The following is a 1,153,433-nucleotide window of genomic DNA, read 5'->3' on the forward strand; positions in this document are numbered from 1 at the left end:
GAGAGGCATAGGGAAGTATAGTGGATCCTAGTTGGCAATCAAAATGACTCTTTACCACTCTTGAACCATAATGGGAATGATAGTGGCTCTAGATTTGTGTTATCATTTTGCATGTAGAATGCCAACCATGGGAAATTTCACTCCACTGTTATATGGCATTTAGGATTAAGGAAAAATCAAGTTCCTATGGCATTATCTACTCCAACTTCTTTCTTGGAAATGCAATTACTTCTTTTGGCCTTTGAATAACCTGATGGTGCTAAGATCCTTGGCCTTAGGAATACTTCACATTCCAAATCATGTACAGTGTTCAAAGCTAATCATGTCGAGAATTGTTGGAGTTGTGATTTTTATACACCAACTGCTCCTCACTAGTCTTCATCATAGCACTCGGCCTCAACCTTGTTGTGGACATTTCTTTGCTTATGGTAACTTCTCTCTCAGTTTGGCTCTATTATTTATCTATTTATTTTTGCTTAGGTTTTCTCAATTGTGGTTTTATTAATTTATGGGTGCCTATTTCTTTCATGGGCTTCATGACAAGGCTCTATCTTTGGTGATCTGCCTTCTTCTGTTGACCCTCACCCTTTTATAGCTTATACTCTCTTCCACCTCGATCTACATTTCCTTCTAGGTTGTTAATTATTTTATCCTTTTCACAATGCCACTTCACTCTCTTGCTAACTTCCTTGGCCACCTCCCAGGTTGACCCTGTCCTACCTTTGTCGTTTTCCCTCCTAAACATCCTTAGTGCCACCCTTAACCCCTGAGATCCTATCCATCATCCTCCTACCTTCATCCTGTCTCTTAGTGAAACCATGCCTTGTGGTAGACCAACCATTAGACGCAGAGCAGGTAAGAGCGAGCGCTCCTCTATTTCTATCCAGATGAACAACCACATTTCCTCTACCTCCTTGCTCTGCACTCAAGCTCGTGATTTCATGGCTCGATATCATAAAATCATTCCCAAACTGGTCCGATAAGAAATTGAAAGAGTAGAAGTCGAAGTGTGTGATGACAAGTCTTTTATTTTTGATCCCCATGTTGATGTTGCTACTCATGACTGGATCCCTAATATAGGTATTTCCACTCAGTCATGATTATCCTTGTACATGCAAGCATTCATTGTTTATTGGCACACCAAAATTCTTATGGGACAAGTACTCATTGATCGTGTAGACACTCAACAAGAGAATTCTATTAGATCAACAAAGTTGGAGGAAAAATTTACCACTATTGATCACAAGCTTACCATTCTAGCTAGAAGATTAGCTAACATCTCCTTCTCCTCGAATGAGGGTGGTGACCAACCAATGCAAATGCATGGAGGTTCAACCCACTGGTTGTTGTGACTTTTTAGTTTAGCAATGTTGTTATATGTCAAGGTATGTCACAACCACTGTACTTATATGAGTTTTCATTTACAAGATGTTTTACTTAGAAGATGTATTAGCAATCTTAAAAAGTTGAACTTATGTTATTGGTCTAGTTTGGAACAAACCAATACAAAAGACTTTGGTTTAAGTAATTCTCTATTAACATAATGTAAAATGCCCAATTTCAAAAAATAATAATAATAATAATATAATTTAAACTACCAAATTAATTAGTAATTTAAATATTTATATTATTAATTGTTAACTAAATTACAATAAATAAATTCATTACCATTTCTTTTAAAAAATAAATTTAATTAAACTTTCTAAACTTCTATTTTATAAAATTTTGTTTTAAAAAAAATTAATATAAATTAATCGAAGTAATTAAATATATGTTAATCAAATAGCTATAAAACCACAAAAAATATAGAAAATTATATATATATATATATATATATATATATATATATATAAAGTTTATATATATGGTAAAATAATTATATATTAAAAAATTAGCTATCTTTTAATATTTGATAAATATCACTTTTAAACTCATTTATATCAATTTTTTTTTTAATTCACTCTTTATTATTTTAATATTTTAATATAAATTAAAATATCTCTGTAAATTGTAACAATACTTCAGTATTCTTAATGCAAAGAAAATTACTGTCTTAATTTTTATTTTTTTTAATCCATTATCGTCATATCTAATATCAAAATTACATTTTATTGTCTAGCCTTTTGCATTTTCATACGATATGATAACAATTTCAGGTTTTTCTTCTTTTGCAACAATTTTGTATTCTCAACATATTTTATAATATAATATGATCAGATTTTTGGTTCCGTCTGTACAAGTAGTCAACCTTACTGATGCCTGTAAACAAATGAACAGAACTTTATCCTACGGCCATTGATCTTGATCATAAATCTTCGATAAATGAGTTTACTATCCATCATATCCCAACACAAATCTACGTATTATCTATCCAATAACAATATATCATAATTCTTTGATGTAATAAAAAATGAATGGGGTTTTTTATTTGTTTTTTTTTTTCTCGGCAAGATTAACTACTAGTATATTAATATGTACAGATAACTTTACAAACAGAGAGTCTGGCGACCCAAGGCCTACTGCGGCTCATGGGTTGCATTTTCAAACGAGTACAAATGCCGCGCTGGGCTTTGTGATCAAAAAACAAAATACTGAGAGTTTCCATAACAACCCACGCAGGGGCAATTCCAAACAGACTTACAACCCAGACCAACTATGGAACCTGAAGACATAAACTTGAACATACTAAAACTTGAACCTGAAGACATAAAATCACCAAGGATATGCGCCCGCCAGGAGAGAAAGTCCCCACTGCCATGGTGGCAGCCGCAAGCAGTGCCAGACAGAACAAAAACACAGACAGCCATGTGATACATGAAATTGCGATTATTCTTACCCCGAAGCCCGACTTGAGTGCAAAAGGCAAAAACACAGAACCACCCACCAGAGCTAATCCTCTGGCTCTTCTTCCATTGCTGACGGATCGTGCACAGGTTCCGGCTGCTCAGACGCTCGAGGTTGGGATGGGGATTGAGAGCGGTTCGACTCTGAATTGCTCTCCTCACTCGCTGACTCCCCCACTGGGAGCTTCCCTCGACCAATTGCTGACCCTTCCGCATCAGTTGACGGCTCCCCCATTGGGAGTTTGCCTTTGTCATGCACAACATTGTCCTCCGCCAGGACCAGAGAAGAGTCTTCTGCGTTCTCCTCCTCAATTTGGGTGAACAACACAGAAATATGGGCGTTAATGCCTGGATTATCCCCAGAACTTCCCAAAGTAAATATAACCGAACCAAATGCAGGTAATTTGTGCTTCCCACCGCTTGAGCTTCCCACTTCCATGACTTGACCAGGCTGTATAGGGGTAGCTCCCATCCTCCGGTGGCAGTAACAACAACAACAGTGATGATGAGCGTCAGCAGCTAGAGGGCGAGAAGATTCTCCACGCCAGGTTCCTCTGCGACAAGGCATTCTATCCCGCACCATGACAGGCACCCCGCTTTTATGCCTTTCCCCAACAGACGAGGTCCAGCAATGGAGCTGCTCCTTCCCCACAACAAACACTCCCCAATTTGGGACAGAACAACTCTTAAATAGGCTAAAGACCAGTCCGAGGAGCGCAGGCGCGTTCTGGTTCGCGGCCCAACTCTCCACCTCCTTCCCTCCGCGCATACGCTCAACGCTCTGCAAATTCCTTTTACCATAATGAGCTCCCTTCTCCAGGCATACCTCCATCTTAAACCGCCCTTCATTACCAATGAAAAGACCAGCAATGAATGCCTCCCGCAGGCTAACCATACCTTCCAGCGTCTCCATTAAGATGGCTCAGAGCTCGCGTTAGATGAATGGTACTAGCGGCGGATAGCATTTAAGCCTGGAGCTCCATCACGTGGCAGCGCATGGCCGTCATGTGGCTCGCCGTTAAATATCTTACTGCCACCTGCATCCGGGGGGGGTTTTTTATTTGTTACCGTGTATGTTGTTAGCAATATACATGGATCAGTTGATATGCCTTGTTAATGATGACTCCATTTCTATATCTTCAATTGAAAAATTAGATAATTTTTAATTTGGTCATCCGTACCGAAGCACTGACTACTTTGAGGATGATTGGGGTTTCACATGGAAGTTGTTTGAAGAAATTCCTATAGATATAAATAGAAAATGTTAGTTATCTTTCATTTCGAACAATCCATGGTGTAATTCTTATGTGCAACTATAGTGAAGTTCCGTTCCTATTACATGACATGATGACTTGCATCTGTTTTCCAACAGATATTGATAATTCAACTAATGAACAGTTGTTTGTTTTCCAACAGATATTGATAATTCAATTGATGAACAAATGTTTGGGTTTTGTTACCCAACGTTGGAGGATTGCAATGATTTGATTGAATATGGAAATATTGTTGCAATTGCTCCCCGTATGGATTCTATTGATAAGATTCCACCATTGGATATGGATATGGTTTCTTAGGCTATTAGTATTCTTAGGAGTTCCTATAAATATTTTCATTTTATATACTCTCTATGGGTGTGGAAAATATTTCCATTTTTGGCTCTATACATACTTTGGGTCTTTATGGTAATATTTTAAAATTATGCTTGTATCGATCTTTATGCTGGAAAATATTTCATATTGTTTCCCCTAAAGTTTTCTTAATTACATGTAAATGTGTTTGGATGCTATGCATTTTTCTTTGTTTGTATAATTATAATTGCTATGAGTTATGTTATACATGTTATTTGTATTTGTTTTTGTCATTGATTCTCAAACAATATTATGTGTTTATGTACATATTAATATTTGCATTTATATTTTGATAGTATATAGTTCCAAATTTTTAGATATACTTCCAAGTATTGTGTCCCGATTGTATGGGTTATGTTTTCATTCTAATATGATACATGAAAATTTAGACCTTTTTGTTAAACCCATTTGCAAAAATCCATTTTTGTTTTTTAGTCATTTCAAAAAATTAATTTTTGTTTTTAGCCATTTGGAAAAAGCCTTATACATTTTGATAAGTTTACATGGTTGGAAAAAAAAGATATACACTTTTTATGTTTTTTTACGATTGCCAAAAAAACACTTGTGCCTTTTTCATTATTTTGTGTTTGTTTATATTAGATATATTCTATGTTCCATGTTTATGGTTCCATAATGAATATTTTATTATTCATTGTAGACATGTCATCTGAAGGCACAAGCAAGCGTACAAGAAAATGAAATTTGTCACCAACATCACGTGACAGGTCTAATGAAAGTCGTCGTTTACGGTATCAACAAAATAAGGATGCCATAAATGAGCATAGGAGAGCTACATATCATAGAAGAACGAGTGAAGCCACTCTTCAAAATGATTTTATAATTCCTCATAAGTATCATACTATGGATGATATAATGGAAATAATATTTCCTATTGATAGTTCATTATCAGAATATGCTCCTCATCAACATAATTTTGTTGTTCGATGCTCTCCTGAAAATGTTCATAATATTGGGGAAACATCTTGCAATTGGGAAGAACATCATATCGATAATGTGGATGCAAATGTCCACCCTAACCCTTCTGTGTCTGCAATTGCATGTTTCAACCAAGGCCAAAGGTTGCAAAACATCCATGGTGGAGGTAATGATGACATTGTGTGTGATGATTTGGATGATAGTTTAATTGGCCATTTGTTTGATAATTTGGAGCCAGTTGCTCGAAACATCGGATCTTCCAATCCCCCTTCTCAAAGTAATGTGGTCCCACCAAGAGAATCAATCATCCCTAATAGCATTTCGCATGGAAAAATGGAGGTAGCGCAATGATATTTTGATTTTTGCTGCAATAGTGGTTGTTTTATTACATTCCTCTATTTACAAACTTTTCTTTACTAAACTTATAAGCTATTTTCTTCTCTTGGAATAGGATACAACTCGTTTTAATAGAGGTCTAGAAATTAATTCCCAAAGTGTTCCATCTACTAATCTAAGAAGTGAAGATGAAGCATGTAATAACCTTCCTGTGCAATCTCCTTGACGATCAAAGTGCCAAAATAATGTAGATCTTCAATGTTCTTGATTTGCTTTTCATTTTTTTGAATTTCTAGTTGGTTGGACATTGAATTTTATGGCGTATTTTATTTTCTTCGAACATGACACAACTCATTTCAATAGAGACATACAAATTAACTTCGTAGATGTTCCATCTAATGATGTTAGAAGTGAAGAGGAACCATCTCATAACATTCATCCACATCGCCAAATAGATGTAAATATTGAGCGCATTTGATATTTTTCTCATTTTTTCATTTACAGTTGGTTGGACGTTGTATTTTATAACCTTTATGGAAAAAACATGATTTCATCTGATTGGGTTGTAGAATTGGAACCGAAAACATCAAATTGTAAAACTAATGTAGATGTTCAATGTATTTGATTTGTTTTCCATTTTTGAATATTTATTTGTTGGACATTTAGTTTTATAATGTATTTTATTTTGTTGAAACAAAAAACAACTCATTTGAATAGAGGCATAGAAACTAAATCCAAAAATGTTCCATCCACGGATGTTAGAAGAGAAGAGAAACCATCTCATAACCCTCATCCACATCAAGAAACAAATGTAAATTTTGAATGCATTGATTATTTTTTCATTTTTTTCATTTATAATTAGTTGGAAATTAAATTTTAAAATATTTTATGACAAAGAGACCTTTACATCCTCTTAGGTTTGCGAAATGAAGACCATAAATTTGGAAAGTCCCTGTCATATATCCATTCCACATGCTTCAAATTTGGGAAGGGAATCTCATGTTCCTGAAGATAAGGTACATTTTAGAAGAAATTTTACTCTTCCAAATGGTTCTCAACATGGTCCAACTAATAAAGATCATATTCATTTTGATGAAAACATGATTGCAGTGCATAAAATATTTCGAGCAAAGATAAATAGCTTGTCAATTGTCCAAATGTGCCACATTTGCCAAGAATCACATCCTGGAATCCAAGTTTTGAGACATTCTGAAGGACCTATTTGCAGACGCTGTAAGAGTGAAAGAGGTGCCCATCGTTTTTGTCCATATAATAACATGGATCCTAATAAGCAACATCATATTTTAAGAGTTCTTACTCAAGTTGAAGAAATGATAATAGCATGTGTGAATCCTATTTTGTTAGTGACACATGCTCGAGGTAGGAAATATAAGTATAGCGGTCATACAATTAGGTTTCCTCAAGATAGTTCTACAATTCAACAAAGTCTTCCCCGACATGTTGAAGATATTGAATTTATAATTGTGAGGAGACATGCCGCTCAGTCTAAATATTATGAATGTTATGTCAAAATATCTCGATTGATGGCTGCATTTCTTTTCAAAATCCAACATGAGCAATATTATCGAGATTTTGTAATTGACTATGAATCAGTGAATTCTCTGCCCAAAAGATCAACAAATGTCTCCTCCAGGCTTAAATTTGTTGATTGTGATATTGAAGAATCTGATATTAATGCAACTAATAATGAATGGTTGCTTGTTGAATGTTTGCCCTCTCATCCTTCTTCTTTTATTGCTCACCTACCAAATGAATGAAGAGAAGTGGAATAAATTCTAGAGCATTTCTCGATAATGTTGATTCTTCACATGTTCAAGACATGGATTGGCCCAGTATTGGGACCTCTCCAGTGAATCAATATAATACAGAGGGGTTATTAGATATGTCATTTCCAACATTGTTCCCCACTAGTGATGCTAATTGGTTGTAGCCACGTATTTGTAGTGTTGAACTTCATGAGTATGCGTTGCATCTTCTTAGGTACCATGATCAGAGATTTGGAAGTCATCCTCACTTTTGATATTACCTATTGAACATGATAATACGACATCGGAGCCAAGAAACTGCTGCAGTTTTTGTAAAGAAACATTTACATGATAACTCACCTACAACAATTGAAGAGTTGTGCCACCAACTTTCTGATTTACCAGATAATAAGTTGGTTGAGAATCTTATGTGGTTTAGTTCTTCTGTGAGAGGTACAAGGGTATATTGGACTAAGTGTTGAGCTTAATTGACTGACATGATTACTCAGTTGGGATGTCCACCTTTATTTTTTACTTTGAGTGCAGCTGACACAAAGTGGCCAGAGTTACATAACCTCATGCCCATACATTCACATTCTAATTATTTTAATGAGCATCATATGAAAACTGAGAATGTTATCCAGTACGCTCATATTGTTTCCACATTTATGCACCATATATTCAATATTTTTCGAGAGGAAGTTATCCAAAAATATCTTAAATCTAAAGACTTCTGGTACAAGTTTGTGTTATTGAATTTATTTTCTATACTTTGTCAAATTTTATTATGATTCTATTTATATTGTTTATAGTAACTATATCTTCATTTTCTTCAGATATGAGTGGCAGCGTAGAGGTTCAGCACATATCCATGGTTTCCTATGGTTGGAAGGCACTCCTGACATGGAAGGACATGGTTGGTCAAATGGTTATGATGTACAACTTGCAAAGAGATGCTTTGACAAGCATGTAACTGCATGGAATCCACGTGAGATACATCACCACTACATAATGGTTCCACGAAGCCTTAATGATGACCCTTTCCTATTGAATACTGATCATATTTTATCTTGCAATCCTCATAATGATTATCAAGAATTGTTAAACTGTGTCCAAAGGCACACAAAGTGTAGTGTAGATTCTTGTTTGCGCAAAAAAGGCACTATTCTCACATGTCGGTAAAACGATCCATGGGATCTTTGTGATGAATCAAGATTGTTCATAAATTATCTAGGAAGAAAAATATATGAGCCAACAAGAAATGATGACAAGCTAATTGTACATAGCATTGACCTTCTAATAATGTGGTGTGCAACTGTTGATTGCCAACTAGTGCTTTCTCGCTACGTTATCTTGAAATATATTGCTAAGTATGCATTAAAAGAAGAAAAAATGTCTAAAAGTTATCATCATATGTTAACTAGAATTTCAAATTCTATTGGCTCTGAGGATCATGCTTTATGTGCATATAGAAGGTTTCTTGCAAAAATGATTGTTGACCGTGACATTGGAGCACAAGAAACGTGCCATATGTTGCTTAAGCTACCTCTTGTTGTTTGTAGTCGAAAATTTGTTTCCTTAAATGTTGGAAGAGAGGTTTTTTGGAAAATCTCAAGCAATGGCTTGCAATGTTCATCTGAGAATACTTTTTCTCAACATTAACAGAAGAGACATTTTTTCCTTGAACATCTATCTTTGATAGAAACAACAAGATCTTGGACATTTGATAACAAGTGTAAACAAGATCCATGGAAGCCTAGAGATGTTCATGCTATTGTTCGAGTTTGGCCACAGTTTTATTCTATTCCTGGTGAGGCTTCAAATGAATTTGAAACCTTTTTTTGGACATAATTGCTCTTGTACAAGCCATTTCATGACATTCCTGCAGAAATTGGCCTTTCAGATGAAATTATTATTGAAAATTGGAGGAATTTCCGATATCGAGCATGGCATGTTGATCAAAATCCATCAATTTTCGACAATATTGAAGATGAAGAAGATGGTGATTTTTCTAGCCAAGAAATGAATCTTGAAGATGATTTTCAAGAATGGCAAAATTTCTCTCACTTGGTTCCACCAAATGATGTGAATGTTTCTGATCTTCACATCCTTGGTCGAAGGGACTTTGATATATCCTTTAACTGGGAAAGTACAACTATTTCTAATGATGTTGCAGAAGAAGCTATTAATTTTATAAGGAATAAAAAATCAAGGGGTGATAATGTTGACCTTTCAAATAGAACATTTTCATCTTGAGATTCATTGTTGGAAAAGCAACGACTTGCTTTTGAAATTGTTTTAAGGCACTTTGCTAAATATGAGATTCGTGAAGCTCTTCTTATGATTGTTAAAGGCACTGCATGCATTGGGAATTCTTCCCTTATCCATTGTAGTTTTGGAGCTCTTTCTGATTTGTCAAGTAATGGAAGAATCCCTTTGCTTCTTCTTGCCCCAACAGGAATAGTTGCTTTTAATATACATGCAAAAACAATACTCTCAGCTCAAAAAATTCCAATTAAAGATATACAACAACTACAGGGGCAGTCACTTGCAGTATTCCAAGAAGAAATGAGTCATATTAGATATATATTGATTGATGAAATGATATTTCTAGGATCAAGGTTGTTTATGAAAATAGATGCTCAATTACGAGAAGCATTTCCAAAGAAAAATAATTATCATTTTGGTGGTAGATCCATCATCCCTGTGGGTGACCTTGGACAATTGCCTCCTATGAGAGACAAGCCTTTGTAGGCAGGTAATACAATAGGTAAAGTCTTGTGGAACAAATTCAATATTGTTTTCACTCTTGATATAATCTTTCGCCAAAAAGAGAATAATGAGAAACAATCGTGTTTTCGTAGAGTCCTCAATAACATAAGAAATGTAGAACTTGTTCTTGAAGATTGGGAGTTTCTTATGTCACGGGCTGATATGAGGTTGCATCCTAGAGAAAGGGATTTATTTAATGCAATAGTTCACATGTTTCCAACAAATAATTTGGTCTCCTTCCATAACAGTCATATGTTAAAATCATTAATTTCTCCAATTACACGATGTATTGTTGAGCATTCACGGCGTTCAAAAATCATTCGTGTTGATGATGACCAATTGGACCATGAAGTTTTGTTGTGTCATGGTCAGCGTGTTATGTTGAAATGTAATTTTTTGTTATATCGTTGTCAGTGTGTTATGTCCCTGTAATTTTTGGTTTGAAGCTAGCTTGGTGAATGGTGTGCTTGGCTATGTTAAGGATATATTTTATACGCCTACCTCTAAGCCACCTCAGCTTCCAGTGTTCTGTAATATCCCATTTCAGAGATATTCCCCAAAACCCCAGTAAACTCCAACCAGATACACACAAATAATATAATAATAGAGAAACTCAAAATGATAAAAATAGTAGTGGTGCAACATGTAATAATGTAAACATGAGATATAAGCAGATATTCGAGAAATGCAGAGAGAAATGCTAAGCCATTTTATTATACTGAGTAATGGAATGAGTAGAGGAGGTGATCAGAAAGATGGCACCTCGACTTACACTCGGCAAGTGAAGAAATACACTCAGAATAGCAAAGGAATGGCCTCTCTCTGAATTGCATGGATGCTGCTGGAAAACTGTTGTGCTATTGCTGTTGCTAGAAATCAAATGAGGATTTGGGGTTGTTCCCCTCCTCAGAAAATGCTGAAACTCTGGAATCTGCCTCTACCCAGAAAACCCAGAAAAATCCAGAAAGCTTTTCTGAAATGGCTGACCCCCGAAAATCGCCCCCTTGGGGAATCACGCAATCCCTCAAGGCCCTGCGCTGCCACTGAGTGGAATCCTCCAAAATAATACTTGAAACTCTGCCAAACTCCTCCAATATGCAAGAGTTGATCCCTTGCTCAATATCCCAGTTCAAGTCATCCACAAACCCCTAATCTGGAACTGCCTCTAGAAGAACTGCGTCCCTCTCTCTCAAGATTGCTCAGTCCTCCAATGCTCAGCTCCACCTAAATGCCAAAGAATGAAACTACTGCAAAAAGACTGTTGAAAATACCTTGCCTGAGTAGGCACTCGAAGTCCCCTGGGGCTAAGGGTGAGATCTCTGAACGGAGACACTCAATGCACTAAACAGTGTTGCAGACAGGCTAAACAGCGAGCGTGCTCCAAGTTGAGTGACTAGCTCAAATGCACATAATCGAATGAAAAAATGAGGAGGCTCCCCTCTCCTTTATAGCATTGGCCTCTCTCCATCCCAAGGCCCACCTCCTCCAATGCAGTCCCTCTCTTTCCACGTGTTCCTTCCCATCTGCGTAGTCCCTCCAAGTGTCTGCGTGGGCTCCATCTCTGCGTGGCCCCTTTGGCCCCCTTGGCTCCTCTTAAGTCACAACGTTGTGCTACTAGGGAGTGACTTTATTCTATAGGTGAGTTATGTCCCCCTTTTCCTCACCTTTTTATTTATAAATAACTATAGAAGGCAAAATTGAGCAAAATCGAATATTCCAATTAGCCATGGCTAATTACGAATATTACATTCTCCCCCGGCAAAATGTTGCTTGTCCTCAAGCAACTGAAGTGATGGATGCTGCAAAATTTTTTCACTCTCCCAAGTGGCATCCTCATCCGGTAAATTCTTCCACCTCACCAAGAATTCCCAGACCGTCCTGCTTCGTAGCTGCCTCTCCTTGGTATCAATAATAGCTTCTGGCTGCAACACCAAATGCCCCTCATCACCCGTGGGTGGCAGCTCATTTGTCACTCTCACATGTTGTCCCAATGCCTTCTTCAGGCATCATACATGAAAGACGTTATGAATCTTACTGCCTTGGGGCAGCTCCAACTCATACGCAACCTGTCCAATCTTGCGTATCACCCTGTATGGTCCATAAAAGCGGGGTTTGAGCTTTTCAGCCCCCTTTTGCTTCAGTGACGACTATCGATATGGTTGTAATCGTAGGTAGACCAAGTCCCCTACCTCAAACTGTCTCTCCACCTGACCCTTGTTGGCATACAACTTCTGCTGGTTCTGTGATGTAGCCATATTATCCTTGAGAGCTCGGAGAATATCCTGACTCTCTTGGATCCAAATCTTGGCTCTCGAAGCCTTGCTAGCACCAAACATCACGTCAGCAAAAGATAAGGGATGATATCCATACAAAGCATAGAATGGTGACATACCGATGGACATGTGATGTGTAGTGTTGTAGCAGTACTCTCCCAGATGCAGCCACTTCAGCCATGCTCTCTGTTGCCCACTGACATAGTTACGTAAGTAGCCCTCCAGCCACTTGTTAACTATCTCTGTCTACCCGTCTGTCTGTGGGTGATAACTGGTACTCGGTGTCAACTCCATCCCCACCAACTGGAAAAGCTCCTGCCAAAACCCGCCCATGATACGACTATCCATGTCACTGATGATGGTCTTAGGAAGACCATGTAGCCTAAAGTCCTCTCTGAAGAACAGCTCGACCACCTGTGCTATTGTGTAGTGTGCGGATATGGCAAAAAAGTGTGTGTACTTTGTCATTCGATCAATGATGACAAAGATACAATCCTTGCCTTGCACCATGGGCAACCCTATGATGAAGTCCATCGAAATACTCTCCCATTTCCCCTCTAGAATGGGAAGAGGCTGCAATAATCCTGCAGGATGGCTCATCTCCCCCTTGTTCCTCTGGCAAATGTCGCACTCCTAGACATGCTGGAGTACATCCTCCTTGAGGCCCTTCCATGAGAACATCTCTCTAATGGCCTTGTAGGTTTTGGTAAACCCTTGGTGGCCTGCCAATGGTGAATCATGTGACACTGAAGTATCTTCTTCTTGAGCTGAGGTCCCTCAGTCAAGAAGATCCGGTCCCTATAGTAGATGATCTCATCGACCACCCTATACCTGTCATCTGCCACCCGCCCATCCAGAACCTCACATGCAAATCTATCCTTGGAGTACTCTACTAGGAGTCGAGCCCTCTAGTCTCCGTCCAAGCTCATAAGAGACAACGTGGCTAGTCTATGTGAAAGGGCATCTGCTACCACATTGTTCTTACCCTTGACATACTCAATGTCAAAGTCATACGCTTGGATCTTACTGATCCACTTCTGCTGCCTCTCCTGTAGCTGCTTCTGCTCCAAAAATAACTTGAGGCTGTTGTGATCCATCCTCACCCTGAACCTGTTACCCACCAAATAGTGCTAGTACTTGGCCAATGCATGCATGATGGCCAACATCTCCTTGTTGTATATAGAATACAACCTCTCATGCGGAAGGAGCTTCTGGCTCTCAAAGGCTATAGGGTGATCTCCCTGCATCAACACTGCGCCGATCCCCTCTCTCGACACATCACACTCCAAAACAAATGGCTCCGTAAAATCCGGCAATGCAAGCACTAGGCAGCTGCTCATAACCTCCTTGAGCCTGTCAAAGTCTCGTTGCGCCGTATCTGACCAACTAAATGCCCCCCTCCTCGTCAGATCTATCAGGGGTGTAGTAAGTTGTGAGAAACCCTTGACGAACTTCTGGTAGTAAGTGAAAATTCTAATAAATCCTCGAAGTTCTATCATGTTTCTCAGCTCCGGCCAATCATTGATGGCCCTGATATTCTCCTCGTGGACCCTCACTCCATCCACCCCTATGATGTGTCCCAAGTATAACATCTCTGTCAACCCAAACTCACACTTGGAGAGTTTGGCATAGAACTGCTGCTCCTCCAAGATGTGCAATACTGTCTCAATGTGCTGGAGATGCTCCTCCCAAGTCTTACTGTAAATGAGGATATCATCAAAGAACACCAACACAAACTTCCTTAAGTGACTGCGGAAGATGTGATTCATGCAAGACTGGAATGTAGCTGGGGTGTTGGTTAGCCCAAAGGGCATCACCAAAAACTCAAAGTGCCCATAGTGACACCTGAAGGCGGTCTTGGGAATGTCCTGCTCCCTCACGTGAATCTGATGGTACCCATATCTCAAATCAATCTTTGAGAAGAACTGTGCTCCTCCCAACTCATCCATCAACTCATCGATCCTGGGTATGGGGTACCTGTTCTTCAGTGTCTTCTTGTTCAAGGCCTTGTAGTCAATGCACATCCTCAATGTGTCGTCCTTCTTCTTCACCAACACCACGAAAGAAGCAAAAGGACTTGTGCTTGGTCGAATGTGTCCAAGATCCAACAACTCCTGAATGGCCCACTCAATCTCATCCCAATAGGCCTTGGGATGCCTATAGGGGGCAATAATCACTGCCTGTATGCCTTTCTCAAGCTCAATGGTGTGCTCAAACCCCCGGTCTGGTGGCTGTCCCGGTGGAATCTCCCCAAATACTATGGCATACCGGTCAAGGATGGACTGTATCTCTGGGTGTACTGTCTGCCCTGTAGTCCCTGTCTCTGATGCATGCAGCTCAATTGCCCACTCTATGTCTCCCTTTCGGAAGACTGCCTCCATTCGATGAGCCGAAATAGTCTAAGGCAGATATGTGTGTTGTCCCCGTATCTTCTCATGCCTCCCTGTCTTCTCATCATCCCACTCCATCTCCAGGGCCTTCCAATCTATCGTGACCTTCCCTAGAGTGATAAGCCACTGAACACCCAGTACTATGTTGGTGTTCGGAATATTGACCACGAAAAAGTGGTCAGTCAGTGTGTAGGTGCCCATCATCACTGATAACTCAGGAACATAGCGATCACAGACCATGGTCTGATCTCCTGGGACCAAAACTGAAAATCCATTGAAGCTCTCTGTCTGTATACCTCTCCGCTCGACCATCTGTGCATCGATGAAGTTGTGGGTTGCCCCACTGTCAACCAAAATAGAGACTTGCTGACCACGTACTGTCCCCCGTACGCACAGCATCAAATACTTGGGGACTCCTCACAATGCTGCAAGGGCTCCTCCAGTAGGTGCAAAAGCGGCACCACCTGCTACTGGTGATGGAGGTGGCAAAGGACCCTGCGCGGTATGACTATCTCCTGCCTCCACGTCATCCTCCTCATCCTCTTCTCCGCTGCTCTCAGAGAAGACCTCAATAAAATGTTCTTTGCCAGCAGCACATCTATGTCACGGTGCTCACGCTCTTGACAAGTAAAGCACAACCGCTTCTTCTTTAGCTCCCTCCTGGCATCATCATCAAGCTGTACTCATCTTGGATTCCCCTTTGGAGGCGGAATCCTCACATCCTTCCCCTTAGGCTGGAAAGCCTGTCTTTGGGGGTAAGGTGTCCGGGTCCTGGGTAAGGCATCATGTAAGTCCTGGGTCCTACTAATAGCATCCTGGAGTGTGGTTGGTCTAGTGGATCTGACTAGACCCCGAAGTGGCTCTGATAATCCCTCAACATACATGTAGATCCTCAGTGCTGTGGATAGATCTGGCACCATCACTGAAATCCTCAAGAAGTCTGTAATGTAGGTCTCTGGGCTCCCTGTCTGCTTGAGCCTCGTCAGCTCAACAAAGTGCTATTCCGAATCCCTCCGGTCAAACCTCTCCACTAATATCCTGGTAAACTCGACATATGTTGTCACTGTGGAATGTCTGAGTGTAACCATCACATGGAGCCACCAATCCTAGGCCTCACCATCCAAATGTAATGTCGCCACCTTGATGGCCTCTACCTCCGACATCTGGTTAAGCTGGAAATAGATGTCCATCTTCTCCACCCAAGACCTTGCCGAACTGTTTGATGAACCATCAAACGTAGGCAAGTGGAATCTACTAGCTGTGCGGTGGGTGTCTCCATCGAGATAATGCCGGTGTCCTCTGTGATGGTCGCGGGGTCTACTATCCCGTTGGAGCTGAACAAAGTCTCTAAATGAGAGAGCGTCTCTGAACTCCTGCCCATAGGCCTGGTACTCTGCAAAATAATTGCCCATGTGACTGGGCTTTGCCTCCTGCTGTGCTCCAGCCCCCGTGTCTGCTCCTAAGAAAGTGGGCATGGTAGAGCGTGTAGGGGCATGTGAGGCCACCTGCTGAGTAGTATCATGCTGAGTGGCACCCTAATCTGGCAAATGGTGAGATGCACCTGATCCCTCACCAACCTGGAAAACCCATGGGCTCTCACGTTGTCTAGCCTCCACTGCTGTGAATATTTGCCCCATCACCTCGATCTGCCTCGACATATCCTGTACTGATTTGAGGAGCATGTCCACAAATCTCTTCATGTCCTCATCCGCCATCGAATCCTCCCACTATGTGTCTACCACAGGCTCCTCCTGTCCTGCGTGTACCACAGGCTCCTCCTGTTTTGCGTCCACCACTGGAACACAGTCTCCATCTCCATAGGTGTTCTCCAACCTACACCCAGTGTCTCTATATCTCTACCTCTGTAACAGATGTAGGGCTTTCCCCTGGTTTCATAGATTGCTAGCTCCATAGGCTGAGCTAGATCTATGCTCTGATACCACTATAATATCTCGTTTCAGAGATATTCCCCAAAACCCCAGTAAACTCCAACCAGATACACACAAATAATATAATAATTGGGAAACTCAAAATGATAAAAATATCAGTGGTGCAACATGTAATAATGTAAACATGAGAGATAAGCAGATATTCGAGAAATGCAGAGAGAAATGTTAAGCCATTTTATTATCCTGAGTAATGGAATGAGTACATGAGGTGATCAGAAAGATGGCACCTCGACTTGCACCCGACAAGTGAAGAAATACACTCAGAATAGCAAAGGAATGGCCTCTCTCTGAACTATGTGGATGTTGTTGGAAAATTGTTGTGCTGGTGCTGCTGCTGGAAATCAAATGAGGATTTGGGGTTGTTCCCCTTCTCAAAAAATGCTAAAACTATGGAATCCGCCTCTACCCAGAAAACCCAGAAAAACCCAGAAAGCTTTTCTAAAATGGCTGACCCCCAAAAATCGCCCCGTTGGGGATCACGCAATCCCTCAAGGCCCTGCGCTGCCACTGAGTGGAATCCTCCAAAATATTATCTAAAACTCTACCAAACTCCTCCAATATGCAAGAGCTAATCCCTTAATCAATATCCCAGCTCAATTCCTCCACAAACCCCCAATTTTGAACTGCCTCCAAAAGAACTATGTCCCTCTCTCTCAAGACTGCACAGTCCTCCAATGCTCAGCTCCACCTAAATGCCAAAGAATGAAACTACTGTAAAAAGACTATTGAAAATACCTTTCCCGAGTAGGCACTTGAAGTCCCCCAGGGCTAAGGGTGAGATCTCTGAACGGAGACACTTAATGCACTAAACAGTGTTGCAGACAGGCTAAACAGCCAGCGTGCTCCAAGTCGAGTGACTAGCTCAAATGCACATAATCGAATGAAAAAATGAGGAGGCTCCCCTCTCCTTTATAGCGTTGGCCTCTCTCCATCCCAAGGCCCACCTCCTCCAACACAGTCCCTCTCTTGCCACGTGTTCCTTCCCATCTGCACAGTCCCTCCAAGTGTCTGCGTGGGCTCCATCTCTATGTGGCCCCTTTGGCCCCATTGGCTCCTCTTAAGTCACAACGTTATGCTACTAGGGAGTGACTTTATTCTATAGGTGAGTTATGTCCCCCTTTTCCTCACCTTTTTATTTATAAATAACTATAGAAGGCAAAATTGAGCAAAATCGAATATTCCAATTAGCCATGGCTAATTAGGAATATTACATGTTCACAACTATTGTTTTTAATAAGTATGTTGGTGTTCCATTTGATGCAAGTAATCCAAACATTGTGCCTATCACACTAGTGCCCAGATCGATATTTATATCATTCAAGAAGATGCAGAATGACCATTTGATTTCCAAAAATAGGATATAATAAGGCTTCTAAGTTATATTGACCAAGTTATGCCCATTTTAAATTTTTTCCAAAGTAATTTTTTTTAAAACCCTCACTCTATTTTAGAGTTCTAGCAAGATGGATTTTACAGGAAAAGATTATGGCCCTACGATTGAAAAATTTATAAAATATCACAAGTCTTGATCCAAAATTTTTTGGACAAGTTGCCTACTATTTAATATAAAAGATGAGGTTTTTAAATGGTGGTACTCACTTGACTATTCAGTGTGGCGACTTCCTCATGAAAAAGTAGAAGTAGTCATTTTAGAAAAACGGTCTCATGCTAGAAAACAAGAGAATAAGACCTGTAAGGGGTTATTTTTTGATGCTATCTCCTTACTATAGGTTCATGAATGTATTCAGAAGGAGAAGATCATTATGTCTATAGATCCTAGTTGCAATCATAATTTTATCAATGTTAATTTGGAAAAAAATTGCAAGTTCTAGCAAAACACATTGAAAACACACATGTTTATAATGAGAATGTTCAAGTTTATAAAGATTTGAAGATTTCTATGGACAAGTATGTATTGCATTCTGATTTTTATGCTTTAGATATGGCTAATGTGGATATTGTTTTGGGATACCCTTGGATGGAATCTGTTGGTACTATCAATATTAATAGTGCAGAATAAATTCTTGAAGCTCCAGTATAAAAAGAAGAAAATTACATTACAGGATATTTCCATCAATAAACAGGTAGAATCCAAAGAGAATGAAGCAGAAGATGTTGCAGGTACTGACACATCAGATGAGGATTCCATGGTTGAAGTAATACTAGAAGATAAGCAACAACCGCAGGTGCCACAATATGTACCAGTTACCAATCAAGCTCCATTAAGTATTGAATTAAAGAAAGATACACCATTGATTAAAATTTCAACATATCACCACCCACATCACACAACAAGAAAACAACCAACAAGATGGCAATGAATTAGCAACAAGGACAACAACCCCTGCACGACAGATAGAGAGGTGCGACGATCCACCCACAACACATCAACACAGAGGAACCACCAGGATCAACTCCCATCTCAAGCGAGCGAGGCACTAGCTAGATCGAGTAATCACCTTTCTCTTGGATGGCTAGATGCACGTGCATGGTACTAGTGGACTACTCTTTTGAGTATATCTTATTTTTTTTTTTTCTTCTTATGTTTCGAGGATGAAACATGTTTAAGGGGGGTGGAATGTAGTATACTAGGGAGGATATTATGGGGTACAAAGGGAGGTACCCAAGGGAATAATGTAATAATGTGATGGGCCATAGTTAATAAATAAAGTGGTTAACTCGCATCATGTAAGGGACCACAAGTAGTTAGGAATAATGTGATAATCCCATTGTATTAGATATATGGTATTGAGAGACCCATGGTATTGTATGTATGAAGTCTATATAGAGGCTAGAGACTCCCCATTGAGTGATCTGAATTGGATCCATGAAGAATAATCAAAAGAACCATGGTTGTACCAGGTCGGGACAAACTTCTAAGAATTCAGAACAGCAATCAAAAACACCTCTAAACCAGTGGCAGTTAGCAGCCAGCATGGAACGACGAGGACCTCGGTCAAAGCGCGCTGACTGAGGCCCATGGAGATTGCGCGGGAGGCGAAATTAGCCCCTGGGAGGCCCAGATTGGGAAACAGAGGGAGTTTCGTTGGCCAAAAACCCTCAAAATGGAGAAGCCCCGAGCACTCGGTCGCATGGAGAGCCGGGAAAACCGTGGGACAAAAGGCGAAAAGGCTAAAGGACAAGGTGGGACCCACACTCCGAAAAACCGACGGTATTGATCGGGGGTGCCCTTAAGAAGTAAGCGGAATTGGCGAAAACAGAGCGATCCCACTCAGCAGATGACGTGTGGCAAGTGGAGGACAGAGAAAACCGTCTCTCATCGCGCGCTAATGGTCGAGCAAGTCAACCGCACGAAATGAGCGAATGGTGTTGGATCTGGGGGATCCAGATCTGATAGTTGACATCGCGCCTGACGGCAAGACTGGATTTAATGAGGGAATAAGCCACGATTTACAAGAATTTGAGGTCTGTTTTGACCGCCACGATGACGGAAGACTCATTCCACGACGTAACCGAAGAATTGAACCGACGAAGCAAGTTGGCGCAGTTTACAGGAGGATATGTGGCCACTCCCTGTGAGCCTGATGATGATGTCAAACAGGGAACTCCAAGCACAACTATAGCAGGCGATCCGACGGAGGTGGAAGAGGAACCGAACCGTCATGAGCTCGAATGGCTTCAAAGCCATGAAAAGAGAACAGAAGACACAACAGAGAGGGGGAACCGAAGACAGAAGACAGAGAAGCAAAGAAAACAGTGAAGCAAGAAAAAGCAGTAAGAAGACAGAGGGCCGAGTTGACCAAATGCAGCTTCGTGCACCAGAAAGCTTGAGAGATTCAAGCCATCCCCGAGAGGATCTGTTAGACCTGAGAGGTCAAAGAACTGGTAGGAAAAGAGTTTGTGCACTCCAGTGGCTTGGGGTATCCAAGAACCACCCTGCCAAGCAAATCTGTTTCAAGAGACTCATATTAAGCTCCTGCATTGTAATTCTCTGGTGCTTAAGACACAATAAAATAAGGCCAACACGGAGCGCTGAACTGGAGATGTAGCCCTGGAGGATAGGGTGAACTCCTTATTAATTTCTTGTGTTCTTTTATTTGCTTATTGTATTTCTCTGTTGTCTTTCAGTTTCAAGTGTCTGTGTATTTGCAATCTAATCGATCTGTTGCCTAAATAACATAGACACCCACTAACACATGAGTTTTTAATACCTTTATTCAATAAATCTTTAACTGAGGTCACTCATACGGTGATTATCAGATCATTGAGAGATGTAAAATATTATTGTATTAGAAAGCATATGGTTTGTGGAGTGTTCTCCTTCCTTAAGAAGTGATTGTATGGTGTTACCCTACCTCAAGGGTTTTGATTAATAAAGTGTTCTAATACCACTTGTAGTAGATATGCCTACAAGTATATTAAAAATACAAAATTTTCCCAAGAAATATCAATATTGATCCAAGAATATAACACGGATAATATATTCTTGGATCAATATTGATATTTCTTGGGAAAATTTTGTATTTTTAATATCCTTGTAGGCATATCTACTACAAGTGGTATTAGAACACTTTATTAATCAAAACCCTTGAGGTAGGGTAACACCATACAATCACTCCTTAAGGAAGGAGAACACTCCACAACCCATATGTTTTCCAATACAATAATCCTTGACATCCCTCAATGGAGAGTCTCTAGCCTCTATATAGGATTCATACATACAATATCGTGGGTAATAACCATGGGTCTCTCAATACCATATATCCAATACTATGAGCTTATCACATTATTTCCTAACTACTTGTGGTCCCTTACATTATGTAGATTAACCACTTCTTTTGTTAAATATGACCCATTTATTTATTAACTATGGCCCATCACAATATTACATTATTCCCTTCGGTACCTCCCTCTGTACTCCATAATATCACCCCTAGGTATACTACAGATGGAGTGTTTCAAGTTCAATTTTGTAGTGGTATTATTTGATGTAAAGAAAACAAAAAATATATGTTAAGACTCAGTGTTCTTTCTGTGGTTGCAATGTTGGTGAAATTGAAATTTTTTTCTCGTTGTTCTTGTTATATAGAAAATTGTATATCTATGGTCTTAAAATGTCCTATCATGTTGTTCTTCTTTAAATCCAATGTGTGAAATTTAGATGTGTTTTTTGAATTTATGTTCCTTTGCTCCAATGGTAGTGTTACTATTTTATTTTTTTCTCTTGCATTTGTAATTGTTTTGGTATTTTGTATGGGTCCCTTCACTTTGTTCATGTCTTTCATAAATGAAAATATTATTGACATTTATAATATTATTGTTGGGCCTTCATGTTCTTGTTGTTTATATCAATATTCTTTAGATTTATACTATTAATATATCCATGTATTCATATTAATGTATTTATGCTTTAAAATTTATTTATTGTTTATAATGTAGTGATATAAATGTGTTATTATTAATGTGTTGATGATTTATCATGTTTTAATGCTTTATAGTGTATTATTATTAATGTATTCATATTTTTTTTTGTATTGATGTCTTAATGGTTTACAATGTGGTTCTTATATTGATTGTGGTTTATGTTTATTATTATTGTTTTGTATTATAACATTATTTATGTTTATAATATTGATGCCATGGATTTAGGGCTTAGGGGTTTTAAAATATTTAATATGACATATATTCTCTCATTTTCAAAACCAATCATTATGAGCATTGTCGAATGTTGTGTTATAACAAAGATTGTCTTTAGATGAAAACCATAATCAACCATGGTCAAATAACGCATTGTAACAAAGATTGTCTCAATATGAAGATCAATGATGGATAAGGATGGTCATTGATATTTATTTTTCAATTTATAATATTTATTGTGGGTTTTAAACAACATGGGTTTATAATATTAATCCATTGGGGTTAAACTAGCATTTGCACCAGATGTTGCAAAGGAAATGCCATAAGGCATAAATTGAGGAACAATCTTGACATGTAAATGATCATTTAAAATAAGAATTAATAAAGAAAATTGCATGCAAAAGTGGAAGATAAAGCTAAATTATGTACATTATCGGAAGTTTATAGATAATATAATGCTTGTAATAAAGATTGGCTCTTGATCTTCTAAGATGTGAAAAACATGATGGTGGTATTTCCACATTTGAAATTGCATCACAACTTTATGAATGATTCTTTATACATAGATTGGACACTTCATCTATATCCCATGAGTTCATTCTGTATATGGTGAGTTCTAGGAAGAGTAGTCCATTAAAATTGACCAATATAGTCCAATCAATACTCATAATACATAATACTCATAAAAAAATAGGAAGAGTAGTCCATTAAAATTGACCAATATAGGCCAATCAATACTCATAATACATAATACTCATAAAAAAACATATATTCCTCTTTGAATAACGTTGTTGAAAAATATAATCATTAAATTAAAGGATATATTCATCTATTATGTGTATTTATTTACGATGTGGTTTATAATCATTAAATTAAAGGATTTATTCATCTATTATGTATATTTATTTACTATGTGGCTTTTGGAAAATATAATTTTATTTAGATTAAGTTAAATCCAACATCAATATTATATGGAAAAACCATGTATTCACTCAAAAATGTTGTGGCCAGAACTAAAAGGTGATTAACATTTACCATTATCTACTATTTCCATTTCTTTCTTTAAAAATGCAAGCAACATAATAAATCCAAACTTGTTAGTGCAATGAGTGCACTTAATAAATCTAGTTCCACAACATTTAAATTTTAAGAGAAACCATTGTAAACAATTTTGGTAGTTGAACACTCTTTTCCATCAATCATTCATATAACCAGAAAATCATAAGTTGGAAACAACGTACATTATGGTGATACAAAATAATTGGGCAGAATAATAGAGGGTGAATAAGAATAACAAGCCCTTCATAGTAGTGGCAGTAAGCTTAAGTAGTTTGTCAGTCTCCATTAACAAGATAAATGGAGTATTATTGTTGTTGTCTCCATTCCTTTGAATCCAAAGCCACAACCCAGTACAGTACAGTAGACAAAAATAACCCTAAGGCAGACACACAGAGGCATAAATTACAATTACAATGCAGTTCCCTTAATAAACTCGTTTGTTGCCTATAAATAATTGTACGCATGTAAGCTTTCAAGCAGTTTTAGGTATGGTATATGTGCAAAGTACGAATTTTGTGAGCCTCCCTCAGGCTTGACAACTCCATCCTCCATTGTTACTCATTGCCTTCTATGTCAGAGAATAAACCCCACGCTCAAAACATATTCTATACAATCTCATATTGTTCCCCTCTTAAATTCAGAGAATTTCCATTCAAATTTTCAGGTTTTGTGAGGAGGAGGAGGAAGATGTGATTTTGGAGCAGCTGGTGCATGGGGAGGACATTGATAACACTTTGCAAAGAGACTGAATGAGTCAACCTGACGCATGAAATTCGTCACGCTACCCTACTATCAACACCCAAATCACCACAAATATGTTCATAGGGTGGTTTTTCCACAACATTCTGAAAATCAGCCATCAAGATCCAAAAAAAATTATTAGTATAAAACCCTCTCAAGGTACAATCAATAATTTATTGAGTTATGTTAATGTGAAAATAAAGGAAGGATAGTGAGTGAGTAAGATGTCTACTTTAAAACATTTTTATTATAGATTTTGAGAATATTCTAAAATTTGATAGATAATTGATCTAATTAAGCAAAGTCTTTCAATAGATAGTGAGTGAGTAAGATGTCTACTTTAAAACATTTTTATTATAGATTTTGAGAATATTATAAAATTCGATAGATAATTGATCTAATTAAGCAAGTCGAAATCACATAAGAGAAATAGAGAAATTTTTGGATGACGCGTTTTGAACCAACAAGTGTGGTCAAGTGCCAACAAGTGTGGTCAAGTGTGGTGTGTGGTCAAGTGCCAACATTGTTAATCTTAAATTTCCGATTGGTTAATCTTAAATTTCACATTTATTAAATTGTACAACTAGGCTAAATAAAAATGGATATAACACTTAAACACTTAAATTAGTTTAAATGCAAGTTGATTCTAAATTCCAAATTTGTTATTTAAATAAAAATACCTAATTTACACTCCAATTTTATGACATGGACATAACTCTTACAAGAATTCCAACTTCCTAGTCTCATTTCCCTTCTCAAACCCACTTCCATTAAATATGGACAAGATTTCATTTGTACAAAATTTCATTTGTAAATGACATAAACAAAAATGAATATAACACTTAAACACTTAAATTAGTTTAAATGCAAGTTGATTCTAAATTCCAAATTTGTTATTTAAATAAAAATACCTAATTTACACTCCAATTTTATGACATGGACATAACTCTTACAAGAATTCCAACTTCCTAGTCTCATTTCCCTTCTCAAACCCACTTCCATTAAATATGGACAAGATTTCATTTGTACAAAATTTCATTTGTAAATGACATAAACATGTGGGGATCTCACTAAGACTCTTCATATCCACCTCTAACCAATAGAAACAGGGATCCAAACCTTCAACAAATGCATTTTGACATTGTATGTAAAAGAAGAAAAAGTTAATTTTACAAATAAGACACTAATAACTAAATACTCAATTGGAAAAAAAATACCAAATAGTAGTTTTATAATGGATAAAAGAAACCAAAATTTCATAAATAAACAATAAACTTATCAATTGAATGTAACTCGAGTAATAAAAAGAATTATTATTCTCTTAATCTAAGTTCAATTCCACATATAAAATACTAGAATACATCTTTTTTTTTTTTTTCCCAAAGAGAAAATCCGTAATTTTATTCAAAAGAAAAAAATTACATGTTGTAGATGCAATAAGCATATGCAGAAGGCTGTCCACGAGAGGGACAAGTTACAAGAAAATAAAGAAAAAGATAGAAAAAAACCCCGCAGACCTATACTTTTCTGCCCTTTTTCTTTTCCACCCTTCTCCAACCTCCCGAATCGGGAGTGGGTGTAATAATGGCAAGCTGGTTTTCCGGAGAGGTCAATGGAAGTTCCTTTTCAGATTCAGATCCCTCCGATCCATGTGTTCTCTTTATTCCACTAACTTCCAGTTGAGGTTCATGCTGCTGTTGAGATATATTTGGCCCCAAATTTGCGTCTGGAGTAGATTCATCCTGATTGTGCTCCTGTCCTGAGAAAAATTCAGATTCCATTTGGTTCTCTGGAGGTTCTGATTGCATGTCCTCCTCTTCTTCCAGCAGGACGATCTGCTGCCAGCCCCTGGGCTTTTTTTGTTGTTTCTTTTTCCCTTTAGGGTCTTTTCTGGTCAGCGGACAGTTGTATTGGAGATGACCGGTTTGCAGGCAGTTCCGGCATCTAAAAGCAGTGTTCTCATAGTCAAGTGGTTGAGTTCTGGTTGTGTTGTTGTAAACCAAAGTGACATGATCAGGCAATCCTTGACTCAGGTCTACCTCGACACATATTCTAGCAAAAGTGACAATTCCTTTGCTAACTCTGTCTTCATCTATTTTTAGGAAATTCCCCAATGAATTCCCAATAGCTGATAAAACTTTGTAGTGCCAAAAATGCAGAGGGAGGTTATGGAGCCTAACCCAAACAGGCATTGTAGAAATTTTCATTGTGTTTGCATCAAAATCATCAAACCATGGAGTGATGAAAAGGCCAGCATTGCCCCAAAACCAAGGCCCCTGTTGGATAATACTGTCTCGTTCCTGTTCAGTACTGAAGCAGACAATGAAAAATCCCTTTGAGCAAAGGTGTACATCACAGTTGTTTGTCCATGAGGAGTAAATCCACTGATGAAGAGCATCAGATTTTGGCCAGAAGCCATTGAATCTACAAATGACTGCATTTTTGGAAAGTTCAGAGTGTAGTTCAATTACCTCAGGTATATGTACTTTGAGCAATGGGGTTTCCTTTTTTTGTTCCACTATATAGGGTCCTGGTAACTCTGTTTCTGGCGCTGATTTATTCTGCGCTATTCCTTTTCCTTTGACAGCGTCACGGAAGGAGCCAGAGTATTTTGTGCTGTCCCTATTGCAGCCACCACGCAGACGCAGGTTGAGAAATATGGTTGAGTTATTGTTGATACTATACTCCTGAAGAGATAGGTGGTCCTGTAGACAGCGTCCGGCGAAAATCAGATTTTGGTGATTGATGGGAGTCCCAATCTGGTTCTGTATTTCTTTCTTTAGCTCCAGTATAAGCAGCCCCCTATTGAGCCTCATACAGTGATGGCTTCCGTCTGTCTTTTTGATAAAGATATTAAACCATATTTCATCCACGCAGCTTGTTTTTATAATTTTGGGGTCACAAAATGTAATATTGGTCGATTTTCCTGCAAGCCCCACTGAAACCCAGCAGATATTAGTTTGTCTGTCTCTTGAAAGATTCAGATTTGGGTAATGCCGGTCATTTTTGATATATTCTGTCACCGAACCGCAACCTATGTGGCCCTTTGAGGTCGACCCTCCAACCCTCGCGCTGAGATACCTCCGAGAAGGTTGGGGCCAGGATGCAGAAAAACCTTCTTCGCTTATCCGCCCACATATCAATCCGATAGTGTTAAATCCGATGACAGGGGATGGCGCAGGCAGTACAGGGGATGGAATGACTGTATCAGAAGTCCATGAGCCAAGAACCCCAGCCTCCGACCCATCGAATAGTGGCGGGAAAAATCGAGGACAACTCTCCGAGAAGGAAAACAGAAGGACAGAAACCCCGCCGAGGAAGCCGAGATCCTGGAGCTGTGTATATGACCAGAAAAACCCAATTTGGATTTGAGAAATATGGAGTGTTACCTGGACCGGGCGAATATTTTCCTGCCAGAGCGAGGGAAAGCCAAGCGTCCGGCTACCACCATCTAGCGCGATAAAGCGATCCTGGGGGAAGGACCCTGCACTGGTCAAAGGAGCGATCGCCATGGAGAGTTAAGCACAGTTCCCGCCTCTGGTTCTTTTGAAAGGATCTTAGAATGCATCTTATTAATAAGATCTTATCTTATTATTTAAAAATCCCTAAAACCCAAAACACTATATCCTTTTATAAAATATAAAAAATATTAAAACTAAAGAACAAATAAACAATAAATCTGTCGTTGATCCATAACGAAATTTATGTTTCCATGTTTACACCATTTTATAAATTTATTCATAAAGGGCGAAGAAAACTTAAACTATAATGTTTTAATAACGTCCACTAAAATAATATTTGGTCCCCTTTACAAAAGTATTAAAGGTGAAATGCTGATATTTTATACCAGTGATGCGGTTAATAATTTTTTTGGAAAAAAACACATTTGGCTCCTGGGCAGTTTTTCGGCGGCCTTCTTTAGCGCACTCTACAGAAATGGCACCACCTCCTGTGGATGCTCCTCCATTTCGACTAATAAACCCGCAGCAAAAGTAAAAACCCATGGAAATACATTCAAAGTTTTATGCCACCTAGGATTTACAGCTAAATGAGCAGCAAAAACTTTCCAGAAAATTGAGAGTTGATGCACTGCAGTTTGATTGCAGGAAACAACGGAATATTTCATAAAAGTGTTGCTGAAGAATGTAGATTCAAGAATATCATAAATTAGCAGCAAAAACTTTCTAGGAAATTGAGAGCTGATGCACTGCAGTTTGATTGCAGGAAATAACAGAATATTTCATAAAAGTGTTGCTGAAGAATGTAGATTCAAGAATATCATAAGTAGATACCTTTTTGACGCCCTCAATTGACTAAATTTTATAGAGACGGAGCATCCTCTGGATCCAAGTGGCGCAAAAGAGATACTGCAAAATCACAAAGGTTAAGGATCTAAAATTTCTTCAAATCCAGGCTTAAAGATTTGTAATCGGGCCGCAAAGGCCACTGAAAAAGATGCTATCAGAAAATTCCAATACAGAAAAAACCTTAATTCAAGGTTAAAAATGGGTAAGTTAGAACCTGACAAGCAGAGATGAAAGAATCTCTAGACAAGAGCGTTCTGGGTTGGACAAATAGTGCCATACCCAACAACGCAATAACCCTGCATAAAAAGTATAAATTTTAAGTTACGGTTTGCACGATAGAGTGGGGTTTAACGTAAAAGCCCTTAATTGCTTAAAGACTAAAAATACCAATTTTCTCGCTCTGCCATTGAAGATTAAGTTCCCTTGGTCCACCAGAAGCCCTCCTCGAGAATATCCTTGAAGCATTCAGTGGTGTCGTAAGCCAACAGAATCTGGGTTCAACCACAGCAAGTTGGTTCAGAGTTCTACTGAGGGCGGGCATGGCTTTCGCATCGTAGAGCAGGTCGACATCAAAAAAGGCCTTCATTGTGGCTCGTTCTTGTATCTAGCTTCATCGGTATTTCTTGCAACACCTATTTTCCATCAGGCTGCAGGGGTCCAGTGGCTGTTAATCCTGTTAATCTCAAAATAAGTGGTGCTCCAGGCCCAAGAACAAGGGCCTGAATCAAAGTCGACCATGCAAGTGATGCATAAAATTCAAGTTTATCAGATGGATGCTACAGTGCCCTTCAAAGGCTTCAACAATGGCCTGCTTTGCGGTAAAATGAGGGCGATAAGGGAAAATCTTGTTAGGAATCGTAATTGAACTAACTATTTTCAATCTGATGGTAGACGCTCCTTTAATCATCTAACACTAAAATCAATGGCTCATGATGGTACAGGTGGCCTGTGAGGGTGTTCTTCCCACAGGGAAATGCCTTACGGCGTAAATATCAATCATTTCTGTATTTAATATTGATCCCTTGCATTTTTTGATCCCTTAGGTTTATAATATTTTTCTTTTGGGTTTATAATATTAAATTCTTGGGTTTATTTGTTCTTTTTAATATTAATAATTCATTTGGTTTATCATTTTATCCCTTGGGTTTATTAATTCCTTGAATTTAAAATATTAATTGCTAGGGTTTATTAATCGTTTAGGTTTTTAATATTATTTTGTTGGGTTTATTTATTGCTTGTGTTTATTAATAATTTGTTTTTATAATATTAATGCCTTCAATTTATAATATTAAAAATGCATTGGTCTTATTCATCCCTTGTATTTATAATATTAATAATCCCTTGGATTTATAATAATAATAATCCCTTCGGTTTATTAAACCCCAATATTAAGGGTTTAATCCGTTAGGTTTATAATATTTATCCTTTCAGTTTTGGGTTTATAATACTAACAATCTCTAAGGTTTATTGATCGCTTGGGTTTATAATATTAATAATCATGCAAGTTTATCAATCCTTTGTTTTTAGAATATTAATTCCTAGGCTTTATTAATCTCTTGTGTTTGTAATATTGATCCCTTGTGCTTCTTGATCCCTTAGGTTTTTAATATTTATCCCTTGGGTTCACTAATTCCTTGGGTTTATAATATTAAATGGTTGGGTTTATTAGTTCCTTGGGTTTATAATATTAATAATCCCTTTGGTTTATTAATCCTTTGAGTTTAAAATATTCATTCATAGGGTTTATTAATCGCTTCGTTTTTATATTAGTTTGTTGTGTTTATTGATTCCTCGGATTTATTAATCGCTTGGATTTATTAATACTTTGTGTTTATAATATTATTTTGTTGGCTTTTCTATTTCCCTTGGGTTTATAATATTGAATACTTAGGTTTATTTGTTCTTTAAGTTTATAATATTAACTATTTCTTGGGGTTATCATTTAATCCCTTGGGTTTATAATATCAAATGCTTGGGTTTTTTCGTTCTTCAAGTTTATAATATTAATAATTCCTTTGGTTTATCATTTAATCCCTTGGTTTTATTAATCCCCTGAGCTTAAAATATTAATTCCTAAGGTTTATTAATCATTTGGGTTTTTAATATTAGTTCGTTGGGTTTATTGATTCCTTGGGTATATTGATCCCTTGCATTTATTAATCATTTGTTTTTATAATATTAATGTCTTGGGTTTATTGATCTCTTGTATTTATAATATTAATAATCCCTTGGTTTTATAAAACCCCAATATTAAGGGTTAAATATTTGTCCAACTATTTATGATTATGTCAATATCACAATAGATTAATCTAATATGGAAATCAAACATGGTCAACCATGTTTGTTTTAGGGTTTATAATAGTCATGTTAGGGTTTATATGCGTTGGGTTTATAATTTTTATCCCTTAGGTTTATTATTCCCTTGGGTTTATAGTATCAATCCCTTAGGTTTATTGATCTAAGGGTTCATATGCCTAGGGTTTAATATTATTCAGTGATGGTTAACAATAAACAACCATGTTTGACCATGGTCAACCATGGTCCAACATCGCATTGTGACAAGGATTGTTTCAATATGAAAATCAATTGTGCTCAGCCATGTTTATTTTAGTATTTTTAATATTTATATTTGCATTTTTATTTAAGGGTAGATCTTAATTCACATAGAAATTCAAAATTTGTTTACAGAATGTTATAGTCCTTTGTAGACACATGTTTCAAACCATAAAAAAATTGCTTTGTACTAATCTATTTCTTTATTTACGAGACATTAATGTTGCCATAATCACACAAGTTCTTTAACTTCAACATAGGTCTCATGATTTGTATGGATCAAGGAAGCGGTATTGCAGTAAGATTTCATTGTAGCATGGTCTTTGTCTTTTGTTAATGTTTTTCTGTCTTTCAAAAGTTGTCAAAGAAGTATTAGTTAGTGTTATATGTTATTTCGTTACGGCCTTTCCTTTTCCACATCTAGTGCAATTGCTAGTTTAAAAGAATCTCAAAATTTTATAAATTTATTGTCAAATAATATGATTTTGACTAGGTATTATTAGTCCCTGCCAAGGCAAGAACCACTATTAATTTATTATTTATTGACCATTTCAACTTACTTTACAAAATAAATATTTATTTTTCTATATTATTAAAAAAAACTAATTTTCAAACATTTGGGACCATAATTTGAAGGTTGTGTTAGAGTATTTGCACAAGATAATGCCATGTGGATAATTATCTCGCATATTTAGAGTCTCATTCTATAGTCCAATATGAGAGATGTGTAAGTTTGTACATCCGTCCATTCCCTTCAAAATAAAAATAAAAATTATGTTCTATGTAGAAAAATAATGTTGGCTATAATTAAAAAAAAATGAATATGTTGTAAAAAAAAATGTGTATGTAAGATGTTTAAATCTTAAACTTTTCAAAAATATTTCAACAAGAGATTTAAATAAACTATTAGAAGATCTACATTAACGAATTTATGATATCAAGGGACTAAAATGTTGTAGTCTAACTTATAGACGCAATGATTTTTTCCACTTGGGGATAGAATTTCAAGTAAAATTATGAGTTTTTGTTGCTTAAAATACATTTTTGAATGCATAAATAGATTTAGCACCTTAAAAAACTCCTAAAACACTTAAATTTGACAAATTAAACAACTTAAACTTAATTCTTTAAAAATCTCTACCTTATTTTAAAATTAACCAAAAAAATTACAAAAAATACTATTTAACTAGTCTAAACAATTATTTATATATATTAAATTTGATATATTTTATAATTTCCTTAATTAGAATATTTTATAAGAGAATAATATAATTATGGCTTGTTCTTATATAATTATTTCTATTATTGTTTAAACTCATTTTAAGATATGTTTGATGTTATTCTGAATAAATATATTTTTTTAGTAATAATAATATCAACCACACTTAAAATATAAATTTGGACATTATCCAAATGAATGAACCAATCTTTGTTACCGTTAAATATTTTTCCAAATATCCTTTTGGACGTGCAGGTCACATTATAAGCCATCCCAGAAGCACTTTGACAAATCAATTGCAAATATCTTAACTACAATTAATATTCATTTTATTTGTCTCGATTATATAATTTTTTTATGCATCAGATTTTGGAGCCTGATCAGCGAGGAAGGTTTGAGCATCACCCATTCTGAAACCCTAAACCTAATTCCACAACGGTCGTCCTGTGTTCATTCAAATTTTAAAACAGCATGCACACAGGCAACGAAGACGCAATCGGGTCGTTGGCCTACGCGTGCAATCTCGTAAATGGCTCTGGTAACGGTTTCAGGCTCACATCACGTCACATCACATGGGCCTCACTGTTGTCTCCTCGTCCTGCCCGAGGGTCCGCAGGAATCACACAATCTGCGAATCTTATTGTTCTATAAGAGAGAGCCTCTCGACAATTGCAAAACATAAATTGGGCACAATTCTCCTGGCCTCACAAGAACTTAAAATATTAAAAAAATGAGCCCGCCGTGACATAGGATAAAAAATTCCAGTACCAACCGTTGCTGCAAATAAATTGTGGCTCCATCGAATATATTTATAGTGATCGCTTTTAAACTATCAACGAGATCTGATCAAACGTGATTTGAATATATGAACAGAATTTGTATTTCACATATATGTAGTTCAGTCATGGGATCAAAAACTCATCCTGAGAATGTAAATTACAATATCAAACCATATGAAATCAACGGGATTCTCAAAATTAACCTGCAAAAATGGTTTCCTTGGAAAACCCTTCAATTAAAATACTCTTTGACAAAAATTGAAAGGTTGGTGTTTCACTGCTCGTGGGCAGTGGCTTTTCTCAAAGGATATTTGGGCAGGTTGCTCATTGTCATGTCTTGAATGCGTTTCAGGATTTGTACAGCTGCCCTCATAGTTGGACGATCTAAAGGCTCCTTGTGCACGCATCGCTGAGCCAAGTCTGCCACAACCTTGGCCTCTTGAATTGAGAAGCCTGCAATCAGCCTGGGATCCACAATCAACGCCAGACTCCTCTCGTCCTTGACAAACTTCATACACCACTTTACTAAATTTCTCTCATCCTTAGGACGACCCTGGTTCATATGTTGCCGACCTGTCAACAATTCCAGAAGCATTATTCCAAAGCTCCAAACATTACTCTTCGGAGTCACCAGCCCTAGAGCAACAGTTTCAGGTGCAAGATATGGTGCTGTTGCCTGCATACAAATATCAAAAACCATTTGAGTACTACCATTCTAGACAAACAAGCCAGTACTAACCACAAAATTCCTTATCATAAACAGGCCATAGAATTTATTCAATTTAATTATCAGACTCACAATGTAGGGGACTTGGGCTTCCAGATTGCATCTAGCAAATCCATAATCAGAGAGCCTGGCATTGAATTCCTTGTCAATCTGGACATTAGCAGCATTGAACTCACAATACATGGCCTGTAACAAGATTACATAGGTTAATTTACAAATATAAATTTGTTTCCCCAGATGCCCTCATTTTCAAGGGAAAAAAAGGCTTAGCAGCATACCTGGAAAGGGCCTTCTTCGTGTAGATATGTGAGGCCCTGGGAAACACCAAGAGCTATCTTCATCCTTGTGCGCCAGTCAGTCAGTGAGGACGATCTATTGCCATAAAGAAGCCCATCCAGACTTCCATGGTGAAGCCTCTCATAAACTAGCATGCGTTCCCCATTCTCCCGTGCATGGAAACCAATTAATTTGCACAGGTGAGAATGATCTAAACAAGATATTGTATTCATTTCCATCAGAAATTCTTTGTACGTCTGGAATCACACGAAACAATCAAAATGCAGTCAATTGAACAATCTATATCACTAATCTTATCTAGATTTTGACAGTTGAATTTTAGGAAAAGAACTGTGTTTGCCAATTTAGTTTACCTGCTCCACCAGAGACATAAAATGCTCCACCCAGAGACATAAAAACTTGAATTGCCATATACAAACTAAACTATCAAATACAATTCTTTTCTAAAAATTCATCTTACAACCTATATCATCCCATAATTGCATATTTAACCAAAATAACTATATCCCCACATAAACTAGTTACCTGTCTAGTACGTAGAAGACGGGTTACAGTGGCATTTTCTACTTTGTGCTCATCTGTATTGCTCCCCTGTTTCAGAAATGCCCTGTAAACACTTTCTGCAGGTCCTTCATACAAGCACCGTTCTGGACTAAAAGAATTGCAGGCTGTGGAGATTTCTTCATATGTGAAAGACTGCAACCTAGTAGGTAGTGCTGTGGGGTAATGATCTTTTGGAGGTGGAAGGGGTTTAGGCTCAGAATGAATGAATGTAACCCAACATTTGGAATTGGTAGTGGCAAGAGATTGTTTATTGATTGGCATGAAGCTTCCTTTTTCCGAAGGGGTCTCCCTAGGGAGAGGAAGGGGTCTCCGAGGAGGATTGTTGTTGATGAGCCAATTTGCTTGTTCAGTCACAATCCGAGCAGGTTCAGGAAGAATAGCAGGTTTGTTATCGCAGAGGTTGATGGATTTCGCTGCTGCAGGTGGAGACTGGTTTTTCTGGAAAAATTTTGACCTATATTTATGTTGAATGAAGCACCCCATTTCTACTGAATAATGGAATATTGAAATTATTTCTACCACTATGATATCTTATCCTCCCTTGTGCACTGCTCTGCAATATCCTCCCCTTTCCCTGTGATCAAATACTACTCTTATGCTCAATCAATGGAGGAAAACAATGGCCAATGGTAAAGGAGAAGACTAGGTGGGTGACGAAAAGAGCGTGGCAACTTCAAGTGCAACCCAGATGTCATGGCCATGCCAGAAGCAACAGCAGCAGCAATCAGATGAACCACCTAACCTAAGACTTGAAGTGCTCTGATATACAGATCAGAGCATGAACCACCTAACCTAAGACTTGAAGTGCTCTGATATACAGATCAGAGCAGAGGATGAATGAATATGAATGATTCAATGAACAAAGCAAAGTCAATGGGTGAAATTGACAAAAGTGCCAAAGCCATAATTGTCAAGTCAACGTAACTGCGAATCAAAGTCATTGGGTGAAATTGACAAAAATGCCAAAGCCATAATTGTCAAGGTCAACGTAACTGCGAATCATATTGATGGCTTCCTTGCGTTTCTTGAGCTAACTGAGCTGCCAGAACATACAAGTGACATGAGCCCAGGATTATACCATACCAGCCAAACATAGAAAAAGCTTGAGGCCGCTCCAGCTGTAACAAAAGCTTAAAGCTGCTTCACCGATGCAGGTTTGCCAGCCAGCTGTAACAAAAGCTTAAAGCTGCTTCATCGATGCAGGTTTGCCAGCTCGCTCGGTCAAATCCACATGAATGAGCGCTTCCATCTCCCCAATCAAGAAAGATTTCACATCACAAGTATGAATAACGAAGAATTTTAGTATATATATCGGTTATCAAATATTATTAAATCAGTGTAGATTATCAAATATTATTAATTCAGTGTAGATTTATTTTAATTCTGCATTTATTAAGTTTTTCTTATTTTATTTAAAAAAAAGTTTTATATATCAAGGAGATTTGATTCCGATGGCTTGTGGGTAAATCCAGAAGTAAAATGAATCTAGACTGATTTAATTTCTCCCTTTAAATTAACTACATCTCATATGAATATCATGAGTTTTCAATAACATGGCTCATTTTTACTTTTATTATTTTATTTTTATAAATTATTTTGTTATTTTATTTTAACCACGTTAAAATCTTTGCTTTACATTACATTAATTTTTTATTTTGTTTTATTTTATTTTTATTTGTATGTAATTTTATTTAGTCAAAATATTAAACATTACATTACAACATCACATAGTATGTCTAAACACAAATACTAATATTTATTAAAAATAAAACCACTCAATTTAAAACACTCAAAATTTAAATACCAATATTTATTGAAAACAAAAACCCCAAATTAAAATACTCAAAATTTAAAAAATCAAATCTAAACTATCACAAAATATAATAATAATAAACATTATTATTATTATTAACATTATTAAACACTCAAAATTTAGTGTAACATGTCAACAATCAATTTTTGACCATAACGTATACAAGTAACATTAATTAGACGTATAGACGTTGAGTGTCACGCGCACAAGTAACAGTTTGTGTAATGTATACCACGGATTAAACGTTTTCAACTTTCTTGTGACTTGAAAGTGAGGCAACTCTTTGACCATTGGAAAAAAAGAGTACTCTAAACGTTAATGTTTTTTAATTTTTTAATTAATAGGTTTTAAATTTAACTAAAATTATAAAATAAAGGTGTTAAATTTTTATAATTTTATATTTTAAGTTTTAAAAATATTAAATATTTTTATATATTTAAAAATGTAATTTTTAAAATGGGAGGGGCTAGTTTCCTTTAGAAGCATCATGGGCCCTCTTTTAATTACATATATTACATATATTGTACAAATGCGTGTCAGCAAGCTGACAGCCAACAGCCATCATGTCAGATCGAAATCCATCACATCAGATCGAAACAATCGCCATCACCGGAGTCATGGCACAAGATATGCTACAGCATGCGTAGCCTCTGCAGGAATCGAACGCGGCCGGGGGGAGTGCAACCAAGCCGCCCCGACCGCTGCGTCATGCACATCACGTGCATATTTAAAAATGTAATTTAAACCAAAAAAATATAGATTGTGAGAGATTTTTCAGCGAAAATCACATGGAGTATCATTTGTCGACGCATTTCGAACCAACTAGTGTGGTTCATCGTCAGGACAAGTTGAAGAAACAGATCCAGCTTAGCATGATAAATAGCCTAAGCAGAATTGACCTTAGGAGCCAGGTCAAAATTATAATTTATTAATTTAATATTTTTACTATTTTTATTATTATTTTTCTATGGAAATAAGTTAAATTAGGTAAATGATTGGTTTTAAAAAGGAATTTATTTATAAAAATTAATAAATATAATTATAATACTAGGTTATTAAAAGTTAGGATTAATCATTTCAATGGTTGATTTGAAAAGAAAAGAAAATTTATTTATTTATTTAAATTATTTAATAATTAATATTGGTATTATGATGATGATGATGATGATGATGGTTAACGTCCGCTGAGACCAAATAATGGTCTATCGGACCTAAATAAACAAATTATCTATTTTGATTTAAGATTTTATTCCTATGCTCAAAAAGCTTGGAGAGAAGCCTCCCAAGCTCACTATAATTTTGACATTGTAAAAGGCTAGGAAGGTCAGTATTGTAACAAAGATTGTGAAACTGAGATCTAATGTGGTTATACGCGGGGCACTCTAAGAGGAAGTGGTTTTCATCCTCGATGTTCCTATTCTCACATATATGGCAGATCCTTTCCGTCCATGGTGTTTTAGGAACTGCCCAACGACCTGTTTCACTATGGAGCTCATGAGAATTCGTTCTAATCTTTGCTATATTAATTTTCTTCTTTGAGCTAGTTAAAATAGAGAGATACTTTTGATCTTCTAGGGTGGGGTTGATGACCTTCTTATAATAACTTAATTTTCTTTTAGCCGCTAAGTCTTTCTCACGCCACATTTTTTCTTTGAACTTAGAAGTAACAATATCTTTAATGTTATTTATATTTTGTAATGCATCATTTTCGTTGATCTCCCAATAGTTTAACCAGGTCCTTGTGTCTTTATGACACCCTCGATTGAGCCTTAGGTGGTTTTGGCTAGAATTTAAAGCTAGCTTAGGAAGTCTATGATCGTCTATGTTATTGATTTTGTGCTTGTACAACAGAAACCTAAGCATAGCTAGGCTCTCAATAGGGGAAAGACTTGCTTCTATAAGGAGAATAGGATAGGGTGTATTACTTTTAATTTTCAGGTTATAAGTTATAAAACGCTTCTGGATTTGCTCAATCTTTCTCCATGATTCTCTAGAGATGCTGCAACCCCAAACCTCACAGCCATATAAGATAACAGGAGTGACTAAAGTTTCAAAGAGGAACTTCTTTTTATCCCACATTACAAGGTTTGCTATTTTACAATTATTTTCAAGACCAAAGTAAGCTTTCCACCCCCCATTAGTCCTTTTCTCAATGCTATGGTTCCAGTTGAGCTTGTGATGAATATCAATTCCTAGGTACTTGTAAGAATACACTTCCTCCAAGTTATTATTGTCATAAATAAAATTAGCGTAAGTGTCCTTCTTGGATTTGATAATCATAACTTTTGTTTTGTCAGTGTTAACAGTCATACCCATGGTAAAGCAGAAATCCTTAAGAAGCCTGAGTTGCTTATTAAGATCAGATGGGCACCTTGCCAAAAGAACAATATCGTCAGCATAAAGAAGAAGGATGACGACTATCCCAGCTAAGATCGTGCCATCACATCCTGCTTCCTCTAAATAGCCTTCGAGCTTATCGATGTAAATGCCAAATAGGGTAGGGGAGAGGGGGCAACCTTGATACATATATATAAATATTTTTATACTTAAAATCATAATAATAGGTTGACGAGTATTTTTATTCAATCATAATTTAATGGTTAGTTTATTCAAAATATGTTACGTTAGTTAGAAAATTAGTTAAAAATGATTAGATTAGAATTTCAACGTAAAATTAGTTATATAAAGGACCTTAAGGTAATGTAAAATATATATAAAATTAATTGAAAAGGGAGCTGATTTCTAAGTACTATCAAAGTTAAAAGCAAATTGGAAAAAAATAATATTAAAATTTTAAAATAAATAAAAGGGAACAGTAATTAAATAATATTAAATAAATAAAAATCAGTTCAAAATAATGTCAGTTAAAATAAATAAATAATAATAATAATAATAATAATAAATAAATAAAAATAAAATAATAAAATAATAAAAAATATAAATAAATAAATATAAATAATAAATAAATAAGTAAATAAATAAATAAGTAAAAATGAAATAAAGTAATAATAATTAAAAATAAAGATAAAAGAAAAAACCTAAAGAGGAGGGCGGAAAAACGACTAGGACGAGAGTGCAGGGACCCAACACCTACTGACTTTCCAGCCATCCTCTCTATTGAGATTGCTTGGTCTCTTTTCAATCTCAAGCGCTTCCCTAAATTTTCGATGATGGAAATGCGAGACCTTAGCAATAACACTAGCCTCCTCAATACAAACATGATGATTGGTTTTCTCAGCATGTTCAGCTAAAGCGGAAGACTTAGCTCTCCTATGCCTAAGATCCGCTGCGTGCTCGCTAATCCTTTGATTAATGGAGCGACCAGTCTCCCCAATATAGGGGGTCCCACAGGAACAAGGGATCAGATAAACGCCCTTCATATCCTTAGGGTCGATCGGATCCTTCACAGATTTGAGGGACATACGAATGGTGTTCAGGGGCCTAAAGGTCACAGGGATACTATGCTTCCTGAGAATCCTTCCAATTCTATCGGTGGTCCCCTGAACATACGGAAGATGGACACCAGGAATTCTCTCTTTCGGTTCTCTTTTAGACAGAGAATTCTTGGAAGCTTTAAGGAAAGCCCTCTGACCCATGTATCTACTATAACCATTCTCAACAAAGACATCAAGCAAATGGGATTTTTCTTTCTCAAAGCTCTTCTTGTCCGAGATCCTCAGGGCCCGAGTAGCAAGGGTATTGAGAACACCCATCTTTTGAGCCGGGAAATGGTGGGAACTGGCATGAAGATATTGTTCCGTATGAGTTTTCTTTCGAAAAACTTGATGGGTGAGGGAATTGGATGGAATCGATCCAATCTTTTGGCAATTCTGGCTTCCCCGGTTCGTCGATTCCTCCATGTTGGCCTTAGTTTCAACAGGTTGATATCCATCAGATTATGAGTGTTAAGTAGATTAAAGAAAAAATCTGAAAGTGAGTCTTCTCTGGCTGTTGGACCCCATATTTCAGCAGTTCCAATAGAGAATATAAGGTCACCTCCTACCACCAGGTTTGGATTCCTCATCACTGATTTAGAGAATAAGGAATTCTAGAAAGAAGCTCTCCCTTGACATGGACCATAAATATTGACTATCACCAGGGGTACACCTAGTTCGGAGGATAGGACTTCCATACCCAAAGCATGCTCCATCCCCCAAATATTCCTCAATTTCAAACTTCCTTCCCTGATGCCCATGGCTATGCCTCCCGAGTGTCCTATGGAATCCAAAGCCTGAAAGTTCCACCCTGGGAGAAGAGAGTTTAATAATTTCGATACTTCTTCACCCCTACCTAAAGTTTCTTGCAACATAAGGACATCAGGGTTGTATCGATGGGCGATTTCTTTAAGAGCCAGTTTTTTAGGTTTACTGGCTAAACCCCTACAGTTCCAGGAGAGAAATATCATTTTACAACCTCCACACAGGGTTTCACTGCTCTAAGAACCCCAGAAATAGACATTTGTTTCCCATCAGCCACATCCATCTTAGCTTTCACCTGAGCTTTTGACAGATCAGATTTCCTACCTCTTGTTTTCTGCTTGTTACTCAAGGACAAATCCATTCCTAAACCCCCTACTAGCTCCAAAGGAGGTGGTTTTTTGTCATGAGAATGGAGGTTATAATGTTTTGAACCCAGAAGGGGACCTCTCCTATCTCCCTCCCCCGCAACCGAAACCCCCTCACAGTTCAGATCTAACTTGGGAATGGATGTTATGATGCTATCAACATGTGAAAATTCAGAAGATATAGGACAATTACTAATTTGAGCACAAGAAAGAAAACTAGCATCTTTTATTGATATAGATGGAGAAATGGATGGAATACTTGAGTCCAGTCGCATACCCTTTGTGTCTTCATAGAGGGGTGTTGCAGGTGCTTCTAGGGTATCCTGAACATACTTCTCGGGCTCTTGCAGTTGTGCAGGAGCGGCCTCCTGAACTGGGATCTCCTGCTGAACTGGATCCTCTATCTTCTCCTCCTGACGCCTGTCCAGTTCCATGGAATCCAGCTCCTATTCCTTCTCTAACTGCGAGGTCCTTTCCTTCTCCGCTTCCAAGGGATCCACCTCGGCCTTCCTCTGCTTTCGCTTGTGTCGATATCCCAGAGGGCAGTCTCTTGCCAAATGACCATAAACATGACATCTGTGGCATCGAAATGGCAAATGTTCATAGTCCAGAGGCTAATCATAAATGAAATCTTTGTATTGAATTTTTGTATTTTCCATAATTCCTTCCTTGGGATTTAATCTCGCCAGAATCTGAGCCATTGCCTTGTCCCTCGTTTGAATGAAGGACATGTATGTTTCCAAGTAGGAGCTGAGATGGTTCCCGATGGATTTGAAGACCGATTCCACCCACGGGAAAGGCGGTAGCCCAGGCACGCACACCCAAACAGGAAAGTCCTCCACCTCCTCTCGCTGAGCATCGAACAGAGGAGTCCAATGCTCGAACATAACTGGGTGGCTGCCAAAAGCCCAGTTTTTCCCTAGAACCCAATTCGTGGCTTCTTTCTTTTCAAATTTATCGTGAACCATCCTTTCGCCAAGGATGTTACCTGGAAACCCTTGTCTGGAGCCGAATTCCATTGTTGCAAGGCCCAATTTTGGATAAATTGAGCGGAATGTTTCTTTCCCCTTGCTCTACCCACCAGGGTAAGCTCAGCCACTTCCATGGCATCTTCTATCTGAACATCCATACCTAAGACTAGGTTTGCTACGGGTTCTTTCTTCTTTATGAACTTCTGCTTTTTCCTTTTTTCCCCTGTCTGCCTCTTGCCTGACCCCTCCTCCCTGATCTGGGTATCTGCTGCACCATTTGTTAGCCCTTCCTGCTGTGAAACAGAAATCTTCTCTGCGCCAGAGGTAAGGGTTTCTCGTTCTTCTCTTTCTGCTATTATCCCACTTCCCGAACCTCCCACTATCCCTTTTGAACTCCCCAAGACCCCTAACTTTTCGGGAAAACCCACTCCACCTTCATTTTCAGGGGCCTCCTTCCTAAGGGCTGAACCCCAGCCAGGCCCTAAATCCACCTTCCCATTAAGCAAACTAGGTTTTGACAGGTCTCGTCCTAAAAGGATTTTTCTAGCAGTCGACGATTGCTCCGCCTCTGTAGACCCTAGATCTACTTTAAAACCACAACCTGGGCTATTCCCCGACAATTTCCTTAGACCACAACTATAAACAATGTCCTCAACACCTCCAAAGGGAAAATGTTCAAGCGAGATAGGTTCCTTAGTACTTACTTGTTGAACCTGTTGTGATTTCGCTTGTTTGAAATCAACCGCTTGGGTTTTGGTTTCCTGCGGCATAGAAAACGTTGTTACTCCCTGGTTGCTCAAAAAAGCCAGTCCCAAACTTTCCTCCAAAAGACCTATTGTTTTTCTATGATTCCAGGTCACCTCCGAACCTGATTTAGCGTTCCCAGGGCATCCAGCTAGCCCGATGAATCGTTCAAGGTTCTGTGCAGTAATATCCACCCCCCATACCGACAGAATGTCTTCTAGCTCAGGATCGAGATCGACGGCTTCTCTAGGTTTGACCATGATTAAACAAATAACAGCAGGTAAACGCAAAAAACCTGTCTGCAAATGGTCCGTTTCGCCCCCCTTCGTTGTCAAGGTGCAGCTGCGAGCAGTTCGGGGACAGTGATAGCAAGGAGGTTACCATGAAACAAACCCTCGATAGACTTTCGGTAGCCATTTTCAGTGGGGGATCATCTCCAGCCCACGTTCCCAAGTACCCTGCCTACGAACCTTCCAGTTGTCCCCGGCTGTTGCCGCTTCTTGCCACATGCATACTTGCTCTCACTGTTGTTCGCCTCCTCTATGCCTGCCTGTCAGTGTCGCAGTCTCCTAGCCCTCCACCTACAGAGCCCTAGGCCCTCGGCCCTGCCATCCTTGGCCAAACCCTAGCTCCCTCGACCAAACCCTAGCCCTCTCTATTTCTGAGATGGAACTTACAATCATTTTTCATTAAATGTACAGTTTTTTAAGAGATAATTATTTATTATTTTGAATATGTTTATTTTTTTTCTTTTAAAATTTTAAATCAAATAACATTTAAAACAAATGTTAGATGGTAGTTTAATATGGTCTTTTTGGCATCCACCTTGGAAGGTCGGAAGGGAAGGATGGCTCTGTGGTTACATTTCGTGCTTTTTCGCACATCGCAAGAAAGAGAGCATGGTTAGGGTTTTTCCTACAGTGTGACGATGGTAGGGTGTGGGGTGCAGTGAAGTTATAACAGCACAAAAGTTATGAGGCTTGTTCCTGTCGACATGGTCTAGTCTCCCGAGAAGGTTGTGTCAGAAGCGATTAACTTTATCTGCAGGGGTGGTGTCGCCATCATAGTTGTCGAAGATTCGGAGAGGATATTCGTAACATGGAGATTGATGATGTTGATTACTCGGAAGACCCATATGAGGGAGTCCTAATCTCAGCGGTTCCTCCACCTCAGCATTTCGAGCCAATAACCCTTGTCACAATTGGCACACGAACCACAAGAGATGTTTCTTCTTTCTCTGACTCTGCAGGTTTCTCACCATTTTGCTATAACCTAGGATCAGAGATGATGGAATTTCAAAATCATGAGATGTTAGGGTTTATGGGCGCTCTATTGAAAGGTAGAGGATGGAACCCCTCTCTGGGACTGGAGATCAATGCAACTAGGATATCACTCGAGGCTCTAAATTTCGTACACGGTTGTTTTGCATAGTCATTTAGCGATGGGATACTGGAAGGGGAGGGTATCAACATATCTGCACCCTTCATTATCCTTGGCCCGTGACATTCCTGTGGAGATGGAAACTTAGGGTTCCATGTGGAAGAGAATGGGATTTCGGGAACAGGCAGAGGATTCCTACCAGTCCATCTGGTGTCTGGATTCTAGGCGGGAGCTCAGCCGGTGTCTGAATATTTGCAGGGGCATACCTCTCATCCATGTGGACCTTCTATTGAGGGGGGAAATGATGGGGCTCAGAACTAGTAGACCGATGGAAATCTGGGCAAGGGATTGATAAAGAGGAAGAACAAGAAGTCCAAAAGCACCAAAGTAAAAGAAATGGATAGAGCACTAATTTTGGGGTACAGTCTTAGATTTGATGAAATCGTGGAAACCGCAAAAAGAGTATTGGTGGGTACGGTTAGGGACAAGGATATACAGTTGCTCGTTTGAGAAAGTGGGTTCAGGAAAACTGGAGTAAAGACCTGAAAACAATGCAAGAGATTCATATTTTGTCGCGAGGGTGGTTTGCACTCAAATTTGACAATCTAGAGCAACTATGTTGAGTAATTGCTAGCCATTGGTATATTGAACAAGCTCCTATACATTTCAATCGATGGTCGTCTCTCCTTGACTCGGAGAGGGAACAATTGGGGGCTTGACCCATTTGGTTCAGAATGTTGGGTCTCCCTATGCATCTCTAGACTGAGGATATATTTCGGTGTATTGGCGACCATCTAGGTAAGTTTCTAGACTATGATAAATTATTTTTGGAGACTAGTGTCATGACTTGTGCTCCAGTGCTCATCTCATTGGATACCAGGGAGGGATTAGTCACAAACATCATTCTGCAGTATAATGGTTATACACAATCAGAAATTGGATTATGAGGGAGTGCCCTTTCACTTTCATCATTGTCATGAAGTTGGGCATATCTACAGGGAGTACCCTCTAGTTCAAAAAATTCATGGCTATAGAGTTGTGGGTGTATCGACAAGCCAAAAACGCATGGAAAATAAGGTGGATGATGAGAAAATGGATCAAAGGAGGATGATATCAACCCAAGTGCAGTTGGGCTCATAGTAAATGGATGGAGGAATCAGTACCCAAGATGATATTGATGGTCGTCCTCCTCAAGTAATCAAAAGGACTTCAGGGTCATCCCCCTCGATGTCGGGTATCCCCTATTCTCCTCCTATTATTAATGATTTGAATGAAAATGCTTTGTCTATTTCCAATATGGAGTCTATGTTAGGTAGGGTATCACTGTCACATGTTGGGGTTATTCACTGTCTGATTGAATCAGTCATTGTATTTTTTCCTTCTCCCATCCCATCCATGTCTATTCCAAATGATCCATTTGTTGATTCCTATAGAGTGCCTCGATATAACTTGAGATCTAGATGAAAATAATTGTCACAGGAATATGCTCGGAAGGATCTTAATGAGGGTTTAGGTCAGTTGTCGCTGTCCAAAAATCCCAAAATCCCTCGGGGCAGACAATCTCATATTTCCAAATCCATTCACCAGGCCAGTAAAGATATTGTTGTTGGTCGCCAAATCTCCTTAGGTAGTGTCCTTAGAGGATGACAAGCCTAGGCTCTTGTTCAAAAATGAAGTTTATTTCTTTCAATTGTAGGGGTTTGGATACTCAAACCAAAAATATTGCTCTGAAACAGTTGATACTAGGGGACAGGCTTGATGTGATCTTCTTACAGGAGACATTAAGTATTAGTATGGAGATCGAAAATGTGCTAAGGGGGATGATTAAAAACTCAGAGTTTTTTGCATTAGACACTAAAGGGAGATCGGTGGGTTTGGTTATATGGATAAATTGTAGAACTGTGAAGATATTGAATACTTGGGGAAGTGAGGGATTATTAGCCGTTGATATATTTTCTGAATAATTTGGAGCAAAGATCGGACTGGTTAATGTCTATGGGCCATGTCTGGAGAGGGTGGTATTTTGGAATAGATTAATGAACAAAGCCTTTATGCAGACGAAAAACCTAGTGATTAGTGGGGATTTAAATTTCTCATTGAGCTTGTTATAAATTTGGGGGACTCATTCTTAGCAGGATCAACTATCTGATTATTTTTCCCATTGGATCGAATCCAATCATCTCATTGATACTCGATTAAAAAAACTCATGCCTTCATGGAGAAACTGTAGGATAGGTGAACAGGCGATTGCTAGAAGAATTAATTGGTTTCTGATTAGAGATTCTTTCTTGGAAAACATATCTCTCCTCAGGCAGTGGGTAGGGAATGGGGGAGTATCTAATCATTTCCCTATTTACTTGGAACTGGTAGGGCAGTCTTAGAAACCAAAAGCCTCGTTCAAGTTCAATGCTACATGGCTAAAGGAGGAGTAATTTATTCAAATGGTTAGGAACAATTGGAGACATGTGGAAGCTCATGAATGGGGGTCTGTAGCGAGATGTTTTGAAGAAAATATGAAGACTATCAAGAAAAACACGATGGAATGGGTGAAGAATAAGAGAAAGAGAGATGAGTAAGACCTTAATATAATTGTAGAGGAAAATAGGCAACTGGATATGCTTGGTGGAGGAGGGTATGATAGTAATGATTCCAAAATTAGGCTTATTCAATTAGAATTAAAAAAGAACAAATTTCTCAGGGATAGGGAGGAGACTTGGAGACTAAGAAGTCGGGCTATATGGCTTCAAGAAGGGGATGACAATACAAAATTTTTCCAACAATATGCCAAGGGAATAAGGGCCATCAATACTATATGGGAACTATCAAATGATCATGGTGGAAAAGCCTCTTCTTTCACTAAGTTATCAAGAATGGGGGTAAGTTATTTTCAATCTGTATTCCTTGAACAGCAAGATATCTCTCTCCCTGAATTATCCAAACTGCATCTATCTTTCCTCGATATGTAGATGAAGATGTTAATAATGATCTATTGGCCCCAATAACAACTGGTGAACTGGAAGCAGTTCTTCACTAGTTCAAGAAAGATAAAATCCCAGGGCCAAATGGCTGGCCAATTGAATTTTTCCTGGAATTTTATGACTTGATTGGAAGTGATATTCTAAAGGTAGTGGAAGAATGTAGATCATCGGGTAAAATGTATGATGCTTTCAACACAACATTCATAGCACTTATACTAAAAGTAGACAATCCTTAGACGTTTGATGATTATAGGTCTATCTCATTATGTAATTGCATATTATATAAGATTATTACAAAAATAATTGCAAATAGGTTGAGACCTATTCTATACCTAACCATAACTCAAAAGAGCAGTTTGTGTTCTTGGAAAATCGTCAAATACATGAAGTTGTAAGAGTCGCATAGGAAGCGATGCATAGCCTAAAGACAAGGAAACTCAAGGGCATGATACTAAAGATTGATTTGGCCAAAGCATATGATAAATCAAATTGGATTTATATCAAGATGTTACTCACGCATTTGGGTTTTCATATCAATTTTATAAACTGGGTCATGTGTTGTATCACATCAACTTCCTTTGTTGTTTTGGTGAATGGTGTTGCTACTGACTTTTTCCATGCAGAAAGAGGACTCAGACAGGGATGTCCTCTCTCCCCATTACTATTCTTACTTGTGATGGGGGGGCTTAGCAGAATTATATCAAATGCAAAATCTAGAGGTGTCTTCAAAGGAGCAGGTATCATTGGGAATCTATCATTAACGCATCTTCTATTTGTAGATGATGTCTTGATATTTCTTGATGGATCAAGGAATGATGCTACTTCTTTGTATCAAATCACTCAATTATTTAAAAAATCCACGGGCATGGAAATCAATCCACTTAAATCAACCATTATAGTTGTTGGTTGTTCTAGAGATGAAATATCATTCATCAGGGAGAAATATCCTTTCCAGTTGGTTGATATAGAGGAAGGTATAAAATACTTGGGTTTTAGGTTGAAACCCAATGATTACAGGAAGACGGACTGGATGTGGTTGATAGAAAAGATAGAAAAAAGGCTCAATTTATGGTGTCACAGGTGGTTATCCCGGGCAGGAAGACTGGTTTTGATCAAATCTATGCTAGCAGCAATCTCGGTATTCTGGATGGCTCTTCCCTGGATTCCAAAAGGCATTTTAAACATAATTCGGAAGAAATGTTGTGGATATCTATGGTGTGGAGAAAAAGATGGCAGGTTATTTGCATGGATTAAATGGGATCGAATTTCTCTACCAAAGAGGTGGGGTGGATGGGGCATCAAGGATTTATATACTTTCTCAAGGGCATTGGATGCAAAGGTGGGATGGAGATTGATTACGACAAAAAGTTTATGGACGAAGATTGTTGTGAGGAAGTAAATCTATCCTCTGTCTCTTATTGATTCGGTTTGACTTCAAAACAAATACAAATCTAATTTATCCACCATGTTAAAAGCAGTTCTGGCATCATTTAACATAATTGAATCAGGATTGTCATGGAGAATTGGATCGGGGGAACATGCCTTGATAGGAATTGATCCATGGTCTAGAAATGGTGATAGGTATTCTCTCCCTCCTAACCTCATAAATTATCTAAATAGGAAAGGATAAAAATAATTAATAATATATCAAATCCATAAGCTACATCCATTTGGGAACAGGGTTGGATAACAGCTCATGATATCTATATGCGGCTACATGGGATCTCCTCGTGACATATACTTATGTTCCATCTTTTTTCATATTATGTACATATTCATTTCTGAACTGATGTATAACTAGCTTATATATACTTATGTTCCATCTTTTTTTATATTATGTACATATTTATTTCTGAACTAATGTATAACTAGCTCATACTATATATAAACAGTGATAAACTCTGTGTAGGAGGCACTCATGTCTGAGTGATATTTTTTTATCTCAAGCAAGCACATCAGTTTTTTTTCTGGTTTTATATTGTTGGATGCATCTACTACATGTATTTTTCATTTTATCTTTTAATGAAAATTACGATTTTTCCTTTGGGAAAAAAAATGTTGGATGGTAGTTAATGTGGAAAGTTAAAAAAAAAAAAAAAAGTTAAACGTAACAAAACTAAGTACACTTTTTTAAAAGACAATTATTTACTCATAATTAATGCGAAGAAAGATTGAACAATTTATCTTCAAAACAAAATGAAATTTAAACCTTTTGAAAAACAAGTTCATGATAGTAAGAGATTAATTGAGAAAGTAAGAAAGTAAGAGATTAATTGAGATTCTTTGAAATTTTATTTCTATGATCCAAAAGAAAAGAGAGGAGCATTCCAAGATCACTATAGTTTTGTTGACTTAACGAGTCAAGAAAGCTATTAATATTATGTAACTACTAAAAGATAATATATACACATATTAATGTATATAATATTGTAAAAAAATATTCACGAGATAATTAGATTTAAGGGGAAAAACAATTGATTTTTTTTATTAGTTATAATTTTTATCTTTCTTTATGTTTAATTTCGGTGTTATTATCTTTTAATTTTGACTTTTTAATTTTTTTTGGGGTCTTTTTGTTTGTTTCCAAACTAATTCTTGTCTTTTAACAATTAAATTTCAATATAAAAAATTAAATATATTACAAAAATAAAATATAAAAAATTAAATATATTACAAAAATAAAATATAAAAAAAAAAACTATTTGTTTAATATTACACATTAACAAATATGTAAATGTTTATAGTCAAAGTATATCTAATGTAAATTCAATGACCAAAGTGATTGCTATAGTCATGGCCTTCAACAAATAGTAATAAAAATATAAACTAGCAATTGCACCAAAAGGTGTAAAGGAGCGTCGATAGGAGGAGTGGGGAAATGTAGAAGGAAATAACGAAGCGAAATATATGGACAATGAAATACTATCAGAATTTGAGTTTTTATACATCTTCTAAATAATGTAGCAAGAGGTTAAATTTAAGAAAAAGTTACACTAATATAAATGTTTCAAAACAATGATGATGAGCATGGCAACAGGTTGTCTTCCAACAGGTAAAAGTTTACAATGGGACTGCTTTGGGGATGGAGAACAAGATAAGCATGACAACAAAAAACAACATATTCATTGCAATCCAAATCCTCAATCGAAGAGCCAGACCATTGAATTATTCATTGTTTAACAAGGAAAGCCTTTATGATAGATTCATGTCTATATTGCGAGGAGTTTAGAACAAGAGGCTACAAACTCTTCAAGAAGAAATGCATTCGTTACCATCTCATGTTCCTTTAAGGACAAACATATTTCTGAATGATATTGTTAAATCAACTATGTGCCTTGTTTTTATTATCAAGAGGGTCAGTTATACCACATGGCATTTTTTTGAGGCTATACATTGCAATTCAATCTGATATGTTTATAATTACATGTGAGCCCAAGAAGATGCAAAAAAATATTCTTGGAAAACCTAAAGTTATACCATTACATCTTTTATTTTGTTTTTTTTCCTTCAACATATCTTATTTTCTTCCTTGCTCAGGTGTAGACTCTAAAACATCATGAGACTTCTGAAATATTAGTATGTTATTACTAAGGCCTTTGGCTTTATTCATGCAAGATTGAATTGGCCTTGACAGATTGGCTCTCTTCTTTCTAATAATAATTGTGAATTGTGAATTGTGATTGGTTCTTTTCTTTAGGATGGTGCCAATAATTAGAATGGCCATGATGGATCAACTCCATAACCCTAAATGTGATAACAAAACAATGTAGAGTGTGTTGGCGTAGTTGAATAACTCAACAAAATGGTGTATGGAATTTAATAGTCACTTCAGTCCTTGATGCAACCTACTTATACTATTGATAATCTAGTTTTTCATGAGCAAACTTTTTTATTTTTCCACACTAACAATTTATAATCTTGGATTGAGTTCCCATCTTAAGCTTTACTTATCATTGAAATACTTGTTCAAACCATCGTTTTCTTGTGGATCTTTTTTCTTTTTGTTGTACATCAAACCATTCTTAGTTATGTGAGTTGTAATACAATTGAAAGTTGAATTTGTACATTACTGGTCTTCATCTACTAATTGACAGAGTGTTGATCTCTCTATCTTTGTGGTGTTTTATTCATTTTCACTATATTAAGCATGATCTTATAGTATTCACTTCTATTTTGCAATACAAATGACTATTTTCAAGATGATCATATATAAAGAAATCTTCTATTCCAAATCCTAGCAAAATACTTTGAATGCACATGTCCAATATTATCAAAAACTACTAGATTTTTACTTTACACATTAGCAATACCAAATGATGTTCACATAATTTGGTATATCCTTTTTTGGGAAACTAAATAAGTTTACTTGGCATTCATTTCCAATTTTCTTGCATATATTTATGTGTTTGCTTACTTTTCCTATTAATTGGTTTACAAGCACAGGTTATTATGTTTTAATTATCTTGCACTTTCTTTAATTGGACAGACTGAGTTAAGAAGTGGAACAGAAGAAGCGCAAAAAGGAGCAATAAGGAAAATTGTCTCAACTGAAGATCTCACTTTTGGGGATAATGTTGCAGTGAAAGACTAAGAACTAGTATCAGCGCCAAGCGCGGCATCACCAGCAACAAATTAATCATCGTTGGCAACCTGCCACAACCTAATCTTCAGCATCTATGGTATGGAGGTCAATATTAGCAAGGATAGGAGAGATCGTCGATCCGATACCCACAGATCAATTCGTATAATCCCTTCCTTTCTCATCCACTATAGACATCTTGAGGAATTTGTCCATCAATTGCAGAAATGGCTCATCATTAATATGCTTCTGCAACAGATCGAGTAATCGATCTAACGAAATGTTTTCAAAACACTTAATCATGTCTTTGCAGGTTTATGTTCCCTTCAAGTTTTCTAGCATGTCCCTGAAGGTCGTATGACAATTGCGTCGAGGTCTGAATATGTGGGAGCAATCCAGGAAGATGGGTTCAGAAATGTCCGGGTGGTCAATGATTCATTGATCACGCACTGAAACTCACTCAAAACTCTGCAAAACTTGCCCGCAACTTGTTTCACGTGTCAAAATATAATTGGCTCGAAAGATGAAAATGAAGCTCCCAGATTGGGTGGGTGAACAATATTTTCCCACCCAACCCTGGAGAGAAAACACTTTTAGCGTAAAAATAAAGAGCCAACTAAATAGATTTTCTCACTTGGAAATCATATTGTATCAATTTTTTTACTAGAAATATTATTTGGAAAGTATGAAACATCAATTTTTTCTAATAAAAACTCTAACATCATCATTAATAATAATAATAATAAAATGTTTAAAAAATACTATAAACTATAATAATTAAATTTATGTATCAATTTAAAAAATACTATAAATTATAATAATTAAATTTATATATGATACATAGCATTTTTTTATTATATATTTTAATTCAAGATTTATAAATAACAATAATAATTTATTTATTTTTCAAATTTAATCTGATTTATTTAATTTTTTCTTAAACTAAAATTATATTCCGTAGTTATTAATTCATTTTGAATGTATATAATATTTTTAAATAAAATTCTAAACACCCATCTAGAAAAACACTTCAGAAACATTAATTTTGGAATATCACGCTTCTGAGACAAAATTAATTTGATTCCCCTACATATTTCATCTTAAATTAAAAGGATATTTAAGGCTGGTAAATTCATTTTCTCTTAAAAGTTTATTAATGTTATCAATTAATTAACTATTCATATTGTAAAGGTTTATGGCAAAATTTATATAAATAAATTAATATATGAGATACTAATATATGGAGATTATTTTATTTGTGATACAAGAGACTTTACTTTTATTCAATAATTTGATGAAGGATTTCACATCAAAGATAATTGAATTAAGTTCATTATATTGATCTTAAAGATAAACGCACTGGTAAAAAGATTCATTGATTTCAAAAATACTTAGTTTAAATGTTTTACATTTTTACTCCATTAAAGATATATATTTTGTTTAATTTATTTAGAATTTGTGAAAGAATTGTTGAATAATCTAGACACTAATAAATATATTTGTGTTTTTTAAAATATTTTTTAAATAATAAAAAATTACAATATTATTTGGTATTTAAAAAATATTTTTAGATATTAAGAAAGAAGAATATTAAAGAATAGGGTTTTTAATATTTAAATTTATTAATAATTATTGGGTGAATGGTAATTTCCATCTTATATTAATATCACAAATTAAAGATTACACTTTATTTCCAAAATAATTATGCAGATTTTTTAGTTTAACTAAATTAATTAATTAAAAAATATTATATGAACAAGTGTTATTTAAAATTAGTTATTTATTTTTTGGTTTGTGATAGTGATAAGTCATGGTATTACTCCATGGTAATATAACAAAGTCTATTTACAAATTAAAAATCTCTATGATTAATTGGAGTTAAATCTCCATACTTGAAAATCTTTTTCCATATTTTTTAAATGTATATATGTTTGATTTATATATTATTTTATTTCATGATTATTAATAATAATTTAAAATAAAATTATAATTTAATTAGTTTTATTGTTTTTTTATTTTAGTAAAATAAAATGTATAATAATAATACCTATCCACAAATAGTTTGATTTTTATAATTACACTACTTTATACGTCATTAAAATCAAAATTATCATTAAAATTAAGATTAAAAAATATAATATTTATCTTCTCTATAAATATATTATCTTTTTAAATAAACATTAAATTTGTTTTAAATTTCAAAGCTTCCACTCCAATAGAATATTCTTCTAAAAAAAATATTAAAAAATAGGCAACTTATAAAAATCCAAAACCATCCCCTATACTTAGCTAAAAACAATGACTTTAAAATCAATTATGAATCAAGATTATAAATAACATCATTAAATGATAACTTCTCCTTATTATCTCTCCATTTATTACATATAATATTTTTATTTTTTTTTAATTCTCCTTTTTACTCGGTTTTTTTTGGTATATAAAAGAATTTGTAATTCGATTGGTTTTGTACCCATATCATGGGTCATTTATAACTATTACTATAATAATTATTATTAGCATTTTTAGTTGTCTATTTATGATTTTTTAATAAATATAAATTAATAGGGGAAATTTAAACATATAATTGGGTAAATGTATGAAGATAGGTTATACTTTTGGGCCAAACGTAATGATAAAATTTCAAAAAAATCTCTTTTATCAAAAAAAAATAGTGTCTGTCAATTTTCCATTAAATGAAATTTGTGCCCTTGCAAATGTTTGCACATCTTAAGAGGTATGTGTGTAACTTAGTCTACAATGCGTAATTTTTAATATATATATATATATATATATATATTGGTGAAGCAATCTTTCAATTGCATTTTGGAGACACGTGTTCGCATAAGATTTTTTTCAACTGTTTAAATAAATTGAAAAATCAAGAGTACCCTTTTGAAGAGGACTCGTCAACGAAGATAGTGGTATTTTTCGAAATTTTTCCATTATGTATATTTTATGTTATTGATTTTTTATTCATCCCCTTTGAAATTGTCCAGAAAAATTTCAAGCATTATGTTTAAAAGAAATTAGATGAAAAATATCATATGAATTTGAAAGTGTTAAACTCATATGCCATTGGATAGAGGATTCCTTCACAAAACTGACATGATCAAATCTGCCACTTAAGGACATTTTGCCCTAAGTCTACTAAGCAACAAAATGGTGTTGCATAGAAATCTACAAAAGGGGAGCTAAAACTCTATTTTTTGGGGCTCTCAAAAGCTCAATCGAGCGCTTAAAATGCTTGATCGAGTGTTTAAGATAAAAATCCAAATAGCTTGATCGAGCACTTAATGTGGTTAAGCAATGGCTCAATCGAGCCACTTTTTTTATTTCTGTGTGTTGGATGTATTGGAAGGAAATTTCAAAAAAATAGCTCGTTCAAGCCCCTGACCTCAGGTTACAGAAGACCTCGATCCGACATTCTTTTTAATGCTTGATCGAGAAATCTTTAAGCCCTCAAATAGCTCGATCAACGGCTTAAATATTTCTCAATCGAGGGCTTAAAAAGGCTTGATCGAGCTATCTTTTTTTACCCACGGCACGCCCTCACTTGCAAAAACGTGTAACCTAGCTCCATGCATAGACCCAATTTACATAATACTCCATAACACAACCATCATCAATTCGGTCACCCACAAACACTGTCACTCTTCTTTTTTAATAAACTTCATTTCTTTTATTTTTATTATTCATAAATTTATTTATTATCCCTTCATCAATTTTTTTGTTTCCTTAATTTATATATTTTTGTTCACCTTTTCCATCCCCTTTAATTTCTTTCAATTTATTTATCTATCTTTTTGGAATTTTTTTCTACCAACACAAAGGGGTCTCAGTATAAAGTCTTAAAGAGACCTCACACCATTTGGGATAGGAGCCCTATCCAAGAAATCAATCCAATTGCCATTATGATGAACTTAAAGACATCCCTTGGTCAAGATAGCAACATAAGAGAGAATTTGTATTACTTTTGAGACAAGCAAGAAATGTTAGCTTTGTGAAACAAAACAATTATAATTAATATAATGTGCTTCCATGAACAAAGTAAATAAAGTGGACCTTTAGAAGAAAAATGATAGTATTAATCTTGTTAGGCCCATGTAATATTAGTGTATCCCCCTTATTGCTATTTTTGTGCCTATGTAGCCCCCATATTGTTATTGGTGTGTCACATAGAAGCCCACAATTGTTATTATTGTGCCCTTACATCATTATTGTTATGTAGGCTCTTATTATATTGTAACCCCTTATACTCATATACATATACAAAGGAGGTCTTGTCATTTGTATCATCTAGGAATTGTTCATTTATGTAATGTAAAGGAGGTAACCCCTTTGAAGAGAATCATTTTTAAGTCATTGATCTATCTTTTTGTGAGTTGGTTGCATAATATTTGGTATTAGGGCTTTGGATTCTAGGGTTTCGCTTCTTTAAATAGGTCATCTTGGATTTTTCACTATAATTTTTTTTCTACGAGGCTTTAGAAACTGAAATTTTTACCACATGGAGCTGAAATCTTGGTGAAATTTGTATACAAATTTCAGATATTGGTTTGCTATATTTTCTGATATATGATCCGGGGAAGTTAGGGTTTTTGCAGACTCCAGAATTTTGTCTCAAGCAGGAAACCTAGGGAAAATTGTCATAACTTTCGATTTAGGAATCGGATTTGAATTCTAGAAAAAGTGGTTGAAATTCCACGGACTTTAGTTTTTCGTGTATCAATTTCAGGGCCGAAGGTTGAAACGGTGACACGTAGAATCTCGTACAACTTCACTCTATTGAACCAATCCATAATCAGATCATTGTGGGAGATTTGGCATAACTCTTTCTTGATTCCAAGGGCATATTGAAGCATAGATATCAATATTGGGTTATAAAATTCCTCATAAGCAAAATAATTCTACACCCATTAATCCCTCAAAAAGCTCTACTATGACGCATGAAGAGGAAGAATTGCAGCATGATATATCAAAATTACGGGACCAAGTGCAACAAATTTTGCTCTCACAAAGAGAAACCAAAGATGAACTAAAAGGTGACATGGATGGTTTAAAAGGTGACATGGATGGTTTAAAAGGAAACATGAATGGTTTAAAAGCATACATGGAAGGTTTGAAGGAAGGTTTGACAAAGTTGTTGCAAGAAAGGCTTCCCGGTGGTGACAAGGTAATCCATGAAAATCATGATGAGGACAAAAGGAATATGAATTACAATTTTAGAGACTCCAATGTGGGGTTTAAGAACCACCACATTCCAAAGATAGATATGAGGAAGTTTGATGGCAAGGATCTGGTAACATGGATACTATAGATGGAGCAATATTTTGATCTACATGATGTGCAACCCTCACAAAAGGTATGTATTGCATCTTTATATTTAGAACCCAATAAGTTTGTATGGTATAGATGACTTTGTTCTCATAAATCACTTATCACTTAGTCAATTTTTACGGAGGAAATGATAGCACAGTATGAAGATACAAAGAGTAACACCTTCTTTAGCTAATTAATAAATCTCAAACAAAAGGGTTCAATAGTGGAGCACATTTAAGACTTCACTAAAGGTCATAAGTGTGCCGAGAAGAAATTATTCTACATAAATTGTGAAGAGGAGGAAGAAAAGGAACAAGAAACGTCAAAAGAGGATGATATACACCAGGAACTAACCCCAAATAAAGAAGAAAATGAATCTGACCGTATCTTGTAATGCATTGGCAGGAATTACCACGCCTGAAACTCTCAAGATAGAAGGATATATCAAGAAGAAAAAGGTAATAGATTTGATTGATTTGGGTAGTACCCATAATTTTATTCATTGTAAGATAGCCAAGGAATTAAATTGTTTCCTATATCCAGCACCAGAGTTTCAAGTGATGGTTGCAAATGGAGGAACTATAAAATGCTCTGGAAAGTGCCATAACATCAAGCTAACCATGGGAGAATATATATTGAATAGTCCAATGCTTTAAATTCCAATGGGTGGTGTTGATGTTGTACTAGGAGTCCAACGGTTACAAACTTTGGGGACGATAGCTTTCAGTTTTCAAGAACTTCTCTTGAAATTTTTTTAGGAAGGAAAGGAAGTTGAATTGAGGGCTATCCTAGGGAAATCAGGAAATATAATCAGCTTTAATGGCATGAAAAATCTTCTGAATAAATAACAACGAGGCGTAATTACACAATTATGCTCACTAGAGGTTCAATCATCAAAATCATCTATTTCTCCATATCTCCAAAAAGTCTTGGACAATCATTCCAAGGTGTTTGAGACTCCCAAAGGCCTCCTACATATTCGTGATCATGATCATTCTATTCACTTGATTCCAAGAATTATTCCTCAAAACATCAGGCCTTACATATATCCTTATGCCCAAAATAGTGAAATTGAACATATGGTTGCAGAAATGTTAGAGGCTGGTATAATTCAACCTAGTCAAAGCTCTTTCTTTGCTCTAGTCGTAATGGTGCACAAGAAGGGTGGATCGTGGCGTATATTTTTGGATTATAGGGAGATCAACAAGCTCACTATTAAAGATAAATTTCTCATTCATGTCATTGATGAATCGTTGGATGAATTACATGGAGTATTTTACTTCACCAAGCTAGATATTCTTTCAGGGTATCATCAAATTAGAATGAAGACTAGAGACATTATGAAAATAGCATTAAGAACTCATGAGGGTCATTATGAATTTTTGGTCATGCCTTTTGGCCTTATTAATACACCTTCACATTTCAAGGTTTGATGAATTCCATTTTCAAACCCTTCCTTAGAAAATATGTGTTAGTATTTTTGATGATATACTAATCTACAACAAGTCTTGGAAGGATCATGTTCAACATGTTGACAAGGTGCTCAAACTATTGGAGGAGAAACAATTATATGCAAAAACCTCCAAATGTTTCTTTGGAGTACAGGAGGTGGAATATTTGGGGGATAGTGTATCTCATGAGGGTGTTAAGGTAGACCCTAACAAAATTAACGCCATTAAGGAATGGCAAATCCCCACAACCATAAAGCATCTTCGAGGATTTCTTAGTTTGACATGGTATTATCGCAGGTTTGTTAAGAATTATGGGAGAATCACGGCACCGCTAACATCATTACTGAAGAAAGATGCATTTTCCTAGACTCCAAAACCAACAAAGCCCTTTGAAAATCTTAAAGAGGCAATGGGCCAAGCACGGGTCTTAGCTACACTAGACTTCATAAAAACTTTTATTGTGGAATGTGATGCTTCAGGAAATTGAATTGGTGTTGTTTTAATGCATGAAGGAAATACCATTGCTTTTGAAATTTGTCCAATAAAAGGAAAGTATTTACACAAACCTATTTATGAGAAGAAAATGTTGGCAATGCTACATGCACTAAAGCAATGGCGACCTTTCCTAATGGGAAGACACTTCAAGGTAAAAATAGATCAAGATAGTCTTAAATACTTTTTGGAACAAATATTAACTTCAAAAGAGCAGCAAAAATTGGTGACAAAGATGTTGGGTTATGACTTTGAAATCATCTACAAAAAAGAGAAGCAAAATGTTGTTGTAAATGCACTCCCAAGAAAGGATGAGGATGTGGAAGCATTATTTGTTCCATTTCTATTATCCAACCTGAGTGGATAGTCGAAGCACGCGATTAATGGAAGAATGATGGAGAGGTGTGGTCACTCATTCAAAAGTTGCAGCAAGATCCCAGTACATCTGATACATTTAGCTAGAAAAATGATTCATTATGGTACAATGATCACTTATATCTTTGTAAGAATTCCCAACTCAAACAAAATATTTTTTTGGAATTGCACACCTCTCCCTTAGGAGGGCACTCAGGATTTTTAAAAACTTACCATAGTGTCAAGAAAGGATTTTTTTTTGGATGGCCTTAAATTGATATTCAGAAGTTTGTGGTGAAATGTTTGGTTTGCCAACAAAATAAAGTCAAGACAATTAAGACCTCGAGACTGTTACAACCTTTAGTCATTCCAAGTTAGCGTTGGGAGGAGGTCTCAATGGATTTTATCACAAGTTTACCAAGCCTTAAGGAAAGAGTGTCACCATGGTGGTAGTTGATAGAGTTATCAAGTATTCACACTTTTGTGCATTATCTCATCCTTTTAAATCCATTACAGTTTCTACTGCATTTATGGAAACAATTCAAAAGCTTCATGGATATCCAAAGATTATAGTAAGTGACAGAGATCCCATTTTCACTGGAAATTTTTGGACGGAATTATTTTCTTGTCTTGGTACTCATTTAGCTCATAGCTCATCTTATCATCCTCAATCTGATGGGAAAACTAAGATAGTGAACAAATATTTGGAAGGATATCTTCGTTGCTTTATATCTGATAATAAACACAATGGGGCAAGTGGTTACCTCTAGTTGAATGGTGGTATAATACTTCCTTCCATCCAGCAGCAAAAATGACCCCATTTATGGAACTTTATGGATATCATCCACCATCCATCACATCATCTTTAATAGAAAATTTTAAGGTTCAACCAGTGGAAGATCACATTGAGCATCAACAACAAGTTCTTCAACTCTTAAAGGACATCCTCACTCTTGTGCAGAATTGGATGAAACAACAAATAGAACACCATTGTAGTGAAAGAAGTTTTGATGTAGGTGGCTGGGTATTTTTACGGATACAGCCATACAAAAAAATGTCTCTCAATCAGGCTAAGAAGGATAATAAATTATCACCCAAGTACTACGATCCTTACACGGTGTTGTAAAATATTAGTACTATGGCATATAAATTGAATTTGCCTGCATCTTCCCGAGTACACCTAGTTTTCCATGTTTCATGCTTAAAGAAGGTTATCGGTGACAAGATTCCAGTTCAAACAGTGTTATCAGAACTTGATAAAGAAGAAAAATCATATTTAAGCTTGAAACAGTCATAGAAATAAGAACCCGACAGTGACGGAGTTGATCAATTTCAGAGTATCTCATTAAGCAGAAGAACTTACCCGCTGAAGATTCCACATGGGAGGATGAAGATTTTATATAGGAGTATCCATAACTACTAAAGTGTTGAGGACAACACTTTTTTGAAGGAGAGGGGCATGTTAGGTCCCTATAATACAAGTGTATCCCCTTATTGTTATTTTTGTGCCCATGTAGCCCCCACATTGTTATTGTTGTGCCCCATGGGCGCCCAATATTGTTATTGTTGTGCCCTTATATTATTATTGTTATGTAGGCTCTAATTATATTGTGACCCCTTATACTCATATATATACAAAGGAGGTCTTGTCATTTGTATCATCCATGAAATGTTCATTTATGTAATGTAAAGGAGGTTTCCCCCTCGAAGAGGATAATTTTTAAGTCGTTGACCTATCTTTTTGTGAGTTGGTTGCATAACAAATCTAATAAAGACACACGTAAATGTAAAGAATCATTGATAAATTTGAAAGTAGTTTTCAAATAACCAAGATCATGAAAAGAAAATAGGACAAGAAATTTCAATAAGAATATGTACTAGAGACAATAAATTGATCCATTCTCCTTAATACATATAAACAGAAAAATATATCACAACTATTAAAAGAAAAGTCTTATAATGCTTCTGATACATGTACTAAAAGGTTTTTGGGCCCTAGAGAGCTTCAAATGATTAAGTGGTGATCTGGATTCTCTCGGCTACCGGAATTAACCAAGATCTTTTACTTTTGTGATGTTAACATAATTTCGTGTGAAAGAGTATGAAAAAACACATGTGCATACTTTAAAGAAGAGGAAACATAATCATAACAATCAAATCAGATAACACACACACATTGATAACGGAGTTCACCCGGTGTGGGTTATGTCTCCGAGCCTGATGTCAAGAGTGGGGAGGTCATTTCATTAAATGTTGCAATATGATTATGATATACATGGTATATTTTTTGTCATTATAAGGATAAACTCCCTCAACAAGAGTGGCATGTATCTCCATGAGACGTTCTCCTACAGGAACTCTCACTCATATGGGCCCTCCTTTAGCATGACAAGATATCTAATTTTCACATGACGTGCCATACAATTATCCTTCACCATAATGGTAACAAGGATCTCAACAACAAAATCATCATCTCAGCAAATCAAAAGAAAGACATGGCATCACTCCATCATATATTGTTGGGTCCCTATAATACTAGTGATTACCCCATTACTATTGTAGTTATACCCCTTATTAATATTGTTGTGCCCCTATTGCCCCCATATTGTTATTATTGTGCCCCATAGAATCCCTCTATTGTTATTTTTGTGGCTTTATATTATTATTGTTAGGTCGGCTGGATTATATTGTGACTCCTTAGACTCCTATATATAGAAAGGAGGTTTTGTCATTTGAATCATCCAAGAATTGTTCATTTATGTAATGTAAAGGCGGTTTCCCCCTCGAAGAGGCTGAATTCTAAGGCGTTGATCTATCTTTTCTATCTTTTCTTGAGCTGGTTTCATAACATTTGGTATCAGAGCTTTGGATTCTAGGGTTTCGCTGCTCCAAACAGGTCATCGTGGAATTTTCGCTATAACTTTTTTCTGCGACGTTTCAGAATTTGCAAAAAAAAACCCATTTGAGAAGAAATCGCGCTAAACCTCTGGTCCAAATTTCAGAGCTTTTCGCACTATATTTGCAAAGATATGATCTGGGGAAGTTGGTCTTTTTGCAGACTCCTGAATTAAATTCCAAACAGGTGACCTGGGGAAAATCGTCATAACTTTCTCTCTGGGGATCGGATTGAAATTTTGTAAGAAGGTACAGAAAGAGGACAGACTGTAGTTTCTTGTATGCATTTTTTCAGATCTAAAGATTGAAACGGTGACTCGTGGCACGTCGTACAAGTTCGCTCTACTGAACTAGTCTATAATCAAGTCACTGTGGGAGATTTCACATAACTCTTCATTGGAGAATCCAATTTGGGTCAGACTTGTGGCATTGAAAAGAGGACCCAGAGGGCTACTGCAAGTCACAAATTTAGAACTAGATGATCGGAAACTACAGAGATACATCAGAGGCAATATCGAGCTCCTACAAAGTGAAAAAAGGTGTGTAGATTTTCTTAAATTTTTGCTTAAGCTTGGTTTGAAAATTTATTTTGAAGGAATTCAAAGGGCATAATATAGCATTATTATCGGTAACTGATGCCCCGAGGAAAGAAAATGCAAACACCTAGTAAGGAACCTGAAAGCTCTAGCATGACTCATGAAGAAGAAGAAGAAATGCTATATGATATATCAAAATTACAAGAACAAGTGCAACAAGTGTCACTTGCACAAAAAGCAACAGAATCTAAGATGGATGGTTTAAGGAAAGATGTAGAAGCTAAGATGGATGGTTTAAAGAAAGGTGTAGAAGATAATATGGATTGTTTAAAGAAATGCGTAGAAGCTAAGATGGATGGCATGGAAGCTAAGGTGAATGGCATGGATGCTAAGGTGAATGGCATGGACGCTAAAATTGATGGCATGGATGATAAGATGGAAGAATTGAAGATAAATATGAATAAGTTGTAAATGGTCACTAAGGGTGAAAGGGTACTAAAGGAAACTCATGATGAGAACAAAAGAAATGTTAATCATGATTCCATAGACTCTAATGTTGGATCGAAGACTCACCATATTCCAAAAATCGATATGAGGAAGTTTGATGGCAAGGATCCCGCCACATGGATATTACAGATGGAGCAATTCTTCGATCTCAATAATGTGCAAAACACACAAAAGGTACGTATGGCAACTTTATATTTGGAACCAAATCAGTTTGTATGGTATCAATGGCTTTTCTCTCGTAAACAATTTATCACTTGGGCAATTTTTACGGAAGAATTGATAGCACATTATGAGGATACAAAAAGCAACACTTTTTTTAGCCAATTGATAAGTCTCAAACAAAAGGGTTCAATAATGGAGCACATTGAGGAGTTCCAAAAATTGAACATAAGGGTAAAAGATATTCCAGAGGAGCATAGGATTGATGTGTTCATAGGGTCTTTAAAGGATAATATCCAACATGATGTTCGCCTTTGGGAACCTGATTCATTAGAGAAGGCATTCAGGTTAGCAAGAAAAATGGAAAGCAAAATTATGGCAACCAGGAAGCATACCACTCACAACTATAAAGACGGAAGTGTTGTTGCCCCTAGTCTTCCACAACCTATAAGGTTGACACCACAACAATTGGAAGAAAAAAGAGCAAAAGGGCTTTGTTACAGTTGTGATAGCAAATACACTAAAGGTCATAAGTGTGCTGAGAAGAAATTATTCTACATAGATTGTGAAGAGGAAGAAGAAAAGGAGCAAGAAAGGTCAAAAGAAGAGGATATACTCCAGGAACAAAGCCTAGATGAAGAACAAATAAATCCGACCATATCTTGTAATGCATTGGCGGGAATTACCACTCCTCAAACCATCAAGATAGAAGGACAAATCAAGAAGAAAAAGGTAATAGTGTTGATTGATTCAGGAAGCACCCACAATTTTATTCATTGTAAGGTAGCAAAAGAATTGAATTGCTTCCTATATCCAGCACCAGAGTGTCAAGTGATGATTGCAAATGGAGGAACAATAAATTGCTCTGGAAAGTGCCATAATATCAAGCTATCCATGGGAGAATATGTATTGACTAGCCCAATGCTTTCCATTCCAATGGGAGGTGCTGATGTTGTACTAGGAGTCCAATGGCTACAATCCTTGGGTACAATAGCTTTTAATTTTCAAGAACTTTTCATCAAATTTTCTACGGAAGGAAAGGAAGTTGAATTAAGGGGTATTGCAGGGAAACCAGGAAAGATAATCAGCTCTAATGGTATGACAAAGCTTCTAAAAAAGGAGCAAAGAGGTGTAATTGCACAATTATGTTCGCTAGATGTTTCCACATCGGAATCATCTATTTCTCCAGATCTCCAAAAAGTCCTGGACAATCATTCCAAGGTATTTGAGACTCCCAAAGGTCTCCCACCTATGCGTGATCATGATCATGCTATTCATCTGATTCCAGGAAGTGTTCCTCCAAACATCAGGCCGTACAGATATCCCTATGTCCAAAAGAGTGAAATTGAACGTATGGTTGCAGAAATGCTAGAGGCTGGTATAATTCAACCGAGTCAAAGTTCTTTCTCTGCTCCAGTAGTATTGGTGCACAAGAAGGATGGATCATGGCGCATGTGTCCAGATTATAGGGAGCTCAACAAGCTCACTATTAAAGATAAGTTCCCCATTCCTGTCATTGATGAATTACTGGATGAATTGCATGGATCAATTTACTTCACCAAGTTGGATCTTCGTTCAGGATATCATCAAATCAGAATGAAGATTGAAGACATTCCGAAAACAACATTTAGAACTCATGAGGGTCATTATGAATTTTTGGTCATGCCTTTTGGCCTTACCAATGCACCTTCAACATTTCAAGGTTTGATGAATTCAATTTTCAAACCATTCCTTAGAAAATTTGTGTTAGTATTTTTTGATGATATACTAATCTACAGCAAGTCTTGGAAGGATCATGTTGAACATGTTGACAGGGTGCTACAACTATTGGAGGAGAAACAATTATATGCAAAAAGATCCAAATGTTTCTTTGGAGTCCAGGAGGTGGAATATCTGGGTCATATTGTATCTCATGAAGGAGTTAAGGTAGACCCTAGCAAAATTAAAGCCATTAAGGAATGGAAAATCCCCACATCCATAAAGCATCTGCGAGGATTTCTTGGGTTGACAGGGTATTATCGCAAGTTTGTTAAGAATTATGGGAGAATAGCAGCACCTCTAACAACATTATTGAAGAAAGATGCATTTTCATGGACTCCGGAAGCAACAAAGGCCTTTGAACATCTTAAAGAGGCAATGTGCCAAGCACCAGTCTTAGCTACACCGGACTTCACAAAAACCTTTATTGTGGAATGTGATGCTTCAGGAAATGGAATTGGTGCTGTTCTAATGCAAGATGAAAGACCCATTGCTTTTGAAAGTCGTCCAATCAAGGGAAAGTTTTTAAGCAAAGCTATTTATGAGAAGGAAATGTTGGCAATACTCCATGCACTTAAGAAATGGCGACCCTACCTAATGGGAAGACACTTCAAGGTAAAAACGGATCATGATAGCCTTAAATACTTTTTAGAACAAAGATTATCCTCTGAAGAGCAACAAAAGTGGGTCACAAAGATGTTGGGTTATGACTTTGAAATCATCTACAAAAAAGGGAAGCAAAATGTGGTGGCAGATGCACTCTCAAGAAAGGATGAGGATGTGGAAGCATTGTTGTGCACCATTTCTATTATCCAACCAGATTGGATAAATGAAGCAAGGGAGGAATGGAAGAATGATGAAGAAGTGTGGGCACTTATTCGAAAGTTACAACAAGATTCCAGTACGTCTGATACATTTAGCTGGCAAAATGATTCGTTATGGTACAAAGATCGCTTATACCTCTGTAAGAATTCCCAGCTAAAACAAAAGATTCTTATGGAATTGCACACTTCTCCCTTAGGAGGGCACTCAGGATTTTTAAAAACTTACCACAGGGTTAAGAAGGAATTTTTTTGGGATGGCCTTAAATCAGATATTCAAAAGTTTGTGGCAGAATGTTTGGTTTGCCAACAAAATAAAGTTGAAACAATTAAGACACCGGGTCTATTACAACCTTTATCCATTCCAAGCCAACGTTGGGAGGAGGTTTCAATGGATTTTATCACAGGTTTACCCAAGTCTGAGGGAAAGAGTGTCATCATGGTGGTAGTTGACAGACTTACCAAGTATGCACACTTTTGTGCATTATCACATCCATTTAAAGCCAGTACAGTTTCTACTGCATTTATGGAAACAATTCAAAAGCTACATGGAAACCCAAAGATTATTGTAAGTGACAGAGATCCCATTTTCACTGGAAATTTTTGGACAGAATTATTTTCTTGTCTTGGTACTCAGTTAGCTCATAGCTCATCTTATCATCCTCAATCTGATGGGAAAACTGAGATAGTAAACAAATGTTTGGAAGGATATCTTCGTTGCTTTGTATCTGATAAACAGACACAATGGGTCAAATGGTTGCCTCTGGCTGAATGGTGGTATAACACTTCCTTCCATACAGCAACAAAAATGACCCCATTTATGGCACTTTATGGGTATCAACCACCATCCATCACATCATATTTAAGAGAAAATTCTAAGGTTCAGGCAGTGGAACATCACATCGAACATCAACAACAAGTCCTCCAACTCTTAAAGGATAACCTCGTGTTGGCACAGAATAGAATGAAACAACAGGCAGATCAACATCGCAGTGAAAGAAGTTTTGATGTAGGTGATTGGGTATTCCTACGGCTACAACCATATAAGCAAATGTCCCTCAAGCAAGCTAAGAAGGATAATAAATTATCACCAAAGTATTATGGTCCGTACAAGGTGTTGCAAAAGATTGGTACTATGGCATACAAATTGGAGCTTCCTGCAGCTTCTCGATTGCACCCAGTTTTCCATGTTTCATGTTTAAAGAAGGTTATAGGTGACAAGCTCCCAGTTCAAACAATATTGCCAGAACTTGATGAGGAAGGAAAAATTATATTGGAACCGGAAGCAGTCACAGAAACAAGAACTCGACAGCTACGAAATCGATCAATTTCAGAGTATCTTATCAAGTGGAAGAACTTATCCGCTGAAGATTCCACATGGGAGGATGAGAATTTTATGCAGAAGTATCCAGAACTACTCAAGCGTTGAGGACAACACTTTTTTGAAGGAGAGGGGCATGTTGGGTCCCTATAATACTAGTGATTACCCCATTACTATTGTAGTTATACCCCTTATTAATATTGTTGTGCCCCTATTGCCCCCATATTGTTATTACTATGCCCCATAGAATCCCTCTATTGTTATTTTTGTGGCTTTATATTATTATTGTTAGGTCGGCTGGATTATATTGTGACTCCTTAGACTCCTATATATAGAAAGGAGGTTTTGTCATTTGAATCATCCAAGAATTGTTCATTTATGTAATGTAAAGGAGGTTGCCCCCTCGAAGAGGCTGAATTCTAAGGCGTTGATCTATCTTTTCTATCTTTTCTTGAGCTGGTATCATAACATATACTTCCACTTCTGAGGATGACCTAAAAATACGCAGCTATGCTGACAAAATGGACTGCACGATTGAATTCGTGGCGTGAAATCATGTCAAATTATTGTAAACTCGACCCCTTTCTGACACTGTCAAAATCTAGACCCTCGGGAATCTCGAAGATTCCCCAAAGGTTCCTTACTACTAACTACCTAAAATTCTACTGCTTAGATAAGGAAACGAACTACACCATCATGTTCCCTGTAAAATTCTAATTCGTTTGAGTATAAAATTGGCATGATTATGTCAATGTGAATTTTTTTCCCTCCAGGGAATCTTTTAGATTCCTCACTAATTATGCATGGAATATATTGTGGAAGAATATTTTAAATTCCTCACTAATTATGCTTGGAATATTCTAAGGAATATTCTAAGAAATATTCCCTTAGAATATACTCGTCTCCAAAAATGTGCCATGCCTAGGCTAGGTTCCCCTCTACACCTGGTTCTGTCGCTCATTCTCGACCTATGATCTTCATTAGTCAAATGAACAAAGGATGGATTAAATACAAACTCTTGGGCGGAGTTGTCAAGGAAAACCCATTGGGCTTGTTGATGGGGGTCAAAATCAACATCGAGGTGGTTGGGGGTTCCAACCCCACCGATCATATATGGTACGCAGTTATTTGGCATTTGAATATTTTTTGGGTGGTGTGTTATGGATTGGCGCATGCAATTTGGGGTCACTTGATTGGCGATCTAGTGCACCGGGTCGAGTGGGTTTGAACCCCATCAACTCCTCTGTCACGTGGGTTGTTGGCCTGTATATATGGTATATATATGTTATATGGTTGGCGGGGGGGTGGCGGCCCGCCAACCCACGTTTGTTTGTGTTTTTTTTATAATACAATATAATACTATTGGGCTTGGTTGGTTGGATGTGACCGTCGGTCAACCGGCCCCTTTTTTAATAATTTTTTTGTTATATAACAATGAATTAGCCAAAAAAATATCGACCGGTTTTTTGGGTTTATCGACAAAATTAAAGAGGTGACAAATTCACCTATTCTAGCGTTCGAAATCCATGCGTTGGTAAATGCCAAATTGTTGCCTCATTAGGCGCTACCTAGTTTGACCAAAAATTTGACTTGCCATAACTTTCACATACGAACTCGGATTGAGGTGTCGCTCGTGTCGTTGGAAATCTTGCGTCAAGATATTTGATCTAACCCTAGTTCCATTTTAATCCATTGACTTTTATTTTTGAGCTTTTCCCAAGCCACTTCTGAATTTTGAGCGTTTCTAGAGCCACTTGGATCATTCCTCCCGGTTGAGGAGATTTCGGTCCTCCAAAAGCATGAACATAATCTAAAATTGTTGTGTTACATTGTCTACACAACAAGTGTCCTGATAGGTCACACTTCATTCTCCTTCACCTGTGTTTTTTGGATCCATAAGTGGTGAACCAACCCCTGCATCCTCTGCAAACCAGTAGTACAATATTTACAAACTACATGCTCAATTACATGACCAATCATGACCCAATAATCCCCATACTTTACAAGAGTTTATAACACACATTTTGTGGTCAAGTTTACAACATAAGAGAAACCAATACCCCAACTATCAATAAAAGTCCAAAACATCATCGTTGTTTTAATAAGAGATGGAAAACACATCATCAATTATGTTGCAACACATGATTTACAAAATGCAGCATGATAAGCTATCATATATAAGAAAACCATCTCTCATCCATCAAAGTGAATGGGTCATCTCCATGTGGCAGATTCACTTGTTGAAAATCTTCACCAATTGGTTCCTGCATGGGCACTTTGTCCTTGAGACACTGCTCTGGATGGAGCCTCCAACACGTGGCTCTTTGATATCCACCTATGTTACAATGCTTTCAAAAAATCTTCTTCCTCCAAACCTTCTTAACCTTCTTCCTTCCGTGATGTGGAGAAGGTCTTTCACATCTCATTCTCTTTCTTGTTTCCATTCTCTTCCAGCACTCGGAAATGACTTGGTTATGCAAGCCACAAAAACTACATGGTTTTATAAGCCATGATTCCTGCTCATCATTGATATGCTTGTAATCAAAATGAACTTTAGAATATTGACTTTTTATAGCTCTCTCAACTTTCTTTGGTGCAATGTTGACGATGAGAGCTTGCCTTAGCTCTTCCTCTACAATGTGCATTGTTATGGGTGGATTGTGATGTATTCCAATTATCTTATTTCCTCGATGGTTTCGGCAATGCCTTGGAAGCTTCTGCTACCTTTGAGCACTCTCCTTTAGTGTATTCCATCTTGGTAAGGAGTCTCAGGTTGGTTTCTGAAATGGGTACCTCAAGGCTTCCAACATAAATAGCATCATGTGAAAATGAAACTGAAAAACAATCAACATTGTTTACCTCAGTTGTAAACTGTAAAGCAAGTGATGATGGCTTCGTTAAGCCTTCATTTTGCTTCAACTTTTCCAAGGCCTCTTTTGTGGCTCGTAACTAAAATTGCAATCTCTGCTTATCCTCTTTTTCTTCTCGTAGAAGTCTCCTCAATTCAACACCCTGCTTGAAGACTTTGATTGATCTCCTCATCTAAATGATGAGAAGACGATGAAGAAGAAGAATATTCACTCGAGGGGGTAAATGGAACATCGTCCTCTGCGCTTTCTTTCTCTCGTTCCTCTCTTGCCATCTTCTCCTCATAATACGCATACATTAAATCTACCATGTTGGCCATCTTGTAGAAGGCCTCATAGAGGTATCTATGATCCTCCATTTTCTTTTCTAGTTGCATGATCAATCATTCACACTCGCAATTCGCATCAGCAAGAAGACCGCTCTGATACCAAACTTGATCCAGAATCTCTCAACTACCAGAATTAACCAAGATATTTTACTTATGTGATGTTAGCATAATTTCATGTGAAAGAGTATGAAAAACCACATGTGCAAACTTTAAAGAAGAGGAAACATAATGGCAGCCATCAAATCAGAGAACACGCATACATTGATAATGGAGCTCACCTAGTGTGGGTTACATCTTCAGACCCGGTGTCAAGAGTGTGGAGGTCGCTTCATTAAATGTTGCAATATGATTATGATGTACATTGTATATTCTTTGTCATTACAAGGATAAACTCTCTCAACAAGAGCGGCATGTCTCTCCACGAGACATTCTCCTACAGGAACTCTCACTCATATGGGCCCTCCTTTAGCATGACAAGATATCTAATTCTCATATGATGTGGCATACAAGTATCCTTCAATGTAATGGTAACAAGGATCTCAACAACAAAATCATCATCTCAGCAAATAAAAGAAACACATGGAATCACTGCATCATATACCTCCACTTCCAGGGATGCCCTGAAAATGTGAAGCTCTATTGATGAAATGAACTACACCATTGAATCTGTGGCATGAAATCGTGTTGAATGATTTTAAACTTGACCCCTTTTTGACACCGTCAAAATTTGGACTCTCAGTATTCTCGAAGATTCCCCAAAGATTTATTATTGTTGACTTACTAGAATTTTGCTGCTCATATGAGGAAACGAACCACACCATCCCATTCCCTTCTAAATTTTGGTTCGTTTGAGTATAAACTTGGCATGATTATGTCACTGCGAATTTTTGCCCTATAGAGAATTTTTTAATGTCCTCATTGATTTTGCATGGAATATTTTGTGGAATATTCTATGGAATACTCCCTTGGAATATATCTGTCTCGAAAAGTGTGGCCTGCCTGAGGTGGGTCCCCCTCCTCCGACCTCCGTTGGTCAAATGAACAAAGGATAGATTAAACACAAACTCTCAAGCGAAGTTGTCAAGGAAAGCTCGTTAAGCTCGTTGGTGGGGGTCAAAATTGGCACCAGGGTGGTTGGGGGATCTAACCCCGCCGACCCATATATGGTATGCAGTTATTTGGTGTTTGAATATTTTTTTGGCAGATTTATGGTTTTTTGGTGGTATTTTATGGGCCAGCGCATGTAATTTGGGGTCGCCTTGTTGGCGAGCCGGCCCACCAGGCCGGGCAAGTTCTAACCTCGCCGCCTCCACTGTCACGTGGGTTGTTGGCCCGTATATATGGTATATATATGTTATATGGTTGGCGGGGGTGGCGGCCCACCAACCCACATTTGTTTGTGTTCATCTTCCTCATTCTATTCATGATCTTTAGAAGTTGATACTATGACTTCTTGTTCTAACTTAACAAACTTCGAACACTCCCTTACTTTCATGTACCCTATGCAACGGTATAATAAGAAGCGTACTATTACAACAATGTTGCTTCCAATTATAGTTTTAAAGGCGAACAAACACATGAAAATAATGAATAATATTGATGGTGGGATGTAGAGGACAGTGACCCAAAATGTATTTAAAGGGACTTTGTAAGGTCATTGGAGATCTTGATGTCTTATTCTTAACCAAACAAAAGTTGCAAACTCAAGAAGCATCCTAATACGGTAGAGAAAATTTAGAAACTCCAAAATCCCTTGAAAGTTCATCCAAAATAAAATGTTTACTCCAATAGCAAAATAGATCAGGCTAAAAGTGGGAGTTTCATGTTTGGACCTATAGAGCAAATCAAAAATTGATTTCATCACCTTGTACCTTTTCTTGTAATTCATTTTGAACCTATTGTAAATAATCTATTTCTTTATATAAAGCCATGTGTCATAAATATTCCAGTTAAGTTCACCCCAATGGGTTGACTACACAGGTCCTCTAAAATGAAATTTTAGTTTAAGAGTAAGAATTAGTCATACTTGTCTGAAAATATCTTTGGCAATATGCCCATACATTATCAACGAGCATTAAGATCGAGGTATGAGGGTTTCTCTCAGCCTGGTAAGCCTCTATTCAAGTTAGAAACCTCATATAAAATATTAAAGAAAAAAAAAAGCAGATTAATAATTAGATTAATAAAGAAAAAACCCTCAACAAGGTATTCTTACAATAAATCCAAATCTTTGTGAAGAAAAATGCCCTCATTTACGTGAGATTAAATCCTAAGGGAAAGTTGTAACAATCCCAAACGGTGGACGAAGTATAACGCAAAATGACATATCATAAGGGTAGTCTCTAACACTAGAGAAAGGTTGATTTTTTTGTGTGAAATTTACGCCTTTCTTCCTCTACTTTTCCAACAATTTGATATCAAAGTGAGGAAGGAATATAAGATCCATGGAACCTGAAAAGCCAACAAGAAGAGAGCCAAGTGAAAAAGACCAATAATTTAAAAAAAAAAAAAATCGCTTTGCAAAAGTGTCGCATGATTAAAATGTTAGAAGTGTGATAGTTCGGTGCGACACCTGCACGTTGTTAGTGTAAAAGGTGTGACAAAATCAAGAATACCTTCGCTGCCACAACTGCTATCTATCAGTGAGTGCTACAGCCCACTCACCTTTAGAAAGGTCTTCGTAAGTTTGAAAGTTTTTTAGTTCCAAAATAAAATAAATTAAAATAAAAATAAAAAATGACGTGGATTCCTTTCGAAAAGTCATACCAAAGAGCATTTAAAAGCTCACGTGGGGTTTTCAAAGTGGTATTAAAGTAGTTTAAAAGTATATTTTTTAAGAATATATTTGTGGGTAGCTTATAAATATTCATTACAAAGCATTTTAAAAAGGCTTTGCAAAGTTTATAAAAATAATTTATTTTGAAATAATATATATATATTTTAAAATAAATTTATAAAAAATAAGGGTTTTTTATTATTTATCTAGTTTCTAGTCGTAATTTTTAACATTTATAGGGAAGAACTATGAAATGTGGACTATTATGATGGAGACAATGTTAAAGGCTCGTGATGTTTGGGAGTGTCTAGTTCGGATTTCTGGAATCTATGAATGAAGTAGAAGAACGAGCTCTCAATAATGTAGAAAGGAAGCAATTGATAAAATACAAAAAGAAAAATGCACAAGCATTGCATCTTATCCAACAAGGAGTGGACCAAGCAGTGTTCCAGAAGATTATGACTACATCTTAATCAAAGACAGTGTGGGAGACTTTGGCGATGAGCTATAAAGGTATAGCCAAAGTCAATACTGTTAAGTTTGAGATGAAGGAAACAGATGATATTGATTCATTCATGAATCGGGTACTAACTATTGTAAACCAATGAAAGATATATGGTGATGACATTCAAGATCAAATAGTGGTTGAAAATTCCCCTAGATCTTTGTCTACTAAGCTTGATGTTGTAGTAGCAGCTATTGAAGAAGCCAAAGATTTGGTGATGCTGACAATTGATGAATTGATGGGATCACTTCTATCCCATGAGGCGAGGATAGACAGAAATAAGGATTCCTCCTTAGAAAATGCTTTTAAAAGTCATGTTTCTATCTCAAGAGACATAGGTTGAGGCAGAGATAGACCGAGAGGCAGAGGACGAGGTGGAAGAATAGGTGGTCAAAAAAATGGCAGAGAAGAGCAGGAACAAGAAAGTGGAACCAACAACAAAAGCTTCACCAACAACCAAAGGGTTGAAAAATCCAAGGTGAGATGTTATTATTGCAATAAATTTGGTCACTATGTACGCGATTACAAGAAGAGAATAGTTGATCAAGGAAAGCAGAGAGCTAATGTAACTACAAAGAACACTGACTCCATGTTCCTAACTTGTCATGCCATGCATGAACCTTATAATAATTTTTGGCTATTAGACGGTGGTTGTTGTAACCACATGACAGGCAACAAGAATTTGGTTGCGAATATGGATGAATATGTCAAGACAGAGGTAAAGTTGGGCACTGACAAGACTGTGGATGTAGATGGCCAAGGAATGGTCAACATTCTGACAAAGCAAGGGAATCGAAGACAATCTTAAAGGTATAATATATCCCTGGTATCAAACATAATATGACAAGTCACTGAACAATTAATGCATAAAGGATGCATGGTTATTCTTTAGGGACAAGAGCGTGTTATATATGGAAAGCACCCAAGCAAGCAGTTGATAGCTAAGGTGCAGATAACGAGGAACGGACTACTTCCTCTAATCATGAATTACAATGATCATGTCAATTCTTGTACAGTTGCATGTTCTAATGATTACTGGTTATGGCGCTTTCGATTTGGACATTTGCATTTCTCTAGTTTGAGATTGTTTCAGAAAAACAAATGGTTAGAGCATTACCTCCCATCAAAGAACCTTCTAGTACTTGTGAGTGTTGCATCTTGGGAAAGAAACATCGTGAAAGTTTTTCGAAAGGAGTTGTATACACAGAAAAGTAGCCACTAGAGCTAGTTCATATAGACCTATGTGGACCTATGCGAACATAGTTAATTGGTTGAAATTGTTACTTCCTCACGTTTATTGACGATTTCAGTAGAAATATGTGGGTTTTTTTAAGCAGAAGTTTGAAACTTTTGCAAATTTCAAAGAATTAAAAACCTTAGCAAAGAACCAAAGTGATCATAAGATCAAGGTATTGAGATCATCTCGTGGTGGAGAATATGATTCGAAGCCATTCCATACTTACTACAAACAAAATGGAATCAAGATGTAGTTTAAAACTATATACACACTGCAGCATAATGGTGTAGCAGAGAGAGAACAAAACCATTATGAACATGGCAAGAAGCATGCTAATAGGAAGAAACTTGTCAAATGAGTATTGGGAAAAATCAATTGCATGTGTTGTTTATGTGATAAATAGATCTCCTATAAAGAGTGTGATGAACAGAATTTTAGAGGAAGAATGATCATGTATTCCTTCTATTGTATCTCATCTTAGAGTGTTTGGATGTGTATCATATGCACATGTAACTAAAGATCTAAGAGGCAAGTTGGATGATAAAAGTGAAAAATGTATATTTACTCGTTATAATGAGCAAAAAAATTCTTATAAATTGTATAACCCTATCACCAAGAAGACTTGTTGACAATGTTGGACCCACCAACATGTAAGGGGATCTCCTTGGTAAGAAGTCCCAATTAGACCTCATACCATTTGGTGTAGGAGTCCCAGCAATGGGTCATACGATAATGCCTTGACCACGATTTCGCATAGAGGCAAGTAAGATGTCTATGTTGATAGCAAGTGTGTGACATGTGCAGCAAGCCAAGGAAGGTGCATGAGAGGTTCTAACACATGGGGGTGAGGTGAGTGTGCCCCTTGGAAACCTGTAATAGTATGCGACTTGGAAGGGAACACACGAGCGAAGATGAATCACAAGCTGGAAAGCAAGTTAGAGAGCAATCCAAAGTGATGGTTAAACCAACCGTACATTTCAAAAAGATTCATACATACTTATACAAAATAGTCCATACATGCATGAGTGAGCAAACAAATACATATATCATTTAGAATAAACTAGATAGCATAGAATACAATACAACATATGCATGAAACGTGTTGGCTTTGTTATATTAAGAAGTGTAAGTTCAAGTCATATAATACATCCATGTCTAACCAATAGTTCTGACAACAGAACGTTACAGCCACAACCGCTTGCTCCTCCAAAGAGGTATACTAGCTTTGCGTAGTGGAGAAGCTAAGGCTCGTTACAATATTGTCCAAGCTCTCTCCAAGATAGTCTTATCTGAACCTCGCCTGACCAAAAGCCTATACAATGAGTTATGAGGTACTATTTATAGCAAAGGGTGGGGTGACCCTGAACATTCCCATTCGAGACCGTTCATCTACCCTCATGACTCTTCAACTACTCTATGAATGTTACATTCAACTATCGACACTTGAACTTCCACTTGACAAGATGTTACATTACAATGCACATGTGCCCATGTGAGACAAAATGGCTTGAGCAAGCCATGCAAGACATCACTGACACTCAGACCGTTGTGGTGAGACCAACTCTTTGACATGCTTGTGATGGTCGAAGGTGATGAGCTGATGCCAAGCTTGGTTGTCCGTGATGGTGTCCGTGCGCTCAATGGTGACATCTTGTTGAAGCGAACTCTTGCCTTCATTGCATTCGGGTGCACTGATATGGCTCCTCTGTCCAACTCGTCTGATAGCATGCGCATGGTCATCCTGGTGCGACCGGACCGACAACATGTTGATGCATAGTGTCTATGTTGCTCTCCAAGCATGTGTTGGTGGTCGTGCGCATCAACTTGTCGAGGTACATTTTCAACTCTAGTCGACCTTGCTTCTTATCTTCGCCTCAGTGTGTGTGCCAAGTGGGTGGGATCGCATGCGTGCGCAAAATGACATGCATGTGGTTGAATTCCCTTGCATGCGATCAAGAACACTGCTCACCTTGCTTGCTCCATGCTAGCTACGGGGATGGATCTATAACTTGTGCAGGCATAGTTTCGTCTCTGAGTGCATGTTGTGCCCATTGTTGTACCTATTCCTACTGCAACTCCTTCTCTCGTTTATGTAGCTCGTGTTCTTCCTTGATTTGTTTCTTTAGCACATGCAACTCCTTCTCTATTCCATTCTCTTCCTTTGCGTGATCTTCATGTCGTGTTGTCACCTCATAGCCTGAGTCTCCAAAGTTGCTTTCATCACAAGTGGATCTGCTTGAGCTTGCAATTTTGTTCCACCTCTGTGATGTCAACAAACTTCCTCTTGCGTTTGTTGCATCCGGTATGCTACCTTCAACTGTTGTTGATGGTGTTGTGTGTTGTGGTGTTGATGTTGTCATATCTTGATGTCCTTGTCTATGAACAACTCGATGTCTTCGTGGGTAGGCAATTTCATAGACACTTGATCGACTGCATCCCAAAGTGTGCTCTAAACGGTGTCTTCAGCTCTACTCTCTTGGAAACCATTGTACTTGTGTTACTGAGAGGCAGATGAACACCTGCGATACTTGGAGACATGGCAACATGCATGGAAATAAATCTATTAGTCAAAAACCAAAACAAACTTGAGAACTGACTTGCAACATACCTGTGTGACTGATCATGAAGGTTGTGCAATTTCCGCCGGGAGACTGACTGCCAAAACTGCGCAAGGCACAGTCCCTGCTGTCAGAACGTTGACTGACTGCTGGAACTGCACAATGCACAGTCCAACCTAGCCTGCTGAGGACTGAGACTACGCAATGCATAATTTCAGTCAGATGTGACATGCAACCAACAAACAGAATTCCGTAGTTTCTGGGGCCAACAGGACACTGCCTCCGAGAATTGCACAATGAATGCCTAGAGTTCAGTGCCTGGCTAAAATTGCGCAATTTTTGGAGGGAAGGCAGAGCTTTTTCTTCCATAAATGAGCAGTGTTAGCCGGGCAAGGCATGGTTCGAGCCAAGGCAACCTAGTCTAGCCGATGGGCTACTGAAAACATGAGAAGTGTGAATTCATGATGAGATGAGTGCAAAAAAGAGTGAATGATCATCCATGCAAACAACAAGCGCAGGATTCAGAAAACGGGAAAGCATGCATGTGTGTGAAGTGAGTCACCACAACGGCGACCCTCCGTGCAAAACAGTGTCGTGCATGTGACAGCAATGAGATGAAAACGAAAAATGAAATGGTGCTAGTACAAGCTAGTATGCATGCAAACAACAACAAGCGCTCAGTGAAATCAAGCAGACAACATTCATATGAAGCGAAACACAAAAAGCACCAAAAACGCAACGCAAGTCATGAGTAGTAGGCTTACCCCAAGACAATTGAGCTAAATGTGCCGACGACTCCTATATTCAATGTGGGATGCCAAAGTTGCAAGGTCAATGTGAGGAATGAAATCTGCAGTGTCCAGTTGATGAGTTTTGATAAGATCAAGGTTGTGACGTGCATGCCACAAATCTAGGAAAAGAAACACTTGGCAGGAGGTTTCTGAGATGATCCTTGTATGTAACCTCGAACTGCTAAAAATAGATCCCTGTGTCAAGGGATGCCTTTGTATGCTGCCTTGGGAGGAGAATCCCATGCATGCAAATCAATTTTTCTCGGTCCCGAAGGGAATCGGTCAACTCAACTGCACATGCAACAATCCGCTCACATAGAAGGAAAAAATGTGCATTTCTAGGAGGGAGTTGGGCTAGTTTCCTAGAGGGATTGCACAATTTCTAGGCAGAGCAGCTGACTGCTGCCCGGAATTACGTAATTTTTGGGTTGAGCAGCCCTGCTGGGAGGAATTGCGCAATTTTCTCAGTGAATAGTGACAAGGAGAATCACGCAATTTTGGAGCCCAGCAGGCTGCCAGACAAAATTTTGCAATTTATGGAGGGAAGGCTAGTTGCCCTCCATAATTTCACAATTTCTTGAGGGAGATGCTCAACCTGCAGCTAGACCAAGTCTGGTGAAATAGCTTGTGAGGGGGATGCAACAAGCTTTGATGGATAGGTTGTCATTCTGCAAGAAAATCACTGAAGCTTGTGTACTTGACAAGACAAGACATGCTATTGTGAAAGGTTGGTAGGGAGGCTCCAAAACGAAGCTAAGGAAAAATTTTGGAGGGTGGTTGTAGCCACTACAACACTTGGAGACACATTGGTAGAACTCCAACTCTCTGAATGGACCTTGTTCATGAAAATCAAGTCTAACACCTCCAGAAGTATTGTTCAGTTCTCAGTTCGTCTTGGTTTCCACACTTGCTTGATTGTAATATGTAGCATCTACCAATCTCTTGGTCGATTGACACACATTCCAAGCCAATTCAACACAGTTGTTTCGATTGGGATTGAGGGGTATATTGGTGCACAAGAAGTATAGTCATCAGGAACACAAGCATCGCTCTATTGCTAGCAAGCCTGGTCAGTACCCCGACGGAGTTACTTGCATCACCTCTCTGCACAGGAAGCCTTTCTCTTCTTTCGCCTTATTCATTTTCATTTTTATTTTTATTTTTTTTCAAACTTTTTCACTTTTTCATTTTTTTCATTTTTCATCTTCATAATTGTGTATAACACTTATTCATTTCAGAGTCGGAAGAGGGATCTTGACTTATTGAGAGCATAAGATGTTGTTCCTTCAGAGAAATAGTTTATGTAAACCTGTAACATGCTTGTTAAGGTTTTCCCCCTCAACTTACTCTACTTGATTGAGCTGACAAGGATTAACCCAAAAACAACCGACTAGAGTAGGTGATACTAGTTAGCGTGCAAGTGTTGTGTTTTCATTAATGTATCATGGACTGAAGACAACAAGTTCTTACATAATAGAGCGAACAACAGATAACCAAATGTTGACAGTTGTACAAGTCCTCTCTTACTCTACCCAGCTTGTTTCATGAGTCACACACACTCCATGTGAAACTAACCAGTCACACACACTCCATGTGAAACTAACCTACGGATAATAACAAGCAAACAAACCAAAAGCAAAGCAAGAAGCAAAAGAAAATGCGGAAGAAAAGAGAGCAAGCAAACAAACACACAAAGAAATAAGCAAACATGCATGCAAGCAAACAACCCAAAAGCAAACACTACTCCTAATCCTAAGCTAACAGTGCATGGGTCATCTCATGTGAAGTGATACTTCCAATGCAGCCATCGGCGCATTGGTTGACCCATGTTGGTGAAGGCACGGTTTGTGAACATCGTAGTTGCGCAAACCAGCAAGCATGAAAGATATAACAATGAAGATAGACACACTCTGAGCTTACAAGTGACCACAGAACAAAGATGAGTGAAAGTGCATGACATGCACTCTGTGGAGCTACCATGGTGTTGTGCTACACTATGTGCAGATGTTGAGTGTATGCATTCTCTTGACTGTGACATGCAAGCAAATGTGAGAAAGGTAGACCACTTACGTTGTGCATGTGTGCTTGCTGTGTAACATTCCTCCAATGCATTAGCGATGGGATCGTGTAGCTAGAGTGGAGGAAGCGAAATCTGGGTGTTTGGTTGATCTTCAATGCAAAGCAGAGAGTGATGAGGAGCCTTGAGTGTTTCAAAAATTTCTTGACGGGAAGTGAAACCAACCTTGGGACAGCAAGGGCTTGACATAACCATTAGCTCGAGCTGAAGTGCCTCGATAGTATGTGGGGATTCGGCTTTGTTGACAGATAGATCATCGTAGACTAGTGCCTTAGACATATTAACAATGATTTAATCAACATCGTGATCAAATGAATAAGCAGAGAGATCAAAACAACCAAGATCAGAAAATTCAGGATGTTTGTCGGAATCCTCATGATTTTATGAATCGGGCAGAGTGGTAGATGGGAAGCAAAGATATTCACCCTCTATGTTTTCAGAAATGACAGATGACAAATTGGACAGATTTCCGAAGGAAGATGTGTCCTCTCCACACTGTAATGACAAACTGACATTCGACGTGTCCTATGAACAATCAGAAGTAGAAACATCCGGAAATGAGTTTTCACAGGGGAAATTAGTAGTGGCAGAATCACAAGGGATGTTAGGATAAAGCGGATGAGGCGTGGCTGGAAGGGAGTCATCCTTCACCGCGGGTTCTTCTTTAGATTCCCGCACACACTCATCATGAATGATGGCGTAGGTTGGCTACATAACACCAACTCCGTCGACAACTTGATCCTCATTCACAGCAGGTGAGGAGTCCAGAATGGAAGAACACAAGATAGTACAATCCAGAGGATCAACAGAACGCGGGGATGGAGGTTGAGGGAATGAATCCACGTGACAACCAACAGGCTTGCAAGCCAAATCTGCGCAGATCTCAAGAGCAGGTGGGGTGGGAGGATGTGACAGTTCAATAGATGTGTGGATATGATCTCTCACATCACTCCATGGTGGTGGAGTTGTTTGATGAGGTGAAGGCGGACAGTCACTTCTGACAACAACTATGTATGCCTGTGATTGAGCAACTCCATCACCGAAGTGTGCTGAGTGGCGTTCGAATATGAAAAGAGGATACTCAAATCTCCCATAAAGAAATTCCCAATCAATTTCATCTTCGGGCAATCGGTATGCAAGATTACAAAATCTTGTGTAAAATTTATCAACGGATTCATCAGGTGCTTTTCGTAATTTAAAAATTTCTTGATCGAGTGCTTTATGGTTAAAGTGATTAAAAGCACGGTCTATCTCTGTGACCAGATGAGAAAGAGAATGAATATATTTTTCGGGAAGTGTGGCACACCAGTGCATTGGGTGCCCTCGAAGCATGTAGATGAACAGCGCAGAGGTCATGTATTCTTCAAAGATTCCATGTCTTTCACATGAGCCTACAACGTCGACTGCGTGCCTTGTAGGTTTTAACCCCGTACATAAATTACCTACATAAGAATTCTAAAACACAGAAAATAAACAATGAGAGATCATAACACATAAAACACATATACATAGAGATTTTCCCTTGGATCCCAAAACCGGGACTACCAGCTTGATTTTTCATTATGTTCCTTTCAATGTTACAATACATATTTATACATGCCAAAGCATCCAATACCATGGACCGAAAACCATCGCGTCCAAAACCATGGACCGAAAACCATCGCATCCAATACCATGTGCGAAAAACATGCACAAAACCATAGGTAAGTCCACCCATAGAGTGGGGTTATCTGCACCCCTCAAACCCCCTGTGACTCCCCCCTGCTACGCAATTGGCGCAACGAAGGGGGGCTCTTCCCCCCTCCTAACCCCCCGGTTAACTACGTGGGATAGTCATGGAAAGAATATAACACAACCCAACATTCTCCCACTTGTTGTCATTTATCCAGCCATGCAACACCCATTGTTTCTCTACACCAAGAGAACTTCTCAGAGCTCACAAATTTTGTTAATGCATCTGCAGTATTCTTCAAAGTGTCCACCTTTACCAGCAACACCTTTTTGTCTTCTATCATATCCCTCACAAAGTGATACTAAACATCAATGTGCTTTGTCTTTGAATGATATTTTGGGTTCTTTGACAAGAAAATTGCACTTTGGTTGTCACAGTCTATCCTTATAGCTCCATGTACTAACCCCATACTTGAACACAATCTCTACAACCAAACTGCTTCCTTGCTTGCATGAGTGGTTGCCATGTATTTTGCCTCTGTAGTTGATAATGCCACTATAGATTGTTTCTTACTCATCCCATTGACTGCACCTCAAAATAGGTTAAACACATACCCACTTGTAGATCTTCTCTGATCTAGATCTCTAGCCCAATCTGCATCAACAAAGCCACGAATATCCAACACTTTGTCCAATCCTAGTCTTCCTTGGTAGCACAAACCATAATCACTAGTGCCACGCAAATACCTGAAAACCTACTTCACTGTTGTCCAGTGCTCCTTCCCTGGTTTTGACATAAACCTGCTCAATACTCCCACTGCATGTGCAATGTCTGGTCTAGTACAGACCATTGCATACATCAGGCTACCGACTGCACTTGCATATGGAACACAGGACATGTCCTCTTCCTCTTCTTGTGTCTTGGGACACTTTTCAGCAGATAACTTCACACCTACAGGAATAGTAACCTTCACTGGTTTACTATCCTGCATATTAAACCTCTGCAGTATTGTCTCGACATACTTCCTCTGGTTTAACTAGAGTGTCCTCTTTGCCCGATCTCTTTTGATTTCCATGCCCAAAATATAGTTTGCAGCACCAAGATATTTCATGTCGAATTTGGAGGAAAATTGGGTCTTCAAATCCTGGATAATTTCTTTTTCATTTCCAACCAACAACATATCATCCACATACAAGACCAAATAAATAACAAGGTCACCAATTAATTTAAAATACACACAGTGATCTGTTTTGCTTCTGGTGAAGGTAAGTCCCCGTATAAAAGTACCAAATTTCTGATACCACATCCTTGGTGATTGTTTTAACCCATATAGAGACATCTTTAACTTGCATACCAGTTCTTTCTTACCCTTCATCGCAAAGCCTTCAGGTTGCTTCATGTATATTTCCTCTTCCAAATCCCCGTGAAGAAATGTTGTCTTCAGATCCATATGTTCTACCTCAAAATCAAAAGCAACGGCAACAAATAAAAGTAATCTAATAGAAGCTACCTTGGCAACAGGAGAAAAAATATCACCAAAATCAATTCTCGACACCTAGGAATAACCTTTTGCTACCAACCGAGCTTTTTATTTCTCCACCTTTCCTTATGCATTTGTCTTCTTCTTGAACACCCATTTGCTGCCAATGGGTTTCCTTCCAGCTAGCAACTCCACCAGATCCCAAGCCTCATTTTTGTGCAAAGATGCCATTTCATCAACCATGGCCTCTTTCCAGAGTTTGCCATCCTCTAAATCTACTGCTTCCTTCACAGTTTTAGGATCATCGTCAGTAATAGATAAATCAAAATTTGAACATAAAGCAGATGGACTATACCTTTATGGTTGCCTTCTTTCTCGAATTGATCTTATCACACTCGGAGTTTGTGGCTCTTCATCTTCTGATTCCTCCTGTGTTGTTGAGTCTGATTCTTCCTCCTTAAGCTCAAACTCTATCTTCTCAGGTTCCTTTGGTTTGACTTCATGTTTAATAACATCTTTTACCTCTTTGAACACCACATCTTAGTTGTACACAACCTTCCTTGTTATTGGGTTCCAAATCTTATAACCCTTTAAACCATCCTTATACCCAATAAAGATGCACTTTTCAGATTTACTATCCAACTTGGTTCGTTTCTCCTTTGGAATATGTACATATGCATCACACCCAAATACCCTCAGATATGAAAGAGAAGGTTTCTTACCAGTCCATACCTCTTGTGGAGTCTTATCCTCCAACACTAATGAAGGTGATATGTTGACCAAGTAACATGTTGTCTCCACCACCTCTGCCCAGAATTCCTGTCCTAACCCCGACATCACTGAGCATGCTTCTTGCCCTTTCCATCAACGTCTTGTTCATTCTTTCTCCAACTCCATTTTGCTCAGGTGTGTATGGAGTAGTCTTCTGTTGTGCTATACCACACGTCTTACATAATTCTTCAAATTCCTTACTGCAAAACTCTCCACCGTTATTTGTCCTCAACACCTTTATCTTCTTCTCTATCTAGTTTTCCACCAGAGCCTTAATTTCTTTAAACTTGTCAAAGACTTCAGATTTCTTCTTAAGGAAATATATCCATGTATTCCTTGAGAAGTCATCTATAAAGGATACATAGTACACAAAATTACCCAGTGATGGAACCTTCACAGGTCCAAACACATCATTGTGCACAAGCTCTAATATATGTTTCGCCCTCTTACTAGTAGAGGGGAAACTCACCTGATTATGCTTCCCATATACACAATTTTCACAGAAATCAAAATCCATAGAGCTATTACTCATACTTTCTACCATACCTTTACCATGAAGTATTTGAAGGCCCTTCTCTCCAATAATTCCAGGCCTTTGATGCCACAGCATGGTCTTCTCTCCAAAGACCACTAGATTTTCTGCTCCACTTTCAAGAACCACAGAACTGTTGCACCCATAAACAATAGTGCTACCTTGCAGCGTGTACAGAGTTCCAATTCGAACTCCCCGCATCAATACTAGTGATCCCCAAACCATTTTGCAGGTATCCTTCTCAAACATTATTTTTACACCTGCATCATCTAGCTTGCTTACAAAAATTAGATTTCTGGCCAATGCAGGAATATGTAGAACACCCAGAAGTGTTCTAACCCTTCCACCTTGCAACTTCAACTTTACTTTTCCACGACCAACGATTCTAGCCTTCCTATCATCCCCTAAGAAGACATCACCACCATCGTATTTCTCATACTCGCAGAACCACTCTCTATGGGAGTGAAGTGAAAGGATGCACTTGAGTCAATCAACCATACCTCATGATCTACATGTGTGCTTGAAGAAGCCAAGTACACATCCCCACCTTCATTTGAGGTGGTTTTTGCCTCTGCAAAAGGAGCATCATCAGATCCCTTTCCTTTGTTAGGAGCTTTAGATTTACAGTCCCTTTTGTAGTGCCCTTCCTTTCCGCATTTCCAGCACACCACCTTTACAGGTTTTCCTAGAGATTTAGATCTTCCTCTAGATTTAGATCTCCCACTCGATGACTTATTTTTGTTTCTGTTCTGGGACCATCCTCATACAGACAAGGCATCACCATTATGGCTCTCCATATTTTTCTGTCTCATCTCCTCCATCAACAAGGATGAGACTATTTCATCAAAATGCAAGGCAATTGCATTGCTACCTATTGGAATAACCAGACTATCCCACGAATCTGGTAGAGAACACAACAAACTAATGCACTTATCTTCATCTAAAATTTTGATATCAACGGACGATAACTAACTTACCACAATATTAAATGCATTCAAATTCTCTATCACCGAGTCTCCATCTTTCATCCTCAGGTTATACAGTTTTTTCCTTAGGAACAATTTATTCACCATAGACTTAGATTGGTACAAAGTCCCTAACTTGTCCCACAAAGCCTTCGTCGTAGCTTCGTCGTAGCCTTCGTCGTTGATACATTCAGCAATACTGAATCTCAGACACACAATCGTATTGTGCTCTTTGCCTTCCGATCCAACTTCTTCCATTCTTCATCAAACACTCCCGTTGTTTTAGTACCCGGATCTACTGCGAACAGATCCTCCATCTTGAGTTTCCACAACTCAAAACTCTGGCCATTAAATTTCTTGATCTCTATCTTTCCACTACTCGCCATCTTCTTTCACCACCAGAATCGATCCCGCAGATCTCTCACTGAACAAGGTCTATCACAGGCCCGAGCAAAACCCCTCAGCAACAAAGGTGTCCCCTTGAAGCCAAAACAACTCTGATACCAAATGTAGGTTTTAACCCCATACAGAAATTACCTGCATACAAATTCTAAAACGCAGAAAATAAACAATGTGAGAGCTTAACACATATACACAGAAATTTTCCCCTGGATCCCAAAACCAGGACTACCAGCTTGATTTTTCATTATGTTCCTTTCAATGTTACAATGCATATTGATACATGCCAAAGCATCCAATATGATGGCCCGAACACCATCGCGTCCAAAACCATGGACTAAAAACCATCGCGTCCAATACCATGTGAGAAAAACATGCACAAAACCATAGGTAGGCCTGCCCATAGAGTGGTGTTACCTGCACCCCTCAAACCCCCTGTGACTCCCCCCACTACGCAATCGGCGCAACAAAGGGGGAGCTCTGCCCCCCTTCTAACCCCTCGGTTAACTTTGTGGGCTAGTCGTGGAAAGAATATAACACAACCCAACATGCCTAACCAAGGCTACGTGGCCTCCACCATCGTATGTTTTATGTGACAAGTTATCTGAGAGCTCTTTTGAGATTATGAAGTCATTTCCATAAGACATACACTCTAGAAGAGAAACTTTGTAGTTAGTCATGATAGATATGTAGAGATTCAAAACAGATGTGAGGACTCAGCTTGTCATCTGGCCCTCCTTCTAGCACCAAAATGTTGATGGTGCTGGACCCGCCAACATGTAAGGGGATCTCCCCAGTAAGAAGTCCCAACTAGACCTTAGACTGTTTGGTGTGGGAGTCCCAGCAGTGGGTCGTACGGTAATTCCTTAACCACGATTTCGCACAGAGGCAAGTAAGATGTCTTGTTGGTAGAAAGGGTGTGACATATGCAACAATCCAAGGAAGTTGCATGAGAGGTTCTAACACACGAGGGTGAGGTAAGTGTGCCCCTTGGAAACCTGTAATACTACGCGGCTTAGAAGGGAACACATGAGCGAAGATGCATCACAGCTGGAAAGCAAGTTAGCAAGCAATCCAAAGTGATGGTTAAACCGACATCACATTTAAGAAAGATTCATACATACTTATACAGAATAGTCCATACATGCATGAGTGAGAAAACAAATACATTTATCATTTAGAGTAAACCAAATAGCATAGAATACAATACAACATATGCATGAGACGTAAACTTCCAATCATACAATACATCCATTTCTAACAACTAGTTTTGATAGCGGAATGTTACAGCCACAACCGCCTGCTCCTCCAAAGAGATATACTAGCTTTGTGTAGTGGAGAAGCTAAGGCTCGTTACAATATTGTCCAAGCTCTCTCCAAGATAGTCTTATCGGAAGCTTGCCTGACCAAAAGCCTATACAATGAGTTATGAGGTACTATTTATAGCAAAGGGTGGGGTGACCCTTGACATTCCCATTTGAGACCATTCATCTACCCTCATGACTCTTCAACTACTCTATGAATATTATATTCAACTATCGACACTTGAACTTCCACTTGGCAAGAAGTTAGATTACAATGCACATGTGCCCATGTGAGACAAAATGGCTTGAGCAAGCCATGAAAGACATCACTGACACTCGGACCGTTGTGGTGAGACCAACTCTTTGACATGCTTGTGATGGTCGAAGGTGATGAGCTGATGCCAAGATTGGTGTCTGTGATGGTGTCCGTTCGCTCAATGGTAACATCTTGCATCCAGGTGCACTGATATGGATCCTTTGTCCAACTCTCTGATAGCATGTGCATGGTCATCTTGGTGCAACCAGATCGGCAACATGTTGATGCATAGTGTCTATGCTTCTCTCCAAGAATGTGTTGGTGGCCATGCGCATCAACTTGTTGAGGTACATGTTCAGCTCTAGTCGGGCTTGCTTCTTGTATTCGCCTCAGTGAATATGTTGAATGGGTGGGATCACATGTGTTCGCACAATGACATGCATGTTGTTGCATTCCCTTGCATGCGATCAAAAACACTGCTCACCTTATTTGCTCCGTGCCAGCCGTTGAGATGGATCTATAACTTATACGAGCGTAGTTTCATATGTGAGTACATGTTGCACCCCCTACTGTACCTGTTCCTGCTACAACTCATTCTCTCATCTATGCAACTCATGTTCTTCCTTGAGTTGCACTTCAGCACATGCAAATCCTTCTCTATTTCGTTCTCTACCTTCGCATGATCTTCATGTCGCATCATCACCTCATAGCCTGAGTCTCCAAAGTTGCTTTCATCACAAATGGATCTACTTGAGCTTGCAACTTTGTTCCGCATCTATGTTGTCAACAAAATTCCTCTTACGTTCATTGCATCTGGTATGCTGCCTTCAACTATTGTTGATGGTGCTTCTTGCTATGATGTTGTTGTTGTCATATCTCGATGTCCTTGTCTATGAACAACTCGATGTCTTCATGGGTAGCAAAGTTCATAGACACTTGATTGACTGCATCCCCAAGTGTGCTCTGAACGGTGTCTTCAACTCTACTCTCTTGGAAACCATTGTACCTATGCTGCTGAGAGGCAGATGAACACCTGCAATACCTGGAGACATGGAAACACTCATGGCAAGCAATCTATCAGTCGAAAACCAAAACGAACTTGAGAACTGAATTGCAACATACCTGTGTGACTGATCATGAAGGTTGTGCAAGTTCCATCAGGAGGTCGGGAGACTAACTTCCAAAACTGCGCAAGGCACAGTCTAGGCTATCAGTAGGATGAGTGACTACTAGAACTGCGCAATGCACAGTCCAGCCTGGCCTGCAAAGGATTGAAACTGTGCAATGCGTAATTTCAGTCAGCAGTGACATTCAACCAGCAAACTGCATTGCGCAATTTATGGGGCCAACAGGACACTACCTCCAAGAATTGTGCAATGTGTGCCTGGAGATTAGTGCCTGGCTAGAACTACAAAATTTCTGGAGGGAAGGTAGAGCTTTCGCTTCCGAAAATGCGTAGTGCTAGCCGGGCAAGGCAAGGTCCGAGCAAAGGCAACCCAATCTGACTAACGGGCGACTGAAAACATGAGAAGTGTGAATGCATGATGAGATGAGTGAAAAAAAGAGTGAAGGGTCATTCATGCAAACAACAAGCACAGGATTCCTAAAATGGGAAAGCCTGCATGTGTGTGAAGCTAGTCGTTGCAACAGCGACCCTCCGTGCAAAACAGTGTTGTGCATGAGACAACAATGAGATGCAAATGAAAACTGAAATGGTGCTAATACAAGCTAGTATGCATGCAAATGACAGTGAGCTCTCACTGAAATCAAGCAGACAACATTCATATGAAGTGAAACGCAAAATGCGCCAGAAACGCAGCGCAAGTCATGAGCAGTGGGCTTACCCCAAGACAGTCGAGCTGAATGTTTCAACGACTCCTAGATGCAATGTGGGATGCCAGAGTTGCAAGGTTGATGTGAGTAATGAGCTCTGCAGTGTCCAGTCAATGATTTTTTATAAGATCAAGGTCGTGACGCGCATACCACAAATCTAGGAAAAGCAACACTTTGTGGGAGGTTTCTCAGATGATCCTTGCATTTTACCTCCAAATTCTAAAATAGATCCCTGCATCAAGGGATGCCTTTGCATGTTGCCTTGGGAGGAGCAGCCCATGCATGAAAATCAATATTTCTCAATCTTGGAGGGAACCAGTCAACTCAACTGCACATGCAACAGTCCGCTCAGTTAGGAGGAAAAAATGTGCATTTATGGGAGGGATTTGGGCTGGTTGCCAAGAGGGATTACGTAATTTCTGGACAGAGAAATTGACTGCTGCCCAGAATTGCTCAATTTCTAGACTGAGCAGGCTTGCTGGGAGGAATTGCATAATTTTCTCAGTGAACAATGACAGGCATAATTGTGCAATTTTGGAGCCCATGAGGCTGCCAAATAGAATTGCGCAATTTATGGAGGGATGGTTGGTTGCCCTCTAGAATTACGCAATTTCTTGAGGAAGTGTTGCTCAACCTGCAACTTGGACCAAGTCCAGTGAAACAGCCTGTGAGGGGGATTCAACAAGCTTTTATGGATAGGCTATCATTCTGCAAGAAAATCACTAAAGCTTGTGTACTTGACAAGACAAGACATGTTGTTGTGAAAGGTTGGTAGGGAGGCTCCAAAATGAAGCTAAGGAAAAATTTTGGAGGGTGGTTGTAGCTGCTACAACAAGACTATAATTAGCAAATATTTTGTGTTCAAAGAACAAGAGTCATGGAATGGGATTATAGACAAAAAAATTGATGCAAAAGTACCAATGATGGAAGAAGAGGATGTAGCAAAAAATGAGTAACATGGATCACATGAGAAGACACCAAACAGATTCACGCCAACAAGGACTCCAATATTTTATAAACAACATGTACCTTCAAGCAGATCAACAAATCATAATACTCCCAACAATTAGTTAGGTGATGAATCAAGCAATGGTAAAAGAAAATTGAGAATTTTGCAAGACATTTGTGATGATTTGGATGTTAAATTTAATTTTTGCATTGTTGACATTTCAACCTTCATCATTCGAAGAAGCTATTGAAGATGACAATTAGGTGCAAGTTATGGATGAAGAAATTGAATATATTGAAAAGAATGATACTTGGGGTTTGGTCGATTTACCAAAAGATAAAAATATTATTGTTTTGAAATCATGTACAAGACAATTGAATGATAACAGATAGATTTATAGATTTAAAGCAAGGCCTGTAGTGAAAGGGTTCTTGCAACAACCGGGAATAGACTTTTGAAAAAAAATTGCTCTGGTAGCCAGATTGGATACTATAAGAGAATTCTTAGAAACAACAGCTCAAAACAAGTTGAAAGTGTATCAGATAGATGTGAAATCAATCTTCTTGAATGGAATTCTAGAAGAAGAAATCTATGTGCAGTATCCTCTAGGTTAAGAATTTGAAGGTCAACAAGACAAGGTTTACAGATTGAAGAAAGCGCTCTATGGACTCAAAGAAAGCACTAAGAGTCTGGTATAGCAGAATTGATAGTTACATGATCAAGAATGGATTTTACAGAAGCAACATTGAGCCTATGTTGTACACAAAGGTAAATAAGCATGGACAACTTTTGATTGTTTTCTTGTATGTGGATGACATGATTTATACTGGTGATTGAATTAAATGAATTTAAAGAAGCCATGAAGAAATAATTTGAAATGACGGACCTTGGTCTTATGAAATATTTTCTTGGAATAGAATTTTAGCAATCTGAGAAAGAATTTTTTATTTTTCAAAATAAATATACTAGAGATTTCTGAAAATATTCAGGATGGAAAATTGTAAACTTGCTCCTACACCAGTTGCAATAGGTACAAAGTTAAGTAAGGATGATGAAGGATTAGATGTCAATCCAACTCTATTCAAAATATTGGTTGGCAGCCTTATGTATCTCACAGCTACAAGACCAGATATTATGCAAGGAGTTAGTTTGATTTCTAGATTTATGGAGTCTCCAAAAGACTCACATTGGAGAGTAGGAAAAAGAATTCTAAGATACATAACAGGAACTACAAATTGTGGCATATTTTATGCAAGAACAAAGAAGAAGGATTTGGTTGGATACACAGACAGTGATTTTGCTGGAAGGTTAGATGATAGAAAAATCATTTATAGTTATGTGTTTCATCTTGTTTCAAATGTGATATCATGGGCATCTAAGAAGCAACTTATTATGACACTTTCATCAGCAGAAGCAGAATATGTAGCAGCAACATTAGCATCATGTCAAGCAATATGGTTACGAAGAGTTTTGGATGGACTTCAGTAGAAACAAGAAGGATCAACAATAATATATTATGACAACAACTCAGTCATTGCACTATCCAAACATATTATGTTTCATCAAAAGAGAAAACATATTGATACAATATATCATTTTATTAGAGAGCTTGTGAGCAATGGAGAAGTGTATTTGAAGCCTTGTAAATCAAGTGATGAATAGGTTGATATATTCACTAAGGCATTAGCAAGAGATGTATTTTAGTTTCATAGAGGAAACTTAGGTGTTGTAATCCTATTTGATACTTAGACTAAGGCATGTATGATTTTTCATGAGTCATGTTTTAGTTTAGAAGTCATAATTAAGGGGGAGTGTTAAAGATAGATAATTACTCTCGCATATAGAAGAGTCCAACTTTGGAGTTTGAGTTAACTAGTGTCGATGTGAGTCAACTGATCCAAGTGTGAGTGGGTTCGAGTTCAATCTTATTTTGGGAAAATTCAAATATAGTGTGTGTTTGCATGTTGAAGTTATTTAGAGTGAGTCGCTAGTCGATAAAAGTTAAATACCCCTCACCAAGTTCATTGTAATCTATCAAGTTTTGTGTGATCAATAGAAGAGCAGCAGATCGTGTTTTTTGTGTGTGAAATTTATGTCTTTCCTTCTTTTCCTTTCCAATAGTATAAATGTACTCTTACATACCTTGTGTAGCAAAGAGAGGAGTGATAAGATCAAGTCAGTGAAAAATGATGTATGCAGTCAGAATTTGCAGACAGAACCAGAGAACTTTCGCCATTAATGCAGAAAAGAATAAAAAGCTTGGTCATAATTTAGGAGTTGCAATCCCCTCTAATCCTCCCTCCACCTATAACTGCCATTTCATACATCAGATTTATATTCAAAAACCTAAAGATACTCCTCGCCATTTAAGTGCTTGGTCTTATAAAGCAAGTGTAGATCATGTGGTAGGGACCACCCATTGTTTTCCTCCCAACCTGGGATAGAATATCATACTGTGACATGTCTATCTGTAACATGATTATCTACTTTGATTCCTGGGAATGGAAGGTAGATGTGTTGAGTGTTGGTAGTATGGTAGGGACCATCTTTTGTCTTCCTCCTCACTTGGGTTAGAATCACATACTATACTATAACATGTCTATCTGTAACGCAATTGTCTACTTTAACTCCTAAACATAACATGTAGATGTTATGGGGATAGCTAGTGCTAAATTGGTACAGTGAACCTAAAAAATGTGCTTGGTCTCATGGGGTGCCAATGGCATGTTACCATAGATAATGGGACAACTTAGCATGAATTAAACTAAGCTATTTATTTATTTCTTAATAAAGGCACATCGGGTTTGCTAAATTGTCAATTGTAAACATGCCTTACATTAAAAACAATTACAAGATGAGATTTGGGTTTTGGCCATTAGGATTTGGATTATTCATTAAAGGGGAAATAACGTATATTAGTTTTTGGCAAATTTGAAATGAAAAATTAATTTAATTATATTGATAGTTGTGTTTATATTGGAATAGATTTTCTCAAATTTTAATGTAATTATTAGTAACTAGTATGTGGATAGAAAGGATTTAACTTCCATGAAAAATTATAGAATATTTTATTCGTAATCACAAATCAGAGGTAGAGATTTATCTGAAAAGTATTTATGCTCTTTTTTTCCCTTTAAATTAAATTGATTAATTAAACATGACTTATGGGTTTTTAACCATGTGGATCATAGTATTGGCCATGGTATTGTAACGAATCTACTTACAGATTAAGAATCTCCATTAAGGGGTGTGAATCTCCATGATTAAGAATCTGGTTAGGTATTTTTTAAATGCAAATATGCTTAACTCATATATTATTTTTTAAATGCAAATATGTTTAACTCATATATTAACTATTTTTGCACTGAGAGGTGTTATCCAACCCTGTATAATAGAGATGTCATAATGTAATGTAATATCTTGTGACACCCTAAAAATAAAAATAACCTTACATGAAAACTTTTACTCAATCAAAATAAAATAAAACGGCCTAGATCCATCTTAACTCTAAATCTACCAAGTGTCGAGAAGGATCAAATCTTTTTGCATCTTAAGATATTTGTGTCTTACGATTTCATCCCTCTCAACGCTTGGTATATTCGGAGTTATGATGGATCTAGGCTGGTTTAATTCCCCCCTTTAAATAGGCTATATTGAACATGAATACCATAGGAAATACCATGGGTTCTCATAAACATGGAGCTCAAACCACTAGTAACTTAACCAAGTCAAGTTTACCTTAACTACCCAAAAAAAATTAATATTAAAAAATAACGTAGAATTTATATTTTAACATAGGGTTTTTTATTTTTATTTCAAAATTACCTTAACTACCCAACAAAAATTGATTAAAAAATAATAAGGTAGAATTTTTATTTTATTTTATTTTATGTTAACCAAGTCAAAATCTTTATAGGACAGGACTCGGTTGGCGAGTGCCTCTCAATGCAATAATAAAAAATAGCGTTAAAATAAAAATAACTTCATGGTATTCACTCATGGTATGAGAACCCATGGTATTCATGTGGAATATAGCCTATTAAGGGTGAAATTAAACCAGCTTAAATCCCTCTTAACTCTAGACCATCTATGTCACAAATTGCATCGGCCTTAGCTATAGATATTGTGTTGTAACAATTTCTTGAATAGTCAAAATTTTGAAGTTTTCATTTCAAAAAAATTTAAAAATATTTTTATTCATGCACTTTGTAATAAAGTGTGCAAACTCTATTTACGCACTTTTTATTTATTTATTTGTATTATTTGTGAAAATAATGGATCATTCCACACTGCATTATCATCCACACACTTTTCAACAGTTTTGATCATGTTTGCCTCGATCAACAGGTAATAATCAATTGCGAGACCCCGCACCCCACCCCTGGCACTCCTGGCGTTTATCATAGGAGGGGGGTCCACAATCCATGGTTTCGGTAAACCATGGAAACCAACGTGGTAGTCGCTTGTGCATTTCCCACCCCCCTCCCCCCTCCCCCCCCCATCAAACTGCCTTCCCGCTAGGCGTTGCCTCCCCCAATTTTATACCATTGGTATCTCGTTAAGCATTTTTCCACCAAATTAGTTCCCACCGTTTCCTCCACCATTTTCCAATACAAAACTTCCAAATGTTACATTTAATTCCCTCCAACGTTCAAATATTCATTAAATGCATCGATCATTAAAATTGTCAATGGATATTTTTTTTCCTCTAAAGTTGAGTTTGTTCCAAATTTGTCCAGTCAATTTGCTTAGATTTGAAGTGTTCACAAGGAGACTAAGAAGCATAAAGGTTCTAAGATCACACAGGCATTTCCTTTATTGTCTACAATCTTACTAGGTATTCAAATCTTCCTACTCTTTGTTTAACTTCAAAATGAGTACTCTGAAAGGAAAAATCAAGTCACGTGTTGAAAATCCCATGCTTCTTGCAGTCCTGAATTTAGATGAGTTACCATTAGTAGACTTAGATTTTAATATTGTAGAGACCAAGTGTGAATTTGATTTATATGAATTACATAATTGTGCTTTTCAAAAGTTTGAAGACACTAGTGATGAGTTTAGTCTTTTGGAATCCATGTTGTCTCAATTTGTTTTTCCTCAAAGTCACCATTTTCCTGAGTTTGTCTCCTAATGTGGAAGCAGATATTTAACCAGTTAGAGAGCAATAATAGCCAGAAATAATGAAACTTTGTTCTATATAACACCAGAGTTTATCCTTCAAGATTTTCAAATTAGTCCTCCAAGTTCCCTGCGATCCTTTTCAGTTGAGTCATTAATGTAAATTTCTGAAAAGCTTACATTCCAAGAGAGAGCCAATATTTTTGAGTCATTTTTACCAGAAGGATCTGAATTGTCTCATCATAATATGCCTTATTCCTCAACCATATTTCTTGAAATGTCCAGATAAATAATCTCCATGGTTTTTTTTTCTTTTAGGTTATCAAAGTGATGAATGAGTTGATGAGGTTATTCTAGGGTTCATGTCTGTCTTTTCATCTGGAAAAAATCCTTCTATCCTATTCAATTTTAGCCAGTTTATCTCAGATAACATTCATGAGCAATTCTTAAATTTCAATGTTGAGAGAGCCTTCAAACATAAATCTGTGTAAGTTTAGCTATTCTTATACCATCAAGATGAGAGGCTTAAGTTGTCAGTATAGAAGTTGGATTCACAAGGGAGATCACAATTTGTTATTCACTGGACCTCATTAGTTAGAAATAATTTAGAAGAGTATCCATTCAGGGATTTTGTGGAACAATTTTTGTATTTATCACTTAGTCTTGTTAGTAGTGACGTAGTCCCAAAGGTTTCAGCTGAAATTAAGAGAATTTTTCATTTAAGTGAGCAAAAAAAGGTAGGAGATTGGTATTTATATCAGAGCTTCACAAAGATCAGGGTTTATGGTTGTGAATTGTCACCTTATAAGCTATCAGTATTTATTCCAATGAGGATTTTCACTTTGGAGATCATAAGGTAGATCTTGTGTTGGGTCCCTATAATACTAGTGATTACCCCATTACTATTGTAGTTATACCCCTTATTAATATTGTTGTGCCCTATTGCCCCCATATTGTTATTATTGTGCCCCATAGAATCCCTCTATTGTTATTTTTGTGGCTTTATATTATTATTGTTAGGTCGGCTGGATTATTGTGACTCCTTAGACTCCTATATATAAAAAGGAGGTTTTATCATTTGAATCATCCAAGAATTGTTCATTTATGTAATGTAAAGGAGGTTGCCCCCTCGAAGAGGCTGAATTCTAAGGCGTTGATCTATCTTTTCTATCTTTTCTTGAGCTGGTTTCATAACATTTCGTATCAAAGATTTGGATTCTAGGGTTTCGCTGCTCCAAACAGGTCATCGTGGAATTTTCGCTATAACTTTTTTCTGTGATGTTTCAGAAGTCGCAAAAAAAACCCATTTGAGAAGAAATCGCGCTAAACCTTGGGTCCGAATTTCAGAGCTTTTCGCGCAATATTTGCGTAGATATGATCTGAGGAAGTTGGTCTTTTTGCAGACTCCTGAATTACATTCAAAACAGGTGACCTGGGGAAAATCGTCATAACTTTCTCTCTGGGGATCAGATTGAAATTTCGTAAGAAGGTACAGAAAGAGGACGGACTGTAGTTTCTTGTATGCATGTTTCAGATCCAAAGGTTAAAACAGTGACTCATGGCACGTCGTACAAGTTCGCTCTACTGAACTAGTCTATAAGCAAGTCACTGTGGGAGATTTCACATAACTCTTCCTTGGAGAATCCAATTTCAGTCAGAATTGTGGCATTGGAAAGAGGACACAGAGGGCTACTACAACTCACAAATTTAGAACTAGATGATTGGAAAGTACAGAGATACATCAGAGGCAATATCGAGCTCCTACAAAGTGAAAAAAGGTGTAGATTTTCTTAAATTTTTGCTTAAGCTTGGTTTGAAAATTTATTTTGAAGGAATTCAAAGGGCATAGTAGAGCATTATTATCGATAACTGATGCCCCGAGGAAAGAAAATGCAAACACCTAGTAAGGAACCTGAAAGCTCTAGCATGACTCATGAAGAAGAGGAAGAAATGCAACATGATATATCAAAATTACAAGACCAAGTGCAACAACTGTCCCTTGCACAAAAAGGAACAGAATCTAAGATGGATGGTTTAAATAAAGATGTAGAAGCTAATATGGATGGTTTAAAGAAAGGTGTAGAAGCTAAGATGGACTGTTTAAAGAAAGGCGTAGAAGCTAAGATGATTGCAGTGGAAGCTAAGATGGATGATTTGAAGATAGATTTGAAGACAGACATGGACGAATTGAAGATAAATATGAATAAGTTGCTACAAGAAATGGTCCCTAAGGGTGAAAGGGTACTAAAGGAAACTCATGATGAGAACAAAAGAAATGTTAATCATGATTCCATAGACGCTAATGTTGGATCGAAGACTCACCATATTCCAAAAATCGATATGAGGAAGTTTGATGGCAAGGATCCTGCCACATGGATATTACAGATGGAGCAATTCTTCGATCTCAATAATGTGCAAAACACACAAAAGGTACGTATGGCAACTTTATATTTGGAACCAAATCAGTTTGTATGGTATCAATGGCTTTGCTCTCGTAAACAATTTATCACTTGGGCAATTTTTACGGAAGAATTGATAGCACATTATGAGGATACAAAAAGCAACACTTTTTTTAGCCAATTGATAAGTCTCAAACAAAAGGGTTCAATAATGGAGCACATTGAGGAGTTCCAAAAATTGAACATAAGGGTAAAAGATATTCCAGAGGAGCATAGGATTGATGTGTTCATAGGGTCTTTAAAGGATAATATCCAACATGATGTTCGCCTTTGGGAACCTGATTCATTAGAGAAGGCATTCAGGTTAGCAAGAAAAATGGAAAGCAAAATTATGGCAACCAGGAAGCATACCACTCACAACTATAAAGACGGAAGTGTTGTTGCCCCTAGTCTTCCACAACCTATAAGGTTGACACCACAACAATTGGAAGAAAAAAGAGCAAAAGGGCTTTGTTACAGTTGTGATAGCAAATACACTAAAGGTCATAAGTGTGCTGAGAAGAAATTATTCTACATAGATTGTGAAGAGGAAGAAGAAAAGGAGCAAGAAAGGTCAAAAGAAGAGGATATACTCCAGGAACAAAGCCTAGATGAAGAACAAATAAATCCGACCATATCTTGTAATGCATTGGCGGGAATTACCACTCCTCAAACCATCAAGATAGAAGGACAAATCAAGAAGAAAAAGGTAATAGTGTTGATTGATTCAGGAAGCACCCACAATTTTATTCATTGTAAGGTAGCAAAAGAATTGAATTGCTTCCTATATCCAGCACCAGAGTGTCAAGTGATGATTGCAAATGGAGGAACAATAAATTGCTCTGGAAAGTGCCATAATATCAAGCTATCCATGGGAGAATATGTATTGACTAGCCCAATGCTTTCCATTCCAATGGGAGGTGTTGATGTTGTACTAGGAGTCCAATGGCTACAATCCTTGGGTACAATAGCTTTTAATTTTCAAGAACTTTTCATCAAATTTTCTACGGAAGGAAAGGAAGTTGAATTAAGGGGTATTGCAGGGAAACCAGGAAAGATAATCAGCTCTAATGGTATGACAAAGCTTCTAAAAAAGGAGCAAAGAGGTGTAATTGCACAATTATGTTCGCTAGATGTTTCCACATTGGAATCATCTATTTCTCCAGATCTCCAAAAAGTCCTGGACAATCATTCCAAGGTATTTGAGACTCCCAAAGGTCTCCCACCTATGCGTGATCATGATCATGCTATTCATCTGATTCCAGGAAGTGTTCCTCCAAACATCAGGCCGTACAGATATCCCTATGTCCAAAAGAGTGAAATTGAACGTATGGTTGCAGAAATGCTAGAGGCTGGTATAATTCAACCGAGTCAAAGTTCTTTCTCTGCTCCAGTAGTATTGGTGCACAAGAAGGATGGATCATGGCGCATGTGTCCGAATTATAGGGAGCTCAACAAGCTCACTATTAAAGATAAGTTCCCCATTCCTGTCATTGATGAATTACTGGATGAATTGCATGGATCAATTTACTTCACCAAGTTGGATCTTCGTTCAGGATATCATCAAATCAGAATGAAGATTGAAGACATTCCGAAAACAACATTTAGAACTCATGAGGGTCATTATGAATTTTTGGTCATGCCTTTTGGCCTTACCAATGCACCTTCAACATTTCAAGGTTTGATGAATTCAATTTTCAAACCATTCCTTAGAAAATTTGTGTTAGTATTTTTTGATGATATACTAATCTACAGCAAGTCTTGGAAGGATCATGTTGAACATGTTGACAAGGTGCTACAACTATTGGAGGAGAAACAATTATATGCAAAAAGATCCAAATGTTTCTTTGGAGTCCAGGAGGTGGAATATTTGGGTCATATTGTATCTCATGAAGGAGTTAAGGTAGACCCTAGCAAAATTAAAGCCATTAAGGAATGGAAAATCCCCACATCCATAAAGCATCTGCGAGGATTTCTCGGGTTGACAGGGTATTATCGCAAGTTTGTTAAGAATTATGGGAGAATAGCAGCACCTCTAACAACATTATTGAAGAAAGATGCATTTTCATGGACTCCGGAAGCAACAAAGGCCTTTGAACATCTTAAAGAGGCAATGTGCCAAGCACCGGTCTTAGCTACACCGGACTTCACAAAAACCTTTATTGTGGAATGTGATGCTTCAGGAAATGGAATTGGTGTTGTTCTAATGCAAGATGAAAGACCCATTGCTTTTGAAAGTCGTCCAATCAAGGGAAAGTTTTTAAGCAAAGCTATTTATGAGAAGGAAATGTTGGCAATACTCCATGCACTTAAGAAATGGCGACCCTACCTAATGGGAAGACACTTCAAGGTAAAAACGGATCATGATAGCCTTAAATACTTTTTAGAACAAAGATTATCCTCTGAAGAGCAACAAAAGTGGGTCACAAAGATGTTGGGTTATGACTTTGAAATCATCTACAAAAAAGGGAAGCAAAATGTGGTGGCAGATGCACTCTCAAGAAAGGATGAGGATGTGGAAGCATTGTTGTGCGCCATTTCTATTATCCAACCAGATTGGATAAACGAAGCAAGGGAGGAATGGAAGAATGACGAAGAAGTGTGGGCACTTATTCGAAAGTTACAACAAGATTCCAGTACATTTGATACATTTAGCTGGCAAAATGATTCGTTATGGTACAAAGATCGCTTATACCTCTGTAAGAATTCCCAGCTAAAACAAAAGATTCTTATGGAATTGCACACTTCTCCCTTAGGAGGGCACTCAGGATTTTTAAAAACTTACCACAGGGTTAAGAAGGAATTTTTTTGGGATGGCCTTAAATCAGATATTCAAAAGTTTTGGCGGAATGTTTGGTTTGCCAACAAAATAAAGTTGAAACAATTAAGACACCGGGTCTATTACAACCTTTATCCATTCCAAGCCAACGTTGGGAGGAGGTTTCAATGGATTTTATCACAGGTTTACCCAAGTCTGAGGGAAAGAGTGTCATCATGGTGGTAGTTGACAGACTTACCAAGTATGCACACTTTTGTGCATTATCACATCCATTTAAAGCCAGTACAGTTTCTACTGCATTTATGGAAACAATTCAAAAGCTACATGGAAACCCAAAGATTATTGTAAGTGACAGAGATCCCATTTTCACTGGAAATTTTTGGACAGAATTATTTTCTTGTCTTGGTACTCAGTTAGCTCATAGCTCATCTTATCATCCTCAATCTGATGGGCAAACTGAGATAGTAAACAAATGTTTGGAAGGATATCTTCGTTGCTTTGTATCTGATAAACAGACACAATGGGTCAAATGGTTGCCTCTGGCTGAATGGTGGTATAACACTTCCTTCCATACAGCAACAAAAATGACCCCATTTATGGCACTTTATGGGTATCAACCACCATCCATCACATCATATTTAAGAGAAAATTCTAAGGTTCAGGCAGTGGAACATCACATCGAACATCAACAACAAGTCCTCCAACTCTTAAAGGATAACCTCGTGTTGGCACAGAATAGAATGAAACAACAGGCAGATCAACATCGCAGTGAAAGAAGTTTTGATGTAGGTGATTGGGTATTCCTACGGCTACAACCATATAAGCAAATGTCCCTCAAGCAAGCTAAGAAGGATAATAAATTATCACCAAAGTATTATGGTCCGTACAAGGTGTTGCAAAAGATTGGTACTATGGCATACAAATTGGAGCTTCCTGCAGCTTCTCGATTGCACCCAGTTTTCCATGTTTCATGTTTAAAGAAGGTTATAGGCGACAAGCTCCCAGTTCAAACAATATTGCCAGAACTTGATGAGGAAGGAAAAATTATATTGGAACCAGAAGCAGTCACAGAAACAAGAACTCGACAGCTACGAAATCGATCAATTTCGAGTATCTTATCAAGTGGAAGAACTTATCCACTGAAGATTCCACATGGGAGGATGAGAATTTTATGCAGAAGTATCCAGAACTACTCAAGCGTTGAGGACAACACTTTTTTGAAGGAGAGGGGCATGTTGGGTCCCTATAATACTAGTGATTACCCCATTACTATTGTAGTTATACCCCTTATTAATATTGTTGTGCCCCTATTGCCCCCATATTGTTATTACTGTGCCCCATAGAATCCCTCTATTGTTATTTTTGTGGCTTTATATTATTATTGTTAGGTCGGCTGGATTATATTGTGACTCCTTAGACTCCTATATATAGAAAGGAGGTTTTGTCATTTGAATCATCCAAGAATTGTTCATTTATGTAATGTAAAGGAGGTTTCCCCCTCGAAGAGGCTGAATTCTAAGGCGTTGATCTATCTTTTCTATCTTTTCTTGAGCTGGTTTCATAACATCTTGAATGTAGATGAAGTTCATTTTGTGTCAAGGAAATAAAAGGCTCAATTTAAACTAAAAGCTCAAATTGGCCCCTTCATAGTAAATACCAAAGCAGTGGACAAGGAAGTAGAAAATTTGTTAACCCAGATGAAGTTTAAAATGAGTTTCAGCTAGCCTTAGGATGCTTTGGGAATAATTTTAGCTATTAGACTTGAGCAAAAGTTTGCTCCTTATATTCATTTTTCAAAACCAGAAATTGAACAGTATGCTAATTAGGAGGTTTGGGAGGAAAACACTTTACAGGAAGTTGAAGAATAGGTGTCAAGTAAGACAACATTGGAAACACCTCTTCCAAAGGAAAAGGAGCTGAAAATAACAAGTGAAATCATTTGTCCTCACATTTCAGGGTCTAAGTCAATATAGTTCGGAGTTTTCAAAAGAAGAAAGACCATGGAAACAGAAGAAGAAACATTTGAAGTTAGAATATATAGGTTTCAACTACAGTGATGGTGTCAATTGAACCTGTGTTTACTCTACAGTAGATTGGAGAAATGAAAACTGATGCATTTTCTTCTCCTTCTTCTAGTGGCCAAAGCATTTTTGTTAAATTCAGAGAGATGAAGAAAAAGAATGAACTTCTAAAGCCTCCTACATATTCTCAATTTTGAAAACTAACATCCTCTACCCAAAACATATTGTTATCTACACTAGATCCTAATAGAGGACAGTTTCAATTGGCATTTATTGAGCCAAAGTTTCCAGTCCCAAAGATTGCAGAGGATTACAAAACCTCCTTATTTTCTTTTGATACAAAACAAATTCAACCTATAAACTAAATATATTTAAATAAGAAAACAGGTGAAATGATTTACTCTTCTTTAACAAGTCCTGCCATGGTTGTTTCAATATTGCAAAATTCTTTGTATAACATTCACTCTCAGTGGAAGCTATAAAGGATTTCATCATTGGCCAAGGATACAAGGATAAAAATTTCAGAAGATATTGTCATCAAATTAGGATTGGATCCTAACGATGTTTATGCAACACATGAGATCATAAAAAATAGAAATGTGGATATCCAGACATTGCATAAGAAAATAAATTTACCAACGACAGAGCATCCTCAAGCTCAGTAGGTGGGAGAACTTAAACAAGAAAAGGAGTACAATTATGGAGCAAAATCTATAAATACAGAAAATGGAGGCAGAGATGGAAAAGTTATTAAAGGAGAAAGAACAAAATGTTAGTGCAGGAGTTTCAACAGTGGAGATAGGATCAGCAAGTCATGATTCAACAGAGCAATTATCAAAAACAATGGTTGATTTATCATTGAGAAATATAGAAATTTAGAAGTTGAAGGTATCATTGCAAAAGGAAAAGGAAACTAAGATAAAGTAAACAATTCATACATTTCAAAAGTGAAGAAGGATTTAAAGCTTACAAAGAAACTTGAAAAATATTTGGATGAATCAGTTAGTGCACAAAATTTATCTGAAGCTAAGGAACAATTTTGGATAGACATAAATTCTGCATTTTCATATCTTTGGTCTTCCATAGAAATCATTTTTGAACAAGATGTTGGAAACCTTTGAGCACTATTGGGAGCGGGGGCGAATCAGTAGTGTGACTTGTTATACAATTTTACCAATTAAAACTTCTTACTGAATCACAAACAGTTAATTAGTAGCAACTCGTTAAATAATTGCATATCTATGCATAAGCATAAGCAGCAAGTAAACCACATGAGAAACATAAACATGAACAAGGAGACAAGAAAGCATCAACATATGAGACACAAGGTATCTGGTGGAAAACCCTTCATCGGGAAAAAAACCACCCTTGTTGTTGTTGTGCTGCTATGAATCTTCTATTAACCCAATTATGTCTTTTACATAGATTTGTTGACTCCCATCAGCTATGAGACTTGACCTCATATACAATAGGCCAACACCAATAAGCCAGGAGACTTGATTCTATTTATCAACTCAGAAGACTATGTTATCACACGGATCTATGGACTACCATCAACTGAAAGCCACCACGATCATAGATCCTCACCCAACTCCGATTGGTTGGAGACACTGTTCCTTTTGTTGAAACTTCACAATCACTGCTCCACACCCATGAAGTGACTACTCCTCTACTCTATATGGACCTTGTTTCATATATTTTCACACTAGATCCCAAGACTTTCTCCTCAACTTGATTGAGCTCTGCAATACGATCTCTAGTAGCAAGACATCATCAATAAATCAAATAAAATCACCACAAACATATGCTCTCCACTCAAGAAAAATAGTGGCCACAATCCATCCAACAAAAATTGAACAATAATATCACTAACATAAAAAATAAACCTCACACTCAACCATAATATAAACCCTCCTCCAAACTATATTTTTTGCATAATACAATTAGCAACATACACATAATGGGTATGTGCCAAATGCACTAGAAAAATTTTCAAAACAAAAGTGAGAGTCTCAAATATGGATTTATACCAAGCTATCCATCTCTACCAACACCTTTGTTACAATTATTTGCTTCTCTAATCTACAATTTGAAATTTTGAATCAAAACAGTGCTTTAGCAAATAGATCTACTCATTATGTTTCCATTAGAACAAATACACTGGTGCATCCTTCTCACAAAATGAGTCTTAAGCATACTCACACAATGAAACCTTCTCTAACTCACACTATCACACCACCGACCATCAACCAACTCCAAAATGTAGAATATAAAACATTGAGGGTGAAATGAACTTTTGGACAAGGAACTAAGGTGCATAAAGTTGAAAAAATCAAGTCGCTATCACCACTACTTATGCACTAAAGGTTTTCACATCATTGGAGGACTTTTTAAAACCATTACCAACCTTTACAAATTAATCTAAAAGCCTTTGAGAATTTCCAAATCGAATCACATTTGATGTGTGCGAGGAATCTCGAGGATTTTTCATGAAAAACCTCAACCGCATGGACAAAACTACATGATTTAGGTTGCAATTGCATGCACAAGCTTGTATCCATGCAGTTGGAACCTTTCAACCGCATGCACAAGCTTGTCTCCATGCGGTTGGATCCTTTCAACCGCATGCACAAGCTTGTCTCCATGTGGTTGGAGCCTTTCAACCACATGAACAAGCCAGCATGGGTGCGATTGGGGCAAAACATAAGGAAAAACATAGAATCTCAGCCCAAAACCTTTGCCAACTGATTTTTCACCTTCTCCAGCTCCTGTACAAGCATCCAAGCCTTTTTCAAGTCCTTTAACACCTCTCCAAATAGATTGTGCATGTCTCCCAAGTGACATTGGCATTGTTGACCTAGAAGATAGCAAACAAGGGTTGGCATGATTGCCAACAAATCCTTTACTCTCCACAAACACCTGCACAAGTTGCAACACATCTGAACTCACTTGTAACACTTCTGCAACACACTATAGCACCTCAGCAGCATCCTCATAGGCCAACGAATCAACCTCCAATTCTTGCACTAGGTTCATGCATCAAGGTCATGGACATCGAGAACAAGAGAAACCATTAAACCATCATACCACATCACTGCCATCATAGGTTGGCATTAATTCTAACACAGTCATCCTAATGCCAACTCAATTAGTTGCAACCACGCTACAAGGAAGACATCCAAACATGAGCTAGTCTACATAGAGTTGACATCAATGCTAACATGAGCTAGCTACCATGACTTGAGACTTGGACCAACCTTGTATGGGTTGTTATATTCAGTTTATTACAGCCATGTATTTGTCGTTAATTCATCCTTTGACGTTGATAAACGGCCCAGTCATTAGTTGTTTGAGTCATTATGGTGATAGGCATTTTTTGGAGTAGTTTAAGTCGTCATTTTGCAACCACATGTATGGGCTAATGATGTTGTATCAACTATGATATGTCATGTATTTGAGTCATTAGTCCATAGGAGATGATCATAGCAGCTATGTACTTCATCGATAAATTCATGTAAATTCTCATGGAGCTATGTACTTTGTGTTGTATGTATCATTGGGTCATATAGTCATGAGTCATGAGGTCATGTTATGGTCAAATGATTTCATGTAAGAGGTCTTATATTGCCGCTACAACCATGTCTTTATCATGCATATGTCAATAGACATGGTCTATATGACCGAGATATATAGCCAAAGGATCTGACCTTTTGTTGCTCATACTTGACCTCCGTCTTCTCACATTAGATCAGTAATCAAGGGCTTTGTGCCCAAATAGGTTACAAGCAAAGCAATGACCATTAAAAGAAATTGTATAGATGAATGTAGGCCCACCTATTGGCTGATCATACTGCTACATGAATGTATGCATTCTCCTCCTACAATCAGGTGCCACATGACCAAAATTGTGACAATTGAAGCACTTGATCTCGTACATCAAGGGGGCAAATGAGTTTTGACTCCTCCTCTGGAAACTACTGCTCTCAACCCTAGGAGTGAATGGTATTCTAGATGTGGAAACTCCTCTTGGTTCTCTTCTTTGTTGTTGTTGTGGCTAGTCACATTCTTTGTTGCAGGCTTCTTTGGTTTTACTTTATTATTTTTTCCTGCATGCGAACTTGTCTCACCCTTTTGAAAATTTCTATTAGATTTTTTCACTGCTATGGTGCTCTTCATTTTCTCCAATTGTTGGTCTTTTTCTTCAAGTTGCTTTCTAAATTTGTCAATCACTACAAGTGCTTCAACATAATCATTCCTATATTTTTACTTGCTACAATTTACCTCTTCTATTATTTTCAATTCAACCAGCTATGTCCTCCAGGTAGTGATCTCTTTCTTGAGATCCTTTTCCTTTTTATCACATATCTACAATTTATTCTCATGCTCCTTACATGCATCCTTTAATCTACCAATTTCACTAGAAATGTCTTCAACAACAAGTAATGTAGATTCATATTCATCCTTAAGGGGCATATAACTATTATCATCATTTTCTTCACTAACCAAATCTAAACTACTATCATTATTATTATCAAAAACATAACTCAAAATTAAATCATTGTGGCTTATACCTTCATATTTGTTGTCCTATTTCACAACTAGTTCAACTGGAGCCTCCTTCTTCATGGATCTCTTATTCTTCTTTTTGTTGCCCTTCTCAATCTCTTCATCACTGATGTTGCAACTTGCTCCATATAAAATATGCAATCTATCCCAAACCTCTTTGGAAAATTTTAAATCACCAACTTTTTCTAAGTCTGCATTATGGAGATTTTCGAAAATAATTCACCTTGCTTGAGCATTCTACTTCAATACTTTTGATGAACGTGAATCTCTATCATATCCTTCACAAACCAATCTCCAAATGTTAGAGCCACAAGAGGATAATTTTACACTTTAATTCCATACCTTGAAATTTGCAACAGTAAGAAGAGGTATTCCTTGAGACTTTATGCTCGAAAAAAATAAAATATATATATAATAAAAATAAAAAATAAAATAAAAATTGAGATCAAGTTGCAACCGAGAGTCCCGCTCTGATACCAATTGTTGGGAACCTTTGAGCACTATTGAGAGGGGGGGTGAATCAGTAGTGTGACTTGTTATATAATTTTACCAATTAAAACTTCTTATTGAATCATGCAGAATTAATTAGCAACAACTCATTAAACAATTGCAGATCTATGTATAATCATAAGCAACAATTAAACTATATGAGCAACATAACCATTAAAAGGGACACAAGAAAGCATCAACACATGAGACACAATATATCTAGTGGAAAACCCTTCACTGGGCAAAAAACCACTCTTGTTGTTGTTGCGTTGATCTGAATCTTCTATTAAGAAAAATATGTATTTTAAATAGATTTGTCGGCTCTCATCAGCTAGGAGACTCGACCTCATATATAATAGGCCAACACCAATCAGCCAAGAGACTCGATTCTACTGATCAGCTCGGAAGACTATGTTCTCACACGGATCTACAGACTACCCATTAGGGGATTTTTGAGGTCTAAAATGGGCCTCCTAAGAAAAAAGTAAAACCAAAATAAACTTTATAAGAACCAATAGAATTCAAGATTATGATGTCAACCATGGGGGATGATTCACCATTTTTGGAGTAAAAAAGTAAAAATATTAAAAAATAATAAAATAATAAGACTTTTTTCAACTCGCATTTTTAACTTATCTCCCTAAGTTTTTACTCAAATTTAGAGCAGGACTACTCGTTGGATGAAAAAATTTAATTCCTTATCCAAGGAGTACCTATGTTTCATATTTTCGATGGACCCTGCTACACAAAAAATGAGAAATACATGAAAAACTATGATTGCAATCATGTTTTTCATGTATTTCTCATTTTTCGTGTAGTAGTGTCCATTGAAAGTATACAACATGGGTACTCCTTGGATGTGGAATCAATTTTGCACCCAATGAGTGTTTCTGCTCGAAATTTGAGTAAACCAATAGGGAGATAAGTTGCAAATATGAGTTGAAAACATAGTTTTTTCTTTTTTCCCTCTAAAGTTTGATGATGTAATATAATATTATTTTATTATTTCCACTATTATTTTATAATTTCCTTAGGAGACCTATTTTATACCTAAAAATTCCCCTAATGCATCCACTGAAAGCCACCACGATCAACGATCCTCGCCCAACTCCGATTGGATGGAGAAATTGTTCCTTTCACTAAAACTTCGCAATCACTTCTCCACACCCATGAAGTCACTGCTCCTCTACTCTATATCGACCTCATTTCATATTATCTAACACTGGATCCCAAGAATTTCTGATCAACTCAATTCATCTCTGCAATACAATCTCCAGCAACAAGACACCATCAATAAATCAAATAAAATCACCACAATCATATGTCTCCACTCAAGAAAATAGTGGCCAGAATCCATCCAACAAAAACTGAACAATAATATCACTAGTAGCAAAAATAAACCTCACACTCAGCCATAATATCAAAGCCTCACTCCAAACTGTAATTTTTGCATAATACAATTAGTAGCATACAACATAATGGCTATGTGCCAAATGCACTAGCAGCATCTACAAAACAAAAGTGAGAGTCTAAATTATGGAGATATATTAATCTCTCCATCTCTACCAACACCTCTACTACAATTCTATGTTTCTTCAATCTGCAATCTGAAATTCTGAATCAAAACATTGCTTCAGCAAATATATCTTCTCATTTTGTTGCCATTAGAACACATACACTAAAGCATCTTTCTCACAGAATGACACTGAAGAATACTCACACATTGCAACCTTATCTAACTCACAATATCACACCACCAACCATTAACTAGCTCCAAAATATAGAATATAAAACATGCAGGGTGAAATGCACTTTTGGACTAGGATCAAAGGTGCACCAAGTTGACAAACTCAAATCACTATCACCACTACTTGTGCACTAAAAGTGTTCACATCATTGGAGGACTTTTTCAAGCCATTCCTAACCTTTACAAATTAATCTAAAAGCCTCTGGGAATTTCCAAGTCAAATTACATCTGATGTGTGTGAGGGATCTGGATAATTTTTCGTGAAAAAACTCAACTGCATGGACAAAACTACCTAATTTAGGCTGCAACTGCATGCACAGGCTTGTCTCCATGCAGTTGGAGCCTTTCAATTGCATGAACAAGCCAGCATGGGTGCGATTGGGGAAAAACATAAGGAAAATCATAGAATCTCAGCCCAAAACCTTTTCCAACTAATTGTTCACCTTCTCCAGCTCCTGTACAAGCATCCAAGCCTCTGTCAAGTCCTTTAACACCTCTCCAAATAGATTATGCATGTCTCCCAAGTGACATTGGCATTGTTGACCTAGGAGCCAGCAAACAAGGGTTGTCATAAGTGCCAACAAGTCCTTTACTCTCCATAAACACCTGCACAAGTTGCAAAACATCTGAACTCACTTGTAACACTTCTGCAACACATTATAGCACCTCAGCATCATCCTCATAAGGCCAACGACTCAACCTCCAATTCTTGCACTAGTTTCCTACACTAAGGTCATGGACATCAAGCACAAGAGAAACCATCAAGCCATCATAGGTTGACATCAATGCCAACACAATCATCCCAACGCCAACTCAACTAGTTGCAACCACACTACAAGGAAGACATCCAAACATCAACTAGTCTAAATAGAGTTGACATCAATGCCAACATGAGTTAGTTTCCATCACGAACCAATTCCAACATCAACTCGTTGGACACATGAAAACCATAATTCCAATACAAGAACAGTCATTGGAGAAAGCTAAAAGGGCCATTGAAGATATCAAAGAAGAGTTGGACCATAGACCAAAAGAGGCAACCAGAATCATCAAAGTCCTATATTCAAAAACCATGGAAGAGCTAGAATAAATGGGAATTGAAGATAGATCAAATGCAGTTCATAAAGTAAGGAAAGTGTTGACTAAGAAGAATTTAATGGTGTAGCTAGAAAACAAATGTGAAAATTTAGAAGTTTAGATCAAGAAATTTCACAAAAAAAATATTTTTTCTTCAACGAAAAGGATTCCCATCATTGATGGATTTCCATAGTCAATTAATTCAGCATCAAGACTATCAGAAAATATTACATGATATAGCAGCAGACAAATTAAAATTCACTAAAGTTAAAGGAATTATTAGTGGTCAAATTTTATTGCATTACTTAGCAAATTATTTGCTTATTTCACATGAGATTCATCCTATTTTTGTGAGTAAACCAACTTTTGAAAAGTATACCAAGGTAGATGAGGCCTTCAGAAAGGTGATAATTTTTTCATGTCCAAATGATTATAAGTGGGATAAGTTTGTTAAACTTATCAATTAAACAACAAGTAGGTTTTCAGGAAATATTCCAGCAAAGAGCAGAACATTCAGGAACAAAATCAAGAGATGCAGATTTGAAGCCAACAATTAGAAACAAGATCCTTGATTAGTGCATAGATTCTACTTTATTAGTCAAGGATTTTTTTTTTAAGCAATTTTTTTATAAATATCCAAATATTTTTGGATAAACATTTATTTTTTCATGAAAAAGTTGTAATAGGTTAGAGATTTTTGAAAAAGCTCTATATATACTTTGTAATTCAAATTAAGAATGGTTGATACCTGGAGCATATTTTTGGGTGACACTAATGTCATATTCATCTTCAATATTGTTGGGACTTAGAAATGTCATATTTTTATCCACCTTTTTCCTTACATTTCATCATCCCATTAACCTTTTATCATATCATTTTCATACATACATTTGGGTTTCACCTTCTTATTTTCCATTTTATTCATTTTTGTATTACAAGTGAATTTATGATTAAACATTAGAAAATATACATATTTTTATATATATCTCAAGAATATGTGAGTTTTGTGGTGTGTAGGAAATATGTGAAGAATTAATATCTCCTCCACCATATTAAGGAGATAGTTATGCAAAGGAGAAAATCATGGAGGCATATCTTATCTTAAGGAGAAAATCATGGAGGCATATCTTATCCTATTCCTAAGAAGAAAATCATGGAAGCATATCTTATCCTAAGGAGAAAATCATGGAGGCATACCTTATCCTATTCCTAAGGAGAAAATCATGGAAGCATATCTTATCCTAAGGAGAAAATCATGGTTGGCATATCTTATCCAAGATATGTGAGAGATTTATTGAGAGATTTGTGGGATCATATTTTGTAATAATGGGAAAGCAGTGAAAAATGCTTGAGAGATTTGTGGGATCATATTCTGGGAAAGTAGTGGATGATCATTATGAGTTTGTTACTCATCCCATTGTATAAATAGGAGTACAATCTCCTCCATTTGTAATCTTGAAGTTTTTGTAATCTGAAAGTTTTTGTAATCTTAGAATTTTGGAGTTTGTAATTAAGATTTTGAAATAAAGGATTATACTTCAATTTAACTTCTACATTTGAGTCTCCATTGAAGTGGTGTGCTGGTGGAGTTATGGAGGGCCCCCATGGCCTCACTTGCATGCCTATTTGTTTATTTTAGGTATAATTCATTTTATGTTTTTGTTTTATTTCAGCTTTTCAGTTTTCTTAAATGTTCTAATATTGGAAGGATCTTATTTGAAGGTGTTCTTGTAAGAGAACCGTAAGATCTCAGACAATTATTAGATCTAGGTTTATTTCATTTCAGCTCTTAATTTCTTATTAGATGTTCTAATGTTGGAAGAGATCTTGTAGAAAGTATTCTTGTAAGAGAATCATAGATCTCAAACAATTGTTAGATCTAAGCTTGATTAGTTATTAGGAATCTTTCTAGATCTATATATTTTAGATAAGCACTTCTAAGTTTACCTTCCCGGGTTGACATTAAACTAAGCTCTAATTTGCATCCGCATTTTAGACCACACAAATATAATCAAAGGATTTTGGTTTCCATTTATACAACATTTGTGTACTTGTGAGTGTTTTCTAGTGATTTTCATAATATATTTCTACATATTTTTTAGATAGTGTAGGACATTGGGAAGGGCGGGGTTGAATATCAGTCTCCCTGACATCCCTAGCAAGGTTATTTTCTATATTGTGTAATAATTAAACAATATGTTTAATTGGATACTCATAAATTAATAGATTATTGCTTCTATGTTATACTTAAACATATTTTTTTCACTATAGAGATACATCTATATGTTTCCTCTCAGCTCAAATGATTAGATGTTCAGGAAGAATATTTAGTATTCTAATTTCTTCTACATTTTTCCTTCAAAAAACATATAAAGATTGTATGATGTCATAATGGAACACTGACACTTTTATTAATCTAAAGGATTAAGAATCATTGGCATAAACAAGTATTTGCATATTTGGGTCATCCATTTCATAAAAACCCATCACAATTGATGCTTTGGCACAGCTCTTTAGCTGAGGACTATCTACAAAGATACAACATATTGCATCAATCATGTCATCAATTTGCATTAGCATTGGTCTTTTGTACTTATTCGATCCTCTATGTCACAAATTGCATCGATCTTGGTTGTGGATATTGCATCAAGCATTTCGCCAATTTGATCTTGTTTTTCTCTTAATTTTATTTGAAGTGCATCAATCAATTATTATTCATATCTATTTGACTTTGAAGACCATTTGGTAATTGCAGTTTATCAACCATGTAATCAATTATGTTTTGTTTATTACGTAAGTTCCACTCAAGTTCTTTAATTTCAATCTTGAAAAAAAAATCAAGATTTTAAACATCCTGAAGAAATCTTGCACTCACTATCTAAATTGGTTTTGAGTACTTTGGAATATAAAAGTTGTTTACTTTGTCATATCCCAATCCATGCAATTTTTTGTTGGATGATAACTCTTCCGAAATTTTGACAAATATTCTAGAGACTACGTGATTTTAATGCTCACTAAATTCAAAATTAGTCTAACGAGGCATAAATTCCACTTGGAAAACAATGGAAATTCCAACACGATTTTGATAAAATTTGGTGGAACGTTTTGGAAATCCGGGTTACTGTTGTGTAGCTTCAAAATTTTGGGTGCCTTGGGGGTTTTCGTGTGAAAATTTAATTATTGTTGATGTTCATTAGTTATTATTCTTCGATCAATTATGATTATTTGTCTTCTGCAAATTATTTGTGGCAAATACTATATAAAACACTATTGCAACTTCCCTGAATAATAATTAACCACAGGAATTGAGAAAATTATACACACACACAAATAATGAAAAGCAAATCTTCAAACAAATGTCCCTGAAAAAACCCTAGTGTGGAGAAAACCAGTTTTAGAGATGAGGGTTTTAGTATTAATTCTTCAAAAAATTAAAGAGTACATCAACTGCTTGTCTGACAACTGGCAAAGCTCTGGTAATTTTCTCCACTAGCAAAATTGATTTGGAGTTGCAAAGTTGTATTCTGCAAATCCACATGGCCTCATGCCTGCAAATCGCACTGGAAAACCTGGAAAATTATTATGACCTTCTTTAGAACTTGCACTCCCTCCATAAATTAGTTTCGGCAATGTCATCTACCTTTAGCAACTCTCTTGAGCAACTTGCACCTCCTCTGGCAGCTGGAAATAAATATGTTTCCCAACTATATGCACTGGCTAATGAAGCCTTACTACAAAATAATTTGTTCGTTATTCCCTTCTCTCAGAATATTGAAATCTTGTGAGGAATTCCTCCATAAATCTCTCCTCATTTTTCCTTGTTGAAAACATGTTGGGCATGGCCCAACTTGGTCCAAGTTTTGGGTAAAAGACCCGGAAAAAGAAGCAGCGGACCACGCAGAGCTGGCGAAGATATATTCATCGCATGGAATTTAAGGGATTTGGGGATGGTATAAAGCCCTTATTTTGTAACGAGTGTCAGGTATTAGTCCTTGTTTTGTCCGTGGTATGCGAACCATGGTTTTTGTAAAGATGAAATGTAAGTAAGGATGTGTAATAACTTAGCGAAAGAAAGTAATGTAATGTAATATCATAAGTGAATCGGATCTCAGTATTCATGTTTGTAGTTTGTAGTTTTGGTGAATGCTCCGCAACTGAGTGCGCAGAGGCCTGGAAGAGTTTGCAACTGAGTGTACAGACCACTTGCAATTGGGTGTGCAAGTGGAAGACATATTTGTACTGAAGACTTATATTAATAAAGAAGAAGTTTTTGTGAAGAATTGTATATCTTTCTATATTTAGTATTTGTTTTTGTTCATGTCGTTATGTATGTTTCCCACTTAATTATGCAAATAACTATAAGATATATTGTTATTTGTTAGAGTTTATGGGTTTAATGTGATTTTGTTAAATTAATCATTTGTGTGAAGTTCTTATGCACGCGAAGTTATACGATCAATATAGAGTAGAAGTAAACACGCAGCACCACTGCGTGGATATCCCTTCGGTTGTAGCAGCTTGGTTCAGTAGCCTCCCATCACTGCTTCGGGTGAGACTGTGATCTACTTGTAGGTCATTGCCGAAAGGGCCAGTAGTTGAGGGTTTTGTTGGTGCACAACACACTCTAAACCTAGGTCAATCTCCCTCAGACAAACAAATGGTTCTGTTGTCGGGACCGGGATCTGCTTAAAGGGATATGATTTGGCTTCTGCTAAAGAAAGAACTCCAGGAGTGGGTCAAACAGAAAGAAAGAGAATTTGCAGAAAAAGAGAACAAAAACCCATGTTTATCAACTGAAGCTTGGTTGCAGAGATATATCTTCAAAGATCAATACAATATTTTCTTTGGTTCATTCCAAATTCAATTACTTGAGTGGATATCTAAGTTAGCTTAACATAATACATGTTTCAAAGGAAACGAACATAAGAAGTGGAACCCTGATTTGATACAATGACTCAAGAGAACCAATAACAATATCTAAATGGTTGTTGATTTCTAGCTCGATAGCATTTTAGGAGGATTTATGACGGAGTTCGCAATCGACCAAATTGTGTCCTATAGCGAAGCTGTACAGATATTCTTCAAAGGACCATGAGGTAAGTTCTTAAATTCTATGAAGTTATGGATTAAGATATTATTGTGTGAAAAATGGATTTTGTAGATTCAGTCAAATTAATGTTTGGGAAAAGAAGAAATAAGTCGGAACTAGGAGCTACGCGAAGTGGAAAACGATATAGAATAGATCCGAAGAATTTTATTGAGACTGACTATAGCCCTCTGTTAGGATCTGAGAATGAAGAAGAAAGAATTAATCCTACAACCCCACGATATTCCCCTACCCATCCTGAAGGCGTGTCGAAGTCAGGGGCTGAAAAGAATGAGGGTGTCTTTGGGATTCCCCATCCATCCACCCCTCTCACACCCCATCCCCCTCCCCATACTTCCCCTACACCTCCACCTCCCTCTCCACCTAGCCCCCCGAGAAGAAGAATGGTTGATGACATTAAGCTACATGTCTTTAGAGGATTGGGAACAAAGGACCCTGACCAGTTTTGGTTCGTAGTTGATGCAGTATGGATGGCAAGACAGATTAATAATGATGATGTAAAGAAGGCGCAGCTCGTCACGTCACTGAGGGAGAGGGCACTGACATGGTATATGAAATAATATGTGAGTAAGATGAATGCTATGTTTGATGAAATTAAGAAAGCCTTGGTAGCAGAGTTCAAGAAGCCAAAATCAGAATCGCAATGTATCACAGAGCTAAAAGAGATCAAGCAAGCACCGACTGAATCTGTGTGGGAATTGGATCAGCGATTCAAGGTGTTGATGGGTCAAGTGAGCTTTGAGATACCCCCACAGCAACATAAGGAATGGTTCATAGCCGCGCTACTGCCACATATTAGGTTACCATTGATGCAACATAAGATCGCGATGCAAGCTAAAGATTTGGAGATTATGATGAAGCTGGAAGCTTTGCTAGTTGGAGATACTCACATAGGAGTAAATAAGATATAGAAGCAGCTAGCTACGTTGACCCTAGAATTGCAGGACCTGAAGAAGGGTAAAGAAGTCAGACCAAAAGATCAGAAGTGTGGTGTACGAAATGCAAAGAAGAGGGTCATTATAAGGATCAATGCCATGTGTTCAAAGATTATATTGCAACTGGAACACCTAATCCAGTGAATCCAAGTTTGTGGTGTGATATTTCTAGGACGTGAGGTCAACATCGCTCTGAAGACTACTATCTATTACAGAAATATATACAAACCCCGAAGCAGTTGTCTTGTAACTTATGTAGATAAGTGGGACATGATGAGAAAAATTGTCGAAGTTATGACTTAATGATGGAACGCATTGCTCATAGTTATAGACTGCAAGCCAAATGATACGCACATGAAGAGAAAGGCCAACATGCTTTTTGAGGAGGATTTCAAGGACGAGGAGGAGGAGCTCGTCGAGGACAAGGCTAGATTATCTATTACAACTGTGGACAAGCATGACACTTTGTGAGAGACTGTCAAAACCCAACAATAACCTGCAATTACTGTAATTATTTTGATCATGTCATAGAAGAATGTCCCATCCTTATTGCGAAGATGTAGGAGAAAAGAAACCAGTAGCCTATAGTAAATGTCCAAATGATGACCGTTGAGCCAAGAGAATATCAACCGCGCATCGGCATTGTAATAAGAAGCGGAACTGCAACTGTGAATGATAAGGTCGATGGGAAAAAGAAAGTTGAAGCTACATGGATAAGGAAGACTACTGAAAAAGCTCTTGCATTTGATATCTTGAAGGAAAAGAAAGAATTCATGGAGGCAAGGCAAAGCTTTATGGATGATGGAGCCTCGACCTCTACTACGCAGTGTTGAAATTTCTAACCATTACAAATTTTATCTGTATTCTTCTGGTTTATTTATCCTACTTTTTAATTACAAACAAGTTATCTAAACATATAAACATCGAAATAAACACAATACACTCTCAACCATCTATAGATCAACAGCTAAAATAATAGCAAACACACAAGTGACACCGTTATTTTTGGATAGCTTGTCCCTGGAAAACCCAATACGGGAAAATTGATGTAGCAATTCTGAGGGTTTATTATTATGCAGTATTTCCTTGAGTACAACTGGGTGCCAAACTAGCTCACCTGACAGAGAAAAACAACCAGCAGTAATACCTCTCTATTCGGAAATAGATATTCAAAAAACCTGTCCCACTAAACCCTCTCCAGCGACTCTGAAGCACTGCGTCAGCCTTCTGCTGCTTTGTGTCAGCCTCAAAACCTTCTACGTCAGCCCTCTGAGGCATTGTGCAGCCTATGGGACCCTTTTTGTCAGTCCTGTTGTCCTCTGCGTGGATGACGTAGGCCCTCTAGCCTCTACATTGTCTCTACGTGGCCTACTCTAGCTTTTGCGTCTGCCGCTTTGCTTCTACGCTAGTCTCTCGGCACTATATCTGCCTCTCTGTCCAGTACTCACTGCCCCTCGCTACTGATCACTTATTCGACTTTTCTTAGCAACCCCGCTCTAGCAAATCAAATGACTAATCACTCTGGTGTATCTTCCAACTGACCCTCAAGCCTCCTCTTATACTTTTCCTGTTGGTCCTTCAACGACCAAGATTAAATCTCTAATCAACAGCTAAGATTAGTTTTGGATTGATCCATGGCTTTTGGAATCTTCTAACCCAGTTTTATATTAATACCCATTAATATTTTATTTTTCATAAGTTTAGACTTAGGAACTCCATTAAAAATATTAAGTATTTTAGTATCTCCCATACCAGTTAGAATCTGTCCAAACCATTTCTAGTTCTTGGAGATCTCATGTGCTTTAGCCTCTCCACCAATTTTCATGGCTAGAGCACATCCGATGCTACCCCAAATCAAAAACTCCCTCTTAGAGAGGATTATGCTCTAGTAATACTCCACACTGAGAATCACTCTGATTATATTGCACCAGTACCTGTGTTGATGTTAGGCCTCCCTGCCCAACATCCTCTGTGCTGCTGCATCCTGTACTGCTTCCCATGGCCCTGCCACTGCCACTACTACATCTGTGTGACAGCTTCCTCCACATCTGTGCTATTGTTGGTCCATCCTCCCAACACTGCATCTGCACTGCATCCCCCTCTCATCATGTTGCATCGTGCTACTTCCAACTGCTACACACTGCAACTCAGTTACTGAGAAGTAAGTAATTTATCCTCCTAGCTGTTGACATCCTTGTCAGGCTAGAAACACTCTCGATGTTGAAGCTCCCTTTTCCGCTAACAAGTGCTCCCTTTACTGACCTCTGCATTGCTACAACAACTCCCTGCACCTCGCACCGTTGCAAACCTCTATGTGCCATCCTGCATTGCTGCAACACTCTCCATGCCTCTCACATTGTTGTAGCCTGCTAGCCTCGCGCTTCTCGGGGACTCCTGCACTGTAGCACTCTTTGTCACTCCATTTGCATTCGTCTCTACCGAAATCTGCCAGTCCTACTACTCTCTCTTCGGGGCTCCCATAGCAAGGTATAATCCAAGAGGTTGGGTGCCTCAAGGATCCTAACCCTCATCGCCTGTAGTCCTCCTGACTACAGCTCGATGTCTCCCCACCTCTTCTCTAGAGGTACATGAGCACTCATGGCACAATCGGCATCCTCCTCCACCTCCTTCTCTGCCTTTTTTGGCGCTACCTAAGAGTCAGACGCCTCTCCCTTACTCTTCTTCTTCAAACACTAGTTTGCATAATGACCCAGTTCCCCACAGTTGAAGCATTTGACCTTGGAGAGGTCCTTTCTCTTCCTCTTCTCTTGCTTCCCTACAGATTCCAGAGTTGCATCCTCTTCCTCTTCCTTCTTGATCCGGACTCCTTTGCTGCTACTTCCTGTCTTGCTCAGCCTTCTGATCTCCTCTTGGTGAATAGTCGCCCACAATTCTTCCCAATCTGGAAGATCCGCCCTACCTAATATGCTCTGGACGAATGTCTCCCACTCCTCGGAGACTGCATTAAGTTTGGTTCTCACCAACATCTCCTCATCTGACATGGCCCCTATGGAAGTCAGTTGGTCCCATATCTCCTTCAACAGATCGAGGAAGTGATCTATCTTCTCCCCCTTCTGCATATGGTATGACTGCTGTTGATTCTCAAGTAAAATCTTCCTCTACGTGGAAGTGTGTCGGTACAATGTCTTCAAGGCATCCCACATTTCCTTTGTCGTCTCCTTCTTAGCAATATGTTGGACCACATGATCCTTGACCCCATCAAGGATGATACATTTCGCCTTGGCCATTGACTCCTCATACTTCTTATTATCATCCGGGTCAACTGGTATCGCCACTATTCTCAAGGCGAAGGCCTTGATGCGATGTCTATCTAGAATGGATAGGATCCTGGCCTTCCAAACCACAAAGTTGGATGCCCTGTCCAACTTATCTTGATCCCTCAGCATATTCATGGCCATCTCTCTTCTCTTCTTGTCGACTCCTCCGAGTCTCTCTACTTCCCTCTGGAAGTTCTCTTTTCGTCTCCTGCTGAGTCTCTCTACTTCCTTCCTGGAAGTTCTCTGCTAGACTCCCTCTGAGTCTCGATTTCCCTTCTGGAAATCTTCCTACCAATTGTCAATTTGCACCTCTCTGATCTTCTGTGCACCTGCAACACTGATTGGGATTCCTTGGCTAGAAATTTGCCTCGGTAGCAACTCCATCTACCTTGGTTTTGCCTTGTTAGGTACTGTTCTACCCACAGTACCCCACCAACTTCGGTCCCACAAACTGCCCACAGCTTCCTATTCTCCAGCAACTAAAGGATTGAGCCTTTAGGTTCTGCGCAATCTTGGCACTGGAAAAAATGCTCCCTAAGCCAACTGTGTCAACCCTCCTGGTCTCTGCATGGCTCTGCGTGAGCCTCTTTCTACCCTCCTCAGCCTCTGCGTTGGCCTCTCTCTAGCCCGGATTGATGAGGCAATTCCTCTGTGTCATCCCTTCTTCTGTCGCTTTCTACAAGGTTCGGCTTCTGTCACTCGGGATAGTTGATTCTAATGCAAATGCTCTACTTCAGTTGATGCCTTCAGCTTTCTTGTGATTTGCAACCATGCTTTGATACCATGTTGAAATTTCTAGCCGTTAGAAATTTTATCTGTATTCTTCTGGGTTATTTCTCTTACTTTTTAATTACGAACAAGCTATTTAAACATATAAACATCGAAATAAACATAATACAGTCTCAACCATCTATAGATCAACAGCTGAAAGAATAGTAACACACAAGTGACACCATTATTTTTGGACAACTCGTCCCTGGGAAAACCCAATGCCGAAAAACTGGTGTAGCAATTCTGAGGGTTTATTATTATGCAGTATTTCGTTTAGTACAACTGGGTGCCAAACTGGCTCACCTGACAGAGAAAAACAACCGGCAGTTATACCTCTCTACTCGAAAACAGGTATTGAGAAAACTTGTCCCATGAAACCCTCTCCAACAATTCTGAAGCACTGCGTCAGCCTTCTGCTACTCTGTGTCAACCTCAGAACCTTCTGTGTCAGCCCTTTAAAGGCATTGTGTAGCCTCTAGGACCCTCTGCGTCACTCTTGCTTCCCTCTGCGTGGATGAAGCAGGCCCTCTGGCCTCTGCGTTGTCTCTTCTAGGCTCTGTGTGGCCTGCTTTGGCTTCTGCACCTATCTCTCTACTTCTGGGCTAGTCTCTCAGCACTATCTCTGCCTCTCTGTCCAGTACCCACTACCCATCGATGTTGATCATTGATTCAACTTTGCTTAACAACCCCGCTTTTTCAAATCGAATGACTGATCACTCTGGTGTATCTTCCAACTGACCCTCAAGCCTTCTCTTATGCTTTTCCTATTGGTCCTTCAATGGCCAAGATTAAATCTCTAATCAACAGGTAAGATTAAATTTGGCTTGATCCATGACTTTTGGAGCCTTCTAACTGATTTTTATATTAATACCCATTAATATTTTATTTTTCCTAAGTTTAGACTTAGGAACTCCATTAAAAGTATTAATTATTTTAATATCTCCCAAACTGGTTAGAATTTGTCCAAACCATTTATGGGTCTTGGATATCTCATGTGCTTTAGCCTCTCCACCAGTTTTCATGGCTAGAGCACAGCTGATGCTACCCCAAATGAACAGCCTACTTAAAAGGATAACCTTGAGATAGTACCGGTTGCGACACAGGAGGTGGATCTGAATGTCTTGAAGTCTTTTCTACAGACCTGCATGAAGTTGTTGAGGAATCAAAAGGTTATGGAGTGATTACAAGAATTGATATACTCCTGTACTTATAAGGAGGTACCACAGAGCGAGATGCACGCAGTGAATACTCTGCATACACACAAGAAAAGAATAGGGAAATAATTGAGGCTTACAGAGAATATTGGAGAATATGACATGGATCAGGTTATCTTAGATATGGGATATGATGCCAATGTCTTTCCAAGGCAGACTTGGGAATCAATGGGTAAGCCGAAGCTGTAATGGTCTACTATTCAGTTGAAGATGGAAAATCAACAAAAAATCTTACCCCTAGGAAGGTTTTCTAATGTCACAGTGGACATCGACGGAGTGCGCACTACCACTGACTTTGAAGTAATTGAGATAGTAGATGATAGTAATACTTGCCCCGTGTTTCTTAGATTGGATTGGAAGTTTTCTAACATGGCTATAATTAATTTGAGGAAAAGGCAAATGATATTCGAAAGCAATAATATGATGGTCGTTGTTCCATTGGATCCATCAGAAGGGGCTAGATATAGAGAGCCTGTCAAAGAGGAATATAGCATGGATGATGTTGATAATATCTACCAAGTCACAGCGAAGGAAGAAGAATGGATCAATCCCACACTAGATGGAAAGTTGACTTGGGAGCAAGATAGTTATTAAACCTCAGATTCAGAAGAGGAATTGGAGAATTGGCAGAACAGATTGCATGAAGTGTCTACAAGGCGATGTATAAGGATCACTAAAGTAGTGTATTGCATGAGAACTGAGGTACATGACTTACCTTTATATGATGGTTTAGTGGATGTAAATATTTTATTTTAATATTATGAAAGACGGGTACCAGAATGACAGAGATTGTTATCTTTGGATCAAGCTTTAAGGGATACGCCTGTTAGATGGTGGGGTACGCATAAGAAGAATATAAGATATTAGCAGAAATGTAGAAGATTGATGTGGGTAAGATTTGGACAAGTAGAAACAAAGCTCGCAAACAAGTATGATGGCCAAAATGATCCTAGAGACAATATACAACTCTGTATTGTGGATTGGGGAGAAATTCCGCAAGAGGAATGGGTTCATGGCTTCATCCATACCTTGGAAACAATCCCTCAGAACTGGGATTTGGAAACTAAACTTTGGCATGGAAATGCTAGCTGGGCGGAGATGGTGGATGTATTTGTCATGAAATTCAAATTTAAAGATGATTGTCCACATATAGATGCAGCTCTGAATATAGTTAAGAAAAGATTTTTGAAAATGAAGTTCCAGTTATCTGGCAACCTGATTTGGATGTGCAGGTACTAAATGTTATAGAATGTTATAATATCACTACAGAAGAGGACAAAGATCCTCCAACATTGATATAAAAGAGTCAGAGGGACATCGCGAAGTAAAGGGACCTGACATAGAGATGCATGATATAATGAAGCCATTGAAGATGAGGAAGGTGAATATAGGGTCATAAGCTGAGTCAAAGTATGTGACCATAGGAGATTACTGGGATGAAGACATTGTCAGCAAGATAACAGATTTGTTGCATGAATACCAGGAGTTGTTTCCCACTAAATTTTTAGACATGAAAGGCATCATAGGGGATTTGGGAGTTATGAGGATTCCTCTGAAGCCTGATGTGAAGTCTTTAAGCAGAGGCCTTATAGACTGAACCCAAAGTATAAGGAAAATGTAAAAGAAGAATTGGACAAGATGTTAATAGCGGGGATAATTGAACATGTCGAAGAGCTAGAATGGGTAAGTCTCATGGTAGTTTAGGAGAAGAAGGCAAAAGGGGAAATTAGAATCTGTGTGGACTTGAGGAAATTGAATGATGCATGCTTGCATGAGCCTTTCCCTACACCATTTACAGACGAAGTGTTGGATAATGTAGGAGGACGAGAGGCTTACTCTTTTACAGATGGCTCCTCAGGGTATCATCAGATCATAATTACACCAGAAGATAGACATAATGATCTGAACTGGATCATTATATTTTTTTTCATCCATCTTGATGCATTTTAAATGGAAAAAATGGAGGAATCAGCTCACTGGAACGTTTTTACCAGCGAGACCCAGTTTGGCGAAATGGAATCTGAAACCTTCCGGAAGTGTTTTGAGGCATCAAATGATTTTTGGGGGGGTAAAATTTTTCCACATAAGCACCGAAACTTTTTATTCTATTCTACACACAGAGGTCTTTCCAACGATGCATGAATCACGTCAATCGGAGTCCGTATGCAAAAGTTATGCCACTCGGAAATTGACATTCCTGTTTGCACACCTATAGTTTGAGAGGATGTCGCTTCAGCACCCATTATTCATGGAAAATGGGCTAGACACGTGTTTTTTATGTAAAAGACTCCAAAAGACTCTATTTTGTAACTCTAGTTAAGAGTTGATGTAGTCAAACTTAACTATTAGTAGGTTATCGGGTTGTGTTGGCCACTAGGAGGAAGAGGATTCCATTATTTTGAGAGAATTTTGTTCCATAATTGAGAAAAGATAGCCAGGAGAGATAGGAGGTAGAGCACACAGAGAATATATGTGCACTGTAGCAGCCCATAGGCCACAGACATTACTTCTTTGTATCTGTGGCCATATTTCCAAACAGAGAAAGAGAGCGAAGCAACCTCACCTTCCAGATGGGTTTTATCCCAAAATGGTTTCCCAGAGAGCACATCATGTGTATCATGTGTGTGTGAGATTATTTTGTCATTCTCTACTTTTCTGCATGATTTACTTTTACATGCATGCACTAATTATAGTTAATTTTACAGATCTAGAATTTAAATAAAACTGTAATAGTGTAGAATCTCATATTTTTAATATAATATTATCATATATGTTGGGATGAATTGTCCAGTGGAATATCCACGACATGTTATGGATCATTTGGTATCAGAGCAGGTTTCTTTGGGCATTTTGTGGAGATTGTAGGGATCTATATCGGCGAGGCCGAAAATTGTAAAACTCTAATCATGGGCAACGAATCTGTAAACGAACCTCATGATCCTGCAGAGGTGAGGTTTTCGCGGCTAGAAGAACAAGTCACGGATACAAACCACAATGTCAACCTTCTCATGGCGGCCCTAAGAAATAAGCTGGGAATATTTGGAGAAGAAGGGGGTTCGAATGCAGAGGACAAATCAGAAGGGGGATTGGGATATCGAGAAGATGCAGATAACCAGCCAAAGAAAAAACTTGAAAAAGATCAACCCAATTCGAGTGTCGTGAACCAATCCCTGTTTAAAGTGGAAGAAAAAGTTGATATCAAGCCATACCACGGCGAGATCGACACTCTGAAGCTGAACCACTGGCTTCAGCAACTAGAAGTTTATTTCAATGTCCATCAGATCAAGGAAGGACAGAAGATCTCATTCGCGTGGCTGAAATTAGAGGGCCATACACTAACTTGGTGGGAGAGCCACACGAAAAACCTGAGCTTGGAGGGATAACCTCTAGTGACTAAGTGGGAGGATTTCAAAACCCTCATTAAGTCACAGTTTTATCCCATTGGATACGTGGAAGACTAGTGGATCCGGTGGCATTACTTCAGGGAAAAGTCGGGCCAAAGCATGCAGGAGTACACCACAAAATTTAGAAGGATGGTTGTAATGTTGGGTATCTCTCCAAAGAACCCAAATGTAATCCTCAAGTATTTGGGGGGTCTACACCAACATCTACATGAGCAAGTGATGATGTTCAAGCCAAAAATGGTGGACGAGGCTTGTGTACAGGCACAGTACCTAGAGAACATAGGCTTGAAAAGAGCGCAATGAAGTGGATCAAAGAAAAAGGAGAAACAAGACACTTCTAAGGATGGGAAGAAGAAGAAAAAAGAGGGAAAAGATAAAAATACGACAGCCACAACACACCAGTGTAAAGATCCTAGCAACCACTGCAACATTGATGGCCATACAGAGGATAAGTGATGGAAGTTGCATACACAACTAAACTCGAAGAACAAGGATAAATATAATAAGAAGAATCTCATGGCCACTGATTCGAGCAACCAAGTTGAAAGCAGCTCAGACGTGGATGAGAAGATCATATGTACATCAGTGCAGAAGGAGGTGAATCTGAGTAGCCTTCAGCAACAGGAAGAGAAATAAATGACCAAACTCTTCCATGTAAAGATACAGGTCAAGAAGATGAATATTGATGCTCTGTTTGACTCAGGATCGTAGGAAAATCTCATTGCAGCAGATCTAGTCAAGAAGTTGGGGCTGAAAGTTCGTGATCATCCAAACCCATATCCATTGGGATGGGTACATAAGGATGCAGAGCTGAAGGTAACAAAACAGTGTAAAATTAGATTTTTTATCAGTGTTGATTTTATTGATGAAGTAAATATAGATGTGGTTCTCTTTGATGTATGTGGAGTCGTGTTTGGGAGTCCATATATGTACATGTGTGATGCAATATTTATGAGGAGAGCTAACCAGTACCAGCTCATCAAGGATGGAAAATCATTCATCATCAACGCGCACAAAGGTAAGTCAAAAATTTCACTAGTAAGTGCCAAACAAGACAATAAATTGATTAGTTCCATCTATTTTTCATCCATCTCAATGCATTTGGAGTGGAAAAAGTGGAGGAATTAGCTCAATGGACCGTTTTTACCGGTGGGACCCAGTTTGGCGAAATGGGGTCCGAAACCTTTCGGGAGCGTTTAGAGGCATCAAACGACATTTTTTGGGAGTAGAACTTTGTCTCCAAAGCATGGCACCTTTCATGATATTCTACACACATAGATCTTTCCTACGGCGTAAGAATCGCGCCAATCAGAGTCTGTATGCAAACGTTATGCCACTCGGAAGTTGACCTTCCTGTTTTCACACCTATAGTTTGCCACTCGAAAGTTGACCTTCCTGTTTTCACACCTATAGTTTGGGATGATACCGCGTCAACCCCCATTATTCATGGAAAAGAGGCTAGCCACATGTTTTTTATATAAAATAATCTAGAAGACTCGATTTTGTAACTCTAGTTAAGAGCTGACGTAGTCAAACTTAAACACTAGTAGGCTATCGGGTTGTGTTATAACCAGGCCACTAAGAGGAAGAGGATTTCATTCTTTCTAGAGAATTTTGTTCCATAGTTGAGCAAAGATAGCCAAGAGAGATAGGAGGTAGAGCACACAGAGAGGATTTGTGAATTGTAGCAGCCCACGGACCACAGACTTTACTTCTTTGTATTTGCAGCCATATTTCCAGACAAATAAGGAGAGCGAAGCGGCCTCACCTTCCAACTTATTTTGTCATTCTTTACTTTTCTTCTTGATTTACTTTTATATGCATGCACTAATTACAGTTAATTTTACAAATCTAGAAATTAAACAAAACTGTAATAGTGTAGAATCTCATATTTTTAATATACTATTATCAGACCTGTTGTGACGAACTACCCAGTGGAATATCCACTACAATTTACGAATCACATAAGACAATGTTTTCCACATAATGGGGCTCCTTTCAGTATACAGTGATGCCTTTTGGGTTGAAGAATGTGCCTTCTATTTTCTCTAGAGTTTTAATTGCAGCTTTCAAGGAATACATACACAAATTTTTAGAAGTTTACTTCGATGATTGAACGGTATTTGGGCTATTTTGTGAGCTTAAGATTGATGTTGGATACATGTAGGCAGTATCATATATCATTGAACATGAAGAGGCGCATATTTTGTGTGCCATTTGGAATATTGTTGGGACATGTGTTTGTAAACAAGGATTGATGGTGGATCCGTCGAAGATCGCAGTCATTGTGAACTTGTCAGCACCAAAAATAGTAATACAACTACGTACTATGCTAGGACACACTGGTTACTAAAGGAAGTTCATAAAAGGATATGCGCAGATAACTGCAACGATGAAGAAGTTGGTGAAGAAGGATGTGACCTTCCAATGGGTTGAAGAATTCCATAAGAGCTTGGACGCATGAAAGAAAAGATGGTAACTGCATCAATTCTAGTTTTCCCAAACTGGAAGAAAGAGTTTCATGTGCATGTTGATGCTTCTTGCATAGCTTTGGGAGTAGTACTAGTGTAGTCGGAAGCAGGGGATATCGATTGTCCCATAGCATTTGCAAGTAGGAAGTTGTCTAAGGTAGAAAAGAATTACAAGTTAGATGATCCAAAATACATAATTCGTAGTTCACAAAGTGAGGATATAATATTTATTTAATTAAATACTGGAGACACTTAGAAATAGAATATTGTTGTAAAAGATATGACATCTAGAATAATGTCGTATCTTAGGCTCCAATTTAGGAGTAGAGTTAGTAGATTGGTTAGAATTGCATTTATTATAAATGGACACTTGTTAATTTAATAAGTAGTCCATAACTAGAATAGGTTAGGACATTGATCTTATATATAGCTCATTCTACTGATTTCAAGAGTGTTGGAGTGTTCGGGTGTAAACTCTTGCAAAATTTACTATGTAATTTCATTTTCTAATTAATAAAATTGTGTCTGGGGACACTTCTGCAATTATTGTGGTATCAGAACTTCAGTAATGCAGCTGATGTGAGGAGGAGATTCCAGCTCTACAAGTTCTTGGAAAACTCCATTGAATTTATCAACAAATGATTGGTATGCAATTTGTCCAATTTTTTTTTAAGGAAAAGAAATTTTATTATTTTATTGATTTTAGATTTTTAAATCTAAAAATCATTTTTTTATTATTATCAAAATTTTCTCTTGTGTCTTGAATTTTTGTTATCTGCTCCGCTTCAACACGTTGTTTGGCCATGATAAGCACATCCTCCACAGTCATATCCAACCCACTTTCAACCGTTGTATCCCCTGATTGCCTTAGGAAATCCTCATTCTCAAACTGTTGTCCTTTCTTTTTCTATAGCTCGGAAATGTATTGCTCTACTTGTCGCAATGGTGGTGGGGAGCATCCATGCTAGTCAGGGAGTGATCACCAAGGTTTCATTGAACCAAATAGTCCAGTTGTGTCAAAATTCACCGACGCTGGAATACATCCACAGTAGATAGTGGACTACACCACTCAATTCGTTTGCAAAATCTTCTGCCATTCCAACAATTGCAAACTGGATTGAATTTTTTTTACTGTCGAGTTTATGCAGCCCTCATTTGCAAGAAGAAACTACTGCTTACTGTTTGTAAGTTTATCTGTAGTGAAGATTCCACATAATACTCAGAAAGAGCTCACATTTATACTAGATTTTGTACTTTATTTGGTTTGTTGTCTCATTGTTTCCGCTCTACTCTTTCTCAGAAATACTAGAAGTGAGGGTGAAGCTTTTCGAGATAGTTTCTATGGTCTGAGACAATTGAAATCGAAATCTGCAATAGTTGGATCGGATTGGTAGATCATAACTAGAGCTACCATAGTGTGATTAAATGCAGAGAGCTCGAAATTATAAGCATGGAAGCTAGCATGAGCTAGCCAACAAGCAGCGTGAAGGCCAGCGTGAAAACCAACATGAGCCAGTGAGCGACCAATGTGGAAGCGAATGTGAGCCAACATGAGCCAGTTAGCAACCAGCGTGGAGGACAACGTCAACCAATGTAAGGACAAATTTGAGCTTCTTAAAGTGCCTTTTTTCAAGTAAGTTTAAAGTTGATCGAAGAGTGAAGAAGAGTTTGTTGGAGAGATATGGTAAGTTTTTGAAATTTTTGGCAATTTATTTTTTGTAAATTTGTGGAGTAAAAAGGTGCACTTGTAAATTATAATTTTTTCTAGACTACTAAGGTGTGGGGTTATTTGTAAATGTTTGGGGCAGTAAATTTTGTAATTTTTGGAGTAATAAGGAGATTCTATCTGTAAATTTTTATTTGGAGAGATAAGTGAGACATTGTAACTCAAAGTAATTTTTTACTTTGAGGGGGGGTTAGAGTACATTTTGCATAAAACTTTGCAAGGGATTGTAAATCAGTCAAATTTTGAAAGATTTCATTGTAAAATTCTTAAGAGAAATTGACTAGAGCCAAGTGCAAAGCTCATTCATTTTTCTCCTCCAAAGACTATGCGAGGGTCAAGGACAAGCCCCGATAGATCGTTTTGGCATGTTTCGTGTGACATGTTGCTCATCTTTTTCATGTGCTTGATTATTTTTAGTGCAAAGCTTCAAAACTACAATGTTGAAGTTAATTAATTTGTTCTCTAATTCTGATAAACTTGATGCGGTAAAATCATACAAGACATGGAAACGTCTCATTGAAAGCACTCTAATATATAATGAATTGTGGCAAGACACATGTGATGGAGCCATTGAGCCTAATAAACCCACAGATGTAACTTCACTTGCAAAATGGGAAGTTAAAAATGTCAAGGAACTACTTTCAAAGATCTATTTGATACACAACCTGAATCAAAAAGGGTTGGTCTACAACTTAAGTTGCTTCAACAAAAACTAACTGAAGGAGGAGATGTCCTTCAGTATATCTCCAGACTTAAAAATATTAAGCAAGAAATAGTAAAATCTAGATTTCCAATAGTAGATGACAGTTTCATGACCACAATTCTAATTGTTGGATTGCCTTCTTCTTACACACATTTTTTGGAAACTCTACAAGTGACCAGAAAGTTAGATAAATTAAAGTTTGATGAGCTAAGTGAGATGTTGGCTCAACATGACAAAACTTTTGGGAAGAAGAAACAAGGGGAAGATGTCTTCTTCACAGAGGCTAGCACAAGTAAATCATCAACTAAAAGTTCTAAAGACAGAGGAAGAGGAAATTTCAATCAACATCCAGCAGCACATAGTGGACAAGGTCGTGGAAGAAGCCAAAGTAGAGGAAACTTTCAAGGAAGAGGAAACAATCAAGGCAAAGGAAACTTTCAAAACATAGGCAAATTTCAAGGCAGAGGAAACAATCAAGGAAGAGGTCAAAGTCAAGGCAGAGGGAAAACTCAAAGCAAAGGTAGAGGACAGTATCAAGGAAGAGGCAGAGACTTGAATCAAATTGTCTGCAGAAGATGTAACAGAGTGGGCCATTTTGCAGAAGATTGTAGAACTTCCATTGATAAAATTCCAAAGTTCCATCAAAACACAGCTCAATTTTCCACTGATCAAGATAATGATGGTTCGGAATATGTCTTCACATCAAGTCAAAGCTCAGAATCAGTAGCATTAGTTTCCACTTTTCTTAAAAGTGATTATGAAGATGCATGGATTTTAGATACAGGAGCAACTCAACATGTGACTTTTTTATGAGACTTCTTTTGGAACTTCCAACCATGCCACCTTAGTTCAATCTTTCTTGTCGATGATACAAAACATACTCCTTATCGAAAACGTGTCATTAAAGTTTATCTTCCTAACATTAGAGAAAGATTCATTTCAAATGTATGGTATGTACCCACCTTTAAAAAGAATTTGTTGTCTTTAGTCTCGATCCAACAAGTTGGACATCAGGTGGTTTTGGAGGATGGCCTAGTTAAAATTAATTCAATCAAACAAAGCATGAAAACAGTGATGACAGGGTATGAAGATGGAAAACTATTAAGGATGAAAGGAACAATTATTCCAAGGAATTATGACTTTGCAGGGGCAGCAAGCACAAACATTTCACCTATCAGATTATGGCATGTGAGATATGGACATCTAAACTTTGATAGTCTCTCTCAATTGCAAAAATAGGAATGGTTAAGGGACTTCCTACCTTCAAGAAAGAAAATGCAAGATGTGAAGCTTTCATTTATGGAAAACAAAGTAGAGATACTTTCCCGACAAGTTCATGGCGAGCAAATAGGCATTTTCAATTAGTACACAGTGACATTTTTGGAACCTTGCAAGCTTCTCTAGGAGGTTGCAAAATTACTCTTCATTGATGATTTCAGCAGAATGACATGGGTTTACTTTTTGAAGCATAAGTTAGAGGCATTTGAAAAGTTTAAAACTTTTAGTCAACTTGTTGAAAACGAAGTCAAAGAAAAGATTGGCACTCTTAGAACTGACAATGGAGGAGAATTCACTTCAAATGAATTCCAAATTTATTGTAGAGATAATGGAATCAAATGACATCTTACAAATAACTACACTACACAGCAAAATGGAGCAGTAGAAAGAATGAACCGCACTTTGTTAGGAATGGCGAGATATATGTTAACTTTTAAAAAGTTCAGTCCTTTTTATTGGGTAGAAGCAATCCATATAGATGTTTACTTAAGGAACGGGTCTCCCATTGCTTCTTTGGATGGAATCACACCTTATGAAGCATGGTTTTGTTTCACACCTAAAGTTAAAGAGTTTTTGGTTCCGTGTGTTATGCCTTAGTTACAAAAGAAAAACGAACTAAGCTTGACTCACGAAGTTTGAAATACACAATGATTGGATAATCAGATGAGAAGAAAGGGTACAGGATTCTGTCAAATCGGAAATTTATTGTCAACAGAGATGTAATTTTTGATGAAACTGAGAGTAAGAGTGTTGAAGAAATAGAAACTCTTCTTCAAAAGTTGGTAACAAAAGGAGATAAAAGGAAAGGAAATATGCAAAGTCAACCAAATTCAAAAAATTGGTATGAACTTGGTTTTCCTTCCTCTAAAGATGATTCATACAGTCCATCTACTTCACCAACATGGTCTGGGTCTTCTGGTAGTTCATCAGAATCTCCTAGTAGCAACATTTCTTCTGACAGTGACTCTCTGCCCCCAAAATCTACAGTTGATCAACGAACATCAGTTTACATCAATCCACTTTATAATGATGGTGACTTTTCAGAATCTCAAACAAGTGAACATCAATTGCCAAAATGGGATGTTCAACTTTTGAAAGATGTAAGGACTGATGCGAAAAATAAAACAGGAACAGGGGGGTCACACAAAAATGAAGGAAATTTTGCCTTCATCATGAATGATTTTACTGAACCCTCCACATACAAAGAGGCAATAAAATATAAAGAATGGCAACAAGATATGGTTGAAGAATATAAGTCAGTTCAAGATAACAACACTTAGAAACTTGTTGATTGTCCTCAAAGTGTTAAACCCATCGGTTGAAAATGGTTTACATAATTAAGTACAACCAAAATGGAGAAATCGACAAGTACAAATCTACACTTGTGGCTAAGAGTTTTGCGTAGCAGGAAGGCATTGATTATGAGGAAACTTTTGCTCCTACAGCAAAATGGAACACCATCCGCTTAACACTCACATTAGCAGTACAAAAAGGATGGAAAGTTCATCAGATGGATGTAAAGAGTGCTCTCCTCAACAGATATTTACAGGAAGATGTATATATGACACAACCTCTAGGTTTTGAAATTGAAGGGAAAGAACATAAAGTCTGCAAACTGATCAAGGCTTTATATGGGTTAAAACAAGCTCCACGAGCTTGGTAAGCCAAAATGGACGAATACCTTCAGAAAGTTGGCTTTCAATGAACTGAATCTGATGATACTTTGTATGTACATCAATAGGGTAAAAATGTGTGATTCTTGTTATGTACGTAGATGATTTGATCATTACTGGAAACAATGATGATCATATTGTACCAGTGAAAAAGGATTTACATGCAAGATTTAAGATCACAGATTTGGGACTACTTCACTACTATCTTGGAGTTGAAGTATTCCAACGTCCACATCATATTTTCATTTCTTAGAGTAAGTACGTAGCAGAAGTTCTTCAGCGGTTTGGAATGCGGGATCGCAAGCCCGTTCTTACCCCCATGGAACAAAACTTGAAACTTCCAAAATTTGAAGGGGGGGGGGGGGGGAGGTGGACAGAACTACTCACAGACATTTGATTGACATCCTGATTTATCTGACAACCACTCGACCAGATCTATCTTATGCAGTTAGTATTCTTTCACGCTTTATCCAAGAACCACGAGACAGCCACTGGAGTGGAGCCAAAAGGGTTCTACGATATCTCCAAGGAACAAAATATTTTGGTCTTCTTTACAAAAAGACTAAAAACTTTGTACTTGGCGGATTTTCAGATGCTGACTTTGTTGGCAAATTCATGATCAAGCATCAACCTCAAGTTATTTGATGAACATGGGGTCAGTTGCAGTATCTTGGAATTGTAAGAAACAAGCTACAGTGGCCACTTCTTCAGCCAAAGAAGAGTACATATTAACATGGGAAGCAGCATGTGAATTGTTTGGTTGCACAGAGTTTTGCAGGATTTGGGCATCCCTCAAGCAGAAGCTACATCATTATTCATCGACAACCATAAAGCTTGCTAAGAATCCAGTTTTTCATTGAAAAAAAAAGCATGTGGACACCAAGTATCATCACATCAGATCACTTATTGCTAAAGACGTCATCAAGTCAGTTTATTGTCCTTCAAAAGATCAGGTCTTTGATATTTTCACAAAACCACTTGGTAGGATCAAATTTACTAAGTTCAGAGATGAACTTGGTATCTATTGTAATGTATCTTTGGATCATAGGAGGGAATGTTAGATGATCCAAAATACACAATTCATAGTTGACAAAGTTAGGATAGAATATTTATTTATTTAGAACATTTAATTAAATATTGGAGACACTTAGAAATAGAATATTGTTGTAAAAGATATGACATCTAGAATAATATAGTTAGATAATCTTCGGCATAATCACATAATCAATCTTTTGTCGACGCGTTTCGAACCAACCAGTGTGGTTCATCGTCAGGACAAGTTGAAGAACCAATCCGGCTTAGCGTGATTAAATAGCGTGTGCAGAGACTCCAACAGCTATAATGCTAACAGCTAATTTTGACCGAATGATCTTGGTCAAACCACTAAATTAGTTAATATCTCGCGAAAAAACTGAAAAAGGTCCATAAAGGAATTCATAGATAATTTAAATTAAATATTTATATTATTGTTATTAACCAATTATCAAGAGAATACATATTTTAATTCTGATGGTCATTATATCCCATAATATATTAATTAATCTATATTTAATTATTATAAAATACAAGTATTAATCTATAATTAATTAAGATGGTCCTTCTATCTCATACCATATATTAATTAATTTATATTTAATTATTATAAAACACAAGTAAAGGTAATCCATCAATATTATTTTTAGAATTTAGATATACTAGGTAATTGTGTAATAATTAATCTATATTTAATTATTCTAAACTACAAGTATTAATCCTTATTTAATTATGATGGTCATTAATCTCATAATATATATTAATTAATCTATATTTAATTATTATAAAATACAAGCCGAGGTCATCAATCATTATTATTTTTAGAATCTAGTTCTATTAGGTAATAGTGTAATAATTATTTAATGGTCTTAGGTAAGTTAGATCTTCCCTAATTTGTTCTTATAATATATCATATATAATATTTAAATATATTGGTCAATAAACTAATAAGTAATATAAAATAATATACATATATCAAATAATCTCTTTTTTAATAATTAATAAATCCAAATAGATTGTTAAACCATTAATCTTCCTAGAATTTCGCTATATCAGGTAAAAACCATAATTTAGAGTTGTTACAACCAAGCCTGTTAATAATAGCATACCTAATATTATTGTTATATCATCATTAATGGTCAAATAATTAAATCGTTATTTATTATCAATTAATAAAGAAACTCAGACCTTAGGTCAATATATTATTACTAACAAGAAATTACCCTAATTTATGGTTGATATGCTTACTACTATAACCAATAAAATGGTATATCATAATATATCTTAAAGGTCAAACATCTAATAATCATCAAATTTTATTACATAATTGTTTATTCCAAATTTTACTAAAGATGATTTTGTCATTAATATTTATAAGGTTGACAAAGGGTTATTAGAAAATAGTTAAAGGAAAAACTCAATTCTAAGGTTAATATAGCCATAATTAGAATGTATAATCAAAGAAATGAAGGAAAAAAATCGAATCTAATTAAATAGGCCCAATATTAGATTCGATTTTTTTCCTTCATTTCTTTGATTATACATTCTAATTATGGCTATATTAACCTTAGAATTGAGTTTTTCCTTTAACTATTTTCTAATAACCCTTTGTCAACCTTATAAATATTAATGACAAAATCATCTTTAGTAAAATTTGGAATAAACAATTATGTAATAAAATTTGATGATTATTAGATGTTTGACCTTTAAGATATATTATGATATACCATTTTATTGGTTATAGTAGTAAGCATATCAACCATAAATTAGGGTAATTTCTTGTTAGTAATAATATATTGACCTAAGGTCTGAGTTTCTTTATTAATTGATAATAAATAACGATTTAATTATTTGACCATTAATGATGATATAACAATAATATTAGGTATGCTATTATTAACAGGCTTGGTTGTAACAACTCTAAATTATGGTTTTTACCTGATATAGCGAAATTCTAGGAAGATTAATGGTTTAACAATCTATTTGGATTTATTAATTATTAAAAAATAGATTATTTGATATATGTATATTATTTTATACTACTTATTAGTTTATTGACCAATATATTTAAATATTATATATGATATATTATAAGAACAAATTAGGGAAGATCTAACTTACCTAAGACCATTAAATAATTATTACACTATTACCTAATAGAACTAGATTCTAAAAATAATAATGATTGATGACCTCAGCTTGTATTTTATAATAATTAAATATAGATTAATTAATATATATTATGAGATTAATGACCATCATAATTAAATAAGGATTAATACTTGTAGTTTAGAATAATTAAATATAGATTAATTATTACACAATTACCTAGTATATCTAAATTCTAAAAATAATATTGATGGATTACCTTTACTTGTGTTTTATAATAATTAAATATAAATTAATTAATATATGGTATGAGATAGAAGGACCATCTTAATTAATTATAGATTAATACTTGTATTTTATAATAATTAAATATAGATTAATTAATATATTATGGGATATAATGACCATCAGAATTAAAATATGTATTCTCTTGATAATTGGTTAATAACAATAATATAAATATTTAATTTAAATTATCTATGAATTCCTTTATGGACCTTTTTCAGTTTTTTCGCGAGATATTAACTAATTTAGTGGTTTGACCAAGATCATTCGGTCAAAATTAGCTGTTAGCATTATAGCTGTTGGAGTCTCTGCACACGCTATTTAATCACGCTAAGCCGGATTGGTTCTTCAACTTGTCCTGACGATGAACCACACTGGTTGGTTCGAAACGCGTCGACAAAAGATTGATTATGTGATTATGCCGAAGATTATCTAACTATATTATGGATCACAGAAGTCTAAACTCCTTAATCTAGAATAATGTCGTATCTTAGGCTCAAATTTAGGAGTAGAGTTAGTAGATTGGTTAGAATTGCATTTATTTTAAATGGACACTTGTTAATTTAATAAGTAGTCCATAACTAGAATAGGTTAGGACATTGAGCTTATATATAGCTCATTCTACTAATTGCAAGAGTGTTGGAGTGTTCGGGTGTAAACTCTTGCAAAATTTATTATGTAATTTCTTTTTCTGATTAATAAAATTGTGTGTCTAAGGAAACTTATACAATTATTACAACACGACAGAAAGGGAGAGGTTAGCCATGTTGTATACACTGCAAAATTTCAGACATTACTTGTTGGGAGCACATTTCGAAATGTTCACAGATCATTCCATGCTGAAGTACTTGGTGAATAAGTCTGTTTTGGGAGGGAAGATCTATCGATGGTTGTTATTATTCCAAGAATATGACTTTGAAGTTATAGTGAAGCTGGGAAAATTGAATGGTGGGCCTAATCACCTATCCAAGATAGAGACAACAGAAGAACCTACGAATATTGAAGATAATTTTCCCGATGCACAATTATTTGCAATTAAAGTCGTAGATGATCACTTCGTGGATATTATTCAGTTTTTTCCACAGGAATGGTGCCCGCGGAGTACACTACAAAGAAAAAGAAGGAATTGGTGGTTCGAGCAGCTGATTTTTCGCTGATTGTGGGACACTTGTATAAAATGGGGCTAGAAGAAGTATTGCGCAGATACGTCCATGAACATGAAAGACAAAACATTCTGATGGAAGCTCATGGAGGAGTTGTAGGTGGGAATTATGCAAGAAAATTCATTACGCAGAATATTTTGAGAGTTGGGTTATGGTGGCCTATGGTGCATAAGGAAGCAAAATATTTTTGTCAAGCATGTGATGTATGTCAAAGGACAAGAAAGCCATCCAAAAGAGATGAAATGCCACTAGTACCACAAGTGACTTTGCAGGCTTTTGATAAATGGGAAATTGACTTTGTTGGACCTATCAGTCCGCCAAGGAAAATGATTGGTGCAAGATATATCATCACCGTGACTGATTATTTGACAAGGTGGGACGAGACAAAATCGGTAAAGAATTGTGGCTCAGAAACCACTGCGAAGTTCATTTTCGACTATATATTGTCCAAATTTGGTTGTTTGAAAATCTTGATGAGCGACCAAGGGACACATTTTTTGAATGAGATGATTGAAGCACTAAATAAGGAATTTCAAGTTTACCATCAGAAGAGCACTCCCTATCATCCTCAAGCAAATGGGACACTGGAAGCTTTCAATAAGATTCTGGACAAGAGCGACATGTAAGAAATTGACTGGGAAGAAAACTTTAAGGTTGGTATATGGACAAGAAGAAGTTATGCCTATGGAATACATTGTGCCTAGTCTGAGAATTGCAGCTGTCATAGATATGGAAAACACCGACATGATGAACGAAAGAATGTCACAGATACTAACTTTAGAAGAAGACAGATTCATAGAAAGATTCCATCAGCAAGTGCAGAAAGAAAGGGAGAAAGACTGGTATGATAGGCACATCAAGAAGAAGATATTTTGCAAAGGGGATCTTGTATTATTATACAACAGTAAGTTTGCAAAGTGCCCAAGAAAATTCAAAACGCATTGGTTGGGGCCATATATTGTCAAGAACATTTCATATGGTGGTGTTGTTTGGCTCGCGAAGTTGAAAGGTCAGGTGATTCCAGGACGAGTGAATGGTAGTAGATTGAAGATATAAAATGATGACTATGTCCCTAGAACTTCACACTAAAAAATGAAGGAAAGGAAGTCTTAATGCCACCTACAGTTGAAAGTGGGCACTGGACTATAAACTACTCTACAGGGAGGGACTTCGGCGAAGGAATATTGTTGCGCGATACTCAGAAGTATGACAAAGTTCGAAGGAGCAGCAATGAAGAAGAGGTGACTACACCAAAGGGGAAATCTGATGAAGTTAACCGGAAATATAATCGTTGGAAGGAAAAAGGGCACCGTTAAAAATAATTTGCCGTTGAGAGGCACGGGAGAAAAGAATTTATGAAGCACAACTAGATATATCTAGTCCATACCTGCATTAAATGAGCCAAATCTAAGCCAGTCATGAGCGTATGAATTAAAAATTGTTATAAAAATTGCATCCCGTGCCACATTTTACACTTTGCTGCCTAGAGAGATCAGAAATTACACCTAAGTGAAGAAGAGTTATCACATGCCTGAGAGGAGCTGGGAAGAATTGGTGAGGATATTTACAAAGAAATGGCTAGCTAGTATCATGGAGTCACAAGCAAGAAAGACCACAAGGGTGAATGTACCCATGTCCCCGACGCGCTTAAGGTCTCCAAGAAAGGTGTTTGTACATCCGCAAGCACAACCACAATCATAGTTGTAGAAGACGAAGGACAAGAGACTAGTTGAGGTCTCTGCAGTAGAATTAAGAACATTGCCACGAAAGAAGACACAGAAGGAAGTGTGAGCGAAGAACACGAAGGACAAAGGAAAGAAACCCATACATAAAGGAAGGAGACCGATACAACAGGAGGGACCTCAACAGGTCCATGACAGTGAGGAACAAGCTGATTTTCAGCGGAAGGAGACAAAGGATGTGGAGATTCCCTCTATGCTCCCAGCCTACTATTGGAAATAATACTAAGAGGGGGGGTGAATCAGTATTAGCAAATCAATAATTTTTCATTTTCATAATCAGATTCATATACGCTACTTCAGTTAAGGGAACTCGTGTGTACACGCAACTATGTTTAATGCAACTAGCGTATATCCAGCAAACTTATGATTCAATTAATTCATCATATGTGGATCTTTAATTAGTGCATCAGAACTTCATTAACCATATAAATAATAACCAGGTGTAATAAAAATAGAACAGATCATCACACATAAGAAACACACATGAACACCAAGATATAAGGTGGAAACCCAATGTGGGTGAAAACCACTTGCTGCAATCATCTCTGTCTTTTTTTAATAATAATAATATTCTGTTTACAATTTTTGTACTGGTGCAGCCTTATACCAGTACGCAGCCTTCTACCTACAAAAGGCTACAACCTTCTCTCGTTCTCCAGCTTCTACTGGAAGGGAGCTACAACCCCCTAGCTCTTGTACTAGCTGGTATGTTTACTAGTAGGTAGGTGTTGGCCTGTAGAAAGCTACAACCTTCTCTTCTCTTCCAAGGACCATGTTTCATAAATTTTTAGAACGGATCCATCAACAACATCATTCAATCATCAAATATATCTGCATCAACCAATCTCCTTTTGAACCAACCACAACTGAATCAATCAATCACTCCATTAATCTGATCATTCAGAATGTTGTCACTAGAATACAGTAACCAGAACCCAAGCAATAACTCAGAACAATGCAACAGAAAATAGAAACAACTAAAACATATTTTATATGGTATAAGCTACTTCCATGTGTCGAATCTGCATGCATACACGCTTTCCTCCAAGCGAACCAGCGTACAGATCTGCAAATAAAATTTGTGATTTATACGTTGTTTTGATATGCAGAACCAGCATGTATACGCTTCTTTTCTAAAATGAACCTGCGTACAGATCTGTAAAAGATGATTTAAACATAACAACTATTCCAGATTTCAGTCATACCCAGATCATCATATTTACAGACTACAACATGCGCCAATTATTCAAGTACATGATCAAACCACATATAATTCACTTCAAGCCTTAAGATCCTGATACATCATTAGATCTTATCCTCATCAAGTGCTAAGGTTCTTCCTCGGTTCAGATCAAGCACATACCATAAGCCAATAACCTGCGTATTAGATCTCACACTATATCAGATATTTGATACTTGCACACTTGGCCTAATGATCTTCTCCCCCTTTTGTAGTTTTAGGCCTTTCTCAATACCATGGACCAAAACCACTTAGGACCAATACCTTGAACCAAATACTTGGGATCAATACCTCGGACCCGATACCTTGGACCAATACCATGGTTCAAAATACCATGGACCAAATACTTCGAACCAAACACTTAGTTTTCCAAGGTATATGTGCCTTTCCTCTTGTGAAAGTGTGTGTGTACGTATACGCAACTTGTATACAGTGAAACCACGTGTATACGCAGCTTGGTCAATGGTGAACCTACGTATACCTCTCTTTCTTCATTCTATGTTCTCTAATCTGTAACTCTGTGTTGTTAACCTGTAGTACTATGATCTGTCATCTGAGTGAGTTGCTTTCTGAACTGATTCCTTGAAGCTGCCCTGCATTTCATTACATTTGTAAACACTCCTGTCATGAATTCTCACATCTGATATCTCTTATGTAGATTTATCTAGTTACCATATACAAGAGAATTGCTCTTCTACAAGTGGGTTGCCATCAAGTACAATGCATACATCATAATGCCAACAATCTCCCCCTTTGGACTTGATGGCAACAACCACACCAAGTCACTCTCCCCCTTTGACATCAAGGGCAAAGGGTCATGCTCCCCCTAAGTGCATGTTGAATTCTCTGATATGTTGAAGTGCAAATTGAACTCCCATGATTGAGTCCATGCTACCCCTGAGCATAAGCAAAGTCTGCAAAAAGATGTTCTAAAAGAAGAACATGACTCTATTCATACATCACAAATAACCTTCCTATCACCAATGAATCATACATCCATCCATCTCCCAACCAAGTGGGGATATATCAAATTTGACTCATCCACCCAACCAAGTGGGGATATATCAATTGTTTATACATGTCAAAAACAAGAAACGTTACATCATCAATCCCATGCATAGTGGGGTTACAAATTAGGTATTTTCACGACCGTTACATTAAAAGATATACAAGACATTTATAACAAAGACCAAATGTCTTAAACATGACCATGATAGTCATCAGCAACATATGTCAACAGCCTCCAGACCAGTAACCTGTATATGTCCATCATTAGTTCCCAAAATATCATCAACCATGTTCTCCCCCTGGACCTGTTCCACCTGTTCACTGTCAGATTTGATCATTGCATATATCAGTAAGATATATCAAAGCATCATCATCAATCCGATATACATCAAGTGATCAACAACACTATGAGGACCAATATATCAGCAGATTGAAATCATCATCAAACAGAGCAGATAATTGACATAACCATAGCAGACCCCATTTTTCCTGAGTCTAGCCCACTGTTTTTCTTCAAACTAACATATACGCGACTGTGTCCACAGAAACTCCCGTATAGCCACCTTTCTCTAAAAAATAGGATTTAACAGCAAGATGATGCAGAAACTACTGCCAGCTTTCGTCTGAGATATTCAAATGTCTCTCTCTCGGCAGTGGTTTAGTGAATATATAAGCAACCTGTTCTTTGGAGGGAACATACTCCAATTTGACTTTTTGTTCAAGCACTTGTTCACATAGGAAATGATATTTGATGGGTATGTGCTTGGTCTTGGAGTGCATGACTGGATTCTTTGAAATGTTGATATCACTTGTATTATCACATAGAATGGAGATGGGTGGAGTACATGTGATCTGAATATCTTGCAAAGTTTACATCATCCAAAGTAATTGTGTGCAGCAAGATGCAGCAGCCACGTATTCTTCTTCAGCTGTAGATAATGCAAATGAACTTTGTTTCTTGCTTAACCAAGACACCAACCTAGAACCCATATAAAATGCACCACCACTAGTGATTTTTCTATCATCAACACTTCCTGTCCAATTTGCATCTATATATGCATGAAGTGTAAGATCTGTATCTCTAGGATACCATAAACCAAAGTTTTGTGTTCCTTGAAGATATTTGAAGATCCTTTTGACTGCCTGAAGGTGAGATTCCTTTGGATTTGCTTGGAATCTTCCAAATGTTCCCACTGCATGCATGATGTCCGGTCGGGTACCTGTTAGATAAAGCAAACTGCCAATCATGCATTTGTAAGTTGGTTGATGTACTGTTGATTCATCATTTGAGATGAGACTACATCCTGTTACCATTGGAGTACATACTGGTTTAGAATCTTCCATGCCATACTTTTTCAGGACCTGTTTGAGATATTTGGTTTATGAGAGAAAAATACCATCTTTATTTTGTTGAACTTGTAGACCAAGAAAGTAGGTAAGCTCACCAAGCAAAGACATTTCAAATTCTTGTTGCATTACTGAAGAAAAATTCTGACTCATGGATTCTTCATTAGTACCAAAAATGATATCATCAACATACACAACAATTATTAGTAATTTATCAGTGTCCATCTTTGTATATAGATTGTTATCTGCTGACCCCTTTGAAAAACCCTGTTGGTGGAGATATTTGTCAAGATGGTAATACCATGCCCTTGGAGCCTGTTTTAGACCATAGAGAGCTTTCCTGAGTTTGCATACAAGTTTTGCATCATTTCCAATAATTAATCCTTCTGGTTGTTCAATATAGACTTCTTCTTCTAAGTCTCCATTAAGAAATGCAGATTTTACATCCATTTGGTATACTTTAAATTTCTGAAAACTAGAAAGAGCAAGAAACATTCTGATGGCTTCAAGTCTAGCAACAGGTGCAAAAGTTTCTTCAAAATATATACCTTCTTTTTAGCATATCCTTTACAAACAAGTCTGGCATTGTTTCTAATAACTTCTCCATTTTCGTTCAGCTTGTTTTTTAATATCCATTTAGTTCCTATGATATTCTTATCATGAGGTCTAGGAACTAATTCCCAAGTATTATTCTTTTCAATTTGTTCAAGTTCTTCATTCATGGCCTTGACCCAACATTCATCTCTGCATGCTTCATTTACATTTTGAGGTTCAGTGGAAGATAGTAATGCTAGATAGCTTGAAGCTTCGGCAATGGTTCTTCTAGTCTGCATACCTGCCCCTTTTTCCCCTAAAATTTGAGCTTCAGGATGATTTTTCTGAACATACCTAGACGGGGTCTTTTCTTCTATCGTTCTCTCTTCTTCTGGTGCTTCATTGGTTTCTTCTTCAGAATCAGTGTGACTTGATGTGGGGAAATGATCCTCATCTTCTTCATTGTCATAATCTTTGGTTTTTATCTATTTTGGATTTTTGCATGCTTCATCAAGCACAAAATCAATAATTTCAATAATTTTCCCAAGTATTTTATTGTAACATTTATATCCTTTACTATGGGAAGAGTAGCCAAGAAGAATACCTTCATCTACTCTGGGTTCAAACTTACCAAGTTTTTCATCAGTCCTTTTTATGTAGCATTTGCTTCCAAAAACTTTTAATTATTTTACAGTGGGGGTCTTACCATACCAAAGTTCATGTGGAGTTTGAGTGATGTTTACCCGAACATTTGCTTCGTTGAGAATAGTGACGGCGGCGAATGTAGGTTCACCCCAAAAGGTTGCAGGAGTTCCAGATTCATCTAACATAGCACGAGCCATTTGTTGAATAGTTCTGTTCATCCTTTCTACCACTCCATTTTGTTGAGGAGTCCTTGCAGTGGAGAACTGCATTTTTATTCCATGTTGTTCACAAAAGTCAAAGAATTCATCCGAGGTAAATTCCCCTCCTCGATCAGATCTGAGGCATTTGATTTTGTGATCTAATTCATTTTCAACCAAATCTTTGAAGGTTTTGAACTTTTCAAATGCTTCATCTTTATGCTTTAGAAGACGTATCCAACACATTCTGGAAAAATCATCAATGAACAATATAAAGTATTCTTCTCTACGAGGTGACTTTTTCCTTGATGGACCACATAAATCAGTATGAACAAGTTCAAGAGGCTTACTAGCTGACCCTTCCTTTTCGATGAATTGAGCTCTGGTTTGCTTACCGAATTGACATGATTTGCATATAGTATTTTCAGGAATGTTGATATCTAGAAGATCACAAACAGCCTGGAATCTGCATGCTTTTCTTATTTGAGAAAAGCTTAGATGTCCCAATCTTCTGTGCCATAGCCAGTTTTCATCATTTTTGCTTAGACAACATTTTTTTGTCCTCCTTTGAGTATGTATAGGTTGTTTGGAGTTCTTGTCCCTTTAATCACGGTTTCCCTTGTATCAAGCTCACGAACAACACATCCATTTAATCGAAACACTACTTCATTTCCTTGATCACACATTTGACTCACACTCAACAGATTATGCTTTAAGCCATCAACATACATAACATTCCCAGCTTTAACTTTTTATTTCAAGAAAACAGAGCCTTTACCTTTTATGACAGTAGGAGTGTCGTTTCCAAATGAGACACTCTTTTCCTTTTCTAAGGCATTATATGAGTGTAGTTTTTCTCTGTCACATGTCATGTGTTTTGAGCATCCACTGTTGATGTACCACTGGTTTTCTTGTCCTTCTGCATACAAGGCTATACCACATCTTTCTGTTTGTGGTTCTTTCTTTCTCCATATTTTGGGATTTAATGGAGTTTTCTCTTTTTGAGCTATTTGCCGAAATTTACTCCTGCATTCAGATTCTTCATGGCCAAAGTTGTTACAAATTGAGCATTCTATTTCATTTTCAAGAAGAGAGAAGTTATTATAGGAACATTTCTTGATCCCTGTCACATTCCTTTGATTTTGTGCTTCTCTAGTCATGATAGTTTTGTAAACAACACATTGAGTAGCTTTGTGTCCAAAATTATGACATGAGAAACAATGGCCATTAAAGAAGTTCCTGCAATTATCGAATCTACTCACCTTTTAATTGTAGTTTCTATTGATATTCTTTGAAGAAAATTGAGTACGATTTACCTGAGGTTGATTGTGGCTTCTGTTCATCCTTGAAGTAAATTGAGCTTGATTCACCTGGTGATCTGCTTTATGCCTTTGCTAACGATTTGAACTGTTCACTGCTCTTTGCTGCATCAAGATATCTTTTAGTGGAGGTTGACAGCTTCTGTGATTGAGATGTTTCTTCAGTATATCCAAGACCTGTCTTTATCAAAGGAGAGCATTGCACTTTGATAATTTCATTTAAGGTTTATGATCCTTTAGCAAATCTAAGATTGAGAGCTTTTGTTTTCTCAAGATTTTTTCTTAGACCCACAATTTCACATTCTAGCTTTTCATTGTGTTTTTCTCTTTCAGCAAGTTGGTATGTCAAGGTATCTATAATCATATTCTTTTCTTCTAAACAGATTTTGAGTTAAGAGATTTCTTCATAAATGTCATCTTCATCTAAAGCATCCAAAAAATCATCATCTTCATAAGCCATTAGAAGTCTATAGTCATTACTCTTTTCATCTTCATCACTATTTGATAAACCATAGCTATCTTCATGAGTATAGTAGCTCTTTTTACTTACACTTTGTTTTCTATTCCATTTTGCAGATTCCTTCCCTTTATCATATTTATCTTTATGAGGACATTTGGTAGCATAATGACCGACTCTACCATAGGCAAAACATTTGAAAGGTAGTTTACCTCTGAATCTTCAGGAACCCCATTGAAGCTTCTTGACAAAGTTTTATTCCTCTTCTTCTTCTTAAATATGTCCTAATTCATTGAGTGCTTCTTTTCCTTTTGCTGAAGCTTTAAATGCGGCGTCTCTCATATCTTATGGACCTCCTTTTCTCATCTCAAAGGCAGTTAAGATTCCTTGAAGCTGTGTCATATTAATAGTCTGTAGATCCTGCTTTTCTTCTATGGCAGATACTTTTGATTCAATTTTAGCAGATAGGGATCTTAAAACCTTTTCAACTAAGGTAACTTCCTTTATCTCTTCACCCAGATTCTTCATGCAATTAACAATCTCATCTATACGTAAGAAGGAACTAGCTATACTTTCATCATTGTGCATCTTGAGAGTTTCATATTGAATTCTGAGAGTTTGTAGTTTAGCACATTTTACTTGAGAGTCTCCTTCGTAGCTTAGAACAATTTTGTCCCATATTTCTTTGGCTGATTTGAGCTTCATAACTTTGACAAATTCTGATTGTGATAGACTTCCCAATAATGTATTAACAGCCTTCGCATTAGTTTCATATTTCTTTTTACCTGTTGTATCTGTAGGAATTGTTGATGGAAATGTATATCCTCCTTCCATGATTTCCCAGAATTTTGTTCCAAGAGATTGAAGATAGGTTGTGGTTCTCACCTTCCAATAAACAAAGTTGCTCCCATCAAAGATTGGTGGTCTGATGGATCCCCCGCTTTCTTGATTACTCATGATGATGGATCTTCCTTCAAGCGATCAAGCTTCTTCTGAAGGACATGCTCCGATACCAATTGTTGGAAATAACACTGAGAGGGGGGGTGAATCAGTATTAGCAAATCAATAATTTTTCATTTCCATAATTAGATTCATATACGTTACTTCAGTTAAGGGAACTCGCGTGTACACGCTACTGTGTTTAATGCAACTAGCGTATATCCAGCAAACTTATGATTTAGTTAATTCATCATATGTGGATCTTTAATCAATGCATCAGAACTTCATTAACCATATAAATAGTAACCAGGTGCAGTGAAAACAGAATAGATCATCACACATAAGAAACACACATGAACACAAAGATATAAGGTGGAAACCCAATGTGGGTGAAAACCACCTGCTGCAATCGTCTATGTCTTCTTTTAATAATAAGAATATTATGTTTACAATTTTTGTACTGATGCAGTCTTATACCAGTACGCAGGCTTCTACCTGTGGAAGGCTACAACCTTCTCTCATTCTCCAACTTCTACTGGAAGGCAGTTACAACCCCCTAGCGCTTGTACTAGCTGATATGTTTACTAGTATGTAGGTGCTAGCCTACAGAAGGCTACAACCTTCTCTTCTCTACCAGGGAGCACGTTTCATAAATTTTTAGACTGGATCCATCAACAACATCATTCAATTATCAAATATATCTGCATCAACCAATCTCCTTTTGAACCAACCACCACTGAATCAATCAATCACTCCATCAATCTGATCATTCAGAATGCTGTCACCAGAATACAGTAACCAGAACCCAAGCAATAACCTAGAACGCTGCAACAGCAAACAGAAGCAACTAAAACATATTTTATAGGGTATATGCTACTTCCATGTGTCGAATCTGCGTGCATACGTGCTTTCCTAAAAGCGAACTAGCGTACAGATATGAAAATCAAATTTATGATGTATACGTTGTTTTAATATGCAGAACCAGCATGTATAAGCTTCTTTTCTAAAGTGAACCTGCGTACAGAGCTGTAAAAGATGATTTAAACATAACAACTATTCCAGACTTTAGTCATACCCAGATCATCATATTTACAGACTACAACATGTGACAGTTATTCAGATACATGATCAAACCACATAAAAATAATTCACTTCAAGCATTAAGATCATGATACATCATTAGATCTTATCGTTCATCAAGCGCTAAGGTTCTTCCTCGGTTTAGATCAAGCACAATACCATAAGCCAATAACCTGCATATTAGATTTCACACTATATCAGATATTCAATACTTGTACACTTGGCCTAATGATCTTCTCCTCCTTTTATAGTTTTAGGCCTTTCTCAATACCATGGACCAAAACCACTTAGGACCAATACCTTGGACCAAATACCTAAGGTCAATACCTCGGACCCGATACCTTAGACCAATACCATGGACCAAATACTTCGAACCAAACACTTAGTTTTCCAAGGTATACACGCCTTTCCTTTTGTGAAAGTGCGTGTGTACGTGTACGCAACTTGTATATAGCGAACCCGCGTGTATACGTGGCTTGGTCAATGGTGAACCTGCGTATACCTCTCTTTCTTCATTCTGTGTAGTTTGATCTGTAACTTTGTGTTGTTAACCTGTAGTACTGTGACTTGTCATCTGGGTGAGTTGCTTTCTGAACTGATTCCTTGAAGTTGCCCTACATTTCATTACATTTGTAAACACTCCTGTCATGCATTCTGTCACATCTGATATCTCTTCTGTAGATTTATCTAGTTACCATATACAAGAGAGTTGTTCTGCTACAAGTGGGTTGCCATCAAGTACAACACATACATCATAATGCCAACACCTACATGCCACCGTGAAATTCGGGCGCAAATCCGGTTAGGGAGCAAAAATAAGGGAAAATTGCTACCTACACACCACTATTGCCAGAGGAGGTACCTTTTGAAGGAGAAGTGTTGGGGAAGATCCCCCATCTCAAAATGGAAGACTGAGATTTCAATGACAAAAAATATTCCTGCAATTTGAGCCCAGTAAGTACCTGAAGAAAGTTTACTACCCGGATAGCGAAGTTACAAAATCGGAACCGCAAGAATGGATTGCGAGAGTGTAGAGAGCAGGGCTTTTAAACATGTTGAATGTGCCAGACTTCAGTGGAAGCCCATTCAGTACAATTTGTATGCGGCAACTCCTCGCAATGGTGAATGATGATTGCATTTGGCTAGGGACGAGGATCCTGATTGATGAGATGCTCATCAGAAAAATAGCAGTGTTGTTGTATCAAGGAAAGGAACCCGCGGATGAATTCATGGGTAAAAATAAAGACAAGGAGATGGCCTAGATGATGAAAGAAAAGTTCAAGTTAGTAAAGAAATCCCATGGATATGAGAAAAAATCTATCAAGGATCGAGGTTTGCGCTTCGCCGAACATATCTTAGCGAGGAAGATCATGAGGAAGTGCATGGCCAATGAGGTACCTACAGCAGTAGTTTCATTAGCAGAGTAGTGTAGTGCAGGGGTGCAATTCAACTAGGCTTCTTATCTATGTAAAGAGTTTTTGATGGATTGCAAGGGAAACATAAGAAGAAGGCAAGACCTTCCACTATGTCTGGTTGCTAATTCTTATTGCACTTATTGCATGGAAGGAGTTGGAAGATTCTCAATTTCCAACTGTTGAGGTGGATGTATGTGAAGTAGCGAAGTATGCTTCGCTATGGTTTACGAAGTAGCCAACACGCGCAGCAGAGAACAAGATGTTCTTTGTAGTCATGGAAATGGATCTGCGTATGGTGGTGAACTAGTATCCCAGACTATCACCGAGCTTGTATAAATAGTACTGTCACATTGCAGAGTTCAAGGCAGACTTTCACAGGGCATATGTGAAAGCAAGGAATGATCCAACAGAGAGATTGCATCCATTGCCACACCTAGTAACAGAAGATGACCTCCTTGCGGTAGTGCAGGATTGGCCAGAGGAATGGATGACTCCACCCAGTGGAACAGTTGGAGCAATTGCGACAGAGAAGGGTACTTCGCAGGGTGTGGGTATGAGTAAAAAGGATGTCGATGAAGAGATAGAAGAAACATGGCAAGGAAAGGAACAAAAAGAACACCTCAGCGATGTGGAGGTATCATAAGATTCTCCCTTTGTGGTGAAAATGTGGCCAAGAAAGAAGCAGGAGACAGATAAGAGTAAGGGAGCAATGTCGCTTGTCCTCACTAATGGGTACATAGATGAGATAGGAGAAAATATCCAGGACATCAACACAAAAATCTAAGACAAGGTTGATGATCGCTACAAGCTAATATTTGATGAGGCACAGCAGGGCATCGCGGAGCTAAAGGCATTGTCGCGCGCAGTAAGGTAACCAGAGTAGGTAACCCAGCTGTTGCAGCTAGAATAGAGACTGGAAACAACCTACGGAGTTAGGATGTTACACGTGCCAATTGGGGCACTGAATTTTGAAGCAGGAGCAGATAGAGAGCAAGTCAAAGCATGGCATAGTGTCCATATGAATTTCGTTGCACTACCCCTCCAGATGTTGCAGTGATGTTGCATGAGTTTCACCAAGGTATCACCGTAGAATTGCAGGAACAAGAGAAGCATATGTCGTTGTTAAAAGAAAAGGCGAAGTCAAAGAAAGCAACGATGAAGAAGGAACTTAAGCAATTGGACAAGGATAGGGAGGAAGCAAGACAGTAACGAGAATAGCTGGAGAAGGCCATTGTTGAGACTTGCAGCACAGTTCTGAACGTGCATGTCCGTGAGGATGAAGCACTAGCAGAAAAGGTCGTGAAACTCGCCCTCGTGATCAAAGACTCAAAGAATGCTATAGCTAAGTTGAAATTTGATTATGAAGTGAAGATATCAAAGCTGCAAATAAGGTTGCAACTAAGTACGCCACCAAAGGTTCAGGAGCAGAGACAAAGGGACCTCAACGCAGCATTGAAAGGCATATATGATACAGTGGTAGATTGTGGAAAGTTACTCCATGATACTATGCAGATTTGGACCTCACTGTAGGAGGATCCAAACGTCTTGAAGATTGAGGAATAACTGTAGGCCAAGCAAAAGCGACGCGATGAAATATTGGTAGTGGTGTAGACTTTACCAGTCTTGCAGAGGCTTGCCAACATTTCCAAAGGAAAGAACCTCCAAACGCAAATAGATGATCTTCAGAGGAAAGCACAGATCTTGCAGGAGAGGACTTAGTCGTGGCAGGAGGAAGCCCTGGAACTTTCCCAGGCAGTGGACAAAAGGTTGAAGGAATTGAAGAGAATGAAAGTGAAGTTACTACAGAAGACTATTGGCCCTACTACAGAATCTTTGTTGAAGGAAGTGCGCCAGGCAGAAAAATTGATGGAAGAAACACTCCAGCATTACAACGCAATATATAACGGGATCGCAGCGAAGATCAAGGGCATCGAAGCTAAGTGACTCGGGACGAGTCATGGGTGAGTGTTGAGGGCCTATTGGGCACGGCCCAACTTGGTCCACTTTTTGGGTAAAAGACCCTGAAAAAGGAGGAGTGGACTACGCGGAGCTGGCGAAGATATATTCATCGTGCAAACTTTTAGGGCTTTGGGGATGGGATAAAGCCCTTATTTTGTAATTAGTATCGAGTATTAGTCCTTGCTTTGTGGATCCATGGTATGTGGACCACGGTTTTTGTAAAGATGAAATGTATTTAAGGATGTGTAATACCTTAGCCAAAGAAAGTAATGTAATGTATATCATAAGTGAATTAAATCAATGTATTCACGTCTCTAGTCTGTAGTTTTGGGGAAGGCTCCACAGCTAAGTGCGTGGAGGCCTGGAAGGTTCTACAGTTGAGTGTGCATAACACCTGCAGCTCGGTGCGTAGGTTGAAAATGTATTTGTACTAAAGACTTATATTAATAAAGAAGAAGTTTTGGTGAAGAATTGCATATTTTTCTGTATTTAGTCTTTGTTGTTGTTTGTATCATTATGTATGTTTCCCACTTAATTATGCAAAGAACTGTAAGATATATTGTTATTTGTTAGAGTTTATGGGTTTAATGTGATTATGTTAAATTAATCATCTGTGCGAAGTTATACGATCAATATAGAGTAGAAGTAAACACAACGCCACTGCGCAGATATCCCTTCGATTGCGGAACCCTGGTTCTGCAGCCTCCCATAACTGCTTCGGGTGAGACTACAATTTGTTTGTAGGTCATTGTCGAAAGGTCTAGTAGTTGAGGATTTTGTTGGTGCGCAGCACACTCTGAACCTGAGACAAGCCCCTCAGACCAACAAAACCCCTGTTGTGGGTGTCCCTGCACTGCTTTTGTGCCTTTGCTCTCACTACAATATTGTGCCTCAATCTCTTTCTAATATGATTTGTTCTCCAAATGACCCATTGATCTCCTCTTATAATATCTCGTTGAGAAATCAATAGCCATGATCTAATCTCAATCGATATCTAAGATCATCTTAGCTCTTTCAAATGACTTTTCCAGAAGTCTAGAGGAAAATTGATTTATCTCAATTAATTATGATTAATTAAATTATTTCCCTAAGTTAGACTTATGAAAATTAATAGATTACTTAATTAATTCTAATCAAAACATTTTCCTTATAAACCTTTTCTTGGTATTGGAGAAAGTGTGTTCCCTAGCATCATACAAAACGTTTCGCAGCTATACAAACTAACGTTTTGATGATGTTGAATCCATTTCCACCAAAAACAAGATTCAAGCACTCCTACTATCAATTTTTTTTAAATAAAATAGTTGGATTTCAATGATTTTTGGTTGTCCAAGCGAAATTGACACTTCGATAGACTGTGCCAATTAAAATGAGCATATTAAAAAAAACACATTCCCAATTGACCAATCGCATTGGTGACACAATCCATCCAATATTTTGGAGCTCACGGAAATCTAAAATCATGTAAAAAATAACTAATGATACTTAAAAGGATGAGGCCCAATGTTTGAACATGTTGGAAAGAATCTTGCTGATCGATAACACTTTGGGCTATGCATCACTAGTTTAAAAGCAATCTGACTCTCATTCAATTTATGGTGTTTGAAATCAAGGTGTTAAGTTCCCTTTTGCAACAAAGTACTTTGAAGCCAAGTTATACCAACACATAATAAATTTTTCCCACAAGATCACTAAAAGTTGCTCTTTATTGTACAATTTCAATAACACAAAGAACTCTTAAAAACAGAACTTCAAAAATTCAATGTGTTTCAATCCAAAAACCCAAACCATTTTTGTATTTTGTTTTTTCTTTTGGTCAAAAAAATACTTCAACTTTTAATTAGTTTTGAAATTTTTAAATAGATTCTATAAAAAAATATTAAAATTTTGAAAAAAAAAAATATTAATTTAAATACTTTGAAAATTAAAAAAAATATATATGTTTTTTTATTTTTTAAATGTAAATTGTTTTTTCTAATTGGTTGATGGCTATGTTTATGTAGTTTTAAATTGAATTACAAGATATAAAAATTATATTAAAAATATAAAAATCTAAAAAAGGTTTATATAGTGTCATAACTTTACACACAAAATGCCATATGAATAGCTACCCACCATAATTTAGATAAATATTTACATATAAAAAATAATAGACAACTATCAAAATGAAATTTTATTGTACATATTAAAATTTCATTAGCTCCACTTTGATTCAAATATTACACTGTAATTTGACCTAGCTCCATCGAGCTACTGCGCATGCCCGCAACTGAGCCGTTGCGCGCCCTCCCAGGCAGCCATGACCAGCGATGGGGGCTCCCCCCCCTTCCCCCCCTTCCTAAAGTCCTCAATTTCCAGAAGATGGTGGCTACATGCGGCAAATGGCCCCCTTCAGCACAGCAACAGAAATTTGTACAAAAGAAAGACTGCATTCCCACGGTGGCCCTCCCTGTGGAAGAAAATTGTCGCTCAGCACTGAATCTTGTTGATCGAGGCCTCATAGGGCAGTTTACTGGCCTTTGGCCCTTGCCCAAATCAGTTGGAGACTGGATCAAGAGAAAGTGGTCCCTGTTGATCAAGGTATCAAATCTTATTTTGTAGGCAAGGGCTTCTTCGTATTCGTGTTTGAATCTATCAAGCATCGAAGCCTCATCTTCAGGAACGGGCCCTATTTCATGGGGCCGCAAGGCTTCTATCTAAACAAATGGTCTCCAGACTTTGGTCCGACCCAAAATTGTTCCCACTACGGTCCCAGTATGGGTGCAACTTCCCCACCTTCCCCTCCACTATTGGAATCAGAAATCTCTCCAGATCATTGGCAACTCCCTTGGTAAATACATCGATCGGGTTGCCAGGAAAGACCAGTACTCTTATGCCCGAATATGCGTGGAAGTAGATCTGGAAGAAGGACTACCAGAAGCAATAAAACTCACGGTCGCCGGATGGTCTCACATTCAAGAGCTGGACTACGAGAAGATTCCTTTTAAATGTAGACACTGTCATGGCTATGGACACTTTGCGCGATACTGCAAGAAAAAAGCTGAAGAACAAAGTGATAAATTGAAGGGAGAACAGTGGACCTTAGTTCAGAAAAATGGACATGCAAAAGCAGCTAGGAAAGGACCCAACAAGGGGAACAACTCGGAAGAACATGGAAATGAAAAAAGGAACCCCCAGGCCCCGGATGAGAACCCAAATCCCAAAGGAAGCTCTTCACCAGATCCTCTAGAAGCAGATTTGATTACTCCGACTCAGATTGAAGATCCTCAAGCTAACAAATATGGAGGCAGCATTGCCTCGCCTAGTGCCTCTCAAGGTAGCCCCTCCATCCCCTCGTATGCAGATATAACAAAGAAAAAAGTGGCAGAATTGTCTGACTCCTCAGAGGAAGAGATCTATGAGAGGCCCTCGAAGAGAGCACACAGGAAGCCTCACAAAGTAGTCAGAGAAGAGGAGGCAGAACACCTAAAAATATAAGGCAGCCAATCCATAATAGAAATGACAATTGGGAGAAACACTAGAGCAAGACCTTCCAAGGGAGGAATCCCAAATCCCTCGCCAGGTAAATAATGCATATAGTCTCTTGGAATTGCAGAGGTTTGGGGACCCAACCAAAAATCGAAGCCGTCAAAGATCTGCTGAAAATAGAGCCCTCAGATATCCTCCTGCTCCAAGAGACTAAAATCGAAGGGCAAGCCCTTATGGATATCAACAAGTCTAAATGGAAGAAGAATGCAGGCAAAGCAGTCAGCTCGAGGGGAACTTCAGGAGGTGTTGCAACTCTCTGGTCTGAAGATCACTTCCACCTGCTTAACTCTCATGAGACCCAGCATTGGATCTTTACCGAGCTCAAGCATCTAGAAAGTAAGTTAACTATAGCCCTATTCAATCTCTATGTTCCTGTCATTTATGTTGAAAAACGAGAATGTTGGAACTCTCTCTCTGAATTTTTAGACCTCCACTTCCCCAACAACATCATCCTGGGTGGAGATCTCAACGTAGTCATGAAGTCAAAAGAAAAAAGGGGGGGGAAATAGCACCAGAGACCAACTGTTGCCTTTGGTGGAAGAATTAATGCAGCAGAGGGACCTTCTAGATTTTGCCCCGGTAAGAGGCAAATATACTTGGACCAATAATAGAACTGGGACTGACCACATATCTGCCCAGTTGGATAGATTCCTGCTACAAAGCTCCTTGTTACTGGAAAATCTTCTTATCTCTACAAAAATTCTTCCCAAACTCACCTTGGACCATAAGCCAATTCTACTCCTCATGGCTCCTGAGGATGATCTTGGACCAATCCCCTTTAAATTCAGTCCTCTTTGGATTGAAAAAGAAGGCTTTCTAGACACGGTTCAATCTGCATGGGACACCCCTATCAATGGATCCCCAAGCTATGTTTGGGAGCAAAAATTAAAAGCCACCAAAAAAGCCTTAAAAGAGTGGCTAAGAAACCTCCCCAAATCCCTCTCCCATCAAAGAAATGAAGAAGTTCAACTATTGGAAACTACGCAAATGGGAATGGAAGGTCTTTACATCACCCCTGAAATTCTAAATAAAGAGGCTGCTCACCAAAGAAATACCCACCACTCATTCAGACGGGAAGAAGAGTTCTGGAGACTCAAATCCCGTAGTCTGTGGCTCAAGGCAGGAGATCGAAACACTTCGTTCTTCCATCGCCAGTACAAAGCCTACCTATCTCGAAACCATATCTCTGAGATCAAGAATGAAGAAGGACAGATCTACAATAAGATTGACCAAATTAAAACAGCAGCTGAAAATCATTTCAAAAATCTTTATGGGCTTGGGAATGAAGGTAGTTTAGAAGACACCGAAGACCTCCTCTCCAACATCCCCCATCTCATCAATCAAGAGGACAATCAAACTCTCCTGAAACCTCTATCTGAAGAAGAAATCATCAAAGTTATATGGGCAATGGAATCAGACAAGGCACCCAGGCCAGATGGCTTCACAATTCACTTCTACAAAGTCTGCTGGAAGATCATCAAAACAAATCTGCTGAAAATGATACATGGATTTTTCAGCAAAGCTAAGGTTGGGGGAGGCATCAACTCAACCTTCCTAGCATTAATCCCAAAAGAGGTCAATCCAGAAACTTTTGGCAGGTTCAGGCCTATCTCCCTATGTAATGCCTCCTACAAAATCTTGGCCAAAATCCTTGCAAACAGAATCAAACCCCTGCTTGAAAAATTAATATCCAGTCCCCAAGGGGGGTTCGTCAAAGGCAGACACATCTTGGATAACGTCATTCAAGTTCAGGAAGCTATCCATTCCAGTAAACAGAGGAAAGAAAAGGGGATGTTGATCAAGCTCGACATGGCCAATGCCTTCGACAGGGTCAATCACTCCTTCCTCCTCCAAGTTCTCCGATCCTTCGGCTTCCCTGCTCAATTTATCAATCTCATCAAAGCCTGCATCACAAATCCTTGGATTGCTCCCCTGGTCAATGGCCGCCCAACATCCTTCTTCCAAGTCTATCGTGGCTTGAGGCAAGGTTGTCCGTTATCCCCATTCCTGTATATTCTTATGGCAGATTCTCTCAGCAGGAAGCTTGCTGCAGAAATGAACACTGGTGGACTCCCCGAAATTCGAACTTCGAATGTTCTAAAGCCTATAAACCATGCACTCTTTGCAGATGACTCTCTCCTATTAGGCGGAGCCTCTATCAGAATAGCTACCTCCTTTGACACAGTTCTAAAAAGTTACTGCAGAGCCTCAGGAGCATTGATAAATGATAGAAAGAGTTCAATCTACGGATGGAATGTGAACCAACATAGTCTTAACAACATAGCTCAGATTCTTGGCTTTGAGTGTTTTGCTCATTGGGACAGCATCAAATATCTTGGCTTACCTCTCACATCTGGAGTCAATAATAGAACTCTGTGGCATGGCATCATCAGCAAGATTAAAGCCAAGATCATCTCCTGGGGAGGTTACTGGCTTACCAAGGGAGGGAAAACTATCTTATTAAAATCAGTTTTATCTGCCCTCCCCATCTACCAAGCCTCATTCCTTCTTGCACCGAAACATATCATGGAACAAATTTCTGGTCTTTTGAGAGATTTTCTTTGGAAAGGAGGCAAAGGCAATCACAGAAAACTGCATTTGGCAAATTGGGATCTTGTTAAGCGCCCAACAGTGGACGGAGGACTCCAGATCAGAGACCCAGCTCTCTCTAATCTCGCACTTGGCTGCAAGCTCCTTTGGAAAATCTACTCTGACCCTTCACATCCTGTCAGTGAAACGCTCAGGACCAAATATGCGCAGGGGATCTCTCTCAGGCATTTATCAACGAACAATACTCCCACAGGCACTCAAACATGGAATCTTTGCAGAAATAGTATCAACAGCTTCAGGAATCATCTGTACCGCATACCTAGCAATGGCAAAAAAAATTTACTGTGGGAAGACCGCATAATGAATTGTGCTCCTCTCAATTCCCATGACGAGATCCGAGAGCTAAGTGGCTGGCTCCTCAGCGCAGGCTTTCGTAAGTTGTTTGACATCTCTGCGTGGGACAGCAGTGGGAATTGGTTTGACTGGGACTTCCCAATCGTGCCAGCGCATCTACACAATCAACTTGAATTGCTCAAACCGCTTCTCATCAACGCTGCCCCTATTCATCGTGACATCCCAGACAGCTGGGGATGGGGTGGCTCCAGCGCTTATACCTCAAGAATGGGATTATTTGCCCTGCAACCAAAAAAAGACAGACTTCGCTCTCCCACCATTTGGTAACAGGTTTGGAACATCACCAGGCTTCCCAAAGTAATTTTTTTTTTTTTTTTTTTTTTTCTTTCTGGATCCTCATGCACAACAAACAGCTAACAGGAGATAATTTGTTAAAAAGAAATATAGCAAGACCACACAGATGCGTGATGTGCAGAAATGTTGGAGAAATAGCCTCTCATTTGTTCATAGATTGCGATTTTGCCAAAGAGATTTGGATATTAATTCTTCTCGGATTGCAGGTTCACCCTCCCCAGCATAGCTCCATGGCTGACCTCTACTCCTCTTGGTTCCAAAGCTATCCTCATAATATCCCCATCAATTCACTTTGTTACCACATTTGGCTCTCCATCCCCAAATTTGTGTGTTGGGAAATCTGGCTCGCCCGGAACAACTTGACCTTCAACAACTCTCCTTGCAATCCTGCAAAATCAGCTGCCAAGGCAAAAGCCCTTCTCCTTGAATCTGTTCTACTGCAATCTCATAAATCAGACTCCTCTCTCCCCCCCTTTGAAAAGAACTCGTTGAATCTCCATAGCTCTCACCCTAAAGGAAATGCCCAGATCCTCCCCCTCCCAAATCCACCTTGGAGAATTAGAGAACCAGATGATACCTTTCAAGTATGGTGGAGGTCCCAAAATAAAACTACTATCTTCTTTGACGGCGCCTCCAAGGGTAACCCTGGGGCTGCGGGGGCTGGTGGAGTCATCTACTCCCCGAACAACTCTAGAAAAGACTGCTTCTGTTGGGGGCTTGGTCCTCATACAAACAACCAGGCAGAACTTCTTGGACTCACAAAAGCCTGCCAAATTGTCCGTGATAGAGGCATTAAAGAATGTCAAGCGTTCGGAGATTCAGAAATTCTCATCAAGAAGATCAACTCGAAGGACCAGTTCAACAACGCCATCCTCAACAAGTCTCTGAAAAGGTTAAAGATCATTCTGCAGGACTTCACTTCCTTCAAAATTTTCCACATTCTCAGAAGCTCGAATAGTGAAGCGGATGTAATGGCAAACAAAGGATGCCTCCTAGCACCAGGAGATCTCAATATTAACGACAATAGCCCTATCTTATCATGCATTCCTTAATTCAAGTTAAAGAGTAGATCAAGCTGAATTAAGATGTATGGAAATGTTGTGTAACATTGGTTGTTTAGGCTCCGACCCAACTAAACCCCCTATAATAAAATATACCCGTTTCAATTAAAAATAATAATAATAATAAAATCATTATTTAATTTTTACTATAAACTCTACCGGCATGTTATATAAGACTTTAAAATATTTTTCAATATTTTAATTATGAGGCCCTATGACTATTAATTTCCATCTATAAAATCGTATTCAAGTTTTAACGTACCTCTATACTGGCCTTATGACTGTTAAGTTCAGAGGTATTTTTATTATTAGTTTTATCGAAGCGTGGTATTTTTATGGATAGCTAATTTAACTTCTGCAAAATATTTGAGGTGGTCCTCATAATAAAATTGATGGCGAGGTGGCGATGTTTTCGTAATAATAATATAAATTTGAATTTTATGGTATAGGATTTTTTTATTGAAATATGATCATAAGAAAATAGCACGTGTTGCAATATTATTATATGGATGTAATTTAATAATGGTTATTATTAAATTTAATCTTATATCATCGTTTTTTTTTTTTTTTTTTTTTTTACCGTGTGGTTCACGGGCCACCAGAGGTGGGCCGCTACGTCCACGTAAACAATCGGGGCAGCTCCACCCGAAGGGAACTGTCGGTCGGCCACATCCGGCCTAACCCCGAGGGCGTCGAGGAGATTTGACCCCATGACCTCCCAAATCCGGAGGACTATCAACGGGAACTCGACCATTTGAGCTATCCCTCGGGGCTTTATATCATCGTTATTATTTATTTATTTATATGTATATATATATATATTTTTCAGTTTGGCAGGGCTATATTTTTATTATGTCCAATATATCACCTGGATTGGATAGGGTAGGGAATTGAATCTGTAACTTTACATTAGGAGTGTCTTAATAAAGCACCATATTTACATCAAGAAGTGTCTTAATAAAGCATTAGGGTAGGGAATGAATCGGTAACTTTACATCAAGGAGTGTTTTAATAAAGCACCAGATTTACATCAAAGAGTGTCTTAATAGAGCACCAGACCATGGTCTATCCAAAACCCATGAACATTTTTACATATTTTTTAAAAATAATATATATATATATATATAATTAATTAAAAATTAAATTATGTATCTCCATATTTTAAATTTTAATTATAATATTATTATTTTTTAATTTATTAAATTATAATGATTTAAAAAATTAAAACTAAAAAAAATGTTTCTTAAACTTAAAAAAAATAATAATAATAAATAAATAAATGTTTTTTTTTAAATTAAATTGTTTTTTAAAAATTTGATTTCCGTCCAAGTTAACTATCATTATATATTTTATCATATCATTAAAATACTTGAAAACAAATATGATTTCTATCATGATGAAACAAATTTAAACATAAATCTTTAATAAAACTAAATCTCAACAAAATCCAATTCACAAATCACAAAACAAAATCAATTTATTTTTTATATTAAAAATTAATTATATAACAATTTAATTATTAAAAGTTTTTGCATTTTTCACCAAAATTCTATAATACAATTTTGGCATGATCATGAATTTGAATTGTTCAAATTGTGTTTTTGAATGCATAAATAGATTTAGCGACTTAAAAAACTCTACAATAGTTCATTTAGTTTCTATTGGTTACAAACACTGAGTTTATTCATTGTTGAAAGTATTTGCCTATATGTAATTTCAGTGCTTTATTGTTTTTACTTTAATTTAGTTATCTATTACATTTTGCATAAGCCGAGGTAACTCTACAATAGTTCATTTAGTTTTGATTGGTCTACAATAGTTCATTTAGTTTCGATTGGTTACAAACACTGAGTTTATTCATTGTTGAAAGCATTTGCCTATATGTAATTTTAGTTCTTTATTGTTTTTACTTTAATTTAATTATCTATTACATTTTGCATAAGAGGAGGTAACTCTACAATAGTTCATTTAGTTTTGATTGGTTACAAACACTGAGTTTATTCATTGTTGAAAGCATTTGCCTATATTTAATTTTAGTTCTTTATTGTTTTTACTTTAATTTAGTTATCTATTACATTTTGCATAAGAGGAGGTACTAAGCAGCGACATTGAATATTACACTTGTGTTAGTGTTGTATTAGGCTATTACATTTTGAATAAGAGGTACTAAGGAGCGATGTTGAATATTACACTTGTGTTAGTGTTGTATTAGGCATTGGCATCCCCATCATGCACTCGACTACATGGTGTTTTATTATGTTTTCTAACAAGTTGGTACCCACCACTTCTACTTCACCAGTTTTGGCTCCTCCTGTTAGTTTCCCTAAAACTCGACGATTCTAACTTCTAAAAAATGCAAGTAAATAATTGCACTGAAATTTAACTTCTTTTACAAAAGTACATTGAGATTTTCTAATACCTAGAAATAAAAACACAGTCACAACACCATAAAAACACACGATTTTACCTACGAAACCCAACATGGGAAAACCAGCTTGTCTGATGGCTTCTATTAGGGCAATCTCAACAAATATTTATCATAAATTTCTTACAAAATGAAGAAAGACCTTCCTTATGATACTAAAACAACCCATAAATTCAACTCAATAGTGTATCACCCTCTACGCAGACAACTTTGTACTAAATTTGTATAGGTCTTATGGGTCTCTCCGTGTGCATGTTCTACGTGTTTCTAGGTGGTTGAGTGTTGTAGATGCATCCTACAGTCGTTGTTCTCTTTCTTCTAAAGCCCTTTCATCCTTATTAAAGCCCTAGCTCATTGTTTTGTGTTGCCCCTCTTGTTGAAGCTTTTTCTCCAAACAAATCTAATGCATAATGATTCCCTCCAACGCCTTTTTCCCCCTTCTAAGTTGACCTAGGCCCACCAACGAGATCTATCGCTGAGATGCCAATATTCCAAGGGCTTAAAGTTAAATGTTTCCAAAGTTAATTTAGAGAAAGAATATTAAAAATTGCGCCTACCAAGTTTAGTGCACCTGTAAACTTGGATAGACCACTTTTCTCCCTAACTTCAACACTCCCTCTTCGAAAAGAATTGGTTCTCCACAATACCCAGCTTATCTCTGTGAAATAAAAAGTTGCCCTTGGACAAAGCCTTAGTAAAAACATTTGTTGTATGCTCTGTTGTAGGGACATACTGAAGCTAGATTTTTCCTTTCTGCACATAGCCTCTTAGATTATGGTCCCTGATCTCAATGCATTTGGACCTATCATGTAACACTGGATTATTAGAGAGCTTGATGCAACTCTGATTAGTACAGTGAATTACTTTTGGTTCCAAACTCTAACTGAAGAGTCTTGCAAGTAACTATCTTAGCTAAATGGCCTCAAAAGTTTCCATACTAGCATACATGTATTCAACCTCTACTGAGCTCAATGTTACTGATCTTTGCTTCCTACTAAACTAGGAAACCACTGTTAATCCCACACTAAATGCAAAACCTAAACTGCTCTTTCTATTTGTTGGACTCCCTGCCCAATCTGCATTTGCAAAGCCTGTCAACGTCACTCCATCTACTCTATTGTACAACAATTGAAAGTCAATTGTGCCCCTAAGATACCTCAATACATCCTTAGCAGCTACCCAATGCACTCTTGTAAGCTCTACCATAAACTGACTGAGTTGGTTTTTAGCATAGTAGATATTTGGTTGTGTGTTCACCAAATACATCAAAGACCCTATCAACTCCCTGTAGAATGTAGCATCCACACATTCTACCCTACTAGCATCTATCTTCCTCCAATTTGTCACTAAAGGAGTGGTCATATGCATGCAACCCTGCATCCTAGATTTCTTGAGAATTTCCAGAACATACTTGCCTTGTTCCAAGAAAATTTGCCTATCACCCTGCCAAACCTCCAATCCAACGAAGTAGTGCATCAGTGCCACATCCTTCATGTCAAACTCTGATGCAAGATCAGTGTTGCAATCCCTGATGAGCTTCTCCTTCCTTGTCCAAATGAGATCATCAACCTACAATACAAGAATGAGAGGTTTCCCCCTAAACACAATAAAGTACAAGTTAGGGTCAGCTTCACTTTTGTTTATGCCCAATCCAAGAAGATAGTTGTTTATGCATGAATACCATGCTCTTGGTGCTTGCTTGAGCCCAAAGAGAGATCGCTTGACCCTGCACATGTGCGAATCCCCGATGTGTGTCTCATACCCTTCTAGTTGTTCAATGTAAATTTCCTCCTCAACTTCTCCATTGAGAAAGGTTGTTTTAACATCCATCTGGTGGATTTTCCACCCCATTTGCGCTACCAAGGCAATAATAGTCCTGATGGACAAGTACCGGGCAAATAGAGCGAACAGTTGATCATAGTCTATACCCTCTCCCTGGGAGAAGCCTTTGGCCACAAATCTAGCCTTGTACTTCTCTACGCTCCCATCTGCTCCACGCTTAATCCTATAGACCAATCTACATCCAATCAGTGTCTTGTGCTCCGATCTTGGCACAACTTCCCAAACACCATTCTACATAATGGAGTTATACTCCTCAACGATGGCATCTCCCCATATTTTTGACTCAACCTCTTTAAAGCTAGAAGGCTCTAAGTCAACTCACTCTGTAAGAAGTGCCATGCAGCCAGAGTACCTTTATGGTTGTTTGCTCTGCCTAAAGCTAGAGTTGGGTGCCCCAACCCTCTCTTGGGCCTCCCTAAATAGCTTCTCGACCCACTTGATCCTTCTTCTCCATGTACTGGGAGACACTCATTGAGTGGCTACCTCCATTCTCTCACCTATCTCCTCCTCGTCCTGCACTATCTTCTCATCACCCTTTTGTACGCATGTCCACCCACTGACTGTGACTACCACTGAGAAGTTAGTAGAGCTTCCTAGTTGGGAGCCTGCTACTCCTCCTCTTGCTCTGCACTCTGCTCACGCTCCAACGACTTCCTTAGAGCCCTCACATCATAAAATTTCACATCACGTCTAATAGTTGTTTTTCTCAATGCTAGAACATACACCCTAGACGCCTGAGATGTTTCGTTGTAGCCCACAAAAATACCCATTTCAGGTTTGGACTCTAGCTTCTTCATGTTATCTTTTGCTACATGGAAATACACCAAAATATGAAGGATGGAAGAGTGATATAAATCAAGGTTTTTTCATGTGAATGCCTCCTCTAGTGTAACTCGTCCCAAAACTTTTTGTGGACTCCTAATTTGTAGGAACATTGTTGTGTTGCATGCCTCTGCTCGCAGAAACATAGGCAGCCCCTGATCATGCAGCATTGCTTTGGTTGCTCCAACAATACTACAGTTCTTTTGTTCAGCCACTGTGATATGCCATCTTCCTAGTCAACTTCTGCTCAAATCTTCGCGTTAGTCTAACTGACTAAACACATTTTCTAGTGGATGGAAATTTGTTACTTCCTCTTCCACGTTGCTCTTTCCCTGGTGGCGTGTCATTTTACAAAGCCTTGCTCTGATACCATGTTAGTTTCCCTAAAACTCAATTATTCTAACTTCTTAAAAATGCAAGTAAATAACTACATTGGAATTTCACTTCTTTTACAAACGTATGTTGTGTTTTTCTAACATGCATGCCATGGAAAATAACAATAGTACCCAAAAATAAAAACACAGTCAGGAAACCATAAAACCACACAATTTTACCCAAGAAACCCAACACGTGAAAACTTGCTTGTCTAGTGGCTTCTATTAGGGCAACCTCGAGGAATATTTATCAAAAATTTCATACAAAATGAAGACCTTCCTTATGATAATGAAACAACCCATAAATTCAACTCAACCTTGCTGGAAATCATCCCAATGTATGGCCCTTTGCGCAAGAAACTCTATACTAAATTTGTACAAGCCATATTGTCGTCTCTGCATGCTTGTTCTACGCGTTTCTGGGTGGTTGAGTGTTGTAGTTGCATCCTACAGTCGATGTATTCTTTCGTCTGAAGCCCTTTTATCCTTGTTGAAGCCCTAGCTCGTTGTTCTGCACTACCCTTCTCGCTGAATTTTTTCCTCCAAACAAATCTAATGGATAATGATTCCCTTCATCGCCTTTTTCCCCTTCTAAGTCAACTTGGGCCCACCAACGAGATCTATGGCTAAGATGCCAATACTCCAAAGTGCTAAGATCAAATCCGATTTAGCTTAAGGTAATTTAAATATTTCTAAAGTTAACTCTAGAAAGAAAAAAAAAAATCAAAAACTACGTCTTTGTGGAATGTGGGTCCCCAAGTTTAGTAACCTCTAAACTTAGCTAGACCACTTTTCTCTTTAACTTCAACACCTCCACCTTCAAAGCTTTAAAGGTACACCTTCAAATATTTTAAAGTTACAAAATTTTATTGTAATATGGTACAAGGTTCTATCTCACTATCATTAACTTGCTTTTGTGAGGTCGAATAATGCAAACTCGTCTCATGCCTTTAAATTAGCTTGTACCATTTTATGAAGAGATGCATAAAAAGGTATCGATATATTAACCTTAACACTTTCAAAAATGAGGAATCTCTCACCCACACTAACATGATACTTTACCGATCTATCACTTGATTTATAAATGTTATCTCATTCATCATGCAATTACATTGGGATGAATTGTGGATTGTGTTGTATCTAGATTCAAGAGGGATGCAGCGAGACACTCAATTGCCCCTCACACGCAAACCTCATCCATGGTCCACACTCTTGAATCATCGATGCACATTTCACAAGATTTAATGAGGCTTACTCGTCTAACTTTTAGAGGTGATGTGTTGGTATGATATCGGGCATGTTCAATTTTTCCTTTTAAACAACCCTACCCTCTCTTTATGTATTTACAGTATACCCCTTGTGTTTCAACTCTTGCACTCCTATTTTAGTTTCATTTCTCTATCTAGTATTCAAAACCAAAGCATAGGATTGACAGATCACAAAGAGCTTCAATGCACCAAGCAGGGCTCTTGAGCAACTTGACAAGATTGTGGCTGGGCATGACAACATATTTCTCTCAATTAACAAAAAATTGATTAAGGAAGTTCCAATTTTGGATGCCCATCAAGAAGTCATTATGGGTATATTGTTGCAACAGAAAAAGAACATTTGAGTCCTTTAAACTAAATTAGGTGATCTTCAACAATAGTTGCTCATCTTATCAAGCAAAGTAAAAATAGAGTTGGTTCTATGGCCCTCCCCTCAACATTAAGGCTTAGGCATCCAAGTGAAATAGCCTCAACCCATCAAGTTAACGCAAAGGCACATTTAGCAAATGAATCAAACAACCCAATCAATGTTTATGGATTAAGCAAACAATTGTGTTTCCATCTTAGTCATCATTGTGAAGAATTGGAAGCGCAAACAAGATAAAATATGCCATGTATTGATTTTATAATTTGAATTTATAATACATCAATTTGACAAAATTCTATATGTAAATCTCAATGACAATTTATTAACCTCATCAAATATAAGGTTTACAATTCATATCAATGTCTCAAACTTAGTGATTATCCATATATTCACTAGCTAACACACTTCCCACCCCAATCACAAGTCTAAACGATTGTACTAATAACTCGTAAAATATTCAATTTGAAATTGTTGAACTAAGCTTCCAATGAAGGTACATCTGAGAAACTGCCAATATGTAGAAGTGAACAAGAAGCATGTTTGAATATTCTCATTCTTTATGATTATCGTTGATTTTAAAGAGACCAGTGGTTATTCTATAATTCCTAAATGCTTATTGAAACTATTATTATGATAAGACTTCAAATCTTGAAGCCTAACTATTTGATATTCCCCTAGGTAAAGTGCAAGGGGAAATTTTGTTGAAAGAATTCAAATTAAGCTTTGAAGTCTTTATGTGGTGGTGGTGTTAGTTGACCAGATCTTCACTTCATTTGTTATAGTTTTTTTGGTTGACACTAACCATCTTTTACCACTAACCATTTTGTATTAAACAATGTGTCAAATTTTAATGACGACTAGTTTGATTTGAAAAATGTGGAGGTTTTTTTATTTACCACAGTTGAACAATGTGACTATTTTAAATTACCACTAATCAATTGGATTTAAATAATGTCTTCATTTTTATTTACCATCAATCTTCTATACTCAAATTAACCTCCACCACACCCTCCCCACAAAATAAAAGGTCACAGAGTCCTTTTTATCATTGTGACCCTTAGCCTCTTTATCATTGTGACCCTTAGCCTCTGCAGTCAATAAAGAGGCATTGTATACCGTAGATGGAATGAACTCCAAGACAAATAGAAATGTCCAACATCTTTATTTATTTAATCTAAATCTGAATCTACTATGAATATTCGATTCTTGCACCATTACTTATTCGCGTAAAATAAAAAGGGCCTTCCTAATATCAACCACGCAGCGCAAACATAGAAATAAAATGTTGATAGATATCCTTTAGCTGTATCATATAAGCCCACCATTCAAGTATGATTTCTTTATCAAATGCCCTGTCTTGTGAAAGAAATCTAAGGCGACGAGTTTTCTGCCATCAACTAGAAAATAAATGGATCACAACAAAAGATTTAAAATACAAAAATAAACCCAAATGCCGAATACGGGAAGAAATGCCCAAATTGCCCAAAAATCCCAAAGGAAAACACTCTTCAAGCTAGGGTCAACTGCCAAATACCGAGAAGCCGGAAGAAACCACCCTCCCAGCAACAAAGGAAACCAAATACCCAGCTTCCAAAGGAAAACACTCTTCAAGCTAGGGTCAACTGCCAAATACCAAGAAGCCAGAAGAAACCACCCTCCCAGCAACAAAGGAAACCAAATACCCAGCTTCCAAAGGAAAACACTCTTCAACCTGGAGCACATAGGCCAAATGCCCAAATCATGGTGGAAATTACTCTATTCAAGCTGGAAAGGAAACTTTGAAGGCCAAAAGCGCAAAAAATCACTCTTCAACTGAGAGGGTCCAAATTCTTCTTCTCCATCGCATCATTAGATGCAAACTAACAATACCGCAGCACATCATCCTTGCAGAATTTGGATCTCAACCCTTTCAACTTGAGACAGTCTTCGGATTGGTTTCATTCTTGCATTTCATTCTTGCATCGTGTCGAGGGCTTTGCAGACTCAATAAAGAGTAGAGACCGATATCCTTACTTGGCATATTGCTCTTCTGAGACTATTGCCTGTTCCACTCCTTCAAGCAAACCTAGATGTTTGATTTATAGGAGTTTGAGATCTCTTAGAGTCGGTGGGAATTTAATTGGATTGTCTCCCTCCTTTCCTATATTCCTTTGATGCTCCTGGTCATCTTTTACTTACTATAAAAGAACTAAACAAGATCATCATGGACATCTACAAGATGATGGTCCAAGTCACCTAGTTCAATCCTCTGAGAGGGTTGCGCCCAAAGATGGCTTTCTACGTTGAGCACTTCCTGGAATTAGGAGGCAGGCTCATTGTTCAACCCAATATACATTTCACCACTAAATGTATGCTCTTCACATTCCTCTAAGCATGTTCAAAGTAGGTTCTCATAGACTTCGGGTAGAGACAGACCACCACGTGGATAGACCAAACAAAATTTGCCATGTATGTCATTTACAAAAATGTGGAGACCGAGGTGCACTTCATTCTTGGATACCCTGTCTATTACGAGATCAAGGGAAGGTTTCATTGCTTGTTCAGAGATTCTCAAACCCTCGCCAACTTTTTCAGGTATCTAGGTATCTCAATTAGTGATGTTTCACCCTATACATGCAAGAGGCTCTCAAGTTCTAAGCACATATTTTTCAGCCTCCCATCAAACCAAACCCCACACAAGGGCACCAAGAGACCGATTGATACCAGTACATATCTAGACTCTAGATCAGGATCTATGGGACCTCACCGTGCCACATGAGATCTCAACAACAAATTTGTCTCAGATCTCAAATCTATTCCTCATAGACAAACTAGGTCCTCCAAACCTCAACAACACTCAAACTCCCTAGGCAACTATTTAGTGGACAGTTTGCACTTTCAGCTTGCTCTTCATCAAGCCAACAAACTTTGTTGAGTTTCTTCAGTGTTCTTCATTCAACCTTAGATGTTAAGGGAGATGGGCCTGATCCTCGGACCTATTAGCTCTTGGATCTTCTCCACTAGGGCCAAATGTTGATTTACTTCATGCATTGTATCTTTTTTAGGAGACACATTGGTTCTCCCACTTTGTATGAACATCATTGTACTCAAGAGTCCTTTTCACCTACTTTGTGATCATTAGTTGGTCACAAATATAACGAGATCCCAGTGCAAGATCTGTTCCTAAGATACAAACTAGGTCCTCCAAACCTCAACAGTGCACAAACCCCCAAACAACTATTTAATGGACAATACACACTTAACTTTGTTGGGTTTCTTCTTGTTGAATTTCTTCAATGCTCTTCATTCAGTATGTTAGGAGAGATGGGTCTGATCTTATTAGCTCTTCGATCTTCTCCGCTAGAGCAAGATGTTGATTTACTTCATGCATTGTTTCTTTTTAGGAGACCCTTTGCTTCTCCAACGTTTTATGGACATCATTATACTCTAGAGTCTTTTTGACCTACTTTGTGATCATTAGTTGGATATAAATATAATTATCTTATCTTATATATTCAAGCTGGAAAAGAGAAACGTTGAAGACCAAAAACACAAAAGCTACTTCAAATATGTCAAATTTTGCAGCCATTGAACTCCAAAAACAGCTGCTTAAAACAATTTCCAAATATCATTCCCACATTGTCCACATATCTATTTCCTTTGGGGGTCAATTCGCTTTTGAATAATTTATTTCACTCACGACATGAAAACTTAGTAAAAATACGAGTGCTCTTTTTCAACTTTCTTTTTAAATTTTAAAGCACAGAAATGAGTTGTGTTCCACTGGGCCAATGACATTTTTTGGTTCCATTATGTACTCTGTTCCACGAATCCAACACTTATTGCACACATTCGTCAGACAAAAAGTCACATACTTTTACACACAGAAGGGAGAGAATGAAACCCACAGATGTACCCAGAGACGAATCCTACCTATCCTATAAAAAGGAGAGACCAAAGCAGCGGGATCAAATAGAAAACATCGAAGATAAGCCCTAATTTCCCAGCAGGAATCGCTTAAAGAATAAACAAAGGCCCCATGACTGCCCTGGATCTTGTTTGAATTTCATTTGTTGACAAAACAAGAAACCCTCACATGAAACCTTTAATATGTACGTACGCCAAAAAATACTGAACTACCGATAAAAAAGGGCATTTCGAAATCCTGTAAAAGAAAAAATGCTGACATTTAAACATTCATTCGCTCAAATATTATGAAAAATTATAAACAAAAAATTAAGCAAACAAACAAATTGCAAACCTTACAAACAATTCAAGACACAGCATTACCTTATTAAACATGCAGACCGGCAGATGAGTAAAAATGTACACCTGCGTTACTTGACTCGCTTCAGCAAAGGAAGGAATTACCACTTCTTCTCAGCGAATCAGAAAAACAGGAGGTCACTATCTGGGCACATTAACACCATGAATGCAATCGCAACTTGCAAACTGGCTGCCTGAAATTGTACCCATGCAATATAGCAACAAACAAACGATACCAAACATGTAGCAACACACACAAAACAGAAGCCCCAGGCCCTCCGATCCAGAGGCGGAAAAATGGACCATTTTTCGCCGATAGCACACCCCGCTACACCTCTAATGGCAATGGTATGTAAAAGAAACGCGTTACATTTATAACAGATAAAAACCCTAATGAGGGTCCAGAAAATCTAAGGCCTCGGTTTCATGGGGTTGCTAACGACATGGTCCTATCGCACTTGGAAAGTTAGCCCCACCTAAACGAACTCTATCTTCGTTCTTTTGCGACGTGCGTTATATCGGATATATTTTAGGGTTTGCCAAGGTTGTATTCGGAATTGTTTTAAAGCGATAACTAATTAATCCACATTTACTATTGCAATAGAGAAAAGGTTAGAATGCGGAATGAAATTAAATTTGTGTTTAATATTAGTATAGATATATTAATTACTAATTACTGATTTTAAGGTGCAAAATTTGAATAATAAGTTTGTAGTTGTGACAAATTTCATTGCTGTGCAAATTTTCGTTTTATGACTAACACTAAAATCAATTTTTTTTATATATACATTATAAAATTAATATTGAAATAAATTATTTAACATGCAAATTTAAATAGTGTATTTAAGTCATATACTTAAATATTTTAAAAATATAAAAGGTATATAGTATTTTTATATTAAAAAGTGAAAATACAAGTTTTTTTTATTTCTAATTTCTTTAATTTTTCTATAAAGTTGATATAAGATTATGTTATTTGATATGGACATAGAAAGAGATATTTTTACCACCATTGTAATGAGATTATTCATGGTTTATAACACTTTTAATTAAAACTAACCAAACATGTATAATCATTTTTGTTTTTTATTATAGCTGGCATGTTTTTTCTTATTTAAAAAATATTTTATTTTTATTTTAAAAAGAACACATATCTATGGAAAGAAGTACATATCTCCTTTATATTGAGTTTTAGAATTAGTCTTTAGGCCCAAAGATAAAGTTAAAGATTATATAGATAATAATTGAGAATTAAAATATTATATTTAAATGTTTTATTATATTAATTTGAATATTTTTTATTTTAAATTATTTGTTTAATTAATAAAATATTTATATTATATTTGATATATATTGTTTTTTATTTTAAAATTAGGTTAATAAACTTTTTATTTTGGAATGGCACTTCTAGAATTTTAATTTAATTATCAATAATTGTTTAGTGAAAGGTAGGGATTTAACCACGGTTGAATATTTTAGACTATTCTTAGTTACATTGATAGGCCTCTCTATTTTAGAATAAGGCTTCTAGAATTTTAATTTAATTATCAATAATTACCATGGATGGTAGGGATTTAACCTTCACTCAATATTCTATAATATTCTTAGTTACATTGATAGGCATGTCTATTTTAGAATAATGCTTCTAGAATTTTAATTTAATTATCAATAATTACGGTGGATGGGAGGGACTTAACCTTCACTCAATATTCTATAATATTCTTATTAGTATACACAAATCAAAATTTGAGATTTATATCCAAAGTAGTTATGTCATTTTTGCCCTTATAGTCAGATTGATTAATTAAAAAAAATGGCATATGAAGTGAATTATGGTTTTTTTTGGGCATGTGGTATTGATAGGTCATGGTGTTTGGCCATGGTATTGTAACAAAACTCCAAGGTAAAGTGGAGCAAATCTCTTTGGTTAAGAATTTATTTACATGTTTTTTTAAACCTATATAAATTTAACTCGTACAATATTTTTTTATAATTAATAATAATAAAATTTTAAAATATATTATTATTTAGTTAATATTTTTTATTTTTTTAATCTTGGCGGTGAGATGTATTATGAAGTAAATATTTTGATGTCTATTAGCGTTTACCCACTATTTAATCGATATGGTTGCGCTAGATATAATATATTTTAAAAAATCCATATTCAATGTCTTTCATTTCAAGGATGGTACCTGGTGTAAAGTATGTGGCATGTACTTTGTATACTTGACCCTATGGTGAATTAAATTGCATACTTGCATAGTATATTAGTTATTAGCAACTCCCTACTAAAATGATACCAATTAAGAAAAAAAATTAAGAGATGTAAGGGTATGGAGAGGAGAGGGCTAGGGCTTGTAAGGTGGTGACATCAATAGGACTTTCAGTGGGTTCTTGATTCTTGTTTACACTTCTGACAATGACATCATGGAACATTTAAAGGATTTACTTGATGAGTCCCATATTTTTTCGAACTTAACTATTTATCAACAACATTATGAGATATAGGTGGGATAAGTGCCTAAAGTTGGTGTGAAGGGTGTGGATTGTTTGTTTGAAAATTGAGCATGGAATAACGGTGATAAGGATCTAAAAGGGACATGCCTTTTGTGTAGGGTTCACATGGTCTTTGAAGTGTATTGAGGTTGCACTTCTTAGTCGGAATGAAGGTTTTGGTAAAGTTTCTTTTTGCCATATTTTTTCTTTAATCATTTCTTCATCTTTTGTTAGGCTTGCAACTTCAGCTCAGGAGCTAGTCTTTGCTCCAAAACTTTCATCATATGAAGATTTGAAGTAAAATCTTCAGCACCCATGGGAGGAGTCAAATCTTTAGAATTTAACATTATTCTTCATTTTTTCTTTGATTCAACTCTTATGTTGATTGAAGGGAAAACGGTTCTGATGAGTTCCAGCAAGGGCATTAGTATAGAGAGGAGTCGAATGCAATGTTGAGCCTTGTTTGTTGAGAAGTAAGAGGTGTGCGAGGAAGAAAGGGATTTTAGTTCAACTGGTCTCGGGGGATGACATAAGGATGCATCAAGTAGTAGGGTTAGCATTGTATGTATTGGAATAGAGAGTAGTAGAAGTGATGTTGAACCTTGTTCATTAAGAAGTAAGAGGTGTGTGGCGAAGAGAGGGAGCTCAATTCAATTTGTCATGGGGGATGACATAAGGATACATCAAGCAGTAGGGTTAGCATTGCAGGCCTTAGTGGGTGATTTTAGGGCCGAAGGATGTGTGATAAAAACTCTTCGAGATTGGAATAGCCAAGCCTAGGAAAAAAATATAGGTTGTTGACCTTAGTTTCATCTCCTTGCCAAGGGGTGGATAGCCTTTATATTTAAGGATGTTGGAGATGTATCAAATAATGTTGCAAAAATATAGTGTGAGGATTATCCCCTTTAATTCTAAAGAGATGGTCCCCCTTCCTAAATGCAAAACTAGAGAAAGCATTCATCATTTTAGCTTGGGTTAAACTTCCCAGGTTACCCCTAGGATTTTGGTCTATGGAAATTGTTAGCACTTTTTAATTTTCCAAGGTTGCAGAAGAAAATCACAAAGGTAACCACAAACCTACTTTGGAAGTTGGGATCTAGCCCTACTAGCTTCAGAGAGGGCTCTCTCTGTAAGATTTAACTTTGTTGTATTAGATATTAGGCTAGTTATGAGTGTTCGAATTTTAGTTTTAAATTGATTGGTTGATTAAGTGCCTGAACCTTCCATTGGGCTATGGAGTCTACAGTTCAAAAGGGGTCTGTTTCAGATTTTAGAAAGGAGTTTCATAGGGAAAGGTAGCTAAACTAATTGGATCCTTTATATTTAAGTGAAATGGAATGGAAGAAAAGATATAAGTTCAATAGAAGTTAAAGAGAAATTAAGAATTCCTTAACATGATATCAGAAGAAAACATAGAAATTATCTATAGCCAGAAGCAAAGTGTATTTTTCAACAAATTATGTTCATCAATTTTCTGTAAAATAATTCAAATTTCAGAAAACATAAGCATGGAAACAAAGTAGTAAAACATTAATAGTGAGAGAAGCACATCACCAGATAGTCTAACACATGAATCCCATGAAGAATGTCCCTTTTTATTACTGATCAGCCCATCAAATATAAAATAGTACAATAGCGTTCTAGAATGCAAAAATCCATGCAGTAATCAACCCTTGATACTTCTAAAAGAGAAGTATTTATAAGATATTTACAAAAAATCTTGTCAAAATCGACTAGGATGTATTTAGGAATTCCTAAACTGAATCTATCTAACTTATTACAAAAAATTAGGAAAATTTGAATTGTTTGAAGTGTTGGCACTAAATTTGTGGGATTGCTGACTGTCTGGCCCATCAAATCCTGTTGTGTTGTTGATGTTGAGCTGTACGACCAAATCCGTTGCTTACTCCAGTAATTCACATAATTTATCCCAGCGTTGCTCACTTTGGATAGTTGTCTTTAGTAACTTTCTATAAACCTCGTCGAATTCAGTATATTTAGCAAATGTCGGTTTGGAAATGAATATGTGTTTAATTTCATACTAAATGTCCAAGTCATATGCCAACGCTTCCAAGAATGCTTTTTCGGTCATGTTGATTCTTCCACCTATAAACTTAGAATTGTCTTTAGATTTGATCATTAATTTCTCATTGTAATCGGACCATGTACTGAGCTTATCATTTATTACCAATAAATTAGGAAGTCCCTTCTTATAGAGGGCTTCTAGCTTTTTGAAGAATCTTTGTACGCCAATGTCCAGAGTCTGACACTTTTCTTCAAGCTGCCTCACCAAATTTCTCTTAGTCAGCACCTTCTTGACTTCCAATATTGTTTATGTTCTATATTCAATCTCCAACTCTTCTAATTCCTATTTATTTTTAGAGTTGAGGAACTTGATGAGCTCAGTAGCTTCACTGGGTTTGTCACCCAACTGTTTTTTGACTTGTTCAATGGTTTCATTAGACCTTTCGATCAGTTCATGTTGCTCAAATATAATCTGTATTGAAGGCCAGATATCTATCATATCTTCATTGATCCGTTTCCAAATATTTTCTTTGACCTGGGCCAAGGTATTACCCATGGAAGTGTCTTTTTCCATCTATTGCAATCTCTGGGAAAGTGACTGGGATTTTTGTACTTCTGTTAGGAGGGAATTTTCATATTTTGTATTCTACTCCTATAAGGTTTTCGCATCATGTCTTAACTTCTTTATTTCTTCTCCCTGTATCGACATATTTTCCAGGGATTGGGCCAACTTAATTGGATCATCTGCAATTGAAGAAAGAGGTATTGCAGAGGAAGATGTTCTTGTTGTTGTAGCTGTTGTAGGGATACATGTTTGAAGTAGGGATGCAATTGGTATTGCATCAAGAGGAACTAGTGCAAGTTATGAATTTTGCTCCTTCTCTTTGATCAACTTATCCATCTATGCCTCCATTTCCTTGATTTGTGCACTTTGCTCCACTAGTAGCTTCAACATTTCTTCTTTCTGTAACGCTATCTCTCCTGTCTCCGTTGCCTAGGGATATTCAATCGCAGGGAGCTTCAATTGCTTCTTTAGGTTGTTATGTCAGCATTCTTTTTCTTAATAATCTCCTCCATGAACTTGAAATTACCAGGATCAAAACCTACTTTGATCACCATTTCCTCCAAATATTTAATTTTGCTGTCCTAATTCGGAATTGAGACTTCATCTTGGCTGCCACAAAATGGAGGTTGTCTGAGTGGATTATTTGCCTGATGTACTCCAAGGCAAATATACTCATTGGAAGATACTTGAGCAGCTTATATGGTGGCAGCTTTGAGCCATAAACTCTGATCTCTATAAATGACTAATATAGGTGCCAATCTCCTGTCTTCACCTATTCACTAAGATGCAACACTTTCTGAATATCCCCGCTGATTCTTGGAACCTACTGGCCACTCAGAAAACAAGTTGCTGGATACACAAACTGATCAATAAAATCTGTAAAAACTGAATTCTTGCAATTATTTTATGATCATGGAGGTCCATAAAATAATTCACTGAGACTCTCCTTGCTGATCAAGCTTCTGCACTACAAAGGGAAACCAGTATGTCTGGAAGAAAATGAACATATACATAATAATGGAAGAATATCTGAACATTCCTTCAGTTAAAAACTGAAGGAATTGTTCACGAATTTCATCTGCAAGGAAGTTACCATATTCAAAGGTGACTGATAGTCCTTCTTCAATGGAAATAGTGGATAGAAAGCCTAAAATAGGCTCAGCTACCCATTCTTCTCAAAAGTAACCAAGTAGGCATGACAAGACAGAGATAATATGTCTAGTCCTTTGAGGGAAAATAAAATAGGGATAAGGGGGATTCTTCTTGGGGAGTTGAGAATCTTCTGGAAGGAAGACCTCAAAAATCCTAACTCTCTGGGGAAAGGTAAGTTTCTGATAGATTTCTTTGAGAGCTTCAAGGGAAAAGGGAGTGAGGGAATCATTGTAGGGGACTTGCAACATTTGGTTCATACTTTCAGAGGTAATGGTGGAATTAGGGGAGATGATAGCCCTCTTACTTGAGAGATAAGAGGCATGACATTTAAGGAATAATTCGGGGAAATAGTAAGACTAGGGAAAAACGAACAGGGGTAGTCTAGACTGCCAGAGGTTAATCTTGTCAGACTGATCAAGATAAGTATCACGAAACCAACAACATAATTCGAAGAGGTCGTTCACATTATGTCTCGACAATTCTGTAATCTTTGTCAGCAAGGGGGATGTGGTCTAAATCCACAGGGGGAGTGAGCATGGGATTCAACACAGTGGCAGTTTCGGGGCCCATCATGGTAGCAGAACAAAAGTGGGAGAGAGTGACAGATGGGATTAGTAGAGGAGAATTGTTAATTGCATGGGAAAGATCATGGAGGGAATTTCCTCTGTGAGCAGTTGCTGACAGGCAAGAGAACAGATATCAGGAGCTGTGTAACAGTAGGAAAATGAGAAAGGGACGTTAGCGCGAGAGAAATGGAGTTTTATAGATTTACAGATGGAGCGGGACCGTTGGATAAACAGCTATCCGAGAGCATCATTTACTCTGCCACGGGACGGAGGCAACGAGAAAGAGCTACAACGGAATGGTATAACGGTCATTGACATGGCGGCTCATGATAAGTGGATGGAGGCGCAAGGCCATTGGCGGGAAGTGATAGGCAGAGGGATAAGTGGCGGTAGTGGAGGGCGGTTGAGTGGAAGTGGGGGGTGATGTAACCGAGAAGGTGGGTTGTGGCGAGACGGAGGAAAATGCTTTCGGAGGGGGGTCACATTGTTTGTGGTATTAGAGGGAGGGGGGGGTCCGAAATCATGAGGGGAAGACACGTAGCAATGGGGAAATCACTTTTCAGAACCCCCCCCCCCCCGGTCATTAAAGAGAATCATAGCGGGGGGATATGAAAAGGCTTAAGAGCTATTGGATTAAAGCGAGGTCATGATCGGGGGAGGTAAGGTGTGTAAAATTTAACACTGTCGGTCCCATTATATCTCGGGCATATCTTTTTACAATAAAGTCCAAAATTTGGACGAAAATAGCCATTGTCAACCATTTACATAATAAATCAACTTTTTCCTAAACTAATGTAACTTAACTAATTAGGGTGCATTTGAGAGTGCAAACCCTGTTTTATTTTTCCATTTTTAAAGAACTTAAAAATATCTATCCAACAACTAAACTAATCTAACAACTGCATTAATCAAGATTAAATTGTTGGATTAATTTATTCACCTATTCTACCTATCTAAACTCAGCCAAGATTACACTGTTTGGCTAAGTTATTCACTCTAATTTAATTTACATAAATTGAAAATTTGCTTGAACATGATTAAACTGCATGTTTCAAACAAAAAGAAGTATTCTGGCATTTTAAACAAGTTGCACACAATTTCATGAATTTATCACTACAAAATTATTGGACTATCAGTGGCACTTCAACTAGCGTCACTCTTACATTTATTCAATTTTTTGTGGGGTTCTTTTATCATTTCTTTTCTTTTTTCCTTTTTTCTATTTATACCCTCTTTTCATTTTTTATTTTCATTTTTCTATATATTTTGGAAATCATTTGGAGTATGCAATATTATTTACAATCTGAAATACTAAAAGAAATCATTCAAACATCATTTGATCCTATAAATTATAGGACCCTAATAGAAGTTTTTCAAGGAGATGTGAAACTTCATTAGTTCATTTATGGAGATGGATATGAGTTTTATGGATACAAGTATAGTGATCATTGGAAATATTATGCTGGCTCTAGACATAAGGGAGGGATTCATTGAGGAAATAATCATTTAACAAGGCTTGATTCCTCATTCCTAAAGTTTGGATTATTCTATAATTTCTTTAAAATGTGTTAGATGCCATATACCCATGGTCGCCTATTGGCGAATTGTGGGATTGAAATTCATAAGAAGTTTTGGGTCAAAAAGGGTTTTAATAAGGTAGCTAGAGTGATGGGAAATGTTAGTTGTAAGGATTTTAAGGAGGTCAGTATGGCTTAGGAGATCAAGATTCTCAATTGATTTTAGAGGAGAGGGATTTGAAGATTTGTGGATAAGTACAAATGGAAGTAAGATAAGTTCCCCAATCTAGGTCTTCTTGATGAAAAAGTTGATGAAGTATCATCCTCTCCCACTATCAAGGAGATATCTAGTAAGGGAGAAGTGGCCTTATCCCCAATGTCCAATATCCTAAATTCCAATAACATGTTGAATAACCCTTTCTCTTTCATGGAGCATGGTTGGGGAATTAAGGGTTCATCTAGGTATTTCCTTAGGTTTAGAATAGTCTTGCGAAAGATATTATACCATGGAGTGGAGAGTGATTTGGGGATGAATGTCTCTATGGTCCTTTAAGTTCTAGGTAGGGTAGGAAGACTCTTGTGTTTATGGCATAAGAGAAGGCCAAAAAGACGTATTAAAGGGTAATAAATGTCTTATAAATGGCTTTTGTAATAGCTTATACCCGTAGAAAGTGTGTATCGTGAAGTTAGTGTCATAGAATGTCCAAGGGTTAGTGTTACACGTCAATTTGTCGCCATGACACTTGATCTGTTCATGGATATTTTTACCATCCATGAACATGTTGAAACTAGCTCCCTTAGAAGTCAAACAACTCAAAATATGTTAAAGTACATGATAAATTTGGGTCAAATAACCCTTACACCTTGTTAAGTTCCACCTACGTTGATTTCTCTAACGTTTCCCATGCATGCGCTGAAATTGACTCTGAGAACAGCGCAGAGTTGCACTCTGTCTGTAACTATAAACCCGTGCAGGTGAATTCTAGAAAGTAAAAATAAAAAGTACATTCTAGAAACACAGTTGGTCGAATATTTCCCAACTAAAAGCTTCTAGGTGATGACTATTCGAACAATAACCCTCATAAGATGCATCTCCATCCCTTTTCTCATGGTAACCTCATCCCTCATTAAAGGAGGTTCATCCTCTTCTTAGGGATCTGGAACTTCCTCCCCTTTGATCTATAAAAGGACTAAAGGGTTGAGGGATGAAGGAGGTCAGAATTCAGAGAATACAAACTTATGCTATTAATTTGAGATTGGAGAGCTTGTCATCTAAGGAGGAGATTGAAGGCATTTGGGAGGGACCTCATGGCATCAAGGCGAAGGTTGTAAGGCTCCTCTTATCTTTTTATTAATACAAATGAGCACTTTCTCCCATTGATTTTGTCTTTTGTGAATGATGAATAGTTTGCAATTGTTTATTATGTTCATTAAGGCAAGTTCAATCCCTAATTTCCTTGATCATTAGGCTAAGTTGTTTGAATTATTATATCACATGTGCTTTTGATCCTTTTATGGTTTATGTTTGCAGGTTCTATCAAGCATTGAAGAGCTGCATCAAGTCACAACCAGGGATCTTCATCAGGCATTTCGTGAAACCAGTAAGAGGTCTATCCATTAGTTAGACTGCTTATAATTCGAACAAGTTCAACTTAGGGAAAGAGTCAGTTCATTTGTCATGATTGTTTCTAGTTTCCATTTAGGATCTAGGGAGATCACTCTTGTCCGGTGTAACAAAATGGCGACTCCATTGGGGAACGTCTTTATTCTCATATTTTTTCCTTAGCCTTGCTTTCTGATTTTTTCATACCTAAATCTTCATAAATTAATGGTCGTTTAGATCTGATTGGTTGATTCTTGATTTTTTTATTTTTTCTTAGGTTTTCTTCCCTGCGATGTTTCTGTTAGTACACAGAGCACAGCTCCATGCCCTTTTTTCGTAGCAACTGAACGAAAGTGCTCTGTTTTCTACTAGAAACCCGCGCAAGCCTTGAATTTTTTTGAAAATTTCATGCTAGCTTCAACCCAGACCTGAATTTGTCTTTCTAAAAGTGTCATTCTATTTGTTTGGACTATGTGTTGTCTTTTCTGAACTCAGTTGATTGCTTTGTTGATGATTTTTTGAAGATTAGGTCTTCTTGAAAGAATACCTTAGGGTTTTGCCTAGTTGATTTGTTGATTGATCAAAACAAGTTTGAATGTCTTTTTATGAGTGATATTGTTATTTTGTTCTATCAAATACACAGGTTAAGCCTTGAATATTGCTTATTTGTAGTAAAAAACACTTTGAATTGCAAATTAGGATTTCTGAAGACCTTGTGCTTTTGTGAAAGAATCATGGTTATTTTTGCTTGATAAAAAGAGTTATTGCTTTCATCTTGGGAAAATTTTCGCGGTTGCACCATTATTGTCATTAAATCAAAGCATTCATAGGAGAATATGTATTTTCTCCAACCTTCTTGATTGATTTTTGTATGCTTGAAAGTTTTGAGTGATTAGAAGAAAAGAGTGTTTTAGTTTATTTTGATAATTAGGGAAATCTGGAAATTAGTTTGTTGAGTATGTTATTCATTATAAAAATAGTGAAATTGGTTGCTTTGAGAAAATTCGAAAAGTTGTGAGTTGTTGCATTTTATTTCTCAAAAATCAAAGAAAACTCTTTCTTTTCTCTAAATAGAATTTCATCGAAATTGAAATTTGCTTCTGCATTTTAGAGTGCATTAAGATTTCAAATCATGTCACATGATCATAAGTTTCACCTTCATCACTCATTGAGTAAAAGAACATCTTAATAATACAACGTTAATTAAAATTCACCTAGAATTTTATAATTTTTTAGGGCTCTTTTCACCTACAGTAGCTTAAGTGTAGGGCTTTGGAATAGGGAAGGAAGTAAACTTTCCAAAGCTACAAACGAATAATAGAATCTTGAGTTAGGGAGAGAAAATCCAATTATTTCCATTTTGCTCTAGGAAGCTCTTCTTAGACATGAGTTAAGCACAAGGTCGTGTCGAATCTGGTGAAGTGATCCGACCCACTTCATTGGCCTAGATACAATGATTTACACATATTACAACGGTGCTGAAAGGTACTTGGGGTCACTTGAAAGTAAACCTTCAATTGATCATGTGGAGGAACCTTCAAGGGGATTGAGCTTGTTACTATGCCCTTGTGTGTACATCCAATCTACGTGTTATGAAACCAACTCACAAAAAGATAGAAAAGAGAGATCAACGCCTTATAATTCATCCTCTTCAAGGGGGCAACCTCCTTTACATTACACAAATGAACAATTCTTGGATGATACAAATGAAAAGACCTACTTTCTATATATAGGAGTCTAAGGGGTCATAACATAATCAGAGCCGACATAACAATAATAATGTAAGGGCACACTAATAACAATAGTGGGCTTCTATGGGGCACAATAGTAACAATATGGGCACTACATGGGTACATCAATATAATAAGTGGGTTGTACTAATAACAATAAGGGGTTACACTAGTAGTATAGGGGCCTAACATGCCCCTTTCCTTCAAAACGTGTTGTCCTCAACGCTTGAGTAGTTCTTGATGCTTCTGTATAAAATTCTTGTCCTCCCATGTGGAATCTTCAGCGGGTAAGTTCTTCCACTTGATGAGATACTCTGAAATTGATCAATTTCGTAGTTGTCGGGTTCTTGTTTCTGTGACTGCTCCAGGTTCCAATATGATTTTTCCTTCCTCTTCAATTTCTGGCAATATTGTTTGAATTGGGATCTTTTGCAACTTTTGAATAAGTGGCCATACTTCTTCGTCCTTCTTCCATTCATCCCTTGCTTCGTTTATCCAATCTGGTTGGATAATAGAAATAGCACAAAACAATGCTTCCACATCCTCATCCTTGAAGAGTCTTCCCATTCAGTAAGGTCGAAATTTTTTAAGTGCATGTAGTATTGCCAACATTTCCTTCTCATAAATAGCTTGCTTGAGATGTAGCAGTAAAAATACCCAATCACCTACATCAAAACAATTTTCACTACGATGTTGATCTACCTGTTGTTTCATTTGATTTTGCACCGAAGTGGCGTTATCCTTTAAAAGTTGGAGAACTTGTTGTTCATGCTCGATGTGATCTTTCACTGCTTGAACCTTTTTCTTCTTGATATGTCCTATCTCTAGAGTTTGAGGAGTGGGAATTTCTTCCAATCCTTTACAAGATATGGTCGGATTCATTTCTTGATGCTCGATGTGATCTTTCATTTCTTGAACCTTTTTCTTCTTGATACGTCCTTCTATCTTGTTAAGTTATGGTATGTTCTATGCTTATAACAGTTTACTTTTTTTTCTTATTATATTCCACAGATTAGCAATCACATATACATAAAGTAAAGTGCAGATAGAACATTAAACGATCGACAGAAAACAAGCCAAGACAAGAGACACAAGATGTGGCGGCTAGCCAGGGACAAACTCCACAATGTGTGGGGAAACCCTTTGATCAAATCTTCTTTTATCTTCAATAATTTAGCAGAGAGAAATAGTACAATAAATCTGATTCATATCAGCAGTAGCAAACCCTAGATCAGCAGCATCAGCTTTAGCAGCTTCATTATCAAGCTAGGGCAGACGATATCTCACAAACCGACCGTCGAATTGACTTCATTCCACCACCAAAAGTTTCGGCTTTCAGAGGAGGTTCAGATGAACCTACAGCGCAGTTCCAAAGAGCAGATCTTCTAGGCCACGCAGGTCAATCTTTACTTCTGCAGTTGCAGCTTCAGTTTCAACAGTTTCCGGCTTCAAACTAGGGCAGTCGATATCTTGCAAACCGTTCATCGGATTGACTTCATTCCACCACCAAAAGTTGCAGATTTCAGAGGAGGTTCAGATGAACCTACAATGAAGTTCCAAAGAGGAGATCTTCTAGGCCACGCAAGTCAATCTTTACTTCTGCAGTTGCAGCTTCAGTTTCAGCAGTTTCCAGCTTCAAACTAGGGCAGTCGATATCTTGCAAACCGTTCATCGAATTGACTTCATTCCACCACCAAAAGTTGCGGCTTTCAAAGGAGGTTCAGATGAACCTACAGTGCAGTTCCAAAGAGGAGATCTTCTAGGCCATGCAAGTCAATCTTTACTTCTGCAGTTGCAGCTTCAAATTCAACAGCTTCCGACTTCACATGTGTGAGAGAGAGACCCATTTCAGTGTAGTAGAGAAGAGACTCATTTCTGTGCAGTAGAGAGAGAGAGAGAGAGAGATGTGATGAGATGAGTGAGTCCAAATGAGGAAAAGTCCTCTTATATTTATAACCAACGTTGGTGGGTGAATAGATGTGACTGTTGGGCTTCTGAGCCTACATGAGTTGTAAGTCGGCTTGATAATAATTCCATAATCAAAATAAATTCATATCTCCATGAATACTTATCGGAATCGGATGATCTTTATATCAATCCTACACCTCTCTACGAGAGGAATCTAATAAAAATATTATCAGCCATGAATAAGATGACCCACATGAAGTTTTTCCCTGGTTGCCAATTTTAACACTCCCTCTCAACCATGGAGAACTTCATCTACAATCTGTCTATCGGTCGTTACTATTCATCCATCAAATGCACTGCCCTGTACAGCCTGACCCTTGCCCTGCTCTGCTCTATTCTGCTTTGTCTTGTTCTGCCCTACACTGATCTGTATTGTTTTGCTTTGTTCTGCTCTGCTCTTGCATTGTTCTGTTCTACTCTACTTTTGTCCGAATTATGAAGAAGAAGAAATGATCGAGGATGTATCATACTGACTCAAAGTCAGTCTCAGAGTATGTACCACTGGTCCCAGACTAGTCTCAACCAACCCAAAGTCAACGTCATAGTGAGTACAACTCCACTGGTCCTAGACCAGTATCATCCTCCACTGACTCAAAGTCAGTCTCAGAGTGCGTACCATTGGTCCCAGACCAGTCTCAGCCGACCCGAAGTCAGCTTCATAGTAAGTACCACTCCTACCACTGGTCCCAGACCAGTATCACAGTCTCAGAGAGTGTACCACTAGTCCCAGACCAGTCTCAACCGACCTGAAGTCAGCGTCATAGTATGTACCACTCTCACTGGTCCCAGACCAGTACTGCACTGACACGAAGTCAGTCTTGGAGTATGTACCACTGGTCCCAGACCAGTATCATTGATCCCAGATCAATGGAGGTCATCCTAGCGTAGGGAGTACGGTAGATACAACGATGCGTCCATCGGTACTACTATGGTCCCTAACTTCATTTCCCTGCTCATTGATCAGATGAGAGGTACTTCCCATGAGTACCAGACTACATGGGTAGGATGCCTCGATAGGAGAACTAATCAATCCTGTCCTCACAGGAGAACACATCAATCCTGCTACAATCGCCATGGAGAACACCCTAATCCAAGTCTCACAGGAGAACACATCAATCCTGCTACACAGGAGAGCGAATCATCCTGTTCCACAAGAGAGCGAATCATCTTGTCCCACAAGAGAGCGAATCATCTTGTTCCACAAGAGAGCGAATCATCTTGTTCCAGTGCGCACCACCAGGGGAGGGTGAGTCACCCTGTGGTCGTATGTTGCTCCAGTAATAACCGCAAGCCCTCAGAGCTCCTAGAGCTCAATGTATGCAACATGCAGGACCTTGTACAAGGGTTTCTTGCCGACTCCAAGTCGTTTGGGAAAATCACAGATTAGATCTTTCCTCGGGGCTTTGACAAGGTGTATCAACCTGTACATCATCTTAATGTGATGGAGCTTCCTTGCTCATCGACTTACCATATCCCAGATGATGTCTATCTGCTGGAGCAATTGACGAATACGGGATTCCTCAATAATCGAATCCCACCTCTGGTTGTTACAGAGAATCACAGTGGTATCTAATGTAAATCCAACCAGCTCACTGAAGAGCTTTCGCAACCAGACTACCTCACACGAGGTTATGCTAGCAACAATATATCCTGCTTCGGCGATGCTCAAAGCCACCGACTTCTGCTTCCTACTCATCCAGGATATCGAAGCAGATCCCAAGGTGAAACAGTAACCGGAAGTGCTCTTACGGTCCACCACACTGCCTGCCCAATCAACATCAGTATATCCAAGTAGTCTCACATCTCTCGCAGCGTATCTTAATCCATGAAATATTGTGTCGTGAAGACATCTCAGAAGATTCCTGGCATCAATCCAGTGAGGCTCAACCAAATATGGGCTCACAATGCTAACTGCAAAACATATGTTCGGACGGAGGTTCACCAAGAACATCAATGTGAATGAGTTTTTGAAACTCAGATGCATTTCCCAAGTCTGGTCTGACATCACTACCATATAACTTCTAAAAGTTAAGATCCTCGAGGTAGTCACAGGCTTACAGTCCATCATACCGAATCTTTCCAATATATTTACCACATATTTTCCTTGAGATAGGAAAATTTCCCTTGGCTTCTGCCACACTTCAAGTCCTTGGTCCTTCATTTCAAATTCAGAAGTCATCTCCCTCTTACATTTGTGAACGAGAGGGTCTGCACCTGTTAGACAGAGGTCATCCACATACAACACTAGTATGAGAGGCTTGTCATCTTCAACCTTAAAGTAAAGGTTAGTATCGGCTTCACTCCTAGTGAATCCTAGCTTCATCAAGTAGCTATCGATCCTCTCATACCATGCTCGAGGTGCTTGCTTCAGCCCATAAAGAGCCTTCTTCAACCTACATACATGAGATTTTCAATCATAAATCTCAAATCCTTCAGGTTGCTCCACATAGACCTCTTCTTTGATAGAACCATGCAAGAACGCGGTCTTGACATCCGTCTGATGTAGGTTCCATCCTTGTGAAGCCACAAGGGCTATGATCAAGTGGATGGTCGTATATCTGGAAACAGGTGCAAATATCATAGTCTATACCTTCCTTCTAGGATAAACCACAAGCAACAAAATGAACCTTATACTTTTCCATACTTCCATTTGCTGCATGCTTTATCTTGCAAAGCCATTTTGAAGTAACAATTGCCTTGTCCAGGGTCTGGTAACTACTTCCGAGACATCATTCTCCATAATAGAATCATATTCTATGGTCATAGCATCCTTCCATAGTTAATGCTTGATGACATCTGAGAATGATGAAGGCTCATTTTGTATGATCGTGCTCATGATGGTCAGGTATCCCTGATACCTGTTAAGTTTCTTACTTTGATGGAAGGTTCCTCAGGGTGCAGCATGTCCTTCAGCATCATCAAGTACCCCCTAAGCCATGAAGGCCTCTTCCTAGAAGAGGAAGGCTCATGTGGATGGGGATCAATCGGATCCATGGGTTCTTCTACATCAGGCATTGATTCATCATCCCTTTCTTTCGGTTCCCTGGTGACGGCTTCTTGAGAGCTACTCAAAGTCAGCAGATTGTCCACCTTGCTGAGAGCCATCTCTTTGTCAAAGGTGACATCATGACTAATCACGACTTCCCTTTGACCGGTGGTGAACATTTCTTCAGGAATTTAGGAACCCAATGCTTGATGAGGGCATCGATTTTGTACATATACGACGGTGATTGTAGTTTCAGCCCATAGAAACTTCGGAAGTCTTTGATCATGTAGCATGGCCCGGACAGCTTCCATCATCATGCGGTTCTTCCTTCCCACCACACCATTCTGCTCAGGAGTATGTGGTGTAGTAGTCTCCCTCTTAATGCCAACCTCAGGTATGCCTGAGTGAACCAATTGTAATATCGGAGGTCTTGCTTTGGCTTGAGGGGAATGGTCCCCTTTTGAGCTTTCCTTTGGCACATCCTGGACATACACCTTCTTTCTGTACTCAGAATTCGGGCATCCCTGTCACCATTTGTCTTACACCGAGTATAGCTTTATAATGAAGGGGGGCAAAGCTCTAATGCCAAAGTTCGGACTAAAGAGATGTGTCATAAGACATGACACCTAGAAAACTTCCATTGACCTGATATAATGAATCAACACTAAACCCAAGAGTAAAGGCATCTTTAACATTATTTTTCCATATACGTACCTTGCCATTGTTGAAGGTTACCTTGTAGCCTTTGTCTTCCGTTGCCGAGATGGACACTAGGTTCTTTTTTAGGTCAGGTGCATTTAATACATCCTGGAATTTCTAGCCTTCTTGAAGGCTTGTCCTCTTCCTTGATTCCCAGCTCTCCTCTTACCTTTGTTGTTGAATTTGCCATTCCTTTGATTGCCATCAGAGGGATTTCGAGTTGCACCACTGCATACTATATCATGCTGCTCTAATCATGATTATCATCATGCTGCCCATGTCCATGATTTTATCCATCATAATGCTACTAAAACTAGTGTGCATCATCATCATGTTGTCCTATATGTCCATGATCTCATGTTGCCCTTTATGTCCATGATCTCATTCATCATGATGCTCATGATCTCATACATAGTGACTTGCTTTATCGCAAATGTAACATCGTCATTTTCTTATAGCCTTAGGTCCAGCCTTTCCTTTTGATTTAGTCTCGGAATTATTTCTTTTCTTTGCGTGAGAAGAAAAGGCAGCAGGAGGACCTTTAGGCATGGGCATTTCTTGCACTTCTTCCCTTGTTTCTTCTTGAATGCATCTAGCCATTAATTCCTCAAAACCAGGAATTACATTATAGTTTAGAAGAGTAGTCTTGAACACATACCATTCATATGGTAATCCTCCAAGAGTTGTGAGTGCCATTTCTCTGTCAGTGATAGTTTCCCCAATAGATAGGAGATCGTTCTTAATCTCAATGATTCTTAAGAAGTATGCTTGCATACTTTCATCTTTACCCTTCTTGATTTCCCTCAGCTTATTTCTAAGAAACAAAACTTGATTTGCATCATTAACTTTAAATAAACTCACCAGTCTATCGTAGATTTCCTTGGAGGTGTCCAATTCAGAGATGTAGGCCACCAAGTGCCTGTTGATAGAGTCCCGGATGATCTTCTATTGTTTTGACTTCTCCATTTTTTCATTTGTTCCAGGCAGCAACGGATGCATTTGATGGAGGCTCAACAATATTGCCTCTCACATGATCCAACACTCCTTGATTCTCAAGGGTTAGATGGATAGACATCTTCCATCCGTGATAGTCAGCTTTCTCATGGAGCTTGTCTTCAGCAGGAAAGAGTGTTGAGGACCCCATAGTTCTTTTAGGATAGCCTTGCCAATATTCTCTTCGATGATTGCTCTTGCTCTTGCTCGGGCTTTGTCTTCACCTCAGCTCTGATTCCATGTTAAGTTATGGTATGTTCTATGCTTATAACAGTTTACTTCTTTTTCTTATTATATTCCACAGATTAGCAATCACATATACATAAAGTAAAGTGCAGATAGAACATTAAACGATCGACAGAAAACAAGCCAAGACAAGAGACACAAGATGTGGCGGCTAGCCAGGGACAAATCCCACAATGTGTGGGGAAACCCTTTGATCAAATCTTCTTTTATCTTCAATAATTCAGCAGAGAGAAATAGTACAATAAATCTGATTCATATAAGCAGTAGAAAACACTAGATCAGCAGCATCAGCTTTAGCGGCTTCATTATCAAACTAGGGCAGACGATATCTCACAAACCGACCGTCGGATTGACTTCATTCCACCACAAAAAGTTTCGACTTTCAGAGGAGGTTCAGATGAACCTACAACGTAGTTCCAAAGAGCAGATCTTCTAGGCCACGCAGGTCAATCTTTACTTCTGCATTTGCAGCTTCAGTTTCAGCAGTTTCTGGCTTCAAACTAGGGCAGTCGATATCTTGCAAACCGTTCATCGGATTGACTTCATTCCACCACCAAAAGTTGCAGATTTCAGAGGAGGTTCAGATGAACCTACAACGCAGTTCCAAAGAGGAGATCTTCTAGGCCACGCAAGTCAATCTTTACTTCTGCAGTTGCAGCTTCAGTTTCAGCAGTTTCCGGCTTCAAACTAGGGCAGTCGATATCTTGCAAACCGTTCATCAGATTGACTTCATTCCGCCACCAAAAGTTGCGGCTTTCAGAGGAGGTTCAGATGAACCTATAGTGCAGTTCCAAAGAGGAGATCTTCTAGGCCACGCAAGTCAATCTTTACTTCTGCAGTTGCAGCTTCAAATTCAATAGCTTCTGGCTTCACATGTGTGAGAGAGAGACCCATTTCAGCGAAGTAGAGAAGAGACTCATTTCTGCGCAGTAGAGAGAGAGAGAGAGAGATGTGATGAGATGAGTGAGTCCAAATGAGGAAAAGTCCTCTTATATTTATACACAACGTTGGTGGGTGAATAGATGCGACTGTTGGGTTTCTGAGCCTACATGAGTTGTAGGTCGGCTTGATAATAATTCCATAATCAAAATAAATTCATATCTCCATGAATACTTATCGGAATCGGATGATCTTTATATCAATCCTACACCTCTCGACGAGAGGAATCTAATAAAAATATTATCAGCCATGAATAAGATGACCCACATGAAGTTTTGCCCTGGTTGCCAATTTTAACATATCTTGATAGTTTGAGGAGTGGTAATTTCGACCAATGAATTACAAGATATGGTTGGATTCATTTCTTCTTTCTCGATGTGATCTTTCACTTCTTGCACCTTTTTCTTCTTGATATGTCATTCTATCTTGAGAGTTTGAGGAGTGGTAATTCTTGCCAATGCTTTACAAGATATTGTCTGATTCATTTCTTCTTTCTCTAGGGTGGGGTCCTAGCGTATATCTTCTTCTTTTGATGTTTCTTGATCCTTTTCTTCCTCCTCTTCATATTCTATGTAAAATAATTTCTTCTCAACACACTTATGACCTTTAGTGCATTTGCTATCACAATTGTAACAAAGCCCTTTTTCTCCTTTTTCTTCTGATTGTTGTGGTGTAACCCTTGTAGGTTGTGGAAGGCTAGGAGAAACAACACTTCCATCTTTATAGTTGTGAGGGGTATGCTTCCTGGTTTCCATAATTTTGCTTTCCACTATGTCACAAAGCCCTTTTACTCTTTCCAATTGTTGTGGTGTTGCTCTAAAGAAGGTGTTGCTCTTTGTATGCTCATAATGTGCTATCATTTCCTCTGTGAAAATTGACCACGTGACAAGCTGTTTACGAGAACAAAGCCCTTCATACCATAAAAATTGATCCGGTTCTAAATATGAAGATGCAATACATACCTTTTGTAACAGTGGTACACCATGTAGATCAAAATATTGCTCCATCTGAAGTATCCAATTTACCGGATCCTTGCCATCAAACTTCCTCATCTTGCTTTTTCTTGATTTTAGGAGCTCGATCTTGAAACGACTGTAACTCTGTACTTTTGGATCTTTAAGTTTTAAAATTGCGACCTGTAGTAGCCCTCTGTGTCCTCTTTCCAATGCCACCAGTCTGATCCCAATTGGATTCTCCAATGAAGAGTTATGCCAAATCTCCCACAGTGACCTGATTATAGACTAGTTCAGTAGAGAGAACTTGTACGACGTGCCACGTGTCCCTGTTTTGATCTTTGGCTCTAAAAAATATATACAAGAAACTACAGTCTGTCCTCTTTCTATACCTTCTTACAAAATTTCAATCCGATGCTCAAAGAGAAAGTTATGATGATTTTCCCCAGGTCACCTGTTTGGAATGTAATTCAGGAGTCTGCAAAAAGACCAACTTCCTCAGATCATATCTCCGCAAATATAGCGCAAAAAACTCTGAAATTCGGACCTGAGCTTTAGCGTGATGTCTTCTCAAATGGGTTTTTCGGTTATCTTCTGAAACATCGCAGAAAAAAAATTATAGCGAAAATGACACGATGATCTGTTTGGAGTAGTGAAACCCTAGAATCCAAAGCTCTGATACCAAATGTTATGAAACCAGCTCACAAAAAGATAGAAAAGAGAGATCAATGCCTTAGAATTCAGCCTCTTCGAGGGGGCAACCTCCTTTACATTACACAAATGAAGAATTCTTGGATGATACAAATGAAAAGACCTCCTTTCTATATATAGGAGTCTAAGGGGTCATAACATAATCAGAGCCAACATAACAATAATAATGTAAGGGCACAATAATAACAATAGTGGGCTTCTATGGGGCACAATAGTAACAATATGGGCACTACATGGGTACATCAATATAATAAGTGGGTTGTACTAATAACAATAAGGGGTTACACTAGTAGTATAGGGGCCTAACACTATGACTGTCCCCCAAGGTAAAATTGTTGTATTTGGTCAACATAGTGACTATAATCCTAGGGCTCTACCTAAGGTGACGGTAGAGGGAAGGTCATGTTGTACTTGGAATAGACGTTGGCTAGACTCACTTGGACTCTCTGGAGGGTAATCTTTGCTCGAGATGGTTTATAGCAGAGTTACTTGCACCATACCATTTCATTAAGTAGGTTGTGAGGGTAATTGGTTCCAAACATTCATTTTCTATTAAAAAAATCACCTTGATCTCTTCAATGTTGGATTTCATCACCAACTAGTAAATATTGATCTTTGTGAAGAGTAAGTTTGTACGAGTTCAGGCTTCTGTGATCTATATCAAGATTGTGAGAGATTTTTCAGCGAAAATCACATGGAGTACCATTTGTCGACGCGTTTCGAACCAACTAGTGTGGTTCATCGTCAGGACAAGTTGAAGAAACAGATCCAGCGTAGCATGCTAAATAGTCTGAGCAGAGCCTCCAACAGCTAACTAGACCAACGGCTAGTTTGACAATAGGACCGGGGTCAAAATTATTAAATTAGTTTAATTAGTAAGATTAAGGACCAGTATCTATAAAAATAAATAAAATATTATCGAGGGTATTCAAGAAATATTAATAAAAATATGAGTTAGTTAGAATTTAGATAAATACATGACCTTATAATATATGAAAAAATTTTAAATGTCTAAATAAAAATATATAAAGCAATTATATTTAAAAGTATTATTAAAAATAATTAATAATTAAAAGGAAAATTAGGTGCATAAAGGACCTTATAATAACAGAATAAAATAAAGAATATCAAAAGATGTTACGCTAGTTAGAAAAATTAGTTAAAAATAATTAGATTAGAATTTAAATGGAAGATTAGTTATATAAAGGACCTTAAGGTCATAAAAGATATATATAAAATTAATTGAAATGAGAGCTAATTTCTAAGTATTATCAAAGTTAAAAGCTAATTGGTAAAAAATAATAAAACTAATAAATAAACACACTAAAAGGGAAAAATTAATTAAATAAAATAAAATAAATAATATTAAATAAACAAAATCAGTTAAAAATAATATTAAAAAAAAATAAAATAATAATAATAATAAATAAATAAATAAATAAAAAATAAAAATAAAAATAATAATAATAAAAATAAAAATAAAATAACATAAAATAATAAAAAAATAAAAATAAAAAATAAAAAAATAAATAAAAATAATAATAAAAATAAAATAACATAAAATAATAAATAAATAAAGAAATATAAATAATAAATAAATAAATAAAAATAAAATAATAATAATTAAAAATAAAGATAAAAGAAAAAACTTAACGAGGAAGGCGGAAGAACGACTAGGACGAAAGTGCAGGGACCCAACACCTACTGACTTTCCAGCCATCCTCTCTATTGAGATTGCTTGGTCTCTTTTCAATCTCAAGCGCTTCTCTAAATTTTCGATGATGGAAATGCGAGACCTTAGCAATAACACTAGCCTCCTCAATACAAACATGATGATTGGTTTTCTCAGCATGTTCAGCTAAGGCGGAAGACTTAGCTCTCCTATGCCTAAGATCCGCTGCGTGCTCGCTAATCCTTTGATTAATGGAGCGACCAGTCTCCCCAATATAGGGGGTCCCACAGGAACAAGGGATCAGATAAACGCCCTTCATATCCTTAGGGTCGATCGGATCCTTCACTGATCTGAGGGACATACGAATGGTGTTCAGGGGCCTAAAGGTCACAGGGATACTATGCTTCCTGAGAATCCTTCCAATTCTATCGGTGGTCCCCTGAACATACGGAAGATGGACACCTGGAATTCGCTCTTTCGGTTCTCTTTTAGACCGAGAATTCTTGGAAGCTTTAAGGAAAGCCCTCTGACCCATGTATCTACTATAACCATTCTCAACAAAGACATTTTATAGATACCGGTCCTTAATCTTACTAATTAAACTAATTTAATAATTTTGACCCCGGTCCTATTGTCAAACTAGCCGTTGGTCTAGTTAGCTGTTGGAGGCTCCGCTCAGACTATTTAGCATGCTACGTTGGATCTATTTCTTCAACTTGTCCTGATGATGAACCACACTAGTTGGTTCGAAACGCGTTGACAAATGGTACTCCATGTGATTTTCGCTGAAAAATCTCTCACAAGTTTGTATGATTTGAACTCCTAGAATTTTTTAGTGCGTGTTATTCTGTGTTGTTTTTTTTACTTTTTAGAGACTTTAGGTGTAATTTAGATATTGTGTGATTAATTAATTGAAAATTTTTCATTGTGGAAGAACTACCAAGACAATCACGTAGGATACTCGGGGATCCCCCTGAGTAAAGATTAAAGCAGAAAAATCTAAATCTTCTGAAATTGGAACTGTAGCAGAAACAAAAACTTCTATTATTATAGATTATGATGTAAGAGGAACTGAAGTTAATCAACCTATAACATCTGCTATTTTAGATCTTGAAGTAATAGAAACTGAATTTGATCAAACTCGGAATTTAACATCACACCAAGCAGTAACTGATTTACAAATTATTGAACTCGTTCAAACTGAATCAGATACTAGAGAATCTTCCAATAGAAATCCCATTTCCGAACCAGATATTGACGAACCTGAGTCTGATATTTCTGAGCCTGAAATTCATACATCTGCTACAACACATATTCTGGATCCTCCACTTTCACCACATGTGAAACTTATCATTACTGATAGTCTCCCTCCTAGTCTTATTTCCATTGAAGAACTTGTTTCAGACGAAGAGGAAGAACCTATAGTTTCTACCAGTGAACCTGCAGATATCTTAGAACTTTTGTTTCGATCTCTTCACCCTGACCCTTGGTATTTTACACCCTTGAACTTTTTAGGGCAAGGGATTCTGTGTTACACGACTCCTTATTCTACCGTACCTAGTTTTGACTGGTCCACAATGATTCCTAGAAGTGTTGTGTCATATACATCTATGTTTTCCACTTCTCTAGAGTCCACATTGTATGGTGGTTTTTTACCACCTAGATATCACTCTCTCGCAGGAGCTTATTCAAGAGCTTCTTCCTCAAACTCATCTTCAAACATGTCAATTGGTGTAATTAACCCTACCAATGAAGGTTTGGCATCTGAAAAAGCCATTAATATGATTTCTGGTAATATTGATAATCCACGAGCTAACCCAATAGGTGGTTATTATCCGCCTGGGGGGAACCATCATATCCTCCGCCGAGAGGATAACCTTTTAGTGGACATTACCCGGTAGCTGGGGGAAACCCCCCACCGAAAACTACTTTAATTATGTTCAAATTCCTCAAACTAGTTTTGGTCATCCTGTTATGCCTCAACCCACTGCAGGAATGCCTTACCCTGGATTGAATACAATCTGGAACCCTTCTCAACAGTCAATTCTTGTTGCTTCTCAAGTACCTTCATATCAACCTGGCCAACCTCTTGGACAACCTATGCAACAAATGCATTTTCAAGGTATACCTTTTCAAGTCCAAACAACCGTCCAGGCTAACCCATCGACACATGTCCAACAGTTGCTTCAGCAGTCCGCCCCAAGTACCCATCAAACCGTAGGGCAGTCTGTCATGCCAACAAATGTTCAGAACCCAGGTTTAGGATCGCCTCAAACTCCCATTCCAGGAGTATTGCAGTCAACTATCCCGCTTACATCACAGTTCACTATGCAACCCCTTATTCAATATTTACCTCAAGCATCTAGTGCTCAATCCATTCGTACGATTCCTTCAGCACTTCAAATACCTATTATTTAGCCTAGCATCCCATATGTGCAAGTACCTCTTCAAGGGCTACCTTTCCAAGGTTTACCCCATAGTTAGTTTGTTCAATGTACACCTTTTCAAACTCAATTTCTCCAAGGCTAACCCTTGCAAAGCCAACCCTTTCAAGGACAATTTGTTCAAGGTCAAATGGGTCTGAGTCTCCCCTTCTAGAATCAACCGTACCCAGGTCATACATTTCAACAACCTATTCAACTCCAATACGGTATGGCTCATCCTGGATACCCAGGAGGTATGCAAATTCCAACTGCTCAGGCTATCCTAGGATATCCTAGATATCCTCCTCCCGGTACGAGACTCGTCCCTCAAGGTTATCAATATCCATCGCAAGAACCCAATCGCCAGTTGCCCTTCATTGCAACTTTGGATTTGCCTGACCTTTCTCGGTTAACTAATGATCCACTTTTTTATTTTCCCTATTGGTCGAATATTCCTACTAAGTTTCCCAGTGATATTCCTAAGTTCGAAGGTAAGTTGGGTGAATATCCATCCAACCATGTCATGACCTACCATCTTTGGTGCGTGTCCAACTCATTAAGCGATGATTCTATTAGATTACGAATTTTTCAAGGAACCTTGATCGGTTCAACGACCAAATGGTATGTAGAATTATCGTGCACTTCCTTCAACATGTTTAACGCCCTCGCTACATCTTTTTTGACCCATTTTCAGCTACCCATTCGGTATGACAATGGAACTGAACTTTTGACTTCTTTGAAGAAATCAACGTCAACCCATAACTCAGATCACATTCACGAATGGAGGCAGAGACATCGCCTAGTTAAAGTTTATATTCCATACAAAATTTTGGCCGAATGGTTCATAAAATCTCTTTTACCAGTAATAATTGAAGATGGGGCCAAAGGGGGTGTTGTAACTGAAGAGCAGGTAATTGCTTGCGCTTCTCGATCTTGTTTATACTCAGTCTGGTATTTTGTATGAAAAAATACTAGATTTACCCTGATCTACTCCAAATAATCCACATCTTCCAGGATCACATGTCGTAGATGACATGATTGGTTATGTGAGCCAAAAATCTAAGAACAAAAAGAAAAATTCTAAGAATGTTCAGGTTTCAACTCTATCTGATTCACCTGATGAAGATCCTTCTCCCGGAATTACTTCCGAAATCAACGTCGTAGATTCATCTATTGGCAAGGGTAAACCATCCAAAAATAAAAAAAAAGGGAAAAGGAAAAACTAAACAAGACAACTGCTCTAAGGAGAAATCAACCAAGAACGAACCATCTGACGAAAAGAGGAAACCTCACTATCCTTGCTTAATTTGTGAGGAAGATCATTACACTAAGGAGTGCCCTCATCGGGCCGAAGTTTCCAAATTCGTCAAAGGTTCACCCACGCCTATTGTTTTGAAGGATCCTTTTCTTCCACAAGACAGTAAAATGGCCTCTCACGACCAATCCTCCTCATCCTCATCAACATATATCATGATGATGTCTTCCAAAGTTATGGTAGCAACAAGATCCAAAGATTACACGTCAAAGAGTCCTGTTGAAAATGGAGATGAATCCAGTTCACTTGATCAAACTTCCGCATCTACGCCTCCTTCTTCTGAACCGCTACATATTGAAAAAATGAATCTGATATTATAATTCATCTGCCTCCTAAGGGTATGCTTCGTAAGTCAGCCTTTAATCCTCATGCGAGGGTTGCCCAAAATTATAACATCGTCAAAGATCTGGCTATGTCACCTTCGGCCATGTCTGCCCTTGAAGTGCTACAAACTTGTCTAGCACAAAGGAAATTATTATTATTAGCCATAGGAGTTGTAGATCCTCAAGACTCCCATTTGATTGTTTTTGATCTCGAAAATCATGTCCCGCGTCTCCCACACCAACTGGATTTTCAGATACCAGTTCACGTCAAAACTCGACAAGTTTTTCGAACAGTGATTGACGAAGGAGCGTCGACATGTATTATTCCCATTGCCTATTGGAAAGCCTTGGGTTCTCCAAAGTCAGTCAATATCCCACAACTTTGAAAGCCTTCGATGGAAGATGGTTTCGTCTGTATGGACTTTTAGATGATTTTCTAATCGAGTTAGCGGGAAAAACAGTTGCAATAGACGTTGAGGTTGTTGATGCTCAACTTAACTATAACCTTTTTTGTGGTCAGAGTTGGACATATGCCATGGTGGCAGTAATCTCATCATATTTTAGGATGATTATCTTTCTTCACAAAGGAAGAATTGTGAAATTGGATCAATTATCCTACTATACCTCTGACCCTAATTCTACTAGAGGTATCCTATTTGTTGGAAAATCCACCACTCCATATGAAGAAGTCGGTGTTGGTCTGCTCAAAGACTCATATTTGATGGGAACTTTCGCATTCCCTCCACCCATTATTCTTCATAATGAAGCACAGATTAACATGATTACATCAAGTACTTTCAAAATGGGAGATCCATGGAAAGTACCGTCAAAATAAAAAATGATCTTATATGGCAATGAAATGCCTCGTAGTCCTTTTGAGTTAGCCTATGAGGCCATTCAGTCTTTTTCCAACCCATCAACATCTGATGATGATCAAATGAATATGATCATTGATGAATATTCTCATTTGTCACGCTTGGAACCAATCTCTATGCCTGATCCTTTTAACAAAGATTTTTTAACTGATGAAGGGATTATGGAAGTTATGACCTTGGATGAAATGCCATGGAACGATACTCATCATCGTTCAACTTTCTTACCATCCTTTGATAAAATTGAGAATAATTTCTCATCATTATTTTCATCTGAGACCCTTAACGATCCTCAAAATCCAATATCTACCCTTTCTTCCAGTTCTGAACAAAATTTAGGGAACATATCAACAACGATACCTATCGATATCTCAATGAAACCCAGAATAATTGAAAATATTCATATAGGAGATTCTTTTTCATTAGAAGAGATTTCAACTTACAAAGCCCTATTTCAAGAATTTTGTGACATTTTTGCCTGGTCCTACGAAGAGATGCCAGGAATCGACCCTAGCATTGTTGTACATGAAATAAAAACTTATCTGGATGTTAAGCGAAAATCTGTTGCCATCAAAACTGAGGTTGAAAAATTGTTAAAAGTAGGATTCACTTACCCTGTTCCTTTAACCAATTGGGTATCAAATATTGTGCCCGTTAATAAAAAGTAAGGAACTATTTGAGTATGTGTTGATTACCGAGATATCAATAAATCTTGTCCCAAGGACAATTATCCAACTCCGTATATCGACCAAATTGTCGACGACTATGCCGGAAATGAAATTTTTTCCTTTATGGATGGATTTTCTGGCTACAATTAGATAAACATACTCCCTGTCAATCAATATAAAACTGCATTTATATGCCCATGGGGAACTTTTGCTTATCACAAACTCCCATTTGGCCTAAAAAATGTTGGCACAACTTTTCAATGAGAAATGTCTTATGCATTCCACAATATCAAGCATATTGTTCAGCCTTATTTAGATGACCTCCCAACTCATTCCATGAAACGACAGGATCACCCATTGCACTTAAAAACAATTTTCATTAGGTGTAGGCATTACAATATTTACTTGAATCCGCACAAATGTGTCTTTTGTGTACAATCCAGTTGGCTTCTAGGTTTCATCATTTCGAAGGAAGGCATTTGTGTCGATCCCCTCAAGGTAGAGGCAATTTTGAATTTGCCTGCTCCTTCTAGCCTTACTCAACTCCAAAGTTTGCAAGGGAAGGCAAACTTTTTGCGTAGATTCATCCACAATTATGCTGAACTAACACAGGGTTTTACTCGACTATTGAAAAAGGGTATTCCATTTTTCTGGGATGAGCTTGTTGATAAATATTTTGATGCATTAAAGCATGCACTGACTAATGCGCCTTTACTGCATCCACCCGATTATCATCGAGACTACTTTCTGTACTTAGTTACATTTGATGCCACCATTGGCATGGTGTTAGTCCAAGAGGATGATTCTAGCAGCGAACATGTGATTTACTATTTGAGTAGGAGTCTCACTAAAATTGAGATTAAATACACACATGTGGAGAAGCTAGCCTTGGCAGTTGTATAAGTTGTTCAACGATTTCGTCACTATATACTTCTCCAAAAAACCAATATTATTTCAGGTTGCAACCCCATGATGTACATTCTTACAAAACAATTGCTAGGGGGGGAATACTCGAAGTAGATAGTCATTCTACAAGAGCTTGATCTGGAATTTTAAAAATCCAAATCAAAGAAATCCTTGGTTTTCGTTGAACTATTGTGTGACCCCCCCATACTAATATAGAAACTATAGCAAAAGATTATTTTGCTAACGAATCTCTCTTTCTTATTAGTATGTTAGATCCGTGGTATGGAGACATCATTATATATCTCCAAACACAAAATTTTAGGCTTGAGTTATCCAAAACTAATCATCAGCGAATCCGATACCAATCCCAACAATACAACATTATTGGCGACACTCTTTATCATCGTGGTGTCGATTCTGTATTCCGACGTTGTTTAACTTTTCAAGAAGCCAAAAAAACTTTAAATGACTGCCACTCTGGAGCATGTGGCGGTCACATTTCTGGGTATGCTACTGCCCAAAAGATATTACGTGCTGGCTATTTTTGGCCGTCAATGTTTAAAGACTACATCACTACAGTCCGAAAATGCCATAATTGCCAAATTTATGATCGCAAAATGTGAGCACCTCCCGCTCCTCTTCACCCAATCATAGCTGTCGGTCCTTTTGCCAAATGGGGCATTGACTTCGTCACTTGTAACCCTCACTCGGCCGGGGGGCATGGATATATCATCCTTGCAGTTGATTACTTTACAAAATGGGCCGAGGCGATGCCTACATATCGAGACGACAACGAAACTACAACTATTTTCATTTTCAATCATGTGATTGCTCGGTTCGGCGTTCCACAAGCTATTGTTACAGACCATGGTAGTCATTTTCGTAACTTTATGATGGTCGAACTATCCGCGCAACTTGGCCTCTACCATGATAGCTCTACTCTGTATTATCCACAAGCTAATGGTCAGGTCGAAGCTATCAATAAATTTTTAACCAATATGATTAAACAGATAGTTGGTATGCATAAAGGAAACTGGCACTCTATGCTCTTTTCAACACTATGGGCTTACCGCACTATTGTAAAAACATCGACCGATTTTACCCCTTTCCAACTTGTTTATGGTTTGGAAGTCGTATTACCTATTGAATGTGAAATTCCATCTCTTAAATTAGTTATTGAATTATTACTTGCTACCTCTACAGATGAAGAACACTTTGTACATTTAGCCCATCTAGATGAAAATCGTCGTAATGTCATATTGGCTAGTGAAGCTCACCATAAACATGTCAAAGCCCAATACGATCAAAACATTAATTCTCGTACATATTATGAAGGTGCTCAAGCTCGTGACAAGCTAGGTGTAGGGAAATTCGAGCCCATGTGGCATGGCCCTTACATCATAAAACGCGTATTAGCTAAAGGTGCCTATGAGATGATTGATTATGATGGTGTTCCTTTAGGAAAGCCCAGAAATGGTCTTTACCTAAAGAAATATTTTGCATAAAATTTTGGTGAATATTTGTACATTATTTACCATTTTTAAGTATGTGTGATAAATTAGCGTTTTTACTACTTCTCCTGCTTATCTCGTTTTTACACTTGATTTGTAGATGTCGACATTTTCTCCAACTTACATGGGCTTTGTTGATGGCATTAGTCATAGTACTCAGAATTTATCTTCCGCAGCCTAGGTTATCTATTCACCCAATGATGAGCTAGTCTCTATTCACGAAATATGTCTCGGTCAAACAACGAACAATATAGCAGAATATAGCATAGTCATTGAGCTATTAGTTTATTCCATTACAATTGGTATCCGACGTTTGATCGTTAGGTTAGATTCACAGCTCGTAGTATTACATTTAAATGGTGTCTATTCAGTAAGGATTCCAACCATGTTAAGGATGTTTTTACAAGTCCGTCTCTTGGAAAGGCAATTTGATTATATCGAATATCAACACATTCCGAGATATTTAAACACATTGACAGATGCATTGGCGAATCATGTGTTAAATAGACATTTGCAACATTTGTAAATTAAAAACAATATTCATTCATATTTTGATCGAGATAAACATAGATAAAATAATAGTTTTTTCATTAAAATATAGTTTGGGTGTGTCTAAAAATATGTCATCTGAGGACATAAGGCCCCGTGGCCTTTTATTTTCCAAATATGCTGACACCCAAAAGTAAAAAATGGTCCTAGAAACTAGAACAATTAAGCCTGATGATGCTCATGATAACACACAATAGCACAAGCAACTCGACGTAGCAAACATCTGAGAGGCCATGGAACCCCAACTACGTGCCTCTGGTAGGCGCGTGGAATGTCATCAACTCCAGTCTCTGGGATGTTGGCAGTCAACCTCTCAAGGTTGTGCTCCAACTCTTTCAAGATGTCATCTGCCTCTGGGTTCCCAGCTGCAGCTACCATAGGTTGCTCGCCTCATCTATCATATCATCTCATCCTGACTGGTTGGTTTGGACCCACATCTGCACATGCGTTTCATATAATTAGCCTCTGAAGACCAAAAACACTTAAAAATTGAAAATTTTGAAAATATGTCAAAATTAGAAATTCTTACCTAGATCCCCCCACTGAGTTTCGGCTAGAAGTTGGATATCAAGATCACCTCTATAATCTATCTCATCATACAGAAAGTCCTCGATCAGAACAATCTACTAGCTCAGCCAGTCAAAACACTCTATCGTATACCTCACTACAAGCCAATCACCACCACGGTGTTCCATCAGTGCAACCCACCTCATCAAGCATGGATCCCTCGAACCTCCCTCGTCTTCCAGAATCTATTGTGGTCGAAGAATAGGAACCCTCTCTAGGGAAAAAGCAACTAGAATGGCACCATAACCAAAAATTTTCAGTTTACCATTCTTGCACCTAGTCAACTGGCCCTTCATATTTACCACTACTGCCTCGCACTAGTTATATACCGTGGACTCCCAACATTCCCCAAACATTTTCATAAGTGCCTGTTTGGCTAGCTGAAGGGCAGCACTACCACACAGTTTGAAAACAGTGAAAGTAATGGTCCTCAAGGGTAAACGTTCGATGGACTGAATGTCAATCCATCCAACTTTGGGCGATGCACCCCTACAAAAGCATCATAGATATCCATTAGTATTATCTCCCCCTACTCTCGATCCAAATAGAGAAAGATCGAATCCCCAATGAGATAACCCAGTTAGGAAATAAATGTCATCGGCATCAATGGTGAGGCGATGACCAACAATAACAAAACACTATTCCTGGACATTCCAGGTCCTCACCAACCATGTCATCAAATCTACCTGGGCTTTCATCCCAGGGATTAGCCAGTATTTCAAGAGGCCACAAGTCCTGAGAGCCTGCAAAGTGGTCGAATCCGCCAAAGCAGCCACATCATTGGCTTTGTGCTCTCTTTCCCTCCACTCCATTTTTGAGCAATCAAATGACCTGAAATTACCATTTTAAAGCAGTTAGAAGCATTTTTGAAATTCATTTCATGTTTTTTGGGCTTCAAAATTTGTTTTAAAAAGAGCCCACAATGCCTGTGCGACCACCCTTTTAAGGACAAGGTGCAGCTGCATGGAAATTTCCAGCAGAATTCTGCGCAGTCTGAGAATTTCCGTATGGAAAATTTTATTAGCCTTCGCGGGCCCGATTAAACGAAACCCGCACAAGTCGGAGGGTGCATTTTCAAACTTCCTTCCGGAAGCAGTGTCAAACGAAGAAGCCCAAAAAGCATTAGCTCTCCTTGAAAAGGAGGTGATCCAGCCACACCTTCCAGTACGGCTACCTTGTTATGACTTCACTCCAGTCATTAGCCCAGCCTTCGGCATCCCCCTCCTTGCGGTTAATATTTGTCCCAAAAAACCAAATGAAATCTTAAAATGAAAAAATAAACAGATATAAAGCTAAGTTATGGAGAGATCTTCTACCTGGAGGAAACAGTGCGCAATTTCATCCACTGGTTGGCTCAGAATCAATCCTGGAAGTTTCACGGTAAAAACCCCTCTCTCTGCTCTGAACTGGTGAAAATGCAAATGGTGAAAATAAATTACTTTTTCCCACTTTTACAAGTTTTCTAAGCCTAAAAAAGATTATTTTTTATGTTTTGAATCTTTTTGAGAGGGAAAACACTCTTTGGAGCAATTATGACGGGTGGCTGAGTTTAAATGTGCAGGATCGTTTATGGAGTCAAGATAAATCATTTTTGACATTTTAGCAAACTTTTATCGCTTTTTATGCTCTTAAAAATTTACGAAAAGAGAAAATCATGGAGTCTTCTTTTAAGCCCTTTTCAGACTTTTTCAAAATGAAAAGATTGTCAAATATTTGCTTGTTTGAACTCGTAAAAGTAAATGAACAACCGTCTACTCAGTATAAGTTTACCCCTTTTACGGACTGGGCCAGTACAGTTTATGAAAAAGGTATATGTTGATCAAACATGGTCAATAGAGTTCTCTCTTGTATTATTTTATCCTTTTCTGGACCTGAGAGACTAAACTAATGAAAAAGAACCTGATGGAGTCTACTTATGTTTTTCTTTTGACTCTCTAAAAAAGAAAAACGTTGAGATTTACTTTTTCCGGGCTTGTTAAAATTTTACGGTTAAAGAGCTGAATGAGTTTTCTTTTTGTGTCTTTTTCAACCTCTTAAAAGAAAACAACATCGAATTACCCCTTTACTGGACTCGTAAAAATTAAACAATATAGGACTCGTTAAGCATGACGAGACTGAACCATTCCTTCTTAGGGTTCGTTAAAAATACTTTGATGGACTCTTCCAAAGGATGAGCTTACATTCCAAGAATATGTTATCCTCCTCAAGCTTGTAAAAAATAAAGAGGTACTTTCCAGTAATGGTGGGGGGAAATTGGGGAAAGTGTCCATTTTTACATCATCAGTTAAAAGGTAGCATGTCGCTCTTGAACACGGCACTCCATCCCATTCATGTTCGGGTTGGGAAATCCATTTTCCTTACAGTTAATCAAACCTCATTGAAAGTATTCATGGTTTTGGGTATTATTGTTGAGTCGAATGCTGCCAAATTATTATAGTGTCATTGTGTGTTCAAGAGAAGTCCAACCTTGGTTCAAATCCCTTTGAAAAATCTTTACCTTCATTCGCATCGGCCATCCTTGAGTCAGTCCTTGCAATTATTTTCAAAACTTGATATCATGTTTCGTGTCATAGGCTTTCTTATGACGAATCACTTCCTATCGACTTCAGCTCATTATCTAGGAAGTTGATTTAGAAACCTTCAGTACCTTGAAGCCTGCATGCCTTAATGGCAGGTTTTTCGCTTTCGACAACAGGTTCTCATCATTGGCCTTCGATCGAACGATTCTATGAGTGTTTGACTTCAGATCACATATTTGCACTTCATAGATTGTATTGGGAGTACCTTGAGAACCATTGTCATTATTGGAGGTTTCTCTCGTGCTTGTTAACGGTTCACACCAATGACCGGTAATCAAGTGGTTCCTACCATGTTCGACTTCGAGACATTCACTTGCATAGTTAGAATCGTATTGTGGATCGATAGATGGAGATCGAGACCCTGGATCTAGTTTCATTAATCCAGGTTGCGACGAGATTTTATATTCATGATTAAGTAGACAGATGGTTGTGTCCATGTTGTGTCTACCATCTATATGATATTAGTTTTTCTATGCTTGTTCATTGAGTTCTCTTTACTCTGAGTATGGGAATGCTACCTCAAAGATTATTTTTCATATATTTTGCATTGTGTTCCCTTGAATGTTCGTTGTAGGCTTCCGACCATTGCCTCTGATAAGATCCTTGGAATGATAAAGCGCTTCAATCTTGTAAACTTATTTTTCAGACTTCGCACTTTAAGGGGCAATCTGTTACACGTTAATTTTTCGCCATGACACTTGATCAGTTTATGGATATTTTTACCATCCGTGAACATGTTGAAACCAACTCCCTTAGAAGTCAAACAACTCAAAATATGTTAAAGTACATGAGAAATTTGGGTCAAATAGCCCTTACACCTTGTTAATTTCCACATGCGCCGATTTCTCTAGCATTTCCTATGCACTCGCTGAAATTGACTTTGAGAACAGCATAGAGCTGCGCTCTGTCTATAACTATAAACCCGTGTAGGTGAATTCTAGAAAGTAAAAATAAGAAGTACATTCTAGAAACATATTTGGTCGAATATTTCCCAACTAAAATTTTCCATGTGATGACTATTCGAACTATAACCCTCATAAGATGCATATCCATCCCTTTTCTCATGGTAACCTCATCCCCCATTAAAGGAGGTTCATCCTCCTCTTAGGGATCTGGAACTTCCTCCCCTTTTATCTATAAAAGGACTAAAGGGTTGAGGGATCAAGGAGGTCAAAATTCAGAGAATACAAACTTATGTTGTTAGTTTGAGATTGGAGAGCTTGTCATATAAGGAGGAGATTGAAGGCATTTGGGAGGGACCTCAAAACATCACAGCGAAGGTTGTAAGGCTCGTCTTATCTTTTGATTAATACAAATGAGCACTTTCTCCCATTGATTTTGTCTTTTGTAATAATCAATAGTTTGCAATTGTTTATTATGTTCATTAAGGCAAGTTCAATCCCTAATTTCCTTGATCATTAGGCTAAGTTGTTTGAATTATTATATCACATGTGCTTTTGATCCTTTTATGGATTATGATTGCAGATCCTATCAAGCATTGAAGAGCTACATCAAGTCACAACAAGGGATCTTCATCAGGCATTTCGTGAAACTGGTAAGAGGTCTATCCATTAGCTAGACTATTTATAATTCGAACAAGTTCAACTTAGGGAAAGAGTCAGTTCATTTGTCATGATTGTCTCTAGTTTCCATTTAGGATCTAGGGAGATCGCTCTTGTCCACAAGAGGGATTGTCCGGTGTAATAGTTAGGTCATGCCTCAAAGAAATAAGCCTTGTGTAAATTAGTTTATTTGCACAAAGTGGACATTATTTTGTTACAATATACTATGAGGGATGGTAAAAAATGTATCAATGATCTAGCTAATATTCTTGATGATTGGGAGTTTTTATACTTTGACTCCACTAGTTGTTCTAGGGGATTGATTTTACCTTGGAGGAAAAAAGAAATTAATGCAAGTCACAACCCACTAAAAAAGGATAAAACATTTGTTGTTCGAGTCTATGGAATTGAGGATATACGCATCAATACTCCAACATATGTTAATACCAAGGGAAGGCTAAGCTCGTAGCTATTGTTTCATGATGATTGACCTATTTTGATATGTCCCTGGTGAACAAGTAGTGTAAAAGGAGGTCCATGCAGTGAATTCCATCTTAATTATGTATTCCTCCTTGGAACAAGGTTCAATTAATTCTTTGAAGTTTTTAAATCAAATCCTTTTATTTTGGAAAGGACCATTAAGGTCCTTTTAGAAGGAAGTAGAAGGCAGTAAGTCTTTTATGTTGAGTGAAGGTTTAGCAAGAAATGGCACCTTTCTTTTACCATCCCTCGCTAGTATTCGATTGTAATTATTTAGTGGTTCACTTTCTCCAATCATATATTTGGCACCATATTCAATTATTGATATATGACTGCTTGAGGGTGGGTAATCTACTTCCCCATCCCCGCATATGGTATGCCCACCATTAGTTATTGCAATAATAAGTAGTAAGGTCAAGTAAAGTAAGGTAATGAGGTATGGGTTTGAACCTTGAAATGATTGGATTGACCGCTTTGAGCATTCTTCCAAACCGAGTAAGTTGTCTAGTCTCGACGCCTAGAGATCCTCCAGGTCCACCCAACCACCTCCTATATTTATTGGGTGGTTTATATCCCAGTAGTTCTCTCACATTTGAAATGTCTAATGGTGTTATAAAATTTTCTCATACCACTTTTATGGGTGAACAAATGAACCCTTGGTACCCAAAAACATACCTATCCTTATATGATATTAAAATCCTTCTGATAAGCCACGTTCATTAATTGAGTATTTATGTTTGATTTCCATCTCCCTCTCTTAGCTAGGAAGGTGTGCAACCAACCAATCGAAATTGAATGGAAAATAATATCATAAATGACATGTCAGGTTTTGGAGGGGCAGGTATGTGATTGTGAAGGGTTGATCCCTTCCTCGAAGGCTTACCAGTAACTGATAGTTCATCTTAAAACAAATAAATTATCACTAGTAAGTGGAAATTCATATTAAGACAAAGAAACTAGTTTAGGTGAGATCTCACCACCACCTTCCAAAAATAACATAAGCGAGGGTTAGACCCTTCTAAAACGAAGTTGGAGATGGTTGACATAGATTATCAACCAGAAATCTCTAATAAACTATGATTTGTCTTCCATTCCGAAGAGTTTTAACCATCCTACTTCTTGGCCTTATTCGAGTATAATTCATAAATCTTGCTTATTCCTCTAAAATCATACTCAATCCAATGTGATATTTTCTCACAAGCAATAGTGAAGTGGTATTTCCTTAATCTTTCCCAACCCTTGTTAGTAGATGAAATTACTAGATAAAATCCTTTTAGTGGTTTTGGCTTGTAGAAGTGGTTGAAACTACTAGAGAGGATGTACTAACATTTTTTACTTTGATTCAAGTCTGAGTATTATTCTTTGTGATTTATAGTTGATCAGTGAAGAGTTTACAACACTTAATATAAAGATATAGCCTATGTGTAGAATAAGTGCCATATTGGAATAATATTTTTCCTATAAGTTTCTTAGGCAAAGAATTCTTATTATTGGTGGTGATTTCAATTTCTCCTTGGGAAGGTTTGAGATATGGGTTAATTACACTAATATAGATGTTCTTACTAAGTACTTCATGAGAAAATTAAAGGATTTGTGTCTATATGACATAGAGTTGAAGCAATTGAAGCACACATGGAGGAATATGTGCAACGGAGATGGAAGATTAGTTAATAGGATTAATCATTTCTTGGTGAGTGATGCTTTTGAAGCACGTTCAATGAGGATTATGCAACAAGTCATTATGAGCAGCAACTTTAACCATATGCCTACATTCATGGAGATTGCAAAAGTTGAGGAAAAAAAACTAGCCCCTTTAAATTTAATTCAAATTGGCTAGCAAATGAAGAATATATAGATCGAGGAAAGGAGCGACGGGATGTCGGGCGACTGGGGTTAGGGAATCAATGTCGATGAGCGACACAGTTTAGAGGGAACAGGGATAGACCAGTTTGAAGACCCCGTTTCAGAACCTCTGCGGCTACCTGGAAGTGCCCATTAGCTATTTACGGCTCAGCATTCCGGTTAGTTTTGTTTTACCCTAGACGGTTATCAGTCTTCCACTGACATTCTTGCAGGCAGCTGTTAGCTAGGGATTTTGATAGTTATGGAGGACATAGTTGATTATACCGCGGATCCTATGGAGAACCAGCCCATATGGACACAGATTGGGACCACATAGGAGGATTTCTTCTCGTTTGACCATGAATTCACAGCGGAAGTAGAAGCCCTCCCTACTTTCTCAAGGCCGTGCATACCTTCCATCTCTCCGCCCAAAGAAGCCTCGGCTGTTCAAGACTACACAGGCCCTCCTCTCCTACCAGGTGCCCTGTCTGTAACAGAATGATCGCGAGATCTGGGTTTTCAAATCTTAGGGCAGGGTTTAGGTGCTATTCACTCTGTGGCGGGGCTAGACAAACCCTCGGGAGGAAATCTTCCGGAGCAAGAAGCCCAGGCACCAGCTTTATCAGCACCCTTGGACGCGGGGACACCTCTCCTGGGCAATTTCACGGGCATTGGAATTATTACTGGGCATTTTGAAAATATTAGGGCAAAAGGCCCTACGGCAATAAAAGGTACAACCACACATGCAGAGGAACAGTCTGGCAGAACGAAGGAAGGCACAAGCAGCAAACACAAAGGGGCTTCCAAGAGGAAAAGATGCCTTCTACAGAGCAGCAGCGAAATCTTCCTTAAACTAACCGAGGACACGCCGTTTCGAGAAGCTATGGATTCAGCAGAGAAAGTATTGGTGGGATGCGTCAGGGGCAGGCACTACAGTGTGGAGAGACTGCAAAAATGGGCAATGGAAGTCTGGGGTCATCATTTGATGGAACCCCCTAGGGTTCAAACCTTTGTCAAAGAATGGTTTGCCCTGAGATTTAAATGTCTCGCTCACACGAACTGGGTCCTCTCCACGATTTGCACATTGACCAGGCTCCAGTCCTCCTTCGAAGGTGGACGCCAATGTTCGATCCTGAACAAGAGCGAGTGGAGGCTGGACCTATCTGGGTGCGTCTTCCGGAACTTCCCTGTCACTTCTGGATAGAGCAGATTTTCAGGCAGATGGGGGATGCTATGGGTACTTAACTTACCTATGATGAATCTTTTCTAACGACTGGAAGAATGGCTTATGCTAGAATTCTAGTGCACCTTGACCTTTCGGAAGGGTTACCTAAGTACATTAACATACAATGGAGGAATGCTATGAGGAGGCAGATGCTGGACTATGAAGGGATACCCTTCAGATGTAGGCGTTGCCACAAGGTGGGGCACCTATTCAAAGACTGTCCACTAAATAAGTGGAACATTAGGAAGGATGTGCGACAGTCTACTCAGGAATCACAGGAGCAGGAGGCTCAATCGCATGGAGATCCTGTTAGGGAGGAACAGCCTCGGGCTTCTAATGTCATGCATAGGTGCACCACTCCTCGTTCTAGAGGAACAACAACCTTATCGAGTCCTGGGATGAGGTCTACAGAACCGGCTCAGAGCAACTCGAGGAAGGGTGGTAGGCCGCCTCATCGCCCTCTGCCACCAATTCCAGCTCCGGCCATGGCAGCCTCAAGTGACTCCAATACTTCGGGTATGAATTCCATTCACCTGACCCCCTCTCATTTCATTTCTAATAATTATATTAATTCAATAACTGGGCAATCTCTGGGACCGGGAATTGTAAATTCGATGGCGGCCCCTATTCAAATATTATGTGATATTGCTCCCCCTCCCACTTCTTTCCCCTCCACCCCCCTCCATTTTTTGTACCCCTCCTCCGGCGCTCTCTGCCTCCATGACTGCTCCCTCTGAGCCTAGATACAATACACGTTCTCGAACGAAGAAATCAGTCCAAGATCATGTCAGTCTTGACATCTTCCATCCCCCTCCCCCTCCCAAGGCTTCCCGCGACCGTCCATCTGATGTTAAACGTGCACAGGCACAAGCGGATGACGATATTGCTTTGGGCAAACAATCCACCATCCCTGGGGTTCTTAGAGCCAGAATAGCCCCCTCTGAACCCCCTCCATGAAGATTTTATCCTTCAATTGCAGAGGGCTAGCTAGGCCCGATAAAAAACTAGCTCTTCGTCGACTAATCTCTGCCGACTTACTGGATATTATTTTCCTTCAAGAGACCTTAGGCTCTGCTGCGGATATTACTCGCGCTCTTGAGGTATCTCTTCCGGGATGGAACTTTTCAGGATTGGATGCCCAAGGCTGATCTGGAGGGTTCGCTTTGGGCATCAACCCTCGATCTATCAAATCAATTAACAGCTAGGGAGGGGTCGGATATATAGGGGCTGATGTACACTCTGCCGAGTTGGGAATGCTATTCAGAATAATCAATATATACAGGCCTTGCCAAAATCGACTTGAGTTTTGGGACCATTTGCTGAGAATAGATTTATTATCAGTCGATAATTTGGTTGTTGGAGGTGACCTCAATTTTTCCATAGGTCGCTCTGAATCCTAGGGACAACAGGCTCAAAGGGACACCCTCTCAGACTACTTCTCGTCCATTCTAAAATTTCACCACCTGATTGATATTTCCACTGCAAAGATACAAGCCACATGGAGGAACAATCGAGTTGGTGAAAATGCCCTAGCAAGGAGACTGGACAGATTTTTAGTCAAAGAATAGGTTATGGATCTGGGTTTCAACATCAGGCAATGGGTTGGCACGGGTGGACTATCAAACCATCTGCCTATTTATATGGAAATGGAAAGTGGTAGAGCTAGGCCGAAGGGTCCGTTTAAATTCAGTTCAACCTGGCTCAAGGAACCTTCGTATATCAGCATGGTGACTGATTTCTGGAAAGCTAACCCTCTAGGGGGGAGGGGAGATATTACAACAGGCTTTATCCATAATCTCACAGAGTTGAAGAAGATGTCCAAAATCTGGGCTCACCAAAAAAGATTACAGGATGATCAATCTCTGAGACAGATTGACATTGAGTTGGCGGAATTTGAAAATGAGCTGGGTGGCCTATATAGCTCAGAGGAACATAAGAATAAAATCACTTCCCTCTATTCGTCCTATGGAAAAATTCTTAAAGAGAGGGAAGACAAATGGAGACTGAGAAGCAGGGCTATCTGGATACAGGAGGGAGATGCTAATACAAAGTTTTATCAAAAGTTTGCTAATGGGAGGAAAGCAATAAATACCATCTGGCATATGTAGGATGAACAGGGAAGGACAACAAACACTTTCCCTCAGCTTGCTTCTCTAGCCAACTCTCATTTTAAAAAGGCCTATAATGACCCCAGGGAGGCTAACTTGGCAAAAATAATTAGGGTATCTCAACTTTTCCCAAGTTTTATGGAGCAAGAAGATGAAGACAATCTGATGCAACAGGTAACTTTAAAGGAGCTAGAGGCCACCTTGAAATGGTTTAACAAGGACAAAAGCCCAAGAACATATGGTTGGTCTATCGAATTCTATCTGGCTTTCTTCGATTTGATTGGTTCGGATCTACTTCGAGTACTTGAGGAGTCAAGAGCTTCAAATCATTTGGAAGACGCAATAACCTCCACCTTTATTGCTCTCATTCCGAAGTCTGATAATCCGACCACTTTTGATGAATTCCATCCCATTTCGCTTTGTAACTGCCTGTATAAGATTATTGCCAAAATTATAGCAAACAGATTGAAGCCAATCTTATCCAAGCACATCTTGTAGGAACAATTTTCTTTCCTACAGGACAGGAAAATCTATGAGGCGATTGGGATTGCTCAGGAAGTTTTACACTCACTCCATAGCAAAAAAAGCAAAGGTATGATCATGAAGGTTGATTTATCTAAAGCATTTGACAGAGTGAATTGGTTATACTTGAGAATGCTTTTAACTCACCTTGGATTCCCTTTCAATTTTATTAAATGGATTATGGGATGCATAACTAACATCCCATTTAGTGTCCTAGTTAATGGGAGTGCAGCTCCATTCTTTACTTTGGCTCGAGCACTGCGGCAAGGGTGTCCCCTCTCACCACTTCTGTTTCTTCTGATAATGGAAGGGCTCAGCCGAATTATAAAAGAAGAACATAAGAGAGGAAGGTTAAAGGTTATAAAGATAACAGACGATTTCACACTCACCCACCTACTGTTTGTAGATGATGTGCTGATATTTCTCGATGGAAGCGTTGGAGACCTGACTATTATCAGAGATATATTTTCATTATTTCAGAAAGCCATGGGGATGATAATTAATGATGGAAAATCTACTTTGACGACTATTGCCTGCTCACACCATGAAATTCATTATGCTCTTCACCGATTCCACTTTGCACAGGTTGGTCTGGAGGAGGGACTAAAATATATGGGTTATAAGTTAAAGCCCATTGGATATAAAATAGCGGATTGGACTTGGCTCATTGCCAAGTTGGAAAAGAGACTCAGCATATGGTATCTCAGATTTTTATCACGAGCTGGCCGACTTATACTTATCAAGAGTGTCCTGGAAGCAACCCTGGTCTATTGGATGTCCCTAGCTTGGATACCTAGAGGCATTTTGACAAGGATTCAAACACTCTGCCACAGATTCTTATGGAGGGGTAGTCATCTGGGAAGAATTTTTTCATGGGCTAAATGGGATGCACTCACACTTCCGAAAAAATGGGGAGGTTAGGGACTCAAAAAGCTTGATGATTTTTCCTCAGCTCTGGCAATGAAACTAGGTCGGCAGTTGGTCACATCAGACAGTTTGTGGACAAGAGTGGCTTACTCAAAATACATTGCCCCTTTACAAACTCTGGATTGGATCCGGAGACCGGTAAGAACCAATGCAGGTATCTCGATCATTTGGAAGGTTGTCTTGAAAGCATTGGATCCCATCCGAGCGGGCATTACTTGGCGAATACATTCGTGGAGTAGGGTGCATATTGGAATTGATTCGTGGATTGGATGTGGGAATATGCACAGATTACCTCTAGATCTTCTTTTGCACCTAGGAGAGCAAAATATCACACACCTTGCTCATATAGCAGATGAGGCAAACTCCTCTCTCCTTCATCAAGCTTGGAAATCGGGCCTTCAGCTCAACATTCCTCCACGTTGGTAGCAGCTCTAGAAGGACTATATACAGGCTCTCTCGGAGGCTCATATTCACATCACTGAGGGAGATGATGAGATCATATGGGCTTTGGCAAAATCGGGGAGATATACTCCAAAAGAAGGATATTTAGTTCTGGCGGAGCCACGGAAGCCCCAGATTCTTCATACCTGGTGGAAACACCTCTGGAAGCTGAAGGCGCCTCCCAGATCCAGATTATTAATGTGGTGCATTCTGAGAAATAAAATCCCCACTGGGGATAATCTGATGAAGCGTTCCTACCATGGTCCTCACTGGTGTTATCTTTTCAACATTGAAGGTGAATCTGCTTCTCACCTTTTCTTGAATTGCCATGAAGCTCGCAAGTTATGGTCCCTTGTGATAGCAACCATCCCCACATCATGTAACTGGCAGGCAGACTCTCTATTAGAAACCTGGAACCTGTGGTATTCCACAGTCATGCCCCACAAATTAAGGAACCTCCCCTTGCTGTTCTATTGGGTTGTTTGGATAGCCCGCAATCTTTTAATTTTTCAGAATACCCCCCCCCCCATTTGGTCTACAATTGTAGCCATGATCAAAGAAGATTATGATCTCATCCATGATGACCCACCCCCCCTGCTCAAGGAACATCACACAGGAATAGTTTGACCCCCGCATGCCATGGGCATACTTTGACGGGGCTGCACAAGAGGAAGGTTATGGAGGGGGTGCAATTCTTCATTTAACAGAGAGACACTCATTCAGCGTGATAATGGGCTTCAAGAGGGGTACTAATAACTTTGTGGAACTTTCAATAGCTTTACATATTATCTGTTTTGCCCTGGAGAAGAATTTCCATGCATTACAATTGTTTGGGGACTCTAAAATTGTTTGCGACTGGTTGAATAAAAGCTCTTACTGTTGGTCTTTCTCATTGAGACACATTCTAGATGAAGCTTTAAGATTGATATCTAATTTTCATTTTTTTACATGTAATCACATCTACAGGGAGCAGAACACAGATGTTGACTGTCTTTCCAAAGAAGGCGCGATCCGGGAGCCAGGCATCTGGTTGATTCGTGAACAGAACGAAGGAGTACATTACCAATACTATCATAGGCCATTTATGGACATTTTGGATTAATTTCTGGACTCTGTTCTTATATTTTTGTACATATTTCTATTTGTTGATACTGATCTGATTTGCGGCCATCTATTTGAATGGCACAATACATGGTTTTGAATATTATCTCCCTGCGTGGATTAAGATAATATCTTTCTATTTTGAACTGTTGGTTTTTATTTGGATACTATTCACAGTCTTTGTTGGGCTATTACCTCCTTGCGTGGATACATGTATTTAGCTATGAAGCTTCCTCAGAAGATGATATCTTCTGGCAAACATTTCAAAATATGCACATGCATCTACAAAATGTAATTTCTGTTCTTTAATGAAATTATGAATTTTTCCATGGGAAAAAAAGAAGAATATATAGAGATGATTAAGGAGACATCAAATCGTTTCAATATCTTCTCTAGAGAATCAACAACATTGCATTTTTTAAGAAACATAAAGAGTGTTGAGAAATTATATATAGATTGGGCTCATAAGGAAAGGATGAATGATGATTTGTGTTTTATGGATATGGATGCTTAACAGGAGATGTATGATAGGGAGAAAGCACAATTTTCTTACAAATTTTTTTAAAAATGAGTACAACGTATCGAAGCAAAAAAGGAGAAGATTATTATTGAAAAGTAATTGGATTAGATGCTCATGAGTTAGGCTTTATAGTTGTCTAAGGGTGATGATAATGTTGAATATCTTGTGAAGTTTGTATATCATTGAAACAATGTGAATACCATTTGGTAGATGTCAAAGCAAGATGGCAGATGTCAAGTAAATTCATGATGACAGGTGGGGTAATCTAAGGGGGGATTCATTCAATAAAAACAAAAAATATTTCTTCTCTAGTTATACAGTTGAATGGCATTGACTTATTTAGGCTTTAATGTATATTTTGTGAATTAGGGAATGAATTATGTAATCCTAGATTCATTTTATATTTTAAATAATGGGTTTTCTTCAACAAGGATAACCCCTATCACCCCTTTTATCTCTTATTGTGATTGAGGAATTAAGTGTAAGGTACCTAGCCCCCTAATGCCTTGTAAGGGCTACAGGGTTTATCTATAACCGACCTTTAAGGTTAATTATCAAGATGCAGATACCAAATTTCCTCCTACTTTAATCGCCTCAAAACTCAGTTTTGAGACCACTATTGTCTTATGCTCATTGAGATTTTTCCAAAAATATATCATGAAATATAAAAAACAAAAACAAAAATACAAGAGACAAAGAACTGGCAGAAAAGGCCTCATGCCATCATGCATATTCTCACAGTACATTTATCTTCAAGTGATACAAATGTATAATACAATTATGTAACCACCTCAATTGCTCACACTTTGACACCTCACAAAGATATAAGATAGGATGAGAGAAAATAGGATTTGGAAACATACTTAAGATAAAAACTGTATCCTAAGATGCGAAATACATTAGGTGGTCTACTAGGACTTCATGATTGTTTATGAGAAAGAGGCTAACATTCTCCCATTGAATCTAAAGTCCAAGAAATAATACCATAAATGAAAAATAAACTAGTACCATCACAAAGTCTTCATGTTGACACTCCTGTGATGAACTTGAATGAAAAAATATTGCAAAACTGCCAAAAATGGATGTTGAAAACTTCAATCTAAAGATAACACACTAAGAGAAATGAATTAGCTACAAATCTGAAACATCCCTAAAAATTCTTGACCACTCAATCTAATGCCAAGTTGAAATGCAAAAGGATCCATCTACCCTTTGCTAGGTCAAATGACCATCCAAGTGAACAAAAATTTCCACAATTTTCTCACAATCAACATCCCAATCTTATATCCCATGTATGATTTGACTGCAAAATATTGAACGATAATTCTCAGAGTTTGTTTTCCCATCTGGGAATTTTTGTATGCTATCTGGAAATTTCATTGTTGTCAAAACTTTTAGTTTGACAACCATCTTCAATTCCATCATGAATTCCCCCCTTTGTTAGCTGAAAGGAGAGACCACGTGCAATTTTTGTTTAACCACTAACCATATGCACTTGATTTTTGAACTCCCCCCCTTAATAATTGTAACGTGCCACTTGGAAAACATGTGGGACCTCCTTGGCCATGTTTCCTCATCCTGTCACGTCACAATGGCATGTCCATGTTGCTAATTATTATATCAACATTAAACCTCCTAGGAAATACTTTATTGGTTAACTTGATCTCCGCTTTACCCAATAGTGAGTTGTCAATTGATGGAGCGTGACATTTTCATCACCTATCAAAATTCTTAGGTTTTATTAGTACCAACCCTTAACCCTGATCTTATCTTCAAATTTTCCAAACACAACCTTGGTCTATCAGTTGACAGAGCCTAATCTTCGGCATCTAACATGTGTTTCAATTTAGATTAGTATTAGGGATTTAAGCCCAATATGGAGGTCCAAATGTCTTAGTAGCAAAACACTCGATGGATGACCTCCTAACATTGGATATCCTAGCATCACCAACCACCATGGCTTCCATTTGGCTGCCACCTTAGCATCACTACAGACTCTTATTCATACCTTGCAACATCATTTAGTCATGTTAATGTCATTTCAGCTCGATGTCGGGCCATGATAGTGCCATGTTAACACCACATCATTTCCATTTCATTTCCATATAGATTCCATGTCATCATTTGCCACATCAGGGCCCTTGTCAAGTTCGACAGTTTCAGGAGGAATCCTCGAAAACGTGGCCTCATTCTCCCAACACCCAAAAACTTTAACACCTTTTGTTATATCATTTTCATGTAACAACAAAGTTCTTCTCTAGCAACAAATGAGGTTTCAAGTCTCATTAGTACCAGAGATAAACCTGGTGCAAAATGTTCATCTTCCTAGTAACCTTATGACCAACACCCGACAACTAACTCCTACTGATGGGAATATTTCTATCGAATGATAGACTCATCAATGTTGGTTAATACTAGGAATTCATAAGGGTTCCATATTGACTAGCACGAGATTGTTTGATACTATGATCTCCCGATGATTTGATACCATCATTTGACATTCCCCAACCCTTTATCTACATTAACTAATAGGGTTTCAAGTTTTATTTGTATTTGGGCTTTGCAATGGTTTCTATTACGTAGCTCCTCCCTAATACCAATAAAGTAATACCTGATAAACCCATTATCTTCTAGCTGTTGGTCATGGCCCCCTTTATTAGCTATGTACCAAGGGTTTGGGGCCTCTAAACCCCAAATTTCTAAACAATTTGAAATTCTAAAAGGGAAATTAGTCCTGGAATTTATCCCAAGAAAAATAGGGTTGTGAGAAGGGATTTCTTAGTCATTCCCAAAGGTTAGAAGAGATGTTTACAAGGCAAGGGACTTCCCAAAAGACTTATAAAACCATATAGGTCTTCACCAATCATCAAGTCAATTGAATACTCCATCTTTCAACTAGTTAACTAGCCAACTTCTCACATGAATCTAAAGAGGCCATTACTTACAATTACCTCTTTTGAGGCCTTAAGACTTGTTCTCCCAACTAGGAAAACCTTTCCACTAATCACCAGTCCAAGTAGACATACCTTGTGGTTGTTAAATCCACTTTTTGGCCTAGAAAGGCCAACATAGTCGCCAAGTACCCCACCAGCCTTCATCAAACCCTTCAACATACTATCGACTAGCTCAATAGTCCTTGAGTGAACTATGTAACACTTTTCATTAGATGTTTTGTGAAGGTGTCTCTCATTTGGGTCCTCACCTTGTTTTCAAGGATATTTCCCTTCATTCCAAGTTCAAAACACCAACAACACATTTTAATCTCTGCAATAAACATAAGGATTCTTTGGCTTTTCTAAAATAGATTAATCTCACTGGATTAACCTCCTTAAGATCTATTTACAACCAACCAACCATAACTTCCCCGACCTTCTCAACCTTCTTATATCTTTAGGCTCTATAACATCTAAGACATAAACAATACCGAGGACTATAGGTTATGAAATTTGCATAGTTATCATAGCCATTAAAACTAAATTTACCCTACATCTCATGAATAAGAGACACACAGGTTGTGGTATCCCTTTAGCACGAAACTCATAGATACATGGTCTATGATTTCCATTTCATTCATTGTGGTGTATCAAATTGAAGTCAACAAGGGTCCTTATGTGATTACAAACAAAAGGTTACCTGCATCTGGTGAAGGGTAAGCCATGTCCCACCCCACCATATGTTTAGTTACATAATAATATTCCTTGAATCTAGCCACCCTCGAGCTAGACCATGAATTCAATGAGGGAAGTTTGCTCAACATGTATTTAAATAAATCCTACAACCTTTACAACATAACAAGCAAATAGCGCCTAAAATAACATCAAATTTTAGTGTATTTCAGTTCACGAATTGGACACCTTGTCCAACACAAAAATGGGCGAAATCAGGAATGTTTTTCATGGCGCAAGATTTAGCACTAGAAATTATGCCAGAAATAGTGTATGGATTAACGCTAGAAAATAGCGCCAAAAATTGTGGTGGAAAGTTCGACGGAAATTACGTCGGAAATAGTGTCAAACATAACACTGGGAATACGTTGGAAAGAGCGCTGAGAATAGAGTCGGGAATAGTGCCAATTTTAGCACCATAATTAGCACCAAGAATTGCTTCCAATTTTGGCTTCTGGTTTGGTTTCTAGTTTTGCATCCACTTTTGCTTCCATTTTTGCTTCTAGTGCAGCTTCCAATTTGGTTTCCATTGTTGCTTCTTTTTTTACTTCCAAGCATCAAGAATAGTTCTAGGATTTGCATCCAGTTTGGCTTTTATTTTGTCTTCTAGTTTTGCTTCCTTTTTTGCTTCTTGTTTTGCTTCTAATGTGGCTTCCAATTTTGCTTCCATTGTTGCTTATATTTTTTCTTCCAAAAATGATTATTGTTTTGCATACAGTTGAATTGATATGTTTTATTTCAATTTAATTACTTAAATATATCAAGTCTCTTAAATAAGTTATATGATTATACAATAATTCATACGAATGCATTTGAAATATTTTATAGGATAACATTTATAAAGAATTTGTAGGGAAACAAACATCCATACAAATTAACAACATCATTATACTTATTAAATCTCCATCAAAATAGAATCTGCAACATCAAGTATATATAAAATAATAAGATAATTATTTAACATGATCATCAACTATAATTAAAACAAGTGCGTCAAATGTTTATAAGTTAACCGAATTTCACAACATGCATCATGAGCAGAAAATCAAAACCATCATACGTAATAAATATGCATCCAAATCATCAACCACTTTCAATATATAAAAATTGACGAATCAATACTGATAAAATCATAATCATATATAACTAAAACAAGTGAAATTCACATATATTGGTAGATCAATAACATGCAAAAATGACACATGTCCAACAATCGATATAAGTCAAAATGATACATCATGTACAAATGATATAAATAAAATTGATAAATTATGTAAGACAAAATGATACAAGCCAACATGATACATCACGTCCAAATAATATAAGTCAAAAAGATACAACTCAATAATATGGTACGGGAGGCCATGAAAATGACACATATGATAGTAACCACGAAAATCGACATCATAACAATATATAAAAAATGATCCATGATGCATTCTATATGATCATGAATGTCATTGGTTGCTAATAGTAACTGCCTCATCATCATCATCACCATCACCATCGTGATCATGATCATCGTCATCTATATCAACATCGGCCTCGTTGGCATATGCATATGTGTCATCATGAGCATCATCTGTCATCTCAGCATCGGACCCAATGTCATCTGGTTCTATGTGATGAGGATCATTTAGATCTTCTGAAAGATCTTTGTTCTGCCAAAAAAAATCTTGAGAAGTGCAACAAGAAAGTCTCAATTTGACTTTGCCTTGGTCAAATTCAAAAAAATTGAATTTCCACATCAGCAGACAACTTGGAGGCAATTAACTTGTGTGACATGGATCTTATCACTCAGTTAGCTCAGTAAACTCTAGTTAGAGGGCTTGGAGTTCAGTTAAGCATGTGTGATTCCTAAATTTTAGTAATATAATTTAGTTATATCGAGTTGAGTTCAATTAAACTAGTTTTAACAATTGGAGGAATTAGCGGAAGGTCAGTTGTGCAATGGGAGAGCAATCTAACTTAGTGATCATTCAGTTAACTGATCAATAAACCTAAAATAACTAATGCATGTAGATAATTTGAGTTCCTAGCTATGGTGGAGATTCTAAGGCAGTGTAACAAGCAGTTGTAAAATAGTTTGAGTGTACAGGTGTTGCATGCAGGCAAATGATCAAACCTTGGGAATTTTGCAATCACTTGGAGGAAAATTCCTAAGAAAATGGGGGTTAATTCCTCGGAATTTGCACAAGGAAATAATGGCTCAAGTAGAGGTAGAAATTGACTAAGTCTGGGTTAGAGCTTCTCATTGAGCAGAGAGATAGGTTATTCACTTTCAAGTTGAGCTTAAATAGAGCTAGCAATTGTAATACATCTCTATTCATTTGATTAATGTAAATAGGCTTGATGGTTTTTTCCCATTTGGGTTCCCTTAGAAAAAATATTATGCATGTATGTTATTTCTTATTGCGTATTTGAGATTGTTGTTATAAATTGTGAATCTAATTCCACATATCAAAAGAGTAGAATTGTGTCTCTTGATTTAGATTAAAATTTCTTAAGCAGTTGTAATTCTATCGCCAAATTTCTACATGGTATCAAAGAAGGATTCACATTAGAACAGGAATTTCGAAGTTGTTTCTCAGGAGGTTCAAATTTGTAGCTTCAGTGTAGCATGATCTCCTAAGAGTTGGGAAAAATGATCTTCAACGGGTTGAGATTAGAGTATGCCTTGGAAGGAAGCTCAAATTTCATTGCATAGAAGGATCACATGGAGGCGATGTTTTGGAAAACAGTTAAGAAACCAGTTTGGGTTGATGCCATGGTTGAAGAATATGAATCCATCATGAAGAACAATGTTTGGGAAGTGGTCCCAAGACCAGCTGATAAATCAGCTGTGAGTTCGAGATGGATCTTCAAAGTTAAGCATGCAACAAACAGAAGCATAGAGAAGTATAAGGCCATATTTGTGGCCAAAGGATTCTCTCAAGTTGAGGGAATTGACTATGAGGAAACCTTTGCTCTTGTAGCAAGGTATTCATCCATTAGATCAATTCTTGCACTAGTTGCACAAATGGGGTGGAAGATCCACCAGATGGATGTAAAAAAAATATTTATCAATGGTGTTATTGAGGAGGAGGTGTACATAGAGCAACCATAATGTTTTGAGACATTTGATCGAGAGTCTCACATGTGCAAACTCAAGCAATCATTGTATGGTCTCAAACAGGCACCATGTGCTTGGTACACCAAGATCGACAGTTATCTCACTAGTTTGGGCTTCACCAAAAGTGAAGCAGATGCAAACCTTTATCATATTTTGGTAGAAGGTAAATTGCTTATCATTGCTTTATATGTTGATGATTTAATATTAACATGTGATGAGAAGTTGATCATCTCTTGCAAGGAAGACCTTACAAGGGAATTTGAAATGAAGAACATGGGTCTCATGCACTACTTCCTCAGGCTGGAAGTATGGCAAGGCGATGGGCAATTGTTTGTGTCTCAAGGAAAGTATGGCAACGTCGAGATACTACAAAGATTTTACATGGAGAGTTGTAAACCCATGGAGACACCACTAGCAACCAACTAGAGGAAGGAGATAACCGCTTCAGGTGAAGAGATGGTGTTGGTACCATCCCATGACCTCCTTTTTCCTCCTAAAACATATCATTTGCCTATTCCTTTTCATCATATATCTCTTAGAATCCTTGAAAATTGATTAGTTAATAGTTCTATAGTTATTAAAATGCATTGAAATTGATTTAGGAATTTTATGTTAAAGAATTAGAAGTTTTTGGTAAAATGGTTACAGGAAGTTCCAACATCCTGTAATTGGCTCATTGTTTGACATGTGGCACAACAGCTGGGCTAGAGCAAAAGGCATGGATGAAAAGTAGAATGTCCAAGCATGGACGAATACCTATCCTACAGCAGAATCGACCCTCCTACATGCGCAGTCAACACAGGTCAAAGCATGGCACACTGGCGACAAAGGCAGCAACAGCAAAGCATTCTAATTTGATTTAGTTTTTGTTCTTTTTGAAATCAGTTTAGGATGGAAACATTTTTAAAAAATCTCGATGTAGTAAAAGCGGCAACAACCATATCATGTATGTACATTCGTTTTTGAATGTGTTGTAAAAAAAGACATATGTAAATACAGTTCAATGTAATGAACGATGGTTAATCGTTGTATCATTTTGAAACAGAGTTTTTGAACTTAATATTAAGAATCCAATTACAGTCACGACCCTTATCTTGTGCGTTGATTTGATAACCGGTTGAATACAGTCCAGTATACCTCTGGAACGCGGACGGGCCCTGCGTTAAACTGGTATACTGTCCTTTTCGTTTTATTCGCACTTAGGGTATTATATGGTTTGCACAGTAGTTAAGATTGGTTTCCGATTTCAATAGTTCATATTGGTTGTTGATTTCAATCGAATGCACATGATTTGTGTTTGTGATAATACTTGAACAGTCATCACTGAGATCGTGAAGCGCGTCCTGTAAGGGATTCGATCCCTGTGTTGTCTTTTGAAGCAATGTCATGAACTTTGTTTTTATTTCAAAATCTTCTTATGATCTCTGTATATTTTATCTTGCATAAATATTAGTGAATGCTGGGTGTTTGCTGAACAAGGGTTTTATGTATAATGTCTCTGTAAGGAGATTGAAATCTTGGTTTGCAGTGATACACAGTGTTTAATTTCAATGTTTAATTTGGCGAATGAATTTAATGATCGTATTGTAATTAGGTATATTAGCAGAGTGACCTGAGTGTTTGGATGATAGGTAACATACCCCAATCTTCCGTAAAGAAGTTCTGTGACCTACATCATAACCACTTAGCTAATAATCCTTTATGTCTATATACTTTAGACGCATGCCTCCAAGCTAACGCATCCTGGTCGATAATAAATATGGTCTAGTCTAGTACCCTAGATAGAACACTACATTTTGGCGCCGTTGCCGGGGAGGCGTACTTAAAGGATTCAAACAAAAAGAAAAAAAATTCAATACACAAAAATAAACAAAAACACAGTTAGAAATCATGTTCATTTATGCCTAGATTTAGAGACAGTCAAGGTAGATTTGTAAAAACCCCCCACCATCTAAAAACTAACCCATCATCATCGGGAGCAGACTCTCTAGGGAATACAACACCAGCTGAGGAAGTTATCCAAGCATTGGAAGAAAAACAAAAGTCAGGACAGAGACTTACTCTTATTGAAAGGCAAACTTTATTTACACATAAATCTCAGAAGAAGCACTTTCCTAGACCTTCCACACAAGGAGAAAGTAGCACAGTGACCGAACAATCTTTCTTTAATCTCCTTTTTCAAACAAGTGACACTGACACAGAGAGACCTATTAGAATGGTTGAGGAAGGATCTGGATCAGTACCATGCCAAGGAGATGAAGAGGAGTCAACTTTTAAGTTTCCTATACATGAACCACAGGAAGATGATGAGATCAAAATGAAAAACATACCCCCATCCGTGCTACCAAACTTCTATGGTATGGCTTCGGAGGATCCAGACTCATTCTTGTTCGAGTTTGACATTGTGTGTCGAACATATGGCTATACAGATGATGCTCATAGGCTTAGATTATTCCCAGCGACATTAAAGGCATCAACCTTAAGATGGTTCATGAGGCTTGGTGAGCATGCTATAGTTGATTGGGATGGCATGAGGAGAATATTTCTTAGGAAATATCAGCCTTATTGCAGATCCAAAGATTCTAAAGATGATATCTTTAGAATGAGCCAGCAAGAGGATGAAACCTTAGAGGAATATTTAGAACGGTTTGTCTATAACTTACAAAAATCTAAACACCGAACTATGCCTCTTGATCTGATCCGCACAATATTCTTGAAAGGTATCCGAGAGGAATACATGGATGACCTCAACTTGATGGGCAAAGGTGACATTTCTGCCTTACCCTTTGAAGAAATCGCTGAGTTGTGCGAAAAGTATTCAAGGAGTAAAGCTAAAATGGGAAAGAGAACCCTGTCATCCAAGGTCACAAAATCTGCCTCTGCAAGTGTCACAAGGGCTGAAATAGGGAATCTTTTAGAAGAGTTTAAAACAGATCTGTTAAGCACCCTAGGGAACCAAATTGACACTTTAAAAGCCAAGAAGAAACAAGAAGATGAAGATCACATAATGGCTATCTTCTGCCCAAAATGCCGGAAGAAACATGCATTAAAAGACTGCCCTCTAGAAAACATCCAAGTTTGTGCTTTCTGTACTGAACATCATGATATGTTTAACTGTCCTAAAGTTAAGGTTTTGCAGAACTGTAATATGGCAGCCAATGCAGAGATGGAAAACGTGTATTACATGGGTGCAAAGAGACCATGGCAGCCAAGGCCACCACCTCAAGGTATGTTTCCAAGTCAAAATTTGCAATTTCCTATTAATGATCAAATGTATGCACAAAACTCATGGAATGTACCCATGCCATGGCAGCACCAAAACCAGTCACAACACCAATGGAGACCGTCTCAACAGTACTCCCAATCTTATCATACATACCCTCAATCATACCCACCATACTCACAACCATATCAACAATACCAACAGCCGTATTCATCACATTCTCAACCATATCAACAGTATCCTCAACAAGTTGTTTATCAGCCCCAACCTCCTCAACAAGCATTGCCTGCTCCTCCACCAATAAATCCACCACAACTGCAATTTCCAGCTAACTCACAACCTCCCAGACCCACTCAAATTCCTGCTCAAACTGTCCCAAATCCAAATAATAGAGCAGAGAGGCCAGCCTACAATGTAGAAGAGGGAACCTCATATTCCACACTGCCTTTGCAAAATATTAACTTGAGGTCTGGTAGGGTACTCCATAAAGATTTTCCAATAACAGATAAGCAAGAAGAAAACACAGAAAATGAAAATGAAATGACAAATCAAAGAACACCAAACAATGATACCAAAGATAAACAGATGCAACCACTGCATCCACCTTTTCCAGACCGATTGGTCCAAATAAAACCTCCACTGTCTATACCACAGTTTGACGTCTTAGATGAACTCAAGAATGTCTACATAAAAATTCCACTGCTGCAAGCTATAAAAGACATTCCTATCTATACCAAAGCCATCAAAGACATGTGCCTCAAGAAGCCTGCTAGAAAAAGGATTGATCCTCAAACCATTCATGTTTTAGGAAATTTAGCAGGCCTTATGACCAATACCATCTCCATGGAGAAGTATGTTGATCCTGGCATCCCCAGAGTGACCACCATCATTAACAACATACGGATTCCAAACACTTTGATAGATCTCGGAGCTGCAATCAATGTCATGACTCTTGAAACCATGAGAACACTCCAGCTCATAAATTTGCAACATACAACAATTGTTCTAGAACTAGCTGATAGGTCTAAAGTGATTCCTGAAGGGATCTTGGAGGACATCATTGTCTCATTGGACTCTTGGGAGTATCCAGTGGATTTCTTAGTCCTTCAACCCAAATCCAATTTAGGAGGACACCCTATCATCCTGGTAGACCATGGTTAGTGACTGTTGATGCATTTATAGGATGTCGATCGGGCAACATGATCATTTCAAGGGGGACCGAAAGAAAACAACTCACCCTTTATCCATCGGCACAATCACCAGCAGTAACACACAATTTGTGGCTTGATGATAAATTTAATGATAAAGAAGAAGTACAATCTGTTTTTAGCATTGACCAAATCTATGATTTCCAAGAACAAGACAATAATGATTTGGTAGAATTATTCCTTTCTCAACCTGATATGTCCGAAAATTTGAGAAATGAACAATATCATGCTGCAGATGTACTTCTGGCCCAAAAATTTCAGGAAACATGCACCATCCAATCTTTGCAAACCACATTTCACGACATTTTTCCAGTTCAATCCATCACCAACACACAGAGTCAGATCATAGAGATTAGTCCAGGGAAAACTCTAAACATAGGCAATCATCTAGACTCATCTCAGCAAGAGAAATTGATTAGACTCTTGAGAAAATACCAAAAAGCCTTTGCTTGGGACTACACCGATATGCATGGGATTCACCCCGACACATGCACTCACCATAGCTATACAGATAGCACCATTAAACCAGTGAGGCAACCACAGAGAAGAATGAACCCCATGCTCCAAGATATTGTCAGGGAGGAATTGCAAAAACTTTTGAGAGTTAATTTTATATATCCTATTTCTGACAGTCAGTGGGTATCCCCATTGGTTATAGTGCCCAAGAAAAATGGTAAGTGGCACATTTGTGTTGATTACAGACAGCTGAACAAATCAACGCTCAAAGATTATTTCCCACTACCATTTATTGACCAAGTGTTAGACACCCTAGCTGGCAAATCATCATTTTCTTTTCTTGATGGTTTCAGTGGCTACAACCAGATTAGGATCGCCTCAGAAGACCAGGACAAAACCACATTCACCTGTCCTTGGGGCACTTATGCTTACAATGTTTTTCCATTTGGACTTTGCAACGCTCCAGCTACATTTCAGAGAGCTATGCTAGCTATTTTCGCTGATTTAATTCATGATTGTGTTGAAGTTTACATGGATGATTTTTCAGTATATGGCAATTCATTTGAACATGCATTAGACAACCTTGAGAGAGTTTTGAAAAGATGTATTGAAGCTAACTTGTCCCTCAGCAATGAAAAGTGCTTTATGATGTTAAACGAAGGGATAGTGTTAGGCCACTATATTTCTTTTCAAGGCATCAAGGTTGACACAGCAAAGATCCAGATCATTGCTGATTTGCCAATTCCACAGAACTAGAGAGAGGTAAGAAGTTTCCTTGGGTATGCAAGCTACTACAGAAGATTCATTGAACATTTTAGTAAAATAGCTTTACCTTTGTTTAAACTTCTAACCAAAGACGTACTTTTCAACTGGAATGAGAACTGTCAACAAGCATTTGAACAACTCAAAAATAAGCTATCAACCGCACCAGTCTTGAGAGGGCCTAATTGGAGCCTACCATTTCATATCTTCGCGGATGCATCTGACACTGCAGTGGGTGCATCCTTAGGCCAAAAAGAGGAATCTTGTACTTATGCCATTTATTTCATTAGCAAAAATCTAACACCTGCAGAGTTAAACTACACAGTTACAGAAAAGGAAACACTTGCCATCATTTATGCTGTGAATAAATTCTGACATTATATAACTGGTTATGAGGTCTTTGTACATACTGATCATTCTGCCATTCGACATTTAATGAATAAACCAATAACTAGTGGCAGAGTTACCAGATGGTTATTATTGTTACAGGAATTTAACATCACAGTGTTAGATAGACCAGGCAAAGAGAACCAGGTGGCAGATTTTCTTTCTAGACTACAAAATCCAGGTGAGGTTGTTCCAGTTGAAGATTCTTTTCCAGATGAAAATTTATTTGCAATTTCCATAGTAACTCTTTGGTATGCTGATTTGGCCAATTATTTGTCTACAAGAAGGACACCTCCACACTTTACTGCAAAGGAAAGGAAGAGACTAGTCAAACAAAGTGCTAGATATTCATGGCTTAATGGCGATTTATTTTACACTGGTTATGATATGATCATTAGAAGATGTGTAAGAAATGATGAGGTAATTGATATTTTAAAATCTTTCCATGATGAACCGTGTGGTGGGCATTTTGCAGCTAAGCGGACAGCATTCAAAGTTCTTACTCTTGGATACTACTGGCCATCCATTTTCAAGGATGCCAAGAAGTATGTAAAGAGTTGTGACAGCTGCCAAAGAATGGGCAGGCCCACAGCTACCGATGAGATGCCTCTTCAGCCCCAAGTTCACTTAGAGCCATTTGACAAATGGGCTCTAGACTTTATAGGACCCATTAACCCAACCTCCAATGGTAAGAAGTACATCTTAGTATGTACTGATTACGTCACAAAGTGGGCTGAAGCAAAAGCACTGGTTAGAGCCACCGAACACACAGTAGTAAATTTCCTTTTTGAAGAGATTTTTGTGAGGTATGGAGTACCAAGGGAAATTGTGACTGATCAAGGTACTCAATTCACCTCAAAGCTAGTGAAGGACATCACAGACAAATACCAAATCAAGCATAGGAAAAGTACCCCTTACCATCCACAGGCCAATGGGCAGGTGGAATCCACAAACAAAACTTTGGAGGGGATCATTACTAAAATTGTGGCAATGAACAGGAAGAATTGGGAAGAGAAGCTCAAAGATGCACTCTGGGCTTACAGAATTACGTGAAAAGATACTACCGGATTTACACCATATCAATTGGTGTACGACAAAGAGGTAATGCTTCCTATTGAGTTTCAAATACATACCTTTAAACTGGCTGCAGATTTGCAAATTGACTTGGACCAAGCACAAAAAGAAAGAATTCAGCAGTTGAACCAGCTGGATGAAATGAGGCAACAAGCAGAGGAGACCACAATCCTCATGCAAAAATAAAGGAAGCAGTGGCATGATGCACATATTAAGAAGAAGCAGTTCAAGGAAGGTGACTGGGCTTTACTTTTTGACTCTAAATTCAGAGATCATAAGGCCAAGTTCACCACCCATTGGATGGGCCCATATGAAATTATTCAGGCTTACGACAATGGTTCAGTCAAGCTCAAAACTATTGATGGAGAAGGTCACTCCTTTACTATCAATGGTCACCGCCTGAAACTATACACCAAGCCCATCAGCAAGCAAGATTTTCTCCATACAGTATCTCAGCAAAGAGAGGTTGAGGTATTGCAGCCCTCAGCTGCAGTATCACTGCCTTAGTTCATTTTCTTTCAATTTCAGAGTAAAAAAGAAATAAAAAAAAATATATATATATATATATATAACAAAAACTAAAAAAAAATATATATATATAAAGAAAAAATTAAAAAAAAAAATATATATATATATATATATATATATATATATATATATAAATAATGGGTTAGATGTGAAAACCAGCCTCTGGCACACTCTAACCCCGAATTCCTACTTGAAAACCAATTCGTTGGCGGGTATGAATTCTCTTTCTTTTGTTCACTGTTTGATTTATCAACTGAATCATGACTTGAGGACAAGTCAAAATTTTAGTCGGGGAGAGAGGCATCAGCATTTTGTTCTTTTATCTCTCCATTGTAAATTCTTAAAGATTTCTTATCCTATCTCTTCACTATAAATTTCCAAAGCAGCTTGTTCCAGCATTCCATACTTCAATAAATAAGTTGTTTTGTCATTGTTTTATCTCAGAGGGACCTGGTTATAAACATTATGCAGGGGGACCTGTTCTGTCCAGACGATTATGCCACCAACATCAGCAGTCATGGGACCTGTTTAAGACACCTAGAAGGGACCTGTTAAAGAGATTGACACCCAGGGCTACTTCAACAAAGTTTCATCAAGTTTCTACAAGGGATTCATCAAGTTTCTACAAGGATTTGGGCACCAAGACTCCATCAAATGCCCAAGCTCAATGAACCTGTATACATATAAGGAGCTGCATGAACATCTTCAGATTTTTCTCAAGGGACCTGTTGCATTTAATCTTTCACAAGGGACCTGTTGCATTCAATCTTTCTCAGGAGACCTGTTACAACAAGCAAAAGAACAGTAAAAAAGGGACTAGTCCTACTCAGCATGTCAATACAACAACAACCAACAAAAGAGTGATATGTTTCTTATTCTTAACATTTAATTTCTTAGATTAATTTTTAATGTAAATTTGATGACTGTGACTGTTATGATCGATTTCAAGGACACCTACATTTTCCCTCATCCCTTATTCCACCGATTCTTATCATTTTTTTTCATACTTCAACCTATTCATACCTCTGAACCCATTACCAACACATCAACCTTGTCATGCTAAATGCATCCTACAGCCATACCAACATCTTTCATTTGACCGAATGCCAACCGAAATAGGACACGTGGTGGATTGTGTTTTTAAATAAAAGGGGAAAGAAACAAATGTAAAGCGGCCTATTCATTGTATTCCACACGGCCAAATCATGACTCCACCACCCGACGTAGCCAAATGATTCAAGGGACTCCCCGAAATCATAACCAGTATTGCATATACGCTCCCAGCGCTCTTATGGTGACATCTATACAAGCGTACAGCACTCCTCTGTTCTAAAAAAAATGAATACGCTATGAAGTAAGTACAGCTGGGTATCCCACCATCATTTTCGGTTATCTTACGCTGGCATTTGATTTCCCGTGACTTCCACAGTAAGAATCAGAAGCAGTGAGCGCCGAAGAAGTATTACCAATTGGGTTCGACTTACACAGTGAGGATTGGAAGCAACGAGCGCCACAGAAAGGGAAACATAACCACTCGGTTTCGACTCCCACCAAAGTCATAAGACAGTCGACCGACTGAGCATCATATTAAGGGAGCGACACACCAGGTAACAAATTGAAATTTCTTTGTTAAAATTGCAAGACATAAACAAAGAAAGGTTAGAGCACGACACTCTGCCACTATGAATAATAGGGTCGAGCCGAGTGTGTTCGACAGTTCTCAATATCATGAAGATTGCTTGAAATTCTTAGAGAGATACAGTGGTTACCATTTTTAGAAAAATTTCATGGAAGTAATGAAGAGGTTACCAAACAATTTGCTTTCACCTTCAATGGAGAAAAAGCCCTGATAGGTAACTTCTCATTTAGGGTTTCAGAGGATACTATAGCTCATTCAATAGGGATTAGTCCAGAAGGGGAGAAGTACTTTAAAACAAAGCAATTTAAAGAGAAATCATGGACACAGTTTATGTCTAGATCCAGAGTCTCATCAGTTAACTGGAAGAAAGGTGTTCCAAGAAGTTGGTTGATGCATCCCTGGGATGAGATGGTCTATATCCTTCAAAAATTCATAACCTGCGAAGGCCGTTACAGTATTGTTTATCTATACCATATTAAACTACTGCTCCACTTGAAGAAACAATGTGTTATCAGTCTACCATATTTTCTATTACAAAGCTTAACCAAGATGTCCAAGACCATCCAGAAGCAGAAGGGGAATGAAGACAAGAGCCTATATCACTTTGGATTAATTAAAATTCTTATTGAGCATGAATTGCAGAGAAGAGGGAAACCGTGGAAAGAATTCTTGGCTGCTAATCAAATTAGAGATGAGGAAGATAAAGAAGAAGTGCAGGAGGACTCAGGGTTCATGAAGGATATTGATGAAGAAATCCCAGTATCCAAAGCCAGCAAGGCACCTCTACATGTGGGCAACATAAGGACTAGGAACATGAGAAAGGAAGATGCTAAGAGGGCAGAACAAGATAAAATTTTCACCACTTACTCACGAAGAACAAGGAGGACACCAAAAGCCCAGTTACAAGAAGACCAGCTTGAATCCAGTGCACTTGCACAAATGGATGTTGAGAGTGGTGACCACTCACCACCAGGGCCAAGAGTTGATATAGAGGTAGAAAGCAATAACAGGCAGGAAAAATGTTCACCACCTCCCATTAAGAGACAGAAGAAATTGGAAAAACAAATTGAAGAATTAAAGGAAGAGCTCATGGAGGCTAATATGCTAGAAAAAGTTATCAAGAGAGAAAATGAAATGCTCCGAGCGCAGAGTAAAGAAACTCAAAAGAAGAATGAAAAGTTAAGGGAGAGAATCAGTGAACTGGAGGCTGAGCAAACGGAGATTTCTAACTGGGCCACTAAGTGGTACAATCAGAAGAAGACCCTCAAAGAAAAATACAAAAGATTAAAGCAGGAGCTCAAGGGTCAGAAAGATACCCAGGTGAAAAAGAATGTGGACACATTGCTAAAGGCAGCAGAGATCCAGGCAGGGACAGAGTTCAAGGGAAGCACTTCGGGGTTAGCATGAGGACATGCTAATTCCTTAAGTCGGGGAGAGATGTTGGTACCATCCCATGACCTCCTTTTTCCTCCTAAAACATATCATTTGCCTATTCCTTTTCATCATATATCTCTTAGAATCCTTGAAAATTGATTAGTTAATAGTTCTATAGTTATTAAAATGCATTGAAATTGATTTAGGAATTTTATGTTAAAGAATTAGAAGTTTTTGGTAAAATGGTTACAGGAAGTTCCAACATCCTGTAATTGGCTCATTGTTTGACATGTGGCACAACAACTGGGCTAGAGCGAAAGGCATGGATGAAAAGTAGAATGTCCAAGCATGGACGAATACCTATCCTACAGCAGAATCGATCCTCCTACATGCGCGGTCAACACAGGTCAAAGCATGGCACACTGGCGACAAAGGCAGCAACAGCAGAGCATTCTAATTTGATTTAGTTTTTGTTCTTTTTGAAATCAGTTTAGGATGGAAACATTTTTAAAAAATCTCGATGTAGTAAAAGCGGCAACAGCTATATCATGTATGTACATTCGTTTTTGAATGTGTTGTAAAAAAAGACATATGTAAATACAGTTCAATGTAATGAACGATGGTTAATCATTGTATCATTTTGAAACAGAGTTTTTGAACTTAATATTAAGAATCCAGTTACAGTCACGACCCTTATCTTGTGCGTTGATTTGATAATCGGTTGAATACAGTCCAGTATACCTCTGGAACGCGAACGGGCCCTGCGTTAAACTGGTATACTGTCCTTTTCGTTTTATTCGCACTTAGGGTATTATATGGTTTGCACAGTAGTTAAGATTGGTTTCTGATTTCAATAGTTCATATTGGTTGTTGATTTCAATCGAATGCACATGATTTGTGTTTGTGATAATACTTGAACAGTCATCACTGAGATCATGAAGCGCGTCCTGTAAGGGATTCGATCCCTGTGTTGTCTTTTGAAGCAATGTCATGAACTTTGTTTTTATTTCAAAATCTGCTTATGATCTCTGTATATTTTTATCTTGCATAAATATTAGTGAATGCTGGGTGTTTGCTGAACAAGGGTTTTATGTATAATGTCTCTGTAAGGAGATTGAAATCTTGGTTTGCAGTGATACACAGTGTTTAATTTCAGTGTTTAATTTGGCGAATGAATTTAATGATCGTATTGTAATTAGGTATATTAGCAGAGTGACCTGAGTGTTTGGATGATAGGTAACATACCCCAATCTTCCGTAAATAAGTTCTATGACCTACATCATAACCACTTAGCTAATAATCCTTTATGTCTATATACTTTAGACGCATGCCTCTAAGCTTACGCATCCTGGTCGATAATAAATATGGTCTAGTCTAGTGCCCTAGATAGAACACTACAGATGGATGTTACCATTTATCAGCAGTTAGTGGGTTCATTGATATATCTTATCAACACACGACCAAATATGTGATATGCAGTCAAGTTAGAAAATCGGAAAGGCAAAAAGATTTTCTTATTCTTGATAATTACTTGTGATGCTTTTGATTTTTTATTTCAATTGTTTATATATTCTTTATTTTAGTTCATCAAGAAATTACCAAAGTGAAAACACATAAAACAATGGACACCAGATGTAGGCACTATGCCAGGGAAAAACCCCCTTGAGGGGAAAACCTAGTCAAAATTCTCTTCCTTTCAATAGTATTCTTTGAGATTCTTCACCCTAGACAAAGACCAAACCTTCCCTCCACACCAAGTCATCCTCCCAGATCTTTGACCTCTCTTCCAACAGCTTCGACTATGTAGTAGCTTCCGGCATCAACAGAACTTAGAAGACTTCGATCTCCCAATCTAGGACATGAAACAAAGAGAGAGAGGCACCAAAATTTCATTTTTCTTCTTCTCCTTAAACTCCACCCAACTCGCATTTCCTTTGGCTTCCTGGCTTTGTACTTAACACTTCCTAGCTCCCTTAGAGATATAGAACTTGCTTGAGATGAAGTGCTCCAAATGAATTCGACTTGCTTCTATTTATAAGCTTCAAGGGAGGTCGAATTGATGTCGTTATAATGACTTTATGTGGAGGACACATAAATTACATTTGAATCAATACTTAACGTTTTTACATTATTCAAAAGCCCAATAATGGTCTCTTTAAAGTTACAATGACTCTATTGACTCAGAATAAATCCTACAAGTCCTCAATGGGGACTTCGACCTAAAACATGGTGATCCAAGCATGAAACCCATGCTTTAATAAGTCACAATAATAATAATAATAATAATTTTCCTTATTATTTTGACAAGTACATTACAAGATGACTAAAATACATTAAATGAAGATCGAACCTAGTTACATTTTCCAACACTCCCTCTTAATTAGGGAGGTATTCATCATATACAAGTACAATGAAGCTCTCAACTATATGAACCATGAAGAAATTTTAGGCACCACAATGCCATTGACTAGATTCCTAACCAAGGAAATCTATCCATTCGTCTTTCAACAATTTAGGCATCGCAATGCCACATACTAGATTCCTGACCAGGGAAATCTATCCAAGTGGGAATAAGGTGGACTCAAGCTTTCAACCCCTCTAGGTACCATCAGGCTTACTTGTTAACCACCAACCCAAAGATCCAGGTGTGTATCCAAAAACAGAGCTCTATAATCAACACCACCTTTCCAACTTCAGGACCTAGACATCAACACAACGTGTTGGCCAGATGTCCTCCTAGGCAATGCTTCACTCACAAAGCCTCAACACTCCTTGATCCAATAGATCAAGGATGACCAATCTCTCCCAATCAAACTAATTGGTAACCAACATGCTATCAAAACCTTCGAGAGATTCACCTGTACAAACACAACCTCAATCAATAATATACTTTCATATGTACATAATCAAATACAAACCTATGGGGTCTAGATATTGCTTCTCAACTTTTCATAGTAGGACTATCAACCAAATCTCTGATAGAATATTCCTTAATCGTACACTTTCCTTTCCTATTTCTCATGCAGCAACATATCCTCTAAAATTCATTCTTCAATCAAAACCAAGCTATGTCATCCCTCTCAACCAGGGAGCACCTCTTTATCCAGACTCCCTCTTAATCTTAGGGATATATCTTCTATTCAGGCTTCCTCAGGGAGATCGGCTTCTTATTTTCGTCATCAGAGAATCTTTCATGGTTTTCAATCATTTCATCAAAGTTATCATCATCCCCATCATGCTTCTCACATCAAAGAACATCTTCACCATATTGAAGATTGTGTACCTGCACAAGTTAGATAGCAAGCACAACCAAATCTATAGAAGCATGAAGCTAGCCATATCAGAATCACAGAAGCATTTCAAATTTATACATATCAGATACCCAAACTTAATTACAAACAAGAGACATATGCTCTTCAACATCTTGCTAGGGACTTTGTCATAAACCCTAGACTACTTCATAACAACTTTCATTCCATTTAGGGTTTCAATGTTTCTTTCAAAGGTGTAACATACCCTACTACAACATAAAAAATACCCTAGAAACAATTCAAACAAATATAGATCTACAAGGTATCTAACAACTTTCAGAATTCGTATGTTAGATTTTCCACTAGGGTTTCATACAAATCCTAGATTTCATACAAGAGAATCAATCAAAACTAATCACAACATAGTCGTTAACATGACCAGCTTCCACTAGGGTTAGTTGCAAACCCTATATTTTCAATCAAACATTAATCCCAACTAAAACTCATATTTGCACAAATCTCAAATCATCATATTGTCACCATACATCAGACATTTTTACTTCTACCAAGGTTCAACTCCAAAACCCTATAATTTCATTTTCAAAATCTCAATTATATAAATAACTCTCAGACCGTTATATCACACATACTAGAGAAATTAACTACTACTAGGGTTTGGCTGCAAAACCCTAGTTTTCTGAATATCATCCTAGAATCTCATACAAGGACTTATATTAAATCCTAAGACTTATGACCATCAATAACTAGGTCAACACATGTATCTAGGAATTCATTATCATGCATAAGCATATCATATGTCAAAAAACATTAATACATTAGACATATACTAACCTAGACCAAGCTAGGGTTTCTACCAAATGAACACATCTATATATGCCTAGGGTTTCATTCCTAGGATCTTGCATTCATAACAAAGGTTTTTCTTATAGGCCCAACCAAACCCTAAAAATATAGGGTTTCATAACATAGCAAAGCAAACCCTACTATTCCAAAAATTTCAAAGGTTCGAGATCTCAGACAAACATCATTCAACCATAACAAGTTAAGATTTTATGACCATACCAAAATCCCAATCATGATATCATCAACAAGAACTTCAAATAACATCTCACAATATCTCTAAGTAGTTTAGGGTTTGGGACATTCACATTAGCATACCCTTAGGTTAGAGTTTTCCAGAGAACCTGTTGTAGCATTCATTGTCACTTGAGGTTACTTGATAATATTTAAAAAGAAAAATAAAAAACACAAAATCAAATATTATGTATGTAATTATTTAAAAAAAAAAATCAAAAAGACAATGGGCCTGACCCGTTGTATAAAGGTCATGCAGGATCAAGAGGCGCGATCAAACGATAGCTTGATAAGTACGTTGAGGTGTGCTGCGGGGAAGCAATGAGCACGAAGATTAATTAAAGTTCAACCCCTGCAGTTGACCGTGACATTAGCATGGTTGACCGCAATGTGTGGCCTGAAATTACTGTGGGGGTTCAACCTCGTTGAAGCTCCCGTACATTCTTTCCCTCCGTGAATGTGAGAAACCCGTGAGAAGATTTGGGCTATCCGATCAACAGGTCACAAATCCGACGATAATCGCACGGTTAACTAGAACAGGGTTTATTTCGGAAAACGGACGTGATGATGTATGAAATACAATTTAATTCGCTGAAGTCCAGGCCAATCACAGCCGTCCATTGAAAGAGACAGGATCCGACGGATATCGGGTCGAAAAGTAATTAGGTTTTATCTTTAAAGTCAAACCCAATAAATCATTAACTAGCAGTTTTATTTCCTATTGGGTCCGTATGGGAGTCAAAGGGGCATTGAAAAAGCGGACGCGATAAGGTTTAGTTCAACAGGTTTAAATTTTTGTTGAGTTCCGAAGGATCGGACCGTTTATTGAATGTGTGATTGGATGGTGATCGCGCACAGCTCAGGCAAACATGATAAGTTTACAAACCAGAGTCTAAATCCTTTTCAGTTCCGTGGTGATTGGCCAGGTTTCTTAGTGTTTCCGCCAATCAGAGCACTCCTGATATATATGTGGGCCATAAGGGTTTCTTTATGTTTTAGCCAATCAAAACATTTTCGATATATATGTGGGCCCAAGTTCATGCACGAAGTTCTTGTAAAGTTGCAGTTTGCTGTGTTAAAACAATCTAACTGTCATCAAGACATCTACAAGGTCACAACTTGCAGAATAACACTCAGACCATATACTCTAGCCACCGATTCGAACAACAAATAGCCATTACCTACTAATTTTTGTTACTTCCTGTTATTTTATTTTCTTGAGAATGAGGTGTCTTTTACCCTCTATGTAATATTTTGTAATAACTTTTACTTTAGACAGTTAGGAGAATAGTTAAGTAGTTTGACAGTTTTGGTGATTACCAACTGTCTCATAATGTATAAAAAGAGAAAAATTTACAGAGAAGGGGTTCGAACTTGGGAGAACCTGGAGACTAGGCCACTGTATTCTTGATAAAACTGTTGATTAATGAAAGAATCAGAAGTTTTCCACACATTGTTGGGTATGATTTTGTGACTTCTCTGTTATGTGTCATCAAATGTTTTCTTCCTTTAAGTATGGTAATGAAGTTGTAGGTCTTTATTTTCTTATGTAAATGAAGTTAAAATCCCTTAAAAGAGCGCTCCTATACTTGAAGTTCCCACCTCTGCAATTCTTCTAAGTTACAGATAGTAGTTTCTGTGTAAGACAACATATTATCTTTAACTTCTCCAAGTGTCACAGATAGTAGATTCTGTGTAAAACAACATATTGTCTATGACTTCTTCAAGCTTTCTTCATTCATCATTTATATTCAACAATCAAATGGCATTCTGAGATTTTCATGTCACCTAAGTATTGAGGGTTTAAAACCAAGTCTTTCAGGTCCTTCATTTGAGAATACAACATACAATTAAGTGACAAACAAGTGACAATAATTATAAACATTAATGTCTTAAGCACAATTTCTACACAGCTAGGAAATTGGTTTCTTAAGGGACAACATTAATTGGCGCCATTGTCGGGGAGAGAAGACAAGAACACTTTTCCCTGGGTTTTCAATATTTTCCTCTGGTTGTTCAGTGAGGAGGAAATATTTGGTTGTTTTGAACAAAAGCAATAACTCTGGCTCCAAAGAGACCCCATACAAGGTCAGATACCTCACAGCAGAAAGTTCAAGCCCTTTCAGATCCTAAGAGGATAGTTTCCAAGAGGGTTGGAAGGCCTAAAACTCCACTTACACCAAGTCCTACACTGTCTGCACCAGGCAGCAGTTCATCACATATTTCACATTCATCTTTTATTGATCAAGAGTCACTTTCTACATCCAATTCATTCCAAGAACCCAACTGTCAGGAACAGTCTTTAGAGTCTGTTTCTTTTTCAATATCTGCTATAGTTATTCAGCATGAACCTATAACTACATTACCACCTTTGCACACTCCATTTACTCCTCAGTCAGGTTCCACATTTGCTGGTAATCAAGGTTCAGTAAATTCAGGAGCAAATATGGCAGCACTTGCATTTTTGATGAATAGGTATGTACCTATTCAATTGCCACAATATTTGAATCAAATGCCACAAGAATACTTGAAGATTCTTCCTCGTTTCACAGGGGAGGATGAACAAACAACAAAGAATCATATATCAGTATTTTGTAATTTCGTAGAAAACCTAAATGTTAAACACCTAGATGTTGTTCTAAGACTTTTTTTCCAATCCTTGGATGGAGAAGCAAGAAAATGGTTTAAAGGGCTTCCTAATAACTCTATTACAACATGATTGAAGTAAGCTCCTAACTTGGTGGAGACCGATTGTGAGGAGGGAAAATGCCCAGTACTAGGGTTTGTAGCAGGATTTCGGTGTTGGGCACCATGGAGGGGCTTGAAGGGGGGAGTTCTACTCCCTCCTACAATCATGTAGTCTCTAATCATTTCCAGAAACCCATGGAAGTGGAACTCGGATGTACAAAAAGAGGAAAACAGGAAAACAGCAGAGCACAAAAGATGGCAGAAACGCAGGAGGAAGTCAGAAGAGAGAAATGTACAGAAGTAGACAGTCAGAAAGCTGACCCCAGAATTCGGACAGGACCTTGTAAACCAAGGGCTTCCATCACACCCTGAGTGGTGTTAAGTGATCCAGCGCTACAGGCGCACAAGGAGCACATGGTGAGCTATGCAGTGATATGAAAATTCATGGGGGTATGGCCAATGGAGAAGGCCCTACACACATGGATAAAGAACCATTGGAAACCCAAGGGAGATATAGATATGCACCTTGGATCTAAGGGTTTCTTCACAGTTGTGTTTGCAAACATAGAGGATAAGGACAGGATGTTTGAAGGATGTCCTTACTTCTATGTGGCTGCAGGTCTCTATATGTGACCTTGGGTGATGAACTTCATCCCGGAGCGTGAAACTTTTACTTTGGTGCCGGTATGGATAAGAATTTATTCCCTACCTCTAGATTACTGGCAGCCAGAATCATTAAAGGCCATAGGTAATAAACTAGGGCATTTCATAAAAATATCAGAGGCCACACTATGTGGAAAATATACCTCCTTTGCCAGAATATGTGTGGAAATGGACCTCTCTGGGGCTTTGCCGGATGAAATAATACTAGAAGTTTATGATGAAGATTGGGTGCAGGTGGTGGATTACGAGCATATACCCTTCAGATGTCACAAATGCCATGAACACGGGCACCTCTTCAGAGACTGCCCGGTAAATAAAATGGAGAGCAGCATCAAAGCAACCTCAGGTAAAGAGACTGAAAGCTTTACTAAAGTGGGAGGCAAAGGAAAAGGGGGGAGAAAGAACCAAAAAAAAATCTATGAGGAAAAGCAACCTAGTCATAATAGGTTCAAGATATTAGAAGAAGAAGAGGGGGTTGAAAGAGAGAAGCAAGTATTGAAGGACAATCCAGTAGTGAAGGAAAAGGATGACAGCATAGAGGATAGATCTGACAAAAGCCAACAAAAGGAAGATCAGCCCAGCACGATGGAACTTGATAGGGACCAAGAGATGACCTCAAGTGAAGTGGGAACGGAGGAGCATGAACTGCAGGACATACTGGAAAGGGAGCATCTAGATCTAGAAAAATTCCTGGAGGAAGGAACTACCAAAGGAGTGGATTCGCTACCTTAAGAGGAATTTAACAGAGTACAACAGCTCTTCCTCTTGAGAACTCAGGCAAAGGGTTCGGGGGTCAAAAGGAACCATGATAGTCAAGATAACAGAGGGGTCAAAACTATGGAGGCAACAGAGGGACATGCTCCCAAGAACCCAGGAAGGAAAAGAGGAAGAAAAAGACAAAATGAGTTGCTGATAGAATGTGGAAAACTCATGATCAACTCAGGTAAGATGAAAGACCTAACTAGTTACTCATTTACAAATATTTCTTAATGAAACTTACAACATGGAATATTAGGGGTCTAGGAAGTAAAAGGAAACAACGAAATCTCAGTAATAGAATGAAGGAGGAAAAACCAGATTTGGTATTTATCTAGGAAACAAAATGTTCTGTAGACAAAATAAGAGAAATTCATAGTAAGTGGCTTATTAAGTATGAATATCTAGAAGTTAAAGCAGACAATGCAGCAGGAGGAATTCTTACACTGTGGAACCCTCAGAAACTTGGAATCCTAGATGCTGAAGCATCCAAGAACTACCTATCAGTGGTCATCCAACCTTTGGGGGACAAGGAAGTTTATTTGATTACAAATGTCTATGGTCCACAAAAGCTTGAGGATAAATTCAGGCTTCTAACCTCTCTGGAGGAGCTAAGAGAAAGACATACGGGCATCCCATGGATTCTGGGAGGGGAATTTAATATGATCATATCTCTCTCAGAAAAAGAAAAAAAAGGTGGGACTAGATCTCTAGGCAGAGATTCCATAGCTTTTCAGAACTTCATTACCAACATGAGGCTAGTAGATACAGAAATCTACAATGGTATCTTCACCTGGAACAATAAGAGGGGAGGGGATGCTCAAGTGGCCTCTAAACTAGATAGATTCATTATCTCTGAGGACCTTATCCTCTTAGGCCTTGACTTGTCAGCTATGATTCTCCCTTTTGGAGGCTCGTACCATTGGCCCATTCAATTAGAAGCATCCTTTATAGGAACGCCAAGAAATAGACCTTTTAGATTTGAAAACATTTGGCTTACCCATCCGGACTTCAACAACAATATTGAAAAATGGTGGACAGAATATTTGAATGTTTAGGGTGCTGAAACACATCAAACTCAGGCTGAAAGATTGGAATAAGAATGAGTTTGGCAATATCTTCGAAGCCAAAAAAGTAGTTGAGGGAAAGCTACAGGAAATTAACCAGGAGCTCATCACAAAGGGATTCACCAAGGAGGGTAAGAAGCAAGCTGATTCGCTTCAATAGGACTGGGAAGGCTTATGTAAGCAAGAGGAAATCTTCTGGAAACAGAAATCGAGAGTTCAATGGTTAAAGGAAGGAGACAAGAATACAAGGTTTTTTCACAAGTCCACTATGGATCATCGGTCTCATAACAGGATTCTAAAACTGAAAGATACGCAAGGAAAACAACTCAATACCCACAAAGAAATAGAATCTACTCTGGTTCAACATTTCCAAGGCATAGCAGAGGAGCCCCTCATAGACAGATCACATTTCATCAATGACTTCACTAAACACATTCCTAGGCTTGTGACAAGAGAAGATAATTATAATCTTAACAGGCCAGTGAATGAATAGGAGGTCAGTGAAGTCATCAAAGAAATGCAAAATGGGAAAGCTCCTGGCCCGAATGGTTTCAATGTTGACTTCTTCAAAGCATGCTGGAACATAGTCAAGCAAGATATTTTGGAGGTGGTAGAGGACTCAAGGAAAAACAAAATTGTTTTGAAGGCGCTCAACACCTCTTTCATAGCCTTGATCCCAAAGCAGGAAAATGCTATGACACCAGATAGATTCAGACCCATAGCATTATGCAATGTGGTGTACAAAATTATTTCCAAAATAATTGCAAACAGGCTTAAGCCCCTTCTTCCAACTCTAGTGTCTGAGGAGCAAACTGGATATGTGGAAGGTAGACAAATTCTAAACAATATCATTCAAGCTCACGAAGTGATCCACTCTTTGAAAAGCAATAAGCAGACAGGCATGATCATGCAACTTGATCTTGAAAAGGCTTATGACAAGCTTAGTTGGGCATACATCAGGGAAGTTCTAAAAGCATATGGCTTTGACCATAACTGGATAAGATGGGTAATGGCCCTCGTTACCACCTCAAGCTTTTCAATACTGCTGAATGGCTCACCATCCAAAACCTTCAAGCCTACAAGAGGTCTTAGACAAGGAGATCCGCTCTCACCCTTCCTCTTTATTCTCATGATGGAAGGGCTGGGAAATGCGATCAAAGCTGCCAAAGTAGAAGGCAAAATTCAGGGGCTCAAACTCACCATGAATGGGGATGCTTTGACCCATCAACAATTTGTGGATGACACCATGCTGCAGGGTACACCTACGGTCAAAGAAGCTCTTGCCTTCAAACAAATTCTGAAAGACTTTGCTATGGCTGCAGGTACTGAGGTAAGCCTTACCAAATCAAAGATTTTCTTTTTTAATACTGATATTGCTATACAGAGAAACCTCACTAGAATTCTAGGTTTTCAAAGAGAAATGCTACCCTCCAAATATTTGGGAGTTCCTCTAATAGACAAACCTCTAAGCAAGATAGTTTGGGAGCCTGTTATTAATAGACTTCAGGACAAAATCTGGAAATGGACAAACAGGTCTTTGAATTTGGCAGGAAGACTAGTGCTTACCAAATCCATCCTACAAACTATTCCTATTTTCATGTTTTCAGCACTCCCAACTCCTAAAGAAGTTATGCAATGCATTAGAAATATTCAAAGAGATTTTCTTTGGGGCAAAGGGGAAGAGAAAAAGAAATGGGCTCTGGTAGCCTGGGAAAAGATATGTAAACCTAAGACACATGGAGGTTTGGGACTTGATGACCCTAAAATCCTAAACAAATTTTTGGGGGAAAAACTATGGTGGAGATGGCTAAAGGAATCAGATGCCCCTTGGGCCAAGGTTTGGAAACAGAAATATGCAAACAATTGGAAAGAAAGGGAGCACATCAGAATGTCTGGAATAATCAAAGGATCCCACATCTAGAACAAAGCTTGGGAGAACAGAGCTATTGTTCAAAAACACAGTTTCTGGGAAATCAAAGATGGAAGCCTTGCTTGGTTTTGGGAAGATAATTGGCAACAGGAACCAAAACTGCTAAGAGAAGATTTTGACAATCTCAAGAAGGATACTGATGACAAAGGGTTACACAGGGTAAATGACTTCTGGGAGCAGGACAGAAACGAAGGAAAATGGAGAGTATGGAAGAATCTGATTTACAATGAGGACTCTCCATTGAAGGCCCAGGCAGAAGCTCTCACAGCTATCTTGGAACAGAGAAAGATTCTGATCTCAACATCTTTAGACCAACTGAGATGGGGCAAAAACAATGAAGGGAACTTTAACCTTAAAGAGGCCAAGCGAATAGCCCTTGGGCTTGACTTTACAAACCCTGATACGGTTTGGAAGGACTTATGGAAGAATCAAATTTGGATGAAAATCAAACTGTTCATGTGGTTGGTGCAACATAAAAAGATTCTAACTTGGGAAAACCTGCGGAAGAGAGGGGTAATTGGTCCATCAAGATGCCAGCTTTGCAATTTACAAGAAGAAACTATGGAACACCTTCTCAACCTATGCCCATTCACCTCCACTTTGTGGAATTGGGTAGCTTCAATCTTCAGACATTCTGACAGGGACATTGGTAGCATCAAAAGCACATTGAGGAATTGGAGGAGTAATTTCTCTGCAAATGAAATAATCAACAAAGCTTGGGAACTAGTTCCTGGCTTTCTAATTTGGGATGTATGGAAAGAGCGCAACAATAGAATCTTCAAGAACAGGAGTGGTTCTGCCCAGAGCATTATGGATCAGATCATAAGACAGCTCAAAGAGACTGTAGGAAGCCTTATAAAGACCCCCCTAAGAACCAACCTCATGAATAGGACAGGTAGATTCTGCTACAGTTGGGCCTTCAGGGGCTCTTCCCCCAGGGAATAACCAAGAATGTAAGTCATATATCAGCTGATAAGGATCTCTGGCAACCCCCCCTAGTTTTATGAAGTGCAATATAGACGGGGCCTCAAAAGGAAACCCTGGCATTGCTGGGTATGGAGGAGTAATAAGAGATGACAAGGGTTTAATAAAAGCCATCTTTCACAGTCATCTAGGTAAAGCCACTAATAATATGGCAGAGCTCATGGCCCTAGAGCAATGCCTAGAAATCCTAAAGGACTCAAACTTACATAATACCATAATTGAAGCTGATTCTGAACTAATAATCAACTCAGTCAAGAAAATTTGCAATGGCACAGTGCCAGACAAAGTTTCGAAACACTAGAGATTACTGCAAGTCTATCAACTTATTCAATCCCACCTGCACACCATGAGAACCCTTAGTTTCACTCATGTGTGAAGAACAGCCAACAGGTTAGCAGATATTATGGCTAATGAAGGCGTTCTATGTGCCAAAAGCAATAAAATATATGAATGGTCAGAGACTCCTCAAGGTCGATTGAGGGATGAGTGCCACAAACAGGCAACATTAGACAGGGAGATCTGCCAGAACAGAGGAAATAAGCAGGATGATGTATAAGCAGAGTGTTCTTCATGTACAGAGGACTTTTAGTCGACATGAGGAAAAAGTATGAGTAGGAGGTCAAGAGCGAAACTAGGGGTTTACTCTGGTTATCGGGCAGGAATTGGACACGGAAATCTATAGTTATAAGTTTCTCGAGCAGGAAACTTATTATAGAACAAGTCTTAAGGAAAACATTAACGGTAGCCTTCTATTGTTTGGCGCCGAGAACCTCATTAAAGAGTGGGCAGGTCAGCATAATCGCAGAAATACAATGCATTTCGCGCGGCAAACTGCTCGTTGGTTAACCTTCCAATCAGACCCGAAATGCGATTAAGAATTGTCTCTATAAGGGCTTCGGGTCCGCAACTGGTGTTAATTTCCGTGCTAATCGCGAGCTTCGTTAGGATTTTCTCGCATCTCGTGGATTTCAGGCGGATAAAAAGCCCGTGAGTTATCTCCCCAGGCAGACCCGATATGGCTTTAGAGACAGTTTTGAAATCTTATTGGGTCCATTTAGTTTGTTAAAGGGTGTGCTAGATGAGCTCCCGAAATTACCCCTCGACCATTAGATCTTTGGAAACAGATCGCACAGTCGATGGTGGTTGGTAAAGTTTTGTGGGCCCTTGCCCAGTTTGCGAGACTATGGCTCGGTTTCTTAGGTTTGGTGGGGCCCGATTTTCTTGTGGGCCACAGTGCCGTGGGTTGTAATATATTTTTGTAACTTTTTTATTCAGTGAAATAGAAGGAAATAGTCTTGCTTAAGAAGAAAAAAAACTCTATTACAACATGGGAAGAGATGGAGCACCTGTTCACCCAGAGATGGGGAAAAAAAGAGACCATGTGTATTCACTCACAGAGTTTAATGTTATCAAGAAGAAATCTGATGAGGGTGTTGTTGAATTCATCAGAAGGTTCAATAAATTGTACAATAGTCTTCAATGGAGATTAAGCCCCCTCCTGCTGGTGCAAAAATAACTTTTGCATGGGCTTTTAAGTCAAATTTTGGATTCACATTGAGGGAGAGGAGATCTCCAACCCTTGGTCAGATACAAGCAGATGCATTAGAGATAGAAGCAAATCTGGTGGCTGCAAGTAAAACACCAAATGCACAACCTATCCAAGATAAGGGAAAGACTAAAGTAGAATCCTCTCAAGATCAAACATTAGAGGATATGAATAATGTAATTAGAAATTTGTCTAATAAATTGATTAAATTGGAATTAGAGAGTAAGAATTCTCAGAGACAAGTACAACAAAATAGAAATTTTAATCCTCAATATAGAAGACAACCTCTGCAAATTTTACAGAGGGAGAGAAAAGATCAAGATCAGATTCAAGCACCACTGTATATAGAGGCAGATCCTGATGGAGTACCAGAGCATTCCAAGGATCATGATGACCATATTTTCACATTGTATGCAGTAGATGAAGATGAACTAGGTGTTGAGGGAGGAGAATATAGTGAAACAGATGTCATCTATGATGATAATGAAATTGATGAATGTTGGAAGTGGTTTTCTGATTTTATGTAGGCAGAACTACATAAGAAATATGACTTGAGATCAAGGAAAAGATCTAGAAGTCAAGAAGATGAAGGTGAGCAGCAAGTTCCAACTCCCTTACAAAAGGCGACTCCACAAGAAAAAGAACCACAGCTTGAAAAAAAAAATTGAATAAAGGAAAGCATCAGCAAAATACAAGTAGCAAGACTCAAATGCTTCAAGGTGAGTCCTCTCAAGACAAAAGTGAAAAAAATCCTTTAGAAAAACTTGTTTCCATTCCACAAGAGATTTTAGTCATGAAGAAAAGTGAAGATGAGAATGAAAGGAATACTAAACAAAGCCATGTGTTTAGTTTCACCAAAGAGTTAGAAAAGAACAGAATTCAGGTACCATTCACAGAGTTAGTTAAAACACCAGCTTATCAAAGAGAAATTACAGAGTTTATCAATCTATCTCAGAATGTGAATATAAATGATATTGTGAATTTGCAAGAACATAAACCAGTAGTGGTTTTTGATTCACATGTGGAGGAGGTAGATTCTTCAACACCTCCTTTCTACATTTCTTTATTACTTCATGATTTACTCTTGCACAATTGTATGTTTGATTCGGGAGCCTCACATAACCTTATGCCATTATCAGTGATGAAACAGCTAAACCTACAAGTTACTAAACCTTACAGAGACATGTATTCTTTTGATTCACATAAACTCAATTGTCTGGGGGGCATTAAAGATATGGTGGCGTCACCAGCCGAGATTCCAGCCAAAAGTTTGGTAATGGATATAGTGGTAGCAGATATCCCTACTAGGTTTGGAATGTTAGTATCTAGGTCATGGGGGGCTAAATTGGGTGGTGTTTTGAAACTAGATTTTTCTTATGTTGTCATACCAATTTTGGTGGGGAAGAAAGTAGGTTATACAGAGAAACAAGATTTATTAGAACAATCACAAATAATGAAGCAAGTAATTCACCTGTATATAGCCAAGAAAAAGATTACTTTTCTTGCTTCATGCTGCATGACAATGCAGAATTGGCTAAAGATAACAAGAGGCAGCTTACTTCAGCCTGTGTAAATACAAAGCTGCAAACAGAAGGGGTGTGGAAGTGCTTCTTTGATGGAGCCTATTCTAAAGAAGGAACATGTGTTGGTTTCCTTCACAGGATGAACAAATTCAAGATCACAATATTGGAACCAGAAGGAGCCCAAGTAGGTCAAATTGTTCGAGGAAGTTTCACTTAATTATAAGGAGAGATATATTAAGCTTTTCAGGAAATACATTGATGTTTTGGCTTGGTCCTATGTGGATCTCAAGACATATGAGGAAAGCATGTTTAGCAGACTTGGATGCCCTGTCAAAGTCATAACAAAGAATGCTCAAGTGTTCAGTTCAAGTAAGTTTGTTGCCTTTTGTTAGAAGTATAATGCTATTATATCTCATTCAACTGCTTATCATCCACAGGGAAATGGATTGGTTGAATCCACAAACAAAACTTTGATGAGAATCCTTAAGAAAACTACTGCAGAGAATCTTGATGGTGAAACTCTACAGCTGCCTGTCAATGGGTAGTACTTCAAGCAGTATTTCCAGTTCTGAAGAACAAGCATCCTATCATTATAGACACTGGAGTGAATTCAGTGTACAAATGCCATAGAATTTGAATTGGTTAAGCAATATATGACTCCATGCCCTAGGTGAAGGCACTGATCTATGGTTCTTAGTGCTCCTAAGGTAGAAGCACTATCCCCAGGTGGAGCCAGATGTTGTAGCATTCATTGTCACTTGAGGTTACTTGATAATATTAAAAAGAAAAATTAAAAATAAATAAAAAACACAAAATCAAATATTATGTATGTAATTATTTAAAAAAAAAAATCAAAAGACAATGGGCCCAACCCATTATCTAAAGGTCATGCAAGTTCAAGAGGCATGATCAAGTGATAGCTTGATAAGTATGTTGAGGTGTGCTACGGGGAAGCAATGAGCATGAAGATTAATTAAAGTTCAACCCCCGCAGTTGACCATGACGTTATCATGGTTGACCGCAATGTGTGGCCTGAAATTACTGCGGGGGTTCAACCTTGTTGAAGCTCCCATACATTCTTTACCCCCGCGAATGTGAGAAACCCGCGAGAAGATCTGGGTCATCCGATCAATAGGTCACAGATCCGACGGTAATCGCGCGGTTAACTAGAACAGGTTTTATTTCGGAAATCGGACGCAATGATGTATGAAACACAGTTTAATTCGCTGAAGTCCAGGCCAATCACAGCCGTCCATCAAAAGAGATGGGATCTGATGGATATCAGGTTAAAAATTAATCGGGTTTTATCTTTAAATTCAGGCCCGATAAATCATTAACTGGCAATTTTATTTCCTATCAGGTCCGTATGGGAGTCAAAGGGGCGTTGAAAAAGCGGACGTGATAAGGTTTAGTTCAACAGATTTAAAGTTTTGTTGAGTTCTGAAGGATCGAACCGTTTATTGAATGTGTGATCGGATGGTGATCGTGCACAGCTCAGGCGGACATGATAAGTTTACAAACCAGAGTCTAAATCCTTTTCAGTTCCGTGGTTTCTTAGTGTTTCCGCCAATCAGAGCACTCCCGATATATATGTGGGCCATAAGGGTTTCTTTATGTTTTATCCAATCAGAACATTTCTGATATATATGTGGGCCCAAGTTCACGCACAAAGTTCTTGTAAAGTTGCAGTTTGTTGTGTTAAAACATTCTAACTATCATCAAGACATCTACAAGGTCACAACTTGCAGAATAACACTCAGACCATATACTCCAGCCACCAATTCGAACAATGAATAGCCATTACCTACTAATTTTTGTTACTTCCTATTATTTTATTTTCTTGAGAATGAGGTGTCTTTTACCCTCTATGTAATATTATGTAATAACTTTTACTTTAGATAGTTAGGAGAATAGTTAAGTAGTTTGATAGTTTTGGTGATTAACAACTGTCTCATAATGTATAAATGTAGGAATTTACAGGGTATGTTCCTCAAACAGAACGCCAAAGGACACCGCTCACAAACATATCAATACACCAGTATTTTTGACATGGTTAAAACCCTCAAAGAGGGAAACAGTCCACGGCCTGAGCCAATGCGGCCACTTCATGCAATTTATTAATAAAACAATGAAAATTTACATAAACTTCTCTCATGAACGGTTACCCTACAAATGACCCTCCATGCTCTTTAAATAGAGATCATGGACCAATTGGGTGTTTAGCCACGAATCAAGTGTCGGTAATACCGAGGAGAGAATAAATCATTGGATCACTACATATCGTGACCGTCGGATTGTAAGTTACAAAAGTACATAGTAAAGAAACACACTTTACCTAACTCTACACTAGACCAAGTTATCCTTAACTATTTCCTATGTGTCGGAATATCCTAACATCCCCCCTTAAGAACAACTTCGGATAGGATTGAAGGATGTACAAATATGACACAATAGGAGAAGGAAGGACATTAGAGCCTATCCCCCCTTAGTGACAACTTCCTGAACTCCAACCTAGTAAAATTCACCTCTGTGAGAGCCTTTGTAAAGATGTCTGTAACTTGATCATCTGTTGAACAATATTGCACTTCAAGAACATGGTCGTGAATGAGCTTTCTGATGAAGTGCATGTGCAGTTCAATGTGTTTGTTGCACTGATGTTGGACTAGATCTTTGCATAGTTGAATGGCACTTTGATTATCACACCAAAGTGTAGGCGGATGCTGCAGCTGAAAGTCAAACTCTGACAGGATCTGACATAGCCACAGGGCTTCCTTACTAGCTTCTACGGCACCACGATACTCTGCTTCTGCTGAAGAAAGAGAAATAGCACTTTGTTTCTTGCAAGCCCATGTAATAGGTCCTGAACCAAGAGTGAACACATAACCTGTAGTAGACTTTCGATCATCAGGGTCACCAACCCAATCAGAATCAGTGAAACCAACCAATAGAGGAGATGCTTCTGCACTGTAATGAATCCCAAACTAAATTGTACCTCAAACATAACGAAGTATTCTTTTAGCTGCTTTCCAATGACTTTCATGTGGGTTTTTCATAAACCGAGCAATAAGGCCAACAACAAAGGAAAGGTCAGGACGAGTATGGGTCAGATACAAAAGTTTTCATACAAGTTGATAGTATAAGATAGCATCAACTTCAGGGGAAGTACAAGTGACTGAAAGTTTGGCTCTAGACTGAAAGGGCTGGCTTACAGTCTTCCATGTGAAAATGGCGTAGAAGATCACAGGCATACTTGGACTGGGAAAGGGAAATACCTTCCTTGGATTGTAAGACTTGAAGACCAAGAAAATAATGCAAGTGTCCTAAGTCTGTCATTTCAAACTTCTTTTTAAGGTTGGACTTCACATGGTTTATAAGGTTGGGATCACTACCAGTGAGGATAAGATCATCAACATAAAGAACAAGAATGATACGAGATTTGCCCACTTTCTTGGTGTAGACAGTATTGTCAGAATGAAACCTAGAAAAGCTAGTTTCTAAAATAAAGCTATCCATTTTGGCATACCAAGCCCGAGGAGCTTGCTTGAGACCATAAAGGGATTTCTTAAGCTGACATACAAGGTTGGAGTTTGTTTGTATAAAGCCAATAGGTTGTTCCATATATATTTCTTCATGCAAGTCCCCATGCAAGAAGGCAAATTTAACATCCATCTGATGGACTTCCCATTTGAAAGAGGCAACAAGGGAAAGAACAAGGCGATAGAGTTCATTTTGGCAACAGGGGAGAAGGTTTCAGTATAGTCAATGCCTTCAACTTGTGAAAACCCCTTAGCAACAAGACGAGCTTTATGTTTATCAACTTTTCCATCTGGTCTATACTTGGTTCTGTAAACCCATTTTCATCTAACAAGTTTTCGTCCCTTTGGTAGAGGAACAAGATCTCATGTATCATTTGCCAATAATGAACAATATTCTGCATTCATAGTTGCGTCCCAATCTGGATGGCCTGAAGCTTCCACAAAGGTGTCAGGATCATAATTGCTGAAGCTTGAGCTAGTAAAGAAGAGGCTCTATCAAACTGAGAACGTGTATGTCGCTGATCTGTAGGATCATTGGCAAGAGCGCCTGCTGCATCCTGAGTAGCACATACCCATTTTGGAAGCTGAGGAGGTGAAGGAGGATCCTGAGAAGGTGGGGGAGGATTGTCATCCTCGCTTTCATCATCTAAAGAAGAAATATTTTCAAAAGTAGAAGAGATAGAGAGAGGTGGCACATCCGTTGAACTAGGCTCGTAGGCCGATATATTTTCAGCAAACTTTACATCTCTTCTAATGATAACATTTTTGGACTTAAGTGGAATAAGTCTATATCCTTTGACATCTTCAGAATATCCAACAAAAATACATTTTTCACTCTTAGGTTCTAAAGCTTTATGTTTCTCATCTAGAATATGGGCCCATGCTTCACTTCCAAAAACACAAAAGTGACTTACATCTGGTTTATTTGAGCTCCATGCTTCTTCTGGAGTGATATTCTTTAAAACCTTAGTAGGAGTGTAATTTATTATGTAATTTGCACAGTTAATTACTTCTACCCAAAAATTAAGATTAATTCCTTTATATTGAAGCATACAATTAGCCATTTCCTTTAAGGTGTGATTCTTCCTTTCAGCTACACCATTTTGTTATAGAGTATATGGAACAGTATGTTGCATTTGAATTCCATTCTCAGTGCAAAAGTTGATGAATTTGTTGTTAACATATTCTCCGCCATTATCACGTCTTAGCTTAAGAATTTGATGTCCAGATTGTTTTTCAACAAAGGTCTTAAAGGCCAAGAACATGTTAAATACTTCACTCTTGAGTTTTAAAAAGTTTACCCAAGTGCGTCTGGAGAAATAATCAATGAAAGTTAAGAAATACTTGTAGCCAGAGAATGAAACAACTGGAAGTGGACCACATAAATCACTATGCACAAGCTGTAAAGGGGCTGAGGTGTGCCAAGAGGCACGTTTTTCAAAACTATCCCGATGATGTTTTCTGAGTACACATCCGAAACAAACACCATCTCTGCAAGATACCATTGGAAGACCTGTCACCATATTTTCTTTACATAGATTCTGAAGGGAGCGATAGTTTAAGTGACCAAATCACTCATGCCAAAGTTTGCTCACTTCATCATTATGAGAAACAAATACCAAGGGAAGATTTGATGACCCAAAGTTGTTAAACTTATACAACCTTGTAGAATCATCAGCAATTCCAGTAGCTAAAATCTTTCTAGGATCTCTTAGGTCCTTAATTACAAAATCGTGAGGTGAAAATTCAACGATTTTACCTTCACCAGAATGAGTTATTTGATATACAAAAAGAAGGTTGCAGGATAAAGTTAGAACACATAATACATCATTAAATTGACCATTGTCTATATGAACAGCTCCAGTCCCTACAACACTAAGAGATCTATCATCACCAACATATATATTTTTGGTGTTACAATCATTTAAGGAAGAAAACATGGCTTTGTTTTTGGCCATGTGATAAGAAGCTCCAGAATCAATGAGCCAATCATGAGAATGAGAAGAAGAAGACACATTTAGTGCATATCCAGACCGAGATGCTTGACAACCACATGCAGCAAGTGTTATTCCTGAAGATGAAGTTGAAGTTGAAGAGTGCTCCAAATGGATGTTATGCTTCTTCATTGCTGCTTCCAAGGCTTCCATCTTATTAAAGCATTTGGATTCTAGGTGGCCATCTCGATTACAAAAGTGACAATGTCTATCCATCTTCTTCCCTTTGTTTTTATTTTCCTTATCATTTTGTTGAAATGATTTTTCATTTTGAGAGTGAAATTGCTTAGGACCTTTGTTTGGTTTAGGACCATTCTTTTTAGGATACGCCTTCTTAGGATTCTTTGAATTTGGTTGCTACTAGGCGGCTAAGGCTTTCTTAGAAGAGTTTCCAAGATGTAAGAGTTTTTTTTGTTCTCTTATTAAAGAATCACAAAAGGAATCAAAGGAAGGGGACTTGTAGTCTTGTCCTTGAGAAATGAAGGCTTCTCTTGTAGAATGGAAGGTGGAAACAAACACAGAGTAGGTTGGTCCCAACTTAGTAAGAATGGAATAGATAAGGTTACCATCTTCTTTCTTAACCTTAACAAATTCCAAGAGAAGTCTAAGGGTCTTGAACTTAGACAAAAAATCTTCAATGGAAGAAAAATTATTGGGGTCCAATGTAAGCAACTTATTTTCGAATTGAAAGTTCATTTTTAATTCCAAAAATTTTAGTGATCTGTTTCATTGCTTCATTAGGAGTATCAAGTTCTGTGATATGGAATCTAAGGTCTGGAGAAATAGACATCCCTATCAACCCACGTGCTTGATCTTGCCTATTTTCCCATTTGGCTGCCTTATCTTCATCTTTCCGTTTGGTTTCTTAGCCGAAGGCTATTCTGTAAAGGCCTTTACTTCTAAGTAAATCCACAATGTAGGACCACCATTGGAAGTAGTTGGTGTTGTCAAGAATAACTTGGCATGGAATTTCCATTTTAGCAGAAACTGAAGCTGTAAATGTTGAAAATAAGTGTTCCAATGGAAAGATGTCGAAAAAATAGGCTGATTAAAAAAAAACGGCTCTAAAAACGGCTTTCGAATGAAGAAGTTATTGCTTTTTAAAGAAAAGTTGTTGAAGATGCCGACGAAGTGCGGGAATGTGCGGAAATGAATAATAATGTTATATTTAAAAAAAAAAATCCACCCCCTTTCCAAAGTTAATCTAATTAGCTCAACAAAAAGAAAAACTTGAACTCAAGACCTCTATTCTCATAAAGTAGCTTTGGACAAAGTGAGCTAGATTAAAAGGTTAGTAATTTTTAGAAAAGAGGAAGGGTTTTTTTTGAGTCACTGAAGCTTTGGGGTGCGTGCTTACTTCAGAAAGCTCTTCTTGCCTACAAAACAAAAAATGCAAACCCCAACACGGATATACAAAAAAATACAAACCTTACGGCTTAGAGTTAGCTTTAGCCGGAAACTAAATATTTTCCTCAATGTTTCTAATTTTCCAAGATCACACTAAGGCACAGCGAAAAAGAGCATACACATGAGAAAAATCATTCCTTTCTATTTCTGATTTGCCCAGATCGCACAGAGTCGTGAGGCAAAGAGCGTACGCAGAAATGAAAGGTATAGATCCGGTAATAAAAAAAACAAAGAGCTAAATAAACCGAAATAATTAGAGAGAAAATAACTAAAAACTACAAATAAACATTGTATACCTCCAGATATTAAAAATGACGTAGCTAGGGCTACCAAAAACCTTTTCACATGAAACGAAAGGGGTACCTCACTGGAACAGATGCTCCTAACACAATAGAGCAGTTCTCTTGGCCCAAAAGCAGTCAAAAACAATAGATCTAGGAAACGGCAGTCGGATGCAGTTCTACTGGCTTCAGATTTGGATCACCAACGGATGCGGCCCTCAACTTGGCTCTAATACCATGTAGGAATTTACATGGTAAGTTCCTAAGACAGAACACCAAAGGACACCGCTCACAAACATATCACAAATCAATACACCAGTATTGTTGACGTGGTTAAAACCCTCAAAGAGGGAAACAATCCACAGCCTAAGCCAACGCGGCCACTTCAGGCAATTTATTAATAAACGAATGAAAATTTACATAAGCTTCTCTCGTGAACAGTGACCCTACAAATGACCCTCCATGCTCTTTAAATAGAGATCATGGATCAATTGGGTGTTAAGCCACGGATCAAGTGTCAGTAACACCGAGGAGAGAATAAACCGTCGAATCACTACATATCGTGACCGTCAGATTGTAAGTTACAAAAGTATATAGTAAAGAAACAACTTTACCTAACTCTACACTAAACCAAGTTATATTTAACTAGTTCCTATGTGTCGAAATATCTTAACAATAAAAAGAGAAAAATTTACAGAGAAGGGGTTCGAACTTGGGAGAACCTGGAGACTAAGCCACTATACTCTTGATAAAACTGTTGATTAATGAAAGAATCAGAAGTTTTCCACACATTGTTGGGTATGATTTTGTGACTTCTTTGTTATGTGTCATCAAATGTTTTCTTCCTTTAAGTATGGTAATGAAGTTGCAAGTCTTTATTTTCTTATGTAAATGAAGTTAAAATCCCTTAAAAGAGCACTCCTATACTTGAAGTTCCCACCTCGCAATTCTTCTAAGTTACAAATAGTAGTTTCTGTGTAAGACAGCATATTATCTTTAACTTCTCCAAGTGTCACAGATAGTAGATTCTGTGTAAAACATCATATTGTCTATGAATTCTTCAAGCTTTCTTCATTCATCATTTATATTCAACAATCAAATAGCATTCTGAGATTTTCATGTCACCTAAGTATTGAGGGTTTAAAACCAAGTCTTTCAATTCTTTCATTTAAGAATACACCATACAATTAAATGACAAACAAGTGACAATAATTATAAACTTTAATGTCGTAAGCACAATTTCTACACAGCCGTGAAATTGGTTTCTTAAGGGACAACAGAACTTAAATAAGGTTCCATAAAATCAATTAATAATAGGAGTGGGATATATTTATCAAGTGATGAATCACCCAGAATAGGAATCAATATTATTCACTTAAACTAGACACAATCATGTTAGTAATAGATTTTCAAATGAATAAGCATTTATTATAAAGAAATCAATGTTTTAAAGCATACATTTGTTCCTTGACAAACCTTGTCTTGAGTGGTCCTCTTTCATACTCCTTGAGAATATAGCAAATGTTTTTCCTAATCAAGAGAATAGAGGGAGAATGGTGATTAGTATTAATATAATCAAAACTAAATTAATACATGAAACCAAAAACTAAAAGGAAATGAGATACTTATCTTTAAGAGTTGTTGGGGGCTCCCTCCAAAGCATAAGGGATACCTATAAACTTATAAAACAAAAGAAAAAGTCTTTTCCAAAAACATGTTAAAACCTATAAATCCTAAACATTAGAAATATAGAAATAGAATAGCTAAGACTAAAGCAAAGGACTTAATAGTGTAATCTCTTATATCAGATTCTTTTGGTTATACTTTTTTTGGGTCTCCTTCTTCGACAATGTTAGCATGATCTCTATCTCTCTTCTTATTCTTTGGATTGTCCGGACAGTCACTCCTGTAGTGACCCTTCTTATGACATTGATAGCATTCTACCTTGGACATGTCAACTTTCTTCCTTGGTCCTTTTGATTTATTTCCTTTATGTTGAGAAATGTAGGCATTTGATACTCCTTTAGGATTGGCAACTAGAGAGATCCTTAATTCTTCATGATTGCAGATAGTCCATAGTTCTTAAAAAGTGGGAGCTTCCTTCCAACGGTTAAGACCTACAACAAATGCACCCCAAGTAGGTGGTAATCCTAATAGAGAAGTGATCATGAGTTCTTTGTCTGGAACAATTTCATCAATGGCCAAAATATCATCCCTAATTCTTGTTGTCTTCGGAAAGGAGGCCATCGTATCTTCTTTAGTCATCTTTGTGGTCCTTAGATCATTATTCAAGCTTGCCACTTGAACAATGTTCTTAATAATGAATAACTTTGACAAGGCTTCACACATTTCCTGAGCATGATTGAAGTTGGCTATAAATGGGACAAGATTGTCCTTTATTCCTTCTACCATTAAAGTCATTGCCACCAATTCTAATTCTCTGAATTTTACTTTGTCGGCATCACTAGAGTCATATGTATGCTTCTTTACTTTTCCTTTTACCAAGTCTAGTACTTTGTTCTTTTCAAGGATGAGGCCAATCCTCTTCTTCCAAGACTTGTAGTTTGTGGCTCCTTCAAGTTTGTTCTCTCCCTTTATTGTGTTAGATATCTTCTTTGAATATAGTAGATTCCTTCCCTAAGATAAGCCTTTTTAATTGTTCCCTGATCAAGTGCTTGAGATTGCGTTTTTATTCTTTCTTCTCCAAAGCTCTAATTCCATGTTAGAAAATCGAAAAGGGTGTAATATTTTCTTATTCTTGATTATTACTTGTGATGTTCTTGATTTGTTATTTAGATTGTTTATATCTTCATTCTTTTAGTTCATCAAGCAATTACCAAAGCGAAAGCACATAAGACAATGGACACCAGATGTAAGCATTATGCCTGGGAAAAAACCCCCTCGAGGGGAAAACCCAGTCAAAATTCTCTACCTTTCAATAGTATTCTTTGAGACTCTTCACCCTAGACAATGACCAAACCTTCCCTCCACACCAAGTTAGCCTTCTAGATCTTCAACCTCTCTTCCAACAACTTCACCAATGTAGCCACTTCAACCAGCAAGCAGCGTTCGGCATCAATAAAACTTGGAAGACTTTGACCTCCCAATCTAAGACACGAAACAGAGACAAAGAGACACCAAAATTTTGTTTTTCTTCTTCTCCTTAGACTCCATCCAACTCCCACTTCCTTTGGCTTCCCGACTTTGTACTTCACACTTCACAGCTTCCTTAGAGATATCGAACTTGCCTGAGATGAAGTGCTCCAAATGAATTCGACTTGCTTCTATTTATAAGCTTCAAGGGAGGTCGAATTGATGTCCTTAGCCTGACTTGATATGGAGGATACATAAATTACATTTGACTCAATACTTAACCTTTCAACATGATTCAAAAGCCTAAGAAGGGTCTCTTTAAAAATACAATGACTCTATTGACTCAGAATAAATCCTAGAAGTCCTCAATGGGGAATTTGACCTAAAACATGGTGACGCAAGAATGAAACCCATGCTTTAATAAGCCACAATAATAATAATAATAATAATTCTTTTCTTTATTCTTTTGACAAGTACATTACAAGATGACTCAAATACATTAAATGAAGACCAAAACTAGTTACATTTTCCAAGTCAGCCAGCAGAGCCAAGCTATGGTTAGGCATACCAAATTGTATTGGAAGGAAACTAAACATGTTTTACGGTACCTTAGAGGCACTACCCAGTATGGATTATGGTACAGTCGGACATAGGGAGTGAAATTGTGTGGCTTCACATATGTAGATTTGGCAAGTAGTCCATCTAACTGAAAGAGTACATCATGTGGAATTTTCAGTGTTGCGGTCGCAATGGTTTCCTAGTACAACATGAAGCAAAGATCCATGGCACTCAGCTTGGCAGAAGTAGAATACATAGTTGCAAGTCAAATAACATGTGAGACGATATGGATGAGAAAGATACTTGTGGGACTGTTTGGTCAGATGATGGATCCAAATGTGATCTATTGTGATAATCAAAGTATCATTAAGATCTATGAGAATCTCGTATTTCACGATCGATCCAAGCATATAGATATCTGCTATCATCATTTACAGCACTTTGTGCAAAGGCGAATAATTTTCTTAATATTCATTCCAACAAAGGAACAAGATGTTGGCACCTTGACAAAGAATTTGTCAAGAGGGAAGTTCGAGTTCCACAAGTGTAGGATAGGGGTGGTTGATAATCCCTTTCTAACTAAGAGGGAGTGTTGAGAAGTGCAACAAGAAAGTCTCACATTGACTTTGCCTTGGTCAAATTGAGAAAATTCCAATTTCCACATCAGTGGGAAACTTGGAGATAGTTAACTTGTGTGACATGGCTCTTGTCACTCAAATAGCTCAGTAAATTAGAGTTAGAGGGCTTGGAGTTCAATTAAGCATGTGTGATTGCTAAACTTTAGTAATCCAATTCAGCTATATCCAGTTAAGTTTAGTTAAATTAATTCTAACAGTTGGAGGAACTAGTGGGAGGTCAATTGTGCAGTGGGACAACAGTCTAACTCGATGATCATCCAGTTAACTAATCAATCGGCCTAAAATAACTAGTGCATGCAGAGACTTCGAGTTCCCAGTTGTGGTGGAGATTCCAAGGACATGTAACAAGCAGAGTAAACTAGTTTCAGTGTACAGGTGTTGCATGCAGGCAGATGATCAAACGTTTGGAATTGCGCAATCAATTGGAGGAAAATTCCTAAAAAATAGGGGCTAATTCCTCAGGATTTACACAAGGAAATAAGGGCTCAAACAGAGGAAAAATTTAACTAAGTCTAAGTTAAAGCTTCTCATTGAGCATAGAGATAGGTTATTCACTTGCAGGGTGAGCTAAGACAAATCTAGAAATTGTAATGCATATCTATTCATCTCATTAATCTGAAGAGGCTTGATAGGGTTTTCCCAATAGGGTTCCCCTAAAAAATTATTGTGCATGTTTGTTATTTCTTATTGAATGTCTGAGATTGTTGTTATAAATTGTGAATTGAATTCTGCAGACTAGTAGAGTAGAATCGTGTCTCTTGATTGAGATTAAAATTTCTTGAGCAGTTGCAATTCTATCACCAAATTTCTACAAAAAGATATTTAGAATGAAAAGTTGTTATTTATTTCATGCAATAATTAATTTCTCCATTATATCTAATATGACAGCATATGAAATGAAACGATAATCATATTACATCATATCAAAGTGCACATACAATAATAAAATTTCAAATAAGTTACAACTAAGATGTCATTCCAATGATGTGAAACATTCAACAATTCTAATAAACGTTAGTGAAGATCATTAAAAAATTGTTAATCAATTTAACTATCAGTTATAATTTCCATTATATAAGCTTAAGTACAAACCCTCTCCATTTTGTGCTATATATGATTATGTTTGCCTTCAAGATATTTTGAGAGTTAACTAGTCTATATGTTTCTTCTCTTATATTTCAGAAGTGAATATTTTTCAAAGATATTTTAGCACTCCCCAACATGTATTGGCGCACACTAGAATGCCTTGGAACTTGGCACAACTGAGCACCTAGCACATTTTATGTATGCCTAGCATTAATTGGAACTCCTTATCACATTGTGACAATCATAGGTAATCCATGGAATCTCTCTTATTTGTTAATTTCCATGCATTTTAACCCAGTGCTCCCTTGTGTTGCCCTAGCACTCCCCGACACTCTCTAGCTAGCAAAAATTGGCATGGCTTGGCACTTGGCATCCATTGGCATTCTTGGGATGCACTGTCATGTGTTGGCATTCCCTAGCACTCATCGACACTCATTGACACACACTGACATGCATTGGCACTTGGCACTAGGCACACATTGGCAACTAGTGTTCACCAAGTAAATTTTTATCTTCATCACTACAAGAGATATATGCATAACCAAAATCATTTTGTTGGAGTGAAATCATAGGTATGACCTTAAGCTATTTTCCATCTTTGGGATTTAACCAGTTGTTCATGTAATTAAACAACATAAATAAGTGATGAGGAAAATTGTAGGTGTGTGAAACTATTAAAAGATAAAACCAAGTTGTATCTTGGTGAGGACATAACCATTGATCAAATGTTAGGATTGACATGAAAATATTTGATAGGGAGGTTATATGGTTGATATATTTTAGGGGATAACTTAGTGAGTTGGATAGAACAACACTAGAATCCATTGTTAGGATATATACCACATTTCCACACTCAAGTGAAGGGATGGTCAATGTTTCCTTTCAATCTTGAGTGCGTAGATGTAGTAAAGGTGTTGAAGATGAAATGGTTATGGGGCTTGTTGCCACACAAAATGTAGTGAACAAGAAGGGATCATGTGTTAATTTGATAGCTTACTAACAAATTACAATCATGGGACGAGATTCCTCTTTTTTAGAGGACCAATTTTGATTATTGAAGCACTCAATTTGGATAAGGGAAAGTGTATTTTTGAATTAAAGCCCACGTGCACATTTTATCAGGTCAACCCTAAAGCAAATTGGACACTCTTGAAAGTCTATAAATACAAGTGACCTCAACCTCATTTGGACATCATCATGAAGCATTCTTTTATTCTCTTCTTTGTTTTGGCTCACATAGGTCTGAGGCAGCTCACAGAGATTGGCTCGCACAGGTCCGAAATTGTAGGGTTCGAAACTCGCACGTGTGTTCTACGGTTTTTGGTTCCCAACTACAAGCATGCTACACAGAAATTTCGATTGTAACCGCCGGCATGCAGTGTTATGCATGCGGTTGAAGAGTTCCGGCCACACGCACAACACACTCTCTATGTGGTGAGACCTAGGGTGTTCACTACAGATTTTGTCACTTAACCATAGAGTTCGACAATTGCTCGTAGACAGTGAGAATTGATTGCAGGCTTCTGAATCAGGGTTTTGATTATTAGATTTGTTGGATTCATCTCATGATGTTGTTTAATTGATTTTGCTGGATAGGATTATGGTTGAAGATATGGATCATTGTACTCCCTTTTGATGAATCATTCAGTGACAATCTAATAAGAAGAAAAATTTGAAAGGGTTTTCCCATATTGGGTTTTGCCCTGGTCTCCAACCAATCCTGGTGTCTCTATGTGTGAATGATTCTCTTCTATTGTTCCTTTTATGTTTCGTTGCATTGATGATATTGTTCTTTCTATATAATTGCATATGTTGTTGAAAAATGTTGTAAAATTGAATAATGATATGATGTTGTGGGGTGAATATAACATGCAAATGAAGAAATGCAATTATCTAGAGCAAAGAAAAATATAGCCCTAATAAATTTTAACACGATGTTAATCAGCATTGGTTCACGTGCAAAGCAATCTGGGTGATGAAGCAAACCCCAGACAACCAGGCTAAGATTACACAACTTGAAACAACATTCCAAGATAGAGAGTTAACTCGATTTATGAAATACAAAACAACTACCCCCCCAGATCAGACCATGAACTTGTTAAAGATCAAGGATGCCTTGTTAAAGAATTTTAAGAACCCTAAGTCTGAATCTCAGTGCATTACTGACATCAAAGAAATTAAACAAGTGCAAGGAGAACAAGTGAGAGGCACTAGAAATAGCAATGAGACTAGAGTCAACTCCAGGTGGACCAAAGGATCAACAGGAATGGCACATGTTTGCAGCTGGTAGCGTTGACTCTCTAGTTGCAAGAAGTGGCGAAAGGGAAGGAGGTGTGTCACAATGTCTAGTGCACTATGTTGTAGCCATTGTTCATTTTGTTTTTCAAGAAATATATATAATAAAAAAAGGGAAAGAAAAGAAAAAGAAGAGATATATATATATAGAGAGAGAGAGACAGAGAGAGGCTTGTTGAGCCAATGCATTGTTAAGATTTTACAAAGCTTTTGTAGTACATTTCGATGTAAGCTCAACATTGCAGGGCTACACTCTATAATATGGAGCACAACTATTATTAGTATATATATTAAAAAAATTAGAGCAGGCCATCCCACAACTACACGTATTGTCAGAAGGGTTAAAAAGTATGCATGTTGCAAATCTATCATTGTCCGCTTACACTGAGCCATGCCCATATGAAAGCTTGACAACACTAATAACTCGACCGTTATGCATGGAGGAGCCCCCAATGAGTTGTTTTTTGAAATGGATGGTGGCAACATCTACGACCTAGATCTTCATCGTCATCACTCTGTGAAAAACTAGCCATCAGAGCAAGATCCCCTGAGGGCAGAAATCAGTTTCAACTAAAACCATTTAAGACAACAAGAAAGCGAGAGAAGGCGAGCTAGGTCATTCCCCTTTCATGTCACCCTCCACCTCATGTCTTTCATACCCCTTTATCCTTAATTCCATTATCTTCATTTTCCTGCCTCATTGTTAAAAGATACCCTGTTTTGCTCTATTACATGGATATTATCTGCCTATATCCACCCCCACTTACAGTCCAAAGTCACGACGCCTTCCTTTTAAAGAATCCATGTAACAATGTCACTTGTTTCCCTCCATTTTTAGTTGAAAAACAAGAGTTACAATGGCTAAATCCCTCCTTGTTAAAGCCCTAGCTCGGTGTTCTCTATCGCCCCTCTCGTTGAAGCTTTTTCTCCAAACAAATCTAATGCATAATGATTCCCTTCAACGCCTTTTTCCCCCTTCTAAGTTGACCCGGGCCCACCAACGAGATCTATCGCTAAGATGCCAATATTCCAAGGGCTTAAATTTAAATGTTTCCAAAGTTAATTTTAGAGAAAGAATATTAAAAATTGCGCCTACCAAGTTTAGTGCACCTCTAAACTTAGCTAGACCACTTTTCTCTCTAACTTCAACACTCCCTCTTAGAAAAGAAGTGCTTCTCCACAATACCCAGCTTATATCTGTGAAATAAAAAGTTTCCATTGGACAAAGCCTTAGTTAAAACATTTGTTGTATGCTCTGTAGTAGGGACATATTGAAGTTGGACTTTTTCTTTCTGCACACAATCTCTGAGATTATGGTCCCTGATTTCAATGCGCTTGGACCTATCATGAAACACTGGATTATTAGAGAGATTGATGCAACTCTGACTATCACAGTGAATTATTGTTGGTTCCAAACTCTGACTGAAGAGTCCTGCAAGTAACTCTCTTAGCTAAATGGCCTCACAAGTTTCCATACTAGCATACATGTATTCAACCTCTATTGAGCTCAATGCTACTGATCTTTGCTTCCTGCTAAACCAGGAAACAATTGTTAATCCCACACTAAATGCGGAACCTAAACTGCTCTTTCTATTTGTTGGACTCCCTGCCCAATCTACATTTGCAAAGCCTGTCAACGTCACTCCATCTACTCTCTTGTACAACAACTAAAAGTCAATTGGGACCCTAAGATACCTCAATATATCCTTAGTAGCTACCCAATGCACTCTTGTGGGCTCTACCATAAACTGTCTGAGTTGGTTTTTAGCATAGCAGATATCTGGTTGTGTGTTCACTAGACACATCAAAGACCCTATCAACTGCCTGTAGAATGTAGCATACACGTGTTCTACCCTACTAGCATCTATCTTCCTCTAGTTTGTCACTAAAGGAGTGGCCATATGCATGCAATCATGCATCCTGAATTTCTTGAGAATTTCTAGAGCATACTTGCCCTGTCCCAACAAAATTTTCCCATCAATCTGCCAAACCTCCAATCCAAAGACGTAGTGCATCAGTGCCACATCCTTCATGTCAAACTCTGATGCAAGATCAGTGTTGCATTCCCTAATGAGCTTCTCATTCCTTATCCAAATGAGATCATCAACCTACTATACAAGAATGAGAGGTTTCCCCCCAAACACAATAAAATACAAGTTAGGGTTAGCTTCACTCTTGTTTAAGCCTAGTCCAAGAAGATAGTTGTGCATGCGTGAATACCACGCTCTTGGGGCTTGCTTGAGCCCATAGAGAGATCGCTTGACCCTACACACATGCGAATCCCCAATGTGTGCCTCATACCCCTCCAGTTGTTTAGTGTAAATTTCCTCCTCAACTTCCCCATTGAGAAAGGTTGTTTTAACATCCATCTCGTGTATTTTCCACCCCATCTGTATTACCAAGGCAATAATAGTCCTGATGGACAAGTAACGGGCAAATAGAGTGAACATTTCATCATAGTCTAAACCCTCTACCTAGTGGAAGCCTTTGGCCAAAAATCTAGCCTTGTACTTCTCTACGCTCCCATCTTCTCGACGCTTAATCCTATAGACCCATTTGGATCCAATCACTGTCTTGTGCTTCGATCTTGGCACAACTTCCCAAACACCATTCTACATAATGGAGTTATACTCCTCAATGATAACATCTCCCCATATTTGTTGTGACTCATCCTCTTTAAAGCTAGAAGGCTCTGAGTCAACTCACTCTGTAAGAAGTGCCATGTAACCAGAGTACCTTTGTGGTTGTTTGCTCTACCTGAAGCTAGAGTTGGGTACCCCAACCCTCCCCTGGGCCTCATTAATTAGCTTCTCAGCCCACTTGGTTCTTCTTCTCCCTGTACTGGGAGACACTCGTTGAGTGGCTACCTCCACTCTCTCATCTCTCTCCTCCTCCTCCTACAACTGAGAAGTTAGTAGAGCTTCTTGCTTGGGATCCCGCTGCTCCTCCTCTTACTCTGCACTCTGCTCAAGCTCCAACGGCTTCCTAAGAGCCCTCGCATCCTCAAATTTCACATCATGTCTAATTGTTGTTTTTCTCAATGCTAGAACATACACCCTATATGCCTGAGATGTTTCGTTGTAGCCCACAAAAATACCCTTTTCAGTTGTGGGCTCCAACTTCTTCTTGTTATCTTTGGACACATGTAATACACCAAACTGTGAAGGATGGAAAGGTGATAAATCAGGGCTTTTTCATGTGAATGCCGCCTCTAGTGTAACTCGTCCCAAAACTTTATGTGGACTCCTATTATGTAGGAACATTGTTGTGTTGCATGCCTCTTCCCACATAAACATAGGCAGCCCCTGATCATGCAGCATAACTTTCGCTACTCCAACAATACTACGATTTTTTCGTTTAGCTACCCCATTTTGTTGAAGATTATGGGGAGTTGTGAGTTCTCTCCTAATTTCTTCCTTGGCACAAAAGTCCTTGAAGGAATTTGAGATATACTCACCGCCATTGTCACTTCTCAAGGCCTTGATCTTTGTGCCTCACTGGTTTTCAACTAGGGCCTTGAATTCTACAAACTTTGAGAAGACTTCCTCCTTTTTCTACATGAAAAATATCTAGGTTTTTCTGAATGATCGTCAATAAAAATGAAATAATATCTATAACCCATGAGAGAAGGACAAGAGAAAGGGCCACATACATCTTAGTGTACCCGCTCAAGTATGGCTACTACTCTACTATCTCCACTGGGGAAGGAAATCCCTGTGTACTTTCCAAGTGTGCAGCGCTTGCACACGTCATGTTAATCCATGTTGCATTTCCACAATCTCCTGCAATATCTTCAACGCCCCATCATGCAAGTGCCCATCCATCTATGCCAAAGTTCCCTTGCACCCTAGTTTTGCTCACTTCCAACCTTGTTGGTCAATGCATTTGCTGTTTCAAATTGCAAATTATAGAGCCTTTTCACCCTTACTCCAATTTGCTTGGCATCTCTCGTTGAGTTAGTGGGTTTCAAAAAGGATTTTCCTTTGCTGAAAATGACATCAGACCCCTTGTCTTCAAGGGTTGAAACTGAAACAAGGTGTTTTTTCAGCCCTGGAACATCGAGGATGTCCTTGAGAAAAATGGGACTCCCTGACTCCCTCTTAAATTTCACAGTGCCCACACCCATGGCTAAGTACTTCCCATCATCACCAAGCTCTATGGTCATTCTCTCGTCCTTTTCAATAAGTTGGCTGAAAAAATATTTACACCTAGTCATATGACATGAAGCCCCACTGTCTATGAACCATACATTGTTGGACACTAAACTTCCCATGCGTGCAATGAGAGAAAATTCCTTCTCAACTCTGGAATTGAACTCATCTATTTCCACAACAATTGCTACTTGGTCCTTCTTGGACCCTTTCTTTCTTTGTGGACACTTGGTATCATAGTGTCCAAATTGATGGCACTAAAAACACTTAATTTGGGACTAATTTTTCTTTCCTTTTTGGCCTTTCAAGCTTGATTCAATTGGTCCTGCATGTTTTTTGCCTATGCCATTGGTCTCGTTGCTAGCTAAGGAAAAGATTTCTTCATCCACCTGCTTGACATGAGTGTCATACCTTGACTGCCCCTTGATTTCTTCCTACATGCAATCACTTCATAGCCGCTCCCACTCTAAAAGCTTTTCTCTCCCTGTGATTGCATCATGGAAGTTATCCCACAACTTATGAAGCCTTGGTAATACAAGGTTCACTTGGCCACTGTCTAACGCAGTGTCATTCACCCCAACAAGCTCATCCCAAACTTGGGTGAACTTCGTCAAGTAGGATGCACTGGACTGCCCCTTGGCCATGCGTATTGCCTTGAGTTTGTCTTTTAACACCAATTTCCTTGCTTCACTAGTACCCTGGTACAAGTTCAAGACTATTGTTCACATATCATGTGTTGTCTTCTTACGTGTTGTTATAACATTCTTGTTTTTGATAAGTTAGTTATTAGATGAAAAAATCAAAATGCCATAGAAAAAATGATAATTTAGGATATGGACCAAAAACAAAATAGAAAATAAAAATGTTAGGAGTGATTATTATTTCAGGTCCATATCACATAAAAAATGGAAGGATAGTTGCTCTAAAAAAAGAAGGCAAATGAAAATGTTGGATAACCAATAAAAGAAAAATATTTGCTTTAGAAAATAAAATTAAGGTAAATTTAAACAAACCTTTGAAATTACTTTTTAAAATAATCAATGCTTAAGTTCTTTAATTATGATTTAATTATTGTAATAAGGCTTGATAACCTTGCAAATAAGTCATATTATATGCTTTTTGTCGCATAGGCAAAAATGACAAAACATCACGTCAAGCACCAATAACCATCGGACACTTTTCAACGAAGATCATTCACTTCGCCCGGATCAACAGCGAAGGAAGCTTTTTGGCCCCCCTTCAGTCGTTTCCCATTAACGCGGAGGGGGGTTCCGAAAAACAATTTTAATGGTTGCCCCTTTTTGCGACATGGTACCCCCATAGTGTTTTGGACCCCAAGGCTCGAAACCATAAACCATCATGCCCCCCCCCCTCGAAATCCACTGGCAGTTTTCCTCCATCCAACCGTTGACTTCTTCCCGTGCCATATAAATCCGTTATCTTCCATCCATTCACGAACCTCCACATCACTAGTCCATTTTCGCTCACCCATTCACCACCCGCCACGTTATAATGTCGTTACCCATACGCTCCAAAGTCGTTGCTATGCCTAATTAACCGTTTAATCACCCATTAAACATTAATTCGCATCCCTCTGCAAATTAATTGCCTACGGCTAGATTTAAACAGTGAATTAAGCCCAATTGCACCTATAAATACCCCATGGCTCCAATCTTTGCCACTTTTCACTTCCATTCATATACCAAAAGCGATATTTGTCACACTGTGTATTCTCACCACTGTCATCCATCTTTTGATTAAAACAGTTTATGACCGATGTACAAGTTGTTTCTAGATCACTAATAATAAAGCAAATGATTCTGAATTTGGTATCATACAACCTCGTTTTCTTCTGTAAGTTTACATGTGTTTCATCAATTATGTTTATTCTGCATATGTTTAAGTTTTTCTTAAAATTCCTTCTGAAGTTATTATCATAAAGAGACTGAGATATTGGATTATCTGTCTGAAAGGCTCCCTCTAAATCATAAAATTGTCAGCATCTTATGTAATTTTAAGCATATTTTGTTTAACTTTTGAACATTGGACAAAGGTTTTCCCACTTATGATGATTTATCTTTCTGTCTGAAGTCTAAATTAATCGTATCTCCTTACCATTCTTTCTACACACCTTATAAATTCAAATCATTGTGTGAAATTAAATAGCAACCCTTTGGTTATTTAATAGTACTATCTAAAAGAGTTAATACATCATTCTGCAGTGTGTTATATGTATTGGTCCTCCATAAAAACCAAAACCAAAACCCCAAGACATCGTAGATGCTCTGGCATGATCAATTGACCATTATCATCTCAGAGGATGAGAGGAATAATATGGTCATTTCCCTAGCATCCCTCTTACTGTGTTGAGTTCACTGTTGAAGGTCTTGTGGTTGAGCCATGAGATTTTTTGCAAACACCTTAACCCCTTGGTCCTCCAACACCACAAGCATCTTTTCTCTCTAGGAACAGAAAATGGAGGCTCCCTCCAAACTATGTTTCAGTCTCAAACCCTGATATGCCATCTTCCTAGTCAACTTCTACTCAAATCTTAGCGCTAGTCTGACTGACTAAACACACTTTTGGGTGGCTAGAAATTTTGAACAACACCTTAAACCTTAGTGTTGCTTCCTCTTCCACGCTGCTCTTTTCCTAGTGGTGGCTCATTATACAAAGCCTTGCTCTAATACTGTGTTAGTTTCCCTAAAACTCAATTATTCTAACTTCTGAAAAATGCAAGTAAATAATTGCACTAGAATTTAACTTATTTTACAAAAGTATGTTGTGTTTTTCTAACGTGCATGCCATGGAAAATAACAATAGTACCCAACAATAAAAACATAGTCACAACACCATAAAAACATGTAATTTTATCGAAGAAACCCAACACGTGAAAACTTGTTTCTCTAGTGGCTTCGATTAGCGCACCCTCGATGAATATTTATCAAAAATTTCATACAAAATGAAGACCTTCCTTATGATAATGAAACAACCCATAAATTCAACTCAACCTTGTTGGAAATCATCCCAATGTATGGCCCTCTGTGCAGGGAACTCTATACTAAATCTGTACAAGTCATACTACCCTCTCTGTGTGCTTTTTCTACATGTTTCTGGGTGGTCGAGTGTCGTAGTTGCATCCTACAGTGGTTGTATTCTTTCCTCTGAAGCCCTTTCGTCCTTGTTGAAGCCCTAGCTCGTTGTTGTGCAATGCCCCTCTCGTTGAATCTTTTTCTCCAAACAAATCTAATGGATGATGATTCCCTTCATTGCCTTTTCCCCTTCTAAGTGAACTTGGGCCCACCGACGAGATCTATGGCTAAGATGCCAACACTTCAAGGGCTAAGATCAAGTCAAATTTAGCTTAAGATAATTTAAAATTTTCTAAAGTTAACTTTAGAAAAAAAAATATCAAAAACTGTCTTTGTGGAACGTGGTTCCCCTACCAAGTTTAATGCACCTCTAAACTTGGCTAGACCACTTTTATCTCTAACTTCAACACCTCCACCTTCAAATCTTTAAAGTTACACTTTCAAATCTTTTGAAGTTACAAAATTTTATTATAATATGGTACAAGGTTCTATCTCACTATCATTAAACTTGAGGTCGAATAATGCAAACTCGCCTCATCTTGTACCATTTTATGAAGAGATACATAAAAAGGTATCGATATCTTAACCTTAACACTTTCAAAAATGAGGAATCTCACACCCACAATAACATGATACTTTAACAATCTATCACTTGATTTATAAATGTTATCTCATTCATCATGCAATCAAACTGGGATGAGTTGCGTATTGTGTTGTATCTAGATTCAAGTGGGATGCAACAAGACACTCAATTGTCTCTCACACACAAACCTCATCCATGGTCCACACTCTTGAACCATCGATGAACATTTCACAAGATTCAATGAGGCTTACTCCTCCCAACTTTTAGAGGCGATGTGTTGGTATGATATCGGGTATGCTCAATTTTTCTTGTTGAACAACCCTACCCTCTCTTTATGTATTTACAATATACCCCTTGTGTTTCAACTCTTGCACTCCTATTTTAGTTTCATTTCTCTATCTAGTATTCAAAACCAATGAATAGGATTGATATATCACAAAGAGCTTCAATGCACCAAGCAGGGCTCTTGAGCAACTTGAAAAGACCATGGTTGGACATGACAACTTATTTCTCTCGATTGACGAAAATTGATTAAGAAAGTTCCAATTTCAAATGCCCATCAAGGAGTCATTGTGTATATTGCTACAACAACAAAAAAAACATTTGAGTCCTTTAAACTAAATTAGGTGATCTTCGACAATAGTTGTTCATCTTATCAAGCAAAGTAAAAATAGAGTTGGTTCTATGGCCCTCCCCTCAACCTTAAGGCTTAGGTACCCAAGTGAAATAGCCCCAACCCATCAAGCTACACAAAAGCAAATGTAGCAAAGGAATCAAACAACCCAATCAATGTTTAGGGATTAAGAATCAATTATGTTTCCATCTTAATCATCATTGTGAAGAATTGGAACAAGGGCAAACAAGATAAAATATGACATGTATTGATTTTATGATCTGAATTTATAATACATCAATTTGACAGTCTAGATGTAAATATCAATGACAATTTATTAACCTCATCAAAGATGAGGTTTACAATTCAGATCAATGTCTCAAACTTAGTGATTATCCATACACTGACAAGCTAACACACTCCCCACCCCAATCACAAGTCTAAACGATTATACTAATAACTCATAAAATATTCAATTTGAAATTTGTGACTCTTAAAATATTCAATTTGAAATTTGTAGCTCTTAAAATATTCAATTTGAAATTTGAACTAAGCTCTAATGAAGGTACATTTGAGAAATGGCCAATATGTAGAAGTGAACAAGTAGCATGTTTAAATATTCTCATTCTTTCAGATTATCGTTCATTTTGAAGAGACCAATGGCTATTCTAGAATTCCCCAGAGTAAAGTGTCATGACAAAAAATTTGTTGAAAGAATTCAAATTAAGCTTTGAAGTCTTTATGTCGTGGTGGTGTTAGTTGACCAAATCTTCACTTCAATTGTTAGTTTTTTTGGTTGACACTAACCATCTTTTATTGACATTGGTGGTTAACGATTTACCATTAACCATTTTGTCTTAAAAAATGTGTCAATTTTGAATGACCATGATTTGAATAATGTGGTGGTTTTTTTTAAATACATCAATGAATTGATCATTCATATGTTCATATCTAACTTTCAAGAGCATTCATTATTTGTAGCATGCAAACCATGTGATCATTTTTGTTTATATTGTAAGTTTCAATACAATGCTTTAACTCTCTATTATTATCACTGTCGCTAACGTATTAAGTTTTTCATTGACTTGCTATTAGTTTTGCTTTGACTAAAAAAATTTAAAAGCTATGCGAAGTTTAACATTATGAAATTAAATTTATTATTTTTAAATAAGATTTATTTCAAATATGATTGGTTGAAATGTCTCCCCTCTTATTGTGTAATTATGACAAGAATTGACTTTTGTATACTATATTATTAATTACTATGTACTATATCACTAATTACTATGTACAATAAATATAAATAATTTGAAAAATAGCATTATATATTAATTACTATGTACCATAAACACATGGTTTGAAATTAAATTCAAAAATTCTATTTTCTCTTTGCTGTAAAGTATTGAATAGATCATTTTTATGGGTTTTATTTTTTAATTTACAAAATATATATATATATATATATAAATTTGAAAAAATATGTAAAAATAACATGTGTACAATTTGTACAACTCTCATTATATCAATCTATACTCTAACGACATGACCTGCACTATAATATGAGCATTATATCAAAAAAAATGTCATAATTCAATATTAAATAAATAATTATTAACTTGTTATCATTCTCTTCAATAATGTTTAATTATATTTAAAAAATTATAAAAAAATGTTAAACAAATATTCATATAACTCATTTTGAAATTTTATTATTATTTGAGTACATACAACACATCATGACATTAAAATATTTTATTAAACTTGAAGCTATGCAACCTTGTTATAATTTCACATGTCAAAAACTCTACTTTTAACTTCCTTATTCAACTTCAATCAATCTCAATTATTTTTTTACTTAATCAATTCAATGCTTCCAAAAACTATAAAAACAAGTATTTTATGAATTGGTGTACTTCTCTTAGTTAATGCTTCAAAATACTATAAAAAAAAACAAATTTCTCTAGCATTCATGTTTTTAATACTTAATTGTGCCATAATCTTTTGTGACTTGATGTACTTCTAGTTAACCAAGATAGCTTTTATAATAATAATAATAAAAAAAAAAATCCAAAAATCAAATATAACATAATATTCAAAGTGAACCTAAAGAGATCTTAAAAAAAAATTAGAATAAAAAAATGATTTTTTTAACATTTCTACTTTGATTACTTTAACATTTCAGTAATCATACATCCATCAATAGATTATCAAATCATAATTAGACACTTATACCAAACATTGTACTTATCTCCATATTCCTTTTAAGAACCAAAAATCTGCTTTATTCCTATACCCACCCCCTTCCCCCTTCGGGGCGGGGGGAATGAGGACCTTTAAGTTTTTAATCATCCTCTTAATTGTCCATGCATCAACCTATTTAGCCAAAGCACAAATCTACGCATATCACAAAGAATGCTCTAGCCAAATAAGGATGCACTTTGAAAGACTATGCATACTTACAAATATAATGTTCTCAAGGATTTGGCCCAAGCTCCAACTATTATGCTTGCACTTACAAAGTAGGGTGGAACCCTCAAATTCAAATATCATGACATTTGATCCTTATTTTTGGAAACCTCGTCTTCCACATCATTTGGTATTCCAGATTATTATGGTCCACGTTTTCAAAAAATGTGTTCATTGGATAGTTTTGGATGAGGGGGCATCAATTAGAATTGTTCATCACAGTGAAAGATTTTGATGGGCATACCTTGTAGCCTCAAAAGGTATTTTTCGATCTATCTTGTAGAGCTAAGGTACAAAACAATCTTTGTTGAGGTTGAGGCCATTAATGCACCACTAGCCTCTTGCTTGGGCAAAGCTGGTTTTATGTTTATGACAATTATCAATTCTTCACTCTTTCGAATCACTATGTTCTCCCATTAGGGTAAGATAGTCACCATTGACCAATTAAACTTTTGTAAGTTTGATCTTTAGATCGATCCCATTTTCTAAGCAATTCCACCACCCTTGCTGAAAGCATTCGAGCATGAATGTTTAAAGATTCCACATCGATGGGCACATTTGCCCTACTTCCACCTAAATTGTTTGAGTCAGCTATTACCTTCAACATGGTCACGTGACTTCGAAGGATCCACTAATCCTTAGAACAATTTTTCTCCGGGGAATGCTAGCACATTTGTTGAAATGATGTCTCATGAAACATGAATCAAGTTCTTCCCCGTTCAAGATCTTCCCCCAAAGTCAAGCTTGATTTTGATTCCATTACACGTGATTTTGATGAATCCACTAATCCTTGAATTGATTCTTCTCTTGAGGGCCTTGCTATGTTTAACAAAATGGCACACGTTGGCTATGAGTAGAGTTCCTCCCCCAATGTCAAGTTTGATACTCACTCCTTTACACATGACCCTAATGGGTCCATTGAACCCCCTATCATTCCATCGAGTTCTTCCCATGATGTTGAACTTGTTTTCAACCCTCCGCCCTCTCAAACTATCACTCTTTACTCTTTCTTGGTTCTGTGTGTAGTTTTGTGGCAGTGATGAAAGTTGACACCCGAGAGGATAGAGGATTGAAAACAAGTTCAACATCATGCGAAGAATACAATGGAATGATTCAAGCGTTAGTGGACCCATGACCCATCCAAATCATTTATAGGAGTGAGAATCAAACTTAACATCGACAAAACAACCCATTAAAATCATGCATAAAGTGAGAATCAAACATGATATCAAGGAAAGAATCGAACGAGTGCCACTTCGCTAAACATACCAAGGCCCTCCAAACAAGGATCAATCTAAGGATGGATAGTCCGTCAAAATCATGTGTAATGGAAGGGCATATGAGACAAATGTGAGCCTATTAATGATATTAGTTGACTCACAATTCAAGTGGAAGGAGGAGGAATATACCCATTAATGTGGGTTCTTTGAACATGCTTGCTCCAATGGTGGAATCTCCTACAAAGGGGACAAATTAAATATTGTGAAATCAAAGAGCAAGGTTACAAAAGTCTAAAATTCTTAAACCTTATTTTTATTAATAAAAATTAAATTTTAGTTACACTTAAATAAGTTCTATATTGTGTCTATCAGCTCACCACATTGTTAGAATGCCAAAGTCACCAAACCATTAAAATGACAAACTATAACGAGGATACCTGATAACTTTCTCATTTTCAAGCCTGCTTTCACTCCCCAAGTCCTTGTAACCTTTTCACGAAGTTAAGGCAGAACCATGTGAATTGCAGACTATTTTTCAAATTATCAATACTATTATTTTAACAACGCACCCTCAAAATACCTTACCAACAACCACACTCCATTTGTGCTAAAAACACTGGTTACTTGGCAGCAACCGCACACCAATCAACACCCAGACCCGTGCTAGCTTAGAAGTGTGGAATGCTTAATAAACCTCACAAGATCACTAATTTGCAATTAGCACGACTGGTTTGATTCTCGAGCAGCTAGTTCCCCATTCTGAGATGCTTCATAACAGAATATCAATTCTCAATTATGCCCAAATCATTTAATGCATTGATTTTAATGCATTGATTCACTGGCAGTTAATCCTCCGCCACCCCCCATCCTCATGAATGCTACAGCAAGGAAAAACATGGAAAAAACATATCAATAGGAAACAACACTACTAAAACACATCCCAAAATACATATCAATAAAAAACAACACCACTAACACACATCCCAAAATACATTAAGTCAAGAACCAACTCCCACAGGTACAATGTCAAATAAGAACTTCCGGGGAGATGGAAGCAACCCATGCATCCATCAGAGGGTTGAGGTTGTGTAAATTTTCTTTATTTGCATAATAGAGATGGGTCAAAATGAAACACAGTTTTCAAAATTTAAACAGGCACATGTTTTTCCAAGTCACTGTTTTCTACAATTGAATATACATCTGAGGCAAGTTGTAACCACTTTTAACTGCCTGCAGTCTCATGCACAGTTTTAAAAAATTTACCTACCTATGTCGGTTACTACGAGTGATAAGAATCCTCAATATAGGGCTCCTCCCACAGTTTTCATAGGCACAACACCTCTGCTATGGACTAGATTAAAGAATCAGGAAAACGCCCAACAGAACTAGCAGAAACAGAGGCTCGAGGTTTCACATACAAGAAACGGTTACAATGTATAAGAAAGTTATTCCATCTACGGTGTACAATACCTCTTTACTGACTACAGAAGCTAAGGTTAATTCCTTTCTTTTATCCCTCATTCTCTATCACAACTCTCTCTCAGTTCAGCCTACGTTTCAATTTATGAGCATAATAACCTCAAAAGATGCAATCATCAATAATTATACTTCAAGAAAATCAGTTATTTATCACCAAAAACCCTAAACATCAACCGTTGAATGAACTCAAGGAAAAATAGAGGCGCCATTAGCTTATTCGCGTAAAATAAAAAGGGCCTTCCTGATATCAACCACGCAGCGCAAACATAGAAAAAAAATGTTGATAGATATCCTTTAGCTGTATCATATAAGCCCATCGTTCAAGTATCAACTAGAAAAGAAATGGATCACAACAAAAGTTTTAAAATACAAAAATAAACCCAAATGCCAAATACTTGAAGAAATGCCCAAATCGCAAAGGAAAACACTCTTCAAGCTAGGGTCAACTGCCAAATACCCAGAAGCCTGAGGAAACCACCCTCCCAGCAGCAAAGGAAACCAAATACCCAGGTTCCAAAGGAAAACACTCTTCAACCTGGAGCAAAAAATCCAAATGCCCAAATCGTGGTGGAAATTACTCTATTCAAGTTGGAAAAGGAAACACCAAAGGCCAAAAGCGCAAGAAATCACTCTTCAGCTGAGAGAGTCTAGATTCCTCTTCTCTGCCACATCATTAAGATGCAAACTAACAATACCGCAGCACATCATCCTTGCAGAGTTTGGAGCTCAGCCCTTTCAGCATGAGGCAGTGTTCAAATTGGTTTCATTCTTGCATTGTGTCCGGGGCTTTGCAGACTCAATAAAGAGTAGGGACCAATATCCTTACTTGGCATATTGCTCATCTGAGACTATTGCCCATTCTACTCCCTCAAACCAACCCAGCTGTTATCTTTTACCTATTAAACAAGAGCTAAGCAAGATCATCATGGAGGGCATCTACAAGATGATGGTCCAAGTCACCTAATTCAATCCTCCAAGAGGGTTGCGCCCAAAGATGGCCTTCTACGCTCAGCACTTCTTGGAATTGAGAGGCGGGCTCATTGTTCAACCCCAATATACATTTCACCACTCGATGCATGCTCTTCACATTCCTCTAGGCCAATTCAAAGTAGGTTCTCATAGACTTCAAGTAGAGACAAACCACCAGGCGGATAGATCAGACAGAATCTACCACATATGTCATTACAAGAAGTGGAGACCGAGGTGCGCTTCATTGCTGGATGTCATGTCTACTACGAAATCAAAAGAATATTTCATTGCTTGTTCAAAGATTCTCATACCCTAACCAATTTGTTCATGTACCCAGTCAGAGATGTTTGGCCCTATATATGCAAGAGGCTCTCAAGTTCTGAGCGCATATTTTTCAGCCTCCCATCAAACGAGACCCCGCATAGAGAATCACAACATTTTTCAGGGTACTACCTTCAAACAAGGGAACAAAGAAACGAATTGATACCAATACGTATCTAGAATCTAGATCAATGAAGATCTGTGGGGCCTCACCTAGCGAGATCTCAACAACAAATCTCTACTAGGTCTTCCAAACCTCATCAACATGCATACACCCCTGGGCAACTATTTAGTGGACACTCTACACTTTCCACCTGCTCTTCATCAAACCGAAAAAGATTCTTCAATGTTCTTCATTCAACCTCGGATGTTAGGAGAGATGGGCATGATCCTCAAACCTCTTAACTCTTGGATCTTCTCCACTAGGGCCAAATGTTGATTTACTTCATGCATTGCATCTTTTTAGGAGACAATTTGGGTTCTCATGCTTTGCATAAACATCATTGTACTCAACAATCCTTCACCTTCTTTGAGATCATTAGTTGGAGACAAATATAACAAGATCTCAATGGAAGATTCCTCCCTAGAAGACAAACTAGGTCCTCCAAACCCCAACAACACGCAAACCCCCAAGCAACTATTTAGCGGACAATCCGCACTTTCCAACAACTCTTCATGAGTCGCCAACAAATTTTGTCGAGTTCCTTCAATGTTATTCATTCAGCCTCAAATGTTACAAGAGATGGGTCTGATCCTCAAACCTATTAGCTCTTGGATCTTCTATGCTAGAGCAAGATGTTGATTTACTTCATGCATTGTTTCTTTTTAGGAGACCCTGAGCAAGATGTTGATTTACTTCATGCATTGTTTCTTTTTAGGAGACCCTTTGATTCTCCCATTTTGTATGGACATCATGGTACTCAACAGTCCTCTTAACCTACTTTGTAATCATTAGTTGACATAAATATAATTATCTTATCTTTATCTATTCAAATTGGAAAATAGAAAATCTGAACGCCAAAAGAGCAAAGGCTACTTCAAATATGTCAAATTTGCAACCTTTGAACTTCAAAAACAGCTGCTTAAACAATTTCTGTATCATTCCCACCTTGTCCACGTATCTATTTCCTTTTAGCTTGGGAGAGAATCTTGTAAAGACTCGTAATACTGCTTTTCACTAATTTATTTCACTAACGACATGACAAACTTAGTAAAAAGGTGAGGGCTCTTTTTCAACTTTTTTAAAGAATTTAAAGCACAGAAATCAAATAATTCTCTTTTCATATCTAATAAATTAATATCGGTTTACTATGATATTGATATTATAATAATATTGATAGCATTGGTAGACATTTCCAATCTTAATATCAATATTGACCTATTATAATATTAATTGTGGGACATTTGATCATTAATATGCTCTTTCATCTCTTTCCTATTTCTTAGATTTAAAATGTGCTTTTTACATTGGGTAAGCCTTGTGCTTCTACAACCTCTTTCCTGGTTTTAATATTGCGTTTTTTCACAACTTCGACCTTCCTGCTCCAACGAATCGGGAGATTCCTTTCAAAGGAAGATATGTACTTGTAATGAATATAATATTGAGTTGTGTTCCACTGGGCCAATGATATTTTTTGGTTTCATTATGTACTCTGCTCCATGAATCCAACGCTTATTGCACACATTCGTCAGACAAAAAGTCACATACTTACACACAGAAGGGAGAGAATGATTCCCACAGATGTACCGAGAGACGAATCCTACCTATCCTATAAAAAGGAGAGACCAAAGCAGCGGGATCAAATAGAAAACATCGAACATAAGCCCTAATTTCCCAGGAGGAATCGCTTAAAGAATAAACAAAGGCTCCCATGACTGCCCTGGATCTTGTTTGAATTTCATTTGTTGTCCAAACATGAAACCCTCACATGAATCCTTTATTATGTACGTACGCCAAAAAATACTGAACTACCGATAAAAAAAGGGCATTTCGAAATCATGTAAAAGAAAAAATGCTGACCTTTAAACATTCATTCGCTTAAATATTATGAAAAATTATAACCAAAAAAATAAGCAGACAAACAAATTGCAAACCTTACAAACAATTCAAGACATAGCATTACCTTATTAAACATGCAGACCGGCAGATGAGTAAAAATGTACACCTGCGTTACTTGACTCGCTTCAGCAAAGGAAGGAATTACCACTTCTTCTCAGCGAATCAGAAAAACAGGAGGTCACTATCTGGGCACATTAACACCATGAATGCAATCGCAACTTGCAAACTGGCTGCCTGAAATTGTACCCATGCAATATAGCAACAAACAAACAATACCAAACATGTAGCACCACAAACAAAACAGAAGCCCCAGGCCCTCCGATCCAGAGGCGGAAAAATGGACCATTTTTCCCCGATAGCACTCCCCGCTACACCTCTAATGGCGATGTTATGTAAAAGAAACGCATTACCTTTATAACAGATAAAAACCCTAATGAGGGTCCAGAACATCTAAGGCCTCGATTTCATGGGGTTGCTAACGACATGGTCCTATCGCACTTGGAAAGTTAGCCCCACCTAAACGAAGTCTATCTTCGTTCTTTTGCGACGTACGTTATATCGGATATATTTTAGGGTTTGCCAAGGTTTTAATCGGAATTGTTTTAAAGCGATAACTAATTAATCCACATTTACTATTGAAATAGAGAAAAGGTTAGAATGTGGGATGAAATTTGTGTTTAATATTAGTATCGATCTATTAATTACTGATTACCGAGTGTAAGGGCTGCAAACTTTTTTTAAGGTGTAAAATTTGAATAAAAAGTATGTAGTTGTGACAAATTTTATGTCTTTACAAATATTTTTTGATTAATATTAAAATCATTTTATATATATATATAAAAAGTTTCATTGAAATAAATTTAAATAGTGTATTTAAGTTATGTATTTAAATGTTTTTAAAAATATAAGTTATAGAAAAAACGAAAAAAAATATTTTAACATTTATGAGGCTAAAGATAACCTGTGGGACAGATTGCTTCTTCATATGTTTGATGTATTCGACTCTTTTTTGTGAAGCTTCAAAATAAATGCTCCGAGCTTCTCGACAAACCCCTCGCTAAATAGATTATCCCAAGAGCTAGCTACCAGCATATCTGCGTAACTTTCTCTGTTGTCTTTGAAGGCCTCACATTCTAAAATGAAATGTTTTTATGTTTCCACTTTTCCGGAAGAACAAAAAATGCATACTCTTTCCTCCCACACTTCTTTTGGCCTTTTCTAGCGCCCTGTTTCACAATAGAGTTGATGAGAATTAGTCCTTAACTAAGCAATAAGAATTTTGGCTCTCCAATAGATATTGGCATCTATGTATGCTTTTGGTTGATGACTATGAGTGGCATTAAACACTTCAATATAGTACTTTTTCTTTCTTCCTAGCTCCTTATCCCAAGTACGTTTGTGGAACTTTTACATAACAAAAGCTTTTATCTCTTTGTTGTTTATGGGACAGGCGTTCAAGCAAATATGCCATTTACTAAACTATTTGTTATTTTGCTGCATCCAATTTTTTTCTCTTGCACAATATGTCATTAAAAACAACCTTGGGCCATCTACCCTCTTCCATTTGCTCAATTTTTTTTAAATACCTTATGACTCGCACCATAGCAACTGCTTCAATAGGAGCAGTCCCTTAACAAGATAACATAAGGAACTACACTTTTAATATTGAATTTGTTTGTAATCAAACGCTTCTGAATTTTCTCAATTTGTCTCGATTGCATGTCGGATGTATTGTTGGCCCATAGTTCACAACCATAGAGAATCATCGGAATCACTAGAAGCCCAAAAAGAGTTTGAGTGGTTTTCCAATCCCACAACTCTGCCTCTCTACACCTATTTTGAAAAGCATAAAATGTTTTCAAACCCTCCAAAGTTCTTTTCTTTCTACAACCATTCCAACTTAGATTTTTGTTGAAGTCAATTCTGAGGTATTTGTAATCTGCAACTTCTTCCAAAATGTTGCCTTCAAAATAGAACTTATGTTGGTTATGTTTTCTTTTCTTAGAGAAAACCACTACTTTCGTTTTGCTGATATTGACTTGCATCCCCACACTTCTACAAAAATGCTCAAGGGATAGTAAGTGCTCTTGCAAACCAAGAGTTGAATTAGCAATCAGAATAAGGTCATATGCATACAAAAGAAGCCTTATAAAAAAATTGCCTAAATAGATACCATCGCCCCCTTGCGAATTTAACCACTCCTCAAGCTTGTCAATATATAAACCAAAAAGGGTAGGAGACAGTGGGCAACCTTGCTTGACCCTGATATCGCTTCTAAAACTTTCAGAAATGCCTGCTGAAGTTCTAATTTTGACTTTCACCTCTTCATACAGCCTATGCGCAGCTGCCCTCAAATGTTTAGGAACCCCAAGTTCCTTCATTCTATGCCAAAGCTTATCCCTAGGAACCAAGTCAACCGCTTTTCTGAAATCAACAAAGCAAAAAAAGACTTCTTCCTTTTTCTCCCAAACTTTTTCAATGACGTGCCTTAAAGTTATACAATGATCAACTGTGGAATGTTTAGGTCTAAAACCTACTTTCCCTTTAGCACACTTATCTCTTTCTTCTGCCCACTTGTTAATTTTGTTTTCTAGCATGTTTCCAATAGCTTTGCAAATAAAGGGTTTATCATTATGGTCCTATAATTGAAGGGATTATTGACGTAACCGCTCTTGGAAAGAGGTATTTCCATATTAGTTGTCCAACTTGTGGGGAGCCCCTATTGTAAGATGTTGTTGAAAATTTTTGTAATGCGAGATGCAAGAATCTTTGAGCCCCACTTTAGATATTCTGCTTGGAATTCAGCTAAGTCTTTTGCTTTTCCAACACCCAACTTCTTGATACCCATCTCTACCTCTTGCACCGTGAAGAGTTCAGTATCAGTGTTGACCAAGGAGGGGGGCTCAACCTTGGGATCCTGCTCATAGAGTTGTGTTGCATAGTCAAACCATTTAGAAGTTGTAATACTATTTCTAGTTTGTATATTTTTCGGTTGGAGCTCCTTCCAAAATAATCTGGGGTTATTTTTCACAAGGAAGATTAGTTCTTCCCTCCTTGAAACCATGAAATCAGTATTTTTCTTGCTTAATAACTACTTGTAAGATTTGAGCTTTATGTTATCCTTGTTTGACTCTTTCCACATTCTCCTTGCCTTTTTCATTCCTTGTCAAACCAAGCATTAACCACAAAGCAATTTGTTTCAGACTTCTTAATTTTTGCTCTTTTTCACTTTGCAAGTGTGCATTGAATTAAATGTGTTAATTCATGACTATGAAGGCTGTGAATTATGATTTTCTCCTTCTCAAGATCCTCTCTAGCATCATTTTGAAGGTATTACAATTTTCTGGGGTCAAAATAATTCTACTATGTGGGAGATTTTGTTGGACATGTTGAATTTTTTACTCTAATTGTTTCTTTCCAATCCAAGAGAAACATAAATAAATTGGCTTGTGATCTGATTTTAAGTCCCACAGATGATATCCAATCAAAACTTCCTCCATTTTCTCACACAAACAATGCAAACAAATTACATAATCTACTACACTTGCTCCGTTGTAAGTATTGCAAGTGAAATTACCAGACTTTGCCCATCTAGTCAATCCATTACAAATGACTAAATCAAAGGCCCCACACAGAGTAAGCAATTGTTCACCAAAGAGATTGCAGCCCTTGTCCTCTGAAATTCTTTCCCATTGATGATTACTCTCTTATGTAAGCCAAATAGGGTCGCAATCATCTTTACAACAAAGAATGCTAGCTTGCTCACTTGTAGTCCTATCATTGAAATCACCCGTTATAAGGACTTCACCTAGCTGCGAATATGTTACAATATCCGTTTTTAAGGCTACAAATGGATCTTTGTGGTCAAGCCCTCTACCTTTGTAGATTTTTGAAACTTGCGGTGCAAAATAGCATGCTGCAATTCTGATGTGGTTTCCATTTTCTGATATTTTAAACCAAATGAATTGCTTATTTGAGTCTTCTTTTTCTAACTAAATGAGACGACCTTCTTTCTCCCTTACTAAAACCATGATACCCCTGTGCCCTTTCCCATTCCCTGATGCCTTCTTCCACACTGCCATCTTCCAATATCCTTCAAACGGAGGTGTCTTGCACCCTTCATGCTCATGTGTTTCTATGAGGTAAATTATGTCTCCATCTTCCACAATGGGCCCTAACCCAGGTCCTCGTCTCCATGGGTAACCTTTGCAGTTCCAACAAACTAATCTTAAGGAAACTTGGGTATGACTTGATTGCTATTTATTTTGACATGCAAGACTCACATTTGAGTCTTTGTCCCTGCTTTCTCATATTGGCCTTGCTTCCTAATTTCTTGTTGAAGAGTTTGTTACCTCTTCTTTATTACCATCTTGTTGCTCTGTTTTGGAAGGAGGTCCAAATCACATTATCACAGCTTTGCCTTTATAAATCCATGCTCTCTTGCCTTCATCTCTTGCTGCCCTAACTTTTAACATTTCCTCCCTTCTTTCCTCTTGTTGTTTTACAGTTAAATCTTCTTCTAGGAAAAAGCAAGAACCCCTCAAGAGATGCTTCTTGCTTAGAATGATTTATTTATCACGCAAGCTAGGCATGATGACTTTTACGGGCCTAGCTCTCTCACCGTTAAACTTACCCACCCTCCATGCTTGGCATATTTGTCCTTGCCGTAACAACTTGTCTTTCAAGAAGACTCTTGCAAGGTCAAGCGTACATTCATTTTTCCCATAGTCTTTCACCCCTTTAATAATTATGTTTGCTACCCTATTTTGTCTTTCCTTGCCTTCTTTATCTTACATGTTGTCAACCTGAATGTTTGTTTCTCCTTCCTTATTAGCATAATTGCTAATAACTTGAGCCTAAGATTTGGAAACTTTGGTGGAATCTCTTTTCCTTCTCTTGATTTCTCTTCATGGTTGTATATTTGGGCAATCATTTTCCCTTTATCCTGGGATGATTTCGCATTCACCAACTCTGTACTTTCCACTACAGATTTTCTTTTATGTTTTGCACATCCGCCTTCATGTGTTTCCATTCTATCTTCCCTATCATGAGAGCTTCCTGTAGCAATGCCACTTATTCTTTTAAAACTTTATTGCTTTCTGCTAAAGCCTTGTTCTCAACTATTATTATATGAATTTTATGATCTCTTTCCTGCTCTTTAGCTTCTAAAACCTCCAACCTTTGTTTTGTGTTTAAAAAATCTTTCACATAAAGATCAGGTGACCAGGTGAGAGGTGTGGATGTGAGACTATAAAAAGCAGAATCATCAATGACTTTTCCTCTGGATTTCTTGTTGCCACATGCTTGTAGAGAGGACTTGTTTGGGTGCTTCTTGTGAAGGGCTCGAGTACTTTCCTTTTTAGACCCTTTTTTCCTTGTCTACTCCCATTTTAGACGGGCTAGCCTTCATTTTAAAATGCCCCGATATTGTATGACATTGACCCAAACCCACTTCCCAGCTTTGGCGGATGAGGCAATTTTCACTTGTCCTAAATCATTTGTCTCCACATATTCTGAAATTTCTTGTCCCTTTGTCATGTTTGAATGCTATTCAGGTTATCGTTGCTCCTTGCTCGTTACTCGATACTTTTGCTGCATAAAATATCTTTGCTCTCACACTGCTCACTGTTCACTCCTCACTGCTCTCACTGTTGACCACGCTGCTCACACTGATGTCCAAGTTGCTCGCTGCTCATCAACATAAAAATTCAAAGATAAAAACAATAACCAATCGGGTGGCCCAGAGCTCGGCATCCATCCTTCTTAACCCTCGCTCCTCAACAATCCCAACTTGGTTAAGGCACAACATATATTGACTTAATGGTTGTGTATCGACTTACTGTAATCAGAATCTTCCTCTGCAGCAAAAGTCCCCCTCGAATCACAGAACTGACATGAGAAGCAAGCTAAAACAAAGAATCACAGTGCTCGGCTTTCAATTGGAGATTTCGGATGCTCGAAAGCCACATCGCATAGGCAACGATGACTTCCTCTTCCGATCCTGTTAAGTTTTAAAGCTTTATCGAGGTAAACCCTCTCTTATACACACGACCCTCTACTTACGAATGAACCTGTGAATGTCTGGATAAAAACTTATGGTAGCCTGAAGGGCCCGAAGTTGGTCTCAAGAATTGAATTTTAAAACCCCAAATCTCAAAATGCTTAATTCTTCCAAAGATTGAGCTTCGATATTCTCAACAAATTTTGCTCAGGTTTTCTAGAAATTTCTCTAGCAGCCAAAGAAGGATAAAACGGCTCAGAAAATGCAGACAACTTCTTTTATGAATTTCGATTGGTGATTTTCCAAGCATCCAATGACTGCTCTTTCATAATTGACTTCAAAAATCCCTTCAAAAAATTGCTCAAGCTATCAAACGTCCATGAGAAATTTGCTCTAAACTCTCTGATATATGCGCACCCACCTCAACGTTGTTCTACTCTATTTTGCGCTTTTTAATATAGCATTCTTATATTAAAAAGTGAAAATACAAGTTTCATTTTTATTTTTAATTTCTTTAATCTTTCTATAAAGTTGATATAAGATTATGTCATTTGATATGGACATAGAAATATTTTTTTATGGTTAAGAGTGAGAGATATTTTTACCACCGTTGTAATGAGATTATTCATGGTTTATAACACTCTTAATTAAAACTAGCCAAACATGTATAATCATTCTTGTTTTTTATTATAGCGAGCATGTTTTTTTCTTATTTAAAAAATATTTTATTTTTATTTTAAAAATAACACATATCCATGGACATAATTACACATCTCCCTTATATTGAGTTTTAGAATTAGTCTTTAGGCCCAAAGATAAAGTTCAAGATGATATAGATAATAATTGAAAATTAAAATATTATATTTAAATGTATTATTATATTAATTTGAATATTTTTTATTTAAAATTATTTGTTTAATTAATAAAATATTTACATTATATTTGATATATATTGTTTTTTATTTTAAATATTAGGTTAATAAACTTTTTATTTTGCAATAGCACTTCTAGAATTTTAATTTAATTATCAATAATTGTTTAGTGAAAGGTAAGGATTTAACCTCCGGTGAATATTTTAGACTATTCTTAGTTACACTGATAGGTCTGTTTATTTTAGAATAGGGCTTCTAGAATTTTAATTTAATTATCAATAATTACCACGTTGATGGTACGGATTTAACCTTCACTCAATATTCTATAATATGCTTCTAGACTTTTAATTTAAGTATCAATAATTACTAGGTGGTTGGTAGGGATTTAACCTTCACTCAATATTCTATAATATTCATAGTAGTATACACAAATCAAAATTTGAGATTTATATCCAAAGTAGTTATGTCAATTTTTCCCTTATAATCGGATTGATTAATTAACAAAAAAAAATGGCATATGAACAAATGTTATATGAAGTGAGTTATGGTTTTTTTGGGCATGTGGTATTGATAAGTCATGGTGGCCATGATATTGTAACGAAACTCCATGGTAAAGTGGAGTGAATCCCTTTGGTTAAGAATTTAGTTAGATGTTTTTTTAAATCTCTATAAATTTAACTCATACATTATTTTTTATAATTAATAATAATAATAATTTAAAATATATTTATTTTTTAGTTATTATTATTTATTTTTTAATCATGGCAACGTGAGATGTATTATGAAGTAAGTATTTTGATGTCTATTAGCATTTACCCACTATTTAATCAATATGGTTGAGCTAGTTATAATATATTTAAAAATATCCATATTCTATGTCTTTCATTTCAAGGATGGTACATGGTGTAAAGTATGTGGCATGTACTTTGTATACTTGACCCTGTGGTGAGTTAAATTGCATACTTGCATAGTATATTGGATATTAGCAACTCCCTACTAACAATGATACCAATTAAGAAAAAAAATTAAGAGATGTAAGGGTATGGAGAGGAGAGGGCTAGGGCTTGTAAGGTGGTGAAATCAATAGGATTTTCAGTGGGTTCTTGATCCTTATTTACACCTGTGACAATGACATCATGGAACATTTAAAGGATTTACTTGATGAGTCCCATATTTTTTCGAACTTAACTATTTATCAACAACATTATGAGATATAGGTGGGATAAGTGCCTAAAGTTGGTGTGAAGGGTGTGGATTGTTTGCTTGAAAATTGAGCATGGAATAACGATGATACGAATCTAAAAGGGATATGCCTTTTGTGTAGGGTTCACATGGTCTTTGAAGTGCATTGAGGTTGCACTTCTTAGTCAGAATGAGGATTTTGGTAAAGTTTCTCTTTGACATGTTTTTTATTTAATCATTTCTTCATCTTTTGTTAGGCTTGCATCTTCAGCTCAGGAGCTAGTATTTGCTCCAAACCTTTCATCTATGAAGATTTGTAGTAAAATCTCTGGCACCCATGGGAGGAGTCAAATCTTTAGAATTTAACATGATTCTTGATTTATTCTTTGATTCAACTCTTATGTTGATTGAAGGGAAAATGGTTCTCATTAGTTCCAATAAGGACATTAGTATAGAGAGGAGTTGAATGCAATTTTGAACCTTGTTTGTTGAGAAGTAAGAGGTGTGCGAGAAAGAAAGGGATTTTAGTTCAATTGGTCTCGGGGGATGACATAAGGATGCATCAAGTAGTAAGGTTAGCATTATAGGTATTGGAATAGAGAGTAGTAGAAGCGATGTTGAACCTTGTCCATTAAGAAGTAAGAGGTGTGTGAGGAAGAGAGGGAGCACAATTCAATTTGTCATGGGGGATGACATAAGGATACATCAAGCAGTAGGGTTAGCATTGCAGACCTTAGTGGGTGATTTTAGGGCTGAAGGATGTCTGATAAAAACTCTTGGAGATTGGATTAGCCAAGCCTGGGAAAAAAATCTAGGTTGTTGACCTTAGTTTCTGTCAGGCCAGGCAGTAACTCCACAAAACAAATAACTGATTCGTCTATTATTCCATAGGTAGGTCATTGTTATATACAATAGGAGTGATTGTTCAGTTCATCTCCCGATGACTGTTCACATTCCTAATTTATTTATTTACACAAAATTCCCCCAATCATGAAGATTAGGTGTCAACATTCCCCCCCTTAATCTGAAGGGATGTTGGTGAGTCCAAGCATCATTCTGAATCGTTCAAGCTTTTCCCTTCCAAGTGCTTTGGTGAAGATGTCTGCAATTTGCTCATTTGTGGAACAATGACGGAGATGGATTGTTTTGGCCTCAACATGATGTCGAATCAGATGATATTTAGTATTGATATGCTTTGTTCGATCATGGAACTTTGGGTTCTTGGCCAACTTTATTGCAGAGGTGTTGTCAATCATGAGTGGAGTTGATTGTACTTGTTTTACCTGCAAATCTTCAAGAATTTTCCTGAGCCACACAATTTCTTTCGTTGCTTCAGATGCTGCCACGTATACTGCTTCTGTTGTGGAATCTGCTGGAACTGATTGTTTGCGTGATCTCTAGGAGACAGCTCCTGATCCAAGACTCATAGCATATCCTGAAGTAGATACCCCAGTTTCTTTGTCTCCATCGAAGTCTGGATCAGAGTATCCAATCAAGCTGAAGTCGTCCACCTGTGTATACTTGATTCCAAGGTCTTGAGTTCCCTTCAAGTATCTTAGAACTCTTTTTGCAACAGACCAATGTCCCTCACAAGGCTTTTGCATAAACCTGGAGAGGATTCCAACATTAAATGAAATGTTTGGTCTGGTAGTAGTGAGGTAGATGAGACTTCCTACAAGCTGTCTATACTTTGTTGCATCATCAAATTCCTTTCCTTCAATAGATGTGAGCTTTAAGTTTTGTTCCATTGGAGTAGTAAGAGGATTGCACTCTGTCATGCCAAACCTATTCAACAAATCTCCAATGTATTTCTTTTGAGAAAGAAATATGGACTTTGGATGTTAGGTTACTTCAATGCCAAGATAGTAATGAACATAGCCCAAATCAGTCATTTCAAAACTTTTCCCCAATTCCTTCTTTATGGATGCAATGTAGCTTTCATTGTTCCCTGTCATTAAAAGATCATCTACATATACCACAAGATATACAACTGTTTTGCCAACTTTCTTGACAAATAAAGTTGCATCATCAAGATCAAAATGATTGAAGTTGAGTTTCAGAAGATGCTCAGTTAGTTTTTCATACCAGGCTCGTGGTGCTTGTTTGAGGCCATACAAGGACTTCACAAGTTTGCATACTTTATGTTCATGTCCTTTCACAGCAAATCCTTCAGGCTGGGACATAAAAACATTCTCTTTTAGATCTCTATTTAAGAAGGCAGTTTTTACATCCATTTGATGGACTTTCCAACCGTTCTAAGCTGCTAGTGCAAAGAGTGTCTGAATGGTGGCCCATTTTGCTGTGGCGGCAAAAGTTTCCTCATAATCGACCCCTTCCTTCTGTGCAAAACCTTTTGCCACAAGCCTAGCTTTGTGCTTGTCAAGTGAGCCATCAGCTTTGTACTTGTTCTTGTAGACCCACTTGCAGCCAATTGGTTTGGTTCCAAATGGAGGATCAACCAGCTTCCAAGTGTCGTTCTTTATGAGGGCATCATACTCCTTTTGCATCACTTCTTTCCATTCATCATGAGAAGCAGCTTCTTTAAAGGAATTTGGTTCAAAATCTGTAGACAAGTTCAATTCACAATCATAAGAAACATCCATATCAACAGGTGAATTAGAGTCATCTACATCACTTCCATTTTGTCGGTTTGAATTTCTGGTTCCTGTTTTTCCAATTTCATCAGGATGAACACTTTCAAGTGTCTTCGTCAGCCACTTTGGGGGACCTTTCTGAGATGGTCCAGGCTGCTCTGTTGATTGAGTTGGGACTGAATCAATATTGAGTCTCCCAATTCTATCAATTACATCACTTAAAGCATCATCCGTTGTTGGAGTTTCAGTCGGGGGAGAGTGTTCTTCAGAAGAATATTCCACATGTTGATCTAGAATAGGAATCTTCCCTTCAAGATGTGGAATCTGATTATCAAATTCTTGAAATGATTTCGTTTTTGCGAATCTATCCAAACGATCAAGTTGCCGCTCAACAACATTGTCAGATTTGGATGATTCAAGAAAAATTACATCTCTAGATACAACAAACTTTTTATTTACTTCATCATAGAGGCGGTATGCTTTGGAGGTGTTTGAATACCCCAGGAAGATACACTTACGACTTCTAGCACCAATTTTGTTTCTATGTACCTTTGGTATCAAAGCATAACAGGTGGAACCAAAGATCCTGAGATGTTTTACCGAAGGAACAAGTCCATACCATAATTCATAAGGAGTCTTGTTTCTTATAGCATTAGATGGACATCTATTCTTTATATATGCAGCACATAGAACAGCATCAGCCCAAAACATTATCTTTACATTTTTGAAGAAAAGCATAGATCGTACCATATTCAAGATTGTTCTATTCATTCTTTCAGCTACACCATTCTGTTGGGGATTATAAGGCACAATTGTTTGATGTTTGACCCATGTTGGCGAAGATAGTTTTCAAATTCATTTGATGTATATTCTTTTCCATTATCGGTGCGAATAGACCCAATATGAGATTGTGCATAATTTTCAATCCATTTATGAAAATCCTTGAATGTTTGAAAAGCATCAGATTTGTTCTTCAATAAGTAAACCCAGCACATTCTGGTGTAGTCATCAATAAACGTCATGATATAATTATTTCCATTTGCAGAAGAAACAGGCATTGGACCACATAAATTTGAATGAATGAGTTCAAGTTTCCTATGTGCTCTTGAATGTGAATCATGAAAAGACTGTTTGCTATGCTTTCATAGAATGCAAGCATCAAATTGCTTAAGTTTTCTAGGAATTGTAGGCAAACAAGCAACACCATTTTTCTTCAATAAGTGGAGACTGTCATAGTTTAAATGTCCAAATCTAGCATGCCATAATAAACTTGATGGAAGTGTACCTTCTTCATGATGAGAAATATATGAGAAATGTTGTGCATGAGCAGATGCTCCTTGCAGTTTGAAAAGCCTTTCTTCTTCTATTCCCCTCATGACAAGTGAGTGGTCAGATGCTTTTCTTACCTCAAGCTTGCCATCAAACATATGAATGGAGTGACCTTGCTGGCAGATGTGGACCAAGGACAACAAGTTTCTCTTGAGCTGTGGGAGATATAGAACATGATCTAGAAGAAAGTCTGGAAGAACAGGCAGTTTAAGCCTGATTGTGCCAAGCCCTGATGGCTTGATTTTTTACTGATCTGCAAAGTATACTGCTCCATCAACATTGTCAGTAAAATCTTCAAAAAAATCTTTTCTATGAGTCATGTGACAGGTTGCTCCTGAATCAAGCAACCAATCATTTTTCCAGGAAGCAAGTGAAGCATTAAACAAATCTTCATTTACTCCAATGTTACATTGTGCTTCAACATAGTGAGCGGATTCAGGTGCTTTACCTTTGTCTGTATCATCAGTTTTACCTTTATGTTGGTTTCTTTTCTGCTCAATTTTGTCCCATGGTAGCTTGCATGTAGAGGCATCATGTGATCCATTTCTTTTGCAGCGTATGCAGTGCAAATCTGCCTTTTTTTCTTGAGGGTGTCTGCCCCCCCTGCCTCTGAAATATCTTCCTCTTTCTCTTGAATGCATACTGTAACAAAAATTATTTCTGCTGATATACAGTGAAATTGTACTCACAAGGGCAAAAAGATTTCAAATACTTTATGCACTATGTTTTCTTCAAATCCCTCCAATGTTTATAAAAGCATCCTCATATCATATATCCAACATATAACTGGACCATTAACTCAATAGGAGCAGCGTATTCAATAAAGCAGTGTTAATATTCCACAGCGCACAGCATTTCACTTTCATATACCATATATACCAATCTACGCATTCAATAAAGCAGTGTTAATATTCCACAACGCACAACATTTCAACAAGCGCACAACAATTCATATTCCATATATATGCCCCTTCAACGCATTCAACAGATTCAACATGACATTTGAACATACCATGTCAGTTTCAAATACCACTGGACAGGCGCATACCATTAGACAGCGCATATCAAAACGCATTCAATATACCAAAATGCATTCAATACCAGAACTTGGACGGGCGCATACCATTAAATAAATCAACACTATTATTCAAAAGCGGGTTGCTTTGCTATTCCAGGTCATTGATGACGGCAGACAGCAATGCTTCCACATCATACGGCATACATCAATTGAGAAACCTGCGGCTGAATAAAGACAGCATTACCAAACGCATTCTAACTTTATGGACAACGTTAATACGTATATACCATTCAAAGTTAAAGCAAAACAGGTATCTCTGCGTGGCGCAGTAGATTCATTCAAATAACGTCATTCAACAGTGTTCAAATGATTTAAAAACCGCATTCAACTGGAGCTAATACAGCATTTTCGTGTTGCGCCCATGGCTCGGTATGCGATATGGTATTATACGAAGATATGGTGCTGGGCAGCGGATACCAGGTGGGCAGATCATTCAAAGATACAAAAAAAGAGCTCAAGCAGTGGCCAACTACAGAAAATAAATGGAGACAGATGCGACCAAGGTGAGAATAATCAAGTGAAGGAATTCATGCAGTGGAGGCGCAGGTGCAATAATGCCTTTTTTTTGAAACGTTTATGACAGTCAGAGAACTGAACAGTCAGACAGAGGGGTAGCTAATTTTATGGAGAACCTGCTCAGCTATATGGAGAGCAGACAGGGAGTTACAAGGGACACAAAGGCTAAAAAGGAGCTGGCTCTGATACCATGTCACACCAGGTAGTAACTCCACAAAACAAATAACTGATTCGTCTATTATTGCATAGGTAGGTCATTGTTATATACAATAGGAGTGATTGTTCAGTTCATCTCCCGATGACTATTCACATTCCTAATTGATTTATTTACACAAAATTCCTCCAATCATGAAGATTAGGTGTCAACAGTTTCATCTCCTTGCCAAGGGGTGGATAGCCTTTATATTTAAGGATGTTGGAGATGTAAAATAATTTTGCAAAAATATAGTGTGAGGATTATCCTCTTTAATTCTAAAGAGATGGTCCCCCTTCCTAAATGAAAAATTGGAGAAAGCATTCATCATTTTAGCTTGGGTCAAACTTCCCAGGTTACCCCTAGAATTTTGGTCTATGGAAGTTTTTCAAGGAGATGTGAAACTTCATCAGTTCATTTATGGAGATGGATATGAGTTTTATGGATACAAGTATGGTGATCATTGGAAATATTATGGTGGCTTTAGACGTAAGGGAGGGATTCATTGAGGAAATGATCATCTAATAAGGCTTGATTCCTCATTCCTAAAGTTTGGATTATTCTATAATTTCTTTCAAAGATGTTAGATGCCATAAACCCATGGTAACCTAGTGGTGAATTGTGGGATTGAATTTCATAAGAAGGTTTGGGTCAAAAAGGGTTTTAATAAGGTTGTTAGAGTGATGGGAAATGTTATTTATAAGGATTTTAAGGAGGTTAGTATGGCTTAGGAGATCAATATTCTCAATAGATTTTAGAGGAAAGGGATTTGAAGATTTGTGGATAAGTACAAATGGAAGTAAGATAAGTTCCTCAATCTAGGTCTTCTTGATGAAAAAGTTGATGAAGTATCATCCTCTCCCACTATCAAGGAGATATCTAGTAAGGGAGAAGTGGCCTTATCCCTAATGTCCAATATCCTCAATTCCAATAACATGTTGAATAACCCCTTCTCTTAGATGGAGCATGGTTGGGGCATTAAGAGTTCATCTAGGTATTTTCTTAGGTTTAGAATAATTTTGTGAAGGATAGTATACCATGGAGTGGAGAGTGATTTGGGGATGAACGTCTTTATGGTCCTTTAAGATCTTGGTAGGGTAGGAAGACTCTTGTGTTTCTGGCACGAGAGAAGGCTAAGAAAGACGTTTTAAAGGGTAATAAATGTCTTATAAATGGCTTTCGTAATAACTTATACCCCTAGAGAATGTCCAAGGGTTAGGTCACACCTCAAAGAAAGAAGCCTTGTGTAAATTAGTTTATTTCCACAAAGTGGACATTCTTTTGTTATAATATATTATGAGGGATGGTAAAAAATGTATCAATGATCTAGCTAAGATTCTTGATGATTCTTATACTTTGACTCCACTAGTTGTTCTAGGGGATTGATTTTACCATGGAGGAAAGAGTTACAAAACTCCCATTATCTACTTCTTTTGCTTTTTTGGCATGGATAAAAGAAATTAATGCTAAGTCACAACCCAATCAAAAGGGATAAAGCATTTTTTGTTCAAACCTATGGAATTAAGGATATACGCATTAATACTCCAACATATATTAATACCAAGGGAAGGCTAAGCTCGTAGCTATTGTTTCATGATGCTTGACCTATTTTGATATGTCCCTGATGAACAAGTAGTGTAAAAGGAGGTCCATGCAATGAAGTCCATATTAATTATGTATTCCTCCTTGGAACAAGGTTCAATTAATTCTTTGAAGGTTTTAACTCAAATCCTTTTATTTTGGAAAGGACCATTAAGGTCCTTTCAAAAGGAAGTTGATGGAAGTAGGTTTTTTATGTTGAGTGAATGTTTAGCAAGAAATGGCACCTTTCTTTTACCATCCCTAGCTAGTATTCGATTGTCATTATTTAGTGCTTCACTTTCTCCAATCATATATTTGGCATCATGTGATCCATGTCCGCTGCATCATCAGAGGCATCATGTGATCCATTTCTTTTGCAGCGTATGCAGTGCAAATCTGCCTTTTTTCTTGAGGGTGTCTGCCCCCCCTGCCTCTGAAATATCTTCCTCTTTCTCTTGAATGCATACTGTAACAAAAATTATTTCTGCTGATATACAGTGAAATTGTACTCACAAGGGCAAAAAGATTTCAAATACTTTATGCACTATGTTTTCTTCAAATCCCTCCAATGTTTATAAAAGCATCCTCATATCATATATCCAACATATAACTAGACCATTAACTCAATAGGAGTAGCGTATTCAATAAAGCAGTGTTAATATTCCACAGCGCACAACATTTCACTTTCATATACCATATATACCAATCTACGCATTCAATAAAGCAGTGTTAATATTCCACAGCGCACAACATTTCAACAAGCGCACAGCAGTTCATATTCCATATATATGCCCCTTCAACGCATTCAACAGATTCAACATGACATTTGAACATACCATGCCACTTTCAAATACCACTAGACAGGCGCATACCATTAGACAACGCATATCAAAACGCATTCAATATACCAAAACACATTCAATACTAGAACTTGGACGGGCGCATACCATTAAATAAATCAACACTATTATTCAAAAGCGGGTTGCTTTGCTATTCCAGGTCATTGATGACGGCAGATAGCAATGCTTCCACATCATACGACATACATCAATTGAGAAACCTGCGGCTGAATAAAGACAACGTTACCAAACGCATTCTAACTTTATGGACAGCGTTAATACGTATATACCATTCAAAGTTAAAGCAAAACAGGTATCTCTGCGTGGCGCAGTAGATTCATTCCAATAACGTCATTCAACAACGTTCAAATAACGTCATTCAACAGCGTTCAAATGATTTAAAAACTGCATTCAACTGGAGCTGATACAACATTTTCGTGTTGCGCCCATGGCTCGGTATGCGATATGGTATTATACGAAGATATGGTGCTGGGCAGCGGATACCAGGTGGGCAGATCGTTCAAAGATACAAAAAAAGAGCTCAAGCAGTGGCCAACTACAGAAAATAAATGGAGACAGATGCGACCAAGGTGAGAATAATCAAGTGAAGGAATTCATGCAGTGGAGGCGCAGGTGCAATAACGCCTTTTTTTTGAAACGTTTATGACAGTCAGAGAACTGAACAGTCAGACAAAGGGGTAGCTAATTTTATGGAGAACCTGCTCAGCTATATGGAGAGCAGACAGGGAGTTACAAGGGACACAAAGGCTAAAAAGGAGCTGGCTCTGATACCATGTCAGGCCAGGCAGTAACTCCACAAAACAAATAACTGATTCGTCTATTATTCCATAGGTAGGTCATTGTTATATACAATAGGAGTGATTGTTCAGTTCATCTCCCGATGACTGTTCACATTCCTAATTTATTTATTTACACAAAATTCCCCCAATCATGAAGATTAGGTGTCAACAGTTTCATCTCCTTGCCAAGGGGTGGATAGCCTTTATATTTAAGGATGTTGGAGATGTAAAATAATTTTGCAAAAATACAGTGTGAGGATTATCCTCTTTACTTCTAAAGAGATGGTCCCCCTTCCTAAATGAAAAACTGGAGAAAGCATTCATCATTTTAGCTTGGGTCAAACTTCCCAGGTTACCCCTAGGATTTTGGTCTATGGAAGTTTTTCAAGGAGATGTGAAACTTCATTAGTTCATTTATGGAGATGGATATGAGTTTTATGGATACAAGTATGGTGATCATTGGAAATATTATGGTGGCTTTGGACGTAAGGGAGGGATTCATTGAGGAAATGATCATCTAATAAGGCTTGATTCCTCATTCCTAAAGTTTGGATTATTCTATAATTTCTTTCAAAGGTGTTAGATGCCATAAACCCATGGTAGCCTAGTGGTGAATTGTGGGATTGAATTTCATAAGAAGGTTTGGGTCAAAAAGGGTTTTAATAAGGTTGTTAGAGTGATGGGAAATGTTAGTTATAAGGATTTTAAGGAGGTTAGTATGGCTTAGGAGATCAATATTCTCAATAGATTTTAGAGGAAAGGGATTTGAATATTTGTGGATAAGTACAAATGGAAGTAAGATAAGTTCCTCAATCTAGGTCTTCTTGATGAAAAAGTTGATGAAGTATCATCCTCTCCCACTATCAAGGAGATATCTAGTAAGGGAGAAGTGGTCTTATCCCTGACGTCCAATATCCTCAATTCCAATAACATGTTGAATAACCCCTTCTCTTAGATGGAGCATGGTTGGGGCATTAAGGGTTCATCTAGGTATTTCCTTAGGTTTAGAATAGTTTTGTGAAAGATAGTATACCATGGAGTGGAGAGTGATTTGGGGATGAACGTCTTTATGGTCCTTTAAGATCTTGGTAGGGTAGGAAGACTCTTGTGTTTATGGCACGAGAGAAGGCTAAGAAAGACGTTTTAAAGGGTAATAAATGTCTTATAAATGGCTTTCGTAATAACTTATACCCCTAGAAAGTGTGTATTGTGGAGTTAATGTCATAGAATGTCCAAGGGTTAGGTCACACCTCAAAGAAAGAAGCCTTGTGTAAATTAGTTTATTTCCACAAAGTGGACATTCTTTTGTTATAATATATTATGAGGGATGGTAAAAAATGTATCAATGATCTAGCTAAGATTCTTGATGATTCTTATACTTTGACTCCACTAGTTGTTCTAGGGGATTGATTTTACCATGGAGGAAAGAGTTACAAAACTCCCATTATCTACTTCTTTTTCTTTTTTGGCATGGATAAAAGAAATTAATGCTAAGTCACAACCCACTCAAAAGGGATAAAGCATTTTTTGTTCAAACCTATGGAATTAAGGATATACGCATTAATACTCCAACATATATTAATACCAAGGGAAGGCTAAGCTCGTAGCTATTTTTTCATGATGCTTGACCTATTTTGATATGTCCCTGATGAACAAGTAGTGTAAAAGGAGGTCCATGCGATGAAGTCCATATTAATTATGTATTCCTCCTTGGAACAAGGTTCAATTAATTCTTTGAAGGTTTTAACTCAAATCCTTTTATTTTGGAAAGGACCATTAAGGTCCTTTCAAAAGGAAGTCGAAGGAAGTAGGTTTTTTATGTTGAGTGAATGTTTAGCAAGAAATGGCACCTTTCTTTTACCATCCCTAGCTAGTATTCGATTTTCATTATTTAGTGCTTCACTTTCTCCAATCATATATTTGGCACCATATTCAACTATTAATATATGAGTGCTTGAGGGTGGGTAATCTACTTCCCCATCCCCACATATGGTATGCCCATCAGTTTAGTTATTGCAATAATAAGTAATAAGGTCAAGTAAAGTAAGGTAATGAGGTATGGGTTTGAACCTTGAAAGGATTGGATTGACCGCTTTGAGCATTCTTCCAAACCAAGTAAGTTGTCTAGTCTCGACGCCTAGAGACCCTCCAGGTCCACCCAAGCACCTCCTATATTTATTGGGTGGTTTATATCCCAGTAGTTCTCTCACATTTGAAATGTCTCATGGTGTTGTAAACTTTTCTCATACCACTTTTATGGGTGAACAAATGAACCCTTGGTACCCAAAAACATACCTATTCTTATATGTTATTGAAATCCTTCTGATAAGCGAAGTTCACTAATTGAGTACTTGTGTTCGATTGCCACCTGCCTCTCTTACCTAGGAAGGTGTGCAACTAACCAATCAAAATTGAATGGAAAATAATAGATATGAGGCATCATAAATGACATGTCAGGTTTTGGAGGGGCAGGTATGTGATTGTGAAGGGTTGATCCCTTTCCTCGAAGGTTTACCAGTAAATGATACTTCATCTTAAAACAAATAAACTATCACTAGTAAGTGACAATTCATCTTAAGACAAAGAAACTAGTTTAGGTGAGATCTCACCACCACCTTCCAAAGATAACATGAGCGAGGGTTAGACCCTTCTGAAACGAAGTTGGAGATGGTTGACATAGATTATCAACCAGAAATATCTAATCAACTGTCCGAAGAGTTTTAACCATCTTACTTCTTGGCCTTATTTGAGTATAATTCCTAAATCTTGCTTATTCCTCTGAAATCATACTCAATCAAATGTGATCTTTGCTCACAAGCAATAGTGAAGTGGTATTTCCTTAATCTTTCCCAACCCTTGTTAGTAGATGAAATTACTAGATAAAATCTTTTAATGGTTTTGGCTTGTAGAAGTGGTTGAAATTGCTAGAAAGGATGTACTAACATTTTTTGCTTTGATTCAAATCTAAGTATTATTCTTTGTGATTTATAGTCTATCGGTGAAGAGTTTACAATACTTAATATATATATATATATATATATATATATATATATATAGCCTATGTGTAGAATAAGTGCCATATTGGAATAATATTTTTACTATAAGTTTCTTGGGCAAAAATTTCTTATTATTGGTGGTGATTTCAATTTCTCCTTGGGAAAGTTTGAGATATGGGTTAATCACACTAATATAGATGTGCTTACTAAGTACTTCACGAGAAATTTAAAGGATTTGTGTTTATATGACATAAAGTTGAAGAAATTGAAGCTCACATGGAGGAATATGTGCAATGGAGATGGAAGATTAGTTAATAGGATTAATCATTTCTTGGTGAGTGATGTTTATGAAGCACGTTCAATGAGGATTACGCAACGAGTCATTATGAGTATAAACTTTGACCATATGCCTACATTCATGGAGATTTCAAAAGTTGAGGAAATAATACTAGCCCCTTTAAATTTAATTCAAAATGGCTAGCAAATGAAGAATATATAGAGATGATTAAGGAGACATCAAATCATTTTGATATCTTCTCTAAAGAAGCAACAACATTGCATTTTTTAATAAATCTAAAGAGTATTGAGCAACTATCTATAGATTGGGCTCATAAGGAAAGGATGAAAGATGATTTTTGCTTTATGGATATGGATGCTTAACAGGAGGAGATGTATGATAAGGAGCAAGCACAATTTTCTTACGAAGTTTTTAAAAATGAGTACAAGGTATCAGAGCAAAAAAGGAGAAGATTATTATTGAAAAGGAGATGGATTAGATGCTCATGAGTTAGGCTTTATGATTGTCTAAGGGTGATGATAATGTCGAATATCTTGTAAAGTTTGTATATCATTGAAATAATGTGAATGCCATTTGGTAGATGTCAAAGCAAGATAGCAGATGTCAAGTAAATTCATGATGACATGTGGGGTAATCTAAGGGGGGATTCATTCAATAAAATAAAATAAAAAATCTTTCTTCTTTAGTTATAAAGTTAAATATTTATAAAGCTTATGATAAGGAAAGTTAGATGTATCTAAGGATGGCATTAACTTATTTAGGCTTTAATGTGCATTTTGTGAATTAGGGAATGAATTATGTAATCCTAGTTTCATTTTATATTTTAAATAATGGATTTTCTTCAACAAGGATAACCCTATCACCCCTTTTATCTCTTATTGTGATTGAGGACTTAAGTGTAAGGTACCTAGCCTCCTAATGCCTTGTAAGGGATATAGGGTTTATCTAGACCCGACCTTTAACGTTGATTATGAAGATGGAGATACAAAATTGATCCACGTGGATCTTCAGACACCATGGTATGGAAATGCTCGAAAATCAAAGTGATCAGAATGATGTCAAACCAGAACCAGAGCGTAGATCTCATCTTCCTGATCACAGAGGTGTGAACGATTCGTCAATCCGAGTCCGAATGATGAAGTTATCGTGAAAAGAGTTGCCTTGGTTCCTTTGAAAAAAGGAGGTTTTTTCATAAAAATGGACTTAAAGCCTTTATAAGGCAAATCGCATCAGGAATCGTGCCAAGGGCGGACTTAAGGCGGGCCTTTGGAACCCCCGATCAGCGATCTCTGATTAATTGGGATCGGGGGCAGGCAATCAGCGATGCCAGAGGCTTAAAACATGCGATCAGTGATCAAATCGGCGTCGATGATCAGCATCGGCGGATGCCAAAGTCAGAACCCCGGGCCGCAGCGATAGCGATATGCGACACAATCTCAGCCGTCGGATCAGGAAGCAGATTGATGACCACAATTAAATCGATGATTTGCGATCCCGATACCAAGGGGCGATGCGATAGTGAGATGAGATGTGATCTCAGCCATCCGATCAGGAACAGATCAACGGTCTAGATCTAATCGGCGATCTGAGATCCCAACTTGCGATATAGCCTAGACCCGATAAGTTTATAAGCTCGATTTTATAAAATTTGAAATCCAAAATTTCAGATTTTTCATTGTTTTTCAGTGTTTTTCAAGTTTTTGTCATATCGTTTTAAAACGATAAAAAGGCCTATTTTCAGAGGTTTGTTGCACCGCCGATGCTTCTATGTAAATGGTTTCCATTCTAAACAAAACAACCCCGATTTTTATGCGGCCTTGTCCCAAACGTGTTATAAAAACACGATGGGTAACAGAGAGAAGGGCGGCGTGCCAGAGGAAGAGAGCCTGTGCTAGAGAGCCCGAGAGCCTGTGCTGGGGAGTGCTACAGAGCCTGAGTGCCAGAGACCTCATTGAGGAGGCTGCGCCTGATGGAGAGCCGCAGAACGAGAGGGCCAGGCAGAGACAGAGACATCTAGAGCACTGCAGAGCCACTGAGAGCTGCAACGACATAGCCAGAACGCTATGAAGCCAGATAGCTGAGAGCTACAGAGCCGAGAGTCCAAAGTTGTTCTTCTCTTGTGATCGATTCTTCTTCTCATGATCGGTTCATCTTGGATCAAGGCTTCTTTGATTGATTCTTGTGATCGATTAATCTCTTGATCGATTCTTCTTGCAAATAGATGCTGTGAGATCGATGTTTCAGCGAGCTTCAGTTTATTGACAACTGCTTCAGATGCCCTACTTCTTCATATGGCCATTCGTAATGAGGTCTTGACAGATTGGTAGCGGACTGTGCCTGCGCATTGATAATGTGAACAGATGTTCACCGTGGATTGTTTTATCCACTTCTTCATTCACATCTTCAGATGGCCCGTGGTGGTGTCAGGTATATGATTTATTCATATATTTCTTCTTTTACATTATGTTGCAGATCCTTGATTGATATTGATGCATGATCTTCTTTATTTCTTGTTGTCATGATTTCTTGCCTCGTGTTATGCGAAATCGTTCACATGATGTACTGTCTATCATAACTCTTTATGTTATGCTTTGAGATCCCTTGTTGTATGTTGCTGGGATACTCTTGTTGTTGTCATGCATGTGTTTTGCTTTGACATCCCTTTTGTACCATGTTGGCGGGATGCGCACCATGCGTGTTTTGTATCATACTCATAGGAGTCTTTTGATTGAGAGTTCTAGTTGTGGAACATCTCTTAGAGCCACTCTTGCATGAGGGCATTCTTCCTTGTATGATCGAGACATCATCTCTGTGTACATCACCATTATTGACAGCATTTAATGCAGCGGCCTACACCATCTTGACACAAGGCCTGGAGACGTAATCCCTCCTGGACGAACTCCGTTATCAACGGCTTTTGTTTTCATGTGCTAATGATTGTTATGTTCCTCTTCTTTACAGTCTACAGCTGTATTTTTTAATGTTCTTTTAAAAATGAAATTTTAACACATCATGAAAGTAAAAGGTCTTGGAAAGGTCCTTCTTCACACCCGGACCTGGATCAAGTGGTATCAGAGCAAGTCTTTGCGTTGATGTGAATTGCAGTGTGAACAATGGAACATGCAATGACAGAGGATGAAAGAGCAATGTACGAGACCATGCTTAACATTTCCAAGAAAGTGGAAATTATGTATGAAACTCTACAGAAAGAAACAAAGGAAAAGGAGCGATTACAGCTTCAGTTGAAAGCCATAGAGGAGGCCATGAAAGAAACGAAGCAAAACAAACATAATCTTCAAACATAGAATGATGAATTGAAGATGTGCTTACATGAAGAGAAAGAGGAGAAGTAGAGTTTGCTACTACAACTACAAGCAATGGACGAGGCCTTGTAAAAGATGCAGTGAGACTCATGTGAGGTAAAAGGTAGTTCTCCATCTTCATGTATGTTTCCTGATGATGATTTCGCTGTGTTTGAAAATCATACCACAGGAATTGGCTCCAAACTGTTGAAGAGAATGGGGTATGAAGGAAAAGGCTTGGGCATTAATGGCCAAGGCATTGTCAACTCCATCAGAGTAGAGGAACTTTCCCGTCAGGTAGGACTTGGGTATGTCAGGAAAGAAGTTGGGGAACGCGCTGAGACAGTTAGTGAACCACCAACGGCGAATGATGAGAAACCCTCATCAGATATTTCCAAATCGAAAGAGAAGGTAAAAGATGTTGATTTCCTTTCAATTTCATCTTCTGATAGTATGATGTCTGTTGAAGATTTGGGTATCCCGATTACAGGGACAAATATGAGGCTCCGTACAAAGACAAGGCACGAGGAGAAAGAGCTTGGTGCTAACAACCAAGGCATTACTCAACCTTTGGAGGTTATGCATGAACCTCGATTTGCAGGCTCGAGGTACACCAGAGGAGAGTGCTCAAAGGTGTCAGAGTTTTCCGAGACATTGTCGAGGAAAGAGAATGATGGGAAAGCATCCCCACCATCCCATGGCAATTTCCATTGCAGGGAGAGAGCGGAGGCAAGCTCTCATCGTCATACTGACATCAGTGACAACAAAGGAAGGTATAACCATTTTCGATCTTCAAATGTTTATTTTGATCATGTTGTTAATAATGAACGAAGACAAAGGCATCGAAAAACATGTACTTTTTGTGGTTTACCTAACCATACCTTTTCCAAGTGTTGGAAAAGAATGGCAACACTCATGAGGCGTGAAAAACCCTCTCGACAGCATGAAAAGAAATAGGTTAAGCAGGTATGGAGGAAGAAAACATATTGCAGCCATTGTGACAGAAATGGCCATCAAAGAGCCACTTGTTGGAAGCTCCATCTAGAGCAGTGCCTTAAAGACAAAGCGTCGGTGTGTGAACTAGGTAAAGCAGTTGTTCGACAAGCAAAACCACCTCAAGGAGGTGACCCATTCACATTGATCAGTGAGAAATGGTTTCTAGACATGTTGTCATTTCATGGTCATTCTTTTGTAAATCATTTGTTGCATTTTAAAGTGTAAAAGTGATGATGTATTTCCATCACTTGGTCAGCAACAATGATGTCTGGTCATGTTTTGAGTCGTATTTTGAGTCGCATATTAATACTCTGAAAGTGATGTTATGTTTCCATCACGTGTCAAAACAATAGTGTTTGGCCTTATGTATGTAAATCATGCGTTGCAGTGATGATGTGTTTTCTGTCACTTTTTGAAGCAACCATGATAGGTTGGCCTTGTTGTCATATCTAGAGTATTACATCCATCTTATTGTAAACTTGACCACCGAGTATGAGTTATAAACTTGTGGTAAGTATGGGACGTTTGGGTCTTTAGTTTGGTCATGTCATTCAAAGCATGTAATTAGCGAAATAATGCACTACAGGTTGCAGAGGTAGCAGGTGTCGGCTCGTCGCTTAAGGCTCCGAAGAACAAAGGTGAAGGAGATGGAAGCGAGACCTTTTCAAGACATTTGTGATGTAGACAGGGTACAGAGAAAGATGCAGATTACTTTTTATGCTTTTGGAGGACCAAAAGCTCCTCAGTGGGGAGGATTGATCCAGGTGGATCTTCAGACACCATGGCATGGAAATGCTTGAAAATCAAAGTGATCAGAATGATGTCAAACCAGGACCAGAGCGTAGATATCGTCTTCCTGATCATGGAGGTGTGAACGGTTTGTCAATCCGAGTTCGAATGATGAAGTTATCATGAAAAGAGTTGCCTTGGTTCCTTTGAAAAAAGGAGGTTTTTTCATAAAAATGGACTTAAAGCCTTTATAAGGCAAATCGCATCAAGAATCGTGCCAAGGGCGGACTTAAGGCAGGACTTTGGAACCCTCGATCAGCGATCTCTGATTAATTGGGATCGGGGGGCAGGCAATCAACGATGTTGGAGGCTTAAAGCATGCGATCATCGAACAAATCGGCGTCGGCGATTAGCGGATGCCAAAGGCAGAACCCCCGGGTCGTAACGATAGCAATATGCGACGCAATCTCAGCCGTCGGATTAGGAAGCAGATCGACGGCCACGATTAAATCGGTGATTGGTGATCCTGATACTAAGGGGTGATGCAATAGTGAGATGTGATGCGATCTCAGCCGTCCGATCAGGAATAGATCAACGGTCCAAATCTAATCGACGATATCGACGATCGACGATCTAAGATCCCGACTTGCGTTATAGCCTGGACCCGATAAGTTTATAATCCCAATTTCATAAAATTTGAAATCCGAACTTTCGGAGTTTTCATTGTTTTTCAGTGTTTTTCGGGTTTTTGTCATATAGTTTTAAAACGATAAAAAGGCCTATTTTCAGAGGTTTGTTGCATCGTCGATGTTAAAATTGGCAACCAGGGCAAAACTTCATGTGGGTCATCTTATTCATGGCTGATAATATTTTTATTAGATTCCTCTCGTCGAGAGGTGTAGGATTGATATAAATATCATCCGATTCCGATAAGTATTCATGGAGATATGAATTTATTTTTATTATGGAATTATTATCAAGCCGACCTACAACTCATGTAGGCTCAGAAGCCCAACAGTCGCATCTATTCACCCACCAACGTTGTATATAAATATAAGAGGACTTTTCCTCATTTGGACTCACTCATCTCATCACATCTCTCTCTCTACTGCGCAGAAATGAGTCTCTTCTCTACTGCGCTGAAATGGGTCTCTCTCTCACACATGTGAAGCCGGAAGTTGTTGAATTTGAAGCTGCAACTGTAGAAGTAAAGATTGACTTGCGTGGCCTAGAAGATCTCCTCTTTGGAACTACGCTGTAGGTTCATCTGAACCTCCCCTGAAAGCCGCAACTTTTGGTGGTGGAATGAAGTCAATCCGACGAACGGTTTGCAAGATATCGACTACCCTAGTTTGAAGCCGAAAACTGCTGAAACTAAAGCTGCAACTGCAGAAGTAAAGATTGACTTGCGTGGCCTAGAAGATCTCCTCTTTGGAACTGCACTGTAGGTTCATCTGAACCTCCTTTGAAAGCCGCAACTTTTGGTGGTGGAATGAAGTCAATCCGACGAACGGTTTGCAAGATATCGACTGCCCTAGTTTGAAGTCGGAAACTGCTGAAACTGAAGCTGCAACTGCAGAAGTAAAGATTGACTTGCGTGGCCTAGAAGATCTCCTCATCTGAACTACGTTGTAGGTTCATCTAAACTGCGCTATAGGTTCATCTGAACCTCCTTTGGAAGCCGAAACTTTTGGTGGTGGAATGAAGTCAATCCGACGGTCGGTTTGTGAGATATGGTCTGCCCTAGTTTGATAATGAAGCCGCTAATGCTAATGCTGCTGATCTAGGGTTTTCTACTGCTGATATGAATCAGATTTATTGTACTATTTCTCTCTGCTGAATTATTGAAGATAAAAGAAGATTTGATCAAAGGGTTTCCCCACACATTGTGGGGTTTTTCCCTAGCTAGCCGCCACATCTTGTGTCTCTTGTCTTGGCTTGTTTTCTGTCGATCGTTTAATGTTCTATCTGCACTTTACTTTATGTACATGTGATTGCTAATCAGTGGAATATAATAAGAAAAAGAAGTAAACTGTTATAAGCATAGAACATACCATAACTTAACATGGTATCGGATCGGAGTTGAGGTGAAGACAAAGCCCGAGCAAGAGCAAGAGCAATCATCGAAGAGAATATTGGCAAGGCTATCCTAAAAGAACTATGGGGTCCTCAACACTCTTTCCTGCTGAAGACAAGCTCCGTGAGAAAGCTGACTATCACGGATGGAAGATGTCTATCGATCTAACCCTTGAGAATCAAGGAGTGTTGGATCATGTGAGAGGCAATATTGTTGAGCCTCCATCAAATGCATCCACTGCTGCCTGGAACAAATGAAAAAATGGAGAAGTCAAAACAATAGAAGATCATCCGGGACTCTATCGACAAGCACTTGGTGGCCTACATCTCTGAACTGGACACCTCCAAGGAAATCTATGATAGACTGGTGAGTTTATTTAAAATTAATGATGCAAATCAAGTTTTGTTTCTTAGAAATAAGCTGAGGGAAATCAAGAAGGGTAAAGATGAAAGTATGCAAGCATACTTCTTAAGAATCACCGAGATCAAGAATGATCTCCTATCTATTAGGGAAACTATTACTGACAGAGAAATGGCACTCACAACTCTTGGAGGATTGCCATTTGAATGGTATGTGTTCAGGACTACTCTTTTGAACTATAATGTAATTCCTGGTTTCGAGGAATTAATGGCTAGATGCATTCAAGAACAAACAAGGGAAGAAGAGCAAGAAATGCCCATGCCTAAAGGTCCTCCTGCTGCTTTTTCTTCTCATGCTAAGAGAAGAAATAATTCTGGGTCTAAATCAAAAGGAAAGGATGGATCTAAGGGTGGAAGAAAAGGACGATGTTTCATCTGCGATGAAGCAGGTCACTATGCAAGGAAGTGCCCTGATAGAAAGTACTCACACTGGGATGATGATCAAAATCCCTCTGATGGCAATCAAAGGAATGACAAATTCAATAGCAAAGGTAAGAGGAGAGCTGGGAATCAAGGAAGAGGACAACCATTCAAGAAGGCTAGAAAGTCTAGGATGTATTAAATGCACCTGACCTCAAAAAGAACCTAGTGTCCATCTCGGCAACGGAAGACAAAGGCTACAAGGTAACCTTCAGCGATGGCAAGGTACGTATATGGAAAAATAATGTTAAATATGCCTTTACTCTTGGGTTTAGTGTTGATTCATTATATCAGGTCGATGGAAGTCTGCTAGGTGTCATGTCTTATGACACATCTCTTCAGTCTGAACTTTGGCATTAGAGGTTTGCCCCCCTTCATTATAAAGCTATACTCGGTGTAAGACAAATGGTGACAGGGATGCCTGAATTCTAAGTAGAGAAAGAAGGTGTATGTCCAGGATGTGTCGAAGGAAAGCTCAAAAGGGGACCATTCCCCTCAAGCCAAAGCAAGACCTCCGATATATTACAATTGGTTTACTCAGGTATACCTGAGGTTGGAATTAAGAGGGAGACTACTACACCACACACTCCTGAGCATAATGGTGTGGTGGGAAGGAAGAACCACACGATGATGGAAGCTGTCCGAGCCATGCTACATGATCAAAGACTTCCAAAGTTTCTATGGGCTGAAACTACAATCACCGCCGTATATGTACAAAATCGATGCCCTCATCAAGCATTGGGTTCCTAAACTCTTGAAGAAATGTTCACCACCGGTCAAAGGGAAGTCGTGATTAGTCATGATGTCACCTTTGACAAAGATATGGCTCTCAGCAAGGTGGACAATCTGCTGACTTTGAGTATGATGCAGGAGCATCAAGACCTTTTTCTCCATCTGTAAATATGGGGTGTGATAATGTTAATTTGTAAATATGGGGTGTGATGATTTTTAATATTTTATTAATTAATTTGAATTAAATAGGAGAAGGTGAGGATTTATGTAAATATCCTTTTATTAATAAAAGGATATGAGGAAATTTAATGAATTGAAGGATTTTAGGGATAAAAACCTATCCTTTAGGGATGTTGAGAGATTTAGGGGTTGTTGAGGATTTTAAGGGATTGAGCATTTAATTTAATGATTTTTAAATAGGAAGGGATTTGGAGAGAAAATAAGAGGGAATAGAAATGAGAGATTGAGAGTAGATTTGTGCAGCAAGGCTGTAAGCCTTCAGAAATTGTAAAAGGGCCATGGATTTGCATATCTGGCCATGAATATAACTGTTGTGTGAATGATTGTTTTATGTGAATATAAATATGAATTTGCATGAATCGATAATGGTTCTGGGTTTCAATGCGCCTTGTGTATGTTTCAAGTTACGGGTTGATTGTTTATTTTCCATTGCGCAATTAATGTGTATTACAGTGGTATTGGAGCATGTGAAATGCTCTGTGGAATGAGAGCGGAAATTAATTTGCTATGTACCGCCAGTTTTGTGGCCATCTCGAATATTAGGCAAGAAAATCTTTTTGTTGAGGCTTCGTTTGAATTTTGTGGAAGATAACTCACGACTGTCTAATTGCAGTTTGAGGGTGAAGAATAGTGAAACGGGAATTAAAAGGAAGTGTTCCTGATCTTTCTTCGCATGAGTTTATTCGGTCCTGTTGTCGGAGTTTATTCACATCAATTGTTTAAATCTGAGAGGTTCTGCGCCAATGCCTCTGGAGATCAGTTGCGGAATTGAAGGCGGAATGCTTTAAGAACATTCAGTTTATTTGCTCGGAAATATGGTGGAGTGAATCAAGCTGCAGATGTTTGAGGATATTTAACAAAAATAAGTATCTACGACGGCGCGTATGCTGCGGCTATGGCTCGATTTAGCTGCCGAGAAAAGGTTTGTAAGCCTTCGGCAATTGTCCGGCCATCATTGTCGCACATCCGGCAAAGACAAGTCTGTAAGTGCTTCATTGTTAATATAAAAAGTGATTGCAGAATTGTGTAATTTGGTTTCTATAGTGGAATATATCCTCTGAAATTGGGTGTAAATGAAGAATGCCGTCTTATAAAAACTGGTAGTGAGATCATTGTTAATGCTATTAAATGAAACAAAATGAGAAATCGATTTAAACAATCGATACTGTAATTGGGTTGTAACTCTGCACCGGATTGAAGGAATGGTAGAATCGCGCTTTCCTTTTCCTTATTGTATGAACAGTGGAATTGTCTCAGCGGGTTTGAATTGAATTACTATGGATTCGTTAACCGTGGCTTAATAAACCTGTCCATAAGTCTTGCATGCACTCTGGTTCATTGAGGACTATCTTGCATGTTCAGTTTGCTGAGTGGCACATACATATATATATATATATATATATATATATATATATATATATATATATATATATATATATATTGTGAAGTTCAGGACTGAGTGTATGAGTTTATGGAGTGGTGCGTATTCTATAATTAAATCTGTGAACCGGCCAAGCTACAGAAGGAGGACGACCTGAGAGAGGGGAAGCATGCCAATGAATGTATTCGGAATTTGGTGAAACTCCGAGACCTTTCAAATGCTGAAGTGGAACAGATTGTGGTGAATTGTCTGCATCATGGCGAGGGAAAATGTCTGCGTATGTCCATATCAAGTTGTTAGCATTTGTTGCCAGGCTTGAGAAGGAAGCAACTTTTGTTTCCTCTGGAATCCGGGAGTATTTGTTTTGACTTTCTGTGAGACCATATAAATCCGCGAGCAGAGAACTGTTTGTAAAATTCCTCTGTTTTGCTATCCAGATAAAATGCCGCGGAAGACTCCTTATTAATCTGATCGACTGTGTAATTTTCAGCGTGGTCTGTGGAGGGCGCACCTACCATTAAACGTGGTTTTGAGTTTATTGGAAGTGATGCCGAGTTAATAGATCTGAAAGTGCGTAGATCTATTGTAGAAAGTGCGCAGATCCAATTGAAAGTGTGAATTGTTGTATGGACAACGAACCTTATTTGTTTGATTTAAATTGATAAATCAGGGAACAATATTTGTTGAGAGCATCGGAAGATCCTGGTTTGCAGGCTACGGGCAGCGTGTCATCAAGTGGCATCTTGGTCAGAGAAGTCAAATTATGGCAGAATCTAATCCGTCGGTTACCTTGTCCATGACAAGGAGTATATATCTTTAAACGAGCGACATTAAAAACTTACAATGCTGTTTGTTGAAATTGCCTAGAATTGAACTTTATTTGGACAGAGATTTGAGATGCATTTCTTATATGCATGGTAGTGTTGTAGATTCTGGGCTTCGACGGGTTATGGTCATCATTTTTGGTATCAGAGCCAGAATGCTCTGTTGAAATGTTTATTGTCTGAATGATGTCAAGAAGGTTTTTGTTGAATTGGAATATATTTTTGAATGTGTAAGTAGCAGATTTGCTGAAACAAAAGTTGCAGGAGTGTGAGATTCTGAAGGTAGTTGAAGAGTTTGAAGACACATGCTGACAGCTAGTGGGAAGAACGGTCCATTTAAAAGTACAGGCAAACGAAAAGACAAGATCAGACTGAGATCTTGAAGGTAAGGTGATCTGGGTTTATTTGAATTTGAAGATTGTAGTCTTTGCATTAAAGCAGAAGTATTTTTGCAACTCCCAAAAGGAAAATCCATAGAAGACATGTTTAAAATTGCTAACAGAAAACTGGTGAAAGCATAGGTGTGGCAGAACCTTGAGGAAATCCAATAGAGATTGGATAAGGAAGACAATTGTGAACAGGCAGATGAGTTGAAGCCAGGAAGAGCAAAGAGAAGTGCTCAAAGGAGGTTCCGGAGATAGAACCAATTGCTTGCCAAAAGACCGAGTGAGGAGGGCTTGGTGAGGTAAGTGGCGGCAAGATAGGACTTGCTGCTGAAGAGGCTTTAGTACAACTCATAGTAAAGTGAGTGGGGACTCATAGAAATGGAAAGTGACAGTCATAACAAAGGTTCTGAAATAAATCACAGCAGAGGACAAAAGGAGAAGGATGCCAAGGCAGTTGGCATACAAAGACAGTTAAGCAAAGAGGAATATGAAAGGGAGAAGGCTGAGATAGCAGTTCAGCTTGAGGTGTTAATGGAGATGTTGCAAAGAAATGAGGAAAACCAGAAGCATGGTTATGTCATAAGAAAGAAGTTGAGGTGGCAGAGACTACAAGAGAAGTGGAATCATCAGGTAAATTTGCAGTTGATAAAGGAAATAAGGGAACTTGAACAAGTTCTTGATGCCAGACAGAAGAAAGAGAAGCTCGAAACAGTTGAGCTACAGCAAAATGAAGATGCTGAAGAAGATGTTGAAGTTTCGCTATGTTACCCAGAGAGTGGACCATTACTTTTTGAAAGTGATGAAGAGCTAGAGGAGTTGAATCATATGAATGATTCAAGGCAGCCCAAAGATTTGACGGCTGAAGCATCAAACAAGACCGTAAGGTCTTGTGATTTTAAAACTAATGATTTGTGTGTGATTGCAGGTTTGGAGGAAGAAGAAGAACATCTACTGAAGGATGTTAAGGAAGATTTAGCAGAAGAAAGACCATGTGAGGAAATGGAAGATCGTGTAAAATTTCCAAAGTCCACTCCAAGTAAAATCATTGAGTTATATAAAGAAATGGATTTTCAAAGGAGGAAATTGGAAGAACAGAGGATGAATGTCCAGGATAGATTGCTGATGAAGGATGACAAAGCAGTTGTCATAAAAGAAGTTGCAGATGATGAGCAAAGGAATGTTGCAGAGGGAAAGGAAGATTGGGAGGCCGCAACATTCATAGTGACAGTACAAACTGAGCAAGCCGTCTTAGCTCAGCAGACCGCTGGAAATCAGCAGCCGGGAGATTATTTGGACCAAGAGATTGAAAGTATCAGAAGACTGATGACTAAAGAATCCCGGAAGAGACCAGCAGCAGAAAGAAAGAAAAGGAGCGACAACAAGAGAATGACAGTGAAAGATTGCAAGAGCAGAGCAAGTGGAGCACTACAGCACAAAATATGGAAACCTGGAAGACAACAACAGATGACAACAACAATGAAGCAATCAACAAGCACGGAAGGATTACAAAATAAAATTTGGGATCCAGGAGGAGATATCCAGACTTATGACCAGGTGGTCATGAATTTTCTTACATGGGGAGTCTGATGCAGGAGCATCAAGACCTTTTTCTCCATCTGTAAATATGGGGTGTGATAATGTTAATTTGTAAATATGGGGTGTGATGATTTTTAATATTTTATTAATTAATTTGAATTAAATAGGAGAAGGTGAGGATTTATGTAAATATCCTTTTATTAATAAAAGGATATGAGGAAATTTAATGAATTGAAGGATTTTAGGGATAAAAACCTATCCTTTAGGGATGTTGAGAGATTTAGGGGTTGTTGAGGATTTTAAGGGATTGAGCATTTAATTTAATGATTTTTAAATAGGAAGGGATTTGGAGAGAAAATAAGAGGGAATAGAAATGAGAGATTGAGAGTAGATTTGTGCAGCAAGGTTGTAAGCCTTCAGAAATTGTAAAAGGGCCATGGATTTGCATATCTGGCCATGAATATAACTGTTGTGTGAATGATTGTTTTATGTTAATATAAATATGAATTTGCATGAATCGATAATGGTTCTGGGTTTCAATGCGCCTTGTGTATGTTTCAAGTTACGGGTTGATTGTTTATTTTCCATTGCGCAATTAATGTGTATTACAGTGGTATTGGAGCATGTGAAATGCTCTGTGGAATGAGAGCGGAAATTAATTTGCTATGTACCGCCAGTTTTGTGGCCATCTCGAATATTAGGCAAGAAAATCTTTTTGTTGAGGCTTCGTTTGAATTTTGTGGAAGATAACTCATGGCTGTCTAATTGCAGTTTGAGGGTGAAGAATAGTGAAACGGGAATTAAAAGGAAGTGTTCCTGATCTTTCTTCGCATGGGTTTATTCGGTCCTGTTGTCGGAGTTTATTCACATCAATTGTTTAAATTTGAGAGGTTCTGCGCCAATGCCTCTGGAGATCAGTTGCGGAATTGAAGGCGGAATGCTTTAAGAACATTCAGTTTATTTGCTTTGAAATATGGTGGAGTGAATCAAGCTGCAGATGTTTGAGGATATTTAACAAAAATAAGTATCTACGACGGCGCGTATGCTGCGGCTATGGCTCGATTTAGCTGCCGAGAAAAGGTTTGTAAGCCTTCGGCAATTGTCCGGCCATCATTGTCGCACATCCGGCAAAGACAAGTCTGTAAGTGCTTCATTGTTAATATAAAAAGTGATTGCAGAATTGTGTAATTTGGTTTCTATAGTGGAATATATCCTCTGAAATTGGGTGTAAATGAAGAATGCCGTCTTGTAAAAACTGGTAGTGAGATCATTGTTAATGCTATTAAATGAAACAAAATGAGAAATCGATTTAAACAATCGATACTGTAATTGGGTTGTAACTCTGCACCGGATTGAAGGAATGGTAGAATCGCGCTTTCCTTTTCCTTATTGTATGAACAGTGGAATTGTCTCAGCGGGTTTGAATTGAATTACTATGGATTCGTTAACCGTGGCTTAATAAACCTGTCCATAAGTCTTGCATGCGCTCTAGTTCATTGAGGACTATCTTGCATGTTCAGTTTGCTGAGTGGCACATATATATATATATATAGATATATATTGTGAAGTTCAGGACTGAGTGTATGAGTTTATGGAGTGGTGTGTATTCTATAATTAAATCTGTGAACCGGCCAGGCTACAGAAGGAGCACGACCTGAGAGAGGGGAAGCGTGCCAATGAATGTATTCGGAATTTGGTGAAACTCCGAGACCTTTCAAATGCTGAAGTGGAACAGATTGTGGTGAATTGTCTGCATCATGGCGAGGGAAAATGTCTGCGTATGTCCATATCAAGTTGTTAGCATTTGTTGCCAGGCTTGAAAAGGAAGCAACTTTTGTTTCCTCTGGAATCCGGGAGTATTTGTTTTGACTTTCTGTGAGACCATATAAATCCGCGAGCAGAGAACTGTTTGTAAAATTCCTCTGTTTTGCTATCCAGATAAAATGCCGCGGAAGACTCCTTATTAATCTGATCGACTGTGTAACTTTCAGCGTGGTCTGTGGAGGGCGCACCTACCATTAAACGTGGTTTTGAGTTTATTGGAAGTGATGCCGAGTTAATAGATCTGAAAGTGCGTAGATCTATTGTAGAAAGTGCGCAGATCCAATTGAAAGTGTGAATTGTTGTATGGACAACGAACCTTATTTGTTTGATTTAAATTGATAAATCAGGGAACAATATTTGTTGAGAGCATCGGAAGATCCTGGTTTGCAGGCTACGGGCAGCGTGTCATCAAGTGGCATCTTGGTCAGAGAAGTCAAATTATGGCAGAATCTAATCCGTCGGTTACCTTGTCCATGACAAGGAGTATATATCTTTAAACGAGCGACATTAAAAACTTACAATGCTGTTTGTTGAAATTGCCTAGAATTGAACTTTATTTGGACAGAGATTTGAGATGCATTTCTTATATGCATGGTAGTGTTGTAGATTCTGGGCTTTGACGGGTTATGGTCATCAGAGTAGCTCTCAAGAAGCCGACACCAGGGAACCAAAAGAAAAGGATGATGAATCAATGCCTAATGTAGAAGAACCCATGGATCCGATTGATCCTCATCCACATGAGCCTTCCTCTTCTAGGAAGAGGCCTTCATGGCTTAGGGGGATACTTGATGATGCTGAAGGACATGTTGCACCCTGAGGAACCTTCCATCAAAGTAAGAAACTTAACAGGTATCAGGGATACCTGACCATCATGAGCACGATCATACAAAATGAACCTTCATCATTCTCAGATGTCATCAAGCATTAACTATGGAAGGATGCTATGACCATAGAATATGAGTCTATTATGGAGAATGATGTCTGGGAAGTAGTTCCCAGACCCTGGACAAGACAATTGTTACTTCAAATTGGCTTTACAAGATAAAGCATGCAACAAATGGAAGTATGGAAAAGTATAAGGTTCATTTTGTTGCTCGTGGTTTATCCCAGAAGGAAGGTATAGACTATGATATTTGCACCTGTTGCCAGATATACGACCATTTGCTTGATCATAGCCCTTGTGGCTTCACAAGGATGGAACCTACATCAGATGGATGTCAAGACTGCGTTCTTGCACGGCTCGATCAAAGAAGAGGTCTACGTGGAGCAACCCGAAGGATTTGAGATTTATGATTGAAAATATCATGTATGCAGGTTGAAGAAGGCTCTCTATGGGCCGAAGCAAGCACCCCGAGCATGGTATGAGAGGATCGATAGCTATTTGATGAAGCTGGGATTCATTAGGAGTGAAGCCGATTCTAACCTTTACTTTAAGGTTAAAGATGACAAGCCTCTCATACTGGTGTTGTATGTGGATGACCTCTTTCTAACAGGTGCAGACCCTCTCATTCACAAATGTAAGAGGGAGATAGCTTCTGAATTTGAAATGAAGGACCTAGGACTGATGCACTACTTCCTAGGACTTGAAGTGTGGCAGAAGCCAGGAGAAACTTTCCTATCTCAAGGAAAATATGTGGTGAAGATATTGGAAAGATTCGGTATGATGGACTGCAAGCCTGTGACTACCTGGAGGATCTTAACTTTTAGAAGTTATATGGTAGTGATGTCGGACCAGACTTGGGAAATGCCTCTGAGTTTCAAAAACTCATTCGCATTGATGTTCTTGGTGAACCTCCGTCCGAACATATGTTTTGTAGTTAGCATTGTGAGCTCATATTTGGTTGAGCCTCACTGGATTGATGCCAGGAATCTTCTGAGATGTCTTCAGGACACAATCTCTCATGGATTAAGATACACTGCCGGAGATGTGAGACTACTTGGATATACTGATGTTGATTGGGCAGGCAGTGTGGTGGACCGTAAGAGCACTTCCGGGTACTGTTTCACCTTGGGATCTGCTTCGATATCCTGGATGAGCAGGAAGCAGAAGTCGGTGGCTTTGAGCACCGCCGAAGCAAGATATATTGTTGCTAGCATAACCTCGTGTGAGGCAGTCTGGTTGCGAAAGCTCTTCAGTGAGCTGTTTGGATTTACATTGGATACCACTGTGATTCTCTGTAACAACCAGAGGTGGGATTCGATTATTGAGGAATCTTGTATTCGTCAATTGCTCCAGCAGATAGACATCATCTGGGATATGGTAAGTCGATGAGCAAGGAAGCTCCATCACATTAAGATGATGTATAGCTTGATACACCTTGTCAAAGCCCCGAGGGAAGATCTAATCTGTGATTTTCCCAAACGACTTGAAGTCGGCAAGAAACCCTTGTACAAGGGTCCTGCATGTTGCATACATTGAGCTCTGGGAGCTCTGATGGCTTGCGGTTCCTACTGGAGCAACATATGACCACAGGGTGACTCACCCTCCCCTGGTGGTGCACTCTGGAACAAGATGATTCGCTCTCTTGTGGGACAAGATGATTCGCTCTCTTGTGGAACAGGATGATTCGCTCTCCTGTGTAGCAGGATGATTAGTTCTCCTGTGAGGCCTGGATTGATGTGTTCTCCATGGCAGCCTGGATTGATGTGTTCTCCACGGCGATTGTAGCAGGATTGATGTGTTCTCCTGTGAGGACAGGATTGATTAGTTCTCCTGTCGAGGCATCCTACCCATGCAGTCTGGGACTCATGGGAAGTACCTCTCATCTGATCAATGAGCAGGGAAATGAAGTTAGGGACCATAGTAGTATTGATGGACGCATCGTTGTATCTACCGTACTCCCTACGCTAGGATGACCTCCATTGATCTGGGATCAATGATACTGGTCTGGGACCAGTGGTAGGAGTTGTACCATACTATGACGCTGACTTCGGGTCAGTTGAGACTGGTCTGGGACCAGTGGTACATACTCCGAGACTGACTTCGTGTCAGTACAGTACTCGTCTGGGACCAGTGAGAGTGGTACATACTATGACGCTGACTTCGGGTCGGTTGAGACTGGTCTGGGACCAGTGGTACACTCTCTAAGACTGCGATACTGGTCTGGGACCAGTGGTAGGAGTTGTACCATACTATGACGCTGACTTCAGGTCGGTTGAGACTGGTCTGGGACCAGTGGTACATACTCCGAGACTGACTTCGTGTCAGTGCAGTACTGGTCTGGGACTAGTGAGAGTGGTACATACTATGACGCTGACTTCGGGTCGGTTGAGACTGGTCTAGGACCAGTGGTACACTCTCTGAGACTGCGATACTGGTCTGGGACCAGTGGTAGGAGTGGTACTTACTATGAAGCTGACTTCGGGTCGGCTGAGACTGGTCTGGGACCAGTGGTATGCACTCTGAGACTGACTTTGAGTCAGTGGAGGATGATACTGGTCTAGGACCAGTGGAGTTGTACTCACTATGACGCTGACTTCGGGTTGGTTGAGACTGGTCTAGGACCAGTGGTACATACTCTGAGACTGACTTTGAGTTAGTATGATACATCCTCGATCATTTCTTCTTCTTCATAATTCGGACAAAAGCAGAGCAGAACAGAACAATGCAAGAGCAGAGCAGAACAGAGAAAAACAATACAGATCAGTGCAGGGCAGAACAAAACAAAGCAGAACAGGCAGAGTAGAGCAGAGTAGGACAAGGGTCACGCTGTACAGGGCAGTGCATTTGATGGATGAATAGTAACGACCGATAGACAGATTGCAGATGAAGTTCTCCATGGTTGAGAGGGAGTGTTAAAATTGGCAACCATGGAAAAACTTCATGTGGGTCATATTATTCATGGCTGATAATATTTTTATTAGATTCCTCTCATCGAGAGGTGTAGGATTGATATAAAGATCATCCGATTCCGATAAGTATTCATGGAGATATGAATTTATTTTTATTATGGAGTTATTATCAAGCCGACCTACAACTCATGTAGGCTCAGAAGCCAACAGTCGCATCTATTCACCCACCAACGTTGTGTATAAATATAAGAGGACTTTTCCTCATTTGGACTCACTCATCTCATCACATCTCTCTCTCTCTACTGCGCAGAAATGAGTCTCTTCTCTACTGTGCTGAAATGGGTCTCTCTCTCACACATGTGAAGCCGGAAGCTGTTGAATTTGAAGCTGCAACTGCAGAAGTAAAGATTGACTTGCGTGGCCTAGAATATCTCCTCTTTGGAACTGCGCTGTAGGTTCATCTGATCCTCCTCTGAAAGCCGCAACTTTTGGTGGTGGAATGAAGTCAATCCGACGAACGGTTTGCAAGATATCGATTGCCCTAGTTTGAAGCCGAAAACTGCTGAAACTAACGCCGCAATTGCAGAAGTAAAGATTGACTTGCGTGGCCTAGAAGATCTCCTCTTTGGAATTTTGTTTTAGGTTCATCTGAACCTCCTCTGAAAGCCGCAACTTTTGGTGGTGGAATGAAGTCAATCCGACGAACGGTTTGCAAGATATCGACTGCCCTAGTTTGAAGCCGGAAACTGCTGAAACTGAAGCTGCAACTGCAGAAGTAAAGATTGACTTGCGTGGCCTAGAAGATCTCCTCATCTGAACTGCGCTGTAGGTTCATCTGAACCTCCTCTGGAAGCTGAAACTTTTGGTGGTGGAATGAAGTCAATCCGACAGTCGGTTTGTGAGATATGGTCTGCCCTAGTTTGATAATGAAGCCGCTAATGCTGATGCTACTGATCTAGGGTTTGCTACTGCTGATATGAATCAGATTTATTGTACTATTTCTCTCTGCTGAATTATTGAAGATAAAAGAAGATTTGATCAAAGGGTTTCCCCACACATTGTGGGGTTTGTCCCTGGCTAGCCGCCACATCTTGTGTCTCTTGTCTTGGCTTGTTTTCTGTCGATCGTTTAATGTTCTATCTGCACTTTACTTTATGTACATGTGATTGCTAATCAGTGGAATATAATAAGAAAAAGAAGTAAACTGTTATAAGCATAGAACATACCATAACTTAACAACCAATGATTCTATGCAAACGGTTTCCATTCTAAACAAAACAACCCCGATTTTTATGTGGCCTTGTCCCAAACGTGTTACAAAAACACGATGGGTAACAAAGAGGAGGGCGGCGTGCCAGAGGAAGAGAGCCTGTGCTAGAGATCCCGAGAGCCTGTGCTGGGGAGTGCTACAGAGCTTGAGTGCTAGAGACCTAACTGAGGAGGTTGCACCCGATGGAGAGCCGCAGAACAAGAGGGCGAGGCAGAGACAGAGACAGCTAGAGCACCGCAGAGCCGCAAAGAGTTGCAGCGACATAGCCAAAACGCTATGAAGCCAGATAGCCGAGAGCTACAGAGCCGAGAGTCCAAAGCAGTTCTTCTCTTATGATCAATTCTTCTTCTCATGATCGGTTCATCTTGGATCAATGCTTCTTTGATTGATTCTTGTGATTAATTCATCTCTTGATCGATTCTTCTTGCAAATAGATGTTGTGAGATCGATGTTTCAGCGAGCTTTAGTTTATTGACAGCTGCTTCAGATGCCCCGCTTCTTCATATGGCCATTCGTAATGAGGCTGTGACAGATTGGTAGTGGACTGTGCCTGCGCATTGATAATGTGAACAAATGTTCACCGTGGATTGTTTTATCCACTTCTTCATTCACATCTTTAGATGGCCCGTCATGGTGTGAGGTATATGATTTATTCATATATTTCTTCTTTTACATTATGTTGTAGATCCTTGATTGATATTGATGCAGGATCTTCTTTATTTCTTGTTGTCATGATTCCTTGCCTCGTGTTATGCAGAATTGTTCACATGATGTATTGTCTTTCATAACTCTTTATGTTATGCTTTGAGATCCCTTGTTGTATGTTGTTGGGATACTCTTGTTGTCGTCATGCATGTGTTTTTATTTGACATCCCTTTTGTACCATGTTGGTGGGATGCACACCATGCGTGTTTTTCTATCATACTCATAGGAGTCTTTTGATTGAGAGTTCTAGTTGTGGAAAATCTCTTATAGCCACTCCTGCGTGAGGGCATTCTTCCTTGTATGATCGAGACATCATCTCTGTGTACATCACCATTATTGACAACATTTAATGCAGTGGCCTACACCATCTTGACATGGGGCCTGGAGACATAGTCCCTCTTGGACAAACTCCGTTATCAACGGCTTTTGTTTTCATGTGCTGATGATTGTTATGTTCCTCCTCTTTATAGTCTACAGCTGTATTTGTTAATGTTCTTTTAAAAATGAAATGTTAACACATCACGAAAGTAAAAGGTCTTGGAAAGGTCCTTCTTCACACCCGGACCTAGATCACAAATTTCCTCCTACTTTAATCACCTCAAAACTTAGTTTTGAGATCACTGTTGTCATATGCTCATTGAGATTTTTCCAACAATATATCATGAAATATAGAAAACAAAAACAAAAATACAAGAGACAAAGAACTGGCAAAAAAGGCCTCAAGCCATAATGCATATTCTCACAGTATTTGCCTTTATCTTCAAGTGATACAAATGTATAATACAATTATGAAACTACCTCAATTACTCTCACTTTGACACCTCACCAAGATATAAGGTAGGATGAGAGAAAATAGGATCTAGAAACATACTTAAGATAAAAATTGTGTCCCAAGATGCGAAATACATTAGGTGGTCTATTAGGACTTCATGATTGTTTATGAGAAAGAGGCTAACATTCTCCCACTCAAACTAAAGTCCAAGCAATAATACCATAAATGAAACATAAACTAGTACAATCACCAAGTCTTCATGTTGACACCCCTGTGATGAACTTCAATGAAAAAATATTGAAAAACCGCCAAAAATGGATGTTGAAAACTTCAATCTAAAGATAACACACCAAGAGAAATGAATTAGCTACAAGTCTAAAACATCCCTAAAAATGCTTGACCACTCAATTTAATGCCAAGTTGCAATTCAAAAGGATCCATCTACCCTTTGCTAGGTCAAATGACCATCCAAGTGAACAAAAATTTCCACAATTTGCTCACAATCAACATCCAATATTATATCCCATGTATGATTTGACTGAAAAATATTTAACCATAATTCTCAAAGTATGTTTTCCCATCTGACATTTTTTTTTATGCCCATCTGGAAATTTCATTGTTGTCGAAACTGTTAGTTTGACAACCATCTTCAATTTCATCATCAATTCCCCCCTTTGTTAGCTGAAAGGAGAGACCACATGTAGTTTTTGTTTAACCACTAACCATATACATTTGATTGTTGAACTCCCCCCTTAATATCTAGGAGAATTTCACCATTTTGAATTCTATTATGAAATCAAACTGCCATATGTATGATGGGTCTCTATTGACATAGTTTTTCTCCTGTGGGTTAGTTGAACAAATATTTTTTGTGATCATTGGTGTCAGGAAGGTTGTTGAACACAAATTCATCCAAATTATAGTCTTGGACTCAAAGTTATTCCTACTTAAATATTGTCTTCCAAAACCATGTCAATAATTGTATCGTGCCACTTGGAAAACACGTGGGACCTCCTTGGCCATGTTTCCTCGTCCTGTCATGCCACAATGGCATGTCCATGTTGCTAATTATTATATCGACATTAAACCTCTTGGGAAATAATTTATTGGTTAACTTGATCTCCGCTCAACCCGATAGTGATTTGTCAATTGATGAAGGTTGACATTTTCATCACCTATTAAAATTCTCAGGTTTTATTAGTACCAACCCTTAACCCTGATCTTATCTTCAAATTTTCCCAACACAACATTGGTCTGTCAGTTTAGAGAGCCTGATCTTCGTCATCTAACATGTGTTTCATTTTATATTAGTATTAGGGAGTTAAACCCAATATGGAGGCCCAAATGTCTTAGTAGCAAAACACTCGATGGATGACCTCCCGACATTCGATATCCTGGCATCACCTACCACCATGGATTCCATTTGGCTTTCACCTTAGCACTACTACACACTCTTATTCATACCTTGTCACATATGTTAACGTCATGTCAGCTCTATGTTAGTGCCATGCTAATGCCATGTTAACACCACATCATATCCATGTCATTTCCATATAGATGCCATGTTATCATTTGCCACATCAGGGCCCTTATCGAGTTCGACAGTTTCAGGAGGAATCCCCAAAAACGTGGCCTCATTCTCCCAACACCCAAAAAATTTAACACATTTTGTTATATCATTTTCATGTAATGACAAAGTTCTTCTATAGCAAAAAATGAGGTTTCAAGTCCCATTAGTACCAGAGATAAACCTGGTGCAAAATGTTCATCTTCCTAGTAACCTTATGACCAACAAACGACAACGAACTCCTACAGATGGGAATATTTCTATCGATTGGTAGACTCATCAATGTTGGTTAGTACTAGGAAGTCATAAGGGTTCCATCTTGACTAGCACGAGATTGTTTGATACTATAATCTCCCGATGATTTGATCCCACCATTTGACATTCCCCAACCCTCTATCTACATTAACTAATAAGGTTTCAAGTTTTATTTGTATTTGGGTTTTGTAGTGGCTGCTATTGGTTAAGTCCTCCTCAGTACCAATAAATTAATACCCGATAAACCCCTTATCTTCTAGCTATTTGTCATGGCCCCCTTTATCAGCTATGTGACCAAGGGTTTGGGGCCTCTAAACCCCAAATTTCTAAACAATTTGAAATTCTAAAAGGGAAGTCAGTCCCGGAATTTCTCCTAAGAAAAGTAGGGTTGTGAGAAGGGATTTCTTAGTCATTCCCAAAAGTTAGAAGAGATGTTTACAAGGCAAGGGACTTCCAAAAAGACTTATAAAACCATATAAGTCTTCACCAACCATGAAGTCAATTGAATACTCCATCTTTCAGCTAGTTAACTAGCCAACTTCTCACATGAATCTAGAGAGGCCATTACTTACAATTGCCTCTTTTGAGGCCTTAAGACTTATTATCCTAACTAGGAAAACCTTTCCACTAATCATGAGTCCAAGTAGACATACCTTGTGGTGGTTAAATCCACTAGTTGGCTTAGCAAGGCCAACATAGTCGCCAAGTACCTCCCCAGCCTGAATCAAACCCTTCAACATACTATCCATTAGCTCGATAGTCCTTGAGTGAACTATGTAACACTTTTCATTAGATGTTTTGTGAAGGCATCTCTCATTTGCGTCCTCACCTTGTTTTCAAGGCTATTTCCATTCATTTCAAGTTAAAAACACCTACAAGACATATTTATCTCTACAATAAACATAAGGATTTTTTAGCTTTTCTAAAATAGACTAATCTCACTCAATTAAACTCCTTAAGATCTATTTACAACCAACCAACCATCAAGGCCATCCAAGGGACTGAGGGGTTAACTTCCCCAGCCTTCTCAACCTTCTTATATGTTTAGGCTCTATAACATCTAGGACATAAACAATACCAAGGACTATAGGCATATGAAATTTGCACAATTATCATAGCCATTAAAACTAAATTTACCCTACATCTCATGAATAAGAGACACACAGGTTGTGATATCCTTTTAGCAAGAAACTCATAGATACATGGTCTATGATTTCCATTTCATTGATTGTGGTGTTACAAATTTAAGTCAACAAGGGCACCTATATGATTACAAACAAAAGGTTACCTGCATTTGGTGAAGGGTAAGCCATGTCCCACCCCACCATATGTTTAGCTGCATAATAATATTTCTTGAATCTAGCTACCCTTGAGCTAGACCATGAATTCAACGAGGGAAGTTTGCTCAACATGTATTTAAACAAACCCTACAACCTCTACAACAGAACAAGAAAATAGCATCGGATTTTAGTGTATTTCAGTTCATGAATTGAACACCTTGTCCGACACAAAAATGGGCAAAATCAGGAATTTTTTTCATAGCGCAAGATTTAGCACCAGAAATTGTGCTATAAATAGTGTATGGATTAACGCTGGAAAATAGCGCAAAAAATTGCAGTGGAAAGTTCGATGGAAATTACATCGGAAATAGTGTCAGACATAACATTGGGAATACGTTGGAAAGAGCGTTGGGAATAGAGCCGGGAATAGTGCCAGTTTTAGCACCATAATTAACGCCAAGAATTGCTTCCAATTTGGCTTATGGTGTGGTTTCTAGTTTTGCATCCAGTTTTGCTTCCATTTGTGCTTCTAGTGTGGCTTCCAATTTGGTTTCCATTGTTGCTTTTTTTTTTTACTTCCAAGCATCAAGAATAGCGCTAGGATTTGCATCCAGTTTGGCTTCTAATTTGTCTTCTAGTTTTGCTTCCCTTTTTGCTTATAATGTGGCTTCCAATTTTGCTTCCATTGTTGCTTCTTTTTTTACTTCCAAAAATGATTATTGTTTTGCATACATTTGAATTAATATGCTTTATTTCAATTTAATTAGTTAAATATATCATGTCTCTTAAATAAGTTATATGATCATACAATAAGTCATACGAATGCATTTGAAATATTTTATATGATAACATTTATAAATAATTTGTAGGGAAACAAACATCCATACAAATTAACAACATCATTATACTTATTAAATCTCCATCAAAATAGAATCTACAACATCTAGTATATATAAAATAATAAGATAATTATTGTAACATGATCATCATCTATAATTAAAACAAGTGCTTCAAATGTTTATAATTTAACTGAATTTCAAAACATGCATCATGGGCAGAAAATCAAAACCATCATACATAATAAATATGCATCCAAATCATCAACCAATTTCAATATATAAAAATTGACGAGTCAATACTGAAAATATCATAATCATATATAACTAAGACAAGTGAAATTCACATATATTAGTAGATCAATAACATGTGAAAACGATACATGTCCAACAGTCGATATAAGTCAAAATGATACATCATGTACAAATGACATAAATAAAATTGATAAATTATGTAATATAAAATGTTACAAGCCAATATGATACGTCATGTCCAAATAATATAAGTGAAAAAGATACAACTCAATAATATGGTACTGGAGGCCATGAAAATGACACATATGATAGTAACCACAAAAATCGACATCATAACAATATATAAAAAATGATCAATGATTCAATCTATATGATCATGAATGTCAGTGGTTGCTACCAACAACTGCCTCATCATCATCATCACCATCACCATAGTGATCACAATCATCATGATCATGATCATCGTCATATGTATCAACATCGGCCTCGTTGTCATATGTATATGTGTCATCATGAGCATAATATGTCATCTCAGGATCGAACCCAATGTGATCTGGATCTAGGTGATGAGGATCATTCAGATCTTCTGAAAGATCTTTGTTCTACAAAAAAAATCTTGAGAAGTGGAATAATAAAGTCTCAATTTGACTTTTCCTTGGTCAAATTGAGAAAATTTGAATTTCCACATCAACAGAATACTTGGAGGCAGTTAACTAGTGTGACATGGCTCTTGTCACTCAGTTAGCTCAGTAAATTCTAGTTAGAGGGCTTGGAGTTCAGTTAAGCATGCGTGATTGCTAAATTTTAGTAATCTAGTTTATTTATATCCAGTTGAGTTCAGTTAGACTAGTTTTAACAGTTGGAAGAACTAGTGGAAGGTTAGTTGTGCAGTGGAGGAGCAGTTTAACTTAGTGATCATCCAATTAACTTATCAATCAACCTAAAATAACTAATGCATGTAGATAATTTGAGTTCCCAGCTATGGTGGAGATTCTACGGCAATGTAACAGGCAGTTGTAAACTAGTTTGAGTGTAGAGGTGTTGCATGCAGGAAAATGATCAAACCTGGGGAATTGTGCAATCATTTGGAAGAAAATTCCTAAAAAAATAGGGGTTAATTCCTTAGGATTTGCGCAAGGAAATAATGGCTCAAGTAGAGGTAGAAATTGACCAAGTCTAGGTCAGATCTTCTCATTGAGAAGAGAGATAGGTTATTCACTTTCAAGTTGAGCTTAGATAGAGCTAGCAATTGTAATACATCTTTATTCATTTGATTAATGCAAATAGGCTTGAGGGTTTTTTCCCATTTGGGTTCCCTTAGAAAAAAATAGTGTGCATGTGTGTTATTTCTTATTGCACGTCTAAGATTGTTGTTCTAAATTGTGAATTTAATGCCGCATATCAATAGAGTAATTATGTCTCTTGATTTAGATTAAAATTTCTTAAGCAGTTGCAATTCTATTGCCAAATTTCTACATGGTATCAGAGAAGGATCCACATTAGAACAAGAATTTTGAAGTTGTTTCTTAGGAGGTTCGAATTTGTAGCTTCAGTGTAACAAGATCTCCTAAGAGTTGGGAAAATTGACCTTCAACAGGATGAGATTAGAGTATGCCTTGGAAGGAAGCTCAAATTTCATTGCATGAAAGGATCACATGGAGGTGATGCTTGATGACAATGGATTGTTGGAATATGTCAAGGCAGACATTGCAAAACCAAGATCACTTGATGCCCAAAACCTAGCTCAATAGAAGAAAGATTTAGCCAAGGTGAGGAGAATAATCTTGGAGGGAGCGCGAGACCACATTGTCTCAAATATCCAAGGGAAAGAAACTCCTTTCACGATGTGGAAGGCACTGACAAACATGTTCAAGAATAACAGTGATCATAGAAAATTGGCCCTCCAAGACAAACTTCAAAACATGAAGATGCAAAAGATTGATACTGTTTCACAGTATCTCAAAATATTTACCCAAGTTCATGATGAGCTTGGAGTGGTTGGTGTGAATGTTGCAGAAGATGACCTGGTGAGCATAGCTCTTCTAGGCCTTCCCAAAAGTTGGCATAGCTATCAGGACTTGGTGAATGGGAGGGAGAAATTACCAAATTGGGAATGCTTGTGGTCTAATTTGGTACAAGAAGAGATCAGACAGAATACCAGAGATGGAACCTCATCCAAGGGAGAGGATGAATAAAATTTTGCATTGGTTGGAAAGGGAAAGAAGGGCAAAGGGAAGAAATCTCAAACCAAACCAAAATACATCCAAGGGGGCATGAATAAAGACTTGTCCAAAATAAAATGCTTCAATTGTCATGAATTCAGGCACTATGCTACAAAGTGTCCACACAAAAATTCTAGCAAGAAGAAATCAGGAGGAGCAGTAGGCAAAGCATTGGCATGGTTCGAGTTAGACTTCACCATGATCACATGCATGACCAACATTGTGATGAGGAGTGTGTGGTAGTTGGAATTGGATGCCTTGTTCCACTTGATAGGGTGTAGAGAGTGTTTTAGTGACGTGGAGGAGAAATATCTCTAGATGCATATTGAGCTTGGGGATGAGAAAAGGTACAATGCTACCGAGATTGGTAAAGTAACCTTTTAAAGGGAGCCAAAATCTCCTCTTTGCCTCAAATATGTCATGTTTGTTCCAGGCCTAAAGAAGAATCTCATCTTTGCAATAGTTTTGAAAGATCGTGTTTATGACGTGATCTTCAACAAAGGGAAAGCATTCCTAAGACACATAGCCATTGGACAAGTGAATCAGATCGGGGTTTAGGTGAAGAACTTGTACAAGTTGGATGTGGAAGATTGCGTTGCATTAAGAAATAAAGTAGAGAAAATGCAGAGTCATGAAGTTGGTGAACTTTGGCACAAGAGATTGGGCCATTTGCATCATGACACCCTGAAAGTTATGCAGCAAATAACCGCTGGCCTCCTGAGAAGAGCACTTGAGCAGTAGGATGTCTGCAAAGGTTGTACCTTGGGGAAGTATATGAAATCCACATTCCATGAATGAGATAACAAAGTACATGCACTCTTGGAAAGAGTCCACTCTAATGTTTGTGGACCTTTGTCAAGAGCCTCCACTGCCAAACACAAATATTTTATTTTTTTATTGACGATTTCTTGAGGAAGTGATGAATCTTCTTCATGCGGAAGAAGGATGAGACATTCTCAAAGTTTGTAGAACTCAAGGCACTAGTTGAGAAAGAGGCCGACAAGAAGGTGAAGGCTCTCAGAAGGGACAATGGAGGTGAGTATGTTTCGAATGACGTCAAGGAGTTTTGTTTGAAGCAAGGCATTCGAAGATAGCTAACAACACCCCACAAATCACAGCAGAATGGGGTAGCTGAGAGAAAGAACTAGAGCATTGTTGGAGTTGCGAGAGCTATGCTACATAACCAAGGCCTACCACTACATTTGTGGGCAGAGGCATGTAACACAATAGTCTACTTGCAGAACCGAAGTCCTCATCGAATTCTTGGTATGATTACATTGGAGGATGCTTTCTCGAGGATAATGTCTCACTTCAAGATTTTTGGAGCCTTTGTTTACTACCATGTCTCCAAATATTTGAGGAAGAAGCTTGAGCTGACAATAGAGTTGGGAGTTTTTATGGGTTACACTGAAACTCCACACAATTACCGTGTTTACTTACCTTCCATTGGAATGATAGTTGTGCAAAGGGATGTAAAGTTTGATGAGGAGAAAGCAATGTGGTGCTCTCTTGAGAGGGAGCTCCAGACCCCACTATAATAGGAGCTTTTAGCTCCAAAGGAGGAGCCTCGGGAAGTTGTGGAGCAGCCACAAATAGAGGAGCAGAAGTGGAGACATCCACTCAAGCAGAACCATCTAGAGAAGGGACAAAAAGAACCGAGGAAACCAATAGACTTGTGTAAGATGCGACGGAGAATGTGGGAGGTCCTTAAAATTTTCGTAGGCAAAGGAGGTCACCTGAGAGGTACACTAGCTACATGGCTCTAATGAATGAGCTAGTAGAGACTGAGCCATCCCATTTTGAGGAAGCAGTTTAGAAACTAGTTTGGGTTGATGCCATGGTGGAAGAATATGAATCCATCATGAAGAACAGTGTTTGGGAAGTAGTCCCAAGAACAACAGATAAATCAGTTGTGGGTTCGAGATGGATCTTCAAAGTTAAGCATGCAATAGACGGAAGCATAGAGAAGTATAAGGCCATATTTGTGGCCAAAGGATTCTCTCAAGTTGAGGGAATTGACTATGAAGAAACCTTTGCTCTCATAGCAAGGTATTCATCCATTAGATCAATTCTTGCACTGGTTGCACAAATGGTGTGGAAGATCCACCAGATGGATGTAAGAACAATATTTCGCAATGGTGTTATTGAGGAGGATGTGTACATAGAGAAACCAGAAGGTTTTGAGACATTTAATCAGGAGTCTCACATGTGCAAACTCAAGCAAGTGTTGTATGGTCTCAAACAAGCACCATGTGCGTGGTACACCAGGATCGATAGTTATCTCACTAGTTTGGACTTCACCAAAAGTGAAGCAGATGCAAACCTTTATCATATTTTGGTAGAAGTTAAATTGCTTATCATTGTTTTATATGTTGATGATTTAATATTAACATGTGATGAGAAGCTTATCAGCTCTTGCAAGGAAGACCTTACAAGGGAATTTGAAATGAAGAACATGGGTCTCATGCACTACTTCCTCAGGCTGGAAGTATGGCAAGGCGATGGGCAATTGTTTGTGTCTCAAGAAAAGTATGCCAACGAGATACTACAAAGATTTTGCATGGAGAGTTGTAAACCCATGGAGACACATCTAGCAACCAACTAGAGGAAGGAGACAACCACTTCAGGTGAAAAGGTGGATGCTACCATTTACCAGCAGTTAGTGGGTTCACTGATATATCTTATGAACACACGACCAAATATGTGTTATGTAGTCAAGTTAGAAAATCGGAAATGCGGAAAGATTTTCTTATTCTTGATAATTACCCGTGATGTTTTTGTTTTGTTATTTTGATTGTTTATATCTTCTTTCTTTTAGTTCATGAAGCAATTACCAAAGCGAAAGCACATAAAACAATGGACACCAGATGTAATCATTATGCCAGGGAAAAACCCCCCCTCGAGGGGAAAACCTACTCAAAATTCTCTTCTTTTCATTAGTATTCTTTGAGACTCTTCACCCTAGACAAAGACCAAACCTTCCCTCCACACCAAGTCATCCTCCCAAATCTTCGACCTCTCTTCCAACGACTTTGATTATGTAGTAGCCTTCGGCATCAACAAAACTTGTAAGACTTCTATCTCCCAATCTAGGACACGTAACAAAGAGAGAGAAGCACCAAAATTTCATTTTTCTTCTTCTCCTTAAACTCTACCCAACCCGCATTTCCTTTGGCTTCCCCGCTTCGTATGTCACACTTCCAAGCTTCCTTAGAGATATTGAACTTGCTTGAGATGAAGTGCTCTAAATGAATTCGACTTGCTTCTATTTATAGCATTCAAGGGAAGTCGAATTGATGTCCTTAGGCTGATTTGATGTGGAGGATACATATATTACATTTGACTCAATACTTAACCTTTTTACATTATTTAAAATCCCAATAAGGATCTCTTTAAAATTACAATGACTCTATTGACTCAGAATAAATCCTAGAAGTCCTCAATGGGGACTTTGACCTAAAACATGGTGATCCAAGCATTAAACCCATGCTTTAATAAGTCATAATAATAATAATAATAATTTTTTTCTTTATTATTTTGACAAGTAGATTACAAGATGACTCAAATACATTAAATGAAGATCGAACCTAGTTAAATTTTCCAACACTCCCTCTTAACTAGGGAGGTATTCATCATATACAAGTACAAGGCAGATCTCAACTATATGAACCATGAAGAAATTTTAGGCACCGCAATGCCATGGACTAGATTCCTAACCAGGGAAACCTATCCATTGGTCTCTCAAAAATTTAGGCACCGCAATGCCACAAACTAGATTACTGACAAAAGCAATCTATCTAAGTGGGAATAAGGTAGACTCAAGCTTTCATACCCTCTAGGTACCATTAGGCTTACTTGCTAACCACCAACCCAAAGATCTAGGTGTGTCACAAAAAACAAAGCTCTATAATCAACACCACCTTTCCAACTTTGGGACCTAGACATCAACACAAGGTGTCGGCTAGATGTCCTCCTAGCCAACTCACAAAGCCTCAACACTGCTTGATCCAACAGCTCAAGGATGACCAATCTCTCCCAATCAAACTAATTGGTAACCAACATGCTATCAAAACCTTCGAGAGATTCACCTATACAAACACAACCTCAATCAATAATATACTTTCATATGTACATAATCAAATACAAACCTATGGGGTCTAGATATTGCTTCTCAACTTTTCATAGTAGGACTATCAATTGAATCTCTGATAGAAGATTCCTTAATCATACACTTTCCTTTCCTACTTCTCATGCAGCAATATATCCTCCGAAATTCATTCTTCAATTAAAACCAAGCTATGCCATCCCTCTCAACTAGGGAGCATCTCTTTATCCAGATTCCCTCTTAATCTTAGGGATATATCTTCTATTCAGGCTTCCTCAGGGAGACCGGCTTCTTATTTTCGTCATCGGAGAATCTTTTGTGGCTTTTAATCATTTCATCAGAGTTATCATCATCCCCATCATGCTTATCACATCAACGAACATCTTCACCATATTGAAGATTGTGTACCTGTACAACTTGGATAGCAAGTACAACCAAATCTATAGAAGCATGAAGCTAGCCATATCAAAATCACATAAGCATTTCAAATTTATACATATCAGATACCCAAACTTAATTACAAACAAGAGACATATGCTCTTCAACATCTTGCTAGGGAATTTATCATAAACCCTATACTACTTCATAACAACTTTCATTCCATCTAGGGTTTTAATGTTTCTTTCAAAGGTGTAACATATCGTACTACAACATATAACAAACCTTAGAAACAATTCAAACAAATATAGATCTACAAGGTATCTAACAACTTTCAAATTTCGTATGTTAGATTTTCCACTAAGGTTTCATACAAATCCTAGATTTCATACAAGAGAATAAATCAAAACTAATCACAGCATAGTCATTAACATGACCAACTTCCACTAGGGTTAGTTGCAAACCCTAGATTTTCAATCAAACATTAATCCCAACTAAAACTCATATTTGCACAATTCTCAAATCATCATATTGTCATCATACATCAAAGATTTTACTTCTACTAAGGTTCAACTCTAAAACCCTAGAATTTCACACATACTAGAGAAATTAACTACTACTAGGGTTTGGTTGCGAAACCCTAGTTTTCCAAATATCATCCTAGAATCTTAGACAAGGACTTATATTAAATCCTAAGACTTATGACCATCAATAACTAGGTCAACACATGTATCTAGAAATTCATTATCATGCATAAGCATATCATATGTTAGACAACATTGATACATTAGACATATACTGACCTAGACCAAGCTAGGGTTTCTACCAAATGGACACATCTATATATGCCTAAGGTTTCATTCCTAGGATATTGCATTCATAACAAAGATTTTTCTTATAGGCCCAACCAAACCTAAAAATATAGGGTTTCATAACATAGCAAAGAAAACCCTACTATTCCAAAAATTTCAAAGATTTGAGATCTCAGACAAACATCATTCAACCATAACAAGTTAAGATTTTATGATCATACTGAAATCCCAATCATGACATCATCAACAAGAACTTCAAATAGCATTTCACAATCCCTAAGTAGTTTAGGGTTTCAGACATTCACATTTGCATACCCTTAGGTTAGAGTTTTCTAGAGAACCTGTCTAAGGTTCTATAAAATCAGTTAATAATAGGAGTGGGGGCTCCCTCCAAAGCATAAGGGATACCTATAAACATATAAAACAAAATAAAAAGTCTTTTCCAAAAACATGTTAAAACCTATAAATCCTAAACATCAGAAATACAAAAATAGAATATCTAAGACTAAAGCAAAGGACTTAATAATGTAAGTCCCTTATATCAGATTCTTCGGGTTTTACTTTCTTTGGGTTTCCTTCTTCAACAATATTAGCATGATCTCTATCTCTCTTCTTTTTCTTTGGATTGTTGGGACAGTCACTCCTATAGTGACCCTTCTTATGACATTGATAACATTCTACCTTGGACATGTCAGTTTTCTTCCTTAGTCCTTTTGATTTATTTCCATTATGTTGAGAAATATAGGCATTTGATACTCCTTCACGATTGGAAACTAGAGAGATCCTTAATTCTTTGTGACTGCAGGCAGTCCATAGCTCTTCAAAAGTGGGACTTTCCTTCCATCTGTTAAGCCCTGCAACAAATGCACCCCAAGTAGGTGGTAATCCTAATAGAGAAGTGATCATGAGTTCTTTTTCTGGAACAATTTCATCAATTGCTAAAATATCATCCCTTATTCTTGTTGTCTTCATAAATAAGGAGGCCATCACATCTTCTTTAGTCATCTTTGTGGTCCTTAGTTCATTCTTCAAGCTTGCGACTTGACCAATGTTCGTAATAGTGAATAACTTTGACAAGGCTTCATACATTTCATGAGCATGATTGATGTTGGCTATAAATGGGACAAGATTGTCCTTAATTCCTTCTACCATTAGAGTCACGGCCACCAATTGTCATTCTCTGAATTTTACTTTGTCAACATCACTAGAGTCATTTGTAGGCTTCTTTACTTTTCCTTTTGCCATGTCTAGTACCTTGTTCTTTTCATGGATGAGGTCAATCCTCTTCTTCCAAGACCTGTAGTTTGAGGAACCTTCAAGTTTTTTCTCTCCCTTTATTGTGTTAGACATCTTCCTTGAATATAGTAGATTCCTTCCCTGAGATAATCCCTTTGAATGGTTCCTTGATCAAGTGCTTGAGACTGCGTTTTTATTCTTTCTTCACCAAAGCTCTGATACCATGTTAGAAAATCGGAAAGGCAGAAATATTTTCTTATTATTGATAATTACTTGTGATGTTCTTGATTTGTTATTTTGATTGTTTATATCTTCTTTATTTTAGTTCATCAAGCAATTACAAAAGTGAAAGCACATAAAACAATGGACACTAGATGTAGGCACTATGCTTGGGAAAAAACACCCTCAAAGGGAAAACCCAGTCAAAATTATCTTCCTTTCAATAGTATTCTTTGAGACTCTTCACCCTAGACAACGACCAAACCTTCCCTCCACACCAAGTCAGCCTTCTATATCTTTGACCTCTCTTCCAGCAACTTCACCTATGTAGTAGCTTCTGCCATCAGGCAGCTTTCGGCATCAATAAAACTTGGAAGACTTTGATCTCCCAAACTAGGACACGAAACAGAGACAGAGAGGCACCAAAATTTTGTTTTTCATCTTCTCCTTAGACTCCAGCCAACTCTCACTTCCTTTGGCTTCCCGGCTTCGTACTTCTCACTTCCCAACTTGCTTAGAGATATCGAACTTGCTTGAGATGAAGTGCTCCAAATGAATTCAACTTGCTTCTATTTATAGGCTTCAAGGGAGGTCGAATTGATGTCCTTACGCCGACTTGATATGGAAGATACATAAATTACATTTGAATCAATACTTAACCTTTTTACATGATTCAAAATCCCAAGAAGGGTCTCTTTAAAAATACAATGACTCTATTGACTCAGAATAAATCCTAAAATTCCTCAATGGGGACTTTGACCTAAAACATGGTGACCCAAGCATGAAACCCATGCTTTAATAAGACACCATAATAATAATAATAATTCTTTTCTTTATTATTTTGAAAAGTACATTACAAGATGACTCAAATACGTTAAATGAAGACAGAACCTAGTTACCTTTTCCAACAATCCAACCAGCAGAACCAACCTATGGTTAGGTCTACCAAATTGTATTGGAAGAAAACTAAACATGTTTTACGGTACCTTAGAGGAACTACCCAATATGGATTATGGTACAGACAGACAAAGAGAGTGAAGTTGTGTGGCTTCACATATGTAGATTTGGCAGGTAGTCCATCTAACTGAAAGAGTACATCATGTGGAATTTTCAGTGTTGTGGTCGCAATGGTTTCCTGGTACAACATGAAGCAAAGATCTCTGGCACTTAGCTCAGCAGAAGCAAAATACATGGTTGTAAGTCAAGCAACATGTGAGATGATCTGGATGAGAAAGATACTTGTGGGACTGTTTGGCCAGATCATGGATCCATGATGGTCAGATGATGGTCAATGATCATCCAATTAACTAATCAATCAGCCTAAAATAACTAGTGCATGCAAAGACTTCGAGTTCCCATCTATGGTCGAGATTCCAAGGATGTGTAACAAGCAATTATAAACTAGTTTCACTGTATAGGTGTTGCATGTAGGCAGATGATCAAACCTTGGGAATTGCACAATCAATTGGAGGAAAATTCCTAAAAAATAGGGGCTGATTCCTCAGTCTTTACACAAGGAAATAGGGGCTCAAACAGAGGAAAAAATTGACTAAGTTTGGGTTAGGGCTTCTCATTGAGCAAATAGATAGGTTATTCACTTGCATGCTGAGCTAAGACAAAGCTAGAAATTGTAATACATATCTATTCATCTGATTAATGCGAAGAGGCTTGAGGGGGTTTTCCCAGTTGGGTTCCCCTAAAAATAATATTGTGCATGTGTTTTATTTATTATTGAATGCCTGAGATTGTTGTTCTAAATTGTGAATTGAATTCTACAAATCAGTAGAGGTAGAATTGTGTCTCTTGATTTATATTAAAATTTCTTGAGAAATTGCAATTCTATCACCAAATTTCTACAAAAAGACATTTAGAATGAAAAGTTATTATTTATTTCATGCAATAATTAATTTCTCCATTATATCTAATATTACAACATATGAAATGAAACGATACTCATATTACATCATATCAAAGTGCACATACAATAAATTTCAAATAAGTTACAACTAAGATGTCATTCCAATGATGTGAAACATTCAACAATTCTAATAAACATTAGTGAAGATCATAAAAAAATTGTTAATCAATTTAACTATCAATTGCAATTTCTATTACATAATCTTAAGTACAAACCCTCTCCATTTTGTGCTATATATGATTATGTTTGCCTTGACTATTTTGAGAGTTAACTAGTCTATATGTTTCTTCTCTTATATTTCAGAAGTGAATATTTTTCTAAGATATTTTAGCACTCCCAAACATGTATTGGCACACACTAGAATGCCTTGGAACTTGGCACGATTGAGCACCTAACACATTTATGCTTTCCTAGCCCACATTGGAACTCCCTATCACACTGTGGCATTCATAGGTAATCCATGGAATCCATCTTATTTGTTAATTTCCATGAATTTTAACCCAGTGCTCCCTTGTGTTGCCCTCGCACTCCCCGACACTCCCTAGCTAGCAAAAATTGGCATAGCTTGGCACTTGGAATTCGTTGGAATTCTTGGGATGCACCGTCATGTGTTGGCATTCCTTGGCACTCATCGACACTCGTTGGCACACACGGACATGCATTGGCACTTGGAAATAGGCACACATTGGCAACTAGTGTTCACCAAGTAAATTTTTATGTTCATAACTGCAAGCGATATATGCATACCCAAAATCATTTTGTTAGAGTGAAATCATATGTATGACCTTAAGATATTTTCCATCTTTGGGATTTAACTAGAGGTTCATGCATTTAAACAACATAAATAAGTGATGAGGAAAATTGTATGCTTGTGAAACTATTTAAAGATAAAACCAAGTTGTATCTTGGTGAGGACATAGCCATTGATCAAATGTGAGGATTGACATGAAAATATTTGATAGGGAGGTTATATGGTTGATATATTTTAGGGGATAACTTAGTGAGTTGGATAGAACAACACTAGAATCCATTGTTAGGATATATACTACATTTCCACACTCAAGTGAAGGGATGGTCAATGTTTCCTTTCAATGTTGAGTAAATAGATGTAGTAAAGGCATTGAATATGAAATGGTTATGGGGCTCGTTGTCACACAAAATGTGGTGAACAAGAAGGGATGTTGTGTTAATTTGATAGCTTAGTGACAAATTACAATCATGGGATGAGATTCCTCTTTTTGAGAGGACCAATTTTGATTATTGAAGCACTTAATTTGGATAAGGGAAAGTGTATTTTTGAATTAAAGCCCACATGTGCATATTTTATCAGGTCGACCCTAAAGTAAATTGGACACTCTTGGAAGTCTATCAATACAAGTGACCTCAACCTCATTTGGACATCATCATTGAGCATTATTATATTCTCTTCTTTGGTTTTGGCTCGCATAGGTCTGAGGTAGCTCACAGAGATTGGCTTGCACAGGTCCGAAATTGCAGGTTTCGAAGCTCGCATGTGTGTTCTATGGTTTTTTGTTCCCAGCTGCAAGCATGCTACACATAAATTTCAGTTGTAACCGCAGGCATGTAGGTTTATGCATGTGGTTGAAGAGTTTTAGCTGCACCCACGACACACTCTCTGTGTGGTGAGACCTTGGGTGTTGATTGCATATTTTGTCACTTAACCATAGAGTTCAACAATTGACCATAGACAATGAGAATTGATCTTAGGCCTCTGAATCAGGGTTTTTATTATTAGATTTGTTGGGTTCATCTCATGATGTTGTTTAGTTGATTTTTCTGGGTAGGATTATGGTTGAAGATATGGAACATTATACTCCTGATGAATCATTTAATGACAATCTAATAAGAAGACGAATTTGAAAGAGTTTTCCCGTAGTGGGTTTTGCTCTGGTCTCCAACCAATCCTAGTGTCTCTATGTGTGAATGCTTTTATTCTATTGCTCCTTTTATGTTTCGTTGCATTGATGATATTCTTCTTTCTATATAATTGCATATGTTGTTGAATTTTTTTTGTAAAATTGAATCATTTTTTGATGTTGTGGGGTGAATATAACATGCAAATGAAGAAAAGCAATCATCTAGAGCAAAGAAACATATAGCCCTAAAAAAAATTAACATGATGCTAATTAGCACTAGTTCAAGTGCAAAGCAATCTAGGTGATGAAGCAAACCCCAGATGTCCAGGCTAAGATTGCACAACTTGAAACAAAGTTCCAAGATAGAAAGTTAACTCAGTTTATGAAATACAAAGCAACTGCCCCAGCATATCAGACCATGAACTTGTTAGAGATCAAGCAGGCCTTGTGAAAGAATTTTAAGAACCCTAAGTCTGAATCTCAGTGCATTACTAATATCGAAGAAATTAAACAAGTGCAAGGAGAACCAATCTGTGACTATGACTAGAGGTTCAAGATATTGTTGGATAGGTTAACATTTCAAATTCTTGGCGCACAACATAGTGAATGGTTTATTGCATGACTCCTTCCTCATGTAAGGATACCTCTCACTCAGTAGAGAATGACGTCACAATCAAGGCACTGAAAATAGCAATGAGACTAGAGTCAACTCCAGGTGTACCAAAAGGATCAACGGGAATGGCACATGTGCAATTGCAACTGGTAGCACTGACTCTCTAGTTGCAAGAAGTGGCGAAAGGGAAGGATGTGCGTCACAATGTCTGGTGCACTATGTTGTAGCCATTATTCATTTTGTTTTTCAAGAAATATATATAACAAAAAGGGAAAGAAAAGAAAAAGAAGAGATATATATATATATATATATATATATATATATATATATATATAGAGAGAGAGAGAGAGAGAGAGAGAGACTTGTTGAGCCAATGCATTGTTAAGATTTTACAAAGTTTTTGTATTACATTTCGATGTAATCTCAACACACTCTATAATATGGAGCACGACTATTATTATTATATATATATTAAAAAAAATAGAGCAGGCCATCCCACAACTACACGTATTGGTGGAAGGGTTAAAAAGTATGCATGTTGCAAGTCTATCATTGTGGGCTTACACTGAGCCATGCCCATATGAAAGCTCAACAACACTAATAAATTGACCGTTATGCAGGGAGGAGCCCCCAATTAGTTGTTTTTTGAAATGGCTAGTGGCGAGATCTACGACCTAGATCTACCCTGTCATCACTTTGTGCAAAAATACCCATGAGAGCAAGATCCCCTGAGGGCAGAAAGTAGTTTCAACTATAACTACTTACGACAACAAGAAAGCGAGAGAAGGCGAGCTAGGTCATTCCCCTTCCATGTCAACCTCCACCTCATGTCTTGCATACTCCTTTATCCATAATTCCATTATCTTCATTTTCCTGCCTCATTGTTAAAAGATACCCTATTTTACTCTTTTCCATGCATATTATCTGCCTATATTCACCCCGCTTATGGTCCAAATTCACGATGCCTTCCTTTTAAAGAATCCATGTAACAGTATCAGTTGATTCTCTCCATTTTTAGTTGAAAAACAAGAGTTAAAATGGCTAAAAAAGTTAATTTGTCTGCATATACTACCCATATTCCATTGATGGACACAGAGAGAGATATTTTTGTCCCTGTATGTTTTATAGACTTCATGGAAGTACGAAAAAACTTGTTTCTTAGTCAGATTGAGTCAAAAGTCTCTCGTTGAGTAATCAACTCTAGTACTATCGCGACTATCATTCCTTATACTTATTCCCCAAAATTTATTTGTTGGACTAATTTTTCCTTGTATCCTCAGCGAAGTTTCGTCAGGAACTCTGTAAGGGAAAATATTTTCCAAGTCTCTTCTCTGTTAATTCCACAAGCTTTAGACTTCCTGTAGTCTCATAATTGTATGGAATTGATTGATGATTCTCTTTTGTTTGTATATCAAACTCTCTCTGAAGAAGATAAAAAGAAGTTGTTTGGTATCATTTTACCTCCTAATTCTGTTCTCTCCCTAGATGCCATTGAATTTCCATAACCTTGTTTTTTTAAGTTATTAAGCCAATCCTTTTAGTTATTATGAATGTATTGGGGAAAGATGATACTAAAGCCATCAATTGTCAAGCCCTGGGGTTTTTCTATTTCATAATGCAACCTGACATCATACTAGACATTTCGTCTTACTCAGAGCACACCATTAATCTCCAACTTTATAATTTTAGTATCACTAATTGTTTTAGGTATCCATTTCTGCTTGTTTACATATTCTTATATAATCATGTTGATCAGTTCAAGGCATTAGGATTGAACATTGCTGATGTAAATAAACAAAAGCAGATCATTATAAATTGAACCGATATTGTCTAAAGGAAGGAAAATAGTGAAGGCTTCTCCTACTATATATCTTCTTTCATGTCAGTTGTGTATAGGGTCATAAACAATCTGCCTGCTCCCAATATTTTTCCATAAGATAAATCCTTGCTGTAATTAAGTAAAAAACTCAGATTTGGTGATTGGTACATATTTGAAGATCATTTGGAGATGAGATTATATGGTGAAAAAATTCCACCTTATAGGTTGTATGTATTTGCACCTATGTGGATTTTTTTCATTGTAATTTACCAGATAGAGTTCAAATGTGGATCAAATCCACTTTATTCCAACTCGAAAGGGCTTCTTATTTAAGCTACCTAGAACAATAAGCCCATTGATTGTGAATAATATACAAGCTTCAGAGGAGGTTGAAAAAATGCTGCAAGACTTGGGTTTTGAACAAGGGAAAAATGGAACTACAACGCACATCAAGTAATTTCAAAAAGAAGAGTGGAAATATCTTGTGCTCCATACATCTGTGAAGCAAGACCAAAATTAGAAAAATTAACAAATCTTAGTATGGAGGAATCACAACAAGGTATAAATGTAGAAACTCCTATTCCTAAAGAAAAGGGATTGAAAAGGCATGTTGCAGAATCCATGGAAATTGATGTTGAAAGTCCACAATCCAATGAAAAGGCTAAAATTCAAGAAGAAGGGGCATGGGTTTCACAATTGATAGAAAAACCTTCAGAGATTTCAAGTGTAGTTAGAAGATATAAGGTGTCCATCCTCATCTCCAAATCTTGTTGAAGAGGAGTTATCTTCTCTCAATACTTTGCAGAAAGACCATCAACAAATTGAAGAGAAAAATGTGAGAGTAAGGAATAATGTTACAACTTAATTAGAGGCCCAATTAGTCTCTAATTATCAGACCATGCTCCTCTCAACCATGGATCCTGAGAGGAACCAATTGAAGTTATTAGTTACTCATCCAATGTCTTAATCTATTTCCTTAGGCATATCATAGGCTATTGTGTCTCATATGATCAATCATCCTCCTAATGGGATCATTCACATCTTATTCCCCCTTTGCATCATCATTGCATAAAGCCCTATGCATTACTCTAGCGTTCCCCAGATTTTCTGCCCTAAACTGCATCATCTAAGCCAGTTTTAGGACCAAAGCACCCTAGCCTCTTGTTGGACAATGTTCACCTATAGGTTGCTCCATTATGGCCTGCATTGATCACTTACAAGTTGCTCTCCTTTGCACTTGCATTGGTTCTAGAAATTCAAGAAAAAGAGAGAGAATCCCGAAGTCTCCATTTCCAGAAGCTTCCAGGATTGTTGTAACCATTTACCTAAGATAAAACTTTCAAATCCTATCATATCCTACCTTGGAGTTTCCATTCCTCATCCTTAGATCTCATCCTCCCATCAAGAGTGGATCTCAATCCCAATATTGGTAAAAGGACAAGAAATTCCAACTTACCTCACTCCTCTATATATTTACAACCTTCCATATGCAAGGGGTTCGCCTTTGGAGAGTGATTGTAACCTTATGTTGTTGTTGTGAGAGTTATCCTTTCATGCATTTAGGGTGATTGGAGGTACACTTTGTGACAAAGGAAGGACAAGTCAGCAACCTAGAGGATTTCTTCTACGAAATCGACACCTATTTATGGTTGTAAGTCACTCTGTTTATATCAATACAAAGAGTACTTTTGTTTTCGTATATGTGATGTCGTTATTTCACATATCTCAATTCCATGTTGATCTATTTAATGAAGTAGATAGATGATGCTACATAGATCTTGTAGTTTCTTGGATTGTGTTGTTTGGTTGTGCAGGTTCTAATTTTGGAAGTTGGAGCTAGGATTGGAGCATTCAAGCCAAAGAAGGAGCGAAACATACAACATATTCCAAGTAGGTTTCTTCCCCTCATCTACTTACTTTAAGGAAAACATTGGGTCCTTTGTCATTATGTTGTTCTAGGTTAGCCACCAAACCTAGGGGAGATATTTCTGTCCGTAGTCATAAATCTCGTACAACAAATTGGTGACTCCGCTGGGGAAAAATGTATTCCCTTCATGGTTTCTTTGTCCATTGTTTTTTATTTACCTCTATCATAGACCTTTGCTACTTTAACGAGCTAAGAACGAACCTAGGAAGTGATTGCATTGGGTCTTGTTTGCAATTTTTGTGTTGAAATCCTCTTTCCCAGGACCAATGCACCCTCTAGTATGCTGACAGAGCATTGCACCCCACCTGGGAATTATTTGTGCCTTTGTTGCACCCCACCTGGGCCCTCTCTATGTCTGCATTGCAGAGCACTAGTACCTCTTATGCACTTGCATTGATCCCTGTTTTTGCACAAAATTTGCCTTGAATGCTCAGTGTTGATTTGATCAACCTACTTCCAACTGACCTTCCCTGAGTCTTGAGTGTCTTGTGGTCTCTCTGAAGCCTCCACTTGGTTTTCATTTGTGTGATTGCATTTGGTAAGAATTGGGTTCAATTTTTCTTTGTTCTTATCATTAGGTCACTTGCAAGCTTGTTTCATTTGATCATTTATCGCTTGGATGAATTGTTGTTCTATTCCTCATTATAAAAAGTGCATTTGAATCAGTGATTATTTACATCTTAGTTTTCCTCATTTTCAAAAATTAATTGTGTTGAAAAGAAAAATATTTGCATTTGCATCTAACGTTTTGTGTGTGAAATTGGAATTCCCTAGTGTGAAATTGCGTGTTTTTGCTTTCATTTTTGCAAAAAAAATTCCCCTGCCTTTGAGTGTCATCTCTTTTGATTTTTAAAAATTTCACCCAATTTCAGTTTGAGTCCTCTGTTCATGAAATATCAGATTACGTTTGATTTCATTGGAATCCTCTTGTGTTTGTTTTAAAGAATTCTCAGCATAGATTACATTTTCATAGTTAGAATTCTCATTTTCACAGCAGGAAAGGAAATTGTATATAGATTACATTTGCATAGTTTTCAAGGGAGTCATGCATAGATTACATTGCATGGTTTGGCATCATTTAATGCTTTGATTGAATTGGAATAGTGAAATTGAAAGATCTAGTTAAGAAGCTCTTGTTGGATGCATATTTGATTGGTGCATCATTATTTTCACCTCTTCCTTACACTAGATATCTTTCATCAAAAATGAAAAGAGTTTCTTTTCGTCATATTAGTTGCATCATAGGTGTGTTTAGGTGACATCGAATTTTGAGCCTTGAAACTGAAACTTAATTCAAGATCAACTTAAATTTATTGAATCAACCTAAGGAGCATTTGTAACATTAACGCAAACACAAAGAGGTCTAGGCTAGAGACTTGTTCCTGCGTCGTTAAACGTAGGAGTTGTCGTTGTTTGCCATCATTGCATCCCGGGGGTGAAATCCTTTTCCACGTATGTGAGTGTATAGGATCGTACTCCACATACCTTCGAGTTTGGTGGTGCTCCATGCACGTAAGTATATGGGAATGCTCTCATCGAACGGTTTCCCATTAGACAACACTACTACAGACTACACTGTCGCATATCGTCGCGTATATTTTGGGAGTCCCCAATAGGTTGCTATCCATCCATAGGTAACTAAATCTGCCACCTTGTAAATTGTGATATTCCGAACACAACATTCGGGGAGATTGGCTATCGTACATTAGGTCCTTGGTTCGCCAAGGTGTATATTGTAGTTCACAGTTGCATGGTAAACCTTTATGCCTAGTTACCTCTTTGTTTTGTTTGTGGCTTTAATTTCTAAAATCAATTAATTGACCACGAAACCACATTCTCCCTGTGGAACAACTCCTTAGTGGATCTTAGGTTAATACTAATGGAAACAGTTCCAGAGTCTACCAATCAAAGGAACCCCTCTGACGGGAATCCTGGTCCTTTTCCTTCTTTTAAAAATATTGTTGCTCCTTATATGGCAACGTTATCCCTTCCCGGATTTACCATTGGTCTGCCAGTTTGGTTATTTTTGACCCCTATGGTTCTGAATGTCCAAACTGCTTCTCAGTTGAGTTCTCCTCCACTTGAACAACATCAACCTGATATTGATCCTAAAGTTTACCCTTTGCCTTATTCACCTATTATTTCTTCATCCCTTTCTTCCTCTTCGCCTGGTGAAAGTCTTGATTCTAGTAACTAGGAAGCTAAGAAGAAGAAGAAAAGGATGAAGAAGAAGAAGCAAAATAAGCAAGGGGGAAACCAAGCAACCATTGCTACAGATGCAACTAGTATGGACAAATCTTCCAATCAACCCTGTAAAGTTAAATTCCCTTGCATGTTATGTAAGGGTGACCACCTTCTTAGAGATTGTCTTGGTATTCCCAAGGTATTAGAAGTGTGGTCCACAGGCTCACATCGGCCTTTGTCGTTAGCTTCTGGAGATCATGCTAGTGAAAAACCCTCAAATAGTGATAGTAAGGTCCATGGGAAAAAGGGTAAAGTTAAATTTCCATGTAATTTATGTGAAGGGAATCATCCTATTCACCTTTGTCCTTATATGGATGAAGCCTCAAAAGTGTTGGAAAACCTTACAACTTCTTAGCCATGACTTCCAATTGGTTACCGAAAGCTTTCTCCCAATCCTCCACTAGTTGATGAAGTGATTGATCAAAATTTGAATCCAATCAATCCCACTCTCTCTAAACGTGAATCCCGTGGGTCCATTCCCGACCAACCATTGGTTGAGAAAATGTTGACTCGATTCCAACTTCAGTTGATTGTACCTTTCCCGTAGAGAGTGAACTTCATACCACTCATGTTCTTCTTATTTCTTATGATTCTACCAGACAAGGGGGAATTTCTCCCATCCCTAAGAAACCGATTCCAAGGAAATAGGTCATTGCCTTTGATTAGAGTTGATTGACAAAAATTTGTCTCCCTTCTTAAATGCTTTTTAAGATCATGGTAAAGGCTTATAATAAGGATATCCATCACATTGTTATAGATGAGGGAGCTTCTGTTAGTATGCTATCCTCCTTTGCTTTGCAAGCTTTGGATTCCCCACAACTTATGTCCGCCACTCTGAATCTGTTAGCATTTAACAAAAGAATCATTCAACCCTTAGGGATCCTTCCTCAGTTTCCTATTACCTTGGGAGGAAAAATTGTATGTATTGATGTTATGGTTGTCATAGACCCTTTGGACTTCAATTTTCTCCTAGGGCAAGACTATGTTTATGCTATGAATGTTGTTGTATCCACACTCTTTTGAGTGATGTTCTTCCCACACGATGGAAGGATTGTGACTATTGATCAACTTTCATTTGTTGGTCCTGATTTGACTACCAATCATCCTACTTCCCTAAGTGTTCTGAATGTGCAAGTGGTATCTTCCCCACCACAGGTTAATTATGTGGCAACATGTCTCGTTCACGTACCTACTAATGAAGATGAGAATTTCACTGTCTGCTCAACTTCTTACGACCTAGATCCAGTAGGTGATATAGTGCATCATTTGCTGGAAAATTAGAGTCTGATCTTTCCATTAGATCCTTTCATATGTATCCCTTCCAAAGCATTGTTCTTCCATATGATGAGAACCTATTGGAAGCCATGGCCTCTCAGAGGCCATGATCTATTCTTGGAGTAGAGTTCCTTTTCTTGTGTCAAGCTCCTTAAAAAAAGAAACAAGGTTCTTGAAGTAGAGTTCATTTTCTTGTGTCAAGCTCGTTAAAAAATGAAACAAGCTCTTATGAGGATAGTTCTTTTACTATGTCAACCTCGTTAAAAAATAAAATAGGTTCCCGGAGTAGAGTTCCTTTTCTTATGTCAAGCTCGTTAAAAAATGAAACAAGGTGTCATGAGCATAGTAATAGGTTCCTGGAGTAGAGTTCCTTTTCTTATGTCAAGCTCGTTAAAAAATGAAACAAGGTGTCATGAGCATAGTTCTTTTCCTCTTTCAATCTCATTAAAAGATGAAATAGATGTTGATCAGTGGTTGTCATTGATGTCAACCCAAGTAGCACCAGGGCTATCCCGATCTTACAAGGGAATTTTGACTTGAAAACTCATATTATTTTTTGTCAATGATCTTCTTGATGGATTCTACTCATCGAGATGTTTCTGTTGATATATGGTATGCCTCACAGTTATTCACGCTTTGAGAGTTATTTGCGTTTGAAGTCAGTAACCCCAGTTTGTGGGCTAAAACCCTACGGGGTTGTGGCATGGAACTCATAATTGGTTGTGGTATTTGAATAGTCAATAATTAATAATATATTTTTTCTCCTAAAATCCCTCCAACGTTGACTTGTTGAGGACCCTCTCAACTCAAGACATTCATATAAATAATGACCTTCATATCCTCCTCTTGTAGGGATTTTGTGGCTTCAAACAGGTTATTGTGGAATTTTCTCTATAAATTATTTTCTGCGAAGCTTCAGAAGCTGAAATTAAAACCCATTTGAGTCGAAATATTGGTGAACCTCGTGACCTAATTTTAGATATTGGTTCACTATATTTTCAGAGATATGATCTGAGGAAGTTAGGGTTTTTGTAGGCTCTTGAATTCCATTTAAAATAGGGGACGTTGGGAAAATCCTTATAACTTTCTCTCTGAGCATTGGATTCAAATTTCATAAATAATCATAGAAATAGGACATATTTTACTTTTCTTAGTAGCGTTTTCAGGGCTGAAGGTCTCAACAATGACACGTGGCACTTCGTACAAGTTCGCGCTACTGAACAAGTCTATACTCAGGTCATCGTGTGAGATTGGGGATAACTCTTTCTTGAAGAATCCAATCTTGATAAAACCTGTGGGGTTGGAAAGAGGAATCATACGACTACCATAGGACAAAATTTCAGATATTGGAGATCCGAATTTACATATATACAATAGATTCAATATCGAGCTCCTAGAAGGCAAGAAAAAGCATGCATTTAAGGATCATTGCAGTAAGGACCACACATCAACCATCAAGGGTAAGTCTCCTACATCAAGGTATGTATTATTACTGTTTACATTTGAATTTTGAGTATCATCTATGACATATGTTTTTGCAGGACAACGTAAGTACATACAGGGTCTCGGTTATATCTCTATGTCTCTATATGTCATAGTTAGTTTTGATACCACATTTCAGATGTCCTATTCTTGATACTACACATTTGATGCTACATATTCTTGATGCTACACCAAGTCTGCTAAATATATATGATGTTGTAAGTTCATGTTACTTGTCTTGTCATAGTTGATAGAATGGTCTTTGTTGTTGTACTTAGAAGTTGGTCCATCACAAGTCTAGAGTTTGTCATCAGTTTTTATTGTATATATCTTTAGGTCAGTTTTGGATATAGTCTTGCATAGAGTCTAGGCCTATATCAAGAGTGGGAGTCTTTTTCTACTACTACAACAAGTCAACAACAAAAGTGACAAGCACAATTCAAGTAGGCATTGTAATTTTAATTTGTATTTATTCATTATTATGCACTTACATGTGTTTTGCAGGCAGAGGTAAGTTGAAGGGTATTTTGTTTTGTTTTGGAATTGGTTTCGCTAGGAAAATTTTGCATGCAGGTAGAAGATTCAAGTACAACTTCAAGCAAGAATTCAAGAGCAGGAGTATCAAATCAAAGGAAGCATTGCAGTGGGACATCCTTTGAAGACATGACAACCATCCATATATTGTGAAGAAGTGTCAAGGCCAAGAGTCATCATTATAAAGTTGTAAAGAGTCATTTGTAAAATTGTCATCATTGGAAGAGTTATTATTGTAAAAGAGTCAATCTGCCTAGAGTTGAAGACACAATGTTGGGAGGTATAGGAGTCACTATTGGATGATGTCATGGTCGAGTATTTGGTCAAGTACACAAAAATCATTGTACATCTTATTGTATTGTGAATTGTTGTCCCTGGTTTGGGAATCCACAGTCTTGTCTTATTTCAGTCATTATAGCGTGGCAGGGAGGTGCTATGTAGGTGTATGAATTCACCTACAGGTTGGGGCCTATGAACACTTCAGGGTGGTAGGGTGGTGCTAGGGCGAGTTGTGGCTTGCTAGGATGCTAGGGCATCCATTCAGTTGATTACTGAAGAAACCGGGGTGTTGGGGCATCCTTCCAGTGGGAGCTGGAGAAGAATGTTTTTCTAAAATTCTAGGAAGTTGTTGCTTTCGTTTCAGTTGGGGCTGAAAATTAAAGAATTTATTAGAAAAGCGTTTGGTGGTTTTTGACCCGAAGGGGGTTTTCCACCTAAAATTCTTGTGCCTACTGTGTTCTTTTATTTATTGTTATTACTGCATAAACATTAATAATAATTAAAGATTAACTAATGCTCTGAAAAGATTTAAAAGTGCTAATTGCTAAGGAATATGATCCACCACCCCCCCCCCCCCCTCTTAGTATTTCCAACAATTGGTATGAGAGCTTGGTTCCTTCAGTAACAACTTAACCACTGGAAGTCAGTTTTCAGAGCATAGAGATGGGAAAGTCAAAGAAGTAGGTTACAAGGATTTCAAAGGAAGGTACAGGTACAACAAAATATGAAGAAAGTGAGTATTGTTTACCAACCCCTGATTTTGATGGAGATATTTACTGGATATGGGAATCTAGGATGGAAGTACATTTACAGGCACAAGGAGTATGGGAATCAATTATTTCTGGAGACACATCTACTAACCCAGCTAAAAGGTACAATTCAAAGGCCATGTATGTAATTTTGAATGTTTTGCCAAATTATGTGAAAACAAAAGTTGTTCAATGTTCAATAGCTAAATCTCTTTGGGAAAATCTTCATAATATCTATTCAACAAAGAAATCGAGTCAAGATGTTATTGAAAATTTGGATCCTTCCAATTATGATGAAGAAATGGGAGAAATGAGTAAAACAGAGTTTCAAAATCAAGTGATCAAGGTGATAAAGGAACTCAAAAGTCAAAAGGAAAAGACAAGACTTTTGGAAGCAGAATTGAAGATAACAAAAGAACTCATCAAAGAAAATGAAGAGTCTGAGAAGATGATTAGCAATCTTAGAACTCAATTGGAATAAATAAAGAATACAACGACACGAGACCTCAAGAGAGAAGTCCAACAGAAGCAACAAGAACTCGACACAACATTTGCAGAGATTAGCAGGATCACACAACAGATGTAGGAAGCAGAAATTGAAAGGAAGGAATCTGATCAAAGATACATATCTACTGTTGACCAAAAGAAAAATGAATTAGAAACATCTTTAGTAGAAATAAGTAGGCTCAGGATTGAAAATGAGAAGCAGAAGGAACAGATACAGGTTCTCAATAGAGAAGTAGAGAAGATCACTCTTCTCAATCTACAGGTTGAGGAGGCAGAAAAAAGAAGGAAGATCTTGAAAACATGGTTTCAAGAAGATCTTGCTCAAAAGCAAGAAGAACTTGATGCAACCCGTGACGAGATCAACAAACTCAAGGGATAGCAAAAAGGACACTTACAAGATAAGACAGATGAAGAAGCAAAAAATAAGGCAATTAAAGATGGTAAAGCTCCAGTTGATGAAGGTACAAGCTCCACATCTTCACAAGATGATTCTAAGAAGGAAGTTGATCAAAGTAAAAAGCCAAAGAAGAATGTTGCAACTCCAAAGAACAAGACCAAAGTAATAAAAAACGAAGGACCACAACAAACTACAACACCGCCTGCAAAGAAGAATGAAAAATCTTCTAGGTATGTTCATTTATTTAATGGTTATTGATTTTCATGCATTAACTATGGACATATGGTGAAGGATTGTAAAGTTATTGACAGGTACAACTATGAAAGACCATCGCATCCGAATGAACCATTTAGGTATGCACATTTATTTAATGGTTATTGCTTTTTATGTTCTAACTATGGAAATATGGCTAGGGATTGTGAAGTTTTTGATAGGTACAATAATTATTTGCAAAACCCTAGAAGCAAGTTTGCAGGATCACGAGACAGGTTCCACGATGATTTTGTCATAAGAGAATACGTGTTAGATGGGTCAAACATTGAATGATTCAAATGCCATAACTATGTCCATAATGCTTGCGGTTGCAAATATCAGATGGAATCACCTATGGACAACATTTAATGATTCAAGTGTCATAGCTATGGGCACTTGGCTCAAGATTGCAGGAATAAGAAGGTCTGGAAAAGGAAATAGGTACAGGTAGACCAAGTAGATAACAAGGTTTCAGCAGTTATGCTTTCAGGATTTGTAAAAGCAAAAGGTAATGAGGAATTAACAGTTGCTTCAGATAATGACTCAAGTCAAGATGGCTCGTTAGGTGACTCACTATTTTGAGCAATCTGGCTTGTTGACTACTTAATGTTTGTAGAGGAGGAGTCTATGCAGCGGTATATGGCACAAGTCTGCGATTGATAGGAAGGTAGTTTGAACAAGATGGCAGTTTCATTACAAGTTAAGGGGAGCAAAACAGTTGAAGGATTACAGGTTACAAGGAACAAGGCAAGATTAGTCTGCAAAGGATATGCACAGGTTGAAGGAATTGATTTAGAAGAAAAATTTTCTCCCATTGCCAAAATGGAATCTATCAGGATGTTTCTTCCTTATGCTTGCTCAAGCAAAATAAAGGTCTACCAAATGGATGTTAAGTCAGTTGTTCTAAATGGAGAATTGGAGGAAGAAGTTTACATTGAAAAACCCGAAGTTTTTTTCCTCTCTGACAAAGAAGACTATGTATGCAGATTAAAGAAGGCTCTATATGGTCTCAAGCAAGCTCCTAGGGCTTGGTATGCTCATCTTGACAGATATCTACATCAACAAGGATTCAAGAAAGGAAGTGTTGACATCAATCTTTTTGTGAAAGTGGATCGAGATAACCTAACAATTATCGAAGTATATGTGGATGATATAATCTTTGGAAGCAAGGATGATAGATTAAGTAAATACTTTGCCACAAAAATGCAAAGTGAGTTTGAAATTTCTATGATTGGCGAATTGACATACTTTTTAGGGATTTAGATTTCTCAGCAGGATAAAGGAATATTCATATATCAAACCAAGTACATCAAAGAAATGCTCAAGAAATTCCAGATGGAAGATTGCAAGCCAGTCCTTACCCCCATGGTAACATGTTGCAAGTTAATCGTAGAAAATTCGTCAAAAGATGTGGACCAAAGGTTGTATAGATCCATGATTGGTAATCTCTTAATGTGACAACCTCCCGACCTGATCTAATGCAGGCAGTTGGACAAGTAGCAAGATTCCAAGCAGCACCAAAAGAATCTCATATTATTTTCGTCAAAAGAATTCTTCCATATCTTAAGGGCACAACGGAATATGGTATATGGTATCCCAAAGGAAATGATTTAGTTATCCAAGCTTATACAGATGTAGATCGGGCAGGAAGTGTTGATGATCGTAAGAGTACCAGTGGAGCAACATTATATCTATGTGGTTCTCTTATTTCATGGTTAAGTAGAAAGCATTCTTCAATCTCGTTATACACAACAAAAGTAGAATATATCGCAGTTGCTGCTCATTGTACACAAGTTCTTTGGATGAAGCAAACTTTGCAAGATCTTTAAGTCAAGTTTGATGAGATTATTCCCATCTTTTTCGATAACACCAATGCCATCAGTATCTCCAAGAATCCTGTGATGCATTCCAAAATGAAGCACATTCTGATTAAATATGATTTCGTTAGAGAGCAAGTTGCCGAAAAGAATATCAAGCTTGAATATGTTGGCACAAAAGAACAAATTGCTGACATCTTTACCAAACCATTACCTCGTGAAGCATTTGAGTCTCTTCGCCAAAATCTTGGGATTCTCCCAAGTTTTCATTAGACTCTTTCTCTTATCTACTCGAGTAGAAAGGGGGAGTGGAGGTGTGTACAGGTCCGCAAGATGGTTGTTTGTCAGGGGGAGTTACCCTTTGCCATTGATGACAAAGGGGGAGAGAAGGCAGTAGGAAGAGGTGTCATGGGGGGGGGGGGGGGGGGTACTTGTGTTGCCATCAATGCCAAAGGGGGATTGTTGATCAGTGGTTGTCAGTGATGTCAACCCAAACAGTACTAGGGGCTACCCTAATCTAGCAAGGGAATTTTGACTTGACAACTCAAATTATTTCGCGTCAAAGATCTTCTTGTTGAATTCTAGTCATCAAGATGTTTCCGTTGATACATGGTAAGCCTCACAATTCTTCACGGTTTGAGACTTATTTGCGTTAGAAGTTAGTAACCCCAGTTAGTGGGCTTAAACCCTCTGGGGTTGTGGCATGCCACTCACAATTGGTTGTGGTCACTGAATAGTCAATAATTAATAATGTTTTTGTTTGCTCCTAAAATCCCTCCAACGTTCACTTGTTGAGGACACTCTCAAATCAAGACATTCATATAAATAATGACCCTCATATCCTCCTCTAGTAGGGATTCTGTGGCTTCAAGCAAGTCATCACAGCATTTTCAATATAACTTTTTTTTTTTTTTTGCAAAGCTTCAGAAGATGAAATTTAAACTCATTTGATCTGAAATCTTGATGAACCTCGTGACCGAATTTTAGATCTTTGTTCACTATATTTTCTGAGATATGATCTGAGGAAGTTAGGGTTTCTGCAGGCTCTCGAATTTCATGTCAAACAGGTGACGTTGGGAAAATCATCATAACTTTCTCTCTGAGAATTGGATTCATATTTCATAAATATTCACAGAAATAGGACATATTGTAGTTTTTTGAGTATTGTTTTCAGGGTCGAAGGTCGCAACAGTGACACGTGGCACTTCATACAAATTCACTCTACTGAATAAGTATGTAATAAGTCATCGTGGGAGATTGGGAATAACTCTTTCTTGAAGAACCCAATCTTGATCAGACATGTGGGGTTGGAAAGAGGACTCATAAGGCTACCACATGATGGAATTTCAGACCCTGGAGATCCGAAATTACATAGATACAACAGATTCAATATCGAGCTCCTAGAAGGCAAGAAAAAGCATGCATTCAAGGATCACTGCAATAAGGACCACACATCAACAATCAAGGGTAAGTCTCCTATAGCAAGGTATGTATGATTAGTGTTTACATTCGAATTTTTATTATCATCTCTGACATATTTTTTTGCAGGACAATGCAAGTACATACAGGGGCTCGGTTATATCTCTATGTCTCTATATGTCAAAGTTAGTTTTGATACCACATTTCGGATGTCCTATTCTTGATACTACACATTTGATGCTACATATTCTTGATGATACACCAAGTCTACTAAATCTATATGATGTTGTAAGTTCATGTTACTTGTCTTGTCATAGTTGATAGAATGGTATCTGTTGTTGTACTTAGAACTTGGTCCATCAGAAGTCTAGGGTTTGTCACCAATTTTTATTATATATATCTTTAGGTCAATTTTGGATATAGTCTTGCATAGAGTCCAGGCCTATATCAAGAGTGGGAGTCTTTGTCTACTGCTACAACAAGTCAACAACAAAAGTGACATGCACACTTCAGGTACGCATTGTAATTTTAATTTGTATTTATTCATTATTATGCACTTACATGTGTTTTGCAGGCAGAGGTAAGTTGAAGGGTATTTTGTATTGTTTTTGGATTGGTTTTGTTGGGAGAATTTTGCATGCAGGTAGAAGAAGATTCAAGTACAACTTCAAGCAAGAATTCAAGAGCAGAAGTATCAAATCAAAGGAGGCCTTGCAACGAGACATCTATTTAAGACATGACAACCATCCATATATTGTGAAGAAGTGTCAAGGCCAAGAGTCATCATTGTATAGTTGTGAAAGAGTCATTTGTAAAGTGTCATCATTGGAAGATTCATTATTGTAAAAGAGTCAATTTTCCTAGAGTTGAAGAGGCAATGTTGGGAAGTATAGCAGTCACTGTTGGGATGATGTCATGGTTGGGTTGCAGGTCATAGAGTGATTGGGTATTTGGTCAAGTACACGAAAATCATTGTACATCTTATTGCATTGTGAATTGTTGTCCCTGGTTTGGGAATCCACAATCTTGTCTTATTTCAGTCATTATAGGGTGGTAGGGAGGTGCTAGGTAGGTGTATGAAGTCTCCTACAGGTTGGGGCATGTGAACACTTCAGGGTGGTAGGGTGGTGCTAGGGCGAGTTGTGGCTTACTAGGATGTTGGAGCATCCATTCAATTGATTACTAAAGAAACTAGGGCATTGGGGCGTCCTTCTAATGGGAGCTAGAGAAGAATGCTTTTCAAGAATTCTAGGAAGTTGTTTCTTTCATTTCAGTTGGGGCCAGAGATTAAACGTGTGGACGAGATAGAAGACCCCAAATCTAGTTTCCGCCATCCGGGATGCGATTTCAGGATTATACAAAGATCACTATGTATGATGACTATGATCATATTGAAAGTCATCCAGTCATGGGTCCACCATCAGTCATCAATGGACATGTATTTTGATCATTATACATGCTATGTTAGCTTATGTGCTAAGCATGGGTATGACTCCCTCAACAAAATAATGTCATGATGTAAATAACAGAAGATGAACCTTGTAGGTTGTTCTTGATCCTGACTTGTCACAAGGTAAAGCACTTCAGTCATCAATCATCATTTCTAACTTTTCACTTTAGGGGGTGTTAGCGCTTGAATTTGGCCTCAGGCTGAAAAAGACAAAATCCAAGCAACATCAAACCACTTAGCCTCGTAGCTAGCCCTACGGGGACAAGAGAAGGCTCTCTCCGGGTCTATCTCGGCAAAAGGTCTTCAAAGGGCTGAGATGACCAATAAAGAACATTGATTTTAGGCTAGTAAATTGATAGGGAAAGTTTGATTTTAAAATTTTAGGGTTTTGTTGGAAAACTGAGCACAACAATTTTGGGTGCGGGGATGAGACACAGTTTTTGCAGAGGTCTTTTTGGGGCAAGGTAGGAGATTGTCTTGATGCCTTTGAAATAAGTGAATGGATAGATATGACCGGTGAGGAGCTAAGGAGAGCAAGAAACCATCGAGAGTTCTCCTTAAACAGATGAAAACATAGATATTAAGCAAACTTAAAGGCAGAGCATAGAAACCATGAATTCTACCTTAACACTTCATTTACTTAATTTGCAGAAGAGAAGAGTAGGAAAATGATACACATAACAAACTTACAAGTACATGAGAGAAACACACCATCAACACAAATCACCATAGGAATCCCAAATAGTGCTGCAAAACCCTGGTCTTTCCTTTGCCAAAATTGCAGAGATACAAAGAGTAAAACAATCTAAGCTTATCCCTCAAGAGTCCAACCATGAAAATGACTAAGAAAATACATAATATAGGCAAGCTAACACATTCCCTTGCCTCTAGGGGTCGAGCTCATCATCCTAGGAGCTGTTTCAACCAATTCTAAACTGAGCACTACAATCTAGGCAATCAAAACAACTTGCCTCTATAAGCTAGGAAACCAATTCATTCATTAATTTTTTGCCATTTTATGAATGAATCTTCTAGAATAGGTAAAAAAGTGTCATGTCAACATAAAATTACATCAATTACATCAAGGAGGATGAAAAATCCCACCAAAAAGTCAAAAATAGTCAAATGTTGCGTTTTCCTGTGCTGAAGGTGAAAAATTGAGAAAATGTCCTGATGCGTAGCGCGCCATTTCTCAACGCGTAGCGCGCCTTTGAGCCCACTTTTGGGGCACTTCCCGGCATCCAAATGAGGCACAAGTGGGCTTGTTGGAAAGTTCTGGATGTCTACTCTCTAGCCCAAGTAGAATTTCTCAATTTGGTGGCCATTTTCCCCTCCAAAATTGCAATCTCCCAAGACTGCTTCCTGTGTGTCCAAAAAGTGGTAGAAGGTCATTTTTTGCTTGTTTTTTGACCTTTTGAGGGCCCAAATCTCAATTAAATGTCTTGGCAGTGGCTGAGCAAGTGTAATTTGTCATGAAAAATCCAAAAATGCTGAGTTTTTATGAAATGGACCTCCCCAACTTCAGGCTAGCGCGCGGCGCGCTACGTGTTGAGGGCAAAAACCTGTTTTTAGCAAAAAAAATTCAAAATTGACCAAAATTGCTCCAAATTTTCTGAATTTTGAGCTGGAAGTGTATCATTGAGCACCATGCTCCTTCAAGGTGGCTTCGGCCAAAATCTGAAGTGGATCAGGCCTTTTCCTCCGTTTTAGTGCCTTGGCCAAGCGTGCTTTGAGTACCTTCATTTTTGCTTTGCACACATGCATGCGGGCCCAATAATGATTCTTCATGTAGCGGAGCATATCTTTGTCCCTGTTTGCCTTGGCTAGCAACTTTTCTAAATGAGTGTTCACCCGAATAAGCATAGACCCTTGCTCAATAGGTGTCAAATCACCGGGTCTCTTGCGAGCCAAGTTCCGGTCTTCTCGGATCCTCCGCAACTCATCAAGAGTGTGTTCATCCTCCAACTGTTTGTTGCGCTGCTCTAAGTATGTGATTTTCCAATTTGCCATTTCCAACTTTTGCTGCAACAAGTCATTTTCAGCCTTTTGTTGCTGAATGATCTCCTTTAGCTCTAAGCTAGGAGAGCTGATATCAAGGTCAACAATATCTATGTCTGGATCACCTGATGGCCCCTCATCAATCATGGGCTGCTTGCCTCTCTCTTGTACCTGTGCTGCTGTCGAAAGCGAGGCCCCTTCCACCTGATGTGGAGATAACACTCACTGTGCTGATGAAGAAGGCGAGACCCCTTCCACCTGGTGTGGAGATAATACTCGCCGTGCAGATGCAAATAAGGCCCTGTGACCTCTCTGGTATGTAACACATGCTGGAGTGCTGACATGCTCGGGCTCTGGAATGTGAACCTGATGTGAAGGCCCTCCCTCATCATGGACAATCTCAGGAGGTGGCTGTGGCACCATGAAGAAGTCGCGAGAAATGAAATCCTCCCAAGCAATACCCTGCTGTGCCAACTGATGCATCACTATGATCTCGATCAGTGCATAATGATATATACTTTTGTGTTGCTGTGCGGGGTTCTTCCTTTGCACTACGGGCACCATCTTCTCTATATTTCGGCACATGAAAAATGGAATGTTCATCATTCGTACCCGGGTGAAATGCATCAACAAACGGATATGGTACGAATATAAACGTGAAAATCTGCCCTCACAAGTGAAATAACGCATAATGAGCCTCATCAAGGGTGCATACTCATCCCTTAGGAATCGGAAAGGAAAAACAACAGTTAGGTGCCTCATACATCCGAGTTTGATATATGGTTGATAATGAAATCTGTCTAGCTGCTGGCGCTTGTTCCACTCCTCCCCAACATTTGGTATCCCGGTGGCTTGAGCAACAATTTCAGGTGATAGGGTGAAATCCACTCCTGCAAGGTTCACATGACCATTGTGCAAATGTAGGACAAACAAGCGGACTAGTTCTCTGTGGTGTTGAATTTGTGAGATCCTCTCACAATATCCGAAGCATGACTGATACTGAAAACATGTCATTGCAAGTGGACAAGCTTGCAACTGAGCCAAAGAAGTGGGCTCCTCCGTGACATGCCAACCACCCTTACCACCCTTGTGATGCCTCCTTGGCACTTCTACCTCCGGTGTTGAATCACTGTCATAACTCTGCTGATAATCTGATTTGGTTTTTGACATGGTTTTGAAGGCAAGATGACTGAAATGTATTGCTGACTTTGCACCTAATTAACTGCTGTTTGACTTTTTCAAATGTTGTTACCAAGGGGACATAAATACAAGGGAAATTTTAGGGATAAGGGAACATGAGGGAATTAGGGACAATAAACATAAAGGAGGAATTTAGGGAAGGCAACATGGGAAATCACAGAATTGTGGGATTTTAAGATGAAGTAGGGTTTGGGAATTTAGTAGGTTTTAGGGATTTTAGAGAGGAAAATTATGAAATTTTATGGGAAAGTTTGAAGGAGAATGTTGATGAAAATGAGGGAAAAGAGGGATCACAAATGGGCAACCTTGGACAGCAAAAAAAATTTGAAACTCTAGCACCATTAAATCTTTAAATCTTCCATAGCAATATAGGGTTTTAACTTCTCATTTTCATGGCATTTAAACATATTAATTTTCTCATTCATCTTGCAAAACCAAATCTAGCCATGGAGGAGAGGCCTACCTGCAATTTGCTTGAGAGAAAAGTCGATTTGATAGCTTGTTGGCAGTTGATTGGGCGAAAAACCCAACGCGTAGCGCGCCTTGCCCAACGCGTAGCGCCCCTCTGACGCGTAGCGCACGTGCAAAATAACACTGAGAAAGGCAGCCTGATGCGTAGCGCGCCCCTGACACGTAGCGCGCCCTCCCTGATGCGTAGCGCGCCTCTGAAACTGCCCACTTTGCTCAAAAACTCTTGAAATCGCCTTTGCAAGGATTCACTTAGCTTGTGAGAGGCTAATGAGTTGCTAATGAAGAGTGATGCGCTTTTATAGGCTTCCTTTAGATTTTTATTTGCCCAAAACCCACTTTATAATGTTTGAGTGTTGACACTTTTTTTGAATTAATTGGCTCTGACTTTTGGTTTCTTTTCTTTGAAAAATTGGTTGAAATGATGATTTCTTCTGAAATTTTTTGCAGGGATAGCTTCTAAGATGCTTTGGCAAAGGAGACCAAGGCTGCACTTCGACATTTGGAGAATTTGAAATTTTGAGAATTTTTACAAAAACGAGATAATGACCTTTGTTTTTCAAAAACAGAGTTTTGAAAACAAGGTGAAAATTTAGCTGTACAATAGTGAGAATTATTGAAATGATGTTTTATGAAGGACATCCCTCTGGAATGCTGGTCCTTTATGACCTCTCAAGACAAAAAATGACTCAACCCTAGACCTAAGACCTCGAAATTTAAAACAAGATTAATGACCCTTTGAAGATTTTATTTACTTAAACAAACCTGAACCAGCAGTGCCAAATAGGAGGGGAATAAAAGACACAAACTACCTCCACCAGGATTATGGCATGCCTAACGGAATGCAACATGATCACACTGATGGGACACCTAATCATGAAATGCAAAGAGTTTTGATCTCTGGTGGACGGCTACTAGACCGACTCTAACAGGGGGCACTCTTTTATAGGCTATTTCGTCTCATCTGATCAATCAGCCTCCTAATGGGATCATTCACATACTATTCCCCCTTTACATCATCATTTCACAAATCCCTATGCATGAATCTCTCATTCCCCAGAGTTTCTTCCCTAAACTGCATCATCTGAGCCATTTTTAGGACCAATGCACCCTGGCCTCTTTCTAGACAATGTTCACCTACATGTTGATCCATTGTGGTCTGCTTTGACGACCTATAGGTTGCTCTCCTTTACACCTGCATTGGTTCTAGAAATTCATGAAAAAGAGGGAGAATCCCCAAGCCTCCATTTCCAGAAGCTTCCAGGATCTGTTGTAACCATTTACCTTAGATAAAACTTTTGAATCCTATCATATCCTACCTTGGAGTTTCCATCCATTATCCTTAGATCTCATCCTCCCATCAAGAGTGGATCTCAATCCCAAGATTGGTAGAAGCACAAGAACTCCTAACTTACCTCACTCCTCTATATATTTACAACCCTCCATATGCAAGGGGTTGGATTTTGGAGAGTGATTCTACCCTTATTCTGTTGTTGTGAGAGTTATACTTTCATGCATTTAGGGTGATTGGAGGTACACTTTGTGACAAAGGAAGGACAAGTCAATAAAACTTGGAGAAGCTTTTCTACAAGATCGACACCTATTTATGGGTATAACTCGCTCCATTTATATCAATACAAAGAATTAATTTGTTTTCCTATATGTGATATCGTTATTTCATATATTTCAATACCGTGTTGATCTATTTAATGAAGTAGATAGATGATGCTACATAGATCATGTAGTTTCTTGGCTTGTGTTGTCTAGTTGTGCAGGTTCTCACTTTGCCAACTGGAGCTAGGATTGGAGCATCCAAGCCAAAGAAGGAACGAAACATACGACATATTCCAAGTAGGTTTCTTCCCCTCATCTACATGCTTTAAGGAAAACATAGGGTCCTTTGTCATTCTGTTGTTCTAGGTTAGCCACCAAACTTAGGGGAGAAATTCTGTCCGCAGTCATAAATCCCACATAACAAGCATATATTTTAAGACTGTAAATTTATCTATAAATACTAAAGAAATTCCTCTACCTGATAAGATCAATCTACATCGGAAAATAGGAGAATTGATCTACAATGATCTTAGTAAAACTTATATGGTTGCTAATAAAGTAGAGGTACTATTTGAAAACGTGGTCTACCAGCTTAAATAGGAGAGGGAAAATTCTAGAGCTCTGCACACTCATACTTAAGAGTTTAAAAAGTCAGTTATTAAGCTAGGAGTAAACCTTGAGGATTAAACAATAATCCAAGCCCTGCTACAAAGCAAATAGTCATAAGTTCAGGCATTGATGAGAAAATTAAAAATGCCTACAATAGAACATGTTAAAAAACCTGAGCTAGCACGGGTGGAGAAAGAGAAATAAATTATGACTAAAGAGTTATTAGACAAAAATCAAGAAATTGCAGTCCTTAAGCAACATAATGCATAGCTACAACAAAGACTAGATAAACATGTGTGCACCGTAGTAGTATCAGTTGATTCAGAGGACCCAACAGAGAATATGATGAGGGTCATGACAAAGTTGAAGATATCATAGGATGAACTGAAAAAGCTACAAAAAGATCTTAATGATACCCAAGAATAGATGAAACATAAAGAGAGACAATTGAATATATCAAAGGAGAATGTGAATCAATATAATTCCAAATATCAATCTGCATGTGAAGAGATAAAAGAATTGAAAGAAAATCTCAAAGGAAATATGTCTTTAGTTCAAGCTTGACAGATTATATGGGATGATATAATTCATCAAATTTGAGTTGTATGGGAACATATGATTATTATTGCATAAGAGAAAGTAATGATTTGAGCCTCTCAAATGATCATCCACACAAATAAAATCTAAGCACAAGAAAGTGCATAGTTGGCAAAGAAAATCATTGACTATTTGAATTACAAACACCCCCAAGAGCCGAGAGTTGTGGATATTTCAGATAGGGTAGTTGTGCTACTTGAAATAAGTAAAATGGTTCAAAGAAACATGTATAAGAAGCAAGCAGAAAGAAAATTAGAAGAGGTTAAAAGTTCAATTTGATCCTTCAACTCCAACTTTGATAAAGGGTCAGAGCAAGGCTGCCAACTTGTTGGGACTAGCAAGAAAATCTGCTATCATGGGAACAATATGAAACATTGTTGGTGGAAGCTAAAAGTAAAGTCAATTCATCACATGAAAGGACTGCAGTCTTGAAGGGGTCAACAACAGTCAACTATTTGCAAAGGGATTGTCAATTATTATGGAAAATTAAGACCTTATTTACAGATAAGCCAAACTACACCAAGCTAACCAATTTGAACACTTATAATAGAATGCTTCAATCTCTAGTGTTTGATCTAGCACTTTCGAAAAAGTGCCAAAGTCTTGTGACTCCATTAAATGTTCGAGTTATGGAACCTGGTGCTACGTCAAAGGAAGCTGAAATGTCAAAAGAACATGAGTACCGAAAATCCAAGTGATTTTATTTTGAGAAATTGAAATCATTTCATTTTTTAGTATTGTAATAATTTTTTTCTCGTGTTTTTAAAGAACTTAGTAGTTAAGGAGTAGTTAAAATGTAGTTGACAGTTTCATAATTGTGATCCAATGTAATGTTTCTTTAAAAGAAGATAGAGGGACCAAGAGAAAGGCCTTGAATTTTTCTAGAGAGATTACATTTTACTGTGTAATGTGTTAAAAATTTTCTTGGAGGATTAATGAAAATTTCACATGATTCCACATGTGTGTCAATTATGGAATATGTTTTTCTATCTCTATAAGTCACTCATTGTATTGATTCTTCTATTAAAATCTGTGTAATGAAGTTGTTTGTTTCTTTCCTTTAACAAATTTATTAATGGTATGATAATAGCAAAGAGTACCTACAAATGTTATTTGAAGGACCCTTAATAACGCGCTCCACAATTTTATAAATTTGTTCTCCCTTCATTCCCTTTTTCTGCAAAGATTAGGTGTAAAGTATTCTGCATCATCCCTTTACATTGAATCTTTATTCTCCTAGTACTTTCCTACCATACTACAACCTCAACAAACTGTAATCACAGACATAGTGGCCATTTGCAAAGTTCGTTTTCTTTTCCAAGAAAGTTGAAATCACATTACACTTAAAGACAATTTTCTCTGGGCAAGGATATTTAAAGCTTTTAAAGGAAAATATTTTATCTATTTTGAATATATGTCCAAGGCATTGGCCTCCTCTCATCCAAAGGTTGTCCCTAGGGTTACAACACACTATGTGTTGCAGAGAAGGACAATTGAGAAATGAATGCCCAACTATGGCTAACTATGTTGTGATAGGGGCACCAAAATCACTGCTTAGAGAAGGAAAAGTAGAATATTGTGAGCTATGTCAAAAGTGGGGACATAATCCAAGGTCTTGCTACTTAATGGATAAATATAAAATGACCTACCACACTCCATTATATGTGTTATGCAAAAGTATAAGCCATGACATTCATGCATGTTGCGCATTGGAACTAATGAAGGAGAGGACATCTGACACATACTAAGTCCAAGGAGTAGACCAATAGGCGGCGAAGGACCAAACATTTCAATAAGGAAACTTTCAACCACAAAGAAACACACAAGCAACATAGAAACAATGTCATTTTGCTTGCAACAGAAAGTTTGGGACTTGCAACAAAGGAGGATTCAGAAGAGGAGGCGACAGATTGTCAACATGCTTCAATTGCAGAGAGATTGGGCATGTGTGTTGTAGTGTTTTCTTCTCAATGATGTACGAAAAGAACCCACTTAAGATTTTGGATGCCAAACAATCTCAACAATATAAATGGCTGCTAAACATTGTAGATCTGCAGCAACTGATAGAGACAAAACCTGCCAAAGTCCGAATCTATGCTACAATCATAGTTAAACAGCAAAAAGAAAGAATAGTAACTCCAAACATCCAATGGAAACCAAACATGCAAGGAATAATTTTATTATAACACCTATGAAGAGAATAGATAAATGTTACCAGTCCCCCTCTATGGGATGGGTTCTTGGCTATCCTCAAATGTTTTAAGCTTGTGTATAGTCTCTCTCCTCTATAATGTGTAAACCCAGCAAAAATATGGTGTGCGACAATGAAAATAATCAGAGTTACAACAATGAGTGCAACAATGAAAATAATCAAAAGTGAATAATGAATGAAAAACCCTTCTATTTATAACAAAATATTGAGTTATTCTCGAATAATGAGCAATAATAAAATATTATTGATCCATTCTTGGAATAACCACTATTTTATTATATTTGTTTAGGAAGGAAAAAATATTTAAACTTTTATTTAGAAATAATAAATAAATAAATGATTTATTTATCATCTCAAGGAATTAATTAAGGAATAATAAACAAATAAGGATTTATTTAATTATTCCTAATGGATTTAGACAAATTCGACAAAGAATAATAATTAATTAATTATTCTTGGAGAAAAATAAGATAATTAATTATTTATCTATTTATTTTTCATGATTGGGTCAAATATGACAAGGAATAATAATAAAACAATGGTTAAATTAATTATTCCTAGAAAAAATTCAAATAAATAGTGATTTATTTAATTATTTTTCATGGGGTTAATTATAAATTACTTAACAAAGGTGGTTTATGAAGTAATTTCTCACAGTGAAAGCAATTTTACAATGGTAAATTGGCTTTACATGTTGTACTTTGATCCATTTAGTAAATTAGGCTAGATGATCAATTTTTTGGTGATAACAATGTGCAAATATTTTGCACTAAGCCTTGAGTTCAGTACAAGTTCTGTTATAGCACAAAACATAAAATAAAAGATTGCCCTGGTCTTCTAGCAAAATTGGAGGCCAAAAGAGTAAGCAATGTTCACATGGTCACAACTAAGAGGCATGACGCAAAGGAGCACCCTATTAATGTCAAAGTAGTCACAAGAGGAGGAGCACGCACCAGAGGCGACACACAATGAGAGCAACCAAAGAGCCTATAACGCTTATTACAATCACTGCCAATAAGAGAAGAGGTAATTAGGAAAGTAGTACCACTTCCTAAGTTCGACACGAAGAAACAAAAGGAAGTTATGTTTGAAGCGCAGAGGTACTGTGATGAAATAGAAGAGCCACAAACTTCAAGACCTTGGCCAGAATTGAAAACACCAGGAAAGGAGGAAAATTTAGAGGGCCAAGTCAAATAATTTTTTCAATATTGCCTGAGAATGCTGGAAAGTCCTACAACAACTCAAAAGATAACAATGTTGATCAATAATTGTATATATGGGGCATAATATCCCATCTTAGCCCCACTACCTGATAGAAAAGTGAGATAGGTAGAGAAAAATAAAAGAACAAATCGAGAGTTCAAATTCTTAGTAGAGATAGGAGGCTACGGAATGGAGAATGTCATTTTGGACTTAGGTTCAGATGTAAACATTTTCCCCAAAATATCATGGGAACAGATGGGAAGACCATAGCTGGTCTGGTCACCAGTTCAATTGTGCCTAGCTAACTAGTATAAAATCTTCCCAATTGGAAGGCTAAAATATGTGCATATCAACCTTGATGGAGTGGAAATTATAGCAGATTTTGAAGTTATTGAAATAGTGGATGAGACAGAACCATATCAAGCCCTGCTAGGTATTGACTGGGCATTTGACAACAAGGTTTTCATCAATTTGAAGAAAAGAACAATGGCCTTCAAATATGACTTAATCAGATTGGTCACCCCTCTAGATCCCAGGGAAGGAACAAGATACACAAAGCCTATAATGGAAGATTGGGATAATGGAAAGATTGAGGACTTGTACAATGTTACTGCTAAGAAACAAGATCAAGGAATATCCACAACAAGCAATGAGAGAGATGCACAACTAGGAGGCTATATGATATCACTGCATGAAGGGAAGACTATGTCAACCCCATTGTAGATGGAGAACTAAGTTGGAGGAGCATCTGCTCATATGACGTAGATTCAGAAGATGCACTAGATCACTGGAAAAATAGGCTACACAAAGTATCATCCAGGAGATGTGCGCAGATAACTAGACATGTGAGGTGGATTGGCTCAAAGATCCAAGAATTACCAAATTTTGATGTGACAGGGAACCTCACTAACTTCTTACGAGAAATAAAAAAAGTACCAGAGTGATTGCATTTTCTTGTTCTAGATGTTGCACTGCATGGAACTCTAGCGATCAGATGGTGGGCGACGCACAAAGAAACACCAAAATCCTAGGAGATTGCAATAGTAGCGATGCGACACAAATTCGACCAAAGCCAAGATCACCTCACAGCTCTGTACAAAGGCACAAAAGATCCATTGGAGCATGTGTTGTGATGCAAGAACACATGGGCCATTCTAGAAGTGGAAGAAAAAATTCCCACACAAGTTCATCCACACCCTCATGACCATACCAAAGAGTTGGTATGTGCAACAAGAATTAAGAAGAGAAATGACAACATGGACAAGGATCGTTGAAGACTTTGGGGCCACTTTTGGACCCATTGAAGAAGAACCCATCTTGACCATTGTGCTATAGCACGTTAGGGAAATTACATTCCAAGAAAAACATAAGACAAGTGTAGCTAAAGACTTTGTTTGCAAATAACACTTAGATCAATACAAGCATCAACACATGGCACATTGTCTAAAGATTGAAGAAGCGCCAAATGAAGAAGACCTGTATCACTTGAGACTTGGAGAGACATAAGAACAATGCATGGTAAAAGGGGCGACCACTAGCCCAAGTTCCCTGGATTTTAACAAGCCAATCAAGACCAAAAAACACGACATTCGCATTGAAGAAAATCAAAAAATGGTGATCATTGAAGATTATAGGGTTGAGGAGATCGTGAACCAAGTGGTAGAATTGCTAAAATAATACCATGACATTTTCCCTACCACATTGATGCAAGAGCATTTAGACTTAGCCATCAATGTGATTGTATGTTCACATGTTGTGGCTAAAAAGAGATGAATTTCATTGACCTGAATGGTCAAAATCAATTCTTAGTAGAGAGGGTTAGATCTCTCGAAAATTATCTTTACTCCAATTATTGTAATAATTAGAATATTGTATTATTTTTAGAATAGGAGATGAGTTGTTAGTATAGGTGTGTATCAGAGCTTGAGAATAGGGATTTAATGGTTGAGTTGATAAAACTAGAGATTGAGTTGTCAATGCAATTAGAATAGGATTTGATTCATAAAAGAGGAAAGAATGTAATGACAGAGAGATGAGATGATTGAGAACAGAGTGTGTAAGCAAGAGTTTGAGTGACAGAGATAGGGTTTGAGATTAAAGAGAGGTCAGACAAACTGTTGTAACCGAGCCGAGAGGGCCAAGACTCTGTAATTTCCATTTTGTTGAATAATTGATTTAAGTGTGGTGTGGACGCACTGTTCTGGTGCAGAAATTCAGTTGTAGCTGTGTATCGGAGTTTTGGACCCTAATCGGGTATTTTTCTATGTTTAAACACTTTATTTATAAATCATAGTCAATTAATATTAATGATTAATATTGAGCTTAAGTGTGAAACTTTCCTTAAGTGTCGTTATTAAAATTTTGAATTAAGCACGTGGTAGTATTCAATAAGTGGGAAGTGGTATCTCATGCGCCCTAAAGGTGGTAAGCGATATTCCTAAATTTCACACGATTAGCCTAAGTGGGTGACACGTAGCACGACAAAACTATCCTCGTGCACTCTTGACCTGATATTGGTCGTGCAAGAATCTGCGCGAGATTTTGCGACAACCGTTCAATTGGACGGGTCACATCGACGGTGGAGATTGTCCGGGTTAGTTGGTGAGCGGACGACACGATATCCGTTGGATCTGGAGAAGTGAGATCAACGACATGGATTGAAGCGCTTGATAAAAGGAGAAGTCAACAAGGGACCGATAGTGATTGGTCAGATAAGTGGGACCCTCAGGAAAAATCCATGTACAAAATATGATAACGCGCAACTGATTGGTTATAAAGTTAACCAGTAGTCTAATTCCAGACTACCTTCTCATTTCGTCAACCTCCTACGTCATTTTGGTATCAGAGCACAAAGATTAATTTTTGCTACAGTAAACATGCCACCGAGGAGAGGAGGAGGCATAGGTCGGGGGAGACCTGTAGCAAATGCAGTTTTGCTGGATGAGATCCGAAATCTACATACAAGGATGGAGACAATGGACACTGCTCAGAGGAGAGCACCTGATGAAGGAGATGTGAGTGTTGCAGAAGAATCTTCTAAGGAAGAAGAAGAAGATGAAAGTGAAGCTACCAAAGTTCTCAAGATATTGGCCAAAGCAAGTGGAAGACCAAAGGTGGAAATACCTTTGTATGATGGGAATCTCAATGTAGAAGAATTGATGGACTAGATCAGTTCATTAGACAAGTATTTTGACTATGAGGAGGTTGATGATAAAAAGAAGGTGAAATTTGCAGTTACCAGATTGAAGGGTCATGCAGCTATCTGGTGGGATGAATTACAAACATCCAGAGCAAGAAAAGGGAAGTCCAAGATAAAACAATGGGATAAAATGGTAAGTAGATTGAAAGCCAAATTTATGCCAAAAGATTATCAATTAAATCTTTTCAGATAATTACAAAATTTGAGGCAAAAGGACTGACTGTCAAAGAATACACATAAGAGTTTTATAAGCTGAGCATTAGAGTAGGACATGCAGCGGATGATGTACAAAAGGTAGCAAAATACATAAATGGGTTGAGATATGACATACAGGACGAAATTAGCTTGTTGAGTCTGAAGACAATTGAAGATGCCTATCAAGCAGCTTTGAAGGCAGAAGAGAAGATGTCGAGGAAGCAAAATCAGAGGAATACAGGAAAAAGTTTAGCAAGAGGTAGAGGAACTACCAGATCAATATTTCAGCACCCTAAGGGTGAAGCAGGAGGTTCAAGTAGTGGACCACCACAGAGAGGAGAATTTAGTAGAGGAAGATTTGCACTCAGAGGAAGAGGTGGAGGAAGAGAAATTCGGTGTTACACATGTGGAGAATGGGGACATGGATCATGGGACTGTCCTCATAATAAAGTAACAAATCAGAGGAATGTGAATGTGGCTAAGGCAAGGGAAGAAAAACCTCAAATTGCAAACAAGGAAGAATCACCTGAAGTAGGAGAATCCTTGTTGTTGAAAAGGGTATTGCTTAAGGCAGAGAAAGAGACAGGAGAACTAGCTCAGAGAAAGAGTTTATTCAGAACTACATACAATTCCAAAGGAAATTGCTGTAAAATGATAATTGATAGTGGAAGCACTGATAACCTTGTTTCTACAAAAATGGTGGACAAGTTAGGACTAGTGAAAACAATACACCCTACTCCTTACAAAGTATCATGGCTACAAAAAGGACATCAACTTATTGTGACAGAACAATGCAAGGTAGAGATACAAATTGGTACTTATAAGGATGTGATATTGTGTGATGTAATGCTAATGGATGTATGCCATGTGTTGCTGGGAAGACCTTGGTAGTTTGATCAGAAAGCTATTCATGATGGGAGAAGAAATACTTACACTCTAGAGAAGGATGGAAATAAACACACACTGCTGCCATTGAAGGATGAAGCAGGCAAAGAAGCGCCTGGAAACAATGTTATGCTGATGAGTGGGAAAGAATTGCTGCAAGAAGTCAAGAAGGATGAACAGATGCATTTTGCTGTCATAAGGAGACCTAAGGTAATTTTAACTTCCACAAACTTAGATGATTTATCTGAAGAAATCAAAACTTTGTTGAATGATTTTGTTGATATTATTGTGGATGAGTTGCCAAATGCATTACCACCCATCAAGAGTATTAGTCATCATATTGATCTAATACCTGGAGCAAGTTTTCCAAACAAAGCAGCATATAGGTTAACTCCTCAAGAAAATGCAGAAGTTGGAAGACAAGTATAGGAACTGATGGATAAGGGATTAATCAGAGAGAGTCTTAGTCCATGTGTTGTACCAACAGTACTCAGTCCAAAGAAAGGTGGTGAATGGCGTATGTGTACAGATTCCAGAGCCATAAACAAGATTACTATCAGGTATAGATTTCCTTTACCACACATGGATGATTTGATGGATTGTTTAAGTGGGTCAAAGTATTTTTCTAAAATAGATCTGAAGAGTGGATATCATCAAATAAGGATTAGAGAAGGAGATGAATGGAAGACTGCATTTAAAACAAATAGTGGGTTGTATGAATGGTTAGTGATGCCTTTTGGACTCACTAATGCACCTAGCACATTCATGAGATTAATGAATGAAGTCTTGAAGGAATATGCAGGCAAGTTTGTCATTGTTTATCTTGATGATATTCTAGTTTTCAGTAGAAGCAAAGAAGAACATCTGGAGCATCTTAAGTTGGTTTTAAGAACTCTACAGAAAGAGAAATTGCTGATAAATATGAAGAAATGTAGTTTCATGAAAGAAGAATTAATCTATTTGGGATTTGTAGTTTCTAAAGAAGGTTTGAAAATGGATCCAGAGAAAGTCCAAGCAATTTGGAACTAGCCTACTCCAAGAAACATATTTGAGGTAAGAAGCTTTCATGGTCTTGCAAGTTTTTATAGAAAAATTATTAGAAGTTTTAATCAAATTTGTGCACCAATTATTGAAACAATCAAAGAGACTAATCAGCCATTCAAGTGGACAGAAGTAGCACACCGAAATTTTAAATTGCTAAAGAAGAAAATTACAAAGAAACCAGTTTTAGCTTTACCCGATTTTGTAAAAGTTTTCCAAGTTGAAACTGATGCTAGTGGAGTTGCAATTGGAGCAGTTTTGAGTCGGGAACAGAGACCAATAGCCTACTTTAGTGAGAAACTAAATGAAGCTAAGAAGAAGTATTCTTCTTATGATAAAGAATTTTATGCGATTGTGTACGCTTTGAAAAAAATGGAGACATTATTTGCTACCAAAGGAGGTTGTATTATATTCTGACAATCATGCATTACAGTTCATAAACAACCAACCAAAATTGAACCAGAAACATGCTAAGTGGGTCGAGTTTTTACAGAGTTTTACTTTTGTGATAAAACACACAAGTGGTAAGTTGAACAAAGTTGTTGATGCTTTGAGCAGGGTAAATTTCATAGTACAAGAATTAAGAGTTGGTGTTATAGGATTTGAAGAAATGGTTGATATGTATAAAGATGATGCAGAATTCAAAGATATTTATGTAGTTGTACAAAATCCAATAGTTCATAATAGAAGTTAGTGGTTAGATTATCTTATCCAAGGAGGTTTACTGTTTAAAGGTAATAAATTGTGCATTCCAAAATTTTCTATGAGGGAAAACATAATCAAGGAGAAACACAGTGGAGGATTATCTAGTCACTTTGGACAAGACAAGACCTTTGCTCAGGTAAATGATTTTTACCATTGGCCAAAGATGCAAACTGATGTTAAGAAATTTGTTGAGAAGTGAAAAATCTGTCAGCATGCTAAAGGGAGAAGCCAAAATACATGATTGTACCAGCCATTGCCAATACCAAACCGACCATGGGATGCAATTAGTATGGACTTTGTTTTGGGGTTACCTAGATCTCAAAGAGGGAATGATTCCATTTATGTTGTGGTAGATAGATTTTCCAAAATGGCACATTTCATTGCATGTAAAAGACTAGTGATGCAACAAATATTGCTAATATGTTTTTTCAGAGGTTGTAAGGTTACATGGATTGCCTGTAAGTATTGTGTTTGATAGGGATACAAATTTTGTTGGGCATTTCTGGAGAACTCTTTGGAAGAAACTAGGTGCCAACCTTAGTTTCAATTTAGCATATCATCCTCAAATAGATGGACAGACCGAAGTGGTAAACAAAAGCTTGGGAAACATATTGAGAAGTTTAGTGTATAACAATCCTAAGCAGTGGGATTTAGCACTTTCTCAAGCTGAGTTTGCTTATAATGACACTCCAAACCGAAGTACTGGAATGAGTCCATTTCAAATTGTTTTTGGAATGAATCCAAGAGGTGTGTATGAACTCAGAAATTTGGGTAAACAGGAGACAAGAAGTGCAAAAGCTGAAGAGTTTGCAGAGTAGATGCAGAGACTACAAGAAGATGTCAAAGACAGATTGCAGGAAAGCAGTGGCAAATACAAATAGAGAGCTGATATGAGGAGGAGAGAAAAATAATTCCAAGTGGGAGATCTAGTGATGGTATACTTGAGAAAAGAAAGATTTCCTGTTGGGACTTACAATAAACTAAAGATGAAAAAGATAGGACCATGCAGAATTGTGAGGAAGTTTTCAACTAATGCTTATGAAATTGAATTGCCAGAAGGGATTGGAATATCACCTATCTTCAATGTTGCAGATTTGTATCCATACAAAGAGACAGAGACAGAGCTACAAAAGGAACCTACAGAAGATGAAGTTCAAACTTTAAACTGGGAAGAACAAATGCCAAAGACGGTCAAGAAAGAGGTGGAAGTTGTTTTAGAGAAAAGAGTATCCAAAAGAACCAGAGGACAGGTTTATTTTGAGTATTTAGTCAAATGGAAGGGACAACCAATAGAGGATGCCAGATGGTTGATAGCAGCAGAGTTGCAGAAGTATGGAGTAAACCCTGAAAGTTTGACGAAGGATTATTTTCTTCCCTGGGAGTCTGATGCAAGAGCATCCGGACTTAGCCAGCAATGTGATTGTATGTTCACATGTTGTGGCTAACAAGAGATGAATTTCATTGACCTGAGTGGTCAAAATCAATTCTTAGTAGAGAGGGTTGGATCTCTCGAAAATTATCTTTACTCCAATTATTGTAATAATTAGAATATTGTATTATTTTTAGAATAGGAGATAAGTTGTTAGTATAGGTGTGTATCAAAGCTTGAGAATAGGGATTTAATGGTTGAGTTGATAAAAATAGAGATTGAGTTGTCAATGCAGTTAGGATAGGATTTGATTCATAAAAGAGGAAAGAATGTAATGACAGAGAGATGAGATGATCGAGAACAGAGTGTGTAAGCGAGAGTTTGAGTGACAGAGATAGGGCTTGAGATTGAACAGAGGTCAGACAAACTGTTGTAATCAAGCTGAGAGGGCCAAGACTCTGTAATTTCCATTTTGTTGAATAATTTATTGAAGTGTGGTGTGGACGAACTGTTCTGGTACAAAAATTCATTTGTAGCTGTGTATCGGCATTCTGGACCCTAATCGGGTATTTTTCTCTATTTAAACACTTTATTTATAAATCACAGTCGATTAATGTTAATAATTAATATTGAGCTTAAGCGTTAAACTTTCCTTAAGTGTCTTTATTAAAATTGTGAATTAAGCATGTGGTAGTATTTGATAAGTGGGAAGTGGTATCTCGCACGCCCTAAAGGTGGTAAGAGGTATTCCTAAATTTCATGCGATTAGCCTAAGTGGGTGACATGTAGCATGAGAAAACTACTTTTATCGCGTGCTCTCGACCTGATATCGGTTGTGCAAGAATCTGCGTGAGTTTACGCGCTAGTCCTTCGATTGGACGGGTTACATCAACGGTGGAGGTCGTCCGGGTTAGTTGGTGAGCGGACGACGTGATATCCGTTGGATCTGGAGAAGTGAGATCAATGGTGCAGATTGAAGCGCCTGATAAAAGGAGAAGCCAACAAAGGACCAATAGTGATTGGTCAGATAAGTGGGACCCTCGGGAAAAATCCACGTACAGAATCTAAGTAACGCACAACTGATTGGTTATAAAGTTAACTAGTAGTCTAATTCCAGACTACCACCTCATTTCGTCAACCTTCTACGTCACAAATTTTATAAAATGAAGGGTATTTATGCACAAACTAGCACCCTAGGTTGTTCAAGGCTCACAAGGGGGTAGCTTGGGTCAACTAAATACTGTTTCCTAGTTTCACTTCGATAACTAGCCTTCTCACTTTAGATTCACTAAGGAATCAAGGAGGGTATCCTTGGGTAAGAGAGCTGGCAAGGAGAGGGGTGGAGCTTCTAGAGGCCAAGTTGGATCAAGGAGGCTTCTCCTTGTCAAGTCTCTTGCAATGGTTAAGGAGGGAGACAGGTTCATAAGAGCAAGTGATAATCAATCATCAAGCCTATAACCTTATACAACTGCTTCTCTTATATGAACAAGTCTCACAGAGGAAGGAGGGAAGAATGAGTCAAGGAGTCACTTCACTTGTGGAAGTGAAGGAGGAAGGTTCACAAGGGAGCTTCCCTTTATCTATGTCACTTCCTAGAGAAATGGTTGTGTTTGAAGCTCACTTGTAGAATAGCTAGGAGATAGAGGGATCGTTCCACCCTAGGCTTAGGCTTAGAGGTCAAAACATTGGAGGATTGTACAAAGATTGAAGAGGTGAAGAGTTGGCCACAAGTTTCCCATGGTTTTGAAAGCAATTCTATAAGTGCTACAAATTATCCAAAGCACTGCAAAAGGAGAGTGAGGACACTTAGGAATGAGTGTATCTTATTGTACCTCAGGAGATAGTCCGTGGTTGTGGGGGAACTAGTGCCCGAGACTTTTTGAGATTGGATCAAAAGATTAAAATTAATGGCTGGAAGTACAGGCCATGAAGGATTGTAACCAAAAGTTCAGTTTTGAAACCCTAGCCTTCCAAAGAAGAATGGCCAGAGACACTATGAGAGTTGTAGGGTGGAGGTGTAAAGTAGAAAATTGAAGAGACAAAGTTTTGGCATAAGCAATTAAGAATTTTCACTTTAACTTTGTAGAAAGAAAAATGTAAGCCTGAGAAAATATAATGAAATTCCTGGATGTGGAGCGCTTCATTAAGGGCTTCAAGATTAATTTTAATGAGTACAACTAAGTAAATTCATCAAACTAAACCAAAGCACCAGTTGCATCTTACATTGTTCAAGAGAGGAAAATACATAAATTTGAATGTTGGAACTCACGAGAAAAATAATCACTACAACTGCCCAATGCTAGAATCAAACTGCCATATATTATTCAGGCTTAAAAAATATTCTGGTTTACAATACTCAGTCATGAAGACTGGACTCCGAACCTTTCAAAATCTTATTCCTAGTTTTTTTATTTTTGCCCCCTAACCTAATTGTTCCAATCAATTTCTACAATTGATTTTTGACACTGTTACAAATTATTCATTTTGTTTTTCTTTTATTTTGAGAGATTTTACACACACACACACACACACACACATATATATATATACATATGTATATACATATTATATATATATATATAATATGTATATACATATGTATATATATGTATATGTATATATATATACATATGTATATATATATATATGTATGTATATACATATGTATATATATATATATATGTATGTATATATACATATATACATATATATGTATATATACATACATATACATACATATATATATATATATATACATATGTATACATACATATATATATATATATATGTATATATATATATATGTAGATATATATATATATATATATATATATATATGTGTATGTATATATATATATATATATATATATATAATATCTAATATGTTGGTTACCAAAATAAAATCCCGCCCCCTTTCAATACATTTTGGATCTCAACTAATTATTACTGGGCTAGGAATGATAGACACAGGCCCCAAACTTTGCTTAAAGCCACATGAAGTCGAGTTGGAGGAAAATTGACTCTCATTGTAGTTAGAGTGTGGGTCCCAGGTCACAGTTTCCACACACACGTTAACGCAACACATGTTGCCCCTTAAAAACCATAAACCACTCCACGGGAGCACTTGAGTGGTTTCTGGAATATAGACCGAGTGGTGCCATAACAATCCTCGACCGTTGATCTTTTCCTGGGTAGCTTTGAAAAATCCACTTACGAGGGCATTCTTTATCATAAATTCCATGTGATTTGTGCCATCGGAGTATCGTCGGATCTGGGCATAATAAGATATGGACCATTGATTGTTGGGATGAAATTTTCTAAAATGTTATCTAGTAATTTCTTCGCCACTGATGACAAATAAGCTATACTCATCATAACAATGCTGCAGTACTGCTCCACTTGTATATTTACCAGGTATACAAGAACCCAATACTCTTTGAAATTGGCACTCGTCAAAGGGTATAATTTTCACTCAGACTTCCTTCCTTCCACTTATTATGTCACTCGCCTTGCCCCTTTCCTTCCAGCCCCAATTCCTGTATTCCTCTCAAGAGAAAAGGAAACTCTTTTAATGAATTTTACTCCTCAGACAATGAAATCAAAATCCAAACAAATCTTTGTGTATTTTTCAAACTGTTTGTAAGGGATGACATACAAACTATTTTTTTCAAAATAATGGAGATATTGAACAAAGACTAGATTCCCTCAATACTTGTCTTGCACGTTGTTTCACCACCGAAATCTGTTGCACTACTTAATTTCTTAGAAAACCTCATCAATCTTCACAACATTTCTAAGACAACATAACTCTTTAACTGCCAATGCTATCTAACTTTGTTCTCTATCCATGAAGTAGAGAACAAATAAGCCACAATAATAATCATTTTCCTGCTGGGGTACCTTGATTTTTTTTAGTTTTGATATTGCTAATCAATGTCTTCCATATACTTTCTTCAATGGGAATATGAGTAGGGACCCCTGCCTAATTTAAATGCTCCCATTCAACCTTCAAAAAGCTATTAATATTCTGAAATATAATGTTACTAGTATGAAGACCCAGTGAATCCAAGTGAAGAATAATTGGACCAATTTTATACTCTCTTGCAGGGATACAGACCACTACCAAACTCCAGTGCAAACGATAATATATAGGTACAAATATATATGCCTTCTCAAAGATATTCACTCCTTTCAACCACCTCCGAAGTTTTGCAAGAGAAACACCATCTTGTTGTCTTCTATGGTTTTCTAATGCTTCATCTAGTTTATTGTAAAAGTACGTATGGAAGAAATGATAGTCAATGCATAGCTTTGATGTTATTATTGATTCAGGGCTTTGAAGGAACCGAATGTAGAAATTCATGATCAGTGAAGAAAAATATGAAAATGGAGCCACACATTCCATATCAAAATATCAAATTTCAATAGATTCTAGATCATCCCTTGTGTCCTCAAGGACTTCAATTTCATTGTCGTGAAGTGAATCCATTTTTTTTATCCTTGACTTTATTGAAAACTTGAAGAAATGATCTCTTGTCTTTCATGACCTAAGGATAGCTCTCAACATCTACAAGAGCTTTCAGAATTTGTTCACATTCGCTGAATCTTTGGTCTGCTGCCCAAGAGCTTTCAGGGCTCTCCCACCCTTTTGTTTACTTCGAATGGAAAGAAAGATACTAGCACAGAGAAGAAATATACGTCTTCTCTGCTTATCTATATTCCACTAATGATGCTCTTAAGGTCCAAAGTGTCCTCATCTTCTCACTCCTCTAAACAAATTTGAGGACTGTCAAACCCTAAAACATTCTTACTCAACCCTTTCCCCCCTTTTGAATAACAACAGAGTCATCTCCTCCATCTTTTCCTAAGTTAATAATAGCTCTCTCCTCCTGTAAAGAACTAAATGATTCCTCAACTTGTCCTGATGACTCCAAGTAGCTTCTTTGCAAGGCGACTGAACGGATAGGTGGGTCCTTTGGCAAAAAATTATGATACAACTGATGAGCTTTGGTAACTACTCCTACATTTCTACATATATTAGCATAAGATTCATTTCTTTGAAAACAAGCAAGTGAGTCCACATGGCCATCAACATTTGTCTTTGGTTCAATGTTCATGCAGGATCAAAAAGACCCTATTTAGTTTCCTCTTATGAAGCAACACAAGTATCATTTAAGCATGACATGCACTGTCACCAAGGCTCCTTGCATACTTGAATATTCTCTATCTTTCTTCACTTTTTACAATTGATATATTGTGCCCAGTCCCTGGTATGCTGATCCTCACTCACCCATGTTATTGCATTCCACCTTTGTCCCCAATAGAAACATAAACAACAAGATCTATGCCAGAATCACCAAGCAAATTTCCCTCTTTCGTGTCCCTGGAGACATCACCCCCTTTGCATATGTGGTCAATAATGTGTTGAACTTAATAAGTCATCTAGTCTTCTTGTTGGTATAAATTCATACTCCTGGAAAACCTCTCTACTTGCACAAAATGAAGCCCAAAAATATCCCTTCTAACATCATTTTATCATTTTTAGGAGCACCAAGAATGTCCTCTACTTGTAAAGCTACCAGAAAATATTATTAGGTGCCATCAAATTTTGTTTAATATTGTGATGAAATTTCCTGAATATCTTTGATTTTCTAGCTGCGCCAAAACGAGCTACAACATATCCCATGCATGTCAACATTAGAGTACATTGTGTTAATGTTAGTGTCAGTCTTTCCAGCCTTCCTCCAGTGATCAAATATGCTCTTACAAAGTGGTCTCAGAGTGTCAAGGTCAAATTTTGTCATTTCAGTGAGTCTTCAAGCAAAATTTGGTCACTAGGCATTAGGTCTAGGGTTTGCCCAAATGTCAATCCATGTCACCATTCAGCTGAGTTTATCATCATTCATAGGGTTGTCATTATCATGTCAGTGTCTAATGAGTCATTTCACACCTTGTTCATGCTTCAGTTGCACCTAGGCAAGGTCATTTCCCTCTCCTAGGGTTTTGAAGGCAATTTCTCTTGGATGGTCAAATCATCGGCAAAACTTGTTTCCTGATGTTCATACACCTTCCCCTATCCTTAAAGTACCTTATCAAACACTTCCCAACACTCAGATCCCCCAAATTCCTCATTTTTTCACAAACCCTAGTTTCTAGCTACAACTTGGCAATTTTCTAGGTTGGGCCTGTGTTTTGCCCTTTTGGACCCCTTCCCCTCACTCAATCTCTGAGATTCCACTTTCCCCTACTTCCTAACATCCCTCCCTACTCCCCAAAATTTCCCCAAGAATTTAGAAGCCCCCTATCCCCTTCATTTCGCTTCATTTCGACAAAATTCCTTGTTTCACACATCGGGACAAGTTTCACTCAAATGATGTTTCAGAGCAATCAAAGATGAATTTTGGGAAACTGAGAGAGGTTTTTGTCCAAAACATGCCAAGGAAGAAAAAAATCCTTCACTTTTTGCACAGGTGTCATGGTTTGAGAGAAATGTCAAGAATACCGTTGCCTCAGGAGAATCAAAGACACCTCTGAAGTGACCTTGGGAAAATCAAGTTTTCTCCTAGCTTGGTTGGCCAAATGATTTTCTTGATGGGTAAAATGATAACTAGACACAAATAGCTTTCCAATTAGCTATCATGGGCTCAATTTGGGGTTGAGTAAGGCATTCAAAAGTTGACTGCAACAACACTCTTCCTTGAGGCAGCCTCATTTGGCACTTTTTGACCAGTCTTGGGAGATTTGATTTTTGATAGGTCAAATAAACTCCAAATTGAAAAATTCTAGTTGGGTTGGAAAGTAGACTCAAATACCTTTCCAACGAGCTATCATGCGTCCAATTCCGACACTGGGAAGGCCTCCAAAAGCCTCCTGTAAAAGCACGACCCGTTGAGAGCCCTTCTGTAGTTCAGAAAATCAACGTGCGCGACCCGTTGGGAGGGGCACGACCCGTTGGGGATTTCTCCAAAGAAATTTGCCAGTAAGCTGCCAAATGACCCCAAATCTCTTCAAGGTTGCAGGTAGGCCTCTGATCATCAAATTATTTTGCTTGATAGAGAAAAATGAGCATGGGAAATGTGTTTTAATGCCATCAAGTTGAAATGAGAAGTTCATGTATATTTGCTTTAAAAATGTCAAAATGCAAGTAGAGATAGGGTTTTGTTTTGCTGCTCTCAAGGTTATCCCTTTCACCCCCTGAGGTTGTTCATGAGGAGGGAAGGCCATCACAGTAGCATGATATTCTTGAGACCAGACATGTCAGCTCTCCTACATTGGTCACTTATCAGAGAGGCCCAAGGGCCTTATTTGCAGCAGCTAGGCGAGTACTATCTCCACAGCAGGTGGAAGGGGTATCGCCTTCATCATCAGCTCAGCGAGTGTTATCTCCACATCAGGTGGAAGGGGCCTCTCTTTCTTCACCAGCACAGGTACTACAGAGGGGCAAAGAGCCCATGATTCATGAGGGTCCGGTGATTGATCTTGAGGCCAGTTCTCCTAGCCAAGAGGCGAAGGAGATCATTCAGCATCTCAAGGCTGAAAATGATGTTTTATAGAGGAGACTTGAGGGTGCCCAATGGACTATTACTTACCTGGAGCAGCGGAACAAACAGTTAGAGGAGGAGAAAGCACTTGATGAGCTATGGAGGATTCGTAGTGACCGAGTCCTAAACCGAAGGAGGCCCGGTGATCCATTGCCTGTTGACCGAGAGTCAATGCTCATTCAAGAGAATGCCCACTTGGAGAGGCTGTTGGCTAAGGCCAACCAAGAGAAAAAGCTGCTGAGAAACATGAAGAATCATTATTGGGCAAGAATGCATGTTTGCAAGGCCAAAATGAAAATGTTCCAAAGGAGGTTGTCCGAGGCTCTTAGGCGGAGGAAGAAGACCAATCCACTCCGTATCTTGGCTGAGGCATCCCTCAAATATCATGGCACTCACTAGAATCAGCTACAGCACAAATCCCAATTTTTTTTAGAATTTTGGGTAATTTTGGCATTTTTTTGGAAATTTACAGGTTTTGGCTTCTCAACGGGTCTCACCCCCGGTGAGACCCTTTGTCATCGTAGCTCCGTTTTGCAAAAACTCAGCATTTCTAGATTTTTCATGCAAAGTTACATATGCCTATGGATGGACTTGAGTTTTTATGGGGTTTTGGGCCTCCAGAAGGTCAAAATACATGCAAAATTTGACTTTCTGCCCCTTTTTTGAGTTGCAGAAGCAGTCTTGGGAGAATTGAATTTTTACTAGGCAAATGACCTCCAAATCCAAAAATTCTAGTTGGGTTGGAAAGTAGACTCGCAGACCTTTCCAACGAGCTATCCTGCACCCAATTCTGACACCGGGAAGTGCCCCAAACAGAGCTCCAAAGTGCGCGACCCGTTGAGAAAATGTGTGCGACCCGTTGAGGAAATTTTGCCAGATTTGACCAGTTCAGCCCAGAAAACGCAGTTTGGCTCCAGTTTGACTTTTTGAGGTTGATGGTGGTCCTCTTGGATGTAATTGTGACACTTTTTGGGTACTTTTACTCTTGTTTAACTCTTCTAGAAGATTCTTTCATGTAAAGGGTAAAAATTGATTGTATGAACTGGTTTCCAAGTTTATAGAGGCAAGTTGTTTTCACTGCCTATTTTGTAGTGCTTAGTTTAGAAGTGGTTCAAACAGCTCCTAGGATAGTGAGCTCGACCCATGGAGGCAGGGAAAGAGGTTAGATCATCTATATTATGTACTTTCTTGCTCAGTTTCATGGTTGGACTCTTGAGGGAGAAGCTATCATTGTATTATTCACTTGTATCTCTGCAATTTTTGGCTAAGGAAGACCAGGGTTTTGCAGTCATCTTTGGGATTCTTGTGGACTCATGTGTTGATGATGTTTATCTTAATGTACTTGTAAGTGTGTTTATGTGTTTCATCTCCTTTCTTTACTTCTGCATATTAAACAAATGAAGTGATAAAGTATGAATTCATGTCTCCCATGCTCTGCTTTTAAATTTGTTTAATTTCTATGTTTTCTGCTGTCTAAAGAGAATTCAAAGTCATTGTTTGCTCTCTTTAGCCCCTCCTCTTTCTTTCCTAATCATCCACTTCAGCTAAAGACATCAATACAGGCTCCTACCTTGCCCCAAAGACCCCCCTGCAGAAACTGTGTCAAATCCCCGCACCCTAAATTGCAGCTCCTCAATTTGCCACCAAAAACCCCCAAAATCAACCTTTATAACCAGTTTACTAGCCTAATATCAGTGTTACCTTGTTGGTCATCTCATCCCATTGAAGATCTACTGAGATTGACCGGAGAGAGCCTTCTCCTGCCCCGTAGGGCTAGCTACGAGGCTGAATGGTTTGATGTAGCCTTGAGGTTTACCTTTCTCAGCCTGAGGTGAAATTTCAAGCGCTAACACATTGTACACAAGTCAACCCCACTATATCTTTGTATCCTAAAATTATGACCTGCACTTCTTTTGTTAGAGGGATTTACCATGGATATTTACCCAACCTTGGAGACCCCTTTTTAGGAAAAGTGCTCACTAAACCAGGCCAAGTTTATGCCCATATCAATACTGGAAGTGCATCATTCCACAAATGCAAGGATCAATCCTTTTATCATGTTGTTTCTAGGTGACATTGTATTGAAGAGTACATTAAAGTGTTTTCTTACATGTTTTTATTCACGAAAACTATGTCCTTTAGCACCAATCTTCATATTTGTAGCCCACAAATATTAATCCAATAAAATGATTTAACTCAAGCAACATTTAAATGGAAAAGGCATACTACTATGTCCCAAAACCGATGAATCATTTTCTATAGAGTATAGTGGAAACTATCTTAAGAAGATGCTTCTAACCTATGCCAAAATATTTTACAAGAAATTTCCCAAGTAGTGTTGGAAATCTACGAGAGAATTGTAATAACATGTTTCCATGTTGATTTTGATGATGAATTATCTTCGTAGAACTAATGACGTGCTCCTTCATCATTTTCAGTTAATGTGTCTTCTAAACAATAAATAGACTGACATTAGGAATTGAAAGGCACTATTTCTTTCACATAATCATTGTTCTTCTTACCGTGCATGTTCCAACTTGGATATATGGGTTCCAAATATAGATTGTCTCCAAATCTGAGTGTATATATTTCATGAAGATTTTACGTCTAAGAAGAAGCAAAAATGGTGGTGATGTTTGTTACCTTTTTATACTTCTCCTATTAAAGTATTTAGGTTGCTCAATTTCTATATATCAAATGAGATTTCCCTTAAGTAGCCTGAGAACACATAACATTTACTTCTATGCATAGGATTGCATTTTTTCCTTGTTCTCATTAATTGTTGGTCTTGATATGTCACCAAAATATATCTATTGTGATTATCTTTGTCTTTACATGTATGCTAGGTCACAAATTAGAACTAAAATAACATGTTGGCCAAGGCACTTCCACTACTAAATACATGCTATAGGGTCTTAATGCTCCCATACAGTCCTTGTGCAATACAAAATAAGTGTAATGTTTCCATATGATCATGAAATTTAAGGCCAATAAATCACCATATAGTATACCATTTCCAGAATATCTTATGATATGTTTCTAATGATTTGTTTTGTTTTGTTTGTTTGTTTGTTTGTTGTTGTTGTTGTTTTTTTTTTGGACCAAGGCATCATTCTAAAGTTGGAGACATGTTTTACCAAGCGTGTAGAGAAGAAAAGACATGAAACATGCAAACAAAATAAATCAAGACTTCAATGTAACATTGTTAGGTTGGTATTGAAAGCATTAGTAGTTAATTGTCTAATGAGTCAACAAAACCATTTGTTGGTTCTTGTTTGGTCGTAAGTATTTGTAGGTTGTAAACATTCTAAATGGATCCCAACCCAATTATCTTTTACTATAATGCTTTGACTTGGTTAAACATTATTCAAGTGAATTTCCTGTAAGGGTGAGGATTCCCACTATGAACTTGGTGTATGGTGTTATTGTCTCATGACATTTATGGTTGATGTTATTATTGACAAACTAAAAATAACACCTTAAGTATTTTTATTGGTAAATTTCATAGAAGGTGATTAAGTGACTTCCACAATTTGGTGATGGTTGAGCCATTCCTAGTTACGTGTGGTTTGTTGGTGTAAAAACATCTCAACCCAAAACTATCCAACAACTTCTTTGAGGGTATAATGTGTTTCCTTAGCATTTATACTAATGTTGTTGGCACCACTTTGCATTAGGAAAACACAAAAAGTCTCATCATATGGCAAGAAGGCTTCTTTCTTAACATAACATATCATTCACTCAAGAGTCAAGACATATGGCTAGTATTTAGGAATCCCATTTAGATTTAATGTGCTAATAATGGTTCTATAGGATTTTATTTTGCACAAAATCAAAGGAAATCCTCAGTGTTGGAAACTTGAGATAGTACTCTTACAAGTACAATAAATTTCCCAAACAAAACCAACGTCCAATCATGTACTTAATATTTTTGTGTCTTCCCTTTCTAGTCCATGGTACAAAGAAATAGAAGCTTCCATCAACATTTTCTTTATAGGAGGTTAAGCAATAAAATAGGCATATCTAGCTTCTAAGGACCTCTCCACTTTTCCTAGAATGAATAGATAGCTTGGATTAACAAATATATGTGCTCAAGGGATTGTGTTAGTGACAAAATGGTCACCCATACCAACAACAACATTGCACCTTCACAAATATTTGTTCAAAAGGTAGCATAGGTGTATAAGTCATCCAACAATATCTCCCTGACCACTCATCACCTTGTAAGTGTTGAAGAATGTAACTAGTTTTGGTCTTCATAATTGTCATTTGACTCATGTCATGATGTAATCTTTATGTATCCATCAAAAGAAGAAAAATAATTGATGTAAAGATCAAAAGAAAATTATTTATAAAGCATGGGTTTCATGCTTGGGTCATTGGTCAATAGGTCAAAGCATCCATTGAATGCTTATAGGGTTTATCATGAGTCAAAGGTCATTATTATATTGTTAAAGACCCTCATGGGCACTTGTATCAAAAGAAGAAATATTATTTTATGATTTAGAAGTGTCTAGTTGCTCCATAAGTTCAAGTCGTCCAACTAGTGTATGTCGACCTTATGTAGGCTTGAGGAGCCACACAAAAGGCTATAAAAGGATGACTTTTCTCTCCATTTGAACAAAGACAAGTGAGCTCACATATATTAGCTCTTGGTCTACGTCTTTGAGAAGAAGTGAAGGTATGAAATAGAGTCTCCAAGGCATGCAAACGAGGTATATTATGTCATATGCGAGGTACCCATGGTTACCTCAAGTCTAGAGTTACAGGAGGTACCACAATTGTTCTTGAAAAGTCTTGTTTGAAGAGAACCTATCTCGCTATCCTTTGTTATGCTCTTAACCTGCAAAGCAATACCCAAACATAGAATTTGTGAAGAAAAGATACCGAGAACACAGAATATGCGAAGAAAATATACCCAGAACACAGAATAGCAATGATTTTATTATTCAGAGAGAAATGTTCACAGGCCTCTTCGAGGGGGCAACCTCCAATAGAGCAGAGCTCGATCACAAAAACAAGACCGATACTCCTCGCAAGGAGTCTCTATCCTTTATATATGACTCATACATGCAATACCACGGGCCAATACCGTGGGTTTTATTAGTACCATCTATCTAATACTACCACCCATTTACCATCTATCTAATACTACTGCCCATTTGCAACTAACTGTGGTCCCGCCATTAATTGCGGGTTAACCACTTACAAATATTAATATGGGCTTTATTGACTCTTGACTATGACGTGATCCCATGACATAAATAAGGGGGTTAGGGTGGGACCCTAACATGCCCTCCCCCTTAAGACTAGCCTTGTCCTCAAGGCTGAAGCTGCGGAAACTGCTGAAGAATAGTGGCTGGTTCCCAAGTTGCATCTTCCGGAGAGGTGTCTTTCCATTTGACGAGGACCTCCTTAATCATGCGGCCGCGCAGGTGCTTGTCTCGGGTGTCTAGAACCTGTTCAGGTTGAAGCCAGATTGACCCTTCTTCGTCTAACTCAGGTAGACTGGTTTGAACTCGGCAATTGTTCCCAATCACTTTCTTGAGGCACGATACATGGAAAACTGGATGGATTTTTGCCGTAGGTGGCAAAGCCAACTTGTAAGCTACTTCTCCAATGCGCTGAAGTACTTGGTATGGTCCGTAGAATTTTGGAGCGAGCTTTTGACAACCCTTATCTTTGAGTGATGTTTGCTTATATGGTTGCAGTCTCAAAAAGACCTGATCCCCTTCTTGAAATTGGCGCTCTGAGCGATGTTGGTCGGCCTGTTGCTTCATGCGGTTCTGAGCTTGATGAATATTCTCGCGAAGGTGGGTGAGCATGGTTGCGCGGTGTTGTAGGAGTTGATCCACTGCTTGTACTTTGGAGCATCCCTTGAGATAAGAAGTAGGGGAAGGCGGAAGTTGACCATATACTGCTTCATAGGGAGTCATTTTGGTGGTAGCATGATAGTTGGTGTTATACCACCATTCAGCCAGAGGTAACCACTGTTCCCAAAGGTGTTGCTTCTCTGAAGTGAAACATCTAAGGTAGGTTTCTAGACATTTGTTGACAGCTTCGGTTTGACCATCTGTTTGTGGATGATATGAAGTACTGAGTTTGAGTTGAGTGCCTTGTAGTCTGAAGAGTTCCTGCCAAAAATTGCTGGTGAAGATCGGGTCGCGGTCGGACACTATTGAAGTGGGCATGCCATGTAATTTGAAGATCTGATCCATGAAAGTTTGAGCAACCAAGGTTGGTGTAAATGGGTGGGGTAGGGCGCAGAAATGAGCATACTTCGACAGTCGGTCCATAACCACCATGATGACTGACTTGTTCCCTGACTTTGGAAGACCTGTAATGAAATCCAGAGAAACCTCCGTCCAAATTGAGGCCGGAATGGGCAATGGTTGTAAGGTGCCTGGTGTGTTGACGGTTTCCCCTTTGTGGCGTTGACAGACATCACATTCGGCTACAAAAGTAAGGACGTCCTTTTTCATGCCTGTCCAAAAGAATGATCTTCTGGTGCGAGCATACGTCTTCTGAAAGCCCGAATGTCCTGCAATGGGAGATGAGTGCAATTCTGCCAAAAGGCGACTTTTGAGGGTAGATGTTGGTGATATGACGACTCTGTCCTTGTAGCGAAGAATATCATTCTGCCACGAGTAGCCCGTGCTGGAATTAGGATCTACCTGCAATTGAGAAATGAGTTGGGAGAGCCCTGGGTGTGAAAACCATTCCCTGCGAGCCTCTTCAATCCAGTCTGGAATGGGAAGGGAAATTGCGAGCAGAGTACTTTCCTCCTCAAATTGGCGCGATAATGCATCTGCTACCCTGTTGTCTTTCCCTTTCTTGTAAATGATCTCATATTCATATCCCAGCATTTTGGCTAACCATTTGTTTTGTTGTGGGGAGGATAGGCGTTGCTCCAAAAAATATTTAAGACTGTGATGATCTATGCGGATTTGGAAACGTCGCCCCAATAAGTAAGGTCGCCAGGTCTCGACTGCATGTAAGATGGCCATCATTTCCTTCTCGTAGGTAGATTGGCCCAGATTCCTCCCACTGAGTTGTTGGCTTGTGAAGGCCAATGGTCGCCCTTCCTGCGTTAAGACCGCCCCAATACCTGTACCCGAAGCATCACTTTCAATGACAAAGGATTTGGTGAAGTCAGGTAGTGCTAAGACTGGAGTGGTACACATGGGGTTTTTGAGCGCAATAAATGCCTGTTGTGCTTCCTCGGTCCAGAAGAAGGAATTTTTCTTTAGGAGTTGAGTGAGGGGCTTCGCTATGCGGCCATAGTTGCGGATAAATTTACGATAATAACCTGTGAGACCCAAAAATCCTCTCAAGCTCTTCAAAGTCTTAGGTTGAGGCCATTCTTGCATTGCCTGGATCTTTTTGGGGTCCACCTTGACACCTTCACGCCCCACAATGTGGCCCAAATACTCAACTTCTTCCATATCAAACACACACTTAGACATTTTGACAAATAATTTATGCTTGCGGAGCAGTTGCAAGAGTAGATCTACATGCTGAAGATGTGCCGCCCAGGTGCCACTATAGATGAGAATGTCATCGAAGAAGACAAGAACAAATTTTCTGAGATATGGTTTGAGGATGTGATTCATAAGACTCTGAAAAGTAGAAGGGGCATTACAGAGACCAAATGGCATGACCAGGAACTCATAATGGCCTTCATGAGTTCTAAAAGCCGTCTTGGGAATGTCGACTTCCTTCATGCGAATTTGGTGGTAGACGGAGCGAAGATCCAACTTGGTGAAGAATTGAGCCCCATTGAGTTCGTCCAGCAAATCGTCAACCACCGGAATGGGAAATTTATCTTTGACTGTCAACTTGTTGAGGGCCCTGAAGTCGGGACACATCCTCCACTCCCCATATTTCTTGAGGACCATGACCACTGGGGATGAATAAGGACTAATGCTGGGACGAATGACACCTGCTTCCAACAATTCCTTGATGATTTTTTCTATTTCATTCTTTTGAGTGAACGGATATCGGTATGGCCGCACATTTGGGGGTTGAGCCCCTGGAACCAAGGTGATGCTATGATCATGTTCCCCTCGCGAGGGTGGAAGCTCATGAGGCTTGTCAAAGACCGTCTGATGGGTAGTTAAAATCTGCTGCATCTCAGGATGAATTGGCAGAGGTCTGGTTTCGACTACCTGGATGGCATTAAATTGCGCTACCACTCCATGATGGCCCTTCTTTAACAATTTTTCCATCCGATGCGAGCTGATGACCGAGGGGGCTCCCGCCTGGAGGCCACGGAGGGTATGGGTGGAGTTGTTCTGCTTAAAACTCATATATAACTCCTGGAAATCCATTGTGATTGGCCCAAGGGTGCGGAGCCATTCAGCACCTAGGACAATGTCGCATCCCCCCATGTGTATGGCAAACATGTGGGTTTTCAACTGATAATCCCCTATTTGATGTTTGACATTTTCACAGCGGTCTTCACATTTCATTGTGCCCCCATCTGCAATTTGGACTTGGAAGTTAGAAACTGCCCTTACAAAACAGTGCGCTGCTTCGGCGATTTTTTGATGGATGAAATTATGGGTACTTCCACTATCAATCAGGACTATTACTGGGCGATGTTTAAGAAAACCCCTGATTTTGAGAGTTTGAGGGGAAGAGATTCCTGCCAACGCATTGAGCGAAATAACTGGGTCGTCAGATACAATCTCCTTTTGGCTGTCTTCTTTGATCGCCTCCGATTCCTCAAGAGGTGGATCTTCCTCGGTGGAGCTGTAGTCAGTGGCATCTATTTGAAAAAACTTGGGCTCCTTGCATTTATGACCAGGGGAATATTTTTCATCACAGTAGTAACATAGTCCTTGCTTCCTTCTTTCGGCCATTTCCTAAGGTGACACCTTTTGGACCTTAAGTGTCTGAGTCGTGGTGTGAGCTTGTGGGGGACGACCTTTAGTGGGGAAATTGGGGCGACTGTATTGGGCTGTTATGGCACGTTCCACCTTACGGGCTACCTGGCAAGACTCCGTCCATGTGGGAGGGTGGTGGAGTAGAACTTGAGCTTTAATGGCTTCTTTAAGACCACTGATAAAACATTCCGTGTAGAACTCATCTGAGAGATGCTGAGTGCGGAAGGCTAAGGCTTCAAAAGCGGTGATATATTCATCCACTGTACCCGTCTGTCGGAGCTTAGTGAGACGGCCCAAAAAGGAGTCTCCCTGTTCAAAGCGATCTTGAAGAGCTTTGGCAAATTGGGCCCAACTCGAAAAAGGTGCATTGCGACGTTGATGCCATTCCGCCCATTGCCATCGTTCATTGTCCAAGTACATGGTCGCCACTCCAATCTTAGTCCAATCATCTTGGAGACGATTCAATTTGAAATACTGGTTCATTTGTGCTAGCCATGCGGACGGGTTAGAACCATCAAATTTTTGCATATCCAACTTGGGAGGTCGCTGACTATCCAACTTGGGAGGTGGTGGATGGGTGTGCCAGACGTGAGGAGAGTGGCTAGACTCACCCTCATGGTGTATATGGTCATTATAGGGTTCCTCAAGAGCTGGCTCCTTGCCCTTATCGAGTGCTTGTCGTACCAGGCTCGATAGTCCATCAAGCATATTTTTGAGCTCGTTCATATCTGTTTCAAGTTTGTCTAGTCTTTCATTGGCCATTGCTTGAGCTCTAGTTTCTACCATACACCAACTTGATGAAAAATTGGGACCGCCAATTTTTTTTTTTTTTTTCTAAGAAATTGAATGGTACCACCGTGCTCAGCTCGTTGTCCTGATGTTGATGGGCTAGATCACAAATAAGCACTTCGGAAGATCTCAGACTCTTTTTTTTTTTGGAAAACTCCTAACGGAGTTTTACTCCTTCCTGATCAATACTGCAGTCGCCAAATCCTCAAAATGTCAATGCCGCCAAAAGTCCTGCGAAAATTATATCCAGGTACAGGAACCATTCACAACTACTCCGATCTGGTGGATCTGAGAGATCTGAATGGTGGAACAACTGCTGCTGCTGATCTGGAATATCCGATCTGGTGGGTCTGAGAGATCTAAATGGTGGAACAACTGCTGCTGCTGATCTGGAATATCCGATCTGGTGGATCTGAGAGATCTGAATGGTGGAACAACTGCTGCTGCTGATCTGGAATAGATGATGTGTGATCCCCCGATCGAAAGGGAACTATGGTCTTGGGGAGTGTCAGGTGCTACAGATCGTAATATACATAAGGGTCTGACAGTAGTACTCGGCCCAATGTTTCAGGGCTCTAACTAAGGAGGATCGACCGTACCCTTAGCCGTACAACCTGACTACCCTATCGTACGGGCGAGTAATCTCTCCGAGTGCTGTTCTCGGTGTACTATAGCCACAAGACGGCCGAAGGTTTATCTATGGTGAGGCTTCAAGGTAGCTAGGGGGCTTCCTATATACCCAGAGGGTACGTGGAAGACAGTCCGTGCGCGGTTCTGTCTAATGCGCTACTACTCGAAGGGGTACCCACAGGGGTTACAAGGGAGTCCAACAGACGTGACCACCTCTTGTATTTCCTGCGTGCATGCCTCCCCAAATCCGCAGGTTTATGCGCTTAACGACAAATCTCGTGGTTTAAAGACGCCAGAACACGTCTCTGGCCAAAAATTTTTTTTGCTAAAATTTGGAGATCCCACCGAGCCCTGGAAAGTGCTCTGATACCACTTGTTATGCTCTTAACCTGCAAAGCAATACCCAAACATAGAATTTGCAAAGAAAAGATACCGAGAACACAGAATATGCGAAGAAAATATACCCAGAACACAGAATAGCAATGATTTTATTATTCAGAGAGAAATGTTCACAGGCCTCTTCGAGGGGGCAACCTCCAATAGAGCAGAGCTCGATCACAAAAACAAGACTGATACTCCTCGCAGGGAGTCTCTATCCTTTATATATGACTCATACATGCAATACCACGGGCCAATACCGTGGGTTTTATTAGTACCATCTATCTAATACTACCGCCCATTTACCATCTATCTAATACTACCGCCCATTTGCAACTAACTGTGGTCCCGTCATTAATTGCGGGTTAACCACTTACAAATATTAATATGGGCTTTATTGACTCTTGACTATGACGTGATCCCATGACATAAATAAGGGGGTTAGGGTGGGACCCTAACATCCTTGGAGACCTATGAAGGAAGTCTAGCTGGTTGATTGGTGGAAGCAGGGGTCTAGGATTTGGTCTTGGAAGTCTCCTTTGATTTAATTATATAAGAAGAAGTTCTCGTAGGTTTTCCCCTTTGGAGGGGTTTTTCCATGGCTTGGAGCCTATTTCTGGTGTCTCTCTCTTATGGTTGTGATCTGTATTGTTTTGGCATTTATTTGATGATGAACATAAGCATAATAAATAAAGAAGAAGAACTAAATATCACAGATAAATGTCATGTATGGAAAATGGAATAATAAGTTGCCCTAATATTTAATTTTTCCAACATGGTATCAGAGCTAAGGTCAAAACATTGGTAGCTAAAGAGATCATTGTGACTTGAAGACTTGCAATCTCCTTGAGGAATAAAATTCTCCAGGCCTAGAATAGGCTTGTTTTCTTCACTGTTCTTGCTCCAATCTTGGCACCAATAGCCACAAATCCGAAAACCTGAGTCAAGGCCATAGAAGGAACCACAAACATAACTCTAGGCATGATTTGGGAGGCCAAAAGGCCTAGATTCTACTTCAGGAGAATGTCACAGATCTAGATGACCTTGTTGAGAGCTACCAAGAGTTTCAAATCTAGCTTAGAATAAGTTCGCATCCCTGTTTTTCTCGTTGATTGAAGGGAGAGGGCCTCAACCTTGTAATAACTTCACTATGATAAGAAAGAGAGGTTGAGACCTCTACAATAGTGGAAAAAACTATGGATAAAAGACCATAGGTATTGTAAAGTGGAGAAAAGGCCAAATAGGCAGCCTTATCATCATTTTTCAGAGGTCCATAAGGGAAATCAGAGGCTTAGTCCAGATTGAAGGCCCCATTAGGGAGAATAAAAATCCTAAAAATCAAGTCTTATAATCACATTTTCTGAAAAATGAATTAAAATTTCAGTAGGCTAGAAATAGTCATTCTAGCTAGTAAGAGAAGACATCTGGTAGAGGAAATAGGCCGACTTGTATGGAAGACTCTATGGGCCTATTCTTAAAACATATATAGTGAACATATGAAGCCCTAGTTTGATAACTGAAGTCACAGAAATACCTACTCCAAGAAGGCTTCAAATATCTCAAGAAATAGGTATCAGACTTATTCATTGATTTGAGAAGAAAGAACATCTAAAGTTAATATAGAAGCCTAGCTTGAAAGGTTATAACAACATCAATATTCATATTCCTTAAGATTGGGTGAGTCGAAAGACTGATGGAGAGATCCTTGTTGTGGACATCTCGACGTACTGAGATGAGTTTGCTTGAGACACTCTCACATTGTTAAAGGTTAGACCATGACCTGAGGTACGACTCAGAGTGCTTGCCTGAGGGATTAGCTACCCCTCGCTATGCAAGACATGACCAATATGGTATGGGTGCACACATACAACAACTCCAGTAAGCTAACTAATGTGCATGTGATGAGGCTAGTTGAGTAGCCATAGGATCGTCATCCTAGATTGGAGTGATGTTATAACACCCAAATTATGATATGGTGGTCCTCCAGATGGAGTGATGTTATAACACCCAAATGATGATATGGTTGTCCTCCAGATGGAGTGATGTTATAACACCCAAATGATGATATGGTGGTCCTCTAGATGGAGTGATGTTATAACACCATCAAGTAGGTTGGCTAACGTGCATGTGATGAGGCCAATTGAGTAGCCATAGGATGGTCATCCTAGATTGGAGTGATGTTATAACACCCAGATGATGATATGGTGGTCCTCTAGATGGAGTGATGTTATAACACCATGGTCCTCCTGACTGGAGTTGACAATAGGTGGTCCTCCTAGATTGGAGCGACATTATAACACCTAGAGGATGGTATGGTAGTTCTCTTAATGGAGTGTTGTTATAACACCATGGTCCTCCTCCTAACTGGAGTTGACGATATGTGGTCCTCCTGGATTGGAGTGGTGTTATAACACCTAGATAATGATATGGTGGTCCTCCAGATGGAGTGATGTTATAACACCATGGTCCTCCAAAGTGGAGTTAACAATAGGTGGTCCTCCAGATTGGCATGATGTTATAACACCTAGATAACTATATGGTGGTCCTCCTAGATTGGAGTGATGTTATAACACCAAAGATGATGATAAGGTAGTCCTCCTAGATTGGAGTGATGCTATAACACCTAAACAATGATAAGGTGGTTCTCTTAGAATGGAGTGATGGTATAACACATAAGTAATGATGGGATAGTCCTCCTTGTGGAGTGGTTGTGATGCCATGAATTGTTGGCTAAGACAAACCTTTCCTATGATGTAAGAATTCAAGTAAAAGTTATAAAATTGTGAAGAAAAGCCTAAGCTAGACGTTGGTTATGTGAAGTGCAAGTCAACCATAATGTAAATTCATGTAAGAGTGATGTTGGACATATATATATATGAGCTCCTTCAATGATTGTGACATATTTCTCTTGCTCTTGCACACTTGGTTTTGCTTTGCAGTTGTATGGGGAATTTCGCTACATTTGTTCTTGCTCCTTCTAGGGTTTGTTATGTCTTTGTCATGCTCATTGGGGACTCACTATGACATGTGCCTTATCCTTGGAGGCTCGCTATGACTTGTGTGTAGTCCTTGGAGGTTTACTATGGCTTGTGTCTTATCCTTGGAGGCTTGCTATGACTTGTGTCTTGTCCATGCACGCTCGCTATAGTTGTGTCTTGTCATTGGTGGCTCGCTATACTCTTGCCTTACACTCTAGAGGTACTCGCTATACTTTGTCAAGCTGCAACAAAGATCTGGTTTGTTGTCTATGAGTCATGTACTACATGGTCTTACATCTCTCCTATGGCCCAGGGTTTTTGGAAAAGGACTTGATAAAGCCATGCTTGGATATTGATTTATAAGGACTTCATCATAGTGAAAGCTTGGTGATTTATAAGGGTGCTATGACCGATGGGAGCACAAAATAACTCAAGATACAAATAAATAAACAACTCAACACAAGAAATGAAAATTTACATATTAACGTAACAATATCCAACTAAGTTATTGAAAGTTAACTAATGATACCTTATTCTCCATCTAGATAACAAAATTGGACCACTTTTTGTCTTGTATCATATTGAATTCCAATTGCGATGGATAATGGCCATATTATTGCTTCTGTCAAAACATGGCAGATGGACTAGTTAAAGTAACTAATATCCAATCATTTACCTTCTTGTACAAAATAATAAATATATATAATTTCATATATTAAATATACTTACAAATTTGCATATTAAGGCTTCTAAACCTGTTTGGCCACTGTGATGTGTTGCACAAAATTTGGCAAGTCTAGCCTTCAAGGCCTTGTCCTGAAACATACACTAATTCAATTTAATTATGCACCAGTAAAATATAAAAATAATTTAATGAATTTGAAATAATCTTATGACCAAATTTAAATACCTGTGTGCTCTCCTCGTCAGACTTCCTCTGTGCATCTGCTCTATCATATGCTTTCATGAGCTCTTTCCATACTTTCACGCTTACATCAATTGGCCTTCTTTTGGTCCTTAGCTCGGGAGGAATTTGTTTATATTTTTTGTTTGGTTGCAACAAAATCTCTTGCAGTTTTGAGTCATTTGTTTTTTTACTTTCTTTACTGACCAACCTGTCCCAAATTTAGTCTCCATGTCATGGATGACTGCCTTTTGAAGGTGCATGGGTATCTTCGAGAATGGAATATGTAGATGCTCTTTGAAGCGTTGAAGGCATGATTCCTTCAACCTACGATTGAACACTTTCCTGGCATATGTCATTCTGATATTCCTAGAGACAACATCATATTCTACCTTGGTTTCGTATGTACCAATGCAAGATGCATAACATGTACTAGCGGTAGAAGAAATATGTGTCTAAGGAGTTGTGGTGGAAGCATAACATGTACTGGCGGTGGAAGCATTTTGTGACACATCGATCCTTTTTCACATTGTTATTAGAATTTACAGTGTATTATCCAATGTTGACATAAATTAATGCATGTTATTGATATTTCGGATGGAGATTGGAGCAAGTCCACAACCTAAGCGTTCAACTAGCAAAAGAAAGAAAAAAACATATGTACGTGGGCGTGGACCTAAAACTATTAAATCACGAAGAACACAATGGGTGGAAGAGGATATGACATGGATCCTCCAGACAACAAATAATTACATTGACGAAGAGGTTGGTCAAGACTATAGTACATGGGATCGGATTTGTTAAGTGATACTTGATTATATTTCTTTGAAATTGATGGAGTTATGATATATCCAATTCTTGCCAAACATTAAATAATGGTTTCACCTATCGATATCTAGAAGAAGATGATGAAATAACAACTACTAATACCCAAGATCCAATTGGGATATTATTATTTGGATGGGTGATCCAAACCATACCAAGGCGAAAAGAGCATATTTATAGAGAACTCTAGCACCTGAGAAATTTGAATAGCTGATGAGATTATCATAGATTGATGACATGCCACCTAGCCTTAATGGTGACGATCATGATAGTGAAAATTTAATGCATGAAGAAGGATTGAATGAAATGCTTACATGTTTGTTTGGGGATGGAAACAAAGATGACAATAATTATCATATGGTTGACAGTAACGATGAAAACAGGAGTAATTACCACCAACATAATGTTGATGATAACAACCTAAAAGACTCCATCAACTAAGAAACAAAGACACCTGTGTTCAAATCAGGTGGAAATAGAACCTCAAAACTAGAATGCACATTAATATTATTAGAAATAAAGTCACTATTTGGTTGGTCGGGCAGAGGATTCACCACCTTACTGAAGTGAGTCGAAATATATTTCTTACAATGCATTGTCAATTGGTGTACATAATTTTTAAACATTCATCAACTTCATTTATATTTCTTTTAGGGGATGTTGACGGTGTTGGAAATCTGTCAACCAAGGGGGTCTCCCCGATGTGAAGTCTCAATTAGACCTCACACTGTTTGGAGTAGGAACCCCATTCAGAATACAAACCAGTTACATTTTTCTTAAAGATTTTCCTTGGCTCTATCTATCATTAAGAGAGAGGAATGCATGTATGCATATGAAAAGAAAGTAAGTGTGCTTGGTGAGTGTTCGGTTGTAGGTGTGTCAAGGTTCTTATACTGCGGAGGGAAGAGGAAGTGAGCCTCTAAGAGAGAGGTAATATTACCACCCTGGTAGAAACACACACACAAATGAGAGGTATCCAACTAACATCAAGGGGAATAGTCCACAAATATGCGACGGGCATTGCATCCACTACAACACATTCTCAATGTGATAAGCACTAAATTAATTGAAATAGTTCAACTACTTTAGTACAGGTGAAAACAAACATGAATCATAAACATTCACATAACAGTCTTACAAACATTCATAATCCATGCATGAAGAACGGGCTGGCCATTAGGCTTCATATATTAATTAAGAGTCCCAAGACACATGTATACAAAAAACATTGCTAGCTCCAATAGTGGAGTGTTGGAGTCACTACTTGCTCCCCAAAAGAACTAGATTGTCTCTCTAATGCCTTGCAAGAGGAGCCAAGGTGAAAAGTCCTTTGCATGAACAAAGAGGGTGTATATATAACAAATGGGGTGATCCTTCACCTCCGTTATGACTCTTGGACTACCCTCATCACTGTTTGACTTCTCATGACTTTTAGAATTCCTACATGACTCTTCATGTTACATAGATGATTCTTGGACTTCCACTTCATATTACATTTTCCAATATTTAACTACATAATCCACAAATGATGTGGCACATGCTGGATCATGACACGACACGACATGACACTGATTACATGGACTGCATGATGACATGGCAATGTCAAGTCACATTTTGTTGTTGCTTTCTTTGTGTCTTCTTGAAAAGATGGTGCATGTTCTTCTTCCTCCTCCTCCTTATGACTTGGAGATAACGAGTCTTCAATGTGGTCTTTATATGCCACCTTCTGTTATAATAAAATGTTCCTTTGTCTTCTTACCTGATGATCATCTAATCTCCTCAACTCCTTAAGTGTATTCTTGCATGTCCTCCTTCTCCATCTCCTTCTTCATCATCTTGCCATAACATAATAGATTACCCGCATCTACAATCAACTCATGACAAGATGACACCAGTCTGATAAACCCCTAGTCTAATATGTTACATGATGATCCACTAACTAAGTCGGAACCGGGTGGTAGGCTGGGGGAGAGGCTTAGTGACTGTGCAATTGCACAACTTAGGCAACCAAGGGTCAGGATTGAGCCTTGAGACTGCGCAATGCTTAGTTCAGGCTTGGACTGAGCAAAAAGATTGCACAGTTGGTGAGCTCAGGGAGCTAGCTAAGGGCTTTGGCACTGATTTTGCCCACTTCGCAGTTTTGGAAGGCAGAGGAGGCTAGGTGATTATGAAATTGCAAAGTTAAAGAGCTCAGGGCTGAGGTTGGGCCCTAAATTATGCACAAGGAGTAGTACCGACTGGGTAGGAGAGAGAAATTGCGTAGTTTTTGAGGTCAAAGGCTGAGATTGAGCACTGTGATTACGCAGTGCACAATCTTGGAAGGCAAGAACTGCACATTGTGCAGTGCCAAGAGGCAGGGTTACAACTTTATGGTTGAGACTGCGCAATGCGTAGTTCAAGAGGGATGGATGAGGCTAGGTTGTCCGTTCGGGAAGTTTTCCAAATTTGACTAAGTGTGGGATCCGTGCAACTGATGTGAAAAATGACAAGACTTGATTGTGATCACACACTTAGAACACTTGACAACACAACATAGATCATCCATAACACATGAGAAACATACTTCCCTTAGTGCAAATACTTTGTGACAACTTATGACAAGAGAGATAAACTTTGCGACAACACTTCTACGACAATACTTGAAAATTTGGGAATGAATGTAATACATGTTTACATGGTAAGTAAAAAAATCATTAACACAAATATTAACCCTTGAAACACACCAAAATTAGCTTTCATGCATTATGCGATACTCCACATGCCAAAAGACAACATTTACTATATGAAGAGAAAAGGGGGAATGACACTTGCAATCCGCGAATGACAGTGGAAGCGACACATGCTATAGTAAAGTTAACATGAAAAAGACACTAATTAAAGTGAAAGAAATAAAAAGTGACAGTCGAAAGCATGAAAACAACACTCGCTAAAGCGAAGGTGCGCAAAAGTGATAGTTTGCAAAACTCACCAAAATAGTACAAACGTGACCAAAAGTGAGGGATTGTTAATAAAAGTGCGCATTGCCTGTCGACATGGGTTGAACATTGCACAAACTCTGTCTTGATGGAATGTGCTATGTTTTTTCAAGCTAGCATAAAATAATGCACTCATGAAGTTCCAAACTGAGCATGTGTGAGAAAATGACTTTGACTGATCAAGAAGTGACCACGGAATGACCAATCACAAGATCCATAGTAGGCTCCAAAATTTAAGTGTAGGTAAAATTTTGGAGGGTGTTTGTTGTAGCGACAACAAGGGGATTTTAAAACCATAATTGTATATGAATAGTCATAATATAGATTGGCATACCAAACATGTTCATCATAAGTCAAACATTCAATTGATCTAATCTTTGGCAATCTTAGAGGGCACTAAATACTAAAATATTTCCTAAAGAGAATGTGTTACCATTAGCTTGCAAAGAGACGTGTCAGTTGTTGGTTGAGTTGGGGATTGAATATAAGAAAATTCATTCATGTAAAAATGATTGCATTTTATATAGAGATGAATATCAAGACAAGGTAGAATTCCCTGTATGCAAAGAGAAGAGATATTGTACAGATGTACAAGGTCCTACAATTCCAAAGAAGGTTTTACATCACATGCCAATTATACCTAGACTTCAATGAATGTTTCATTGCAAGTCACTTGCACAATTGATGGATTGGCATGCAAATAATAGGAGTAAAGATGGATTCATGTGAATTTTGGTCGACTCCAAAGCATTTAAACATATAGAGGAAAAATGGCCAAGAAAATTCAAAGATGAAACTCGTAGTATCAGGTTTGGTCTTGCAATTGATGGATTGTGCCCATTCTCTTTCATGAGCTCAAATTATATTGTTTGGCCAGTTAGATTGATAATATACAATATTCCCCCATGGATGAGTGTTAGAAAGGAGCACCTTATGCTGACTCTTTTTTTTTTTCTATGAAATAAGAGTAGGTCTTTCTATTCAATTTTATCCCAAAAACAAGTTACATAGTGTACATAAAGCCCGAAGGCGTTGTGGTCCTTAGAATAGTCGAGCCGCCCTAAGCCAAGGAAAACGAGCCAAAGGCCCACAAACCGGGCCAAGGGCCCACCTAACCAAACAACTAGACTTCTGTAAATCCTGCTCACACCAAAGCCATACGATCTGCCTCCCGATATCAAACGGTCGGGAAGCAATTTCGGGGAGCCAAACTGCACACCCGTTAAACGATAAAGCAGACCCGATAAATTTTATGAGTCAGCTGCCTAAAATATTTCGAGTCCACCCAAGAGGATAACCTTCAAGCATGTTGACCGCCCGAAATCCCCTAGATGTGTGCGATCCTAGCCTTGTTGAGAGACTAGCTCGGGATTTAACAACTTTTACAGACCCGAAGTCTGAGAAAGTCATCACATATATGCATGTCCGTTTGGAAAATTAATTGCCATGCTGTTTGCCCCCCAAAATCCATAGGATTTATTCTATACCTCCTATCTGCCAGCACAATAACGACTCTCCCGGCATTTCTAATTGAGAGGCCATTTTTATTATTTTTCGGATTCAAATGAAGATTATACCGGTGTGTTGTATCCCACCTGAGAATCATGGGTTTGTAGATTACAGGGTACACTTTCCCGCTCGAAGGCCAATGATAGACCGCCGAGTACCTGGCATCATGTTTAATTATTTTCAAGACCTGTTCCTTTATTTCCATCCTCATTCTTCATGTTACCCCTGCTCTGATAGAGCTCCCTATCAGAAGTCGTCTGTCGGATACACTCTTCCCTCAATCTCCCCTGGGGGATCTCTATCCAGTCATATATTTTATCGCTCTTAGAACAAAGTACGCCTTCATTAGCCAAGATATCCGCTAATTTGTTGGTTGTTCGGCGTACATGTATAAAACTAAGGGTTGTTGGTTGTTCGGCGTACATGTATAAAACTAAGGGTTGTTGGTTGTTCGGCGTACATGTATAAAACTAAGGGTCCTCATATTCTGCAAGTGGGATTGAATACATTGATAGACTTGCAGAAGCCGCCAATGTCTCGAAACTTTGTCTGGAGCTGAGCCATAGCTAATTTTCTTGACCGAATTAATAATCAATTTGGAATCAACTTCAATAATGATATTATGCAGATTTAAGTCCCTAAAGATTTCTAAGCATTGCTCAAGGGCCATGAGCTTTGCCATGTTATTAGTGGCTTTCCCCAGATGACTGTGAAAGATAGTTTTTATGGAAGCCTTATTATCTCTTATGACTCCTCCATAACCAACCATGCCAGGGTTTCCTTTTGAGGCTCCATCTATATTGCATTTCAAGAAACCATGAGGGCGAGGTTGCCAGAAATCCTTATCCACTGTTATGTGACTTACATTCTTGTTTTGCCTTGGGGGAAAACCCCTATAGACCCAAATGTAGTAGTATCTACACAACCGAATCTCTAGGTTTGTTCTCAGGGGGGGGTTTTATGAGAGTTCCGACTGTCTCATTGAGCTGTCTTATAATCTGAGCCATGATGCTCTGGGAGGAACCTTTCCTGGTTGTGAATATTCTGTTGTTGCGTCCTTTCCAGACATCCCAGATTAGAAATCCTGGAACTAAAGCCTAAGCTGTGTTGATTATTTCATTATCAGAGAAATTTTTCCTCCAGTTCTTCAGAGTGCTGGTGATGCTGCCCATGTCCCTATCAGTTTGTCTAAAAATTGAAGCCACCCAATTCCACAAGGTGGATGTGAAAGGACAGAGGTTGAGTAGGTGATCCATAGTTTCTTCTTGTAGTTCACATAGCTGGCATCTAGATGGACCTGCTACTCCTCTTTTCCTCATGTTTTCCCAAGTCAGAATTTTTTTATGTTGTACTAACCACATGAAGAGTTTGATTTTCATCCAGCTTTGGTTCTGCCATAGGTCCTTCCATACTCTATCAGGGTTTAGAGAGTCAAACCCAAGGGACATACGTTTGGCTTCTTTGAGGTTAACGTTTCCTTCATTGTTTTTGCCCCATCTCAGTTGGTCTGAAGATGCTGATGTCAGAATACTTCTCTTGTCCAAGATGGCTGTTAAAGCTTCTGCCTGTGTCTTCAACGGGGAGTCATCACTGTATACTAGGTTCTTCCATATTCTCCATTTTCCCTCGCTTCTATCCTGTTCCCAAAAGTCATTTACCTTGAGTAACCCTTTGCTGTCAGTATCGTTCTTGAGATGGACAAATTTTTCTCTAAATAGTTTAGGTTCCTGTTGCCAATTATCTTCCCAAAACCAAGCAAGGTTTCCATCTCTGATTTCCCAGAAACTGTGTTTCTGAACAATTTCTCTATTCTCCCAGGCTTTATTCCAAATGTGGGAGCCTTTGATGAGCCCTGACATTCTAATATGATCCCTTTCCTGCCAGTTGTTTGCATATTTCTGTTTCCAAATTTTGGCCCAAGGGGAAGCTGAATCTTTTGGCCATCTCCACCATAGTTTTGCCCCCAAAACTTTGTTTAGTGTTTTAGGGTCATCTAGTCCCAAGCCTCCATGTGTCTTGGGTTTACAGATCTTTTCCCAAGCTACCAAAGCCCATTTTTTTTCTTCCCCTTTGCCCCAAATAAAATCTCTTTGGATGTTTCTGAATTGTTGCATAATTCCTTTGGGAGCTGGAAGGGCATAAAACATAAAGATGGGGACCGTTTGGAGGACAACTTTTGTGAGCACTAGTCTTCCTGCTAAATTCAAAGACCTAGTTGTCCACTTTCTAATTTTGTCTTGGATTTTATTAGTAACAGGCTCCCAGATTACTTTGCTCAGGGGTTTGTCTATTAGTGGTACTCCCAAATATTTGGAGGGTAGCATATCTCTTTGAAAGCCAAGAATTCTAGATATATTTCTCTGAATAGCAATGTCAATATTAAAAAACAAAATATTTGATTTCGTGAGGCTTACCTCTATACCCGCAGCCTTTGCAAAGTCACTCAGTATTTGTTTGAAGGCTAGAGCTTCCTTGACTGTGGGTATACCCTGCAGCATGGTATTGTCCACAAATTGTTGATGGGTTAGAGCATCTCCATTCAGGGTGAGTTTGAGACCCTGGATTTTGCCTTCTGCTTTGGAAAATTTGATAGCTCTGCCAAGCCCTTCCATCATGAGAACAAAAAGGAAGGGAGAGAGTGGATCTCCTTATGTGAGTCCTCTTGAAGGTTTAAAGGTTTTGGACGGTGAACCATTTAACAGGATTGAAAAACTGGAAGTGGTTATCAGGGACATTACCCATCTTACCCAGTTATGATCAAAGCCATATGCTATTAGAACTTTCATGATGTATGCCCAGCTTAGTTGATCATAAGCCTTCTCTAGATCAAGTTGAATAATCATTCCTGCCTGCCTATTGCTCTTAAGTGAGTGAACCACCTCGTGAGCCTGAATGATGTTGTTGAGAATTTGCCTTCCTTCCACATATCCAATTTGTTCCTCAGACACGAGAGTAGGAAGAAGGGGTTTAATCCTGTTTGCAATTATTTTGGAGATGATTTTGTACACCACATTGCATAATGCTATTGGTCTAAATCTGTCTGGTGTTATAGAATTATCCTGCTTTGGAATCAAGGATATGAAAGAGGTGTTGAGCGCCTTCAAAACAGTTTTGTTTTTCCTAGAATCCTCCACCACATCGAGGATATCGTGCTTGACTATGTCCCAACATGCTTTAAAGAAGTCAACATTGAAACCATCTAAACCTGGTGCTTTCCCATTTTGCATCTCTTTGATGACCTCACTAACCTCCTCTTCATTCACTCACTTGTTTAGATTATAATTGTCTTCTCTTGTCACCAGCTTAGGAATATGCTTTGTAAAGTCATTGATGGATTGTGATCTGTCTATGAGAGGTTCCTCTGCTATTCCTTGGAAATGTTGAACCAAAGCAACTTCTATTTCTTTGTGGATATTGAGTTGATTTCCTTGAGAATCTTTGATTTTTGAGATCCTGTTATGAGATCTATGATCCATGGTAGATTTATGAAAAACCTTGTATTCCTTTCTCCTTCTTTTAACCATCGTACCCTCGATTTCTGTTTCCAGAATATCTCCTTCCCATTTCTGTTGATGATAGTCAGCTTACGCCTTTCTCTCCTCGTTGAATCCATCTATAATGAGGATCTGATTGATTTCCTGTAGCTTCCGCTCAACTACTTTTTTGGCTTCAAAGATGTTGCCAAACTCATTCTTATTCCAATCTTTAAGCTTGAGTTTGATGTGTTTCAATCTCTGCTGCAGAAGGAACATTTTAGTACCCTGAACTTGCATATCCTATGTCTACCATTTTTCAATATTGCTAATGAAGTCAGGATGGGTGAGCCAAATGTTTTCAATCCTGAAAGGTCTGTTTCTTGGAGTTCCTATAAAGGACGCTTCAAGTTGAATAGGCTAGTGATCCGAGCCACCGAAAGGGAGTATCATAGCTGACATGTCAAGGCCTGTAAGGATGAGATCCTCCGAGATAATAAATTTGTCTAGTTTTGAGGCCACTTGAGACTCTCCTCCCCTTTTATTATTCCAGGTGAAGATACCATTACTTGTCTCTATATCTACTAGCCTCATGTTATTTATGAAATCCTGAAATGCTATGGATTCTCTGCCAAGTGATCTGGTTCCACCTTTTTTTTCCGATAGGGATCAGATCATGGGATACCCGAATGTCTTTCTCTTAATTCCTCCAGTGAGGTAAGAAGCCTAAGTTTGTCTTCAGGCTTTTGTGGACCATAAAAATTTGTGATTAAATAAACTTCCTTGTCCCCCAAAGGTTGGATGACCACTGATAGATAGTTCCTGGATGCTTCAGCATCTAGGATTCCTATTTTCTGAGGGTTCCAAAGTGTGAGAATTCCTCCTGCTGTTTTATCTGCTTTAACTTCTAGATATTCATATTTAATCAGCCATTTGCTATGTATTTGTCTTATTTTGTCTATTGAACATTTTGTTTCCTGGATAAATATCATATCTGGTTTTTCCTCTTTCATTCTATTGTTGAGATTTCTTTGTTTCCTTTTGCTTCCTAGACCCCTAATATTCCATGTTGTAAGCTTCATTAAGAAATATTTGTAAATGAATAACTAGTTAGGTCTTTCATCTTACCTGAGTTGATCATGAGTTTCCCACACTCTATCAGCAACTCATTCTGTCTTTTTGTTCCTATTTTCCTACCTGGGTTCTTGGGAGCTTGTCCCATTGTTGCCTCCATCGTTTTAACCCCTCTGCTGTCCTGACTGTCATAATTTCTTTTGACCCCCGCCCCTTTTGCCTGAGTTCTCCAGAGGAATAGTTGTTGCACTCTGTTAAACTCCTCTTGAGGTAGTGAATCCACTCCTTTGGTTTGTCCCTACTCCAGGAACTTTTCCAGATTGAGATGTTCCCTTTCAAGAATATCCTGCAGATCATGATCCTCCGTTCCCATTTCACTTGGGGTCATCTCTTGGTCCCTTTCAAGTTCCATAGTGCTCGGCTGATCCTCCTTGTGTTGGATGTTTTCAGGTCCGTTTTCCATGCTGTCCTCCTTTTCCTTTTCTACATGGCTATCCTCCCATTCCTGGTACTCTTTATCGTGCCCCTCTTCCTCTTCTAAAATCTTGAATCTATTCTGACTAGGCTGCTTTTCCTCATTGTATTTCTTTTGGTTCTTTCTCCCTCCTCTACCTCCCATTTCGGTGAAACTTTCTGTTTCTTTCCCTAAGGTGGCTTTAATACTGCTCTCAATTTTGTTTAAAGGGCAATCTCTGTAGAGATGCCCGTGTTCATGGAATTTGTGGCATCAAAAAGGGGCATGCTTTTAGTCCACCACCTGCACCCACTCCTCATCATATACTTCTAGAATTATCTCATCTGGCAGAGCTCCCGAAAGGTCCATTTCTACGCATATGCGTGCAAAGGAGGTGTATTTTCCTCTTAGTGTGGCTTCTGATATTTTCAAAAAATGCCCTAGTTTATTTCTTATGGCTTTTAATGATTCCGACTATCAATAATCTAGAGGTAGGGAATAGAGTCTTACCCATACCGGAACCAAAGTAAATGTCTCTTGCTCCGGAACAAAATTCATCATCCATGGCCGCATATAGAGGTCTGCAGCAACATAGAAGTACGACCCTCCTTCAAACACCCTGTCTTTATCCTCTATGTTTGTAAAAACAACTGTGAAGAATCCCTTGGATCCAAGGTGCAGATCTATGTCTCCCTTAGGTTTCCAATGATTCTTTATCCATGCATTTAACGCTTTCTCCGTAGGCCATAACCCCATGAATTTACATATCATTGCATAATTCACCATGTGTTCTCTATGCGCCTGTAGTGCTGGATCACTTAACACCACTCGAGGTGTGATGGTCGCCCTAGGTTTACATGGTCCTGCCTGGCTTCTGTGCTCAGCTTTCTGACTGTCTCCCTCTATTCGCTTCTCTTTTCTGACTTCTTCCTACTTATCTTCCTGCCCCTGTGCGTTTCTGTTCTCCTGTTTCCCTTTTCCTGAACTCCCAGTTTCATCTTCTAGTGGTTTCTTGAAACTATTGGAGACTGCTTGCCTGTAGGAGGGAGTAGAGCTCCCTCTCTTTTGCCCCTCCATGGTGCCCAACACTGATTTTCCCCTGTAAACCCTAGCTTCATGCGTATTTTTTTCTGTTCCGTCTCAGAGCTGATCACCTTATGCTGACTCTCATTTCTCCAGGAAAACATCAATTTAAAAACATGAATTTTTATCTTGTGCCTTTTACTGATGAAATGCAACAATTATGGAAAGGCATAAGAATGTATGACATAGCATGTCCTCCATCAAATAGGTCCTTCATGTTGTATGGTGTGCTACGTTGGACTAATCATGTTTTCCTAGGACTTGGTGTTTGTTCAGGTAAGATAAATTTTTTTACGTATTTATTGTCATCCAAAATTTCATACTTAGTTTTATACTATTATTTTGATGTTATTAACCTTACTTTTTGAATTGTAGTGCTTGAAACAAAGGGGATATTTGAATGTTTAAGATGTGCAAAGAAATTTCAAGGGTGGTATTCTAAAGATCTCCATAAATTTATTTATGCAAACAACATGGTTTTTTTACCACCAAATCATAGGTTTAGAAACCGCCATATGAATCAATTTGATGGAAAAATTGAAAATATAGGCCCTCCCATGATTATGGGTCCAACTGATTGGCTTACGAAGTATGAAGATGTTGAATTAAAAGCTTGGCAAGATTTTTTTGTTGGGGGTGATTCTATTAAAGAACTAGAACAACTTGTAATTAAGATTCTAGAAGTGATGAAAAGGAAATCCATATTTTATAAGCTCCCATACTAGAAGGATCTACTAATATATCACCTATTAGATCCTATGCACATCTTCAAAAGTGTCCTAGATTAAATATTTCGAAATATAGCAGGCAAAGAAGAGGACAACTTGTCTTCAAGGAGAGATATTACTTTTTTCGCGTACCAAATTTGATAGAAAACATTTGTGGCCAAATAGGGAAAATGGAAAATATGTAGAAGCTCCATGGATTTTGAAAGAGAAATATCTAGACTAACTAAAAAATGTCATATGTCCAATAAGGACACCTACTGGCTATGGGTCATCATTAGATAAAGATTTTACAGTTGATGGACATATCACATGATTTTCATAATTTTATGAAGGTATTATATATCATCATTTAAAATTTATTGGTAAAATTAAGTTAGGTACTAAATATATTATGATATTCTATTGTGTGACAAAAATAGCTAATGACCTTTAATAAATGTGCTTACTAGCATATCATGCCCTTGGCAATTAGGGGGGATTCATGTCTTACCATTGACTTTAGGAACACCAAGTCGATTGGTATGGAATGTTCATGTGTGAGAGACATAGAGATATTGTATTGCATTTTAATTTTTGCCTAAAGGTTCATACTAATTTACTATTCTTATATTAGGTGGGTGATTCAAGAAAGATTACATCTCTAGATACAACAAACTTTTTATTGACTTCATCATAGAGACGGTATGCTTTGGAGGTGTTTGAATACCCCAGGAAGATACATTTACGACTTCTTGCACCAAGTATTTTTCTATGTAACTTTGGTATCAAGGCGTAACAGGTGGAACCAAAGACCCTGAGATGCTTTACCGAAGGAACGTGTCCATACCACATTTCATATGGAGTCTTGTTTCTAATAGCATTAGATGGACATCTATTCTTTATATATATATCACATACAACTGCATCAGCCCAAAACATCAACTTTACATTTTTGAAAAACATCATGGAGCGCACCATATTTAAGATTGTCCTATTCATTCTTTCAGCTACACCGCTCTGTTGGGGATTATAAGGCACAGTTGTTTGATGTTTGATCCCATGTTGGCGAAGATAGTTTTCAAATTCATTTGAAGTGTATTCTTTTCCATTATCAGTGTGAATAGAGCCAATATGAGATTGTGCATCATTTTCAATCCATTTATGAAAGTTCTTGAATGTTTGAAAAGCATCATATTTGTTCTTCAATAAATAAACCCAACACATTCTAGTGTATTCATCAATAAATGTCATCATATATTCATTTCCATTTGCAGAAGGAACATGCATTGGACCACATAAATCTGAATGAATGAGTTCAAGTTTTCTATGTGCTCTTGAATGTGAATCATGAAAAGACTGTTTGCTATGCTTTCCTAGAATGCAAGCATCACATTGCTTAAGTATCCTAGGAATTGTAGGAAAACAGTAACACCATTTTTCTTCAACAAGCAGAGGTTGTCATAGTTCAAATGTCCAAATCTAGCATGCCATAATAAACTTGATGGAAGTGTACCTTCTTCGTAATGAGAATTGTATGAGAAATGTTGTGCACGAGCACAGGTAGCTTGCAGCTTGAGAAGCCTTTCATATTCTATTCCCCTCATGACAAGTGAGCGGTCAGATGCTTTTCTCACCTCAAGCTTGCCATCAAACATATGAATGGAGTGACCTTGCTGGCGGATGTGGACCAAGGACAGTAAGTTTCTCTTCAGCTGTGGGAGATATAAAACATGATGCAGAAGGAAGTCTGGAAGACCAGGCAATTTAAGCCTGATTGTGCCAAGCCCTGATGGCTTGATTTTTTATTGGTCTGCAAAGTATATTGCTCCATCAACATTGTCAGTAAATTCTTCAAAAAAATCTTTTCTATGAGTCATGTGGCAAGTTGCTCCTAAATCAAGCAACCAATCATTTTTCCAAGAAGCAAGTGAAGCATTAAATAAATCTTCATTTACTCCGATATTACATTGTGCCACAACATAATGAGCGGATTCAGGTGCTTTACCTTTGTCTGTGTCATTAGTTTAACCTTCGGGTTGGTTTCTTTGCTGCTCAATCTTTTCCCAAGTTAATTTGCATGTAGAGGCATCATGTGATCCGTTTCTTTTGCAGCGTATGCAATGCAAATCTGTCTTTTCTCCTTGAGAGTGTCTGCCCCCCCCGCCTCTGAAATATCTTCCTCTTCCTCTTCGACCACCTCTTCCTCTGGAAGAATCTTGAGCAAGATTCTTTTCTTTATGAGCAAGGCACACAACCTCTTCAGAAGATTCAAGGGCTGTCTTCTTTCTAAAAGCTTTCTCTCTTTCAGTAAATTTTTTCACAAGAGAGTCAAAGGTAATATCTTTGAGATTTCCATTTGCTTGCAATGACTCAAGATAATTGGAGTAAGTAGGATAAAGTGTCTTGAGAAAGGTGATAAGAGGAATATCCAATTCAACCTTAGTGGTTTTGATATCAAAGGTACATAGAAACAAACTTGGTGCAAGAATTCGTAAGTGTATCTTCCTGGGGTATTCAAACACCTCCAAAGCATACCGTCCCTATGATTAAGTCAATAAAAAGTTTGTTGTATCTAGAGATGTAATCTTTCTTGAATCATCCAAAACTGACAATGTTGTTGAGCGGCAACTTGATCACTTGGATAGACTCGCAAATGCAAAATCATTTCAAGAATTTGATAATCAAATTCCACATCTTGAAGGGGGGATTCCTATATTAGATCAACATGTGGAATCTTCTTCTGAAGAACTCTCTCCCCCGCATGAAACTCCAACAACGGATGATGCTTTAAGTGATGTGATTGATAGAATTGGGAGACTCAATCTTGAATCAGTCCCATGCATTATAGATTTTACTTCGGATGCAAGAGCAAGAGGATCATTATTTTTCAATTCAAGAGTGAAGAGTTTAATCATGAGTTGAACAACTTCAAGTGCATAATGTGAGTCATAGAGTTCTTTCAACTTTTGTAAGGCTTCGAAAGCAGTTGAAAACGACGAAATATGGTGACTCACCTCTTCACTTACAGATGCTGCAATTAATGCATAGGCTTTGCTGTTCTTATTTTCCCAAATGGCGAGCTCTTTGTCTAAGATAGGCTGTTCTAGGTCTTTGTCTTCGTCTCCAATACACACTCTTTTCCGCAACTCATTGAAAATGAGGGTGTGTTTTATCATTTGGGACCACTCAGGATAGTTCTCCTTGCTAGTGAGAACTATTCCCACAATAGATATGATTGAATGCATACTGTAAAAAAAAAAAAAAAAAGAACAAACAAACAAAACAAAAATGGCGAAAGGAGTTGAAAACGGCGAAATATGGTGACTCACCTCTTCACTTACAGATGCTGCAATTAATGCATAGGCTTTGCTGTTCTTATTTTCCCAAATGGCGAGCTCTTTGTCTACGATAGGTTGTTCTAGGTCTTTGTCTCCGTCTCCAATACACACTCTTTTCCACAACTCATTGAAAATGAGGGTGTGTTTTATCATCCGTGACCACTCGGGATAGTTCTCCTTGCTAGTGAGAACTATTCCAACAATAGATATGATTGAATGCATACTGTGAAAAAAAAAAAAAACACCTTTTGATTTTGCTGGAAAAAAATGCACTGTAGTAGCAATATTCTGAATTCTTATGAAAACCAAGAAACAAGCTGCACAGATATTCTAATGCTTCTTTTGGAAAACAATGAATAATATCATGTCAGACAACCAAGTTCCAATCCATTTGGAGCACAACCAACATTTAGGCAGACCAACACTGCAACAAATAATGATCCATTTATCCTATCAACTTTCTGATTATCCTCTACCATTAACTGAATTCCATTTTATGCGCAGATTAGCAGTTCAATGTTTGGCGCCACGTTTTTTTTTTTAACCACATAGAATTATACACTAACAACTTTCTAATATGTATTAAAACATATTACAAAAATAACGATCCCAACACTGCAACAAATAACGATCCATTTATCCTATCAACTTTCTGATTATCCTCTACCATTAACTGAATTCCATTTTATGCGCAGATTAGCAGTTCAATGTTTGGCGCCACGTTTATTTTTTTTTAACCGCATAGAATTATACACTAACAACTTTCTAATATGTATTAAAACATATTGCAAAAACAGCGAGAGTCGATCGCTTGAGAAAAACAAAAGGCTGTCTACAAAGTAGCTGGATGCATCAGCGTTGGGCCCGAATTTCCGTGGAGCCACTCCTCTGCACTATGCTTCCGCTGGTGGACATTCAGCGTGGTGATGAGCGTGGCGCTGACATTGATGCGCGGACCAAGGGTGGCGCATGTGGCTGGAAGTTCAAGCACCAAGAGATCAACTATGGGCAACAGTAGAGCCCTCAAGGATCAACAATCAGGTAGGCCTCGTCCATTATCCCCAGTTTCAAGTCCTTCCACACGAAATCAACAGTCTTCTAAAGAGATTCTTAACAGTGTGAAGAATAGCCACCCAAGTTGTTCTACAACAAAAATTCAAAGGAAGAAGCCTGAAATTGATAGGAAATCAAGACAATCAGGATCTTCGAAATCTTCAAGACAGGTAGCCAAGCAAATTGGATCAGAAACAGAAAGTCGATCACCCCGTATTCGGATAAGAGCTAAAGGAGGTCATCTTATGCAAATAGATACAATGAGTGAAAGTAGCAGAGATGCGGTGGCAGATCATTGCCCTGAAACACCAGCGTTTACACCAGATTAAGGTTCTGGTCCGAAACGGCGTGGGTTGATATCCCACTCTCAACACAGCATATGTGGAGCAGCATCAAGATACCAGGAACAACAACATATGGAGGGTGGGGAAAGAGCAGCAGCGTATGGAGGGAGGCCGAGGTCGATTCATATACCACTACAACGGAAACATCAACTGCGCCAAATTTTAAAACGCATATGACAGAGGGTGCAGATTTTAGAACGTACATGACACTGCCTGGAGCAGGCTTCAAGCAACCAGGCAGAATATAGGTAGGAAACTGACACTAGGAGTTACACAAAAGCTAATTTTGAGAGCTGGCTCTGATACCATGTCAGACCAGGCAGTAACTCCTCTTCAAATCAATTCATTTATTCATTCAGGTTGATCTTTATTATATACATGAGGGAGAGATTGTTCACTTCATCTCCCTGTGTCTATTCATATTTCTTATTATTTATTTACACCAACTACTTATTCACCCAATCCTGATGATTAGGTGTCAACAATGTCCAACAAAAGGCACATACAAAGGGTTACATGACTGAAGGGTATGTATTGAATGAAGCGTTTTTCTTCCTATGTGAATTCCTTGATAAGGATTTCGAAGATGGGCCACACTTCTAGGATGAAGAATGAGCATCAGATATTATTGATGAAGAAAAACCACAATCTAATGGTGTTCAAGTAGAAATTAGTAAGTAAACGTATGATCATTGTGCCTGTTTTCATTGTAATCATTATTTTACAATGTAATTTATTTGTCAAATTAACAACATGGCCTTTGGAGTTTGAAATAAACATGTTGACATGTAATAGGTGTAGACGAAAGTGCTATACTTGACAAGTTCATTCTATACCACATGGACTTTATGAACAAATGGATTGATTTGTATGATAAAAAGAGAGAAGAAGTGTTAGAAGCAAGGAGAAAATTTAAGAGATTGAACCCAAGGAATACCCCATTTCCTATTGATCTGTAAGGGGAATGGGGCAAAGATTGCACACTAGAATGGGTTACTAAACAAATTCAAAATAAAATAGAAGATGCAAGTATAGATTCAAACATAACAGAAGATGAAATCAACATGTCTAGAGGATGTGAAAGTAATATACAATTAGAATTTTACATAATGTTGTTTCCTTACAGTTTTGACACTATCAACTATTTTAATATTCGTTGTTATATTTGTTTTAATCGAAATAAATGGTCTTTCACAGGCAAGGAAATATCCAACAATGTGCACATATGGTCAACATTATCGTGTAGAACATGTAGATGTAAAGAGACGATCCTTTGATTGTGGAATCATGGTTGACTTCAAGCAATCTAGTTGATCAAGCTCAAAAGATAAGAATATTATTGAAGGGAATCTACAATATGTTGGGAAAATACAATAAATTATTGAGTTGGATTACCACTCTTTTAAATGTTGTATTTTTAAGTGTAGATGGTATGAAGCATTTGAGGGGACAAGAAGACATGATACCCATAGTGGATTTTATTTTTTTTTTCTATAGATTCCTCAAAGTTCCTACCAGAGGATAAGGAGCCTCATGTTCTACCAATTCATTGTGAGCAGGTATTTCTTTAACTCAAAGAAAAAGTGCTAATGATAAAAAATCTATTAATACATTGTTTATTTCAAACATATACATGTGTTTATTAATCAATAAAATTGTTATAACATACATCTAATATATGTATGTACTCGTTCATGTGCAGGTATTTTTCTATGAATATATTCTGGACCCGAAATGGATATTTGTCATACATTATGATCCAAGATTAAAGTATGTATTTGATGGTGCATTAATGGATATTAAGCAAAACAATGATGGCCAACAAAATGAGAGAGAGGGATTAAAGAACATCGATGAAATTGACATCCACGATGATATTGAATATGGTTATGTTCAGGCACAAGAAGACAACAATACATAGTTAGATGATATTATGGAAGACAACAATATGGATGGTATAGAAAATGATGATCCAAATACATCCAATAACAATATGGATGGTCTAGAGTCAAATTTCAATGATGATGAAGATGATTCAGGTCAAGAGGAGGATGATGATAATACTAACTACTTGAAAGATCATACGAACATCGACAATGATACACTAGATGGCATTGTTGCATACAATGATGTTAATGACCAAGACCTCTAAATTTTCAGAATTATTTGTAATCCATGTTTAAAAGATGATGATTCTTATGGCCTAAACTTTGAATTGCTTCGGTATTATTTGTGTCGCTACAAAATTGCAATATCATTAAAGTGTTCAAGATATGGTATGAATTGTTGGCATAAAAAAATAGAATTACTTGAATGCTTCTTCCAGTCATTTTGTATCAACATATGTTTCTGAAGCATACAAGTTAATAAAATATGAATGCATGTATCTCACAATGATTTGAATAAGAAACTTTGTTACTTCATTATTTTTATATTGTTTGCATTTTAATTTTGGTCGGCATAATTTTTTATTATGTTTTGTTAAGAACTAAACGTAAAATAATTAAACAAAATAAAAGATTTTAATCACCAAGAATTAGATGAAAATTTAATAAATTAAAGCTCAATTTTAGTTTCCTATTTCATATCAAAACATGAATATTCAATATCAGTAATGTATTTTAAATTAACATATATAACAATCCAAATCAACGAGGAGGCAGGAGCAGGAGGGATTGTTTCTCACCTCAACAAAGAAAGGGAGATAAAATATGCTTGGGGGTTAGGGGTGACCACCAATAATCAAGCATAATATATGGCATTATGACAAGGAATGGAACTAGCATTAGCCAATGGAATACAATAATCAAAAGTCTGTTGAGACTCCCAAATTGTCATTCAACAAGCAATAATGTGTCGTAAAATAGAAGATCCCTGGCTCCCAATGCTTCTACATAGGATTAAATTACTAATGGGTCAATTTGATTCTATTGATTTTTACCATATCAAAAGGAATTTGAATGAAATGACTGATCAAATGGCAAATTCAGGAGTCTCATTAAAGCACGAAGATTTGAAAATAAATGAGGAAGGATTATCATTCAAACCCCTTCCATAATGATGCAAATGCAATTAGAAATAAGATAGATCAGGAGGCACAGTAAGCTCAAGATCGATGAACAAATGATGGAGTTAAGTCAGTCTCATTTCACATTAATTTCATTAAAGGTGATTCATCAGTATAATGTGGGAAGACGTGTATGCATGGCCACCTGGAGTAGTTACATAAGTCTGGAGTTGGCACTAGATAGAGGACACTATTGTGATTTGATTTTTGTTATTTCCCAAATGTGTAAAAACCATAACGTGGTAAGGTTATATCAATTTGGCGAAGGGTAGAGGATAATTTGGTAGAGTCTTAACATTGAGCCAATAATGGATTTGATGCAAGTGGATTGGAGGCATGCAATAGCCTTCAATGTGATGAGACTTTGGAGCAGGCTCGAAAAAGGAAATGCATCGACATATAAGGAGCACAAAGGCATTCAGGACGTGAAGGAAAAATTAGCTCAATTTCTCTCTGTGTTAGGACGACATTTGAAGATTTACAAGTGAAAATGGAGTGCACAAAGGGAGAGGCATATGATCAACTTGACGCTCATTTAGTTGAGATTGCAGGGGCAATCGAGTTCTTAATCACACTTATATCCTTCCATGCAAAAATGCAATTGACTGAAACTAGAGCAAGTAATGAGTTGATCTCATTGGTTAGGTGATCCAGGTGGTTCCAGAAAGGCTCAATTTTCAAAGTTCCTGAATCTTACCAACATTGGACTCAAGTTGTAGAGCTCAACATTATGAACCTAATGAGCAAATGACACCTCAATTGGAGTTCGCATGAACATTTTTTGACCATCAGAAGGGATGTGGGACCGGCTTAGCTTATGTGGTGATGAAATGACCAATGGGCCTTCGACACATGACATGCCACCATTAACCTCCTAAACCAACATAAAAGGACAAAACACGATTATATATATCAATGATGGAATTAGAATTGGTGGAAATTATATTTTTACAGGAGATACTTGTAAAGGGAACACAAATTACTCCCATTCTTGAGGCTATTTTACCTAGATGGCACTTCATTTCACTGGATGCCCGAGGGCGATTTGGTGGTTTGTTATTGGGTATTGACCCCAGATCCATAAGACTATTAAACTCCTGGGGGGGTAGGATTCATCAGAGCTGATGTATACTCAATAGAGATTGGAAGGGAGCTGAGGATTATTAATGTCTACGGACCTTGTATCAATAAGATCACTTTCTGGCAGAAATTACTTGATTTTGACTACTTTAAAGTTGAGAACATCATTATAGGGGGGATCTCAATTTCTCTCTTGGACATGCCGAATCCTAGGGCATGAATGCACAGATTGACTCGCTATCAGACGAGATCTTGTCCCTACTAGAGGATCACCAGTTGATTGATATACCCATGCCCTGCTTAAAACCCACCTGGCGAAATCGAAGGACTAGGGATGTTGCACTAGCCAGAAGATTGGATCGTTTTCTGGTTAAGGAGACTTTATTGGATCAATTTCCCCTTTATCATCAATGGGTGGGATCAGGGGGTTGTCGGATCACCACCCCATTTATCTGGAGATTGCAGGCGGTGTACGAAAACCCAATGCACCTTTCAAGTTCAATTCAACCTGGCTTAAAGATGATAGCTAATATAAATGATCACACAGAATTGGAAATCCATTACAGCTCAGGCGGGTCTATCAGCCTCCGAGATATTTGCAAATAAAATGGTAATCCTAAAACATAAATCAATTAAATGGGCAAAGAGTAAGAGGATCAAAGACGAGCAGATCCTGAGAGACACTGAACTGGAAATTGAACAATTGAGTGGATCGAAGAGCCGAGGGTTTATCTCTACTGATGCTAAAGAAAATTTGGTCCAACTTGAGATCGAGTGGAATAGGATCTTGAAAGATAGGGAGGAAACTTGGCGACTCCGAAGCAGGGCCATCTGGTTAAAGGAGGGGGATGAGAACACCAAGTTCTATCATCGTGTTGCAAATGGGTGTCAAGCCATTAATACCATCTGGCAACTTGCAGATGAGGAGGGAACTCATGCAAAGACCTTCCATGAATTGGCCAATCTTGGTATTTCGCATTTTGGGAGATTATTCAAAGCTCCTCCAGAGGCAAATCTTGTAGAGATCATTAGGGTAGCTAGACTTTTCCCCAGATATGTGGACCAAGATACAGGTGAAGAACTACTTACTCCAGTATCCATGGGGGAATTAGAGGCCACTATAAAGTGGTTTAAGAAGGATAAGAGCCCTAGACTAGATGGATGGTCAATTGAATTTTACATTGCATTTTTTGACATGATTGGACAGGAGCTACTTCAGATCATAGAAGAATTCCGGACTAGTGGGAAAATGTATGATGCATTCAACTCTACATTTATCGCTCTCATACCCAAGTCTGATGACCCACAGAGATTTGAAGAATATAGACCCATATCCCTCTGCAATTGTATATACAAGATAATTGCCAAGATCATAGCAAATCGCCTCAAGCCCATATTATCTAAGCATATATCTTCAGAGCAATTTTCTTTCCTTGATCACCAACAAATTCACGAAGAAGTGGGTACAACACAAGAATCCCTTCATTCCATCAAATCCAAGAACCTCAAAGGCATGATACTTAAGATTGATTTGGCAAAATCATTTGATCGCACCAACTTGCTATACATTCAAATGCTATTAACCCATCTTGGATTTCCTCTACCATTCATCCAATGGATTATGTGTTTCATATCCAATGTATCATATAGTTTTTTGATCAATGGATCAACATCCTCCTTCTTCCATGCAGAAAGAGGACTGAGACAAGGTTGCCCACTTTCCCCTCTACTATTTCTAATGATCATGGAAGGTATGAGTAGGCTCATCTCGACGGATCGAATGCAGGGTAGACAGAGGGGTATCAAGATCACAAACAATTGCATCCTCACACATCTCCTATTTGTGGATGACATTATCATATTTCTGAATGGATCATTAGGGGATTCCACTGCATTTGCGGCCGCATTTCGATTATTCTACGTCGCTACATGTATGCAATGCAACAATCATAAATCCACCCTATTAGCCTTTGGGTGCAACCAAAATGAGATCCATTCAGCACTTCATCACTTCCCATTTATCACTCTACAGATTGAGGAGGGACTCAAATACTTGGGCTTCAGGTTAAAACCATCAAACTATCGGATTACTGACTGGGTATGGTTGGTTGTGAAAATTGAAAGAAGATTAAATATCTGGCATCATAGGTGGTTGTCTAAAGCAGGGAGATTGATTCTCATCAAATTTGTCCTGGAGGCCACTCCGGTTTACTGGATTTCATTGGCATGGATACCAAAGGGCATTATTAAAAGAATACAACAATTATGCTGCAGATTTATCTGGAGGGGAAAACAAGTGGGACACACCTTTGCTTGGGTTAGATGGGACAAAATCACACTTCCAATGAAATGGGGGGGATGGGGTTTGAAGAATCTAGATTACTTTGCTTGTGCTCTGGCTGCAAAATTGGGATGGAATGTCCTATCATCCAAGAACCTTTGGACATATGTTATTTATCAGAAATACATTTCTCCACTACATCTGCATGACTGGATCAGGCTTCCTACATGGGACAGGAACAACATATCCATAGTCTGGAGGGCGGTACTCAACACTTTGAACCATGTTAGGGATGGATTGACATGGAAAATTGGCAATGGTAGCTCTGTTCGGATTGGCATGGACCCCTAGATTGGTTGTGGGAATGCTCATTTACTCCCACTAGGGCTGATACAACATCTATCGAACTTAGGACACACCAATTTGGCACATATTGCAGATCCAGAGTATATTAATATGTTCCGACAGGCATGGAAAAATACCATCATAATGAATATCCCACCATGCTGGCAGGTCAATTGGCAAAACTATGTAATAGCATTAATGGAATTGCATGTCCGGATTACCGAGTGGGAGGATGAACTAACTGGTCACACTCACCAAATGGGAAATACTCCCCCAAACACAGATACTTGCTTATTAATGCTGAACACAAACCCCTTGCAATGAAATGGTGGTGGGTTGTTTTATGGAAGCCGAAGGCGACCCCTCGGGAAAAACTGTTTATGTGTGCATCCTACAGAATAAAATTCCTACTGAAGACAACCTACTTAAATGCACATTTCATGGCTCGACTTGGTGTGTATTGTGCAAGAAGGAAATGGAAACATGTGATCACTTATTCCTAAATTGCACAACCACTACTTCCATTTGGACCGAGGTAACTGCACAATTACAGATTCAGAACAATTGGCTGGGACAGGATACTCGGGAGGCATACTCCTTCATATCAATCATACACACTTCTAGAGGATTCAAATGGGATTGGGGGGGGGGGGGGGGCAAATAACTTTGCAAAACTTATATCTCTGCGACATTTACTATTTTTTGCTCTTGTCAAAGGATGTCGAAATTTACAGATTTTTGGTGACTCACAGATCATTATTAAATGGTTCAATCAACAAACTGTTTGTAACACACACACACACTACGACACATATTGGATGATGCTTTGAGACTAAGAACACATTTTGACATATCTTCTTGTCACCACATATACATGGAACACAACCAAGTTTCCGATAAGCTGTCCAAGGAAGCCACACACCTACCAAGGGGGTCTGGGTGATCCATAAACAACAAGATATGGACACGTACAACTATTATCACTTCCCATTCATGGATGGGAAATTTTGATGGGGTTAGGGGCCCTGGTTTTTGAGTATTTTATGGCACAATTTTGTTGTAAATATTTGAAATATATCATATTTATGTCTATATATTACTGAAATTTCATACGTAATTATTCATAGCAATCTCCCTTTGATGGGATCAACATATATTTTTGAGACAACAACATAGATAGTGGCCAGACCACTAATAACTCATATGCTACCTAGCATCTTCAACATGTAATTTTATTTTTATAATGAAAATTATGATTTTTCCATGGGAAAAAATGGCATACATTATGGGTTATATATGGCATAAGGTTGAATCCATATTCAAATGGAATGTGGTCAAAACAAATCAACGATATACTATTACAAATTTGTTGAGGCACGAAGCTATACAATGAATAGTTTCAGGATTGTTGGCAGAACCAATAGTCAAACATATTATATAAATATTGGCAGAAATATGAAATGGTTAACATGTGAATGACAATGACATCCAACTCTTAGGCAGATCAACCCACATACCGAAATTTGTTTGTGTGTGTGTGTGTGTGTCTATATATATATATATGAGATTCCACGAGTTCAACCCCACCACTGCTGGAGGGGCAATGTTTTAACATGAGGTTCAATAACCAACAGGACAACTTGCATGTTGTAAAATTCGTCGGGAGAACCATTATATAAACTTTTCTTCATTCAACAGAAATGCTAAGAGGAACCGTGCATAGAGCCGAGCGCATGAACGGAGCGAGACCACGACTTTTGCAACCATGATTTATTGGAAAAGCCATGATGCAATGGAACCCTGAGCAAGGAATCTTTTAGATTCCTTGGAGCTAAATTTTGACAGTGTTAGAAATATGCCAACTTTATACTCAGCTTACTTAGAATTTCACCAAGAGTCTGATGGCGCAATCGGTTTTTTGATCTGAGCAGTAGTTTTTCAAAATCAAAATATTGAGGGTGGAACCATGAAGGTGGAACATTGACACAAGAATATGCATGGAATCTGAAAGATTCCCTAGAGGCTCGAAAATGACAGTTTCAGAACCAGACCAACTTTATACTCATTTTACTCAGTTTTTCACAAGGAATGTGATGGTATGATCAGTTTCTTCATTTGAGCAGCTGAGTTTTAGTCAACCTACAAAAGAGAATCTTTGAGGAATATTTGAGATTCCCAGGGAGCCCAAATTTGACGGAGTCAGAAAGGGGTCGAGTTTAGAGTAAGATTTCACAATTTTTCTCCAGAAATTCAACCATGCTATCTGTTTCTTCAACAAAGGTGTGCATTTTCAGGCCATCCCTGGAAGTGGAGGTATAATATGCACTGATGCCATGTCTTATTTTGATTTTTGCTGAGATGATGATTTGATGTTTAGATCCTTGTTTACTATTTTGTTGGAGGATCCTTGTATGCCACTTCATATGAGAGTTTGATATTTTGTCATGCTGAAAGGAGAACTTTTATGAGTGAGAGTTCTTATAGAAGAGCGTATCGTGGAGAGACATGCCATTTAAGTTAAGGGAGTTCTTCCTTGTATTGACAAAGAACACATCATATACTCATCATAATCTTGCCACATTTAATGACGCGACCTCCCCACTCTTGACATCGAACCCGGAGACGTAGTCTACACTGGACAAACTCCGTTATCAAGTTGTGTGTGTTCTTTGATTTGATGGTTGCCTTTATATTTCTTCTTATTTAAGGTATGCACATGTTGTTTTTCATACTCTTTCACATGCAATTTTGCTAACATCACATAAGTAAAAGATCTTGGTTAATTTCGGTAGGTGAGAGAATCTAGGTCATTAGGTCTTTTGGACTTGAAGTTGTAGCGCTTATAGATGGCAACATAAATGATGCAATATAGGGTGGAGAGTCTTAGATGAAGGCTGGATGGCAACGAGATGACACGCAATGAGGAATTCAATGGAGGTCATCAGTTCACAAGAGTCGACGGATAACCAATAATAGTCAATGAGGAACCTAGTTCAAACTTTGAAGACTTTGGGGAAAAAAACATGCAACAAGATAAGGAACTCAGTTTCAGTACCGATGATATGGGGGAAAATGACATACAACAAGTTGAGAATGTGAGGAGGACCAGGTCATTTCAACTCATATATATACAATATACATATACATACATACATACATACATATATATATATATATATATATATATATATATATATATATATATAGATATATATATATATATATATATATGCAATTTCGATATGTAGTTTTTAATGGAGTTTTTTGGAGGAAATATGGGAAAAACCTTGTTAGTAAAGCATTATGTGTTTTGAAGAAATTTTTGAACGTAACAGGGTGGGAATTTTGGTATTTAGAAGGGAGCATACTGGAATTTGATTTAAAAGGTTATGTCCTTCAAACTAGAATATTTTTAATGCAACTCAATACCTATCCCTTTGGAAAGAAAAAACAATCCAAATCAATCTTGATTAAAAAATATATTAAAAATTACACCATATGCTATTAAATAAAATTTATAATAAGAAAATAATTATAAATTTACAGAAAAATGCCATTAATCAATAATAATTAGGCCCTTACCCTTTAAAACCCCTCAGCCCCTAATGTCTAAGCACTTGACCTTTAATCCCATAACCCCTAATCCCTAATCCCTGAACCCTTAAGACCTAATCCCTTAATCCATAATCCTAAAACAAAAAAGCTCAAAATCCCCTGACCCCTATTCGTTGACTCTTAAACTCTTTAGCCTAATACTCGAACCATTAAGCCCTAAACCATTAATCCCTAATCCCTTAATACAAAATCCTTAGATCAACTAACCCCTAAGCCATTGACCCTTAAACCCTTAAGTTCTAATCCTCAAACTCTTAAGCCCTAATCCCTTAACACAAAATCCCTAAATCACCTAACCCCTAATTCATTGACTGTAAACCCTTAAACCCTATTCCATAAACCCTTAATCCCTCATCCCTTAACCCAAAAGGCTTAAATACCATACACCCCATGGGCATTCCTTATAACTATTATCACTCCTAATTCCTAATCCTAAATCTATAACCATTATAATTACTAACCCCCTGATGTCCAAGCCTTATCACCCCCAAACTGTATAACACATAAAAACTATAATCCCAGACCCCTACAACCTTTAACACCTACTAATTTTGACCCCTAACATATATTATCTAATATAACTTGTAACCATAACCACTATATCCCAAAAAGCATAACCCTATCACCCTTAACTCTTAAAATGTAACCATTATCACTAATAAACTCTCATTCATAACAACTTGTTAACTAGTAACATATATGATCCATAACCTAATCCCATATACAAACATATTCTCTAACTCCTATATTCCCTAACCCATAACCTATATGACATGTCCAAACCCTTTTCATTTTTAAACCTTAAACCAAATAACCCCTATCCCTAAATGCATATATCCTTTGGACTTGGCATTAATAACCAAAATTCCTAAATTATTATATCCATTATAGTTGATAAATACTATAACCTCCTTAACACTCTGAAAATTCCCAACCCCTATAAATCCTCACCTTATAACCCCTTAAAAAAACCCCTAACCCTTAACAAATAACCCTAATAAACCCTAACACATAATTCAAAACCCCTAGTTTCTAACCCACATAATCCTTAATCCCTCTATCCCATAGCCCCAAACATATATAAATCCTAATAAACCCCATTGTGTGACCTTATAAACCTTATCCTTATCCCTTATAAACCTTAATAACTAACCCACAATCCTTAATCCCCATACTCACTAAATCTGAACCACTATAACCCATATATGGTAACATCTATAAAACATAACCCATGTCAATTTTCCCACCTTTAATCCCCATCACCTATAAACCCTAACATATCACCCCCAACACTTATGATTCTTGACCCATGAAACCCTTTTCACTAGCACTTTAACCTATAATTAGTGATCTCTATAAATCAGAACCTATATAACTTATATAACCATTGAACCAAATCACATAATCCTTAACCATAACCCTAATTCCTAATTAACCATTGTAATCCCTTACCTTAATAACATTTAACCCTAACTGCTAGTCCATGTAGGTTATATCACCCCTTACTCCTATTACCACCAGACACTAACCCTTAAATCTCTTAACCATTATCACCCTTAAGTTATAGCCTTTATATTTTCTAACTAGTAACCCCTAATTCTTATATCCCTAATCTCTAACCCATAACCCTTGACATGTATAACCTTTATCCATTATAAGAATTATCCCCAAACACTTAACCATGATAAGCCCTCATTAGTGACCCATGTATCTCATAACCCTTAATCCCTTATCGCTCCTAATTTCTAACCTTGAATCCCTAATCGATATAAAATATAACCTATAATGATTAACACCTCTACTTACTAATCTTCTATACCATAACCCATATAATATTCAACTCTTATAACTCCCAAACCATAACCCTTATCACTCATATTCATTAACCTACGTAAGGTGACTTATATAGCAACCTTAACAACCCCAAATATATAACACCTAACCTCTATAATCACTAACCACTGTATACCTACTAATTAACCCCTTAACTTTACTAACCCTTAATTTAATATAATCTTTAACCAATAACTTTTTTATGCATAAACCCCCTTGCCATTAACTTATGTAACCCATAAACTCTATAACTACTCACCCCCACTTTGTAACACTTAATCCCTATAATTCCTAATCACTTATATGTGTCATCTTTAATGATTATTATATATAATTGTCAGCCTTTAAAACCCTTACGACTCTTAATCCCCATCCTATTATTATAAGACCCAATAGCCCATAAATTTTATACACCAAATCCATATAAATTTGATTCCTAACTTCCAACTAGTATAACCTATGACCCCCATAACCCTTATACCCCAATCCCCAAGGATCCTAATTACAAAATACCTTAATTTCTAAAAACCTTAACCCATAACCATCTTATTCCTGCACTTTTAAAATATCTAACTTTTAACCCTTAATCATTATAATCTCTTATCCATATATATCATGCCTAATTGATTGTCATGCACACACACTCAGGAATATATTGGATAATGCACTGCATTTGAAATCTGAATTTGACTTCATCGTCTGTCATCACATCTACAGGGAGCACAACCATATTTCCAATCAGTTATCCAAGGAGGCTGCCATCCAGCGTCGAGGCCTATGGTTGATCCAGGAACAGAGGGGAATGGACTTCTATTAGTACTATCATCGACCAAAGAATACATGGGCCTGACAGGGCTTGATTTCATGACTTTTTGAGCAACTGCTAGTACTTTTTTCTCCAGAACAGTGTTATGTATATATTTAGTTTTTGGACATGTAATTATGCACATATTACCAATATACCCTACGGGGTTTTTTGTACAAAAACATCTGAAGGTGGTTCACCACAACTTACAGCATATGCTTCTTCAAGCATCTACATTATATAATTTTCAAATATTAATGGAAATTACGATTTTTCCTTGGGGAAAAAATATCATGCCTAATTAATCCTTATTTCCCTTAATCCGTAATAGGAAAACAAACTAGAATCTAAAAAGCTAAATTGGATGCTAAACATGATGGAAATCAAAACCATGATTATGATGTTGAGAATGATGTCCCTAAGTCTTCAAACCATCTCATACCATCAATGCATGTGCCTACTCTAACCATGTCAAGTTTTGACGCATATTGGAACAATTTGAAGAAATTTCAACATTGACCCCATTCACTGCTCATTAAGAGTTGTCGGTGGATGACATTGGTGATGGGCATGTTGGAATACATTCCATGACATTTCAAGAGAGTTTCGACAAAGATTCCATAGATGGGAATGAGGAATGATGACAATGAGACTACATGATGAACGTTGATGCAAATGTTGACGATCTCAAAGATTATGTGAGGATGTCAGGAATCCTTGAGTCTTGAAACCCTCACATACCATCAAGGCATGTTCCTAGTCTAACCATGTCAAATTTCTATGCATAAAATTTCAAGATTAGCCCCATTCACTGCTCATCGTGCAACGTTGGTAGATGGCATTGGTGATGGGCGTGTTGGAAGACATTCCATGAAATTTCAAGAGAGTTTGGACAAATATTCCATATATGGGAATGCAAAATGATTACAATGAGATTTCATGATGAATTTTGATGCAAACATGGACGATATCAAAGATTATGTTAGGACATCAAGCATCCGTGAGTCTTGAAACCCTCGCATATTGCCAAGGCATGTGTCTAGTCTAACCATGTCAAATTTTGGCGCATATAAGAATAGTTTGAATAAATTGCAACGTTTTCCCCATTCATTGCTCATTGAGCGACATTGGTGATCGACATGTTGGAAGACATTCCATGACATTTCAAGAGAGTTTAGACAAAGATTCCATAGATGAGAATGAGGAATGATGAAAATGAGACTACATGATGAATGTTGATGCAAACATTGACGATCTCAAAGATTGTGCGGGGATGTCAGGCATCCTTGAGTCTTGAAACCATCACATACCATCAAGGCATGTTCCTAGTCTAACCATGTCAAATTTTGACACATACATGAACAATTTGAAGAAATTTCAATATTGGCCCCATTCACTGCTCACTATGTGGTGTCGATGGATGACATTAGTGATGGGCATGTTGGAAGACATTTCAAGAGAGTTTCGACAAAGATTCCATAGATGGGAATGAGGAATGATGAAATGCAACTGCATGAAGAATTTTGATGCAAATGTGGACGATCTCAAAGATTATGTGAGGACATTACACATCCTTGAGTCTTGAAATCCTCGCATACCGCTAAGGCATGTGTCTACTCTAACCATGTCAAATTTCAACACATACATAAATAGTTTGAAGAAATTTCAACGTCGGCCCCATTTGCTACTCATCGTGCAACATCGATGGACGACATTGATGATGTGTGTGTTGGAATATGTTCCATGACATTTCAAGAGAGTTCCGACAAAGATTCCATAAATGGGAATAAAAATGATGATACTGAGACTGCATGATGAATGTTGATGCAAACTTGGACGATCTCAAAGATTATGTGGGGACATAAAGCATCATTAAGTCTTGAAACCCACACATATTTTCAAGGGATGTGTCTAGTCTAACCATGTCAAATTTCGATGCATACAAGAATAGTTTGGAGAAATTTCAATGTTGGCCCCATACAATGCTCACCGTGTGACATCGGTGGATGACATTGGTGATTGGTGTTTTGGAAGATGTTCCATGACATTTCTAGGGAGTTCTGATAAATCCCTAAATCCCATAACTCCTAAGCCTGTTTTAACCTTTAAATCCTTAAGCCCTAATCCCTATTATACCCTTAATCCCTCAACCCTAGTTAATCACTAATCCCTTAATGCAAAATCCCTAAATCCCCTAACCCCTAAGCCATCGACCCTTAAACACTTAAGCCCTAATCCCTAATCCCTTAATCCATAAACCCCTATGCCCTAAGCACTTAAACATTAATCCCTTAACCCATAATCCCTAAGCCATTAACCATTAAACTACCTAACCCATAAGCACCAAATCCCTTAGCTCTTAACCCTTAATCCCTATACCCCAAATCCCTAAATCCCATAATCCTCAAAGCCCTTATCCACTTAACTCCCAACACCTCAATTAATTAACTATTTAGGGACATCGAGCACTAAATCCAACGCTTAAAAGGGAGCTAACCAAGGCGTTAAAAGGGGAGCTAAATCCGACACTATTACTGGTGCTATTTCTGGCACAATTTCTGGTGATATTTCCGTCACTATTGTTGGCGCTATTTATGGAACTATTTTCGATGCTATTAACGCCTAAATTTTTTGGCCGATGCAAAAAAAAAGTAAAAAATAATTCCATCCTGATAAATAATTTCAACTTTTTCAAAAAATTGGAGAAAAATACACTAAAATAGTCCTTAGAAGCAAAAAAGGGAGCCAATCACAGGGATTGTTGTAGTGAACTTTCTTTTATTGTAGCATTGTTCCTCAATGTGTCCTCATTTACATCCACAACATGGTCCTCTTCACCCATTTTGCCATATAATCATGTTAGCACTATCTAGCCACTTGTAAACCTTTGGCATTCCTATAACATTTATGAGTGAACATGTGTATTATGACCTTTTTCTAAGTGTAAATTTTTTCCTAAGTTTCACAAATCTGGATAAGGTATTTGTTCAAACATAATACTTATATGTATGGTTATCCTTTACTTCATCAATCTTCCATAGGTAGCAAGTTTAGTTCACTATTTGCATTAGACACACCCCTTCACACTCTTGATCTAGTGAGTATTTCACAAGGAAAATTTCTCACCATTTCAATGTTTAGGAAATCCCCTTCCTTGCCTGATCTACATGACCGAGGTTCTCCTTCATAGAATTGGTGAAGAAACCGTTAGCCTTATAGCCACGCGATCCTACCACCTTGATCCTAACATAGTTTATTTTTCTTGGGAGTATAATGTTTCTCTAGTGGCCTTGTTCCTAGGCCCTCTAGTTCATAATATTTATCTACATCAAGTGCACACAATTATTATTCGACGCTATTTTAAGAATTTCGCTAAGAAATCATTTCAATTTTCATCATATAGAGTTTATATTTTGACTTGTTTTGTCAAGGGACTTAAATTTTTCATCACATGGTTCCCCACTTCTCAACACATTTTCTCTTGTTATGGTAAGTGTCAATTTTCCTTATGGTCTTACATGTTTACCATGCCCAATACCAATTCACCTGCAGTATGGTCAGACTATGTAGAAATAATTATGAACATAAAAAAATTCTTATTGCGGCAGTATATGTACTAGTTCCTTGCACTTACACCAACATTCATGCTCTTGCATAACTCCATCATTTTTCAAGTCCTTTATCCTTTTCACTACTTAATTAATGGCATTTTCTTCACAACCCAGATACTTTCAAACTTGTAACACTTTATTGAGTACCTACAACAACAAACCAATATCAAACATGTGTTTTGACCAATTCCACATACAATCATTAAATACTTTCCATAGGAAATCTCAATTTTCACGAGGTAACATGTATTTCAACAAATGAAATTTCAACTTAATACTTATATGTATAATTTCACTTTGCTTCATGAGCTTTGACAGGTAACAGGGTCATCACATTATTTGCATTAGACACACCACTTCACACTCCTAATATGGTGAGTGTGTTCATGTCTCCCCTTCCTGGCAGTTGTTCGCTATTTCAGTGTCGAGGGAATCGCCATCCTCAAGTAATATACCTTATCAAAATTTTACCTTCATGGGAACAATGAAAGGATTGTTAGAGACTTATGGCCATGACATCTCGCCTACTTGCTGTAACAGAGTTTACTAGTCATAATGCTCTAGTGTCACTATAGTGGCCTTGTTCCTAGGCTCTTTGCTTCACAACATTTATCCATCCTTCTTGGAAAAATTCAACATTTCACATGTATCACAACATTCAATTTACATGACATATATTCTATATACATTGAATGAAAATTTTAATTTTCAAGTTTGCTTCATATAAAGGCCAAGTCTTGTAAACATGAGACTTTTCTCATAACATATGGCTATTTGTAGGTGGTGATATATTTAGATTTCATCACGGGCTTACATCCCATGCCATATCCAAGACCTTTTTCCCTACAACTATGCATTCACAGTTAGCCATACTATGTTAGTTTCTTGGGCATAAAATCCTTTTAATATATTATTACTACAACAACAACTAAATTGGTTTTAAAATGATCACGTAGTTAATCATTTAATCATGTTCAACTGCATGTTAATAAAATTAAAAGGAAACATTATCTCTACATAATCATTTCATAAAATCACACTCATTTCGAGAAAAATATTCACATGGCTATCAAAATTTTGGCCTACCAATAATTCAGATTAACTCAACATCAAGAGTTTCATTATCACTCTCTCTTTCACATACATGATTCAGGATTTCACACTTCAAGTGTTGATTCAGGGCCTATTAACATAGAAAAACGTGTCCATTAAGGGATGACACAACATAAAAGGGTGCCATTAATTGATCTAGCAGTCCCTCAACATCTCTCCTCCTACTAGTGCCTTATGTTCCTTAATCATGCCAACATTGCACAACTTATTTTACCCCTCTAACCTAGGTTGAACACTTCATCACTAATCTCCTTAACTCAAGAAGGTTAAATTCATAGTTCCACCCAAGTTGTTGTGACTCAGTGGGTCCTCAATCATCCCCTTTTTCATAGTCACACCCATAGCCTCACCGATGCATTAGATTTTGTTCCCATAGGCTTCATTGTTTTACAAACCCACATTTTCCTTATATAATCTACCATTATTTTTTTTGACTAGTGATTGTAGTAATCACTTTTTATATTGTTGTCCATCATGGGCAACTCATACAAATTTTAAGATTTTACCAAATCTTATGTACCAACATCTCTCTGCCTTACTCATACCCATTCTTGGACAATCATACATGACATGCATTCCATTAAGATTATTTAAAAAACAATAGAAACTCAACCTGAAAAGGTTATTACCCAATTACTTCAACTTACCAATCATGGTAGCATGGTTGGTGTCAACTTTGTCGACTAAGTGAGGTTAAGAGAAAGAACATCGCACTCTCTATAATTGTTAGTGGCTACCCTTTTAGTAGCCATATGTTATGTATCTAGATAAAAAAACAACATGTGAACATAAGAAAAGATAGATCAATGACTAGCTAATAAGCCACTTCGAGGGGGAAACCTCCCTTAACATCACAAAGATGAACAATTCTTGGATTATTCAAATGACACGACCTCCTCGGTATATATATATAGGAGTCTAAAGGGTCAAAATATAATTACGCCGTAAGGCGTTCCCTCTGAGAGAAACTCCCCTCTGTGCCGCGGTGTCTCGTTATGGGCCCTTAGATCAATTGTTAGACGATGGAATAAACTCCAACCATTAGATCATCGACCTTTTTAGAAACCAAGCGTCAGCGAAGAGAGGCCAAGCGTCCGTGGATGGATGAGAGAGGACAGCGATCTGAGGCACCTCGATCCCCTTCGATCTGAACATCAGGGAGCTCTATGAAGCGGATCATGGCCCGGACCTATCTAAACCCTAGTCAGATATGCACCTCTAGATGGAGAAACTCAAGGGTGGATGTCTTGACTTCACAGAAATTGTCCTCCAGGTTTGATGTAGACCGGTTTGGTGGATGTCCTGAGTTCACAGAAATTCCTATAGTCAATGGACACAATGCCCACAGTGAGAGTTAATAGATTGCACAACCCCACCCTGGCTGTAGATTGCACATACAAAGGTATCTGTCAGCTGCACACTGAAATAAATTATGTCTCTTTTATTATGTTGTTGACGGTATTGTGCAGATGGTGGTGTTATGAGTGGAGCAATTATATTTATTCAAGAGGATCTGGCTATAATAGAAGTACAAGAAGAGGTACTTGTTGTTGTTGGGTCGTTGAATATAATCTCTCTTGCGGGAGCAGCCATTGCAGGCAGGACCTCAGATGCAATAGGAAGAAGATGGACAATGTCTTTGGCAGCACTGATATTCCTGATGGGTGCAGCTGTAATGGGTTTGGCTCCTTCCTTTCCTCTGTTGATGGGAGGCAGGCTTTTAGCTGGGTTTGGTGTTGGGTTTGCTCTAGTGATTGCCCCAGTCTACACTGCTGAGCTGGCCCCTGCATCCAGCCGAGGGGCACTCACATCACTTCCTGAAATCTTTATCAATGTAGGGATTCTTTTGGGGTACATCTCCAATTATTTTCTGTCAGGGCTTCCTGCTCATCTGAGCTGGAGATTGATGCTTGGTTTGGGGGTTTTTCCATCATTATTACTTGGATTAGGTGTCCTTGCCATGCCCGAATCCCCTAGATGGCTTGTTATGCAAAACAGGATCCCAGAAGCCATGGTGGTACTTTCAAGGACCTCGGATGATCAAGCTGAGGCTGATGCAAGATTGGCTCAAATTATGGATGCTGCAGGAGTTCAGGGAAATGATGATGCCCATGAATCAGGTGGGCATGAGGGAACTTCTTTAGACATATCCAATTCCCCTGATGCCCAAAAGAGTCATGGGGAAGGAGTCTGGCTTGAGCTCCTGAGGCCCTCTCCCCTGGTCCGAAGACTGCTTATCATAGCCTTAGGGATTCAATTCTTCCAGCAAGCATCAGGCATTGATGCAACAGTCTATTACAGTCCAGTGGTTTTCAAAAAAGCTGGAATTCATAGCCAAGACGGGATTCTTGCTGCCACCGTTGCAGTGGGTTTTGCAAAGACTGGATTTATCCTGGTGGCCACATTTTTGCTAGATCGTGTTGGGCGGAGACCATTGTTGCTTACTAGTGCCCTTGGAATGACTGTATCTTTGATGGCATTGGCAATGGGATTTGACTTCATAGAAAACACATCTGAAACCAATAAGGGAGCTGTGATTCTGGCTATATTGGCCGTGTGCTGCAATGTTGCTTTCTTCTCCATCGGATTAGGGCCGGTATGCTGGGTGTTAGGGTCTGAGATTTTTCCATTGAGGCTCCGAGCACAGGCAGCCAGTCTGGGTGTAATAGTAAACAGGATTGTTAGTGGGATAGTGGTAATGACTTTCTTGAGTGTTTCTAGGGCAATTACTGTGTCAGGTACATTTTCCCTTTTTGCTTGTCTATCAGTCCTCTGTGTAGTCTTCATATATATCTTTGTGCCCGAGACAAAGGGCAAAACTCTGGAAGAGATTGCGGCATCTTTTGATGAGGAAGAGGCAAAGAGACTGTCACAAGGCGCCGAGTTGGAGCTTGGGGACACGACATCTCTTGTCCAGAAAAACTGACTTCTCATACAATTACTGCTTGGATGGAATTTTTGACTTCCTAAAACAAACATTGAAGAAATCATAATGGCCTTCGACATCAGAGATAGTTGAAACACCTGCTGATTGTAATTCCAAAGCTATTTGTTAAGTACATGTTCGATTAGCTTTTGCAGAAGGTCAGAACAGACAGACTAATGCATTTTTACCATATGTTTCCCCTCTGATTTGTGCTGTCATTTTTAAACTCAGTTTTGCAGTATTTCAAGCTTCTTTCCCATGATAGTCAATGCCTATTATACCTGCAAAGTTCTAGCTTGTGGAAGAGTTCCAGATGTAATTCTTGAAATGATCTTCCAGTAACAAATAGATGAAATAAGTATTCTTGAATATCTAATTTTAGCCTGCAAATTCACCCGTGTTTTCCTTTTCCTACCAGTTTTAAATCAAGTTAAAGGGATGTTTCATTTCTTAAGTATTCTCAGACTCCCATTGTATGATGTTCAGTGTGCAAAGTTGCCCTGATTAAGTGGAAAGCTTCGGTTTTGATTAGGCTTCCTTGGAGTGCAATGGAGAGCTGTTTATTATTCCTCGCCTTTTATAAATCTGCAAGAGATGAAACTCAATTAAGCAATGTAAATTGTATTTGAAGCACAGCAACATGGTGAGCTCTCCCTTTAAGGTTAAATAATAATAAATCTGACTAAAAGGAACTGAAACTTGCCCATTTTACTCCTGATTAACATCTTGTAATTAAGCCGTAAGGCGTTCCCTCTGAGAGAAACTCCCCTCCGTGCCGCGGTGTCTCGTTATGGGCCCTTAGATCGATTGTTAGACGATGGAATAAACTCCAACCATTAGATCATCGACCTTTTTAGAAACCAAGCGTCAGCGAAGAGAGGCCAAGCGTCTGTGGATGGATGAGAGAGGACAGCAATCTGAGGCGCCTCGATCCCCTTCGATCTGAACATCAGGGAGCTCTATGAAGCGGATCATGTCCCTTGACGAAGATGGCAGGGTGTGGTGAGGAGAGCTGTCCATCCATTCGGCGGTGAAGAAGGTGACAGAAAACCCATGGTACACAGTCAGCCGAATATTCATACCAGTTCACACCAGTTCTTCACTTGATCGCTCTACTTTGTGGTCACTCATTTCATGGCTCCTCGGCATTCTCGTTCTCTGTTGGTGAAAGCTTTCTTATTCTTTATTCTTATTCTTTCCCCCGTTGCAATTTCCACAGGGTTTTGCATTGCAATCAGCCATGCAATTCAAAGAAAAACCAAATATTCTTGCAGCAGATGTCTTCCCTGTACCTCTGGGCCCATGAAAAAGATAAAAGGGTGCAATCTTATCTTTGTTAATTGCACTGGAAAGAGCTTGAGCAATAATGCTCTGCCCAACTAGTTCCTCGAAAGACTTGGGACTGTACTTTTGACTCAAGCTTCTATTCACTAACATGTTTTCGTTAGTCCTCATCGGTAAGGATTCCTCCTCTGTCTCATATTCACTAATCCCTGACTTTCTGGTCCTGTGATGAGTTTTGATGAGAGGATGGAGATCTAGCTCACTGAAACGTCTGTTGTTTACATGGGGAGAATCACCATAATCGTCCAGAGGCGAGTCCAAGGTTAAAACATTCGTGTGGGGGGGGATCTGACCAATGGGGTTTCATCCTTTGAATAAGAGCAATCCGAGGAAGAAAAATCTGTAACATATTCAAATTGAATAGGTTCTTGATAGTGCAGAGTACTAGCAGAATCAGAGAGTGATTTTCTCCTATTGGCAACCAGCACACCACATGAAAACCTCTTCCCTCTGATGCCCTTCAATTTTTTACCTCTACCATTTCGCCTTCCAGACCAGGACCAAGGAAGTCTGCATCCATTTCTTGAAATTGTTTGACAACCCCCAAACTCTTCAACATTTCTTTGTATATCGATGTTGTTTTGCAGATTTTCCTCCCTTAAAGTTTTATGATCATAAGGCCCAATGTAAGGGTCTATAGTATAAGCCCCATTGTCATCTAAAACAAGTTCGAAGCTTTCTTCTTTGCAAGTATTAGCGGGAGAACTAATCAATGAAAAATCATCTTCATCTACAGGCAGTGTAAACTCATGGAAGGAATTCAGAGCTGCAGGATGGTTTTCATCGGTAAATCCCTGGTATATTTTGAATGATCTTGAAGATGTAGATTTGCTCTTTCCAGCAACAAGTTTTCTTTTCTGAAAGTACTTGGGATTTTTTCAGTTGCTTTTCCTTCTATGATATTTGAGTGCACCTTCAGCATCGAGATCCTCTACCAGAGTACTTCCACCAACAAATTCTCTTTTTGAACTCTTAATATTTTGTATGATTTTCTGTACTGTATCATGTATGCTGTTTTTATCAGAAGTTTTCAAGTTGGTATCAGACACTTTTCCTTCTTGTAAGGCCATGGAACTCATTTATATTGAAGCAGTTAAAGATAATTTTGCATAGGTTATTCACATTAAGGACTGTAGCCTTTCAATTGTTCATCACAGACCAACATTATCAGAATTCAGTCACAAGTCTGGTGTCGAGATAAATTTGCCACGTCACCTGATTTTTCAAATACAAAAACAAGCTTAGAATACCCAAAATAGGAAAGCTTATTTCCATTCCAAAATCTACTGTGCTTTTTGGCTTCTCTAAGCTCAGGTTTCTACTTTATGCCTGCAAGTTTCCTCATTCACTCAGTTTTATCTACGTTAAGATACCCATGAGTTCATGGACTCTCATTATGATGTTTTGATCTATTAATTCGTCGCAGAAATCCATCTTGTTTTATCTTACTTAGTGGTACAATTCCATCTTTATTTCGTAAAATTCCTGGATGTACCAATTTCAATGATTTTGAATAATTAAAACTGACACATCAAGGAGTTCTGGTTCAAAATCTCTCAAGTTAGACTCAGTTTCAGAATTCCAAGTCATATAGTACGCACACCTAAACAGTTTAAAAGCATTAAAGTTTTATCGGAAATTTAAGGTTGAAAAGGCTTTCTGATGAGATTCTAGCTTTAGGAAAATCTGTGCGAAGATAGAATTTCAGTGCCATGGATGGAGAAAATCAAAGTTATCCTCTACCTAGTCAAAGGCATCAAACAATATTTTTGATGGCTTCAAGTCCATGGTGACGAATTGGAAGTTCCTCGACTCACTTCTCAGAGGACTCTCAACCAAAATATCCAAAGAAAAATGGACCTGCTTAGTATAAATGCTTTGGAGAATGCTTTACAAGTAGCTTTCGAGTTTGAGGCCAAAGCTTCAGAAGAAAATGTACTAAGCCTCCACCAACTAAAGTAAGGTTCTCGAAGCCTTATCTTTTAGAACCGTCTCTATTAGTAACTTAGAGCAGCCTTTAAATCAGGGAAATGATTACACAATAGATAAAATTGGCCAGCGCTTATCAAAAATTCCATCCAGCCAGATAGTCGATGCTCAATCCTACTTTATATTTTCTAAGTGCAACCAATAACTCCACGAGTATAACATGATCCCTATTTAGCAAATACACCCCCTGCCTGCTCAAATGGTTGGTACCTATAATCATAGCCCTGTATGGATAAAAATGATGACTACGAGTTACATTGGCTCTATACATTGATGGCAGTTTCTTTAGCTTTGCCAACAATCATTGTACTCTAGTATAGACTAAATGGACACTGGAATTTCCGTTATCCAGAAGATCGAATCTTACCCAAGGAATTCACAAAAGTTGTTGCCAACCCACAACTGGTTGAAAATAATCTCCATCATCATAACCAACTTTATGCCCATAATATGCACAAATGGTAACACATGATACATCTCCCAAACCAACGGAGTCCAACTAAAGTCTAATCTGAGATCCTCCATTCTCAACACTTTATACATAAAAAAACTTGTTTGTAATCGACCTCTCTTTGCACTTTTTGGGGCAATTGCTAGTTATATTAAGTTACTTGAAAAATCGGTCTCCTACAATGTATTTTAGGTATTAGAGGAGGGAAATGGTTATTTCCATTAATTGAGGAATCATTTAGGCAATTTCAGTCTTGTAGAAAAGATTTGTGTTGGTTCAACCTGGGCTCGAAACTTTTTTGTTGTCATCTAATTAATGAATGCATTAGGTTGACCATAACAAAATATCCATTTTCAGAATACACATTATCGTCCACCCTTGCTTTCAACAATGCCCATTCACATGTCGCTATTCTTCCCCACTCTATGCCTTACCACTCTATGCCTTACGGTGTTTCCTTTGCAACATAAGGTGCAAATGCTAGTTAGGGCCTTCATAAAATTAATAATGTAAGGGCACAACAATAGCAATAGTGGGATTCTATGGGGCACACGATAACAATATAGGGGCTACACTAGTATTATAGGGACCTAACATGCCCCTCTCCTTCAAAAATTGTTGTCCTCAACACTTGAGTAGTTATGGATGCTTCCGTATAAAAGACTCATCCTCCAATTTGGAATCTTCAACATGTAAGTTCTTCCGCTTAATAAGATACTCTGAAATTGATCAATTTCGTAGTTGTCATATTCTTGTTTCTGTGATTGCTTGAGGGTCCAATACGATTTTTCCTTACTCGTCAAATTCTAACAATATAGTTTGAACTAGGAGCTTATTGTTGAGATATGTAACTAGGTTCGGTATTCATAATGACATATTTAATCATGATTTTATATATTTAATGAAAAGAGAAAAATAAATTTATTACTGTTATTCTTGAGGCATGGGTTTCATGCTCAAGGGAAATTTATTTTTAGGTCAAGCACCCATTGAGTGCTTCTAGGATTGTCATAAAGTCAATAGAGTCATTGTCATGTATTGAAGACCCATTTGGGCATGTTACGTATTGTAAATAAAATTTATTTGAGTCAAAAGACCCTCCAAAACCTCGTCATGGTGCAAATATCAAATCGACCTACATGAAGGGACAAGTTGGCCTAAAGATAATAATTCATACCCCTCATAAGCCTAAAAACAAGAAGGAACTCGACCTCATTTTGAGATTCATTCAAGCAAGTTCAATCTTCTCAAGATAGAATATGGAAAAGGACAAAAAAGAAGGAGAAGAAATAGATCAAAGTTTTTGGGCCTCTCTCTCTCTCTCTCGTGTTAGGGTTTCTACATTTGCTGTGCAGAAGAATTTGCTGAGAAGAATAATATTATGGAAAAAATAATTTTTTGGGCAGGTGGATGTTACAAAATGATTTCATGGGCAGGTCAAACTTGCAGAAGAAATTGCTGGGCAATTCGAAGTTGGAGAAGAATTTGTTGTGTAGGTAGAAGTTGCTGAAGAATTTGCTGGGAAGATTGAAGTTCCAAAAGAATCTCCTAGGTAAGTCAAAATTTCAGAAGTTGTTATAAGAAAGGGTTGACTTGCTCTTGGAGGGTCTTGGTCAAAGGTCATAGGTCTTGGAATTCATCAATTGAAGTTCTATAAGAAGAGAAGAATTTTTGTGGGCTTTCCTCTCAGTTGGAGAGTTTTGGCTTTGGATGATTGCCCACATCTTGTGTCCTATTGTCCCATTGATTTTATTGTTTGGTAGTTGTTTATTGATAAATAAAATAATAATAATCAAATGTAAGAAGAATCTAATCAAGTTAAGTAAAAAATGTATCACAAGCAGTTATCAAAGTAAGAGAAATCATCTAATCTAGTTGCTCCTAGATTTCTCAACATGATATCGGAGCTAAGCTGACACGAAAAGGAAAGGAAACTTAAAGAAGGACACACAAGGGTCAAAGCACTAGAAAAACACCTAATAAGAATCAAGAAGAGTTTGATCAAGAAAGAGAAAGAAGCCTTATACCCAATGAAGGAAGAAGGAAGAAGAGCAAAACATTTTTTGATATGTTTTTGGGCTAAATCTCCACACGTGCGAAGGTTAGGGAATCATATTGTAGTAGTTGAAGCTGAAAAATTGTAGTCACTCAAAGGAGCCAAAGTTTGGGTAAAAGAAGGACTATTTAGCAAGAAAAATTGTCAATAGAAGAAGTCAAGGTCAAGAGAAGTCAAAAGGAGGAAAAATTGTCTATATTCCAACAACACGTGTGACCTAGCGTTTCTGTAGAAGAAGCCGAAATTGTAGGTCTGCAATAAATAACCGAAAATTCTGAGTTAGGTTTGAAATTTGAAGTTGTTAGCATAAACCACACATACACAAATTATAATTCTTTATCAAAATCCCAACCCTGTACATTACATAAATGATAGTCTTTATAGACTACTTAAAAATTGTTCAAGATCCAAAAATAATGGATCTCAAACCTCTTCATCTATATATAGATTTCTGCTTGAAATAATCAAGGAGGGGATAATATCTGATCCCCAAGTCGAACATGATGAGGTAGCCTTCAACTATTGATTTGGAATTTTTATAGGAAACAAAATTTCGAAAAATATAGAAAAATAGTCCTCAAAGATACATTCAAATATCTCAAACCATGATAGTTGTTAGAAAACCGAGGGAGGTTTTTGTTAATTGGTTCGTTCCCTAAAAAAACCTCTTTTTTTTTTTTTTTAAATCATCTCCAATTGTTCAGAAACTCCACTTGAAGATACTGGCTAAAACAGGAAAAACAGTGTCACGTTGACAGTTAATTTGTTAGTGCTTTCCTTTGAACTCGTTAAACTAGGATTGACAAATTAACTGTCTGCACGCCTAAGTTTTTAAGAAAAAAATTAACAACTGGCCCAAACCAATTATCTTTTAAGCTTTGACTGAGATAAAAACCATGTGCTAGTCATTGATTGTGTTGTGCTGCCAATTATTTTGGCAGCACCTTCATTTGACATTTTTGAATTAGCGCTGACAATTAAATTGTCAGCGTATCTAAATTTTTTGAATAAAAATTTAAAACTATGGAGCCTTATAATCCGAAGCTAAATTGAGATAACAATCTCTAGGATTGGAAATGAATCCTCTTAGTCTTAAAGGGGATAGATAAGGGTTTTGTCATGGTTTGGAAAGTAATTCTTTTTGTGAGAACAAGTAATATTGATGGGTTGCGATCCTCCATTACTGGTTTACTAATACCTTGTAATTTCCGCCCATGTTTGAAAGGCAAGGGGTATTATACTAGACAGGGGTTAGGATTTAGTTGTGGACCCAGGGGTAAAGGAATAGGAAGGAAATATTCTATTCAAAAAGCTCAAATTAGAATTGCTTGAGACATTGATGTTGGCAAACAAATGATAATTTACAAGGTTCTTAGAGCAAGGAGCACCTCGATTGGGATGCCTAAATGATATTCCTTTCCTTTAATCATAGGGGTTGGCTAGATCCACTAGGTAACGGAGCTTAAGGAGGGTTATGGATAAGAACAAATCAGATGCGTTGTTCTTGTAGGAAACTTTTGGGGAAGGGGGAGTTATACAAAGGGTGCTAGAAGATATGTTAAGAGGTTGGAGTTTTTAGTCTTTCGAAGTTTTGGGATGATCAAGGGGCCTTGTGAGAAGGTAGAATGATAGGACTATGAAGTATGCTAACAATTGGTTTATTGACTTAGGAATATAGGTGACACTCTTTTCCCAAGAGATTGGAAAAGATATTATGTTCATGAACATTTATGGGCCTTGCATGGATAGAGTGGCCTTTTGGGATAACCTTTTTAGGAAATATGTTATGGCTTATAAGGCTCTTATTTTAGGAGGAGATTATAATTTCTCCTTAGGAAATTTAGAGACATGGGGTCTTAGGGCTTAGCTAGATAGTTAGGCATTTCATTTCATTTATAAATTAACAGGAGGTGGGTTGATTGACATAGAACTAGTTCAACTAAAATTGACTTGGAGAAATAAGAAAATGGGGGAGGATAGAGTGGAAAAAGGCTTGGATTGATCTTCCTATCTAAGGGGATGCTAGAAGACACCTTGAGTTTTCGATAGTGGGTAAGTTTTGGAGGGGAATCATATCATTTTCTTGTTATTTTAGAGTAGGTGCAAGTACGGAATAAGCCTTTAAGCCCATTTAAATTTGATGCAGAATGGATGAATGAGGAGGAATTATCAATTTGATTAAGGCACTTTGAAGACCATACGATGAGACACCGTTGGAATCAAATGCTTTATAGTTTGAAGGAAATTTGAAAAGAATTAAGCAAACAATCATGAGTTGGGATTATGTAAAAAGAAAGAGAGATTTGCAAAATTTGGTAAAGGTGGAGGAATATCTAGCTAGAAGATATGAATAAGATGAAGTGGATTATTATGTAGTGAAACTAAAATATAAATTCTCAATTTGGAAAAGTCAAGGATCAAGTTATTGGAGAAAAATGTTGTTGCTTAGAGGTTAAAAAGTAGGGCGCTTTAGTTGGAAAAAGATGATGAGAACTTTAAGTTTTTTCATTAGTTGCCAAAGAGAAGAAGAAATACTAATATTATTTGGAATATTTCTAAGCCATATGGGGGTTATTGAGAAAATTTCAAGAGTTAGTAGCTATAGGCTTGGAACATTTCATAATCTTATCAAGGCCAAGGAGAGGGTTTCAATTGGAACAATTATCACATTGACACATGTATTCACTAGTTTTGTCTCTGAAAAGGATAATATATCATTAACGGAGGAGGTTTCTCTAGAGGGATTAAAAGCCACCCTCTAGATTTCAGAAGAATAAAAGTTTAGGTTTGGACGACTGGACTGTGGAGTTTTTTTGGGTATTCTTGTAATCATTGAAAAGTTATTTGCTTCAGGTGGCAGAGGATACAAGGTCATCTAAAAGAATGTTAGTAGCCTTCAATATGATGCTTTTGGATCTTATTATGAAATTAAATAATCCATCCTCCTTTGAGAAATTTTGTTTGATATCTTTCTACAACCATATTTATAATATAGTGGCAAATATCATTACAAACAAGGTAAATAAAATTTTGTCCAAGACAATTTTGGGGGAGCAGTTTGGTTTCCTAGCTGGTCAATAGATTCACGACGTTATTGGTGTTGCTTGGGAGGGCATTCACAACAATAAATTAGGGCATTTAAAGGTGGTGGTGATAAAACTATATTTTTTAAAGGCCTATGACAAGGCTAGCTGACTTTACCTAAGGTTATAGTTAACACATTTGGGATTTGAAGTACCATTTATTACCTTGGTAATGAGTTGTGTAACAATAACCTCTTTCTCAATTCTCATCATTGGTGTTGCTTTGTTTTTTTTTAGAGCAGGAAGAGGGTTCAAGCAAGGATTCCCCTTATTGCCTCTTTTGTTTCTTCTAGTGGCGTAGTAGATCGTTAATATAGGAAAATAGATGAGGGACCTTCAAACAAGTTTCTATGGGGTTGAATTTATATCTTTCACATATCTTATTTGTAGATGATATAGTAGACAAAACCTAACCAAGTTGCATGACATTTTGGATTTGCATTGTAATGCAACGGGGATGGTGGTTAAAATAGGTAAACCTTCAATTTATTTTCCAAGGTTAGAGGAGGAACATATTTTTGTTCTATTTACTTTTTGTTACTCGAGGGTGGATTTTGAAGATACACTGAAATATTTAGGGTTCTACATGAAACCAAATAATTATTTGCAACATGATTGAAATTGGCTCATAGTTAAACTGGAAAAATGACTAGCATGTTGGAGTTATAAGTGGCTATCGTGGGGATGAAGACTTGCTTCGGTTAAAGCCATTTTCGAGGCAAGTACTATCTATTGAATATATATGTCATGGATTCCAAAAATGATTCTTGAAAATAATAAAAGGATAGGTTTAGGTTTTTGTTGGGAGGATTCACTGAAAAAAGTGTTTTTGTGGGTAAAATAGGAGATATTGGTTGTACTAAATTTGTTGGGAGGATGGGGACCTTAAGAACATTTTCCTTTTCTCAAAAGGTTTGGCAACTAAGAGTGTTTGGAGGCTTGCTTTATGTGAAGTGTTGTAATGTAAAGTGGTGATTCTAAAATATATTTATTCAGACTTAGTTGAAGACTAGATAACGAGGGTTAACAAATTTAAGCATAATATTTCAATGATGTGGAAGCCAATTGTGAAGGTTTTTCCTTTCATTTGGGGAGCCCCAACTTGGAAAGTGGGTGAGGGGACTCTAGTTTGGATTGGGAGATTGCAAGGATTAATAGTGGAAGAGACCACATATTGCTGCTACAATTGATTCAATCGCTAAGGGACATAGGTTTTTTCATGCTTCCCCACATCGTAGGTCCACTTAGAACTGTAATATCGACGTAGGGGTGGCTTATGATAGATAAGCTAAGCTTCATAGGCAATGAAACATATTTGTGGAATGGTTTTTTTTTATTTTTTTTTATCATTTTTAGAAAGGAGTCGCGTTTGAATCTAAAAAATTTCGAACGAGCTAGCTTGGTCTTTTTCTCCTTTGAGGGTTCACATGCCTAAGATACGATATATGTTTTTTAAGTATAAAGGAAGGAAAAAGAGAACTTCAATGATGGTGATGCTATCTTTAGAAGTTGAGATGTGCTTTTAAAGCAAAGCTATGTATGCAATGTTCATGAACAAAGTATTAAATTGGGATAGATTATAGAAGAGGAATTAGGAGGAGCTTGGTAGATGTGTGTTTTGCAAACTTAGTGAGGAGACAAATGGTCATTTGTTCATGGTTTGTGACTATTCCAAATAGGTATGGTTGGAAGTGGAGGTTCTAATATGATTGAAAATGTTTGATCAATGGATTCTATTGAAGTAGGTTTGAGAAATTGGGCAAGAAATCCATAAACAAAGGCTTTTAAGGCTCTACCGTTAATAATGGCCTTGGGGATATGGTTAGATAGGAACCTTTAAACTTTTGAAGAAAAATACATTCCTTTAATAAAGTGTGTAGCCAATGTGTTCAACACATTGAGTAATTTTTGATAGGAAAAGGAAGAAAACTCACTAAGGGTAGTGGATATAGAACATATTGATAAGAGCTTTCTCCAAACTTTTCTTGATGGACCATCATAAGGGGATCCTCTTGTATGGGGAGGGGGGAGGGATTCTATTATTTGAAGATGATTATTTCATTGGGTTTAGGAAAATATTTGGGGAGGGGTCAATAATTATGCATAATTGTTGGGACTAAAACTAGTATTGTTGCTGGCAAATGAAAATGAATTAACAATTATAGGTGTTTGGTGATTCTTAGGTTGTCATAAAATGGGTGAAAATGAACAAATATGTCACAATGTATTTCTAAATTTTGTATTGGAAGAAGTCACAGGTTTGAGGGTATTTTTCAACCATCTTGCTCTTTAGCATGTGGTCACGAGGAAAAATATGGAAGTTGATGATTTATCCAAAGTTGGAATTTTGATATAGGATGATAACAAGAAATAGGGATAGAAACATTTGCGAGCATTATCACTCTCCTTTTCATAAAGTAATGGAAAGAACAAAATAAGTACCTGGTCTAAAATATTTTCTTTTTCTGAATCAAAACTTGCTCACTCTTTAACAATTTTGATTAGACTATTTATTCTATTTCATATTAAAATTGTATCTGAAGAAATATATATATATATATATATATATATATATATATATATATATACAAACTTTTTTATTCACAACTTAAAGTAAGGAGGTTGTAATTTTACCGCTCAAACTTTTTTTTACAAAACATATGAATTGAGAGTAGTTAGCCCAAAAACAAAAGCCTTAAAAAACACTTAATTTTTTAAAGTTTAAAAATAAATAAATAAAATTAAAGATAAAATAAAAGGACTCTTGCGATAGGCAGGAAGCAATCCCAATCACGCTGAACATTAACCTCAACAATTTCTTTGTTATCAATTGCGCGAGCAGTTGATAGCCACACAGAAATTGCCTGGTCGTCATACGTAATATTAATGTAATGTGTGTATATGCGATCATCGATCGGTGTCATCGGATGATGAGCTCCAAACAATTCTCCATGCCATTAATCCGATGGAATCCATTCGCTGCTTCTGCAAATCATCCGTAGCTCCACCGCTTCATCATCGTCCAACTCGTAACAATGCTAGTTTCTGTAACCTCACTGCTGTCACTAATTGCTCCTTCCGGCCGTCCGCAGGCCACCTCAAGAATTTTGAAATTGTTATATGCAAAGCAATCAGAAATTTGGAGGTGGTGGGCATGACAGATGGAATTAGCAGCTCGTTGATGGAAATAGCAGAGCCCAAACAAAATATGACTCAAGAAGAAGATAATGAAATGGAGATGGAGATGCAGGCAGCCACCGAGGAAGAGGAAGAGGAAAGCATCTCGGGAATTCCAGTGCCTAGGCAAAGATATATACCCGTTTCTAAAGTTGACCTCCTCCTCGCTCTTCTCTCACTCTTTGAGAATGATAAGGATGCCCAAAAGGATTTTCTGGCTATATACTCGTAAGCAGTGTCTCCAAACCCCTCCATTAAACATATATGCCATTTTATTTAAGACCAGCACAAATCCATCTTAACGGGACTTTTCTAATATTGTAGAAAACTTTCTTATAGTTGCTGGAATGCATCGATACAGAAATTTGTTCGCATCGAGACGGGGTTCTAATCGAATTGTTGAGAATCAGAGTTGATTCAGAATAGGGCAATATTTCTAACGGCATTGTTTCACTATACACAGATCTTGAATCATGGTAGAACTTTAATCATACCAGAAAATTCTCGCTGGATTTCAAGCATCTTTGTGGCTGGAATGAGACTCCATTTACTAATAGTTTAACTCACTCCATCTTAACCTCATATTTCTTATGCTGACAAAAAATTAGGAAATCAAACGTCAGTATGGTTAAACAGTCTTTGAGGCTTCCTTTTCTAGTTGAAGGGAGCAATGTAGTGATTGAGACCCTTATTTTGCAGTTGTCCTTGTGAATCTTGTGACTACACGTGTAAATGCTATAACATTTCCTTAATCATATTTTAACTTATTCGATTAAACTGATGTAAACAATATTTACCATTAAAGAAGTCTGATTTGGAAAAAATTATAAAACAATTATTAGAAATATCCAGTTTTCATATATCACATTAATATGGAAAAAAAGTAAAACATACAAATTATTGAAATTTTAGAAAATCTCATATGTCTTCTGCTAGATTGTTCTTTGCTCAGCTAGTGATTCTCCCAGTGATGGCACAGCAGAGACAGCAAGAGATGGTGCCTTCAACCTTTCCTAACAGCAGTTATGAACAAGTTTAGTGAGGGCACAGGTGACAGTGATATAGAATGATATTTGGTAGAGGGCGCATGCATGCACCACCTTCAGTTAATTCCTGTTTAGATAGAGTTTTCCTATTTTCAGAGTTTGATTTTGTTCGTCTTAGCATGCATGATCTATTGGTAGGAGGGCATAGTTCCTAAATAGTTGGGTGTTCATGCACGATAAATTTATAGTTTAGGTAGAAGGCACAGATCTCAAGGAGGGGTGCATCCTTAAGAATTCTAGTTCATCTTCTAGTTTGAGGCGTACTTCACTTAGCACACTTATCCATGTAAGGAGGGTGCACCAATGGATGTGACTAATGTTAGAGTTTGACTGAATCACCTGGACACTTCATGCATGTGACAGATGTACTGTATTTTCCCTTTTCTTCCTATTTTATAAAGGTGATGTAGGGATGCACCACTATGTTGATTAGTGAGTTTTAGTTTTCTAACTTTTGTGTTATGTATTCCTCCTTTGCAGTAATAAAATACAGACGCAGATTTGAGTGGTTCTATCTAGTGTACTTCAATTGTTGTCATTTTTAGTAGCGTGTATTGGTAGTTTAAAGTAGCTCAAATCCATTGTTTTGATTAACCTTTTAAAGTTGTAATCTACATGGGATTTGGGGTTTAGTTTATGAATGCAGAATCTACATACCATGCTCTGAAAAATTACATGGTATCAGAGCACATGTATTGAAATCTTCAAGATTGTGTGTATCGAGAGATTAGTTACTTGTGAGAGGGAGCTACTGGAGGGTTTTACTGGGTGTGATTCACGAGCTTCACTGATTGAAGCAGATTTGTGCTCGTAATTTTCATGTGAACTTGTGAAGGGTTGTGGGGTGTGATGCCCTAGTTGATCTAGAGATTGATTTTGTACATATGAAAGATGATCCACACTTGTGAGAGGTTACATATCTGATCCATTGTCATATGCTCTGTTGTTTGAGTTTTGTTTGGTCACTTTGCAGAGCTACGATGATGAGTAATCTTAGTCTCCAAGAGTGTTATATGGTGGAGGGTGCTTCCAACTTTGTATCGTGGAAGTGCAAACTACATATGCTTTAGGAGGAAGTAGATCTGTGGAGTTTTGTGGAGACCAAGGTTACAAAGCTTATCGATGCCATTCATTTGGTTGATTACAAGAAGAAGATGGTCAAAGTGAAGAGAATCATCATTGTTTCTATGAAGCATCATTTTATCCCCCACATCATAGAGATGAAGGTTGCGAAAGATATATGTATTATTCTTTGGTCAGTTTGTAACGGAGTGTATACATCTCCTGCAAATGATTTTGAAGAACAAGTTCACTAGTGCTTGCATGAGCAATACTGATAAGAATGCAAGTTATATGATGAAGATCACTGAGTTGAGAGAAGAGCAAGTACACTAGTGCTTGCATGAGCAATACTGATAAGAATGCAAGCTATATGATGAAGATCACTGAGTTGAGAGAAGAACAAGTTCACTAGTGCTTGCATGAGCAATACTGATAAGAATGCAAGTTATATGATGGAGAGCAGAGTTGAGAGATCAAATCGCAACCTTAGGAGACAATGTTGATGATGGTGAGTTAGTTCAAATAACTCGGAATAAATTCTTATCACCCTAAGAACCATGTGCTCATAAGAAGTTGCTTTCTTTCAAGAAATTGTGGTATGAGTTTGTTTAGGATAAGATGAAGTTGGAGATAGTAGTAGCTAGAGAGGAGGTTCAAAACATAGCCCTCATCAAGAAGTCAAGGAGAAGAGGCAAGAATCGAGGACTTGAGATGGGTTAGAAGAACAAGAAGAAAGACTTGGGTTTTTTGAACTAGGGGAAGAAAGATTTGAACCATAGAAAGTGCTTTAGGTGCAATAAGAATGATCATTATGCTTCTTAGTGTCCCAAGAAGAAGAAAGGGAAGGGTAAGTAGCAATGGTAGAAGCAATTTGTAGGGAGTATAGAAGCTTATGCTAGAGCATATGCTTATGTAGGAGTAGATGTGCTTGCATCTAGATTGAAGCCAACCTTTTCCATGGCGTCATCCCCTTTCATTAACATCATTTCTGGTGTTGGCTAGTATGTGGATAGTGGAGCTTCTAAACACTTGACAACCAACAAATCAACCTTCTTTAGATTAGAAGAATGAGATTCTAACATGCAAGTGGAGCTTGTTATGATGCGAAGTATTCAATTATTTGGATGGGTTCTATTTTATTCTACATGACAGTAGGAGAGGTTCTCAAGTTACATGAGGTATTGTATTTTTCTGGTATAAACAAGAATCTTATTTCAATTTCTTGTCTAATATATCTAAAGTGTATAGTTGAGTTTGATGATCAATAAATGACCATCATAAAACATAGCCTTGATCTTGGTTGAGTTTTTGACTAGAGGAGTTCCTGAGGGTGGCCTTTACAAGTTGCAAGCAGATCCTACGAAGCTTGGAGCTTTGGTGCATAAGAGTGATGATCTCTGTGAACTTTGACACAGATTATTTGGTTACTTGCAATATGGAGCTTTGCCTCTTCTAAAGGACATGGTGGTGGGGCTACTAGATTTCAAATTTCAGGGTAGGGAGGACAATAATGTGCGCTCAAAAACCATGCTGAAACTACTTTCCCAAACAGTGAGCATAGATCCAAAGGCATTCTTGATTTGATACATTCAAATGTATGTGGACCCATTTTATCAACTTTGTTGATAGGTAATATCTATTACATTTCTTTCATTGATGATTCTTCTCGGAAAACTTGGATTTATTTTATGAAGACCAAGGATGGCATCTTTAATAGGTTCCAACAGTTCAAAGCTCTTGTGGAGAACTAGATGGGTAGGAAGATGAAAGTATCGAGATCTGATAATAGAGGAGAGTATACTTCCAAGGAGTTTGATCCCTCTTGCAAAGTAGGCATCAAGAAGGGGTTCATTGTTTCTAGCTACCCCCGAGAAAATGTGTTTGTTGAAAGAAAGAATAGATCCACTGTTGATTTGTAAACTATTGTAGATATTCCATTGAACAAGTCGTCACAACAAATCTGATAAAAATAAATTGAAATATATACTATGAAGGTTAAATTCCTTTAGATTCTAGATTTGCTGTCTATGCATGAAAGAGATAAAATGCGGAAAATAGAGAACAACAAAATACAATCACACACCAACCACAATGAACACAAAGATATGCTCTGGGAAACCCTTACGGGAGAAAACCCAGCTTGAAGGTGAGGTTACTCTACACTCTTTTGTCCAGAATGGATATAATGCAAGTACAAAGGAGAAGACAATCTCTATGGAGTCACTTGAGACCCATGGCCAAATAGCCTACTACTGAACACAAATTCCCTCTGTTATTCTCTCTAGCTTCCAAACCTAGTTTCTTTGCTCTACTATGGAATAAGATATAAATGAATAGAATGGAACCCCTTTTCCTCCTAGTGGCCCGGTTCGAACATAGCTTGATAGTTAACTAGGGGACAAGTTTGACTCCTTCAACTCTCAACTAGAGTTACAACTTTGACCCTTTTAGAGTCTTCTTCATAGTCCTCATGTGGCTAGCCCCTTTTACATGAGTAATGGGGGCTAATGTGGCATCCACTCGTGCCATGGTGGTCAAACATAGTAGGTCAACTTTTAGGAGGCATAAATTTTGCATACGAACTTCGATTGATGCAATTTTTACATTGTTGGAAAGGTCTATTGGTGAAGAACAATGGCTTGGGTTCAAAGTCCAAGCAAGAAAACTTTACCCCAAAAAATGCCATTTAAGGCCTCAAAATGACCCCAGAAGGTTTCAGACTCTAATTCTCCAAACTAGACCCCACTAATAAAACTGCCCTTGCAAGATTATTCCTCAAATTTTTTCCACCTTAAAAGCATCAATATAGATGACAAATTATATATTGATCCAATCCGGTATCATACCTCCCCATTTTGGGAGGTTTTGGTCCCCAAAAGCTTTACTGAATGAGGCGAGGAAATGTTTCCTCTACCTTTTTCTTGGAGTACCATTTGGCTTTGCTTGGAAGTTGTCCTGTCATCACAATTTGCGAAAGATCATGCCACCCCTATGTTGTAGTTCTAGACCTCTTATGCAACACTATATCCTCTGTTAGCTTTGCATGGGCTTCTGGAGCTAGGTCCTCTATGGAAGTTAGGACCCGCTCCTCTTCCTGATCCAACATGGAAGTCTCATAGAGTTTGAGATTTTCCATATTCACTACTGAGTAAAATGCACATGTATGGGGTAGAGTGGTATGTTAGTTTTTTGTGGCATCGGATGTGTTCTAGCCACGAATTTGGTGGAGAGGCTATAATAAATGTATTCTCCAAAACCCAAAAATCGTTTTTGAAAATTCCACCTAGAGATGACTTAATTAGATTATTAGTCGTTTTTTTAAATATTTCCTAAGTCTAAACTTAGGGAATATGACTAATTAATCAGAATTAATTAAGTCATGGTGAGAACATTCTAGAAAAAGACTTGGATCGAGTTCTAGTCAATTTCAGCCATCGATTAAGTTTTAATCATGGCCATTGATGTCTCAACATGAGATTATAAGAAGAAACTCGATGGGGCTTGGAGAAAACACACCAGTAGTTTGATTTCACAGGTAGATCGATTTCCTGAGTAGCAACGCTGAGTTGCCGGAGAGAGCTAGTGAGCTCGAAGCAGTGAGTGAGGGACAGGGATAGTAAGGCCGAAGGAAGTTTTTCCAGTTTCGGTGAGTGTACTGCAGAGAGACAGTAAGTGCCATAGAGAGGCAACACAGAGCCACGTAGAGGCAACGCAGTGCTTCAAAGGGGATTCCGTATTTTGTTGGGGAGAAGCAGTGATTCAGTGCTAGAAGTCGGAAAGAGAGTCCGGAGGCCAGGAGGATCCATCTTCCAGACAACAGCTGATCAAATAGTGAGAGGGAAAGCAGTTCTGAGTTGTGAGGACGTAGTACTGCGTAGGCTGACGTAGTGACTGCGCAGAGGCAACAAAGAGCAGCTCAACTTGAGCCAAGGTCAGTGTTGGATCGCCTGTGGGAGTGAGATTTTTCTCACTAGATTTATTGTCAGTCATTTCTCTGTATGGATTGCTAGATTTGAGCATCCATAGTCTTGTACTCATATTTACTACTGCATAATATTAAAACCCTCAACTGCTGCACCGATTTTCCCGAGTTGGGTTTTTTCGGGGACTTAGTCCAAAAATAACTATGTATTTGTGTGTGTGTGCATCTATTCTTCCAACATTTTTATTTCTTCTGTAGTATTTATTTTGTGAAGGTTGCAGTGTATTTGTTTTGATATTTTTCGTAGCACACAACAAATAATTTGTTTAATTAAATTAACAAATAGAAGAAATAACATCAGTTGCTGCAATAGGATTTGGGGTTTACCGAATTTTCACATGGTATCAAAGCACAGATTGTAAGCCGGAGAGCTCAGTGGTAGAAGGGAAGAGGAATTTTGTAGCTCTGCGTAGGCAACAATTCAAAACCCTAAGAGGCAGTGCAATTGCTTGGTTAGAAGGGTCAATTTCTTGAGGAAAAATCGATTTCTCTGAGAGAGCTACAAAGAAATCAGATTTCTCTAGTTCGAGGATTACTAGAGGCAGAGGAAGAAGTTAGTATTTTCCTCGCATAGGAGATCTCTAGTTGGACGCAGTATTTTGCAGCAGTTGCTAGTGCAAAATAGCGTTAGGAGGAAGAAAGAGCACACACTGAGGGAATTCTTTCCTCAGGAGACTTTTAGTCCAGAAGTTCGATTTTTCACTGCATAGTAGCCGTAGTTGTGAGCAGATTTGTCCACTCCAGGAGGGAGTGCATAGAGACAGTCTGCAGCTGCGCAGAGGAGAAGAGGAGGAGTTCGACTTTTTGCAAAAATGGCATCAACAGGGCTGAGAGATCAGGATTGGTTGGATAGAGCCTCCAACTATGTGATCTGGAAGGCAACAATTTCCTGTCTTCTAGATGGATATGATCTCAAAGCCTACATCGATAATGTGGTAGCTATACCCACGGATGCAGATCAGATGAAGACCTACAAGAAGGAGATGGCAAAAGCAAAGAGGCTGATTCTCGACGGGGTTCTGGGAAGCTCTCGCTACACTATACCAGGGATCTTCCGAGTAGTGGAAGATGTATCTTGAGGAGAAGTTGAGATGTACAAGGATGCAAAAAGGGGAGTGCATAGACCCCTTCCTCACTAGGATTCAGGATGTTCGAGACCAGTTGTCTGTAGTAGGGTCAGTGCCCCAACCTACAGAATTGGTGTGGTTAGCTCTAAACAACATTTCCGAAGACTGGCAGGTCTTCGTCTAGAGTATTCTGGGCAGAGACAAGTTTCCAGATTGGGATCGAATGTGGGCTAATCTGCAATAGGAGGAGATGAGGTGAGATTTGGTGAAGAGCACCATTAGTGGCAGCAGCAACAATAATGGGATGAAGCAAGTGAAAGAAGAGGAGAATGTGGCCCTCACATCAAAGGGGCAGCAAGAGTAGCGCAGGAGGAAGAAGGACCTTTCTAAGGCCAAATGCTTAAGATGTGGTGAGGTCGGCCACTACAACACTTAATGGCCTCTCAGAAAGAAGGACAAAGAGGAGAAGCAGGATCAACAGGCTGCATCTGCGGAGATCGACATGCTGTCCTCTAGATTGGAGGAAGAGTTTGCTATGATCACCGATGTGATTTAGTTTTGTAGCCCTAGAGAGCTACAAGATGGGCGGGATTCTTGAGGAGGTCCATCTCATTAATCAATACCTTGCTACGGGAGCCCATAGCATGCAATAACAGGATGGATCAGTGGCAGATGGTGTAGTCAGATGCCAAAGTGACAGATGCAAAAGCTAGTAGCGGTCAGATACTGGGCAACATAGTGCAGTTGGCCTAGAGTAGAGTCAGCAGCAGCGCAGAGGCTTCAGTGACAGCGCAGAGACTAGCAGCAGTCAGAGACTTGGGAGACATATGCATCATACTGATCAAAGTTGATTTAGTATTTTGGATGCTTTTCAGTTGCAGTTGTAGCAACAGTAGATGGAGAGGGAGTTGCATTGTAGATGCAGTGTTGGCAGGGATTCAACAGCAACACATATGCAACGTGTTGACCCTGCCACCTACACCTACCTACAAGTTAATGAGAAAAGCTTTCAACCCCACAAGGTGTGGTTGGTGGCAGGGAACTCAGAGAAGGGGCTGTCACACTAATCCCAACTCTCTCCGTTTGAGCTATCTCCTAGGTTAGCTAAGGGGGTGGTCCCTAATGAAAAATTAAGTTAAAAGATGTGAGTTTCTAGGAGAGTGTTATAATGAAAATGGATTACTTTTAAGGATTTATGAGCAAATATGAAGTGAGCAACTTGAAATAACAATGCTAATCATTAATATGATTAAAAACCATAAAACCAGTGCCTGATAAGGAATTTGCTCAATAATTTAAAGATATATTTGCTCAAAGTAAAATGCAATGCTCTCAAAAGAGAAAACAAAGTCGCCCTGAAATTTAAATAAGAATTGTTAGCACAAGATATGTAAGATACAAAATGCTTTTGAGATAATCAACTTTATAAATCAAAACATGTGAAACATATCTTGCCAAAACCCAAAAATTAGTAATTAAGTTGGAAATGTAAAAGAAAAAAAGTGTTAAACCAAGACATCAATATGCAATTGGACTTGAAACATGAAAAGAAAACACTTGTTTGAAATGATTACAATACTTGCTTTTGGAATAGACTTTGCATATGAAAACTCAAACCATCAAGAGACAAGTAAAGTAAATGTAATGGAAAGTGCTCTTGGTTAATTTTATTAATTAGCTCTACAACAAGATTACAATTTAACTCTTCAATCCTCAGACCTCACCCTCGCCTAATGGTATGGATCTCACAGTGAGGAGTCAATAGAGGAGTAGAGGATCCCTAAGATGTTTACTTCAACCAACTTATGTTGGAAGTAAAATTTTAATGAGGCTTGGGGCCTTCCTACACTAAAATGCCTAGATGAAATGCAAATTGTGTTAATTCCCCAAATTAAAATAATGATACATGCAAATGCTTCAAAGAGATTGATTTGCAATGCTTGAGAATGAAATAGTGTTCAACATAAGTTGCAATTATAACTTCAACTGGAGGAATAAAATTAGCTTACAAGTGTTGCATGTGTTTCATCAATGAATTAAAATGATACAAGTAATTTGCTTGAAAGTAAAATTTGTTTCAAATAGACAATGACAATAAATTGCTCCAATATTCAAGATAACAATGTAGCATAAAATTGAAGCATGTATTCAAGTGCTCATGAAACAATTTACGAAGATAAATGGAAACGAATCAAAGTTTGTTAAGAATATAAAATGCTTGCATGTAAAGGATGAATTGCCCAAAGTAAAGTGTAAGCTTGTAGCTTCAAGCAACAATGAGATAGATAATGCAAAGCTCAAATGAAATTGTAACAAACTTTAACTTAATGAAATGTGATAGTGAGGTTGTGTTAATTCCCAATTAAAGCATGCATGTAAGTGAATGAAGTATGAAAGCTTAAACCATGCAAATGTCAATCCACCCAAGAGAAGCCTCCCTCTAAATGGGGAGATAGGATACCATGGGAGAAATCCCAAGCTCCCACAAGCAAGTTAGATCTTTTATTAATATTACAATGAGAAGAGGGCCCTTCAAAGTTCTCAACTATACTTCAAGGAGAGTCCTCACAATAATTGCTTGAAACTTGGACACTAGACCTCCTTTCTTGAGAAAGTAGTGACAAGATCTCACAAAACTTATGCAAGGGAAACAAGGTGTGAGTTTCCTCCAAATGCCCACGGCTTAAAGAGGAAAATGGGCAGCCCTCTAGTGAACTCGACTTGGCCAAAATAAGCCTCAAAAGGGCTCACAACATCCTTGGAAATTGAACCCCCAACACTTGTCAAAGGTCCTGCAAACACTTGTCAAAGTTCCTGCAAACACTTGTTAGATGTTGCGGGAAGTTGCTCTTCAGAATCTGCTACACAAGAGTTAGCAAACAATCCAAACAATGGCTGCAAAATAAGTTAAGTATTAATGGAAAAATCAGCAAGATAAAATGTATATGTACAATTATAATTTACAAAAGGCTAAGCTAAAGAGTGAGAGTAAACTCTCGTTTTTTCTTAGCCATCTTCAAACTCTTAGATAGCAAATGAAAGAAATGAAGTACAATGATTTTTTTAAAAGAAATTTAAATTTAGAAGTTCTCGGCTTGTGTATAAGCTATGTGCCAAAATCCTTGCAAAACCACTTTGTAAGATAAGATTATGAAGGTTCAAAGAACAAATGAGAGCTCCTTTAAGAATGTATCAAGAGTGGGTTGTTCTCTCCAAAGACTTCCCTTCACGCTTGATTCTGTAATCCCAATAAGATGTTCCCTCTACAAAACTTCAATCAAGAATTAGTTATAGATTTAGCAATAAACAATGATAAGAAACTCTAGAGATTTATTTAAAACCAACTAAAGCATTCTATACCTAGAGCATGCTTCTAAATCAAATGTCAATGCAAGATAGCTCTACATTAACAAATCTACAAGAGCATATGGAAACAAATTAGATCAAAGCATGAGTAAAAGGAATTATACCAATGCTCAACAATTCATCACACTCAAAAAGGAAGAACACCTCATGAATGAAACCCCAAAGTCTTTATTGATATTTCTGAAAGTGTACAAGGCAGTAGCGCTTCCGCAAGCACAATAGCTAGTAACAATCTTGTACAATGTGAGAGCCCATGGCTCTTTTATATAGAGAGCTGGGAGCAAATCTTAATGAAGAATGACAATGACAAATGGCGTTGGAGCCAATCCCAACGTAGAAGTGATTAAACAAGTGGCATGAGGTGACAATCTCAAAGAGAAATTCGAATTTGTTGAATGGAGCTCCAATGCCAAGTGTAAAAATTGAATTCTGGCAAGTGGACATCATTTTCTTCTTCCCTTATGTGCCAAATTCGAATTTTATGGTGGAATGACAAGTGTATATAGGTGGTAACCCATGTGGAGACAATTTCCCACAAAATTCTCTACCAAATATTCTCCCAAATCCTCCCAAATGTGCATTAACTTCACAAATTCGAATTTCCAAACAACTTTTTTATTTAATGCCAGAAATTCGATTTTATTTGAGCACATGTCCTTTCCTTGATTTTAGGAGTCCACATCACCTTGGGACTTCACTTTAACTCCCCCATAATTTTCCACCTCATTTCCACAAAATTTAGCATGTGTGGATATTTATTTTTCTCCATTTATTTAATTTCTGGCTTAATTAATTGTCAGATTTCCCACTAAACTTAGGAAAAGTGGGTTTTGAGGGTCCAAAACACATTATTAACCCCTCAAAGTGTGTTATAGTAGAAAATTGAGGGTGAGAGGTGTAATTTTGATTACTCATACCTCATACAACTTCTCTAGACTACACTTATTACAATTTAAATACAATTTTATTTGCAATTTTTGACTTGCGGGAAATCTAAAAAATTAAAAAATGACTACCTAGACCTAACCAAATTCCACGAAATTTTTTGTGTGATCTAGTATGGTAATATACATCGACTCTAGACACTAAGATGTGTTAGGGGCTCAATCTTCAAACTGTCACCCCGGCTTTGGGGTAAAACGTGAGTGAAAAAACCCAGAAAATTATCCGCCTCTGAAAAAGAAGGGATAATTAACTAGATTAAAAAAAACACTCCAAGGTGTACTCGTTTGCTGATCGAGTCCCAACATCTTAGGCCTGTTATAGACTCAAAACTTATCATTACTAGTATCACTTATTACAATTCCTTGCAGGGTGTGGAATCTGGGTACAAGAAAGATGATGAGAAGATAGAAGTAGAGTTAAAAAACTCTGTTGACTGGTGATATCTGATGGTACAAGTGTCCTTTGGATCATCCTTGGGAATGGAGTCGTGATGTAATCATCAGGTGCCACTCCATTGGTCAACACAATGTATATTAGAGTTGTGCTGTAGCTGGTGGGCAGCAACAGCCAGATATCAACAACGTGACATGAGGTGGTGTAGAGACAGGGTGTTGCTTCAGTGGGTTGTAGCACTAGAGTCTAGAACACATTCCTCGCTAAGAGGGAGTGTTAGTATTTTTGTAGCATCGGATGTGCTCTAGCCACAAAATTTGGTGGAGAGGCTAGAATACATGTATTCTTCGAAACCCATAAATCGTTCTTAGAAATTCCACCTAGAGATGACTTAATTAGATTATTAGTCGTTTTTTAAATATTTCCTAAGTCTAAACTTAGGGAATATGACTAATTAATCAGAATTAATTAAGTCATGGTGAGAATCTTCTAGAAAAACACTTGGATCGAGTTCTAGTTTATCTTAGCTATCGATTAAGTTTTAATCATGGTCGTTGATGTCTCAACGAGAGATTATAAGAAGAAACTCAATGGGGCTTGGAGAAAACACACCAGCAGTTTGATTTTATTGGTAGATCGATTTCTTGAGTAGCAACGCTGAGTTGCCGGAGAGGGAGCTAGTGAGCTCGAAGTAGTGAGAGAGGGGCATGGATAGTAAGGTCGGAGGAAGTTTTTCTAGTTCCAGTGAGTGCATTGCAGAGAGGTAGTAAGTGCCACAGAGAGCCAACGCAAAGGCAGCGTAGTGCTTCAGAGAGGATTTTGGGGGAGAAGCAGTGATTCAGTTGCCAGAAGTCGGAAAGAGAGTTTGGAGGCCAGGAGGATCCATCTTCCAGACAACAGCTGATCAGATAGCAAGAGGGAAAGTAGTTCTGAGTTGTGAGGACACAGTACTGCGTAGGCTGATGCAGTGACTGTGCAGAGGCAACAAAGACCAGCTCAACTTGGGCTAAGGTCGGTGTCGGATCGCCTGTGGGGATGAGATTTTTCTCACTAGATTTATTGTTAGCCATTTCTCTGTATGGATTGCTAGATTTGAGCATCCATAGTCTTGTACTCAGATTTATTACTGCATAATATTAAAACCCTTAGCTGCTGCACCAATTTTCCCGAGTTGGGTTTTTCCGGGGACTTAGTCCAAAAATAACTGTGTATTTGTGTGTGTGTGTGCATCTATTCTTCCAATATTTTTATTTCTTCTGCAATATTTATTTTGTGAAGGTTGCATTGTATTTGTTTCGATATTTGCCGTAGCACACAACAAATAATTTGTTTAATTAAATATACCAATAGAAGAAATAACATCAGTTGCTGCAATAAGATTCGGGGTTTGCCGAATTTTCACATCGTAGACTAAGTTTGTAGTCATTATCTCCTAGCTTTTCTAGTATCTTGAAAGGACCATATTGCGGAACCTTGATTTCTTACCAAGACCTTATAGTCTTTCCTTGTTCAACTGCATCTAAACTCTTACCTCCCACTCTAAATGACTTGCCTATGTTGATTGGCCTTGTATTTTTCTTATGACTTCTTAAGCACCTCTTGTGTTTGCAAATGGATCTAATTGGTTTTCTCAACAATTTTTTTCTGCGCTTAAAGCATCCCATGTGAGATCCTCCCTCACTCCTCCATGCTGCCCATAGACAACATCCAAAGGTGAAGGTGGAAAATATCTAAAACAAGTTCTATGGGGGACTTACTAGTATAAGTGTGGACCACTCTACTATAAAAGTGCTATGTATAGACTAGATTTTTAACTTAGGTTTTCGGATGCTTTTGATTTTAACCCCTTAAAAGCCTCACCAAAGTCCTATTGACTACTATTTTCCCATCTATCTATGGATGGAATGTTGTTGACCTCTTTAAATTCATGTCGATCTTCTTCCACAATGTAGTCCCAAATGCATTGGGAAATCTAGTGTCCCTGTTTGAAATGATGATCCTTGGTATCCCAAAGTGTACCTAAACTTATTCAAAGATCACATTTGCTGCTTCATGCCCTTTGATGGTCTTTTTACACGGCATGAGAATGCACATCTTGCTGAACATGTCAACTACCACGAAAGGTAGTCATGTTCTTTCCTACTTGTGTGTAAGCCTCCCATAAAGTCCATGGAAATTCTTTCGCAAGAACAAGTGGGTATTGGCAAAGGATGGTATAGAGCTTATTTCCTATTACTAGGCTTGCTGATACAACAAAGCATACATCCTCTAATTTACCTTGCTACATCTTCTTGCATTCTAGGCTAGTACGCATACTTTTGTAAGTTGACCACTATCTTTCCTACACCAAAATGCCCTGCAACCTTAGTGGTGTAAATCTCTCTAATTAGTTGCAATCACTCACCTTTAAGAACACAAAGATTGTCCAGCCTATAAGGTAACCCATTCTGGAGATGATAGTCAATTGTGTTGTCACCATCATTTGCATGACTCTAACTTTGCGATTGCTGGAACACCTCCTTGAAGTCCTCACTCTTTGTATATGCCTCTTTCTATGCATCATGGGTGAAAGGCTCTATGTGCATCAAAGTTTCCCAAGTTGTAATTTTTGATGTGGGTGTCCTTGAAAGCATGTCGGCCAACTTGTTTGTGCCACTCTTTTATACTTGATGACTAAATGAAATTGCTTTAAGAACTCCACCCACTTGTAGTGTTTGGTTTGTTGTAGCTTACTTTGGGCTTGCAGGTACTATAGTGGCTGGTGATTTATTTGGATGATGGTCTCCTTTCCCATCAGATAGCATTTGCACCTTTTGGTAGCCTGTACTAGAGCATAGAGCTCCTTGTCGTGGGTAGGGTAGTTGAGGACCTCCCCATGAAATTCTTTAGAATGGTAGCATACATGCCTTCCTCGCATCAAGACTGCTCCCATGTCATACCTACTCGCATCTGTCTCCACTTCAAAGGGCTACTACAAGTTTGGTAAAATGAGAATGGTGCTTGGCTGATTTTCTTTTTCAACTCTTCAAAGTTCTTCTACTGACCCTTCCCTCACTAGAAACTCTTGCCACTTGCTATTATGGCATGGAGCGGTGTAGCTACTGCTGAAAATGAAGTTATGAATTTCCTAAGTACTGTGTTTCCCCAATGAAAATCCCGATTTTAGAGACATTTTTACACACCGACCACTTCACGATGGTCTCCATCTTTGTAGGATCTATCTTGAGCTCCTCTCCACAAATCACAAAGCCTAAATACAACAAATACTATTGTGCAAACTCACATTTCGTGAGATTTGCCAGAAGCTAGTGCTTCGTCGAAGTCTCAAGCAATTGCATCAAGTGTGAGATGTGCTCCTCCTAAGTAGCACTGTAAATCAATATATCATTCAAATAAAAAATAACAAATGAATCTAGATAAGGATGCAACATATCGTTCATTACTCTCACGAATGTAGTTGATGCATATCATAGACCAAATGGTATGACTAACCACTCATACGAACCTTGCCTGGTTTTGAAGGTGATCTTCCAAGTACTCATACGGACCTTGCCTGGTTTTGAAGGTGATCTTCCAAGTGTCTTCTTCCTTGACTCAAACTTGGGGATACCTTGATTTTAAATTTGGCTTGGTGAAGTATTTCACTCGTTGCAACTGATTTAATGGATCATCAATCCTGGGGAGGGGTTACTTGTTGTTCAGTGTAATCTTGTTTAATGCTCTCTAATCAATGCACATTTTCCCGAGTCCCATCCTTCTTTGCCATAATTATGATGGGTGACCCATTGTTGGAAATATTGAGAGGTGGGGTGAATCAATCTTTAGTTAATTAACCAATTTTTAATCATAAACAAATAAAAAAATTAATCATTCAAGATTGAACACATGAACATAGAAGATTTATAACTGGAAGAAAATCATTTTCAACTTCTCTTGTAATATAAAGGGTACAATCAAGTTTATCAGGTCCAACTGAAACTTTCATAGGCACCAACCTATATGAGACACCAATCCCCCAATTGAGCACCAACTTAGTGAATTCGTGGGCACCAACTGATAGGAGACACCAATCCCCTAACTGAGCACCAACTCAGCTCCAAGTTGTACTTTGGATCTGTCCTTAATCTTCTGGTCTTCAACAGTTTCTTCTATCTCAATTGTTAGTCACTTCACCACGTGATCTTCAGATTTGCACTCTCAACTATGACTATAGCCACTTGGACTGCACTTGACTTTTCTTCTTCTTTTTATATTTCCAGCTCATCCCGTCAAATTGTTTTGCTGCCCTTTTTCTTGTACAGTTGCTGTGTGTTCATGCTCAACAGATAACCTAAATCTTGGCTCTCAAAACAATAATATTGGCCCCTATGTTAAACACAATAATGAATTTGGTTCTTCAGACAGCCTCAGCCCTGTGCCATAATCAAAGAATTCGGCTCTTCAATGATAGACAAATTTGGCCAACAAAATCGGTCCTGTAACTTGTCCCTAATAAATTTTGCCCTGTGCCAGACACAGAAATTCAAGCTACCAAACAAGAAACAACTTTGTCTTGAATACTATGAGCTCAGCCTGCACAGATTTGGACCTCCAAACAAATTCCCAAAACAAGAGAAATAAACATAAAATAATTTCTTTGCTCTCAGCCCTATGATATTTCAACTGGTTACTTCTTTGTGTTGTTCAATGATCAATCACACAATGTTCTCATTCACTATTTAATACACAGTTTTTACTTCAATTCAGTTTTACATGAACTCGAATCCACATGGGCTTCACACAATTATGCTTCTCCACATATGGCTTGACTTGGCTTGCACGCATCCAAACACAGCTTCGGCTTCACATTTCACTCCTTCACAGCTTGACGCAGGTTCAGTCACACAACTTTATACATGGGCTTACATAGACTTACAAATCTTGCTCTATTCAACTCACAAAAGACTCCGTCTTTTCTTCAGATATTTGCAGTTCAACCTTAGCCAGTTCTTGCTTCCAATCCACTTGGAATGTTCGTTGTTCATTTTGTGCCCTTATTTATTGCTTCCTCACCCAATCACATACTTGTATATTTCCATTGTGTTGCTTAAGCTATCGTTACCCTTCATGTCCCTCAAATTGACCCTTTGTTTGGTCATGCACCTCTTCAACTCATTCGAGTCGACCTCATGTTTGCCCAATTCCTGCTCAGTTGTTTGCAGTGCTCTAGCTCTTGGCTCTGCTGCTTATAACTTCGTATATGGATCTGGATCAACGGCTGCTGTAGGCTATGGTTCTCGATCAAGAACTGGAACTAGTCCTGCTGGCCGTGGGTATCGATCTTTCACTTGGTCAACGAGAGTCGAGATGACCTGTTGATCTGTTTTTCTTGCTCATTGCTCAACACGGATGCAACTTTTCATTCTTGGCGTAAAGTTCTCCTGTCCTGGCTTAAAATTCTCCTTTCCCTGAGTATTAGATTGACGGGCAGGGACCACATGAAAGAAGGGCAGAACCAATGAATTATAAAGGCATCGCTATCAGTTACAATAACCCCAATGTTTCCCATGTGTTTGTCAACATAGTATTTTCCAGCATTTGACATAAATAGCAACCACTTTCAACAATCTCCACCTTTGTTATTGATGGTAATATTTTGATATCAGATTCTTCTGATGGTTTCTCCCCCTTGTCTGCATTCTCTTCATACTTCTTGTCAGCTACTTCCCCTGTCTGTATTTTCTCCCCCTTTGACATGCAAAGGGTGCTCCCCCTATCAGTATCTTTTCAAAACTTCCTGACTGGTGTTCCCCTTTTTGTCACTGAGGACTGCTCCCCCTGACTTTGTGCTTCCTCGGGACATTTTAATCATTTCAAAGAGAAAATCTGGGGGTTGCTGGCCAGCCATGAATGTTGCAATTTCATCATCAAATTTTGATTATGTTTGGGCATAACTTTTTTTTTACCTTTGCCAACACCCTACTTTATGCACATTGTCCTGCACATTTGTCTCCCATAACTCTCTAATTCATTCAGTTGGCTCTTCATACTGCTTCTGAAATCTATCATATTCAACAATCGATTCTTCTCTCTGATGTTCTCTGTTTCAGGCAAACTACTAGTACCTTCAACCAATTTAGTATATTGTCCCTTTAACTGGTCCTTCAAGGATGACACTTCAGTGATTAGATCTTCATTTACATTGCTCAGTAACTTCTTTTCTCCAGCCATCAAGTCAGGGTTAGTTTGTAGCTCTGCAGTAGTGCCTTATCACAAATGTGAGACTTCTTCAAGTTCTCCATGTAGTTCTTGTGCCCTTCCATTTTATAAACCTCTTCGTTTTCCTTGCAGATCTTCACATGCCGACTCTGTATATCAGAGACTTGACTTTTCTTGCTAATTCTGGTTCTGTAAATTTTCTAGAAGCAGATTTGTTCCTTTCACTGAAAGAAGACCTTGTCAACCATAATTGTTCTTCAAGTGCCTTACTCCTATATATATGTAATATCAATTCTTTATCCAAGGCCTTGTTTTCTTTACATAAATATTAACTCCTTGAAGCTTTTCAATCCTTTCTTTCGGTATCTGCTCAAATCTCTGCTATAACTTCTATCTTTGTCAAAAAAAGGACTAGCATAGACTATGAGAATTGTTAAGGACCTCATTATCAAAAGTATCAATCCAAAGGCAACTATAAGAAACCCTGTGCTTCACTGCATCACAAATAACCCCTACAAGAACAAAATCCCTCGTAATAATGGAAATAATTGGTATCACTCACAATTATCTCTTACCCAATAATCTTAAAAATGACTTTTATCGTAGTGTGTCACCACAGGCAATTTTTTTAACTATTTGGATATATGATCCATGGTAAGTGGTGATAAGGCCTAAAGCAATAGTTGACTTCTCAGTATGGTAGAGAAGAATGTATTCCTTGTTTTCCTCTTTGTTGTTCTGTAAACAAAGTTGGTGTGTCTGGTCCATAACCTGCCATTTCCATCGACCCAACCAATCTCTTCAGTGTTGAATAAATCTCTTCTTTGTTGATGTGATCTATGTCCTACCAAAGTATGAACTTTGTTTTTGGTCTATCGAACTACATCCATGCTCTATTTCCACTCCCATCTTTCATAATCTTTCTCACCTTTGCCACATATACCACCTGTAGGCTACAGCGTCAATGTTTGAAAGGAGAACAGATGGCATTGTATCTTGTGCTGGCAGCTCAAAAAGGTGCTCCACAGCCCATTTAGTTAGTCCAGTATTTCCATGAATTCATCATGAACGAAGCAGAGTCCCTCGTAAGACTGCGCCAGGTTTAAAATGCATTTTGTTAATCATGTCCTCTGCCTCATCAGGTGCCTAGAGTGACCAAGAAGGTCAACTATGCTCTACTGTTGGTTAAATGCTGTAGTTGTGAATCATTAATTCAAAATATTAGAATCCTATGTCAATTACGTCTGCATGGCTACACCCAAAGAGAGCCCCAACAAAGGTGATGTAATCGGGTTTTGTGCCTGCTTGTTGTATTTGTTCAAATACTTCAAATGCCTTGTTGCTTAGGTCATGTTGGACATAACCTGAAAGCATTGCATTCCATGATGCCAAATCCCATTCCTCTATTTGGTTAAAAATATTTTTGTGCATCTTCTATGCTTCCATTTTGGCATATATCATAACAATGGTATTCGTTGGTGAGGAATTTGGCATCAACCTTGAATTGATGATGTTCTAATCTACCTGTTTGCTCTAGTCCAAAGCTTCTAGATTGGCAGATGCACTCAAAATATCAACAAGGGTGGAAACAACAGGTTTCATGCCACTTGCATTTTGGAGAACATTGGCAGTGCAGCTTAATAGGCCTCTGAACGCATTGCATTCTGTTGTATTATGTTTTGCATATACTTTACCAACTTCTTTCAGCAAAACCTTCTGTCCATAGGAAGATAATTCATCCTAGAAATGGTGCAGCCCAGTCATCTTTGCCTTGGAGCACTCAACCTTGAAGATGTTTTAACAATTTGTGCATTGAGCATGCAAGACCAAGTCATGTTCTTCTATCTTGGGCTCTTCTTGTTTTCTTCTCCAGACTTTGGTGGAATTTTCTCTATGCCTAGTAGGAAGATTTTCTTCTTTGACTTGACAGGTGGTACTTAATGGTGAAAATTGCAACACTAGATATTGTGTGTAATTGACAGGTGGTTCCATCTATAGGTTTGGGCAACTTAGCTGGGGTCCAAGTCCTCCAGAAGGGCATATTGACACCCACAAGTGAAGCGTTGAGAGCCATGGGACTCCAGACAATTGCAGAGCATCACTGACATCCTCAAGCAAGCACTTTGCCCCACATTGTTGAATTTTATGGGTGATGCACCTAGACCAACATTCCCCCATCCGGATCAACACTGATAAGATGGATGGCAGCCAATCCAGGGCCCAGATGAGGATGGTCTCACACATTGAGACATGGGAGGGCTAGCAGCACCATGAGAGCCCTCAATGTTGGAGCAAAGACAGGCATTTTGGCCACTTGGAGACCCATGAGACCACTTTTGTGCCCCAAAGCCAAAATTGGGGTCCACAGATGGATTATGTTAGAGATCTAGGGGAAAACCCGAAGAGGTTGATTTTAGAGGGCTTCTACACACATTATGCACCCATTACCTTCAATGTCAACTCTGTTAGCCAACAAAAGTGGGTGATCCCTAGGAGAAACTTTTCTCGTCTTCATCTCTTCCAGCCGACAGCTAGGAATCCTTGAGAGCCACTTTGTAGCCGATGTGACATGCCATTCGTATCTCCGCCATTTGCATTAGTCATATGTGTTGATTTGGGGTAGAATCGGATGTGCTCTAGCCACGAAAATTGGTGGAGAGGCTAAGGCACATGAGATCTCCAATACCCAGAAAGGGTTTGGGCAGATTCTAAACTTAGGGAAGTTAAAATATTAATGTGAATTAATATAAAACTGTGATAGAATGGTCCAAAAGTCATGGATCAAGCCAGATCTAATCTTAGCCGTTGATTAGGGACTTAATCTCGGTCGTAGATTTGTCAACGAGAAAAGTATAAGAGGAGGCTTGAGGGTCACTTGAAGAGCACACCAAGAGATCAAGATTTCGACTTTCTGGGGCTGGGTTTGCTAAGAAAGTTGAGAGAGTGATCAGAGTTGCAACTGAGGGGTAGTGAATACAGAAGCAGAGAGGCAGAGATAGCACCGAGAAGATCAGCGCAATAGCCAGAGAGAGGGACGCAGAAGCAACCAAGGGTTCACACAGAGCCAGCCAGGGCTCACGTAGAGGTAGCCAGGAGCTGCGCAGTGCTTCAGAGGGCCAGCGTGGGTGACACAGAGGCCTCTAGAGGCTGATGCAGGCCAAGCTAGAGTGACGTTGGGCTAACGCTGGGCTAGAGAGAGGCTGACGCAGTCCCTAGAGGTTGATGCTAGGGTTTCGTGGGGCAGATTGGAGCTGCTGGAGTGTTAATCCGGCGTTCCAGCCGGAATATCTGCTTCTGAGTAGAGAGGTACTATTGCCGAGATTTTTCTATGTTGGGTGAGCCGGATTTGGCACCCAAATTGTATTCTAAAACTGCTTAATAAATCAAACCCTCAGATAGCTGCACTGGTTTTCGCACATGGGGTTTTCCGGGGACATTAGTCCAAAAACAACGGTGTCACTTGTGTGCTTGTTTCTATTTCCTTTAGTTGATGATCTGTAATGTATTGAGCATGCATTTGTATTTATTTCCAGTATTTACATGGTAAATAACTTGTTAATTAACAGAACAAATAGGTAGGAATAAATCAGTAAAGCGCATGAAGGGTTTCTAATGTGTCAGATTTAGAAATTCCAACATGGTATCGGAGCGTGGTTGCAGATCACAGGAGAAATGAGGACATCAGCCGAACAGAGCAGCAGCAACAGAAAACAGCTGCCTGAGTGACAAAAGCTATTCCTAGCAGAGTAGCAGTAAGGAAGTGGTGACGCAGTGCGTGCATCATCAAGATTGAGCCAGGAAGAGGCAGCGCAGAGGCTGAGGGAGGTAAAGGCAGGCTCACACAGAGCCGAGGAGGGCTGACGTAGTTGGCTGAGGAGACTGATTTGCTAGTGCCTGGATTGTGTAGAGCCTAGGAGCTCTAACCTTCAGGTTGCTCGGGTTTAGGAGGTTGTGGGTAAGTTGTAGAGTGGAGCTGGTGGGGTATTGTAGTCAGAACAATACCTAACAGGGCAAGACTAAGGAAGAGGGAGTTGCTGCCGAGGTGGATTTCTAACCAAGGAATCCAGATCAATGTTACAGTTGCACATACGATCGGAGAGGGGCATCTCGTCATTGATAGGAGGGTTTCCAGGAGGGAAGTAGAGGAGCAATGAAATGGCACTGCATGGAGTAAGAGACCAGGATAGATTGGACGGAGCCTCAAACTTCGTAGTCTGGAAGGCCAGAATTTTATCCGTACTAGACAGGAATCGTGTCAAGTACTTCGCCTTGAGGACGATAGCTATCCCAGTTGACCCGGTTGATAACGACAGGTATGAGGATGCAATGGCGAGGGCTAAGAGTATCATCCTTGATGGGGCCAAGGATCATATAGTACCACATATTGCCGAGAAGAACACGAGATGTGGGAGGCCCTGACCAAGTTGTATTAGCATACTTCCGTGCAGAGGAAGATGCTACTAGAAAATCAACTGCGATCATACCAGATGCAGAAGGGAGAATAGCACCGGGAAGATTCGCGCAGTAGCCAGAGAGGGACGCAAAAGCAGCAAAGGGTTCACACAGAGCTAGCTGGGGCTCACGTAGAGGCAGCCAGGAGCTGTGCAGTGCCTCAGAGGGCCAGAGGGCTGACGCAGTGTCTCCAGAGGCTGATGCAGGCCAAGCCAGAGTGACGCTGGGCTAACGTTGGGCCAGAGAGAGGCTGACGCTGTCGTTTCGTGGGGTAGATTGGAGCTGTGGAGCTGCTGGAGTGTTTATCCGGGGTTTCAGGCGGAATATCTGCTTATGAGTAGAGAGGTACTACTGCCGAGATTTTTCTTTGTTGGGTGAGCCAGATTTGGCACCCAGATTGTATTCTAAAACTGCTTAATAAATCAAACCCTTGGATAGCTGCACGAGTTTTCCCGCATTGGGTTTTTCTGGGGACATTAGTCCAAAAACAACGCTGTCACTTGTGTGCTTGTTTCTGTTTCCTTCAGTTGATGATCTGTAATGTGTTGAGCATGCATTTGTATTTATTTCTAGTATTTACATGGTAACAGAACAAGTAGGTAGTAATAAATCAATAAAGTGCATGAAGGGTTTCTAACATGTCAGACTTAGAAATTCCAACAATATGTTTCCTCGCCTATTTGTCAAGAGCACATGTTGGAAGGTGGGATTCTGATCAAAAGATACTGTATTCGTTATGCAATCAGGTGCTTATGCTTGTTTGTATTTGGGCATTTTAACATGGATTATGGGGTGACTTGGAAGAAAGAAGGATCTTGGTCATAGTCTTGTTCCCTGACCTTAAATGGGGGGGGTTAATTTTCTATCCTATGTTGATTTTCTAGAACAATTAGGGCGAGCACAATATTTCTAAAATTCTGATACTTACTTTTGACGTGGATCTTCTTTTTAACTTGTTTCAATATAAACTATACTTCAGAAATTCAACGATAAAGAATAGTAAAACAATAGAGATCACAATGCACAAAAGAGAGACAAGATTTACCTTGGGAAAACCCACTATGGGGAAAAACCCAACAACCTTTTCAATAGAGAAATTCTTCTTGTTCAATGAGAAACACACCTAGACCTATGGTCAAACCTGGTCTTCTCCTCCAAGTCAAGTCACCCAAATCTGATCCTGCACTTCCAGAATTTCGGCCCTTTTACAATAACAGTTGCCCCAGAATTTCAACCCTGCTGAACCCAGAAAATTTTGGCCCCCCTATAATAGTTGCCCTAGAAACTACCAATCATAGAGAGAGAGATTCCTTCACACGTGCGAGTTGCTAGAGAGAGGTAGGAGAGAGAAAATTCAATGTTCTTCTTCTGCAACATTTTATTTGTGAAGAAATTGCAGTGTGAATTATTCATTATTTTGCTAGTAACAAAATGAATTGAATAATAATTTTATCAGTTAGATGAATAATTTCCAGTTGCTGCATTTCAAGCGAATTTTCACATGGTATCAGAGAAAGTTCGATAAGACAGGAAGCTTAGAGGCAGAAGAAGGAAATCATTAAGATTCAGAGGGAGTCTGGCAGCTTGATTTCCAGGTTTATGCAAGGCCTAGCTAGGTAGTGCGAATTGCTAGATAGGGGTCAAATTTCTAGTTGTAGAGTGCAGGAAGGATCGATTTGTCGGGGAAGCGATCCTAGTAGGCAGAGGTGAGCAAATCAATATTTTTGTAGAGCAGATTCTTGATCTGGGTGCAGTTGTTTTTGTAGTAGTAGAATCAACGCTAGGTGGAAGAGAAAAGCACACACTTAGGGATTTCTCTCAGAGGGTTTCTAGATTCAGTTTCTGGAGGAAACTCGTGATTTCCAGTTGCAGAGGCAAATCCAACAAGTAGGACTGCGCATTTCCAGTAGGAAGTGCGAATTCGCAGAGTAGGTAGCCGAGAAGGAGAGGAGGAGATTCCTGTTTATATCCCAATTGTGAGTTTTGCAGAAGATGGCCTCAGTAGGGTTTAGAGATCAGGATAGATTGGATGGTGCATCCAACTACATTATTTGGAAGGCCAGGATGTCCTTTCTACTGGATGAGTTTGGTCTGAAGATGTATGCAGAACGAGCCATAGCCGTACCTACAGACCCGCAACAGCTAGAGAAATACAAAAAGGAAATAGCCAAGCTGAAGCAGCTGATCCTTGATGGAGTTCGAGATCATATAGTCTCACTTAGCGGCCAAGAATACGACCAAAGAAATGTGGGATGCTCTCGCAACACTATACTAGAATCCTTCCGAGAATCAGAAGATGTTCCTGAAGGAGAAGCTAATGACCACTAGGATGCAGAAGGGAGAAGCAGTTATCCCCTACCTCACCAGAACTCAGGATATCTGGAACGAGTTTCCTGCTGTAGGAGAGATGCCACAAAAAGCTGAACTTCTGCGTGTAGCCATCAATTGTTTCACCGAGTGGGCTACTTTCGTCCAAGGTATCACTGGACGAGATACACTACTTGGATGGGATCGTTTGTGGGCAAATTTCACGTAGGAAGAGATGCGACTTGCTCTGGTCAAGAGTAGTCTCAGTGGCAGCAATAGAGGATCAAAGGCTGTGGAGGAGGAGGAGAACGTAGCCCTTGCAGCAAAGGGAAAGGAAAAGAAGGGTCCCAGTCAGGGATAAGACTCGCAGGGAGGAGAAAAGAAGAAGGACTTGTCTAAGGTTAAGTGATTCAGGTGTTGTGAGTTCGGTCACTACTGCACCTAGTGTCCTCAGAGAAAGAAGGACAAGAAGGAGAAGCAGGAGCAGGCAACAACTTTGGTAGAGATTGATTAGTTTTCCTCCAGGTTGGAGGAAGATTTTGCTTTGTATGCAGCTATACCTCCAGGAGAGAGGTGGGGAGACATTGAGCTCTAGAGTTGCAGCGATTTGGGCAGTGTCCAATGAAGACTGCATCAGACAAGTGTTTCTTCCTAGATCATTTCCCTTGCTACAAGGGCCCACCATATTCAGCAGGAGATGGATCAATGTTAGCTTGACGCAGTCAGTTCTTGAGGGACAATTGCAGTGCTAGTCGCAGCTAGATGCCGAGGAGTGCAATGTAGTTGCAGTGCAAACAAACTCATTTGGCAGCGCAGAGACTAGTTGTAGACAGAGCCTCAAGAGACAGTTGCAGCATATGGACACAATTGATTTAGGACTCAATATTCAGGATTTTAGTTGCAATAGTTGGAGCAGTAGCAACAACATGAGATCAGTTGTAGCGTAGTGCAGAGTTGGCAGTAGTACAGGTTGTACAATGCAGTTTTAGCAACAATGCAGATGCAGGGTGATTCAACTACAGAGTGGGAGATGAATTAGAGTTGCGTAGTAGTTGGTGGGCAGTGGTAGTAGTCACAGATGTCAGTCATCAACAATGTGTATGGAGGATGTTATGGGAGAGAACACCTTCCTCGCTAAGAGGGAGTGTTAATTTTTGTAGCATCGGATGGTGTTCTAGTCTCAAACTTTGTGGAGAGGCTAAAACACATGAGATTTCCAGAACATAGAATTCGTTTAGAGAAATTCCACCTAGAGACAACTCAATTAAATTAACTGATCAAGAACTAAAAAGTGCCTAGGTCTAACTTAGGGAAATCGATTAATTAATGAGAATTAATTGAGAAAAGTGAGAATTCTCTAGGAACTCACATGGATCGATTGAAAGATGATCTTAGCCATTGATGAGGATTTAATCATGGTTGTTGATGAGGCAACGCAAGATTATAAGAGGAGGTTGACGGGGTTGGAGAAGAACACACTTGAGGTCGAGTTCCTTGGCAGAGATCGAGGTTCCCAGTTGCCGTGATTCAACAGAGAGAGTTCGAGCCAGAGAGGGGATGTAAAGATAGTGAGGGGAAGAGACAGTGAGTCTAGAGGAAGATTTCTAGTTTCAGAGAGGCAACAGCAAGAGGGAAAGTTATTCCACTAGAGGCTATGAAGGGACTACGCAGGCAACCTTAGAGTGGTAGATTGATTGAGCTGAGCAGGGGGTTGATTCAGCTTCCAAAGGCCAGGAAGTTTTCTAGAGGCTCGGAGGATCACTTCCAGCAACAACAACAGGCAGGATGTCAGACTCAGAGGTAGATTCCAAGAGTGCAAGTTATAGGCTACGCAACATCTGAGGAGAGGCTTGCACGGGGGTTTTGGACAACCAGTTTTCTGAGAGGTGTTGTGCTGGGATTGTCTGTGGAGGAGGGAGAAATTCCCTCAAATAATTTTGCCATATTTTCTTGCTAAGGATCGCCAAGTTTTGGCATCTAGTGTACTCAAAATTTCGCTGCTGCATAATAATAAAACCATCATCTGCTGCAACAATTTTCCCGCATTGGGTTTTTCTAGGGACAATTGTCCAAAAATAACAGTGTCATATTTTTTTGTGTGCTAGCATTTTCTCAGTTTCCAACATTTTTATTTTCTGCAGCGTTTTATTTGTGAAGAAATTGCAGTGTCAATTATTCGTTATTTTTCTAGTAAAAAAATAAATTGAATAATAATTTTATTAGTTAGAAGAATAATTTGTAGCTATTGCATTTCAAGCGAATTTTCACATTGGAGACTCAGGAGACAGTTTCAGAGCCAGTGCAGGGACACAATGGATTAGTAGCTCAGTTCTTAGTTGTAGTAGTTGCAACAACAACAATAACATGAGATTAGACGCAATGCAGAGCAGAGCTGGCGACAATGTAGGGTGGCACAATGCAGTGTCAACAGTAGCAAAAATGCAAGGTGATTTAGCTACAGGGTTGGGAGATGAATCAGAGTATGCGTAGTAGTTTATGAACAATGAGAGCTAGTTGTATCACAGTTGTCAGACATCAACAATGTCGAATAGTCTAGGCTACAGGATATTCATCAAGTGTTGTGTAGAGATGATAGAACACCTTCCTTGCTAAGAGGGAGTGTTAGTTTTTGTAGCATCGCACATGTGTTCTAGTTCTCGACTTGTGTCAGAGAGGCTAAGGAACACACGATCTCCAAAACCCAGAAAAGGTTCAAGGAGAAACCACCTAGAGACAACTCCATTAAGTTAAATTATCAATAGTCTAACTTAGGAAAAGTGATTAATTAACAGTAATTAATTGAGGAATATCGAGAAAGCTCTAGAGACTCACACAGATCGAGTCTGAGATGATCTTAGTCGTTGATAACGATTTAATCATGGTTGTTGGTGATCCAACGAGAGATTATAAGAGCAAGTTGATGGGTAGAGGAGAAGATACATCGAGTGAGAGGGAGAGCGAGTTCCTTGGGAAGATCGAGCTATCCAGTGTAGTGATTCAATAGGAAGAAGAGATCGAGCTAGAGCAATAGTGGTTGAGGGAGCAACAATAGTGATTTCCGGTGAAGTTCCAATAACAAAGAGTCAACAACAAGAGGGCCACATTATTTCTCAGTGAGGCTGCACAGGGCCTGCGTAGAAGGATTTAGAGAGTAGTTTGATTTAGCTGGAGAGGAGGTTGATTCAGGTGCTAGTGGCCATAAGAGGTTCCGAGAGGCCAAGTGAGTCATCTCCAAAGTCTGAGTCAGTCAAAATGATAAGATCAGAGCAGCTCCATAGGAAGTGTGAGTAGAGCTTGCGCAGAGGCTGACGCAGGGGTCTTCAAGTGGCCCAAACAGAGCCAGATTTGGAGCAGGACCAATTGTCGGGTGAGACAAATTGTCTCACTAATATTTTGGCCAGATTATTTTGCTAAGGATTGCTAGTTTGCATCCAAAATCTAGATTATTGTACTCAGATTTTACTGTTGCATAATAATAAAATAAACCCTCATCTGCTGCACCGATTTCCCTTCGGGGTTTTTCCAGGGACTTTTGTCCAAAAATATTGGTGTCATTTTTATTGTGTGTGCGCATCTATTTTCTCAGTTCTAGTTTATTTTCTGCAGCGTAATTTTATTGTGAAGAATTGTAGTGTGATTTATTTGTTATTTGTCAGAACAAATAAATGCATAATTAATCAATTAGAAGAATAAACTTCCAATTGCTGCAATTTAAGGAAATTTCACAGTCTCTGGTCCTTTCCCCCTTTCCACTTGTTCTTCCTTTCCTTGGAAGCTTCCTGATGCTCTTTCTATTTTGAACCACTGGACTTCCTTTATTTGGCCCATGTTTTTAAGGTATTGTTCCTGTACACAATCCTCGTCCATTGTTCTTGGCTTGAAAAACATCACCTGCTTTTGTAGATGGTTGTGTAGCCCCCCCAAATAATTGAGGAGTACATTTTTGCTCTTGGGAGAGTGCCAACATGATGGCCATCTTCTTGAATTTAGTGGTGTACTCCTGTACACTGTTCCCCTGCCTTTGCCTATGTTGGAAAAAGTAACTATGTTCGGTCTTCAATAATGTACTTGAGTCATTATGTAATGTACATGTCAAAAGAATAAAGAAAAAGAATTTTTATTATTGTAACAATGACTTATTAAAGCATGGGTTTCATGCTTGGGTCATCATTATATTAGTCAAAGTCCCCATTATGGACTCCTAGGATTAATATTGAGTTTATAGAGTCATTGTACATTCAAAGAGACCCTTCTTGGGCTTTCAGATCATGTAAAAAGGTTTTGTATCAAGCAAAATATGAATTATGTGTCCTCCACATCATGTTGGCCTAAGGAAGATCAAGTCGGCCTAGAGACCCTCATTCGACCCACAAGAAGGCTATATAAAGAAGGAAGTCGAAGTCATTTGGAAGCATCACTCTCACAAGAAATTCAATATCTTTTGGGAAGTGTTGGGGATGCGAAGTCTGCTACCAGAAGGAGGAAAGAAGTGCGAGTTTGGGGGAGTCTCTAGAGAAGAGGAAAATCGAAGTTTTGGTACCTCTCTATCTCTCTGTTTTGTGGTCTGGTTTAGGAGATCGAAGTCTCCTAAGGTTTTGTTGCTGCCGGAAGCTGCATGCTGCTGGGATTTGCTGCATAGTCGAAGTTGCTGGAAAGAGGTCGAAGATCTTGGAGGCTAACATGGTGTGGAGGGAAAGTCTGGTCTTGGTCTAGGGTGAAGAGTCTCAAAGAATACTATTGAAAGGAAGAATTAATTTGATTGGGTTTTCCCCTCGAGGGGGGTTTTGCCCTGGTAAGTGCCTATATCTCGTGTCTCTTGTTTTTTGATCTTCATGTATGTATAATTGCTTGATGAAAGATAAGATAATAAAGAAGTAAAAGAAGCCAACACACTCACAAGTAATTATCAAGATCGGAGAATCAAACCCTAATATAATATCTTTGATTTTCCAACATGGTATTAGAGCTAAGGTCAAGAGAAGTCGAAGATCACTTTGTTGGCATGGATTCTCCCTCTATGGTGAACTACATAAGATTGGGTTTCAACTCTGCTGGAAGATGGATCAAGAAGATCATCTACTACCTATTCAACAAAGTCAAGAGTCATGGATTCTTGGCTGCCCTTACAGGATCTCTTACTGATGATAATGCATGGATCATTGATAGTGGAGCATCAAGACATATGACAGGTGAAAGTAGGCAACTACACACACTATCAAAGGAATCATCCTCCCATGCAGTGGAATTGGGTGACAACAAAAGCTATGCTGTTAGAGGCCTAGGATCTACATCATTAAAGTTGGACAATGGATCGAAGCTGCATCTCAACAACATTCTCTATGTTCTAGGTTTGAAAAAGAATTTACTTTCTATTTCTTGTTTAGAAGATAAAGGGGAAATAATTGCTTTTGTTGATGGAAAAATATTGGTTTGGGGAAAGAACTCTAGTATTGACAAATCTAGGGTTATTGGAGTTCGAGAAGGAAGTCTTTACCCGGTTGTCATTCCATCTCCTCAATCTCTTGTTCATATGGAAATAAGTCCCATTGAACTATGGCATCGAAGGTATGACCATCTTCATTATAGGGTCATCCCTACTCTTAGTCAATTGGTCAATGGCATTCCTGATATGAAGCTGGACCATGAAGGTGTATGCAAGGGATGCTCTTTGGGGAAGCATACTAGAAATCCATTTCATCATAGTGAATCTAGATCTAAAGAAATATTAGATCTCATCCATTTCGATGTGTGTGGGCCCATGTCTGACAAGACACTTGGAGGTCATCTCTACTATGTAAAATTCATTGATGACCATTCAAGGAAGACATGGCTCTATCTACTCAAAACTAAAGATGAAGTATTTGATAAGTTCAAGGAGTTTAGGGTTGAGGTGGAAACCCTAACCGAAAAGAAGATAAAGACTCTAAGGTTTGACAATGGTGGGGAATACACCTCTAAAGAGTTAATTGCATATTGTAAGGATGTAGGTATTAAGAGGGAGCTCATTGTTCCCTACTATCCCGAACAAAATGGATTGGCCAAAAGAAAGAATAGGTCAATTGAAGAAGGTATTAGAACTATGCTCCTTGATCAAGATCTACCGAAGTTCTTATGGGGTGAAGCAGCGATGACTGCCGTGTATGTTCAAAATAGAAGCCCTCATAAGAGTCTTGATAATACTACACCCGAAGAAGTATTCACAAGAAAGAAGCCGAGTGTGGATCATTTTCGCATATTTGGAAGTCCAACATATGTCCATGTTCTGAAAGACAAGCGAAAGAAGTTGGACTCGACAAGCATCAAGGGAATATTCATTGGTTATAGTCTTTTCTCAAAAGCTTATAGAATCTACATAAACGAGGGAAGATACATTGAAGTAAGCAGGGATGTCATCTTTGATGAGAATCAAGCTTGCAAAAAATCAAAGGGTATTCCTATTGATTCTGATGACGAAGAAGTTCTGTATTTGAAGAAGATGAAGTTCATGAGAACTATACTCCAAATGATGAAGAAGAAGGAACAAGTGAGCCTATTCAATCGGTGGTTATCCCAACCACAAGGAAAAGGCCATATTGGTTGAGAGCTACATTAGAAGATGCTGAAGGACATGAAGCTGCGAAAGGGTCCTCCAGGGAAAGTAAGAAATCGAAAAGGTATTCTGGTTATGCTGCATATATGACAAAGTTGATTGAAGCCGAGCCATCTACATTTCAGGAAGTTGAGCATGAAGAGGTTTGGAAGAAAGCTATGTAAGAAGAATATCAATCCATCATGAAGAATGGGGTTTGGGAAATCGTTCCTAGACCTAGTGACAAATCGGTTGTCACATCGAAGTGGATTTATAAGATCAAACATGCTGTTGATGGAAGTATAGACAAGTACAAGGCAAGGTTCGTTGCAAGGGGTTTCTCTCAAAAGGAAGGCATTGACTATGAAGAAACATTTGCACCTACTACTAGGTACACTACCATTAGATCATTGGTTTCACTAGCTGCTACAATGGGGTGGAATATCCATCAAATGGATGTTAAGACTGCATTTCTGAATGGGACCTATTGTCGCACAAAGTGTCTAGGTACCGCGACAATGCTAACAGTAAGGGATGTCACTCTAATCTTTACCCACTCCGTTTAGACTCTCTCCTAGACAAGTCAAGGGGGGTAGTCCCTAGGGGTAAATGAATGAAGGAAACTTGTGGAACACAGGCTCTAGGAGACTTAAGGCTGAATAGCTTAATGAAAATGAGACAAGTTCTGATTAACTGAGATGAATAAGACACAACCACAAGATAGAAATGATTTTTAGACTAGTGCCTTAGATGTTCAATTAACCACGAACCTACTTGAAGAAACACAATCAAGCTATTTAGAAGAAACAATGATCTTAACATGCAAAATAGTATAGCAATTAAATTCCGAAAGATCTAAATACCATGAAGAACCATGAAATTCAAATGCTAAGCAATTCACAATCCTAGAATTTAAATGATTTTTCTTTAATGACCCAAATCTAGAAAAATTTATCGTTCTCCTATAGTCAATCTTTAGAGGCGATTTAAAATATTATTAAGCGTGTTTGACTATAGAGAAATGAAAATATCAATACCACACAATTTTCCTTTTAAATTTTACCTTTAACACAAAAAGACACCAAGAAGGAACTTTAGATTAACAATTTAATTATTCCTTAGGCAAATTTAATGTTGTAAATGATAAAAAAAAATTAATGTGACAAATGTAAAAAATCAAAAAGACTTAATGAATTAAATTTTTAATGGGCCAAAGGCCACATAAAAATTTAAATTTTTTAATGTGAAAGCGCAAAGTCCTCTTTTGATTTAAATCTCTAGGAATATCAAAGTCACATAAATGATTTTTTTTTTCAATTTTTATTTTAAACAAAATCAAAGTGTTATCAGAAAATGAAAAGTAAAATAAAATGAAATTCAAAATAAAAATAAAAGCAAAGTGAAAATTAAAATAAAAAATATTGATTTTTGAGTTTTTATTAAATTTGAACAAAAGTAAAAAAAGAAGAAAGAAGCAAACCTAACCGAAAAAAATCAAATTAATGCTATGTCATGAAACTTAAACCCTAACCATAAGTTAAAACATAAAAATAAAACGAAGAAGGAAAGTTGAATTGTTTGCTTGTACACAGGTCGACGACGGCAAAGGATGGAGAGGAGTTCGAGCGACGACGGGGAGAAATGCAGGTCGAGGGAGCTGCGATGAATGCAGATTTGCAGGAAGGGACTGAGGTTGAAATCGAGAAGGTGTAATGGATGGCGGCTGAGGATTAGACGCAGTTGGAGGACGCGGGTTAGGGAGCAGCAAGCAAAAAGGGAAGGAAAAAATGCAGGTCGATCAAGAGAGGGAAATGAAGGAAGAAAAACGTAGCAAGAGAAAAGAAGGCTGCAAAAGGAAGAAAGAAAAAGAAAAACACAGGCAGCAAAGGAAAACGCAAAGGAAAATAAGTCAAAAATTTTGCACAGAGAGGTGACAAATCGCAGCAGAAAATGGTAGCCAGAAACCTTAAATTGCCAAAAATTTTGATCAAAATGATATATTCTTATGTTTCAGATTTGTCCTCAAAAAATCTGCAGATTTAAAATTTTAAAACCCTCGAACTGTAAAAAAATTGAATAATGCCCCTGCAAAATGATTTTAAGGCCAGATCTTACCCTCCAGGGCCTAGATTTGGCTTATAAAAATTCTCCTTCAGATCTGCAATTGCACGACAACAAGAAAACACCCAAACGATATATACAATGATGAAATTAAAAACCCAAAAAAAACCCACGTCAAAAAAATACAATATTTACAAATTGAAGGCTCTAAGTAGCCAGATCTATCATTACGCTGCACAAAATTAAAAAAAATTAAATTTTGAATGGAGGTACTAGCTCGAAACCCTCATGTATTACAAAACAAAAATCTTATGATAAACCCGAAGCTAATTTAGGTGGGCTCTTTAGAAAATATGGATCAAGAGTTAGCTGGTCCAACTGAAAACTTCCCCTAATGCTCGAGGATCTAAAATCAAGATTTCCCTGCAAAACTCAATCCAGCCACAAAAATAGAGCGAGAAAATAATAATAAAATTCAGACAAATAGAGATACTTGCTATTACGTTCAAAATTTAAATTATTATTCAAACCCCAACGACTGAGCAAGATACCTATACTCAAATCACTCTTCAGAAGCTATCATCAATGGCTTTAGAAAAAATTATGCATGAAAACAACACATCTTACAGTATTCCCATGAAGAGTAACACCAACAAAATTTAACTCTAAAGTCTTTCTTTATTATCCAGAAAAAAAAGTTATATAAGAGATTTTTTGCTAAGCACACGACTCAGAGATCGAATAGATGAACTGACAAATGACCTCCTATTTAAAGATAAATACTCCAACTGCTAGTTCGAATGATCCTTGTCAAAGTAATCTCCACCACTGATGAAGATCAAAATTTCTTTTAATCTCATTCGTCGAAATATTTAACTTTTGAGGAAATTCGAAATTTTCATTTAAATGCGTTTTAATTAACTCAAAAATTAAAATTTTGAGTTATTTTCTCCAAAATTTTAACTTTGACTTAACCCTCAAGGATTAAAGGTTTAAAATTTATCAAAATAATTAATTTACCTTAGTCTTGGGACCTTTTAAAATTTAATTTTTTAGGACCAACGAATTTTGCCTTTGGAGAATTTAAATTTACCTAAGACCTAGAATTAATTAAATTTATGGCTTAGGATTTTAATTAATTTTTGGCCAAAAAATTTAATTAATTAACCTATGAGGGGATAAATTATTTTTCCAACCCTCAAGACACTTTACATCATGATTTTCATATTTTTACATCATAAGGGGGAAAACCCATTTGTAAAAGACTCTCACAGATTACCCACTTCTGCGACACAAATATAATCCAGTAGACCAAGTAATCTGTAATAAAATAATCTAACCAAATAGTTAGGATTATTCCCAAATTATTTTTACATAGACTCGATCTAGAACACTAGGACTCGCCTAAGATCCTAACGACAAAATCCATTCCAGCTTTGGGGTAAGACTGGAGGGGAAAACTCTGTTGACCATCCGAGAATGGATTAGTGAGACAAAAAACCTCCCAGAATGGAGATCGTCACTAGAAAGGTAGGTTTACCTAGGTTGTTACATACATGACACAATTCTGCTGAGATTATTTACATCATATACATGCAGAATGGGTTTATATAACATATTGGAAGTCAAGCTGATGATGATAGCTAGACGACACAGACACATCGATCATGCGCTATCCCTTTTGCGAAAAAGGGGGTGTACTGCTATGGGGTCGTTGACACAGAGTGGTCAACATCTGGCTCTACTTGGGGACACGTTGTTGCATCAGAGGAATGTGAGAATCCAGAATCTGCATCCATGCAACACACAAGATAACATAAGTATCGTCCATCCAAAAATCATCGTATAACATTAAGCACAAGAAAGATATAAGCTCCTCATTTATTAACTATCCTAATAACATGAAAAACATAAATCTACCTATAAAATAAAATACTGAAATAAAAGGGTGTAGGGTTAGGAATACAATACAAAGGATGCCCCATGGCATCAAATGCGTTCAATGTAGTGCATGCTGAACATTTGCCTGCTTTCTGGCAAATCTGTGGGTTGTTTTTCGGATGTGCCATGCCCGATCCTGCATATCGTAGGACTATGTCTTATCCGAAAATCGATTTGTTCTTGGCCATCAGATGTATCAAACCTCTTCCTTCTTCTCTTTCGCTTTGTACGTTTGCTTTCGTTAGGATTTGATGTTGATGATGTGGTCGACGCACAACTTCCTTCTTGATCCGAAAAACGCTCATATGGAAAATTTGGAATGTTCAAGACTTCTATGACCTGCGCTTCTTTATTTTCATGAACCTGATTTGTTATGATTGGTGGATCAACCATTCAAGCATCAACCTGATTCTTATCAATTTCCATTTTATCTGGGCCACCTTCAGTTAGCCACTTTTCAATGGAACAAATGACTGTTGGGTTGTGTTATATTCTTTCCATGTAGTTAACAGGGGGTTTGAAGGGCACCCGTAACCCCACTTTAAAATTTTTTGGTTTTGGACCCTATGTTAGGTTGGGCGGACCCACCTATGGTTTTGTGCATGATTTTTGCACATGTTTTTGGACGTGATGGTTTTCGGTCCATGGTATTGGATGTTTCGGCATGTATAAATATTTATTGTAACATTGAAAGGAACATAATGAAAAATCAAGCTGGTAGTTGCGGTTTTGGGGTCCAGGGGAAAATCTCTGTGTATATGTGTTTTATGTGTTACGCTCTCACATTGTTTATTTTCTGTGTTTTAGAATTCGTATGCAGGTAATTCTGTACGGGGTTAAAACCTACATTTGGTATCAGAGCTGTTTTGGCTTCAAGGGGACGCCTTTGTTGCTGAGGGGTTTCACTCGGGCCTGTGGTAGACCTTGTTCAGTGGGAGATCTGCGAGATCGATTCTAGTGGTGAAAGAAAATGGCGAGCAATGGAAAGATAGAGATCGAGAAATTTAATGGTCAGAGTTTTGAGTTGTGGAAACTCAAGATGGAGGATCTGTTGGTGGATAAAGATCAGTGGACCGTGGTAGATCCGGGTACTAAACCAACGGAAGTGTCCGATGAAGAATGGAAGAAGTTGGATCGGAAGGCAAAGAGCACAATACGATTGTGTGTCTCAGATTCAGTATTGTTGAATGTATCAGGCGAAGCTACGGCGAAGGCTTTGTGGGACAAGTTAGGGACTTTGTACCAATCTAAGTCTCTGGTGAATAAACTGTTCCTGTGGAAAAAGTTGTATAACCTGACGATGAAAGATGGAGACTCGGTGACAGAGCATCTGAATGCATTTAATACTGTGGTAAGTCAGTTAGCATCTGTTGATATTAAAATTTCAGATGAAGATAAGTGCATTCGTTTGTTGTGTTCTCTACCAGATTCGTGGGATAGTGTGGTTATTGCAATAGGTAGCAATGCAACTGCCTTGCAGTTTGATGAAATAGTCTCAGCCTTGCTGACGGAGGAGATGAGACGGAAGATATGGACAGCCATAATGGTGATGCCTTGTCTGTACGAGGACGGTCCCAGAACAGAAATAAAAATAAGTCTTCGAGTGGGAGATCTAAATCTCCAGGAAAGCCTGTAAAGGTGGTGTGTTGGAAATGTGGAAAGGAAGGCCACTCTAAAAGGGACTGTAAATCTAAAGCTCCTGACAAAGGAAAGGGATCTGACGAGGCTCCTTCTGCAGAGGCGAAAACCGCCTCAGATGAAGGTGGGAATGTGTACTTGGCTTCTTCAAGTACACATGTAGATCATGAGGGATGGTTGATTGACTCACGTGCATCCTTTCACTTCACTCCCCATAGAGAGTGGTTCTGCGAGTATGAGAAATATGATGGTGGTGATGTTTTCTTGGGGGATGACAGGAAGGCTAGAATCGTTGGTCGCGGAAAAGTAAAGTTGAAGGTGCAAGATGGAAGGGTTAGAACACTTCCAGGTGTTCTACATATTCCTGCATTAGCCAGAAATTTGATTTCTGTAAGCAAGCTGGATGATGCAAGTGTAAAAATAGTGTTCGAGAAGGATACTTGCAAAATGGTTCGGGGAGCACTGGTATTGATGAGGGGAGTTCGGATTGGAACTCTGTACAAGCTGCAAGGTAGCACTATTATTGATGGGTGCAATAGTTCTATGGTTCCCGAAAGTGGAGTAGAAAATCTAGTGGTCTCTAGAGAGAAGACCATGTTATGGCATCAAAGGCTTGGACATATCGGAGAGAAGAGCCTCCGAATACTTCATGGTAAAGGTATGGTAGAAGGTATGAGTAATAGCTCTCTGGATTTTGATTTATGTGAAAATTGTGTATATGGGAAGCACAATTAGGTGAGTTTCCCCTCTGGTGGTAAGAAGGCGAAACAGATATTAGAGTTTGTGCATAGTGATGTGTTTGGACCTATGAAGGTTCCATCACTAGGTAAGTTTGTGTACTATGTATCATTTATAGATGACTTCTCAAGGAATACATGGATATATTTCCTTAAGAAGAAATCTGAAGTCTTTGATAGGTTTAAAGAATTTAAGGCTCTAGTGGAAAACCAGACAGAGAAGATAAAGGTGCTGAGGACAGATAATGGTGGAGAGTTTTGTAGTAAGGAATTTGGAGAATTCTGCAAGAAGTGTGGTATATTATGATAGAAGACTACTCTATATACACCTCAGCAAAATGGAGTTGCAGAAAGAATGAACAAGATGTTGATGGAAAGGGCAAGAAGCATGCTCAGTGGTGCCGGGTTAGGACATGAATTCTAGGCAGAGGCAGTGGATACTGCATGTTACCTGGTCAACATGTCACCTTCATCAGTGTTGGAGGATAAGACTCCACAAGAGGTATGGACTGGTAAGAAACCCTCTCTTTCACATCTAAAGGTATTTGTATGTGATGCATATGTACATGTTCCAAAGGAGAAAAGAACCAAGTTGGATAGTAAATCTGAAAAGTGCATTTTTATTGGGTATAAGGATGGTTTAAAGGGTTATAAGCTTTGGAACCCAGTAACAAGGAAGGTTGTGTACAGCCAAGATGTGGTGTTCAGAGAGGTGAAAGATGTTATTAAACATGAAGTCCAACCAAAGGAACCTGAGAAGATAGAGTTTGAGTTAAAGGAGGAAGAATCAGACTCTACAGCAGAGGAGGAATCAAAAGATGAAGAGCCACAAACTCCAGCTGTGAGAAGATCAGTTCGAGAAATAAGGCAGCCAGAAAGGTATAGTCCATCTACTTTTTGTTCAAATCTTGCTTTGTCTGTTACTGATGATGATCTCAGAACTGTGAAGGAAGCAGTAGATTCAGAGGATGGAAAACTCTGGAAAGAGGCCATGGTTGATGAAATGGCATCTTTGCACAAAAATGAGGCTTGGGATCTGGTGGAGTTGCCGACTGGAAGGAAACCCATTGGCAGCGAATGGGTGTTCAAAAAGAAGACAAATGCAGAAGGAAAAGTGGAGAAATACAAAGCTCGGTTGGTAGCAAAAGGTTATTCCTAGGTGCCGGGAATTGATTTTGGTGATATTTTTTCTCCTGCTGCCAAAGTAACTTCTATTAGATTACTTTTATCTGTTGTTGCTGCTTTTGATTTTGAGGTAGAACAGATGGATGTGAAGACAACATTTCTTCACGGGGATCTAGAAGAGGAAATCTACATGAAGCAACCTAAAGGCTTTGCAGCGAAGGGTAAGAAAGAATTGGTATGCAAGTTAAAAAAGTCTCTATATGGGTTAAAATAGTCACCAAGGACATGGTATCAGAAATTTGATACATTTATACGGGGACTTGGCTTCACCAGAGCAAAGCAGATCACTGTGTGTATTTTAAATTAATTGGTGACCGTGTTATTTATCTGGTCTTGTATGTGGATGATATGTTGCTGGTTGGAAATGACAAAGAAATTATCCAGGATTTGAAGACCCAATTGTCCTCCAAATTCGACATGAAAGATCTTGGTGCTGCAAACTATATTTTGGGCATGGAAATTAAAAGAGATCGTACAAAGAGAAAGCTCTGGTTAAACCAGAGGAAGTATGTCGAGACAATACTGCAGAGGTTTAATATGCAGGATAGTAAACTCGTGAAGGTTCCTATTCCTGTAGGTGTGAGGTTATCTGCTGAACAGTGTCCCAAGACACAAGAAGAGGAAGAGGACATGTCCCGTGTTCCATATGCAAGTGCAGTCAGTAGCCTGATGTATGCAATGGTCTGTACTAGACCAGACATTGCACATGTAGTGGGAGTATTGAGCAGGTTTATGTCAAAACCAGGGAAGGAGCACTGGATAGCAGTGAAGCGGGTTTTCAGGTATTTGCGTGGCACTAGTGATTATGGTTTGTGCTACCAAGGAAGACCAGGATTGGACAGAGTGTTGGATATTCATCGCTTTGTTGATGCAGATTGGGCTAGAGATTTGGATCAGAGAAGATCTACAAGTGGGTATGTGTTTAATCTATTTGGAGGTGCAGTCAGTTGGATGAGTAAGAAACAATCGATAGTGGCACTATCAACTACAGAGGCAGAATATATGGCAGCCACTCATGCAAGCAAGGAAGCAGTTTGGTTGCAGAGATTGTGTTCAAGTATGGGGTTAGTACAGGAAGCTATAAGGATAGACTGTGACAGCCAAAGTGCAATTTTCTTGGCAAAGAACCCTGCATAACATTCAAAGACAAAGCACATTGATGTTCAGTATCACTTTGTGAGGGATATGATAGAAGACAAAAAAGGTGTTGCTGGTAAAGGTGGACACTTTGAAGAATACTATAGATGCATTGACAAAATCTATGAGCTCTGAGAAGTTTTCTTGGTGTAGAGAAACAATGGGCGTTTCAGGGCTGGAAAAATGACTAAGCTATCTTGTGGCCCCCTGTGGAAAGAAAACAAGTGGGAGAATGTTGGGTTGTGTTATATTCTTTCCACGTAGTTAATAGGGGGTTTGAAGGGCACCGGTAACCCTGTGGAAAGAAAACAAGTGGGAGAATGTTGGGTTGTGTTATATTCTTTCCACGTAGTTAACAGGGGGTTTTCGGTCCATGGTATTGGACGCAATGGTTTTCGGTCCATGGTATTGGATGCTTCGGCATGTATAAATATGTATTGTAACATTGAAAGGAACATAATGAAAAATCAAGCTGGTAGTCCCGGTTTTGGGATCCAAGGGAAATCTCTATGTATATGTGTTTTATGTGTTATGCTCTCGCATTGTTTATTTTCTGTGTTTTAGAATTCGTATGCAAGTAATTTCTGTATGGGGTTAAAATCTACAATGACATCCTCATAATAAGATGGAGCTTGCTGCAGCAGACAGGGAGGCTTATGATCTGTTGACATTTCCTTGTTTCTTTCATCCTCTAACCCATGCTGAAATTCCTGTACCTGTATCTTTTCCATTACTTGCAACTTATTCTGAAGAGTGATCTTTTCAAATTTTATGGCATCCATCTGGTTAGAGTGTTCAACCTTCATAGCACTGACTTCCTTGGCATGGTTTTCCTCCATGGTCAATAACTTATTCTGAAGACATATCTGACCAACTTCCATATCTTTTATTACTTTGTCATTATCTGCTTTTATGGTCATCAAGCAATTTTGCATAGAGCTCATTTCTCTGTCATGATTAGCTTTCATGGTTTCCATTTCCTTAGCATGTTTTTCTCTCATGACAAGTAAATAGTTTTGCATGGAAGTCCTTTCTTTGTCATGATCTGCTTCCATGGCCTCTATCCTATTTTGAAGATTGATCTAGTTAACTTCCATGTTCTGAATCATTTGTGTATAATTGAGTTGTATGTCCTTAATCGTCTGAGGATGTTCATGATCTTCTATAGACAAATGATATTCCTTACCAACAACATTAATTTGATTGCTCGCCCCTGCCATTCTACTATCTATGATTCTTTTGACAACATGGCAAGTAGCCTCTTCATGAAGAGCATTACAGGCCCTACAATAAGGCGGAGCCTCATCCACAAGATTGGCAAACTCAAGTGGATTTGTTGGTCTCTGCTCATTAGATGGGTCTTTCTTCTGCCAGACATTATTATTTCGATTATTATTATTTCTAGGTTGGAAATTCTGTGCTTGAGATCTTTCCATTTGGACCAACCTAGCCTGCATGACACTCATTTCCTTAGCATGATTAGATATTAACTTTGTTTGATTAAGTTCCATGCTTTCAAGTTTCTGCATCAATATCTGCATAGGGTCATCATCAGATTCATTGGATTCTTTTGATTTACTTGGACCCTCATCAAAACCTGAAATTTCAATCTTCCCAGATGCTTTCTTATCCTTTTCAATTTCCTCAGCTAAAACCTGGGCAACCTTATAATCATTAGTTTTAGCTCGCCTCAACTCATAAGAAGTATCAACATCAAAGGCATCAACATAAAAATCCAAAAGAGACCTGGCAGGAGGTCGATAATCTTGAGGTAATTCTTTAATAATACCATTAAACCTCTTATTAAATTCCTCTACGGTTTCATTTTCTTTCTTCTCTATGACGCTGATAGCTTTAACCAGATGTCTTTCTTCTCTTTTGTCTCCATACTTGTCCTTAAAGGCATTAATAATCGATTGCAATGAATTAAACAAATTATCAGGCTTTTCTGTAAACCAATCCAGAGCATCTTCCTCTAAGGAAAGAACAAAGAGGCTCATTTTCACATCTTCATGATTATAGTCAGCACCTCTAGCATATTTACCCAACCAAGAGCTAAAAGCTTTTAGATGAGCCATAGCACTAACCGCATTATTTCCTTGGAAAGAAGGCAACTTGTCAAGGCCATTGTTAGGAAGGTCATTTGGATAACCTTGAATGTTAGCAAAGTTACAAGGGGTGAACAAGTCCATGATGTCTTGCTCAAAGGGAAAAGGAGGGGCCAAATGGATGCTAGAGAGAGAGATCCTTGCTCAAGAAAATCAATAGATCCACAAGAAGCGAGCTTCTAGCAGAAATTCTTGAAAAAAATGAAAGAAGTGGAGTCACCACTTGAACATGAATCTAGCTCCAAGATCCAAAAGGAAAAAATCGAAAGGTTAGTCGGGGAGAAGCAGCTGGATATCAGGGAGGGCTTCTTGTCTGAGAAATAATGGATGAATAAGTGGAGTCTCCACCCAAACAAGAAACTAACTGAAATTTCCAGGTGCTAAAGGTGTAGATAGAGAAGATGAAAGGATTAGTGAGAGGAAAAAGATAAGGTGATGAAAAGATGAAGAAATATAATGGCGCCAGAAAATGTGGCGTTGATGGGATAAGAAATGATGAAAGATTGAGAAGATAAAGATGATTAAGACGAATGTCGCAAAGCCAAGGTCCAATAAATTGGTCCTTGGCAATAGTGCCAAAAAAGGAACTTTAGATTAACAATTTAATTATTCCTTATGCAAATTTAATGTGTTAAAGGTAAAATTTAAGAGGAAAATTATGTGGTATTGATATTTTCATTTCTCTATAGTCAAACACACTTACTATTTTTTTTAAATCATCTCTAAAGATTGATTATAGGAGAACGACAATTTTTTCTTGATCCGGGTCGTTAAAGAAAAATCATTGAAATTCTAGGATTGTGAATTGATTAGCATTTGAATTTCATGGTTCTTCATGGTATTTAGATCTTTCGAAATTTAGTTGCTATACTATTTTGGATGTTAAGATCGTTGTTTCTTCTGAATAGTTTGATTGTGTTTCTTCAAGTAGGTTCGTGGTTAATTGAACATCTAAGGCACTGGTCTAAAAATCATTTCTATCTTGTGGTTGTGTCTTATTCATCTCCGTTAATCAGAACTTGTCTCATTTTCATTAAGCCATTCAACCTTAAGTTTCCTAGAGCCTGTGTACCACAGGTTTCCTTCATCCATTTACCCCTAGGGACTACACCCCTTGACTTGTCTAAGAGAGAGTCTAAATAGAGTGAGTAAGGATTAGAGTGACAACCCTTACTCTAAGCGTTGTCGCAGTGCCTGAACACTTTGTGCGACAACAAGACCAGTGATGAGGAAGTGTACATCGAACAACCTGAAGGATTTGAAGTGAATAGTAGGGACTCTCATGTTTGCAGACTCAAGAAGGCTCTATATGGCTTGAAGCAAGCACCAAGGGCATGGTATGCAAGAATGGATGCATATCTTCTCAGGATTGGGTTCGTGAAGAGTACTGTTGATCCGAATCTATATATCAAGGTCGTGAATAATGAGCCAGTCATTATTCTACTATATGTGGATGATCTATTCATCACCAGTGTAGAACAAAGAATTCAAGAATGCAAGAAGATGTTGGCAGCGGAATTTGAGATGAAGGATCTAGGACTGATGCACTACTACCTAGGTCTAGAAGTATGGCAGAGACCTGGGAGATATATTTGGGGCAAGGAAAGTACATCATCAAGTTATTGCAAAAATTTGGGATGATGGAATCCAAGCCGATGGTTACTCCTATGGTCACCAATCTCAAGAAGTTGAGAAGCTCCGACTCGAGTCTCGTGGATCCCACCTTATATCGACAATTGGTGGGTTCCCTGATGTATCTGGTAAATACTAGGCCAGATATATGTTTTGCAGTGAACATTCTTAGTCAGTTTCAGTTGGAGCGTCATCATGATCACTGGATAGCTTCCAAACATAAATTGAGGTATCTTCATGGCACTATACATCACTGCCTAAAGTATGATAGTAAGGAAGTCAAGATGATTGGCTTCACAGATTCTGATTGGGGTGGCAGTGAGACCGATGGAAGGAGCACTACTGGAGGATGCTTTAGTCTGGGAGTTGCTATGATTTCATGGATGAGTAGGAAGCAAGATCTCGTTGCATTGAGTAGTGCCGAGGTAGAATATGTGGCAGCATGTGAAGTAGGAAAAGAAGCTGTTTGGTTAAGGAAGCTTCTGACATTCTTGTTTGAAAAGTCTCTAGGTCCTACCTTGATTAACTCTGATAATCAAAGTTGTATCAAGATATATGGAGATCCTATGTTTCATTCGAGGACGAAACATATCAATAATAAGTTCCACTTTATTAGGAACTTGGTGCATGATGGGACCGTGAAGCTAGAATATGTTCCAAGTTCCAACAGACGAATACGTAGCAGACATTTTGACAAAGGCTCTTCCTAATAAGAAGTTTGAATATCTAAGGAACCTACTGAGTTTGGTAGTTATTGGTGATTGTATTGATGATAAAGGAATGGAAGAGATTTGTTGAGGCTATGCGAGTGAAGCATTGCCTGGGGAGACATTAGGCTGGCAATATGTGTTGATGTCAGGAATCCCGGAATTGGAAAGGTGGTGTTGTTTATTGAGCTCGGTTTTTGGATACACACCTGTATGTTTGGGTTGGTGGTTAGCAAGTAAGCATGATGGTACCTAGAGTGGCTGAAATCTAGTCCATGGCATTGCAGTGCCTAAATTGTTGAGTGCCTAGTTGGATTGATTGCCTTGGTTAGGAATCTAGTCCATTGCATTGCGACGCTTAAAGGTTCTTCATGTTTTCATATAGTTTGAGATCTTCCATTTTATTTGTACATTATGAATACCTCCCTAGTTAAGAGAGAGTGTTGGAAAAAGTAACTATGTTTGGTCTTCAATAATGTACTTGAGTCATTATGTAATGTACATGTCAAAAGAATAAAGAAAATAATTATTATTATTGTAACAATGACTTATTAAAGCATGGGTTTCATGCTTGGGTCATCATTATATTAGTCAAAGTCCCCATTGTGGACTCCTAGGATTAATATTGAGTTTATAGAGTCATTGTACATTTGAAGAGACCCTTCCTAGGCTTTCGGGTCATGTAAAAAGGTTTTGTATCAAGCAAATATGAATTATGTGTCCTCTGCATCATGATGGCCTAAGGAAGATCAAGTCGACCTAGAGACACTCATTCGACCCACAAGAAGGCTATATAAAGAAGGAAGTCGAAGTCATTTGGAAGCATCACTCTCATACGCAATTCATTATCTTCTGGGAAGTGCCGGGGATGTGAAGTCTGCTGCCGGAAGGAGGAAAGAAGTGTGAGTTTGGGGGAGTCTCTAGAGAAGAGGAAAATCGAAGTTTTGGTACCTCTCTCTCTCTCTCTGTTTTGTGGTCTGGTTTAGGAGATCGAAGTCTCCTAAGGTTTTGCTGCTGTAGGAAGCTGCATGTTGCTAGGATCTGTTGCATAATCGAAGTTGTTGGAAAGAGGTTGAAGATCTTGGGGGCTGACATGGTGTGGAGGGAAAGTCCGGTCTTGGTCTAGGATGAAGAGTCTCAAAGAATACTATTGAAAGGAAGAATTACTTTGATTGGGTTGTCCCCTTGAGGGGGGTTTTGCCCTAACATGTGCCTATATCTTGTGTCTCTTGTTTTGTGATCTTCATGTATGTATATTGATTGATGAAAGATAAGATAATAAAGAAGTAAAAGAAGGCAACACACTCACAAGTAATTATCAAGATCGGAGAATCAAACCCTACTATAATATCTTTGATTTTCCAACAGCCTAAAGTATTGCATCGAATCTATTGGTCCTCGACATACTCGATAGGGTAGAATTTGGACTTTATGAGGGTTTTAAAGTCCTCCCACTTAGTTACTGGGGGATCACCCTCCATCCTAAGTGTCTCTGTATGGATTTCCCACCAAGTTAGTGCATCGCTCTTTAATTTCAATTTATCAAATGATATTTTTTGTTCCTCATCTATTTGGTGAAGGCTAAAATATACTTCTAATTGTTGCAACTAGTGTTTCAATTTTAAGGCATTGTTCTAACCTTGGTACGGTTTTATGTCGACATTCGCTTCCATCTTGAATAGAGATAGTGAATGCGTAACAACACTCAAACTCGACTACCCTTTCTCAGGTTCTCTCTTGGACTCCTTTTTTGGGTCTTCATGACCCCTTGAATTTTCTTGTGAGTTAGAACCTCCATCTTCTTCGACTCCAAGCTTGTTTGCTAGAGCCGCCATAAGGAGGTTCATATTGCAGCTAGTATCTGCGACTTGTACTTCCAGGCTTAAGAATCTCTCTTCTGCTAGATTAGCGTTATTTTGAACAAATTTGTTGGCTATGGTTAGGGGCTTACGACTTATTTCTTAAACTGCTTCTAGGATACCTTGCAACTTCTCACGAGATTCCCCAAAGAAACCTGATCTGAGACATATATTATCTGTAAACTACCGTAGATACTCAACTAGATGGTTCATCACAACAGATTTGATAAACATAAACTGAAATCTATACTAAGAAGGTTAAATTCCTTTAGATTTCATATATATATTTTTAACTGTAATTGAAAATATTGTAGTAAGAAATCTGCACTTGGGAGTGCAACATTACATTAAAGATATAAAGAGTAAAAATTCAGACTATCAGCTTCCAGCTGTTCAAAAAGCCTGGCATCATAGATTGTTTTTAACAAGACTTTCATACTACAGACTACACTAGTGTAAATTCTCTGATACATCCCTTATATCAAACAAAATTTAACTTCTATACAATGCTAAGTTTGAGTATTTTGGTATTCTTTTGCTTGGAGATTCACTGGCTCCATTGAAGGAGCTTTCCACATATACACAAATGTCACTTCCCCGACAGCTTGCCAGCTCCAACACTCACCTCCACGTGTCATGATATTATGGAATTGGCAGGTGACTCACCCTCTCATTTACAAGAAAGGTGCCAATTCCTAATGATGTCACCTTATTTTCTAATTGATCCACTATATAGTTGTTATGCTGCAAAACATGAACCATTGTGAACTCATTCAAAAATATTGAAACGGAATGAAATTCTTTTAAATAGGACACTGAGTTTGAAATCTGTACAAGCGATTGACAACAACCAACCCAAAAGAGAGGACAATGGAGAAAGGGATAGATGGAATGTGTTAAGTATGGAAGGATATGGATACACTATCTCTATCCAGGCCTCCTATTTGTGCCCCTCCAGGATATTGAAAGGAAAACACCAATGTGGTTACACTGGATTTAAAGGAAAAGATGATCACCGAGTTGAAATAAGGCAACAAGTATAACTTCTAAATATCGTGATACATTATTTGACTTTAACCCATAATCCTTTCTTAGATGCTTAAAACATTAAATGTAAGCACTTTGTATGAAACGATGGCCAATGTACTATTAGGATACTCCGACACATAGGAAATAGTTAAGTATAACTTGGTCTAGCGTAGATTTAGGTAAAGTGTGTTTCTTTACTATGTACTTTTGTAACTTACAATCCGACGGTCACGATATGTTCTAGACATAAAGTGATCCGATGGTTCATTCTCTTCTTGGTATTACTGACACTTGATCCGTGGCTTAACACCCGATTGGTCCATAATCTCTATTTAAAGAGCATGGAGGGTCATTTGTAAGGTGACCATTCATGAGAGAAGCTCATGTAAATTTTCTTTCTTTTACATTAATAAATTCCCTGAAGTGGCCGCATTGGCTCAGGCCGTGGACTGTTTCCTCTTTGAGGGTTTTAACCACGTCAAGGATACTGGTGTACTGATCTGTGATCTGTTTGAGAGCGGTGTACATTGGTGTTCTATCTGAGGAAGTTACCCTGTAAATTCTTACATGTACCTCATGGTTGCTGGCCCTCCTTCGTCGGATGAGCATGCTGATCAAGCAAATGAGCTGACAAATAACGAGTAAGAGGCATCTGAGAGGCTGCTGTCTGAGGTGTATGTGAGGCTGCTCGCTGGAAATCTGCATCATGGGAGAGAAAATTTTCTCATATGGTTATGCTTGTACATACATGGGTAACATTCAACAACTTGAAATCAGCCTCCAAGGTCGGGGGTAGGTGCTTTGTCTATTATCCTTTTCCTTTTTTACATGATAGTCAATAGAAACTCTGGTAATGCTGGTAAGATACGCAGGAGACATTTTGTTTATAATACCGAGTCTCAGTTTTTCTCAGACTGTCCTAGCTATAGTGATACTTCTGTTTCCTTGCTGTGCATAGAACCTCCATAATGGTGGGAGAATCATAGTTTAGATTTGGTCATCGTAATTATTATTAGACGTCTTTGGAACAACAATGATAACATTGAGCCACTGGCAGGCTACGATGGCAAACTCTGTATCTTTTTTGTACTATTATAGAACTGTAGCTTACCAAAAAAAAGAAAAGGATAAAAGGGAAAAAACATTGAAATTTGAAACAAAATTAAGCTTACCTGTCATTCTAGTCTTTCTTTCTCAAACATGCATGCCAAAGGGAAGTGTTCTGGTGCCCATCTTACATGTTTTTATTTCTTTTGAAATCTCTGAGTGTTCATTTGATTTTGGCACCATCCTTCGAAGTTTAAATGGCCTTTCTTTGGCCATGGACTGTTTTTTGCTCCTGTGATTTTAATCAATTGATTACAAGCATCTGAGCACTAATTGATAGCGTTTGCTTTTGAATGTGGAAAGTACATTTGACAGCTCATTAACTTGGAATGTTACACGCTACTTTTTCTGGGGGAGTAAGGTCCATTTGAAGTATTACATATATTCATATATATTCCACTCTAGAATGGTTTGTATTTCAGTATGGCCAGATTATTGGTCTTTTGGCAACATACAATATTGTAATCAACTATGCAACTTCATACTCTGCAATTCTATTTTATGCATCTCACTCAACTGTATTGTTTCATAATGTAAAATGTTTTCTTCAATGCAGATGTTTGGATAGCATTCTTCATGCTGAACACAAAAGTATTCTTGAAGAGGTGCTCCTTGATTACGGTCTTACATATGCACATGTAGACAGTGGAAACCGATACTTAGAGGATGATGTCCATGGTTCATTCTCAGGAATAGGAAATGAGGAAACACCATGCAGCCAAGATACTGAAGTTGAAACTTTCCTTCACAAAGGGAAAACAGATCAGTTGCCTGGAAAGGAAATGAATCACTGCAAGATAGCATCTCAGTACAGAGCTGGTAGAAATCTGGAAAATGTGTCCAGTGCATCTATTAGAGATTTTCTGGGGATTCCAAATGGAGATGCCAGGTAAATCCAATTGTTATCTGTTCCTGAATATGTGGAAAAGTTTTTAGTTGACATGGAAATCGTTAATCAAATTAACGAGGACAATTGTTTGGTTGATTCTTAACAATTAACTAGATGATAGAGCATTTGAGATTTTGATAGCTGACACTCGTGTACTATTTAAAATTTAAATATAGATAGATGATTGTTTTTTTCTAGGAGTGATTCAGTCCATTTTCTGTACTTAAAAATTCTTTTATGAACATGTTATAACCTGGAAATATCCTTGACTAAACGTGATTAAAAGATCCCTGGAAAACCACTAGGGGGTGTGTCCATCAGAAATTACACTCCCTCTCACTTCCAGATTGGTTGACCACCCCAACCTGATGTTGATTTGTGGTAGCATCGGATGTGCTCTAGCCATGAAAATTGGTGGAGAGGCTAAAGCACATGAGATCTCCAAGACCCAGAAATGGTTTGGGGAAATTCCACCCGGTTAGAGAGAAATTAAAATAATTAATATTTTTAACGAGGTTCCTAAGTCTAAACTTAGGAAAATTAAAATATTAATGGGTATTAATATAAAATCGGATGAAAAGGTTTTAAATGACATGGATCAAGCCAAATCTAATCTTAGCCGTTGATTAGAGACTTAATCTCGGCCGTTGAAGACTCAACAGGAAAAGTATAAGAGGAGGCTTGAGGGTTAGTTGGAGATACACCAAGATTGATCAGTCAGTTTGATTTTCTGAAGCGGGATATGCTGAGAAAATTCGATTAAATGATCTGAGTTGCAGCGAGGGGCAGTGCATAGTAGAGAGGCAGAGATAGTGCTAGAGGACCAGCGCAATGACTGAGGAGGCTACGCAGAGGCAGTAGGAGCCACGCAAAGGTAGCTAGAGACTGCATAGAGGTTGAGGGGCCTGCGTGGGTGATGCAGAAGGCCAGTGAGCTGACGCAGAGAGGTAGAAGGCTGACGCAAAGGGTTCCAGAGCTACGCAGAGGCTAACAGGGCTGACGCAGACTCTGGGAGAAGCGCCAGAAGGATTTTCATGGGGCAAACTAGTGTTGAGAAGCTGAATATCTGCTTCTGAGAAGAGGTATTATTGCTGTGTAAAAAACTCTGTTGGGTGAGCTAGTTTGGCAGCCTAGTTGTACTCAAGAAATCTGCATAATAATAAAACCCTCGAAACTACTGCACCGATTTTCCCACATTGGGTTTTTCCAGGGACGATTGTCCAAAAATAACGGTGTCCCTTGTGTGTTTATCTAGTATTTCAGTTGTTGATCTATATATGAGTTGAGGCTGCATTTGTGTTTATTTTCAGTATTTATATGAATAAATAACTTGTTGAGGAATAAACAAGTAGGTGAAATAAACTAGATAATGCAGTAGGAATTTCTGACGTGTCAGACTTAGAAATTTCAACATGGTATCAAAGCATTGCAGATCACAGGAGGATTGAAGGCACTAGCATAATCAGAAGTATTTGCAGCAGTAGCAGTTGTCTCGAGAGACAGAGTTGCTCCTAAGCAGAAAGCAGCAGAGAAGGAGTGACGCAGAGGGCCTGCGTCATCATTTCGAGCTAGAGAGAGGGCCAGTGCAGAGGCAGAGAGAGGCAGAAGAGGCTCACGAAGAGCCACGTCATCCTACTAAGTTAGGTAGGCTTGACGCAGTTGCCCAGAGGAGTGGTTCAACCTTTGTCGAGATTGAGCAGAGCTGGAAGGCTCAGTTTCTTTAGTTGCTGGGGCATAGGGAGCTATGGGCAGATTGTGGATTAGGAAGCTGGTGGGGTGTTGTTGTTGTTGAAGCAGAACAATACCTAATGGGATAGAACCAAGGTAGAGGGAGTCACTACCTTGACGGATTTCTAGCCAAGAAATTCAGATTCGAGTTGCAGTTGCAAAGAGGATTGGATCAACAATTGGCGGGAAGATTTCCAGCAGGGAAATCAGGACTTAGAGGGAGATTTCTAGGAGGGAAGTCGAATCTCAGAGGGAGTCCAGAAGAAGGAGCGAAGATGGCAGTGAACGGACTAAGGGATCAAGATAGGTTGGATGGGGCTTCCAACTTTGTCATCTGGAAGGCCAGGATCCTGTCAGTGCTGGATAGACATCACATCAAGGGCTTTGCCTTGAGAACCGTGGTTATCCCAATCGACCCAGCTGATAATGAGAAGTATGAGGATGCAATGGTGAAGGCAAAGTGCATAATCCTTGATGGGGTCAAGGATCATGTCGTACCACATATTGCCAAGAAGAACACGACAAAGGAGATGTGGGATACTTTGACGACATTGTATCAGGGCACTTCCATGCAGCGGAAGATGCTATTAGAGAATCAGCTGTGGTCGTATCAGATGCAGAAGGGGGAGCAGATAGATCTATACCTCCTCAGATTGTAGGAGATTCGGGACCAACTTACTTCCATAGGGGCCACGCCGGATCAGGAGTTCATGGTGAGGACCGCCCTGAATGCAGTCTTTGAGGATTGGGAGACATTTGTCCAAAGCATTTTGGGTAGAGCTAATCTTCCAGGATGGGAAGAGATGTGGGCAACTCTTCACCAAGAAGAGATCAGAGTTAATTGTCATATATTTCTTGTACTTCTCATTTTAAAATTCGCTCTTGGTTATTTGATGTCATTGCCCATTTCTAGTTGAACATTTCCTTTGCAAGTGCAAGTTTTATTTACTTTGCAAGTTATATTTATTATTTCTCATATTTCATATGTTGATCTACCATTGGTTTTGTAGGGATACTTGTCATTGTAACTTGAAAATTTCATTTCCATTGTGCAAGTACTTGTTATTTTATTTGAGCCATTATTTGGTTTATACTCTTATTTCTGGGATGTCATATGGATCATCTTTGAATATATCTTTCATATTGCTCATACATTTACTTGCTTATATCTTGAAACAAGTTACCTTTGAAAAGTAGTTCCCTTAACCTTAGTCTCATAGAACCTCAATTTTGCTTTACTAATCATTCTTAGGGACCACCCCCCTTAGCTTAACTAGGAGAGAGCCTTAATAGAGAGAGTTGGGATTAGTTGACAATCTATTCTTTGAGTTTTCCACCAAGAACACACTTTGTGGGGTTGAGGATTTTTGTCATATTAACCTAGGTGTGTAAGTGAGGTAGCAACAAAAACCAAGGGGCCTACCCCTTGGTCATCATCATGAGAGCCCTCCTCTTTGATTTGGCATATGGAGGATTTGTCTAAGCCTTACAACAACCCATTTGCACCATTTGTCTATTATTTCGGCCTTATTAGGAAGGCTTATTGTGTAATTTTGAGCTATTTGGTGGGTTTGTCACCAATTTTATTGTTATTTTGCACATTTGAGTCATTTTTAGGGGTTTGTTACACAAATTAGACAATTCGACTTTGTGAGAGGCTCATATGAATTGATGAGACCTCATTTGTACTTATCGTCAAAAGGATTTTCTCTAGCTCTCTTTGAAGAGTTCAGATATGCAATTAGAGGATGAAATTTGGATGAAATTGATGAATTTTGATGTTTGGTTATCTTGTTATCTCTCTTGGAGCTTCATTTTGGCATATTAATGGATGGATATATTCTTCAATGTCTTGTAAGTGTTATCTAATGCTATATTTCTGATTTTACTAGATGTCTAATGCATGGAATGTCATCTCTTGGTTATTAATGGGCCTTAAATAAATGCGAGTTGCTTGAACCATTGAAACTATTGGGAAATTTGCATGCGTTACTCATGGATATTGAATGGATGAATGTTCCTAGGGGATTCATTTTATATTGATCCTTGAAACTCCATTGATAATTGTCATTGAAGTATAAAAATCTCGAAGTCATTTTGTTGCTGATGTTATTAATGGTAACGAAATTTCTTCCAGGTCTCCTTGAAGAGCAAGTTGCCTTTCTCGAGATTATCTTTGACTCCATTTCTCACAATTGCTAGGCACTAGTCTTAATCCTTGGTTGATCACCTTAAAAAAACCTTTTTCTTTTCACCTTTTCCTTTCTTTCCCTAACCTAGAAGGGGTCTTCTAGGGCCTAGTGCAAATAGTATTAGGGTGGTCGTTTTGAAGTGAAAATTAGCTAGCTATTGCGCTGGGGTCTCCTCTAAGTGCCCTCCAAGTTTGAAGCAAATCTCACAGTTAGACTTGGAGAAACCTCAAGCCCTAGATCCAACATCATTTTGCTCCTATGCTTCTTTGGTTAGTGGCTTTTTCAAGGGTCATCCACACTTAAAATTCAAAGGAATTTCACCTCTCATTGGCCCTTCTTGTTATCCTTGCTTGACCTATTCATATTATTGATGATCACCTCAAACCCTAGGCCTCGCTTGGATTCTCCTAGGTCTCTCTTGTGGTCCCAAACCTTTGCATGCTTGTTATTTCACAAAACCCAAAGAGAGGTCCTTCTATTTCCTAGGAATCCTTGATCTAGGCATATCCCTTGTGTTGACTATCTTTTCTCCCCAGGTCGAGGCCTCCTCCCTATAACCCTTTCTTGGAGAGCCCTTACCTTGATTTTGAAGCAAGAAATTCGTTATCTGAGCCTCTCCTTTGAATGGGCCTTTGGAAATCACACCATATATTATCATTGACCGCATCTCCCTAGTGATTTCCTTTACACCGGGACTCCTCCCATTGGTGAAATTCCGTAAAGAGCAAGGGACATTAACTGAGGTGACATTGGGTCTTCGTCTCGTTATTGCCATTTGGTCTAGTAGTTGTCCTTTAGGTACCCCTCCTAGACCCTCTGCTAGATTGCGTGGTAACATTTTTGGCGCCGTCGCTAGGGACGCGAAACGCGTGTCTTGTTTCCCAGACGACATTATTGACATATCATTCTTGGTGACTCCATTGGAAGAATGAAGCCCTAGTTCTTCATTCAACCTCAAAGTTGATGCTTGTAGGGTGAAGCAAGCATCTGTCAAGACATCTTTATTTTACCCTGGTGATTCCTACGTAATTGATGTGCGTAACTTAATAGGATGTCTTATTTTAGTAAGTTCCCCGCTAGCTCCTCACATGTTGACATCAATGAGTACTTATATGTTAAGGAGGGAAAGTGGGAAATCAATGAGAATCTTTTTGATGGGGAACCTATATATGATACTGATGATGATGATAACAATAAGTCCCTTGTCTTTTCTCATGGTCTTGGGGATTTAGTTGAGTCACATGTGGCCCCTTCCCTCATCCCTTCTTATAATGATAAGCCTTTCCCCATTCAGTATATGATCTTAAGGAAAGGGAACATGTCAATTATGATACTTCATTGCCCTTGCCTCCTTTATCTCCTAATCATGACCCTAACATTGTGAAGAATGATCGTGATAGGGAGTTCTTGAGCCTGGTCATTCGTTCTTCCGTTCTATGTTTGGAAGAAAGGCTCTGAACTTTTGTGTTGGTGTCCTTCCCCTCATCTAGGACTCTTTTCTACATCACATGGATATCATATTTTCCCGCCTCCCACCCCCATTGTCATACGTATGATTCTTTCTATGTTAGCCTTTAGATTTATTGCATAAGTAATCATATAGGCACAAATTCTTACATTGATCTAATAATATGTTGATTGCATTGACTTTATGATTACACTTAGCATTTGCTTGATGTAATATGCATCTTAGAGTAGGATGCATTGCATGTTGATTTTTGCATTAGAACTAATATCACATTCTATTATCATGCTAGATTAGATGCATTTAGATTAGAATTGCATTTATAATTTTATTTCCTGTTGATTTTATGGCCTAACAAAAGCATGGGAGATTAAAGGACGCCATAAAAACATGTTGCTCCGTGTGCTTAGTCTTTGATGTGCAGGTAACAGGTCTATGATCCCAAGAGATTGCTAGTGTTCTCATGACCTCCCCGTTCGAGTACGTTTGTGCACTCTACTGAGAGCTCATGTCCCAGTTGGAGCCAGAAGTTACCCACCACCAGTGGGTGACACCCATTGGAGAATTTTTTCTCTTAGATTTGTCTTTAGCCGGCAGCCAACAGTCCCTTGCAGCCACTAGATAGCTCAATGTGCCACCATTCTCCACCACTTGATCCAACCATTATGCTTCGTCGCCCATTTGTTATGGTCATATGTTTGAAGGTGGGCCTTCCAACCCCGAAGGTATGGCTTTTCATTATGTAATTGGGTATTATTGCTTGCTTATCATGGACATTTTTGGACATGGAATAGAGGGGGTATTCAACAAAAATAAGGGGCTTGGTTTTTACTCTTGTTCCCTAGTCCCAACTTGGTGGTTAATCTTGTATCCTAGTCCTATGGGATCTCCTCTATTGGCTACTAGCTTTATGAGTGGCACTACATGGGAAACCCTTATTTTCGCTGTGTGGTCTCGCTTCCTGACACCACATATATCACTCCACTCTGCTCATTATAATCCCTTTCCACATATTTCCCATCTGGGTCCACATATGTCCATTGGGTCTTGTTACCACTCAAACTAGCAGGGGTCCTAGGAGGGGATCCTAAAAGGGCAACTACTAGGTCAAGGGCAACAATGGAGCGATAGCCCACTGTCACCTCAACTAAGGCTCCTTGCTCTTTACAGACTTTCACCAATGGGAGGAGACCCGGTATAAAGGGAATCACTAGATAAATGAGTCAATAAGAGGATAAGGAGTGATTCCTAAGGCCTATTCACAAGAGAGACTCAATTGTATGGTTTTCTTGCTTGAGAAGCAAGGTGTAAGGCTCTCTAGGAAGGGCCAAGGGGATTTCAAGGGCTAGGGTTTGCAGATAAGACTTGTAAAGGAGATACCTAGTCCTAGAAATCCTTGTGAAAACTTGGTTTCCAAGTGGTCTTTGTGAAATTAGCTTCAATAAGTTGTGGGACCACACGAGACCAAGTGGACCCAAAATAAGGTCAAGGGGGTGGAGTTGATCAATCAAGGGTGTGCTTGACCTAATTGAGGGGGAGAAGGGGATCAAAGGGGAAATTTTCAGTAATTTTGATGCAATGATCCCAATGAGGTCACTAGCCAAGGGAAACCAAGGGCAAGAATTAGTCCTTGAGCTAGGGCTTACTATATCTTGAGATCCCATCGTCGGATTTGCCTCGAATTTGGAGGGCCTATAGAGAAAACATCAACATAGTTGTGGACCAAAAATCGAAGTGTTTGGATGGATATATTGTGAGACAATTGATGCCCTAGGTGACCTATGTAGGCTAGGCCTAGAGAAAGAGGGAGGTGAAAAGAATAAACGTTGAAAATGATCAGCAATGGGGATTAGTGCCTTGTCCTTTGGGAGAGATGGAGTCAAGGAGAATTTGTAGTTTGGAATAGATTCACTTGGTCAAGGAGGCCTTGAAAACAACTTCGCATGGCATTAGGGCATAAGAGAAGCAGCTTCAAGGTCTTTACACTTTGATTTGCAATATTTGATGACTTATCGAGAGAAATTTTGACACAAATTATCTCTAGGAACATTCACTCATTCATACATGGCCCATGACATGATGCAATGCTATAAAAGATCAAATTCCCACAATTTTGCATAAGAAAAGCAGTAAATTTCAGCCCATTATAGCGAAATTCCCAGCGACATGCATGTGACAGAATTAAATAACAAGAATAGCATTAAAAGAGAACTTACATATAAGAAAGAGTATATCCAATCATCAAGATATGCCAATAGAGAAGTTCCAAGACAAAATGAAAGAGATCCAAATATCAAAATTCATCCATTCATCCAAACTCGTCCTTCAAGAAGGATAGCGAAATTATCACAAGAGGAGATAACCCAATCCAAGTCATGATGATCGAAATGAATCATCTCACTTATATTTATACACTCTCTAATGAATTCGATTTAGCTAAATTGGCCTAATTGAGCCCTTAAAATAAAATAATGTGCATAATAACAATACTTTTGGTGACAAGCCCACCAAATAGCTCAATAATACATGAATAAGCCTCTCAAGAGGGCCAAATGATCAATAAAGTGAGTTGTTGGGCCTTTGAGGAGTCCTAATGAAGTCCAAGGGGTGCCATGATGTAGAAATGGATTCCCAATATAGTGGACAAGGGGTTGGTCCCTTGTTTTTCAAGCAAGAACCTGTGGTTCTCCCAAGTGGGTGTGGGCACAATGACATCCTCATGGGTCTCCAAGTGGATCGAAAATGCTTGTAGACCATCTGTAAGGGCTAAGATGGTGATGTAAGCCCTCCCTCTGCACCAGGAGACATCCTTGAGACCCTCGAACATTTGCCAAGTGCATGGTGCAAGTGTGGAGCCTGCTGGGCATGGTGAACTAGGTGCATCATCCTCATCCAAAAAGGTGGAACACGAGCAGTCGATGATTAGTACTGGAGATCCATGAATTAATATCTGCTATGGTGGAGGCCCATGGCTCTCAAGGCTCACCCTACGAGTGCTAATGTGGCCCTCTGGAGGGATAGGACCCCGTATAGGGAGACCAAGCCCCAAATGAAGACCCACCTGCAATCTTGGATCCAATGTGTCCCCTTGCCCTCCAATACAACAAGTCATTATACTACTCAAGTAATAAAGCTTACAAGTCATGGGATCAATGGGGCACTTCATGGTGGCATTCCCTTCCATAGTAGGCTTTGGCATGTACAAGTGTCTCCAAGCTCAATATGGGGTTAACCAAGGACTCTATTAGGTGGTTTCAACATCTAAAGGGGGTGACATGTCCATGGTACATCATTTAAGTGGTAGGTGGCAAATGATATAATAATGGAATGGAGTGGGGATTAGATGAATCATCCAGAGCACATGTCAAGGTTCATGGGTAGCTATAATAAGGGAAACCCACACCTGGGTATGTGAGTGTAGGAGGGAGAAAATTGTGGTACATGAGTTACCCCGACCTTTGTTTTTCCACCCTTTTTCATATGCCTTTTGCCTTTTATTGATTTTTCTTCATAACTGCTCGGGGCTCTAGGGGATGAGAGCATGATGTGTAATATGTAGCAATGGATACCCCCTTAAGGTGGGGCGGTTCATCACCCACCAGGGGTTGGGACAATCATGGGTTCCTTAATGATAGAGGGGGATCATCTAGGGCCCATAGGAACCAGGGTGATGGCCATGGATAAGGGGTAGAGCTCATGTTTGGCTTTTTCCCATGTGCTAAATTTGTATGTCCCGACCATCTTTTGCATTTTGTGGTACATTTCCTATTGAGAGTGGCCAAATTATGCTTTTTCTTTTCTTTTTAGTTACATCAACCTCCGAGGCATTGTTCCAAGCCCGACCCAAGGTATGGACAAGGGGAGGGGGAGTCTAACCTTATGTCGACACATGTGGACCCAGAGGGGAAAATAGATGAATGAGGGTCAAATGAGTGGAACGAGAGCGATGTAGGTGGTATCGGGAAGCAGGACCACACAACCAAGATCAGGGTTTCCCATGTAGTGCCAACCCAAAAACCAAATGGTCAGTCAAGGAGATCACACGAGACTAGGATACAAGGGTAACCATGAAATTGTGCAGTGGAGACAAGAATACAAGACTAACCCACTCTTTCTGCTGAATCCCCCACCAATTCATGCCCAAAAGTGCCCATGACAAGTAAGGAAAATTACTCAACTATACCAATGAAAAGCCTACCTTTGGGGTCAGGAGGCCCACCTTCAAACATACATGCATAATAGATGGGCGAGGGACCACATGGCTTGCTCAGGTGGCAAAGAAAGTGGCACATCGAGCTATCTAGGGGCTACAAGGGGTTGCTGGTTGTTGATTTCTGGTAGCATTAGATGTGCTTTAAGTCTCAAATTTTGTAGGGAGGCTTGGGCACATGTATTCCAAAGAACCCAAAAAGCGGGAAATTCCACCCGGAGACAATTTTATTAAAATAATTAATTATTTTTAAGGGGACCCTAAGTCTAAACTTATGAAAATAAAATAATTAATGGGTATAATCTAGCTGTTGACCACTACCGGTCAACTACCCATGCAGTACCCCCCCCCTTTTTTTTGCAAAAAGGGGCAGCACCTGAACGACGTGTCCGTGCCAGGCTACAGTCATCAACAGCTTGATCATTTTAATTGTAAACCCAGTCTGCATGTTGTAAATAATCTAAGCAGATCAGAGTCATGTATGTAAAATTGCCTAGGTGGACCTAACTTTCTAATGATAATCTACGTCCCGGGAGGTTTTTCGTCTCACCGATCTACGATCGGCAGAGTTTTCCTTCAACCTGACCCCAAAGCCGGGATGCATTTTGTTATTAGAACTTTAGGAGAAGCCTAGCGTGTTAATCTGCTAGATTATAGTTGTGTCGCAGAACTGGGTGGTTTATGAGGGTCTGTGTTAAAGTGGGTTTGTCCCCTTCAGATGTAAATTGTACAAGTCATGATGTAATGTGTCTTGAGGGTTGAAAAATGATTTAGTCCCCTCATGAGTCCTAAGTCCTAGGTCCTAGGTGATGTTTCCAGCGGCTTAGTTCGAATGATCCATTTGAGAAAATAAATGAAATACTAAAATTAAAAAAATAAAATAAAAAATAAAAAATAAAAAATGAAATAAATAAAAAATAATAATAAAAAGTTCATAAAATGAAGCAAAAACCCTAAATAATAAAATAATAATATTTTTTGTGAATGCATGCAAAATATCTTTTTTAATAAAATCGACGGATGAGATTAAGAGGTATCTTAATCCTCATCGACGGTCGAGATCATTTCAGCATGGATCACTCAAACTAACCGTTGGGATCATTTCCTTTTTATAGGGTCTTAGGGGGTCATTTTACAGGTTTATCTGATCTGTGAGTCTGTACTGAAAAAGCTCTCTTGTAATCTGATTTTCTGGTTAATAAAAAGACTTTGGGGTTCAAATCTGGCTGGTGTTACTCTCTGGAATTGCTGTGAGATGTTTATTTTTCTGCATATTTCAGTTTTTAGCCGTTAATAATAGCTTGTTTTCAGAGTATTGTGAGTACAGGTATCTTGCTCACGTGCTAGGGTTTGAATGTTGTAGGGTTTCTAGAATAATGGCAGGTATCTCCATTATTTCCTGAAATCTAGCCGCATTTCTTGCCCTCTTTACTGATGGTTGCTTGAGGTGTGTAGGAAATCTTTAGGTGAAGGATATTTGTGGGCGTTTGGGGAAGTTCTGGGCTGAACCAACCGACTTCCACAGGCTTTTCTTTGCAGAGCCTAGCTGATTTTGGCACTGGGTTAATCATTAAGAGTTTATTTCCTGTTTTACATGAGAGATTTTCTTTCTGTTCACAGCGAAGTTCAATTTTCTAATATCTCGAAAATATTTCTGTTATTATGGCTAAATCTGGCTGAGGAGGGGCCAAAATTTGTAGATTAATCAGCTGTTTTGGGGTTTTGCTCATATAGGTTTAATTAGGGTTTTTAGTGATCTTTTCCTTCTCAGGTTGCCATGAACCTGTGAGAGCTTCCAGTTCAGCTACGTGGCTTTTTGTCAACAAAGAGAGGTAGCATCTGCGTATCTCTATTCAGTACGAAAGCTTCAAGATCTCAGGTATTTGCAAATCATCCGCCGGGCCAGGTAAAAATCCTAAACAATTTTTCGACCTCCACTAAGAACAGGGGTATCTCTGAGTGAAATGATCTATTCATTGAGATTTTCTCAGCCCGCATTTTCCAGAACTTACGCATAATGACAGCTAAATCAATTTTTTTTACTGTCGGGATCACATTTTAGTTCTGCAATCTGAATTTAAAGCGTATCATTCTTCCATTGCCTGCATAAGATTTCCTTTTATATGAGCCAGGGTCACAGGTTTTAATCAACGCGAAAAAAAAAAGAGAGGGTCGTGGGTTGCAGCACGTTTGACCCTCGTTCTCCAGCGAAAATTTCGCACACGCAGTCTCTGTACACGCCGAAAAATTTCAAATAAACTTCTCTGCTCATTTACCATTGATGTAAGGCCAGGTACGCGGTTATCCCTCCACTGCTTGTTTGAAAATTCGGTCACGGTTCAATCACTGTACACACATCATTTGACCCTCTTCGATTTTGTTGTTGATGAGTCTTGTTATTGCTACTGCGTCCAGTGAATGGTTTTAATTCCTCAGATCAGCTCGTCGTTTTCTTTTTTTTTTCTGACTGGAGCTCTGTGTTCAGACTTGATTGAGATATTGATGGCAAGCGTAAACCCAAATGCTGTATCGTATAGCATATAAATTTAACGGCTCAGTCCTTTGCACAGTTACGGCTATGGTCTCCCCGTAAAAATTCAGGGCCGCAGCTCCTTCCTCCGGTGGGCTGAGACATTATCGTTCAGTTTTGGGCAGTTTCAACTGCGTATTACCTCAATTTAAAACTTTGCCACTGTCGATTGTAAATGAAACACGACCATTTCGCCTGGACACCTTCAATTCATTATCGCTAGCGTAACATTTGTGTGTTTCTTTCTCTGCTGTATGCATCAGTTCTGGTTTTGCTTTCGTCCAAACCGTTCCACGCATCTGGTAATGCATATGACCCCAACGAAACCTTCGTTCTCACCTCCGAGCCCTGTCACGAAAGCCGTCTCACGTTCTGAGTCTTACTCCTCATACGTTTCATAATTTGTTTTGTTTGTTATGCGTAGGTGTGATAGCGTATAGTTAGGGTTTGTCTTTTTTTTTTTTAGGTTTTATAAAGTCTCATATAAAAAAAAAAGAAGGGATTAGACGTAGAGCTAGTTAGATTTTAGACTTAGATTTATTTTTACATAGTTTCGTTTTTTTATTTAGATTTTTAAATATAAAAAAAATAAAAAATAAAAAATAAAAAATAAAAAAATAAATAATAAATTTTTAGTTTTAGATTTAACTTTTAGATTTTGTTTTTTTTAATTTTTTTTAGATTTTATTTAAAAAAAAAAAAAAATTAAATTTTTTTGAAAAGCATAAAAATTTCTTTTTGTGGAGAATTACTTTTACCACCTTCAGTTGTTTATCATTGTATATCTTTCATGCTGAGATCTGAATACAAAATAGATATCTGGTTTCACTGTTATTTAAAGCAATTTATTTCTCTTAGTTTGCTGGATATCGTTATTTGAAGAGCTTTGTGGTTTTACTAGATATTTAAAGCATTGTTCTCTTTATTTGATGATAAATGATTGCTGTCCGTGGTTCATGTTCTTATATCATCTAGCTAGTAATCATTTAAATCTCTTAAGGCACTGGTCCACCCAAATTAACAAAGTCATTTAAGCATTTCGTGTCTCCCAAACCAACTGGTCGACAGTTGGTACCCTTCACCTCGCAGGGTCTACCCCCCTTAGCCGCGGGAGACAAGCTTAAACGGAGAGACCGGGAATCAGAGTGACAGCCCCCGGTCTGAGCGTTGTCGTGTCAATCCGCGGGAGAACATTTTTTGGCGCCGTTGACGGGGACAGTTTTTCTGTCCTTGGTTCTTTCATTTCAAGCTTGTCTGTGCTTAACTTCTTGTTCAAGTGGCGACTCCACTTCCCATATTATCTGCAAGAGTGTACACTAGAAGACATCCAGGCAGTCTGTGCAACCCCACTCCTGATCCTGAAAAGGTTTACAGGGTGCGATCACACAAACTCGCTTCTCGTACACTCCTTACAAATCTTGGACAAGAAGCCCTTTCTGACATTCATTTGCTCTTTAGGGGTCGAGTTAGGCGTAGCACCATGGGTATGTATGCCCCTTGTGATTTTTCTAACATCCCAGGGTACCCCAATGATATTCCATCTGTTGGGATAGACAAATTACCTAACTTTCAAGGAGACAATGCTATTACTGCTAATTCCCATTTGCGAGATTTCAACATATGGTTGGCTAAGTATGCTAGATCTCCTGATTTTGATCATGAGGATGTCAGGATGACTCTTTTTATCTTGACTCTAGGAGGTGATGCTTATGACTGGTTTACAGAAAAACCTCCAAATTCATTTAACTCTTTACAATCAATCGTTAATTCATTTAAAGAAAAATATGGAGATAAGAGAGAGGGAAGACATCTTGTAAGAGCTCTTACTCTAATGAAAAAGAGAGAGGATGAAACTGTTGAAGAATTTAATAGAAGGTTTAATGGTATCATTAGAGAATTACCTCAAGACTATAAACCTACAGATAAAACTCTCCAAGATTTTTACATTGATGCCTTTGGTCCTGAACCTTCTTATGAGTTAAGGCGTGCTAAACTTGGTGATTATCGAGATTGCCAAGCCTTAGCTATAGAACTTGAAAAGGACAGGGCAGCTTCTGGGAAGTCTGAAATCCCAGGTTATGATAGGGCTGCTACAAAACTAAAGGAACCTAAGGGAAAAGCAGCCCAAGAGCCTGAAAATGAACTTGTTCTCAAGTTGCTTCAAAAAATTGAAACCATGGAAATTAGTCATAACAAGGAGATAAAAACTTTGCAGAATAGGTTGATTCAAATGGAAAGAGCGCAATCACAAAATTTTCAACCTCGAAATAATAATAACAGAAATAGTAATTGGAAAAGAAAGGGTCAATCTAGTGAGCAGAGGCCTCCTAATCCGCTTACTAATCTAGTTGATAATGCTCCTCCTTACTGTCGTGCTTGCGATGCTTTTCACGAAGAGTCCTCTTGTCCCGTCATCAGAAGACTCCTAGATAATGGAATGTTTGGGACAGGTGAGCAAATAAACGTAGTAGGGAGCAAGTTTCCTTTGCCTATGAATGATTGGATAGAAGTTAAGGAAAGGAGCTATGATGTTGTGAACCCTCAATCTGCTTTTAGTATAAATAACCTTGAAAATGAAGATGACATTTTGGCCAGGTTATATGGTGAGAAACCCTCTCCTGAGAAAATTTTGGAAATTGCTAGAGATAAGGGTTTAACATACCAGAGAAGGGATAAAGATCAGAGCGGGAATCAAATTCCTCGAACTTTAAACCCTGGTATAAACTCTGGAATAGATGTCGATTTGGGGAGTTGGTTTAATAATGCTAAAATCTGGGTTCCCGTATCTGAAATCGCTAAGATCCCTTCCCAAAGAGACAAGTTACTAAAAGCAATTCAGGGTCGTCAAGTCAATGCTTCTCAACAGAGGATTCGTGAGGTTGACTATCATGATGCTCCTATTTATCTGCAAAGCGTAGATGCTGATAACAAGGATCATCAACCCTTCTTTATCACCTTATTAGTCAATGGGTATAAATTGAATAACTGCATGTTGGATTCAGGTGCATCTTCTTGTGTCATGACTAAAAGGGTTATGGAACAACTTAACTTAAGAGTTTCCAGACCCTACTATAATATATGTGCCATGGATTCTAAGAAAATCGAAGTACATGGTTTAATCAAGGATTTGCAAGTTCATCTTTCGGTTTACCCAGACATCATGGTTGTTATGGATATTGTTGTCGTTGATGTACCTGATGCTTGGGGTATGCTGTTATCTAGAAAGTGGGCCTCTGATCTAGGGGGAAGCATTCAGATGAATTGGTCATATGCTATGATTCCTTCTCCTAGCGGTGATGGTTTCGTTAGACTAAATAGAGAGCCTGAGAGGAAATTTCATGTTGAAAATCCTAAAAAGCCTCATAACGAAATAATTAGAGAGCAATCTGACATCGGGAACTATGCTATCATGTCTAACTTCATAATTCCTCCCGATGAAAAGGTCAAAAGTCTTAAAGATGAAGTCTGGTATATGTATTTCGATGGTGCGTTCTCTAGTCATGGTAAGGGTGCTGGAATAGTGCTTAAGTCTCCCCTTGGTCACGTATTCAAGTTTGCCTATCGTCTAGAATTTGAAGCAACCAACAATGTCGCTGAGTATGAAGCCATATTGTTGGGCCTTGAATTGGCCAAAGCTTTGAAGATTAAATTGCTTAGCATCAAGGGGGATTCCGATCTGGTTATCATGCAGCTTAAAAACAAATTCACATGCAGAAATCAGAGATTAAGAAATTATCGAAATGCTGTGTGGGATACTATGGAGCACTTCGATGCCCTTAACCTTGAAGCAATTCCTAGAGAGCTAAATAGTTCGGCAGATGAACTTGCCGTAGCTGCTACCACTTTCCAGTTGTCTGACGAGTTAATTAACGATAAAATTAAAATGGAAGTAATATTCAGACCATCTGTCCCAGACAACTCAGAGCATTGGCAAGTTTTTAATGATGAAAAACAAGTCGTTCGTTTTCTCAATAGTTTAGACGAGTTTGAGGATTTCCGGTTAGTTTCTGGCGAGGATGGGTCTTTAGATCATAGACATATCATAAATCCCACTCCCAGAAATGTGGTTGCCTTAGAGCAACATTTTGATCGGCATGATGCCACGAAGCTGAGAGAAGAAAACAAGTTGGACCCAGGTGAGTACCTTGAAGTTAACATTGGTACTTCTGAAAATCCGAAAATAGTTAAAATCGGTAAAGGTACTAGTTTGGAAGAAAGGAAAAAGTTAACCGATTTACTTCGCGAATATCGAGATGTTTTAGCTTTTTCCTATGATGAGTTGAAGGGCTATAGGGAGGATATTATGGAGCATACTATTCCGTTAAAGAACGAAAATGCTAGACCCTTCCGGCAGAAACTTAGGCAGATCAATCCTAAGTTAGACCCGCTGGTCCAGAAAGAGCTTGCAAAAATGCTTGGAGCAGGGATCATCGCTCAAACTAGGCATTCAACATGGTGTTCGAATTTAGTGATTGTCAGGAAAAAGAATGGTACAATAAGACTTTGTGTTGATTTTAGAAACCTTAATCTAGCGTGCAAAAAGGATAATTACCCTTTGCCAAAAATGGAAACTTTGTTGCAAAGAGTAACCGGCTCTGGAATGATGTCATTGCTAGACGGTTTTTCTGGGTATAATCAAGTTTGGGTTAAAAGGGAAGATCGGCACAAGACCACATTCACAACACCATGGGGCACTTTTGAATACATTAGAATGCCATTTGGGTTGACAAACGCTGGGGCTACTTTCTAGAGGGCCATGGATTATGCCTTCAAAGGGTTGATCGGGAAAATTATCGAAATTTACCAAGACGATCTTACCGTTTTCTCTAAAGATGGTATCAGTCATATAGATCATCTTAGGAAAGTTTTCGATAGATGCAGAGAATATGGAATTTCTTTGAATCCGGCTAAATCTGTCTTTGGGGTAACAGAAGGGAAATTACTGGGTCATATCATTTCTAAGGAAGGAGTCAAGGTCGATCCCGAACGAGTTGAAGCAATTCAAAAGATTCCTCTCCCGCATAACCTCAAGTCCCTTCAGTCTTTCCTTGGAAAGATAAATTTTATTAGAAGATTCATCCCAAATTATGCGGAAATAGCTAAGCCCATTCAAAGTCTTCTGAAGAAAGATGCAAAATTTGTCGGCAAGAAGAGGGCAAAAAGGCTTTCCAAGAAATCAAGTCTGCTATCGCGAAAGCTCCTGTCCTAGTTAGTCCTGATTACTCCAAGGATTTCATGATTTTTTCTTTCGCTTCTGAAGATACCATTGCCGGTGTCTTGCTTCAAAAGAATAAAGATGGTCATGAGCAGCCTATTGCTTTCATGAGTAGAGCACTTCAGAACTCTGAATTGAAGTACAATACCATGGAAAAGCAGGCTTATGCCCTGGTCAAGTCTCTTAAGCATTTTAAAACTTATGTGGGTTATTCTAAGGTCATTGCTTTCGTCCCACATTCTGCTGTTAAAGACATATTAACTCAAACTGATTGCTTGGGGACTCGTGCTAGGTGGGTTACTAAGATACAGGAGTATGATTTAGAAATTAGACCCACTAAGCTGGTCAAAGGCCAAGGTTTAGCTCAAATGTTAGCTGAAAGTAATGAAAAGACTCTTGGTTTGTTCTGCCTTGACGATCTATCTTCACCAGAATTAAGAAGGTTAGCTGAGCATGAATGGTATAAGGACATAGTTTACTACTTAACAAATCTTGCATGTCCTAACCACTTAGTCGCTCATAAGAGAAGGGCTCTTAGACTAAAAGCCACTAAGTACTGCCTTATGAAGGATGGCCTTGGATGGAGAAATCCTGAGGGCATAGTGCTTAGGTTTGTTGACGATATTGAGTCCAAAAGATTAATCTCCGAATTTCATTCAGGATTTTGTGGTGGTCATTATGCCGCTAGAACTACCGCCCACAAAATCCTGAGAGCTGGCTATTATTGGCCTTCGATTTTTTCTGATGTGCACAAGTATGTTAGAACGTGTCAAGCCTGTCAACTGTTCACTGGGAAGCAGAAGCTTGCTGCCCTTCCTCTACAACCTGTTATTGTAGAGGCACCTTTTCAGCATTGGGGTCTGGATTTCATAGGGAAATTCCATGAAAATTCTAGCAATGGCTACTCATGGATTTTGACTGCTACTGATTATTTCACTAAATGGGTTGAAGCCATTCCTGCTAAGAATGCCACTGAAAAGGTGATTATGGATTTCATTGAGAATAACATCATTACTAGATTTGGTGTCCCTGCTAAGATCACTACGGACAATGCCAAGGCTTTTAGTTCTTCAGAGTTTACATCTTTTTGTTTCAAATATGGCATTGTCTTATCTCATTCATCGAATTACTATCCTCAGGGTAATGGTTTGGCTGAATCAAGTAATAAAAATCTCATAACCATTATCAAGAAGATAATAGGAGATAACAAGAAGTCTTGGGACAACAAAATCAAGTATGCTTTGTGGGCAGACAGAATTACTAAGAAGAAGTCTACTGGTAAATCTCCCTTTGAATTAGTTTATGGCTTGGATGTTACCTTACCTGTGCACCTAAAATTGCCAGCCTATCAGCTTCTCCAAAATTTTTCCACTAATAAAGATGTTGTTCAGAATAGGATAGATCAGATTGTGGAATTAGATGAGGCTCGTCGGACAGCTTTTGAGGCTATATGTAAAAATCAATCTAATATTAAGAAAAGCTTTGATAAATGCTCTCGATCTAGATCTTTGCAGGTTGGAGATATGGTTTTACTTTGGGATCGCAAAAATGAAAAGCCGGGAAAACATAAGAAGTTTGATAGTTTGTGGCTGGGACCATACATCATTAAAGATATAGCCGGGCCAAACTCATTCTACTTGAGCAGATTGGATGGCGAACCACTTGATCTACTAGTGAATGGCCAAATGCTCAAGCTGTTCTTCAGAGATGATATCTGATGCCATGGGGCATCTTCTGTATTGTATTTCTATCCCTACTCCTTGTCTTTTCAGCATTTCATTTCTGTTTTTAGGATTAGATTTACTTTTCATGTTGTTAGTTAGTCAATAAATGAAGAGCTTTTATCTTTCCTATGCTTAATGTATATGATGATTTTGGAATGGACGCTACTTATTTTTATTTGTGTGTGTATGGATGCAGATTCTGGATTCTCACATTTCTACGGTGCAGCAATGTGTCCCCAAGTAGAGCCAGATGTTGACCACTACTGGTCAACTACCCATGCAGTACCCCCCCCTTTTTTTTGCAAAAAGGGGCAGCACCTGAACGACGTGTCCATGCCAGCCTACAGTCATCAACAGCTTGATCATTTTAATTGTAAACCCAGTCTGCATGTATGAATTGTAAATAATCTAAGCAGATCAGAGTCATGTATGTAAAATTGCCTAGGTGGACCTGACTTTCTAATGATAATCTACGTCCCGGGAGGTTTTTCGTCTCACCGATCTACGATCGGCAGAGTTTTCCTTCAACTTGACCCCAAAGCGGGGATGCATTTTGTTATTAGAACTTTAGGAGAAGCCTAGCGTGTTAATCTGCTAGATTATAGTTGTGTCGCAGAACTGGGTGGTTTATGAGGGTCTGTGTTAAAGTGGGTTTGTCCCCTTAAGATGTAAATTGTACAAGTCATGATGTAATGTGTCTTGAGGGTTGAAAAATGATTTAGTCCCCTCATGAGTCCTAAGTCCTAGGTCCTAGGTGATGTTTCCAACGGCTTAGTTCGAATGATCCATTTGAGAAAATAAATGAAATACTAAAATAAAAAATAATAATAAAAAGTTCATAAAATGAAGCAAAAACCCTAAATAATAAAATAATAATATTTTTTGTGAATGCATGCAAAATATCTTTTTTTAATAAAATCGACGGATGAGATTAAGAGATATCTTAATCCTCATCGACGGTCGAGATCATTTCAGCATGGATCACTCAAACTAGCCGTTGGGATCATTTCCTTTTTATAGGGTCTTAGGGGGTCATTTTACAGGTTTATCTGATCTGTGAGTCTGTACTGAAAAAGCTCTCTTGTAATCTGATTTTCTGGTTAATAAAAAGACTTTGGGGTTCAAATCTGGCTGGTGTTACTCTCTGGAATTGCTGTGAGATGTTTATTTTTCTGCATATTTCAGTTTTCAGCCGTTAATAATAGCTTGTTTTCAGAGTATTGTGAGTACAGGTATCTTGCTCACTTGCTAGGGTTTGAATGTTGTAGGGTTTCTGGAATAATGGCAGGTATCTCCATTATTTCCTGAAATCTAGCAGCATTTCTTGCCCTCTTTACTGATGGTTGCTTGAGGTGTGCAGGAAATCTTTAGGTGAAGGATATTTGTGGGCGTTTGGGGAAGTTCTGGGCTGAACCAGCCGACTCCCACAGGCTTTTCTTTGCAGAGCCTAGCTGATTTTGGCCCTGGGTTAATCATTAAGAGTTTATTTCCTGTTTTACATGAGAGATTTTCTTTCTGTTCACAGCGAAGTTCAATTTTCTGATATCTCGAAAATATTTCTGTTATTATGGCTAAATCTGGCTGAGGAGGGGCCAAAATTTGTAGATTAATCAGCTGTTTTGGGGTTTTGCTCATATAGGTTTAATTAGGGTTTTCAGTGATCTTTTCCTTCTCAGGTTGCCATGAACCTGTGAGAGCTTCCAGTTCAGCTACGTGGCTTTTGTCAACAAAGAGAGGTAGCATCTGCGTATCTCTATTCAGTACGAAAGTTTCAAGATCTCAGGTATTTGCAAATCATCCGCCGGGCCAGGTAAAAATCCTAAACAATTTTTCGACCTTCACTAAGAACAGGGGTATCTCTGAGTGAAATGATCTATTTATTGAGATTTTCTCAGCCCGTATTTTCCAGAAATTACGCATAATGACAGCTAAATCAATTTTTTTTACTGTCGGGATCACATTTTAGTTCTGCAAATCTGAATTTAAAGCGTATCGTTCTTCCATTTCTTGTATAAGACTTCCTGTTATATGAGCCAGGGTCACAGGTTTTAATCAACGCGAAAAAAAAAGAAGAGAGGGTCGTGGGTTGCAGCACGTTTGACCCTCGTTCTCCAGCGAAAATTTCGCACACGCAGTCTCTGTACACGCCGAAAAATTTCAAATAAACTTCTCTGCTCATTTACCATTGATGTAAGGCCAGGTACGCGGTTATCCCTCCACTGCTTGTTTGAAAATTCGGTCACGGTTCAATCACTGTACACACATCATTTGACCCTCTTCGATTTTGCTGTTGATGAGTCTTGTTATTGCTACTGCGTCCAGTGAATGGTTTTAATTCCTCAGATCAGTTCGTCGTTTTCTTTTTTTTCTGACTGGAGCTCTGTGTTCAGACTTGATTGAGATATTGATGGCAAGCGTAAACCCAAATGCTGTATCGTATAGCATATAAATTTAACGGCTCAGCCCTTTGCACAGTTACGGCTATGGTCTCCCCGTAAAAATTCAGGGCCGCACCTCCTTCCTCCGGTGGGCTGAGACATTATCGTTCAGTTTTGGGCAGTTTCAACTGCGTATTACCTCAATTTAAAACTTTGCCACTGTCGATTGTAAATGAAACACGACCATTTCGCCTGGACACCTTCAATTCATTATCGTTAGCGTAACATTTGTGTGTTTCTTTCTCTGTTGTATGCATTAGTTCTGGTTTTGCTTTCGTCCAAACCGTTCCACGCATCTGGTAATGCATATGACCCCAACGAAACCTTCGTTCTCACCTCCGAGCCCTGTCATGAAAGCCGTCTCACGTTCTGAGTCTTACTCCTCATACGTTTCATAATTTGTTTTGTTTGTTATGCGTAGGTGTGATAGCGTATAGTTAGGGTTTGTCTTTTTTTTTTTTAGGTTTTATAAAGTCTCATATAAAAAAAAAAAAAGGGATTAGACGTAGAGCTAGTTAGATTTTAGACTTAGATTTATTTTTACATAGTTTCGTTTTTTTTATTTAGATTTTTAAATATAAAAAAAAAAAAAAAAAAAAAAAAAAATAATAATAAATTTTTAGTTTTAGATTTAACTTTTAGATTTTGTTTTTTTTAATTTTTTTTAGATTTTATTTAAAAAAAAAAAAAAAAAAAAATTTAAAATTTTTTGAAAAGCATAAAAATTTCTTTTTGTGGAGAATTACTTTTACCACCTTCAGTTGTTTATTATTGTATATCTTTCATGCTGAGATCTGAATACGAAATAGATATCTGGTTTCACTGTTATTTAAAGCAATTTATCTCTTTTAGTTTGCTGGATATCGTTATTTGAAGAGCTTTGTGGTTTTACTAGATATTTAAAGCATTGTTCTCTTTATTTGATGATAAATGATTGTTGTCCGTGGTTCATGTTCTTATATCATCTAGCTAGTAATCATTTAAATCTCTTAAGGCACTGGTCCACCCAAATTAACAAAGTCATTTAAGCATTTCGTGTCTCCCAAACCAACTGGTCGACAGTTGGTACCCTTCACCTCGCAGGGTCTACCCCCCTTAGCCGCGGGAGACAGGCTTAAACGGAGAGACCGGGGATCAGAGTGACAGCCCCCGGTCTGAGCGTTGTCGTGTCAATCCGCGCGACAACACTAGCTTTGGGTGTAACTTCTAGAAGAAGACGAGGATCAAGCAGAAATGATCTTAGCCATTGATTAGCTTCTAATATGGTTCGTTGAATGCCAACGAGGAGATTATTTAAGGAAGCATGAGGGCCATTTCAAAAACACACATAAAGAGTTCAAAAGATCGAATTTCTGAAGCAAAGCAACTGCAGGAAGAGAAATTCGAAGTGAGCTTTTGCAGTGAGGGGTAGAGGGAGTTTTTGGCTGGAGGATCTTCTCCGGAGCCAAGGATACTGTTGAAATTTGTGAGTCTAACCTGTTAGAAAATTTCCTGCACTATCTAGTTTATTTCACCTACTTGTTTTATTCTTTAACAAGTTATTTAACCATACAAATACTAAAAATAAACGCAAATGCAGTCTCAACCATCTACAGGTCAGCAACTGAAAGAAATAGACAAACACACAAGGGACACTGTTATTTTTGGACAATCGTCCCCGGAAAAACCCAACTTGGGAAAACCGGTGCAGAAGTTCCGAGGGTTTTCTTATTAAGCAACTTTCTTGAGTACAACTGGGTGCCAAACTGGCTCACCCAATAGAGAAATAAATCTGGCAGTAATTCCTCTCTTCGGAAGTAGATATTTGGCAAGTCTGCTCCACCAAAGTCTCTCCAACACCTCTCTAAGGCTCTGCGTCAGCCTATTGATGCTTTGCGCTAGCTCTGTGGCCCTATATGTCATCCACGCAGGCCCTCTGCGCAGTCACTTTGGCCCTTTGCGTGGCTCTTGCTAGCTCTGTGTAGCCTTCTTTGCCTCTACGCTGGTCTTCCGACACTATCTCTGCCTCTCTGCTATGCACTCACTGCCCTTTGCTGTAAACTCTGATCAATGGTTCGATTTTTCTCAACAAACCCTGCTCCAGAAAATCGAATTGACTGATCAACTTGGTGTATTTCTAACTGACCCTCAAGCCTCCTCTTATACTTTTTCTATTGAGTCTTCAACGACTGAGATTGAATCTCTAATCAACAACTAAGATTAGATTTGGCTTGATCCATGTCATTTAGAACCTTCTCACCTAATTTTATATTAATACCTATTAATATTTTTATTTTTGTAAGTTTAGACTTAGGAACCTGTTGACCCTAGAAAATCCTTCAACCCCACAAGGAGTGGTTGGTGGCAGGGAACTAAGAGAAGGGGCTGTCAAACTAATCCTGACTCTCTCCATTTGAGCTATCTCCTAGGTTAGCTAAGGGGGGTGGTCCCTAATGAAAAGTTAAGTTAAAAAGATGTGAGTTTCTAAGAGAATTGTTAGAGTTAAATAGATTATTTCTTTAAGATTTATAAGCAAAACTGATATGAGCAATAACCATAAATACATAAGATAAACATGAAATACATAAACAACTAGTGCCTTCAAAGTATTGCTCTTTAAGAAATGAAATTGTATTTGCTTAGAATGAAGTGAAATGCTTTCAAATGGAAAGCCAAAATAATCTTGAAAAGTGAAACAATAAATTGTTAGCACAAGATATTATAAATGCTTTCAAGATGAATAAGTCTACAAATCAAAGCATGGAAACTATCTTGCTAAAAAAGATACAAAAATAACTCAAATGTTAGACTAAGATGACAACATGCAATTAAGTTTGCAACCCAAAATAATAGTACTTGAAAGTGAAATCAACCATTTATGACAATAATTAAACCACAAGATGAGTCAATTTCCAAGTACAAGAAAAATTAAACTTGTTGCAAAATTAAAAGGAATTACAATGCTTGCATCCAAAGTGCCTCTTGAAATAAGATTTGCATGTGAGACTTTAAACCATCAAGATAGCAAGAAATTTAAGAACTTTGCAAACAAAGCAAATATGATGGAATGAGTTCTTGGTTTATTTTATTAATTAGTGCTAAGGCAAAGTTACAATTGAACTCTAGTCCTCAGACCTCATCCTCGCCCAAATGTTTGGATCTCACAATGAGGAGTCAATAGAGGTAGAGGGTCTCTAAAAGTCTATTCAACCAACTTAAGTTAGAGGTAAGTTTTGATGAGGCTTGGGGCTTTTCTATACTAAAATGCCTAGATGAAGTGTAAATTGTGGAAAAAGCAACCAAAACTAAACTTAGAATTTAATTTACAAAGTACTTGCTCAAGTAATGGGAGTGAACCCCCATACTTGCCTAGCTTTAGAAATGACTCTTGAATAGGAGATATAACTTTGGAAGAACTAGAACCAAAGAAGTATTTTGAATTTTAAATGGATGATCAAGTAGCTATAAACTAAGAAAACTCCCTTTTGCTCTTCGTTGGATGGAAAACTTGGAGCGAAAAAATGGTTGAGCCTTGGATCACTGTGATTCCATGAGTGATTTGATCTAATTGAGATTTCTCCCACTTCCAGATGGATTCCTGCACACAATACAAAATATTTTTCCCACACACTTGAACACATATTAGTTTGCACAAGATTAGAGCAATATAATGAATAAGATAAACCAAACATTCCTCCTAAAATGAATTGATAGCTTATCCCTAGAATACTACTCTAAATCAATGATATGTGCAAGATAGCTTGCACACATCAATCCAAGCAAGATGGCAAGCATAAACTAATATTAATTCAACATGCGAAAAAAATTAAACACAATAGCAGTAGTATGAGAGGACATCACCTCATAATGCCAAGATAAGATCAGCAAGATATCCCCAAAGTCTTGATTGTATTAAAAAAGTATGCAAGTACAAAATGGCAGAGTTTCCTAAAGCCCAATAGCTTATTACATGATACAATATGAAAGCCCATGGCTCTATTATATAGAGTGTTGGGAGCAAATCCCAATGAAGAATGACAATGATAAATGACATTGGAGCCAATTCCAATGTAGAATTGATTAAACAAGTGGCATGAGGTGACAATCCCAAAGAGAAATTCGAATTTGTTGAATGAAGCTCCAATGCCATGTGTAAAAATCGGATTCTGGCAAGTGGACATCATTTTCTTTTTCCTTTATGTGCCAAATTCAAATTTCATGTCAAGCAAGTTGTTTTTCATTTTCTCAAATTACGAGTTTCTTTTGCAAAACTATCGTGGGCATAAATCTTATTTTATTTTCAAAGTGTTTGCAATTTACATTGAGAAAGTTTACAAGCTTCATTTGCTTTAATTTGTTCATTATCTATATTTAACAACTCACAATTTTTATGAAGCTTATGCATCTTGTGTTTACTTGAGCAATAACCTTGTGGAGCATATTTAATTGAAGCAATCTTTAACATAGCACTTACAATCTCACTTGCACATCATAGTAGGCATTTTAATTTAGTTGCATTTTAAAAATTGACCTCCAAGCATAAGCTTGGTTGATAGAAATCATAGGAAAAGACTTTCTTGGAAAGTTCTTCCAATTGGTATGAAGTAAGTTAAAGGCGTGTGACCTTGCAGTTATGAAGGTGACTTGTCCCTTTGTAGGAATGAAGGCACATGTTGGCTGGTAAGTCTCAGGGGACGAGTATCGTTAATGACACCACCGTGTCTTCATCCCTTCTTTCTTATGGTCACCCCAATTTTTACCCTTTGGTAAGAGCTTAAAAGGAGGATCTCTCACCTAGATTAGGCATTTAAATTAAAAACAATCAAGATAATTGCATCCAATTTTAGTTTAGGTGCATTTCATATTAGCTCATCTTATTGGATTTACTTAAAAATAACCATCATACTTGTCATTTATGAATATGTGTTCAATCAAATACTTTGTTTTGGCAAGTAACATCTCATTCTATATTTTTGCAAGTAAAATTCTAATTAGTTTCCTTTGCAAGATATTATTTCCTTGTATGCTTTGGATTAACAAGTGATCATATATCTTGAAAGCATATTTATATCTTGTATTGATTATTTTATTGTGCTAACATTCTTTTGTTTCACTTTCAAGATTACTTGTGCTTCCATTTGAAAGCATTTCATTTATTTTAAGCAAGTATCTTTCATTTTTTGAGAAATATTTTGAAGGCACTGGTTTTACATATGTTTATTGCTATCTCATGTGTTGATGGTTATTAAAGTTTATTTTGGTTCACATTGCTCATATTATATTTGCTTGCAGTCTAAAAAGTAATCCATTTCACTCTAATATCTCCTAGAAACCTCACTTTTTTTAACTTAGTTTTCCATTTAAGGACCACCCCTTTAGCTATCCTAGGAGATAGCTTAAAGGGAGAGAGTAGGGAATAGGTGACAACCATTTCTCTTTAATTTTCCACCAACCACATGTTGTAGGGTTAATGCATTTTCTCACTAACTGGTAGGTGTGTGTAATGGGCAACAACAAGCTTGATTAAGAGTGAGGGGGATGCCAACTTGTACTACATCATGGTTGGAGGTCTTCGACTCATTCTAGTGCTCTATGTTGACGATCTTATATTGACTGGAGCAAACAACATGATCCAGGATTGCAAGGCGGATCTTGCAAGAGAGTTGAAGATGAAATATATTGGGCTTATGCACTATTTCCTCGGGCTGGAGGTATGGAAGGGTGATGGGGAAATCTTTTTGGGGTAGGGGAACTACACTACAGAGATCCTTAGGATGTTTCATATGCAGGATTGTAGGCCCATGACTGCTCCTCTAGTCACAAATTGTAAGAAGGTGGATGCTGGTAGAGTAGAGTGAGTAGATACTACATTGTACAGGCAGGTCATCAGGTCATTGATATACTTAATCAACACACAACCGTGGCATGTTTTGTAGTAAACCAGTTGAGTCAGCTCATGATGGATTCGACCAGAGTTCAATGGGTTGCTGCGAAGCATGTTTTGAGATATCTTAGAGGCACAACATATTATGGATTATGGTATAAACAAGTTGATGGAGTGAGGCTAGAGGGCTTCACAGATGCAGATTGGGCAGGGAGCTCCATAGATCAGAAGAGTGCTTCAAGTTGTGTCTTCAACATTGGGTCAACAACTGTTTCTTGGTTCAACAAGAAGCAAAGATCAGTTGCACTCAATTCAGTAGAGGCCAAGTAGATGAAATTTCCTTGAAATGTAGCCACTGGAAATATTTCTTCTAATTGATAAATTAATTATGCAGTTTATTTTGTTAACGACAAAATAACGAAATATTCACACTGCAATTTCTTCCCCAAATAAATATTGCAGAAACAAAAATAGGAATTGAGAAATACTAGCACACACACAAAAATTGACACTGTTGTTTTTGGACAAAATTCCCTGGAAAAACCCAATGCAGGAAAATCGGTGCAGCAACTGAGGGTTTATATTTTATTATATGTAGTAGAAAATCTGAGTAATCTGGATGTCGAAAACTAGTAATCCTACAGAGAAAATATTGGCAAAAACATTGTGAGGAAATTCTCCTCACCCCACGAGCAATCCGACATTGGAATTGGCCTCAGAAACCCCTTTGCGAATTGCCCTGTCATCCTTTGTGCAGGCACAATTTCGCATTGCCTGGATCTCTTTCTAAACTCCCTGTCCAGCCTGCCACTGACTTTGGAAGTGTCTCTCTTGGCCTCTGCAAATTTTTCCTACCTCCCGAACCATTAAACAACCTCCCGAATCTGCAAACCGAACTGCCTCCTAGAGGGCTACTGTGCAAGCTCTCTGTGGCTATCTCTGCCTCCCTGCAAATGACTCTCCGGAACTGGAAATCCTTCCTTTGGATACTACTGACCTCTCCTGCCACTTGCAACTCACCCACTAGCTCGATCTCCACTGCTGAATCACTCCTACTACTGGGAATTTGAACTGCCTAGGGCAACTGAGTATCTGCACTGGTGTGTCCATTTACCCATCAACCTGTTCTTATAATCTCCGGTTGGGACTTTAATGACGAAAATTAAAACTTAATCGATGGCTGAGATCATCTCCAAGTCAATCTGTGTGAGTTTCTAGAGAATTCTCACCTTTCTCAATTAATTACTATTAATTAATTGGTTTGACGATTTCCCTAACTTCGACTTAGACATTTTTTAATTATTGACTAATTAATTTAATTGAACCATCTCTAGGGGGAATTTCCGGAAACAATTTCTGGGTTTTGGAGAGCTCTTGTGTTTTAGCCTCTCCACAAAGTTTCGAGACTAGAACACCATCCGATGCTACAAAAGCTAGCATACCAGTTTGGCAACATGTGAGGAAGTTGGTTGTGGGACTTTTCAGGCAGGGGATGGAGCCCACGTCGACACACTGTGACAATCAGAGTTTCATTAAGCTCTCTGAGAATCCAGTGTTTCATGATAGCTCCAAGCATATCGAGATTAGGGATCATCATTTCAAGGACTATGTAAAGAAAGGGATAGTGAAGCTACCGTACATTCCAACAGAGGAGCACACAACGAATATCTTGACTAAGGAATTGGCAAGAGGTAGTCTCGTCTATTTCAAAGATAAGTTGGGATTTGTCTATTTCATCTTCTGGCTTGTGGCTTAGCCACTGATGACAATGGATTTGTCTTTCTCTAGCATTAGTGCAACCTCATTAGATAAACTTAAGTTACGATGAGTTTATTTCCCATTTACTGAAACAATTAGCAAGTTTGCATGCGTAGTGTTGGAGCTTCAGATACAAGTTTAGTTAGAACAAGTTACACTTCAGTCTTGATTGAAGGGAGAATGGGTTAAGACTCCAAGTGTTGATTAGAGAGAGGACGAGTAGAACTCTTAGTTAACTTGCAATTAGAACTCAAACTTCTAAATTGGACTAGGCTTTCTTGCATGCTCAAATTGGGTTTATAAAGAGGAGGATGAAGGCACATGATCATCATGAGTTTGTGAGATCATTTCTTTTATTGTGTGTGTGCAAAATTGAGGATATTGTGCGCTAAGAATTAGGAGCACAAGTGCGCTAAGAAATTTTGCCTCTAGTGCTCAAGTGCGCTAGGAAATAGGAGGCCTAGTGCGCTAGGAAATAGGGGCCTGATGTGAGTAAGTACTTAGAAGAAGTGCGCAAGGATTGTAGAACACAGGATCAAGGATTCTTAGGGCAAGTCAAGGCTATTCAGTAGGTGAACAAGTGTGTTCTCAGAGACAGATTGCTAGCTGCAGAAGGCAGCATGAATTGTAAGAGATCCAATTGCTCCAGAACAATCAATAAAATACAACAAGAAAGAAAGAAGGTTTTCCCTTTTGTGTTTCCTGGGTAAACAAACGTGTCAATTTGTGTGATTGTGTTTTTATCTCTCGATTATTTTCCATTGCTTATAAATTGTTAAGAAACTCTGTATCATGGTGAAAGTAAATTTGGTTTTAGTTTCAGTTACCTTGTTTTCAGTGATTCATATAAGTAGTTGCAAAGTTTCAAGAGAAAATTAACAAAATCTCTCCTTTTGGTGGGAATACACTTCAATCTCATACATAAATTTCTTTTCCCTAGTTGTTAGCCCTAGGATAAAACCCCAGTCTGTGTTGCTTCAAATTAGAGGCTTGCTTGAGGGTTTCGTGCACCTTTGTTTCATTGAAAATCATTATTGGAAACCCTTTCCTTGCATCTTGGCCTTGGATCTCTCCAACACTCAACCAATTAATCAGACCCTAGGCCATAGATTGCCCAACCTAGGTCTCTATAGAGAAAGCAAAATTTCCTCCAATTGGAGCCTTGAGCCATTGTTGTTTTCAAACATCCCTTTTACTTTGATAGGCATGATGAACATGGGACTAGGTTGATGGCCTCACATGACGGGGTAGAGCTCAAGTTAAATTGGCTTTTAACATCTATCCATCATCATTATTTCGCATTTCAACATTTTGGCATATGCTTTTATCTTTCTTTCTTTTTGTGGCTACATCAACTTCTAGGCAATTTCCAAGTCCCCATTCTCGTAGTATGAGGCAAATAGGGAAGCAATATGAACCACTAACAACAACCAAACAAATGAAAGGACAAGGGATCTAGGACAAATGACAATTGTTAAAGTATGGAGGGATGTGGACATGCTACTTTTATATAGGCCCTTCTATCGATGCCTGTTTTAGAGAGAGAAGCCATTACCTCATGGTCATTGACTTGCCTTCATTTAATGAGCAACCTGATCAAGTCGATGAGCTGGATAATGTGTAGGCGAGAAGCATCTGAAAGGCTGGTATCTGAGGATCATATGAGGCTGCTAGCTAGAAATTTGCATCTTAGGAGAAAATTTTTCTCCTAGGGTTACCCCTGTATATACATGGGTAACAGGCCCCAATGCTTAAAATATATTTTGAAAAATTCTGAACAGGATGATATTATCATAGGAGGAATGCAATTTTTACTCAAACTTTTCGCCTTCCTTCCAAAGAGATTAAAAAAGAAATATGATTTGGAAATCTTCATGTATTATGCCAAGCTTCACAACATATTCCACAAATGACATAATGTGCTGTGAAAATTTCTAAACTAAAATTCTACTGCAACAACTAATTTATTTCACCTGCCTATTCTTCACAATAAGTTATTTACGAAATCCCTTCAGCAAATATTAAAATAAATTCTACTGCAATGATCACAATAATTATATAGAGAAAAATACATGCACAAGAACCAATCACATCAACACAGTTGTTTTTGGACAATTGTCCCCGGAAAAACCCAATGTGGAAAACTGGTGCAACAGATGAGGGTTTTATTAATCTTCAACAACAATCACTTTTACAAGGAATGATTTTATAGAGAAACTGAAATAAAACACCTGAGACTTTCCCTGTGAAACTATCTGACACTTTGGAGACCCTTCTCCCACTCCTGCATCACCTCTGCGTTACTCTGCGTGGCTCAGTGTGGCTTTGAGTGGCTCTGCGTCCCTCTACATCACCCTGCATGGGGGCTACGTCTCTCCTCTGGACTGCGTCTCTCTCTGCGCTATTTCTCACTGTCCCTGCATCACCTCCTCCTCAGCCACTGACTGCTGCTGATGCCCTCCTCTTCCTCCACCCTGCAACTTTCCCTCTGAAATCGATCTCCTCTTGAGAATCAATTTTCCTTGAGATACTGAATATTTGCTGGTGTGTATTCAAATGATCCTTAAGTCTCCTCTTATACTTTTCCTGTTAATGAATCAATGGCTGGGATTAAGTCTCTAATCAATGGCTAAGATTAAAACAGACTTGATCCTCGTCTCTTAGAAGCTTCTCACCCTTATCTTTATTAATACCCATTAATATTTTTATTTTCCTAAGTTTAGACTTAGGAACCCATTAAAAATATTAATTATTTTAATAACTCTTCATTCGGGTGGAATTTCTCAAAACGATTTATTGGTCTTGGAGATCTCATGTGCCTTAGCCTCTCCTCCAAATTTCAAGGCTAGAGCACATCCGATGCTACCAAAAATCAACACACCCTCTTAGCAAGGAATGTGCTCTAGTAATGCCTCACCATAGAAGCATCACATTGATCTTCCACATCAATACCTATGTTGATGCTTGGCTTGCTGCCTCACATCCTTTGCACTGCTGCTTCCTGTACTGCTGCCTATGACACTGCCACTGCCACTGCTACATCTATACTGCAACTCCCTTTCATCATGCTGCCCATAGCACTGCGACTGTTAACTGTTGCACTGCAACTCCTGACACTTATCCATTTCTGCTACTGAAATGGATTCTTCACCATCCCCATCTTCTCCCTGAAATAAACAAACTTTGTTCTTCCTAGAGCCTTGGTGAGGATGTTTGCCACTTGTTCTCCTGTAGGAGTGTACCTCAACTGCACTGCTCCTCGTTGGACACTGTCTCTGACAAAGTGACACCTGATATCAATGTGCTTCGACCAATCATGAAATACTAGATTCTCAGAGAGCTTGATGCAACTCTGATTATCACACAAAATCCTGGTTGCTTCCATCCTCCTCCTGAATAGATTCACAAGCAATTTCCTAAGCCATATGGCTTCGCATGAAGCTATGCGAGCTGCCACATATTCAACTTCAGCTGAGCTCATAGCCACAAATTTTTGTTTCCTACTGCACCAGAGGTCATTCCTGATCCAATGTTGAAACAATATTCAGTTGTACTTTTCTGATCTACTAAACTTCTAGCCCAATTTGCGTTAGTGAACCCACTCAGCCTGATGTTATTGCCTTGGGTGTACAATATTCCATGCTCGATTGTTCCTTGTATATATCGGAGAACATGTTTGGCTATTGCCTAGTTCGCCCTCTTGGGTTCCACCATGAACTGACTGAGGGTGTTGACAGCGTAACAAATGTCTGGCCTGGCATTGACAAGATACATCAGGGACACTCTGAGCTGCTTGTACAAGGTGGGATCAACGTCTTTATCTTTTGATGCATCAATCTCTTCCAGTTGGTGATCATTGAAGTAGCCATAGGTCTACAGTCCTGCATCCTGAATCTCTTCAAGATCTCTATAGCATATCTCCCTTGCCCAGGGAAGATCCCACCCTTCTGCTGCCAAACTTCCAACCCTAGGAAATAATGCATCTGTCCCAAATCCTTCATGTCGAATTCTGTGGCTAGGTTCTTCTTGCAGTTAGATGATCCTGTCAGGAAAATATCATCCACATATAATACTAGGATTAGAGGCTCATTCTCTACGATAAGATAATAGAGATTAGGGTCTACGTCACTCTTGATGAACCCCATCTTCTGCAAGTAGCCATCAATTCGACTGTACCATGCTCTTGGTGCCTGTTTAAGCCCATATAAGGCTTTCTTTTAATCTGCATACATGAGATTTCTTCTCATGTGTCTCAAAACACTCTGTCTGTTCAATGTATACTTTCTCTTCTATTACCCCGTTCAAGAATTGCGTCTTGACATACATCTGGTGAATCTCCCACCCCATTTGTGCTGCAAGAGATATCACGGTTCTCATAGAAGTATATTTGGCTACTGGGGCAAAGGTTTCTTCGTAGTCTATCCATTCCTTCTTAGCATACCCTTTAGCCACAAACCTGGCTTTGTATTTCTCCACACTGCCGTCTGCAGCATATTTGACCTTGTAGATCCATCTCGAACCTACCACTAACCTGTCCTATGGCCTCGGTACCACTTCCAAGACATCATTGACCATTATAGAACTGTATTCCTCCACCATAGCATCTACCCATACTTGATGCTGAATGACCTCTTGAAAACTAGAAGGTTCCCCAACCTGAGCTACTAGGGCCTGGTATCTATCTCGCTGTCTTCGCTCCCTTTTATTATTCCTGGGTGCACCAATGAAGTCCTCTGCATCCCATAGAATCTGTGGAGTTCCTGATTCGCTCTTCCATTGGTAGTGGGCACATCTATCAGATCTTCCTCTTCTTGAGATTCCTCCTGTTCTGAAACTTTGTCTTCAGGCGAATTTCTGGTACTAGTTTTTGCTGGTTGAAGTGGTTGGACCAACGGATCGTCTTTTGACTGCTCTTCAGAAGGCATTTCTCGGGATTTCCTGAAGGCTCGGTCCTCCGTGAACTTTACATCCCGCCAAACTACTACCTTCCTACTCCCTACAAGATAGATTCTATATGCATTAGCATTCTTGTTATATCCCACAAGATATCCTTTCTCCGCAGTTTGATTTAATTTCTCTCTTTTCTTTGGGTACACGACAATACGCTAAATTCCCAAATATCCTGAATGACTGACTTCAGGTGTCTTTTCGGTGAAGACCCTTTCCGGAGTGATTTTTCCCAATGCGCTGTGTCGAGTCCTGTTCTGGACATAAACTGTTGTGCTGCATACTTCTGCCTACAGGAGTTTGGGCATATCCTGATCATAAAACATTGCCCTAGCTGCTTCCACAATAGTCTTGTTTTTCCTTTCTGTTACCCCCTTCTGCTTTGGATTGTAGGGAGCTGTCCTCTCTCTTCTGATGCCTTCCTTAACGCAAAAATCGGTGAAGACCTTGTCAAAATACTCTCCACCATTGTCTAACCGCAACACTTTTATATTCTTTCCTGTCAAATTCTCCACTAGAGCCTTGAACTCTTTGAATTGACCAAAAACCTCATCCTTGGGTTTCAGAAAGTAGATCCATGTCTTCCTGGAATGCTCATCGATGAAGGTGATGATGTATTCGACACCACTAAGAGCTTTTGTGGACATTGGTTCGCAGATGTCTGAGTGTATCAATACTAGCACACTCTTAGCTCTATTGTTACTTCTGGAAAACGTTGCCTTGGCATACTTGCCCAGAGCGCACCCTCTGCACACATCATCTCGTTCGATACTTAGTTCCGGAGCCCCTGAGACTATTTTCCTAAGAATTCTCAGAGCCCCATGGTGTAAGTGTCCCATCCTCCTGTGCCATAGTTCCTTCAAATATTTATCTCCATTGCTGCCTATCAGTGCCATTGGTGATTCTAGCTATAATCTGTATAGCCTGTTACTTCTGATTCCAATCTGGGCCTTCCTTTCCCAACTCGGGTGTTTGACATATACTTTCTCCTTAATGAAGAAAATGTCATAGCCCTTGTTTTGAAGTTGAGATACGGAGAGTAAGTTCATCTCCAATCCTGGCACGTGCAGTACATTGGTTGCTCGAAGCCGTTCTCCTGCTTCGGTTTGAAAGACTACAATACCTCTTCCTACTGGGGTACACTTTGTCTTATTTCCCATGGTGATCTGAAAATCACGTATGTATGATCTCAGTTAATTAATGTAGGTATTACAGACTCATGTGCTAGTGTGCCTATGTTATTTTAAGCAATGGATCGATAAGATTGCGAAATACACAGGCATTGGAAAATAGTAAGAGAAACACAGCAAGCAAATGCAAAAACACAACAAATTAATAAGGAGTTCACCCAATCCTCTTGGGCTACGTCTCCTGGTCTAACTTTCAGTGGTGGCCTTTTTTTATTGTGTCTTTAAGCAGAGTTTTTACAATGAGGAGCTCAATTTGAGTCTCCTGTAACAGATGATGCTTAGTAGGGTGGTACTTGGATTCCCCAAGCCACTAGAGTACACAGACTCCCCCTTACCAAGTCTCGACCTCAACTGGTCTTAATGGGATGAGTCCAATTTGGTACTCAGTTCCCGACAGATATCCTCACAGGGATTGCTTGAACCTCTCAAGCCTTCTTGATTCTGTCTGCTCGATGCTGCCTTAGCTTTGCAAGTCAGCTCAACTTCTCTGTTCTCTGCTTCTTGCTTCACTCTCTATTCTGTCTCTTCTGTCTCCTCTTTGTTCTCTGTCTGTTCGTGGCTTAAAGCCAATCCGTCCCTTGACTGTTCGCTTCCTCTTCCGGCTCTTTGGATTGCCTGCCTCTGTCCGCTGGAATTCCCTACTTCTATGTCATCGCCACTGTGTAACGTTTCACAGAGAGGTGGCCACTTGTCTCCTTATGAACTAGGCGCCAACTTTTCCTCGAACGATCGTTATTTTGGTTATTTCGCGAAATGATTCATCTGCCAACTCATCGGTCACGTTGGACCCCAAATTTCATATGCCTCAGCCTATTCTTTCATCAAATCCGGTCCTCCATCGAGTGCAACCTCCGCCGTTGATCTGGGGCCTCCAAATCCTACGGTCATCGCTTTTATCGCATGGGTGAGTTGCTCGACCGTTACCCTGCGATGAGAGTGGTTTTCTCTCTCATCCGCCGGACATGCGTCATTCAATGTATGGCATCGCTCGGTCCTCTGCCAAACCTGCTTACCGCCCGAAATGCCTCCAATATTCCGCCGGTTTTGGAGCACGGGACCCGCCTGTTGGTTTTAGCGCTTTTCCCATGGTTTTCCCTGTTTTTCACATGACCAGGTGCCGGGGCTTTTCCTTCTTTGAGGTTTTTATCTTGCGATGCACTTTGCGCTAATCGCGCATTAGAAACGGCCTCTGTTTTCTGATCTGGACTCCCTATTTGCTAGTTTGCGCCACTGCGCGGTCTCCATGGGCCAACGGTCAACGCGCTTTGACCGAGGGTCCTCGTTGTTCCGTGCTGGCTACAACTGCCACTGTCCAGAGGTCCTTCCTGATAGCTCGTTATTCACAAGATTTTAGAGTCTGACATAGTTTGAAATAGTTATAGAAACTCTGATAATTTTCAAGGATCCAATTTGGATCACGGCCTTCCCACTGAAAAAGCTTTTGGACCACCAAAAGTTGGTTTTCAAGCATCGACTAAGTGAGGATACAACTTTCTCACCTGTCCAATCTCTATCCATTTTGCACTGCTTGGCTTTGAACCCCTGAGCCCAATTCTGAGGTACTCAACATCTCCCCTGCGCGTTGTTCTCACCTTCCTATCCAGAACTGTGTCTTCCTGCAATTCATTAAGATATTCAGGTAGCAGGTCATCAATAGAAGGCAATTGACTCTGCTCTTCGGGATCCTCAATTAGTGAAGGTTCAAACAATCTCAAGCTATCTGCATTTACGACTGAGTAGATGTGCATGTAAGCTGGTAGATCAAGGCGAAAAGCATTCTCACCAATTTTCTCAAGTATCTTGAAAGGTCCATACCTGATAGGCTTTAGCTTTTTACCTTCACCTTGCATCCTGTCCTTGCTGATATATAGCCAAACTTGATCACCAACTTGGAAACTATGCTCCATCCGATGCTTGTCATGCCTTGCCTTGTATTTGGCCTGGCTCTTTTCCAGCTGTTCCTGTACTGCCTGGTGGATCTCTTGGATTTGTTCAATGAACCTAGTTGCCCTGTCCACATCATTGTGTCCCTCAACTGTTGTGTCCTTACCAAAGACAAAATCCAAGGGAGACCTTGGTGTGAAACCAAAACAAGTCTCGAAAGGAGATCTTTGTGTGGAAGAATGTTTGGCTCGGTTGTAAGCATGCTGCACATAACACAAATGTTCATCCCAAAGCTTAGGATGCTTGCTGCAATATCCCCTGAGTAATTGGATCACTGTCCTGTTGACTACTTCTGTCTGGCCATCAGTTTGTGGATGGAAAGCTGTGCTTTTCTTCAGTTTGGTGTCCATTAGTTCCCACAGACTTGACCAAAACTTTCCCACAAATCGGATGTCTCGATCAGATATAATGGAAGTGGGTAATCCAAAATGAACCCATACATGTTGAAAGAACAGTTTTGCAGTTTGTTCAGCGGTAATCTGTTTATTACAAGGCATCATAATACACATTTTGCTGAACCTATCCACAACAACATACAGATAATCATGACCTTCCTATATTTGGGCAGTCCTCCAACAAAGTCCATGGAAATACTTTCCCAAGGATGAGAAGGAACTGGTAATGGAGTGTACAGGCCTAGTTTTCTATTGCTGGGCTTGCTTTTTGCACACATAGTACACCTTCTTACATATCTAGAAACTGTCTCATTCATTTTTGGCCAATAACAAAACCTTTGCAGCTGTGCAACTGTTTTACTTACCCCAAAGTGACCTGATATTAGAGAAGTATGTGCTTCTCGAATTATCTTTACTCTTTCAGTCTGTGGAATGCATAGCTTCCCACAATGATATAAGAGTCGGTCCTTAATATGATAATCCAATTCTTCTACTCGTTTGCCTTGACTTAAAGTTGCATATACATCTTTAAAGTCTATATCTTGAGCATATTGTTCAATGTAGCTCTCATGTAACACATAATTATGCTTAAGTATAGTAGATGCATTTATAGTGGGTCTAGATAACATATCTGCAACTTTATTGTGTATGACCTTTTTATATCTGATGACTAACTGAAACTGTTGTAGAAAACCCATCCATCTATAGTGTCTTGATTGCTGCAACTTAGTTTGGGAGTGTAGATATTGAAGTGGTTGATGATTAGTATGTATCACTGTTTCTTTGCCCATTAAGTAATGTTTCCACTTTTTCACACTCTGTATTAATGCATACAATTCTTTATCATATGTAAGATAGTTAACTACTGCAGAATTAAATGTCTCAGAATGATAACATATGGGTTTACCATGTTGTATCAACACTGCTCCCATGGCATAGTCACTGACATCTGTTTGGATCTCAAAGGGTCTTTGAAGATCTGGCAGTGCTAGTATTGGTGTTGTACTAATCTTTTCTTTCAAGGTGTCGAAAGCTTTCCGCTGTTTACCTCCCCACTGAAACACCTTGTTCAATCCTGTTAAAGCATGTAAGGGAGCTGCAATTAAGGAAAAATTAGAAATGAACTTTCTCCAATATTGTGCTGCTCCTAAGAAGCTCCTAACTTCTGTAGCAGATTTGGGTTTAGGCCAGTTTACAGTCACTGCCACCTTAGAGGGATCCATCTTCAATTCACCACCCCCTACTATATGTTCCAAATAATTCAAAGATGTTTTGTCAAATTCACATTTTGAGAGTTTAACATAAAGTTTTTCTCTTTTCAAAACATCTAGTGTCTGCTTAACATGCTTTAAATGTTCTTTCCATGTTTTGCTAAATATCAGAATGTCATCCAGATATACAATAACAAAATCATCGAGAAAAGGTCTGAGTACATCATTCATTATTCTCATGAAAGTAGCAGGAGCATTAGTTAAGCCAAAAGGCATAACTAGCCACACATACAATCCCTGCTTTGTTTTGAAAGCAGTCTTCCATGCATCTTGTTTTGCAACTCTGACCTAATGATATCCACTATGCAAGTCTAACTTGGAAAAATAAATAGCTTCTTTCAATTGATCTAATAGATCATCTATGCGAGGAAGGGGATAACGATTTTTGATTGTTATCTTATTCAGTGCTCGGTAATCAATGCACATTCTCCACGAACCATCTTTCTTTCTCACCAAAACGATTGGAGATCTACATGGTGATGTGCTAGGTCTGATGAACCCTTTCTCGAGCAACTCCTGCACCTGCTTCTTGATTTCTGCATTCTCTAAAGCGGACAACATGTACATTCCAATGTTAGGCAATGGAGCGTCTTGCTGCAAATTAATTTCATGCATTATTTCCTTTTTGGGTGGCAGACCTTTAGGTTCTTGAAACAAGATATCATACTCTGAAACAACTTTTTCTAAATCAGCTTGCTGTTTAGCATCACAGCCCTCAAATACATTGGTTTTATCAGGTTTCTTTTCCTTTACAACCATCAGTAAAAATTGTTTGCATGAATTTATCATTCGTTTCATCTGCCCTGAGTTTATGAGAGTGTAATTATTCTTGAGCTTATGAGCTCTTACAAAGTATTCGATTCCATCTTTAACGAGTAGATACTTGTTCTCAGCTCTATAGAAAATAGCTTTTCTGTCATACAAGTAAGGACTTCCTAAAACAATTCCACATATATCTAAAGGAATTATGTCTAACTCAACCTCATCTACAAATGCTGACCCAAAAGAAAACTTGAGTTTGCATTGTCCAGTCACTTGTAGTTGTGCTTTATCATTTAACCATCATAATGCGTATGGTTTCTTGTGAGGTGTAGTCAGTAATCCCAACTTCGTTACAATTGCTTCAGAAATTAAATTTACTTGTGAACCACTATCAAACAAAGTATCAATCTTTTGATGTTTGGAAATAGCTCGAATATGGAAAAGCTCATGTCTTTTTCTCTCATTTTCTTCATCAATAGTAGATTGTGCAGAATTACTAGTAGATGCTTCATAATTCTTACCTTTTATACCTGTGGCTGCAATGGTTGTTTCATCTCCTGAGTCCGACCCCAAATATTTCTGAATAGCTGCAGCAGTCTTCTTCTTCTTGCCCTCGAACTTCTTAGGTCTCAGCTCCGAATGCAAAATCCAACAGTGCTCATCATCATGCCCATCCTTCTTACAATGAGTGCATGAAGACTTGCTTTTCTGTGCAGTATTGGCCTTCCTTGCTTTCCATTTCTGTTTTCTTTTCTCCTTATTCTTGCTTGCAGTGGGTTGGGATGATCCCCCAACTTCTGGGTTTCCATTCTTTCCTCTAGCTTCTAGATGCGTAGCTTGAACAGATACCTCATCTATACTAGTGGGATTAAACATGAGGATAGTGTGCCTCATGTAGCTGTGTAGACCACCGATGTACTTCAACAGAGTCTCAGGTGAGTCTAATGAGATTCCTAGAATCAAAGCTCTCTTCCTAAATTCTTGGGTGTAACCTTGTACACTTTGCCCTTTCAACTGACGAAGAGTTTGCTAGCTCATCATGGCTTGCTGCATGTAGGCCAGTGGATAGAACTACTTTTTGATTGTAGAAACAAATTCACTCCAGACAGAAAGAGTCTTACCATGTCTCTTCATGTCAGCTTGGGTCCTGCCTTCCCACCAAACCAAGGCAGTGCCTCCAAGGCATAGGCTGGCCAGCTGAATCTTGCTCTTATCTGAATCGATACTCTGCACTCTGCAATAAACATCAATTTGTCTGATCCAATTGTCCAACTTTTTTGCATTCAACTCTCCATCATATATTGGTAAATCAAATTTAACATCTAGTTTAATCAAAGATGTCTTCTTTTTATGTTCAAGGCTATTAGGAGGTGTGAGAAAGTTTTCTTCTTTCCCCTTGCCTTTTGAGTGGTCATGGAGGAGAGACTCTTCTTCTCCTTTATCTTGTTTGGAGCCTGATGAATCTTCATCTTTATGTTTTCTAAAGTCCTTATACATTTCCTCTACCATGGACCTTATGGCCAGGAAACTATCTATAAATTGAGGGTCTGGCCCCACAGAACCTTCCTCTGACATTATCTTCTGAGGATAGACTCTTCCAATCTCAGGATTAGTTTCGACCAACTCTCCTTCTCCTAATTTGAGCTTTGATCTAGTTAGCATTCAACAGCTAAATCCAGTACAAGCTTGTCTAACCTTAACAACCTATAGCTTTGATACCACTTGATCTGAAAATCACTTATGTATGATCTCAGTTAATTAATATAGGTATTACAGACTCGTGCTGGTGTGACTGTTATTTTAAGCAACGGATCGATAAGATTGCGAAATACACAAGCATTGGAAAACAGTAAGAGAAACACAACAAGCAAATGCAAAAACACAACAAATTGATAAGGAGTTCACCCAATCCTCCTAGGCTACGTCTCCTGGCCCAACTTTTCAGTGGTGGCCTTTTTTTATTGTGTCTTTAAGCAAAGTTTTTACAATGAGGAGCTCAATTTGAGTCTCCTGTAACAGATGATGCTTAGTAGGGTGGTACTTGGATTCCCCAAGCCACTAGAGTACACAGACTCCCCCTTACCAAGTCTCGACCTCAACTGGTCTTAATGGGATGAGTCCAATTTGGTACTCAGTTCCCGACAGATATCCTCACAGGGATTGCTTGAACCTCTCAAGCCTTCTTGATTCTGTCTGCTCGATGCTGCCTTAGCTCTGTAGGTCAGCTTGACTTCTCTATTCTCTGCTTCTTGCTTCACTCTCTATTCTGTCTCTTCTGTCTCCTCTCTGTTCTCTGTCTGTTCGTGGCTTAAAGCCAATTCGTCCCTTGACTGTTCGCTTCCTCTTCTGGCTCTTCGGATCGCCTGCCTCTGTCCGCTGGAATTCCCTGCTTCTGTGTCATCGCCACTATGTAACGTTTCATAGAGAGGTGGCCACTTGTCTCCTTACGAACTGGGCGCCAACTTTTCCTCGAACGGTCGTTATTTCGGTTATTCCATGAAATGATTCATCTGCCAGCTCATCGGTCACGTCGGACCCCAAATTTCATATGCCTCAGCCTATTCTTTCGTCAAATCCGGTCCTCCATCGGGTGCAACCTTCGTCGTTGATCTGGGGCCTCCAGATCCTACGGTCATCACTTTTATCGCATGGGTGAGTTGCTCGACCGTTACCCTGCGATGAGAGCGGTTTTCTCTCTCATCCGCCGGACACGCGTCATTCAATGTATGGCATCGCTCGGTCCTCTGCCAAACCTGCTTACCGCCCGAAATGCCTCCGATATTCCGCCGGTTTTGGAGCACGGGACCGCTTGTTGGTTTTAGCGCTTTTCCCACGGTTTTCCCTGTTTTTCACATGACCAGGTGCCGGGGCTTTTCTTTCTATGAGGTTTTTATCCTAATCACGCATCAGAAACGACCTCTGTTTTTTGTTCTAGACTCCCTATTTGCTAGTTTGCGCCACTGCGCGGACTCCATGGGCCAACGGTTAGCGCGCTTTGACTGAGGGTCCTCATTGTTTCGTGCTGGCTACAATTGCCACTGTCCATAGGTCCTTCTTGATAGCTCGTTATTCACAAGATTTTAGAGTCTAACATAGTTTGAAACAGTCATAGAAACTTTGATAATTTTCAAGGATCCAATTCGGATCACATGGTGATCTGAAAATTCATTCTTTCTTCTTGATAATCTGAAAAACTTTCTCAAATTCATGTCATATGCCAAGAAACTCCACTGTCTATATACCAAACCTCAGAGGAGGTAGAGCTTGCTAGGCAAGCGACTTCTTCTTCTAATTTGGAAGCTAACATAGAATAATCGTGATCCACGTCCCTTGTGCATTCTTCTGGAAATCTGCGTGAGTCCCTTTGAGTTGATGCCTCTGCATCATGCTCTTGACCCGTAGTCGATTCTTCTCTCCTGTTGCGGATCGTTGCTCTGATACCATGTGAAAATTTCGAAACTGAAATTCTACTACAACAATTGATTTATTTCACCTACATATTCTTCATAATAAGTTATTTACGAAATCCCTTCAGTGAATATTAAAATGAATTCTATTGCAGTTATCACAATCATTATATAGAGAAAAATACACGCACAAGAACCAATCACATAAACACAGTGGTTTTTGGACCACTGTCCCTGGAAAAACCCAATGCGAGAAAACTGATACAGTAGATGAGGGTTTTATTAATCTTCAGCAACAATCGCTTTTACAAGGAATGATTTTATAGAGAAACTGAAGGAAAACACTTGAGATTTTCCCTGTGAAACTATCTGACACTTTGGAGACCCTTCTCCCACTCCTGCGTCACCTCTGCGTTACCCTGCATGGCTCAGCGTGGCTCTGCATCCCTCTGCGTCATCTTGCGTGGGGGCTACGTCTCCCTCTGGACTGCGTCTCTCTCTGCGCTGTCTCTCACTGTCCCTGCGTCACCTCCTCCTCAGTCATTGACTGCTACTGATGCCTTCCTTTTCTTCCACCCTCCAACTCTCCCTTTGAAATCGATCTCCTCCTCTTGAGAATTGATTTTCCTTGAGATGCTGAGTATCTACCGTTGTGTCTCCAAATGATCTTCAAGTCTTCTCTTATACTTTTCTTGTTGATGAATCAACGGCCGAGATTAAGTCTCTAATCAACGGCTAAGATTAATATAGACTTTATCTTCGTCTCTTAGAAGCTTCTCACCCTTATTTTTATTAATACCCATTAATATTTTTATTTTCTTAAGTTTAGATTTAGAAACATATTAAAAATAATAATTATTTTAATAATTCTTCATCTGGGTGGAATTTTTCAAAACTATTTATGGGTTTTGGAGATCTCACGTGCCTTGGCCTCTCCTCCAAATTTCAAGGGTAAAGCACATCTGATGCTACCAAAAATCAACATGTGCCGGGAAGTATCAAAACAGTCACTCTCAAATTTTGGAACGTTTTTCCATGCCAGAGGGATTTCATTTGAATTTCATTCAACCCATCATGAATCTGAAAGCGCCCATTTGACTGTCCTCCAGCCACATTCATGCTCCTCAATCTGCATGCTGAATTTCATAGGAAGAACTGCTAAAACTAGAACATTGGAAGCTTGAACCGAAAAATTTACTAATAATAGCATAGGATGTGTGAGCTCACTGAAATACTGATCTTAAGGCTCCTAAAGAAACTCAGACAATACAACTCTGGAATAAGATAAGGCTGGAACAAATCTTTGAAACAATGTATCCATATAAATAAGGTACTCATGAACAGTTAATGCAGAATTGTGAACAATGAAACATTGAGCTCACCTCAGATGATGTCCCCAAACACGTTTGAAACTAACACTTATTTACGAAGGCAAATCTGGTGTCAACAGTACCCTTGACCTACTCCCTTGATGAGACAATCATATTTTTGGCTTTTCCCTCTTGTACCTTATTACATTTTATCCTTTTCTCATTTGATCACTTGTGTAACTTCTACTTTATATTTGTACCTTCGGAAACTTAGTCAAATATGATTTCTCTTCTCCAGTTTTGTAGTCTTATATAATCTAACAAAATATAGTGTATAAGATATGTATGGTTACACAATCCCTTCTATGCTTGTACACTTTCTCGTTAATTTCCTTTCTTTTATGCAAGTATTTCAGTTGCTACTGTATTCCTATCATTCCTGTTATAAAAATTTAACTTCTCATTCATGTGGAACTTTTGAACTAACCAATGACTTTTAGGAGGCCATTGTTGACTTTTACTGGGCCATTGTTGTATTGGACAAAAGCATCATACCAACATTTTCAAGAAATCTAGTTAATCTTGAATTGAGTTCTCAAGATTGATTTACTACTGAAATTTAGTTCGCCATAGCTTTACTTTCATATTAGGCCATAAAAATTAGTTTATTGTGTGTAGAGTTAATTCGGAAACTCGATTCCAGCGGAACTTCATGCAGCTTTTACGAAATGCTGAATTTCAAGAACTATCAACCCAAGATTTACAATTGAGTTCTGCTTTGAACACTGACTACTTGCTAACTTTACCAATTGATGTTGACTGGAAGCGCGCATCTTCGTCAAATGCAATAGTCTTCAAGTAAGCTTTGCAAAATATAGTTTGATTCATTATTATTATTATATTTACCAAAACGTTTATGTTAATTTTATTTTACTTTATTTCAAAAGAAGGACATGCGACGATTTCGCATTTTTTTCAATGTCATATATGAGAGAGTTATATTTAATTTTAATGATGGATATGAGTGCAAGTTAAGCTTTCAAGAATGCAAGCACTTCAAGTTGGAATGTTGAAGTTTGAATGTGAGATGGTTGTTTCTTTTTATTTTTTATTGCAAGGATTTCTAAACAATAAATTGTAAAAAGTTAAAAGTAATAAAAATAATAAAATTCAATTTGTTATTTTGTAATTTTGTTTTTATTAATCAAATTATGAATAATTTTTTAGATAAGAAAAACCATAATATACATATCACATTAAAATATATAAATAATAATTATAAGTCAATATCCATTTTACTCTATAAATTAAAGTAATAATATTGTAACCATATATTCAATTTAATTAATAAGCACATAAAAACTTTAATACTTGTAACCTTACAATATAACAATATTTTTAACCACGGATATTCATTCCTACTTTACTGTAGATATAATTAACTTGTTAAAAACCATAATATACATATCACATTAAAATATATAAATAATAACTATAAGTGAACATCCATTTTATCTTATAAATTAAAGTAATAATATTGTAACCATATATTCAATTTAATTAATAAGCACATAAAAACTTTAATACTTGTAGCCTTATAATATAACAATATTTTTAACCACGGATATTCATTCCCACTTTACTATAGATATTATTAACTTGTAAATAGGCTTTGTTACAATACCATGGCTCATCAATACCACATGCCCAAAAACCCTCTCTTGTTTCACAATCAAAATATTTTCTTTGAATTTAATTTTATAACATTTTTTTAATTAAATCTAAAAGCAAAAAGATTATAATTAGTTTTGAGATATATCTAAACCCTTTATCATATTAAAATATATAAGATATAAATAGTAGTTATAAATTAAGATCTATTTTACCATATAAATTAAAATAATAATTTTATAACCATATTTAAATTTCATTAATAAGCACATAAAAATTTAATACTTGCAATATAACAAGATTTTTAACCATGGATATTCACCCCCACTTTACCATGGATATTATTAACTTGTAAATAGGTTTTGTTACAGTACCATAGGCCAATACCATGGCCTATGGCCCATCAATATGACATGCCAAAAAACCATCTCTCATTTCACAATCAAAATATTTAATAAACATATATTTCTTTAACTTTATTTTTATTTTAATTTTTGCACAAAGAGACACTCTCCAGCCTAGTATAGAAAAGATGTTGTAATGTGCTGTTATGTTATGTTATCTAAACATTTTGACTTAGTCAAATTACATAAAAATAAAAAAATAAAATAAAATTATTAATTAAAACATTTTGACCCTATGAAATTACATAAAAGTAAAAATAAAATAAATAAAGTAAAAAAATAAAATGATTAATTATAATTATTAGTTATTAATAATTAAGCCAACTTAGATCCATCCTAACTCTAGATCTACCAAACTAAGATGTATCAAATCTCTTGAGGTGTAAACTTTTTTTCAAGTTTTGCACTCAAAAAAGAGGTTTGCATCTAAGATAGTTGATCTCTCTGGATACTTGATAGATCTGAAGTTAAGATAGATCTAGGCTGCTTGGTTTGTGAAAATGGTGATTATGCCATCAACATCTTGGTGCCCTTTGAAGCTAAGTTGAAAAAAAGGTAGGAAGATACCCTGTTTATTTATAGCCCCTAAAGTTCCTCTTTGTTCCATTTGCTTTTCTTGTGCAAAGTACAACATGAGATTAGAGTAAGAAGGTTTGTTCTAAATAGTTTGTTAAGCTTAGTTTGTTTTGGAATTATGTTGTTACAAGCTTTTTATGTGTTTTTCTTATTTTAAACTATACATTGAAAGGAAAACAAAGTGCAAAATGAAAGTACAATACACTAAATATTAAAACCATGTAAACCATTTGAGTTACATGTCACTTTTTTACATGTATTTCTTATTATTCCCTGCAGCAGCAATAACATATTAAAAAAAATTTACGTTGACATTAAATCTAAATTGTTTAAAAATTTATGAAACTTTGCCAAAATTTAACATTATAAATTAAAATTTATTATTTTAAAACCATATTTAAACTCATTTTTCTAAAATACTATTAATTCAATTCTTTCACCTCTTATCATGTAATGGTCTGGGGGTGGATTTTAACATCCCTCAATCTATCATTATGGCTCTACATAGATCTGGGATCTTTTTTTGGAATCAACTAATTGAAGAATGGCAGGGAGGCATTCCAATATGGAAGAATTTTCATTCTTTGGGCCTTAGTCAAGCTTATGCACAACAGTGGGCCAGTATTATGATAACAATAAGGGGCTCTGGAATATGCAATTCTGATGGAAAGGATCATCTTACATGGAGAGGTGTTAAGAGTTGGGATGAATTAAGGGTCAAAGATATCTATCTAGTTCTGGCAAGGTCGATTCCGCTTCCATTTCAATTCATCTTTCCCTCATCATTGTGGAAAACTGGGGTGCCTAACAAAATAATCCATTTTTCCTGGCTTGTATTTCATAACAAAATTCTAACCTGGGAAAATCTCCAAAAAAGGAATTGGTCTGGTCCTAGTATATGCCTTCTTTGTAAAAATGGGGAAGATAGCAACAATCATATTTTTCTCACTTGCAGATATACTTATCAGTTGTGGAAGGATCTTGCAGTTTTCTTTGGTTTTCATCTAGTAGAACACACAGATGTCAAAGTGGCTATAAGCTGGTGGAGCTCGCAGAAAGTCTCTCATAGATCAATTCCTCTATTGCTCTTCTGGACAGTTTGGAAGAAAAGGAACAATGCCATATTCCGTGAGGGGAAAGATACAAATTTGCCTCTGTTAGAACAGATCACTTCGATGTATTTTTCTATTCCAAAAAAATGGTCTTCAGGCAAATCCCACAATTCAGGCATCCATACTATGCGGTCGATGGGTTATCCAAGGGCATTTTTTGATGGAGCTGCACAAAGAGGCATGTGTGCATGTGGTGTTTTTATATCGATGTCCGAAGATCTTCATTACTCTATATATTGGCATGGTGGTTGTGGGACAAATAATAAGGCCAAGGCAATGGCTTTAGTGGGTCTTTTACAGTTTTCCTCCTTCCTGAATATCCAATTGCTGCAGATATATGGGGATTCTAAAAATACAATAGGTCTGGCTACAGGGAAGTTAATAACAAGAACCCCATACTTTCAGGATGGATTAATAGGATAAAAATGTTATGGAACAATTTTCCATCTTTTACTATCAGCCATGTGGACAGGTCTCTGAATTTTGTGGCAGACAACTTATCAAAGAAGGGCCTTACAATAGATCCTGGTATATGGAAAATGGAGGTACAATTTCAAGACTCTATATATTTGATAGAAGATTTCTCCATTCCAGGTACCTAGCTTTCCACTGATTCCTGCTTTCCTTAATATTCTATTGCCTTTTGCTCTCTCATAGAGGTATGTTGTCTATCCCCTGACTCTTATGGGTGATGGATCCAGTACATTTTTGTGTTTTTTTGCTCCTCACTATCTGTCTATCTTTTTGATCCGAATCATGATCCAGAGAATTGAGTTTTCTATGTTTTTACGATGACCCTGATGACCTTGATCAGCTTCTTATCTTATAGCAATCTCTCCAGCTACAAAACATGATATTGCTCTTTATAGTAACACTATTTGTAAATATCACTTATATTAATATAAATCATACTTTTTTCATACTTCAAAAAATAAAATAAATGATAGCAAATATATTTTACTATTAATTAATAATGTACAATTTGCCATAATATACCTCACTATTTATATTGTACCACATAGTCAGAATGACTAAATTTCTTGGAACAGAGAACTAGGCGTTGATCCCCACCATTCGTCATTATCTCGCAAATTATCGCTGACATGCCTCACACACTTTGTATAATTTAAATGAGAATAAATAAACCAAAAAAAAGGTAATCGCTAAAAAAAGATTGTGGAATTGTAGTCTCTCCCAAGAAATCATTCATCTAGAGAAGACGTACTTCACGATAAATGCACATGAAAACCATGGGGGAGAAACACACAGGAAGGATTGATAATTTTTTTATTTTATTTTATAAATTAATAAAGTGACATGTGTCATTTAATTTTAATTTTTTTATTTTATTTTATAAATTAATAAAGTGACATGTGTCATTTAATTTTATTAGAACTTTTAAGGTTTATTAAAGTTCAAAAAACTTAAAATAAATCTATGGGTTTTTATAATATTTATTTATTTTTAATTTATAGATAAAATATTAAATAATTTTGATAAAAATTAATTTTACTAAAAATTAAAATAATAATAAAAAATAAAATGTTGTAATTTTTAAATTTAAAAGAAAAAAAATTAAGACACTTTGAGGAAGTAATTAATTTTTTATTAGATTCTCTCCTTTTTTTAAAGTATGTTCCAATTTTCAAATAGGCAACAAAACAATGGTGATTTGGGAAGGTTTCTGTTTTTTCTCATAGAGAATAGAAATAATATACTATGATTTATTTTTCTATTTCTTAAGGTCGGTGGACCATATTGATCTTAGTGTAGATGAATCATTGTGATCATGAACATAATATGGTTTGAGATATTTTTAAATAACACGATTAAAGACAATTAAAAAAATAAAAATAAAATAGAACAATACAATTTCATTTAATTGTCGAAGTCTTCTTATTTCAACTTAAGGTGGATGAAGATCTTTGACTCTTTTTTTAATTTTTTTAATTAACAACCTAGATTGATTCTCAAAGGAATATGTTCAACATATGCTAGGTCCCAATACTTATCAATGGTTGTAGTGTGTTACAAAGTTTGTTAGATTGCATTGACTTTTAATAAATTTTAAAAATAAGATTTGTATCATGTGGTTCTCAGTTGCCAATTCCTCCAGATTTTCATTGCATACCTAATTTTAGAAAAATTGTGGTATATTTTGGTTGTAAATGATAGAAACTCTTGAAGGCTTATGTTCTTTTATCATGACCTTGGATTCAAACCAAAGTTAATAATAATATTTTTGTTGCAATAGTTTTTTTGGTTATATATATATCAAACATATTAATATTTTTAATGTGATTTATAAACACTTTCACCCTACGTATAAACAAACTAATTTAATATTTAAAATTAGGTTGGCCTTAGTCAAGGTTTATAACATGTGTTTATGTACTTTTATTAGGCCTCTAATTTAAAGATACTTAAAATAAGCAAGAATATCTACAAAGTAATCCTTGTTCAAATACAATAATTAGTTCATACATTTCAACATTCAATAATTGAACTAAACTACATGAAACCCTCATTATGAGACCTTGTTTTATTTCTACATTAAACATAATAAAAAGAAAAGAAGTAAAAACTAAGATTAAACATAAAATTAAAGTAAAAACGAAGATTAAAAATCAAATGAAAGTATGACCAAAATCTTGATGACGTAAAAAAAATTCTGTTTGAATACGTTCACGATATAACAAGAACCTGGTATTCATCTATGAAGGATGGATTGGGTTTATACTTTGTTGCTGATCTGATTAGCAGGGTTATTAAGGTCCCAACAACCTCACTGGATTGGTACTTGCAGCGCGAGGATCCACTGTCACCTTGGCCCTTTCCCCACTCTTTAAGCTTGATGCACCTTAAACAGTTAAGGGACGTTTCTTCGAATATTCCTCACTGCTCCGGATATATGACCAGTGCCTTGAACAGAGTCAAATAGGTGAAGGTGTTCTCTGCTTGGTTGCTATCCTGCTATAAATAAACATTAAAAACATTAGGTTTCTAACATTTTTTTTTTATTATTAGTCAAATCATTTGATAAATAGCATGTAACCTATGGATATTGGTCTACTGAGAACACTTTAACCGAATATGCTATTAGTTTTCTGAGTGAGTGCACGATTTTAGAGTTATAAGTAAAAACAACTAGCTGTTCTATTGGACAGACTGCGAAGTCTGCATTAAAACGCAGGGGCAACAAACTGATTTGTTATTACAGCCAACCCATTGTGTGTAAGACACCTCTAGAGAAATCACCCTAAAGTGCAGGAAGAGTAGAGGGTGCTTTAGAGGCTTAAGGGCCTCCTCTATATCAAAACATTTCGGTGAAAATGCAATTTCCCTTTCAAATTTCTGGTTATATTCACTTGCCTAGAATTTTTTCCAGAATTTAAATAGTTAAAATTTAAATAGTTAATTGTTACAGTTGGAAAATAAAAAAATTTCAACTATTTCATAAGATAATGACAATAAATGATTATGGAGCTAAAAATTGTAAGTCCTAGCTCATGATGCTTACCTGTAGGCCTTGAGAACTTGCTTTGGATGGCTTTAGGATGCAAGTCCAGCAAGAAAAAACCCGCTCCACCTGTAGATGTGCAATCAATTGACTAGATACAAGTGTAAAAATATGGGAAATGAGATTTGTACCCAAGTGGGAGCTTATAATTTGACATTTTTTCCCACTAAATAGCTATTTGAAAATGATCTAACAATAATAACCAACAAAAAAAGTCCTACCCTAATATAGAAAAATAAAAGAGAATTTTAATTTTTTTAGATATTTTTGGTTGTTGGAATACCCGTGCCTTGAGAACTTACTTCTTGCTGGGATGTGAAGTCAAATCCCTTCTAAGTCGTTAGGCTTGGCTTGTGTCAAGGAAGTGGGTTTGGTCTCGGAGGAAATCACTCCCACTGTTGCTTAATTTACCTTGCAAAAATTTTGACCCTCCTTAGGAGCGACCTATCTTTGGCGTCTCTAACCTCTATTCTTTGTGTCTGGTGAAATACAAAATCCTTGGAATAATGAAACCTTCATTCGAAGCAGTCCAAAACCTTTGGATCGATTCACCAGCAAGCAAGATCAAACAAGTAGAAGAAACCCTAGTTGCTTGTCTTCATGTAGCATATTAATTCCTCGATGGCAGAGGTTATTAGTCTTTGGATAGATTTAATTATATGCTGAAATAAATTAGAATTTTTACAAATATGTCCAAAAACCATAATCATAACAAGAAAAAGAACAAAGACGAAAACCATTCCACAATTTTAAAGAATTACAAGAGTTTGCAAAAATGAGTGTAACATCCCCCTATTCTATCCTTGCTTATTGTTATGTAAAAAATTAGTTAAATTAGGTTATTATTTAATTTTCAGTTAAATTAGATGAAAGGGCACGATCATAAGATCATGCCCTTTCCCCAAAGGGTGTCCATGGCGATATATAAGCCAGGCACCCGCAATTGTAATATCATCATCTGTGAATTAATCAATAATACATATTTTTATATATACATTTTTCTGCGTATCAAAAGTTTTTTTGCTTCATCTGGTATCGGAGCAAACGATCTTCTCGCCTGGCAATCAGCAATCTTCATTTCTGTGGCGTCATCCATCAGCACCCCTCCCAATCCACCTCCGCCACCTCTGTTTTCACTGCCAGCGCAGTTGACCAGCATTACTAACCAACCTCGAGCTGCGTATTCCCTCCGCTACCTGTCACTGCCGCTTTTGCCCACAGTCCATCGTAGTTTTTCTACCCATCCCTCCGCTGTCTCCGTCTGCCCAAGAGACTGCGGCCTCTGCTACCCCCGTCTGCTGTACGTTTAACCCTCTGCGGTGATAGCTGCGGGTTCCATTGCGGTGAGTGGACGTGTCTGTTCATCACGGTAAAATCCAAAGAGTTATATGCTCGAAGCGTGGTCAACCATTTAACGTTATTTACAAAGAGTCGTTCAATATATATTTTTAATATACATAACTTTATATATATATATATATATATATATATATATATATATATATATATATATATATATATATATATATATAACGTGACATTTAATATATATAACATATATAGATAGTTATATTATATACTATATATAATACATATAATTTAATTAATTAAATTTATTTTAATTAATTAAAAATTATATATATAAAAAAGTTAATTTAATTAATTAAATTTATTTTAATTAATTAAAAGTTTTATATATATATATGTTAATTTAATTAATTAAATTTATTTTAATTGATTAAAATTTATATGTATAAAATTTATTTTAGCTAATAGAGAAAAAAAAAAAGAGGGAGGAAAAATATTATAGCTGGCAAATAAATACACGCCCCCGCAAACCCGCTCAATGTCGACAATGACAATGGCGGATTTCCAAAAAAAATTGTTGGATGCAGAGCATAAGATAAATAGCAACCACGATGAGGTCAATAAAAGACTAAATGAATTCGAGATCAAGCTTGGGGAGCAAGCAGACAAAATCTAAAATCTTCAAGATACGACAAATCGAATAGAGATAAAGATGGAAAGTCAACATGTCCAAACAAAAGTAAACATCAGAGATGCCTTAACAATGCTGAGACTTTTGTGTAAAAGGTCGAATTGTACACCCGAAGAGCTATTAAAAGAAAGTGAAGAGAATCAAGAACACCTCTCATCAGATTCAACAAAGTCAACAGATTCTCATGAAAAGGTTGAATCCCCAAGAAAATCAGCGGCACCCCACCAAGAAGCAAGTAACACGGCCTTTACAAACAAGCAACTTTGGGATACCCTTACTAATCAACACCCTTTTTTTGCTCAACCATTAGCCACATACCAGAAGAGGGCAAAGGTTGAGATGCCTAAATTCGATGGAAATGAAAAAAACAATGTTGCATGGATAAATAAAGCAGAAGAATACTTTGAGATATATGACATCACTGACGATGACGAAAAGCTCAGACATGCATCCATGAAAATGGAGGGAGAAGCATATAACTGGTATATGTGGTGGAAAAAGACAACACATGTCATTAGCTGGAGGAAATTTAAAGATGCATTCTTCAAAAGATTCCAAGGTGTAAAGGAAGAAGAGTTCTTTTTAAAACTCATCAAACTATGACAAAAAGGAAGTGTCGACGAATACACTCAAGAATGGGAGACCTTAGTAACACGAGTACCTGGGTTATTAGAATCTCGTCTAATTCAGTCATACATCTCGGGACTCAAAACCCATTTACAAGCAGAACTTGAGATGCATGACATTACATCTATAGAAGTAGTAAGACGAAAAGCAAAAACAGCCGAAAAGAAATCCGAACCAATATTTTGGTCAAAAGCGGAAAAAACTTATGCAAGACAAAGGATACCCCAGTATGTGGACTCAAATAATACAAGATATGTTCCACCGCATCGTCGTGAAGATGAAAAATCTAATGTGGAAATGCAAAGAATAAAGGAGGGTAAATGCAAGCGTTGTGGTGAGAAGTGGGACCCCGAACATAGATGTGCTAAAGGAAAAGAACCAAATAACCTATATAATTGTGGAGCAACCAATGATTCAAACAGTGAAGATTATGACATAGAAGACACAGAAGACGCCCCAGAATTCTCACCAGAATTAGATGACGGAAGTATTCCGCAAGTGTCATTATCAGCTATGACAGGTATATCACAACCTCAGACCTTAAAATTAAAAGGACACATAAAGAAGAACAACATAGTGGTTCTCATCGACTCGGGTAGCACACACAATTTTTTAGATGCAACCGTGGCAAAGAGACTCAATATTTTTTCATTTCCCTTGCCAAACATGAAAGTGATGGTAGCTAATGGTAAGAAGATTGAAAAGGTAGGGAAATGCCATAAGGTCAATTTGCAGATTCAAGACTTTAATCTAGAGTCTCCATTCTTCACAGTACCGTTAGGAGGAGTAGATGTAGTCTTAGGTATCCAATGGTTACGAACTTTAGGTACTTATGCCGCCAACCATCAAGTACAATTTATAAAATTCAAATGGGGAGGTCAGAAGTACAAGCTACACGGATTCCAAGCACCAGAAAATCAAGTTGTATCATCATCTCAGATGATGAAGCTGAGTCGAAGAAGAGCACCTGCTTATGCAATACAATGTCACCAATTAGAAATGTTATCTGCAAATATGACCAGAAAAGAGTCACCAGAGATACAAGATCTGATTCGGAAGCATGAAAAAGTATTTCAAGACCTACCTATGAAGATGCCACCTAATAGGGAAATTGAGCATACAATAGAAGTCAAGGCAAGATCAGACCCCGTCAACATCAAGCCATACCGATATTCACATCACCAAAAAAAGGAAATTGAGAGATTGATCCAAGACCTTTTAAAGTGTGGGACCTTGATCATCTTGGAATATATAATCAAGTGGAAGGACTTACCGAAGAAGACGCTTCTTGGGAGAATGAAGCATTTTGTCAACAACATCCGTCGTTGCATATGCTTTGAGGACAAAGCATTCTTTCGTGAGGAAGGCAATGTTATGTAAAAAATTAGTTAAATTAGGTTATTATTTAATTTCAGTTAAATTAGATGAAAGGGCACGATCATAAGATCATGCCCTTTCCCCAAAGGGTGTCCATGGCGATATATAAGCCAGGCACCCGCAATTGTAATATCATCATCTGTGAATTAATCAATAATACATATTTTTATATATACATTTTTCTGCGTATCAAAAGTTTTTTTGCTTCACTTATTGTAATGATGGTTGTGATTGTAACGCCAACGTGGAAGGACCATGACTAGATGAACCTCTGATTAAATATATGATAATTATTCTTAATTAATTAACACAACTGAAGGTTGGATAGCCTTACCAATCCTCGGTCCGAGAGAAGCTTGTTGCCCATCTGTTTTGCTTAAAGCTATCATCGCTATTAGCTGAATTAAAAGACACAGTTACTGGTGGTGTGCCGGTGGGTTACACCTATTGCTTTCTTGTTGGGTACTTATTGCGTGCTGTGAATAGGTGCATATGCACCAGAAGAGGGAGGAAGTGGCAAGCCACCGCCTGCCACCTAACAAAGATAGGATTGTACAGAGGAAAGCATGGACTTTTCTTGTTGGGACGCGAAGAAAAGGAGGGGACACACTCACAAGAGGATACAAGAGGGCCCAAAGGAAAAACAAGAGAGGTAGATTGAGACAGACAATTGGCTAGACAGAGAGAGAGGTTCTTCAAGAGATTTTGGGGACTTATTTTGAGTCCTTTCTCGTTGACATAACTGGTTCCGACTACTATTAGAAGGCATTCAAGATTCATGCGAGGTGACATATGTATTGGTGGAGGCATGAAATAATTGATCAGGGGCAAAGCTGGAGTTGGTTATCAAGTTGTAACCTAGAGTTGGTGCTTGGTAACCTTGAGCTTGTGCTCTGTGACTTTGGGCACCAATTCCCGTGATTGTGTTTGAGACCATGTTTGTCTAAGCTTGTGTGGGCATATTAAGCTCGGTAAATGAGCAAATGACGTGTAAACTTCCCTTTTGCAAGCACTTCCTCAGACCCTGGATCCAGCTCGGGGGTGTGTTGGAATTTCTAAGTCTAACTGTTAGAAATCCTTCATGTACTTTTTGATTTATTTCTTCCTACTTGTTTTGTTAATTAACAAGTTATTTACCATGTAAATACTGAAAATAAATACAAGTACATGCTCAACACATATAAATCATCAACTGAAGGAAAAAAAAACAAGAACACAAGTGACACCGTTATTTTTGGACTAATGTCCTTGGAAAAACCCAATGCGGGAAAACCGGTGCAGCTATCTGAGGGTTTTATTATTAAGCAGTTTTAGAATACAATCTGGGTGCCAAAAATGGCTCACCCAACAGAGAATGCTCTCGGCAGTAGTACCTCTCAGTCGGAGATAGATATTCCGGCTAAAAACCCCGGATGAACAATCCCACAGCTCTCAGCTCCAATCTGCCCCACGAAATCTCCCAGCGTCTGCCTCTAGGGATTGCGTTAGCCTCTCTGGCCCAGCGTCAGCCCAACTAGCCCTGCATCAACCTCTGGAGCCTTTGCGTCACCCACGCTGGCTCTCCTCAGGCACTACGCAGCTCCTGGCTGCCTCTGCATGGCTTTTGGCTGCCTCTGCGTGGCCTCTAGCTGGCTCTGCGTCCCTCTCTCCCGGCTTCTGCGCTGATGCTCCTAGTACCATCTCTGCCTCTCTGCGTCTGTATTCACCGCCCCTCAGCTGCAAATTTGATCACTCCCTCGATTTCCTCAGCAAGCCCTGCCCCAAAAAATCGAATTCTTGATCAACTCGGTGTGTTCTCCAAGTGACCCTCAAGCCTCCTCTTATACTTTTCTCGTTGACAACTCAACGGCCGAGATTAAGTCCCTAATCAATGGCTAAGATTAGATCTGGTTTTATCCATGACTTTTGGACCATTCTAACTCAGTTTTATATTAATTCACATTGATATTTTATTTTCCCTAAGTTTAAACTTAGGGACTCCATTAAAAATATTAATTATTTTAATATGTCCCAAATTGGTTAGATTTTGCCCAAACCATTTTTAGGTATTGGAGATCTCATGTGCTTTAGCCTCTCCACCAATTTTCGTGGCTAGAGCACATCCGAAGCTACCCCAAATAAACAGGGTGGTCAACTGCAAGAAAGGTTGCAGTGTAGCTGGCCTAAGGTTGGGAGTTAGTTTTTGTAGCATCGGATAGGTGTTCTAGTCTTGATTTGTGTCAGAGAGGCTAAGAACACGATATCTTCAAAACCCATAAAAGGTTTCGCGAGATAAGCTTGTGAAATGCCTTAATTAAATTAATTAGCCATCATTTAATTTTTTCCTAAGTCTAACTTAGGAAAACTGGTTAATTAATAGTAATTAATTAAGGAAAAGTGAGAATGCTCTAGAAACTCACACGGATTGAGTTTGAGATGATATTAGTCGTTGATGGAGATTTAATCATGGCCGTTGGTTCACCAACGAGAGATTACAAGAGGATGTCGATGGGGATGCAGATAGATACATCTCAGAGAGTGTTCAGCATCCAGCTGCAGCGATTCAGAGCAAGGGCACAGTTAAGCACTGACAGGGAGTTCTGTAGCAGAGTGGCAATGTGAAGATTCGAGAAGCCCACCCGAATATGCTACTGCAGCAACTGATTAAACTTCTCCTATTTGTTAATTACTAAAACAAATTATTTACTGCTTCCTACAGCAAACATCGAGGCTAATACAACTGCAACCTTAACTTAATTAATTAATTTTCCCAAAACAAGAATAGAACAATAGAGAAAGATACACACAAGTGACAATATTTTTTGGACAAATGTCCTCGGAAAAAACCAATGCAGGAAAACCGATGCAGTAGATTTGAGGGTTTTTATTATTATGTAGAATTATTCTGAATATAACTCTCGATGCCCTCCCAACAATCCAATTACAGAGAAAATCACTTGGCAAGAAAGACTGGTGAGATTACCTCACTCAACACTGTTGATCTCGACTGATTTGGCAGCTGAATTGTGAGTTCCTTGACTACTTTTGTGCTACCCTTGCATGGGCCTTGTGTTAGCCTCAAAGTCACTACGTCAGCCCAACTGAGGATTGATCTGCCTTTAGGAGCCTTTTCCAACCCTCCCAGCTCAGAAACACCAGCTCCTTCAGCAAATTTAGACCTCTGCGCTGGAAGTTGTTTTGCTGCTCTGCATGGGGCCTGCATGAGCCCTTCCTGGCTCTGCATCACCCTCTCTGCCCTCTGCGCTGCCTCCTCTGTGTGTCTTTCTGCCTCTCTGCTAAGTATTCTTGGCTCTGGAGAAGATCCTCCAGCCAAAACTCTCTCTTCCCCTCTCTGCAATAACTCACTATCGAAATTCACCCGACAGTTTCTCTGCTTCAGAAAATCGAACTTCTAAACTCTCTGCGTGTCTTTCTAAGAGACCCTCAAGCCTCCTTAAATAATCTTCTCGTTGACATTCAATGTCCTAGATTAGAAGCTAATCAATGGCTAAGATAATTTTTGCTTGATCCTCGTCTTCTTCTAGAAGTTACGCCCACAATTTATATTAATACCCTTTAACTATTTTATTTTCCTAAGTTTAGACTTGGGGTCGCATTAAAAATAATTAATTATTTTAATAAAACTGTTTCTGGGTGGAATTTCCCAAAACGCTTTCTGGGTTCTTTGGAATACATGTGCCTAAGCTTCCTTGCAAAATTTGAGACTTAGAGCACATTTGATGCTACCAAAAATCAACAGGCAATGGAATTTTGGAGTAGGAGAATCCAACATTTCCAGTGGCAGTTTGTCGGAGTGCCGGAGGCATTTTCAGTCCACAGAAAGGGGCTGCGTAGGGGCCTATGCAAAGCACTAGTGGAGGTAGTTCGATTTAGCTCAGGAGGAGGTTGAGTCAATTGCAGGAGGCTGGGATAATTTTCCAGAGGCCTGGACGATCACTTCCAAAGTTGCAGCACTGTGTCAAAGACAAATTCGAGGTAGTTCTGAGCAGTTGCAGTAGAGGATTGCGCAACATCTGCACAGAGGCAGGGGTTCATGGATAGCCAGTGCAAGTGGCCGGATTGCTGTTGGAGAAAGGAAAAATTCCCTTGCCAATATTTTCTCAGAAGGGGCTTGCCAGTTTAGACAGCTAGTTGTACTCCATAAATTGCTGCATAATAATATAAACCCTCAACTGCTGCACCGGGTTTTTCAGGGACTTTTGTCCAAAAGCAACGGTATCATTTTTATTTTGTGTGTGCATTATTTTCTTAGTTCCAGTTTTACTCCCACAGTGCATTTTATTTTTTTGTGAAAATTGCGGCAGTGATTTTATTCGTTGTTTGTCGTAATAGCAAATAAAATGCACATAATAATATTCAGTTAGAAGAATAATTTCCAATTGCTGCAATAGTGAAAATTTTCACAGGGAGGAGAGTGGAAATCCCTCCTTTGGTTGCCAGTCTTTTCAATCCATTCAGATATAAGTATCCTTGAATTATGCATGTTAGATTATAATATGCCTTGTTGGAGTTACAATCAATAGTCAATCTTGTGCCATTTATATAAGGATGCCTGGTTCACTTTAAGTATGTGGATGCAGTTTTTTTATTCATTTGCAGGTTGGCTGATCTGATCCTGATTGGTGATCTAGGGTTTTGAGCTTATATTTCTAGATCTATTGTCGTTTATTTTTTTTAAATGATGTGGTTGTTATATCTTGTGACATAATATTTCTCTTAAACTTACATATGAATGCATAAGATGTCTTACTATTCTAGCACTTTGGCATTGGCTTAAGGGTTTGCCAAATCTGCTGTATGGTCCAATTTGTGCTTTGATACACCTTTCTTTTTGCAATTTCCTGGCATATTTAACATCTGAAACACATCCTTTAAACAAATAAATGCAAGAAATAGTACAACGACCTAGTTTATGGTGCTAGCATCACATTGTTTTGAGGATTCAAATACTGGTTTGCTGCATTGTTTATTGTCTCTTTCCAAATCTAAATAACAAACATCCTTAAACTCATGATCTAAGCACTTAAATGGTTAAACGTTCCACCAACTATGCACATCCACACAGAGTATATGTTAACGATTATTGCTTCCAGAACTTGGGTATTCTTTTCACTAGGTTTGATTTGTATGTTGCGTTCAACATAAAAATTGTTTAAGCTAGAATGTTTTGTCAACTAGGATACTCTTGATAGTGAGAGACACTGTCTATGCAATTTATTTGGAGTGGTTGCGGGTAGCATGCCTATGGTTATGGTTATATTCAGTATTTATTGAAGTTCACACTATTTATTTTCTCCAATATCATATCATGTTAACTTTCTGACATTATTCAAGAGTATGTTGTCATTCTGATTTAATTTAATTTTTTGAATGTATATTTTATCAAACAAAGACGTGGATACACTACTGAAAGACAGGAGGGGTTACTTATTGGAGAGAAGTTGGATTATTTGCAATCTAGACTCTTGCAGAAAACATTCAGTAGTTTGTCACAACCTCTTTTAAAGACTGGCATGTGGATAAACAAGGTTATTTCGCTACCCTTAGAAAATATGTTTTCTTGAATTTTTTTAGCTAGTACTCTTTTGTTTTATACTTTGAAGCTGTATAAAACTGACAAGAATATAAATGACTCAGGCTAACCTTCTATGAATTACTGATCTTACATTCATCACACTGTACTGTTTCTTATGGTCAGTTTCTCATGCTAATTTTTTTTTTTTAACTGGATATATTGGTTAAAACAAAAATGATGTTTAGAGTTGCTTCAACCAATAACAAAGTTAAGTGTACTATTTTGATACATGAGATACACCATGGTGTCTACCATCCACAACAATGCTGACTGTTGATTAGCTTAATAAGGGACTGATTGCTCACCATTATCAATGTTCATTCCAAACCTATCACTTATAAATGGTGCCAATTCATGAGTTTCAACCTTTCCCTTTCTATTGGGCTTTCTAATAGCTTTGCAAATAACAAAATGGTGAATAAATGAAAATTGCCTAGAAGTGGGGTTTGCTAAGGCACATCCTTTATTCGTAAGAGGTTCAAGGTACAAATCTTTTGGAGTGGTGGTTTGTATTATTTTCCTTTGAAAATGAGATAAATGAGGTTACATGGCAACCTAGTACCAAGGTGAAAAGGATTTGTGAAAATGTGCTTTTCTAAGGTTATTGGCAAATTTTTTTTAAGGTTATTTTGGCATTTCTTATTATTTTATTCAGAAGTTTATGAAGCACTTATTTGTAAGAAGGTTCCCAAACTACAATCCATTTTGTGTACATTGCCCGTTGAATGAGGATAGAGTCCGTGACAACCAAATATGGCTCATGTACTAATAAGTAATAATCTAGAATATTTGGAAAATAAAGGTATCCATTGAGGATAAATAAATATATATTGAATAGATATATGAAAATTGACACAATGGAATACAATGAGAGCCCCATATACATATTTAGGCAGGATGCCCTTTCATGAATGGTCATGTCTTTTCACTATACAAATTATTATTTAACTATGAATTATTTAATTATATATTTATGTTCACAACATTGCCTTCCCCTTTAGAAATACTTTGTCCTCAAAGCATATTTATGGAAAGGCTTGATGTCATTCTTTCTAGCTTGTAATGTTTTTGCATCACTCTTTGTTCTTGGATCTGTCATCTTTGATGATACGAGATGATACAAAATTCTTAGTGCTGAGAAAAATTGTCAACGGAAAAATGATCCAACCATCCCAATTCGATTTCTAGCGTAACTTTGCGCTTACTCAATACCATAGATGAATTGTTATCATAAGACTTAATTGTGTTGTCATCAATATTCTTTGGAACATAAGTCAATCGTTTTTGTCTTGAGTGATATTGATATGCCGACTAGTTGAGCTGTCTGCTCTTATGATTTGGATGTCGATAAGGTTTTTTGTTGACCTGATTTTCCCTTATCATGCTTGAGGTGATTTCTTGATTTTCTTCAGGTATATGATTTCCTTCATGCACAAATGTTTGGCTGATCGTTGGATCTTCACTTGGAATTTCTGTCATTTGCATTGCAACATCTGAGTATGTTTTCATTTCAATTGGATTGGGATTTTTCTGAATTGTGAGATTAATTGGATCTGTGTTTGTTCCCTTTTCTTCAAGTTGGATGTTTTTACCTGAAGACTTTGATGCTTCCTCCTAGATAAGTTGTTCTATTCTATTTTCCAATTAATGCTTTTTATTCTTAAATTTTTTAATTTGAGCGAGTAGATTTTGGCTATGGTTTCTAAAACATGAAAGTTCTTCAGCTTCCAGTTCATCAATTTTTTATTTTTTATTTTTTTTTGATTGTTTTAATTTCTTCTAATAACCTTTGATTAAGGCTCCTCAAGTGAGAATTTTCTTCTGTTGATTTTTGGTAGCATCAAATGTGCTCTAGCCTTGAAATTTGGAGGAAAGGCTAAGGCACATGAGATCTTCATGACCCAGGAATCGTTTTTGAGAAATTTCACCTAGATGAGGAGTTATTAAAATAATTAATATTTTTAATGTGTTCCTAAGTCTAAACTTAGGAAAATAAAAATATTAATGGGTATTAATAAAGATAAGGGTGAGAAGCTTCTAAAAGACGAGGATCAAGTCTGTTTTAATCTTTAGCCGTTGATTAGAGACTTAATCACGATTGTTGATACATCAACAGGAAAAGTATAAGAGGAGACTTGAGGATCATTTGGATATACACTAGTAGATACTCAGTATCTCAAGGAAAATCGATTCTCAAGAGAAGGAGATTGATTTCAGAGGGAGAGTTTCAGGGTGGAGGAAGAGGAGGGCATTAGCAGCAGGCAGTGATAGAGGAGGAGGTGATGCAGGGACAGTGGGAGACAACACAGAGAGAGACGCAGTCCAGAGGAGAGACGCAACCCTCACGTAGGCTGACGCAGAGGGATGCAGAGCCACGCTAAGCCACGCAGAGTGACGTAGAGGTGACACAAGAGTGGGAGCAGGGTCTCCAAAATGTCAGAAAATCTCAAGGGGAAAGTCTCAGGTATTTTCTTTCAGCTTCTTTGTAAAATCATTCCTTGTAAAAGCAATTGCTGCTGAAGATTAATAAAGCCCTCATCTAATGCACCGATTTTCCTTCATTGGGTTTTTCCGGAGACAATTGTCCAAAAACAACTGTGTTGATGTGATTGGTTCTTGTGCATGTATTTTTATCTGGGTAATTGTGTGATAATTGCAGTAGAATTTATTTTAATATTTGCTGAAGGGATTTCATAAATAACTTATTGTGAATATTAAGTAGGTGAAATAAATCAATTGCTACAGTAGAATTTTAGTTTAGAAAATTTCACATGGTATCAGAGCAGAGATCCAACAACAGGAGAGGAAAATCGACTATGGGTCAAGAGCATGATGCAGAGGTATCTACTCAAGGGGAGTCGTGTAGATTTCCAGAAGAATGAACAAGGGACATGAATTACGATTATTCTATGTTAGCTTCCAGATTAGAAGAAGAAATCGCTTGCTTAGTAAGCTTTGCCTCCTTTGAGGTTTGGTATATAGACAGTGGAGCTTCCTGGCATATGACAAGAATCTGAGAATGTTTTTCAGATTATCAAGAAGAAAGAATGAATTTTCAGATCACCATGGGAAATAAGGCAAAGTGTACCCCAGTAGGAAGCGATACTGTAGTATTTCAAACCGAAGCAGGAGGGCGGCTTTGATCAACCAATGTGCTGCATGTGCTAGGATTGGGGATGAACTTACTCTCCGTATCTCAACTTCAAAACAAGGGCTATGATGTTTTCTTCATTAAGTAGAAAGTATATGTCAAACACCGGAGTTGGAAAAAGAAGGCCCAGATTGAAATCAGAAGTAACAAATTGTACAGGTTACAACTAGAATCACCAATGGCACTAATAGGCAGTAATGGAGACAAAGATTTGAATGAACTATGGCACAGGAGGATGGGACACTTACGCCATGGGGCTCTGAGAATTCTCAGGAAAACTGTATCAGGAGTTCCAGAACTAAGTACCGAACGCAACGATGTATGTAAAGGGTGTGCTCTGGGCAAGTATGCTAAAGCAGCATTTTCCGGAAGTAACAATAGGGCTAAGAGTGTGCTAGGATTGATACACTCAGACATCTGTGAACTGATGTCCACAAAAGATCTTAGTGGTGCCAAATACTTCGTCACCTTCATCGATGACCATTCTAGGAAGACTTAGATCTACTTTCTGAAAACCAAGGATGAGGTTTTTGGTCGATTCAAAGAGTTCAAGGCTCTAGTGGAGAATCTGATAGAAAAGAAGATAAAAGTGTTGGCTCAGACAACAGTGGAGAATATGTTGACAAGAACTTCATAGATTTTTGCGCTAGGAAGGGCATCAGAAGAGAGTGGACAACTCCCTACAATTCGGAGTAGAATGGAGTAGTAGAAAGGAAGAACATGACTATTGTGGAAGCAGCTAGGGAAATGTTGTATGATCAGGATATGCCTAAATTCCTTTGGGAAGAAGCATGCAGCACGACAGTTTATGTCCAGAATGGGACTCCACACAAGGCATTGGGAAAAATCACTCCGGAAAAGGTCTTCACCGGGAAGACACCTGAAGTTAGTCATTTCAAGATATTTGGGAGTTTAGCGTATTGCCATATACCCGAAGAAAATAGAAAGAAATTAAATCAAACTACTGAGAAAGGATATCTTGTGGGATATAGTGAGAATGCTAAGGCATATAGAGTCTATCTTCCAGGGAGTAGGAAGGTTGTAGTTTGGTGTGATGTAAAGTTCATGGAGGGCAGAGCTTTCAGAAAGTCTCAAGAAATGCCTTCCGAGGAGCAGTCGAAAGACGAGCCATTGGTCCAACCACTTTGACCAGCAGGAATTAGTACCAGAAATTCTCTTGAAGACAAAGCTTCAGAACAGGAGGAATCTCAGGAAGAAGAAGAGCTGATAGATGTGCCTACTACCAGTGGAAGAATGAGCCGAGAATTTCGACAGATTCTACGGGATGCAGAGGACTTCATTGGTGCACCCAAGAATAATAAAAGGGAGCAAAGACAGCCAGACAGATACCAGGCCTTAGTAGCTCAGGTTGGGGAACCTTCTAGTTTTTAGGAGGTTGTTCAACATCAAGTATGGGTAGATGCTATGGTGGAGAAATACAACTCTGGTCAATGATGTTTAGGAAGTAGTACCTAGGCCTCAGGACATGTCAGTGGTAGGTTCGAGATGGATCTACAAGGTCAAATATGCTGCAGATGACAATGTGCAGAAATACAAAGCCAGGTTTGTGGCTAAGAGGTATGCTCAAAAGGAAGGGATAGACTACGAAGAAACCTTCGCCCCAATAGCCAGGTATACTTCTATTAGAACCGTGATATCTCTTGCAGCATAGATGGGGTGGGAGATTCATCAGATGGATGTCAAGACGACATTCTTGAACGGGGTAATAGAAGAGGAAGTATACATTGAACAACCAGAGGGTTTTGAGACACATGAGAAGAAATCTCATGTATGCAGATTAAAGAAAGCCTTGTATGGGCTTAAACAGGCACCTAGAGCATGGTACGGTCGAATTGATGGCTACTTGCAGAAGATGGGGTTTGTCAAGAGTGACGCAGACCCTAATCTCTACTATCTTGTTGTAGAGAATGAACCTCTAATCCTAGTGTTATATGTGGATGATCTTTTCCTGACAAGATCATCCAGGCTCATCAAAGACTGCAAGAATGAACCTCTAATCCTAGTTTTATATGTGGATGATATTTTCCTGACAGGATCATCCAGGCTCATCAAAGACTGCAAGAAGAACTTAGCCACAGAATTCGACATGAAGGATTTGGGATAAATGCATTATTTTCTGGGGTTGGAAGTTTGGCAGCAGAAGGGTGAGATCTTCCTTGGACAAGGGAGATATGCTACAGAGATCTTGAAGAGATTCAGGATGCAGGACTGTAGACCTATGGCTACTCTAATGTTCACCAATTGGAAGAATATTGATGCATCAGAAGATACAGATGTTGATCCCACCTTGTACAGGCAACTTATAGGGTCCCTGATGTATCTGGTCAATACCAGGCCAGAGATTTGTTACGCTGTCAACACCCTCAGTTAGTTCATGGTGGAACCCAAGAGGGCGCATTGGGCAGCAGCTAAACATGTTCTTAGGTATATACAAGGAACAATCGAGCATGGACTATTGTACACCTAAGGTAATGAAATCAGGTTGAGTGGGTTCACTAATGTAGATTGGGCTAGAAGTTCAGTAGATTGGAAAAGTACAACTGGGTACTGTTTCAACATTGGATCAGGAATGACCTCCTGGTGTAGTAGGAAACAGAAATCCGTGGCTTTGAGCTCAGCTGAAGAAGAATATATGGCAGCTAGCACAGCTTCGTGCAAAGCCATATGGCTTAGGAAATTGCTTGTGAATCTGTTCAGGAGAAGGATGGAATCAAATGTTAGGATATTCCGACACATAGGAAATAGTTAAGTATAACTTGGTCTAGTGTAGAGTTAGGTAAAGTGTGTTTCTTTACTATGTACTTTTGTAACTTACAATCCGACGATCACGATATGTAGTGATCTGACGGTTCATTCTCTCCTCGGTATTACCGACACTTGATCCGTGACTTAACACCCGATTGGTCCATGATCTCTATTTAAAGAGCATGGAGGGTCATTTGTAGGTTAACCGTTCATGAGAGAAGCTTACGTAAAATTTCATTCTTTTATTAATAAATTGCCTGAAGTGGCCGCGTTGGCTCAGGCCGTGGACTGTTTCCCTCTTTGAGGGTTTTAACCATGTCAAAATACTGGTGTATTGATCTGTGATATGTTTGTGAGCGGTGTCCTTTGGTGTTCTGTCTGAGGAACTTACCCTGTAAATTCCTACATGGTATCAAAGCTATTTGAGGGCCGCGTCCGTTGGTGATCCAAATCTGAAGCCGGTAGAATTGCATCCGACTACCGTTTCCTAGATCTACTGTTTCTGACTGCTTTCGGGCCGAGAGGACTGCTCTGTTGTGTTAGGAGCATCTGTTCTAGTGAGGAACCCCTTTCGTTTCACGCGAAAAGGTTTCTGGTAGCCCTAGCTACGTCATTTTTAAGATCTAGAGGTATACAATGTTTTTTTTTGCAGTTTCTAGTTATTTTCTCTCTGTTTATTATTTCGGTTTATTTAGATCTTTTTTTTACCGGATCTATACCTTTCATTTCTGCGTATGCTCTTTGCCCCGCGACTCTGTGCGATCTAGGCAAATCAGAAACAGAAAGGAAGGATTTTTCTCATGCGTATGCTCTTTTCTGTTGCGCCTTACTGTGATCTCGGAAAATCAGAAACATTGAGGAAAATATTTAGTTTTCGGCTAAAGCTAACATCGAGCCGTAAGGTTCGTTTTTTTGTATGTCCGTGTTGGGTTTTGTGTTTTTTGTTTTGTAAAGAAAAAGAGCTTTCTCAAAGTAAGCACGCAGCCCAAAGCTTTAGCGACTAAAAAAAAAAAAAACCCCTTCCTCTTTTCCAAAAATTACTAAACTTTTAGTTTGGCTCACTTGGTCCAAAGCTACTTTATGAGAGTAGAGGTCTTGAGTTCAAGTCTTCTTTTTGTTGAGCTAATTAGATTATGTTTGGAAAGGGCGTTGATTTTTTTTAACATTATCATTCATTTCTGCACATTCCCGCACTTCGTCGGCATCTTCATCAAATTTTCTTCAAAAAGCCATAACTTCTTCATCCGGAAGCCGTTTTCAGAGTCGTTTTTTTGAACCAGCCTAATTTTTCAAGATCTTTCCATTGGAATACTTAGTTTCAGCATCTATAGCTTCAGTTTCTGTTAAAATGGAAAGTCCATGCCAAGTTATTCTTGACAACACCAACTACTTCCAATGGTGGTCCTACATTGTGGATTTACTTAGAAGTAAAGGTCTCTACAGAATAGCCTCAAGCCAATAAACCAAACCGAAAGATGAAGATAAGGCAGCTAAATGGGAAAATAGGCAAGATCAAGCACGAGGGTTGATAGGGATGTCTATTTCTCCAGATCTTAGATTCCATATTGCAGAACTTGATACTCCTGAGGAAGCAATGAAACAGATCACTAAAGTTTTTGGAATTAAAAATGAACTTAAAGCCCATCAACTCGAAAATGAGTTGCTTACATTGGACCCCAATAATTTTTCTTGCATTGAAGATTTTTTGTCCAAGTTCAAGACCCTTAGACTTCTCTTGAAAGGTGTTAAGGTTAAGAAAGAAGATAGTAACCTTATCTATTCCATTCTTACTAAGTTGGGACGAGCCTATTCTGTGTTTGTTTCCACCTTCCATTCTACAAGAGAAGCCTTCATTTCTCAAGGACAAGCCTACAAGTCCCCTTCCTTTGATTCCTTTTGTGATTTTTTAATAAGAGAACAAGAAAAACTCTTACACCTTGGTCTTCTTAATCTTGGAAACTCTTCTAAGAAAGTGTTAGCTGCCCAGCAGCAACCAAATTCAAAGAATCTTAAGAAGTTGTATCCTAAAAGGAATGGTCCTAAACCAAACAAGGGTCCTAAGCAATTTAAGCCTCAAAATGAAAAATCATTTCAACAAAATGATAAGACAAATAAAAACAAAGGGAAGAAGACTGATAGACATTGCAACTTTTGTAATCGAGATGGCTACTTAGAATCCAAATGCTTTAAGAAGATGGAAGCCTTGGAAGCAGCAATGAAGAAGCATAACATCCATTTGGAGCACTCTTCAACTTCAACTTCTTCTTCAGGAATAGCACTTTTTGCATGTGGCTTTCAAGCATCTCGGTTTGGCTATGCACTAAATGTATCTTCTTCTTCTCATTCTCATGAGTGGCTCATTGATTCTGGAGCTTCTTATCACATGGCCAAAAACAAAGCCATTTTTTCTTCTTTAAATGATTGTAACACCAAAAATATATATGTTGGTGCTGATAGATCTCTTAGTGTTGTAGGGACTGGAATTGTTCATATAGACAATGGTCAATTTAATGATGTATTATGTGTTCCAACCTTATCCTGCAACCTTCTATCTGTATATCAGATAACTCATTCAGGTGAAGGTAAAATTGTTGAATTTTCACCTCACGATGTTGTAATTAAGGACCTAAGAGATCCTAGACAGATTTTAGCTACTGGCATTGCTGATGATTCTACAAGGTTGTATAAGTTTCACAACTTTGGGTCATCAAATCTTCCCTCGGTATTTGTTGCTCATAACGATGAAGTGAGCAAACTTTGGCATGAGCGATTTGGTCACTTAAACTATCGCTCCCTTCAGAATCTATGTAAAGAAAATATGGTGACAGGTCTTCCAATGGTATCTTGCAGAGATGGTGTTTGTTCCGGATGTGTACTCGGAAAACATCATCGGGATAGTTTTGAAAAACGTGCCTCTTGGCACGCTTCAGCCCCTTTACAGCTTGTGCATAGTGATTTATGTGGTCCACTTCCAGTTGTTTCATTCTTTGGCTACAAGTATTTCTTAACTTTCATTGATGATTTCTCTAGACGCACTTGGGTATACTTCTTAAAACTCAAGAGTGAAGTATTTAACATGTTCTTGGCCTTTAAGGCCTTTGTTGAAAAACAATCTGGACATCAAATTCTTAAGCTAAGATCTGATAATGGCGGAGAATATGTTAACAACAAATTCATCAACTTTTGCACTGAGCATGGAATTCAAATGCAACATACTGTTCCATATACTCCACAACAAAATGGTGTAGCTGAAAGGAAGAATTGCACCTTAAAGGAAATGGCTAATTGTATGCTTCAATCTAAAGGACTTGATCTTAATTTTTGGGCAGAAGCAATTAACTGTGCAAATTACATAATAAATCGCACTCCTACTAAGGTTTTAAAGAATATCACTCCAAAAGAAGCATGGAGCTCAATTAAACCAAATGTAAGTCGCTTTCGTGTTTTTGGAAGTGAAGCATGTGCCCATATTCTAGATGAGAAACACAAAGCTTTAGAACCTAAGAGTGAAAAATGTATTTTTGTTGGATATTCTGAAGATGTCAAAGGATATAGACTTATTCCAATTAAGTCCAAAAATGCTATCATTAGAAGAGATGTAAAGTTTGCTGAAAATATATCGGCTTACGAACCTAGTTCGGCGGATGTGCCATCTCTCCCTATCTCTTCTACTTTTGAAAATATTTCTTCTTCAGATGATGAAAGTGAGGATTACAATCCTCTCCCACCTTCTCAGGATCCTCCTTTAGCTCCTCAGCTTCCAAAATGGGTCTGTGCTACTCAAGATGCAGCAGGTGATCTTGCCGGTGATCCTATAGATCAGCGACGTACACATTCTCAGTTTGATAGAGCCTCTTCTTTACTGGCTCAAGCTTCAGTGAATTATGATCCTGACACCTTTGCAGAAGCTTCAGGGCATCCAGATTGGGAATCAGCTATGAATGAAGAATATCATTCATTATTGGCAAATGATACATGGGATCTTGTTACTCTACCAAAGGGACGAAAACTTGTTAGATGCAAATGGGTTTACAGAACCAAGTATGGACCAGATGGGAAAGTTGATAAACATAAAGCTCGTCTTGTTGCTAAGGGTTTTTCACAAGTTGAAGGCATTGACTACACTGAAACCTTCTCCCCTATTTCCAAAATGAACTCTTTCCGCCTTGTTCTTTCCCTTGCTGCCCCTTTCAAATGGGAAGTCCATCAGATGGATGTTAAATCTGCCTTCTTGCATGGGGACTTGCATGAAGAAATCTATATGGAACAACCTATTGGCTTTATACAAACAGACTCTAACCTTGTATGTCGGCTTAAGAAATCCCTTTATGTTCTCAAGCAAGCTCTTCGAGCTTGGTATGCCAAAATGGATAACTTTCTTTTAGAAAATGGCTTTTCTAGGTGTCATTCTGACAATACTGTCTACACCAAGAAAGTGGGAAAGTCTCTTATCATTCTTGTTCTTTATGTTGATGATCTTATCCTGACTGGTAGTGATCCCAACTTTATAAATCATGTGAAGTCTAGCCTTAAAAGGAAGTTTGAAATGACAAACTTAGGACACTTACATTATTTTCTTGGTCTTCAAGTCTTGCAATCCAAGGAAGGTATTTCCCTTTCCCAGTCCAAGTATGCCTGTGATATTCTACGCCATTTTCACATGGAAGACTGTAAGCTAGCCCCTTCTCCCTTTCAGTCTGGAGTTAAACTTTCAGTCACTTTTACTTCTCCTGAAGTTGATGCTACCTTATACCGTCAACTTGTAGGAAAACTTTTGTATCTAACCCATACTTGTGCTGACCTTTCCTTTGTTGTTGGCCTTGTTGCTCGGTTTATGCAAAACCCACATGAAAGTCATTGGAAAGCAACTAAAAGAATACTTCGTTATGTTCGAGGTACAGTTAAGTTTGGGATTCATTACAGTGCCGAAGCAGCTCCTCTATTGGTTGGTTTCGCTGATTCCGATTGGGCTGGTGACCCTGATGATCGGAAGTCTACTGCAGGTTATGTGTTCACTCTTGGTTCAGGACCTATTACATGGGCTTGCAAGAAACAAGGTGCCATTTCTCTTTCTTCAGCAGAAGCAGAGTATCGTGGTGCCGTAGAAGCTAGTAAGGAAACCTTGTGGCTTCGTCAGATCCTGTCAGAATTTGGCTTTCAGCAGCAACATCCGACTACACTTTGGTGTGATAATCAAAGTGCCATTCAACTATGCAAAGATCCAGTCCAACATCAATGCAGCAAACACATTGAACTGCACATGCACTTCATCAGAAAGCTCATTCATGACCATGTTCTTGAAGTGCAATATTGTTCAACAGATGATCAAGTTGCAGACATCTTTACAAAGGCTCTCACAGAGGCGAAGTTTACTAAACTTTGAGGGTTTTAACCACGTCAAAATACTGGTGTATTGATCTGTGATCTGTTTGTGAGCGGTGTCCTTTGGTGTTTTGTTTGAGGAACTTACCCTGTAAATTCCTACATCGAAGTTGCTGGGGTGGAAGCGCTGCTGCAAAGGGGTCGAAGATCTGGAAGTCTGACTTGGTGTGGAGGGAAGGTTTGGTCTTTGTATAGGTTGAAGAGTCTCAAAGAATATTATTGAAGGAAGAGAATTTTTGACTAGGTTTTCCCCTTGAGGGGGTTTTGCCCTGGCATAGTGCGTACATCTTGTGTCTCTTGTTTTGTGATCTTCATACACACATAATATGGTAATTTCTTGATGAAAGATAAGATGATAAAGAAGTAAAAGAAGCCAGCATAACTCACAAGTAATTATCAAGAAAGAGGAATCAAACCCTAATCTACTTGCATTGATTTCTGAACATTTTCCTCTCGCTAATCTTCTCGTCTTCTCTATTTGCACTTTTAGCACCTGGACATTCTGATTGGTTTCCTGTTTGGGTGGTGACTCCACTTATTCATCCATTTTTTCTTAGACAAGAAGCCCTCCGTGATATCCATCTGCTTCTCCCTGACTAAATTTCTGGCTTTTGCCTTTTGGATTTCGGATTTAAATTCATGTTCAAGTGGCGACTCCACTTCTTTCGTTTCTTGCAAGAATTTCTGCTAGAGGCTCGCTTCTTGTGGATCTCTTGTTTTTCTTGAACAAGGATCTTTCTCTCTAGCATCCATTAGCCCCTTTTCCCCTTAAATAAGTCATCATGAGTGACTTGTTCGACCCTTTGCATTTTACTGACATCTCTCATAATATTCCGAAAGGGGCTATTAATAAATTGCCTTCTTTCACAGGTAGTGATGCAATCATTGCTACAAATCTTATCAAAAAAGTTTACTCGTTGTATGTTAATTTTTTGTGACTCTTCACATTATAATCATGAAGACATCAAGATGCGGCTCTCTGTCCTTTCCTTGGAAGGTGATGCTAGGAATTGGTTTTGTGATTTCCCTGACAAGTCTTTTGATTCCTTACAAGCCATCGTCAATGCTTTTTGTGCAAATTACAATATAAAGGAAGGTGATCCTGTAAGGTACTTAACCTACATAAAAAGTGTTCAAGAAAATGCTCGATGTCAATCTTTGCCATATTGCGGACCTTGTGACCATTCTCATGATGAATCCACCTGTGTCGTTGCAAGAAGAATCCTCGATAGTGGAAAGGTAGGAATGAAGGATCAGTATTAATTTGATTAATATTGATGATGGACAAGAAAATGATAAGCATCTTATCAAGGAATTGAATCAAATGGTTAAAGACATGCAATTCAATTAAGCACAGTTGATGAAAACCATGGAACTTAATCAAGAAAGATTAATAGCAGATCACGCCAAGGATATGAGAACCATGTATACCAAATTATTGGCCATAGAAGAAAAGCATGATGAGGAGCTAGAAATCATGAAAGTTAATCACTCCAATCAGATGACCACCATGCAAAATTATTTGATCACTATGGAAGCAAATCATAAGGAAGAAATGAGTTCTATTCAAATAAATCATGATAAAGTGATAAAGGACATGCAAGCCAGTCAGATGGCTCTTCAGAATAGGTTACAGGTTATGGAAGTTACGTAGTGTAATCAGACGATCACCTTTCAGAATATGATGGATACCATGGAGGAGAATCATGCCAGAGAAATCAATGCTATGAAGGATGAGCATTCTAATCAAATGAATGCCATAAGAAGCAAACAAATCATTCTTCAAAATAAGCTGTAGATAATGAAAAAATCACAGGTTTAGGAACTCCAACCAAGACCAAAGGACACAAAACATGAGCCTCCCAACTCACAATGCAACCTTCATCTTATTATGAAGAAGTCATTACTTCCATTGAGAAATGGTTAAATGAAGATGATCCAGGCAAGAAGGAAATTGATAAGAATCAGGTTGATGCTTGCAAGATTGATCCACCAGTCATAACAGATCAGGTTCATGAAAATAAAGAAGAGCAGGTCACAAAAGTCTTGGACGTTCCAAATTTTCGTATGAGCGTTGTCCAAATTAGATAGAAAGTTGCACATTGATCACATCAACATCAACATCACATCTTGTCGAGAGCAAACGTAAAAAGCGAAAGAGAAGAAGGAAGAGGTTTGATGCATTCGATGGTCAGGAGCAACTCGATATTCGGATAAGACAGAGTTCTACGATATGCAGGATCGAGCATGGCACATCCGAGAAACAACCCACAGACTTGCTGGAGAGTTGGCAGATGCTCAGTATGCACTATGTTGAAGACATCTGATGCCATAGGGCATCTTTGTATAGTATCTCTAACCCTACTCCTTTTCATTTATGTCATTAGTTAGTTTTATTTTATGCACTTATGTTTTATATTTCAGTTTGTTAGAATAGATTTTTCTATTCCAATAGATATTCTATATATGCATGATGATTTTGATTATGAATGAATATCTATTTGATGGACTTATGTTTTCTTGGATCCAGGATTCTGGGATTCTCACGTTACTTCATGGAAGCAACGTGTCCCCATATGGAGCTAGATGTTGCACACATTTTGTCAAAGTTTCAAGGAAGCAGTTGTGCCAAATTTTTTTTCAGAGATCAGGATCATCAATCAATAGCTTTTTGAGCCATTGTAAACCCATTCTGCAAATTTGTAATGTAAATGATGCTAGTAAGATTGTGTATGTATGTAACAACCTAGATAAGCCTATTATTTTGTTGACAAATTTCATGTTAGGAGGTTTTTCGTCTCACTGATTATCTGTGTTTTTAAACACGGATGATCGACATAGTTTTTCCCTTCAGCTTCAGCCCAAAGCTAGGGTGAAATTTATCGTCAAGGTCCTAGGTGAGTCCTAGTGTTTTAGTTGAGTCGTCTATAACAGTGATTTGGGAATAATTTAAGCTATTTGGCTAAATTATTTTATTAAAAGTCACTTGGTCTACTAGATCATATTGTGTCGTAGAATTGGGTAAGTTCTATGAGGGTTTGTAATGAACGGGTATTCCCCCTTTGGAGGTTGAATTATTGTAAAATCTTATGTAAAAAATATTTTCGTGCATGGTCCCTCATACTTAGACATCATGGTTGAAATATTTGAGGGTGGAAAAATAATTAATCCCCTCATGAGTCAATTAATTAATTTTTCAGGCAAAAATAAAAATTAAATCCTAAGCTAGAAAATTAATTAATTTAGAGTCAAAATTAAAATGTTAGAAAAATTGGTGGGTCTTAAAGAAATTAATTTTTGGAGGCCCTCACCAAGGGAATATTGGAAATTTCAAGAAAAATTCGATCCTTGGACCTTGGCGGTTGAGGTAAAGTCAAATTTTTGAGGAAATTAGCTCAAAATAATTATTTTTGAGTTAATAAAAAATGGTTTTGATGAGAAATTAGAAAATTCCTCAAAAATAATTATTTTTGATGGCAGAGATTAATATATTATCAAATATTTATCATAGGTCAAGATTATTTTGACAGGGATCAAGCCAACTAGCCATTATTTTCCACTTGAAGGAATTTCTCTATAAATGTAGGGCATTTTGCCTCTATTGAGCATCTTGATCTTGATCGTTGGTTAGTGTAAATTTTGTAGAGTTAGAGTGAAGCCACTGTTCTGCTGGGAACGTTTGAATTTCATAATAAAAGTCTTTGGGGTACAATTCATGGTGTCTTTGTCTCATTGATTTGTGGTATGTGTCGGGTATGTACTTTCCTATATTATGTTTAAAATTTTATAAGCTTGTTTATTCATTAGATGGTGATAAGAACATTCTATTGGTAGATTTTGGGTCTATCTTAGGTGATCTGATTCATCATATGTTTAACAAGTTTTCTTGAATAAATATATAGAGTTTGCAGGTTCCCCAACCCTTGCGCTCCAAGTTCACAGACTGTCGGCACAGGTCGACCTTGTTTGGACTCCGAGAAATTTATGTGATTTTCTTACTTTGCTAAGGTCGTGGTTAATGCCCTAATATTTAGAAATGCATTAAGCCATTATCATTATTTAAAAAATTCTCTCTCAAAATATTTTATTTTCTCAAGCATTGTATATTTGTACATATCTTGTAAATATTTTGTAAATTTTTTTTTTGTAAAATAATTTTCTAACCATTGTTTTGCAGGGTTTGGGGTTTTGGGATTTTGAATTTTTGTAGATATTGTGGTTTTGGGTATTTGTAAATTTATTTGTGTAGGTGATTCTCAAGAAGATTTGTTGGATTAGAGTATCTAGGCCCTTGAGGGTAAGATCTATTCTCTAGAATTTTTTGCAAGGCCAACTATTGAAGAATTTGCGGTGAAATTGAAGATCTGAAGCAAATTTAATTTTTTGGCGAGGGTTTGAAATTTTTTTAGGGCTTATAGGCCCAACATGTTGATTTGTGGTAGCATCGGACGTGCTTTAGCCATGCAAATTGGTGGAGAGGCTAAGGCACATAAGATCTCCAAGACCCAAAAATCGTTTGGGGAAATTCCATCCAGATGGAGAGATATTAAAATAATTAATATTTTTAATGGGGTTCCTAAGTCTAAACTTAGGAAAATTAAAATATTGATGTGTATTAATATAAAATGAGTGAGAAAGTTCTAAATGACGAGGATCAAGCCAAATCTAATCTTAGTTATTGATTAGGGACTTAATCTCGATCGTTGAATCATCAACATAAAAAGTATAAGAGGAGGCTTGAGGGTTAGTTGGAGATACACCAAGTTGATCAAGAATTCGATTTTCTGGGGCAGGGTTTGTTGAGAAATTGAGTTAGTGATCTGTTGCAGTGAGGGGCAGTTCGGCAGGAGGCCAAGAATACATATCAGAGAGGCAAAGAAAGTGCCGGAGAGACAGTGCAGAGCCTAGGAATGCTAACGCAGAGGCATCCAGGACTGACGTAGAGGCTGAGGAGGCCAGCGTAGAAGATGTAGAGGGCCAAGAGGCTGATGCAAAAGGCCAAGAGGTTGATGCAGAGGCAACAGAAGTTGCGCAAAGGGCTGTAGAGTTGACGCTGGGCTGTAGAGGCAGCGCTGAGGAATTTTCATGGGGCAAATTGAGAGCTGGTTAGCTGACGTAGAGCTGTAGAGGGTGACACAGTCCTTGGAAGGTGACGCAGTTCCAGAGAGAAGCTTGGAGCATCTTTCGCTGTCCAGCTAAGGAACTGTCGAAGTTGCTGTGGGATCAATCATTCGGTTGCTGATCAGCCAGAATATCTGTCTTCGAGGAGAGGTACTTCTGCCAAGGAAATTCTTTGAAGGGTGAGCCATTTTTGGCACCCTAGTTGTATTCAGAAACTGCATAATAATAAAACCCTCATATCTGCTGCACCAATTTTCCCGCATTGGGTTTTTCGGGGACGATTGTCCAAAAATAACGGTGTCCCTTGTCTGATTGTCTCAGTTATTTCAGTTGTTGATCTGTATATGAGTTAAGGTTGCATTTGCATTTATTTCGGTATTTATATCTATAAATAACTTGTTAATGGAAAGAACAAGTAGGAGATAATAAACCAGATAATGCAGTAGGGATTTCTGATGTGTTAGACTTAGAAATTTCAACATGGTATCAGAGCATTGCAGATCACAGGAGGACTGAAGGCACCAACAGAAATCTGAAATTTGCAGCAGTAGCAGCTGTCCCGAGAGACAATGCTCTTCCAAGCAGAAGCAATAAGAGAAGAAGTGACGTAGAGCCTGCATCATCATTTCGAGCCAGGAGGAGGGCCAACACAGAGGCAGAGAGGGGTAGATCAAACCTACGCAGTGCCCGATCATCTTTCTCAGCTAGGCCAGGAGGAGCAGATTCAACCTTTGCCGAGATTGCGCAGAGCCTAAAGGGCTTAGTTTCTTCAATTTCCAGGGCTTGGGGAGTTGTGGGCAGATTGTAATTTGAGGAGCTGGTGGGACGGTTTTTTTTGTCGATATAGAACAGTGTCTAAGGAGACGGAACCAAGGTAGAGGGAGTCACTACCTCGATGGATTTCTAGCCAAGGAATCCAGATCCGAGTTGTAGTTGCAAGGAGGATTGGAGAGGAGTGGTTCGACAATTGGCCAGAGGATTTCTAGAAGGGAAATCAGGACTTAGAGGGAGATTTCCAAGAGGGGAGTCGAGACTCAGAGGGAGTCCAGAAGAGGAGTTGAAATGGCAGTCAATGGATTGAGGGATCAGGACAGGTTGGACGGGGCTTCCAACTTTGTCATTTGGAAGGCCAGGATCCTAGCAATCTTGGACAGACATCGCATCAAGGACTTTGCCTTGAAAACCGTAGCTATCCCAGTTGACCCAGCTGCTAATGAAAAGTATGAGGAGGTCGAGGCGAAGGCAAAATGCTTGATCCTAGATGGGGTCAAAGATCATGTCATACCACATATTGCTGAGAAGAACACAACAAGGGAGATGTGGGAGGCGCTGACCACCTTATACCAGGGCTCTTCCGTGTAGAGGAAGATGCTATTGGAGAATCAACTGCGGTCATATTAGATGCAAAAGGGAGAGCAGATAGATCCGTTCCTTCTCAGGTTGCAGGAGATTCGCGACCAACTTACTTTCGTGGGGTCTACACCGGATCTAGAATTTATGGTCAGGACTGCCCTGAATGCAGTCTCCGAGGAGTGGGAGACATTTGTCCAAAGTATTTTAGGCAGGGCTACTCTTCCCATTTGGGAGGAGATGTGGGCAACGCTTTGCCAGGAAGAGATCAGGAGGATGACCAAGGCGGGGAGTAGTGGCAAGGGAAGTCGAATCAAGAAAGAGGAGGAGGATGCGGCTCTAGCATCTGCGAGACAACAAGGGAAGAGGAAGAAGAAGGACATTTCCAAGGTTAAGTGCTTCCATTGTGGGGAGCTGGGACATTATGCATCCCAGTGTCCCAGGAAGAAAAACAAGGGAGAGGCTTCCGATTCAAAGGCAGCTCTAGCTAAGGCGGAGAAAGAAGTTGAGACTAATGACAATTGTGCCATGAGTGCTCATGTGCCTCTAGAGAATAGGTGGGGAGGCATCGAGTTGTAGTCAGGAGGACTACATACTAAGGGCAGGATCCTTGAGGTGCCCAAACTCACGGATCACATCCGACTACGGGAGCCCTTAACGACAGTAGCATGATGACAGGTGTCGGTTGGAGCAAAGTGTGGTGGAGCAGCAAGGTAGGGCTAGAATGCATTAGTTTGTGGCAGCGTAGCAGAGGTTGCAGTAGTGCGAGAGGCACAGAGGTGTTTGCAGCAGCGAAGTGGCAGCAGTGGGAGCAAAGGATAGTAGTTGAGGCAGCTTCAGCATCACAAGGCTTCTAGGCTGACCAGGATGTTAGTGCTTGGGTGAAGTCAGTTACTTCTCGGTAACTCAGTTGCAGTGCAATAGTTAGCAATGGTAGTGCTATGGGCAACATGATGCAGCATGTTGAGAGGGAGCTGTAGTATAGATGTAGCAGTGGCAGTGGTAGTATCATGGGAAGCAGGACAAGATGTAGCAGTGCAGTGGATGTGAGGCAACAGGCCAAGCATCAACACAGGTATCGATGCGGAGGATTAGTGTGATGTTTCTATGGTTAATCATTACTAGAGCACATTCCTCGCTAAGAGGGAGTGTTGATTTGTGGTAGCATCGAATGTGCTCTAGCCATGAAAATTGGTGGAGAGGCTAAGGAACATAATGTTAATCTAGGTTGTCATTGATGTCAATAGTGATGACCGGGATGAAAAATACTCTTGAAGATGCCAGAGGATGACTACAAATCTTGTTGATCATAATGAAAGACTAGCATATCACTGCACTTGATGAAGGTCTAGAAAACATACATTGGATGACATGACTGTGTGATCTTACCTCTGGTAACCTTGATGATGACATGTCCTACCTCGATGACATGATGTAGCATATGATTAACAACACATCATTTATGACATGATGAAGAAGGCAAGCATGATGGTGACACTACATTGAAGAAGGCAAGCGTGATAGTGATCCTACATTGAAGAAGAGAAGGACATGACAAGGACATGATTGTGAAAATAATTATCGAAGGAATTAAGCCATGAAGAAGCCCTACACTCAAAGGCATTCTGCCTTGCCTCCATTTCTGCACTCATAAAGGACCAGTCACATTAAAAATTACTTAGCTATTACTTAGCCCGAAACTCCAACCGGTTTGGGAGAAATAGATTTTTGAAGTTAAGAAATTTATTTATGACAATAAGCCAACGTGTGCTAGCCTACCCAAGTTGGCCTACCTTTAGTGACATGTCTGTTTGCTCTTCTTTGCAAAAATCACTATTTATAAGGGTTCGGACCTCATTCCCTAGAAAAAAAATTTGGTCATTATCACAGAATCTACAGTAGCTCGAATGAGTGAACAGAAGGGAGAAAAGTATATGACTTAACAAAAAAGGACAACAACGAATGTTGGTTGGGCCTGATCACCACAGGACAACGTAATTGACACAGAGAAAAACAGATCTGTTTATTCGCTGACTATATAACTCGGACAAAGCCTATCATACCTCAAATTGTGCATTATACCTTGGACTGAAACTTCGGACTTTGACCTCTGCAACAGTTTTAGATCACTGTTCATGTAACATCTATTTCAGATCACTGTTTGGGAAATTCAATAAGGATACAGCTACTCTCAACCTAGAATTTAAGATTGTGAGTTCTGTAGTCACACAACAACTTGGATTAGAAGAAAAGACTTATATCCTTGGACCTGTAAGAAATAACCCAAGACATTCATCATTGCAACTCGGTTGAAAGGTCAGATTTGTGGGGAAACTCATTCAAAAAGCTAAGACCAGCAGTCACAGAAGACCTCACCTCAGATTTGTCATCACCCCAGACTTGTAGCATGATATATTAACACAGTCCAGTGAAGCTCAAATAGTCACACTTGTGAACATACCTATTGAAGCTCAGATTACCTTAAGAAAGTGACACTTGTTCAACTCGGTTTTGTGACAGGAAGCGAACAAGTTTTGGAGGCTAGCTTTAGTACTCAGTCAGTCCTGTAGTGGTAGTCACCTCAGTGGAAAGTTTAGTAAGGAGACTTAATTGTAGTGTCTCAGACTAGGAGCTGTGGTGCTGCTCAGACTTATGGCTTTGAAGAAACTCAGATTATAGTAGTAGCATTTAGAAGTATCACATCCTTTGATTCTGTTTGGAGGAAAGAATTATAACAGTGTTTTGGGCATCATATTTGGAGTTGGGATTGATTGAAGGATTTGGAGCTCATTTCTAAGTAGCATATTGGAGCCATTTCTTGAAGCAGCACTAGTTTGAAGACAGTTTGATAAGAACATTATTGAAGTTCTTGTTGAGCTAGTATAAGCCTTTTGTTGAAGCAACCCTTCAAAGATTTGATTGAAGACCTCATTGAAGACCATGATGCATGAGACATCATGAGGTGACTTGAAGAAATTGTTTGGGTACGATGAAGTGCAGTGGCGATACCTTCTAATTGACAAAGTTGTCATTGATGATGTGAGTGTTGATCAGTGGTTGTCATTGATGTCAACCCAAGCAGGACTAGGGGCTACCCGATCTTGCATGGGCATTTTGACTTGACAACTTACTCTATTCTAAGTCAAATATCTTCTAGATGGATTCTACTCATCGAGATGTTTCTGTTGATATATGGCATGCCACGTAATTATTCATGGTTTGAGAGATATTCGTGTACGAAGTTAGTAACCCCAGTTAGTGGGCTAAAACCCTGTGGGGTTGTGGCATGGCACTCATAATTGGTTGTGGTCATTGAATAGTAAATAATTAATAATGTTTTTTTCTCCTAAAATCCCTCCAATGTTCACTTGTTAAGGATCCTCTCAACTCAAGATATTCATATAAGTAGTGACCCTCATATCCTCCTTTAGTAGGGATTTTGTGGCTTCAAACAGGCCATCGTGGCATTTTCGCTATAACGTTTTTTCTGCGAAGCTTCAGAAGTTAAAATTAAAACCCATTTGAGCCGCAATCTTGATGAACCTCGTGACCGAATTTCAGATCTTGGTTCGCTACATTTTCAGAGATATGATCTGAGGAAGTCAGGGTTTTTGTAGGCTCGCAAATTCCATGTCAAACAGGTGATGTTAGAAAAATCGTCATAACTTTCTCTCTGAGCATTGGATTCAAATTCCGAAAATAGTCGCAAAAAGAGGATAAACTGTAGTTTGTTGAATAGTGTTTTCAGGGCCAAAGGTCGCAACAGTGACACGTGGCACTTCGTACAAGTTCGCTCTCCTGAACTAATCTATAATCAGGTCATCGTGGGTTATTGTGCATAACTATTTCTTGAAGAATCCAATCTTGATCAGACCTGTGGTGTTATAGATCTGACCCAGAGATATATGAAAATACAAATATACCTAAGTTGCAGGAAACGTGGCCCTAGGGGTCGTTTCCCCAGGGGAAACGAAACGAAACGCGTTTCCCCGTACCGTACGGCCTGGAAACGCGTTTCCAGCCGTACGGCCACGTTTCCCGAAACGGAAACGTGACCGTACGGCCGGAAACCCGTTTCCAGGCCGTACGGGCCACGTTTCCCCAAAAAAACAGTGGGTTTTTAATTTGTTTTTAACTTTTTTTAGGGTTTCTAGGATGTTCTAGAATTTAGGGATATGCAATTCATGGTAATGTTAAATTCTTAAAGTAAAAGTGATATTCTCCTTTATTTTTCATTTTCATCCTTTTACTTAAATTTTTAACATTACCATGAAATGACTCAGGATGTTTGAGAGTGGTTTCGCCCTCATTGGATTTCATATGGAGAAAGTAGAATTTTAGATCTCACTCAAAATCCAGCAGATTTGTTTGTTTTTCAGGATTTCAGGATTGGAGGGATTGCAATGTTTCCATTGGATTTTATCATGTACTAGGGTATGGAACTTGTATTTAATCAAGAGAACCAAGCCCTCTATGCAGGGGAAACTCCCAATAATCAAGATCATGTAGGGTACTAGGGTATGAAACGTGTATTTAATCAAGTCAGCACTAAGGTCGTTCGACTATGTAGGAGGAGACTCCCAATACAATAGTGGTCCTTCTAAAGAATGGGATGTGGATGTAGAAAATCTTGATTTGTATCTCTCTCTTGTAGCCTTATAGTCTTTATTGTACTTGCAGCCTCATATATTAATATAAATAAAGGCTGATTTTGAGATTTGGATATATAATAAAGGTTGCTTTTGGATATTCCGATATTTTTATTTTCATTATGTGATCATTCATGAGTAAATGTGATGTAAATTAAATCGTAATGTTTAAGTGTAATAAATTATAATGTTTCATTTATGCTTTATAATTGCACACATATATATATATATATATTTAAATATTTTCAATATATATATATATTCGCGTTTCCCCGTTTCCAAAATTTGGGGAGGTCGCGTTTCGTATCGCTTCCCGTTTCGAAACTCGTACCCGTTTCCCCGTTTCGTGCAACTTAGAAATATACCCATAAATAATAAGATAGAATAGATAGAAATGCTTCTCTTTATTGATCAAACCCTTGAGGTAGGGCAACACTGTACAATCACTACTTAAGGAAGGAGAACACTCCACAAGCCATATGCTTGTCCATACAATATTCCTTGACATCTCTCAACGGGGAGTCTCTAGCCTCTATATAGGTCTCATATATACAATACCATGGGTCATTACCATGGTTCCCTCAATACCATCTATCTAATACAATGGGCTTATTACATTATTGCTAACTACTTGTGGTCCCTTACATGATATTGGTTAACCACTTTATTTATTACTATGGCCCATCCCATTATTACATTATTCCCTTGGGTAACTCCCTCTGTACCCCATACTATCCCCCTAGGTATACTGCATTCCACCCCCCTTAAACATGTTTCGTCCCTGAAACATAAGAAGAACACGAATAATAAGATCTACTCAAAAGAGTAATCCACTGGTACCATGCACGTGCATCTATCCATCCAAGAGAAAGGTGCCTCGCTCGCTTGAGATGGAAGTTGACCCTGATGGCTCTTTTGTGTTGTTGTGTTGTTGGTGGATCGTCACCCCTCTCTATTTGTCATGTGGGGGTTGTTGTCCTTGTTGCTGATTCATTGCCATTTTGTTGGTTGTTTTCTTGCGGGGTGATGTGGGTGGTGATACGCTGAAGTTTTAACCAACGGTGTATCTTTCTTTAATTCACCACCTAATGGAGCCTGATTGGTATCTGGTACATGTTGTGGTGCCTGCTGTTGTTGCTTATCTTCCAATATTACTTCAACCACGGATTCCTCATCTGATGTATCAGTACCTGTAACATTTTTTGCTTCAGCCTCCTTGGATACTACCTGTTTTTTTGGTACCTGGTTTGATGTTTGTGTTTGGTTGTCGACCATCAAAGGTTCATCATCTGATGTGTCATTGTCATTAGAACTTTGTGCTTCTGCCTCCATAATCTCTGCTTGGGTCTTAATGGAAATACTTTGCAATGTAATTTTCTTCTTTTTATACCAAAGCTTCATGAATTTCTTCTGCACATTAATATTGACAGTATCAACAAATTCCATCCAAGGATATCCCAAAACAACATCCATGTTATCCATATTTGAAGTATAAAAATCATAATGCAACGCAAACTTATCAATAGAAAGCTTCAAATATTTATAAACTTGAACATCCTCATTATCAACTTGTGTTTTCAATGTGTTTTGCTAGAACTTACAATTTTTTTGCCAAATTAACATTGATAAAATTATGCTTGCAGCTAGGATTTATAAACACAATGATCTTCTCCTAAATCAATCCATGACCCTGTAATAAGGAGATACCAGCAGAAAATAACCCTTTAGGTTTTTTGGTTTCCTTCTTTCCTGTAAAAATAAAATCTTTGCTAGGTTTTTTGGTTTCCTCCTTTCTAGTATGAGACCATTTGTCCAAAAGTAGTTCTTCAATTTCATCAGCACGACATAACTTCAGAATCTCACTGTCAAGTGATTTCCACCATATAACAGCCTCATCTTCCAAATAATACCCTATTTTGTCCTTCCAACATCCCGGGAAGTCAAACTTATGAAATACTATAAAATTTTCAATAGTAGGGCCATCATCTTTTCCTGTAAAAAACTAATTTCTAGAGGCCATGAAGAGGGTTTTGAAAAAATCACTTACTTGGCGAAAATTTAAAATGGTCACAGTTCAATCAATATTGCTTAGAATCCTTATTATGACCTGTTTTCGGAAATGGAACAGTGATTCTGCATCTTCCCATGTGATAGAAATCATGATCTAGGCACTAAAATTTCATATTTGCGCTGCAATTGTCTCGCCGTCACAATTTTTTTTGAAAAAGCACTGATTTTAAATTAGCGATATCTCCCTCATCTGGACTCCGATTCGACCGATTTTTTTTTGAAATTGGGTATTTTGTCACAAAGAACCCAAATTTGTAATTAGTTTCTTCAAATTTTTCACTAGAACATACAGATCTGATTTGCAAACTCGCCGCCCTGAAAAATGTTTACAACACAACTGATTTTTAAATCAGCGATATCTCCCTCGTCTAGACTCTGATTCGACCGATTTTTTTTCAAATTGGGTATTTTTTCGCAAAAAACCCAGATCTGCAATTAGATTCTGTAAATTTTGCACCAGAACGTATAGATCTGATTTGCAAACTTGCCGCCCAAAAAATTCCTGCAAAAAATAAAAAAATTCTCCGCTTTGCCCAAGAAAGTGCTCTGATACCACTTGTTATAGATCTGACCCAGAGATATATGAAAATACAAATATACCCAGAATTAATAAGATAGAATAGATAGAAATGCTTTTCTTTATTGATCAAACCCTTGAGGTAGGGTAACACCATACAATCACTCCTTAAGGAAAGAGAACACTCCACAAGCCATATGCTTGTCCATACAATATTCCTTGACATCTCTCAATGGGGAGTCTCTAGCCTCTATATAGGCTTCATACATACAATACCATGGGTCATTACCATGGTTCCCTCAATACCATCTATCTAATACAATGGGTTTATTACATTATTGCTAACTACTTGTGGTCCCTTACATGATACGGGTTAACCATTTTATTTATTACTATGGCCCATCCCATTATTACATTATTCCCTTTGGGTACCTCCCTCTGTACCTCATACTATCTCCCTTAGGTATATTACATGTGGCTTTGGAAAGAGGACTCAGAGGACTACCATAGGACGAAATTTTAGACCCTGGAGATCCGAAATTATATAGATACAACAGATTCAATATCGGGCTCTTAGAAGGCAAGAAAAAGCATGCATTCAAAGATCATTGCAGTAAGGACCACATATCAACAGTCAAGGGTAAGTCTCCTACAACAAGATATGTATGATTAGTGTTTAAATTTGAATTTTGAGTATCATCTCTGACATATGTTTTTGCAGGACAACGTAAGTATATACAGTGTCTCGGTTATATCTCTATGTCTCTATATGTCACAATTAGTTTTTCGGATGTCCTATTCTTGATACTACACATTTTATGCTACATATTCTTGATGTTACAACACGTTTGCTAAATCTATATGAGATTATAATATCATGTTACTTGTCTTGTCATAGTTGATAGAATGGTCTCTGTTGTTGTACTTAGAACTTGGTCCATCATAAGTCTAGGGTTTGTCATCAATTTTTATTGTATATATCTTTAGGTCAATTTTGGATATAGTCTTGCATAGAGTCCAGGCCTATATCAAGAGTGGGAGTCTTTGTTTACTGTTGCAGCAAGTCAACAACAAAAGTGACGAGCACACTTTAGGTACGCATTGTAATTTTAATTTGTATTTATTCATTATTATGCACTTACATGTGTTTTGCAGGCAGAGGTAAGTTGAAGGGTATTTTGTTTTATTTTGGGATTGGTTTTGCCGGGCAAATTTTGTATGCAGGTAGAAGAATATTCAAGTACAACTTCAAGCAAGAATTCAAGAGCAGAAGTATCAAATCAAAGGAAGCATCGCAATGGGACATCCTTTGAAGACATGATAGCCATATGTCTATTGTGAAGAAGTGTCAAGGCCAAGAGTCATCATTGTAAAGTTGTAAAATAGTCATTTGTAAAAGTGTCATCACCGGAAGAGTCATTATTGTAAAAGAGTCAATTTGCCTAGAGTCGAAAAGGCATTATTGGGAGGTATAGGAGTCTCTGTTGGGATGATGTCATGGTTGGGTTGCAGGTTATAGTGTGATTGGGTGTTCGGTCAAAGTCATTGTAAATCATATTGTATTGTGGATTGTTGTCCCTGGTACGAGAATCCACACTCATCTCATTACAGTCATTATAGGGTGGTAGGGAGGTGCTAGGCTGGTGCATGAAGTCGCCTATAGGTTGGAGCCTGTGAACACTTCAAGGTGGTAGGTTGGTCTAAGATGTTGGGGCATCCATTTAGTTGACTACTGAAGAAACCAAGGCGTTAGGGCGTCCTTCCAGTGGGAATTAGAGAAGAATTCTTTTCTAGAATTCTAGGAAGTTGTTGCTTTCATTTCTGTTGGGGTTGAAGATTAAAGAATTTATTAGAAAAGCATTTGGTGGTTTTTGACCCGGAGGAGATTTTCCACCTAAAATTCTTGTGTCTACTTTTTTTTTTTAATTTACTATAATTACTGCGTAAAAATTAATAATAATTGAAGATTAACTAATGCTCTAAAACGATTTAAAAGTGCTAATTGCTAAAGAATACTAATTCACCCCCCAATATTTCCAACAATTAATATCAGAGCTTGGTTCCTTCAGTAGCAACTTAATTGCTGGAAGTCAGTTTTAAGAGCATAGAGATGGGAAAGTCAAAGAAGCAGGTTACAAGGATTTCAAAAGAAGGTACAGGTAAAACAAAATCTGAAGAAAGTGAGTATGGTGTACCAACCCCTGATTTTGATGCAGATAATTACTAGATATGGGAATCAAGGATGGATATATTTGCAGGCACATAGAGTATGGTTATCAATTGTTTCTGGGGACACATCTATCGACGAAGCTAAAAGGTACAATTCAAAGGCCATGAATGTAATTTTGAATGTTTTGCCAAATTTTGTGAAAACAAAAGTTGGTCAATGTTCAACAGCTAAAGCTCTTTGGGAAAAGCTTCATAATCTCTATTCAACAAAGCAATCAGGTCAAGATGTTATTGAAAATTCGGATCCTTCTGATTATGATGAAGAAATGGGAGAAATGAGTAAAACAGAGTTTCAAAATCAAGTGATCAAGGTGATAAAGGAACTCAAAAGTCAAAAGGAAAAGACAAGACTTTTGGAAGCAGAATTGAAGACAACAAAAGAACTCATCAAAGAAAATGAAGAGTCTAAGAAGATGATTAGTAGTCTTAAAAGTTAAAACTCAATTGGAAGAAACCAAGAATACAACGACACGAGACCTCAAGAGAGAAATCCAACAGAAGCAACAAGAACTCGACACAGCATTTGCAGAGATTAGCAGGATCACACAACAGATGCAGGAAGCAGAAATTGAAAGGAAGGAATATGATCAAAGATACATATCTGTTGTTGACCAAAAGAAAAAGGAATTACAAACATCTTTAGTAGAAATAAGCAAGCTTAGGATTGAAAATGAGAAGCAGAAGGAACAGATACAGGTTCTCAACAGAGAAGTAGAGAAGACCACTCTTCTCAAGCTACAGGTTGAGTAGGCAGAAAAAATAAGGAAGATCTTGAAAAGATGGTTTCAAGAAGATCTTGCTCAAAAGCAAGAAGAACTTGATGCAACCCATGATGAGATTAACAAACTCAAGGGATCGCAAAAAGAACACCTACAAGATAGGACAGATGAAGAAGCAAAAATGAAGGCAGTTAAAGATGGTAAAGCTCTAGTTGATGAAGGTACAAGCTCCACATCTTCGCAAGATGATTCTAAGATGGAAGTTAATCAAAGTGAAAAGCCAAAGATGAATGTTGCAACTCCAAAGAACAAGACCAAAGCAATCAAGAACAAAGGACCACAACAAACTACAACACCGTCTCCAAACAAGAATGAAAAATCTTCCAGGTATGTTTGTTTTTTTAATGGTTATTGTTTTTCATGCGCTAATTATGGACATATGGCCAAGGATTGTAAAGTTATTGATAGGTACAACTATCAAGGACCATTGCATCCGAATGAACCATTCAGGTACGCACATTTATTTAATGGTTATTTCTTTTCATGTGCTAACTATGGACATATGGCTAGGGATTGTGAAGTTTTTGAGAGGCACAATCATTATTTGCAAAACCCTAGAAGCAAGTTTGCAGGATCACGAGACAGGTTCCACAATGATTTTGTCAGGAGAGAATACGTGCTAGATGGGCCAAACATTGAATGTTTCAAATGCTATAACTATGTCCATAGCGCTTGCGGTTGCAGATAGCAGATGGAATAACCTATGGAAAACATTGAATGCTTCAAGTGTCATAAATATGGGCACATGGCTCGAGATTGCAGGAATAAGAAGGTTTGGAAAAGGAAACAGGTACAGGAAGACAAACCAGATAACAAGGTTTTAGCAGTTATGCTTTCAGGATTTGTAGAAGCAAAAGGTCATGAGGAATTAACAGTTGCTGTAGATAATGACTCAAGTCAAGATGGTCTGTTAGGTGACTCACTATTTTGAACAATCTGGCTTGTTGACTCCTTAATGTTTGTAGAGGAGGAGTCTATGCAGCAGTATATGGCACAAGTCTATGATTGACAGGAAGGTAGTTTGAACAAGATGGCAGTATCATTACAGGTTTAAGGGGAGCAAAATAGTTGAAGGATTACAGGTTACGAGGACAAGGCAAGATTAGTCTGCAAAGGATATGCATAGGTTGAAGGAATCGATTCTGAAGAGACATTTGCTCCCGTTGCCAGAATGGAAGCTATCAACATGTTTTTCGCTTATGCTTGCTCGAGAAAAATCAAGGTCTACCAAATGGATGTTAAATTAGCTTTTCTAAATGGTGAATTGGAGGAAGAAGTTTACATTAACCAACTCGAAGGTTTTCTGCTCTCTGACAAAGAAGACTATGTTTGCAGATTAAAGAAGGTTCTATATGGTCTCAAGCAAGCTCCTAGGGCTTGGTATGCTCGCCTTGACGGATATCTACATCAAGGATTCAAGAAAGGAAGTGTTGACAACAATATTTATGTGAAAGTAGATTGAGATCACATAACAATTATCGAAGTATATGTCGATGATATAATCTTTGGAAGTTGTGATGATAGATTAAGTAAAGACTTTGCCACAAAAATGCACAGTGAGTTTGAAATGTCTATGATTGTCAAACTGACATACCTTATAGGGCTTTAGATTTCTCAGCAGGATAAAGGAATATTCATATATCAAACCAATTACATCAAATAAATGCAAGAAATTCCAGATGGAAGATTGCAAGCCAATCCTTACCCCCATAGTAACATGTTGCAAGTTAAGCTTAGAAAATTCGTCAAACGATGTGGACCAAATGTTGTATATATGCATGATTGGTAGTCTCTTATATGTGATAGCCTCTCGGCCTGATGTGATGTAGGTAGTTGGACAAGTAGCAAGATTCCAAGCAACACCAAAAGAATTTCATATTATTACTGTCAAAAGAATTCTTCGATATCTTAAGGGCACAATGGAATATGGTGTATGGTATCCCAAAGGAAATGATCTGGTCATCCAAGTTTATACAGATGCAGATTGGGCAGGAAGTGTTGATGATCGTAAGAGTACCAGTGGAGCAACATTCTATCTAGGTGGTTGTCTTGTTTCATGGTTAAGTAAAAAGTAGTCTTCAATCTCGTTATCCACAGTAGAAGCAGAATATGTCGCGGCAACAACTTGTTGTACTCAAGTTCTTTGGATGAAGCAAAATTTGCAAGATCTTCAAGTCAAGTTCGATGAGCCTATTCCCATCTTTTGCAATAACACAACGCCATCAGTATCTCCAAGAATCCTGTGATGCATTCCAAAACGAAGCACATTCTGATTAAATATCATTTCGTTAGAGAGCAGGTCGCTGAAAAGAATATCAAGCTTGAATATGTTGGCACAAAGGAACAAATTGCTGACATCTTTACCAAACCATTACCTCGTGAAGCATTTGAGTATCTTCGCCAAAAGCTTGGGATTCTTCCAAGTTTTCATTACACTCTTTCTCTTATCTACTCGAGTAAAAAGGGGGAGTGGAGGTGTGTATAGTTCCACAGGATCGCTGTTTGTCAGGGGGAGTTACCTTTCGCCATTGATGACAAAGGGGGAGAGAAGGCAGTAGGAAGAGGTGTCATGATCGTAGGGGGAGTACTTGTGTTGCCATCAATGCCAAAGGGGGAGATTGTTGATCAGTGGTTGTCATTGATGTCAACCCAAGCAGCACTAGAGGCTACCCCGATCTTGCATGGGAATTTTGAATTGACAACTTACTCTATTATGAGTCAAGGATCTTCTAGATCGATTCTAATCGTCGAGATGTTTCCCTTGATATATGGCACGCCACATAATTCTTCATGGTTTGAGAGATATTCATGTCTGAAGTTAGTAACCCCAGTTAGTGGGCTAAAACCCTATGGGGTTGTGGCATGGCACTCATAATTGGTTGTGGTCATTGAATAGTCAATAATTAATAATGTTTTGCTCCTAAAATCCCTCCAACGTTCACTTTTTGAGGACCCTCTCAACTTAAGACATTCATATAAATAGTGACTCTCATATCCTCCTTTAGTAAGGATTTTGTGACTTCAAACAGGTCATCGTGGAATTTTCGCTATAACGTTTTTCTGCAAATCTTTAGAAGCTGAAATTAAAACCCATTTGAGCCAAAATCTCAATGAACCTGGTGATCGAATTTCAGATCTTGGTTCGCTATATTTTCGGAGATATGATTTGAGGAAGTTAGAGTTTTGCAGGCTTCCGAATTCCATGTCAAACAGGTGACGTTGGGAAAATCGTCGTAACTTTCTCTTTGAGCATTGGATTCAAATTTCGTAAATAATCATAGAAAGAGGACGGCCTGTAGTGTTTTGAGTAGCGTTTTCAGGGCCGAAGGTCGCAACAGTGACACGTGGCACTTTGTACAAGTTCGCTCTACTGAACTAGTCTATAATCAGGTCATCGTGGGAGATTGGGCATAACTCTTTCTTGAAGAATCCAATCTTGATAAGACCTATGGGGTTGGAAAGAGGACTCAGAGGGCTACCACATGACGAAATTTTAGACCCTGGAGATCCGAAATTACATAGATACAACAGATTCAATATCGAGCTCCTAGAAGGCAAGAAAAAGCATGCATTCAAGGATCACTGCAGTAAGGACCACACATCAACAATCAAGGGTAAGTCTCCTACAACAAGGTATGTATGATTAGTGTTTACATTTGAATTTTGAGTATCATCTCTGATATATGTTTTTGCAGAACAACGTAAGTATATACAATGTCTCAGTTATATCTCTATGTCTCTATATGTCACAATTAGTTTTTCGGATGTCCTATTCTTGATACTACACATTTTATGCTACATATTCTTGATGCTACACCAAGTTTTCTAAATCTATATGATGTTGTAAGTTCATGTTACTTGTCTTGTCATAGTTGATAGAATGGTCTCTGTTGTTGTACTTAGAACTTGGTTCATCACAAGTCTAGGGTCTGTCATCATTTTTTATTGTATATATCTTTAGGTTAGTTTTGGATATAGTCTTGCATAGAGTCCAGTCCTATATCAAGAGTGGGAGTCTTTGTCTACTGCTGCAGCAAGTCAACAACAAAAGTGACAAGCACACTTCAGGTACGCATTGTAATTTTAATTTGTATTTATTCATTATTATGCACTTACATGTGTTTTGCAAGCAGAGGTAAGTTGAAGGGTATTTTGTTTTGTTTTGGGATTGGTTTCGCTGAGCAAATTTTGCATGCAAGTAGAAGAAGATTCAAGTACAACTTCAAGCAAGAATTCAAGAGCAGAAGTATCAAATCAAATGAAGCATTGCAGCGGGACATCCTTTGAAGACATTAGCCATCTGTATATTGTGAAGAAGTGTCAAGGCCAAGAATCATCATTGTAAAGTTCTAAAAGTGTCATTTGTAAAAGTGTAATTATTGTAAAAGAGCCCATCTGCCTAGAGTCGAAAAGGCATTATTGGGAGGTATAGGATTCTCTATTGGGATGATGTCATGGTTGGGTTGTAGGTCATAGTGTGATTGTGTGTTCGGTCAAAATCGTTGTAAATCATATTGTATCGTGGATCATTATCCCTGGTACGGGAATTTACACTCTTGTCTCATTTCAGTCATTATAGGGTGGCAGGGAGGTGCTAGGTTGGTGCATGAAGTCACCTATAGGTTGGAGCCTATGAACACTTCAGGGTGGTAGGTTGATCTAGGATGTTGGGGCATCCATTCAGTTGACTACTGAAGAAACCAGGGCATTGGGGCGTCCTTCTAGTGGAGTTGGAGAAGAATTCTTTTCTAGAATTCTAGGAAGTTGTTGCTTTCATTTCAGTTGGGGCTGAAGATTAAAGAATTTATTAGAAAAGCGTTACGTGGTGTTAAAATTGGCAACTAGGGCCAAACTCCATATGGGTCACCTTATTAGGGACAACTGATATTTTTTTTTGGATTTCTCTCTCCGAGAGGTGTAGGATTGATCTAAAGATCATCCGATTTCGACATGTATTTATAAAGATATGAATTTATTTATATTATTGAGAAGTTGTCAAGGTCTGCAAGCAAAAAAATTAGTTATTTTCACCCCCAACTTAACCTTAACGTTGCTATAAAAGGAGGAGACCTCATGGATTCATTTCACCATCTCATCTCATTCTTCTCTCTCTTGTTTGGGTACACATTTCTGGAGTTGCTTCTCTCACACGTGTGGAAGGACAAATTCTGATTTTCTGTTAGGGCAGCATTGACGGAGATTTATGGAAGTTGCAGAAGGGTTTTTGGACTGTGTCTTGGACAACATTATCTCTCCTTGAGTGTGGATTGGGTTACGCTGCCTCTCCTTAGCAGGCCGCAGTTCTGGACAGCCTTCTGGACCCCTCCTTGACCCTGCGTTGACCAGCGTTGACTGTGCTAGGGCTGGCTGCAGGGCTGACTGCAATTGACGGAATTTTGACAATGATTTTCGGATTGTTTTGAGCTGCTTCTCCTTGCTGTTGGAGGCCGAGTTGTTTGGGTTATTGACCGAGTTGATTGGAGGTCAAATCTGACCTATTTGACCAACTTTGACTTCGCTGGTTAGGGTTTGCTGTTTCGGTCATAAAATATCAGTTTTGTATATTTGTACTATCTCTCTCTCTACTGAACTATTGAAGATTATAAGAAGAATTGATCAAGGGTTTCTCCACATTGGTATTTGTCCCTGGCTGGTGCCACATCTTGTGTCCTCTTGTCCTGGCTTGTCTTCTACTATTTAAGTTTATGTTCTATTTTCATTTTACTATCAGTCTGATGTGTTTGCTAATTTGGAAATTGATATTGGGCTAATAAGAAATTTGAAGTAAATTGCTCTTAAGCATAAAACATACCAAAATTAACATGGTATCGGAGCTGAGGTGAAGACAAAGCCCAAGCTAGAGTGAAAGAGCAATCACCGAAGACAGTTGCAAAGGACAAAAGGCTCAATGGGTTCCTTGTCCCACTTCCCGGATGAAGACAAACTCCGTGAAAAGTCTGACTATCACCGATGGAAGATGTCTCTTGATATGACATTGGAAGAATAAGAAGTGTTGGACTATGTGAAGGGTAAAATCCTTGAGCCTCCATCAAATGCACCGGCTGCTACAATGAACAAGTACACTAAGGGTGAAGTCAAAGCGAAGAAGATTATCAGAGATTCCATTAACAAGCGTCTAGTGGCCTACATCTCCGATTTGAACACCAACAAGGAGAAATACGACAGATTGGTAAGCATGTTTAAGGTTAGTGATGCAAATCAAGTTTTGTTCCTCAAAAATAAGTTGAAGGATATTAAGAAGGGAAAGGATGAGAATATTCAATCCTACTTCTTAAGAATCACTGAGATCAAGAATGATCTTCTATCGATTGGAGAAGTCATTCCTGATAGGGATCTTACTAACACTACCCTTGGAGGGCTCCCGTCCGAGTGGTATATATTTAGAACCACTCTTCTCAATAATGATCAAATTCTGGGATTTGAAGAATTGATGTTAAGATGAATTTAAGAAGAGACAAGAATGGTGGAGCAAGAAATGCCTTCAAATAGAGGCAACCCCACTGCTTTCTCCGCTCATGCCAAAAGGAGAAATAATTCTGGGTCTAAAGGACATTTCAAAGGTAAGCCCAGATCTAAGGGTGGAAGGAAGGGAAGATGCTTTGTTTGCAATTAATTTGACCACTATGCGAGGGAGTGTCCAAATAGAAACGACGCATCACATGATGATGATCACAATCACTCCAGGGGAAAATTCAACAGCAACAATCAAAGCAATGGCAGGTTCAATGGCAAAGGAAAAAGGAATGCGGGAAATCATGGAAATGGTCAAACCTCCAAGAAAGCAAAGAACTCCAGGTATGAAGAATCATATGTTGTTAACAATAACGAAAATGAGTATTATCTTATATAGACCGTCTCCACTACCTCTCCTCCGGACACTTTGGGGAATTGGCTTATTGATAGTGGTGCCTCAAGGCACTTCACCGAATATAAGGAAGCTCTCTCTAATTTGATAGAGAAGGAGACAAACTTGAAGATTATTCTTGGAGACAATGCCACCTATCCCATAAAGGGTGTAGGGAATGTTACCCTTCAATTGAATCAGGGTAACACAATTCATTTACAAGAAGTTCTATATGTACCTGATCTCAAGAAGAACCTGGTGTCCATTTCGGCAATGGAAGATAGGCTACAAGGTGGCATTCATCATTAGAAAGGTATGTGTTTGGAAAAAGAATTTTAAAGATGCTTTTACTCTTGGGTTCTGAGTTGACACTTTGTATCAAGTTGGAGGAAGTCCATTGGGGGCCATGTCTTGCGACACATCTCTACAATCTTAACTATGGCACTGGACGTTTGCCCACCTTCAATGTGAGACAGATGGTGACAGGGATGCCCGAGTTCAAAGTAGAGCATGAAGGTATATGTTCGGGATGTGTCGAAGGAAAACTTAAAAGGGGACCATTCCCCTCAAGTAATAGCAAGACCTCAGATATATTGTAGTTGGTCCACTTCGACATATCTGGTATGATGCCTGTAAACTCTTTGGGAGGATATCTATATTATCTCACTTTTACAGATGATTATTCTCGCAAGACTTGGATCTACTTCTTGAAAAAGAAGGATGAAGTGTTCACCTAGTTCCGTCACTTCAAAGCCATGATTGAAAATCAATCCGAGAAGAGAATCAAGATATTGAGGACTGATAATGGGACTGAGTATGAATCCAATGAATTCCATGACTATTGCAAAGAAGCTGGCATCAAGAGGGAGACCACTATTCTATACACTCCTGAGCAGAATGGCGTGGTTGAAATGAAGAACCGTACTATTATGGAAGTTGTTTGTGCGATGCTTCATGATCAAAGGCTTTTGAAGTTTCTATGGGCCGAAGCTGCGAATACGACCGTGTATGTTCAAAACCGATGCCCTCATCAAGCATTGGACTCCAAGACTCTCGAAGAAATGTTCATTGGTAAGAAACCCAATGTCTCTCATTTTAGAATTTTTGGAAGTCCCATATACTTTCATGTGTCGAAAGAGAAAAGAAGCAAATTGGGTGCATTTGGAAAGAAAGGAATCTTTGTGGGCTATAGCGAAAATTCTAAAGGCTATAGAATTTATGTGGTTGGTCAAAGGGAAGTTGAGGTAAGTCATGATGTCACCTTTGACGAAGATATGGCTCTTAGCAAGGTTGACAATCTTCCTATACCAAGGAAGGATAAAGAAATTGACATTGGATAGCCAGATGAAATTATGCCGGATGTTGAAGAATCTATGGATCCTATTAATCCTCCTCCTCAAGAGCCCTCCTCCTCTAGGAAGAGGCCCTCATGGCTTAGGGAGACTCTCGAAGATGCCAAGAGACATATCACACCAAAGGGGACTTTCCGTGAAAGCAAGAAGCTGACCAGGTATCAGGGATACTTGACCATTATGAGCACTATCATTCAAAACGAGCCTACATCATTCGAAGTAGCCATGAAGCATCAAGTGTGGAAGGATGCTATGAATGAAGAATACGAGTCCATTATGAAGAATGATGTCTGGTATGTGGTCCCTAGACCCCAGGACAAATCGGTTGTCACATCTAAATCGCTTTACAAAATCAAGCATGGAGCTAATGGGAGTGAAGAAAAGTACAAGGCTCGCTTTGTTGCTCGAGGCTTCTCTCAAAAGGAAGGTGTAGATTACGATGAGATATTTGCACCTGTTGCCCAATACACCACCATCTGCTCGATCATAGCCCTTGCTGCTTCGCAAGGATGGAACCTACATTAGATGGATGTCAAGACCGCTTTCTTGCATGGTTCGATTAAAGAGGAAGTCTATGTGGAACAACCTGAAGGGTTTGAGATTCACGATCGGGAAGATCATGTATGTAGGTTGAAGAATCTCTCTATGGGCTGAAGCAAGCACCTCGAGCTTGGTATGAAAGGATCGATAGCTATTCTAGGAGTGAAGCCGATCCGAACCTTTACTTGAAGCTTGAAGATGATAGACCTCTCATACTGGTGCTTTATGTGGATGATCTCTTTCTGACTGGTGCATACCCTCTCATTCACAAATGTAAGAGGGAGTTGGCTTCCGAATTTGAGATGAAGGACCTAGGACTGATGCACTACTTCCTAGGGTTGGAGGTGTGGCAAAATCCAAGAGAATTTTTCCTATCTCAAGGAAAATATGTGGTGAAGATATTGGAAAGATTTGGGATGGTGCACTGCAAGCCCGTGACTACCTCGATGGAGCCTAACTTTAAGAAGTTATGCGGTAGTGCTACCGGACTTGAATTGGGAAATGCTTCTGCGTATCGTCAACTCATAGGAGCACTGATGTTCTTGGTGAAGTCCCGTTCATATATATGTTTTGCAGTCAACACGTTGAGCCAATATATGGTTGAGCCTCAACACTCACATTGGATTGGTGCCAATAATCTTCTGAGATATCTTTGGGGCACAATCACTCATGGACTAAGATACACTGCCGAAGATGGTTATTTTGATGTTGATTGGGCAGGTAATGTGGTGGATCACAAGAGCACTTCTGGGTGATGTTTTACTTTGGGTTCTTCTTCGATATCCTGGATGAGCAGGAAGCAAAAGTCGATTGCTTTGAGCACCACTGAGGCCGAATACATAGCTGCGAGTATGGCCTCCTGTGAAGCTGTCTGGTTGAGAAAGCTCTTCAGTGAGCTGTTTGGACATGTGTTGGATACCACCATGAGCCTCTGCGACAACCAGAGTGGGATCCGATTATCAAAGAATCTCATATTTCATGATCGCTCCAAGCACATTGATATCAGGTACTACTTTATCCGGGATATGGTACAATGAGGAGAAATAAGGCTCCATCACATTGGGACTGATAGCAGGTCACCGACATTCTGACGAAGCTCCTAGGAAAGGTCAAATTCTTGACTTTCCAAGAACGACTAGGAGTCATGGAGAGACCCTCCTATGAGGGTCTTGTATGATATGGACATTGAGCTCTGGGAGCTTCGGAGGTCTTGGGGTACTTCTTGGAGCAATGAGCAACCATAGGGTGAGTGGTTCAGCCTTCCCCTAGTGGTTTGTTGTATACAGGGTGAGTGGTTTAGCCTATTGATTTGGGGTAGCATCGGATGTGCTCTAGCCATGAAAATTGGTGGAGAGGCTAAAACACATGAGATCACCAAGACCCAGAAATGGTTTGGGCAAATTCTACCCGGTTAAGGAGATATTAAAATAATTAATATTTTTAATGGAGTTCCTAAGTCTAAACTTAGGAAAAATAAAATATCAATGGGTATTAATATAAAACTGGGTTAGAAGGTTCTAAAAGACATGGATCAAGCCAAATCTAATCTTAGCCGTTGATTAGAGATGTAATATCGATCGTTGAAGGACCAACAGGAAAAGTATAAGAGGAGGCTTGAGGGTCAGTTGGAGAACACACCAGAGTGATCAGTCATTCTATTTTCTAGAGCGGAGTTTGCTAAGAAAAATCGAATCAATGATCAGTTGCAGCGAGGGGCAGTGAGTACGAGACGGAGAGGCAGAGATAGTGCCGAGAGACCAACGTAGAAGCAGAGAGAGGCAAACGCTGAGCCAGAGGGAACATGCAAAGCCCAACAAAGACAATGCAGAGGCCAAAAGGGCCTGCGTCACCCACGCAAAGGCTGCAAGAGTGACGAAGAGGGCTGTAGAAGCTGCACAGTGCCTCAGAGGGTTGACGCAAAGGGTTCCGGGCTGATGCTGAGCTTCAGAGGTTGCTGGAGAGGGTTTCGTGGGGCAAATTTTTTGAATATCTGCTTCCGAATAGAGAGGTATTACTGTCAGATTAGTTTCTTTGTTGGGTGAGCCAGTTTGGCATCCAGTTGTACTCAAGGATAGACTACATAATAAAATAACCCTTAAAATTGCTGCACTGGTTTTCCCAAGTTGGGTTTTTCCGGGGACGAGTTGTCCAAAAATAATGGTGTCACTCGTGTGTTTTCTATTTCTTTCAGTTGTTGATCTGTTGATGGTTGAGACTGTATTGCGTTTATTTCAATATTTATATGTTTAAATAACTTGTTCGTAGTTAACAAGTAGGAGAAATAAACGAGAGAATATAGATAAAATTTCTAACGAGTAATACTTAGAAATTTCAACATGGTATCAGAGCGTGGTTGCAGATCACAGGAGAGCTGAAGGCACTAGCTGAAGCAGAAACAACTGTCCCGAGTGATAGAAGCTGTTCCTAGCAAAAAGTGGCAGATAAGGGTTGATGTAGAGGGACTGCGTCATCAGTTCGAGCCAGAGAGAGGTCAACATAGAGGCTGAGGATGGCAGAAAAAGGCTCACGAAGAGCCACGCAGAGACTAGGAGGGTTGACGCAGTTGGCTTGGGGAGCATTTCAGCCAGTGCCGGGATTGCATAGAGCCTAGAGGCTCAATCCTTCGGTTGTTGGGGCTTAGGAAGCTGTGGGCAGTTTGCAAGGAGTGAAGCTGGTGTTGTGTTGTTACTATTGAGACATAACAATATCTAACGGGAAAAACCAAGGTAGAGGGAGTTGCTACCGAGGCAGATTTCTAGCCAAGGAATCCAGATCAATGTTGCAGGTGCATAGGAGATCAGAGAGGTGCGACTTGACAGTTGGAAGGAGGATTTCCAGAGGGAATTCGAGACTCATAGGGAGTCTAGCAGAGAACATCCAGACGGAAAGTAGCGATTTAGAAGGAGTCGAAGAGAGAACTTCTGGAGGGAAGTAGAGACTTAGAGGAGTCGAAAGGAAGAGCAAAGAGATGGCCATGAATGCACTGAGGGATCAGGACAGGCTGGACGGGGCATCCAACTTTGTGGTCTGGAAGGCCAGGATCCTGCCATTCTAGATAGACATCGCATTAAGGCCTTCGCCTTAAGAACTGTGTCTATCCTAGTTGACCCGATTGATAATGAGAAGTACGAGGAGACAATGGCCAAGGCGAAATGCATCATCTTTGATGGGGTCAAGGATCATGTGGTCCAACATATTGTCGAGAAAGATACGACAAAGGAAATGTGGGACACCTCAAAGACATTGTACTAACATACTTCCGTGCAAAGGAAGATGTTACTTGAGAATCAGCTGCGGTCATACCAGATGCAGAAGGGGAGCAGATAGATCAATTCCTCTGTAGATTAAAGGAGATCCAGGACCAACTGACTTCCATAGGGGCTACGCCAGATCAGGAGTTGATGATGAGGACGGCCCTAAACGCAGTCTTTGAGGAGTGGGAGACATTTTTCCAGAGCATTCTGGGCGGGGCGAATCTTCCAGATTGGGAAGAATTGTGGGCATCTCTTCGCCAAGAAGAGATCAGACGATTGTCTAAGACGAGAAGTAGTAGCAAAGGAGTTCAGATCAAGAAGAAGGAAGAGGAAGAGGATGCAGCGCTGGCATCTGCGGGGAAGCAGGAGAAGAGGAAGAAAAATGACCTCTCCAAGGTTAAGTGCTTCAATTGTGGGAACTGGGGCATTATGCGAACCAGTGTCCGAGGAAGAAGAATAAGGGAGAGGCGTCTGACTCCAAGGCAGCGCCAAAGATGGCGGAAAAGGAGGTAGAGGAGGATGACGATTGTGCCATGAGTGCTCATGTACCTCTAGAGAACAGGTGGGGAGACATCAAGCTGTAGTCAGGAGGACTGCAGGCGATGAGGGGCAGGATCCTTGAGGTACCCCAAGATTTTGGATTATACCTTGCTACGGGAGCCCCGAAGAGAGAGTAGAAGGACTGGCAGATGTCGGATGAAGCGATAGAGAGTGCTACAGTGAAGTAGTCCCAAGCAACGCAGAGCTAGTAGGCTGCAGCAGTGCGAGAGGTACATAGGAGGTTGCAACAGTGCAGGATGGCAAGAGGGGTTTGCAGCGATGTGAGAGGTAGGAGTTGTTGCAGCAGCGCAGAGGCAGTAGAGCGAGTACTTGATAGCAGCAGAGAGAGCTTCAACATCAGGAGTGTTTCTAGCATAACAGGGATGTCAGTAGTTGGGTGGATCAGTGACTTCTCATTCACTGATTTGTAGTACAGTAGCACGATGCAGCATGATGAGAGGGGGTTGCAGTGTAGATGCAGTGTTGGGAGAAAGGACCCATAGCAGCACAAATGCAGAGGGAGTTGTCGTACAGATGTAGTAGTGGCAGTGGCAGGGCCATGGACAACAATATAGGATGTAGCAGTGTAGAGGATGTTGGGCGGGGAGGCCTAGCATCAGCATAGGTACCGGTGCTGTATAATCAGGGTGATGCTGAGTGTGGAGTATTATTAGAGCACAATCCTCGCTAAGAGGGAGTGTTGATTTGGGGTAGCATCGGATGTGCTCTAGCCATGAAAATTGGTGGAGAGGCTAAAGCACATGAGATCACCAAGACCCATAAATGGTTTGGAAGATTCTACCCGGTTAAGGAGATATTAAAATAATTAATATTTTTAATGGAGTTCCTAAGTCTAAACTTAGGAAAAATAAAATATTAATGGGCATTAATATAAAACTGGGTTAGAAGGTTCTAAAAGACATGGATCAAGCCAAATCTAATCTTAGCCATTGATTAGAGATGTAATCTCGGCCGTTGAAGGACCAACAAGAAAAGTATAAGAGGAGACTTGAGGGTCAGTTGGAGAACACACCAGAGTGATCAGTCATTCGATTTTCTAGAGCGGGGTTTGCTAAGAAGTCGAATCAGTGATCAGTTGCAGCGAGGGGCAGTGAGTACGAGACAGAGAGGTAGAGATAGTGCCGAGAGACCAGCGCAAAAGTAAAGAGAGGCAAATGCTATAGAGGAAACACGCAAAGCCCAACAGAGACAGTGCAAAGGCAAAAAGGGCCTGCGTCATCCACACAGAGGCTGCAGGAGTGGCGCAGAGGGCCGTAGAGGTTGCGCAGCGTTTCAAAGGGCTGACGCAGAGGGTTCTGGGTTGACGCTGAGGCCAGGTGGGTTGACACTAAGCTTCAGAGGTTATTGGAGAGGGTTTCATGGGGCAGATTTTATGAATATCTGCTTCCAAATAGAGAGGTATTACTGTTAGATTATTTTTGCTGTCGGGTGAGCCAGTTTGGCACTCAATTGTACTCAAGGATAGACTGCATAATAAAATAACCCTCAGAGTTGCTGCACCGATTTTCCCAAGATGGGTTTTTTCGGGGACGAATTGTCCAAAAATAACGTGTCACTTGTGTGTTTGCTATTTCTTTCAGCTGTTGATCTGTATATGGTTGAGAATTTATTGTGTTTATTTCGATATTTATATGTTTAAGTAACTTGTTTGTAATTAACAAGTAGGAGAATTAAACCAGAGAATACAGATAAAATTTCTAACGGGTAATACTTAGAAATTTCAACACAGCCTTCCCCTGTGATACCCCGTGGCGACATGTAGGCAGGATAAGTGGTTCATCCTTCTCTTGCTGAGACATCCTACCCATGTAGTCTGGGACTCATGGGAAGTACCTCTCATCTGTATTCCCTATGCTAGGATGATATTGATCTGGGATCAATTGGAACTGACTTCAGGTCAATAAGAGTGGTATGACACACTCTCTTTTATTTGGGACTGACTTCGGGTCAGTAGAGAATGGTATGATACATTCTCGATCACTTCTTCTTCATAGTTCAACAGAGCAGAGTAGAGAAGAGTAGAGCAGTGCATTGATGGCAGAGATAGTACCGATTGACAAATGGATCAACAGATGGAGTTCTCCCTAGTTGAGAGGGAGTGTTAAAATTGGCAACTAGGGCCAAACTCCATATGGGTCCCCTTATTTGGGACAACTGATATTTTTCTTGGATTCCTCTCTCCGAGATGTGTAGGATTGATCTGAAGATCATCCAATTTCGACATGTATTTATGGAGATATGAATTTATTTATATTATTGACAATTTGTCAAGGTTGGCCAACAAACAAATTAGTTATTTTCACCCCAACTTAACCTCAACATTGCTATAAAAGGAGGAGACCTCATGGCTTCATTTCACCATCTCATCTCCTCCTTCTCTCTCTTGTTTGGGTACGCATTTCTGGAGCTGCTTCTCTCACACATGTATAAGGACGAATTTTGATTTTATATTAGGGCAGTGTTGACTCAGGTTGACCGAAGTTGTAGAGGGGTTTTTGGACTGCATTTTGGACAACATTATCTCTCCTTGAGTGCGGATTGGGTTAGGCTGCCTCTCCTTGGCAGGCCGCAGTTCTGGACAGCCTTTTGGACCCCTCCTTGACCCTGTGTTGACCAACGTTGACTGTGCTAGGGCTGATTGCTGTTGACCAAAGTTTGACAGTGATTTTCGGACTTTTTTGAGCTCCTTCTCCTTGCTGTTGGAGGCTGAGTTGTTTGGGTTATTGATCGAGCTGATTGGAGGTCAAATCTGACCTATTTGACCAACTTTGACTTTGCTGGTTAGGGTTTGCTCTTGCTGTCATAAAATATTAGTTTTGTATATTTGTACTATCTCTCTCTCTGCTGAACTATTGAAGATTATAAGAAAAATTGATCAAGGGTTTCCCCACATTGGGGTTTGTCCTTGGCTAGTGCCACATCTTGTGTCCTCTTGTCTTGGCTTGTCTTCTACTGTTTAAGTTTATGTTCTATCTACATTTTACTATCCTGCTAATGTGATTGCTAATTTGGAAATTGATATTGGGCTAATAAAAAAATTGAAGTAAATTGCTCTACGACATAGAACATACCAAAATTAACAGGTGGTTGACCTAGAGGGGGTTTTCCACCTAAAATTCTTGTGTCTACTGTGTTCTTTTATTTACTGTTATTACTGCATAAACATTAATAATAATTGAAGATTAACTAATGCTTTGAAAACATTTAAAAGGGCTAATTCCTAAGGAATATTGATTCAGCTCCCCTCTTAGTATTTCCAACAGTGACGTGACGATTAAGTGAAGGAAAGATGAAGATTGACAAGGCTCGGTGAAGCAAACTTTGGGAGTCGTGAAGTACAACCAAACATATATTGACAAAGCGAAGCTATAGTATTGGTGTCCTTGGAGTTGGTGCTCCTAAACTCAAGGCTAGTGCCTTGGATAAGATAGGGTTGGAGCCCTAGAGGATCGAATTCCTCAAGAAACCAGATCGGAGTATGTACGAGAGAGGGGTTGGAGCCTCTAAACGCAAGGTTGGTGCCTTGAGAAGATAGGGTCGGTGCCCTAGAGGTCGGAGCCTCACAAAAGTCCAAGTTGGTGCTTGGCAACAGGTTGGAGCCTGAGAGATTGAAGATCGATGTCTTCATCTAGGGTTGGATCCCTATATACATTGTACTTGATTTATTGTGAAAAAGAAATTAATAAGCATTTATTCTTATTGTTCATTTTGTGTTCTAAATATAAATGATCTAACTAGTAAAAGTAACAATTGAAAAGAAATATTGATTCACCCCCCTCTCAGTATTTCCAACAATTGGTATCAGAGCCAATACCTTCACTCAAAGCCTAACAACTTGAAGGTTGATCATTAGAACACAAATGTCGAAGCCAAGGAAGAAAGTCTCCAATCCTCCTAAAAATGTGTCTCCCTCAACCACCGAAATTGAAGTCAATCAATTTGTGAAGGCTCCATTGTTTAATGGAAACTTTGATATATGGGAGGCAAGAATGAGGAATTTCTTAAAGACTCAAGGTGTTGAAGTATGGGAATCAGTAATTACTGATAACATGATGAATGGAGAATCCAAGGAGTACAATGCAAAAGCGATGAAGGCAATCTTGAATGGGCTACCAAATTCTATAAAGGCCAATTTGGAAAAATGTTCGTCAGCAAAGGGTATATGGGACAAACTTCATGACCTTCACTCAAAAGGAGCGTTGACCATGACCACTAGTCAAGAAGATGATGGAAAGCAAGAAGGAAATCCAGAACCCATCAAGGAAGCTGAAAATAAGAGTGACGACACCAAGGCTAAAAAAGACCTAGAAGATGAAGAGAATGAAGAAGATTTTGAAGAAGATCTCCTCACTAAACTTATGGCTACCATAGAAGAGATTAACAATTTGAAAAACGAAAATGAGAAACTTAAGAAGAAAGCACAAGTTGGTGACCAAGATGAGACAAGGAAGGAAGTTGACCTTGTCAAACTTCAAGTGCAAGAAAAATATGAGGAGCTCACCAAGATTAAGGAAGCATTTCATCAAAAAAAGAGAAAGTATCATGAAAAAGTCATATCCATGACAAATCAATTGGATAAGGCAAAGAAACAGGAAGATACCTTGTCAAGCCACCTTGAACAAAGGCACAAGAGCTTGAACAAACTTGAAGCAGAGATTGGTCAATACAAGGAAGATGTCTCCTCCCTTAGATCTCAACTAGAAGAAGCAAGGAAACAAGCACAAGGAGCTGAGAAGGTGATGGAAGCTTTGACATTCATAGAAGGACAAGTTGATGAAGCAGAAAAGGAGAGAAACACCATGATATGCCAACTAGAAGAAAAGGATGATGACATCACCAAGTTAAAATCAGAAATCACTTCTCTTAAGGCCCAATCATGTGAAGCAACCAAGATGATGGAAGAAATGAAGAAGAAACTAGTTATGAAAGATGAAGATTATGAAAAGTTGAAAGGAGAAATTGTTTTTCTTAAAAAGGAAGTTGACTTGTTGAATATGAACTTGAAAAGCTCTCAAACCCTAGATGACATTTTAAGTCATTAAAGGTCTCCCCTTGATAAATCAAGTCTTGGCCATGCGAGTGAATCCTCAAGAAAGAATGATAATGCTTCAAACACGAAGGATGTGAGGAGGCCTGGAAGAAATGTTGATTCTCCCAGCAAAGGTAAGAGTCAAGACAACCGTGGAAGAAATCCTATTTCAAGAAGAAATGCAGATGGTGTCAAGGATGCAAGAAGCAATGGTTATCATCAAAGAATCTGAAGGAAAAATGACTTCAGAAGTACATCAAGGAAACCTTCTTCTCCTAGGTACCAAAGTATATTTCTTGGTTATTGCTATTCTTGTATAAACTTTAGGCACGTGGCAAAATATTGTAGGGCATATCACAAAGACAAATACAATGGTCCCTGTCAATCTCCGAGAAGCAATTTCGTAAGAAGTCATGAATTCTTATTCATGAACAACATAGAGTGCTTCAAGTGTCATAACATTGGACATATGGCACGTGATTGTAACGTGACTTGGGCTCCTACACAAGCTAGAACCATGCCAAAGAAGAAAGTTACACAAGTATGGAGAAGGAAGCAAATACAATCCGAAAATCTCTTGAACTCTCCAGCCAACAACACATGTTTTGACCTAATATTCGACAATCTAAGCATTTGATGGGGAAACTCTACCAAAAGGAAGATCATGCATATAGTTAGGGGGAGCTTATGATGATTAGGCATTCTTGCAAAAGCTATTCATGGATGGATCCTATGAAAACCTTGATGAGTCATATCTGGACATTCATAGATCATCTCTCAAGAACACTCCATTGAAGAACATAACCCATATTCATCTGATGGACTATTGTTAAGATCTCTTCCACTTAATCACTAAGCAGCTAATCTTTCATGAGCTAGAGAAGGTCATGCAGACAGGGGGAGTTGGTTCATCACATGAATGAATGTAAACACATCTATCATGGACCACATTTCCAGAAAGAAGAGCACCATGACAGGGGGAGTAACATACCCATGAAGATATACTATTTATGAAGAAGAGAAGAAGTCTGACGAGAGGAGTACTCGGGCACCCCATTTTCCATTGATGTCAAAGGGGGAGAGAATGTTGGAAGGACAAGAATATTGCCGTCAATGACAAAGGGGGAGATTGTTAATCTAGGTTGTCATTGATGTCAATAGTGATGGACGAGATGGCAAATAGTCTTGAAGATGCCAGAGGATGACTACAAATCTTGTTGATCATAATGAAAGACTAGCATATCACTGCACTTGATGAAGGTCTAGAAAAATACATTGGATGACAAGACTGTGTGATCTTACCTCCGGTAACCTTGATGATGAAATGTCCTACCTCGATGACATGATGTAGCATATGATTAACAACACATCATTTATGACATGATGAAGATGGCAAGCATGATGGTGACACTACATTGAAGAAGGCAACCCTGAAGGTGATCCTACATTGAAGAATACAAGGACATGACAAGGACATGATTGTGAAAATAATTATCGAAGGAATTAAACCATGAAGAAGCCCTACACTCAAAGGCATTCTGCCTTGCCTCCATTTATGCACTCATAAAGGACCAGTCACATTAAAAATTATTTTCCACCTTCTTAGAGGCAGAATCTCGCTATGACACCTTCACCATCTTAAAGAGCATAATTTTTCCTTTCCAACGAGCTATTACTTGGCCCGAAACTCAAAGTGGTTTGGGAGAACTGGATTTTTGAAGTTAAGAAATTTATTTATGACAGTAAACCTTTAGTGACGTGTCTGTTCACTCTTCTTTGCAAAAATCACTATTTATAAGGGTTCAGACCTCATTCCCTAGCAAAAAAATTGCAGTCATTATCACAGAATCGACGGTAGCTTGAATGAGTGAACAGAAGGGAGAAAAGTATATGTCTTAACAAAAAAGGACAGCATCGAACGTTGGTTGGGCCTGATCACGACAGGACAACGTAATTGACATAGAGAAACAGATTTGTTTATTTGCTGACTATATAACTCAGACAGAGCCTATCATACCTCAAACTGTGCATTATATCTTGGACTGAAACTTCGCACTTTGACCTCTGTAGCAGTTTCAGATCACTGTTTGGGCAATTCAATAAGGATACAGCTACTCTCAACTGAGAATTTCGGACTGTGAGTTCTGTAGTCACACAAAAACTTGGATTAGACGAAAATACTTGTATCCAAGGACCTGTAAGAAATAACCCAAGACATTCATCATTGCAGCTCGGTTGAAAGGTCAGGTTTGTGGGGAAACTCATTCAAAAAGCTTAGTCCAACAGTCACAGAGGACCTCACCTCAGATTTGTCATCACCACAGACTTGTAGCATGATATATTAACGCAGTCCAGTGAAGCTCAGATAGTCAGACTTGTGAACATACCTATTGAAGCTCGGATTACCTTAAGAAAGTGACACTTGTTCAACTTGGATTTGTTATAGGAAGCGAACAAGTTTTGGAGGCTAGCTTTAGTACTTAGTCAGTCCTATAGTGGTAGTCACCTTAGTGGAAAGTTTAGTAAGGAGACTTAATTGTAGTGTCTCGGACTAGGAACTGTGGTGTTGCTCAGACTTGTGGCTTTGAAGAAACTCAGATTATAGTAGTAGCATTTAGTGTTTATTTGTCGTAGCATCGGATGTGCTCTAGCCATGAAAATTGGTGGAGATGCTAAGGCACATAAGATCTCCAAAACCCAGAAATCGTTTGGGGAAATTCCATCCGGTTGGAGAGATATTAAAATAATTAATATTTTTAATGGAGTTCCTAAGTCTAAACTTAGAAAAATTAAAATATTAATGGGTATTAATATAAAGTTGGGTGAGAAGGTTGTAAATGATGAGGATGAAGCCAAATCTAATCTTAGTCGTTGATTAGGGAGTTAATCTCGGTCGTTGAAGACTCAACAGGAAAAGTATAAGAGGAGGCTTGAGGGTCAGTTGGAGATACCCTAGCAGATACTTAGTATCTCAAGGAAAATTGATTCTCAAAGAGAAGGAGATCGATTTCAGAGGGAGAGTTGCAGGGTGGAGGAAGAGAGGGATTAGTAGTAGTCAGGGAGCTCAGAAGAAGTGACGTAGGGACTCTGAGAGACAACGCAGAGGGAGAAACAGGGATGACGCAAAGAGGGACCAAAGCTGCACAGAGCCACGCAGGGATGACGCAGTAGAGAAAGGAAGCTCTCCAGGGTGTCAGAAAGTCTCGGAGAAAAGTCCCAGGTGTTTTCTCCTAGTGTCTATGTAATTTTTTCTGTAAAAGAGATTGTTGCTGAAGATTAATAAAATCCTCCTCTGTTGCACCGATTTTCTCGCATTGGGTTTTTCTGGGGACAATTGACCAAAAATAACTGTGTTGATGTGATTGATTCATGTGCATATATTTGTTTCTGTATAATGATGTGATATCTGTAGTATAATTTATTTTAATATTTATTGAAGGGATTTCATAAATAACTTATTGGGAAAAATAAGTAGGTGTAATAAATCAGATGCTGCAATAATAGAATTTTTGTTTAGGAGTTTTCACATGGTATCAGAGCAAAGATTCGGCGACAGGAAGGGAAAATCAATTATGGGTCAAGAGCATGATGCAAAAGCATCCACTCAAGGAGACTCGTGCAGATTTTCAGAAGAATGCACAAGAGACAGAAATTACGATTATTCTATGTTGGCTTCCAGATTGGAAGAAGAAGTTGCTTGCGTAGCAAGCTCTGCCTCCTCAGAGGTTTGGTATATAGATAGTGGAGCTTCCTGGCATATGATAGGAATCCGAGAATGTTTTTCAGATTATCAGGAAGAAAGAATGAATTTTCAGATCACCATGGGGAATAAGGCAAAGTGTACTTCAGTAGGAAAATGAATTATAGTTTCTCAAACAGAGACAAGGGAGTGGTTCCGAGCTACCAATGTGCTGCATGTGCCAGGACCAGGGATGAACTTACTTTCCGTATCTCAACTTCAAAACAAGGTCTATGACGTTTTCTTCATTAAGGAGAAAATATACATCAAACACCCGAGTTGGAAAAAGAAGGTCCAGATCAGAATCAGAAGTAGCATGTTGTACAGGTTGCAGCTAGCATCACCAATGGCACTGATAGGCAGTAATGGAGACAAGGATTTGAATGAACTATGGCACAAAATGATGGGACATTTGCACCATGGGGCTCTGAGAATTCTTAGAAAAACTGTAACAGGAGTTCCAGATCTTAGTACTGAACGAGATGATGTATGTAGAGGGTGTGCTCTGGACAAGTATGCCAAAGCAGCATTTCCAAGAAGTAACAATAGGGCCAAGAGTGTAGTAGGATTGATACACTCAGACATATGTGGACCTATGTCCACAAAATCTCTTAGTGGTGCCGAATACTTCGTCACCTTCATCGATGACCATTCCAGGAAGACTTGTATCTACTTTTTGAAAACCAAAGATGAGGTTTTCGGTCAATTCAAAGAGTTCAAGGCTCTAGTGGAGAATCTAACAGGAAAGAAGATAAAAGTGTTGCGCTCAGACAATGGTGGAGAGTATGTTGACAAGGAATTCACCGATTTTTGCGCTAGGAAGGGCATCAGAAGAGAGTGGACAACTCCCTATAATCTGGAGTAGAATGGAGTATTATAAAGGAAGAACAGGACTATTGTGGAAGCAGCTAGGGCAATGATGTATGATCAGGATATGCGAAAATTCCTATGGGCAGAAGCATCCAGCACAATAGTCTATGTCCAGAATAGAACTCCTCATAGGGCATTGGGCAAGATTACTCCAGAGAAGGTCTTCATCGGGAAGACACCTGAAGTTAGTCATTTCAGGATATTTGGGAGTTTAGCATATTGCTGTATACCTGAGGAGAAGAGGAAGAAGTTAGATCAAACTGTAAAGAAAGGATATCTTGTGGGATATAGCGAGAATGCTAAGGCATATAGAGTCTATCTTCCAGGGAGAAGGAAGGTAGTAGTTGATCCGGATTTAAACAGGAACACAATACAGTACAGAAATAACCATAACTATAGAGATGCAGCGGAAATAATGCCTCATTTTATTATTGTAAAATACTGAAATATGCTTACAAACAGAAATGGAAATAAACCAGCTAGGGTGATGGTAGCTTATCTCTGAGAAGAGATGTGGCGGCTACATGCCTCTGAACTGTGTTACAATGAGGCTCGAAGGCCTATTTATTGTTGAAAAACAATGGAAAACCCTAAAATCCAAAAACCTAACCCTAGGAGATGAAACGCCAAATTGTGGGCCCTGTTTTGGGTAAATTGGTACATCAACTTCCCGGGGTCGTAACTTTGACACCCGATCTCCGTTTGACGTGTACAATAGCTCGTTAGAAAGAACTATCTGAGAAATACAACTTTTGGAAGAGCAACACCGGTCCATGGATCCATGTTGCTCCCAGATTTCCCAAAAAACGTCGTTTAGGGCCTCAAAACGGCTCCGAAGTTCAGGACCCAAAAATTGCTAAAAATAGTAAACTGTGCTACAATTTAGGAAACTGAAAAACTCAAAGAGACAGTTGTGGGGGTCCAAGTGGAATAGGTGGGTGGTCACCAACATCCACCTGGATCAGTAGTTCGGCGAGATGTAAAGTTCATGGAGGATAGAGCTTTCAGAAAATCTCGAGAAATGCCTTCCGAGGAGCAGTCAAAAGATGATCCATTGGTCAAACCGCTTCAACAAGCGGAAGCTAGTACCAGAAATTCTCCTTCAAAACAAGAGGAATCACAAGAAGAAGAAGAGCTGACAAATGCGCCTACTACCAAAGGAAGAATGAGCCGAGAACTCCGACAGATTCTATAGGATGTAGAAGAATTCATTGGTGCACCCCGGAACAATAAAAGGGAGCGAAGACAGCGAGACAAATACCAGGCTTTAGTAGCTGAGGTTGTGGAACCCTCCAGTTTTCAGGAGGTCGTTCAACATCAAGTATGGGTGGATGCGATGGTGGAGGAATACAACTCTATAATGGTGAATGATGTCTGGGAAGTGGTGCCTAGGCCTCAGGACAGATTAGTGGTAGGTTCGAGATGGATCTACAAGATCAAATATGTTGTAGATGGCAGTGTGGAGAAATACAAAGCCAGGTTTGTGGCAAAGGGCTATGCTCAAAAGGAAGGAATAAACTATGAAGAGACTTTCACCCCAGTAGCCAGGTCTACATCTATTAGAATCGTGATATCTCTTGCAGCACAGATGGGGTGGGAGATTCATCAGATGGATGTCAAGACGACATTCTTGAATGGGGTAATAGAAGGGGAAGTATACATTGACCAACTAGAAGGCTTTGAGACATGTGAGAAGAAATCTCATATATGTAGATTAAAGAAAGCCTTGTATGGGCTTAAATAGGGACCTAGAGCATGGTATGGTCGAATTGATGGCTACTTGCAGAAGATGGGGTTCGTCAAGAGTGATGCAGATCCCAATCTCTACTATCTAGTTGTAGAGAATGAGTCTGTAGTCCTAGTATTATATGTGGATGATCTCTTCCTGACAGGATCATCCAGGCTCATCAAGGACTGCAAGAAGAATCTAGCCACAAAATTCGACATGAAGGATTTGGGACAAATGCATTATTTCATGGGGTTGGAAGTTTGGCAGCAGAAATGTGAGATCTTCCTTGGACAAGGGAGATATGCTACAGAAATCCTGAAGAGATTCAAGATGCAGGATTGTAGGCCTATGGCTACTCCAATGATCACCAACTGGAAGAAAATTGATGCATCAGAAGATAAAGATGTTGATCCCACCTTGTACAGGTAGCTCATAGGATCCCTGATGTATTTGGTCAATACCAGGCCAGACATTTGTTACGCTGTCAACACCCTCAGTCAATTTATGGTGGAACCTAAGAGGGCGCATTGGGCAGCAACCAAACATGTTCTCAGGTATATACAAGGAACAATCGAGCATGGACTATTGTACACCAGAGGCAATGACATTCGCTGAGTGGGTTCACTGTTGCAGATTGAGTTGGAAGTTCAGTAGATCGAAAAAGTACCATTGGGTACTGTTTCAACATTGGATTGAGAAAGACTTCCTAGTGCAGTAGGAAACAGAAATCCGTAGCTTTGAGCTTAGCTGAAGCAGAATATATGGCCGCTAGTACAGCTTTGTGTGAAACCATATGGCTTAGAAAATTGCTTGTGAACCTATTCAGTAGAAGGATGGATGCGACCAGGATCATGTGTGATAATCAGAGTTGCATCAAGCTCTCTGAGAATTTAGTATTTCATGATCGATCGAAGCACATTGATATCAGGTGTCACTTTGTCAGAGACTGTGTCCAACGAGGAGCAGTACAATTGAGCTACATTCCTACAAGAGAACAGGTGGCATACATTGTCACCAAGGCTCTAGGAAGAACAAAGTTTGTTCATTTCAGGGAGATGATGGGGATGGTAAAGAATCCATTTCAATAGTGGATAAGTATAAGAAGTTGCAATGCAGCAGTTAGGAGTGGCAGTGCTATGGGCAGCGTGGACAACGTTTTGAGAGGGAGCTGCAAGTACAGATGTAGTAGTGGAAGTGGTAGATCCATGGGAAACATTACATGAAGCAACAGTGCAGCGGATGTAGGGTAGCAGGCCCAACATCAACACAGTTTCTGGTGCGGAAGGATCAGTGTGATGTTCAATGGTGGAGCATTACTAGAGCACATTCCTCGCTAAGAGGGAGTGTTGATTTGGGATAGCATCGGATGTGCTCTAGCCATGAAAATTGGTGGAAAGGCTAAGGCACATGAGATCTCCAAGACCTAGAAATTGTTTTGAGAAATTCCATTCGGATGAGGAGTTATTAAAATAATTAATATTTTTAATGGGTTCCTAAGTCTAAACTTAGGAAAATAAAAATACTAATGGGTATTAATAAAGATAAGGATGAAAAGCTTCTAAGAGACGAGGATCAACTCTGTTTTAATCTTAGTCGTTGATTAGGGACTTAATCTCGGCCGTTGATTCATCAACAGGAAAAGTATAAGAGAAGACTTAAGGGTCATTTGGAGACAAAAAACCAGCAGATACTCGGTATCTCAAGGAAAATCGATTCTCAAAGAGAAGGATATCGATTTCAGAGGGAGAGTTGCAGGGTGGAGGAAGAGGGGGATTAGCAGCAGTTTGGGGAACTCATAAAAATTGACGCAGGGACTCTGAGAGACAACGGAGAGGGAGACGTAGATCAATGAGACGTAGGGATGATGCAAAGAGGGACCAGAGCTGCGCAGAGCCACGCAGAGTGACGTATGGCTGATGCAGTAGAGAAAGGAAACTCTCTAGGGTGTCAGAGAGTCTCAGAGAAAAGTCTTAGGTGTTTTCTCCCAGTGTCTATGTAAATTTTCTGTAAAAGCAATTGCTGTTGAAGATTAATAAAATCCCTCCTCTGCTGCACCGGTTTTCCCGCATTGGGCTTGTTGACCCCTACTGGTCAACTACCCATGCAGTGCACCCCGTCTTTTCTTGACAAGAAGAAGCAGCACCTGATCAGCATGTCCGTGCCATCCTGCCATCATCAGCAGTTTGATCTTTCTGATTGTAAACCCAGTCTGCATGTATTAACTGTAAATAATCTTAGCAGACATGAAGTCATGTATGTAATTTGCCTAGGTGGACCTAACTTTCTGATGATAATCTACGTCCCGGAAGGTTTTTTGTCTCACCGATCCACGGATCGGCAGAGTTTTCCTTCAAACCTGACCCCAAAGCCGGGATTGATTTTGTCATTAGAACTTTAGGAGAATCCTAGTGTGTTGATCTGCTAGATTATCGTTGTGTCGCAGAGCTGGGTGTTTTGTGAGGGTCTGTATTAAATGGGTTTGTCCCTTAAAGATGTAATTTTGTAAAAGTCATGATGTAATGTATCCTGAGGGTCGAGAAATGTTGTAAATCCCCTCATGAGTCCTAGGTCCTAGGTCCTAGGTGATGTTTCCAACGGCTTAGTTTGATGATCCATCTTAAAATGAATTAAAAAATTAAAAATGAATAAAAATAATAAAATAATAAAAAAATAATAAAAAAATTAAAAAATGAAGCAAAAACCCTAACTAATAAAATAATAATATTTTAAGTTAATAAATCGACGGATGAGATCAAGAGATGTCTTGATCCTCATCAACGGTCGAGATCAGTTCTACATGGATCACCCAAAACTAGCCGTTGGGATCATTTCCTTTATATAGGGTCTTAGGGGGTCATTTCAGATGATCTGATCTGTGAGTCTGTACTGAAAAGCTCTCTTGTAAATCTGATTTTCTGGTTAATAAAAAGACTTTGGGGTCCAAATCGTGTTGGTGTTGCTCTCTGGAATTGCTGTGAGATCTTTAATTTTCTGCATATTTCAGTTTTCAGCCATTAATCATAGCTTGTTTTTTAGAGTAGTGTGAGCACAGGTATCTTGTTCACCTGCTAGGGTTTGAGGGCTGCTAGGGTTTCTGAAATAATGGCAGGTATCTCCATTATTTCCTGAGATCTAGCAGTTGTCTCTCTCTCTTTGCTGATGGTTGCTTGAGATGTGCAGGAAAACATCATTGAAGGAAATTTGTGGGCGTTCGGGGAAGTTCTCGGCTGAACCAGCCAACTCCCGCAAGCACTTTCTGTGCAGAGCCCAGCTGATTGTGCCCTGGGTTAATCATTAAGAGTTTCTTTTCGTGTTTTACATTGAGAGATTTTTCTTTCTGTTCACAGTGAAGTTCAAAATTTCTGATATTCTGAAAGTATTTTTGCTCTTATTTGCTGAATCTGGCTATTTCAGGGGCCAAGTCTGTAAATTTATTAAGCTGATCTAGGGTTTCAAATTTTTGATCTAGGGTTTTTAGTTTTGGTTTTATGCACATATTACTTGTAGGGTTTTTGTCTCCTTGCAATTGCAGGACTGCCGTCAGAGGCAATTTGATCTGCAGACAGAGATCATTCACCGCAGAGAAAAACGTTTAACCCTCATGATAATCAAATCTCAGTCGAGGCACCCAGGATTACGATTTTTTGGGTCTGGTTATATGATCCTTCAGCATTTTGAACGTTGTTAACATCTTTGATTTCTAGCCTCTGCTGGAAACCTTAAACCCTCAAACGGTTATCATTTAAAAAGGGTCCTGCCATCCGGTTGACACCAAGAAAGCCGAAGAGAGGTCGTTGCTTAGTTCTCAGCCCAAAATCGAAACAACTGTGGCAAGCATTCAGTGTTCAAAACGAATGATCAGATTTTCAACGTGGGCTCCAAAACAGAATACGCTAATAAATCTGCCATCTGCAATCGATTCAAAGCCACCACATCAGCATCCTCAGGACGATTTTAAATCGTCGATCTCCACTGAAAATACGATTATCTCTGAGGTCGAATCGATCTGTTTCATATCGATTTTATTATTGCATCAGTTTATTTGGGATTGTATGCGGTGGTCCTTCGTTGCTTTTCTATAGAAGAAATCGACCCAAAACGCAGTACCCAAATCTCTGTTCATCACCTGCAAACACGCGTTTCTTTCCTTGCCGCCGTTATGATTTATCTGAGCCACGGGTTACGCTATTTGATTTATGCATTCAATCTCTGAGCCGGCATCACGATTCTGGGCAAATCCGCGGAAGCTCCAGGTAACAAAGCCAGCTGCTATTCGATCCTCAAACCGCCGACAGAGGGTAAGCAGGTAAATCGAAAATTTTTTGGTCGTCTGCGTTTTGTTTAGTCGTAGTTTTGGTTTAGGGTTTCGATTGGTAGCGTAGAGTATAATGTAGATTTTGATTTATTTTATTTCTAGTTTAGTTTAAGATTTTGTATAATTACGTAGATTCTTTTTGTTATGTTTAAAATAGATTTTTAGTTTTAGATTGTAATTTAAATTAACGTAGATTTAAATTTGATTCTAGTCTTTTAGTTTAGTTTAAGAGTTTGACATAGTTCGTATTTGTTAAGATTTTGATTTCATAAATTTATAAAAATGAAAAAATCATAAAAATGTTTTGTATTTTAGTTTTTGTTTAGTTATTTTATTTTATGTGATTAGTTTTTTTTAATATTTTTGATATTAGTTAGATTTTAGCGTTAATTTTATGCTATGGTTAGTCTTAGGATTTTGATTTATGTTTTGTTATAAAAAATATAAAAATAAAAATGTTTTTGTTAGATCTTTTTGTATAGTTAATTTTTAGATTTTTAGAATAGATTTTAAAATTTTAATTTTTTTAGATTTTTAGATTTTTCATTTAAAAAAAAAAAAAAAAAAAAAAAAAAATTGAAAAAATAAATTTTTTTTTGTGGAATTTTTTTTTTTTTTTTTGCAAGTCTCAAGAGCTTTCGCGTTATATCTTTATTGCTGGGATCTAAGTTTTCAAGCCGAGATGCGAAATTGATATCTGGTTAATGGTTTATAATTCTCGTGGTATTTTAAGGCATTTATCTGTTAAAATTTTCAGTTGCTGGATATCGTTTTGGTCATTCTAAGAGCATTGTAATTTCGCTGATGATAGATGATTGCTGTTCATGGTCCATATCTTTTTTATATCATTTAACAAGTAATCGTTTTAACCACAATCTCTTAAGGCACTGGTCTGCTAAATTAAACAAATCAATCAAGTGCTTTTTTATATCGTATCTCGTGTCTCCCAACCAACTGGTCGACAGTTGGTCTCATCATCTCACAGGGTCTACCCCCCTTAGCCGCGGGAGACAGGCTTAAACGGAGGGATCGGGGATCAGAGTGACAGCCCCCGGTCTGAGCGTTGTCGTGCCAATCCGCGCGACAACAGGGCTTTTCCGGGGACAATTGTCAAAAAATAACTATGTTGATGTGATTGATTCTCGTGCATATGTTTATAATAATGTGATATCTACAGTGGTTTACTGAAGCGATTTCGTAAATAACTTATTCGGAATAATAAGTAGGTGAAATAAATCAGTTGCTGCAGTGATAGAATTTCTGTTTAAAAATTTTCACATAAACTTGCCACATAACTCCAAATACTTGCATGTAAGAAATGAGTTGCTCTAAAACAAAATATCAACTTGTACTTCAAAGCAAGAATGAAATGCAAAGCATCAAGTGAAACTTGTAGCAAAATTTAACTTAAAAATTGAAATGTGATGGTGAGGTTGTGTTAATTTTAAAGCATGCAAAATGAGCTAAAAGGAAAGTTAGAAAAGATGCAAAATTAATCCACCCACACAAAATCCTCCTTCTAAAAGAGGAGAAAGGATGCCTTGGGTAAAACCCAAGCTCCCACAAAAAAAAAAGATCTTTTATTATGATATTACAATGGAGTTAAATCCTCTTAGAGGGCTGCCTAAAAGATGAAGGGAAATAGTACAAGATTTGGAACTAGAAATAGCTAGAATGTCCCTCCAATGAAGACTTGCTAAAATATGAAAACTACAATCTCTACAAAGGTCCATGGCCTATTCTTATTTGCAACTCCTTCTACTGTCCATGACCTCCTTAAAATGAATCTTGGATGCTTAAGAGGTCCTACAAGAAAACTAGTTAGAGTTCAATAATCTTTCCTCAAAGCACTTGTGTCAAAACACCAACTATGGACTGCAAAAGTAAGACAAAATTAGTGTAAAAGAGCATGTAGGTATGATACAAAATAATATACAAAACCAAATCAAGTGATGGGAGTGAACCCTATCACTTGCCTAGTTTGGGAAATGATCTTAAATAGTTAAATATATCAATGAAAGCACACTTTTTTAAAGAGATTTAAATTATTAAGTATTTTCTTGTATACAAGCTATGTCAAAGAAAACCCCTGCAAAAGATCACTTCGTAAGATCAACTATGGAATTCAAATAACCAATGAGAGCTCCTTGGAGAATGTGTTAAGAGTGGGTTTATCTCTCCAAAGACTTTCCCTCGCGCTTGATATTTGATCCAACAAGATTTTCCTCTACAAAACTTCAATCAAACATTAGTTCCATAAATATTTAGCAAATAAGAAATGATAAGAAAACTCTAGAAATTTATTGGAAAATAACTAGATATTTTCACACCTAGAACATACTCCTAAATCAATTGTTAATGCAAGATAGCTTTACATTAACAAATCTACAAGAGCATATGGAAATAAAATAAATCAAAGCATGAATAAAGGAAATTATACTAATAGTGAGCCAATCATCATACTCCAATGGAACAACAACTCATGAATGAACCCCAAAGTCTTTTATTGCAATTGAGAACAAGTGTACATAAGAGCAGAGCTTTCCCAAGCACAATAGCTCGTAACAATGGATACATAGTGAGAGCCCATGGCTCTATTATATAGAAGTTTGGGAGCCAATCCCAAGGCAAATGGTGACAATCCCAAGACAAATGGGTGACAATCCCAATGCTTCTACATGCAAATTCGAATTTCCCAAGTGGCCATTTGATTTCCTCTAGAGAGGCCCACGCAATCCTTGAGGAGGAGAACTCGTTGAGGTGGAGAGGACATGTGTATGTGAGAGTGGAGTGGTAGGAGACCACTCTCCACTCATCTCTTGTGGAACTCCAAGTCAAAGCCCACCAATGGGTGAGTCACCTCCTTAACTCGACTTATCCTCCTAAAAAAATGTGATTTGCTTTTGTGAAACTCGTGGTCCCCTCAAGGAAATTTGATTTCCCTTTTTGTCACATGTTTCTCCTTGATTCTTGGTCCACATCATTTCATAACTTGTCTTAAACTCCTTGATGATTTTCTCCCTCATTTCCACATCATTTAGCAAGTGTGGATATTTATTTTCTCCAATTTATTTAGTTGTTGGCTCAATTTATTGCCACATTTTCCATTAAACTTAGGAAAAGTAGGGTTTGAGGTTGTATAACTTATTTTTTATCCCTCAAAGTGTTTCATAGTAGAAAGTTGAGGGTGAAAGGTATAATTTTAAGCACACGTATCCCATACAACTTCTCTAGACATCACTTATTACATATTACATTTAGATTTTATTTAAATTTCCGCCTTGTGGGAAACTTAAAAAATTTAATAAATGACCCCTAGACCTAATCAAATTCCACAAAACTTTAAGAGTGATCTAGTATGGTAATATACAATGACTCTAGACACTAGGAATTACCCAAAGATTCACCTTCAAGTCGTACTCCGGCTTTGGGGTTATGCTTGGAGGAAAAAATTCAATTAATTATCAATCCCCATAAGGATATAATAATTAACCAATTGAAAAAAACCTCCTAGAGTAAACTCACTTGATGACAAAGTCCCAAGTTACCTAGGCCTGTTACATGACTCAACTCATCATAGTAGCATCACTTCACATCATCCCCGCAAGACTTGTGGAATTTGAGTACAACAAAAGAAGATGAGAAGAAGAAGTAGAGTTGAAAAACTTTGGTGATATGATGATATTTGATGGTACATGGAGCTTTTCGTACATCCTTGGGCATGGAGTCTTCAAAAAAATCTTTGGGTACACTTTAGTGGTCAACAGGGTGCACTACTAGTTTCATAACAACACCATATAACATCGTCTCCTATTGCATAATCACCACGAGTACTAGGGCACTCATGTGGGAGGCCCCATTCACCCTCACAATACACAATCAACAGTTAAGTTATCTGAATCATCCTCAACATGTCTGCATGAATAATTAAACCTCCAAACAGCGTTGGTAGACATATAACTAACTGAATAAAGTGCAAATACATGTTATATCTACTAGGAATTTTAGACATGAACCAATAAAATATGAAGCCCAGGGCATATAAAGGTGATGATGATACTCAAGTAATAAAAAAATGTAGCGTGAAGTACACCCTCCTAACCAATAGACCAGCATGTCATCATCACACTGCTGAATACAATGGAACATGCCATCAAAATATCAACAGGGACAAGAACAATTCACTTTGCTCATGAAACATTTCTTGACGACATCACAACACCCACTGTTGAGCAATGTGCATTGTTCAGTTTCTTCAGAAATCATAAGATCCCTCTGGGAACTGTAAAAGTAATCCCACAAAAGATGCTTGCTTCCATAAAATGTCCCCAGAAAATGTCAATAAATGATTTGGGCATCTGTAAATATATGGCCACTGGTATGAAAACTGTTCAAGCAAATGCTCACACATTATACTGTGTAACAAACGGGATAGGTCAAACAAGTATTATATGAAAATTAGTGTGTTATAAATTTGACAAAAATTCCAGTATTCGAGATACAGCATTACTTCACCAGAGAGCTCATGTGGACTGAGGTCATGTATTATCCCACACGACCAGATTTCTGACTTCTTCCCCAAGCCTGTAAGAGGAGATAGATTGGAAAGTTTTAGGGATATGCTTGGTGTGTCTAACAATGTGACCATGAAAGGGTGGCGTTAGAAATTAGATGCTAAGATTTAAGTATTATATGTTAGGAGTTAAAGTCACTTATTAATCTAAATGTCTGTCTATTTGTGTCCATAAATCGAAAGTACAGGTGTGTATGAAATAAGAAGCTACTTAGGGGCATGTTGAGTTACGTCATAGGATTCATAGAATCATGGGTCATGAGTTAAAAATTTAATCTCATTATATACGTTGTTTATGATAGTTAGTGACATTTTGTACTGACAGAATTGGAAAAGCCTCGGAGAAAATGAACAAGCGAAGAACTGGACTGAAGGAATTAAGCGTTGGCTTAAGGAGCCCCTCTGGCCGAACATAAAACAACAATCAAGAAGTCTTCCCAAAGATACAAATGAGCTCCATGAACATTCTTTGACAAATTTGGAAGCAGAAAGTGATTCACCCGTTTGGCTGGCCGCACAGCAAGCAGTCACTCGGTATGAAAACTTTTTATCATCTGCTGGCTCTCGAGGGAGGCTTCTAAGAAAATTACTTGTTTGGATGGGTCTTCTCCCATCAGAACCACCAGCATCTATCATTATTGACAGCAATGGTTCATCTTCAGATCCATATTCGAGGTTGGACATAATTCTTACTTTTGATTGTTTCCATTAAAATGAATAATATGAACCTTAGCCATCCTATTTAAAAAATATAATCTTGGATTTACAGATATTGTGACAGAAAAGGTGCTCTGAATAAATTTTCTCCCCCCTCTTTTAGCCAAGTTGAACTACAGTGCTCCTAGTTGTATGATTTGTTAATGCTTTTGACTATCAATAAGTTCTTTTGGTTGTTATGTCGGATGATCCTTGCTACTTTGTCATCTCAGTTTTCTATGTATTTTTTGAAGTATGTGTAGTTGACATTTTTACTTTGATTTACCTATCTGTCCTGTTGTTTAGTAGACTTGCTCTTCCTAGTCATAAACTGTGACCACGAAGTATTTAGTTTGGATTAAACTTTGTCTGGAGAGTTTTCTCCCTTTTGTTCATGCTCAAAATATATTCTATACCGGATAGGTTATTTAGGCAGTGTATTAATGCATTGCGAAATAATGAAAATGCAAAACATGAGCAGCCTGTCAAAGTACATCTCTTGCCTTAACTTTGATGTTCAGCATCCTTATGTCTTGTGCATATTTAGGCAGGCCAGCATATTCATGGCAAATTTTAGTCATTCATTGTGAAGATCTATGATCTTTAGAGCTTGTAATACTGAGATGAACATCTGAACAGGACAAATTTCCTGTTGAGAGTCTCACTGAAGGATATCTGGAAACCTGCAACAAAGGAAATTTGTGAAAATGATGTTTGGAGACAACTCCGAGCCGCATTCTCAGTTCTTTTTTCACGGTCAACTTTGCAGGTACTTGTTCCTTAACCATTCTTGTCATCTTCTTTTTAATGGTTGCATGGGCATTCATAACAATGAAAAACAAGATAAGTCTTGAAGTTGTGAAAGTTTGGAACCCAGTTGTTCGGGTTCTAGCGCACCAGGTATTTCTTACTGATCCACAGCTATAATTAAATTGCTAGTGGAAGATATTGAGTCATTATAAATATAGATCTTTCTCTATTTTACCAGCTTTATCTGTTAACCAAAGCCATAGAATAACCTGTCAAAATATGAACAAGAGACATCATCCTATTACATAAAGCAGTAAAGCCCAAGTTGCAGACATAGGAGAGCATCACAGATTCACAACAGAATTGGCAAATTTGCATTTAGCATCGGCGACCTTAAATGCATGTATACTGTGTTGCTAATTTTTAACGGTGATGTATTTTCAGGAACCAGCATTCAAAGAATTAGTTTTGTTGTATACTGCGCCTGTGGACCAGACAGGAAATGAAAAGAGCTATAGTCTTCCCACCCTACAATTAAAAATATATAAGATGATTCCTATACCAGATCTTAAAGTGAGTATTTTAGGATTTTTAATCTCTTGGCTTGGATAGTTCTTGTCATTTTTCTTCAGTTGATGAATTTGAACTGTCCTGTAAAACTACTTACTTTTATGCTTTCAAGTTTGAATTATGAATTTCTAGATTGAACAAGAATCTCAACGAAATCACTTACTATATGTGAATCTATTTGTTCAGGTGATCTTTCCAAATAAGAAACTCTCTTTTCGAATCCTTGATACTGTAAGTGTGGAGATTTATATTATTTTTTCATTTCCTATCAGCACTATTTATGCAAGTCACTGGATCTTATCTAAAGAGAGAAGTGTTTGGGAGCTTCGGTTCTCATTTAAAATCAGTTTATTCTTCCTTATTTGGAAAGGGAATTTCTTTGAACTCTTATATACTTTTAATATAAGCACACTTATATATACTCCCAGACACATGGATGATTGGCTTTGCAATCCTAACTTTACAATATTTTTTTGTAAGGAATTAAAATCAAATGGAACAAAATACTTATTTAAACCCAATTATAGATGAAAAAATTGCCAAAAAATCAGCAACATCACAATTTTTTGTGATGTGACGATGTCAAACCTTAAATGAAGAATCAGCTCAAAAAAATTGCAAGATCTGGAAAAAATCGACAACACAATTTTTTGAAAAATGTTGGCAACAATTGAGAAAAGCATGCCACAATGGAAAAACTGCCTTGGCTGATTTTTGACCCTCTTAAAATGCTGATTTTGTTTTTGTTTTTATTCATTTGTCTTTGCAGCTATTGAGGAATGAGAAGCAATGCGTTTACCATCATCAACAACCAATCTCAGGAGGGTCAAACCATTGTTCTCATTACCATCAAAGTTTTTTTAATTGAAGCAAGGATCAATTCTTATCTGCACATGGTTTTCATTCTTAGTGTTACCACATGAGTTCTCATTTGATGAAAATTCTTAACCACAAGTGTGAGACCTCAAGGGCAACCTAGGCAAACCACCAATCAGTTTATTGGCTTTTCCTTTCTTACTTTAGATTAAGGAAGATGTCTTGGTCTAGGGGGTCTTCCATATGAGTTACCAAGCTCACTTCCTGTGGTATGGAATGGGAGTAAAGAGAACTTAGCAACATGAAACAAAAAGAAAAGATGGTTTTGAAATTTTAAGTTTTGTGGCAGTTGATGAAAGAAAATGACTAATGCCTTATTTGTTTGGGCTATGGGGCAATGGATGCAACTTATAAGGGCAGTTCTAAGGAAATAAAGGGGGTTGATAGCAACATGAAACAAAAAGAAAAGATGGTTTTGAATTTTAAGTTTTGGGGTGATGAATGGAAGGGAATGACCAATAATTAATTTATTCACTTGGGATATGGGGTCTGTTACCACACTGTCTAGCAAGCCATAAGAAAGGGAAACCTATAGGACAAGGAACTAGACCAGGTGATAACAATGGGACAATGACCCATTGTCACCCAGTGTCGTCTGTTCTTTACGAACTTTCATCGATGGGAGGAGTCCCGATAAGAAGGAAGTCACTTCGGATAAATAGATTAGTGATTAGGTATGATGTGATTTCACAAAGCCGATTCAAGGAGAGACACAACAATGGCTCAATGCTTCAATGAAACTAAAACACTCTCCAAGAAATGCCTTGATCAAGACTTAGGGTTTGAGATATGCGATGATAATGGGTATTCCGAAGATCAAAACTCTTGGTGATGGGGTAGGATCTCACAAGGATAGCTCTATGTGATGCTTTGGCACTTCTAAGAGGCTCTTTGCTCCTTTTAAGAGACCTAAGAAAGACTTGCACATGTCCTAGGGTTTTTTGAATTGTCGTGGACAAAGGAATTCTCAAGGTCAAGGCAAGGAGGAGAAAGGGCTTCTTATTATTTATTCCAATGAGTACTATTCTCATACAACCCTCAAAGAAGTCCCCAAACCAAGGAGATACGAGCTAGATTTTTCCCTTCTAGGGCACACCTAGGGCATAAGATTTTATGGATAGAGAACCATGAAAAACCTACCAAACTTGGAGGTCCGCTAGACAAGACCTTAAGAGTCTTGTGCTCACAGAGTCCAAAAATTCACTCTCTAGAAGATTTCACTTGATGCCCTAGGCTAGCCGTCCAAGAGAGAGGGGACCAAAATTTTAAGGAGAAGAATTATGGAGAAAGAAGAGTGTGATCACCAATTGGCTTGGGCCAGTGCCTTCTTCCTTGGGCTAGTGGAGTCCTAGATGCTTTAGATTGGCCAAATTTGTCTTTAAGGAGGTTAAAAGTTGATGCCCTAGCTACCAACTTTCAACAATTACCCACTGTTAGAATATGGAGTTTCATGAATAAAAATAACATTTCATCACTAGGAATATTCATTGCATGTTATATCATGAGTAACATATGCAAGAGGCAAACAAATAGCTTGAAAAAAAAATTCTTCAACAAAATTAGGGCACAAAAGCATTTACTTTAGTTGCAACAATTGCATACATTAGACATTTTCAAAGAAAGATTCTATCAACAAGAGAACTTACAAGATAATCATGTGATATATCATCCATACTCAAGAAGTAGCTCCAAGACAAGATAAAAAATTAGCTCCAAATATCATAGTGCATCCAAGATACTCCACAAGATCATCAAAGAAAAAGTGCGAATTAGCCAAAGAGGCCAAAAGTACCAAGTGTGATGATCATCTAATACAAATGAAGGTGAGTCTCATTTATATGTGTCTCACGAAGTCGAATTATTAGCCTATGGCCCCTAACATTACAAAAATGTGCAAAATACAAGCCTTGGTCACAAGCCGACTAGGTAGCTCTCACAAATTATGAATTAATCATTGTTAATTTTAGGTAGGTTCTATGCTTAGAGCAATTTATTTCAATTTTCACAGTTAGCTCAATATCTTTTCCAGATTAGCAATCACATCAGCATTAAAGTAAATTGCAGATAGAACATAAACATAAATCGCAAAAGACAAGCCAAGACAAGAGGACACAAGATGTGGTGCTAGCCAGGGACAAACCCCAATGTGGGGAAACCCTTGATCAATTCTTCTTATATGTTCTTCAATAGTTCAGCGGAGAGAGAGAGAGATAGTACATTTACAACAGAAGTCAACACTTTGACATATCTAGATAAGAGCATAGATCATCTCTAAGAAGATGATACAGGAGATCAGTTGAAGACATGCTGCTTCAACTGATTCTCCAAGGTGACTCCTTCACCTATCATTGTGCTGCATCTCATCATCATGCTGCACCTCATTGTGCTGCACCATGTTGCACCCTATGCTGCACTGCTGTCCCATGTGCCATTGTTGAACCATGTTGTCATACAACATGTCTCATGTGCTTGCCATAACTATCCATGCTGTCCATACTTGCCATGTTGCACCATGCTTGCCATGCTGTCCATGCTTGCCATGTTGCACCATGCTGTCCATGCTTGTTGTCCCATTGTGCCACTGCTGCACAATGTCATTGCTGTCCCATTGTGCCACTGCTGCACAATGTCATTGTTGTCCCATTGTGCCACTGCCTCATCATTGTGCTGTCCCATTGAACATTGTGGCACAATATCATTGCTGCTAGTACTGTTGTCCCATCACAGCTTGTTATCCCAGCAACCCAACATTGTTGCTGTCCCAACATACTTACGCTGCTCTAAATATGTATGTACCATTGCCTAGTTGTCCTAGTTGTATTGCTGTAACAGTTGTACCTAACAATCATGCCCAAAACACTGCTGTTCTGGGCATATGACAGCCCTTAACACTTCCTTCAGCTCACAGTTCTAGGTACTTGACTGCAGCAATCTTGGTCTGGTTAGGGTATTTCTAATAACCCTTCAATTGTTGATTTGGGGTAGCATCGGATGTGCTCTAGCCACGAAATTTGGTGGAGAGGTTGGGGCACATGAGATCTCCAATACCCAGAAAGGGTTTTTGGACAGATTCTAAACAGATTAGGAGATATTAAAATAATTAATATTTTTAATGGAGTCCCTAAGTCTAACTTAGGGAAAATAAAACATTAATGTGTATTAATATGAATCTATGGTCCAAAAGACATGGATCAAGCCAGATCTAATCTTAGCCATTGATTAGGGACTTAATCTCGGCTATTGATATGTCAACGAGAAAAGTATAAGAGGGGGCTTGAGAGTCACTTGGAAAGTACACCACAATGATCGTCATTCTATTCTCTAGAGCGGGGTTTGCGAAGAGAGATAGAATCAGTGATCAAGAGAGCAATTGAGGGGCATTGAGTACAGAGAGACAGAGAGGCAAAGGCAGTGTCGGGATAGCAACAGAGTAGCCAGAGAGAGAGACACAGGAGCAGCCAGTGCTCACGTAGGGCCACGCAGAGGCAGCTAAGTGCTGCGCAGAGCACCAAAGGGGCTAGCATAGCTGACGCATAGGTTCGGAGAGCTGACGCAGGGCTAGCGCTGGGCTAGGAGAGGCTGACACAGTCCAGATTAGGCAGACGCTAGGGTTTCTAGGGTAGATTGGTGCTAAGTAGCTGCCGGAAGGATTATCCGGGTTTCAGCAAGTAGATTTGTTAGAAACCGAGAGGTATCACTGCTAAGGAAATTCTTTGTTGGGTAGGCCAGTTTCAGCACCCAGATTGTACTCTGATATTGTTTAATAAGAAAATCCTTAGATAGCTGCACCGATTTTCCCACATTGAGTTTTTCCGGGGACATTAGTCCAAAAATAATGGTGTCATGTGGTGTGTTTGTTCTTGTTTCTTTTAGTTGCTGATTTGTAATATGTTGAGCATGCACTGGTGTTTATTTTCAGTATTTACTTTGTAAATAACTTGTTAAAGAAAAATAACAAATAGGTAGGAATAAATCAGAAAAAGTGCATGAAGGGTTTCTAACTAAGTAAACTTAGAAACTTCAACATCAATCTGCCCAGAAGTGCCCTCCTTTACTGCGGCTACCCTTCTAAGAGACGAGGAGACCCTATGCTGCATTTTCTGGGTAGTCTATCCCTCATCAACAACTTTGGCCTTCCTCTGTTTGCCGTGGCTTGCTATATCAAGTCTCCTCTTGACTGCGGCAGCCCAACACTCTTCCAAATGATCCTAAAATAGTCCTTATTGCTGCGGCATAAGGCCTGTGGTTAGGGCACACCTGGACAGTGACTAGGGCACAAACTGAACTGCGGATTTAGCCTCATACATCAACGTTTAGGGCTTGTCTTCCATGTATAATTAGGCCTCATCCTTGGCTGCGGCTAGGGCACGTTGAGGCCTCCTTTATACATCATTCATCTACATCTATAGTGCTGCGTTAGTCCTTCTATTCTCTGCGGCTAGGGCACAACATGACCCTCCTTTCTCTGCGGTTAGATGTCTTTTCCTAGGACAACGTTTAGGGCTTTTAAGGACAACTGCTTAGGGTCTCTTCTAGACTTGCATTTAGGGCAGTTAGAACTTCTCCTTGCTGCGCTATAGAAGTCTCCTCCATGACTGCATTAAGGCTTCTTCATTGACTGCATTAGGGCTTCTTCATTACGGTAGCGTAGAGCCTAGGGCATTCCCTCTAGATCTCTCCTTCATCAAAACCCAAAACAGAATGAAGAGAGAGATTACGAGAGTGTGAGTGTGTCAAAATTACTTGAAGGCCACCTCTATTTATACTAAAACGTTGAGCACAAGTGGGGGCAGTTTGGTTGTTGGCCGACCTTGTCGAATTGTCTTATAACATAAATAAATTCATAACTCCATGAATACTTATCAGAATTGGATGATCTTTAGATCAATCCTACACCTCTCAATGAGAGGAATCCAAGAAAAATATCAGCTGCCATAAATAAGATGACCCACATGGAGTTTGACCCTAGTTGCCAATTTTAACACTCCCTCTCATCTAGGGAGAACTCCATCCGCTGATCCATATGTCCGACTGTACTATCTCTGCCATCAGTGCCTTGCACTGCTCTGCTCTGCTGTACTGAACCATGAAGAAGAATAATTGATTGAGAATTTCTCATACTATTCTCTATTGACCCAAAGTCAGTTTTATTGATCCCAGATCAATATCACAAGAGAGTGTCTCAAACCACTCATACTAATCCTAGATCAGTTTCATTGATCCCAAATCAATGGAGGTCATCCTAGCATAGGGAGTACGGTAGATACAACGATGCATCCATCGATAGTACTACTATGGTCCCTAACCCCATTTCCCTGCTCATTGGCTAGATGAGAGGTACTTCCCATGAGTCCCATACTGCACGAGTAGGATGCCTCAATAGGAGAACCATTCATCCTGTCCCTAAGTCACCTCAAGGTATCACAGGGGAAGGCTGAGCCATTCACCCTGTACACAGCGCACCATTGGGGGAGGGTGAGTCACCCTATGGTCGCTTGTTGTTCCAAGTAGTACCCCAAGCCCCCCAGAGCTCCCAGAGCTCAATGCATGCATCGTGTAGGAACCTTATAAGAAGGTCTCTCAACGACCTCAAGTCGTTCGGGAAAGTCACAAATTTGACCTTGCCCCGGGGCTTTGACAGAATGTCTGCGACCTGTACATCAGTCTCAATGCGATAGAGCCTCCTCGCTCATCGACGTACCACATCCTAGATAAGGTAGTATCTGATGTCTATATGCTGGAGCAATCATAGAATATAGGATTTCTCAACAACCGAATCCCCCCATGGTTGACACAGAGGATCCTGGCGGTATCCATCATGTGTACAAGAATCTCGTTGAAGAGCTTCCACAACCAGACAACTTCACACGAGATCATACTCATAGCTATGTATTCAGTCTCAGTGATGCTTATAGCAACTGACTTCTGCTTCCTGCTCATCTAGGATATCGAATAGAACCCAAAGAGAACCAGCACTCGGAAGTACTTTTGCGATCCTCCACGCTGCCTGCCCAGTCAGCATTCGAATAATCATGCATCTTCACATTTCCGGCAGTGTATCTCAATCCATGAGAGATTGTGCCCTAAAGATATCTCAGAAGTTTCTTGGCACCAATTCAGTGAGGCTCAACCATATATGAGATCATCATACTAACTGCAAATCATATGTTGGGACGGAAGTTCACCAAGAACATCAATGCGAATAAGTTTATGAAACTCAGAGGAATTTCCCAAATTTGGTTTGGCATCACTACCACATAACTTCTGAAAGTTAAGCTCCATCGAGGTAGTCACGGGCTTACAGTTCACCATTCCCAATCTAGAATCTAACTCCCTCTTACTTTTGCAAATGAGAGGGTCTGCACCTGTCAGAAAGAGGTCGTCCTCAGAAGGTGCCGATATGAGAGGTCTATCATCCACAACCTTCAAGCAATGGTTTGGATCGACTTCACTCCTAGTGAATCTCAGCTTCATCAAACAACTATCAATCCTCTCATACTAAGCCCGGGGTGTTTTTCTTCAAGCCATAGAGGGCTTTCTTCCACCTGCACACATGAGATTCCTGATCATGAATCTCAAACCCCTCGGGTTGTTCCAAACTTGTGGACTTGCTACATGAGGGGAATGGTCCCCTTGTAAGATTTTCCTTTGGTACATCTCAGACATGTACCTTCATGCTCTTCTTGAATTCAGGCATCCCTGTCACCATTTGACTCACATCGGGTAGGGCCCCACAATAAGTAGACCTCTGGTGCTATAGATGAGATGTGTCAACTGACATGGTCCCCAATGGACCATCCTGCAACTTGATACAAATTGCCAACCCTGAACCCATGAGTAAAAGCATCTTTTGAAAATTCTATTTTCAAACACGTACCTTTCCATCAATGAATGCCACCCTGAAACCTTTGACTTCCATTGCCGAAATGGACACCAGGTTCTTCTTGCGATTAGGTACACAAAAGAGATTCTTGTAAATGAATCGAGTTACCCTCATTCAATTGAGGGGTAACATTCCCTACACCCTTTTCGGGATAGGTGGCATCAACTCCAAGTATAATCTCACAATTGTTTCCATCTCTACTAAATTAGAGAGCTCACCCTTCTATCTGATGAAGTGCCTTGTAGCACTACAATCAATAAGCTAGATTCCCAAAGAATCTGAAGGAGAGGGCCAATACAAGATAATGCTTCTTTATCTTATCAGAAACAACATTTGATTCTTCATACCTGGGGTTCCTTGCTTTCTTTGAAGAGTCGGCCGTTTCCTTGATGACCTGCATTACCTGTCATTCCTCTGATCATTGAAGATGTCCCTGGAATGATTGTTATCATCATCAAGTGATGTGTCCCTACCTCAGACACTCCTTCGCATAATGGCCGAACTTATTACAACCAAGGCATTTGCCTTTCCTTCCACCCTTAGATCCGGACTTCCCATTGAAGTGATCTTTAGGTAGGCCATCAAAAACTTCCGCTGTGCCATTCTGATAATATTCTCTACTTCGACTTCACCCTTGGTGAATTTGAAGAGGGATGAAGAATCCATTGATCCTTTCGTCCTTACCCAACTGTGTTCGGTGATTGCTCTTTCACTCTTGCTTGGGTATTGTCTTCACCTCAGCGCCAATACCATGTTAATTTTAGGTACGTTCTATGCTTAGAGCAATTTATTTCAATTTTCATAGTTAGCTCAATATCTTTTCCAGATTAGCAATCACATCAGCATTAAAGTAAACTGCAGATAGAACATAGACATAAATTGCAGAAGACAAGAGGACACAAGATGTGGCACTAGCCAGGGACAAACCCCAGTGTGGGGAAACCCTTGATCAATTCTTCTTATATGTTCTTCAATAGTTCAACACAGAGAGAGAGAGAGAGAGAGAGAGTACATTTACAACATAAGTCAACACTTTGACTTATCTAGATAAGAGCATAGATCATCTCTAAGAAGATGATACATGAGATCAGTTGAAGACATGTTGCTTCAACTGATTCTCCAAGGTGACTCCTTCACCTATCATTGTGTTGCATCTTGTCATCATGCTGCACCTCATCGTGCTGCACCATGCTGCACTGCTGTCCCATGTGCCATTGTTGAACCATGTTGTCATACAACATGTCTCATGTGCTTGCCACAACTATCCATGCTGTCCATGCTTGCCATGCTGCACCATGCTTGCCATGCTATCCATGCTTGCCATGTTGCACCATGTTGTCCATGCTTGTTGTCCCATTGTGCCACTGCTACACAATGTCATAGCTGTCCCATTGTGCCACTGCTACACAATGTCATTGCTGTCCCATTGTGCCACTGCCTCATCATTGTGCTGTCCCATTGAACATTGTGGCACAATATCATTGCTGCTAGTACTGCTGTCCCATCACGACTTGTTATCCCAACAACCCAACATTGCTGTTGTCCCAACATACTTACACTGCTCTAAATATGTATGTACCATTGCCTAGTTGTCCTAGTTTTACTGCTATAACAGTTGTACCTAACAGTCATGCCCAAAACACTGTTGTTCTAGGCATATGGCAGCCCTTAACACTTCCTTTAGCTCACAGTTCTAGGGTCCTTGACTGCAGCAATCTTGGACTGGTTAGGGTACTTCCAACAACCCTTCAATCTGCCCAGAAGTGCCCTCCTTTATTGCGGTTGCCCTTCTAAGAGAGGAGGAGACCCTATACTGCATTTTCTGGGTAGTCTATCCCTCATCAACAACTTCGGCCTTCCTCTGTTTGCTACAGCTTGCTATATCAAGTCTCCTCTTGACTGCGGCAACCCAACACTCTTCCAAATGATCCTAAAACAGTCCTTATTGCTGCGGCATAAGGCCTGCGGTTAGGGTACACATGGACAATGACTAGGGCACAAATTGATCTGCGGATTTAGCCTCATATATTAGCGTTTAGGGCCTGTATTCCACGTATAATTAGGCCTCATCCTTGGTTGCGGCTAGGGCATGTTGAGGCCTCCTTTATACATCATTCATCTGCATCTATAGTGCTGCGTTAGTCCTTCTATTCTCTACGGCTAGGGCACAACATGACCCTCCTTTCTTTGCAGTTAGATGTCTTTTCCTAGGACAATGTTTAGGGCTTTTAAGGACAGCTACTTAGGGTCTCTTCTAGACCTGCGTTTAGGGCAGTTAGAACTTCTCCTTGCTGCGCTATAGAAGTCTCCTCCATGACTGCATTAAGGCTTCTTCATTGACTGTGTTAGGGCTTCTTCATTAGGGCAGCATAGAGCCTAGGGCACTCCCTCTAGATCTCTCCTTCATCAAAACCCAAAACAGAATGAAGAGAGAGATCACAAGAGTGTGAGTGTGTCAAAATGACTTGAAGGCCACCTCTATTTATACTAAAACGTTGAGCACAAGTGGGGGCAATTTGGTTGCTAGCCGACCTTGTCGAATTGTCTTATAACACAAATAAATTCATAACTCCATGAATACTTATCGGAATCGGATGATCTTTAGATCAATTCTGCACCTGTCAATGAGAGGTATCCAAGAAAAATATCAGCTGCCATAAATAAGATGACCCACATGGAGTTTGGCCCTAGTTTCCAATTTTAACAACCATCCATATGTTAGTCGAACTAATGACGTCATGCAAATGTAGAGCCATTGGAGGGCCACACGAAGTCCTCTTTGTGCCAAAATGTGAGAGACGGCTCCATAAATCTTGAACAAGGGGATGGCTGCTAGTTTTTGATTGATTTAGTAGCATCAGACAGGTGTTTTAGTCTCGATTTGTGTCTAAGAGGCTAAGGGACACGAGATCTCCAAAACCCAAAAAAGATTTCGCAGGATAAGCTTGCAAAATGCCTTAATTAAATCAGTTAGCCATCATTTAAATATTTCCTAAGCTTAACTTAGGAAAAGTGGTTAATTAAAAAGAATTAATTGAGGAAATCAAATTATGCTCTAGATACTTCTAGAAAATGACTTGGATCAAGTCTAAGATGATCTTAATTGTCTATAAGCTCCAACGAGAGATTATAAGAGCAAGTCGATGGGATGGAGAAGTACACAAGAGGGGGGCGAGTTACCTTCGCAAATCGAGCTATCCAGTTGCAGTGATTCAACAAGGAAGAGAGTTTGAGCCAGAAAAGGAGAGCATCAGTGATTGAGGGAGCAAAAAAGGAGAATTTCAGAGAGTTTCCCAACAATTTTCCAATGTCGAAGAGGCAGGAAAAGGGAGGCCGAAATTATTCTGCAGAGAGGTCGAGTAGCTAGAAAACCCAATGCGAGTGTCAAAAAGAGGGTCGTTTCAGTTGTTGAAGAATGAGAGATCATCTGGAAAGCAAAGAGAGTCATTTCCAGAGGCAGAGGGAGATTGGGCGACTCAATTAGAGTTGCATAGCCGGCCGTATGAATTTCCCAGGCCAGGCAGTGAGAATTCCAGGCAGTTCAATTTGCAAGTGAGAGGGTTTGAGTAGGCCAGAAGGAGGCCAAATTGATTGCAAAAGGGAGAAAATTTCTCTAGTTGATTTTTCCAGATTATTTCCAGATTTCTAGTTGGGCATCCAGTTGTAATAATTTCCAAATTGTTGTATAATGAAATTAACCCTCATTTGCTGCACCGGTTCCAAGGACATTAGTCCAAAAATTATTGTGTCGATTTTATATGTGTGCATCTATCTCTCAATTCCTAATTTAATTTTCTGCAACGTATTTTATGGTGAAGATTGCAATTGTGAATTATTTGTTAATTGCCATAATCAATTAAACTGCTAATAGTTAGGAGAATAATATCCAGTAATTGCAATTAAGGAGTTTTCACAATGACCCCTTAATCTCCATGCAAGTCATCATGTGGGGCCCCAAATTGGGTTTGGGGGCACATTAATTGATCTCATGGGTTTCCTGATGATAGAAAAACCTATAATTCTCCAATACTGAGGGCTCATTAGAGAAATTTTGAGGTCTAAAATGGGCTTCCTAAGGAATATTATAAAATAATAGTGGAAATAATAAAATAAGATTAGATTACATCATCAAATTTTAGAGGGAGAAAAGAAAAAACTACTTTTTCAACTTGTATTTTAAACTTATCTCCCTATAGTTTTACTCAAATTTCGAGCGGGGGCATTTGTTGGAAGCAGAATTTGATTCCTCATGCAAGGAGTACCCATGTTGTATACTTTTGATGCACCCTTCTACACGAAAAATGAGAAATACATGAAAAACGTGTTTTTGCTCAGAGGTGCAGATTGACCTTAACAAAGTCTTAGACTCAATACTCCCTAGGAGTCCCGCCACTTTAGGTTCACATATGCGTCAAAGTGCACATGCATAGTTTTGTCAAACTCGACCTAAAGACATAATGACACAGAACTTTAGAGAGAGAGAGCTCAAAATAACTACCTAGACTCGGATGCCCAAATGGCGATACATTTTCTTTATTTATAGGATTTCAAGAGAGCTTCAAGCATCTTCTCGAAATATGACCTGTCTACATAAATTGCACAAACTAAAGATCTCAAATTTACACTTTTTCGTAGATTCTTGGAAATGTGGGTCAAATCCCACCAAAAGTCGGAGAAGTGCTCCAAGTTTCAGATATTCATCCAGAAAGTTAACCTAAGATGTTATTTTTGAGGGCAGACCCCTCCACTTAGTCTTTTAAACTATCTTGAAAATCTCTTCTAAGATTTACACAATGGAGATTTTAGCGGAATCCCACGGTACCGGTCATACACTCTCAGGTGACTAGACATGAAATACAACCCACCATGCTTCCTTACAATGAGTTTGTCAGTCACTTGGATATCCATAATTATCACTGTCACTTGAGTAATACAAATGTTGCGGGGTTGATAACAAATGGGCTTCTGCATGAGGTGGCACGATATTATAGCACGAAAAGCAAGGAGATCCATACATGCTAGGTACTCTCTCATCTATAGGATTACAAATTGACCCAAAAAATTGAGATATTTCCTTATAGATGGGTTTCTATGGTGGCTGAATACTATGTACTTTAAGTGTGTTGAACAAATGTTCTATTTGGAAGCAAAACCATGCATCAGACTGTGCTGTTGTTCTGATATCTTCTCGGAGATAATCAATAAATTCATTTTTTCTGATGGTCCAAAATATTCCTTCCCTCGGGCACCAATCATGTAGCAGTATTTTGAACCAGGGTGACTAGTGATTGTAGGGATTACACATAGAGCTACATTCGAACATCAACCAAACTCTCTTGGCATATTTGGTGTACATCATGATATTACAATAGTCTGCATAACTTAGCCATGGCTCATACAGACAAATATATCTTTGTCCTGCAAAAGGTGCAAATCTAATGGCCCCTTGAAACATTTTGGGTGACTCTATAAAATACATAATATTACTTACATTACTATGGCTACTATTAATCCATTGTTCAAGAATGTATTCATATGCAGGACTCTCCTTGACCCTATCTATGAGACATTGAAAACAAAATGACATATGACAATATTTACATATTAAAACCCACTGAAAACCCTCTGGAGCAGGGGGAGGTGTTGATGAAGTTGAAGCTGATGAACAATTGAACATCTTAATTTCTTTCAGAGCTGCTTCTCTTGTAAGCAAATCTGCTAAACAATTATCTTTGCCCTTTTTATATTCAATCTCAAAGTTGAATCCGTCCAACCATAGGCTCCATCTTAGTATCCTATTGTTGCCTTGTTCTAACAATCTTTTGTTTCTAAGCATTCTAGCCATATGTTTCAGGTCTGTTCTTACAATGAATCTTACTGGCTTCAAGACCAACCTAAATCTTTCGATTCTATTTTTGACAGCAAGGATTTCTTTATGAGAATATGGCTACTTGAGTTTAGTGTCATTGAAACATCTTGATGCATATGAGCAAACTTCTTCCCTTCTTGCATGCTTTTGCATCAAAACTCCTGCCCATACTTATAACCTTGTTCTAGTCCCCATTGGACATCTTCTTGTTTTATGAGAGGTATCTGATACATAGGCTGGGTAAGATTGATAGGTACATTTACAGATTCATATCTAATAAGATTGGCTGCACGAAGCTTAAACATTGGAAGGTCATAAATTTTACTGGGAGATATCTGAGGAAGCTGCCAATTAGGATTGGGGGTAAATTCCTAGACTACCACCCTGGTATCATACAAGGGCTCAGATTATGACTTGTTTAATATCCTTCCAATCCAATTGGTTTTCTTTGAAGCTTTCATATTAGCAGAGAAATCAAAACTACTTGAGGCCATTTCTTACTAAAATTCACTACTCAGTATTGCGTAAGAAGGTAAGGAAAAGAAATATGTGAAGGTAAATTCTATGCTACCGAGGAATGGGACTCCCTCGGAGTTACAACGCCTTCCTTGGCTTCAATTCTCTGGAAACACGTCCACCAGTGAACTTTGCTGCTACAAACAATTATCTAATCAATGTGTCAGTCATAAAAAAATCATGAAATAAGCCAAACAATTATTACCCAATTGATGCAATTACTTGTTAATATGTTTAGATGTCTTGTTAATTGGATTTATGCCACTTAGATGAGTTATATACCACTGTAAACAAAGTGATCAGAGGCTGCTAGTAAAACAGAGATGAAAATGAGGGTTTGAGGAGGCAAACCAATAGGCCTTTAGGCCTTGAAAATGACTAGTTTGCTTGCCCAAAATTCCTCCAATGAGTTGACTTCCCCCAACCACAATTGTTAGCCCAAATCTCATGAAAGTCCTTGCAACCACAAAGTATTAGAGGCAAAAAATCAAATGATAACCCAAGCAATGCTTGAAATGAGGTAAAGAGGGCTAGATGAGGGCAGCGATGAGGGCTAGAAGCCCAAGAAAGGGCAATGACTAATGGAGGAGGCCTTGTAGACGTACGATAAGGAGGGAGAAGGAAAATAGGCCCGTCGTCAAGGCCATAGAGGGGTTGCGACACTTAGGGCAGGCCTCCAAGAGGATGTTACTAGGAAAAAAGGGGTGTGGAGGCAGGGATAGAGACCTTAAGGCCTATGGTAGGGGCAAGGAGAGGCCCTTAGGCTTGCGACTCAAGGAGAAAGGCCATAAAAGGGCAGCTGAGAGCCTTAGGAGGGATGACGACTAGGGAGGAAGGCCCTAAAGGCCTGCAACCCTAGGGATCAAGGCCAAAATGGCTTGTGAGTCACCCAAACAAGGGAAAAAGGCTGACACAAAGGGGAAAAAGATCACAACTAGGTTGGAGAAGGTGACGGCTAGGCCCTAGAGGCCTTAAAAAAATTTGGAGCCACTGCAAACACAAGAATATCCACGAAAGTACCCAAAATCATTTCCTTAGGGCCAATGTCTTCCTCTTTTGGCTGGACGTTGAGCTTGGATGAGGAATCGAGAGCTAGATCTTGCATTCCTAGGCCTATATCTGCCTCAAAACCCAAACGATTTTCCTTGAGAGCTTGAAGATTCACCTGCAGAAATGAAAGAAAATTTCCCAAAACCCCAAATATATACAAAATTCGAAAATAAACCCAAAACTCCAACTACTGCAAACAAGGGTTAGAAATTTTAGAACCCTAATTGAGCAATTTAACCAGAGAAATCATTACAAATGTAAAGTCCTAAATTTAATCATTCATACAGATTTGAAGCCCTAAATTTAGGAAGCATCCAAACATTCTTAATTTTAGCAAAACATCAGCAAGTACTTACTTGTAATTTCGTTTGGGGGTGTTCCTGAACTTAATGAAATTGAAATTTTGTCTGATGGTGTTTCTGGCGGCTGCTGCTCCCGCTTCCATTACCAAAATGACCAAAACCTCCTAGCCAAACTGGGCACAATCTCAGTACCCAGCTCCAAAGTACTTCACAATTGAAGCACTCTGCCCCTGTGCCCAAAAACCCAAGAACAATTAAGGCTTCAATCTCTTTCTCTGTCTGTGGCTCTCTGCTGTAATTTTCCTCCTTCCTGCAAGGTCCTCTCCTCCCCCTCTCAGTCGTACCCCTTTCCCTTTATATTTCTCCAAATCACCATCTTTCTCCTCTTTTTTGTCTCTGTGTCTTTGTCCTGGTTGCATGGAGCTCTGCATGCTTATAGATTTGATTGAGCCTTTTAATTTATATAGATTTGATTGAGTAGGTTTACTTTCTTTTAGAGGATAGGATACGTAGGTTTTATTTGATTAGTTTACTTAATATTAACTTTATTTAAATATTTAATTAATTTAATTTACTTTATAATTTTAATTAAATTATATTATTATTTTATTTATTTAAACAAATATAGTTTGTAACTTAAATTATATTTTCTTTTGATTAAGGATTTATCATATATGTGTATATAAGGGTGGTATACATATCAAGTACCCAACTTGATATATTCATTATATTTTGATAAGTTAGAAATTTACTTCAATAATTGATTTATTAACTTAAGCTTAGATATTTTTCAATATTAGTCGGTATGTATACTATTGCAATACATGCGGATCATGCATATGTAGCTATCATATGGATGTCCCGTATGCATGCTAATATTCACATTTTGTTTGTAATTGTAGGTGGGTCGTTACAGAAATAATTCACAAAATTATTTTACAAAAATTATATACAAAGTATATACAAATATATAATGCTTGTAAAATATCTTTTTTTGTTTTTTAAATAAATTTTGAATAATGGCAATGGATAAATGTATTTATCAAATGTTAGAATATTGGCCACACCCTTTTGCAAAGTTAGAATATCATATAAAAATTCCTAGAACCCAAAACACAGTCGACTTTTTCCCAATGTCTGTGAACTTGGAGCCCAAGGGCTAGCGTACTTGCAAATATCTATATATTTTCTCAAGTAGACTTGTTAGATCATATGGTGAATCAAATCACCTAAGATAAAACCAAATTTTACCAGTAGAATGCTCCTATCACCGACAAATGAAATAATAAGCTCATAAAATTTTAGCACAATATAGGAAAGCACATAAGTAGCACATACCATAGATCAATGGAACAAGAGCACTATGAACTGAACCCCAAAGTCTATTATGATATTAAAATGTTCGCAGCAGAGCAATGGCTCAATACTAACGTCACAAATTTTACATCATTCATAGATGGCCATTATGAGAAGCAAAATGGATTCTATTTATAGAGAAATCCTCCAAGTGGAAAATAACGGCTAGTTGGTTTGATCCCTGTCAAAATAATCTCGATTGTTGATGATAATTTGATCATCTTTTATTCTCTGCCATCAAAAATATTTTCTTTGAGGAAAATTTCGAATTTCACTTTAAATCCATTTTTAATTAATCCAAATATTAATATTTTGGATTAATTTCCTCAAAATTTTGACTTTGACTTAACCACCAAGGTCCAAGGGCTTAATTTTTCTTAAAATATCCATTTTTGCCTTGGTGGGGGACCTCCAAAATTTGACTTTTCTTTGACCCACGAATTTTTTATTATTTTCCACTTGGAGAAATTTTAATTTCTCTATAATTATTTTTTACTCTAAATTAATTAATTTTTTGGCTTAGGATTTAATTTTAATTTAGCCAGAAAAATTAATTAATTGACACTAGAGGGGATTAATATTTTTTCCACCCTCAAATACTTTAGCCATGGTGTCTAAATATGAGAGACCATGCACTAAAATATTTTTTACATCAGATATTACAAATAATTCAACCCTCAAAGGGGGAATACACATTCGTTATAGACCCTCATGACATTACCCAATTCTGCGACACAATATGATCTAGTATAGACCAAGTGATCTGTAATAAAATAATTTAGCCAAATAGCTTAAATTATTCCCAAACCACTTTTACAAAGACTCGATATAACACTAGGACTCACCTAAGACCTTGTCAATGAATTCCACCCTAGCTTTGGGGTTTAAGTTGGAGGAAAAACTCTGTTGATTATCCATGTTTAGAAACACACATAATTCGGTGAGGTTAAAAAACCTCCTAGGATGAAATTTGTCACCAAAATCAGAGGCTTACCTAGGTGTTGTTACAAAATTAAATGGTCATACTAGCATCATTTACAACATAACTTGCAGAATTTGGGTTTACAATGATATAACAATTGGTTGGCTGATGATTCTGATCTTTGAAAAAAATTTGTACACTGCTTCCTTGGACTTGTGACAAAATGGGTACAACAGGGCTAAAGGAAGCTCCAAGAGCTTGGTATTCGAGAATTGATGGATATTTCATGAGACTTGGTTTCTCTAAGAGTGTTGCTGCTATATGTTGATGATTTGTTCCTGACAGGTGTAGAGCATGTTATTGTTCAAAGGACGACGGAGTTGGGATTTGAATTTGACATGAAGGATTTTTGCTTGATGCATTACTATCTGGGACTGGAAGTCTTGCAAAAACGTGGTGAAATCCTTCTTGGGCAATGAAAATATGTGATCAAGATTCTTTAGAAATTTGGCATGATGGAATGCAAGTTTATGCCAACTCCTATGGTGATGAATCTAAGAAAGTTGAGATATTTTGAGTATGATCTGGTAGATCCATGTATGTACTGAAAATTGATTAGGTCGTTGATGTATTTGGTGAATACCAGGCCAAACATTTGCTTTGTTGTGAACACCTTGAGTTAATTCCAGATGCAATTGAGACATGAGCATTGGATTGCAATAAAGCATATACTGAGGTATTTGTGTGGTATTGTTGACTACCATTTGAGATATGCTTCGAATGGTGAGATACAACTACAGGGATATACAGACTCTGACTGGGTAGGGAGTACGGATGACAAGAAGAGTACATCTGGTGTATGTTTCAGTTTGGGCTTTGCTATGATATCCTGGATGAGTAGGAAGTAGACATCTGTCGCACTTAGCACTACAGAAGCAAAGTATATTGCAACTTGTTTGGCATGTTGTGAGGGAGTATGGCTTCATAACCTACTCTCTGGGTTGTTCGGACAGATGCTGGAATTGACCTTGCACTTCCATGACAATCAAAGTTGTGTGAAGTTGACAAAAAATCCAGTGTTTCATGATAAGTCAAAGCATATTGATATTAAGTACCACTTCATTTGTGATATGGTGCAAAAGGGAGTAGTGAGGCTCCAGTATATCTCCTCTGATGAGCAGATAACTGGCATTCTCACAAAGCCTTTGTCTCGGGTGATCCAAATGGATCCTAAAACCCTCTAAGTCTTCATATAGTTAAAAAATATCGCAAGGGGAAAACCTTTAAAAAAAGGCGAATAATATTATCGGGCCTGAAAAACATTAAAAAACAGAGCTATCGGCGTTTTAAAACTACTTTGCATGAGGGCCGCTGGATCTAGCCGATCAACGGTCCAGATCCGATCGGCATATCGCAATCGGCGAAGGCTATCGGAGGCGGCTATATGGGAAGTGCGATCAAATGAGAGTCGTTGATCTATGCATGCAGATCAATGGTCCAGATTCGATCGCACTATCGCATCGCTGATATATATCTATCTATCTATCTATCTATATATATATCTATATCTATATATATCTATGTGGACTTAACTGCAGCCTGGAGGATCGACGATATGCAATTGCGATATTGCAATATTGCATCAGAGCTATGCAAAGGAGCGGGGCCGATAATAACTATGACTGTGAAAGCTGGACTCGATGAAATTATGAATGATATTTGATAATATTTCAAGTTCGGTAAAAGGGCTTTTTCAATGTAAATCGCATTTTCGTTAAATGAACGAAAAACGAAAGAAATGCGAATAAAGCGATAAACCGGACCCAAAAGGGTTATACATGCAGGTGTATATGTTTTGAGATCCGAAACAATTGGGATTTCAAGCAAGCCATAGGTGGTAAGTGGTTTTGGCTTGGCTCCACCCGAGCCCATACACTGGCTGCAACGTGGCTAGGCGCTGGAGAGGGAAAACCACCCTTTTCAGACGGTTAACCTTCGTACGCCTTCGACGCCCGAAATGCATCTCAGCCGTTGGATCAAGATCCCTCAGATCAACGGTGGAGATGCGATCACGATATAAAGGTGGACCCGATAGGAATATAGTGCGGATTTATGAATATTTGAAGTCCAATGAATAGTGTTTTAGCGGATTTTTTCCCGTGTTTTACAGTGTTTCTCTATGTAAACAAAAAACACTATTTTTGGGGATTTCAAAGGCCCGATGGTCCCTTTCGTTGCAGAATAGGTGGCCACCTTCCCTGAAGACGTTATGCAATGATTGCTAACGCTCAGAAGGGGATTCGAGCGGACAGAGGCTGGGAGCCAAAGAGCTCGAGAAGGAGAAACGAATAGATTTCGCCGATTGGCTTTAAAGCCATAGACTGACAGAGACAGAAGTGGGGCAGTGCTGAGACAGAGAGTCAATGAGGAGAGTTTGTGTACTCAGAAAGACTTGGGGGATCCAAGTAAAGCCTTGTTGTTTTGTATCTGTTGTGTGAGACTCAAATTGAGCTCACTTTTGTAAAAACTTTGCTTCTGAAGACATAATAGAGAGGTCACCACTGAAGGCTGGACCAGGAGACGTAGCCCAGGAGTGTTGGGTGAACTCCTTATTAAACTTGCTGTGTTTATGTGTGTTTGTCTATTATGTTCTTTAACTGCTTCATTGTCTATGTATTTCGCAATCTTATCGATCCATTGCACAAAGTAACATAGGCAAATCCATGCACATGAGTTTGTAATACCTTAATAATTGTCTAAGATCTTGTTTTCAGATCAAGTGGTATCAGAGCTTTAGGTTTGCTAAGGTTAGACAAGCTTGTGCTAGATTGTTGAATGATAACCAGGTCAAAGCTCAAATTAGGAGAAGGAGAACTAGTTGAAGCTAACCCAGAAATTGGAAGAGTCTATCCTCGGAGGAAAATGGCAGAAGAGATTCCCTTGGAATCAGACTCTCAGTTCATGGACAGTTTCATGACCATGAGATCCATGGTGGAAGAAATGTATCGAGAATTTAAGAAAGGTCGAGGTGAAAGTCTTTCAACCTCCAAACAAGACAAAGGAGTAAAGGAACCTCTTCTAGATGGCCATCCAGAAGGCAAAGGGAAAGGAGAAAAGCCTCCTCCATCAACTCCTCCTTCTAGTCCTAAAAATAAAAAGAAGAAAACATCTTTGATTAAATTAGATGTAAAAATTGATTTACCAATCTATGATGGAGAATTAAATGCAGAAAAGCTAGATAATTGGATTAGACAGATTGATGTGTATTGCAGGGTGCAGAAGATCGATTCAGAAAGGAGTAAAATTCAGCTGGCTAGCCTTCGCCTTGGAGGAACTTCCCTAGTGTGGTGGGAAGGCATGACCCAAGCTGATTTGAAGAAGCATGGTAAAATTCTTTCTACCTGGAGTGAATTTGTTCTGCCATTAAAAAACAATTCTTTCCACTAGCTTATATGCAGCAAGCAATGATGAGTTGGCAAACTCTTCGCCAATTAAAGGGGCAAAGTGTACAAAGCTATACCTAGGAATTTAGAAAAAGAGCTTTAATTCTAGGCATTTCTCTAGACTCACTGAAACTTTGCTGAAGTATATAGGTGCTTTGTATAGCTATTTGAGGCACGCCATTTTCATGTTTAACCCTACTAGCATAGATGAGGTATCAGTTCAGGCTACACATCTAGAGGCTAGAGGCAAGAATGTGAACCCAGAGATTGGGGGATCATCAAAACCCACTGCAAGCAAGAACAAGGAAAAGAAGAAGCAAAAATGGAAAGAGAGGAAGGCAAACATTGTACAGAAAGACAAACCTTCATGCACTCACTGCAAGAAGGATGGGCATGATGATGAACACTGCTGGTCTTTGCATCCGGAGCTGAAACCCAAGAAGTTTGATGGCAAGAAGAAGAAGACTACTACTGCTATTCAAAAAGATTTGGGGTCAGACTCAGGTGATGAAACAACAGTCACAACCACAGGTATAAAAGGTAAAATTTTTGAAGCATCTACTAGTAATTCTGCATAATCTATTGATAATGAAGAAAATGAGAGGAAAAGACATGAGCTTTTTCATATTAGAGTTATTTCCAAGCATCAAAAGATTGATACTTTATTTGATAGTGGTTCACAAGTAAACTTGATTTCTGAAGCAATTGTAAAGAAGTTGGGACTACTAACCACACCTCACAAGAAGCCATATCCATTAGGTTTGGTATGTGATAAAGCAAAGCTGCAAGTGACTAGACAATGTAAACTTAAGTTTGCATTTGGGTCAACATTTGTAGATGAGGTTGAGTTAGATATAGTTCCCTTGGATATATGTGGTATTGTTTTAGGAAGTCCTTACTTGTATGATAGAAAAGCCATTTTCTATAGAGCTGAAAATAAGTATCAACTCACAAAAGATGGAATAGAATATATTGTAAGAGCTCATCAACTCAAAAATAATTACACTCTCATAAACTTAGGGCAGATGAAAAGAATTGTAAATTCATGCAAGCAATTTTTACTAATAGTTGCAAAGGAAAAGAAACCTGATAAAACCAATGTATTTGAGGGCTGTAATGCTAAACAGAACGCTGATTTAGAAAAAGTTGTTTCAAAATATGATATCCTATTTCAAGAACGTAAAGGTCTGCCACCCAAAAAGGAAATACTACATGATATTCATTTGCAGCAAGATGCTCCATTGCCTAACATCGGAATGTATAGGTTATCCGCTATAGAGAATGCAGAGATCAAGAAGCAGGTACAGGAGCTGCTCGATAAAGGATTCATAAGACCAAGCAGGATCTCCAATTGTGTTGGTGAGAAAGAAAGATTGTTCGTGGAGGATGTGCACTGACTACAGAGCACTGAATAAAATAACGATCAAGAATCGTTATCCTCTTCCTCGCATTGATGATCTATTAGATCAGCTGAAAGAAGTTGTTTACTTTTCCAAGTTAGACTTGCGTAGTGGCTACCATCAGGTCAAAGTAGCAGAACAAGATGCATGGAAGACTTCTTTCAAAACAAAGCAAAGGCTGTGTGAATGGCTAGTTATGCCTTTTGGCTTAACTAATGCTCTTGCCACTTTCATGAGAGTTATGAATGATGTACTCAAGCCTTTTATTGATGATTTTGTAATTGTATATTTAGATGACATTCTTGTTTTCAGTAAAACATGGGAAGAACATTTGAAGCATGTAAAACAGACTTTAGATGTTTTGAAAAGAGAAAATCTCTATGTGAAATTGTCAAAATGTGAATTCGGCAAAACATCTTTAAATTATTTGGGTCATATTGTAGGGGGTGGTGAATTGAAGATAGATCCCTCTAAGGTTGAAGTCATTGTGAACTGGCCTAAACCCAAATCTACTATAGAAGTTAGGAGCTTCCTAGGAGCAGCACAATATTGGAGAAAGTTTATTGCTAACTTTTCCTTGATTGCAGCTCCCTTACATGCTTTGACAGGATTGAACAAGGTGTTTCAGTGGGGAGGCAAACAACAGAAAGCCTTCGACACCTTGAAAGAAAAAATTAGTACAGCACTAGTACTAGCATTGCCAGATCTTCAAAGACCATTTGATATTGAAACAGATGCCAGTGACTATGCCATGGGAGCAGTGTTGATGCAACACAGTAAACCCATATGTAATCATTTAGAGACATTTAATTCTGCAATAGTTAATTATCCCACATATGATAAAGAATTGTTTTCATTAGTACAGAGTGTGAAAAAGTGGAAACATTACTTAATGGGCAAAGAAACAGTTATACATACTGATCATCAACCACTTCAATATTTGCACTCTCACAAACTAAATTGCGGCAATCAAAACATTATAGGTGGATGGGTTTTCTACAACAGTTTCATCTTGTCATTAGGTATAAGAAGGGCACACACAATAAAGTTCCAGATATGTTATCAAGACCAATCATAAATTCATTTACTATACTTAAGCATAACTCAGTATTGCATGAAAGCTACATTGAACAATATGCTCAAGATGTAGATTTTAAAGATGTATATGCAACTTTAAGTCATGGCAAACAAGTAGAAGAATTGGATTATCATGTTAAGGACCAACTCTTGTATCATTTGGGAAAGTTATTCATTCCTCAAACTGAAAGAGTTAAGATAATCCGAGAAGCACATACTTCTCTAATATCAGGTCATTTTGGTGAAGTAAAACAGTTACATAGCTGCAAAGATTTTGTTATTGGCCAAGAATGCATGAAACCGTTTCTAGATATATTAAAGGGTGTACCATGTGTGCTAAAAGCAAACCCAACAATAGAAAACTAGGCTTGTACACTCCACTTCCAGTTCCTTCTCGTCCTTGGGAAAGTGTTTCCATGGAATTTGTTGGGGGATTGCCAAAATCTAGAAAAGATAATGATTATTTATATGTTATTGTGGATAGGTTAAACAAAATGTGTATTTTAATACCTTGTAACAAGCAGATTACATCTGAACAAACAACAAAGTTGTTCTTTCAACATGTATGGGTTCATTTTGGGTTACCGGTGCAGCAGTTCCGAGGATTTTATTATTATGCAGATTTCTTGAGTACAACTAGGGTGCCAAACTGGCTCACCCAATAGAGATTTTTACACGGTAGTAATACCTCTTCTCAGAGACAGATATTCAGCAAGTCTGCCCCACGAAAATCCTTCTGGCGCTTCTCCAAGGCTCTACGTCAGCCCTGCTAGCCTCAGCGTAGCTCTAGAACCCTCTACGTCAACCTTCTGCTTCTCTGTGTCAGCTCTCTGGCCTTTTGTGTCACCCACGCAGGCCGCTCAGCCTCTGCGTGTTGGAATTTCTAAGTTTAACTAGTTAGAAATTCTTCCTGTACTATCTAATTTATTTCTTCCTACTTGTTCAATTAGTTAACAAGTTATTTACCATGTAAATACTGAAAATAAATACAAATACAGTATCAGCATCTGGAGATCATCTACTGAAAGTAAACAAGTACACAAGTGACACCGTTATTTTTGGACTAATGTCCTCGGAAAAACCCAATGCAGGAAAATCGGTGCAGCTATTGATAGGGTTTTATTATTATGCAGTATTCAGAATACAGCCAGGGTGCCAGAAATGGCTCACCCAACAGAGAATGCCCTCGAAAATTGTACCTCTCACTCAGAGACAGATATTCTGGTTGATAAATCATTGAATGAATGATCCCACAGCAACAATTGCAGCTTCTGTTGCTCTGCCTCACTTTGATAGGGACTGCGTCACCCTATCTGGCTCACCAGCGCCCAGTCTGTCCCATGAAAACCTCCCAGCATTGCCTCTAGGCCCTGCGTCAGCTCTGCTAGCCTCTGCATCAAATTCTTGAACCTCTTCATCAACCCCTAGACCCTCTGTGTCTCACACGCTGGCCTCTCTGGCTCTGCGCAGCTCCTGGCTGCCTCTAGCTGCCTCTGTGTCAACCTCTCTGGGCTCTGCGCTGCCTCTCTGCTATGTATTCACTGCCCCTCAGCTGCAACTTAGATCACTTGTTTGATTTTCTCAGCAAACCTCGCCCCAGAAAAATCGAACTGACTGATCAATTTGGTGTATTCTCCAACTGACCCTCAAGCCTCCTCTTATACTTTTCTCGTTGGTCCATCAACGATCGAGATTAAATCTCTAATCAACGACTAAGATTAGGTTTGGCTTGATCCATGACTTTTGCGCCCTTGTAACACAATTTTATATTAATACCCCTTAAAATTTTATTTTTCCTAAGTTTAGACTTAGGAACTCCATTAAAAATATTAATTATTTTAATATCTCCCAAATTGGTTAGAATTTGCCCAAACCATTTCTGGGTCTTGGAGACCTCATGTGCTTTAGCCTCTCCACCAATTTTCATGGCTAGAGCGCATCTGATGCTACCCCAAATCAACGCTCCCTCTTAGCGAGGACTGTGCTCTAGTAATACTTCTCACTGAGTATCACCCTGATCATCCAGCATCGGTCCCTGTGCTGATACTAGGCCTCTCTGCCCAACATCCTCTGCACTGTTGTATCATGTATTGCTGCCCATGACCCTGCCACTGCCACTACTGCATCCATACGACAACTCCCTCTGCGTCTATGCTGCTGCTGGTCCATATACCCAGCACTGCATCCCCTTCTCACGCTGCATCGTGCTGCCCATAGCACTGCCACTGCTAATTGCTGCACTGTAACCCAGTTAGTTAGTAGGAAGTAACTGATCCACCCAACTCTGACATCCTTGTCAGGCTAGAGACTCTCCTGACGTTGAAGCTCCCTCTGCCACTGACAAGTGCTCCCTCTACTGACCTTTGTGCTGCTGCAACAACTCCATGCATCTCTCACCATTTGTACACTTCTCTGTGCCATCCCGCACTGGTGCAACACTCTTGTGCTTCTCGCATTGGTGTATCCTGCTAGCTTCGCACTGTCTGGGGACTCTTGCATTGTAGCATTCTCTGTTGCTCCATCCGCATCCGTCTCTACCGACATCTGCCAGTCCTGCTACTCCTCTTAGGGGCTCCCGTGGCAAGGTATAATCCAAGAGGTTGGGTACCTCAAGGATCCTGCCCCTCATCACCTGTAGTCTGTCTGACTATAGCTCGATGTCTCCCCACTTTTTCTGAAGTGGCACATGAGCACTCATGGCACAGTCATCATCCTCCTCGACTTCTTTCTCCGCCCTCGTTGGCGCTGCCTTGGTCTCGGAAGCCTCTCCCTTGTTCTTCTTCCTTGGACACTGGTTCGCAAAATGACCCAGTTCCCCACAATGGAAGCACTTGACCTTGGAGAGGTCCTTCTTCTTTCGCTTCTCCTGCTTTCTCGCAGATGCTAGAGCCGCATCCTCTTCTTCCTCCTTTTTGATCCTGATCCCTTTACCGCTACTCCCTGCCTTGGTCAGCCGTCTGATCTCTTCTTGACGAAGAGCCACCCATAGTTCTTCCCAATCTGGAAGCTTCGACCTGCCCAGTATGCTCTGGACAAACACTTCCCAATCCTTGGAAACTGCATTCAGTGCGGTCCTCACCAACATCTCCTCATCCGACGTGGCCCCTATGGAAGTCAGCTGGTCCTGGATCTCCTTCAATCGACCAAGGAAGACATCTATCTGCTCTCCCTTCTACATCTGGTATGACCGCAGCTGATTTTCAAGTAACATCTTCCTCTGCACGGAAGTATGCTGGTACAATTTCTTCAGGGCCTCCCACATCGCATTTGCCGTGTCCTTTTTGGCAATATGTGGCACTACATGATCCTTGACCCCATCAAGGATGATGCACTTCGCCTTGGCCATTGCCTCCTCGTACTTCTCATTTTCAGCTGGGTCAACTGGGATCGCTATCGTTTTCAAGGCAAAGTCCTTGATGTGATATCTGTCTAGAATGAACAAGATCCTAGCCTTTTAGACCACAAAGTTGGACGCTTTTTCCAGCCTATCCTGATCTCTAAGCCCATTCATGACCATCTTGTTGCTCTTCTGTCGACTCCTTCGAGTCTCTCAACTTCCCGTTTGGATGTTCTCGGTTCGACTCCCTCTGAGTCTCGACTTCCCTTCTGGAACTCCTTCTGCCAATGTCGAGTTGCCCCACTCCAATCGTTTGTGCAACTGCACCACTGATCCGGGTTCCTTGGCTAGAAATCCATCTCGGCAACAACTCCCTCCTCCTTGGTCTTGCCCTGTTAGGTACTGTTTTGGCCATAGTACCCCACCAGCTTCGCTTCGCAACTTACCACAACCTCCTAAGCCCCAGCCACTGAAGGATTGATTCTCTAGGCTCTGCGCAATCCCGGCATTGGCAAAATCTGCACCTCCTGGCCACAACGTCGATTTTTCCCGATTGAGAAAGATGACCGGGCACTGCGTAGGTCAGGTTTGCTCCTCTTTGCCTTCGGGCTGATCCTCCCTCTGGCTCGAACTGATGATGTAAGCTCTCTGCGTCACCCTTTCCTTGCTGCTTTCTGCTAGGAACAATTTTTGTCACTCAGGACAACTATTTTTGCTGCTGCTGCTGCTCTGCTCGGTTGATGCCTTCAGTTATCCTGTGATCTGCAACCACGCTCTGATATCATGTTGGAATTTCTAAGTTTAACCCGTTAGAAATTCTTCCTATACTATCTGATTTATTTCTTCCTAATTGTTCAATTAGTTAACAAGTTATTTACCATGTAAATACTGAAAATAAATACAAGTACAATATCAACATCTACAGGTCATCAACTGAAAGTAAACAAGCACACAAGTGACACCGTTGTTTTTGGACTAATGTCCTCGGAAAATCGCAATTCGAGAAAATCGGTGCAACTATTCAGAGGGTTTTATTATTATCCAGTATTCAGAATATAGCCAGGGTGCTAGAAATGGCTCACCCAACAAAGAATGCCCTCAGCAGTAGTACCTCTCACTCGGAGACAGATATTCCGGCTGATAAATCGTCGGATGAATGATCCCACAACAACAATTGCAGTTTCTACTGCTCTGCGTCACCCTATCTGGCTCACCTGCTCCTAGTCTGTCCCATGAAAACCTCTGAGCGCTGCCTATAGGCCCCGCGTTAGCTCTGCTAGCCTCTGTGCCAGATTCTGGAGCCTCTGCGTTAGCCCCTGTACCCTCTGCGTCTCACACGCTGGCCTCTTTGGCTCTGTGCAACTCCTGGCTACCTCTGCGTCAAACTATCTGGGCTCTGCATTGCCTCTTTGGTACCAACTCTGCCTCTCTGCTATGTATTCATTGCCCCTCAGTTGCAACTTAGATCACTTGTTCGATTTTCTCAGCGAACCTCACCCCAGAAAAATCGAATTGATTGATCAATTTGGTGTATTTTCCAACTGACTCTTAAGCCTCCTCTTATATTTTTCTCGTTGGTCCATCAACGACTGAGATTAAATCTCTAATCAACAGCTAAGATTAGATTTGGCTTGATCCATGACTTTTGGTCCCTTCTAACACAGTTTTATATTAATACCCTTTAATATTTTATTTTTCCTAAGTTTAGACTTAGGAACTCCATTAAAAATATTATTTATTTTAATATCTCCCAAATTGGTTAGAATTTTCCCAAACCATTTTTGGGTCTTGGAGATCTCAAGTCCTTTAGCCTCTCCACCAATTTTCATGGCTAGAGCGCATCCGATGCTACCCCAAATCAACACTGTGCAGTCTCTAGCTACCTCTGCGTAGCTCTGGCTGCCTCTGCGTCAGCTTTTCTGGTCATTGCGCTGATCCTCATGCACTATCTCTGCCTCTTTGCTATGTACTCAATGCCCCTCACTACAACATATCACTTGTTCGAATTTTCTCAGTAACCTAGCTCCAGAAAATCAAACTGACTAATCAATCTTGGTGTATCTCCAATTGACTCTCAAGCCTCCTCTTATACTTATCCTGTTGAGTCTTCAACAGTCGAGATTAAGTCTCTAATCAACAACTAGGATTAGATTTGGCTTGATCCATGTCATTTAGAACATTCTCACCCAGTTTTATATTAGTACCCTTTAATGTTTTAATTTTCCTAAGTTTAGACTTAGGAACTCCATTAAAAATATTAATTATTTTAATATCTCTCTAATCGGGTGGAATTTCCCCAAACCATTTCTGGGTCTTGGAGATATTATGTGCCTTAGCTTCTCCACCAGTTTGCATGGCTAGATCACATTCGATGCTACCACAAATCAACACAACACACTCTTTACAACAGGGTAAGGGACATATGCATATATCTTGTTGTACCCTACATAGGCTCTAAAGAACTTAAGGGATTTGACAAGAGCGTAAGCTTGCTTTTCAATGATGGTGTATCTTGTCTCGACATCCCTGAGGGGCTTGCTCATGAATGCCATCGGTCTTTCCCCTCCTTCCTCATCCTTTTGCATGAGAATACCAGCGATAGTGTCCTTGGATGCGAAGGAATATATTATAAAGTCCTTGGTGTAGTCGGGGCTGATAAGGACAGGAGCAAAGGCAATTCTTTCTTTAATTTCTTCAAAGGCCTCATTTGTGGTTTGGTTCCATAAGTAGGGAGTATCTTTCTTTAGGAGGTCATTCATAGGCTTGACAATTTCAACAAAATTTGGCACAAATCTCCTCACGAAGTTTATTTTGCCGAAAAAGGATCGTAAGGCACTTTGATCTTTAGGAGGAGGAATGCTTTTGATGGCTTGAATTCTTTCAGGGTCAATGCTAATCCCATCCTTAGAGACCACGTGTCCTAACAATTTACCCTTGTCAACACCGAATATTGACTTCTTAGGATTCAGGGAGATGTTGTATTGCCTACATTTCTCAAATACCTTTCTCAAGTGTTTGCAATGATCATGTCTTTGTTTAGAGGCAACAATCAAATCGTCTTGGTAGATCTCCATGATCTTCCCAATGAGGTCTCTAAAGGAAAAATCCATGGCCCTTTGGAAAGTGGATCCAACATTGAGGAGGCCAAACAACATCCTAAGGTACATGTATGTTCCCCATGGTGTGGTGAAGGCAATTTTCAAGCGATCCTCTTCCTTTACAATGACTTGGTTATACCCTGAAAAGCCATCAAGGAATGACATCATTTGGGAACCTGTTATTCTTTGCAGGAGATTTTCCATATTGGGCAAGGGGTAATTGTCTTTTAGACACACACGATTGAGATCCCTGAAGTCAATACACATCCTAATGTTACCAATCTTTTTACGGGTGATCACAGGGTTAGAGATCCAGGATGAGTGTCATATAGGGGCTATTATCCCTGCATCGACCATCCTTTGGAGCTCTTCCTTGACCAAAGGTGCAAGCTTGGGGTTTATTCTTCTCAATTTTTTCTTAACAGGCTTGGCACCTTCCTTGAAAGGAATAGTATGTTGGATGACCTCAGGGCTATAGGCTTTCAAATCATCATAAGACCAAGCAAACACATCCTTGAATTCCCTCAATAATTTCTCGAGCTCCTCCCTTTCTTCTTTGGACAAGTTCTTCCCGATTTTGACCATTTGAGGAGAGGTTTCAGATCCAAGGTTGAGATCTGTTGACCACTACGTGTCGACTACCCATAGCAGTACACCCACCCCCTTTTTCGCAAAAGGGTAGCGCTTGATCGATATGTCCTTGCCATTCGACTATCATCATTAGCCCAATCATGTTATGTTATAAACCCAACCTACATGTGTAAATTGTAAATAATCTTAGCAGATCTGTGTCATGTATGTATTTGCCTAGGTAAACCTAATCTTCTAGTGATGATCTACGTTCCAGAAGGTTTTTCGTTTCACCGACCCATAGTCGGCAGAGTTTTCCTTCAGCCTAACCCCAAAGCCGGAATGGATTTTGTTATTAGAATCTGAGGGGAATCCTAGTGTGCTTCAAGTCTATGTAAAAGTAATTTGGAAATAATTCTAACTATTTGGTTAGGTTATTACAAATTGCTTGATTTGCTAGATTATATTTGTGTCGCAGAACTGGGTGGTCTATGTCAAATGGGTTTTCCCCATTGAGATGTAACAATGTAAAAATCATGATGTAAAGTGTCTTGAGGGTTAGAAAATGTTTTATCCCTTCATAAGTCCTAGGTCCTAGGTGATTTTTCCAATGGCCAGGTTCGAGGGTCCCTTTAAATAAAAAAATAAAAAAATAATAAAAAATAATAAAAAAATAAAATAAAATAAAGATAAAAAATAAAATAATAATAATAAGTCAAAGTTTTGAGGAAATAAATGCAAAATTTTAATTTTTTAATATATTAAAATGCATTTGAAATTTCGACGGATGAGATTAAAAGAGATTTTGATCTTCATCGACGGTTGAGATCTCTTTGACATAGATCACTCGAACTAGCCGTTGGGAATTTTTTCTTTGAATAAGGTGTTAGGGGTCATTTGAGATCATTCGATCTTAGAGTCATGTGCTAAAGAGAGCTCTCTTATAGTCATTTGTCATGTGCAATAAAGAAAGACTTTGGGGTTGAAATCTTGCTAGTGTTACTCTTCCGGAAATGCTGTAAGATGTTTTATTTCTGTGCATGATTTTAATTTCAGCCATTGATGACAGCTTTATGAAGAGTGATTTTAAACACATGTATCTTGTTTAGTCGCTAGGGTTTGAATGGTAGTTAAATTTTTGAATATGATGGCAGGTATCTCCATTAGATCTGGATTTTAGTTTCATTTTCTCCCTCTTTGTTAATGGTTGAATTAAGCTGTGCAAGATATCCTTGATTTTGAATTTACCGTGCGTTCGGGGAAGTTCTCGGCTGAACCAGCTAACTCCTAGTTTTCATTTTCTGAAGAGCCCAATTGGTTTTGATCTTGGGCTTATCATTAGAATTTCTGTTGTGGATGCATGAAGGGTTTTCTGAAGCACCTCATCTTAATTTTAAAATTTTAAAAAATATGTGTGGCATAATGGTAGATCTGGCTGCTTAGAGCCTTTAAACTGTGAATATTGTAAATTTTAGCTGGTTTTAGGGTTTTTAGTTTTGTTTCTTGCATATTTTGTTTCTGGGTGCTTGTTTTTGTCATAGCAGGTGGCAGATTTGAAGGTGAGATTCAATCTTGAAGCCAGATCTAGACCCTGGAGGGTAAGATCTGGCCTCAGGATCAGCGCTAGCAGGAATATTTGCTTTAGAACCAGTTTTTTGCAGGTGCACATTTCTGTTGTTCAAGGGTTTCAAAATCCGGCAAATTTTTATAAGGGTTCAATTGACATATCTGAAGCAACACGATTCAAAATTTCTATTTTCTGAAAATCATTTGTTCAAGGGTTTCTGGGCCACCAGTTTTAGTTTCTCTGCTGCCCAAGGTCAAATTTTTTTTCCTTTCGATAGAAAATCTCAAAATTTTTATGCTGTCTGGCAGCGTTTCTCCCCACTGCCATTTCTCTCCATGTAGTCAATACACCTCTCTGCTTGCGTCCATTTCTCCTCACTCTACTCCATCCCCGGTTACCTGCATCTTCATCCCTATATGGTGTTGTCGCTGCATACAGACCTTGCTGCCATACCCGCAATCCTCCTTCATCCATCCGTGGCACCATCTCTTTGCCCAACGTTCATCGTTGTAGCCTGCCTCCATCACACGCTGCCCATGCAAAGTGTCCACCCTATCCTCGGCTTTTCTTTGCGTTTCATCTGCTGCCTCATCCCTCATCTCTGTTCGCTGCCATATTACGTTGTTTCACCAGCGTGCTGCAACCCTCTGCCAACCTTCACACTACATCCTTTCTCGCTGCTACCATTCCCATGCATCTCCGCAGCTTCGCTTACATGCATCCCTCCTGCTCCAGCTTCTTCATCGCCTGCCTCAAACCGCAACATCCACCAACATCCATTTTCTCCCACGCAGCCATATAATTGCTTCTCCCTTGTTGTCGTTTCGCTGCCTCCAAACATAGTGTCATTGTTCCATTATGCTTCTCACTCCCGTAGCTCCCATATCATCCACAACCTCCAAACTCTACTGTCCATCCGCTGCCCTTTTTGAAACCTCTCCACGCTGTCGTCTGCCAAATCTGCAAACATTAAGCGCAGACAAAAATTCGATTTTGGTTTGATACAGTGTGTAAGTTTTAGGTTAATGTATATATGTTAGTCTAGGATAGTTAGGGTAGATTCAAAATTTTTGTTTATATCGTATAGTTTAGATTTTTATTTGATTTTCCTTTAGATTTAAATTTTATTTATTTAGATTTTAGATTTTATAAATTTTCACTTTTTTATATATATTAGATCAGGGATTAATTTTTATTTAGCTCATAGTCTTTAGTTATAGTTTAGTTTAGTTTTATAATAAATCATCAAATAATCATATTAAAAAAAAAATTAAATTTTCAAAATAAAAAATCTAAAAATTTATAAAAAATAAAATATTTAAAAATTAAAAAAAATTTTTGAAGGAAAAGTTTTTCGTGGTATTTGACATAGCTAAATGCGCTTAAATTCTATCTAGAGATTAGCTATATGAAAGTGGTAACTGGTTAGCATTTAAATTTTATGGTTATTTAAAGCATTTGATCTTTTAAAGTTTAATTGCTAGAGCTCTATGCATCTTTTGAATATTTCACATCTGGTGAAATTAATCATTGCTTGGATTATATAATGCTCGTTACATGTTGGAAATTTTGTAAATATTTTCAAGCAATCATTAAATTACTTCATAAGCAGCAGCAGCTAATTAATTACTTGGTTTTCTTTAACTCCATAAGGCACTGGTCTTAAGCATTTAAAGATCTAATCAAATTCTAAAATTGATCAAGAGCTTGTTTCCCCCTGTTGTGTCTCCTAACCCAACTAGTTCCCTGTTGGTCTTCCTTTATCCCATAGTGTCTACCCCCCTTAGCCTGCTTCAAGGAGACAACTTAAATGGAGAGATCGGGGATCAGGGTGACACCCCCGGTCTGAGCGTTGTCGCGCTGCCTAGACACTTTGCACGACAACATTTTTTGGCGCCATTTCCGAGGACATTTGATTCTTGGCGTTTCAACGACATTTTATCGACATTTCATCATTCATCTTTCATCTTTATCATCTCTCATTCAAGTCGGCAAAGTCAACATTTTTTGGCACATCTCATCCTTTCTGCCATTCATTAGCCTGTCAAACAGTTAGCATTTCCTAGCGTCATTTGATCTTTTTATCGCCCTATCTTTCGTCATCTCATTAATCGTTTCATCTATACCTTTAGCACCTAGACATCTCGGTTCGTTTCATGTTTGAGTGGCGACTCCATTTCTTTTCTTTTATTTTTCCCAGACAGGAAGCCCTCCTTATATCCGATCCTAGAGTTAGATTCATGTTCAAGTGGCGACTCCACTTCTTTCATCTCTTGATTTTCTTGAGCAGAGATTTCTATCTATCATCCATTTGGTCCCTCATTATTCATCATGGATTATTCGTTTACCACGTGTCATTTACTGATGTTCTCCATGATTTTCCAGAAGTGGCCATTTCTAAATTGCCTTTGTTTTCGGGTGGTGATTCAGTCACTGTTAGAAAGCATTTATGCAAGTTTTCTCGTATAATATTCATATATTGTAGAATTCCTCAATATAATCATGAAGATATCAAAATGCGTCTATTTGTCTTTTCTTTAGAGGGTGATGCTTTGAATTGGTTCAATAGTTGTCCTGAAGACTCTTTCACTTCTTTACAAGACATTGTCAATGCTTTTAAAGATAAATATGGTTATCAAGATAGCTCGCCTTGTGCCCCTAAAATTGTGCAATAGAATGAAAGTAATCTTATGAAGGGTCCAGCTGTCGATGAAAGATTTCAAGACAATTCTTCATATCAGAATGTGCCATCCACCTGTACCATTGCAGATCAAATCCATGATAGTGGAAAAATAGGGACAAATTGTAAAATCAGTGTTGACAATGAAAGGGAAAATCAGAAGCAAATTATAGAAGAACTAATGCGGTTGGTAAAAAATATGGAGATCAATCAAGAAAAATTTGTAACTGATTATGCCAATGATATGAGAACTTTATACACCCACCTGGAAAAGCGAGATAAGGAAATGGAAACCATGAAAGCTAATCATGATAGGGAAATTAATTCTATGCAAAACAAGTTATTAACTATGGATGAAGAAATGACTATCATGACATTCGATCATAATAATCAGTTGGCTACCATGCAAGCAAATCATAAGAAAGAGATAAACTCTATGCAGCATTGCTTGATGACCATAAAGGAAAAGAACGATAAAGTAATAAAAGATATGGAAGAAGACCATGCCAGGGAAATCAATGCTATGAAGGTTGAACACTCTAGCCAGATGGATGCCATTACAATACAAGTACAAAAATTTCAACAACGGTCAGAGGATGAAAGAAACCAGGAGACGTCGATAGATCAGAAGCCTCCTTATCTGCTGCAACAAGCTCCATTTTATTATGAGGAGGTCATTGGTTTGATTGAAAAGTGGTTAATTGAAGGTGATCCAGATAAAATTAAAAACAATAAAGATCAGATGCAAAATGAAGAAAGACATGTCACACATATCTTACATACTTCATCTGAGGGTTTTGAAGCAGAATGTTCCGCAAAGAAAAAACGCAAGAGAAAGAGAACGAGAAGGCGATTTGATACATCAGATAGCTGCAAGCAGCTGGATTTTCGAATAGGAAAAAGTCCTACCGTATGCAGAATTGGACATGGCACATCCGAGAAGCAGCCGACAGATTTGCCTGAAAGCAGGGAAATGCTCAATATACACTATATTGAATGCATCTAATGCCATGGGGCATCCTCTGTATCTTTAACCCTACTCTGTCTTTTCAGAATTTCATTCCTGTTTTAGGATTAGATCTACTTTTTCATGTTACTATATAGTTAATAAATGAAGAGCTTATATCTTTCCTGTGCTTAATGTTATATGATGATTTTTTTGGGATGGGCGCTACTTATGTTTTATTGTGTGTTGTGTGGATGCAGATTCTGGATTCTCACATTTATATAGTGCAACTACATGTCCCCAAGTAGAGCCAGATGTTGACCACTATGTGTCGACTACCCATAGTAGTACACCCCCTTTTTTGCAAAAGGGTAGCGCTTGATTGATATGTCTGTGCCATTCGAATATCATTATCAGCCCGATCATGTTATGTTATAAACCCAGTCTGCATGTGTAAACTATAAATAATCTTAGCAGATCTGTGTCATGTATGTATTTGCCTAGGTAAACCTAATCTTCTAGTGATGATCTACGTTCCGGAAGGTTTTTTGTCTCACCGACCCATGGTTGGTAGAGTTTTCCTTTAGCTTAACCCCAAAGTCAGAATGGATTTTGTCATTAGAATCTTAGGGGAATCCTAGTGTGTTTCGAGTCTATGTAAAAGTAATTTGGAAATAATTTTAACTATCTGGTTAGGTTATTACAAATTGATTGATCTGCTAGATTATATTTGTGTCGCAAAACTGGGTGGTCTATGAGGGTCTATGTCAAATGGGTTTTCCCCCCTTGAGATGTAACAATGTAAAAATCATGATGTAAAGTGTCTTGAGGGTTAGAAAATGTTTTATCCCCTCATAAGTCCTAGGTCCTAGGTGATTTTTCCAAAGGCCAGGTTCGAGGGTCCCTTTAAATAAAAAGATAAAATTAAAAATTAAAAAATAATGAAAAATAATAATAAATAAAAAAATAAAATAAAATAAAGATAAAGAATAAAAAATAAAAACAAATAATAATAATAATAATAAGTCAAAGTTTTGAGGAAATAAATGCAAAATTTTAATTTTTTAATATATTAAAATGCATTTGAAATTTCGACGGATGAGATTAAAAGAGATTTTGATCTTCATCAACGGTCGAGATCTCTTTGACATGGATCACTTGAACTAGCCGTTGAAATTTTTTTCTTTAAATAGGGTGTCAGGGGTCATTTGAGATCATTCGATCTTAGAGTCGTGTGCTAAAGAAAGCTCTCTTGTAATCATTTTTCATGTGCAATAAAGAAAGACTTTGGGGTTGAAATCTTGTTGGTGTTACTCTTCCGGAAATGTTGTAAGATGTTTTATTTCTGTGCATGATTTTAATTTCCGCCATTGGTGACGGCTTTATGAAGAGTGATTTTAAACACAGGTATCTTGTTTAGTCGCTAGGGTTTGAATGGTAGTTAAATTCTGAATATGATGGCAGGTATCTCCATTAGATCTAGATTTTAGTTTCGTTTTCTCCCTCTTTGTTAATGGTTGAATTAAGCTGTGCAGGATATCCTTGATTTTGAGTTTACCGGGCATTCAGGGAAGTTCTCGGCTAAACCAACCAACTCCCGGATTGCATTTTCTGAAGAGCCCAGCTAGTTTTGATCCCGAGCTTATCATTACAATTTTTGTTGCGGATGCATGAAGGGTTTTCTGAAGCACCTCATCTTAATTTTTAAATTTTAAAAAATATGTGTGGCATAATGACAAATCTCGCTGCTTAGAGCCTTTAAACTGTGAATATTGTAATTATTTAGCTGGTTTTAGGGTTTTTAGTTTTGTTTCTTGCATATTTTGTTTATGGGTGCTTGTTTTTGTCATTATAGGTGGCAGATTTGAAGGTGAGATTCAATCTTGAAGCCAGATCTAGACCCTGGAGGGTAAGATCTGGCTTCAGGATCAACTCTAGCAGGAATATTTGCTTCAGAACCAGTTTTTTGCAGGTGCACGTTTCTGTTGTTCAAGGGTTTCAAAATCTGGCAAATTTTTATAAGGGTTCAATTGACAAATCTGAAGCAGCACGATTCAAAATTTCTATTTTCTGAAAATCATTTGTTCAAGGGTTTCTAGGCCACCAGTTTCAGTTTCTCTGCTGCCCAAGGTCAATTTTTTTTTCTTTTGATAGAAAATCTCAAAATTTTTATGTTGTCTGGCAACCTTTCTCCCCGCTGCCAATCTCTCCACGCAGTCAATACACCTCTCTGCTTGTGTCCATTTCTCCTCACTCTACTCCATCCTCGGTTACCTGCGTCTTCATCCCTATATGGTGTTGTCGCTGCATAAAGACCTCGTTGCCATATTCGCAATCCTCCTTCATCCATCTGTGGCACCATCTCTCTGCCCAACGTTCATCGTTGTAGCCTGCCGCCATCACATGCTGCCCACGCAAAGCATCCACCCTATCCTCGGCTTTTCTTTGCGTTTCATCCGCTGCCCCGTCCCTCATCTCTGTTCACTGCCATATTACGTTGTTTCACCAACGCGCTGCAACCCTCTTCCAACCTTCACGCTACATCCTTTCTCGCTGCTACCATTCCCATGCATCTCCGTAGCTTCGCTTACGTGCATCCCTCCTGCTCCAACTTCTTAATCGCCTGCCTCAAACCGCAGCATCCACCACTGTCCATTTTCTCCCATGTAGCCATATAATTGCTTATCCCTTGCTGTTGTTTTGTTGCCTCCAAACGTAGTGTCGTTGCTCCATTACGCTTCTCACTCTTGCAGCTCCCATATCATCCGCAGCCTGCAAACTTTGCTGTCCATCCGCTGCCCTTCTCGAAACCTCTCCACGTTGTCGTCTGCCAAATCTGCAAACATTAAGAGCAGACAAAAATTCGATTTTGGTTTGATATGGTGTGTAAGTTTTAGGTTAATGTATATATGTTAGTCTAGGATAATTAGGGTAGATTTAGAATTTTTGTTTATATTGTATAGTTTAGATTTTTATTTGATTTTCAAAATAAAAAATCTAAAAATTTATTAAAAATAAAATATTTAAAAATTAAAATGTTTTTTGAAGGAAAAGTTTTTCGTGGTATTTGACATAGCTAAACGCGCTTAAATTCTATCTAAAGATTAGCTATATGAAAGTGGTAACTGGTTAGCATTTAAATTTTATGGGTATTTAAAGCATTTGATCTTTTGAAGTTTAATTGCTAGAGCTTTGTGCATCTTTTGAATATCTCACATCTGGTGAAATTAATCATTGCTTGGATTATATAATGCTCGTTACATGTTGGAAATTTTGTAAATATTTTCAAGCAATCATTAAATCACTTCATAAGCAGCAGCAACTAATTAATTACTTGGTTTTCATTAACTCCATAAGGCACTGGTCTTAAGCATTTAAATATCTAATCAAATTCTAAAATCGATCAGGTGCTTGTTTCCCCCCGCTGTGTCTCCCAACCCAGCTGGTTCCCAGTTGGTTTTCCTTTATCCCATAGGGTCTACCCCCCTTAGCCTGCTTCAAGGAGATAACTTAAACGGAGAGAGCGGGGATGAAGGTGACACCCCCGGTCTGAGCGTTATCGCGCTACCTAGACACTTTGCGCGACAACATGATCCAATGTATCAGGCGATTGTTGATCATCATTTTTAGTGGTAGTAACGTCATTCCTATCAAAGTGTTGTTCATTTATTAAGTCTTTACCTTTCCTATTAGGATCTTCATGGTCTTGAAGGAAGTTGGCTATATCTTGATCATCTTCAAAAACAGGCCAATGTTCCTCATAGTCAGGGACAGAGGGCCGGTGGATTGTGTCAACTACACACTTTCCTCTTTTAGCGATATCACTGCGAATGATTGAGGATGTGGATGCAACTATGGCTAGGGCATTGGCCATGTCATTAAGACATCGATCCAGGGCCAAGAATTGTAGCTCTTTGAACCCCTTGATCATGCTAGTGATTCTTTCCCTATAGGGTTTCAATTTTTCATCCTTTGTTTCAAAAGTCCCCCTTATTTGTGAGATGACAAGGTCAGAATCTCCAATTATGATTAATTGTTGGATCTCCCTTGATTAGGCTGCCTCAAGACCTAGAAGGCCTCATACTTAGCTATGTTATTGGTGCAAGTAAATTGGAGTCCTTGAACTCCAAGTTCACAAACTGTGGGCAAGGATCATTTTGCTTGGATCCTAGGTATTTGTATGGTGGATCAAATCTTTGCTAAGGCTATAGTGTGCATGGGTTTTTGGAGGCATTTTTAGCCATTTATCAAGGAAAAAAGCCATAATATGTTTTTCTAAAAAAAATTCAACTTTTAAAACCTTGTATATTTCGTAATTTTGTAAAATAATTTTGAAAATTTAATTTGTAAATTATTTTTGCTAACTTGGGTTGGGGTTTTAAGAATTTTGTATATATTTGGAGTTTGGGTGTTGTATTTTCATTTTTGTTTGAAGTAGACCTAGATCTAGGCTCTAGACGGTAAGATCTAGGCTCTAGGAAATCTTGCAGGGCCAGCCACGGAAAAGGTTTCAAAAAATTGAAGAGCTAAAGCATAAAAAAATTTTGAGCAAGGGTTTCAAGATTTTTTGGGCTCCTAGCCCCGATTTTCTCCTCTAAACCCTCAACGTCCCCCTCTTAGCCCCCTGTGTTTGGGTTTTAGGCCTCCTAGAGGCTAGTCGTGAGGCTTAAGGGCTACGACCTCCACTCTCAATCCTGTCGTAGGCCCTCCTATCCCTCTTGGCCTCCTCCACTGCCCATTCTACCCTTGCTACAGGCCTTAGAGGCTCTCCGTCCCCCTCCATGGCCTCTTCTCCTCCTTCCTCGGCCTTTGTCCTCCCTCCTCAGCCTCCGTCCTCCTCCGCTAGCCTTCTCTCGCCTCCGTCCTCCCTCGACCCCTCCATTTACCCTCAGCTCCCTTCTCCCTTAAGCCACAACTCTAAAAGGGCTAACGATTGCCTCTTTTGAGGCCTCCCCTAGGGTGCTGCAGGCCTTAGGGCCTCAAAACCCTAGGCCACAACCCCTAGTGGGCCTTTCAGCCCTTCCTAAGCCCAATGGCAGCCTTTTTTGGGCTTGCCATAAGGCCTAATAGGTCTTTTACCCTAGCCATAGACGTATTAAGGCCTTTTCCCTTCATTTTTGGCCGCCCTCTCTTGGCCCTAAATTGCCATATGCTTATCTCTGAAATTTTTCTAGACTGATTGTTGGTGTGTTTTGCAGAGAAAATTGGTCCAAAGTTTGTATTTTCAGGTATCAAGTCATTGGACAAAATTTTGCACAAGTTGGGCTAGTAGACTTCAAGGCCTAGGGCCTAAGGGTTTGATCTCCTAACCCTTGTTTCCTCACTGTTTTACTTCAGCAAGTAAATTAACTCATAACAGTGATAAAAACATCCTAAATTGGCCTAAAAAATCATTCATAAGTTGCTTGGCATATTGAGGAATAAATTGCATAAGTTGGGCAATCATAGCTTGGCATGAATCTAGAAGTTTTGGTGACTGACATCTCTGCATAACAAATCTGATATAACAGTGGTAAATTATATATTTGAAAGGCTAATCTATCCAAATTCTTGAGTTGGCAAAGTTTGATTTGATAATTGGGTTTCTTTTCATTACATTGGGCAAGTATTTGCACTTTAAATTGGGCATATAAAGCTAATTTACTTGCTGCTGTCATAATAGTCACTTATTGCTCATTGTGAGGTCATTGGAACATAAATTGCATAAGTGCTCTCATAGTCTTACACTCTATTGTATATTGTTCCTAGCATTGACATTGTGGAAGTGACTAACATTGTGTTTTCCTTGTGAGTTTGTATGCTATAAAGTTTGAAATTCACATCTAATAAGCTCACTCTCTAAGCACATTTCAAATCTTTGGTTTAAGTACATAAATTGTTCCTAAGTCTCTCTAATCCAAGTGGTATTGAAATAACTTGTTTCATTTGTGCATCTAATTGGTGGTGATCTAGATTGCATCTAAGTGTTCTTAACTTGAAAATTGATAAATCATATTGTGTTGAGGAATATTGGCTAAGAACACTTGCTATCTTATTGTCTTTTGTGGATAATGGTCATTGGCTTATCATACTGAATCATTGGTTAACTGTTGCTCTATTGTTTATCAATTGTGGATCTATATTCATTAAGCAATTGCATCTTGTGGATATCTTATCTCTTGTTGGCACTGTTAAAATATAGCACTTGTCTTTTGGTTGAAATTACCTTTTCTAAACATTGTGAAGTACTTAACATCATAACTGGGGTAAAAGATAAGTAAGTACTAAAGTAATCTTACCCAAAAGTCTCACTCGTAATCTCTTGCACAAACATCCTAGTTTTAGCTTGCATTAAAACTTACCTTCTAGCATAAGCTAGGTTGATAGATATCTAGGGCAACCCTTTTTCAGTTAGCTTGAGGGATTCAACTCTTCTTAGTGGTTAACAAAGTGACCTTGCAGTGATCAGAGCCATAGTCTCTGTAGCGCTGGAGGCATTGGGTGGGTGGAACACAGGGGGAGGTATCGTTAATCAGGCCATTGCCTGCTTCCCGTTGGCTTCCATTTCACAACCTACTCTGAAGATTGTTTCTCAAAACAGTTAAGGAAGAGGTTCTATTTAGACTAGGCATATAATTAAAAATAACCAAGATCATTGCATCACACATAGATCCTAGGATTTGCACATCATATAGGTTAGTAAATCATTTAAGCAGCAGGTGTCCATCCAGTTACTTGGTTTCAATTTATAATAAGCAAGAATTGTGACTCCATAAGGCATTGGTCTCATACTTGAAAATCTAATCTAATCATAAATCTTGCTAAAATTCAACTGAGTAGCTAGGCCACTCATCCATGTCTCCCAAGCAAGTTGGTTCCCAACTTGTTTTCCTTCACCTCATTCCATAGGGACTACCCCCCATAGCCTGTTGTTGGGAGACAACTAGAACGGAGTGGGAGGGGATCAGAGTGACAGCCCTCGCCTTGAGCGGTTGTGGTGGTGCCTATACAATCAGGGCGATAACAAGGCAAAACTGGCTTCAAGGGGAAGCCAGTGGAGCCATTGCCATAACCAAGCTTATGCCGATAAAACGGCTCTCCCAAATCGTGATCGCCAAGAGCCTCAGATACAGGTTGAAGCTTGACGGCAACAGCGTGGGATGTGTTTCCTGCAGAAACCCTAGTGCTCCTCATCCCAATCTCAAATCCTATGTGATTCCTTTTAAATAGATGGACTGAAAAGAAAGATATCTGTTTTCTTTTAAATGCTCTAATTGATATTAAAAGGAAAGAAAATGAAACAATTGTTGAATTTAATGCTAGATTTGATAAGGTGGTGCAAGAAATCCTGCAGACACATCAGCTTACTGTTCATGCCACCTTGACATACTACATGAATGCATTTCAAAGACCCTTCAGCTTTTCTCTAAACCAATCTAAGCTTAACACTCTAGTGGAGGCAAAAACAAATGCTAAGGGTATAAATGAGAGTTAGACTTTGTGTGGGTAAGTGGATATTTTAACTCCTGTCAGATCAAAACGAGATCCTAAGATGAAAGCTTCCACTTCATCAGATCTTCTAAATGCCATGTCCTTTTTTGCAGAGGAATTCAAGAATAGAAGAAATTTTTTATCCTAGGGGTTACCCACTTGGGTGGGTAACAGTGCTCAATCTCAACTAAGATCAACAGCACAAAGCACAAAGCCCACAGACTCAAAACTACACCAATCTGCTGGATGAGAAACTAAATCTACAGAGGGCCTGAAATATATACTATGTTTATCATTATATTAAACTATATATAAATTATATGTATTCAATTAAACCATATATATTTATTTTTTCCCTATTTTTTCATGTTATCCCTATTTTTCTGTTTGCGTTCTATTTACTTTATCGGGGATGCTTTTTCTGTGGCATGATTTTCCACTCTTTTTCCCTCTTTCCTTTTCTGTTTTCTTTGTCATTGTATTCCTAACAAAGTGGAAATTATGTTATCTCCTTTGGTGATTCCAATTTCGTATAAATAAGCCTTAGATTGTCAATGGAATCCGTTCATACATCCTACTCTTAATGAATGAATGAATGAAATTTTAACGTCCACGAGACTAGCTATAGTCTATGGGAACACTAGCTTCCCTGCTTTTTGCCTTTTGTAATTCAATCCTCTTATTATTCAAATTAATGATGAGCTGACCCAACCTTCTAACAATCCTCTCACTGAAAAGACAATGCCAAGGAACTGATGTTAACATACTGTTGTAACTGTCTCTGATGTCTCTGAAAGAATCACATTCAAAATGAATGTTTTTCTGATTCCACTGCCCCAGAAATGCAAAAAATACACACCCGCTCTTCTCAAGCTTCTTTAGGTCTTTTCCACCGACCTGTTTTGCACTGTAATTGATGCAAGTTAGTCCTTAATTGAGCAATAAGAATCTTTTCTTTCTATGGAATGCTAGCTCCAATGTACTCTTTTTGTTGGAGATCACACATGGGGTTGAATTACCTTGAAGGAAATAAGTTCATTTTAATTTGTAATATTTATAAATATGTGATTCCAATCTTCGTATACATAAGCCTTAGATTGTCAGCGGAATCCATTAGATGCATGCTACTCAATTACCTTTAAGGAAATAAATTCATTTTAATTTGGAATATTTATACATGAGTATGATTTAACTTCATATTTTCACCTAATTCTATTGCAATTATAATTGGATTACAAATGGTAGCCCGGCTGTAAAGATATAATTCCCATTTCATTGAATTTTCCACGAAACATCTTTCGGTCAGGAAGACTTCAAATCTTCATCATTTATAATCCACAAGGTAATCATACGATGCTTTTTAATATTACCCATTACAATTTGAGATGTATTTGCATAATAAGAGAATAAATAAATGGTAACACTATTCGTTCCGTATTATTTTGTAGGTACGTTTGGATATTGCCACTATCTTGGGGCTACTGGCATTTTTCGTTAATCACAGATTTGAAGATTTTTTTGTTTCCATGTAAGACCCTTTTAAACAGTTTTCACCATGATGAGTGGTTTATTGAGTTGAAACATGTAAATTTCTTTTCAGTGTTTACCGTAGCTCATACATAAAATACACAGTATTAGATGAAATAATTTTGAATATGTATAACAGTGTGTTGTGAGAGTCGAGACATCCCAAATTTTTTGATGGTACTTGCGAAAAAAGCGATATGTTTTATATTCTTAACCTTTTCAGAGTCAAGATATATTGAGTTGTAGAACGATTTTTTCTTTTTCAACTGAAACAGTAAAATATAGGTTATATTATAGGGCTCTAGTTAATGCAACACCAGTATACAAAAGGACGGCTTCAGAAATTTCAGAGCTTATATCAAAACAGCTCTAGCCTCGATGAAGGTCTTTCATAATCGATTATACATTTGATGGACCCCTAGTACATTGTATTTGAGAGAAACCCATCAACTAAGGGCTCTCCCAAAGTATTATGGCTCATTATGGGACTTGGTGGCTGATGGAGGTGGTGCATTGGTTTGTTCTAGCATGTTGGCATTCATATTGGTCTTTATGCACATGGAGATTGACGATGGTTACTTGGATGGATGAGATGTTTTTTAGAGGAACTCTCCACACTTTTGGCATGCATATATAGGGTTTTTCACCACAAAATCTTTCACCTACAATAGTGTAAAAGTCCCAAGCACCTAGATGTTAGACTTTAACTAGAAGGTTGGCCATTGTCACCTCACCAACTCTCCTTTTCTCTTTAGGTCAGTTAGTTCTCCTCTAGCTCAAGAGAGGATTTCCTAAATAGAATCACCTGAATTCTAAGGCTATGGTGTGTGTTATCACAAATTCGTGCACTTTAGTGCAAAGCCTTTCACAAGGCGCAAAGATTGTTGGAACATTAAAAGTATTGCCATTGTCACTTAAGCAACAACTTATTTTGTTTTGGTAAAGGACAAATCCAGCACAAGGGAGGCTTCCCTAGTAGAAGATAGGATTCCTAATGCAAACCACAATCAAGTATAATGTCTCCTAAGTAGCCACCCAAATCACTGCCAATGAAATATAGAAGTGTCTAAGGTCTTGTAAGTTTGTAAGTAGCTACCGAAATCACCACCAATGACATGTAATAAGCAAATTATGGATTAGGTGGTTATTCAAAGAAAATTTTAGATTTGGTTTTATGTGTTTTAAGGTTAGTTAAGGAGGTTATCAAGTTATTATCCAATGTAAAATTGTCGCCAAACAATGTAAATCTGAAAATTACTAATAGCTGTTATAAAACTCATACAAAGGATGAAAAATTACAGGGATAGACAAGCTATAACGGCATTACACTTTAATCCTTCAAATAAGTTATAATCAAGTAAATTTAGGGCTAAAGCAATGGATGGATCTAGGGTTTGTACAACTCATAAAATCGAAAAATTTAAAGTCATGTATCAACCAACTGAAATAAGATGTCCAAAGTTCAAACCTACATGGTTGTATTATAAAAAATCAGCAAGACTATTTATGGCAATAAAATGATTTTTAAGTCAAAATATGCAAGAAAAGCCCTAGGATTTTACGTCAAAATTATTCAAAAAATCCTAGATATCTAAGGTTTTGATGGCTGAAAATTAAATGTATGCTAAACAAACCCTAAATTTACCCTAAACCATTAATAACGTTTGAGATTTTGAAAATATGATTGACTAGAATAAAGAAGATGAGCGTCTACTACTTTTTTGGGGATACGCAGTCACCTAAGGACTCCCTTGAGAGGATCTATGTAGATCTAGGGTTATTCACTAAAAACCTTAGAAAATCCACTTAGCACCTTACAAAATTCAACATGGTTCAAGGGAAAGAAAGAAAGAAAGAAAGAAAGAAAGAAAGAAAGAAATTATTTTAACATCCACGAGGCTAAAGATAGCCTATGGGACAGATTGCTTTTTCATCTGCTTGATGTATTCGGCCCTTTTTTTGTGAAGCTTCACAATAAATGCTCCCGTCTTCTCGACAAACCCCTCGTTAAATAGATTATCCCAAGAGCTAGCTGCCAGCGTATCTGCATAACTTTCCCTGTTGTCTTTGAAGGCCTCACATTCTAAAATGAAATGTTTTTCTGTTTCCACTTTTCCGGAAGAACAAAAAATGCATACCCTTTCCTCCCACACTTCCTTTGGCCTTTTCCAGTGCCCTGTTTCACAACGGAGTTGATGAGAATTAGTCCTTAACTGAGCAATAAGAATTTTGGCTCTCCAAGAGATATTGGCCTCTATGTATGCTTTTGGTTGATGATTATGAGTGGGATTAAACACTTCAATATAGTAATTTTTCTTTCTTCCTAGCTCCTTCTCCCAAGTACGTTTGTGGAACTTTTCCATAACAAAAGCTTTTATCTCTTTGCTGTTTATGGGGCACGCGTTCAAGCAAATATCCCATTTACTAAACCATTTGTTATTTTGTTGCATCCAAGTTTTTTTGCTCTTGCACAATCTATCATTAAAGACAACCTTAGGCCATCTACCATCTTCCATTTGCTCAATTCTTTTTAAATAACTTATGACTCGCACCATAGAAATTGCTTCAATAGGAGCAGCCCCTGTTTCACTTAACAAGATATCATAAGGCACTGCACTTTTAATCTTAAATTTGTTTGTAATCAAACGCTTCTGAATTTTCTCAATTTGTCTCCACTGCATGTCGGAAGTACTGCTAGCCCACAGTTCACAACCATATAGAATCACTGGAATCACTAGAAGCCCAAAAAGAGTTTGAGTGGTCTTCCAGTCCCATAACTCTGCCTCTCTACACCTATTTTGAAAAGCATAAAATGCTTTCCAACCCCCCAAAGTTCTTTTCTTTCTACAACCATTCCAGCTTAGATTTTTGTTGAAGTCAACTCCGAGGTATTTGTATTCCGCAACTTCTTCCAGAATGTTGCCTTCAAAGTAGAACTTATGTTGGTTATGTTTTCTTTTCTTAGAGAAGACCACTACTTTCGTTTTGCTGATATTGACTTGCATCCCCACACTTCTACAAAAATGCTCAAGGGATAGTAAGTGCTCTTGCAAACCAAGCGCCGATTTAGCAATCAGAATAAGGTCATCTGCATACAAAAGAAGCCTTATAACAAACTTGCACAAATAGATACCATCACCCCCTTGTGAATTTAACCACTCCTCAAGCTTGTCGATATATAAACCAAAAAGGGTAGGAGACAGTGGGAATATATTCTACTAGTAATCTTCCAAGAGTTTAGAAAATAAGACTCTATTATCAATATAAATATATAAAATAATATAAATAATAATTAGTGTAATGAAAGAACATGTCTCAAGGGACATGACTATTCATGAAAGACCATCCCACCTCGGCATATATATCGGGCCCTCATTGTACAATCAATCATCCTATTTTCTATTATCAATCACTTATATACAATATATATTGCCCACATGGATTTCTTAATATTCCAAACATTTTTAATATTTTGTGTGATAACAAAATTTGTTCGTATGATTTGATATCAGAGCTAATTTTATCTTGGCCCTTGGCCATTATACTTATGGTCAAAATTTTGTTGTTGTTGGAAACATAATTTGTTGGTTTTTGACCACAACCATATTTTTTTCCCATAGTTCTCTGCTTAGGTCTTGACTGGAAAAGAAAAATAAAATGGCCCTTGACCATTTTATTTATAAAATCTCCATGGAAAAGTGAATTTTTTCCTATCATTCATTCAGGATTCATGAATATTGATCACTGAAAATTTAAGGAATCCACAATTATAATCAGGAAAGAATACACAGTTTAAACGGCCTGGTCTTTAAGTGGCTCTAAAAAATTTGTAAGATCATACTACACTTCCTCATTGTCTTCGCGGCCTTCTATTAAACACAAGTTAGGCTTGGGTGTGAAAATTCCACAAGAGGAACCCCTACTGCAACAAACTGATGTTACTTCTCCTACTTGTTAATTCATGCAAGTTATTTACTATGCTCTACGGTAAATATCGAAGAAAATACATCTGCAACCTTCACTCAATTAACATATATGCGGAAACAAAATACTGAGCAAGAAAGAAAAATACAACACATAGGACACAATTATTTTTGGACAAATAGTCCCCGGAAAAACCCAACTTGGGAAAACCGATGCAACAACTCTGAGGGTTTTATTATTATGTAGGAGAAATTCTAAGTACAATTCTAGGATGCTCAACTAGCAATCCAATACAGAGAGAATACTGAACAAAACACTGGTGAAATGATCTCACCCTGTCACTGGAGAATCAGTGACTGATCCTGCTACTTTGGAGGCTTTGCGTCACCCTCTACATGGCCTCTGTGTAGAACTGCGTCACCCCTCTTGGGTATTACGCTGCCTCTCCTTTGGATCCTTTGTTGGCTGAGAAATTGACTTTCTGCCTCCCAGACTCACACCCTGGCTTCCGACAATTGAATTTCGACTCCCCTCAATTGGAACTCGACTTGCCCTCAAGGACTGCGCTGCCTTTGCGTCAACACTGCGTGGGCCAGTGTCAGTCTTCCTCTGTATGACTTTCTATTCTCTCTCTGCCTTGTACTCTCCAGAAATTCCTTCTCCCGGATTCTCACTGCCCCTCTGCTGCAAGAGCTCCTCAATGGATTTTCCTCCTGAGAACTTTTCACTTCAGAAAATCGATTTTCTCAATCTTTCTGTGTGTTTTCTAAATGACCATCAAGCCTCTTCTTATATCTTCTTGTTGGACAACCAAAGACCTAGATTAAAACATAATCAAAGGTTCAGATTGTTTTGGCTTGATCCATGATTTTTTCTAGAAGTTTCACCCCTGATTAGATTAATACCCATTAATATTTTAATTTTCCTAAGTTTAGACTTAGGAACCCCATTAAAAATATTAATTATTTTAGTAAAATCACTTCTAGGTGGAATTTCCCAAAACGCTTTCTAGGTTCTTTGGAATACCTGTGCCCAAGCCTCCCTGCAAAATTTGAAGTTTAGAGCACATCCGATGCTACCCCAAATCAACATTGGGAACATTAAAGGAATTATCCACTTACATAATTGTTGTGGAAGTATAAGAAAGGGGTTTTCAATATTGTTGTTTCGTCTTTACCATCACTAGTCAATAGATCGTATCACTCAGTGGAATAATAATAGAAAACGCAGTTTGGCAAGGCAAGGAAATATGCGGTCATTTACGATCTGTTGATTTGGGGTAGCATCAGATGTGCTCTAGCCACAAAATTTGGTGGAGAGGTTAGGGCACATGAGATCTCCAATACCCAGAAAGGGTTTGGGCAGATTCTAAATAGTTAGGGAGATATTAAAATAATTAATATTTTAATATTTTAAATAGAGTCCCTAAGTCTAAAATTAGGGAAATTAAAATATTAATGTGTATTAATATAAAACTGTGTTAAAATCAATGTTGCACGAAGCGGGAGCGAAGCGGAAGCGCGAAGCGGAAGCGCGAAGCGCGGAAGCGTCATTTTCCAAAAATCTAGGGAGCGAAGCGTCCGCGGAAGCGTCTGCTATATATATATATATTTTTATATATTTTTTTGCATTTATACTCAAAACAAACATCCCAAATACCAAATTAATTGTAGAAGACATGAAAACATGCATATTTTTGCATAAATCAAGATAGATATGGCATCCATGATTCCATTGTAGTTACTAGTATGTACAACAATCATCTATATTCTAGCTATTACAAACATACATCAAATTTTTAAGCATATTATAAAACATAAAACATTTAAGCATATTATAAAACATAAAACATAGAGCATATTATGATTTATCTAGCAAGTGAGCAACTGTCAACATTTGTCATGTCCAAAATTCAAATAATAATGTTTACAAAATATGTCACTTGGTCACCGCCAAGCCAAAAAGGTTCAAAATTCAAATTCACAAGTCTACAAGTCTAATGAGTAATCTATAGACTATGACAAAAAGAAGTAGATTGTGAATATATCTACTAATCTCTCCTCCTTCCACCACGAATAGAACGTGATGGCGTGCCTCCACGTGGTGGCAATGAAGAAGATGGTCCCTGTGTAAGTCGTGGCACTGGAACTGATGAAGAAGAACCCCCTGCTGTTGGTGTTGAACCATGGAACCTAGGACCAGATGGGGGTGGGGGTGGTGGCATATCAACACGGTCATCATCATCCTAGAATCGCTCAAAAAATTCATGCAAAAAAAAAAAAAACACTAGTTAACAAAAAAATTAAAAACATGAATTAGAGAAATGCTTTATAAGGGAAAATTGGAAAATTCATACCACAATGGACATACCTGGATAAGAGCATCCTCTAATTGCTCTAGTTGCAACACTCCATCCTCCAAATTGGGCTCCTCTGGATGCTTGTCCCAAGTCAACAAGTCTTTATTAGACTTTGCATCTTCACAGTAATGGGACAACAATCGCAAGTTGTAATGAACATAAACCAAGCTCTCTGCCCGATCTAAACTCAACCTGTTCCTTTTAACACTGTGGATGAAAGAATAAGAGCTCCAACACCTCTCTGCAGAAGAAGTGTTTACCACCTGTGATAGCACCCGCAATGCCAAACTCTGTAGAAGTGGAGTAGGCCCTCCATGCATGTTCCACCACTCAAGAGCAGAAAAATGCTCTCGATCTTCAATTGAATGCATGCTCCCAAATGGACCAGTGTTGAGCGTATAGTTGCTCACCTGTCTCCGTACCAATGCAGCCTCCTCATTATCAGGGATTAATCTACTCAATGCAGCCATATATTTTTCGTGAACCTCTTTATCTTGGTGTGGTTTTTTCCTGCTTCCCCCCCCAGGTGCTGGTTTTGAAAGCCATGATGGATGATAGTACCTAGGTGTCAAAACATATGCTAATGCATGCAATGGAACATTTAGCATATCCCATCGCTTTTCCACCTCTTCACGAATATAATTGTACAAGGTGGTATCTCTAGGCTCAACAATGTCTTTAATCTGCCCCAACATGCTATCCATTTGCTCATACACCTCCCCAATTACTGGTCGATCTGAATCTGCAAACTTGATCATGTAATAAATTGGTTTGGTGAATTGCAAAACATATTTAACCTGTGACCAAAAGTAAGTGTCAAGAACAGTGTCCTTGACTACATTAGCAGTAGCACCATCTGTACACTGGTTAATTTCATCCCATGTTTCAGCACACACCAGATTAGTTAAAGCTTGTCTCACCTTCACTAGCCGCCTAAAGGTGAGGTAATAACTAGCAAATCTTGTCTTTGCAATTTTAAGCAATTGCAACTTGGAGTAAGTGCCATAGAAGTAGTTTACCCTTGTATGCCCTGTGATGAATTTAATGAGCTGCTTCCCTTTCCTGTAAACCTCAGCAATCCACCCACATTCTTTGTGTTTCACAATATCATGCATCAAAAGGTTCAATGTGTGAACCAGGCACCCAGACCAAAAGATGTGTGGATGAGTACGCTCAATAATTTTTCCTGCTGCCTTACAATTTGCTGCATTATCTGTGATCACTTGAACCACATTATTCGGACCAACATCTTTGATTGATTTCAATAGGAGATCTGCAATGTTTTGTGCAGTTGCACTGATGGAGGAGGAGTCATGACATGCAATAAATACTGCACCCTTAGAAGAAACACCAAGAACATTTATCAAATGTTGGTTTCTAATATTTGTCCACCCATCTGATACAATGGATACCCCATAATCCACCCACTCATGTGTAAAACGTGTCACAGCTCTTTGAACCTTAGCTTTTTCTCTTTCTAATAACACTGTTCTAGCTTTCTCATAGTTGGGGGCCTTGTATCCTTTTGGGGCTTCATTGATGGCCTTTACCATGTCATGCCAATAGGGAGAGCGAAGCACATTGAATGGTACACCGCAAGCACAAAGAAAACAGACTACCTTTCCATCCACATCATCCCTCCCAGTAACATTAAGGAAATCCCCTATTGTTTTTCTACCTCCAGAGGTTGCAGAAGTACCATAAGGAGATGGGCAACTACCAAATTTAGAGGTTGCACTTGATTCTGAATGAGTTTTTTGTTTCTTGTTTTTTTGTTGTGCAGCCATCTCTATTTTGATGTATTTTTGTCTTTGTTCACTTGAAATTTTTGGGCAAATGGCTACCCCCACAGAACCCTTTTTTTCATCACTCTCTAGCACCCCACAAAAATGCCTCCTCAGACGGGTATATGAACCCGTATATGGTTTTCCTCCATGACAATCATGAGGGCACATCCATTTGTAAGATCCACCACCCTTTCCCCCTTCAAGTTTGGTCACATAGTTCCACAAGGGATTTGATGTACCTTTCCCATCTTGTGCTTCAGTGTCCTCTTCAAGTTCATCCCCTTCCTCTTCAAACCCTTCCTCCTCATCATACATTGGGTCACTACTATTAGGACCAAGTTCATCCCCTTCCTCTTCCCCTCTATTCCTCACCCTTGCCATCATTAAAACCAAGAGTGGAATGATACATAGAAGCCAAAAGAACACCATCTTGGAATATGGATATAGGTGGTGGACAACCTGTAAATAAAGGAGCAAGTAGAAACAATGGGAAAGAGTAGGAGAGGGAGGAGAAAAATACAATTTTTTTTTCAAAAAAACAAGGGAGTTTGGGGTTTGAACTTACCTCTTTAGCTCTTGTAGATGAAGTCCTCCAAGCTCTTGCTCCAAGCTCCTCCTCCTTCTCCTAGCTCCTCCTCCTTCTCCTAGCTCCTCCTTCTTCACTCCTCCAAGCTCTCCTCTCTTCTCCTCTCCTTTCCTCTCTTCTCTTCTCCTCTCCTCTCTTCTCTTCTCCAACTCTCATAAACTCAAAGTGAGAAAATGAGAAGAGAATGGGGGCTTTATTCTTTTCTAAAGTCACCCTAGACTCACCCTAAACTAACCTAACCCACCCCCTCATGCTAGTTAAGTCACATATTAAAACAAATTTAAAAAAAATAAATTAAAAAAAAGGAGGCCGCGGGGTTGCTTGCGGAATCGCCTGGGTGGCGTGCGGGTGGCGTGCGGTTCCGGGCCGGAAGCGTGGCGCCACCCCGTGCCCGAACCGCCCTCCGATCCGCGGTTCCGGGGTGGCCGCAACCCAAAAGGCAGGAATCGCCTTTTTAAATAGGATCCGCGCAACCTTAAAATCGGAACCGCGCTTCCGACTTGGATTCCGGGACGGTTCGCTCCGATCCGCGGTTCCGGGTTTGGATCCTCCGGGGGGGGGGCGATTCCTGCAACCCTGGTTAAAATGGTCCAAAAGACATGGATCAAGCCAGATCTAATCTTAACCGTCGATTAGGGACTTAATCTCGGCTGTTGATATGTCAACAAGAAAAGTATAAGAGGAGGCTTGAGGGTCACTTGGAGAATACACCAGAGTGATCAGTCATTCTATTCTCTAGAGCGAGGTTTGCTAAGAGAGATAGAATCAATGATCAGGTGCAACGAGGGGCAGTGAGTACGAGGCAAAGAGGCAGAGACAGTGCCGAGAGACCAATGCAGAAGCAAAGAGAGGCAGATGCAGAGCCAGAGGGAGCCACGCAAAGGCAGCAGAGACTGCGCAAAGCTAGAAGGGCCTGTGTCATCCATGCAGAGGCTGCAGGAGTGACACAAAGAGTCAGAGAGGCTACGCAGAGCCTCAGTAGGCTGACGCAGAGGGTTTCAGGGTGATGCAGAGGCTAGCAGGGCTGACGCTGAGCTTCAGATTGTGATGGAGAGGGATTTCCTGGAGCAGGCTTTCCGGATACCTGTTTCCAAAGAGAGGTATTGTTGCCAGATTTTTTTATCTCTGTCGGTTAGCCAGTTTGGCACCCAGTGTACTCAGAAAAGAACTACTTAATAATAAAACCCTCAGATAGTTGCACTGGTTTTCCCGCATTGCGTTTTTCCGGGGACATTAGTCCAAAAATAACGGTGTGATTTGTGTGCTTGTTTTTGTTTCCTTTAGTTGATGATTTGTAATGTGTTGAGCATGCACTTGTATTTATTTTCAGTATTTACATGGTAAATAACTTGTTAATTAACAAAACAAGTAGGTATGAATAAATCAGTAAAGTGCGTGGAGGCTTTCTAACGTGTCAGACTTAGAAATTCCAACATGGTATGAGAGTGTGGTTGCAGATCACAAGAGAACTGAGGACATCAGCAGAGTAAAGCAGCAGCAGTAGAAAACAATTGTCCCGAGTGACAGAAGTTGTTCCTAGCAGCAAAGCAGCAAGGAAGGGGTGACACAGTGCCTGCATCATCAAGTTCGAGCCAAGAAGAGGCTGCGCAGAGGCTGAAGGAGGCAAAGACAAGCTCATGCAGAGCCCAGGAGGGCTGACGCAGTTGGTTGAGGGAGCTAGTTTGTCGGTGCTGGGACTACACAGAGCCTAGGAGCTCTCACCTTCAGGTTGCTGGGGTTTAGGAGGCTGTGGGTAAGTTGTAGAGTGGAGCTGGTGGGGTACTGTAGTCAGAACAGTACCTAACAAGGCAAGGCCAAGGAGGAGGGAGTTGCTACCGAGGGTTTCTAGCCAAGAAATCCAGATCAGTGGTGCAGTTGCACAGACGATCAGAGTGGGGGGCATCTCAACATCGACAGAAGGGTTTTTAGGAGGGAAATCAAGGCTCAGAGGGAGTCACATCGAGAACTTCTAGGAGGGAAGTAGAAGAGTAGCATGGAACTACACGGAGTAAGAGACCAGGACAGACTGGATGGAGCCTCAAACTTCGCAGTCTAGAAGGCCAAAATCTTATCCGTACTTGACAGAAATTGTGTCAAGCACTTCGCCTTGAGGATGATAGCGATCCCAGTTGACCCAGCTGATAATGACAAGTACGAGGAGGCAATGGCGAGGGCCAAGAGCATCATCCTTGACGAGGTCAAGGACCATGTAGTACCACACATTGCCGAGAAGGAAATGATAAATGAGATGTGGGAGGCCCTGAAGAAATTGTACCAGCATACTTCTGTGTAGAGAAAGATGTTACTAGAAAATTAGTTGCGGTCATACCAGATGAAGAAGGGAGAACCGATCGACATCTTCCTCGGCCAACTGAATGAGATCCGAGATCAGCTGACTTCCATAGGGGCCACACCGGATCAAGAATTGATGGTGAGAACAACCCTGAACGCAGTCTCAGAAGACTGGGAGGTATTTGTCCAGAGTATACTAGGCAGAGCGACCCTTCCACATTGGGAGGAAATGTGGGCGGCTCTTCGCCAAGAAGAGATCAGAAGGCTAAGCAAGGCGGGAAGCAGCGACAAGGGGATCAGAGTCAAGGAGGAGGAGGAGGATGTTGCCCTAGCATTTGAGGGAAAGCAAGAGAAACAAAAGAAGAAGGACCTCTCCAAGGTCAAATGCTTCCACTGTGGGGAGCTGGGTCATTATGCGACCTAGTGTCCAAGGAAGAAGAACAAGGGAGAGGCCTCCGAGACCAAGGCAGCACCAGCAAGGGCAGAGAAGGAAGTGGAGACAGACGATGACTGTGCCATGAGTGCACACACGCCACTTGAGCGGAAGTGGGGAGACATCGAGCTATAGTTAGATGGACTACAGGCAATGAGGGGCAGGATCCTCGAGGTACCCAGCCTCTTGGATTAGACCATGCTACGGGAGCCTCGAAGAGTAGCAGGACTGACGGATGTAGGTAGAGACTGATGTGGATGAAGCGACAGAGAGAGCTACAATGCAGAATTCCTAGGACAGCGTGAGGGTAGCAGGCTGCAACAGTGCGAGAGGCAGGGAGTGTTGCACCAGTGCAGGGTGGCACAGAGAGGTGCAACGGTGCGAGATGCAGGGTGGCACAGAGAGGTGTGCAACGGTGCGAGATGCAGAGAGTTGTTGCAGCAACATAGAGGTCAGAGAGGGAGCACTTGTTAGCGGCAGAGGGAGCTTCAGCATCAACAGTAGTCTAGCCTGACAGCGAGGTCATAGTTGGGAGATTAGTTACTTACTTTTCAATAACTGATTTGCAGTGCAGCAGTTAGTAGTGGTAGTGTTGTGGGTAGCACGATGCGCATGATGAGAGGAGATGCAGTGCAGACGCAACAGTGGCAGTGGTAGGGCCATGGGCAGTAGCACGATGCAGAGGAGGTTGTCGTACAGATGCAGCAATGGCAATGGCAGAGCTATGGGCAGCAGTACAGGATGCAACAGTGCAGAGGATGGTGGGCAACAGGCCTAGCATCAACACAGGGATCGATGCTAGATGATCAGGGTGATACTCAGTGAGGAGTATTGCTAGAGCACAGTCCTCGCTAAGAGGGAGTGTTGATTTGGGGTAGCATCGGATGTGATCTAGCCACGAAATTTGGTGGAGAGGTTAGGGCACATGAGATCTCCAATACCCAGAAAGGGTTTGGGCAGATTCTAAACAATTAGGGAAATATTAAAATAATTAATATTTTTAATGGAGTCCCTAAGTCTAAACTTAGGGAAATTAAAATATTAATGTGTATTAATATAAAACTGTGTTAGAATGGTCCAAAAATCATGGATCAAGCCAGATCTAATCTTAGTCGTCGATTAGGGACTTAATCTCGACCGTTGATATGTCAATGAGAAAAGTATAAGAGGAGGCTTGAGGGTCACTTGGAGAATACACCAGAGTGATCAGTCATTCTATTCTCTAGAGCGGGGTTTGCTAAGAGAGATAGAATCAGTGATCAGCTGCAGTAAGGGGCAATGAGTACGAGGCAGAGAGGCAGGGACAATGCCGAGAGACCAACGCAGAAGCATAGAGAGGCAGATGCAGAGCCAGAGGGAGCCGCAGAGGCAGCAGAGACTGCGTAGAGCCAGAAGGGCCTGTGTCATCCATGTAGAGGCTGCAGGCGTGATGCAAAGAGCTAGAGAGGCTAAACAGAGCCTCAGTAGGCTGACGCAGAGGGTTTCAGGGTGATGCAGAGGCTAGCAGGGCTGACGTCGAGCTTCAAATTATGCTGGAGAGGGATTTCGTGGAGCAGGCTTTCCGGATACCTGTTTCCGAAGAGAGGTATTGTTGCCAGATTTTTTCTCTGTCGGGTGAGCCAGTTTGGCACCCAGTGTACTAAAAAAAGAACTGCTTAGTAATAAAACCCTTAGATAATTGCACTAGTTTTCCTGCACTGGGTTTTTCCGGGCACATTAGTCCAAAAATAACAGTGTCATTTGTGTGCTTGTTTCTGTTTCCTTCAGTTGATGATCTGTAATGTGTTGAGCATGCACTTGTATTTATTTTCAGTATTTACATGGTAAATAACTTGTTAATTAATAGAACAAGTAGGTAGGAATAAATCAGTAAAGTGCATGGAGGGTTTCTAACGTGTCAGACTTAGAAATTCCAACACGATCTTTGGAAATGTCACTGAAATTCATTGTGCGTCGGAAATTTGTTTTGGTAAGATCTCAGACAAGAGTCAATTGATGTCAATGTGTAGCCATATCTAATTCGATTGAGCCACTGTTGAAGATTGCAAACACGTTTGAAAAAAAAATCTCATGGCAGAAAATCATGCCATTGTTATTATCTTTTGGAGAATCTTTTGTCACCATTAATAAACAGATTCGCCTTTTTCTAATCTGTCAACGAGACCTATTGTAGTTTAGTTGTCCATCGATGGTCCCTTAGTAATAGACACAACCCCTTCTTACAACTTTGTAATTACCAAAATGAACATAATAATATTTAAAGGGTAAAATTGCAATTGAGAATTTAATTGTTATATTATTCACTTTCGTGGACCCTACTGCTGTAGCTGCACCAAAGATAAAGTTTTTTAATTGAATTTGTGAGTGCATTGAGGGTTTCAGAATATCACTATTGAATATTAAATTTGTTGTGTGGTCCTCATCTTATCTTATTTATATGTGCCATTGGTTTAGGGAAAGGCTATGTAAGTAAGGAAAGACTGCATGTCATTGTGTTCGACTAAACCATTCTAGTAGTCCCATAGTGAAACACGACTTACCAATGTTGAAAAGTGTAACTAGGTTTGGTCTTCATAATTATCAATATGTATTTCATGTAAAAGCAAAAAGAAGAAAAATATGTTTTTGTTATTATTATTATTTCATTAGTCAAGAATGTTCTTCATGCTTCTAGGGTTTATTGAGTCAAAAGAAAAATTTGTCATGAGTCAAAGACCCATTTGGACTTATTGTATGACAAAGAAAAATTATTTATTTTGAGTCAAAAAGAGTCAATGTGGTCACCACAAGACCAAGTCGTCCCTCCTGGTCAAGTCAGCCTAGAAAGGAACCTATTCAACCTCTTGGATGCGTATATATAGAGAGTAGTTCGACCTCATTGGTGCACTCACTCATTCACTCCATTTTTGTGCCAAGAAGAAGAAGATAACCAACAGAGTCAAAGGAGAAAAGGAGCAAAGTCGAAGGAAAGAGAAAGTTATGTTCTTTTGCCCTAATTTCTATTTAGACGTGCAAATTGTTGAGATAACTTCTGTGATATTGTAGGCTCGAAATTTCAGGGGTTGGATTTTCATGGATGGACTAGATTTCAAAGAATTGACCAGTGTTGACTTTTGTTGAATTTGATTTGATGAAGATAACATGGAGAAGGGATGACTTGGGTCTTCATGGCAGTCTTGGTGTTGGTCTTGGGTCATGGATGTCTCACTTTGATCTGATTCTATAAGAAGAGGATTTTCTGGGTTTACCCCTTTGTGGGTTTTTTGCCCTAGCTTGGAGCCTATATCTTTGTGTTCTTGTCTCTTGTGATCTTCATGTTTTGTAATTTTGGTAAGTGCTTGATGAAAAAAGAGAACATAAAAATTTATTAAAGAAGCCAAAAAATTCGCAAGTAATTATCAAGTAAGAGAAATCAGCCCTAATCTACAACATTTTGATTTCTCAACATGGAATCAGAGCTAAGGTTAAAGGATGGCAGTTTGAAGATCACATTTTGTTGGCATTTTTGAAGAATGGACAGTTATCTCTTAATCTAGGACGAATTTTGTTGTGCATCCTGAAGCAAGGGTTGGACGAGGGTGATGATAGTTGGTTCAGAGTTGTGATGAAGGGGTGAGTTACTTCAAGGGATAGTGAAGGAGGAAAGGTCCTATAACAAAGGTATACAAAGGAAATTTGAAGTCTATTAGGCTGAGTCTATAAGGATCCTGTAGTTGTTACAAAGCCTCAAAAGAGGTTAGAAATCTTAGTCCATTTGGCAACAAAACTGAGACCTAGTTAAGGTATGTATCTTATGCTAAAAGTATTGCAAGGAGGATGGAGTCTTTCTGTGGTAGAGATAATATTGATCCAAAGTCACTATATATCCTCCTAAGATCAGGTCCAAATATCTCTACAAAGAAAGTGAAGTCCGAGTTGAAGCTCGTGACATAGATCAAGTTAAGTTCAAATTGTTAAAAAAAAATGTAACTAGTATCAGTCTTCATAATTGTATTTGAAATGTGTTTGCCAAAAGAAAGAAAAATAAATTTTATTATAAAAGAAATTGACTAATTAAAGCATGGGTTTCATGCTGGGATCAATGGTTTTCAGGTCAAAGCCTCCATTATAGGCTTCTAGGGTTTGTGTCAAGACTTATTGTCCTTGTCATCATGTAAAAGACCTTTCTTGGACTTCATCTATCAAGAAAGAAATTTATTTTAATGTAAAATAGGTCTTTTGGCTCTCCTCTACCAAGTTGGCCTCAAGAAGGACAAGTTGGCCTCATCAAGGGAATTCAACCTCATAGATTCACTATATAAAGGTAACAACTCAACCTCATTCGTAGTATATCCACAACAAGTTCGATCTATAGTTGTTGGATTGCGAAAAGGGTACGAAATTCAAGGAAGAAGGAAACCCTAGTGAAGGAGAAGGAAGTCTTTGTCAAGCATAAGAAGTCGAATTTTCTCTCTCTTTGTCTCACATGTGCGAAGTTGTTGGGTTGCTGGAAGGGCCGAAATTGCAGTACTGTAGCTGGGCCAAAATTTTGGAGTTGCTGGGGTGAAATTTGGGAGTTGTTGGGCCGAAAGTCTAGAGTTGCTGGGCCGAAATTTTGGATTGTTGCTGGGTTGTAGTTGTTGGGCTAGAAGAGACTACTGAAGTGAATCATATTGGAAGACTGACTTGGTTGAGGAGGAAGGTATTTTGGTCAGGTATAAGGTCTTGGTCTATCTCAATTTGATTAGTGGAAGATTTTGACTGGGTTTTCCCCTAGAGAGGGGTTTTAGCCTTGGCTGAGTGCTTACATCTGGTGTCGTTGATCTTCATGTTTTGATTTGATGATTGCTTGATGAAACAAAGATAAAAGAAGAACATAAATAAAAGATAATAAGACTACAAGAATATCACAAGTAATTATCAATATAAGAGAATCTTTCTGCCTTTCTAATTTTCTAACATGGTATTAGAGCTAAGGTGAAGAAGGAAGGAAAAAGGTAGCTTGAAGATCTATTGAAAGAAGCATTAAGGAAGAAAGAACAAAATAAGGTCATTAAGAAAATGGATCATATAAGAAGCGAAGCCTACTATCTATAGAGACTATGTGGACCTCAATGAAGACAAAAAACAAGCTAGAAGGAGCCTCCAACTATAGGGCATGGAAGAAGAGGATAGATCTTATTCTCCCTAAGCATAAAGTTTTCAATCTTGTGCAAGGAAAAGTTAAGAAACCTACAGACGATCGGGAAAGGAGAAATTCAAGAAAACCGACATCTTGGCCATGAATCTCATAGTAGATGGAGTAAAGGACAATCTTATCCCATACATATCCAATATAGATACCGCTCAAGAATGTATGAAGCTCTCTCTAAGTTATTTACCATCAAGAACATTGGTCAAATAACTAGTCTCAAGAATGAACTAAGAACAATAAAGATGGCTAAATATGATACCGTTTCATCATATTTTGTAAGAATCTCTAGAATAAGAGATGAACTCCAAGCTATAGATGAAGTTGTACCAGAAAAAATAACTCATGATTGTTGCACTACTAGGTCTAACAAAATCTTGGAGCTCTTTTGCATCAAGGATCAGCAGTTGGAAAGATACTCTAACCTTTGAACAAATGTGGAATTCTGCAGTCAAGAAGAAGCCCGCATCTCAGTAGTAAGTAACAAGAAGGAGGATGAAGAAGACAACACGTCAAATGCCTACTCTGCTCATCACAAGAAGAAGGTAGTATACAAGAAGTTCAAAGGACCAAAGAAGAAGGTTGATCTATTAAAGATTGAACGTTGCAATTGTCATAAGATGGGACACTACAGAAGCCAATGTCCTGAAAATCCAAGAAATAAGAAGAGAGAAAGAGAACATGCAAATGTTTCCGATGAAGCTCCACCCAAGAAGAACAAGACTAAAGAATCTGAAGTCAATGACTTATACTATTAAGTCTTCTCTCACATATCCTTCTAAATCTGCTATTCTAAGTTTTGTAATGTTTTATGTTTTAGGATTCATAGATCTAATATGTCTTGTTAGAAATTCTTGAAGTTGTTTTGATAAGTTGTAGGTATCTCTCAGAAATATTAGATTAAGAGGGAGCCTTCACCATTTTACCAAAAGATAAGTATATTGTTCTTTGTTTTATCTTTCATGATTGGTTACCTCCTCATATCGAGATTTGCTTGTATTGTATACTAATAACCTTTTCTTGTATTGTTGCAAAGGAAGCCCTTAAAGAATCGATGTCTTGTTATCAGTCCTTCGGATCTCCAAGGCTGAGGAAGAGTCCAGCTGAGGTAACCACAGACCAACCTTTTGACTTGGTAGCTAGCCCTACCAAGTCAGAGAGGGCTCTCTCCAAAGGGTCACAGCCAAGAGGGTTGGATGGATTAGGGTTTTAGGCTAGATATAGTAGCTCAGGGTTGTTTTGATTTGATTTGGTTGGGTAGTCACTAGATGAGTGAATTAGGTCAAAGAGTGAACTAGGTCAGGGCAAAAGAGAATCATAATTGCAGACATCTGATTGGGCAAGGTAGGCAAGTTACTTTAACAATTTTGTTTGGATGATATTAGCAATGGAGTTTGAGTAAACAACTAAAAATAGTGACTTATTACATATGATAAACATAAAATTACATAAATAAATAAAAATTATTACATCTCCCTTTTGAAATAAAAATTACAAACTGGAATGAATTTCTTGCTTAAAATCAAAATTGGAATTTTAGCAACCATGGTTACATGCTTGTAAACCCTTATTTAACTGAAAAGGGGATATTATTTTCTTCTCTCTCATACTTTGCTGGCCTTATGCAGTGAAATGGTGTTTTATTGGACCTTGGAAAATGAAACCTAGTGACCTAATGGGACCTTGAATGACTGAACTCCAGGTGGACTTGACTGACACAAAACATGATGAAATGAGCTTTTATAGTCAATGTATGTTCAACAAGACACATGAAGGTGGGCCAGCAAATATAAATTTTTGAGAGGGGATGGGGTTTCAACTTGGGCTACCATCAGTGAGTAAATTTTTACATGATGACCTAGGTGGAATGATAAAAATTTCAACATGGGACACTAATATGATATAAAAGAGGAGTTTTGATCACTGATGGCAGTATGCAAATACTGACTCTAACATGTCCTACAAGGTTTGTTAAAGAACAACTCAAGGTATGTCTTACACTACAAGGTTCTCTCCATAGAAAAGGTATGATCATTCTCTTTTGAAATTTGCTTTACATTACTGACATCGTTATGTCTAGTGTTTTGAATCAGAAAGATTCTTGCTAGTGTGATTAATCATTAGATTGAATCCACCCTCATTATACTATCTCTTGTCATTTTGTGAAATCCTAACCTTTAGGGTTCACTGTGAAACCCTAAGCTTTCATTGTTAAGGGTGTGTCAATGTTGATTATGAGTCACTAGTCTTCTTAGGTTTTGTTGATATAGTTTAGAACATATGATGAAATCCTATTTTTTAAAGTTTAGGGGTTTGATAATGTCATAGAAGAAACCCTAATCCCTTAGGGTTTGCTATTAATGTCTGGGTTTTACAATGAAACCCTAGATTTTTAGGGTTTGGTGATTTAGGGTTTATGAACAAAACCCTTTTAATAACTAAAGAAAAACCCTAGGAATGAAACCCTAGGTGTATATTCATTTGTTTGATCGAAACCCTAGCTTGGTCAAAATTGTTCGATGTATTGATCTTGGAAATGCTAGTGCATCCTAGATATGTATATGCAAGTATGCTAACTTAATTGTTGATACTCATGGTTTAGTTTGTGAAATCTAGAGTTTGTAACAAAACTCTAGTAGAGATTGATATTCCAGGACATGATGATATTGTTTTCGATTATTGATATGATTTAGCTTTGATGATAAAATCTAGGGTATAATAGAGTCTGGCATGTAATTCTAAAAGCGTATTGTTGAAACCTTAGATGTATAGTATTATGATTGGATTATTATCTGATTGAATTGCTGATAATTAGGGCTTTATGTCTCGAAGATGGAGTCTAGTGTTTATGACAAAACCCAAGCAAGAAGTTGAAGTCTAATATGTAAAAAAATGTGTCTCTTGCTGAATATGAGCCTAACTAAGTTTAGGTATTTGATGTCTAATATTTTGATGCTTCCATTGTAATGACATGATTTTGATATAGTTAACTTCATGCTTTTGTATGCTTGTATTTGGTTGTACTTGCTATTAAAGTTTTGCAGGTACATAATCTTCAAGATGTTGAAGATGTTCATAATGATGAGCATGATGAAGGAAGCTATAAGAATGATGATGATCATAGTTGACCTTGATGCCATGAGAAATAAATGAAACCTTTAAATGATGAAGTTTCTTCGATATTATAAAAGAAGGTAGTTGTTGATCTCCCTAAGTTGAGAGGGAGCTTGGATAGAAGAAAAGGTATATCTCCCTGATTGAGGGGTAGGACATAATATGACAGTCATAGTAAACACCTTGAAGAAAGAATGAAGGAAATTACTACAGATGGATTTGCAAACAAAAGAATTAAAAAGTACTAAGGTGCTACTGAAGAAGTAAAAGAAGAAGAAAGCTTCTAACAAATTTTACTTGGACTACTTGATGATGATATAAGTAGCATCAAAATTAATGAGGACCCTGAATGTTTGTGTTTACTTGAATATATCTTTAAAGGTTTATTACTTGTGATTGTGCAGGATCTATCCGTAAAAAGATTGAACATTTGAAGCATGCTTGGAGTGGTGGATATATATCCAATTTAGTTGAAAAGGAGAGATGAAGCATCTTGTGGCAACAAGATGCTTGGAAGGACATCTGGTCTGCCTATGTGTTGATGTCTAGATCCCGAAGTAGGGAGGGTGGTGTTTGCCACAAGATGCTTGGAAGGACATCTGGTCTACCTATGTGTTGATGTCTAGATCCCGAAGTAGGGAGGGTGGCGTTGGTCATGGAGCTCTGACCTTGGATACACACCTAGATCCCTGGGTTGGTGTTAGAGCTTAAAATCCTGATGGTACCTAAAGTGGCTAAAGCTTGAGTACACCTTAGTCCCACCCGATTAGAGTACCCTGGTCAGGTATCTAATATGTAGCACTGTGTGTGCTGTGAACTCTTCATAGAGTATATCACTTTGAGATCTTCCATGTACCTCTGTATGTATGTAATTATGAATACCTCCCTAGTTAAGAGGGAGTGTTGAAAAATGTAACTAATATCGGTCTTCATAATTGTATTTGAAATGTATTTGCCAAAAGAAAGAAAAATAAATTTTATTATAAAAGAAATTGGCTTATTAAAGCATGGGTTTCATGCTTAGGTCAAAAACCTCCATTGTAGGCATCTAGGGTTTGTGTCAAGAGTCATTGTCCTTGTCCTTGTCATCATGTAAAAGACCCTTCTTGGACTTCATCTATCAAGAAATAAATTTATTTTAATGTAAAATAGGTCTTTTAGGTCTCCTCCACCAAGTCGGCCTCAAGAAGGACAAGTTAGCCTCATCAAGGGAATTCGACCTCACAGATTCACTATATAAAGGCAACAACTTGACCTCATTTGTAGAATATCCACAAAAAGTTCAATCTGCAGTTGCTGGAGGCAGAAAAGGCTACAAACTTCAAGGAAGAGGAAGGAAACCCTAGCGAAGGAGAAGGAAGTCTTTGTCAAGCATAAGAAGTCGATTTTTCTCTCTTTGTCTCACATGTGCGAAGTTGCTAGGTTGCTCGAAGGGTCAAAATTGTAGTACGGTAGCTGGGCTGAAATTTTGTAGTTGTAGGCCGAAATTCTAGAGTTGGTAGGCCAAAATTCTGGAGTTGTTGGGCTGAAATTCTAGAGTAGCTGGGCCGAAATTCTGGGTTGTTGTGGGTTGTAGCTGTTGGACTAGAAGATATTGCTGAAGTTTGTTGAATTGTATTGGAAGGCTAACTTGGTGGAGGAGGAAGGTCTTTTGGTCAGGTCTAAAGTCTTGGTCTATCTCAATTTGATTAGTGGAAGAGTGATCCAGGTGGCTCCAGACATATGCAGAAGTCCCAGAGGACTCAGAAAGGGTCAAAATTCAAAGTGGTTAGAATGCTCCCAAACTAGCACCAGATCGAAGTGTTCGTCGCCCTGATTCCAACGGTGCAAACGACACTCAAATCCGAGCTTGTATGAGGGAGAAAGAGCCAGTCAAAGTTTCGGTCAAAGTTGGGCAGTGGGCTAGGTTTAATGGTCCTACAAATTGACCGAGTCCCAGACATGGAATCTGGCTCCCGAGGAGCGAGCGAATGTGTTGGATACTTAATTTGTCTAATATCCCTCATATTAGACAAAATCCAAAATAACCTATTATATATATATAAAATAGGGGTGGCGGGCCACCACCCCCGCCAGCCTCACCGATCGGTTTGGATATCCATTAAAAAATAATATTTATTAAAAACGGGCCGGCAGCCATGACCTCGGCAGACCCCCAACCACCATGCCGCAAACATTAATATCAAACAACCATATGGGGTGGGCGGGCCACCTCCGGTGGACCTGGCCCATGCCCCCACGAAAATACATAACGTATATAGTTATGGGCTAGCGAGAATTGAACCTGCCCGGCCACGTGTTTGGCGGGCTCCACGGGCGGCCCAACCCAAAACTCACACCAACACACTTAAAACAAACGACACCACCAACCAAACTTAATGTATAACGATTATACAACACGCCAATGCAAACTGCGCTCCATTTAATGCGCGCCAAAACAAACCATTGTTAAAATAATAACATGCCGCATGTATTTTTGGCAAGGGCAAGATTTGATCCCCCGACTTCCCGCCTTTGGTGCCAACGCCCAATTGTTCCACCATGCGTGGTTCCTTGTAAACTTCACCCAACAACGTTTATATAATCCTTCATTTTTTTTGCATGGAGGAAGAATGGAGGCATCAAATGGAGAACGGAACAGGAAATTGAAATATTAATATTTTATTGCAGAGCAGCAGAACCATGTGGCACGGATTCCGAGACAGGAATCTTTTGATGCTGTGAGGAATCTTTAAGATTCCATGGGGAGGTAAAATTTCATTATGTCAGAATGTAACTAAGTTTATAGTCATTTTTCTCATATTTTCGTAGGGAACACAATGGCGAGGTCGGATTCGCCTTTGAGCAGCAGATTTGCAGATTCCTAGTGGAGGAGAATCTTCGAGAATCTTGAGGGAATCTTTTAGATTCCGTGGAGGCTGAAATTTCCGAGATCCAGAATGCAACCAACTTTATATTCATTCTTCTCAGAATTTCGCAGGGATGTCAATGGCGAGATCAGTTTTCTGATTTGAGTTTCAAATCCCCCGTCAGGCCAGAGGAGGGAATCTTTGGAGACTCATGAGGGAATCTAAAAGATTCCTACAAGCCCAGATTTTGCCAGTTTCAGAATTTGACAAATGGATAGTCGATTTTACACCTCTCGACGACACAAATTCAGTGGTGTGGTTAGTTTTTATAGCGGAGCCTTCTATTTTTCGGCCATTTTCCAGATTGGGACGACGGTGTCAGATTTCAGAGTGTGGACAATCGATCTTGTTGACCACTACGTGTCAACTACCCATAGCAGTGCACCCTCTTTTCCGCAAAAAGGGATAGTGCTTGATCGATGTGTCCGTGCCATTCGACTTCCATTATCAGCCTGATCGTGTTATGTTGTAAGCCCAGACTGCATGTGTAAATTGTAAATAATCTTAGCATATCTGCGTCATGTATGTAAATTGCCTAGGCAAACCTAATTTTCTAGTGATAATCTATGTTCCGGAAGGTTTTTTGTCTCATCGATCCATGATCGGCAGAGTTTTCCTTCAGCTTAACCCCAAAGCCGGAATGGATTTTGTCATTAGTATCTTAGGGAAATCCTAGTGTGCTTCGAGTCTATGTAAAGGTAATTTGGAAATAATTCTAACTATTTGGTTAGGTTATTACAAATTGCTTGATCTGCTAGATTATGTTTGTGTCGCAGAATTGGGTGGTCTATGAGGGTCTATGTCAAATGGGTTTTACCCCTTGAGATGTAAAATTGTAAAAGTCATGATGTAAAGTGTCTTGAGGGTTAGAAAATGTTTTATCCCCTCATAAGTCCTAAGTCCTAAGTCCTAGGTCCTAGGTGATTTTTCCAAAGGCTAGGTTCGAGGATCCAAAAATAAAAAAATTTAAAATTTAAAAATAACAAAAAAATAATAAAATTTAAAAATTAAAAAAATAATAAAATAATAATAAGTCAAAGTTTTGAGAAAATAAATGCAAAGTTTTAATTTTTTAATATATTAAAATGCATTTAAAATTTCGACGGATGAGATTAAAAGGGATTTTGATCCTCATCGACGGTCGAGATTAGTTTGACATGGATCACTCGAACTAGCCGTTGGGAAATTTTCCTTTAAATAGGGTGTCAGGGGTCATTTGAGATAAGATTGAATCTTAGAGTTTGGTGCCAAAGAAAGCTCTCTTGTAGTCATTTTTTGTGCAATAAAGAAAGACTTTGGGGTTGAAAATCTTGTTGGTGTTACTCTTCTGGAAATGTTGTAAGATGTTTTATTTTTCTGCATAATTTTATTTTCAGCCATTGATAATAGCTTGATGAAGATTGATTTAGGCACAGGTATCTTTTCTGATCTCTGGGGTGTGAATGATAGTTTAATTTCTGAAATATAATGGCCGGTATGTCCATTTGATCTGGATTTCACTATTGTTTTCTCCATGTTAATGGTTGATTTTAAGCTGTGCAGGAAATCCTTTTTTAGATTACCGGGCGTTCGGGGAAGTTCTCTGCTGAACCAACCAACTCCTGGATGGTGTTTTCTGAAAGAGCCTAGCCAGTTTTAATCCCGGGCTTATCATTTAATTTTTTTTTTTATGAATGCATGAAGGGTTTTCTGAAGCATCTCACATTAAATTTAAATTCTGAAAATATTTCTATGGCATAACGATAAATTTGGCTATCTAGAGCCTTCAGTTTGTAAATACTGTAATTATTTCACTGGTTTTTGTTAGGGTTTTAAGTTTCTTCCTTGCACATTTTATTTCTAGGTGTTCCGTTTTGGCAGGTTGCAGGTATTGACTTTGAAAAATTTTCAGGGTTTTCAATCAGGCAATCTGAAGCAGGAAGGGTTTAAAATTTTAATTAAGTTTCTAGACTACGGTTTTAGTTTCTATGCTGCTCAGGGCTTCATTTTTATTGCAAGAAAAATTTTCGAAATTGTTTTTAGGAGGCTGGGTAAGGTTCCTCATGTTGCTACTCATTTTTCCGCAGCTCAAAGCCCACATTCCTCACGCAGTCTTCATTTCATCATCGTTGCCATCTCCTCTCAGTCCCTATGCAGCCTCCATTGAACCAACATTCTCCACGCTATCCAAACGCTGGCCCAAACCTGCATCAATCCCAGCTCCCACGCAACTCCAGTCATTCCACGCCTAAACCTGCAAACCTCACTCCCGCATTCAGCCCTAACCCTCATCGTCCAAGCTGCAAATCAAATCCCCTTCTCGCACAGCTGTCCAAACCCTCATAGCTGCTCCATCCACACATCTGCAAAGAGTCTCCACGCATTCCTTCTACCCCACGCAGCTCCCTTGGCTCCTACATAGTCTTCATTTCATCGATTCTTCTCAGTTCTCCATTGCTGCTTAAGCTATTCTCTCCACAAGCTTCGAATTTCGATCCTCTATGCACATCATCCCTGCGTCCTCATCGAAAATCTCCATCGAGTTGCACGTACTGTCTCCCTGCAAGCGAAATTGTCAAAAATTTTCCAGCTCCACGCTGCTATTTCAAGCCACAAGCCAAACCCTTCCCACCGCAGCCTCTGCTATCCAATCCTTCTCGCTGCCCACGCCTTCACCTCCAAATCACTGTTCAGCCTCCTCCATACGTTGTCACTCCTTGCTGCCGCCGTCCAACCTGCAATCAAACTCTTGCAGCTCCTCCCTTGCCACTCTTCCACGTAGCAGCAACCTTCAGTCATTTCCCTTGCCCGCCATCCAACTCTCACGCAAACCTGCACACGCTCAGGCACAACGCAAAAATGCTAAAATGATACAACGTAGGTAAGATTCGGGATTACATATTATAAAATTCGATTTTTTATGACGGGTTGAGGTTTTTTGATGTGCGTAGGACCATAAAAAAGAAAATTCGATCTTTTTTTTAGGTTTTGAATTGTATTTAGTTAGCATTCATATTTTTGTTAGGTGTTAGTTTAATTTTTAGACTTTATAAATTTTACCTTTTGCATATATTAGATCACATTTTAATTTTTAGCTTATAGTCTTCAGATATGTTATAGTTTAGTTTGATTTTAAAAATAATATCATAAAAAATTAAAAATTAAAAAATATAAAAAAGGCATCTAAAAGTTCTTTTTTTTAGATTTTAGATGCATTTTAGTTTAGAATTTGTATAGTTAGGCTTTAGTTTAGATTTTAATTTTAGTTTTGTCTTATTTAAAAAATATAAAAAATCATAAATGGCTTAAAAATAAAAAAAGTTTCCTTTTCATTTTTTTTGGATCTTAATTTAGAAAAAAATAAAAAGGTTAAAAAGGGTTAGTCTTTAGGATTTTTTTTTAATTTAGATCTAAGTTTAGATTAGCTTTTCGTTTTATTAGAATTTTAGTTTTGCTTTATTTTAGACTTAAAAATATTATTAAAAAAAATATAAAAATTAAAAATTTTGAAAAAGACTAATGAAAAATTGAAAATTCATTTTTGGTGTCTTTTGTTCCACTTCTCTATAGTTAAATGTGCTTAAATGTTTATCTAAAGTTAGCTATATGAAAGTGGTAACTGGTCAGCATTTAAATTTTATGATCATTTAAAGCATTTGATTTTTCTTGAAGTTTAATTATGGAACATTGTTAGAATATTGCACATTCATTGATTATCCCGCATTTGGTAAAATTAATGTTCGCTTGGGTTATTTGATGATAAATGATTGTTTTTCAAGGTTCATATTTTTGCAACATTTAATAAATAATCATTTAATCATTAATTCCATAAGGCACTGGTACATTATTCCTAAAATCAATCAGGTGCTAAATTGGCTTGTTGTGTCTCCCAACCCAATTGGTCCATAGTTGGTCTTCCTTTATCCCATAGGGTCTACTCCTCTTAGCCTCGGGAGACGGCTTAAAAGGAGCAATCGGGGATCAGGGTGACAACCCCCGGTCTGAGAATTGTCGTGACAATCTGTGCGACAACAGATCTTATGCCATGCGACACCACGATTTTGATGGTGCATTCAGATCTAGCAACTAAGTATTCTATTCTTCAGCCAGCATCAGAGTTGAGGTATATGCAGTGTTGTTGTCATGTACTTCTTTGATAATTTGTTGTGAGATGTATTATGTTGTTTCGATTCCTGCTTGATGTATGATGCAGAATCTTTGTGTCTATTTCATGTGAGATGTATTCATCATGGATTGGATGTATATTTTGATTGGGATCCCTTTTGCTTCCATGATGGCGGGATACTCATTGTCACCATGGGTGTTTTGGTTGAGATTCCGTTGTTGCCATGATGGCAGGATACTCATTGTCACCATGTGTCAAATTATGTCATGTTGATAGGAGGTCTGTTGTGAGTGATAGTTCCTGTAGCCGAACGTCTTGTGGAAAGACTTTGCGACTCATGTAGAGGGCCCATGTCCTTGTATGACAAAAAACATAGTCCATGTACATCTTCACCATTTCCAACACTGAATGAAGCGGCCAACACCATCTTGACACCAAGCCCGGAGACATAGTCCACACTGGACGAACTCTGTTATCAACGTCTTGTGTTTTATGTTGCTGATTTTTGTCATGTTCCCTCTTCTTTACAACATGCATATATGTTCATTTACGCTATGTTCAAATGCAATTCTAACTACATCATGGAAGTAAAATATCTTGGTTAAATCCGGGAGTTGAGTCAACTCGGATCAAAGAGTTTGACTGGGTTTTCCCCTAGAGAGGGGTTTTAGCCTTGCCTGAGTGCCTACATCTGATGTCTTTGATCTTCATGTTTTGATTTGATGATTACTTGATGAAACAAAGGTAAAAGAAGAACAAAAAGAAAAGATAATAAGACTACAAGAATATCCCAAGTAATTATGAATATAAAAGAATCTTTTTGCTTTTCTGATTTTCTAACACAAAATGTATTTTGGGGGGGGGTGGGATTTGATCCCCCGACCTCTCGCCTTTGGTGCCAACCCCCAAACGTTCCACTATGCGTGGTTCCTTGTAAACTCCGCCCAACAACGTTTATATAATCCTTCATTTTTTTTGCATGGAGGAAGAACGGAGGCACCAAACGGAGAACGGAGAGCGGAACGGGAAATCAAAATATTAATATTTTATTGCAGAGCAGCTTAACCATGTGGCACGGATTCTGAGACAAGAATCTTTTGACGCTGTGAGGAATCTTTGAGATTCCATGGGGAGGTAAAAATTCATTATGTCAAAATGTAACCAAGTTTATAGTCATTTTTCTCATATTTTCGCAGGGAATGCAATGGCGAGGTCGAATTCGCCTTTTGAGTAGTGGATTTGCAGATTCCTAGTGGAGGAGAATCTTCAAGAATCTTGAGGGAATCTTCTAGATTCCGTGGAGGCTGAAATTTCCCAGATCCAGAATGCAACCAAATTTATACTCATTCTTCTCAGAATTTCACAAGGATCTCAATGGCGAGATTAGTTTTCTGATTTGAGTTGCAGATCTCCAGTTAACCCAGAGGAGGGAATCTTTGGAGAATCACAAGGGAATCTAAAAGATTCCTACAAGCCCAGATTTTGCCGGTGTCAGAATTCGACAAATGGATAGTCGATTTTACACCTCTCGATGACACAAATTTAGTGGTGCAATTAGTTTTTGTAGCCGAGCCTTCTATTTTTCGGCCATTTTCCAGATTGGAACAATGGTGTCAGATTTCAGAGTGTGGACAGTCGATCTTATGCCATGCGATGCCATGATTTCGATGGTGCATTCAAATCCAACAACTGAGTATTCTATTCTTCAGCCAGCATCAAAGTTGAGGTATATGCAGTGTTGTTGTCATGTAGTTCTTTGATCATTCGTTGTTAGATGTATTATGTTGTTACGATTCCTGCTTGATGTATGATGCAGAATATTTGTGTCTATTTCATGTGAGATGTATTCATCATGGATTGCATGTATATTTTGATTGAGATCCCTTTTGTTTCCATGATGGCGGGATACCCATTGTCACTCTGGGTGTTTTGGTTGAGAACCCTTTGATGCCACGATGGCAGGATACTCATTGTCACCATGGGTCAGGTTATGTCATGTTGATAGGAGGTTTGTTGTGAGTGATATTTCCTGTAGCAGAACGTCTCGTGGAGAGACTTTGCGACTCATGTAAAGGGCCCATGTCCTTGTATGAAAAAAAATATAGTCCATGTACATCTTCACCATTTCCAGCACTGAATGAAGCAGCCAACACCATCTTGACACCGAGCCCGGAGACGTAGTCCACACTGGACGAACTCCGTTATCAACGTCTTGTGTTTTATGTTGTTGATTTTTGTCATGTTCCCTCTTCTTTACAACATGCATATATGTTCATTTATGCTCTGTTCAAATGCAATTCTAACTACATCACGAAAGTAAAAGATCTTGGTTAAATCCGGGAGTTGAGTCAACTTGGATCAAAGAGTTTGACTGGGTTTTCCCCTAGAGAGGGGTTTTAGCCCTAGCTGAGTGTCTACATCTAGTGTCGTTGATCTTGATGTTTTGATTTGATGATTGCTTGATGAAACAAAGGTAAAATAAGAATATAAAGAAAAGATAATAAGACTACAAGAATATCGCAAGTAATTATGAATATAAGAGAATCTTTCTGCTTTTCTGATTTTCTAACACAAATTGTATCTCCATGATCAAAAGTTCAAAATATATATCTGTGGTAGTCCAAGATCGAAGTTTAAGTCTCTAAAATATATGACCAAAAGTTCGAGCCCCATTTGACTTAGTTTATATGCACACTCAAGCATGAATTGAAGGCCAGATCTCTGAAACAATGCAAAGAATCCATCCAGATCAAAAGAATCAAAGTCCAAGCACTCCAAGGTGTATCTAAGGAATTCCCATTATTGTATCCAAAGTTTTGTGATGATTTTACGACATACGACAACCTTAAATAGAAGATCCGAAGTCAATATCTCTGTAATCTAGTAAAGAAGGCCAAAATACTATCTTAGGAATCCAAGTAAACCGAATCTCTACTTTTGTGTGAAAAAGTCCAAACCACTGTTATGATCCATGTCCTCTCCTCCAATTCGAAGTTACTTCTTTGCAGTGACTCTAGTTTGAGGAGGATCAAAAGATTATTTACTTGAAGTCCAAAATTACACATATATCTTTGTGGAATCCAAAGTAATGATCCATTAATATATCATGTAAGTACATGCGAAAGGCTCCCCAAGGGCATCATCAAGTATTATGACGCATCTCTATACTCCTATGTGAAGCATGAGGCTGAGGACATGTTTTTCTTTGAAATACAAAGTTCTGCATTCCTAGAAAATTGAAGTGATCCGAGCCCTACTATGACTTGATCCAAGACATCACTCGAAATTGTGTTGTTGATATGATTAAAGACTTGATTCATTGCTACTGTTAACTTACTCTGAAGATCTGATCCGAGGCTACTAGACTTGGTCCAAGATCTTGCAACAAAATTTGAGTATACCTACTTTAAGTCCTAGCCCATTGACCTAAGATCATCACTGAACTCAAGCGAAGGTTCTCAAAATTATTGTATATCAGACATTCAAGATACTCAAAGTATGAATCATTGGTAAAAGAAGTAGACTTGAAGGAACATGTATTCATAAGATCAAAGTGTCCACTTGTCTACAAAAGTTTGAAAGAACCAAGACAAAGAAATTTATGTGGTTGAGGGTTTGAAGCATCTTTTGTTGAATTTGGTACATGTCAAAGGATCAGATCTCTACAAGGGTGGACATGTAAGGTTGAAAAAGGTACGTACATGTTTTGTTCATTTGCAATTAATGACCTATGCTAACTATATTACATGTCTTGATAATTTTTATAGGCCATGGTGAAAGCTAATGATCTCATGTTCTTTTGAAAAAGTAGTAGCATATTAGAAATCATGGATATGATTTTTGAAATCTCTCCTTACATGTGAAGACTAGGTCAAGAAACAAAATCTTTTATAAATGGCTTGTCAATAGTATCACTAGGGTTTTGCAACTAACCCTCCAAGTATGTTTGTAGAATTTGAAATTTTTGTATGGTAGGACTTTTGGCATCTAGGGTTTGTAAATCCTAGCATAGTTTGAACTAAGAACCCTAGAAACAAAACCCCTATCTAGGAATAAGTTTGCGATTAAGAGGAAGCTAACCCTTCTTCAAAAAGATTAGTACTCTACATCTTCTTAATTACTACTAATGCTATTATCTTTGTATTTTGTCTTTTTTTTCTTTCATAGTCTTCTAACCAAGGTTGTAGGCCTATAGAAGAACTATCTAAGATTGACTAATAGTTAGAAGAATTGAAAGAATGTGGGAAAGCATGAAGATTAAGAAGGTTGTAGGCCAATAGAAGAACTATCTAAGATTGACTAATAATTAGAAGAATTGAAAGAACGTGGCAAAGCGTGAAGATTAAGGAGGAAGAAGAAAGAAGTTCACCTACCTTAGTCGGAAAGGGGGAGCTCAGATTGGTTCAATACAAGATAGATTGACAATACTGATGCTGACCGTTTGAATCTACTGCGCTGCTGCTAACCTATGCTTTGAGCCATTTGCACTACTGCCAACTCTGCTCTGCGTTGTTCAGTCTTTGGCACTCCTATCCACTTCAACTGTCTCCTCGACACTCCTCGGCACCAACCGACACTAGTCCATCCTGCCACTCCTAATTTGGGCTCCCATAGCTAGGAATTGATCCGAGAGTTGGACTCCTCAAGGATCCTGCCCATCTGTAGCTCTTTCAAACTACAACTCCAAATCAGCCCACCTCCCTCTTGGAGGTATCTCGGTTGTCATGGTGAACTCCTCCTGTTCGATCTTCGCGGTTGCAACCTTAGGATCGTGCTTCTCATCCTTATCCTTTTTCTTCAAAGGACACTGGGATGCATAGTGGCCCATCTCCCCAAATTTGAAACACTTCACCTTGGAGACGTCCTTCTTTCGTCTTTGTTGCCCCGACTGTCCCTTCGATGCAACGACTGCATTCTCCTCCTCTTCCTTGGGCTTCGACCCACTACTGTTGTTGCTTTCGTCAAGTTTGACCTTGACCAGGTCTCTCCTCAACTCTTGTTTTAGAGCTGCCGACATATCATCCCGATTAGGCAATGCTTCTTTGCCCAGGATACTCTGGACAAAGACTTACCACTCATCTGAGACAAAATTGAGGGCCAGTCTAACTAACTCTGAATCCTGAGGTGTATGCCCTGCAACAAACAACTCATCGCTAGTTTCTTTCAGCTTCGTGAGAAATGGATCCACACGTTCTCCCTTCTACATCTGAGCAGACCTCAACTTCTGCTCCAAGTACATCTTCCGCTGCTTGGAAGATCCCTGATATAACGTGGCCAAGGCATCCCAAATATCCTTAGCAATCCCTCTGCTAGCAACGTGACACACCACATGATCCTTGACTCCATCCAAGATCATCCTCTTGGCCTTCGCCATCTCAGCTCTGTACTTCTTCAGCGGATCTGCATCTGCAAGTTCAACCACCACACTGTCAACGTACGTCTTGAGGGCATGCTCATCTAGAAGGAAAGACATTCTAGCCTTCCAGATGACGTAGTTGGATGCCCCATCTAACCTGTCCTGATCCCTCAAGCCACTAGTTGCCATATCTGCCAAAAGTGTCGAAAATTCCCTCTCTGCTTCTCACTGCTACTGCTCAGCCAATGAGAAAACGAACTTCTCGGCAGGAAGTCTGCTGAGGAAAAGTTCCCGCAAGGTGCTTTTCTTCCTTCTTCTGAAGTTTTTCAGCCCAACAATATGCTTTCTGAAAATCTACGTCCCACCAGTGCTCTCATGCTGCTCCCTTTGCCCCTACAAAATTCGAACTGGAAGTCCTTCTCTCCGTTGGCTTACTCAGAGAGAGACTGCCTCGAAAATCTGCGTCTCGGCTTGGAATTGCGTCAACTCTCTGTGGTTTTCAAATTGCTGCCTCCTGTAGCTTTTTCGAACTCCCTTCTTCTGCTCAGTGTTGGATTTACTGGTTCTTTTCTTCTCGCTTCACCTGCACTGCTCTAATACCATGTGAAAATTCCACAATTGGAATCCCCACTGCAACCAACTAATGTTACTTCTCCTACTTATTAATCCATGCAAGTTATTTACTGTGTTATATGGTAAATATCGAAGTAAATACTACTGCAACCTTCACTTAATTAATTATTATACGGAAACAAGATACTGAGCAAGAAAGAAAATACAACACAATGGACACCGTTATTTTTGGACAAATGTGCCTGGAAAAACCCAATGTGGGAAAACCAGTGCAACAACTTTGAGGGTTTATTATTATTAAGCAGTAACAAATTCTGAATACATCTCTGAATACCTCACAGGGTTATTCAGTTACAAAGAGAAATACTGGTAGAAAGATTTGTGAGATTACCTCACACAATCACTGAGGAAACCCTGGCTGATCCAGAAATTGAATGAATGGCCTACACTGCTCTGTGCAGTCCTCACGCAAGCTCTGCGTCACTTGGTCTGTTGATCAATTTGCTTCCCGGAGTCTTCGGTCTCAACCTCCCGATCTCACACCTTGACTCCTGGCTTCTGAAAGTGACTCTCCTCAGCAAAATCTCAGACTCTCTCTCACCCTCTGCACTCCCTCTGTGTGGCCCTTCGTGGCCCTGCGTCAGCCTCTGCGTTTGGGCTACTAGATCACTCTCTGCATCTCTCTGTTGATGATTCTCTGGCTGAGAAAATCTCTCTCTGGAAGCTATCCCTACCCGTCAACTACAAGAAATCTCCTCAATTGAATTTTCCTCTTGAGAACTTCTCACTTCAGAAAATCGATTTCTTGATCTCTCTCGGTGTGTTTTCCAAATGACTCTCAAGCCCCTTCTTATATCTTCCTGTTGGACAACCAACGACCTAGATTAACTCCTAATCAAAGGCTCAGATCGTTTTGACTTGATATCCATCTTTTTCTAGAAGTTACACCAATAATTAGATTAATACCCATTAATATTTTAATTTTCCTAAGTTTAGACTTAGGAACTCCATTAAAAATATTAATTATTTTAATAAAATCGTCTCTGGGTGGAATTTCCCAAAACAGTTTCTGGGTTCTTTGGAATGCATGTTCCCAAGCCTCCCTACAAAATTTGAGGCTTAGAGCACATCCGATGCTACCCGAAATCAACAGCAACATGGTACCATCGTCTACCTGTCAATTCAGTCCACAGTGGGCGGGAGTTTAAGAAATTGTTTTTGGAGAAATTTGCTGATGAAAGACTCTGATAATGCTATTAAAAGAGCTCGGGAACTGTAAGATGGGGGAAAAGGAGAAAGTAAAATATTTCAATCAAAAGTTCAATTGTATATTGAACAAGTTTCCCCCAGGCATGCAACCTCACAATTTGATCACTATTGACTATTATACAGTTGCCTTGCCGACAAACATTTCCTCTTTTGTCAAACAAGTTGCAAAGGAGACATTGGCTCTAAACTTTGTAGAAGCAATTGCTGTGAAAATAGACTTGCGTGTTGTTGGAGTTATTACAAATGATGATGAATCTAAAGACTCCAAGGAGACTGGCAAGAAGTCTTAGCCTTCTTCAAGTAAGGCAAAGGAAAAGGATTCCACAAATATTGAAAGCTTAACGAGGACATTAAAATCGCTTACCAATGGAGGTTCATAATCAAAGAGAAGGCCAAACGAGGCTTCTACTAGTGGCAAGGCCCCCAAGTCCTTTCCATTCCCAAGGAATAATAACAACAACAACAATCGACCGGCTAAATCTGCCCAGAGTTCGAACGTTTTGTTGCATACTGAAAATATGGGTATGGATAACTATTACTCTTCCCACCAGGAATATCATTCAGAGAAAACATGCCCACAGTGGAACCACAACATGAATGCTCTGGCTGCACAAATTGTGGATACCTTACTAGCAGATGAGCAGTCTGAGCAAACAAAAGAAACAAAAGAACCTGCAGCAGATGAAGAAAGTACGGGTATTGGACATGCAGTGAATGATTTTGATTGTATCCTCATTGCTGATAAGAAAAGTGTTGAAGCACCACCTCAAAGCAAGGCCCCCCCTCAGAAGCAAAATGGTCGATATAACTTGAGGAGCCAAGGGCCCATTTCTGAATAAGAAGTGACGAGACAAAAATTGAAAGAACAATTGTTAAGAAGAATCTCACCATTGGTTAATCCTGCTCAGAATACACAAAGTAAGTCTGGAAATTCAACTGCTTCTAAGAACACTTCCTCCAACAACAAAAGTAAGTCCATCACCCTAGAAGTGTCAAAAAAAGCCACTCCTTCAGCATTGCCTGCTAAAAGTGAAACAATTGATTATAACATAGTTGAACATTTGAAGAGAGCTCAAGCTAATATTTCCATCCTTGAGCTCGCGAAGATAGCACGCTAGTGTGAACTACTTGTCCAAGCCTTTTCAAAACCTTCTCCAGGTGACAAAGCTTATTCCTCTCAAAAGGTGTCTAGTAAGTCTTATGGTTCCCTTGAATCTGTGGTTACTGCTGTAACATTAGATGCTAATACTCTCTTCCCTCCATTTTTGTTAACTTTTGAAATTTTTAATTGCAATGTCCATAATTCTTTAGTCGATTCCAGTGCATATGTAAATGTAATGCCATTATCTGTTGCTAAGAAAATAAGCGCTAAATGGGACAAAACTGATGCACAAATCATTCAGCTGGACAAATATTTTGTCCAAGTGAACTCAATAATGTTATTATTCAATTATCATTCGATTATCGAGTTCACCAATGTATAAATATTGTAATTGTGGACATCTCCTAAAGCCTATGGTGTACTCTCGAGTAGAGACTGGTCTAGTAAATTACAAGGGTATTTTTCTACAAATTGGTCACATTTATGGCTTCCATATAAGGGCAGAAACAACCAGATTCGATTAGAAAGTGAATCATACATGAAATAAACTATGACACAACTTGAATGCCATAATGAGTTAATTTCCTTTGTTGATTTAATCTTTGGAAACTGTTTCTTGAAAACCGTCCACGGGTGTTATCAAGCACAACCATCATCTGTCCCACAAGATACATAGTTGAAGCTCCTTCCTTGTTCTCCAAATGGTGTAAATGAATCTTGTAATATAGATGTACATAGTAATAGTAATGATAGTATAAGAAGAAAACTAGTAGCTAATAATATTTAGACTTTATACTTTGATGGTTCAAAGACGCAGGATGGATTTGAAGCTGGTTGCGTACTTATAGACCCATGAAACAAGAAGTATATCCTATCATGTCATTTGGAGTTCGAGTGTACAAATAATATTGTCGAATATGAAGCACTCATCCTTGGACTAAAGAAAGCCATCAATCTGAAGGTAGAGTTTCTCAAGGTAATTGGTGACTTAGAAGAGGTTACTCGATAGGTACGAGATACTATCCAATGTGTTTCAACAAATCCTAAAAGCTACTAGCAGGAGGTATGACCATTAATAATTTTTTTAAAGATTTTAATATTATTTTTGTTCCTAGGCTTAGAAATGTTGCAGCAGATGCATTAGCAAATGCAACTGCTAGGATGTCGCCATTGAGAAATGGTTTTTCTATTGAGATTATATATAAACCATTTATGCTTGATAATGCCACTAATTTTCGCATTTTTAGTGATGACCAACAGATACTGCATTTCATGGCTAGTGTGGACGTGTTTAAAGATGCTGCCATAGAAGAGGATGAGCACAACAAGGATTTGCAGGACGAATTTAATGCAATGAAACAAAACACTATGCCTAAACGTGTGGTGTCCCTTGAAAAATTATATGCCTTGCAAAACTGGTTCAGAGGGCGAACCAATATAAAGACTCAGAGCTCGAAGTTATCATCTAAACAAGTCAATCTAGGAACTCAAGAAGATTCGAAGTATGTAAACCTTGGTACGTGTTGTTCTCTACAAGAACGAAAAGCATTCGTCTGCTTATTCAAACAATATCGTGATGTGTTTGCATGGACATACGACGACGTAAAGACGTACGATACTCGTATTATCCAACATGTCATTCCCATCAAAGTGTTGAGAAATCTAGGGCATAGCAATTAAGTGATTTCTATTCTATTAGTAACTGTTTCTGAGTGCTTTTTACATCTTTAGATTAGGATCTTCGTTTACTTAGGTTATTAGTGTTCTTCTTCATCAAACAACGACCAATGCATAAACCATAAAGAGACAAGAGACACAAAATATAGGTTGTCAGCCAAAGCTAAAACCTCTCACTCTTTGAGATGAAAACCGGCACAAATTCTTCTTATAGAGATTCCAATTGACAAATACCAAGACCAAAACACTTGACCTATTTTGCACTCCAAGATCAAGACACAAGCTCTCTTTTGACAATGACAATGAACCTTCTGCTCCTTTCCTTTTCTCGGCTCCTCTTCCACTTCAATGTTCTTTAGCTTCAAATCTTCGGCCTTCCTACTAGACTTTACCTTCTTTGTCTCGGCCTCTCTTCTGCTGCAACTAAGGTACACTTTCTCGGTTCTTTCTGTTGCACTTAGGCTTCAAACTTTGCACTTTGTTGGCTACCCTTTCTAGACTTTACCTTCTTTGTCTCAGCTTCTCTTGTTAAGTTATGGTATGTTCTATGCTTATAGCAGTTTACTTATCTTTCTTATTATTATCCATAGATTAGCAATCACATGTACATAAAGTAAAGTGCAAATAGAACATTAAACGATCGACAGGAAACAAGCCAAGATAAAAGACACAAGATGTGGTGGCTAGCCAGGGACAAACCCCAATGTGGGGAAACCCTTTGATCAAATCTTCCTTTATCTTCAATAATTCAGCAGAGAGAAATAGTACATAAATTTGATTTACATTAGCAGCAGCAAACCCTAGATCAGTGGCATCAACATCAGCATCATCAGCACCACTGCCATCATCGACATCATCGGCATCACCGGCATCAGCATCATCGGCATCACCGGCATCAGCATCATCGGCATCACCGGCATCAGCATCATCAGCATCACCGGCATTAGCACTAAACTAGGGCAGACAATATCTTGCAAATTGACCATCGGATCGGCTTGATTCCTTCACCAAAAAATGCGGTCTTCTGAGGAGAGTTAGATCCACCTACAACGTAGTTCAGAGAGGGAGAAAGATGGTCAACGCTGGTCAAACTTCCAATCTGCAGTTGCAGCCTTAAATTTGCGTCCTTCCTTCCACACATGTGAGAGAAGAGTCTCTTTCTGCACAGTAGGAGAAGAGCCTCTTTTCTGCGCAGGAGAGAGAGAGAGATGTGATGAGATGAGTGAGTCCAAATGAGGAAAAGACCTCCTATATTTATACACAACTATTGATGATTGAATAGATGCGACTGTTGGGCTTCTGAGCCTACATGAGTTGCTAGTCGGCTTGATAATTATTCCATAATCAAAATAAATACATATCTCCATAAATACTTATCGGAATCGGATGATCTTTAGATCAATCCTACACCTCTCGACAAGAGGAATCTAATAGAAATATTATCAGCCATGAATAAGATGACCCACATGGAGTTTGGCCCTAGTTGCCAATTTTAACACTCCCTCTCAACTAGGGAGAACTCCATTTGCAATTCGTCTGTCGGTCGCTACTATTCATCCATCAAATGCGCTGGCCTGTACAGCTTGACCCCTCCTCTGCTTTACTCTATCCTGCGTGCTCTGCTCTGTTCTGTTCTGCCCTGTTCTGCTCTGCTCTATTCTTCTTTGCTCTGCTTTGTCCGAATTATGAAGAAGAAGAAATGATCGAGGATGTATCATACTGACTCAAATTTAGTCTTAGAGTGTGTACCACTGGTCCCAGACTAGTCCTCAACCGACCCAAAGTCAGCGTCATAGTAGTAACCACTCCTACCACTGGTCCAAGACCAGTATCATCCTCCACTGACTCGAAGTTAGTCTCAGAGTATGTACCACTGGTCCCAGACCAGTGTCAACCGACCCGAAGTCAGTGTCATAGTGGGTACAACTCCTACCACTGGTCCCAGATCAGTGTCATCCTCCACTGACTCAAATTCAGTCTCAGAGTGTGTACCACTGGTCCCAGACCAGTCTCAACCGACCCGAAGTCAGCGTCATAGTAGGTACCACTCCTACCACTGGTCCCAGACCAGTCCTCCACTGACCCGAAGTCAGTCTCAGAGTGTGTACCACTGGTCCCAGACCAGTCTCAACCGACCCAAAGTCAGTGTCATAGTAGGTACCACTCCTACCACTGGTCCTAGACTAGTCCTCCACTGACCCGAAGTCAGTCTCAGAGTATGTACCACTGGTCCCAGACCAGTCTCAACCGACCCGAAGTCAGCGTCATAGTGGGTACAACTCCTACCACTGGTCCCAAACCAGTATCATTGATCCCAGATCAATGAAGGTCATCCTAGCATAAGGAATACGGTAGATACAGCGATGCGTCCATCGGTGCTACTATGGTCCCTATCCTCATTTCCCTACTCATTGATCAGATGAGAGGTACTTCCCATGAGTCCCAGACTGCATGGGTAGGATGCCTCAACAGGAGAACTAATCAATCCTGTCCACAGGAGAGCGAATCATCTTGTCCCACAAGAGAGCGAATCATCTTGTCCACAGGAGAGCGAATCATCCTGTCCATAATCGCCATGGAGAACACATCATCCAGGCCTCACAAGAGAACTAATCATCCTGCTACACAACCGTCATGGAGAACATATCATCCAGACCTCACAAGAGAACTAATCATCCTGCTACATAATCGTCATGGAGAACACATCATCCAGACCTCACAGGAGAACTAATCATCCTGCTACATAATCGTCATGGAGAACACATCATCCAGACCTCACAGGAGAACTAATCATCCTGCTACATAATCGTCACGGGGTATCACAGGAAAAGTTTGATTCTTTTTCCCTGTACACGTACACCACCAGGGGATGGTGAGTCACCCTGTGGTCATATGTCTCTCCAAGAAGTACCCCGCACCCCCCCGGAGCTCCTAGAGCTCAATACATCATACAAGACCCTCATTAGAGGGTCTTTGAATGACACCAAGTCGTTCTTGGAAAGTCAGGAATTTGACTTTTCCTAGGGGCTTTGTCAGGATGTCAGCGACCTGTTCATCTATACTGATATGTTGGAGCCTTATTGCTCCTCGCTGCACCATATCTCGAATATAGTGGTACTTGATATCGATATGCTTGGAGCGATCATGAAATATGGGATTCTCTGATAAATGAATCCTACTCTGGTTATCGCACAGGATCACAGTGGTATCCAATGTAAATCCAAACAACTCACTGAAGAGCTTTCGTAACCAGACTGCCTCACAGGTGGCCATGCTAGCAGCAATATACTCTGCCTCAGCGGTGCTCAAAGTCACCGACTTCTGTTTCCTGCTCATCCAGGATATCGAAGTAGATCCCAAAGAGAAACAACACCCGGAAGTGCTCTTTCGGTCCACCACACTGCCTGCCTAATCAGCATCAGTATACCCAAGTAGTCTCACATCTCTGGCAGTGTATCTTAACCCATAAGTAATTGTGCCACGAAGATATCTCAACAGATTCTTGGCACCAATCCAATGTAAGTGGTGAGGTCCAACCATATGTTGACTCAACGTGTTGACTGCGAAGCATATATCTGGACGGGAGTTCACTAAGAACATTAATGCCCCGACGAGTTGACGATACTCGGTGGCATTTCGTAAAACAGGTCCAGCAGCGCTGTCACTTAACTTCTTAAAGTCAAGCTCCATTGGGGTAGTTACAGGCTTGCAGTCCACCATACCAAATCTTTTCAATATCTTCACCACATATTTTCCTTGAGATAGGAAAATTTCCCTTGGCTTCTGCCAGACTTCAAGTCCTAGGAAATAGTGCATCAGTCCTAGGTCCTTCATTTCAAATTCAGAAGCCAACTCCCTCTTACATTTGTGAATGAGAGGGTCTGCACCTGTTAGAAAGAAGTTGTCAACATACAGTACCAGTATGAGAGGTTTGTCATCTTCAACCTTAAAGTAAAGGTTGGGATCGGCTTCACTCCTAGTGAATCTCGACTTCATCAAGTAGCTGTCGATCCTCTCACACCATGCTCGGGGTGCTTGCTTCAGCCCATAGAGGGCCTTGTTCAACCTGCACACATGAGATTTTCGATCATAAATCTCAAATCCTTCGGGTTGCTCCACGTAGACCTCTTCTTTGATCGAACCACACAAGAATGCGGTCTTAACATCTATCTGATGTAGTTTCGATCCTAGTGAAGCCACAAGGGCTATGATCGAGCAGATGGTGGTATATCTGGCAACAGGTGCAAATATTTCGTCATACTCTTTTTCTTTCGGTTCCCCGGTGTCAGCCTCTTGAGAGCTCCTCACTGTAGGAAGATTGTTCATCTTGCTGAGAGCCATATCTTCGTCAAAGGTGACATCATGACTAATCACGACTTCCCTTTGATCGACTACATAGATTCTATAGCCCTTAGTATTTTCACCATAGCCCACGAAGATTCCTTTCTTTCCAGATGCACCCAATTTATTCCTTTTCTCTTTCGACACATGAAAATATACAGGGCTTCCAAAAATTCTAAAATGAGATATGTCAGGTTTCTTACCGGTGAACATTTCTTCAGGAGTCTTGGAACCCAATGCTTGATGAGGGCATCGGTTTTGTACATATACAGCGGTGTGTGCAGTTTCGGCCCATAGAAACTTCAGACATCTTTAATCATGGAGCATGGCACGGACAACTTCCACAATCGTACAGTTCTTCCTTTCCGCCACACTATTCTGTTCAGGAGTATATGGTGTAGTAATCTCCCTCTTAATGCCAGCCTCTTTACAAAAATCATGAAACTTGTTAGATTTCATATTCAGTCCCATTATTAGTCCTTAAGATCTTGATCTACTTTTCGGTTTGATTCTCGATCAAGGCTTTGAAATGTCGAAACCAAGAGAACACTTCATCCTTCTTTTTCAAGAAGTATATCCAAGTCTTTCGAGAATAGTCATTTGTAAAGGTAAGGATATGAATATCCTCCCAAGGAGTTCACAGGCATCATACCAGATATGTCTGAGTGAACTAACTGTAATATATCAGAGGTCTTGCTTTGGCTTGAGGGGAATGGTCCCCTTTTGAGCTTTCCTTCGACACATTTTGGACATACACCTTCTTTCTCTACTCGGAATTCGGGCATTCCTGTTACCCTTTGTCTTACATCGGGTAGATCTTTATAATGAAGGTGGGCAAACCTTCGATGCCAAAGTTCAAACTGAAGAGATGTGTCACAAGACATGACACCTAGAGGACTTCCACCGACTTGATATAATGAATCAACTCGAAACCCAAGAGTAAAGGCATCTTTAACATTGTTTTTCCATACACGTACCTTGTCGTCGCTGAAGGTCACCTTGTAGGCTTTGTCTTCCATTGCCGAGATGGACACCAGGTTCTTTTTGAGGTCAGTTACATATAATACATCTTGGAATTTCTAGCCTTCTTGAATGGAGGCCACCAAGCGCTTGTCGATAAAGTCCCGGATGATCTTCTTTGTTTTGACTTCATCGATTTTCCATTTGTTCCTGTCAACAGCGGGTGCATTTGATGGAGGCTCAACAATATTGCCTCTACATGGTCCAACACTCCTTGATCTTCTAAGGTTATATCGAGAGACATCTTCCATCCGTGATAGTCAACTTTCTCACAGAGCTTGTCTTCGGTAGGGAATAGTGTTGAGGATCCCATAGTTCTTTTAGGATAGGCTTGCCAATCTTCTCTTCGGTTATTGCCCTTGCTCTTGCTCAAGCTTTGTCTTCACCTCAGCTCTGATACCATGTTAAGCTATGGTATGTTCTATGCTTATAGCAGTTTACTTATCTTTCTTATTATTATCCACAGATTAACAATCACATGTACATAAAGTAAAGAGCAGATAGAACATTAAACGATCGATAGAAAACAAGCCAAGACAAGAGACACTAGATGTGGCGGCTAGCCAGGGACGAACCCCAATGTGGGGAAACCCTTTGATCAAATCTTCCTTTATCTTCAATAATTCAGCAAAGAGAAATAGTACATAAATCTGATTTACATCAGTAGCAGCAAACCCTATATCAGCGGCATCAGCATCATCGGCATCACTGGCATCATCGGCATCACCGGCATCAACATCATTGGCATCACCGACATTAGCATCATCGGCATCAACACTAAACTAGGGCAGACAATATCTTGCAAACCGACCGTCGGATCGACTTGATTCCTTCACCAAAAAATGCGGCTTTCTGAGGAGAGTCAGATCCACCTATAGCGCAGTTCAAAGAGGGAGAAAGATGGTCAACGCTGGTCAAACTTCCGATTTGCAGTTGCAGCCTTAAATCTGCGTCCGTCCTTCCACACATGTGAGGGAAGAGTTTCTTTCTGTGCAGTGGGAGAAGAGCCTCTTTTCTGCGCAGGAGAGAGAGAGATGTGATGAGATGAGTGAGTCCAAATGAGGAAAAGACCTCCTGTATTTATACACAACTGTTGATGATTGAATAGATGTGACTGTTGGGCTTCTGAGCCTACATGAGTTACTGGTCGGCTTGATAATTATTCCATAATCAAAATAAATTCATATCTCCATAAATACTTATCGGAATCGGATGATCTTTAGATCAATCCTACACCTCTCGACGAGAGGAATCTAATAAAAATATTATCAGCCATGACTAAGATGACCCACATGTAGTTTGGCCCTAGTTTCCAATTTTAACATCTCTTCTGCTGCAACTAAGCTGCACTTTCTCGGCTACCCTTTCTCGATTCTTTCTACTACACTTAGGCTTCAGACTTCATACTTTTTTGGCTACCCTTTCTCGGCTCTTTCTTCTGCACCTAAACTTCAGACCTTGTACTATCTCGGCACTTTCTTCTGCTATGCTTCACACTTTCTGCTTCAGACTTGGGGACCGAAAATTTGTTTCTAAATGAAATTCAGATAGCCCTATTTATAGTGGTTTGCCAATCTAATAAGCTGACTTGAAGAGGTTAAGCCGACATGAATGTTTGGAGGAGTTAATTACTTCATTTGAGGCCGAATTGAAGAGGGATGCCTTGTGCTTGTCTTGGAGGGCTACTAGACATTTCTATTGACTCTTACATAAGTGTAATATGCCCAAGAAGGGTCCATCATACATGAATTAGACTCATTGATTTGATGACCAATCCTATGGACTCACAATGGGATTCATACTAAAATAAAATTCCTTGCTCATGAAACCCATGAGACAAGAATTACAGTAATATTTTTATTTTTCTTCTTTTCATCAATTACATAAAATCACAATTACACATGTCAATATGAAGACCAAACCTAGCTACTTTTCAACGTCCCTCTTAACTAGGGATGTATTCATAATGGTACTTGGTCATTCTCAATCTGAAGAATTTCTCGTAATAAGAGTCGAATTGGTTTTTGAAAAGTGTAACTAGGTTCGGTCTTCGTAATGGCATGTATTTATGTAATGAGATGTAAAAAAGAAAAATAAAATTATTGTATCGCTTGGTTCATGGGTTTCATGAGCAAGAGCTTTTATTTTTGAGTTAAGACTCCGATTGAGAGTCTTTAGGAATTATTTGTCATCTAGTCATAAAATAATAGAATCATTATCATGTAATGAAGTCATGTTACACTTTGTAAAAGGTCAAACTTGTCTATGTAAAGTATCCTTCAAGACCTTGTCACTTATCCTCTTCAAGTCGACCTACAACGAAGAAAGAACTTGCTAGAAGAAGTCGGCCTCCCTACTTGAGATCATGTCGGCATAAGGGACATGAGATGATGTGTATAAGTAGCCACACTCGACTTCACTTACAAGCAAGCAACTCGACAAGCATTCGATCAAGAAGAAGTGCGAAGTAGATCCCAACAGTAGAAGTGAGAAGAAGGTATAGTGAAGGAAGGTTTCTTCTAGGGATAGCGAAGAAAAAGACTTTTCTAGGATTAATGAAGGAATGATTCTTCTGGGGTCTATCTTGGGTTATATACTCTCCCACAAGTGAAGGAAGAAGGAACAAAGGCATCACAAAAGGATCGAAGATAAGCAAATATAGGTCTCTCTTAAGGAGACTAGGGTTTCTGATCTAGGGTAAACCTAAGAGACCAAGATTCTCTGGGTGACTGAGATAATAGAATCTGGGATTCTCTAGTAGAGACTAGTGAAAGCCTAGACAACGAGATTCTCTAGAAGAAGCAGTTTGAATGATAGAGACCGAGTTTCTCTAGAGGAAGTCGAGGCCCGAGGAGAGCAGTTTGAGATCAAGAAGGAAGTCAAGACAAGGAAGAGGTGGAGCATCAATGCTAGTGACAATGTTCTTGGAAGGATACTAGTGTCAAGGGTCTTTGTCACGGTCTTGGTATCAGTCAATTGAAGATCTATAAGAATATTTTTTTATCGGGTTTTCCTCAGAGGTATTGGCCCTGGATGACAAGCCTACATACTGTGTCACTTGTCTTCTATTGTGCATATTGGTAATTGTATTGATGAAAAGAACATAATAATAATATAACGAAGAGAAGACTATAAGCTAAAAGGTAAAAGTATATCACAAGCAATTATCAAGCAGAGAAATCTTTTAACTCCTTTTGCCCTAGATTTCTCAACACAGTATTAGAGCTTAGGTGCTGAAGTCAAGAAGGGGCATTCAATCAAGAAGACATCAAGTCTCGAAGAAGGAAGGATCGTAGCAAATTCAAGGGCTACCAAGGTCAAGATCTTCAAAACCCCAGATCTAAGAAATCTTCACCAACAAGAGTCTTGAAACCATCTTCAAGAAAGAAGGGAAACTAAAACATTCAAGAAGGATCGTGAATCAAGCTCTCTCTCATCAGTCTCTCAAGAAGCATATCCCCTATCAACATCAAGATTGAGGAGGAAGCAAGAATCAATTCCTCAAGTAAGTCTATGACTATATCTATAATCTGATAATAACAAAATGTCTTTTTGCAAGGAAAGCAATAAATTGGTTGGGGCTGCAAATTTCCTTGCATGGAAGAAAAGGATAGACCTAAATCTTATTGAGAATGAGGTCATGGATCACATCAAGGGGTCGATAACCCAACCTCCAAAGGAAGATACTCAAGCACATGTTAGATTCATGAAAGGAGAAGTGAGAGCCTAGAGGATTCTTATAGAATCTATAAAAGAATCTCTAATCCCATATGTATCAAAGTTGGAGACTACAAAATCTATATATGACAAATTGGTAGAGTTGTTTTCTGTAAGTACTGCAGGAGAAGTAATCTCATTAAGGCAAGAAATCTACAAACTAAAGATGTCGAATGAAGATGGAATAACCTCATACTTCACGAGGATATCAAAAATTCGAGATCAACTACAAGAGCTGGGAGAAGTCATGTCTGATAGAGAGATGACCACAGTGCTACTGAATGCACTACCAGAAGAATGGGGTAAATTCACTTCAAGTTTATATGGGAAGAAAGAGACTACTCCATTTCAAGATCTATGTTCACTCTGTAAGATCGAAGAAAGTAGACTGAAGGCAAAAGCTAATGTAGGACCAAATGAGCAGAATCAAGCATATGCTGCTATGACAAGAAGAAAAGGGAAATTTGGAAAGTTTGGTCCTCAAAATAAAAAGAACATGGCTAAGGTAAGATGCTATGGTTGTCAGGAACTTGGGCACTATAGAAGAGATTGTCCTAAACGTAATAAGGACAAGAGGGATAGGGAAGAAGCCCATATTACTAAGGAAGTGAAAGAACCTAAGACAAAGAAGCTTATGAAGGAAGAAGTAAAAGATATTTACTATGACTAAGATGATCTTCTTCACTTAAAGGTACTTTTTGTTTGTAATTGATAGATAGGAAGTGTTATTTTTTGGTAGCATTGGATGTTCTCTAGCCATGAAAATTGGTGGATATGCTAAGGCACATGAGTTCTAAAGAACCCAGAAATCGTTTGGTGAAATTCCACCCGGATTGTATTTTATTAAAATAATTAATATTTTTAATGGGGTTCCTAAGTCTAAACTTAGGAAAATGAAAATATTAATGGGTATTAATCAAAATATGGGTGAAAATGTTCTAGAAAGCAGATGAAGTCAAGTTTTAATCTTAGCCGTTGATTAGAGACTTAATCTCGGCTGTTGAAGTCTCAATGAGAAAAGTATAAGAAGGAGGCTTGGGGTTCATTTAGAAAGACACACGGAGAGAACGAATTGATCTGGAGTTCGATTTCTGGGGCTAGGAAGCTGAGAAATTCGAACTGAGTGATCATTCTGCAGTAGAGGGGCAGGGATAGTTCGGGAATACTGGGCAGAGAGGCGGAGAGCCACTAGTGGAGGCAGCGCAACATCTAGAGGGACTAACGCTAGGCCAATTTGGGCCCACACAATGTTGAAGCAAAGCTAGAAGGGCCAGCGCATAAGTGAGGCTGCCCTCATGCAGAAAGCCGGAAACTGCCGGGGAACTGTAGGAACAACCAGGAGAGGTTGACGCAGAATTTCTAGGAGGCAGAAGAGATAGCGCAGGGCTGACGCAGAGCTTGTAAGGTTGACACAAGGCAAGCGCAAAGATAGCTGGGGTTAGCTAGTTTTGTTGTCAAGTCAGACAGATTCTACAGGGTGAAGTGAGGTAATCCCACTCAAGTTTTTCCACATTATATTTTTCTCAGCCACTGGATTGCTGAGAAGGCAACCAACATTGTATTTAGAATTACTTCTTAATAAATAAAACCCTCAGAGCTGCTGAACTGGTTTTCCCGCATTGGGTTTTTTCAGGCACTATTTTTTCCAAAAATAACTATGTCCTATGTATCTTGTTCTTTGCTCAGTTTGTTGTTTCATGTAATCAAATTTAGTTGGTGTAGGCTGCAGAAGTAATTTAATTCAATATTCAGAAAATAACTTGATAATGTATCTTAAATTCAAGTAGAAGTAAATTTAGTTTTGCTGCAGTAGGGGTTCCTTGAGTGTAGGAATTTTCACATGGTTTTAGAGCATTGATTTTGGAATAGGAAGAGAAGATACAACGCTAAGCAGAGAGGCCAAAAGCTGCATTTGGCAGCAATTCGAATTCCCTTGAAGGGATTGCGCAGTCCTTGCTGGGAAAGCAGAGATTCCAAGGAAATCTCTCTCTGAGAGAGTTGACAGAGAGGTATGATTTCCGGTTCATGAGCTTGCAAAGGCAAAGGGAGTGACCCAGAGCCTCAGCGTAATGCTTGAAGGGCGCAGTTTCTGTCGGGGCAAAAATTCATTGGAAAAGAGCGAAGACACATAGAAGGGAATTTTCTCCTCGGAGAACTTTTCTTGCCAAAAGTTCGAATTTTTCACTTGTCGGGCAGTAGAGGAATCCTGAGCAGTGACTAGAGGAGTCAGTTTGATAGTTAAGGTGAGATGGCATCACATGGGCTTAGAGATCAGGACAGGCTGAAAGGAACTTCCAACTATGTCATATGGAAGACTGGAATCTTAGCTGTTCTGGAGGAATACGATCTCGAAGCATACGTCAAGAGTGTTGTGGCTGTTCTCGCTGACAATGATCAAAAGAAGAAGTATGGAGTTCGAGATCATGTGGTCTCACATTTGCAGGGCAAAGATACAACCCGAGAAATGTGGGAAGCTTTTTCTTCAGTGTATGAAGGTTCTTCCGAACATTGGAAGATGTACTTAGAACAAAAGTTGCAGCGAACATTGATGCAGAAGGGAGAAGGGGTTAAATCCTATCTTCAACATCTTCAGGACACCAGGGACCAACTTGTTGTAGTGGGGTCTACTCCTCAGTCTACTCCTTAGCTTTTCGTAGCATCGGATGTGCTCTAGCCATGAAACTCCTTAGTCTACTCCTTAGTTTTTCGTAGCATTGGATGTGCTCTAGCCATGAAAATTGGTGGAAAGGCTAAGGCACACGAGTTCTAAAGAACCTTGAAATTGTTTGGTGAAATTACACCCGGATTGTATTTTATTTAAATAATTGATATTTTTATTGGGGTTCCTAAGTCTAAACTTAGGAAAATTAAAGTATTAATGGGTATTAATCAAAATATGGGTGAGAATGTTCTAGAAAGCGGATCAAGTCAAGTTTTAATCTTAACCATTGATTAGAGACTTAATCTCGGCCGTTGAAGTCTCAATGAGAAAAGTATAAGGAGGAGGCTCAGGGTTCATTTAGAAAGACACAGAGAGAGAACAAATTGATTTGGAGTTTGATTTATGGGGATAGGAAGCTGAGAAAGTCGAACTAAGTGATCATTATGTAGCAGAGGGGCATGGATAATTCTGGAATACTGGGTGTTGACCACTACATGTCAACTACCCACAACAGTACATCCCCTTTTTTCGCAAAAGGGATAGCGCTTGATCGATATGTCCGTGCCATTCGACTTCCATCATCAACCTGATCATGTTATGTTGCAAACCCAGTCTGCATGTGTAAATTGTAAATAATCTTAGCAGATCTCAGTCATGTATGTAAATTGCTTAGGTGGACCTAATTTTCTAGTGATAATCTACGTTCCGGAAGGTTTTTTGCAATGTTCCACCAAGGTTCCGGGACGAGGGGGCGAGGGAGCGAGGGGGCACGGGAGCGGCCTATGCAAAAGCTCCCTACCATTTTTTAGGAAACGTGGGGGAGCGTCAGGGTCTTAAAAATTTATAAATATAAAATATAATTTATTAATTGAGTCCACTATGACAATTTGGTTTGAATTGAAAAGCTGCAAAGCATGATCATTGATATGAATTCCTGGAGCAAGAAAGCAATGAATTTGAAAATTTACACAATCCTTCTTAGAAGAAAACTTAAACAAAGAGAGAACTGTCCTTCTTAGAAGAAAACTTAAACATAGAGAGAACTCAGAACTATAGTGGATTATGTATAATGATTTTGAGAAACTGGACTTCTAAGTTCTTGACATATTAGTTAGGCAGGCTGTAGATTTTCAACTGATAATATTAATATATGAATAGCCTATTTGGCAATGCTTCCATAGGACTAGCCCATAGGTCTGATATACCTTCACAATTCTGTTTTAGATACTGCTAACCTAGAGAAAAAGTCTAAAAGAAATCATTTTTGGAACTTGGACTAAACGGAACCTGGATGCTTTTTCCACAGGTAAAGACCATAGGCCTAATATAGTAATAGGCTGACTGTCTATTGTTTATTCAGTTCCCAGGTAACCATTGTGACAGCCATAACCTTGTGCCATAGATTTTTCCATCGGCAATCTCATGCAAAAAACGATAGACACGTAAGTGGAAGTTACTTTCTTCTTTTCATGTTGTTATACTGTTTAGTTAGTTTCCATTTTACAGATCTTGCTGGTTTCTTTCTTTGAGCGAATGTATATTTTGAACCCTTTAAGTTCTCATGGGATCAAAATTAGATGTCAGGGCAGAATTTTGAGAAATCATATAGGAAAGTAGTTGGGTGGCTGGTGGAATATTAACATTCTGTATTTTAATCAGGTCTTATTATATCAACAATATTATATTTTAGTCAGGTCTCATCAACACAACGCATGGTAGTCAAGGAGGCAGTCTTTTAAGTTTTTACAAGTCGGATTTTTCACCCATACTTGTGGTTAATTGGTTCCTGGAAACAAAATAGTCAGATCCACTTTTCAGAACATGTGACAATAGGTTCTTTTCCTAAACCTACTATCACCATGAACGGGGAGAGCCCATATTGAACCGATTCAAGGTCTTGGTTTTCCTAGCTTGCACTTTCAACAAATTGTATTAATTCACTGACTTTTTTTAGGTAATTTACCTTTTGTATACAATTCCTAATACAATCAATAATGATACAGGCACTGTTTATTAAAATCCGAATAGTGAAATCCAACGCTGTGAGTGGAGCGCTCAGCGAACTTGCAAAGGCTGTGAGTGTGTTGTTCATGGTTCAGGGTGCCGTTTTTATAACATGAAACAACGATTTTCCAAAACCCTAAACGTTAATTAACTCTTAATTAAAGATTAAGTTCAGCGTTTAGTTAATTAAAATGGTTTTTAATGCATTAAAGGTGTGCCACGTCCCCCCTCGTCCCCCCACGTCCCCTCTCGCCCCCCTCGTCCCCTCTCGTCCCCCCACGCCCCCCCACGTCCCCCCACGTCCCCCTTTTCGGAAACGCCCCCTCAGGGAAGGGAAACGTTTCCCTGGCACGTCCCCCCGAGTTTCCTCCATTTTGGGAGCGTGGGGAAACATCCCCTACTCGTCCCCAAGTCCCCCGAGCGCGGGGGTGCGAGGAAACTAGACCCCTAGGGGGGGGGGGCGAGTCCCCGTGGAACACTGGTTTTTTGTCTCACCGATACATGATCGGCAAAGTTTTCCTTCAACCTAACCCCAAAGCCGGAATGATTTTGTCATTAGAATCTTAGGGGAATCTTAGTGTTTTAATCTGCTAGATTATATTTGGTCGCAGAACTGGGTGGTCTATGAGGGTCTATGTCAAATGGGTTTTCTCCCTTGAGATGTAAAATTGTAAAAGTCATGATGTAAAGTGTCTTGAAGGTTAGAAAATGTTTTAATCCCCTCATAAGTCCCAAGTCCTAGGTCCTAGGTGATTTTTCAAAAGGCTAAGTTCGAGGATCCAAAAATAAAAATTTTAAAATTTTAAAAAATTAAAAAATAGATAAAAGCAATACTAAAATAATAATAAAAAAATAAAATAAAATAAAATAATTAAAAATTAAAAAAATAAAATAATAATAAGTCAAAGTTTTGAGTAAATAAATGTAGAATTTCAATTTTTTAATATATTAAAATGCATTTAAAAATTCGACGGATGAGATTAAAAGAAATCTTGATCCTCATCGACAGTTGAGATTAGTTTGTCATGGATCACTTGAACTAGCTGTTGGGAATTTTTCTTTTAAATAGGGTGTTAGGGGTCATTTGAGATCAGATTGGATCTGAGAGTTTGGTGCTAAAGAAAGCTCTCTTGTAGTCATCTTTTGTGCAATAAAGAAAGACTTTGGAGTTGAAAATCTTGCTGGCGTTACTCTTCTAAAAATGCTGTAAGATCTTTTATTTTTCTGCATAATTTTATTTTCAGTTATTGATAATAGCTTGATGAAGATTGATTCAGACACAAGTATCTTGTCTGATCTCTGGGGTTTGAATGATAGTTTAGATTCTGAAATATAATGGCAGGTATCTCCATTTGATCTGGATTTCACTATTGTTTTCTCCCTCTATGTTAATGGTTGATTTTAAGCTGTGCAAGAAATCTTAGTTTTGAGTTTACCAGGCATTAGGGGAAGTTCTCGGCTGAACCAGCCAACTCCCAGATTGCGTTTTCTAAAAGAGCCCAGCTAGTTTTAATCCCGGGCTTATCATCTGAAATTTTTTATGAATGCATACAAGGTTTTCTGAAGTATCGCACATCAAGTTTAGAATATTGAAAATAATACTGTGGATTATTGACAAATCTAGCTGCTTAAGAGTCGAAAATATGTAAATATTGTAAATTTTTAGTTGGTTTTAGGGTTTTTAGTTTTGTTTTTTGGCACATTTTACTTCTGGGTTTTCTGTTTTTACCATTGTAGGTTGCAGGTACAGATTTTAAAGGTTTTTCAGGGTTTCAATCAGGCAATCTGAAGCGGATTGATTTAAATTTTTTTACAATTTCTGAGGAAATTTCAAGGGTTTTCAGTTGCTGCCTGGAGGGTTTCTTTTTCGCAGAAGGATTTCGAGATTTGTTTCAGGTGTGCATTCTTCAAGCTGCAGCACTGGCCATCAAATCTTTTATTCTCATGCTGCCGCATTTTCTTCTGGCATTCTCAGCCACCACACAAATCTCATCCGCTGCCCGCAGCATCCTTGCTTGCAGTCATTCTCTACGCTGCCAGAAAACTTCAATCCTCTCCAACGCTGCCTCTTTCTCCCTCATCGAGTTGCTGCCACTATCCACGCAGCTCCCCTCTTCATCTGCGGTGCCTATCCGTTGATTAATCTTCAACCCGCAGTCTCATCCTGCCTCTGTGTTTTTCCTCCATCTCCCCATGGATCTCCTCACTACTCGCTCCACTGCCCTCACTTCTCTTGCCGCCCTCCATCTGTGCGTTCTACTGTCCAAACCCTTCACGCATTTTATCTCCAAGCCGCCATTGCTGCCAAATCTCTGCGGCATTCCTCCAATCAAAACCCTCCATGCTGCATCCTCTTAGAGTTCCTCACACTGCTGGGCCTGCGGATTTCCTCCACTCAGACAACAAACCGTCGCTGCCATAGCAATCTTGTTAACAAATCCTGCACATCCCCTCAGCCATCCGAACTTCCGCTTCTCCATCAGAGCCATCCATTGCTCTTCCCTGCAAAACTTCCGCAGTGGTTACCCTCTTCATGTCGACCTGCATACGATCAATCCGTAAAAAAAGAAGTTTTGGTAAGTTGTATGAGTTTAGCATAGGTGGTTTTAGTTTTTAGTTTAGATAGCTTTGTTTAGATTTTTATTAAAATCTTTATGTTGTATGTTATAACATGTACTAAAATAAAAAAAATAAAAACAAATTTCGTTGTTTTATTTACTTTATTTATGTAGTATAGTTAGGAGTTAGGGTTTAGATGTTAGTTTTCATTTTGTTTATTTAGGTTATATGTATATTTAACTTAGGATTTTATATGAAAAATTAAAAAATTTCATAAAAAAACAAAAAAGTTAAAAAGGTTTAGTTTTTAGAATTAGATTTTTTTTTAAGTTTTTAGATTTATTTCTTTTCAGTTTTAATTTAGATTTAGATTTTGTTTAAATAAATAAATAAATAATATAAAAAATAAAAATAAAAAATAAAAAATATATAAAAATATTCTTAGGTTTAGTTTTATTTGGGTTAGAGTTAGACTTTTTTTTGCTTAAATTTTAGTTTTATTTTTAAGATATTCTTAGTTTTAGTTTTCTTTGGGTTAGGCTGTAGTTTTGATTTTTTAAAGTTCAGTCTTGTTTTAATTGTAGAGAATAAAAAAATCATAAAAAATAAAAATATTTGAAAATAAAAACTTTTGAAAAAAGACCAATTAAAAATTTGAGAATGCCTTTTCATGTCTTTTTTCTGTTGCGGGATTAATATTTATCATTTTTATATAGTTAAATGCACTTAATGTTTATTTGAAGTTAGCTATGTGAAAGTGGTAACTGGTCAGCATTTAAATTTTATGATCATTTAAAGCATTTAATTTTTCTTGAAGTTTAATTGCTGGATCATCGTTAAAGCATTGTGAATTTACTGAATATCTTGCATTGCTTGGGTTATTTGATGATAAATGATTGTTAATGGTGGAATTACAAAGTTCATATTTCTACAGCATTTGATAAACAATTATTTAATCATTAACTCCATAAGGCACTGGTACATTAATTTCTAAATCAATCAAGTGCTAAATCACCTTGCTGTGTCTCCCAACCCAACTGGTCTACAGTTGGTCTTCTTTCATCCCATAGGGTCTACCCCCCTTAGCCTCGGGAGACGACTTAAACGGAGGGATCGGGGATTAGGGTGACAGCCCCCGGTCTGAGCGTTGTCGTGACAATCTGTGCGACAACATTTTTTGGCGCCGTTGCCGGGGATAGAGTTTTTTCTGTCCTTGGTTTATTCGACATTCATCTTCTCATTTCTCATCATTCTTTCATCTTTCTCATCTCTCATTTGAGCTGGCAGATTCAACAATTTTTTGGCATCAGTTGGATCTTTTCATCACCTCATCTTTTGTCATATCAGCAACTACTCTTCAGTTCGTTTCTTGTTTGAGTGGCGACTCCATTTCTTTTCATTTATTTTTTCCCGGACAAGAAGCCTCTTTCATATCAGCTTGTTTGTTGCTTTTTGGATCCTAGAATTAGATTCATTGTTCAAGTGGCGACTCCACTTCTTTCATCTGTTGATTTTCTTGAGCAAAGATCTCATTCTATCATCCATTTGGTCCCTCGTTATTCATCATGGATTATTCGTTTAAACCATGTCATTTTATTGTAAATCTCCTTGATTTTCTGGAAGAGGCCATTTCTAAATTACTTTTGTTCTCAGGTGGTGATTCAGTCGCTGTTAGAAAGCATTTAAATAGGTTTACTTGTGTAATGATCATATATTGTAGACTTCCTCAATATAATCATGAAGATGTCAAAATGCGTCTATTTGTCCGTTCTTTAAAGGGTGATGCTTTGAACTGGTTTAATAATTGTTCTGAAGATTCTTTCACTTCATTACAAGTTATTGTCGATGCTTTTAAAGATATATATGGTGATCCAGATAGCTCGCCTTGTGCCCCTAAAATTGTGCAACAAAATGAAAGTAATCTTGTAAAAGGTCCAGCTGTCGATGAAAGATTTCAAGACAATTCTTCATATCAGAATGTGCCATCCACTTGTACCATTGCAGATCAAATCCATGATAGTGGAAAAGCAGGGACAAATTGTAAAAACAGTGTTGACAATGAAAAGGAAGATCAAAAGCAAATTATACAAGAACTAATGCGACTGGTAAAAAATATGGAGATCAATCAAACTAATTATGCCAATGATGTGAGAACTTTATGCACCCACTTGGAAAAACGTAATAAGGAGATGGAGATCATGAAAATTAAACACTCTGATTACATAATTGACATGCAAAATCAACATGCTAAGGAAATTGAGGCCATGAAAACTAATCATGACACATAAATTAGTTTTATGCAAAGCAAGTTATCAGGCTTAGAGGAAAATATGACGACCATGCAAGCAAATCATAAGAAAGAGATCAACTCTATGCAACATTGCTTGATGAAGATAAAGAAAAAGGACGATAAAGTAATAAAAGATATGTAAGCTAATCAGATATGTCTTCAGAATAAGTTACTGACCATGGAAGAAGACCATGCCAGGGAAATCAATGCTATAAAGTTGAACACTCTAGCCAGATAGATGCCATTACAGTATAGGTTCAGAAATTTCAGCAACTGTCAGAGGATGAAAGAAACCAGGGAACGTCAATAAATTAGGAGCCTCCTTATCTGTTACAGCAAGCTCCATCTTATTATGAGGTCCTTTGTTCCGTTGAAAAGTGGATAAATGAAGGTGACGTGGATAAAAGGGAAATTAATAGTAAGGTTGATGCTCACACGGTTAATTTACCAGTCATAGAAAATCAAGTTATAACTCATGGCACTTGTGAGATTGATCCATCATCCTTGGCAGGGCAGATGCAGAAAGAAGAAATACATGTCACGCATATCTTACATACTTCATCTGAGAGCTTTGAAGTAGAAAGTTCCATGTCATCAGTAATACAGCCTGCCAGGAAGAAAAAACACAAGAAAAAGAGAACGAGAAGAAGATTTAATGCATCAGACGGCCGCGGGCAGCTTGACTTTCGAATAGGAAAAACTCCTACCATATGTAGAATTGGACATGGTACATCTGACAAGCAACTGACAGATTTGCCTGAAAGCAGGCAAATGCTCAGTATACACTATATTGAACACATCTGATACTATGGGGAATCCTTTGTATTGTATTTCTAACCTTACTCCTTGTCATTTCAGCATTTTATTTCTGTTTTAGGATTAGATTTACTTTTCATGTTACTAGATAGTTAATAAATGAAGAGCTTATATCTTTCCTGTGATGATTTTTGGATGGACGCTACTTATGTTTTGTTGTGTGTTGCATGATGCAGATTCTGGATTCTCACATTCCTATAGTGCAGCAACGTGTCCCCAAGTAGAGCCAAATGTTGACCACTACGTGCCAACTACCCACAGTAGTACACCCCCTTTTTTCGCAAAAGGGATAGCGCTTGATTAATATGTTCATGCCATTCAACTTCCATCATCAACCTGATCGTGTTATGTTGCAAACCCAGTCTGCATGTGTAAATTGTAAATAAACTTAGTAGATCTGAGTCATGTATATAAATTGCCTAGGTGGACCTAATTTTCTAGTGATAATCTACGTTCCGGAAGGTTTTTTGTTTCACCAGTCCATGATTGGCAGAGTTTTCCTTCACTCTAACTCCAAAGCCGGAATGAATTTTGTCATTAGAATCTTAGGGGAATCCTAGTGTGTTGATCTGCTAGATTATATCTAGTCAAAGAACTGGGTGGTCTATGAGGGTCTATGTCAAATGGGTTTTCCCCCTTGAGATGTAAAATTGTAAAAGTTATGATGTAAAGTGTCTTGAGGGTTAGAAAATGTTTTAATCCCCTCGTAAGTCCTAAGTCCTAGGTCATAGGTGATTTTTCAAAAGGCTAAGTTCGAGGATCCAAAAATAAAAATTAAAAAATAGATAAAAACAATAATAAAATAATAATAAAAAAATAATTAAAATTTAAAAAATAAAATAAAATACTAAAATAATAATAAGTCAAAGTTTTGAGTAAATAAATGCAGAATTTCAATTTTTTAATATATTAAAATGCATTTAAAAATTCGACGGATGAGATTAAAAGAAATCTTGATCCTCATCGACGGTCAAAATTAGTTTGACATGGATCACTTGAACTAGCCACTGGGAATTTTTCCTTTAAATAGGGTGTTAGGGGTCATTTGAGATCAGATTGGATCTGAGAGTCTGGTGCTAAAGAAAGTTCTCTTGAAGTCATTTTTTGCGCAATAAAGAAAGACTTTGGGGTTGAAAATCTTGCTGGTGTTACTCTTCTGGAAACGCTGTAAGATCTTTTATTTTTCTGCATAATTTTATTTTCAGTCATTGATAATAGCTTGATGAAGTGATTCAGACACAGGTATCTTGTCTGATCTCTGGGGTTTGAATGATAGTTTAGATTCTGAAATATAATGGCAGGTATCTCCATTTGATCTGGATTTCACTATTGTTTTCTCCCTCTATGTTAATGGTTGATTTTAAGCTGTGTAGGAAATCTTAGTTTTGAGTTTACCGGGCGTTAGGGGAAGTTCTCAGCTAAACTAGCCAACTACTGGATTGTGTTTTCTGAAAGAGCCCAGCTAGTTTTAATCCTGGGCTTATCATTTGAAATTTTTTATGAATGCATACAGGGTTTTCTGAAGTATCTCACATTAAGTTTAGAATTCTGAAAATATTATTGTGGATTATTGACAAATCTGGCTGCTTAAGAGTCGAAAATCTGTAAATATTGTAAATTTTTAGCTGGTTTTAGGGTTTTCAGTTTTGTTTTTTGGCACATTTTACTTCTGGGTTTTCTGTTTCTACCATTGCAGGTTGCAGGTACAGATTTTAAAGGTTTTTCAGGGTTTCCATCAGGCGATCTGAAGCGGATTGATTTAATTTTTTTTATAATTTCTGAGGAAATTTCAAGGGTTTATTGTTGTTGCCTGGAGGGTTTCTTTTTCGCAGAAGGATTTCGAGATTTGTTTCAGGTGTGCATTCTTCAAGCTGCAGCACTGGCCATCAAATCTTTTATTCTCATGCTGCCGCATTTTCTTCTGGCATTCTCAACCACTACACAAATCTCATCAGCGGCCCACAACATCCTTGCTTGCAGTCATTCTCTACGTTGCCATAAAACTTCAAGCCTCTCCAACGCTGCCTCTTTCTCTCTCATCGAGTTGTTGCCACTATCCATGCAGCTCCCCTCTTCATCTGCAGTGCCTATCCATTGATTAATCTTCAACCCGCAGTCTCATCCTGCCTTTGTGTTTTTCCTCCATCTCCCCATGGATCTCCTCACTACTCGCTCCACTGGCCTCACTTCTCTTGCCGCTCTCCATATGTGCGTTCTGCTGTCCAAACCCTTCACGCGTTTTATCTCCAAGCTGCCATCGCTGCCAAATCTCTGCGACATTCCTCCAATCAAAACCCTCCACGCTGCATCCTCTCAAAGTTCCTCACGCTGCTGGGCCTGCGGATTTCCTCCACTCAGGCAACAAACCGTCGCTGCCATAGCAATCTTGTTAACAAATCCTGCGCATCCCCTCGGCCATCCGAACTTCCGCTTCTCCATCAGCTCCATCCATCGCTCTTCCCTGCAAAACTTCCGCAGTCATTACCCTCTTCACGTCGACCTGCATACAATCAATCAATAAAAAAAAAAAAACGAGTTTTGGTAAGTCGTAAGAGTTTAGCGTAGGTGGTTTTAGTTTTTAGTTTAGATAGCTTTGTTTAGATTTTAATTAAAATCTTTATATTGTATGTTATAACATGTATTAAAATAAAAAAATAAAAACAAATTTTGTTGTTTTATTTACTTTATTTATGTAGTATGGTTAGGAGTTAGGGTTTAGATGTTAGTTTTCATTTTGTTTATTTAGGTTATATGTATATTTGACTTAGGATTTTATATGAAAAATTAGAAAATTTCATAAAAAAAAAGTTAAAAAGGTTTAGTTCTTAGAATTAGATTTTTTTTTAAGTTATTAGATTTATTTCTTTGCAGTTTTAATTTAGATTTAAATTTTGTTTAAATAAATAAATAATATATATATATATATATATATATATATATATATATATATTCTTAGGTTTAGTTTTATTTGGGGTTAGAGTTAGACTTTTTTTTCTTAAATTTTAGTTTTATTTTTAAGATATTCTTAGTTTTAGTTTTCTTTGGGTTAGGCTGTAGTTTTGATTTTTTAAAGTTCAATCTTGTTTTAACTTTAGAGAATCAAAAAATTATAAAAAATAAAAATATTTGAAAATAAAAACTTTTGAAAAAAGACCAATTAAAAATTTGAAAATGCCTTTTCATGTCTTTTTTTTGTTGCGGGATTAATATTTATCATTTTTATATAGTTAAATGCATTTAATGTTTATTTGAAGTTAACTATATGAAAGTGGTAACTGGTCAGCATTTAAATTTTATGATCATTTAAAGCATTTAATTTTTCTTGAAGTTTAATTGTTGAATCATCGTTAAAGCATTGTGAATTTACTGAATATCTTGCATTGCTTGGGTTATTTGATGATAAATGATTGTTAATGGTGGAATTACAAAGTTCATAGTTCTATAGCATTTGATAAACAATTATTTAATCATTAACTCCATAAGGCACTGGTACATTAATTTCTAAATCAATCAAGTGCTAAATCGCCTTGCTGTGTCTCCCAACCCAACTGGTCTACAGTGGGTCTTCTTTCATCCCATAGGGTCTACCCCCCTTAGCTTCAGGAGACGGCTTAAACAGAGGGATCGGGGATCAGGGTGACAGCCGCTGGTCTGAGCATTGTCGTGACAATCTGTGCGACAACAGTGGGCAGAGAGGCGAAGATCCACTAGTGGAGGCAGCACAGCATTTAGAGAGATTGACACTAGGCCAGTCTGGGCCCACGCAGACCCAGAAGGGACAACGCAGAAGTGAGGCTTCCCTCATGCAGAAAGTTGGAAACTGTCGGGGAACTGCTGGAATAGCCGGGAGACGTTGACGTAGAAGTTCCAGGAGGCAAAAGAGACAATGCAGGGCCTACACAGGGCCACCACAGAGATAGTCGAGGTTAGCCAGTTTTGCTGCTGGATCAGCCAGAGTTTGCCGGGTGAAGTGAGGTAATCTCACTCAAGTTTTTCTGCCATTATATTTTTCTGTCACTGGATTGCTGAGAGGGCAACCAACATTGTATTCAGAACTATTGCTTAATAAATAAAACGCTCAGAGCTGCTGCATCAGTTTTCTTGCATTGGATTTTTCTGGGGACTTTTTTGTCCAAAAATAACTGTCCTATGTATCTTGTTCTTTACTTAGTTTCTTGTTTGAAGTAATCGAATTTAGTTGGTGTAGGCTGCAGAAGTAATTTACTTCAGTATTCAGAAAATAACTTGATAATGTATATTAAAATCAAGTAGGAGAAGTAAATTCAGTTTTGCTGTAGTAGGGGGTTCCTTGAGTGTAGGAATTTTCACGGGCAGCAATGTAAATAATATAGGAAGCATCAGATTAGAAAATAGCATCGTGATAGAAGCATTAGAAATAAGAGCTTTTGACACGGAAAATAGAAAGAGTGTCTAGAATAAATTCTATTGATTACAAAGAATAAGAGCTCTTGGAAACCTCATTGAAATCTCAAGTGATACTTATAGAAAGAAGTAGAGGTCATCATTGACTAGGATCATCATACAATAATCAATAAGGGAAACATCTACTAGGTGATGATATGTAAGATCCTCAATTTTCTCTGATGGAATCCTTATCAGAGGATTCACTGATCTAGAAAGAAAGCAAGTGTTGCATCAAGAATTCCAACTCATGCGATTCTAGGGATGATGGTATCATGACATAACGATGAAGCGGATCTAAAGGATAAAGCTGCTACAGGAAGTCTGGATGACCCAAAAGAAAGATGAGGTATGTATACTTACATAGGTTATTATGAAAGTCATGTCATATGGTTGCAGATAATATGGATCACTATTTCCATCTTGGGAAACATGATCAAAGAAAATGGGGATCTCCTCCTCTGAAAGTTGCAGAAAGGCATAGGTCACACTAGATGAAATCAACATAATATGTTCTCATATGAAGCATAAGGGAGCTGACTACAATTAAGGAACTCTGATTGGAAGCTCCTGGGAATGAAGAGTGTGAGGAAAAAGGGGGAAGAGATCATGAGATATGCAACAATGGTAGAAGGCATTCAACATCTGAGACCAAGAATATTTGACTAGGATATCTCCCGGAAAGATATAAAGACTCTGATGAAAGTCGGAAAAAGATAGAGACCCTTGACAATGGATATCTTTGGGAGATGTGTCAACATGTATGTAGGATGTTGATACCTATAGGAAGATGTCATGATGAAAGACCATCACAAAAGGTAAATTTTGCTCATTTCTTATTTTTGAACTAATATCTAGATGGGCTTATGTAGGATTGCCAAAGGGAAGATTCGTGGATGACTTCCAAGAATACCATATAAAAGGATGTAAGATCCTTCCAGAAAGTATGGGATGAAGAAAGCAGCATGACATGAAGAAAATTCTGACGAAAACTTGATGGGTCACTTTCTGATAAAAGGAATGAGGACATGACTGGCTCATAAATGAAAGTCATGGATGGTCTGTGCTCTATGAAGAAGTCCCAAAAGATGAAGACTCCATGTCAAAATAAATTCATGACATCGAAGAAGAGAGGAGTTCTTAAAGCAGTTGGTTGTCCCATCATCTCCACCTGAGAAGCTGCTGTAGGTCCCTAATAAAGAGGGAGCCTGGAAAGCTTCTTACTTGGAAGAAACTTGGAAATTTCTAAGCCAAGAGGGAGCTTAGGTACATTCCTTTTGTAGGGATGAGTACATTCCTTTATTGGAATATATGCTCCCTATTTGAGAGGAGAGATAGACACATCATTTTGGTCTTCACATGGGAAGACAAAATGGAGGATTAGGTAATCATTTGGCATCCGATACTCTTTGAGGATGACATAGGGCATCCAAGAGAAGAGTGATTGTAGATGACTGATATTCTTTGAGGATTGGGAATCCAAGATAAGAATAGTCCCGATGGAACACACCCTAAGTACCTGAGTAGGGTATGTTCCAGGAGAGACAATGATGAGTACGTCTATAAATCATTAGTCTCGCCAGCACTGAGCTCAGATCTTGTGGAGAGATGGAGCTGTTAGTCAAGGCCTTGCTATGTGACAATGTTGGTTAATATGATGCTATACAAATGAGTTACCAATTCGAATTCTTCTTATGAGAAATTCTTCAGATTGAGAATGACCAAGTACCATTATGAATACCTCCCTATTTAAGAGGGAGTGTTGAAAAGTGTAACTAGGTTTGGTCTTTATAATGACATGTATTTATGTAATGAGACGTGAAGAATAAAAATAAAATTATTGTATTGCTTGCTTCATGGGTTTCATGTGCAAGGGCTTTTTTTTTTAAGTCAAGACTCCCATTGAGAGTCTTTAGGAATTATTTGTCATCTAGTCATAAAATGATGAAGTCATTGTCATGTAATGAAGTCATGTCAGACTTTGTAAAAGGTCAAACTTGTCTATGTAAAGTATCCTCCAAGACCTTGTCACTTATCCTCTTCAGGTCGGCCTACAATGAAGAAAGAACTTGCTAGAAGAAGTTGGCCTCCCTACTTGAGATCATGTCAGCCTAAGGGACATGAGTTGATGTGTATAACTAGCCACACTCGGCCTCACTTAGAGGCAAGCAACTCGACAAACATTCGATCAAGAAGAAATGCGTAGAGCCCAATAGTAGAAGTGTGAAGAAGGTATAGCGAAGGAGGGTTTCTTCTAGGGATAGCGAAGAAAAGGACTCTTCTGGGATCAGCGAAGGAAGGATTCTTCTGGGGTCTATCTTGGGTTATATACTCTCCCACAAGCAAAGGAAGAAGGAATGAAGGCATCACAAAAGGACCGAAGAGAAGCAAATATAGGTCTCTCTTAAGGAGACTAGGGTTTTTGATCTAGGGTAAACCTAAGAGACTAAGATTCTCTGGGTGATCGAGATAATAGAGACCGAGATTCTCTAGAAGAGACTAGTGAAAGCCTAGAGACCAAGATTCTCTAGAAGAAGCCAAGAAGAAGCATTGTGAAGGATAGAGACTGAGTTTCTCTAGAGGAAGTCGAGGAGAGCAGTTCGAGATCAAGAAGGAAGTCAAGACAAGGAAGAGGCAGAGCATCAAGGTTAGTGACAAGGTTCTTGGAAGGATACTAGTGTCAAGGGTCTTTGTCATGGTCTTGGTATTCATCAATTGAAGATCTATAAGAAGAATTTTGATTGGGTTTTCCTCTTGTTGTAGCATTTTTTGGTTTTGATAAGTTAGAATAAATTAGACAAAAATGAAAATATATTTTCAAATGTTAAGATAGGATGTGGACAAAAAAAATATTGAATAAAAAATGTTAGGAAAATATTTTGATAAATATGTCCATATCAAAGAAAATGTTAGGGTAGATGCCCTAAAAAATGAAGGAAAAATAAAATGTTAGGTTAGACAGAAAAGAAAAAGAAATCAACTCTGAAAGTGTTGTGAATCTAAATGCCACTACTTTGTTCTAAATTCAGTTTGAAAAATAATAAGTTGAGTGTAGTTTGTTTAAATGCCACACTAGGTTATTTTATCCAATTATACAGTTGCATCATAATTGGATTTGTTTTAAATTAATTCTCATAGGTAAAAAATAAATTGGCTCAACAGTTTAATCTGAGCCAATGGAGGGAATAAGGTATAGAGATAGATTGTTCATAAAAAGAAATTATTGGGTTGCTAGTTCAAATGCACTCTGAAAGGATAAGTAAAAATGTTAGGAATAGGAGGGTAGGTAGAAATGTGAAAGTTTAAGATGTTGAAATGGTTATTTTCTAAAAATCAAAACATTAGGAAAAATATTGATGACGGGAGTTCGAATAACCAAAGTTTTTACTTTATGTTATTTCATTCATATGCTATCACTCCATTCCTTAAATTATCCGGACCCATAGCTGCCGCGTCTGCCTATCATATCACGACCCCACCGTTCATTCCCCGCTCACACGTTAAACTCCCTCCACCTCACCTCTCATCCCGCACACTTCTCCGCAATCATAAGACCCACACTCCCTTTCAGCCCTCATTTGCCGTTCGAAGTTTATCGCAGGGGGCGGGGCTCCCAAAATGGGCAGTCTTTAATACCGCCTATATAAATCACGAAAAGTGCCTTTTATTCTTTCGAGACTAGAAATATTAAAACCACAAACCACTCCGTCTTACCCCTGAATGCGGTATCCTTCATAGTCGTTTACCGTCGCCCCATGTCACGTTTCACTTCATATCTCCCATCCAATCATCTGCCGCTTATCCGTTGCCCATTTATTTCCGCTCCCGCGCATTTATAACCAAATGTCCGTTAATTAACCCATTGGATAATTAATGAACTTTCAAACGTTCGACGCCACCTTCCCACTTCATTTTTCTCTTTATAAACACTGTGTCATGCATTTCAAAGGTTACACAGTTAAATTCTGCGACCAAGATTATTCTTCAAGCCCGCCTGCTCAACAGCTCAGCCATTGTCCAACATTCTAGTAGCCACTTGTCCTGTTCGCAAGCACATTTTCTAGGTCCACTTGTTAGTTACCCGTCTCCACTCTGGTAACTCTTTTTACCATTTTGTCATTTACAGTCCGCAGTTTCATTTGACAAAATGCCTCCCAAGGGAAAAACAATCACAGAGGTTTCAAATCCTCTAATTCACCCACAAATTGATTTCCACCATACTCCATTAGTTGACAAGGATTGCAAAATCATTGAGACTTCTTCTCAATTTGATTTATTTGAAATTTATTGTTGGTGGGAAGAGCAACTAATTGACCAGAGTGATGAAATTGGGCTTTGGGAATCCCAATTACCCCACTATATTTTTCCACAAATACACAGAGCTCCAGAGTTTGTGAGAAAATGCCATGAATCCTATGATCCTAGCCAGAGAGCCATTATCTCACCTACTGGAGAAATCCTCTATCCCATTAACGCTGATTCAATTGAGAAAATGTTGCAGGCCCCTGCCAAAACACCAACTCATCCTTTTTCTCATGAAAACCTGATAGAAGCTTATAACAAATTGGACTTTACCAAGAGATCCCAGACCCTGGAACTGTTTTTAGCAATTGGTAGTCCTCTACCAAAGAGAAATCCCCCTTATGATTCATCTATGTTTCCTGATAAAACCAGGCATATTACTACTATCCTGTCCTATTTGCTTGGTTATCACTCTGATCAGTCTGTCAATGAAGCCATCCTTGGTTTTTTATCCATGTTTTCTTCTGATTCTAAGCCTACTGTTATTTATGATTTCAGTCATTTCATAACAAAGACCATACATGAGCAGTTTGTCAAATTTAACACTGAAGAAGTATTCAAGTATGCTTCAGTACTTGTGTATCTTTTTATATATTTTCAGGGAGACAAATTCCCATTTCCTTTGCAGAAACTTGATGAAGAAGGACAACAACAGTCAGTGATTTTCTGGACTTCAATGGGGATGAAGGAGAAAGAAGAATTCACATACAAGCAGTTCATAGAACTATTTATTCATCCAGCCCTCAGCCTTATGAGCAACACTCCATTACCAAGGATCAGTGAGGAGATTGTCAAAGAACTTCAGTTCATAGATCAAGCTGCAACAGGAGATTTGTTAATTTTAGGTATGTTCTATGCTTAGAGCAATTTATTTCAATTTTCACAGTTAGCTCAATATCTTTTCCAGATTAGCAATCACATCAGCATTAAAGTAAACTGCAGATAGAACATAAACATAAATTGTAGAAGACAAGCCAAGACAAGAGGACACAAGATGTGGTGCTAGCCAGGGACAAACCCCAATGTGGGGAAACCCTTGATCAATTCTTCTTATATGTTCTTCAATAGTTCAATAGAGAGAGAGATAGTACGTTTACAACAGACGTCAACACTTTGACTTATCTAGATAAGAGCATAGATCATCTCTAAGAAGATGATACATGAGATCAGTTGAAGACATGCTACTTCAACTGATTCTCCAAGGTGACTCCTTCACCTATCATTGTGTTGCATTTCGTCATCATGCTGCACCCATCATCACTATGCTACATCTCATCATGCTTCATTAATCATGACTGTACCCATCACTGCACTGCATTATGTGCCATTGCTGCACTATGTTGCCATACTGACCTATGTGTTGGATGCATCTTTCTTGCTTCTTGTCCTTAGCATGCTGCTTGTCCTTTGCATGCTTGCTGTTGTATGCTAGTTGTCGCTTGCATGCTAGTTGTAACATTGCATGCTTGGTGTATTTGTTGCTAAGTACCATACAACTGTCCCAATGTTAGTTAGTTGTCCCTTGCATGTTGTTCTCCTTCGGAGACAGATGCTCTGGTTGCTCCAGCAGTTCTCGGCAGTTTCGACAGTTCCGGCTATTCTCGACAGTTCCAGTGGTTCCCAGTAGTTCTGGCAGTTCCGGCAGTTCCCGCTGTTCCCGGCAGTTCCAGTAGTTCCTGACAGTTCCTGGCAATTCGAGCAGTTCTCGTAGTTCCAATAGTTCTGGCTTTTCCTGAAACTTTTCCCGGCAGTTCCATCTTTTCTCGGCAATTCTCGGCAGTTTCGACAGCTGTCCTCTGCGTCAGCTTTCCCAGCTGTTCCAGCAATTCCCAACTGTTCCAGCAGTTCCCAGCAGTTTCGACAGTTCCGGCAGTTTCGGCTTTTCCCGGCAGTTCCGACAGTTTCGGCAGTTCTGGCTTTTCTGGCTTTTCCCGGCAATTCTGGCAATTTCGGAAATTCCGGTAGTTCTCGGCAGTTTCGGCTTCTTCCCTCTGGATTAGGGTAGCGTTATCCCTTAGGATCTCTCCTCCTACTAAAACCCAAAGACAAGTAGAGAGGAAAAGATCCCAAGTGTGTTGAAATGACTTGAAGGCCACCTTTATTTATACTAAAATGTTGAGCACAAGTGGGGTTTATTTGGTCGCTGGTTGACCTTGATGAATTGTCCCATAACACAAATAAATTCATATCTCCATGAATACTTATCGGAATCAGATGTTCTTTAGATCAATCCTACACCTCTCGATGAGAGGGATCCAGGAAAAATATCAACTTCTATTAATAAGATAACCCACATGGAGTTTGGCCCTAGTTGCCAATTTTAACACTCTCTCTCAACTAGGGAGAACTCCATCCGCTGATCCATATGCCCGACTGTACTATCTCTGCGATCAGTGCCCTGCACTGCTGAGCTCTGCTCTGCTCTACTGAGCCATGAAGAAGAAGAATTTATCGAGAATGTGTCATACCATTCTCTATTGACCTGAAGTCAGTTTCATCTGAAGAGAGTGTGTCACATCACTCTTACTGCCCGAAGTCAATTTTATTGATCCCAGATCAATATCACAAGAGAGTGTCTCAAACCACTCATACTGATCCCAGAGCAGTTTCATTGATCCCAGATCAATGGAGGTCATCCTAGCATAGGGAGTACGGTAGATACATCGATGCGTTCATCGATAGTACTACTATGGTCCCTAACCCCATTTCCCTGCTCATTGATCAGATGAGAGGTACCTCCCATGAGTCCCAGATTGCATGGGTAGGATGCCTCAACAAGAGAACTAATCATCTTGCCCACAGGAGAACGAATCATCCTCCCCCATAGTTTCCAAGGGAGAACTAATCATCCTGGCCCATAGGAGAACTAATCATCCTGTTTCACAGTTGCCATGGGAGAACTAATCATCCCGACCCACAGGAGAACTAATCATCCTGTTCCACAGTTGCCACGGGAGAACTAATCATCCCGACCCATAGGTGAACTAATCATCCTGTTTCACAGTTGCCACGGGAGAACTAATCATCCCGACCCACAGGAGAACTAATCATCCTGTTCCATAGTTGCCATGGGAGAACTAATCATCCCGGCCCACAGGAGAACTAATCATCCTATTCCACAGTTGCCACGGGAGAACTAATCATCCCGGCCCACAGGAGAACTAATCATCCTGTTCCACAGTTGCCACGGGAGAACTAATCATCCCGGCCCACAGGAGAACTAATCATCCTGTTCCACAGTCGCCATGGGGTATCACAGGGAAAGGTTGAAACTGTCATCTTGTACATAGCGCACCACCAGGGGAGGGTGAGTCGCCTTGTGGTCGTATGTTGCTCCAGTAAGTACCCCAAGCCCCCCAGAGCTCCCAGAGCTCAATGCATGCAACATGCAGAACCCTTATAAGAAGGTCTCTCAACGACTCCAAGTCGTTCAAGAAAGTCACAGATTTGACCTTTCCCTGGAGCTTTGACAAAATGTCTGCGACCTGTACATCAGTCTCAATGCGATGGAACCTCCTCGCTCATCGACTTATCATATCCTAGATAAGGCAGTATCTGATGTCTATTTGTTGGAACAATCATTGAATATGGGATTCCTCAATAATCGAATCCCCCCTCTGGTTGTCACAGAGAATCACAGTGGTATTCATCATGTGTACAAACAACTCACTTAAGAGCTTCTGCAACCATGCAGCTTCACACGAGATCATACTCGTAGCTATGTATTCGGTCTCGACAGTGCTTATAGCAACCGACTTCTGCTTCCTACTCATCCATGATATCGAAGCAGAATCCAAAGAGAACCAGCACTGAGAAGTGCTCTAGTGATCCTCCACACTGCCTGCCCAGTCAACATTCGAATAATCATGCAGTTTCATATTTCCGGCAGTGTATCTCAATCCATGAGAGATTGTGCCCCGAAGATATCTCAGAAGATTCTTGGCACCAATCCAGTGAAGCTCAACCAAATATGATCTCACCATGCTAACTACAAAACATATGTTCGGACGAAAGTTCACCAAGAACATCAACGCGAATGAGTTCATGAAACTCAAAGGCATTTCCCAAATCTGGTCTGACATCACTACCATATAACTTCTGAAAGTTAATATCTTCAAGGTAGTCACAGGCTTGCAGTTTTTCATTCCACATCCGGAATCCAACTCCCTCTTACTTCTGCAAATGGGAGGGTCTGCACCTGTCAGAAATAGGTCGTCCTCATAAGGTGTTGGTATGAGAGGTCTATCATCCACAACCTTAAAACAATGGTTTGGATCGGCTTCACTCTTAGTGAATCTCAACTTCATCTGGTAGCTATCAATCCTCTCATACTACGCCCAGGGAGTTTTGCTTCAAGCCATAGACGGCTTTCTTCCACCTGCATACATGAGATTCCTGATCATCAATCTCAAACCCCTCGGGTTGTTCCAAACCTGTGGACCTACTACATGAGGGGAATGGTCCCCTTGTAAGATTTTCATTCGGTACATCTTAGACATGTACTTTCATGCTCTTTTTGAATTCAGGCATCCCTATCACCATCTGACTCACATCGGGTAGGGCCCCATAGGTAGACCTCCGGTGTTATAGATGCGATATGTCAATTGACATGATCCCCAATGGACCATCCTGCAACTTGATACAAATTGCCAACCCTGAACCCATGAGAAAAAGCATCTTTGAAAATTCTATTTTTTTAACACGTACCTTTCCATCGATGAGTGCCACTCTGTAACCTTTGACTTCCATTGCCGAAATGGACATCAAGTTCATCTTGCGATCAGGTACATAAAATAGATTCTGTAAATTCATCGAGTTACCCTCATTCAATTGAGGGGTAACATTCCCTACACACTTTCTGGGATAGGTGGCATCGGCTCCAAGTATAATCCCACAATTGTTTCCATCTCTACCAAATTAGAGAGTGCACCCTTCTATCTGATGAAGTGCCTTGAAGCACTACAATCAATAAGCCAGATCCCCAAAGAATCTGAAGGAGAGGGCCAATACAAGATAACGCTTCTTTATCTTATCAAAAACAACATTTGATTCTTCATACCTAGGGTTCCTTGTTTTCTTTGAAGAGTCAGCCATTTCTTTGATGACCTGCATTACCTATCATTCCTTTGATCATTGAAGATGTCCCTAGAATGATTGTTATCTTCATCAAGAGATGTGTCTCTGCCATTCGGACACTCCTTCGCATGATAGCCGAACTTATTGCAACCAAGGCATTTGCCTTTCCTTCCACCCTTAGATCCGAACTTCCCAATGAAGTGATCTTTAGGTAGGCCATCAGAAACTTCCGCTGCGCCATTCTGATAATATTCTTTGCTTCGACTTCACCCTCGGTGAATTTGAAGAGGGATGAGGAATCCACTGATCCTTTTGTCCTTTCCCAACTGTCTTCAGTGATTGTTCTTTCACTCTTTCTTGGGCATTGTGTCTTCACCTCAACTTTGATACCATGTTAATTTTAGGTATGTTCTATGCTTAGAGCAATTTATTTCAATTTTCACAGTTAGCTCAATATCTTTTCCAGATTAGCAATCACATCAGCATTAAAGTAAACTGCAGATAGAACATAAACATAAATTGCAGAAGACAAGCCAAGACAAGAGGACACAAGATGTGGCGCTAGCCAGGGACAAATCCCAATGTGGGGAAACCCTTGATCAATTCTTCTTATATGTTCTTCAATAGTTCAGCAGAGAGATATATAGTACGTTTACAACAGACGTCAACACTTTGACTTATCTAGATAAGAGCATAGATCATCTCTAAGAAGATGATACATGAGATCAGTTGAAGACACGCTGCTTCAACTGATTCTCCAGGGTGACTCCTTCACGTATCGTTGTGCTGCATTTCGTCATCATGCTGCACCCATCATCACTATGCTGCATGTCATCATGCTTCATTAATCATGATTGTACCCATCACTGTACTGCATTATGTGCCATTGCTGCACCATGTTGCCATACTGACCTATGTGCTGGCTGCATCTTTCTTGCTTATTCTCCCTAGCTTGCTTGTTGTCCTTTGCATGCTTGCTGTTGTATGCTAGTTGTCCCTTGCATGCTAGCTATAACATTGCATGCTTGGTGTATTTGCTGCTAAGTACCATACAACTATCCCAATGTTAGTTAGTTGTCCCTTGCATGCTGTTCTCCTTCGGAGACAGATGCTCTGGCTGTTCCGGCAGTTCCCGATAGTTCTGACAGTTCCGACTGTTCTCGGTAGTTCCGGTAGTTCCTGGCAGTTCCGGCAGTTCCGACAGTTCTGGCTGTTCCCGACATTTCCAGCAGTTCCGGGCAGTTTCGGGCAGTTCCGGTAGTTCCAACAGTTCCGGCAGTTCCCGACAATTCCCGGCAGTTCCAGCTTTTCTCGGTAGTTCCGGCTTTTCCCGGCAATTCCGGTAGTTCCCGACAGTTCCGGCATCTGCCCTCTGCATCAACTTTCCTAGCTATACCAACAGTTCCTAGCAGTTTCGACAGTTACCGTCAGTTCCGATAGTTCCGGCTTTTCCAGCAGTTCCGACAGTTCCAGGGAGTTCTGACAATTCTGGAAATTCCAGCTGTTCCCGGCAGTTCTGGCTTCTTCCCTCTGGATTAGGGTAGCGTTATCTCTTAGGATATATCCTCCAACTAAAACCCAAAGACAAGTAGAGAGGAAGATATCCCAAGTGTGTTGAAATGACTTGAAGGCCACCTCTATTTATACTAAAACGTTGAGCACAAGTGGGGTTTATTTGGTTGCTGGCCAACCTTGATGAATTGTCCCATAACACAAATAAATTCATATCTCCATGAATACTTATCGGAATCGGATGATCTTTAGATCAATCCTATACCTCTCGATGAGAGGGATCCAAGAAAAATATCAGCTTTTGTTAATAAGATGACCCACATGGAGTTTGTCCCTAGTTTCCAATTTTAACAAGATTGGTATTGCTACCAAAACTACATAGAAATCAGGGTTTTTGGCTGTGAGATTCCACCCTACAAACTGCCGAAGTACCTCCCTGTTAGAATCTTTGCACTGGAGTACTTGAGGCAAAGATTGAATGCAGATGAAGTACATTTTGTAGCTGCCAAAAAGAAATCGCAATTTAAGCTCAAAGCTCAAGTTGGTCCCTTCATTTGTAATACCAGGACTGTAGGGGAGGAAGCTCATAAGCTATTAAAAGAAATGAAATTTGCTCTCAGTTTCTCTTGGTCATATGACCCATTGGGAGTCATCTCCAAACTCAGGGTGGAAAATAATTTCACACCATATCATCATACAGCTAGGCCTGAGATAGAATAGTTCAAGAATCAGTTGGAATGGACAGAGAATACCCTCCAAGAGGCTGAGGAGCAAGCAGTCTCTACATCAAATATGCAAACTCCCATTGCACAGGAAAAGACTGCCAAGAGAGGGAGGGAAGAACAATCTTCACCAGCAACAGAGGCAACAAGCCAAGGCCTCAAGGTCTTTCACAGGAAAAAGAAACAAAGGGTCTCTATGAATATTGATTCACAGTCTGGTGAACAGTCTATACAATCTCCAACTCAGTCTACCACTTCTCATGAATAGTAGATAGTCCAAATTGTTGGAGGCATTCCAGAGAATAAAGAGGAAGACATCTTCCATGTCTTTAGTGAAATCAAAAGAAAGAATGAAGAATTGAAGTTAAATACTTACACCTAGTTCTGGAAGCATTCTTCTAGCTCTCAAGCCAGGCTTCTTTTAGTCTTTGACTCTGAGAAGGGGAAGATGCAAATGGCTTTCTTGCAGGCCCAAGTTCCTCAGCCCAGAACTGCAACACAATACCAGAAACATACTTCTTTTGAGTTTAATGTCTAGGATGTGCATCCAATTGATCAAATTGAGATGCACAAACAGACTAGGTAGATGATTGCTTCAACCTTGACAAACACTGGTATGAGTTTGTCAAAGATGTAGGTTACATTGGCCAACATTTAGTCACAATTAAAGTTGGAGAAGGTCTCCTCATTAGCAAAGGATACCAAGATTCAGTCTTTGGAAAATCTAGTGCTAAGGATGGGACATGATCCCTCAAACATAAATGCAGCAGCGGAGCTCATTAAGAAAAAGAACACTGAAGTTGCAGCACTAAAGAAACAACTGAAACTACCAGCATTTGAGGATCCAATGGCCAAAGAAATTGAGAAGACAGAGACTCAAAAGTCAGATATGATGAAGCTCATCATAGAACATAATTTGCAAATAAAACAAATGGAGGAGCAGATGGAGAAATTGGTTAAGGAGAAGGAGGAAGCTATCAAGAACATTCAAACTTCAACAGATGTAGTCTCTCTTGCAGCAATTCCCATCAACAGAGTTTCTACTACAGCCACTACATCAGCAACAGGTACAGCAGAAGAGGCTGAACAACTTACTAAAGCTGTTCAGAACCTGTCTATCCAGACAGGAGAAATGAACTCAAAGAATTACGACTTATGAAGTCTATATCAAACAGTTCACACACGACTGAAACAAACAGACTGAAGGCCAAGTGGAAGTGTTGAAGAAAGAACTCACAAATTCCTTCATAGGAAACAAGTTGGGTTTAGCAAAAGAAATTATGTGGGAAGAAATCACAGAGGCAATCAAGGAGATTTGGCCCTCCATTAAGATAATATTCAATCAGAAAGATCTCTTGGAAAAAGCTCAGGAAGCAGTGGAATCCATAACTAGGCAGCTGGAGGATATGCCAGAGACTGCCTCTGATATAATCAAATTTCTGAATTCCAAGGATGACTATGAGCTTGAGGAGTTAAGGATAAGTGACAGAACTACAACAATATTAGAGGTAAAGAAGATTATCACTAAGAAAAATCTCATCCTTCAGCTACAAGAAAAGTGCAGCAATGTTAACAACATAGTTCAAAGATTTTTCAACAAGATTGAACCTTTGGTCAGCAAAGGTTTACCTTCTATGATGGTTATTAATGATAAATTGATGCCAATTGAGGATTATGTCAAGAAGTTAACAAAGGTGGGCACCCATGCAGCTTCAGTAGCCAATATCAAAGGATTAGCAACACCAGCTCTCATAGTAAAAACCAATGTGGAAAAAGTCGAAGTTGGGATTAATTCAGCAAGGGTCCAAAAGTTGAAAAACTCGTTAAAGTCGGGAGTTTTTTGAAAAAGTCCGCAAAATTTAAAAAACACAAAACTATTCATTTTATTTTTTATTTTTTTAACATCTAAAGTCGAAGTCATAGTTTAGAGGTGTTTTACTACAATGTCATTCTTTACATGTGAATTCGATCACTAAATCATGTTGCACTCTTGTAGTCTGCATTCTAAGTGCATTTTATCACCAATGTTTTTCAACATTATCCACAAAAAATATGATCATAACAATGTTGATTCTTGGGAATGTTCTTTAGCTATTTACACTTCCTTGCTTGCTAGTCTGGATACTCCTTGTCCTCTTGCTCTTATGTCTCACAATCATGCTCGTCAAGGTAGGTATGCACTTCCTTTTCATAGTCTTCTCAGTTTCTTATAGTAGCCTTCTGTCAGCTTAGCCTCTAGCTAATGTCTCTTCTCTGTATTTTTTTGCACATCTCATAGAGATCCCTATTGTTTTGCAGACATAACATCCAACAAGAGAAAACCAATAATAGCCATATATGTTTCAACACTCAACAGAATATAGCAACTAAGCAATTAATTTTCTCAGTAACACCAACCAACTATAATGCTTGAAATTAAGATTCAACAACAAAACAAATTGCACAACACAATGTTATCATCAAATTTGTAGGGCTACGTTTGAAAGATTCCACTTTGTGCCTTAAGATTAAACAACAAAAAATTATATCATTTTCGCCTTTGTAGCCTCTTTATCCGCGGCCTGGGAGGGAGGCCCACTTTTTGGGTCGACTCCCGATTAAATCGGGAGTATAACGATTAAATCACGATTTTTTCCTTTCTGAAAAAAGTCGCCAAAAAGTCTGGGGATTAAATCGTTTAGTTTAAAAAATCACATTTTTAGGATTAAATTGCAATTTTTTGCAGACCTTTTCCACACTGGTAAAAACACTTTCTTTCTTCATCCTGAATGAAATCAAGCATATATTTTTGGTAAAACCCACTTTTACTAAATACACCGAGATGGATGAAATTTGCAGTAGGGTAACAAAGATTTCTATCCCAGATAAGAAACGCTGGGAAGAATTAATAGAATTACTTGATTAAGGATTATTGAACAGCATTCAGTTTTTTAGGGAACAGTCAGCCAGCTTCAACCACTTTTCAACTTTTTCAGTAATAGTCATCAAACATCGCAGCACCAAAGTAGTGCCAGATCATTAGACAATTTTATTTTTGACTGTGTAAATAATCTATTTTTGTAAAAGTAGTTCAAGATATTTTTCGTCCTATTGTTGTATAAATAACTCTCTTCACGAGTTATTCAGGGTTGCACCCTTGAAGAAACATTTCTAGACATCTGATGTAATTATTTTTTCTGGATCATTAATACAAAGCAAAGGATTCTAAATTCTATTTTACACAGTTTGTGTTTCCTATAAGTTTTTCTAGTGTCATTCATTATGTTTTTTCTTCATATACTTGTGTCTTGTAGAGATAACTAGGTAGAAATAATTGTATTTCAATCTATTCCTATAAGCTTTCTAAAGTGATAATCTATAAAGAGAATGAATTAATGGACTGTTTGTTTAATTAATTCCCTCAAAATTAATAAATCATCAGCATCTTTTGTAGGATCATGTGTATTTTCTCAAACCTTTAAACATAGTTTAAAGGTTTTCATACTTGTGATTATTTAGATTTCAATTTGAAAACTATGGCAATCATATTACTTTTCTGTTTTTGCTCATCATCTTAAAATCTATTTCACTGTGTAAATATTTATAGCAGCCCTTTGTTGAGATATTGATATTATTCAAGAGGTTAGGCACATCAATTCTATATCTGTTTCATCCATTGGTCTCCCAAATTAAAACAAAACCCCCAAAACATTTATCTTAGATGCTCTGGCATAATAGCTAACCATTATTATCTCAGAGATACAACACCTCTCAACATGTGAGAGGTTTTGGCCCTGGCTGACAAGCCTACATACTGTGTCACTTGTCTTCTATTGTGCATATTGGTAATTGTCTTGATGAAAAGAACACAATAATAATATAATGAAGAGAAGACTATAGACTAAAAGGTAAAAGTATATCACAAGCAATTATCAAGCAAAGAAATCTTTTAACTCCTTTTTCCCTAGATTTCTCAACATTGGTAACACATCTGTATAGCATTATATCAACCAGCATTGTCACATAAAAGGGCCTTGACTAACAGCTTTATCTCTCCATGAGATCCGAGCACAATGCTGGTGAGACCAATGATGTATAGACACCCTCATCATTGTCTCTTTTGGAGCAGACCCCAACCGATTTCTCAGGGTGTTTTCCACCATGACTATTCTTATCTTGGATTCCTAGTCCTCAAAGAATATCGGTCCTCAACGACTACTCTTATCTTGGATACTCTAATACATCCTCAAAGTGCATCGGATGCCAGATGCTTACCCAATCCTCCATTTTGTCTTCCCAAGTGAAGACAAGAATGATGTCTCTGTCTCTCCCTCTTAATTAGGAAGGGCATATCTATTCCAATAAAGGGTTGTACTCATTCCTGAAAAGGAATGTACCTAAGGTCCCTCTTGGGTTAGGAATTTCTAAGTTTCTTCCAAGTAAGAAACTTGTTTTCAGGCTCCCTCTTAATTAGGGACCTATAGTAGCTCCTTAGGTGGAGATAATGGGACAACTATTTTCTTTAAGAACTACTCCTCAAGTTGTCATTAATTTCTTTTCTTTATTTTGGAGTGTTCATGTTTGGGACTTCTACATAGGGCACCGATCATCCATCACTTTCATCCATGAGTCAGCCATGTCATCATTGGAAAGTGATCCATCAGTCCATATCGGGCATTCCTTCGTGCCATGTTGCTTTATTCATGCCATGTTTACTTAAGGATCTTTCATCCTACAACGTGTGCGTCGGTGGTGGAAGATATTCATAGATATTCCCTCGACAACCCTACATAAACCCATTGAGATATATGTTCAAAAATAAAGGAATGAACATTAAAATAAACATTACCTTTGTGATGGTCTTTCATCATGACGTCTTCTGGTTTGCATCAACATCCTACATACATATCGACACATCTCCCAAAGATATAGATATTCTCAAGGCTCTCTTTCTTTCTCAAACTTCATCAGAGTCTTCATATCTTCCATGGCGATATCCTAGTCAAATCTTCTTGGTTTTTCAGATGTTGATAGCCTTTACCATGGTTGCATATTCCATGATCTCTTCCTTCCTTTCGTCACATATCTCATTCCCAGGAGCTTCCAATCAGAGTTCCTCTATTGTTGTCAACCACCTCATACTTCATATGAGGACATATTATGTTTATTTCATCTAGTGAATGTGTGACTCATGATCATGCTCTCAAGATAGAGCATTGATCCATGTTATTTACAACCATATGACATGACTTCTACAATATTAAATGTAAGCATACATACCATATTTTCTTTGGGTCATCCAGACTTCCTGAAGCAACTTCCTTGATTGAAAGAGATTCCATCCCTTGATCATACCATCATCCCATGAATTCCACAAGTTTGGAATTCTTGATAAAACACTTGCTTCCTCTCTTGATTGGTGAACCTCCTGATGAAGATTCCATCAGAGAATCTTGAGAATCTAAAGTAACCCCATTAGCAAATGTTTCTTTTTGTCAGATGTATGATGAACCTTGTACTAGATGACCTTGCCACTTATGTTTCCAATGAGATTCCCAAGAGCTATATCCTTGAATTCCATAGATTCTAACCATCGTCCATGATTCTCTATGATGATATCCTATTGACGGTGCTGGATCCACCAACATGTCAAGTGGATCTCCTTGGTAAGAAGTTCCAATTAGACCTCAGACCGTTTGGTGTAGGAGTCCCAGCAGTGGGTCGTAAGGTAATGCCTTGAACATGATGTCGCACAAAGGCAAGTAGGATAACTCTGTCAGCAGCAAGGGTGTGACTGATGCAGTGATTCAAGGAAGGTGTATGAGAGGTTCCAACACTTTGAAGGGGGAAGGAGGTGAAGGTGAGTTCCAGGTTGAAATGGATTAGTCCCAACTCGGCTAGGAACACACAAAACAAAGGACATGCACAGCTTCCGGCGGAGCAGTCCACTCGGATGCGACAGTCACATCAAACAAGGTAAGATAACATGTACAACACTCACAGATCAGTCCGAGGCGAGTGCGATGGTTGTTATAGCAAGGTTCAAGTGAAAGGTATGTCTGATGTCCGGCAGAGTAGTCGACATGGACGGTGACAACATTAACAACATATGCAACACATTAACAACAAGATTCATATAATTGCATACAAATCAGTTCATACACAAGTACATAAGTTAAACAACATATATCATTAAGGCAACCGGAGCAGTCCAACTACAATAACAACATATGCATGAAAATGTGCTGGCTCTTATTATATAAAGAAGTGTAAGTAGTGTTTTAAAAACTGTTTTGAAAAACCAGTTACCGGTCAAACCGGCCGGTTAGCAAGCTGGCCGGTCTGAACCGGCAAAAAAAACCCAGTTATACCTTGCCTTTCGCCGTTTTTGGGCCCTAACCGGTGAAAACCGGCCGGTTTGTATCAAACCGGCCGATTCCGTCCTAAACCGGCCGGTTTTTGGCATGCCCACCAAATCATGCAAAAAGGCGTTGGTGGTTTGTGGTTTAGGGGTTTTGGGGGGGAGGTAAAGGTATTTTCCCTCCAAAAACACCCTCTCCAAGCTATAAGAGACCCCTCTCGCTCTCATTTGTCTCACACAACTGATTTGGAGTGTTTGTGAGCTTGGAGAGTGTGGAGTTTTTGCTGAAGTAGTCATCTTGGAGTTGGAGTTGGAGCTATTTTGGAGATAGTGTATAGCTGTCAGTGGAGTTGCCATCTTCAAGAGGAGGCTAAGGGAGCTAGTTTGCATTTCCAGGTAAGGATTTGCACTTGAAAATTCCTTATTTGACTGTTGTCCATGAATTAATTTTTTTTATGTGTTATAAACTTCTCACTTCTATGATCTACCATCCAGGGAGTCATCATGCCTCCAAAATCCAGAGATACTGCATGGGCTCATTGTGATATGATTGATGGCAAAATGATCTGCAAATATTGCCAAAAGTCCATTCAAGGAGGGGGTATTAACAGGTTCAAGCAACACTTGGCTAGGATAGGAGGCCATGTAAAGCCATGTGGAGCACCAAATGAAATAATAGGGCATATTAGTGCAGAATACCTTCAGAAGTTTGAGACTCAAGTCACTGAACCAATAGAGAAGTTTGTGACTGCAAAGTTTGGGAGTCGTACTCAACCAACTGAGTTTGATCATGATGACTGAGACTCATGAGTCATGAGAAGTTTCAACTTCAAGTGATAATGTTGATCACTATTATAGTATTTACTATTATCATATATGTAGAGTCTAGACTGAAGTCTTGTAGTAGGCCATTGGCCCCATAGTTTGTAGGCTTTGTTTTTGCACTCTAGAGGCCATTTAGAGCCTCATTGCTTATGTATTTTGTCGATGATATGTATTGCACTCGGTGCCATTTTGATATATTCACCTTTACATGGTATATAAATGAGCAATATTTGCATATTTTGTCTCTATTGGCTTGGAATCATGGTTTTAAATCTTAAAAATAGTTTTTTTCATTAAAAAATAATTATTTAATGTATTTTTCTAAAACCGGTTCGTTTAGACCAAACCAGTCCCGGTTAGACTGGTTCCGGTCGGTAAACCGGTTCATTAGGTGGACCGGTCCGGTCACCGGTTTCGGTTTTAAAAACATTGAGTGTAAGTCACAATCATACAATACATCCATATAAACCTGCTAGCCCCAACAGTGGAACGTTATAGCCACATCCGCCTGCTACTCCGAAGAGATGGACAAGCTCCGTGTAGTGGAGAAGCCAAGACGCGTTACAATACTGTCCAAGCCTTCTTCAAGATAGCTAAGTAAAAGCTTGGCTGACCAAAAGCCTATACAATGAGTTATGAGGGACTATTTATAGCAAAGGGTGGGGTGAACCTTGACTCTTCACCTACCCTCATGACTCTTCACCTACTTTATGACTATTACCTCCAACTGTTGACACTCGACTTACACTTGACATGACTCAACATTAAAATGCACATGTACTCTTGTGAGACAACATGGCTTGAGCAAGCCTTGCAAGACGTCATTGACACTCAGTCCACTGTCGTGAGACCAACTCTTTGACATGCTTGTGATGGTGAAGCTGGTGAGCTAATGCCAAGCTTGGTCGCCTGTGATGGTGTGCATGTAACTCATGGTGGCATCTTGCTAAAGCGAACTCTTGCCTCTGTTGCAACCGGTGCATTGATTCGACCCCTTCATCCAACTCGTCTGCTAACATCCGCATGGTCTTCTTAGGTACAGTTGAACTGGCAACACACTGATGCATAGTGTCCGTGCTGATCTTCAAGTGTGTGTTGGTGGTCATGCGCATCAACTTGCCAAAGTGCATGTTCAACCCCAGTTGGACTTGCTTTTTGTCTTCGTCTTGGTGAGTGTGTTGAATGGGTTGGATTGCATGTGTGCGCTCAACGATATGCATGCTGCTAAATCCCTTGCATGCGATCAACAACACTACTTACCATGATTGCTCTGTGTCAGCTGTTGGGATGGATCCTTAACATGTACGAGCGTAGTTTCTTCCGTGAGTGCATGTTGCGCCCACTGTTGTTCTTGATCCTGTTGCAATTCATTTGTCTATGTGTACAACTTCATTTTCTTCCTGAGTTGCTACTTCAGCACATGGAACTCCTTCTTTGTTCCATCTTCTGCCTTCACGCGATCTTCATGTCGCATCGTCACTTCATAGCCTGAGTCTCCAAAGTTGCTTTCATCATCGGTGGATTTGCTTGATCTTGCAACTTTGTTCTGCCTCTGTGTTGTCAATAACCCTCCTCTTGCATTCGCTGCGTTCGTTGCATTCGGTATGCTGCCTTCAGCTACTGTTCATGATGTTGCTCGCTATGATGCTGCTGCTTGATGTTCTTGTCTACGAACAACTTGATGTCTTCGTGGGTAGGCAAGTCCATGGACACTTGATCAACTGCATCCCCAAGTGTGTTCTAAACGGTGTCTTCGACTCTTCTCTCCTGGAAATCATTGTACCTGTACTACTGAGAGGCAGATGAACTCTTGGGATTCCTAAAGACATGGCAACACTCACGAAAAGCAATCTGTCAGTCGAAAACCAAAATGAACATGAGAACTAACTTGCAACATACCTGGGTGCATGATCATGAAGGTTGCGGAATTTCGGCTGGGAGGTCAGGAGACCGACTGCTAAGACTGCACAAGGCACACTCTGGGTTGGTGGGACACTGACTGACTACTGGAACTGCGCAATCCAGTCTCGCTGCTGACTGCTGGGTTTGCGCAATGCACAATTCCAATTGGGAAGGACCACTGGCCTAGGGATAGATTTGCGCAATTTCTTGGGCCAAGCAGCTGCTGTCCTCTAGAAATGCGCAAAACAGTCCTGGAGGCTAGTGTTGGGCAAGAATGCGCAAATCTGGAGAGGAAGGTGAGACTTCCTTTCCCAGATTGTGCAATGCAGCCTTGGTGAAGGTAGAGCCCAGGCCAAGGTTGGCCCGACTCGCTGACGGGCAACTGAAAACAATTAAGTTAGTGAATGTATGGCGACACTTAGTGATAGCAGAAGTGATTAACAGTGCATGCAAAACATGAATGAAAGATTCATCAAACAGATCATCATGCATGTGGGTGAGGCAGTACGCTGGTTGGGCGAACGTCCGTGCAAAACAATTTCATGCATGCGACAACTGTGATATAGCAATGAAAACTGAAACCAAGCTAGGACAAGCTAGTATACATGTAAACAACAACAAGCATTCAAATAAATCAAGCAAACAATACTCCCACAAGCGAAAACATGAAAAGCGATAGAAATGTAGCACAAGGCATGGGACACAGGCTTACCCCAAAACAACTAAGCTGAATGTGCCCACTGCTCCTAGATGTGATGTGGGATGTCAAAGTTGCAAGGTTGATGTGAGTAATGAGCTCTGCAACGTCCAGTTGATGAGTTTTGATAACATCGAGGTTGTGACGCACATGCCACAAATCTAGGGGAAGTAACACTTGGTGGGAGGTTTCGGAATTGCTCCTTGCATGTAACCTCCAACTGCTAAACATAGATCCCTGAAACAAGGGATGCCTTTGCATTCTGCCTTGGGAGAAGCAGCCCATGCATGCAAGTCTATTTTGCTCAGTCCTGGAGGAACCCGGTCAACTCAGCTACACATGCAAGAGACTGTTCGACTGCTGGAGAAAAGAAGAGACAAGAAGCAGATAGAGTTATGGGGAGGTGTCTTTTCTGGAGTGAATTACCTCTCCGCATCACCAAAACCAATCCATTTTGGCAGCCAATGTGTGATGTTATTATTGTTGTGGGCCTCGGGTACAAAAGTGCTACATTTGAGGAGTTGCGGGGCCAATCCTCATTCATAAAAGTAGGACATCAACTCTAGATTGGCAGAGTTGAAACAGACATGGGAAGTGTCTAGATGCACAATGATGTGTGATGGTTGGACAGATAGGAAGAGTAGGACCCTTCTAAATTTCTTGGTACATTGTCCTAAAGGTACCATGTTTATTAAATCAGTGGATGCATCAACACATATAAAAGATGCAACAAAGAAATGTGAGTTGTTAGAATGTGGTGCATGTCGTAACAGATAATGTAGCTAATTATGCGTCTACCGGCAGGATGCTTATGGAGAGGCAGCGCACATTGTTCTGGACTCATATGCAACACATTGTATCGATTTTCTACTTGAGGATATGGGGAAACTCTCCTTCATCAAGGAGGTGATTGATATGGCTAGGATCGTCCCCATGTTTATATATAACCATGCTTTTGTTCTTTAGCCTCATGAGGAGATACACTAGAAACAAGGAGTTGCGGCGTCCTGTAATCACACGTTTTTCCACCAACTTTATTACTCTTCAGTTTTTGCTTTGATGCTAGTTTGAGTTGAAGCAAATGTTTGTTTCTTATGAGTGGTGTGATTGTAGATACAACAAGAGACAAGACGGGAGAGCCATTGGAAAACTAGTGTACACTAACAAATTTTGGCAGGGAGTAGAAGAAGTGTGCTCAGTTAGTGAACCTATAGTAAAGGTTCTGAGATTGGTAGATGGAGACAAGCCTACAATGGCTTATTTGTATGAGGACATGGATAGGGCCAAGTGTGAAAATTCCTCTACCCTAATCCCTAATACAACAACTGATAATGTTTCTTCTATTTGTTAAATTAATCAACCAAATTATTGCAGTTTCCTATGACAAATATCGAAATATATACACTGCAGCCTTCACTTAATTAAATGGTGTGCGGAAATAAGAGACTGAGCAAGAAAGAAAATACAACACAATAGACATCGTTATTTTTGGACAAATGTCCCCAGAAAAACCCAATGTAAGAAAACTAGTGCAGCGGTTTTGAGGGTTTATTATTATTAAGCAGTAGCAAATTTTGAATACATCTCTGAATACCTCTCTGGTTATTCAGTTACAGAGAGAAATACTGGCAGAAAGATTTGTGAGATTACCTCACACAATCACTGAGAAAAATCCCGGTTGATCTGGATACTGAATGAAGTGCCTTTGGCAGGCCCTAGGCTACCTCTATGCAGTCCTCACGTAGTCTCTGCGTCAACCTCTCTAGGCACTACATCACCTAGTCTGTTGATCGATTTGTTGCCCGGAGTCTCTGCTCTTAGCCTCCCGGTCTCACACCCCGGCTCCCGACTTCTAAAACTAACTCTCCTCAGCAAAATCTCAAACTCTCTCTCACCCTCTGCACTGCCTTTGCATGGCCCTTTGTGGCCCTACGTCAACCTCTGCGTCTGGACTACTGGATCACTCTCTACCTCTCTCTACATATGATTCTTTGGTCGAGAAAGTCTCTCTCTCTCTCTTGATGCTATCCCTGCCCCTCAACTGCAAGAAATCTCCTCGATCAAAACTTCCTCCTGAGAACTTCTCACTTCAGAAATTCGATCTCTTGATCTCTCGGTGTATTTTCCAAATGACCCTCAAACTTCCTTAAATAATCTTCTCGTTGACATTCAACAACCTAGATTGAAAGCTAATCAATGGCTAAGATCATTTTAGCTTGATCCTCGTATTCTTCTAGAAGTTACACCCACAATTAGATTAATACCCATTAATATTTTTAATTTCCTAAGTTTAGACTTAGGGTCCCATTAAAAAATATTAATTATTTTAATAAAATTGTTTTTGGGTGGAATTTCCAAAATGCTTTCTGGGTTCTTTGGAATACATGTGGCCAAGCCTCCCTGCAAAATTTGAGGCCTAGAGCACATTTGATGCTACCACAAATCAACACTCCCTCTTAATGAGGAATGTGCTCTAGCAATATACGTTGTTGCATACTGCTCTGACTCTGAAGCATCGTCCTCTGCACTACTGATGTTTGACATGCTGTCCGCCAACTACTGCGCAACTGCTGTAACTGTATTGCAGCTGACACTGCCATTGTCAACACTACATCTATACTACAACTACCTCTCAAGTGTTGCATCTGTGCTGCTGGTAGCACTGCCACTATCAACTGCTACTGCATTGCCAACTGTTGCTGCTACTCCATCAGCAACGGAAAAACATCCAAAAATTTTGAACTAATTATGTTCAGTATGATACCACGCGAATGTTGAAACTTGATTGTTGCTAGTCTCTGCGCTGACCCTCTGAATCTATTGCACTGCTGCTTGTTGAAGTTTCTAAGTTTACTTAGTTAGAAACCCTCCATGCACTTTATCTGATTTATTCCTACCTACTTGTTATTTTCCTTAACAAGTTATTTACAATGTAAACACTGAAAATAAACACTAGTGCATGCTCAACATATTACAGATCAGCAACTAAAGGAAACAGAAACAATTACACCATATGACACCATTATTTTTGGACTAATGTCCCCGGAAAAACCCAATGCGGGAAAACCGGTGTAGCTATCTGAGGGTTTTCTCATTAAGTAATATCAGAGTACAATCTGGGTGTCGAAACTAGCCTACCCAATAGAGAATTTCTTTGGCAGTAATACCTCTCAGTTTCTGACAAATCTCCTGGCTGAAACCCCGGATAAACCTTCCGGTAGCTACTCAGCACAAATCTGCCCTAGAAACCCCAGTGTCAGCCTCTCTCTAGACTGCGTCAGCCCCTCTTTGCCCAGCATTGGCCCTGCGTCACCCCGGATGGGTCTGCGTTAGCCTTAGGAGGCCCTATGTCAGCCCTCTGGCCCTCTGCGTCACCAACGCTGGCCTCTCTGAGGCTCTTCCTAGTTGCCTTTGCGTGGCCGGCGTGAGCCCTGGCTGGCTCTGCGTCACTCTCCCCGGCTACTGTGTTGTTCTCCCGACACTATCTCTGCCTCTCTGTCTCTCTGTACTCAAACGCTGACCTCAGCTGCATCTCCCGCTCACTAATTCTATCTCTCTTAGCAAACCCTGCTCTAGAGAATAGAATGACTGATCACTCTGGTGTGTTCTCCAAGTGACCCTCAAGCCTCCTCTTATACTTTTCCTGTTGACATATCAACGGGTGAGATTAAGTCGCTAATCAAAGGCTAAGATTAGATCTAGCTTGATCCTTGTCTTTTGGACCATTCTAACACAGGTTCATAATAATACACATTAATATTTTCTTTTCCCTAAGTTTAGACTTAGGGACTCCATTAAAAATATTAATTATTTTAATATCTCCTGATCTGTTTAGAATGTTCCCAAACCCTTTTTGGGTATTGGAGATCTCATGTGACTCAACCTCTCCACCAAATTTCGTGGCTAGAGCACATCTGATGCTACCCCAAATCAACACTCCCTCTTAGCGAGGATTGTGCTCTAGCAATACTCCTCACTGAGTATTACTCTGATCATCCAACATCGGTACCTGTGTTGATGCTAGAACTTCTTGCTCAACATCCTCTGCACTGCTGCATCCTATACTACTGCCCATGGTTCTGCCACTGCCACTACTGCATCTGTATGACAACGCCTTCTGCATCCGTGCTGCTGGTCCTTTCTCCTAGCACTACATTTGCACTGCACCTCCTCTCATTATGTTGCATCGTGTTTTCCACTATTGCACTGCAACTCAGTTACTGAGGAGTAAGTAACTGATCTCCCAATCTGACCTCCCAGTTGGGCTAGAGACACCACTGATGTTGAAGCTCCCTCTGCCGCTGACAAGTGCTCCCTCTCTGACCTTTGTGCTGCTGCAACAACTCCCTGCATCTCGCACCGTTGCACACCTCTCTGTGCCGTCTTGCACTGGTGCAACACTCCTATGCCTCTCACACTGCTATAGCCTGCTAGCCTTACGTTGTCTCGAGACTCCTGCATTGTAGCTTTCTCTGCCGCTCCATCTGCATCTGTCTCTACTCGACTCAGCCAGTCCTGCTACTCCTCTTCGAGTCTCTCGTACCAAGTTCTAATCCAAGAGGCTGGGTACCTCGAGGATCCTGCCCCTCATCGCCTGTAGTCCGTCTGACTACAGCTCGATGTCTCCCCACTTTCACTCAAGTGGCATGTGAGCACTCATGGCAGAGTCATCGTCTATCAAAACTTCCTTCTCTGCCCATGCTGGCGCTGCCTTAGTCTCGGAAGACTCTCCCTTACTCCTCTTCCTTGGACACTGGGTTGCATAATGACCCAACTCCCCACAGTGGAAGAACTTGATCTTGGAGAGATCTTTCTTCTTCTGCTTCTCCTGCTTTCCCTCAGATGCTAGGGCCACATCTCCCTCCTCCTGTTTGACTTTGATCCCCTTGCTGCTGCTACTCGTCTTCGACTGCTGTCTGATCTCTTCCTGATGAAGAGCTGCCCACATCTCATCCCAAGGTGGAAGTGTCCCTCTGCCTAGTATACTCTGGACAAATACCTCCCAGTATTTTGAGACAACATTCAGGGCTATCCTCACCATTAGCTCCTGATCCGGTGTTGCCCCTATAGCAGTAAACTGATCTTAGATCTCATTCAGTCCTCCGAGGAAGGTGTCAATTGTTTCTCCCTTCTTCATCTGATACGACCTCAACTGATTCTCAAGCAACATTCTTCTCTGCACAGAAGTATGCTGGTACAGCTTCTTGAGAGCATCCCACATCACAAATGTCGATTCCTTCTCAGCTATGTGTGGTACTGCATGATCCTTGACCCCGTCAAGGATAATGCTCTTGGCCCTCGCCATCGCCTCCTCGTACCTGTCATTATCATTGGGGTCGACTGGGACAACTATTACCTTCAAGGTGAAGTTCTTGACACGATTCCTGTCAAGTACGGATAAGATTTTGGCCTTCTAGACTGCGAAGTTCGATGCTCTGTCCAGTCTATCCTGGTCTCTTACTCCGTGTAGTGCCATGATGGTCCTCTACTTCCCTCCTGGAAGTTCTTTGTTTGACTCCTTTGAGTCTCTACTTCTCGTTTGGAAGTTCTCTTCTGGACTCCCTCTGATTCCTGATTTCCCTCCTGGAAATTCTTCTGCTACTATCGAGATGCCCCCTACTCTGATCATCTTGTGCAACCGCACCACTGATCTGGGTTCCTCGGCTAGAAACCCTCGGTAGCAACTCCTCTGGCCTTGCTTTGTCAGGTACTGTTCTGACTATAGTACCTCACCAGCTCCACTCTACAATATTCCCGCAGCCTTCTAAACCCCAGCAACCTGAAGGTGAGAGCTCCTAGGCTCTGCGCAATCCCGACACCACAACCCGGCCTCCTCACCCAATTGCGTTAGCTCTCCCAGCTACTGTGTGGCTCTGCGTGAGGATTCTCTTGCCTTCCTTCACCTCTGCGTTGCCTCTTCTTGGCTCACCCTTGATGACACAAGCACTGCATCACCCTTCCTTGTTGTTGCTTTGCTAGAAACAGGTTTTGTCACCTCGGGACAACTGTTTTCTGCTGCTATTGTTTCGCTCGACTGATGTCCTTTAGTCTTTCTGTGATCTGCAATCACGCTCTGATACCATGTTGAAGCATATAAGTTTACTTAGTTAGAAATCCTCCATGTACTTTATCTTATTTATTCCTACCTACTTGTTATTTTCCTTAACAAGTTATTTACAATGTAAATACTGAAAATAAACACTAGTGCATGCTCAACATATTCAAGATCAACAACTAAAGGAAGCAGAAACAATCACACCATATGACACCATTATTTTTGGATTAATGTCCCCGGAAAAACCTAATGCGGGAAAACCGGTGCAGCTATCTGAGGGTTTTCTTATTAAGCAATGCCAGAGTACAATCTGGGTGTCGAAGCTGGCCTACCCAACAGAGAATTTCCTTGGCAGTAATACCTCTCAGTTTCTGACAAATCTCTTGGCTAAAACCCTAGATAAGTCTTCCGGCAGCTACTTAGCACAAATCTGCCCCAGAAACCCTAGCGTCAACCTCTCTCTGGACTGCGTCAACCGCTCTCTACCCAGCGCTGGCCCTGTGTCACCTCGAATGGGTCTGTGTCAGCCTTAGGAGGCCCTGCGTCAGCAACGCTAGCCTCTTTGAGGCTCTGCGCAACTCCCAGCTGCCTCTGCATGGCCCTACATGAGCCCTGGCTGGCTCTGCGTCACTCTCCTCGACTACTGTGCTGTTCTCCCGACACTATCTCTGCCTCTCTTTCTCTCTGTACTCAAATGTCCCTCAGCTGCATCTCCCAATCACTAATTCTATCTCTCTTAGCAAACATCCGATGCTACCCGAAATCAACACTGCTGACCTCTGCACTGTGCCATCTGCACTGTTGTCAACTATGCTCCGCGTTGTTCAGTATTTGGTGCTCCTGGCCACTGCAACTGTCTCCCCAACACTCCTCGACACCATCCGACACTAGTCCATCTTGCTACTCCTGATCTGGGCTCCCATAGCAAGGTATTGATCCGAGAGGTGGACTCCTCAAGGATCTTGCCCATTTGTAGCTCTTTTCGAACTACAGCTCCAAATCAGCCCACCTCCCTCCTGGAGGTATCTCGGCTGTCACGACGAACTCCTCCTCTTCGATCTTCGTAGGTGCAACCTTCAGATCGTGTTTCTCATCCTTGTCCTTCTTGAGAGGACACTAAGTACCGTAGTGACCCATCTCACGTCTTCGTTGCTCCTGCTGTCCCTTCGATGCAAGGGCTGCATTATCCTCCTCCTCCTTGGGCTTCGACCCACTGCTGTTGCTGCTTCTATCAAGTTTGACTTTGACTAAGTCTCTCCTCAACTCCTCTTATTTTAGAGCTGCCCACATCTCATCGCAAATAGGCAATGCTGCTATGTCCAGGATGCTCTGGACAAAGACTTGCCACTCATCTGAGACAGAATTGAGGGCTAGTCTAACCAACTCTGAATCTTGAGGTGTATACCCGCAGCAGCCAATTCATCACGGGTCTCCTTAAGCTTTGTGAGGAATGGATCCACACGCTCTTGCTTCTGCATCTAAGTAGATCTCAATTTCTGCTCCAAGTACATTTTCTGCTGCTTGGAAGATCCTTGATATAACGTGGCCAAGGCATCCCACATCTCCTTAGCAATCCCTCTGCTAGCAACATGACACACCACATGATCCTTGATGCCATCCAGGATCATCCTCTTGGCCTTCGCCATCTCCGATCTATACTTCTTCAGCGGATCTGCATCCGCAAGTTCAACCACCACGCTGTCGACATACGTCTTGAGGGAATGCTCATCTAGAAGGAAAGACATTCTAGCCTTCCAGATGACATAGTTGGATACTCCGTCCAACCTGTCCTGATCCCTCAAGCCATTGGTTGCCATATCTGCCAAAAATGTCGAAAATCTCCTCTCTACTTCCCACTGTTGTTGCTCAACCAATGAGAAGACAAACTTCTTGGCAAGAAGTTTGCTTGAGGAAAAGTCCCCTCATTGTGCTTCTCTTCTCTCTTCTGACGTTTTTCAACCTAGCAATTTGCCTGTTGAAAAATCTCCGTCCCACCAACTCTCTCACGTTGAGGCTTCAGCGCTGCTCCCTCTGCCTCGACAAAAAATTGAACTAGAAGTCCTTCTCTTTGTCGACTCACACAGAGAGAGACTGCCTCGAAAATATGCCCTCTCGGCTTGAAACTACGTCAGCCTCTGGGGTTTAGGACTGCTGCTTCCTGTAGCTTTTTCGAACTCCCTTCTTCTGCTCAACACTGGATCTACTGGCTCTACTCTTCTTACTTCACCTGCAGCTCTGATACCATGTGAAAATTCCACAATAGGAACCCCTATAAAAGCAACTGATGATATTACTCCTATTTGTTAAATTCCTTTAAACAAATGACTTGCAGTTTCCCACAAAAAATATCTTAGTACATACACTACAACTTTCACTTAATTAAATATTATGCAGAAACAAGAGACTGAGCGAGAAAGAAAATACAACACAATAGACACCATTATTTTTTGGACAAATGTCCCCGAAAAAACCCAATGTGGGAAAACCGGTGTAGTAGATCTGAGGGTTTTATATTATTAAGTAGTAGTTCTGAATACAACTCTGGATGCCCTTCTGGCAATCCAGTTACAGAGAAAAGGACACTGGCAGAAAACTTAGTGAGATTACCTCACTCCACCCGAAAAATCTCGACTGATCGAGCAGCTGAACTGACTGTCCCTGGCTACAACTGCGCTGCCCCTTCGCAGTAACTGTGTGGGCTTGCGTGGAGCTCTCTGAGGTTCTGCTTCAGCTCTGCACTAGGTCTCCTTGCCTCCTAGCTCTGACGTCAACCCTCCCGGCTGATCCGGCAGCTCCTCGGCAAATTTCGGACTTCTACTGGAAGACAGCTCTACCTCTGTGTCAAGCATTGCGTGTGCCCTCCTGGCCCAACGCCAGTCCTTCCTGGGTCTATGCTGCCTCCACTGGTGCTTCTGTGCCTCTTTGTTGAGTATTCGGGGTTCCAAAGAAGATACTCCAACCCAACTATCCTTGCCCCTTAACTGCAAGAAATCTCCTCGATCAGAAATTCCTCCTCAGAACTTCTCACTTTAGAAATTCGATCTCTTGATCTCTCGGTGTATTTTCCAAATGACCCTCAAGCTCCCTTAAATAATATTCTCATTGACATTCAACGGCCTAGATTAAAAGCTGTTAAAATTAGCAACTAGGGCCAACCTCCATGTAGGTCATCTTATTCATGACTGATAATATTTTTATTAGACTCCTCTCGTCGAGAAGTGTAGGATTGATGTAAAGATCATCCAATTCCGATAAGTATTTATGGAGATATGAATCTATTTTGATTATGGAATAATTATCAAGCCTACCAACAACTCATGTAAGCTCAGAAGCCCAACAGTCACATCTATTCAATTATCAACAGATGTGTATAAATATAGGAGGACTTTTCCTCATTTGGACTCACTCAACTCAACACATCTCTCTCTCTCTCCAATGCAGAAAAGAGGCTCTTCTCTCCTACGCAGAAAGAGACTCTTCTCTCACATGTGTGGAAGGAAGGTGCAGAACTTGAAGTTGCAACTGCAGATCAAAGTTTGACTAGTGTTGACCATCAAACTCCCTCCTCTGAACTACACTGTAGCCTGTAGGTGTACCTGGATCTCCTTTGAAGGCCACATTTTTTGGTGAAGGAATCAAGTCGATCCGACGGTCGGTTTGCAAGATATTGACTGCCTATTTTTGATGCTGAGGCCGCTAATGTTGATGTCGCTGATCTAGTGTTTGCCACTTGCTGATATAAATCAAATTTTTGTACTATTTCTCTCTGCTGAATTATTGAAGATAAAAGAAGATTTGATTAAAGGGTTTCCCCATATTGGGGTTTGTCCCTGGCTAGCCGCCACATCTTGTGTCTCTTGTCTTGGCTTGTTTTCTTTTGATTGTTTAATGTTCTATCTGCACTTATGCACATGTGATTGCTAATCTATGAATAATAATAAGAAAGAGAAGTAAACTGCTCTAAGCATAGAACATACCATAAAATAACATGGTATCGGAGTTGAGGTGAAGACAAAGCCCGAGCAAGAGCAAGAAATCACCGGAGAGAAGATTGGCAAGGCTATCCTAAAAGAACTATGGGGTCCTCAACACTCTTCCCTGCCGAAGACAAGCTCCGTGAGAAAGCTGACTATCACGGATGGAAGATGTCTATTGATCTAACCTTAGAAGATCAAGGAGTGTTGGACCATGTGAGAGGCAATATTGTTGAGCCTCCATCAAATGCACTCGTTGCTGCCAGGAACAAATGGAAAACCGACGAAGTCAAATCAAAGAAGATCATCTGGGACTCTATCGACAAGCGCTTGGTGGCCTACATCTCCGATCTGAACACCTCCAAGGAAATCTACGATAGACTGGTGAGTTTATTTAAAGTTAATGATGCAAATCAAGTTCTGTTTCTTAGAAATAAGCTGAAGGAAATTAAGAAGGGCAAAGATGAGAGTATGCAAGCATACTTCTTAAGAATCACCGAGATCAGGAACGATCTCCTATCTATTGGGGAGACTATTACTGATAGGGAAATGGCACTCACAACTCTTGGAGGATTACCATCCGAATGGTACGTGTTCAAGACTACTCTTCTGAACAATAATGTAATGCCTGATTTCAAGGAATTAATGGCTAGATGCATTCAAGAAGAAACAGGGGTAGAAGACCAAGAAATGCCCATGCCTAAAGGTCCTCCTACTGCCTTTTCTTCTCATGCTAAGAAAATAAATAATTCCGGGACTAAATCAAAAAGAAAGGTTGGACCTAAGGGTGGAAGAAAAGGGTGATGTTACATTTGTGATAAACCAGGTCACTATGCGAAGGAGTGCCCTGATAGAAAGAACTTGCACCGGGACGATGATCAAAATTCCTCTCATGATAATCAAAGGAATGGCAAATTTAATAGCAAAGGTAAAAGGAGTGCTGGTAATCAAGGAAGCGGACAAACATTCAAGAAGGCTAGAAATTCCAGTTATGAATCCAACATTGTTGAAAATAAGTAGGATGAATATTATTTATCAGCTACTCTATCTACCTCTGCTCCTTCAGAGTCAATGGGAATTTGGCTCATTGATAGTGGTGCATCAAGGCACTTCACTGGTTACAAAGAAGTTCTCCATAATCTAATAGAGAAAGAAACTAACCTGGAAATTGTCCTTGGAGATAATATGAAATATCTCGTGAAAGGTGTAGGCAATGTCTCTCTTAAATTGAATCAAGGTAATACGATCCACTTACAGGATGTATTATATGTACCTGACCTCAAGAAGAACCTGGTGTCCATCTCAGCAATGGAAGACAAAGGCTACAAGGTGACCTACCAACAACTCATGTAGGCTCAGAAGCCCGACAGTCGCATCTATTCAATTATCAACAGATGTGTATAAATGCAGGAGGACTCTTCCTCATTTGGACTCACTCAAGTCAACACATCACTCTCTCTCTCCAGCGCAAAAAAGAGGCTCTTCTCTCCTGCGCAGAAAGAGACTCTTCTCTCACACGTGTGGAAGGAAGGTGCAGAACTTGAAGCTGCAACTGCAGATCCAAAGTTTGACCAGCGTTGACCATCAAACTCCCTCCTCTAAACTGTGTTGTAGTTGTACCTGGATCTCCTCTGAAGGCCACATTTTTTGGTGAAGGAATCAAGCCGATCCGATAGTCAGTTTGCAAGATACTGACTGCCCTAGTTTTGATGCTGATGTTGCTGATCTAGGGTTTGCTACTGTTGATATAAATCAGATTTTTGTACTATTTCTCTCTGCTGAATTATTGAAGATAAAAGAAGATTTGATCAAAGGGTTTCCCCATATTGGGGTTTGTCCCTGGCTAGCCACCACATCATGTGTTTCTTGTCTTGGCTTGTTTCTTGTTGATCGTTTAATGTTCTATCTGCACTTTACTTATGCACATATGATTGCTAATCTGTGAATAATAATAAGAAAGAGAATTAAACTGCTCTAAGCATAGAACATACCATAAATTAACAAAAGCTAATCAATTGCTAAGATCATTTTAGCTTGATCCTCGTCTTCTTCTAAGTTACACCCACAATTAGATTAATACCCATTAATATTTTTAATTTCCTAAGTTTAGACTTAGGGTCCCTTTAAAAAATATTAATTATTTTAATAAAATTGTTTTTGGGTGGAATTTCCCAAAATGCTTTCTGGGTTCTTTGGAATACATGTGCCCAAGCGTCCCTGCAAAATTTGAGGCCTAGAGCACATCCGATGCTACCCTAAATCAACACCAAGGAGGCCATTCGTTCTTATTATGTAGACAAGGGTTCCGCTGGGCTTGATAGACATATGATATTATGAGATGTGATTGATTGTCGGTGGACGGGGATGCTTCATTGACCCATTCATGCAGCAACACTCTTCCTCAACACCGCATTTGCATACAAATGTGCCTTTGATTTTGATGGTGAGGTGATGGAAGGGCTCCATTACTGTATTCAGAGGATGATACCTAATCCTGATCTTCATAGCAAAATCAATCGCCAGATACATTTTTATCGGGATTGTGTTGGCCTATTTGGCTTTGATGATGCTATTAGGAAAACGACTCTCTTCATGCCATGTAAATGACAAGTCATCACTCATTAGAATTTTCAATTTTGAAGTTACTTATTTATAATTCTAAACTTTAAAAATTCAATTATGTAATTTTTATTTGAAAGTTTAATTATGTTATAAGTTTTTGACTTTTTTATTTCTTTATTTTGTTGTAGATATTTGGTGGTGAATCTATGGTGCAAGGGCACCAAATTTGCATAGGTTGTGAGTGCAATTGGAGTGTATTTCAGAAAATTACACTAAAAAAAGAGCAACAGGTATAACTTTGAGCTTCAACGTTCAGTTGAACAATTACATTTATTGTAATTTTAATTTATGACCTCAAGTGTTAAGAGTCAAGACTCATTAGTTTTTTTGACACTTTTACAAGTTGGAGTTCTCACGCCTCAATGATTTAGTGTATGTGCATTACAATATCCGACTTTGAGTGAAGCATATAGAAACACCAATGGATCCAGATGCCATTTCCTTAGACAATATTGATGCATGATCTCGGTGGAGGGTGGATTCTAAGGTGCCCATCTTGGAGGAGTCACCTACATGGTTAGAAGCCAGAGGAACCATTAGAACAGGGGTAGTAAGAGGAGGAGGACTCGGGGGAGGAGCAGCACAAGGAGGAGGAGCAGGACAAAGATGAGGAGGAGGATGAGGAGACTGTGGGAGAATCAACGTCAGCACCATCTGCTATAGATATAGGAGAGCACAACTCCATACCCAAGAGTCATTATTTGACATTATGTGCAGGGGTAGGGCCTTGTACTACTAAGGGCAGGCCTGAAAAACAACCCATCATGTTTTCCTGTAAAAGGGGGAGAAGGCATTGATTTCAGATAGATAGTTGCTAGTTTTATTTGTTTTGCTACATATAACTCATGATGATGAGATTCTTTTATATATGTGATGTTATTTTGTTTTGGTTCTCCACATTTGAGTCTTTGATTGGATAATTATCAAGGATCAACAAAATTTGGAATCGCCTTTGATGTATCATTTTTATTTTACATCCACTACATCATATATATATCAGTGATTTCTTCATATTTATGTGCCAACGTGTTTATTTCATGTTGTTATTGCTTTATATGTTTAAAAATCTGAAGAAAAAAATGAATATATTATGCATTTTTTATGTTTGCCGATATTGACGATAACATGTTTTCTAGACCCTCGCCGATATTTTGCTGATACTGATATTTTCAACACTGCTCGTAAATGGATGAGGTTTGAAGCATTATTTTCAATAGTAGCTACAAGCTGCACTTCCTGTACAGTTTGTCCTTTTTCTTTTCTTTTTCATTAGTGTCGGTTGTATGTGTATTTTGTTAGTCATGTGTTGTCTTGTTCGGTGTCTTGGTGATTGTGCATAAATAAGACCTTGTGTGAAAAGTGCATGGCTCTAAAAGACTTTCTGGTGGAATAAAAGAGAAAATGTGACAACCACAATGCTTGGCTTTTTGTTTGCTCTTCTTCTTTGTTTGAGAAAATGCCATAGGTTGAGCTAAGTTTGGATGGAAAATACAATACATCCAAAAGGAAAACCTTGATGGAACCTATTAGATCCACACCTATGCTAGTATCCAAAATACTCAACTTGGTGTATATTTACTTATGTGTTAACGCTTGTCCAATCTAGTAGAGATAGGATAAGGGGAAAATCTAAAGTGAGCAAATCAATATCAAACGCCTTAAAAAACTTCTATGAAGGAGTAACCTCCTCTGCTATCAATAATTCGGGATCCCTCTTTTTCCAATTGAAAATAGTGAGTGCCAAAGCACAGTCCTATTACATAAATAAATAAAGGGTGAAAGAAGAGAATGGCTTCCAACATAGGGAGGTGAAGCAAGTGACTTTGTCGGGGTACTATCCAGACCTTTTGGCAGTGAAACAATGTTTGTGCTCCTAAAGTGACTCCGTCGGGGTACCAACACCAGAGATGAAAACTCTGAATATCATAAATTCACCATGCACATTACCCTTTCCTGGGTTGAAACAATTATGGTATGGTATATCTTTGGGTGTTGAACCAAGTGAAAGAAAGTGAGGTACTATGTATGTAACCGGGTCGAAAGGGGGAAATCAAGGCAATCTAATTGGTAAACCAATACTTCCTGAAAGGATGACCCTTTTAACTAAAAAGCTATTCCTAGACAGAGAAGCTGAAGATCGCCCAATGTGTCGCTGCTCAACACCCTCCAAAGATTTCACTACATTCAAATTTTGAAGCCTACTTCACTATCGTATCTTGTGTTGCCTTGGTCGTAGAGTGTCGTTTCAAGTCCATCTATGTGTTTCAAGTGTTCTGGATCATTCTTATGTGTCATCACTACAATTGGAACATCTTTAGTGCATTTCATGGTCCTAACACCTTTTTTGTTGTAAAACGACACTTTTTGGTCGCAGTCACATATACTTTGTTTGTTGTACTTGGGGAGTGTATGTAAAGTGGTTTTTTGATGTCTATTCATCATTATTCGAGCTTGTCTAAATTCATTTGATGAGTTGGTATGTGTCGCACGTGATTTTGTGTCTAAACTTGATGTGTTCGCCCCTTGTTCTATCTCCTAGACTTAGGCAATTTTCAGTTGCAAAATGAACCCATTAAGGCAAGGAGCGGATGAGTGCACTCTTAAGCCTTAATCGGGAATCCTTCGTTGTCCGAAATTGCGCCCTGTGCCCTCTAAGAGCCCATAGCGCACTCCTTAAGCACTCTCCCCTTCCTTGTTCCGAGCCGCGCCCTTGAAAAACCAAGTCTTCCTTTGAGTGCACTCCTTCGACTCGAAGAAGTGCACCCTCTTTGAGCGCACGTGCTCACCCCGAAGACTCGAAGCCCAACCCCTTCAGCCTTCAGCAATGGCCCTGCACCCTCCTTGACCTTTGAGCGCATGAGCGCACTCTGTAGCCTTGAAGCTTCATCCTTCGTCCTTCGACAATGTGGCCTGCGCCCTTCTTTTCCTTCTTGAGCGCATGAGCGCACCCCAAAGCCCTGAAGCCTCTCTCTTCAGCCTTCAGCTCTGCACCATGCACCCTCCTTGTCTCCCTTGAGCGCACAACGCACTTGGTAAGCTCGAAGCCTCATCCTTCATCCTTTAGACATGCGCTTTGCGCCCTCCCTTGAGTGTCTCTCTTTTTTGAGCGCATGAGCGCATCCCAAATCCCTAAAGCTTCTACCCTCCAGCCCTTCAAATTTTTGATGTGTGCCCTTGTGCCCAAAAGCTCTCCTTGCTCCTTCCAAGCGCATTGATAAGGCATGAACAAAAAATCTGCATGAAACATGTTAGAATAGGAGAATTTAAGGGTGATGGTTGCTTGTCACGAGTGATTGCAGTTTCAGGTATTTCAGGAACAACATGGCGAGCATGCATGAAGAAGATCGGGCAAAGAAGGTAGCCAAAGGAAGCCTTCAAAACAAAGAACACATTGAAGTCTTGACGATCGAAGCGCCTTGAAAACTCCATAAGATCAAAGAGCCTTTGGAGGGTGAAGACATCAACAATCGGAAGCTGCATTCAAAAAAGAGACATGAGCGTCAGCCATGTCACCCATTGCAGAAAATCCATGTCATCAGTCACTATGAGTCCTAGTCATCAAGGATAATGACTTGTCATGTCTCACTACATGATGATGTGGAAGTTATGATGTAATGGTGTAATCATTGTAAAGACAAATAAGTTGAAGTCCAAGAGTCATGTATGGACAAAAGAGCCATGGAAGTCCAAATGACATATAATACCAAGAGTCATATGTAATTCCAAAAGTGATTTGGAAGTCCAGTCATTAGGAATTGGAAAGTCAAAGTGAAAATTTCTAAATCTAACACATCAGCAACCCCTACTGCAATATCTGGTTTACTATCCCCTACTTGTTCTTTACATTAACAAGTTATTTAATAACATAAACATCGAAGTAAACACAATTGCAACCTTCACAACTATACAGATCAACAACTAAAATAAACTAAGACAACACAAGGGACAACGTTATTTTTGGACGATTGTCCCTGGAAAAACCCAATGCGAGAAAACCGGTGCAGCAGATGAGGGTTTTATTAATCTTCAACAACAATCGTTTTTACAAGGAATGATTTTACAGAGAAACTGAAAGAAAACACCTGAGACTTTCCCTTTTTGACTTCTGAGACTTTGGAGACCCTTCTCTCACTCTTGCATCACCTCTGCGTAACTTTGTGTGGCTCAGCGTGGCTTTGAGTGGCTCCGCGTCCCTCTGCTTTAGCTTGTGTGAGGGCTATGTCTCACCTCTGGACTGCATCTCTCCCTGCGCTATCTCCCACTGTCCCTGCGTCACCTCCTCCTCAGTCACGGACTGCTATTGATGCCTTCCTCTTCCTCCGCCCTACAACTCCCCCTCTAAAATCGATCTCCTTCTCTTGAGAATTGATTTTCCTTGAGATACTGAGTATCTGCCGATGTCTCTCCAAATGATGCTCAAGTCTTCTCTTATACTTTTCCTGTTGATGAATCAAGAGCCGAGATTAAGTCTCTAATCAACGGCTAAGGTTAAGACAGATTTGATCCTCGTCTCTTAGAAGTTTCTCACCCTTATCTTTATTAACACCCATTAATATTTTTATTTCCCTAAGTTTAGACTTAGGAACCTATTAAAAATTAATTATTTTAATATCTCTTCATCTGGGTGGAATTTCCCCAAACGATTTCTGGGTCTTAGAGATCTTATGTGCCTTAGCTTCTCCACCTATTTTCATGGCTAGAGCACATCCGATGCTACCAAAAATCAACACTCCCTCTTAGCGAGAAATGTGCTCTAGTAATGCTTCACCATAGAAACAACACACTGATCTTCCGCATCGATACCTGTGTTGATGCTTGGCCTGCTGCCTCACATCCCTTGCATAGCACTACCACTGCCACCACTACATCTGTACTATAGCTCCCTCTCAAAACGCTGTCTCAAGCTGCCCATAGCACTACCACTACTAACTGTTGCACGACAACTCAGTTACCGAGAAGTAAGTAACTGACTTCACCCAAACACTAACATCCTGGTCAATTTGGAAGCCTCGAGATGCTGAAGCTACCTCTGCTGCTATCCTGTTCTCCCTCTACTGCCACTACGCTACTGCAACCTGTTCTGTGCATCTCGCACTGTTGCAACCTGCACTGCGCTGCTACAGACTTCTGCACTCAAGCACTGCATTGTCGCTCCATCACACCTTGCTCCATTTGACACCTGTCATCATGCTACTGTCGTTAAGGGCTCCTGTAGCCTGATGTGATCCAAGAGTTTGGGCTCGTTAAGGGCTCCCATAGCCGGATGTGATCCAAGAGTTTGGGCACCTCAAGGATCCTGCCCTTGCATGTAGTCCTCTTGACTACAACTTGATGTCACCCCAACTCTTCTCTAGAGGTGCATGAGCACTCATGGCACAATCGTCATCAGTGTCGACATCCTTCTCCACATTTGTTGGAGCTGCCTTTGAGTTGGAAGCTTCTCCCTTGCCTTTCTTCCTTGGGCACTGATAAGCATAATGTCCCAGCTCCCCAGAGTTGAAGCACTTGACCTTGGAGATGTCCTTCTTCTTTCCCTTCCCTTGTTGTTCCGCAGATGCTAGAGCTGCATCCTCCTCCTTCTATTTCTTGACTCGAACTCCCTTACCGCTACTCCCCGCCTTGGTCAACCACCTGATCTCTTCCTGTTGAAGAGCTGCCCACATTTCTTCCCAACTAGGGAGAGTCGCTCTGCCCAAAATACTTTGGACAAACGTTTCCCAGTCCTCGGAGACTGCATTCAGAGCAGTCCTGACCAAAAACTCTGGATCCGGTGTAGACCCCACGGATGTAAGATGGTCGTGAATTCCTTGCAATCCGAGGAGGAAGTGATCTATCTCCTCTCCTTTCTGCATCTGGTATGACCTCAGCTAATTTTCCAATAACATGTTCCGCTCTGTTGTCGCACAGAATGTCTAGGCATCGTGACAACGACTCAGATCGGAGGCTGTCACACTGATCTCCAATCACTCCGTTTGAGTTGTCTCCCAATAGCAGACTAAGGGGGGTAGACCCTATGGAAATGGAAAAAGGAAAGATTAGTTGGGAACCAACCAACCTGAGACTCGAGAGACATAGCTAAGCAACCAATACTTGTTTTAGATTGAGCAAGATTTTAAGGATTCAAAATGATTCGAAGAAAGTGATACCAATGCCTTGTGGAGTCAACTATCCTGCGAAGAAAATAAGGTTCAAGTAAAAGATGGGAAACTATTGGTGAAAATACTCGACTGTGTCATATACAAATGAAAAACTTAAAACTATGGAAAATGCAGAGACTTGGTTAATTTTAGTTAAATGAGGGCCTAAAATTATTTCTAAAATATGCCTTAAATGTTACTTAACTTAAGGCTCAGAAAGGTGGTTATCTAAATGTGAAAGAAGGTACTTATACCAACACTGCCAAATGTAAATTCTGCACAAGTAATTACTGAAATGCACAATGGACTGAAATGTAAAATGTTGGAATAAAACATTTTTAAATTCAAAAATTCATTTGTATGAAATACTCAATCAAGATCATTAAATGCATAAGTAAAACTAGATTAGTTCTACTTGCATAAGCATGTAAAAAAACAAATGAACTTCAGAAATTAAACTAAATGTTTTAAACTCAAATCACATTAATGAAATATCAGTCTAGTAATCTTCTCTTACATCAAATGTTAAAATGAGCAATATATTCTAAAACAACAGTCTTGTAACCATGCAATATTCAAAAATTTCTATGTATAACAATAGAAAATTTTAAATGACAAACTGATAACTACAATTCAGAAAATTTATGAGTTTAATTCTTTTTGATCTATTGATGTATTTGATCTAAAAAACTCAGAAATAAACCATTGAACAACAGTAAACCAATTTTCAGAAATTTGTTTGCGAAAGTTACTAAAACTATCTTCTATTTCAACAATTATACAACAGTAAAAATGTAAATTAAACCTGCTGCTAAATTCAGAAAATTTCCGAGTTTAATTATTTCTAATCTGTTGACGTGTTTGATCTAAAAACTCAGAAAATTACTAAAAAAAACAGTGAAATAATACTTAAAAAATAGCATGCAAAAGTTTATGAAAGTAATTATATTTCTGAAATGTAATGCAGTGAAAGATGCAAATTAATTTGCTATTAAATTTCAGATAACTAAAATTTTATGCCAATATTAATCTTTCTTTCAATTAAATGAATGAAAGAGGTAAGGGTTTAGAGAATGTGCACCAGTCAACCCCTGGGGGCTTGAAGACACTTGAAGATGGGCTGCCCAAGTCACTGAAAATTCTCCAATGCAAATGCCAAACTCAAAATTTTTTTGCTAAAATTTGTTAATTTTTTTTTGGAAAATTTTTAGGAAAAATTAGTGAGAGAATTTTGGTGAAAGAGGGGAGGCCGTAAGGCTAAAAGGGAGGTCAAGAAAGAGGCTGTAGATGGCCAACATAGGGCCTCAAGGCCCTAAAAAGACGCTGCCCACAATCTTCTTGAAATTTATCTTCAATCTGCAAACAAAAGGGAGATGCCCTCCGAGGCTTAGATCTCTCTTTGGAATCCACAAAAATCACCTGCAATTTTCAGATTTTTTCCTGCACAAATAAAAGACAGAAAACCCCAAAGCATGTATATACAAAAATATGAAATACCCAGAACCCCAATGAATTAGAAATTTTCTATTTACAAATCTACAATAATATTCTACAGATCTAGCAAATCTGCATATCAAAGCTCTCTATTAGCTAGATTTAAACAAATTTTGCACAATATTTAGAAATAAATTTGAAATTTTAAAGAGGCACAAGCCCAAGAAAAACCTTGCAAGTAAAATATTCTATAAAATGACTTCAGAAATTAAAAAGATAGTGGGCTCTTTTAGATTCTGTAAACTGAGAGTCAGTTGGTCCAGTTGAGGACTTCCCCAAACACCCAAATTATGAATCATAACTTTTGTACACTTAAATTTGTTTATTAGATTAATAGAGATTTAAAAAATGATCATAAAATTATCAAGAAATAGAGATACCTGCTACTTCTATCAAATTAAAATGATATTCTAAAAAACTCAGAAATCTGTGCAAGATACTCATACACAGATCAATCCTCAAAGGCTATTAACCAGCAAATGTAAATAAAAGCAGCAAAGTATTAAGAACAATATTACCACATAAATCTGAAAGAGGAACACCACGATCTAAAACCTCAAAGTCTTTGCGTTTTATTAACCAGAAAAAAGTTACAAGAGCTTTCTTAGAGCAAGTACACAATTTAAAAATCGGATGCAAATAATGGAGAGAAGCCTCTCATTTATAGAAAAATTCTCCAATAGCTAGTTGGCTTGATCCTTCTTAAAGAAATCTCAACCATTGATGAAGATCAAATGATCTTTTAATCATCATCGTTGAAATAAAGTTACTTTTTGAGGAATTTTGAATTTCACTTTTAATTTTCTTTTAATTAACTCAAAAATGATTATTTTGAGTTAATTGCCGCAAAAAGTTGACTTTGACTTAACTACTATGGCCCAAGGGTTCAAAATATCTTGAAATTTTCAATATTCCCTTGGCTGGGGATCTCAAAAAATCAAAAACTTTAAAACTCACAAATTTTAAATGTTAGAGAATTTAATTTTTCCGAGGACCTAAATTAATTAAATTTCTGGCTTTAGCATTTTAATTTATTGTAGCCAAAAATTTTAATTAATTGAATCGTGAGGGGATTATTAATTTTTCCAACCTTCTAATATTTAGCCATGGTGTTTAACTATGAGGGACCATGCACTAAATGTTTTTTTACATGAAATATTACATTTCTAACTCATGAAGGGGAAATACCTGTTCGTTATAGACCCTCAATAATTACCCATTTTTGCGACACAAAATATGATCTAGTAGACTAAGTGACTTGTAATAAAATAATCTAACCAAATAATTAGAATTATTCCCAAATCACTTTTACAAAGACTCCATAAATAACATTAGGACTCATTTAAAATCCTGACGACAAAATCCATCATAGCTTTGGGGTGAGGCTGGAGGGAAAAACTTTGCCGATCATCCGTGTTTAGAAACACACATGAATCGGTGAGACTAAAAACCTCCTAGGATAGAAATCATCATCATAAAAATAAATGTACCTAGGTTGTTACATACATTTGTCTTATTAGGATCGTTTACATTACAAAATGTAGAATGGGTTTACAAAACTCCAGTGTACATATCGTTGATAATAATGAATCTATGGATCATCTGAGTGCTCGGACATGATGGAAATCCATGCACGAAAAGATGTACAACTATGGGGTAGTTGAAATGGAGTGGTCAAAACGTTGGATAGAAGAGCCCTGGTATAAGGTGGTCAGCGCCTCCCGCATCTCCCTTGCTGTGTTCTTCTTAGCACTATGTGGTATGACATGATCGTTGACCCCGTCTAGGATCATGCATTTCGCCTTCGCCTCGGCCTCCTCATACTTCTCATTAGCATTCGGGTCAACTGGGATAGCTACGGTTTTCAAGGCATAGTCCTTAATGCAATGTTTATCTAGGATTGCCAGGATCCTGGCCTTCGAGATGACAAAATTGGAAGCCACGTCCAATCTGCCTTGATCCCTCAATCCATTCACTGCCACCTCTGCTCCTCTTCTAGACTCCCTCTGAGTCTCGACTTCCTTCCTGGAAATCGGCCAACTGTTGAATCACTCGTCCAATCCCCCTTTTCCGCTGCAACTCGGATCTGGATTTCTTGGCTAGAAATCCGTCGAGGTAGTACTTCCCTCTACCATGGTTTCGTCTCCTTAGACACTGTTTTGCACAGACATAAACAACGTCCCACTAGCTCCTCAAATCACAATTTGCACAGCTCCCTTAGCCTTGGCAACTGAAGAATCTGAGCCCTTCTGGCTCTGCACAATCACAGTGAGAGCTGGATTAGCTCCTCCTAGCATCAACGTCAATCCTTCCTGACTGAGAAAGATGACCGGGCACTGCGTAGGCTTGATCTGACCCTCCTCTACTTCTGCGTTGGCTCTCCTCCCGGCTTAGAATGCTGACATAGGCTTTGCGTGAGCCTCTGCATCACCCTCTTAGCACCGAGTCACTGCTCCTCTTGCCTCTTCAACTCTGGAACAACGTTGTCTCTCGAGACAATTGCTTTATTGCTGCAAATCCTCAGATTTCTCCTGCTGGTGTCTTCAGTCCTCCTTGATCTGCAATCGTTCCGATAACATGTGAAAATTTCTAAATCTAACACATCAAAAACCCCTACTGCAATATCTAGTTTACTATCTCCTACTTGTTCTTTACATTCACAAGTTATTTAATAACATAAACATCAAAGTAAACACAGTTGCAGCCTTCACAAATATACAGATCAACCATTGAAATAAATTGAGACAACACAAGGGACACCGTTATTTTTGGACAATTTCCCCGGTGAGACTTTCCCTTTCTGACTTTTTGACACTTTGGAGACCCTTCTCTCACTCTTGCGTGACCTCTGCGTCACTCTACGTGGCTCTGAGTGGCTCTGCGTCCCTCTACGTCAGCGTGCATGAGGGCTACGTCTCACCTCTGGAATGCATCTCTCCCTCCGATGTCTCTCATTGTCCCTACGTCACCTCCTCCTCAGTCACAGACTGTTGCTGATGCCCTCCTCTTTCTCCACCCTGCAACTCTCCCTCTGAAATTGATCTCCTTCTCTTGAGAATCGATTTTCCTTGAGACACTGAGTATTTGTCGGTGTCTCTCCAAATGATCTTCAAGTCTTCTCTTATACTTTTCCTGTTGATGAATCAACGGTCGAGATTAAGTCTCTAATCAACGGCTAAGATTAAGACAGACGTGATCCTCATCTCTTAGAAGTTTCTCACCCTTATCTTTATTAACACCCATGAATATTTTTATTTCCCTAAGTTTAGACTTAGGAACCAATTAAAACTATTAAATATTGTAATATCTCTCTATCCCAGTGGAATTTCCCCAAATGATTTCTGCGTCTTGGAGACCTTATGTGCCTTAGCCTCTCCACCAATTTTCATGACTAGAGCACATCCGATGCTATCAAAATTCAATAGTCAAGATTCATGAGGATGTGAAAGCTCATGGGTTAAAATTGGAAACCAGGGCAAAACTTCATGTGGGTCATCTTATTCATGGCTAATAATATTTTTATGAGATTCCTCTCGTCGAGAGGTGTAGGATTGATATAAAGATCATCAAATTCCGATAAGTATTCATGGAGATATGAATTTATTTTGATTATGGAATTATTATCAAGCTGACCTACAACTCATGTAGGCTCAGAAGCCCAACAGTCGCATCTATTCACCCACCAACATTGTGTATAAATATAAGAGGACTTTTCCTCATTTGGACTCGCTCATCTCATCACATCTCTCTCTCTCTACTGCGCAGATATGAGTCTCTTCTCTACTGCGCTGAAATGGGTCTCTCTCTCTCACACATGTGAAGCCGGAAGCTGTTGAATTTGAAGCTGCAACTGCAGAAGTAAAGATTGACTTGCGTGGCCTAGAAGATCTTCTCTTTGGAACTACGCTGTAGGTTCATCTGAACCTCCTTTGAAAGCCGCAACATTTGGTGGTGGAATGAAGTCAATCCGACGAACGGTTTGCAAGATATCGACTGCCCTAGTTTGAAGCCAGAAACTGCTGAAACTGAAGCTGCAACTGCAGAAGTAAAGATTGACTTGCATGGCCTAGAAGATCTCCTCATCTGAACTGCGCTGTAGGTTCATCTGAACCTCCTCTGAAAGCCGAAACTTTTGGTGGTGGAATGAAGTCAATCCGACGAACGGTTTGCAAGATATCGACTGCCCTAGTTTGAAGCCAGAAACTGCTGAAACTGAAGCTGCAACTGCAGAAGTAAAGATTGACTTGCGTGGCCTAGAAGATCTCCTCATCTGAACTGCGTTGTAGGTTCATCTGAACCTCCTCTGGAAGCCGAAACTTTGGGTGGTGGAATGAAGTCAATCCGACTGTCGGTTTGTGAGATATGGTCTGCCCTAGTTTGATAATGAAGCCGCTAATGCTGATGCTACTTATCTAGGGTTTGCTACTGCTGATATGAATCAGATTTATTGTACTATTTCTCTCTGCTGAATTATTGAAGATAAAAGAAGATTTGATCAAAGGGTTTCCCCACACATTGTGGGGTTTGTCCCTGGCTAGCCGCCACATCTTGTGTCTCTTGTCTTGGCTTGTTTTCTGTCGATCGTTTAATGTTCTATCTGCACTTTACTTTATGTACATGTGATTGCTAATCGATGGAATATAATAAGAAAAAGAAGTAAACTGTTATAAGCATAGAACATACCATAACTTAACATCATGCCTCAAGTTATAAAAGGATCCTCATTACTCATGCAAAGGACTTTTAACATTGGCTTCTCCCACAAGGGATTAGAGAGATATAGTTAGTACTTTTGGGGAGCATGTAGTGGCCCTAACACTCCACTGTTGGAGCTAGTGATTTTCATTTTACTTATGTATCTTGGAACTTTTGCTTAATACTTGAAGCCTTTGTGCCAGCACATTTTCGTACATGGATTGTGGATGTTTCAAGACTACTCTTTGAATATTTATGATTCATGTTCGCTCTCACATGTACTAAAATAATTGACTTATTTTGATGACTTTGGTGCTTAACTTATTGGGAATGTGTTGTAATGATTGTAACGATCTTCGCATTTATGTGAACTATTTCGCTTGATGTTAGACATGTCTTTCTCATTCGTGTGTGTCTCCATTAAGGTAGTATTATTACTTCTCTTTTAGAGGTTCACTTTATTTCCCCTCTGCAGTGAAATAACCTTGATACATTTGCAATTGAACATTCACAAGGCATACTCCTTTGCTCATTCAAAATCACATGTGCGTTTCTCTCTCATGCTAACTGCTAAATCCAAGGCATGTCTTTAAGTAAATGACAGTTGGGCCGTATTCTGGATGGGACTCCTACACCGAACGGTGTGAGGTCTAATTGGGACCTCATATCGAGGAGATCCCCTGTATGTTGGTAGTATCCAACACTGTCAATAGTACATTATCTACCTAATATTTTCCAACATGGGAAGGGTAGAGTTCTCAAGCGGTACAATATTTTTATTTCTTCCTATTTTCCGTCTACCTCTAGTTTTATTTTTGGTTTAATTGCCTTGGTTCTAAAACCTCATTTACCACCTTATGTGAATTAGTAGGATTTTTATATCTTGATTATATTCAGTAATTTCTTTTTGATGCCAAGGGTGCCAAGTTGGTCGTGCCCTTCAAGAATTTCCCTTTGAGGTTTCAAGGGTGGCACACCTAATAGTTTCTTTTTGATGCCAAGGGTATCAAGTCAATCGTGCCCTTCAATAACTTCCCTTGAAGTTCAAAGCGTGCCATGCCGCTTGCCCTTAAAGCATCCAGTGACTATGAGGGGAAGATCTCGGTGTAACGACAGAGACCATTATCATCTCTCGTGTTGCCCTCTATAGTGAGACTAATGGTGTTTTGGATCGAGGAATCCGCCTCGATGCACACACCTAAGTAAAATCCTCGTGAGCGGCCCAATCTGGGGTCTGCCCCCGTGACATCGTGATTTTCAAGGCAAAGGTATCCCAACCCTTCCAGTCCAAGTCACTACGGGAGTGCTAGTGGGTGAAATCAGGGACGTTTTCCCACCCCTCCCATGAAGTTCCATCTATCTGTACAACCCCATCACTCATGTGTGAGTCATTCGGCCAAGCAACTACCTGTGCCTATAGCCACTAACATGTCATTAAAATTTATAACAAAATTGAAACTGAGCCTTAAAATTTGAAAGACAAAATATTCAATTCCATCAAACCACATTTCATTGACTCATCACATGCGAGTGCATTTGGTGTTCTCCTACCATACTCGATAATCATCAGTAACAATGTTTCATGGTGTTAGTTATTGACATAATAGCATAGACTAAATCATCAACAAGACATAGGCATCCACATTGTTGTTCACAACGAACTAGAACTAATGTAAGTAGCCAATATAATGAACACATCCATCACAACTATCATCATCATAACATCACTAGAAGACATACATATCCATCAAAGCTATTAATCATCATAACACTGACTAGGAAATAAACACATCCATCACAACTATTATCATCATAACATTGACTAGGAAACAAACACATCCATCACAACTATCATCGTCGTAACATCAACTAGGAAACAAACACACCCATCACAACTATTGTCATCATAACATCAACTAGATAACAACATAACCATCACATCCACTAATAGTAGAGTCAAGTGTCTGGATCCTCAACTTGAGGTCCTCAAAGAATAATGTGTGAGCCTTAAGGCTAAATCAATGCTAATGTCATATCAAGGTCAGTCAACTAGAGCGGGGCACTACAATGCACAGCAAGCACACTCCTTGTGGATGCCAACACTTGCCAAACAGTCTCGTTTATTTAACTCCTCATATAATGCACCCCATGCATAGGTGCTGAAATCATTATTTAAGTGCAGATAGCTTATTGATGACTAAGGAAATGACAGAAATTGATGGTTAATGGAAAACAGATCAGAGCAATAGGCAAAAACTAACATTCAAGACGTAATATTTATTATTTAACCTCTACGATTTTGTATGTACCATCAATGCTTGCTGACTAGTATCCAAAATACATGCCTCTTTATTCATTTTTATACAATGAAGTTGAAAAACATCTTATGGTTAAATTTCAAAGAACAATTTTTTTTACTTTGTTGCATTCAGTATGGGATACCTATATATAATCATTAGTATGCATTTATGTTTGGTGTGATATTAAGCATGTGAATAAGCATTTGAACACCCCATGGTATGTTTCACATTGTAATATCAAATCTGCTTTCTGGGCCGAAGATGTGAAAAAGTATTTATGCATCATATGTGACATCATAGTTTTGCATGCTATACTAGTGACAATCCATGTAGGGACTCCCGACTATCTTAATTTATCCAGCTCTTTAAATTTTTTACTATCACTAAAGTACACGTTAAAGGGAGCTGAATTAGTGAAAATTTAACTGTTGAGTAATTGTTTGTAAGCATGCTAACAAATTCCAATTCTTATGCAGCTCAGCGTTTATGCTTGATGTGATTGCATTCGGTGCACTTATTGTGTTTATAACAAGAGTGGTTCTTGGCTACAAGCAAACATGGGATCGATATGAAGTAAGGCACAATTTTTTTTCTTGTTTATACTAATGTGTCATATAAATAAAGATATCCTAATAATGGAGTACTGAATTTTCTATCCCTTTTGATTGGAAATCATAAAATAAATCTATTTCCTTCATTTTCCAAAGGCTTATATTGGATATGCTTTATATATAGAAAGAAAATAACTTGCCCTTAAGCTAATAATAACATTAAAAAAATGACATTCCCACATAAATAAGAAAGAATATAAATATATAGGAATGTACTAGATGTTAAATGATGCATCACACACAATGTTTTTAAAACCGGAACCGGTGACCGGACCGGGCCACCTAATGAACCGGTTTACCGACCGGAACCGGTCTAACCGAGATTGGTTTGGTCTAAATGAACCGGTTTTAAAAAAAACATTAAATAATTAATTTTTAATGAAACAAAACTATTTTTAAGATGTAAAACCATGATTCCAAGCCAATAGAGACAAAATATGCAAAGTTTGCTCATTTATATACCATGTAAAGGTGAATATATCAAAATGGCACTGAGTGCAATACATATCATCGACAAAATAGCAAAATACATAATAAATGAGGCTCTAAATGGCCTATAAAGTCCAAAAACAATGTTGCAAGCTATGAGGCCATTGGCCTACAGTCCTACTACAAGTCTACAGTGTACACATGATTAATCATCAAGTTCATCACCACTACTAGACACAGGATCATCATCAGGAGCTACATAGACATCATCTGGTTTAGAGTCTGAGGATGCCTCAGCCTGATTTGCAACCTCAGTATCAATGCCACCAATGACAATAGAAGTGGAAACGAAACCTTTCCTAGATTTGAAGTTTACCGTCTGTCTGGCAAGGACCGGTAATGTGATGTTAAAGCAACCATAAAAAAATGCTAAGGCATTTTAAGTGCAAAGGGAGAAATGTTACAGATAAAAAAGTCACTCGTAATTCTGAAGATGTACATGACATTTTAAGCTTTCAATTACTGGGACAAGGTGAGAATGCTTGAGGGAGGACATTCCAAAGGAATATGGAGTCACATGGGGTGTTTTATTTCAAAATTGTACAAAAACAAGCATAATTGTGGGCACTTGGGATTTGGGGGAACACCAGCTTAAGAGGAAGTTTGATTGTTATTCAGGGGGTTTAAAGATCACATACAACATCGTGGGAATGTCTTTTAAGCTAGGTGGGATCCAAAGTATCATGTTAAAAAATACACAAGATTGAAAGAAATAATTAGTTTAAAAAAAAGATATACCTTCGTGCAAGAAGCAATGAAGTTTGCACATAATAATGAAGACAACTGTAATCTTATTTAAGCCTTAGAGTTTGTCAACTTTGACTCTTTCTACAAGAAAAGCAGTTAAATATAAAATGAGGATAATTGAACCTCTAACAATGCTCCAGAAGAAAAAGAAAAAATAGTGTAATGGCGGTTAATGCTCACATGAGTTATTAGTTGTTAACACAAAATTCACAAATTTATTGTAAATGATCATGCACATTTGTGAGCATACCCTTTGGTTCCATGGTTCAAGTTCATGCAAAGTTCAGCTTGAGAGTTCTTTGAGATTCAGAACAAGACAACACAACATCCGAGTGATGCCTCTTAGATAGCTGAGTTTGTGCCTGAATTAACCCTAGATCCTGCACAAAGGAACACAGGTGATCTGTTGATTACAAACTGTTTCGTTTGAAGAGCATGCCTAAAACCGGCCGGTTCCGTCCTAAACCGGCCGGTTTTTCACCGGTTAGGGCAAAAACTGGGCGAAGGGGGCCTTCCAACCGGGTTTTTTGGCCGGTTTAGACCGGCGGCCTTGCTAACCGGTCGGTTAGACCGGTAACCGGTTTTTTAAAACGGTTTTGAAAACTATGAGATTCACACATCGAATATCAGTAGCTGTCAATTCAAATTAAATAGACAAAACAAAATAAAATCAAATATATACCATAAATGTATTTGATCTACAATATACTATCAATTCCCTTTTCTCTATTTATGGGAAAAGGTAATAGGTCCTCTAATGGTGGAAGGTCTGGTGTGTTGATTTTTATAGTGCAATTAAAACAAGCACAATTTTTCTGCCAGATAATTACTTCCAATGATACAATCACTTCTTTAGTACATTTCAGATCATAAAGCAATTACACTTCAGAAAATTTCAACCATAAATGCAGTAGGGCAGTAGAGATCATAGTAAAATAAAAATGCACAAGAGACATAAAATTTACTGTGAGAAAACCCCAAATCAGGGGAAAAAACCAACAACCTTTTCTTCAGAGAAATTGTCCAATTCAATCAATTTGTACATCTGAATTTCAGTCAAAATATCGTTCCATTCACCAAACCAAATTCCATGTCAAGCCAGCCAAAGGAGAGAGAAAAAGTCAAATTTATGCTCACAAGTCAAATATGGTCAAAGAGGCCGAAGTTCAGCCTGCCGCTGCTCCTAGTCAACTGAGGTCAAAGGGGCCAAATTTTGGCCTTGCTGCTCCACAGAAGATTTGGTCAAATAGTATTGTTTGACTTGCGGTCAAAGAGAGTCAATACAGAAAGTCAACGCCAATAAAATCAGCCTACAAATTTGGTCAACCTCTTCTCAAAGATGCTAGAAAATTCTCTTTAGAGGACAGTCAAAGATTCTGTCAACATAGCCCAGAAATAATCAAAATCAACACTGAGCAAAGCTTGCCGGTCAAATTTCACATTTCTGTTAGTTTTGTAGCATCGAATGGTGTTCTAGACTTGATAGTTGTCAAAGAGGCTAAGAAACACTAAGACTCCATAACCCAGAAAAGGTTTAAGGAAAATCCACCTATAAATGCCTTAATTAAGTTAATTAATTAGTAATTAAATTTTTCCTAAGTCTAACTTAGGGAAAATTATTAATTAACAAGAATTAATTGAGGAAGGTGAGATTTCTTTAGAAATTCACACAGATCGACTAGGAAATAATCTTAGCCATTGATTAAGTTTTAATCTTGGGCGTTGAAGTCCCACAGTGAGATTACAAGAAGTTGATGGTTAGATGGAGGAGCACACTTGAGATTGATTTCCTTGGGCAATTTGATTTTTCCAGAGAGGAGCAGAATTCTGCCGGAATAGTTTGAGCCAAAGAAGGGAAGCAGAGACGAAGAGTGACAAAGACAGTTAGTCTGGAGGAAGTCTTCCAGTTTTGGAGAGTAGCTTGTAGAGGGGCAGAAGTATCTATAGAGAGGCTGATGCAAAAGCTGCACAATAACCTCTAGAGTCTAGAGGGCAACTCGATTTTGCTAGAGAGAAGCTCATTTTCAGTTCTAGAGGCCAGCAAGTGTTTCTAGAGTGCCAGAGAGACAGTTTCTCAGCTAGCAGCAGACAAGATAGCTAGAGTAGCAACTGTTCTAGGCATTATGTTTAGCAGTCTGTGCTAGGGTGACACAGGGTCTACGCAGGCCAGTTTGGACGACTCACTTGGAGCTGGCAGTTAGAGCCCAGATTGCTTGTGGAGTGGGGAAAATTCGTCATAATATTTTTTCCAGTATTTTTCTCTATAAGATTGTCAAATTTCGGCATCTAATTGCACTCATAATTATCTCACTACTGCTTAATAATAAAAACCCTCAATTGTGGCAACGATTTTCCCAAGTTGGGTTTTTCAGGAGACTTTTGTCCAAAAATAAAGGTGTTATATTTTTGTGTGTGAGTGCATGTATTTTCTCAGTTCCAGTTTATCTTCCACACTATTTATTTTTGTGAAGATTGCAGTGTGATTAATTTGTTGTTGCCGTAGCAATAAACTACATAATTAATTTATTAGTTAGAAGAATTAATTCCAGTTGCTGCAATACAATTTCAGTAGTGAAATTTTCACAATTTCTTCCTCTTCACACATGTGAACAAAATATCATATTTGCTTGAGATAAGTCCAGTTGATTATGCCAAATGCGGAGGTCTCTTTGTTAAGTTATGTGTCCAATCAAGTGGGTTTTTGACCAAGGGTCAAGCCCCTTCATGAGGTGGGGCCAACCTGTCAAACTAGGGGCTGACTTGAGCAACAAGAATAATAATTATTTTTCCTTTGACTTGTAGACTTCAAATACTGACCACAACTACATATTTTCAACACTCCCTCTTAGCCAGGGAGGTATTTCTCCTTGACTTCCACAAATGTACATACGATGAATAAAATTTCTCCATTCCAAGAAAAGGTTGAAAGATTGAAAGCATCAACATCCAATAGAGGAACTAGTCACCCACTAGTCCTAGGGTCACCAACTCAACAAGTCGTCACTTGGAGACATGTCAGGAACCCCACTTAACCCATGGTGAACCCAGGGCCCATTTACCATTCCCACATGTCATCACATGTCATGAATGGTAAATACCTACCTGATGCTATGAGGCACAAGCTCAACCCACTAGCCAAACCCCATGGCAATATGGTCAAAAATCCATGACCGAGGGAGCAATCTAGGCCTTGATGCTAACTGAGCCAATCTCCCTAGCCAAACTCCATGGCTTCTAGGTCAAACCCCATGACCAAGGGAGCAATCCAAGCTTTGATGCTTACTAAGCCAATCTCTTCAGCCAAACTCCATGGCTTCCAAATTCGAGGTCAAACCCCATGACCAAGGGAGCAATCTGGGCTTAGACTCTTATCAATCTCCCCAACCATAAACCATGGTTTCTTGGTCAAACCCCATGACCTAAGTGTTGATTTTCTAGTGCAATCAAGACTAGTACAATTTTTCAAACTGATAACTAGTTCCAATGATACAATTTCTTTAGAGCGTTCCAATAATTAATCAATTACACATGAAAAATTTCAACCATTAACTTTTTCAATAGATAAGATAAGATAAGATATTTTTATTAATGTCCAACAAATGACCATAAGAGGTCAACGAGACTATCAGTTACAATGATTACCTCATGCCAAGCCGATGGACCAAACGATCCCCTTTAACATTTCTTTTAAAAAGCAGAAAATACATCTACAATCTAAGTAAATGTAAATGTAGAAGCTAGAAGCTCTCGGCCTCAAAACAAAGCATTGCGATGGAGCAAAGAAGGAGAAGAATAAGAAGGAGAAGAAAAGGCAGGGGTCTCCTGTCCAGATCCTACTCCTAACATCCGAGGTCGAGAGAAGAAAAATGAGAGAAGCATGTCAAAATCTGTTGTCTTGTGGGCATACTGGGCTGTCGCCTGGAGGTTCTAGGGCACCTTCCAGGGGTGGATCCAATCCTGGAGCGCTAGTGCAGTCTGGTGGGTCGGGCCCCGGGGACCACACTGATCTGGTCTCAGTGTCTATGGGTCAGTCAATGGTTCTTTTGGTGCCCCACACTGATGGTAGCACCCTAAAGAAGTCCGTGATCTTCTGCGTGGTGTCCGATCTGGTGGGGGGCTGAAGAAAACGGGCCCGAAATCGGAAGGCCTCTTGGAGATAAAGTGCAAGGCATCTTAGTTCAACATATTTGAGGATGTTGGTCAAAGTCTGAGAAGACCCGAAGAGACAGTGGAAACGACCTCGAATCTCGTAGTAAGCAGGGCATCCAAAGATGAAGTGTGTCTCTGTCTCTATCTCTTGTAAGTGACAGAGTTGGCAAATCCTATCTACCCCATCGATGTGGTGATCTGTCTCCACCCGGAGTCTGTGAGACCCAACTCTGAACTACTCGAGGGGGATTCTAAGGGCATGCATCCAATGCTGGAACGTGTACTGGGGTTTGATGATGAGCCTATCCCTGATTTCCAGGCAATGCTCTGCGTAGAAGGACATTTTTGGACGCAACCCATTGGGAGGATTGGTCCATGTAATCTGAATGTATCGTCTATAAATATCCTCCTTAATGATGTTATTCAGCTCTTGCTAATTGGGGAGGAGGTGGCCTGGGGCATTCAGAGAGTATTGAAAAGGAGGGAGATGGTCAATATGGATTTATGAAGCCTCCAAAAGCTCTGTCACATCGGTGTACCATCATTTGGATCGGCCTGTCTGCATACGGGTGATGTTCTTCGAGGAGCAATATGCTAAATATGGGTATCTGTCACGACCCCTCCTCGTGTCTGCTAGGCCTCGAAGCCTGTGCAGGAGCGACACTAACCTGAATATCACCTCTAGGCGGAAAGGTTGAGCCCCGAACTCTGCTAGAATGATGTGTTGAGGAACTGTCTGCTTGCACCTAATGAAATGGCGCAAAAGGAGGGCGCAAAAGGAGGGTCTTGTCTCATAGTAAACAATGAGACAAGAGACATTAAAAATTTATTGGGAAAAAACCCCACAAGGGGGAAAACTCGCTAATATTTCTTTATGAGAGAGAGTTCAATTCATCAAAATGTACGTCAAAATATTCTAGTCAAAATTCCAATCTCTGACCTGAATAAATGGCAAGTGAAACAAGTCAAAAGAGAGAGAAAAGTCAATGCATTGGTCAAATTCCAAGTCTGCAACAGAGGGCTGAATTTCAACCTGAGGTAGCTGGTCAAAGGGGCCGAAATTTGGCTTGCAATTTCTCAAACAAAGTCTTGGTCAAATGACATAAGTTGACCTACAGTCAACTCTCGGTCAACGAGCCAGATCAGGAGCAGAACCTCGGCCTCCAAACCTTAGTCAAAAACTCGTTCAAATCAGATCAACAAATCAAGTTGATGGTCAAACAGAGGTCAAACTTCTTTCAATGCAAAAATTCTGCTTCTTCTTCTTCTCCTCGCACGTGTGAACAAATATTCTGGTGTTGGTTGAATGAGATGTGATGGATGGATGTCAAATGAGGTCAATCAAATACTAATATATATATGTGCTAGGAAGTGGGTTTTGACCATAGGGTCAAACCCCTTCAAGTGGTTGGGCCGACTTGTGTAAACGAGGTTGACTTGGTCAACAAGAAAATACATAATTTCTTCTTTGATTTTGCCAATGAAAATACCAACCAAAGCTACCAATTTTCAACACTCCCTCTTAGCTAGGGAGGTACTTTTCATTCTCTCTCTCAAGATCAATCTCCCCGACCAATCCATTGGTCTCTCAGTAATAACCCAAGGGAGAGATAAGATGTACAAGTCTCATCATAAGGAAAGATACATAGTATCAAAATCATCCCATAAGCCAAAACGCAATGGCATCAAGGTCAGTACCCAATTGATCATGGGATCAATCCATGAGGCTAAACTATCCAACCATATGCAATGATTTCTTAGTCAAGCACAATGGCCCAAGAGAGTAGTAAAACAATCAAGCTTCCTGACCAAGCCCACTTGGTCTCTTTGTCAAACACAATGACTCAATGAAGAGAATTCAAAATCAATGTCCCCGCCAAACCCATTGGTCTCTTAGTCAAAGACAATGACTTAAGGGGTCACTCTAAGCCTCAAAACCAAACTCCACAACCATATTAGTTTCTCATTCAATCTCAATGACCCAAGGGAGTAACCAGGACAATCTTCTTGACCATAGACTAAGTTCTCTCAGTTAAGCCCATTGATTGGGTTGTAGCGAAACATATATTGGGATATCTACATGGCACCATTCTCCATTAGAAACATATCTCAAACCATAATCAACGGTGCCATGCATATATCCCAATATATGTTTCGCTGCAACCCAATGCACATGTGGGGGCTCAACCGAGAATTGGCTCAACGTATTCACAGCAGAGTAGATATTAGGCCTGGTGTTAACCAAATAATTCCATGAGCCAATCAATTTGCGATACATAGAGGGATCAACCAAGTTAGAGTCACAATCTCATGGCTTCTTCAAATTTGTCACCATAGGAGTGTCCATGGACTTATAGTCCATCATGCTAAATTTCTGAAGGATCTTAATGGTGTACTTTCCTTGTCCAACAAATATTTCTTAAGGCTTTTTCCATATTTCCAATCCGAAATAGTAATTCATAAGATCAAGATCCTTCATCTCAAATTCAAAAATCAGCTCCCTGTTACATTGGACACTGAGTTCTTTGGCCCCTATTAGAATTAAATCATCTACATACAACAGCAAAATCAAGGGTTCACCTTCAACAACATTGAAGTACAAATTTGGATCAACATCGTTCTTTGTGAAACCAAGTCTCAACAAATACCCATCAATTCGAGAGTACCATATACGAGGAGCCTGCTTAAGGCCATACACGGATTTCTTCAATTTACAAACATGTGCCTCTCTATCATGAATCTCAAAGCCTTGAGGCTGTTTAATATATTCTTCCTCTTCAATGACTCAATTCAGGAAAGAAATCTTAACATCCATTTGGTGCAATTTCCAACCTACAATAGAAGCAAGAGAAATAATAGATCTAATAGAAAAATAACTGACAACCGAAGCAAATGTGTCTTCATAATCTTCTATCTTTTTCTGGGAGAATCCTATTGAGAAATCCAATAGGGTGGCAAGTTAATCGATTTCTCTTATTATGAAATTATCTTGTGATGGTTTATTATTATTATTCTTTCTTTTGAATTATCTTTTCCTTATCATCAAGACTAATGCCAAACAACAAATAGAAGAGGACACAAGATGTAGGCACACAGCCAAGGCAAAACCCCACTCTAGGGGAAAACCTGGTCAAGAATTCTTCCTTTAGTAGATTCAAAACAAGATGAGATGACCAAGACCTTCACAACCTAGACTAGAGACTCCCTCCACCAAGTCATCCTTGTTTATTCTTCTTCAGCTATTGGTCCTCAACATGTCTTCTTTGCAACAATGAGATAACCCTTTACAAATTTCCATGAGATGCATTTGACATGCTTCGGTTCTTTATGTAATAACATAGTCCAGTAAACATTTGATCGCTCAACCACATAACAAAGTTATGTCTTGTTCCTGTAATGATATCCTATACTTGTAGTGACATCCCTGTCTTCGTTCTTGTAGATGTAGCAACATAGTCCTCTAATATTGGCATGCATAGTTCTATAATATGATACTGTGGAAATAGCCCAAGCTTCGGTCCAACAATGATGACCAATACCGCAATACAATCATTCCTTCGATCTGAATTTGTATCTTTGAAATTCATCGAATAGTTATCTTCTTTAATAACCGAACTTGTCTCTGAGATATACCGAAACTCTGTCTCTTGGATCTACCGAAATCTTCTCTGCAATTTTGAGCGAAGATACGTCTCTACTACATTGTGATTTCACTGATATTCTACAAACTCATTCTTTGAAATTGATCCAAACTTTTTCTCATTGTATTTTGAGTGAAGTCGTTATGCTTATATATATAGTTGTTTCCTACTGAAATAAGCCGACATGAGGTTGTTTGGATAAGCCGACTTGTAGACAATTAATCTGAAGGTCGACATGCAAGGAGACTTGATGGAGGAGTCTTTGACCAAAAAAATTTGACTTTGACTTAAATAAACAATCCTAAAGCCTACAATGGAGGCTTGACCTATAACAATTGAGCCAAGCATGAAGCCCATGCTTTGACAAGTCAATTCAATCAATAATAAAAACTCTTTTGCTTTCTTTTGACAAGTATATTTCATTTTGACTCATGTACAATTATAAGACCGAACCTAGTTACATTCTTCAACACTCCCTGTTAACTATGGAGGTATTCATACTTACATATAACTATAGGGGTACGTGGAAGCTCTCAGGAGTCAGAACACATGATCTATGAAGAATTTAGGCACCACAATGCCATGGACTAGATTCCTGACCAGGGCAATCTATCCAAGGTCCTCCAACAGTTTAGACACTGCAATGTCATGGACCAGATTCTTGTCAAGGACAATCTATCCAGGTGGGACTAAGATGGACTAAAGATTTTAGCCTCTCTAAGTACCATCAGGCTTACTAACCATCAACCCAGGGATCTAGGCGCGTATCCGACATCAGAGCTCCATGACCAATGCCACCCTCCCTACGTCGGAAAATAGACATCAACACAAAGTGCCGACCAGATGTCCTCGCATGTAATGTCTCACACAAAGCCTCAACTTTCCAATCAGTAACAAATCCTCCCCGATCAAGTAGGTCGGCAACAAATCTCTCCAAACAAATTGATCGACAACACTAAGCATGTAAAACCATGCTATCAAACTTTCAAGAGATTTACCTATACAAATACAAGCCCAATCAGTAACAAACTTTCAAATGTACATAAACACTTACAAACCTTCAGGGTCTTTCAGACAACTTGATGTTGCTTCTCAACTTTCCACAGTACTACTTAGATCTTTCCAAATGAATCTTGGCAAATATTCCTCAACCATACAACTTCCTTTCCTACTTTTCATGCAACAACATATTCTACAAATAAATCCGACTTCTCTTATCTCAACAACCCTTCAAAATACATTCTCCAATTTCTTTTCTCACTCATGGCCTTCACTAAAACTTATGGCTGTTAGTCCTGGTCTAGTGCATGACACATGAAGTAGAGAATCATATCCATCATTCCCTCTTAACCAGGGAGGATCTAATCATTCCTATCCAAGCTCCCTCTTAACCTAGGGAGACCAACTTCTTTTCTACAACATCAGAGAATCTTTCATGGATTCCATTCTTTTCATCAGAGTTATCATGACCATCATTATTCACATCATGCTTATCAACTTTACTTTACGAATATCTTCACCATCTGAAGATCATGTACCTGCACAACTTAGATAGCAAGTACAACCAAAACTATAGAAGCATGAAGTTAACCATATCAAAATCATGGAAGCATTCAACTTTAGACATCAAATACTCAAACTTAGTTACAAACAAGAGACACATACACTTCAACTTCTTGCTAGGGTTTTTGTCATAAACCCTAGACTACTTCATCAAGACTTTGAGCATTTCATAACAACTTTCATTACATCTAGGGTTTCAATGTTTCTTCCAAAGGTATGACATACCCTACTACATCATATAGAAAACCCTAGAAACAATTCAAACAAATATAGATTTACAATGTATCTAACAACTTTCAAAATTCATATGTTAGACTTCCTACTAGGATTTCATACAAACCCTAGATTTCATATATGAGATTCAACAATCAAAACCAATCACAACTCAATCAACAACATGACTAGCTTCCACTAGGGTTTGTTGTAAACCCTAGATTTTCTCAAACAATCAAACATCAATCACAAATCTCAAATTATCACATAGTCATCATATATCAAAGATTTTGACTTCTACTAAGGTTTAAATACAAAACCCTAGAACTCATAAATACTATCATCCTAGAGAATCAAACTTCGACTAGGGCTTAGTTCCAAACCCTAGGACTCATGACCATCAACAAATAGATCAATTCATACATCTAGGATTCCATCATCATGAACACGCATATCATAACATGTGTTAGTCAAACCCAACGTCACAAATATCAATCAGAGTTAGACATATAACAAACTTGATCAGACTAGGGTTTGATTAGACAAACACACACACACACACACACCAAGGATTTCATTTTTAGGACATTATAAGGGTCTTTCTTATACACTCTACCAAACCCTAATGATCTAGGGTTTCAATACAAAACATAGCAAACCCTAAATTACCAATACTTCAAAGGTTTGGGATTTCAGACATTACCATTCAACCCTAACAAGTTAGGGTTTCTATAACTGTTAAAATTGGAAATTAGGGCCAAACTCCATGTGGCTCATCTTATTTATGGCAGCCGATATTTTTCTTGGATTCCTCTCATCGAGAGGTGTAGGATTGATCTAAAGATCATCTGATAATGATAAGTATTCATGGAGATATGAATTTATTTGTGTTATGCGACAATTCGTCAAGGTCGGCCAGCAACCAAATTGCCCCCACTTGTTCTTAACGTTTTAGTATAAAAAGAGGTGTCTTGCTAGTCATTTGGACTCACACTCTTCTTGTGATCTCTTCCTCTCCACTTGTCTTTGGGTTTTGGTGGGAGGAGAGATCCTAAGAGACAATGCTGCCCTAATGGAGAAGGCTCTACGCTATGAAGAAGCCCTAACAGTTGGCCTAATGATGCTCTAACTAACACACAGTCATGAAGGGAGAAGCCCTAACAGCCCATGAAGAAGTCAAATACGCTACCTTATGGAGAAGCCGTAACAGCCTATAAAGAAGTCTAATTCGTTGTCCTGTTTGGTTCATAACCGTAGAGGAAGAATGGCTTTATTCACAGCTAAGCCACAGTCCAAAAAGGAGACCCTAACCGCAGTCATGAAGGAGACTTAGGGAGGCTCCTTCGCTGTCCAAAAAGGGATTCTATAATGCAACAAGGAGAGTTGTTTGGTAAAGACCTTAACGTTATTCATAAGAGCCCTAAAGGAGATCCCTAACTCACTGTTCTAAGCCGCAGTCAACAAGGGGTTCATCTACAGCTAAAGGAGGCTTTACACAGCCCTAAGGAGAGCCCTAGTTGTATTCCAAGATTTGCTCCAACTGCAGGGCTTATGCCGCACTAGAAGCTGCCCTTCATCCGTTAAAGAAGGCTTCAAGCAGCTCCTAATGTCTACTGTCATAATGGTGATTCTATTCACTGTAATGAGATCTATATGCTGGCCTAATACACAGTCACCCTAACGTTGTCCTTGAGTGACCTAAAAGGAGGATGCATATACTGCCTTCTATATGGTACTTATATGCTACCCTATCAGCCACAAATGATGAACGTTGTAAGGAAAGGTGACTGTGCAGTAATAAGGTTGATTAGAAGACATTGTTGTCATGACGCTGTAGATGATAAGCATGTTAAGGATTGTCTGGGCATACTAGTGATGAGCTTGAACTGTTGCTACAACTAGCTGCTTGATGCCACATGGAGATTCTCTAAATTTTTCTAAAATTTAATAATTAATCTTATTTTAATTCACCCTCCTCTTCTCTTAATTAGGTTTAACTATTTTAGGATTAATATTTATTCTTACATTTATCATTTATGCCCCTCTTTCCCCTTTTTACCTAATTAAACTACATTATCTACCTAATATTTTCCAACATGGGAAGGGTAGAGTTGTTAAGGTAAAATATTTTATTTCGTCCTATGATCCACTTAACCCAAGTTTTATTCTTGATTTAGTTACCTCGATTTTAACATCATTTACCCTTGATGTGAATTTACCTGGTTTTCATATCTTGATTATATTTATTAATTTATTTATTTTTAATGATTCCAAGGGTGCCAAGATTGGTTGTGCCCTTCAAGAACTTCCCTTGAAGTTCCAAGGGTGCCACACCACTTGTCCTTCAAGCATTCAGTGGCTACAAGGGGAAAGTATAGGTGCAATGACAGAGACCACTATCATCTCTTATGTTGCCTACGATAGTGAGACTAATGGTGTTGGGGATCAAGGAATCCACCTTGATGCGCGACCCCCAATAAATTCCTCATGAGAGACCCAACTTTGGGACTTGCCCTCATGACATCGTTATCTTCAAGACGAAAGTGTTTCAACCTTTACAGCCCAAGTCATGGCGGGAGTGCTAGTGGGTGAGATCAGGGACATTGTCCTACCCCTCCCATGCAGTTCCATCCAATTGTACAACCTCATCAACCATATGTGAGTCCTTCGGCCAAGCAACTACTAACATATCATCAGAATATAGATAAACATATATAGCAGTTTTCAAAATTGACTTAATTTCAAAGACAAAATATAAATTTTCATCAAACCAGGTGTCGTCAACTCATCATATGCGAGTGCCTCTGGTGGTTTCCTACCTACTCAATAATCATCAGTAACATGGTTTCTCGTTGTTAGTCATTGTCATAATAGCATCATCAACATCACCTAGTCATTCGCATCATTGTTCATTGTGAACCAGAACTAATGCAAGTAGGTAACATAGGGGACACATCCATCATGGCTATCATCATCATAACATCAATGGAAACATACATATCCATCGAAGCTATTGTTATCACCTCAAGCAACTCTCATAGGTTGTATATCAGAGATGCTCGAGAAAATTACAAACTCAACAAAAAAGTTGGATAAATGGTGGATGAATGAAAGAAATGCTGCATATTCAAGCCAGATAACCACTTCTACTATGCTTAACCCCAGACATGGGTGAACACCCCCAGACTACAAGGATTTAGACCACCAATTACTCACAGTTTTAAAGAAAATGTGATGATGGAGAAGACTGACCACACCAGCAGATGCACAGGACCCTATGATGGCCGACTGCAACCAGTTAAAAGGTTTGTAAATCTATTTCCTAATACATAGACAGGATGACAGCTCTCTGGCATTAAAACAATAGAAACCTGCATACAAATTCAATGATACATGCTAAATTCAAACACAAAGGTGGGATGATAGCCCCTCTAATGCTAAACATCAACAGCACATGAATAAATGCATAACAGGCACAGCCTGGAACAAAGAAGAAGAAGTGGACAGTGAGCAATTAACAGCAAAAGAAGCTTGCATTAGCTGAAAATGAAGACCAGACGTTGCAGGTATCATAGTAGTTACAGTCTCCAGAAGTTGAAGCTTACAACAAAAATAACATTCATCAACCTATTACATTCTATCTTCTGAGTATATATGGAGGTTGAATACAAAAAATCTCTGCTAACCTATGTGTGGAGGTGTCATAACTCACCACCAACCACATTTACAATCTAATATGGGCCTTTCATACAAATCTGACTGCTTTAATGGACAAAATGACCTTTTCTGTTGTTCTGCAGTCCTTCTCGGGCAGATGAAGTACCGACTGATACAAGTTCCATAACTAATAACTGCGTTAACTGCTCGAGGTTGTCCTGTTTGTCCTTTGCCGTGTTGTTCTTTGACTATGGTAGCTCAGGATTTAATGCAGAGAGTACTGGATCATGGCTTCATTTCTCCTTCGGGAGCACAGAACAGGCCGCGGGCGCAAACAGAATGGCGGAGGCAAACTGAGCGGGGGGACGAATCTCAGCCGTCGGATCACAAAGACCAACGGTGGAGATCGCTTGACAATGGGTATCGGGAGACATATGCGCGGGAGTAACATATGTCTCCCAAAGATGCATGATGATTAACGCACGGGAGAGCGGTATTGGGAGGCGGGCGGTATTCCCCGCACCGCCTATTGGGGACAGGCGGTTTCCGTATAACCGCATGCGATCCAACAGAAAAATGCCACGTGGCGCTCGAAAACCACCACCCCCGCGGGTTATCGCGTGCGCAGGTCGCGCGATCGGGGGAAGTGTCAACCGTCGATCTGGCGATGGACGGCTAGATTAAGAGGAAGGCGCACGAGGTTTAAACATGTGGTAAACATGGCGGAGACCATCGAATCGTGGACGATCGACGACTACGATTGAACGATGAAGAATAAATGGATAAGGCGCGTGGTCATGCGATTTAAACTTCGCGCCCGAGAGTTAAACAATCATGGGTTTACACTGAAATTTGAAAGAAAACAGGGCTAGTGGGAGGTTAAGGGAAGGTAAGAAGAATCAAGGAGAAGAAGGTAAAGGCGAGGGATTGAAGGGGTTTATGAAAGAAATAGAGACAACGGAGTGTGAGGAAACTTGAAGGAGCAGAAAGGGAAACGACTGCTGCGAGGCCCTTTCAGCACAAATCCACCACCAGACCCGATTTTGACCTTTAACAGTGAAAGTTGTAGCAGAGCTAAAACTGGCTCCTTCTAGGGATGAGATCCTCCCTGTGAGGTCTCAAGAACCTGCAGACCAATGCCTTCATACAAAACTCAACTTTAAAAACATTTGCCTAGTATCCATTGGGCATGGAGTCAAACTAGGTCCACACTAAAACTTGTAAAAAAAATGCTTACAATCAACACAATTACTCAAAAATTGGCCAACTGATAGGCCATCAAAATTGTTTCCCATACTCTTGGCTCCTTCATCATAGAGCTACAAAACAGGATTGATTTGATCATCTACCTCAAACAATTTAGGACATTTGAGCTTAAGAGGTAGATATTGATCAAATTTCATTTCCCCTCTGTGTATTTTCCTCCTTGGATGTTTGTCATGGGAGCCTTTGTACATCTGCTGAATAATCATGACTGCTGTGTACTTGCCTGTGTCTTTTGTAGTCTGCACAACTAATATGAAAGATGCACCACTGTATTCTTGTGCAGGGGACACAGGGACATTATCTGCTCCTTCATTTTTCTTGAAACAGTCCACATCCAAGTAGGAGTTCCAAGACTAAACATCCTCTTCCTCTGTTATCAAGCAAGCTGCCCTTTCAATCTGAGTGAAGGTCACCTAAGCAGTTTTCAGAATATCAAGACTGAGATGATCAGCTTCAGCCTTGAGCATTGGATTATGTTCTGCCTCAGTGTTTAAGTGGCAACTTTGAGGGATTGTTACTTGAGTAGATAGAGAAGCAAAAGATGATGGGGAGCTTTCTTCTCCCTTCTTGATCATTGTGTTAGGGATAATGGCATGCTGGCTGATTTGCAGATCTACATAATCATGTGAAGATGAACTGGCTTTGAGCACAGGTTCTTGGAGGATGAAGGTATCTGCTGCTACTTGATTCTGCTGATCAGCTTGTTGTTCTGCAGCTACAACAAACTGGCAAACAGTGCCTTTGGACAATGCTTCTTCATAGGCAGCTCTGGTTAGGAAAGGAGCACCTTCCAAACCATGGACCTCCTCCTCTTCTTCAGGCTGCTCTTCTTCCATGACTGAATTCTGCAAAAGGGTCTTGACCCCTTTATCTTCATTTGTAACTTTACTTCTTTGCAGGATCTGCAAATGCTCATTTGCTTCTTTATATGGATATGGACTTGGAAAAGAAAAAGAACAATGAGCTCAAGCTTCTTCAGAGTACTACTCAGCTTTTAATTTGGAAACTTCAGAAGTCAATAGCTCTATCATCCTAGCCAATTCATCTATTTCAGAATCATAAGATGAAGAGGATTCACCTCCCTGTCTTCTTCTTTTAGCATCACCTTTGAGTCTTTCTGCATCAATGATATTTGCTTCTACTTCAAAGGCTGCAGCTTGCATATCAGCCAAAGAAGCACACTTCCTTTCTCTTAACAGCAGGCAGAATTGCGAATCAAAGGCATTAGCATAAGTAATCATAGCAAAGGCAGAGGTAGGTCTTACTTCAGCTGGCATTCTGCTGTACATATGATTGAATCTGATATTAAATTCAGACAGCAGCTCACCCTCTTCTCTCTGCAAGTTCCCAAATTCATCACGATAAAAGAGCAGATCTTTATTATTCCCCTAGTGCTTTAAGAACACATCATCTAGGATCTCAATGTCTACAATAGACCTAGGGGGTAAATTTCTAAACCATAGTCTAGCTTCCCCATCTAGGCTTTGAACAAAAACCCTCATCCAGACATCCTCTTCATTAATATCTAGATTATTAGCATAACAATAAAAAGATTCGAGGTGCTCTTCAGCTGATATTCCTTCCGCACCAGTAAACTTAGGCATATATTCTTGATAATCTCCTACAGGCATGGCATTCAAAGGGGTAGGCAAGACTAAGGGTCCATACCTAGCAGCAACTATTCTTTCTATCTTTGTGAGAGCTTGCTGGCCTGCCATGGCTGAGGTAAATGGAAGGATACTGGTAGACTGAGTGGAATGAATCAATGAAAAGAATGACAGAAACAAAGGAATATGATGGACAGCATGGATGCTTCTTTCAACTGAGGTCCGAAAGGGAAATGAATGACTAAGGAGCTGTATGAATCTCTGAAGGTATTTCTACACTGGCAGAGATACATAAAAATTCCAAGGCTTACCTAATTCTGATGCTCCTTACTGCGATATATTCTTTTGCTAAACGATCTTCTCAAGATCAGGCACTGGTTCAGCTGATGGTTTCTAAGGATTTCTGCGAGCATGCCTCACCAACTGCACCAGAACTGCAATGTGGAGTCGCCAAAGCTTGGTCTTCCACCAGTGGAGTCGCTAGATAGATGATTACAACCAAAAAATGTGTTCAAGCCTTGTCTATCATCAAAGCTTGAAGCTGTGTCGTTCTCCCAGGGAAGCTGAGCCTCAATATCCTCTCCCCGGCAACGACGCCAATTAATGTTATCACCCCAAGAAACTCTCCTAGGTTGTATACCAGAGATGCTCAAGAACATTACAAACTCAACAAAAAATTTGGATAAATGGTGGATGAATGAAAGAAATGCTGCATATTCAAGCCAGATAACCACTTCTACTACGCTTAACCCCAGACATGGGTGAACACCCCCAGACTACAAGGCTTTAGACCACCAATTACTCACATTTTTAAAGAAAATATGATGATGGAGAAGACTGACCACACCAGCAGATGCACAGGACCCTGTGATGGCCGGCTGCAACCAGTTAAAAGGTCTATAAATCTATTTCCTAATACATAGACAGGATGACAGCTCTCTGACATTAAAACAATAGAAACCTGCATACAAATTCAATGATACATGCTAAATTCAAACACAAAGGTGGGATGACAGCCCCTCTAACGCTAAACATCAACAGCACATGAATAAATGCATAACAGGCACAGCCTGGAACAAAGAAGAAGAAGTGGACAGTGAGCAATTAACAACAAAAGAAGTTGCATTAGCTGAAAATGAAGACCGAATGCTGCAGGTATCACAGTGGTTACAGTCTCTAGAAGTTGAAGCTTACAACAAAAATAACATTCATCAACCTATTACATTCTGTCTTCTGAGTATATATGGAGGTTGAATACAAAAAATCTCGGCTAACCTATGTGTGGAGGTGTCATAACTCACCACCAACCACATTTACAATCTAATATGGGCCTCTGATACAAATCTGACTGCTTTAATGGACAAAATGACCTTTTTTGCTATTCTGCAGTGCTTCTCAGGTAGATGAAGTACCGACTGATACAAGTTCCATGACTAATAACTGCTTTAACTGCTCGAGGTTGTCCTGTTTGTCCTTTATCGTGTTGTTCTTTGACTATGGTAGCTCAGGATTTAATGCAGAGAGTATTGGATCATGGCTTCATTTCTCCTTAGGGAGCACAAAACAGGCCGCGGGCGCAAATAGAATCGTGGAGGCAGACTGAGCAGGGGGACGAATCTCAACCGTCGGATCACAAAGACCAACAGCGGAGATCACTTGACGATGGGTATTGGGAGACATATGCGTGGGAGTAACATATGTCTCCCGAAGATGCATGATGATTAACGCACGGGAGAGCGGTATTGGGAGGCGGGCGGTATTCCCTGCATCGCCTATCGGGGACAGGCGGTTTTTGTATAACTGCATGCGATCCAACAAAAAAATGCCACGTGGCGCCCGAAAATCGCCGCCCCCGTGGTTTATTGCGTGCGCAGGTCGCGCGATCGGGGGAAGCGTCAACCGTTAATCTGGCGATGGACGGCCAGATTAAGAGGAAGGCACACGAGGTTTAAACATGTGGTAAACATGGCGAAGACCGTCGGATCGTGGACGATCGACAACTACAATTGAACGATGAAGAATAAATGGATAAGGTGTGCGGTCATGCGATTTAAACTTCGCGCCCGAGAGTTAAACAATCATGGGTTTACACTGAAATTTGAAAGAAAACAGGGCTAGCGGGAGGTTAAGGAAAGGTAAGAAGAATCAAGGAGAAGAAGGTAAAGGCGAGGGATTGAAGGGGTTTATGAAAGAAACAGAGACAGCGGAGTGTGAGGAAACTTGAAGGAGCAGAAAGGGCAATGACTGCTGCGAGGCCCTTTCGACACAAATCCACCACCAGACCTGATTTTGACCTTTAACAGTGAAAATTGTAGCAGAGCTAACAGCTATCAACATCGTAACATCAATAGAAAACATACCTATCCATCAAAGTTATCATCATCATGATATCAATAGAGAGCATACATATCCTTTACTGTCATCATCATCATAAATTCAATAGAGACCAAACATAACCATTTATGATACAATCATCATAATATCAATAGAGAACATGCATAACCATTAATGTTACAATCATCATAATATCAATGGAGAACATACATAAACATCACAACCACTAATAATAGAGTCATGTGCCTGGATCCTCAACCTGAGGTCCTCAAAGAATAATGTGTGGGCCTTAGGGCTAAATAAATGTTAATGTCATATCACTGTCAGTCAACTAGAGCAGGGCACTACAGATTGCTAGGCTGAAAGATGTCAAAAAAGAAAGGAGAAGCATAGTGAGGGAATTTTTCCTTAGTAGACTTCCCGCTAAGAAGTCCGTTTTCTTATTGCTTGAGCAGCGACAGTAAGAGACGGAGAGGAAAAATTTGACATTTTTCATGGCAGAGATGGCAACCAGTGGGTTGAGAGATCAAGACAGGTTGGATGAGGCATCCAAATATGTGATCTGGAAGGCAAGGATGTTGTGCCTTCTAGATGAGCATTTTCTCAAGTTCTACGTCAACAGTGTTGTGGTTGTGCCTGCAGATCCAAATCCGCTGAAGAAGTACAGGGGAAAAATGGCGAAGGCCAAGAAAATGATCCTTGATGGAGTAAAGGATCACGTGGTATGTCACATTGCTAGCAGAGGGAGTGCTAAGGAGATGTGGGTTGCCTTGACAACGCTGTATCAAGGATCTTCTGAGCAGGGGAATATGTACTTAGAGCAAAAATTGAGATCGACACAGATGCAGAAGGGGGAGCGCGTTGATTCGTTCTTCACAAAGCTTCAGGAGACCCGGGACGAGTTGGTAGTTGTGGGGTCTACACCTCAAGGTTCCGAGATGGTGAGACTAGCCCTAAATTCAGTCTTAGAAGAGTGGCAAGTCTTTGTCTAGAGCATCTTGGGCAGGACAACTTTGCCAGACTGGGATAGTATGTGGGAAGCTCTCAAGCAGGAAGAGCTGGGGAGAGATCTAGTCAATTGTAAGCTTGACGGAAGCAACAATAGTGGGTCGAAGCCCAAGGAGGAGGAAGAGAATTCAGCCCTTTCATCCAAGGGGCAACAGGAGCAGTGGAGGCGGAAGAAGGACGTCTCGAAGATCAAATGCTTTAGGTGTGGTGAGATGGGTCACTACACAACACAATGTCCTCTCAGGAATAAGGAAAAAGATAAGAAGCATGATCCGAACGCTGTGTTGACCCTGCCACCTACCCTACCTACAACTCAGTGAGAAAAGTCTTCAACCCCACAAGGTGTGGTTGGTGGTAGGGAACTCAGAAAAGGGGCTATCAAACTAATCCTGACTCTCTCTGTTTGAGCTATCTCCTAGGTTAGCTAAGGTGGGTGGTCCCTAATGAAAAGTTAATTTAAAAAGGATGTGAGTTTCTAGGAGAATTGTTAGAGTTAAATAGATTATCTTTTTAAGATTTATAAGCAAAAAATTGATATGAGCAATAACCATCATAAGATAAGCATGAAATACATAAACAACAAGTGCCTTCCAAGTATTTGCTCTTTAAGAAATGAAATTGTATTTTGCTTAAAATGAAGTGAAATTCTTTCAAATGGAAAGCCAAAATAACCCTGAAAAGTGAAACACTAAATTGTTAGCACAAGATATTATAAATGCTTTCAAGATGAATAAGTCTACAAATCAAAGCATGGAAACTATCTTGCTCAAAAGGATACAAAAATAACTCAAATGTTAGGCTAAGATGACAACATGCAATTAGACTAAAAGATGAGTCAATTTCCAAGTACAAGAAAATTAAACTTGTTGCAAAATTAAAAGAGATTACAATGCTTGCATCCAAAGTGCCTCTTGAAATAAGATTTGCATGTGAGACTTTAAACCAAAGCAAATGTGATGGAATGTTGTTCTTGGTTCATTTTATTTGATTAGTGCTAAGGCAAAGTTACAATTGAACTCTAGTCCTTAGACCTCATCCTCGCCCAAATATTTGGATCTCACAATGAGGAGTCAATAGAGGTAGAGGGTCCCTAAAAGTCTATTCAACCAACTTAAGTTGGAGGTAAGTTTTAGTGATGCTTGGAGCATGTAAATAAATTAACCAAACAATGAGAATTAACTTCTACTTGAAATGTACTTGCTTGACATGAAATAAAATGTTACTTTATGGAGAAAATTTGTGCAAATACTTGATGCATGTAAAATATGTTTAATGGTGAAGCATAAGTAAACTTGGAACTATGTTCAAGCCAAATAAGATCAAGTAAAAAGTGCTTGCATACAAAAAATCTGAACTTGTTATGGATTTAAAACATGTAGTAAGTTAAAATAAAGTGCATGCAAAATGAGTGTGATGCATGTTGTGTTAATTTCTCAATTAGATGATATGCATGCAAAATGAAATAAACCAACAAAGTCAGACTGTCAAGCCTCTCCAAAAGGTGGAGAGATAGGGATACCAATGGGCAAAACCCATGCTCCCAAAATCAGAAATTTTCATAGCTGTTACAAGAAGGAAAAGACAATGAAGTATTCTCTTAAATCCAAGGAAAGTCTTAACAAATTGGAATCAAACCTTGGACTTTTCCTTGTTGAAGATTTTTGCAATTTGAGTCCCACAAAGGCTCAACAAAATGCAGATTTTCCAAAGAAGAAAAAGAGAAGATAAGCCTTCTCTATGGCCATGACCAAGAAAGAGCGAGAGATGGCCAAATGAACTCGGACTTCCTCAAGAAGAACACGGCCTTATCCAAGATGAATCTGGCCTAATGCTGGAAGTAATCACTAAATCTAACCCCCAAGGTCCTGCATGCAAACTTGTAAGTAATTCTCTGATGATGAATCCCGCAAGTCACTGCAAGAGAACAGGTTAAAAAAAAATCTACAACAACAAATGTTAGCTCAAGATAACTACAAAGTATGTTACAAAAATAATCTACAAGAGGCTAGGCCAAAGAGTATGAGAAAACTCTCCTCTTTGACTAGCCATGACTTAGCTCTTTGAAATAGCCAGATATTGATAAATGAAGTACAATACGTAAAAAATAATTTTTCCAAGTTTGATATTTTGATGCAAGAAATAAAAGCTTTAAGAAACTTGAAAGAATCCTTGCAAGACACAAATAAGATATAGATGAGACTTTGGAATTCAAAACATGCAGGTTCTCCTTGAATATTTTTCAAGAATGGGTTGATTCCTCTAAGAATTTCCCCTCACGCTTGAAAAGCTTGACCAAATAATGATTCATCTACAAAAATTCACCACAAATCATTAAATTGACATGAAATTAAATAAGTGTAGTGGAAAGAATTCCTAGAGATACATCTATTATCCACTAGAAGATTTCTTTTCCTAAAGCAAATAATTAATTCTTATGCTAATATGAGATAGCTGCATACTAACATAACTTGAAACAAGCATGAAAGAAATAATGACATGAAGAAATAAATAGAAGCATAACAACAAGTCAAGAATTTACCATTCATGCAAGGAGAAGAACACCATCACGCTTACCCCAAAGACTGTTGTATTATATCGCAAGTAGTAAATACAATCCCGAAGAGTCTCCTCAAGCACAATAGCTCGTATTACATCATACAAATGAGAGCTCAAGGCTCTATTATATAGAACTATGGGAGCCAATCTCAATGTAAAAGTGATTAGACAAGTGGGATGAGGTGACAATTCCAAAGAGAAATTCGAATTTGTTGAATGGAGCTCCAATGCCAAGTGTAAAAATCGAATTGTGGCAAGTGGACATCATTTGCTTCTTCCCTTATGTGCCAAATTCAAATTTTATGATGGAATGACAAGTGTATATGGGCGGTCATTGGTAACCCATGTGGAGACAATTTCCCACAAAAATCTCTATCAAATATTCTCTCAAATCCTCCAAGATGTGCATTAACTTCACAAATTCGAATTTCCAAGTAAGCAGTGTTCTCATTTAATGCCAGAAATTCGATTTTATTTGAGCACATGTTCTTTCCTTGATTTTAGGAGTCCACATCATCTTGGGACTTCATTTTAAGTCCTCCATAACTTTCCACCTCACTTCCATAGCATTTAACATGTGTGGATATTTATTTTTCTCCATTTATTTAATTTCTAGCTTAATTAATTGCCAGATTTCCCACTAAACTTAGGAAAAGTGGGTTTTGAGGGTTTAAAGCACATTTTTAACCCCTCAAAGTGTATCAGTAGAAAGTTGAGGGAGAGGCGCAAATTTCATTACACATACCCCAGACAACTTCTCTAGACATCACTTATTACATTACAAATACAATTTTTATTGCAATTCTTGCAGTGCGGAAAATCTAAAAGATTAAAAATGACTACCTAGACCTAACCAAATTCCACAAAACTTTTTGTGTGATCTAGTATGGTAATATATATCGTCTCTCGACACTAAGATGTGTTAGGGGCTCAACCTTCAAACCTCACCCTGGCTTTGGGGTAAAAAGTGAGTGAAAAAACCTAGAAAATTATTCGCCTCTGAAAAAGAAGGGATAATTAACCAGATAAAAAAAACACTCCAAGGTGTACTCGTTTTCTGATTGACTCCCAACATCCTAAGGCTGTTACATACTCAAAACTCATCATTACTAGTATCACTTATTACAATTCCCTGCAAGGTGTGGAATCTGGGTACAAGAAAGATGATGAGAAACAGAAGTGGAGTTAAAAAAACTTTGTTGAATGATGATGTCTGATGGTACAAGTGTCCTTTGGATCATCCTTGGGCATGGAGTCTTTCATATAATCATCAAGTGTCATCCCATTGGTCAACAGGTTGCACCCGCGCAGATCAAGGAGGAGTTTCCATGATAGCCGAGATACCTCTAGAGGGAGGTGGGCTGATTTAGAGTTGTAGTTCAAAAGAAATATAGATGGGTAGGATCCTTGAGGAGCCCACCTCTCGGGAACAATTTCTTGCTATGGGAGCCCAGATTAGAAGTAGCAAGATGGACCAATGTCAGTTGATGCAAAGAAGTGTTGGAGTGACAAATGCAGTGGCTAGAACGCCAAGTCTGAGTGGTGTAGTGTAGAGTTGCAACAGTGTAGTGGCAGCAGCAGTAGTAGCGTAGTGGCTTTAGAGGGATAGCGTGGGACTAGCAACAGTCAAATCTTCAGCATCGAGATGCATCTATGCTGAACACTTCAATTTTTTGGATGTTTTTTAGTTGCAGTGCAGATGAAGGGTTAGCAGTGGCAGTGCTAGCAGCAACACAGATGCAGCAAATGAGAGGGAGTTGTATTACGGATGCAGTGTTGACAGTGGCAGGGTCAACAACAACGCAGTAGTTAGTGGACAACATGTCAGATATCAGCAGCGCAAAGGATGATGTTATGAAGCCAGGGTGATGCTTCAGTGGGAGGAATTGCTAGAGCACATTCCTCACTAAGAGGGAGTGTTGATTTCTGGTAGCATTGGATGTGCTCTAAGTTTCAAATTTAGCATGGTGCCTTGGGCACATGTATTCCAAAGAACCCAGAAAGCGTTTTGGGGAATTCCATCCAGAGACTATTTTATTAAAATAATTAATTATTTTTAATGGGGTCCCTAAGTCTAAACTTTGGAAATTAAAATTATTAATGGGTATTAATCTAACTATGGGTGTAACTTCTAGAAGAAGATGAGGATCAAGCATAAATGATCTTAGCTATTGATTAGCTTCTAATATGGGTCGTTGAATGTCAACGAGAAGATTATTTGAAGAGGCTTGAGGGTCATTTGGAAAATACGCAAAGAGTTGATTAGTCAGATCGAATTGCTAAGCTAGAGAGCAGAGCAGTGATTTCGTGGTGATCACATAGAGAGGGGCAGAGATAGTTTTGGTTGGAGAATCTTCTCCAGAGCCAAGAATACGCAGTAGAGAGGCAGAGAAAGACGCAGAGGAGGCAACACAGTGCCCAGTGAGGGTGATGTAGAGCCAGGAAGGGCTCACACAGAGCAGCGCAATGCCTTCCAAGTAGAAGTCCGAGATTTTGCTAGGGGTTTGACGTTCTGAGCTGGGAGGGCTGAAGTCAAAGCTCTTGAGAGAAAATCAATCCAGCAGAGAGATGATGCAGTGCCTCAAAGACAATGACGCAGGCCCATGCAATTATTGTGTAGGGGCAACACAAAGGTAGCCAGGGACTCGTTGGTTCAGCTGCCGGATCAGCTAGGTCTTGTAGTGTAAAGTGAGGTAATCTCACTAATTTCTTCTACTAAGTGATATTCTCTGTACTGGATTGCCAGCAAGGCATCCTGAGTTTGTATTCAGAAATAACTTCTGCTTAATAATAAAAACCCTCACATCTGTTGCACTAGTTTTCCCGCATTGGGTTTTTCCAAGGGTCCAAAAACAACTGTGTCACTTGTGTTGTATCTTTTCCTTGTTTAGTTTCTTGTTTCAGCATATTTTTTTAGTCAATGCTACAGTTGTATTTACTTCAATATTTGTCATAGAACACAGTAAATAACTTGTATGGAATAACAAGTAGGAGAAGTAACATCAATTTGCTGCAGTAAGGATTCCAGGTTTAGGAATTTTCAAATACATGTGCCAATGTGGACCTCTGGGGGTCAGGATCCCATATAGGGAAGAAAAACCCAAATGGAAACCACCTGTAATCCTGCATAAGATACAATACGTTCCCTAGGCATCCTGTAACAACCCATTAATAAAGATCTTCGAGATACCATCCTCAGGGAAGCTCACAAAGCCGTATATTGTGCTCATCCTGGAGTAGGGAAAATGTATGCGGATACCAAGAAACTCTTCTTTTGGGCAGGCATGAAGCGTGATATCGCTCAATTTGTTGCAAAATGTATGGAATGTCAGCAAGTAAAGGCAGATCATTGTCACCCAGCGGGTCTCTTACAACCCCACGACATACCTATGTCTAAATGGGAGACCATCTCTATGGATTTTATCACTGGACTACCTCTTACTTCTCAAAGACACAATGCCATTCTGGTAGTGGTGGATAAATTAACAAAAAGCGCCCATTTTATTCCAATAAGAGATACTTATGATGTTGCTGACGTGGCTCGAGTATTCATAAACGAAATTATCAGATTCCATGGAGTACCTAAGAAGATTATATCCGATAGAGATTCGCGATTCACTTCCAGATTCTGGACGTGCATGCAGACAGCCTTAGGTACTCAGCTAAATTTAAGCACGGCTTACCATCCTGAGACTGATGGGCAAACTGAAAGAGTAAATCAAGTACTTGAAGACATGTTGCGAATGTATGTAATGGATCAGCAATCCCACTGGGAAAAGTATTTACCCTTGGTTGAATTCGCATACAACAACAGTTACCACAGTTCGATTGGGATGCCTCCATTTGAAGCTTTATATGGCAGACCTTGCAGAACTCCGTTAAGTTGGGACAGGTTAGAAGATCGAGTGATAATAGGACCAGAATTAATCCATGAAATGGAAGCGCAGGTCAGACAGATTAGACAGCGATTAAAGGAAGCACAGGATAGACAAAAGAGTTATGCTGATGCTCACCGAACTGATAGGAGGTATGAAGTAGGGGACCAAGTCTTCGTCCGCATCAAACCAAATAAAAGTACTATTCGATTCGGGAAAGGGACAAAGTTGTCACCCCGATTTATAGGACCGTTTAAAATCGTGGAAAGAGTTGGACCTGTTGCCTATCGTCTTGCCCTGCCACCCCACCTGCATAGAAATCATAATGTATTTCATGTTTCTGTATTAAGACATTATGTAGCTGATCTATCTCATAACATCCAGTGGAAAGAATTGCAGGTATCGGACGAGGGAGTCCGTTACGTATACTGGAACGTAGAGTTCGTCAGCTGAGGAATCGTCTGGTGGACCAAGTTAAGGTCCAATGGGACAAGTATAGTCCTGGATCAGCAACTTGGGAAGATACAGAGGACATATGTCATAGATACCCTAATTTATGTCCATTTTGAAGAACTTTACACTATGTTTAGTATATATTTACTTCACTACTGTCAGGGACCCAAAAACATTTGAATAATTAGTGATAAACATGAAACTTTGTGGCATAATATATGTTTAAATTCCTGCTGGTACATGGATACCAAAATAATATATGTGTTTAATTCCTGCTGGTACATGGATACCAAAACAATATATGTGATTATTTTACTAGATCATAAATGCTGAAGTAAAGTTAAGGCCGTTAAATGATTTTACTTCTAGTAGAAATTAAAACAATATAAATTTGTTTTATTTATGCATGTCCAAGATGAGCAACTGAAATGGAAGATATGAAGTGAATACATCCTAAAGAAAAGTCAGAATACATGCATGGAAAATGACAAAATTATGTTATGTTGTAGTATCATATGTAAATAATACATAAGTTATTTCGAATATACTGATGCGCATTTTACAAATACATGGGTAAGTGTAAGATTGCAGATAAACAGGCAGATAAACTATGATTGCAGATAATTGATCCAATTTTCGAGATGGCCACGTGATGACAGAACCTCAGATCAGTTAAAGCTCAAAGTGATTCTATGATAGGGTAGTAGCCCTAATGTTACTGGAGGGGTGGAGGTGTTACCCACCGTTTATCCTTCGAACCCTGGAGTCATGGGAGGACTGTGCGAGTCACGGTCCCCTAGACGTGTGATGATGACTGCCGGATGCCTACTGGGAATCAGGTCGGTATAGCCGACGCTGTTACCTTCGTGTTATGAATGGTTAGGTCAGTAAGATTGACGCCATGGCATACTCTAGTAGAGGTCGGATAGGATGGGAGCAGAAGAGATTAGGAAGGATAGGATGAGTTTGAATAGCTTGGGGACCTGGATAGAAAGGTCGTGTCCATTAAATCCTTGAACCTAAAAGCTCTAACTTCGGGACGAAGTTTTCAGAAGGGGGAATGTATGTAACAACCCATTAATAAAATTTTAGACCTTAAAACTTTATAAATATATATCTATGTATTAAATTTTATAAAGTATATGGTTAGACCTTATATTATGAATTTATAAAATATATTAATTAACTTTATAACATATATAAATTAAATGTTATGATATATATTAATTAACTTTATATCATATATAATTTAAATGTTATAAGACATATTACTTAACTTTATATCATATATTATTTAAATGATATAATATATATATCTTAAAACTTTATAGCATTTATAATACAAACGTTATACAATGTATCATTAAACTTTATAACATTTTAATGTAAGTTATAAAGGTATCAGTTATAAAACTTATACGTATGCTGGAAATGTTATAATGTAAATATCAGCTGCCCTAAAAATCTATACGTATCCCAGCCATTAATAAAGTGGGTGGAACCAGATAAATAGTTATTACTGAGCGCCAAGGACAGTAAGAAAGATCGGAGGGCCATGAATGCGTGGGAGGCGGTGGCTGCAAGTGGGAGGGCGGCCACCGCCAGGCCAGCAAATAAATAGCGGAGGCCTGAACCTGAAGGGGGGGGGAAAAAAAACCAGAGGAGTATAGATTCATCAGCAGGAAACCAGGAGAAGAGACTTTTCAGTGGAAGAGCTTTAAGTGATCTGAGTTCTGGGCACGGAGGGACAGAGAGCCTCTGTGGAGAGCTTTTCTGGATTGAGCAACCAGGTTGCTCTGTCAGGTTGGGAGGTATTGGCCTCGCGAAAATTGAGTCAAATTAACCACAGCGCAGCAGATTCACCAAACAGAAGCAGGATCAGCAGCAGTTGAGGTATGTACCGATTTAATGTTCAGTCTTCCGTATTTCAGGTTATAGTTCTGTGTTTGTATTTCAGGTTATAGTTCTATGTTGGGTTGGTTTTTACACTTCCAATACAATCAATCATTAAAATAATCGGGTAAAGAAGCTTACAAACCATGGATAACAAAGTGGGCACTTCATAATGGCATGCCCTTCTGTAGTGGGCTTTGGCATGTGCTACTGTCTCCAATCTCCAAAGGGGGTTAGCCAAGGACCTTATTAGGTGGTTTCAACCCTTATTCTTCATCCTTGGGCCCCAATCTATCATCCTACCCCTTTTATCCCCGCAAAATCGTCTCCCTTAGCCTTTTTCTCCATTTTTTTGGCCTATTTTGCCCTAAATTGACCTAAAACCCTAATCTGAATTTTTAAAGCTAAATACTTGGTGGTTTTGCAGGCTTAAGGTCTCAAAATTCATATTTTTCAAGCAGCAACTTGATCCCGAAATTTCAACGAATTTCAACCGCAGGATCTTCAAGGCCTTGGACCTAGGGTTTGACCTGTAAACCCTTGTTTTGTTTCAATTTTACTACAACATTCAAATCAATAATATTTAAGCCCTAAAATCACATTTTAAATGGTCAAAATCAATTAGGATTGTAAAATCTAAATTTTCACAAGTTTTGGCCACTTGGGCATCTCAAATTTGGCCTAGATCTAACTTTTTTGTTGGACGTTGGATAAACCAACGCTCCCCATGTGTTTTGTGACATTAACTAACTGCCTCTCATGGATCCTTATCTCTGGCGATGTGATCATTGGCTAACACTTGCAGGTTTTGGTTTAACGACAACCGTGATTCCCAACAAGTGGTATCAGAGGGTAGGTCACGAGTTCGATACACACTGGGCTCGCGTTGGGGAGGAGATTGTTGGACATTGGGTAAACCAACACTCCCCATGTGTTTCATGACATGGACTAACCGCCTCTCGTGGACCCCTTATCTCTGGTGATGTGATCATTGACTAACACCTACGGGTTTTGATTTAACGGCAATTGTGATTCCCAACATTTTTAGCTTGCTGGAATTCACTGCATAACTATAAAATTAAGGACTGAAATATATCTGAAGCATATACTTAATAAGGATAAAAAAATTTGAATTTTCGATTTCCGGCAAGTTTTTACTTTTCTTAGACATTTTGGGCACTATCTCTAGTATTTCTAGCTTGCTGATCTGTCACTGTTTCACTTCTGTAATAAACATATCAGTTGTGAAATTCGCTGAATCACAATTCCTAAAAGCCCCAAAAATAGAAATTTTCGAGTTCTAGTGCATTTTTACCATTTTTTGGCATATTGACCATCTATTTTTGGCATTTTTGTCTTGCTGATCTGTGGTTGCTTATTGTTGTAAACTAAACAATCAGATCTGAAATATCACTGAATACATCATCACAAAGTGGGCTAAACAAGTTAATTTACATTTGTTGGTCAAAAACAATTTTTATGTTTTATGTGTAGGGAAAATTTCATGATTTGAAGTAGTTTCCTTACTGTTGTTATAACATTGATAAAGTTTGAATTTTTTGAATTTTTACTAATATAAATTGTCATAGATCTGAAATTGGCTTCTCTCATCTTTGCACTCAGAATCTTATATTGATCTTGTTGATTGACATAATATCTTGTGTTAATAATAATTGGTGGATAAGTTGGTTACTTGAAATTTACACTTGTATCTCTTAGCACTCATCTTGTTTAAGATTGTATCACAACATTGTTAAGTACTCTTGCATTAAGACAAATTTCACATAAGTACTTAAGTAACTTAAGCAATCTTAACTCAAGATAATCTCACCCATAGTCTTTTGCATAAGCATATTAGATCTAGATTGCACTAATAATTTACCTCTCAGCATAAGCTAGGTTGATATAGAGCAACCCTTCTCACTTAGCTTGGGGGCCTCGATAACTCTTCAGTGGTTAACATGGTGACCTTGCAGTTGTCAGAGCCATAGTCTCTACAACATTGAAGGCATCGAATGATGGGAGCACAACATAAGGTATTGTTAATCAAGCCCTAGCCTACTTCCTATTGGCCTCCTTCCCACAACCTACCTTGGAGCCCAACTTCAAAATAATTAAAGGAAGGTTACATCTAGCTGAGGCATTTAACTAAAAATAACCAAGATCTTTGCATCACACATAGGTCATAGGTTTTCATATCATTCAGGATAGTTAATCATCTTAAGCAACGGGTGTCCATCCAGTCATTTGGTTCCAATTTACTATAAGAAATAATTGGTGACTCCATCAAGGCACTAGTTTTATACTTTAAAAATCTAATCTAATTAATAATCTTGCTTGAATTTAACCAATTGGCTAGGCCACTCATCCATGTCTCTCAAACAAGTTGGTTTCCAACTTGTTTCCCTTCACCACATTCCATAGGGACTACCCGTCATAGCTTGTTGTTGGGAGACAACTAGAATGGAGTGGGCGGGGATCAGAGTTACATCTCCTATCCTGAGCGTTGTCGCGGTGCCTGTACAATCTCGACGATAACACGTGCTTTGGCACATGAAAGTAGATGGTGTAGCCAAAGATCCTCAAATTTCCAACATCGGGTTTTACACTTGTGAAAACTTCTTTGGAAGTCTTGTCACCCAAGGCTTGATGAGGATTTCTATTTTGAACATAGAGAACAGTTTTAACAACTTCTCCCCATAGAAACTTCGACAACTTTTGATCATACAACATAGCTCTGGAAGTTTCCATGATGGTCTTGTTCTTTCTTTTAGCTACACCATTTTTCTCGGGGTTATAAGGTACTATGGTCTCCTTCTTGATTCCCGCTTTCTTGCAAAAGTCAATGAACTCATTTGAAATGAATTCTCCTCCATTATCAGACCTGAAGATTTTGATTCTCTTCCCTGTTTGATTTTCTATCAGGGCCTTGAATTCCTTGAACATATCAAATGCTCAGTCCTTGTGTTTCAAGAAGAAAATCCATGACTTGTGAGAGAAGTCATTCACAAAGATTATGTTGTACATGTAGCCCCCAAGAGATGTCACTGGCATGGGCCGACATAGATCAAATTGTATTGGTCCTGCTCCTGCTTGAAGAGAATGATCCCCTCACATGTTGTTTTTCACTGGCGCATCCTTGACAAACTCCATTATGATCCATACGAATCTCAAGCATTCCAAAAACCATCTTTCTCACCTTAGGCAGTGTTTCATAGTGAAGGTGAGCAAATCTTTGGTGCCATAGTTCACATTGATGATTACTATCATGAACCAATGCTCATATTGGTCTTCCATTGACTTTATAAAGGCCTTCAATTCTTGATCCCAAGGTGAAGGCATCCCTCAAGCTAGATTCCATGGGCCAAGTGAGGACCTTTCCATTTATAAAAGCAACCTTCATTCCATTGTCCTCCAAGGCAGATGGGCACAAGGTTCTTTTTCAATCCCGACACATACAAAACATCTTGTATATGGTTTGACGAAAACCCAAATGAAATGAAATAGAACCAAACCCCTTCACAAGATAAGTAGAATTGTCCCCAAGAATGATCTTCAAATTTGTCTCCCTCTCAACCAGGTTTGAGAGGACTTCACGATAACCAGTGAAGTGTCTAGAGGCCCCACTATCCACTAACCAACTATCAAACGAATCCAGAGGAGAGGAACTAGAAAGAGTAGAAATAAGAAAATATTTAGATTGAGTAGCAGTTACATTATTATCATACCTTGAGTTCCTTGATCTCTTGGGAGGATGACGAGTCTCCTCTCGGGTAGGGGGTCCTCCTCTCTTCCTTCTAAGATTGTAGTTGTTCCTTGGAGCACTTCTTTCTTCTAGACAATCTCGGGCATAATGACCATACTTATGAAAATTGTAGAAATTGATGTTGGATGTGTCTTTCTTGAATCCTCTATTGTTGTTCTTGAATCCTTGACCTTGCTTTTTTGATTTTGATGGTCCTCCATTTCCTTTCTTCTTCTTGGCGTGGGCAACGAAGACAGTGGACTCTCCTTCTTCATGCTTTTGAATTCTCCCTCTAGAAATCATCTTGGTTGCTTCTTGAGTGCACTTTCCTAGTAGCTCATCAAATGAAGGAAACTTGTCATGGTTGCTAATAGTTGTAATGAATGTCTTCCAAATCGGAGGAAGACCTCCAAGTGAAATTAGTACTATTTCTCTATTAGATGTAATTTCTCCCATAGACAAAACATGATCCTTGAGTTGGGATATCCTCATGAGTATGAATGCACAGTCTCCCCCTTGTTCATCTTAATGTCCTTAAGTTGATTCTTCAAAGAAAGATTATGGCTCAAGTTGTTGACTTCGTACATCCCAACCAACTTATCGTACATTTCCTTGGACTTCTTCAACTTTGAAATATAAATAATCAAATGATCTTGTTGACCACTGGAGTGGCACCTGAGGATTATCTGAAGACTCCATGCCCAAGGATGTACCAAAGGATGCTTGTACCATTAGATATCATCACATTACCAGAGTTTTTAAACTCTACTTCTTCTTCTTATCATTTTCTGTTGTACCCAGATTCCACACCTCTGCGGGGAATTGTAATAAGTGATGCTAGTATGATGAATTTTGAGTCATGTAACAGGCCTAGGTAGCTTGGGACCTTGTCATCAAGTGAGTATTACTCTGGGAGGTTTTTTTCACTTAATTAATTATCATCTCCCTACCAGGACTTAATAATTAATTGAGTTTTTTCCTCCAAATATACCCCAAAGCTGGATTACGGCTTGACGGAGAGGCCTTGTGTGAGTCCCAGTGTCTAGGGTCAATATATATTACCATACTAGATCACATAAAAAAATTTGTGGAATTTGGTTAGGTCTAGGCGGTCATTTTTAAAAATATTAGATTTTCCGCAAGGTAGAAATTACAAGAAAATTTGTAATAATGTGTTGTAGACCTTCAAAACCCACTTTTCCCAAGTTTAGTGGAAAAAGTGGGGATAAATTAGGCTAGAAATAAATTAAATGGAGAGAAATAAATTACTCCATGTGACAGAATGACATGGAAATGACTTGGAAATTATCCCAAGTCAAAGAGTTGAGTCAAGGGACATGTGGAGGATGACTGAGCACCTTACATCATAAATGCACCACTCACTCATGAAAATCAAATTTCTTGGAGTTAATGCAACAACTGATTATGTGGAAAATCGAACTTTTTGGAGGAGTTAATGCACTCAAGGAATATTTGATGGATATTTGATGAAGGATTTCATGGGAGCTTGTCTCACCTTAGCTCCACTTCTTCTACACTTAGCACATCCACTTGGGATATTCGAGTTGCTCTTGGAGGGACCACACATTTCCTTGAGGATCTACACTGAGCTTCATTGGGATCATCATTTGAGGTGGCATCACATGGTTTGAGTTTGGAGTTTGACTGGAGTTATTTCTTGTTTTGGTTCACACTTGGATTTGCTCATGGTGCCACATAGAGAATTCGATTTTGCTTGAGGATCTCATGGTGCCACATATGGAATTCAATTTGCCTTGGTGTCTCTCTCATCTCCACTTGGAACTCGACTTTCTCTTCCTTGGGATTTGCTCCATAGCCATTTTTCATGTGGATGCTTCATTGGGATTTGCTCCCAACTCTCTATATAATAGAGCCTTGGGCTCTCATATTGTAATGTGGAATACGAGCTATTGTGCTTAAGGATACTCTACTGGATTGTACACTCTTTGCAAATTAATACAAAATACTTTGGGGTTACATTTGAGGTGGTATTCTCCTTGTGTTTGTTAACTTCTTGATGTTCTTACTCTTATATTTCTACTTGCTTCATTATGTTACTATTTTCATGATGCTTTTCAAGTTATGATGATGTGTAGCTATCTCATATTAGCATAAGGATTATTTACTTGCTCTAGATTGAGAAATGTTTTAGTAGATGTCAAATATATCTCTAGAATTTTATCTTGATTGCATTTAATTAAGCCCATGTACGTCTAATTTGTTCATGTGAAGTTGTGTAGAATATCTTTCTTTGATCAAGCTTCAAGCATGCGGGAAAGTTTTCGGGCGAGCCAACCCACTCCAAAAGTATTCAAGGAGAACCCACATTTGTCAAGTGCCAAAGTCTTATCATTCGGATTTGTCTTGTAGGGATTTACTTTGAGTTTTGGGCTCCTATTTCTTCCATCATCATTCAATATTTATTTCTCAAATATTGTGATTCATTTGCTTATATCTTGCTATTTTAAGAGATAAATCATGGCTAGGCAAAGAGGAGAGTTTATTCATACTCTTCTGGCCGTGGGCTAATACTTGGTTTGTTTTGCATCTTTCTCTAACTTGTGTTTTGTGACAACTTGCAAGATTTGTCTTTGAAACTATTAACAAGTGTGTGCAAGACCTTGGGCTCCCAAATCAAGATCATTCTCTCTCTCTTGGTCGTGGGCATTGGGAGGTTTTCATTAGCAAGGCCGAGTTCCTTTTGGAACTGTATTTTCTCTCTTTTGGTTGTGGGCTCAAAGAGGCTTAGCCTCTCTTCTCTTCTTGTAAAAATCTGAATTTTCTTGTGTCTTTCTTTGGCCTCAATTGCATAAATAACTCATCAAGGAAAAGTCTATATTTCAAAGGCTTTATTGTAAAAGATATTCCTTGGATTTGGAGGAGGTTTCATGGTCTTTCACCTCTTGTAAATTAATAAAATTTCTGATTTGGGAGCGTGGGTTCTACCCATTGGCATTCCCATCTCTCCACTTTGGGAGAGGACTTGTGGTTGACTTCTTGATTCTTGTATTTCAGTTCTCTTACATGCATGCTATAATTTGCTAATTAACACAACCATACAATCTCATTTACTTTGCTAAAGTCATCACTATTTTGCTTGCACTATTTGTATCAATTGCTAAAGTCCAATTATGCTTCATTACTTTGCAACAAATTCACATCTTAAGTTTTTATGCATCTTGTATTTGGGCAATTTCAGTTTACAAAACAAAAATTTACTTTATGTCAAGCAAATCTCTCAAGTTGAAGTTTCTTTCTTTCTTTTGCAAAGCTAATTGAGTACAATATTGAGTTTACTTTTTCACAAGCATTGACATTTACTTTACATGCAAGTCAATATCTCATTTTGCTTTGGGCATGCCACAAATTTATCATAAGTCAAAGCAAATACCTCTTACAATCTCACATGTTTATGCAATCTTGTGTTTGAAGCATCTCCATCTTTTGTTTAACTTTTGCAAACTTACTTGCATGTCATAGTAGGAATCTTAACTTAGTTGCACATTTAAAAGCAACCTCCAAGCATAAGCTTGGTTTATAGAAATCATAGGGAAAAAAAGGACTTTCTTGGAAAGTTCATCCATTTGGTACAGAGTATGGTAAAAACATTGTGACCCTGCAGTTATGAAGGTAGCTTGTCCCCTTTTAGGAACGAAGGCACACGCTGACTCATAAGACTCAGGGGACGGGTATCATTAATGACACCTTTGTGCCCTCACCCCCTATCTTATAGTCACCCCAATTTTTACCTTTTCGTAAGAGCTCAAGAGGAGAAATTCTCACCTAGATTATGCATTTTAGATTAAAAAATCAACCATGATAATTGCATTCAAATCTAGTATAGGTGCATTTCATTCTAATACATCTCATGGTTTTACTTGCAAATGGTCATTTTACTTGTCATTGTTGAGTTGAATACTTTGTTTTGGAAAGCATTATTTCATCTATATTTTGCCAGTAGAATACTAATTGTTTTCCTTTTGCAAGATATCCTTTTATGCTTTGATTTAGCAATTAATCATATATATTTGAAAGCATCCTTATATCTTGTATCATTTTGCTAATAGTGTCTTGTTTCACTTGCAGGGTTACTTGTGCTTTTATTTCAAATCATTTTATTTATATTAAGCAAATATCTTTCATTTCTTGAGCAATACTTTAAGAGGCATTGGTCTTTCATATGCTTATGCTTATCACATATGTTGATGGTTGTTGATGGTTATTTCATTTCATATTTCTCATGTCATATTTGCTTATAATCTTAAGAAAGTAATCCACTTCACTTTAACATTCTCCTAGAAAACTCACATCTCTAATTTAGTTTTCTTATAAGGACCACTCCCCATAGCTAGCCTAGGAGATAGCTTAAACAAAGAGAGTGGGGAATAGGTGGCAGCCCCTTCTCTTAGTTCCTTGCCACCAACCACACCTTGTGGCGTTGAAAGCTTTTCTCACTATAACTGTAGGTAGGTGTAGGAAGTAGGGTCAACAGGGCTCTCAAAGAATCAATAGTAATTTTCTTAGCTTTGATCTCACCTTTCTTGTACTTGGACTTGACAGAAGCAGAAGTATTTTCCGAAGGCTCAGGTACCTTGCCTTCAACATATTCCAAGACATTGTTTTCATCCAAAGTCACATCCAACTTGGTTCTCCAAACAACATAGTTTGATGAGTCATTCAACTCCTCTTCAAGCTTGAAGTATGAGGTGTTAGTTTTTGGTAGCATCGGATGTGCTCCAACCATGAAAATTGGTGGAGAGGCTAAGGCACATGAGTTATAGAGAACCAGAAACCGTTTGGTGAAATTCCACCCAGATTGTATTTTATTAAAATAATTAATATTTTTAATGGGGTTCCTAAGTCTAAACTTAGGAAAATTAAAATATTAATGGGTATTAATCAAAAAATATGGGCGAGAATGATCTAGAAGGCGAATGAGAATCAAGTAAAATTTTAATCTTAGTCATTGATTAGAGACTTAATCCTGACTATTGAAGTCTTAACGAGAAAAGTATAAGAAGGAGGTTGAGGGTTCATTTAGAAACACACACGAAGAGAATAGATTGATCTGGAATTTGATTTTTGGGGCTAGGAAGTTGAGAAATTCGAACTAGGTGATCAGTCGCAGCAAAGGGGCAGGGATAGTTCAGGAGTACTGACAGAGAGGTGGAGAGGAGCTTGTGGAGGCAATGCAGTAGTCAAGAGGATTGACGTTGGGCCAATCTGGGCCCATGCAAAGCCAGAAGAGCCAGCGCAGAAGCAGAAAGATGCCCTCCACGCAAAGGTAGAAGAGACAACGCAGGGCTGATGCAGAGCTTGAAACGTTGAGGTAGGGCCTACCAATGGCCAGTGCAGAAGTAGTCGGGGTTAGCCAGTCTTGTTGTCTGATCAGCCAGAATCTGCCTGGTGAAATGAGGTAAAACTCACTCATATTTTATGCCATTGTATTTTCTCTGTCACTGGTTTGTTGGGAGGGAAACCAACATTTGTATTCAGAATTACTGCTTAATAATAGAAAACCCTCAGAGCTGCTGCATCGGTTTTCCCGCATTGGGTTTTTTCGGGGACTATTTTGTCCAAAAATAACTGTGTCCTATGTATCTTGTTCTTTGCTCAGTTTTCTGTTTCATGTCTTCAAATATTAAAGAATTGTAGGCTGCAGAAGTAATTTGCTTCACTATTAAGAGAATAACTTGATAATGCTTCACTATTTGTTGCAGTAGGAGTTCCTTGAGGATTAGGAATTTTCACGTGTGATAGTCATCTTGACTAAAACAAATGATCTTTAGATAATATATCTTCAAACGGTGATTACTCTTGTCTGCTTGGGCTTGTCTTTACCTCAACTCTGATTCTATGTTAATTTTCCAATGTTCTATGCTGTAACAATCACTAATAACAATTCTTCTTCCAATAGGAGTCAATTATTTAATATATTTTCAATCACCCAATAACATTAAGCAATTGTTGATAGAACATAAAACCTTATGCACAATAGAAGAGAACCAAGAACAATAGAGACAGAATTTTGGTTAAAGACCAGGGAAAAACCCCACAAGGGGGAAAACCCTCTCCAAATTCTTCTTCTATTAAATTGTCATCAAATGTTCAGTAGAGAGATACATAGTCCAAGTACATTACAACTTAGTCAAAAGTCAAAGCTTTGACTAACAAAATCAGCCACCCAATATCCAATCCAATATGAGCATAAAAGTCAAATCTGCTCAAAAGTCAAATCTGCAATTTTCTGTTAAAGTTAACAGCAGTCAACGTAGCCCTAACCAGTCCTTGGTCAAAGGTCAAATCTGCTCCAAAAAGTTCAGTCAAATTGTCAAAGAATGTGGTCTTCCTTGCTTGGTCAAAATCGGTCAAAACAGTCCAAAAAGACTGCCCACATAATTTGGACAATGTCAAGGTTTGATCTGCGGAATCCCTAGCTCAAAAATTTCAGTCAACACTGGTCAAGATGCCCAGAAAAATTTGGTCAAAGTCCCAGTCAACTCGGCCCTCCAAAATAAATCCAAATCCAAGTCAAACGTGTTGAGAAACCAGGAGGCTGTAATTAATTAGATTTCTCTGTCTTTTGATAACTGATTGTGATTCTTTTTACTCATTTTATTACTGTTAGTTATGTTCCATCGTCAAACAATTACCAAAACCAAACATTATGAAGATCACAAAAAACTAGTAGAAACAAGATATAGGCTCTCAGCCAGGGAAAAACCCCTCTCCTAGGGGTACACCCAAAAAATTCTCTTATAGAATCTGATCAAAGTGAGATATCCAATACCCATGACCACAGACAAAAGCTTCTGCCTGTAGCTGCCAAGCATAACCTTCAATTCTTCCATTCCACTCAACAAACTTATCATAAAGAGATCAACAACAAGAGAAGTACCAAGGAAAAATTTCCACACATTCCATAAGAAGAAATTCTTCTTCCATCTCAGACTGCGGCTCTCCACTTCCTCTCTCTTCTTCTATGAATTTTTCAGATCAAAAACATCTCGAAGTGTGTTTCCAAATGAGCTCATATCATCTTCTATTTATACTTTCTAGAGGGGTGCGAACAAACATGTCCATTGGGGCAGGGCCGATTTGTCATGTAGGTCGACTTGGCATCTAGAGGGGTTTTTGACCCAAAATTACATAATAAAAATTCTTTTTCCTTTTTCTTTTCAAGAGGTCCAAATAGGACTTTGACTCTTTGACTTAGCAAAACCTAGAAGCATGAAAAACATGCTTATCTAATAAAAAAAAAATAATAATAATAAATTCTTTTGAGCATGAAACCCATGCTTTGAAAATAAATTTTCTTTTTCTTTTTCTTCTTTTTCCTTTTTACATAAAATATATAATGGTACCATTATGAAGACCGAAACTAGTTACATATTTCAACACTCCCTCTTAACTAGGGTGGTATTCATAATTGCACAACCAGTAGAAGGACTATATCAAATTGAAATATTCTCATAAGAAGAGTCAGCCAAGGTGCCAATCCAACAAACATTCTTTTACAGGACTCTCGGTGCTAAGACACCAATCTAAGAGACATGCTGATCTAGGAATGTAGGTACCATCTAGGCTATTCCAACATATACTATTCCAAGGATCTAGATACCATCTAGGTTACTGCCAAGGTATCAACCCATCAAGGGATCTAAGTACCATCTACGCTACTGCCAAGGTATCAACCCAATAGGGATCTACATACCATCTAGGCTATTGCCAAGGTGCCAACCCAACAAACATCCAGGTATCATCTAGGCTTCCTGGCAAGATACCAACAGGGATCTAGGTACCATCTAGGCTACCTACTAAGGTACCAACCCAATAGACATATAAGTATCATCTAGGCTACCTGCCAAGATACCAACAGGGATCTAGGTACCATCTAGGCTACCTACCAAGGTACCAACCCAACAAACATCTAGGTATCATCTAGGCTACCTGCCAAGATACCAACAGGGATCTAGGTACCATCTAGGCTACTTGCCAAGGTACCAACCCAACAAACATCTAGGTGTCATCTAGACTACCTGCCAAGATACCAATAGGGATCTAGGTACCATCTAGGCTACATGCCAAGGTACCAACCCTAACATGGATCTAGATATCATCTAGGCTATCTGCCAAGATACCAATAGGGATCTAGGTACCATCTAGGCTACATGCCAAGGTACCAACCCTAACATGGATCTAGATATCATCTAGGCTATCTGCCAAGATACCAACCATAGAGATCTCGGTACTATCTAGGCTATCTGCCAAGGTAACAATATAGAGCTTAGCCAAAGCTCCCTCTATCCATCATCATCAAGTTATCTAGAGTTCTGCTACCTCTTGTGCCACATGTTTACTGCCACATGTTCTTTAGAATCTGCCCAAACCCTTTCTAGGTATTGGAGATCTCATGTGCCCCAAACTTTCCACCAAATTTCGTGGCTAGAGCACATCCGATGCTACCACAAATCAACACTACCTGTAGCTCGTACCTACGTATGGGGATTGAATTTCTTTAAAGGATTACGTCTATCTATATGATTCGATGATTCTATGGCTCATAATTACTGTGATTCTTATATTTGTGACTCGTTTTTTTTATGGTCCGTATACTCCTCTGATAGCTACGCATTTTAGTATGGTCCATAGACCCCTGTGATGGCAACGCATTTAGTATGGTCTGCATACTCCTATGATGGAAACACATTTCAGTTTGGTTTGCATACTCTAGTGATGACACGCAACAAGTATGGCATCGCAAATCTTATAGTGGCTCAACATTATGTATGGCTCGCATCTATTCTAAGGTATCATATTTATTCTATAAGACATCGCACTTGTTCCTGAATTGGCTCATTTACTATCTGTGATTTGCTTATCTTCTTGGACTCAAATCTATAGTAGATCTGTGTACATTGGTTCGCTTCTTATCATGTGGCTTGGCCTTCATATTCTATGGCTCTGTCTTTATGATGGCTTGCGTGCTTTCTCTATGGTTCGATTGTATTCTAAGTGGCTTAGGGTCATATGACTTATTATGGACAACCTATACTCTGTGGGTCAACTTCATGGTTCATATATATTCCTATTATACTAATTCTTGTGGATCGATCTTATGAACAACATGCTAGTTATGGCTCGTATACATTTATGTGGATAGAAGTTATAACTTATGACTTGCTTTTTATATCTCTGTGGGATCATCGATGTATATATATGTATATTATTACAAATACCCTAATTCATATGACAGTATTGGACAACATCACCTCCTGTAGATATGACATGTGATAGTATGTATGGCCCTCAATAAAGCTATGGAAATAATCTTTACTATGGAAGTAAGGACAGTGATCCATATGCATGGCAGTAACCTTGATATGTGTCTTGGAAGAAACCCTAATGAATGGATATGGCAGTGACATTGATGACAATGATGTATGAGAGTGGCAGGGATGTATGGCAGCTTGTATGATAGTGATCTTCTATGGCACATCTGATAGTGTTCGTCTAGAGTCTATAGTACATATGACAAAGCTCTTCAATGATACATGTGACAGTGGTCATGATATGATTCTTATGGTAATGACCTTGCTCTTATATGATGGTAGTGACCTTGGATAGCGATCTTACTCATATGATCATGACACTTATCTCTATGACATGGATATTGTTTCTTGCAGTGATATGGAAACAACTCTTTAGGACGTTCAGTGTTGGAATTTCTAAGTCTAACCCGTTAGAAACCCTTCATGTATTTTCTGATTTATTTCTGCCTACTTGTTCTAATTAATTAACAAGTTATTTACCATGTAAATACTGAAAATAAATACAAGTACATGCTCAACACATTACAGATCATCAACTGAAGGAAACAAAACAAGCACACAAGTGACACCATTGCTTTTGGACCAATGTCCCCGAAAAAACCCAATGCAGGAAAACCGGTGTAGCTATCTGAGGGTTTTAATTATTAAGTAGTTTTAGAATACAATCTAGGTGCCAAAACCAGCTCACCCAATAGAGAATAATCTCGGTAGTAGTACCTCTTAGTCAGAGATAGATGTTCCAGCTAAAACCCCAGATAAACACTCCAACAGCTCCTAGCTCCAACCTGCCCCACGAAAACCCTAGTGTCAGCCCTTTCTGGCCCAACATCTGCCCAACTTCACCCTAGCTCGCCTGCATTAGCCTCTGGAGTCACTGTGTCAACCCTTAGAGCCTCTGCGTCACACACGCTGGCTCTCTGAGGCACTGCGCAACTCCTGGCTGCCTCTGCGTGAGCCCTGGTTGGCTTTGCGTGAACCTCTGGCTGGCTCTGCGTCCCTCTCTCCTGGCTGCTGCTTTGATCCTTCCAGTTTATCTCTGCCTCTTTGCTTTCGTATTCATTGCCCCTCAGCTACAACTCTAATCACTCTTTCGACTTCCTCAGCAAACCCTACCCCAAAAAATCGAAATCTCGATCAACTCAGTGTGTTCTCCAAGTGACCCTCAAGCCTCCTTTTATACTTTTCTCGTTGACAATTCAACGGTTGAGACTAAGTCCCTAATCAACGGTTAAGATTAACTCTGGCTTGATCCATGACTTTTGGACTCTTCTAACACAGTTTTATATTAATTCACATTAATATTTTATTTTCCCTAAGTTTAGACTTAGGGACTCCATTAAAAATATTAATTATTTTAATATCTCCCAAATTGTTTAGAATCTGCCCAAACCATTTCTGGGTATTGGAGATCTCATGTGCTTTAGCCTCTCCACCAATTTTCGTGGCTAGAGCACATTCGATGCTACCCCAAATCAACATTCAATTCACAAACGAAGTTGTGAACTGACTTGGATTGGCCCTAGGAGACTTGATGAATTTGTTGTATCTCTCATTGTACTTTGTATCTTAGTTGAACAATTGATGAATATCTAATAGAAGAAGAATCTGGTTGGGTTTTCCCCTTTATGGGGTTTTTCCCTGGTCTTTGACCTAAATTCTGATGTCTTTATTGTGCATGCTTTTCTTCTGTTGGTCCTTATTATTCTACTACAGTATTGATGTTATTGCTGTTTCTATATAATTTCTAATGATGTTATGATGTAATGGGGTGAATGTATATGTTAATGATGAAAAAGTTTAAAAGAAATTATCTACAACAAAGAACAATATAGCCCTAAAAAAAATTAACATGCGAGTGGCTGCAAAGAGGCCACTGTGATTGCAGAAGGAGACAGAGTGTCTCCAACATATTTTACCAGTAAACTTGCGGAGGTTCGTTAGTTTGGCAACCAGTTGTAAATTTCTCAAATTACTACATAATAATAAAACCCTCATCTATTGCATTGGTTTTCCCTTCATGGTTTTTCCAGGGACATTTGTCCAAAAATAATGGTGTCATTTTTATTGTGTGTGCATCTATTTCTCAATTTTGTATTTTATATTTCTGCAGTGTTTTTATTGTGAAGAATGCATTAGTGATTTAATTGTTATTTGTCATTAATAATTAACAGAAGACGAATAAACTACTAACAGATAGAATATTAAACTCCAGTTGTTGCTTTCAAGGAATATTCACACCCTTGATTAACAAGATTGGTTCACTTAGATGCACTAATGATTAATTGTACCTAATGGTGAAGATGCAACGCTGGATATTATGTGTGATTGGCAAGTGGTTTTCATCATGGGTTGGGCAACTTAACTGGGGTCCATGTGCACTAGAGGAGCATTATGACACCTTACAGGTGGAGCATTGAGAGCCATGCAACTCTTATCACTTGAAGAGCATCATTCCATTCCATGGGCACCTACAACACCCCAACAATTTGTGCTTTGCCCCACACTATTCATGAGATGATGCACTTGGACTAACATGCCCCCAGTCGACATAGCAACATATAGATGGTTTGGCAGCTTATTTGAGGCCTGTTGCTGCAGAAACTAAAGGCCTTGATAAGAGGCAAAAGCTAGAGGGCATAACAACACTTGGGACAAAGGCCCATTGTCACCACAGCCTAAGTCCCATACTCTTCTCGAATTTTAACCGATGAGAGGAGTCCCAATATTACTCACTTGTGATAGATCTGTGTCTATGATAGGTTTGAAGTGAGGAAAGGTGGCTCATTCAATGGAAAGCTTCAATGAAAATATGAGCTTTGGGAGAAGCTAGTAAGATTTTCCACGAAAACCCCTTTGAAAGGTAGCTACACGAGACCTAGGGTTGAGATATATGACGAGATATGAGAGCATCCAAGGTCAAGGTAGATAAGAGAAAAGGAAATGTATGATCTACTTCAACAAGTACTAAAGCACATGCCTTCAAAGAATCCCCAAGTTGAAGGATTAGCTTCTAGGGTTCCCTCTTGATGTGATGGCTAGGGCATCAAATTTACAGAGAATCCACTGTGGGAAATTGACTAAAACTTGAGGATCCCTAGAGGATACACTAAGGAAGAATCCTATCCAAATGGAATTCAAAGCGTCCTCCTACAAAAGATTTCACACCAAGCCCTAGGGGAGCCTCCCTATCCTTGAAGGGACGAATTTTTAGAAGAGAAAAGGAAGGTGAATTTATGTGTGACCACCAAGGGACTTCGACTATTGCCTAGACCATTTGGACCATTTGGAGCATGGAGTCATGGATACTTATAATTGGCTAAGTTGGCCTTTAAGGAGGCTAAAAGAGGAAGCCCTAGTTACCCCTTTAAACAATTACCTTCTTTAGCATTAGTTAATGAAGTTTCATGGATTTAAATGCAATTATTATCCACTAGGAACATTCTTTCCACATCATCAATGAGTAACACATGCAAAACTTCCCAAGATTAAAATTTTGAAATTTTTTCAATAAACAAGGTGTGAATTCTTATCAAGAGAACAAATACCATGCATTAAACATTATTTACAAGATAATTTCACCATAGAGAAACACTTACAAGATAATGTAGAGTATATCCATTCATTAACAATGCACTAGAAGCTCCAAAAAGATAGCAAGATAGATCCAAACATCAAAGTGCATCCCAAAGACATCCAAAAATCTGCTCCAAATGCAAGTTTGAATTCATTAATTAGGCCGAAAATCCAAGTGATGATGGTTTGAGATGAGAATAGCTCTCATCTATTTATACAAATGTTATGAGTTCAAAATTTAAGTGACAAAGCCCCTCCATATGCCTAATATGCTAAGTAACCCACCCATGGTTACAAGCCAACCATGATAGCTTTAAAATTAAATTCTCCTCCTAAGCCCACTGTCATGTCCCCATTTTTATTTTCTTCTATAGTACAACTAGGGTGGATTTCCAAAGTATGTGATGGTCAAGCCGCAGGAGCAGGAGGCATGGTGGCCAATTTACCATTTTCCCACATACAAAAAGAATATTTTGATTGAAATAAAGAGGTAAATGTGCTCAATGATTAAAATAATAATAAAATAGGAGGTTCTAGAGGGGTCCATCAGATTTATAAAAGAGGAGGAGGCCATTGGAGGACATCTTAGATTTGATCTTTTTTCTTGCATGATAGTTTTGAGAACCCAGTTCTCTACTTCATTGTAGCCCCAGGGCAGAAACCCTTAGGTGACTTAGTGAGATTGGGCGAGTACCCATCTCCCCTTGGTGAATAATCCAGAATTCATAGAGCTTAGCAGTGGTAGTTCAGTTCAGTTTTGGTGGAGGGCCAATGCAGCATTGGAGCAGATTCTTGAGGCCAGTTCTATCTCAGCTATATCAGTTGTTTCAGCATGTAAAACCCCAGTTTATATATTATAAATAAAGTTGAGATTATTTTTTCTCATTATTGTTATTTGCAGTTCTATGTTGCTAAATTTTATATGGCAATCTTGTTGGAATTTCTAAGTTTAACTTGTTAGAAATTCTTCCTGTACTATCTGATTTATTTCTTCCTACTTGTTCAATTACTTAACAAGCTATTTACCATGTAAATATTGAAAATAAATACAAGTACAATATCAACACACACAGATCATCAATTGAAAGTAAACAAGCACACAAGTGACATCGTTGTTTTTGGACTAATGTCCCTGGAAAAACCCAATGCAGGAAAACCGGTGTAGCTATTCAGAGGGTTTTATTATTATGCAGTTTCAGAATACAACTTGGGTGCCAGAAATGGCTCACCGAACAGAGAATGCCCTCGGCAGTAGTACCTCTCAGTTGGAGATAGATATTCTGACTAAAACACCGGGTGAACAATCCCACAGTAACAATGCAGCTTCTGCTGCTCTGCATCACTCTGATAGGGACTACGTCACCCTATCCAACTCTCCAGCTCTCAGTCTGTTCCACGAAATGCTCCCAGCGCTACCTCTAGGCACTGCGTCAGCCTCTCTGGCCCAACGTCATCCTCTCTGGGCTCTGCGTCAGCTTTTGGAGCCTCTGCGTCAGCCCCTAGACCCTCTCCGTCTTACACGCTGGCCCTCTCTGGCTCTGCACAGCTCCTCTCTGCCTCTGCGTGGCCTCTAGCTGGCTCTGCGTCCCTCTCCTGGCTTTGCGTTGATCCTCCTAGTACTAACTCTGCCTCTCTGCTATGTATTCACTGCTCCTCAGCTGTAACTCAGATCACTCACTCAATTTCCTTAGCAAACCCTGCCCTAGAAAATCGAGTTCTTGATCTCCCTTGGTGTATTCTCTAATTGACCCTCAAGCCTCGTCTTATACTTTTCTCGTTGGTCCATTAACGACCAAGATTAAATATTTAATCAATAGGTAAGATTAAATTTGGCTTGATTCATGACTTTTGGACCATTCTAACCCAGTTTTATATTAATACCCATTAATATTTTATTTTTCTTAAGTTTAGACTTAGGAACTCCATTAAAAATATTAATTATTTTAATATCTCCCAAATCGGTTAGAATCTGCCCAAACCCTTTCTGGGTCTTGGAGATCTCATGTGCTTTAGCCTCTCCACCAATTTTCATGGCTAGAGCACATCTGATGCTACCCCAAATCATCAAATCTTTTTTTTATGAATGGAAATTTTATCTAAAGTATTTTTGAGTTAAAATTTCGAGAAAACCCCAAACTTTTTCATTTGGAACATTACACCCATGCAAGGTTGACATCATGCATGTGTAGAGGCCTAGATGGGTAGCGCTGAACCTTCTTGTACCAGAAATGTGGGAGAGGGCCTAAAAAATGATGATGAAGAGGGTCATGCCCTCCATACTCTGCAAAACATCTCCAAACCCCTATTTGGGCTTTGTGGGCTCCAAATGGGTCTCATGGGTCTACAAGCAGCTCAAGATCAAGTTGATGCTTCATCAATGAGGGCTAGAAGATGACACATTGTCGATTTGGGGTAGCATTGGATGTGCTCTAGCCACGAAATTTGGTGGAGAGGCTAGGACACATTTGATCTCCAATACCTAGAAAGGGTTTGGGCAGATTCTAATCAGATCAGGAGATATTAAAATAATTAATATTTTTAATGGAGTCCCTAAGTCTAAACTTAGGGAAATAAAATATTAATGTGTCTTAATATGAATCTGTGTTAGAATGGTCCAAAAAACATGGATCAAGCTAGATCTAATCTTAGCGGTTGATTAGGGACTTAATCTCAGCCGTTGAGATGTCAACAGGAAAAGTATAAGAGGAGGCTTGAGGGTCACTTGGAGAGTACACTAGATGATCAGTCATTCTATTCTCTAGAGCGGGGTTTGCTAAGAGAGATAGAATCAGTGATCGGAGAGCAGCTGAGGAGCATTGAGTATAGAGAGATAGTGTCGGGAGAGCAGCAGAGCAGCCATAGAGAGTGACATAGGAGCAGCCAGTGCTCACACATGGCCATGCAGAGGCAGCTGAGTGCTGCACAGTGCACCAGAGAGGCTAGTGTAGTTGACGCAGAGGATCGGAGAGCTGACGCAGGGCCTCCTGGGGCTAACGTAGGGCCAACGTTGGGCAAGGAGAGGCTGATGCAGTCCAGATAGGCAGACAGTGGGGTTTCTAGGGCAGATTAGTGTTGAGTAGCTGTTGGAAGGATTATCCGGGGTTTCAGCTAGGAGATTTGTCAGAAACTGAGAGGTATTACTGCCAAGGAAATTCTCTGTTGGGTAGGCCAATTTCGGCACCCAGATTGTACTCTGATATTGCTTAATAAGAAAACCCTTAGATAGCTGCACCGATTTTCCCGCATTGGGTTTTTCCAGGGACATTAGTCCAAAAATAATGGTGTCATATGGTGTGTTTGTTTCTGTTTCTTTTAGTTGCTGATCTTTAATATGTTGAGCATGCACTAGTGTTTATTTTCAATACTTACATTGTAAATAACTTGTTAAGGAAAATAACAAGTAGGTAGGAATAAACCAGATAAAGTGCATGGAGGGTTTCTAACTAAGTAAACTTAGAAACTTCAGCACACATGCCCTCCCATGTATCCCTAGGATAGACATAACCTCCTTTGGGCCTTAGATCAGCTGCCAAGTGTCAAGTACAATGTGTAGCCGGTTAGGGCATCCTAGTCCAAGTGTATCACCATCTCGAATAAGTGGGGCATAAACAAGTAAATGGTGGTGCTAAAGAAGCCCATGGTGTGTCAATCAATGCTCTGCATGAATTGAGGTCAATGGTGCTCAACGCTCACCTTACAAATGCCATTGTGATCCTCTAGAGGGCTTGGATCCCATATAGGGAGACCAAGTCCGAGACAAAAATCCACCTACAATCTTGTATAAGATCCAATGTAGCTTCTCACCTTCAAATAAAATGATTCATTAGTGAAATTGAGTAAATAAGCTCGTTAATCAGGGGCAGAAGTGAGAACTTCATAGTGGGTTTCGCTTCCAAATTTGGGGCTTCGAACTTGTATTAGTGTTACCTCCCTGGGTAGGAGTGGTTAGTGAAGGACCTTATTATGTGGTTTCAATCTTTAAGGGAATGATAGGTCCAAGGTATGTCCTTCAAATGGTAGGTGTCATGTGAAATAATGATGGAACGGAGTAGGGGCAAAGGGAGGGCTCCAAGCCACATGCCATGGTTTAAAGGTAGCTAATGATAAGGAGAACCCATACCTTGGGTGTATGATTTCAAGGAGGGAGCATACGTGGATGCAGAAGTTGCCCCAACCTTTGCTTTTCCACCCCTCTTATGCCTTTTGCTTTATATTGATTTTTCTTTTGTATTACTATTTGAAGCTCTCAAGATAAGAGCATGCTTTGTATGATGTGGCAACATTTATTACCCCCTTAAGGTGGGGCAGTTCATCACCCACCAAGGGTTGGGACATGCAAGGATTCCTTTCCATAATGTGGTAGGGCATAGTTGGCCCCAAAAATCAGGTGATGGCCATAGATAAACGGGTAGAGCTCATGCTTGGTGTTTGCCCATGTGGATTTATGTGTGTCTCAACCATCTTTTGCATTTTGTGGTATTATTTCCTTTTGCATGTGGCCATGATATGCTTTCATTCTCTTCTTCTTTTTTATTGCATCAACCTCTGAGGCATCATTCCAAGCCCGACCTAAGGTGTGGACAAGGGGAAGGGGATGCTAACACCTTGTGGATCCAATGGACAAATGTGGACCCTGATAGGAAAATGCGAAAAGGGCTTGTAATGAACGGACAAGAATGAAATATATGGTATCAGGAAGCGGGACCATGCAACCAACATCAGGGTTTCCCATGTATTGCCCTTCCTAAATCTAATAGCCAATAATGGAGATCCCATGGGACTAGGATTGAGGATTAATCCCCCAGTTAGGGTAAGGAAACAAGAGTACAATCAAAACCCTTCCTCCTTCCAAGTCACCTAGTAATCCATTCCCAACCGTGCCCAAGAAAAACAAGCATAAGCACCCAATTACATAATGAAAAGTCATACCTTCAAACATATGATCAAGACAAATGAGCGAGGAGACATGATGGTTGGATCAGGTTGCGGAGATAAGGTAGAACATCAAAGCTATCAGGTGGCTGTCAGGGGATGTTGTTGGCGGTTGAAGGAAGATACACTGGAAAGGAAATCTCTCTAAAGGGGTGCCCCACTTTTGGTGGGCTACAAGGCCTAGATGTGGTTTGTCTCACCCCTTGAGGCATGGGAGGGCTAGCACCATTCTTTGATCCCTCAACATTAGAGCAAAACTAGGCTATTCTATCACCAGGAGACCCATGATGTTGAAGAATGTAACTAGTGTCGGTCTTCATAATTGTATTTAAGTCATGATGTACTATATTTGTCAAGAAAAAGAAATTTTATTTTATGAGCATGGCTTTCATGCTCTATGTATTTGTTTCTAGGTCAAGCATCCATTGAAGGCTTCTAGGATTGTGTCAAAAATCAAATTCCAAGTCATAATGTAAAAGACCCTTCTTGGGCTCATTGTGTCAAAGAAAAATACTTTTATTGTGTCTTGTCTCTCCTCCATCAAGTCGACTTCCCTGCTGTTCATGTTGGCCTCATAAGAGAAAATTCCAACCACTATATATAACAAATGAACTCGACTTGTTTTGAGAGCATTAGCAAGAAGATTCGATTTGAAGCTACAAGGAAAGATGGGAGTGTGAGATACATAAAAGAAGGATATTTTCTACTGTAGAAGGAAAAGACAAGAAAATAAATATAGAAACCTAGCGAAGAAGTCTGTGATGGATCAATGAAAGTGCAATAGGTACAACATGAGAGTTACAAGACCGAACGTTTGGTTATCTATTGTAGGACCGAAAATTTTGTTGTCTATTGCAGAAGGACCATAGTTTGGTTATTCATTGCAAGACCGAAGTCTGATAATATGTTGCAGAACCAAAGTATACTAAGAACCGAAAACCTTCAATCTAGAACAAGATTGAGACCCTGGACTAATGAAGAAATCTGCTTTGTTAATTTGAATATCTTTTGGAAGGCTGACTTGATGGTTGGAGGAGGTTGAGTCAAAGGTCTTGGAGTGTCAATTTGATTTGAATCTACTAGTGGAAGAGTTTGACCGGGTTTTCACCTACTTAGGGGTTTTGGCTTCGCTGAGTGCGTACATGTTGTGTTCACTTTGTAAGATCTTCATGTTTTGGCATTTATTTGATGAAAAGAACACCAATATAATCAAGAGAAGAAAAATATAATATCACAAGTAAATGTCAAGTAAGAAAAATCAAAGAATAAAATTGCCCTAATGCTGCCCTAATGGATTTCTCAACGCATGAGACTCATTTTGTGCCCCAAACAAAAAATTGGGGCCCATAGGATGATTTGCATGGAGATTTAGAGGCCATCCCCTAGATCCAGATTTTTGCAGCCTTCTACACTCCTTGGCATTGGAGGAGCCCAGCGCATGCCCCAGAAAGGCCTATGCATGCATGAATTTCGACCTCTTTTAGGGGTTAATTCTTATGTTTTACATTGGCTATGAGGTTGGTTCATAACCCCACCTAGTATCAAGCCCATCATTTTACAACTTAAGGGGGATTTTAGGTTAAATTAGAAATCATTAGACATGTATAAATAAGAGAGAGTTCATTTCACTCTCTCATCATCATCATTTGGAGAATTTGGACCTCATAAGAGAATTCACACTTGTTCGTTCTTGGCTATTGGAGGTTCTTGGAGTGCATTTTGATGTTTGCGAGCTATTTTGGATTGTCTTTGGAGCTATTTCTTTGGTGAATGGATGGAGACACTACATGTTATCTTGTAAGTGCCTATTGTTGAAGATTATCATTTTGAATTTGTCTAATGTATGGAAGTATTGTTTCTAGATTATGCTTGATTGTGCCCTAATTTTTGAAAATAAATTTGAAAGGCTATCTAGTTGAGAATCGCATGTGTTACTAATTGTATAACATGTAATGAATGTTCCTAGTGGAGAAATTCTTATAACTCTTCATCAAACTCCATTTATTATTGAGTGGGTAAATGCTTAGCAACAAGTTAGGCTTATCTAAAGCATCCTTGACTCCATATGCCTAAAGGACAAGGCACTAGTCCAAGTCTTTGTTGATCATCTCAAAATTTTCTCCATTAATTTCTCTCCTTAAATTTAGTCCTATTAAGGCTAGTGACAAAAAATAGGGCTTGGAGTGAAATTTTTGGGAGGAGGATTTTTTATGGTTTGAGAGTCTAAACATCAAGAGGTAGGTTTTGGCTACATGACCTATCATTTTGGTTAGCATCCACTCAAATTTCATCCATAAAATCTCTTGCCCTAGTTGTTTCCCTAAGAGGGAAACCCTAGTTTCTTTTCCCTCGACTTGAGGACGTTATTGAGGGTTTCATGAGCCTTGGAAGAGTTGATTATCTTTGTAAGAAACCCTTTTTCTTTGTTCATGGCCTTGTGAATACCTTTCACCATCGAAAAACCTCAAAACCCTGGGTCTTGAACCTTGATGTCTAGGGATTTTCTTAGAGAACATTTTGCTTCCTTGAGCCATTATTGAGCCTCTCTCTTGAATGAGGTCTAGTTTGATCATTGTGTGCCTTATACCTAACATATCTATTTTAAGTGATCTCCATCCTACCTGGACTCCTCCCATTAGTGAAAGTCTGTAAAGAGCAGGGGGTTTTGGTTGAGGTGATATTGAGCCTCTACCCCTTTGTTAGCACTTTTCCTAGCTCTTGTCTTGTAGGGTATCCCTCTCCAAGGCCTACTAGATTTTGTGGTAACAAGGGCTACCCACTATTGTTGGGTAACATTCCCAACTCAACAAGTCTCCAAAGCCCTTCCTTTTTAGTGCAATGATCTCGTGAAAGGTTGGAGGGGGAGCATCATGATAACAACTCCATAAATCATGTGATACAATGGTCCAATGCCTCCGATGATGTCCCAAAAGAGGGCCCATGTTCATGCCTTGGGTAAAGGTTTCACCAATTAAGTGACTTTTTAGGTCAAGAATAAACCTTAAAACCACCCAACAGCTATATTGATGTCCAAGTACCAATGTGTTGACCTTCAATCCAGCTCATTTAATTTTTCAAGTTATGACATTCAAATTTCAAACCATGTCCACAACATCCAAGCTATACCAAGTGAGTGACACATCATTCAAATAACCCTTCCAAGGCATCAAGGCACCCCCACGACTGTTATAATCTTTCCAAGTGCAGGCTGGTCACCTATATCAAGTAAAAAATCAGCTCACAAGTGACCAATGAGGAGAGGACTTCATACCGTTCCACGTGGCATGCTAAGGAGATGTCCCACTGTTCATAAATAGTTCCCTACTGCATTGGAAGGTGTGACCAATGCCTTGGAATACATGAATTGCCTTGAACAATGTGAATTCCTTTGGAAACATGCAAGTACTAAAAATCAGATGCAACCTGTCCATCAAGAAGGGTTACGCCATGCCACCAAACTGCCCTGCTTATCCAAATGCAAGTGAAAATGAAAAATTTCCTTTGGGGTACCCCTGCTAGAAGGGGTAATAGGCTTGATTGACCTTAACATTTAAGGTGCTATTTTGTTAGAAACATACATTAGCTTTTAAGGTGCCATTTTGTTAGAACTTAGAAATATGGGTTCTTTGTGGCCTTTTTGGTGACAATCCTTGGAAGTGACTTCTCAGATTCATAATACAACATGGCAAGCATATTGCAAGGTCACATGATCCTTTTTAAATATATGTTATGTTTGGCACTCCAACAAATTTCAAGATTTCAGGTTCCTTTTATTCTCAAGAAAATTTGGGAAGCTTGTAAGAAGGTAACACCTATCTTTATTGGTAGGCTTCAGGTTACAGGAGGGGATATGATGTTGCTAGCCAAACTATTTCATCTTGGGAGTTGCAAAGTACTCCAATCTCTCATATAGAAAGACTTCTACTGCATTTGGAATTGAAGTGACTCTTTTTGTGGGGTGCCCTTCGGGATTAAAATATGGGAGACTAGAAGTCAGTGGTCCTTGCTATCACTTGAAGAAGGCCTCTTTAGATTGGATCAAGCTGCTATAAAAGAAAGCCAAAGCCTCATTCTTGCTTAATCACACTTAATCATAATAGCCAAACAATAGATAATTTTAAACAACTACTTGCATTTGCGTGTGGGCCTATATCCTTACATCTAGGCTCATGCCTATACATGTATGTAATCTCCAGATATGTATCAATATCATAATCATTTTGGTCATCACAAGAACTCTTTTTTTTAATAATATTTTCACAAATGTCATGACTAAGGACAAAAGCTTTGTTCAGTTTGAATATTTGAGTTTTGCTTCCCAATTATATTTTGAACAGACAGAAACACTCGATTTCAACTTCAATGCTTCTTTTCCAAATCAATGGCAGCCCTAGAAATTTGTTCTTGCTATATGATCATTGAAGACATTGCTTTCAGTTACATGACAAATGTATTGTATTACAAATAATTATCCTATACAGTCTTCGATGATTTGTTTCTATAGCTTCTTGTTAACAGGACATTGTATGAGAAAACTTTAGCTAGTGGTTTTGGGACAATTCATTTTCTTGTGGATGCCTCTGAACAACAGCAAGTAAGTAGAATGCTTCTTTTCTCTTGATCTAATCCATGCACTAGATGTGAATTTTGAAACTGAAAATAGAAATTACTGTCAACTACTGTTATCAATGTTAATCTCTGCTATGTTGTATTTATCTCACTTTCAACGTGCAGTTCAAGGAAGTTATTTTGGCTTATGCTCTTCTCTTGCAAGTAGAAAATAACCAGGTACATGCTTCATCCCCATTTCTGAATTTTTATATTATACAGGAAATAAAATTGAAAGCCACAATAATTTGCGTCCATCTGCATAAATACTCATTGTGGAGACATATGTCATCCTGATTGTATCTTATAAATAATTATGCAAAAATTGATGATTTTTGATATTTAAAGTCATTTGTTGATTCACTAGGTTAGTCAATAATCAAGAATCATTTTTTAATGTATAACAATTTATGATTCATTTTCTTAATTTGATCCAAAAATCTACTTGACACAAAACCAATGAAATTTCAGAATAGGGCAGAGCATTATAGTGAATTGATGGAGTTTCAAGTTGTTTGGATATTTATAAAGCACATTGTATTAATGCACTTGATATTATAAAGCATATTCCAAATGCCATAAAAATGATGTGTAATATTCCTACCGAAAATATTATGTGAATAACGGAAACATGCACTATGACAACAACTAGGAAATTCAACACATACGCAGGAAATCACAACACGAGAAAATGCACCCAAACTCTGAGCCATTTTATTTATTTTCAAGCAAATAGAGTACAAATGAGTATGAAAGAGGAACCTGAACTTGCTACAGTAAGAAAATCCAAACCCAAGTGATGATCAAGCTGCCCAAATGTCAGATGAGCTCCCCACCATGATTCTACGCTAGCCCAGAAAATTATTTGCACTGCTGCTGTAGATGAATTGATATTTTGGCCTTCAAATCTACTCCAAAAATTTTGCAAAATTAAATGTACGCTCTCCACACCAGATCCAACAAATCCTAGAAATATCCCACAGACCCAAGTGGTGGAAATGGTCCTAGAGTAAATTATGCCCTCCAACAATTTATGTTGCTAACTGCTGAATGGCGCTAGGAATTTTGCCCTCAGAAGTGCTTAGAAAATTCTGTAAAATCAATCCTAGCCTTCTCTCACTAGACCCACAAAAACGAAGAAAGGGTTTGCGGTGTGCGTTGAATCCACCAACCCCCAGTGACCACCAACAAGTGTAAATTGCTCAATTTGGCCAAAAAATGCCCTATAGTTTAGATGCTACTGAATTTGGTCCAAATCTCCCTCCAAGAAATTCTCCCTAACTCCTGCAAATTTCTCCCCTCAATCACCAAGCAGATCCCAGCTTGAATACTCCCCAAATTTTGTATCTCTGCAAGTGCACAGAAGTTGCCAGTAAACCCCTGCACAGGCCCTGGAATAGATAAATTTGGTCCTCCAAAATGCAACACTCTCAGCCCTGCAAATCCCCAAGGAAAAACTCGTCCTCCTTATGGATAATTCTCTGCAAATTCTCTGGCCAAAACTCCACTCTCTGCTAGCTTCTCTCAGCTCCTTCGAATTTCCTTCTACGCCCTAAGAGAAGCACGCTCCAGCTGGAAATAGTATGCAATGTAGCTCCTAGAGAAGCCCTAAGATGGACTCCTCCTTACTCCCCTAGGGTGACACTCGAAGTTCACCGAAGGTAGAGGTGGAATTCCACTTGGAATTCTTGGTGCTAAACAACACTTTTCTTCTTGTGCTAAACAACCCCAAGAGAAGATGAAAGGTGAAATGTAATAGTCAAAAGATGATTAGCAAATGAGTCCATCCTCCTTTTATAATTTCTCCCCATGCTTCTAGACTCCTTTTTTAATTATTATTTTATTGGTGGGGGCCATTTTCCACTAAGTGAATTTTGCCTCCATTTTAATAAAATAATAATTTGCCGCCAATCTCCAATAAAATAATACTTGTCACCTTTCTCCAAAATAATATTTTCCCCCTTTACTTAATATCACCAAAATTAGGCAAAATTCCCATGCTCACAAAATTGGGGATATTACAGTGCCCCCCGCCAAAAATTGCTTGTCCTCCAGCAATGTCGAAAGAAAGCATCCCCTCTGCCTGCTAATCACCACTATCATCACCAGTAATACCGAAGTCCCAAATGTGCCACTAATTCAGCCTCAATATCTGCACTGTCTGATCATGAAGGAATCTCTCAATACCAGGATCCCAAGGCATCTTGATCAATGTGAAGCACCCCTTGCTCCACTCACCTTCCAACCAAGTGTAAGCTATAGAATCCCCCTGCATAATATCAATAAGTGGAGCATCATGATAATGTAGGACCCTGTCCAACTCTCCATGGAGTTGGCCTAGCAAGTAGTCCACCTCATGCACACCAAGAGTAAACTCTTGAAGATATAGCCCAATCCCTATGGGGATGAAGTCTCTCCTGCATGAGCTCCTCCTGATATCCTCTTGTTGACCAACCTGCCATGCTAATGAAGTCCCCCATGCCATCAGCGAGTCACTGAAGCCCAATGGAAAATCTGAGTGATCTCCCCCTATAGCAGCCAGCTCATCCCTAAAGGTCGTTGAGTTGTCTAGTACTGCGATGCTCAGGTCCCATGCTCGTCTCAGAAAAGCACCACCATGTTGTCACTGCGCCACTCTGACTCGAATAGGCTACCCATCGTGTGCACACTGCAGCCTCCTCCCCTGAAACCTAGAGGCGAAATATCGATGAAGGCCAAACTCATCCTGCCCAGATGTCTCTATGATGTCAATATCTACCCACCCATCACTAGTCTCAATCCTGAGTTGCAACTAAAGAAGCCTTCCTCACCAAACAATGGAGGCCTCAATGATCCCCCATGTGTCAACCCCAAAGTGAGCTAGATCACCCTTTGATATGGTCCTACTCCTCACGAGATGGAGTGGCATGTCAACCAACTAAATCCCTGTATCCCCTAGCCAGACTTGATGCGGCATAGATCTAACAACCATTGGAATCCGTCTATTCCTCGTTCCTCTTTCCTACATGCAACCAACATATCGATACCATATATCATGAACTAATCTGATGCATGCTAAACTGCCCAGTGCCTGCCACTGCGTAGTACTGATGACTGTTGGAAGCCACGTGCCAAATAACTACCCCTAAAGGAAGCCAATAGATGGGTATCTAATACTTGCAATCGACTCAGTGTATGCGGACCCGTCCTGCTCTTGCCAACCATCACCACTGAGTCTGCCATCCGCCCTCTCGATAATGTGCCAATACAATGTCTGGAGGTCGGACACATACTAGAAAGCTTCCTTAGCCATACACAGTATCCTTTGTTCATGCATGGTCCTGACATGCCCTGTGGAAAGAGAGACACATGTCTCCCTCATGGCTAGCTCTCGAGGCGTAGGTTCACTGATGAACAATATGCCACCCCTGCAGATGATCATCTCATCCCCCAACCTGTGGCTGTCAACTCATGCATCGACCCAATTCCACTGCAAAGAAGTCTATCCCCTAGTGCGTTGTGTGTCATTCCAATATCTCGGGTGAGCTCCCTATGCCCCGTTGCTTGCGCCCAGACTATCAAAGGACAACAACCAAATCTTTTGTGCATGTAAGTGATGTATAAGAGGGACAAGCGTGTGAGTCCCCATGGATACCATCAAGTATCGCTCATCTGCGTCCCCGTCGATCTTGGATGAACTACATCCAAACGAATTCCCAGTGTGTCTGTCCATAAGTATCCTTGGAGGCAACCCTCCAAGACCTTGTTGTGCAGCACCATATGCCATTGCATACCACCGGGTATCCCTATACTCCTCAACCTGGCACTGTACCCTGCAGCCTATCCATGTACACCACTGGATACCCTGTGCTACTGTTGTACCATCATGTATCGTCTCGTATCCTGTTGTTGATTTGGGGTAGCATCGGATGTGCTCTAGCCACGAAATTTGGTGGAGTTTGGGGCACATGAGATCTCCAATACCCAGAAATAGTTTGGGCAGATTCTAAACAGATCAGGAGATATTAAAATAAATTAATATTTTTAATGGAGTCCCTAAGTCTAAACTTAGGGAAAATAAAATATTAATGTGTATTAATATGAATCTGTATTAGAATGGTCCGAAAGACATGGATAAAGCCAGATCTAATCTTAGCGGTTGATTAGGGACTTAATCTCGGCCGTTGAGATGTCAACAGGAAAAGTATAAGAGGAGGCTTGAGGGTCACTTGGAGAATACACCAGAGTGATCAGTCATTCTATTTTCTAGAGCGGGGTTTGCTAAGAGAGATAGAATCAGTGATCGGGAGAGAAACTGAGGGGCATTGAGTACAGAGAGACAAAGAGGCAGAGATAGTGCCGGGATAGCAGCAAAGCAGCCAGAGAGAGAGATGCAGGAGCAGCCAGTGCTCACGCAGGGCCACACAGAGGCAGCTAAGTGTTGCGCAGAGCACCAGAGGGACCAGCGTAGCTGACGCAAAGGCTCAGAGAGCTGACACAGGGCCAATGCTGGGCTAGGAGAGGCTAACACAGTCCAGATTGGGCAGACGCTGGGGTTTATTGGGTAGATTGGTGCTGAGTAGCTGCCGAAAGGATTATCCGAGGTCTCAGCAAGTAGATTTGTTAGAAACTGAGAGGTATTACTGCTAAGGAAATTCTCTGTTAGGTAGGCCAGTTTCGACACCTAGATTGTACTATGATATTGCTTAATAAGAAAACCCTCAGATAGCTGCATCGGTTTTCCCACATTGGGTTTTTCCGGGGACATTAGTCCAAAAATAATGGTGTCATGTGGTGTGTTTGTTCTTGTTTCTTTTAGTTGCTGATCTGTAATGTGTCGAGCATGCACTAGTCTTTATTTTCAGTATCTACTTTGTAAATAACTTGTTAAAGAAAAAAAACAAGTAGGTAGGAATAAATAAGAAAAAGTGCATGAAGGGTTTCTAACTAAATAAACTTAGAAACTTCAACATGGTATCAGAGCATGATTGTAGATCACAGGAGGACTAAGAGACATCAGCCGAGTGGAGCAATAGCAGTAGAAAACAGCTGTCTTGAGGTGACAGAAGCTATTTCTAGCAGCACAGAAGCCAAGAAGTGTGATACTGAGCCAGCCAGAGCCACGCAGAGGAAGCCGGGAGCTGCGCATAGCCCCAGAGAGCCCAGTGTTGCTGACGCAAAGGGCCAGAGGGCTAACGCAGGGCATCCCAGGGCTAGCGTGAGGCAGAGAGGGGCTGACACAGTTCACAAAGAGGCAGTTGCTGGGGTCTAGAAGGCTGTAGAAATATTACAGAATGGAGCTAGTGAGGTACTGTAGTCAGAGCAATATCTGACAGAGCAGGGCCAGAGGAGTTGTTACCAAGGGTTTTTAGCCGAGGATCTCGGATCAGAAGTGCAGTTGCACAAGTCGATCAGAGTAGGGGGCATCTCAACAAGTGGCAGAAGGATTTCTAAGAGGGAAATCAGGACTCAGAGGGAGTCTAGAAGAGAACTTCCAGACGGGAAGTAGAGACTCAGAGGAGTCGAACAAAGAACTTCCAGGAGGGAAGTAGAGGAGCATCATGGCACTACACGGGGTAAGAGACCAGGATAGACTGGACGGAGCATCGAACTTCGCAGTCTGGAAGGCCAAAATCTTATCAGTGCTTGACAGGAATCGTGTCAAGAACTTCGCCTTGAAGGTAATAGTTATCCCAGTCGACCCCAATGATAATGACAGGTACGAGGAAGCGATGGCGAGGGCCAAGTGCATTATCCTTGACGGGGTCAAGGATCATGTGGTACCACATATAGCCGAGAAGGAAACGACATTTGAGATGTGGGAGGCTCTCAAGAAGCTGTACCAGCATACTTCTGTGCAGAGAAGAATGCTGCTTGAGAACCAGATGAGGTCGTATCAGATGAAGAAGGGTCAATCGATTGACACCTTCCTTGGAGGACTGAATGAGATCCGAGACCAATTGATTGCTATAGGAGCGACACCAGATCAGAAGCTTATGGTGAGGACAGACTTGAATGTTGTCTCAAAAGATTGGGAAGTATTTGTCCAAAGTATCCTGAGCAGAGGGACTGTTAAAATTGGCAACCAGGGCAAAACTTCATGTGGGTCATCTTATTCATGGCTGATAATATTTTTATTAGATTCCTCTCGTCGAGAAGTGTAGGATTGATATAAAGATCATCCGATTCCGATAAGTATTCATGGAGATATGAATTTATTTTGATTATGGAGTTATTATCAAGCCGACCTACAACTCATGTAGGCTCAGAAGCCCAACAGTCGCATCTATTCACCCACCAACGTTGTGTATAAATATAAGAGGACTTTTCCTCATTTGAACTCACTCATCTCATCACATCTCTCTCTCTCTACTGCGCAGATATGAGTCTCTTCTCTACTGCGCTGAAATGGGTCTCTCTCTCTCACACATGTGAAGCCGGAAGCTATTGAATTTGAAGTTGCAACTGCAGAAGTAAAGATTGACTTGGGTGGCCTAGAAGATCTCCTCTTTGGAACTGCGTTGTAGGTTCATCTGAACCTCCTTTGAAAGCCGCAACTTTTGGTGGTGGAATGAAGTCAATCTGACAAACGGTTTGCAAGATATCGACTGCCCTAGTTTGAAGCCGGAAACTGCTGAAACTGAAGCTGCAACTGCAGAAGTAAAGATTGACTTGCGTGGCCTAGAAGATCTCCTCATCTGAACTGCGCTGTAGGTTCATCTGAACCTCCTCTGGAAGCCGAAACTTTTGGTGGTGGAATGAAGTCAATCCGACTGTCGGTTTGTGAGATATGGTCTGCCCTAGTTTGATAATGAAGCTGCTAATGCTGATGCTACTGATCTAGGGTTTGCTATTGCTGATATGAATCAGATTTATTGTACTATTTCTCTCTGCTGAATTATTGAAGATAAAAGAAGATTTGATCAAAGGGTTTCCCCACACATTGTGGGGTTTGTCCCTGGCTAGCCGCCACATCTTGTGTCTCTTGTCTTGGCTTGTTTTCTATCGATCGTTTAATGTTCTATCTGCACTTTACTTTATGCACATGTGATTGCTAATCGGTGGAATATAATAAGAAAAAGAAGTAAGCTGTTATAAGCATAGAACATACCATAATTTAACATGGTATCAGAGCTGAGGTGAAGACAAAGCCCGAGCAAGAGCAAGAGCAATCATTGAAGAGAAGATTGGCAAGGCTATCCTAAAAGAACTATGGGGTCCTCAACACTCTTTCCTGTCGAAGACAAGCTTCGTGAGAAAGCTGACTATCACGGATGGAAGATGTCTATCGATCTAACCCTTCAAGATCAAGGAGTGTTGGACCATGTAAGAAGCAATATTGTTGAGCCTTCATCAAATGCATCTGCTGCTGCCTGGAACAAATGGAAAAATGGAGAAATCAAAACAAAGAAGATCATCTGGGACTCTATCGACAAGTGCTTGGTGGCCTACATCTCTGATCTAGACACCTCCAAGGAAATCTACGACAGACTGGTGAGTTTATTTAAAGTTAATGATGCAAATCAAGTTTTGTTTTTTAGAAATAAGTTGAGGGAAATCAAGAAGGGTAAAGATGAAAGTATGCAAGCATACTTCTTAAGAATCACCGAGATCAAGAACGATCTCCTATCTATTGGGGAAACCATTACTGACAGAGAAATGGCACTCATAACTCTCGGAGGATTACCATCTGAATGGTATGTGTTCAGGACTACTCTTCTGAACAATAATGTAATTCCTAGTTTCTAGGAATTAATGGCTAGATGCATTCAAGAACAAACAAGGGTAGAAGAGCAGGAAATGCCCTTGCCTAAAGGTCCTCCTACTGCCTTTTTTTCTCATGCAAAGAGAAGAAAGGACTCACACCAGGACGATGAGCAAAATCCCTCTGATGGCAAATCAAAGGAATGACAAATTCAACAGCAAAGGTAAGAGCAGAGCTGGAGATCGAGGAAGAGGACAACCATTCAAGAAGGCTAGAAAGTCCAGGATGTATTAAATGCACCTGACCTCAAAAAGAACCTGGTATCCATCTCGGCAATGGAAGAAAAAGGCTATAAGGTAACCTTCAGCGATGGTAAGGTACGCATATGGAAAAATAATTTTAAAGATGCTCCACTCTTGGGTTTCGAGTTGATTCTTTATATCAAGTCGGTGGAAGTCCGCTAGGTGTCATGTCTTGTGACACAACGCTTCAGTTCGAACTTTGGCATCGGAGGTTTGCCCACCTTCATTACAAAGCTCTACCCGATGTAAGACAGATGGTAACAGGGATGCCTGAATTCCAAGTAGAGAAAGAAGGTGTATGTCCGGGATGTGCCGAAGGAAAGCTCAAAAGGGGACCATTCCCTTCAAGTCAAAGCAAGACCTCCGATATATTACAACTAGTTCACTCAGACATATCAGGTATGATGCCTGTGAACTCCTTGGGAGGATACACATATTATCTCACTTTTACAGATGACCATTCTCGAAAGACCTGGATATACTTATTGAAAAAGAAGGATGAAGTGTTCCCTTGGTTCTGACACTTCAAAGCCCTAATCGAGAATCAAACCGAAAAGAAGATCAAGATCTTAAGAACTGACAATGGGACTGAATATGAATCTAATGAGTTCCATGATTTTTGTAAAGAGGCTGGCATCAAGAGGGAGACTACTACACCATATACTCTTGAGCAGAATGGTGTGGTAGGAAGGAAGAACTACACGATTATGGAAGCTGTCTGGGCCATGCTACATGATCAAAGTATTCCTAAGTTTCTATGGGCTGAAGCTGCAAACACTGCCGTATATGTACAAAATCGATGCCCTCATCAAGCATTGGGTTCCAAGACTCCTGAAGAAAAATTCACTGGTAAGAAACCTGATGTTTCTCATTTTAAAATTTTTGGAAGCCCTGTATACTTTCATGTGCTAAAAGAGAAAAGAAATAAATTGGGAGCATCTGGAAAGAAGGGAATTTTCGTGGGCTATGGTGAAAATACTAAAGGCTATAGAATCTATGTAGCCGGTCAAAGGGAAGTCATAATTAGTCATGATGTCACCTTTGACGAAGATATGGCTCTCAGCAAGGTGATCAATCTTCCGACTTTGAGGAGCTCTCAAGAAGCCGACACCTGGGAACCAAAAGAAAAGTATGATGAATCAATGCCTGATGTAGAAGAACCCATGGATCCGATTGATCCTCCTCCATATGAGCCTTCCTCTTCTAGGAAGAGGCCTTCATGGCTTAAGGGGTTACTTGATGATGCTGAAGGACATGCTGCACCCCGAGGAACCTTTCGTGAAAGTAAGAAACCTAATAGGTATCAAGGATACCTGACCATCATGAGCACGATCATACAAAATGAGCCTTCGTCATTCTCAGATGCCGTCAAGCATCAAGTATGGAAGGATGCTATGACCGAAGAATATGAGTCTATCATAAAGAATGATGTTTGGGAAGTAGTTCCCAGACCCCAGGACAAGACTGTTGTTACTTCCAAATGGCTTTACAAGATAAAGCATGCAGCAAATGGAAGTATGGAAAAGTATAAGGTTCATTTTGTTGCTCGTGGTTTATCCCAGAAGGGAGGTATAGACTATGATATTTGCACCTGTTGCCAGATATACGACCATCCGCTCGATCATAGCCCTTGCCGCTTCACAAGGATGGAACCTATATCAGATGGATGTCAAGACTGCGTTCTTGCATGGCTCGATCAAAGAAGAGGTCTACGTGGAGCAACCCGAAGGATTTGAGATTTATGATCGAAAATCTCATGTATGCAGGTTGAAGAAAGCTCTCTATGGGCTGAAGCAAGCTCCCTGAGCATGGTATGAGAGGATCGATAGCTACTTGATGAAGCTGGGATTCACTAGGAGTGAAGCCGATCCTAACCTTTACTTTAAGGTTGAAGATGACAAGCCTCTCATACTGGTGTTGTATGTGGATGACCTCTTTCTATCAGGTGCAAACCCTCTCATTCACAAATGTAAGAGGGAGATGGCTTCTGAATTTGAAATGAAGGACCAAGGACTTGAAGTGTGGCAGAAGCCAAGAGAAATTTTCCTATCTCAAGGAAAATATGTGGTAAATATATTGGAAAGATTCGGTATGATGGACTGCAAGCCTGTGACTACCTCGAGGATCTTAACTTTTAGAAGTTATATGGTAGTGATGTCGGACCAGACTTGGGAAATGCCTATGAGTTTCAAAAACTCATTCGCATTGATGTTCTTAGTGAACCTCCGTCCGAACATATGTTTTGCAGTTAGCATTGTGAGCTCATATTTGGTTGAGCCTCACTGGATTGATGCCAGGAATCTTCTGAGATGTCTTCAGGACACAATCTCTCATGGATTAAGATACACTGCCGGAGATGTGAGACTACTTGGATATACTGATGTTGATTGGGCAGGCAATGTGGTGGACCGTAAGAGCACTTCCGGGTACTGTTTCACCTTGGGATCTACTTCGATATCCTGGATGAGCAGGAAGCAGAAGTCGGTGGTTTTGAGCACCGCCGAAGCAGGATATATTGTTGCTAGAATAACCTCGTGTGAGGCACTCTGGTTGCGAAAGCTCTTCAATGAGCTGTTTGGATTTACATTGGATACCACTGTGATTCTATGTAACAACCAGAGGTGGGATTCGATTATTGAGGAATCCCGTATTCGTCAATTGCTCCAGCAGATAGACATCATCTGGGATATGGTAAGTCGATGAGCAAGGAAGCTCCATCACATTAAGATGATGTACAGGTTGATACACCTTGTCAAAGCCCCGAGGAAAGATCTAATCTGTGATTTTCCCAAACGACTTGGAGTCGGCAAGAAACCTTTGTACAAGGGTCCTGCATGTTGCATACATTGAGCTCTGGGAGCTCTGAGGGCTTGCGGTTCCTACTGGAGCAACATATGACCACAGGGTGACTCACCCTCCCCTGGTGGTGCACACTGGAACAAGATGATTCGCTCTCTTGTGGGACAAGATGATTCGCTCTCTTGTGGAACAGGATGATTCGCTCTCCTGTGTAGCAGGATGATTAGTTCTCCTGTGAGGCCTAGATTGATGTGTTCTCCATGGCAACCTGGATTGATGTGTTCTCCATGGCAATTGTAGCAGGATTGATGTGTTCTCCTGTGAGGCCTGGATTGATGTGTTCTCCTGTGAGGCCTGGATTGATGTGTTCTCCATGGCAATTGTAGCAGGATTGATGTGTTCTCCTGTGAGGACAGGATTGATTAGTTCTCCTGTCGAGGCATCCTACCCATGCAGTCTGGGACTCATGGGAAGTACCTCTCATCTGATCAATGAGCAGGGAAATGAAGTTAGGGACCATAGTAGTACCGATGGACGCATCATTGTAACTACCGTACTCCCTACGCTAGGATGACCTCCATTGATCTGGGATCAATGATACTGGTCTGGGACCAGTGGTAGGAGTTGTACCATACTATGACGCTGACTTCGGGTCGGTTGAGACTGGTCTGGGATCAGTGGTACATACTCTGAGACTGACTTTGAGTCAGTGGAGGATGATATTGGTCTGGGACCATTGGAGTTGTACTCACTATGACGCTGACTTTGGGTTGGTTGAGACTGGTCTGGGACCAGTGGTACATACTTTGAGACTGACTTTGAGTCAGTATGATACATCCTCGATCATTTCTTCTTCTTCATAATTCGGACAAAAGCAAAGTAGAACAGAACAATGCAAGAGCAGAGCAGAACAGAACAATGCAAGAGCAGAGCAGAACAGAACAAAACAATACAGATCAGTGCAGGGCAGAACAAGACAAAGCAGAATAGGCAAAATAGAGCAGAGCAGGGCAAGGGTCAGGCTGTACAAGGCAGTGCATTTGATGGATGAATAGTAACGACCGATAGACAGATTGCAGATGAAGTTCTCCATGGTTGAGAGGGAGTGTTAAAATTGGCAACCAGGGCAAAACTTCATGTGGGTCATCTTATTCATGGCTGATAATATTTTTATTAGATTCCTCTCGTCGAGAGGTGTAGGATTGATATAAAGATCATCCGATTCCGATAAGTATTCATGGAGATATGAATTTATTTTGATTATGGAGTTATTATCAAGCCGACCTACAACTCATGTAGGCTCAGAAGCCCAACAGTCGCATCTATTCACCCACCAACGTTGTGTATAAATATAAGAGGACTTTTCCTCATTTGAACTCACTCATCTCATCACATCTCTCTCTCTCTATTGCGCAGATATGAGTCTCTTCTCTACTGCGCTGAAATGGGTCTCTCTCTCTCACACATGTGAAGCCGGAAGCTATTGAATTTGAAGCTGCAACTGCAGAAGTAAAAATTGACTTGCGTGGCCTAGAAGATCTCCTCTTTGGAATTGCGCTATAGGTTCATCTGAACCTCCTTTGAAAGCCGCAACTTTTGGTGGTGGAATGAAGTCAATCCGACGAACGGTTTGCAAGATATCGACTGCCCTAATTTGAAGCCGGAAACTGTTGAAACTGAAGCTGCAACTGCAGAAGTAAAGATTGACTTGCGTGGCCTAGAAGATCTCCTCATCTGCACTGCGCTGTAGGTTCATCTAAACCTCCTCTGGAAGCCGAAACTTTTGGTGGTGGAATGAAGTCAATCCGACTGTCGGTTTGTGAGATATGGTCTGCCCTAGTTTGATAATGAAGCCGCTAATGCTAATGCTACTGATCTAGGGTTTGCTACTGCTGATATGAATCAGATTTATTGTACTATTTCTCTTTGCTGAATTATTGAAGATAAAAGAAGATTTGATCAAAGGGTTTCCCCACACATTGTGGGGTTTGTCCTTGGCTAGCCGCCACATCTTGTGTCTCTTGTCTTAGCTTGTTTTCTGTCGATCGTTTAATGTTCTATCTGCACTTTACTTTATGCACATGTGATTGCTAATCGGTGGAATATAATAAGAAAAAGAAGTAAACTGTTATAAGCATAGAACATACCATAATTTAACAGGGACTCTCCCATCTTGGGACGAGAGGTGGGCAGCTCTTCGCCAGGAAGAGATCAGACAACAGTCGAGGACAGGTAGCAGAAGCAAAGGGATCAAGGTCAAGCAGGAGGAGGAGGATGTGGCCCTAGCATCTGAGGGAAAGCAAGAAAAACGGAAGAAGAAAGATCTCTCCAAGATCAAGTGCTTCCACTGTGGGGAGTTGGGTCATTATGCGACCCAGTGTCCAAGGAAGAAGAGTAAGGGAGAGTCTTCCGAGACTAAGGCAGCGCCAGCACGGGCAAAGAAGGAAGTTTTGACAGACGATGGCTATGCCATGTGTGCACACACGCCACTTGAGCGGAAGTGGGGAGACATCGAACTGTAGTCAAATGGACTACAGGCAATGAGGGGCAGGATCCTCGAGGTACCCAGCCTCTTGGATTAGACCTTGCTACGGGAGTCTTGTCGAGGAGTAGCAAGACTGGTTGAGTGGATTGTCGAGGAGTCCCAAGACAACGCAGAGCTAGCAGGCTACAGCAGTGCGAGAGGCACAGGAGTGTTGCACCAGTGCAGGAAGGCACAGTGAGGTGTGCAACGGTGTGAGATGCAGGGAGTTGTTGCAGTAGCGCAGAGGTCGGAGAGAGGGAGCACTTGTCAGTGGCAGAGGGAGCTTCAACATCAGTGGGTGTTTCTAGCCCAACAGGGAGGTCAGTTGGGAGATCAGTTACTTACTTCTTAGTAACTGAGTTGTAGTGCAGCAGTGGGCAGCACAATGCAACATGATGAGAGGAGGTGAAATGCAGATGCAGTGCTAGGAGAAAGGACCAGCAGCAACACGGATGCAGAGGGAGCTGCAGTATACATGCGGCAGTGGCAGTCGTAGAACCACGGGCAACAGTACAGGATGCAGCAGTGCAGAGGATGTTGGGCAGGAAGGCCTAGCATCAGCGCAAGTACCGATGTCGGATGATCAGAGTAATACTTAGTGAGGAGTATTGCTAGAGCACAATCCTCGCTAAGAGGGAGTGTTGATTTGGGGTAGCATCGGATGTGTTCTAGCCACAAAATTTCGTGGAGAGGTTGGGGCACATGAGATCTCCAATACCCAGAAAGGGTTTGGACAGAATCTAAACAGATCAGGAGATATTAAAATAATTAATATTTTTAATGGAGCCCCTAAGTCTAAACTTAGGGAAAATAAAATATTAATGTGTATTAATATGAATATAGGGAAAATAAAATATTAATGTGTATTAATATGAATATAGGGAAAATAAAATATTAATGTGTATTAATATGAATCTGCGTTAGAATGGTCCAAAAGATATGGATCAAGCCATATCTAATCTTAGCTGTTGATTAGGGAATTAATCTCGGCCGTTGAGATGTCAACAGGACAGGTATAAGAGGAGGCATAAGGGTCACTTGGAGAACACACCAAAGTGATCAGTCATTCTATTCTCTAGAGCAGGGTTTGCTAAGAGAGATAGAATCAGTGATAGGGAGAGAAGCTGAGGGGCATTGAGTACAGAGAGACAAAGAGGTAGAGATAGCGTCGGGATAGCAGTAGAGCAGCTAGAGAGAGAGACGTAGGAGCAGCCAGTGCTCATGTAGGGCCACGCAGAGGCAGCTAAGTGCTGCGCAAAGCACCAGAGGGGCCAGCGTAGCTGACGCAGGGCTTCCTGGGGCTGACACAAGCCAAGATAGGCTGACGCAGGGCCATCGCTAGGCTAGGAGAGGCTTACGCAGTGCAGATTGGGCAGACGCTGGGGTTTCTGGGGCAGATTGGTGCTAAGTAGCTTCCGGAAGGATTATTCGGGGTCTCAGCGAGTAGATTTGTTAGAAACCTAGAGGTATTACTGCTAAGGAAATTCTCTGTTGGGTAGGCTAGTTTCGGCATCCAGATTGTACTCTAATATTGCTTAATAGGAAAACCCTCAGATCGCTGCACCGGTTTCCCCACATTGAGTTTTTCCGAGGACATTAGTCCAAAAATAATGGTGTCATGTGGTGTGTTTGTTCTTTTTTCTTTTAGTTGCTGATCTATAATATGTTGAGCATGCACTGGTGTTTATTTTCAGTATTGACATTGTAAATAACTTGTTAAAGAAAAATAACAAGTAGGTAGGAATAAATCAGAAAATGTGCATGAAGGGTTTCTAACTAAGTAAACTTAGAAACTTCAACACCTGTCTGTGTTCCTATACCGTCAGCCCCCACGTGTATTCGATGCGATGTGAGCCGCTCAATGCAAACCAACATGCTACACCAAATAACCACACATCTCCATGCTCCTCTGCAGGCCACTGCTCATCACTGTATACCTCTATACAACACTGGATGCTAGGGTCTAAAATTGGGTCTGTATGCATTAGGTCACATCCCTCTGCATAACACTAGACTCTACGACATATCTCTGTGCACCCCTGGGTACCACTTCCTACTATCGTACCACCCTCTATCATATGCCATCCCCATCTGCTCTGAAAGACCAGAGTAGCTCGACTCCTCACGTACCAACGGGAATGACACTACTGTGCCTATCATCAGTAGCTCTGGTGTCCAATATACCAATAAGAGAGCACCGTCTCCCTGTAATGCCTTGGCTGCTGGCTTGTCGATGCCGCCTCCTCCTACCAGCTCCTGCCAGATTAGGCTAATCACCCTGTGATTCCACACACAGTCAATATACCAAGACAACTAATGAAATTTCTCTGCTCCCCTGTCAAACCATCATGTCACTAGTGTTTTTTGAGGCTCTAATGGAGATTTGAAATGTGTGCGCCCAAATGTCAGATCCATCATGTAGCTACTATCATCACCTACCACCTCTACGATGTGATGGGAAATCCCGCTGGATCCCAACAACAGTCTGGCCCCCGAGTCCCTCTGGTAATCATGGCCTTTGTTGAAATGTGGCCATGGATGTATCCACCCGCCTAACTTGCTCCATCGGGTACGAAATCAATACCTCTGGCCATCCAATCCCAAAGGAGGGATCAAATGTACAATCCCTGGTGGAAGGAAAAAGCCCTCCAAGCTGATGCGGTGTCATACTCAGCTCATGTCGCTCAGTCCTGCTAACCTAGCCATCCCCTCGGGTATGTCTAGACAACTCTGCCTCCCTCAATCCAATGCGTAAGGGTGGGCTAGTTGTTAATATTTGCAACTGCGGTAAAATTCCACCTTGGACAATTCAAATGACTGAGATGATGATTTCATTAGATTCCTCTTTTCGAGAAGACCAAAATCGACCTAAAGATCACCCAATTTGGTTAAGTGGAAGTTGAGTTATGAATTATTTTATTTGTACATGTATTATGGAATGGGTCGGCCCTAACCACGTGGGTGATTGCTTGGGTTAGTCTTAACCCCTAGTGAACCCTTAGGAAAGCCTATAAATAGAAGAGTCCTCAAGATCATTTGGACACATCTTCTCTTCTCTTTTGTCTTGGTTTGGACAGGTTTGACGGAAGGAGTTCGCTAAAGGGTCTAGAATCACAGGCAAAAGGTTCGCTCTGGCTCAGGGTCTTCTAGATCTTGGTCGCTGGCACATAATAGAAGTTTTTCGTCCCCGATCGTAGGCACAGAGTAGGCAAGAGAGCGACTTTGGCTTTCTGGTCGCTCGGAGACAATTCATTGAAAGTGACTCTATGTTCAAAGGCAGATCGGAAGGTTCCAGTCCCTAGTCGCTCGCACAAGGTGGCCCTAGGAGCGACCCTACCATCTCAGTCGCTCGCACAACATCAGTAAGGGAGCAACCTTGCTATCTCAGTCGCTCGCACAGCAATGATAAGGGAGCGACTTTGGGTTTTAGCTGTTTAGTGCCACAGTCACTCTCATCAAGACCTCCCGAGAGCGACCCTGCAATCACAGTTGCTCACATACAGTGACAGAGAGCAAGCAAGGAGTTTCAGTCTCACACAGTCAATCGTGATGAGGGCGACCAAAATTCAGATCTAAGATTTGACACCTTGGATTTAGTTGACTTCAGTGATATGGTAGATTTGGGTTTCTCTTTACTGTTATACACATTTGTAGATATGATTTGTTAGTTTCCGCTATAAACATATGTATTGGGTTCATTGACAATGACAATAGTGCTCAGCAGTGTTCGGCATAGTGACAACAGTATACAACAATTGACATCAGTTTGTGACAGCACATTACAACCATCAATATGAGGGTTTTGATTCCTAGCATGATTAGATCTATTTCACAAATATCATTATTATTTTGCTACATAGATAAAGTTATGGATCATTGTACTCTCTTTTGATGCATCATTTGATGACGATCGAATAAGAAGAAGATTTGTAAGGGTTTTCCCCATAGTGGATTTTTCCCTGGTCTCGGACCAATCCTGGTGTCTTTATATGTGTGCATGCTTTCTTCTACTATTCCATTTATGTTCCACTGCACAGATGATGTTGTTTCTTTCTATGTAATTACATATGTTGATGTATAATGGTGTAGATCTGAATAATGTAATGATGATATGGGGTGCAATTATTGTATTAATGATGAAATGCAACTATCATAGCAAAGACCAATGTCGCCTTAAGCAAAAAATTAACATGGTCTCAGAGCTGGGCTGAAGAAAATCCATGGAGATCACCCTGATGATGACACCTTTGATGGAAGCAAGAAGTGGATGGTGGAGACCTAAAAGAATTCTAGGGTTTGAAGAAAACCCTAGGCATCTTTTTTTATTAGGGTTTGATGGATTCTATGAGGTTAGGGTTGAAGAGAAAACCTTGGTTTATGGAAACTACATGAGATATAGTATGGTCAATGAAAATATGCTCAAGCACTTGTGGGAGATTTGATGAAGCCCTAGCAAACCCGGTTGGATACTTGAAGGCAACATTGGTATATGGACCATGGACATTGATGGCTCTTGAAGATTGGTTCAAGAGGGAGAGGATCACCTCTCATTGAAGATAAGTATTTCTTTACTTATGATGCTTCTTACTTGTTAGACTTATGGATCTGATGATTATGTTTATTACTTCCTGCATATGTATTTGAGTATATGGATGTTTCTAACCTCCTTGATGAGATGAGATGTGTAGATCCTTCTTGAGGATCACTTTGAGATGTAGATCTAGAAAGAGATAAAGAGGTACTTGATGAAAATATGACAAAGTGCTTCAAGCGGCCTATGACTAATGAGTAGGTGCTCAGGTATTTGAATACCACAAGATATGCATGGTATGTTGTGTTTCAACTATTGGCTCGGTAAGCCCTAAGGTATGATGAGAATGCCTCTTTCTTTAATGGCTCATACATGCATATGAAAGTGACTTGGATCTATGTTTCCTATGATTCTATGTTTCTTATGATGAAATTATGTACTTGGTGTTGAACATTTTGACCATCTTGAATTCTATGAGGCTATCTAATGTTGATACATTGATACACTTGATGTTTGGCTAACATCTATGATCTATCTGTTGGATATCTTGATCCTATAAAGAAGGCTAGTACCTTGGCTCTAGAAAATGATACTCTTGATACTTGTCATGATGGATTTCATATATAGAAGGATAATTCATTGACTCTTATACATGAGTCTGTTGGTAATGCTTGTGATAAGCATGATGAAAGCATATGGAAAGAGTGATTGACGCTCTTGTTGTTTTGATAAAAAATGATTGAATGGCCTAATCTGATCTCATTGGTCATGAAGTGCATGATAACCTTGATGTGAAGAGGTATATGTGTAAGATTGATATTCTAGATCTCTTACTGCCTATGGTCTTGTCTTTATGGCCTATGGTTAAAATGGATGCAGTAACTTGATGGAGTGACTTGACAGAAAATGCTATTGTGTTCATAATTTTTTAGATCTATCTGCTGCTTTGAGTCTAAGCCTTTGATGAAATATTGATGTCATGATGCTGACAACCATATGTTTATGACCTAACAAATCTTCTGTTGCATGACTCTACTAGAGACAAGTTGCTTACATGAATGAAGATGAATGATGCAGATCCCCAATCAGAGGGAGAATCTCTTCTCAAGATTCTTACCCTTATTACTATTTGTATTCTATGTTGTTGAAGTATGATTTATGTGCATCTGACAGTATTGATCTGCAACAGAGTCTTAGATCTAAAGCCCTTACAGAAATTAGGGTTTATTCTTTGGACGCAGTCATAGATCTAGGAGATTTCGTCCCTGGACGCACGCATGCTAAGGCCTAGACAACGTCCAGGTAGCTAAAGTCGCTCTCATGCTAACTTGAAGGGAGAGACTAGGGGTTTGATTGTTGTTGACCATCATCTGAAGCTTTTTGAAGCTGTCTGAACTTTGAATCATGTCCCTGACATATTTTTCCACTATTAACTGATTTTTGAAGTTGTTGAGTTAAATTGTTGATCATATAATAAAGTATTGTGCATGAAATCAGATGGTCACCTGGAAGATGTCAGTACCACATATGTATTGTAGATAACAGCAAGATCTGCTAGTAGGAAAATATTGAATGTTTTCCATAACATGAACATGCAGACTGAACTTGTGTTTGTAGGTGACCGGGACATACATATAGATATGTCACTATGTTTGTGCTACAAGAGGTTGGCATGATTTGGCATTACTAGTATATATGAAAAGTGTTTTGTCATGATGCTTGACAATAACTTTGAATTGATGATTGAGATGTGCTTTGACTATAGATCTCTCTATGATAGCATTTGGACTTGACCTGATGTCTAGTGATCTGATTTGATGATTGTTGATTTGCCCTGATATCGATACTATGTGGGCATGATGACTTATGTGGAAATTGGCCTCCTTGTTCTTAGCACAATGGTTGAAGTAATGATAGTTGTGATTTTGCATGAAAAATGGAACCTGCATGACTCATCCTTGATGTACGCTGTAATATCCCATTTCCGGGATATCCCTCAAACCTAAGCAAACTCCAACCAAACATGTCCAAATGATATAGTGACCGGGAAACTCAAAGTGATAAAAATAACAGTGGTACAACATATAATAATGTGAACATGAAATATAAGCAAATACTCAAGAAATGCAGAGAGAAATGCTAAGCCATTTTATTATATTGAGTAATGGAATGAGTATAGGAGGTGATCAGAAAGATGGCAGCTCGACTTGCACAAGGCAAGTAAAGAAATACACTCAGAATAGCAAAGGAATGGTCTCTCTCTGGTCTGCGTCCAAGCTACTAGAGAACTGTCGTGCTGCTGCTACTGTTGGAAATCAAAATGAGGATTTGGGGTTGTTCCCCTCAGAAAATGTTGAAACTTTGGAATCAGACTCTACTCAAGAAACCTAGAAAAACCCAAAAAGCTTTTATGAAATAGCCGACCCCCGAAATCACCCCCTTGGGGATCTACGCTGTCCCTCAAGGCTCTGCACTGCCACTGAATAGAATCCACCAAAACTCAGCCCGAAACTCTGCCAAAATCCTCCAATATGCAAGCGTTGATCCCTTGCTCAATCTCTTAGCTCTAATCCTCCACAAAACCCCCAATCCGGAACTCCCACCAAAAGAACTACGTCCCTCTCTTTCAAGACTGCGCAGTCCTCAAATGCTCAGATCCTCCACAACGCCAAAGATCAATCCTACTGCAAAATACTGCTGGAAACTACCTTGCCCGAGTAGGCACTCGAAGTCCCTCGGGGCTAAGGGTGAGATCTCTGAACGAAGACACTCAATGCACTAAACAGTGCTGCAGACAGGCTAAACAGCCAGCGTGCTCCAAGTCGAAATGACTAGCTCAAATGCACATAATCGAATGAAAAAATGAGGAGGCTCCCCTCTCCTTTATAGCGTTGGCCTCTCTCAATCCCAAGGCCCACCTCCTCCAACGTAGTCCCTCTCTTGCCACGTGTTCCTTCCCATCTGCGCAGTCCCTCCAAGTGTCTGCGTGGGCCCCATCTCTGCGTGGTTCTTTGGCCCCCTTGGCCCCCCTTTAAGTCACAACTTTGTGCTACCAGGGAGTGACTTTATTCTAAAGGTGAGTTATGTCCCCCTGTTCCTCACCTTTTTATTTATAAATAATTATAGAAGGCAAAATTGAGGAAAATCAAATATTCCAATTAGCCATGGCTAATTAGGAATATTATAGTCTCCCCCAGCGAAATGTTGCTTGTCCTCAAGAAACTGAAGTGATGGATGCTGCAAAATTTTCTTACTCTCCCAAATGGCATCCTCATCCAGTAAATTCTTCCACCTCACCAAGAATTCCCAGAATATCCTGCTCTGTCGCTGCCTCTCCCTGGTATCAATAATAGCCTTTGGCTACAACACCAAATGCCCCTCATCATCTGTGGGTGGTAGCTCATTTGTCACTGTCACATGCTGCCCCAATGCCTTTTTCAGGCATGATACATGAAAGACGTTATGAATCTTGCTGCCTTGGGGCAGCTCTAACTCATACGCAACTTGTCCAATCTTGTGTATCACCCTGTATGGCCCATAAAAGCGGGGCTTGAGATTCTTAGCCCCCTTCTGCTTCAGTGACGACTGTCGGTATGGCTGTAACCGTAGGTAGACCAAGGTCCCTACCTCAAACTATCTCTCCACCCGACCCCTGTCGGCATACAGCTTCTAGTAGTTCTGTGTTGTAGCCATATTATCCTTGAGAGCTCGAAGAATATCCTGACTCTCTTGGATCCAAATCTTGGCTCTCGGAGCCTTGCTAGCACCAAACATCACGTCAGCAAAAGATAAGGGATGATATCCATACAAAGCATAGAATGGTGACATACCAATGGACATGTGATGTGTAGTGTTGTAGTAGTACTCCCCTAGATGCAGCCACTTCAACCATGCTCGCTGCTACCCATTGACATAGTTACGCAAGTAGCCCTCCAACCACTTGTTAACTATCTTTGTCTGCCCGTCCGTCTGTGGGTGATAACTGGTACTCGTTGTCAACTCCATCCCCACCAACCAAAAAAGCTTCTGCCACAATCCGCCCATGAAACGGCTGACGCTGTCATTGGTGATGGTCTTGGGAAGACCATGTATCCTGAAGATCTCTCTGAAGAAAAACTCAGCCACCTGTGTTGCTATGTAGTGTGCGGATATGGCGAAAAAGTGTAAGTACTTCGTCAGTTGATCAACGACGACAAAGATACGATCCTTTCCCTGTATAATGGGCAATCCTGTGATGAAGTCCATAGAAATACACTCCCATTTCCCCTCCAGAATGCGAAGGGGCTGCAATAATCCTGCAGGATGGCTCATCTCCCCCTTGTTCCTCTGGCAAACGTCTCACTGCCGGACATGCTGGAGTACGTCCTCCTTGAGGCCCTTCCATGAGAACCTCTCTCTAATGGCCCTGTAGGTTTTGGTAAACCCCTGATGGCCTGCCAATGGTGAATCATGTGACACCTAAAGTATCTTCTTCTTGAGCTGAGATTTCTCAGTCAAGAAGATCCGGTCCTTGTAGTAGATGATCTCATCGACCACCCTGTACCTGTCATCCGCCTCCTGCCCATGCAGAACCTCACATGCAAATCTATCCTTGGAGTACTCTGCTAAGAGTTGTGCCCTCCAGTCTGCGTCCAAGCTCATAAGAGACAACGTGGCTGGTCTACGTGAAAGGGCATTTGCTACCACATTGTTCTTCCCCTTGACATACTCAATGTCAAAGTCATACACTTGGATCTTATTGATCCACTTCTGCTGCCTCTCCTGTAGCTGCTTCTGCTCCAAAAAGAACCTGAGGCTGTTGTGATCAGTCCTCACCCTGAACCTGTTACCCACTAAATACTGCCGGTACTTGGCCAATGCATGCATGATGGCCAGCATCTCCTTGTCGTATATAGAATACAACCTCTCGTGCAGAAGGAGCTTCCGGCTCTCAAAGGCTATAGGGTGACCTCCCTGCATCAACACTGTGTTGATCCCCTCTCCCGATGCATCACACTCCAAAACAAATGGTTGCATAAAATCCGGCAATGCAAGCACTGGGCAGCTGCTCATAACCTCCTTGAGCCTGTCAAAGGCTCGTTGTGCTGTATCCGACCAACTGAATGCCCCCTTCCTCGTCAGATCTGTCAAGGGTGCAGCAAGCTGTGAGAAACTCTTGACGAACTTCCGATAGTAAGTATAAATGCCAATGAATCCTCGAAGTTCTGTCACGTTTCTCGGCTCCGGCCAATCTCTGATGGCCCTGATCTTCTCCTCGTGGACTCTCACTCCGTCCACCCCTATGATGTGTCCCAAGTATAACATCTCTGTCAATCCAAACTCACACTTAGAGAGTTTGGCATAGAACTGTTGCTCCTCCAAGATGCACAATATTGTCTCAATGTGCTGGAGATGTTCCTCCCAGGTCCTGCTATAAATGAGGATATCATCAAAGAACACCAACACAAACTTCCTTAAGTGACTGCGGAAGATGTGATTCATGCAAGACTGGAATGTAGCTGGGGCATTGGTTAGCCCGAAGGGCATCACCAAAAACTCAAAGTACCCATAGTGACACCTGAAGGCGGTCCTGGGAATGTCCTGCTCCCTCATGCGAATCTGATGGTACCAAGATCTCAAATCAATCTTTGAGAAGAACCGTGCTCCTTTCAACTCATCCATCAACTCATCGATCCTGCATATGGGGTACCTGTTCTTCAGTGTCTTCTTGTTCAGGGCCCTGTAGTCAATGCACATCCTCAATGTGATGTCCTTCTTCTTCAACAACACCATGGAAGAAGCAAAAGGACTCGTGCTTGGCCGAATGTGCCCAAGAGCCAGCGACTCCTGAATGGCCCGCTCAATCGCATCCCGATAAGCCTTGGGATGCCTATAGGGGGTAGTAATCACTGCCTGAATGCCCTACTCAAGCTCAATGGTGTGCTCAAACCCCCGGTCCAATGGCTGTCCCAGCGGAATCTCCCCAAATACTATGGCATACCAGTCAAGGATGGACTGTATCTCCGGGTGCACTGTCTGCCCTATAGTCCCTATCTCTGATGCACGCAGCTCTACTGCCCACTCTATGTCTCCCTTCCAGAAGACTGCCTCCATCCGATGAGCCGAAACAGTCTGAGGCAGATACGTGTGCTGTCCCTGTATCTTCTCATGCCTCCCTGTCTTCTCATCATCCCACTCCATCTCTAGGGCCTTCCAATCCGTCGTGACCTTCCCTAGAGTGATAAGTCACTGAACACGGAGTACTATGTTGGTGTCTGGAATATTGACCACGAAAAAGTGGCCAGTCAGTGTATAGGTGCCCATCGTCACTGATAAATCTGGGACATAATGAGCACACACCATGGTTTGATCTCCTGGGACCAAAACTGAAAATCCATCAAAGCTCTCTGTCTGTATACCTCTCCGCTCAACCATCTGTGCATCGATGAAGTTGTGGGTTGCTCCACTGTCAACCAAAACTGATACTTGCTGGCCACGTACTCTCCCCCGTACGCACAACGTCAAACACTTGGGAACTCCTCGCAATGCTGCAAGGGCTCCTCCTGTAGGTGCAAAAGTTGCACCACCTTCTGTTGGTGGTAGAGGCGGCGAGGGACCCTGCACGGCATGACTATCTCCTACCTCCACATCATCCTCCTCATCCTCTTCCCCACTGCTCTCGGAGAAGACCTGAATAAAGTGTGCTTTGCCAGCAGCACATCTACGTCCTAGTGCCCACGGCTCCTGACAGGTAAAGCACAACCGCTTCTTCTTCAACTCCCTCCTAGCGTCATCATCAATATGTGCTCGTCCTGGATTCCCTTTCGGAGGCGGAATCCTCACATCTTTCCCCTTAGGTTGGAAAGCCTGTCTTTGGGGGTAAGGTTTCCGTGTCCTGGGTAAGGCATCCTGTAAGTCCTGGGTCTTGCTGATAGCATCCTGGAGTGTGACTGGTCTAGTGGACCTGACTAGACCCCGAAGTGGCTCTGCTAACCCCTCAACAAACATGTAGATCCTCCGTGCTGTGGATAGATCTGGCACCATCACTGAAATCCTCAAGAAGTCTGCAATGTAGGTCTTTGAGCTCCCTATCTGCGTGAGCCTCGTCAGCTCAACAAACTGTTGTTCCGGATCCCTCCGGCCAAACCTCTCCATCAATCTCTCGGTAAACTCGGCATTTGTCGTCACTGTAGAATGTTCGAGTGTAACCATCCCATGGAACCACCAATCCTGAGCCTCACCATCCAAATGTAATGTCGCCACCTTGATGGCCTCTGCCTCCGACATCTGGTTAAGCTGGAAATAGATGTCCAGCTTCTCCACCCAAGACCTTGTCAAACTATTTGATGAACCATCAAACGTAGGCAAGTGGAATATACTCGTTGTGCGATGGGTGTCTCCATCGTGATAATGTCGGTGTCCTCTGTGATGGTCGCGGGGTCTACTATCCCGCTGGAGCTGAACAAAGTCTCTGAATGAGAGAGCGTCCCTGAACTCCTGCCCATAGGCCTGGTACTCTGCAAAATAATCGCCCATGTGACTGGGCTCTACCTCCTGGGCTCTAGCCCCCGAGTCTGCTCCTAGAAAAGTGGGCATGGTAGAGAGTGTAGGGACATGTGAGGCCATTTGTTGAGTAGTATCATGCTGAGTGGCACCCTGCTCTAGAAAATGGTGGGATGTGCCCGATCCCTCACCAACCTGAAAAACCTGTGGATTCTCACATTGTCTAGCCTCCACTACTATGAATCTCTGCCCCATCACCTTGATCTGCTTCAACAGATCCTGCACTGATCTGAGGAGCATGTCCACAAATCTCTTCCCGTCCTCATCTGCCATCAGATCCTCCTGCTCTGCGTCCACCACAAGCTCCTGTCCTGCGTCCACCACAGGCTCCTCCTGTTCTTCGTCCACCACTGGAATACAGTGTCCCTCTCCGTAGGTATTCTCCAACCTACGCTCAGTGTCTTTGTATCTCCTACCTCTGTAACAGATGTAGGGCTTTTCCCTCGGTGTCATAGATTGCTAGCTCCACAGGCTGAGCCAGTTCTATGCTCTGATACCACTATAATATCCCGTTTCCGGGATATCCCTCAAACCCAAGCAAACTCCAACCAAACACGTCAAAATGATATAGTGACCGGGAAACTCAAAGTAATAAAAATAACAGTGGTACAACATATAATAATGTGAACATGAAATATAAGCCATTTTATTATACTGAGTAATGGAATGAGTACAGGAGGTGATCAGAAAGATGGCACCTCGACTTGCACAAGGCAAGTAAAGAAATACACTCAGAATAGCAAAGGAATGGTCTCTCTCTGAATTGCATCCAAGCTGCTGGAGAACTGTCGTGCTGCTACTACTATTGGAAATCAAATGAGGATTTGGGGCTGTTCCCCTCCTTAGAAAATGCTGAAACTCTGGAATCAGACTCTACTCAAGAAACCCAGAAAAACCCAGAAAGCTTTTCTGAAATAGCCGACCCCCGAAAATCACCCCCTTGGGGATCTACGTTGTCCCTCAAGGCTCTGCGCTGCCACTGAATAGAATCCACCAAAACTCAGCCCGAAACTCTGCCAAAATCCTCCAATATGCAAGAGCTGATCCCTTGCTCAATCTCCCAGCTCTAATCCTCCACAAAACCCCCAATCCGGAACTCCCACCAAAAGAACTGCGTCCCTCTCTCTCAAGACTGCGCAGTCCTCAAATGCTCAGCTCCTCCACAATGCCAAAGATCAATCCTACTGCAAAAGACTGCTGGAAACTACCTTGCCCGAGTAGGCACTCGAAGTCCCCTGGGGCTAAGGGTGAGATCTCCGAAGACAGGCTAAACAACCAGCGTGCTCCAAGTCGAAATGACTAGCTCAAATGCACATAATCGAATGAAAAAATGAGGAGGCTCCCCTCTCCTTTATAGCGTTGGGATTGAGAGAGGCCAACGCTATAAAGGAGAGAGGAGCCTCCTCATTTTGGCATTCGATTATGTGCATTTGAGCTAGTCACTTCGACTTAGAGTATCTAGTTGTTTAGCTAGACTGCAGCACTTTTTAGTGCATTGAGTGTCTCCGTTCGGAGATCTCACCCTTAGCCCCGGGGGACTTCGAGTGCCTGCTCGGGCAAAAGGAGTTCTGGATTGAGGTTTTGCAGGGGGATTTGTGCTGGGAGGTTGAGCAGGGGATCAGCCCTTGCATATTGGAGGATTTTGGCTGAGTTTCAGGAAGAGTTGTGGTGGATTTATTCCAGCGGCAGTGCAGAGCCTTGAGGGATTGCGTGGGTCCTCAAGGGGGGCGATTTTTGGGGTCGGCCATTTCAGAAAAGCTTTCTGGGTCTTCCTGGGTTTTCTGAGTAGAGTCCGGTTCCAGAGTTTCAGCATTTTCTGAGGGGAACAGCCCCAAATCCTCCAATATCCAGCAGCAGCGGCACGACAGTTCTCCAGCAGCTTGGACTCGGTTCAGAGAGAGGCCATTCCTTTGCTATTCTAGTGTATTTCTTCACTTTCCTTGTGCAAGTTGAGGTGCCATCTTTCTGATCACCTCTTGTACTCATTCTATTACCCAATATAATAAAATGGCTTAGCATTTCTCTCTGCATTTCTTGAGTATCTGCTTATGGTTATATTGTTATATGTTGCACCATTGTTATTTTTTTTCTCTTTGAGCTTCCCGGCTACTATACCACTTGTGTGTTTTCTCCTATACTCTTAGACAAAGTCTGGAAAGGGCCAGGTAGCCTCCAAATCTTGTCCTCTTTTCAGAGGAGACATATCTGGTAAATGCCCTCCTAGTCCATCTCTGGTTGGAGTTTGCTTGTGTTTGAGGAATATTCCTAATAAGGGATATTACAGTGGTATTAGAGCATAGATCTGACTCAACCTGTGGAGCTAGCAATTTATGATACCGGGGGAAAGGCCCTATATCTATTATAGAGATAAGAGATACAGAGACGTTGGGCGTAGGTTGGAGAACACCTACGGAGAGGGAGATTGTGTTCAGGTGGTGGACGCGGAACAGGAGGAGCCTGTGGTGGACGCAAGACAGGAGGAACCTGTGGTGGACGCAGAGCAGGAGAATCTGATGGCAGATGATGACGAGAAGAGATTTGCAGACATGCTCCTCAAATCAGTACAAGATCTGTCGAGGCAGATTGAGGTGATGGGACAGATATTCACGGCAGTAGAGGCTAGAGAGCGTGAGAGCCCATGGGTTTTCCAGGTTGGTGAGGGATTGGGTGCATCTCACCATTTGCCAGAGTAGCGTGATACTACTCAACAGGTGGCCTCACATGCCCCTACATGCTCTACCATGCCCACTTTCTTAGGAGCAGACATGGCGGCCAGAGCCCAGCAGGAGGCAGAGCCTGGTCATATGGGCGATTATTTTGCAGAATACCAGGCCTATGGGCAGGAGTTTAGGGAGGCTCTCTCATTCAGAGACATTGTTTAGCGCCAGCGAGATAGTAGACCCCGCGACCATCACAGAGGGTACCGACATTATTATGATGGTGACACCCACCGTGCAGCTAGTAGATTCCACTTGCCTACGTTTGATGGTTCATCAAACAGTTCGGCAAAGTCTTGGGTGGAGAAGTTGGACATTTACTTCCAGCTTAACCAGATGTTGAAGACAGAGGCCATCAAGGTGGCGAAATTACATTTGGATGGTGAGGCCTAGGATTGGTGGTTCCATGGGATGGTTACACTCGGGCATTCCACAGTGACGACGTATGCTGAGTTCACCAGGAGGTTGATGGAGAGGTTTGACTGGAGGGATCCGGAACAACACTTTGTTGAGCTGACGAGGCTCAAATAGACAGGGAGCCCAAAGACCTACATTGCGGACTGTTGTCGCGCAGATTGACACGACAACGCTCAGACCGGGGGCTGTCACCCTGATCCCCGATCCCTCCGTTTAAGCCTGTCTCCCGCGGCTAAGGGGGGTAGTCCCTTCGAAATGATGAAGACCAACTGCCGACCAGTTGGTTGGAAGACACGATATGATAAGCACTAAAAAGAATTAATTAATTTAGCAGACCAGTGCCTTAAGAGATTGTTATTAAAACGATTATTTGTTAGATGATATAGAAACATAAAACGTGAACAGCAATCATTTGTCATCAAAAGGAATCAGCTAAATCACAATGCTCTTAGAATGACAAAAACGATATCCAGCAATTGAAAATTTAGAAAAGATGAATGCTTTAAACCACCATGAGAATCATTAACCAGATATCATATTTGTATCTCGACTTGAAAACTTAAATCTCAGCATGAAAGATAATAATTCCCGAAAATAAAACTGGATCTGACGAAGAAAAATTTTCCAAATATTTTTTTTTTTTTTTTTAATTTAAAAAAAAATGAAATTTAAAATTTAATCCAAAACTAAAAATACAACTAAGCCTAAAAATCTTTTTTTTTTTTTAAATCTAAAAAATGAAAATTAGAAATCTAACTAATATCTAAAATCTAAATTTAATTTAAAAGAAAACCTAACTATAAAAATTCAAAACTAAATCTAAAATATAAAATTTAAATCTATATAAAACTATACAAATATTAAATCTAAAGTCTAAAAACTTAAATAAAATCTAAATAAAATAAATCCTAATAAAATCCTAAATTAAAATCAAAGTCAAAACTAAAAAAGAACTAAACTAAATTAAAAAAAATTCAATAACCAAATTAAATAAAAAAGCCCCCTTTTTTTTTTTTAATTTTATAACCAAACTAAAACCAAAATTTAAATCTAATTAAAAATATAATTAAAATCTAATAAATAAATTATGCAAATATATATAAACCTAAACTATAATCTAAATAACTAAATCAAAATCTTAAAAAAAAAACTAAAATCGTAACTAAATCTGAGACATCTACGCTAGCCCTTTTTCATTTTATTTAAAATACAATTAAACCAATCTAAAGGGAATAAAATGGAATTACAAACAAACAAAAAAAAGCCCTAAATCTAAGACTATGTAACACACAGAAAATCGAATACGTATTATATGACCACGAAAGGAGCTTTGACTACCTTTTCCGTCTGCGTAAATGAGGAAAGCCCGACCGGTGAGGAAGATTGAAACGCAGAAAACCCGCATACGAATGGATTATGAAGCACTGAGCCAGCGGTAATGGGTTGTCATTTACTTGCGTTTTCCAGTTCCGGACGGCCGAGAAATGAAACTTATGCAGATTTTCGATGGACAGAAGGGGGATGCTTCTTTACCATAACTTCTTTCTGATCCAAAACAACCGGCCTGCTAACGTATAACCTTTGAGCATTTAAAAATTGCAGAGGATGACGTGGATTATGAAACGCTGGAGCTGATGGCGTGATTACGGTGCTAATAGAAGCTATACGTTAACATGAGTCTCGATTTATAAGCTACTGAACGCATACAGCCCTTTAAAAAATAATATCCTAACCCTCAGCTACGCATACAACCACGGAGAGCAAAAATTCGATTTGTTTTCTATTCAGTTTTGAAGTCTAACGCAAACCAAAAGCATCCACGCAGAGACTTTCAGAAAATAGAGAAACGTTTTACGAATACCGCCTGTGTGATGGCCTGCGGAGGAGCTTACCTGAAACATGAAGAACTTTTACCTGCTACCGTGTGTACGTGAGGATTGGAGCATGATCTGATCAATTATGATGACCCGTCCGATTTATACCTTTCGCATTGCAGGTGCGTGGATCCGCGTAACTGTGGTCTCCAGCTCTTGGCGGCAGACAGAATGACGCTCATCCACAGATGTTTTAAAAAATTTATTCAGCAAACATTTCTGCAATGAATCTCCAGCGATAACATTTGCGTGACAGAGAGCCGGCTTGACGGAGAAAGAGAGCAGCGTTTCACAATTTTCTGTGGTTTATCTGGCAAATTAAAACGCGAATTCCATTTGGATCTTGGGTTTTCAGCAACGCTTGCATTCAGTGCTCAGTAGATCTCTGCATTTCTATGCAAAAATATTTTCTGATGCCTGTCACCTGAAATGACGAAATTACCCAAAATGATAGTATGTACATAAAACCAAAAACCAAATCCTAATGAAAAAATTTGAAAAGCAGAAATTTAAAAACCCTAGATCAGAAAAATTTGAAACCCTAAGACAGCTGATTAATTTACAAATTTGGCCCCTTAACAGCCAGATTTAGCAGTAAGCACAGAAAATATTTTAAGAATAAAAATTTGAGGTTTTCACTGTGAAGAACTTCAGAAAAATATCTCATGCAAATCAGATAAATAAACCGAATGATAGACCCAGGATCAAATCCAACTAGGCTCAGCAAAAAATGCTTGCGGGAGTTGGCTGGTTCAGCCGAGAACTTCCCCGAACGCCCACAAAATTTCCTTCAATGATGTTTTCTGCACAACTCAAAACAACCGTCAATAAAGAGGGCAAGAATGCTGCTAGATCTCAGGAAGTAATGGAGATACCTGTCATTACTTCAGAAACCCTAATAACACCCAAACCCTAGCAAGTGAACAAGATACCTGTGCTCACAATACTCTACAAAAAGCTATTATTAATGGCTGAAAATAACATATACAGAAAATTAAACAATCTCACAGCATTTCAAGAGAGTAACACCAGCAAGATATGGACCCCAAAGTCTTCTTTTATTAACCAGAAACAGATTTACAAGAGAGCTTCTTCAGTATCAGACTCACAGATCGAATGATCTGAAATGATCCCTAGCACCCTATTTAAAGGAAATGATCCCAACGGCTAGTTCGAATGATCCATGTAGAAATGATCTCGACCGTTGATGAGGATCAAGACATCTCTTGATCTCATTCGTCGATTTATTCACTTAAAATATTATTATTTTATTAGTTAGGGTTTTTGCTTTATTTTTTAATTTTTTATTATTTTTTATTTATTTCATTTTTTTAATTTTTATTTATTTTATTATTTTATTATTTTTATTCATTTTTTACTTTTTTTAATTCATTTTAAAATGGATCATCGAACTAAGTCTTCGGAAACATCACCTAGGACCTAGGACTTAGGACTCATGAGGGGATTTAAAACATTTTTAGACCCTCAGGACACATTACATCATGACTTTTACAATTTACATCTTAAGGGACAAACCCATTTAATACAGGCCCTCACAAATCACCCAGTTCTGCAACACAACTATAATCTAGCAGATCAACACACTAGGATTCTCCTAAAATTCCAATGAAAAAATCCATCCCGGCTTTGGGGTCAGGTTTGAAGGAAAACTCTGCCGATCCATGGATCGGTGAGACAAAAAACCTTCCGGGACGTAGATTACCATCAGAAAGTTAGGTCCACCTAGGCAATTTACATACATGACTCATGTCTGCTAAGATTATTTACAATTAATACATGCAGACTGGGTTTACAAAAATATGATCAAGTTGCTGATGATGGCAAGATGGCACGGACATGCTGATCAGATGTTGCCCCTTTCTGCCAAGAGAAAGGGGGTGTACTGCATGGGTAGTTGACCAGTAGAGGTCAACATCTGGCTCTACTTGGGGACACTTTGCTGCTTGCAGGAATGTGAGAATCCAGAATCTGCATCCATACAACACAAAAATAAGTAGCATCCATCCAAAAATCAGCATATACATTAAGCACAGGAAAGATAAAAGCTCTTCATTTATTAACTATCTAAAGCAGAAATAAGAATGCTGAAAAAACAAGGAGTAGGGTTAGAAATACGATACAAAGGATGCCCCATGGCATCAGATGTGTTCAATATAGTGCATACTGAGCATTTGCCTGCTTTCAGGCAAATCTGTTGGCTGCTTGTCGGATGTACCATGTCCAATTCTGCATAAGGTAGGACTTTTTCCTATCCGAAAATCAAGCTGTTCGCGGCCGTCTGATGCGTCAAATCTTCTTCTCTTTTTCTTTCTCTTACGCTTTTTCTTTCTGGCAGGTTCAATTACTGATGACCTGGAACTTTCTGTTTCAAAACTATCAGATGAAGTATGCGTGATATGTCTTTCTTTATCCTGCATCTGATCTTTATCATTCTTAAGTCTGTCCAGATCACCTTCAGTCAACCATCTTTCAATTGAACTAATAACCTCCTCATAATAAGATGGAGCTTGTTGCAACAAATGAGAAGGCTCCTGATCTGTTGATGTTCCCTGGTTTCTCTCATTTTCCAATTGCTGAAACCTTTGAACCTGTATTTTAAATGCATCTATTTGTCTAGAGTGTTCAACCTTTATATCACCGATTTGTCTGGCATGATGTTCTTCCATGTCTTTTATCACTTTATGGTTCTTTTCCTTTATGTCCATCAAGTAATGCTGCATGAAATTTATTTCTTCTTTATGATTCGCTTGCATGTCAGCCAACTGATTATTATGATTGAACGTCATGATAGTCATTTCCTCATCCATAGTTAATAACTTGTTTTGCATAGAGTCAATTTCTTTATCATGATCAGCTTTCATGGTCACCATATTTTCCTCTAAGACTGACATCTTGCTATGCATGTTTCCAATTTCTGTTTCATATTTAGTTTTCATGGCCTCAATTTCTTTAGCATGGTGACTTTGCGTGACCTCAATCTCCCTATTACGTTTTTCCAGGTGGGTGCATAAAGTTTTCACATCATTGACATAATTAGTTTGATTGATTTCCATATTTCTTACCAGCATCATTAGGTCTCGTATAATTTGCTTTTGCTCTTCTTTTTCATTGTCATTTGTCCCTGATTTTTCACTATCATGAACTTGATCTGCAATATTTCTGGTGGATGACACATTCTGACATGATGAATCGTCTTGGGATCTTTCAGCTGGACCTCTTATCAAATTACTTTCATTCTGTTGCACAATTTTAGAGGTAGAAGGCAAGCTGTTTGGACTATCATATCTATCTTTAAAAGCATTGAGAATGTCTTGTAAAGAAGTGAAAAAATCATTAGGAAAATTATTAAACCAATTCAAGGCATCACCCTCTAAAGAATGGACAAATAGACGCATCTTGAAATCTTCATGATTATATTGAGGAAATCTACAATATAAGATCATTACACAAGTAAACATGTTTAAATGTTGTTTAACAGTGACCGAATCACCACCCGAGAACTTAAATAATTTACCAACGGCCTCTTTCGGAAGATCATGGAGATTATCAGTAAAATGACATGGTTTAAATGAATAATCCATGATGAACAATAAGGGATCAAATGGATGATAGAAAGAGATTTCTGCTCAAGAAAATTAAGAGATGAAAGAAGTGGAGTCGCCACTTGAACAATGAATCTGATTCTAGGATCCAAAAAGTAACCACAAGCAGATATGAGGAAAGCTTCTTGTCTGGGAAAAATGAGAAAGTGGAGTCGCCACCCAAACAAGAAACAAACCGAAGAGATGCTACTGATATGGCGAAAAATAAGGCAATAAAAGATCCAAATGATAACCCAAAAGGTTGAATTTGCCAGCTCAAAATGAGAGATGAGAAATATAAGAAGATGAATGTCGATGAAACTCCAGGAACAGAAAAACTCTGTCCTCGGCAACGGCGCCAAAAAATGTTGGCGTTGCCGGCTCAAACGAATGATAGACAGATGAACGATGAATGATGAAAAGATGATGAAATGCCGAGAAAACAAATTCCCCGGCAACGGCACCAAAAAATGTTGGCGTTGCCGGGCCAGATGAAAAGGATAAAAATGAGAAGGAAGATTGTCGTTGAAACGCCGAGAAAACAATTTCCCCGGCAACGGCGCCAAAAAATGTTGTCGCGCAGATTGACACGACAACGCTCAGACCAGGGGCTGTCACCCTGATCCCCGATCCCTCCGTTTAAGCCTGTCTCCCGCGGCTAAGGGGGGTAGTCCCTTCGAAATGATGAAGACCAACTGCCGACCAGTTGGTTGGGAGACACGAGACACAATATGATAAGCACTAAAAAGAATTAATTAATTTAGCAGACCAGTGCCTTAAGAGATTGTTATTAAAACGATTATTTGTTAGATGATATAGAAACATAAAACGTGAACAGCGATCATTTGTCATCAAATGGAATCAGCGAAATCACAATGCTCCTAGAATGACAAAAACGATATCCAGCAATTGAAAATTTAGAAAAGATGAATGCTTTAAACCACCATGAGAATCATTAACCAGATATCATATTCGTATCTCGACTTGAAAACTTAGATCTCAGCATGAAAGATAATAATTCCCGAAAATAAAACTGGATCTGACGAAGAAAAATTTTCCAAATATTTTTTTTTTTTTTTTTTAATTTAAAAAAAATGAAATTTAAAATTTAATCCAAAACTAAAAATACAACTAAGCCTAATTTTTTTTTTTTTTTTTTTTTTAAATCTAAAAAATGAAAATTAGAAATCTAACTAATATCTAAAATCTAAATTTAATTTAAAAGAAAACCTAACTATAAAAATTCAAAACTAAATCTAAAATATAAAATTTAAATCTATATAAAACTATACAAATATTAAATCTAAAGTCTAAAAACTTAAATAAATCTAAATAAAATAAATCCTAATAAAATCCTAAATTAAAATCAAAGTCAAAACTAAAAAAGAACTAAACTAAATTAAAAAAAATTCAATCGTAAATAAAAAAGCCCCCTTTTTTTTTTTTAATTTTATAACCAAACTAAAACCAAAATTTAAATCTAATTAAAAATATAATTAAAATCTAATAAATAAATTATGCAAATATATATAAACCTAAACTATAATCTAAATAACTAAATCAAAATCTTAAAAAAAAACTAAAATCGTAACTAAATCTGAGACATCTACGCTAGCCCTTTTTCATTTTATTTAAAATACAATTAAACCAATCTAAAGGGAATAAAACGAAATTATAAACAAAAAAAAAGCCCTAAATCTAAGACTATGTAACACACAGAAAATCGAATACGTATTATATGACCACGAAAGGAGCTTTGACTACCTTTTCCGTCTGCGTAAATGAGGAAAGCCCGACCGGTGAGGAAGATTGAAACGCAGAAAACCCGCATACGAATGGATTATGAAGCACTGAGCCGGCGGTAATGGGTTGTCATTTACTTGCGTTTACCAGTTCCGGACGGCCGAGAAATGAAACTTATGCAGATTTTCGATGGACAGAAGGGGGATGCTTCTTTACCATAACTTCTTTCTGATCCAAAACAACCGGCCTGCTAACGTATAACCTCTGAGCATTTAAAAATTGCAAAGGATGACGTGGATTATGAAATGCTGGAGCTGATGGCGTGATTACGGTGCTAATAGAAGCTATACGTTAACATGAGTCTCGATTTATAAGCTACTAAACGCATACAGCCCTTTAAAAAATAATACCCTAACCCTCAGCTACGCATACAACCACGGAGAGCAAAAATTCGATTTGTTTTCTATTCAGTTTTGAAGTCTAACGCAAACCAAAAGCATCCACGCAGAGACTTTCAGAAAATAGAGAAGCGTTTTACGAATACCGCCTGTGTGATGGCCTGCGGAGGAGCTTACCTGAAACATGAAGAACTTTTACCTGCTACCGTGTGTACGTGAGGATTGGAGCATGATCTGATCAATTATGATGACGCGTCCGATTTATACCTTTCGCATTGCAGGTGCGTGGATCCGCGTAACTGTGGTCTCCAGCTCTTGACGGCAGACAGAATGACGCTTATCCACAGATGTTTTAAAAAATTTATTCAGCAAACATTTCTGCAATGAATCTCCAGCGATAACATTTGCGTGACAGAGAGCCGGCTTGACGGAGAAAGAGAGCAGCGTTTCACAATTTTCTGTGGTTTATCTGGCAAATTAAAACGCGAATTCCATTTGGATCTTGGGTTTTCAGCAACGCTTGCATTCAGTGCTCAGTAGATCTCTGCGTTTCTATGCAAAAATATTTTCTGATGCCTGTCACCTGAAATGACGAAATTACCCAAAATGATAGTATGTACATAAAACCAAAAACCAAATCCTAATGAAAAAATTTGAAAAGCAGAAATTTAAAAACCCTAGATCAGAAAAATTTGAAACCCTAAGTCAGCTGATTAATTTACAAATTTGGCCCCTTAACAGCCAGATTTAGCAGTAAGCACAGAAAATATTTTAAGAATAAAAATTTGAGGTTTTCACTGTGAAGAACTTCAGAAAAATATCTCATGCAAATCAGATAAATAAACCGAATGATAGACCCAGGATCAAATCCAACTGGGCTCAGCAAAAAATGCTTGCGGGAGTTGGCTGGTTCAGCCGAGAACTTCCCCGAACGCCCACAAAATTTCCTTCAATGATGTTTTCTGCACAACTCAAAACAACCGTCAATAAAGAGGGCAAGAATGCTGCTAGATCTCAGGAAGTAATGGAGATACCTGTCATTACTTTAGAAACCCTAACAGCACCCAAACCCTAGCAAGTGAACAAGATACCTGTGCTCACAATACTCTACAAAAAGCTATTATTAATGGCTGAAAATAACATATACAGAAAATTAAACAATCTCACAGCATTTCAAGAGAGTAACACCAGCAAGATATGGACCCCAAAGTCTTCTTTTATTAACCAAAAACAGATTTACAAGAGAGCTTCTTCAGTATCAGACTCACAGATCGAATGATCTGAAATGACCCCTAGCACCCTATTTAAAGGAAATGATCCCAACGGCTAGTTCGAATGATCCATGTAGAAATGATCTCGACTGTTGATGAGGATCAAGACATCTCTTGATCTCATCCGTCGATTTATTCACTTAAAATATTATTATTTTATTAGTTAGGGTTTTTGCTTTATTTTTTAATTTTTTATTATTTTTTATTTATTTCATTTTTTTAATTTTTATTTATTTTATTATTTTATTATTTTTATTCATTTTTTAATTTTTTTAATTCATTTTAAAATGGATCATCGAACTAAGCCTTCGGAAACATCACCTAGGACCTAGGACTTAGGACTCATGAGGGGATTTAAAACATTTTTCGACCCTCAGGACACATTACATCATGACTTTTAAAATTTACATCTTAAGGGACAAACCCATTTAATACAGACCCTCACAAATCACCCAGTTCTGCGACACAACTATAATCTAGCAGATCAACACACTAGGATTCTCCTAAAATTCCAATGAAAAAATCCATCCCGGCTTTGGGGTCAGGTTTGAAGGAAAACTCTGCCGATCCATGGATCGGTGAGACAAAAAACCTTTCGGGACGTAGATTACCATCAGAAAGTTAGGTCCACATAGGCAATTTACATACATGACTCATGTCTGCTAAGATTATTTACAATTAATACATGCAGACTGGGTTTACAAAAATATGATCAAGTTGCTGATGATGGCAGGATGGCACGGACATGCTGATCAGATGCTGCCCCTTTCTGCCAAGAGAAAGGGGGTGTACTGCATGGGTAGTTGACCAATAGAGGTCAACACGGACTTTTTGAGGGTTTCAATGATGGTACCAGATCTATCCATGGCACGGAGGATCTACATGTATGTTGACGGGTTAGCAGAGCCACTTCGGGGTCTAGTCAGATCCGCTAGACCAACCACCCTTCAGGATGCTATTAGCTGGACCTGGGACTTACAAGATGTCTTACCTAGGATCCAGACACCTTACCCCCAGCGACAGGCTTTTCAACCTAAGGGGAAGGATGTGAGGATTCCGCCTACGAAGGGGAATCCAAGACGAGTACAGCTTGATGATGATGCTAGGAGGGAGTTGAAGAAGAAGCAGTTGTGCTTCACTTGTCAGGAGTCGTGGGCACCGGGACATAGATGTGCTTCTGGCAAAGCACATTTTATTGAGGTCTTCTGCGAGAGAAGCGGGGAAGAGGATGAGGAGGAGGCAGGAGGTAGTCATGCCGCGCAGGATCGTTTGCCACCTCTACCACCAGCAGCGGGTGGTGCAGCTTTTGCACCTACCGGAGGGGCCGTTGCAGCATTGCGAGGAGTTCCCAAGTATTTGACGCTGCGCGTACGGGGGACAGTACGTAGCTAGCAGGTATCAGTCTTGGTTGATAGTGGGGCAACTCACAACTTCATCGATGCACAGATGGTTGAGCGGAGAGGTATACAGACAGAGCTTTGATAGCTTTTCAGTTTTGGTCCCAGGAGATCAGAACATGGTGTGTGCTCGTTATGTTCTAGAGTTATCAGTGACGATGGGCAACTAGACACTCACTCACCACTTTTTCGTGGTCGATATTCCGAACACCAACATGATATTGGGTGTTCAGTGGCTTATCACTCTAGGGAAGGTCACAACAGATTGGAAGACCCTAGAGATGGAGTGGGATGATGAGAAGACAGGGATGCATGAGAAGATACGGGGATAGCACACATATCCGCCTCAGACTGTTTCGGCTCATCGGGTGGAGGCAGTCTTCCAGAAGGGAGACATAGAGTGGGCAGTGGAGCTGCGTGCATCAGAGGCAGGGACTACAGGGCAGATAGTGCACCCAGATAGTGCACCCAGAGATACAGTCCATCCTAGACCGGTATGCCATAGTATTTGGGGAGATTCCGCTAGGACAGCCACCGGACCGGGGGTTTGAGCACACCATCGAGCTTGAGGAGGGTATACAGGCAGTGATTACTACCCCTATAGGCATCCCAAGGCCTATCGGGATGAGATTGGGCGGGCCATTCAGGAGGTGCTGGCTCTTGGGCACATTTGGCCGAGCACGAGTCCTTTTGCTTCTTCCGTGGTGTTGGTGAAGAAGAAGGACAGCACATTGAGGATGTGCATTGACTACAGGGCCCTGAATAAGAAGACCCTGAAGAACAGGTACCCCATACCCAGGATCGATGAGTTGATGGATGAGTTGAGAGGAACCCGGTTCTTCCAAAGATTGATTTGAGATCTTGGTACCATCATATTCGCATGAGGGAACAGGACATTCCCAAGACCGCCTTCAAGTGTCACTATGGGCACTTTGAGTTTTTGGTGATGCCCTTCGAGCTAACCAACGCCCCAACTACATTCCAGTCTTGCATGAATCACATCTTCCGCAACCACTTGAGGAAGTTTGTGTTAGTATTCTTTGATGATATACTCATTTACAACAGGACTTGGGAGGAGCATCTCCAGCACATTGAGACAGTGTTGCGCATCTTGGAGGAGCAACAGTTCTATGCCAAGCTCTCCAAGTGTGAGTTTGGATTACGGGGATGTTGTACTTGGGACACATCATAGGGGTGGACGGAGTGAGAGTCCACGAGGAGAAGATTAGGGCCATCAGAGATTGGCCGGAGCCAATGAACGTGACAGAACTTCGAGGATTCATTGATATTTGTACTTACTACCGGAAGTTTGTCAAGAGTTTCTCACAGCTTGCTGCACCCCTGACGGATTTGACAAGGAAGGGGGCATTCAATTGGTCGGATACAGCGTAGCGAGCCTTTGACAGGCTCAAGGAGGTGATGAGCAGCTGCCTAGTGCTTGTATTGCCAGATTTTTCGCAGCCATTTGTTTTGGAGTGTGATGCATCGGGAGAGGGGATTGGCGCAATATTGATGCAGGGAGGTCACCCTATAGCCTTTGAGAGCTGGAAGCTCCTTCCGCACAAGAGGTTGTATTCTATATACGACACGAAGATGCTAGCCATCATGCATGCATTGGCCAAGTTCCGGCAGTATCTAATGGGTAACAGGTTCAGGGTGAGGACTGATCACAACAGCCTCAGGTTCTGTTTGGAGCAGAAGCAGCTACAAGAGAGACAGCAGAAGTGGATCAGTAAGATCCAAGCATATGACTTCGACATCGAGTACGTCAAGGGTAAGAACAACGTGGTAGCAGATGCCCTTTCACGTAGACCAGCCACGTTGTCTCTTATGAGCTTGGACGCAGACTGGAGGGCTCGACTCTTAGTAGAGTACTCCAAGGACAGATTTTCATGTGAGGTTCTGGATGGGCAGGTGGCGGATGACAGGTACAGGGTGGTCGATGAGATCATCTACTACAGGGACCAGATCTTCTTGACTAAGAGATCTCAGCTCAAGAAGAAGATACTTCAGGCATCACATGATTCACCATTGGCAGGCCATCAGGGGTTTACCAAAACCTACAGGGCCATTAGAGAGAGGTTCTCATGGAAGGGCCTCAAGGAGGACGTACTCCAGCATGTCCGGGAGTGCGATGTTTGCCAGAGGAACAAGGGGGAGATGAGCCATCCCGCAGGATTATTGCAGCCTCTTCCCATTCCGGAGGGGAAATGGGAGAGTATTTCGATGGACTTCATCACAGGGTTGCCCATGGTGCAGGGCAAGGATTGTATCTTTTTCATCGTTGATAGACTGACAAAGTACACACATTTTTTCGCCATATCCGCACACTACACAGTAGCACAGGTGGCTGAGCTGTTCTTCAGAGAGGTCTTCAAGCTACATAGTCTTCCTAAGACCATCATCAGTGCCAAGGATAGCCGTTTCATGGGCGGGTTTTGGCAGTAGCTTTTCCGGTTGGTGGGGACGGAGTTGACACCGAGTACCAGTTATCACCCACAGACGAATGGACAGACAGAGATAGTTAACAAGAGGCTGAAGGGCTACTTGCGTAACTATGTCAGTGGGCAGCAGAGAGCATGGCTGAAGTGGCTGCATCTGGGGGAGTACTGCTACAACACTACACATCACATGTCCATCGGTATATCACCATTCTATGCTTTGTATGGATATCATCCCTTATCTTTTGCTGACATGACGTTTGGTGCTAGCAAGGCTTCGAGAGCCATGATTTGGATCCAAGAGAGTCAGGATATTCTCTGAGCTCTCAAGGATAATATGGCTACAGCACAGAACCAGCAGAAGCTGTATGCTGACAAGGGCTGGGTGGAGAGACAGTTTGAGGTAGGGGACCTGGTCTACCTACGATTACAGCCATACCGACAGTCGTCACTGAAGCAGAAAGGGGTTGAGAAGCTCAAGCCCCGATTTTATGGGCCATACAGGGTGATACGCAGGATTGAACAGGTTGCATATGAGTTGGAGTTGCCCCAAGGCAACAAGATTCATAACATTTTTCATGTATCATGCCTGAAGAAGGCATTGGGGCAGCATGTGACAGTGACAAATGAGCTACCACCCACGGATGATGAGGGGCATTTGGTGTCGTAGCGAGAGGTTATTATTGATACCAGGGAGAGGCGGCTACGGAGCAGGACAGTCCGGGAATTCTTGGTGAAGTGGAAGAATTTACCCGATGACGATGCCACGTGGGTGAGTGAAAAGATCTTGCAACATCCATCACTTCAATTGCTTGAGGACAAGCAACATTTTGCCGGGGGAGACCGTAATATTCCTAATTAGCCATGGCTAATTGGAATATTTGATTTTGCTCAATTTTGCCTTCTATAGCTATTTATAAATAAAGAGGTGAGGAGAGGGGACATACTCACTTCATGAATAAAGACACACCCTAGTAGCACAACGTTGTAACTTAAAAGGTGAGCCAAGGGGGGCCAAAGAACCACGTAGAGGAGGGGCCCACGTAGACACTTGGAGTGACTGCGCAGATGGTGAGAAACATGTGGCAAGAGGATAGCTACATTGGAGGAGGTAAGCCTTGGGATTGAGAGAGGCCAACACTATAAAGGAGAGAGAAGCCTCCTCATTTTGGCATTCGATTATGTGCATTTGAGCTAATCACTTCAACTTAGAGCACGCTGGCTGTTTAGCTAGTCTGCAACACTGTTTAGTGCATTGAGTGTCTCCGTTCGGAGATCTCACCCTTAGCCCCGGGGGACTTCGAGTGCCTGCTCAGGTAAGGAGTTCTGGATTGAGGTTTTGCAGGGGGATTTGTGCTAGGAGGTTGAGTAGGGGATCAGCCCTTGCATATTGGAGGATTTTGGCTGAGTTTCAGGCAGAGTTGTGGTGGATTTATTCTAGTGGCAGCGTAGAGGGGATTGCGTGGGTCCTCAAAGGGGGCAATTTTCGGGGGTCGGCCATTTTAGAAAAGCTTTCTGGGTTTTTCTGGGTTTTCTGAGTAGAGTCTGATTCCAGAGTTTCAACATTTTTTGAGGAGGGGAACAGCCCCAAATCCTCGTTTGATTTCTAGAAACAGCAGCAGCACGACAGTTCTCTAGCAGCTTGGACGCAGTTCAAAGAGAGGCCATTCCTTTGCTATTATAAGTGTATTTCTTCACTTGCCTTATGCAAGTTGAGGTGCCATCTTTCTGATCACCTCTTGTACTCATTCTATTACCTAGTATAATAAAATGGCTTAGCATTTGTCTTTACATTTCTTGAGTATCTGCTTATGGTTATATTGTTATATGTTGCACCATTGTTATTGTTTTTTTCTCTTTGAGCTTCTTGGCTATTATACCACTTGTGTGTTTTCTCCTATACTCTTAGACAGAGTCTAGAAAGGGCGAGGTAGCCTCCAAATCTCGTCCTCTTTTAAGAGGCGACATATCTGGTAAATGCCCTCCCAGTCCATCTCTGGTTGGAGTTTGCTTGTGTTTGAGGAATATTCCTGATAAGGGATATTACAGAATATTGCTCCCCTGATTGGTCTTTGCAGAGTATACCCCAGCGGGCATCATACCCTCAAGTAGGCCAACTTGATGGGAATACTGCTCCTCGTTTTGGCCAACGAGTTGAGAGTGTACTTGGGGTGTACAACCCAAGTCGATTATGATGCAGGTGTTCTACCACATGACTATTTTGGGTCATCGATGGGAAGATCAGTAGGCAATAGGATGGGTTGAGATAACCTGATATGATTCCGAGTTGAGGGTAAGCTCCCTGATGAAATTCCAGGGTCGATGGTGTACTCCCCTGTGTGATGAGTTATCCTATTGCTCGGTATGGGTGGAAGTTATTTCTCCTCGATGTGGTTCCAGGTTGAGATGTGCTCCTTGATGATATGCTCTCCGATGATGATTGATGATGATATTCTGGGTAGCAGCTCGCTAGCAGAGATTCTAGATAGCATCCTGATGGATAGAGGGTGGTAGCTTGAGCTCCCCTCTGGTAACAAATTCTTCTTCTTCTAGATCTAAGAATGTTCAACATACGAATAGGAACAATCAAGTGATAAGTAGGAATAAGCAAAGGATAAATCGCGATGTACAATGATGATTTTTGATGATGAGACACTTGAGATAGACATGGCATGATTAATACATGACAAAGATGATCTGTGATGATTCGTGATGACGCTCAAAGATTCTTGAATAGAATATTGTTTGATGGACAGATATTGGCAAGTGGAATTCGCCCTAGTTGAGAGGGAGTGTTAATTTTTGCAACTGCGGTGAAATTCCACCTTGGACAACTCAAACGATCATTTCATTAGATTCCTCTTTACGGGAAGACCAAAAGCGACCTAAAGATACCCCAATTTGGTCAAGTGGAAGTTGAGTTATGAATTATTTTATTCATACATATATTATGGAATGGGTCGGCCCTAACCACATGGGTGACTGCTTGGGACAGTCTTAACCCCAAGTGAACCCTCAAGAAAGCCTATAAATATAAGAGTCCTCAAGATCATTTGGACACATCTTCTCTTTTCTTTTGTCTTGGTTCATAGAGGTTCCAGGGAAAGAGTTTTCTCAATGATCTGAAATCATAGGCGAAAGGTTCGCTCTAGGTCAGGGTCTTCTAGATCTTGGTCGGTGGCACAGAATAGAAGTTTTTTGTCCCCAGTCGCAAGCACAAAGTAGGCAAGAGAGCAACTCTGACTCTATGATCACTCGGAGACAGTTCAGTGAGAGCAACTCTGGGTTCAAAGATAAATTGAAAGGTTCTAATCCCCAGTCGCTCGCACAAGGTATCCCTAGGAGCGACCTTGCCATCTCAGTCGCTCGCACAACATCAGTAAGGGAGCGACCTTGCCATCTCGGTCGCTCGCACAACAACGGTAAGGGAGCGACTTTGGGTTTTAGTTGTTCAGTGCCACAATCGCTCGCATCAAGACCTCCTGAGAGCGACCCTGCAATCACAATCGCTCGCATATAGTGACAAAGAGAGCAACCAAGGAGTTTCAATCGCACACAGTCAGTCGTGATGAGGGTGACCAGAGTTCAGATCTAAGATTTGACATCTTGGATTCAGTTGACTTCAATGATATGGTAGATCTGGGTTTCTCTCTATTGTTATACAGATCTGTAGATCTGATTTGTTAGTTTCCGTTGCAAACATATGTATTGGGCTCATTGACAGTGACAGTGGTGCTCAGCAGTGTTTGGCACAGTAAAAGCAGTATACAATAGTTGACATCAGTTTGTGACAACACATTATAGCCATCAGTATGAGGGTTTTGATTCCTAGCATGATTAGATTTGTTTCATAGATATCATTATTGTTTTGCTGCATAGATAAAGTTATGGATCATTGTACTCTCTTTTGCTGCATCATTTGATGACGATCTAAGAAGAAGAAGATTTGCAAGGGTTTTCCCCATAGTGGGTTTTGCCCTGGTCTCAGACCAATCCTGGTGTCTCTATATGTGTGCATGCTTTCTTCTATTGTTCCTTTTATGTTCCACTGCATTGATGATGTTGGTGATGTTGTTTCTTTCTATGTAATTACATATGCTGATGTATAATGGTGTATATCTGAATAATGTAATGATGATATGGGGTGAACTTAATGTATTGATGATAAAGTGCAACTATCATAGCAAAGAATAATGTCGCCCTAAGAAAAAAATTAGCACTTATAACGTTGTAGATCCCATTAGTGTGCCTTTGAAACTAACTGTGCTGAAATCCCAATGTGTGGTCTGTATGTTTCCCTCATCAATGGCTAGCCCAAAGGATGGTTGCACATCCTCCTCCATCATGGACTCAACATGAGCCTCCAAATGCTCCTCCATAGACAACCCAACATGCAAAGTATGCTCTCCAGTCAGTTGCAAGTGGTTGTCGTCCAGTAACTCTGGCATAGATCTAGATGCCTCTTTACCTATTGGCTCCTCATCGATAGTGGAGATGTCTCCCGACACCTCACCAACCTGTGGTGCGCTGTTATCATCTGAGTACTCGGTCGTAACCCTAGATACCTCATCAATGGATACCTCAACAATGGATGGCATCTCATCAACGAGTGTATGCTCAACTGTCTCCTTGCCAACCATGGCCCCTTCAACTACTCCTTCATCTTCTTCCTTAATCCTCCTCATCATCCCTGCATAATTCCACTTATTTGTGCATGTCTCTTAGTTCACAGAACTCCCAAAAAGAGAGGGACGCCTGAATGCCATGTCCCAATGATTGGTATGCCCTCCAATTTGCTGCCAATAACTCCACATCAGTTGCAATCATGTCTTGCCATCTTGATGCATTATCCATAATTTTGGGCATAGTGGATTTGTTGTATAATTGAGAATGGTCCTGATTCCCAATTGTGGTATGAATCAGTTGCTTCCCCACATCAATCATCATTTGTTGCATCCTAATCACCTCATTCAAGGTTACTGCCATGTTGTTTGATTTTAACCTTTCTTTGGATCCCATGATATATCTATATATATATATATATATATATATATATATATATATATATATATATATATTTGGTCTTGTCATAGAATGAAGGGTTTCCCATAGGCTGAGCCAAGATTATGGCTCTGATACCACTGTAATATTCCTAATGGAAATATTAAGTGAATAATAGAAACATGCACTATAACAACAACTAGGAAATTCAACACATACGCAAGAAATCACAACACAAGAGGAAATGCACCAAAACTTTGAGCCATTTTATTTATTTCCGAGCAAATAGAGTACAAATGAGTATGAAAGAGGAACCTGGGCTTGCTACAACAAGAAAATCCAAACCCAGGTGATGATCAAGCTGCCCAAATGTCAGATGAGCTCCCCACCATGATTCTACGTTAGCCTAGAAAATTATTGCCACTGTTGCTGTAGGTGAACTAAGATTTTGGCCCTCAAATCTACTCCAAAAATTCTGCAAAATTAAATGTAGGCTCTCCACACCAACTCCAACAAAACCTAGAAATATCTCATAGACCCAAGTGGTGGAAATGGTCCTGGGATAAATTGCGCCTTCCTCCAACAATTTATGCTTCTACTTGTTGAATGGAAATAGGAAATCTGTAAAATTAATCCTAGCTTCCTCTCACAAAACCCACAAAAAACTAGAAAGGGTTTGGGCTGAATCCACTGGCCCCAGGTGACCCCCAACAAGTGTAAATTGCTCAATTTAGCCAAAAAACACCCTACAGTTTAGATACTACTGAATTTGGCCCAAATCTCCCTTCAAGAAATCCTCCCTAACTCCTGCAAATTTCTCCCCTCAATCACCAAGTAGATCCCAGCTCGAATGCTCCCCAAATTCTGAATCTCTGCAAGTGCACAAAAGCTGTCAGTAAATGTTGATTTATGGTAGCATTGGATGTGCTCTAAGCCTCAAATTTTGTAGGGAGGCTAGGACACATGTATTCCAGAATACCCATAAATCGTTTTGGGAGATTCCACCCAGAAACAGTTTTATTAAAATAATTAATTATTTTTAATGGATGCCTAAGTCTAAACTTAGGAAATTAAAATAATTAAAGGGCATTAATTAAATTGGGTGTGAAACTTCTAGAAGAAGACAAGGATCAAATCAAAATGATCTGAGCTATTGATTAGAATCCAATTTGGGCCATTAATTGATCAACGAGAGGATTATAAGAAGGACTTCGATGGGCATTTGGGAAATACACCAGACAGATACTCAATTTCCCAAGTAGATTGATTTTCTCACTGGCTAAAGTTCATCAAGAGGAAATCGAATCAGAGGGTGAGTTGCAGGTGAGAAGGAGAGGGTATCAACGATAGTCGAGAGTACAGGAAACGACAAGAAGAGGTTGTTAATCTAGGTTGTCATTGATGTCAATATAGCAGTGTTTGTGATGGCAAATTCTTTGATACATGATTTCCCATTGATGCCCATTGATCATAACGCTCATAGTGATGAATGTTTGATATATGATGATATGATGAGATGGAGGAACCAAGTGAATTGAATATATATATATATATAGATACAGACATAATAGAAGCAGTGAACCCAAGAAGGAAAGCCAGTCAAAGAAGAGTTATCGAAAGAGTTATTGGAGGTCACAAGGAGATAAGCCAAAGGAGGAAAGTTATCGGAAGTTGAGGAAATTCAAAGAGTAAGAGGAAGAAGTCTCGAAAAGCCAGCAAGAGAAGAGAAGCAGTTTATCAGAAGGAGTTAAGATATCGGTGCTTTATCGGAGAAATTATATCGGCGCTTTATCGACAACTTTATTATGTGTCACATTGATATCCCCGATTGTGATATGAGTTGCAAACCCGATGGTCCCATTACAACACGCCCTAAAGAAATATCGCATCTGCCACTTTGGAAGGTATCACAAAGTCTTAAAGGTATGACACACCAAAATCTGTGATTGCGATATCATTGTGGACCCAAAACAGGTTATGAATACATCGTTATGTTATATTGTGTCCGCCTCGACGGGAGTCATATCACGAGTCTTAAGGTTTGACACGGCCAAACCACTGATTGCAATAAACCCTTGAACTTTTGATTGCGATAACATTGCGGACCTGCTGTATCATTATAGCATGACTTAATCAAATATCGCATCTGCTATGGGGTGATATCTGAATATCGGTGATATTGAATGTTGCAATTGCGGGATTAAAGCCATGACGTGGTGTGTGGGGACCTCTATTAATGTGGATTTTCATAAAGTTGCGATTGCAGGAGTCTTATGAAATTACGATTGCGATAAATTGGTGGACCCAACGGGTTTATCAAAACGGTTTAATATAATATTGCATCCGGTAGGGGCAATCGACCATCGGCTATGTTATGGGCACGATTTGTAAAAGACCTCCGAAAGTTGCGATTGCGATTGCGATTGAGGTAGTGACGTGGCATGTGGGACCTCCCTGTGGATATAGCCTCTCTTATATGGTTTCCGTGAATAATCAAGTCTATGGATGAAAGACTCTTCGATATGTTTTAATATATAAGTCGGCCTCCTTCCAATAAACGTGTCTTTCCAGTCATTGGTGAAACCCATATAAATATAAGTTAAGACATATCATTTCTAACGATCGACAATGTGCATCTACCATAGAACAAAACGACAGTTCACAACTCGTGAACACAAAGGAACAATAGAAATAAATCCAAAGGTCAAGTGAGCACAGAGGAAGCCGAAGATCAAGCATAAGACGAAGGTAAAAGCATTCTGTTGACTGAGTTAGTCATTGAAAGTTTGGACTTATAACGTAGAAGCACAACCCACAATCTGTTAAAGAGACTTCATAAGACAGGGTTGTTTTTATATTTGTATGCACAACCTGAAGCTGTGACAGTCACTCTTCCAAAGCAATTACTCCTGAAGTAGTTATCGCGACAGTAAGAACAAAGGGTTGAAACAGAGAGTTGTGTGTGTGTGCAGATCATTAAAGATACATTGACGATTGTGTAAAAACTATTGAAGACCATGGAGTGTTAGTCATCATGACGTGACTTGGAGATTCTGTTTGGGTAATATGAAGAGTTGTGAAGATTCCTTCATATGAAGATAGATTGTCATTGATGTAGTAGTGAAGCTGTAGATTGACAGAATTCAGTGAAGAAGATTTTGGGAGCGGAGAATTACTATCAAACATATCTAGACAAAATATAGCAGTGGGTTGGATCCCAGGGGGTTGGTGCCCTAAAGGTTGGAGCCTCGAACAAACAAGGTAGGTGCCTTGAAAGATAGGGTTGAAGCCCTTAGGGTTGGTGCCTCAGAATTGGAAGGATTGGTGTCCTTGGAGTTGGTGCTCCTAAATCCAAGGTTGGTGCCTCGACAAGATAAGGGTCGGAGCCCTTAAGGTTGGTGCCTCAGAATTGGAAGGATTGGTGTCCTTGGAGTTGGTGCTCCTAAATCCAAGGTTGGTGCCTTAACAAGATAACGGTCGGAGCCCTTAGGGTTGGTGCCTTAACAAGATAACGGTCGGAGCCCTTAGGGTTGGTGCCTTAGAATTGGAAGGATTGGTGTCTTTGGAGTTGGTGCTCCTAAATCCAAGGTTGGTGCCTTGACAAGACAGGGTTGGTGCCCTAGAGGTTGGAGCCTCACAAAAGACCAAGTTGGTGCTTGGCAACGGGTTGGAGCCCTATATATATTGTACCTGATTTATTGTAAAGATTATATTAATAAAAGTATTTATTCCTATTGTTCATTTTGTGTTCTAAATATAATTGGTTTAACTGGTAAAAGTAACAATTGAAAAGAAATATTGATTCACCCCCCCTCAATATTTCCAACAGAGGAAGCGCAGAAGAGGGACGCAAATCACCCACGTAGAGGCAGTGACACAGGGACAACGTTGTCACTACGCAGAGGGTGACACAGTGTGGCTAGCATGAGGGAAACAAGTCCTCTCAGGTGTCATAAATTCATTGTGGAGTGGATAATTTTGTTTGTAAAATTTCTCCCAGTGATTCTTCTTCTATTTTGCTATCCGTAGATTGTACATGAGATTTTGCTAGAGAATAATAAAAGAACCCCTCATCTACTGCACCATTTTCCCACATTGGTTTTTACTGGGGACAATTGTCCAAAAACAACTGTTAGTGTGTCATTGTTTTTTTTTTTTTTTTGTGCTAGTATTTTCCTTACATTTATTTTCCGCAGTAATTAATTTGTGAAGACTACAGTGTATGTATTTCGATATTTTCCATAGAGAACTGCGAATAATTTGTTTCAGTAAATTAACAAATAGAAGAAATATTATCGCTTGCTGCAGTAGGATTTGGAATTTCCAGATTTTCACATGGAATCGGAGTGTAGGTGAAGGAAGAGAGCAAACCAGAAGAGACCAACGTTGAAGAAAAGGAGGGAGATCGAAGTGCTGCGTAGGCAGAAGATCGAATCCCCAGAGGGATTGCGCAGTCCAAGCCAAGAGGGCAAGATTCTCGAGGAAAATCTCTCTCTGAGTGAGTTGAAAGAGAGGTAAGATTTCTAGTTCGTGATTTGTTAGTGGCAAAGGGAGTAGCATAGCAGCAAATCCCGCGCTTGACCAGTGTTCAGGTGGGATGTAGTTTTCTGGCACAGTTGTTGGGGCAGAAAATGTCAGGAGAAGGAGAATAGCATGAAACAACATGGATAGTCAAGATGTATTATCTTCCAGATTGGAAGAAGAATTCGTATGTTTGTCAAGTTCAACTTCAACAGGTGTTTGGTATATTGATAGCGGGGCTTCAAGTCACATGATTGGAGTATGAGAGTACTTCTCAAGCTATAGAGAAGAGCAGATGGACTTCCAGATCACTATGGGAAACAAAACGAAGTGTACTCCAATAGGGAGAGGCACCATAGCATTTCAGACGGAAGCAGGAACCAACATAAGAGCTACTAATGTGCTACATGTGTCAGGGTTAGGAATGAATCTGATTTCAGTGTCCCAATTACAAGACAAGTGGTACGATGTATACTTCATTAGAAGGAAAGTGTATGTCAAACATCCCAACTGAAAGAAGAAGAGACAAATTGGAGCTCGAAGCAACAAATTGTATAGATTGCAACTCGAATCTCCAATGGCACTGATAGGCAATAATCATAATGGGGAAGAGGAACTGAATGAACTATGGCACAGGCGAATGGGACACTTATGTTGATTTGGGGTAGCATCGGATGTGCTCTAGCCATGAAAATTGGTGGAGAGGCTAAAGCACATGAGATCTCCAAGACCCAGAAATGGTTTGGGGGAATTCCACCCGGTTAAGGAGATATTAAAATAATTAATATTTTTAATGGGTTCCTAAGTCTAAACTTAGGAAAATAAAAATATTAATGGGTATTAATATAAAACTGGGTGAGAAGGTTCTAAATGACATGGATTAAGTCAACTCTAATCTTTGCCATTGATTAGAGATGTAATCTTGGCCGTTGAAGACTCAACAAAAAAAGTATAAGATGAGGCTTGAGGGTCAGTTGGAGATACACCAGATTTATCAGTCAGTTTGATTTTCTAGAGCGGGGTTTGCTAAGAGAAATTGAACCAGTGATCAGAGTTGCAGCAAGGGGCAATGAGTGCATAGCAGAGAGGCAGAGATAGTGCCGGAAGACTAATGCAGAGGCAGAGAGGCAGACGCAGAGCCAGCAGAAGCTACGCAGAGGGCCAGAGTGACTACGTAGAGGGCTAGAAGGCCTGCGTGAGTGACGCAAAGGGCCAGAGAGCCTGCACAGAGGGTTTCAAGCTAACGTAGAGGCCAGGAAGGCTAACATAGTGCCTCAGAGAGGCATTGGAGAGTTTTCGTGGAGCAGACTTGCCGAATATCTGCTTCTGAAGAGAGGTAGTACTGCCAGATTGATTTCTCTGTCGGGTGAGCCAGTTTGGCACCTAGTTGTACTCAAGAAAAGCTACTTAATAATAAAACCCTCAGAACTACTGCACCGGTTTTCCCAAGTTGGGTTTTTCCGGGGACAATTGTCCAAAAATAACGGTGTCCCTTGTGTGTGTGTCTATTTCTTTTAGTGGATGATCTGTAGATTGTTGAGACTGCATTGTGTTTATTTCAGTATTTAAATGGTTAAATAACATGTTCAGTAATTAAACAAGTAGGTGAAATAAACCAGATAGTGTAGGAAAATTTCTAACGGGTTAGACATAGAAATTTCAACATGGTATCAGAGCATTGCAGATCACAAGAGAGCTGAAGGCACCAGCTAAATTAGAGAATTTGCAGCAGAAACAGTTGTCCCGATACAGAAGTTGTTCCTAAGCAGAAAGCAACAGAGAATGAGTGATGCGGAAGCACCCGTGTCATCATTTTGAGCTAGAGAGAGGCCAACGCAGAGGCAGAGGGAGGCAAAAGAGGCTCACGAAGAGCCACGTCATCCTGCTTAGCCAAGTAGGAGTGACACAGTTGGCTAGTGGAGCGATTCAGCCACTGCCGGGATTGCGTAGAGCCAAGAGGCTCAATTTCTTCAGCTGCTGGGGCCTAGGAAGCTATGAGCAGATTCTAGGTTGTGAAGTTGGTGGGGTGTTGTTGCTGTCGAAAAATAATTATACCTAACGGGACAGAACCAAGGTAGAGGGAGTCACTACCTAGGCGGATTTCTAGCCAAGAAATCTAAATTAGTGTTGTAGGAGCAAAGGAGATCAGAGAGGTGTGATTCGACTGTTGGCAGAAGGATTTCCAAGAGGGAAATCGAGACTCAGAGGGAGTCTAGTAGAGGATTTCCAGGAGGGAAATCGAGACTCATAAGGAGCCTAGAAGAGAACTTCCAAGGGGGAAGTAGAGACTCAGAGGGAGTCGAAAAGAAGAGCAGAGATGGCCATGAACAGACTGAGGGATCAGGACAAGCTGTCCAACTTTGTCATCTGGAAAACTAGGATCCTATTTGTTCTGGATAGACATTGCATCAAGGGCTTCGCCTTGAGAACCGTGGCTATCCTAGTCGACCCAGCTGATAACGAAAAGTATGAGGATGTGATGGCCAAGGAAAAGTGCATAATCCTTGATGGGGTCAAGGATCATGTATTTCAGCATATTGCCGAGAAGAATACGACAAAGGAGATGTGGAACACCTTGACGACATTGTATTAGGGCACTTCCGTGCAGAGGAAGATGCTACTAGAGAATTAGTTGCGATCGTATCAGATGCAGAAGGGGGAGTAGATAGATCACTTCCTCAGCAGGTTGTAGGAGATTCGAGACCAACATACTTCCATAGAGGCCACGCGAGATCAAGAGTTAATGGTGAGGACCGCCTTGAATGCAGTCTTCGAGGAATGGGAGGAATTCGTCCAAAGCATTTTGGGCAAAGCGAATCTTCCAGATTGGGAAGAACTATGGGCAACTCTTTGCTAAGAAGAGATCAGACGGCTGACCAAGGTGGAAAGTAGCAGCAAAGGAGCCCGGGTCAAGAAAGAGGAGGAAGAGGATGCAGCTCTGACATCTACGAGGCAGCAAGGGAAAAGGAAGAAGAAGGACATCTCCAAGATTAAGTGCTTCAACTATGGGGAGTTGGGCCATTATGCAACCCAGTGTCCCAAGAAGAAAAATAAGGGAGAGGCTTTTGACTCCAAGGCAGCGCCAACTAAGGCAGAGAAGGAGGTAGAGGATGATGACGATTGTGCCATGAGTGTTCATGTACCTCTAGGGAAGAGGTGGGGTGACATCGAGCTGTAGTCAAGAATACTACAGGAGATGTGAGGCAGGATCCTTGAGGTACCCAAACTCTTGGATCATATCCGACTATGGGAACCCCGAGTGATAGTAGAGGATAAGGGATGTTGGTAGAGGCGGATGCGGATGGAGCGACAGAACAATGCTAGAGTGCAGTAGTCCTTGGTAGCACAGAGAGAGTTACAGCAGTGCAATAGGCACAAAGGAAGTTGCATGTTAAGTTATCGTATGTTCTATGCTTATAACAATTTACTTCTTTTTCTTATTATATTCCACAGATTAGCAATCACATGTACATAAAGTAAAGTGCAGATAGAACATTAAACGATTGACAGAAAACAAGCCAAGACAAGAGACACAAGATGTGGTGGCTAGCCAGGGACAAACTCCACAATGTGTGGGGAAACCCTTTGATCAAATCTTCTTTTATCTTCAATAATTTAGCAGAGAGAAATAGTACAATAAATCTGATTTGTATCAGCAATAGCAAACCCTAGATCAGCAGCATCAGCGTTAGCGGCTTCATCATCAAACTAGGGCAGACGATATCTCACAAACCGACCGTCGAATCGGCTTGATTCCACCACCAAAAGTTGTGGCTTCCAAAAGAGGTTCAGATGAACCTATAGCGCAGTTCAGATGAGGAGATCTTCTGGTCCACGCAGGTCAAACTTTACTTCTGCAGTTGCAGCGTCAGTTTCAGCAGCTTCCTTCAAACTAGGGCAGTCGATATCTTGCAAACCGTCCGTCATATTGACTTGATTCCACCACCAAAAGTTGCAGCTTTCAGAGGAGGTTCAGATGAACCTACAACGCAGTTCAGATGAGGAGATCTTCTGGTCCACGCAGGTCAAACTTTACTTCTGCAGTTGTAGCTTCAGTTTCAGTAGCTTCCTTCAAACTAGGGCAGTCGATATCTTGCAAACCGTCCGTCGGATTGACTTGATTCCACCACCAAAAGTTGCGGCTTTCAGAGGAGGTTCAGATGAACCTACAACGCAGTTCAGATGAGGAGATCTTCTGGTCCACACAAGTCAAATTTTACTTCTGCAGTTGCAGCTTTAGTTTCAGCAGCTTCTGGCTTCACATGTGTGAGGGAGAGACCCTTTTCTGCGCAGTGGAGAAGATACTCTTTTCCGCGCAGTAGAGAGAGAGAGATGTGATGAGATGAGTGAGTGCAAATGAGGAAAAGTCCTCCTGTATTTATACACAACTGTTGATGTTTGAATAGATGCGACTATTGGGCTTCTGAGGTTACATGAGTTGTAGGTCGGCTTGATAATAATTCCATAATCAAAATAAATTCATATCTCCATGAATACTTATCGGAATTGGATGATCTTTAGATCAATCCTACACCTCTCGACGAGAGGAATCTAATTAACATATTATCAAAGATGACCCACATGAAGTTGGGACCTAGTTGCCAATTTTAACATTGCAGTAGTGCAGGAATGCACAAAGGTGTTTGTAGTAGTGCGAGAGGCACAAAGTTGTTGCAGTAGCGCAGAGACAGTAGAGGGAGCACAGGATAGCAGCAAAGAGATCTTCAGCATTAGGAGGGCTTCTAACCTGATAAGGATGTCAGTAGTTGGGTAGATCAGTTACCATCGTCTCAGTAACTGAGTTGCAGTGCAGCAGTAGCAGTGGTAGTGCTATGAGCAGCACGATGTAGCATGAGGAGAGAGGACTGCAGTGCATATGCAGTGTTGGGAGGAAGGACTAGCAACAGCACAGATGTAGAGGATCTGTCGTATAGATGCAGCAATGGCAGTGGTAGACCCATGGGAAGCAATACAAGATGCATCAGTATAGAGGATGTTGGGCAACAAGGCCAAACATCAGCACAGGTACCAATGCCGGATGATCAGGGTGATGTTCAGTGGTGGAACATTACTAGAGCACATTCCTCGCTAAGAGGGAGTGTTGATTTGGGGTAGCATCGGATGTGCTCTAGCCATGAAAATTGGTGGAGAGGCTAAAGCACATGAAATCTTTAAGACCCAGAAATGGTTTGGGGAAATTCCACCCGGTTAAGGAGATATTAAAATAATTAAAATTTTTAATGGGTTCCTATGTCTAAACTTAGGAAAATAAAAATATTAATGGGTATTAATATAAAACTGGGTGAGAAGGTTCTAAATGACATGGATCAAGCCAAATATAATCTTAGCCATTGATTAGAGATGTAATCTCAACCGTTGAAGACGCAATAGAAAAAGTATAAGAGGAGGCTTGAGTGTCAGTTGGAAGTACACCAAATTGATCAGTTAGTTCGATTTTCTAGAGCGGGGTTTGCTAAGAGAAATTGAACCAGTGATCAGAGTTGCAGCAAAGGGAAATGAGTGCATAGCTGAGAGGCAAAGATAGTGTTAGAAGACCAGTGCAGAGGCAGAGAGGCAGACGCAGAGCCAGCAGAAGCTGCGCAGAGGGCCAGAGTGACTACGCAAAGGGCTAGAGGGCCTGTGTGAGTGACGTAGAGGCTGCAGAAGTGATGCAGAGGGCCAGAGAGCCTGCGCAGAGCATTAGAGGGCTGATGCAAAGGTTTCAGGTTGACGCAGAGGCCAGGAAGGCTGATGCAGTGCCTCAGAGAGGCATTGGAGAGTTTTCGTAGAGCAGACTTGTCAAATATCTGCTTCCGAAGAGAGATAGTACTGCCATATTGATTTCTTTGTCGGGTGAGCTAGTTTGGCACCCAATTGTACCCTCAAAAATATTGCACCAATTTTCCCAAGTTGGGTTTTACCGGGGACAATTGTCAAAAAATAACGGTGTCCCTTGTGTGTGTGTATTTCTTTCAGTTGATAATCTGTAGATGGTTGAGACTGCATTGTGTTTATTTCAGTATTTATATGGTTAAATAACATGTTCAGTACTTAAACAAGTAGGTGAAATAAACCAGATAGTGCAAGAAAAATTCCAACAAGTTAGACTTAGAAATTTCAACAACTTACACCATGGAGCACTGAGGATGGTCAGAGAAACTGTTGCATGAGTTCCAGTTCTCAATACTGAGCATGATGATGTACCCAGAGGATGTGTACTAGGGAAATACGCTAAGGCACTTTAACCAGAAGTGACAACATAGCAAGAGGCGTGTTGGGATTGATACACTCAGATATTTGTGGCCCAATGTCCACAAAAGCTCTTAGTAGTGGCAAGTATTTTGTCACCTTTATTGATGACCACTCTAGAAAAACCTGGATCTATTTCTTAAAGACCAAGGATGAGGACTTTGATCGGTTTAGAGAATTTAAGGCTCTCGTAGAAAACATGATAGGGAAAAAGATAAAGGTATTGTGTTCAGATAATGGTGGAGAATATATGGATAAAAACTTCATAGATTTCTACGCAAAGGAGGGCATCAAAAGAGAGTGGACAACTCCATACAATCCACAGTAGAATGGAGTATCAAAGCGGAAGAATAGAACAATTGTTGGGGCAGCAAAGGCTATGTTATATGACCAGGACTTGCCTAGATTCTTATGGGCAAAGGCATGCAACACAACAGTGTATATCTAGAATAGAACTCCTCAAAGAGCATTGGGGAAGAAAACCCCTGAAGGAGCCTTCACAGGGAAAAAGTCGGAGGTGAGTCATCTCAGGATATTCGGAAGTGTGGCATATCATCACATTCTAGACGAGAAGCAAAGTAAGCTAGATCAAATTGCAGAAAAGGGCTACCTTGTAGGGTATAGCGAGACCTCAAAAGAATACAAAATCTACATTCCAAGCAATAGGAAAATTGTAGTAAGACGAGATGCAAAGTTCATGGAAGATAGAGCTTTCAGAAAATCTTGAGAGATGCCAGTAGAAGATCAGTCAACAGATGTTCCATTAGTCCAACAACAGCAGGGGCAGCAGGAAGGACAAGCAGGAGGACAGATATCAGGATCGAGTACCATAACCAGCACCAGTGTTTCCTCAGGAGTAGGAGATCCAGGCAGTTCTCAGCAGATGGAACAACTGGAACAGGAGGAGGGTTTGATTGAGCCTCCCACCACTAGTGGTAGAACCAGAAGGGAAGTATGACATACGTTGAGGGACGCAAAGGAGTTTGTTGGAGCACCAAGAACCGACAAGAGACAATGTAGACAGCCTAACGGGTACCAAGCCTTGGTAACACAGATTGAAAAACCCTCCAGTTTTCAGGAAGTCTTACAACACCAAGTTTGGGTGGATGCCATGGTAGAAGAGTATAGTTCTATCATGATGAATGATGTCTGGGTAGTGGTACCTAGACCAGAGGATAGATCAATTGTAGGATCAAGTTGGATCTACAAGATCAAGTACGCTGCAAATGGAAGTATAGAGAAGTACAAGACTAGGTTTGTGGTAAAGGGGTACGCACAAAAGGAAGGAACAGCCTATAAGGAGACCTTCGCCCCACTAGCTAAATATACCTCTATCAGATCTGTTATATCCCTAGCAACTCAAATGGGATGGGAGATTCACCAGATGGATGTCAAGACAACATTCTTGAATGGGGTGATAGAAGAAGAGGTATATATAGAACAACCCGAACGCTTTGAAACTCGTGAAAAGAGAACTCGTGTATGCAAGTTAAAGAAATCCCTATATGGGCTCAAGCAGGCACCCATAGCATGGTATGGTCGGATTGATAATTACTTGCAGCAGTTTGGATTCATCAAGAGTGATGTTGATCCCAATATCTACTATCTAATGGTGGAGAATGAGCCACTTATTCTGGTATTATATGTAGATGACTTATTTCTAACAAGGTCATCTAGGTTCATAAAGGACTGCAAGAAGAATCTTGAAGCAAAATTCGACATGAAGGATATGGGGTTGATGCATTATTTTCTAGGGTTGGAAGTTTGGCAGAAGAATGGGGAGATCTTTCTTGGAAAAGGAAGATATGCTACAGAGATTTTGAAGAGATTCAGAATGCACGATTGTTGGCCCATGGCTACACCTATGATCACCAACTGGAAGAAAATAGATGCACCAAGAGACAAGGAAGTGGACCCCACCTTGTACAGACAACTCATTGGGTCGCTCATGTATCTAGTCAACACTAGGCCAGACATTTGTTTCGTTGTCAACACCCTTAGTTAGTTCATGGTGGAACCGAAAAAGGTACATTGGGCAGCAACTAGGCACATTCTTAGATATGTGAGTGGAACAGTTGGATATGGGTTGAAATACACTCGAGGAGATGATGTCAGATTGAGCATATTCACAGATGGGGATTGGGCAGGTAGTTCAGTAGACTGGAAAGTTGAAATACACTCGAGGAGATGATGTTAGATTGAGCAGATTCACAGATGCGGATTGGGCAGGTAGTTCAGTAGACTGGAAAGTACCTCCAAGTATTACTTCAGCGTTGGATCAGGAATGATCTCTTGGTGCAGCAGGAAACAAAAGTAGGTAGCTCTGATCTCAGCAGAAGCAGAACATATGGCAGCCACACAGCTACGTGCGAAGCTATATGGCTTAGAAAACTGCTTGTGAGTTTGTTCAGGAAGATGATGGAAGCGACCAATATTTTTGCGATAATCAGAGTTGTATAAAACTCTCTGGGAATCCAGTATTTCATAATCTATCGAAACACATTGATATCAGATGTCACTTTATCAGAGACTATGTTCAGTGTGGGGCAGTACAACTGCAATATGTCCCCACAGGAGATCAGGTAGCAGATGTACTCACAAAGGCTCTAGGAAGCAATGTGGAAAAAGACGAAGTCAGGATTAATTCGGCAAGGGTCTAAAAGTTGAAAAACTCGTTAAAGTCCGGAGTTTTTTGAAAAAATCGGAAAAATTAAAAAAACACAAAATTATTCATTTTTTTTTTTTTTTTTTTTAACATCTAGAGTTGAAGTCATAGTTTAGAGGTGTTTTCAGTGTTTTACTACAATGTCATTCTTTACATGTGAATTTGATCACTAAAAGCATGTTACACTCTTGCAGTCTGCATTTTAAGTGCATTTTATCACCAATGTTTTTCAACATTATCCACAAAAAATATGATCATAACAGTGTTGATTCTTGGGAATGTTCTTCAACTATTTCCACTTCCTTGCTTGCTAGTCTGGATACTCCTTGTCCTCTTGCTATTATGTCCCACAATCATGCTCGTCAAGGTAGGTATGCACTTCTTTTTCATAGTCTTCTTAGTTTCTTATAGTAGCCTTCTAACAGCTTAGCCTCTAGCTAATGTCTCTTCTCTGTATTTTTTTGCACATCTCATATAGATCCCTATTGTTTTGTAGACATAACATCCAGCAAAAGAAAACCAATAATAGCCGTATATGTTTCAACATTCAACAGAACATAGCAACTAAGCAATTAATTTTCTCAGTAACACCAACCAACTATAATGCTCGAAATTAAGATTCAACAAAAAACAAATTGCATAGCACAACGTTATCATCAAATTTCTAGGGCTATGTTTGAAAGATTCCACTCTCTACCTTAAGATTAAACAGTAGAAAATTATATCATTTTCTCCTTTGCAGCTTCTTTATCCGCGGCCTGGGAGGGAGGCCGACTTTTTGGGTCGACTCCCAACGATTAAATTGCGATTTTTTCCTTTCTGAAAAAGTCGCCAAAAAGTCATGGGATTAAATCGTTTAGTTTAAAAAATCGCATTTTTCGGATTAAATTGCGATTTTTTGCAGAGTTTTTCCACATTGCTAGGAAGAGCTAATTTCATCCAGTTTAGGGAACAGATGGGTATGGTAGAGAACCTGTTTCAATAGCAAAAACAGATGGTTTCTTAGTTGCAGCAGCAGCAGATGAGAGGGAGTTGCAGTGTAGATGCAGTAGTTAGCAGCAGTATACAGGGACAGCAGCAACACAAATGCAGCATTTGCGCAGTAGTTGGTGGGCAGTGATGTTAGATATTAGCAGTGCAAAGGGAGATGTTACAGAGTCAGGGGCATGTTTCAACAAGTTGCATTACTAGAGCACATTCCTCGCTAAGAGGGAGTGTTGATTTCTGGTAGCATCGGATGTGCTCTAAGCCTCAAAATTTGCAAGGAGGCTAGGACACATGTATTCCAGAATACCCAGAATTTGTTTTGGGAAATTCCACCTAGAGACAATTTTATTAAAATAATTAATTATTTTTAATGGATACCTAAGTCTAAACTTAGGAAATTAAAATAATTAAAGGGTATTAATTAAAGTGGGTGTCAAACTTCTAGAAGAAGATGAGGATCAAGTCAAAATGATCTGAGCCATTGATTAGAATCTAATCTCAGTCGTTGATTGATCAACGAGAGGATTATAAGGACTTCAATGGGCATTTGGAAAACACACTAGGCAAATACTCAGCTGCCCAATTAGATCGATTTTCTCACTCGTTGAAGTTCAGCAAGAGGAAATTGAATCAGAGGCGAGTTGCAAGTGACAGGGAGAGGAGGGTATTAGCAATAGTCGAGAGTGTAGGAAATGGCAGGAAGAGGCAACGCAAAAGAGGGACACAAATCACCCACGTAGAGGCAGTGATGCAGGGACTGTTAGCACTTGAAATTTCACCTCAGGTTGAGAAAGGTAAACCTCAAGGAAACATCAAACCATTTAGCCTCGTAGCTAGCCCTACGGGGCAGGAGAAGGCTCTCTCCGGTCAATCTCGGCAGATCTTCAATGAGATGAGATGACCAACAAGGTAACACTGATATTAGGCTAGTAAACTGATTAAAAAGGTTGATTTGGGGTTTTTTGGGTTTTTGGTGGCAAATTGAGGAATTGCAATTTTGGGTGCGGGGATTTGACACAGTTTCTACAGGGGGTTCTTTGGGGCGAGGTAGGAGACAGTTTTGATGCCTTAAATTGAGATGGATGATTAGGAATGAAAGATAAGGAGCTAAAGAGAGCAAACAATGACTTTGAATTCTCTTTAGACAGTAGAAAACATTGAAATTAAACAAATTTAAAAGCAGAGCATGGCAAGCATGAATTCTTACTTTAACACTTCATTTGTTTAATGTGCAGAAGCAAAAGAAAGGAAATGATTCACATAAACACACTTACAAGAACATTGAGAAACACATCATCAACACATGAGTCCACAAGAATCCCAAAGAGGACTGCAAAACCCTGGTCTTCCTTAGCCAAAAATTGCAGAGATACAGTGAAATAATACAATGATAGCTTCTCCCTCAAAAGTCCAACCATGAAAATGAGCAAGAAAGTACATAATATAGATGATCTAACCTCTTTCCCTGCCTCCATGGGTCGAGCTCACTATCCTAGGAGTTGTTTCAACCACTTCTAAAGTAAGCACTACAAACTAGGCAGTCAAAACAACTTGCCTCTATAAACTTGGAAACCAATCCATTCATTATAGATTTACCCATTACATGAATGAATCTTCTAGAAGTGTTAAACAAGAGTAAAAGTGTCTTAGAGTTACAATAATTACATCAAAGATAATCATCTTCAACCCCAAAAAGTCAAACTGAGTCAAATCTGCGTTTTCTGGGCCGTACAGTGCAATCTGGCAAAAAACTGCCTGACAGGTTGCGCCCCCCTGCCTGACGGATCGCGCCCCTTTGGGACCACTTTTGGGGCACTTCCAGGTGTCAGAATTGGGTGCAGGATAGCTCGTTGGAAAGGTCTTTGAGTCTACTTTCCAACCCAACTAGAATTTTTCAATTTGGAGTTCATTTGCCCTGTCAAAAACCAATTCTCCCAAGACAGCTTTCTGCAGTTCAAAAAAGTGGCAGAAAGTCAAATTTTGCATGTATTTTGACCTTCTGGAGGCCCAAAACCCCATAAAAACTCAAGTCCATCCATGGGCATATGTAACTTTGCATAACAAATCAGGAAATGCTGAGTTTTTGTAAAAAGGAGTTGCCATGATGAAGGGTCTCACGGGGGATGAGACCCGTTAAAGAGCCAAAACCTGTAAATTACCAAAAAATGCCAAAATTACCCAAAATTCTCAAAATTTTTTGGGATTTGAGCTCTGGCTAGGCTATTGAGTGCCATGATCTTTGAGTGAAGCCTCAGCCAAGATATGGAGGGGATCGGGCCTCTTTCTCCTTTTTTGTGCCTTGGCCAAACTCCTTGGATCCGACGATTGTAATTTTGGCATTTCTCTAAAACCATCACACCTGTGCAAAAAGTGAAGGAGGTTTTTCTTCTTTGGCATGTTATGGACAAAAACCTCTCTCAGTTTTCCAAAATTCATCTTTTATTGCTCTGAAACATCATTTGAGTGCAACTTGTCCTGATGTGTGAAACAAGGGATTTTGTCGAAATGGAGCGAAATGAAGGGGATAGGGGGCTTCTAAATTCTTGGGGAAATTTTTGGGAGTGGGGAGGGATGTTAGGAAGCAGGGGAAAGTGGAATCTCAGAGATTGAGTGAGGGGAAGGGGTCGAAAAGGGCAAAACACAGGCCAAACCTAGAAAATTGCCAGGTTGTAGCTAGAAACTAGGGTTTGTGCAAAAATGAGGAATTTGGAGGATCTAAGGGATGGGAAGTGTTTGATAAGGTACTTTAAGGATAGAGAAAGGTGTATGAACCTCAGGAAACAAGTTTTGCCGGTGATTTGACCATCCAAGAGAAATTGGCTTTCAAAACCCTAGGAGAGGGAAATGACCTTGCCAAGGCACAACTGAAGCATGAACAAGGTGTACAATGACTCATTAGACACTGAGATGATAATGAAAACCCTATGAATGATGATAGACTCAGCTGAATAATGACATGGACCGACATTTTGACAACTTTAGAAGGAGTTAAAGCAAACCCTAGACCTAATGCCTAGTGACCAAATTTTGTTTGAAAACTCTTTGAAATGACAAAATTTGACCTTGACACTCTGAGATCACTTTGTAAGAGCATATTTGATCACTGAAGGAAGGTTGGAAAGACTGACACTAACAGGGACAACGCAGTCACTATGTAGAGGGTGACGCAGTGTGGCTAGCGTGAGGGCAGCAGGTCCTCTCAGAGTTCATAAATTCACTGTGGAGTGGAGAAATTTGTTTGTAAAATTTATCCCAGTGATTCTTCTTCTATTCTGCTATCCGTAGATTGTACATGAGATTTCGTTGAAGAATAATAAAAGAAACCCTCATTTGCTACATCGGTTTTCCGACATTAGTTTTTTCCGGGGACAATTGTCCAAAAACAACTGTGTTAATGTGTTATTGTTGTGCTAGTACTTTCCTTACATTTATTTTCCGCAGTAATTAATTTGTGAAGACTGTAGTTTATGTATTTCGATATTTGTCGTAGACAACTGTGAATAATTTGTTTTAGTAAATTAACAAATAGAAGAAATATTATCAATTGCTACAGTAGGATTTGGAATTTCCAAATTTTCACAGTAAACCCCTACGCAGACCCTGGAATAGATAAATTCAGTTCTCCAAAATGCAACACTCTTGGCCCTACAAATCCCCAAGGAAAAACTCGTCCTTCTTATGGATAATTCTCTGCAAATTTTCTAGCCAAAACTCCACTATCTGCTAGCTTCTCTCAGCCCCTTTGAATTTCCTTCTGCGCCCTAAGAGAAGCACGCTCCAACTGGAAATAGTATGCAATGTAGCTCCTAGAGAAGCCCTGAGATGGACTCCTTCTTACTCCCCTAGGGTGACACTCGAAGTTCACCGAAGGTAGAGGTGGAATTCTGCTTGGAATTCCTGGTGCTAAACAACACTTTTCTTCTTGTGCTAAACAACCCCAAGAGAAGATGAAAGGTGAAATGTAATAGTCAAAATATGATTAGAAAATGAGTCCATCCTCCTTTTATAATTTCTCCCCATGCTTCTAGACTCCTTTTTTAATTATTATTTTATTGGTGGGGGGCATTTTCCACTAAGTGAATTTTGCCTCCATTTTAATAAAATAATAATTTGCCGCCAATATCCAATAGAATAATACTTGTCACCTTTCTCCAAAATTCCTATGCTCACAAAAATGGGGATACTACAGTCCTCCCCGCAAAAAATTGCTTCTCCTCAAGCAATGTCGAAACAAGCGCCTCCTCTGCCTGCTATCACCACTATCATCACCAATAATACCAAGGTCCCAAATGTGCCACTGATTCAACCCCGATCTTTGCACTGTCTGATCATGAAGGAATCTCTCAATACCAAGATCCCAAGGCATCTTGATCAATGTGAAGCACCCCTTGCTCCACTCACCGTCCAACCAAGTATAAGCTCCAGAAGCCCTCTGCATACTATCAATAAGTAGAGCATCATGATAATGTAGGACTCTGTCCAACTCTCCATGAAGCTGCCCTACCAAGTAGTCCACCTCATGCACACCAAGAGTAAACTCCTGAAGATACAACCCAATCCCTGTGGGGATGAAGTCTCTCGCATGAGCTCCTCCTGATATCCTCTTGCTGACCAACCTGCCATGTTGATGAAGTCCCCCACGCCATCAGCGAGTCACTAAAGCCCAATGGAAAATCTGAGTGATCTCCCCCTATAGCAGCCAGCTCATCCCTAAAGGTCATTGAGTTGTTTAGTACTGCGATGCTTGGGTCCCATGCTTGTCTCAAAAAAGCACCACCATGTTGTCATTGCGCCACTCTGACTCGAATAGGCTACCCATCGTGTGCACACTGTATCCTCCTCCCCTGAAATTTGGAGGCGAAATATCGACGAAGGCCAAGCTCATCTTGCCAAATGTCTCTATGATGTCAATATCTACCCACCCATCGCTAGTCTCGATCTTGAGTTGCAACTGAAGAAGCCTGCCTCGCCAAACAATGGAGGCCTCAGTGATCCCCCATGTGTCAACCCCAAAGTGAGCTAGATCACCCTTTGCTATGGTCTTGCTCCTCACAAGATGGAGTGTCCTGTCAACCAACTAAATCCCTATATCCCCTAGCAAGACCTGGTGTAGCATAGCTCTAACAACTGTTGGAATCTGTCTATTCCTCATCCCTAGTCCCTACATGCAACCAACATATAGGCCCCATATATCATGAACTAATCTAATGCATGCTAAACTGCCCTATGCTTGCCACTGCGTAGTACCGATGACTGTTGGAAGCCACATGTGCCAAACAATGGAGGCCTCAGTGATCCCCCATGTGTCAACCCCAAAGTGAGCTAGATCACCCTTTGCTATGGTCCTGCTCCTCACAAGATGGAGTGTTCTGTTAACCAACTAAATCCATGTATCCCCTAGCAAGACTTGATGTGGCATAGCTCTAACAATTGTTGGAATCTGTCTATTCCTCATCCCTAGTCCCTACATGCAACCAACATATAGGCCCCATATATCATGAACTAATCTAATGCATGCTAAACTGCCCTATGCTTGCCACTGCGTAGTACCGATGACTATTGGAAGCCACATGTGCCAAATAACTACCTCCTGAAAGCAACCAATAGATGGGTATCTGATACTCGCAATCGACTCAGTGTATGTGGACCTGTCCTACTTGTGCCAAACATCACCACTAAGTTTGCCATCCGCCCTCTTGATAATGTGGCAATACAATGTCTGGAGGCCGAACACATACTGGAAAGCTTCCTCAGCCATACATGGTATCCTCTGCTAATGCATGGTCTTTACATGCCCTGTGGAAAGAGTGACACATGTCTCCCTCGTGACTAGCTCCCCAGGCGTAGGCTCACAGATGAGCGATATGCCACCCTTGCAGATGATCACCTCATCCCCCAACCTGTGGCTGTGAACTCGTGTACCAACTCAGGTATCTGTATGATATCCTCATCCACAAGGCATTTTCATTAATCCTCCAAAGGAATACAATAGATATTCAACTAATATCTTAAGGGATTTCTCCCCAAATCTACCATACATCAAACGACGAGAACAAATCATTAGATAGGATTCATAAAGATGTATTTATTTTCCTAGATCCATTAGTTCTCTAAGTAATAATAAACTATTATTCTCAATGATTTATTTATTAAAGCAACAATGCGCTGTCGAAATCCACATCCTTCCCGACGAAGAAATAATAAAATATCTAAGGAAAGCAATATAATAATGCTCTTATGTAACCAACTTCATGAGACAAGACAACAATAATAAAACAATGTTGGTTATGCCAAGTGTCTTCTCCAAAGTGGTTGACAATGTTAACAAGCTCCAATGTGTGCCCTCAAACTCCTCCAAGGTAGCTCACTCCTCTAACAACCTCCATAAATGAACAATAATCAACTCCCATTGGCACATGGTCAAAATGCAATGAGGCTTTTTAAATGGAAAATTCAAAATTTCCATAACTGCTTTAATGTTTGATAAGCGTCTTGTTCTTAATCCAACACATAAGTAGTTTTAGAGTTTAGTGCCAACGTTTCGAACCACCAAGTGTAGTTTATCTTTAGGACAAAGGAATGAGAAAATTACAGTCAAGCCAGGGGAATAAATAGGGGAGGAGCCCTATGTCTAAGGTACTTGTTGCACCCATTTTTCAACATTCCAAGGAAGCAGGATCCGAGGACTTCAAAGAACTTTTTCAAAGTCAAAATCATCAGCCAACAGTCTGTTCTATGTCATTGTAAACCCATTTTGCAAAATTATAATCTAAATGATGCTAGTAACGCCGTGTATTTATGTAAAAAACCTAGGTAAACCTATTATTTTGGCGACGAACTTTATCCTAGGAGGTTTTTCATCTCACTGATTCGTCTATGTTTCTAAACACAAATGATCAACAAAAATTTTCCATCCAACTTCACCTGAAATCTAGGGTGGAATTTATCGTCGAAGTCTTAGGTGAGTCCTAGTGTTTTAGTCAAGTCTATTGTAAAAGTGATTTGGGAATAATTTAAACTATTTGGCTAAATTATCTTATTACAAATCACTTGGTCTACTAGATCATATTGTGTCGCAGAACTGGGTAATTATTTGAGTGTTTATAACGAACGGGTGTCCCCCTTTGAGGTTTGAGTTTGTAAAATCTTATGTAAAAAATATTTTAGTGCATGATCCCTCATACTTAGACACCATGGCTAAAATATTAAAGGGTGGAAAAAATAATTAATCCTCATAAGTCAATGTAGAAATTTCTGTTTTCCCACCCCGGTTTTCAGTTTCTCCTTATTTCTCCCATGTAGTTAAATGCCCATTCCCATAACCATACATTTAACAGACTGAAAAAAAAAAAAATATTGCTGAAAACACAAATTCTGGAAATTTTTCAGAATGCTGGAAATTGTAGAATTAAAAATCAGCAATCAAAAACAGTCATTAAAACACATTAAAACACTGATATTTTTGGTCAACTTGACCTTGGAAAAACCCCCTACAACTCTTGGGGAAAACCAGTTTGAGAGCTCTTCTTTATTTCTGAAAATTGCCTTTTTACAGTGAAAATTATTCAGCAAAAAATCAGCAAGCAAATTTACAACTTATCTCCTTTCCCGTGCCTCACAGCAATCTGGAAATTACAGCAAACAGGACAGCAATAAATGCTGTACGGCCTCCGTTTTGTGTGCAGAAAAATCGGCAAACTGCTCCTCGATTTTTGTGCAAAAATCTGTCTTTCACTATGTGCTGAATCAGCTGTACAAATCTGCTCAACTACTGCCTTGGAATGTGTGTCAAGCTGCTGTCTCCTTCTCCTCCCTGCTCAGAAATCTCTCTTGCTCTCTTGCTCTCCTTCTCCCAATCTGCTCATGAAAGAATGAATGACCTTTTCCTCCTTTTCCTCCATTAATATAACTCCAAGTGACCTTTGGGTGATCCAAGTGACTTTTGGGTGATCTCTAAATCCAATGGCTGAAATAGATTTAGATCAATGGCTGAGATTAAATGCTCATTTAAATCTCACTTTCTATTTTTTAATTCACCCCACTTTAATAAAGACCCACTTAGTCATTTATTTCCAAAGTCACTTTTCCTTTCTAATTTTTCATTTACTTTAAAATTAGACTTAGTAACTTTATCACTTAAAGTCACTTTTAAATTAGATTTAACTTTATAAAATTATAAAGTCACTTTAGGAGAAAAATTAAATTCTTTTGGACACTTTTTCCTAGGCCAAAGATCAAAGCCTAAGGGAACCACCTGTCCTCCGGTACCAAATTTCAATAGTCAATTAATTAATTTTTTTGGCAAGAGTAAAATTAAATCCTAAGCCAGAAAATTAATTAATTAGAGTAAAAAATTAAATTGTTAGAGAATTTAAATTCTCCAAGTGGAAAAATTCGTGGGTCTAAAAGAAATTAATTTTTAGAGGTCCCCCACTAAGGGAATATTGGATATTTCAAGAAAAATTGGACCCTTGGACCTATGTGGTTAAGTCAAAGTCAAACTTTTGAGGAAATTAGCTCAAAATAATTATTTTTGAGCTAATAAAAAATGGTAAATTCCTCAAGAACAATTATTTTCGACGGTGGAGATTAAAAGATCATCAAAGATTTATCGACGGCTAAGATTATTTTGATGGGGATCAAGCCAACTAGCCGTTATTTTCCACTTGGAGGATTTTCTCTATAAATAGAAGGCATTTTGCTTCTATTTCTCATCTTTTGATGAACTGGGTCTGATGTAATTTTTAAACGCTGATGTAAAACCATTGTTTTGCTGGGAACGTTTTGATCTATGTTGCAGGAAACGTGGGGGGGAGGTGCGTTTCCGGCCGGAAACGGGGGCGAAACGCGGAAACGCGTTTGGTACGGCCGTGAAACGCGTTTCCGGCCGTACTGCCACGTTTCCCGAAACGGAAACGTGGCCAGTACGGCCGGAAACGCGTTTCACGGCCGTACAGCCCACGTTTCCCCAAAAACTTGTGTTTTTTTTTAATTTGTTTTTTAATTTTTTTTAGGCTGTCTAGTGAGTTCTAGAAGCCTGTCTAAACTTATAAAAGAGAAGTTTGTCTCATTCTCTCATCACACTATTCAGCAAGTCGTTTCTCTTGGAGACTGGCAGTTGTTTAAGCTAGGGTGTTTTGAGCAGTGAGCAAAGTAGATTTCAGCAGACCAAAGTAGATTTCAGCAGCAGGAGAAAGAGATTTCAGTAGCAAGAGAGAGATTTCAGCAGCAGATTTCAGCAGCCACAGATTTGGCTCAGCTACAGCCATATTTCTCCTCTTTTCTGACATTTTGGGGTAGTTTCAGCCACAGAAAATTAATTTGGGTAAGCCACATTCATTTTTTTAGTTTTTTCTTACTATTTCTTCAATTTTTCTAGGGTTTATGCAGCCAGAAATATGAAAAACGTTTTTTATTTATGGATTTGTTTTTTAAATTTATTTTTGCAGCAGATTTGGCTCAGCTACAGCCATATTTCTCCTCTTTTTTGGCATTTTAGGGTAGTTTCAGCCACAGAAAATTAATTTGGATAAGCCACATTCATTTTGTTAGTTTTTTCTTACTATTTCTTCAATTTTTCTAGGCTTTATGCAGCCAGAAATATGAAAGACGTTTTTTATTTATATATTTGTTTTTTAAATTTATTTTTGCAGCAATGGCTTCCAGCCAAAGTGCAGCTGCAAGTTCAAGCCCTAGGGCCAACCCAAGGGCTGAATATTATCCTCTTTGGAGGCATGTGACAAAGCTTCAAAGATGTGGAGGTGGTGGCTCATGGGAATGGCGATGCAATCTTTGCAATAATATGTACAAGGGCTCCTACCCAAGAGTGAAGACACATCTATTGCATGGAGGAGGACAGGGGGTTTCAGGTTGCACAAAAACAGCAGATCCATTGGCAAGGAGGGCATATCAAAGAGAGCAAGATGAGGCGGATGGTACTAAGAGAAGGCATGATGACCTTACTCAAGCTCCATCTAACATTGAGCCAAGGATTGTAGCTGAAGCATGAAAGAGGAGAGCTAGTCACACTCAACAACATGAACAACCAGCACCCAAAAATACCAGAGGCTCAGGGGCATCCCCTTCAGTTCAGGATAGCAGAATTGCTAGGTTGGTGAATGTGCAAACAAGAGAAGAAACTGATTCCAGAGTGGCTAGGTGCATTTATGCATGTGGTATCCCATTCAATGTTGTTCGCTCTCCTTACTGGCAAGATATGATAAGGGTAGTTAACAAAGCTCCTCAAGGGTACAAGGGGCCCTACTATGAGAAAGTCAGAACCCAGCTTCTTAAAAATGAGAAGGACCTTGTGGAGGAAATTTTAGCTCCAATTCATTCTTCCTGGAGTAGCTCTGGGGTTACCATAGTCTCAGATGGTTGGACAGATATAAGGCGCAGACCATTGATAAATATCATTGCCACTTCCCCCAAAGGAGCAATGTTTATCAAGGCAGAAGACTGCTCAGGAGAGGTGAAAGATGCACAGTTCATTGCTGATGTTATTATAAAAGCTATTGAACAAATAGGGTCTAACAAGGTGGTGCAAGTTATCACGGATAATGCACCAGTTTGCAAAGCTGCAGGTTTAATTATTGAGGGGAGGTATGACCACATCTTTTGGACACCATGCATTGTCCATAATCTGAATCTGATCTTAGAGGAGATCGACAACAAAGTTTCCTAGATAAAGGAACTCACAGGGGAAGCAAGGGATATTATCAAATTCATCACCAACCACCACCAGTCTCAGGCCATATTTCGAGAGTACTCCAAATTGAAGTTGTTAAAAGTTGCTGAGACAAGATATGCCTCAAACTTCGTGATGTTGCACCGCCTTGTTGAGGTTAAGCATGCATTAGTTTCTATGGTGGTGAGTCAAATTTGGATTGAGTGGAGACAAGCAGATTCAAAGCGGGGATCTATGGTGCGTAGATTGTGCCTTGATGAGGATTGGTGGAGCAAGGTAGATTTCTTGCTAAAGTTCACAACCCCTGCATTTGAGCTTCTCCGGAGTGCTGATACTGACCAACCTTTCTTGGGAGAGGTATATGATGGCATGGATTCCATGGTTGAGAAAACTATGGAAATCATTTCGCAAGAGTCTCCACAACTTTTGTTTGTTGATGATCATTTTGCTGGTTTGATCAAGAAAATCATTGTTGATAGGTGGAACAATTTCAATACTCCATTGCACACTTTAGCGCATGCTTTGAACCCCAAATTTTATGATGAGGAGCTTATTTATCAAAGCAATGGGAAGAAGAAGGCACCCCATAAGGATAGAGAGGTGGCTAATGGGGTGAAAAAGGCCCTTATGAGAATGTTTCCTTCTCATCTACATAGGGAGGTAAAGGAGGAATTTGCCAGTTTTGCTGCAGGAATAGATGATTATGCAGATATATCAGCTTTGGAGGAGAGAAGCACCATGAATCCAGTTAGGTGGTGGATTTGTCATGGAGCAAATGATGTACATTTGCAAAACCTTGCCATTCGTATTTTTTCACAAGTGGCAAGCTCTTCATCAGCAGAAAGGAATTGGAGCACTTATGGTTTTATTCATTCTGTGAAGCGCAATAGGTTGGGCTCACAGAAAGCAGAGGATCTTGTTTATGTGCACTCCAACCTTCGCCTTGCATCTCGTAGGGGTCCAGAATACAACAGTGGTCCTTCTAAAGAATGGGATGTGGATGCAAAAAATCCTAATATAGAGCTCTCTCTTGCTGCCCTGAATATTGAGGCCAAATCTGGAAGTGGAATTGGTGCATCATCTTCTTCAGCACCACCATCCAATGTTGAGCATTGTGCTGCTTCTATTTTTGATGAGGATTAGTCTTTTGTCTCTATAGTTCTTGCAACCTTATAGTCTTTGTTGTACTTGCAGCCTCATATACTAATATAAATAAAGGCTGATTTTGAGATTTTGCCCTTGGATATATAATAAAGGTTGCTTTGGGATTTTCCTATATTTTTATTTTCATTATGTGATCATTCATGACTCATGAGTAAATGTGATGTAAAGTTAATCTTAATGTTTAAATGTAATAAATTATAATGTATCATTAATGCTTTATGATTGCACATATATATAATAATTTTTAAATATTTTTAATATATATATATATATATATATATATATATATATATTCGCGTTTCCCCATTTCCTAAATTTGGGGAGGTCGCGTTTCGTATCGCTTCCTGTTTCGGAAACTCGTTTCCGTTTCCCCGTTTCGTGCAACTTAGGTTTTGATCATCATAATAAAAGACTTTGGGGTGCAGTTAATGGTGTCTTTGTCTCATTGATTTGTGGTACGTGCTGGGTATGTGCATTCCTCTATTGTGCTTCAGGTAATAGTTAATCGTTATTTCATTGTAGATAATAGGAACATTCTATTGGTAAGTTTTGGCCTTATCTTAGGTGATTCGATTCATTGTGTGTACTAATGATTTCTGGTCAAGAAAATATATAGAGTTTGCAGGTTCCCCGACCCTTGGACTCCAGACTGTGGGCACAGGCTGACCATGTTTGGATCCTGAATATTTTATATAGTTTTCTAACTTCACTAAGATTGTGGTTGAGCATTTATTTTTCGAAATACATACAGCCATCATCAAAATTTTATTTAAAAATTATTCCTCAAAAAAATCTTTCAAGCATTGTACACTAGTATATCTTGTAAATATATTTGTATAATAAATTTTTTGTAGATAATTTTATTTTCTAACCCTTGTTTGCAGCTGGGGTTTTTTTGGGTTCTGGGATTTTTTGAAATTTTGTATATATTGGGGTTTTGGGCACCTGTAAATTTATTTGCGTAGGTGATTTCTCAAGAAGATTTGCAGGATTAGAGCTAGATCTAGGCCCTTGGGTGTAAGATCTAGCCTCCAAATTTTTGCAAGGCCAGCTATTGAAGAATTTGCACTGAAACTGAAGACCTGAAGCAAATTAAATTTTCTGGCGAGGGTTTCAAAAAAATTGAGGGCCTTGAGGCCCAACGTCCTCCTCTAGCATTCCTAGCCCCAACATCATCCTTTTTCAGCCTTCCCAGGCCTGGATGTGGCCTCTAGGCCATTTGGCCTCCCCTTGATCCCTTGTCGCAGGCCCTAGAGGGCCTCCCCTTGCCCTTGACCCTCCTTCCAGCCTTTTGCTCTGCCTTTTTCCTCCTCTGTCCCTACTCTTCCTCTCCGTCCAGCCCTTCGTCCTCTGTTTTCTCCCCTTATCCCTCCTCCACAGCCTCTCCTCCTTAGGCCACAGCCTCCTTTGGCTTGTAGCAGCCTCTTGGAGGCTCTCTCTAGGGTACCGCAAGACTTTAGGGCCTCAAAACCCTAGGCCACAACCCCTTTAGGGCCTCTCGGCCCCTCCTTAGCCCAACAACAACCTTCCTAGGCTTGTCATGAGGCCTTTTGTGGCCTCTTGACCCTAGCCGCAAACCTATTAGGGCTTGCTTTGTCTCTTCTAGCCTCTTTCTAGCCCTTGTTTGGCCCTCTTCCATCTCTGATTTGAGCATCTGATTTTTTGGGACTGAATATTGGTGGGTTTTGCAGAGAAATTGGCCCAATTTTTGGGTGTTTGCAGGTGTTCCAGCTTTGGGAAAAATTTGGGCAAGTTTGGCAAGCTCCTTCAAGGCCTAAAGGCCAAAGGTTTGATCTATAAACCCTATGTTTCCTCACTGTTTGCTACAGCTCTCTGAATATATTCATAAGAGTGGTAAAGAACACACATAAGTGGCATAAAAATCACATCTAAGATATCTAGCACATTGTCAAGTCATTTAAGCAATTTGGGCATTAATCTCTTGGCATAGATCTAATTATTTAGTGACTGTTATCTCTGCATAAATAAGTGTAATCAGATCTGACATAACACTGAAAAATACATCATAAGAAGGTTGAGAAGCTTGTAATTTCATTTGGTAGTACATTGGGTGTCTCATTGCTCATATTTAGTTCATACATGCTTGTCATTTTGGATCAAAAGTGATTTTATTTACTGCTTTCCTAAATCTATTTTTACATTGGAATGCAAGTTACATAAGTGCTCTCATTACTTTACATCCTCATTGTTAGCTTGTCTAATTGTTTTAAGAGCTATTTGGAATCTAACATTTGCTTGTTTCTTGTGAGCCCATAGTCCCTAAAAATCATATCTTTGCACTAAATTCACTCATATCCATAATTGAATGTCATTGTGTGCCTCTCAAGCCAATTTATGATTTTGGTTACTCTTGGATAAAAGCATCTCATAATAAGTATTGTCTAATCATTGAAGAATATTTGCAATCTTGTGGTCAAATTGACATAGCATTCTACTTTGGGCACTCTTGAGCGTTTGTGTTCTTAAGGTTCTAAAATCTAATTAGTATTCAATTGAGCATCTCTTGATAATTCGCATTGAGTAATATTGGCATCTTGTTGTCACTAAGTTGTGTCTCTTGTAGCTATTGAGTGATTGGATCTTGTATCTTGTTAGCACTTGTTTACTTGGCACATTTTCTTGTGGATAAGATTGTATTTCATTGATAAGTACTTGAACTTAAGATTAAATCATAAATAAGTGTTTAAGTAACTTAAACAATCTTACCTTAAGAAACACTCATAGTTCTTGCATATCATTCTAAGCTAGTTGCATTAATTAAATTACCTCCAATCATAAGCTTGGTTGGTAGACATTTAGGGCCACTCTTTTTTTGAAGAATCAAGGGCAAATTAGGTGTAGTGTGATTCTTCTTGACTTGATAACAATTTGTGTAGTCTTTTTACTTTCTCTTGTTAGCTTAATCTTCTTCTTCTTATTAATGCATGTGTGTGTACTTCATCAAACTGCTACCAAAAACATAAGAACAAGAACACAAGATGTTGGCTCTCTGTCAGGGCCAAAACCTCTCTTCTCTTGAGAGGAAAACCCTTCGGTAAATATCTCTTATTGAAGCTTCTATTGATCAATGTCAAACCCTAGACCCTTGACAAGAATATCCTCCAAGCACAAGTCAAGTCCTTCCTTTTTGCACCTTTTCTCCTTGGCACTTTGTTCTTCTTCTTCCGACACTTCATCCTCCTTCTTCCGGCACTTTGTTCTTCTTTCAATTGTCGATATATCTTGTTGCATTTGCTCTAGAAGAGACACTTATCCTTGATCTTTAATGAGACCCTTTCACATGGGATGATGTCTTCTTCACCAAACAATGAACTTGTATCACTGTGTTGACGGTGCTGGACCCGCCAACATGTCAGGGGGTCCCCCTGGTAAGAAGTCCCAATTAGACCTCAGACCGTTTGGTGTAGGAGTCCCAGCAATGGGTCGTACGATTTCGCCTTGACAGCGGTTGCGAGCAGAGGCAAGTAAGATGTCTCTGTTGGGAGCAAGGGTGTGACATGCGCAGCAAGCCAAGGAAGGTGCATGAGCGGTTCTAACACACGAAAAGTGAGGTGAGTGCACCCCTTGGAAACCTGTGGAAGCACGTGGCTTTGAAGGGAACACACGAGCGAAAATGCATCACAAACTGGAAAGCAAGTAAGCTAGAAATCCAAAGTGATGGTTAAACCAATAGCACATCTCAGTAAGATTCATACATACTTATACAGAAAGAGTCCATACATGCATGCGTAAAAAAATAGATACATATATCGTTAGAGTAAACAAGATAGTTGAAATACAATAACAACATATGCATGAGACGCATTGGATCTATTATATTAAGAAGTCAAAGTTCCAATCATATAGTACAACCATGACCAACCACTAGTCCCGATAGTAGAATGTTACAGTTACTACTGCCTACTGTTGATTTGAGGTAGCATTGGATGGGCTCTAGCCATGAAAATTGGTGGAGAGGCTAAAGCACATGAGATCTCCAAGACCCAGAAATGGTTTGGGCAGATTCTAACTGGTTTAGGAGATATTAAAATAATTTATATTTTTAATGGAGTTCCTAATTCTAAAATTAGGAAAAATAAAATATTAATGGGTATTAATATAAAACTAGGTTAGAAGTTTCCAAAAGTCATGGATCAAGCCAAATTTAATCTCAGCCGTTGATTAGAGATTTAATCTCGGTCGTTGGAGGACCAACAGGAAAAGTATAAGAAGAGGCTTGAGGGTCAGTTGGAAAAGACACTGAGGGAGACCAGTGAATTCGATTTCTGGAGCGGGGTTAGCTGAGAAATTCGAACTAGTGGTCTAGAGAGCAATAGGAGGCAGCAAGTACGGAATAGAGAGTCGGGAACAACATTAGGGGAACAACGTAGAGGTTGGAGAGGCAGAGGCAGAGCTGCAGACTATGCAGTCACTGGAGGGCCTGCATGGGTGATGCAAAGAGGCCTAGTGCTGACACAGAGAGGCAGGGGCTGATGCAGAGGGTCTGGGAGCAATGCAGAGGTCATCCAAGTTGACACTGAGGTTTGGGGAAGTGCTGAAGAATTTTCTCTCTGTTGGGTAAGCCAGTTTGGCGCCTAGTTGTACTGAAGGATCGCTGAATAATAAAATCCTCCCTTGCTGCACCGGTTTTCCCACATTGGGTTTTCCAAGGATTGATTGTCCAAAATATTTATGTCGATGTGTTAATTCTTGTGCATGTGTTTGTTTCTGTATTATGATGTGACATCTGCAGTAGAATTTATTTTAATGTTTACTGAAGGATTTTCATAAATAACTTATTGGGAAATAAGTAGGTAGAATAAATCAGTGGTTGCAGTGATAGAATTTCCACATGTTATCAGAGCAAGTAATCAGAGACAGGAAGGGGAAATCAATTATGGGTCGAGACCATGATGCAGAGGCATCTATGTCAGGAGACTCGCACAGATTTTTAGAAAATTTCACAAGAGAAAATGATTTCGATTTCTCTATGTTGGCTTTCAGGCTGGAAGAAGAAGTGGCTTGTGTGACTAGCTCTGCATCATCAAAGTAATGGTATATAGACAGTGGGGCCTCTTGGCATATGATGGGAATCCGGGAATGTTTCTAAGATTATTGAGAGGAGAAGATGAACTTTTAGATCACCATGGGGAACAAGGCAAAATGTACTCCAGTAGGGAGGGGTACCATAGTTTTTCAAACAAAAAAGGGAGAGCGGTTCCATGCTACCAATGTGCTACATGTACTAAGATTGGGAATAAAACTACTTTCAGTGTCGCAACTTCAAGGCAAAGCCTATGACATTTTCTTCATCAAGGAGAAAGTATACCTCAAACACCTGAGCTAGAAAAAGAATGTGCAGATCGAGATCAAAAGTAACAAGTTGTACAAGCTACAACTAGAATCACCAATGGCACTAATAGGCAGTTAGGGAGACAAGGATTTGAACAAACTATGGCACAGAAGAATGGGACATTTCCACCATGGGGCTCTGAGAATCCTCAGGAGCATTGTAACAGGAGTTCCGGATCTTAGTACGGAACGAGATGATGTATGCAGAGGATGTGCTCTAGGAAAGTATGCCAAGGCAACATTTCCTAGAAGTAAAAACAGGGCCAAGAGTGTACTAGGATTGATACACTCAGATATCTACAGACCCATGTCCACTAAAACTCTTAGTGGTGCCGAGTACTTCCTTACCTTCATTGATGACCACTCAAGGAAAACTTGGATTTATTTTCTGAAAACCAAGGACGAGGTTTTCTGTTGATTCAAAGAGTTCAAGGCTCTGGTGGAGAATCTGACTGGGAAGAAAATAAAAGTTTTGCACTCAGATAATGGTGGAGAGTATGTCGATAAGGACTTCATTGATTTTTGCGCTAAGGAGGGCATCAGAAGAGAGTGGACAGCTCCGTACAATCCGGAGCAAAATAGAGTAGCAGAAATAACAAACAGGGCTATTGTAGAAGTAGCTAGGGCCATGATGTATGATCAGGATATGCCAAAATTCCTATGGGCAGAAGCATGCAACACAACAGTCTATGTTTAGAATAGAACTCCTCATCGAGCATTGGGCAAGATTACTCCAGAGAAAGTCTTCACAGGGAAGACACCTGAAGTCAGTGATTTCAGGATATTTGGGAGCTTAGCATATTGCCGCATACCCAAGGAAAAGAGGAAGAAGCTGGATCAAACTGCAGAGAAAGGATATCTAGTGGGATATAGCGAGAATGCTAAGGCATACAAAATCTATCTTCTAGGGAGCAGGAAGGTAGTAGTTCGACAAGATGTGAAGTTCATGGAAGACAGGGCTTTCAGAAAATCTCGAGAAATGCCTTCCGAGGAGCAGTCAAAAGAGGAACCATTGGTCAAACCTCTTCAACCAACGGAAGAAAAGAATTCTTCCTCGAGTCAGGAAGAATCACAAGATGAGGAGGAGCTAACAGAAGCACCTACTGGCAGAGGAAGAACAAGCAGGGAACTTCGTCAGATTCTGCGAGATGCAGAGGAGTTCATCGGTGCGCCAAGGAACAATAAGAGGGAGCGAAAACAGCCAGATAGATATCAGGCATTAGTAGCTCAGGATGGGGAGCCTGCCAGTTTTCAGGAGGTAGCTCAACATCAGGTTTGGCTGGATGCGATGGTAGAGGAGTACAACTCCATAATGGTGAACGATGTCTGGGAGGTAGTGCCAAGGCCTCAAGACAGATCAGTGGTAGGTTCGAGATGGATCTACAAGATCAAATACGCTGCAGACGGCAGTGTTGAGAAATACAAAACCAGGTTTGTGGCTAAGGGGTATGCCCCAGTAGCCAGGTATACATCTAACCGTGATATCTCTTGTAGCATAGATGGGGTGAGAGATTCATCATATGGATGTCAAAACGGCATTTCTGGATGGTGTGATAGAAGAAGAGGTATACATTGAACAACCAGAGGGATTTGAGACACATGAGAAGAAGTCTCATGTATGCAGATTGAAGAAAGCCTTGCATGGACTGAAACAGGCACCTAGAGCATGGCATGGGCAAACCGATGGCTACTTGTAGGAAATGGGATTTGTGAAGAGTGACGCAGATCCAAATCTCTACTATCTGGTTGTAGAGAATGAGCCTCTAGTCTTAGTATTATATGTGGATGATCTCTTCTTGACAAGATCATCCAAGCTCATAAGGGACTGCAAGAAGAATCTAGCCACGGAGTTCGACATGAAGGATTTGGGACGAATGCATTATTTCTTGGGGTTGGAAGTTTGGCAGCAAAAGGGGGAGATATTCCTTGGGCAAGGGAGATATGCTACAGAAATCCTAAAGAGATTCAGGATGGAGGACTGTAGACCCATGGCTACTCCAATGATAACCAACTGGAAGAAGATTGATGCATCAGAAGACAAAGATGTTGATCCCACCTTATACAGGCAACTCATAGGGTCCTTGATGTATCTGGTCAATACCAGGCTAGACATTTGCTACGCTATCAACGCCCTCAGTCAGTTCATGGTGGAGTCAAAGAGGGCACACTGAGTAGCAGCCAAACGTGTTCTCAGGTATTTACAGGGAATAGTCGATTATGGACTCTTGTACACCAGGGGTAAGGATATCAGATTGAGTGGGTTTACTGATGCAGATTGGGCAGGAAGTTCAGTGGATCGGAAAAGTACCTCTGGGCATTGTTTCAACATTGGATCAGGAATGACCTCCTGGTGCAGTAGCAAACATAAACCTATGGCTCTGAGCTAAGCTGAGGTAGAATACATGGCCGCAAGCACAGCTTTGTGCAAGGCCATATGGCTCAAAAAACTTCTTGTGAACCTATTCAGAAGAAAGATGGAGGCAACCGAGATCATGTGTGATAATCAAAGTTGCATCAAGCTTTTTGAGAATTCAGTGTTTCATGATCGGTCAAAGCATATTGATATCCAGTGTCACTTTGTCAAAGACTGTGTCCAACGAGGAGCTGTATAATTGAGCTACACTCCTACAAGAGAACATGTGGCAGGCATCCTTACCAAGGCCCTTGGAAGAACCAAGTTTGATTATTTCAGGGAGAAGATGGGGATGATAAAGAATCCATTTCAGTAGCAGAAATGGGTATGATGTTGCAGTGCAGTAGCAATCAGCAGTAGCATGATGCAACATGATGAGAAGGAGTTTGTAGTGCAGATGCAATGTTGGGAAGATGGACCAGCAGCAGCATGTATGCAGAGGGAGCTGCAGTGTAGATGTAGCAATGGTAGTGATAGAGCCATGGGCAGCAGTACAAGATGCAACAGTGCAGAGGATGTTGATCAGGGAGGCTTAGCATCAACACAAGTATTGATGTTGTATGATCAAAGTAATGCTCAGTGTGGAGTATTACTAGAGCACAGTCCTCGCTAAGAGGGAGTGTTGATTTAGGGTAGCATCGGATGTGCTCTAGCCATGAAAATTGGTGGAGAGGCTAAAGCACATGAGATCTCCAAGGCCCAGAAATGGTTTGGGCAGATTCTAACCGGTTTGGGAGATATTAAAATACTTAATATTTTTAATGGAGTTCCTAATTTGAAACTTAGGAAAAATAAAATATTAATGGGTATTAATATAAAACTGGGTTAGAAGGTTCCAAAAGTCATGGATTAAGCCAAATCTAATCTTAGCCGTTGATTAAAGATTTAATCTCAGCTATTGGAGGACCAACAGGAAAAGTATAAGAAGAGGCTTGAGGGTCAGTGGGAGAACACACTGAGGGAGACCAGTCAGTTCAATTTCTGGAGCGGGGTTAGCTGAGAAATTCGAACTAGTGGTCTGGAAAGCAGCAGGAGGCAGCAAGTACGGAACAGAGAGTCGGGAACAGCATCAGGGGAACAACGCAGAGGTTGGAGAGGTAGACGGAGAGGCTGCAAACTGCGCAGTCACTGGAGGGCCTGCGTGGTTGACGTAGAGAGGCCCAGCGCTAACGCAGAGAAGAAGGGGTTGGCTTAGATGGTCTGGGAGCAACGCAGAGGTCATTCAGGCTGACGCTGAGACTGGAGGAAGTGCTGAAGAATTTTCTCTCTGTTGGGTAAGCCAGTTTGGCACCTAGTTGTACTGAAGAATTGCTGAATAATAAAATCCTTCCTTGCTGCACTGGTTTTCGCACATTGGGTTTTTCCGGGGACTGATTTTCCAAAATATTTATGTCGATGTGTTAATTATTGTGCATGTGTTTGTTTATGTATTATGATGTGATATCTGCAGCAAAAATTATTTTAATGTTTACTGAAGGATTTTCATAAATAACTTATCGGGAAATAAATAGGTAAAATAAATCAGTTGTTGCAGTAATATAATTTTCACACCTGCTCCTCCAAAGAGATATACTATCTCTGCACTGTGGAGAAGTCAAGGCTCGTTACGATACTGTCCAAGCTTTCTCTAAGATACTCCTATCGGAAGCTTGGCTGACCAAAAGCCTCTACAATGAGTTATGAGGTACTATATATAGCAAAGAGTGGGGTGACCCTTGACATTCCCCTTTGTTAATTGTTCATCTACCCTCATGACTCTTCAACTAATCTATGACTGTTGCATTCAGCTATTGACACTTGAACTTCCACTTAACAAGACGTTACATACAATCTGCACATGTACCCATGTGAGACAAAATTGGCTTGAGCAAGCCATGCAAGACATCACTAAGATTCAGACAGTTGTGGAAAGACCAACTCTTCGACATCCTTGCGATGATCGACGGTGGCGGACTGATGCCAATCTTGGTCATCCGTGCACTCAAAGGTGACATCCTGCTGAAAGCGAACTCTTGCCTCCATTGCATCCGGGTACACTGATATGGCTCCTCTGTCCAACTCGTCTGATAACATGCGCATCATCATCTTGAGTGCAGCTAGACGAGCAACATACTAATGCAGAATGTCAGTGTTGATCTCCAAGTGTGTGCTGGTGACCATGCGCATCAACTTGTTGAAATATATGTTCAACTCCAGTCGGACTTGCTTCTTGTCTTTGCCTCAGTGAGTGTGCCGAATGGGTGGGATCGCATGCGTGCACACAATGACATCCATGCTCCTAAATACCTTTGCATGCGCTCGATAGCATTGCTCACCTTGTCTGCTCCATGCTAGCTGCTGGATGGGTCCAGAACCTGTATGGGCACAGTTTCATCAGTCTGTGCATGTTGCGCCTCCTGATGTACCTGTTCCCGCTGCAACTCCTTCTCTTGTCTATGCAGCTCCTGTTCTTCTTAGAGTTACTGCTTCAGCACCTGTAACTCCTCCTTTGTTTCTCTCTCTGCCTTCGTGCTGTCGCCTCATAGCCTCAATCTCCAACGCTGCTTTCATCATAAGTGGATCTGCTTGAGTTTGCAACTTTGTTCCACCTTTGCGCTGTCAGCAACCTTCCTCTTGCATTTGTTGCATACAAGTGTGCTACCTTCTCCTATTGCTGATGGTGCTACTCATTGTGACATTGTTGCCATTTCATCTTGATATCCTTGTCGATGAACAATTTGATGTCTTCATAGATAGGCAAGTTCATAGACACTTGATTGACTGCATCCCCAGTTTTTCTTTGAACGATGTCTTCGACTCTAATCTCCTAGAAGCCATTGTACTTGTGCTGCTGAGAGGCAGATGAACACCTGTGATACCTGGAGACATAGCAACACTCATGACAAGAAATCTGTCAGTCAAAAACCAAAACAAACTGGAGGACTGACATGCAACATACCTATGTGACTGTCTATGAAGATTGTGCAATTTTCACCGGGAGGCTAGGAGACTGACTGCCAAAACTGCGCAAGGCATAGTCCGGGTTGTCGAGAGGCTGACTGACTGCTGGAACTACGCAATGCACAGTCCAGCCTGGCCTGCTAAGGACTGAAACTGCGCAATGCGCAATTTCAATCAGCAGTGACATGCAAACCAGCAAACTGCATTGCGCAGTTTCTGTAGGAATTTACAGGGTAAGTTCCTCAGACAGAACACCAAAGGACACCGCTCACAAACATATCACAGATCAATACACCAGTATTCTTGACATGGTTAAAACCATCAAAAAGGGAAACAATCCATAGCCTGAGCCAACACAGCCACTTCAGGCAATTTATTAATAAAATAATGAAAATTTACATAAGCTTCTCTCAGGAACGGTTACCCTGCAAATGACCCTCCATGCTCTTTAAATAGAGATCATGGACCAATCGGGTGTTAAGCCATGGATCAAGTGTCAGTAATACCGAGGAGAGAATGAACCGTCGGATCACTTCATGTTTAGAACATATCGTGACTGTCGGATTGTAAGTTACAAAAGTACATAGTAAAGAAACACAATTTACCTAACTCTACACTAGACCAAGTTATACTTAACTATTTCCTATGTGTCGGAATATCCTAACATCCCCCCTTAAGAACAACTTGGGATGGGATTGAAGGATGTACAAATATGACACAATAGGAGAAGGAAGAAGGCATTAGAGCCTATCCCCCCTTAGTGACAACTTCCTGAACTCCAACCATAAATCGAAGTTTAGTAAACTTCGCCTCTGTGAGAGCCTTTGTAAAGATGTCTGCAACTTGATCATCTGTTGAACAATATTGCACTTCAAGAACATGGTCATGAATGAGATTTTTGATGAAGTGCATGTGCAATTCAATGTGTTTGCTGTGCTGATGTTGGATTGATCTTTGCATAGTTGAATGGCACTTTGATTATCACACTAAAGTGTAGTTGGATGCTGCTGCTGAAATCCAAATTCTGATAGGATCTGATGAAGCCACAGGGCTTCCATACTAGCTTCTATGGCACCACGATACTCTGCTTCTGTTGAAGAAAGAGAAATGGAACTTTCTTTCTTGCAAGCCCATGTAATAGGTCTTGAACCAAGAGTGAACACATAACCTGCAATAGACTTTCGGGTCACCAACCCAATCGGAACCAGGGAAACCAACTAATAGAGGAGATGCTTTTGCACTGTAATGAATCCCAAATTGAATTGTACCTCAAACATAACGAAGTATTCTTTTAGCTACTTTCCAATGACTTTCATGTGGGTTTTGCATAAACTGAGCAATAAGGCCAACAACGAAGGAAAGGTCAAGACGAGTATGGGTCAGATACAAAAGTTTTCCTACAAGTTGACAGTATAAGGTAGCATCAACTTCAGGGGAAGTACAAGTGACTGAAAGTTTGGCTCCAGACTGAAAGGGAGAAGGGGATGGCTTACAATCTTCCATGTGAAAATGGCGTAAAAGATCACAAGCATACTTGGACTAGGAAAGGGAAATACCTTCCTTGGATTGCAAGACTTGAAGACTAAGAAAATAATGCAAGTGTCCTAAGTCTATCATTTCAAACTTCTTTTTAAGGCTGGACTTCACATGGTTTATAAGGTTGGGATCACTACCAGTAAGGATAAGATCATCGACATAAAGAACAAGAACGATAAGAGACTTGCCCACTTTCTTGGTGTAGACAATATTGTCAAAATGACACCTAGAAAAGCCAGTTTCTAAAAGAAAGCTATCCATTTTGGCATACCAAGCCCGAGGGGCTTGCTTGAGACCATAAAGGGATTTCTTAAGCCGACATACAAAGCTGGAGTCTATTTGTATAAATCCAGTAGGTTGTTCCATATAGATTTTTTCATGCAAGTCCCCATGCAAGAAGGCAGATTTAACATTCATTTTGGCAACAGGGGAGAAGGTTTCAGTATAGTCAATGCCTTCAACTTGTGAAAAACCCTTAGCAACAAGACGAGCTTTATGTTTATCAATTTTTCCTTCTGGTCCATACTTGGTTCTGTGAACCCATTTGCATCTAACAAGTTTTCGTCCCTTTGGAAGAGGAACAAGATCACATGTATCATTTGCCAATAATGAACAATATTCTTCATTCATAGCTGTGTCCCAATCTGGATGGCCTGAAGCTTCTGCAAAGGTGTCAGGATCATAATTCACTGAAGCTTGAGCCAGTAAAGAAGAGGCTCTATCGAACTAAGAACGTGTACGTCGTTGATCTATAGGATCACTGGCAAGAGCACCTGCTGCATCCCGAGTAGCACAGACCCATTTTGGAAGCTGAGGAGCTAAAGGAGGATCCTAAGAAGGTGGGGGAGGATTGTCATCCTCGCTGTCATCATCTGAAGAAGAAATATTTTCAGAAGTAGAAGGGATAGAGAGAGGTAGCACATCCGCCGAACTAGGCTCGTAGGCTGATATATTTTCAACAAACTTTACATCTCTTCTAATGATAACATTTTTGGACTTAAGTGGAATAAGTCTATATCTTTTGACATCTTCAAAATAGCCAACAAAAATACATTTTTCACTCTTAGGTTCTAAAGCTTTATGTCTCATCTGGAATATGGGCCCATGCTTCACTTCCAAAAATCACGAAAGTGACTTACATCTAGTTTAATTGAGCTCCACGCTTTTTCTGGAGTGATATTTTTTAAAACCTTAGTAGGAGTGCGATTTACTATGTAATTTGCACAGTTAATTGCTTCTACCCAAAAATTAAGACTAAGTCCTTTAGATTGAAGCATACAATTAGCCATTTCCTTTAAGGTGTGATTTTTCCTTTCAACTAAACCATTTTGTTGTGGAGTATATGGAAAAGTACATTGCATTTGAATTCCATTCTCAGTGCAAAAGTTGATGAATTTGTTGTTAACATATTCTCTACCATTATCAAATCTTAGCTAAGAATTTGATTTCCAGGTTTTTTTTCAACAAAGGCCTTAAAGGCCAAGAACATGTTAATTACTTCACTCTTGAGTTTTAAGAAGTATACCCAAGTGCGTCTGGAGAAATCATCAATGAAAGTTAAGAAATACTTGTAGCTAGAGAATGAAACAACTAGAAGTGGACCACATAAATCACTATGCACAAACTGTAAAGGGGATGAGGCGTGCCAAGAGGCACGTTTTTCAAAACTATCCCGATGATGTTTTCCTAGTACACAATCGGAATAAACACCATCTCTGCAAGATACCATTGGAAGACCTGTCACCATATTTTCTTTACATAGATTCTGAAGGGAGTGATAGTTTAAGTGACCAAATCACTCATGCCAAAGTTTGCTCACTTCATCATTATGAGCAACAAATACCGAGGGAAGATTTGATGACCCAAAGTTGTTAAACTTATACAACCTTGTAGAATCATCAGCAATGCCAGTAGCTAAAATCTGTCTATGTTAAAATTGGCAACCAGGGCAAAACTTCATGTGGGTCATCTTATTCATGGCTAATAATATTTTTATTAGATTCCTCTCGTCGAGAGGTGTAGGATTGATATAAAGATCATCCAATTCCGATAAGTATTCATGGAGATATGAATTTATTTTGATTATGGAATTATTATCAAGCCGACCTACAACTCATGTAGGCTCAGAAGCCCAACAGTCGCATCTATTCACCCACCAACGTTGTGTATAAATATAAGAGGACTTTTCCTCATTTGGACACACTCATCTCATCACATCTCTCTCTCTCTACTGCACAGATATGAGTCTCTTCTCTACTGCGCTGAAATGGGTCTCTCTCTCCCACACATGTGAAGCCGGAAGCTGTTGAATTTGAAGCTGCAACTGCAGAAGTAAAGATTGACTTGCGTGGCCTAGAAGATCTCCTCTTTGGAACTGCGCTGTAGGTTCATCTGAACCTCCTTTGAAAGCCGCAACTTTTGGTGGTGGAATGAAGTCAATCTGACGAACAGTTTGCAAGATATCAACTGCCCTAGTTTGAAGCCGGAAACTGCTGAAACTGAAGCTGCAACTGCAGAAGTAAAGATTGACTTGTGTGGCCTAGAAGATCTCCTCATCTGAACTGCACTGTAGGTTCATCTGAACCTCCTCTGAAAGCCGAAACTTTTGGTGGTGGAATGAAGTCAATTCGACTGTCGGTTTGTGAGATATGGTCTGCCCTAGTTTGATAATGAAGCCGCTAATGCTGATGCTACTGATCTAGGGTTTGCTACTGCTGATATGAATCAGATTTATTGTACTATTTCTCTCTGCTGAATTATTGAAGATAAAAGAATATTTGATCAAAGGGTTTCCCCACACATTGTGGGGTTTGTCCCTGGCTAGCCGCCACATCTTGTGTCTCTTGTCTTGGCTTGTTTTCTGTCGATCGTTTAATGTTCTATCTGCACTTTACTTTATGTATATGTGATTGCTAATCTGTGGAATATAATAAGAAAAAGAAGTAAACTGTTATAAGCATAGAACATACCATAACAGTCTAGGATCTCTTAGGTCCTTAATTACAACATTGTGAGGTGAAAATTCAATGATTTTACCTTCACCTGAATGAGTTATCTAATATACAAATAGAAGGTTGCAGGATAAGGTTGGAACACATAATACATCATTAAATTGACCATTATCTAGATGAACAATTCCAGCCCCTACAACACTAAGAGATCTATCATCACCAACATATATATTTTTGGTGTTACAATCATTTATAAAAGAATATCGAATGAATTAATTCACAAAGAGCAAACAGCTCAATGATAATACAAAGATATTTACAATAATAGAAACATCAGGTTTCTATGTACAAACAGTTTCATCTAAGAAACTGCTAAAAGAATAAAATTAGCAACAGCTAGAAGACTGAGCATTAAATACTAAATAGACATATTCTAATACCCTCCCTTAATGCTCAATCTATTTACAACACCAATAGACCCTCGGAATTTTACAAATTTATCAGGACCAAGCGGCTTGGTGAAAATGTCGGCGGGCTGCTCTGTTGTGGGAACATATTGCAACTGAACTGAGCCGTCTTCAACCAGCTGGCGAATGTAGTGGCAGTGAGTTTCCACATGCTTTGTTCGTTCATGAAAGACTGGATTCTTGGCAAGTTTGAGCACTCCCTGATTATCACAAAACAAAGAAGTAGGCCCTGTCTGGAAAACATGCATATCTGCAAGCATACGGCGAAGCCAAACTGCCTCACAGGATGCCTTAACTGCTCCCCGATACTCTGCTTCTGTTGAGGAGAGAGCCACTGCCTGTTGCTTCTTACTAGTCCAAGTAACAGCACCAGATCCTAGACTAAACACATACCCAGTTGTAGATTTACGGTCATCAACCGAACTGGCCCAGTCAGAATCAGTGTAGCCACTGAGAATAGGATTGGAGCTGCGAGTATATAAGAGGCCATAATCAGAAGTACCACGCACATATCGTAGCACCCGCTTTGCTGCTATCCAATGATCAGCTTTAGGAGCTGACATAAAGCGAGAAATGTAGCTTACTGCAAAACTGATATCAGGTCTGGTAGCAGTAAGATAGATGAGACTGCCCACTAATTGCCTGAATAAAGTTTCATCCACAAGAGGAGAGGATGACTGTGCTGAAAGTTTGAGCCCTGGTTCCATAGGAGTCGTGGCCGGTTTGCAATCCTGCATTCTGAACCGTTCCACAAGATTTTTGGCATACTTGGACTGAGAGAGAAAAATCTGATTTTCAGTCTGCCAAACTTCAACCCCCAGACAGTAATGAAGAAGTCCCAAGTCTGTCATCTCAAAAGTTCTGCATAGATCTTGTTTGATCCCATGGATCAAATGTGCAGAGCTGCCAGTAATGATGAGATCGTCCACATAGACAACGACAAACAAGATATCAGCACCAGTATGCTTGATGTACAGGTTTGCATCAGATGGGCTCCGCTGAAAACCCTGATCTGTCAGGTATTGATCAATTTTCATGTACCAAGCCCGAGGAGCTTGTTTCAATCCATAGATTGCTTTAGCTAACCGGCACACTTTCTGTTCTTGACCAGCAACCTTGAATCCTGGAGGCTGCGTCATGTAGACTTCTTCCTGAAGATCACCATTTAGGAAAGCACTCTTTACATCCATCTGATGAACTTTCCAATTGAACTGAGCTGCTAGGGCAAGAACAAGCCTTATGGTACTCATCTTGGCTGTAGGAGCAAAAGTCTCCTCATAATCGATGCCTTCCTTCTGTGAGAACCCTCGAGCCACAAGACGAGCTTTATACTTGTCTATGGTTCCATCAGCTTTGTATTTTACTTTATACACCCATTTGCAGCCTATGGGCTTTTTTTCGGCAGGAAGATCAGAAAGTGTCCAGGTGTGATTCTTCTGAAGACTCTGGAATTCGGCTTCCATAGCCTGTTCCCACTCAGATGTACCCTTAGCCTCTGAATAGGTTTGAGGCTCAAAAATACTGTGAAGGTTAGCCATAAGAGCAAAATTGACTGTAGACTGTTGTCTGTTCTTATGTCTAGAAGTTCTACCTTCAAGGAGCTCATCATCCCGGAGATCACCTATGGTTTTAGCCCACCATTTAGGCCGAAGAGAAGAAGAACCAATATCAGGATTAGAGGAACCAATATCAGGAGGAAGGGAAGAAGGCTCAAGAGCAATAGGGACAGCAAGAGGAGGATTAGCTTCTGGAGGAAGCTCAGATAGAGTAGTATCAAATCCTGATGCTACATCATCCCTCCCATCAGGTGGACTGACTGGGAGAAGAACACTGTGAGGCGGATCCTCAGAACGCTGCTCAGAAGAAGAAGACTGAAAGAATCCTCTGTCTTCATCAAATACTACATCTCGACTGAAGCTAAGGCGACCAGTGGCTATATCTATCAGCCTATAAGCCTTGTGATGATCACTGTAACCTGTCATCATGAGTTTCTGACTTTTGGAATCCAACTTAGAGCGCTTAGCAGACGGAATCCAAACATATGCAACTGAGCCAAAAACTTTGAGATGACTGATCTTAGGCTTACGACCAGACCACACTTCTTCAAGATTCTTCCCTTTAACAGCCTGAGTAGGTGATCGGTTAAGAAGGTAAACAGCAGTAAATACTGCTTCAGCCCAGAATTTGTTTGGAACACTCCTGTGTTGTAACATGGAACGAGCCATTTCAACAACCGTGCGGTTGCGACGCTCGACAACACTGTTCTGCTGGGGAGTGTAAGGTGTGGTTAATTGACGTTTGATGCCATGAATATCACAGAAGTTGGCAAAAGCTGAGGAACAAAATTCCCCCCCATTGTCGGTCCTAAGGGTCATGATATTACAACCAGATTCTTTTTCAACAAATGTTTTAAACTTCTGAAAGGTACTAAGAGCATCAGATTTATTTTTTAAAAAATACACCCACATCTTTCTACTGAAGTCATCTACAATAAGTAAAAAATATTTGCAAGCAGTGATAGAAGCTGTATTCATAGGACCACAAATATCATCATGAAGTAACTGAAGTACCTTGGATGCGCGCCAAGATTCTCCATTTTTGAATGAAGACCGATGTTGCTTTCCTGCTTGACAGGCGTTGCATACCCCCAACTGCTGAGTCTGAATATCAGGTAATCCTGACACAAGTCCCTCCCGAGAGAGCTGAGAGAGATACTGCATATTGAGATGCCCATATCGCTGATGCCATAGAGTGCTGATGGGAGAAACACGTGCTGCTAGAGCCACTTCTGGAAAGTCACCGGTGTCAAGTAGCCTGTATAGACCATGGTCCTCTAGGCCAACAGCAACTGTTAGACTGGTCTCCCTGTCAATGATGGAGCACTTGTGTGCACTGAACACAACATCAAGCTGAGGAGAATTCCTCATAATCTCGCTGACAGATAGCAGATTAATCTCCATACCAGGAACATAGTATACATTTAGAAATATGAGCGTGCGTCCACCAGAATGAATTTGAACTGTACCCCTGCCAGCTACATTGTACTTTTCACCTCCACCAAATACCACTGAATCACTGAAAGGTGAGAAGTCAATAAACCAGTCACGCCTGTGAGAGAAGTGGCGTGATGCACCAGAATCAATGTACCATGCAGAGGAAGGAACATGTTCTGAAGACCTTTTAGCCATAAAGGCGTAAAAAGCAGAATCTGCCTGCTCGGAATGTTCTGCAACATTCACTGTCTGATTTGGCCCTCCCTGTTTCTTCTGTTCAGAAGCAATCCTCTGTCGGCAATCTTTCTTCATGTGACCGAACCTGTGACAGTAATTACACTGCACACTTTTCTTCCTGGCAGGATCAAAAGACTGAGGAGAGCCTTTCTGCTGAAAAGACTAAGAGGACTGGTATTTTGCAGCAAATGCATTTTCCGAGGGCACTGATGAAGTACCACTACCAAACTGCTGTTTCCACCTATCTTGCTGTAGAAGTTTGGTACATAAATCTGGAAACTTCAGATCAACATTTGTGGTTGTAATGTTGAGCGTTTCGATGAAGTGTTCATAAGATTTCGGTAGACTTTTCAGAGTAATGACTACCATATCTTCTTCCTCCATGGTCCGACCAATAGCTTCGAGCTGATCTCGAATGTCTTTAATTTTGTTGAGATGTTCCTGTAAAGACATATGTTCATCCATCATGATGGAGAACAACTGATTTTTGAGAAAAAATGCTCTGCTTTTGTCAGATGTCTCATGCAGTTCTTTCAACTGTTGCCAGATTTCGGTAGCGGTCTTGCCAGAAGGGATCTGTGGTAACTGATCATCAGCAACAGAGAGCTTGAGAAGCATAACAGCCTCCCGATTTCGATCATCAAATTTATCTTGATCGGTACCAGCTGTACCGGGACGAGACTCTTTGCCCAAAATGAGCTGATCAAGACGCCTGTATTCAAAAATGGTCAGCATTCTTTGTTTCCAAATGTTATAGTTGCTGCCATTAAAGCGTTGATTTCCTTCTAACATCAGATTGGTGAGCGTGGCCATTTTACAGAAGTCTGACACACAACAAAGTGTAGCTGCCTGCTTAAAAATCTTCTTTCAAGATGACTGTAGCAAATCTTAACAAATTCTGTTGTGAAAAAAAATAGACTTGCATACAAAAAAAATTACTCAGATCTGTATCAGTGCACCAGATAAAAAAAACTAGACCAAAGGATAACTGTGATGCTGGTTTGATCACTTGTACTGATGATAAACTGTGATGCTGTTCTGATCCCACTTCAAAAAAATAACTGTGATGCTATTCTGGTCCCACCGTTTCAAATAGAATCACAATATACTTTAATCCAATTACTAAGCAAACCCGTCACTATAATCTGGAAAATACCAGGATCTGAAAATACCTTTACGTGATTGCCGTCACTGTAGTCTGGAAAATCAAACCCGTGAATCTGGAAAATCAAACCCGTGAATCTGGAAACCTTTAAGTGATTGCCGTCTGGAAAATCCCTTCGCGCGATACAAACGGGACTTTAAATCACTGGAAATGCGTAAGCGGAGAGACGTGAATACCAAGGCGTGAATCGCTGGAAAATTCGGACAGAGCCACGCTGCGTATTTTATTTGTGCTGTCGTGTTCACGTCGGGTTCACCAGCAGCATTCTAATTACACACTGAAATCGTCGGCTTTTCCTCGCTCGTTGACCCTGTGATGTCACGTGAACGACGGCTGTGGAAATAGATGAATGCTGAATACTATGAAATAGATGAATGCTGAATGCGGTGAGATAAGGTCGTTCGCCTGCGGAAAGAAAAGACCAGAGGCTGAGATGAGGTCGATCGTCTGCAGAAAAAAATGAATAGATGCTGCGGAATGATGTCGTCCGTCCAAGGGTTTTACCCTAAGTATAACTCCTTATATCCGCTCTGCTCCAGAGACGCAAATGAAACTTGGTGAATGCACACGCACACACTGAATCGCTTAATAAAACACGATCGATCGATTAATCCACTGATTTAGCAATTTCGAAATGAGACTGAATTTTTCATAAATTGACTTTACTCGGATGAAAAACACAGTAGAATTGCTAATTTTCCAGCCAGAGAACGAATCCCGCTCCCATGAAACGGTCACCGCCACAAAGTTAATTCCTCAGAGAAGTGATTATGCAAGGGAAGAATCCATTTCTGTATCGAGATGGACGACTGTAAGCTTTTATCACAGTGAGCAAAGCCGAAGCTAAGACTCAGTGAAGGCTGCCTGGCTTACAGAGGGCTCGACCTTAGAAAGGACTCAAGAGATTAGGATGCAGAGAGAATAACTGTTCAGGAAATCTCTTACCCTCGCTCTGATACCATAAAAGAATATCGAATGAATTAATTCACAAAGAGCAAACAGCTCAATGATAATACAAAGATATTTACAATAATAGAAACATCAGGTTTCTATGTACAAACAGTTTCATCTAAGAAACTGCTAAAAGAATAAAATTAGCAACAGCTAGAAGACTGAGCATTAAATACTAAATAGACATATTCTAATAATTTAAAGAAGAAAACATGGCTTTGTTTTTTGCCATGTGATAAGAAGCTCCAAAATCAATGAGCCACTCATGAGAATGAGAAGAAGAAGATACATTTAGCACATAACCAGACCGAGATACTTGACAACCACATGCAGAAAGTGTTATTCCTGAAGATGAAGTTGAAGTGGAAGAGTGCTCCAAATGGATGTTATGCTTCTTCATCGCTGCTTCCAAGGCTTCCATCTTCTTAAAGCATTTGGATTCTAAGTGGCCATCTCGATTACAAAAGTGGCAATGTCTATCATTGTTCTTCGTTTTTATTTGTCTTATCATTTTGTTGAAATGATTTTTCATTTTGAGACTGAAATTGCTTAGGACCCTTGTTTGGTTTAGAACCATTCTTTTTAGGATACTGCTTCTTAGGATTCTTTGAATTTGGTTGTTGCTGGGCGGCTAAGGCTTTCTTAGAAGAGTTTCCAAGATTAAGAAGACCAAGATATAAGAGCTTTTCTTATTCTCTTATTAAATAATCACAAAAGGCATCAAAAGAGGGGGACTTGTAGTCTTGTCTTTGAGAAATAAAGGCTTCTCTAGTAGAATGGAAGGTGGAAACAAACACATAGTAGGCTGGTCCCAACTTAGTAAGAATGGAATAGATAAGGCTACCATCTTCTTTCTTAACCTTAACACCTTCCAAGAGAAGTCTAAGGGTCTTGAACTTGGACAAAAAATCTTCAATGGAAGAAAAATTATTGGGGTCCAATGTAAACAACTCATTTTCGAGTTGATGGGCTCTAATTTCATTTTTAATTCCAAAAACTTTAGTGAGCTGTTTCATTGCTTCATTAGGAGTATCAAGTTCTGTGATATGGAATCTAAGGTCTGGAGAAATAGACATCCCTATCAACCCACATGCTTGATCTTGCCTATTTTCCCATTTCATTGCTTTATCTTCATCTTGAGGTTTGGTTTCTTGGCCTGAGGCTATTCTGTAAAGACCTTTACTTCTAAGTAAATCCACAATGTAGGACCACCATTGGAAGTAGTTGGTGCTGTCAAGAATAACTTGGCATGGACTTTCCATTTTAACATAAACTGAAGTTGTAGATGCTGAAACTAAGTGTTCCAATGGAAAGATCTCGAAAAATTAGGCTGATTAAAAAAAAACGGCTCTGAAAACGACTTCCGGATGAAGAAGTTATGGCTTTTTGAAGAAAAGTTGTTGAAGATGCCGACGAAGTGCGTGAATGTGCAAAAATGAATGATAATGTTATATTTAAAAAAAATCCCCCCCCCCCCCCCCCCGCACTTTCCAAACTTAATCTAATTAGCTCACTTTAAAAAAAAAAAATATGTGACTCACTTTTATAAATAAGTGAAAGTCACTTTTACAATGGTACTTTTATGAGCTACCCACTAAATTGTAACTTAAATAAAAGATAAAGAGACTTTAAAATTATAAGTGACTCAATTTTTATAATGGATGAGAACACTTTTACATAAAGTAACTTTAAAACATAAGTTACATGTGCTTTTTGAAAAAGTAACTCCACAAAAAAAAAGACTTGAACTCAAGACCTCTATTCTCATAAAGTAACTTTGGATCAAGTGAACTAGTTTAAAAGGTTAGTCATTTTTTGAAAAGAGGAAGGGTTTTTTTTTAGTCACTGAAGCTTTGTGGTGCGTGCTTACTTGAAAAAACTCTTTTTTGCCTACAAAACAAAAACCACAAAACCCAATACAGAAATACAAAAAAAACAAACCTTACGGCTTGAAGTTAGCTTTAGCCGGAAACTAAATATTTTCCTCAATGTTTCTAATTTTCCGAGATCACACTAAGGTGCGGCGGAAAAGAGCATACGCATGAGAAAAATCCTTCATTTTTGTTTCTGATTTTCCTAGATTGCACAGAGTCGTGGGGCAAAGAGCATACGCAGAAATGAAAGGTATAGATCCAGTGATAAAAAACAGAGAGCTAAATAAACCAAAATAAACAGAGAGACAACTAGCTAGAACTGCAAATAAAGATTGTATACCTCCAGATCTTAAAAATGACGTACCTAGGGCTATCAAAAACCTTTTCGCGTGAAATGAAAGGGGTTCCTCACTGGAATAGATGCTCCTAACACAGTAGAAAAGTACTCTCAGCCCGAAAGCGGACAGAAATAGTAGATCTAGGAAACGACAATCGGATGCAGTTGTACCGGCTTCAGATTTGGATCACTAACGGATGCATCCCTCAAATAGCTCAGATACCATGTAGGAATTTACAGGGTAAGTTCTTCAGATAGAACACCAAAGGACACTGCTCACAAACAGATCAGAGATCAATACACTAGTTTTCTTAATGTGGTTTAAACCCTCAAAGAGGGAAACAGTCCACGGCCTGAGCCAACATGGCCACTTCAGGAAATTATTAATAAAAGAATGAAAATTTACATAAGCTTCTCTCATGAACAGTTACCCTACAAATGACCCTCCATGCTCTTTAAATAGAGATCATGGACCAATCAAGTGTTAAGCCACAGATCAAGTGTCGGTAATACCGAGGAGAGAATGAATCGTCGGATCACTTCATGTCTAGAACATATCGTGACCGTCAGATTGTAAGTTACAAAAGTACATAGTAAAGAAACACACTTTACCTATCTCTACACTAAACCAAGTTATACTTAACTATTTCCTATGTGTCGGAATATCCTAACAGTTTCAGGGGCCAGCAAGGCACTGCCTCCCAGAATTGCACAATGCAAGCATGGAGATCAGTGTTGGGCCATACTTGCGCAATTTCTGGAGGGAAGTCAGAGCCTTCACTTCCAAAAATGTGCATTGATAGTCGAGCAAGGCAAGGTCCAGGCTAAGGCAGCCTAGACCCGTCGATGGGCAACTGAAAACATGAGAAGTCTAAATGCATGGTGATACTGAGTGTAAACAAGAGTGAATGATCATGCATATAAACAATAAGTGCAGGATTCAGAAAACGAGAAAGCATGCATGTGTGTGAAGCGAGTCGCCGCAACGGTGACAGTCGATGCAAAAACAATGTGTTACATGCGACAACAGTGAGATGCGAATGAAAACTGAAACGGTGCTTCTATAAGCTAACATACATCAAAACGACAACAAGCGCTCACTGAAATCAAGCAGACAACACTCACACAAAGCGAAACACAAAAAGCGACAGAAACGCAGCGCAAGACATGAAAAAAAGACTTACCCTAAAACAACTAAGCTGAAAGTGCGAAGACTCTTGGATGCAATGTGGGATGCCAGTGTTGCAAGATTGATGTGAGGAATGAGCTCTGCAGCATCCGGTTCATAAGTTTTGATAAGATCGAGGTTATGACGCGCATGCCACAAATCTAGGAAAAAGCGACACTTAGCGAGAGGTTTCTAAAATGAGCTTTGCATGTAACCTCTAGCTGCTAAGAATAGATCCCTAGATCTAGGGATGCCTTTTGCATGTTGCCTTTTGCTATTTCAGGAAGAGTAGCCCATGCATGCAAATCAGTTTTGCTCGGTCCTGGAGGGAACCAGTCAACTTGAAGGCACATGCAATAGCCTTCTTGACTGAGAGAGGGATTTGCGCAGTTTTTAAGCTGAGCTGGGTTGGCTGTCCCTGAGGGATTGTGCAATTTTTGGGAGGAGCAGGTGGCTGCTACCTAGAATTGCGCAATTTCTGGGAGGAGCTAGGTTGGTTGTCCTAGAGGGCTTACGCAATTTCTGGGAGCAGGTGACTACTGCCCAAAATTGTGCAATTTCTGGGAGGAGCTGGGCTCGCTGTCCCAAAGGGATTGCGCAATTTTTGAGAGGAGCTGGGCTGGTTGTCCCAGAGGGATTGCGCAATTTTTGGGAGGAGCAGGTGACTGCTACCCAGAATTGCACAATTTTTGGGCTGAGCTGCAGTGCTGGCCAGATTGCGCAGTTTTTCCAAGGAAGCTTGTTTGACTGCTCTGCGCAATTTTGGAGCTCAGCAATCTACCCAACTGATTTTCACAATTTCTAGGCTGAGTTGCATTGCTGGCCAGATTGCGCAGTTTTTCCAAGGAAGCCTATCTCACTGCTTTGCGCAATTTTGGAGCTCAGCAGTCTGCCCAATTGATTTTCGCAATTTCTGGGCTGAGCTGCAGTGTTGGGCCAGATTGCGCAATTTTCCCAAGGAAGACTGTCTGACTGCATTGCACAATTTATGAGCCCAGCAGATTTGTGCAATTTCTGGAGGGAAGGCTGGTTCCCCTCCAGGATTGCGCAATTTATGAGCCCAGCAGATTTGTGCAATTTCTGGAGAGAAGGTTGGTTCCCCTCCAGGATTGCGCAATTTTCTGAGAAATCTTCTCAACCAACAACTAGCCCAAGTCTGGAGTGGCAGCCTGTGAGGGGAGTGAAGCAAACTAACATGCACAGGCTGGCAAGCTGCTAAAAAACCAATGAAGCCTATGTACTTGACAGTGCAAGACATGCTGCGAAGATGGTTGGTAGGGAGGCTCCAAAATGAAGCTAAGGCAAAATTTTGGAGGGTAGTTGTAGCCGCTACAACAGAATGTAATGGGAGGGTTGTTATGACAGTGGTGATAGCCTCCTCCTCGCACATGTGACTGTAATAGGCTTTAGAACAGCCCTATTACCTTTGTTTTTCTTCCTTTTTTCTTCGCTTGAGTGGGAGGTCCTTTAGGCCTATATTTCTAGTCCAAATGATGTGAGAGGTGGTGCTGATATACTACTGCTGTTATGACCACAGAGAGGCCTCTTTTCTCGCACGTGTGACTATGTTTTTACCCTTAGATCAACTCTCACAACTTCAGTCTTGTCTTCTCCTTCTTCACTGCACTAGAGGCTCCTTCTATTTGACTTCTTTCACCCTTTCCTTAGCTCTCTTATTTCGCTGATTTCAGAGATGATTGCATTGTCTTTTGAGGGAGTGGACAACCTCTATATATAGAGGTTTGTCCCTCCTTTAGGCCGACTTGACTTCTTTGCTTCGGATGGGTTCTTTTGATGGTGCCTTTGCTTGGAGGAGACTTGAATTTGCTTGGAGGTGTCTTCTTTGACTCTAATACATAAGTATACCTAGTGTAACATGCCCTTAAGGTCTTCAACATAATTCTTTTGACTCTTTGACTCACCTAGAAAAATTTAACATGTGCTAGACCTATTTCAATGAGCAAGAAACTCATTGACATATATTATAAAATAATATTTCTTTTCTTGAATAAATACAAATATCAAAAGTCCATTTATGAAGACCGAACCTAGTTACATTTCCTTCAACACCTTTCTCAATTCAGCTTGAGGAATTTAGACCCTCTTTAGTGGTTAACGCGGTGACCTTGCAGTCATTAGAGCCATAGTCTCTGCAACGCCGGAGGCATCGGGTGGTTGGAACACAGGGGCAGGTATCGTTGATCAAGGCTTTGCTTGCTTCCCATTGGCTTCCATCCCACTCTAGAGACTAGTTCCAAAACAATTAAGAGGACGGTTACACCCAGAATAAGAATCTAACTTAAAATCAACCAAGACTCTGCATTCCACCTAGGTCTTAGGATTTGCATAGCATGTAGGATAGTGAAGCATTCAAGCAACGATTGTCCATCCGATTACTTGGCGTTTATTTGAAAATAAGCAAGAAGTTGTTTCCATAAGGCACTGGTCTTATCATTCAATCTAATATAATCTTTTAATCTTGTTGAAATTAACCAGGTAGCTAGGTCACTCAATCGTGTCTCCTGGACTTATCGGTTGCCAACTTGTCCTTCACCTTCGTATTTCCATAGGGACTACCTCCGATAGCCTGTTGTTGGGAGACAACTAGAACAGAGAGGTCGGGGATCAAAGTGACAGCCCTTGACCTGAGTCGTTGTCGCAGTGCCTGTACAATCTGAGCAACAACATTTTATGGCGTCATTGTCGGGGATAAATTTTTTGTCCTTGGTTCTCATGACAATTTTTCACTATTTCCTTTTATCATCTCTCTTCATTCCTTGTCCCGTCAACGCCATAACATTTTCTAGCGCCGCTGCCAAGGATATTCTATTCTTGGTGCCTTAATGACAATTTTTAAATACTGTCATTCATCATTTTTCATCCTCTCATCTTATCATTTTTCCTCTCACTGATCCTTTCATCTTGTTTATCTGCACCTTTAGCACCTAAACATTTAGGTTGGTTTCTTGTTTGGGTGGTGACTCCACTTATTCATCCATTCACAAGAGCTTACTGTAGAAGGAATCCTAGTAGCTTGGTTAACCCTGCTCTCGATCCTGAAAAGGTTCTAAGAGCTCGGTTAAACAAATTACATTCTAGAAAGCTTTTATTCTTTCTCGGATAGGAAGCTCTCCCTGATATCCATTTTCTATTCCCTAATCCTATAAATCAAGACTTCATGGTTGATTACTTCAGTCCTTGCAGCTTTGCCAACATCCAGGGGTATCCTCATGACCTTCCAGAAGATTCTGCTATGCACAAGCTTCCGACTTTCCAGGGGAACAATGCAGTCAATGTTGTCGATCACATAAAGAAGTTCAAAACTTTTATACAAAGATATGCTCATGCAACTGCATACAATCATGAAGATGTAAGAATGAAGTCCTTTCATTGGAAGAAGCCGCATTGGATTGGTTTTAGGACAAGCCAGATAATTCTTTTGATTCATTGCAAGCCCTCACTGATGCATTCAAAGATAAATTTGGGGATAAAAGAGAAGGAAAATACTTGGTCAAAGAACTTAATACTATTAAGAAAAGAGAGAATGAAACAGTCGAGGAGTTCAATCAATGATTTAATGGTCTTCTAAAAGATATGACTAAAGATTACAAGTCCCCTGACAAAACTATCTTAGAGAAATATCTTGAAGCATTTAATTTCGACACTCAATATGAGATAAGATGTGCCAAACTTGTTACTCTAGTTGTTTCTCAGAATATTGTTGAAGAATTAGAAAACGATAAAAGGGCTTCAAGTAAATCAAAGATTCCCGGTTTCGACAGAGGTCGAGTTAAAAGTAAAGGAAAATAAATTAAGGAGGTAGAACATGATCAAATTAAAAATTGACTCAAATGGTTAAGGAAATGAGACTTGATTATGTTCAAGGAATGAAAGCTATGTAGTCTAGGTTTGCGCAAATGGAAACAAGTTAGGCTCAACCTAGAAATAATAGCAATCCCTGGCCAAAAAGGAATTCTCTTGCCAAACAAAGACCTCCTGATCCCTTTAAATTTTCAAATATGATGTTCCAATCTTTCTGCAGATCCTGCCGAAACTCCCATGATGAAGAATCTTGTGCTATCGTAAAGAATCTCTTAAATAGGAGCCTCACCTCAATAGCTGAGTAGATAAATATGTTTGAAAGGGAATTCCACTTGCCCTTAAAAGATTGGATGGAAGTTATCGAGAATAGCTGTGATGTTATAACCCTTAACATCGGTAATGATGAGAAAGAAAATATAATTACTCTTGAAGATTAGTATGTGCAAGAAAAGGCATATTCTAATGCTCAACCTGATTTTGACTTGGGAGAATGGATCAGTAATGCAAAAATATTTGTGCCTATCAAAGAAATGATTAAAAGTCTGATTCAAGAGGTTAGAATCAAAGAAAATATCAAGATTCCTCAGGAAAAAATGCCTAAAATAGAGCATCAGGCCCCCTCATCTTGTCTGCCACATGGTGATTCTGATAAAGTTGAAAAAGTCCCAGAAAAGGTCTCTCCTCCCAGGAACCCTATGGAAGGGCTTGTTGTAATGCAATCTAGCATTGGGAATTATGATGCCCTTTCTAATCCTATAGTATTGCATGGTAGTAAATAGGAATCAAAGGAGCAGATATGGCACATGAGTTTTGATGGTGCCCGTTCGAAGCTAGGCAAAGGCGCTAGAATTGTTTTAACCTCACCTTTGGGGCATGTATTTAAGTTTGCTCTCCGGTTAGAGTTCGAGGCAACTAACAACATAGCTGAATATGAATCCTTGTTAATGGGCCTTGAAATAGCCAAAGACCTCAAAATAAAGTCATTAAGTGTAAAAGGAGATTCTGATCTTATCATCAAGTAGGTCAAGGGTATATTCTCATGCAAAAGTGATAGACTTCAGAAGTACAGAAACGTCGTATGGGATACTATTGAATTACTTTATGTATTTGGTCTGCAAATCATTCCTAGAGAAGAAAATGGTGAGGCTGATGACCTTGCTAGCGCTGCTTCTACCTTCCAAATATCTGATAATTTAATAAAAGATAAGGCCAAGGTGGAAGTCATTTTCAGACCTTCAGTCCCAGATAATGTTGAACATTGGCAAGTGTTTGACGATGAGAAACAAATTGTTCGCTTTCTTAATCACTTGAATGAATTTGAAAATTTCTAAGTTTGCTCCAAGGAAGAAGGGTCAAATTCTAAAGGTAAAGATGTGATAAATCCCACCTTTGGAAATATGGTGGCCATGGAACAATTTTTTAATAGAAATGACGCCACAAAAAGGGCTGATGAAAAGAAAATGGATCCTGGTGAATTCATTAAATTAAACATCGGTTTTCTTGAAAACCCAAAGATAGGTAAAATTGGTAAAGGGACTTCTGAGAAAGAAAAGGAAAATTTGATTGATTTGCTTATTGAGTATCGTGATGTCTTGGATTTTTCCTACCATGAGCTCAAAGTTTACATAAAAGATGTTACTGAACATACAATTCCTTTGAAAGATGAAGATGTTAAACTATTTAAGCAGAAACTTAGGCAAATCAATCCTAAGTTGGCCCCTCTCGTTCAGAAGGAATTACAAAAAATTCTTGTTGTAGGTATCATTAGACAAACCCGACATTCTTCTTGGTGCTCAAATTTGGTAAGTGTTAGAAAAAAGTATGGTACTATCAAGCTATTGTTGATTTGGGATAGCATCGGATGTGCTCTAGCCATGAAAATTGGTGAGATGCTAAAGCACATGAGATCTCCAAGAGCCAGAAATGGTTTGAACAGATTGTACCCAGTTTGGGAGATATTAAAATAATTAATATTTTTAATGGAGTTCCTAAGTCTAAACTTAGGAAAAATAAAATATTAATGGGTATTAATATAAAACTAGGTTAGAAAGTTCCAAAAGTCATGGATCAAGCCAAATCTAATCTTAGTCATTGATTAGAGAATAAATCTCGGTCGTTGATGGACCAACGAGAAAAGTATAAGAAGAAGCTTGAGGGTCAGTTGGAGAACACACCGAGTTAGACCAATCAGTTCGATTTTTGGAGCAGGGTTAGCTGAGAAATTTGAACAAGTGGTCTGGAGAGCAGCAGGAGGCAGCAAGTATGGAACAGAGAGTCGGGAACAACACCAGAGGACCAATGTAGAGGTTGGAGAGGCAGACGTAGAGTCTCGCAGGAAGATGCAAAGGCAGCAGACTGCGTAGTCACTAGAGGGTCTGCGTGGGTGACACAGAGAGGCCCAGTGTTGACGCAGAGAGGCAGGAGCTGACGCAGAGGGTTTGGGAGCTATGCAGATGTCAGATAGCCTGACGCTGAGGCTGGGAAAAGTGCTGGAGAATTTTCTCTCTGTTTGGTAAGCCAATTTGGCACCCAGTTGTACTGAAGAATTGTTGAATAATAAAATCCTCCCTTGCTGCACTAGTTTTCCCACATTGGGTTTTTCCAGCCAAAATATCTGTGTCGATGTGTTGATTCTTGTGCATGTGTTTGTTTCTATATTATGGTGTGATAACTGTAGCAGAATTTATTTTAATGTTTACTGAAGGATTTTCATAAATAACTTTTGGGAAATAAGTAGGTAAAATAAATCAGTTGTTGCAGTGATAGAATTTTCACATGGTATCAAAGGAAGTAATCAGAGACTGGAAGAGAAAATCAATTATGGGTCGAGACCATGATGCAGAGGCATCATGTTGAGAGACTCTCACAAATTTTCAGAAAATTGCACAAGAGAAAGTGATTTCGATTTCTCTATGTTGGCTTCTAGGCTAGAAGAGGAAGTGGCTTGTGTGACTAGCTCTGCATCATCAAAGGTATGGTGTATAGACAGTGGAGCCCCTTGGCATATGATGGGAATTCTGGTAATGTTTCTCAGATTATCGGGAGGAGAAGATGAACTTTCAGATCACCATGGGGAACAAGACAAAGTGTACTCCAGTAGGGAGGGGTACCATAGCTTTTCAAACAGAAACGGGAGAGCGGTTTCGTGCTACCAATGTGTTGCATGTACGGGGATTGGGGATGAACTTACTTTCCACATCGCAACTTCAAGGCAAAGGCTATGACATTTTCTTCATCAAGGAGAAAGTATATATCAAACACCCGAGCTGGAAAAAGAAAGTGCAGATCGGGATCAAAAGTAACAGGTTGTACAGACTACAACTAGAATCACCAATGACACTAATAGGCAGTCAAGGATTTGAATGAACTATGGCATAGAAGAATGGGACATTTGCACCATGGGGCTTTGAAAATTCTCAGGAGCACTGTAACATGAGTTCTGGATCTTAGTACAAAACGAGATGATTTATGCAAAGGATGTGCTCTAGGAAAGTGTGCCAAAGCAGCATTTTCTAGAAGTAAAAACAGTGCCAAGAGTGTTCAAGGATTGATACACTCAGATATCTGCGGACCCATGTCCACTAAAGCTCTTAGTGGTGCCAAGTACTTCCTCACCTTCACTGATGATCACTAAAGGAAAACTTGGATTTATTTTCTGAAAACCAAGGACGAGGTTTTCTGTCGATTCAAAGAGTTCAAGGCTCTGGTGGAGAATCTGACTGGGAAGAAAATAAAATTTTTGCGCTCAGATAATGGTGGAGAGTATGTCGATAAGGACTTCACTGATTTTTGCACTAAGGAGGGCATCAGAAGAGAGTGGACAGCTCCTTACAATCCGGAGCAGAATGGAGTAGCAAAAAGAAAGAACAAGACTATTGTGGAAGTAGCTAGGGCCATGATGTATGATCAGGATATGCCAAAATTCCTATGGGCAGAAGCATGCAACACAATAGTCTATGTTTAGAATAGAACTCATCGAGCATTGGACAAGATTACTCTAGAGAAAGTCTTCACAGGGAGAACACCTGAAGTCAGTCATTTCAGGATATTTGGGAGCTTAGCATATTGCCGCATACCCAAGGAAAAGAGGAAGAAGCTGGATCAAACTGCAGAGAAAGGATATCTAGTGGGATATAGCGAGAATGCTAAGGCATACAAAATCTATCTTCTAGGGAGCAGGAAGGTAGTAGTTCGACAAGATGTGAAGTTCATGGAAGACAGGGCTTTCAGAAAATCTCGAGAAATGCCTTCCGAGGAGCAGTCAAAAGAGGAATCGTTGGTCAAACCTCTTCAACCAACGGAAGAAAAGAATTCTTCCTCGGGTCAGGAAGAATCACAGGATGAGGAGGAGCTAACAGATCCACCTGCTCGCAGAGGAAGAACAAGCAGGGAACTTCGTGAGATTCTGCGAGATGCAGAGGAGTTCATCGGTGCGCCAAGGATCAATAAGAGGGAGCGAAAAAGGCTAGATAGATATCAGGAATTAGTAGCTCAGGATGGGGAGCCTACCAGTTTTTAGGAGGTAGCTCAACATCAGGTTTGGCTGGATGTGATGGTAGAGGAGTACATCTCCATAATGGTGAACGATGTCTGGGACGTAGTGCCAAGGCCTCAAGATAGATCAGTGGTAGGTTCGAGATGGATCTACAAGATCAAATATGCTGCAGACGGCAGTGTTGAGAAATACAAAACCAGGTTTGTGGCTAAGGGGTATGCCCCAGTAGCCAAGTATACATCTATTAGAACCGTGATATCTCTTGTAGCATAGATGGGGTGGGAGATTCATAATATGGATGTCAAAACGGCATTTCTGGATGGTGTGATAGAAGAAGAGGTATACATTGAACAACCAGAGGGATTTGAGACACATGAGAAGAAGTCTCATGTATGCAGATTGAAAAAAGCCTTGTATGGACTGAAACAGGCACCTAGAGCATTGCATGGGCAAACCAATGGCTACTTGTAGGAAATGGGATTTGTGAAGAGTGACGCAGATCCAAATCTCTACTATCTGGTTGTAGAGAATGAGCCTCTAGTCTTAGTATTATATGTGGATGATCTCTTCTTGACAAGATCATCCAAGCTCATAGTGGACTGCAAGAAGAATCTAGCCACGGAGTTCGACATGAAGGATTTGGGACGAATGCATTATTTCTTGGGGTTGGAAGTTTGGCAGAAAAAGGGGGAGATATTCTTTGGGCAAGGGAGATATGCTACAGAAATCCTAAAGAGATTCAGGATGGAGGATTGTAGACCCATGGCTACTCCAACAATAACGAACTGGAAGAAGCTTGATGCATCAAAAGACAAAGATGTTGATCCCACCTTATACAGGCAACTCATAGGGTCCTTGATGTATCTGGTCAATACCAGGCCAGACATTTGCTACGCTGTCAACACCCTCAGTCAGTTCATGGTGGAGCCGAAGAGGGCACACTGGGCAGCAGCCAAACGTGTTCTCAAGTATTTACAGGGAATAGTCGATTATGGACTCATGTACACCAGGGGTAAGGATATCAGATTGAGTGGGTTTACTGATGCAGATTGGGTAGGAAGTTTAGTGGATCGGAAAAGTACCTCTGGGCACTGTTTCAACATTGGATCAGGAATGACCTCCTAGTGCAGTAGCAAACATAAATTTGTGGCTCTGAGCTAAGCTGAGGTAGAATACATGGCCGCAAGCACAGCTTCGTGCGAGGCCATATGGCTCAAAAAACTTCTTGTGAACGTATTCAGAAGAAAGATGGAGGCAACCAAGATCATGTGTGATAATCAAAGTTGCATCAACCTTTTTGAGAATTCAGTGTTTCATGATCGGTCAAAGCATATTGATATCCAATGTCACTTTGTCAGAGACTGTGTCCAACGAGGAGTTGTATAGTTGAGCTACACTCCTACAGGAGAACAGGTGGCAGACATCCTTACCAAGGCCCTTGGAAGAACCAAGTTTGATTATTTCAGGGAGAAGATGGGGATGATAAAGAATCCATTTCAGTAGCAGAAATGGGTATGATGTTGCAGTGCAGTAGCAGTCAGCAGTAGCACGATGCAACATGATGAGAAGGAGTTTGCAGTGCAGATGCAATGTTGGGAAGATGGACCAGCAGCAGCATGGATGCAGAGGGAGCTGCAGTACAGATGTAGCAGTGGTAGTGATAGAGCCATGGGCAGCAGTACAAGATGCAACAGTGCAGAGGATGTTGAGCAAGGAGGCTTAGCATCAACACAAGTATTGATGTTGTATGATCAGAGTAATGCTCAGTGTGGAGTATTACTAGAGCACAGTCCTCGCTAAGAGGGAGTGTTGATTTGGGGTAGCATCGGATGTGCTCTAGCCATGAAAATTGGTGGAGAGGCTAAAGGCCATGATGTATGATCAGGATATGCTAAAATTCCTGTGGGCAGAAGCATGCAACACAACAGTCTATGTTCATAATAGAACTCCTCATCGGGCATTGGGCAAGATTACTCCAGAGAAAGTCTTCACAAGGAAGACACCTGAAGTCAGTCATTTCAGGATATTTGGGAGCTTGGCATATTGTCGCATACCCGAGGAAAAGAGGAAGAAGCTAGATCAAACTGCAGAGAAAGGATATCTAGTGGGATATAGCGAGAACGCTAAGGCATACAAAATCTATCTTCCATGGAGTAGGAAGGTAGTAGTTCGACGACATGTGAAGTTCATGGAGGACAGGGCTTTCAGAAAATCTCGAAAAATGCCTTCCGAGGAGCGGTCAAAAGAGGAACCGTTGGTCAAACCTCTTCAACCAACGAAAGAAAAGAATTCTTCCTCAGGTTAGGAAGAATCACAGGATGAGGAGGAGCTAACAGAAGCACATGATGGCAGAGGAAGAACGAGAAGGGAACTTCGTTAGATTCTGTGATATGTAGATGACTTCATCAGTGCGCCAAGGGACAATAAGAGGGAGCGAAAACAGCCAGATAGATATCAGGCGTTAGTAGCTAAGGATGGGGAGCCTTCTAGTTTTTGGGAGGCAGGTCAACATCAAGTTTTGCTGGATGCGATGGTAGAGGAGTACAACTCCATAATGGTGAACGATGTCTGGGAGGTAGTGCCAAGGCCTCAAGACAAATCAGTGGTAGGTTCGAGATGGATCTACAAGTTCAAATACGTTGCAGACGGCAGTATTGAGAAATACAAAGCCAGGTTTGTGGCTAAGGGGTATGCGCAAAATGAAGGAATTGACTACGAAGAAACCTTCGCCCCAATAGCTAGGTATACATCTATTAGAACCGTGATATCTCTTGCAACACAGATGGGGTGGGAGATTCATCAGGTGGATGTCAAAACAACATTTATGAACGGAGTGATAGAAGAAGAGGTATACATTGAACAACCATAGGGCTTTGAGACACATGAGAAGAAGTCTCATGTATGCAGATTGAAGAAAGCCTTGTATGGGCTGAAACAGGCACCTAGAACATGGTATGATCGAATCGATGGCTACTTGCAAAAAATTGGATTTGTCAAGAGTGACGCAAATCCAAATCTCTACTATCTAGTTGTAGATAATGAGCCTCTAATATTAGTATTATATGTGGATGATCTCTTCCTAATAGGATCATCCAGGCTCATCGGGTACTGCAAGAAGAATCTAGCCATGGAATTCGACATGAAGGATTTGGGACGAATGCATTATTTCTTGGGGTTGGAATTTTGGCAGTAAGAGGGGGAGATCTTCCTTGGGCAAGGGAGATACGCTACAGAAATACTGAAGAGATTCAAGATGGAGGACTGTAGACCCATGGCTACTCCAATGATCACCAACTAGAAGAAGATTGATGCATCAGAAGACAAGGATGTTGATCCCACCTTATATAGGCAGCTCATAGGGTCCTTGATGTATCTGGTCAATACCAGGTCAGACATTTGCTACGCTGTCAACACCCTCAGTCAGCTCATGGTGGAGCTGAAGAGAGCAGACTGGGCAACAACCAAACATGTTCTCAGGTATTTATAGGGAACAATCAATTATGGACTCTTGTACACCAGGAGTAAGGATATCAGATTGAGTGGATTTAGTGATGTAGATTGGACAGGAAGTTCAATGGATCAGAAAAGTACCTTTGGGTACTGTTTCAACATTGGATCAGGAATGACCTCCTGATGCAGTAGGAAACAGAAACCCGTGGTTCTGAGCTAAGCTGAGGCAGAATATATGGCTGCGAGCACAGCTTCGTGTGAGGCCATATGGCTTAGAAAATTGCTTGTGAACCTATTCATAAGAAAGATGGAGGCAACCCGGATTATGTGCGATAATCAGAGTTTCATCAAGCTCTTTGAGAATCCAGTGTTTCATGATCAGTCAAAGCATATTGATATCCGTTCTCACTTTGTCAGAGACTGTGTCCAACTAGGAGTTGCACAGTTGAGCTAAACTCCTATAGAAGAACAGGTGGCAGATATCCTCACCAAGGCCCTTTGAAGAACAAAGTTCGATTACTTCAGGGAAAAGATGGGGATGATAAAGAATCCATTTCAGTAGCAGTCAGCAGTAGCACGATGCAGCATGATGAGAAGAGGATGCAGTGTGGGGAAGGATGGACCAGTAGTAGCACGAATGTAGAGTGAGTTGCTGCACGGATGCAACAGCGGTGATGGCAGGGCCATGGGCAATAGTACAGGATGCAGCAGTGCAGAGGATGTTGGGCGGGGAGGCCTAGCATCAACACAGGGACCGGTGTTGGATGATCAGGGTAATGCTCAGTGAAGAGTATTACTAGAGCACAGTCCTCGCTAAGAGGGAGTGTTGATTTTCGATAGCATCGGATGTGCTCTAGCCATGAAAATTGGTGGGGAGGCTAAAGAACATGAGATCTCCAAGATCCGGAAATGGTTTGAACAGATTGTACCCGATTTGGGAGATATTAAAATAATTAATATTTTTAATGGAGTTCCTAAGTTTAAACTTAGGAAAAATAAAATATGAATGGGTATTAATATAAAACTAGGTTAAAAGGTTCCAAAAGTCATGGAGCAAGCCAAATCTAATCTTAGCCGTTGATTAGAGATTTAATCTTGGCCGTTGATGGACCAACGAGAAAAGTATAAGAAGAGGCTTGAAGGTCAATTGGAGAACACACTGAGGGAGACCAGTCAGTTCGATTTATGAAGCGGGGTTAGCTGCGAAATTCGAACCAGTGGTCTGGAGAGCAACAAGACGCAGCAAGTACGGAACAGAGAGTCGGGAACAACACCAGAGGACCAGCGCAAAGGTTGGAGAGGCAGCACACTGCGCAGTCACTGGATGGTCTGCATCGATGACATAGAGAGGCCCAGTGCTGACGTAAAGAGGCAGGCGCTGACACAGAGAGTCTGGGAGATATGCAGAGGTCAAATAGCCTGACGCTGAGGCTGGGAAAAGTGCTAGAGAATTTTCTCTCTGTTGGATAAGCTAGTTTGGCACCCAATTGTACTAAAGAATTGTTGAATGATAAATTCCTCCCTTGTTGCACCAATTTTCCCACATTGGGTTTTTCCGGGGACTATTGTCCAAAATATTTGTGTCGATGTGTTGATTCTTGTGCATGTGTTTGTTTCTGTATTATCGTGTGATAACTGCAGCAGAATTTATTTTAATGTTTAGTGAAGGATTTTCATAAATAACTTATTGGGAAATAAGTAGGTAAAATAAATCAGTTGTTGCAGTGATAGAATTTTCACAACTATGTGTTTATTTCCAAAATCTTAACTTGGCTTGCAAAAAAAATAATTATCCTTTGCCTAACATGGAAAATATGCTTCAGAGGATAACAGGATCCAGTATGATGTCATTATTGGATGGATTTTCAAGCTACAATAAGGTCTGGGTTAAGGAAGAAGATCTCCATAAGACTACCTTCACCACACCTTGGGGTACCTTTGAATATTTCAGAATGCCTTTTGGGTTGACAAATGCAGGGGCTACTTTCCAGAGGGCCATGGATTGGAACTAATTGGCAAAATCATTGAAATTTACCAAGATGTCTCACTGTTTTGTCAAAAGATGGAAAGGCCCATATAAACCATCTTAAGCAAGTTTTTGGCAGATGTCGGGAATTTGGCATATCATTAAACCCTGCCAAGTTTGTATTCTGGGTAGCCGAAGGGAAGTTACTAGCACACATCATTTCCAAAGATGGTATCAAGATTAACCCTAAAAGGGTCGAAGCTATTCAGCAGATTCCCCTATTTGATAATCTTAAGTCCCTTCAGTCTTTCCTAGGAAAAACAAACTTTCTAAGGAGATTCATTCCAAACTATGTGGAAATTGCTAAACCTATCTAGTGTTTGTTGAAAAATGATGCAAAGTTTGTTTGGAAAGATGAGGGTAAAAGGAGATTTTAGGATAGTAAAGATGCTATAGCTAAAGCTCCTGTCCTAGTCAGTATTTAAAGGACTTTATGTATTTTTCATTTGCATCCGAAGATACTATAGCAGGTGTCCTATTACAGAAAAACAAAGAGGGTCATGAGCAGCCAATAGCCTTCATGAGCAAATCCTTGCAGAATTCAGAATTGAAGTATAACATTATGGAAAAACAAGCTTATGCATTGGTCAAGTCCCTTAAGCATTTCAGAACATATGTGGGTTATTCCAAGATCATTTCTTTTGTTCCGCATGCTGTTGTCAAAGATATATTGACTCAAACTGATTGCTTAGGGACTTGTGCCAGATGGGTAACTAAAATTCAGGAATATGATCTTGAGATTAGACCAACCAAGCTTGTCAAAGGTCAAGGATTAGCTCAAATGTTAACAGAAAGTAATGAGAAAGCTTTAGAGATGGTTTTCCAGAATAAAATAGTTGAACCTTCTATCTCCACTGAGCTTCAGAAGTTGGGAAGGATCAAATGGTATACGGACAATATTTATTATTAGACATGTTGTTGCACAAAGTGTCTAGGCACTGTGACAACGCTCAGAGTAAGGGATGTCACTCTTGATCCTTACTCACTCCGTTTAGACCCTCTCTTAGGGAAGTCAAGGGGGGTAGTCCCTAAGGTAAATGGATGAAGGTAACCTATGAAACACAAGCTCTAGGAGATTTTAATGATGGACAACTTAATGAATCTCGATTAACTCAGATGAATAGATTAAATGCTAATGTAACCAAGACACGACCACCAGATAGAGATAATTATAGACCAGTGCCTTTATGTTCAATTAACCGCAGATTAAGTAAGAAAACAAGTCATCCAGAATAATTTTCCAATATGTGACGAATAGTGACAATCATGAATGATCAATATAAACGCCCGAAACTTTAACATGCAAGAGATTCCAGATTTAAAATGATTTTCATTAACTGCCCAAATCTAGATTCAATTAACTTTCTCCAACAATCAATATGATTTAAAACATTTATTGCACTTGACAATAGAGAAATATCAAAAACGCATTTAATCACCGAATAACACTAAGGAACTTCAAATTTTAATTTTAATTATTCTCTAGGCAATAACTTCAATGTGAAAAATGAATAAGTAAAATAAATCAAAGGGTTAATGAACCGAATTTTTAATGGGCCGTAAGCCACGTTAAAATTTTTTAATGTTGAAACAATTTCTTTAATTTACTTTAGTTTATTTCATTTTTAAATTTTTTATTTTTTTAAGATTTTTTATTTTTTATTGATTTTTAAAATTTTTAGAATTTTAAATAAATAAATAAAAAAGAAGAAAAAAAAATCAAATGTCAAAAGAAAATTTATATTTTTAGATTTTTTTGAAGCTTTTATATTTTTTTGGGTCAAAATTAAAATCAGAAATAAAAAATAAAAAATGAAATAAAATCGGATAAAAGCAAAATCGAAAATTTTTTAAACTTTTAATCAATCTAACTTAAGTTTTATTTGAATGAAATTAAAAAAATAAAAATTAAACCCAAACCCTAAACAAATATACAAATCGAAATAAAAAAACTAACCTAAACTAAAGCATAGCATATATGAAATAAAATAAAAAAATTCGAATGCATTTTTTGTTGTTGTGGTTTGCAGGTCTGGCGGCAGAGAAACTCGACAGCATTTGCTTGCAGGTATGCGATAATGGAAGAGCAACGAATTGAGGACAGGGAGGAGCGATGGCAGCGGAAGGAGGACAGCTGAGTTGCAGGTCCGCGGATTTATGCAAGGACAGAGGCTTTTAGAGCAGCGAATGGAGAGTTCGATGAGCAGGAGCAAGCTTGCAGGAAACTGCGTGAGGGAGACACTGCGGACAAATGATGGCTAGTGAGAGAGAAGGGACTGCGATGAGGGCAGAAGATACAGTGTGAAAGGGACGGCTGAGCAAATGAGATGCGTAGGGCGCTGCAATGAAAAACACGTGAAGAATGTCGAGGGTGAAGAGAAAGGGAGTGCATAGACAATGAAGGAAGCCGCGTTTGAGGGTTTGCTACGATGGGCAAATGGAGGAAAGGAAAAACGACAATGGGATGCTCTGGCAGCGGAGGGGTTGCAGGTTGGAGGGCTGCGGATTTGATGAATGCAGGAGGAAAAAATGCAGCAAGGAAAAGCTGTGGTAGAAAGGTTTCTAAAAAAAATTCAAAATGCATAGTGAACCCTAAAAAAAACCAAGCAGCAAATCAAAGAACCAATTAGCAAAATGGTGGCCCAAAAACCCTTTAAAAACTCTCCAGAAATCTTAATTAAAATATGAATCCACTTGCTTCAGATTTAACAGTGAAACCCTTAAAAAATTTCCAGATCTGAATTTAAATTTAAACCCCTAGACTGCAAAATGTCTGAATAAAATCCTTGCAAAAATGATGTTGATGAACCCCAGAGATCCAGATCTTACCCTCCAAGGCCTAGATCTAGACTCTGCACAGTTTTCTGCTTCAGATCTATAGCTGCAGGACAACAAGAAACACCCAAACGATATATACAATGACCAAAAAAAAAACTAAAACCCAGAAAACCCAAGTCAGAAAATTGAAAGTAATTACAGATCTATATACATGAATGGCAGATCTATCAGATCTAAGGAGTGTGAGTCCAACTCCGCTCCCAGATCTGATAATTTGAGGCTCTCAACAACCAGATCTATCAATTTAGCATTGAAAGTTAAATTTTTTGAATTTTAGAAGAGGTACCGAGCTCAAAACCCTTCATGCATCACCTAGAAAAAATATCTTATGATAAGTCCGGGATCAAATAAAGCTAGGCTCTCAGAAAACACGAATCAGGAGTTGGCTAGTTCAACTAGAACTTCCCTGAACGCCTGATGATCTAAAAAATCAAGACTTTCCTGCAAAAATCAATTCAACTATCAACATGGAGTGAGAAAATGATAATAAAATTCAGATAAATAGAGATACCTGCTATTATATTCAAAACTTAAATTATCATTCAAACCCCAGCGACTGAGCACGATATTTGTACTCAAATCACTCTTCAGAAAGCTATCATCAATGGCTAAAAAGAAATCTATGCATGAAAATGACACATCTTACAGTGTTTCCACGAAGAGTAACACCAGCAAAAATTAACCCCAAAGTCTTTCTTTATTGCTCATAAAAATATTACAAGAGAGCTTTTCGCTTAGTACACGATCCAGAGATCAGATGAACTGACTGACAAATGACCTCCTATTTAAAGATAAATCCTCCAACGGCTAGTTCAAGTGATCCTTGTCAAAACAATCTCGGCCGTTGATGAGGATCAAAATTCCTTTTAATCTCATTTGTCGAAATTTTAAATTCTTGAGGAAATTCGAATTTTTCAATTTAATGAATTTTAGTTAATTCAAAAATTAAATTTTTGAATTAATTTCCTCAAAATTTTGACTTTGACTTAATCCCAGGGACCAAAGGCTTAAAATTTAGCAAAATAATCAATTTACCTTAGTCCCGGGACCTCTTAAAATTTAATTTTGAAGGACCAACGAATTTTGCCTTCGGAGAATTTAAATTTACCTAGGACCTAGAATTAATTAAATTTCTGGCTTAGGATTTTAATTAATTTTTGACCAGAAAATTTAATTAATTAACCTATGAGGGGATAAATTATTTTTCCAACTCTTAAAACACCTTACATCATGATTTTCATATTTTTTACATCTCAAGGGGGGAAACCCATTCACAAAAGACCCTCACAGACTACCCAGTTCTGCGACACAAATATAATCTAGCATACCAAGCAATTTGTAATAAAATAACCTAACCAAATAGTTAGGATTATTTCCAAATCACTTTTACATAGACTCGATCTAGAACACTAGGACTCCCCTAAGATTCCAGTGACAAAATCCATTCCGGCTTTGGGGTAAGGCTAAAGGAAAACTCTTCCGACCATCCGAGAATGGATCGGTGAGACAAAAAACCTCCCAGAATGTAGATCATCACCAGAAAAGTAGGTTTACCTAGATAAGTACATACACGACACAGATCTGCTGAGGTTATTTACATTATACACATGCAGACTGGGTTTACATTACAAGAAAATGATCAAGCTGATGATGATAGCTGGGTGGCACGAACACATCAATCAGGCACTATCCCTTTTGCGAAAAAGGGGCTGTACTGCTATGGGTCGTTGACACGTAGTGGTCAACAAGACAAATCTAACATGTCATGATCACTTAGTAGCTCATAAAAAGATGGCCCTTAGATTAAAAGTGTCTAAATATTGTATTCTAAAAGATGGACTTGGATAGAGAAATCCAAATGGGATAATACTCAGGTGCATTGGTGAGGATGAAGCTAAGAAGCTTATCACTGAGTTCCATGCAAGATTTTATGGGGGCCATTTTGCAGCAAAGACCACAGCCCACAAGATTTTGCATGTTGGATATTATTGGCCTTCCATTTTCTCAGATGTGCATAAATTTGTCAGAAATTGCCAAGAATGCCAATTGTTCACAAGAAAGCAAAAATTAGCAACCTTGCCTCTTCAGCTAGTTATAGCAGAAGCCCCTTTCCAGCAATGGGGGTTGGATTTCATTGGTAAATTTAGCCAGAATTCTAGTAATGGCTATTCATGGATTTTGACTACAACAGATTACTTCACAAAGTGGGTTGAGGTCATTCCGCCAAAGCATGCCACAAAGAAGGTTGTTTTGGATTTCCTTGAGAATCAACTTATCACTCGTTTTGATGTTCCTGCCAAAATTACGACTGGCAACGCCAAAGCTTTCAACTCTTCTGAATTTTCTTCTTTATGCTTCAAGTATGGAATTGCTCTGTCTCATTCTTCAAATTATTATCCCCAAGGAAATGGTCTTGTTGATTCAAGTAACAAAAATCTGATAATCATTATTAAAAAGAATGCTGGGGATAATATGCATTATGGGCTGACAGAATCACAAAAAAAGAGCTATTGGGAAAAGTCCTTTTGAACTTGTTTATGGTTTGGTGTTGATTTGGGGTAGCATCGGATGTTCTCTAGCGACGAAAATTGGTGGAGAGGCTAAAACACATGAGATCTCCAATACTCAGAAATGGTTTGGGCAGATTCTAACCGGTTTGGCGGATATTAAAATAAATAATATTTTTAATTGAGTTCCTAAGTCTAAACTTAGGAAAAAAAATATTAATGTGAATTAATATAAAATTGAGTTAGAATGGTCCAAAAGTCATGGATCAAACCAGATCTAATCTTAGCCGTTGATTAGGGACTTAATTTCGGTCGTTGAATTTTCAATGAGAAAAGTATAAGAGGAGGCTTGATGGTCACTTGGAGAACACACCGAGTTGATCAAGAATTCGATTTTTTGGGGCAGGGCTTGCTAAGGAAATCAAAAGAGTGATTAGAGTTGCAGCTGAGGGGCAGTGAATGCAGTAGCAGAGAGGCAGAGATAGTACCGGGAGCATCAGCGCAGAAGCCGGGAGAGGGTTGACGCAGAGCCAGCTAGAGGCCACGCAGAAGCAGCTAGAGGCCACGCAGAGGTAGCCAGGAGCTGCGCAAAGCCTGAGGAGGGCCAGCATGGGAGATGCAGAGGCTCCAGAGGCTAACGCAGAGCCCAGAGAGGCTGATGCTAGGAAGACGCTAGGCCAGAGATGCTGACGCAGACCCTAGAGGTTGACGCTGGGAGATTTCGTGGGGAAGATTGGGGCTAATATCTGTCTCCGACTGAGAGGTACTACTACCGATGCCATTCTCTGTTGGGTGAGCCATTTCTGGCACCTATATTGTATTATGAAACTGCTTAAGAATAAAAACCTCAAATAGCTGCACTGGTTTTCCAGCATTGGGTTTTTCCAGGGACATTAGTCCAAAAATAACGGTGTCACTTATGTGCTTGTTTTTCCTTCAGTTGATGATTTGTATGTGTTGAAACTGTACTTGTATTTATTTTCAATATTTATGTTATGAAACCAGCTCACAAAAAGATAGAAAAGATAGATAAACGCCTACAAAATAAGCCTCTTCGAGGGGGCAACCTCCTTTACATTACACAAATTAACAATTCTTGGATGATACAAATGACAAGACCTCCTTTCTATATATAGGAGTCGAGGGGTCATAATATAATCAAAGCCCACATAACAATAATAATGTAAGGGCACAATAATAACAATAGTGGGCTTTTATGGGGCACAATAATAACAATATGGGGACTACATGGGCACAAAAATATAATAAGGGGGTTGTACTAATAACAATAAGGGGTTACATTAGTAGTATAGGGACCTAACATGCCCCTCTCCTTCAAAAAGTGTTGTCCTCAACGCTTGAGTAGTTCTTGATGCTTCTGTATAAAATTCTTGTCCTCCCATGTGGAATCTTCAGCGGGTAAGTTCTTCCACTTGATGAGATACTTTGAAATTGATCGATTTCGTAGCTGTCAGGTTCTTGTTTCTGTGACTACTCCAGGTTCCAATATGATTTTTTCTTCCTCGTCAAATTCTGGTAATATTGTTTGAACTAGGATTTTCTGCAACTTATGAATGAGTGGCCACACTTCTTCGTCCTTCTTCCATTCATCCCTTGCTTCGTTTATCCACTCTGGTTGGATAATAGAAATAGCACAAAACAATGCTTCCACATACTCATCCTTGAAGTGTATTCCCATTAGCTAAGGTTTCCATTTCTTTAAGTGCATGTAGTATTGACAACATTTCCTTCTCATAAATAGCTTGCTTGAGATGTAGCTGTAAAAATACCCAATTGCCTACATCAAAACTTCTTTCACTGCGATGTTGATCTGCCTATTGTTTCATTCGATTCTGCACCAAAGTGGCATTATCCTTTAAAGTTGGAGAACTTGTTGTTGATGCTCGATGTGATTTTTCACTGCTTGAATCTTTTTCTTCTTGATTTGTCCTTCTATCTTGAGAGTTTGAGGAGTGGTAATTTCTTCCAATGCATTACAAGATATGGTCGGATTCATTTCTTGATGGTTGATGTGATCTTTCACTTCTTGAACATTTTTCTTCTTGATCTATCCTTCTATCTTGATAGTTTGAAGAGTGGTAATTCCGGCCAATGCATTACAAGATATGGTCGAATTCATTTTTTCTTTCTCAATGTGATCTTTCACTTCTTGAACCTTTTTCTTCTTGATATGTCCTTCTATATTGATAGTTTGAGGAGTAGTAATTCCGGCCAATGCATTACAAGATATGATCGGATTCATTTCTTCTTTTTCTAGGGTTTGTTCCTGGTGTATATCCTCTTCTTTTGACATTTCTTGTTCATTTTCTTCCTCCTCTTCACAATCTATGTAAAATAATTTCTTCTCAACACACTTATGACCTTTAGTGTATTTGCTATCACAATTGTAACAAAGCTTCTTTTTTTTTCTTCCAATTGTTGTCGTGTAAACCTTGTAGGTTGTGGAAGGCTAGGAGAAAAAACACTTCCATAATTATAGTCGTGAGTGGTGGGATTATTTGTTTCCATAATTTCGCTTTCAATTCTTTTTGCCAATTGGAATGCCTTCTCCAATGAATCAGGTTCCCAAAGACGAACCTCATGTTGAATGCTATCCTTTAAATTCGCTATGAAGACATCAATCCGTTGCTTCTTTGGAATACAATTTACCCTTATATTCAATTTTTGAAATTCCTCAATGTGCTCTGCCATTGAACCCTTCTGTTCGAAATTTATCAATTGGCTAAAGAAGATGTTACTCTTTGTATGCTCATAATATGCTATCATTTCTTCTGTGAAAATTGACCAAGTGACAAGTGCTTTACGAGAACAAAGCCCTTTATACCATAGAAATTGATTCGATTCTAAATATAAAGATGCAATATGTACCTTTTGTGATGGTTGAACCTCATGTAAATCAAAATATTGCTTCATCTATAGTATCCAATTTACCGGATCCTTGCCATCAAACTTCCTCATATCTCCTTTTCTTGATTTGAGGGGCTTGATCTTGAAACGACTGTAACTCTATACTTTCAGATCTCTAAGTTCTGAAATTGTGTCCTGCAGTAGCCCTCTGAGTCCTCTTTCTAACCCCGCAAGTCTGATCAGAATTTGATTCTCCAAGAAAAAGTTATGCCCAATCTCCTATGATGACCTGAATATATAATGTTTTAGTATAGCGAACTTTTACGACGTGCCACATGTCACTGTTTAGACCTTCGGATCTGAAAAATTTACATAGAAAACTACAGTGCGTCCTCTTTTTGTAACTTCTTACAAAATTTCAATTTGTTGCTCAAAGAGAAAGTTATGACGATTTTCCCAAGGTCAGCTGTTTAGAATGTAATTTGAGAGTCTGCAAAAACCCTAACTTCCTCAAATTATATCTCCGAACATATAGCGATACAAGATCTGAGATTCAGACCCGAGCTTCACAAGATTTCGGCTCAAATGGATTTTAATTTCAGAGTCTAAACCTTCGTAGAAAAAATATTATGGCGAAAATTCCATGATGACCTGTTTGAGATGAAATTCTAGAGTTTGCAAAAACCCTAACTTCCTCGGATCATATCTCTAAAAATATAGCAATACAAGATCTAAAATTCGGACCCAAGGTTCAAACCGATTTCTTCTCAAATGGGTTTTTTTTTAGCTTCTGAAACTTCGTAGTGAAAAAGTTATAGCGAAAATTCCACGATGACCTGTTTGGAGCAGCGAAACCTTAGAATCCAAAGATCTGATACCAAATGTTATGAAACCAGCTCACAAAAAGATAGAAAAGATAGATAAACGCCTACAAAATAAGCCTCTTCGAGGGGGCAACCTCCTTTACATTACACAAATTAACAATTCTTGGATGATACAAATGACAAGACCTCCTTTCTATATATAGGAGTCTAAGGGGTCATAATATAATCAGAGCTGACATAACAATAAGAATGTAAGGGCACAATAATAACAATAGTGGTCTTCTATGGGGCACATTAATAACAATATGGGGACTACATGGGCACAAAAATATAATAAGGGGGTTGTACTAATAACATTAAGGGGTTACACTAGTAGTATAGGGACCTAACAATTTACATGGTAAATAACTTGTTAATTAACAAAACAAGTAGGAAGAAATAAATTAGAAAGTACAAGAAGGATTTCTAATAGTTAGACTTCAAAATTCCAACATGGTATCGGAGCGTGGTTGCAGATCACAAGATAACTGAGTGCATCAGCCAAGCAGAGCAGCAGCAGCAGAAACAGTTGTCCCGAGTGACAGAAGTTGTTCCTAGCAGAAAAGCAGCAAGGGAGGGGTGCGCAGTGCCTGCGTCATCAATTCGAGTCAAGAAGAGGATCAACATAGTGGCAGAGAGGAGCAGACCTGACCTACACAGTGCTCGATCATCTTTCTCGTTAGGAAGGATTGACACCCATGGCCAGGAGGTGCGGATTTTGCTAGTGTCAGGATTGCGCAGAGCCTAGAGGCTCTAACCTTCAGTTTGTTGGGACATAGGAGGCTGTGGGTAAGTTGCGGAGTGAAGCTAGTGGGGTACTATGGTCAAAACAGTACCTAGCAGTGCAAGACCAAAGAGAAGGGAGTTGCTGCCGAGAATTTCTAGCCAAGAAATCTGGATCAGTGGTGCAGCTACACTAACGATCGAGGTGGGGGAATCTCGACATTGGTAGAGGGGTTTCTAGGAGGGAAATCGATGCTCAGAGGGAGTCACACTGAGAACTTCCAGGAGGGAAATAGAGAGACTCAGAAGAGTCGAAAGAGGAGCAAAAATATGGCAGTGAATGGGGTAAGAGATCAGGACAGATTGGACGGAGCCTCAAACTTCGTAGTCTGGAAGGCCAGGATCTTGTTCGTTCTAGACAGGAATCATCTCAAGCACTTCGCCTTGAACACGATAGTGATCCCAGTTGACTCAGTTGAGAACGAAAAGTATGAGGAGGCAATGGCGAGGGCCAAGAGCATCATCCTTGACGAGGTCAAGGACCATGTAGTACCACATATTGCTAAAAAGGACACGGCAAATGCGATGTGGGAGGCCCTGACGAAATTGTATCAGCATACTTCCGTGCAGAGGAAGATGCTACTAGAAAATCAGTTGCGGTCATACCAGATGTAGAAGGGAGAACAGATAGACACCTTCCTCGGTCGATTGAAGGAGATCCGGGATCAGCTGACTTCCATAGGGGCCACGTCGGATGAGGAGATGTTGGTGAGGACCACATTGAATGTAGTCTCAGAGGATTGGGAGGTATTTGTCCAGAGCATACTGGGCAGGTCGACCCTTCTAGATTGGGAGGAACTGTGGGCGGCTCTTCGTCAAGAAGAGATCAGAAGGCTAACCAAGGCAGGAAGCAGCGACAGGGGGTCAGAATCAAGGAGGAAGAGGAGGATGTTTCCCTAGCATCTGAGGGAAAGCAGGAGAAACGAAAGAAGAAGGACCTCTCCAAGGTCAAATGCTTCCACTGTGGGGAACTGGGTCACTATGCGAGCTAGTGTCTGAGGAAGAAGAGCAAGGGAGAGGCTTTTGAGACCAAGGCTGCGCCAGCAAGGGTGGAGAAAGAAGTGGAGACAGATGATGATTGTGCCATGAGTGCTCATGCGCCACTTGAGAGGAAGTGGGGAGACATCGAGTTGTAGTCAGACGGACTACAAGCGATGAGGGGCAGGATCCTCGAGGTACCCAACCTCTTGGATTATACCTTGCTACGAGAGCCCCGAAGAGGAGTAGCAGGACTGGCGGATGTCGATAGAGATAGATGCAGATGGAGCGACAAAGGGAGCTACAGTGCAGGAGTCCCAGGACAACGTGAGGCAGCAGTGCGAGATGCACAGAGTTGTTGCAGCAACGCAGAGGTCAGAGAGGGAGCACTTGTCAATGACAGAGGGAGCTTCAGCATTGGGAGTGTTTCTAGCTTGACGAAGATGTCAGAGTTGGGAGATCAGTTACTTACTTCTCAGTAACTGAGTTGCAGTGCAGCAGTTAGCAGTGGCAGTGCTATGGGCAGCACGATGCAGCATGATGAGAGGGGTTGCAGTGTAGATGCAGCAGTGGCAGTGGCAAGGCCATGGGCAGCAACACAGATGCAGAGGGAGTTGTCGTACAAATGCAACAGTGGTAGTGGTAGGGCCATGGGTAGCAGTACATGATGCAGCAGTGTAGAGGATGTTGGGCAGCAGGCCTAGCATCAGCACAGGGACCGATGCCGGATGATCAGGGTGATGCTCAGTGAGGAGTATTACTAGAGCACAATCCTCGCTAAGAGGGAGTGTTGATTTGGGGTAGCATCAGATGTGCTCTAGCCACGAAAATTGGTGGAGATGCTAATGCACTTGAGATCTTCAATACCTAGAAATGGTTTGGGCGGATTTTAAGCGATTTGGGAGATATTAAAATAATTAATATTTTTAATGGAGTTCCTAAGTATAAACTTAGGAAAAATAAAATATTAATGTGAATTAATATAAAATTGAGTTAGAATGGTCCAAAAGTCATGGATCAAGCCAGATCTAATCTTAGTCATTGATTAGGGATTTAATCTTGGTCATTGAATTGTCAACGAGAAAAGTATAAGAGAAGGCTTGACGGTCACTTGGAGAACACACCGACATGATCAAGAATTCAATTTTTTGGGTCAGGGCTTGCTAAGGAAATCGAAGGAGTGATCAAAGTTGCAGCTGAGGGGCATTGAATGCAGTAACAGAGAGGCAGAAATAGTACCGGGAGCATCAGCGCAGAAGACGGGAGAGGGTTGATGCAGAGCCACCTAGAAGCCACGCAGAAGCAGCTAGAGGCCACGCAGAGGCAGCCAGGAGTTGTGCAGAGCCTGAGGAGGGCCAGCGTGGGAGACACAGAGGCTCCAAAGGCTGATGCAAAGCCCGGAGAGGGTGATGCTGGGCAGACGCTGGGCCAGAGAGGCTGACGCAGACCCTAGAGGTTGACGTTGGGAGATTTCATGGGGTAGATTGGGGCTGATATTTGTCTCCAACTGAGAGGTACTACTGCTGAGGGCATTCTCTGTTGGGTTAGCCATTTCTGACACCCAGATTGTATTATGAAACTGCTTAATAATATAACTCTCAGATAGTTGCACCGGTTTTCTTGCATTGGGTTTTTCCAGGGACATTAGTCCAAAAATAATGGTGTCACTTGTGTGCTTGTTTTTCCTTCAGATGATGATTTGTATGTGTTGAGACTGTACTTGTATTTATTTTCAGTATTTACATGGTAAATAACTTGTTAATTAACAAAACAAGTAGGAAGAAATAAATCAGAAAGCACAAGAAGGATTTCTAACAGTTAGACTTAGAAATTCCAACATTTGGAAGTTACCTTACCAATTCATCTCAAGCTTCTTGCTTATCAACTCTTGCAGCAATTTACAGATAATAAGGATGCAATACAAAGAAGAATTGATCAAATTATGGAACTTGATGAGGCTCACAGAAATACTTTTGATAATTTATGTCAAGGACAAGCTAGAACAAAGGAAAATTTCAACAAGTTGTCCCGGAATAGATCTCTCCAAATTGGCGACATGGTGTTATTATGGGATCATAGAAATGAGAAGCCCAACAATCACAGAAAATTCGACAGTCTATGGCTTGGGCCGTATATTATCAAAGGAATTGTTGGAGCAAATTCTTTGTATCTGAATACTCTAGAAGGAGATCCTGTAGAGCTGCCAACAAATGGGCAGATGCTCAAACTGTACTACAGAGATGACATTTGATGCCACGGGGCATCCTTTGTATAGTATCTCTAAACCCACTCCTTTTTTCATTTATATCATTAGTTAGTTTTATTCTATGCACTTATGTTTCTTACCTTTCAGTTTGTTAAAGTAGACTTTTGTATTCCAGCAGATATTCTATGTATGCATGATGATTTTGATTTTGAATGAATATCTATTTGATGGATTTTTGTTTTCTTGGTTACAAGATTCTGGGATTCTCACATTGCTGCATTGAAGCAATGTGTACCCATATGGGGCCATATGTTGCACCCATTTTTTCAACATTCGAAGGAAGCAGGATCCGAGGACTTCAAAGGATCTTTTCAAAGTCAAAATCATTAGCCAACAGTCTATTCTATGTCATCGTAAACCCATTATGAAAAATTATAATGTAAATGATGCTAGTAAGACCGTGTATTTATGTAACAACCTATGTAAGCCTATTATTTTGGCGACGAATTTCATCCTAGGAGGTTTTTCGTCTCACTAATTTGTCTGTGTTTTTAAACACAGATGATCGGCAAAGTTCTTCCCTCCAACCTCACTCCATAGCTAGCGTGGAATTTATCGTCGAAGTCTTAAGTGAGTCCTAGTGTTTTATTCGAGTCTATTGTAAAAGTGATTTGCGAATAATTTAAGCTATTTGGCTAAATTATTTAATTACAAATCACTTGGTCTACTAGATCATATTTTGTCATAGAATTGGGTATTTATTCGAGGGTCTATAATGAATGGATATTCCCCCTTTGAGGGTTGAGTTTGTAAAATCTTATGTAAAAAATATTTTAGTACATGGTCCTTCATACTTAGACACCATGGCTAAAATATTAGAGGGTGGAAAAAATAATTAATCCCCTCATAAGTCAATTAATTAATTTTTCTGGACAAAATAAAATGAAATTCTAAGCCAGAAAATTAATTAATTAGAGTCAAAAATTAAAATGTTAGATAAATTAAATTCTCCAAGTGGAAAAATTCGTGGGTCTAAAATAAATTAATCTTTGAAAGTCCCCCACCAAGATAATATTGGATATTTCAAGAAAAATTGGACCCTTGGACTTTGGTGGTTAAGTCAAAGTCAAATTTTTGAGGAAATTAGCTCAAAATAATTATTTTTGAGCTAATAAAAAATGGTTTTAATGAGAAATGCGAAAATTCCTCAAGAATATTTATTTTCGACAGTGGAGATTAAAAGATCATCAAAAATTTATTGATGTAGGGAGTTTGTTTGGTGTACGAATGGATTCAACTAGTATCTACTATGATAATCAGAGTTGCATCAAGCTCTCTGAGAATCCATTGTTTCATGATAGGTTGAAGCATATCAACATAAGATACTAATTCATCAAATATTGTATACAATGTGGATCAGTTTGGCCACAACATGTTCCCACAGATCAACAAGTTGTGGATATTCTCATGAAGGCCTTGGGTAAGGCAAAGTTTGTCTACTTCAGGGATAACATGGGAGTAGTGGAGAACACCTTCCTCACTAAGAGGGAGTGTTAGTTTTTGGTAGCAACGAACATGGGTTCTAGCCTCTATGGTGTCTAAGAGGCTAAGGAACACATTTTCTTGAATACCCAGAAAAGGTTTCATAAGAAACACCTCAATTAGATTAATTAACTAATTCTTAAATATTTTCCTAAGTCTAACTTAGGAAAACTGATTAGTTAAATCATATTAATTGAGGAAAATTGATTTTTCTCTAGAGACTTCCAAAAAAGTCACTTGATGGGGTCAAGATGATCTTAGCCATCGATTGTGATTAGATCGTGGTCATTGGTTGCTCAATGAGAGATTATAAGAGCAAGTTGATGGGGCCTTGGAAAAAACACGACAAAGACTCAGTGGTGCAATTTGCAGTGAGAGCAAGGGTGCAGAGGGAGACACCAACAACAAGGTTTCAACAAAGAGATTGAGGAAATAATTCTCAAAGAAATTCTCCACAGAATTTCCAGCATTCTAGTGATAGGAAGGGAGGTCGAAACTATCTGTAGAGAGGTCGTACTAGGAGGTGCGAATAGGCAGAGGGAGGTCGTTTTCATTTTGCAAAGGAAACTTGGGTTTCCAAATTGATTTGCCAGTGGAGAAAATTGTATGTCAAAGCTTTGCCAGTAAGAGGCAAGTAATTGATGTATTTCTTAATTTCGTTGAAGAATTAATAATAATATAAACCCTCATTTCTAGAACTGTTTTTCCCCACGTTGGGGTTTTTTCAAGGACTATTGTCCAAAAATATTGATGTCATCTATTTTGTGTGTGCATTATTTTCTCAGTTCCCGTATTTATTTGTGAAATTGCAATAGTGAATTAATTGTTATTTTCCGAATTAATTTTTTGAAGAGAAATAAACTGCATAAGTTAGAAGATTAAATTCCAATTGTTGCAATTATGGAAATTTCACATTCATCCCCTCAAGGCCAAGTGAGCTAACTAGGGCTTGGTGCAAATCCATAGGCAAGGTACATTTGTGGGATTGGAGAGCCTAAACATCAAGAGGAGGGTATTTGCCACAAAATATCTTCTTTTGATGGGCATCCACTTCAATTTTGTCCATAAATTTCTTTGCCCTAGTTGTTTGCCCTAAGGTAAAACCCTAGTCTAGTCTTGCTTCAACTTAGGGGCTTGTTTGAGGATTTCATGTACCTTGATCTTGCTGATATACATTGTTGGAAACCCTTCCTCGCCTTGACCTTTGGCCAACCCAACACTCAACTTACTAATCTAGCTCTAGGTCTCTTACTTTATTCGATAGGCCTCTTTCAAGAAAGTGAATTACCTCCTATTGGAGTCTTTAACTAAATTGTGCCTTTCTTGTAGAAGGCCTTGTTGAGTCACCTTGTACCTTAACCCTAGAATATCCATTAGGTGACATTCTCACATATTGAGACTCCTCCCATTGGTGAAAATCCATAAAGAACAGGGGATTTTGGTTGTGACGACAGTGGGACACTACCTCACTGTTGTCACTTGATCTAGTTTTACCCTTGTATGGTGGCCCTCTCCAAGGCTTGCTATATTTTGCGGCAACAAGCATCATACATATGACCCATGCAATGTTGTTGAAAAGTGCAAATTGGATTTCACATTTTTTTGGTAGTAACACGCTGGGGGAGAGCTGACCTAAGGTTATATAAGGATCCCCTATGTTGATAGTGGGTAGCCCCTCTAAGTTTCCCTTTGCTTGCATTTTAGTTTTAGAGCTTTACCACTTAAGTGCAGGTTTGGGAGGTAACAATGAAAATGAGAAAAAGTTGATTCACTAGAAAGAAGTCATTAACCTGAAGTTGGAAGATCAAAACTATCCTTATATTGTAGCCAACTTAAAGAAGAAAATAAATACTACAAATATAACAATAACCTCTCATAAGCTCCATAGTAAAACAGGGCATTGGACTAAACCTAAAATACCTTGGGTAGAAAGAATCTGTAAAAATCTGCAAGACAAATAGAGGCTGAAAATCACTTTCTCTTGGAATACCTAGTCTACAAAAACATTAAATCCCATTTTCAAAACATTTTAATACCAATGATCTCCATAACTCGTTAACTTGTAAAAATCAATGAAAAATCAAATTTTAGTTCCAATTTGTTTGATTGTTAAAACCACGTAATCAAACAAAGTGATTATTCATGTTTGTTTTATTATGCTCCAATAGACCAAAGTTGGTCTCAATGTACAATAGTCATCATGGTCATCATAAAAAGGACTTTGACTCATATGTTATGAATTTTCCTTTCATTCTGTTTTTCCTTGAGATCACTTTCGTTTAACAGTAATTAATATCCTTCATATCAATGTCTACAACTACAAAATTGTACTAAATTATGAACATGGACTGGAATAAGTTGGTGGGTATTAATATAACAGCTCCAGATGTATTCAATAGGTTAGTATTTTTTAGATATAATTGAACTTTTATAGTGTCCATTTTGCAGGTGGGGAGTCGGAAAAGGATTGCTGACCTATGTGAGCATTTCCTTTATAGTAAATTTAAAGAGCAGGTATTTCAAAGATAATCAAACACATCTAAAGAGAACACTGTAAATATTCTTATTGTTGATTGGGCTATGATCTTTTGTGGGTGGAGCTATGTGTGCATGAACTTTGTTGCTTGACGTCTGAGTCCTTATCTACTTGATGTATTCTGCTGTTATTAATATGAAAAATCTCTGGTCTATGTAGATTGAGATGCCGATTGATAAGGCCATGGAAACTCTACTAAGGCTAGGCCTTGTGACTGAGGACGTGACAATCAAGAAGCTCGAAGGCAGAGAAGCTTCAATGGTGCATACGATAAAAGCTGTCCCATTCGTTAAATCTTATGAAGTTTTGAAAGAAAGATGGGGGCACTTGCTTTATCAAAAATAACTATGTCAAATAGAAGGTCCACTCTGGGAGTGTAACGGTCACGGCCATTTAGCAAAGTTTGTTAAAAATTACTGCTTGATATTCAGGATATTTCTAGTTGAATCCTTGTATTTCATGGTGCACAAGGATGAACTTGATATAATCGAATGTTTATTGAATTCCAAGAAAATAATTTACGGTTTCATCTTTGTATTTCACCATGTAGAAGAACGAACTCTTACTGAAAAAAAAAATGTAGAAGAACGAACTAATGTATCACTGCATTATAACTTAGAGGTCCAGCAAAGCCTGGTCTTGCCATTTCAATCTGGTCGAAAAGTTAACCGGAAAGCATAATATAACAAAAGATATATATATATATATATATAAAAAGAGAGTTCAGTTTAATGCAAGACTTCGCATGTTGCTTGAATGCCTTACCGAGTGCTAACAAAATAACGCCTAAATCGAAGATCAGTTTCGAATGCGGTGCTATGATATAATGCACATTAACTGCATGATACATAATGATTTGCAGTTCTCTTTGCTGAGGATGCTCTTACTGATTATGTGTCTTTTCATCTCAATTATTTCAATATTATCACTGATGATGCTATGTAGTCTAATGTTTTTATTCAGACACATATATTACCCAGAAGATTTTTTATAAATGCAATGTTTATATGAAGGTTCTTTGATTTGAATTTTGAAATGGCGTTGTGCGTTATGGCACCTAACCTCCTGAAATTCTCCAATTAAAATAAATAAATAAATAAATATATATATATATATCAAGGTATATTGAGATAAAGTGTTCTATTAAGATTTGCTTAAACAAATTTGGCTTGTTGAACATGTGTTAAGCCCCTTTAATGATGGAGGGAAACTGAGGACAAAGTTCAAACACCCTCATTCACATAAACACATACCAGGACTCTACACCTGCGGGGGTTTGAACCTGGCCTATTTGCACAGTGGCACCCTATCAAATTACTCACATTTTAAGCAGAATATGTTGCAAATTTTCCTGACCCCGTGTATATGAAGGGTGTCAACGGGGCTTACACCAATTTTTTATTGGATTAGAAGTATTTCTGCCTGCTTCTCTAGGTCAAGGGTTTCTACATATAATGCCCCCATTCACTCCAAATTTATTTTTGGGCATGTCATCATTTCATCATTTATATGGTTTGGTATGAAGTGGCCTTTCGACTTTAATCCTCACATTTCCCATATATCCCAAATAGTTCGTATTTTATCCATATTGGAAGTAAAGACTCTAATTGAGCACTCTATCTCATTAGGGAGGTGAATATTATCTTAGGAACTCGGAATGCTTTTTATAGCCTTTATTTATGGAACAGATGTGGAAGAAATACCAATGATGCAGGACTCCTATTCGGAAAATAGTCAGCTGGTATATCACTCGCCTCGGGAAACACTGGGAAAATAGAAAAAAATTAAAAATAAATTTTATTTTTTTTTATAAAAGATAAATTAATGGCATTTCCAACACGTACAAGTTATAAAAGTATGGTTTACACAATAATTCACAACATCATTTCATAAAATATGATTATATAATAGAACACAATTGATATTTGTATTCAAAATTTTTAAAAGCAACATGGGACTTCATACAATATGAATTGAAACAAGATTGATAGTTTTTACAAGGATAGTTATATGAAATAAATAGCAAGTGAATATGGAAATAAACAACATACATAGAGAGGAATAAGAGGAAATATATGGTAGGGAAGATATCCCAAAGAAGAAAATGTGAAATTTCCATGAATCATAGTAATTGGATATTATTCTCCTAACTTACATAGTTTATTTGTCTTATGTAATTTAATATTATAACAAATAACGAATACCTCATCACTGCAATTCTTCACAAATAAAAACACTGTGAAAATAAAATATTGGAACTGAGAAAATAATGCACACACACAATAATTGGACACCAATATTTTTGAACAATCGTACCTAGAAAAAACCTAAATGAAAAAACAGTGCAGCAGATGAGGGTTTTATTATTCTTTAACAAAATAGAGAATTTCAATTGGTTGTCGTAAAATGGTGAACCTCCGACATACAAATTTTCTCAACTAGCAAAATAATCTGGGAAATTACTTTTCCCTCCAGCAAATTGAACTGGCCACTCACACTCTTCTCTAGCACTTGCAATGCTACCCAGAAATGCACATTGCAACCACTGGATAATTTTCATAGCGTTCAGGATCACTTCCCTGCAAGTCGTTCTACCTCCCTCTACCTCTTGAAGCTAATCATACCTCCGGTAATTCTTCCGACAACTGGAAGTGAAACACTGCTTCTGCTATACACACTAGGAAAACTAACTACTTGCACTAGTTATTTCGGCCTCTTCTGCTGGAAATCTCAACCTCTGTTAATTTTAGGTATGTTCTATGCTTAGAGCAATTTATTTCAATTTTCATAGTTAGCTCAATATATTTTCCAGATTAGCAATCACATCAACATTAAAGTAAATTGCAGATAGAACATAAACATAGATCGCAGAAGACAAGCCAAGACAAGAGGACATAAGATGTGGCGTTAGCCAAGGACAAACCCCAATGTGGGGAAACCCTTGATCAATTCTTCTTATATGTTCTTCAATAGTTCAGCAGAGAGAGAGAGTACATATACAACAGAAGTCAACACTTTGACTTATCTAAATAAAAGGATAGATCATCTCTAAGTAAATGATACATGAGGTAGTTGAGCTCAGTTGAAGACATGTTGCTTCAACTGATACTCCCAGGTGGCTCCATCACCATGATCCACCTATCATTGTGTTGCTCCTCATCATCATGTTGCACCTCACAGTGCTGCACCATGCTCCACCCATCATCACTATGTTGCATCTCATCATGCTTCACTAGTCATGACTGTACCCATCACTGTACTGCATCATGTACCATTGTTGTCCCATGTGCCAATGTTGCACCATGTTGCAACACTGTTGTCCCATGTGGCATGTTGAACCATGTTGCCATACTGTATGTCCCATGTGCTTGCAGTACCATGCTTGCCATTGTTGTCCCATGTGTTGGTTGCACCATGCTTGTCGTGCTGATCCAATGTGCTTGCAGCATCATGATTGTCATGTTGTCCCAATGTGCTTGCAACACCATGCTTGTCATGTTGTCTCGTTGTACCATGCCATTGTTGCTATCATGTGGCATTGTTATGCTTTGTGACATTGTTGCACCATGTTGTCACACTACTAGCACTGTTGTCCCACTGTTAGTCATTGTTGCTCCTATGTGGCAGTATATAGAATCTCCTCATCAATGAAGAGACCTTTCCAATCAAACAAGTCAAAGCACAAGTTACCATACTTCTGCACTTCTGTTTATGGGCAGTGTTTTGGTCACTAGTTAGGGCTCCCACTGTAACCTACAGCAACCCAATAGTCATGCCCAAAACACACCTTAAATTATGCGGCCTCCTTTCCTCTTCAAGTTATGTGACCTCGCTGCTTGAGGAGGCACCTACAACTCTATGTTTGACCCTCAAAACAACACCTACAAGCCTGCGTCCTAATCACAACAGAACAGTCCCTTACTCGGCCTGTTTCAGGAGGAATCCCTGTGTCTACTAGCCTAGATCAGTCCCTTACTATTTCAGCCCTCCAGCATGGTACTTCGGCCCTCCTTCCAACACTCTGTTACCTAAAAACATCCCTTCAAACTCGCTGGACTTTCTTCCTAACTACGGCAAGGGCACCTGCGTATTTGGGCAGCATGAATAGGCCTGTTATATCTCTCCTTTAGGCATCATAGAGGGTAGGTTGGGCAACTTATAGAAGTAGGGGTCTCCTCCCTTGAATTGCGGCTAGATCATCCTCCTTAGGACTGCAGCTAGGGCATCCTCCTACATCTAGGGCTTCATCATCTAGATTTCTCTTGCCACTAAAACCAGAGCAAGTGGAGAGAAATCAAGAGTGAAGTGTTTGTAGAAATTACTATCAAGTCACCTCCTTTCATACTAAAACGTTGAGCACATGAAGGGGTTATTTTGGTTGTTGGCTGACCTTGACGAATTGTCCCATAACACAAATAAATTCATATCTCCATGGACACTTATCAGAATCGGATGATCTTTAGATCAATCCTACACCTCTCGATGAGAGGGATCCAAGAAAAATATCAGCGGCCATAAATAAGATGACCCACATGGATTTTGGCCCTAGTTTCCAATTTTAACACTCCCTCTCAACTAGGGAGAACTCCATCCGCTGATCCATCTGCCAGACTATACTATCTCTGCCAACAGTGCCCTGCACTGCTCTGCTCTGCTAAACCATGAAGAAGAATAATTGATCGAGAATGTCTCACACCATTCTCTACTAACCTGAAGTGAGTTCCATATGAAGAGAGTGTGTCATACCACTTTTATTGATCCCTGATCAGTTCCAAAAGAGAGTGAGTTATGTCACTCTTATTGATCCGAAGTCAATTTCATTGATCCCAGATCAATATCAAAAGAGAGTGTCTCAAACCACTCATACTGATTCCAGAACAATGGAGGTCATCCTAGCATAGGGAGTACGGTAGATACAACGATGCATCCATTGATAGTACTACTATGGTCCCTAACCCCATTTCCCTACTCATTGGCCAGTTGAGAGGTACTTCCCATGAGTCCCAGACTGCATGGGTAGGATGCCTCGACAGGAGAACCACTCATCCTCTCCATAAGTCGCCACGGGGTATCATAGGGGAAGGCTGAACCATTCACCTTGTACACAATGCACCATTAGGGGAGGGTGAGTCACCCTATGGTCGCTTGTTTCTCCAAGAAGTACCCCAAGCCCCCCAGAGCTCCCAGAGCTCAATGCATGCATCATGCAGGACCCTCATAAGAGGGTCTCTCAACGACTCCAAGTCATTCTCGGAAAGTCACAAATTTGACCTTTCCTCGAGGCTTTGATAGAATGTCTGTGACTTGCACATCAGTCCCAATGTGATGGAGCCTTCTTGCTCATCGATGTACCATATCCCAGATAAGATAGTATCTGATGTCTATATGTTGGAGCAATCATAGAATACAAGATTCCTCAATAATCTAATCCCCCTCTGGTTGACACAGAAGATCACGGTGGTATCCATCATGTGTCAAACAACTCACTGAAGAGCTTTCGCAACCATGCAGCTTTACATGAGGTCATACTCGTAGCTATGTATTCGGTCTCAACGGTGCTTATAGCAACCAACTTCTGCTTCCTTCTCATCCAGGATATCGAAGCAGAACCCAAAGAGAATCAGCACTCAGAAGTGCTCTTGTGATCCTCCACACTGCCTGCCCAGTCAGCATTCGAATAATCATGCAGCTTCACATTTCCGACAATGTATCTCAATCCATGAGAGATTGTGCCCTGACGATATCTCAGAAGATTCTTGGCACCAATCCAGTGAGGCTCAACCAAATATGAGCCCAACATGCTAACTGCAAAACATATATCTGGATAGAAGTTCACCAATAAAATCAATGCAAATGAGTTTATGAAACTCAGAGACATTTCCCAAACTTGGTCTGGCATCACTATCACATAACTTCTGAAAGTTAAGCTCCATCGAGGTAGTCATGGGCTTGCAGTTTACCATTCCAAATCCGAAATCCAAATCCCTTTTACCTTTGCAAATGAGAGTGTCTACACTTTTCAGAAAGAGGTCGTCCTCATAAGGTGCTAGTATGAGAGGTCTATCATCCACAACCTTCAAGCAATGGTTTGGATCAGCTTCACTCCTAGTGAATCTCAGCTTCATCAGATCGCTATCAATCCTCTCATACTAAGCCCGGGGTGTTTTGCCTCAAGCCATAGAGGGCTTTCTTCCACCTGCATACATGAGATTCCCGATCATGAATCTCAAACCCCTCAGGTTATTCCAAACCAGTGGACCTACTACATGAGGGGAATGGTCCCCTTGTAAGATTTTCCTCTGGTACATCTCAGACATGTACCTTCATGCTCTTTTTAAATTCAAGCATCCCTGTCACCATCTGACTCACATCAGGTAGGGCCCCATAATAAGTAGACCTTCGGTGTTATAGATGAGATGTGACAACTAACATGGTCCCCAATGGACCATCATGCAACTCGATACAAATTGCCAACACTGGACCCATGAGTAAAAGAATCTTTGAAAATTCTATTTTCAAACACGTACCTTTCCATTGACGAATGCCACCTTGAAACCTTTGACTTCCATTACCGAAATTAACACCAGGTTCTTGTTGTGATTGGGTACATAAAGATCTTCTTTTAAATGAATCGAGTTACCCTCATTCAATTGAGAGGTAACATTCCCTACACCCTTTTCGGGATAGGTGACATTGACTCCAAGTATAATCCCACAAGTGTTTCCATCTCTACCAAATTAGAGAGAGCACCCTTCTAACGATGAAGTGCCTTGAAGCACTACAATCAATAAGCCAGATTCCCAAAGAGTCTGGAGGAGAGGGCCAATATAAGATAATGCTTCTTTTTCTTATCAGAAACAACATTTGATTCTTCATACTTGGGGTTCCTTTCTTTCTTCGAAGAGTCGGCTATTTCCTTGATGACCTGCATTACCTATCATTCCTTCGATCATTAAAGATGTCCCTAGAATGATTTTTTTCTTCATCAAGTGATGTGTCCCTTCCATTCAAACACTCCTTCGCATAATGGCCAAACTTATTACAAACAAGGCATCCACCTTTCCTTCCACCCTTAGATTCGTACTTCCCATTGAAGTGATCTTTAGGTAGGCCATCAGAAGCTTCCGCTGCACCATTTGATAATGTTCTCTACTTCGATTTCACCCTTGGTGAATTTGAAGAGGGATGAGGGACCCATTGAGCCTTTTGTCCTTTCCCAACTGTCCTCGGTGATTGCTCTTTCACTCTTGCTTGGGCTTTGTCTTCAGCTCAACTCTGATACCATGTTAATTCTAGGTATGTTCTATGCTTAGAGTAATTTATTTCAATTTTCACAGTTAGCTCAATACCTTTTCTAGATTAGCAATCGCATCAGCATTAAAGTAAATTGCAAATAGGACATAAACATAGATCACAGAAGACAAGCCAATACAAGAGGACACAAGATGTGGCGCTAGCCAGGGACAAACCCCAATGTGGGGAAACCCTTGATCAATTCTTCTTATATGTTCTTCAATAGTTCAACAGAGAGAGAGAGAGAGAGTACATATACAACAGAGGTCAACACTTTGACTTATCTAAATAAGAGCATAGATCATATCTAAGTAGATGATACATGAAGTAGCTGAACTCAGTTGAAAACATGCTGCTTCAACTGATTCTCCCAGGTGACTCCATCACCATGTTGCACCTATCATTGTGCTACTCCTCATCATCATGTTGCACCTCACGGTGCTGCACCATGTTGCACCCATCATCATTATGTTGCATCTCATCATGCTTCACTAATCATGACTGTACCCATCACTGTAATGCATCATGTACCATTGTTGTCCCATGTGCCATTACTGCACCATGTGGCATGCTGAACCATGTTGCCATACTGCATGTCCCATGTTCTTGTAGCACCATGCTTGCCATTGTTGTCCCATGTGTTGGTTGCACCATGTTGTCCCAATGTGCTTGCAACATCATGCTTGTCATGCTATCCCAATGTGCTTGCAACACCATGCTTGTCATGTTGTCCCACTATACCATGCCATTGTTGCTGTCATGTGGCATTGCTATGCCTTGTGACATTGTTGCACCATGTTGTCACATTACTAGCGTTGTTGTCCCAATGTTAGTCATTGCTACTCCTATGTGGCAGTATATAGAATCTCCTCATCAATGAAGAGACCCTTCCAATCAAACAAGTCAAAGCAGAAGTTACCATACTTCTACACTTCTGTTTATGGCTAGTGTTTTGGTCACTGGTTAGAGCTCCCACTATAACCTACAGAAACCCAATAGTCATGCCCAAAACACACCTTAAATTATGCAGTCTCCTTTCCTCTTCAAGTTATGTGACCTCGCTGCTTGAGGAGGCACCTACAACTCTATGCTTGACCCTCAAAACAACACCTATAGGCCTGCGTCCTAATCACAACAGAACAGTCCCTTACTCAGCCTATTTAAGGAGGAATCCCTGTGTCTACTAGCCCAGATTACTCCCTTACTATTTCGGCCCTCCTTCCAGCACTTCGTTACCTGAAAACATCCCTTCAAACTCGTTGGCCTGTCTTCCTAACTGCAGCTAGGGCACCTGTGTATTTAGGCAACATGAATAGGCCTGCTATATCTCTCCTTTAGGCAGCCTAGAGGGCAGGTTGGGAAGCGTATAGAAGTAGGGGTCTCATCCCTTGAATTGCGGCTAGATCATCCTCCTTAGGACTACGCCTAGGGTATCCTCCTTAGGACCGCGGCTAGGACATCCTCCTACATCTAGGGCTTCATCATTTAGATTTATCTTTCCACTAAAACCCAAAACAAGTGGAGAGAAATCAAGAGTGAAGTGTGTGTAGAAATGACAATCAAGTCACCTCCTTTTATACTAAAACGTTGAGCACATGAGGGGGTTATTTTGGTTGTTGGCCAACCTTGACGAATTGTCCCATAACGCAAATAAATTCATATCTCCATTAATACTTATCGAAATCGGATGATCTTTATATCAATCCTACACCTCTCGATAAGAGGGATCCAAGAAAAATATCAGTTGTCATAAATAAGATGACCCACATGGAGTTTGGCCCTAGTTTCCAATTTTAACAACCTCCTTCACTAATAATGGATTACTGGAAACCTCTTAAGAATTACTCTAGAATTCTCACTACTGAAAACCCCGTTGTTGTTGTCTCTGTGAAAATTCCACAACCGAAATCCTACTGCAGCAAACTGATGTTACTTATCCTACTTCTTAATCCATACAAGTTATTTACTGTTTGCTACGGAAAATATCGAAGTAAACACTATTGCAACCTTCACTTAATTAATTATTATACGGAAACAAGATACTGAGCAAGAAAGAAAATACAACACAATAGACATTGTTATTTTTGGACAAATGTCCCCGGAAAAACCCAATGCAGGAAAACCGGTGCAGCAGCTTTGAGGGTTTATTATTATTAAGAAGTAGCAAATTCTGAATACATCTTTAAATACCTCACAGGGTTATTCAGATACAGAAAGAAATATTGGCAGAAATATTTGTGAGATTACCTCACACAATCACTGAGAAAATCCTAGTTGATCCGGATACAAGACGAGGTGCCTCTAGCAGGCCCTACGCTGCCTCTACGCAGTTCTCACATAGTCCTATTGAAGGCCCCGAAAATCGGGTCGACAACAAGGGGGATACCCACCCGGTCCGGACCTTGGTTGGCAGCTCCTTATCCATTTGGTATAGCGGGTCCGACTGGGGATAATGGGACCAGTTTCCCAATCTAAGGGGTGTGTGTGTGTGTAGCGTTGAATGATGTTGATCTAGGAGTATTTTAAGCTAATTTAATTCAAACTTCTAAGCTAACTCTATGCTACTGTAATCTAATAAAGGAAAAACAACACATCTAATCTACACTAACCCAGGGTGTATTTCTTCTATTATGCGATCTAAAAAGATTTCGAACAATAACTGGTAATAAAGATCATTCAGCTATCATAAGAATAGAATTCAATTAAGATAAACCATTCTGCATAAAAATTTAGGCAAAACAGTTGTGAACAGCATATCGCATAATAAGTTATTCATATATCAAGCACAAATAAATGACTCCACCGTACAGAAGTGCCAAATGGTAACCCACACATTCATGCATTAACATATAAACAACTGAAAACTGCATATCACTTTAAGAATATGAACAGAAACAGGTCAAGAGATAAAAGTACCATTTATGATTGGTTCCACTCATAAGCTTCAAGCAATAACGATTTATCTCTACTTGTTCTAACATCTACTAAGAGTACAAAAGTGCAACATCAGTAGCAGGCATTAAATGCAAACATTGATAAATCTCGATCTATCCATGACCAAAAACCCCCTCCGAGGGTGCAAAAGTGCATGTTCTGAGGACAAGTTTTTTGACAAATTTCCGGACCCTTCTCCAAATGCCTGAGAAGGGTTTAAATACTGCTAACTAATTAATCTTAATTACATAAATTTAGGACACGGTTTCAAATAACCGCCCTTCTACTAAAGTAAATTATTTCTAAAAATTGAATCTAATTTCTAACTGTTTCTGTATTTGCTCCTTAGTGTTGTAAGCAATGCAACATTCGCCTGGGAAGAGTCGGCTGGTTGTCTTCTCCTTTCGTTTGAGTTACGAAAATAGAAACAACAAGAGCTGGCACCGCTTTCTGACAAACTGGAAGATATTTTCCTCTGGCTTGGTGTATTCGTTGTGTGTATACTTGATAATATCCCAAATTTCTCTCAAACTGACTGTGCTGTTGCTATTTCGGTTTCCGGCCTGGCGAATGACTGAGAAAGTTAGGGACTTTGCTCTCTGAACAATTTTCTGTATTGAAAACTGCTTCCGTTCTTTGTTCCAGGCTTTTCTGGTGCGTTTTCCTCCTTTAGCGTTTTCCTTTTTGCTTTACCCAGTCTAAGCTTCAGGATCTTTTGAAAACATGTTGCTTTTGTGCGCCTTTGACTCTGAGTCTTGGATAGTCTATTTCCATCAGTCTCTGTTGAGTGATACTCTGGAATCCGCGGTCCTGCTGCATGCGGCATCCGTTTGTGAAGGCATTTCTTCTCTGTTCTCCGAGTATTGACGCTTTCCCCTTTTCCTTAGATGTTTCCTGCACATTGATTTATATTAGTTGCTGTCTTACAGTTTACGCAAAGGAAAAGAGTAACGATGAAAAGATTGACATGAAAGCTTTAAGCTCTAATGAATGCATAATCATGACACTCATAATGAACTGACTCTTCGAAAAACACAACACAATCCTTCTCGGATACTTTGGCGTACAATCATTAATTTCTTTTTAAGGTGCGCGCCCAATTTTGGTCTGCAGACAGCTTTCCTTGAACGTTGTGCCGAGGAACCTTTGCGATGAGTGATTTCTGCGACTCGCATCGCAGTGTCGAGGATTGCGTCGTTTAAGATGTGTCATCGCAGGATTTGATGATCGCATTCATCGCAGATCGCAATATCGCAGATCGCAAATATCGCAGATCGCAAATATCGCAGATCGCAATATCGCAGATCGCGCTTAATTATAATCATTGTGTGCTACTTATGCGATGTTGCGATATGCGACGTCGCATATCGGCCGTCGGCGATTCCTTAAGCTTTTTATTTAAGAGAGCTTCACAATATAAGCGATGCAATGAATTTCACGTCGCTTCTTCGCAGCTCATTATGCGCATAGGAAAACGTCTCATTCTCTTCTCGCGATGCGATATAGCTTTAGGGAGTCAAAATACAGAAATTTTGATAAAAAGTTTTTTTTGGATTTTTTGTTAAGGGTCCCCATTTGCTTGGTGTTATTGCTAATACCAATCAAAGAGGGGGGTTGTTGGTGACCACAACAATGGCGATTCACTGTGAAGAACCAGTTATCTCTGTTTTTCTATTGAATTTCAACTTCCAAAGCAGAAAGATTTTCATATATCTAAATTTTGTTATGGATAGATAGAGTATATTATGCCTTATCCTAGCATTGATACTTCGTCTCAACCTTTTCATATTCCAATCGTTTGTTTCCTCAGGCTTAGTTCTTGTATTCACACCAGACACTACTTGGTCTTTTAAAGATAAAATAAGGTCTTCTCTGCGCGCTGGCCTTTTAAAATATGCTCATTTGTCGTAGGTAGAGCCTCTGCTGCCCGCAAGCGTCCATAGCCTCGACAGGGTTACCTGTTACCCAGCAATGATCCTTTATCCTGCTTGAGGTTATTTACAACATTTCAGAGGAAAACCCCTTCTTGACACTTTTTCCTTTTTTATTCTCTAAAGAACAATGTCTTGGTTTGGTGGCCAAATTATGACACAGTCATTCACTTGATTTACACTTTTGCTGAACAAGCTGGCTCGTGATGAGACCCCTTGTCTTTTGATTGCAACAATCTTGAGTCGTTGCCTTGTTTTGGTAGACAGTATTGGCAAAGTCATCAAGTTATAATATCTGTGATAATGATAAGCCGGCTCGTGATGAGACCTCTTATTCTTTGAGACATAGTGTTTTCTCGGATTGTTCTTCTGAATGTTGCGATTTCCTTTAGCAGGGAGGAAGTCATTGTTTTTCCTTAAGAAAGCTTTGGACGACAATAATAGAGTTGAAAACAGCAGCTTTACAGAGAATATTTATTTTATTATTGATACCTTTCATTGCGCTGATATAAAACAATTTTTTACCAAAGGTTGCTTTCATCAAATTTTTGAAGTTGAAACTAGCATCATGTCTAGGCTAAAGTTAACTCTACCTGTCAATAATAAAAATCATATCTTTCGAAAATTTTTGCTACTTGTACAAGCGAAAAGCTCAAAATCTGATAGAGAATTGGTGTCTTTTTCATGAACCCTTTTAGTGACCATCTACAACTGGTTTTATTTATAAGAAATAGAAAACAAATAAAAACTAAAACTATCCTACAAAAATAGAAGAGTGATCTTCTATGGAAAATATTTTTTAAGAATTTGTCCATTAACAGGCAAAGAATCTCTTCTACCTGCTAAATCCTGCAACACAAACGTCGATGGGCCTATGACTTCTACAATCTGAAAAGGGCCAAGCCACAGTTTCTGAAATTTTGTATGTTTGCCCTTTTCTTCATGAGCCTTATCCCATTTCAAAACTAAATCTCCCATTTGAAAATTTTTTCTGGTCATTATGCTTGATTCAAAAGAGGATTTTATCAGCGATTGGTGATGATCATGGGTTTTCTTAGCTTGTTTTCGTCGTTCTTCTAATTTAATTATTTCCATTTGTCTTAGTTGTATGGAGGAGGTGGATACCTCATCGATGTGTTGTACTAAAGACAAAGAGGGAATGACTAAGTGGGTTGGAAGAACCACTTCTTTTCCATAAACTAAATTAAAGGGAGAAGTGCCGATTGAAGCTTTCTTCGTTATTCTATCTGCCCATAAAGCATTTACCAACGCTTTGTGCCAATTCTTTTGGTTTTGGTCGACTGTTCTTTTAATAATTCTAATCAGGTTTTTGTTTGTTGATTCAGCTAATCCATTACCTTGCGGATAGTAGTTGGCCGAATATTTCAGTTTGAACCCTCTTTTAAGTGCAAACTCAGTCATTGTATTTCCAGAAAAGTATGAAGCATTATCAAATATTAAGGCCATTGGCAATCCAAACCTAGTGATTATAAATTGATCTATGAATTCAATAATGTTTTCAGAATTAGCTGTCTTGAGAGGAACTGCTTCTACCCATTTAGTAAAATAATCTGTTGCCGTGAGGATGTACCTATGCTGCTTAGAAGAGTGAGGAACGATCTCACCTATTATGTCCAAGCCCCACTGGCTGAATGGTTGCTCGATGTTTACCGGCTGTAGTGGCATGGACGGTTTCTTTTGTTTCCCTGCAGCAGTCTGGCAGACTTGGCATTTCCTCACGTAACTATGTGAGTCTTTGAACAGTGTGGGCCAATAATATCCTGCACGTAAGATTTTATGTGCAGTAGTATCTCCAGCATAGTGTCCGCCTACTGGTCCATCGTGGAGTTCCTGCAAAACCTTTTCGGCTTCAGTTTTTTCAAGACACCTAAGAAGCACAGAATCGTAATTTCTTTTAAACAGAACATCATTTATGAGCTGGTATTGTTTAGCTTTCAACCTCAGAGCTCTTTTCTTGGTGTGATCCAGGTGCGATGGAGCATACCCATTCTTAAGATAATAAATGGTGTCAGCATATAATGATTCTGCATCATTTAGGCTTACCTCATACGTATGTACCTCGTCAGATGAATTCTCAGGAATTTGCGATGCTCCAGCCAACATTTTGCAGAAGCCTTGGCCTCTTACAATGTTTGCTGGTTTGATCTCAAGATCTTATTCTTGTAAAGCGGTGATCCAATTTGCTCTTTTTTCGCCCACATCCTTCTGCATCAGAAGGTTTCTTACCGCTGGAAACGGTACTATGACTTTAGTATGGGCTTTAAGTAAGAAAGGTCTGAAATATTTGATTGCTTTGAAAACAGCATACCCCTGTTTCTCTACGTCGGAATAGTTGAGTTCAGCACCTTGTAAATTCGAGCTAAAAAATGCGATTGGAGCTTCCGCTTTCTCTTGATTTGTTTGAGTTAGAATCGTGGCATAAGATTTCTCTGAGGCAAATGTGTATAAGATAAAAGATTCTGAAAAATTCGGGGTTGCTAAAGATGGAGCGTTAATGATGGCTTGTTTTATCAATTTGAATGCTTCATGCTCATCTTGACCCCATTTAAAATTTGAATTCTTTTTTATCATATTTTGCAAAGGAGAAACAATACGTGAGAAATCTGGGACAAATCTCTTCACAAAATTAATTTGACCAAGGAAAGATTGCATGGCTTTTTTGTTATGAGGCATGGATATTTCAAAAATTTCTTTGATTCTGTCAGGTTCAATGTGAATGCCAGATTTTGACACTATGAATCCTAGAAGTTTTCCTTCACTTAATGCGAAAAAGGATTTCTTCGGGTTAAGTGAAATCCCATACCTTAAACATCATTGAAAGATTTGTTTCAAGTCTTTGAGATGGTCGCTTCGCTTCTTGGAGTACACTGTTATATCATCCAAGTAAATCACTACAGATTTATTGACTAAACCTTTGAATGCGATGTCCATGGCTCTCTGAAATGTAGCGCCGGCATTGATCAAACCAAATGGCATCTTCCGATATGTGTATGTGCCCCATTTAGTTCGGAATGTGGTTTTTAACTAATCATCGGGATACACCAGCACTTGATTGTATCCTGAAAATCCATCCAAAAAAGACATTAATTCTGAGCCTGCTACTGCCTGTAATATCTGCTCCATGTTGGAAATAATACTGAGAGGGGGGGTGAATCAGTATTATCTAATTCTATTAATAAATCTTCTTTATTTGTTCTTTGAATTATTTTTGCATGTCAGTACCATAAAATAATGAGCATGAACAAAAGAAAACAGATAGTCACACCAAAGAACACAAGATGTAAGGTGGAAACCCAATGTGGGTGAAAACCACTTGCTGCAATATGTCTCTATCTTCTTTCAAATTAGAAACTCCTTTTACAATGGTTTTGTACTGGTGCAGTCCTTTACCAGTACGCAGGCTACAACCTGCAGAGAGCTACAACTCTCTCTCTCGTTTTCCAGTCTTTCCTGGAAGGGAGCTACAACCCCCTACTTCTTTTCTTACAAGGACCACTTTTCATAAATTTTCAAACTGGATCCATAAGCATCAAATAATCATCAAGTATAAGAGAATCACCCAGTCAACTGTAGTAACCAGATCAACAATAATAGGACCAAACCCAGAACACAACAATGATAAACAAAGATTTTAAGAGAAGTAAGCACCCTGCTCAACTGCTCGCCTGCTTACGTAAGCACCCTGCTCAACTGCTGGCCTGCTTACAGTACTCACCCTGCTCAACTGCTTGCCTGCTTACAGTACGCACCCTGCTCAACTGCTAGCCTGCTTATGTACGCACCCTGCTCAACTGCTAGCCTGTGTACCCCGCTCTGAGTCCATTGAACTGCCTGCGGACCTCCGCACCTGCAGCCCTTCTGTGCCTGCGTATGTACGCACCTGAAACACTTCGTTCCTGCGTATGTACGCACTTTTCTTTCACTGTACCTGCGTACCTTCGGGCATAGATGAATTCAAGATTTCAAAAATAACCCTGACAGTCAGATCTACAGATCTGAACATGCGCCGAACAGATCACGATCCATCAGTAGATTCGCCTTATTTAGATCTAGACATACTCCCAAGAGAGATCATAATATGTCAGATCTAGCCCTCATAAGATATTCAACCCAAAACATACTCAAGCCAAATGATCTTCTTTGCTTTATATAGGAAAGCTCTTCCTTAAATCATGGATCAATACCACGAGCCGACACCATAATAACACAATACCGTCGGCTAAATACCAAGAGTAAAACATAAGAAAACCCCACATGTGAATTTCTTTGCCTTGAAATGTGTGCACTGGGGGTACGCACCTCCTGAACGGGATAGCTGCGGGTATGCACGCACTTTATGTAACACTGACCTGCGTGTACGCACCTTATGCAAGGTGTACCTACGTACCCCTTATTTTCTTCAATATTTGATAGCTGATCATCAATCTCTGCTGCTGACTTGAAGTACTGTGATCTATCACCTGAATGGGTTGCCATCAAGGACAACACTTTAGCCATAATGCCAACAATCTCCCCCTTTGGACTTGATGGCAACCTCAAAGCTTCAGCTTCATTCTCCCCCTTTGACATCAAGGGCAAAGGGTTATGCTCCCCCTAAGAACATGCTCCCCCTGAATATGAACCAGATTTGCAACGAAGAACCATAATCCACCATGAAAGAGATAGAGACATATTGCAGCTACTTCCAAGATCTCCTTCTGCACATCCTCCATAATGCCAACAATGCATTATATGCTCCCCCTGAACCTGTATCATCAATCAAAAGATGTTCAGCAATAAGATGATGCATCAACAACCCCCAGCTTTTGCCTGAGGTATTCAAAAGTGTCCCGGGGCAATGGTTTGGTGAGAATATCAGCAACTTGTTCCTTAGAAGGAACATACTCCAACTTGACCTTCTGTTCAAGCACTTGTTCCCGGAGAAAATGATACTTGATTGGTATGTGCTTGGTTTTTGAATGCATAACAGGATTATTTGAGATGCTGATTGCACTTGTGTTATCACATAAGATGGGGATTGGTGGTGTACAAGTGATTTGAAAATCCTGCAAAGTCTGCATCATCCAAAGGAGTTGGGTGCAACAAGATGCAGCAGCAACATATTCCGCTTCAGCTGTAGACAAGGCAATCGAACTCTGTTTCTTGCTGAACCAAGATACCAGTCTGGAACCCATAAAGAACGCACCACCACTTGTGCTTTTCCTGTCATCCACGCTTCCGGCCCAATCTGCATCTGTATAAGCATGAAGTGTAAGATCTGTATCTCTAGGATACCATAAGCCATAATTTTGAGTCCCTTGAAGATATTTGAAAATTCTCTTCACTGCCTGAAGATGAGTCTCCTTCGGATTTTCCTGAAATCTTCCAACTATTCCAACTGCATGCATGATGTCTGGTCGGGTACCTGTCAAATAAAGTAAACTTCCAATCATAGATCTGTAGGTTGGTTGATGTACTGCTGCAGATTCATCATTTGCACTGAGGCTACATCCTGTGACCATGGGTGTACATACTGGTTTTGCATCTTCCATACCATATTTCTTCAAAATCTGTTTGAGATACTTGGTTTGAGATAAAAAGATTCCTCCTTCTTTTTGTTGGATTTGCAAACCAAGGAAATATGTCAGTTCTCCTAGCAAGGACATTTCAAATTCTTTCTGCATGACCAAGGCAAAGTTTTGACTCATAGCTTCTTCATTGCTCCCAAAAATAATGTCATCTACATACACAACAAGTATTAGCAATTTGTCATTTTCAACTTTTATATAAAGATTGCTATCTGCCGATCCTTTTGAAAAGCCTTGTTGATGAAGATATTTGTCCAAACGGTAGTACCAAGCCCTTGGAGCTTGTTTGAGACCATAGAGAGCCTTTTTCAATCTGCATACAAGATTTGGATCATTTCCAAGAATGAACCCATCTGGCTGTTCAATGTACACTTCTTCTTCCAAGTCTCCATTCAGAAAGGTTGATTTCACATCCATTTGAAATACTTTGAAGTTTTGAAAACTTGAGAGAGCAAGGAACATTCGGATGGCCTCAAGTCTTGCAACAGGAGCAAAGGTTTCTTCAAAGTCTATTCCTTCTTGCTGCGCATACCCTTTACAAACAAGTCTGGCTTTGTTTCTAATTACTTCTCCATTTTCATTCAATTTGTTTTTGAAGACCCATTTTGTCCCGATAACATTCTTATCTTTTGGTCTAGGAACCAGCTCCCAAGTGTTGTTCTTTTCGATCTGCTCAAGTTCTTCATCCATTGCTTTCACCCAACATTCATCTTTGCATGCCTCTTTCACATTTTGTGGTTCAGTAGAGGAGAGTAATGCCAAATAGCTTGAAGCTTCTGCAACTGTTCTTCTTGTTTGTACACCTGCTTCTTTCTGCCCCATAATCTGAGATTCTGGATGGTTCTTCTGAACATATCTGGATGGAGTCTTTTCTTCTATTCTTGTTTGCTCCTCTGGTTCTTCTTGAGGTTCTTCTTCTTCATCATTCTGTCGTTGGGGGTAGCCTTCATCTTCTTCGATGTCTTCATGATGTACTTGCCTAGGAATGTATCCCTTCTCATCAACCACTACATCAATGCTGTCAACAATTCTGCCAAGTCTTTTATTGTAGCATTTGTATGCTTTGCTATGTGGAGAGTAACCAAGAAGAATGCCTTCATCTGCTCTAGGTTCAAGTTTGCCAAGCTGCTCATCAGTATTCTTGATATAGCATTTGCTCCCAAAGATTTTGAAGTGCTTTACTGAAGGAGTCCTACCACTCCAGAGCTCATGAGGAGTTTGAGTGCTGTTCACCCGGACATTTGTTTTGTTGAGAATAACAACTGCAGCATGTGCAGCTTCACCCCAGAAAGTTGCGGGAGTTCCTGACTCATCAAGCATAGCACGAGCCATTTGTTGGACTGTTCTGTTCATTCTTTCCACAACTCCATTTTGCTGAGGAGTTCTTGCTGTAGAGAATTCTCTTCTTATCCCATGTTCTTCACAGAAATCGAAAAATTCATTTGAAGTAAATTCCCCACCTCTGTCAGATCTGAGGCACTTAATTTTGTGACCTGATTCATTTTCAACCAAGGCTTTGAAGGATTTGAATTTTTCGAATGCTTCATCTTTGTGCTTCATAAGTCCTAACCAGACAAACCTGGAGAAATCGTCAATGAATAATATCAAGTATTCTTCTCCTCGAGGTGTTCTTTTCCTGAAAGGACCGCATGTATCTGTATGTACTAGCTCAAGAGGCATGCTAGCTGATCCTTCTTTCTCTGGAAAGTTAGTTCTGGTTTGTTTTCCAAACTGACATGATTTGCATATGGTGTTGTCAGGAATTTTGATATCTGGAAGATCGCGAACTGCCTGATATTTGCATGCTTTCCTTATTTGTGAAAAGCTTAGATGTCCCAACCTCCGATGCCATAACCAGTGCTCATCATCCTTGCTCAGATAGCATTGTTGTTGTCCTTCTTCAAATATGTACAGATTATTTGGAGTTCTTTTGCCTTTGATCACTGTTTTACCTGTATCAAGATCACGAACAAGACATCCATTTGATCTGAATATAACCTCGGTTCTTTGATCACACATCTGGCTGACACTTAGAAGATTATGCTTCAATCCATCAACATACAAAACATTTCCAGCCTTGACCTTTTCTTTTAAATGAGCAATGCCTTTTCCTTTTATAGTTGCAGGAGTATCATTTCCAAAAGAGACTTTCTTTCCCTTTTCTAGAGTAGAATAAGACTCAAGTTTTTCTTTATCACCTGTCATATGCTTCGAACATCCACTGTCAATGTACCATAGATTTTCCTGTCCCTCTGCATAAAATGCTATCCCACATCTTTCTGTTTGAGGTTCCTTTATTCTCCATGTTTTGGTGCTTGAGGCTTGTTCCTTTTTTCTGCTGAAACCTGCTCCTGCATTCAGAGTCTTCATGACCAAAGTTATTGCAAATAGAACATTCAACTTCATTTTCAAGAACCGAAAAGTTGTTATAGGTCCTTTTTGTAATCCCCGTCATACTTCTTTGTTTTTGAGCTTCCCTAGTCATGATCGTTTTATATGCAACACATTGAGCTGCTTTGTGACCAAAGTTATGGCAAGAAAAGCATTGTCCATTGAAGAAACTTCTGCGGTTATCGAATCTACCAGCCAATTGATTGTAATTTCTATTGTCATCTATTCTTGAACCAAATTGAGAAGATTTTACCTGTGGCTGGTTGTAGCTTTTGTTCACCCTTAAGATGGATTGCCCCTGATAGTTTCTGTTTGTAATTCGTCCCTGCTTTACCTGATGATCTTCATTGTGCTTTTGCTCATTTCTTCTTGCTGCATCAAGATAACTTTTTGAGGTGGATGCTTGAGAAGTTTCTCCATTATAGCCCAGACCTGTCTTGTTTAGTGGAGACCGCTGCACATTGATAATCTCATCCAAAGTTTCAGATCCTTTGACAAACTTGAGATTAATAGCTTTTGTTTTCTCAATCTCTTTTCTAAGACCAACAATTTCACCTTCTAATTTTTCAAGATGTTTTTCCTTTTCATCAATTTGAAATTGTAGAGTATCAATGATCATGTTCTTTTCTTCTATACATCTCTTGAGTCTAGTAATTTCATCATAAAGGTTATCCACATCTATAGCATCCATATAATCATCATCTTCAAATGCCATTAACAACTTATATTCATTACCTTGTTCATCTTCATCACTGTTTGATAGACCATCACTATCTTCATGAGTGTAGTAGCTTTTCTTATTTGCATTCTGTTTCTTGTTCCATCTAGCAGGTTCCTTTCCTTTATCCTTATAAGGACATTTTGCAGCATAATGACCTACTCTTCCACAAGCAAAGCATTTAAAAGGTAACTTACCTCTGAACCTTCCAGAACCCCTTTGAAGATTTCTGACAAAATTTGATTCTTCTTCCTCTTCTTCTGGGACGTGGCTCGCTTCATAATAATCTCCTTTGCCTGATGCCTTGAAAGCAGCTTCTCTTCTGTCTGATGGACCTCCCTTTCTCATTTCATAAGCAGTTAGAATTCCATGTAGCTGAGACATAGTAAGAATTCGTAGATTTTCCTTTTCTTCTATTGCAGAAACTTTAGATTCAAACTTGGGGGATAATGATCTTAGAACCTTTTCAACCACAATAGCCTCTTTTATTTTTTCACCCAAATTTTTCATACAGTTAACAACCTCATCTACCCGAAGAAAATAGTTAGCCACACTTTCATCATTATACATTTTGAGAGTCTCATACTGAATTCTGAGAGTTTGAAGTTTAGCACGCTTTACCTGTTCATCTCCTTCATAGCTCGTGACAATTTTGTCCCATATCTCTTTTGCGGATTTATAGTGCATTACCTTCATGAATTCTGATTGAGATATACATCCTAATAGAGTACTGACTGCTTTCGCATTTGTTTCATACTTCTTTTTCTCGGCTGCATCTGTAGGAGTAGCTGAAGGAAAAGCGTAGCCTGTCTCTATGATGTCCCAAACTTCTGTACCAAGAGATTGAAGATAGGCAGTAACTCTTACCTTCCAATAATTGAAGTTTGTCCCATCAAAAACCGGTGGCCTGATTGATGCTTCTCTCTCGTAGTTGCTCATGATGAACGATCTACCTTCAAGCGATCAAGCTTCTCTGAAGGACCTGCTCTGATACCAATTGTTGGAAATAATACTGAGAGGGGGGGTGAATCAGTATTATCTAATTCTATTAATAAATCTTCTTTATTTGTTCTTTGAATTATTTTTGCATGTCAGTACCATAAAATAATGAGCATGAACAAAAGAAAACAGATAGTCACACCAAAGAACACAAGATGTAAGGTGGAAACCCAATGTGGGTGAAAACCACCTGCTGCAATATGTCTCTATCTTCTTTCAAATTAGAAACTCCTTTTACAATGGTTTTGTACTGGTGCAGTCCTTTACTAGTACGCAGGCTGCAACCTGCAGAGAGCTACAACTCTCTCTCTCGTTTTCCAGTCTCTCCTGGAAGGGAGCTACAACCCCCTACTTCTTTTCTTACAAGGACCACTTTTCATAAATTTTCAAACTGGATCCATAAGCATCAAATAATCATCAAGTATAAGAGAATCACCCAGTCAACTGTAGTAACCAGATCAACAATAATAGGACCAAACCCAGAACACAACAATGATAAACAAAGATTTTAAGAGAAGTAAGCACCCTGCTCAACTGCTCGCCTACTTACGTAAGCACCCTGCTCAACTGCTGGCCTGCTTACAGTACTCACCCTGCTCAACTGCTTGCCTGCTTACAGTACGCACCCTGCTCAACTGCTAGCCTGCTTATGTACGCACCCTGCTCAACTGCTAGCCTGCGTACCCCGCTCTGAGTCCATTGAACTGCCTGCGGACCTCCGCACCTGCAGCCCTTCTGTGCCTGCGTATGTACGCACCTGAAACGCTTCGTTCCTGCGTATGTACGCACTTTTCTTTCACTGTACCTGCGTACCTTCGAGCATAGATGAATTCAAGATTTCAGAAATAACCCTGACAGTCAGATCTACAGATCTGAACATGCGCCGAAGAGATCTCGATCCATCAGTAGATTCGCCTTATTTAGATCTAGACATACTCCCAAGAGAGATCATAATATGTCAGATCTAGCCCTCATAAGATATTCAACCCAAAACATACTCAAGCCAAATGATCTTCTTTGCTTTATATAGGAAAGCTCTTCCTTAAATCATGGATCAATACCACGAGCCGACACCATAATAACACAATACCGTCGGCTAAATACCAAGAGTAAAACATAAGAAAACCCCACATGTGAATTTCTTTGCCTTGAAATGTGTGCACTGGGGGTACGCACCTCCTGAACAGGATAGTTGCGGGTATGTACGCACTTTATGTAACACTGACCTGCGTGTACGCACCTTATGCAAGGTGTACCTGCGTACCCCTTATTTTCTTCAATATTTGATAGCTGATCATCAATCTCTGCTGCTGACTTGAAGTACTATGATCTATCACCTGAATGGGTTGCCATCAAGGACAACACTTTAGCCATAATGCCAACACTCCATAGGTGGGAGGGGAAAATTGTCTTTTTGACAGGCTTTGTTGAGATTTCGGAAATCAATACAAATTCGAATATCTCCATTTTTCTTTCTAACGGGTACCATATTAGAGACCCATTTGGAATGTCTGACGGGGAAGATTATTCTGGCTCTCAACAGCTTATTTAGCTCAGTTTTTATCTGATTTTCTAAATTGGGGTGGATTTTTCTGAGCTTCTATTGGACAGGTTTTTCATTGTCAATCATCGGGATAGTGTGTTGAATGATAGAAGTGTCGTATGTTTTCAACTCATCGTAGTTCCAGGCAAAAACATGTCTGTATTGTCTCAAAAGACGGATGTATGCTAATTTCTCTTCAGGTGCTAGGCCGTGGCCTAGATTAACGTTTTACGGTTTCTCATCGGTTCCTAGGTTTACTAAATCGTAGTTCAGAGTCGAACTGTAAAGTTTAGCATTGGTAGACCTTTTAAACTGACTTTTCAAATCATATAAGTCTTCTAACTTAACCACTGACCTAGGTATAGCATTATCAGTGCTATGCTATTGTATTTGGTGATCGTGATGGTCTTCGTCAATTATTTGATTTGAGTAGGATCCTTCAGAAGTGAGGAAATTTACAATGTCTGGATCATCATTGAATACTCTCCAGTTTGTAATGTTGTCAGGGATGGACGGTCTAAAAATTAATTCTATTGAGAATCTATCTAGACTAAAATCTTCGGAGGGAATAAGTCTAGAGGCTACATTAGCTAACAGGTCTGCGCTCGCATTTTGGAGTCTTGGGATTGACGAAATATTGAATGCTATGAAATGTGTAGTCAGATCTTGAACTAAAGATTGATAGTGCTTCAAATGACCTGATAGGCAATGTATGGTGTTACATACCTGTTTGACAACAATCTCAGAGTCTCCGAAGACTTGAAGGTACTTAACGTTCAACCCGATTGCTTTGTATAGGCCTTGCACCAAGGCCTCGTATTCCGTTGTATTGTTTGTGCAATCGAATTCAAGTCTGCACGTAAGCATGGTCTTATTTCCGTCTGGGCTAATTAGAACGCATCCTGCTCCTGCTCCCTCGTTAGATTTGGAGCCATCAAAATATAATTTCCAAAACAAAGATGTATTTACAGAGTTATCTAAAAAATTAACACACTTCGAATCATCAGTTTGGGAAAAATTTTCGACTTGGGACAAAATTGAATTTTCTAAGTAAGGTGAGGTATGAGCATTAAAATTGCCGAGGAAAGAATCTACCGAGTAGTTTCCTATGATACTGCTGTTGTATGCTATTGCTTCATTTTCTCCCTCCAATTCTGTCACTATGTACTTCTGGTGTAACTCTCGTTCAACCTTTATTTGATTCAGTTTACCATTGTAGGGTAACCACATGTGCGACCAGTCGGTTGAGAAGTATCCATGGAGTTTTTCGGACCAATCCCTGCTAAGAATTAAGCCATAGAATTCAGGGATATCAGCTACTAGAATGTCAATAACCTGACACACCTTCGGGTTAGATGACAATCTTATGGTCACTTGATTAAGTTCACCAATCACTTCGACTTGGGATCGATCAAGCTGAACTATGCGCACTGCGGATTTTTGCGATTGAACATTCAACTTGGCACATATTGATCTGGGTAAAATATTCGTTGAAGCACCAGAATCTACCAAACAATTGTGCACGTTTTTGTTGAAAATTTCATAAGTGAGAAGAAAAGGGGGAGTGTGAGACCTTGATCTCCCTCCAATCAAGGCGATGTCATTTGGGTCAATCTTATTGATCGTGTTGGTTGGAGGTCTTTCCGTGTTGTGGGAAGTTACAGCTGTAGGCAAAGATGTAGTAGGCACGGCATGTAATTCTTTCATCATTATCTTCTGTTGATGTTTCAATTTTCTCAACTCATAAAGAGTGATATTAGCCCTAGTCTTTTTCATGTCATCAATAATGTTATACTCCATTTCATCCGACACAATCAGTGTCCTAGATGGAGGTGTTTGATCTGGTTGGACTGGGCTAGATTGAGTCGCCTTAGCGATTGTTTTCTTTGTTGCGACTTTATCTTTTGCTGCAGGGCTTGCGCCCTTCTGCTTAGGGGTAGTTTGGGGAGGATCAAGTTGATTTTTGCTTCATGTACTAACCGGAAATGCTTCTTGATCTTCTTCTTGTGGGAGGATGAAATCCCACATTCCTTGTAGTTCCACAACTTCTTCGTCATCGGTCTGCCCTTCAGTAGTATTCTCTTCTTCTTCTTCTTCTTCGGATTCGACGTTTGAGATAGCGTTGGGCGGTTTCACCTCCATTGAAGGATTTCTTTTAAAAGCTCTGTAGGGCTTTCTCGAAGAAGTTTCCGCTACTTGTTTTTTTATGTCAATCATCTCATTGGACATGGTTTTTAACACTTTTTGTAATCCTTCCAAATCGAAAGGATCATTCGATTGTTTCTTCTTGGGGTCTTCCTTGTAGGAGACTTTCTTAGATTTGCGTTCCTCCATCGCAAATCTTTTTTCTAGGGCCACTACGCGTTTTTCTACTGCTATCGCCTCTATCAAGTTTTCAACTAAGGTTGTCTTATTTGCCCTATCCACGAAGATTGCCAAGTTTGATGGTAAGGCCGTAATATACCATTCACATCTCACTTCTTCGCTGGGTTGGGAAGCAGCAGGAATTTTGTTGAGGATTTTATTGAACCGTAAATTAAAGTCTTTGATGGGTTCTCTAGCCTCGGCTTTAAGATTGGATAGGTCATTTATTAATGTTGCCGTTGATCTGTCATCGCCAAATTTGGTAAGGAATTGACTTTGAAAAATGTCCCAACTTGTGATAGACCCGGAAGGTAATGAAAAGTACCATGACCCGGCTGTTCCTTGCATTGTGTAGGGAAAAAGCCGGACGACAGCATCCTCGTTGGTAACTCCGTTGAGATTAACAGAAAGCATGAAATTATTGATATGTTCTTCAGCTAGCATGCCTGCTTCTGGATTGAATTTGGGTAGCCATTTCTCAGGATGGGCCAGTATTGGGCTCAGAGGTGGAGGCATTAAAACTGCCCCAGGATTGTTCCATGGAGACTGGGCCATCGTTGAGCTGCTAGTGAATGCAAGTGCAGAGGATGATCCCTGATGCTGGGAAGATGAAGGTATTATGATCTTTGATGATTGAAGAGGAGGGGTTGTGGAAGATGGATGAATGGTTTGAAATGAGGATGTGGGTGGCTGACTTCGCGGTGAGGGAGTTGAGATGGAAGACGTAGATGAAAGAGTCTCACTGTCAGAGTCTGGTGGTGTTTTCCTTGCTCTTTTCCTGGTGGGAAGAGGGAATTCAGTTGGCTGGATGCCAAATTTTTCACTCTTTAATCTGGTCAGAGGATGAGCAGGATTGTACTGCAAAGTCATGCTGCTTTGAGATTTTTCAAACCTCTGAGTAAAAATAGAAAATCCCTGGAGTTTGCGAATCAGAGTTTGAACTTCAAGGGGTTCAATAATAGATTGGTCTGAAATATTATGGTATGTAGCAGCGGTTGATACCCGAGCGACTTCTGACTCTGGATTTAATCGTACTGGAGAAGTCGGGGGAGTTGGTGAGGGCGATTTACTCTCAGAATGGTATTTAGATTTTGATTTAGATGCCATTCATAGTTTGGGCCCCCCTTCTAGCACCAAATATGTTGATGGGCTCGAAAATCGGGTCGACAACAAGGGGGATACCCACCCGGTCCGGACCTTGGTTGGCAGCTCCTTATCCGTTTGGTATAGCGGGTCCGACTGGGGATAATGGGACCAGTTTCCCAATCTAAGGGGTGTGTGTGTGTGTAGAGTTGAATGATGCTGATCTAGGAGTATTTTAAGCTAATTTAATTCAAACTTCTAAGCTAACTCTATGCTACTGTAATCTAATAAAGGAAAAACAACACATCTAATCTACACTAACCCGGGGTGTATTTCTCCTATTATGCGATCTAAAAAGATTTCGAACAATAATTGGTAATAAAGATCATTCAACTATCATAAGAATAGAATTCAATTAAGATAAACCATTCTGCATAAAAAGTTAGGCAAAACAGTTGTGAACAGCATATCGCATAATAAGTTATTCATATATCAAGCACAAATAAATGACTCCACCGTACAGAAGTGCCAAATGGTAACCCACACATTCATGCATTAACATATAAACAACTAAAAACTGCATATCACTTTAAGAATATGAACAGAAACATGTCAAGAGATAAAAGTACCATTTATGACTGGTTCCACTCATAAGCTTCAAGCAATAACGATTTATCTCTACTTGTTCTAACATCTAATAAGAGTACAAAAGTGCAACATCAGTAGCAGGCATTAAATGCAAACATTGATAAATCTCGATCCATCCATTCACCAAAAACCCCCTCCGAGGGTGCAAAAGTGCATGTTCTGAGGACAAGTTTTTTGACAAATTTCCGGACCCTTCTCCAAATGCCTGAGAAGGGTTTAAATACTGCTAACTAATTAATCTTAATTACATAAATTTAGGACACGGTTTCAAATGACCGCCCTTCTACTAAAGCAAATTATTTCTAAAAATTGAATCTAATTTCTAACCGTTTCTGTATTTGCTCCTTAGTGCTGTAAGCAATGCAACATTCGCCTGGGAAGAGTCGGTTGGTTGTCTTCTCCTTTCGTTTGAGTTACGAAAATAGAAACAACAAGAGCTGGCACCGCTTTCTGACAAATTGGAAGATATTTTCCTCTGGCTTGGTGTATTCGCTGTGTGTATACTTGGTAATATCCCAAATTTCTCTCAAACTGATTGTGTTGTTGCTATTTCGGTTTCCGGCCTGGCGAATGACTGAGCAAGTTAGGGACTTTGCTCTCTGAACAATTTTCTGTATTGAAAACTGCTTCCGTTCTTTGTTCCAGGCTTTTCTGGTGCGTTTTCCTCCTTTAGCGTTTTTCTTTTTGCTTTACCCAGTCTAAGCTTCAGGATCTTTTGAAAACATGTTGCTTTTGTGCGCCTTTGACTCTGAGTCTTGGATAGTCTATTTCCATCAGTCTTTGTTGAGTGATACTTTGGAATCCGCGGTCCTGCTGCATGCGGCATCCGTTTGCGAAGGCATTTCTTCTCTGTTCTCCGAGTATTGACGCTTTCCCCTTTTCCTTAGATGTTTCCTGCACATTGATTTATATTAGTTGTTGTCTTACAGTTTACGCAAAGGAAAAGAGTAACGACGAAAAGATTGACATGAAAGCTTTAAGCTCTAATGAATGCATAATCATGACACTCATAATGAACTGACTCTTCGAAAAACACAACACAATCCTTCTCGGATACTTTGGCGTACAATCATTAATTTCTTTTTAAGGTGCGCGCCCAATTTTGGTCTGCAGACAGCTTTCCTTGAACGCTGTGCCGAGGAACCTTTGCGATGAGTGATTTCTGCGACTCGCATCGCAGTGTCGAGGATTGCGTCATTTAAGATGTGTCATCGCAGGATTTGATGATCGCATTCGTCGCATATCGCAATATAACAGATCGCAAATATCGCAGATCGCAAATATCGCATATCGCAATATCGCAGATTGCAAATATCGCAGATCGCGCTTAATTATAATCATTGTGTGCTGCTTATGCGATGTTGCGATATGCGACGTCGCATATCGACCGTCGGCGATTCCTTAAGCTTTTTATTTAAGAGAGCTTCACAATATAAGCGATGCGATGAATTTCGCGTTGCTTCTTCGCAGCTCATTATGCGCATAGGAAAACGTCTCGTTCTCTTCTCGCGATGCGATATAGCTTTAGGGAGTCAAAATACAGAAATTTTGATAAAAAAAAATTTTTGGATTTTTTGTTAAGGGTCCCCATTTGCTTGGTGTTATTGCTAATACCAATCAAAGAGGGGGGTTGTTGGTGACCACAACAAGTCCCTGCGTCAACCCCTGTAGACATTGTGCCACCCAGTTTGTTGATCGATTTGCTGCCTGAAGTCTGCTCTCAGTCTCCTGGTCTCACACCTCGGCTCTTGGCTTCTGAAACTAACTTTGCCTAGCAAAATCTCAGACTCTCTCTCACCCTCTGTGTGGCCCTTTGTGGCCCTGCGGTAGCCTCTGCATCTGGGCTACCAGATCACTCTCTACCTCTCTCTGTTGATGATTCTCTGGCTGAGAAAATATCTCTCTCTTTGGATTCTATCGCTGCCCCTCAACTGCAAGAAATCTCCTCGATCATAACTTCGTCTTGAGAAATTCTTATTTCAGAAATTTGATCTCTTGGTGTATTTTCGAAATGACCCTCAAGCCCCTTCTTATATCTTCCTGTTGGAAAACCAATGGCCTAGATTAACTCCTAACCAAAGGCTCAGATCGTTTTGACTTGATATCCGTCTTTTTCTAGAAGTTACACCCACAATTAGATTAATACCCATTAATATTTTATTTTTCCTAAGTTTAGACTTAGGTACTTCATTAAAAATATTAATTGTTTTAATAAAATCGTCTTTGGGTGGAATTTCCCAAAACTGTTTCTGGGTTCTTTAGAATGCATGTGCCCAATCTTCCTTACAAAATTTGAGGCCTAGATCACATCCGATGCTACCCCAAATCAACACTCCCTCTTAGCGAGGAATGTGCTCTAACAATATACGTTGTTACATATTGCTTTGACTCTGAAGTATCATCCTCTGCACTGCTGATGTTTGACATGTTGTCCACCAACTATTGCGCTGGTGCTGCTACTATACTGATTCCTTTGACACTACCACTACCAATGCTATATTTGTACTACAGCTCCCTCTCAAATGTTGCATCTGCTATGCTGCTAGCACTGCCATTGCTAACACTGCATCTGTACTGAAACTTAGTTGCTGAGAAAAGCAACTAAAAACATCCAAAATTACTGAACTAACTATGTTTAGTATGATACCATGTGAATGTTGGAATTGATCATCCTCTGCGCTGCTGATGTTTGACATATTGTCCACCAACTATTGCACTGGTGCTGCTATTGTACTGCTTCCTTTGACACTGCCACTGCCAATGCTACATTTGTACTACAACTCCCTCTCAAATGTTGCATCTGCTATGCTGCTAGCACTGCCACTGCTAACACTGCATCTGTACTGAAACTCAGTTGTTGAGAGAAGCAACTGAAAAACATCCAAAATTACTGAACTAACTGTGTTCAGTATGATCCCATGTGAATGTTGGAACTGATTGTTGTTAGTCTCTACGCTAACACTCTGAATATATTGCATTGTTGCTAACCTCTGCTTTGTGCCATCTACACTGTTGTCAACTCTCCGCTGCGCTGCTCAGACTCTAGTGCTCCTAGCCACTGTAACTGTCTCCCCGACACTCCTCGGAACCATCCGACACTAATCCATCCTTCTATTGCAAAACTAGGCTCCAAGGAAAATTTTAAGAACCCCCCTAAATTTATATGTATAATAAATGGGTGAATCCCCATGATACATAGGAAGAATGGAAGGTGATTTTATCAATAATATAATATGCATATATAAAAAATTTGACGAATCTCTCACCAAATTATATTATCTTGTAAAATCATGGCGAATCTTTCACCAAACTATAAAATCTTGTAAGATCTTAACGAATCCTTCACTGAATAATAAAAATTTGTGAAGTCTTAGTGATTCTTTTACTAAGTTATAAAACATTGTGAAGTCTTGGCGAATTTTTGATAAAGTATAAAACCATATATGATAATAGGAAAACATATTCATTAAATTGTAATATACTAACTTACATGTTCGGAAAAAAGAAACATAATTTGTTCTTCCTATAAACAATGTTGCAAGCTTCAGTGGGCGTGTTTGTCAAGGTTCTCACTGCACACTCTTGCACATCCCTCTATCAGTTTTCATAATAACCTTCCTTTCTAGCCTTATAGTGTTTTGGATTTTTCATTAGAGTAAGGTGGGCCTTCACTCTAACCATCATGCTATAATGATTTTTCATAATGTTATTAGAACAATTATCAAAATATACTCGGAACCCCTTGATTGTATTTTTAAAGTTGAAAAAAATAATAATGTAAACATTGTGAGAAGCTCTTATGCATTGGAGATATAATGGTACTTCTTTTAATCAAGTCTATGTTTGGACTCATAAAGGATACAATGTTAGGTAAGGGAGGTAATTAAGATTCTACTAGTTTTAGTTACTTGGTTTTTTTTGAAAAGGTAAAAAAGGAAGTCCAATGCTTAAAACTTGTATTTCTTATTGGCAACCACTTCAAAGTAAATGATATATTTGTTGGCATGATGATGTATGTATTGTACTTGATGGAAACCCACTTGTAGCAGAACAACTCTCTTGTATATGGTAACTAGATGAATCTATAGAAGAGATATCAGATGTGACAGAATGCATGATAGGAGTGTTTACAAATGTGATGAAATGCAGGGCAGCTTCAAGGAATCAGTTCAGAAAGCAACTCACTCAGATAACAGATCACAGTATTGCAGATTAACAACACAGAAGTACAGATCATATTACACAGAATGAAGAAAGAGAGGTATACGCAGGTTCACCATTGACCAAGTCGCGTATACACGCGGGTTCACTGTATACAAGTCGCGTATACGTACACACGCACTTTCACAAAAGGAAAAGTGCGTATACCTTGGAAGACTAAATGTTTGTTCCGAAGTATTTGGTCCATGGTATTGGTCCCAAGTGGTTTTGGACCATGGTATTGAAAAAGGCCTAAAACTATAAAAGGAGGAGAAGATCATTAGGCCAAGGGGTGCAAGTGTCGAATATTTGATATAGTGTGAGATCTAATATGCAGGTTATTGGCTTATGGTGTCATGCTTGATCTGAACCGAGGAAGAACCTTAGCACTTGATGAAGGATAAGATCTAATTAGGCTTGAAGTGAATTATCTTTATGTGGTTTGATCATGTATTTGAATAACTGGCGCATGTTGTAATCTGTAAATATGATGATCTGGGTATGATTGAAGTCTAGAACTTTTGTTATGTTTACATCATCTTTTACACATCTTTACGCAGGTTCACTTAGAAAATGAGCATATACACACTGGTTCTGCATATAAAAACAATGTATACATCATAAATTTGATTTGCAGATCTGTACACTGGTTCGCTTTGAGGAAAGCGTGTATGCACGTAGGTTCGACACATGGAAGTAGTGTATACCTTATAAAATATGTTTTAGTTGCTTCTGTTTGCTGTTGCAGTGTTCTAGGTTATTGCTTGGGTTCTGGTTACTGTATTCTGGTGACAACATTCTGAATGATCAGAGTGATTGATTGATTCGGTTGTGGTTGGTTCAAAAGGAGATTGGTTGATGCATATATATTTGATGATTGAATGATGTTGTTGATGGATCCAGTCTGAAAATTTATGAAACGTGGTCCCTGGAAGAAAAGAGAAGGTTGTAGCCTTCTGTAGGCCGGCACCTACATACTAGTAATCATATCAGCGAGTGCAAGAGCTAGGGGGTTGTAGCTCCCTTCCAGTAGAAGCTAGAGAACGAGAAAAGGTAGTAGCCTTCTGCAGGTAGAAGCCTGTGTATTGGTATAAGACTACACCAATACAAAAATTGTAAACATAATTCTCTTATTATTAAAAGAAGACAGAGATGATTGCAGTAGGTGGTTTTCACCCACATTGGGTTTCCACCTTATATCTTGGTGTTCCTGTGTGTTTCTTATGTGTGATGATCTGTTCTGTTTTTACTGCACTTGGTTACTGTTTATATGGTTCTGATTCACTGATTAAATATCAATATATGATGAATTAACTTAATCATAAGTTTGTTGGATATATGCTAGTTTCTCTAAACATAGTTGCGTGTACACGCGAGTTCCCTTAATTGAAGTAGCGTATATGAATCTGATTATGGAAATGAAAAATTATTGGTTTGATAATACTGATTCACCCCCCCTCTTAGTATTATTTCCAAAAATTGGTATTAGAGCAGGTCCTTCAGAAGAAGCTTGATGTCTTGAAGGAAGATCCATCATCATGAGTAATCAAGAAAGCGGAGGATCAATCAGACTGCCATTCTTTGATGGGAGAAACTTTGTTTACTAGAAGGTAAGAACCACAACCTATCTTCAATCTCTTGGAACAGATGTCTGGGAAATCATGGAAAGAGGATATACATTTCCATCAGCAATTGCTACAGATGCAGCAGGTAAAAAGCAATATGAAACCATTTCCAAGGCTGTCAATACATATTGGGAAGTTTTTCACAATCAAAGTTTGTCAAAGTTATGCAGCTCAAATCAGCCAAAGAAATATGGGACAAAATCGTTCTAAGATACGAAGAGACTCTCGGGTAAAACGTGCTAAATTGCAAACTCTTAGAATTCAATATGAAACTCTTGATGCACAATGATGAAAGTGTAGCTAGTTACTTCTTACGTATAGATGAGATTGTTAATTGCATGAAGAATCTGGGTGAAGAGATAAAGGAAGTTACCTTAGTTGAAAAAGTTTTAAGATCCTTATCTACTAAATTTGAATCAAAAGCATCTGCCATAGAAGAAAAGCAGGATCTACAGACTATTACTATGACACAGCTTCACGGAATGTTAACTTCCTTTGAGATGAGAAAAGGAGGTCCATCAGATATGAGAGAAGTGAAATTTAAAGCTTTAGCAAAAGGAAAAGAAGAACTCAATGAATTAGGACATATTTCAAAAGAAGAAGAGGAAGCAAACTTTGTCAAGAATCTGCAACAAGGTTCCAGTAGATTCAAAGGTGTAGGTTCGGTCATTATGCTACCAAATGTCCTCATAAAGATAAATATGATAAAGGGAAGGAAACTGCAAAATGGAATAGAAAACAAAGTGTAAGTAAAAAGAGCTACTATACTCATGAAGATAGCAATGGTTTATCAAATAGTGATGAAGATGAAAATAGTAATGACTATAGACTTCTGATGGCTTATGAAGATGATGATTTTATGGATGCTTTAGATGAAGATGACCTTTATGAAGAAATCTCTATACTCAAAATCTGTTTAGAAGAAAAGAATATGATTATAGATACCTTGACATACCAACTTGCTGAAAGAGAAAAACAGAATGAAAAACTAGAATGTGAAATTGTGGGTCTAGGAAAGGATCTTGAGAAAACAAAATCTCTCAATCTTAGATTTGCTAATGGATCAGAAACCTTAAATGAAATTATCAAAGTGCAGCACTGTCCTCTGATAAAGACAGGTCTTGGATATACTGAAGAAACATCTCAATCACAAAAGCCGTCAACCTCCACTAAAAGCTATCGTGATGCAGCAAAGAGCAGTGAACAGTTCGACAATCGTCAGCAAAGGCATAAAGCAGATCACCAGGTGAATCAGGCTCAATTTACTTCAAGGATGAACAGAAGCCACAATCAACCTCAAGTAAATCGTACTCAATTTGCTTCAAAGAATATCAATCAACAGGTCAGTAGGAGGAACTTCAACTACAATCAACAGGTCAGTAGATTCGATAATCACAGGAACTTATTTAATGGTCAATGTTTCTCATGTCATAATTTTGGACACAAAGCTACTCAATGTGTTGCTTACAAAACTATCATGACTAGAGAAGCACGAAATCAAATGAATGTGACAGGGATCAAGAAAATTTCCTATAATAGCTTTTCTCTTCTTGAAAATGAAATAGAATGCTCAATCTGTAACAACTTTGGCCATGAAGAATCTGAATGCAGGAGTAAATTTCGGAAAATAGCTCAAAAGGAGAAAACTCCATTAAATCCCAAAATATGGAGAAAGAAAGAACCGCAAACAGAAAGATGTGGTATAGCCTTGTATGCAGAAGGACAAGAAAACTAGTGGTACATCGACAGTGGATGCTCAAAACACATGATAGGTGACAGAGAAAAACTACACTCATATAATGCCTTAGAAAAGGAAAATAGTGTCTCATTTGGAAACGACACTCCTGTTATCATAAAAGGTAAAGGCACTGTTTTCTTGAAAGAAAAAGTTAAAGCTGGGAATGTTATGTATGTTGATGGCTTAAAACATAATCTTTTGAGTGTGAGTGAAATGTGTGATCAAGGAAATGAAGTAGTGTTTCGTTCAAATGGATGTGTTGTTCATGAGCTTGATACAAGATAAACCGTGATTAAAGGGACAAGAAATCCAAACAACCTATACATACTCAATGGAGGACAACAACAGTGCTATCTAAGCAAAAATGATGAAAACTGGCTATGGCATAGAAGATTGAGACATCTAAGCTTTTCTCAAATAAGAAAAGCATGCAAATTCGAGGTTGTTCGTGATCTTCCAAATATCAACATTCCTGAAAATACTATATGCAAATCATGTCAATTCAATAAACAACCAGATCTCAACTCATCGAAAAGGAAGGGTCAGTTAGTAAGCCTCTTGAACTTGTTCACACTAATTTATGTGGTCCATCAAGGAAAAATTCACCTCGTGGAGAAGAATACTTTATATTGTTCGTTGATGATTTTTCCAGAATGTGTTTGATAGGTCTTCTAAAGCATAAAGATGAAGCATTTGAAAAGTTCAAAGCCTTCAAAGCTTTGGTTGAAAATGAATCAGATCGCAAAATCAAATGTCTCAGATCTGATTGAGGAGGGGAATTTACCTCCGACGAATTCTTTGACTTTTGTGAACAACATGGAATAAAAAGGCAGTTCTCCACCGCAAGGACTCCTCAACAAAATGGAGTGGTAGAAAGGATGAACAAAACTATTCAACAAATGGCTCGTGCTATGCTAGATGAATCTGGAACTCCTGCAACTTTCTGGGGTGAAGTTGCATTCACTGCCGTCACTATTCTCAATCAAGCAAATGTTCGGGTAAACAGCACTCAAACTCCACATGAACTTTGGTATGGTAAGACTCATACTATAAAATACTTCAGAGTTTTTGGAAGCAAATGTTACATCAAAAGGACTAATGAAAAACTTGGTAAGTTTGAACCCAGAGTAGATGAAGGTATTCTTCTTGGTTACTCTTCCCAAAGTAAAGGATATAAATGTTACAATAAAAGACTTGGGAAAATTATTGAAAGTATTGATGTTGTGGTTGATGAAGCATGCAAAAATCCAAAACAGATAAAAGCCGAAGATTATGACTATGAAGAAGATGAGGATCATTTTCCCACATCAAATCACACTGATTCTGAAGAAGAAACCAATGAAGCACCAGAAGAAGAGATAATGATAGAAGAAAAGACTTCGTCCAGGTATGTTCAGAAAAATCATCCAGAAGCTCAAATCTTAGGAGAAAAAGGGGTAGGTGTGCAGACTAGAAGAACCATTGCTGAAGCTTCAAGCTATCTAGCATTACTATCTTCCACTGAACCTCAAAATGTAAATGAAGCATGCAGAGATGAATGTTGGGTCAAGGCCATGAATGAAGAACTTGAGAAAATTGAAAAGAATAATACTTGGGAATTAGTTCCTAGACCTCATGATAAGAATATCATAGGAACTAAATGGATATTCAAAAACAAGCTAAACGAAAATGGAGAATTTATTAGAAACAAGGCCAAACTTGTGTGTAAAGGATATGCTCAACAAGAAGGTATAGACTTTGAAGAAACTTTTGCACCTGTTGCTAGACTTGAAGCCATCAGAATGTTTTTTGCTCTTTCTAGTTTTCAGAAATTCAAAGTATACCAAATGGATGTAAAATATGTCTTTCTTAATGGAGACTTAGAAGAAGAAGTTTATATTGAACAACCAGAAGGATTCATTCTTGGAAATGATGCAAAACTTGTATGTAAACTCAGGAAAGCTCTCTATGGTCTAAAACAGGCTCCAAGGGCATGGTATTACTGTCTTGACAAATATCTCCACCAACAGGGTTTTTCAAAGGGGTCAGTAGATAACAATCTATATACAAAGATGGACACTGATAAATTGCTAATAATTGTTGTGTATGTTGATGATATCATTTTTGGTAGCAATGAAGAATCCATGAGTCAGAATTTTGCTTCAGTAATGCAGCAAGGATTTGAAATGTCCTTGCTTGTTGAGCTTACCTACTTTCTTGGTCTACAAGTTCAGCAAAACAAAGATGGTATTTTTCTCTCACAAACCAAATACCTCAAACAGATCCTGAAAAAGTACGGCATGGAATATTCTAAACTAGTATGTACTCCAATGGTAACAGGATGTAGTCTCAGCTCAAATGATGAATCTGCAGCGGTACATCAACCAACTTACAGATCCATGATTGGCAGTCTGCTTTATCTAACAGTTACCCGACCAAACATCATGCATGCAGTGGGAATAGTTGGAAGATTCCAAGCAAATCCAAAGGAATCTCACCTTCAGGCAGTCAAAAGGATCTTCAAATATCTTCAAGGAACATAGAACTTTGGTTTATGGTATCCTAGAGATACTGATCTTACACTTCATGCATATACAGATGCAGATTGGGCAGGAAGTGTTGATGACAGAAAAAGCACTAGTGGTGGTGCATTCTATATGGGTTCCAGGTTGGTGTCTTGGTTCAACAAGAAACAAAGTTCAATTGCATTATCTATAGTTGAAGCTGAATATGTGGCTATTGCATCTTGCTGCACACAATTACTTTGGATGATGCAAACCTTGCAAGATATTCAGATCACATGTACTCCACCCATCTCCATTCTATGTGATAATACAAGTGCCATCAATGTTTCAAAAAATCCAGTCATGCAATCCAAGGTCAAGCACATACCCATCAAATATCATTGACTACGTGAACTAGTGCTTGAACAAAAAGTCAAATTGGAGTATGTTACCTCCAAAGAACAGATTGCTGATATATTCACTAAACCACTGCCTAGAGAGACATTTGAATATCTCAAACAAAAACTGGGAGTAGTTTCTCATCATCTTGTTGTTAACTCCTATTTTCCAAGGAAAGGTGGTTATACGCGAGTTTATTGAAGTGTAGTCGCGTACATACATGAGTTTCTGTGGACACAGTCGCGTATATGCTGGTTTAAAGAAATTCAGTGGGCCAGACTCAAAAAAAGGGTGTCTGCTATGGTTCTGAAAATTATCTGCTCTATTTGATGATGATTTCAATCTACTGATATATTGGTCCTCATAGTGTTATTGATCACTTGATGTATATCTGATTGATGATGATGCTTTGATATCTCTTACTAACATATGCAATGATCAGATTTGACAGTGAACAGGTGGCACAGGTTCAGGGGAGAACATGGTTGATGATATTTTGGGAACTATTGATGGACATATACAGGTTGCTAGCCTGGATGCTGTTGACAAATGTTTTTAATGATAGTTGTTGATGACTATCATGGTCTTGTTTAAGACATTTGGTCTTTGTTATATACATCATGTATATATTTTAAATGTAACAGTCATGAAAAGACCTAATTTGTAACCCCACTATGCATGGGATGAATGATGTAATGTTTCTTGTTTTTGACTTATATAAACAATTGATATATCCCCACTTGGTTGGGTGGATGAGTCAAATTTGGTATATCCCCACTTGGTTGGGAGAAGAATGCATGTATGAGTCATTGGTGATAGGAAGGTCATTTGTGATGTATGTATAGAGTCATGTTCTTCTTTTAGAACATCTTTTTCCAGACTTTGCTTATGCATAGGGGGAGCATGGACTCAATCATGGGATCTCAATTAGCACTTCAGCATATCAGAGAATTCAGCATGCACTTAGGGGGAGCGTGACCCTTTGCCCTTGATGTCAAAGGGGGAGACTGACATGGGTATGGATGTTGCCATCAAGTCCAAAGGGGGAGATTGTTGGCATTATGATGTATGTATTGTACTTGATGGCAACCCACTTGTATCAGAACAACTCTCTTGCATATGGTAACTAGATGAATCTACAGAAGAGATATCAGATGTGACAAAATGCATGACAGGAGTGTTTAAAAATGTGATGAAATGCAGGGCAACTTCAAGGAATCAGTTCAGAAAGCAACTCACTAAGATAACAGATCACAATACTGCAGATTAACAACACAGAAGTACATATCAGATTACACAAAATGAAGAAAGAGAGGTATATGCGGGTTCACCATTGACCAAGCCGCGTATACACTCGGGTTCACTATATACAAGTCGCGTATACGTACACACACACTTTCACAAAAGGAAAAGTGCGTATACCTTGGAAGACTAAATGTTTGGTCTGAAGTATTTGGTCCATGGTATTTTGATCCATGGTATTGGTCCAAGGTATTGGGTCCGAGGTATTGACCCCAGGTATTTGGTCCAAGGTATTGTTCCTAAGTGGTTTTGGACCATGGTATTGAGAAAGGCCTAAAACTATAAAAGGAGGAGAAGATCATTAGGCCAAGGGGTGCAAGTATCGAATATTTGATATAGTGTGAGATCTAATATGCAGGTTATTGGCTTATGGTGTCATGCTTGATCTGAACCGAGGAAGAACCTTAGCGCTTGATGAAGGATAAGATCTAATCAGGGTTGAAGTGAATTATCTTTATGTGGTTTGATCATGTATTTAAATAACTAGCGCATGTTGTAGTCTGTAAATATGATGATCTGGGTATGATTGAAGTCTGGAACTATTGTTATGTTTAAATCATCTTTTACAGATCTGTATGTAGGTTCACTTTAGAAAAGGAGCGTATACATGCTAGTTCTGCATATCAAAACAACGTATACATCATAAATTTGATTTGCATATCTGTACGCTAGTTCGCTTTGAGGAAAGCGCGTATGCACGTAGGTTCGACACATGGAAGTAGTGTATACCTTATAAAATATGTTTTAGTTGCTTATGTTTGTTGTTGCAGTGTTCTAGGTTATTTCTTGGGTTCTGGTTACTGTATTTTGGTGACAACATTCTAAATGATCAGAGTGATTGATTGATTCAGTTGTGGTTGGTTCAAAAGGAGATTGGTTGATGCAGATATATTTGATGATTGAATGATGTTGTTGATGGATCCAGTTTGAAAATTTATGAAACGCGGTCCCTTGAAGAAAAGAGAAGGTTGTAGCCTTCTGTAGGCTAGCACCCACGTACTAGTAATCATATCAGCTAGTACAAGAGCTAGGGGTTGTAGCTCCATTCCAGTAGAATCTGGAGAACGAGAGAAGGTAGTAGCCTTTTGTAGGTAGAAGCCTGTGTACTGGTATAAGAATGCACCAGTACAAAAATTGTAAACATAATTCTCTTATTATTAAAAGAAGAAAGAGATGATTGCAACAAGTGGTTTTGACCCATATTGGGTTTCCACCTTATATCTTGGTGTTCCTGTGTGTTTCTTATGTGTGATGATCTGTTCCGTTTTTACTGCACCTGGTTATTGTTTATATGGTTCTGATGCACTGATTAAAGATCAATATATGATGAATTAACTGAATCATAAGTTTGTTGGATATACGTTAGTTTCTCTAAACACAGTTGCGTGTTCACGCGAGTTCCCTTAACTGAAGTAGCGTATATGAATCTGATTATGGAAATGAAAAGTTATTAGTTTGATAATACTGATTCACCCCCCTTCTCAGTATTATTTCCAACAATATTACCTTTTTTTTCAGAGAAATTATTCTTAAATATACATTTAAAACAACTACATTATATAACACAATTTTTTTTTTGTTTTGCTTAAATGTCAAGTTACAAATTTCAAGGACTACACAACATAAGATATTTTATTTGGTTTAAATGGAAGGGTTTTGGAAATTATCCCAAGACTTGAATTTGGCTTGAAACCTTTATATATATGTGTAATTCAAATGAAACAATAAAATCATGCTGAAAGATTTAACAAATTGTAATCTTATCAATGAACAAAATCTAGAGTAACTTCAATCTATTTGAAATTGGTAAATAATGACTTATAATACACTCTCTCTCTCCTTAAATATGGGGGACTTGAATCTTATGGTTTTACATAAGACTTCATAACATGACTTGAATTTCATGGTTTTACATAATGCTTCATAACATTAAACCAAATATTAAACTAAGATGTATGATATTGGAATTTTATTTTAATAAATCTAATTTTGGATAGAATAAGTCAGTTCAAATATTCCTGGTATGCTCTCAGTTCAAAGATTCTATAATATAAATGGGTGATAGAGTATAGCTCTATAAAATGAGGATGGTTATAGATTTGCATGCCTTTCATAACCAGTAGTGTATAACCATTGTTGTTTATGAAAGTAGTGTATAACCAATGTTGTATTGCAGAATGATTAGTGGAGTCATTTCACTCAACTCAAACAAAACAACATATCTTGAAGCATGTTGTTGGAATTTCTAAGTCTGACCCGTTAGAAACCCTTCATGCACTTTACTGATTTATTCCTACCTACTTGTTCTGTTAATTAACGAGTTATTTACCATGTAAATACCATAAATAAATACAAGTACATGCTCAACTCATTACAATTCTTCAACTGAAGGAAATAGAAACAAGCACACAAGTGACACTGTTGTTTTTGGACTAATGTCCCCAGAAAAACCCAATGCAGGAAAACCGGTGCAGCTATCTGAGGGTTTGATTTGTTAATCAGTTTCAGAATAAAATCTAGGTGTCATATCTGTCTCAACCAACAGATAAAAATCTCGGTAGTAGTACCTCTCTACTCGGAACTAGATATTCTGGCTGAAACCCCGGATAAACACTCCAGTAGCTCCACAGCTCCAATCTGCCCCACAAAACCCCAGCGTCAGCCTCTAGGGACTACGTTAGCCTCTCTCTAGCCCAGTGTTAGCCCAACGTCACTCTGGCTTGGCCTGTGTCAGCCCTCTGGCCCTCTGCATCACCCACGCTAGCCCTCTGAGGCACTGCACAACTCCTGGCTTGCTCTGCATAACCTCTTGGTTGCTTCTGCGTCCCTCTCTCTGACTACTGTGATGATCCTCCTGGCGCTATCTATGCCTCTCTGCTTTTGTATTCATTGCCCATTAGCTGCAACTCTGATCACTCTCTCAACTTTTTCAGCAAACCCAGCACCAGAAAGTCGAAATCTTAATCTCTTGGTGTGTTCTCCAAGTGACCCTCAAGCCTCCTCTTATACTTTTCTCGTTGACAAATCAACGGTCGAGATTAAGTCCCTAATCAATGGCTAAGATTAGATTTGGCTTGATCCATGACTTTTGGACCCTTCTAACACAGTTTTATATTAATTCACATTAATATTTTATTTTCCCTATGTTTAGACTTAGGGACTCCATTAAAAATATTAATTATTTTAATATCTCCCAAACTGTTTAGAATCTGCCCAAACCCTTTCTGGGTATTGGAGATCTCATGTGCTTTAGCCTCTCCACCAATATTCGTGGCTAAGGCACATCCGATGCTACCCGAAATCAACACATGTTGCTGCACATATAGGAACAACCAGGCTATAAGATAACATCCTAATAACAATTCAAAACCTAAATTTACAACAACATAGTTATAAAAAATAGAAGTTTTCAATGACACACATTCATCTCACTGCAACTGAAGCTTAACAGTTGCCTTTATACTCTTTAGCCAAGGATTATTAAGCAGACCCATCAAGGAAAATAATATAAAATATATTTGATGAGCATGTCAGGGGATGTCTATCTTTTCTGGAAGTTGAAGTGTTTGATGGCCAGAGCAAAGAACAAAGCAAAGACAACGGGGATACACACCATCACCAGTGCTACAATTCCTAAAAAGTTGTGTCTCATCCCGAAATAAGATTTTATGAATGTGCCCACCTTCACTTTCCCATCTGCTGTCTCCATCTCGGTTTCTACATCACCCAACTGTGAAGCAATCAGACCATAGAGTGTCCAAGAAACAGGAGTTCCCCAGTAGTACCATCTCCACCATATAGAGATTTTCTGTTTTCAAAACTAAACCAAAGAATTTACCTTGTTAGGATCACTTAATAGGGGGATTTCCAACTGCTGTCAACATTGCAATTCAAATCATTGCTGGAAGAAAAAATTGATGAAGGGATCAAGAGTTGAAAATATGGCCTTACAGGTCGAGGAATAATGAAACCACAGAAGAGATTCCATGCAGAATAAAAAGTTGATGAAATGATTGCAACAATATGGTAACTTGGAGTCAAGGCTACTGTCATCATTCCATAATATGTATAGTATAGAAAAGTGAAGAACATAATGAAGAGGAACCATAAGAACTTGGGAGTTGTCCACTCGAAAGAAATCATAGAATAGACCAAGATGGCATAGACTACGAACTATATCAAAACATAGGGCACCTCAATTGCCACCAGTACAGATAACAAGGATGGTCATTCGATGAAATTGATCTTCATAACAAAACTATAATTGACTAGTTGTTCACATTTAGATTACCTGTCCAAGGGCATAAGGAAGTGTTGAATACATTCCAACAACTTTTTCTCTGTAAAAGATAGTTCGTTCAACCTCGACAACTGGCTGGACACTCGATGAATTGCTAACACCAAGAAAAAGTACAACACAATACATTGATCCCATAATATTCATTAGATCTTGTTGTTTTCCTCTATAAAAGGACACTGAAGAATACTTAGACAACATTGAGTAGTTGAAGCAAAATATGTTAAGAGAAACACAATTTACTCTGCTTACAGAGAACAACAAAATAGTTTTCAAGGGAACAAATAAAGACTACAAGTTCACTTGGAAGACATACGTCAGACCGATTTCTCAATATGCTAAGTGACTCTGTTGACTCAAATATGTAATAGACAATAAACTAATCAATGATAGAGAAAACAAAATGTCAAATTGAGGCCGGACTAGTTTTGCAAATAAGTCTATTATGCCTGTCAAGAGAGTGTCCAACCTCTTTGTTCCAAGGTCCCAAAAGATGGTTCCAAACAGTAGGGAAACCACTGTAGTGAAGAAAAACCGCACAACATTATAGTGTGGATTCCTCCAATATGACCAATGTTGCTTCCAAAGGCATGCTAGGCACTGAACTTTGAAGGATTGTGCATATTGTGTTGGAAAATTCAAATCCTGCAAGCCAGGAGCAGGGGTGCTTATCTCTTTAATAAGAGCTTGATTCCATCTGAAAGCAGAACAACACATCAGTAAAAAAAGGTTTAAAAAAAATTGCAGTCTATTCTTCAAGGTGACAAGTGACAAAAAAATAGCAAAATCAGATATACGCAATGAAAAAGCTCTTTCTCAAACAAGTTCCTACAATTACATCTAGACATACTCATAAAGTATTGATTTTCTGTAGATTTCAACAAAGTCCACACCAAGCCTTTCCTCAACAGCTATGGAACTCACTTCTAGTGCCCATGTCATTGGATTGTGTCCTTCTATAATCTGTGGTACTTCTGGAACGACCTAACCAACAAAATAAGAATCAGACAAGATCATTATTTTCTACCACGGATTGATAATGGTAAGCATAATCATTTACTAAATAGCTTATAAAATACAATAAAAAAATCACCCTTACCTCAAAATACTCAATGGGTTTATGAGAACGAAAACCCAAAGGATCTGCGTAGATGATTTGGCCACCCCTTTTCAGGAGCAAGAGCTGTAGTTCAAGAAACCAATAAAACTAAAGATTTAGCAATTATTGGTTCTGTGGAACCCTGCTTTATTCTATCCCTTAGCACCCCTTTCCTTTTATTAAGCCAAGCAAAGAAACATAAAAAAATGTCGTTTGTTTCACACTACATAGATTTATCATGAAAGTTTTTGAATTTACCTCATCAAAAGCTTCAAAGATATCAATGGTGGGTTGATGGATGGTACAAACAACTGTTCAACCTGTATTGATTGTGTTGCGAACAGTACGCATAACTATTGCTGCAACATAGACATCTAGTCCGAAAGTTAGCTCATCCATGAAGATTATAGAAGGATTGGCAACTAGTTCTATTGCTATGGTAAGTCTCTTCCTTTGCTCTATAGAAAGACCTGTCACTCCAAGCAGCCCTACAAGAGCATCTCTCAAAGAAGTGAGCTCCACAAGCTCCATGACTTCTGCAACAAAAATCTGCAGTTTATTGTAACAACAAAAATCTGTGAGCACAAGCTGTTTGCATGATCTCATTAACAAGGGAATATTTCACTCGAGTACTGCATGCAAAGGGGAAATATAGACCAACCATTCTATTTTTCTCATCAACCTTGCAAGGAAGACTGAGCCATGTGAAATACACAAGTGATTCAAAGACTGTGATATTTGGAGAGTGGATGTCATTTTGTTCACAGTATCCTGAAATGCGAGAAAATGTTTCTTGCTTCTTAGGGAATCCAGAGATGCTTATGGCTTTCAGGTCAACCTTGAAAAATCAAATATTCAGGCTTTCAACATGTTTGAGAAGGAGGCATCTAATACTACTATCACCTTTAAAGAAGAAGAGGTAAAAATGGTGACATCCTACACTTACACTGGAGTAGTATCCTCTGGCCCATCCTTCAGTGTAATCCCAACAACAAAATCAAGGTGGAGTAGAGGATACAAAGGATCATAAACACTATAGAAAAAATGTTTCCAGGTCAACTTCCAAGATAGGTCATGTATCCAAGACCCACCTCTTGATGTTTAGGCTCTCAAACCACCAAAAAGCCTCCTCCCTAAAATTTTGTTCCAAGCCCTAGTTTTTTTCTCTAGCCTCAAAAGGACCAAATTTAAGGAGATAAATTTATCTTGGAAGTTGACCTGGAAACATTAGATGGGTAGTTGTCAGCAGATGGGAGGAGAGTTGTGAGTTTGGTCCCATTGCCCTTCCCAGATCACACACTGTTGAGTAACCTGAGGTCTTGGATCGCTTACAAAACTTCAGGATTACATGCTTAGGCATGGTTAAAGGAGTGGATTCAAGAATGAAAACACACAGTTTCCTTGGATATTAGCCCGAGGTACGAGAGTCTCAAGGTCTGTATACTGCCTGGACATATAAGATTAGTTACATGCCCTATTTCCTACATTGGTTTAACTATCAGGCATTTTAATGGCTAGTCTATGCATCATTTTGTAATCCCTAAGAGTCATAACTAGGGATTTACTCTCCTGTTGTGAGTTGCTTAACACTCTACCATATTAAACAGTATCTAGTAATCTTCTCAACAGTTTGGTTGTATGCCACCCCATTTTATGGATAAGTACTGACAGGACAAAACCTTTGTAGGCAACCTTAATATGCAGCCTATTGTCTAAAATGGGACCTATCATCCGACAATACAATACCCTTGCATGACATATCATCACAATAAATAAATTGATTGCTTTCAACGTGGATGGTACATGTGAGGTCATTGGTTCACTGCCATTTTTACCACAGAAGCATAAGGTAGCATTACAATATGCAGTCAACAACTTCATAGTCTATTATTAGACTCATCGGAAGCTAATTCATGTGATGCTGTTAGGTCCCTATACTACTAGTGTAACCCCTTATTATTATTCGTACAACCCCCTTATTATATTGTTGTGCCCATGCAGTCCCCATATTGTTATTATTGTGCCCCATAGAAACCTGCTAGTGTTATTATTGTTCCCTTAAATTATTATTGTTATGTCGGCTCTGATTATATTATGACCCCTTAGACTCCTATATATAAAAAGGAGGTCTTGTCATTTGTATCATCCAAGAATTATTCATTTGTGTAATGTAAAGGAGGTTGCCCCCTCGAAGAGGCTGAATTATAAGGCGTTGATCTATCTTCTCTATCTTTTTGTGAGCTGGTTTCATAACATTTGGTATCAGAGCTTTGGATTCTAGGGTTTCGTTGTTCCAAACATGTCATCGTGGAATTTCCGCTATAACTTTTTTTTACAACATTTCAGACGCTAAAAAAAAACCCATTTGAGATGAAATCTCGCTGAACCTTGGGTCTGAATTTCAGATCTTGTCTCATTATATTTTCAGAGATATTATTTGAGGAAGTTAGGTTTTTTGCAAGCTCCCGAATTTCATCTAAAACGGGCCATTGTGGAATTTTCGCTATAATGTTTTCGCGACAAATTTTCAGAAGCTAAAAAAAAACCCATTTGAGATTAAATCGGTCGGAACCTTGAGTCTGAATTTCAGATCTTGTCTCGCTATATTTTTGGATATATGATCCGAGGAAGTTATGGTTTTTGCAGAGTCCAGAATTACATCCTAAACAGGTGACCTTGGGAAAATCGTCATAACTTTCTCTCCAAGAATCAAATTGAAATTTTGTAAGATGTCACAGAAAGAAGATGGAATGTATTATGTTTGCATATAATTTTCAGAACCTGAGGTTGAAACAGTGACATGTGGCACGTCGTACAAGTTCACTCTACTGAACTAGTCTATAATTAAGCCATCGCGGGAGATTGGGAATAAATATTACTTCGGGAATCCAATTGCGATCAGACTTGCGGTGTTAGAAATAGGACTGAGAGGACTATTACAGGCCGAAATTTCAGAACTTAAAGATCCAAAATTACAGAGTTACATTCGTTGCAAGATTGAGCTCCTAAAATTAAGAAAAAGCGAGATGAAGAAGTTTGATGGCAAGGATTTGGTAAATTGGATACTACAAATGGAGAAATATTTTGATCTACATGAAGTTCAAATATTACAAAAGGTACATATTGCATCTTTATATTTAGAACCAAATCAATTTTTATGGTATAAAGGGCTTTGTTCTCGTAAAGCACTTGTCACTTGGTCAATTTTCACGGAAGAAATGATAGCACATTATGAGGATACAAAGAGTAACACCTTCTTTAGCCAATTGATAAATCTCGAACAAAAGGGTTCAATGGCAGAGCACATTGAGGACTTTCAAAAATTGAATATAAGGGTAAATGATATTCCAGAGAAGCAAAGGATTGATGTCTTCATAGGGAATTTAAAGGATAACATTCAACATGAGGTTCGTCTTTGGGAACCTGATTCATTGGAGAAGGCATTCAGGTTGGCAAGAAAAGTGGAAAGAAAAATTATGGCAACAAGGAAGTCTACCCCTCACAACTATAAAGATGGAAGTGTTGTTTCTCCTAGCCTTCCACAACCTACAAGGTTGACACCACAACAATTGGAAGAAAAAAGAGCAAAAGGACTTTGTTACAATTGTGATAACAAATACATTAAAGGTCATAAGTGTGCTGAGAAGAAATTATTTTACATTGATTGTGAAGAGGAGGAAGAAAAGGATCAAGAAACATCAAAAGAAGAGGATATACACCAGGAACCAACCCCATAGAAATAAGAAATGAATCCGACCATATCTTGTAAAGCATTGGCAAGAATTACCACTCCTCAAACTCTCAAGATAGAAGGACATATCAAGAAGAAAAAGGTTCAAGAAGTGAAAGATCACATCAAGAAAGAAGAAATGAATCCGACCATATCTTGTAATGCATTGGCCGGAATTACCACTCCTCAAACTATCAAGATAGAAGGACATATCAAGAAGAAAAATGTTCAAGAAGTGAAAGATCACATTGAGCACCAAGAAATGAATCCAACCATATCTTGTAATGCATTGGAAGAAATTATGACTCCTCAAACTCTCAAGATAGAAGGACATATTAAGAAGAAGAAGGTTCAAGCAGTGAAATATCAGGAAGAAAAGTATCAAGAAACATCAAAAGAAAAGTATACTCACTAGGAACCAACCCCAAAGAAAGAAGAAATGAATCCGACCATATCTTGTAATGCATTGGTCGGAATTACCACTCCTCAAAATATAAAGATGGAAGGACATATCAAGAAGAAAAAGGTAATAGTGTTGATTTATTTAGGTAGTACCCATACTTTTATTCATTGTAAGATAGCCAAGGAATTGAATTGCTTCCTATATCCAGCACCAAAGTGTCAAGTGACGGTTGTAAGTGGAAGAACCATAAATTGCTCTGGAAAGTGCCATAATATCAAGCTATCCATGAGAGAATATGTATTGAATAGCCCAATGATTTCCATTCCAATGGGTGGTGTTGATGTTGTACTAGGAGTCCAATGGCTACAATCCTTGGGTACAATAGCTTTTAATTTTCAAGAACTTTTCATGAAATTTTCTTTAGAAGGAAAGGAAGTTGAATTAAGGGGTATCACAGGGAAATCAGGAAAGATGATAAGATCTAACGGAATGACAAAGCTTCTAAAGAAAGAACAACGAGGCGTAATTGCACAATTATGTTCACTAATGGTTCCCACATCGAAATCATCTATTTCTCCAGATCTCAAAAAAGTCTTGGACAATAATTCCAAGGTATTTGAGACTCCCAAAGGTCTCTCACATATTCGTGATCATGATCATGCTATTCATTTGATTCTAGGAAGTGTTCCTCCAAACATCTGGTCTTATAGATATCCATATGCCCAAAGGAGTAAAATTGAACATATGGTTGCAAAAATGGTAGAGTTTGGTATAATTATCCAACCAAATTTGATAAACAAAGAAAGGGATGAATGGAAGAATGGCGAAGCAGGGTGGGAACTCATTCAAAAGTTGTCGAAGATCCCAGTTCCAACAATATTGCGAGAACTTGACAAGGAAGGAAAAATCATATTGGAACTTGAAGTATTCACAGAATCGAGAAGTCGAGAGCTACGAAATCGATTAATTTCAGAGTATCTCATCAAATGGAAGAACTTACCTGCTGAAGATTCCACATGGAAGGATGAGAATTTTATACAGAAGCATCAAGAACTACTCAAGCGTTTAGGACAACACTTTTAGAAGGAGAGGGCATGTTAGGTCCCTATACTACTAGTGTAACCCCTTATTGTTATTAGTACAACCCCCTTCTTATATTGTTGTGCCCATGTAGGCCCCATATTGTTATTATTGTGCCCCATAGAAGGCCACTATTGTTATTATTGTTCCCTTACATTATTATTGTTATGTCGGCTTTGATTATATTATGACCCCTTAGACTCCTATATATAGAAAGGAGGTCTTGCCATTTGTATCATCCAAGAATTGTTCATTTGTGTAATGTAAAGGAGGTTTCCCCCTCGAAGAGGCTGAATTCTAAGGCGTTGATCTATCTTCTCTATCTTTTTGTGAGCTGGTTTCATAGCATATGCTATCAGTGATTCTCACTAGGCATCATTGGTTACCCCATGAATTTCAAGTACAAGATGCATGGATAGTGGTACTCTTAGAGGTATTGAAATAAGGCTAAGCACCAGTATGCCACAATAGGATCTTCATGTCAATTGAGATTGGATCCTTAGATCAAGTAACCATTGAATGTGAGGAAGTCAATCCAATTATTATGATGAAAACAAGCTCACAAGATTTGCAAGATAATAAATTAAAATGAATATTATTATTGTTTTGTTTCTTCAGATTGCATTGACTCACTTAGATGGCAGAATTATTGTAATGAAATCAAATCGACCACATTTGCAAAATCAGAAAAATAAATCATTTCCTTCTCTCTTAAATGGCAGATTGTAAACCAATTAGGTGGTATTCATTGTTATTGAATGGATGGGAAATAATTACATCTAGGCCTTAATATTAATCCATTTAAAATTTCTTCCCTTGATAGTGTATTGTCTGTAATGTCTTATTCTGGTTGATGAGTGGTAACAAGCTCAAGGTCGATATATCACAAAATTATTACCTCGTTACATCAACCATTTGCTTGTGTGTGCTCAAAATCTTTGCCAACGATGTCTTTTTTTTACCCATTTAACGTTAGTGTATATTTTCTAGAATATACACATCAAGATGTTGTTAAGATAGTGTTGTGTGTTAAATGCATTACTCATCATAGCATGGTGTCAAGATATATAATTAAGTGTTGTGTGTTGAATGTATTATTTATTTCAAAAAAAAAAATAGGGGTTGTTACAGATTCCATGGAAAGCACATTATAGTGAAGAGTTGTTCTAATATGAGTATGAGGTCTGGAAATACAACCCTATAAAGAGACCAACAAAAGTCTACTAAATCCGGAAGTTTGATGCTTAGATGTAAGATATATTCTATCAATTTTCTTACAATCTCATTTGGGATCAATGGTTTTCTTTGGAAACATTCTTATAGACCTCAGCTAGAAGAAATGACTACTTAAATGCTTGGTTGAAAAACCTTGTATCAAAGTTGAGATCCACTCCTTAATCAGATCACAGGAATGTATCAAAGGATAATTATGATGACTATTGAAGGAGCCACATCACCTACAATTTCAGTGATGAAACTCACAATATGATCTTCAAGCATACAAAAATATTGATATGCCTTCTGATCTAGGAAAATCATCTTGATATTTCAAATGATGGAATCATAATTTGGGTTATGGCTCAAAGCAAGATAAGGTCAATGCTGAAAGTTGAAGTGTGAGATAACAAACCTGTGTTTTTCCTTGAAAATATTGCATTGTGTTCACAAGCAGGATGTTGAAAATTTCATGAAAGTATCACGCCATTTGTTGTCATGAATATTACATTGTTAAGTAAAGGACCTAGAAGATGAAGTGCATTTGGTTATTGCTAGTGCCAAGGGCATTTGAAGGATGGAACCTATTTTTGTTCAATATTGAAAGTTAAGAATTCGAAATAAGGAAAAAGATCACTATCAAAGCACATTGTGATGGAGCAAGTTCACCTTTTGACATAACAAGCTTATAATGAAGAAAAAGGCTGAGTCCTCTTTCAAGTTTGGAGACAAAAGTACTCTCAAGAAAGATGAGTCATTTGCAAAACTGAATTATTACTAACTGATATGATAAAGGATGAGCTACTTGGATTGAAAAGGTCAAAATCAATGTTCAGCTGAAAATACAGAGTTGCAGGAATATCCTTACTAGTACTGCTGAAGCAGTAACCAAGTATGCTATGGGTCTATCATATTTATCTCTTGATGAAGACATCTCATTGGAAGATCCATGATCTTGACTCATTCGCTTAGTCTGATATCAAGATGAAATATCCTTTGATTGTTTTCTGAGGCATTGGGACTCTATGATTTTTTGGACATTTGGTTATGAAAAGGAAAATTGGCACATTACAAAGTCTGATTGGACTTGCAAGGGATGTAAAATGTAACTAGGATTTATCCTAGAAGACTAGAAGTCTTGAATGTAAAAATCCTAGGGTTTGTAGATAAAACCCTACATCTAGATTAATGTTTTTGCTAAAAGAAGAAACCCTAGCCTATGCAAGGAAGGAATGGCACCATGTTGATGATGAGGACAAGGATGATAAAATTTCAATATGGATGCAAGAACGCTAAGATCAAGAGGGAGCTAATATTTCCTGTGATCCTCAAAAGATAAGTAACTTAGATCTCTCTTCCTTGATTATTGTTGTTAGCTAGCCTCTTGTCTTTGTTTCTCTTTGCTGAGTTATAATCGTTCTTTTGTGACCTCCTGGTGAGGATTGTAGGTACATAGAGAAGGTTTCCAAGGCTTTGGCAACAGATAGAAGAAGTGGAAGAACAAAGTAAATCTTGTGACAAGAGGATATTCCTAGAATTGGTGATGTGTTGAGAGATATTATACTAGATGTGATCTTAAGCTTAGAGGGAGGAGGTAGATCCAAAAATATGAAGTATATCTTGATCGTGTCAAAGGGAAGTCAGTGGAGATTTCCAAATAGATCTACAAGATCTAGCATGTAGCAGATGGCAATGTTACTACAAAATCTAGTAGGCTTTGGAGAGAGACACCCTACAAGACTAAAAGCTAGACTACATGCTAACAATGGGGTGGAGGCCTAATGTCACCTCAGTCAAAACCCCTGCTCTTTACAAACTTTCACTAATGGGAGGAGTCTCGATACGAGGGAGATCACTTAAAATGCATATGCTAGGTATAAGGTACAAGGTGATCAAGCTACGACTCATTCAAGAGAGAGAATCAATAATGTTTCAGAGCTTCCAGGAAGAAAAACACTCTCTAAGAAAAGCCTTAGAAATCAAGGTTCAAGACCTATGGTTTTGATGGTTTTGAAGTTTTTCAATGGTGATAGGTGTTCACAAGGTCAAGAACAAAGAGAAAGGGTTCCTTGCAAAGATAATAAGTTATTCCAAGGTTCATGAAACCCTTAACAAATTCCTCATGTTGAGGGAGAAGAAACTAGGGTTTCCTTCCTAGGGAAAATTTGAGTGGATACCCACCAAAATGATAGGTCATGTATCCAAGACCCACCTCTTGATGTTTAGGCTCTCAAACCACCAAAAAGCCTCCTCCCTAAAATTTTGTTCCAAGCCCTAGTTTTTTTCTCTAGCCTCAAAAGGACCAAATTTAAGGAGATAAATTTATCTTGGAAGTTTACTTGGAAACATTAGATGGGCTTAGATATTTGGGCTTAGATGGCATAAATATTAAACTATGTAACCTCATAAAACACAAGAAGGGAAAAGCAGAGTCAAAATATGTCATAGATACCGCCTTCTCATATCAATAGCAGACTGGAAGAGAAGAAAATTTCAGAGTTAAATGTGAAGAATATCAATAGATCAAATTGTTTTAGACAAATTTCAAAGCCTAAGCTGATTGAGCAATTGAAGTTCCAGTCTTCATTATCTAAGGAACTTGGGTCTAGGTTTTGTGGTAAAGTCCTCCAAATAGGTGTTCTAGAGAAAACTGTGATAACAGATCGAATTTTAACTACTTGTGTAGTTTGGAGTGGAGAAGGAACCAAATTTGTGTCATTCCTTAGGAAATCAGAATGAGGCCTTCGACGGGGAGGGGCCAAGAAAACTAGTATTGATGTCCTTATTGTCACAGGTCCAACCATTGATGAAGTAGACCCACAGTATCTAGGTGCTAAAAAGGATGACCCAGGTTGAGGAATAGTTTGTGGCATCCATTATTGTTGCCTCTGTTGCTACTGTTGCCTATGCAAACCCCAGGATTGCATTGAATTAGACCAGGGTAACAAATTATTAGAAGTAAATGTTGCAAACCACTCTGATACATTGGAAATTACTAATGTAGGAATGTTGTTATCCCATGGGATATCACCTTTAATCCATTCCTCTACACCTCTCTCAAGTTCTTTAGATGGGGTGGGCACTTGCTGAGATGCTATTATATGTACATTTCTATCATTTGCACTAGCTCTGTTTGCTACAATAACTTTCCTAGACAGTGCTAATGGAAATGGAAATGGCTCTTGTAGAAAATCCCAACACAATCACCAACAAGAAATCTATTAGCTGCAGTAATGTTCCTTGAGAGAGAGGAGGATGAAGGTGAATCATAAAGAGATACCAATATATTCCTCTACATAAAAATAGACATAATTAGGGGAAAAATCCTAGAACCAAATGATGGCAAAGTAGGAGGATGCAACTGCTGTTGACAATGATGATTATGACTAGAACTAAAGCTGTAACAACCTTATGCGGGAAAATCATAAGAAATCCATTATGATGCTCCTCCAGCCCAGGGTTCATAATGTTGGTGTTCAACATAATGGATTCTACTCTCTCTCTCTCTCTCTTGGTGAGAATCTTTCTCTTGGATGTTGAGTGTTGTTGTTTCAGCTGTTGGTCCAATTGTATCTCCTTAGACCTATGATGTGCAAATGCTATGGAAATAGCGATTTTCTCCCGCGCATCATTAAATTCTCCCTCTACTAGTGTCTATGAGCAAAACTGAAGTTGGTGTGTCACTACCATCCCACAAAACTAATAAAATTAGCATTTATAGATTAGACATACTAAACTATTTAGTGGCAAGGAAGAAAAACGTTTCTCAAACTTCACAGGATAACACAAGCCCAGAACTATAATACCTATTATAAGAAAAATACACCTTAAACTATATGTAAAATAGTAAATTTTAAGAAGCACTGACATTGTTTTAAACCTGACCAGGCAATCATGGCAGTATTCTTCAACTATTCCTTTTGGTTTTGTTTATCTGATGCACCTGAATACCCAGCAAGGACTCGGCTAAGAGAACTTAGCAACTGCCCATACAATAATTTGGTTTTATCAATCTCATTTAAGAATCTAAATCTGTGATCAAGAGAACGAAGTTGGTAACATCACTTTATCGACCACATCTCATCCGCTCCCAAAATTTTCGATCGAAATACCTGCTTTGGTATTGCCTGGTAGTTAGGTATTGACGCAAAACGGGGTAGTAGGCAGTTTTCCATATCGATTGGTGGATATCGTCATTGCACCTAGCAGCTCATAAGGGAGATGTAGAATGTAATTCTGATAGGTAATACATGGTACCCAGCAGATTCATTCAGTAAGTGGTGTTATGGAATGCTGGTGAAGAAAGAATCTCCATTTTATTGCCCCGATGAACCATCCTGGAGACGCTTGACTAGCAATTAAGCCCTTTCTAATCATCCCAATGAAACAAAATATTTCAAACCGATGAGGAGACATATTCACCTTGATGACTGGTTAGCGGAAGGACCATCATACACACCCATATATCTTAACTCAACTAACTCCACAGTGCAAGTAAAATAGGGAAGATGGCCTAGACCAAACCGCACAGCAGTATACACAGGCAGTGCTGCTCCTGCTATCTGAGTTATCTCTTGCAACAATTTTTGTATGCCCCATATTATCCTATTTAAACCACATGCAGTGACCATAAAAAACAATAGATCATCCAGAAAATAAGTTTCAAAGCACCACCAAAACAAAATCCATATCGGTATTCTTGCAGCAAGAACTTGAGAAGGGCCTCTCTAGAAAAGAGTATTAAGTGCCACCTCTGTAGCGGCATGTTCAACATGTCTCAATGTGATGCAGTATTTTGGGCTCTCAACTACTTCTCCATTGAAATTAATAGTAGATTTGAATCTGGGCACATGATCAGGCCCCTCTCTGATACAAGAGTACGATGGCAGATTGAGAAATAGGGAAAAATATAATTTCAGGAGCAAGTGGCCATCGTCTGACTCCGTCACTCTGACCACTATGAAGACTCAATCAATCGCTATGAAGACTCAATCAATCACAGAATCACAGAGTTGTTTTTACACAGGAGAATCAAACCAAATCTGTGAATTCAACCCTACCTTTGATTTCCAAACCAAACCGGAGAATTCAACCCTACCTTCGATTTCCTAGAAATCTAAGGTGGTTGGGAGCAAACCAACCACCTACATTCCTGGAAATCGGGGGCGATTGAAGAAAACCCCACCTACATTCTAAAAATCGGTGGCGATTGAAGAAAACCCCACCTGCATTATGAAAATCGGGGGCGATTGAAGCAAACCCCACTAAAAAACAAGGCGAATTCGGGGCTTTGAATGTTTAGCTGGTTTATTTTTCAGGGCTAAAATATAATAATTACTTATTTTTTAAATAATTTTGGGGTGAACTATAGAAAACAGGTGCAATATAAAAAATTCACCCTACCAAAATATAAAACCCCTTAAATTTCGCCCATGGGCTAAAATTCGCTCCTAAAATTTTCTATGATCACAAGGTACATAGTTGTGACATCTTTCACAACTCTCCTTTTCTTGATCCCGCACAGATACCTCGACTTTTTCCAAGAGGTCAGATACCAAAAGCAAATTACGTATTACCTTTTGGTGATGGCATTCTTCCAGTGACATCTTCTTGTAGGTATCAATCATCTTGCATACATGTTGACACATCTCCCAATGATATATGTTGTCAAGGGTCCTCATCCTTTCAAACTTCCATCAGAGTCTTCACATCTTTTCGGGAGGTTTCCTGGTCAAGTCTTCCTGATATTTTGGATGTTGATTGCCTTCATCAAGGTTACATAATTCACCATCTCTTCCATCCTGATACCTTTCATTCCCAGGAGCTCTTAGAGTTCTTCAATTGTAGTCAACTACCTCATACTTCATATGAGGACATATTATGTTGATTTCATCTAGTTAGACTTATGTCTTTCTGCATCCTTTCAGAGGAGGAGATCCTTTCCCTTTTGATCATGCTTGATCCATTTTATCTGCAACCATATATCATGACATTACAATATCAAATGCAAATACAAATACAATCATACATACCTCATTTCTCCTTCAGGTATCTTTCAGCAGCTTTCTTGATTGAATGGATCTTCAATCCCTTGATTTGCTTCATCATGTCATCAGTCCTTTGTCTCATGATTTCCATAAGTTGGAAATCTTGATGAAACTATTGCTGCCTTTCCAGACTAGGGGATCCTCCATTAAGGTTTCTATCAAAGACTCTTCAGCATCTAGAATGTCCCTATCTGGCAAATGTTCCCTTTGACCTGGATGACTTCTTCCTTTCCTTTGATATTCAATGAGATTCCCAAGAGCTATGTTCTCCATGATTCATATGAGCTCTTGTTTCCATGATGCCACGATGCATCTTCTTACCATGATCATATCTACAAGGACTTATAATAGGATCCTTTTGAGAGGGACACCATCTCATTCATAATGGAGATCTATTAATCCCTTTTCCCTGATCCTTTCTTCAGCTTCCTTCACCATTCCATCAATATAGTATTGTTCTGTCTTGTCAACCTTCCCTTTCCTTTCTGCACATATTTGAGTCCTTTCAACTTGTCTTTCTCTATCTGGCATAGAGACCTCAAATTGTTGCACAAGAAAATTTCCATATCCTGAGGACACCTGACATCTTGCTTATTAAGAACGTAGATGATTATTTTCATATCATCTTTCTTAGATCTCCCAAATGAGATCTCATGAGGATATTTCTTCTTTATTGCATGTCAGAGATTGCCTTTCCTAATATTCTTATCTGTCTCCTTTCTTGCTACATAGAGATGAGAGTACTTTTAAGAGTTCCTTCCCATGAGTTTAAAGGAGACTTATTCACTGACTTCCATTCTCTATAAGGATTATGTCAATCCCTTTTATTCCATACCAGATAACTCGTCTATCCTATAGATCTCCTTGTATTCATGAAGTCATTTTAAAGAAAAATGATTACAAATCTTCAACTCACATTTTCTTTAAGTGACACAGAACTCGCATTCTGTGTCATTCAAATGTATACAAATATTCAACTGAATGTAACAACCCTCCAAGACCAAGAATGATCCTCCAAATGCAAGAATGCTTCTCCAAATGCAAGAACACCGAAGTCTGCAAGTAGAATAATGAAGATCTTCATGTCGGCTCGAAAATGAATTAAATTAAATAAATGGAAGTAACGTCGGCTCAATAAAATAGTCACGATGGTTCATGAGTTTATGTCGGCTTGCATATATGGACATAACCACTATAAATACCCATCTAGGGTCATTGAAAATACACGAAGAAAAAATATCGCATGCCTCTGAAATTTCGCATATAGGAGTAAAGCCACAGTAGGGTTTGACTACACCTCGTTTGGGTTTTAGGTGCAGTCATGATCTTGGGTATATGGAGCAGGAAGGAGGAATCTCAAACAAGTCTACAACTCCAAGTGAGGATAGGATCTCAACATATCTCTGAGACCCTTCACATGACTGTAAGGTGCAATTCTCAGATCACTGTAATCTTGGATGGGAAAACAATGACTTTGGGTGACACAGTAAGTTGTTATAGTGACTGTAAAGCCCTCGCATATATCCCTGTAGTTTTGATCTAGGCATATATATGCGTATCTCAGTGATCTCACAATATTAAAGTCTCGACATAATAAGGAGCAGCAGTAATCATTACAACCTCGGCTTAAATGGAAAGTAAGATCTCAGTGTAGGAAAGAAAGTAATCACAATTTCAGTGAATCTGATTCATGGCAGTCAATGCATATATGTGATGGAAAGAATCTTGGAATCCTTACTATCTTCATAGGAAGAAGGGGCTCTTTCAAATATGCCATATAATACTTCTTTTTAGGTTCTGAGAATTTGTTTTCACAGGCTCAAAGTCTCCAAACTTGTGTCTATAGTTATTGATAAGTGATAAGTGTCTCTGAACAATATATTTCCTTATGAGGTTTTATATTTATTTTGAAAGAAAGGTTTCACAAGCCTCAATTCCAAAAGTGTCCAAAGATCATTGCCTTACATTGCTATAGGTGAACCTTGCACTGAGCGCTCCAACTCTACTAGCTCATAACTACAAGACTCCTTGAACAAAGATAAAGACAATTGACCAATGCCATTTTACCAGATCAAAAGATCACAACCATTTCCAAAATGTGTCCTCATTTCATGAAAGTATATGTAGATTGACTCTGGGAAACAAATAAAAATCTCTGGCTCTTGAACTCTAAACAAGTAAATGTCCAAAGTGAACCTCCAGTTGGTTCCCAAATGTTGTGAGCTTGAAGTGTAATGCTTGAAAGGTGGTGTCCTTGGATATTCAAAACAGAATTCAGAGTCATCTCAAAGAAAAATTTCATAGAAGTTTATCCTAAATTCCCAGTTTCAACTCTCAACCCCCACATACAACAATCCCAACTTGCTCGAAATTTGATCTTCAGAATAAATAAAACAACCTACGAAGATTCATCTGTGGAAGAATTTACGAGTAGGAAGAGAAAATAGGGCTCCAAGATTTGAGTAGCGAAGGGGATGGATGTATGAAAGCCGATAAACTATTTTTTCGGTTCGTTCCCAATGGAGAAGTGGAAACAGACACCCAAATTACTTGAATTCATTAATGGCACTGGAATCGAGTAACTCAGCATATATGTATATGTTAATGGTCCCAATATCTCCCAATCTGTCTGACTTGCCCACAATGACATCTAGTTCATCTTTCTCGTCTCCTCTCACGTCTGCAAGCACTTATTGTAACCCATCATCCACAATGGCAAGCGCTAACTGTTAACACAATCTCTTGTCTACCATTGCAACCAAATATGACTTGCAAACCAGGAAATTGGGGCCATTGCAAGCAGATCCAACCTCCAAACTAGAAATCGGGGTGATTGCAATCAAATCCAACTTCTCCAAACTGGAAATCGGGGCGATTGCAATCAAATCCAACTTCAAAATGAGGTGAATAGGTTTTTTGGACTGTTTATCCACCTTATTTTTTAGGGCTAAAATATAATAATTATTTATTTTTTAAATAAATTTTGGGCTAACTATAGAAAATGGGTGTAATATAAAAAATTCGCCCTTCTAAAATATAAAATCCCTTAAATTTTGCCTTTGGGCTAAGATTCGCCCCTAAAATTTTCTATGGTGGGCTCCCGTAGCAAGGTATTGATCCAAGAGGTGGACTCCTCAAGGATCGTGCCCATCTGTAGCTATTTTGAACTACAACTCCAAATCAGCCCACCTCCCTCCTAGAGGTATCTCAGTTGTCATGGCAAACTCCTCCTCTTCGATCTTCATGGCTGTAACCTTAGGATCGTGGTTCTCATCCTTGGCCTTTTTCTTCAAAGGACATTGGGATGCATAGTGGCCCAACTCACCACATCTGAAACACTTCACCTTGGAGACATCCTTCTTTCGTCTATGTTTCCCTTGTTGTCCCTTCGATGCAAGGGATGCATTCTCCTCCTCCTTGGGCTTTGACCCACTATTTTTACTGCTTCCGTCAATTTTGATCTTGACTAGATCTCTCCTCATCTCCTCTTGTTTTAGAGCTGCCCACATCTCATCCCAATTAGGCAATGCTGCTTTACCCAGGATACTCTGGACAAACACTTGCCACTCATCTGAGATAGAATTGAGCGCTAGTATAACTAACTCTGAATCATTAGGTGTATGCCCCGTAGTAGACAACTCATATGGATTTCCTTTAGCTTCGTGAGGAATGGATCCACATTCTCTTCCTTCTGCATCTAAGCAAATCTTAGTTTCTGCTCTAAGTACATCTTCCACTGCTCGGAATATCCCTAATATAACGTGGCTAAGGCATCCCACATATCCTTAGCAGTCACTCTGCTAGCAATGTGGCACACCACGTGATCCTTGAATCCATCCGATCATCCTCTTGGCCTTTTCCATCTCAGCCACCATGCTTTCGACATATGTCTTGAGGGCATGCTCATCTAGAAGGAAAGTCGTTCTATCCTTCCATATGACATAGTTGGATGCTCTATCCAACCTGTCTTGATCCCTCAAGTCACTAGTTACCATATCTGTCCAAAAAAAATGTCAAAAATCTCCTCTCTACTTCTCACTACTGCTGCTCAGCCAATGAGAAAACAGACTTCTCGGTGGGAAGTCTGCTGAGGAAAAGTTCCCTCAAGGTGCTTCTCTTCCTTCTTTTGATGTTTTTTAGCCCAACAAAACGATCTATTGAAAATCAGTGTCCCACCGGCTCTCTCACGTTGAGGCTTTAACTTTGCTCCCTTTGCACTTGCAAAAAATTGAACTAGAAGTCCTTCTCTTCGTCGGCTCACTCAGAGCGAGACTACCTCGAAAGTCTGCATCCTCGGCTTGGAAATGCGTCATCTCTTTTGGGGTTTCGAACTGTTGCCTCCTATAGATTTTTCAAACTCCTTCTGCTTTAGCGTTGGATCTACCGGCTCTTCTCTTCTTTCTTCACCTGCACTGCTTCGATACCATGTGAAAAATCCACAATCAGAATCCCTACTGCAGCAAACTGATGTTACTTCTCCTACTTGTTAATCCATACAATTTATTTACTATTTGCTACAGAAAATATCGAAGTAAATACTACTGCAACATTCACTTAATTAACTATTATATGGAAACAAGATATTGAGCAAGAAAGAAAATACAACATAATAGACATCGTTATTTTTGGACAAATGTCCCTGGAAAAACCCAATGCGGGAAACCCGATGCAACAACTCTGAGCGCTTATTATTATTAAGCAGTAGAAAATTCTGAATACATCTCTGAATACCTCACAACGATATCCAGTTACAAAGAGGAATACTAGCAGAAATATTTGTGAGATTACCTCACACAATTACTGAGAAAATCTCAGATGATCCGGATATTGGATGAGCTGCCTCTAGCAGGCCCTATGCTGCCTCAGCACAGTCCTCACGTAGTCCCTGTGTCAACCCCTCTAGACATTGTTTTACCGAGTTTTTTGATCGATTTTCTGCTTGGAGTCTTTGCTCTCAACCTCCTGGTCTCACACCTCGACTCCCATCTTCTGAAATTGACTCTGCCCAGCAAAATCTCGAATTCTCTATCACACTCTGCTTTGCCTCTGTGCGGCCCTATGTTAGGGCTACTTGATCACTTTCTGCTTCTCTTTATTGATGATTCTCCAACTGAAAAAATCTCTCTCTCTGGATGCTATCCCTGCCCCTCAACTGTAAGAAATCTCCTCGATCAGAACTTCCTCCTGAGAACTTCTCACTTCCTAAATTTGATCTCTTGATCTCTTGGTGTATTTTCCAAATGACCCTTAAGCCCCTTCTTATATCTTCCTGTTGGACAACCAACGACCTATATTAACCCCTAATCAAAGGCTCAGATCATTTTGACTTGATCTCCATATTTTTCTAGAAGTTACACCCATAATTAGATTAATACCCATTAATATTTTAATTTTCCTAAGTTTAGACTTAGGAACTTTATTAAAAATATTAATTATTTTAATAAAATCGTCTCTGGGTGGAATTTCCCAAAACAGATTCTGGTTTCTTTGCAATGCATGTGCCCAAGCCTCCCTACAACATTTGAGGCCTAGAGCACATCTGATGCTACCCAAAATCAACACTCCCTCTTAACAAGGAATGTGCTCTAGCAATATGCGTTGTTGCATACTGCTTTGACTCTGAAGCATCATCCTTTGCGCTGCTGATGTCTAACATGTTGTCCACCAACTACTACGTTATTGCTGCAACTGTATTGTTTCCTTTGACACTGCCACTACCAATGCTACATCTGTACTACAATTCCCTCTCAAAAGTTGCATTTGCTATGCTGCTAGCACTACCACTACTAACACTACATCCGTACTGCAACTCAGTTCTCGAGAGAAGCAACTAAAAAAATCCAAAATTATTGAACTAATTATGTTTAGTATGATACCATGTGAATGCTCGAACTGACTGATGCTAGTCTCTACCTTGACCCTCTGAATATACTACACTGCTGCTGACCTCTGCTCTGTGCCATCTGCATTGTTGTCAACTATGCTTTGCGTTGCTTAGACTCTAGCGCTCCTAGCCACTGCAGCTGTCTCCTTGACACTCCTTGGAACCATTTGACACTATTCCATCCTACTACTGTGAAACTAGGTTGTCGGACCAAGGTATTGATCCAAGAGTTAGGGGAATTTTGAGGTCTAAAATGGGCCTCCTAAGGAAATTATAAAATAAAAGTGGAAATAATAAAATAAGATTAGATTACATCATCAAATTTTATAGGGAAAAAAAGAATTTTTTTTTGTTTTTTTCAACTCGTATTTTCAACTTATCTCCCTATGGGTTTACTCAAATTTCGAGCGGAAACACTCGTTGGATACCAAATTTTATTCCTCATCCAACAAGTACCCATGTTGCATCTTTCAATGGACCCTGCTACACGAAAAATGAGAAATACATGAAAATCGTGATTGCAATCACGTTTTTCATGTATTTCTCATTTTTCATGTAGCGGGGTCTATCGAAAGTATGCAATATGGGTACTACTTGGATGAGGAATTAAATTTTCATCCGATGAGCACTTCTACTCAAAATTTGAGTAAAATCTTAGGGAGATAAGTTAAAAATAAGAGTTGAAAAAATAGTTTTATTATTATTTTTTAAGATTTTTACTTTTTTACTCCAAAAATGGCGAATCATCCCACATGGTTGGAATCATCATCTTGAATGCTATTGGTTCTTATAAAGTTTATTTTGGTTGTATATTTTACTTAGGAGGCCCATTTTAGACCTCAAAAGTCCCCTTATGAGGTGGACTCGTCAAGGATCCTACCCATCTCTAGCTCTTTCGAACTACAACTCCAAATCATCCCACCTCCTTCTTGGAGGTATCTCGACTGTCATGGCGAACTCCTCCTCTTCAATGTTTGTGGCTGCAACCTTAGTATCGTGCTTCTCATCCTTGTCTTTTTTCTTCAAAAGACACTAGGATGCATAGTGGCCCAACTTGCCACTTCTGAAACACTTCACCTTGGAGACATCCTTCTTTCGTCTATGTTTCCCCTATTGTCCCTTTGATGCAAGGGTTGCATTCTCCTCCTCCTTGGGCTTCGACCCACTATTGTTGCTGCTTCCGTCAATTTTGACCTTGACCAGGTCTCTCCTCATCTCCTCATGTTTTAGAGCTGCCCACATCTCATCCCAATTAGGCAATGCCGCTTTGCCCAAGATACTCTTGACAAAGACTTGCCACTCATCTGAGACAGAATTGAGGGCTATTCTAACTAACTCTGAATCATTAGGTGTATGCCCCACAGTAGACAACTCATCATGGGTTTCCTTCAGCTTCGTGAGGAATGGATCCACATGCTCTTCCTTCTGCATCTGAGAAAATATCAGTTTCTGCTCTAAGTACATCTTCTGTTGCTCAGAATATCCCTGATATAGCATGGCTAAGGAATCCCACATCTCCTTAGCAGTCATTCTGCTAGCAACGTGGCACACCACGTGATCCTTGACTCCATTCAGGATCATCATCTTGTTCTTTGCCATCTCATCCTTGTACTTCTTCAGCGGATCTAGATTCGCAGGTTCAACCAACAGGTTGTCAACGAACGTCTTGAGGGAACGGTCATCTAGAAGGAAATACATTATAGCCTTCAGATGACATAGTTGGATGCTCCGTCCAATCTGTCATGATCCCTGAAGCCACTGGTTTCCATATCTTCCAAAACAAATGCTGAAAATCTCCTCTCTGCTTCTCATTGCTACTTCTCATCTAATGAGAAAACAGAATTCTTGGTAGGAAGTCTACCGAGGAACAGTTCCCTCAAGGTGCTTCTCTTCGTTCTTCTGACATTTTTTATCCCAACAAAACGACCTGCTGAAAATCTGTGTCCCACCAACTCTCTCACACTGAGGCTTCAGTGCTGCTCCCTCTGCACTTGCAAAAATTCAAACTAGAAGTCCTTCTCTTCATCGGCTCACTCGGAGAGAGACTGCCTCGAAAATCTGCACTCCTAGCTTGGAACTATGTCATCTCTCTGGGGGTTTCGAACTGCTGCCTCCCGCAGCTTTTTCGAACTCCCTTCTTCTTCTTCAACGTTGGATCTACCGGCTCTACTCTTCTTGCTTCACCTGCACTGCTCCGATACCATGTGAAAATTCCACAATCAGAATCCCTAGTGCAACAAACTGATGTTACTTCTCCTACTTGTTAATCCATATATGTTATTTACTGTTTTCTATGGAAATTATCGCAGTAAATACTACTGCAACCTTCACTTAATTAATTATTATACGGGAATAAGATACTGAGCAAGAAAGAAAATACAACATAATAGACATCATTATTTTTGGACAAATGTCCCCGAAAAAACACAGTGCAAGAAAACCGGTGCCACAGCTCTGAGGGTTTATTATTATTAAGCAGTATCAAATTCTGAATACATCTCTGAATACTTCACAGAGTTATTCGGTTACAAAAATAAATACTGGCAGAACGATTTGTGATATTACCTCACAGAATCACTGAGAAAATATCGGTTGATCCAGATACTAGATGAGGTGCCTCTGGCAGGCCTTACGTTGCCTCTGCGTAGTCCTCATGTAGTCCCTATGTCAACCCCTCTAGACACTACGTCACCCAGTTTGTTGAACGATTTGCTGCCCGGAGTCTCTGCTCTCAGCCTCCCAGTCTCACACCCCGGCGCCTATCTTTTGAGACTGATTCTACCCAGCAAAATATCGGATTCTCTCTCACCCTCTGCGCTGCCTTTACGTGGCCCTTCATGGCCCTATGTCAGCCTATGATTCTGGGCTACTGGATCACTCTCTGCTGATGATTCTCTGGCTGAGAAAATCTCTCTCTCTTCGGATGCTATCCCTGCCCCTCAGCTGCAAGAAATCTCCTTGATCAGAACTTCCTCCTTCGAACTTCTCACTTCATAAATTCAATCTCTTGATCTCTTGGTGTTTTCCAAGTGACCCTCAACGGGCTTCTTATATCTTCTTGTTGGACAACCAACAACCTAGATTAACTCCTAATCAAAGGCTCAGATCATTTTGACTTGATCTCCATATTTTTCTAGAAGTTACACCCATAATTAGATTAGCACTCATTAATATTTTAATTTTCCTAAGTTTAAATTTAGGAACTTCATTAAAAATATTAATTATTTTAATAAAATCGTCTCTGGGTGGAATTTCCCAAAACGGTTTCTGGGTTCTTTGGAATGCATGTGCCCAAGCCTCCCTGCAAAATTTGAGGCCTAGATCACATCTGGTGCTATCCAAAATCAACAATCTCCCTTTGCTTCAACTACACCCTTGTTGAATCACTGAATTCTCAGAGAGCCTAATGCAACTCTAATTATCACAGTAGATAATGGTCAAATCCAACCGTTGACCAAATAAACCCACTAGCAGCTTCTGAAGCCAATTAGCTTTGCATGTGGCCATACTAGCTTCCACGTATTATTCCTCTACAGAACTCAGTGCCACATAATTTTGCTTCCTGCTGCACCACGAGACCACTTGTGATCTAATACTAAAGCAACACCCTAAAGTGATTTTCTGATCCATTGAACTTCCTTCCCAGTCTGCATCTGTATTTCCACATAAACCAACATCATTGTTGAGAAATATTCACTATGGCTCCCGCTCACGTATTCATTGTAGTGGCTCTCTCATTGCAGTGGCACGACATCATTACAGTAGCAACATATTATGACATCACACAGGACTTTGAATCTCGCTCAAATGAAACCACAAAGGACTCGATCAAATTATATCACATAGGGTTCTCGCTAAGGATCATTTGGCATATATTATATCTCGTTGACATAGTCTCGTTGTTTTGCTATATCTCAGTGACAGGGTCTCATTGTTTTTCTATATCTTAGTGACAGGGTCTCATGGTTTTACAATAGCTTTTCTTTGGTATCTTTGCTCAGTATTATAGTGATCTCATACTCTATCACTTGCTCTTCTATTATACAATGATCTATAACACATTAAGGTATGCCTTTGGTTATCAGATGTCAGTTAATGTATGGTTGTAACACTAAACAATGATAGTACTCGTGCTCCTATATTAACCTATGACAATGCTTCATGTGAAACCTCAATCTCTTAGTGAATGCATACAATGATTGATATATATGTGTGTTGCATGATGGTAGTGACCAATCCTCATTCAGAAATCCTGTGACTTTTACATTGATACATATGAAAACAAATCTTCATGATAGAAATTCTTCAGTGATCTATGATGTATGAAACAGTGGCCTGGCTCCATGATCTTCATATGGTAGTGACCCGCTCAAGGCATTACCTTTGAGATTGCTAATTCAGGATAGCAACGATGGTAGTCACATGGAAGTTTGTGTTTTCCTTAGATGATGTTTTGATTCATTATTGTGATATGGCAGCAACTTTCTAATTGTCCTAGATTAGCCCTTGGAGGCTTTATGTTGCAATATAACTCTTTATCGATGTACCTTGTATCTTAGTTGTATCATTGATGAAATCTAATAGAAGAAGAAGAAGAATTGATTGCGGGTTTTCCCCCTTGTGGGGTTTTTCCTTGGTCTCCGACCAATCTTGGGGTCTTCATGTGTGCATGTTTTTCTTTCTTTGTTTCTTTATGTTTTGTTGCAGTATAAGTGTTATTTTTATTTCTATACAATTTCTATTGTTGTTATGATGTTACAATGTTATGGGGTGAATTTTGTGTGTAAAATATGTAATGTAATTATCAAAAGCAAAGAACAATATAGCCCTAAGAAATTTTTTAACATGGTATCAAAGTTGGGTTAAAGAAAAGGTAGTAAGATCACCCCTGGGAAGACACCTTTAAAGGATCCCTTGGTCAAGCTAAGAAAAATAAATGAAAGTAGTGGGGATCTAAAAGAATGCTAGGGTTTGAAGGAAACCCTAGGAACCCTCTATTGGTTAGGGTTTGGAAGGAATGTTCAAAAAAGTGGAATTAATTTGCAATAGGATTTCAACATTGAAACATTATGGATATGATCAATGATTTTTTGAGAAACCCTTGTTGGGTTGGTCTCCAACAGGAAATAATGTGATCACTGGAAGGATTTGGAATCTAAAAATCTAGTAGCACTCAAGAGGGAACTTTTCTTATATTGATGAACTATGGTTGTACAAGAGGAAATCGATTGCTTCCTTCTCCATTAAAGATAAGTACCGTATTTTTTTCTCTTTTGTTACATACGTAATTGGCTTACATTGATTTTATTTTACAGAAAGTCAAGGAAGAAGTAGCTCCGAGAGGGAGCTGATTGAAGGAGTCAAATGCAAATCTCTTTTGGACATGGAGTCCTACAATAATACAAGAAATATCTAGGTATTTCACACGATTAGGTATGCAAGTCATTAATATGTGATGAATACAAAAATTCTAAATCAACCTATGACCCAATGCAATGTAAGTAGCATATCATGTGAATGTATGTATTTATAAAAATTTTGGTTTCTAGATGCTATAGTCTAAAATGAAGTAAGTTTCTTCAGAATGATGACGAGATACAATGTGGATTATTCTAAAAATGTAACCTTGTCAATTATAAGTATAGTTATTCTATAACAATAAATTATACATGCTAACCCTTTGTATACAACAAAATTGTAATGTTGGAATTGACAGGTATGTGAATAACAACTTGCAACAACTCTAGCATCATAGCAATAACTCTACTATGACAATTGATTTTGATAAATGACCTCAGTGAAATCTAAGGTAGCATGACAGTAACCTGACTATTACATAACTGAGTTAACATGATCTATGACAGTATGAAGCTTGTATACTCCTGGGCAAGTTTGCAAGGAACATGCAGATTGGGCAAGCTTGTACTCTTTTATCTCTGTGACTTTTACTTACTGTGGTTTGGATGAATTTGTATGGAAAACAACCATTATGGTATGAACGAGATTCATGGTATTACATTATGTGGATCTCACTCATATATGTATACTTTATCATATATTTTCGCTCTTATATGTTAATGATTCAATTTTTGGTGATCCATATATGTAATCTTTGTCACAACAATAACCTTGGTGTATGTAAGCCTTGCTGTAATAATGACATATGACACTTGTGACCATAATTTCCTTTGACATTCGGTAGTTCTCTTACTCCTATATTACAGTGTTACCTTCAACTCTTGATGGCAGTAAGACATGAACTATAACCCGGAATGTATTACAACAGTAACATAAATTAGTAACATGTGATAGTATCCTATATATGTGATGCATAATAGTAAACCATGACAGTAACTTGAATCTAGATATTAGTGAAAGATGAAAAATATATTTGGGAATACCTTAGGGTTTTTTAGGCAAATGAAAAGAAGACTCATGATTGAGAATCAAAGCATGTATTCTAGATTTGAATTTATGAACATAAGATATAGATGAAGGTATATGTTGAACCCTCCCAACTAGTATAGTAAAGGACTTCCTTGTTTATGAAAGTGCACTATCTGGATTTGGTTAGGTCCTTGATGGAAATGATTTGATATTGTATGGAGGATCTCTTGTTACTTGTATGACATTAATCCTTGATGAATGATTGATGACGCATAATAGCTTATGAGGACCTGTCATGACTATAGTGTATATATTCATGAGTACATAATATAGTTTGACTCTGTGATTTGATAGTTTTGTTGACATATGATAGTAAGATGTAAGACAGGTTGATGTATTGATTAATGGTTGAAGAGACTTCCCATTCAGAGGGAGATATCGTTGATGATATCCCAACATCTATTATTAGTGTAATAATTGAAGCTACCTCAGAGATTTTTGAGGTGGATGAATAAGAGACCCTTTAATTTCAAATTGAAACAAGCCTTGATGAACTTGGATTAATGGACATCTAATGGTGTTAAAAGTCTGTCTTTGTAAATTGATTTTATGAGCTAATAGTTCTTTGATGACAGGTCTAATTTTGGATCCACCACTCATATAGAAGTGTTTTTGTGATATGTTGATGAATTATTATTGTTAGATTTGGTGGCTCGCATGATAAGTAATTAGCTAGATGGATTCTTGAATGTACTATGAGCTAGACAAAGTATGATCATATAGTTGGGACAAAGATAACTTCATAGATTAAGAATGTTGTTGAATGAAACAAGCTTAGGTTTGTGGTTACTACCTCCTTTCATATAAAGGAGAAAAGAAGAATATGGCATTCCTTTATTTATGTTATATATTTTCTCTAATTTTTTATGTCCTATATGAACAGGAAAACAAAGAACCGTTGCTCTTAAGCAGTGTGATTAAAATCTTAAGTGTGTTGTTTGAGCAGGTATCGGATATGATCATTTTGATATGTTTATGATCTTCATAGAGCAGCATGGACTAATGGATGTAACCCTCCTGGGTAGGGGTCTGGGCTGATAGAGAACACCGAGCACTACTCTTTCCCTTTTGGTTGAGCTCCCAGGGTGGGGAATGGAGTTGGTGGGCTCCTGGAGATGAGATACCTCTGACCGATAGGGTGTGTAGAGATCTGGGATCTCCCCTAGTCAGAGTATGCCCTTGTTAGTGTCATGCCCACTCAGTGGGATGACCTCCCCATCCAGCCAATGGGATGAGGGACTTAGGAATGTAGTATACCTAGGGAGGATAGTATGGGGTAAAGAGAGAGGTACCCAAGGGAATAATGTAATAATAGGATGGGCCATAATTAAGAAATAAAGTGGTTAACCCACATCATGTAAGGTGTTAGCTCTTGAAATTTCACCTCAGGCTGAGAAAGGTAAACCTCAAGGCTACATCAAACCATTTAGCCTCGTAGCTAGCCCTACGGGGCAGGAGAAGGCTCTCTCCGATCAATCTCGGCAGATCTTCAATGGGATGAGATGACCAACAAGGTAACACTGATATTAGGCTAGTAAACTGATTAAAAAGGTTGATTTGGGGTTTTTTTGGGTTTTTGGTGGCAAATTGAGGAATTGCAATTTTGGGTGCGGGGATTTGACACAGTTTCTGCAAGGGGTTCTTTGGGGCGAGGTAGGAGACCGTATCGATGCCTTTGATTGAGGTGAGTGGATGGAAAAGACCGGTGAGGAGCTAAGGAGAGCAAATAATACTTTGAATTCTCCTTAAACAGTAGAAAACATAGAAATTAAACAAATTTAAAAGCAGAGCATGGCAAGCATGAATTCTTACTTTAACACTTCATTTGTTTAATATGCAGAAGGAAAGAAAGGAGATGAATCACATAACACACTTACAAGAACATTAAGAAGCACTCCATCAATACATGAAACCACAAGAATCCCAAAAAGGACTGCAAAACCCTGGTCTTCCTTAGCCAAAAATTGCAGAGATACAGTGAAATAATACAATGATAGCTTCTCCCTCAAGAGTCCAACCATGAAAATGAGCAAGAAAGTACATAATATAGATGATCTAACCTCTTTCCCTGCCTCCATGGGTCGAGCTCACTATCTTAGGAGCTGTTTCAACCACTTCTAAACTAAGCACTACAGACTACGCAGTCAAAACAACTTGCCTCTATAAACTTGGAAACCAATTCATACATTACATATTTACCCATTACATGAATGAATCTTCTAGAAGTGTTAAACAAGAGTAAAAGTGTCTTAGAGTTACAAAAATTACATCAAAGATAATCATCTTCAACCCCAAAAAGTCAAACTGAGTCAAATCTGCGTTTTCTGGGCTGTACAGTGCAATCTGGCAAAAAACTGCCTGACAGGTCGCGCCCCTCTGCCTGATGGGTCGCACCCCTTTGGAGCTCTGTTTGGGGTACTTGCAGGTGGCCAAATTGAGCAAAAGTGGGCTTGTTGGAAAGGTCTGTGAGTCTACTTTCCAACCCAACTGGAATTTTTGAATTTGGAGTTCATTTGCCCTGTCAAAAACCAATTCTCCCAAGACAACTTTCTGTAGTTCAAAAAAGTGGCAGAAAGTCAAATTTTGCATGTATTTTGACCTTCTGGAGGCCCAAAACTCCATAAAAACTCAAGTCCGTCCATGGGCATATGTAACTTTGCATAAAAAATCAGGAAATGCTGAGTTTTTGTGAAAAGGAGTTGCCATGACAAAGGGTCTCACCGGGGGTGAGACTCGTTAAAGAGCCAAAACCTGTAAATTACCAAAAAATGCCAAAATTACCCAAAATTCTCAAAAATTTTTGGGATTTGAGCTGTGGCTAGGCTATTGAGTGCCATGATCTTTGAGTGAAGCCTCAACCAAGATACGGAGTGGATTGGTCTTCTTCTTCCCTTTTTTGTGCCTTGGCCAAACTCCTTGGATCCGGCGATTGTAATTTTGGCATTTCTCTAAAACCATGACACCTGTGCAAAAAGTGAAGGAAATTTTTCTTCTTTGGCATGTTATGGACAAAAACCTCTCTCAGTTTTCCAAAATTCATCTTTTATTGCTCTGAAACATCATTTGAGTGCAACTTGTCCCGATGTGTGAAACAAGGGATTTTGTCGAAATGGAGCGAAATGAAGGGGATAGGGGGCTTCTAAATTCTTGGGGAAATTTTTGGGAGTGGGGAGGGATGTTAGGAAGTAGGGGAAAGTGGAATCTCAGAGATTGAGTGAGGGGAAGGGGTCGAAAAGGGCAAAACACAGGCCAAACCTAGAAAATTGCCAGGTTGTAGCTAGAAACTAGGGTTTGTGCAAAAATGAGGAATTTGGCGGATCTAAGGGATGAGAAGTGTTTGATAAGGTACTTTAAGGATAGGGAAAGGTGTATGAACATCAGGAAACAATTTTTGCCGGTGATTTGACCATCCAAGAGAAATTGCCTTCAAAACCCTAGGAGAGGGAAATGACCTTGCCTAGGCACAACGGAAGCATGAATAAGGTGTAACATGACCCAATGGAACCTAATATGATGATAGCATCCCTCTGAATGATGATAGGCTCAGCTGAATGATGACATGGACTGACATTTGGACAACTTTGAAAAGTGTGAAAGCAAACCCTAGACCTAATGCCTAGTGACCAAATTTTGCTTGAAGACTCACTGAAATGACAAAATTTGACCTTGACACTTCAAAATCACTTTGTAAGAGCATATTTGATCACTGGAGGAAGGCTGGAAAGCTGACCCTAACATTGGCTCCAATGGGGATGGTAGCTCCTTGGAGGTGCCAAGAACCTTAGACCTCTGGGAGAGCAGACCAGTGCCTTACAATCATTGGGCAATGGAGTCATTATTTTGAACGGATAACACAAAACCTTTGACACATTTATTGAATGAAACTTGACTAAAAACTGACTGAAACTTAACTGAAACTTGACTCAAACCGACTCGATGACAAACTGAAATAACTAGAAAAAACTCACTCAATAGACCAAACACAAATAACTCATGACTGACTTAACTAAAACAAGAACTTACAAAGCTTATGGAAGGGCAGCAGTCCATCAAGATTTGAAATCATGATGACAACCACCTGTGTTTCTTACAAGACAATATACATCAAACTATATCAAAATGCCAATGCAACCAATCAAGCAGATGCCTTCTTGATTGTTTCTCATGATTAGATCTTCTGGTCAACAATACAAACCTATCATTGGGCATCCAAAAACATAGTTGACCATGGCTGCAACAAAACACTGTAATAAACATTTTCACTGCTGGCTGCAACAAACTTGCTAGAGGATTGTGAAAAACACGAAGATTTGCCACTGCCACCTCCTGCTGAAAGAACAAGGTGTCTTTTGTTTCAAATTCTGATCTGCCTTCATCATGTGCTTTGGTAAAAGTATGCTCATGGGCTTCAAAAAACTCTGAACAAATGGATGAGCCGATCTCTTCTTGGAAAGACATTTCAGCACATGAAACATATGAAGAATCTGAAAGGAAATCCTGAATGTTTTGATCTTCTGTGGTGTGAATGTGCTGTAGGTCATTTGTATATGACATGAGGGCCAGGTTATCATGTTCCTTATTACATTCATCAATCATAAGAGAAGAAACTTCAGATGGTCCTTGAAGCACAAGATGATCATTTATATCGTCTACCACAAATTCATGCAGAAAATTTTTTTCACTTGCTTGAGCAAAGATCTCACCTTGTTGTTCATGAGCTGACTGAATGACCTCCTCATGAAGATCTAGTTCCGGTGAGGTGGGAGCACTTAGATTTGTAACTTCGTTTTCTTCATGCCAGCTGATCTCAACAGTCGAGTTCTTCTTTATAGGATTCAACACAAGGTATTCTTGGTCACCATGATCTGAATTTTGATCTGAAATAGCTGAGTTGACTGCATTACATTCTAAAATTGAATCTTGGCTACCTTGCACGTTGTCTTCTTCTGTGGGCAGATCTGAAACAAGCTCTTCTCTTTCATCAATTACAGCCATATGGCCATCTTCAACCTGCTGATCTTGACAAGTATCCTCTAAGATTTCTATGTGCTGCTGAAACGGCTTTTCATACAGGGCTTCCATGATCTCTTCATCCATGAAATTATCATCTTCATAAAACTTCTCAAGGCTTTCAATAAAACTATAGGCATGCTTGCAACAGTCTTGAACTAAATTCAATGATGGATAAGAGTCCTTATTTCTCCACATTTCACTAGTTTCAATCCCACTTCTTCACCCCTGTGAGCATCACCCGATGCAATGAGTGCTAAGTGAACTATTCAAAAATCATGAGAAATTAGTCAGTTACGACTACCTCTCATTGAAATGGTCATACGTTTGAATGACTTACTTAACGCAGTTGAATCCCAAAAATGATATCTAATATAATGCACTGCGTAAATCCCCCATACTTAAGAGTCCTTATATCTTTCAATGAACATAGCATGAAAATCCTTTAAACAGTAAATACAAGCAGGCGGCAAACTTTCATACCATGATTGGGCTTCATCTTCCAGAGTGGCCAGGAATATCTTCATTAAGCAATCTTTAGGGAAATCCACCTTCAACTTGCGAATATGCATATGAAATCTAACTAGATGTAAAGCAGCATCCTTCTTACCATCATCATTAAATGTAGGCAAATTCCTTGACCAATCTACCTTCGGAATTTTATTTGGAAAACCGGGGATGTGATCTCGGCTCATGGGAGCATATCTTCTTGCAATTAGGTCCATCATGAAAATCTCACAGCTACTGATCTTCCTGCAGTGAAGTCACCATGAAGCATAGGTTGCTGGATTCTTCAGTGAAAGGAGTCGCCAAGTGAATGATTTCAGCCTTGTCAGTGTCTGATCGTTGTCCACCAACAACAATCAGATCTGAACTTGATACATGTACTGGGGTGAAATGAAAATGAAGTGTTGTATTCACAAGCTCACGGAGATTGACTGAAGCAGCGTTTATCTACTTCCGCTTATGTAAAGCAAAAGCGTTTCGAAGGCTACCTGGCATAACTTCAGGCTCCGTCTAAGACTTATGAAACAAACACATCAATCCATAGACAAGTTTTTCTCCCCAGTATGGTCGCCAGTATGTTAGCTCTTGAAATTTCACCTCAGGCTGAGAAAGGTAAACCTCAAGGCTACATCAAACCATTTAGCCTCGTAGCTAGCCCTACGGGGCAGGAGAAGGCTCTCTCCGGTCAATCTCGGCAGATCTTCAATGGGATGAGATGACCAACAAGGTAACACTGATATTAGGCTAGTAAACTGATTAAAAAGGTTGATTTGGGGTTTTTTTGGGTTTTTGGTGGCAAATTGAGGAATTGCAATTTTGGGTGCGGGGATTTGACACAGTTTCTGCAAGGGGTTCTTTGGGGTGAGGTAGGAGACCGTATCGATGCCTTTGATTGAGGTGAGTGGATGGAAAAGACCGGTGAGGAGCTAAGGAGAGCAAATAATACTTTGAATTCTCCTTAAACAGTAGAAAACATAGAAATTAAACAAATATAAAAGCAGAGCATGGCAAGCATGAATTCTTACTTTAACACTTCATTTGTTTAATATGTAGAAGGAAAGAAAGGAGATGAATCACATAACACACTTACAAGAACATTAAGAAGCACTCCATCAATACATGAAACCACAAGAATCCCAAAAAGGACTGCAAAACCCTGGTCTTCCTTAGCCAAAAATTGCAGAGATACAGTGAAATAATACAATGATAGCTTCTCCCTCAAGAGTCCAACCATGAAAATGAGCAAGAAAGTACATAATATAGATGATCTAACCTCTTTCCCTGCCTCCATGGGTCGAGCTCACTATCCTAGGAGCTGTTTCAACCACTTCTAAACTAAGCACTACAGACTAGGCAGTCAAAACAACTTGCCTCTATAAACTTGGAAACCAATTCATACATTACATATTTACCCATTACATGAATGAATCTTATAGAAGTGTTAAACAAGAGTAAAAGTGTCTTAGAGTTACAAAAATTACATCAAAGATAATCATCTTCAACCCCAAAAAGTCAAACTGAGTCAAATCTGCATTTTCTGGGCTGTACAGTGCAATCTGGCAAAAAACTGCCTGACAGGTCGCGCCCCTCTGCCTGACGGGTTGCGCCCCTTTGGAGCTCTGTTTGGGGTACTTTCAGGTGGGAAAATTGAGCAAAAGTGGGCTTGTTGGAAAGGTCTGTGAGTCTACTTTCTAACCCAATTGGAATTTTTGAATTTGGAGTTCATTTGCCCTGTCAAAAACCAATTCTCCCAAGACTTTCTGTAGTTCAAAAAAGTGGCAGAAAGTCAAATTTTGCATGTATTTTGACCTTCTGGAGGCCCAAAACTCCATAAAAACTCAAGTCCATCCATGGGCATCTGTAACTTTGCATAACAAATCAGGAAATGCTGAGTTTTTGTGAAAAGGAGTTGCCATGACAAAGGGTCTCACCGGGGGTGGGACTCGTTAAAGAGCCAAAACCTGTAAATTACCAAAAACTGCCAAAATTACCCAAAATTCTAAAAAAAATTTGGGATTTGAGCTGTGGCTAGGCTATTGAGTGCCATGATCTTTGAGTGAAGCCTCAGCCAAGATACGGAGTGGATTGGTCTTCTTCTTCCCTTTTTTGTGCCTTGGCCAAACTCCTTGGATCCGGCGATTGTAATTTTGGCATTTCTCTAAAACCATGACACCTGTGCAAAAAGTGAAGGAGGTTTTTCTTCTTTGGCATGTTATGGACAAAAAACTCTCTCAGCTTTCCAAAATTCATCGTTTATTGCTCTGAAACATCATTTGAGTGCAACTTGTCCCGATGTGTGAAACAAGGGATTTTGTCGAAATGGAGCGAAATGAAGGGGATAGGGGGCTTCTAAATTCTTGGGGAAATTTTTGGGAGTGGGGAGGGATGTTAGGAAGCAGGGGCAAGTGGAATCTCAGAGATTGAGTGAGGGGAAGGGGTCGAAAAGGGCAAAACACAGGCCAAACCTAGAAAATTGCCAGGTTGTAGCTAGAAACTAGGGTTTGTGCAAAAATGAGGAATTTGGCGGATCTAAGGGATGAGAAGTGTTTGATAAGGTACTTTAAGGATAGGGAAAGGTGTATGAACATCAGGAAACAATTTTTGCCGGTGATTTGACCATCCAAGAGAAATTGCCTTCAAAACCCTAGGAGAGGGAAATGACCTTGCCTAGGCACAACTGAAGCATGAATAAGGTGTAACATGACCCAATGGAACCTAATATGATGATAGCATCCCTCTGAATGATGATAGGCTCAGCTGAATGATGACATGGACTGACATTTGGACAACTTTGAAAAGTGTGAAAGCAAACCCTAGACCTAATGCCTAGTGACCAAATTTTGCTTGAAGACTCACTGAAATGACAAAATTTGACCTTGACACTTCAAAATCACTTTGTAAGAGCATATTTGATCACTGGAGGAAGGCTGGAAAGACTGACCCTAACATTGGCTCCAATGGGGATGGTAGCTCCTTGGAGGTGCCAAGAACCTTAGACCTCTGGGAGAGCAGACCAGTGCCTTACAATCATTGGGCAATGGAGTCATTATTTTGAACGGATAACACAAAACCTTTGACACATTTATTGAATGAAACTTGACTAAAAACTGACTGAAACTTAACTGAAACTTGACTCAAACCGACTCGATGACAAACTGAAATAACTTGAAAAAACTCACTCAATAGACCAAACACAAATGACTCATGACTGACTTAACTAAAACAAGAACTTACAAAGCTTATGGAAGGGCAGCAGTCCATCAAGATTTGAAATCATGATGACAACCACCTGTGTTTCTTACAAGACAATATACATCAAACTATATCAAAATGCCAATGCAACCAATCAAGCAGATGCCTTCTTGATTGTTTCTCATGATTAGATCTTCTGGTCAACAATACAAACCTATCACTGGGCATCCAAAAACATAGTTGACCATGGCTGCAACAAAACACTGTAATAAACATTTTCACTGCTGGCTGCAACAAACTTGCTAGAGGATCGTGAAAAACACGAAAATTTGCCACTGCCACCTCCTGCTGAAAGAACAAGGTGTCTTTTGTTTCAAATTCTGATCTGCCTTCATCATGTGCTTTGGTAAAAGTATGCTCATGGGCTTCAAAAAACTCTGAACAAATGGATGAGCCGATCTCTTCTTGGAAAGACATTTCAGCACATGAAACATATGAAGAATCTGAAAGGAAATCCTGAATGTTTTGATCTTTTGTGGTGTGAATGTGCTGTAGGTCATTTGTATATGACATGAGGGCCAGGTTATCATGTTCCTTATTACATTCATCAATCATAAGAGAAGAAACTTCAGATGGTCCTTGAAGCACAAGATGATCATTTATATCGTCTACCACAAATTCATGCAGAAAAACTTTTTCACTTGCTTGAGAAAAGATCTCACCTTGTTGTTCATGAGCTGACTGAATGACCTCCCCATGAAGATCTAGTTCCGGTGAGGTGGGAGCACTTAGATTTGTAACTTCGTTTTCTTCATGCCAGCTGATCTCAACAGTCGAGTTCTTCTTTATAGGATTCAACACAAGGTATTCTTGGTCACCATGATCTGAATTTTGATCTGAAATAGCTGAGTTGACTGCATTACATTCTAAAATTGAATCTTTGCTACCTTGCACGCTGTCTTCTTCTGTGGGCAGATCTGAAACAAGCTCTTCTCTTTCATCAATTACAGCCATATGGCCATCTTCAACCTGCTGATCTTGACAAGTATCCTCTAAGATTTCTATGTGCTGCTGAAACGGCTTTTCATACAGGGCTTCCATGATCTCTTCATCCATGAAATTATCATCTTCATAAAACTTCTCAAGGCTTTCAATAAAACTATAGGCATGCTTGCAACAGTCTTGAACTAAATTCCATGATGGATAAGAGTCCTTATATCTTTCAATGAACATAGCATGAAAATCCTTTAAACAGTAAATACAAGCAGGCGGCAAACTTTCATACCATGATTGGGCTTCATCTTCCAGAGTGGCCAGGAATATCTTCATTAAGCAATCTTCAGGGAAATCCACCTTCAACTTGCGAATATGCATATGAAATCTAACTAGATGTAAAGCAGCATCCTTCTTACCATCATCATTAAATGTAGGCAAATTCCTTGACCAATCTACCTTCGGAATTTTATTTGGAAAACCGGGGATGTGATCTCGGCTCATGGGAGCATATCTTCTTGCAATTAGGTCCATCATGAAAATCTCACAGCTACTGATCTTCCTGCAGTGAAGTCACCATGAAGCATAGGTTGCTGGATTCTTCAGTGAAAGGAGTCGCCAAGTGAATGATTTCAGCCTTGTCAGTGTCTGATCGTTGTCCACCAACAACAATCAGATCTGAACTTGATACATGTACTGGGGTGAAATGAAAATGAAGTGCTGTATTCACAAGCTCACGGAGATTGACTGAAGCAGCGTTTATCTACTTCCGCTTATGCAAAGCAAAAGCGTTTCGAAGGCTACCTGGCATAACTTCAGGCTCCGTCTAAGACTTATGAAACAAACACATCAATCCATAGACAAGTTGTTCTCCCCAGTATGGTTGCCAGTATGTTAGCTCTTGAAATTTCACCTCAGGCTGAGAAAGGTAAACCTCAAGGCTACATCAAACCATTTAGCCTCGTAGCTAGCCCTACGGGGCAGGAGAAGGCTCTCTCCAGTCAATCTCGGCAGATCTTCAATGGGATGAGATGACCAACAAGGTAACACTGATATTAGGCTAGTAAACTGATTAAAAAGGTTGATTTGGGGTTTTTTTGGGTTTTTGGTGGCAAATTGAGGAATTGCAATTTTGGGTGCGGGGATTTGACACAGTTTCTGCAAGGGGTTCTTTGGGGCGAGGTAGGAGACCGTATCGATGCCTTTGATTGAGGTGAGTGGATGGAAAAGACCGGTGAGGAGCTAAGGAGAGCAAATAATACTTTGAATTCTCCTTAAACAGTAGAAAACATAGAAATTAAACAAATATAAAAGCAGAGCATGGCAAGCATGAATTCTTACTTTAACACTTCATTTGTTTAATATGCAGAAGGAAAGAAAGGAGATGAATCACATAACACACTTACAAGAACATTAAGAAGCACTCCATCAATACATGAAACCACAAGAATCCCAAAAAGGACTGCAAAACCCTGGTCTTCCTTAGCCAAAAATTGCAGAGATACAGTGAAATAATACAATGATAGCTTCTCCCTCAAGAGTCCAACCATGAAAATGAGCAAGAAAGTACATAATATAGATGATCTAACCTCTTTCCCTGCCTCCATGGGTCGAGCTCACTATCCTAGGAGCTGTTTCAACCACTTCTAAACTAAGCACTACAAACTAGGCAGTCAAAATAACTTGCCTCTATAAACTTGGAAACCAATTCATACGTTACATATTTACCCATTACATGAATGAATCTTCTAGAAGTGTTAAACAAGAGTAAAAGTGTCTTAGAGTTACAAAAATTACATCAAAGATAATCATCTTCAACCCCAAAAAGTCAAACTGAGTCAAATCTGCATTTTCTGGGCTGTACAGTGCAATCTGGCAAAAAACTGCCTGACAGGTCACGCCCCTCTGCCTGACGGGTCACGCCCCTTTGGAGCTCTGTTTGGGGTACTTGCAGGTGGCCAAATTGAGAAGAAGTGGGCTTGTTGGAAAGGTCTGTGAGTCTACTTTCCAACCCAATTGGAATTTTTGAATTTGGAGTTCATTTGCCCTGTCAAAAACCAATTCTCCCAAGACAGCTTTCTGCAGTTCAAAAAAGTGGCAGAAAGTCAAATTTTGCATGTATTTTGACCTTCTGGAGGCCCAAAACTCCATAAAAACTCAAGTCCATCCATGGGAATATGTAACTTTGCATAACAAATCAGGAAATGATGAGTTTTTGTGAAAAGGAGTTGCCATGACAAAGGGTCTCACCGGGGGTGAGACCCGTTAAAGAGCCAAAACCTGTAAATTACCAAAAAATGCCAAAATTACCCAAAATTCTCAAAATTTTTTGGGATTTGAGCTGTGGCTAGGCTATTGAGTGCCATGATCTTTGAGTGAAGCCTCAGCCAAGATACGGAGTGGATTGGTCTTCTTCTTCCCTTTTTTGTGCCTTGGCCAAACTCCTTGGATCCGGCGATTGTAATTTTGGCATTTCTCTAAAACCATGACACCTGTGCAAAAAGTGAGGGACTTTTTTCTTCTTTGGCATGTTATGGACAAAAACCTCTCTCATTTTTCCAAAATTCATCTTTTATTGCTCTGAAACATCATTTGAGTGCAACTTGTCCCGATGTGTAAAACAAGGGATTTTGTCGAAATGGAGCGAAATGAAGGGGATAAGGGGCTTCTAAATTCTTGGGGAAATTTTTGGGAGTGGGGAGGGATGTTAGGAAGCAGGGGCAAGTGGAATCTCAGAGATTGAGTGAGGGGAAGGGGTCGAAAAGGGAAAAACACAGGCCAAACCTAGAAAATTGCCAGGTTGTAGCTAGAAACTAGGGTTTGTGCAAAAATGAGGAATTTGGCGGATCTAAGGGATGGGAAGTGTTTGATAAGGTACTTTAAGGATAGGGAAAGGTGTATGAACATCAGGAAACAAGTTTTGCCGGTGATTTGACCATCCAAGAGAAATTGCTTTCAAAACCCTAGGAGAGGGAAGTGACCTTGCCTAGGCACAACTGAAGGATGAATAAGGTGTAACATGACCCAATGGAACCTAATATGATGATAGCATCCCTCTGAATGATGATTAGCTCAGCTGAATGATGACATGGACTGACATTTGGACAACTTTGAAAAGTGTGAAAGCAAACCCTAGACCTAATGCCTAGTGACCAAATTTTGCTTGAAGACTCACTGAAATGACAAAATTTGACCTTGACACTTCAAAATCACTTTGTAAGAGCATATTTGATCACTGGAGGAAGGCTGGAAAGCTGACCCTAACATAAGGGACCACAAGTAGTTATCAATATTGTGATAAGCCCATGGTATTAGATGTATGGTATTGAGAGACCCATGGTAATGACCCATGGTATTGTATGTATGAAGCCTATATAGAGGCTAGAGACTCCCCATGGAGAGATGTCAAGGAATATTGTATTGGCAAGCATATGGCTTGTGGACTGTTCTCCTTCCTTAAGGAGTGATTGTATGGTGTTACCCTACCTCAAGGGTTTGATATTAATAAGGATTTGAAGTTTATATATTTTGCTCTTGTATTGGCTCTTGGGTTTAATTGTAGTTATTGGGTATATATGCATCATTTCATATAATTGCAGGTCAGATATATTATAGATAGAGTGTTATCCCTACCCCTTATAGTAGGCGGATAGCGCCTTGGCTAGTGGATGCATGTGTTCTACTATCTGACTCTCAAGGATCAAGATGGGAAGATCAAGGACAATAGGGTAGAGTGTGATCCTTACCTCTGGTAAGTTGATCTCACCTATTGTTAGGGAATTTGGGATAGAGTGAGGACAATAGGGTAGAGTGTGATCCTTACCTCTGGTAAGTTGATCTCACCTATTGTTAGGGAATTTGGGATAGAGTGTGATCCCTATGCATTAGGGTAGGTCTGATCTTGCCCATTGTCTTTGGATACAAGGTGGAAGCAAAGGGCTCCCCTGTGGTGATTCTTCTTCTTTGGATTCAAAAGTGTCCAATGCAAGATGAGCAGGGATGACGACAAGACATGGGAAGATTAACAAAAGAAAAATGGGATGGTTGTGATCCTTTATTGGATTCGGGGTGGTAGCATTGGCTTCCCAATGATGAGTTTCTTGGGTTGTAACATTGGCTCCCTGCCAACAGATGTTCTGGGTTGAACAGGGCTCCTCGATGTGGTTCCAAGTTGAGCAAGATTCCCTAATGTTGTCTCATTAGGGGATTTTTGAGGTCTAAAATGGGCCTCCTAAGGAAATTATAAAATAATAGTGGAGATAATAAAATAAGATTAGATTACATCATCAAATTTTAGAGGAAAAAAAGACAAAACTATTTTTTCAGCTCGTATTTTCAACTTATCTCCATATGGTTTTACTCAAATTTTGAGCAGGAACACTCGTTGGATGCAAAATTTGATTCCTCGTCCAAGGAGTACCCATGTTGCATACTTTCAATGGACCTTGCTACAAGAAAAATGAAAAATACATGAAAAACATTATTGCAACCATGTTTTTTCATGCATTTCTCAATTTTTGTGTAGTAGGGTCCATTGAAAGTATGCAACATGGGTACTACTTGGATGAGGAATTAAATTTTTCATCCAACGAGTACTCCTGCTCGAAATTTGAGTAAAAAACTAGGGAGATAAGTTGAAAATACGAGTTGAAAAAATAGTTTTATTATTTTATTATTTTTTAATCTTTGTACTTTCTTACTCAAAAAATGGTGAACTATCCCCCATGGTTGACATCATTATCTTGAATCCTATTGGTTCTTATAAAGTTTAGTTTGGTTATACATTTTTCCTAGGAGGCCCATTTTAGACCTCAAAAATCCCCTAATGTGGATTGAGATAATCATTTTGATTTTATTATAGGTTTAGTTGGGCTCCCCTATGATGATTCTTCTTCTTCTTCTAATAGATCAAGATTGTTCATTTGATGATCAAAGGAATTTTATTATGTTGAGATATGATGAGATGGATATTTTGTTTATATATAGCTAAGATGGAGGTCATGTGATTTGACCCAAAGACAAGTAGAGTTTGAGGATTGATCTCCCCTACTGTTGATTGTGCATTACTCGTTTATGAGAATGCAACTGCCTACCCTCCTTATATTGTGTCATGGCATCCAAGATAAGATCCTATGACAATCAACAGTAGGGGAGATCAATCCTCAAACTCTACTTGTCTTTGGGTCAAATCACATGACCTCCATTACTTGTTTATGAGAATGCAACTGCCTACTGTTGATATATTGGCAATCATATTCGTTCATAAGATATATCAACTTGAGATATCCATCTCTACGATTTTGGATATTCTTCCAAGGCTCGTTTTGGCTACTATCACATTACGGAATCAAGTCTCATATGGCTCAAGAATTCTTCTCACATATCTTGCTTTGTGGATGGATAACGTTCATATCTCTAATGTCTCTCGCTATCTTTCGATGCTCAATATGTAGACTATATACTCTAGCCCTCTCAATGACTATGTTCTTTGTGGGCATCGTTTTGTTTGGGTATTGCACTATATGGTATCTATGTATGGAGACTCTCACTATAGGTCTCATATAAGTACTTTCGCATGGTGTATTTACTATGGCTCCCGCTCATGTATTCACAGTATCGGGTCTCTCATTATAGTGGCATGAAATCATTACAGTAGTAGCATATTATGACATCACACAAGAATTGGACTCTCGTTCAAATGACACCATAAAGGACTCTCGCTCAAATGATATCACATAGGGTTCTCGCTTAAGGATCATTTGGCATATGTTATATCTCATTGAGAGGGTCTCATTGTTTTTCTATATCTTAGTGACTGGGTCTTTGTTTTGCTCTATCTCAGTGACAGGGTCTTATTGATTTTCTATATCTCAATGATAAGGTCTCATTGCTTTACAATAGCTTCTCTTTGGTGTCTTTGCTCAGTATTATAGTAAGCTCATACTCTATCAATTTCTCTTCTATTATACAATGATCTATAACACATTAAGGTATGCCTTTGGTTATTAGATGCCAATTAATGTATGGTCGTAACGCTAAAAAACAACAGTACTCATGCTCCTATATTGACCTTGTTGAGAAATCTAGGGTATTCAAAGTTAACAATTTCTCTGCTTGATAATTGCTTATGATACACTTTTACTTCTTAGCCTATAATATTTTCTTCATTATGTTATTATTGTGTTCTCTTCATCAAGATAATTACCAATATGCACAATAAAAGACAAGTGACATAGTATATAGGCTTCTCAGTCAAGGCCAAAACCTCTCACCTCTTGAGAGGAAAACTCGGTTAAAATTCTTCTTCTAGAGCTTCAATTGATAAGTACCAAGACCATGACACAAACCCTTGACTCTAGTATCCTCTCAAGAACCTTTGTCACTAACCTTGAACCTCTCTCCTCGGCTTTCTTCTAGAGAAACTCAGTCTCTATCCTTCACACTACCTTTTCTTGACTTCCTCTAGAGAATCTCGGTCTCTAGGTCTTCAATGGTCTCCTCTAGAGAAACTTGGTCTCTAGATTTCTATCTTGGCCTCCCAAAAGAATCCTTTTGTTGCCCTAGAAGAAACTCGTCCATTGTCTTATCTTCACACTTCCCAGAAGAATCCTTATCTCCGCACTTCCAGAAGAAACCTTATCTTCACATTTCCAGAAGAAACCCTTCCTTCGTACTTCCCAGAAGAAACTCCTTCATATTGTCCAAAGAAAGTCTCCTTCATTATACCCAGAAGAAACCTTTCTTGTCCTTCCTTCGCACTTCTCTTTGCAGCTCCTTCTTCACACTTCTTCTTCACCCTTTCTTTGTACTTCTCTTTTACTGAAACCTTTTCGAGTTACTTACTTCAAATGGAGACCTAGTGTGGTTATATATACACATCATACCATGTCCTTTAGGCCGACATGACTGCTGGAGGTTAGGCCGACTTCTTCTAGATAATTCCTTCATCATTATAGGTCGACTTGAAGAGGATAGATGACAAGTTCTTGGAGGATACTTTACATAGACAAGATTAACCTTTTACAAAGTGTAACATGACTTCATTACATGACAATGACTCTAAATTTTTATGACTAGATGAAAAATAAATCCTAAAGACTTTCAATTGGAGTTTTGACGCAAAAACAAAATCCCTTTCTCATGAAACCCATGAAGCAAGTCAATAAAATAATTTTATTTTTTTATTTACATCTCATTACATAAACTCATATTTATATGTCATTATGAAGACCGAACCTAGTTACGGTTTTCGACACTCCTTACACTTTTCGACACTCCTTCTTAACTAGGGAGGTATTCATAATGGTACCTGGACTTTCTCAATCTGAAGAATCTCGCATAAGAAGAATTCAGATTTGTAACTCATTTTTATAGCATCATATTAAACAACATTGTTACAGAGCAAGGCCTTGAATAACAACTCCTTATATCCACAAGATTTGGGCTCAATGCTGGCGAGACCAATGATTTATAGACACACTCATCATTATCTCTCTCGGAACATACCCCACCCAGGTTCTCTCAGGATATGTTCCATGAGGACTATTCTTATCTTGGACTCCCCAGTCCTCAAAGAATATTGGTCCTCCATGAATACTCTTTCATGGGATGCCCTATCTCATCCCCAAAGAGTATTGGATGCCAAATGATTACACAATCCTCCATTTTGTCTTCCCAGGTGAAGACCAGAACAACATGTCTATCTCTCCCTCTCACATCGGGAGGACATATTCCAATAAAGGAATGTACTCATTCCTATCACAAAGAAATGCACTTAAGCTTCCTGCTTAGTAATTTCCAATTTTCTTCCAAGTAAGAAACTTCTTTACAGGTTCCCTCTTAACTAGGGAACTACAACAACTCCTCATGTGGAACAACCAGCTACTTGAAGAACTCCTCTCTTCTTCGATGTCATAAGTTTCTTTTGTCATGGAGTCTTCATATTTTGGGTCACTTCATCATAGGGAATAGACCATCCATCACTTTCATCCATGAGTTAGCCATGTCATCTCCTCATTAGAAAGTGATCCATCAGGTTTCCATCTGACTTTGCTTTATGTCATATTGCTTTCTTCATGCCATATTTTCAGAAAGGTCTTATGTTCTTAAATATGGTCCTCTTGGAATTCATCCACATATCCTCCCTTTAGCATCCAATGTTAGGATATTCAGACACATAGGAAATAATTAAGTATAACTTGGTCTAGTGTATAGTTAGGTAAAGTGTGTTTCTTTAATATGTACTTTTTGTAACTTACAATCTGACGGTCACGATATTTTCTAGACATGAAGTGATCTGATGGTTCATTCTCTCCTCGGTATTACCGACACTTGATCCGTGGCTTAACACCCGATTGGTCCATGATCTATATTTAAAGAGCATGGAGGGTCACTTGTCTTGTGACCATTCATGAGAGAAGCTTATGTAATTTTTCTTTCTTTTACATTAATAAATTTCATGAAGTGGTTGTGTTGGCTCAGGCCGTGGACTGTTTCTCTCTTTGAGGGTTTTAACCACGTCAAGAATACTGATGTACTGATCTGTGATCTATTTGTGAGCGGTGTCCTTTGGTGTTCTATATAAGGAACTTACCCTGTAAATTTCTACATGGTATCAAAGCTATTTGAGGGCCACATCCATTGGTGATCCAAATCCAAAGTCGGTACAACTACATCCGATTTTTGTTTCCTAGACCTACTGTTTCTGACTACTCTCGGGCTGAGAATACTTCTCTATTGTGTTAGGAGCATTTGTTCCAGTGAGGAACCCCTTTTGTTTCACGCGAAAAGGTTTCCGGTAGCCCTAGCTACGTCATTTTTAAGATCTGGAGGTCTATAGTATGTATTTGCAATTATAGTTATTTATCTCTCAGTTTATTTCAGTTTATAGTCCTCTATAATTTTTTTTATCACTGGATCTATACCTTTAATTTCTATGTATTCTCTTTTCTCTGCGACTCTGTGTGATATGGGCAAACCAGAAACAGAAAGAAATGATTTTTCTCATGCGTATGCTCTTTTCCGTCGCGCCATAGTGTGATCTTGGAAAATCAGAAACATTGAGGAAAACATCTAGTTTCTGGCCAAATTTAACTTTAAGCCATAAGGCTTGGATACTTTTTGTTGTTCGTTTGGGTTGTGTGGTTGTTTTTTTGTTTTGTAGGCAAAAGGAGGTTTTCCAAGTAAGCACACACCCCAAAGCTTCGGTGAGGAAAAAAATAAAACACTTCCTCCTTTCCGACAATTACTAACCTTTTAAACTAGCTCACTTGGTCTAAAGTTACTTTATGAGAATAGAGGCCTTGGGTTCAAGTATCTCTTTTTGTTGAGTTACTTTTTTAAAAAGCACATGTAACTTATGTTTTAAAGTTACTTTATGTAAAAGCATTCTCACCCATTATAAAAAGTGAGTCACTTATAATTCTAAAGTCACTTTATCTTTTATTTAAGTTACAATTTAGTGGATAGTTTATTAAGTACCTTTGTAAAAATGACTTTCACTTATTTATAAAAGTGGGTCACATAAAAGCCCCAAGGGTTAGCTCAACTGGTCAAATAAGTGCCTCGCCATTCGGGAGGCCACAGGGTCAATTCTCCCTGAAGCCCTTGGGGTTAGGCCTAGCTATCGGCCGTGGGGCTTGATACCCTTGATCAAGCTCAGATATTTCTATGGACGTACTGGCCACCAAATGACTATGGGTGTTCGTGAACCACACGTGAAAAAAAAAGTGGGTCACATAAAGTAATATTTTTTGTAAAGTGAGCTAATTAGATTAAGTTTGGAAAGGAGTATTTTTTTTTAAATATAACATTATCATCAACTTCCCAACATTCACGTGGTTCGTTGGCATCTTCAATGACTTTTCTTCAGAAAGCCTTAATTTCTTCATTCAGAAGCCTTTTTTAGAGCCCTTTTTTTTAATCGGCCTAATTTTTCGAGATCTTTCCATTGGAACACTTAGTTTCAAAATATAAAACTTAATTTTAGTTTAAAATGGAAAGTCCTTGCCTAGCTATTCTTGACAGCACCAACTACTTCCAATGGCTATCCAACATAATGGATTTACTTAGAAGTAAAGGTATTTATAGAATAGCCTAAGGCCAAGTGTCTAAACCTCAAGATGAAGATACGCAAGCCAAATGAGAAAATAATTAGTATCAAGTACGTGGGTTGATAGAGATGTCTATTTCTCCAAACCTTAGATTCCATATCGCAAAAATTGATACCAGCGATGAAGCAATGAAAAATTTGAATAAAGTTTTTGGAATTAAAAATGAAATTAAAGCCCATCAACTCAAAAATGAGTTGCTTACGTTAGACCCCAATAATTTTTCTTCCATTGAAGATTGTTTGTCAAAGTTCAAGACCCTTAGACTTCTCTTGGAAGGTGTTAAGGTTAATAAAGAAGATGGTAGCTTTATCTATTCCATTCTTACTAAGTTAGGACCAGCCTACTCTGTGTTTGTTTCCACCTTCCATTCTACTAGAGAAGCCTTTATTTCTCAAGGTCAAGACTACAAGTCCCCCTGTTTTGATGCCTTTTGTGATTCTTTAATAATAGAACAAGAAAAAATCTTACATCTTGGTCTTCTTAATATTGTAAACTCTTCTAAGAAATCCTTAGCATCCCATTATTAACCAAGTTCAAAGAATCCTAAGAAGCAACATCCTAAAAGGAATGGTCCTAAACCAAACAAGGGTCCTAAGCCATTTCTGTCTCAAAATGAAAAATCAACTCAACAAAATGATAGGGCAACTAAAAACAAAGGGAAGAAGACTGATAGACATTGCAACTTTTGTAATCATGATGGCCACTTAGAATCCAAAGTTTTTAAGAATATGGAAGCCTTGGAAGCAACAATGAAGAAGCATAACATCCATTTGGAGCACTCTTCAACTTCATCTTCAGGAATAACACTTTCTGCATGTGGTTGTTAAGCATCTCGATCTGGTTATACACTAAATGTATCTTCTTCTTCTCATTCTCATGAGTGGCTCATTAATTCAAGAGCTTCTTATCACATGGCCAAAAACAAAGACATGTTTTCTTCTTTAAATGATTGTAACACCAAAAATATATATGTCGGTGATGATAGATCTCTTAGTGTTGTAGGGACTAGAACTATTCATATAGACAATGGTCAATTTAATGATGTATTATGTGTTCCTACCTTATCGTGCAACCTTCTATCTGTATATCAGATAACTCATTCAGGTGATGGTAAAACTGTTGAATTTTCACCTCATGATGTTGTAATGAAGGACCTACGAGATCCTAGATAGATTTTAGCTACTAGCATTGTTGATGATTCTACAAGGTTGTATAATTTTAACAACTTTTGGTCATCAAATCTTCCCTTGGTATTTGTTTCTCATAATGATGAAGTGAGAAAACTTTGGCATGAGAGATTTGGTCACTTAAACTATTGCTCCCTTCAAAATCTATGGAAAGAAAATATGGTGTTAGGTCTTCCTATGGTATCTTGCAGAGATGGTGTTTATTCCGGATGTGTACTTAGAAAACATCATCGGGATAGTTTTGAAAAACATGCCTCTTAGCACACCTCGGCCCCTTTACAGCGTGTGCATAGTAATTTATGTGGTCCACTTCTAGTTGTTTCATTCTCTGTCTAAAATTATTTCATAAATTTAATTGATGATTTATCCAGACGTACTTGAGTATACTTCTTAAAACTCAAGAGTGAAGTCTTTAACATGTTCTTGGCCTTTAAGGCCTTTGTTGAGAAACAATCTGGACATCAAATTCTTAATCTAAGATCTGATAATGGTAGAGAATATGTTAACAACAAATTCATCAATTTTTGCACTAAGCATGGAATTCAATTACAACATATTGTTCCATATACTCCACAGCAAAATCATGTAGTTGAAAGGAAGAATCACACCTTAAAGGAAATGGCTAATTGTATGCTTCAATTTAAAGGACTTAGTCTTAGTTTTTGGGAAAAAACAATTAACTGTGAAAATTACATAGTAAATCGCACTCCTACTGAGGTTTTAAAGAATATCACTCCAGAAGAAGCAAGGAGCTCAATTAAACCAGATGTAAGCCACTTTCGTGTTTTTGGAAGTGAAGCATGGGCTCATATTCCAAATGAGAAACATAAAGCCTTAGAACCTAAGAGTGGAAAATTTATTTTTGTCGGATATTGTGAAGATGTCAAAGGATATAGACTTCTTCAACCTAAATCAAAAAATGTTATCATTAGAAGAGATGTAAAGTTTGTTGAAAATATATCGGCCTACGAGCCTAGTTCAGCAAATGTGCCACCTCTCTCTATCCCTTCTACTTGTGAAAATATTCCTTTTTAGATGATGACAACGAGGATGACAATCCTCCCTCACCTTCTCGAGATCCTCCTTCATCTCCTCATCTTCCAAAATGGGTCTACGCTACTCGGGATGCAGCAGGTGGTCTTGCAAGTGATCCTACCGATCAATGTCATATACATTCTCAATTCGATAGAGCCTCTTATTTATTGGCTCAAGCTTCAGCGAATTATGATCATGACACCTTTGCAGAAGCTTCAGTCCATCCAGATTGGTACGTAGCTATGAATGAAGAATATCATTCATTATTGGAAAATGATACATGAGACCTTGTTCCTCTTCCAAAGGGACAAAAACCCTTGCTAAGGGTTTTTCACAAGTTGAAGGCATTGACTATACTGAAACCTTCTCCCATGTTTCCAAAATGAATTCTTTCCATCTTGTTCTTTCTCTTGCTGCCTCTTTCAAATGGGAAGTCCACCAGATGGATGTTAAATCCACATTATTACATGGGGACTTGCATGAAGAAATTTATATGGAACAACCTCCTAGCTTTTTACAAAAAGACTCTAGCCTTGTATGTTGGGTTAAGAAATCCCTTTATGGTCTCAAGCAAGCCCCTCAAGCTTGGTATGCCAAAATGGATAGTTTTCTTTTAGATATTTGCTTTTCTAGGTGTCATTCTAACAATACCATCTACACCAAGAAAGTGGGTAAGTCTCTTATCATTCTTGCTATTTATGTTGATGATCTTATCCTTACTGGTAGTGATCCCAAACTTATAAACCATGTGAAGTCTAGCCTTAAAAAGCGGTTTGAAATGACAGACTTAGGACACTTACATTATTTTCTTGGTCTTCAAGTCTTGCAATCCAAAGAAGGCATTTCTCTTTCCCAATCCAAGTATGCATGTGATATTCTACGTCACTTTCACATGGAAGACTGTAAGCCATCCCCTTCTCCCTTTTAGTCTGGAGTCAAACTTTCAGTCACTTGTACTTCCCCTGAAGTTGATGCTACCTTATACCATCAACTTGTTGGAAACATTTTGTATTTGACCCATACTCGTCCTGACCTTTCCTTTGTTGTTGGCCTTGTTTCTCGGTTTATGCAAAAACACATGAAATTCATTGGAAAGCAGCTAAAAGAATACTTCGTTATGTTCGATGTACAATTCGGTTTGGGATTCATTATAGTGCAAAAGAATCTCCTTTATTGGTTGGTTTCACTGATTCTGATTGGGCTGGTTGCCCTAATGATCATAAGTCTACTGTAGGTTATGTCTTCACTCTTGACTTTGGACCCATTATATGGGCTTGCAAGAAACAAAGTGTCATTTCTCTTTCTTCAACAGAAGCAGAGTATCGTGGAGCCGTTGAAGCTAGTAAGGAAGCCTTGTGGCTTCGTTAGATCCTGTCAGAGTTTGGTTTTCAGCAGTGACATCCGGCTACACTTTGGTGTGATAATCAAAGTGCCATTCAACTACGCAAAGATGCGGTCAAACATCAGCACAACAAACACATTGAAATACACATGCACTTCATCAGAAAGCTCATTCATGACCATGTTCTTGAAGTGCAATATTGTTCAACTAATGATCAAGTTGCAGACATCTTTACAAAGGGTTTCACTGAGGCGAAGTCTACTAAACTTCAATTTATGGTTGGAGTTCAGGACGTTGTCGCTAAGGGGGGATAGGATCTAATTCCTCCTTCCTTCTCCTATTGTGTCATCTTTGTACATCCTTCAATCCTATCCCAAGTTGTTCTTAAGGGGGGATGTTAGGATATTCCGACACATATGAAATGATTAAGTATAACTTGGTCTATTGAATAGTTAGGTAAAGTGTGTTTATTTAGTATGTATTTTTTGTAACTTACAAACAGACGGTCATGATATGTTCTAGACATGAAGTGATCTGACGATTCATTCTCTCCTTGGTATTACTAACACTTGATATGTGGCTTAACACCCGATTAGTCCATGATATCTATTTAAAGAGAATGGTGGGTCATTTGTCTTGTGACCATTCATGAGAGAAGCTTGGTAAATTTTCTTTCTTTTACATTAATAAATTTCCTGAAGTGGATGTGTTGGCTCAGGTCATGGACTATTTCCCTCTTTGAGGGTTTTAACCACGTCAAGAATACTGATGTACTGATCTGTGATTTGTTTGTGAGTGGTATCCTTTGGTGTTCTATCTAAGGAACTTACCCTGTAAATTTATACATCCTACATAAGCCCATCCAGGTGTTAGTTCAAAAATAAACAATGAACTCTTGAATCAAAATTACCTTTGTGATGGTCTTTCATCATGACATCTTCCTATAGGTATCAACATCCCACATACAGATTGACACATTCTTCAAAGATATTCATTGTCAAGGGTCTCTATCTTTTTTCTGACTTCCATTAGAGTCTTCATATATTTCCGAGAGATATTCTAGTCAAATATTCTTGGTATTCGGATGTTCAATGCCTTCTTCCTTTGTTGCATAATATCATGATCTCTTACTTTCTTTTCAGACACTTCATTCCCAAGAACTTCCAATCAGAGTTTATTAATTGTAGTCATCTTCCTCATGGTTCATATGAGAACATATTATGTTGATTTCATCTAGTGTGACTTATGCCTTTCAACAATCTTTCGGAGGAGGAGATCCCTTCTTCTCGAAATGGAAATAGTGATCCATATTATCTACAACCATATGACATGACTTTCATAATAATATATATAAGCATACATGCCTCATATTTTGGTCATATAGACTTTCTGTAGCATATTCATTTGCACAAAAGAACTTTTAGACTTGCTTTCTTGTCATGTCATCATACCATCATTTCTTGAATCCCACAAGTTGGAATTCATGATGAAACTCTTGCTTCCTTTCGAGATCGGTGAATCCTTCGATGAGGATTCCATCAGTGCAACTTGAGGATATTTCATATCCTTACCCAACATATGTTTCTTTAATGACTATTGTATGATGATCCCAGTCGATGATGACCTTTATAGAAATGAGGTTTCCAAGAGCTCCCATTCTTTGTAAATACAATTTCTTTTAGACATTATTTCTGCTACTCATGTCACAAGCTCTTACTTCTAATGCTTCTACCATGATGTTATTTTTTAATCAGATGCATCCTATCTTATATACATGGCTTCCTATCTATAAATTTACAAGTGAAAAGTACCTTTCAATGAAGAAGATCATCTCATTCATAGTAGAGATATTTTACTTCTTCATTCTTACATTTCTTTGACTCGATCTCTTTCAATTCTTTAGTAATGTGGACTTCTTCCCTATTTCTCTTATCCTTACTTCATTTAGGACAATATCTTCTATAGTGCCCAATTTCTTGACATCCATAGAATATTACTTTATCCATGTTCCTCTTTTTCTTTTGAGGACCGAAATTTCCAAATTCCCTTTTCTTATTGTCATAACAACATATGCTTGATTATGCTCATTTGGTCCAACATCAACCTTTGCCTTTAGTTTGGTTTCTTCGATCTTACAGAGTTACCATAGATCTTGAAATGTAGTCCCTTTATTCCCACATAAGCTTGAAGTGAAGTTACCCCATTCTTCTGGTAGTGCATTTAGTACTACTGTGGTCATCTCTCTATCAAACATGACTTCTCCTAGTTCTTGTAGTTGATCTCAAATTTTTGATATCCTCATGAAGTATGAGGCTCTTCCATCTTCCTTGGATATATTCATTTTGTAGAGTTCTTTCCTTAACGAGATTACTTCTCCTACAATACTTATGGAAAAAAACTCTACCAATTTTTCATATATAACTTTTGCAATTTCCAACTTTGATAAGTATGGGATTAGAGAGTCTTTTATAGATTCTATAAGAATCCTTTGGGATCTCACTTCTCCCTTCATGTATCAAGCCTGAGCTTGAGTATCTTCCTTCGGAGGTTGGGTTACCGATCTCTTGATGTGATCCATGACCTCATTTTCAATAAGATTTAGGTTGGGGTATCGATCTCTCATTTCCAAAAAGATTTACAGACCCAACCAATTTATTGCTTTCCTTGTAAAAAGACATTTTGATATTATCAGATATAGCGATAGACTTACTTGAGTGATTGTTGCTTGCTTACTCCTTAATCTCAATGTTTATAGAGGATCTACTTCTTGAATATTCTAGTCTTCCTTCTTTCTTTAAAAGCTTCCACTCCTTATATGATGCATAAGTGATGATATCTGAAGTGCTTCTAGGGTTTCGTTTGATGAAGATCTTGATCTCTTGCTTTGATAACCTTCAACTTTCTTTGATGCCATTCTTTGAAGTTCGATTCTCTTTTGTCTACTTTCTTTTGATTGCCCCTTCTTGTCTTCAGCACCTAATCTCCGATACCATGTTGATAAATATAGGGCATTCAAAGTTAACAATTTCTTTGCTTGATAATTGCTTATGATACATTTTTACTTCTTACCCTATAATATTTTTTCTTTTCGCTATGTTATTATGTGTTCTCTTCATCAAGACAATTACCAATATGCACAATAAAATACAAGTGACAGTATCTAGGCTTCTCATCCAGGGCCAAAACCTCTCACCTCTTGAGAGGAAAATCAGATCAAAATTCTTCTTCTAGATCTTCAGTTGATAAGTTCCAAGACCATGACACAAACCCTTGACTCTAGTATCCTCTCAAGAACCTTGTCACTAACCTTGATGCTCTACATCTTCCCTTCCTCACCTTTCTTCTTAATATTGAAATCCCCTCCTTGGCTTCTTTCTAGAGAAACTCAATCTCTATCCTTCACACTGCCTTTTCTTGACTTCCTCTAGAGAATCTCAGTCTCTAGGTCTTCAATGGTCTTCTCTAGAGAAAATTTGTCTCTAGATTTCTATATCGTTCTCCCAGAAGAATCCTTTTGCTGTCCCATAAGAAACTCTTCTTCGCACTGCCCCAAAAGAAACTCCTCCACTGTCATGCACTACCCAAAAGAATCCCTATCTTCACACTTCCAGAAGAAACCTTATCTTCATATTTCCATAAGAAACCCTTCCTTCGTACTTCCTAGAATTAACTCCTTTGTATTTTCCAGAAGAAAGTCTCTTTCATTATACCTAGAAGAAACCTTTCTTGTCCTTCTTTCGCACTTCTCTTTGTAGCTCCTTCTTCGCACTTCTTCTTCACCCTTTCTTCATACTTCTCTTTTACCAAAATTTTGTCGAGTTACTTACTTCAAATGGAGGCCGAGTGTGGTTATATATACATCTCATACCATGTCCTTTAGGCTGACATGACTATTGGAGGTTAGGCTAAATTCTTCTAGAGAGTTCCTTCATCGTTGTAGGCCGACTTGAAGATGATAGATGACAAGCTCTTGGAGGATACTTTACATAGACAAGATTGACCTTTTACAAAGTGTAACATGACTTCATTACATGACAATGACTCTCACATTTTATGACTAGATGAAAAATAAATCTTAAAGACTCTCAATGGGAGTCTTGACTCAAAAACCAAATCCCTTGCTCATGAAACCGATGAAGCAAGTCAATAAAATAAATTTATTTTTCTTATTTACATCTCATTATATAAAATCATATTTACATGTCATTATGAAGATCGAACCTAGTTACACATTTCAACAAACCTATGATAAGGTTTCATGTGCAACCTCAATCTCTTAATGACAGTTGACAATGGTCGATATATATGTGTGTGTTGCATGATTGTAGTGACCAATCCTCATTCAGAAATCCTATGAATTTTACATTGATACATATGACAAAAAAACTTCATGATATAAATTCTTTAGTGATCTATGATGTATGAAACAATGGCTTGGCTCCATAATATTCATATGGAAATGACCCACTCAAGGTAGTACCTTTGATATTTCTAATTCAGGATATCAGTGATGGCGGTCACATGGAAGTTGGTGTGTTCCTTTGATTATGTTTTGATTCATTACAGTGATATGGCAACATCTGATGTCCTAGATTGGCCCTTGGAGGCTTGATGTTGTGATATAACTCTCTATCGATGTATTGTGTATCTTAGTTGTACCATTATTTAAATCTAATAGAAGAATAAGAAGAATTGATTGTGGGTTTTCCCCCTTGTAGGGTTTTTCCTTGGTCTCCGACCAATCTTGGTGTCTTCATGTGTTCATGCTTTTCTTCATTTTTTTTCTTTATGTTCCATTGCAGTATTGATGTTATTGTTCTTTCTATATAATTTTCATTGTTGTTATGACGTTATAATTCTGTGGGGTGAATTTTGTGTGTAAAATATGTTATGCAAATTTTTAAAGCAAATAACATTATAGCCCTAAGAAAAAATTTAACAGTTTGAGCCCGTATATTACTCTCTTCAACCTGCACATGTGTTTTCCTCACTCATGTGTATCGAATCCCTCTGGTTGTTTGATATATACCTCCTCCTCTATCACTCTGTTCAAGAATGCATTCTTGACGTGCATCTGGTGAATCTGCCATCCCACCTACATTGGTAGAGATATCACTACTCAGATAAAAGTATAACTGGCCACTGTGCAAAGGTATCCTCATAGTATATACATTCCTTTTGTGCATACCCTTTGGTCATGAACCTAGCCTTGTACTTCTCTACGTTGTCATTTGCAACATACTTGATCTTGTAGATCCATCTAAAGCCTACTATTGATTGCTCCACGACTCTAGGAATGACCTCCCATACATTGTTTTTCATGATGGAGTTGTACTCATCCACCATGGCATCCTTCCACATGTGATGTTGTGTATCCTCCTCATAACTGGAAGGTTCCTTCTCAATGCCTTCAATCACCAACACCTTGAACCAGTCTTGTTGTTTATGCTCCCTCTTACTCGTCCTAGGAGTTCCCATAGACTCCTACGCAACCCTCAGCATTTGACGAACTTATCTATTGGTTCTACCATTGGTGGTATTTGGAGCTTCTAGCTCCTCATCCTACCCCTGATGCTCTATCTTCCGTTAATTCTCTATATCACCTGCACCTGAGATAGTGTTTGTACTGGTAATTGTACTTATGCTTTGCTGTCCTTGTGACTTCCCTAGATGTTGTTGCTGCTCAATCCTTGGAGATTTTGCTAGCTCACTCTAATCACCTACTGGAAATTCGCAAGACCTCCGAAAGGCTTTCTCCTCCTACAACTTCACGTCTTGTCCCACGATGATCCTCTTGCTACTCAGAATATAGATCTTGTATGCCTTGGATGTTTCACTATACCCCACGAAATATCCCTTCTATGCAGTCTGATCTAACTTAGTGCATTTTTCCTCTAGAACATGGTAGTATGTTATACTACCAAAGATTGTGAAGTGACCAACCTTTGGTTTCTTCCCTATGAAGATCTCCTCTGGTGTTATCTTTCCCAACACTTTGTGAGGAACCCTACTCTATATGTACATTATTGTGCTACATGCCTCTACCCATAAGAACTTGGGTATATTGTTAGGCCCCTATAATACTAGTGATTTCCCCATTACTATTGTCATTGTATCCCTTATTGTTATTATTGTGCCCCTATTGTCCCCATATTTTTATTAGTATGCCCCATAAAAACCCACTATTGTTATTTTTGTGCCCTTATGTTATTACTGTTATGTCGACTTGATTATATTGTGATCCCCTAGACTCTTATATATAGAAGGGAGGTTTAGTCATTTGTATCATCCAAGAATTATTGATTTCTGTAATGTAAAGGAGGTTTCCCCCTTGAAGAGGCTAGATTCTAAGGCGTTGATATATCTTTTCTATCTTTTTGTGAGCTGGTTTCCTAACATTTGGTATTAGAACTTTGGATTCTAGGGTTTCATTGCTCCAAACAGGTCATCGTGGGATTTTCACTATACCTTTTTTCTGCGACATTTCAGAAGCTACAAAAAACACCAATTTGAGCCGAAATCATTCTGAACTTCGGGTCTAAATTTCAGAGATTGTATCTCTATATTTGCAGAGATATGATATGAGGAAGTAAGGGTTTTTGTAGACTCTCGAATTACATTCCAAACAGGTGACCTGGGGAATATGGTCATAACTTTTGTTTTGAGATTTAGATTGAAATTTCGTAAGAATTTTCAAAAAGAGGATGGCCTGTAGTGTTATGTGTATCAGTTTTAGGTACTGTTAGCACTTGAAATTTCACTTAGGCTGAGATAGACAAATCTCAAGGCTACATCAAACCATTACACCTCGTAGCTAGCCCTACGAGGAAGGAGAAGGCTCTCTCCAGTCAAACTCAAGGTATTTTCTCAATGGGGTGAGCTGACCAATTAGGATCAAAGATATTAGGCTAGTAAACTGATAAGGAGGGTTGATTTAAAGTTTTTGGGGTTTTTGGTGGCAATTGGAGGGAGTGCAATTCAGGGTGTGGGGATTGAGCTCAGTTTTTGCAGGTGGGTCTTTGGGGCAAGGTAGGAGTTTGTGCTGATGCCTTAAGCTGAGATGGATGATCAAGGAAGAAAGAGAGGGAGCTAAAGAGGGCAAACAATGACTTTGAATCCTCTTTAGACAGTGGAAAACATAAATATTAAACAAAATTGAAAGCTGAGCATGGCATGCATGAATTCAAACTTTATCACTTCTTTTGTTTAATTAGCAGCAATAGAATAAGAGATGGAACACATAAACACACTTACAATGACAAGTAGGAAACACACCATCAACACAATAATCCACAAGAATCCACAATGATGTCTGCAAAACCCTGGCCTTCCTTTTCCTCAAATTGCAGAGATACAAGTAAAATATACAATAGAGCTTCTCCCTCAAGAGTCCAACCATGAAAATGAGCAAGAGAAGGCATAATATAGATGATCTAACTCCTTTCCCCACCTTTAGGGGTCGAGCTCAGCTTCCTAGGAGCTGTTTCAACTAATTCTAAACTGAGCACTAGATAATAGGCAGTCAAAACAACTTGCCTCTAAAACTTAGGTAATCTATCCATGCATTAAATATTCACTATTTACATCAAAGAAACTTCTAGAAGTGTCAAAGGAGAGTAAATGTGTCCAAGTGCTATGAAAATTACACAAAAATCCATCATTTACATGCCTCAAAAGTCAACCAAAGTAAAAGCAGTGTTTTGCTGGCCGAACTAGTCAAAACAGTGAAATTTCCCTGAGTGGTCGCGCCCCTCACTTTGACTGGTCGCGCACATTCACAGCTCTGTTTGAGGGCCTTCCCAGTGTCCAAATCAGGTGCAAGATAGCTCGTTGGAAAGGTCTGCAAGTCTATTTTCCAACCCCACTAGAATTTCTGAATTTGGAGTTGATTTGACCCCTCAAAAGTCATTTCTCCCAAGGCAGCTTTCTACAACTCAAAAAAAGGGGCAGGAAGTCAAAATTTGCATGTATTTTGAGCTTTTGGAAGCCCAAATCTCCATAAAATCTGAAACCCATCCATAGGCAAGTGTATTTTTGCATGAAAATTCCAAAAATGCAAAGTTTTCCCCGTTCTGAGCTGTCCCCATGACTGGTCGCGCGTGGGGTGAGACCACTCAAATGGCCAAAACCTGTAAAATTCTCAAAAATGCCAAAAATGCCTCAAAACTCTCAAAATTTCTTGGGTTTGCTGCTAGGAGGAGGCTAATGAGTATCATGGTGAGTGAGAGAGGCCTCAGCCAAGATACGGAGCGGGTTGGTCTTCTTCTTCCTCTTGCGGGCCTCGGACAACTTCCTTTGGAGTATCTTCATCTTTGCTTTGCAAACATGCATTCTCCCCCAATAATGATTTTTCATGTTCCGTAGAAGCCTCTTGTCCTGGTTGGCTTTCTCCAACAGTCTCTCCAAGTGAGCATTTGCCTGAATGAGCAAAGACTCCCGGTCAGCAGGCAATGGGTCCCCGAGCCTCCTACGGTTCAAACCTCGATTACCGCGGATCCTCCATAGCTCATCAAGTTCTTTCTCCTCCTCCAATTGTCTGTTGCGCTGCTCCAGATAAGTGATGGTCCATTGAGCTATTTCGAGCTTCTGCTGCAACACGAGGTTCTCCTCCTCTCTCTGTCTGATAAGCTCATAAAAATCTGAAGAAGGAGGGTGAGCGTCAAGGTCAATGAAATCATGATGTGTATCGCCAACTCTCTCATCCTCAACCATGGGCTGCTTGCCCTCCCGTACTGCCTCTGCTGATGAAGAATGCGAGGCCCCTTCCACCTGCTGTGGAGAAAGTACTCGTCGAGCTGCTGCAAACAAGGTCCTATGACCCCTCTGATATGTAAGCTGCGGTGGGGAAGCAACATGTCTCGGAACAATAATCTCGGGCTGGTGTGATGGACCTCCCTCCTCATGAATGGCCTCTGGCTCTGGTTGTGGCTGTGGTGGCACTGTAAAGAACTCATGAGAAATGAAGTCTGCCCATGGAATGCCCTGCTGACTCAACTGATGGGAAACAATGAGCTGGATGAGACCATGATGGCACAAACTCCTATGCTGCTGAGCTGGGGACTGCCTCTGAAACACGGACACCATCCTCTGAATGTCCTGGAAGAAGAAAACCGGGATGTTCATCATCCTCACTCGGGTAAAGTGCATCAACAGGTGAATGTGACAAGAGAAGACCTGTGAAAATCTTCCCTCGCATGTGAAGTAACGCATGATAAGCCGCATGATCGGAGCATACTCCCCCGGAGGAATCTGAAGGGAAAGACCCCTGACAAGTGACTCATGAATGCTGGCCTGACATATGGCTCAAAATAAACATAATCCAGCATTTTGCGCTTGGGCCACACCTCACCCACATTTGGTATCCCGGTAGCCTCTGAAATCACCTCCGGAGATAGTACAAAATTCACCCCTGCAAGAGTGACCTGCCCATCATGAAGGTGCAAAAAAAATAAGCGGGCCAACTCCCTGTGGTGCTGAATCTGGGCAAGCCTCTCACAGAACTGAAAACATGACATATAACGGAAACAATTCACTGCCATAGGACGGGCCTGCAATTCTGCCAAAGAGGTGGGTTCCTCTCTCCTATGATGACCACCTTTGCCACCCTTACGAGGCCTCTGCTGTACCTCGATCTCTGTGGAAGAAGACCGGTCATCACCTTGCTCATAGGTTTCAGTGGTTGACATGGTGCTTTTGAGCAAAGTGAAGCAAATAGATAGAGTAAACTGCTGCCCTTGCCTGCAAAAATGCTTAGAAGTATGCTGTTTTCAAGGGGAAAAAATCATAAGGGAAATGTTAGGGGAGGGATTTTTAATAAGGAATGGGAAAATATGTAAAAATAGGGATTTTTAAGGGATAATTCACAAAATGTCAAACATATCATCTCATCTTCCATCATTAGGAAATCATTTGCAAAGAAATACTTTATTAGGGAAAATACGTATGATAGTCATCAAGGGAAAGGACATGCATTTGCAACAGGAGTATAGGACAGCATAGATAGCTTGCTCCTTTGAGTTTTTGTTTTTTCAATGTACATCATAAGGTAAACAGTGTTTTTCAAAGGATTTTATGTACATTTAGTCATAGGGGAACAAGGCTTCTTTTACATCTTGTCATAAGGGAAAAGGGATCTTAATTGAACAGGATTTTAGGGAAGGGGTAGAGAGGAAAACAGGGCTTGGTTTTGGGGAGACACAACAATATTCTTTTGCAAACAATATTTACAGCAATATGTCCATTTTATACATATACACAGCTGCATTTTTCTTGTTTTTGCTATGGATATGCAACAGCAGTGTGTCTTCTATTTTCCAATGACTATGCACAGCAATATCTTTTTTTTTATTTGGTCATTTTGCCATATTATTGCTCTTTTCTCTTTTTACATAACATTTTTTATCCTTGCTGTTGTTCATTTATTTTCCTTGCCGTGTGGAGGGTATTAGGGTTTGGGTAGAATACATGAAAGGGCATTAGGGTTTTGTAAAGGGATTTGGGGGAGGGATAGGGTTTTAGGAATTTGGGATGAGAGATTTAGTATTTATTGCAAATGAGATAAGATATATATGACATTTGTGAATTTAATAGGAAACAAGGAGGGAATAAATAGGGATTTAAAGCCTTGAAAAAACATCAACCCTAGCATAATGCCTACATGAACAAGCAATCACCCAAATCCATTTCTCCTTACATTTCTTGGTGATAAACATATATATGCAAGCCCATCATTTCATGTTTCAAGCATTCAAACGCACTAGAAGACCCTACCTCGATCAGTTGAGCAAGCAAGAGGGCGATTTAGTCGATTTGGAGTGGTTCTGTAGAAGACAGCTTGAGTGGTCGCGCCCCTGCTCTGAGTGGTCGCGCCCTGCCTGAGTGGTCGCGCCCTTTAGAAAAATACACTGCAGAGGGGTCGCTGAGTGGTCGCGCCCCACCCAACTGGTCGCGCACTGAGCCTGAGTGGTCGCGCCCTTGAGAATGACTCCAACTTTTTGCAAATCGCCTCTTTTGACCTCTCACTCGTTTTTGCAAGCTCTCAAATGCATAATGAGGCTGTTTAGAGGGAAATTTACTCTTTATAGGCCCAATTTGAAAAAATTAACTTACCAAACCCACTTTCTAATGTTTTTGTTTTGACATTCACTTTTAACACTGTTTTGAGTTCACTTTGTCCTGAATTTGATCTTTTGAGTGCTTTAACTCCGTTCTTTTTGCAGGTTGACCATCTGATGGACTCTGGCGAGGAGACCAGGGTTATTGCCGGCATTTTGAAGAATTTTGAAAATTTTCCTTATTTTTTGCAAATTTCACATGACCTTGGGTTTAAAAACAGGGTTTTTAAATCCAAGGTATAAATGAGCTGTACCTGATGAAAAATATCAATGGAACATATTCACATACCTCCTTTCGGCTTGCTGGGGACTATTAGACCTCTGACTCATGACCTTGCAGTGATTTTTGACCAAAACCCTAGACCTAAGACTTGGGACTTCAAGACAAAAATAAAACAAGTGTAACACAAGCTCATTAAATGATATGACCTGATCTAGCAAAGCCAAGAAGGGAACAAGGACCAGCTCCTCCATCAGTTTTATGGCATGCCTAACGGGATGCAAAACTGATACTGATGAGACACCTACCTATGCACATGCAAAGAGCTTTTGATCACCGATGGAGGGCTCAAGACCGACACTAACAGGTACCAAGGTCAAAACAGTGACATGTGGCACGTCGTACAAGTTCGCTCTACTAAACTAGTCTATAATTAGGTGACCGTGGGAGATTTGACATAACTCTTCCTTTGAGAATCCAATCTTGATCAGACTTGCAGGGTTAGAATGAGGACTCAAAGGGCTACCACAGAACGAGATTTCAGATATTGGAGATCCGTAGTTACAGACATACAACAGATTCCATATCGAGCTCTTACAAAGTGAAAAAAAAGGTGTGTATTTTTTTTTTTAATTTTTCATAAGATTGGTTTGAAAAATTAGTTTGAAGGGATTTGAAGGGAACAGTGAAGAATTATTAGCATTAATTAATGCCCTGAAGAAAGAAAATGGAAACACCTAGTAAGCAACCTGAAAGCTCTAGCATGACTCGTGAAGAAGAGGAAGAAATGAAACATGATATATCAAAATTACAAGACCAAGTACAACACATTTCATTCTCACTAAAGGTAAATGAAGCCAAGATGAATGGCGTGGAAGCTAATATGAATGGAATGCAAGTTAATATGGATGGCGTGGAAGCTAAGATGAATGGCATGGACGCTAAGATGAATGGCATGGATGATAATATGGAAGAATTGAAGATAAATTTGAATAAGTTGCTACAAGAAATGGTCAATAATGGTGAAAGGGTAGTAAAGGAAACTCATGATGAGAAGAAAAGAAATTTTAATCATGATTTCATAGACTCTAATGTTGGATTGAAGACCCACCATGTTCTAAAAATAAATATGAGGAAGTTTGATGGCAAGGATCCCGGAACATGGATACTACAGATGGAGCAATTTTTCGATCTCCATAATGTGAAAAACGCACAAAAGCTACGTATTGCAACTTTATATTTGGAACCAAATCAGTTTGTATGGTATCGATGGCTTTTCTCTCGTAAACAAATTATCACTTGGGCAATTTTTACAGAAGAAATGGTAGCACATTATGAGGATACAAAAATCAACACCTTTTTTAGCCAATTGATAAATCTCAAACAAAAGGGTTCAATGATGGAGCACATTGAGGACTTCCAAAAATTGAACATAAGGGTAAAATATATTCCAGAGGAGCATAGGATTGATGTGTTCATAGGGACTTTAAAGGATAATATCCAACATGAGGTTCATCTTTGGGGACCTGATTCATTGGAGAAGGCATTCAAGTTAGCAAGAAAAATGGAAAGCAAAATTATGGCAACTAGGAAACCTACCACTCACAACTATAAAGATGGAAGTGTTGTTTTCTCTAGCCTTCCACAACCGACAAGGTTTACACCACAACAATTGGAAGAAAAAAGATCAAAAGGGATTTGTTACAGTTGTGATAGCAAATACACTAAAGGTCATAAGTGTGCTGAGAAGAAATTATTCTACATAGATTATGAAGAGGAGGAAGAAAAGGAACAGGAAATTTCAAAAGAAGAGGATATACTCCAGGAACAAACCCTAGATAAAGAAGAAATGAATCTAACCATATCTTGTAATGCATTGGCTAGAATTACCACTCCTCAAACTATCAAGATAGAAGGACATATCAAGAAGAAAAAGGTAATAGTGTTGATTGATTCAGGAAATACCCATAATTTTATTCATTGTAAGATAGCAAAGGAATTGAATTGCTTCCTATATCCAGCACCAGAGTGTCAAGTGATTGTTGCAAGTGGAGGAACCACAAATTTCTCTGGAAAGTACCATAATAACAAGCTATCTATGGGAGAATATGTATTGAATAGCCCAATGATTTCCATTCCAATGGGTGGTGTTGATGTTGTACTAGGAGTCCAATGGCTACAATCCTTGGGTACAATAGCTTTTAATTTTCAAGAACTTTTCATGAAATTTTGTGCAGAAGGAAAGGAAATTGAATTAAGGGGTATTGCAGGGAAACCGAGAAAGATAATCAGCTCTAACGATATGACAAAGCTTCTAAAGAAGGAACAACGAGGTGTAATTGCACAATTATGTTCGCTAGAGATTCCCACATCGAACTCATCTATTTCACCAGATCTCCAAAAATTCTTGGACAATCATTCCAAGGTCTTTGAGACTCCCAAAGGTCTCCCACCTATTCATGATCATGATCATGCTATTCATTTGATTTCGGGAAGTTTTCCTCCAAACATCAGGCCATACAGATATCCCTATGCCCAAAAGAGTGAAATTGAACGTATGGTTGCAGAAATGCTAGAGGCTGGTATAATTAAACCTAGTCAAAGTTCTTTCTCTGCTTTAGTAGTATTGGTGCACAAGAAGGATGGATCATGGAACACGTGTCTGGATTATAGGGAGCTCAACAAGCTCAATATTAAAGATAGATTTCCCATTCTTGTCATTAATGAATTATTGGATGAATTGCATGGATCAATTTACTTCACCAAGTTGGATCTTCGTTTAGGATATCATCAAATCAAAATGAAGACTGAAGACATTCCGAAAACAAGATTTAGAACTCATGAGGGTCATTATTAATTTTTGGTCATGCCTTTTGGCCTTACCACTGCACCTTCTACATTTCAAGGTTTTATCAATTCCATTTTCAAACCCTTCCTTAGAAAATTTGTGTTAGTATTTTTTGATGATATACTAATCTACAGCAAGTCTTGGAAGGATCATGTTGAACATGTTGACAGGGTGCTCAAACTATTGGAGGAGAAACAATTATATGCGAAAATCTCCAAATGTTTCTTTGGAGTACAAGAGGTGGAATATTTGGGTCATATTGTATCTCATGAAGGTGTTAAGGTAGACCCTAGCAAAATTAAAGCCATTAAGGAATGGAAAATCCCCACATCCATAAAGCATCTGCAGGATTTCTCGGGTTGAAAGGGTATTATCGCAAGTTTGTTAAGAATTATGGGAGAATAGGAGCACCTCTAAGAACATTATTGAAGAAAGATGCATTTTCATGGACTCCAGAAGTAACAAAGGCCTTCGAACATCTTAAAGAGGCAATGTGCGAAGCACCAGTCTTAGCTATGCCAGACTTCACAAAAACCTTTATTGTGGAATGTGATGCTTCAGGAAATGGAATTGGTGATGTTTTAATTCAAGATGAAAGACCCATTGCTTTCAAAATTCATCCAATCAAGGGAAAGTATTTACACAAAGCTATTTATGAGAAGGAAATGTTGGCAATACTACATGCACTTAAGAAATGGCGACCCCACCTAATGGGAAGACACTTCAAGGTAAAACGGATCATGATAGTCTTAAATACTTCTTAGAACAAAGATTATCCTCTGAAGAGCAACAAAAATGGGTCAAAAAGATGTTGGGTTATGGCTTTGAAATCATCTACAGAAAAGGGAAGCAAAATGTTGTGGCAGAAGCACCCTCAAGAAAGGATGAGGATGTGGAAGCATTGTTGTGCGCCATTTCTATTATCCAACCAGACTGGATAAAGAAAGTAAGGGAGGAATGGAAGAATGATAAACAAGTGTGGGCACTCATTCAAAAGTTACAACAAGATCCCAGTAAATATGATACATTTAGCTAGAAAAATGATTCGTTATGGTACAAAGATCGCTTATACCTATGTAAGAATTCCCAACTCAAACAAAAGATTCTTATGGAATTACACACTTCTCCCTTAGGAGGGCACTCAGGATTTTTAAAAACTTACCACAGGGTTAATAAGGAATTTTTTTGGGATGACCTTAAATCAAATATTCAAAAGTTTCTGGTGGAATGTTTGGTTTTCCAAAAAAATAAAATTGAAACAATTAAGACCACGGGTCTATTACAACCTTTATCCATTCCAAGCCAACGTTGGGAGGAGGTTTCAATGGATTTTATCACAGGTTTACCCAAGTCCGAAGGAAAGAGTGTCATCGTAGTGGTAGTTGACAAACTTACCAAGTGATGTAGGAGCATGAGGCTTGAAGGCAAAAGACTTTGAATTTTATTCCAATAATACAAAAAAAAATTACAAGCAAAGGAGTGGAATCCTTTAGCTGTCACTTCACAAAGCTTTCTAGATAGGATTTGAGCTAGAATTAAGGGATTTGGATTATCTTGTAATTAATTCCATTAGTTAGGCTTAGTCGAGATTCTCGAGGAGAATACCATGCAGATTAGATAGGACTAGGCAATTTCGATCCATTGATTTAGGATATGGTTGTTGTATGTAATGGTATTTATGTAAGTTTTGAATTAGTGTAATGGGATTTGGCTGTGGAGGATTAGATGTAAAATTTGGAATCTCTCTATATTTCTATGTATTCTATGCATGAATAGTCAATCCCAGAGGTTTGAAGTTCCTTCGAAATATTTTTGAATACTGTTGATTTCTAGTTTGGACTCTTTAGAACTAGATTCTGTATAATCTTGTGTTATCGTGTTTAAATCTTCACTCACTGTGTATTAAATAGTCTGGATATGTTTTAAGAAATATAACTTACAGACAGGCTAAACTTGGCAGAAGTGAAAATTCTTGGCGGAACGAAGAAAACCCCGACAAAATTCGTGAGAACCCCAGGAGAAGATCTGAACTATTTGATCGACAGGCAATAGATCTAACAGTGATCGCGTGCTAACAAGCGCAGACATTAATTCCAAAAATGAACGTGATAAATTATAAAACTGAGTTAATAGCTCAGTTAATCATGACCGTCCGCTTGAAGGAGTCAAATCCGACGGTGATCGCATCGAAAAATGCATAGGAGTTAATATAAATTTTGGACGCAATATTTTATCGACTGTGGTTTAATCCAGTTGAATTCCAAATTGATCACAGCCGTTCATTAAGAAGGGATGAGATCCGACGAATATCGCTCTGGAATATGCACATGGGTTAACTTAAATTTTGGACCTGAGAAGGCTATGAACTGCAGTTGTATTTCCTTTTAGTCCATGGAAAAAGTCGAAGTTTACCATATTCCAAGAAAATTTAATAGTTCTGCTATGTTAGTAGATGAGTTAAATTTGGAGGTTGATGACTGATACTCCAAAGGAAACCTGAGAAGAAGTTCCACCCGAGCTTCAAGAGATTGTTTCTGGTTTTGAACGATTATCCTTAACACCTGCAACCAACCCACCATTAGTGGTATCATAGCTAGGTTACTGACACTGAGCAGGATCTCAAAGATCAGAAAAAGAAATCCAACATGGCTTTTAGAGTTGGAGGAAGACGTGGTGGTGGTCAAAGAAGAGGAACACCAGTTGCAAACTATGAAGTGTTGGAAGCTATGCAACAGATGCAAGCTAGATTAGAGGCAGTGGAAATGGGAAATCAAGGAGATGTAGGTGATGGAGATGTCAGTGAGCCTGAAGTTGAAGCTGCAGAAGAAGAGGAACCTGTAGAAGTTATTCCTAAAATGAGATTCTTTAAATTAGTGTTGGGATCCACATCTAAACCCAGACTTGAGGGTTCAGTTTATACAGGAGGTTTAAACCTTGAGGAGTTGATAGAATGGATTAATGACATGGATAGATTCTTTGATTATGAAGAAATGGAAGAAGGAAAGAGAGTGAAATTTTCTGTCACAAAATTGAAAGGACATGCAACACTTTGGTGGGATGGAGTGCAGGCAAAAAGAAAAATACTTGGTAAGCAGCCAATTAAAAATTGGAACAGGATGGTGACAAAGTTGAGAGGTAAGTTTTTTCCAAGTGATTATCTACTTTCATTATATATACAGATGTAGAATCTCAGACATAGGTCTTTGACAGTGAAATAATACGTAGAGGAATTTTACAAAGTGAGCATAAGAGATGGACAAATTCAAGATATAGATGAGAAGGTTGCAAGATATATAAATGGTCTCAGAATGGAGATACAAGATGAGATAAGTTTGTTGTCTGCTAAAACAATAGAAGAGGCTTATCAGATGGTATTGAAGGCTAAATAAAAACTTAGGAGGAAGCAATCTGCTAGAAGTAGAGGTACTTTCTGAGGAAGAGGAAGTCAAGGTGGTAGAGGAAGATCTACAACACCTAGAGATGTAGCTAGCATAAAATCGAATCAGCATACACCCACAAAAGGCGATGCAAGTGGCAAAAGGAGTTTTTTCAGAGGAAGAGGAGGTAGAGGCAGAGGAAGAGAAATCAGATGTTATAGATGTAACAAGCTGGGACACAGAGCCTATGAGTGCCCAGAAAATGTAGGAACAAATCAAAGAAATGTAATTGTTGCTCAGACTGAAGAAGAAGTAGAAAAGGTGCCAGAAGAAGAAAATGTACCAGAGAAAGGGGAATCTTTGGTAGTTAACAAAGTTTTGTTAAAGCCAACAAAGTAATTTTTTGAACCAGCACAAAGAAAGACTTTGTTTAGGACTGTGTGGAAGGTTCAAGGTAAATGTTGTCAAATGATAATTAATAGTAGCAGTACTAATAATTTGGTCTCTATAAAAGTGGTGGATAAGTTGAAATTAAAGACAAAGAAACATCCAACACCTTACAAGGTGTCATGGCTTCAAAAAGGACATCAGTTGTTAGTGAATGAACAGTGTGAAGTGGAGTTGCAGTTGGGAAAATATAAAGACAAAATTTTGTGTGATGTGATGCCTATGGATGTGTGTCACATATTGTTGGGAAGACCTTGGCAGTATGACAGAGGAGCTATGCATGATGGGAAAAAGAACACATACAAATTTGGTAAAGATGGTGTTGATCATACGTTGTTGCCTATGGAAGAAGAGGATGCATCAAGAAAATCTGATCCAAAGAATCCATTGTTGAGTGGAAAATAATACTTGCAGCAAATTGAAGAGGATGAGGTAAATTTTGCATTGATTTGCAAACCCAAGGTAATAATTACTTCCACTAAAATTTCTGATTTTCTAATTGAAATTCAAGAGATGTTGGAGAATTATTGTGATATCATTGTAGATGATTTTCCTAATGAGTTACAACCCATTAGAAAAATCAATCATCATATAGATTTGATTCCAGGGGCAAATATGCCAAATAAAGCAGCTTATAGGATGAGTCCCACAGAAAATTAATAAATAAGGAAACAGGTTCAAGAATTGTTAGATAAAAGACTGATTAGAGAGAGTTTGAGTCCTTGTGCAGTGCCAACAGTGTTGAGTCCAAAGAAAGATGGAGGCTGGAGAATGTGCATTGATTCAAGAGAAATCAACAAAATAATAATCAGGTACAAATTTCCTTTACCTAAAATTGAAGATTTGATGGATTGTTTAAGTGGAGCAAGATATTTTACAAAGCTGGATTTAAAAAGTGGTTATCATCAAATAAGGATTAGAGAAGGAGATGAATGGAAAACCGCTTTAAAAAAAATGAAGGATTGTATGAATGGATGGTAATGCCTTTTGGGTTATCAAATGCTCCTAGTACATTTATGAGGCTTATGAATGAAGTGTTGAAAGAATTTATTAGTATATTTTACAGTATATCTAAAGAGGAACATATGAGACATCTGAGTTATGTCTTACCGAAGCTGAAATAAGAAAAGTTACTGCTAAATTTAAAGAAATGTTAATTCATGAAGGAAGAGTTGGTATATTTGGGTTTTGTTGTTTCTACTGATGGATTAAAGATGGATCCAGAGAAGATAAAGGCAATCATAGAGTGGCCTTCACCGAAAAGTGTTTTTGAGGTAAGAAGTTTTCATGGTCTTGCTAGTTTTTATAGAAAATTCATAAGGAATTTTAGTAAGATCAATGCTTCTATTATTGACACTATAAAGAAGGATAAACAACCATTTAAATGGACTGTTGAAGTAGAAAAGAACTTTCAGCTGTTGAAAAGAAAGATCACTGAAAAACCTATTTTAATTTTGCCTGATTTTAATAAACCTTTTCAAGTGAAATGTGATGCTAGTGGAGAAGCTATTGGCGTTGTTTTAAGTCAGGAGGACAAACCTGTAGCTTATTTCAGTGAAAAACTAAATGAGTCAAAGAAGAAATATTCTTCTTATGATAAGGAATTTTATGCAGTTGTACAGTCATTGAAAAAGTGGAGACATTACTTGATGTCTAAAGAGTTTATACTTTATTCAGAAAATCATGCATTGCAGTACATTATGCAACATACAAAGCTTAGTCAGAAACATGCAAAATGGGTAGAATATCTTCAAAGTTTTAATTTTGTACTGAAGCATATAAATGGCCAATCAAACAGGTAGCAAATGCCTTAAGCAGAAAAAGTATCCTAGTTCAGGAAAGTCAAATTCAAGTGTTGGTTTTTGATTTTCTTAAAGAATTATATGAAAAAGTTTTAGATTTTAAAGAGACATTTGAAGCGTGTAAAAATCTTGTTTTATTAGACAGAAGGAAGTGGCTGGATCTTTTCTTGCAAGAAGGATTGTTGTTTAAAAGAAATCAGTTGTGCATACCAAATTGCTCTATGAGAGAAAATTTAATCAAGGAGAAACATAGTGGTGGACTTGGAGGAAATTTTGGTGCAGACAAGACTTATGAGCAGTTGAATCAGTTTTATTTCTGGCTGAATATGAGATCTGAAGTAGAGAAGTATGTGAAAAATTGTAAAATCTATCAATATGCAAAGGGAAGGAGCCAAAACACAGGTTTGTATATTCCATTACCTATTCCAAATAGACCTTGGGATATGGTAAGTATGGATTTTGTTTTGGGTTTACCAAAAACTCAAAGAGGAAATGATTCAATTTATGTTGTGGTTGACAGATTTTCTAAAATGGCACATTTTATTCCATGTTATAAAATCAATGATGCTATTCACATTGCTAATCTATTTTTAAGGAGATTGTAAGGTTGCATGGGTTACCTAAGAGAATTGTTTCAGACATAGACACCATATTTGTTGGTCATTTCTGGAGGACCTTGTGGAAGAAACTTGGTACTAAACTAAGTTTCAGTTCAGCTTATCATCCTCCGATTGATGGACAGACTGAAGGTTTAAACAAAAGCTTGGGTAATCTTATGATAAGTCTAGCAGGTGAACATCCAAAACAATGGGATCAAATTTTGGCACAGGCTGAATATGCTTATAATGGTTCTCCTAACAGGAGTATAGGGCAGAGTCCATTCCATATAGTTTATGGAATTCACCCAAGAGGAGTGTCTGAATTAAGAGACTTGGGAAAAGATGAAATGAGACATGCTAAAGGAGAAGATTTTGCTTTAGATATTCAAGCAATACATGAACAGGTAAAACAACAGTTACAGGATAGCAACAGAAAGTATAAGAGCAGAGCAGATTTGAAGAAGAGAGAAGTTAATTTTGAGGTTGGAGATTTGGGTTTAACACACTTGAGGAAGGAAATATTTCCAAAAATGGAGTATAACAAGTTAAAATTTAAGAAAACTGGACCATGCAGAGTCTTGAGGAAATTTTCTGCAAATGCATATGAAATTGAATTATCCCCCGACATTGGAATATCTCCAACTTTCAATGTCGCTGATTTGTACAGGTATGAAAGTGTTGCAGATGATACAATAGAAGATAAGGAAGAATAAGAGGTTGATTGGGTAAAATAGTTACCAACAACAAAGGCATTGCAACCAGAACAAATTTTAGACAAGAGAGTGTTTAAAAGGACAAGAGGACAGGAGTATTTTCAGTATTTGGTCAAGTGGAAAGATCAACCAATTGTTGATGCCACCTGGATGATAGATGCCATGATACAGAAGTTGGGCAATTCTGCAGAAGAGCTCATGGAACGAAGAAAACCTCGATAAAATTCATGAGAACCCCAGGAGAAGATCTGAACCGTCCGATCGACAGACAACAGATCTAACGGTGATCGCATGCTAACAAGCGTGGATGTTAATTCCAAAAACGGATGCGATAAATTATAAAACTGAGTTAATAGCTCAGTTAATCGTGACCGTCCGCTTGAAGGAGTCAGATCCGATGGTGATCGCGTCGAAAAATGCACGAGAGTTAATATAAATTTCGGATGCGATATTTTATCGACTGTGGTTTAATCCAGTTGAATTTCAGATTGATCACAGCCGTTCATTAAGAAGGGACGAGATCCAATGGATATCGCTTCGGAATATGCACGCTTTTAACTTAAATTTCAGACCCGAGAAGGCTATGAACTATAGTTGTATTTCCTTTTGGTTCCGTGGAAAAAGTGGAAGTTTACCATATTCCGAGCAAATTTAATAGTTCTACTATGTTAGTAGATGAGTTAAATTTGGAGGTTGATGACTGATACTCCAAAGGAAACCTAAGAAGAAGTTCCATGAACGATTATCCTTAACACCTGCAACCAACCCACCACCAAGTATGCAGACTTTTGTGCATTATCACATCCATTTAAAGCCAGTACAGTTTCTATTGCATTTATGGAAACAATTCAAAAGCTACATGGAAACCCAAAGATTATTGTAAGCGACAGAGATCCCATTTTCCCTAGAGATTTTTGGACATAATTATTTTCGTGTCTCAGTACTCAGTTAACTCATAGCTCATCTTAATCCTCAATCTGATGGGCAAACTGAGATAGTAAACAAACGTTTTGAAGGATATCTTCATTGCTTTGTATCTGATAAATAGACACAATGGGTCAAATGGTTGCCTCTGGCTGAATGGTGGTATAACACTTCCTTCCATACTACAACAAAAATGACCCCATTTATGGCAATTTATGGATATCATCCACCATCCATCACATCATATTTAAGAGAAAATTCTAAGGTTTAAGCAGTGGAACATCACATTGAGCATCAACAACAAGTTCTCCAAATCTTAAAGGATAGCCTCACGTTGGCGCAGAATAGAATGAAACAACAGGTAGATCAACATCGCAACAAAAGAAGTTTTGATGTAGGTGACTCCTACGGCTACAACCATATAAACAAATGTCCCTCAAGCAAGATAAGAAGGATAATAAATTATAACCAAAGTATTATGGTCCGTACAAGGTGTTGCAAATGATTGGTACTATGGCATACAAATTGGAGCTTCCTACAACTTCCCGAATGCACCCAGTTTTCCATGTTTTATGTTTAAAGAAGGTTATAGGTGACAAACTCCCAGTTCAAACAATATTGCCAGAACTTGATGAGGAAGGAAAAATCATATTAGAACTGGAAGAAGTCGCAGAAACAAGAACTTGACAACTATGAAATCGATCAATTTCGAAGTATCTCATCAAGTGGAAGAACTTATCCGTTGAAGATTCCACATGGGAGGATAAGAATTTTATACAAAAGTATCCAGAACTACTCAAGCGTTGAAGACAACACTTTTCAGAAGGAGAGGGCATGTTAGGCCCCTATAATGCTAGTGACTCCCCCATTACTATTGTCATTGTATCCCTTATTGTTATTATTGTGCCCCTATTGTCCCCATATTGTTATTAGTATGCCCCATAGAATCCCACTATTGTTATTTTTGTTCCCTTATGTTATTACTATTATGTCGGCTTGATTATATTGTGACCCCTTAGACTCCTATATATATAAGGGAGGTTTAGTCATTCATATCATCCAAGAATTGTTCATTTGTGTAATGTAAAGGAGGTTTCCCCTTCGAAGAGGCTGAATTCTAAGGCGTTGATCTATCTTTCTATCTTTTTGTGAGCTGGTTTCCTAAAACATAACCTGGTCATACAAAATAGCCTTTGTTGCCCCAACTATAGTCCTTCTCTTTCGCTCCGTTGTTCCATTATGTTTTGTATTATATGGAGTTGTCCACTCCCTCTTTATTCCCTCCTTTCCACAGAACCTTGTGAAGTCACTATCTATGTACTCTCCTCCATTGTATGTATGAAGCGCCTTCATCATTTTCCCTATCATGTTCTCCACAAGAGCTTTAAACTCTTGGAAGCGACTGAATACTTCATAATTCATATTTAAAAAGTAGATCTAGGTCTTAGATCCAGGTCTTCCTAGAGTAGTAATCTATGAAGGTCACGAATTACTCGTACCCTTTGAGAGATCTAGTGGACATCAAGTCATAAATATATGATTGTACAAGCTGCAACATACCATTTGCTCTGTTATCACTTCTTGGGAATGTTGCCTTAGTGAACTTCCCAAACACGCACCCCCTGCACACATCATTGTGTTCCATACTCAATTCTAGAACACTAGTCATAGTTTCCTTGAGCATCTTAAGTTCTCCATGGTGTAAATGTCCCATTCTCTTATGCCACAATTCATCCAAGTCTCTACCATTGCTACTGCTGCTACTAACTAGTGCCTTTGGGGAATCGAGTTGCAACCTATGTAATTTGTTTCTTTGAACCCAATTTGTTTCACATTCTTCCAACTCTGGTGTTTAATGAACACCTTCTTCCCTACGAAGTAGACATCATATCCCTTAATGCCCAAATCCGACACATGCAACACATTTGTAGCATTGGTGCTTGCATCTGACTCCCTCTGAACATCAATGATACCTTTCCTAACTGTAGTACAATTTGTCTTGTTTCCCATATGAATATAGAATTCCATCTCCTCCTCCTTGGAGCTGGAGAAGTAGTCTCTAACCCTCGGCATATGTGTTGATGCTCCATGATCTATATACCACACACCTTGTGAAGTTGAGTTAGAGAGGAAATCTATCTGAGCAAACTCATCTTCCAACCTGGAAGACATATCCAAACTATTCCGATCTTTGAATCCTACTGCAACCATCTCAAGAAAATATGTGAACTCAAATACACCTAAGAAATTAATAAATTGGGTTATATAACCCTGTGTGCTTTCAATCCTAGTCCCTGCCCCAATTTAACCTACAAAACCATTTTGCTGCAAACCCTTTGTGCTAAATATGCTCTGATACCATGTCAAATTTCCCTGAATCACATTAATTGGGTATTCTCCTAATTTATGCAGTTTATTTGCCTTCTGTAATTTAATATTACGGAAAATAACAAATATTTCACTACTGCAATTCTTCACAAATAAAAATACTATGAAAATAAAATATTGGAATTGAGAAAATAATGCACACACACTAATTGGACACCAATATTTTTAGGCAATTATCTGTCGAAACACCCCAAAGGAAAAACTAATGCACTCCTCTTTGACACTCACAATGTTTCCTAGAAATGAACACTACATATATTGGATAATTTTCACAACTTCTGAGATCACTTTCCTACAAGTCGCTCTACTTCCCTCTACCTATTGAAGCTACTCACACCTCCTTTGGTAACTCCTCCCGCAACTGGAAGTGAAATACAACTTCTACTACATGCATTGGGAAAATTGTTTTGGGTAGCATCGAATGTGCTCTAGCTCTGAAATTTTATGGAGGGGCTAGGACACATAAGATCTCCAAGACCCAGAAATCATTTGGTGAAATTCCACCAGGATTGTATTTTATTAAAATAATTAATATTTTAAATAGGGTTCCTAACTCTAAACTTAGGAAATTTAAAATATTAATGGGTATTGAATCATGACTCATTGTACATTTCTCTCACATTGCTTCACATTTCTCCTTGTTGCCATTTTTTTTAAAGTTGTTGGTAGCATCAGATAGGTGTTCTAGTCTCCATGGTGTCTAAGAGGATAAGGAACACAATATCTCCAAAACCCATCAAAGGTTTCACAAGAAAAGCCTTATAAATACCTAAATTAGATTAATTGACCATATACTAAATATAAAACTGGTCAATTAAATCAGATTAATTTAGGGAAATCGATTTTTACTTCCCATAGTGTCTAGCATATAGACAGTGGAGTGTCAACACATATGACAGGGGTTAGAGACTACTTCTCCAGCTATAGGGAGGAGGAGATGGACTTCCAGATTCAGATGGGAAACAAGACGAAGTGTACTCCAGTTGGGAGAGGTACCATCGACATTCAGAGGGAGTCAAGCACAAGCACCACTGCTACATATGTGTTGCATGTAGTAGGTTTGGGCATGAACTTAATTTCAGTTTTTGAAATACAAGATAAGGGATATGATGTTTACTTTGTAGGGAAGAAGGTGTTCATCAAACACCAAAGTTGGAAGAAGGTGAAGTAGATTGGAGTTTGAAGCAACATATTATAAAAGTTGGAGATTGGTTCCCAAAATGCACTAGTTAGCAACAACAATAGTAGTGGTAGAGACTTGGGTGAAATGTGGCATAATAGAATGGGACATTTACACCATGTAGCACTTAAGATGCTCAAGGAGACTGTGACTAGTGTTCTATAATTGAGTACAGAACACAATGATGTGTTTAGGGGGTGCGTGTTTGGGAAGTTTTCTAAGGAAATGCTACCAAGAAGTGACAATAAAGCAGATGGTGTGTTGTAGCTTATACATTCAAATATTTGTGGCCCGATGTCCACCAAATCTCTTAGAGGGTATGAGTACTTTGTGACCTTCATATATGACTACTCCATGAATACTTGGGTCTACCTTTTGAAGATGAAGGATGAAGTCTCTAGTTGCTTCCAAGAGTTTAAGGCTCTTGTGGAGAACATGACAGGGAAAAATATCAAGGTGCTTTGCACAAAAAATGGAGAGTATGCAGATTGTGACTACACTGGGTTTTGTGCAAAGGAGGGCATTAGGAAGGAGTAGACAACTCTATACAATCCACATCAGAATGGAGTAGTGGAGAGGAAGAACATGACTATAGTTAGGGTAGAAAAATCTATGTTGTATGACCAGTATATGTCCAAGCTATTATGGGCAGAGGCATGTAGCACAATGGTGTACATACAAAACAAGGTTCCTCACAAAGAGTTGGGGAAGATAACACTAGAGGAGGTATTCATAGGGAATAAATCAAAGGTCGGTTACTTCAAAATATTTGGTAGTATAACATACTTCCATGTGCCAAATGACAAATGCACTAAGTTAGATCAGACTATAGAGAAGGGATATTTCATGGGGTATAATGAAACATCTAAGGCATACATGATCTACTCTCTAAGAAACAATGTAGATTTTAACCTTGTATATAAATTACTTGCAAACGAATTCTTAAAATAGAAAAATAAACAATGGCAAGAATATAAAATATACATAGATATTTTATCCTGGAACCCAAACCAGGAAAATCAGATTGATTTTTCATTATCTTCCTTTCAATGTTACATTACATTATATACATGTCGAAGCATTCATGAACCCCAATCCAATAACCCTGGATTAGAACCTAACCATAGTTCCCTTGAAAGAATCTATAAAATACCATGGTAAAAAACCAACATGCCCAAAACCATGCACAAAACCATGGGTAGGTTCGCCCACCATCCTTGGGTTTGCCAAAATATTATTGGTTCAACATAAAAAAAATTCCTAGGGCGCTGCACCCCCCCCCCCCCCCCCTTCCCCCACAGGGGAGGCGATGCGACCCCCTCGTTGCGCCCAATGTAATGTAATAACTCCTGTGCCTAATCATGGAAAGAATATAACACGTACCCAATATTCTCCCACTTTTTTTTTTTCCACACAGGGGGCCACAAGAGTGCACAAGTAATTGGTATCAGGCTGCAACACCCATTGTTTCTCTACACCAAGAAAACTTCTCAGTGTTCACAGACTTTGTCAATGCATCTACAACATTATTCAACCTGTCCACCTTTACTAGCAACACCTTTTTGTCTTTAACCATATCCCTCACAGAGTGATAATGAACATCAATGTTCCTTATCTTCGAATGATAAGCAGGGTTATTTTACAAGAAAATTGCACTTTGGCTATCACAGTCTATCCTTATAGCTTGTTGTACCAACCCCATACTTGAACACAATCTCTACAACAAAAATCCTTCCTTGCTTGCATGAGTTGCTGCCATGTATTCAACCTCTGTAGTTGAAAGTGCTACTACATATTGTCTCTTGCTCATCCAACTAACTGCTCCTCCAAATAGGTTAAACACATACCCACTTTTATATCTTCTCTGATCCATATCTCCAACCCAGTCTTCATCAACAAAGCCATATATGTCCAAAAAGTTGTCCAATCCTGACATTCCTTGATGGCACAAACCATAATCAATAGTGTCATGCAAATATAGGAAAAATCGCTTCACTATTTTCCAATGCTCCTTCCCTGGTTTTGTCATAAGCATGCTCAATACTCCCACTACATGTGTAATGTATGGTTTAATAGAGACCATTTCATACATCAAGCTACCAATTGCACTTGCATATGGAACACAAAGCATGTTCTCTTCCTCTTCCTATGTCTTGGGACATTGTTCAGCAGATAACTTTTTTAGTGTCAGTATTTGCATACTTCTATCAGTAATAAAAAATCCTCTTTTCATTTTCATATTCATATTAGGGTCTCGCTCAGAAATTTTTTTCATTCCACCTAGGTCCTCATTCAAAAATTTACTCACTGATGGTAGCCCTAGTAAAAAAACCTCACTCACCTACACTCCATCTACCTCCCTTGACCTTTTCCCATGCACTCCTAGTTATGTTACCCTCCATTCCCCAACTTCCATGTCACCTCCCACATCCACGTCATTCATCTGTCTCATGATCAGTTGAAACTATGCTTTTTCCTATACGCCATATTGATTTCAAACATGGTTTCCAAACCAATGAGGATGAATTTTCAAAAACTGAAAGAGGTGTTTTCTTTCAACATCCTCATGTACAAAAACCTCTCTCAGTTTTCTAACAGCTATTATGGTTTGGGATATACAGATGACGCTTTGTAGACATATTTTCCCAAATTTTCATGTTTAGTCATACTTTTGCAGAACATATTGTGGCCAATAAGAGATGGATCTTGAGAAAATGGAAGAGTTTTATATTCCTAATATGCCAAAGTAAAATGACCTACTTCAGATTTTACACAGATATTATAAAATGAGAGATAAATGTACATCTTTAAAGCCTATTGTTTGGACTATGCAAAGTCTTGTTTCAGTCACCTTTTTGTAGAAAATATTTGGAACAGCTGGAGCTGAATTTTGGGAAAATGAGAGAGGTTTATCTCATGAATATATTTATCTACAATAACCTCTCTCACTTTTTTATATATGTCTTGGATTGAGATATACAAAGGGATGATTGGAGGAAAATGCTCAAAGAGAGTTAGCCACCTTATCAACTAAGAGTTGCAATCAAATTCGAATTTCTCTTCCTTGTCGACAAAAATCCATATTGATAGTGCCAAGTAGATACATTAGTTTTTAATGTCCTACATTTAATTTCTATTTGTGAAAAATAGTTTGGGATATTTGTAAAATGATCTTGAGTTTTTTTATCAATATATTTTAGTTTAGAATTTGTATAAATACTTCATCATTTGAAGTAAGAAAATCTTGGACTCCATTGGATATTGTAATAGTGTTTCAGACTTTGGCATGGAATATATTGGATGAGTTGCCGCTATTTTGGTGGGATTCCTGTGGCATGGTAATTTGATCTTGTTTCTTCTTCTGTTTCATATGTATGAATGTTTTGTACCTCTCATGATCCATTTCACTCTAAGTATGTTTGATTTTCAAGGTGTGATAAATAGAATTCATCTTGTATGCTATGTTTTGGGAAAATCATAATAGATTGTTTCATTTCTTCAGTTTAAAAATAATTCATGACCCTCGTGCTCTTTTTAGCATCTCACTAGTCTAAACCATCTCATCACTATACTACGAAGTTTAAAGTATGACCTACCTTGCCCCATCAGATGTCTACAATTTTGATTCACTTTGCCCTGACCTAGTTCATTCTCTGACCTAATTCACTTGTCCTTGTGAATACCCCAACCAAATCAAATCAAACAACCCTAAGCTACTATATCTAGCCTAAAACCCTAATCCATCCAACCCTCTTGGTTGTGATCCTTCGGAGAGAGCCCTCTCCGACTTGGTAGGGCTAACTACCAAGTCAAAGATTGGTTTGTGGTTACCTCAGCTGGACTCTTTCCTCAGGCTTGGAGATCTAGAGAAGTGATAACAAACTTTACAACCTACAGGAATAGGAACCTTCACCAGTTTACTATCTTGCATATTAAACCTTTGTAATATTGTCTCAACATACTTCCTATAGTTTAACCAGAGCTTCCTCTTTACCTGATCTCGTTTAATTTCCATGCCCAAAATGTAGTTTGCAACACCAAGATCATTCATGTTGAATTTGGAGGACAATTGGGTCTTCAAATCCTAGATAATTTCTTTGTCATTTCTAATTAGCAACATATCATCCACATACAAGACCAAATAAATAACATGGTCACCAATTAATTTAAAATACACAATGATTTTATTTGCCCTTGTGAAGCCAATTTCCCGTATATATGTATCAAATTTTTGATACCACATCCTTGGTGATTACTTTAACCCATACAAGGAATTTTTTAACCTGCATACCACTTCTTTCTTACCCTTCACCTCAAAGGATTCTGGTTGCTTCATGTAGATCTCTTCTTCTAGATCCTCGTGAAGAAATGTTGTCTTCACATCCATCTGTACTACCTCAAAATCAAAAGCAGTAACAACAGATAAAATTAATATAATAGAAACTAACTTGGCAACATGAGAAAAAATGTCACCAAAATCAATTCTTGACACTTTTGAATAACCTTTTGCTACCAATCGAGCTTTGTATTTCTCCATCTTACCTTCTGCATTCATCTTCTTCTGAAACACCCATTTGATGCCAATGGGTTTCCTTCCATCTGACAACTCTACCAGATCTCAAGCCTAATTTTTGTTTACAGATGTCATTTCTTCAACCATGGCCTCCTTCCAGAGTTTTCCATACACTGCCTCCTTGATAGTTATGGGATAATCATCAGTAATAGATAAAGAAAAATTTGAATAGAGAGAAGATGGGCTATACCTCTCTGGTTTCCTTCTCTCTCGAACTGATCTCCTCAAAATTGGAGTGTATGGATCTTCCTACTTTGATTCATGTTCTCCTATAGAGTCGAATTCTTCCTCCTTTAGTTCAAACTCTATCTTCTCAGGTTACTTCGATAATAATTCATGTTTAATATCATCTTTCATCTCTCTAAACACCGTATCTTGGTTGTACACAACCTTAGTTGTTTCTGGGTTCCAAATCTTATAAACTTTTAAACCATCCTTATACGCAATAAATATGCACCTTTGAGATTTACTATCCAACTTGATTCTTTTCTCCTTTGGAACATGTACATATGCATCACAACCAAATACATAGAGATATGAGAGAGAGGGTTTCTTACCAGTCCATACCTCATTTGGACTCTTATCCTCCAACACTGATGAAGGTGATTTGTTAAATAGATAGAATGAAATATCCACTGCCTCTGCTTAGAATTCCTATCCTAACCTGACACCATTGAGCATGCACCTTGCCTTTTCCATCAACGTCCTATTCATTTTTTCTACAACTCCATTATATTGAGGTGTGTATGGAGTAGTTTTCTACCATACTATACCACACTTCTTACATAACCCTTCAAATTACTTCTTGTGGAACTCTCCACCATTATCTGTCCTCAACACCTTTATCTTCTGCTCTGTTTGATTTTCCACCAGAGCCTTAAATTCTTTAAATCTATCAAAGACTTCATATTTTCTCCTTATGAAATATATCCATGTATTCCTCGATAATTCATCTATAAATGAGACATAGTACACATATTTATCCAATGATGGAACTGACACAGGTCTAAACACATCACTGTGTAGAAGCCCCAATATCCCTTTCACCCTCTTAGCACCAGAGGGGAAACTCACCCAATTATGCTTCCCATATACACAATTTTCATAGAAATTGAAATCCAAAGAGAAATTAGACATATCTTCGACCATACCATTACCATGCAGTATTCGAAGGCCCTTCTCTCCAATATGTTTGTGCCTTTAATGCCACAACATAGCGTTTTCTCTAGAGACCACTAGATTTTATGCTCCACTTTCAAGAACCACAAAACTATTGCACTCATCAATATCAGTGCTACCTAGAAGCTTGTACACAGTTCCAATCCAAACTCCTCACATCAATACCAATGCTCCCCGAACCATCTTGCAGGTATCCTTATGTAATATCCCTAAGGAAAATTTACAGTAATAAATAAAGCATGCATAGAAATAAACGCACATAGAAATTACTCAAACATTGGAACACCAAATAGAGCCAAAAACTATGTTGCTCGGCCATTTTATTGATAAAGCATGAAGTAAAATGGGTGCTTGGAAAGTATGCACTTGGGCTTGCCCAAGGCAAGCTAGTTAAGATCAAGTGATGAATGTGAAATTCCCCCAAGCGTATTGGCTGGTCTTCCTTGGCTCTGCGATGAAATGCTAAAAAATGAGTTGTTGTATGTGTAGAATAGCTGCAAGGGCCTCCTCTGGTGCTCAACAAAATTTCAGGAAATTAACCCCGGACTTTCCACCAAATACCCAGAATAACCCACGAAGGAAATTATCGATTGTTGATTTTGGAATTTTGGCCCAATTTCCCTCAATGGCACTATTGTTGGGTAATTTGACCCACCTATCAATACTGCTACAAAATCCCCCAAAATGGTTGCAATCACTAACAAAATACTTGTTGGGTCCCTATAATACTAGTGATTACCCCATTACTATTGTAGTTATACCCCTTATTAATATTGTTGTGCCCCTATTGCCCCCATATTGTTATTACTGTGCCCCATAGAATCCCTCTATTGTTATTTTTGTGGCTTTATATTATTATTGTTAGGTCGGCTGGATTATATTGTGACTCCTTAGACTCCTATATATAGAAAGGAGGTTTTGTCATTTGTATCATCCAAGAATTGTTCATTTATGTAATCTAAAGGAGGTTGCCCCCTCGAAGAGGTTGAATTCTAAGGCGTTGATCTATCTTTTCTATCTTTTCTTGAGCTGGTTTCGTAACAACACTTCCCTGGACTCCTCCTCAAGTTTCAGCCTCAAACTCCCTTCTCTCCTCAACCCCCAAGTGTGACTCCTCTAAGAACTGCGTAGTGCCTATGTTGATGCTGCTAGAACCTCCTTCAAACTCACACTCTTTGCTCTTGGATTGAACTGGAATGGATGAGACTCCCTCCTTGGGTTGGCACTCAAAGTCCACCGAAGCAAGGGTTGAGATTTCTACTTGGAAACACTCTTGTGTTAAATAGTCTTGCAGACTTGGTTTGAGCTCAAGCGTGCTATTCAAAACAGCTCATATCGAAATCCTCCCATGAATCTATTTTTCTGATTGCTGACTTTGGTCTTCAGGAAACCATGAAGTTGCAATACCTCTCTAAAAAACAATTCGATCACCTGTGAGGCTAAGGGCTGGGATGAGATGGCGAAAAAGTGTGAAAACTTCGTCAGTCAGTCCACCACCATGTATATGCAGTCCTTGCCCTGCATTGTGGGCAACCTAGTGATAAAATCCATCGACACACTCTCCCACTTATCCTTAAGACTAGCAAGAGGTAGTAGTAATCCAGCAAGGTGTGTTTTCTCACCCTTGTTCCTTTGGCATGTGTCGCACTCCTGAACATGCCTCAAAACATCATCTTTGAGGCTCTTCCATGCAAAGTGCTCACTAATGGTCCTGTAAGTCTTGGTAAACCCTTGATTCCATGATAAAGGTAAGTCGTGGGCTTCGTGTAGGATCTTCTCCCTCAACTGGGAGCTGGGTACCAAATAAATCTAGTTTCGACAGTAAATCACCTCGTTCATCACCTAGTGCCGGTCATCCACCACTGCACTGTCAAGGACCTCACATGTAAAATAGTCCTTGGAATACTCCACCAGCAACTGTTCCCTCTAATCTGGTGTAACTCTCATTAATGAAAGGGTAGTCGTCCTCTTGGATAACGCATCAAATACCACGTTTTTCTTCCCTTTGACATACTTAATTTTAAAGTCGTATTCCCGAAGCTTTCTCACCCACTTGTGTTGCCTCTCCTGCAACTGCTTCTGCTTCAAGAAGAATCTGAGACTATTGTGGTATGTTTTTACCCTAAAATTATTTCCCACCAATTACTGCCTGAACTTGGCTAGCACATGCATGATGGATAGCATCTCCTTATCACAAATGGAGTACAGTCTCTCGTGAGGCAGTAGCTTCCATCTCTCAAAAGATACAGATGTCCCCCCTGCATCAAAACTGCTCCTACACCCTCCCTTGATTCATCACACTCAAGCAAAAAAGCTTGTGTGAAATTAGGGTGTGCCAACACTGGGCAATTACTCATGACAACCCATCTATCCACTCAAACACCCCCTTCTTTATCAAATCAATGAGAGGAGTTTCTAACTATGAGAATCTCTTCATGAACTTCTGATAGTAGGTGCAATGCCCACAAAACCCCTCAACTCTATCACATTTTGAGGCTTTATCCAATCCTAGATGCCCTTGATCTTCTCCTCATGACCTCTCACACAATCCTCTTTAATAATGTGCCCTAGATAGAGCATCTCCATCAAACCAAACTCACACTTGGAAAAATTAGCGTAAAAGTGTTGCTCCTCTAGAATACGCAATACTATCTCTAAATGTTGCAAGTGCACCTCCTAGGTCTGGCTATAGATCTATATGTCATCGAAGAAAACCAACACGAACTTCCACAAATTCCCACAAAATACATTGTTCATGTAATATTAGAAGATGGTTGGTGTGTTGGTCAGCCCAAAGGGCATAACCAAGAACTTGAAGTGCCCATAGTGGCACCTGAAAGCTGTCTTAGGGACATCCTGGTCCCTCACCATGATCTGGTTGTACCCCAAGCACAATTCAATATTAGAGAAGAACTTAGCCCCCCTCATCTCATCCATCAACTCATCTATGCATGGGATGGGGTAATGGTTCTTCATGTTCTTCTTGTTGAGGGCTCGGTAATCTATGCACATGCGTAAGGACCCATCCTTCTTCTTCACCGGGACAACAGATGAAGCAAAAGGGTTGGAGCTAGGCCTGATGTGCCCAAGTGCCAAAAACTCACAGATGGACCTCTCAATCTCATCCATGTATGCCTTGGGATTTCTATAAGGTGTAGTGATCACAGCCTGTACCCCCGACTCCAACTCAAGAGTATGCTTGAAACCTCGATCAAGAGGTTGCTCGAGTAGTATGTCTCCAAACCCCACCAGGTACCTGTCAAAAATAGTATGTACGTCTGGGTGTGGTGGATTGGGCTGAACCCTAGCCTCATAAATCCTCAACTCCATGGCCCACTCAATATCACCATGCCTTAGATCATCCTCCATCATGTGAGCTAAAATAGTCTGTGGAGGGTAAGAGTGCATACCACTTAGAAAAATCAATTTTCCATCCAATCCTGTTAAATCCATCTCCAGCTTCCTCCAATCTGTAATGACTTGGCCAAGTGAATAGATCCACTGGACACCCATCACCACATTGGCGTCTGTAACACATACCACAAAAAATGGTTTGTCACAGAAGAGTTCCCCATGTTGATTGTCAAGGCAGGAACATAGCGAGCGCACTACATGGTTATATCTCCCGGCACAAGAACCGAAAATCCCTCAAATTCCTTGGTTGTGATGCCCATCCTTTGAACCATCTATGCATCGATGAAGTCGTGGGTAGCCCAACAGTCCACCAAAACTGAAATGCGTTGCCCCTGATCCTCAAGGTCAAAAAATTGGGTACCCCTCGCAAAGATGCAAGGACCCATCCTACTGGTGCGAAAGGAGCTCCCCCTGGTGGTGGTCCCTTTTCCACATGTTTCCCTGTCATCTCCTCCCACTTCCAACTCTACCTCATCCTCCACGTCACTGTCATAAAATACCTCAATGTAATGGGCCTTGCCTGTTGTGCATCCATGGCCCAGTGCCCATGGTTCCTGACAAGTGAAACACAACTTCCTCCTCCGGAGGCCCCTCCTGATCTCCTCATCCAGCTACCCTTTCCCTTGGTTTTATCTTGGTGGCAAAGCCCTCATGTCTCTTCCCCTCTGATGGAATCCCTGTTTAGGTGGTAACGGTGCTCTAGACTTGGGTAGGGCATCTTGCAAATCTCGAGCCCTCCCCATTGCATCCTACAAGGTAGCAGGCTTGTTGGACCTTAACAATCCATTCAATGGTTCTGTTAGCCCATCTATAAACATGAAGACCCTCTTGGCCTCTGATAGATCAGGCACCATCACAGACAACCTTAGAAACTCTAAAATGTAGGCCTCAACGCTTCCCGTCTATTTGAGCCTTGTCAGCTCCCCAAAATTCTCCTTCATGTCTCTCCTCTTGAAATTCACCAACACCCTCCTAGTGGACTCCTCATAGGTTACCACTCTGGCATGCCCCATCGTGGTTATCCCATTGAACCACCAATCATGGGCTTCTCCCTCTAAATGCAAAGTGGCAATTTTAATTGTCTCTCCTTTCATCATCTGATTAAGTTGGAAATATACATCCACCTTCTCCACCCACACTTTTGTTGAGCTCTTGGATGACACATAGAAATTTAGGAGGAATAATCTCCCCATGGTGTGGTGTAAATCAGTGCCATGAGTGTAGCTTCCTCCACATTGTCCCTTTCCCCTATTATTACCTTTCAGTTTACAAAAATCCCTTAAGGTAATGGCCTCTCTAAATTCAGGCCCATATGATTGATACTCTATAAAATAGTCCCCCATGGGAAACTCCTCTTGCCCTTGTGGCCCTCCAATGCCGAATGCTATAAATGTAGGAATGGTGGACCTAGGTGGTGTTATGAGAATGAGGAGTGCATTGGGGCCATGACCCCCTTGGTGATGCAAACTACTAGAGCCCTCACTAAATTGGAATTACCCTTGAATCCATTTTCCCCTGTTGTTACTGTATTTTTATTGTGTTAGCTCCTCAATAACTTTGGACAAATCCTTCATGACCTTGAAAATAGTTTGGGCAAATCCCTCCTCTTTACTCCCTTTGTCTCCCACATTATGCCTCATGTTTAGCCCTTCGACCTCTAGTTAAACAACCCCTATATTTGGTCTGATTTGTAGCTGCCTCTCTCCACTTTTGTACCTCTACCTCCTGTAAGTTACGGTTTGTTGGTATTTTGGTGTCATATATTGATGCTCCTCCCCATAGGCTTATCCAAGACTATGAGCTCTGATACCACTATAATATCCCTAAGGAAAATTTACAGTAATAAACAAAGCATGCATAGACATAAGAGAAATTACCCAAACATTAGAACACCAAATAGAGCCAAAGAATGCATTGCTAATCCATTTAATTGATAAAACATGAAGTACAATGGGTGCTTGGAAAGTATACGCCTGGGATTGCCCAATACAAGCTAGCTAAGCCCAAGTGATGAATGTGAAATTCCCCCAAGCATATTGGCTGGCCTTCCTTGGCTCTGTGTTGAAATGCCTAGAAAATGAGTTGTTGGCTATGTAGAATAGTTGTTAGGGCCTCCTCTGGTGCTCAGAAAATTCTAGGAAATTAACCTTGGGCTCTCCACCAAATACCCAGAATAACCCATGAAGGAATTTGTCGATGGTTGACTTTGGAATTTCGGCCCAATTTCCCTCAATGGCACTACTGCTGGGTAATTCGACCCACCTGTCAATCTTGCTGCAAAAATCCCCCAAAATGGCTGCAATCACCAACAAAACACTTCCCTAGACTCCTCCTCAAGTTTCAGCCCCAAACTCCCTTCTCTCCTCAACCCCCAAGTGTGACTCCTCCAAGAACTGCGTAGTTCCCGTGCTGCTGCTACTAGAACCTCCTTCAAACTCACACTCTCTACTCCTAGATCTAATTGGAATGGATGATACTCCCTCCTTGGGGTGGAACTTGAAGTCCATCGAAGCAAGGGTTGAGATTTCCACTCGAAAACACTCTTTTGCTAAACAACACTTGCAGACTTACCTGCAGATTCAGCTCAAGTGTGCTAGTCTAAGACAATTCTCAAATATTCATGAATGACAAAAATGAGTTCCTCTTCCTCTTTTTGTCAAAGAGCCTCCAAAATTCCCATGTGGGCCCAACTCAACTTTCCCCCACCAAACTTGCTCCAATGAGTGTGTGTTTCCCTTGTGGGCCACATTTCTCTATGGGTGGCCCCCACGTACCACTTGTGGCTCGATTTTCCTCCTCCATCCTCTAATGTTTGGTATTCACTTTAATAAAAAATTAACGTGGGGCCTCTAAACTCACATCTCCTAAGTGCAAGTGCAAATTTATCCAAAATTAAGAAAATTTGATATTTCCCCTTAGAAATGTTGCTAAGTGGGAATATCACACCTTCTAGAACAATGTTTTTAAACCTGCATCATCCATCTTGATTACATAAATTAGATTTTTGGGCAATGCAAGAATGTAAAAAACACCAGGAAGTGTTCTAATCCTTCCACCTTCATCTTGACTTTTTCACTTCCTATGATTTTGGCCTTCCTGCCATCCCTTAGGAAGACATCACCACCATCATATTTCTCGTACTTGCAAAATCACTCCCTTGTTGGAAATAATACTGAGAGGGGGGGGGGGGGGGGGTGAAACAGTATTATCAAATTTATTCTTCAGATATTGATCATTAATTTGTATGTCAGTACCATATAATAATGAGCAAGAACAAGGAAAATAGATAGCCACACCAAAGAACACCAAATATAAGGTGGAAACCCAATGTGGGTGAAAACCACCTGCTGCAATATGTCTCTATCTTCTTTCAATCAGAAACTTCTTTTACAATGATTTTGTACTGGTGCAGTCCTTTACCAGTACGCAGGCTGCAACCTGCAGAGAGATACAACCCTCTCTCGTTTTCCAGTCTCTCCTAGAAGGGAGCTACAACCCCCTTAGCTCTTGTACTAGCTGAACTACTAGTACGTAGGTGCTGACCTGCTTCTTTTCTTCCAGGGACCACGTTTCATAAATTTTCAAATTGGATCCATGAACATCAAATAATCATCAAGTACATGTGAATCAACCAATCTCTTTTTACAATCACCCAATGAATCAACCAATAACTTCTCAGAATGCAGTAACCAGAAAAGCAATACCAGTAATCTAAACCCAGAACTCTGCAGCAATAGATAAAAGGCAACCAACAAATATTTCAAGAAAAGTCCGCAACTTCACCAATAGAAACCTACGAATATTCGCAGTTCTTCTGTGTCTGGACTGCGTAGGTCCGCACCTGCACTGTCTACCCAATAGCGTACCTCTGCACCTGTACTATCTACCCGACAGTGTACCTCCGCACCTGCGCCTTCTACTACGCTGCGTACCTCTGCACCTACGCCTTCTGCTGCACTGCGTACCTCCGCACCTGCGCCTTCTGCTGCGCTGCGTACCCCCGGACTGTGCCTTCTGCTGTGCTACGTACCTCCGCACTTGCGCCTTCTGCTATGCTGCGTACCTCCGCACCTGCGCCTTCTGCTGCGCTGCGTACCCCCGCACTGTGCATTCTACTGTGCTGCGTACCTCCGCACCTGTGCTGTGGATCACCTGTGGACCTCCGAATAGAGCCAAATTAACAGTCCTCCAATGTGCCACAGACAGTCAAATCCACAGATCTGATCATGCGCCAGAGAGATCACAACCTATCAATAGATCTGCCTTACAATTTATAGTTTTTACCTTGATTTAGATCTAGCTTTTCAAACCGATCACCCAAAATTTCAGATCTTAAGATATTCAAATTTCACCAGTAACTAGCCAAGTGATCTCCTTTCCTTTTTATAGGCAAGAGCTTACTCAAACCATGGAACAAAACCATCGAAAGCCAATATAAGGGATCCGGGGTTCAATAATTTAGATGCTATACCATGGACCAAAACCATAGGATCATGTACGTCGGACTAAATACCATGCACCAATCATAAAAATTCCCACGTGCGCATGCTTCTCTGCATTGAAGTGAGTGAATTTGACGCCCACACCTTTTGTTCAGAGAACCTGCGGGTATGTCTGCACTTCTTGTTCGGGGCACCTGCGGGTCCACAACTTTTCTTAAGCTCACCTGTGGGTATCTCTTTTTCTATGATTTTGAGAGCCTGAACAGAGATTTTCCACTTGAGTGAGTTGCCATCAAGTACAACACCTGTGCCATAGCGCTAGACCTGAGTCATAACGCCAACAATCTCCCCTTTGGACTTGATGGCAACCCCAAGATCCTCAAAGTCATTCTCCCCCTTTGTCATGAAGGGCAAAGGGTTATGCTCCCCCTGAGAACATGATGAAAACTCTACTCTGCTGTGTTGATCATGCTCCTCCTGATAGTAGGCTAGATCTATAAAAGAAATACACCATAAATCCACCATAATCCACCATACACCATAAATGACCTTGACAAAGGAGATATAAGACAGAGACAAAACATTAGTAGCAATATTCAGATCAGCATCCATGTTCTCCTTCTTAGCTTTCTCCTCCAAGATCTTCTACAATAATGCCAACAATGTATTATTAGAAGAATATATGCTCCCCCTGAACCTGTGCCAGATGGTCTTTGACCAATCCATAAACCAACGAATGTACGCGTATACCCCATATGAAACTCGCGTACAACCAACAATCTCTGAAACAGATAAGATTCACCAATAAGATGATGCATCAACTACCCCCAGCTTTTGCCTGAGGTATTCAAAGGTCTCCCTGGGCAGTGGTCTTGTGAGTATATCAACAACTTGTTCCTTAGAAGGAACATACTCCAACTTGACCTTTTGTTCAAGCACTTGTTCTCGAAGAAAATGATATTTGATAGGTATATGCTTGGTCTTTGAATGCATGACTGGGTTATTTGAAATGTTGATAGCACTTGTATTATCACATAGGATGGAGATAGGTGGAGTACAAGTGATTTGAAAGTCCTGCAAGGTTTGCATCATCCAAAGAAGTTGTGTGCAACAAGATGCAGTAGCCACATACTCTGCTTCAGCTGTAGATAAAGCAATTGAACTCTGTTTCTTGCTGAACCAAGATACTAATCTGGAACCCATGAAGAATGCACCCCCACTAGTGCTTTTTCTGTCATCCACGCTTCCGGCCCAATCTGCATCTGTATAAGCATGAAGTGTGAGATCTGTATCTCTAGGATACCATAAGCCATAGTTTTGAGTTCCTTGAAGGTACTTGAAGATTCTCTTAACTGCCTGAAGATGAGTTTCCTTTGGATTTTCCTGAAATATTCCAACTATTCCCACTACGTGCATGATATCTGGTCGGGTACCTGTCAAATAAAGTAGACTTCCAATCATGGATCTATAGGTTGGTTGATGCACTGCTGCAGATTCATCATTTGCACTGAGGCTGCATCCTGTAACCATAGGGGTACATACTGGTTTCGAATCTTCCATGCCATATTTCTTCAAGATCTGCTTGAGGTACTTGGTTTGAGATAAAAAGATACCGCCTTCATTTTGTTGGATTTGTAGACCAAGAAAATATGTCAGCTCTCCAAGCAAAGACATTTCGAATTCTTTCTTCATTACCAAGGGAAAGTTTTGACTCATAGATTCTTCATTACTGCCAAAGATAATATCATCTACATACACAAGAAGTATTAGCAATTTGTCATTTTCAATTTTTATATAAAGATTGCTATCTGCTGATCCTTTTGAAAAACCTTGTTGATGAAGGTATTTGTCCAACTGATAGTACCAAGCCCTTGGAGCCTGTTTGAGACCATAGAGAGCCTTTTTTAGTCTGCATACAAGATTTGGATCATTCCCAAGGATGAAACCATCTGGTTGCTCAATGTACACTTCTTCTTCTAAGTCTCCATTCAGAAAGGCTGATTTCACATCCATTTGAAATACTTTGAACTTCTGAAAGCTAGAGAGAGCAAGGAACATTCTGATGGCCTCAAGTCTTGCAACGGGAGCAAAATTTTCTTCAAAGTCTATTCCTTCTTGTTGAGCATACCCTTTACAAACAAGTCTGGCCTTGTTTCTAATTACTTCCCCATTTTCATTCAACTTGTTTTTGAAGATCCATTTTGTCCCTATGACATTCTTATCTTTTGGTCTAGGAACCAACTCCCAAGTATTGTTCTTTTCGATCTGCTCAAGTTTTTCATCCATTGTCTTGACCCAACATTCATCTTTGCATGCCTTTCTTACATTTTGTGGTTCAGTGGAGGAGAGTAATGCCAAATAGCTTGAAGCTTCTGCAATTATTCTTCTTGTTTGTATGCCTGCCTCCTTTTTCCCCAAAATTTGAGATTCTGGATGATTCTTTTGAACATACCTGGATGGAGTCTTTTCTTCTATCCTTATCTATTCCTCTGGTGCCTCATGGGTTTCTTCTTCATCATGAATCTGATTTGATGTTGATGGATAGTCCTCATCATCTTCAAAGTCTTCAGATCTTACCTGCCTAGGAGTGTTTTCTTTTTCATCCACCACTACATCAATGCTGTCGACAATTCTTCCAAGCCTTTTATTGTAACATTTGTATGCTTTGTTGTGAGGAGAATATCCAAGGAGAATGCCTTCATCTGCTCTAGGTTCAAATTTGCCAAGATTTTCATCATTATTTTTGATATAGCATTTGCTTCCAAAAATTTTGAAATGTTTTATCGAAGGAGTCTCACCATACCAGAGCTCATGAGGAGTTTGAGTGCTGTTTACCCGAATATTTGTTTTGTTGAGAATAACAACTGCAGCAAATGCGGCTTCACCCCAGAAGGTTGCGGGAGTTCCAGACTCATCAAGCATAGCACGAGTCATTTGTTGAACTGTTCTGTTCATCGTTTCTACCACTCCATTTTGCTGAGGAGTCCTAGCTGTAGAGAATTCCCTTCTTATTCCATGTTCTTCACAGAAGTCGAAAAATTCATTCGAGGTAAACTCCCCACCTCTATCAGACCTGAGGCATTTGATTTTGTGATCTGATTTGTTCTCCACCAAGGCTTTGAATGATTTGAAATTTTCAAAGGCTTCATCTTTGTGCTTCATAAATCCTATCCAACACATCCTGGAAAATTCGTCAATGAATAATATGAAATATTCTTCTCCTCGAGGTGACCTTTTCCTAGATGGGCCACATACATCAGTATGGACAAGTTCAAGTGGCCTGCTAGCTGATCCTTCCTTCTCAGGGAAGTTAGTTCTGGTTTGCTTACCAAACTGACATGATTTGCAAATTGTATTGTCTGGAATTCTGATGTCTGGAAGACCACGAACTGCCTGGTATTTACATGCTTTCCTTATCTGTGAGAAGCTAAGATGCCCCAATCTTCTGTGCCATAACCAGTGTTCATCGTTCTTGCTTAGATAGCATTGATGTTGTCCTTCTTTGAATATGTATAAATTATTTGGAGTCCTTATGCCTTTGATCACTGTTTTTCCTGTATCAAGATCACGAACACTACATCCATTTGATCGAAATATTACCTATGTTCCTTGATCACACATCTGACTGACACTCAACAAATTATGCTTTAACCCATCAACATACATAACATTTCCAGCTTTGACCTTTTCTTTCAACTGAACAGAACCTTTACCTTTTATGAGCGTAGGGGTGTCATTTCCAAAAGAGACCTTCTTCTCCTTCTCTAAGGCACTATATGACTGGAGTTTTTCCTTATCACCCGTCATGTGTTTCGAACAACCACTGTCAATGTACCATTGATTTTCTTGCCCTTCTGCATATAAAGCTATACCACATCTCTCTAGTTGTGGTTCCTTCATTCTCCATGTTTTGACACTTGAGGATTGCTCCTTCTGAGTTGTCTGCCAAAACCTGCTCCTGCATTTAGAATCTTCATGACCGAAGTTGTTACAAATAGAGCATTCTATTTCATTTTCAAGAGCATAAAAGTTATTGTAGGTTCTTTTCACAATCCCAGTCATGCTCCTTTGTTTTTGAGCTTCTCTAGTCATGATTGTCTTATAAGCAACACATTGAGCTGCTTTGTGGCCAAATTTATGACAAGAGAAACATTGGCCATTGAAGAAACTCCTGTGATCAGCCAAATGATTGTAATTTCTATTGACATCCATTCTTGAGGAAAATTGAGAAGGTTTTACCTAAGGCTAGTTGTAGCTTCTGTTTGTCCTTAAAGTAGATTTCCCCTGATTTACCTGATAATATTTGTTCATACTTGAGGTAAACTGTCCCTGATTTACCTGATGATTTCTATTAGGCCTTTGCTCGCTCCTCCTTGCTGCATCAAGATAAATTTTGGAGGTGGATGTTTGAGATGCTTCTCCATTATATCCCAGACTTGTCTTGATTAGTGGAGAACCCTGCACATTGATAATATCATCCAGAGTTTCAGATCCTTTAACAAATTTAAGATTAAGAGCTTTTGTTTTCTCAATCTCTTTTCTAAGACCAACAATTTCACATTCTAACTTTTCATGAAGTTTTTCTTTTTCAACAAGTTGGAATTGAAGAGTATCAATGATCACATTCTTCTCTTCTAAACATATTTTGAGTCTAGAAATTTCTTCATAAAGACCTTCTTCATATATAGCGTCCAAAAAATCATCATCTTCAAAAGCCATTAAGAGTATATAATTGTTACCTTGTTCATCTTCGTCACTATTTGAAAGTCCATCACTGTCTTCATGAGTGTAGTAACTTTTCTTAGTTACATTATGTTTCTTGTTCCATCTGACAGGTTCCTTACCTTTATCAAGCTTGTCTTTATGTGGACACTTTGCAACATAGTGACCGACTCTTCCACAAGCAAAGCATTTGAAAGGTAACTTACCTTTGAATCTTCCAGCCCCCATTGAAGATTCTTGACAAAATTTGATTCTTCGTCTTCTTCTGATAGATGTCCTGACTCATAGTAATCTTTGCCTGAAGCCTTGAATGCAGCTTCTCTTCTGTCTGATGGTCCTCCTTTCCTCATTTCGTAAGCGGTCAGAATTCTGTGTAGCTGTGACATAGTGAGGTTTCGTAGATTCTCCTTTTCTTCTATAGCAGAAACTTTAGATTCAAATTTACGGGACAAGGATCTTAGAACCTTTTCAACCACAACAACCTCTTTTACTTCTTCACCCAAGTTTTTCATACAATTAACAATCTCATCTACACGAAGGAAATAGTTAGCCACACTTTCATCATTGTGCATTCTAAGATTTTCATATTGAATTCTGAGGGTTTGAAGTTTTGCTCGTTTTACCTGTTCATCTCCTTCATAGCTCAAAACAATCTTGTCCCATATTTCTTTTGCAGATTTATATTGCATAACCTTGATGAATTCTAATTGAGATAGACATCCTAATAGAGTATTGATAGCCTTTGCATTTGTTTCATATTTCTTCTTCTCAGCCGGATCTGTAGGAGTTGCTGATGGAAAAGTGTACCCTGTATCTATGATACCCCAGACTTCTGTACCAAGAGATTGAAGATAGGCAATAACTCTTACCTTCCAACATACGAAGTTTTTCCCATCAAAAATCGGTGGCCTGATAGATGCTTCTCTCTCGTAGTTGCTCATGATGATGGATCTTCCTTCAAGCAATCAAGCTTCTTCAGAAGGACCTGCTCTGATACCAATTGTTGGAAATAATACTGAGAGGGGGGGGGGGGTGAATCAATATTATCAAATTTATTCTTCAGATATTGATCATTAATTTGTATGTCAGTACCATATAATAATGAGCAAGAACAAGGAAAACAGATAGTCACACCAAAGAACACCAGATATAAGGTGGAAACCCAATGTGGGTGAAAACCACCTACTACAATATGTCTCTATCTTCTTTCAATTAGAAACTTCTTTTACAATGATTTTATACTGGTGCAGTCCTTTACCAGTACGCAGGCTGCAACCTGCAGAGAGCTACAAACCTCTCTCATTTTCCAGTCTCTCCTAGAAGGGAGCTACAACCCCCTTAGCTCTTGTACTAGTTGAACTACTAGTACGTAGGTGCTGACCTACTTCTTTTCTTCCAGGGACCACGTTTCATAAATTTTCAAACTGGATCCATGAACATTAAATAATCATCAAGTACATGTGAATCAACCAATATCCTTTTACAATCACCCAATGAATCAACCAATAACTTCTCAGAATGCAGTATCCAAAAAAGCAATACCAGTAATCTAAACCCAGAACTCTGCAGCAATAAATAAAAGGTAGCCAAAAAATATTTCAAGAAAAGTCCGCAACTTCACCAATAGAAACCTGCGAATATCCGCAGTTCTTCTGTGTCTGGACTGCGTAGCTCCGCACCTGCACTGTCTACCCGACAGCGTACCTCCGCACCTGTACTGTCTACCCGACAGCGTACCTCTGCACCTGTACTTGTCTACCCAACAACGTACCTCCGCACCTACGCCTTCTACTGCGCTACGTACCTCCGCACCTACACCTTCTACTGCACTGCGTACCTCTGCACCTGCGCCTTCTGCTGCGCTGCGTACCCCCGCACTGCGCCTTTTGTTGTGCTACGTACCTCCGCACCTGTGCCTTTTGTTGTGCTGCGTACCTCTGCACCTGCGCCTTCTGCTGCACTGCGTACCCCTGCACTGTGCCTTCTGCTGTGCTGCGTACCTCTGCACCTGCGCTGTGGATCACCTGCGGACCTCCGAATAGAGCCAAATTAACAGTCCTCCAATGTGCCACAGGCAGTTAGATACACAGATCTGATCATGCGCCAGAGAGATCACGACCTATCAATAGATCTGCCTTACAATTTACAGTTTTCACCTTGATTTAGATCTAGCTTTTCAAACCGATCACCCAAAATTTCAGATCTTAAGATATTCAAATTTCACCAGTAACTAGCCAAGTGATCTCCTTTCCTTTTTATAGGCAAGCCCTTACTCAAACCATGGAACAAAACCATCGAAAGCCAATACAAGGGATCCAAAACCGGGGTTCAATAATTTAGATGCTATACCACGGACCAAAACCATAGGATCATGTACATCGGACTAAATACCATGAACCAATCATAAAAATTCCCACGTGCGCACGCTTCTCTGCATTGAAGTCAGTGAATTTGACGCCCGCACCTTTTGTTCAGAGAACCTGTGGGTATGCCCGCACTTCTTGTTCGGGGCACCTACGGGTCTGCAGCTTTTCTTAAGCTCACCTGCGGCTATCTCTTTTTCTATGATTTTGAGAGCCTAAACAGAGATTTTCCACTTGAGTGAGTTGCCATCAAGTACAACACCTATGCCATAGCGCCAAACCTGAATCATAATGCCAACATCCCTATGGGGAGTGAAGTGAAAGGATGCACTTAAGTCAATCAACAATGCCTCATGATCTACATATGTACTTGAAGAAGAAGCCAAGTACACATCCCCACCTTCCTCTGAGGTGGTTATTGCCTCTGTAGAAGGAGCATCATCAGATCTCTTTCCTTTCTCAGGAGTTTTATATCTACAATCCTTTTTGTAGTGCCCTTATTTTCCACATTTCTAGCATACCTTTACAAGTTTTTCTAGAGATTTAAAATTCCCACTTGAGGAGTTATTTCTATTTATATTCTGGGATTGTCCTCTTACAGACAAGGAATCTCCCTTCCAACTCTCCATATTTTTCCATCTCATCTCCTCCAATAACAAGGACGAGACTATTTCATCAAAGTTCAAGATATTTGTCTTGGTACCTATAGAAACAAATAGAATATCCCATGCATCTGGTATAGAACACAACAAATTGACGCACTTATCTTCATATGAAATTTTAATATCAACTTATGACAACTTACTTACCACAATATTAAAGGCATTGAGATTCTTTGTCACTGAGTCTCCATCCTTCATCATCAGGTTATACAACTTTTTCTATAGGAACAATTTGTTCACTAGAGAATTAGATTAATACAAAGTCCCTAACTTCTCCCACAATGCCTTTGTAGTGGCTTCCCTTGATACATTCAACAGTACTAAATTTGAGAAACATAATTGTATCATGCTCTTCACCTTCCGATCTAACTTTTCCCAGTCTTCTTCTAACATTCCTATTGGTGACATACTTGGACGTAAAATGATCCATTGATCTCTATCCACCAAGAAATCCTCCATCTTGAGATTCCACAGCTCAAAACTCTATCCATTGAATTTATCCATATCTATCTTTCCACTATTCACCATCTCCTTTCACCGCAAGAATCAATCTCATATATCTCCCATTGTAATAGGGCCGAGAAAAACCCCTAAACCAAAAATACACCCCCTTGAAGCCAAAATAACTCTAATTCCAAATGTAGGTTTTAACCCTGTGCAGAAATTACCTGCAAATGAATTCTTATAACAGAAAAAATAAATAATGGCAATAACATAAAATATACACAGAGATAGGATAGATGTTCTAAGATTGATCTTGTCCCATCATGAATGATTTGTATTGGAAGGATTACCTTCGAAGCATGATAAGATGTTGCTCAAGAGCAAATGGTGAAGAGAAAGAATGAATAAGCACCTGCAGAGAAGAAGCACTGAGAGAGATATCATGATAACCTGAAGTAGATCATGGACCAAGATAGAAAGAAGACACTGCATGATGACTTAGAGGATTCTGATATTGATCAAAGCCCCTTTGGAGGGTGAAGATAAGCAACAAAGTGGATATTTCATGAAGATGAAGCACAAAATAGATTTATCATCAAGAATGCAAGATGAAGTAGCAAGGAAGACAACTTGGCATTGCCACCTCATCATGAAGTCCATGTCATCATTGTCAAGTTGTAACTTGTACAAGTGTCATCATAATGGTCAATGTGTGTCCATGTGTCATGCCACATCATCATGTGGAATGTAATGATGTATATTCAAGGAAAAGGACAAAATTTAATGTGTGGAAGTCTAAGAGTCATATGTGGAATATGAAAAGTCACTTAGTCATATATGGACAAAATGTCTTTAGGAGAAGTCAAAAATTCATTAGAAGTTCAAGAGTTGTTTAGAAGCCTAAAGGACATATTAGGAAGTCTAAGGGTGATGAGGGTAGTCCAAGAGTCATAAGGATATGAAAGGTCATTCCTCTTGTATAAAAGCATCTTCCTAACTCAAGCAAGGGGATTTGGAGAGCTAGTCTTGCCTTCTCTACTTGACATAAGAGAGGAAATTATTCTTTGGAAAAGCAAGAAGTGACTTAGTGTTCCACTATTGGAACTATTGTTCACCATTGTAATTGATATACTTGGAACTTTCTGTTGAAGAATGTAACTAGGTTCGGTCTTCACAAATGTATTTAAGTCTCATATAATGTATTTGTCAAAATAAAGAAAATTAAATTTTATTATTATTAAAATTGACTTATTAAAACATGGGTTTCATGCTTGGGTCAATTGATTTTTAGGTCAAAGTCTCCATTTAAGACTTCTAGGGTTTATTTCAAGTGTCTGTGTCCATGTCATATTGTAAAGAACCCTTCTTGGGATTTATTTGTCAAATAAGAAATTTATTTTATTGTAAAATAGGTCAATTAGGCCTCCTCTACCGAGTCATATTCAAACAGGACAAGTTAGCCTAAACTGGGCAACAAAATCACTATACAAAGGCAACAACTTGACCTCATTTTTCACTCACACAATAAGTTCTATATGTAACTTCTAGGGCCAGAAAAAGTGTGAATTTCAAGGAAGAAGAGGAAGAAGGATAGTAAAGGAGAAGAAGTTCTATCACAAGCATAAGAATTCAAAATTTTCGCTCTCTTTCCCACACGTGTGAAGTTGTGCAAGTGATGGAAGGGGGACAAAACTTTGCAGTAACTGGGAGGCCGAAATTCAGTTGCTGGGAGTCGAAATTCTACAACCGGAAGTCGAATTGTTGGATTGTTGTTGGGAAGAAGCTGGTAGATAATAAGAAGACTACTACATCATCTTGAAAAGCTGACTTGGTGGAAGAGGAAGGTTTATTGGTCTAGAGTCTTGGTCCATCTCAATTTGAATTATTGAAGGAAGAGTTTTTGACTAGGTTTTCCCATATATAGGGGTTTTATCCCTACATGTCCACCTACATCTGGTGTCTCTGATATTCATGTTTTTATTTTAATAATTTCTTGATGAAACAAATATAAAAGAAGAACTTATGAAAGCTAATAAGAACATAAGAATATCAGAAGTAATTATCAACTAGAGAAAAATTTTCCGCCTTTCTGATTTTCTAACATGGTATGAGAGCTAAGGTGAAGAAGAAAGAAAAAGGAAAGTTAAAGGATCTGCTGAGGAAAAATGAGATGAAGAAAAAGGGACATTAAAAGGGGGATCAAACAAGAATACAAGCCTACTATTTATAGGAACAATGACAAACTCAATGAAGGGAGAAAACAAACTAAAAGTAGCCTCCAACTCAGTGTTGCACTAAGCCCGGACGAAGCAGGGACATTTTTTGGAAGTGGGGACACGAAAGTGTAATTTATCAAAAATCTAGGAAGAGAAGAATCTCGGAAGCATCTACTATATATATATATATATATATATATTTGTTTGCATTTATATTAAAAAAAAACATCCCAAATACCAAATTAGTTGTAGAAGACATGAAAACATGCATATTTTTACATAAATCAAGATAGATATGACATCGATGATTCCATTGTACATCAATGATTAATTATTCAAGCATCAACCATCTAGATTCTAGAAATTACAAACATACATCAATTTTTTAAGCATATCATAAAACAGAAAACATTTAGAAGATAAAATCATCAAACATTAAAGTAACTTATCTAGCAAGTGAGAAAATGTCAACATGAGTCATGTCCAAAATTCAAATAATAATGTTTAAAAAATAGGCCACTTGGCCACCACCAAGACTCAAGTACACACTGAACTAGTAAGAGTAAGACAAAAACGTTCAAATTCAAAACAAGAGTCTACAAGTCTAATCTCTGAAAAAAGTAGTAGACTGTGAATATATCTACTAATCTCTCCTCCTTCCACCACAAAAAAGATGTGAGCCTCCACGTGGTGGCAATGAATAAGATAGTGGATTTAGAAGTTGTGGTAGTGACTTTGGAACTGATGAAGATGAAACCCCTGTTGTTGGTGTTGAAGCACGGAAACTAGAAACCGAGGGATCAAATGGGGGTAGTGTCTCAACACAATCATAATCATTTTGGGTAAGAGCATCCTCCAATTGCTCTAATTGCAACACTCCATCCTCCAAATTGGGCTCCTCTGGATTTTTGTCACACAACTTAAGGTCTTTATTAGTCTTTTCATCATCATAGTAATGGTAAAATAATCGCAAGCTGTAGTGAACATAAACCAAGATCTATGCCCAGTATAAATTTAACCTGATCCTTTTAACACTGTGGATGAAAGAATAAGAGCTCCAACACCTCTTTGTAAAAGAATTGTTTAACACCTATGATAGCACCTACAATGCCAAACAAGGTATTTTTTAAGGATTTAATATTTTTTCTATATATAGTATTGTAGGGGATTATTCTAGTTTGAAAATTCATGCATATAGAATATAAGAAAACATTCAAGAAAAAACATGTAATTTACCATTAAAATTGGTAAATTTTTGGCGAATATCATCCATTTAATCATATATATGTGAAAAAAAGGTCAATTTTTAACCAAATTGGTTAATATTTTTTTTCAAAAACTGTCCCAAAAATAGCTCCTTTGCAAAATTTCGCCCCTAAAATTTTCCATGATGCCAAAGTTTGTAGAAGTGGAGAAGCACCTTCATGCATGTTCCACTACTCAAGAGACGAAAATTTCTCTCGATCTCTAATTGCATGCATGCTCCCAAAGGGACCAGTGCTAAGTGTATAGTTTCTCAAATGTTTCCATACCATAGCAGCCTCCTCCTCATCAAGGACTAATTTATCCAATGTTGTCATATAACCAGATAGACCCTCTGGATCTAGGTGTGGTTTTTTCTTACTCCCCACCTTCAGGTGCTGGTGTTGAAAGCCATGATGGATGATAGTATTTAGGTGTTAGAACATATGCTAAGGCATGAAATGGAACATTTAGCATATCCTGTCAGTTTTCCACTTCTACATGAATATAATTATACAAGGTGATATCTCTAGGCTCAACAACGTCTTTAATCTGCCCCAACATGCTATCCATTTGCTCATACACCTCCCCAATTATTGGTCAATCTGAATCTACAAACTTGATCATGTAATGAATTGGTTTGGTGAATCGCAAAACATATTTAATTTGTGACCAAAAATAACTATAAATAATAGTGTCCTTGGCTACATTAGCACCATCTCTATCGGTTTTAATTTCCTCCCATGATTCAAAGGTCACCATATTAGTTAAATCTTGTCTCACATAATAAATTCCAAATCTTGTTTTTGCAAGTTTAAGAAACTGCAACTTGGAGTAAGTGCCATAAAAGTAGTTTACCTTTCTATGCCCTGTGATAAATTTAATGAGTTGCTTCCCTCTCTTGTAAAGCTCATTAATCCATCCACATTCTTTATGCTTCACAATATCATGCATTAAAAGGTTCAATGTGTGCACCAAGCACTCAGACCAAAAGATGTGTGGATGTGTATGCTCAATAATTTTTCCTACTGCCTTACAATTCGCTACATTATTAGTTATCACTTGAACCACATTACTAGGACCAATGTCTTTGATTGATTGCAATAGGAGATCTCCAATGTTTTGGGAAGTTGCACTGATAGAGGAGGAGTCATGAAATGTAATAAATACTGCACCATTAGAAGTAACAGCAAGAAAATTATTTGTCCACCCATATGATTCAATGGATACCCCACAATCCACCCACTCATTTGTAAATCGTGTCAAAGCTCTTTGAACCTTTGATTTTTCTCTTTCTAATAATAGTGTTCTAGCTTTCTCACAGTTGGGGCTATTGTATCCTTTTGGGGCTCCATTCATGGCTTTAGCCATATCATGCCAATAGGGAGAGTGAAGCACATTGAATGGTACACCACAAGAACAAAGAAACTAGATTATCTTTCTCCACATCATCCCTCCTAGCAACATTCAGAAAATACCTTGTTGTTATTCTACTTCTAGAGGTTGCAGAATTACGATGAGGAGATGAGCTACCAAAACTAGAGGTTTCACTTGATTCAGAATGAGTTTTTTGCTTCTTGTTTTCTTTTGTGCAACCTCCTCTATTTGGATGTATTTTCGTCTTTTTTCACCTGAAACTTTTGGGAAAATTGATATCCCCATGGCACCCTTTTTGTCATCGCTATCCAAAACCTCACAAATATGCCTCCTCAGATGAGTATATGAACTACTATATGGTTTTCATCCATGACAACCATGAGGGCACAAAAAATTGTAGCTTCCAACACCTTTTCCCCCTTCAAGTTTGGTCATTGTTGTACTTGTTTCTCGTAGGCAGTTCTTGGTTGCAAAAACTATGCTAAGAAACCAACTCGACTAGTCTTTAGGTTCAAGCTGGCCCTTGAACCAGAGGGGTCTCCCTCAATTGTTATGAGGCTTTGTTTAACGTTGTTCACTATCACTGGACAACAACCTATGAAGCAAAATGGCTATATTTATGATTTATTTTGGGTGGTTTCTAATGATTGTCCAATCACTGTTTATGAATAAATCCCTCTCTTACAGAGTCCTTGGTCAAAGTGAAACATCCAATTTGATAGAATAACATGATTTTAAAGAATTTGACAGAAGAATATAAGGAAATTAATTATAATTAAGCAATCACATTGAATATTTAATGAACCATATAGAATGGATGCGTGTAGAAGATTTATATAGACAAACTAAGCACATTCAAGAGATTACAGAAGGAAATAAATAAAACATGTAGAAGAATTAACCAAGGAAAACAATCCAGTTAATTAATATCTTTAAATGATTATAAATTTGCAGGGGATTTCAAAGAGATTGACACTCAATCTATTCTTACCCAGATATCCTATGTTACTTTGAACATGTGCATAAATAAGGTATGAAAGCATTAGAAAAAAATACAAGAAACACAATTTATGTCAAGAACTGGAGCTAGAATTCTTCAATTAGGATTTATGTAATAAAATCTTTACAAAGTGACAGGGTTTTGGCATCAAAAGCCAACACTATTACATCTTTACATAAACTATTTTATAGAACTTACATAACAGTTTGCAAAATAATAGAATCCTCATAATTACAATATTGAGATATTATAAATATCTTTTAAGTTCATGCATGAAAAAGATAAACTTCAGAAAATATCTAATGAACCCTAGAAAAATTGTAGGCAAATATGCTAAAATCTAGGCAAAAATAGAGTGATCTGGTCAACTGTCTAGCTGAAAAATAGAATAGGCCCCTCTATAGATTATCATCGTTGTTTCAACAAAACAGGTCCCTCTGTATAATTTATCAACAGTGCTCCTGGATGTCTTCTGTCGCTCTGCATTTTTTTGGAAAAATGGATGACAGGAAGACCGTCGACATTTCTGATTTTCTGATCTAAGATATTGCTGACAATTGGGAGATCAATCCTTTCAAATATCATTGACAACTCGCATGTTGATGAAAATAAGAAAATAACACTATCCTCCTTGTCAGCGATATTCACTTTCCAACTATATCGGGTCCCGAAATGCTATTAGGAGTATTAACCTATTTATTACAACCATAAATGCTGACAACACAACTGACACCTGTGCCTTGTTCTCTCTCCCTCAAAAATTAGGAAAGTGGATTTCAGGGGGACCCCTTGGCGGTATATGGTTTCAAGTCGAGGGGTGGGGGGGTGTGAAAGTCACGATAATGTGCCACGTATGACATGATGGTTTTCTCAAAACAAGATTTTGGAACACCCCCCCTCGACCGTTAAACTTTGGATGACCTTGGGGGTGTCAAAATGGAATATGAACTGTTGATTCACAAGAGCCAACATCTGCGATTGAAAATTGCGAGGAATTTAATGGTTGAATTAAAAAAATAATTTTGATTTTAAACTTAAAATTTATAAAATATATTTGATGATATATTTTAATAAAATTAAAATCATTTAAAATCAAAATTATTATTATCATAACAAAATAACCCAACATTGCTAATTAAAGCATTTTATTCATGATAATTCGCATATGTGTGATAATGTGGCCATTAATAACTGGTAAATTTCAAAATTTTCTTGTAACTTTTAATGGTGTCAAAATAAGTTACAACATTCACATAATTTCACAAGGGTGTCAATGTAGCGTTCCCCTATAGCATTTCAGTTTTCTCTTCATCCCCTTCCTCTTCAAACCATTCCTCCTCATCATACATCAGGTCACTCATATGGGGACCACTATCCTCTTGTTATTCTTCCATTCTATTCCTACTCCCCCTTGCCATCATGAAAACCAAAAGTGGAATGATGCATAGAAGCTAAAAGAACACCATTTTGGAATGTGAATATAGATGGACAACTTGCAATGAAATGAGTAAGAAGAAAGATTTGGAAAGAGTAGGAGAGGGAGGAGAAAAAAATGCAAATAACAATGACAAAAAAATGAGGGAGTTTTCACTTACCTCTTTAGCTCTTGTAGATGGAAACCTTTCTTTATTCAAGCTTCTACTCCTTCACTACTCCTAGCTCCTCCTCCTTCACTCCTCCAAACTCTCTTCAAGCATCTCTTCTCCAAGTTCTACAAAAATACAAGAGTGAGGACATGAGCTTTATCCCCATCTATCATTTCCATAACTAAACCTCAACCCACTCATAACTCAAATTAAACAAAAAAAATATGTTTTTTCTCTGGGTCAGCTAAGTGGAACCGCCTATCGAGCATTGGATCCGTACAAATCCATGCCTAATCCGCCATGAATCCAAGGCAGACCTGATGCTGGATCCACAGTTCATAAATACAAAATCACGAATCAGGATGGAATGGTTCCCAAATTCGAGGAACCTTTATTTGTGTCATGATCCGTGGTTTCAGATTTATAAGTCGTGGATCTAATAGCGGAATCGTACAGGATGCAGATCCCAGTTTATATCCAGGAGGGGGGGGTTTGGAGTTTCATGCAACATTGCTCCCACTACAAGGATTGGAAAAGGAGAATAAATCTTATTCTTGAAAAAAATAAAGTCTTAGATCTTTCTAAATAATGAATCCATACAGGTGAGGATCGTTTTATAGATGAGGAATGAGGAATGACCTGTTATAGAGTTTTTTCAACGAAAAGTCAAGAAGCCTACTAATGAATCAAGTAATGCTAAAAAAGTGAAGTTTAGAGAACTTTAAATCATGGCTATGAATCGAATAGTGGATGGAGTTAAGGGTAACTTAATTCCATACATATCCAACATAAATCATGCTCAAGAAATGTATGAGGCTCTCTCCAAGTTATTCACAAGCAAGAACATTAGTCAAATAGCAAGCCTCAAGAATGAACTAAGAACTATTAAGATGACAAATGATGTTACTGTTTCATCATACTTTATAAGTATATCTAGAATCAGAGATGAACTCCAAGAAAGAGATGATTTTTTCCCAGAAAGGGAGCTCATAATTATTGCCCTTCTAGGACTACCTAAATCTTGGAGTGCTTATGCATTAGGACTCAACAATTGGAAGGATATGCCAACATTTGAAGAAATGTGGAATGCAAGTAGCCAAGAAGAAGCTATAATATCGATGGTAAACAAAAAAAGGGAGAATGAAGAAGAAAATACCTCAAATGATTACTTTTCTCATCACAAAAGGAAGGGAACCTTCAAGAAGTTCAAAGGGCCAAAGAAGAAAATGAACCTATCCAAGGTTGAATGTTACGATTGCCACAAGATGGGACTGTTGAGAAATATAGTGTATAAGGAGTTAAAAGATTTATCTACTTGATAATTTCTTGTGATATACTTTTACTTCTTAGCTTATAGTCTTCTCTTAATTATATTATTATTGTGTTCTTTTCATCAATACAATTACAAATATGCACAATAGAAGACAAGTGACACAGTATGTAGGCTTGTGAGCCAGGGCCAAAACCTCTCACCTCTTGAGAGGAAAACACGATCAAAATTCTTCTTGTAGATCTTCAATTGGTGAATACCAAGACCATGACAAAGACCCTTGACACTAGTATCCTTCCAAGAACCTTGTCAGTAACCTTGATGCTTTGCCTCTTCCTTGTCTTGACTTCCTTCTTGATCTCATATTGCTCTCCTCGGCTTCCTCTAGAGAAACTCAGTCTCTATCTTTCACACAGTATTTCCTCGACTTCCCCTAGAGAATATCGGTCTCTAGACTTCTCACTTCTCTTCTTGGCTTCCTCTGGAGAATCTCGGTCTCTAGATCAGATCCCTAAAATATGCCTCTTAATTGGTCTCCGTAAAAGAGACCTTTCATTCTTCTCTTCAAATTCCTTCTGCAAGATTCTATGCCCAAATAAGGTCACTTCAATGTAGCAATAAGTTCTACCTTGATCTTCTCTTGATGCCTTCGGTAAAATAAGTACCCTAGAAGAATCCTTCCTTCGCTATCTCTAGAAGAAACCTTCCTTCACTATACCCAAAAGAATCCTTCCTTTCCTTTCTTCGCACTTCTACTTGTAGACATCTTCTTCGCACTTCTCTTCATTGAATTTCTTATCAAGTTTCTTGCATCTAAGTGAGGCCGAGTGTGGCTACTTATACACATATTCCCATGTCCCTTAGGCTGACATGATCTCAAGTAGGTAGGTTGACTTCTTCTATCAAGTTCTTCCTTCGTTGTAGGTTGACTTGAATAGGATAAGTGACAAGCTCTTGGAGGATATTTTACATTAATAAGTTTGACCTTTTACTGAGTGTAACATGAATTCATTACACGACAATGACTCTCATTTTATGACTAGTTGATAAATAATTCCTAAATACTCTCAATGGGAGTCTTTGACTCAAAAATAAAATATCTTGCTCATGAAACCCATGAAGCAAGAAATACAAAAAATTTATTTTTCTTCTTTACATCTCATTACATAAAATCATAATTACTGATTACATGTCATTATGAAGAGAGAACCTAGTTACACTTTTCAACAGGGACATTACCAGAGTCATTGTCCTAAGAATCAAATAAATAATAAAAGAAATAGGGATCAAGAAAATGTCACTGATGAAGCTCCATCTAAGAAGAAAAAGACCGAAGAAGAATCAAAAGTTAAGGATTTATACTACTAAGTCCTCCCTTGGTACTCTATTCTAAGTTTTTAATTGTTTTCCTTTATGTTTTGATCTCAAGAATTTGTAGGTATAATAGGTCCTTTTAGAACACATTTTATTTGATAAAGTTATAGGTATCCCTCAAGATTTGATTAAGAGGGATCCCCCACAATTTTACTAAAGATAATTATCTTACTTCTTGTCTTATCTTTTATGTTTGGTTTCCCTCTCTTATCAAGATATGTTTTTATTATATGCTAATAACCTTTCTATTTATTTTTTTCCTTGGCTAGGAAAGCTTGCTAATTGATCAAGGATCATGGAGAAGACTTCAAAGGATTGAGTAGAAGTATGAAATAAGTTCTATTGAAACCCTTCAAGAATTAATGTCCTTGTTGGGATGGGGTCCCCAGGGGTAGAATTGAATAAACTAGTCATATTTTGTAAAAGATGTAAAGTCTCTGCGAAATGTGGATGTGGAGCGCGCAGATAGATAGAGTCAAAGGGGCTTTAGCCCCTTGTTTTTGGTCGGTTTTGAAGACTCACCCATGAGATGGGGGCCACGGTATTGTATTAAAAAAGATATAAATAATTGAGTCTTAGTGAGTCTTAGAGATAACTTTGGAGAGAGATTGGTGTACGTTGAAGAGTTTTTGTTGCCTTGAGCAAGAGTTAAGGCAGGAAGGCTCTGCTTCTTGCGCTTAGGTAGAGAAAGGGAGGCTCCTGCAATTGAGTGGACAGGAGGTCTGGGTAGAGTCCATAGCTGAGTGTGTTGATCCTTGCATCTGTGTGCGCAGGGTAAGAAGAGTCTGTAATTGGTGAATGAAAGATCAATAAAGACAACTTTTTGAAGAATTACTGTATATTTCCATTGCATCTGTTTATGTTATATGTTTTCGATTAATGACATGTTTTATGAAATAATGATTGAATGCTACGTAAATTTACTGAATTTGTCTTAATAATGAATGAAATGAATGCTTGTCCACTTCCATGAAGTTACAGGCTATTTCTCTTATGTTTTCTAATGATTAAGTAGATCTACGTGAACTCCGATCTAGAGTTGTTTGTTGATGCACAAAAGTAGGTAAATAGACTATTCAAGGTTCACAAAGACTGATTGTGGACCTTCATGAAGGTTTGAAGGTAGCTTTAACTTAGTTACAATAACAAGCACTAGAGATTTATCGATCTGTGCGGAAGCAGCTCTAAGGTGCTGGAAGACATCACACTAGTCTCTGGATGCAGAAAATTAGTTCTTACATCCCCCAATATTGCTTTGGGTGAGACTACAACCTATCCTACGTAGGTTGTTTCTGAAAGGGCCAGCAGTGTAGGGTTTTGTTGGTTGGTGCAACTAACTCTGAGCCTGGGTTAGGACACCTTAAGCCAACAAATGGTTCCATTACCGGGATATGTTTAAAAGAGATGTGTGATGTCGCATCATTGGAACCCGACTAAGAAAGAAATTGAAAAGTGGTTATATTGGAAGATTCACAAGTTTGCAGCTCAAGAAAATAGGAATCCGCACCTGTTGAAGGAGGATTGGTTGAATAGGTATCTGTATCCAAAAGTTTACACACAATTTTCTTTAGCACTTTTCCAATTTAATTATATGAATGGTTAGATAAATTGGTAGACAATCAAGGAAGGTGGAAGCTCGACGGTCCTATAGTGTGGACGTCAGAAGTGGTGCAAAGATTAGAGAAATTCGATAACAAGATCATGTGGGTTGTCGATCACTTGATTGATCGATTTCTGGGAGGACGTGTTACTGAATTTGTAGTAGACACATCAGTTAGCTATAGCGAAGTGGAGTGGAAATTTTTCAAAGGACCGCAAGGTAAGAACATCAGGTCATTGAATACTTGGATTAAGATGTTATTGTGTGAAAAGTGAGTAATTCCATTACCTTGATGTTCAGAGCTAAGCGAAGTGGAAGATTCTTTAGAAATCGTGAAGAATCAGGACCAGAGTATATCCCATTGATTGGACCTACTTCAAGTGATGACGGAGGGGCGGTGCAGACTACGTTGCGAAGCGCTATTCAGCTAATAACTCAGGGTATTCCTAGAACACATCATCCATCCACTCCACCTCCACCCCCACCTCAACCACATACACCTTCACCCACACCTCTGCCTCCACAGCCACCATTCAACATGGTGAAAGAAATGAAGATGTCAATCTTCAACGGAATAGGAAGTGAAGATCCAGAGCAGTTTTGGTTTTTTGCAAACGTTGTATGGGCAATGCAATAAATCATCGATGATAATATAAAGAAGGCACAATTGGTTACCTCCTTGCAGGATCGCATGCTAACCTGGTGTTGACATGGCGAATGTTCACTATACCAACAAGGGGAACTAGCTCGATCGCAAGCCCCAATTAGGCCTACTTTCGTTTGGAATGGCTAGTTCCAACAGGTTTTAAAGGACCCCGTAAACTGTTAAATGCGTTGACAGATTTCTTTCGGGAGGAAGACTTCAATTAAATCAACAAAACAAAACATCTGACCTCTATGTATTAAATCCTATCTACACTACTTCTACTTTCCTATGCTAAACTTAACTATTCTAGTCTATCTTGCAGGAGCATAATAAAAGAGATTAAACACCATAAAATAAATTCCAAGTCTAAAGAATCAATTACTGAGTTCATAGATGAACAAGGCTATATTAGATTTGACTACAATTAGATTACTCATACAGGAATACACATTCCTTTCTGCATAAATAAACCTGAAACTGGTGTTTATTATGGTTTTGAATCAGTGATTGCTCACAAGTTAACCAAGCAATTGAATCATATTCAAATAAACAAGACTAATCATGAACAATTTGCCATCAATATGCAAAAACATAAATCACTTTTATATTTATTCCAGCGGCAACACTCTCCTTCAAAACACGTAAAATCAAGGCAAAATAATCAGAAACTACAGGCTCCTTCTTCAACCAAACAGTCCTCCTTATTCACAATAAATCAAAACTATTCTTATCCAAACAAAAAGCCCCTTCTCCTCTTCGGAGGTAATACTTATGCAAAAGCCCTTGACTCTAGGTCTACCCTGCCTCTTCATCTTCCCCACTATTTTCGATATGCAAATCAAGTATACAGGGATAGGATCGTCAGCGTAACCGCTAACACGTAGAAATCATATCTGCTAGAGCGATTCATTTCCTGAGGAAGTGAACAGATGTTGGTAAAAAGGGTGACTGTGTGTCACCTTCCCATGATGAAAACCGAGACAACTTTTCTTTCAGAATGTACAGGCAATGCGTGGGGTTCCGACCTGGAATGCTTGAGGCCAGACCTTTAAATACAATGCTTCTGCATACATGACTCTTCGAATCCACTCCTGCGTCCTTTATTTCTCGCCTGCAAAGATAGTTATCATTAGCTTCATGATTATGAACAATATAACAAAAAATTTCAAAATAAACATAAGCGCTGCCTTCATTAACTTTTATAAAACTACAGGAACAAGTTTGAAAAGGATTTACGCATAAAACACAAGAAACACACAATTTCCCGCTCAATCCATAGGCTTGACATAATTTTCGAGGGCTTCTTTTAATTGCAATCGGGTATTGGCCCCTCTGTGGGTTGCAGTACCCATGCCTTCCACTTCCCCAATGTGCAATTACACTATCGGGACTCCACAAACACTCCTTTTACACTAAAAACCCGCTCCCTTTTTTATATCGAGAATTTTTGAAAACACAGGAAAAAAAAGAAAATCCCGCCCCGATCACTCAGGCCAGACCTCAAATTTTATGTATCGGGGCCTATAAATATCGTTGGGTCTGGAATATCACATGTCGCAATATGCACAAGCTTGGGACTCCATCGGTTGTGATATGCGATGGGGCTTCGGACTCGAAAATATATATATCATATTTGATAAGCTCGGCGGGTCCGCCATATTGCCGCGCACATTGTGTATAAGGCCTGGGCTCTGCTGATATGCGATATGAGATGGGGAGCTAGACTCGATAATGTATACAATGTGGTTAATAATGCCGTCGGGTCCGAAGGCTAGTGGCACGTCATATATATATATATATATATATATATATAGATATAGATATATATATATATATATATATATATATAAACCTTGGACCTTGGCCGATTGCGATATGCGACGGGGCTTCAGACCCGACATATATATGAAGTATGGTTAATAGTGTCGTCAGGTCCGATGCCTTATGGTATGTGTTATGTGCCAAGGTTATATTTGATAAGCGAAAAGGGAGGATATATGCATGTTTTGAGCATTTCCGCTATAAAAGGCCATGATGAGAATAATGATGCGATGGGGGTTTTGTGAGTTAAACAAATCCCTATGAGCATAGGAATGAAGGGCTTAAATGAGGTTGTATGCGAGGGATTTGTTAAGGGGATCTAACCATTTGTGAGTGGAATATTTGGCTCTTCATAGAGTTAAAATCACTGGGATGAAACATATCATTTGGAGAGATGAAAGATCAAACTTCTAGGGGACCCATTCAAAATTGCCACCAGGGCAAGTTTTTAATAGGGTGGTGGTTGTGGCCACAACAAATGGCGAACCACTGGGTGAACCAGTTATCTCTGTTTCCAAATAAACCTTGGATCCATAACACATCAGGGTATTAAGATAAACTTGAAATGCAAACTGCACAGATGGATAGGCATGGGTTCCACTTCAACATTAATTGCTTCAGGTGGGATAAAGACGAATAGCTTCTACTGACTGATAGAGTTTTGACAAGCATTCTCCAATGGTAGTATTATGGGATTTATTGACCTTCCTTTACCTATTTCCAACTTTCAAAATCCTTTTAGGGCCATCACTGGTCTGCCAATACCTGCTTTAGGTGTGTACCTCAGCTCTTTATGTAGATATGTTTATTTGCACTTTGTATAGGAATTTCAGTGCTATATTTTCATATGATTGAATGGGGTGCAGTCATGGATCATGCCATATTTTTAAACTACTTAAGAAAGGTTGGGCTTGCTGTGTCAACCGGTACTCTGAGCCCAGCAACAATCCTTACTCTAACCAGATTCCCAAACAACCTATCCTTCCATATTGGCACAATGACTTGACATTTCATTTTCTTTCAAATAAGTCCTTCTAGTTTCAGGCACAAGGACTAGAGCACAATTGGATTTGCCACAGGGTATATGACAGTGAGCTTAGCCCATGAAAGGAGGTTTACTTGTAGATAATAGGTATTGGACAATTTAGTGTGGTGTATGGGACCAATGGAGAATAACTGCAAACTTTACAGGCAAGTATAGGCTAGGTCTGAGTGGGATTTATTAAAAATGCAGCGTTCCTCCATGCCAGTCCAGCTGTAGTTACACATTTTTTGCTTTATAAAGTTGCCCCTGCATGCTCCAGATATCTAGGTTATCAACAGATCTTACCCAGTTCTCAACAGATGCCAATGAGCGGCTTTGGTTTGAACTCCATAGCTGATTTTCAAGTTCTCATGGGCTGATTGAAAATTTGTTTGATTTGCAAGGTAATGATGGGTTTAGAAACAACAGAATCATCAACAGGTTAATGAGGGAGGGAAAGGCTGAATGTGGTGAATGAGGGAAAATCTGAAAGGTAGAACGAGACTGGAGGACCAAAATCAGCTGGCTGAAAGGACTGTGATTCAAAACAGCAGGAAAATAGACTTTGCAGAAAACAAAAGGAAAAGACAGAAATACAACTAAGCTAACAGCAAAATGAAATGAACTCTAACCTACTCAGGAGGTAACCACCATGCGGTGGCTACTAGAAGTATCTCTTCAGATGCTGGCCATTAACAGGGAGCTTTTTAGTCTCTCCCTGTAACGTTTTCAACCTGTAAGTCCCTTGACCAATTTTTTCAACAACTTGGAATGGGCCCAGCCATAGGTGTTGGAATTTTGTGTGTTTACCCTTTGGCTCACTCAGCTTGTCCCATTTCAGGACTAGCTCCCCTACTTGGAAATCTTTATCTCTTGCCAGATGATGATCAAACCATTTTTTTACAATCATTTGGTGATTTTTGAATTTAATTATGGCTCTGTCTCTTAATTCCTCCAACCTCACCAATTGGTTGATCCTTTCTTGAAGCAAGGCTGAAGGGGTTCCTCTTGAAGCTTGGGAGAGCTGTAAGGAGGGAAGGGTAATGTTTGGAGGCAAGATGGCTTCCTGTCCATAGATGAGGAAGTATGGGGAGTTTCCTAAGGCCACTTTAGGGGTGACCCTATCGGCCCAAAGGGCATTCGTTAGGGCATTGTGCCAGTTCCTTTGGTTGTCAGTGACTGACTTGCGGATTATGCGGATAAGGTTTTTATTTGAAGACACTGCAACTTCGTTTCCCTGGGGGTAATAGTTTGCTGCATAATTTATGTGGATTGATTTATCAATAGAAAACTCAGTCAGTTTTAGAGATGAAAAGTAAGAAGCGTTATCAAATATGAGGGCGTCAAGGATGCCATACCTGTTGATAATGAATTTCTCAATGAATGATATTACCTCATCTTCGTTCACCTTCCGGAGTGGGATGGATTTGGTCCATCTAGTGAAGTAATTAGTCACTATGAGTATATACTTATGCTACTGTGAAGAGTTTGGAGTGATCTCACCTATGACGTCTAGGCCCCATTGCTGGAACGGTCGATAAATCATAACAGGCATGAGGGGAACATCAAGCTTTCTTTCTCGTCCTGCAGCGGTTTGGCACACCTTGCATTTGCGAGCATAGGCATGTGAGTCTCTAAACACTATGGGCCAATAATATCTGGCTCTTAATATTTTGTGAGTAGTGGTCTCTCCGCCATAGTGACCACCTGCTGGGCCATCGTGCATTTCTTTCAATACATGGTTGGCGTCATCCTTCTCCAAACATCTCAACCAGATTCCATCATGATTTTTTCTATATAATACGTTGTTGGCCAAATGATACGGATTGGATTTCAATCAAAGTGATCCCCTTTGTGATGCATCCATGTGTTCAGGACATGATCCCCGCACTAGATAGAAGCGTATATTGTAGTACCACGACTCAAGGTCCAAAAAGGCTTCCGATGCTTCTCTCTCATACATCAGTGCTTCGTTACTCCATAAGGGCTCCTCCTTGAGTTCCATTTGTGCATATTGCATGCCCAGTGTTCTTGATTCTTTGGATGCCCCTTTTTTGTCCGCCAAGGCTTTTGCCACTAGCCTGCAAAGTCCCTGCCCTCGAACTATCTATGCTGGCTTTATCTCCAGGTCGAACTCTTGAAGGGAGGTTATCCAGTTCCCTCTTTTTTCACCCATTTCTTTCTCCACGAAGAGGTCTCTTATAGTAGGATGGGGAACAATGACTTTGGTCTTGGCCTTTAGTAAATAAAGGCGGAAATGTTTTACGGCCTTAAAAACTGCATAGCCTGTTTCTCCACGTCTGGGTAGTTGAGTTTTGCCCCTTGGAGATTAGAGCTCATATAAGCAATAGGGACTTCGTTGCCTTTGTTGTTTCTCTGAGTGAGTGTTGCAACATATGAGACATCAGAAGCAAAAGTGTACAAGAAGAACTCGTTGTCGAAATCGGGGCTGACCAATGCAGGAGCTTCAGCGATGGCTTCCTTGATTCACCGAAACGATTCCTTGGCTTCATTGCTCCACTTATACACATCTTTCTTCATCATCAACTGCATGGGGTGCACTATTTCTGCGAAGCGTGAGACAAATTTTCTAACGAAATTAATCCTCTTGAAGAAAGATTGCATGGCTTTTTTATTGGGAGGGGGTTGTATTCTCATGATGGTTTGTATTCTTTCAGGATCAATAACAATCCCTTCTTTAGAGAGGATATGACCCAGTAGTTTCCCCTCTGTGACTGCAAAGATGCTCTTCTTGGGATTCAATGAAATTCCATACCTTCAGCATCTTTCGAAAATCTATCTCAGGTGATAAATATGATCCCTTCTGTGATATGAATACATAGTGATGTCATCCATGTAAACTACTACTGATATATTCATCAACCCTTGGAAAGCTATGTCCATAGCTCTCTGGAATGTGGTGCCCGCGTTGATGAGCCCAAAAGGAATTTTACAATATGCGTAGGTGCCCCATTTGGTGTTGAAGGTTGTCTTAAGCTGATCCCCATGAGATACCAATACTTGATTATATCCTGAAAACCCATCTAATAGGGACAACATTTCAGACCCAGAAATGCACTGAAGGATGTGTTCCATAGAAGGGATAGGATAGTTATCCTTTTGAGATGCTTTGTTCAGGTTTCTGAAATCAATACATAGCCTGATGTCTCCATTTTTCTTTCTTACTGGCACAAGATTGGCTACCCAGTGGGTGTGTCTGACTGGGAAGATGATTTTAGCATCCAACATCTTGTTTAGTTCTTTCTTCACCAATGGTTCTAGGCTTGGATGCATCTTACACAACTTTTGTTGGTAGGGCTTGGCCTCCTTTTCCAAAGGGATCACATGCTGCATAACACTGGTATCAAAGGTCTTTAGGTCTTCATATGTCCATGCAAAGACATCCTTGTATTCTTTAAATAGCTTGACAAATGCAGCCTTTTCTTGTGGAGAGCACCCAAGGCCCAGATTGACATTTTTTGGGTCTTCTTTGGTCCCAAGGTTGATCATTTCATACTTCATGGACAAGCTATGCATTTTGCAGTTAGTCGGTTTCTTGAATTTATCATGCAAGTCATACAAGTGCTCCATCTTAACAACTGATTTTGGAATCACATTGGGCTGATCCTCTTCCTCATCTTCCCTCTCATTCATAACCTTGTCATGCTGCTTTTCATCAATGACTGCATTCTTGAATGTCTTCTCACAGTGCAAGAACTCAAGGATTTGCTCATCATCTTCGAACACCTGCCAATTCAAGATGTTATCAGGCACGGATGGTCTGAAAATCAATTCAACAGAACATTTATTTTTCTTCAATCTAAAATCAGGCAAAAGTTTAGCAGCCATATTAGCCATCAGATCAACATCTTGGTTTTTCCCTCGAGGTATGTATGTGATATTAAAAGAATCAAAACTATCAATTAAGTCCCATACCTCATGTTGGTACCTTACCAGGTGTGGTGAATTGCAATGTATCCTTTTCCTTACCTGATCTATGATTATCTGTGAGTCACCAAAAACTTTAAGATTTTTTACATTCATATCAATGGCTTTCTTCAGGCCTTGTAGTAGGCCTTCATATTTTGCTGTTTTGTTGGTGCATGCAAACTCCAACCGGTTGGCCATCAAATGTTGGTTCCCTTGCGGGTCAATGAGAATACTTCCAGCACCTACACCTTCAAGGCAATTAGAGCCATCAAAATAGAGTGTCCAAAATATGGAATCTAATGTTACATCAATTGAACTACTATCTAAGAAATTAGTCCTATCATCTACTATAATACAGGATAGTTCATCAATTGGATTATGGGAGGGAATTTCCAACTGTGTGTATGTCAAATTTTCTTCAACTGTTTCTGCGTGAAATTTTCCAAAACAAGTTTCTGTAGCATAAACATTGAAACTATAGTTCTCAAGGATGGAGTTGGTAAGCATTATAGGTTCATTGGGAGCATTTAGTCCCGTTACCACATACTTCATGTATATTTCACGATCAACTCTCAGCATATCACCTTTCCTCTTCTGAGGCAACAAGTGATGGGACCAGTCATTTGAGAAATATCCATTCAGTTTTGCTAACCAATCCCTACTAAGCAGCATTCCATAAGCCTTGGGTATATCGACTACCACTATATCAACGACTTGTGTGTACTGTGGTTTAGCAACCATCCAAATCAACACATCTTTCAGTTCCCTAATCACTTTCACATTTGTCCTGTCTAATTGCATAATTCGAGTCCCAGTTTTCTCAAGTACAACATGCAGTCTTTTGGAAACAGCATAAGGCATCACAGTGGACGAGGCACCAGAATCTACCAAGCAATTGTGTACGTTCATGTTGAGGATTTCAAATGTGATAAGGAAAGGTGGGGTCATGGATTTTTACTTTCTCCCTATCATGGCTGCATTGACATCTTGGGGTTTTCGATTCATTTTGGACTAGTGGCTTCCATAGCTGATGGCATTTGGGCTGCAACGGAGTTGTTGACAGGTCTGGACACTAACTTCTTGGTTTGGTTGATTGGGATGGTGGGAATTTTGGAGTTTCTCTCATTCATAGCTTTCAAGAAAAAATCTCTTTGCTGTGTTAATTTCAGAAAATCAAAGTATGTGATATTGGCCCTATATTTCTTAAGATCATCCACAATATTGTAATCAATGCTACAAACTGGATAGGGTAGAGTAAACATAGCTGTTTTTTTGTTCTTAGGTGGGAGTTTACCATTTGGAGTCGCCTTCGTTGCAGTGGAGCTGTGTTCTCTTTCTCTGGATGGTTTGCCATTGGGGTATTCTTGGACTGACTACTTGGTATACTCTTCTCAACAGGAACTTTTGGGAGCGAGTGCCTTCAAAGGGTAGACATCTTTCTTTGTTTGGTCAATAGGCTTCATCACCCCTGGAAGTGGCCCTTTACTTCATGTGTGGATTTCATTGGTGTGGATTTCTACCATACTGTTTTCTTGGTCATCATCGTTCTCATTTGTATAGAAATCCCACAGTACGTTGATTTGGGATTCTTCCTCCAAGGGCTCTTCTACTTGATATTCTTCCTCATTTTCTTATTCTAGTTCCAGCTCCACTATAGGTTCTTCTCTATTAAGGAGTGATCCAATGAGAGCTAGCTCTTACATATTTAAATTCCTTTCATTGGGTGGAGCAGGTAGCACAAGTTGACCATGACCTCCTTTTGTTTTCTTACGATAGAGAGGCTTGAAGGGATTTATGTTGTTATAGTCTCCTCCACTACCACTAGTACTCTCTCCATCATTCCTTTTCATATCGATGACTGTGTTTGTTAGTTTCTTAATGATCCGATGCAAACCTTCCACATTCGTGGTGTCCTTTTCTTTGGTTTCATCCCCTTTGTTATCACTCACATTATTCTTCTTGGATGTTTGAGAGGCTTTCTTTTCTCTGATTGTAGGGTGGAATCCTGTGAGACTGAGCATTTCATTCTCGACTTTTACTGCTTCATCAATAGCACCTTGTAAGGTTTGCACGTTACTCCTTTTGACCCACATCGCAATAGGGACAGGGAGAGCAGTGATGTAGAATTCCATAAGCACCTCTTCTGTAGGTCTGGTGGTGGCCGGGATTTTGTTGAATAAGGTGTTGAACCAAATATTAAAATCCTTAACCTTTTCTTTGGTTTCCATTTTCAAACGGGATAGTTCCAGGACTAAGGAAGCATGGGTTTTGTCATCGCCATACTTGTCTAAAAAGGCCTGTTGAAAGGCAGCCCACGAGGTGATCGATCCAGTTCTCAAGCTAAAGTACCATGTGGAAGCTGCACCAGTCAGGGTAAAAGGGAATAGGCGACAGACTATATCTTCATCAGCTACCCCCAGCATGCGTACAACCAGGAAGAACGAATTGATATGGTTTTCAGTGGTGTCTCCCTGCTCAGGGTTGAATTTAGGCAGTACCCTTTCTGCATTTTTGGGTAAGGGATGCTACTGTCCAGGTACCACTACGACATCCTGTGTAAGCCAAGGAGGGAGTGCTCTCGGAGGAGGTGGAGGTTGATTCCCACCTGGAGGAGGAAGTAGAGGTTGATTCCCACCAGGAGGAGGAACGTTAGCCATATTATGGATAGGGAGGTTCTGGTTGAGGGTTTCTTCGTTAGGATTTTCCAAATCAGGCCAAGGATTGCCTTCAGAAGGGGAATCCTCAGGAATTTCTTCCCAAGGAGAGTCAATACTTTGCAAAGAATCAAGCACAATATCTTCAAGAGAAGGGGTTGCAGATGTCTCTTCGTTTATGTGATAGACCCTTGGCTTTCTTTTTGCTATCGGAGGTAAAGACTGAAAGATAGGGAGTTGTGATAGGGAACGAGCATAAGCCTGAGTAAGTCTTCTGACTGGTTGTTCTTGAGTGACAGGGTACTCCCACAGTATCTCTTCCTTGGGTGACCCAGAAACAGGACATAGAGGGGTCTCTGTTTCTTCGAAATGAGGATCTTTCAAATGGGTGGAGTGGTCTTTTCGACCTCTACGATCCATACATTAATCCTTTTGAATCAATGCGTGGCACTTATAGATGAAATTTTGAAAAGTTGTGGATGACTGTTCAGGCCCTCCTTCTAGTGCCAATTTGTTCACATTGTGAATGTTCGCTATACCAACAAGGGGAACTAGCCCAATCGCAAGCCCCAATTAGGCCTACTTTCGTTTGGAATGGCTAGTTCCAATGGGTTTTAAAGGACCCTGTAAAATGTTAAATGCGTTGATAGATTGCTTTTGGGAGGAAGACTTCAATTAAATCAACAAAACAAAACAGCTAACCTCTATGTATTAAATCCTATCTACACTACTTCTACTTTACTATGCTAAACTTAACTATTCTAGTCTATCCTGCAAGAGCATAATAAAAGAGATTAAACACCATAAAATAAATTCCAAGTCCAAAGAATCAATTACTGAGTTCATAGATGAACAAGGCTGTATTAGATTTGACTGCAATCAGATTACTCATACAGGAATACACATTCCTTTCTGCATAAATAAACCTGCAACTGGTGTTTAATATAGTTTTGAATCAGTGATCGCTCACAAGTTAACCAAGAAATTGAATCATATTCAAATAAACAAGACTAATCATGAACAGTTTGCCATAAATATGCACAAACATAAATCACATTTATATTTATGCTAGCGGCAACACTTTGCTTCAAAATACATAAAATCAAGGAAAAATAATCAGAAACTACAGCTCCTTCTTCAACCAAACAGTCCTCCTTATTCACAATCAATCAAAATTTTTCTTATCCAAACAAAAAGCCCCTTCTCCTCTTCGGAGGTAATACTTTTGCAAAATCCCTTGACTTGTTAGGATATTCCGACACATAGGAAATAGTTAAGTACAACTTGGTCTAGTGTAGAGTTAGGTATAGAGTTAGGTAAAGTGTTTTTCTTTACCGTTGTACATTTTGTAACTTACAATCCGACGGTCACGATATGTAGTGATCCGACGGTTCATTCTCTCCTCGGTATTACCGACACTTGATCCGTGGCTTGACAACCGATTGGTCCATGAATTCTATTTAAAGCACATGGAGGGTCATTTGTAGGGTAATCCGTGCATGAGAGAAACATATGTAAATTTTCATTCTTTTATTAATAAATTGCCTGAAGTGGCCGCGTTGGCTCAGGTCGTGGACTGTTTCCCTCTTTGAGGGTTTTAACCACGTCAAAATACTGGTGTATTGATCTGCGATCTGGTTGTGAGCGGTGTCCTTTTGGTGTTCTGTCTGAGGAACTTACCCTGTAAATTCCTACATGGTATCGGAGCTATTTGAGGGCCGCGTCCGTTGGTGATCCAAATATGAAGGCGGTAGAACTGCATCCGACTACCGTTTCCTAGATCTGTTTTTTCTGACTGCTTTCGGGCCTAGAGGACTGCTCTGTTGTGTTGGGAGCATCTGTTCCAGTGAAGAACCCCTTTCGTTTCACGTGAAAAGGTTTCCGGTAGCCCTAGCTGCGTCATTTTTAAGATCTGGAGGTATACAGTGTTTATTTGCAGTTTACTGTTATTTTCTCTTTGTTTATTTCGGTTTCGATTTATTTAGCCTTTTTATTACTGGATCTATACCTTTCATTTCTGCGTATGCTCTTTGCCCTGCGACTCTGTGCGATCTGGGCAAATCAGAAACAGAAAGGAAGGATTTTTCTCATGCGTATGCTCTTTTCCCTGCGCCTTAGGGTGATCTCGGAAAATCAGAAACATTAAGGAAAATATTTAGTTTCCGGCCAAAGCTAACTTTGAGCCGCAAGGTCATTTTTGAAAATATTTAGTTTTTCGGATAAAGCTAACTTCAAGCCATAAAGTTCGTTTTCTTTGCATGTCCGTGTTGGGTTTTGTGTTTTTTTTGTTTTGTAGGGAAAAAGAGCTTTCTCAAAGCAAGCACGCAACCCAAAGCACCCCCCCTCTCTCTCTCTCTCAAATTTTTTGTATAGATCAATTGGTTCAAAGCTATTTTAAGAGAGTAGAGGTCTTGGGTTCAAGTCTCCATTTTGTGGGGGCGAACTTTTTCATTTCCGCACATTCCCGCACTTCGTCGGCAACTTCAACAACTTTTTTTCAAAAGCCATAACTCTTCATCCGGAAGTCATTTTCAGAGCCGTTTTTTTAAACCAGCCTAATTTTTCGAGATCTATCCATTGGAACACTTATTTTCAGCATCTTTAGCTTCAGTTTCCATTGAAATGGAAAGTCAATACCAAGTTACCCTTGACAGCACCAACTACTTCCAATGGTTGGCTTACATTGAGGATTTACTTAGAAGTAAAGGTCTCTACAGAATAGCCTCAAGCCAAGAAAAGAAACCGAAGGATGAAGATAAGGCTGCTAAATTGGAAAATAGGCAAGATCAAGCACGTGGATTGATAGGGATGTCTATTTCTCCAGATCATAGATTCCATATTGCAGAAATTGATACTCCTGATGAAGCAATGAAACAAATCAATAAAGTTTTTGGGATTAAAAATGAAATTAGAGCCCATCAACTTGAAAATGAGTTGCTTACATTGGACCCTAATAATTTTTCTTGCATTGAAGATTTCTTGTCCAAGTTCAAGACCCTTAGATATCTTTTGGAAGGTGTTAAAGTTAAGAAAGAAGATAGTAACCTTATCTATTCCATTCTTACAAAGTTGGGACCAGCCTACTCTGTGTTTGTTTCCACCTTCCATTCTACAAGAGAAGCCTTCATTTCTCAAGGAACAGACTACAAGTCCCCTTCCTTTGACTCTTTTTGTGATTCTTTAATAAGAGAACAAGAAAAACTATTACACCTTGGTCTTCTTAATCTTGGAAACTCTTCCAAGAAAGCGTTAGCCGCCCAGCAGCAACCAAATTCAAAGAATCCTAAGAAGTCATATCCTAAAAAGAATGGTCATAAGCCAAACAAGGGTCCTAAGCAATTTCAGCCCCAAAATGAAAAATCATTTCAACAAAATGATAAGACAAATAAAAACAAAGGGAATAAGACTGATAGACATTGCAATTTTTGTAATCGAGATGGCCACTTAGAATCAAAATGCTTTAAGAAGATGGAAGCCTTGGAAGCAACAATGAAGAAGCATAACATCCATTTGGGGCAATCTTCAACTTCAACTTCATCTTCAGGAATGGCACTTTCTGCATGTGGTTGTCAAGCATCTCGGTCTGGCTATGCATTAAATGTATCTTCTTCTTCTCATTCTCATGAGTGGCTCATTGATTCTGGAGCTTCTTATCACATGGCCAAAAACAAAGCCATGTTTTCTTCTTTAAATGATTGTAACACCAAAAATATATATGTTGGTGATGATAGATCTCTTAATGTTGTAGGGACTGGAACTGTTCATCTAGACAATGGTCAGTTTAATGATGTATTATGTGTTCCAACCTTATCCTGCAACCTTCTATCTATATATCAGATAACTCATTCAGGTGAAGGTAAAATCGTTGAATTTTCACCTCATGATGTTGTAATCAAGGACTTAAGAGATCCTAAACAGATTTTGGCTACTGGCATTGCTGATGATTCTACAAGTTTGTATAAGTTTCAAAACTTTGGGTCATCAAATCTTCCCTCAGTATTTGTTGCTCATAACGATGAAGTGAGCAAACTTTGGCATGAGCGATTTGGTCACTTAAACTATCGCTCCCTTCAGCATCTATGTAAAGAAAATATGGTGACAGGTCTTCCTATGGTATCTTGCAGAGATGGTGTTTGTTCCGGATGTGTACTCGGAAAACATCATTGGGACAGTTTTGAAAAACGTGCCTCTTGGCACGCCTCAGCGCCTTTACAGCTTGTGAATAGTGATTTATGTGGTCCACTTCCAGTTGTGTCATTCTCTGGCTGCAAGTATTTCTTAACTTTCATTGATGGGTATACTTCTTAAAACTCAAGAGTGAAGTATTTAACACTTTTTTGGCCTTCAAGGCCTTTGTTGAAAAACAATCTGGACATCAAATTCTTAAGTTACGATCTGATAATGGCGGAGAATATCTTAAAAACACATTCATCAACTATTGCACTGAGAATGGAATTCAAATGCAACATACTGTTCCATATACTCCACAACAAAATGGTGTAGCTGAAAGGAAGAATCGCACCTTAAAGGAAATGGCTAATTATATGCTACAATCTAAAGGACTTGGTCTTAGTTTTTGGGCAGAAGCAATTAACTGTGAAAATTACATAATAAATCGCACTCCTACTAAGGCTTTAAAGAATATCACTCCAGAAGAAGCATGGAGCTCAATCAAACCAGATGTAAGTCACTTTCGTGTTTTTGGAAGTGAAGCGTGGGCCCATATTCCAGATGAAAAGCATAAAGCTTTAGAACCTAAGAGTGAAAAATGTACTTTTGTTGGATATTCTGAAGATGTCAAAGGCTATAGACTTATTCCATTTAAGTCCAAAAATGTTATCATTAGAAGAGATGTAAAATTTGATGAAAATATATCAGCCTGTGAGCCTAGTCCGACGGATGTGCCACCTCTCCCTATCTCTTCTACCTTTGAAAACATTTCTTCTTCAGATGATGAAAGTGAGGATGACAATCCTCCCCCACCATCTCAGGATCCTCCTTCAGCTCCTGAGCTTCCAAAATGGGTTCGTGCTACTCGATATGCAGCAGGTGATCTTGCCGGTGATCCTACAAATCAGCGACGTACACGTTCTCAGTTCGAGAGAGCCTCTTCTTTACTGGCTCAAGCTCCAGTAAATTATGATCCTGACACCTTTGCAGAAGCTTCAGGCCATCCAGATTGGGAAGCAGCTATGAATGAAGAATATCATTCATTGTTGGCAAATGATACATGGGATATTGTTCCTCTACCAAAGGGACGAAAACTTGTTAGATGCAAATGGGTTTACAGAAACAAGTATGGACCAGATGGGAAAGTTGATAAACATAAAGATCGTCTTGTTGCTAAGGGTTTTTCACAGGTTGAAGGCATTGACTACACTGAAACCTTCTCCCCTTTTGCCAAAATGAACTCTATCCGCCTTGTTCTTTCCCTTGCTGCCTCTTTCAAATGGGAAGTCCATCAGATGGATGTTAAATCTGCCTTCTTGCATGGAGACTTGCATGAAGAAATCTATATGGAACAACCCATTGGCTTCATACAAACAGACTCCAGCCTTGTATGTCGACTTAAGAAATCCCTTTATGGTCTCAAGCAAGCTCCTCGGGCTTGGTATGCCAAAATGGATAGCTTTCTTTTAGAATCTGGCTTTTCTAGGTGTCATTCTGACAATACTGTCTACACCAAGAAAGTGGGAAACTCTCTTATCATCCTTGTTCTTTATGTTGATGATCTTATCCTTACTAGTAGTGATCCCAACCTTATAAACCATGTGAAGTCTAGCCTTAAAAGGAAATTTGAAATGACAGACTTAGGACACTTACACTATTTTCTCGGTCTTCAAGTCTTGCAATCCAAGGAGGGTATTTCCCTTTGCCAGTCCAAGTATGCTTGTGATATTCTACGTCATTTTCACATGGAAGACTGTAAGCCAGCCCCTTCTCCCTTTCAGTCTGGAGTCAAACTTTCAGTCACTTGTAATTCTCCTAAAGTTGATGCTACCTTATACCGCCAACTTGTAGGAAAACTTTTGTATCTAACCCATACTCATCCTGACCTTTCCTTTGCTGTTGGCCTTGTTGCTCGGTTCATGCAAAACCCCCGTGAAAGTCATTGGAAAGTAGCTAAAAGAATACTTCGTTATGTTCGAGGTACAGTTCAGTTTGGGATTCATTACAGTGCCGAAGCAGCTCCTCTATTGGTTGGTTTCACTGATTCCGATTGGGCTGGTGACCCTGATGATCGGAAGTCTACTGCCGGTTATGTGTTCACTCTTGGTTCAGGACCTTTTACATGGGCTTGTAAGAAACAAGCTGCCATTTCTCTTTCATCAGCAGAAGCAGAGTATCGTGGTGCCGTAGAAGCTAGTAAGGAAGCCTTGTGGCTTCGTCAGATCCTATCAGAGTTTGGATTTCAGCAGCAACATCCGACTACACTTTGGTGTGATAATCAAAGTGCCATTCAGCTATGCAAAGATCCAGTCCAACATCAGCGCAGCAAACACATTGAACTGCACATGCACTTCATCAGAAAGCTCATTCATGACCATGTTCTTGAAGTGCAATATTGTTCAACAGATGATCAAGTGGCAGACATCTTTACAAAGGCTCCCACAGAGGCGAAGTTCACTAAACTTCGATTTCTGGTTGGAGTTCAGGAAGTTGTCACTAAGGGGGGATAGGCTCTAGTGCCTCCTTCCTTCTCCTATTGTGTCATATTTGTAAATCCTTCAATCCTATCCCAAGTTGTTCTTAAGGGGGGATGTTAGGATATTCCGACACATAGGAAATAGTTAAGTACAACTTGGTCTAGTGTAGAGTTAGGTATATAGTTAGGTAAAGTGTGTTTCTTTACCGTTGTACATTTTGTAACTTACAATCCGACGGTCACGATATGTAGTGATCCGACGGTTCATTCTCTCCTCGGTATTACCGACACTTGATCCGTGGCTTGACACCTGATTGGTCCATGAATTCTATTTAAAGCGCATGGAGGGTCATTTGTAGGGTAATCCGTGCATGTGAGAAACATATGTAAATTTTCATTCTTTTATTAATAAATTGCCTGAAGTGGCCGCGTTGGCTCAGGCTGTGGACTGTTTCCCTCTTTGAGGGTTTTAACCACGTCAAAATACTGGTGTATTGATCTGCGATCTAGTTGTGAGCGGTGTTCTTTTGGTGTTTTGTCTGAGGAACTTACCCTGTAAATTCCTACATGACTCTAGCTCGACCCTGCCTCTTCATCTTCCCCACTGTTTTTGATATGCAAATCAAGTATACAGAGATAGGATCGTCAGTGTAACCGCTGACACGTAGAAAGCATATCTGCTGGAGTGATTCATTTCCTGAGGAAGTGAACAGATGTTGGTAAAAAGGGTGACTGTGTGTTGCCTTCCCATGATGAAAATCGGGACAACTTTGCTTTCAGAATGTACAAGCAACGCGTGGGGTTTCGACCTGGAACGCTTGAGGCCGAACCTTTAAATACAATGCTTCTACATACATGACTCTTCGAATCCACTCCTGCATCCTTTATTTCTCGCCTGCAGAGATAGTTATCATTAGCTTCATGATTGTGAACAATATAATAGAAATGTTCAAACAAAACATAAATGCTGCCTTCATTAACTTTTATAAAACTACAGGAACAAGTGTGAAAAGGATTTACGCATAAAACATAGGCAACACACAATTTCCCGCTCAATCCATAGGCTTGGAACAATTTTCGAGGGCTTCTTTAATTGCAATCGAGTATTGGCCCCTCTGCGGGTTGCAGTACCCATGCCTTCCACTTCCCCGATGTGCGATTACACTATCAAGACTCCACAGGCCTGCCTTTTACACTAAAAACCCGCTCCCTTTGTTATATTGAGAATTTTTGAAAACACAGGAAAACAAAGAAAATCCCGCCCTGATCACTCAGGCCGGACCTCAAATTTTATGTATCGGGGCCTATAAATATCGTCGGGTCCAGAATATCGCATGTCACAATATGCACAAGCCTGGGACTCTGCTGATTGCGATATGCGACGGGGCTTCAGACCCGAAAATATATATATCATATTTGATAAGCTCGGTGGGTCCGCCATATCGCCACGCACATTGTGTATAAGGCCTGGGCTCCACCGATATGCGATATGCGATGGGGAGCGGGACCTAATAATGTATACAATTCGTTAATAATGTTGTTGGGTTCAGAGGCTAGTGGCACACCATATATATATATATATATATATATATATATATATATATATATATATATCTATATATATATATATATATATATATATATATATATATATATATATATATATATATATAAACCTTGGACCTTGGCTGATTGAGATATGCGACGGGGCTTCAGACCCTACATATATATGAAGTATGGTTAATAGTGCCGTTGGGTCTGATGCCTTATGGTATGCATTATGTGCCAAGGTTATATGCGATAAGTGAAAAGGGAGGATATATGCATGTTTTTAACATTTCCGCTATAAAAGGCCATGATGGGAATAATGATGCGATGGGGGTTTTGTGAGTTAAACAAATCCCAATGAGCATAGGAATGAAGGGCTTAAACGAGGTTGTATGCGAGGGATTTGTTAAGGGGCTTTAACCATTTGTGAGTGGAAGATTTGGCTCTTCATAGAGTTAAAATCACTGGGATGAAACATATCATTCAGAGAGATGAAAGATCAGACTTCTAGGGGACCCATTCAAAATTGCCACCAGGACAAGTTTTTAATAGGGTGGTGGTTGTGGCCACAATACCTGGTACATTAAGTATTGTGCTGACAATCCTCATGCATCCCTAGTAGAAACTCAGACATCTTTAAACAAAGTGTTTAGTAAGCCTAAATCTGAGGTGCAGTTGGTAATTGAATTTAAGGAGATCCTGATGAGGGTTGAGAAGACACCTTGGGACTTTGATCAGAGGTTGAAGTGCCAGATCAGATAGGCTAACATGCAAATCTCATATAGCCAGCATCGTGACTGGTTTATCGTGTTGCTTTTTCCCCATTTAAGAATTGCTCTGTCACAACAGAAGATAGCAACGCAGGCAGAAGCCTTGGAGATCGTGATGAGGCTACATGCATCACCTATTCAGGATATGAACCTAGGGGTACAAAAAATCCACTCGCAGTTAGCAATCCTACACCTAGAATTACAAAGTTTGAAGAAAGAAAAGGAGACTAAGGCAGAAGTGCGTGCAAAGGTTTGGTACTTGAAGTGCAAGTGCCATGGGCATGATAAAGATCATTGTCCAGTATATGCAAACTATCTTATAGGGGAGGGCCAGCCCCCCTGAATCCAGAAGACCTAGCCGGGCCAAGCACGAGAACTACGTTATGGTGCACCATTTTTCAATTCACTGGGAAACATGCGACAAATAATTGCCACTTGCTTCAGAAGTTCGTTCAGACACCTCAATAGTTGTTCTATAATTTCTGTAAATCTGTGGGCCATGATGAGCACCACTATCTAAGCTATGAGCTGATGATGGAATGAACCCCTACTTGCTATAAGAAAGTAGAAACTCGGCCTCTAGATAAATGTGCAGGAGGAGCACGTGGGAGTTTTCAAGGCTGAGGATGAGGGCGAGGGGTCATGGTCAGAATACTTTCTACAACTGCAGACAGCCAGCGCACTTCGCGCGAGATTTCCCGAATCCTACACACCCTTCGTGTTAATACTGCAGATAGTTCGACCATGCCATAGAATAATTTTTGGTGTTAATAGCTAAAATGCAAGAGAAGAAAACACAACCTCAATGGCCTATGTAGAATTTACAAATGATGAGGGCTGAGCCCCGCGAGGAGGATCAGAGCATTAATATTGTACTCCGAAGTGGTATGACAACGAGTGAAAATAAGTGTAAACAGCCTGAAGACGATGGATGGGTCCGCAAAGCTCTTGAGAAAGAAGCCTCCTTTGACCTTAATCAAGCTAAGGAAACATTCATGGAGGAAAAGAAGAGCTTCACTGAGGCCTCCACCTCAGGAAGCCTGGAAAAGACACCAGAACCAGAGGTTGACCCTTCAGTACTCACTACATTTTTGGAGACCTGTATGAAGTTACTACGTGAAAGAAAAGTTGTGGAAGGATTGCAAGACTTAATAGACAAGTGTGCCAATAAGGAAAAGTCTCCTTCAGAGCAGCGCATGGTTAGAAATCAGTAAGCATAAGGTGCAAACAGGATGTAAGATGCAGCTAACAACGCATATATGTGATTATGAAATGAACCAGGTCATCTTGGATCTGGGGTCCAATGCGAATGTTCTACTGAAACAGACATGGGAAAGGATGGGGAGACCTGTAGTGGTCTCCAATTCAGCTCAGGATGGCAAATCAGCAGAAAATCATCCACATGGGACGATTATATGGAGTAATGGTTGATATTGAAGGTGTGAGTGCATTGGCAGACTTTGAAGTTATAGAAATTTTCAATGACAATAATTGCTACCCCGTGCTCCTGGGGATCGATTGGGCTATTGAAATGAATGGGGTCATTAATTTGAAGAAGAGGACAATGTCATTTCAAAGAAATTCGATAAGGGTTATAGTGCCAATGGATGCTGTGGAAGGGGCGTGTTATACTGAACTAGTCCGCAATTATGTAGAAAGTGATGATGAGATGGATCAAATCTACAAGATAACAACGCGAGATCAGGATTGGATCAATCCAACGGCGGATGGATGGATCACATGGGATCGGGAGAGTTCTTTCACTTCTGACTTAGATGAAGAATTAGAGCATTGGAAAAATCGCTTGCATGAAGTATCTACATTGCGATGCAATATGATGATGAAGTCACTGCACTGCGTTTCGTCAGAGGTAAGAAAGTTACCTTATTGTGATGGTTTAACTTACATAGATATGTTCCTATATGAATTTGTGCGTGAAGTCCCTAAAGACCACCATTTTCAAGCATTAGAATTGGCGTTGCACGCCATGCCCGCACGAAGGTGGGGTACACATAACGATAATTTTGCTGGATGAAGGGATTACAGGAGAATGATGACGTTACTGTTTGGGTATGGTAATACCAGAATCACTGAGAAGTATAATGGGAAGGATGATTTGCGTGGTCATCTGGCAAAGTGGACTAAGGTGTGGGGGACAGAACCACAGCTAGAGTGGGTACATATATTTTTTCATACCTTAGATACAATCCCCATGAACTGGTACTTCGAAATAGAGCTCCACCACGACACTGCAGAATGAGATGTATTGAAGGAGGGATTCTTATTGACTTTCAGCTTTGAGGACATATTTGCAAGCATCTATGAGCTTTTCAAGAAATTAAAGAGGTTATCTTCAGAACACCAAAGGAACCTATGGAATGGACCCAACCGGATTGGAGCACCCAACTCCGCCATGCATTGGAATGCTATAATGTGACCACTGAAGAGGAGGAAGAAGACCCAAGACTAGAATGCCAATTTCTTTAGAACTCATGTGCCAATTTTCAAGACTGGAATGCTTCCGATGCTACCAAAAAATAACAATCCCTCTTAGCGAGGAAAGTGATCTAGCAACAATGTCCACCTGCATGTTTCTATGTTTCTGAAGCACCTCCTTTTCGCACTGTTGTTGCCACCAACACTTTGCTGCTACTGCTACTGTACTGCTGCCCATGACACTATCACTGCCACTACTGCATCTGTACTACAACTTCCTCTCAAACGTTGCATCTGATATGTTGCTAACCCTGCCACTACTAACATTGCATCTGTACTGCAACTCAGTTACTGAGAGAAGCAACTGAAAAACATCAAAAATTGGTTGAACTTAATTTTGTTCAACACATTGTTTTCAAAACCGACCGGCTTGAACTGACTCATTCGAGTTGGTCCAAGCTAGGCCCTCAAACTTTGAATCGGCTTAGGAAACAGTTTGGTTGGCTGGGTTAATACCGAGTCAATCGAGTTGTATAACAACTCGGCCGGCTTGGCCGAGTCCCCATTAAATCCTCGGCCGGCTTGGCTGAGTCCCTATTAACTCGGCCGAGTTAGAAACAATGGCCCATAAACCCGTAAAACAACGATTTTTTTTTAATTGTTTTTTTGGGGGACTCCAAACCGGATTGTGTTTTGTCTATTTTGTCTTTGGGGTCCATTCCCCTCTCCTAAACCCTATTTAACCCACCCAACCCCTCTCATTTCCTCACAACCATCTCATGCATTTGAGTGAGATTTTGTGAGGAGTTGTTGAGTTTGTTTTTGAAGCAGCAGTGAAGAGTCTTGGGCAAGCATTGTAGCTAGGGTGAGGAGCTTCTTGGGCAGCCGTTTGGAGTAGCATTTTCCATTGAGGAGTTGGTTTCTTGGAGCAACTTTGAGGAGGCAGTTTGTGCCTGGAGGTATTTTTTTTCACTTGTAAAAATTTGTTTTTGCTTATTAAATTTTATGTGCAAATTTGGAAATTGAAAAGAATATTTTTATGAAAGAAATGAACATTGAATCAATGTTTGTTTGTTTGTTTGTTTGTTTGTTTTTTTTTCATTTTCAGATTTTTTTCTTTCATTTCCAAGTCAAAAAATGGCACCTAGAGTGAAAGATGTTGCTTGGGCATATGTTAAAATGGTTTATAGTCAAATGCATTTCAAATTTTGCCATAGGAAAATTAAGGAAGATCCTGGGGGCATTAATGGGTTGAAACAACACTTGGCGGGGATTAGAGGCCAAATTACTGCATGTACCTCACCAGAAATTGGGGAGATTAGGAAGGATTTGTTAGCCATCTTTGAGAAGTTTAAAGAAGACAAGACTAGGCAAAAAGAGTTAGAGGATGAAATTGGGAGGAAGAGGAATATACAAAAAATGTTGGCTACCAACCCCCATTTTGGTTTTGAGGGTTCTTCCTCTATCCCTCGTACTGATGCATCCAATCCCTTCAGATATGTTCCTCCCTCTTTTGAGTCTATTCAAGAAAAGGGAAAGGGTAAAATGAGAAAGGGTGATATGAATATCAAAAGTTATTTCACTCCCTCATCTCCATCAGATGCACATGGTCCTCAAGCTAGTAGAAGTCATATGCAAGCCACTTTAGATGACCATTGGAAGAAAGAATTGAGGGAGACTGCTTGTGATTACATAGCTAGATGGTGGTATGATGTTGATATCCCCTTCAATGCTTCCCATTCACCATATTATGAGTCTATGTTTGATGCCATAAATGTTGTTGGAAAAGGCTTCAAAGGCCCTACTATGCATGAGCTAAGGGGATATCATTTGCAGAAATAAATTTCCTCCATTAATGAGTATTTGAAAGATTTCAAGGAATCATGGGCAAGAACAGGATGTGCCATCATGTTGGATGGATTCACTGATCAAAGAAACTGTACCATCATAAACTTTCTTATCTTCTGCCCACAGGGAACCATGTTTCTAAAATCAGTTGATGCATCTGATAAGGTAAAAGATGGGAAATTGTTGTTTCAGCGATTCGATGAGGTTGTTGAGGAGGTGGGGGTGGCTAATGTTGTTCAAGTCATCACAAATAATGCCTCTAACTATGTTCTTGTTGGTAAACTATTAGAGGAAAAGCACAGAACCATATTTTGGACCCCATGTGCTGCACATTGCATAGACCTCATGCTTGAGGATATTGGCAAATTAGATTGGGTCAAAAAAACTGTAGATCATGCCAAAAGCATAAATTTTTTTATCTAAAATCATTCATGTATTTTGAGCCTGATGAGGAAACACACAAGGGGTAGGGATATTATTAGGCCTACCATCACTAGATTTGCTACTCATTTTTTGACATTGCAATCTATGCTCTCACAACATAAAAAATTGCAAAAGATTTTTTCCAGTGAAGAATGGAGTCAAAGCCAATGGTCTCACAAACTGGAAGGAAAGTAATTGAAAAAGAAAGTTAATGATGAAATTTTTGGAGAAAGGAAACAGAGATTGTGAAGCTTACTGAGCCACTGGTTAAGGTGTTGCAGTTGGTGGATGGGGAAAGATTGGCTATGGGCTTCATTTATGAGGCTATGGATCAAGCAAAGGATCAAATAAAGAGGGCATACAAGGATAAAGTGGCTAAGTATGGGCCCATTTGGGCAATCATTGATGAAATATGGAACAATCAACTCCATCACCCTATACATGCAGCTAGGTATTTTTTGAACCCACAGTATCATTATAAAGTTAAGGCAACATGAGCTTTGAGGTGGGAAGTTAGAGATGGATTGATTGACTACATTGATCGCATGATCCCATTGGAGTGTGATCAACTAGAGATACACCGACAGGTCACAACCTTCAGCACTGCCTCAGGTACCTTTGGGAAGAACCTAGCAAAGGTTGCAAGGGAAGCAGATGAGCTAGGTAAACCAAAATTTCAATTTTCAAATTCTCAATACTTATTTTGTTAAATCGTTTATAATTTGAAAGTTGGATATAATTTGTAATTTTTTTTGAGCTAACCCATTACACTCCTATGTTTTTTGCAGCACAATGGTGGGAGGCTTTTGGTAGCCATTGTCGTGAATTGTAGAAGTTTGCAATTCGTATTTTGAGTCAAACTTGCAGTGCTACTAGGTGTGAGCGTAATTGGTCTTTCTTTGAGAGGATTCACACAAAGAAGATAAACCGTTTGGATAAAAAACGGTTAAATGATCTAGTATATGTCCAATACAACCTCTGGCTCAGGTGCAACCAATTACTGAACAAAAAACCTGATTTAGATCCCATTGTGTTGGAAGACATTGATCCAACATCAGATTGGGTAGTGGAGAGTCATCCAACAAAGTTTGATTCTGATGAGGATATGGATTATGAATTATAGATGATAGCATAACTTGAACATAATGTTCAGTTGAATGTAGATCCTGATCCACTTGTACCATCCTCAACCTCAGAGCCAACAAATCCTCCAGTTGCAGGTGTTTCCTCTGCTCAGCCACAACAAAAGCGCATATCTTGTCTATCTCAGCTTGCAGCTGCTACATAGCATGCTAGTGCTACCACTTCTACAGTTGCAGTTGTAGATGATGATGAGGATGCCATGGGCCCCCCTGTCTGACTCTGATCCAGAGATTGATCCACATGATCTCGGTTCCTCTAGCAGTAGCCAGTAGTATTGGTCACATTTTACTTTTGTTGTAGAGGCCATTTCTAGCCTCCTTGGTTATGTGTTTTTGTTTTGATCTCTATATCATGATCATGTATGTATTGGACAGTGCACTGGGTTCCATTTTGATATAATGGATATATTCATGAGCCTACTTTGATCATATGTTGTCTTCTATCTATATTCTAATGCTATTTGTTTGGAAACATGAATGAAAATATTTAAAATTATGTTTTTTTATAAAAACAAAATATTTAATGTACTTTTTACAACGATCGAGTCATTGAAATCGAGCCAACAGAATTGATACCTAGTTGGATTTGGAGTCAAAGTCGACCCTCAGCCGAGTCGGATTCTAAGTCTAAGTTTTAAAATATTAGTTCAACATAATACAATGGAAGTTGGAATCTGACTGTTGTTGATTTTGACCCTCTGAATCTTTTGCTCTTTTGCGTTGTTGCTGACTCCTGCACTATGCCAACTACACTGCTACCAACCTTTCTCTGCGTTGATCAGTCTCTGGTCCCCAACTACTGCATCTGTCCTCCAAACACTCCACTGCATCATTTAACGCTAATTCCATCTCGCTATTGTTGAATCTTGGGCTCCCATAGCAAGGAATTGATCCAAGAGGTGGACTCCTCAAGGATCCTGCCCATCTGTAGCTATTTGAACTACAACTCTAAATCTCCCCAACTCCCTCCTGGAGATGTGGCTGCCATCTCTACCAAATGTTGAATGACCTCCTCTCTTCTCTGCACAACACTAGACCGGCCTACGCACTCAATGCTAGAGCTTGTAGATCTGCCCCTCTCTGTTGTTGTTCAGCAAGTGAAGATTCAGACTCCTTGGTTGGAAGTCCTATAAAGAGAAAATTCCACTTCTATGTTTCTTCATTATTTTCCAATAGATTTATGCCCCAACAGAAACTGCGCCCTTCAAGCACTACGTTGAGGCTCTGCGTCACTCCCATTGCCTATGCAAACTCACGAACTAGAAATCGTACCTCTTTGTTGTCAGTCAAAGAGAGATTTCCTCAGATATGCTTCCCGACAAGGGTTGCACAATCCATTCAAGGGGATTCAAATTGATGCCAAGTGCAACTTTCAGCCTCACTTATTAGCACTGGATCTGCTCTTCCTGTTTCAAAATCAATCCTCTGATACCATGTGAAAATTCCTACACTCGAAGGAACCCCTACTGCAGCAAATCTGAATCTACTTCACCTACTTGTTTCTTAAGTTACATTCATCAAGCTATTATTCTAAATACTAAAGCAAATTACTTCTGCAGCCTACACTAATTTAATATTTGATCTCATGAAACAAAAAAAGAGCAAAGTACAAGATACATAGGACACACTTATTTTTGGACACAATAGTCCCCGGAAAAACCCAATGCGGGAAAACCGGTGCAGCAGTTCTAAGGGTTTATTATTATGCAGGAGAAATATATGAATACATATCTAGGATGCTCATCTAGCAATCCTTTACAAAGAAAATACTGGCAGAAAATATGAGTGAATTTTACCCCACTTCACTCGGCAAAATTCTAGCTGATCCGGCACAAGACTGGCTGAGCACCGACTATTTTTATTGTGCTACCTCTACGTCAGCTCTCTCGGCAGTTCCGATAGTTCCCTACAGTTTTGGTTGTTCTGACAGTTCTGGATTCTGTGTGACAGGTAGATTTTTTGCTTCAGCTCTCCTGGCTATTGTGCTACCTCTACGTCAACTATCCTGGATGTTCCAACAATTCTAGCTTCTGTGTGACAGGAAACTTTTCTGTGTCATCTCTCCCAGCTACTACTCTGCCTCTGCGTCTGCTCTCCCACCTGTTCCGGTAGTTTTGACAGTTTCAACTATTTCGGGAGTTCTAGATTCTGTGTGACAGGCAGCTTTTATGTGTCAATGCTCTCGGCTTCTATGTTGCCTATTTGCAATCTCTCTCCACCTCTCTGTTAGTATTCTACGGAAAGTCCTCTCAAATTCTCACTGCCCCTCTCCTACAAGATATCCCCAATCGATTTTCCTCCTAAGAACTTCTTACCTCAGAAAATTTATTTCCTCAATCTCTCTGTGTGTATTTCCAAATGAACCCCAAGCCTCCATTTCATACTTTTCCTTTTGAGTCTTCAGTGGCTGAGATTAAGTCTCTAATCAACGACTAATATTAAAACATGACTTGATCTGCCTTCTAGATCATTCTCACTCATATTTTGATTAATACACATTAATATTTTAATTTCCCTATGTTTAGACATAGGAACCCCATTAAAAATATTAATTATTTCAATAAAATACAATCTGGGTGGAATTTCAACAAACGGTTTCTGGGTTCTTTAGAACTCATGTGCCTTAGCCTATCCACCAATTTTCAAGGCTAGAGAAATTTTTATTCTACAAAAACCTAACAGGCACTGGGTAGTTATCTTTGTTTGAGGCACGGTTAAGATTTTGGAAATCAACGCACAGGCGGATCTCCCCGAACTTCTTTCTGACAGGGACTAAATTTGAAACCCATGTGGAATGACAAACCTTGTAAATGATTTGAGCATCTAGCAACTTAGTCAATTCTTTCTGTATGAGAGGCTCAAGTGATGGATGTACCTTCCTTAGCTTCTGCTGAAAAGGCTTGGCCCCTTCTTTGATTGGAATGATGTGCTAGATTATTCATGTGTCATATGTTTTCAAGTCATCATACGTCCACGTGAACACATCACGGTACTATCTAAACAAGCGGACAAAATATTTTCGCTCTTTTGGTGTGCAACATGTACCGAGATCCATGAAATTCGGATCTTTTTCAGTTCGTAGGTTGATATGTTCATATGACATTGTGGAACTATGGGTTTTGGCATTCACTAGCCCCTGAAAGAGGTTCTATAACTCATATAGCTTCTCGATTGATACCACACCCTTGGGGATGAGGTTTCCTTTACTGTCGTCAGCTACACTCTACAGAGATTGCTCGTGCTCATCTTCATAGATTATTGCAACCTTGAAGACTTCAACGTTGGCCATGAAATGCAGTATGTGTTGATCATCATCAAAAACACGTAAATTCGTGATGTTATTAGGGATAGATGGCTTATGTAAAATTTCAACAAAAAATCTATTCCTAAGTGGTGTCATCCTAGCAACTGCATTTGCCAGAGCATCTACAGTTGCATTACGCATTCTTGGTATAGAAATAATATTGAAGGCTTGGAAGTTAGAGATAAGTCGCCATACCTCTTGTTGGTAATTCTTAAGGCAAGGTGAAACAAAGTGTATGGTGTTACGTACCTGATGTACCACAATCTCTTAATCACCTACCACTTTAAGCACAACAACGTTGAGGCTAATGGATTTATGTAAGCCCAAAATGAGTTTTTCATACTCAGGGGTGTTGTTCATGCACTCAAACTCCAAGCAGCTTGAGACTAAGTGTTTCCTTTGCCACGGGTCTATCAAAACACAACTGGCTCCAGAGCCCTCTTGTGTCTTAGATTCGTCAAAGTATAGGGTCCACATATTATCTGTGCAAGGACTGCTTGGTGCGCTAGTACTACAGTCACTACTGTTGTTACTGTTACAATCTATGGTACAAGTTTCATTTTCTCCAATTGGGCAAGGAAGGAGACCCAACTATGTGTCTGGTGGGGTTGGGGCTAACTGTGCGAGATAACAACGCAGTCGCATTTCTAGAAAGAAATTGCCGAACATAAGTTCTATGAAAGCCAACGATTCATTTTGACCATCCAAGGGAGTAACATTATGTTTCATGTATATTTCCTACAATATACGGATCTCGTTGTTTCTTCCCTTGTGCGGAAGCCATAAGTGTGACCAGTCTGCAGAAAAGTGTCCTTGTAGCTTGTTGGACCAGTCTTTGCTGAGAAATAAGCCATAAGCTTCCAGGATGTCCATAAGCACAATGTTAATGAACTTGTGAACTTGTCTGTCAGACGATAACAGAATGATCACATCCTAGAGTTCACCAATGGTTGGCACACATGTTTTGTCAAGTTGTATGATCTGCGCGGTTGTACTACTCCATTGAGCATTGGTCCTCTTAACAATAAATAGTGGCATGACATTGAATGACGCAATAGAATCAACCAAACAATTTTGAACATTGAAGTTGAATATTTCAAATGACAATAGAAACAATGGGTAGAGCGAGTTCACTTCCTCCATGCAAATCATGTTGAGCACAGATGCAAGTGTGTCAGGAGACTTGCTTGGTCCCTTGTTGGAAGAGGCAACACTGTCTGTGGAGGTTTTCCCCAGTGCACGAAAAAGAATATCTCGTTGACCCGTGATCTTGGTTAACTCATAAATAAAGGTGTTTGCATGGGTCTTTTTCATGTCTTCAATAATCTTGTAATCCAGAGTAGGAAAGACTCACTGAGACATCCGGGGGTACACTTGTGTTCGTGTTGTCTGGTGGAATTCTTTTGTCTTTGTTGCTCACAAACGTACTTTTAGTTGTAGTTGTCTTCCTGGAATTGCCTTATATTTTTTGTGTTGAGCTGACTAGCAGATCAACTATTCTGAGCAGATGTTGTCTTACCTTTTCTCTTGGTATCTCAAAAATAGTGGGGGCCCTTTGACTCCTCAAACTGTATCGACTGTTTTGCTTTGGGGTTGGATGATCGCTTGGAGGCTCCTTCTCGACGGCTGTCTTATGGGAAGTGTTAGCACATTGATACATGTTGACTACATGCCCAACACTTAACTTCGTCAGATGCATCATCTTCTTCTTCATCTTCATCCTCAGGCCGAGCCTGCTGACTGGCTGCGAATTGATCAGTCAACTATGTATCTAGAGCACTCATTCCTTGGTTCCATCCTGTGCAAGTATTCTCTGAATGTCGTTTGCCATGGAACTTGCAATAATGATTTGTCGCGATTGCATCCAGGTTGAGCACAAGGTTAGAGCTATGTGCAGCTTTGATCGGGTCACTGTTGCTGTTGCCTGAAGCTGAGTTCTTCTTCTGTGCAAATATGGGAGGCCTACTATTGAAGGTTGTCTCGCTCATCCGCTGCTTGAGTTCGAAAACTTTGGTTATCAAGGACTTGACGAGACGAGTAAGGCTTTCAATTTCACTTACTTCATTTTCCTTTGCCTTACTCACAGTAGTCTGAGACCTCCTACCCATGTCTTTGGAGTCCTTAGCTGATTCGTCATCTACAATGAATCCAATAGCGCGTAGGTCTTTCTCCACAAAAATTTCCTCTTGGAAAGTTTCCAAAAGTGTTGGTTTTGTAGCTCACTTGACAAATTGCACAATGTTGGTCAACAGTGCAGACGTGTAGTGTTCAACTGTGATGGTGCCGTGAGGTTTGGTGTCGGCAGTGAACTTGTTCAAGATACGGTTAAACCTTTGGTTAAAATCTTTCACTTTTTCTTTTTGCTGCATTTTGATACTACCCAACTCTTTTAGCAACATGGTGGGGGTTTTGTCGTTAGCAAAATTCTCAAGGAAAATTCTCTTGAACACCTCCCAGTTCTGAATGGAGTTGACAGGAAGGCTGTGGTACCACACGACATCTCTGCCATCCAAGGTACATGGAAACAATCTACATGAAACATCGTCATAACATACCTCGAGTGTCTACAAATGTAGGTAGAACATGTCTTGATGATCTTCTGCCTTCACTGCTCTATCAGGGTCATACTTTGTTAACAATTTCTTTGCATGTATTGGCATCTTGTACAAGACACCCGGGAGTGCCAATGGGCCTTGTGACATCCATTCCAGATTTTGGTCAGCTGTGTTGTCCCCTTCTTTGTCCTCCTCCTCTTCTTCTGAATCTGATGGTTCAACCTCTGAATATGTTGGTTCGTCTCCACCTCTGCCTCCTCCATTGTCTTCCCATTCGCTTCCTTTGTCGGAACCTGAGCCTAAGAGTAAAAGGTTATCTTCTTCTCCTTCATGGAAGACTGGAGTTTCCTATTCATTTTCAACAGCTTCTACTAGCTCTTCAAGAGTGGTGAGGATTGCTTCTTCCACAAATGACACTACCACTCTTCTGGGAGTAATATTTTGCTTCCTCTGTGAATAGGGAAGAGTGTGAACTCTTGGAATCATTCAAACAACTTTAGCAAACTGATGGGTGACGGGACGGACAACATGAATGTGATGATATGAACTTTCTTGTTCGGGTCTCGGAGGTGATGAATAACCAACTTCAAAGTTGTGCTTGGGAGAGAAGGAGTTCATGTTACTACCTTAACCAGATGATAGATAAGTGGGGTTGGTAGGACATTCAATGATAAACTGTTGGCGGCCTTCCTTCTAGCACCAGAAATGTTGATGGTGCTGGACCCACCAACATTCAGGGGATCTCCCCGGTATGAATTCCCATCTAGACTTCACAGCATTTGGTGTAAGAGTCCCATCCAGTACGATGGCCTGATTGCCATTATCTTAGAGATTTTCCTTGGCTCTTGTTGTTTAGCACATGAGAGTGTTATGCTTGTATCTTCAAAAAGTGAGGTGAGTATGTGTGGTGAGTGCGTAATGTAAAATGTGTCTGGGTTCTCTTACTATAAAGGAGAGGGTAAAAGTGAGCCTCTAAATGAGAGGTAGTAGTACCACCCAAGGATAGACACACGCGAAAACAACAAGGGTCTGTCCAACATCTAGCGGAGTAATCCACAGCAGATGCGGCAGTCATTAAAACCAAAGTGAAAGGGAAGACACGTACACCATCCAATAGAGTAGTCCACATGGGGGTGACGGTCGTTATAACCAAGAAAAACAAAAATGGTTTGTCTAATGTCCTGCGGAATAGTCCACATGAATGAGACAACAATGATAAACAATACAACACATTTTCAACAATGTAAGTACTAAAATAACCAAAGTAGTTCAACTATCTTAGTATAGGTTAAGTAAACATGCATTACAAATGTTTAAAGAGTAATCTTACAAACATCTACAAAACATGCATGAAAACGTGTCGGCCTGAAACACGATTCTGTATTAAACAATAATCCCAAGATTCATCTGTACACCATGCATCACTAGTCCCAGTAGTGGGACATTGGAGCCACTCCTCGTTCCTCAAAGAATAGACTACAGAATATCAAGGCTATGTGGGAGGAGCCAAGGTGAAAATTCCTTTGCTCGTACAATGGGAGGGGTATATATAGCCAAGGGTGATGCTTAACCCTTGTGACTCTTGGACTACCCTCATGAATGTTCAACTTCCCATGAATTTTCAACTGACATGACTCTTCGACTTCTATGTGTATCCATTGGAATTCACTTTAAATTACATTTAGTTACAATGGATATGGCCCATAATGGTGATGTGGCCGAGACAAATCATGACACAAATCAACATGACACTGCTGACATGTACTGGCTGACTATGGTGTCCATGTCAAGCTACTGCGTTGTTGAGTGATGGATGTACTCTTGGTGTGCTTTGTCTTCTCCTTCGCATGGCATAGTGCTGTGGGGTCTTCGATGGTCTTGGTCTTGCTTGATGGTTCAATGCATGTGTTCCTTTTACTTGTTGCTTGATATTCTTGGTACATCCGTACAGCTGCAAGAAATTCTTCTAACATGTGCGCTCCTTCTCCATCCTGTTCGTCATATTGCCATGATCTTCTAGTGTACCTGTTCCTACAATTCACTCATGACGAGACGACATCAAATCAAAAACCTCCTATTCTAGCATGATGCATTTTTCTCATGTTCCAGGTGATTGGGAAGGAGGATAACTCTCTGAGACAGTGCAGAGTGTAGCTCAGGCTGGAATGAGGCATTCCAAGAGGACAACTTGCACTGTCGAAAAAAATTGCGCAGTGATCACTGGGAGGTAGGATTACGAAATGCGAGTCACCAATGTCAGCTGCAAGGTGGGACCCTGAGGGAGGCAACTTCTGCATAGTTTTTAGAGGGAAGACAGAGCAAGCTATAGAGGGACTGTTGGTTAGTTCTACACAATTTCCATAGGGAAGATAAAGCAAGGCTATAGAGGGACCTACTGGACATGACTGCACAATATTTGGTAACAATGTAGGACAATCAATAGGGGAACTTCCACACATGTATGCGCAACTTCTAGAGGCGGGGCAGAGCAAGGGTCATCTGGGTAGCTTTGCACAATTTTGGGGAACAATGCAGAGGAAGGCAATAGATGACCAACTGGGCATGTCTGTGTAATTTTAGGGAACAATGCAAACCTAGAAACTAGAGCAGTGCAGGCTCTCAGCAGGTAAGGAGGAGGGTTGATGACTGTGCTTGAGAAATGCGTAGTTCAATTTGATAGGGAGGCAATTTCTGCGTAATTCTGGGAGGCAGACATGTTGCTCACCTCTGGGATTGCATAGTGCAACTGACCTATATGACAACCTCAAGAACTGCACAGTTCCAGACAGTAGAGCAGGGTCACTAAGGGCTGAGCATGCGCAATGCAGCTCATTCTGGGTCCGACAGAAGAGGGTTGTCTGGTCGGGCAGATTTTCAGGAAAATGGTTGTGTGTCGAAAGCAAGAAAACTTGTGCATATTGACATTGTGAACATACAATTAGCATACACGACAACGCGACAACATATACCACCATGAGCACAAGATAAAACATGCCCCCTATGAGACTGTCTTAGAGTTGAGAGCGACAAGTGTGGCACCTGTGATAGACCTTTTGGATGACTGTGATGACGCTTGCACGACAATGCTTACAACATTGTGTGTGACTACGACAGATGCTTACATAGCGAAGATAACCCAAACACACAAAGATAGACCTTTAAATTCACCAGAATAAGATCACAAGCATGACAAAGTAATCAACATGCCGAAAGACGACTGATGGTCAAACAAGCAAAGAAAGACTTCACAAGAGCTCATGGGGTGAGCTCGAGCGTTTGCAACCATCAAAGGAAAAACCAAGGAAGGCTTCGAAATTTGAATGCAAGCCAAAATTTTGTAGGGTGTTGCAACCACTACAATAGGTTGGTATAAGGCACATTAAATGATTTAGTCAAAATTTAATATCATCTCTCTATGGTCAAAGGTCAAAATACAATTTCATTAATTATGAAAGGGAAAATTTGAAAATTGAAATATGTGCCTTCCCTCCAAGGCAAGATGGCCTAAACTTTTGGCTCAAATTTTAAAATTCAAATTTTGTAATAAGTTGTTTCCCTCCTAAGGTTTATCAAGTTTTCCTTCAAAAACTATAAAAGGGAACCTTGTCTCACCTACTTGGGCATGCATCTAACATTAATCATAGTGATCTTGCTCTAAAATTTTTCGACCCTGTGGAGAAGAGACAAATCTTAAGAGGGGCTTGAATTACTTCGATCTTTGTACTCTTGATCTCTGAGGAACAATGAGGGTTTTTGGGCTTATGGCTTATGGTTTCTGGGTTTAAGTGTATCGTTGGTTTGTCAAGTCTTTGTAGCTGAATTCACATTGGTTTGAAGGTCCAAATCTCACTCCAAACATGCCCTGAAACTGTGTAATCATCCTAGCGTAGCGACCAACACATAATTATGCTTGCATTCATCAAGTTATGAGTAAAAGGAGGATTTTTTGGGCTACTACAACAATTTTGGGCACTTGTAACATCAAGACCATGGTTTCCTATGGAGGAATTATCTTGCAAAAATTTAGAGACTGATCGTTACGTGCTTGCGCCTTATTGAAGGTATACTATACTCTATGACTCTTGTTTACAAATCAAAAAAGCAATTTGAGTGAAAAGAATAATCTCTAAATGATGTCCTGAAATAGATCCCTCAAGCAAAGTTTTAATAGATGAATATGTGTGGCTCCTTCAGAAACAACTGTAACTGAAATATCTGAAATTTCATAAGATCTATATGCCAAAATTGTGACTGATCTATAGTAAAGTTCAAAAGGGCTCTAACCAGTGATCTAATATATATCTCTAAATTCCTGTAAGTATTTTTCATTGTAACAAATTGATATGAATAAGGTATGGTGGATTTTGGAATCAAGTCTCTTGGCATTAGTGAAACATTGTTATTAACACTTTTGAATGTACTTAATCTAAAGTATTTAATACTTGTTGGCATGAAATCAACTTGATTGGATGTCACCAAGAACACATATGCACTGATTATTCTTCAGATCTGAAGCATCCATGAAGTCTTTCAAGGCCTAGGCAACTTGTGGGCAATATATATATATATATATATCTATATATATATATATATATATATATATATATATATATATATATATATATATATATACAAACACACACACACACACACACACACACACATATGTCTTTTGCATAACGTGCCTTGTTCAAGGTTGAACAATTTTTCTTGAACAAATCTACGTAAAGATTACATATGTAGGTTATCTAAGGTACAACAGTTCAATAATCTGGTTTCTCTAGCATCATAATCAATAGTTGAAGGAATCTAGCAGATTGTTCATTTGAAATATGCTTGGAGTAAGGGTTTCATTGTTGAACAAGTTGGTTTTGAATAACAATTAGGGTTTCATTGTTATATCGTTTGCAACAGTCTATTCATTGTAAGTCGGTCATTGTCGCTGATATGGGCGCCCAAAGTGGTTGGTATAATTTATTTTCAGGGTGGTTGGGTGGTGCAAGGTAGGTGATTGAAGTCACTTTCAGGTTGTAGCCTGAAAACACTTTAGGGTGGCAGGGTGGTGCTAGGGTAAGTTGGAGCTTTCAAGGGTGTTGGACATCCTATTAGTAGAAGTTGATAAAACTATGGCATTGGAGTGTCCTTTCAGTTGGAGCAGGAAAATTGAACGCTTTTCTAGAGTACTAGGGAGTTTGGGCTTCCATTTTCAATTAGCGCTGAAGCATTTAATGTACTCATAAAAATATTAGAGAAGTCTTTGGTGGTTTTTCTCCTAGAAAGGTTTCCACCTAAAATCCGGTGTCTATTGTCTTTTACGGTGTATTGTTGATTTATGTTTTTGATGTTGGAGTTAATTAATGCTATGTAAAAGAAAATAATCTAATTGTAAAGGAAATACTGATTCACCCCCTTCTTAGTTTTTCCAACACTCTGAACCCAAAAACCAAGTTCTCAAACTTCCTAAGAGAATATTCCAAATCCGAGATATACCAAATGACTTGATTTTCCCCTCTTTTAAAGATTTGATGGATCTCAACCTTCTAGAACCATTTCAATTTTATTATTTTATTTTCACTTTAGAAGCTTCTCCCTTTTATTTTATTCAATTGACTCTATTTATTTCATTTTATTTAAGTCACTTTTATTTCCAGAAAATGATTAATCTAGCTCTATGATTCCTCTGACCACTGAAAGTCACTTTGCATCAATCCATCCTGTCGATATCTTCATTCAAGTTCCAACTAGCTATTACACTAAGTTGTTTCTCAAAATAATATGCTTCAAATAAAACCTGCAACATATTTAATTAAAATGTGCTTGATAGTAACCCTGTTTTACGGGTATTGTTGAAATGAAACAAAACCAAGAACAAATTGTACGAAACTGATTTTGATGATGAAATATAACAAGTAAACCCCATTAGACCCCATAAAACCCCTCCAAAACCCTCCAAGCCTACTCATGACATAAAACCAATTTCAAAGACCCAAAAACTCTTGAGGACATATTTGTGGTTGAAGTATAGTGGGGAACATGTTGAAAAGTGTAACTAGGTTTGGTCTTCATAGTGACATGTAATTATGATCTTTGTAAATGATAATAAAATTATTTTTGTAATGCCTTGCTTCATGGGTTTCATGAGCAAGAGTTTTTATCTAGATGACTCCCATTGAGCGCCTTAAGATTTATCATTAGAGTCAAAGAATTAATGTCATGTATGAAGAGCTCTTCTTAAGCATGTGTCAAATGTGTTTGAGTCAATAGAATTGTCAAATAGCCCTCCAATGACAAGCACTAATAATCCTCTTCAAGTTGGCCTTAAAACAGAGAAAAGATATCATCTAGGCTCATCTATTTGGAGACGCACCTATTCGGATGTATAGTTTAGCTTATTATATGGGACAAACCACTATAAATATATGGGTAGGGTCTCCAAATTATCATAGCACAAAAGTTCAGATTCCTATGAAGTTTCAGTGAGGAAGTACAGTCAAAAATTCAGTGACATCTTTGATCTTCGAATGTGTAAGGGAAGGACAACGAGTTTGTGTTTAAGTCTAATCAAAGTAAGTAAAGCACATACCTCTCTAAGATTGAGATCAAAGTCACAACAAAAGGAAGAGACAAAGTCAGTTGCAAAGAAGGAACTCAGATAATCGATGGAGGAGAAACGAGGGCCCTTTTAGGGCTCAATAGAAGTTTTGTTTCATAAGATAAGGGTCTAGAGGTTACAACATAGGAAGATCACTTTGTGGTGCTATGAAGAAGTTATTATTTTAGGATCTATCACAGTATTCGGTGCTACTACAATGGTCACATTTTGGTGACACTACATTGACATGTCTCGGTGCCATCTCTAGTATAGCTACAACTCGTTGAGGAGATAATATCGGTGTTAAGAAGGTCGAAAAGGAAGAGGAGCCAAGAAGAAGTAAAGAGCAAAAGACAGAGAACTTGTGTCTTGATCTTGGAGTGGCTAGTAGGTCAAGGGTCTTGGACTTTGTATTCGTCAATTGGAATCTTTATAAGAAGAATTTGTGTGGGTTTTCCTCTCAAAGAGTGAGAGGTTTTGGCCCTAGCTCATAGCCTACATGCTGTGTCTCTTGTCTATTTATGTTCCTACATTGGTTACTATTTGATGAAGAAGAACATTAAAAATCTAACAAGAAGAAGATCCTAATCTAAAGAAGTAAAAAGCATTCACAAGCAGTCACTAATCGAAGAGAAATCACCTAATGCTAATACCCTATATTTCTCAACATGGTATCTGAGCTAAGGTGTCAAAGTCAAGGAAGGGAATCTTATCGAGGGACACTTAAGGAACGAATCTTGAAAAAGACATCAAAGTGAAAGTTGAAGGATATCAAAGCAAGTTGAAGGATCTACATTGTAGAATCAAACCCTAGATCAAAGAAGGAATTCTACTTCAAAATAAGTCTTGGGATCATCAAATAATCAAGGCCAAAGCCTTATTTCTACTCAAGGTGAATTGATCTAAAAATCAAGGCAACTAGAAGTCTATACCAGCAAGAGTGTTGGGTCCTATAGTCCGTAGCAAAAGACCACAAAGACCCTCATGAAGATGAAGATATCTACAAAGCAAGGTAGCCCAAAGTATAGAAATCCAAGAGAAGCATTTTTAGGACTAAGATCACATCATCTTAGAGACCCTAGAAGCATTTTTGATTTGCACTCATTCACCACTGAGAAGTCAAAGTATCTTGAAAAAAAAGAAGGATAGAAGGAATTATCATCGTCTTCAAAAGCTATAAGATAAGTTCCCTCTCATTGAAGCAAGGATCCCCTCCTTATCCTTGAAGAAGATCATCCGAGGAAGAAACAAAACATCCTCATCAATCACCATCAACAAAGGAAGCCAGATCTAAAGGCGTTGCCATAATAAAAGGAGAAATCTCCTTTTACTGAAGGAGGGATTTCATTTGGAAGAAGATCATCCAAAATAAGCAGTAATACATCCTCTTCCACCAACATCAAAGTGATCAAGATGAATATCTCATCTTCACTTGTCTAGTAATTATCTTTCATTATATAATCAAATTTGGTAAAATGACTTCGTTTTGCAAGGAGATCTATAAGCAGGTTGGGTCATTGAAATTCCTTTCATGGAAAAAGGAGGATAAACATAATCCTCAAAGAAAGTGAAGTCATTGAACATATCAATGGAAAGATCTCCTCTGAATACATGGAAAGGGATCAAATGGCTCAAGGGATTCTTATGAAATCAGTCAAACATCCGTCATCCCTATATGGAAGGATTGGAGACATCAAAGAGATATATGATAATCTGGTCAAACTATTCTCCAAAGATGCAATAAAGAAGGTCACATCACTTAGATTTGATCTACACAAATTGAAGGTATCAAAGGATAAAGGGTTATCTTCATAAGATCTCAATTGCAAGATCCGGGAGAGATGCTAAGGAGATAACCATCATTGTTCTAAATGCAATAACTGATGAACAAAGTAACAAATGTCTATGAGGATAACAACGCTATCCCATTCAACAACTTGTGGTTTCTATGCAAGATAGAAGAAGACATGTTGAGGGAAAAAGGTATTCAAACATTTGTCAAAAGGAAAAGAAGAACATAGCTGAGATTCATTGCTATGATCATTACAAGAAATATTGTCCTAAGTTCAAGGAAGATAGAAAATAAGTCCATTTCACCAAAGGAATGGAGAAAGATGAAAGAAATAAGTCCAAAGAAAAGGAAAAACATTCGAAGTAAGAGCTCGTGACATCACCATAGGAAACATGAAGGATGTCTGATAGTCAACTATGAAGTATATAGCTCTTGAGAACCTCATTGGAAACTAAAGGAAAGGAAGAAGTAATCCAGGACAAGGCTCATCATACATCAAAAGGTAACATCTAATGGATAAGGATATGCAAGATCCTCAAGACTCATTGATGGAATGTTCATTGGAAGGTTCACCAATTGAAAGTAGAAGCAAATGTTTCATCAAGAAGTCCAACTTGTGGAATTCATGGGATGATGGTATGACGACATAAGAGATGAAGCAGATCAAGGGATTGAATCTCTTTTAAATCAAGGAAGCTGCTGAAACAAGCCTATATGACCTAAAGGTAAATGAGGTATGTATGATTGTATTTGATATTATAAAGTCATGTTGTATGGTTGCAGGTAACATGGATAATTGCTCGATCTTGAGAAGCATGATCAAAGGAAAGAAATTTCCTCCTATGAAAGGTTGACGGAAGGCATGGGTCAGACTAGATGAAAATCAACATAATATGTCCTGACATGAAGTATGAGACGGTTGACTACAATTTAGGAACTCTGAATGGAAGCTCCTGGGAATGGAATGTGTGAAGAAAGGAAGGAAGAGATCATGAGATATCCAACCATGGTAAAGGCAATCAACATCCGAAAGACAAAGAATATTTGACTAAGAAATCTCTCGGAAAGATATGAAGACTCTGATGGAAGTCTCAAAAAAATGGAGACCCTTGACAATGAATATCTTTGGGAGATGTGTCTACATGTATGCAGGATTTTGATACCTACATGAAGATTTCAAGATGAAATACCATCACAAAGGTAAGTCTAATTTAAGTGTTCATTTCTTATTTTGAACAAATGTCTGGATGGGCTTATGCAGGACTGCCAAAGGAAAGAACTATGAATGTCTTACAAGAGGACCATGTAGAAGGATGTTTGATCCATCAGAAGAAAATATGGCATAAAGAAGGCAACATGACATGAAGCAAGGCCAGATGTAGACTGATGGATCACTTTCTTATGAAAGGAATGATGACATGACTGACTCATGAATGAAATCGATGGATGGTTTGTGCCCTATGAAGAAGATCCAATAGATGAAGACTCCATGACAAATAAATTCATGACATCAAAGGATGGAGCTCTTCAAGAAGCTAGTTGAGGAGCTATTGTAGGTCCCTAATTAAGAGGGAGCCTGAAAAAAAGTTTCTTACTTGGAAGAAACTTGGAAATTCCTAAGCCAAGAGGGAGCTTAGGTACATTCCTTTCATAGGAATGAGTACATTACATTATTGGAATTGATATGTCCTCCCTAATTGAGAGGGAGAGATAGACACATGATTATGGTCTTCACATGGGAAGACAGAATGAAGGATTGCGTAATCATCTCGCATCTGACACTCTTTGGGGATGAGATAGGGCATCCAAGATAAGAATAGTCGTGGACTGATATTCTTTGAGGACTAGATATCCAAGATAAGAATAGTCCAAAGTAGGTCATACTCTGTGAACACTCGGGTGGAATATGTACCTCGAGAGACAATGATTATGGTGTCTATGAATCATTGGTCTCGCCAACATTGTGCTCTGATCATGTGGATAGAGTTGTTAGTCAAGGCCTTTCTATGTGACAATGTTGGTTGATATGATGCTAGACAGATGGGTTACTAATCCGATTCTTCTTATGAGAAATTCTTCAGATTGAGAATGACCAAGTACCATTATGAATACCTCCTTAGTTAAGAGGGAGTGTTGAAAAGTGTAACTAGGTTTGGTCTTCATAATGACATGTAATTATGATATTTGTAAATGATAATAAAATTATTTTTATAATTCCTTGCTTCATGGGTTTCATGAGCAAGAGTTTTTATCTAGATGGCTCCAATTGAGAGACTTAGGATTTATCGTTAGAGTCAAATAATTAATGCAATGTATGAAGAGCTCTTCTTGAGCATGTGTCAAAAGTATTTGAGTCAATATCATTGTCAAATGTATTTGAGTCAATACCATTGTCAAATATCCCTCCAACAGCAAGCACTAATACTCGTCTTCAAATCGGCCTTAAAATAGAGAAAAGATATCATGTTAGTTCATCTATTTGAATACACACCTATTCAGATGTACAGGTTGGATTATTATATGGGACAAACCACTATAAATAGGTGGGTAGGGTCTCCGCATTATCATAGAATAGAAGTTCAGATTCCTTTGAAGTTTCGGTGAGGAAGTACAGTCAATAGTTCGGTGACATCTCTGAGAGCTTCAAATGGGTAAGGGGAGGACAAGGAGTTTAAGTTTAAGGCTAATCACAGTAAGTAGAGCTCAGACCTCTCTAAGATTTGGATCACAGTCACAGTAAAAGGAAGAGACAAAGTCAGTTGCAAAGAAGGAACTCAAATAATTGATGGAGGAACAACGAGGGTCCTTTTAGGGCTCAACAGAAGTTTTGTTTCATAAGATAAGGGCCTTGAGGTTACAATAGAGGAAGATCACTGTGTGGTGCTATGAAGAAGCTATTGTTCTGGGATCTATCACAGTATTTATGTGCTGCTACAGTGGTCACATTTTGGTGACACTATGTTGACATGTCTCGGTGACATCTCTAGTATATCTAGAACTCATTGAGGAGATGATCTCAGTGTTAAGAAGGTCAAAGAGGAAGAGGAGCCAAGAAGGAGAAAAGAGCAAAATACAGAGAACTAGTGTCTTGATCTTGGAGTGGATAATAGGTCAAGGGTCTTGGACTTGGTATTTGTCAATTGGAATCTCTATAAGAAGAATTTGTGTGGGTTTTCTTCTCAAAGAGTGAGAGGTTTTGGCCCTGGTCCATAGCCTACATGTTGTGTCTCTTATCTATTTATTTTCATGCATTGGTTATTGTTTGATGAAGAAGAACACGAATAATCTAACAAGAAGAAGATCATAATCTAAAGAAGTAAAAAGAATTCACAAGCAGTCACTAATAGAAGAGAAATCACCTAATGCTGATGCCCTAGATTTCTCAACAGAACATGGCTCCCCTCTATTTCCTTGGGATGTTTTCATTATGCTCAGGATGAAGGGGCTTTAGGCTTGATTGATGTTTCCACTTAGGAGTGTCTTGGTGGGGGGCATAGTGTTTTGAGGGACCAACACCTTGGAAAGGTCTTTTTTAGCGCTAGGTAAGTTAGCACAACATCTTGGTAGAGCTCAGGGGTCTTCTGATTTGTGTAACATTATTTACACCCACCAACCACTTTTAAGTTTCATGCTTGCTCATTTTTAAGAGTGTTTACCACTCCATGTCAACTACTCCATAGCTGTACATTTTTTCGCGCAAGGATTTCCATCATGTCCAAGCACTCAGATGATCCATAGATTCATCATTATCATCTATATGCACACTAGAGTTTTGTAAACCCATTCTTCATTTTGTAATGTAAATGATCCTAGTAAGACAAATGTATGTAACAACCTAAGTAAATTTATCATTCTAATGGTGATTTCTATCCTAGGAGGTTTTCTGTCTCACTGATTCATGTGTGTTTCTAAACACAGATGATCGGAAAAGTTTTCCCTTTAACCTCACCCCAAAGTTAGGGTAGATTTTTCCGTAAGGATCTTAAATGAGTCCTAGTGTTATTTATAGAGTCTCTGTAAAATTGATTTGGGAATAATTCTAACTATTTGGTTAGATTATTTTATTACAATTCATTTAGTCTACTAGATCATATTTTGTGTCGTAGAAATGGGTAAATGTTGAGGGTCTATAACGAACGAGTGTTCCCCCTCCATGGGTTAGAAATGGGTAAATGTTGAGCGTCTATAACGAACGAGTGTTCCCCCTCCATGGGTTAGAAATGCAATATTTCATGTAAATAATATTTTAGCTATAATGCTAAAGTATTAGAGGGTTGGAAAAATTAATAATCCCCTCATGAGTCAATTAATTAAAATTTCTAGCTAAAATAAATTAAAATGCTAAAGCCAAAAATTTAAACAATTTAGGTCCTAAGAAAAATTAAATCTTCCAACATTTAAAATTCGTGGGTTTTAAAGTTTTTAATTTTTGGAGGTCCCCAGTCAAGGGAATATTGAAATTTCAAGATATTTGGACCCTTGGCCTTAGTAGTTAATCCAAAGTCAATTTTTTGAGGCAATTAACTCAAAATAATCATTTTTGAGTTAATTAAAAGGAAATTCATTAGGAAAATTTTGAGGTCTAAAATGGGTCTCCTAAAGAAATTATAAAATAATAATAGAAAATATAAAATAATATTAGATTACATCATTAGATTTTAGAGGGAAAAAAGAAATAACTATTTTTTCAACTTATCTCCCTATGGGTTTACTCAAATTTCGAGCAACAATATTCGTTGAATGCAAAATTTGATTCCTCATCCAAGGAGTACCCATGTTGCATACTTTCGATGGACCCTGCTACATGAAAAGTGAGAAATACATAAAAAATGTGATTATAGTCACATTTTTTCATGTATTTTTGATTTTTTGTGTAGCAGGGTCCATCAAAAGTATATAACATGGGTACTCCTTGGATGAAGAATCAAATTTTGCATCCAACTAGTATTCCTGCTCGAAATTTGAGTAAAACCATAAGGAAAGATAAGTTGAAAACACGAGTTGAAAAAACAATTTTCTTATTTTCTTATTTTTTAATTTTTTTACTTTTTTACTCCAAAAATGGTGAATCATCTCCCATGGTTGACATCATCATCTTGAATCCTATTGGTTCTTATAAAGTTTATTTTGGTTGTACATTTTTCTTAGGAGGCCCATTTTAGACCTCAAAATTTCCTTAATGTAAAAGTGAAATTCTAATTTCCTCAAAAAGTAACTTTATTTCAACAGTGATGATTAAAAGATAATTTGATCTTTATCAATGGTTGAGATTGTTT

At 39.0% G+C, this 1,153,433-nt stretch overlaps 5 protein-coding genes, 1 long non-coding RNA gene, 2 other non-coding genes and 1 pseudogene across 11 annotated transcripts; 3 read left to right on the forward strand and 6 right to left on the reverse strand.

Annotated features, from left to right (window-relative positions):
* Positions 1–33,351: 33,351 nt before the first annotated feature.
* LOC149218252 (putative serine/threonine-protein kinase PBL1) lies at positions 33,352–35,220 on the reverse strand. The gene is made up of 5 exons (XM_089386515.1): positions 34,699–35,220; positions 34,527–34,616; positions 34,155–34,409; positions 33,949–34,062; positions 33,352–33,825 (listed from the first exon to the last, which is right to left on the reverse strand). The coding sequence occupies exons 1-5, from the start codon at positions 35,218–35,220 to the stop codon at positions 33,424–33,426; spliced, it is 1,383 nt and encodes a 460-aa protein (XP_089242641.1). The 3' UTR covers positions 33,352–33,423.
* Positions 35,221–170,587: 135,367 nt separating this feature from the next.
* Positions 170,588–171,600, reverse strand: LOC149218253 (uncharacterized). Its single transcript, XR_016248616.1, has 2 exons — positions 171,161–171,600; positions 170,588–171,035 (listed from the first exon to the last, which is right to left on the reverse strand). It is a non-coding gene; the product is annotated as an uncharacterized LOC149218253 (long non-coding RNA).
* On the reverse strand, positions 171,194–171,332 carry LOC149218254 (small nucleolar RNA snoR77). The gene has a single exon (XR_016249816.1). It is a non-coding gene; the product is annotated as a small nucleolar RNA snoR77 (small nucleolar RNA).
* A 40,750-nt stretch (positions 171,601–212,350) lies between the features above and the next one.
* LOC149218255 (uncharacterized) lies at positions 212,351–212,887 on the forward strand. The gene has a single exon (XM_089386516.1). It carries the CDS (start codon positions 212,351–212,353, stop codon positions 212,885–212,887), a length of 537 nt encoding a protein of 178 aa, XP_089242642.1.
* Positions 212,888–281,267: 68,380 nt separating this feature from the next.
* On the reverse strand, positions 281,268–281,406 carry LOC149218256 (small nucleolar RNA snoR77). The gene has a single exon (XR_016249874.1). It is a non-coding gene; the product is annotated as a small nucleolar RNA snoR77 (small nucleolar RNA).
* Positions 281,407–431,986: 150,580 nt separating this feature from the next.
* On the forward strand, positions 431,987–433,452 carry LOC149218257 (putative polyol transporter 4). Its single transcript, XM_089382371.1, has one exon. The coding sequence runs from the start codon at positions 431,987–431,989 to the stop codon at positions 433,430–433,432; it is 1,446 nt and encodes a 481-aa protein (XP_089238497.1). The 3' UTR covers positions 433,433–433,452.
* An 11,696-nt stretch (positions 433,453–445,148) lies between these two features.
* On the forward strand, positions 445,149–957,782 carry LOC149218258 (uncharacterized). 4 transcript variants are annotated; one of them, XM_089383867.1, is made up of 14 exons: positions 445,150–445,760; positions 494,616–494,948; positions 539,976–540,155; positions 555,976–556,111; positions 617,325–617,674; positions 618,335–618,464; positions 618,890–619,018; positions 619,202–619,246; positions 663,826–663,905; positions 773,521–773,617; positions 829,214–829,303; positions 829,444–829,497; positions 957,044–957,109; positions 957,291–957,782. In XM_089383867.1, the coding sequence occupies exons 1-14, from the start codon at positions 445,321–445,323 to the stop codon at positions 957,474–957,476; spliced, it is 2,316 nt and encodes a 771-aa protein (XP_089239993.1). In that variant the 5' UTR covers positions 445,150–445,320; the 3' UTR covers positions 957,477–957,782. The 4 variants fall into 4 exon arrangements, 3 of the variants coding, with proteins under 3 accessions (XP_089239994.1, XP_089239993.1, XP_089239995.1); XM_089383869.1 differs by having other exon boundaries at positions 445,151–445,760; positions 957,044–957,074; positions 957,291–957,392; XM_089383868.1 differs by lacking the exon at positions 539,976–540,155 and having other exon boundaries at positions 445,149–445,760.
* On the reverse strand, positions 669,771–672,704 carry LOC149218259 (uncharacterized). Its single transcript, XM_089382372.1, has 2 exons — positions 670,199–672,704; positions 669,771–670,073 (listed from the first exon to the last, which is right to left on the reverse strand). The coding sequence occupies exons 1-2, from the start codon at positions 672,401–672,403 to the stop codon at positions 669,879–669,881; spliced, it is 2,400 nt and encodes a 799-aa protein (XP_089238498.1). The 5' UTR covers positions 672,404–672,704; the 3' UTR covers positions 669,771–669,878.
* Positions 957,783–999,911: 42,129 nt separating the features above from the next.
* Positions 999,912–1,021,655, reverse strand: LOC149218260 (ABC transporter G family member 36-like; annotated as a pseudogene).
* Positions 1,021,656–1,153,433: the final 131,778 nt, after the last annotated feature.

This window comes from Pinus tabuliformis, chromosome Q, assembly GCF_031772625.1.
Source record: "Pinus tabuliformis cultivar Carrire ecotype Pingquan chromosome Q, CPIR1, whole genome shotgun sequence".
Classification (NCBI taxonomy): Eukaryota; Viridiplantae; Streptophyta; class Pinopsida; order Pinales; family Pinaceae; genus Pinus; species Pinus tabuliformis.

What these genes read in the sequence shown, in the direction of transcription:
- LOC149218255 (XM_089386516.1), top strand. Translation starts at nt 212,351, where the DNA reads ATGGATCTGGGTTTCAACATCAGGCAATGGGTTGGCACGGGTGGACTA.
- LOC149218258 (XM_089383867.1), top strand. Translation starts at nt 445,321, where the DNA reads ATGGAATCCATTCGCTGCTTCTGCAAATCATCCGTAGCTCCACCGCTT. An exon ending in CTGGCATGTGGATAAACAAG is followed by an intron (nt 556,112 to 617,324) that starts GTTATTTCGCTA and finishes TTGTACTGACAG; the next exon opens with AATTGGAAAAGCCTCGGAGA. An exon ending in TTCCTATACCAGATCTTAAA is followed by an intron (nt 619,019 to 619,201) that starts GTGAGTATTTTA and finishes CTATTTGTTCAG; the next exon opens with GTGATCTTTCCAAATAAGAA.
- LOC149218259 (XM_089382372.1), bottom strand. Translation starts at nt 672,403, where the DNA reads ATGGTGTTCTTTTGGCTTCTATGTATCATTCCACTCTTGGTTTTAATG. An exon ending in TAGAGGATGCTCTTATCCAG is followed by an intron (nt 670,074 to 670,198) that starts GTATGTCCATTG and finishes GAGCGATTCTAG; the next exon opens with GATGATGATGACCGTGTTGA.
- LOC149218257 (XM_089382371.1), top strand. Translation starts at nt 431,987, where the DNA reads ATGAGTGGAGCAATTATATTTATTCAAGAGGATCTGGCTATAATAGAA.
- LOC149218252 (XM_089386515.1), bottom strand. Translation starts at nt 35,220, where the DNA reads ATGGGGTGCTTCATTCAACATAAATATAGGTCAAAATTTTTCCAGAAA. An exon ending in TTATGTCTCTGGTGGAGCAG is followed by an intron (nt 34,410 to 34,526) that starts GTAAACTAAATT and finishes GTGTGATTCCAG; the next exon opens with ACGTACAAAGAATTTCTGAT. An exon ending in ACGAAGAAGGCCCTTTCCAG is followed by an intron (nt 34,063 to 34,154) that starts GTATGCTGCTAA and finishes ATCTTGTTACAG; the next exon opens with GCCATGTATTGTGAGTTCAA.